Source organism: Pleurodeles waltl, chromosome 3_1 (assembly GCF_031143425.1).
Source record: "Pleurodeles waltl isolate 20211129_DDA chromosome 3_1, aPleWal1.hap1.20221129, whole genome shotgun sequence".
In the NCBI taxonomy this organism is placed as follows: domain Eukaryota; kingdom Metazoa; phylum Chordata; class Amphibia; order Caudata; family Salamandridae; genus Pleurodeles; species Pleurodeles waltl.
Genome location: NC_090440.1, coordinates 1528445397 through 1529598829, shown reverse-complemented (window position 1 = coordinate 1529598829; position 1153433 = coordinate 1528445397). Strand labels below are relative to the sequence as shown.

Sequence of the window (1153433 nt, the reverse complement as noted above, 5' to 3'; positions counted from 1 at the left end):
CAGTGTCTTCATTGTCTGCACCTGCAGAAACTGACCTTGAGCTTCAAAGGGGATGAAAGTTGCATAGCACGCAACTTTGAGATAAGTGTATTAGTCGTTCTACTGGAAAAAATACAGCTTTTAAAGATTCAAAACACGTCTTTGTTAATACAAGTGAAAACTACGCAGTTAAAATTGAGACCAGGCAACTAGGCCAAAGCCTCTGCTAAATTTAAGCTAAGCGTATAACAGTTTTAACGAGAAAATCATAGAATATAGCTTCAATTATGACATATTAGTACATATGGCGACCTACTTTGTGGGCAAATTTTTCTACATTCATTATTTTTCTTTGCTAAAATCACATTGTCTTATACGATTTTGTTACATGCTATATAAATGTTTGTTAGTCTTTCTTTTTCTGCTTCATCAGTAGCATACTCTGGAACCTTAGATACATAGGAATGGCATGTCGCAAAATAACATGCATTTTCAAACATAGGAGTAACATCAGATGGAAAAGGAATAGCACGCATCATGACAAACCACTATATAGAAGTCAGCTATATAGAGAAGGACCTGTCCTGGCTGGTTATTGATAAAATAAAATAAAATACTGGCTCCCCGACAATGTATAAAATCCACTTAGAAAGGAAACACAAGGGGATCTAAAGGCTCACCTAGTTAGGCTGTATGATCATATCTCCTGGTTTAGTCTCAATAAAAGCTCAAATCCAGTGCTTTATGCGAGTCTTTGAATTTAGGGACAAAACTCAATAAACTGCTCTAGTCTGAGTAGTTTACAAGATTACTAGAGTACTGACAGTCACTTTCCCAACAATCAAATCACACATGCAGTCAACAGGTTTACGTATGTAATGATAGTCACATTTCCAACATTTATATTACACATAGGATTAGAAACTTTTCTATTCTGTTTCCAAACAAAAACATATACTCAGAAGAACTTCATTAACTAACTACCAAACTTGAGGTGCTCATACTGAGGTGAAAATCTGGGCTCTTGCTACAATGTATTATTTTCAACCTCTCTTACCATAAAATAAATACCAGCCCGCTGTGTACAAATCATAGAGATGCCTCCAGATTATTTGTGATTACAACTTAATCTGTTTTTTTCTCACAATTCCTATTACTGTGAGATATTCCTTGTCATTTCATTGCACCATGCAGTAGGCTGAGCAAGACTCAATGTATTGCGACCAAAAATTGCTCCTAACTTCTCACATAAGAAGGTGGCTTGGAGACCGCACTCGTCCATTCATTGAGACGGCACACATGTATAATGCAATCAAGCATCACACCATGGTGTCCGCGCGCAGAAGAGGAGGCAGATGGTAATGCGCACCAGCATGCATATACTGCCCTGTACCTTGACCTTTGAAGAAGTAAGGGCCAGATGTAGCAAAGGGTTTTTCCCATTCTGTGTCATGGGAAAATGTGTTCGTACATATGGCCCTTAGTTCTTGCATATGCAGTCTCACAGACTTTTGCCTCCATCTCACCAAGAGCTCATTAAGTACATAAGAGAGTAGGATGTGTCTTTTAAAAGCAGTCCCTATGTGATTTTATGTCGATTTCCTAAAAGAATGACGTCCACTCATCTTTTCACACGTAGTGTCACTGTGGTTTCTCGGATAGCCGTAACCTAGGACTGATTCTGTTTGAGAATGTTAGGAACGGAGTCAGTCAGGTATGGCAGTTGAAGGTTGTGTCGGAGACTCGTGCCAGCTCCTACGTTTGCTCTCCAATAAAAGATACTTCATAACTTACCTGTTTCACCGGCATTTATTCCACAATTTAGCAACAGGGTACAGTCTCTTTAGAATACTAGGGTGACCACCTGGCATTGAGGCAAATTCTGGACAGGACTGTAAAAAATTCAGGACAAAGGGTCAAAATTCAGGACAAAAATTCAGGGCGAAGGGTCAAAATTCAGGACATAAATTCAAGGACAAACCTCAGTTTTACCGACACACGCAAGAGAGGCCATACCTCACTATGTTGTCAGTGCATTTATTTACTCTTTTTTTTAACATAGCACTATTTATTCACTGTGGTCTTTTTGTGATTGCTTCCTGGTATGCTACATTCAGGTGTCACATTACGTCCTTGTTCAGTAGTAAATTAATGCCCTTCAGTACTGTGGCAAGGCCATCACCCATACCCAAAACGACCCAATCTTTCTTGAAGAGAAAGTAACAGCAACATTTTGATTATGTTTCTGAACATTTTAAACCCCCTGGCAAACATTTTGGGAAACATTAAGGTAATTAACCTTATGCTAGTTTAAACAAATTCAACAAAAACATCTGGCTTACCCCAATCGCCCATGGACTTTCACCCTAAAAAAATAAGTTAAAGAGGCAGGGCAGATGGTATGGGCGACAGTCTTACACCTAATATCAGGATGTGAGGTACCCACAACTTGTCTGTAGTCTCACAGCACTAGAGTGTATGTCTGGGACTCTACGTTTATCTCAGAAATGGGAGCCTGGGATACCAATCAAAGATAATAAAAGAAGAGGATGAGATTGAGATCAAATGGGAGATCCACGACAAGTGATTCAAAGGGTTGTTGCTAAGAACTGGATAAATCAGGAAGAGAAGAACAAGGTTCAACAATTCCTAAAATCAGACAAGATGGGTCCACCAAGACTAACAGAAGGTATTGGGTACCTGGGGAATTGTCTCTGCACACAGGAGAGGAACAGAAGAGGCACTGTCAAGTGGTTGAACAAGCAGCACCCATCCAACTTGGCAAACACTTCTGGTGCAAATGTCCACTGTTCATGCTTGTGAACGGTGAGGAGGGGCCAGACCCCTTTCAAGGTTGTGCAAGGCAATTGCCTGCTTTGCCCATGTCTTTAAATGGTTTTGAAATTGAGCAAAAGCCAAACCAGTGATCTAGGTTAGCCGTAAGTGTCAAGTACAACCAGAATCTTCAAAATATTTGGAATGTAAATTGCTCAAACAAAATGTAAGAATTTTAAAATGTAATTCGTGTTTCTTTAACATACAGCACTGTTTTCCCCTTTATATACAATTAGATCTCTGACTGAACTGGGAACCAGTTACCTTTTGATAACTAGTGATTAATATCTACCATTCTCCCATTGATTTGCAGGATGGAAATCTCGGCAGAGCGTCACAGTCCCTCCAAGCCCAGTTTGCTTTTTGGTCTTCTTTTCTGCTTTCTGTAGTGGGCCAGGCGGCACTAGTGAAGATGGTGTGCTACCCCAATGATAGTATTATTTTGCAAACCACCACCTGCTCGTCCTTCATTCCTTCTTCGGACATGCCACAGTCTGATTTGGTCACTGCGGCGCCGTCGGGTAGCTCTTTTCACTCTGGCTTTCTTCCCACCTCCCTGCATGAGATGAGGTTTACCAGTAAAGACTTTTAAGGACGGCTTAATGCACTGCTCATTGTTTCCTTCTGACCATTCTACGGATCACCATCTGGGGTTATCATGCACAGCTTTCTCTTGCCTTGCCAGAACCTGTAAACTCACTGACATCAAGAAACCCTATGCTCATGCACTATCTTTGCTAAGCATTCCCACTCGCACAGGACGGCTGTGCTTAGAGCAACTCCATCAGTGGCATGCTGCAGGTATCTTAAAATAGAGGGATTTGTTTCTGGACGGCGAGCTACTAAATTTCCAGACTCTTGTGGCAGACTACCATCTTCACCCCGGTCAACTCTTTACTTACAACCACCTTAAGTAATCATTAAATGCCCTATTTCATGTCTGCCACCTAGCACTAACCCTACAAGAGGTGTGCCAGATGCTCTACACCATAGGAACTGGTGGCAAACTGATAGAATGGGTGTACAGACATTTCCTGCAACATTGAGGCCACTCCGGGTCTTCTCGTAATACTATCTGGGTCATTGATGTGGCCAAACCTCTGCAAGATACGGACTGGACTAAAATACTGGACTTTCCCCACAAAGTATCCCACTGCTGTCACTTTAAGTACATTCATAGTGCTTCTTTGTGAATGCATTCAGCCCATTGTGTGCCATTGGCCTTGTGGTTTGTAACTCACATTTTGTTGCTTTCAATTTGCTGCCTTTATTTGTTTTAGGCTATGCAGCTTGAGTTTGTCCCTTCCCTTGCCAAAATCTTATTTACAGTATCCTACCGAGTGCTCCCTTTCTGTAAATCGGCCTGTAAATCTTGTTCTTCTCTCATCACTTTTGGTGTGCATTCAAAGAACAAAGTCAAATGTCAGGCTCTGTCTTCGGTGGGAACTTAGTGTTTACTTTTCTTTCTCTGAATTCAAAGTGAGAGAATTTATGCGACAATCTTGCTGGATACTGGGGTTAGGAAATAATTTTTCTATCACATGACAACATTTAGAATTAGAAGTACAAATGAAGCACATTTTTGTTCTGAACTGTGCTATAAACAAATACCTTTATATGATGAAAACAAATCATTGCATTAGGTGATGCAATTTCCACACATCATCGTCTGTGCACAGTATAGCTTGATTTGAAAAACTGTATATCTGTGCAAATGTAATGGTCATTTCAATCAAAAATGTGTTGTATGTAATGGCAGTGTGTTACCACACCATGCATACTCCACTCCACTCTGCTCTGCACCACTCCACACCACTGCACCCTACTCTGTATCACTCCACTTTACGCAACTGCACTGCACTCTTCTCCATTCTGAACCACTCCACATTATACCACTGCACTCTATGCTACTTTATGCTATGCCTCTCTACTCTGTATCACTCTACTCTATGCCAGTGCACTTTAAGCCTCTCTACACCACTGGGCTCTGCTTCTCTGCACTCTATACCACTCCAGTCTAGGCAACACCAATCTAGTCCACACAACTCCACTCTAGGCTACTGTGCAACACTGCACTGTACCACATCACTCTAAGCTAATAAACTATGCTAGTGCACTTTACTCTAACACTCAACTCTATGCCCCTGCACTCTACATCAATAGACTGTATGTCACTCTAATCTACTCTGCACTCTAGGCCACGGCACTCTACACCACTTTACTCTATGCCATAACTCTATGCGATTCTATGCAACTCCACTCTACCCTGCACCTCTCCACTCTAAGCCACTTCACTCTACTGTGAAACAATCTACTTTATGCCACTGCACTCTGTGCCACTGCATTCTATGCCAATGCACTCTACCCTGCACCTCTCCACTCTGTGCAACTGCACTGTACTCTGAAACAATCTATTCTACGCCACTGCATTCTATGCCACTCTGACACTGCACGCTGACACTCTACTCTGCAACACTGCACTGGTCGCCACTTTACTCCACACCACTCTACTCTGTACTACTACATTCTGCACCAATACACTCTATTCTACTGCACTTCATGCCACTCTACTCTGCCACATGCCACTCTATGCCACAGCACTCTAAACAACTGCACTGTATGCCACTGTCCTTTACTGTGCATCAATACACTGTATGCTACTGTCCTCTGTATAACTCTACATCGCTGCACTGACACTCTACTCTGCAACACTGCACTCTACACCACTCTGCTTTGTACTACTGCGTTCTGTGCATCACTGCACTCTCTGCCACTGTACTGTACACCAATTTACTCTGTACTACTGCATTCTATGCCACTGTACTGTATGCCACTGCACTATATGTCACTCTCCTCTGCATCACTCCACTCTACCGACTGCACTCTACAGCATTATACTCTACTCTGCACCACTCTATAGTGCGCCACTGCACTCTCTGCCACGCGAGTCTGCTCCGCACTCTATGCCACTGCACCACTCTACACTATTGCACTCTCTGCAATTCTATTGTATGCCACTCTACTCCACTGCACTCTATGCCACTCTACTCTGTCCCACGCCACTGCACCCTAAACCACTGCAATCTACGCCAATGCACTATAAACAACTGCACTGCACCCGATTGCACTGTTCTCTGTACCACTGGGATGTACACCACTGCTCCTATGCCACTCTACTCCACTATGCCACTAACTTTTAGCCATGCTGAACAGCAGCCACTCTGGTGTATAACATGGCTAAAATACATTGGCAAAGCCAATAACTCTTGCGTAGATGAGACCTATTGGCGTGCCAATGTTTGTTAGTACTATGAGGCACTGAGGTCCGTGAAAGAACTGAGAATATGTAAGTCCTTATTTAAAACATGCATTCAACGCCTCATCAGGAGTAGTAATCACTATATAAATACAATTACATCATAATATAGGCTGCTACAAAATGCGCAAATACATTTCAGTTAAATAAAAAAAGTGCTTCTCAAATAGAGATTTGAATAATATACAGTTTATACCTAGCACAAACATTTTTTTTATAACAATTTATAACACTCCATTAAAACCACACATTCCACAGCTCACCTTGGAACACCTTTACAAAACCTCTAAAAGAAAATATCTTTGCCATCAGAAAGCTTCAAGTGACTCCTTTGATTAAAGTCAATGCAGATTTTCAAGCCCCTTTACATTTGGAGATTTACCAGTTGCACACATTTGCATTTCTTTAGGGAGGGAGACACCCTGGCAAGAAGGCCTTTTCTTATCTGTCTTCCCCTCCCTCCCTCCCTCCCTCAGAGCACAGGAGACTCCCTCCCTTACACTCCAGCTGGGAAAGTGATCTGCCCGTAATTTCGCCCTGCCGTCCGTTGTCCTACAGGTGAAAGGCTAAAATTACAGACAAATGCCATCCGTTAAGCCTTTCATCATGGACAACGGACCGCAGGGGAAAATTACGGGCAGTCTGTGAAATTTATGGATGGGTGGTCACCCTGTAGAATACTCAGGGGGAGAGAACAGTTTACAAGACACAATGCAGCTTGGACGAGCATGAAGCTACAGAGTAAATGGTCTCCCTCAGTGGTTAAGGGAAATCTACTGAAAGGCCAAAAAGTATATAAGAACTATGACACAAAACATGATGTGAGAGATGCAAAATTGTCACCAGGAGACTGGGTGAGAGTGAAGAGTGAAGCTGCTAGGGGTGAAAACTAAAAAGGTTGCAGTAATTTCTCCAGACCCCTTCAAGTAAGGAATGTTTTCTCACAAGCAGCACTGGTGAGTGAAGGGAAGGTCTGGCACCTAGAAAGAATGGCAAAATCTAACAAAATGTTGATGTCGAGATGTGATGAAGGTGTGCATGATGACCACACAATGGCAAATGGGTGGTTGTGATCAGAGGCTGATCATACAGCAAGGAAGCTTAAGGGCTGAAGATGTTAATGCAAGGTCCACTGGATACATACTCACTTGCAATGAAGTGATAGAGGCGGAATGTGATAGTGATAGAAATGATCTGTGTGAAGGAGGAATTGATGGGGTATTCAAAATGAGCAACCTCCTGTAAATAAAGAAATGTCTACTCGGACAGGAAGATCTGTAGCATTGCCCAAAAAAATATGATGATTTTATCATGAAGTAATAATTCTTTTGTATTTTGGGAATGTTTTTTGTAATTCAGGAAGGAATAATTAATTAGTATTTGGGAAATGTGTCATGGAATTTAAGGGGTGGGGGGGCAAAGTTTGTACCTAACTGACTACACCTAGCAAGTACCATTGGGGCTATTAACTGCTACTTGCGGGCATCAACATTAGTTTCTTTCTAATATCTGTCCACAATGTTGGATGCAGAGCCCTTGTTAATCAGATTTGACAGTGTGTAGATCTCTAATTGGAACTGCCAAGAATGTAGAAAGAGAGTCTATTCCACAGACAAGGGAGGGTCAATAAGGAATCTGCAGTTAGATACAGTGCCCACCAGAAAGAGCTTGTAAGTAACTTGTTCTTCTGACAGATACTTCTAACCACAGATTCTTCACCTTGGGAATAGATAACAAAGCAGTACCTCCCAAGGTCTGCCGAATGGTTTGGACCAAAAAGTTCTGACGGAATTAACAAATAAAATGTCCCTCTCGCCGGACCTGGCTACCCAGACAGTAGTGCATTGTGAACATGTAAACTGATGCCCATGTAGCAGCCTGGCAGATTTCCAAAACAAGTACACCACGCACTGCGCATTGGTAGCAGCTGAGCCCTTGATTGAATGAGCCCCCAGTCTTCTGGTGGCAGATCCTTGGCTAATCCTTAGAAGATTTTTATGGAAAGCAAACTCCATCTAGAAATGGCCCATTTTTGCACTGTTTTTCCATTCTTTGTCCCAGAGAATCCCACAGAGAGTGGACTGTCCACTCTATGGCCCTTGGTACAAATCAATATAGAAGCCTCAGGCTCTTTTGGGGTCCAAGCAATGCAGTCTGTATTCCTCCTTAAATGAATGAGTTGGGGAAAAGAAAGCTGGAAGGGTGATAGGCTGCTCAATGTGGAACAGTGTCACAAATTTCAGTAGAAATGCTGTCTTAGTTCTCAGCAATAATTTGTCAGCAAAAAAAAAAGGTGGTATATACGGTTACTGGACAAAGAGTGCTTGCAGCTCACTCATGTGATGAGCTGATGTGATTGCTGGGAGGAACACTGTCTATAGGACTGATAACTGTAGAGGGCCGCTGTGCATTGGCTCAAACAGGGGGCACATCAGGTCTGTGAAAAACAATTCCAGGTCCCACTGAGGCATCACAAAAGATTTCACTGAGCCCTTTTAAACAGCACATCACAACTAGTGATTTAACCAGAGATGGATGATCAGGCAATTGTAAAAAGGGTGATAACAAATAATCTTTAACAGTAGCAACGGCAAGGCCTTGTGGGCTAGGGACATCAGACAATGGGGCTTGTAAGTGTTGGCTATGCCGAGAAAGACACGGAATTTCTTCCAGCGTCGCACATATATGGTTTTGGTGGAAGGACATCTGGCTGCTAAAATTCCATTCACTACCTCGAGAGGAATGTCAACAGCAATTAACTGTTGCTGATCAATCTCCAAGCATGGAGATTTTGCAGGTTCAGGTGCATGACCCTCCCGAATTCCTCCTGAAGTACCAGCTGAATCAGAGGACAGATGCTCATGGCCAGAAGTTCTGGATCCCACACTGTCCTGGTCGAGTGTGGAGCCACTATGATGACTTTTGTCACGCACTCACCTGGTTCCAACTTAGTCACTGCTGGACCTCCAATCCCAACTGGGGCAGCTTAGTGAAACAAGTAACAACTGTTTGGTTCCTAAAACTGCACCCAAAGGGGAAAGGGGATGAGATAAAACAAGAAAAGATGATCTCGGGTCACTGAGGGAACTAAGTGGCTTTCTTGTGCACTGCTTAGTATGATCAGGACTCCCTGGACCTTGTTATGCACAGTGCAGTTTTGATACACTCAAAACAACAAGAGGCAATGTTACCATAGCTTTCCAACTCAAAATGACCTATCAATTGTTTACACTATCTGTAAATTTAAAGACTTCATCATAAATATTGCACAATAGATAGAACCCATTTCAAGAATAAACTGGAGATTTTCTGTCACTCTGGAACATATAAGATTCCAGTTCAAACTCAAATACAACTTCAAACTGTAGAAGTTTCTCCCAAAAATACTAGATACAACTTGTCAAGATACATAGTGGCAAACTTTCAGTTCTGGTACAATAGAGTTGAGAGCGCTGCAATGAAAGAGTACAGAGCGCTGGGCCTCATGGGGCGTAAATATTCAAACAGTGTAAAATGTCCGAAAAGATGCCCACACCTTCAGAGGAATCAGTCTTTCGATTATTTGCTAACCTATGGATTAGTGCGCACTAACATGAGGGGAAGGTACTTAGCCATGACAGAACTTGAAGTGGAATCCGAAGATGACAGGAGACTCGGTGCAAGAAGCTCAAGAGGAGGTGGAATTGTAGCTCATGAAGAAAGACACTGGAAGCTATGCATATCACTAGATCACAGGATCATCAGGAGGGCTTGGAAGACTTGAGCGCTGCAAGTTCTGGGCGACTCAGGAGGTGAGTGTAGGGACATTGCTTTTGCAAGAGTAGAATGAGGCCAAGTGCAGATGCAGATATGTAGGGAGTATTTATACTGGAAGAAAAGAGAATTCCAGAAAGGCACGTGTCTCATGTGGAAGCATTGAATATTCCAATGAATCTGGGGAAGATCACATGTCACATACAATGGGTATGAGGCCTTGCAGGTGCAAATGGTAATTGGCAACAATAATCAAGTGCAATGGAACCCCAAGTGCATAATGGTACAATTCATTGGTTCACAGTGGAAATGTAACTATCCTAAATATATACCATGATATCTGCAGGTGCACAATAGACCAAAACTGCATAGCCAAAGAACAGGAGGGTTAATGGTTCAGGTTTCCTGGGTGGGAAATCATGGAGTGATCGAGAAAGGGATGCACCACAAGGGAAGCGTGACATGAGCCTGGCAAGTAAAACCCACCACACAAAGGGCACAAGATGAAGTTGCGACAACTTCGGCCCAGTTATATCTGGTCTTCTTCAGAACTTTGGGCAGGACAGGAGAGGTGGTAAGGTGTACAAAAGTCCCAAGGTCCATCTCTGAGGGAGAATCGCCTTGAGAACTCCAACATACAAAATTGAGGCCACTGGACATACTTGTTGGTGGTGAAAAGATTGAGGCAGGATTCTCCTCATTGCTGGAAAATGCACTGTGCCACCTCTGAATGTGGCTGCCATTCATGATCCACTATCCAACGGCATCTGAGCTAGCCTGCCTTGGTATTTTTAGATCCTGCCAGGTATTTTTATGAACAGGGAAATGTCCTGATGACTTAGCCAGTTCCAGAGGCGTAAGACCTCTTGGCACATACTCACAACCCCACTCAACCCTTCTTATTGTAGTATAACATAGAGGTGGAGTTGTTTGTGAAGATCTGCACCCGTTGCCCCTTGTTGGTCAGGAGGAAAGCTACACAAACAAATCACCTGTAGCTCGAACAGACTGATATGCTTATGGGTTTCCACCCGAGACCAGAGTCTTCACTGATCACCACCTCTCATCAATGAGGTTCCAAAACCAGCAATAATGCATTCGTCACAACCTTTGGCCCTGGGTGGAGTAGGGAGAGAGGTCTGCCACCCGTCCAATTGAGGTCCATAAACCTCCACTGCAGGTATTTTGCAATCTTCTAGGACCTCGAGATGAATCATATAGATGTTCATGGTGCTGAACCCACTGACACTTCAAATCTCACAGCAGAGCCTGAATCTGCCCCTGGTGTGGTCCCTTAGCAGCATGCAGGAAACCAAGAGGCCAAGAAGCCTCAAAGCTGCTCTCACTGAGACCCAGGTCAAAGGTAAAAACATCACTATCATAGACGGAATGTCTTGGACTCATTGAGGCACAGGGAAAGCTTGGAATAGCACCATATCAAGGATAGCTCGAATGAACGGGAGCCTATACGAAGGAGTCGGTGTAACTTCAGCACATTGATGGAGAACCCAAAGGCGGTTGGCTAATGACTGGAGGTGGTTCACGACCAATTGAGGCATGCCCGCCTTCAGCAACCAGTCGTTGAGATATAGGAAGAGTGGTATCTCCAACCTGCGAAGATGTGCAGTGACCACCAACATCACTTTTGTGACCATCCAGGGGGTGCTGGTGAGGCCAAAGGGAAGCACTGAAACTGAAAGTACTTGTGGCCTACATGAAAATACAGGTAATGCTTTTGGTACTGCAGGATGGAGGTTTGAAGGTAGATGTCTTGCAACTCCAAAACCACTATCCAGTTGGATACAGGGCAGATAAAAGTTGAGCAAGAGTGAGTATCTTGAACTTGTCTTTTTTTGAGGAATTGTTTCAGTGGGTGAAGACGTAAAATAGGATGAAGTACTCCATCGTTTTTCAGCACCAGAAAGTAATAGAAGTAGCAGCCAGTTACGATTTCTTGTGCAGGGACCTTCTTTGGCACTCTTGTCCAAGAGAGCCTAGACTTTCTTCCGTAGAACTTACAAATGGTCCTCCTGAAGCCATTGTTGTTTAGGTGGCATGTTTAGAGTGGTGGATGGGCAGGGCATAACCATCCTGGAAAATGTTAAGCACTCATCTACCTGATGGAATGCTTTGTCACCCCTGGAGGTAATACATATCCTACCTCCAACTGGATAACAATGTACAGCAGAGGCAAACTAAACGGGTTTTGCAGGGGAAGGGAGGCGGTGGAACGGATTGGTAGTGCATTACCCTTGAGGGCCTGGGCACTGTCTTCCAGATCCTAGACCTCTACCTTGAAAAGGTTAGGAGGTCTGTTACATGGAGGCAGGTTTTGATGTTGCTTTTGTTAAATGTCTCTTCCAAAGACTCAAAATGGGTGATATTGCTGGGGAAACTGCAGCAACGACACTGAAAGGCTAGAGGGAGTGTGCTATAGCCTCTCTTTGAAGGGTCCCAGGCTGTGTCTGCCTTGTATCCAAAGAGATGAGGGCCATTGAACGGCATGTCCATGAGTGATACTTGAACATTACTTGAGAAGTCTGTGAATCTGATCCATGTGTGGTGTAGAAGCGCCACGCTCGTATCAACTGTACTACCCAAAATTCTGTAGTGTCCAAGCCTGACCTAATCACATACTTTGCCATGGCTTGGCCATCTTGTATGATCTGCTGCAGATTAGCTCTGAAGTCATGAGGGACTGCAGGTAAGATGCGGCTCACCATGTCCCAAAATGTGTGTGAGAAACATCCCAGGGGGCAACTTGAGCTCTGAGGCGATTCTAGTGGAGGAAAACATCCTTTTCTCAAAGGCTTCAATAGGTTTGCACTCTCTCTAGTGGCATAGTAGGAAAGGAATTAGGCGTACAACCTGCTAGGGGAGGATTGTAGCTTAAAACATTCTGGTGTGGGATGTTGGAGGAAGAAAGATGAGTCTTCCCAGAGCTGGTCCAGGTCTCCTAGCAATCTGTCTGTTGACAAGTAAGCAACATCTTGGTTTTGCCTTTGGTGAGTGGGGATATTCCTGATTTTAAAAGGGAGAGAATTTCTCTAATCTCGCAGTGGCTGTGGAAAAAGCTCTGTCCGCCCATTTCACTTTTTTTGTCCTGTGAGGGCGCGCTAGCCTAAGGTTGGCTGATCTAAGGTGGCGACCAGGCGTACACCACCTGAAAGACAGATGAGGGGAACAAGGGCCTTGTAGATGAAGGGCCTTGTGGGCAAGACAAAGGCCCATATTTATACTTTTTGGCGCAATCCTGCGCTAACGCAGGTTTGTGCCAAAAAGTATAGCGCCGGCTAGCGCCATTCCTAGAGGCCGGCTGGGTGCCAAATTTTTGGAATGGTGCTAGCCGGCGCTAAGGCCTTGCTAGCTTCCATAGAAAGGACGCTAACAGGGCAAGAGAGGCGTAGGGGAACCGGGGCTTGTGTGCCAAATTATAGTGCTACACTGTTTAGAGGCAAAAGAATTTCCTCTAAGCAGTGTAGCGCCATTTTCTGGTGCACAACCCCCATGGACATGGCTCCTGTCTTCGTAAAGAAAGGAGCCATGCCCACCACCCCAATGGCCATGCCCAGGAGACAATTGTCCCCTGGGCACGGCCATTGGGGCCAGCGCTGTGCAGGGGGGCCCAAAGTCAGGGCCCTCGAGCAGTGTTGGGCAAAAAAAAAGAAAATACTCACCCGGACTTACCTTGGATAGGTCCCCCATCCTTAGGTGACCTCCTGGTGTGGGTAGGGGTAGGTGGGGGGGTCCCTGGGGACACAGAAGGGCACCTGTGGGCAATTTCCATGGTCTCAGACCATGGAAATCTGCCTACAGGTCCCCTTATGCCTGCCCAGACCCAGGTGTTAAATAATGGCGCTAAGCAAGCTTAGCGCCATTATTTAAGGCCCCCATCCCCTGTGCTGGATTTTAGCACGGGGTTATAAATATGGCGCAACGGCCATATCGTCCTTTTCTGGACAGGAACGCCTACCTTGCATCTCCCCTCCAGAAAACGACGTTAACTCCATAACTTTGGCGCTAGACATGTCTAGTGCCAAAGTATAAATATGGAGTTTGGTTTGCACTGAATTAGCGTAAAAGAAAATGACGCTAATTCAGTGCAAACAAGTATAAATATGGGCCACAGTGTCTTGAAAATAATACGTTTCCTGATCGGTAGCCAGTGGAGTTCCTTCAAACTCCCTTTGACCGATGAAAACTTGGCAAGCCCAAGTACCAGATGAGCATTTTGATTATGAATACGTTGTAGCTCATTTAAAGATGACTGATTGATGTTGAGATACAGGGCATTACAGAAGTCCAGCCTTGATCCAATCAGGGCCATATTTTCTTAAGCATTTAATAATCCAAATGCACGAGCTGGTGATTTTGTTAACTTGGGAAATCAAAAGTTAAGGCAAAATCACAGACAATCCAGAGGTTTTTTTTTACCTCAGAGGAGGGAACCAGTAGTGTCCCACATGACTCCGGCCACCAGTTTGAATGCCAAATGGAAGGGTTTGCACCGAAGATAATGCCCTCTCTTTTGTCTCCATTCATCCTTATCCAATTTTGATCCATCGAGTTTTTAACTTCTCTCATACAGGACTGGAATGTATTAGCTTTCATAGTAGTCTTATCTTGGAAGGAGACTATAATTTGGGTGTCATCAGCATAGGAGGACACCTGAAACCCGAAAGACAGCACCAAGTCCGCCAAGGGTGCAACATACAAATTAAAGAGGGCTGGACTTAGTGAGGACCCCTCTGGGACTCCACAGGTGAGCTGAAATGGGGCCGAGCTAAAATCCCCGCATTTAACTAACAGTGATCTGTCTTGGAAAAAAGATGTCAGGATGTTCAGGGCTGATCCTCTCAATCCTACCTGGAAAAACGAAATCTACCTGTTTCCTGATGGCGTCAGTAGCCACAATCAGGGCTGTTTCTGTGCTATGATGTTTACAGAAACCGTGTTGGGATATATCCAGGCAGTTGTGAGTTGTCAGGTCGAAGGTGAGCTGTTGATGTAAGTGTTTTTCTAAAATTTTCGCAAGTGTAGGTAGGAGAGCAATTGGGTGTAGATTCTTGAGATCTTCTAGGTCTCCCTCCATTTTTTTTTAATGGGTATTATTATTGTTTCTTTCCATTCTGAGGGGAACACACCCCGTTCCAAGACATCTGAGTACAACTTCTCCAGAGGTGCTACCACTGAGTCGCAGACTAGTTGAAGCATGCTTGGGGGGCACGGGTCAGCAGGAGACCCTGAATGAATCCTGGGTAGGAGGGACTTGATTTGCTCAGCGGTTAACGGTGAAAAATTATCCATTGTGGGAACCTCCATCAGCCCTGCGTTGGAACACCTGTATTGTTCTCTCATGGGTAGCTGAGGGTCCAGAAATTCAGAGTGGATTTTTACAATTGTATCTTTAAAAAAAACTGGCTACCCTGTCATAGAAAATCTGAGAGTTATCTAGTACATGTGATGAAGAGAGGGCTGTTAGGGCCCTGACAGTCTTAAACAGTTCTTTAGGGTTGTTGCCTGCCTTTAAAAAAATTCTGGGAATAATAACAGGTCTTACCCTGTTTAATGGCAGATTTGTATACGTTTCTCACCTCTCTCAGCTTAATGCTTTCTGGTAAGCTAGGATAGTGTTCCCATTTCCTTTCCTGCCTTCTACAATCTCTTTGGAGAGCCTTGAGTTCACTGGAGAACCATGGGGCCAGTGTCTTTTTCCCCGCTTTGCGGTAGGCTACCTTCAGAGGGGCCACTAACTCAATAGAATCCCTAATCCATGTATTGAAATCAGCCCATTCTTTCCAGAGGCCTCCCCTGATTGCTCCCTAAAATAAGGGAGATTTTGTCTCTCTTTATCTGGTCCCATTTCCTGTAAGTAACGGCGTGAGAGTGTATAAATTCATTTAGGCCCTTATGGTTTAAATCAAACGAGATGAAACTATGGTCCGACCAATCTAGTTGTGTACATTCCCCTATTGACAGAGTGTTAGTGGTAGTGAAGATGCCATCTAGGGTATGGCCTGCTAGATGGGAGTGAGTGCTGACCGCCTGGGACCATACTAAACATGTCATAAGATCTAGGAGAATAGAGGCGTCTTTATCCTCTATATCTTCCAAATGGAAGTTGAAATCTCCAAGAATTATGTTATGATCTGGCAAGGTTAGTGATTCAATGATTTGGGCCCAGTTATCCAGGAACTGCTTCTTAGGGCCAGGTGGGCGATATAGCAATAGCCCTTCCATTTCAGATGAGTTTCCGGCTTTGATCTTGGAGTGTGCGCCTTCGCAAATGTCTGAATCTACTATTAATGGACCGAGGCTACAGCTCAACAAATTTTTGAAGAGGATTGCCACCCCTCCACCTCTTTTATTGTATCTATCCATTCTTGCGACACCATAGCCCATCGGTAAGGCAGATGCAAAATCAGGGTCTGCATCCACTCTTGCCCAGTTCTCTGTTAGGAATAGGCAATCCAGGTTTTTTTCTAAAATGAGTTCCCTTATTTCCAGGCTATGTTTGATGAGCGAACGGGCATTGCTCAGGCCACATATAATGGAGCTCTGTATATTAATACTGGCATGCTTCAGTGGGCTGTGTGAACTGTCTCCCTGTTGTTGTGGTGTATATAGTCTGGTGCCCAGGTGCATGATTGACATCTCCAACTTTCTCTGGGGGGGAGAGGAAGAAGAGTCATCTCCTCTTTCCTACCGCAGGAGTTTGGCATAAAATTCCTAAGTTGAGTGCCTGCATAGTGCCTCTGGAGCTAAGTTGCATTAGAACCATCAAAGTTCCTGGCCCCTGGTCTCTGTCGGGCACAGACAGGCTTGCCTTAGGTGTGCCGTTGGCCCGCCAGCAGCTCATCCGCATCACCCCCAGGCTATATTGTGCTTGTCTGCCCATGTAGTGAGGAGGGGACGTGGCCTCTGGAGCAGGAGACTGGACCGCTGTCCTCCAGCACAAAATACTGGTAAAATGGCGCTCCCCAGGCACTAACAGGCCCTTCTGTCCAATTGAGTAAGGTAAGTGCAATGTTAAAAAGATTAAAAGCACAAAGCTTAATAAAAATGGTAGCTTTGTGCCAATAGCAGTTTAGTGAAAGAATATGCTTAAAACAAAGAATCCGATACACCGAGTGGCGCGAAAGTCAGTTTTAACCTGCTGCATATCAGCGTCACCCCAGGCTATATTGTGCTTGTCTGCCCATGTGGTGAGGAGGGGGCGTGGCCCCAGAAGCAGGAGACTGGTCCGCCGTCCTCCAGCACAAAATACTGGTAAAATGGCGCCCCCCAGGCTCTAACAGGCCCTTCTGTCCATTTGAGTAAGGTAAGTGCAATGTTAAAAAGATTGAAAGCGCAAACTGGACTATCAGTGGGAGGTAATCAGCCGCTTTGTGTGGGCCCTGGTCACAACCCTTTGAAGTGTAAATGTGAGCCCTTCCCAACCTCCTCCACCGGAAGACCCATCAGTATGCAGATGAATTCAGATGCAGTGTAGCTGGCACCTAGCCCAGGTCATAAGTGTATTGGAGACAGGCCTCAGGCACACATGGCAGTGAGAGCAGAAAAATGACCACGTTCTAAAAGTAGCATTTCCAAAAAAGTAATAATAAATCTGCCTTTACCAGTAAAGAGGATTTATCATTACCATTTGAATGATACTAAACATGATGCAGCTACTCCTGTCTGATCAGGAACTACAGCTTAAAAGTATTTTAAGAAATTCCCAATGCTAGTCTATGAGAGGGGCAGGAATCACAGTAATGAAAAACGACTTTGGAAGTTTTTCATTACCAGGGCATGTAACACTAAAAAGTACATGTGCTGCCTTTTGCTTACATAGCCCCCTGCCCGATGGGCTACCCAGGGCCTATCTTAGGGGTGACAGATGTACGAAAAAGGGAGTTTAAGTCTGGGCAAGAGGTTTTGAAGTATAGGTGTCAGTGAAACTGCACACACCCGTTCTGCAATGGCAGGCCTGAGATATGTTTACAGGGCTACTTAAGTGTGTGGCACAATCAGTGCTAAAGGCCCACTAGTAGCATTTAATTTCCAGGCCCTGGGTATATGGTATACCACTTCACAAGGGACCTACAGGTAAATTAAATATGCCAATTGGGATACACTAATGTTACCATGTTTAAGGGAGAAGCACATGCACTTTAGCACTGGTTATCAGTCCTCAGAGTCCTAAGGCCAACAAAACAATACAGCAACAAAACAGGAGGTAAAAGACAAAAAGTCTAGGGAAAGACCAACCTCAGGATTCCAGGTCTTACATGTCTCCCCCAGCTGAAAGTAGGGACAGCTATCCAACCTCTAGGGAGTTCTCATCACTAAGGCGAAAAAACCTAGATAGACCATCAGTAATGGAGTGGTCTACCCAAAGTCTCTGTTCTACCGTGACGTCCATACCATGCAGGGAAATGCACCACCTCAACAGTTTTGGATTTTCGCCCCTCATTGGTATTAGCCATCTGAGGGGCCTGTGGTCAGTCTGAATCAGGAAGTGAGTGCCAAACAGGCATACCCTCAACTTCTTCAGGGCCTAAACCACAGCAAAAGCTTCTCTTTCTATCGCACTCCATCTCTGTTCCCGGGGAAGTGACCTCCTAGAGATTAAGGCTACAGGTTGATCCAGGTCTTCTTTATTGGCCTGTGACAGTACTGCCCCTACACCATGCTCTGAAGCATCTGTTTGAACATTGAACTCCTTGGAGAAGTCAGGGGCCTTGAGCACAGGAGCTGTGCACATGGCTTGCTTCAGGGAGTCAAACACATTTTAGCATGCCTCCCTCCAGTTCAGATTTCTGGCTGCTTCTTAGAAGTCAGCTCAGTCAAGAGGGTAACAATTGTTCAATATCCCTTAAAAAACCTCCTATATTACCTAGTGAGGCCCAAGAATGCCCTGGCCTCAGTCTGGGTTTTGGGGGGCTTCCGAGCATTCCTGCAGTGTTCTGCAACAGAGAGTTTGGCCTGACGGACTAGGATAGCCTTCAGAGTCATCTGAACATAGCCCTAGCACAATGTCGAGTCATGCAAGGGAAACAGAGACAGACCTCATGGGACTCCATCAGTAGTTAAATCCTGTAGTTATGGTCAGAGAAAATGTTCCCTGCACATTGTAGAAATTTGTAGGATATCTTCTGTCAGAGACAGAAACAAGGGAACAAGCTACAGATCTGCACGGAAGGCATCAAAAGAAAGGAATCAATGTTGAGGTGCAGAGATGAAAGTTCTATGTGGCCCCCAACAGAACTTCCAGGACAGACCCAAAACTGAGCCACACAGCACCACCTGCTGGCACGCAAGAGAACTACTAAGAAAAATCGCGGGATTCAGTCGTGTGTGCCTGGGTATATTCTCAAGGTGAGTCATCTGCAGTAAGAAGTATGCATCAGAAAAGAGCAGATATGCATTCTTCTGGAGTTAAGGTACATTGTCACTAGTATAATACGTTTTATACAAATGTGTGTTGCTTATATGAGGCTGAAAAGTAACTTGATTTGGTAGTGCTTATTATCTATCATTAAGTGTTGATTGCTTCAATATTTGTGATGGATCAAGTGTGAAAGTAGCCTTCCTGCAAGCTGATTTGAGGTAACAATTTTGATTCCAGGTTTGCAAAGTGTCCGCAGGTTATCATGCAAAAAACCTTGCTTTTCAAATATTTAAGTTTATTAGATATAAAAGCAGTCACCCCATTGTGAGAATCTGTAGCAACCATATTTTTTTTTTATAGGTGTGAAAATTGACTTATTGAACTACACTTCTTCAATTCTTTGCTTGTTTCCTCTAGTAGGATTGCAAAGGTGTTTGCTGCAAGGAAGTGAGAGGCTTACATGCCTGCTAATCTAAAGGCACGTCTGAGATGTGTTTGGACCTCCATTCTAAATGAGGTTCTTCTGAGCCACTTAGTGTGTGTTAGTAACACTTTATCGGTCATCTAGTGAAAACTGTTGTTTGGTTCATTAATTATCAATGAGGAGAGAGCTCCCATTCCTCTAAAATTGCTTTTGCTTGTACCTTATGATCATCAAGGTCCTTGTTGAGGAAGGGTGCTGCATGTCATTTCATCGCTGTCTATAGTAGCAGCTGGAAATAGATGTAAAACTATTATAAAAGGGGCTGCAACGAGATTCTAACTTTTCTTGCCTCTTTATCATGGAGAGTATTAATATGAGTTTATTGATCAATACTGCACTGCTTCCTCTATAAATGGGACCTGAAGACTGTCGATTTGGTATTGAGAGGCTACATGTTGTTCCCATCGAGCCATGCTGATTGTTAAGACCGGACGATTCTGCACAGTAACTCCAAGACTGTTATACACAAATTAGAGTGCAGTATACAGCCTAGTTGTCAGAGTGCAAGTGGAGAACTGTAATGTTCCATATAAGTACAGTGGTGATGTCATTTTCCCCGTGTGTCGTGTCTTTTTATTTCTTCCCTCAGCCTTCCCTCATGTGTCTGTGCACACGGCTGACGCTGCGCGCGGGGTTTTTTGGAATGTTGGGGGGAGGGAGAGGGACAACGACGGTTGCGGCATTCTGGTGAGGAAATCAATAAAGAAGGAGATGTTTACCTCACTTTCCGTCTCCTCATCTTTACACAAGGAAATTTTGGCGACGAGGATGGGATCAAGTAGCAAAATCCATTCAACGAGGTGTGTCAGCTCTTATCCACTCCGGCATCTGAATTCTTGCCAGCAAGTTATGACCAATTGACCTTGATATTCTGGCTTCTGAGAGAACTTCGTGAGCTGAACTGTGAGTGATTAACCCTTTACATGCCCTGAATTAACTAATGTTCTATACCTGAAACTGCCACAGGAGGGAGCCAGATCCTAAAAAGTGATATTTATAGTTAAACGAAGGCATTGTACAATCTAAACTTGAGGAGTTAAACAATTTGATAGATCATTACCTATAAATTATAAATAAAACCCCAGAAAATTAATATTATAATGGCTGGCATAATGAATGCAGTGGCAATGCCAAGTACCTTTTTAGATGTTCCAGGACCCCCGGCAGAAAGCTGGTGTAAGGAAATGCCTCCTTGGCATGGTTACCCCCTGACTTTTTGCCTTTGCTGATGCTATGTTTTGAATTGAAAGTGTGCTGAGGCCTGCTAACCAGGCCCCAGCACCAGTGTTCTTTCCCTAACCTGTACTTTTGTTTTCACAATTGGCACACCCTGGCATCCAGGTAAGTCCCTTGTAACTGGTACCCCTGGTACCAAGGGCCCTGATGCCAGGGAAGGTCTCTAAGGGATGCAGCATATCTTATGCCACCCTGGGGACCCCTCACTCAGCACAGACACACTGCTTGCCAGCTTGTGTGTGCTGGTGAGGACAAAACGAGTAAGTCGACATGGCACTCCCCTCAGGGTGCCATGCCAACCTCACACTGCCTATGCAGTATAGATAAGTCACCCCTCTAGCAGGCCTTACAGCCCTAAGGCAGGGTGCACTATACCATGGGTGAGGGCACCACTGCATGAGCACTGTGCCCCTGCAGTGTCTAAGCCAAACCTTAGACATTGTAAGTGCAGGGTAGCCATAAGAGTATATGGTCTGGGAGTCTGTGAAACACGAACTCCACAGCACCATAATGGCTACACTGAAAACTGGGAAGTTTGGTATCAAACTTCTCAGCACAATAAATGCACACTGATGCCAGTGGGCATTTTATTGTGAAATACACCCCAGAGGGCACCTTAGAGGTGCCCCCTGAAACCTTAACCAACTACCCGTGTAGGCTGACTGGTTTTAGCAGCCTGCCACACTCGAGACATGTTGCTGGCCACATGGGGATAATGCCTTTGTCACTCTGTGGCTAATAACAAAGCCTGCACTGGGTGGAGATGCTTATCACCTCCCCCTTGCAGGAGCTGTAACACCTGGCGGTGAGCCTCAAAGGCTCACCCCCTTTGTTCCAGCACCACAGGGCATTCCAGCTAGTGGAGTTGTCCGCCCCCTCCGGCCCCGGACCCACTTTTGGTGGCAAGACCGGAGGAGATAATGAGAAAAACAAGGAGGAGTCACTGGCCAGTCAGGACAGCCCCTAAGGTGTCCTGAGCGGAGGTGACTCTGACTTTTAGAAATCCTCCATCTTGCAGATGGAGTATTCCCCCAATAGGGATAGGAATGTGACCCCCTCCCCTTGGGAGGAGGCATAAAGAGGGTGTACCCACCCTCAGGGCTAGTAGCCATTGGCTACTAACCCCCCAGACCTAAACAAGCCCTTAAATTTAGTATTTAAGGGCACCCCTGAACCTAGGAACTCAGATTCCTGAAACATAAGAAGAAGAGGACTGCTGAGCTGAAAAACCCTGCAGAGAAGACGGAGACACCAACTGCCTTGGCCCCAGCTCTACCGGCCTGTCTCCCCCCTTTGGAAGGAAACTGCTCCAGCGACGCGTTCCCCAGGACCAGCGACCTCTGAATCCTCAGAGGACTGCCCTGCTCTAAAAGGACCAAGAAACTCCAGAGAACAGCGGCCCTGTTCACCAAAGACTGCAACTTTGTTTCCAAAGAAGCAACTTCACGACAACAACGTTTCCCGCCAGAAGCGTGAGACTTGTAACTCTGCACCTGACGCCCCCGGCTCGACTTGTGGAGAAACAACACTTCAGGGAGGACTCCCCGGCGACTCCGAGACTGTGAGTAACCAAAGTTGTCCCCCCTGAGCCCCCACAGCGACGCCTGCAGAAGGAATCCTGAGGCTCCCCCTGACCGCGACTGCCTGACTCTCAGATCCCGACGCCTGGAAAAGACCCTGCACCCGCAGCCCCCAGGACCTGAAGGATCGGAACTCCAGTGCAGGAGTGACCCCCAGGAGGCCCTCTCCCTTGCCCAGGTGGTGGCTACCCCGAGGGGCCCCCCCCTTGCCTACCTGCATCGCTGAAGAGACCCCTTGGTCTCCCATTGATTTCCATTGGAAACCCGACGTGTGCTTGCACACTGCACCCGGCCGCCCCCGTGCTGCTGATGGTGTATTTTCTGTGCTAACTTGTGTCCCCCCCGGTGCCCTACAAAACCCCCCCTGGTCTGCCCTCCGAAGACGCGGGTACTTACCTGCTGGCAGACTGGAACCGGGGCACCCCCTTCTCCATTGAAGCCTATGTGTTTTGGGCACCACTTTGAACTCTGCACCTGACCGGCCCTGAGCTGCTGGTGTGGTAACTTTGGGGTTGCTCTGAACCCCCAACGGTGGGCTACCTTGGACCCAAACTTGAACCCCATAGGTGGTTTACTTACCTGCAAGAACTAACAATTACTTACCTCCCCTAGGAACTGTGAAAATTGCACTGTGTCTAGTTTTAAAATAGCTATATGTGTTTTATTTGAAAAGTATATATGCTATTGTGATTATTCAAAGTTCCTAAAGTACTTACCTGCAATACCGTTCATGCAAAGTATTACATGTAGAATTTGAACCTGTGGTTCTTAAAATAAACTAAGAAAAGATATTTTTCTATACAAAAACCTATTGGGCTGGAATTGTCTCTGAGTGTGTGTTCCTCATTTATTGCCTGTGTGTATGTACAACAAATGCTTAACACTACTCCTTTGATAAGCCTAATGCTCGACCACACTACCACAAAATAGAGCATTAGTATTATCTCTTTTTGCCACTATCTTGCCTCTAAGGGGAACCCTTGGACTCTGTGCATACTATTCCTTACTTTGAAATAGTACATACAGAGGCCAACTTCCTACATTGGTGGATCAGCGGTGGGGTACAAGACTTTGCATTTGCTGGACTACTCAGCCAATACCTGATCACACGACATATTCTAAAAATTGTCATTAGAAATTGATTTTTGCAATTTGAGCTATTTTTCTAAATTCTTAAAAGTCATGCTAGGGCCTTGTGTTAGTCCCTGTTTAGCATTTCTTTTAGAGTTTAAAAGTTTTGTGAAAGTTTGAATTAGATTCTAGAACTAGTTTTAGATTCCTAAAAAGTATTCCAACTTTTAGAAACATAATGTCTAGTGCAGAGATGAATTTGGAGGAACTCAACCTCACACCTTACCTCCATCTTAAGATTTGGGAGCTAAGGTCACTCTGCAACCTAAAGAAAATCACAATTGGCTCAAGACCCTCCAAACTACAGCTCCAGGAGCTTTTGGCAGAGTTTGAAAAAGCCAATCCCTCTGAGGATGACAACCCAGAGGAGGATGTTAGTGACCTGGAGGAGAATTCCCACCTTCCAGTCCTAACTAGGGAACCCAGGGACCCTCAATCCCTGATTCCAACTGTGAGAGTCAGAGATGCTGCTTCCCTCACAGTAGGGAACAGCACCTCTGAAAACACTGAGGATAGCCTCAGTGAAGAGGACCTCCTGCTAGCCAGGATGGCCAAAAGATTGGCTTTGCAAAGACAGATCCTAGCCATAGAAAGGGAAAGACAAGAGATGGGCCTAGGTCCCATCAATGGTGGCAGCAACATAAATAGGGTCAGAGATTCTCCTGACATGTTGAAAATCCCTAAAGGGATTGTAACTAAATATGAAGATGGTGATGACATCACCAAATGGTTCACAGCTTTTGAGAGGGCTTGTGTAACCAGAAAAGTAAGCAGATCTCACTGGGGTGCTCTCCTTTGGGAAATGTTCACTGGAAAGTGTAGGGATAGACTCCTCACACTCCCCGGAAAAGATGCAGAATCTTATGACCTCATGAAGGGAACCCTGATTGAGGGCTTTGGATTCTCCACTGAGGAGTATAGAATTAGATTCAGGGGGGGATCAAAAAACCTCGAGCCAGACCTGGGTTGATTTTGTGGACTACTCAGTGAAAACACTGGATTGTTGGATTCAAGGCAGTGGTGTTAATGATTATGATGGGCTGTACAATTTATTTGTGAAAGAACACCTATTGAGTAATTGTTCAAATGATAAACTGCATCAGCATCTGGTAGACCTAGGACCAATTTCTCCCCAAGAATTAGGAAAGAAGGCGGACCATTGGGTCAAGACTAGGGTGACCAAGACTTCCACATGGGGTGACCAAAAGAAAGGGGTCACAAAGCCTCCCCAGGGGAAGAGTGTTGAGACATCCAAAAACAAAAATAGTAAAGAGTCTTCTTCAGGCCCCCAAAAACCTGCACAGGAGGGTGGGCCCAGAGCCTCTTCACAAAACAATTTTGGGTACAAGGGTAAAAACTTTGATCCCAAAAAGGCCTGGTATCGTAGCTGTAATCAGCCTGGACACCAAACTGGAGACAAGGCCTGTCCCAGGAAAAGTACCACTTCCAACTCCACTCCAGCTAACACTGGAATGGCTAGTCTCCAAGTGGGATCAACAGTGTGCCCAGAGCAAATCAGGTGTCACACTGAAGCTACATTAGTCTCTGAAGGTGGGGTGGATTTAGCCACACTGGCTGCCTGGCCTCCTAACATGCAAAAATACAGGCAGCAGCTCTTAATTAATGGGACAAGTGTAGGAGGCCTGAGGGATACAGGTGCCAGTGTCACTATGGTGACAGAGAAACTGGTTTCCCCTGGTCAATACCTGGCTGGACAAACGTATCCAGTCACCAATGCTGACAATCAAACTAAAGTACATCCCATGGCTATGCTAACTTTAGAGTGGGGAGGGGTCAATGGCCTGAAACAGGTGGTGGTCTCCTCCAATATCCCAGTAGACTGTTTGCTTGGAAATGACCTGGAGTCCTCAGCATGGGCTGAGGTAGAACTGAAAACCCATGCAGCCATGCTGGGTATCCCTGAACTGGTGTGTGTCAAGACAAGGGCACAGTGCAAGGCTCAGGGTGAAAAAGTAGAGCTGGAGTCTGGAAAAAGGGCCCAGCCTACCAAGAGGAAAGGAAAGACAACTGGGAAACCAGCTGCAACACAACAACAAAAAGAGAACCTCTCTTCTCAGGAAGAAGTTCTGCCCTCTGAGGGAACTGAGCCTATGGAGTTGGAACCTTATCAGGTTGAACTCTTAGGCCAGGGGGACCCTCAAGGGAGCAGATTTGTAAGGGGCAAGAAACCTGTCCCTCTCTTGAAGGCCTTAGGCAGCAAGCTGCTGAAGAGTCCAATGGCAAGAAAACTAGAACACATAGGGTCTATTGGGAAGATGGACTCCTGTACACTGAGGCAAGAGATCCCAAACCTGGTGCCACTAGGAGAGTGGTAGTGCCTCAGGAGTTCAGAGAGTTCATACTGACCTTAGCCCATGATATTCCCCTTCCTGGGCATTTGGGACAAACCAAGACGTGGGAGAGACTAGTCAACCACTTCAATTGGCCCAACATGTCCCAGAAAGTTAAGGAGTTTTGTGTCTCCCGTACTACCGGTCAAGCCAGTGGTAAGACAGGTGGACATCCAAAGGCCCCCCTCATTACACTTCCAGTGGTGGGGGTCCCCTTTGAAAGAGTGGGTGTGGACATAGTGGGTCCACTTGAACCTCCCACAGCCTCAGGGAATATGTACATACTAGTAGTAGTGGATCATGCTACCAGATACCCTGAAGCTGTTCCCCTTAGGTCGACTACTGCCCCTGCAGTAGCCAAGGCCCTCATTGGTATCTTTACCAGAGTGGGCTTCCCTAAGGAGGTGGTGTCTGACAGAGGTACCAACTTCATGTCAGCATACCTGAAACACATGTGGAATGAGTGCGGAGTGACTTATAAATTCACTACACCCTATCATCCACAAACTAATGGCCTTGTTGAGAGATTCAACAAGACATTAAAAGGCATGATCATGGGGCTCCCAGAAAAACTCAAAAGGAGATGGGATGTCCTCTTGCCATGTCTGCTTTTCGCTTACAGAGAGGTGCCTCAGAAGGGAGTAGGGTTCTCACCCTTTGAACTTCTGTTTGGCCACCCTGTAAGGGGACCACTAGCTCTTGTGAAAGAAGGCTGGGAGAGACCTCTTCATGAGCCTAAACAAGACATAGTGGACTATGTACTTGGCCTACGTTCAAGGATGGCAGAGTACATGGAAAAGGCAAGTAAAAACCTTGAGGCCAGCCAACAGCTCCAGAAGTTTTGGTATGACCAAAAGGCTGCAATGGTTGAATTTCAACCAGGGCAGAAAGTCTGGGTTTTGGAGTCTGTGGCTCCCAGGGCACTTCAGGACAAATGGAGTGGCCCTTACCCAGTGCTAGAAAAGAAGAGTCAGGTCACCTACCTGGTGGACCTAGGCACTAGCAGGAGCCCCAAGAGGGTGATCCATGTGAACCGCCTAAAACTCTTCCATGATAGGGCTGATGTGAATCTGTTGATGGTAACAGATGAGGACCAGGAAGCTGAGAGTGAACCTCTCCCTGATCTCCTCTCATCAAACCCTAAGGATGGCTCAGTTGATGGACTGATCTATTCAGACACCCTCTCTAGCCAACAGCAATCTGATTGTAGGAAGGTCCTGCAACAGTTTGCTGAGCTCTTTTCCCTAACCCCTGGTCAGACACACCTGTGTACCCATGATGTGGACACAGGAGACAGCATGCCTGTCAAAAACAAAATTTTCAGACAGTCTGACCAAGTTAAGGAAAGCATCAAGGTGGAAGTCTACAAGATGCTGGAATTGGGAGTAATTGAGCACTCTGACAGCCCCTGGGCTAGCCCAGTGGTCTTAGTCCCCAAACCTCATACCAAAGATGGAAAGAGAGAGATGAGGTTTTGTGTGGACTACAGAGGACTTAATTCTGTCACCAAGACAGATGCCCACCCCATTCCAAGGGCTGATGAACTGATTGACAAATTAGGTGCTGCCAAATTCTGAAGTACCTTTGACTTAACAGCAGGGTACTGGCAAATCAAAATGGCACCTGGAGCAAAAGAAAAGACAGCATTCTCCACACCTGATGGGCATTATCAGTTCACTGTTATGCCCTTTGGTTTACATAATGCCCCTGCCACCTTCCAAAGGTTGGTGAATCAAGTCCTTGCTGGTTTGGAGTCCTTTAGTGCAGCTTATCTTGATGATATTGCTGTCTTTAGCTCCAGCTGGCAGGATCACCTGGTCCACCTGAAGAAGGTTTTGAAGGCTCTGCAATCAGCAGGCCTCTCTATCAAGGCATCCAAATGCCAGATAGGGCAGGGAACTGTGGTTTACTTAGGACACCTTGTAAGTGGAGGCAAGTTCAGCCACTCCAGCCTAAGATCCAGACTGTTCTGGACTGGGCAGCTCCAAAAACCCAGACTCAAGTCAGGGCATTCCTTGGCTTGACTGGGTATTACAGGAGGTTTGTGAAGGGATATGGATCCATAGTGACAGCCCTCACAGAACTCACCTCCAAGAAAATGCCCAATAAGGTAAACTGGACTGTAGAATGCCAACAGGCCTTTGACACCCTGAAACAAGCAATGTGCACAGCACCAGTTCTAAAAGCTCCAGATTACTCCAAGCAGTTCATTGTGCAGACAGATGCCTCTGAACATGTGATAGGGGCAGTTTTGTCCCAAACAAATGATGATGGCCTTGACCAGCCTGTTGCTTTCATTAGCAGGAGGTTACTCCCCAGGGAGCAGCGTTGGAGTGCCATTGAGAGGGAGGCCTTTGCTGTGGTTTGGTCCCTGGAGAAGCTGAGACCATACCTCTTTGGTACTCACTTTGTAGTTCAAACTGACCACAGACCTCTCAGATGGCTGATGCAAATGAAAGGTGAAAATCCAAAACTGTTGAGGTGGTCCATCTCCCTACAGGGAATGGACTTTATAGTGGAACACAGACCTGGGACTGCCCATGCCGATGCAGATGGCCTTTCCAGGTTCTTCCACTTAGAAAATGAAGACTCTCTTGGGAAAGGTTAGTCTCATCCTCTTTCGTTTGGAGGGGGTGGTTGTGTAAGGAAATGCCTCCTTGGCATGGTTACCCCCTGACTTTTTGCCTTTGCTGATGCTATGTTTTGAATTGAAAGTGTGCTGAGGCCTGCTAACCAGGCCCCAGCACCAGTGTTCTTTCCCTAACCTGTACTTTTGTTTTCACAATTGGCACACTCTGGCATCCAGGTAAGTCCCTTGTAACTGGTACCCCTGGTACCAAGGGCCCTGATGCCAGGGAAGGTCTCTAAGGGATGCAGCATATCTTATGCCACCCTGGGGACCCCTCACTCAGCACAGACACACTGCTTGCCAGCTTGTGTGTGCTGGTGAGGACAAAACGAGTAAGTCGACATGGCACTCCCCTTAGGGTGCCATGCCAACCTCACACTGCCTATGCAGTATAGATAAGTCACCCCTCTAGCAGGTCTTACAGCCCTAAGGCAGGGTGCACTATACCATGGGTGAGGGCACCAGTGCATGAGCACTGTGCCCCTACAGTGTCTAAGCCAAACCTTAGACATTGTAAGTGCAGGGTAGCCATAAGAGTATATGGTCTGGGAGTCTGTGAAACACGAACTCCACAGCACCATAATGGCTACGATGAAAACTGGGAAGTTTGGTATCAGACTTCTCAGCACAATAAATGCACACTGATGCCAGTGTACATTTTATTGTGAAATACACCCCAGAGGGCACCTTAGAGGTGCCCCCTGAAACCTTAACCAACTACCTGTGTAGGCTGACTGGTTTTAGCAGCCTTCCACACTCGAGACATGTTGCTGGTCACATGGGGAGAGTGCCTTTGTCACTCTCTCTATGGCTAGTAACAAAGCCTGCACTGGGTGGAGATGCTTATCACCTCCCCCTTGCAGGAGCTGTAACACCTGGCGGTGAGCCTCAAAGGCTCACCCCCTTTGTTCCAGCACCACAGGGCATTCCAGCTAGTGGAGTTGCCCGCCCCCTCCGGCCACGGCCCCACTTTTGGCGGCAAGGCCGGAGGAGATAATGAGAAAAACAAGGAGTCATCACTGGCCAGTCAGGACAGCCCCTAAGGTGTCCTGAGCTGAGGTGACTCTGACTTTTAGAAATCCTCCATCTTGCAGACGGAGGATTCCCCCAATAGGGATAGGAATGTGACCCCCTCCCCTTGGGAGGAGGTACAAAGAGTGTGTACCCACCCTCAGGGCTAGTAGCCATTGGCTACTAACCCCCCAGACCTAAACACGCCCTTAAATTTAGTATTTAAGGGCTCCCCTGAACCTAGGAACTCAGATTCCTGCAACCTAAGAAGAAGAGGACTGCTGATCTGAAAAACCCTGCAGAGAAGACGGAGACACCAACTGCCTTGGCCCCAGCTCTACCGGGCTGTCTCCCCCCTTCGGAAGAAAACTGCTCCAGCGACGCTTTCCCCAGGACCAGCGACCTCTGAATCCTCAGAGGACTGCCCTGCTCTAAAAGGACCAAGAAACTCCCGAGAACAGCGGCCCTGTTCACCAAAGACTGCAACTTTGTTTCCAAAGAAGCAACTTCACGACAACAGAGTTTCCCGCCAGAAGCGTGAGACTTGCAACTCTGCACCCGACGCCCCCGGCTCGACTTTTGGAGAAACAACACTTCAGGGAGGACTCCCCGGCGACTCCGAGACTATGAGTAACCAAAGTTGTCCCCCCTGACCCCCCACAGTGACGCCTGCAGAGGGAATCCCGAGGCTCCCCCTGACCGCGACTGCCTGACTCTCAGAACCCGACGCCTGGAAAAGACCCTGCACCCGCAGCCCCCAGGACCTGAAGGATCGGAATTCCAGTGCAGGAGTGACCCCCAGGAGGCCCTCTCCCTTGCCCAGGTGGTGGCTACCCCGAGGAGCCCCCCCCCTTGCCTGCCTGCATCGCTGAAGAGACCCCTTGGTCTTCCATTGATTTCCATTGGAAATCCGACGTGTGTTTGCACACTGCACCCGGCCGCCCCCGTGCTGCTGAGGGTGTACTTTCTGTGCTAACTTGTGTCCCCCCCGGTGCCCTACAAAACCCCCCCTGGTCTGCCCTCCGAAGACGCGGGTACTTACCTGCTGGCAGACTGGAACCGGGGCACCCCCTTCTCCATTGAAGCCTATGTGTTTTGGGCACCACTTTGAACTCTGCACCTGACCGGCCCTGAGCTGCTGGTGTGGTAACTTTGGGGTTGCTCTGAACCGCCAACGATGGGCTACCTTGGACCCAAACTTGAACCCCGTAGGTGGTTTACTTACCTGCAAGAACTAACAATTACTTACCTCCCCTAGGAACTGTGAAAATTGCACTGTGTCTAGTTTTAAAATAGCTATATGTGTTTTATTTGAAAAGTATATATGCTATTGTGATTATTCAAAGTTCCTAAAGTACTTACCTGCAATACCTTTCATGCAAAGTATTACATGTTGAATTTGAACCTGTGGTTCTTAAAATAAACTAAGAAAATATATTTTTCTATACAAAAACCTATTGGCCTGGAATTGTCTCTGAGTGTGTGTTCCTCATTTATTGCCTGTGTGTATGTACAACAAATGCTTAACACTACTCCTTTGATAAGCCTACTGCTCGACCACACTACCACAAAATAGAGCATTAGTATTATCTCTTTTTGCCACTATCTTGCCTCTAAGGGGAACCCTTGGACTCTGTGCATACTATTCCTTACTTTGAAATAGTACATACAGAGCCAACTTCCTACATTGGTGGATCAGCGGTGGGGTACAAGACTTTGCATTTGCTGGACTACTCAGCCAATACCTGATCACACGACAAATTCCAAAAATTGTCATTAGAATTGATTTTTGCAATTTGAGCTATTTTTCTAAATTCTTGGACTCTGTGCATACTATTCCTTACTTTGAAATAGTACATACAGAGCCAACTTCCTACAGCTGGACACAATGGATCAAATGTTTTGAAAAACAGTTGGAGGCTATCGATGGAACCAAGTATGATCCAGCCAGAAAACAAGCCATGATGTATAACTGTCTGGGGGTAGAAGGAAGGAAGAAGGTTGTTTGATCACATAGCTCCTGTTGAGAAAGAGGAGGAGGAAGATCAAGAATGGGATGTATTTACTGAAGCCAAGGCAAGAATGAAAAACTACTTTGATACAACTATGAGCGTTATTATGGAAATATATCATTTCTATTACCGTTACCAAGCTCCAGGAGAGTCAATTGAGTCATAAGTCGCAACCTTGAGGATGTTAGCTACAACATGCTCATTCAGAGACATGGATGAGATGATTCACGATCAGGTAGTTATGCGCACCACTTGTATTAAAGCGCAAGAAAAACTGTTGTGCCATCGCAACCCCAGCCTGGAGAAGGTGGTATCAACCATTAAAAGTATGGAAAGATCTGCAAAGGGAATACAATTGTTGTGCAAACCTGATAACCATTCAGCAGATGTCAATCTGATCCGCAAGGAAAGTGAATCATCTACAATTCAAGTAAGGAAAAGCAATAAAAAAAGCAGTTCAAATTCAAGCAGCAACAAGATGACACGTTATTGCTGCGGATCCAGTACCCATTTAGCATCCAGCAGAGGATGTCCTGCCATCGGCAAAACTTGCAAAGGATGTGGAAAGGTTGGACACTTGCTTAAAGTTTGCAAGTCTTCTCATGTGAAGAAAGTCTTCAAGGTGGAAGAATATAAAACAGACGAGAACTCAGATGACAATGACATGATGGAGACTTTAGTGTTGCTTGTAGCCATCATCAGTAAGGAAGACTTACATAATCAACCCAAATGCAACATCCATGCAAATGGAGAGAGTGTGGAAATGCTAGTTGATACTGGATCCAGAATTACTATCTTGTCAAAGAACACTTATGAGACCTTAGGATGTAAAGCACCACTACAGGTTAGCAAGGTTATTCCAGGAGCCTACGGAGGTCACAAAATAAAGCTAGAAGGAGTATTTACTGCTGATCTGAAGTTCAAGGACAAAAGTACATCCTCAAAGGTGTTCGTGGTTGACTACAATGTCAACATTCTTGGTTGGTTGGAGCAACAGAGCCTGAGGATGTTGATCAACCCATGTCAACCGCCCTACGTGTTCAGTATTCAAAAAGACAGTTTGGAAAACATTCTTGAGGAATAAAAAGAAGTATTCAGTGGAAAACTGGGATGCCTAAAGAATTTCAAACATAAAATAATTCTGAAGGAAGGCGTGCAACCCGTGAAACAACGTGTAAGAAACATACCTTTGTCTGCCCGCTCTGAGGTCAAGGCTATTCTAAAGAATTGGTGTGATGAGGGAATAATAGAACCCATCAATGCGTCTGAGTGGTTGTTGCCCGTGGTCCTGGCTAAGAAAAGGAATGGCTCAATCCGTTTATGCATTGACCTTCGCCAACTCAACAATCACGTGGTAGCTGATTGTCAACCATTGCCTCTGATAAATGAGATGGTGATGACTTTGGATCAAGCAAAGTTCTTCACTACTCTGGACTTCAGTGCAGCTTATCATCAAGTTCAGTTGGAGGAAGGTTCAAAGAGTTATACAGCGTTCATCACTTCTGAAGGAGCTTACCAATTCTGTAGATTACCTTTCGGGCTGTGTTCGTCATCTGCGGTCTTCCAGCGAGTAATGAATCTACTTTTTTCAGATATGGAAGGTGTAAGGTCATTTCAGGATGACATACTAGTCTACAGTAAAACAGAGGAAGAACACCTGTCTATTTAAAAAAAAGTTTTACAGAGAATTCAAGACAGTGGTCTAACGCTACAAAAAGACAAATGTAAATTTTTCAAAGGAACAGTAGAGTACCTTGGGCACCTAATTGATGAACAAGGTGTTCGACCAAAGCCATCCCTAATAGCTGCAATTTCAAACTCACCAACCCCAAGTAACAAGGAAGAACTTGCATCATTTTTAGGAATGTGTGAATTTCACTCTAAATTCATAAAGAATTATGCTACAAAAGTGGAACCACTTCGGAAGCTAACAAAGAAGGATGCAGAATTCATATGGGATGAGACATGTGAAGAAAGCATGAAAAACATAAAAAAGAACTTCAGCTCGCACCTTCCTTGCAGTCTTTCAGTGAAAAACTACAGAGCATAGTAACCACTGATGCTAGTCAGGTTGGACTGGGGGCGGTGCTAAGCCAGAGAGTGGCTAAAGAGGAAAAAAGTATTGCTTTTGCTTCACGAAAACTAAGAGGAGCTGAGTCAAAATATTCAGTAATTGAACATGAGCTTTTAGCTTGTGTCTGGGCTGTTACAAAGTTTAAAGGTTTTCTTTGGGGAAAAGAGTTAATTTTGCATACTGATCACAAACCATTAGTTAGCATCCTAGATGGAAAAGGTTCGAGTAAACCTACTCCAAGAATAGCAAAGCTTGTGTGTAAATTACAAGAGTACCAATTCAGAACAGAGCATATTAGTGGCAAAGCGAATGTTACTGCTGACTACTTGTCACGTGCACCATGTATTAGTGAAACTGATTGTGAAGAAAACAAGTATGATGATGATGTTCTGGTTGCATGTTTGTTTAATAGTGAAGAGCCCCATAGTGCTATTACAAAACAAGAATGGGAGGAGGCCACTAGAAATGACAATGTATATACAGAAATTAAAAAGTACATAATGGAAGGCTGGCCACGTGAAAAGCGATTGAATGAAACATTGCAACCATATTGGAAAATTAAAAATGACATTACCATTGTTGATGAGGTCTTCCTCAGAGGTGAAACCCTTATTGCACCAATGTAATTGAGAGGGAGGTTGGTGGCCCTAGCACATGAAGGTCATGTAGGAATGACAGGAACTAAACAAAAACTTAGGGAAAGATATTGGTGGCCAGCCATGGATCGTGACGTTGACATATTTGTCAGCCAATGCTCCGTATGTGCTAAAGCGGACAAAACCATGTCTGCTCACCATTGTCCAATGTTATCTGTTGAGTTACCTCAAGGCCCGTGGATAAAAATCGGAATCGATTTTATCGGGCCAATGAATGTTCTTCCACTAAACATGCGTTATGCCATTGTTATTATTGACTACTTTAGTAAATGGATTGAAGTAAAGTTTGTGTCACAACCCACTACGTCTGAGGTGATGACATTCCTGAAGGAGGTGTTTTGTAAGGAGGGCTTTCCACGTCAGCTGGTTTCAGACAACGGAGTGCAATTCCTGTCACAAGAAATGACCAAGTTCCTGAAAGTAAATAATATAGAACATATACGGTCATCCTTATACCACCCCCAAAGTAATGAGCAGGTTGAGCGGGCCAATCGTTTAGTCAAAGAAACTATTCAAATGGCATTAAGGTCTCACATTCCTATTGAAGCAGCTCTTAGAAATAGACTATGGTCGTATCGCACCACTCCACACAACACCACAGGCAGAACACCCTTTGAGTTGCTCAGGGGTAGAGTGGCCATCACACAATTGCAGCCGTACTGGTCAGTGGCATGGAAGAAATGGGAGTCAAAGAGCTTAAAGGAAAAGGAGATTGAGATGAGGAAGCTAGTTGACCAACGTCAAAAACGCATGCGTAGCAACTATAATTCTAGAAATGCAGTCAAGGAAATGAATGTGAGTGCTGGTGATTTGGTGAGAGTGAGATATCGGAAGAAAGGAGTTATTATGAGCAAATACAGTGAGGCAAGGCGTGTGGTTAAAACTAAGGGCACAGCTGTCTTGTTGGATAATGGTCAATGGTGGAATGGATCGAATGTAGTCAGCGTTAAGTTACCAGAACCAGTCAGGGACCATGAAGCTGTTCATAATAGTTTGCCTGAATACAGCCAACCTGCAAACCACGGTGAACAGTGTAGAACAAGCCATGAAATGCTGCAAAAAGCAACCCTTCCAACATGTCTTCAACTACAGTTGTAACCAGTCCAAAGGGCACTGCAACGACCAAAAGAGCTATTGTACCACCTGTCACATTCAAAGATTACGTACTGAATTAAGCATTGATAAAAGGGAAAAGATGTAATGTTCCATATAAGTATAGTGGTGATGTCATTTTCCCCGTGTGTCGTGTCTTTTTATTTCTTCCCTCAGCCTTCCCTCATGTGTCTGTGCGCACGGCTGACGCTGCGCGCGGGGGGGTTTTGGAATGATGGGGGGAGGGAGAGGGAGAACGACGGTTGCGGCATCCTGGTGAGGAAATCAATAAAGAAGGAGATGTTTACCTCACTTTCCGTCTCCTCTTCATTACAGAACCTGATGTGGCACGGAGGCCGCGATCTATGCAATCATTAGTTTAAATTTGCCTAAAACCGTGTCTCAACTCCCAAATACCCCCTCTGTGTCTGCTCCACCTGCGTTGAATCATAGTTAATCTGTAGCGTTGGGACAGCTGAGCTATAGTTAATTCAGAATCCCACTGAATTTAGGTCTCACCTGAGATAGTGCATGCACTGTCGCTTGCAAGACAGTTTGTTAGCTTACAATTGGCTAGGAGCCTGCCCATAGCTTACCATTGGTTGACTTCATTGTCACTCTCATTTCCTTGCTTCCCGTGGGTTAGCATGCAACAGCTTCCCTTCTGTTTGCTTTGTGGTGCCCAAGTATTGCTTACTTTCTGTGCTCATTGTCTACTACTGCTTATGATCTTTCAGAGATATATTTCTTTTAATTTTAGTGTTTCAAAAGGGTGCACATGATTTGATAGCCATCTCCCCCCTTCCACTCCAGCATTGGGGTTGCCTCATTGTTGTTGGTTGCCCCATCGTTTCTTGCCCCATTGTTGGTGCTTGCCACATTGTTTTGTGTCCCGCTGTCGTCATTGCCCCATTGTGGCAATGTTTTTGCATGTTGCAGCATTTTGAAAGTAAAAAAAAAATACATATATATATATATATATATATATATATATATATATATATAACATAACAGGCATTAACTATGTCATATCATATTTTCCTCTTCAGCCGTGCTGCTGTCCAATATGGTTAAAAAACACTGACAAAGCCACTAGATTTTGCATAGGCAAGACCTACTGACTTTGCCAATGCTTGTTAGAATCTTGAATACGTTTCCTGCCTGTTACTGGCACGTCATGTGCAGCAGGTCCTAGAATGCAATTTTGAAGTCAGCAGCCTCACTAGTTCAGACATAAAATTCAGCACTGCTCTTTGTATCTGGGGTGCCCCTTGCACATCTTATTGGAAATGCTCACTAAACATTTTCAGCAGCCGCCATGGAAGTAATACTTATTCATTGCGGAGGCATGAAGTTGACTAGTCAGATCACTTTCTGGTCACATTCAACCAATTTAAAAAGAGAAATCAATTTCTATCGCCACTCAAACATCTTTCAAACAAGATAAAGAAAAAACACTTGTGCTCTCCCTCAATCAATACATGCCCAAAATTGTACTGACCTCTGTTGTCTATTCAAAACTAGAACATTGGAATAAATTTATCTCAGACATTACTGATGAACTAGCTCCTATCAGAATGAGCAAATTTCCTCCTTTTTAAGTTCTCGGATACTGCACCAGGAAGACTCTAAGACTTCTGGAATGAAGAGAGAGAAATCCAAAAAAACTATCCGAACAAAAAAGGCAGGAAGAAGTATTAAGAGGAGGCAATGCCAACTCAATGATTTTTCTTCAACAACAGATCCAACAGTCCTTAAACCTCAACAGAGTTTTGACATTGTATTACCACCAAACCTGAAACTTAATAAGTTGCATTAAACTGAAAGGAATTTATGGACTTGCAAGAACTCTTCTCTGCCAACATTTCTCTCATAGGTAAAAACGTAAAAAAGGAACAGAAGTTGTTCACCAAACAATTTTTTTTCAATATAGCCCATATATTCTCCAGTTTCAAACAAACAGCACTCTACGACTCTTAATTCATTGACAACCACTTCATACTGATGCAGTTGAGATTTGGCTGTAACCTTTGACGTCACGGTATTGATCTATACGTGACCAAATTGACATTATAGTGAATAAAATATTAAATTAACTGTAAAGTGGTGCACTGAAAGCCTATATTGAAGTGCATTCACTGTAAACGAGTGATGAAATGTGATGCGGTATAGCCATTTTCATCTAAGTATATCACTTATTTTGATTTCATGTTACTTTATGATGTTAGAAAGTAGTCTCACTTGAAACAATAATGACTTTATGATTATTATACATTTAAATGTCATATGATAATGTTGAAGATTTGTAGTTCCCCATCATTCCTGATGTGTATTAACAAGCTATTTTATTCTTGAAATATACTGTAACATGAATTACAACAAGATTTATTAATGATGAATATACAGTTTAAACATTATATGTGTTTTACGTAACAGAATAAAGTGTACCATTTTCATTCTAAATGCCTTAATTTTGCTATATTGATTTGCTGGGCCTTAGATTCATCAAACATGAGAAAGCTGTTTTTTCTTTCAGATTTTGTTTACATGAAATGTTAGGTTGGAAATAGATGTGCTACTGTTTTACGCAGAGATCTGAGAGATTAACCCTGGAGTCGGCACACCAGGACACTGAGAATATGGACATCATAAAGTCGTTCAGGAGAGAAAAGATGGATGCTTTACCTTGATGGTCTTAGGAACTTGCCTTGATGTTGCTGATGTAAGTTACATGATGTGCTATGACTGGACAATGACAATCTTTTGATCTATGTGGCGTGACTAATGATCATTTACTTTGGACTTTAATTTACCGTTTCTAGATGGATTCGGGGAACTCTTCCATTTGGACTTTAAGCGGTACAGACCTCTTTGCCCTTGCCCCACACTTTCCTTATGCATGCTGAGAGAAATTAGAATTACCCATGAGAAGACTCTTGAACGAGCGTCTGAGATGTTGACACCCTCCTTTTTTACCTACTTTTAGCATACCATAGTTAGTTTCCTTTGGCCCCAGATGTCATTTGTCCAAATTTTTGTCCTTTGTTTCCTTTTTAGCTGTTGTGCCCATGTTTTTGTATCCCAGCATGTCAGTTAGTGACTTATTACCTTTAGAGACTTCCTTTACTCGATTAGCTAACTTAGATGAATTTTTAGTTGCCTTCATGTTTAGGAGAGTTGGAGAGCATTTGTTTTCTGAGCATCTAGTTCTTCTGCTATTCTGAATTGTTCTTATCGAATATTTAATATTCTTGATGTTAGTGCATTTAAATTTTCTTTAGGAGATTAGGCCAACCCATGGTGTGACTGTATCTTTATAGCTTGCTTATGAGAATAATTTATATTAACCTGAATATTAATTTGTAATAAAACCCTGTTAGACTTGGCATCCTTGGCATGGTCTCCCCTAACTTTTTTGCCTCCCCAGGTTGTTGATGTGTGCTGGACTCTGTTTTTGCTACTCTGGGTACTTAACCACTGCTAGCCAGAGCTAAAGTACAACTGCTCCTATGTAAAATGTATGTGTAATTGGCTTATCCATGATTGGCATATTTGATTTACTAGTAAGTCCCTAGTAAAGTGCACTAGAGGTGCCCAGGGCCTGTAAATTGCTACTAGTGGGCCTACAGCAGTGATTGTGCCACCCACATGTCTAGCCCTGTAAACATAGCTCAGACCTGCCACTGCAGTGTGTGTGTGCGCAGTTTTAAACTGCCAATTCAACTTCTTTTTAGTGAAGTTGGTTTTTAGATTGTTAGTTTGAAATTGCCACTTTTAGAAAGTTGGCATTTTCTTGCTTAAACCATTCTGTGACTCTGCCTGTTTGTGGATTACCTGTCTGGGTCAGTTTGACAGTTGGGCTGTTTGTGAATCCCCTCTAGACAGTGAGACAAAGGGAGCTGGGGTGTAGCATGCATATCCTAACGAGCCATCGGTGCTATGAGTGGAGGGGTAGTGGTCACTTACAATTGAATGTGCTGTGCCTGCCCTCTCACAATGCAGTCTCCAACCCCCTTGTCTGTGTCTGAGGCCTGGCCGGGGCAAGGCAGGATCTTGTGAACAACAGAGACTTTCCTTTGAAGTATGCGTACTTCAAAGGCAGAAAGGAGTATAAGTATTGGGCCCAAACCCTCTGAAAATTAGATCACTTCTGGAACCAAGAGGAACCTCTCCCAAGGAGAAGAGCTGAGTAGAAGTGCTGCTCCTGTCTGTGACTGTGCTTTGTTGGGCTATACTGCAGTTGCTGCATCTGTCTGTGAAAGGGACAAATACTGGAGTTTGTGGTATATTCCTGCTTGCGCAGAATCTCCAAGGGCTTAGACTGAGCTTGCCTACTGTGTTGAAGTCTCAGGGCCATCAAAGACTTCCTCTGCCAGCACCTGGACTCTCTGTTGAGACTCCTGCCCTGCCAACTGGTGCCCTATCCAGTCCATGGGCCCGTGAAAGGTGAAGTTGGCAGAACAAGAGCTCAAAATCCACACACACAACGCTGTGCGGGGAAACCTTTGATGCACCATTTGCAACATGGCTGATAAATGACGTGCCACTGGATTCGTGACTGAAATCGATGCTCCACCTGTATCGCGGCTGGAAGATCGACGCATCACAGCTGGAGAAACGATGTGCAACACCCACTTGCAGCTGCTGATAACGCAAACCTCACACAGTGTGGTTTTTTAACACAGTGCAACAGGATTTTCCACGCATCGTCCCTGGGCATCAGCCATCCCGACCCTGTGCAAATCTGAGGTGCTTTGTCTGGAAATCAATCATATGGCTCTCTTGCGAGGGAGAAAAAGGATGCATCGTCGACCCGACCAGAGAAGAAACAACTCACGGCATCCTCTGCGAGAAAGGAATCAATGCACTCTCGCCCGTGTGGCTTTATTTTTTATGCTAACCAGATACATGTGTGCAAAATCATTGTTTCCATAGTTATGTATGGAGTAAGACTTAGGGGGTCATTATGAACACGGTGGGATTCCCCACCGTGTTCATGCTGGCGGTCTAAACACAGACCGCCAGCCCGTTGAAGACCCCGCCGGCCCAATAATGAACATTCCACTAGGCCAGCAGACGGAAACAGTGTTTCTGCCAGCCGGCCCAGCGGAATGCTGGGCCTGGACACTGCAGACGGCTCCACATGGAGCCATCGTCAATGCGCAGTGCGGCAGGTGCAGCAGCACCCATTGCGCATATCATTGCCCATAAATCGGGCAGTGACCGTCGTGATGGGGCTGTTCACAAGGGCCTCAGGGGGGCCCGGAGCGCCCCTTCCACCAGTCTTTCCCTCGTGGGGGAACTGCCAGGGAAATCCTGGAGGAACACAGGTTCTTTATCTGGAGGGCAGCGCTGCCCTGTCGGATAGAGAACTCCGCCATCGTCAGGCTGCCTGGCGGTGGTAGCCTGGCGGTGGCAGAGGTCCGTCTGTGGCAGTCCCCCTGTATCTGGAATATGGCGGTCCAGACCGCCATGCCGGTGGCGGTAGTTTCCACCACCACCGGCATGGCGGTCTGGACCGCCATGTTCATAATGAGGGCCTTATTCTTTTGAAAATTCATATCTTAACTTGTGCAAGTTGGATTTTTGTCTTTTTGGTCTTGTTTGATTTAGATAAATATTGCTTTTCTAAACTGGCATGGTGTCCATTTTGTAGTGTTTTCACTAAATTACTGTGTGTACAAATACTTTACACATTGCTTCTGAGTTAAGCCTGCCCGCTCGTGCCAAGCCACCAAGATGGGTGAGTGGGGGTAAACCTGGTGTGTTTCTCCTTTGCCCTGACTAGAGTGAGGGTTCTTGCTTGGACAGGGGGTAACCTGACTGCCAACCAAATACCCCAATTTCTAACATTGGTAATCAGCGGTGAAGATTGGACTTGTATTTGTACTTGAAATACAGTGATTAAGCTGTTTTCAGTGCAGCCCACTATGTAGCCACATACTACTGTTTTTTTCTTTTGCTCTCTTTGGACTTTTTCCTACTTCCATATTTTTGGTGATCTTTTTATTGATTCTTGAACTTCTCATTGGGAACTCTTTTTCTGCCTTGGAACTTTGCACTTTTGATTTGCCATTATGTCCCAATCTGGAGATTCACCAGCTGGGGCTGTTTCTGAGTTAGGGAAACGGAAAAGTTACACAGTTGCTCCACCAAGAAAGAGGAGCTGCAAAAGGCACTGAGGGCCTGGGTGACCGCCAAGGAAGCTGGGGGGCACACAGAGGAGGAGGATGAGGAGGTGCAGAGTGTTAGACCTGACAGCCTTAGGCCGGTCACCCCTAACTTTCTGCCTGCCCTAACTTTCTGCCTGCCTCCCTCCACTTTTTGGATACTTTTTGCTGGTTTAGTGCAGTGCACTATGTGTGTCCAGGGCCTGTAGATTAAATGCTACTAGTGGGCCTGCAGCACTGATTGTGCCACCCACTTAAGTAGCCCCTTACCATGTCTCAGACCTGCCATTGCAAGGCCTGTGTGTGCAGTTTCACTGCCAATTAGACTTGGCATTTGAAGGTACTTGCCAAGCCTAAAACTCCCCTTTTTCTACATATAAGTCACCCCTAAGGTAGGCCCTAGGTAACCCATAGGACAGGGTGCTGTGTAGACAAAAGGCAGGACATGTACCTGTGTGGTTTACATGTCTGGTAGTGTAAAACTCCTAAATTCGTTTTTGCACTGCTGTGAGGCCTGCTCCTTTCATAGGCTAACATTAGGGCTACCCTCATATACTGTTTGAGTAGTAGCTGCTGATCTGAAAGGAGTAGGAAGGTCGTATTTAGTATGGCCAGAATGGTAATGCAAAGACCTGCTGACTGGTGAAGTTGGATTTAACATTACTATTTTAGAAATGCCATTTTGTGAAAGTGAGCATTTCTCTGCACTTAAATCCTTCTGTGCCCTACAATCCAGGTCTGGCTAGGTTCAGCTGACAGCTCCCTTGTGCCTTCACTCAGACAAACGGCGTTGCCGTGGCGGTAGGCGGCAGTTACAGCCAAAGTTGAAATGAGGGCTTCCATCTCTACAAGAAGAACTCCCAGTGCGGTGAAAATCGACGCACAGCCTGCCAGAAACAACGCACAGCCTACATCATGGTGAGCAATTCACTGCACGCCGAATCGGAACGATGCAGCCCAACTTTGCAACGAGAAGATCGATGCTGCGCCAGCGTAGCAACCGTAAATTCGACACACGGCCTACTGCATCAATGCACAGCCGAGCCGGAACGACACAGCCTGACTTCCAGAGAGGAATCGACGCAGCACCTGCTGTGAGGTAGAAATGTCCACGCAACGCTCATAGGATCGACGCAGCCCCTGTGACTTTGTCCTGTCAGCACCGGATTTTAACACATCGTCCCCGGGGCGTCTGAAAATCCCGCAACCCAAAGAGGGTCCAAGATCGAGCACCGGAAATCGACACAAAGTCTTCCCTGCGTGAAAAATAAACAACGCATCACCGTGTGCAGCCCTAGAAATCGATGCGCACCTCCTTGTTTTCCACACATCTCCTCCTCTGCGGTTCTTTGCGGAGATCTTGCAAACCAGATACTTTGTGCTTGCAACAGACATTTATTGCTTTTAAGAGACTAAAGACACTTTATATAATTTTCAAAGTGATATTCCAAAATATAATTATTGCATTTTAATCGCTTTGACCTGCATCTTATCAGATAAATATTATATATTTTTCTAAACACTGTGTGGTGTATTTTTGTGGTGTTCTACTGTGTTATTGCATGATTTATTGCACAAATACTTTACACATTGCCTTCTAAGTTAAGCCTGTCTGCTCAGTGCCAAGCCACCAGTGGGTGGGCACAGGATAATTTGGATTGTGTGTGACTTAACCTGACTAGAGTGAGGATACTTGCTTGGACAGGGGGTAACGTGACTGCCAACCAAAGACCCCATTTTTAACACTGGTGTTCAGTGGTGAGGATAGGACTTGTATTTGTGCAATGACATACAATAGCTAAGTGTTCACTACCTACCCACAGTTAAAGGTCAACTTTATTTTTATCTCTTTCTGCAATTTCGTTTTCTAACTGACGTTTTTCTAACTAAAATCCTCATTCAACATGTCTCTTGGCTGGGACTCAAGCTGGAGATGAAGATTTTGAAATAGCCATGCTGTAGACATATAGGCCCTCATTACAACCCTGGCGGTAAATTCTGCTTACCGCCATGCCGACGGCCGCCAACATACAGTGACCGCGGCGGTATTCTGCTACAGGTATTATGACCCACACTGAGAATACCGCCACAACACAGACACCCACACAAGTCCGCCACACCAAAGGTCAGTGATAAACTGGAGATAGCAAAACCCACACCGTCACACCAACAGGAATACGCCGACAGTGTCACGACCCACGAATCAACACAGCGGTCTCTCAACCGCAGTAACCCATTGGCAGTACATACCGCCGCGCTCAAAATACACATCCACTTACAAAACTACACCACATAGGACAATTCAAAATACACACATACACACACCACACCCTCACACTCAGACCACTATAAAACACACACCCACATTACCCACAACCCCTTACAACGAAAAAAAAGATAGCATCCACAGAGAGACAAGCAAAGGGCACACACTCTATCAGAGGCACAGAACACAATCACCCATACACCATCTACTCACATCACAGCATACACCACAACACATCACCCCACACATCAAGTCACATATCCTCACACATATCACTCATACCACATCCATGGCACCCGTAAAGACACCCCAGAGACAGCTCAGAGGAGGAGCTAAGGGTCATGGTGGAGGAAATCATCCGGGTAGAGCCACAGCTATTCGGATCACAGGTGCAGCAGACGTCCATTGCAAGGAAGACTGAGCTATGGCGGAGAATCGTGGACACGGTCAATGCTGTAGGACAGCATCCAAGAACCAGGGATGACATCAGGAAGAGGTGGAACGACCTACGGGGGAAGGTGCGTTCCGTGGTATCAAGAGACTAGATTGCAGTACAGAGGACTGACGGCGGACCCCCACCTCCTCCCCCACAACTAACAACATGGGAGGAGCAAGTCTTGGTGATCATGCATCCTGAGGGCCTTGCAGAAGTAGCAGGAGGACTGGACTCTGGTAAGGCAAATCTTTACTACTATATCCCTCACCCTACCTGCATGCCATCACATAACCCCACCCCTACCTTCACACCCATCACCCCACCACCTCACATATACCCCACCATCACAACCCACCCATCCCAATACCAAGCCCTGCATGCAACACCTATGCATGGACCCCCATCACAGACCTGCATGGATACCTATCACCACAGCATGCACACTAGTGACAATCACTTAGCCACACCAATAACATCTCACACAACCCAAAGGTGCCTTGCAAATAACAACCATAGAGGGAAACATATCCATGCACAAATGGCACACGCAGATACAATAACACTGCATTTACATCCCAACAGGACCCCTACCTAAAGTCACCGGACAGGAGGTGCCAGCTACATCCAGTCCCCCCACAGAAGAGGCACACAGTGATGACAGCAGCTCTGCACGCCTGGATCACGATGACCAGCCTGGCCCGTCTGGACAGTCAGTTACTCTGCCACAGTCCGAAACCACCTCAGGAAACACCAGCACAGCACCCACCCAGCGGGCCCATGCCACTGTCCCCAGGACACGCCAATCAGCGGTGTGTCCACCACTACAGGGACCTCAGGCAACCCCACTAACACAGGACGAGCAGGGACCTGGGGTCAGTGGCAGTGGGCACACGGTTCAGGGGACAGAGGCACAGGACAACAGGGAAGCTAGGAGGACTGCTGTGCGACAGGGGGAGGACAGGCCCAGGGAACCCACTCTCCACGAGGCACTCTCCAACATCATGGGAGCATTCCACCATTCCCAGGAGACCCTGGGCACGGTACTGGCCAAGTTTCAGGAGACCCAGCGGCTGCAGGAGGGACACTACATGGGGATCAGGGATGATGTCACCAAAATCTACACCATCCTAGTCATCATAGCAGGGGTTCTGGCTGATATGGGCAAGACCATGATGGAGGCAGTGGCTCAACAAAGGGCCCCTAACACTAGCCAAACCGATGAACATCCTTCCACCTCTGCCGGCGCTAGTGGACAGGAGGCCCCGCCACAGAACCAACAGGCCACCAGCACCCCACCCCCTGCAGAAGGAGAACCACCCTGAAAACGGTCCCTGTGATCCAGGCAGAAGACAGAGAACATTGCCAAGACTCTCGCCAGGAAATAAGACTCTCCTGATTGTCACCCTTCTGTCCCATTCTTTTACCCTGTCCACCTTGAACTGCCATTGCTCCCCTTCCTATGCCCCATTGGACAATGCACCTGTGACACCAAGAGACTAGACTCTAACTGGACATTCCTCCACCATCACCCCAGCCCATTGCACATACCCCTTTACCCATTAGCACATAAATAAACAGCCTTTAAACAAATACCAATCTGGAGTCAGTCTGATGATTCACAAATGTATTACTACAACATGAGCAAAAAACTGCAAGGTATATGTCCATTTAGTCATACCAATGTATGACAGTTGTTGGGCAGCAGTACACACAGCAGAAGCAAGAATGTGGTACACAGATCTGAAAAAAGGGAACAGTCAGTGGCCATATACAGAGTATAAGAGGCTGCCATGTAAAATGTCCTAAAGTTAACTGATATGTGAAGAGGAGTTACAGTCACTTACCTGTGTGTCACTGGAAGTACTGCAGGATGATGTGTGTTCTGTTGTCAACATCTTCTTCCTCTGCCTCCTCTTCCTCACTGTCCACAGGCCCCACCGCTGCCACAAGACCATCACCAGGCTCATCCTCAAGCAGAAAAGGCACCTGGTGTCTCAATGCCAGGTTGTGCAACATACAGCATGCCACGATGATCTGGCACACCTTCTTGAGTGAGTAGTACAGGGAGCCACCTGTCAGATGGAGGCAACAGAATCTGGTCTTCAGGAGGCCGAAAGTCCTCTCAATACTACGCCTAGTTCACCCACGTGCCTCATTGTAGCGTTCCTCTGCCCTTGTCCTGGCATTCCTCACTGGGGTCAATAGCCATGAGAGGTTGGGGTAGCCTGAGTCACGTTCAAATTTCGAGGTATACCTGTTAGACACACACTCACCCTTAAGGACTACCCCATACCCAGACACCTACTCATACTCTGTTGGGACCTTGGACTCACCTATTAGCCACACCCGGTGCCTCTGGAGTTGGCCCATCACATAAGGGATGCTGCTATTCCTCAAGATGTAGGCGTCATGCACAGAGCCAGGATACTTGGCATTCAAATGGGAGATGTACTGGTCCGCCAAAAACACCATTTGCACATTCATCAACTGGTAGCTTTTTCTATTTCTGTACACTTATTCATTTCTGCGGGGGGAGGGGACAAATGCCACATGGGTCCCATCAATGGCACCAATGATGTTGGGGCTATGTCCCAGAGCCTAGAAGTCAGCTTTGACTGTGGCCAAATCCTCCACCTGGGGGGAACACAATGTTGCTGCGCATGTGTTTCAGCAGGGCAGACAATACCCTGCTCAAAATGTTTGAGGACATTGGCTGAGACATCCCAGATGCCATGGCCACTGTAGGTTGGAAGGAGCCACTTGCCAGGAAATGGAGCACTGACATGACCTGCACAAGAGGGGGTATACTTGTGGGCTGGCGGATAGCTGACATCAGGTCTGGCTCCAATTGGGCACACAGTTCTTAGATTGTGGCACGATCAAGTCTGTATGTGATTATGATGTGTCTGTCTTCCATTGTCAGCAGGTCCACCAGGGGTCTGTACACCGGAGGATGCCGCCATCTCATATGCTGCCTCAGAGGGTGTAGCCTATGGAGGAGAATGGTGAGCAGAAAGTCATTTACCACATAGATAGCACAACTGTGTCAGAACTAATGTTACAGAATCCGCGTGTGAAATCCTGAGTCCGTATGTGTGCCAATATGTGCTGTGACGCAGTTGGGTGATAGGACATGTGCTCCCCTGAAATAGCGGCTGCCTGACTTGTGAGGAGGGACACGGGGAAATGAGGTAACTGTGCTGGCGTTGTGCATCGTCGTGGTAGACGGTCGAAGACCGCCACGCAACTCCGCATTGGTTATCATTGGGGCCTATGGGTCCTAGGAGCCAATGGAGATGTACGCCGGCGGTGACGGTACGCACCGCCGTGGACGTCACCGCCATTTTCTCTCTCTTCACTCACTTGATACCTGACCATTAACAGGAGAGGACCTACACTGCAAGTGCTGCTGTGCCCTGAGTCTGGAAGCGACAATGGCTACAGTGTCTGGGGAAAGGGCCCCTGCCTTCCCAGCGGAGGAGTTGGACAAACTGGTGGATGGGGTCCTCCCCCAGCCCCAGTACACGCTACTCTACTGTCCTCCAGACAAACACGTGAGTACACTATGAGCATGATGCGTGGGCAATGCCTGTTTGGAGTGGTGTGGATGTAAGCCACATGTTGGGGGGTTCCCTGAGTGCTGCATGTAAGGTGGTCAGTGTATATGCATCAGGGCATGGGAGGGAACTGGTGGGCAATGAGTATGACGGTCTGGATGGGTGAGTAAATAAAGTTTTTCCCTCTGTTTACCCTCTACGTCCGCACCCACCAGAAGAAGGGAATTTGGCATGCCATCGCCAAGGAGGTGCAGACCCTGGGGGTCTATCACAGGCGGAGCACCCACTGTTTCAAGAGATGGGAGGACCTGCGCCGCTGGAGCAAGAAGACGGCGGAGGCCCAGCTGGGGCTGGCCTCCCAACGTGGAAGGGGTGCCCATCGCACCATGACCCCCCTGATGTTCAGCATCCTGGCGGTGGCCTATCTGGAGTTGAATGGGCACTTGAGGGCATCACAGCAGCCACAAGGGGGTGAGTACAGTATCAGAAATCTGACTCTGCGCGGTTTAGGAACTAGCTGGGTGGGGGGGGTGGGCTGTGGGTGCCCCTAGGCCAGGGCAATCATGCCAGGGTAGGTCCCTTGTTTGCAGGCTCTGAAACACCCCTACCCCAATGGTACAATTGGGCAGCTACTAGTGTGCAGGGTCCTGTGGGTGTCAGCTGAGGAGGTGCTGGCGTTAGGCATTGTACCCCATGGGCTGGTGACTACCATAGTAAGTGGTTGGGCAGGGCCTAGTGCATAGGGTAGCTCAGTGTGTGTTGTGTGCGCCAACTGTAGTGGTGTTGCTGGCATTGACCATGTGTGTCCTCTGTCTTTCCCCCCTTCTTGTTTTGTCACCCTGTCCTTGTGTGCATTAGCGTCATCTGGCGGAGGAGCTGAGGCATCGGCGTCCGAGGGAACTGCATCCCACATGGCCTATGAGGGTGAATCCATGGTGGGTAAAGGCACCAGTGCGATGGAGGGCAAGGGGAGCTCCACGACGGGGACAGGAGGGGATAGCAGCGACAGCTACTCCACCTCTGATGGAAGCTCCCTGGCGGTGGCGGACACCTCTGTGCCCACCCCAACAACAGGTACAGCCACCAACCCCCCTACCAGCACCGCCCTCCCAGCAGCTCCTCAGCGTGTTTCCCGTGCCCGCTCACCCAGGAGGGTGGGCATCTCCTTCGCCCCAGGCACCTCAGTCCCTGCCCCAGTCAGCCCTGCTGCCCTCAGTGAGGAGGCTATTTACCTCCTGAGATCCCATACTGTTGGGCAGTCAACCATTCTGATTGCCATTCAGGGTGTGGAGAGGCATTTGCAGCAAACAAATGCATACCTAGAAGGCATTCATTCTGGCGTGGTGGCCCAACAGAGAGCATTTCAGGCTCTGGCCTCAGCACTGATGGCAACCATTGTCACTGTGTCCAGCCTCCCCCCTCCAACTTCCACTACCCAGACCCTATCCCCTCTACCTCAGCCTATCCCAAGCACACCTTCAGACCAGCATGCACACACATCAACACAGTAAAGTGGCTCAGGAAAACATAAGCACCGCACTTCATCACACAGGCACTTACACAAGCACCATACCCATGCACACATACCAACATCCACTTCCTCCACTGTGTCCCCCTCCTCCACGTCCTCCACCTCCCTCCCAGTCTCGTCTCCACTCACTCTTGCATGCACTACATCATCAGCCTCTGCCTCCATCACCAGCATGCCCATCACGACACACCGCTCACGAGCAATCACCACCCCCACAACCATTCACACGTCCCCTGTGTCCTTTCCCAATGTGTCTGTGAGCCCTCCTCCCAAAGTACACAAACGCAGGCACACACCCACTCAGCAGCCATCCACCACACAACGGCCTCCAGCCCATGCACCTTCACCCAAACTCAGCAGACGTACACCTCCTACAACCACTACCTCTTCCTCCACTCTCACACCCCCTCCATCTTCCCGTCCCAGTGTGTTTAAAAACCTTTTTTCTAGCTAACTTTGACCTCTTCCCTACTCCTCCCCCCTGTCCTTCCCCTAGGGCCAGGATGTCTAGATCCCAGCCCAGCACCTCAGCCACCAAATCTGCGCCTCCTGTGGTCCCTGCAAGTCCGAGTGGATCGACGGGGGCACTCGTCAGAGCTGCCAGTGTGCCACCTACAGATGTGAAGGACCACCCGATTCCGCCACCTGCCAAGGTCAAGAAGGGGCCGGCATCCAGCAGGGCAAAGTCACACCACCCACCCAGCAAGGCCTCATACAAACACAAAGAGGACAGTGCAAAGGTCCCAGCAGCGACTGCCAAGGTGGGGAAGGGACACAAAACTAAGGGCAAGTCACCTCAGGGCACGATGCCTCATGGTGAGGGGCAGGTGACCACCATTTCCGCAGAGATGCCAGCGACCTGTACCACGGTCACCACCGCCGCAACGACCGCTACCTGCACCGCCATCTGCACCCCCGCTGCCACAACGTCAGTCTGCAGCATCCTTCCCAAGGATCAGCCATCCAAGGCTGCCGGAGACGGTCTGGGGTCTCCCTCCACCACTACAGACACCTGCACCACGGGCAGCACCGGCAGCATCTCCGCCGCAGCCACCGCCATCTGCACTGCCACGTGCCCAGCCGGTGCCACAATATCGGACGACAGCAGCATCCCCAGAGGGCAGCCATCCGAGGCTGCAGGTGATGTCGTGGACCCTGGACACGCCACTTGAGGCACCACCACCAGCACTGGCACTACCAGCAGTTTGCAGCATGAGTCACCGCAAGATGGAGTATGCCTCTGCCTCCATGGAGTATCATGCTACCTGTTCCATGTACATCTCGTGGCTCAGACAACCAGGTGAAAGGATGTTAACTGCCACATCCCAGGTGCAGCATCACTGGGCACAAAGCCCCCTCCAGAACCAGTGGAGAAAGGCATCCAATCCCCCTATCCTTGGCAGGATGAAGCACTCTGGGCACAAAGCCCCCCCCAGAACCAGTGGAAAAAGGCATCCACTCCCCCTGTCCTTTGCAGGATGAAGCACTCTGGGCACAAAGCCCCCTCCAGAACCAGTGGAAGACGCCATCCACTTAAGAGACTGTGACGTTGCACTCCACAGGGCCAAGCAGTGGGCAAATACCCACTTGAGAGACTGTGGCTTTTCACTCCCCAGGACCAAGCAGTGGGCAAACCACCACTTGAGAGACTGTGGCTTTGCACTCCCCAGGACCAAGCAGTGGGCAAATACCCACTTGAGAGACTGTGGCTTTGCAGTCCCCAGGACCAAGCAGTGGGCAAACCACCCACCTGAGAGACCGTGGCTTTGCACTCCCCAGGACCAAGCAGTGGGCAAATACCCACTTCAAAGACTGTGGCTTTGCACTCCCGAGGACCAAGCAGTGGGCAAATACCCACTTGAGAGACTGTGGCTTTTCACTCCCCAGGACCAAGCAGTGGGCAAACCACCCACCTGAGAGACTGTGGCTTTGCACTCCCCAGGAGCAGGCAGTAGGCATAGAGCCCCCTCGAGGAGCAGTGGTGTCGTGCCATCTTCCGGCTGAGGTACCCCTCTTCCCCTTGCCCCTGAGGTACCTGTGTTTTTCGACCTGACGCCCCTGCAGTGTTCTCTCGGTTTTGAGGCAGGTGTCATGTGTGGGCTTCACCCATGATTTTTGGGACCACTGGTCCACGGACATTTACAAGGGACAGTGTACGGCCTTGTGTATATAATGTAAAAGTTTGTATATACTGTTTATTTACAATTCTACTGCTATATCTGACTGTTCCAATATAACACTGGTTAGACTCATTTCCTTTTGTCCTTGCATTCTTCCAGGAGGTGACGGGGTGTATCAGTAACGTTGTTGGATGTGTTAGTGTGTATGTTGTTGTGGGTGAGAATGGGGGGTGGGGGTGTTGCGTCCCGCGTGTGTGTGTGTCACTCTCTTTTCCCTCCTCTGTGTGCTAGGTGCAGTACTCACCGTCATTGTTGCCACTGCCTTCTTTCTACTTTGTGGTGAATGGGAAGATACACCAACATGGGGAGGATCTGCAATTCGGGCTCCATGGCGTCCTGGTTCTTCGTGGAGTGTCGTAAGGTGAATGGTTCCCCTTCGATGTACTGTTTCTGCCATGGTTTTGATGTCGTTGGTACCGCCCAGGAAAAGCTGGTGGATTGGCCTCTCATAATAGGGAGGGCGGTACATTGTCTTCCACCTGTCTGTTGGCAGTGACCGCCGCGGAGTTTGTTTCTACCGCTGTTGTGGTCGGAGTGTTAAAGTGGCTGTCTATGGTGGCAGTTTCCGCCGTGGTCATGATCCCATTTTTTTTACCGCCACTTTAACACTGACCGTCAGGGTTGTAATGAAAGCCATACTGTCAAACAGCTAAAGGGTTTCTGCAGGGATATGGGAGTACCTACCCAGAAGGCCTCCAGAAAGGAGAAATTCTAAATGGTGCTGAGGGCCTGGGCAGAAGCCCATTCTGATGAGAATTTTGAGGAGGAGGGTACAGAGGATGGCCCCTCAGTGGATTTTTTGCCATTAGTGGAGGATGTTACCACTGTAATTGTGCCCTCTGCCAAACCAGGGAGCAGTGTCTCTGATCAGGGCCTGATCAAAGAGGAAAGGAGAGAGGAGAGAGAATTCCAATTACAAATGGCAATGTTAAAAATTGAAGTTCAACAGGAGGAGAGAAGGGCAGAGAGAGAAGCCAAACAGGCTGATGCTGAGAGAGCAGCCAAGCAAGCTGAAGCTGAGAGAGCTTGGCTGAAAAGAAACGTTTGTTGGCTCATGAACTGTGTCTCAAGGAGCTGGAGATCAAGGCAAGACAGTCTGAGTCCATCAGTGTTGGTGGCAGCATACATGCAGGACCTGTTGGGGAGAAAAAGGTTTGTATACCCAAAAATGTGGTGCCAAGTTATAGGTGGGAGATGACATTGATAAGTGATTGGCTGCCTATGAAGTTGCACTAAGGGCTCATGGGACCTCTGAGGAGCAATGGGGGCCAGCCTTGTGATTTTATGTACCAGCACTAAATCCACAAGATCAAAATGTATATTCACCTATGAAAGCCGCTTTACTGGCCAAGTTTGGGCTGACTCCTGAAAAATACCGCCAGAGGTTTAGGGACAGCACCAAACCTTCGACACAGACTTGGTATTTGTTTTACAGAGTTGCACCAGCACTTAGTAGAGAGTAAGCTGACTGATCCCAGGAAGCTTGCTGAGGAGGCGGACCTCTGGGTTAGCACCAGAGAGTCCAAAAAGGTATCTGGGGGGGGACACACACAAAGGTGGTCAGGGTTCCCAACAGAAGAAAGAGGGGGGAGAAAAACTTAAAGATAAGGAACTCTCAAAGGTCCCCCAAAACAATTCCCAAGGGGGGAGTGGTAACCAGTCCTCATCTAAATTTGGGAAGAAGCTAGGGAAGTTCATCCCCAAATGTTTAGAGTGCTACCAGAATGGACACTCTAAGGGTGACTCCCAGTCTCCCAAGAGGGCACAGCCCACCACTGAAGGGCAAACACCTGGGTTGGATAGTGTAGCCCTCGGGGGAAGATGGTCCCAGTTAGCTTGGGGGAACAAATAGAGGTATCACTAGTGTCCCTGGGAGATAAGGAAATGGTGCCAAAAACCCACATGCGTACCAATACTTTCAAATATAGGCAGTGGGTCACCATTGATGGGCAAAAGGTGGAGGCTCTGCATGACACAGGAGCCAGTTTGACTACTGTCTAGAGTCAGCTGGTGTCAGCAGAGCAGGTAATCTCTAATACATTCCACCAGGTCATGGTCGCTGAGAATCACAAGAGTCACCTACTGGTGGCTCTGGTTTCCTTTGAGTGGGGGGGGCCTTTGGTACTCTAAAGGTAGCTGTGGATCCTGCCATGCCTGCAGATTGTCTGTTAGGCAATGATCTTGAGCATACTGCCTGGAAAGAGGTAGAGCTCAGATCCCACCTGGAGATGGTAGGTTTGCTTGAGTGGGTCTGCATGACCACAAGATCCATGGCTGCCCAGGAAGAGAGTCAAGGGCGTCTGGGGCCTGGAACAATGACCCAGACAGCTGCACAGAAGAAGGGCAAGAGGTGCAGGAAACCTGTCTCAAATATTTCCACAGTGGTGGACGGGGCCCCAGAGGAGGAGGCCCCTGAGCCAACTGGAGAGGATATTGCCTACCTGGGTAACTTACCTGAACTTGCTGGCTGGCAAGTAGAAGGTGGGCCAACCAGGGAAGAATTCTGCAAGGCGCAGAAAGAGTGCCCCACTCTTGAGGGTCTGAGGCAACAGACTGCAGCCCAAAGCAGAAGGTGAAGTCTCTGGCAATCATCTACTGGGAGAATGATCTCCTTTATAGTGAGCCTAAGGCTCCAGCCATTGGGGCAGCACGTATGCTGGTGGTCTCCGAGTGTTACCGGGCCTTCCTAATGAGCCTGGCTCACGACATTACCCTGGCAGGACATTTGGGCAAAGACAAGTCCTTTACCAGGCTTGTCACCCACTTCCATCGGCCTAGAATGTGGGTAACCTCAGATAGTTTCTGCACGGCCTGCCCTACCTGCCAGGCTAGTGTAAAAACAGGGACAAGGCTTAAGGCCCCCCTGATCCCACTTCCCGTCGTTGGTACCCTGTTTGAACAGGTGGGCATCAACAACATTGGTCCCTTGGACCCCAAAACTGCCTTGGGCAACAGGTTTATTCTGGTTTTGGTGGACCATGCCACCTGCTACCCTGAGGCAATTCCTCTGAGGACAGTTACTGCACCGGCGGTGACTAGAGCCCTGATGGGAATATTTACCCGTGTGGGATTCCCAAAGGAGGTTGTGTCTGACAAAGGCACAAATTTCATGTCAGCATACATGAAGTCCATGTAGGATGAGTGTGGGGTAACCTATCCAATGGGCTTGTTGAGAGATTCAACAAGACCCTAAAAGGCATGATCATTGTCCTACCTGAGGCCATGAGGCGTAAGTGGGACGTCCTCTTGCTATGCCTTCTCTTTGCTTATAGGGAGGAGCCCCAGAAGAGGGTGGGGTTAAGCCCCTTTGAGCATCTCTATGGTCACCCTGTCAGGGGACCACTAAGCATAGTGAAAGAGGGCTAGAAGAAAGCTCCCAAGACATCTCCCCAGGATGTGGTCAGTTACATGCTGGCCCTCCGCAACCAGACACAACGCTTCTGGAAGCAGGCCAAAAGTAACCTTGAGGCCAGTCAAGAGGTGATGAAGGATTGGTATGACCAGAAGGCCACTCTGGTTGAATTCTCACCTGGCGTCAAAGTTTGGGTAATGGAGCCAGTAGAGCCTAGAGCTCTCCAGGACAGCTTGACTGGCCCATTTGAGATCAAGGAGTGGAAGGGGGAGGCCACTTACCTAGTAGGCCTCAAGACCCCTAGACACCCCTTAAGGTTCTCCACCACAACCGACTCAAGCCTCATTTTTAGAGGTCAGTATGCTCCTTGTGACAGATGAGGGCATGGAAGAGGAGAGTGAGCCTCTCGCCGACCTCCTCTCTGCCAAAGAAGGTGATGGGTCAGTGGAGGTGTTAATCTCTCTGACTCCCTGACTCTAGATCAGAGAGGAGACTGCTATGAGTTGTTGGAGCAGTTCTCTTCCCTGTTTTCCCTTACTCCTAGACTTACCCACTTTTGTGTCCACAATATTGACACGGGAGACAGTACCTCTGTAAAGAACAAAATTTACAGGTTATCAGATAAGGTGAAGGCCAGCATCAAGGAGGAAGTCGCCAAGATGCTGGCTCTAGGGGTTATTGAGAAGTTTCGTAGCCCCTGGGCCAGCCCTCTGGTGCTGGTACCCAAGGCTGCTGCACCCGGTGCCAAGCCAGAACTCTGGTTCTGCGTGGACTACGGGAGTCTCAACTCAGTCACATGGACTCACGCTCACTCCATCCCCCGAGCTGATAAGCTTGTACACAGACTAAGTGCTGCCAAATTCCTCAGTACATTTGATCTCACATCAGGGTACTAGCAGATCGCCTTGACTGAGGGGGTGTAGGAAGTTGGCTTGGAAAATACTATCTCAAAGTGAGAGATAGTGTGCACAGAGGTCAAGGGTTCCTCTTAGAGGTTGATAGTGGCAAAATTAGATAATACTAATGCTCTATTTTGTGGTAGTGTGGTCGAGCAGTAGGCTTAACAGAGGGTAGTGTTAAGCATTTATTGTACACACACAGGCAACACGCACTCAAAGACTTAACTCCAGGCCAATAGGTTTTTATATAGAAAAATATTATTTTCTTAATTTATTTTAGAACCACAAGATTCAGAATTTAGGTAAGTACATAAATTGTAAGGTACTTCACACAGGTAAGTATGGAACTTTTAATTAAAACAGTAGTATACACAGTTTTGGCAACAATGGCAATAAGCTATTTAAAAAATGGACATAGTGCAAAAATCAACAGTTCCTGGGGGAGGTAAGTATTTGTTAGTTTCTCAGGTAAGTAAAGCACTTACGAGTTCAGTCTAATGGGCATAAGCAGCCCACCGTTGGGGGTTCAAGGCAACCCCAAAGCCCCAGCACCAGCAACTCAGGTGCTGAGGTCAAAGAAGGGGCCCAAATAACACAGGCGCCTATGGAAAACAGGGGTGCTCCGGTTCCAGTCTGCTAGCAGGTAAGTACCTGTGTCCTCAGGGAGCAGACCAGGGAGGTTTTGTAGAGCACTGGCGGGGGGAAACACAGGCACACAAAATACACCCTCAGCTGCACAGGGGCGGCTGGGTGCAGTGTGCAAAGTAGGTGTCGGGTTTTGCGTTGAAAGCAATGGAGGGACCCGGGGGTCACTCTGGTGCTGCAGGCAGGGCACAGTGGGGCTTCTCGGGCCAGCCACCAACTGGGCTAGGATGAGGGCCACCTGCTTGTCACTCCTGCACTGATAGGTGGTTCCTCTCAGTCCTGGGGGCTGCGGGTCTAGTGCTCGGTCCAGGCATCAGTTTCCTTTGTTACCAGGCAGTCGCGGTCAGGGGGAGCCTCTGGATCCTCTCTGCAGGTGTTGCTGTGGGGGTGCAGGGAGGTCGACACAGGGTGTCCACGTCGTTGGAGTCGCCTGGGTGTCCTTTCTACTGTGTTGGTTCTCTTGAACTTGAGCCGGGGGGCGTCGGGTACAGAGTGTGAAGACTCACACTTCCGGAGTAAGGCTTGAGTCTATTTAAAGTTGGTTTCTCTGTTGCAGTTTTTGGACAGAGCCACTGTCCTCGGGAGGTTCTTGGTCCTTTAGGTGCAGGTCAGTCCTCTGAGTCCTCAGAGATCACTGATCCCGCTGAATGCATCGCTGTGCAGGTTCTTTGAGTCTGGAGACAGGCCGGTAGGGCTGGGTCCAAGTCAGTTGTTGTCTACGTCATCTCTGCGGGGCTTTCAGGTCAGCAGTCCTTCTTTCTTCAGGTTGCAGGAATCTGATTTCCTGGGTTCAGGTTCGCACCTAAATACTCAATTTAGGGGTGTGTTTAGGTCTGGGGGCAGTAGTCAATGGCTACTGTCCTTGAGGGTGGCTACACCCTCTTTGTGCGTACTCCCTGTGGGGAGGAGAGCTCATCCCTAATGGGGGAATCCTCCAAAACAAGATGGAGGATTTCCTAAGGCAGGGGTCAGCTCAACTCAGGACACCTTAGGGGCTGTCCTGACTGGAGGGTGACTCCTCCTTGTTTTTCTCATTATCTCCTCTGGACTTGCCGCCAAATGTGGGGCTGTGTCCGGTGGCGGGCATCTCTACTAGCTGGAGTGCCTTGGGGCACTGTAACACAAAGCCTGAGCCTTAGCGGCTCACTGCTAGGTGTTACAGTTCCTACAGGGAGGAGGTGTGAAGCACCTCCACCCAGTGCAGGCTTTGTTCCTGGCCTCAGAGAGCACAAAGGCTCTCACCACAGGAGGTGAGAAACTCGTCCCTCAGTGTCAGGCTGGCACAGACCAGTCAGTCCTGCACTGAAGGATTGGGTAAAATACAGGGGGCATCTCAAAGATGCCCTCTGTGTGCATTTTGTGATAAATCCAGCACTGGCATCAGTGTGGGTTTATTATTCTGAGAAGTTTGATACCAAACTTCCCAGTATTCAGTGTGGCCATTATGGAACTGTGGAGTGTGTTTTGACAAACTCCCAGGCCATATACTTAATATGGCTACCCTGCACTTACAATGTCAAAGAATGGACTTAGACACTGTAGGGGCATAGTGCTCATGTGGTATAGTGCACCCTGCCTTAGGGCTGTAAGGCCTGCTACATGGGTACCCTACTTATGCCACAGGCAGTGGGTTGTGGGCATGGCACCCTGAGGGGGATGCCATGTCGACTTTGCCTTTTTCTCCTCACCCCCACATACAATCTGCACTGGCAGTGTGCATGTTAGGGGAGGGGTCCCTTAGGGTGGCACAACACATGCTGCAGCCCTTAGGGACCTTCCCTGGACACAGGGTCCTTGGTACCACTGGTACCTTTTACAAGGGGATTATCTGTGTGCCAGGGGTGTGCCAATTGTGGAAACAATGGTGCATTTTTAGTGAAAGAACACTGGTGCTGGGGCCTGGTTAGCAAGGTCCCAGGACATTTCTCAGTCAACTCAGCATCAATATCAGGCAAAAAGTGGGGGGTAACTGCAACAGGGAGCTATTTTCCTACAGGGGGCTAAAGAGAGATCTGCATTTTCTACACCTGAGGGCCATTACCAATTCCGGGAGATGCCCTTTGGGTTGAAAAATGCCCCTGCTACCTTCCAACGGTGGTTTAACGGGGTCCTAGCTGGCAAGGATGCCTTCTGTGCAGCCTACCTAGATGACATAGCCCTCTATAGTTCCAGCTGGGAAGAACACCTGCTCCACCTCAAGGAGGTGCTTCAGGCTCTGCAACAGGCAGGCCTGACTATCAAGGCTTGTAAGTGCCAGATTGGGCAGGGTTTAGGGGTGTACTTGGGACACTTAGTAGGTGGTGGCAAGGTGCAGCCACTCCAGGCCAAAATTGAAACTATCAAGGCCTGGCAACCACCTAGAACACAGACAAAGGTGAGAGCCTTCTTAGGCCTCATCGGATACGACCGTAGATTTGTCAAGGGCTATGGATCCATTGTGACACCCTTGACAGAACTTACTTTCAAAGAGCAACCTAGGTTGGAGAATTGGACAGAGGCTTGTCAGAAAGCCTTTGACTCCCTGAAGAAAGCCATGTGCACGGCCTCCGTGCTCAAGGCCCCTGACTACTCCCAGGAATTTATTGTGCAGACAGACGCTTCAGAGCATGGCATAGGGGCTGTTCTAGCACAGCTAAATGAGGAGGGCCTAGACCATCCAGAAGTCTTTATTACCAGAAGACTTACCACGGGAACAGAGGTGGAGTGCTATTGCATTTGCTGTGGTCTGGGCGCTGAAGAAGCTGAGACCATACCTGCTTGGGACTCACTTCCGGGTTCAGACAGACCACAGGCCTCTCAGATGGCTCATGCAGCTGAGGGGCGAGAATCCTAAATTCTTGAAGTGGTCCATTTGCCTACAGGGGTATGACTTCACGGTGGAGCAAAGCTGGGGGATTGACCACGCCAGCGCCAACAGTCTCTCCAGATACTTCCGCCTTAGCAATGAGAGCTCCTAGGAGGATGGGTAGCTCTCATCACCTTCAGCTGGGGGGGACACATGTTAGACCTGACAGCTTTAGGGTGGTCACCCTATACTTTTTGCCTGTCTCCCTCCACTTTTTGGATACTTTTTGCTGGTTTTAGGACTCTGCGCACTTTACCACTGCTAACCAGTGCTCAAGTGCATATGTTTTCTCCCTTTAAAAATGATGACATTGGATCATACCCAATTGTATTATTTAATTTACTTATAAGTCCCTAGTACAGTGCACTATATGTGCCCAGGGCCTGTAGAATAAATGCTACTAGTGGGCCTGCAGCTCTGATTGTGCCACCCACTTAAGTAGCCCCTTAACCATGTCTCAGGCCTTCCATTGCAAGGCCTGTGTGTGCAGTTTCACTGGCAATTCGACTTGGCATTTAAAAGTACTTGCCAAGCCTAAAACTCCCCCTTTTCTACATATAAGTCACCCCTAAGGTAGGCCCTAGGTAACCTATTGGGCAGGTTGCTGTGTAGACAAAAGGCAGGACATGTACCTGTGTAGTTTACAAGTCCTGGTAGTGTAAAACTCCTAAATTCGCTTTTGCACTGCTGTGGGGCCTGCTCCTTTCATAGGCTAACATTAGGGCTACCCTCATATACTGTTTGAGTGGTAGCCGCTGATCTGAAAGGAGAAGGAAGATCATATTTAGTATGGCCAGAATAGTAATACAAAATCCTGCTGACTGGTGAAGTTGGATTTAATATTACTATTTTAGGAATGTCATTTTTAGACAGTGAGCATTTCTCTGCACTTAAATCCTTCTGTGCCTTCACTCAGACAAATCCCAAACACAGGTTGCTCAGCCTCACTTGCATACATCTGAGTTTTGAATGGGTCTTCCTGGGCTGGGAGGGTGGAACCTGCCAAGAAGAATTGCCTGGCTGCCCAAAGGACTCACTTGATTGCTTTCTGTGAAGGACTGCTGCCTTGCTGCTCTCTGGCTGTGCTGAGAAGTGCTCTCCAAGGGCTTGGAGAGAGCTTGCCTCCTGTTCCCTGAAGTCTCAGGACCAAAAAGACTTCGGCCCTCATTACGATCCCGGCGGTTGGTGTGACAGTGGCATAATACCGCCAACAGGCTGGCAGTAACTACCGTCAAATTATGACCATGGAGGAAAGATCTCCGAAAGATAGACAATGTACCACACCGACCGCCCGGACGGAAACAACAGCCACCACGGCGGTAGGCGCCTACAGCCAGGTGGAAGTCAATGTCCCGCTCACCATATTATGACCGAGGAAACCGCCACCTTTTCCGGGGCGGTCCCAACGTTATTAAAAGCCTGGCGGAAACTGAGCTCAGAAGGGAAAGGACTCACCATTGGAGAAACAGGGAACAACCACGCCTTCATGGAACCAGAACAGCACGTCTTCCCCATGATCTTCCACGTTCTGCTCCACCACGAACACCATCGCCGGCGAAGACGACGACAGTGAGTACAGCCGCCAAGCACACAAGGGAGGGAGGGAGGAAAACAACAGTGAAACACACACACACCCAACACTATACACACAATCAGCTGCATTACAAAAACAATTTTACCCCGTTACTCAGATGAATAATTTAAGGACAAAACTATTTTGCAAAACTGAATGTAATGAGATCAACACAGCATAAAAAATAAGTTATGCAAGATAATAGATATATCCATATGTACAGAAAAAGGGAAACAGCCCAGTCCACAATGTTCGTAGGCCACAGGCCAAAGTCCAAGGCCACACGTCACCTGCTTTAACATGGAGAGAACACTGCAGGGGCATCAGTTGGTAAATAGTCTGGCACCTCAAGGGGACGGGGGCACCTCATCCAGGAGATATAACAAGACCACTGGTTCTGGAGGGGGCAACATGCGCCCTGTGCTTGATCCTGGGAAGTGCAAGGTCACAGTCTCTCAGGTGGGTGTTAAACCCACTGGTTCTGGAGGGGGCAACATGCCCTGTGCTTGATCCTGGGGAGTGATGGGCCACAGTCTCTCAAGTGGGTGTCATACCCACTGGTTCTGGAGGGGGCAACATGCCCTGTGCTTAATCTTGGGCAGTGAAGGGCTGCAGTCTCTCAGGTGGGTGTCTTACCCACTGGTTCCGGAGGGGGCATTGTGCCCTGTGCTCTTAATCCTCGGGAGTGTTGGGCATGTGGGTGTCTTACCCACTGGTTCAGGAGGGGGCATTGTGCCCTGTGCCCTTGATCCTGGGGAGTGATGGGCATGTGGGTGTCTTACCCACTGGTTCTGGAGGGGGAATCGTGCCCTGTGCTCTTAATCCTCGGGAGTGTTGGGCATGTGGGTGTCTTACCCACTGGTTCAGGAGGGGGCATTGTGCCCTGTGCCCTTGATCCTGGGGGGTGTTGGGCATGTGGGTGTCTTACCCACTGGTTCTGGAGGGGGCATCATGCCCTGTGCTCTTGATCCTGGGGAGTGTTGGTCATGTGGGTGTCTTACCCACTGGTTCTGGAGGGAGCAACATACCCTGTGTCATACCCACTGGATTTGCAGTGGGCAGGCCGCACAGCAGCCCATGGAGGCAGGATTACATACCGTCCGCCAGCAGTGACGGCTGCTCAGTGCTGGTGCTGCTGCTGGGAGGGGGAGGCTCCTACCCATCCCCTGCAACCTCGGATGGCAGCTCAGTGCTGGTGCTGCTGCTGGGGGGGGGGGAGGCTCCTGCCCATCCCCTGCAACCTCGGATGGCTGCTCAGTGCTGGTGCTGTTGATGGGGGGGAGGCTCCTGCCCATCCCCTGCAGCCTCGGACGGATGCTCAGTGCTGGTGCTGCTGCTGCGGGTGAGGCTCCTGCCCATCCCCTGCAACCTCGGACAGCTGCTCAGTGCTGGTGCTGCTGAGGGTGAGGGGGTGAGGTGGGTGGGAGGCTCCTGCCCATCCCCTGCAACCTCAGACGGCTGCACAACCATGGTTGGTGGTGGGGGCTCCATCACAGTACCTGCCCCAGACCCCTTGGTTTTCCTGCCAGCTGGTGCAGACTCCTTGCTCTTCCTGGCAGCTGGGGCAGGCACCTTTCCCTTCTTGCCTGCTGGTGCAGGCTCCTCTGTCTTCCTGGCAGGTGGGGCAGGCTCCTTTCCCTTGCCTGCTGGTGCAGGCTTGTTTGTCTTCCTGGCAGCTGGGGGTTGCTCCTTTCCCTTCTTGCCTGCTGGTGCAGGCTCCTTGGCCTTTCTGGCAGCTGGGACAGGCTCCTTTCCCTTGAGGCTGCCTGTTGCAGGCTCCTTCACCTTCAGGACATGTGGCCTGGATCCTTTTCCACCACAAGTGGTTTTGGTGACGACTGGGCCAGTGGACTGTGTGGCTGAGGTGCTTGGCTGGGTTTTTTCCTACCCTGCCCATACGTGCAGGATGGGGGAGAGCGGTAGGGAAGAGGACGGTGGTTGATAGGAACAGTTTTTAGGGACATTGGGGCGGGAAGAGGGAGAAGGAATGGGAGTGGAGGAAGAGGGAGTTTTTGTTGGAGGTGTCTACCTGCTGCTTTTGGGTGCAGGTGCATGGTCTGTATGCTGTTGTGAGGTGGATAGCTGTTGGGTGTCTGAGTGTTTGCGTTTGTGTACCTTAGGAGGGGGGGACACAGGGGATGTGTGCATAGCTGTTGTGGAGGTGTCTGCCAGTGAGGTGTGTGTTCTGCTTAGTGTTGTGATGATGCTGGTAGTGGATAATGATATAGTGCATGCAGGTGTGAGTTTGGACGGAACTGGGTGGGAGGTGGTGGAGGAGGAGGGGGAGACATTGGAAATAGTGGATGTTGGTGTGTCTGCATCTGGATGGTGTTTGAGTACCTGTGGGATGAAGTGTGGTGCTTGGGTTTGCCTGTACCACTCTTGTGTGTTGTCTTGTGTGCATGCTCATCTGGCTGTGTATTAGGGATAGGTTGGGGTTGAGGAGAATGGGACTGGGCAGTGGAAGTTGGGGGAGGGTAGAAACAAGGACAATGGCTGCCATCAGAGAGGAGGCCAGAGCCTGAATCGATCTCTGATGAGCCACCAATCCACTGTGAATGCCCTCCAAGAATGCATTAGTCTGTTGCATCTGGGCTGCCAGCCCCTGGATGGCATACACAATGGTTGACTGCCCTATAGAGATGGATCTCAGGAGGTCAACAGCCTCCTCACTCAGGGCAGCAGGGCTAACTGGGGCAGGGCCTGAGGGAAGGAGATGCCCACGCTCCTGGGTAAACGGGCATGGCCAACTCGATGAGGGGCTGCTGGGAGGGTGGTGCTGGTACAGGAGGTGGTGTCTGTACCTGTAGCTTGGGTGGTCACAGAAGTGTCTGCCACCACCAGGGAGCTTCCATCGGAGGAGGTATCTGTGTCAGAAGTGTCCCCTCCAGTCTCTGCCGTGGTGCTCCCCTTGCCCTCCATCCCACTGGTGCCCTCAGCGTAGGTGGACTGTGCCTCCTGGGTCCTGTGGGATGTAGCTCCCTCCATCACCAGGGCCTCTGCTCCTCCGCCAGGTGATGCTAATGCACATAAGGACAGGATGACAAAACAAAAAGGGGGGAAGAGACAAAGGATACACTGGGTTAATGGCTGCACTAACCCCACCGTTGGCATACACAGCACCCTCACACACAGGGAACAGGCCCACGCTGTATGCCATAGCACTACCTGAGAAATAGTTAGCAGCCAAGACATGGGGAGGGGCACACACCGCCAAATGCAGCACACCTGAGACCCACGCAGCCCTGACCAGTTGTGGATGCCTACGAGCTAGATAGCAAGAATTTCCCTTCTGAACCCTAGCTACCAGGGGACCTATGCTGCAATGTCAGGCCTGGCCTAGGGGCACCCACATGCACACATCCCCCACCTGGATACCACCCTACCATGCGTAAGTTGTAATGAAGGGCACTGTACTCACCTTGTTGTGGCTGCTGTGATGCCCTCAAGCGCCTATCCAGCTCTGGATAGGCCACTGCCAGTATGCAGGCCATCAGGGGGTTCAGGGTTCAATGGGCACCCCTTCCTCTGTGGGAGGCCATCCCCAGCTGGGCCTCTGCCGTCTTCCGTGCCCAGCGTCTCAGGTCCTCTCACCGTTTGCAACAGTGGGTGCTCCGCCTGCCAAAGACCCCAAGGGTCCGCACCTCCTTGGTGATGGCACGCCATTTATACCCTTCTTTTGATGGGCGCTTACCTGCAGAGGCAATACACACAGGAAATTTGAATTAGACAAACAGTCCTGCCTGTTACACATATGGCCCACCATACCCGTTTCCATCACCATTGACACACACGACCCAGTACACAACCTATATGCCACCCAGAGGACATCCACCCACCCCCTTACACGTGGCCTTCACACACACCACTCCATGCATTCATGTCACATGCATCGTGCCCACAGTATACTCTACCTGTTGGTCTGGAGGACCATACAGCAGTCCGTACTGGGGTAGGACCCCATCCAGCAGCCTCTCCAACTCCTCTGAAGTGAAGTCTGGGGTCCTTTCCCGTTACACGGGCCATGGTGAGTTCCAGACACAAGTCACAGCAGCATATGCAGTGTAGGTCCTCTCCTGCGGAAGATCAGGTAGCAAGTGAGGGATCAGATAGAAAATGGTGGTCAGGTCCGCGGCGGTGCATACCGTCACCGCCAGCGTATATCACCATTGCCCACTGTAACCCATAGGGCTCAATGTTAACCAATGAGGAGTTGCACAGCGGTTCCCGACCGCCTCCCGCAACAGCACACAATGTCAGCGGAATTACCTCACTTCCACCAGTCCCCCCACACAGGACAGGCGGATGCCATTTCAGAGGGTGGTAGGCCCTGGAAAATTGCTGCATCACAGGTGAAATTAGGACATACTGGACAAATCACGTTGACGCATTACAAGTTAACAGCATGCAAAGTTCTGTTGTAGCTCCATTGTTCAGTTTGTGACTGACTCCTCACTCTTTTGCCCCATAGATTCCTATTGCTGCGGATGAATAGGAAATGGAGACATACCCCTGTGTACAGACCCCTGGTGGACTTGGCAACACTGGAGGACAGGCACATAATACTCACCTATAGACTTGACAGGGCCACAATCATTGAGCTGTGTGCCCAATTGGAGCCAGACCTGATATCTGCTATCAGTCACCCCCCTGGGATCCTCCCTCTTGTGCAGGTGCTATCAGTGCTCCATTTCCTGGCAACCGGTTCTTTCCAAGTGACAGTGGACTTGGCAACAGGAATGTCACAGCCAGTGTTCTCAATAGCGCTGACAAGAGTGTTGTGTGCCCTGATTAAACACATGTGCAGCTACATTGTTTTCCACCCACGTTGAAGATTTGGCCACAGTGAAGGCCGAGTTCTATGCAATGGGACATATCCCCAACATAATTGGGCCAATTGATGGAACACATATTGTATTTGTCCCCCCACCCCTCCAGAATGAACAGGTGTTCAGAAATCTGAAGTTTCCACTCTATGAATGTGCAGATGGTGTGCTTGGCGGACCAGTACATCTCTCACATCAATGCTAAGTATCTTGGGTCGGTGCATGATGCCTTTGTCCTGAGGAATAGCAGCATCCCAAATGTGATGGGCCAACTACAGAGGCAAAGGGTGTGGCTGAAGTCCAGGTTCCGGTGCCTCCATCTGACAGGTAGATCCCTGTGCTATTCATCCAAGAAGGTCTGCCAGATAGTGGAGGCATGCTGCATGTTACATAACCTGGCTCTTAGACGCCATATCCCATTCCTGCAGGAGGAGGCGGCCGGAGATGCCGTGTGCCAGCAGTGGACCCTGTGGACAGTGAGGATGAGGAGGCAGAGGAAGATGATGAGGACAACAGACCATCAGTGATCAGACAATACTTCCAATGACAGAAAGGTAGGACAGTATTACTTCACATTTCAATGGCATTTGTTTGAATTTCTGTGGCACTGGCATGCTGATATTTCCCACCTCTATGCCCACTTACTGTTCCCTCAGGCAATTTATTTTGCAGATGTTGGTGACCTCACATATACTCCTGGTAGGATCACTGCAGACAGCTACAGGTCATTAATCTATGCTCATTTTCTGTACAGTTGAATTGCAATGTTTGTACCTGTTTCAATGAATACATAATTGATATACATGACATACTCCAAACTTCTTTTTTTTCCCAAGGGTGTTTATTGAAGTGTTAAAATGTAGAGGGGCAAGTGCAATGGGATAGGATAATGATGGAGTTAAGTTCAGGGAATTGTTCAAGTCTGTTTGTAGCACAGGTGCATTGTCCAAGGGGATATAGGAAGGGGAGCAATGGCAGTTCAAGGTGGACAGGGTGACAGAGTGGGACACAAGGGTGACAATCAGGAGAGTCTAATTTCCTGGCGGGGGTCTTGGCAAGTGTCTGTGGCTTCTGTCTGGATCTCAGGGAACGTTTGCGGGGTTTTTCTCCTTCTGCAGGGGGAGGGGTGCTGGTGGCCTCTGAGTCCTGTCACGGGGCCTCCTAGCCACTAGCGGTAGCAGAGGTGGAAGGCTGTTCAGATGTCTGGCTAGTGGCAGAGGCCCGCTGGTGTGAGACTGCCTCCCACATAATATTGGCCATGTAAGCCAGCACCCCTGCTATGGAGATTAGGGTGTTGTTGATGGCCTGCAAGTCCTCCCTGATCCCCTGGTACTGTCTCTCCTGCAACCACCTGTTCTCCTGCACATTGTCCAGGATCTGGCCCATAGTGTCGTGGGAATGTTGATAGGCTCCCAGGATCTCTGCAAGTGCCTACTGGAGAGTCTGTTCCCTGGGCCTGTCCTCCCCCTGGCGCACAGCAGTCCTCCCAGTTTTCCTGTTGGCCTTTGCCTCTGTCCCCTGAACCATGTGTCCACTGCCACTGACCCCAGGTCCCTGATTGTCTTGGGTATGCGGTGTGGCCTGGGATCCCTGTAGAGGTGAACACACCACTGATTGACATGTCCTGGGGACAGAGGTATGGGTACGCTGGGTGGGTGCTGTTTCCTGATGGGGAGGCTCTGTGGTGACTGGGCCTGGGTAACCGGCTGTCCAGAGGTCCCTGATGGGCCAGTTAGGTCATCCAGATCCTAAAGACCAGAGTTGCTGTAATCACTGTGAGCCTCTTCTGTTGGGGGACTACATTTTGCTGGCACCTCCTCTCCGCTGACATTGCCTGGGGTACCTTTGGGGTTGTAAATGATGTGTTATGGTTTCTGTGTCTGACATATTGTGCATCCGTGGCTTGCCCTCTTTGGTTGTATTTGCCCTGTCATCTTTCACTTGTGTACGTTTGTGTATGTGGGATGATTAATTATCTATAGTGTGCATGCTTTAGTGATGATTGTCCATGCAGGGCTGTAAGTGGTATCCATGCATTGGTAGAGCATACAAGGTTTGGCATTGGGATGAGTGAGATGTGATGGTGGGGTGGGTGGGAAGTGGTGGAGTGATGGGAGTGAGGTGAGGGTATGTGATGGCATGCAGGTGGGGGGTGATAGTAGTAGAGAGTTGACTTACCAGAGTCCAGTCCTCCTCCTACTCCAGCCAGGCCCTCAGGATTGCCAAGACTTGCTCCTCCCATGCTGTTAGTTGTGGGAGAGGGGGTGGGGGTCCACCACCAGTCCTCTGTACAGTGAGCTGGTGTCCTGCTGCAATGGAACATACCTTCCCACGTAGGTCGTTCCACCTGTTCCTGATGTCATCCCTAGTTCTTGGGTGCTGTCCCACGGCGTTGACCCTGTTCAAGATTCTCCGCCATAGCTCTATTTTCCTAGCTATCGATATCTGCTGCCCCTTTGCTCCAAATAGCTGTGGCTCTACCCTGACAATTTCCTCCACCATGACCCTTAGCTCCTCCTCTGTGAAACGGGGGTGTCTTTGTGGTGCCATGGGTGTTGTGTGAGGTGTGTTGGTGAGGGTGTGTTGGGTAATGTGTTGGGGTGTGTGATGTGAGGTGTATGAGGGGTGTATAGATGTGAATAGTGTGTGGCTCTGGTTATGTCTGTGGTCCTGATGTCTCTCTGCTGGCAATGGTTTGTGATGGTAAAGGGTTGTGGGTACTATGGGTGTGTGTTTTTAGTGGTGTGGGTGTGTGGGTGTGGTGTGTGTATGGGTGTCAGGTGTATGTTGTTTGAATTGTCCAATGTAGTGTTGTTTTGTTTGTGCTTGTCCATTGTGAGCGCAGCAGAATGTACCGCCAATGGTTTACCATCGTTGAATGTCCGCCGTGGTGGTTCATGGGTCATAATGTGGTGGGCGTAGTTCTGTTGGCGTAAAGGTGTGGGTTTGGATACCGCCAGTTTGTCACTGACCTCTGGTCTGGCGGATCTGTGTATGTGGCTGAATACTGATTGGTCTTTTTGTGTCATAATATGGTGAACGGATATCCGCTGACGCGTCGGTCAGTTGGCGGCAGTCAGCGTGGCGGTAAGTGGGATTTACCACCAATGTCATAATGAGGGCCTTCATCTCTACATGAAGAACTCCCTGTGTGGTGAAAATCGACAGAAATGACGCACAGCCTGCATCACAGTGAAAAATTCATCGCATACCGAACCGTAACAACGCAGCCTGACTTCGCAACAAGAAGATCGATGCAGCGCCAGCGTAGAGACTGGAAATTCGATGCATGGCCCACTGGATCGACGCACAGCCGAGCCAGAACGATGCAGTCCGACTTTCAGAGAGGAATCAACACAGCGCCTGCCGTGCGGTAGAAATTTCCACACAACGCCCACTGTATAGACGCAGCGCCTGTGACTTCATCCTGTCATCGCTGGATTTCAACGCATCGTCCCTGGGGCGTCCAAAAATCCTGCAACCCAAATAGGATCCAAGACTGAGCGCCGTAAATCGACGCAAAGCCTTCCCTGTGTGAAAAATAAATACCACCACGCCGTGTGCGGCCCGAGAAATCAACGCACTGCTCGCTGTTTTCCACACATCTCCTCCTCTGCGGTTCTTTGCGGAGATTTTTAACGCAAACCAGGTACTCTGCTTGCAAGAGACATTTATTGCTTTTAAGAGACTAAAGACTCTTTGGCCATCATTACAACATTGGCAGTAAAAGCCGCTTACCGCCGTGCAGAAGAACGCCAACACACCGTCGCGGCCGCGGAATTCCGCCACAGCTATTACGACCCACTGCTCGGAATCCGCCAAAATTGAGACACCCACACAAGTCCGCCACACCAAAGGTCAGTGATAAACTGGCGAAAACAAAACCTCCACCGTCACACCAACAGAATACGCCCACACTATCACGACCCACGAATCCACGTGGCGGTCTTTCAACCGCGGTATTCCATTGGCGGTATACACCGCTGCGCTCAAAATACACACACATTGACAAAACACTGCCACATTGGACAATTCGAAATACACACACCTGATACACATACACACACCACTCCTACACACCCATTACAATATAAAACTCACACCCACATCACCCACAAACCCCTACGACCAAAATACCGAAAGAAGGCCAGAGAGAGACACTACAAACTACTACCAAGCATCCACAGGCACACAATACCATCACCCCCATAACTTCCACGCACCTCACACAACACACCACTAAATATCACCCCACACATCACAACACACACCACCCCACACATCACCCACACCACCCCATGGCACGGCAAAGACACCCCAGGTTCTCTGAGGAGGAGCTCAGGGTCATGGTGGAGGAAATCGTCCGGGTAGAGCCACAGCTATTCGGATCACAGGTGCATCACACCTCCATAGCTAGGAAGATGGAGCTATGGCGAAGAATAGTGGACAGGGTTAACGCAGTGGGACAAAACCCAAGAAATAGGGATGACATCAGGAAGAGGTGGAACAACCTACGGGGGAAGGTGCGTTCCGTGGTCTCAAGACACCACCTTGCGGTTCAGCGGACTGGCGGCGGACCCCCACCTCCTCCCCCACAACTAACAACATGGGAGGAGCAAGTCTTGGCGATTCTGCATCCTGAGGGCCTCGCAGGAGCAGATGGAGGAATGGACTCTGGTAAGGCAATGCGTTACTACTATATCCCTCACCCTACCTGTATGCCATCACACCTCGCCCTGACCCCCATCACACCAACTCCTCACAAATGTCCCAATATCACAAACCACACATCACAACACCAAGCCCTACATGCAACAACAAAGCATGGACACCCATCATCAAAGCATGGCCACTGCACATACCCATACACCCCCCTAAAACACCATCACACAAGGTCCCACACAGGAATGCAAGCACTGGGGTACACGGTCACCCACCCATTGCACACCATGGCACACACAGATACAATAACCATCCTTTTATACCCCTGCAGGACCCCTACCCAACGTCACCGGACAGGAGGGTCCACACATGTCCACACCACCAACTGAAGAGGCCCACAGTGATGACAGCAGCTCTGTCCAACTGGATCTAGATGACCAGCCCGGCCCATCTGGGACCTCGGGACAGTCGGTTCCCCTCACACTGGCACAGGCCACCACAGAGCTTCCCCCCTCTGGAAACACCAGCACAGCACCCACCCAGCCGGCCCATACCTCTGTCCCCAGGACACGTCACTCAGCAGTGTGTCCACCACTACAGGGAACCCAGGCTAACCCACCACCCCAACAACAACAGGGACCTGGGGGCAGTGGCAGTGGGCACACCGTCCAGGGGACAGAGGCCCAGGAACACAGGGTAACTGGGAGGGCTGCTGTGCGACAGGGGGAGGACAGGCCCAGGGAACCCACTCTCCACAAGGCCCTCTCCAACATCATGGGAGCCTACCACCATTCCGAGGAGACAATAGCAACGGTACTGGCCAAGTTTCAGGAGAGACAGCGGCTGCAGGAAGAACAGTATTTGGGCTTCAGGGAGGAACTCAGATCCATCAATTCCACCCTGTGCGCCATCTTAGGGGTGTTGAAGGAAGTCCTCAACACCAGGAGGGACGCTGTGGCACAACAAGGGGCACCTGACACTAGCCTGGACGATGAACTGCCCACCACCTCCGCCGGCGCTAGTGGACAGGAGGCACCGCCACAGGACCACCACACCAGCATTCCACCCCCTGCAGAGGGAGAACCACCCCGCAAACGGTCCCTGAGATCCAGGACAAAGACAGAGAACAATGCCAAGACCCCTGCCAAGAAATGAGATCGCCCTGATTGTCATCCTTCTATCCCACCTTGTCACCCTGTCCATCCTCAAACTGCCCCAGCTCCACTTCCTATGCCTATTTGGGCAATGCACCTGTGAGACTAATAGACTGGACTCTGCCATGGACATTCCTCCACCATCACCCCTCACCATTTTACAGCACCCTCCAATATTGAGCACTTAAATAAACACCCTTCAAGCACAAAACAATCTGGAGTCTGTCTGTGATTTCAAAATAGTGTATTAGCAATTACAGTGTCAAAATGCTCTTTCAATTGTAATATCAACATACCTATGTCACACAGCTCTAGTCCATGAGGAAACAAAGCAGATGTCACACAGTGGGACCCACATCTGTGTAATCGTAAGGGAAAGTGACAACTCAGTGACCATACACTGGGTGAAAATGACAGATAGTAGAGAGGTAGTAGTGTTAAAGTACATGTAGTAGGCAGGTTTGTATTCTTACCTGTGTCTCACTGGAAGTATTGCAGGATCACCGAGTTCCTGTTGTCGATGTCCTCTTCTTCTGCTTCCTCGTCTTCACTGTCCACAGGCTCCACAGCTGCCACAACACCTCCATCTGGACCATCCTCCTGCCGAAAAGGCACCTTTCGTCGCAAAGCTAATTTGTGAAGCATACAGCAGGCCACGATGATCTGGCACACCTTTTTTGGTGAGTAGAATAGGGATCCACCTGTCATATGGAGGCACCTGAACCTGGCCTTCAGGAGGCGAAGGTCCGCTCTATAATCCTCCGAATTCGCCCATGGGCCTCATTGTAGCGTTCCTCTGCCCTTGTCCTGGGATTCCTCACTGGGGTCAGTAGCCATGACAGGTTGGGGTAACCAGAGTCACCTGCAAATGGCGAGGGACAACTGTTAGACACACACTAACCTGTAGGGATATCCCCAGACCCAGACAACCATTCCCACTGACTTGCTTCCAGGTGCTCACCTAATAGCCACACACAGTGCCTCTGGAGTTGCCCCATCACATAAGGGATGCTACTATTCCGCAGGATGTAAGCGTCATGCACTGAGCCAGGGAATTTGGCATTAACATGGGAGATGTACTGGTCGGCCAAACACACCATCTGCACATTCATCGAATGATAACTCTTCCGGTTTCTGTACACCTGTTCACTCCTGCGGGGGGGACCAAAGCCACATGTGTCCCATCAGTGGCACCTATGATGTTGGGGATATGTCCCAGGGAATAGAAATCCCACCATTTTCTATCTGTTCAGTCACTCGATACCTGATCTTCGACAGGAGCGGACCTACACTGCAAGTGCTGCTGTGACCTCAGTCTGGAAGAGACAATGGCTTGTGCGTCTGGGGAAAGGGCCCCTGCCTTCACATCGGAGGAGTTGGAGAAACTCGTGGATGGGGTCCTCCCCCAGTACACGCTACTCTACGGTCCTCCAGACAAACAGGTAAGTACACTGGGAGCATGATGTATGGGCTATGCCTGTGTGGTGTGGGGTGGATGAAAGATGGGGGGGCGAGATTGAGGCGTGCATGAAACGACGGTGAGTGCATGTGCCACATGGCAAGGGTAGGGATGGGGGCCAATGACTGTGACGGTGCAGTTGGTAATAACTTTTATTTTTCCCCTGTACAATTGCTGTAGGTCAGCGCCCACTAGAAGAAGGATGTTTGGCGTGCCATCGCCAAGGACGTACGGACCCTGGGGGTCTATCACAGACGGAGCACCCACTGCCGTAAGAGATGGGAGGACATTCGCTGCTGGAGCAAGAAGATGGCAGAGGCCCAGCTGGGGATGGCCTCCCAACGTGGGAGGGGTGCCCGTTGCACCATGACCCCCCTGCTGTTCAGGATCCCAGCGGCGGCGTACCCGGAGTTGGATGGGCGCTTGAGGGCATCACAGCAGCCACAAGGGGGTGAGTACACTCTCATTCAGCTGATTCAGTGCGCAGTGGAGGTGTCTGCGTGGGGGAGGTGGGCTGTGGGTTTCCCTAGGCCAAGGCGAGTGTGCTAGTTAGGTCCCCTTCTTCTGGCAGACCCTGTGCCACCCCACCCCACCTGTGTACAGTGCCAACTACACCTAGTCAGGCTCTTGTGACATCCATGTGTGCAGATGTCGGCCATAGCCTTGTAGGCCATGTCCCAGGGATTGAACAGTGGACCCCAAGTGCGCGGCGTAGTGCAGGGGGCTTCTGTGTCTGTTGTGTCCACCAACGCTAGCGGTAATGCATGCACTCAACATGTCTTTCTTCTGTCGTCCCCCTCCCCCTTTTTGTGGTCTCCCTGTTCTTGTGTGCATTAGCATCATCAGGCGGAGGAGCAGTGGCACTGGAGCAGGAGGGAGGTGCATCCCACATGGCCCTGGAGGGCGAGACTACGGACTCTGAATTCACCAGTGGGACGGAGGGCGAGGGGAGCTCCACGGCGGGGACACGAGCTGAGACCAGTGATACGGACTCATCCTCTGATGGGAGCTCCCTTGTGGTGGCAGCCACATCTGTGCCCCCGCATCTACAGGTACAGCCGCCACCCCCCCTACCAGCACCACCCTCCCAGTAGCCCCTCAGCCTTTGCTCTGTGCCTGCGCACCCAGGAGGGTGGGCATCACCTTCGCCCCAGGCACCTCAGGCCCTGCCCCAGTCACCCCTGCTGCCCTCAGTGAGGAAGCCATTGACCTCCTCAGGTCCCTCACTGTTGGGCAGTCTACCATTTTGAATGCCATCCAGGGTGTAGCGAGGCAGTTGCAACAAACAAATGTATTCCTGGAGGGCATTCATTCTGGTCAGGCAGCCCTTCAGCGAGCTTTTCAGACTCTGGCCTCAGCCCTGTCTCTAGCCTCCCCCCTCCAACTTCCTCCACCCAGACCCACACCCCTGTACCTCAGCCTACCCCAAGCACACCATCAGACCAGCATGCACACACGTTAACACACAAGGGAAGCTCTGGCAAACATAAGCACCACACATCCCACAGGCACTCACGCAAGCATCACAAACATGCAGACACACCAACATCCACTGCCTCCACTGTGTCCCCCTCCTCCTCGTCTCTCTCCTCCCTCCCAGTCTCGTCTCCACTCACACCTGCATGCACTACATCTACAGCCACTACTTCCATCACCAGCACACACACCACCACACCCCGCTCACGTGCAGTCACCACCCCACTACCATTCACACATCCCCTGTGTCCTCTCCCAGTGTAAGTCTGTGACGCCACCTCCCAAGATGCACAAACGCAGGCACACACACCACCTCACGACAGCCTCCACCGCATGCACCTTCACCCAAAGTCACCAAACGAACACCTCCTACAACCACAACCTCTTCCTCCATTCCCAAACCCCCTCCAGCTACCCGTCCCATTGTTCCCAAGAAACTTTTCCTGTCCACCCTTGACCTCTTTCCCTCACCTCCCCCACCCCGTCAGTCTCCTACGGCCTGACTCTCCAGGTCCCAACCTAGCACCTCAGCCACAACATCTCCGGGACCAGTGGTGCCAGTAGTCACCGGATTCTGGAGTGCACCAGGCAGCAGGGCAGCCAGTGTGGCATTGAGCCACAGCACGGACAGTACCCCACCTGTCAAGCATCAAAAGTTGGCCAGTGCCCTGCGGGAGAGGGCAAAGACTCCAGCCACCAAAGCCGCTCCCATGGGTTACAGGTGGGAGTGTGGAGTCAGCTGCGCCACCTTCCAAGGTGGGGAAGGGGCACAAGAAACTCAGCAAGTCTGGGAAGAGCAGCACAGCGGAGAAGACCGCCATCAGCTCCGCTGCCCAGGAGGCAACCGCCATCATCCCCGCTGCCCAGGAGGCCACCGCCATCAGCCCCGCTGGGCCAGAAAGGACCGCCATCAGCCCCGCTGGGCCAGAAAGGACCGCCAGCACCAGCCCCGTTGGGCCAGACAGGACCGCCAGCACCAGCCCCGCTGGGCCAGAAAGGACTGCCAGCACCAGCCCCGCTGGGCCAGACAGGACCACCAGCCCCACTGGGCCAGAAAGGCCCGCCAGCACCAGCCCCGCTGGGCCAGAAAGGACCGCCAGCACCAGCCCCGCTGGGCCACAAAGGACCACTAGCACCAGCCCCACTGGGCCAGACAGGACCGCCAGCAGCTGACTCGCTCTCAAGGACCCCGCCGCAACAAGCACCGCTGAACACGGCACCGCCGCCACAAGCACCGCTGAACAGGACACCGCCGCCACAGCACCGCTGAACTGGGCACCGCCGCCACAAGCACTGCTGGCAAGAACACCGCCGCCACAAGCACCGCTGGCCCATGAGCGCCAAGGGCACTGACGCTACTGTGTCTGCCACGAGCAGGATGAAGCACTCCGGGCACAAAGCCCCCTCCAGAAACAGTGGAGATTTACATCCACTACCTCAGTCCTTGGCAGGATGAAGCACTCTGGGCACAAAGCCCCCTCCAGAACCAGTGGAGAAAGGCATCCACTACCTCTGTCCTTGGCAGGATGAAACACTCTAGCCACAAGGCCCCCTCCAGAACCAGTGGAGATTTACATCCACTACCTCTGTCCTTAGCTGGATGAAGCACTCTGGGCACAAAGCCCCCTCCAGAACCAGTGGAGACTGTTATCCACTTGAGAGACTGTGGCTTTGCACTCCCCAGGATTGAACAGTGGGCAGCCCACCCACTGTAGAGACTTGAGACTGTGGCTTTGCACTCACCAGGATTGAACAGTAGGCAAACCACCCACTGTAGAGACTTGAGAGACTGTGGCTTTGCACTCCCCAGGATTGAACAGTGGGCATGGGGCCCCCTCGTGGATTTGGCATCGTGCACTCAACCGGCTGGGGTGCCCCCCCTTTCCCTTCCCCCTGAGGTGCCTGTTTTATTGCTATCTGATGCCCCTGCAGTGTTCTCTCCGTCATGTTTGGGTATTGAGTGTGGGCCTCGCCCATGCCGTGTGGGCCCAGTGTTCCACGGACTTCAATGGAGCAATACCTGGACTACTATTCTTGGTGTATATATTTGTTAATAGTGTATATATATTTTTGCGTACTGGATTTTAATATATTACAATGGTTACACTCATTTCCTTTTTTCTTTGCATTCTTCCTGGGGGTTTGGGAGGTGCAACTGTAATGTATCATGCTGTATTAGTGTGTGTGTTGTAGTGGGTGAGGGTGGGGGTGTTGCGTGTTGCGTGTGTGTGTCCCTGTTTTTTCCCTCCCCCTCCCCTGTGTCGTAGGTGCAGTACTCACTGTGGTCTTCGCCGCCGGCGTTTGTGCTCCTGGTAGAGGAGCAAGAAGATAAGGGCAGAGAAAATGTGCAGCTCTGGTTCCATGGCGTCCTGGTTCGTGGGGTGTGTAGAAGTGAGCGTTTTCGCTTCGAAGTCCTGTTTCCACCGTGTTTTTGTTCGCGGTCAATCCGCCCCGGAAAAGGTGGCGGATTGGTAGGTTGTGATACTGTGGGCGGTACATTATCCTCCACCTGTCTGTTGGCGGTGACCGCCATGCTGTTTGTTTGTACCGCCGTGTCGGTCGGAGTGTTCAAGTGCCTCTCTTTGTTGGCGGTTTCCACCACGGTCGTAATTCAATTTTGTTTTCCACTGGCCTGTTGGCGGTCTTACCGCCACTTTAACACCATCCACCAGGGTTTTAATGACCACCTTTATATCATTTTCACAGTGATATTCCATAATATACTTATTGCATTTTTATCGTTTTGACCTGCATCTTATCAGATAAATATTATATATTTATATTTTTCTAAACACTGTGTGGTGTATTTTTGTGGTTTTCTACTGTGTTATTGCATGATTTATTGAATAAATACTTTACACATTGCCTTCTAAGTTAAGCCTGACTGCTCAGTGCCAAGCTACCAGAGGGTGGGCACAGGATAATTTGGATTGTGTGTGACTTACCCTGACTAGAGTGAGGGTCCTTGCTTGGACAGGAGGTAACCTGACTGCCAACCAAAGACCCCATTTCTAACACAGAGTATACACAAAGGCATAGTGGATGGACCTGTTGTGCCTGGAGGGAGGGTTTCCAGGGCAGGTAGCAGTGTGTAATCCAAGGTTCTGACTCCTGAACAGGACAGACAGGCAGGCAGGCAAAGAGGGTTCACCAGTTGAAGTTGGAGAACCTTAGGATGAAAATGGAGAGGGAAATGGAGGAGAGGAGAATGGCCACAGAAGAGAAAAAGTTACTGCTGCCTCATGAGCTCAGTTTGAGGGAGCTGGATCAGAGGAGCCAGTCCAGTAGGGATGGTGGCATCAGTACCTCAGTGCAGCCTGAGAGAAGGGTACACATTCCTAAAGACTTAGTGAAGGACTATAAGAGGGAAGATGACATACACTTGTGGCTCAAGGGGCATGAGTCTGCTCTCCATATGAACCTGGTCCCTGAGGCACATTTGGGGGCGGGTCTGTGGAAGCACTTTGAGGTGGAGGGGAGGGACACTGACATCCTTATGGGATCATCGGTGACTCACCTACACCATAATGAAATATGCCCTATTCACAAGGTATAGTCTGAACGATGAGCAGTATGAGGACAAGTTTAGGTCCTACAAAAAGAAAGTGTCCCAAACTTGGTTGGAGTGTGTAGATTGTGTGGCCAAATTGGTTATACTGTGAATCTGGATATTTAATAATTTGTGAGGTTAACGTCTCTTACCCCTCGGTAGGGTGAAAAGACCTGTTGACCTCATTTAGAGCGTACCTGAAATGCTCCAGCAAATCTGGTAGCAGAGGATGGTTTCTCTCATGGGGAGTGGGGGGGAGAATAATTAGGCATAGTGTTAGGGATTCTCTAGTCCTATTATGAAAGTGTTCAAACTCAGCCTCAATTCGAATTCCATGGTTCGTTCAAATATTGATGAAGTTCCAGCACTATTCCTTTGCAGCGGATGTGAGACTATTAACAAGGTTTGCGCTTGTGTTGCTTTGGCTAAAGATTGTGATTATCGTGGTTTCCTGGCCCACAGCTTTTTAACTTTAGGAGCTGCAGTAACTGAGGTGGACTTACTTCCCCTAGTCTCCCTTGAAGCAGGTGGGGCCAGAGGGACATACAGTGTGTTTAAAAGTGCTCTAAGGATCCCGCAGTGCAGGTGTGATTACTGGTGGTTTCCCGCCCACAGCTTCCCTTTCAGCAGGCAGGTCCAGAGGGACATACAGTTCCCTTAATACCTTCTCAAGTGCAGGACATGCACCAGTGAGCGCCCCAGCCAAGACCGGACCCGTCTTCGCCTATCATCAACAGGAAGAGGCAGGGCAGGGGAAAGACCCCCCCCCCAAATAACAAAACCTTCTTTGGTGGACCTTTTAACATTGTAGTGTGACTATGGTCAAGAGGAAAGCAAATGTCTCTTATGTCGAGAAGGAGCCCCCCTAATAAGCTCACACCAAGTATTACTACTTGCTTGTCCACGGTTATGGGCACTATTAATTCTAAGATAGGCGGGTTTGGGAAGCGAATAGACGCTGCGCGACATCTTTTTTTACAAGCAACGATTACTAATGAGGAGCCATCTAACTAGCCAGCCACCTCAGTCCCTATTATCAATGAGGCCGGGGAGGGCAATTGTTCCCACATTTTTGTTCCTCGTCAACTGTATTAGATGACACCAGTAAAAAGATGCACAGGTGAACACCTTGGCAAAAGTTGTGAAAGTACTTGCTGAAATTCATCCTTAACCAACTGCGCCCCCCCCCCAAAAAAAAATGCTCGAAAACTACCCAACCTGCAAAAAACAGAAAACAACTAACATCTTCAGTGGCCTCTCAAAATCTGGGGTTTTCTGTACTTTCGAACTCCAAGTAGGAAGAATCTCTGAAAGCATTGTTAACAGATTATTTGAAGAACTTTTGTGAAGGTTTAGGAGACACTACAAGCTATGTTGAATTCTGTATTTTTCTGATATTTACGCTCATGTAGATAAGGAAATGTGGAAAACTTTGGCTTCTATTCAAAATCTAGGCCATAGCATCCAATCTCATCCCCCAACTTCTGATACCTGTAGATGCCACCAGGTTAAGTCTATCGCTGTGTCCACTAGGGAGCACACGCTAAAAGCATCGCTCACAAGGGGAAAGAGCTGGAAATCTGCTTCACCTGGGGCTGCAGTGCCCAAATCTCCACTTATGGTTAATTTGGAGTCAACTAGCGGTGGGATGACTCAGCATTTTCTACCTTTAAAAGGACTGTCTGCCTTTAGGCAGGGGCTTGCCAAGTTCAGACACCCCTTCTTCTAGCTTACATTTGCCCCCCATAATGTACGCCAGATGTTATTATTTTAGATCAAGTCCCACCTGTTTCTCCTAATACGAAAGAATCCTGGCTGGATTTAAAACATAGGGTGATTCACTGGTTCAAGACTAATTCATGCTTCCGCCTGTGAACTTTCTAATGAGATATTAACAGTAAGGAGAATTCTGTTGGTTGGATACAGTATAGTCCTCATCTGAGTAAAATCTTAACACTTTGGTACAAAGTAACTAGGAAAAAACATGAGCTTGAATGGAGTGAGAAGCAGCTGCGTGCTTTTGATTTGGCAAATGAAATAATTCAACAGACTTTAGATTTGTGCGCAGTGCAAGAGGGAAACACTGATTTACATGTACATCAGGAACAATTTGCCACCTTGAGTATGTGGCAGAAACAGGGGAGGACAAGGGTGCCCCTGGGGCTTTAGATTAGAAAACTATCTGACTTTGTGGAGCGCTGTACTTCTTTTGAAAAACAGTTTTTGACGTGTTATTGGGCTCTAGTGAATACTGAGCAAATGACATTAAATTATAATGTAATTCTGAAACCTGAAATATCAATCATGCAGTGGGTAATGAGTTCACCTAAATCTCACAGTATAGGACAGGCACAAGAGGCTAGTATCATACTTTGGATCTGGTACATACAAAAAAGGGCTCAAGTAGGACCTACAGGCACTACAGCCCTAGATAAACATGTGTCCCACGCCCCTTTACAGGATAAGGAGAGATGGTGGAGGGAGTACCACAGGCAAAAAAAGTCACTAGTGAAATTGAGTGCACCATTTGAATTATTGTCCCCTGAGGAAAGAAAGCGTGTTTGTTTGACTAATGATTCATTGAAATGCATGGATACTAAAAGACAATGGAAATCAGTGTTATACAATCCAGTTACCGAAAAAGTGTTGTCTATCACAGGAGAAAGGAAAAAGTAACCAATATGCAGAGTTGTACAATGTGTGTCAGACTTTAAAGCAAGAGCTGCTTGAGACGTGTCATTTTTACACTGATTCTTGGTTCACTGTTAATTAATTAGCCGTTTGGTTTTCCACATGGCTTGTACATAACTGGTTCATTTATTCAAAGGAGATGAGGAGCAAAGAGTTGTGGCAGGTAATTTGGGAAATGTTAAAGCAGAGCATAGTCATAGATGCTCATTGTCCCATTGACTCATTAGAACGCTGGTTTAATTCCCTTGCAGATGTTAAAGAGAAAAGTGCAAAGACAGAAGTGTCAACCCAGAATTCTGACTTGGTAGGGTTGGCTAAGTGGGCGCGCCAGAAATGTGGACACTTGGGAGAAAAAGCCACTTACAGGTGAGCACAGAATTGAGGGATGCACATTCCCCTAGACTTGATATAAAATGATTTTGCAATGTCTTATTTGTCAGCACACTCAACAGAGATCAGTCCCACAAACAGTCAAAGGTCAGTTGGGGAGAGGAACGTTACCAGGACAGATATGGCAAATTGATTACATTGGACCACTACCGATTAGTCGCGGGTGTCAATAAGCCTGCACTCTAGTGGACACTTATTCTGGATACTTGATTGCTGTCCCTTGCAAACGTGCTACTCAGCACAATACTATTGGAACTCTGGATTTGTTAATGTTATACTATGGAGTACCACTCCAGATCCAGAGTGACAATGGATCACACTTCAAAAGCAAATTGGTACAAGATTACTGTTCTCAGCACAATATTGAGTGGATATATCATATTCCTTATTATCCACAGGCCTCAGGACTAATTGAGAGAATGATTGGCTTACTGAAAACTCAATTGCAAAAATTATCTGATGGAACTTTGAAAAACTGGAGAGAGCATTTAAATGAAGCCTGACGTTGTCCTGTGGGGGTAGAAAATCTCTTTCTCACAGTTGAACAGGAGTCGTTCTTGCTGGCATGAGAAGAATGAAGCGTTTTGGTGGGCCCTACTACGGTGATGAATTTTGACTTTTATTCTTTGCTTTGAAGTTATGCTATAATATAATCACATATATTTGCTGTGTACATTGCAATTGAGAATCACTTTGATATATTTTCTTTTCATTGCTGTGACTATTTTTAATCGTGTGCCTCCAACCTACTAATCTCTTCTCTCAGGAACCTCGTGGTGAAGTAATAATAAATGTCTTCTTTAAACTAAAAAGTACATTCCAGAGATTGTTTTCAGCTCGGTCATTAGAGAAAGCAAAACAACCCCATGCCTCACAACTTGTTCTCTTAAAACGTGGCTGGCATTAGGTCAGAATGAGAATTGAGCTTCGTTCATTAAGGGTTTTGATATCCTGTTTACAGGAGACTTGGGCCAGGAAGGACTTTCAAGTAAATGGCTTCCTTTTTTTTTTGTACTGCAGGAATTCCATCACAGTCTGGAATGGCAAAGGATGGCTAAGCCCTTCTGATTTCAGTTAAGCTTACATGTGTGAGTGTAAAGGTTTTGTGTTTATCTTTTTGGTATAAAATATTGTTTTTGTCAGGGTTTCCAGTAGAAGTGCTGATTATTAACTTTTATAACAACACATTTGATCATCATTCCTACCAAGTCATAGACTTTCTCACTGACCATATGATAAAACTGAATTGCAATTTATCTTTATGTTGTACACTGTGGGTAGATAATTTTTTATTTTTACTTTATTCCCTCTTAGCGCGACTAGGGTTTGTGGTTAGCAGGATCATATGAACCAGGAGGTGATCTATTTTAGGCATATGGTGTATGGGGATGCGATTAATAATATGTTATTGAAGTCTGATCTCCTTTTTGCGGCGGAGTGTGGCCTAAAGACCTCTAACCTTTGCCCAACCTTTATAGGGGGAAGTACATATAGTACTATTAATTTTATTTTATTTTACAAAATGCTTAGTTTCTTGATATCAGATTTTAAAACTTTATCAAACTGTGTGGGTGATAACAACACCCTGGCAGTGTCATTCAAATGCCGTTTCCAGAGCACAGACATTAGTGAGTAGACTCCTTCTATTACATTTTCTGTCAATTGTACACTTCATATTAAGTGGGCTTCTGTCGACTCACAGCTTTTTTTTTTTTTTTTTTAGGTTCATAATGTCCGAACATTTTGTACAAATGAACAATTGTTTAGATATCAGTGCTCCCGCCAACCAGATAATTGAGAGTTTTACTGGGCTATCCCACTCGGTCTCAGCAGCTATGACCTTGAAAAGCAAGGCTCGTTCCCCTACCTCACAGCGGTGGTTTAGCTCAGCATGTTCCAAGGCCCACATGGCTTTAAAAGCCAATCCGAGTAATTAGGAGACCGTTAAGCCAGCTAGATCTTTGTATAAGCCCACACTTAAGGCCAGGAAAACTTAACTTAGAGAGTCAGTACGGACTGACATTCTCATGTGGTGGGGATTTAAAGGATTCCAAACGATTCTGGGAGGTGGTTAAACATCCTGTTTTTGTCAGGACCCCCTCCAATATAGATTATTTAATTTTGTGTGACGCATGGGTCTCTCATTTTTTTTTAGTGGTTTTCAACTCCGAGTGTGACCCAGATTTGGAAGGAAGATCATGCGTTAAGACATTAGACGACCATGAAAGCACTGTAGATTTTAGTTTATCCATTGGGGCAGAGGATGTTGCCTTGGCCAATATAAAGAGCAAAAATGACAAAGCTCCAGGCCTGGAAGGTGTCCCCGTAGACTTGCTCAAAGAAAACATATAGCTATGGGGCCCAATATATCCAAATGTTTTTCGTGCTGCAATAACTGGTACCCTTTGGCCCACTTGGAAGTAAGCAGTTCTTTTGCCTATTTTTAAGAAGTAGGTTAAAACAAGCCCTGCCTGTTATCGCCAATATCTTTGTTGGGCTCAACTGTGAAGACCCTAGGGAGGGTACTCTTGGTGAGACTGGAAGCCTGGGTAGTGACAAATAACATTATCTTGTATCTTCAATATAGTTCCAACAGGGTACTGGGAAGGCAGAACAATTTCTCTCCTCTGATAGGTAGATAGGTTGATGGAAAAAATGTTGCTTTGCACTTGGCTTTTACAGACTTTTGATATTGTAAATAAGTCCACATTGTGGAATATGTTAGAAGGTATGGGGTGGATAAAACGTTAGTTACACTCTTAGGTCGACTTCACAGGGATGCTGCAGTAAAAAGTTGTCCCCCACTGGAGAGCTTACATCTTCTATAAAATGTCAACTAGGTGTCCATCAAGCTTGCATTTTAGCCCCATTTTTGTTTTTAGTTTATATAAACAGCCTCAAGGAGCATCCTCTTCAGAAGAAGCTAGACACACTGAGTGTGGGGAATCGCTATATCCCCACTCTTCTTTATGCTGATGGCGTGGTACTTTTAGCTAGGACTGCAAATGGCCTTCAGTGGTTGTCGGGCCAATTTATAGAATTTGAGTGCCCTGGATTTGAAGGTTAATGAATCTTGGTCTTTTATTTTAATTTATGGGCTCAAAAGTACAAAATCAAAAATATTTTGATATAAAGGGTTTGCCACTCTTAAAGGTTGAAAGTTGTAATTACTTAGGTATCCCTTTTGATCCCAAACTTAAATGGGCACCTTTGCTGACACTGCGATCACTCCAATTTGGTTTTAGAGTTATTGAAGGGATTTTCCATTTTGCTGGTACTTTGGGACATAGACCAATAAAAGAAATTATGATGTTGTTTAAATCTAAATGTATTTCTGTGGTCTTCTATGCAGCAGGTGTGTGAGGGCACTGTAATGGTAGTTAGTATCAGAAAATACAAAAAGCTTTCTTAAAAGATTATCGGTTCCCACAGACACAGTCACTTTTTTTTTGTCACTGGGAGGTTGACATGCCCTATCTTGAAGATCATTTAGGATTTGCTCCCCTTTTGGTATGGACTTAGATATGGCAATCAAGTGAGCTTGGCCTTGTGAAAAAACATCATCTCAGATTGTATGGCCCTTGATATGGCAGCGGAGATTCCCTGGTCCAACAATGACAGCTCAGATCAAGTTACTTTTTTATGACCACTGTCAGAGTTCTTGCCTAGCTCTTGCTTTAAAGATGGCTTCAATGGACAGGTATTTTTTATTACACCCTGGGTACAAGTTTGAGCTTTACTTATCGTTTGTAGAAAATCTTCTATTTAGATTTTGTCTTATCAGGTTTCGTCTGAATATATTACACTTTTTTTCCCCATTTCCGCAACAAAGTATATGGTCTGACAACCTTCCATTTTGTTCTTGTGACAATTGTTATGTTCAATCCACTACTCATGCAATTTTGTTTTGCTCATTGTATAAGTCCGTCCATACTTGTTTTCTTTTTCCAATTTTGCACCCTACGTACTTTACCTCATATAGGTTGTTTTTTCATTATCTTAAGCAGCTGGACTCTAATGTAAAGTGCAGTGCAGTCATTAATTTGATCAGAGGCACACTTAATATTAGGAAGCGGTATCCATTATAACATTTACTTCTCCACATATCCCTAAGGTATTAAATGCCTTCTTATAGTTTATAATAATCAGAATTTTTTAAATGATAATGAATTTCTGTTTCTTAAAAATCTTGTTCTGATGTTTTTAGGATGTGATGAAAATATTACTGTATTGTTTGCAATTTTTAACTTATGTACTCTTACGGCATTTTAAACCAAATAAAACGTATTTGACTTTGACTGAAGATTGCAGTAAAGTATGATGTTGCAAAGTGTTTTGCAGAGTTTTCAAAGTATTTATGTGAATTTGGCACTTTCTGCTATGACGTTCTGTTGGTTAATGAGTCCTTTGTGGCCTACGATCCCTGGATAACGCACATGTTTAGAAGACACTTGGTTAATTTATTGTCTGCAGTGTGAGGTGCTGGTTTTGAGACGTCGTTGACAGTACCAGTAGTATTCCTGGTGAAAGACGTTGGAATTGGTGAATCCTGAGTGCACATAGAGGAACTGTAGCCATCCAAGGGAAATCAGCTGGTCGGGTCTCATTCACTGTCTAATTGTGTAAGCATAGTCAGAAAGCATATCTCCGTAGTTCTTTTGAAGTGTTTGATTACCTGATCCTTTAGTGAGCAGACAGTTGTTTGTTTTTTGCCCGCATCATTTTGCATTAGGTCTGCGTGAAATAGTGATCATGAGAGAAATTGTAAAGGAGGGTGAGTTGCTGCAAAGAGTGAGAGTTACGTCACATTGTGTTGCACTGGTATAGATTGGTCGGTGGACTGTTTCACAGAACTTCACGCTGGTATTGGTTGTGAACATCGGGAAGAGGATTGTGGGATCAGAGTTACTTTCTGACTGCAAATGAAAAGTAAATTGTGAATTTCTGAAATATTTATTTAAAATGAAGTTCTTTAAAGTATTGAAAAGTAGGAAAAAAAAGTGATGTATTCATCCGGGCTAGATGACAAGATAGGATAATCAACAGAAAGCTTGAAGAGCAGACATAATATAGGGAACTAGGTTGTATCCTGTTTGAACAAGTGAAGAAAAACAAAGAACTAAACCGAAAAGTAAGAGAAAGGTAGAAAAGGCAGGGCAGGCTGCAGAGAAAAAGGCTGAAGTTTATGAGAGAGATTCGGATGATGACTTTATAAATCAGCTACTGTTAAATCACCTACCTCCATACAATTCTGATCAAACAAAAGTGTCTGGTGAGACATCGAGAAATGTGACTGTTGATATACTTATTGCAGCCATTCAACAAAGCCCTAGTCCGACAGTAGAGTCTAAATTTGAATCAAATGGGACAGAGTTGTAATCCAAATCAGACAAGACAGAGTTTTTATACACAGTTAGTAGGACAAAGTAGAGGGATGACAATGCCACCAAATCGAATGAATTTTGCTAATCCAGATGCATTAACAGTTCCAGTAACAATAGGTTCAGTTATTCCTTGATAGGCGTCAGGTATGTCAGGAAATAATGCACATGCATTAAATGTTCTGAACGTTCTGAATGTCTCAAATGTCCCAAATATCCCAGTTTCTCCAAATGCTTCCCTAATGACAAATGCACAAGGATTTGTTAGACCAAGTGTTCAGCATTCAAAATAATCTTTTCAATTCTGAGATCATTAACCCTTCACGCATTTCAGATCCGACTCAAATGACAAGTCAGACAGGATTTACTCCTCATGCAAGGTTTCCTCAGAGATCCTCATAATATTTCATCCCATGATCAGAACCTACTATGAACATTGGTTATATTACCCCTAAAAAGAGACTGCCCTTTAAATCTTTGGAAGAAGAAATGTCTATTGCAAACACCCCAGATCAGGTGCATTTGAGTTCTTCAAGAGGAAAAGCATTGTCGAATAATCCAATAGGTTTTTAAAGTTTCAATGCCCAGTAATTAAGTGATTTGTTAAATAGCCTGTGTGCTACAAATGCAGAAGGAAATGTAAATTGCAGTGGAAGATTGGTACAAACCCCAGAGAGAGAGACACCAATGGATGTGTCCAGATTTAAATTAGACTTTAACGAGATGATGTTGGTAACCATAGATATAGCTCAGTTAGACATTTACAGAGAGGATGAACTGCAGTTCGTATGCAAAGTCCTTACAAAATGTGCAGGGCAAGCTTATGAGAGACTAGCTGAATTAGCCCAGAAAAATGAATTTGATTTAGAAAAATCAAAACCCTTAAAGAAGAGTTACAGATTAGGATTCAGTGACATGGATAATATGAACATGAGACCTCCAGGAATGAAACTGCAGATTAAAGAATTAATTTGTTACAATAAAAAATCGGGTGCTTTAGAAAAGTGGGAAGGCAAAGAAAAGAGATCAGAAGAAAGTGAAAACGGATCTGACTCTAGCTGAAGCAGGTCTGAGTGAGGAAATTGTGAAGATGATTCCCATGAGAGAAGTTCCTGGTGAAGAATATGTTCATGTACCTTGGAGTAGAAGCGATATCTTGTAATTTATTAGTGATTTCCCAAAATTGAGAGAAAAGCCAGTAGAATGGTATACGGGAACAGAGATTTGTGAAAATTTGCAAATATTTGTGGGAAGATTTAAATACATTGTTTGACATTGTGGTTCCGAGTGACTTGTAGACTGAATGTAAAGTTGCTGTTGATTGCCCTGACAGAGAACCTTCAAGAGATTCAGGGCCATATGTACGAACACATTTTCCCATAGACACGGAATGGGCAAAACTGCTTGCTACATCTGGCCCTCAGTGACAAACGTGCCGTCTCAAAAGATGATAAAGTACCAGAAGGTGCTTACATTTTCAAAAGAAAATGTATCCCCCCCCAAGGATACAGATGGGCTGAGAATGGACAGAACAACTCAAGAGTCAATACATTCCTATTATGAGAGATGGTTGCAGGCTTTCAAGCATTTCAGCAGTACTGAGGCCATAGGGATGAAAAATTAGGCATTTTGTGTTTAGATGTGTTCAAGGGTTTAAGGCAGAAGTGAATACCATGATTCAGCTGCATTTGATTTGTTGGTAGAACAAACCGATTGACAATATCCTGTGATAGGCAAAGTATTGTAGGGATGAAATGAAGCTGATACAGAAAAAGTTGACAGAGAAGCTGATGGTGGTGCAATTGAAGGCTGCACAGAGCAATCAGAATCCAGTTTGCAGGGCATACTGGTGGAATGCAGGTAGTATATCAACAGGGAAGCTCAAATGATGCAAGGAAATAATGGGTTTCAGCAGCAAGGCGGAGGGGTAAGGTGTTGCTTCAGATCAGAATGTAGCTGTGGAAGTGATTACTTTGAAGAGCACTAATCCATGCCATGTGTTGGGCCATTGGAAAAGGGAGTGTCCCCTTAATGTGAATAATAATCAGATACAGAATGATTGATTTACGCAAAGGCAGGGAAATAATCAGGTTCAAATGCAGAAAGTACCCTGAAAGCAAATTCAAATGTGTCCCAAAGACAACAGATGCAAGTTTCACAAGCTCCGATGTCCCAACAGTCAAATTTTTCCAGACAGAACTTAAATCAGGTTGCAAATATAGATTTAAGCCATATGGCATCTCAGTCTCTCTTGATTGATTTGAGAGATGAGGATTTTCCAGATATTTTTCAATAATGGAGCCCGAAAGAACAAGAGGAATGTGTTCTTGGCACATCCTTAGAAGTAGATCAGCATGGTCCATATGTTGATGGTGGCATGAATGGTCATTATGTGCCCTTTCTGATTGACACAGGAGCTACTCAATCTACTGTGAGAGCAGCCGAAGTACCAAACTTCCCACTTTCAGGAAAGAAGATCCAAGTTGTGGGAGTTGCAAATCAGCAATTATCAACCATGTAACAGAAGCTACCCATGTAAAATAGGCTCCTTTGAAGGAGAGCACCAATTTGTGGTGTGTGACTCGAGTCCTGTTAGCTTGCTTGGACAAAACTTGCTATGCAAGTTGAATTGTTCCATTTGCTGTACCCCAAGAGGAATAGAAATACATACCGATAATGAAGATGCAGCATTTAAAATTGTGAATCAAGCCCCAAGTGTTACACTGTACCCTATGTTGACCTGTAATGATTTACCCACAGATTTGAAAGATAGTGTCACCTGAAGGTCTGAGACTTTTCAGGAAAAGAGATAGAATTCATAAAAGGTGTTGAGTCTGTCAAACTAACTATGAAGCCAAATGGTGTATATCCAAGAATCCCGCAATATATAGCATGACACCCAAAACAATTGCAGGAATTTTGCCAGTGATCGAGCCCACGATAGAACAGGGAATGTTGAAGGAGATAATGGGAAGTCCATGTAAATATCTCATTATGGGATTGCCAAAACAGAAAGTATAGTATTGTCCAGGATGTGCTATTGAATCCAGCAGTGACTATATTTCAAATTCATTACTAAGCAGCGTGGTCCATGCTGATTGACCTGTGCCAAGTTTTTCAGTTAGGCAGTTGTGTTTTGGCATGGTGCCGAGTCCCACAAGGGTATACCGAGAGCCCTTCCATTTTTAACCAGATCCTGAAAAAGAAACTGGAGGCACTTAAAATGCCCTATCACCCAGTCCTGATTCAAACACTGATTATCTATTAGCGGCATCAAATACTCAGGAAGTTTGCAGGAGAGATAGCTGAGAATGGCAAAGGTTCCCTGACTAAATTGCAGTATTGTAAAAAGGAGGTTTTGTACTTAGGACACCACAGAGAAGGGTGCAAGGAAGGGGTTGCAAGAAAGAACGTCAGCAATTTTAAAAATGAATCCCCTAACAATTCAGAAAGAAGTCAGGATGTTTTTGGGAATGGTTGGCTACTGTCACCAGTAGATTCCAAACTTTTCCCTTTTGGCCAAGCCTTTGCAGAGGCTGGCACACAAGGATGTTTCTGATCTGATGCCATTGGATGACAACTGCAGGCGTGTCTTCACAGAGCTGCTGAGAGAATCTCTGATGTGCCCCTGCTCTGGTAATGCCTGATTACAATAAATGTTTTACTTTGTATTGCTATGTGAGGGAGGGATAAGCGCTCTCAGTTGACTCAACTAAATGGAAACGCTCACATGCCAGTGGCATATTTTTCAGCCACTCTTCATCCTGTGGCTTTGCCCGGATGGCTTAAGTTGGTTGCTGCCACCAGTGTCAGCATTGAACAGTGCGAAAGCATTGTCATAGGTCTCTCTCTGAATGTTTTTGTGCCCCACTTTGTGGAAATGTTGTCAACCCATACCAAGACGCAGCATCTAACTAGCAGTCAACTTAACCATTATGAACAAGTCATATTGGCTGCACCTCACATTACGGTGAAATTGTGTCTTTCTATGAACCCAGCAACCCTTTTACCATTACCTGCTGATAAGGATGTTAATGAAATTGAGCATGACTGTTTAGTTGTTACCGAACTATGCACCAAGCCAAGACCTGATATTCAAGATATTCCACTTTCCGAATCTGATTATGTGATGTTTGTTGATGGCTCCTGTTTGAGAGACCTGATGGAACCCAGAGAGCTGATTATATGATTTGCACTGTCTCAAGTGTGATCAAAGCATCTTAACTTCAAGATGTCTTTTCTGCCCAAATAGCTGAGTTAGTTGCTCTTAAAAGAGCTTTCTGTGTTTCTGAACAGCTGTAGGTGACCATTTTCACCGACAGTAGGTAAGTCTTTGGTGTTGTTCATGACTTTGGACAGTTATGGTCCCAGAGAGGTTTTATGACCTCTTTTGGTTTACCGATTAGAAATGGAGAAAAAGTTAATAATTTGTTAAATGCGTTACAGCTGCCTGCCCAAATTGCGGTTGTGAAGTGCTCAGAACACCACAAAGCCAATGATTATGTTACTCTTGGCAATAGTTATGCTGATGAGTTGGCAAAATATTGTGCCTTTAACAGTGAATATGTAAATGAGGGAAATGATGAAACAAATCATAATCTCTTATTAACTGCTACAGACACATGGTAGGAAGTCAAAAGATTATAGGAAGAAGTGTCAGAGGAAAAACAGCAGCGTTGGATTAGAGCATGTTGTATCGAAAGAGATGAAGATGATGTTTGGGAAGAGTTGTGATAGCTAATAGTTTGTTGCCACCTCTGGCAAGGCATTACCACAGTCCAGCTCATGTTGGTCGTGACGCTAAGGTGAGAATTTTCTGGCAGACATGGTTTTAACCGCAGATTCAGATTGTTGGCAGAAGCTATTCGTCACAGATGTCACTTGTCAGCAGATGAATGTAGGCAAACCTACTGCAGTTACAATGACTCACTTTGGAAGATCAGGAGGACCTTTCAACAGAATCCAGCTCAATTTTATTGAGCTACCAGTATGCAATGGACTGCAATACGTCTTGGTTGTTGTATGCACTTTCTCGTTGGGTTGGAGCTTACCCGACCAGGAGAAACGAGTCTCACAGTAGCAAAACTGTTGCTTAGGGAGTTAATACAAAGGTTTGGCGTACTGACTTCTCTAGAGTCAGACAGTGGGACCCACTTCAATACTGAGGTTCTGAAATTACTGTGTGCGGCACAACAAGTTGAGCTAAGATTACATTGCAGTTACAGGCCAGAAGGATCTGGATTGGTAGAACAAGTAAATGGAACTCTGACGTCTCGACTGACAAAAGTTTGTGCTTCTACCTTATTAAATGGTCTGATGCATTGCCTCTTGTGTTTATGAGTTTGTGCAGTACCCCAGACCGGAAAACAGGATTGTCACCTCATGAAATACTCATGAGCCATGCCAGATCACCAGCTGTGCCTAAAAATGCACTTGTGAACATTACAGATGACGTTGCACTTGATTACTGCAAAGAACTTGCTGATGTGGTTCGTTCTGTCTCTCATCAGGTTGGAGAAGCTACAGTCCAGCCGATGCAGGAGCTCTGCCATGACCTGTGCCCTGGTGACTGGGTCATTGTAAAGATGCAAGTTTGAAAATCCTGCTTGGAGCCTCAGTAGAAGGGGCCTCACCTTGTTGTACTAGTGATGAGGACAGCTGTGAAGTGCACTGGTCTTCCTCACTGGATCCAGGCTGCTCATACTCACAAAGTTCCAGCTCCCCTTGATGAAACGGCACCTATCCATGAAGGGCTGGTTACAGTGAGACAAAGGCAGCAGATTATGCTATTAGGGATGAGCAAATAAATGAACCAGTACATTTACAGTCTGAGGGGGGTCTGAGTGAGTCAACAGCAGCAATTGGTTTGGAAAGGTTAAGACACAAACGATTTACCGCACAAAGCTCAGATGCTTATGAAGGATCTAGTGCAGCAGCAAGAAGAGTTGTGCCTAGAGATCAGAGGCCAGAAGTAGTGCAAGTGCCCCCAACTGTTCCAGGAGCTCAAGAATCTGGTCAAAGTGACAGTGATACAGAAAGACAATTAGCACGAAAATCTTGGAGAAGGAGAGTACCTTGTCAGAAATATGCAGCACCTGAATGGACATAGTTTTCAGCAAATTAGTGAGGGAAAGAATGTGCAACCTTTTGTTTTACCAATACATATCCAGTTGAGCATTCCTGAATTTGTTCTTGTGGCGGAGCAGAATTTTCAGATTACATTGCCACTTGATAGACTGAGACATTAAATCCTGGATGCGCATTTATTAGAGACATTTGAACTTTATTATTAGTGGCATTTGATGGACACTGTAGAAATTAGAAGATTTTTACAAATTAACACCTGTACTCTGAGAAAGAAAAAAACTTTTTTTTTAATTTTCTTGCTATTTGCTTTGCTCACAACCAAGAAAAACTGAAAAAGACAATTACTATTTTTGTTTCCGCTATTTGCATTTTACATTTTGCAGTTTTGCATTTGTTCTAATTGATTTTTGAGTTAGAGAACTCATGGAGCCAGAAACAAAGGAAGTAGATGAAAGTACTTATGCATAGGTGTTTTGTTGTATCAATCATAATGATCCTATTGCTTTTCCGATTAGGTTTATCTACACCTATTAGAGTAAATGATGTTAGACCCAGATTCACCCTTAGAACACCACCTGTGAATGACAGTTTATCCAACATAGATGAGAGAGATTAGCACACAGATATTGCTAAAGGAGATTATTCATTGAATGTTTATTCTACGTTGTTTATGAATATGTTCACACCATAGATGCTAGAGATTGCTACGTCTGCATGCAACTGCCTGCATCAGTTGCAGATGGAATAACATACCATCATTTGCCGTTGACATATGGAGTCACTTGTAGTTTGCCATTGAGTTTTTTACGGGAAAGAACATTATTAATATTAGCATTCAAATAAGGACTTTAGTTTTTCAGAAATCCCTTTGTTGAAATACCTGAATAGGCAATCAGATTCAAAGGGATTTGAGTGAGTGGTACATTTCTTTAGACCCACCATGACATTAGACATTGCAAATTCACACCGACGTAATTTGACCTACATTTTGACAGATGTAAAAAAGAAATTTAAATTCAGTTGAAGATAGAAGAAGGGATTTATTTGCTAAAGCAGGAAATAAAACAGGAGTGCCACAATGGGTTAAGGATGATAGTGAACATAGATGAGTAGGGAACATAGCAGCATTAGATTTAGATTGGCCAAGGGAACTTATGCATTTACATTAAGTAATCCACAACTGACACAAATTTTGTAGGGACTAGTGAACATGGCCATACTTTAAAGTTAGAGGGAAGTGAGGCTTCATATGGATGGATCAGGTCCCATTTTCCTGGAGTTTAATACATCTGTGGGAAATATGCATTTTACAAATCGCACAAAAGATGGTATGGGAACTGGTATTTAGGAGTAGTCTTTCCCACGATTTATCATGTGGGTCAAATTGATGATACATCAGGAAAGCAATATACTAGAACAAAGAGAGGTGCTTCTGCTAGTGAACTTGTAGGTGACATTTTTGGAGTTTTGATACCTTCAGTAGGAGAGATTGAATTCACACAAAATTAAAAAGCTATGTTTATTACTTAATAAATTGTCCACTAATAGTACGGGGGGCTTTTCGTTATAGATACTGAAATGGTTGCCATAAGATGAATGGTTTTGCAAAATCGTCTTGCTTTACACATTCTGCTTGCGAAAGAGGTGGGAAGTTTACAAGATGCCGAAACTTCAACAATGTTGCATCTATATTCTGGACAGCAGTAGGGAGCAAAGAAAGTACATTAAAAATATGACTGGCCTGAAGGAAGATTTGAAAGAGTTAGAGGCAACAGGTGCTTGGAAAGCTACAGGGAGTGGTTTTTCAGCAGTTGGGAAGTGGTTTGGAAATCTAGGTAGTGAAATTATTGGGAGTATCTTGAGACCTGCACTGATGATAACCTTGTGTGCCTTGGTTGCATATGGATCTTTCAAGCTATACAAAAAATGGAAAGTGGAGAGAGAAGAGAAGGGGAAAATAAAAGAAGATTTTGAACTTGAAAAGTTGACAAAACTTCTATTACAATGACATTAAGCAATTAGAGGAGTCCAAAAGATCTTACTTGGTTTCACCACAGAGATTTGGATCTGTCTCATTGATGAGTGTAATCTGATGTGATGGTTTGATTCATCATCGGGGGGCGAATGCAGCTGAGATTTGGCTGCAAAGTACAAGTTACTTACCTTCGGTAACGAAATATCTGGTAGAGACATATTCTAGTTGCAGATAAAATTTCTCCCAGGCGTCAGACTGGATCTGGAGATTTTTCTTCGAGCAATACCCTTGTGCGTCAATAGGTGGTGTCAGTTGACTTTACAGGCATCGTTGGCATCGTAGCTGCCATGATGACATTCAGAGTAGTACATAGACGCTGCCTTCGCACAGTGACGTCAGTTTCTTTTAACGACTTTCCATGCCAAAGCATAGAGCCGCTAAGAACACTGAGATTGGTGCTTTTAGAGCTAAGGACCTGATGGGAGAATCCCTGTCCCTAGAAATCCGTTCGCTAGCTGGGAGGATGGGTGGGCGGTAAGGAAACTGCAACTAAAATATGTCTCTACCAGATATTTTGTTATCGAAGGTAAGTAACTTGTACATCTGTCAGACTTCTAGTTGCAGATTCCTTACATTAGAATAGATACCCAAGCAATGCCATCCTCGGAGGTGGGCTGCGAACCAAGATCATATTAGGAAGTCCTGCAGGACCAAAAGACCAAAGTAGCCATCCCAACGGACCTGACTGTCCAGACAGTAGTGTTTGGCAAAAGTGTGCAGGGACGCCCACGTAGCTGCCTGGCAGATATCCAGGACAGGAACTTTGCGTGCTAATGCAGTGGAAGCAGCAGTTGCATCAAATGCATTGTTATGCAAAGAAGTACCCATCACACCCATATAGCCGACAAAGAGTTGATCATCCACCAGGAAATCTTTAGTATGATTAAGATAGAACGCCAATGCTCTTTTTGGGGTCCAGACGGTGGAGTCTCTCCTCCTAATGATGTCGAGACGGGGCCACTCACATAAAAAAGCAGGATGTTTGCAGGGGCGAAGGTATGCCCCCTGACCTCCTGGAACACCTCTCTGCACTTCCTGGTGGACACAGAAACCCCAGAAGGTGTCCCAAAAAGAAAGGGGGAGTGGAAGAGAAAGAGACAAAACACTGCCACGTCTTGCCGCAGGTCGTTGTTGACAGAGTGATAATAGAGTTAGTGCACTCATCTTCCTTGAAACTGAATCTCTCTTTCTGATATGGGCACGGGAGCGGTAGAAGAACACCGGGATGCTCCAGCACTTTTCTTGGATAATAATAACTGTTGGCACAAATACTAACACTGCATTACTAAAAAACCAGACTGAGTACCATAACAATAAGTACTGCGACACTAGGGCTGGCTTCACAGAGATTCACAGTTGCACACTACAATTAGAACTGTGGTTGCACTCATCATGCACAAGAAAGACAAATAAGGGCATTACTTATATCACATATAACTTTCCTGCATGCATAGGGTTAAACTAAAAGGAACAAAAAAAATCCAAGAAATACAAATGTCCACTCTGGGTTTAAACAGTTAGGATGGCACAGTTTGGTTTGGTTTCACTGTGTTTGTGAAAAACCCTTCAAACGCAAATTCCTCAAACATGAAACACAGCCATGAATGACAATTCAAATCCAAGAGTTATGCTATTAGAGAAAGAAAAGTCACGTAAATGCTCTTTTAAAATTGCACTGTGACTTTTTGTGTTACTTGAGCTCAAGCAGATTTCCTGAAGCACATTTAGGCAACTAACTACAATAATAATGTAGAATGTTCAGAAATGCATTTGTTTCTTCAAGATAAGCACTCTGCCAAAATACGAGGTCTGAAATACACCAGCTGTTCTAGGAAAGCACAGCCCTCAAAGAACAAACTCCCTGGAGAAATACTAGTCACTTAGCTGCAGTCTTTTCCGGAGTGCTGGAGGAATGCCTGGTGTCAGCTAGTACAGGAACGAAGAAAAGAATTGCCTCAAAACTCCTGAGTACGAGGATGACAGCACGGCTAGACTGCCAAATCAGATGCTGAGATCAGGAGGCAAAACAAAGCCAAGCAGGGAGGCATGCTTCATTCTGCTATTTATAGCCAATCAGGAAAGCAGTTGAGTTTCCACATGTGGATGTCTCACCACACCCAATTAGAAGCACATGTTTACACCACACCCAATTAAAAGCACATGTCTACACCTGCCTACATTAGCAAACAAGCATTGGTAAAACAAGCATTGATGAAACCAATTGTGTAACACAGCACATTATGTTTACTTAGAAACATGAAGGTTTAACCAAGAACAGAGATATGATTTAACCATCATCCCTGGGGATGCTGAAAGATAACGCAGGAGGCACCTTGGGGATTCCTGAAACATGAGATGGATGTGGGGTGCGTAGAAAGTAAGCTGGGTGATGGACTGGCCTACATGAAAAGGTGTAACCACCTTTGGAAGGAATGAAGCTTTAGTGCGCAATACCACTTTGTCAGGGTGCACAGACAAGTATGGAGGTTTAGACGAAAGGGCTTCAAGCTCACTCACCCTGTGAGCAACAAGAACAACAGTTTTGAAGGTGAGGAGCCGTAAGGGACAACTGTGCATCGGCTCAAAGGGAGTGCACATTGTAAGGAAATGCCTCCTTGGCATGGTTACCCCCTGACTTTTTGTCTTTGCTGATGCTAAGTTTTGATTGAAAGTGTGCTGGGACCCTGCTAACCAGGCCCCAGCACCAGTGTTCTTTCCCTAAAGTGTTCCTTTGCTTCCACAATTCGCACAGCCCTGTAACTCAGATAAGTCCCTTGTAACTGGTACCCAGGGCCCTGATGCCAGGGAAGGTTTTCAAGGGCTGCAGCATGACTTATGCCACCATGGGGACCCCTCACTCAGCACATGCACACTGCCTCACAGCTTGTGTGTGCTGGTGGGGAGAAAAAGACTAAATCGACATGGCACTCCCCTCAGCGTGCCATGCCAACCTCACACTGCCTGTGGCATAGGTAAGCCACCCCTCTAGCAGGCCTCAAAGCCCTAAGGCACAGTACACTATACCACAGGTGAGGGCACATGTGCATGAGCACTATGCCCCTACAGTGTCTAAGCAAAACCTTAGACATTGTAAGTGCAGGATAGCCATAAGAGTATATGGTTTGGGAGTTTGTCAAACACGAACTCCACAGTTCCATAATGGCTACACTGAAATCTGGGAAGTTTGGTATCAAACTTCTCAGCACAATAAATGCACACTGATGCCAGTGTGGAATTTATTGTAAAATGCACCCAGGGGGCATCTTAGAGATGCCCCCTGAATACCAATCCGACTTTTAGTGTTAAGCTGACTAGTTTCTGCCAGCCTGCCACAACCAGACGAGTTGCTGGCCACATGGGGAGAGTGCCTTTGTCACTCTGTGGCCAGGAACAAAGCCTGTACTGGGTAGAAGTGCTTCACACCTCCCCCTGCAGGAACTGTAACACCTGGTGGTGAGCCTCAAAGGCTCAACCCCTTTGTTACAGTGCCACAGGGCATCCCAGCTAGTGGAGATGCCCGCCCCTCTGGCCACTGCCCCCACTTTTGGCAGCAAGGCTGGAGGAGATAATTAGGAAAACAAGGAGGAGTCACCCACCAGTCAGGACAACCCCTAAGGTGCCCTGAGCTGAGGTGACCCCTGCCTTTAGAAATCCTCCATCTTAGTTTTGGAGGATTCCCCCAATAGCATTAGAGATGTGCCCCCCTCTCTTCAGGAAGGAGGCACAAAGAGGGTGTAGCCACCCTCCAGGACAGTAGCCATTGGCTACTGCCCTCCCAGCCCCCCCAGAACCCAGTAAATGAGATTCCTGCAACCTGAACTAAACAAGAAGGACTGCTGACCTACAAGCCTGCAGAGACGACTGAAGACGACAACTGCTTTGGCCCCAGCCCTACCAGCCTGTCTCCTGGCTCGAAAACCTGCAACCAGCGATGCATCCAACAGGGACCAGCGACCTCTGAAGCCTCAGAGGACTGCCCTGAATCCAAGGACCAAGAAACTCCCATGAGCAGCGGCTCTGCTCAACAACCAGCAACAAACTTGCAACTTTTCTACAATTTCAAAGACCTCATTCTTCCCGCCAGAAGCGTGAGACTTCCCACTCTGCACCTGACGCCCCCAGCTCGAGATCCAGAGAACCAACACCACAGGGAGGACTCCCCGGCGACTGCGACCCCGTGAGTAGCCCGAGACGACCCCCCTGCACCCTCACAGTGCTGCCTGCAGAGAGAATCCAGAGGCTCCCCCTGACCGCGATTGCCTGTAACAAGAGACCTGACGCCTGGACCAAGCACTGCACCCGCAGCCCCCCGGACCAGAAGGAACCGAACTTCAGTGCAGGAGTGACCCCCAGGCGACCCTCTGCCTAGCCCAGGTGGTGGCTGGCCTGAGAAGCCCCCCTATGCCCTGCCTGCACCGCTAGAGTGACCCCCGGGTCCCTCCTTTGAAACCAATACAAAACCCGATGCCTGCTCTGCACACTGCACCCGGCCGCCCATGTGCCGTTAAGGGTGTGTTTTGTGTGCCTACTTGTGCCCCCCAGTGCTCTACAAACCCCCCCTGGTCTGCCCCCAATGACGCGGGTACTTACCTGCTGGCAGACTGGAACCGGAGCACCCCTGTTCTCCATAGGCGCCTATGTGTTTTGGGCACCTCTTTGACCTCTGCACCTGACTGGCCCTGAGCTGCTGGTGTGGTAACTTTGGGGTTGCCTTGAACCCCCAATGGTGGGCTGCCTATACCCAGGAACTGAGACTTGTAAGTCACTTACCTCCCCCAGGAACTGTTGATTTTTGCACTGTCTACTTTTAAAATAGCTTATCGCCATTTTAACAAAAACTGTATATGTTATTGCTCTAATTCAAAGTTCCTAACTTAGCTGTGCGGAGTACCTTGCATTTTATGTATTTACTTCAAATCTTGAACTTGTGGTTCTAAAAATAAAGAAAATATTTTTCTATATAAAAACTATTGGCCTAGAGTAAAGTCTTTAAGTTTGTGTTCCTCATTTATTGCCTGTGTGTGTACAGCAAATGCTTAACACTAACCTCTGATAAGCCTACTGCTCGACCACACTACCACAAAATAGAGCATTAGAATCATCTAATTTTGCATCTATCTTACCTCCAAGGGGTACCCTTGGACTCTGTGAGATAATATATACAGAGCCAACTTCCTACATGAACCCACGTCTGGGTACCTCTAGAATCCCTAAGATGTTGGAAAAAAGGACCCAAATTTGGCGTGGGTAGCTTATGTGGACAAAAAGTTATGAGGGCCTAAGAGCGAACTGCCCCAAACAGCCAAAAAAAGGCTTGGCACCTGAGGGGGAAAGGCCTGGCAGCGAAGACCCCTTGCTAAGGTGAAAAGACCTGTTGGTCTCGTTTAGAGCATAACTGAAATGCTCCAGCAATACCTTTGATTAGCTCTTACCAGGTAAGTTCATTAAAACTGTAGGAAATCAGTCTTTTCTGACATGGTCACACTTGAGTTTTCTGGAGCCTCTTTTTCCTGGTATTAAAACTCTGCTAATTTTGACACGACAAAATAAAACCCCTCATCTTACATGCCTCTTAAGAAACGTTGCAAAAGAGCCAGCTCCTGCTGTGAGGAGGTGTCCCAGTACTTCAAGAAAGACTTGTAGCACTCAGCTCTGTTAGGTGAAAATATTACTACTACAGATTGTTCTAGTAGACTAGTCTTAAGAGATATTATGATTAGGCTTTTTTGTTCATTCCTTTCTTCAGGTCTTACTGTAGACAGGATTAAGGGTTGATCTAGAGTGACCTACCTGAGAAAGGCCCCTCACTCTTGCCCAGAGCTTGATTGAAGGCAGAAATTTGTTAACCCTCAACATGGATTGGACATTGCATAACCAACCTTTGGTGTTAGTTATTAACCACATGATAATGAAGTTTAATATTAAAAGGAACAAGCAAGTAACCATGCACTAGGCATGTTATAGTTTTGGTCATACCGTTCATGAAAGTATAATTGCACTATAAAACCGCGCAAACTGAATAAAAAATGGGTTCTCAGCACCAGTAGAGTCACACTAAAAAGCAACCTACTAAGAGCTCCGAAGGAAGCCCACCTCATGCTGATGACTAGGTCGTGGTCAGGAGAACCCTGATGAAGCATGCCACTGCGAGTTTATTAAGGTTTCCGTCCTTTAACCTCAGTATAAGGTTCAAGTTTGTCCTGCAAAATAAATAACTGGCACTCCAATCTTTGAGTCCCCTGACAGACAGTTTGATGTTAGATACCTTTAAAGTTTGTTTCATCCAAGTACCTTACCTTTCATGTAAGGCCATGGCAGCTGAAGCAGAAAATGAACCAAGTAAGTTAAATGTAAAATGTATGATACAGTATCTAATCAAATCAGCCAGCTGCTCAAAATATTTGGCTGCTGGGTTATCTATGCACCCTGACTTGGCTGCAGTGTAAACGCACTGCAGTGAAACATGTCACAGAAAGTGCCTTTTTTGCCATCTAATATATATATATATATATATATATTAGCAGCAAAAAACATCCATAAAAGCTGCACGCTCAGGAAATCATAAGTAGAGAGTATTTATTTAGTACACAACGCGTTTCGGCTGACAGGCAGCCTTGATCACATGTATCATTTTAACCAATACACACAGCATTAAATACCCAACGAGCATGGTCATAGAAACAGGACTGAGTTTGTTTCCTTTCTTATAAATACCAATATAAATATAAACAAGAAAATTTAGGAGCTGATTAAATAGAAAATACAAAATAAATATATGCATATATCTATCCATGTATAAATATTCATCTCATTAATAATAATAACTTAATCAACTGTGTTAATAAGATACACTTATATTCCAATAAATAGTAAGAGTATCAATGTATATCAATATGAGTAGAAATACAAATATAAATATAAATATGGCTCATATATATACATACAATACAAGGATGTTATTAAAATTAATTAATAAATTAATTTTTCTTCAATATAATTAAAGCCAATATCAGAGTTTCTAAGTGTCTTTTCCTTCTAAAAGAGATGATAAAATTCACACAACATATATATCTATTATTTTTTCAAAATAATTATTCTGTTCTTCAAATCAGAATCCCCCAATTATCAGATAATACCAATATTATAATTATAGAAAAGATGTACATTCTTTATATTAAATCCTTGCGCAATTATAAAAAGAAAAAAGGGAAAACTCAACACAGTTTCTATAATATCAATACCAATCACAGCGTGAAAAAGCAAACAGTAAATAATTCAGGAATCAGGAATCCAGCCGGACCCCACCATACTGAAAAGACATATTCAAAATAACAAAATTAAAATCAGAGATAATTGAAGAACCACTACTCCTCACAATGAAACTGCTATAGAAAATGTAATACACCATCAGCAGTTCCCTGTATCGAAACAATTTTATCTTACTAATCATTAAATAAATGGGTATTTAGCTCTTCCCCAATATTCAAACCTTTCGGTGTCTTGGTTTCCAGATCAACAATGTATCAAGATTCTTTTTTGCGTAGGGTCAACTCTCTATTACCCCCTCTATGGTGTGATGGCACATGTTCAATGCCAAAGTAAGACAGCAAGGTAATGTCAGAATTGTGATTATCCTGAAAATGTCTAGCTACAGGATAATGAGGATCCTTTGTTGTAATGGCACGCATGTGTTCAAGAATACATTTTTTCACTGCATGTTTTGTACTTCTCACATACCAAAGATGACATGGACATTCCAATACGTAAATAGTAAATGGAGTACTGCACGTCAGAAATTGTTTAATTTGTCTATTTGTTCCTGGTTTGCTTGTCGGGTACTCTTTCCTGGCCACACTATTGCGACATGCTTTACAGTGACCATATGGAAAGAATCCCTGTAAATTATGTTCTCTTAATTGAGAAATAGAGGTGACTTCATTCGATCTCAGCCTATCATGAAGATTGCGACCTCTTCTATAAGTAATCAAGGGCCACTTCTGGATCTCTTTACCAATAATAGGATCACACTTCAAAATGTTCCAATGTTTAGAGATGATCTTTTTGATTTCTGTAGTATCCTCATTATAGGTTAAGATCAATCTGATGTCCTCATCTTTCTCATTTTCCACCTTCGCATTATTATCAAAAAGGATCTGGATTCTTTCTACATTCTTGATTTTTTCTGTGGCCTTTTTGATTACCCAATCCGGGTAACCCCTTTGTTTAAACCCCATAATCATATCTTTCTGTTCACGTTCAAAAGGCTCGTCAGTATTACTGATTCTTTTAGCCCTTAATAGTTCACCATAAGGGATACTCCATTTGAGTTTATCGGGATGTCCACTAGTTGCGTGCAATAAACTATTTCCTGCAGTAATTTTTCGAAACAGTTCAGCGTGGATCATCTTGTCTTTAATCTTAATTCTAGTGTCCAAGAAATCCATTGATGACCGACTGATGTTATATGTCAGTCTGATATTACAGTAATTTTCATTGAGTTTCTCAATGAACCGTATAGCCTCATTTTCAGATCTATTTAATCAGCTCCTAAAGTTTCTTGTTTATATTTATATTGGTATTTATAAGAAAGGAAACAAACTCAGTCCTGTTTCTATGACCATGCTCATTGGGTATTTAATGCTGTGTGTATTGGTTAAAATTATACATTTGATCAAGGCTGCCTGTCAGCCGAAACGCGTTGTGTACGAAATAAATACTCTCTACTTGATTTCCTGAGCGTTCGGCTTTTATGGATGTTTTTTGCTGCTAATGAAGTTTAAACCGGAGCGCTCTGCCAGTTACTACGGCACCACCCCTTAATGGCCGCTCGGAGCCCATTGTTGAGCACGTTTTGTTTGAAAGAACATATATATATATATATATATATATATTGTTTTTCAATGAAAGTACCAAAAGCTAATACAAACCAAACAAACTACACAAACACTACAGATGCTAAAGTTATAGTCATACCATAAATGTATACTTAGTGCAGCACCTTTAAATTACTGTAAATGTATTCTTTCTACAAAAACAAAACAAACTACACATATTTTAGAAATTCTAAACCTATACCTTATATTTATCATTTATTCAACACCTTCAAATTACTTTAAGATGCGCACCTCTGTACACAGTGTTGTTTCCTCATTTGCCACACCACATTAACTATAACTTGCATCTTTTTCATGCACATTACATTACTTACACCATGTGAAATCATACCATTGATAACACTTGTCACATTGAAAATTACATTATTTGAGAGAAAACAGTGCGTGGTAGAGTGGTGAGTTATAGTTAATATGGTGGAATGTCAGAGTAGGATAAAGTAAAGTGTAGCGTTGAACAGAATAGTGTAGAGTGGAGTAGTGTGGAGGGGAAGACAGTGTATTCATGTAGGCTGTAGTACACTGTATTTTTAATTTTTTAACATTTATATTTTTCCTAATTTTTTTAGGTACCTCAGTACTTATTGGGAAGTACCGTGGTACTCTGTAAATTTTTTCTTCCAATTCAATTTATTTATGTTTTGGATCTCAACAGAGGTCCACATAAAAAATAACGATAAAAACAGTAAATCCAGAAAACATCACCACCACAATTTAAATACAAACCCAAGTAGAACACATTTAAAAGTATGTTCAATGATAACATTCCATAAAGTACTCAACATTGCTTTTCACGAATGTGCAAATTTCAAAATACAGTACTTTGATATAAAGTCCAAAACGCATAATAATAAGAGTGCACATAACAATCAAGACTAAAACAACTCATGTGCAAAAGCACCAGAGCAACTTCAAGATTATTACACTGCAGGCTACCAAGAAGAGAAAGTGCAAATCTGCAAGTAAGGTGTTGTGAAATACAAAGAAAATATAAACATACACTCATATCATACCATGTTCCACAACCTGCAAGTGCAAGCAAGACATACAAATCTCTACAGATGCAATGGAGTTCAAGGAGCTTTAGCACCAATCCGGAGGAGATTTTAAAACACATTTCTAAAGAATTTAAAAAAATGTTAATATTTTTGCACAAGCCATTTCAGAGGGAGAGATAAACAAGCAAAGTTAAGCATTAGCAACCAGTTTGGGCATACAAAAATCAAGTGATTCACATTTTGAACATGGGATAGGCAAAGCCCGCAATACCTCTCATCTTTTGGAATACTTTCCCATGCTCCTGTAATATAATATAGCGGTAATAGGTTTAACCCCTCGGGTGCCGTGGACGAGCTGGTTTCTCCCTTGGCCACGGTCGCCATATGCAGAGGACGAAACTAGCTCGTCCTGCACCCGGCTCATGGAGGGAGCGCTAGTGCTCCCCCTATGAGCCTAACCAGGGCAGAAATGGAAGGGGAATCGCTTCCGCTTCCACCCCAATCTAATAACGTGAGCGTGCAATTGGGCACTATCATTAGAGGCTTCCAGCGCATAGAGGGAAGAGGAGGTTAGTTTCTCCTCGGGCTGGGGGGATTCCTCTAAAAGAGGCATTGGGGGAAAGGAAAGGGTTTTCCTTTCCCTTTATCTCTCTTGCAGCATTCCGGCTGCCCAATTGCGATGCGATTGTGCAGCAGAAATGCCCACTAAACAACAAGGATTTTTGTTTATATTTTGTTTTGTTTGTTTTATGCTCCGGGGAGCTGCCCCTTAGGCAAGGGTCGGTCCCCTTAATGAGGCCAATATGCTTTACACCATTTCTGCCCCCTTGGGGGCAGATTGGCTCATTATTTTTTAGGCCAATCTGCCCCCAAGGAGACAGAAGCCACAGCGACGCCAAGGATGTTTTGCTCTTTGTTTTTATTGTGTGGGGGCATGGGGGGCAAAGGCTGTAAAGCACTGTTTGTCCTATTTTGGTTTTAGGCCCATCTGCCCTCAAGGGGGGCAGAAGCCACTAAGACGCCAAGGATTTGTTTTTTGTTTCCTTTGTTTTTTTTGTGTTTGGGGGGCACCACTTTTGGCAAGGGCCACTTCCCCAAAGGGGGCAAAGCACTGTTGGGCAGTTCTCCCCCCCCCCCCGGGGGCAGATCAGCCTATTCTTTTTTAAGGCCTATCTTCTCCCAAGGGGGGGGGGGGGGGGCAGAATCCACTTAGCACCAGGGATCGCGCGTGTGTGTGTTTTCTGTTTGGTGGGGGGGGGGGCCTTGGGCAAGGATCGCTCCCCAAGGGGGCGGGGGGCAATATTATTTACACCATTTCAGCCTCCCTTGGGGGCAGATCAGCCTATTTTTTTATTGTTTCTATTGTTTCCTTTGTTATTTTGTGTTGGAGGTCACCCCCTTTGGCAAGGGTCGCTCCCCATAGGGGACAAAGCACAGTTGGGCAGTTCTGCCCCCCTTGGGGACAGATTGGCCTATTTTCTCTTTTAGGCCCATCTGCCTCCAAGGGGGCAGAATCCACTTAGGCACCAGGGAAATTTTCTAAATGCTTGGTGGTGGGGTGTTTGTCAACTGACTAAGTATTTGCATTTGTGATGATAACAGTTTATTTCTCCTTTTTGTTCTAGTTCAAAGTGTTTGCTTCCATTGCTGTGGCTCCTTGCGGTTTTGGCTGTGGCTTGCGTAGTCGCATGTTTTGGTGAGTAAAAACTATTTATTCTAAAGGAGTATTGTTGCCATGCATGAATGACATGTTTGTAGGTGGTGTACTAAATGCAGAATTGTGTGTGAAATTGTCCTTAGATTTTTGCACAATGATATTTGCGTTGTCTTATGTCTAATTTGCTTTGCTTTTTTCTTTTTATTGGGGTATCATTGGTGATTGTTGTGTTTGTGTAGAGTAGTTGCTGGTGAGTCCAGCTTTTTCAGTGAGTGGTATAGTTTGAGTACATAACTCATTGTGATAAAGCCACACTTTATTACTTATTTTAGACAGTGCTGGTTGAGGTGGTGCATTTTTCAAGTTACACTCCTTAGAAAGGATCCTGGCTAGCTACAGAGTGACCGCTCAACAGGTTGTTAGCATGCTTTTTGAGTCATCTTCTGACCTTGATTATGAGACTGACTCTGTATCTGAGACAGAGGAGGAAAGGGGAGAATCTGGCTGCGAGTTTTCTGTCCGAGAGGAATCATGATGAGGAAGCCACTCTCAGGGCAGATGAAGGGCCTGTTTTAGAGGAGGACACTGATGTGCCAATAGTGCAGCAGCCCGGGGCTGAAAGGTTCCCCATAGGAAGACCTGACACCTGGGTTGCCACAAACATGGAGCAGCCACAGTTGCCTGCCTTTATCGGTCTCCCAGTGTGTAGAGTGAATACCGAAAACCTTTTGCTTGTCAATTGCTTTGAGTTGTTTATGGACAATGTATTTTTGGAAGAGATTGTTGAGCAGACTAATTTGTATGGAGAGCAAGATTTGAGGGACAACGCTGCCAGACTTAGGCCTCAGTCTAGAGCTGCCCAGTGGATTACCACAAATCTGGAAGAGTTGAAAAAGTTCCTGGGTTTGACTTTTTTGATGAGGTTGATCAGGAAGGGGTTGATCAGGAAGCAGTCACTGTCTTCTAATTGGTCTACTAGTCCCTTGATCGCAACAGCTATATTTCCTGCAACCATGGCTCCTAACCGGTATTTGGTTCTTTTTCGGATGCTGCATTTTGTTGACAATGGTTTAGCCTTGCCACAAGATCACCCTGATTGTGACCGTTTTCTTAAGATTAGGCCTGTGCTTGATCATTTTGAAGATCGCTTTTCAGAGGTGCATCTTCCAGGCCAAGAAATAAGTGGGGACGAGTCCTTGGTCCTGTTCAAGGGGCGTTTATTTTTTAAGCAGTACATTCCTAGCAAGAGGGCACAGTATGGAATTAGGATGTATGTGCTGTCAGAGTAGTACAGGATATGTGTATTACTTCTGGGTCTACACTGGGTTGGGATTCCAGTATTGACCCCCTGGTTGTCCGCCCACTTTTGGAGTTAGTGAGAAAATTGTGTAGGAACTGGGTAGACAACTGTTAACAAAGGTCATCATTTGTATGTAGATAACTTCTACACTGGAGTGCAGACGTTCAAGGAATTGTTCAGAGTGGACACTGATGCTTATGGCACAATCCATTCTAACCGGAAAGGCTATCCAAGGAAGCTTTTCTGTGAAAAACTTGAGGGGACAGTGCAGTGCCTTGAGTAATAATGAGCTGCTAACTCTGAAATTTGTAGACAGGAGGGATGTGTACATGCTAATTACCATTCATTATGAGAGTACTTCTCCTGTGACTGTTTGGGGTCAGGTTGCGGAAGTGCATAAACCTGCATGCATTTTGGTCTACAATAAGCACATGGGTGGTGTTAATAGAGTAAATCAGAGGTTGGAACCTTACACTGCTCTTCGTAAGTCTTCTGTGTGGTATAAAAAGTTGGCCATCCATTTGTTTCATTTGGCAACTTGTAGTTCTTTTATTGTGTTCAAGGATTGTTCCCCTGACTCAAGGATGAAATTTGTTAAATTTCAGGAGTTGGTGACAGAGAGCCTTATTGTGGTGGAACAGGCAAGAGTTCCTAGAGTTAGCAGTGGTGGAGGATGTGGCTAGATTGAAAGATCGCCACTTTCCTGATCACATTCCTTCCACTCCCAAAAAAGAATTGCTCACTAAGAAATGTAGTCTGTGCCCGAAGAGGTATCCGGAGGGAGAGCCGGATGAACTGCCCGGACTGTCCTTCAAAGCCTGGGCTGTGTGTGGCTGGCTGTTTTTAGGGGTTACCACACACAGAAGAATTACTGGGAACTACCATGAGCGTAAACTGCCTGTTTTATATTTTCATATGTTCAGTTTCACAGTCGGCATTACTGTCATGTATTCAGTTAGAGCTTTTGTGTTTGTAGTTTTGTACTTATTTCTAATTAGTTAGTGGTTTCTTTGTTGTTTAAAAAAAAAAAAGTGATGGCGGTGTGCATGGAGTGGCGCTTGGCTGGTGGTGTAAATAGTGACTTGCTGTTGGCCAGTGCAACACTCCCAGTCAAACGCCAGTCCACACACTCCCATCAGCTGGTGTGATTGCTGTATCATGCATGTGGGTGTATGAAAGTGATGGGCCCTTGAATGGCACTGTCTGTTGATACAAGTGTTGTAATATGCTAGGCCCACAGCTGGCGGCGTGAATGGTCTTGTGCATGTCATGTATGAAAGGTGTGTGAATGGACTGTAAAGCGGTTGGTGCCTTGGCGCGGCTTTACAGCCCACGAGCTGTGAGTCACTAGTTGCGTTTTTTGGCCTTTCAGTTATTAACAGTGCATTTAATTTTTGTCAAATCTTGTTAATAAAATTTTATCTACTGAACCATCACTCACCCTTGTGCCAAATCCAACCAGTATGTGTGGTAAAAATGACAAAACCTGCTCCGCTGTAATCAGGTGTCACAGCACACCCATGGCATGCTAGGTGTCTCAGGTGGGACCCTGATGATGGAGCATGCCACCAACTTCTGTTGGTGGGTGAGGGGGTCTTTTTTAACATAACCTAAAAGAGTTTCTTTTCACAGTTTTAGTATTTGGAACATCACAGAAGGATGTGCATACATCAAAACGATCTATTACAAACGTACCTCTTTTTCTGGGGGTGGGTGGGCACCTGCATTTTTGGTCTCAGATGCGGCGGTTATCTAGGGAAACCTACCAAACCCAGACATTTTTGAAAACTAGACACCCGGTGAAGTCAAGGGAGGTGTGGCTTGCGTGGCTAAATAAAGTGGTAATAGGCAGGAAAAAATATGAACTTTAATACTTACCGATAGCTTAAGGGTGTAACACAGAAAACAGCCGAATTGTACCTAAAACAACAAGGCTGCCTTTACCTTTTGTAAAGGCAGTCATTAGCCAATCACATAATACCATGTCATTGATTTATACCGCAGTACTTACACGAAACACTGCAACAAAAGGTATCACAAACTTAAAATGCCTTATAATGTAAAAACTACTCACACTACTTACTTTTAGTGCCCCAAAGGATCGCCTACACACCCATAATCTATATTCCTGTCAAATTTCATTGAAAGCCATTCAGTCATTTTTGCAGTGAGTACATTGTCTAAGGAAAATGCATTGGTGCCAAAACATGTTTTGGGGCCCTTCCTTTTTTCTTTGCACCCCTTGACGAATTGCCACAAAACTTTGCATCATTTGCCAATGGTAAAAAAATACGAATTGGTCTGCAAAGATTTGTGAAGATTCCTCAAACGGGTGCAGTTTTTAGCAACCAGAAATCTGAGGAATTCCCATCTCTGGGAATACTAACTATAAAGTGGCTACTGCCACGCTGATATTGATGTGTATGTATGTATTTATAGTTAGGACCTAGTTTCCATTGAAAAAGCTTTTTTTTGACTTGGCTACATCTTTGGCACCTGTTTGATGAATCTTTACAAAATGTTCCAAAAAAGTGTGCCCAAGGGTACTGCTGTGCATGGAAAGTTTTGGGGTGATCTGTCAAGCGGGGGCTGAGAAAAAGGGTGGGGCAAAAAAAAAGTGTTTCTCCTTTGTTAATTCTCATAGACTCTTTAGACACTCCTACAGCCCGAACCGCTGGAAGGAACTTCACCAAATTTGGCAAAAAGGTAGCTTTTGGTCCGCAGATCACATTTTTTTATTTGGTGTAAATCCATTCAGTAGTGTAAGAGAAATTAAAGGTAATCCAAGACTTTGCGAACACTGCTGATCTCGGGCAGAGATCTAATTAGCTGCCAACACTTCAACCAGGAAGTGTTGGCAGCCATTTTAAGACCCTGCTTCAGCAGAGTCTCTAAAATAAATAAATACAAAAAAAAGAAAAGGGGTATGGGTAGGTTTACCCTAACCCTCTAGCCTTGGCGCAGGGGTATCCTTTGTACCCTGCCAGGGCAAAAAAGCATTTTTGCAAAAATTCACAACAAAATTAGTGGTTATTCATGAATTTAAGCACAAAATGCAGTCTTAAAATGCTTTGTCCCAGGGTGGGCAAGGTCCCAGGGGCACTGCGGATTATTAATAGGAGGGGGGGGGGTGCATGCCCCCCCCCAGGGCTTTTAGAAGCCCAGGGACCACCACCACCTCCCCAAGGGCTATTCTTAATATACATGGCCCAGGCCAGGCTCTGCATCCAACCTCTGCCACACACAGCCAAAGGCTATGTGTGGCGCAGGGTTGGGTGGTTATGGGGAGGAAAAAACTGTGCATGGTGGGGGAGCGAATTATAGTTGCCCTAGAGCACGAGTTATAGTTACTTGAGATACCCAAGTATGGTTTTGTATGTTTAAAATGTGAGCCAAACTATAACATCCTTGTAACATTTGTTTTTTTATACACACACACACACCAGTGGTGTTGCAACTGTGTAGTTATAATTAGGTCTGAATTTCCATAGGAAGAGCAGTTTTTGATTTGCTAATAACTTTGGTGCAAATTGACAAATCTTCACAAACTTTTCTAAAAAAACAAAACAAAAAAAATAAAATAATCCCCTGCAGCTGCTTCCTGGAAAGTTCGGCCAAGTGGGACCTGAGAAAAAGAAGGCCCAAAACGCTTTTTCCCCATGCAATATCCATGGGAAAATGAAATAGAAAAAAAGCTGAACAGTATTACAAGCAAATTAAGCAGGAAGCTAGATCTTCAAATAGGAAATGTGTTTTAGGCAAATTAAGGTTGACCTTATCTCGTAGAGACAATATCTAGTAACAGAATCCTTTTCTTTGAATTTCCCCCAGACTGAATCCGGAGATATTCGTGAGCAGTACACCCCTGTGCACCGTTAGGTGTCAGCGTCATCTGCTGCAGATAAGATGTCACAGTTCCTATATGGGCGCCACCACGTCACGCTAACATCAGTTTCTTTTCATGACTTTCCACACCAGAAGCGCAAAGTAATAAAGAAACTGACTTCTGGTGCATCAAAACTAAGGTCCTTGAAGAGGAGTACCTGCCTCTAGAAATCAGTTCACACAGCAGGGAGGATGGGTGGGCCGTTAAGGAATCTGCAAATAGCTATTCTCTCTACCGATAAGGCATAATCAAAGGTAAGTAACTTGCTCATCTGATAGAGGCTTCTAGTTGCAGATTCCTTACCTTTGAATAGAAACCCAAGCAATACTATTCCCAGAGGTGGGTCTGTGAACCAAGCTCATTCTAGAAAATACTGCAGAATCTAATGGCAAAGCATCCATCCCTACAGACCAGACTGTCCAGGCAGCAGTGTTTGGTAAACGTGTGCAGAGATGCCCACGTTGCCGACTGACAGATGTCAAGAACTGGAACTCAGTGTGCTAATGCAGTGGTTGCAGCTTAGCTCCTGTAGAATGAGCATGCAAACCCTCAGGGGGGGTTGCTTTTTGGCCAGTGCATAGCAGATCTTAATTCAGAATATGACCCATCTGGAGATGGTCAGCTTGTGCACTGCCCAACCCTTGTTCGAATCCACATAACCGACAAAGAGTTGATCATCCACCTGTAACTTTTTTGTACAATCAAGGTAAAAGTGCTCTTTTTGGGTCCAGGCAGTGGAATCTCTGGATGTGGGGGCTGCGTAAAAAGTAGGCAAGTTGATGGATTGGCCTACATGAAAGGGCCAAACTACTTTTGGCAGAAAGGAGGCCCTAGTGGGAAGCATCACTGTCGGGATAGATGGAAAGGTACGGCGGCTTAGATGACAATGCCAGAAGCTCAATCACCCTGCGGGCAGAGATAATGGCCGCAAGGAAGGCTGTATTCAAAGTGAGAAGTCTGAGAGAACAATTGTGGAGAGGCTTAAAAGGAGTGCGCATCGCGATGTCAAAACCAAATTTATATCCCATTGGGGCATAATGAATGTCGATGGAGGAAAAAGATGTGTAAGACCTTTGAGGAACCTATGTACAATGGGTGACTTAAAGAAGGTTGATTTGGTAATCTCAAAAAATGCAGAAATAGCAGACAAATCTCGTAAGCCATAGCAGAGCCTTGCTGATCCAGGAAGATCAACAGCAGGACCTCAGACAGAGGGGTAGAAAGGGGGTCAACTGACTTATCTGTGCACCATGCCACAAGTTTCTTCCAATGACAGGCATATAGAGTTTTGGTGGAGGGACGCCTGGTTGCCAAAATGACATCAGACTTTGAGAGGAAGGTGAAAAGCTGTCAACTGTCACTGCTCAATCTCTACAGAAGATGGCGGAGAGTGGACATGTTCGGATGGAGAACCCTCCACTGCTGCTGTGATAGAAGATCCTCTTGAAGGGGCAGTCTGATTGGAGGATCGATGGACATGCTCAGTAGCTTGGGATATCAGACCCTCCCAGCCCAGTCTGGAGGCACAAGTAATACTAGGGCCCCGTTGTTCTTGGCAGAAGTGGTATTGGTGGAAAGATGTACAGGAGGCCTAATTTCTACTAAAGACGAAAAGCATATCAGAGCGATTTCCGCCTTGGGAACACCAACGCGCAAAACTACTGACATTGTGCAGTCTCTGCAGATGTGAAAAGATCTAACAAAGGCTTTCGGCACTGCTGAAAGAGACCCTCCGCCACCTCTGGATGAAGATAGCATTTGTGATCTGCTAGGCATTTTCGGCTGAGTTTGTCTGCTCTGGCGTTCAGAGATCACGCCAGATGTTGAACCACCAGGGATATGCCCTGCTGTTGCTGCCACGACCAGAGGGGCAGAGCCTCTTGACAAAGGGTTCACAACCCCATCGCGCCTTGCTTGTTGCAGTACCACATGATGTTGGTGTTGTCCGTGAACACATGCACCATCTTTTCCTTGACAGAGGGAAGAAATGCTTTCAATGGTAGTCGGATCGCACGGATCTCCAACAGGTTGAAATGGAGACTGGATTCCGCCAGAGACCAGATGCCTCTGATTGCCAACTCTGTCAAACAGCTGTCTCATCCCAGGAGTGATACATCTGTCACTACTGTCAAATCTGGCTGGGGAAGGGAGGGGGATCTGCCACTGAACCAATCGTGATTCGTTAACCACCATTGCATATCTTTCACAGTTCCCTCCAAGATCTGGACCTTGTCCGAGAGATTCCCCTGATGCTGCGCGCACTGGAAATTCAGGTCCCGCATATGGCATGTGTCACCAGCAGGATGCAGGAGACAATGAGACCTGCAGCCTCAGTCATTCTCACCAAAATCCAGGGCAGAGGCTGAAAGATCGGTTTTATAACCTGAATATCCTGGACTCTCTGCTCAGGAGGACAGGCCTGAAACTGCACTGTGTCCAGAACACCACCAGTGGTGAACACCTGAGGGACACTGGTACAGCCAAAGGGAAGCACGGCAAACTGATAATACTCCTGGCCCACAATGCACCGCAGGTAGTGTCTGTGGGCAGGCAGGACGTGAATGTGGAAATAGGCGTCCTACAAGTCAAACGCTACCATCCAGGGCAGATCGGACCAGAGCCAGGGTGAGCATCTTGAATTTTTTCCTTTTTCAAGATGTAATTGAGAGGGCACAGGTCTATAATAGGAAGGAAGCCTCAAGCTTTCTTTGGCACCAGAAAGTAACAACCATGACCTACTTCTGATACTGGCACCCTCTCTATGGCTCCTTTGGCCAGAGGGGCCAGTAGTTCCTGTCGCAAGAGTACAAGGTAGTACTCTGTCAGCTGATGTGGGACCGGAGGGTGTGGCAGTGGGATTTGGTGGAATGGGAGGGTTTGCCCCCATTGGACAATCTGGAACACCCATTTGTCTGTTGTATCCTCCCTCCATTGGTGCAGATGGTATCAGACTCTGCTGCCGACCACATGCCCATGCAATACTGAGGGCAAGCTAAAGAGGCTTTGACTGTGCAACTACTAGAAAGAGGGTGGATTGGGCAAACCTCTGGTTTTGGGTCCCACAAGATTTGTGGGAGTTGTGTCTGCATGATGCAAGGGCTCCGCCTGACGACAATGCTCATGCCTGGGGGCAGGAAGGGCAGGGGGTTGGGGAGGATGTGGCTGATAGCTCCTAAGCAGCTACAGAAGGTTCAGAATGTGGAATGCAACTGTCATGGGGTCATAGAGAGGCCCCATGGACTTAGCAGTGGCCCTACGGCCCAAGGCCAAATCCGCCTTGTCTCCCAGGAGACTAGTTCCATTGACGGGCATGGCTATGAGCGAGGCTTAGACATCCCCTGAGAAGCCAGTATTCCTCAACAGGTGTGATGCCTAAGCACCACCGAAGAAGCAGCAGCTCTGTCCAGTGAGTCAGTCGTCTCCAGCCTGCACTTCATTGTGAACTTTACTGCACCCCGTTGTTCAGCAATAGGTTGGTAAAGTATGGCCCAAGCCTCATCTGGTACCATAGGCAGCACTTGCACAAACAAATCCCTGACAGTATGGGAATAATGGCCCAATAAGCATGCATTGCTCATGGACTAAAGCGCCAGGATGGCAGAAGAAGAAATCATCTTTTTGAAGGTTTTCGTCCTCTTGGATTCCAGGTGGTGTGATAGGGAATGTGCCAGGACTGATTCGGGACTTTAAGGCTTGGGCCACCAGGGTCTCAGATGTGGGATGCTGTGTGAGGAATGCAGAGTCCCTTGATGCAGGGCGACTGTAGTGTGAAATAGTCCAGAGCACAAGAGGTGCCTCTGCAGGGCTTGGACATCACTGAGGAATTTGTTGAAGGGTAGTCAGGGTTCTGATGGGGATACCCCCGGCTGAAACACCTTCATCAAAACATTTGTTTGACTTGAACCGTGGCAGCTGTAGGTCAAGGACCTCAGTCGCCCTCCGCACCACCATCGCAAAAGAAGGCCATGTCCTCCGTATCCATAGTCGGAGGAGAGAGGCTGCCACTATCTGGTGAGGTATCCAGACCACTGGCATCAGTCAGGCTCTCATAACAGTTGTCATTGGCCATGGACTCTACTAGGGGTCACTGTGGGAGTAGGGATCCTCATATTCCCTTAAGCCATGTTCCTCAGTGCGCCCTTCAGTGAAAAAGGGCTCTGTCTACAATTCAGGCTGTGTGGGCCTGGTCGACACTGGTCTGGCTCGGATTCAGAGACGGGAATCACAATGAGTATGGTGGCGCTGATTTGTGTTGGTGGAACCGGGAGTGGCATCACTGGAATGGTCCCTGGAGGAGGTCACTAAGTCACGGCTGGGACTGATCTGGATCCACCAAAAGATCCTTACAGGTTCAACTGGTGCCAACGGCGAACCTGCTGGTGGAGCTGCTGTTAAGATCCTCCTGAACCAGTGGGATCCAAAAGGTGCTCCAGAGGGGTTTGTATGCCCAAAAATGAGGCTCTTGGTCTCATAAAACTCTTGGAGCGTTGGAGGGTGTTGTTCCTGGGCTCCAGGAAATTCAGGGAAGTGCAGAGCGAACCCAGTTTCCAACACCATCTGCACAGGGACTAACAGTGAGTGAGGGCGGGGTTGTGGGGTCATTCCCTCACATCGTCCGAAGAATGGGAGCAACCTAGAGAAAGTCAAAGAGCACTTGGACTTCTGGGATGACTTCTTGTGGGATGTACCAGAAGAAGTCCTAGAGCAAGATGAGGACTGACACGAGTGACTCAGAGCAGTCCTGAGACCTCACATGTGAATGGGATCGGGAGCGGTGCAGAGTCGTGTGACGAGCAGCCAAAAGCATTTTGGCCCGCTCGCAGAAGGCCTTAAGGTTCATCGTCTTGCACTCCACAAACAATGAGGAGTCGCAGCCCCTCTAAAGGCACCACAGACTTGTCAAGTCTGTTGATGAGAGGCACCATGAGGTTTGAACCAGGTCGGTTTTTTTCAGACACCTTTTAAAAAAGAGAAAAAAAGCACACTAGTAAGCAACAAAAAGGTCACTGACTGAAGGGAGTCCATGCTGATGGCACGGAAAAGAAAGAACTGAGGTCAGCGCACTGGGCCATATAGGCATTGCACCGTCACTTCTGCGTGAATGACACCAATGATGTAATGTATAACTTAACAATGCCACCAAGCAGAGCGCAAGGGAGATTGCTCTAAAGGTTCCAGATTCAGTCTGATGCCTGGGAATATTCTAAGGTAAAGAATCAGCAGCTAGAAGTGTCCATCAGATTTTTAGTATATATTTTGAAGTTTGCATTCAGCAGTGATATAGGGCAATATGACTGACAATTGAGATTTTCCTAGCCTTGGTGTCTGAAAGGCTAGATTTTATTCAAGACACAGAGGAGAGTATTATGCAGTCTTTTCTTGCTTTTAATTTTTACAGCAGCCAAGAAAGAAACTACATTTCCCAAGAAAAGTTAAAACTACAAAGTGACATCACAATGGGGCGAAACAACCAATGGGACGTTGAGTACAGCTATTAATATATTGACTGCGAACAAGAAGTCCTCTTTTCTTGATGCAAGACCAAAAGAGGAGGATAAGTAACAAATAAAACTGCATAAAAATAGTCAGCACAGTGAAAATGCCCATAAAACAATCTTGAAACTGGCGATCGTAGACATGAGCCCAGGATGAAGAGCCATTGAAGTAATCCTGTTCTGATGGAAGAACACCATGTGGATTAGGAGGCACCAACGCCGGGAGAGGGAGTTGGAACTATAAATAAAGAAACAGGGAAGGGTTAATAAAGTGGTGGGATGATACTTGCCTCCTCGTCTATAATACAATCTAGCCTTTCAGACACCAAGGCTAGGAAAATCTCAATTTTATTACAAGACAGGAGGTTCATATTATGCATGTTCAAAGCATAGAAATAACAGAATCCGAAACATGAGAAATTGGCTTACAATAAAAAGTTTTAAACGTGTTTTCATTAGACCAGTCTGCAGACTTAAGAATATCCTGCAATGAGGCTCCAGCCCAGAAAGCCCGAGCGGCCATAGCCGAATCCGAATTGGCTCCAGAGGAATCTACATTGTTCCCTGCTAAAGACAAGATCTATCTGACCCAACGGGCTAAGGTAGGGGAAGAAACAGGTTTACAGGGTTTTTGGAAAGAAATGAATAATTGGGAGGCTGAGGATGATCTCAAGTCTGAAGTACCAGTCACATAATTCTTTAAACAATTTCCAACAAAAAATTTGGGTTGAGAGGGAAAAAACGGATAATGAACAGAGGCCAGGTTAGTTTTAGTACGTCTTCAAACCTGAAAAGAAACAGCTAAAGAAGAGAAGAAAAAGGAGGTAACATCCAAAGCTTTAACATCCGAAACACGTTTTAGGGAGATCAGACATAAAAGCATAGTAAATTTTGCAGACAGTTGCTCAAGGGAAAGGAAACCATTATCCGGCCAGGCAGTGAAAAATCTTAGCACCAAATTAACATCCCACATAATGTTATATTTAGGAGATGGAAGAAAAACATATCTTACTCCCTTTTAGAAGTTGACAAATGAGAGGATGCTCACCAATCGGCCTGCCATTGACTCTATAGTGTTCAGCTGAAATGGATGATCTGTAAGTATTAAAAGTGCTGTAGGCTTTACCCTGGGAAGCCAAGGACACAAAGAAATTCACAACGAACACTACATCAGCTGAAAGGGGATCTGAATTCCTGTCCATACACCAGCTGCACCAAGTGGCCCATGCAGATTTATAGGCCCTGGTGGTACCTGGGGCTCTAGACTGTTGGATGAGTTTGAGAGCATCCTCCGAAATTCCTGGGGTTCTCCAGGACAACCCGAAATCTTCCAAGCAATGACAAACAAGAAGTTGTCAAGGACCATGTGATGTTGTTGACCTTGGGGATCCAACAGTAATTTGGGGAAATGAGGAAGCCAGATCAGACGGTCAGTTGTTAATTCCAATAGAGTTGGATACCAAGGCTGTGCTTGTCAAAAGGGAGTTATGCAAACCAAAGTGGACTACTGTCTGCATGCTTGAGCAAGGACTCGAGGAATCAGCAGGAAAGGAGGAAAAGCGCAAAGAAGAGATCTGAAGGAAAGCACCCGTGGCAATAGCCTGCGGATCTGGTCTCCAACTGAAAAAGGAAGGAAGGTGGGAATTGAGGCGAGAAGCAAAGAGATCTATGGACATGTTGCCACAGATGGAAATAAGACGATTAAACACTGAAGGGTGCAGCTGCCAATCGCTGGAATCCTGAAGATGTCTTGAGTACCAGTCTGCAACTGTATTCAAATTCCCTGGCAGGTAAACTGCCCTAAATGAGATGTTTCAAGGAAGACAATATTCCCAAAGATGCTTTGCCAGGTTTGATAAAATCTTGGACCTGGTGCCTCCTAGATGGTTGATGTACCAGATGGCAGTTAGGTTGTCAATTCTTAGAAGAATGGTGCAACTTACTTAGATAAAGATTGACAAATTTCCTTCTTACGATGGCAAATTTCTGAAAATCAATGAGAAATCCTAACTTGGAGAAGATTTTGACAAAGGTGCCATTGGGAAAGAAGCAGATCTCTGTCCTGTGCCATAAGGAGAAAATCGTCTAGATAGAGGATCAGGCATACACCGCGAGATCGGAGGAAAGCTGCTACAGGCTTAAGAATCTTGTTGATACACCAAGGGGCCAAAGAGAGGCCGAAAGGAAGAACTTTGTATTGGTAAAAGGAGTTTCCCCATTGAAATTGGAGATATTTCCTGTGAGAGGGATGAATTGGTACCGAAAGGTAAGCATCTTGAAGATCTAATCTGACCAACCAATCGTTTTGCAGTAAAATATCCCAGAGGTGGAGGATAGTCTCCATCTTGAAATGGCGATATATTACAATTTTGTTGAAAATTTTTAGATTTAGAACTAGCTGAAACTTCTGGTTTTTCTTTTGGACCAAGAAAATGGTGCTGAGAAAACCAGAAGAGTCGAACTGAGAACTGGTTCTATGGCCTGTTTGGAGAGGAGGGCTTGAATCTCGTTGTGGAGGACCTGGTGTTGAGAAAACCAGAGGAAAGGGGACTGAATTGGGGGGTGATAAAATTCTAAGAGGTAACCCTGAATGGACTGAATAACCCAAGGATCTGACGTGAGAAGCAACCATGAATCTACGAAAAGCCAATCTGCCTCCTACTGGAGGTAGACCAGAATTGAAAACACTTACCGGACAATTGTTCTCCTTTGTTGGAATAAACTCTGCTTCTGTACCCTCTTGAACGGCGGGGGTAGAAACGTGACTTGTATCCTGAGTAGGCATCAGGCTGGTTCTGCTGATAGTAGGAGTCTCGGTTGGGGTATTGGCCCCTGAGGGAGCGGTCAGCAAAGCGACTCCTGCCTTTGCCGGCCCTGGAGAAAACCTCGGACAAAAAAATCTTCTTTAGAGAGAGATGAGGTGGAGACATATTTACCCAGCTCTTTTATGAAGGAATCTACAAACAATAGGCCACTAGCCGGAGGACCCTCTTCCTTTAAGGGTAGGCAACACCAATTTGGGGTCAATCTTCAGAAGAAGACTCTTCCTTCTTTCAATGGATAATTGGGTGTTCGCATTGCCCAGCATACAAATAGCACGTTGTGCCCAATTAGAAAGAACCACAGGGTCTAATGGAGACTGTTCCATTTTTGCCTCTTATGCTAAATCGAGAATCCTAGTTAGAGGACCCACCAAGTCTGACAGTTTATCTTGGAAACCAGACCAGGCTCTATCCACTCCTTTTTTGAGATCCTTCCCGAATTTGGTAAAAAAAACATAAGCATGTTTGGGTCAATAACAGGGGTAGCAGTAACGTTGCTGGGTAAGGAAGGACGGGGACACTCAGACTTTAATTTATTCCTGGTAACCTTATCAATGAAATGACGTAAATAGAAAAAAACATAATCTGCGACATGGTCAGCAGGAAACCGTTCCTTAGAGTTAGGATGCACCATGAAGGATGGGTCGAACATAGGTTCACCGGGAATGGTCAACTAAAACTTGACACAGGGTAAGTGACACCACCGTCAGTAGGAGAAATTTTCTCCCTTTTCTCCGGAGGCCAATAAACATATTGATCAATAGATCTGTCTAACTCATCTGTATGACTAAGGGTGTCATCATCATCATCATCATCAGTGTCTCTCAATTGGGTAATGTGGAGGGGGGAGGAAGGGGGACCCGATTTAGAAACCTCTCGGGTGGGAGGACCAAAAGAAACAAACGCCTTTTGAGGGCCCATTTCTTGCCTTTGACAGAAGGCACATCACTTGTATAAATCATTTTGGAGAAGGAGGCTTCTAAGGTTTTTGACATGTCTAACATTGAAACAGATACCGCCTTTTGGACAGAGTCTTTTATAAAAGTCTTTAAGGTTTCCTTAGAACATTTGAGAGTCTTCCTCCTCAGACATACTGAGAGGGAGAAAAAATAGCCCAAAATATAGAAAAAAACTGTTAAACTAATTTACTCCAGCAAAAAAGGGGTTAAAAAAGCGACTCAAGAGAGGGGGGAGTGGCCTGAGGAGAGGCACGTCGTCCGAACTGAGAAAAATCCTACCGCTACGCAAGAGGAGGCTGTAACAGAGCCACACCCCTCCCAGGGGGAAGACAAACCAGGAAGCCAAAACTGACTATCGGACACAGCAAACGCGACCGGAGCAACAAACCAGGACGGCTGAAGCAAGGAGCAGACCAGTTTAATGCGTCTCCAACTGCCGAAAACCAACCATTGGAAGATGCGAAGGCACAAAAGAACATGCGTGCGAGGGAAGACAGAAATATGAACGGTACGCACAATAAACACTGATTAAATACCAATAAATATAAACATACTGTATATGAATAAAAGGAAAAGGTGAGAGTACTTATCTTGACTGCGAGCAGCAAGAAAAGAGGACTTGTTCGCAGTCAATATATTAATAGCTGTACTCGACGTCCCATTGGTTGTTCCCCCCATTGTAATGTCACTTTGTAGTTTTAACATTTCTTTGAAATGTAGTTTATTTCTTGGCTGCTGTAAAAATTAAAAGCAAGAAAAGACTACATAATATGAGCCTCCGGTCTTGTAATAAAATTAGGTGGGTCTCCATCTTTTTTAACAACTACAGTTATGATTGCTTCGAGCCAAGAAAGGGGTGGATGCTTTTAAGGTCATTCAGAACTTAAGAGTACCAAGAATAATATAGCAAGAAGGTTAGCTACCACTTTACATATTCCAGCAGGAATACTACCTGGTCCAGGAGCCTTACCAGAGGGCATATTAAGAATAGTGGTCATAATTTACTCTGAAGTAAAGTCAGCATTAAGAATCATATTTCCACTGCTGTCTAATTTAGGTAGTTTTTCTTTATGATAGCAGTGGATGGTAGGAGGACTGGTATTCACAATACAATTTTGATTAGTAATCTTCAAAAACTGAAATTCTGACTGCCTCTTTCTTATTATCCCTGCATCAGCTCTAACTTGAATGATTGTTGATTTAAACCTATTGCATGTGTACAATGATTTTCCAGATGTTTCCTTTCTCTCACACACTATAAGCTGAAGTTCAAAAGCCTTCTTATTCACTCATGCAGTAAGTATTGCCCCTAACCGCCCTAAGAGGCCTGTTATTTATCAGTATGTCTTCTAAGGTAGTGATGATTTGGAGATAATCTGTGTAATATGTTTCTGGGTTAACCTATTTGTTGTCGAAGAGCCTCTTCTTCCAGAGTATTTACTTTCTGAACTTGAGGTGTAGGATTCTGACATTCCTCTTAAATAAGTTTTCATAGCATCCCAGACCACTAATGGTGAGGCTGTACCTAGACTGATTTTAATAAATTGTGTAACTCGGATGTGTAGATATTTGGTATAGTTGTCCCAGTCTAGCGGGTATCTAGGGAAAATTTACTTCCCTGGGTAAATAAATGTTTATGTACAATCCCAGTTAAGTATAACCACAGAAAGATGAGAGTGTAGGAGACAATAGATTCTTATTTTACAAGACAAAGGGAATCAAGAGCTGGTTAAGCAAAGGACTGTGTTTGAATACTGTGGTTGCTAACAGAAGGTATATTCTCTTGAGTTGGAATTAAGCAGTCTACAAACATGGTAAATCAAGTTTCCATCATATTCATGACTGTAGATCTAGCTTTCTTCATACAGCCCACGTGTGAGGCCCCACTAGTGTCTAGTAATAGATTTAATATGCAATTGAAATCTCCTGTGATGATGATAGGTGTGTAGTAGCTGCTCAATTTCAGTATTACATCAGCAAACAATTGAGGACTCTCAATAAGGTGCATGCATATAAATTATTAAAAATAGACTGCTCGCCAGACTGCATTTTTTTATTTCTGCTATTGTCCACTTGCTGGCCAATCTGGACTTAGATCTAGAAACTGTAACTGGTTTGCTAACTGTGGACACTCCTCTCTGACTGAAAATATACAAAGAACAAGCAATATAATATATTCTAGGCCTAGTGTAACCTATAGAACATTAAGATATATTGTTAACAGGTGGCTTTTGATTTTGTCAGGTGAGTTTCCTGAAGGTTCAAAATATCTGGCTTTAAGGACCACACTTTGAAAAAGACAGTATTTTTATGTTCCCCTTTTCTGAATCCTGTTAATGTTCAAAGATAGAATTTTAGCCATCTTCCTTCTTTTTAACCATAAAATTGTGCTTTTCCAGCTGTCCTTAATCCAAATAGATTGAGGAGCCAAGTGTACCACACCTTGAGTTTTATATTACTCCACCCAAGCTTGGCAAGTGGTATAGATCTATGATATATGTATTGTTGCGCAACATGTTTGTAAAGAGCAGCAAACAATATACATGTTTGTCAATTGCCCTAAACTAAATAAATTTTTGAAGCCAGTCTCTTCTAGAATTTAACTTCTATTGCTAGCAGCTGTCAATCTTGCCTCTAACTGTATTTTGCTCAGGAGCAAAGTAGAAGATTGGATTTTTCCTACAATGGCCATATTGAGGCTGCTAATTGCTAAAAATGAAAATCTATGGAATGGAATGGATCTCCACAAAATAATGGATCTCCACACAATGATTGTCAGAGAGAGCTAATGGCTGCATATGAATTGGAATATCAGACTGCCAAATAAGAGGTTCAATCGCCAAGATTAATCAAATGGGGGAGGCAGGGTGGGTGGGGAAATTATTTAATTAAATGTTCTTTCCTAATACTTTAAATGCTTTCTCTTTTCCTAGCTTATTTCTGTCTTTCTCTAGTTCACTGTTCTGATGTTTGCAAATGTTATCAACAGTGTCTTTAAAAAATAAAGTACATTTTTAGGACATGCAAAAATTAAGATTTCAAATTAAAAATAAAATTTTAAATTCAGCACCTACTTTAGCCATTTAATATTTAGTAACATAATTCCAATTATTACATAATTATTGAAACGCCCCATCTTATGATAGGTGGACACGTTAAAATTGACAATAAAACTGCTTTTATTACAGTGTGAAATACACTTTAAAAGAAATATATAGTTTAAGGTAATTGTAAAAATCACCTACTACAATGACCTTTTCCGAGATGTGTCTTATATTGTAAATGCAAACTTTGTAAGTGCTGGCTAAGGAAAAAAATCTTATTTTCACAAGAATAATTTGATGAAAACTGAGATTCTAAGTAGCCAATAATTGACAAAATGTACATTGATATGACATTCATTATACTGTTTTTCGTGTATGGTATGGAAATACTCAGGTACTAATCATTATTTAAAAAAAAAAGTAAACTGATATATAATTTTATAACATCACCACTGTTAGAAATGGGGTCTCTTGTTTGCAGTGAATTGTAACCTGTCTAAGTAGGGTCCCTCACTCTAGTCAGAGTAAGAGAGCCATACAGCTAAGATATCCCCTGCTTACACCCCTGGTAGCTTGGCGCAAGCAGTCAGGTTTATCTCAGAGGCACTGTGTAAAGTATTTGTTCACACACACAGTACCACGGTGAAAACGCCACAAAAGTACTCCACACCAGTTTAGGAAAATAGGCAATATTTAACTGAGTAAAAGCAGACCAAACGACCAAAATTCATCATATGCAAGTAAAGGTACAAACTTTAGAAGATTAAATGTAGTATAGCGTGTAGAAACACAATAGCTCCAACTGGGGCTATCAAAATGGCTTGACGGAGTCGCTTCCAACAGTCTGGCACCACCCGCCAGGAAGCACGGTAGGCTACAGAGTCGTGTAGACCACCCAGCTACAGTACCTTGGAAAATGATGAGGAAACAAAGACGCTGCACGGAGTCGGGGAGGTGAGACGTCACGTAAGTCGGTGCAGTATTGGTTCCTTACTGCCACCGGGGAGGTGAGGTGTTGGTTCCTTACTACTAGGCAGGGGAGCAGAGGTGTTGGTTCCTTACAATTGTAGAGGAGGTAATGCAGGTTTGGAGGCAAGGCGGTGGTTCCTTACGACAGGGCAGGGTCGATGATTCCAGCAGGTCAAGACGAGAAGACTTCAGTGTCCCAATCACACCATGGGGCCACAGGTGCTGAGGCAGAATCAGGTGCCACAGATGTCCGTGACATGGCACTTTTGACTCACTCTTTGGTACCGAAGTCATTCTAGAAGTCGATGCACTAGTTTCTTTTTTGTTGCACCAGAACTCAATCTCAAGGGCCGAGGAACTGGATCTGGCACTAATTGGCAAGTCAGGACTCTCAGCAAGAGAGCCCAGGCACTGACAAGTGAAGTCTTTGGTGTCCCTGAGACTCCTTAACAGGAGGCAAGCTCAGTCCAAGCCCTTGGAGATCCTTTGGAAGCAGAATGTAGAAAGTCAAGTCCAGTCCTTTCACTCCCAGGCAGAAGCAGCAGGCCAGCACAACAAAGCAACAAGCAGAGTGGCATTCCCTCCTACAACATCCAGCTCTTCTTCCTGGCAGCAGTTCCTCAGTGCAGAAGGATTATAACCATGTGGTGTCAGAGGTCTAGGACTTATACCGATTTCTGTCTTTGAAGTAAGCAAACTCCCAAGAGAAGTATTTGTAGTGCCCAAGACCCTGCCTTTCCCTGTCCAGACCCTAGACACACTCCAGGAGGTCAGAGGATGCTTTGTGTGAGGATAAGCACAGCCCTATTTAGGTGCAAGTGTCAACTCCTCCCACCACTCTAGCTCAGCAAGACACATCAGCCTGGTGATGGGTCATCAATTAATGAAGTTTAGTATATTAAAACCATAAACATACACAGATCAATAATATTAAAATCGTACATTCAGAAAAAGGCTAAAAATATTGCTTGAGTAGGTTTAAGCATTCAACAATAATCCTACTGTTCTTGCCTAATGTCTAAAGGAAGGGAGGCATCGAGATTTAACAGAACTATTGAGCCTGACATACACATACTGATTCAACCATAGGTTCATACGATCTTTTATAAGGCTAACAAATTCAACAGGTTGACTAAACCATCACCCATACTGCTCACGCCTAATAGCTAGAGCAAAACAAACTATTTCAAATGCAAGAATAAGTGAGTCAAGTCTTTCACGGCCTGTCTGAGCACACAACCTAAATATAAAGTGCACTGTGCAAATATTATGTGCAAAGCAGAGCATGACTAATCAAGCAAAAAACACAATATGTAAACATTAAGGCAGGACTACTTTACTGCAAGAACCAGCATCTTTCATAAGCTTGGGGGGCCATTGAACAGACTACTGCCTAGGGCTAAGCAGCCTGGATGGTCTAGATAGGGGTCAATGATACTCGCCCTCTGCCCCTATCCATTTGATTTATTTTATTTGCAAGGTTATTTAAAATCTTAATAGCTGTAGCGGGTAGTAAGGGTGAGAGTTGACCGCACTCAAAGGGATAAGTACATAAATGTTGTATAGTCTGATGAACAAAAAGTGGTGCACGTGATCATATGCCCTACTACCCTTAGGCAACAATAATGTGTAATCTCAATACACAAATAGTATATACGCAAACAGAGATCACAGCACACAGTATGCAAAGTAAAACAAAAAGGAATCAAAGTATTTAGTCATTGTAAGGTGAAAATGAATGAAGGAATCGAGCACAACGATGTTCAAATCTTGTCTCCAGAGAAGAGTTCATTTATTCTGAACGAAGTGATATTCCATAGAACAGAGAGCATTTTTCCAAAGCAAACAGCCAACACGTGTTTCGTCACACCAGTGACTTTTTCAAGGCTGAAAATGACGAAAAGGTTCCAGGCAAGTTAAGTCAGATACGTCTCAGAAATAATAAACAGTCCAAACAGTACTTAGTAATCTCTTCAATATCATCGTCAGTCTGTGACATAAATAGTCCAAAAGGCATGCGAAGCTGTCCATCAAAGAGAACCCCGGTAGGAGGAGAAGACGCCGATACACGGGCGGACTGCAGCATACTTACTCACGAGACATACGTTTGGACCTACCGGGGTTCTCTTTGATGGACAGCTTCGCATGCCTTTTTGACTATTTATGTCACAGACTGACGATGATATTGAAGAGATTACTAAGTACTGTTTGGACTGTTTATTATTTCTGAGACGTATCTGACTTAACTTGCCTGGAACCTTTTCGTCACTTTCGGCCTTGAAAAAGTCACTGGTGTGATGAAACACGTGTTGGCTGTTTGCTTTGGAAAAATGCTCTCTGTTCTATGGAATATCACTTCGTTCAGAATAAATTAACTCTTCTCTGGAGACAAGATTTGAACATCGTTGTGCTCGATTCCTTCATTCATTTTCACCTTACAATGACTAAATACTTTGATTCCTTTTTCTTTTACTTTGCATACTGTGAGCTGTGATCTCTGTTTGCGTATATATTATTTAAAATCTTCGCATCAATAAGACCATGAGATTATACCAACATATAAAAGAATTCTGCAGAGCAATAGTCTTAAAATACATTTTGGAAATACCATTGCAAGTAATTTAAAGGAAAATTCTTAAAAACGCTGGGGTGGTGGATGCGTCGATTAAGTATGTGAGCGTACATTGAGCATCATTAGTGTTCCAGATTAGCTTATCGAATAAAATATTTAAATAGGCGCAGCACTTAAGATGACTTTTTGAACAATGTACATAATCAGTGGGTCAAAGTCAAGTATTCACAGTGTTTTTTGTTTTCAGATTAAACTTTTTTCAGGTATACAACTGTTCCTTTCATGTCTTTATCTGTCGCTACCTTGCAGTGCCATTAGTTTCTTTTCTCTGACGAAGCAGCAGTTCAGTTGAGTCCGTAGGCGAGAAACAGGACAGAACCGTCTGCCTCCATGATCCGATTCCTCTTTTGTTACAGAGTGGTCGTAGCATTGCTTTTCTCTCTGCTAGTAGTTCCTTGCAAATACATATCAGGTGCAGTAGGTCTTCTTTGCTCTTTCCACAGTCTGTTGTGGGCAAATTACGTTTCCATGGAGGTAGATGTAGGAATGAGGGTAGGATGCCCAGTTGGCACCTCAGGAATTTTTCTTTTAGTAATTTGGAAAAGCCTGTGTGAAAGTAGATTTCTGGTTTGGCTTTGTCGTAGCTTTGCAGCATGACCCATCATGGGCTCTGTCCGCCCATGCTGCCTTATCCTGCCTCACTGACACACATTTAATGGTTTTATTTACCACCTGCTGTGAGTTGCAGATGTCGTCCAGAGATCATGTAAGCCAAGCTGCGTTAGGGTGTCACTGAGGTAGGTTCAGCCAGGCGATCTGCTTTTAGTTGCCAGTTTTGTCCATAAATGTGAATTTAATGTATTTGTACTCGTTCTTTATTTTGTGCCAACAGTTAATGTACATTCCTCTCCTGGCATGGGATTGTCTCTGAAGGCCAAACTCCAGCCTTATTTAGGAAAGGACAGATGTATTTGGGGGAGGCAAAGGATCATTCTAAGGGCCCTAGAGACAATCCCATCATGTGTTGATACCACAAGGTATTGTCTGCAATAATTTTGTTTAAATTACACAAAGTGATGGTGTTAAATTGTGGCCTGACACTTTCCTTTTTAAATTCCTTAGGGCTAAGCTGATGCCCTTTCTCTTCGGGGCATCATTCTGCGATTTGAACAATCCTTTTATGTCAATGATTCCTCAATACTTGTATTCAGACACTATTACAAATGTTGAGCAGCAATACACCAACTTGGTAATTTCCTTTCCCTGCTGTTTACAGACATTGGTTTGGTCTTTGTCAAAATTGATTTTTAGGGCATCTGCTATTAAATAAGTATGGGCGACTTGAAGACGCCACAGCCCAACTGGGGTGCGACTCATTAACACCAGGCTATCTGCATAGAGGAGATTTGAAAGGGCTAGACCACCCAGCTTTGGGGCATGAGAATTGGAGCAATCCAGATTCTCAGTTAGGTCGGCAAGAAAGAGGATGAATAGCATGGGGGCTAGGATGCACCCCTTCTTCAGACCGTTGGCAGTTGGCATGCTTCTTGAGGGAAACCTCCCGACACCAGCTTAAGTTGCACCCAAGTGTCTGTGTTTACTGTGCTTAGAAGCTTCAAGAAGGTTGACGGGATGTTCCGCGCGGCCTGTTTCCTGTATAACTTGCCACAGTCGATGTGATCACAGGCAGCTCTAAAGCCAATGAAGCAAAAGTGTAGGGGAACTTGGCTCCTACAGCTCCATCTATCAAAAGGGACAGAGCCATTATGTTTGTTGTAGTTCCCACATTCATTACTAAAGCTGGACTAATTTATCAAGATGATATGGCTGGATGAGGCCCAAACTGTTCGCTCCTACAGAATAATGCTGACAAGGTATTTGGCCTGGTTATCTCCCTTGCTCAATTAAGCTCTTGATTGCTTTTTACTCCCATATGTTTGTCTGCCTCAGGATCTGTTGTTTGGTTCTGGGGTTGCTTGCTGGATCAAATGTTTAGCTCGGTCTTGTCTTGGGCTAGGCGGGAGCTGCTCTTTGACCCTTGGGCTTCCTGGGAGTCTGGGACAGAGGCTGCGTGTGGGCAACAGTGGAATGGGCTTTGTTGAGTAATGTTAGTAGACGTCCCACAGCTCGAAGATTGTTTGAATTCTATTAGTAAGTCTCCCATTCTGGAGGGCAGTGAGGTTAGTTTTCCCAATACTGGGTCGCAGAGGCAAGAGCAGCCTATTTGCAACTGCTGGATATTTGTTTGGGCTTGTTTAATCAAACTGTTTAATTCAGCAAGCTTGCCGTCTATATCAGAAAATAGGGCAGCTAAAGAGTCAAGGACAGATAGCTAAATGTCCATCTTATCAGCCCGATACCGAAGGACGTTCACTGAGAGCTGCATGATGTTTAAGAGAAATTATCAGATTGTATCAGTTGGTGGTTCCTTCTTCAGTTTGTGGTCGACTTCCGGGACATTTCCAAAGTCTGTTTTAGGCACGGCCCTGATGGTTTCATGGGGGAACTTTACAGATTTGATGCTGTTAATTCCTCCCATTCTTGGATCATTAGGTATGAGATGTTGCAGGCATTTTCATGGAGTTGTTCTATTCTTTGGGGGGGGCTGAGGCTTCTACATGCTGAATTGCACTCTGGAGGATTGGTTCGCTGTTCTATGGTTGAGGGCACCAGGGGATAGGGTGGTTGCAGCCTCCCACTTTATGCTGATAGCATGCTCTGTGAGCTCTGTGTAGACTCCTCCTGTAACTGGTGATTTTCCCTTAGGGCATTCTTGGCAACTTTCACAGGGTGGACTTTGGTTGTGCGGTGTGGCTCCCATCTCCTCTGTACCCCTCTGTGTACTGGGCGGGCATTGTGTCAAGGTAGCTTCTGAGCCCCAGGCTGCTGAAGCAACTGCCTCAGCTGCTCTTTCGGCTTTGCTGATGTTGTGGGCTATGGGGTGCTCCATTGCAGCACTGGCTACCGTGGTATCTTTTGTGTCTCTGATCTCTATGAGTTCAGGGTTGCAGTTAATGAAAGGGGCCGGTGCACAGACATTTCTCTTCAGCGTTAAGTCAATAACTTGGGGTTGCACGGGTGATGGAAGTCCCATACTCTTGTCATTATTAGAATGTAGTACTGATCCAGCATCCTTTAACCCTGTGGGTGCCTGGGGCGAGCTGGTTTCGTCCTGTCACACGGTTGCAGTGTGCCTGAGACGAGACCAGCACGCCCTGCACACGGACCACGGAGGTGAACGCTAGCGCTCCCCCTGTGGGCGTCCCTCCCACACACCCCAGTCAGGGATGGAAGGGGAATCGTTTCCCCTCCCCTCGGCAATCTGATGACGTCAGCGCGCTCACACTAGAAACCCACTAGAAAACAGGAATTATATTGTTTGTAATAATTTCGGGCAGCTACCCCTTAAGCCCAATACACCAGGGAGTTTTTTTTGTTTTGTTTCCCTTTGTTGTTTTGTGCCTATTTTTCTAGGCCCATCTGCCCCCAAAGGGGGGAGAATCCACTTAGGCACCAGGAATCTTGTGTGTGTGTGTGTGTGTTGTGTGGGGGCATATTACTGATGGCCAGTTCTGCCCCCCTTTGGGACAGATCAACCTATTTGGTTAGGCCCATCTGCCCCCAAAGTGAGCAGAATCCACTTAGGCACCAGGGATCTTGTGTGTGTGTGTGTGTGTGTGTGTGTGTTTTATGGGTGGGGGGGGGGGGGGGCGGCCCCTTTGGCAAGGGTCACCCCCCAAAGGGGGACACATTTCTGACAATCCTATTTTTTTAGGACCATCTGCCACCAAGGGGGGCAGAAGCCACTTAGGCTCCAAGGAAATTTTTTAAGTTCTTGGTGGCGGGGTGTTTGTCAACTGGCGAAGTATTTGTATTTGTGATTATAACAGTTTATTTCTTCTTTTTGTTCTAGTTCAAAGCTTTTGCTTCCTTTGCTGTGGATCCTTGCGGTTTTGGCAGTAGTTGTCCTGCGGTTTGCATAGTTGCATGTTTTAGGCACGTAAAAGCAATTTACTCCAAAGGAGTATTGTTGACATGCATGAATTACATGTTTGTAGGTGGTGTACTAAATGCAGGATTGTGATGAAATGATATTTGTTTGTATTATGTCTAATTAGCTTTTTTCCTTTTAGTGGGATATCATTGGTGATTGCTCTGTCTGTCTGTGCAGAGTAGTTGCTGGTGAGTCTAGCTTTTTCAGGCAAGTGAGTGGTATAGTTGTTTAGTACATAACTCTTTGTGATAAAGCTACACATAGTTTATTACTTATTTTAGACAGTGCTGGTTGTTGTTGGCGATCCATTTATTTTTAGAAAGGATCATGGCTAGCCCTCAGAGTGACAGCTCAGCAGGTTGTTGGCATGCTTTTTGAGTCGTCTTCTGACCATGATTATGAGACTGACTCTGCATCTGAGGCAGAGGAGGAAGTGAAAGATTCTGGCAGTGAGTTTGTTGTCCGAGAGGATTCTTCTGATGAGGAAGCCACTCTCAGTGCAGATGAAGGGCCTGTTTTATAGGAGGACGTTGATGTGCCAAGAGTGCAGCAGCCTGGGGCTGAAGGGTTTCCCATTATAAGACCTGACTCCTGGATTGCCCCAAACATGGAGCAGTCACAGTTACCTGCATTTACTGGTCTCCCATGGTGTAGAGTCAATAAGGAAAACTTTTTGCCGGTCAATTTCTTTCACTTGTTTATGGATGATGTATTTTTGGAAGAGATTGTTGAGCAGACTAATTTGTATGTGGAGCAATATTTGAGGGACAACGCTGCCCGTTGTCCCAGTGGGTTGGTTCCCACAAATCTGGAAGAGATTAAAAAGTTTTTAGGTTTGACTTTTTTGATGGGGTTGATAAGGAAGCATTCACTGGCTTCTTATTGGTCTACTAGTCCCTTGATGGCAACGGTTATATTTCCTGCAACTATGACTTGTAATCGCTATTTGCTTCTTCTTAGGATGATGCATTTTGTGGACAGTGCTTTAGCCTTGCCACGAGATCACCCTGACTGTGACTGTCTTTTTAAGATTAGGCCTGTCCTTGATTTTTTAGATCGTTTTTCAGAGGTGTATGTTCCAGGCAAGGAGATGAGTGTGGATGAGTCTTTGGTCCTGTTCAAGGGGCGTTTATTTTTTAAGCAGTACATTCCTAGCAAGAGGGCACAGTATGGAATTAAGATGTATGTGCTGTCAGAGTAGTACAGGATATGTGTATTACTTCTGAGTCTACACTGGTAGGGATTCCAGTATTGACCTCCTGGTTGTCTGCCCACTTTTGGAGTTAGTGAGAAACTTGTGTGGGAACAGGGTAGACAACTGTTTAACAAAGGTCACCATTTGTACCTTGATAATTTCTACACTGGAGTGCAGTTGTTCAAGGAGTTGTTTAGAGTGGACACTGTTGCTTGTGGCACAATCCGTTCTAACCGGAAAGGCTATCCAAGGGAGCTTGCCTGAAAAAAAAGAAAAAAAAACACTTGAGAGGGGCAGTGCAGTTGTCTTGCAGAATAATGAGCTGCTAACTCTGAAAATTTCAGACAGGAGGGATGTGTACATGCTATCTTCCATCCATGATGAGTACTTCCCCTGTGACTGTTTGGGGTCAGGTTGCCGAAGTGCACAAACCTGCGTGCATTTTGGACTACAATAAGCACATGGGTGGTGTTGATAGAGTAGATCAGAGGTTGGAAACTTACATTGCTCTTCTTAAGTCTGACGTGTGGGACAAAAAGTTGCCCATACATTTATTTAATTTGGCAACTTTTAATGCTTTTATTGTGTTCAAAGATTGTTCACCTGAGTCAAGGATGAAATTTGTTAAATTTCAGGAGTCACTGATAGAGAGCCTTATTGTGGTGGAACAGGCAAGAGTTCCTAGAGTAGCAGATCACATTCCTCCCACTCCCAAAAAAGACTTGCCCAATAAGAAATGTAGAGTATGTGCCCGAAGAGTTATCCGGAGGGAGAGCCGGATGTACTGCCCCTATTGCCCTTCAAAGCCTGGGCTGTGTGTGGCTGGATGTTTCAAGAGTTACCACACCCAAAACAATTTTGGGGAAATACTGAGAGCGTAAACTGCCTGTTTTATAGTTTCAGATGTTCAGTTTGACATTTGTAATTTTTTCAGTTAGAGCTTTTGTTTGTAGTTTTGTACTTATTTTATAATTAGTTAGTGGTTTCTTTGTTGTTTATAAACAAACAAAAAAAAGTGATGGCTGTGTGTGTGGGGTGGCACTTGGCTGGTGGTGTGCGTGGGGTGGTGCTTGGCTGTCACCGAAATGTGAAGAAAAAGTTGTTTATTTAGCCAAATTGAGGTTTGCAATGGATTCTGGGTAGGAAAACACTGTGGGATCAACACAAGTCACACCTTCATGGACTCCTTTGGGTGTCTTGTTTTCAGAAATGTTTGGGTTTGGTAGGTTTCCCTATATGACTACTGAGCCCAGGACCAAAAACGCAGGTGCTCCCCGCCCCTCTCACACACAAAACAGTTAGTTTTGTATTTAATAATTTTGATGTGTCCACATAGGGTTTTGGGGCATTTCCTTTTGCAGGTACTAGGCCTACCCACAGAAGTCAGGTATACATTTTTATCGAGAGACTTGGGGGAACACTGGGTGGAAAGGAATTTGTGGCTCCCCTCAGATTGCGGAACTTTCTGACACCGAAATGTGGGGAAAAAGTGTTTTTAGCCAAATTTTGAGGTTTGCAAAGGATTCTGGGTAATAGAACCTGGTGAGAGCCCCATCTTGGATTCCCCTAGGTGTCTAGTTTTAAAAAATGCACAGGTTTGGTAGGTTTTCCCTAGGTGCCGGCTGAGCTAGAGGCCAAAATCCACAGGTAGGTACTTTGCAAAAAAAAACTTTTTTTCTTTGGGAAAATGTGATGTGTCCACATTGTGTTTCGGAGCATTTCCGGTCGCGGGCACTAGGCCTACCCACACAAGTGAGGTATCATTTTTAGCGGGAGACTTGGGGAACGCTGGGTGGAAGGAAATGTGTGGCTCCTCTCAGATTCCAGAACTTTCTGTCACTGAAATGTGAAGAAAAAGTGTTTTTTTAGCCAAATGTTGAGGTTTGCAAAGAATCGTGGGTAACAGAACCTGGTGAGAGCCCCACAAGTCACCCCATCTTGGATTCCCCTAGGTGTCCAGCTTTAAAAAATGCACAGGTTTGGTAGGTTTCCCTAGGTGCCGGCTGAGCTAGAGGCCAAAATCTACAGCTAGGCACTTTGCAAAAAACACGTCAGATTTCAACGTAAAAATGTGATGTGTTCATGTTGCTTTTCCTGTTGCGAGCATTAGGCCTACCCATGCAAGTGAGGTACCAATTTTTAATCAGGAGACTTGGAAGAACACAGAAAAGCAAAACAAGTTTTATTGCCCCTTGTCTTTCTCTACATTTTTTACTTCCAAATGTAAGTGTAAATAAAGACATTTATTTCAGAAATGCCCTGTAATTCACATGCTAGTATGGGCACCCCGGAATTCAGAGATGTGCCACTGCTTCTCAACACCTTATCTTGTGCCCATTTTAGAAATACAAAGGTTTTCTTGATACCTATTTTTCAGCAAAAGAATTGCTGTGTACCCGGTATAGAATAAAAACCAATTGCAAGGTGCAGCTAATTTTTTGGCTCTGGGTACCTAGGGTTCTTGATGAACCTACAAGCCCTATATATCACAACCAGAAGAGTCCAGCAGGCGTAACAGTATATTGATTTCAAAAATCTAATATCGCAGGAAAAAGTTAGAGTAAAACGTGGAGAAAAATGGCTGGTGTTTTTCACCTCAATATTAATATTTTTTTATTTCAGCTGTTATTTTCTGTAGGAAACCTTTGTAGCATCTACACAAATTACCCCTTGCTGAATTCAGAATTTTGTCTACTTTTCAGAAATGTTCAGCTTTCCGGGATCCAGCATTGGTATCACACCCATTTCTGTCACTAACTGGAAGGAGGCTGAAAAGCACAAAAAAATTGTAAAAATGGGGTATGTTCAAGTAAAATGCCAAAATTGTGTTGTGTTGAAAAATTGGGCTTTCTGAGTCAAGTCTGCCTGGTCCTGAAAGCTGGGAAGATGGTGATTTTAGCACTGCAAACCCTTTGTTGATGCCATTTTCAGGGGAAAAACCACAAGCTTTCTTCAACAGCCCTTTTTTCCCCTTTTTTTTGGTTGAACAAAATTAAATTTTCTCTGTATTTTGGCTAATTTCTTGTTCTCCTTCAGGGGAACCCACAAACTGGGTACCTCTAGAATCCCTAGGATATTGGAAAACAAGGACGCAAATTTGGCGTGGGTAGCTGATGTGGACAAAAACTTATGAGGGCCTAAGCGCGAACTGCCCCAAATAGCCATAAAAAGACCTGGCACCTGAGAGGGGAAAAGGCCTGGCAGGGAAGGGGTTAAAAAAGTGAATTTTTAGTATATTTGTGGTTGATGGCTGCGTGTCTTGACTGTTATCACTCATCCTCCTGCACCCGTTTTCCCTGGTACCTTCAAACCGTGTGCCGTCACCTCTAGGTTTTCATTGTCCTTTAGGGCTCTTGTCTTACTTGGAGGCATTTGTTCTCGGACGGCCTCCTTTCTTTTTTGCTGGCTGCAGGGGAGGTCAACCCTCCCTCATTGCCTGACCTCATGTTTGGCGTTTAATGCCTTGCAGATGGAGTACTTATGAAACTCTTTCGGTCGACAAAGGCCCAGCTTACCCTCTGTGTGCCCTGCCTCTCCCCTTTATGCCTGCCCTGTAGGCTTGGAAGGCATGAGCATGCAGACGACGACTGGCTGTGCTCTGTGCTGCAGGTCCTTGTTGTCAGTGTTTTTCACTTAACCCTGATGACCTTCCTGTGTATGCCGCCTCGCCCCTCTAAGCAAACCGCTATTGGGGTGATGGGGTTCATGCACTCGCTCAATTGTTCGGCCGAAAAGCAGACCCAGAGGAGCTTTGGCTGCTGATCCCGAAGAGTGCAGGAGCAGCAGGCTGAACCAAGGCCTGGCTTGACCGCCTCCGCTGTCTCTGGGTGCTCTCACCTGGCAGGGCTCTCTACCGAGCAGATCTGCTGTACGTATTAGCTTTGAAAGCAAGCTCTACCTTTTGGTCTGCACCGCCTTCCACCTGAATGGACAGTGTATGGAGATGGAAGAGAGAGAACTACGCCGCTAAGGGGAAGTGGCCCAGGTCCCCAGCTCCTACAGGGGCCTCTATCACTGGAAACTGGAAAGAATTAAGAGGAATTCAGGTGCTCTGTGTCAGTGTTTGACTTGGTGGTGCAAGGAACAAATTAGCGCTGTTTGCCAGGCTTGTGGGCCACTTGATTCCCATAGAATATGGCCCCTCTATGATCCGTACAAAACACTCCCACTCTCAAAGTAGCCACAAACAGTTAAGCAGTACAAGTTCCAAGCAGTACAAATTAGACGTTCCAGAGGCTACCAGCCAGCTCATCACCTGCTGCATCTCTCCTAGATCTCTTATAACTCAGTGCACACGTCTGGGTATCCCAGGTCCACAAGATCGTGGCTCTGAGCACCTCAAGTCTGTTGGCCTCTGAGGCTCGAGCGTCCTGTGTGCAGAGAGCTTGCGGCGGCCATACCACAGGCCATTGGTTCGGGCTGCGTCTTGGACAGCAATTGAGGGGCCAATAGTCAAAGGCAAGCAGACAGAGGCAGCGGATGCTAATATGGCCCAGCAATCTCTGCTGCGCTACTCTGTTCCGCTCCTCCTCACTACCCTGGCTGCCCAGCGACACGTAACTTCCGCTTGCTCCCTAGCCTTCGTCCATTGCTTTGCCTTGTCTCCTCTTCATCCAACCGAGCAGGAAGTGTACATACTTTGTTAGACTTTTCATCCTTGGCATGGTCTCCCTTAACTTTTTGCCTCTGTTCCCCAGGTTGTTGATGTGTGCTGGACTCTGATTTTTCTCTTTTTTTGTTACTCTGGACACTTTACCACTGCTAACCAGTGCTAAAGTGCAAGTGCTCCTTTACAAAATATGTATGTGATTGGTTTATCCATGATTGGCATATTTGATTTTCTAGTAAGTCCCTAGTAAAGTGCACTAGAGGTGCCAGGGCCTGTAAATCAAATGCTACTAGTGGGCCTGCAGCACTGGTTGTGCCACCCACATAAGTAGCTCTGTAATCATGACTCAGACCTGCCATTGCAGTGTCTGTGTGTGCAGTTTTACCTGAAAATTCGACTTGGAAAGTGTACCCAGTTGCCAGGCCTAACCCTTCCCTTTTCTTACATATCAGACACCCCTAAGGTAGGCCCTAGGTAGCCCCAAGGGCAGGGTGCAGTGTATGGTTAAGGTAGGACATATAGTAATGTGTTTTATATGTCCTGACAGTGAAATATTGCTAAATTTGTTTTTCACTGTTGCAAGGCCTGTCCCTCTCATGGGTTAACATGTGGGCTACCTTTAAATCTGATTAAAGTGTAGATTCCCTTTGGGAGCGGATGGACATGTGGAGTTTGGGGTCTCTGAGCTCACAATTTAAAAATACATCTTTTAGTAAAGTTGATTTTAAGATTGTGCGCTTGAAAATGCCACTTTTAGAAAGTGAGCATTTTCCTGCTTATACCATTTCTGTGACTGCCTGTTTGTGGATTCCCTGTCTGGGTCAGTTTGACAGTTGGGCTGGTTGCACCTCACACTAGGCAGTGAGACAAAGGGGGCTGGGGTGTAGCCTGCGTATCCTGATGAGCCATCTGTGCTAGGAGGGAGGGGAGGAGTGGTCACACGCACCTGAAAGGGCTGTGCCTGCCCTCACACAATGCAGTCTCCAACCCCCTGGTGAGTGTCTGGGGCCTGGCCTGGGGAAGGCAGGACTTCACATTCCAAAGAGCCTTTACTTTGAAGTAGGCCTACTTCAAAGGAGAAACTGGGTATAAGAAGGGCACCGAAAACCACAGACTTTAGAACACTTCTGGAAACAAGAAGGAACCTCTGCCTGGAGAAGAGCTGAAGAGAAGTGCTGCCCTGCCTGTGACTGCGCTTTGTGGAGCTACCCTGCAGTTGCTGCTTTTGCCAGAGTAAGAGGGCAAAGACTGGACTTTGTGTGCATTCCATCTTGTGAATAAATCTCCAAGGGCTTGATTTAGAGCTTGCCTCCTGTTGTTTGAAGTCTCAGGGACAGCAAAGACTTCTCTATACCAGCACCTGGAGTCTCTGGAGAGACTCCTGCTCTGACAAGTGGTGCCCTATCCAGTCCCTGGGCCCTTGAAAGGAAAGCTGGTGGAAAGCCAAGGAAATCGACTTCAGACAACTCCGGACCGACGCCACTGCTGAATCCGGGGACGCCGCCTGCACCCGATGCCGTGACCTTCACTGGAACGCAATGCTCTTCGCAGGCCTGACGTCGCTGCAGCCCCGACGCCGCTGCAGCCCCGCTGAAGTCCGTGACTCCGTGGAAGTCGCCGCACCACATCGTGACCGACGCCGCTCGAAGTGCACGGATTCAACGTTTCGCACAGACGCCGCGATCCCCGACTTCGCGCATCGGCTTGTTTTCACTTTTCACCAAAGGTACTCTACTTGGGAGTCTACGCGACTCCGTGTCCGGCGCCGCTGGTGTCTGCTTGTTGGGAACGACTCCGTCACGACGCCGTATTAACACCTCATCGAAGCATTTTTGTTTCTAAGAGCTATTTTTGAGTTTAATCTTTAAAAATTCAAGACTTGACTTGTGTATGTCGGATTTTTGTCGTTTTGGTCTTGTTTTGTTTAGATAAACATTTCTTAATTTTCTAAACTGGTGTTGTGTCATTTTGTAGTGTTTTCATTAAGTTACTGTGTGTTGGTACAAATACTTTACACCTAGCACTCTGAAGTTAAGCCTACTGCTCTGCCAAGCTACCAAGGGGGTAAGCAGGGGTTAGCTGAGGGTGATTCCCTTTTACCCTGACTAGAGTGAGGGTCCTTGCTTGAACAGGGGGTAACCTGACTGTCAACCAAAGACCCCATTTCTAACACTTTCGATCTATCAGGATATGCAGGGCACACCTTGGCTCCCTTTGTGTGACTGTCTAGAGTGGATGTACTAACAGCCAAACTGTCTTCCTGATGCAGAGGTGTATTCAGCAGACAGGCAGAGGCACAGAATGGTTAAGCAAGAAAATGCCCACTTTCTAAAAGTGGCATTTTCAAACTTACAATTCAAAAAACAACTTTGCCAAAAGATGTATTTTTAAATTGTTAGTTCAGAGACAACCAAACTCCATATCTCTATCTGCTGCCACTGGGAAATTACACTTGAAAGATATTTCGATACAATCCCCAAGCTACCATATGGGAGATAAGCCTTACAATAGTGAAAACTGAAATTAGCAATATTTCACTATCAGGGCATGTAAAACACACCATTACAAGTCCTGCCTTTAAATACCCTGTTCCCTGCCTACGGAGCTACCTTGGGCATACCTTCTGGGTGACTTACAGGTTATAAAAGGGAAGGTTTGAGCCTGGCAAGTGGGGGCACTTGCCAGGTCGAAATGGCAGCCCTACTATGCACTGGCAGCCGTGAGACATGTTTGCGGAGCTACTCATGTGGGTGGCACAATCAGTGCTGCAGGCCTTCTAGTAGCATTTGATTTACAGGCCCGTGCACACCTGCTACACTATACTAGGGACTTACTAGTAAATCAAATATGCCATTCATGGATAAACCAATCACCAATACATTTTAGACAGAGAGCATATGCACTTTAGCACTGGTTAACAGTGGTCAACTGCCGGAGACATAAAGCCAACAAAAACTGGTCAGAAAACTAGGAGAAAAAATGCAAAATGTTTGGGGTTAACCCTGCAAAAAAGGCCAGGTCCAGCAACCGCCCTGAAATATACTTACAATTGTTCCAGTCCTGATTTTAAGTCAAAACTCCAACAGGATTATAGTAGTTGTAGATTAAAATATTGAAAACCAAACTTAAAATATTACATATAAACAATTCCAAGCAAAGATATGTAGAAAATATTATACAGAAATCTATTCTTGGTGTTATATTTCTATATTTAAGACTGAAAACAGATCAAATGCTCACCTTGATTACAGTATGTAATAGCTCTTCCATGGGAAAAAAACTGTTGAAAAAGTGTAGCACCTAAAAGAATATGGTGATGTCACATGGGGCATTGTTTCTGTACAACTTCAGAAGGCAATGAAGTTTCCTTATTCAGTCACCATGTTCAACGTGCCTGCTTTTGAACTTTAATATTAAACAAATGTGTATATTTTTATGTTTGATTTAAACAAAAGTAACTCTATGGATACTGTGCTTATTGATACCAAGAAGTCCACATCTGCGAGACACTTTGTGGCTTACTGTTGATCTTTAATATTCTAGAAAATAATTCCTGCAAGTGTGCTTCAGCCCACCAAATGTTAAAACATACATATAGAGTACTTACCACTGTCCACTGCACTTGCAATGCCCATGCTGCCGTCACTGTAAGAGTATTACCTTCAACTTCTCTCCCATGGATAGGGGCTTGAGAGTCCCACCACATGTCCCCATGAAATATTGATGGAACCAGGAATAGAGGAAACAGACTCTGGCCCACAAGTAATTTCACCTCTTGTGGCAGTCCTCCTGTGAAGTCTGTAGCTGAACTCCAAACAACTGTGGTCCACTTTCACAATTTCATCCATTACAGTTAGCTCATCCTAAGAAAAGCGAGCATCTCATCTGCAGCTCTGATGGATACACAAATGACAATGGAGGGAGGCTAAACTACTAACATAGGAGGAAAGGACTACTGACAGACCTAACTTTGCCTTGGCGGTTGACTGACATGACTGTAAAAACTATAACTATGGAGAAAAGCCTTTTGCCAATATGATTGGCTACAGCACTTACATGCATAAGAAACAGATGCTGGTCTGCCAAACTGTAAATGAGGCCTTAAGTTTCAAGGTAAAAACCTTATATCGGGGTGATCCGCTTGATGCATACAGCTCCACTGTGGTCGGCTTTAAATCACCTGAGTGTCCCAGCCAACCACAACCTGAAACTTTATGCGGACACTATTTTTTTCTGAGTGCTTTTTGCCTTTAAACTTAAAAAAATAAATATCTGTTTCCCCTTGTTTTACTTTAATCTTTGTGATGTTTTTTGCTTATTAAATGTTACTCAATTTTTCTCAGTTTTTTTAGATTTTGGTTTCTTTTCTTGACTTTAAAATTGTTGGAACATCTTCAAGTTAACTCACAATGCCCAGGGGAATTGCTTTCTGCTTGTGCCAAAGATGCCAGGGGCTGGGCAAGGATTTTCCAGCTCACTAAGCTGTACCATAGCCATACTACATTTATTAACTTGGTAGGGCTACCCCCTCCTAAACCACTAAATCAATTTCTGACTAAAGTCGATGTCCCAGCTTTTCTACAAAACATGGTATTACATAATCAACTCCTCCTTACAGGAAGGTACTGTCCAATATGGCCCTAGAAATTGATCAACTGAGTTTGCAATTTAAGGAAAAAAAATAACTGACCCAAAGCTCTTCACAAATCTAAGTATGGGGTGGACACCAAAATGTGTGGTCATTCAACTCTCAATTAAAAAAAACATGAAAATCTACTTGCAACCCATCAATTTGGCCTGTTAACTGCAGCACATACAGTACGATTATCATACTGATACTATCTCCCAGAGCGTGTAGTTGAGAAGGTTGCCTTTGTGCACTTCTTGAGTTCATGGCATCCTCTGACCACTGTTCACCGAGGCTTGTTGACTCAATTCTGACCCCAGCCATGTTCAGTTCATACATGGAGCTATTGAGACCAAGGTTGGAAGAGTCACATGAGTGCATCAATCAGCATGCAGGCGATCCTCAGCAATACTTAAAAATTGCTTCATTTCCAAATATCTTCGCTTTCAAACACTGTCTAGTTAAAATTGATAAAATGATGTCGTCATTCTCCTTTAAGCTAAACCTGTGAAAAGACTGAATTCAACTACATTCCACAACAGTATTAAGTTCAATTCAAATTGGCTTTCCAAATTAAAATTTGAAGGTTTATCTCCCAGTTTCGAACAACACATCGAATCCCCCGTTTTTGGATTGACTCCAACCTCTCCGATTAAAAAAAAAAAAAAAAAAAATTAGGAATACTGCAAATCAACCAGACGAACCATTGTCAACCAACGACTCAAAAAGTTGCTAAATCAAACGGATTTCACAGCTATAAATAAAGCCAGTGCCATCTTCAAAATGAACTATGACCATGTTCTTGGCCTCCTTCAGAACACTCCTAAAAGCCCTAACACTTTCAGCAGCCAAACGTCACAGGCTATCCAAGGAAGCACAACTCAACTTAAAGCTTGCGCATCTGCTCTTCAAATTACTCACATATGTAGTATACATACCTCAAAGACACCTTAAAAATATTTGGCAGTTGGTAAACATCTAAGAAGCAATGAAATTCTTTAGCTAGAAGTAAAAAGCGCAAAATTCAGCTCTGCAGCAAGCAAATCAGTTTCTGGTGCTGCTCACTCCTGCAGAACTCTCTCGCTGACGACTTGAGTTCTCAAAAACATATCAATCCATTCTAGAAAAAAAATTGAAGACTATTATTTAGTTCCTATCGAAGCATCTAAAAAGGTTTCTCATCTACTTTTCACCAGCCATGTCTTTTTACTTTTTTGTTCCCTCCTCTAACTTCTAAACATTTGTCCTCCCAATCTCATTGTCTTTCCTTAACCACATAGATTGTGTTTTAAAAGTTATTGACTGATTTTATACCATTCACCACTTTGTTCTTTGTATTTAGAGACTCTGGTCTTGTGGGTCTATAACTGTAAAGTGTGTTGATAGCTTGTTAGGTAAGAGCTGTACTATAAATATAATGCAAAAAGAATAGTTGATGGGTGAAATGTAGACCAAATCAAACATTCGGCCCCCCCCACCCCCAATCACAGATTTGGGTTTAATCGATCATTTTTTTTGCTCACCATGCAATTCCGTCCATCATTTGTGTTTATTTGCTTTTGTCACTGTAGGAAGTTGGCTCTGTATGTACTATTTCAAAGTAAGAAATAGCATGCACAGAGTCCAAGGGTTCCCCTTAGAGGTAAGACAGTGGCAAAAAGAGATAATTCCAATGCTCTATTTTGTGGTAGTGTGGTCGAGCAGTAGGCTTATCAGAGGGTAGTGTTAAGCATTTGTTGTACACACACACAGGCAATAAATGAGGAACACTCACTCAAAGACAATTCCAGGCCAATAGGTTTTTGTATAGAAAAATATCTTTTCTTAGTTTATTTTAAGAACCACAGGTTCAAGATTTACAAGTAATACTTCAAATGAAAGCTATTTCACTTAGGAACTTTGAATTAGCAAAATAGCATATACAGTTTTCACACAAATGGCAATAAGCTATTTTAAAACTAGACAGTGCAATTTTCATCAGTTCCTGGGGGAGGTAAGTGTTTGATAGTTTTGCAGGTAAGTAAACCACCTACAGGGTTCAAAGTTGGGTCCAAGGTAGTCCACCGTTGGGGGTTCAGGGCAACCCCAAAGTTACCACACCAGCAGCTCAGGGCCGGTCAGGTGCAGAGGTCAAAGTGGTGCCCAAAACACATAGGCTTCAATGGAGAAGGGGGTGCCACGGTTCCAGTCTGCCAGCAGGTAAGTGCCTGCGACTTCGGAGGGCAGACCAGGGGGGTTTTGTAGGGCACCGGGGGGTGGGAGGGGGCACAAGTCAGCACAAAAAGTACACCCTCAGCGGCACGGGGGCAGCCGGGTGCAGAGTGCAAACAGGCATCGGGTTTGCAATAGGATTCAATGGGAGACTCAGGGGTCTCTTCAGCGAAGCAGGCAGGCAAGGGGGGGGCTCCTCGGGGTAGCCACCACCTGGACAAGGGAGAGGGCCACCTGGGGGTCGCTTCTGCACTGTAGGTCGGATCCTTCAGGTCCTGGGGGCTGCGGGTGCAGTGTCTTTACCAGGCGTCGGGTTCTTAGAAGCAGGCAGTCGCGGTCAGGGGGAGCCTCTGGATTCCCTCTGCAGGCGTCGCTGGGGGGGCTCAACTCTGGCTACTCACAGGGTCGCAGTCGCCGGGGAGCCCTCCCTGTAGTGTTGTTTCTCCGCAGGTCGAGCCAGGGGCGTCGGGTGCAGAGTGCAAAGTCTCACGCTTCCTGCGGGAAACGTGTGGTCTTTAAAAGTTGCTTCTTTGTTGCAAAGATGTTTCTTCTTTGGAGCAGAGCCGCTGTCCATGGGAGTTCTTGGTCCTTTTAGATGCAGGGTAGTCCTCTGAGGCTTCAGAAGTCGCTGGACCCTGTAGAACGCGTCGCTGTTGCAGTTTTTCTTGAAGTGGGGAGACAGGCCGGTAGAGCTGGGGCCAAAGCAGTTGGTGTCTCCGTCTTCTCTGCAGGGCTTTCAGGTCAGCAGTCCTTCATCTTAGGTTGCAGGAATCTATCTTGCTAGGTTCTGGGAGCCCCTAAATACTCAATGTAGGGGTGTGTTTAGGTCTGGGGGGTTAGTAGCCAATGGCTACTAGCCCTGAGGGTGGCTACACCCTCTTTGTGCCTCCTCCCTGAGGGGAGGGGGGCACATCCCTAATCCTATTGGGGGAATCCTCCATATGCAAGATGGAGGATTTCTAAAAGTCAGAGTCACCTCAGCTCAGTTCACCTTAGGGGCTGTCCTGACTGGCCAGTGACTCCTCCTTGTTTTTCTCATTATCTCCTCCGGCCTTGCCGCCAAAAGTGGGGCCATGGCCAGAGGGGGCTGGCATCTTCACTAGCTGGAGTGCCCTGGGGCGCTGTAACAAAGGGGGTGAGCCTTTGAGGCTCACCGCCAGGTGTTACAGTTCCTGCAGGGGGAGGTGAGAAGCACCTTCCACCCAGTACAGGCTTTGTTACTAGCCACAGAGTGACAAAGGCACTCTCCCCATGTGGCCAGCAACATGGCTGGTGTGTGGCAGGCTGGTAACACTAGTCAGCCCACACTGGAAGTCGGGTATGTTTTCAGGGGGCATCTTTAAGATGCCCTCTGGGGTGTATTTCACAATAAAATGTACACTGGCATCAGTGTGCATTTATTGTGCTGAGAAGTTTGATACCAAAGTTCCCAGTTTTCAGTGTAGCCATTATGGTGCTGTAGAGTTCGTGTATGACAGACTCCCAGACCATATACTCTTATGGCTACCCTGCACTTACAATGTCTAAGGTTTTGCTTAGACACTGTAGGGGCATAGTGCTCATGCACCTATGCCCTCACCTATGGTATAGTGCGCCCTGCCTTAGGGCTATAAGGCCTGCTAGAGGGGTGACTTATCTATGCCATAGGCAGTGTGAGGTTGGCATGGCACCCTGAGGGGAGTGCCATGTCGACTTAGTCATTTTCTCCCCACCAGCATACACAAGGTGGCAAGCAGTGTGCCTGTGCTGAGTGAGGGGTCCCCAGTGTGGCATAAGACATGCTGCAGCCCTTAGAGACCTTCCCTGGCATCAGGGCCCTTGGTACCAGGGGTACCAGTTACAAGGGACTTACCTGGATGCCAGGATGTGCCAATTGTGGAAACAAAAGTACAGTTTTAGGGAAAGAACACTGGTGCTGGGGCCTGGTTAGCAGGCCTCAGCACACTTTCAAATCATAACTTGGCATCAGCAAAGGCAAAAAGTCAGGGGGTAACCATGCCAAGGAGGCATTTCCTTACACAATCCCCCCCACCCCCCCAAACGAAAGAGGATGAGACTAACCTTTCCCAAGAGAGTCTTCATTTTCTAAGTGGAAGAACCTGGAAAGGCCATCTGCATTGGCATGGGCAGTCCCAGGTCTGTGTTCCACTATAAAGTCCATTCCCTGTAGGGAGATGGACCACCTCAACAGTTTTGGATTTTCACCTTTCATTTGCATTAGCCATCTGAGAGGTCTGTGGTCAGTCTGAACTACAAAGTGAGTACCAAAGGGGTATGGTCTCAGCTTCTTCAGGGACCAAACCACAGCAAAGGCCTCCCTCTCAATGGCACTCCATCGCTGCTCCCTGGGGAGTAACCTCCTGCTAATAAAAGCAACAGGCTGGTTAAGGCCATCATCATTTGTTTGGGACAAAACTGCCCCTATCCCATGCTCAGAGGCATCAGTCTGCACAATGAACTGCTTGGAGTAATCTGGAGCTTTTAGAACTGGTGCTGTGAACATAGCTTGTTTCAGGGTGTCAAAGGCCTGTTGGCATTCTACAGTCCAGTTTACCTTCTTGGGCATTTTCTTGGAGGTAAGTTCTGTGAGGGGTGTCACTATTGATCCATATCCCTTCACAAACCTCCTGTAGTACCCAGTCAAGCCAAGGAATGCCCTGACTTGAGTCTGGGTTTGTGGAGCTGCCCAGTCCAGAATAGTCTGGATCTTGGGCTGGAGTGGCTGAACCTGGCCTCCACCTACAAGGTGTCCCAAGTAAACCACAGTTCCCTGCCCTATCTGACATTTGGATGCCTTGATAGAGAGGCCTGCTGCTTGCAGGGCCTTAAAAACCTTCTTCAGGTGGACCAGGTGATCCTGCCAGCTGGAGCTAAAGACAGGAATATCTTCAAGATAAGTTGCACTAAAGGACTCCAAGCTAGCAAGGACTTGATTCACCAACCTTTGGAAGGTGGCAGGGGCATTCTTTAAACCAAAGGGCATAACAGTGAACTGATAGTGCCCATCAGGTGTGGAGAATGCTGTCTTTTCTTTTGCTCCTGGTGCCATTTTGATTTGCCAGTACCCTGCTGTCAAGTCAAAGGTACTTAAGTATCTGGTAGCACCTAGTTTGTCAATTAATTAATCTGCCCTTGGAATGGGATGGGCATCTGTCTTGGTGACAGAATTAAGTCCTCTGTAGTCCACACAAAACCTCATCTCTCTCTTTCCATCTTTGGTGTGAGGTTTGGGGACTAAGACCACTGGGCTAGCCCAGGGGCTGTCAGAGTGCTCAATGACTCCCAATTCCAGCATCCACTTTGATGCTTTCCTTAACTTGGTCAGACTGTCTGAAAATTTTGTTTTTGACAGGCATGCTGTCTCCTGTGTCCAATAAATGGGTACACAGGTGTGTCTGACCAGGGGTTAGGGAAAAGAGCTCAGCAAACTGTTGCAGGACCTTCCTACAGTCAGATTGCTGTTGGCCAGAGAGGGTGTCTGAATAGATCACTCCATCAACTGAGCCATCTTTAGGGTCTGTGGAGAGGAGTTCAGGGAGAGGTTCGCTCTCAGCTTCCTGGTCCTCATCTGTTACCATCAACAGATTCACATCTGCCCTGTCATGAAAGAGTTTGAGGCGGTTCACATGGATCACCCTTTTGGGGGTCCTGCTAGTGCCTAGGTCTACCAGGTAGGTGACCTGACTCTTTCTTTCTAGCACTGGGTAGGGGCCACTCCATCTGTCCTGAAGTGCCCTGGGAGCCACAGGCTCCAGAACCCAGACATTCTGCCTTGGCTGAAATTCAACCATAGCAGCCTTTTGGTCATACCACATCTTCTGGAGCTGTTGGCTGGCCTCAAGGTTTTTGCTTGCCTTTTCCATGTACTCTGCCATCCTTGAACGTAGGCCTAGTACATAGTCCACAATATCTTGTTTAGGCTCATGAAGAGGTCTCTCCCAGCCTTCTTTTACAAGAGCTAGTGGTCCCCTTACAGGATGGCCAAACAGAAGTTCAAAGGGGGAAAACCCTACTCCCTTCTGAGGCACCTCTCTGTAGGCGAAAAGCAGGCATGGCAAGAGGACATCCCATCTCCTTTTGAGTTTTTCAGGGAGCCCCATGATCATGCCTTTCAATGTCTTGTTAAATCTTTCTACAAGACCATTGGTTTGTGGATGGTATGGTGTGGTGAATTTGTAAGTCACCCCACACTCATTCCACATTTGCTTCAGGTATGCTGACATGAGGTTGGTACCCCTGTCAGACACCACCTCCTTAGGAAATCCCACTCTGGTAAAAATACCAATTAGTGCTTTAGCTACTGCAGGGGCAGTAGTGGACCTAAGGGGAATTGCTTCAGGGTATCTAGTAGCATGATCCACTACTACTAGTATGTATTGGTTCCCTGAGGCTGTGGGAGGTTCAAGTGGACTCACTATGTCTACACCCACTCTTTCAAAGGGGACCCCCACCACTGGAAGTGGAATGAGGGGGGCCTTTGGGTGTCCACCTGTCTTACCACTGGCTTGACAGGTGGCACAGGAGACACAAAACTCCTTTACCTTCTGGGACATGTTGGGCCAATAGAAATGGTTGACTAACCTCTCCCAAGTCTTGGTCTGTCCCAAATGCCCAGCAAGTGGAATATCATGAGCTAAGGTCAGAATGAACTCCCTAAACTCCTGAGGCACTACCACTCTCCTAGTGGCCCCAGGTTTGGGATCTATTGCCTCAGTGTAGAGCAGTCCATCTTCCCAATAGACTATGTGTTCCAGTGATCTTTCCTTTGGACTCTTCAGCAGCTTGCTGCCTAAGGCCTTCAAGAGAGGGACTAGTTTCTTGCCCCTTACACAACTGTTCCCTTGTGGGTCCCCCTGGAACTAGGAGCTCAACCTGATAAGGTTCTAACTCCATGGGCTCAGTTCCATCAGAGGGCAGAACTTCTTCTTGGGAAGAGAGGTTCTCTTTCTCTTTTTGTGTTGAAGCTGGTTCCCCAGTCTTCTTTCCTTTTCTCTTGGAGGCTTGGGACCTTTTTCCAGGCTCCAACACCACTTTTTCACCCTGAGCTTTGCACTGTGCCCTTGTCTTGACACACACCAGTTCAGGGATACCCAGCATGGGTTTTGAGTTCTACCTCAGCCCATGCTGAGGACTCCAGGTCATTTCCAAGCAAACAGTCTACAGGGATATTTGAGGAGACCACCACCTGTTTCAGGACATTGACCCCTCCCCACTCTAAAGTTACCATAGCCATGGGATGTACTTTAGTCTGATTGTCAGCGTTGGTGACTGGATAAGTTTGTCCAGCCAGGTATTGACCAGGGGAAACCAGTTTCTCTGTCACCATGGTGACACTGGCACCTGTATCCCTCAGGCCTTCTACACTTGTCCCATTAATTAAGAGTTGCTGCCTGTATTTTTGCATATTAGGGGGCCATGCAGCCAGTGTGGCTAAGTCCACCCCACCCTCAGAGACTAATGTAGCTTCAGTGTGAACCCTGATTTTCTCTGGGCACACTGTTGATCCCACTTGGAGACTGGCCATTCCAGTGTTAGCTGGAGTAGAGTTAGCAGTGGAACCTTTCTTGGGACAGGCCTTGTCTCCAGTTTGGTGTCCCTGCTGATTACAGCTACAACACCAGGCCTTTTTGGGATCAAAGTTTTTACCCTTGTACCCAAAATTGGATTGTGAAGAGGCTTTGGACCCTCCCTCCTGAGCAGGTTTTTGGGGCCCTGTAGAAGACTATTTACTTTTTCCCTTGGATGTCTGAACACTCTTCCCCAGGGGAGTCTTTGTGACCCCTTTCTTTTGGTCACCCCCTGTGGAAGTCTTGGTCACCCTAGTCTTGACCCAATGGTCCGCCTTCTTTCCCAATTCTTGGGGAGAAATTGGTCCTAGGTCTACCAGATGCTGATGCAGTTTATCATTGAAACAATTACTTAACAGCTGTTCTTTCACAAATAATTTGTACAGACCATCATAATCATTTACACCACTGCCATGAATCCAACCATCCAGTGTTTTAACTGAGTAGTCAACAAAATCAACCCAGGTCTGGCTTGAGGATTTTTGAGCCCCCTGAACCTAATCCTGTACTCCTCAGTTGAGAATCCTAAGCCCTCAATCAGGGTAGCCTTCATGAGGTCATAGGATTCTGCATCTTTTCCAGAGAGTGTGAGGAGTCTATCCCTACACTTTCTAGTGAACATTTCCTAAAGGAGAGCACCCCAGTGAGATCTGTTTACTTTTCTGGTTGCACAAGCCCTCTCAAAAGCTGTGAACCATCTGGTGATGTCATCACCATCTTCATATTCACTTACAATCCCTTTAGGGATTTTCAACATGTCATGAGAATCTCTGACCCTATTTATGTTGCTGCCACCATTGATGGGACCTAGGCCCATCTCTTGTCTTTCACTTTGTATGGCTAGGATCTGTTTTTCCAAAGCCAATCTTTTGGCCATCCTGGCTAACAGGAGGTCATCTTCATTGAGCCTGCCCTCAATGCTTCCAGCGTTGCTGGACTCTCCTGTGAGAGAAGCAGCATCTCTGACTATCACTTGTGGAATCAGCGTTGGAGGAACCCTGGTCTCCCTAACTAGGAGTGGGAAATCCTCCACATCACTAGCTTCCCCCTCTGGGAATGTATCATCAGAGGGGTTGTTTTTAGCAAACTCTGCCAAAAGCTCCTGGAGCTGTACTTTGGTAGGGTTTGACCCAGTCTTTATCTTTTTTATTTTGCAGAGAGACCTTAACTCTGACATCCTATGATGCAGGTAAGGGGTGAGGTTGAGTTCCATCACTATCTCTTCTGCAGCAGACATTATGTTTCTAAAAGTTGGAATACTTTTTAAGAATCTAAAACTATCTCTAGAACTTAATTCAAACTTTTACAAAACGTTTAAACTCTAAAAGAAATGCTAACAGGGACTAACACTAGGCCCTAGCAGGACTTTAAAAAATTTAGAAAAATAGCTCAAATTTCAAAAATCAGTTTCTAATGACAATTTTTGGAATTTAGTTGTGTGATCAGGTATTGGCTGAGTAGTCCAGCAAATGCAAAGTCTTGTACCCCACAGCTGATCCACCAATGTAGGAAGTTGGCTCTGTATGTACTATTTCAAAGTAAGAAATAGCATGCACAGAGTCCAAGGGTTCCCCTTAGAGGTAAGATAGTGGCAAAAAGAGATAATTCCAATGCTCTATTTTGTGGTAGTGTGGTCGAGCAGTGGGCTTATCAGAGGGTAGTTGTAAAGAAATGGCTCCCTGTTGCAGTTACCCCCCACTTTTTGCCTGATACTGATGCTGACTTGACTGAAGTGTGCTGGGACCCTGCTAACCAGGCCCCAGCACCAGTGTTCTTTCACCTAAAATGTACGATTGTTTCCACAATTGGCACAACCCTGGCACCTAGGTAAGTCCCTTGTAACTGGTACCCCTGGTACCAAGGGCCCTGATGCCAGGGAAGGTCTCTAAGGGCTGCAGCATGTCTTATGCCACCATAGGGACCCCTCACTCAGCACAGACACACTGCTTACCAGCTTCTGTGTGCTGGTGGGGAGAAAATGACTAAGTCGACATGGCACTCCCCTCAGGGTGCCATGCCAACCTCACACTGCCTATGGCATAGGTAAGTCACCCCTCTAACAGGCCTTACAGCCCTAAGGCAGGGTGCACTATACCACAGGTGAGGGCATAGGTGCATGAGCACTATGCCCCTACAGTGTCTAAGCAAAACCTTAGACATTGTAAGTGCAGGATAGCCATAAGAGTATATGGGCTGGGAGTCTGTCAAAAACGAACTCCACAGCTCCATAATGGCTACACTGAATACTGGGAAGTTTGGTACCAAACTTCTCAGAATAATAAACCCACACTGATGACAGTGTTGGATTTATTACAAAAAAGGCACACAGAGGGCCTCTTAGAAATGCCCCCTGTATTTTACCCAATTGTTCAGTGCAGGACTGACTGGTCTCTGCCAGCCTGCTGCTGAGAGACGAGTTTCTGACCCCATGTGGTGAGAGCCTTTGTGCTCTCTGAGGACAGAAACAAAGCCTGCTCTGGGTGGAGGTGCTTCACACCTCCCCCCTGCAGGAACTGTAACACCTAGCAGGGAGCTTCAAAGGCTCAAGCTTCGTGTTACAATGCCCCAGGGCACTCCAGCTAGTGGAGATGCCCGCCTCCTGGACACAGCCCACACTTTTGGCGGCAAGTCCAGGAGAGATAATGAGAAAAACAAGGAGGAGTCACTGGACAGTCAGGACAGCCCCTAAGGTGTCCTGAGCTGAGGTGACTCTGACTTTTAGAAATCCTCCATCTTGCAGATGGAGGATTCCCCCAATAGGATTAGGGATGTGCCCCCCTCCCCTCAGGGAAGGGGCACAAAGAGGGTGTACCCACCCTCAGGGCTAGTAGCCATTGGCTACTAACCCCCCAAACCCAAACACGCCCTTAAATTTAGTATTTAAGGGCTCCCCAGAACCTAGGAACTTAGATTCCTGCAACTTACCGAAGAAGAAGACTGCTGAGCTGAAAACCCGTGCAGAAGAAGAAAGAAGACACCAACTGCTTTGGCCCCAGCCCTACCGGCCTGTCTCCTGCCTTCCAAAGAAACCTGCTCCAGCAACGCTTTCTCCAGGACCAGCGACCTCTGAATCCTCAGAGGACTGCCCTGCTTCCAAGAGACCAAGAAACTCCCGAGAACAGCGGCCCTGTTCCACAAAGACTGCAACTTTGTATCCAGAGGAGCAGATTTAAAGACCCCTGCAATCCCCGCAAGAAGCGTGAGACTTGCAACACTGCACCCGGCGACCCCGACTCGACTGGTGGAGAAACAACACCTCAGGGAGGACCCTCCGGCGACTCCGAGACTGAGTAACCAAAGTTGTCCCCCCTGAGCCCCCACAGCGACGCCTGCAGAGGGAATCCCGAGGCTCCCCCTGACCGCGACTGCCTGACTCTAAAATCCCGACGGCTGGAAAAGACCCTGCACCCGCAGCCCCCAGCACCTGAAGGATCGGAACTTCAGTGCAGGAGTGACCCCCAGGAGGCCCTCTCCCTTGCCCAGGCGGTGGCTACCCCGAGGAGCCCCCCCCTTGCCTGCCTGCACCGCTGAAGAGACCTCTTGGTCTCCCATTGAAATCCATTGGAAACCCGACGCTTGTTTGCACACTGCACCCGGCCGCCCCCGCGCTGCTGAGGGTGTACTTTCTGTGTGGACTTGTGTCCCCCCGGTGCCCTACAAAACCCCCCTGGTCTGCCCTCCGAAGACGCGGGTACTTACCTGCTGGCAGACTGGAACCGGGGCACCCCCTTCTCTCCATTGAAGCCTATGCATTTTGGGCACCACTTTGAACTCTGCACCTGACCGGCCCTGAGCTGCTGGTGTGGTGACTTTGGGGTTGCTCTGAACCCCCAACGGTGGGCTACCTTGGACCCCAATCTTAACCCCGTAGGTGGTTTACTTACCTGCAAAAACTAACATTACTTTACCTCCCCCAGGAACTGTGAAAATTGCACTAAGTGTCCCCTTTTAAAACAGCTTATTGTGTTTTATGTAAAAAGTATATATGCTACTGTGATTATTCAACGTTCCTAAAGTACTTACCTGCAATACCTTTCAAATGAGATATTACATGTAGAATTTGAACCTGTGGTTCTTAAAATAAACTAAGAAAATATATTTTTCTATAACAAAACCTATTGGCTGGATTTGTCTCTGAGTGTGTGTTCCTCATTTATTGCCTGTGTGTATGTACAACAAATGCTTAACACTACTCCTTTGATAAGCCTACTGCTCGACCACACTACCACAAAATAGAGCATTAGTATTATCTCTCTTTGCCACTATCTTACCTCTAAGGGGAACCCTTGGACTCTGTGCATACTATTCCTTACTTTGAAATAGTGCATACAGAGCCAACTTCCTACATTGGTGGCTCAGTGGTGGGGTACAAGACTTTGCATTTGTGGACTACTCAGCCAATACCTGATCACACGACAAATTCAAAAAATTGTCATTATAAATAGATTTTTGCAATTTGAACTATTTTTCTAAATTTTTAAAGGTCCTGCTAGGGCCTTGTGTTAGTCCCTGTTTAGCATTTCTTTTAGAGTTCAAAAGTTTTGTGAAAGTTTGAATTAGAACCTAGAACTAGTTTTAGATTCTTAAAAAGTATTCCAACTTTTAGAAGCATAATGTCTAGTACAGATGTGAATGTGATGGAACTCGACATCACCCCTTACCTCCATCTTAAGATGAGGGAGCTAAGGTCACTCTGTAAAATAAAGAAAATCACAATTGGCTTAAGACCCTCCAAACAACAGCTCCAGGAGCTTATGGCAGAGTTTGAAAAAGCCAACCCCTCTGAGGATGACAACCCAGAAGATGACGTTAGTGACATGGAGGAGAATTCCCACCTTCCAGTACTAACTAGGGAACCCAGGGACCCTCAATTCCTGATTCCAACTGTGATAGTCAGAGATGCTGCTTCCCTCACAGGAGGGACCAGCACCTCTGGAAACACTGAGGATAGCCTCAGTGAAGATGACCTCCTGCTAGCCAGGATGGCCAAAAGATTGGCTTTGGAAAGACAGATCCTAGCCATAGAAAGGGAAAGACAAGAGATGGGCCTAGGTCCCATCAATGGTGGCAGCAACATAAATAGGGTCAGAGATTCTCCTGACATGTTGAAAATCCCTAAAGGGATTGTAACTAAATATGAAGATGGTGATGACATCACCAAATGGTTCACAGCTTTTGAGAGGGCTTGTGTAACCAGAAAAGTTAACAGATCTCACTGGGGTGCTCTCCTTTGGGAAATGTTCACTGGAAAGTGTAGGGATAGACTCCTCACACTCTCTGGAAAAGATGCAGAATCCTATGACCTCATGAAGGCTACCCTGATTGAGGGCTTTGGATTCTCCACTGAGGAGTACAGGATTAGGTTCAGGGGGGCTAAAAAATCCTCGAGCCAGACCTGGGTTGATTTTGTAGACTACTCAGTGAAAACACTGGATGTTTGGGTAACTGGAAATGAAGTGCATGACTATGTTGGGCTTTATAATTTGTTTATGAAAGAACACATTTTAAGTAACTGCTTCAATGAAAAGTTGCATCAGTATCTGGTAGACCTAGGACCAATTTCTCCCCAGGAATTGGGAAAGAAGGCGGACCATTGGGTCAAGACTAGGGTAACCAAAACTTCCACTGGGGGGTGACCAAAAGAAAGGGGTTACAAAGACTCCCCAGGAGAAAGTAGGTGACACTAGAAACAAAGAAAAAGAGTCCTCTGTAGGCCCCCAAAAACCAGAACAGGTGGGCGGGCCCCAAGACACAACCCAAAACAAAGGTGGGTACCAGGGTAAGAACTGGGATGCCACTAAGGCATGGTGCCAAAACTGTAAACAGACAGGGCACCACACCAAGGACACTTCTTGTCCCAAAAACAAACCCCCTAGCAAAATCCCAGGGGTAACCAGTGTAGCCAGTGGGGAGGACTCCTCAGATGAGGAGGTCTTCTTAGCCTTCAACTGGAAAAAGGGCCCAACAGGTGAGTTGGAGATTCCAGAGGGAAGTAGACACTTCCACCACCTACTGGTGAATGGAATCCCAGCCACTGCCCTGAGAGACACTTGTGCCAGTCACACTATTGTGCATGACAGGCTGGTGTTCTCAAACCAGTACATCCCAGGTGAGACTGCCAGAGTAAGAGTTAGCCCAGACAGGGTCACTGCTAGGCCTGTGGCTTTTGTGCCCATATAAGTGGGTGGGACTTTTAGCTGGAGAAGGGTGGTAGTCAGTACAGACCTCCCCCTGGATTGTCTCCTTGGAAATGACTACCCAGAGGTTAGTCAGAGCCCAAGAGAGGAACTGGTCTAGTGCCAGTCCTCTCCCAAGGATTCTGGAGGTCCTGCCCCTGCAGTAACTGCAAGTAGGCCCCAGAAGAAAAAGAAAAGAAAACAGTGTGGGAAGGGTGGACAACCTTTAGCCAAGGTTCCAGCAAGCCAAGGAGATTCTGCTCCAGTAGGGGAGAACTCCAAAAATGGCACTGGTAAAGTCCAACCTGACCCACAAGAAGTCCTGGCTAGTCAGGCAACTGTTAAGCCTGAGTGGGTGGCTTCTCAGCTAACAGAAGAAAGAGTGGAAGAAGGGTGTTTACTACAAGATGTGGTAACCCCCCACTCTAATACAGCAGACAGGCACCCTGAACCCAAAGAAGCCTGTAACTTAGCCCCTTCCCTTGTAGGTGAAGAGCTAAAGGTGTGGTTCTGGGCACTGACAGCTGTCAGTGGCCTCTGCTGGGTGTTAGCCTTTAGGGCTGCACTATCCTTGGCATGGTGGTCTGACCCCATGCCAAATAGCAAGTTAGGCCCCCTGACCCTGTTGGTCATGGTGGGTTTACTCCAGCTCTGGGTAACCTCTTTGGGTAAGCTAGGGGTGACCCTGGCTAAGATAAGATTAGCAGAGGTGGATACCTCTAACCCCAAAATAGAGAGAATGGGTGGAGACATTAAAGACACAGACCAGAGGCAATTCAGACTAGGTCCTATCACTGTGGAAGTGGGTCAGTTCCCCAGAGGGAATGACCTGAACATGAGGATGTAAGGCAGAGTAGGCCCTGCAACAAACCAGCCTATTTCCTCTACTCTTCCTCGCCTGACAGACTAGGAAGACTCTCCCAGCTTTGGCTGAGTCTCCTGGCCTGTGGGCTGGGGGGGGGGTTTGTGTAAAGAAATGGCTCCCTGTTGCAGTTATCCCCCACTTTTTGCCTGATACTGATGCTGACTTGACTGAGAAGTGTGCTGGGACCCTGCTAACCAGGCCCCAGCACCAGTGTTCTTTCACCTAAAATGTACGATTGTTTCCACAATTGGCACAACCCTGGCACCTAGGTAAGTCCCTTGTAACTGGTACCCCTGGTACCAAGGGCCCTGATGCCAGGGAAGGTCTCTAAGGGCTGCAGCATGTCTTATGCCACCCTAGGGACCCCTCACTCAGCACAGACACACTGCTTACCAGCTTGTGTGTGCTGGTGGGGAGAAAATGACTAAGTCGACATGGCACTCCCCTCAGGGTGCCATGCCAAACTCAAACTGCCTATGGCATAGGTAAGTCACCCCTCTAACAGGCCTTACAGCCCTAAGGCAGGGTGCACTATACCACAGGTGAGGGCATAGGTGCATGAGCACTATGCCCCTACAGTGTCTAAGCAAAACCTTAGACATTGTAAGTGCAGGGTAGCCATAAGAGTATATGGGCTGGGAGTCTGTCAAAAACGAACTCCACAGCTCCATAATGGCTACACTGAATACTGGGAAGTTTGGTACCAAACTTCTCAGAATAATAAACCCACACTGATGCCAGTGTTGGATTTATTAAAAAAGGCACACAGAGGGCCTCTTAGAGATGCCCCCTGTATTTTACCCAATTGTTCAGTGCAGGAATGACTGGTCTCTGCCAGCCTGCTGCTGAGAGACGAGTTTCTGACCCCATGCGGTGAGAGCCTTTGTGCTCTCTGAGGACAGAAACAAAGCCTGCTCTGGGTGGAGGTGCTTCACACCTCCCCCCTGCAGGAACTGTAACACCTAGCAGGGAGCTTCAAAGGCTCAAGCTTCGTGTTACAATGCCCCAGGGCACGTCAGCTAGTGGAGATGCCCACCCCCTGGACACAGCCCCCACTTTTGGCGGCAAGTCCAGGAGAGATAATGAGAAAAACAAGGAGGAGTCACTGGACAGTCAGGACAGCCCATAAGGTGTCCTGAGCTGAGGTGACTCTGACTTTTAGAAATCCTCCATCTTGCAGATGGAGGATTCCCCCAATAGGATTAGGGATGTGCCCCCCTCCCCTCAGGGAGGGGGCACAAAGAGGGTGTACCCACCCTCAGGGCTAGTAGCCATTGGCTACTAACCCCCCAGACCTAAACACGCCCTTAAATTTAGTATTTAAGGGCTTCCCAGAACCTAGGAACTTAGATTCCTGCAACTTACCGAAGAAGAAGACTGCTGAGCTGAAAACCCCTGCAGAAGAAGAAAGAAGACACCAACTGCTTTGGCCCCAGTCCTACCGGCCTGTCTCCTGCCTTCCAAAGAAACCTGCTCCAGCGACGCTTTCTCCAGGACCAGCGACCTCTGAATCCTCAAAGGACTGCCCTGCTTCCAAGAGACCAAGAAACTCCAGAGAACAGCGGCCCTGTTCCACAAAGACTGCAACTTTGTATCCAGAGGAGCAGATTTAAAGACCCCTGCAATCCCCGCAAGAAGCGTGAGACTTGCAACACTGCACCCGGCGACCCCGACTCGACTGGTGGAGAAACAACACCTCAGGGAGGACCCTCCGGCGACTCCGAGACTGAGTAACCAAAGTTGTCCCCCCTGAGCCCCCACAGCGACGCCTGCAGAGGGAATCCCGAGGCTCCCCCTGACCGCGACTGCCTGACTCTAAAATCCCGACGGCTGGAAAAGACCCTGCACCCGCAGCCCCCAGCACCTGAAGGATCGGAACTTCAGTGCAGGAGTGACCCCCAGGAGGCCCTCTCCCTTGCCCAGGCGGTGGCTACCCCGAGGAGCCCCCCCCTTGCCTGCCTGCACCGCTGAAGAGACCCCTTGGTCTCCCATTGAAATCCATTGGAAACCCGACGCTTGTTTGCACACTGCACCCGGCCGCCCCCGCGCTGCTGAGGGTGTACTTTCTGTGTGGACTTGTGTCCCCCCGGTGCCCTACAAAACCCCCCTGGTCTGCCCTCCGAAGACGCGGGTACTTACCTGCTGGCAGACTGGAACCGGGGCACCCCCTTCTCTCCATTGAAGCCTATGCATTTTGGGCACCACTTTGAACTCTGCACCTGACCGGCCCTGAGCTGCTGGTGTGGTGACTTTGGGGTTGCTCTGAACCCCCAACGGTGGGCTACCTTGGACCCCAATCTTAACCCCGTAGGTGGTTTACTTACCTGCAAAAACTAACATTACTTTACCTCCCCCAGGAACTGTGAAAATTGCACTGTGTCCCCTTTTAAAACAGCTTATTGTGTTTTATGTAAAATGTATATATGCTACTGTGATTATTCAAAGTTCCTAAAGTAAGTACTTACCTGCAATACCTTTCAAATGAGATATTACATGTAGAAATTGAACCTGTGGTTCTTAAAATGAACTAAGAAAATATATTTTTCTATAACAAAACCTATTGGCCTGGATTTGTCTCTGAGTGTGTGTTCCTCATTAATTGCCTGTGTGTATGTACAACAAATGCTTAACACTACTCCTTTGATAAGCCTACTGCTCGACCACACTACCACAAAATAGAGCATTAGTATTCTCTCTTTTTGCCACTATCTTACCTCTAAGGGGAACCCTTGGACTCTGTGCATACTATTCCTTACTTTGAAATAGTGCATACAGAGCCAACTTCCTACAGTAGTGTTAAGCATTTGTTGTACACACACAGGCAGTAAATGAGGAATACACACTCAAAGACAATTCCAGGCCAATAGGTTTTTGTATAGAAAAATATATTTTCTTAGTTTATTTTAAGAACCACAGGTTCAAGATTTACAAGTAATACTTCAAATGAAAGGTATTTCACTTAGGAACTTTGAATTAGAAAAATAGCATGTAGAGTTTTCACACAAATGGCAATAAGCTATTTTAAAACTAGACAGTGCAATTTTCAACAGTTCCTGGGGGAGGTAAGTGTTTGTTAGTTTTGCAGGTAAGTAAACCACCTACAGGGTTCAAAGTTGGGTCCAAGGTAGCCCACCGTTGGGGGTCCAGGGCAACCCCAAAGTTACCACACCAGCAGCTCAGGGCCGGTCAGGTGCAGAGGTCAAAATGGTGCCCAAAACACATAGGCTTCAATGGAGAAGGGGGTGCCCCGGTTCCAGTCTGCCAGCAGGTAAGTACCCGCGACTTCGGAGGGCAGACCAGGGGGGTTTTGTAGGGCACCGGGGGGGGCAGAAGTCAGCACAAAAAGTACACCCTCAGCGGCACGGGCGGCCGGGTGCAGAGTGCAAACAGGCGTCAGGTTTGCAATAGGATTCAATGGGAGACCTAGGGGTCTCTTCAGCGAAGCAGGCAGGCGGGGGGACGGGGACGGGGTTCCTCAGGGTAGCCACCACCTGCACAAGGGAGAAGGCCACCTGGGGGTCGCTTCTGCACTGAAGGTCGGATCCTTCAGGTCCTGGGGGCTGCAGGTGCAGTGTCTTTACCAGGCGTCGGGTTCTTAGAAGCAGGCAGTCGAGGTCAGGGGAAGCCTCTGGATTCCCTCTGCAGGCGTCGCTGGGGGGGTTCAGGGGGGTCAACTCTGGCTACTCACAGGGTCGCAGTCGCCGGGGAGTTCTCCCTGTAGTGTTGTTTCTCCGCAGGTCGAGCCGGGGCGTCGGGTGCAGAGTGCAAAGTCTCACGCTTCCGGCGGGAAACGTGTGTTCTTTAAAAGTTGCTTCTTTGTTGCAAAGATGTTTCTTCTTTGGAGCAGAGTCGCTGTCCTCGGGAGTTCTTGGTCCTTTTAGATGCAGGGTAGTCCTCCGAGGCCGCTGGACCCTGTGGAACGCGTCGCTGTTGCAGTTTTTCTTGAAGTGGGGAGACAGGCCGGTAGAGCTGGGGCCAAAGCAGTTGGTCTCTCAGTCTTCTCTGCAGGGCTTTCAGATCAGCAGTCCTTCGTCTTAGGTTGCAGGAATCTATCTTGCTAGGTTCTGGGAGCCCCTAAATACTCAATTTAGGGGTGTGTTTAGGTCTGGGGGGTTAGTAGCCAATGGCTACTAGCCCTGAGGGTGGCTACACCCTCTTTGTGCCTCCTCTCTGAGGGGAGGGGGGCACATCCCTAATCCTATTGGGGGAATCCTCCATCTGCAAGATGGAGGATTTCTAAAAGTCAGAGTCACCTCAGGACACCTTAGGGGCTGTCCTGACTGGCCAGTGACTCCTCCTTGTTTTTCTCATTATCTCCTCCGGCCTTGCCACCAAAAGTGGGGCCGTGGCCGGAGGAGGCGGGCATCTCCACTAGCTGGAGTGCCCTGGGGCGCTGTAACAAAGGGGGTGAGCCTTTGAGGCTCACCGCCAGGTGTTACAGTTCCTGCAGGGGGAGGTGAGAAGCACCTCCACCCAGTACAGGCTTTGTTACTAGCCACAGAGTGACAAAGGCACTCTCCCCATGTGGCCAGCAACATGTCTGGTGTGTGGCAGGCTGGTAACACTAGTCAGCCCACACTGGAAGTCGGGTATGTTTTCAGGGGGCATCTCTAAGATGCCCTCTGGGGTGTATTTCACAATAAAATGTACACTGGCATCAGTGTGCATTTATTGTGCTGAGAAGTTTGATACCAAACTTCCCTGTTTTCAGTGTAGTCATTATGGTGCTGTGGAGTTCGTGTATGACAGACTCCCAGACCATATACTCTTATGGCTACCCTGCACTTACAATGTCTAAGGTTTTGCTTAGACACTGTAGGGGCATAGTGCTCATGCACCTATGCCCTCACCTATGGTATGGTGCAGCCTGCCTTAGGGCTGTGAGACCTGCTAGAGGGGTGACTTATCTATGCCGTAGGCAGCGTGAGGTTCGCATGGCACCCTGAGGGGAGTGCCATGTCAACTTAGTCATTTTCTCCCCACCAGCACACACAAGCTGGCAAGCAGTGTGTCTGTGCTGAGTGAGGGTCCCCAGGGTGGCATAAGTCATGCTGCAGCCCTTAGAGACCTTCCCTGGCATCAGGGCCCTTGGTACCAGTTACAAGGGACTTACCTGGATGCCAGGGTGTGCCAATTGTGGAAACAAAAGTACAGTTTTAGGGAAAGAACACTGGTGCTGGGGCCTGGTTAGCAGGTCTCAGCACACTTTCAAATCATAACTTGGCATCAGCAAAGGCAACAAGTCAGGGGGTAACCATGCCAAGGAGGCATTTCCTTACAGTCACCATAAGTGCGCCGGGTATGCCCTGATGTGGGTCCCAAGCTCACTGTGCCACTGGATTCAAGCTAGCCTGGCTGATGAAGGGTGATACCCTGAAACCGGTCCCAGGATGCTTGTTTCCAGTCCAGGGAGGACATAGCCTGGCAGTTCGGGCTGGACTGTTCCCATGAGGGAACAGGGTCAAGACAGACAAAACTGGGGTGGCATGGTGAGCAAAAGAATTGATGGATTAAACCCAGATCTGTGACTGGGGGTGAAGGTTTGATTGGTACTGCATTCCATCCATCATTTGTGTTTATTTGCTTTTGTCGCCATAAGTACACTGGGTGTGCCCAGACGTGGGTCCCGGGCTCAGTGTGCCACTGTATTCAAGCTAACCTGGCTGATGAAGGGTGATACCCTGAAACCAGTCCCAGGATGCTTGTTTCGGGTCCAGGGAGGACCTGGCCTGGCAGTTCGGGCTGGACGGTTCCCATGGGGAACAGGGTCAGGACTGATATGCATATGGCTGGGTCCAAACTGGGGTGGCATGGTGAGCACAATAATTGATGGATTAAACCCAGATCTGTGGCCGGGGGTGATGTTTGATTGGTTCCGCATTCCGTCCATCATTTGTGTTTATGTACTATAAAAATAAATCATGCATCAAAATTGAATTTTACAGTTTAAAGTAAGTAACCAGTAGCAATGCTGAGAAACTTACATGTTTCTCCAGCTAATCCCAAACCCCTGATATACCTCTGTAAAAAACTGTTGTCCAGAGATTTTCATTTTAAATTTGTGTTTTTGGATCATTAGACAAGTTATTTATTTGGGGTAGGCATTGTTGATCCAGCCCGAACTTTTTTGGACAACATTCTTAAATATGGCTGATGTTTTGCAGTGATGATATAATATTTCAGGAACCATGAAATCTATATACTTCATTTTGGTGTTAAAGTACAAGTTACTTACCTTCGGTAACAAAATATCTGGTAGAGACATATTCTAGTTGCAGATTCCTCACCTTAGAATTTCCCCCAGGCGTCAGACTGGATCCGGAGATTTTTCTTCGAGCAATACCCTTGCGCGTCGGTAGGTGGCGTCAGTCGACTCCGCAGGCGTCGTGGTCACCGTGATGACGTCAGGAGTAGTACATAGACACCGCCCTCGCGCAGTGACTTCAGTTTCTTTTAACTACTTTCCACGCCAGAGTGCAGAGCCGCTCAGAACACTGATATTGGTGCGTCAGAGCTAAGGACCTGAAAGGGGGGAATCCCTGTCCCTAGAAATCAGTTCGCAAGCGGGGAGGATGGGTGGGTGGTAAGGAATCTGCAACTAGAATGTCTCTACCAGATATTTTGTTACCAAAGGTAAGTAACTTCTACATCTGATAGAGACTTCTATTTGCAGATTCCTTACCTTAGAATAGATACCCAAGCAATGCCATCCTCGGTGGTGGGCTGCAAACTAAGATCATACTAGAAAGTCCTGCAGGACCCAATGACTAAAGTCCCCGTCCCGATGGACCTGACTATCCAGGCAGTAATGCTTAGCAAACGTGTGCCGGGATGCCCACGTAGCTGCCTGACCGATATCCAGGACAGGAACTCCGCGTGCTAATGCAGTGGATGCAGCAGTTGCTCTGGTAGCATGAGCCCGCAAGCTGTCAGGAGGTTGCTTTTTTGCCAAAACGTAGCACATTTTGATGCAAAGAAGCACCCATCGAGAGATGGTACGCTTTTGCACTGCCTTCCCTTTCTTCGCACCCACATAGCCAAAAAAGAGTTGATCATCCACCCGGAAGTCTTTAGTACGATTGAGGTAGAACGTCAGCGCTCTTTTTGGGTCCAGATGGTGGAGTCTCTCCCCTCCTCATGGGGAGGATGTGGTGGTGCGCAAAAGGTAGGCAAAGTGATGGAGTGGCCTACATGAAATGGTGTAACCACCTTAGGAAGGAAGGAAGCCCTAGTGCGTAACACCACTTTGTCAGGGTGCACAGACAAGTATGGAGGCTTTGAAGAAAGTGCCTGAAGCCCACTCACCCTGCGAGCAGAGGTGATAGCGATGAGAAAGACAGTTTTGAATGTGAGGAGCCGAAAGGGACAATTATGCATTGGCTCAAAGGGGATACACATCAAGTAAGTAAGTACAAGTTTAAGATACCACTGAGGCATGATGAAGGGAGTGGGAGGAAATAAGTGGGTGAGCCCCTTCAAGAACCTACTCACAAGAGGAGATTTAAAGAGTGTGGGCTGATCAGGAAGCCTAAGAAAGGCAGAAATGGCAGACAGATACCCTTTAAGGGTGCCCAATGCAGAGCCCTGCTGGGCTAAAGAAAGAATGAACAGAAGAACCTCTAAAAGAGGGGCGGAAAGGGGGTCAACGATTTGTTGGTGCACCATGCCACAAATTTATTCCAACGACAGGCATATACAGTGTTAGTCGATGGACGCCTGGCTGCCAAGATAACATTACAGACTTCGGGTGGAAGGGCAAATGCCATCAACTGTTGCCGCTCAATCTCCACGCATAAAGGCGGAGGTTGGACAGGTTCGGGTGGAGGACCGTCCCCTGCTGCTGTGACAGAAGATCCGCTTGAAGAGGCAGTCAGAGAGGAGGATCGATGGACATGCTCAATAGCTCTGGATACCACACTCTTTGAGCCCAGTCCGGAGCCACCAAGATAACTTGGGCCCGGTCGTACTTGATTTTCTTCAGAACTCTGGGCAGAAGAGGGATAGGCGGGAAGGCGTATAGGAGGCCGGAGTTCCACTCGAGACTAAAAGCATCTCTGAGCGAGTTACGCCTTGGAAACGCCAATGCGCAAAATAGCTGACATTCGCTTTCTCTGCGGAGGCGAACAGATCTAACCAAGGCTCTCCCCACTCGAAAGAGACCTTGCGCCACCTACGGATGGAGACGCCATTCGTGATCGACAGTGTGTCAGCGGCTGAGTTCGTCTGCTCTGGCGTTGAGAGCCCCACAGATGTTGAACCATCAGAGTAATGCCCTGATGTTCCAGCCATGTCCAGAGGCGTAGTGCCTCCTGACAAAGGGTCCAGGACCCTACCCCGCCTTGCTTGAGGGAGTACCACATGGCGGTAGTGTTGTCCATGAACAACTGCACCACTTTCCCTTTGAGAGAGGGAAGGAATGCTTTCAACGCAAGTCTGATCGCCCGGAGCTCCAGCATATTTATGTGGAGTCCCGACTCCGCCGGAGACCAGAGGCCTCTGATCTCCACCTCTCCCATGTGGCCGCCCCAACCCAGAAGTGACGCATCTGTCACTATAGAGAGATCTGGGTGGGGAAGGGAGAGGGATCTGCCATTGACCCAATCAGGATTTGAAAGCCACCACTGCAGGTTTTTCGCAGTCCCCTCCGAGATCTGGATCATGTCGGAGAGATTTCCCTGGTGCTGCGCCCACTGGAAATTCAAGTCCAACTGGAGAGCCCGCATATGCCACCTGGCATGTGTTACTAGCAGGATGCAGGAGGCCAAGAGGCCCAGCAGCCTCAGAGTCTGTCTCACAGAAACCCAAGACCAAGGCTGAAAGATCAGGATCATAGCACGAATGTCTTGGACTCGCATTTTGGGAGGATAAGCCCGAAACAGCACTGTGTCCAGAACAGCTCCAATGAACGGGAGTGTGCCTTCAACAGCCAGTCGTCTGTGTAGGGGAAGACTGAGGCCCCTAGCCTGCGCAGATGAGCTGCAACCACCATCACTTTCGTGAACACCCGAGGGGCACTGGTAAGGCCGAAAGGGAGCATGGTAAACTTAAAGTGCTCGTGACCTACCACGAATCGTAGGTAACGCCTGTGGGCAGGCAGGATGGGGATGTGGAAATAAGGGTCCTGCAAGTCCAACACTACCATCCAGTCTCCTGGGTCCAAGGCAGACAGAATCTGAGCCAAGGTGAGCATTTTGAACTTCTCCTTCTTGAGGAAATAGTTCAGGTCCCTAAGATCTAGGATAGGACGCAAGCCTTTGTCCTTCTTTGGTATCAGAAAGTAGCGGGAATAACAACCACAACCTACTTCTGGCATAGGGACCTTTTCTATAGCTCCATTGGCCAAGAGAGCCGCGACTTCCTGGTGGAGAAGCACCAAATGATCCTCCGTAAGATAGAAGGATGGTGGCATGTGTGGTGGTGCAGATTTGAAAGGGAGGGAGTAGCCCTCCGAATTATCTGCAAAACCCACCCGTCCGTGGTGAGTGGGGCAGGTGATGGAGGATCCTGACACCAACTGGGTGGGAGTGAGAGGACGGAGTAGGAAGGTTTGGCGGCTGCAGAGGTGGACTGGACAGATCTCTGGTTCTCTGTCCCACAACCACGTGGAATTCCGTGTCCACGGCCACGCATAGGCTGTCCCACGTGCATGGCACGGTGGGTGTGTTGAGGACGCGACAGGGCGCCCCTTCCGTGGCCACGAAAGGGACTAAAAGCGGACTGTGGGGGGGCATCTGACAGAGGAAAGGCCAAGGGACCGAGCGGTAGCCCGGGAATCCTTGAATCTCTCCAAGGCCGAGTCCGCTTTGTCTCCGAAGAGACGGGTGCCATCAAAGGGCATGTCCATGAGTGACTGTTGGACATCCCCCGAGAAGCCAGAAGTACATAACCAGGCATGGCGCCGTAAATCCACTGTCGTCGCAACCGATCTGCCCACAGTCGGTCGTATCCAGCCCACAACGGATAGTGAACTTCGCAGCGTCTCTCCCATCTTTCACTGCTTGGGAGACGATAGCACGGGCCTCCTCCTGTATCTGCGGCAGGACTTGCGCAACCGTATCTCACAGTGAGTGGGAATAAAGGCCCAAAAGACAGGATAAGTTACTTACCTGTAAATCCTAGTTCTCTTCCAGGGGTATCCTCATCAAAGTCATAAACATTGAATATTCCCGCCCTCGTGCGGGGATCCCGGAGCATATATAAAAAACACACATGTATAAGTATGAAATATACACGAAAAATACAGCATTTTTTTAATAGACAATTTTCATACCAGATTCATGTATACATGTGCACAACCGCAATGCAGACTATATTGAGAAACAGGCTAAAAAGCTTTATTTCTATGAAGTTTTTTTTTTTTAAACACTCCCTTTTATAATAACAAGAAGAAACCTTCCAAAGCCCCATAGCTGGGCCCAGGAAAAGAATCAGTAGCAACACATGTGAAAAAAGAGAAAAAACTACATTGAAAACAATGGAGCATTATTAGCCAATAGGCTGCATGCAGGTTAATACAGCAGAACCACAAAATTTGGCACCGTGCCTTTAAGACCCTGAGCACCTCCAGTATCCCACCATGCCTCAGGGGTGAAGGAGAGGTGACAGTTGGTTCACAGTTAGGTCAGTACTTTTTTACGGTGACAACACATCCAACAGATTAGAGAGATGGTCTGTCCTGCACTTCTAGGAGACTTGCGTCCAGGGAGGAGGGTGGGTTGTTTATGACTTTGATGAGGATACCCCTGGAAGAGAACTAGGATTTACAGGTAAGTAACTTATCCTTCTCTTCCAGGGGATCCTCATCAATAGTCATAAACATTGAATAGATTAGCAAGCCCATCCCTTATCTCTTCGGACTGTCTAATAGAAGTGCAGGAAAAAGACATACACTATGCAAACAAATTTCTCAGAGACGCTTGCCCAACTTGAGCGTCTGCTCTGGCATCTGAGTCCAAACAGTAATGCCTAGTAAATGTATGTACAGATTTCCATGTAGCAGCCTTACAGATTTCAGAGATTGGATCATTATTAAGGAGGGCAGCAGTAGCCGCTTTTCCTCTTGTCGAATGAGCCTTCGGCCTAACCAATAACTGTTTGTTAGCCAATTGATATGCAGTAACAATACATGAAACTATCCATCTAGATATGGTTCGTTTTGAGGCTGCATCGCCTGCTCTCATATGACTGTAATTTACAAACAGGTGGTGAGATCGTCTAATCAATTTGGTCTTATCCAGGTAAACTTTTATCACTCTTTTCAAATCTAGGGAGTGCAAAGCTTTCTCTGCCGGAGTATCCGGACTGAGGAAAAAAGTTGGTAGTGTAATAGTCTGATTAAAGTGAAAATCCGACACCACCTTCGATAAGAATGATGGATGAGTTCTTAGAACAACTCTATTTTCTTGGAAAACCGTGTACGGTTCCTTGGAGGACAAAGCCTGAATCTCACTGACCCTCCTCGCCGAAGTAATGGCTATGAGAAAAGCTGTCTTCCACGTAAGGTGTTGTAAAGAAGCTTTGTGGATAGGTTCGAAAGGAGGGCCCATGAGTCTAGATAATGCTATGTTCAGTTCCCATGGAGGTGAGGGTTTTCAAATGGGTGGAAAAACCTTCTTCAAACCTTCTAAGAAATCCTTGACTACTAGCATTGTAAAGAAGGATTCCTGAGAAGGTATAGGCTGTAATGGCAGATAAATGTACCTTAACAGATGACACTTGCAGACCTGATTTCGCCAGATGGAGCAGGTAAGACAATATGACCTTCTCCTGAGCCAGAATAGGATTCTGACCATGCTGACGACACCATATGTAGAATCTCTTACACTTGAACGCGTAAGAGCGCCGCATGGAAGGCCTTCAGGACTCCTTTAAGATATTCATGCATTCCTGCGAGAGCCCTAGATGCCCATTCTGCAGGAATTCAGGAGCCATGCAGACAAGCTCAGAGATGGAAGGTTGGGGTGAAGTATCTTGCCTCCTAGCCTGCAAAGGAGATCCGGTCTGCACGGCAGTCTCTTGTGCGGTTGTTCTGACAGGTTGAGGAGATCCGTGTACCAGAACTGACGAGGCCATTGCGGGGCTATGAGAATCATTCTGGTGTTGGATCTGTAGAGTTTGTTTATCACCGCTGGTATCAGGGGAATCGGTGGAAAAGCGTAGAGAAATATCCCTGACCAGTCGATCAACAGGGCATTCCCTCGAGACCCTGGACGGTAGAACCTGGACACGAAGTCTGGGCATTTTCTGTTTACCTCATCTGCAAACAGATCCAACTGAGGCTGACCTCATTGAACGAAGATGTCTTCGTCGACCTCGTCGTGAAGAACCCAATGGTGGGCGTCCTCGAGGGTTCTGCTTAGGAAGTCCGCCTCCACATTTTGCTGTACTGGAAGGTGAATTGCTGTAAGACATTCCCCTCGCTATGAGCCAATGCCAAATGGCTTGAGACTCCCGAGACAGGGGCCAGGATCTCGTCCATCCTTGCTTGTTCAGATAATACATTGTCGTCGTATTGTCAGTCTGCAGCAGGAGCGACTTTCCCCGAATCGATGGAGCAAATGATTTGAGAGCCAGATGGACCGCTCTGAGCTCCAGCAGGTTGATATGGTACGACTTCTCTTTGCTGGACCACAAGCCCTGAACTTGAAGGGAACCCAGATGAGCTCCCCAGCCCTGAAGCGATGCATCCGTTAGAGTGTTGGATGGGATTGGATGATGAAACGGAACTCCTACTGATAGGTGATGTCTGCGCATCCACCATTGTAATGATTGCCGCGCTCCTACCGGAAGAAGCATTCTGTACTCCCAGTGGCCTGTGTGTTAATTCCAGCTTTCCTTCATGAGCCTCTTGAAGAGGTCTCATATGCAACTTGGCGTTCGGGACAATGAAAATGCAAGAGGCCATAGCGCCTAAAAGAGATGTCACCTAACGAGCCGTAAGCGCGGGAGAACCCAGAAGGTCTTCCTCCTTATTGAGAACAGTCGTTCCTCCGAAGGATACACTCTTTCGAGCTCTGTATTCAATATCGCTCCCAGTTAGTGGAGGGTTTGTGTTGGGATGAGGGTGGACTTTTGGAAATTGACTTGTAGACCTAGAGATCGGAAAACACTGAGCACAATGTCTAGATGCTTTTTCGCTTGTTCCGGAGAGGAGGCTTTCAGTAGCCAGTCGTCTAGGTATGGATAAACGAAGATTTTCTGCTTCCTTAAATGCGCCGCTACCGTTGCTACACACTTGGAGAATGCGCGAGGGGCAGATTTTAGGCCGAAAGGAAGCACCTTGAACTGATAGTGTTGGGAGGCTATCACAAATCGTAGGAACTTCCGATGTTTGGGAATGATCGGGATATGAAAATACGCATCCTGAAGATCTATGGAGCACATCCAGTCTCCTCGATGCAGTTGAGGGAAAATCCGATGAAGAGCCAGCATTCTAAACTTTTGCTTTCTTATGTATTTGTTCAGCAGCCTCAAGTCTAGAATCGGTCTGAAGACTCCTTCCCGACCCTTTTTTGCTACTAGAAAATAGCAGTAGTATACCCCTTTTCCTCTTTGTGCGTCTGGCACCTTTTCTATCGCTTTTTTCTGTAATAGAGCGCAAACCTCTTTGCGTAATAAGCTCATGTGAGCGGGTCTCGATTTGATTGGTGGCACATGAGGTGGAGGTTGTCCAAAAAGAAGAGAGTATCCACTCTCCACAATGTTCAGCACCCATTTGTCTTTTGTTATGCCATGCCACTCATGAGTAAACGCTGTGATACTTCCCCCAACCGGAGTGGTGTACGGTATTAAGGGAAGCGAATCCTCATTGTTTTGCGGGGGCTTTGGGGGTAGACTGCTGAGGTCTGCTTGATCCTCGGTCTCTTGTGGCCTTGCGAGACTGGAAGAGGGGATGCCCTTGTTTCTGTTGTGGTCTCTGGGACCAATGAGGGGTTTGAACCCTCTGTTGGAACGGGCGCCTGTCGTAAGGCCTGTATCTTCACCTGAAGTCTTTCCTTCTCTTGAGGCCCACTGCCCTCATGGTGTCGACCTCCGCCTTCATACGTGCCATCTCATCATACGTGTGGGTTCCAAATATCGAGTTTCCATTAAACGGAAGATTCATAATACGCTGTTGCGCTTCCTGCTATAATCCTGTGAGCCTCAGCCAGGAAGATGTTCTCGCACAAACCCCATCCGCGTAACCATGTGCTGCCAAGTCTGCACCGTCTGCTGCTGCACTGATGATCTGATTGGACACCAGACTTCCCTCCTGAAGGATCTCCTGAAAGTCCTGCCTGTCCTCTCTAGGCAGTTTTTCTGCAAATCTGCTCAGCGAGTCACAGAGTGACCGATCATATCTGCCTAGGAGTGCTGAGGCGCTGGAGACTTCATCATCGATGCAGCCGTGCCACACATCTTCCTCCCCAGAGAGTCCAGATGTCTACTCTCCTTATCCGGTGGAACCGTAGAGGATGACGCCACTGAATGCGTCTTGTAGGCTGCTGCCAATATGACTGAGTCTGGGGGTGGATCAGCCCTGAGAAACAGAGGATCTTGATCAGGAGCCTTGTATTTTTTTTAAAGATCCTAGCGGGAGCTGAACGGAGGTTTGCTGGCGTTAAAAACATTTCCATGGTTGGTTGGAGAAGACCAGGCACGAGCGGTAACAACTTCTTTGAAACTGCCCTGTGTTGCAGGGTTTCAAAAATTACTGACGAGGAGGTTGAAGGTTCCGGGACATCAATATTAAGCTTTTGTGCTCCCCCTGAGCAGCACCTCGTTGAAAGTTGTGATGTCGTCCACCGGGGAAACTCTAGCTAGTGGAGAATCCGTCAGTCGGGGAGTAACCTCTTATGGAAGACCTCCACGATGTGGACCAAGAAGGACACCTTCTGTGATGGCGCGATCTTGACCTTGATCTTCTCTGGGAGCGTGACCTGCTCCTAGATCTTGTTGTAGTGCGCCGAGTGACGTTGACGGGGAACAGACAGGCACCTTCTTACCAGCTGACGTCGATCTAGCCTCTCTCTCCTGAGAATGGCTTGTTGACTGCCTGGGAAGCGAAGAGGACGATGTTTTCTGTCTCTCATGAAGACCATGAAGCCTGATTTTCTATCTGTCCTTCAGAGTCATTTTAGACATGTTCTTACAGTGCCTGCATGTGTCAGGGCAGTGGCTCTGAGGCAAACACACAATACAGAGAGAGTGTGGATCATACTGGGCCGCCTTCTTCCCACAGGAAGGGCACTTCACAAAAAGAGAAGGCATTTTCCAGTCAGGAAAAAATCCCCTTACTCAGACAAAGGTGAAAAAAGTCGAGTGAAGGTAGAAAAAAACCCACTGTTTTTGAATATTGTTCTGTGAAAAAAAATCAATGCTCCAGGATCTTCTCAGAAGAAGCCGGAAAAAATAACTGACCTAACTGTGAACCAACTGTCACCTCTCCTTCACCACTGGGGCATGGTGGGATACTGGAGGTGCTCAGGGTCTTAAAGGCACGGTGCCAAATTTTGTGGTTCTGCTGTATTAACCTGCATGCAGCCTATTGGCTAATAATGCTCCATTGTTGTCAATGTATTTTTTTCCTCTTTTTTCACATGTGCTGCTACGGATTCTTTTCCTGGGCCCAGCTATGGGGCTTTGGAAGGTTTCTTGTTATTATAAAAGGAAGTGTTTTAAAAAAATAAAAAAAAACTCCATAGAAATAAAGCGTTTTAGCCTGTTTATCAATATAGTCTGCATTGCGGTTGCGCACACGTATACATGAATCTGGTATGAAAATTGTCTATTAAAAAAATGCTGTATTTTTCGTGTATATTTCATACTTATACATTTGTGTTTTTTATATATGCTCCAGGATCCCCGCACGAGGGCGGGAATATTCAATGTTTATGACTATTGATGAGGATCCCCTGGAAGAGAATGCGGTGTTCACAGACCGCAGTGCAAGGCTGGGGGAAGAAAACAACTTTTTACCAAATTCTTCCAGCCTTTTGGATTCCCGATTCTCTCAGGCGTAGAATGTTGGGACAGGAAGTTTGGGTCGTTCGGCCATGGCCGAGGGCGGCGAGCGAAAGTCCTGTTCACAGGAGCCCCTGTGTTGCGTTTGGACCATGTACCCAAAAGGACATCAGTTAGGGCCTCATTAAATGGGAGAAGGGGTTCTGACGTAGAAGCCCCAGGCTGAAGCACCTTCGTCAGGAGATTAGACCTGACTTCAACAGTAGGTAGCTCAAGGCCAAGGACCTCAGCTGCCCTACTAACTACCATATAATAGGTAGCTCCCTCTGCCGTAGCCATGGTAGGAGGAGTCAGCATGCCAACGTCAGGAGAAGTATCCAGACCACTGGCTCTGCCCAAGTCCTGTGCCCAGTCCATAGTAGGGTCTTCCTGGTATTCATAAGGGTCCAGGGACCCCTCCAATTCCTCCCCGTATTCGTACCCATAGGAAAATGGGTCTGAATCCGAACTCGGGCGAATAGGGCCCACCGAAGCCGATGGCAGTGTCGTTAGACGCCGCTCTGACTCAGAGTCGTCGGGTATGAGAATTGGGTCGACATCGATAGTGGGCACTACCGACGTCCAGAGCGTCTATAATCAACCCGGCGCCGGGGAAGGTCTCGATTGTGCGACCAGTGTCGGTGCGGATCCGCACACGATCCAGAGGCGACCTCGGTGGCCGGGGCCAAAGCCACCGGTGCGGAACCCAAAGGCCCCTCATCCAAACCCCTTGGGCCCGAAGACGTCGTATCGGGGTCAGCACGCCAAAAGATGAGGCGCATGGCCTCGTAAAACTAGAAAAAGGACAGAGGCCTACTGCGTGGACGTCAGCCGAGCCACGGGGTGAAGTCGGAGAGCGATGGGACTTTTCGGACTTCTTCTTCTTACCTTGACCCGAGGACTTCAAAGAAGACGAGTGGTGATGGCTCTGCGACCGATCGAGACCTTCCTCTCGAGCGTGACCTGGACCTATGTGGAGTAGAGTGCCGGGACGCCATCAGCTTTAGGGACCGCTCCCTCAAAGCCTTCGAATGCAATGCCCGACACTTGGAGCACGACTTCAGGTCGTGGTCGCGCTCGAGGCACTACAGGCAAACACGATGAGGATCCGTCACCGACATCATCCGATGGCAGTCCTCACAAGGCTTGAACCCGGTCTTCGGGGACATCCTCGACGCACCAAGTGTCGCACCAAAAAAGTTAGACAAAAAATAGCCGAGGGTAGCTCTCTCTGGATCAGCGCGTGGCGCGGAAAGAAAAGAACTGACGTCACTGCACAAGGGCGGTGTCTATGTACGACTCCCAACGTCATCACGGCGACCACGACGTCGACCAATGCCACCTACCGACATGCAAGGGTATTGCTCGAAGAAAAATTTCTGGATCCAGTCTGACGCCTGGGGGAAATTCTAAGGTAAGGAATCTGCAACTAGAAGTCTCTATCAGATACATAGGCTTTGGGGCCAAATCTTGCAGAGACAGAAAATAACTCCTCAGAACAACCCTTCTGCCATTTTCCAAAATGGCGGCTATAAAAGAGGAAGAAAAGACATATAGAAGTGAAATTAATGTTTTTTTTAGCCTTTTATGTATACACCAACCAATGTTTATGATCTGAATATGGAACAAATATTTATCACTCCTGTTTTAGACACATTTTCATAGTTTATTTCAGCAATCGATTGTGGTACATTTGCAGATTGTTGAACATTTGAGAAGAGCATATCAACAGGGACATCTTTTTGTAGCACAGGTTTTGCAAGTACATGTGTGTGTGTGAATACTGTGGGTAGAGGCTTTAGACATTTCACAGGTTTTAGCACCTCATCAATAATGTACCAATCATTTGAAAGTACAATAACTCAACTGGAACCATTTACAACAGCCCACTCAACATGTGGCACAACCCAGAGGTCAGCTTCCTCCAATGTGCTGTTAGGCTCTTGAACAACAGGACCCCTACCTTTTGAATATCTCTCTGCAGACACCAACTTCTCACTGACAATCATTCCACTTGTAATAATAGGAAATTCAGTGTTCACTGAAGCATCAGCAATGTCTTGGTGATTTAACATCTCCAAGTTCATCTTGTTCAATGGTGATGACCAAAATGTATCAAGTTGCACAGGAATAAGTGTCAAATTTTTGATGCAGGCAAGGTCAATTGTTCCACTTGTAGACATTTGTCTGATTCTCTCATATTCTTTCACAGATAGTTCAAGATATTTGTCAAAGGCAATGTACAGTTCTTGCAAAGTGCACACCGACTTTGATATCTGTAGAACAGTCTGAATGACCTCTCTGAAATTTTGCATGGATGACATTTTGACCATTCTCAAATGTGACGCATTGTTCACAACAACAGCAGTTTTCAATGAGGAAAACTTTTTGAATTGAAATTCTTCAGGTGAAAGTTTTTTTTTTTCGAGCTCTTGTACAAGTTTGTGCTTTACTGGTTTATTTGCAGCATCTCAGTGGCAGCTGTCTCAGTCAGACATGCCGCTCAAGAAGAGAGTTCTCTTGACTAACAAGACATGGGCGTTGGCACTGTTAGACAGCGCGGCAGAGGTCACAATAGTTCGCCGGAGTCTTCTAGAGCATCTGGAGGTGAAAGCAACTGATGACTTCATACAAGTCGAGACGGCGGATATGCGAGTCTCTGATCCTGATAGAGTATATGAAGTGACTCTGCGATTGGAAGGGGACATTGACCGTATTATAAACGCCATTTTTTGGGACCATGTGGTAAAATCATATGATGTTCTGCTGGCCGAACAAGATTGGCCACCTGACTTTGTTCGCGACTGTCCAGTTGGGGAGGAGGTTATTACACCTTCCTTCTCACCACTTGTTCCGAGAGAACTAGCGGAGTCCTATAGTAAATCATGGGCTCTAGCACAGGCTCCCGCCTTGTATAGAAATAACGTGGGGTGGGATAGACAATCACCTTATCATGTAATTCCAATAAAGGGCGAACCTCAGCCACAACCGCAGTATCCTATCAAATTTGAAGCAAGGGCATCGGTTAGAAAAATTCTTACACAATTGGAGTATCAGGGTGTAATTGAGCCCTGTGTCTCACAGATGAATAATCCCTTGTTTCCGGTTGCTAAACCGGACCATTCATATAGGATAGTGGTGGATTATAGACATTTGAATAGTCATACACGCACATATGCAATACAGAATTCACACAGCGCAGCGCTTATGAATAATATAGTGCGTAAAAAATACAAGACAACATTGGATATCTCGAATGGATTTTTCTGCCAGAATATAGCGCCCGAGAGTCGGGACTATACCTGTTTCAGTGCGTTTGGCTCTCAGAATTTTTTTTGTCGTTTGCCTCAGGGGTATAAAAATAGCCCAGGACTGTTTTCGGCTCATGTAACTGAAATGCTGCATGAGTTCGACCCTGAAGCGTTATCATATGTTGATGACATATATCTGACAGATGATGAGATTCTGCAACATCTAAGGCGTGTATCGCGCATTGTTGTGGGGTTTGCTGATATTGGCTATAAGTTTAATTTTAAGAAATCAAAGATTGCCTTCCTCAGCGTCATTTTCCTGGGATATGAGTTGTCGAGTGAGGGCAAGAGCCTAGCGCCACATTTTTTGGAGAAATGTTCTTTATTGCAGCCTCCTAATACGGTTCGGAAGCTCCAGTCCTTGTTGGGGTTTCTGAATTTTGGCAGAACTTACATTCCTGAATATGCAACGCGTATAAAACCCTTATACGAGTTGATTCGCCCGGATTTTTCGAGTAGATTTTGGACGATTGAACATACACACATACTGCGAGAGTTACAGAGTGATCTCTTAGCAGTTAAACACTTACACACACGGGACAATAAGACACATTTAGTCATCAGGGTGATACCTGGGGCTGTTGGGTTTACTTATGTCACCTTTAATGGAGGGGAGACAGTCCCGATTGCATACAAGTCTCACTTGTATTCTGCTGCAGAGCAACGTTTTGCACAAACTGAGAAAATTCTCACTGCAGTACAGATGGCTGTTATTAAAGAAAGACCGCTGGCCCAGGGTCAACGCATTGTTGTCGTTTTCCCAGTTCCGGCTTTAGAGGCTGTTACAAAAGCGAGTGTTCCTAATTCGAAAGCTTTACACCCGCGATGGATACAATGGGCTACGTCTTTGACAGCCACTGATGTAGATTATGTATTTGACCCTAAACTGCAGACTCAAGAATTTCTTCAATATGAAATAGAATACCCTGTTCCTGCTGGTACGTTGCCTATTGACCAATATCAAGTGGTCATGTATACCGATGGCTCTGCGCAACCAGCGGTTGGTACTAAACAACAGTATTCTGCTGCATGTGCGGTGGTGAGCGGCACTATGGAGGGGGAAGTGTTCTGCCCCCAACATACTTATACTAAAACCTTGGGAGATTGCACGGCACAGCTGGCTGAGCTCAAAGCTCTATTGTTAGCGTTGGAGCACACGGATCCGGCGCTTTTAACCTTGCTGGTCTGTGACTCCTACTACTGTGTGCAGTCTTTCAACGAATATCTACACTATTGGAAGATGAATGGGTTCAGAGATTCTAAAGGCAACACCATTAAACATAAAATGTCGTGGGGTAAGGTTGCGGATCTGAAGGAAACGTTTCCTAAAGTCCATGTTGTGCATACACTTGGACACCAGCGCGTTGGGATACACGTTGCTGGGAATACTTTGGCTGATGAAGCCGCAAAATCAGCAGTGGCTGTCGCCACTGTAGCCGCAGTGACTCGTTCGAGTTCCAAACCAGACACAGAAATTTCGGCTGCCATAAAGGCTACGGCTGATGGCACGCCCATTCCTAAAGGATTTCCTTCTAAATATAGTTACTGCTTGAATGGTGCGCTGAATGCTACTGTTACAATTCCAGGCATTGGTGTACGTGAAATTCCCAATAAAATTGAGAGACCTTGATTAATTTCTGCAGCACATGAGGGGGTGGCTTCTGCACATGCTGGTGTGGCTGCCACGATTTCACTTTTACAGGCTCGTTACTGGTGGCCTGGTCTCTATAAAGAGACGAAGCAATATGTCCTTTGTTGTGACGTTTGTCAACAAATTAAAGCGTCGTCGGCTAGACGCCCGCAGCAGACGCCCCTTCTGATTTCAAATAAACCATTAGTGTGTGTACTTGGATCATTGTGGTCCGCTGACACCAGATAGTGCATACAAATATATATTGGTTGCTGTAGATTCGTGCTCCAGATTTGTATGGGTATGGCCACAACGCTCGGCTGACGCTTGAACTGTTATTAAAGATTTGCGCATCTTTGTAGATATATTTGCAGTTGCGGCTTTTCATTCGGACCAGGGCCCTGCTTTTGCCTCTAAGGCATTCAGGGACACCATGGCTTCGTTGGGGGTCCAACTCCAATTCTCGTCTCCATTTCATCCCGAGGGAAATTCTGTCGTGGAGCGTTTAAATCGTGATTTAAAGCAGTCCTTAACGGCCAGAGTTATAGGTACGGGTCGTGGTTGGCTAGCCCACCTATATGGAGTACAGAGAGCACTTAATAACTTGCCTAGAAGGTCACTGGGGGGTCGTACTTCATATGAGTGCCTGTTTGGAACACGAATGTATGTTCCTGATCTAGATGGTCCTGGTGTGGAGGCGGCAGATACGCCCTTTGACATAAATGATCGTGTCACTGTTTTGCAGGATTTACAACAATTCCGTGAAGATAACTCTTCTGCCAGTGCTGCCTCCTCAGGAATTAAGGATGAGCCAGTAACACCTACTGGTTGGATACCCAGGATTGGGGATCTAGTGCGTGAAAAGGTCGCAGTTAAAAAATAATTTGGTCCTTCTTATCGCAAACCTGTCCCTGTGTTGGGGGTGAGCGGCACGAGAACTGTGATTTTACCGCCGCTGCGAGGGGCCAAAGGAAATCGAGTTTCCATTGATAATGTCAAGTTACAACATGTGGCCGATTCTGCACAGCAGACCAAGAGGGACACCCAGTAGTTCCGGAATCCCTCTCACTACTGGGGAGGAAGTCCCGCTGCAGGTGATTTTCACCGACACTGTTTCCTCTCCGAGCTTGGGGAGGGTGGATGATGATCTTGCGATTGTTCCACCGACGGCGATTAATATGGAATCTTGTGATCAAATTGCTGTACGTTCTACTGACGTTTCTGAACATGTGGTTTATAGCGTGCCACGGCGAGAGCCTCCATCTGCTTCTTTGTTCACAGTTGCACCTTTTGCTAGAACTGCTTCTGGCTGCTTCAACGACGCTGATGATGTGTCCGGCTCCTCGTCCTCGAAGTCCTCTGTCCACGGTCCACGACGGCTGCTGGGTTGGCTTAAACGCACATATTTTGTTTTTCCTTGGAACTATTTTTGGCTGTTTTTGGCCGTGATGACTATTTTATTATGGTTGGGATTCGTGGTTACTTTTTTTCTGATAATACTTGGTCATTTTCTTCCTGATCGATCTGACATTGAGCACGTGGAGACTGTGTTAAAACCGCATTTTTCGTCTCATATGGTTCGAAGAGACTTGTCCACAGTGAACATTTCTGCTATACCAGTTCCGGATGGAATTGTGTGGGATAAAGTAATGTTTGATATATATGGTCCCACTGAATTGATTCAAATACCGTATGTCCTCAAATTATCAATGAATGATATTGTTATACCTGGCATTGTTTCTGATGATTGGGATGTGAAGACAGTAGATTCTATGCTTACGGATTTGCAATATTATACTGTCTATGACGATGCTTACCAGTTTAGAGATAATCATGGTGACATGTTTTGTTACAACTATTATGGACACCACTTTATTCATAAACCTAGTAGCCCCAAGTCCATGTTTAATTATGTGCAATGGGAACATTGTTCGACTCCTCCACAGGGGAGTTCAAAAACGTATTATGATAAATTTGCATATTTTTCTGGGCATGATCCACGTGATGCTAAGTCCTACTATTTTAAAGTTGCACCGTATTCTAATAAGCAAATGTTATTGACCGATACTAAATTACTGTATTCCAATTTGTTTGTATCTAAACTTTCGGTCGAAGGATATGAATACTGGTTCAAAACTGTTGACTTGAAGTGTTTGGGGTTCGAAAAATTGGCAAATGCGAGGCAGGGACACGTTATTTAGAGCATGTATTATCCCTGTGCAGATGATTTTCCTCAATGACACAGTACAACAGACTAGCTGTTTGGGCTTAGCAACGATTAGGGAGTTGACTTTGCCTAGTATACCTGTCCCTTCTAAATTAAAAAATTGGCAGCACTATGTGAATGCTACTTTCAGTGACTTTACACATTGGGTCCAGAATGGTACGCTTAACACTTCATCGTTACATCCAGGCGGGTGGTTATTATGGCCTGTAGACACTAATAAGTGTCATCAACGTTTTGTCACCTCTTCAGGGGGGTTCAGGACTAGTAGGGCAGACCCTCGTTACGTTTCACCAGAACATGCTGATATTATAACTACATACAGTGTGGGGAAGCTTTGTCAGCAATGGTTGAAGTCATCCACGCTGGATGCAGTTAAGTCACATCTCACGTTACTGTCTAATGAAACTGATTTACAAGATTTTTTGTCAGGTCCCAAAGTACCACGGAAGAAAAGGTTCTTATACGAGGTTTATAATGAGATTTGGAAGCTTTCACAACAAGAGGCTGCAGCCCGGTTGAGGCAGATTGATCAAGAAAATCTGATGCAGACTTTGTCTGTTGATAATGGCATGCATACCCTTTCTGACCGTGTTTACACGATTGACAGCATTGTTTCCTCTGCCATTGACATTATTAAATCAGACATGTCTTCTTTATATCATGGGCAGAGTCAGACGCGGTCCATCATGCAGCTGGGTGGGACTCTTCAGACCTTGAAGGCGGGTCGCGTTCCATGGCAGCACGTTCGTGCCAGAGAGATCTTAATCTCTTTTAATTTGACTCGTCAACAACAACTGATGGCTAAAAAGGAAGCGACATATGTTATGTTAAATATTGAGAAATTAGAGAAACTGCCTTTCACGGTAGCTGAGATTCAGTCAGCTGAATGGTTGATTCATGGGGTTATTAATTTGCTTATCTCCACTTTGCAATTTACTTCGTGTTTGAAGCACATTCCGGTGGGTAGATATGAACTATTGGGAGACAGTTACATACATGAGGTGTGGGACCTTCCCTTTCAGTAGAGATGTGTTAATGGTTTGAAGGAGGTTTTTCTTAGCGGCAGCGAATGCGAAGCTTCTGTCAGCCATTCAATGGTTTGTAAACAGCTGTCCTTGCACGGGGCGTGTAACGCTTCAATTGCTAACTTAGCTTGTTATCTGAAGGGAGTTCCAGTCCCGGTTATTAAAAACACTTTCCAGGTGCTTTCTAACGGCAGTTACATTGTTCTTAACAGCGAACGCTGCTGTGGCATGCGTGCCGGGATAGTTTACATAGTCGTTGTCAACAAGGCCGTTACGTGCTGCGGGAATGTGTTGTTTCCCCCCACTCAATTTAGGGAGGTAGCGGACATCTGGCCTCATATTGCTACTTCCAAGGTTGATTTCGACAAGTTGAGTCGGCTAAAAGCTTTATTGTTTCAAAAGAATGTGGCCCTTACATCTGCTAGCGAGACCTACGCACTTCAGGTGGCAAGGTCATCGGCGGAGATACAGTCCCTTTTGAATACTAACTTTCCAAATCACTTCGGTGAACTTGTGGGACGTATATTTAATGCATCCAGCACTGCCGGTATTGCACATTTTTTCAAAGTCGTTGGTGTTGGTTTTGCTCATACCTTCTCTTCCATATTCGGTTTGATACCTTCGGCTATACATTCTATTTTCGGAAGCATTTTGGGGGGTTTCCCGATTACTTTGGCTTTATTGGCTGGAGTCTTGCTGCTGTTGCTATTTTTTCGCAATGGCTGTCCCGTCACGACGAGATCCTGTATTGCTGCTCCCGTCAGCGCAGCTGTGTCGTGAAAGCATGATGCAGCATTTTGGAGCGACACTCCTGGGACATTTGGAGCGTGACTGGTCTCGGTCATTCAGACCGGTTTTGGATTGTGTGCAACCCGTGTTTCGATGCATTTGGTGCTCGTTTGAACATGCACTGGCTCTCTGTCTCTGATTGCAGCGCCCTCCGATGGTCGATACTGATCTGTTGATGTTCCCGATTAGGGCTCATTCCCAGACTTGTGCACTACGGTTGCGCTTGCTTATTGAGGCAGTTTATGAGATTCCCTTCCTGGAGGAAGATGGTATTGTCTCTTTCATAGGCCCTGCACGGGGTGCCGCCCTGAATGGTTTTGGGGCTTTGGATCACACCTGCTCCATGGTACTTTGTGGCGTGGATCTTCCGATATTGACATATATCGAAGTGGAGGAACTCCTGCGTTCTATTGCTTCTATCTGACGATTGGATTTTTACGAAATTTACACTATATTGAATTTGGCTTTATGGTCACATGTTACCTAAATTTCTGACTTTGTTGTCTTCTCACCTTGTCGAAATAATTGTTTTAGGTATTGTTTATATTTGGGGCATCCTTTTATATTATTGGAACCACTTGCTACCGACAAGGGGAGGGTGTAGTGTGGTTGGTTTTACGTATTCATTGCACTTTAGCTTCAGGCTTTAGGCCTTTGTACACTTTGCCCTGAATATATTTTATTCATTTGCTGACAGCTTAGAGCCTCTGTGCACTTTGCTCTACATGCTTTTTATTAGGCTTCGTACTGTTATTTTTCAAATAGCCAGTTCTACGGTGTTGTTTTTTATTCATATCACACTGTTTTGCCTACTTCAGCACTGGAGTTCTCCATAACATATTTACTCTGTGCTTCAGTCAAGGATACAGTCTGGTACATTGCCGATAGACGTGGTAGGAGTTTAGACTTGGCATTCCTGCGTAGGGACATTTTGTGATCACGATGACATGTTAGTTATAAAATCACTTCCTTGTCCCAATACACGCAAGAGGGAGATTCCGACCAGGGAACCACAACTAGACGCTGACTGCCTCGTTGCAGATGCTGAACCAAGATCACAGGTCTTTGCTCAGGTATGAGGGCTGATGTCTCCACAGTGATTCTAATAGGCAAGCTAGAAGCTTAACATGCTGTGCTCTAAATAGAACAAGCAGAGGGAGAGTAGAAACTGTTAGACAATATGATAGCTTTGTTCTTATGTTTTACTCTCCTGGTGACTATTTCAATCCTACTGTGTTGTATTGTTCTGGTTATTGCGGCTCACGCCTTAATATCTAAAATAGTCGTTTTATTAAAACATAATATAAAACTTATACTGTCTTTGTCATTTGTATATGAGATCATATTGGAAATAAGAGAGTTGGTTTGGATCTGAGTAACCACGACTTCCCTGAGAAGTTCCAAAGATGTCATGCGCTCGGCTGCCAAATCATTCCTTCCACATGGGAGAAATGAGGCACTGCTAGTTAGCCGGAGCAAAAACCGGATTTAGGGTGACAGAGTTCTTTACACGTGGGTCAGACTCAGTCCCCCACACCGTTATAGATCCTGCTACCTAGAAATCCAGTAGTCTCATTTAGAATAATGAGAGCCCACGCGACAGTTTCCTTTTAACCATGCTTAGCGGGTCTTTGAGCGATACTCCTGTTTGCTGTCCCACTGGGGAAAGGTGTGGTGGAAAGAGATGTTTGTGCTTTTTGACTGCTGTAATGTGGAGCTCACTGGAACTCAACTGTGTTTCAATTTGTGTTTTTCCCATATTCAACATGAGGGATCAAGACACAAACTACTGAGATATTAGAAACATATTTCAATTAGGTGCCTTTTGTTCAGTTTTGTCCTGTGAGAAATTTATAGGAGGCTCTGCAGGTGCCACAGTCACCTAATTTTTAGGGCCTTTCCAAAGTGCATCCTCAATTCACCCTGAGGCAGACAACTCTGAGTTGGACACACTCATGGACTCACTTTCAGAATCCTGGAGGTTGCAGAGGACTACACCACCCATGTAATTTCATACCTCCAACTCCAGTGACCTTCCCCTGCTACCTCCAGTTTGGCAATAGTGTACCCTTGGCTACTGCAAATTCCTGAGCCCAGCTCATCACCAGTAGTCTCTTTCACACCCTGAGGTTGCAAACTGGCTTACATGAAGATAGCTGCCAACATCTTGGTTCCTGAAGAGCTCCTGGTATGCATTGATCCTTCTGTGATTCTACACTTCCAGCCAATGTGACTTCTGCAGCGGTTCAATCACAGCTACAGCTGCTTTCGTATCCTGCGGTCAGTGGTTTCGTGTTTGCATTACCAGTTGCCCGGGAGAAAGAATGGGCATATCACATGCTAGTTGAAATGCAGCCATCTCAGAGTTTGCTTGGTCATCACATTGACAATTATTTGCTGGCCTTCAGCTTCTATTTGTGGAGGCGGAAGGGGTGGCACTGATGGAGGCAGATTAGCTAATTCAGCATGCAGAGGAATCCTGCTTGAGTGTGCAGGATGTCTCTGCGGTTGTACATGCATGGGCAGAGGTAAGTGAACTGAAAAATCACTGCTGGCTTTAGCTTCAAGTCCTGTGTAAAGAAATTATAAAATTGATGCCTTCTTTGTTTCAATGAGTTCAGATAATCTACCTGAAATTAAACAGCTGATTGAGTAGAATAGAAGAATGTGTAGAGAGGAAATGGGGTAGTGAAAGCTGTGTAGTTCCCAGTTAGACTGTAATTGATTTAAGAACTTTCTTAGCAAAGGTGGGAAGAAATAACTTGTGGCTGCAGAATTCTGGAATCTTTCTCCTAGAATGCTGGCACTGGCACAAATCAAATGCTCCTCTGTGCCTTTGTATTCAAGTGGCTGTGATCAAATGCATATTGTTAGGCCAGTTCTCCAAGGACTATGTGACACAAAGGCAACTGGGCAATCTTTGTGGCAATAATTGCTGTCCTTGATAACAAAGGAAACTAAGTAGTACTGCAAGCTAACTGAATTGCCCAGTACTACCTCTTAAGACTTTCAGTGTAATGGGTTAGTGTGAACTCTTCAAGATAAATGAGGGGTAGAAATGTCACTTCAGCAAGCATGTTTTTCCTCCCAATTAATGCATTGCTCCAACAGTGTTATTTCTTTTAGGAAAATAAATTAGACGCTATAAAATATGCTTAACGCCAGGACATCTTATGATATACATTGCTGATTTAAACTAACAGCAGATAACATGAATCAAACTTTATCCCTTGCTTGAATGCACCTATGTCCTAGGATTGAGTTATATGTCTAAGTATAAAAGCTATGACCAAATACAGTGTCAAAATCTAATTAAATACTTTATATTTCGTAATCAGGTTTCTTCCTCGTCCCAGAACCTAGAATAAATTGGGTCCTGGCTCAGGTGCAGTCTGTTGCAGGTTCAATGAAAAGACTGCTAGCGGCACGGTAGAGGCAAGCAAGTCTCCCATGGTAGAGTTGAGAAGAAACAATCACCACACATAAGGGCAGACCTCTGGCCTGGTACCTTTTGTGCACTGCTTGACAACCCCCCACCCCCCCCAGGCAAATGGTCCATTAAGTTTCTCCCTCAGGGATTATCTGGGAAAACAGCAGTGACCTATCATAGTTGCAGAGGCTATTGGGTAGTCAAGTTTCTTCTTCGGCTTTACTTGGGAATGATGCAGGCAGCAGCAGTGCAGTAGCGAGCTGTGGCACTAGCAGTAGTCATATAGGTAAATGGACGTGGCATTGCTCATTAAAACGTCTGTCAGGCTGGGTTGTGACTCAGCCTTCTGATTTTGGTGGTTGCAACCTTGCTGCATTTCCTCACACCAGCACACAGGGCTGCTACACTTTTGCTCTTGTCTGAACAGGACAGGTTCATCATACACCAAGCAAGAGTCCTCCCTTTTTTATTCAGAGGGCAACAATATGTATTGCCCTTAAGTTCTGGAGGTATTCTCTCTCATTCTAGGGGACACAGCCAAAGAGCCAGCCTCTAGTACCAGCCTTACACTACGCAGGTATACAAATTGTCTTCAAGTAAAAAGTGAACACTGAATAGTCAGTACAGTGTGAGGTGGCCACCAACAAATGTGCCAATCCAGTTCAAAGCCGGCCTCTCGAATCATGGAGGGACCCAATTTTGAAAAAGTTAATTTAATTCAGGTTGATGCATATTTTAAGTTAACAAGGGACCTGTCACACGGTTTATGTCGTCCGGCCTCCAGAGAATCTCTGGGAAATTAGGTGATGTTGCTGGGGTCTTGTCTACCTACCAGAACACGATAAAGGATGCAGGGCTTGGGCATGTAGCCAAAAACTGTGCGTACAGATGGCTATGTGGAGTTGGTCTTTGCATCTGCTAACCTCATTCCAAAAGATTTGCTGTCGTTTGTTTTGACACCTGTGACCCTAGAGATTTGTTTTAGCATTAGGGCAGGGATTAAGGCGCCTGGATCCGTTAGGAAGCATATTATTTTAAGGGTGAAAAAGGCAATTTCATATGGGTCTGCATTTATGATTAGTCCCATTAATGACTGATTTCCATTTGTTTTCTGTAATAGTGGCTCAAGTGAAAGGACAAAAGTCATAGGCGAAGGATGCAACCCTACATCATACCCCTTGTGAGATGGATACTTTGAAATAATTCACTGTTTATTTTGATTCAGGCTGCGGCCCGCATAAAATGTGCTTTTATGAAAGTGACTGTGTAGATTATTTTGAGGGATTGCCAGTCAGCCTTAATGAAAGACTTCTCTGCACCAAGCGAGAGGAGGACACATCAGAATGCCTTATTTGGTTGCTATATTATTGAGGTCTATTACTAGTCTGTATTTCCACAATTTTGGCACCACTGCATGAATCCTGCCTGTAATGGGAAATTATTGTTGGCCAGACTGAATGTAACCTGGAAACAAAAACCTGATTGAAAATGTTTGCGTCCTGGTTTAATAACGCAATGGAGCAACAGGAACTGCAGCAAGTGGGGTCCTTATCTAGCTTAAGCAAAACCAAAACTGTGGGCTCCGTCATCGAATGTGTAATCCTTCCTGTTCCTTCTATATAACTGAAAAGCTTGTCCAATGGGTCCGACACTAAATCTTGAAATATTTTACAGAAAATCACTGAATGGTTATCAGGACCAGGTGACTCTTTACAGGGTGCCCCTCGAACTGTGAGAGTGACCTTGAATGGGAAAATGGGAGTCCCAAGCACTTGAATGATATTTAGCAATACAGCAGAATGGGTATATTATGCTAAGTAAACCTCTAGTACTACTTTATCCAGGGCTTGACTGGTATAAAGAAGTTTAACAGTTAAAAGAAAAAATTATGGAGAATCTCCCAAGAATTTCTTCACTTTTAACAATTTCAACAAGCTCACATTTAGACTGGACAGGGAGCTATGAGCGAGTAGCACATTTACCCACCAACCCATACACTCAACATTCACCTAACACATTCAACCCATTCACTCTTTTAAAGAGGCATAATAGTGCTGCGTGTCAGTTTAGAATGCTCTATCTCACCTTGACATCCCAATGTTCAACTACCCATCCACTCACCATCCAATCCACTGAAATTCACATACCTACCCACACTCAACCGAAAGTCATTTACTTTCAGGTTCACTCACTTAACAATTCCTGCTAGCATTCACCCAGTTAGCTATTTCCTTCCTCAATCACCTGCAGTAACCTCCCACCCCTATCCACTCATCCATTTACAGGTACATTCACTTAGCAAAAGGTAGTACTAGTTGTTCGGTGAATTCTTGCTAAGGCTAGGAGCAGGACTTCATTCTGGCAAAATCTAACTGAACTTTGCAGACTGTTGATAGCAGAAGGCATTCAGGAATAAGTTGAAGCAGAGGACGTTTAAGAACCAAAACATAGGGCACAAAGGGAAACAAGCATTTGCAATGCAAAAGGTCTTGCATTTACTTGAGTTGGAGCTGTTGGCATTGTAAATGCATAACTGGACTTTTTTTGCCACATTAATTGGTCAACCCTGCTGCATATGCTGTCCTTTCTTTCTGCCACATAATTCCAGTGGCCCTGCATATAACTAAAGGGCTAGTAGACCTACTGAAATCGTTTTTTTAAACAAGGCCTTTAAAACACAAACTACTCCCAGGTGCACAACATATTTACTTCGCATTTGGTACATGCGACATTGCCCTCGGAGCAATGAATGTGTGCTTACTGGATCACTGTCCCTTTACTGAAGTCTTGAACTGAAATATTAGTTACAAAATATTGACCATTGTACAGCATAATCAACTGTAAGTTCTCCTCGAGGTTAGTTTTATAAATATATGCACACACAGCTCAAGTTTCACAGACTCAAATGTGTGTAGTTCATTTAGTCAGGTTTTTGCTTTGTATTTGCAGCTTCTATCACGTTATAATAATAAAACGAAGTCCCAGAATGCAAAGCTGAAACAAACTGAGCAAATCACACATTGAACTAGGGAGCTGGACAACTCTATGAATACTACTCCAAGGGCTGGTTTTTAGCTTGTATCACGTTAAAAAAATAAAACTACAAGTTCCAGAATGCAAAGCAGAAACAAACTAAATGAGCAAATCGTGTTTTGAACTAGGGAACTGGACAACTCTAAGAATACTACTCCAAAGACTGGCTTCCAACTATACGAAATTACAGTTAGAATAACTTCTTGAATAGTAGTGTATCACAGTAAAAACACAGCAAAGCCAGGATTTCAGCACCTTACCTGACTGTTTTCATAACGGACTGCAGTTAGCGCTCACTAGCTGAGGTTGGCTGCCTGCAGAGGGTTTGGAAGCGGCTGCAGTGCACAAATTTCAAAGGTCGTTATTAAGGAGTTCAGTAAAGTTGCAATATTCCAATCAAACAAATAACCTATTATTCCTTGAGGTCCAAAAAACAAACCTCTTCAAAGCAGAAAATAGCTTTGAAACGCTATGCAGTTACACAGATGCTGCATATAAATGTTATAGCACTCAATATTGAAGAAACGTAATTTTAAAGTTATATCGGGCCTATATATTCCATGTCCAACCACTCCCATCCCCTTCAGGTCACTGTTGCAGCTGTTCTTTTTCCATTTTTGACATTTTTCTGTTTAGAGTGCATCTGATGTAAAAATGTCAAAATAACTCTAGTAATTAATGTTCTTTCTGGAGAGAGGACAGTTTAATCTAGTGGAAGCTTGGACTCATAAGGTAGCGCAGTGGGTTAATATGCCTGCTGCAAAGAACATGTACTAGGCAAATCAAAAAGTGCATATAATGTAAGAATGTCAAACTAACTCTAGCGATTTGGGCTCTATCAGCAGAAAGAACACACTTTTGTCTAGTGGAAGCTTGGAGTCATCATAAAGTAGCACACATGTAATATAAAAATGTCAGAATAACTGGTGACTTATATTCTTTCTGGAGAGAGAACATACTTTTGTCTAGTGGAAGCTTCCTAAGGTAGTGCAGAGGTTAATATGCCTGCTGCAAAGAACGTGTACTAAGTATATCAGAGTGTATATAATGTAACAATAACTGACGATTAACGTTCTTTCTGGAGAGAGAAAGTACTTTTGTTTAATGAAAGCTTGGGCTCATAAGGTAGTGCAGAAGGTTAATGTTCTTTCTGGAGAGAGAACGTAGTTTTGTCTAGTGGAAGCTTGAAATCATTATAAGGTAGCAAAGAGGGTTAATGTGCCTGCTGCAAAGAACGAGTGCTAGGAGAATTACAAAGTCCATATAACGTAAAAATGTCAAAAACTCTGGTGATTCATGTTCTTGCTGGAGAAAGAACGTACTTTTTTCTAGTGGAAGCTTGGACTCAACATAAGGTAGCGCAGAGGGTTAAAATACCTGGTGCAAAGATTGTGTTCTAGGCGGATCACAGAGTGCATATAATGTAGAAATGTCAAAATAACTCAGGCGATTAATGTTCTTTCTGGAGAGAGAACTTTTTGTCTAATGGAAGATCGGACGCATTATAAGTCAGGGCAGAGGTTTAATGTTCTTTCTGGAAAGAGAATTTACTTTTGTTTAGTGGAAGCTTGGCCTCATTAGGCAGCGCAGAGGATTAATGTGCCTGCTGCAAAGAACGTGTGCTAGGCAAATCACAAAGTGCATGTAATGTAGAAAATGTCAAAATATCTCTAGCGATTTAGGTTCTTTCTGGAGAGAGAACGTACTTTTGTCTAGTGGAAGCCTGGAGTCATCATAAGGTAGTGCAGAGGGTTAATGTGCCTGCTGTTAAGAAAGGGTACTTAGCAAATCACAAAGTGCATGTAATGTAAAAATGTCAAAGTAACTGTGGCAATTTATCTTTCTGGAGAGAAAACTTACATTTGTCTAGTGGAAGCTTGGAGTCATCAAAAGGTAGAACACTGGGTTAATGTGCCTGCTGCAAAATACATATACCAAGCAGAGCAGAGTGCATATAATGCAAAAACAATACCACTGATCAAGTTTGTGCTCTGAGCGCCATGGCAGCCATGGAGCGCAGACAGAAGAAAAAAGCAGTTTGTCCATGCTGAAGTAGATCGACAATCGTGCAATTATCCTTGTAACAGGGTCAGTGTCCAAGGCGGTAACCAAACTGTCCCAAGATGGGACAAACGTAAAGCATTTACCAACAACATCAAGTGATTTTTGAAAGGTAAGCCTGCAAACAAATGAAAGTGATGGGTGCGAGGTGGGCGTGGTTAAAAGCCCACAATACTTACAACAGGTCAAATTGCTTGCATGCTTGACCTAAAAACTGAGGTGGCAGAAAAGAAAGCAGAATACCAGTGAGCTGGTGACACCATCAAAGACTAAAATAGATGCATTCCAAAATATTCTGCAATATCTATTAACCTGCAAAGCTTTTGCAACACTTGTAAATCAAATAGTGCTGCCAACAAAGCATTTGTAAATTGAATTAGGAAGTCTGAGCATTTGGTTAAAATGGGATTTTATTCACAGGAGTAAATAATTACATTTCACAGAAACGGCCTCAAGATTTTAAACTGACCTGTTGTGCAAGACGTTGAGAGGTAGTGTGTGAGAACAAGTCCACAAAGGCCTTTCCAGAATATCACCGGTTCAATGGGACAGCCTAAAATGCATGATCAAAGGAGCACTACATGGACCGTGGAAAAAGGGGTATCTGGGAGATTCAACCATTATTGCTGGATCACTTCAGCACAGTTAGGTTGCTGGCTAAACTAAAATGTTTACCTTTGTTGGCAGACTCAGTTTACACACATTCTAAACTTTTGTCAAAGCAGTTTACAAGTACGGTCAGATTCAATGTGATGGGCAAAAAAGCACTGTTAACAAGTAGATGTGCTTTACTTTGAACTCTTAAGTTTTGTTGTCCGGTAGTTGGTTGCCAGCTCAACTGACTGGGGCCTTATTCCTCTTCTACAGAGAGTTGCACCATCTCCTTTGCAGGTGTGGAAAGCACTTGTCCCTTTTTCATTACGATCCATCCTGTTTATGACATGAGCACTGGCATTAAACCGACAGGGGCTAACGAGGATTTGTTTGGCATGAACAGAAACACTGATACTAACTCATGTAAAAAAACATTATATGAGCATTTGCCAATAAACCTGATTGCATGTTTGGGATTGGTGCGTAGATTAAAGGATAACATTTTCTCTTGTTACTGTGCACCAGTCCAAGTGAAGAATGTTATAGGCTGCATAAGTTCAGAGTGTAGTGAGTTCTCTGGATGCGGTATTGTCAGCAGTGAGATGATTCTAGGTCATTGTTTTAAGTCTTTTCCATAATTTTGTGGATACTCTGAACAACGGAAATGCCATTCTTTGTTTTTCCTCAAAGTATTTACTGCAGTACTATCGTCCGCAGCATTGTCCGTAAAACAGATTTCTAGCAAGGTGTGTTGAAAGGGTTTTCTAGCCACAATGCATTGTTCCAGAAACCAATCTGTTTCAGTCTTCGTAAACTGTCCTTGTGCTCATACATAGGGTTGGGCATCTGCCCCCCCCCCCCCTCACAAGAAGTCCAGCTCCAGTGCTTGGTACAGGGAGTCCAAATCTCCATGGTTCGCTATTCTCCAGAACGGCATATTGTGCTGAAAAAACAGAGGAAAGGCATATCTTCATCACCAAAGCCATACTATCCAATGTCAGCTTGCACACAATCATTATTTTTATTCACCTTTTTTTTAATATGTACTTTTATTTTGGTTTCACAAAATCCTAGCCATATCACATTTAACAAATTCTTAATCAAAAAGTGTCTGACAGAGGAATATACTCGAGAAATGAGTACCCATGTAATACTGATTACAATTCATTCAAGTAGTAGTGACAGAAGTGGACCATATACTCCTAAATGTCTTGATTCTATTAACTGTATTTCACGGTCACAGGAAGTCAAACGGACAGGTCGCTTTTCAATGAAACATTAGAACTGATAAGGTAATCCAGTTGGCTATGACTATATATTTACAGTTAAGTTTAAGGCCTGTGGCTGCCCTGTAAAAAAGAACAGACTTGCTACCTAGGATGGCCCTATACCTGTTCCAACACATGCACCAATTCCGAGATATATTTTGCTCCATAAGTCTTTCAAGTATGGGCATGCCCATATCATATGGTTTCAGTCCTCTATGTTATCATTATTACATCTTTGGCATTTGTTAAATGTGGTTAATAAATCTATGTAATGAAAGTGTATAGAACATCCACCTTATAAACAATTGCACCTTTCACAAGTTTGCGCCTTGAAGTGATAAATGTGTTTATTTCTCTCCACATTTATTATCAAATATTAATTCTTGTATCTTTGCAAGTTTGAAGTATTGGGTCCAGTGTGGGGACCTTAAAACGGCTTAAGAATCTATACGATTTGCAGACTCAAGTTAACATTTTTCTTCTGCACAAACAGCTTGTCTGTTTTTTTCTGATGCAGAAAGAATTTCATCCAACCAGCATGTTACACCGCTGGCTAGTTGTCAGTTTAGTGTTACTTCTGTATGTGTGAATTTCCTATGTAATCAATTTACTTTCTATGACAAAATCTTTAATGCTTATTAAATTATGCTTCGCCAGCACGGAGGCATAGGAGTGGGTCATAAATGGAAAAAGTGCAATGCAGTCGGATTATTTTACACTGACATGGATTCAAGTAATTCTTAAAAGTCTGAATACAAAAAAATCTATAATTATTTCTATCACAACTTCATACCTGACCCAAGACGATATGGTTTTGCTTTGGTAATCAAGATTTTCTCTTACAGTGAATTAAACTACCAATTTGTTTGGAGTAGAGTGTACCCGCTTTGATATTACACTAGTTAGCCAAGGATGAACGTCCCTAGTCTGTGGATAGCGATATTTAAGACTATGTTGAGGCTCTTTGCTTACCTAGATAAAGTTCGAGACTGTTTACCTTTCCAAAAAATAATATTCTAAATAACAGGGTGGAGCAGTGAAAATAAATGAAATTAAAGGTAGAATTGACATTTTTTTTTATAGCTGCCACGTATCCGAGGACTGAGATGGGTACATTTTTCCACCTATTAAGACGTTCTGCTACTGTCTTCATACATGGTTGTTGATTATTATGATTAAGTTATTTTGGCTTCTCCTTTACCCAAATACCCACGTATCTCTTAGGTTTATCACTGTATTCCGTTTGTTAAGAAGCAGAAAGACTTCAGTGGTTGGAGACAGCGGCAATGCCTTTGTTTTACTTTGTTAACCTTGTACCCTCTTCCCTGGTGATTTTTTCTATGAAAAGCCCCGTCTGTTCTTGGCATCTGCTTTGAAAATCAAAATCATTTGCAAAGAGTTCCAAACTCAACATGAATTTTCCAGGTGTCTGAATGGCTCCACCATTACGAGTGGAAATTTATAAGGACTCTTTAAAAAAGAAAAATAACGTGGGAGACACTGGACATCCTTGAAGGGTACCACAAGTTTCGCATGTCTCTTACTTTTTCAGAGTTAACCACTATTGAGGCTGAAGAACCAGTTACTTACGTTCAGTAACCCTCTTTCTGGTGGATACTCTAAGCACCAGTTTCTCACCACGTGAATATTCCCCATCCATCAGGCTGGTTCCAGAGTCTTTAAGGAAGTACTTCTCTGCACCAGTAGATGACATTGAGCAGCTCTGCACTAATGCAGCTCTGTTCCTGAAGTGACAAGCAGAGATGCGTTTAAGCTTCACCCATGTGTGCCAACGTCAGATGCTTTGCAGGCTGTTCATGCACTCAGATGCACAGTCACATTGCAAATTGGTTTTGACCAGTGTGCAGATCTCTGTACTTGGTACCTTTTTAAAAGTAAAAAGAGTCCAGACCACAAAATAGGTCAGGGAGGAATCTGAGGTTAGATAGAGTATGTACCAGAAAATAAGTTACTCAAGGTAATTATCTTGTTCTTCTGATTGATACTTATAACCACAGATTCCACAGCTTTTGAACAGATACCAAAGCAATACCTCCAGGTGGTGGGTCTGTGAACTATTTCAAACCAAAAAGTCCTGCAAGACAGAGGGGCAAAATATGCTTCTTGACAGAGCTGGCAATGAGGACAGTAGTTCTTCATGAACCTGTGGAGTAACACCATGCAACAGCCTGGCAAATATCCAGAAATAACACTCCAGCTGCCAATGAAGTAGTAGCAGCATTGGCTCTAGTGAGCTTGCAAACCTTGAAGGTGCTGCTTTTTGGCCAATAGGTATCAGATTTTGCTGAAGTGTGTTATTTAAAAAATGGTTCTGTTTGGCACTGCCTTGCTCTTTTTTGCCCCACGGAATCGAGTGGAGAGCTGATCGTCCATACAATGTTTTTTGGTCTGATCAATACATAAGCTAAGAGCTTTTTTTTAGGATCTGACGGATGGAGTCTCTCCTCCTCCTCGATGGAGGGGTGAGGTGGGGCAAAAAATGTTAAGGTAATACTTTGGCAGACCTGGAAAGAGAACTGAGAATCAGGTTATCAGACCCGTTAATCTGGGAAGAAGTATGGTGGGTTAAGTGACAGAGGGCTTGTAGAGGGCTCACCCACCTTGCCAATGTTTTGTCGGTGAGCGTGTGGGAAGCTGCAGTGGACAGCTAAGTATCGGTTCAAAAGGAGTACACATCAGAAATCTGAGGACCAAGTTGAAGTCCCACAGAGGCATAATGAAAAAGGAGGGTATAAACAATGTTGCAAACCTTTCAAACAATGCATCACAAGGGGTGCTCTGAACAAAGAGGGCAGATCCGGCAATCACAAGAAAGCTGAAAAAGCTGACAAGTAACATTTAACAGTGCCCAATGAAAGTCTTTAAAGGCTAGGGACAACACAAAAAGCAAGCCTGTCTTTAATAGCCAGTGGCTGAGGTAGAGGGAAGACTGGGATCTCTGACCTCTGAAGATGTGCTGCGGCCACCGCCATCCCTTTCATGAAAACTTAAGGGTCGACTGTGAGGCCAAAATGGAACAAAATAAAATAAAAATGCTCTTGGCTCACAGTCAACCGCAACTTGTGCCTGTGAGCCTGAAGGATGGGCATGTGTAAATAAGTGCCATGCAGGTCCAACTACACCATTCAGTTTCAAGGATCCCAGGCAGACAGGACCTCGGCTAGCATGAGTATCATGAATTTGTCCTTTCACAGAAAGACACTGAATGGGTGGAGATCCAAAGAAGGATAAGGTATCCATCCTTCTTTGACACCAGGAAGTAGCAGGAGTAACATCTAGGTCCTAAGTCCAATGCCAGAACCCTCTCTATAGCTCCTATGCCAAAAGGGTATGCACTTCATGCTGTAAGACAGTACTTTGTCTGCTGCCCTAATGGTGGTGAAATGTGCAAAGAGGTGAAAAGGAAACGGAGGGCATCTCCCTGTTGGACAATTTGGAAGACCCACTTGCTGGAGTGACTGCTTGTCACCTATGAAAGAAATGTTTAACCCTGCTCCCTCCGCAACCTTGGCCACGAAAAGGCTAAGAGACCTGCCAGGTTGATGGTCAGGTCTGGCACTGGCAATACTCAAAACCCTGGCTGTGGTCACCTGACAAGCAATTACTGATTGAATTGCCTGGGTAGAGGCAGACAGAAACAAGAAATGTGCTGCACTCCTCCTTTCTCTAAACTGTTCATGGCTGTCTGCTTTCTCTCAAAAAGGAGAGCAAACTGAATGGCATGTCCATTAAGGATGCCTGGCCATCCTTACAGAAACCCACAAACCTCATTCCATGTGTGGCACTTAAGTGCCACACATCTGCAACTTGCCAATCCTAAGCGGTGCAGAGGCCACAGCAGATAAAATCTGCTGCTTCATGTTCAACCTACATAGCTCACGTTAGGGATGCCCAAAGAAGGTTCAGAACTTCTGGCAGAATGTGGGCCTCTGTGTTCCATACTGCATAAGTGTAGAAAACGAGGACAGCCAACAATGAAAGAGAGCATAGAAAGGCTCATAGATGATAGCACATGCTTGCCAAAAGTCTCAACGCATTTGGACTGATTATTTATAGTGGAGTGGGGAAGGCGTTAAGAAATTACCTTACTTGTGGACGCCTGTATTAGAGCTTTAGGACTCTGGGCACTTTACCACTGCTGACCAGTGCTAAAGTGCAAGTGCTCACTGTCTAAATCATATTGGTGATTGGTTTATCCATGATTGGCATATTTGCTTTACTAGTAAATCCCTGGTATAGTGTACCACGTGTGCCCACTGCCTGTAAATCATGCGCTACTGGTGGGCCTGCAGCACTGATTGTGCCACCCAGATGAGTAGCCATGCCTCAGACCTGGCACTGCAGTGTCTATGGGCAGTTTTAAACTGCCATTCAACCTGACAGGGGCACCTACTTGCCAGGCCCCAAACCTTCCCTTTTGCTACATGTAGGTCACCCCTAAGGTAGGCCAAAAGCAGTCCCACTGGCAGGGTGCACTGTATTTAAAAGGTAGGACATGTACTGGTGTGTTTTATATGTCCTAATGGTGAAATACTGCTAAATTCCATTTTCACTGAGGGGGCGCGGCCACAAGGCCAACATGGCAGGCGCATTCTAGGTAAGCTCTGTGGCCCGCCGACAATTCGCCCAAATCCTGCCTGATGCAGTGGCCCCCGGTGGACCCCAGGGCTGCTGCTCTGCTGTGGAAACTGAGAGAAGAAAAGAACCTGGCTGCATCGGTCCAAGCAGCAGCATGACTGGTGCGGCGTGTCCATTCGCAGTGCCTGCCTGTCCTTATGATGGCAGGCGCTGCATGAAGCAGGCCCACAGCTGTGCTGAAGCCATGGTGCCCGGCTGGGGGCACAGAGGAAGGTCCCTCTTCTGGGGCCTTGGACTGGGCAGCCCTGGGCCTTAGCATGTTTTGTTGACTTGGGGCCCGCCAAGTGACATCCCAGAAAAGACATTGCAGCCTGGAGAAGGAGGTGAAAGAGGGGGTGGGGGAGCCGGACGAGGCCTACAGCAAAGTAGCAGCGATGTAATAAGAGCCCACCCGCCCTGGTGGGGAGGATATTAGCTGCTCTCCTGCTTCTGCCCCTCCCCCTCCTTGTGAGCAGCGTGAGGCTTTCTGGAGCCCAGTGACTGGTGGGGCCAGTGGGGTACTAAAGCTAGGCCAGCCTTGGATTGGTGGTAAAAGGGTGGTGGTGGTAGGGGGCGACTGATGAAGGAGAAGACCTGAGGCAATGTGTGGGTGACCATCCCCCCTCCCGGGCATCTGCCGGGCCTTCCAATGTGGACATAAGGGGTCAGGCTGGGGTCTGACTAGATGTGCTGTCCAGAAGTCATGCTCCCCCCCACCTTCCCTGCCCTATACCAGAAGTGCCTGTTGGGCGGCGGCCGGCCGGGTCCTCGGCCCTCCCGGGAACTGCTTCGAGGGAGGCAAATGTGCTAGCTATCCTGGGGGACTGAGGAGTGCTGAAGGCCTGGGTCTAGAGAATGTTGCGGTGTGTGTCCAGATGGCCATCCGCCCCGGTCAGGCACCTTGGTGCTGGGATGCGGCACAGAGAGGAAGCCTGACTTGAGGACAAACGGCTGGTGGTGGTCCCCTTGGCCAAACCCAGAATGGTGCTGGCTGCAGCTGGTGGTTGACTGGCCCTGCTTTGATCTCTTATCCTCCGCCCTATCGCCTGGGAAGACTGGGCTGCCTTGTCATAGGCCAGAGAAGGCCATCCCAACCAGCGCATTCCCAGACTAAGATGGATCAGTACACAATTTCCAACCCAGCAGCAGATGCCACCGCTGGAGAGGCTGGCTCCTCCCTGGGGCCCGCAAACACAAAGTGTGTGGGGCTGTCAAGGACAGGTCTCTTGTAGCCTATTTAGGTAGAGGGTTCGCTAGTTAGGCGATCGCCTTCATGAACATGGGAAGTGAAAGTGGCAGTTAGGTGTGTGAGGGAGTTCCCTTTACGGACTAGGTGGTCTCACACACATTATCCTCCCTCCCTGGAGCCCTCTGCACCGCAGCTGGACCACAAAGCCATCCTTAAGTTGATCCTTGACTCTCAGGATGCTATGGAACGTAAGATTGACGAACTCTGAGTAGACCTCTCATTGATCCGGCACAACATGTGGGAGGGAGGGGAAGGAAGACGGGGAGGGTCACCGAGGCTGAGAGGCACATTTCCACAACGGAGGACAAGCTGGCCACCCTAAAAAAAAAAACATCAGGTCTTGAAACTTATGCCGGTACTACACGAACGAGCGGAGGACATGGAGAACCGGGCACAGCTCAACAATCTGCACCTGGTGGGCCTACCAGAGAACCTGGACGACCCTGATCTAGCCGTGGCCCTCGAGAGGTGGTTTTGCACCGGGGTGAATGCAGTGAAATTATCCCCCACATTCATCATAGAGCGGGCGCACCGATCCCTGGTGCCTAGACCGCCTGTAGGAGCTCTGCCACACCCTAACCGGTAGTCATGATGAACTTTGGAGACCGGGAGTCGATCTTACGTGAGGCTAGAACCCATCTGGTTCTCAGCTACAAGAACTCCAAAATCTTGATCTGCCCAGACTACTCCAGGGCAGTGCAGCAGAAGTGCAGATCCTCTGAGGCCATTAAGCAGAAACTGATCGCTGAATCTCTGATATATACTGTTCCTCCCAGCCTGTCTGAAAGTAATTTTTCCAATCTATCACGTATTTTTTTCAGATTCTGGAGCAGGCATGGGAATGGGAGGCAGAGAAATGCACCCTGCGGACCCTAGAGACGAAACAGGGGCTGGAAAGAGGTTGACTTCGGTCCAGATGCTTGTTCATGGTATATCTGATCATGCTCCCATTCTGATGGGCTTGCGAGTCTCCTCAAAAGTCCAGCGCTCGATGTAGCGCTTTAGCGCATGATACTTGAAAGCCGCTTAGTGTGTTGACTTCATAGACCAGGAGTTAAAGAACTAATTCAGGTAAAACCCCGGATCAGTGGTGTCACCAGTGACCCTCTGGGCAGCTTGCAAGCCCTCACTGAGGGGAATTATCAAAGGATATGTCAGGCGGCGAGAAGCCCAGCAGGTCCAATTAATAACTGGGAGAGAGCAGGATAGTGGACCTAGGGTGTAGGGCTCTGCGGTCAGACGGGGGAGAACTGGGAAGACAGCTGGCTCTCGCCAGGGGTCCCTCGCAGAAGCTAGACAGTGTTGGCAGGCTTCGACGCAGAGGGTATACGAGCTAAGTGACAAGACCAGGAAGCTGCTATACTGGTTTAAGACCTGTGACGTCATGGCCCTGGTGGTGCCGCTCATCACGGACCAGACAGGTTCTGTACAGGAGGAGCTGCAGGTGATCGCTCATACTTTCGCCTTCTATTACAAGGATCTATGTGCCGGTCCCTCAATCCCTAGAGGAACAGGAGAACCACATTCTGGGGGGATATTCCAATGCCCTCCATCCCAGAACACTGGCTAAAGAGATCAATCTACCCATGGAACAGAAGGAGGTGGAAGATGCCATCTCAGGCCTTCAATCTGGGAAAACTTCTGGCCCAGATGGGTCCCCTATTGAATATTATAAGAAGTTTCGTTCACACCTGGTGCCCCACATGTTGAACATGTATGAGGCGCTTCAATGTGGCTCCTTTGCCCTGGGTCTTGACTATGCCACAATCGTGGTCATACCCAAGGAAGGCCTACCCCGGGATCAATGTTCATCCTAGCGCCCTATTTCATTGATCAATGCAGATCTAAAAATATAGGTGAAGATTCTGGCGACGCGCCTGGCCCGCTTGTTGCCCCATTCGATCCATCCCGATCAGTGCAGGTTCATGGCAGGCAAGAGAACACGTCATTGTATACAACGGGTCCAGGTGGCTCTCTTGCAGGAGAGACTGGAGGGTGGGTTGGCACGTCTTTTGGTAGACTTCCACAAAGCTTTTTATACCCTGGCCTGGAACTTCCTTTAAGATGTCCTAGTGCGAATGGGCTTTTGTTTGACGTTTCGGAAAATGGTCCACTTCCTTTATCAAGACCCGTTGGCAAAGGTGCAGGTTAATGGGGTTATGTCATGTGCCTTTCCGATTCGACGTGGGACACATCAGGGAGGCCCTCTCTCCTCATTGTCATTTGCCCTGGCCATTGGCTTGCCTCCTACGTTGTGACCTGCTCAGCAATGGCTGGGATCGGCTATGAGGATCGCGTGTCCCTATACGCTCTGATGACATCCAGATGTTCCTGGTGGACCCCAAGAGTTCTGGTGAGGGCGAACACACTTAAATACTGGGGAATCCAACTATTCCTGATTCAAGATCTGGCTTGCCAGCTAAACTTTCAGCCCCTATTCCAGGCTCTCTCCTGCCTTGCTGGCGTCACCTGCCACTGAACCCATTAGGCTGCAATACCCTCTTCAAGATGATTTGTCTCCCTCATATCTGTATGTCCTGACTTCCTACATCCGGTGCCTCGTAGCTGTCTCTGGTCCCTCACCTCCAAATGTGCCTCCTTTACATGGGCAGGAGGGCGACACAGAGTGGCTTTTTTGCTTTGCAAAGAAATCTCCCTATGAGGGTGGACTGGGGATACCAGACATCTACATATATTATCTGGCTGCTCAATTGGTACCGGTCAATGAATGGTTCACTGGTGGGTGGGATGGCCAGACTTATTGCCTGGAGCTCTATCGTCGGGGGTTCGAGGGTCTGCTGGGCTTGCTACATGGTGGTCCAATCCCACAGGCAGTCCCCGATGACATGGGTGGCAGTGTGGTGCAGTGCTGGAGGGCGGCCTTACAATTAACTGGGTGGGACCGATGCCTTACTAAGCCGACGACATTATGGCAGGGCTCATGGCTGCGGCAGCCGAAGGACTTTAGGCAGTGGGACACCATTGGGATTACCTACCTGGGGGATGTGTGTGATGGTGACCATCTGAAGTCCTTCCAGTAGTTGAAGGACCAAATTGGCTCTGGCCAATACCCAGTTCTTTCGCTGCCTCCAGCTGTGCCACGCCCTGCGGGCTCATCCGCTGTCTGACCTGTCCTTTCCGGAGGCAAAACTTCTTAGGAGCCACCTAGGAAAGGGAGCCATTTCCCTAGTCTATCACTTGCTGCTTACAAATGAACCTGACAGCCAGGCTGCAGGATAGGTGGACGGCCCGAGTGAAGGAGCTGGATGAGGACGATTGGAGAGGTGCATACCTTGCACCCAGAGAACTGGCCATATCCGCATGCCTACGGCTGGTGCAGATCAACTACTTCCATATGACATATTTGTCCCCTTTGCCTCTACAACGCATATGCCCGGCGACAGCTTCTGAACGTAGCCTGGGAATGTCAGGAGGGACGTCCCTTTTGGGAGGCATTGGAGCAAGAGATTTGAGGTACTGGGGTGCTCTATTAAGCTGACTGAAGGTGGCACTCCTGGGGCTTCTGGAGGAGTTTGGGGTTGGGGGTGGGAGGGTGACAAGAACTGATGGAACTTTTGTGGGGGTTGCATGCCTGGTGGCCAAAAAGACGGACAATCATGGAGAAGCTCGGTGGTGCCATCTGTGTTGAAATGGTGAGTTGAGGTGGACTGGTTCTCTCAAGTAGAATAAATGGTAATGTGAAGAGCATGGTTGCCCACAGAAATAGGAGAAAATTTGGGGGAAATAGCGGTCTCATCATAGGTTGCCCCTCTGAGTGGAATGACTGTATGTAGGGGGAAGGGTGAACTGCTGTCAATTGTATTGATCTGTTCCAACTGAATGAACTGCTATGGACTCACTGTCTTGTTTACTTCCAAAAGAAACAAAACTGGTTAAGGAAAAACTATTGTAAGGCCTATTGCCCCCATAGGGTAAGATTGGGATTGCCTTGAAATATCTTTCAAGTGTAATTTCCCATTGGAAGCAAACAGATGTGGAGTTTGGGGTCTCGGAACTCACAATTTAAAAATGCATCTTTTGGTGAAGTTGGTTTTTAACTTGTAAGTTTAAAAATGCCACTTTTAGAAAGTGGGCATTTTCTTGCTTAACCATTTTGTGCCTCTGCCTGTCTGTGGTATACACATCTTGGTCAAAATGACAGTTAGGCTGTTTGTGAATTCACTCTAGACAGTCATACAAAGGGAGATGAAGAATGCCCTGCATATCCTGATGGGTCTTCCTGAGCTACAGTGGTGAGAGGAGCTGACCCTTGCACCTGAAAAGGGCTGTGTCTGTCCTTACACCCCTGGAGTGTGTCTGGGGCCAGGGCAGGAAAGGCAGGGTCTTGTGCACCACAAAGATTTTTCTTTGAAGTATGCCTACTTCAAAGACAGTACTGGACCTCTGACCCCACAAAGTTAGAATCCTTCTGGTTCTACATCCTGTTTCCAGAGGTTTTCCAAGACCTGGGACTGAGCTTGCCTCCTGTTAAGAAGTCTCAGGGACATCAAAGATTTTACCTGCCAGCATCTGGGTGCTCTTGCTGGGAGTCCTGTGACTTGCCAAGTGGTGCCAAATCCAGTCTTTGGGCCCTTCGAAGTGAGTTCTGGTGCTGGCAAGAAAAAACCAAGTACATCGACTCCGGAGCGACTTCTGAAATAGCGCCGCTGTCCGACTCGGCTGCCTGCACCAAAGCCATGGTCCTTGTTGACTGCAACATCAACTAACACCGAAGGCCCGAGGCAGCGTGAGTCCGAGTGCCATGTCACGACATCCGTCACAGCCGACTCTACTGCAGCACCTGTGGCACCATGGTGTGATCGCAACACCGCGAAGTGGATGCCTCGCGTCCTGACCTGCTGGATTCATCAACCACGCTGGATCGTAAGGAATCGAGGCCTCACCACCGACTCTGCATCACTTCCCCTGCAACAGTAAGGAACCAATGCCTCACCTCTCCGGTAGCAGTAAGGAACTGAAGCCACACCAGCTCCAGCAACGCCTCACCAACTCCGTGCAACGTCTGTTTCCTCATTGTTTTCAAAGGTACTGTACCTGAGGTCTGTGCGACATTGTGACTGACCCAGGACCTATTGCATTTATAAGCGCTATACTAAAATGTAATCTTTAAAAATTCATATCCATACTTGTGTTTGTCATTTTGGTCTTGTGTTACTCAGATCCATATTAGCTATTTTTCTAAACATGTGTGGATGTGTGTGTGTGTGTGTGTGTGGAGTCTCTCTCTCTCGCTCCCTTCCTCCCTAGAAGCAAGCCAGGAGAACATGAAACGCTGGTATGAGAGAATGCCACTCTGGTCAAGTTTCAGCCTGGCCAGAAGGTTTGGGTGATGGAGCCAGTGGAGCCTAGGGCGCTCAAGGTCAAGTGGACTGGCCTACTAGAGGTGGTGGAGCGCAACAGCGAAGTCACCTACCTGGTGAACTTGCGGACTTCCAGGAATCCCTTGAGGGTCTTGCATGTGAACCTCCTCAAGCCGCACTTTGAGCAAACCGAATTGTCTATGCTCCTAGCAACAGATGATGGGGTGGAGGAAGAGAGTGAGCCTCTTCCTGACCTCCTGTCTGCTGGAGATAAGGATGGGTCTGTGGAGGGTGTGAACCTCTCCCCGTCCCCAGAACAACAGAGGGACTGTCAAGTGTTGGGTCAGTTTGCATCCCTGTTCTCCTTGATCCCAGGGGTCACACACTTGTGTATGCATGCTTGTTTCTGGTCCAGGGAGGACCTGGCCTGGCAGCTCGGGCTGGACTGTTCCCATAGGGAACAGGGTCAAGACTGATTTGCATATGGTTGGGTCCAAACTGGAATAGCATGGTGAGCAAAAAAAAACTGATCTGTGACTGGGGGTGAATGTTTCATTTGGTCTACATTCTGTTCATCAACTGTTCTTTTTGCATTGTTCTTTTTACTTTTAGAGAGTGGGCATTTTCTTGCTTAAACCATTCTGTGACTCTGCCTGTCTGTGAATTCCCTGTCTGGGTCAGTTTGAGAGTTGGGCTGTTTGTGTCACTGTCTAGAGGAGATGCACAAAGGGTGCTGGGGTGTAGTCTGCATCTCCTGATGAGCCATCTGTGCTAGAGTAGAGGAAGGAGTGGTCACTTATACCTGAATGGGACTCACAATGCAGTCTCCAACCCCTGGTGTGTGTCTGGGACCTGGCCTGGGCAAGGCAGGATCTTGTGACTTTACTTTGAAGTATGTCTAATTCAAAGGCAGAAAGGGGCATAAGCATTGGACCCCAAACCCCTGAAAATGAGATCACTTCTGGATTCAAGAGGATCCTCTGCCAAGGAGAAGAGCTGAAGAGAATTGCTGCCACTGCCTGTGACTGTGCTTTGTTGGGCTATCCTGCAGTTGCTGCTTCTGCCTGTGAAAGAGGACAAAGACTGGACATTGGGGTATATTCCTGCTTGAGAGGAATCTACAAGGGCTTGGACTGAGCCTGCCCCTATTCTTAAGTCTCAGGGCCATCAAAGACTTCCTCTGCCAGCACCTGAACTCTATGCTGAGTGGTGCCTAATCCAGTCCCTGGGCGCTTGAAAGGAAAAACTGGTGAGAAACCATGATAATCCAAGAAAACCGAATCACATGACGCCACCTACAACTGAAGCCGTGGTCCTCGCTGAAATCCACGACTCCGTGGAAGTCGCCGCACCACGCTGTGACCGCCTGACATCAACTCCACCGGAAGTGCGCAGATCCAACGTTTCGCACCGACGCCGGGTCACCTCCACCGCTCTGCAGCAAGGATCCGATGCCTCTTCGTGACGCCTCCGCTCCTTCACTCCGCAGCACCAGAACCTATGTAGCCTCAGATCCTGCGAAGCCACGATCCCAGACTCCGTGCACAGGCTTGTTTCCTCATTTTCACAAGGCACTGTACCTGGGGGGTCTATGTGACTCCGTGACTGGCGCCATTGGTGTCGTTTGTTGGGAATGAATCCGTCACGACGTCTTGATATCACCTAATCAAAACCTTTGTGTTTCTAAGCTCTATTTTTGTGTTTAATCTTTAGAAATTCATAACTTGACTTGTGTATGTCGTTTTGGTCTTGTTTTGTTCAGATAAATATTGGCTATTTTTCTAACCTGGTGTTGAGTCATTTGGTAGTGTTTTTACTGTATTACTATGTGTGTTGGTAAAAATACTTTACACATTGCTTCTGAGTTAAGCCTACCCAGGGGGTGAGCAGAAGTTAACTGAGCATGATTCTCCTTTACCCTGACTAGAGTGAGGGTCCTTCCTTGGACAGGGGAAAACCTGACTGCCAACCAAAGACCCCATTTCTCACAGGACCGCGCTAACTCAAAATTTTCAGATTCATTCCCTGGCACTCTGAGCACGGACTTTGGGTTGTGGTCGCACTACAAACACCACAAGCACACAAAATGGGGATCGGTCACGGGTATCATCTGATGACAGGATTCACAAGGCTTGAACTCGGTCTTCTGTGATAAAATCTTGAAGCATTAGGAGTGAAAACACAAAAAAATTAAAATGTTGAAAAAGACCAGTCAAAAAGTGACTGGGGGTAACTCTTCTTCAGATCTGCGCTTGGCTAGCGCAGACAGAAAAGAACTGACGTCAGCGTGTTGCCTATATAGGTCCCACAACATCCTATTTGGCACGCATGACGACGGACATGGAGCTGACTGAAGCCACTTAACAGCGAACAGGAGTACTGCTCGAGAAAAATCTCAGAATCCAGACTGACACCTGGGGGAAATTCTAAGGTCAGGAATCTGCAACTAAAAGTTTCTATCAGATATTAAGACGCTTGACATGAAGTATTGGCTTCTGCCCTCGTCCTCTTCTGCCCCCTCTGGCACCACTTTCATCACCTGCTTGACAGATAACATCTGAAATGTGGAAAGAATGTCAGCATGGCCTGCCGATAACTGGCTAAAAACAGAAGCAACATGGGGAGGTGTAGACCAAACAAGCATTGGCAAAGCCAATAGGTCTCGCCTATACAAGAGCTGTTGGCTTTGGAAAGGAGCTCTGCCATGTTGTACAACGGTTTGGCTGCTGTTCAGCATGGATAAAAGTCAGTGTTGTGGAGTGTCAGAGTGGAGTGGGGAGCAGAGTGTCCTAGAGTGGATTTGTTGGAGTGTCGTGGAGTCGGGGGGAGAAGAGTGGCAGAGTTGAATAGAGGGCAGTAGAGTTCAGTGGCAGACAGCCTGAGAGTGGAGTACAGTGGAGTGGGGTGGGGTGGGGTGGAATAGAGTTGAGTGGATTGAGGTAGTAGGGTAGATTAGAGAAGAGTGGGGTGGGGTGGATTGGATTGGGGTACAGTGGGGTGGATTGAGTGGAGTGGATTGAAATGGAGTGGATTGAAATGGAGTGGATTGAAATGGGGTGGATTGAGTGGGGTGACTGAAATGGGGTCAGATGGACTGGGCTGTGGTAGATTTGAGTAGGGTGGATTAGACTGGATTTGGGTTGGTGGTTCGGATTGGAGTGGGTGGATTAGATTGGACTGGAGCAGGGTGGTTTGGAGTGGGATTGATTGGATTCACTGGCGTGGAGTAGGGTGGATTAAACTCGAGTGGGGCTGGGTGGATTGGAGTGGGGTGGAATGAACTAGGATGGGGTGGATTGGACTGGGATAAAGTGGGGTGGGCTGGAGTACAGTGTGGTGGACTGGACTGGGGTGTGGTGTGGTAGGCTATAGTGGAATCAATTGGATTGGAGTGAGGTGGATTGGAGTGAGGGACTGGATTGAGTGAGGCGTGTCGGATTGGATTGAGGAGGACTGGAATGGGGTGGATTACACTGAGGTGGAGTTGACTGAAGTGGAGTCGGGTAGATGGAGTGGAGATGGGTAGATTGAACAGGGATGGAGTGGACTGGATTGGCGTGGGGCCGTTTGGATTGGGGTGGACTGGATTGCGCTGGACTGAACTGGGACAGGAAGAGGTGGACTGGATGGAGGTAGAGTGGGGTGGTCTGGAGTGGAGTGTGGTGGATTGGAGAAGGGTGGAGTGGACTGAAGTGTAATGGGGTGGACCGGAGGGAGTAGATTGGAGTGGATTGGACTGTAGTGGGGTGGATTTGATTGCAGTGGGGCGGGCTGGGGTCAAGTGACGTGGGATAGACTGGAGTGCAATGGATTGCATTGAGCTGAGGTGGACTGGAATGGCTTGGGGTTAGATGGTTTGATTGTAGTGGGGTGGACTGAGTTGAGTGGAGAGGTGGGGAGGACTGGAGTGGGGTAGACTGGATTGAGAGGTAGGGTGGATTGGACAGGGTGGGTGGATGGGAGTTGATCGTTTGTGACTGGACTGAAGTGAGTTGGAGTGGAGTGGACTGGATTGTTATGGGGGAATTGGTGTGGGTAGATTGACTGGAGATGGGTGAACTGGATTGTAGTGGGTAAGCACAGGGTGGTTTGGAGTGGGTGGATTAGACTGGAGTAGGGTAGGTTTATGTGGACTGGACTGGAGTCAGATAGATTAAAGTGGATTGTATTATAGTGGGATGGATTGGGGTGGTGTGGGTGGATTGGACTGGAGTGAGGTGGATTGGGTAGCTGTGGACATGATTGGAGTGGGGTGGACTGAATGGGTGGTTTGGATTGGGTGGGGTGGATTTGGAGTGGGTGGGTTTGACTGGAGTAGGGAGGATTGGACTGGAGTGGATTAGGGTGGGTGGTTTGGACTGAATTGGAGTGAGGTGTACTGGATTGAGTGGGGTAGGCTGGAATGGATTGGAGGACTGGATTGGTGTGGGGTGGGCTGGACTGTAGTGGAGTGGGCTGGCTTGCATTGGGGTGAACTGGAATGGAGTGGGGCGGACTGGATTGGGGAGGTGGATTTGAGTGGGACACATTGTTTTGGATTGCACTGGGTTGTTTGGGATTGGAGTGGGGCACATTGTTTCAGATTTGAGTGGGGCAGACTGAAATGCAATCAGAGTAAGGCAAGTTGTTTTGGACTGAAGTGGGGCAGATTGTTTTGGATTGGAATAGGGCAGACTGGAGTGGGGCTGATTGGAGTGAGAGTGGGGTGGATTGGATTGGGATGAGGTGGATTGGATTGAAGTGGATTTATTGTTTTGGATTGGAGTAGGGCAGACTGGAGTGGGGTGGACTGCTTTGGCGTAGGGCAGATAGTTTTGGATTATGGCAGACAGTTTTGGATTGGAGGGTAACAGATTAGATTGGGGTGGGTTGGGAACACTGGAGTGGGGGGGTTGGAGAGGACCGAATTGGGGTGAGTTATTTAGATTGGTTTCGGGTGGATTGGTGTGGGGGTGGGTTGGAATGGGGTGCACTGCCCGTTTCAGAAATTACACACAATAAAGAAACAATGTTGCTTTGCAATATTTAGAACAAGATAATCGTCATCTTTTGAGAACAGCGCCCACAAGCATAAACAAAAGAAAACATGAGTGCAATGTGAGAAGAGACGGCTTGGCAAAATAAAAGAAAGTTATCTCTAAAAAATAAAAATAAAATACAACTTTTGAATTTTGTTAGTCCTGCTGGGAACGTTTATGCAGTCATAAGCCTTCTGTTTGCAGGGCACTAGAAGTTAAAAAGAACAAAACAGAACCTCAATCATGTCGGGTTGAATTAATAAGTGCTTGGTCCCTTGCTCCACACAGAGGAACGAAATGATGCTTGGCCTGCTGTGACAAATTACAAGGCTGTAAAGAAGAGTGCCATACAAGCCAACAAATGATTAGCGGCAGGCTGGCTCCAAGCCCTTTATTGTACACAACAGTCTCTCTCAAGTGAGGTGTACGCGCTAGTGCATGCACTCGCAGGCTCAACCCTAAAAAGGGATGGCCCACCCAAACTGAAGAACTTGAAGGATCAACAGGCAAGAAGGAAATGGACGTCAGCCAGATAGGCAAACACAAAATATCTCACCTATTGGTCCCAGACGGCAGGAAGAGGGGTAGTTTAGGCATGTTGTGGGTGGTTGCAGAAGACAAGGTGTAAGAAAAGTACTGATGCATCTCCCTGGCTATTGCCCTCAGCCTCTTCCTGTGGTGTCACAAAAGAACTGCACAGGTTGCAAGGGTTGCTTTTGGGTGTAGGTAAGGTTCGGATCTTGATAAAACTAGCAAGAAGGACAAAAAAGGACCATAAAGCAACCATAAAGCAGGTTATAGCTCTCAAGTCCTTAAACCGCTTCCGGGCAGAATTTACTTTCTTATCAAAGAGGTTGGGCTCCATCGGAAGGCATGTCAATCGAGGAAAATCTGAATGTCTATCAAACAATTGGATGCATGCATCTAACCTTGGCGTTTAAGAACGATCCTGGTGTCCATGGCCCTGGTTATACAACCTGTAGTATCCTGGCCAATCCTCATGATGCATTTAACTGGATCTTGGCCAACATGTACCTTCTGGGTAAAGGAGATCTGAATCCTCAGGGAGGCATGCAAGATCTCACTCGCCATGTCCTGGCAAGCATGTTTTCAGCAGCCAAAGTGTAGTGGATCCTGTTTAGTTTCAATGGGAATCAGGAGTTTAGCTTAGCTTTCTGGCTTACAGGCCTGTGCCCCCGTCACCTAGTGACTTCTAACCTACTTAGCTTGCTCGCAAACTTAGCTTGCTGTGTTTTAGCACATTTATTTAATAGTTTTTTCCAACATGGCTGCTATGTTTATAGCTAGGAAGATGTTTTAGTTCCACATGCCACTCTGTAAAGGCGTCACAATCTGCATCAAAGATAAATGAGATACCTAGGTATTCACATTATGTATTTTACCACTGTCGTGTGACAGTAACGTATTTTCCCATTGTCGTGTGACAGTAACATAATGTACCTTTTCAGGGAATTATTTATATAATTGCCACCCCATGCAGGACTTCTTATCTATTGTTTGGGAACATACCCGCGTCAGGGGTCCTACAAGATCTGTATAAAAACATCTCACACAGCCAAGATTATCAGAGGGATTCCTACCAGTTCCCATCGACACTATCTATGCTACACGTTGTCTTGATGCAGACCCAGCCTTCGTGTCCCCCATGGAGTCTGATCTAGAGACGTCACTCCAAGTTAACAAGGGTTGGGGGCTCTTCTCATGGACATGGTACTGGAAGATTAGGGTTATCACACCTAGCTCTATCTAGGTTAGAGATGAGGTTCATCATGCTAGGGCATTAGCGTTCATTTCACATCTATTTTACATCTCGTTATTGCAAGATGGTGGGCATCCTTGTATTCACGACTCGTTTTTACAATTCTGTTTCTTGCATTGTTCATTATTATCTTAATCACTGCAATCCATGCAATTTACAGTAGATTGCAGTCTTGTTAATAAAACCTATTGAAAACTTTACTGCATCTCCTTCATTGACTGTGTGTGGCAGACTTGTTGCTCATGTGAGGAAAGGGTAATCTCCATTTATCCACGACACCCCTGAGATGTCGTACTTTAGAGAGTCTATGCGTTGAGGCTTCCACAAATCACCTTTTACTATTTGGGTTTTTGGTGAGGTACTGCTTGCGAGCTGGGAGGGTTTGGTCGACAGTTACGAATTGGTGTAGGATTGGCCTAGTCACCTACAAACAGGTGCGGTCATCCCTAAACCAGCAGTCTTGTCTAAAGAAAGAGTGCAACTACGACAGAAGAGATATGTATAATTTAAGGACCAGGGATCTAAACTGCCAGACAAAAAACTTTGAACCCAAGCTATCAATATTTCTTAATAATTCCGTATTTCGAGGAACAATAGCCAAGGTATTAGGGTTCCCCCTTGCTTGCTCGTTGAGATCTGCACAAGATTCAGGCACTCTATGAGAAAAGTTGCTTCCCGTCCCCCAGAGCTGGATTTTGGCATCAGACAAAAAGGTAGAACACAGGTGGAAAATAAAAAGGGTTGTACCACATCGCCATGAGAGTGTCAGACAGATTGAAAATGGCTGCAAGGACTTGGACATTGATGGCCCAGACAGCAGAATCATTCACAAAGTTTGCCTTAACCCCTTCCACGCCAGGGACGTAATGGTTACGTCCATGGCAGCGCCCGTGTGGCGCCATGGACGTAACCATTACGTCCTGGGACTGGCAGTCGGGGGAAGCGCTAGCGCTTCCCTCGAGGGCCGCCCCCCAACACCCCCAGGCCAGGGCTGAAAGGGGAATCCCTTCCCCTTTCACGCCCCCCCCCCCCCCCATGACGTCAGCGCGCGATCGCGCGCTGATTTCATGGAAAGGGGGAAAGACGCGCTGGAAGCCATTTGCTTCCAGCGCGTCTAAGGGAGAAGGTGAGTTTTTCACCTTCGTGCGGGGTGGGGGTGCTCTGAGAGAGGCATCGAGGGAAAGGAAAGGGTTTTCCTTTCCCTCGATGTCTCTTTGAGCATTCCTGCTGCCCGATCGCGATGCGATCGGGCAGCAGGAATGCCCACTAGACACCAGGGATTTCTCTTTTGAATGCATACTAGTGTAGGGGAGCGACCCCTTGGGCAAGGGTCGCTCCCCTTTGGGGGCACATGTATTTTACGTCGTTTCTGCCCCCCCTGGGGGCAGATTGGCCCTATTTTTAGGCCGATCTGCCCCCAAGGGGGGCAGAAAGCCACTTGACACCAGGGATTTTATTGTTGATTTGTATTTTTTGTGTTGGGGGGCGGCCCCTTGGGCAAGGGTCGCTCCCCTTTGGGGGCAAATGTATTTTACGTCGTTTCTGCCCCCCCGGGGGCAGATAGCCACTAGACACCAGGGATTTTATTGATGATTTGTATTTTTTGTGTTGGGGGGCGGCCCCTTGGGCAAGGGTCGCCTCCCTTTGGGGGCAAATGTATTTTACTTCGTTTCTGATTGGCCCTATTTTTAGGCCGATCTGCCCCCAAGGGGGGCAGAAAGCCACTAGACACCAGGGATTTTATTGTTGATTTGTATTTTTTGTGTTGGGGGGCGGCCCCTTGGGCAAGGGTCGCTCCCCTTTGGGGGCAAATGTATTTTACTTCGTTTCTGCCCCCCCTGGGGGCAGATTGGCCCTATTTTTAGGCCGATCTGCCCCCAAGGGGGGCAGAAAGCCACTAGACACCAGGGATTTTATTGTTGATTTGTATTTTTTGTGTTGGGGGGCGGCCCCCTTGGGCAAGGGTCGCCCCCAGGGGCCCTCATGTATTTTTGGGCAGTTCTGCCCCCCTTGGGGGCAGAGAGGCCTATTTTTTTTAGGCCTTTCTGCCCCCAAGGGGGGCAGAATCCCAATAGCGCCAGAAATAGTATGTATGTATGTGTGCTTTGTGTTGGGGGGTGGCCCCTTGGGCAAGGGTCGCTCCCCCCAGGGGCGCAATGTATTTATTGTCGTTTCTGCCCGGGGGCAGATTGGCCCTATTTTTAGGCCGATCTGCCCCCAAGGGGGGCAGAAAGCCACTAGACACCAGGGATTTTATTGTTGATTTTTATTTTTTGTGTTGGGGGGTGGCCCCTTGGGCAAGGGTCGCCCCCAGGGGCCGACATGTATTTTTGGGCAGTTCTGCCCCCCTTGGGGGCAGAGAGGCCTATTTTTTTTAGGCCTTTCTGCCCCCAAGGGGGTCAGAATCCCAATAGCGCCAGAAAGATATGTTTGTATGTGTGCTTTGTGTTGGGGGGTGGCCCCTTGGGCAAGGGTCGCTCCCCCCGGGGGCGCAATGTATTTATCGTCGTTTCTGCCCCCCTTGGGGGCAGATTGGCCCTATTTTTACACCGATCTGCCCCCAAGAGGGGCAGAAAGCCACTAGACACCAGGGATTTTATTGTTGGTTTTTATTTTTTGTGTTGGGGGGCGGCCCCTTGGGCAAGGGTCGCCCCCAGGGGCCCACATGTATTTTTGGGCAGTTCTGCCCCCCTTGGGGGCAGATATGCCTATTTTTTAGGCCTTTCTGTCCCCAAGGGGGGCAGAATCCCCATAGCGCCAGGGATACTATATGTGTGTGTGTGTGCTTTGTGTGGGGGTGTGGCCCCTTGGGCAAGGGTCGCCCCCCCCCCCCAAAGGGTGCAATGTAATCTGGGCGATTTCTGCCCCCTCCCCTTGGGGGTAGATTGGCCTATTTTTTTTTAGGCCCATCTTCCCCCAAGTGTTTGTCAACTGGCGAAGTATTTGCTTTTATGATAATAACAGTTTTTCTCCTTTTTGTTCTAGTTCAAAGCTTTTGCTGACTTTGCTGTGGCTTGTTGCAGTTTTGGCAGTAGTTGTCCTGCGGTTTGCGTAGTTGCATGTTTTAGGTAAGTAAATAAATAGGTAAGTAAATAAATTTACTCCAAATTTACTCCAAGTGAGTATTGTTGCAATGCATGAATGACATGTTTGTAGGTGGTGTACTGAATGCAGGATTGTGTGTGAAATTGTCCTTAGAGTTATGCACAATGATTATTGTGTTGTCTTATGTCTAATTTGCTTTTTTTTTTTCTCTTTTTAGTGGGATATCGTTGGTGATTGCTGTGGCTGTGCAGAGTAGTTGCTGGTGAGTCAAGCTTTTTCAGGCAAGTGAGCAGTATAGTTTTTGAGTTTATAATTCTTAGTGATAAACCTATACATTGTTACTTATCTTACACAGTGCTGGTTGTTGGTGGTGTATTTGTCCAGTTAATTTTTGTAGGAAGGATCATGGTCAGCCGTAGGATGACCGCTCAGCAGGTTGTTAGTGTGCTTTTTGAGTCATCTTCTGACCATGAATATGAGACTGACTCTGCATCTGAGGCAGAGGAGGAAGTGCAGGATTCTGGAAGTGAATTTTCTGTCAGAGATGAATCATCTGATGATGAAGCCACTCTCAGTGCTGATGAAGGGCCTGTTTTAGAGGACAGTGATGTGCCAATGGTGCAGGAGCCAGCGGCTGAAAGGCTTCCCATTGGAAGACCTGACGCATGGGTTGCACCAAACATGGAGCAGCCACAGTTGCCTGCGTTTACTGGTTTTCCAGGGTGTCGAGTTAATACGGAAAACTTTTTGCCCGTCAACTTTTTTGAGTTGTTTATGGACGATATATTTTTGGAAGAGATTGTTGAGCAGACTAATTTGTATGCAGAGCAGTTTTTGAGGGACAACGCTGCCAGACTTAGGCCACACTCTAGAGCTAGCCGGTGGATTCCCACAAATCTGGAAGAGTTGAAAAAGTTCTTGGGTTTAACTTTTTTGATGGGGCTGATAAGGAAGCCGTCGCTGTCTTCATATTGGTCTACTAGTCCCTTGATGGCAACTGCTATATTTCCTGCCATCATGAGTCGTAACCGGTATGAGCTTCTTCTTCGGATGTTGCATTTTGTAGATAATGCTTTAGCCTTGCCACGAGATCATCCTGATTCTGACCGTCTTTTTAAGATTAGACCTGTCCTTGATCATTTGGTAGATCGGTTTTCAGAGATCTATGTTCCAGGGAAAGAAATATCTGTAGAGGAGTCTTTGGTCCTGTTCAAGGGTCGTTTGGTTTTTAGGCAGTACATTCCTAGCAAGAGGGCACGGTATGGAATTAAATTGTATATGCTGTCAGAAAGTAGTACAGGATATGTTTATAATTTCCGGGTCTACACTGGTAGGGATTCCAATATTGACCCCCCTGGTTGTCCTCCCACTTTTGGAGTTAGTGAGAAAATTGTGTGGGAACTTGGTAGACGACTGTTTAACAAAGGTCACCATTTATATGTAGATAACTTCTACACTGGAGTTCGGTTGTTCAAGGAGTTGTTCAGAGTGGACACTGTTGCTTGTGGCACAATCCGCTCTAATCGGAAAGGCTATCCAAAAGAGCTTGTCTGTAAAAAACTTGAGAAGGGACAGTGCAGTGCCTTGCGGAATGATGAGCTGCTAGCTCTGAAATTTGTAGACAAGAGGGATGTATACATGCTAAGCACCATCCATGATGAGAGTACTTCACCTGTGGCTGTTTGGGGTCAGGTTGCCGAAGTGCGCAAACCTGTGTGCATCTTAGACTATAATAAGCACATGGGTGGTGTTGATAGAGTAGATCAGAGGCTAGAACCTTACACTGCTGCTCGTAAGTCTTATGTGTGGTATAAGAAATTAGCGCTTCACTTGTTCCACTTGGCAACTTTTAATGCTTTTGTTGTGTTTAAGGATAGTTCTCCAGAGTCAAGGATGACATTTGTGAAATTTCAGGAGTCTATCATAGCTAGCCTTGTTGTGCTGGAACAGGCAAGAGTTCCTAGAGAAGCAGTGGTGGAGGATGTGGCTAGATTGAAAGATCGTCACTTTGCTGAGCACATTCCTCCCACGGCCAAAAAAAACTTTCCTGCTAAGAGATGTAGAGTCTGTGCTCGAAGAGGTATCAGGAAGGAGACTAGGATGTACTGCCCTGATTGTCCTTCAAAGCCTGGGCTGTGTGTGGGTGGCTGTTTCAGGAGCTACCACATACAGAAGAATTATTGGGAAATTCCGTGAGCGTAAACTGGTGTTTTATATTTTTATATGTTCGGTTTCACGGTTGGCATTAGTCATGTATTCAGTTAGAGCTTTTGTGTTTGTAGTTTTGTACTAATTTATGATTAGTGGTTTCTTTGTTGTTTAAAAACAAAAAAAAGGGGGTGGCATGTGTAGAGTGGCGCTTGGCTGGCGGCGTGGGTGTGGTGGCGCTTGGCTGGCGGTGTGTGTGGGGTGGCGCTTGGCTGGCGGTGTGTGTGGGGTGGCGCTTGGCTGGCGGTGTGTGTGGGGTGGCGCTTGGCTGGTGGTGTGGGTGGGGTGGCGCTGGGCTGGTGGTGTGGCGCTGGGCTGGCAGTGCCGGCCAAACGCCAGTCCACACACTCATCAGCTGGTGTGATTGCTGTATCAGGCATGTGGGCGTATGAAAGTGATGGGCCCTTGACTGGCGCTGTCTGTGGATGCGAGTCTTGTAATGTGCTGGGCCCGTGGCTGGCGGCGTGAATGGTCTAGTGCATGTCATGTATGAAAGGTGTGTGAATGGACTGTAAAGCGGTTGGTGCCTTGTTGTGGCTTTACAGCTCACGAGCTGTGAGTCATTGGTTCAGTTTTTTGGCCTTTCAGTTATTACCAGTGCATTTCACTTTTGTGAAATCTCTTGTTAATAAAATTTGATCTACTGAACCATCACTCACCCTCGTGCCAAATCCAACCAGTATGTGTGGTACAAATGACAAAACCTGCTCCGCTGTAATCAGGCGTCGCAGCACACTTGAGACACGCTAGGTGCCTCGGGTGGGACCCCGATGATGAAGCATGCCACCAACTTGGTTGGTGGGTGAGGGGTCTTCTTCACATAACCTAAGTGTGTTTCTTTTCACAATTTTAGTGTTTGGCACATCACGGACGTATGTGCACACATCAAAGTGATATATTCCAAAAATACCTGTGTTTGGGGGGGGAGGGCCCACCTATGTTTTTGGTCCTGGGTGCGGCCGTCATGTAGGGAAACCTACAAAACCCAGAAACTTTTTAAAACTAGGCACCCCAAGGAGTCTAGGGAGGTGTGGCTTGTGTGGCTCCCCCAACATTTTCTTACCCAGACTCCTCTGTAAACCTCAAAATTTGCATAAAAAAAGCATATTTTCCTGATTTTTCTTAGTAGGATCACCGCTCCAGCACAAAATTCCTACTCCCCAGTTTTCCCCTCAGTCTCCCAAGTAAAATGACACCTCACTTATGTGGGTCCCCAAAGCAGAGTCCGTCTAAAGATGTATAAAAGAATATGCCCTTATAAACTTGCTGTGCTATCCCTTCTATCCCTTCAGGTTTTGGGCCTTATTCTGTTGCAGGCACCTGGCCCACCCACACAAGTGAGGTATCATTTTTATCGGGAGACTTGGGGGAACGCTGGGTGGAAGGAAATTTGTGGCTCCTATCAGATTCCAGAACTTTCTGCCACAGAAATGTGAGGAACATGTGTTTTTTTAGCCAAATTGTGAGGTTTGCAAAGGATTCTGTGTAACAGAACCTGGTCCGAGCCCCGCAAGTCACCCCTCCTTGGATTCCCCTAGGTCTCTAGTTTTCAGAAATGCACAGGTTTGGTAGGTTTCCCTAGGCGCCGGGTGAGCTACAGGCCAAAATCCACAGGTAGGCACTGTTTTCTCCCAAAATTTTGGATGTGTCCACGTTGCGCTTTGGGGTGTTTCCTGTCGCAGGCGCTAGGCCTACCCAGGCAAGTGAGGTATCATTTTTATCGGGAGACTTGGGGGAACGTTGGGTGGAAGGAAATTTGTAGCTCCTCTCAGATTCCAGAACTTTCTGCCACAGAAATGTGAGGAACATGTGTTTTTTTTAGCCAAATTTTGAGGTTTGCAAAGGATTCTGGGTAACAGAACCTGGTCCGAGCCCCGCAAGTCACCCCTCCTTGGATTCCCCTAGGTCTCTAGTTTTCAGAAATGCACAGGTTTGGTAGGTTTCCCTAGGTGCCGGCTGAGCTAGAGGCCAAAATCTACAGGTAGGCACTTCGCAAAAAACACCTTTGTTTTTTCCCAAAATTTAGGATGTGTCCACGTTGCGCTTTGGGGTGTTTCCTGTCGCCGGCGCTAGGCCTACCCACGCAAGTGAGGTATCATTTTTATCGAGAGACTTGGGGGAACGCTGGGTGGAAGGAAATTTGTAGCTCCTCTCAGATTCCAGAACTTTCTGCCACAGAAATGTGAGGAACATGGGTTTTTTTAGCCAAATTTTGAGGTTTGCAAAGGATTCTGGGTAACAGAACCTGGTCCGAGCCCCGCAAGTCACCCCTCCTTGGATTCCCCTAGGTCTCTAGTTTTCAGAAATGCACAGGTTTGGTAGGTTTCCCTAGGTGCCGGCTGAGCTAGAGGCCAAAATCTACAGGTAGGCACTTCGCAAAAAACACCTGTTTTTTTCCAAAATTTAGGATGTGTCCACGTTGCGCTTTGGGGTGTTTCCTGTCGCCGGCGCTAGGCCTACCCACGCAAGTGAGGTATCATTTTTATCGGTAGACTTGGGGGAACATAGATTAGCAAAACAAGTGCTATTGCCCCTTGTCTTTCTCTACATTTTTTCCTTCCAAATATAGGAGAGTGTGTAAAAAAGACATCTATTTGAGAAATTCCCTATAATTCACATGCTTGTATGGTCACCCCGGAATTCAGAGATGTGCAAATAACCACTGCTCCTCAGCACCTTATCTTGTGCCCTTTTTGGAAATGCAAAGGTTTTCTTGATAGCAATTTTTTACTCTTTATATTTCAGCAAATGAATTGCTGTATACCCGGTATAGAATGAAAACGCACTGCAGGGTGCAGCTCATTTATTGGCTCTGGGTTCCTCGGGTTCTTGATGAACCTACAAGCCCTATATATCCCCGCAACCAGAGGAGTCCACCAGACGTAACGGTATATTGCTTTCCATAATCTGACATTGCAGGGAAAAGTTACAGAGTAAAACGTAGAGAAAAATTGATGTTTTTTTCCCCTCAATTTCAATATTTTTCTCTTTCAGCTGTTATTTTCTGTAGGAAACCCTTGTAGGATCTACACAAATGACCCCTTGCTGAATTCAGAATTTTCTCTACTTTTCAGAAATGGTTAGGTTTCTGGGATCCAGCATTGGTTTCATGCCCATTCCTGTCACTGACTGAAAGGAGGCTGAAAGCACAAAAAATTGCAAAAATGGGGTATGCCCCAGTAAAATGCCAAAATTGTGTTGAAAAATTGGGTTTTCTGATTCAAGTCTGCCTGTTCCTGAAAGCTAGGAAGCTGCTGAGTTTAGCACTACAAACCTTTTGTTGATGCCATTTTCAGGGGGAAATCCACAAGCCTTCTTCTGCAGCCACTTTTTCCATTTTTTTTTTAAAAAAACGAAATTTTCACTGTATTTTGGCCAATTTCTTGGCCTCCTTCAAGGGAACCCACAAAGTCTGGGTACCTCTAGAATCCCTAGGATGTTGGAAAAAAGACGCAAATTTGGCTTGGTTAGCTTATGTGGACAAAAAGTTATGAGGGCCTAAGCGCGAACTGCCCCAAATAGGCAAAAAAAGGCCTGGCACAGGAGGGGGAAAAGGCCTGGCAGCGAAGGGGTTAATAGCCATCATAAGAAACTACAAATCCATGACCTCCATGGTCCTATGCATCATCACCATTAAAGATACATTTTCCTCAGTAATGGGCTCCTTAGGTGAATTCAATTAAGTTTCAGGTGAAGGGTCCAAAACTGGCATTCTGAAGATCGCAATATATACGCCAGCACCAATATATTAAGAATCCAAGTGACCTGCAGCAAGAGTGTCGGCATTGATAAAGGGTCAGGCTGAGGCAAAATGGGATTAGCGAGTGCCAGGGAAGTCCCCACCAGTGTTAGCCTGACTGGTTAACCCCGACAGATGTGGGGTGCCCTGAGTTGCACAAGAGGTGCCCTAAACCGTTTTAAAGAGTTTCAATATGGGCTCCTTGAAGACATCAGTTTGCTGAGCAGTGGGCGATGGACAGGGAAAGTTTGGGAGTATTAGGGTCACTGAGAATCAGACCGTGAATCACGAGTGGGCTCTTGGGTTACCAATTACATGACGTCTCTAGAGAGCAGGAGTGCTGTGGAGGCATAATAACTTGTTCTGACTTATGTTGGTCTTTGGATTTGTCTTTCAACTTCATAATGGACCCAAGTGAGGAGGGCAAGGGGGACGAGGAACTACCTCATGACTTGGTCCAAGACCGACCACTCTTTCTTTGTGTGGTGATGTAAAGCATGGCTTTCTGCTCCCCCGTGACCCTCGAATGCATCAGTGAGCATTTGTCACAGCCCTCAGAGCCTAGGAACCAAACAGACAGTATGTGCAGTTCCGGACTGTGATTGGCATTTGCTTCCTGTAAGTGCCCGACAGCATAAACCCTGTTGTTTTGAGGGGGGATGCATCTACACACTGTCACCATACATACGCTGAGCTTAACAAATTATTCTGTATAATTACTAGATACAAAAATGGAGAAAATTAGCAACCCGTGACCGGAGATACATGACAAAGATACAGTACAGATCAACTTAGAAGATCAAGTCTGCATTCATAAGTTTATAATGTAACAACAAAATGTGTCCATGGACATGGATGCCTTTTAGAGCTAATATAGAACTATCACCTGAAAAACTATGCATTTTAAGAATATGTCCGAAATAGATCAGTTTCGAAATAAGGATATTGATGATTTATGACACCCTATGATGTACACTTGTCCGTACAGGGTTTAAAGACATGAAAGACACTAAGGTTTATGTATTGCAGTAAAGTGAAAATACTGATTGTAATCCTGTAACGATCTAATGATTTTCCTCACGTGTGAAGGACTGGGAAGAACTGAAATAGGGTTTGAGAAAACTACGTTAAAGCAATAACAAAATGTGCTGTGATTATTTAACTGATCACTTAATATTCATTAAGTAAAGATTTACTTAAAATGGTCATTTGGTGCAGACTTACAAACATAACTACTAATGTATAAACATCAAAGTACAACACAAAGCATAAAAACGAATTTATGAAAAACTAAAACATTATTTAATATATGAATATCCTAACAGAATTTTTGTATGATTAGATTAGCAGTACACTCATATGAGTTAAGATATTCTGTTATATGAAAGAAAGCTCATTAAGACGAGACTGTCAGAATTATATTGAAAAACATACGTGCACAATGGTACTGGTCTTGAAATTACTATATTACATTAATAGCAATATAAAATTCTTACAGACTGTATTAACATGATCTTTTCAGCACTGATACATTGCGGTTCGGGAAACAGCTCAGTACATATGGAGTTTTGAGCATCCTGGGTTGAGACAGGTTACCACATGAACAAAATAAATAAGAAATTAAAGGAAAATAAAGTGCATCTTCCGATTTACCTTCTTCATGAACAATTAAATAAAAGACAAGACTGCATAAAAGAAAAATATGTATCTCTTGGCCTGCTTAATATTAATAAGCCTCCCAAACATATTGTGTTGAATAAATTTTTTAACACAGGTGGGTAATCAGTTTGGGTGATTGCATCCAACATAGAGCCCCTGGCCACATACTTTTTCCAGTCCTTTTTTGAGAGACTCCTTTTGTTCTATGAATGCCCCAAGGGCCTTATCATCAATATGTATGCAGTTCTAGCTACCATTGAGTCTTCTCGGTTTAGCCCTTTAATAGCAAATATGAAAAATCACTGGGGAAAATCAGAACACAAAAACCATGCCTGACATTGTTGCATGTTACATGAAACGTGCAGGGTACAAACCTCTAAACAAGTTAATGTATAGTTGCTACATGAAACCAAACAAGTTGAAAAAGATGTTCCTGAATACAGAGGGCTAATTGCGGAGACAATGTAATATAGACAATTGTAATGCATGTATGGTGGTCATGTTTAGTTTTACAAAAGTATTGGAAAGATGTGTTAAAAGCTTTTTAAAATTGACTATCAATTGACCTTGGTTTCTGTCTTTTTGAGAAGAGGGCGTTAACAAGGAAAGAAATGGATTCTTGAAGTTCATATGTTGCCAGCTATGACGTAAGTCATGGCACCAAAAATAGGCTGATCCCCTACGATGGCAGATTCATCGAGATCGCTGTGGACAATGATGGCATTGGAAAAGTTAACCTATAATTTAAGGGATGAAAAAGAAACTTAGTACCACTCGAAAACCACATAAAGATGTTAGATTTGGCATCCTTGGTGTGTTTTTTCCCTCCTAAAAATTTGACTTCAATCCTCTGGTTTTGCAGACTTCCTTTTGGCTGGCTTTAGGACTCTACACACTTTAACCTCTACTAACCAGTGCTTGTGATCTTTCCTTAAAACATAGCTGAACTGGCTTACCCAACTGGCATATTTAATTTACTTTTAAGTCCATAGTAAAGTGGCATTAATGGTGTCTAAGGCCGGTAAACTAAATGTTACTAGTGGGCTTGCAGCACTGGTTGGGTGGTGCCACCCATTCAAGTAGCACTTTAAACATGGCTGAGGACTGCAAATGCAGCCTGTGTATGTGCAGTTTTAAACTGCCATTTCAACCTGGCAAAATAAACCTTTTGCAAGACCCAAGCATTCCATTTTTATACATATATCACCACTAGGGTAGGCCCTGGACAGGCGAAAGGGCAGAGATCAGTGTATTTAAATGATGGACATGAACTTATACGTTTTACATGCCCTGGTAGGGAAAAACTCTTAAATTTGTTTTTCACTCCTGCAAGACCTACCTCTCTCATAGGATAACATTGGAGTTACCTTATTACATTTATTAACCCGTTGGTTGCCAAGGATTTAACAGTTGCAGCGCTGAGGCACCAAGGACGCAACTGTTATGTCCTGGGACCGGCTCAAGGGGGAGCGCTAGCGCACTGGAAGCCATTTGCTTCCAGCGTGTTGAGGAAGAAGGAGGTAAGTTTCTTCTCTTGTTTTGGGGGGGAGGGGGGGGGGGGGGGTGTCCGGGGGTGGGGTGGGGGGGGGTGAAGGTGGTGTGGGAGAATTGCAGCAGGAATGCTCACTACACACCAGGGATTTCTTTTTTGGTTAGTTTCATGTGGCAGGGAACAGCCCCTTAGGCATGGGTCACTCCCCTTACAAGGGCATATAGATTATTGCTGTTTCTCGCGGTTTTGGCTGTGGTTGACCAGCAGTCTGCATAGTTGCATGTTTTAGGTAAGAAAAAACAATATACTCCAAATGACTATTGTTGCCATGCATGAATGACATTTTGTAAGTGGTGTACTAAATGCAGGATTGTGTGTGAAATAGTCCTTAGATTAGTGCACAATGATATTTGTGTTGTCTTATGTGTAATTTTCTTTCCTTTTTTCATTTTAGTGGGCTATCATTGGTGATTGCTGTGGCTGTGTAGAGTAGTTGCTGGTGAGTCTAGCTATGCCAGGCAATTGAGTGGTATGGTTTTTGAGTTTATAACTCCTAGTGAAAAAGCCACACTTTGCTTATTACTTTTCTTACACAGTGCTGGTTGTTGTTGGTACATTTGTCCAGTTACTTTTCGTAGGAAGGATCATGGCTAGCCATAGGATGACCGCTCTGCAGGTTGTTGGCATGCTGTTTGAGTCATCTTCTGACCATGATTATGAGATTGAGACTGCATCTGTGGCAGAGGAGGAAGTGCAAGATTCTGGAAGTGAATTTTCTGTCAGAGTGGAATTGTCTGATGAAGCTACTCTCAGTGCTGATGAAGTGCCTGTTTTAGAGGAGGATACTGATGTGCCAATAGTGCATCAGCCAGCAGCCGAAACGCTTTCCATTGGCAGACCTGACCTGTGGGCTGCCCCAAACAGAGCAGCCAGAGTTGCCTGCCTTTACTTGTCTCCTGGGGAGTAGAGTGAATACAGAAAACTTTTTGCCTGTCAATTTCTTTCAGTTGTTTATAGACGATGTATTTTTGGAGGAGATTGTTGAGCAGACTAATTTGTATGCGGAGCAGTATTTGAAGGACAACGCTGCCAGACTTATGCCACACTCTAGAGATAGCCAGTGGATTCCCACAAATCTGGAAGAGTTGAAAAAGTTCTTCAGTTTAACTTTCTTGATGGGGCTGATAAGGAAGCCATCACTGTCTTCATATTGGTCTACTAGTCCCTTGATGGCAACTGCTATATTTCCTGCAACCATGAGTCATAACTGGTATGAGCTTCTTCTTTGGATGCTGCATTTTGTTGATGATGCTTTAGCCTTGCCACAAGACCAACCTGATTCTGACCGTCTTTTTAAGATTAGACCTGTCCTTGATCATTTTGTGGACCGGTTTTCAGAGGTCTATGTTCGAGGCAAAGAAATAGCGGTGGACGAGTTTTTGGTCCTGTTCAAGGGTCGTTTATTTTTTAAGCAATACATTCCTAGCAAAAGTGCATGGTATGGAATGAAATTGTATATGCTGTCTGAAAGTAGTATAGAATGTGTGTAAAATGTCCAGGTCTACACAAGTAGGGATTCCAGTATTAACCCCCCCTGTTTGTCCACCCACTTTTGGAGTTAGCAAAAAAATTGTGTGAACTTGGTAGACGACTGTTAAACAAAGCTCACCATTTGTACGTAGATACCTTCTACACTGGAGTGCAATTGTTCAATGAATTGTTCAGAGTGGACAGTTACTTGTGGCACAATCTGTTCTAACCTGAAAGGCTATTCAAGGGAGCTTGTATGTTTAAAATATAATAATAATAATCTTGAGAGGGTTGAGTGCAGTGCCTTGTGGAATGATGAGCTGCTAGCTCTGAAATTTACAGACAGGCGGGATGTCTACATGCGAACTACCATTCACGATGAGAGCACTTCACCTGTGACTGTTTGGGTCAGGTTGCCGAAGTATGCACACCTGTGTGCATTTTGGACTACAATAAGCACATGGGTGGTGTTGATCGAGCAGATCAGAGGTTGCAACCTTACACTGCTGCTCGTAAGGCTTACGTTTGGTATAAGAAATTAGCGGTTCACTTGTTCCATTTGGCAACTTTTAATGCTTTTGTTGTGTTCAAGAACAGTTCTCCAGAGTCAAGGATGAAATTTCAGGAGTCTGTCATAGCGAGCCTTATTGCATTGGAACAGGCAAGAGTTTCTAGAGAAGTAGTGGGGGAGGATGTGGCTAGATTGAAAGATCGCCACTTTGCTAAGCACATTCCTCCCACTGCCAAAAAAGACTTTCCTGCCAAGAGACGTAGTCTGTGCTCGAAGAGGTATTCAGAAGGCGACTCATATGTACTGCCCAGATTGTCCTTCAAAGCCTAGGATGTGTGTGGGTGGCTGTTTCAGGAGTTACCACACTCAAAAATATTATTGGGAACTACCCTGAGAGTAAACTACCTGTTTTATATTTTCATATGTTCAGTTTCACGGTTGGCATTACTGTCATGTATTTAGTTAGGGCTTTTGTGTTTGTAGTTGTGTACTTATTTCTAATTAGTTAGTGGTTTCTTTGTTGTTTAAAAAAAAAAAGTGATGGTGGTGTGCACGGAGTGGCGCTTGGCTGGAGGTGTGTGTGGAGTGGCACTGGGCTGGCATTGTGTATGGAGTGATGCTTGGCTGGCGGTGTGCGTGGAGTAGCGATTGGCTGGCGGTGTAAATAGTGACTTGCTGTTGGCCACTGCAACACACGGATAGCCAAACGCCAGCCCACACACTCCCATCAGCTGGTGTGATTGCTGTGACAGGCATGTGGGCGTATGAAAGTGATGTGCCCTTGAATGGCTCGGTCTGTTGATGCAAGTGTTGTAATGTGCTGGGCCTGCAGCTGGCGGCATGAATTGTCTTGTGCATGTCATGTATGAAAGGTGTGAGAATGGACTGTAAAGTGGTTGGTGCCTTGTCGCGGCTTTACAGCTCACGAGCTATGAGTCGTTGGTTCAGTTTTTTGGTCTTTCAGTTATTAACAGTGCATTTCATTTTTGTCAGATCTCTTGTTAATATAATTAGATCTACTGACCCATCTCTCACACTCGTGCCAAATCCAACCAGTATGTGTGGTAAAAACAAAAATACCTGCTCTGCTGTAATCAGGCGTCTAAGCACACCCGTGACATGCTAGGTGTCTCGGGTGGGACCCCGATAATGAAGCATGCTACCAACTAAGTTGGTGGGTGAGGGGTCTTTTTAACATAACCTAAGTGCTTTTCTTTTCACAATTTTAGTGTTTGGAATATCGCAGAAGGACGTGGATACATCAAAACGATCTATTACAAACCTACCTGTTTTTGCAGGGGGGGGGCACATGCGTTTTTGGTCCCGGGTGTGGCGGTCATCTGGGGAAACCTCCCAAACCCAGACATTTTTTAAAACTAGACACCCAGTGGAGTCAAGGGAGGTGTGGCTTACGTGGATCCCCCAACATTATCTTACCCATACTCCCTGCAAACCTAAAAATGTGCTTGAAAAACATTTTCCTCACTTTTCCTTGTAGGATCACCACGCCAGCACAAGTTTGCTACCACCCAGCGTTCCTCTCCTCTCAGTCTCCCAAGTAAAATGATACCTCACTTGTGTGGGTCCCCAAAGCAGTGAGACTAAAAAGGTATTAAAAAAATGTGCATATCAACTCACTGTGCTATCCCCTCAATCTCTACACGTTTTTGGCCTTTTCCTGTTGCAGGCACCTGGGCCACCCACACAAGTGAGGTAAACTTTTTATCGGCAGACCAAGGGGGAACATTGGGTAGCAGGAAATTTGTACCAGCATGGTGATCCAACAAAGAAAGGTGTAGAAAATGTGATTTTTTTGTAGCTATATTAGAGGTTTGCAGAGGAGTCTGGTTAAGAAAATGTTGGGGGATCCACGTAAGCCACAACTCCCTGGAATCCCACAGGTGATAGGTTTCTCTAGATGACCACGCACCTTGGACCAAAAATGCAGGTGCCCCACACACCCTGCAAAAACAGGTCTATTTGTAATAGAACATTTTGATGTGTTCACTTTGTGCTTTGGGGCATTTCTTAACACGGGCCCTTGGTCTACCCACACAAGTGAGGTACCATTTTTATCATTCGACCTGAGGGAACGCTGAGTAGAAGGAAGTTTGTGGCTCCCCTTAGATTCCAGAACTTTCCATCACCGAAATGTTTTTTTGCCAAATTTTGAGGTTTGCAAAGGATTCTGGGTAACAGAACCTGGTGAGAGCCCCACAAGTCACCCCATTCTGGATTCCCCTAGGTGTCTACTTTTCAGAAATGTATAGGTTTGCTAGGTTTCCCTAGCTGCTGGCTTAGCTAGAAGCCAAAATCTACAGCTAGGCACTTTGCAAAAAACAGGTCAGTTTTCCTTGGGAAAATGTGATGCGTCCACATTGTGTTTTGGGGCATTTCCTGTCGCGGGCACCAGGCCTACCCACACAAGTGAGGTACCATTTTTGTCCAGAGACCAGGAGGAACCCTGGGTAGAAAGAAGTTTGTGGCTCCCCTCAGATTCCAGAACTTTCTATCACCGAAATGTGAGGAAAAAGTGTTTTTTTGCCAAAGATTTGTAAAAGATTCTGGGTAACAGAACCTGGTGAGAGCCCCACAAGTTATCCCAGTCTGAATTCCGCTACATGTCTAGTTTTGAAAAATGCACAGGTTTGGTAGGTTTCCCTACGTGCCGGCTGAGCTAGAGGCCAAAATCCACAGCTAGGCTCTCTCCAAAAAAAACAAGTCAGATTTCAATGTGAAAATGTGATGTGCCCATGTTGCGTTTCCTGCCGCAGACATTAGGTCTACCCATGCAAGTAAGGTACCATTTTTAACGGGAGACTTGGGGGAACATAGAATAGTAGAACAAGTGTTACTGTCCCTCGTCTTTCTCTACATTTTTTCCTTCCAAATGTAAGACAGTGTGTACAAAAAGACGACTATTTGAGAAATGCCCTGTAATTCACATGGTAGTATGGGGACTCCGGAATTCAGAGATGTGCAAATAACCACTGCTTCTCAACACCTTATCTTGTGCCCAAATACAAAGGTTTCCTTGACATCTATTTTTCACTCTTTATATTTCACCAATGAATTGATTTATACCTGGTATACAATGAAAACCCACTGCAAGGTGCAGCTCCTTTATTGGCTCCGGGTACCTAGGGTTCTTGATGAACTTACAAGCCCTATATATCTACACAACCAGAAGAGTCCAGAAGACGTAACGGTATATTGCTTTTGAAAATCTGACATCACAGGGAAAAAATTACAGAGTAAAACGTGGAAAAAAATGGTTGTTTTCACCTCAAGTTATTTTTTTTTAATTTCAGCTGTTATTTTCTGTAGGGAAACCTTGTAGGATCTACACAAATTACCCCTTTCTGAATTCAGAATTTTGTCTACTTTTCAGAAATGTTTAGCTGTCCGGGATCCAGCATTGGTTTCACACCCATTTCCGTCACTAACTGAAAGGAGGCTAAAAGCTCAAAAAAATTGTAAAAATGGGGTATGTCCTATTAAAATCCCCAAATTGTGTTAAAAAAAAAAAGTGGTTTTCTGATTGAAGTCTGCCTGTTCCTGAAAGGTGGGAAGACGGTGATTGCAGCACAGCAAACCCTTTGTTGATGCCATTTTCAGTGAAGAAAAATAACACATGCTTTCTTCTGCAGCACTTTTCCCCCTGTTTTTTGCATAATAAAATGAATTTTCTGCTGTATTTTGGCTAATTATTTGGCCTCCTCCAGGGGAACCCACAAACTCTGGGTACCTCTCAAAAAAGGACGCAAATTTGGCGTGGCTAGCTTATGTGGACAAAAAGTTATGAGGGCCTAAGAGCGAACTGCAGCTTCTCTCTGGGTCTCATGACTGGATGTAGTGGACAGCTGGACTTTGCGTACACCTCCTAGATAACCAGCAACAAAGAAGAGCTTACATGTGCCTCGATGGGCCATCACTGGCAGCAGGGGAGGGAGAAGCTGGGCCAAGCCCTACTTACACTAAATAGGTTGCGTCCTGTCTCCACAGAAACGGCTGTATACCCCCTGTAGTAAGTCTGGAGCCAGGAAGGCAGGGCTTCTGTGTACTTCAAAGGCCTGCCCCTAGAAGCTTATCCCCACACTTCAAAGGCACAACTGGGTGTGTACATACCGGACCCCAGACACCACCACTTCAGTACACTTCTGGACCTGTGGATACTCTGCCAGGAAGAGGGACTGCTGTGCTGCGGTAAGGACTGTCACTCTGCTGGAATGTGCCTGGAAGGACTGCTACCATGCTGTGTTAACCTGCTGCCCTCTTGCCTGGGTAAGAAGGACTGGACTTGCACCTCTCAAATCCAGAGTGACTCCAAGGGCTAGTTGGCTGGCCTTCTGATCTGAAGCCTCAGGGTCACAACAGGCCTCCAACAACCTTGCACTTGCACATGGACATGGACTCAGCCATCTGTTAGTCTACTCTGCCAAGTGGTGTCACCCCAGTCCTGGCTCCTTGGAAGTTGGTTTAAGGTGCTGTGCCAACCTCTGTGGATCCAGCAGAATCAGCACATCTCCTCTGCTGTGCACACTTGAGCAGAACAGACACACTGCCACCACTGCTGAGTGGATTTGACTTGTTGCAAAGAACCAGAAAGCCACCACCTACTCATCAAAACCGCCACTTCACAACACATTCTGGCACAGGTCCTCGCATCCCTCTGTGACAGCAGTCACAACAAAGACGTCAGACTCCACATGCCAGCCTCTTAGCTCCCCTGGACTGACGCACTGCTCCAACTGGCGCAACATCCCTGATGCCAGACTTTGCACTGCATGTCCCGCCGACAGGATCCTTGACGGCGATGTAGGCCCTTGCATCTCAGCCATGCGCTATATCAGAACCAATACACTGCTTCGGCTGCGTGATGAGTCTTCAACCTGGATCCACGCAACACTCCGCAAACCAGGATTTAAGGTACTTTGTTCAGCTGGCCTAAATGTGTCCTTGTAGCTGGCCCGTGCTCCATCGCATTCAGCCTGAACTTGTGACTTTGTTCCAGTCCGTTGTGAACAGGTACCACAGTTGCGGTTTTGTGCTTTTTGGTGTAATTTTCAGAACAATCTTTGAAATGGCATATCTCCAGTTCTACTGATAGGATTTTGTTGTTTTGGTCTTGATTTAATTGTTAATTCAACTACTCTTTTTTTCTAACTTGTGGTGTTTTTAAATGTATTACTGTTTGAAGTGTGTCACAGATACTTTACACATTGCCTCTAAGTTAAGCCTGGCTGCTCTGTGCCAAGCTACCAGATGGTTGAGCATAGGTTAATGGAGGGTTGACTTGTGCCTCACCCTGACGAGCAGTGTGGTTGCTGTTTGACCAGAGCTTGCTCCCCAGTCAACCAAGAACCCACTTTCCTATACCTATGGATTATTATAATTTGTCATTACGTACACAATGATTTAAATGTTGCACTTAATGTCAAATGTATAAACATTGAGTAGAACAGTTTGGGGATGTGGAGAAAAGTGAAAGTCTTGTATTGTATAAATCTGTGTTAAGTCAGTGGGAGTCACTTGATGAGGTATGTCTTGAAGGTACTTATGTTCGTACTTAGAATTAAATCCAATAAAAGTAAAAAAAAATCTTACTATGTCTCTGCTTCACCAATGTCTCTACATCAGTTTCCTGTCAAACAGAGAATTAACCTTAAAATAATAAGTATTGTAGATGGTGCCCAGCCTAAAGGAAGGCCTACTTTCAAAACTCACCTTCTGCAACCTTTTACCCCTACGAGGGTCCTGGAGTAAGGCATCCAGTGCATCATTTTCATTCTGTGCTGCAAGTGGATTTGATGTGGCAGCAGGGTCTTTTAGTCTATAAGCCACAACTCTGGAACCTGCTTCCACTTTGGCTCCACTTTACCATGGGCCACCTCAAATTCTGAGTATGATTTAAAGCACAAACGTTTGGCACAATTCGTGCTGGGAACAAATTTCTAACTCAAAAAAATAATCATCTCAACTGAAAGGAGAGGAGGGCACAAAAGAAAGAAAATTCAGTGTATCTACATGTACAATATAAGAGGGCCACATTTCTGGTGGCATTAAACCATGTCTAGCGAGTTACTGCTCACAAAAGATCAACTCAGCCCAAGTGCTGCAAGCAGCAGTTTGCTGGGGTACAATAAAAGGTGATATATTTATTTTACATTTTTATACATCACTGCTATTGCAGACTACTGAATTTTAGTGTGCTTCACTTCAAATAGCAACCACAGAGAAATACATTATCTTTGCAGTGAACATTCATCTTGTACCAATAACAGGTAGTGGGGGGTTAAGGAGGTTTCAGAGGAGAGTTGAAACATCAGATCAAAAATCATAATTTGAAGGTGGTTGGATCTGGCATTTGGAAGGAACGGAAAAAAACACTCCTTAAGTATGTAAAGGTGTTAAAGAAAGGGGTGTTTTACAGAGCTACTTGGTTGTTAAACTAGCATGTTTTTTTTTTTTTTGTCAGATGCTCTACACAGAATGAGACCTTCTTGATACATGAGGTTTTAGGGAGTGAGTTTCACAGATTAAGAGACAGTCAACTGAAAGATTGTGTGGGTAAGTAAGATCTACAGAGGAGCGCCTCACCACTGAAACATCAGCGGCACCTGCCTGCAGTTCAGCTTTTTTTATGGTGGACTATTTCCCTTCTGTTCAGGACATCCACCCAGTTGTTGATGTTAGGGACACATTCTGTTGTCAGGGAGATATTATGCTTTATGGCTCAGTGCCCAAACATCTGTGTCTCCTCAAATAAAATAGGAGATGTTATCCCTCCTTGGTTAGGGATGTAACAGGGACAATTCATGTTGTCAGTATGTATCCTTGAATAAACCTAACGGATGCACAAGACATACATTCCAGCAATGTTCTGTAAATGGAAAATAGTCTGAGGCTGCATAACGTTTAAAAGCTGAAATATTTCTGTATCGTTATTGCATGGATGGGTGTACCTTGTCATCCGCTGTTGAGGCACTTACATCTGCAAAAAATCATAATTGTGCATGGGAGTAAGGAATATTTATTTCTGTTTAGAATTATCCTCAGATTTTGCACAGTTTGCAATGTTGAGGTGATGATATAATTGGTTTGTGATAGACTAGGTGCTTTTGATGAAAATATGAGGTCCTGGCTTGAAGCCAAATAGTAGCAGAAACATGACAATAGAACTGACTGACTGCCATGAAACAGGGATATTGCCATTGTAAAGGTACATGAAAGCTGATGTTCTCTAGATCAACAGAAGCAAAACATCACCCTGTTCTAAGAACTGTAGAATGTACTGTAGTGCCACAGTTTTTATTTTTTAAATTTGTCAGATCTTGAAAGGAAACCCCCTTTTCTAAAAACTAGGAAAAACCTGGTAAAACATTCCATGCTGTTCATTTTTGCACTTCTACTGCTTTTGTCAGTGACATCTTCAATATTTCCAGCTGAAGGCTTGCAGATGTTGGTGCTGCCCCTGTCTGGGAGGGGCTCTGGGTGGTTTGTTGTAAGTACCAATGAGTGAATAGAAAAGATGAACAAGTTACTTACCTCCGGGAATGCCTTATGTGGTAGAGACAGAAGCGCAGAGCCATGAAGAAGACTGACCACTGGTGCGTCAAAACTAGTGCCCTGAAAGGGAGTCACTGACCCTAGAAATTGGTTCGCAGAGCGGGCACGAGGGATGAGTCGGTAAGGAATCTGTAACTAGATATTGTCTCTACGCGGTAAGGCATCACAGAAGGTAAGTAACTTGTCCACTTGATTTAGACGTCTAGTTGCACCTCTCTTACCTTAGAATAGATATCCAAGCAATACCATCTCCGAGATGTCTCGAACTAAGATCACACCAGAATGTTCTGTAGGACCAAACGGGCAAGGTGACCGTCCCTACAGACCTGCTTGTCCAGGCAGTAGTGTATAGTAAATGTGTGCAGAGATGCCCAAGTTGCCACATGAAGAATGTCCTGGAAAGGAACCCATGTGCTAATGTGGTGGTTGCAGCTTTAGCTCTGGTAGAATGAGCAAGCAAACCTTTCAGTGATTGTTTCTTAGCCAATGCATAGCACATTTTGAAGTAGAGTACAACCCATCTGGGGACGGTTCTCTTCTGCACTGCCTGATCTTTCTTTGCACCCACATGACCGACAGAGTTGATCATCCACTTGGAACTCTTCAGTACAATCAAGGTAGAACAGCAATGCTCTTTTGGGGTCTCGGCGGTGGAGTCTCTCATCTTCCTTAGAAAGATGCAGGAGTGCGTAAAAATAAACATAAAAGGGCATAACGACTTTCGGCAGAAATGAGGTCAGAGTGCAAAGCACCACTTTGTCAGGGTAGATTGAACGGTAGGGAGGCTTGCCTAACAATGCCAGAAGCTCACTCACCCTGCAGGCAGATGTGATATCGACAAGGAAGTCTGTTTTCAAAGTGAGGAGCCTGAGAGAACAACTGTGGAGAGGCTTGAAAGAAGCACACATCAGAAAAGTCAAAAACAATTTCAAGTCCCTTTGTGGCACAATGAATGGGGACAGAGGAACCATGAGTAAGGCCATGCAAGAAGACGGAGAGTGGACAGGTTTGGGTGCAGAATCCTCCCCTGCTGCTGCAACAGATGATCCTCCCGAAGAGGAGGTCTGATCGGAGGATCGATGGACATGTTCAGCAGCTAGGGATAACAGACTCTCCATGCCCAGCCCGGAGCCACAAGGATTACTTTGTCTTCTTGAGAACTCTAGGCAGAAGTCGTATGGGCAGAAAGGCCTACAGGAGGCCTGAATTCACCTCAAGAAGAAAAGAGTTTGAGTGATTGGCAACTTGGAAACTCCCAAGTGTCTTGATGGCCACCGAAGGCAACAAGTTCCAGGACCTCAGCCGCTCTTCTCACCATGATGGCATAGGATGCTCCCTCCTCCGTAGCCATGGCAGGGGGAGAAAGCATGCCAATATCTTGAGAAATATCCAGTCTGCTGGCCTCATCCAAGTCTTCATGCCAGTCCACAGCTTCATGGGGCTAGCATTCTAAAGGTTCCAGCGACCCCTCCCATTAATCCCGGATGCCTAACTCATAGTAAAAGGGCTCAGGATAAGATCTAGGAGGCAAGGCTCCTGTCGTTGTCATAGGACGCACATCTGGCTCCTTGTCAAATTCGGAGATCACAATGGGGATGGCGCTGTCCATGTGTGTGGACGGGAGCATCAGCGCTGGGACTAGCGTCTGGGAAGGTTGGGGTGGTACGACCAACGATGGTCCAGATCCAGGACTGCATCCTTGGGTGCCCCTCAGTGCAGAGGCTGACGCCATTGGAACAGAACCTGAAGGGGACACTTCTAACTTTGTGGGGCCCGAAGGTGCTGCAGTAGTGTCGGGCTGCCCAAAAATGAGGCGCATGGCCTCGTAAAACTCTTGAGTTGTGCAGGGGTTGCTCCAGCTCCTGTAAACTCGGGGAGGTGTGGAGTCAGCCCAGGAAATGGTTCCGCAGAACGAGGCCTAGAGCGTTGATGCTCCCTCATCTTGTCAGCAGACAGACGAGGTAATGTCGATGAACACTTTGACTTCTTGAATTTCTTCTTATGCCTCAATTTACCCAATCACCCTGAGGACTTGGAGTGGGACAATCACAATAGAGAAGTCCATGATCGATCCCGGGACCTTCCTCTTGACCGAGGACTCGATTTGCACGGAGTTGAACAACGGGCTGCCATTGGCTTCAGGGACCGCTCCCTCAAGGCCTTCGGATGCAAGGCCAGACACTCTGAGCACAACTTTGGGTTGTGGTCGTGCTAAAGGCACCAAAGACACATGAGGTGAGGATCTGTCCCAGACACTGCCCGGTTACAGGATCCTCTGGGCTTGAAGTTGGTGTTTCTGGAAGACATCATCAATGCACCACGAGTAGGACACCCAAAAAATACTTGACAAAAATACAAAAAAAGCCAGTCAAAAACTGCAGGGTAGCTCTCTTCAGATCACTGCTTGCTAGCGTGGAAAGAAAAATAACTTACACAGCTCGCCAGGTGGCACTTGTAAGGAAATGCCTCCTTGGCATGGGTACCCCCTAACTTTTTGCCTTTGCTGATGCTAAGTTTTGATTGAAAGTGTGCTGGGACCCTGCAAACCAGGCCCCAGCACCAGCGTTCTTTCCCTAAACTGTACCTTTGTCTCCACAATTGGCACAACCCTGGCACTCAGGTAAGTCCCCTGTAACTGGTACCCCTGGTACCAAAGGGCCTGATGCCAGGGAAGGTCTCTAAGGGCTGCAGCATGTCTTATGCCACCCTAGGGACCCCTCACTCAGCACATGCACACTGCTTCACAGCTAGTGTGTGCTGGTGGGGAGAAAATGACTAAGTCGACATGGCAATCCCTTCAGAGTGCCATGCCAACCTCACACTGCCTGTGGCATAGGTAAGTCACCCCTCTAGCAGGTCTTACAGCCCTAAGGCAGGGTGCACTATACCACAGGTGAGGTATGTGCATGAGCACTATGCCCCTACAGTGTCTAAGCAAAACCTTAGACATTGTAAGTGCAGGGTAGCCATAAAAGTATATGGTCTGGGAGTTTGTCAAACACGAACTCCACAGTTCCATAATGGCTACACTGAAAACTGGGAAGTTTGGTATCAAACTTCTCAGCACAATAAATGCAAACTGATGCCAGTGTGCAACTTATTGTAACATACACCCAGAGGGCATCTTAGAGATGCCCCCTGAAGACCTACCCGACTTCTAGTGTAGGCTGACCAGTTTATGCCAGCCTGCCACACACCAGACATGTTGCTGGCCACATGGGGAGAGTGTCTTTGTCACTCTGTGGCCAGGAACAAAGCCTGCTCTGGGTGGAGGTGCTTCTCACCTCCCCCTGCAGGAACTGTAACACCTGGCGGTGAGCCTCAAAGGCTCACCCCTTTTGTTACAGCGCCCCAGGGCATCACAGCTAGAGGAGATGCCCACCCCTCTGGCCACTGCCCCCACTTTTGGCGGCAAGGCTGGAGGAGATAATGGGAAAAACAAGGAGGAGTCACCCACCAGTCAGGACAGCCCCTAAGGTGTCCTGAGCTGAGGTGACCCCTGCCTTGAGAAATCCTCCATCTTGAGTTTGGAGGATTCCCCCAATAGGATTAGGGATGTGCTCCCCTCCCCACAGGGAGGAGGCACAAAGAGGGTGTAGCCACCCTCAAGGACAGTAGCCATTGGCTACTGCCCTCCCAGACCTAAACACACCCCTAAATTCAGTATTTAGGGGGTTCCCCAGAACCCAGGAAATCAGATTCCTGCAACCTGAAGAAAGAAGGACTGCTGACCTACAAGCCTGCAGAGAAGGCGGAAGACAACAACTGATTTGGCCCCAGCCCTACCAGCCTGTCTCCAACTTCGAAAACCTGCTCCAGCAACGCATCCGCCAGGGACCAGCGACCTCTGAAGCCTCAGAGGACTGCCCTGGCCTAAAGGACCAAGAAACTCCCATGAACAGCAGCCCTGTTCAAGACCAGCTACTTCTTTGCAACAAAGAAGCAACTTTCAAAGAATGCAAGTTTTCCGCCGGAAGCGTGAGACTTCACACTCAGCACCCGACGCCCCCAGCTCGTGGTCCAGAGAACAAGCACCACAGGGAGGACTCCCTGGCGACTGCAAGCCCGTGAGTAACCAGAGACGACACTCCTGAGCCCCCACAGCGACGCCTGCAGAGAGAATCCAGAGGCTCCCTCTGACCGCGACTGCCTGTAACAAGGGACCCGACGCCTGGAACCAACACTGCACCCACAGCCCCCAGGACCTGAAGGAACCGAACCTCAGAGCAGGAGTGACCCCCAGGCAACCCTCTGCCTTGGTGGCTGTCCCAAGAAGCCTCCCCTGTGCCTGCCTGCACCGCTAGAGTGACCCCCCCCCCCCCGGTCCCTCCATTGTTTTCAACCTAAAACCCGACGCCTGCTTTGCTCACTGCACCTGGCTGTCCCTGTGCTGCTGAGGGTGTACTTTGTGTGCCTTCTCGTGACCCCCCCGGTGCTCTACAAAACCCCCCTGGTCTGCCCCCCGAGGACGCAGGTACTTACCTGCTGGCAGACTGGAACCGGAGCACCCCTGTTTCCCATAGGTGCCTAATGGTTTGGTCACCTCTTTGACCTCTGCACGTGACCGGCCCTGAGCTGCTGGTGTGGTAACTTTGAGGTTGCCTTGAACCCCCAACGGTGGGCTGCCTATGCCCCAAACTTGAGACTTGTAAGTGTTTTACTTACCTCCAAAACTAACCTTTACTTACCGCCCCCAGGAACTGTTGGTTTTTGCACTGTGCCCACTTTGAAAATAGCTTATTGCCATTTTTACAAAGGCTGTATGTGATATTGCTTTCATTCAAAGTTCCTAAAGTATCTAAGTGAAGTACCTTACATTTAAAGTATTAACTGTAAATTTTGAACCTGTGGTTCTTAAAATAAACTAAGAAAATATATTTTTCAATATAAAAACCTATTGGCCTGGAGTACGTCTGAGTGTGTTCCTCATTTATTGCCTGTGTGTGTACAACAAATGCTTAACACTACCCTCTGATAAGCCTACTGCTCGACCACACTACCACAAAATAGAGCATTAGAATTATCTACTTGTGCCACTATCTTACCTCTAAGGGGAAACCCTTGGACTCTGTGCACACTATTTCTTACTTTGAAATAGTATATACAAAGCCAACTTCTTACAGCTCTGGACTACTAACTTCTGATGATTGGCACAGGAGGAAGTAGAGGACCACTGCTTGTTCCAGCTGTTGCTACCAAAGTTACAGCCACCACTACACCAGCTTTTTGGGACAAACAGTGATAGAAAGCAGGCAACAGGTAAACCCTGAATTAACTAGAAGGTATAACACTTGAAAGATTAGCTGAGCTCTAAAACAAAACTGCTGGAAAGGCTGCTTATGGAGTTACCCAGACCATAGCAGCTCCTGACACTACGTTAGAACCACTACAATGAGGGTCATTACATCATCTTGTGCCTTTTAGCACTTTAAAAAAAAAAACGTTACCACTTTAAAATTCATCTCTTTAAATTAAACTAACCCTTTACCTATTTATTTTACTTATCTTCAACAGTGTTATTTCTGACAATGTAGGGGTGGTGATGCAATGCAACATGAAGTAGTGGACTCAATGGAGTGGGATTACACAGCATCAGAGTAGGTTTGGACAAGGAAGCTGACATCCCAGGAACGAGAACTATGCTTTCATTTCAAGCAACCCAATTTATGGAATAAAGAGGAGGATGTAGGGAAATGTTTATTTGGTTTTATTTTTATATCTTAAGTGACAAGACCACTCCTGCTGGACCGAAAGCGATCTTTGTGATGAGTTACAATGTCCCCAGAAGGGGAACAACTTTTGAAAGCCCTCTCCTGATGAGAACCCCTGAACAGCTTTTCCTCCCTCTCACACATTTTGGATGCATTTGACACACAGTCATAGTCCTTTCAGTTGCAATTCAGAACCAGCCACCAAATGCCAGTTGCAGGTGGATAATGAAGCATATAGGTACAGAATACAAAGAAAAAGCAAGGAGTTCCAGTTATCAGAGTCTGCTGCAAGCTGAAAAAAAACAATTGATGATGAAACATCCATGACTCCTGGCACTGATTGAAAACAGTACTAAAGAATCTTCTGGGTGCAGCTTTAAACTGATAAACCTTATAAATTCAGTAACCTGCTGGAAGAAATGTCCATCTGAAAAGTATTTTGCTGTACCTGTTTAGCTGCAATTTCTTCATCCCTTCCGTCCCCAATCACTACATATGTAACTTTCTTTCCAAATCTGGTAACAACCCTTTCAAAGCAGCTCTCTTTACCTGCAAAATAAGAAAATTAATTTAATAAAATTTTGTCTACAAACCTGCATGTAAAGCAATATACCCTGAACAAATTCACCTATGCCAAATATTTAAGCACATCAGTTTGCCACAAACTTAATAACTGCGAACAGTGAACCATTATGTTTTACAAAATAAAAATAATTATTAATTGTCTTTGTTGGCATCAACTACTGCCAATACTGGAGGACAATTCTGAAGCTTTGGATGTCTGAAAGAAGTATCTGAAGCGCTGTCTTCAACCTGTTGTGCTTCTTTCTGGGTGAAAGGGAGCAATGAGTTACTATGGAAGATTTCATTTCTAAGCCTTTTTCCTTACACTGTGGTGTCCCACAAGGATCTTTATCGAGTACCATATGATTTAACATATATGTGTGGCCTTGCGTTAAAAAAATTGTATGCCTGTAAAAGTTAACTGGATGAGCTTCCACTGTCTAAAACTAAATTCTGAAAAGACAGAGGTGCTCCTTTTTGGATGGGACACTTCCTTTTGGAATAATTCCTGGTGGCCACAGCCCCTTGGCTCTCTCACTACCCCAATATTTTAAGTAAGGAACTTGGGAATCATTTTTGATTCCAACCTTAATTTTATAGATCAGACAAATCAACTAACGTCTTTTGGTTTCTTAAGTTTTAAAACACTGAAGAAAATCTTTCCTTTCTTACCTTTTTATCGACAAAAAACATTTACTACTTGTACTTGTAATGTCCTTTATGCCAGGGCACATGAAGGCCTTTTAAGAAAACTTCAGAGACTGCAAAATGTAGCAGTTCACCTCCTTAGGAACATTAGGAAGTTCAAACCAGTCTTGAAGGCTAAGGAAGAACTACACTGGCTCCCCATAAAAAAAGAAAAAAAAAAGAAAAAAAAATGAGGCTTTGAAAGTGCTTTGCACTGCAGATAGAACCCTCAATCATACTGCCCTTATTTTCTTAAAAAACAAAATCAAATGGTACGTTCGTAAAAAATGCCTTCCATCAGCCACAGCCCAAAAAAGTGAACGTTCCAAAAATTCATAAAGCCTCGCGGAGTGGCAGAAGCTTCTAATATACTACCTCCCTTCTTTGGAATAAAAAACAGTGGCATTTCAGAAGTAAGCCGATCCTATAGATTTTCAGAAAACATTGTTTACTCTTCCCTTGTAGGTTAAATTACAGGTAGTTTTAGCCTTCAGTTAGATGGCAGTGCCAAGACGCCGACAGGCATATGCTGCACTCTATCAAATTTAAATCAAATGACAACAAATTTATCAATCACATTGTCATCATTCATTTAACCTCAAATTAAATAACTGTCTAACTAAGACTATCAAATAGTGATTTGTATTACTTGGTAACATGCCCTACAGGTTTAATGTCTGCCTAAACAAACTGGATGCAGGCAAATCGAGGGGCTTAGCAGCACTGGTGATTAGCATGAGAATGCAGGGACACCCCACCTACCAAACAGTGCTGCACCACCACTGTTGTAAACACATGAGGTCAATTTTCGTCTAAACGGCAGGACCGCAAATTGATAGTGGGTGGCATTCTCAACAAAATGCAGATGCCTCCTGCGTGACTTCAGGATCAAAGTGTGAAAATGCATGCCCAGAAAGTCTAGGAACCTCATCCATTCATCTACCTCCAACCTGTGCCTGAGACATAATTTAAAAGTTATCTTAACAGAGGAAAGAGTTCACCAACTGGAAATCCAGAATGGGATGGCGGCCACTGTCTTTCCTTGAAATAGAAAAATATACAGAGAGGAAACCCTGCCTTATCTTGGATTCTGGCTCCAGTTTCACAGCCTCCTTGCTCAAAAGTGTAGGCACCTCCTGCTGTGAGATGTAAGCATGGTTGTGAGAGGTGACTGAGGGAAAGGAAGGGATGTGAGAAGGTAGGCTTTGGAAGGAAAGAGCCTAGCCTACTGAAAAATCTACAGAACCAAAAGGTCTGAGGAAATAGACTGGCCGTACTCTGCTTGGTACTAGCAGTCCATTACTACTTAAGGAGGTTAGAGATCAATACATTTAGAAAATGATTAAGGTTTATTAAATTATTCAAGTGTCTCACCGAAGGAAAATCAAGTAAAGTTCAAACAAATCAACTATAAGTCATAGGAAATTGATTGCCATAAACATTATTTACCATTTAAAATGGGTGCAGCAATGAATAAAATCTAAAGACTAGACAAAGTCCAAAACGTGCTGTAAACCAATAGAGATATGGGCAGCATGCTTAGCAGAAATCCAAAACTATCACAACCCCAAATTCACCATAGAGAGCATGAGGTGTGAAAATGTATTAAAACTACAGCAAATCATTTTTCAACATTAAAAGATATAATAATAACACCAATCCTATCACTATCCCCATAAATGAATAATAATTATGCAACTTCTCATCTAATGTCATCGAAGGTATCAGAACTAATAAGGTTACATGAACAATGAAAAGACTCATAAGTGAATGAATTACAGTGTGTGCGCAGGAAGAGCCTTGAAAAGTATCTAAAGGCTTCCGCCGGAGTTCTACAATAACGTCATTCCAAACAGTGCACATTTTGCTGTGTCAATGAAAAATATAGAAACACAATGAACATCGTGAAACAGAAGCCATGTTAATACAAGATGGAGTTGAGGCTTAGTTTAGCACAGGTCAGGAAGATAAAGTTTCCTACAGGCATTAACAAACAAGTTACTTACTTTCAGTTATCTGGTAGAATCAATATCTAGTTGCGGATTCCTTACCTTAGAATTACCCCCAGGTATCAGTCTGGATACAGTGAAATGTCTTGAGCAGTACTCCTGCGTGCAGGTAGGTGCCGTCGATTGGCTCAGGTGCCACATCGGCATGCTCATGTCAGTTTCTTTTCATGACTTTGCATGCCAAAAGTGCAGAGCCATGAAGAACAATGACCACTGCTGTGTGAAAACTAAGGCCCTGACAGGGGAGTCCCGGCCCCTAGAAATCAGTCTGCAGAGGGGGGAGGATGGGTGGGTTGGTAAGGAATCGGCAACCTGATATTGTCTCTACCAGATAAGGGGTTACCAAAGGTAACTTGTTCATCTGTCAGACTTCTAGCTGCAGATTCCTTATCTTAGAATAGATACCCAAGCAGTACCATTCCTTGCGGAGGGTCTGCGAACTAAGATCATACTAGAAAGTCCTGAAGGACATAACGGGCAAAGTGCCCATCCCTACGGACGTGACTGCCCAGACAATAGTGCTTACTAAATGTGTGCAGAAATGTCCAAGTTGCCGTCTGACAGATGTCAAGGACTGGAACTCTGATTGCTAATTCAGTGGTTGCAGCTTTAGGTCTGGTAGAATGTGCATGCAAACTCTCAGGTGATTGCTTTGTAGGAAGCTAGCCCAATATATGGTATACTAAAAAAAAAAGTACACTGTGCAGAGTCCAGTGGATACCCAATTGGTTTACAGAGGCAAAAGTAGATACTACTAACGCTCTATGTTGTGGTAGTGTGTGCGAGCAGTTAGGATTATCAGAGGGTAGTGCTAAGCATTTGTTGTCCTCACAGAGGCAATAAATGAGACACTCAAAGAATACATCCGAGACCAAATTAGAAGAAATAACATTTTTATGTATACTTTGAAAGCAAGAACTTTGTAACAAGGTTATCACGTTTTTAAGTATGAATTCTTGACACTTGCAAAAGTGGACACAGTGCAATTACTGAGTTCTGCAATGTTATCCTATTGGAGAAAAAACAAGTTCAGCAAACAGGTACTTTATGATGACTTACAAGACCAATTTCTGAAACTTAAGTGAGTACTGGGCAAGTGTCAGGACTTCACCAACAGGTCACTCCGTGCAGCACAGGGGTGGCTGGGTGCAGAGGTGTAGTATGGTGCCATAGAAAAAGACTGCAGGCTCTGGCTAGGCAGCCAGTCGAGAACAACCAACAGGTAGGTTGCAAATGTGGGGTGCTTGGGGGCGTAGGTGCACGTTTGGCCCTCTTCCCAACTGGCCAGGGGCAGCGGGTGCAGGTGTGTCCTTTGGTGTTGGGTTTCTGTGTCCGCGAGCACTAGCGGTTGAGGGGTCCTGTGCCCATTTCAACTCAGGCCAGAGGTGACAGATGCAGTGGTTGTTTCAGGTGTTGGGTTTCTCTCACCACAGAGGCAGCGGGAAAGAGGCTGCAGGCATCTTCAGGGAGCCCAGGAGGAATACAACCATGATGGATGCGGCCTCTGGTGGTCCACTTCAACTCGGGTCGGAGACGGCAGGTGCAGTGGCGACTTCAGGTGTCGTGTCTTTGTGGTTCTGGAGGCTTCAGAGTCCCTTTTGTAGAATTTGTTGGGTAAAAGATCCACTGTTCATGGGAAGTTATGAGTTGTTTTCTAAGGCATGCAGTCCTCCTGGGTTTCTGGAGACACAGCTGCAGGATGAGCCATCTTTTGGTGCAGAGTCTGTTGAGAGTTGCAGACCGGCTGGCGGATTGGTACCAGGTCACCTGCTTCTTTTCTCCTCTTCTGCAGCTCTTCAATGTTCTTGGGCTTCTTAGGTCAACAGGATCAGAGTTCTTGGGGGTTCAGGAGTGCTCAATTTGGTGATGTTATAGGGAGTGCCAGGTAGCAACTAAAGGGTTACCTGCCTTTAGGGAGACTACACCCTCTTTATGACCACTTCTGTTGGGAAGTGGGCATAACCTAGATCCCAGAGGTCTAATTCCATCCAAAACAAGGCGAAGGAATTTAAAAAGTGGTGTCCACTTCAGCTGGTCCACCTTATGGATGGGACTGGCATGATGCGGGCACACCTCCTAATCTTACTAATTTTCCTGCCTGTTTTGCCGCCAAGAACTTTGATCAGGACAGGGAGTTGATCCTCTCCGCCATCTGGAGAGAGCTGGGTTGCATTACAAAGGTGGCTAAGCAGTTGAAGCTTCCCACCCTGGAATCTCCATCCTGCTTGGAGGAGGTGTCAACACCCTCGCCAGTGCAGGCTTTTGATCCTGGCTGAGCGCTGGCTCTCACCTCAAGAGGTTAGAAACGTGGCTAAGGCAGGTGGAACTGGTCAGGACCGGCCAGTCAACATACTAGTAGTTGGTAGGTTTTTTCAGGGGGCACCTCTAAGGTGTCCCCTGGGTGTGTATATTAATAAATCCCTCGCAAAAAACAGTGTGGGTGTATTAATATGAGATGCCCGACACCAAAAATGCCTATGTTCAGAGAAGCCATTGTGTTGCTGGGAAACTTGTATTGACTAGTGCCCATTTAAAATGGCTTCCCTGTCCACTTACTATGTGTAAGAATCGACAGAGACCTAAGCAGGGGAATATTTGCTCATGCTTTTATTCCCTCACATGTGATATGATGCACTCTACCTTAGGGCTGGAAGGCATTCTGTAAGGGTGACTAAAAATAGCACATGCAGTGGTAGTGGACCTGGCACCCTGGGATGTGTGACAGGTCGTGTTTTCAATTTTACCTGCACCAAGACATGCAGTCTGCAATGGCAGTAATGTGTGGATTTGGTGAGGGATTCCTGAGGGTGGCATAATTGAAGCTGCAACCCTCAGGGACCTTCTGTACACTAGGCACCAGGGGTACTATCTACTAGGGACACAGAGGGTGGTAAATATTGTATTGGGGAGAACAACTGTACAATTCTGGGAAAGAGTTCTGCATTGGGGACCTGGTTAGCAGGGACCTAGTGCACTTTCAGGCAAAAATCACACCAGATACCAGGCAAAACGTGGGGGCTAACCATGCCAAAAAGGGTGCTTTCCTCCATGTTCCTTGGCCAGTGCATAGCAGATCTTGATGCAGAGTATGATCCATCTGGAGATGGTCCACTTCTGCACTTCCCGACTTTTCTTCGTATCCACATAATCAACAGAGTTGATCATCCGCCCGAAACTATTTTGTACGATCAAGGTAGAATGCTAATGGTCCCTTTGGGTCCAGGCAGTGGAGTCTCTTCTCTTCCTTAGAAGGAGGTGGGGGTGCGTAAAAAGTAGGCAAGGTGAAGGACTGGCCTACATTAAAGGGCGTGACACTTTTGGCAAAAAGGAAGCCCGAGTGCAAAGCACCACTTTATCAGGATAGATGGAAAGGTAGGGAGGCTTAGATGACAATGCCTGCAGCTCACTCAACCTGCAGGCAGATGTAATAGCCACAAGGAAGGCTGTTTTCAAAGTGGGAGGCCTGAGTGGACAATTGTGGAGAGGCTCAGATGGAGCACACATCAGGAATGTCAGAACCAAATTCAAATCCCATTAGGGCATAATGAATGGAGATAGAGGAAATATATGTGTAAGATCTTAGAGGAACCTATGTACAATAGGAAACAAAAATGAAGGTTGATCAGGCAACTTTAAAGCAGAAATGGCAGACAAGTAACCAGAGTCTGGCTGGGCCAGAGAAAGGATGAACAAAATCTCAGAAACAAGGGCAGAAAGGGGGTCAGCAGACTTGTCTGTGCACCATGCCACAATTTTTTTCCAATGACAGGCGTATACCGTTTTGGTGAAGGGACGCTTGTCTGCAAAGATTACGTTACAGACTTTGGGAGGAAGGTCAGAAGCTGTCCACTGTCACTGCTCAATCTCCACACAAGAAGACAGAGTGGACAGGTTCTGGAGTAGAACCTTCCCCTGCTCTGTGATAGAAGATCCTCCTGAAGGGGCAGTATAATTGGAGGATCGATGCCCGTGCTCAGTAGCTAAGTATGCCAGACTCTCTATGCCCAGTCCGGAGTCACAAGGATTACTTGAGTGTGGTCATTCTTGAACTTCTTGTGAACTTTGGGCAGAAGTTGTATGGGTGGAAAGGCGTACAGAAAGCCTCAATGTTTCACTCAAGATGAAGAGTCTCTGAGCAATTGCGACCTTGGAAACTCCAACGCACAATACTGCTGACACTGCCTGTGCTCTGCGGAGGCGAACAGATCTAACCAAGGCTCTGTCCACTGCTGAAAGAGGCCTTGCCACACCTCCAGATGGAAACGCCGTATGTGTCTCATTAGACATTGCAGGATGAGTTAATCTGCTATTGTTTCAGAGATCCCGCCAGACGTTGAATCATCAGGGGTATGCCCTGCTGTTACAGCCACGTCCAGAGGCGCATAGCCTCCTGACAAAGGGTCCACAACCCCACCCTGCACTAACTTTCTTTTGAGGGAGGGAAGAAATGCTATTCATGCCAGCCGGATTGCACTGAGCTCCAACATGTTGATGTGGAGTCTGGACTCTGCCAGAGACCAGACGCCTCTGATCTCCACCTCTCCCAGATGTCCGCCCCATTCCAGGAGTGAAGCATCTGCCACTCCTGTCAGATCTGGTTGCGGAAGTGAGAGGGTTCTGCCTCTGACCCAATTGTGGTTCGGTAGCCATCACTGCAGATCTCTGAGATCTGGACCATGTCAGGGAGATTCCCCTGATGCTGCGCCCCACTGGAATTTCAGGTCCACTGCAGAGCCCTCGTATGCCATCTGACATAGGTCAGTAGCAGGATGCAGAAGGCCATGAGCCTCAGCAGCCTCAGAGCCATTCTCCCCAAAATCCAGAATAGAGGCTGAAACATCAGTATCATAGCCTGAGTATCCTGGACTCACTGCTCGGGAGGATATGTGGGCAGAAGCTGAAGGAGCTCATATGCACAGCAGTAGACGTGATGATACACTATCAGATGTTTTGCTAGCCTGGGGGGCTAGATGACCCTTCGGGCACACCCTGTCATGACACCCTTAAACTAATCCCCCTGATCATTTGGTTTAAGTGTAGTGGACTCCGCAGCGTGGGTTTTGCCCCATAGACCTCGGTATTTTACACACACGGTCCCTACGCAGTATATTTTACTATTTCTTCCGTGAAGCCTTGGGGGGGAGGGGTGGAGCAGGGGTTAACATATGTTGGGATGTTTGTAGCATAGACTTCAGGATCCTATCACAAGCGACAGGAGCCTACGACCAATAGAAGAGCATTACACTGGTGGCCGCAGTGACAGTTCTTTTTATCCGCTACTGCTTTTATGACAAGCTCATTTATGTATATTTATTGTGAACCTGTTGGTCAGTGCACAAAAAGGCAATAAAAAGACTTAGAAAAAAAGGTGCCTGTCAGAGTCAGTTGATGCCTATTTGCTCTGTGTCGTAGATGGCAATAAAAAAAAAAGGGACGGCACTGCTCAGGGGTGGGCGGAGGCAGGGCCGGGGGAGTTCACAGGTGGCACCAGGAGCATCAGGACTGGTGTCAAAGGTCGGATGGTACGACCAACACCACTCCGGATCCATGGGAGCCCTCTGTGCCAGGGCTGAAAGACAGACTAAGGGGCCCCAGTGAGTCCCAAGGATCTGCCTGTTGCACGAGAATCATTGAGGCACTTGAGCACTGAGTTTGCCTTGTCTTCGTAGAGACTTTGACAAGACGAAAAAGCAAAAAGCTAGTCAAAAACTGACTCAGGGGTAGCTCTCTTTGGATCGGCACTGGCTGGTGCATAATGAAAAGAACCGACGTCAGTGTGCTGGGGTCGTGCCTATGTAGGACTTGTGATGTAAATTTTGGTGCAGAAGACGCAGATGACGGACACAGTAAATCGATGCCACCTAACCACACACAGGGGTACTGCTCATGAAAAACCTCCATACGGACTGATGCTTAGGGTAATTTCAAGATAAGGAACCTGCAACTATAAGTCTCTAGCAAATAATCTTTCTGGTGGATACTCTTTCTACCTGCAGATTCCTCACATGTAGAATGTAGGAAGCTGGTCTGGTGTGTGGTGGGTACCTATGGTACTTACACCTTATACCAGGTCCAGGTATCCCCTCCTAGTGAAGTGTAGGCAGTGTCTAGTAGCGAGGCTCTCTAGAGGTAGCTGTGGAGGAGCAGCTGAGGCTTATCTAGAAGACATGCAAAGCTCCTGCAATACCAATACAGTCACATAGTACTTACACACAAGAAAGAAAACACTTGGTTGTACAAAAATAAAGGTACTTTATTATTGGAACATAGTATCAGAAAATACTAGAAAGGCAACCCTCCAATAGGAGGTAAGTAAATACTATATATTGAAAATGTCACTTACCCAGTGTACATCTGTTCGCGGCATGTTCTGCTGCAGATTCACATGCTATGCACAGGTCCTGCCATCTAGTGTTGGGCTCGGAGTGTTACAAGTTGTTTTTCTTCGAAGAAGTCATTTCGAGTCACGGGACCGAGTGACTCCTCCTTTTCTTCTCCATTGTGCATGGGCATCGACTCCATCTCAGATTGTTTTCCCGCAGAGGGTAAGGTAGGAGTGATAGAGTGTAAAGAAAGAGATGTTCATGCAATGGAATAGAGATTTATATACATATGTACAAATTTAAATGTAACAAACGGCTTCAGGCTCCCGGGCAGGAGGGAGGGTGCATGTGAACCTGCAACGGAACATGCCACGAACAGATGTACACTGGGTAAGTGACATTTTCCGTTCGATGGCATGTGTAGCTGCAGATACACATGCTATGCATAGACTACAAAGCAGTTCTACTCCCATAAGCGGTGGTCAGCCTGTAGGAGTTGAAGTTGTTTGAAATAGTGTTCTTAGAACAGCCTGTCCTACTGTGGCTTGTTGTGTTGCTAACACATCTACACAGTAATGCTTGGTAAATGTTTGGGGTGTTGACCAAGTGGCTGCTTTACAGATTTCTGTCATTGGTATATTTCCTAGAAACGCCATTGTTGCTCCTTTTTTCCTAGTGGAATGTGCTTTTGGTGTTATTAACAGCTGTCATTCAACCTTTAGGTAGCAAGTTTGGATACATTTTAATATCCATCTGGCTATGGCTTGTTTTGATATAGGATTACCAGGATGGGGTTTTTGGAATGCGACAAACAGCTGTTTAGTCTTTCTGAATGATTTTGTTCTGTCAATGTAATACATTAGAGCTCTTTTAATATCTAATGTATGTAATGCTCTCTCTGCCACTGAGTCCGGCTGTGGGAAGAAGACTGGAAGTTCCACTGTTTGATTTAAATGAAACCGCAAGATGACTTTAGTTAGGAATTTTGGGTTTGTGCAAAGTACTACCTTATGTTTGTGTACTTGTATAAAGGGTTGTTCAATAGTGAATGCTTGTATTTCACTGACTCTTCGTAATGAAGTGACTGCCACTAGGAATGCTACTTTCCATGTTAGGAATTGAATTTGACAGGAGTGCATGGGTTCAAAGGGTGGACACATGAGTTGTGTGAGTACAATATTAAGATTCCATGAAGGTACTGGTGGCGTTCTTAGAGGTATGATACGTTTTAGTCCCTTCATGAAAGCTTTGATGACAGGCACTCTAAATAGAGATTTTTTTTGTATATTTTGCAAATAAGCAGAAATTGCTGTGATGTATTTTAATGGATGAAAAAGCTAAATTAGCTTTTTGTAGATGGAATAAATAACCTACAGTGTGTTGTATGGTTGCGTCAAGGGGTGTTATGTGTTTGGTTTGGCAGTAAAAAACAAATCTTTTCCATTTGTTTGCATAACACTGCCTGGTGGTGGGTTTCCTTGCTTGTTTAATCACTTCCATACATTCTGGTGGAAGATGTAGATATCCAAACTCTAAGATTTCAGGAGCCAGATTGAGTATTGCTGGATTGGGGTGCCTGATTTGTTTGTTTTGTGTCAACAAGTCCGGCCTGTTTGGAAGTTTGATGTGGGGTACTAGTGACAGGTCTAACAATGTTGTGTACCATGGTTGACGTGCCCAAGTTAGTGCTATTAGTATGAGTTTGAGTTTGTTTTGACGCAGTTTGTTGACCAGAAATGGAATGAGCGGGAGAGGGGGAAAAGCGTAAGCAAATATCCCTGACCAGTTGATCCATAGAGCATTGCCCTTGGATCGAGGGTGTGGGTACCTGGACGCAAAGTTTTGGTATTTTGTGTTGTGGTTGGTGGCGAACAGGTCTATGTCAGGTGTTCCCCACTGGCGAAAGTATTTGTGAAGCACTTGGGGGTGAATTTCCCACTCGTTCGTTTGTTGATGATCTCGGCTGAGGCCGTCTGCTAATTGATTGTGAATCCCTGGAATATATTGAGCTACCAGGTGAATGTTGTTGTGAATAGCCAATGCCAAATGTGTTGTGCTAGAAGGCAAAGTTGTGATGAGTGGGTTCCTCCTTGTTTGTTTAAGTAGTACATTGTTGTCATATTGTCTGTCCTGATAAGAATGTGTTTGTGAAAAAGAAGAGGTTGAAAAGCTCTTAGAACTGCTAGCAGTGTCCCTAGCACTAAGTGATTTATGTGAAGTTGTTTTTGTTTGGTGTCCCATTGTCCCTGAATGTTGTGATTGTTGAGATGTGCTCCCTATCCAATCCTTGATGCATTTGTTGTAAGAATGGCGTGAGGCACAGGGTCTTGAAATGGCTGCCCTTTGTTTAAATTTGTGGAATTCCACCACTGAAGCGATATGTGTGTTTGGCAGTCTATCAACACTAGATCTTGAAGATGACCATGTGCCGGCGACCATTGTTTGCAAGGCACTGTTGTGAGGGCCGCATATTTAATCTTGCCATAATGCCCAACAGTTTCATGACAAATTTGACTGTGTACTGTTGGTTTGGCTTGATTTTTGGCAATATGCTGTGGAACGATTGTACCCTTTGTGGACTTGGGCTTGCAAGTGCTCTTTGGGTGTTTAATGTAGCTCCTAAATACTGCTGAATTTGCGCTGGTTGTAGGTGCGATTTTTGGTAGTTTATTGAGAACCCTAGTGTGTGTAGGGTGTTTATTACATAACGTGTATGATGTTGGCACTGCGTATGACTGTTTGATTTTATTAGCCAATCGTCTAGATATGGAAAGACATGTATGTGTTGTCTTCTTAAGTAAGCTGCGACTACCGCTAGGCACTTTGTGAATACCCTTGGAGCTGCTGTTATTCCAAAGGGTAACAGTTTGAACTGATAGTGCTTTTCTTGAATGACAAATCTGAGATATTTTCTGTGCGCAGGATGGATGGGTATGGGAAAATACGCATCTTTGAGGTCTAATGAAATCGTGTTGCTGAAGTAGTAGGATAACATCCTGTAATGTTACCATATGAAAGTGTTCTGACAGATTGTAAAGATTGAGGGTTCTGAGATCTAATTTTGGCCTTAAGATGCCATCGTTTTTGGGCATGAGGAAATACAGTAAGTAAACTCCTGTTCCTACTTGACTTTGTGGCACGGGTTCTATTGCTTGTTTGAGTAATAGAGATTTGGCCTCTTCCTGTAACAGAGTGATATTGTCTGTGGATAGCCTGTGTGGTTTTGGTGGAGTTTGTATCAATTCTAGGCAATAGCCATTGCGGATAATTGATAATACCCAGTTGTCTGTGGTAATGTTTAGCCAATTGTTGTGGAGCTCTTGCAGTCTTCCCCCCCACAGGGGAGGTGTGAATTGGGAAGGAATGGTACAAGTCACTATTTACCTTGTGAGGCCTTTTTTGATGTCTGATATTTTCCTTGCCTCTGTGATACTGGCCTCTATAACCTCTCAAACTACCTCTTTGATATTGAGGTTGGTAGGGTGATTTTGGCTGTGATGTGGATGGCTCTGTACTCTGGGGCCTAAATCCACCTCTAAACTGTGGTTTCCGAAAGGATCCCCTGTATTGGGTGGCGTATAGCGCACCCATGGCCTTTGCAGTGTCCGAGTCTTTATGCTTTTTTTCAATTACAGTGTCAACCTCTGGGCTGAAAAGTTTTTTTTTTATTGAATGGCATGTCCAACACCGCTTGTTGAATTTCATGTTTGAACCCGGAGGACCTGAGCCATGCGTGCCTCCTGATTGTTACAGCAGTGTTAACGCTCCTGGCAGCGGTGTCTGCTGAGTCCAGGGCAGACCTAATTTGGTTGTTGGAGATGGCTTGCCCTCCTCTACTATCTGCTGTGCCCTTTTTTGATGTTCCTTGGGGAGATGCTGAATTATATCTCATCTCATACCAATGTGCCCTATCATATCTAGCCAACAGCGCCAGAGAGTTGGCTATTCTCCATTGGTTGGCTGCCTGGGATGCCACTCTCTTCCCTGCAGCATCACATTTTCTGCTCTCTTTTTCTGGTGGGGGTGCATCACCTGACGACTGCGAGTTTGCCCTTTTCCTAGCAGCGCTTACTATTACTGAGTCTGGAGGGAGTTGCTGAGTTATATATACAGGATCAGAGGGAGGTGGCTTGTATTCCTTCTCTAACCTGGGAGTTATTATTCTCATTTTGACAGGCTCACAAAAAATTTGATGAGCATGTTTTAGCATGCCTGGTAGCATAGGGAGCGACTGGTATGTTGTGTGCGTGGAGGAGAGTGTATTAAATAAAAAAATCGCCTTCCAACTGTTCAGTGTGCATGGTGACACTATGGTATGCTGCAGCCCTGGCTAGTACTTGATTGTACCCTGTACTATCTTCAGGTGGTAAAGGCTTTGAGGGATAGCAGTCTGGGTCGTTATCGGGAATGGGATCTGGATCATAAAGATCCCATGGATATATATTGTCGTGCTGTGAATCAAATGAATGTGATCGTGACTGCATAGGTGTAGGGCTGGTAGGAGAGATGTGGAGAGTGAGGAGGAGACTGAAGGAGAAAATTGAGGAGGTGGAGGCCTCTCCTTTGTTCTTGGCACTTTAGCTGGAGGCTGTGCAGTGTCCAATTCCTCCTGAAAGGCTAATTTCCTCTTTGGTTTTGGAGGAGGTGCAGTCACAATTCTGCCAGTTTCTTTGTCAATATAAATCCTGGCTTGCCTTTCATCGATTTGTTCTATGATAGGCTGCATTTGTGAGTCCTCATCAGTAGATTTTTGGCTTTCTTTAAGTACTTTTAAAAGTCCATGGTCCTCAGTGTAAGCCAGTTTTTTCAGCTCCAAAACTGGCTTTTTCGGGTTCGAAAAAGATAGACTCGAAGATGGTCTTGGTTCCGAAAAAGATTTTCGAGATTTCAACTCGGAAGAGCGGTGTTTGCTCAGTTTGGAAACGGAGCTTCGACTCGAGTCCGAAGGCTTCAAAGGAGTGGCCTTTTTCAGTGCCGAACTTGTGGGTTGGTCACCAAAGGTCTTTTTTCGGGTCGAGCCATGGCCTTCAGGCAGTTGCGTCCCCAAGGCCTTATGTTTGGGCTTGGATGGGACAGGGGCAGGCGTACTCATGTGCTGTCCTGCCGTGACCAGTCTGTCCTCCTCGGATTCCTGCTCGGAGTCAGATCCTCGAATGGAGACAGCGGTCTGCATGATCTCCTCCTCTTCGACGTTGAGATGTTGAGATGTTCGGTGCGTTTGGATGCCATCTCGAGTCTCTGTGCTCTTCTGTCTCGGAGCATCTTCTTGGATCGGAAGGATCTGCATACCTAGCAATTTTCTTCCCGATGGTCCGGGGAAAGGCAGAGATTACAGGCGAGATGTTGGTCCGTATAAGGGAATTTAGCGTGGCACCGAGGACAGAATCGGAATGGAGTCCGGTCTATGAGGCTTCCACGCGGTCGGCCCGACGAGGCCAGAGTTGGGTGCGGGCGCCCTGAAGGGCGAGTAAAGAGGTTTGATCCGACGGTACCTGAAGTGTCGATAGAAGGTGTAACGCGATCGAAACAATACCGACAAGAAATAAAGAGTTTTCAAGCTTTTCCAAATCGAACTATTGGAGCGAAAGGAAACATGTCCGAACCCGATGGCGGAAAGAAAACAATCTAACATGGAGTCGATGCCCATGCGCAATGGAGCCGAAGAGGAGGAGCCACTCAATGCCGTGACTCGAAAACACTTCTTCGAAGAAAAACAACTTGTAACACTCCAAGCCCAAGACTAGATGGCAGACATATGCACAGCATGTGTATCTGCAGCTACACATGCCAAATATATATATATATATATATATATATATATATATATATATATATATATATACATATATATATATATACACACACACACACACACACACACACACACACACACACACTAAAACAGTAAGAGGCATAAAATGGTTGGAAAACAGTAAAATAGCAATAAGCAATAGTAGCCCTAGGGGGAGCCCAAACTATACACTAAGACAGTGGAATGCGAACACAGGGCTCCCCACCTAGGTATGTAAATCGTTTAGAGGGGAACTGGGAGTACTAGGAAACCACACAGGTAAGTAAAGCAGTACACCCCAGTGACCAGGAGTACAGGAGTAAAACACTGGATTTCCCCAAAACCACCCCAAAAGGATGAAAAGAAAAAAAAGAAGACACCCTGAACAGCCTGCAAGGAACAAGCAATGGATTACCAAAGATGGAGCCTTGTGGAGAGAGAGGACCAAGTCCAGAAGTGTCTGTGGAGTCCAGTGGGAGTAGGAGATGCTACCCACCAAGGTACCTTTTGGAGTTGGTCGACGAAGAAGGAAGACAGGTCAGCACTGCAGCACAGAAGCTGGAGAAGAGTTCCTGATGCGTGCAAAAGGTGTCCCACGCTGGAAGCTGGCTTGCAGATGGGTGTCGGTGAAGGATTTCCACCAACACGCCTTGGCAAAGGCAAATTCGCAGTTGGAGAAAAGAGGTGCTGCCGGGGACCAGCAAGGTCCAGGAGGACTCTCCCCAGGAGGGGGCGTCACAGTGGACCCTTCCGTGTTCAGAAGGTTCACAGGAGCAGAGTCAGAACCCACAGGTGTCCCACAGGACAGGGACACAGAAGTCGCTGAAGCAGCCCACGCAGCACCAAAGAGGTTGCTCCCACATCGCTGGCGGACCACGCAGACGCCCAGGAGTTGCAGGAGGGAGAGCTGGAGATACATGCTGCCTGAAGTTCTCCTTGGAGGTGAAGCAAACAAGCCTTGGCAGATGCAAAGGACGTGATGCACGGGAGTGCGGTCTTGGAAAGGACTTGCCACCACCAAAGTGCGACAGCTGGCAGAGAAGATCAAGGGGAACCCTCTGGACCACCGCCCACAGGATCCACGCCACTCAGGGTGAGGGGAGAGCCACGCAGCCATTCGTCGATGAAGCCAGGTACCTGCGGATGGAGAGGAGTGATGCCTTCACCCCAAAGGAGATTCCTTCTTCTTCTTGTGCAGGCTAAGAGTCACAGTCTTCTGAGGATACAAAGCCAGAGAAATGTTGCAAAGCTGGCAGGAATTCTGGATGTAATGTTGCAGAAGAGGTTTCCTCGGGGATCTGCAGGTTGTAGGTTCCTGGAGGGTCCAGTCACGGTTCTGGAGGCTAGAAGTCAAAGCAGAGGTTGCAGAGGAGTACTGCTGAAATCTTACAAGCTGAATCTGAGGACCCACCCCAGAGGAAGACCCTATAGAGCCCAAAGAGGGGGCTTGGTCACCTAACCAGGTAACTACCTATCAGAGGGTGCCCCTGACGTCACCTGTCTGACCTGGCCACTCAACTGCTCCCAGAATTCCCTGTCAACCTTGGAATCAAGAGGCAGAACCCAGGGACCCTCTGGAGCAGCTCTGGGCACTACCCCTGGGGTGGTGATGGACAAGGGAGTGGTCACTCCCCTTTTCATCATCCAGTTTTGGACCAGTGCAGGGAATGGGAGTTCCTAAACCGGTGTGGACTGGTTTATTCACGGAGGGCACCAAATGTGCCCTTCAAAGCAAACCAGTGGCTTGGGGAGGCTACCCCTCCCAAGCCGGTCACACCTATTTCCAAAGGTAGAGGGTGTTACCTCCCTCTCCCAAAGGAAATCCTTTGTTCTGCCTTCCTGGGCATGATCAGATCAAGTAGCAAGAGTGCAGAAACCTGAGGGGTGGCAGCAGCTGGGCTGCCTGGAAAACCTTGTAAGACTAGTGGTAGCAATGTCGGAGTTACCATTATGTAGCTGGACAGAGGTAGTGACCTATGTCGGGTACAAATATAAAATGGCGTCCCCGCACTCACGAAGTCCAGTAAAATCGGGCTGGTGTTCGTGGGGACACCTCTGCTAGTGCAGGGGTGCCCTCATACACAGGTACCTGCACCCTGCACTCTGGGCAGAGAAGGCCTACCATAGGGGTGATTTACAGTGACCTGGTGCAGTGACCTGTAGTAAAACCGGGTGCGTGCACCTGGTTCACGCAGACTGCAATGACAGGCCTGAAGAACCCTTTGTATGGGCTCCCTATGGGTGGCAAATTAACTGCTGCAGCCCATAGGGATCCCCTGGAACACCAATGCCCTGGGTACCTATGTACCATATACTAGGGACTTATATGGGAGGGACCAGTATGCCAATTGTGGGAAGAAAATGTTACTAGCAACCAAATTTAGAGGAGAGAGCATAATCACTGAGGTCCTGGTTAGCAGGATCCCAGTGAACACATTCAAACACACTGAAAACTGGCAGAAAATTACGGCAACCATGCCAAGAAAAAGGGCACTTTCCTGCATAGAACCACCTCCAGGCATCAGACTGGATCCAGAAAACTTCAAAGCAACAAGGTCACCAGTAGAGGGTACTGTACTCAATCGCGCCAGAGAGACGTTAGGTGTTACCACTTGGCCATAATGCGTCCACCCCGATGCATCGATGTCAGTTTCCCTCTGTTTTTCCCTAAACCTTTGAGACAAGAGGGCAGATTGACACTGATGAAGGATTGCAGTCCCAGAATCATTCCAGATGGGATCTTATTAACTTCCCCTATTACATGTCCAGCAAACAGGGACATGGGCAGGTCGGTGAGGAATATGTAGGTAGAATATTCACCAGAAACATAGTTATCAGAGATAAGTAACTTTTCCTTATAATGGATACTTCTACTTGCAGATTCCTCATCTGTAGATGCCCAGGCGGTTTGATGGACGATTAGTGTAGGAAGCTGGCTCTGTATATACTATACCAAAGTGAGGTTTAGTGTGCACAGATTCCAGTGGATCCCCAGAGGCTTTACAGAGAATAAAGTAGATTATACTAATGCTCTCTGTTCTGGAAGTGTGGCCGAGCAGTTAGGCCTATCGGAGGGTTGTGCTAAGCATTTGCTGTACACACACAGTCAAGAAATGAGGCACAGTCAATGACTAATTCAAGGCCAATGCCTATATATAAAAAAATATTCTTTGTTACTTTATGTCTCGAACCAAAAGGATCTTTGTTGCAGGTAAGTACAGTTTCAAGAATGTGGGGGGATGAAGGGAGGTCCCTCAGGTCAGCACCAAACACATCCTCAGCGGCGCAGGGGCAGCCGAGTGCAGGGTGCAAACACAACGTTGGGCACCCAATGCTTTCAACGGAGGAACCCCGGGGGTTACAAAGAGGCTGCAGGCTTAGTGAAGGGGGACGGTTGAAGAAGACCAAACAGTTGGACAGGTAAGTAGAGAGCCCACTCGATACTGCTGGACCGTTGGCTGGCATACCCAATGGACACTGCTGTATGGTTTGGTTACCCAAGGCCAGGGGGCTGTGAGCGCAGGGGTACTTTTAGGCGTCAGGAATTCTACACCGGAGCCGGTCGTGGTCACGGGGGTCCCTCTGGATTTAGGCTGCAGGCGTCGTCGTGTTGGTCAGAGGGGTCAACCTAGGGTGGAATCGCCTGGGGACCTTCAATGGACTGATGGGCCACCTGGACTCGGGCCGTGGGCGTCAGGTGCAGAGTGGACAGGACGCACGGATACTGGAGGTCTGAAGGCCTTATTGGAGGTTTCTTTGTGGACAGGGCCGCTGTCCTCTGGAGATCTTGGTCTTTATGGAAGGCAGGCAGACCTCTGGGGTTTTGTAGAGGTCACCGTCTCTGCAGGACGTCGTCTTCTTGTAGCAGGAGTCTTGAAGCTGCAGACAGGCCGGTAGGACTGGGGCCAAGTCAGTTGTTGTCTGGAGTCTTCACTGCTGGTGCGGCTCTTCAGTCCTTTAGTTCGCAAGGAATCAAAAAAGCAAGGTTCAAGTGTACCCCTAAATACTAGATTTAGGGGCATTACAGGGGTCAGAAGGCAGTAGCCAATGGTGGGATGGGAGGATTTTGCCAGGAGGGGTTCACCTCTGCTCTGGGCACCTTAGGGGTGGTCCCAGCTGGTGTGAACACTCCTTCTGGTGTTTACCAATTCTCCCCCCGGATCTGCCGCCTGAAGTGGGGCCCGGTCCACGGGCAGGCATCTCCACTAGCTGGAGTGCCCTCAGAGAGCAAAACAAAAGGCAGGAGCCTTTGAGGCTCACCAAAAAGTGTTGCTGTTCCTGCAGGGGTGGGTGAAACATCTCCACCCAGAGTAGGGCTTTGTCCCCGACTCCTGAAAGCACAAAGGCTCTCACCACCATGGGGTCAGAAACCCATCTAGTAGTGGCATGCTGGCGTATCCCGGTCAGCCACACGCTAGAGGCTTGGGTGAATTTCAGGGGGCATCTCTAACATGCCCTCTGTGTGCATTTTACAAAAAGTCAACACTGGCATCATTGTGGGTTTCCTGAGCTGAGAAGTTTGAGGACAAACTTCCCAACATTCAGTGAAGCCATCATGGATCTGTGGAGTTCGTAATGACAAACACCCAGCCCATGTACTCAATATGGCTACACAGCACTTATAGAGTCTAAGAATTAACTTAGACACTTAGATATTGCTCATGCAGCAATGCCCTCACCTGTGGTATAGTGCACTCTGCCTTAGGGATGTAAGGCCTGCTAGAGGGGTGACTTACCTATGCCTCAGGCAGTGATCTGTCAGCATGGCACCAGAAAGGAATGCCATGTCGTCTTTACCTATTTCTCCCCAGGAGCACACACAATCTGCTGTGAAAATGTGCATGTGCTTGGTGATGGGTCCCCTAGGGTGGCATAGTACATGCTGCAAGCCCTTGGGGACCCTCTCTGATGACAAGGCCCTTGGTACCACTGGTACGTTTTACAAGGGACTTAGCTGTGTGCCAGAGGTGTGTCCATTGTGGAAGTAAAGGTACAGTTTAGGGAAAGAACACAGGTGTCAGGGCCTGGTTAGCAGGATCCCAACACACACACAGTCAAGTTACCATCAGATATCAGGCAAAAGGTGGAGGGGGAGTTTTAACCATGCCAACAGGACACTTTCCTACAATTAGTCCAAGAAAACCAGCTGGAGAAAGCCCATGTTGCCACCTTACAAATGTGCAATTGGAACACCTCTGTAGGGAAGCACACTTTCTAGCATGGTTAGCCCCACTTTTTGCCTGGTCTCTGATGTAATTTCGACTGAAAGTGCACCAGGTTCCTGCTAACCAGGACCCCAGTGGTGCCAGATCTTTTCTCCTAAAAGCTACAGTCATCTCCCCGATTGGCAAACTCTTTAGCATCCTCGAAAGTCCCTAGTAAATGGTGCTCCTGGTACCTAGGATATTAAAGAGGGTCTCTGAGGGCTGCAGCACAAATTGAGCCACCCTAAGGGACCCCTCACCAAGCACATGACAGGCTGCCATTGCAGGCTGTGTGTCTTGGTGCAGATAAAAGTGAAAACCTGACTGCATATATTATATGTAAGTCACCTCTCTAGCAGGCCTTACAGCCCTAAGTCAGAGTACATTATATTACATGTTAGGGCATGTCTGCACAAGCAGATATGCCACTGCTATGTCTTTGTTAAATCTCAGACAGTGCCCAGGGAAGCCATTTTAAATACATGTGCTGGACGCTGGTCACTACGAGTTCCCCAGCTACAGGATGGCTTCACTGAAGATACAGATGTTTGATATCAAACATCTCATACTGGTGAACCCAAACTGACGCCAGTGTTGGATTTACCAATACATGCACCCAGAGGACTCCTTATAGGTGATTCCTGAAAACATACCATCTTCTAGTGTGTTAACTGACTGGTCCTGACCAGTTCCGGCACCTATGCCACATTTCAGACCCTCAAAGGTGAGAGCCAGCGCTCTCGGGCTCCTGAGACAAAAGCTTGCAGTGGGCGGGGGTGTTGACATCTCCAGGCAGGATGGACATTCCAGAGCGGGAAGCTTCAAAAGCCTGGCTGCCTTTGAAATGCGACCCAGATCTCTCCAAAAGGCGGCGATGACCAACCCTCCTGTCCTGACCCCACTTCTGGAGGCAGAACAGGTGGGAAAATTAGGCAGATTAGGAGGTGTTGGACGAGCTGAAGTGGACACCACTTTTTAAATTCCTCAATCTTGGTTTGGAAGGAATTAGGCACTAGGACCAGGGTTATGCCCACTTCTCAATGGAAGTAGTAACAGAATGGGTGTAGTCACCCTAAAGGTGGGCAACACATTGGCTGCCACCTGGCACTCCCTGTAACATCCCTAAATTGAGTATTTAGGTGGCACTCCTAATCCCTAGAACTCAGAACCTGATAATCCAAGAAGAAAAGGACAAAGAAGAAGGTGAAATCGCAGAAAAGGAGAAGCAGCAGCAGCTGAGCTGGTACCAACCCTGCCGGCCTGTCTGCACTCCTCGATGGACTCTGCGCTAAAAGATGCTTCGATCTGCAGCTGTACCTCCAGAAACCTGGGAGGGCTACTTGCCTCTGAAAAAGACTCAAGACTTCCATGAGCTGCAGCAGACCTACTCCCAATCAACTCTACAAAAAAGACTCTGCAGCCTCCGGAACCACAAAGACCTGACACCTGAAGACACTACTGCACCTGCAGCCACAGACCCAAGTGGGAGTGGACCTCCAGCAAGGTCCCCCAGCTGTCCAGAGTCTTAGTTCATCGCGAGTTCACCCCTCCTGGATTCCTTGAATTTGCCAGCAGCCTCTGCCTGCCGACCTCCTCTCCCGCAGCCTCTGTAGTGAGAGAAACCAGACACCTGAGGCAACTATTGCAGCCGTTGCTGCCAGCCCAGGGTTAAAGTGGACCCCTGGTGTAAATGACGTCTCCCAGCTCTCCTGTGCTTGAGTCCACTGTGGATTCACATCTCCTGGACTTCCCGACGAGGCCTGCAGCCCCAACCCACCACGAGTGCCCCTGGACAAGGAAATCCGATGGCAAAGAACACCCCTGCATTCGTCAGCACTGGTGAAGAGGACCAAAAGTGCACCTACGTCCCCGAGCACCCACGGTTGTGGCCTACCTTTTTATTGTCCTCGACTGCCATCCCCCACTCACACCTACCCCCCCACTGAAATACATTGGGCAGCCGACGTGTACTGCACCTCTGCCCCCGGTCGCCCCAGTGCTGCCCAGAGTGACCTGTTGGTGTGGTCCTGACCCTTGCCCAGTACTTCTCTAAAGTCAACAAGACTGGTCCTGTGAGTTGTCAATAAGTGTTCATTTGCTGAATGCGTTTTCTTCCATAGGTTAACATTGAAGAACTCGAATTGCACTGTCTCGATTTTTTCAACTAAAAAGTATTTATGCTTAAAAACGTATTTACCTTATAACATAGTTTGGGGGTTTGAAATGTATATAAAAGTGTTATTTTTCTAAATTGGTCTTGGATTTTCTCTTTGAGTGTCTCTTATTGGCTCTGTGAGTAAAAAAAAAATGCTTAGCACTACCATCTGATAAGCCTAACTGCTTGCGAACAAAATCACAAAATAGAGCATTGATCCAATCAACATTTCCCCCTACACACCAACTGGGGATCCACTGGACTCTCTGCACAGTGTACTTCTTTTTTGTGCACCATATAGAGACCCAGCTTCCCACAACCGCAGATCAAGTGCAGAATTCATTGTCTTAGTCCTGGTGGAATAGGCTTGGATCCCTTCAGGAGGCTAGTTCTTGGCAGGTTTTGATGCAGAGGATAATCCACCAAAATGGAGTCGACTTCTGTACCCCCTGAACCAATTTGGCACCACAGTAGCCATCAAAGAGCTTGTTGTGTAACCAGAACTCCTTGGTTTGGTCCAGGCAGAAGTTAACAGCTCACCTATGATCCAACAGATGCAACAACTCTTTCTTGAGATGTAGTGGAAGGTGGAAGGTCAGATGAGTGATGGACTAGGCAAAGTGGAAGGAGTGACCACCTTAGGGAGGAAAACAGCCCTGGGTCGCAACACCAACCTATGCGGGAAGAAGGTAGTAAATGGGTGACAGCTATGGGCCTGTAACTCACTGACAAACAAGTTACTTACCTTCGGTAACACCATATCTGGTAGAGACCCTACCTAGCCACAGGCTCCTTACCTTAGAATATTCCCCAGCATCACATTGGAAGTGGCAACTTTGGTGAGCAGTACCTTTGCACGCTAATAGGTGGCGGCATTTGGCTCTGCATTGTGCCATTCCTGCAGGAAGAGATGTACACAGTGCCTATATAGGGGCCATCCTAGCGTGCTGAAGGCAGTTTCTTTAGTATCTTTCCACGCCAAAAGCACAGAGCAACAATGAACATGAACCACTGCTGTGCTAATCTACGATCCCTATATGGATTAATCCTGAACTCTATAATCTGACTGCAGGGTGGGGAGAATGGGTCAGTTGCTAAGGAATCTAAGGCTAAACAGAGTATCTATCAGATAAGGCATTACCGAAGGTATGTAACTTGTTCATCTGATAGAGACTTCTAGCCACAGATTCCTTACCTTAGAACAATGCCCAAGCAATAGCTCCCCTGAGGTGGGGCAGCAAAATGGTTTATACTAATAAGTCTGAAAAGGGAAAATGACCATCACACTGGACCTGACTGTCTAGGCAGTAGTACTTCATACACATGTGTATTGAAGCCCACACTGCTGCCTGAAAGAAGAACTTTACAAGCTAAAGCAGTGGTCACAGCTTTGGCTCTGGTATAGTGAGTGTGCAAACCCTCAGGAGTAGCCAATGCGTAGCAGATTTTGATGCAGAGAACTATCCACCGTAAGCTGGTCCGCTTCTGAACAGCCTTCGATTTCTTGGCTCCAACATACACCACAAAGAGTTGATCGTCCACCCACTCAACAAGTGCGATCAAGGTAGAACAACAACATTCTTTTGGGGTCAGTTGGCTGAGTCTCTACTCTTCTTTAGAGGGATGAAGAACAGCTTAAAAGGTAGGCAGAGTGATGGACTGGCCTACAAGGCAAGGAGTAACCACATTCAGCAAGAAATTGCACTAGTTCAAAGAACAAGTTTGCCAAGGAAGAAGATAAGGCATGGAGTATGCAAAGAAAGCACCTGTAGATCACAGACCCTCAGGTAGATGTTATTGCCATCAGGAAGGCCGTTTTGATTGTCAGAAGCCTGAGTGGAAAGTTGTGGAGGGGCAGCCTGATCAAAGGACCAATGTTCATGATCAACAGCTCAGGATACCAGACTCTCTGTGCTCAATCCAGAGCCACAAGAATGACTACCTCTCCCGGATGGCCGCCCCAGCTCAGGAATGATGCACATCTGTCAAAACAGACAGCTCTGGTTTAGGGAAGGGAGAAGGGTCTGCCTTTGATCCAATCGCGATTTGTTAGCTACCACTGCAGATCTTTTGTAGCTCCCTTCAAGTTGTGGACCAAGTCAGAGAGATTCCCCTAATACCACACTCCACTAGGACTTCAGTTCCCACTACACAGACTGCATATGCCAAAGGGCATGTGTTACAAGCAGGAGGCTCTAAGGCCCAACAACCTCAGGGTCATTCTCATTGAAATCCAGAATAGAGACTGAAACATTGATATTATAGCCTGATTATCTTGGACTGGCCGTTCGGTAGGATAAGCCCGAAGCTGCACTGTGACTAGAACAGCGCCGATGAACGGGAGCATCTGAAACGGGAGTGAGGTGCAACTTCGGGTTACTGATAGTGAACCTCAGCAAAGTGCAAAAGGTACACCATAGCCTAGAGGTGGGAGATGACTGCCTGTGGCAAGCACACTGTGATGGCCTCTCTGGGTGAGGGGGAAAAGAATACAAACATTTTTTTGTGGTTTAATCAGCAAAACACAGACCGACTTGCTAAGTCTTTTATGTATCCCTTTATTTTCTTATGTTTCTCATAACGTATGAAGAAAAAAAATAAAAAATAAAAAATAAAAGGATTGAGCTGTAGCCTTCTTAGTTGCTTTTGTCTTGTTTTTCTTCTCTTTTTCTTGAGAGTCAGTTCTTATTTGTTTTTCTTTTCCTTATTTGTTTTTAATTCTTTCTTGTTTAGGTCCTTTCCTCATCAGTGTGGTCTCCGGATGAACCTCATCACGTAGAGGAATGGAGAACAATACAGCAATGCGGGGGGTGGGTGGAGAACAGGATAGTACCGGAAGCAAAAAAACTTCCCGGGATGAGAGAGAAAGGAGCATGCATAGAGTTGTCAGGTAAACAAAAATAGGTATTTTAAAACAATATCTGACCATATCCCTGTTCCCCTGATCTTCCTCCCTTCTCACGCTATGCCTTGGTTATTTCCCCCGCCAATTCCTGTCCGTCCCACGTCCCCTCTTCCACCTCCCCACTTCCACAATAAACCTCCAGCGTTACGGAGGTAGGCACGCACCTGAGTAAGCCACGTCCCTCCAGGGACGTGGCGGGGTTCTCCAGCGCGTTTAGTGAGCGAGGGTGGATCTCTGCTCTCTTCTGCACTTTGACGCGCCGCTGACGATTCGTTCTCCTCGTCGCTCTTCCCCGCCATCGACTCCAAATCCTCGGGGACCGTTCCATGTTGTTGTCCCTCCTCGCGCCGCCCACCTCTGTTATCTCCTCCTCTTCCTTCTCCTCGCGTCCTCCACTGTCCTTTTGGCCTGACGCCAATCGGGTATACGGGTTGACGCTCTGATTGTTAGTTCCCTCTGAGGTACCCCTGGGATATGGACACAACGACCCCGTAGCACCCCCGGGAGACAGGGATATCACAACCCTGTCACACCCACCTTCAAGAACCAATCATTGAGGAAGTAGAAGACTGGAACCCCTGACCTCCGGAGGTGCACTTTAACCGCCATCATCACCTTGATGAACACCTGAGGGCCGCTGGTAAGACAGAAAGGGAGCAAAACTAATTGAAAGTCCAGGTAACATTTGTGTGCAGGCAGGACAGGGATGTGGAAATGGGCATCTTGCAAGTTCAACGCTACCATCCAGTCTCCCGGGTCCAGGGCAGACAGGACTTGTGAGAGTGTGAGCATCTTTCCTTTCTGATTTTTCAGGAAGAGGTTGTAAAGGCAGAGGTCTAGAATAGGACAAAGTCCTCCATCCTCGGGCACCAGAAAGTAGAGGTAATAGCAACCATGACCTACTTCTGATCTGGGCACCTTTTGTATAGTTACCTTGGCCAGGAGCTAACACTTTCTGACTGAGCAAGGAAAGGTGGTCCTTCGTCACCTTGTTGTAAGTGGGTGGCATGGGAGGAAGTGTGGTCACAAAGGAGAGGGAGTAGCCCCTTAGGACAAAGTCTAACAGTTCGATATTATACACTTACATTGGTGCAGGTGATAGCATATCCTGCCCCCTACTGGATGCCCGTGATGGGCGGAGTCTGGACATCCCCCGAAAAGCTTGTGGTTTTCAACCAGGCTTGGTGCCTATGGGCCAAGACTTTGAAATTGCTCTGCCGATCGAGGCTGTTGTGTCTAGCCAACATCTTACAGTGAGCTTGGCAGCATCTTTTCCATCAGGAATTGCTTGAGAGTATGGTTCAGGCCTCCTCTTAGACCATGAGCAGCACCTGCACAATTGAGTTTCAGATAATGTGGGAGTCTCAGCCGAAGAGGCACATGGAGTTCATTGACCGAAGTGCCAGGTTGGCAGAACAGAACATCCTCTTCCCAAAGGTATCCAGCATTTTGGATTCTCCAACTGGTGTAGAAGTAGGGTATGCACCAGGGTTAATTTAGGAAGTAGAAGCCTGGGCCACCAAGCTCTCCGAGGTGTGGTGCTGGGTGAGGAAACTTGAGTCTTCTGGGGGAGGAGCAGTGGAAGGGGGAGAGGGGGTTAATGTCGGCAGGCAATTGTATTTGCAGGGCTTGGACCAAGCCCAGAATAGGGAGTTGGAAAGGGCTTCTTTGAATGAAAGTAATAGTACTATGGGGGCAACCCCCGGCTGAAGCACCTCCGTCAAGACATGGTTTTGACTGCCACCAAGGGTAGGGAAAGATCCAGGACCTCGGCTGCCCTCTGCACCAATAGTGCAAAAGAAGCACCCTCCTCTGTAGCCAAGAAAGGGGGAGACTAGGAAAGTGTCTGGGTGGGTGTCCAGTCCATGGACATCTGCCATATCCTCATTCAAGGGGTCCTCAAGATGTTCTAATGTTTGATAACCATAAGGATCCACAGACCCCTCCCACTCTTCACCTAATCAAGGCATGTCATAGTAATAAGGTGTTGTCCTGCATAAGGGCAGTATGCCCTCACTCAACGCCGGATGGTGCCCGTCCAGCTCTGTATCAGAGTTTTCATCTACCTGGCCTAACCAGTCAGATGCTCCCTGGGGCCTCTGCCTATCTTGTTTCCAAGATGGCAGAATCAACCGGCCACCTGGCAGAGCTCTGTGCATCTCCCTAGGGGAGAAGCTGGACTGGGGGGTGGTCATTCTCCTGTCCTTTGTGTGGTTTCACACCGGATGGAAACCGGGGGTTCCTGCACACTTGCAAACTGGTTAATGAAGAAGGGCACCAAATGTGCCCTTCAAAGCAGTTTAGGGGCGCTGGGAGGCCCACCCCAGAGACACCTAGTTCTGAAAGAGAGGAGGTCACACCTCCCTCCTACAGGAAACCCTTTGTTCTGCCTTACCATGCTCAAGTTGGGCTCAGCAGCAGGAGGGCAGACCGTATCTGGGGTATGTAGCAGCATGGGCTGGTATGTAGACCCTGTAAGGCTGTACAGGCATAACTGGGTGATCTTCTAAGGAACCCCCAAATTACATGGTATCATGCAAATAGCACTGGAATCGGTGTAGTTGCATGATTCCAACATGTTTGATACCACATATGCCTAGGTTTGGAGAAGCCATTATGTAGCTGCACCACTTGTGTTGCTCAGTGTCCACTACATACCTTAAGATGGCTTCCATGCACTTACAAAGCCCAGGAAATGAAGTCTGGGGTTTGTAGGGGTGCCTCACATTTAGGAGCATGCACCCTGCCCTTAGGCTAAAGAACCTTCCATAGGGGTGACTTAGTGTCCAAGTGCAGTGACAGGATATAAGGCAAGTCTTATATCTAAAGTGAAAGGTGCATGCACAATTGTACACAGGCTGCAAAGTCAGGCCTGTAGACACAGTTTGCATGGGATCCAATAGGTGGCATAATTCATGCTGCAGCCCTTGGGAGACCCCCAGTGTACTAATCCCCTGGGTACCCAAGTACCATATACTAGGGACTTACATGACTGCACCAGTATGCCAATTGTGGGTGTGAAAGTTATCCATCAACCAAATTTGGAGGTGACAGCACTGACAAGGGGGTACTGATTAGCAGGATCCCAGTGTACTACAAGCTAAACACACTGACACCAGGCAAAAGGTATGCATTGGGGTGAGGGGGGGGAACGATGCTACTTTCCTACATAGTCATCGCAGAAGTTCAATTTAATTCTCGTTCTGTCAGAGCTTAATTTCTAGAAGAAAAAAAAGTGCCAGGGCCCTTCTCAGGCAGTCACACAAGCTTGCACCACCCAATGTCCCTGCCAATGATAGTAACAATATTACTAATAACAATGACACTCCTACAAGTATGACAAATCTGGCTATTCCACGCCATTCAAAGCTAGGAAAATGGTGCGGGCAGCAGGTATTATTCATTTTTACTGCATATTGGATCATTATTTAGAGCTGTTCCACTCATCTCAAAGTTTAACAGAATGGACCACCACGTGAACTGTCAGTAGGAGGTCTTATTAGCAGGCGTCAGTGCAGTGTCAGTCAAAAAACAGCATCTAGTAGCTCTAAGAGGGGGCAAAAAGTGTGGGGGGCATCTACAAAGAAGCCCAGTTTCCTATAGTAAGATACTGTAAATTGTCTTTGTCCAGATGACCTATTGTTTTCAGTGAATTTCTGTAATTAATTTGTGACTTTTGTACGTAACAATGATGTGTATAGGACAAAAGTTTCCTCTGCATCTGGTACATGAGCATGTGTCAGTGACTGATTTATCTAGCCAAAATGGTTTTGCCAGAACTATTATTCTCACGCCCAATTACCCAGGCTACCTCTTGGATGCTCAATTAAGATTGCTGATAGGATGTCGAAGTTGGTGAGTTGCTATGACAATTTAAAAAAAAATCCAAACCCACAATGAACATTTGATCCAGGGTATGGTTGTTCAAACTCCGAGACCTCCATTACATGATTATCTTCTAAATCCCATTGTTGGGTTTGCTTAAGATCTCAAACAGGTCGAGCAGGTAAAGGTGTGATGTGTCGTGGACCTTCTTCCTGACTTCACTGAATGGGAGAAGGGGTTCAGAAGTTAAAGCCCCAGGCTGAAGCACCTTTGTCAGAAGGTTAGTTCTGACTGTCGCCAAAGGCAGCTCAAAGTCCAGGACCTTGGCTGCTCTCTGCACCACCACTGAGTAGGACACTCCCTCCTCTGTAGCCAAGGTGGGGAGAGAAAGCATGCCAGTATCTGGTGAGGTATTTAGACCCAGGTCTATATGCCAGTCCATGGTGTCTAGGAGCTGGTATTGCAAAGGGTCCAGCGACCCTCCTCCCATTCCTCATCGTAACCTAACCCATAGGGATGCGAGTCAGGATCCGACATAGGGAGGCAAGACCCCCTGTCGGCACCTGAGTCGGTGATCTACGATGCCCATCCGGCTCTGTGTCAGAGTCGGATATAAGGATGGGGCCAGTGCCACCCGGGGGCACAGGCAGCACCGGCATCAAAACTGGCGTTGGGGAAGTTCGAGGTGGTACGACCAACGCCTGTGCAGATCAAGGAATGGATCTCTGTGCCCCTCAGAGCAGAGGCCGGAGCCGCTGGCACAGAACCTGAAGTAGCTCCTTCTGACTCCGCAGGGCCTGAAGGCGCTCCAGAGGAATCGTATTGACCAAAAATGAGGAGTATGGCCTTATAAAACTCAGAGTTGGGCAGGGGTCACTCCAACTCCTGGGAATTTGGAAATGCGAGGAGTCGGCATAGACAGGTTCCACAGAAGGAACCCTCTGTTCCCTCATCTCTTCAGCCAACGGACGGGGTGAAGTCGAAGAATGCTTGGTCTTCTATGATGACTTCTTGTGTCTTGGCTTACCTGATCATACCGAGGACTTGGAGTGGAATGACTAAGAAGTGGGGGCTCTGCGACCTTCCTCTTGACGGAGATTGGGACTCACGTAGAGTTGAGCACTGGGCCGCTATCAGCTTTAGAGAACGCTCCCTCAAAGCCTTCAGATGCATGGCCTGGCACTCAGAGTGCGACTTCGGGTCATGGACATGGTCCAAACACCAAAGGCACCAAAGGCAGACAAGGTGTGCATTCGGTCACAGACATTACCTGATGATAGAAGCTGCAAGGTTTGAACCCCGTCTTGCAAGAAGACATCCCTTGACGCACCTGGAGTATTGATACTCAAAAATCTTCAACAAAAAGTCAAACATCAGTCAAAAAATGACTGAGGCTTAGCTTTTTCTTCGGATGAGCACTGACTGGAGGGGAAAGAAAAGAACTGACGTCAGCGCGAAGGAGTGCACCTATATAGGACCTACGTCATCATTTTCGGTGCAGATGACACCAACAACGGGCACGAAGCTGATCGACACCATCGAACTGCAAGCAGGAGTACTGCGCGAGACTGACAACTGGGAAAATTCTAAGGTAAGGAATCTGTGTAGGAAGTTGGCTCTGTATATACTATCTCAAAGTGAGAGATAGGGTGCACAGAGTCCAAGGGTTCCCCTTAGAGGTTGAAAGTGGCAAAATTATATAGTACTAATGCTCTATTTTGTGGTAATGTGGACTAGCAGTAGGCTTATCAGAGGGTAGAGTTAAGCATTTGTTGTACACACACAGGAAATAAATGAGGAACACACACTCAAAGACTTAACTCCATGCCAATAGGTTTTTATATAGAACAATATTATTTTCTTAAATTATTTTAGAACCACAAGATTCAGAATTTAGGTAAGTACATAAATTGTAAGGTACTTCACACGGGTAAGTATGGCACTTTGAATTACGGCAGTAATATACACAGTTTTGGCAAAAATGGCAAATAAGCTATTTTACAAGTCGACAGTGCAAAAATCAACAGTTCCTGGGGGAGGTAAGTAATAGTTAGTTTCTCAGGTAAGTAAAGCACTGCACCAGCAACACAGGGCCGGTTAGGTGCAGAGGTCAAAGGAGGACCCAAGTACCATAGACACCCATGGAGAACAGGGGTGCTCAGGTTCCAGTCTACTAGCAGCTAAGTACCTGCGTCCTCTGGGAGCAGACCAGGGGGGTTTTGTAGAGAACTGGGAGGGGACTGGAGGGGGAATATGGGGTGCAGAAGGGGAGGGGGGGGGGGTTGTGGGGACACACAGGCACACAAAACACACCCTCAGCGGCACAGAGGTGGCCGGGTACAGTGTGCAAAATAGGTGTCGGGTTTGTCGTTGAAAACAAAGGAGGGACCCAGGGGTCACTGATGCAGGCAGGGCACAGGGGGGCTTCCCGGGCCAGCCACCGACTGGGCTAGGAAGAGGGCCACCTGCTGGTCACTCCTGCACTGGTAGGTGGTTCGTCTCGGTCCTGGGGGCTGTGGGTGCAGTGGTTGGTCCAGACGTCAGGTTCCTTTGTTACCAGGCAGTCGCGCTTATGGGGAGCCTCTGGATCCTCTCTGTAGGCGTCGCTGTGGGGGTACAGGGAGGTCGACTCTAGGTGTCCACGTGGTTGGAGTCGCCTGGGGGACCTCTCTGCGGTGTTGGTTGCCCCGAACACGAGCCAGGGGCGTCGGGTGCAGAGTGGGCTTCTGGCAGGAAGCTGGAGTCTCTTTAAAAGTGCTGCTGTTTCTGGGCAGAGCCGTTGTCCTTGGGAGGTTCTTGGTCCTTTAGGTGCAGGTCAGTCCTCAGAGGTCGCTGCTTCCCACTGGATGCGTCACTGTGCAGGTTCTTTGGAGTCAGGCTGGTAGGGCTGGGGCTAAGTCAGTTGTTGTCTCCGTTGTCTCTGCGTGGCTTTCAGGTCAGCAGTCATCCTTTCTTCAGGTTGCAGGAATCTGATTTCCTGGGTTCAGGGTCGCCCCTAAATACTCAATTTAGGGTTGTGTAAAGGTGTTGGGGTCAGTAGCCAGTGGCTACTGTTCTGGAGGATGTCTACACCCTCTTTGTGCCTCCTCCCTGAGGGGAGGGGGGCACATCCCTATTCCTATTGGGGGAATCCTCCAAAACCAAGATGGAGGATTTCTTAAGGAAGGGGTCACCTCAGCTCAGGACACCTTAGGGGCTGTACTCACTGGTGGGTGACGACTCCTTGTTTTTTTCATTATCTCCTCCGTACTTGCAGCCAAAAGAGGGGGCTGTGTCCAGCGGGGCGGGCATCTCCACTAGCTGGGATGCCCTGGGGCGCTGTAACAACAGGCATAAGCCTTTGAGGCTCACTGCCAGGTGTTACAGTTCCTGCAGGGGGAGGTGAGAAGCACCTCCACCCAGTGTAGGCTTTGTTCCTGGCCACAGAGTGACAAAGGCACTCATCTAATGTGGCCAGAAACCCGTCTGGATGTGGCAGGAACTGGTCATCCGACCACTGGTGTTTGGACTTGTATATAGGGGGCATCTCTAAGATGCCCTCTGGGTGTATTTTTCAATAAATCCCACACTGGTATCAGTGTGGATTTACTGTGCTGGGAGGTTTGGTGTAGCCATAATGGAACTATAGAGTTTGTGTTTGACAAACTCCCAGACCATATACCCTTTATGGCTAACCTGCACTTACAATGTCTAAGATTTGGCTTAGACACTGTAAGGAAATGCCTCCTTGGCATGGTTACCCCCTAACTTTTTGCCTTTGCTGATGCTAAGTTATAACCAGGCCCCAGCACCAGTGTTCTTTCCCTAAACTGTACCTTTGTCTCCACAATTGGCACCACCCTGGCACTCAGGTAAGTCCCTTGTAACTGGTACCTCTGGTACCAAGGGCCCTGATGCCAGGGAAGGTCTCTAAGGGATGCAGCATGTTTTATGCCACCCTGGGGACCCCTCACTTAGCACATGCACACTGCCTCTCAGCTTGTGTGTGATGGTGGGGAGAAAATGACTAAGTCAACATGGCACTCCCCTCAGAGTGCCATGCCAACCTCACACTGCCTGTGGCATAGGTAAGTCACCCCTCTAGCAGGCCTTACAGCCCTAAGGCAGGGTGCACTATACCACAGGTGAGGTATGTGCATGAGCACTATGCCCCTACTTTGTCTAAGCAAAATCTTAGACATTGTAAGTGCAGGGTAGCCATAAACGTATATAGTCTGGGAGTTTGTCAAACACAAACTCCACAGTTCCATAGTGGCTACACTGAAAACTGGGAAGTTTGGTATCAAACTTCTCAGCACAATAAATACACACTGATGCCAGTGTGCAATTTATTGTAACATACACCCAGAGGGCATCTTAGAGATGCCCCCTGAATACCTACCCGACTTCTAGTGTAGGCTGACCAGTTTATGCCAGCCTGCCACACACCAGACATGTTGCTGGCCACATGGGATGAGTGCCTTTGTCACTCTGTGGCCAGGAACAAAGCCTGCACTGGGTGGAGGTGCTTCTCACCTCCCCCAGCAGGAACTGCAACACCTGGCGGTGAGCCTCAAAGGCTCACCCCTTTTGTTATAGCGCCCCAGGGCATCCCAGCTAGCAGAGATGCCCGCCCCTCCGGCCACTGCCCCCACTTTTGGCGGCAAGGCTGGAGGAGATAATGAGAATAACAAGGACGATTCACCCACCAGTCAGGACAGCCCCAAAGGTGTCCTGAGCTGAGGTGACCCCTGCCTGAGAAATCCTCCATCTTGAGTTTGGAGTAATCCCCCAATAGGATTAGGGATGTGCCCCCTGACCCCCCCCTCCCCACAGGGAGGAGGCACAAAGAGGGTGTAGCCGCCCTCAAGGACAGGAGCCATTGGCTAATGCCCTCCTAGACCTAAACACACCCCAAATTCAGTATTTAGGGGCTCCCCAGATCCCAGGAAATCAGATTCCTGCAACCTGAAGAAACAAGAAGGACTGCTGACCTACAAGCCTGCAGAGAAGGAAGACGACAACTGCTTTGGCCCCAGCCCTACCGGCCTGTCTCCAACTTCGAAAACCTGCTCCAGCGACGCATCCGACAGGGACCAGCGACCTCTGAAGCCTCAGAGCACTGCCGTGAACAGCGGCCCTGTTCAAAACCAGCTACTTCTTCGCAGCAAAGAAGCAACTTTCAAAGACTGCACGTTTCCTGCCGGAAGTGTGAGACTTCACACTCTGCCCCTGACGCTCCAGGCTCGAGATCCAGAGGACAAACACCTCAGGGAGGACTCCCCGGCGACTGCAAGCACGTGAGTAACCAGAGACGACCCCCCTGAACCCCCACAGCGAAGCCTGCTGAGAGAATCCAGAGGCACCCCCTGACCGTGACTGCCTGTAACAAGGGACCTGGAACCAACACTGCACCCGCAGCCCCCAGAACCTGAAGGAACCGAACTTTGACACAGGAGTGAGCCCCGGGCAACCCTCTGCCTAGCCCAGGTGGTGGCTGTCCCGAGAAGCCCCCCCTGTGCCTGCCTGCACCGCTAGAGTGACCCCCGGGTCCCTCCATTGTTTCCTACCTGAAACCAGATGCCTGCTTTGCACACTGCATCCGGCCGCCCCTGTGCCGCTGAGGGTGTGTTTTGGGTGACTACCTGTGTCCCCCCCAGTGCTCTACAAAACCCCCCTGGTCTGGCCCCCGAGGACGCAGGTACTTACCTTCTGGCAGACTGGAACCAGAGCACCCCCTGTTCTCTATAGGTGCCTATGTGTTTTGGGCACCTCTTTGACATCTGCACCTGACCGGCCCTGAGCTGCTGGTGTGGTAACTTTGGGGTTGCCTTGAACCCCCAACGGTGGGCTGCCTATGCCCCAGAACTGAGACTTGTAAGTGTTTTACTTACCTCCCAATCTAACCTTTACTTACCTCGCTCAGGAACTTTTACAAAGACTGTGCATGACATTGTTTTCATTCAAAGTTCCCAAAGTATCTAAGTGGAGTACCTTACATTTAAAGTATTTGATGTAAATCTTGAACCTGTGGTTCTTAAAATAAACTAAGAAAATATATTTTTCAATATAAAAACCTATTGGCATGGAGTAAGTCTTTGAGTGTGTTTTCATCATTTATTGACTGTGTGTGTCCAACAAATGCTTAACACTACCCTCTGATAAGCCTACTGCTCGACCACACTACCACAAAATAGAGCATTAGAATGATCTACTTTTGCCACTATCTTACCTCTAAGGGGAACCCTTGGACTCTGTGTACACTATTTCTTACTTTGAACTAGTATATACAGAGCCAACTTCCTACAGACACTGTAGGGGCATAGTGCTCATGCAACTATGCCCTCATCTGTGGTATAGTGCACCTTGCCATAGGACTGTAAGGCCTGCTAGAGGGGTGACTTACCTATGCCACAGGCAGTGAGAGGTGGGCATCGCACCCTGAGGGGAGTGCCATGTCGACTTAGTCATTTTATCCTCAACAGCACACACAAGCTGTGAGGCAGTGTGCATGTGCTGAGTGAGGGGTCCCCAGGGTGGCATAATACATGCTGCAGCCCTTGGAGACCTTCCCTGGCCACAGGTCCCTTGTTACCAGGGGTACCATTTACAAGGGACTTATCTGTGTGCCAGGGCTGTGCCAATTGTGGGAACAAAGGTACAGTTTAGGGAAAGAACACTGGTGCTGGGGCCTGGTTAGCAGGATCCCAGCACACTTTCAATCATAACTAGCATCAACAAAAGGCAAAATTGTAGGGGGTAGCCATGCCATAAGAGGCGTTTTCCTACAATCTGCAACTAGATGTCTCTATTAGATCTGAGTTTCGACGGACACAAAGAAAGATTGGACCAAGACGACTGCTGACAGAGAAGCAACGACTGACTTGGTGCCAACCCTGCCAGCTGACCCTGACATTCGTGGAGATACTCGCCCTACTGCTGTGCAGACTCCAAGAGCTGCCAGTAATTCGATAATCACCAGAGAACTCCCATGGAGTAAAGGAACTATTCCCCTGCAGCTGCAGGCAATGAAGAATCAAGGTACAGTTCACCACTTACCAGGACTACTGACGCTGCAGCCACCAAGGAAGAGGTTGCCGTGCTCCCACGGGCCAGATCTGTCCTCCTTCCACGTTTGGAGATGCCAAGACTGACAGGAGCCGCACAGCACCAACACCTGTGGTAAAAGACCCCTTGAAGCAACCAAAGCTTGTGTCCATACTGAACACCAATGCAGAGAAAGACAAACCTGCACGTCAAGGGATTTTATGGACAGTGAGACCCACATCAAGAGTGGCCCAAGTGTCTGGTTTGCCCCTTGTCTGCAGAACCAAGACAAAGATTGAGCCTCTGACCACAATCACCTCAAAGTAACTCTGCACCTGTGCCCCACAGCCAGAGTGTGAGGGAAGTGACGGGGTCCTGAGATCCCTGCAAAGCTGAGCCCACCGTTTGGCTTGGCAAGACAGGGCTCCTAGTTGCTGCCTGCAGCCTCTTTCTACAGGCCCCCTCAAATCATGAGTACCTCCTGCACCGCAACCAAACACCTAAAAGAACCACTGAACCCAAGCCCCACAGTCCGAGGAGAAGTGAACTAATGGTGTCCCTACGTGCCTAAGCATCTCAAGGACTAAGAACCCACCGTGCCCCCACCCGTCGGTTTGACCGTACTGGCCGCCAAGTGCCAGCTTGCAGCGGTGCACCTCTGGTGTCTGGATGCCCCAAGGCTGCCCAAGGTGACCCGTTGGTGCTGCCTTGGACCGTTGCCCCATACTCGCCTTATGCCCAGGAGGAGAGACCAATAAGTCGCTTACAAGTGCATGAGTGCAGTATATGGTTTTCCCCCATAGGATAACATTACTGCTCCAGAAATTGCACTGTGTGAAATTTTGAAACCTATAAAAATTGATAGCTTGAAAGGTACTTTCCTGATTATGATGATCTTGGTGTCTAAATTCATATAAAAACCTGTTATTTTTATAAATTGGTGTTGGATTTTTTATTGAGTGTGTGTCTCGCTTACTTGCTCTGTGTGCACAAAAAATGCTTGACACTATCTTCTGATAAGCCTAACTGCTAGTCCTCACTACCACGAAAGAGAGCTTTAGGGTTATTATTTAACCCCTGTCAGACAATAAGGGTTGCCCACGACTATCTGCATAGTGACCAGGTGATTTCAGCCCAATAGAGCATGTAGTCCAATTTCAAAATCTTAGGGACATGACAGAAAACCATGTATATCAGGACTGACTTGACATGCGGTTGGTAGGTGGGGTGTGTGCCAGTGTGTGAAAAAGAGAGGTGGGTTTAGGATTTACAGGTCAAAGGTGTTGGGGGGGGGGAAGTAGAGAGGATTACTAACTTCAGGATTGGAATCGGCTTTATTGCCCAGGGCCTTCTACATGTGTGAGAGAGAGATAGTAGAAATGTGTTGAGTGGTATCTTGAATGAAAAGTAGGATGCATGTCAGTGACCATGATGGAAGACTTGGGAGTTTGGGGCAGGGTGAAAAGGGATAAAAAATAAAAAAAAGTAAACTTTTGAATGAACTTGCAATAAATATGATTGCATGAAATACTTCTCAACACTGAACGATGTTGCTTGCAAGTGTTTGGGATGGACAAGCAGGGCTATGATGAGGTCTTAGTAGTAAATTAACCTTGTTACAGTGCATTGGTGAGTGCGATTGTGAGAACTGTGCACAAGTGCCTGTATGCTGACAGGGATGTACAAGAATAGGGACGTCAGAGCCACTGGTCTTGCAGGGTCTGGGGGTTGGAAGGGCATTCACATTCATGCTGCTGAAGATGCTTACAATGTTAAGCTTCCTCGCAGAAGCATTAGAACCTAAAGGGCAAAACGCATTTAGACTAACAAATGGGAGAAATGGTTTGCAATAGAGTAAACAATACATATGAGGGCTGTGAGTCAACAGTAGGTGATGATATGCAGGATGGCAGGTGATTTTGGTGCAAAGCATACATAACCAAGCAACGTTCCAATTCTCTATAAAAAAAAAAAAAAAAAAAAAAAAAAAACAGCCAAACAAGTTCGTACCTATTTTTGTGGCACTGTAAATGTTTTCTATCGGAAACACTTCTCCTAATCCATAGAGTAAAACTTTAGCCAATGCTGGCACAAGTTGTGTTGTTGTGACCAAGACGTTTACACAGTTTTTCCTACAAATGAAAGAAGACATTTTTTACATTAGATCAAGAGTAATGCATCAATGTTCATTTAAGATGATTCTTGCTGAAAAGTGAATATTCTGTTTACTCGCAGTTAATAAGTGCCCTGCTTTTCCACATTTGGTTACTTACAAAATTATATATGTTCAAATTCATTAAAGCAAGCACCTTATTGCCTAAATCACCCAATGTGGTTCCTTTCCCCTAGGCTTTTCCTTCTTTGAAGTCCCAGTAGGGAAGATACTGAAGAGATTTGCCATCTTCTGTGCTGCTCACTAAAACATTTTATACTGCCACCACCACACTATGGGTAGTTAAAAGAAGGTAAGACTTAAAAAGTAAACAAAAACAAGGATCCATGGTGTCTTGGGGTCTATTAATAATAGAATATAGGAGTGTCAGTAGCAGAGGATCGGAGGCACTTAGTCTAACCTATCATATTTTGCATCCCAAAGTACATATGGTTTAGATAACCTTGAACTCTACAACTCCCTTCAATTTAATGCTAGTGGTTTCTAAAGTGTCGACATCAGATTTACTGATTATACTGGAGAAAACTGCATATGGAAGGTACATTGTCTCAAAGGTTTAAAAGTGTCTTTCTTCTCAATCTTGTAAAGCAGCGGTTCTTAACTGCTTAGAAAATTAAGTAATATTGACAGATCATTAAAGGTGTAAAATTAGAAATTTTAAAACGTTCTGTAAATAAGGGAGTTGAAATTTAAGGGTAAAATGGTATCCTCATATTTATTTGCTGGAGCAGTGCAAAGGCATCAAACAAAATATAATATGGACGACGGGTGGCCTCAATTCAATATAGAAAAGCACCAACCTTTGCAATAAAATGATTATTTTATTATTAATATTTGTTTGTGAACTAAAGAACAAGTTACTTAACTCTGCTAACGACTTATCTGGTAGAGACTATCTAGCTGCACATTCCTTACCTTAGAATACTTCCCACCATCAGACTGGATCTGGAAAATCTTGAACAGTAACCCTGTGTCCTGGTAAGTGGCGAACAGCTCTGCATCATTCGCATTGGATATGACGAGCACAGTTCCTATATAGGCAGCACCGAGCGCGCGGACTTCAGTTCATTATTTTTTCCAGGCCAGTAGCACAGAGCCACGGCAGAAGGTTGATGACCATGGTGCACATTCTAGGGACCTATAAGGACTTTTTTAGATGGAGAAGTTCAGTTCACAGAACGGGGAGGATGAAAGGGTCTGGTAAAGAATCTGCGGCTGGATAGTCTCTTCCAGAAAACACATTACTGAAGTTAAGTATCTCATTCATCTGATAGAGACTTTTAGCCACAGATTACTTACTTTAGAATAGATAACTAAGCAATAACTCCCTGGCGGGGTCTCTGCAAACTGACTCAGATCAAAAAGTCCTGGAGGAAGTAATGGGCACAATTCCTGTCACAATGGACCTTACTAATGAGGCAGTAGTGATTTCTAAATCTTTTGAAAACGTGTCAAAGATGCCCACATAGCAGCCTGACAGATATCCAGAACAGTCACTCTGTGAGCTAACACAGTAGATGCAGCCTTAGTTTAGGTGGAATGAGCACGCAAGCCCTTCGGGAATCGCTTCCCGGGCAATGTGTAGCAGATCTTCATGCAGAGCACTATCTGGAGATGGTCTGTTTCTGCACTGCATTTCCATTCTTCAATCCAGTGACCCCTATAAAGAGTTGATAGTCTACCCGATGTTCCTTTGTACAGATTAAATAAAGGAGACGGACCTCTAGGGGTCCATGTGGTGGTTTTATTCCTCCTTTTAGGAACGAGGTGGATCAAAGAATGACGGCAGTGTTTTTTTCCAGACATGAAAGGGTGTCAACCTTCGGCAGAAACGAGGCACAGGTTCGGAAAAACAGTTTGCATTGAAAGAAGCTGGTATATGGAGGTTGGACAGGAAGACTGCAGTTTGCGGATTGCCACTAGGAAGACTATTGTCAAAGGGAGAACACATCAAAAAATGCAGTACCAAATTAAGGTCCCATTGGGACATAATGAAAGGAGTGGGAGGAAACATATGTTGAAGAACTTTTGGAAAACGGGTGACAACGGCTGACAAACACAGAGGGTTGATCCAGCAACCACAAAAATCGCAATATGTTCAACACATACCCTTTAACTGTTTCAACAAGGTCTTGCAAGGACAAAACAAACACCAACACTTTAAACAGGGGTTCAGACAGTGGGTCAATGTCTTTCTCAGCACACAAGCTACAAACTGGTCCCAACGGCACACATACAATTTTTGATGATAGACGCCTGGCTGCCAAGAATACATCATATACCTCTGGAGGAAAGTTGAACACCCTCATCTGTTGCTGCTCGATCTCCACGCATGTAGGTGGTGTGTGCGCAGGCTCAGGTGCCGGACCCTGCCTTGTTGCTGCAATAGCAGAACCTCCCGAAGGGGCAGTCTAATTAGAGGACAGATGCACGCGTTCAGGATATACTCTTCTTGCCCCATCTGGAGCCAGCAGAGTTACTTGGGTCTGGTTTGTTCTGTTCGTAATGGAAACTGGAGAAAGAAGCGGTATCGGCACAAAGGCATATAGGACTCCCGTATTCCAGTCATCGGAATGGGTCTCCAAGGCAGAGCCACTTTGGAAAATCCAGTGTGTAGAAGTGCTGACATTTCGCATTCTTGGCAGTGGCTCATACATCCATCCAAGGTTCTCCCCAGTCCTAGAAGAGACCTTAAGCTACCTCCTGGTGCTGCCAGCATTCATAGTTTGCATGGCACGGACGGCTGAGTTTGTCCACACTGGTGTTTAGAGATTGCAATAAGTGCTGCATGACATTTTATTTTAACTACCTCAAAGTAGAGGACTGCTTTTCCGAAAATAAAAGACAGCCTGAGTAGAACAATAGGGAAGCATAATACCCTGAAACCTTTACATTGTGTTGGTAGTGACGAGCCATGTAGAATGATGTATTTTGTCATGTGATTCAATGTTGCGAAAAATAGAGATGATAACAGGTTGGAGAACGGGCAACTGAAATGAAAGAAAAATATTGTAATAAATGCGGAGTAAAGAAATTTGTTTGGTTTCTGGTGAACAATAAGTGTCACCATGTAAATAAATGATGTTTATTTATCCCTACTATGTACGTGATATGATGAAGCAGAGCAGGAAAGCATATGTCTGAACCCGATGGCAGAAGAAAAAAAAATCTAATAATGAAATTAATGGCGAAGTGCATTACCAGCAAGAGGACACTACCTAGTGACTCGAAAGATTTTCTTCAAAGAACAACAACTTGCACACATCTGAGCCCAAAACTGGATGGCAGAATTACGCTAAGCATGCGCATCTACAGCCAAATAGGCCTTGAACAATTCTCTTTCCTAAGGTATCCAGCCTCTTGGGCTCCTTATCCAGTGGAGTGGAAGGGAAAGCACCAAGATTCACCTTGGAGGTTGAGTTCTGCCCCACTAGGCACTCAAGGGTGGGTTGCTGGGTGAAGAAAGCTAGGTTCCTATAGGAGTGGGGCAGAGGTGACGTAAAATCATCCTGTGCATAGGAGTGGCATGGCCCCGAGCAGGACATCTGATAGGGTTTCACAGAAGGGCAACCGGGATTTAATGTTGGACATTCCTGGCTGAAGCACCTCCATCAAGACATTCGGCTTGACCTCAAATGAAGGTAGTGCAAGATTGAGGACCTAAGCTACCCACCACACCACTTTAGCAATTGAAACCCCTTCCTCCATAAGCATACTAGAAGGAGAGACCAGTCCAGTGTCTGGTGAGGTGTCCAGACCACTGGTATCAGCCAGATCCTCATACCAGTTATTTTCATCCAAGGGTTCTTCAAGGGGACCAGTGTAGTTATAGGGGTCATCATATCCACCCCAATCATAATTCCCACAGGGCGTACCGAAGAAAGGAGGCACCGTCTCCGACCTACACCATCTGGTTACAGCCGGTGTAGACACCAAGTATAGGCGATCTGGCTCCATATAGGAGTTAGGAATGATTATGGGGGTGGCACGGCCAAGGGGCGTCTATGGCACCTAGAACAGCAGCATGGGACCGGACCCCGGCGAAGGTCATACTTTTATGACCTGAGTTGGTACGGATGCAGAGGGTCTGACTGAGCCAAGGGCAGACCAGATGGTGGATACTCAGTTGGGCACCTCCCAAACCTGTGGGGCTCAAAGGACACTAAAATATGAAGTTTATGCCCTCATAAAACTGAATTAGGTATGGATCACCCTGGCTCCAGGGAATTGTGGTAGGGGCAGAGCAGAACCAAACGCAAGCTCTGCCATGGAGTGCAGGAGTAGTGCCTAGACTTACATCATTCCTGCAATTTATCCCCTGACTTGGATCGACATGGTGAAGTCGAAGTGTGCTTTGACTTCTTAGGCTTAATAGGCTATTTTGACTGCAACAACGACCAAGGGGATTGACTCTGAGAGCAGGCCTAGGATCTTCCACATGATCAGAAACTGGAGAGGTGCTGTTTCGTCTGATATTGAGCCGCCACAAGCTTCATCACCCACTCTCGAAACACTTTAGGATTAATGGTGTGGCAGAAGGGGCAGGCATTGGAGTCACAGTCTGGCTCTAGGCTCACAAACCAGGTGGATAGACAGGCAATTGAGTGTGGCAGACTCTATCTGGTTCAAAACCCACATTTAGTTTAGGGGGACATCCCTAAGCACGTTGGGAGGAAAAATGCTCTGAAAAAGTAGACATTATGTCAAAAGAGGTAAAAAAAAAAAAAATGACCGGGTAGCTCTTCTGAACTCATGCTGTTGGCACAGAAAGAAAGGCACTGAAGAAGTCAACGCACTAGGGTGGCACCTATAAATGCTCCACACACACACACACACACCTCTTATCCAGCACCTATGATATAGGGCAACAATGAATTTTATATATTTGATTGTGAAGTACAAAAAAATTATCAACATATTTTTGGTGTATACTAGTTTTTGTTTCTTATGTATTATTTTGAGGACCAACTCAGTGGAGGTCTCTGGATTCCAGCAATGATTCAGTGGGGGTTCACAGAAGGCAAAAGGTTAAGAACCACTTTTTAAAGGTAAGGAACCTGTGGCTAGAAGTCTCTCTTTAGATTAAAACATGTTATTTGTTTATTTGATGATTGCTTGTGTCTGTATTGTATGTAGTGTTTTGAGGCTCACATTATCACAATTGCTTAGGAGGGAGTCACTGGCTTCCAGTATGGACTTCATGTGGGTCCCTGGATTTCAATAAATGATTAAGGGGGGGTCCCCAAATACCAGTAATGAAGAAATGGGGGTACACAGAAGTCAAAATGTTAAGAACCACTGCTCTAAACAATGTGAAAACCCAAATCAAATGGAAAGATAAGGCTACACTGAAAGTCAGTCAGTTTTCTCTCTAGCCAAGATAAATGGCAATACATGTTATCTTCATTTACCTCCTAAACAGCCCAACTATGGGACAAATAGTTTTCTGTATGATTCATCAGTCATGTGGGACCCTCACTAAACTGAACAAACCCAGAATGCTCCCAAACGATATATGGAGGTATTGAAAGTGTTCTGGTAGGTATTTCTTGCACATTACAAATGAATGTTAATATCTACATTATTTGTGATTTGAGATAATTAAAGTTACTGAAGAAGTGAACATATCTCGCTTCACTCTTTTAATAAGCTGAGGTACCAGTCATAGAAGCCCTCCAGATTTGAGCAGCACAGACTATTTCTGATGCCAATGCACAGGGCTGAATGACCCCAAAGTGAGACATACTAAGACCTTCTGAAGCAATAACCCCCTGTACCCATGCAGGACCAAATTGGACAGGTGATATGGAAGAATAAGAGCTGAGTGTGTTGGTTTGAGACTCAATAATATAGGAGGATGCAGCTGTGAAATACAGATACAGGAATGAATAGGAGTTCATTCTGGACAATGTTCATGACATTGCTTCAAAATGTACACTAGAGATAGAAAGGGTTTTGGCATGCGGGACCCTTATGCTTTAGATGAGGCTAAGAAGCAGAGTTGTTTAAGACAGAGCAATATGGTTAATCTGAAGGCCTGTCAGGTTCCTGGCATCCAGGATTCACAGGGAGTTGAAAAATGAAAGTAGGGAAAGTCCATTGCTTGCTTCAAAATGTAAACCATCAAGATTTAGAAAGGCCCAACTGGTGCTAGTATGACCATCTGGGACTTGAATCTCTCTATGGTGAGAATAATACTTGGAAGAAGAAAAGAGGTAAAAGGGTATTGGACTGCAAGTTCAACCAGTTGGGAGAGACCACTGTTAAGGCCAAATTATGGGCGGCTGATTTTCTCACTCAAGATCTCTTCTGATAATCTGGCCTCCTTTAGGAAAACATAAATTTCTGTCTCCAGTCTAGCCTTGGGCTGCTGAGCATGGAAGGTCATGACTGGCTGGTGTTTTTGTGTCACTCTTCAACACAAGTTGATGAAGGCCTATGAGTTTTCTTTTAAGGCACAGGGTGAAGGCCATCCTCAGGTCATCCACAAAAAGCTTTAGTGATGAGGAAGGAAAATGTTACTTACCAAGTAAGCATCTCTTTGTGGCATGTAATATTGCAGATTCACATGCCCTGCTTACTTCTGCCATCTAGTGTTGGGTCCAGAAGGTTGCAGGTTGCTTTTGTCCAAAAGGTATTTCGAGTCACGAGGTACAGTGACTCTTCCTCTTGCTGGTAATGCGCATGGGCATCAACTCCATATTCAGATTTTTTTTCCCACAGGAGGTGTAGGAATGGAGTAAAGTTTAATATAAAGTGAATGAAAAAGCCCATGCCTGTTAATGTGTATCAAAGACTACCACAACCATAGGTGACCAGGGAGGTGGGTGGGCGTGCGTATGTCAATCTTCAACACTACATGCCACAAACTTATGCTAACTGGGTAAGTAACATTTTCTGTTTGATGGCATGTGTGGCTGTAGATACACATGCTCTGCATAAACTGTAAAGCAGTATCTCCCTGGAAGCTGTGGCTAACCTGTCAGTGCTGTAGTATTACGAAAGAGTATGTAGCCCTGCTTGGCCTACATTACCTTGTTGCATGCAAAGACATCCACACAGTAATTTTTAGTGAAAGTGTGTGATGCAGACCATGTTGCTGCTTTGCATGTCAACTATGGGGATGTTACCTAAAAAAGCCATATATGCACCTTTTTTACAAGTTAAGTTTGCTCTAGGTGGAATAGGTAGTGGCCTTTTAGCTTTTGCACAGCAAGTTTGGATGCATTTGACGATCCATCTAGCTATCGTAGATTTAGTAACAAGGTTACCTTAATGTGGTGGGTACAAAAAGTTGTTTGGACTAAAGTTTTGGACCTATCAATATAGAACATTAGAGTTCTTAACATGTTTGCAGAGCTCTTTCAGCAACTGAGTCTGAATGAGGAAAGAAAACTGGCCATTCAATCTTTGATTAATATGAGATACTAAAATTTTGGGTTAGTTCAAAGAACCACCCTATCCTTATGTATTTGGGAAAAAGAATCTTGTTAAGTTAATGCCTGGAGCTTAGAACCAAGTACTGAGGTGGAAGGCTTGTGTTTTGGCTTTGGTGCCGAGCCTGAAGGCGGGGCATTCAATAGTTTTTCAATGTCTGCTATAGTCGGAGAGCAGTGGCGGCTCAGCCTTTGCTTCCATAGTTGTGGGTTTTTTGGTAGAAGCAGGGGGAGGCTTACTTATTGTTGGTTGACCCGCAGGAATTTCCTGCATCTTCAGTGTGATGTCGGCATCTGAGTACAAGTCCTGGATGGAAACCTCTTCCTCTGCAGCTGAAGCCTACTGGAGCTCCTGCCCTCGTTAGGTGTCTGACATGGTGTCCTGGATGCCTAAGATTTCAGGTGTCTCCTCAAAACTGTCACTGAATCTCTCGGCAATGAGCTCTCCGATTGCGCAGTCTTTTTTTGACCAGAAGCACCGGCAAGCGCCAGTCTTCTTCTCGATGCTCAGGCAATAGATAAAGGTTGCAAACCATGGAGATTGGTCCTCGGAAATTTTGAGTGGCACTTCGGGCAGAAATGGAAGGATGTCTGTGCATCAGGATTGAATTTTCAGATGTGTGGAAAGGAGAAAATGGTGACCTAAAGGGTGCAGCCCTGAAGGCCTTGATCGAGACAAGTCACTCATGATAGAGTTTTCTTCGGTCCCGGATTACAAGAGAAAAGAAGTACCACATTTGATAACAAAACCATTGGATCGAAAGTTTTCCCGAACTGAAAAAAGGCCTAACATGGGTTCGAACCATAGTACACTGAAAACACAACCAGACCAGACGATCTGAAGATGGAGTCGATCCCAAGTGCATTACCAGCAGGAAGAGGAGTCCCTATGCCTCATGACTCTTCGAACAAAAACAACTTGCAACCTTCCAGACCCAACACTAGATGGCAGAAATGCAGAGCATGTGTATCTACAGCCACACATGCCATCAAATATTTCATTATTTAAGACAAGGAGGCACGTATTGTATTGGTGTTTCTCTTGGTGCAAGATCCACATTATTCAGATGCATTGAATTTCGAAGGACAAATCTTTGGGTGCAGCACACAAAGTCACAATACATCAGATAGGGCCTCAGATGAGATCTCAGACTGTATCTCATCTGCCTTGAAAGATTAACTGTGAATGTTAGGGAATGGGACTGTAGACCCCCATGTCTGCTGGTGGTTCTTAGAGTTAGGGTAACATGGCCTCTCACAACAGGGGTAAAGGCAGAAGGGGAAAGTTGCTCGAGCTTGTTCATACAAAGAGAGGTGAATTCCAGAACTGAGGTAAATTTGCTAAACTTGAGGAAAGCCAGCTTGGTTTCTTGGACTGAGTGAACCCCTGGGAACATAGAACAGTTCTGAAGCAAGATATGTTCCAGGTGACAATGTCCTCATCTCTTCAGGTTATCACAAGAATTACTTTGATGTAAGTCATAGTCTAGGGCAGAGGGCCAAATTAGAGTTAGGCATCCCCAGTGTTTGTCTTGAACTTGCACTTAACCTCCAAAGTTGAATGCCAGAGTGTAGGAACGCACCCTTTTTGACATGGTTAGCCCCCAGTTTTGACTTGTTTCTGATGTGGCTTTGACTGTTAGTGCACTGGGTCCCAGATAATCAGGTTCCCAGTGCCAAATTTCTTTCCCCAAAACTGCACAGTTGTTTTGCACAATTGGCAAAGTCATCAATTACCAGTGTAAGTCCCTAGTAAATGGAACCGCTGGTACCTAAGGCCTGGGGTACTAAGGAAAGTTTCTGAGGGCTGCAGCACCAACTGTGCCACCATCAAGACCACTCACCAAACTCACAGCTCAGGCTGCATGTTTTTATGCAGGCTAAATTGGAAACACGACCTGTCACCCCCCCCCCTGTTTGCCAGGTCCTCTGTCACTGCATGTGCCTGGTGTAAGTCCCGGCTAAGGCAGGGTACATCCAGGCACATGGGAGGGTATATATGCATGAGCAAATATGCCCCTGCTACGTCTGTCGATTCTGAGACATAGTAAGCGCACAGGAAAGCCATTTTAAATGCATGTGCGGCACACTGGTCATTACGGTTTTCCCAGCTATATGATGGCTGCTCTGAAACCTGAGATGTTCAGTATCAAACATCTCAATAATAAACCGTTGTTGACCCCGCCGATGGATTTATGAAAAAATGCACACAGAGGGCACCTCAGAAGTGCCCCCTGAAAACCTACCAACTACTAGCGAGTTGACTGACTGGTACTGACCAATTCATCCACTACAGGTGCGTTTCTGTCCCCCCCACCCCCAAAGTGTGAGAGCCAGCATTCTTGAGGACCTGAGACAAAAGCCTGCACTGGACAGAGGTGTGAAGGCCTCTCCCAGGTAGGATGGACATACATTCCAGAGTGGGGAGCTTCTAAGGCTTTGCCACAGTTTGTAATGCAACCCAGGTCTGTCCAGATGGCAGAGATGACTATTCTCACTTGCCCCCCCCACCCCCCACCTCCCTCCCCAATCTCCCTCATTCTGATCCCGCTTTTGGCAGTAGCACAGAAGGGAAAGTTAGTTAAATTAGTAGAAATGCCCACTTCGTGCCAGTCCCAACCATAGGTTGGATGATCTGAAGTGAAAACTACTTTTCAAATTCCTCAATCTTGTTTTGAAGGAATTAGGCCACCAGGGTTATGGTTATGCCCACTTCCTAGTGGAACTGATCATAAGAAGGGTGTAGTCCCCCTAAAGGGCATACCATGTAAAGCCCCTAAATTGAGTATTTAGGTGGCACTCCTAAACCCTAGAACTCCGATTTCAACAACCTAAGAAGAATCGGACAAAGAAGAGTTGCACCTGCAGAAGAGGAAAAGAAGCAGCTGACCTGGAACCAGGCCCTTCAGCCTGCCTGCTAATCTCAAAGGATCCTGCACAAGAAGCCAACTCGTCTAGCCTTCAATAAAGTCTCAAGTCTCCTGTGGGCAGCGGACTTGCCCCCCAAGACAAAAACTCAAAGAAAAGACTCTGCAGCTGCTGGACCGAAGAAACCAGAAGTGACCATTGCACTCGACGTCCTCTACCTGACGTGAAGCCAACCGATGGTGCCAACACAAGCGCCCAGAAATCAAAACCAGTGTGGTCTCACCCAGGCTTGTAGAGAGAGAACATCTGACAGCTCCGGCAACCACTGCACCTCTAACCCCAGCTGAGGTGGTTGACCGGTGCCAACGTTGCCTCCCTGCACCTGAGAGCGCAAGTCCATCCTGGGTACACCCCTGCCAGACTTCCCCAGGGCACATGCAGCCTCAACACAGGACCTGCTGACTGAGTGCTTTTGGACGTGAAAACCAGACGCCTAAAGACACTCCTGCATCTGTTGTCCTGGGCACAGGAGAAGAGGACCAAAGGCACATCTATGTTCCGGAGCCCCCCAAATTTACTACCTACCCGTTTGTTGTCCCCGACTGGCTTCTCAGCCAGAGACTGCAGCCTGTTTGTCACGGGGTCAAACTCCCATAGGAATCCATTGGGCACATGGCGCCTTACTGCACCTTTACACCCGGCCGATCCAGTGCTGCCCAGTGTGACCTGTTGGTGTGGTTCTGTTCAGTGCCTTGTACTTACCCTAACTCTTTGAGATTTGGCGTTGTTGTTTGCTGAACATTGTTTTTTCACCATAGGATAACATTGAGAGAACTTTGAAAATTGCGCTGTGTCCATTTTTGAAAAAGCTAAGTATTTATGTTTTAAAGTCTACTTACCTGATTACAAAGTTCTTGGGTTTGAAACATAATAAAACGAATTGTAATTTTTCTATATTGGGCTCAGATTTATCCTTTGAGAGTGTGTCATTTATTGCCTCCGTGAGTACAACAAATGCTTACCATTACTCTCTGATAAGCCTATCTGCTTGCCCGAAATACCACAAAATAGAATATTAGTCCTATCTACATTTGCCTCTGCAATACCAATACCAAGTGGGGCTCCAGTGGACTCTGCACTTCAATAGTGCCTTCATTTTAAGGCACTATTTAGAGAGCCAGCTTCCTACTCAGAGGTGTGGACATGACATCAGGTGCTAGTGTGTTCACTGTTGGTGTGAAAGAGTAGCCTTATATTCCAGAGGAGCAGGAATCCAGGTAGGGTGATGTGTTATGTAGTTGAAAGGGTAGCGGCGGTGAAGTGGGAAGTGTATCTGTACTCCCTCATAAAGAGTACAGTGCCCATTTGAAGGTGTGTCCAAAAGAAAGGCAGGGTGACAATTTTTGTGCGGGGTATGCATGAGCATTTCAACTTCACCACTGGCTTGGTGCCATTAAAGAGTGACCTGATTTGTTGGATTTTGAGTGATTTGACAGTTTGTTAATTCTTGGTGCTAGAACTGGAGCCTGATGTTGGGTGTGTAGTTCTTGCAACAGTCCATGAGTAGGAAGCATGTTCTCCAGTTTTGGAATACCTTCCTTCACAGAGGTGGCTGACATCATGTCCAAGTCAGGATATTCAAAGTAGTCATTGATAAAAAAGGAAATGTCTCCCATCTGGAACAACCAAAGTAAGCACTGGTACTACCCACAGATGAGAGAGGGAATTACTCCAACGACGGGACAGCTGGAGCCTTTGGCTCAGCAGCTCGGCAAACCACATACCCTCACCATCGCTACAGCCATGCCATCGAGTTGTGGAATTGGTGCTTTGGGCTTATCACTCCCTACTGATCTGCATGACCTAGCTGGAGGACTCTGTTGATTAAGGGTATACGGAGGACAAGCTATTTGCCCTTCTGAAGTACCGAATTATGAGTAACTAAGAGTTTGTTAAATACATGATGTGATAATATGGTGAGATTGGGCAGTGCGGCGTAGTTAGTCAATGATGTCAGTTTTCCAGAAAACATGAGAGTAGCTTTGACTGCAAGTTGAAGGCAGTATGAATGGGTAGTTGAATGGAAGTCAGACAGTTACACCAGGAGTGGTCACAGCCCAACCACCAATAAAATTATGCATTCTTCTGTTTCTTCACTAATCCCAGCCTCTGTCAGTGAAAAGCCAAAAGGTAGAAAGACAGTCTGCTGGGTTGCAACATCCTGGATTGTAAGTAATGGTAATACTCCTGGGGCTGTAGAACTCAATTATCAGTCAGTGGTGGATGTTTAGGTGATGACCCTTGAAACAGTAGACGTGTCCTTATAGGAGGGACTGATACACTTGCATCTCCTGTGACTGGTGATGGCTTCTTTCTCAATTTGTGAGTACTTTAAGTCATGGCGCGATTTTTTAGTTGTGCAGTCTCAGGAACCCATGTTCCACGACTGCTTTTTAAAGAGGATGGCCTACAGTCCTGTAGGACTTGAATCTACTGACAGCTCAGTTTCTTTGGTAGGATTGAATTACTTAAATGTAGCATCCATTGAGAATGTGGCTTTGTTTGAAAGGCCTGCTGATGCTTTCCCACCCACTCGCAAGCTGACACGGTTTTCAGAATGTCATGGAGTGGTTCAGTAAAGTGACTGATGTTTCGGACACACTTACTCAGGAAGATGCAAACATCAGACACTGATGATAAGCAAATAGACAGCGGACCAGAGGCCACATTAGATGCATTGTGCTCTACTTGCCTTAAGATAGCACAACACTATCTATCACATAAGGGGATGTGCATAAGTGCCTGTGGCCCCTTCTGTAATACTGCAGTGTCCCGAATGTGCAGAAAACTGGCACACATGCCTGTAGCACCTTCAGGGTACTGCATGATATACAGCCATTGATGTCTTGCACTTTGGTGGAATCAAGAGCAACTCTTCCTGCACAGAAACAGTAGCTGAAAAAAACTAACATTTCTTCTTCAGGTAGGTACTGCAGAACTGCCATTAAATGGTAGTTATTTCCATAGATGGCCTGGAAAGAGGTCATCATTGCAGACAATGATGATGCAAGATAGCATCAAGAGGATTTCTCTGAAGCAGTTTTGTAATACAAGGCGGCACTGGACAAGCAAAATGGTATCTCTTGTACCTTTTAAGTCCTATGTATGTCAGGAAAATAGTTATGTTTTAAGACTAAGGGTCAAAAAGTATCCCAGGGTCTCTTGATCTGAGGTCCTTTTTTTTAAACCCAAGAGCCTCTACTGACATTAGTGACCAGATCTTCTATTTGGATGTTAAGTGGCGTTGACATTTGATTGCGGTGTTAAATTGGGACATGCCAATGCAGATGTGTAATCTGCGTTGCTTTGTTTTTCAGAAACTACGATCGTAAGACCTTGTGGCTGATTTGTGGCGGTGGGCCCCGCAAGCACTTCTTTTAAGGGACTCTTACAGTCTCCTCCAAAGCCCAGCTGGCAGCCACCAAAGTCACAGTGAAAACTTTCCTACTAGGTGGACTGTTGCTCGTCCTACACCTCTAATGCATACACCCAAACCAAGCCGTTCAACGCAGTGCAGTAGCACATTCTTGCACTGCTACTCAATGGGACACACGATGTCACACATCTGGGAGTACCACCATCAATGCTGCATCCTGCAGCCTCTCAGTGGTTACTGCAGCTGCCTGGGCAGGGAACAATCACTACATGGTGATGGCTGTGCTGCAGTACTGTATATGCCAGGGTAGAGGATGAGTACCTGCTTTAAGTATTTGTTGGCCACCAATCTGTCGGGGCAACACTCAACTCCCACCTCCCCCATGTACCTTTTGAATCTCAGTATAATTGGTGGAGCCTGGAGGTTTTATATTTACTCTAAGGCTGTACCTGAAGAACCATTCATTTAGCACAGTCCTGCTGGCTTCTCGTCCCACGCCTGGATTGGGTTGGTGGGTCACAGCTCTCCAGTATCTTTTCGAATACACGCCTGTCAACAGAATGAGGTTGGCAGTACTATGTAAAATAAAAAATGCATACAATGAAAGATTTAGTCATGTGGTTGATAAACCTTTTGGTGTATTAATTGTTTAGAAATTAAAGGTATTCAGTTTATATGCCCAGCTCAGAAAGCAGTAAGAGAAAAAACACCTAATTTGCTATGGACTACTGTAGACAATGAGTAAAAAACAAACAAATGAATATCAGTTGGTATCAAGCATGTTTTACACCATACATACATATTGTTTGGAGCTGGGTTCTGGTTCCAGTCCCCCCTTGCCTAGTTTTTAGATTTAACTTTGACTGAAGTGCACTTGGTTCCTGTTAACCAGGTCCTCAGTGCCAATGTTCCGTCCATAAAACAAGACACCTAATCACTTGATCCCACAAGTGAGCAGGCCCTTCAGCACCTCTATACCTTCCTACTAAATGGTACCCCTGGTACCTAGGGCATGGGTACTGAAAAGGGCCCCTCAGAGCTACAACACCACATGTGCCACTCTGAGGGACTCAGCACCAACCTTATGCAGACTGCCATTGCAGGCTGCATGAAAAGGTGCTCCCAAAATTGAACTCCTAGTTCTCACTTGTGCGCCATGTTCCCTAAAACACTGCTTGTAATATCCCTACAGCAGCCCTAAGGTAGGGTGCATTATATTACAAGTGAGGACACAGATGCATGAGCAAATATGCCCCTACTATGTCTTTGTCGATTCGTAGTAAGTGTGCAGGAAAGCCATTTTAAATACATGTGCTGGACACTGGTCAATATGAGTTATCCAACTATGTGGCGGCGTCTCTGAACCTAGGGATGTTTGGTATCAAACATCTCATATTATTAAACCCTCACAGTTTACAGTGATAGTTTTATTAATACATGCATCCAGAGGGCACCTTAGAGGTGCCCCTGAAAAACCCTTCGACTGTTGGTGAGCTCACTGACCAGTTCTGGCCAGCCTCCTACCTACAGATGAGAATCTGACCCCCCAGGGTGAGAGCCTCCACTCTCAAGAGGTCAGAAACAAAAACCTGTCTGGCCTGGGATGTAACTCCCCATTCAACGACCTGCGTTCCAAGCCAGGAACTTAAAAGAAGCCCACCGCCTTTGGTATGCAGATCTGGCCTTCCTCAGAGGAAGATGCCAATGCCCCTATCCCAGGGCCCGTCTGGCACCTGGACAGGCAGAAAAATTTGCTACACTTGAGGCATTTCACACATCCAGACTGGGAATACCCCTAGAGTGGCCAGCCTGAGGTGAAAACAACTTAGAAAATTCCACCATCTTGCATGTCGTGGAATTTAGGAACTCTGGACACGGTAATGCCCACCCCCCACAGTAAGTGGTCATCTATGGGGTGAAGTCACCCCAATGGTAAGCAGCCCATTGGCTACTACCTTCACTCCCCTTAATGTCTCCTAAATTGAGTATTTATGGGACCCCCTGATACCAGATCCTCAGATCTTTGCTGGACACCAAAAGAAGGAGTGGACATGAAGCCTGCTGAACCCAAGAACCAAGGAGCACTACTGATTTGCCACCAACCGCGCTGGCGTGCACGCTGCACCCGACCCTCGAGCAGCAACTGATCTGTCCTCCCACAGCAGCCTCCAAAAAACTAGGAAAGCTGCCAGTACTTTACAATCTCCAGGAGGAACTCCCTTGGATTGAAGGAGTTGCTCCACTGCAGCTGCAGGCTCCCAAGAAAGACCAGGACCACCAGAAGCCCCACGCCAGCCATCACCAATACACCCGAGGCACCCAGCCCGTGTTGAAGTGGGCCAACAGTGTCAGTGTGGTTCCCAAGCCCTCCAGAAAAGAAGCCCACCCTGTGCTAGCCCACTGTGGATTTCACAATGGCATCTGTCGACTGTTTCTGCAGACCCCTCCATCAATGGTGAGTGACCAGGAGACAAAGACCCGATACCCTAGGGCACCTCTGCACTTGTCTGCCCCAGACCCAGAGAACCATCTTGTTGGCTTGCTCGAACTGGACCTCCAGTCCGCGGCTGCAGTGTGTTTTCTGCGGGCCTCACCGTCAAACGTGAGGAACTCCAGTGCTGGACCAAACGCCAGAAGACACCCCTGCACCCAGGCCCTACAGCCACTGGAGAAGTGGACTGATGGTGTTCCCACATGCCTGAGGACCTCAAGGGTCGAGCCCCTCCGATAGGTTCCCCTAGACTGTACTTCCATTCAATCCCTGCAGCAAATTTAAAACCAGACCGATCCCGATATACTTCAATGGGACACCCGACGCAGTAACACACCTCTGCACCCGGATGAACCAGAGCTTCCAGAGGCCACCTGTTGGGGTGGCCTTAGACTTTGCCTTGCCCCAGGCTCACCATAAGTCCAGGAGACTGGTTCCGTAAGTCATTGTACTTTACCTGGTTTGCCATCTTTGTTTTGCTCAACAGCATTGCAGCCTTCTGAAAAATGCACTACTTTTGAAAACTCTAAAAATTCATAACTCAAAGTATTTGCCTAACTCCAGTGATCTTGGAATCAAATGGAGCCAAAGATATATGCAAGTCAAAAGACACTTTTCCAATGGAAACATGGTCCTAACTATAAGGGTGCATGTGAATCTGCAGCTGAACATGCCATGAACAGATGTACACTGGGTAAGTGACATTTTCCGTTTGATGGCATGTGTAGCTGCAGATACACATGCTATGCATAGACTAGAAAGCAGTTATTCCTCCCATAAAGGCGGTGGTTAGCCTGTAGGAGTTGAAGTTGTTTGAAATAATGTTCTTAGAACAGCCTGACCTACTGTGGCTTGCTGTGCTGCTAAAACATCTACACAAAAATGTTTAGTAAATGTATGTGGTGTTGACCAAGTAACTGCTTTACATATTTCAGCCATTGGTATATTTCCTAAGAAGGCCATTGTAGCACCTTTCTTCCTTGTGGAATGTGCTTCAGGAGCAACTGAGAGTTGTCTTTTAGCTTTAAGGTAACATGTTTGGATGCAATTTACTATCCGTCTTGCTAAACCTTGTTTAGAAATGGGGTTACCAGTATGAGGTTTTTGAAAAGCTACAAATAGCTGTTTAGTTTTCCTGAATGGTTTTGTTCTATCTATGTAGTACATTAGAGCTCTTAATTTCTAATGTATGTAAAGCTCTTTCTGCCACAGAATCTGGCTGTGGGAAGAAGACTGGTAGTTCCACTGTCTAATTGATATGAAAAGGTGATACTATTTTCGGAAGAAATGTAGGGTTAGTTCATAGTACGACTTTACGTTTGTGCACTTGTATCAAAGGTTCTTCAATAGTGAAAGCTTGAATTTCACTAACTCTTCGCAATGATATAATTGCGACTAGGAAGGCAACCTTCCATGTTAGGAATTGCATTTGACATGAGTGCATATGTTCAAATGGTGGGCCCATAAGTCGCGCAAGCACTATGTTTAAATTCCACAAAGGAACTGGAGGTGTTCTGGGTGGAATGATGCGTTTTAAGCCTTCCATGAAGGCTTTGATAACAGGTACTCTAAATAAAGAGCTGTGCTGTATATTTTGCAAATATGCGGAAATTGCAGTGAGATGTATTTTTATGGAAGAGAATGTTAAATTTGATTTTTGTAAATAAGTAAATAGCATACAATATCTTGTATTGATGCTGAAAGAGGGGCAATTTGTTTAGTTGACAGTAATATACAAATCTTTTCCATTTGTTAGCATAGCACTGTCTGGTAGTGCTTTCTGAATTACTTCCATACATTCAGTTGGTAGTTGTAAGTACCCAAATTCTATGACCTCAGGAGCCAAATCGCTAGTTTGAGTGTGTTGGGATTTGGGTGCCTGATCTGCCTTTTGTTTTGTTTCAACAGATCTGATCTGTTTGGGAGTTTGGTGCTACTGACAGGTTTAGTAGTGTTGTGTACCACGGCTGACGTGCCCACGGTGGCGCTAAGAGTATCAGATTGAGCGTGTTTTGACGCAATTTGTTGACTAGAAATGGAATGAGGCATAGGGGGAAAAGCGTAAGCAAATATCCCTGACCAATTGATCCACAGAGCATTGCCCTTGGATAGGGGATGCGGGTATCTAGATGCAAAGGTTTGGCATTTTGCGTTTTCGCTGGTGGCGAACAGATCTATGTGTGGTGTTCCCCATTGTTGAAAGTATTTTTGAAGTACTTGAGGGTGAATTTCCTACTCGTGTGTCTGTTGATGATTTCTGCTGAGAACATCTGCTAATTGGTTGTGTATCCCTGGAATGTATTGTACTACCAGGTACATTTGGTTGTGTATTGCCCATTTCCAAGTTTTTGGAGTTAGGAGGGTGAGTTGGGACGAATGTGTCCCTCCTTGTTTGTTTAGGTAGTACATGGTGGTCATGTTGTCTGTTTTGATCAGGACATTCTTGTGAATAAGGAGAGGCTGAAAAGCTTTGAGTGATAGGAAGACATATAACAGCTCTAAGTGATTTGTGTGTAGCTGTTTGTGTTGGGCATCCCATTGTCCTTGAGTATTGTGATTGTTGAGGTGAGCTCCCTAGCCAATCACTGATTCATCTGTTGTAATTATGGTCTAAGGCATAGGGTCTTGAAATGGCTGCCCTTTGTTTAGGTTTGTGGAATTCCACAACTGAAGGGGCATGTATGTTTGGCAGTCTATCAACACTAGATCTTGAAGTTGACCCTGTGCTTGTGACCATTGTTGTGCAAGGCACTGTTGCAAGGGCCACATGTTTAGTCTTGCATGTGGAACAACTGCAATACATTATGCCATCATACCTAATACTTTCATGACAAAATTGACAGTGTACTGTTGACCTGTCTGTATTTGTGCCAATATATTGTGGAATGCTTGTATTCTCTGTGTATTTGGACTTGCAAGCGCTTTTTGAGTATTTAGTATTGCCCCTAAATACTGTTGTATTTGCGCAGACTGTAGTTCTGACTTTTGGTAGTTTGAGAACCCTAGCGTGTGCAGGGTTTGTATTACATAATGTGCATGGTTTTGACACTGCGTATGACTGTTTGATTTTATTAGCCAATCACCTAAATATGGAAAGACATGTATGTGTTGTCTTCTTAGGTAGGCAGTGACTACCGCTAGGCACTTTGTGAATACCCTTGGAGCTGTCGTTATTCCAAAGGGTAACAGTTTGAACTGATAGCGCTTTCCTTGAATGACCAACCTGAGATTTTCTGTGCGCAGGATGGATGGGAATGTGAAAATACGCATCTTTGAGGTCTAATGTTGCCATGAAATAGTATTGATGAAGTAGTGGGATAACATCCTGTAGGGTTACCATATGAAAGTGTTCTGACAGGATGTAAAGATTGAGGGTTCTGAGATCTAATAAGGTGCCATCCTTTTTGGGAATGAGAAAATACAGTGAGTAAACTCCAGTCCCACCTTGATTTTGTGGCACGGCTTCTATTGCTTGTTTGAGTAATAGAGATTGGACTTGTTCCTGCAACAGAGTGATATGGTCTGGATAGCCTGTGTGGTTTTGGTGGAATGTTTGGTGGAGTTTGTGTCAATCCTAGGCAATAGCCATTGCGGATAATTGGTAACACCCAGTTGTCTGTGGTAATGCTTAGCCAATTGTTGTGGAACTTTTGCAGTCTTACCCCCCACAGGGGAGGTGTGGATTGGAAATGAATGGCACAAGTCACTGTTTACTTTGTTGTGATGCTTGTTTTGGTGTTTGATATTTTCCCCTGCCTCTGGGGTGCTGGCCTCTATAAGTGCTTTGGAATCACCTTGTTGATATTGAGGTTGGTAGGCCGGCTTTGGCTGTGATGTGGATGCCTCTGCAGTTTGGGCTCTAAATTCACCTCTAAACTGGGGTTTACGAAAGGATCCCCTATATTGTGTGGTGTATAGTGCACCCATGGCTTTTGCGATGTCTGAATCCTTCTGCATTTTTTCTATAGCAGTGTCGACCTCTGGGCCGAAAAGCTGTTTTTGGTTGAATGGCAAATTCAACACTGCCTGTTGGATTTCAAGTTTGAATCCTGAAGACCTAAGCCATGCATGTCTCCTTATGGTTACACCAGTGTTGATGGTTCTGGCTGCTGTATATGAAGAGTCTAGGGCAGACATAATTTAATTAGTGATGGCTTGCCCTGCCTCCACTATCTGTTGTGTCCTTTTTTGCTGTTCTTTGGGGAGATGCTGGATTATATCTTTCATCTCGTCCCAGTGGGCCCGGTCACATCTAGCCAACAACGGCTGTGAGTTGGCTATTCTCCATTGGTTGGCTGCCTGAGATGCCACCCTTTTCCCCGCAGCATCAAACTTCCTACTTTCTTTGTCTGGTGGGGGTGCATCACCTGATGACTGAGTTCGCTCTCTTCCTGGCAGCGCTTACCACTACGGAGTCTGGAGGTAGTTGTGGGTAATATAGACCGGATCGGCAGGAGGTGGCTTATATTTCTTCTCCACTCTAAGAGTAATTATTCTTGCCTATACTGGCTCTCTAAATATCTGATCAGCATGTTTTAGCATGCCGGGGAGCACAGGAAGCGACTGATACGTTGCATGCGTGGAGGAGAGTGTATTAAATAAGAAATCATCCTCTAATGGCTCAGTATGTATGGTGACATTATGATATGTTGCCGCATAGCTATTGCTTGAGTATAGCCTGTACTATCTTCTGGTGGTGAAGGCTTAGAGGGATTGCAATCTGGGTTATTGTCTGGAATGGGGTCTGGATCATAAAGATCCCATGGATCCACATAGTCCTGCTGCAAATCAAATGAGTGCAATGGTGACTGCATGGGTGTAGGACTGATAGGAGGAAGATATGTAGATGTGGAGAGTGAGGAGGAGAAAATTGAGGAGGAGAAAATTGAGGAGGTGGAGGTCTCTCCTTTGTTTTTGGCACTTTAGCTGGAGCCTGTGTAGTGTCCAATTCCTCCTGAAAGGCTAATTTCCCCTTTGGTTTTGGAGGAGGTGCTGTTAAAATTCAGCCAGTTTCTTTATGGATATGAATCCTGGCTTGCCTTTCATCCATTGCTTCCACAATTGGTTGCATTTGTGAGTCCTCCTCAGAAGTTTTTTGGCTTTCTCTAAGTGCTTTTGAAAGTCCATGCTGCTCTGTATAACTAGGTCTTTTCGGCTCTGAAGCTGGCTTTTTCAGTATCGAAAAAGATGGGGTTGAAGATGGTCTCGGCTCCGAAAATTATTTTCGAGATTTCGACTCGGAAGAGCGGTGTTTGCTCGGTTCGGAGACAGAGCTTCGGCTCTAGTCCGATGGCTTCGGAGATGTGGCCTTCTTCGGTGCCGAGCTGGTGGGTTGGTCACCGAGCGTTTTCTTGCAGGTCAAGCCATGGCCTTCCGGCAGTGCCGTCCAAGGCCTTATGTTTGGGCTTAGATGACACAGGGGCAGGCGTACTCACGTGCTGTGCTGCCGTGACTGGTCTGTCCTCCTCAGAATCCTGGTCGGAGTCGGATCATCGAACGGAAACTGCGGTCTGCAGGATTTCTTCCTCTTCGATGTCGAGATGCTTGGTGCTTTTTGATGCCATCTCGGGCCTCCGTGCTCTCCTATCCCGGAGTGTCTTTTTCGACGAGAAGGATCTGTGCAGGCCTCGCAATTTTCTTCCCGATGGTCGGGGGAAAGGCAGAGATTACATACGAGGTGTTGGTCCATATAAGGGAATTTGGCATGGCACCGAGGACAGGATTGGAATAGAGTCTGAACCATGAGGCTTCCACGCGGTCGGCCTGACTAGGCCCGAGTTGGGCGCGCAAGCCCCGAAGGACGAGTAAAGACTTACGGAAGTGTCGATCGAAGGCGTAATGCGATTGAAACAATACCGATGAGCAATAAAGAGTTTTCAAGCTTTTCCGAATCGAACTGTCGGAGCGAAAGGAAACACGTCCGAACCCGATGGCGGAAAGAAAACAATCTAACATGGAGTTGATGCCCATGCGCAATGGAGCCGAAGAGGAGGAGTCACTCGATCCCGTGACTCGAAAACACTTCTTCGAAGAAAAACAACTTGTAACACCCCAAGCCCAGCAGCTGCACATGGCAAACATTATATATATATATATATATATATATATATATATATATATATATATATATATGGAAAATGTCACTTAGCCAGTGTACATCTGTTCGTGACATTAGTCGCTGCAGATTCACATGCTGTGCACATCCCGCCATCTGGTGTTGGGCTCGGAGTGTTACAAGTTGTTTTTCTTCGAAGAAGTGTTTGAGTCACGAGACCGGGGGACTCCTCCCATTTCGACTCCATTGCGCATGGGCGTCGACTCCATCTTAGATTGTTTTCCCCGCAGAGGGTGAGGTAGGAGTTGTGTATGCTAGTAATAGTGCCCATGCAGTGGCGTGAATGCGTATGTACATAATGAAGTTTAAAGTAATATATTTACAAATGTACAAATGTTTAAGATCTACTTCTAAACGGCTACAGGCTCCCGGGGAGGCGGGTGGGTGCATGTGAATCTGCAGCGACTAATGCCACGAACAGATGTACACTGGGTAAGTGACATTTTCCGTTCAATGGCATGTGTAGCTGCAGATACACATGCTGTGCATAGACTAGTAAGCAGTTATCTCCCCAAAAGCGGTGGTTCAGCCTGTAGGAGTTGAAGTAGTTTGAAATAATGTTCTTATACAGCTTGAACTACTGTTGCCTGTTGTGCAGTTAACACATCTACACAGTAGTGCTTGGTAAATGTATGAGGCGTAGACCATGTTGCTGCCTTACATATTTCGTTCATTGGATTATTTCCTAGAAAGGCCATGTTAGCACCTTTCTTTCTGGTTGAGTGTGCCTTTGGTGTAATAGGCAGTTCTCTTTTAGCTTTAAGATAGCAGGTTTGAATGCACTTAACTATCCATCTAGCAATGCCTTGTTTTGAAATTGGATTTCCTGTATGAGGTTTTTGAAAGGCGATAAATAGTTGTTTTGTCTTTCAAATTAGTTTTGTTCTATCAATGTATTACATTAGTGCTCTTTTGACGTCTAATGTATGTAGTGCTCTTTCAGCTACAGAATCTGGCTGTGGGAAGAACACTGGTAATTCTACCGTTGGATTCAAGTGGAACGGTGAGATTACTTTTGGTAAAAATTTAGGATTGGTCCGTAGAACAACTTTATTTTTGTGTATTTGAATAAATGGTTCTTGAATGGTAAATGCTTGAATTTCACTCACTCTTCTTAGAGATGTGATGGCAATTAAAAATGCAACTTTCCACGTTAAGTATTGCATTTCACAAGAGTGCATGGGCTCAAAAGGTGGCCCCATGAGTCATTTTAGGACAATGTTGAGGTTCCATGAAGGAACTGGTGGTGTTCTTGGTGGTATAATTCTCTTTAGGCCTTCCATAAACGCTTTTATGACTGGTATCGTAAATAATGAAGTTGAGTGCGTAATTTGCAGGTAAGCTGAAATTGCCGTAAGATGTATTTTAATGGAAGAGAAAGCTAGTTTAGATTTTTGCAAATGTAGTAAGTATCCTACTATCTCTTTTGCAGATGCGTGTAAAGGTTGAATTTGATTATTATGGCCGTAATAAACAAATCTTTTCCACTTATTTGCATAGCAATGTCTAGTGGTTGGTTTTCTAGCTTGTTTTATGACCTCCATACATTCCTGTGTGAGGTCTAAGTGCCCGAATTCTAGGATTTCAGGAGCCAAATTGCTAGATTCAGCGATGCTGGATTTGGATGTCTGATCTGTTGTTTGTGTTGTGTTAACAGATCTGGTCTGTTTGGTAGTTTGACATGAGGTACTACTGAAAGGTCTAGTAGTGTTGTGTACCAAGGTTACCTTGCCCATGTTGGTGCTATTAGTATGAGTTTGAGTTTGTTTTGACTCAACTTGTTTACTAGATATGGAAGAAGTGGGAGAGGGGGAAAGCGTATGCAAATATCCCGGACCAGTTCATCCATAGTGCATTGCCCTGAGACTGATGTTGTGGGTACCTGGATGCGAAGTTTTGGCATTTTGAGTTTTCTTTTGTTGCAAATAGATCTATTTGTGGCATTCCCCACATTCTGAAGTAAGTGTTCAGTATTTGGGGGTGAATTTCCCATTCGTGGATCTGTTGGTGATCCCGAGAGAGATTGTCCGCTAACTGATTCTGAATCCCTGGAATAAATTGTGCTATTAGGCGAATGTGGTTGTGAATCGCCCAATGCCATATTTGTGGTGTTAGGAGACACAACTGTCGAGTGTGTTCCTCCCTGTTTGTTTAGGTAATACATTGTTATCATGTTGTCTGTTTTGACAAGAGTGTATTTGTGGGTTATTATGGGTTGAAATGCTTTCAGCGCTAGAAACACTGCTAACAGTTCTAAGTGGTTTATATGAAACTGTCTTTGCTGAATGTCCCATTGTCCTTGGATGCTGTGCTGATTGAGGTGTGCTCCCAACTAAGTCATGGATGCATCTGTCGTTATCACGTATTGTGGCACAGGGTCTGGAAAAGGCCGCCCTTGGTTTAAATTTATACTGTTCCACCATTGAAGCGAGATGTATGTTTGGCGGTCTATCAACACCAGATCTAGAAGTTGACCCTGTGCCTGTGACCACTGTGATGCTTGGCACTGTTGTAAGGGCCGCATGTGCAACCTTGCGTTTGGGACAATGGCTATGCATGAGGACATCATGCCTAGGAGTTTCATTACTAATTTGACCTGTATCTTTTGGTTTGGATACATGGCTTGTATTACATTGTGGAATGTTTGGACTCTTTGTGGACTTGGAGTGGCAATTCCTTTTACTGTGTTAATTGTTGCTCCTAGGTATTGCTGTGTTTGACACGGCAGAAGGTGTGACTTTGAGTAATTGATCGAGAAACCTAGTTTGTGTAGAGTTTCTATGACATAATTTGTGTGTTGTGAACACTGTATTTGCGTGTTGGTTTTGATTAACCAATCGTCTAGGTACGGGAACACATGTATTTGCTGCCTTCTGATATGTGCAGCTACTACTACTAGACATTTTGTAAAAACTCTTGGCGCAGTGGTTATTCCGAATGGCAACACTTTGAATTGGTAATGTATCCCTTGGAATACAAACCTTAGGTATTTTCTGTGTGAAGGATGTATTGGTATATGGAAATATGCATCCTTTAGATCCAGTGTTGTCATGTAGTCTTGTTGTTTGAGCAGTGGGATTACTTCTTGTAATGTAACCATGTGAAAGTGGTCTGATTTGATGTATGTATTTAATATTCTGAGATCTAGTATAGGTCTTAGAGTTTTGTCTTTTTTGGGTATCAGAAAGTACAGTGAGTAAACTCCTGTGTTTAGTTCTTGTTTTGGTACTAATTCTATTGCCTCTTTTTGGAGCAATGCTTGAACTTCTAATCCTAGCAGATTTATATGTTGTTTTGACATACTGTGTGTTTTCGGTGGGACTGTTGGAGGGAATTCGAGGAATTCTATGCAATAACCATGCTGGATAATTGCTAGTACCCAAGTATCTGTTGTTATCTCCTCCCAATGTTTGTAAAATTGGCTTAGTCTTCCCCCCACAGGTGTTATGTGATGGGGATGTGTGACTTTTAAGTCACTGCTTATTTTGAGGACTTTTGGGGCTTTGGAATTTTCCTCTATTTTTTTTTTAATTGTCCCCCTCTATATTGCCCCCGAAAACTTCCCCGCTGATATTGGCTTTGGTAAGTGGGCCTTGTTTGTGATGTTGTGGTTTCTGTAGGTTGTCCTCGAAACCCTCCCCTAAAAGGTGTTTTGCGAAATGTGCCTCTGCTCTGCGGGGAGTAGAGTGCACCCATGGCTTTTGCTGTATCAGTGTCTTTCTTGAGTTTATCAATAGCAGTGTCGACTTCTGGCCCAAACAACTGCTGTTCATTAAATGGCATATTTAGCACGGCTTGTTGAATTTCCGGCTTGAAACCTGACGTGCGTAGCCATGCGTGCCTTCTTATTGTTATTGCAGTATTTACTGTCCTTGCAGCCGTATCTGCTGCATCCATTGAAGACCGTATCTGATTATTAGAGATACTTTGTCCTTCTTCCACCACTTGTTGGGCTCTTTTTTGGAACTCCTCGGGTAAGTGTTCTATCAAATGTTGCATCTCATCCCAGTGAGCTCTATCATATCTTGCCAAAAGTGCTTGTGAATTGGCAATGAGCCATTGGTTTGCTGCTTGTGCTGCAACCCTTTTGCCCGCAGCATCAAATTTGCGACTCTCTTTGTCTGGAGGTGGTGCGTCCCCCGAGGTATGAGAGTTTGCTCTCTTACGAGCTGCCCCGACAACTACTGAGTCTGGTGTTAACTGCGTTGTAATATAAACAGGATCTGTTGGCGGTGGCTTGTACTTTTTCTCCACCCTTGGAGTTATGGCTCGGCCTTTAACAGGATCCTGAAAGATTTGTTTTGAATGTTTTAGCATTCCTGGGAGCATAGGTAGTCTTTGGTATTGGCTATGAGTGGAGGATAGCGTGTTAAACAAAAAGTCATCCTCAATTGGTTCGGAATGCAAGGTGACGTTATGGAAAGCAGCTGCCCTTGCGATCACCTGTGTGTAAGATGTACTGTCCTCAGGAGGGGACGGCCTGGCAGGGTACGAGTCTGGGGTGTTGTCCGATACTGGAGCATCGTAAAGGTCCCATGCATCGGGATCATCTTGACTCATGGCAGTATGAGTCGGGGAGTGCATCAGTGGAGGAGTTGCTACTGGTGATGTGTGCACTGATGGTGGTGGAGACGGTGGTGGAGTTGTTTTCTTTGCCACCTTTGCCTGTGGCTCCTTGTCCTTTTCTTGAAAGGCAAGTTTTCTTTTTATTTTAATTGGGGGAAGAGTGGTTATCTTCCCTGTGTCTTGATGAATGTGGAGCCTCCTTTGAGTATAGTCTGGCTCTACTGTTTGAAGTTCCTCTCCGAATCTATGCTTTTGCATTTGGGAGGACAATCCTTGTTCCTCTGTATAGGAACCTGTTTTTGGCTCCGAGGCTGGATGTTTCGGAACTGAAACTTTTTCGGATGTCTTTTTAGGCTCCGAAGAAACCTTTGTGATTTTCAGCATGGTGGTGTCTCGGTGCCGAATTTGTTCGGTGCCGCTGTCACGGTGGCGAAATTTCTCTGAGCCGATGTCTCGGGTCCGAGATTGCTGTGTGGCGGTATCTCGACCGGAGTCGGATGACTTCGACACCAGCGTGCCCTTTTTCGGTGCCTTAGCTCGGTCACCTATTTTTTGGGTTAAGCCATGGCCTGTTGGCGGTGGCGTCCCCTGGGCTTTTGTTGACTTCTCGTGAGTCTTATGTTTCGACGTCTTACTCACGGTTTTCGGCATTTCTTCGGCCTCGAGCTCTTCCGAGTCCGACTCGTGGATAGAGAAAGCTTCCTCTTCCTCCTCGAAACGCTCTTGTCCTGTCGGCGTCGACGCCATCTGCAGTCTTCTGGCTCTTCGGTCTCTTAACGTCTTTCTGGACCGAAACGCTCGACAGGCCTCACAAGTATCTTCCTTGTGCTCTGGGGACAAGCACAAGTTACAGACCAGATGCTGATCTGTATACGGATACTTGTTATGGCATTTTGGACAGAAGCGGAATGGGGTCCGTTCCATCAGCCTTGAAGTCACACGTGGCCGGGCCGACCAGGCCCCGACGGGGGATCGAAAAAACCCCGAAGGGCCACCGGAGCTCTTCAAAATTCGGTGTCGATCTGTTGTAACTAACCCGATACCGAACACAAACAATACCGAAATTTTTTCCGAGATTCTAACTAACTTTCCGACCCGAAACACAGAGCGAAAAGAAACACGTCCGAACCCGATGGCGGAAAAAAAACAATCTAAGATGGAGTCGACGCCCATGCGCAATGGAGTCGAAATGGGAGGAGTCCCTCGGTTTTATGACTCGAAAACACTTCTTCGAAGAAAAACAACTTGTAACACTCCGAGCCCAACAACAGATGGCGGGATGTGCACAGCATGTGTATCTGCAGATATATTTATATATTTACACACACACACTTTATATGTAGATAGATACACCCAACGATGAAATGTAAATATTACATATTTTCATATATTTTGTGGGGAGTTACTCTCCCAACTTTCTTTTTAAAATATATTTTTCCTTTGTCTGTTGAGGAGATAACCGCCCAATGTCTCCGTTTTTTTTCTTTTTTTAAAATCCCTCATGCCTCTCCCTTTATCTCTACCTGCACCAGAAAGCTAAAACGCCTTACCCCTCTTTACCTCTACTTGCCCTTAAACCCTAAAAACACCTTACCTCTTTTTACCAGTACCTCCCATTAAGCTCTAAAAAACCCTTACCTCCCCTTTACCACTACCTACCCCTAAACCCTAAAATCCCCTTATCACCTTATACCATTACCGAAACACAAACACCTCACCACCCTTTATCACTACCAGAACCTGACCACTAAATACCATTTTCCCTTAACCCTCGAAACTCCCTATTAAAATGACATAAAAATGAATAAAAAAAAAAAAACACTTCGTGATAACGTCCTGTGTTGTAAAGTGCCTGAAAAAGGCCTTTGTGGTACTACTTACATGAGTAGTAAAAGCTTTTGTTGTATGCATCTTCCTACACGGTTAGGACTATGCAGTATACTTTACATACTATGAAAAACAGACATATATCTAGTGAGAAATGTTGCTTTATAGTGTTTTCTTTCATTCCTACATTAGAGAGGGGATGAGACTGACAGAATATGATGAAGAAAAGCAGATTGTGTCCTAGTGATTAAAAAGGAGCAAAGCTATCTGAGAGTGAGATTGCAGACCCCTAGTTTTATTTATCTGCTAATGAGGAGTGAGACACTGTATCAAAAGCAGCTGATCGATCTAAAAAGATCAAAGCAACAGAGTTGCCTAATAATAAAAAATAAAAAAATAAAAATCAATCTGAGATCATTGGTAACTGGTTCTAAAGCTGTTTCTATGCTGTGCTAGGGATGGAATACAGATTGAGCTTGATCGAGAAAGGAGGAAGTTACAAGACAGCCTATATCCAAAGTATGTACTTATTTAACTTGTGATGGTAATAAGACTAGGCAACTCTCCCTTCCGTGTATATCTTATAATAGATTTAGGAATCCTTAAAGAGAAAAGGAAGAATAAATGATTACGGCAATATAAAAACAGAATTTCTGAACTGCTTTGACTAAAGGTTTGGCTTGAATTATTTAAACAATTACATAAAGGGATTGTCAAAGATTCCAGAATCTAGGTGGGTTTGAAATTCAAAAGCAGGAGTGAATTTACTCATCTCTCATATTGATGGCATCTGTCTCCTCTTCCCCGCTGTCTCCTGAGCACTGCAGTGAAGAGTCTGACTTCAGTATTAAATTGGTGTTCTCCAACTTACAAGGTTATAGTTCTACTGCAGTTCTTAAATGGGACTATAAACTCCTACACCATCTCTTGATATTTTGAGAATGGCCCACATGAGTTCAGCTGTAAACAAGGCCACAAATCAGGCTATCTTGGTCATGTTTGTTTGCTTTTCGTGGAGTCGAGTGCGCCTGCCTGCAGTCCCCAGTGGTTGGAGGGAGCGCGGAGGCCCACTTGCACTTACAAGACAAAATTGCTCAATCCTTACCAACAAGGGAGGAACTCTCCTTTGTTGACGTGGCCAGCTGCAGTTACTCGAGGGTACTGTAGGATTTACTGTCTAACCCAGGGGCACTGTTGGAACCATTGTTGCTGGGTGGCATCCCCAGGATATGTTGTTCTCAAGTGCGCCCTTGGGAGGTGCTGTTGCTCTAGGCACTCTTGTGAGCCTCTGTTACTCTGGAACACGTTGAGAGCTGCAGATACTCGTGGGCACTGTGGGAGGCATCATTATTCGTGAACACCGTAGTACCTCAGTTGCTCAGCCATCATGGTAGCACTGTTACTCCTCGGCATCATGCTAGGCACTTGCTCGTGGCCACGGTGGAAGGCGCTATTAGAGTTGTGTGAAGCAAACCTTGTAAAACCGTTTGATGGAGGTGTCACTAATGGCAGGCTTAAAAGTGAAGGACCCATTTCAATTGCAGAGATGCCTGGTGTTCGTTATTTTTTCCTTTTCTTGTGCGCGGCTCTTGCAGCACTGCAGAGGTGCTGGATTTACTGCTGGACAACCCACATTCTTTTCTTTACCTCGTTCCAGCAAGTGGGGGGGGGGGGAGGGGGGGGGCTTACTCTGGCTCCCAGAGGCCTTGATTCTGCATGCACACTCTTTCCCCATCAGTCCTTGTCCTCCACAGTGACTGATCACCCCTAGGGGCTGTTGAGATGTGCACCTTCACATCACTCACTGCATGATCTTTCCTTTGGCTTGAAATGGGGATGGGAGGTGTTTACCGTCGCCAGATGCCTTCTGAAGCCTTCCTGCTGGGTCTCTGCATGCCCCCTGTTTGGGTATCTCAATGGCACTGCTACCTCCCTCAATAGGGCACCGAGGCATTTCTCCTTCGGCCTGCTCACAGGCTGCTGTTCGCCTGTGGTCATGTGTCCCGGCCCTCGTTCCCTCTCCCTGGAGCTCAGCAAGAGCATGTGACTTGAGGGAAGAATGTTTTGCCTGGGACTGCCAGTCCACAGAGGCAGGTCGTGCCTTGCAGAGGTTTCAGTGGCAGGCACCACGTCTTTCTGGAGGAAGGGATTCAAGTTTTCTCTTCTACTCTTCCTAAACCCCCTTCCTTCTTTCCTTGTCAGCACACACGAGCGAGCTTGGCATTCTGAAGGGCTGCCTCTGCTTCCAGTCTCTGCACACTTCAGCAAAAAAATTTAAAGGAAAAGAAAGCACAGAAAAAGGAATGCACAGGGTCTGTGTTTTTTTTCTCCATGGCCCTCTGAGATTCCTGTGTCAGAACTGCTGGCTTTGTGTCTCCATTATCATCCAATTCTGGGTAGATCAGCAGCTGCACCGAAGGCAAGACCAGACCGGCAAGTGCCCCTCGCTCCCTCCCTGCTCTCTGGTGTAACTCTGCCGCCGCCTGACCCTGAATGCCTTGCGGTGTTGGGGAGAGGTGGCTAGACAACACCCAGAGCGACCGGTTCACATTTTGATGCTTATGTTGCACTGTAGGTTTGTATTACGGCCACCACTCCGAAAAGCAGCGCTTGTGCGCTGCTACGCTCGACCTAAAAGTCCTCACATGAACACAAGTATTTGTTACTATATACGTCCTTTCTCAGACTGCAAAAGCATGACAGTGTTTACATAGCACTCATTTAGGTACCCAACTAGTCACTTCTAGAGTTTCAAAACAAAAAACACCATTACCTGGACTGTATTAGAAGCAATGATTTTAAGGCAGTTCCTAGCCATGCATCCGTCAAGGTTTCTATATCGGACCTCAATCTCTGCAAGCTTTCCCTTCTTTGAGGACTAAGGAGCCCTGCGAAAATAAGTTGCATAATCATCAAGTTGCATTAATTCTTGGCATAATTAGGAAAACACTTGCAAGGAGCAATCATATTTTATATTCTAGCTATGAGATAAACATTTTCATATTCTATAGAACACCAAGGTAAAGCAATCAACAATATATATTTTTCAGATGCTAACTAGCGCACAGTTTGCACAACCACCATTTGCGCCATCTGAATTATATTATGCTTTATTAGACTTTACCACTTCAGCGCCTACCCCAGGGGACAGTAAGATTTTGTACGAGGTCTCACTAAAAACAATGAAGATCAGGGGGTTGTGAAGTACATAAGTGTAGGAAAGTGGATTATTTAGGGCGGGTAGGGTGGGAAAGTGTCCATCTGAAAGGATAAGGACACCACATACTAGATGTCACAAAAATAAAATAAACCTGTGGTAATCCCTAGTACTTGACACAAAGCAGTCAGACCTAAATCAAAGGCAATGTTTAAAGTATTAAGGCAGTGCATAACCTGTAAAAAATGTGCAGCAAAACTGAATTTTATGAGTCAAATACGACCACAACAATAAAAATCCATTGAAGGAACCTGAGAACGAGATATGAAATTTGAAAGATTTATGTGATTATAGAGTCAAAAAGGGTCAAGCCAGTATATGGAAGTGGTAGACCAAGACCTAGCAGCAATTTGGGGTCAACCACAATAGAGTCCTGGTCGGATATAAGAAACGATTTCCTGCTAAAAGTCTGGTAGTAAAAAGGTTTGAAAAAAATTCTAACTCCCAACGCAGAATGAGACTGTCCTTTTTTGAGAAGAAAAACCCTCACTGGGTTGGCTGCTGCTGTAATTATAGCTTTGGAACTGAAGTCTGAATACCTGACATAGGTCGGTCCTGCTACAGTTCTGGAGCTCTGGAGATTTTTTGCTGAAAATCTTCTAAGTCCTAATGAAAAATGGGACTCAGTTGTTTTGTCGAAGGTGCTGAGAGACTTCACGGGGGCATGAAGCTGATATTCAATAAGACGCAGCAGAACTGTCAGTCTGATACTTTTTCCTGCAAGTCCCCCTAAAGCTCTAGAGGAAATGTTTGTCAAAGTGTCCAAACTTTTTTCTGGTGCACAAACCACCGTAGGAGTAAGGTCTCCAAAACCTCATGGGAGTGCACTTAAAGACTCTCATGGTGTCAAGCAGAAGCCAACAGCAAAAATCAGTCCAGGTCCAGCTGCCACTGGTAAGTTAGATACTTCAAAGGAAAAAACTCTTCTAACTTGTCCCTGTAGTAGCCACATAGGAAGACTGCCAACTGACTCTTGGAGTTTACATTCTTCGCCGTGGGTACTAGGGGAGCAAGTCCATTCCTTCAGGCTCCTCTCGGGTCACACAAAAGTCCAGTCCACTTCTGATCTGTCAGAGGTTCACAAGGTGCTTTGAGGTGCCACAATTATGCTTGGCACCAGCAAGATGGTGGGATGACTCCTGAGCACCCCATAACCAATGGGGTAAAGGTCCCATGGGGCAACCCTGCCAATTCTTTCAGCAGTTACTGCTTGCCCTACTGCAAACAATCCCAATGTGCCCTTCACTCTCAAAAATCCAAGACAGGAAAACCCTTCTCTCTGTGCAGAGCCTGTGTGCCCATCCTGAAGTGTAGCTAGGATAATGCAGTCCCCTCCTCTGTGGTCACTCAAAACTAGTAGGGGAGCTGTCACCCCAGTGGGTTTGGTGCCAACCTCACAATGGGGATAAACAATGCTGGGGCTTTCCAAGTATCATCTAGCAATTGCTAGTGCCAGGGTAGGACCCATTAAAATTAAGTACGTTCCAGGGCCCACCCCAACTTGTCCTCCAGCCAGAGGAAGATAACCCCTTTCCCACTCCCAGACCACATTATCTGCTCTGGGACAAGTGTTTACACCTAATTCAGGTCAAGTGTAGGCTGGAGAGCTAATGCAAATTATCCTCCAACAGATTTGTGCAGTTTAAAGGTAACTTTCTAAAAGTTACATTCCAATGCATTTAATACAAATCCAACTTCATCATTAGATTGGATTTTTAGTAAATATATAATAAGCCTTTGAATAGAGTCTGCAGGAGGTACAGGTCTAAAGTTATAGAACTAAGTATACAATCTATAACATAACGTTTCCTACACAACAGGTTTAAGCATACAATCTATAACTTGACTTTTCCTATGCATCAGTTAGGGCCTTACCAGTAACAATGTTGTTTTGGACCTAGTCACAGAGGAACTTGTCCTATCTAATGTCACACATGTACCACTCTTAAATATTATGTATCCTACGTTGTGGGGTTATTTATTATTTAAAATCAAGTAGTTTTCTTACCTGCCAATAGGATGCTTTTGACAGATCTGGGCAGCAGGGTTCAACCTGCTGCTGTTAGACTACACAGGGTAGATCTGAAGCCATGTTGTCACTGCAAATGTAGTGCATAGCACAATAGGTGCTGCAGTCCATATATGGTATTTAACTTTCCATGCCATTAGAGTATTTATTAACCAAAAGCTCAGAGCACAAACGAAGGGTACTGGAAAGCAGTGTCCCATTGTTAGAGATTATCAACAGATGAGTGCCAAAAAATCATGAGAAACTGGGTGTGACTACCCAAAACTGGGTCACTTTGCAGCAATGGGAAATATCAGTGCTGCCTTCCACTCAGGGCTTTCCACTACCATTTTAAATATGCCAGAATATCTATAAGGAAGAGGGCGAACATCACTCTGAAAACATTCAAACAGAAGATGCCAGTGATGGGATACAAGAGGTTAAAGGAAATAACACCACCTTCTAGTTGCTTGTAGGCAACAACAAATATTTGCAGCAATATATTCAGATTAAACACCTCAGAAAAACAGAACTTGCTCAACATGAAACAACTCCTCTGGGTAGTAGTGACATCATATTTAAGACAAATGTTAATGAGAGTGCCTCTAGAAGCTCGAAAAGAGGGCACCAGCAAAAGGATCACAATGCAGACTGAAATATCTGCACTGCAGGACATGTACAGACCACATCCATCAACATCAGACATTTGAACTATACACTATCTTCTCTAACATAGCTGAGAAGGCTATGCCCTGCCTCAAAGGACAGACTTATGAACATGAAGAGAAAGCAGAAAGATTATTGGTCCTGCATATGAATTAACATGGAGGTACAGACATCCATCTCTGCAATGACTAGCCAAAAAAAAAAAAAGATGGACATGCAAAAAGAGTATTCTTTATTTTATACAAAACTATACACCTCTATTCAACACACTGATACTTCTCAAAAAGATGCGTTTATGACCCAGCGACCCATCTAAAGATTGCTCCAACATCTGAGTGAGAAACTGGATCAGGAGATTTCAGACACAGACTGCAGAGGCCATCAAACTGACAAGTAAGACTCCAGTTGAAAGTGTGTTCTCTATGCAATATTAAAGTAACTAGCTCCATGAAAGCCCAACTTGTGGAGAACGTGCTTGGGGAAGTCAACAGTGAACATTTCTCCTGAATACACAACCCTAGGAGAGATTAACAGTTATGTTCCAATGATAGGGCTAATCCCATAAACTATGATACAAACATTTTGGCCTAAGTACTAGTCATGAGGCTGACCATGGTTATTGCACTACTGATTCACAGGAATTAAATAGGATTTGTACCCAACAAAGCCTCACAAAAGCATATGTGAACACTGCTGCAACTACTATGGCAGAACAAACAGGATGCCAACGAGAAAATGGCCCTCTCTCGACGAAAAGAAAGCATGTTTTTGTGTGGAGTGTGAATATCTATGCCCCGAACACATGTCCTGGGTCTAATCATGACCACCAACACAGTATTGCTCAGTGGGTTGCACAAGGCTCTCAGTCCAACTGCAGTCAAATTCATATTGGTGCACTCAACTGAGTTTTTTGCACCAAAACTCCAACTCTTGTGGCTCTGGGATAGACCCCCAGATCGTGACCATCAGTACCCTTCATAATGGCCACAGAACCACTGGTGATAGCCATTAGAGAATCAGCCACTATTAAAGGGGTACATAAGCCATTGGGAGAACTCAAACTAATGCTCTAAGTTGATATATCGATGACACTGAGTAAGCAGCCACTTCTATAATGACAGTGAGGGAGGTCATAACTAAATTTTCTGATTTCTCAGGGAACAAATTGGATGACACTGAAGTGAGGCAATGCCAGTGACACAAACACACACTGTCCTTCTGGTCATAAAAAGGATAACCCACAAACTATTGAGCCACCCTGTTAATCGAGACTCTAATGCCATGGTGACTGATAACATACAAGATGCACTCGAGCAGATGACAACTGGTTTCACAAATTGGGGAACATTATAACAATCGCTGTGGGGAAGAGACAAAAAGGTGAACTGAATATGTTAGTGACATCTAGATATAATTACTTTTTCAGTATGCTGCCACTTCGAATGCAAGTCACCCATCCTGAATTTCGTACATGACTTGTTCAGGACTCCACTGATATTCACAATATCAAAGCTTAATACTGCTACTGCAGAAGGAGAATTGAGGAGGCTTCATATGAAAACATATAGAGCCAACCATCTCTCCCAATTGGTATATCACTTTAACACTAATTTAGAAAGTACATATTGGGTTCTGATCAAACTCTACCATCCAACTAACTGCAAATCTACGTATCCCCAGGAAATGGAAAACAGCGACACTACCGACACATGAAGAGTGGAAGGACTGGCCACTAAAGGAGCACACATGAGACTGACTTACAATATCAATGAACGATTTTATTGTTCTAGGTTATCTGTGGACCATTCATCTCAATGTGTCTGACTAGGCTGGATGTTGGAATTGCCATAACCATCCCAAATTGGAGACAGCACACACACCGACTGAGCACTAATATGGACAGTGTCAGAAGATTTGAGTTTGCCAAAGGTCCTTGCATGTTCTGGATTCTACAACCAACAGTAATTTGTGCTTTGTTTCTTCATTGTTCTGTTCCTATTTCGTTCTTTTTGAGCATTATGTGCCTTCTTAACTTGCTGTAATGATTAACTGAGTCAAACACCTGAGTTTCGCACCTATTACTAGATATCATCTCTTTAAATGTTCCTGGATGTTATTACTTGATTTCCTGCATCAAAAACAAAAAACAAACATATTCAAACATAAAAGTAATGCATTAACCCACAGGTAAAACTGGGGCAGTGGCTATAGTACCCTCATGAGGTAAAAAGCCTTCTCGAGGCCCTAAAGTCAGTATAATTGATGAGGACTCAATTTGTTTGCAATTTGATGCTGTAGGATGCTAACTCCAAGGAGCAGAGACCTTTCCAGAGTAGTATTCTGTTTGGGGTCTGCATAAAAATAGATTACAGAAACCATGATGTGGTGGGTTGGAAAGGAGAAGAGTGAACATGTTCCTGGAAGGGACTCGATTTGTTTTCTCTTATTTAAAAGGTGCAAGACAGTGGCAGTAAAACTGGCTCAAAGATGCATTTGATTTAGATGATATGCATAAAAACACACATTTATAAATGTACGCAATGTAAATCACACTCGATGCAAGCATGTGCAGTTTTTTTTTTTAACACTGAGTTATAAACACATTTGCAATGTAGGTCATGAAGACATACAAGTAACTAACATACAATTATGCAGTATCTGGGTATAGTGTTGAATTTGAATTTATAACCAAGACCTACAGGTTGAACAGGCAGCAGGAAAGTCTCTTGGCTAATTACTATCACAAAAATAAACTGGTGGAGTACGCTTGGTCAAGGTCGACAATGCTCAGGTTAGCTGCCACTCTTGTAAACTAGTCCTCACCCTCCTCGGCCATGACCACCTTCTGTCAGCTCTTGTATTTCTCGCCTGACTCACCAATGCCATCTTTCTTCTATTTCAGCCTACAAATCCCTCACATTTCCTAGGTTCCTGAGATCATGACCCATCTTCAACTTTTTCCTGATATCCCCTATTCACCCCTCAGGGTTCCCCTCTCAAGTATCCGAGATTTCCCTTGAAAGTTATGTCTACTTTCATGTGCTACATTCATGGCACAGAGCCATTCCTAAATACCAAAATGTTTCCCAATAACTACCATAAAGGCAGGCAGAGGATAGTACAATAAGAGTTGGAAAGTTATAGCACAATATTTCAAGATATTTCGGCAATTAATGAATAACTATGGGTTACTGAGTGACTGGTTCTTTAAATATATACAAATCAGAGATAATGTTGGCCACCAAGCAGAGTGAGTTGCCTATCTGCAAGAACATCCCTACAAACTACTAAGAACAAGAACCATTATAATCCTAGGTTTCCAATTGTTTATAGGCAGATTGGAGTAATGGGAGACAGCTATACAGGCTTAGTAACGGAGAAGATTTTACAAATATGAGTTCTGGTTGAACAGCACTCAACAATAACCCCACAAAGGTTTAGAGCCCAGCAGCATCATACATTAATTGATTTTTACATTACACCTCCAAGACCTGCCAATCAGTACGAGTTAGTCAGTTTACCAGATGCTTTGGAGAATGACCAGTTTGTGATAGGTATTCGAAAACAAAAAACTAAAGGTTGAAAATGTCAAGTACATTCTGAGGAAAGACGTTATTGAGAGAAACCTTTAACTGTAACCTTTTGTATCCATTAGAGGTGCACTGAAAGAACAAATCAGCAAAGTTCATCTTCAGTGAACATTGTGGTTTTACTATTAGCTAAACAGTGGGGCGGTGCAAGATGTATTTGGCACTATTTAAAACACTTCTTGGATGAGCAGTGCTGGGACCTCGATTTGTCACTTTTCTTTGTGGCTGGGTACCAGGGCCTTGAACTGGCACAATTCTTCGAGGAGGAAGAGAACCCTCAATTGCCACATTTCTTTACAATGATCACAACATTAAACAGGCTCTTTTCTTTATAATTATCACGAATCAGAAATGTCTTTGTAAGCAAGTCGTGCACATCACTTCCTTATTTAAAGAGCTAAACTGACAGCATATTTCAAACAGAACAACAATAAAATCTTCTGTATGGAGACACTGCCACCACATAAAATCCAGAACCCTTCACCCCAAAACCTATACCATGCTACCACTGGGCAAATTGTGAGCCACTGACCACTCCTACTGCTGCAATAAAAAGAATATCTTACATCTGAATTTATGAAGGCACCTAAAACCCTTAAAATATACAAAAAAAAAAGCCTTAAAAGGGATTTGTTTTAACTTGAAAACATAATATAAAAATGCCTCAAGAAACAATGCTCTAATTCTCTCTCTCAGTGCCCTCTCTTATCCCCACAATCTTCTCCAAAGGTCAGTACCTGGTCCTCTAGTAAGCACGCTGAAGCAGTTTTGCTACAAATAAGACATAATTTAAATGCATGTCATTATGATTGGGTATCTTCAGGATATGCTTGTGTCGCACACACGAAGATCAGAGTCTAGAGGAGAAATTTTGACTTTCACTCACCAAGCTGAAAACTAAAGGAGCTGGTGAAAAATTGAGTAAAAGTACCTTTATTGCTTGATACAAATAATAAAGTTATAAAACATCTGTAAAACAATCTAAACTGTCTGGACATAAAAACTGCATACAAAGAAATAAACCTCCAATTCACCATAAACACAATACTCTGAAAATTGTTAAAAAAATTATTTAATAAAAAGTTCAGAACTAAAATGTTAACATTCTATATAGATATATGGTAGCCATATCACAATCCTCTATAACAGAATCTCAATTCCAATTAATCATGGCTTGGGCAGGCGTTTGCAAAAGGATAGTCACATAATTCCATAAATTGTTTTAAATACATAAGAATGGTAGTTTTATTTAGCTACTGAATTCAAGCCTCAAACTAAGGCTTGAGGGGTCTGTGAAATGGCCTTAAAAACATATTTATTAGCTTTGCACACAGACGATATACGAAAAATGTCCTCCCTTTCCAACTCAGGTAGAACACAGCAGTTACAAGAACAAGCATTTGCAATGCAATGGTCCTCGTGTTTGCTCGAGTTAGAGCTATTAGAGTTGTAAACTCCTAACCGGACTTTTCTTGCCACATTAACTGAAAATAAAAATATAAACAGTTTCACATAAGTGAGCCCACTCCATGAAGCAAACACAAAATGAAACAGAAGTTAGCTCGCAGTGAAACGTATTGGCGAAAATGCAATTATCCATGTTACCGGCAAAAGTGCAATTATCCATGTAACAGGATCGATGACATGCAAAGCATGCGACTACTACCTAGCGAGATCGCGCTACCTACAAAACAAAGAGAAAAAGTAGTCCAGAAACCATATGGAAAACATGGAGCCTCGCCTTAGAACACCACCATACAAGAAAAAGACTATAGGTGGTACATCCTTCTCCGTCCAAGCAGCCAAACTATGGAATTCATTACCCCCAACTATAAGAGCCACAGATAACTTTGTCTTCAGAAAACTACTCAAGAGTTGGCTCTTTCCTTCATAACCACTTTTTTCAAACAACTATGAACTGCATATGTCTATGTGGATCAATATTTTTTCAGATTATTTGTATATATCTATTTATAGTTTCTTTGGAAAATATGTATTGCTACTGTCATAATAAAATACACACACACTCTTTAAACCTTTCTGACTAAGTATTTTTTACCCATGATTCTAATTATGTATTGTATGTGCATATGTGTGTGTATTCATGTGTGTGTGTGTGTGTGTATATATATATATATATATATATATATATATATATATGGAAAATGTCACTTACCCAGTGTACATCTGTTCGTGGCATTAGTCGCTGCAGATTCACATGCTGTGCATATCCCGCCATCTGGTGTTGGGCTCGGAGTGTTACAAGTTATTTTTCTTCGAAGAAGTCTTTTAGAGTCACGAGATCGAGGGACTCCTCCCATTTTGGCTCCATTGCGCATGGGCGTCGACTCCATCTTAGATTGTTTTCCCCGCAGAGGGTGAGGTAGGAGTTGTATATGCTAGTAATAGTGCCCATGCAATGGAGTGAATACGTATGTACATAATGTAGTTTAAAGTAATATATTTACAAATATACAGATGTTCAAGATCAACTTCTAAACGGCTACAGGCTCTCGGGCAGGCGGGTGGGCGCATGTGAATCTGCAGCGACTAATGCCACGAACAGATGTACACTGGGTAAGTGACATTTTCCGTTCAATGGCATGTGTAGCTGCAGATACACATGCTGTGCATAGACTAGTAAGCAGTTATCTCCCCAAAAGTGGTGGTTCAGCCTGTAGGAGTTGAAGTTGTTTGAAACAATGTTCGTAGTACTGCTTGGCCTACTGTGGCTTGTTGTGCCGTTAGCACATCTACACAGTAGTGTTTGGTAAATGTATGAGGCGTAGACCATGTAGCTGCCTTACATATTTCGGTCATTGGAATATTTCCAAGAAAGGCCATGGTAGCACCTTTCTTTCTAGTTGAGTGTGCCTTTGGTGTAATAGGCAGTTCTCTTTTTGCTTTAAGATAACAGGTTTGAATGCACTTAACTATCCATCTAGCAATGCCTTGTTTAGAAATTGGATTTCCTGTATGAGGTTTTTGGAAAGCAATAAATAATGGTTTTGTTTTTCGAATTAGTTTTGTTCTGTCAATGTAGTACATTAACGCTCTTTTGATGTCTAATGTATGTAGTGCTCTTTCAGCTACAGAGTCTGGCTGTGGGAAGAACACTGGTAATTCTACTGTTTGATTTAAGTGGAACGGTGATATGACTTTTGGTAAAAATTTAGGATTTGTCCGTAGAACTACTTTATGCTTGTGTATTTGAATAAATGGTTCTTGTATGGTAAATGCTTGAATCTCACTTACTCTTCTTAAAGATGTGATGGCAATTAAAAATGCAACTTTCCATGTTAAGTATTGCATTTCACAAGAGTGCATGGGCTCAAAAGGTGGACCCATGAGTCGTGTTAAGACAATGTTGAGGTTCCATGAAGGAACTGGTGGTGTTCTTGGTGGTATAATTCTCTTTAGACCTTCCATAAATGCTTTTATGACTGGTATCCTAAATAGAGAAGTTGAGTGCGTAATTTGCAGGTAAGCTGAAATTGCTGTAAGATGTATCTTAATGGAAGAAAAAGCTAGCTTTGACTTTTGCAAATGTAGTAAGTATCCTACGATGTCTTTGGCAGATGCGTGTAAGGGTTGAATTTGATTATTATGGCAGTAATAAACAAATCTTTTCCACTTATTTGCATAGCAATGTCTAGTGGTAGGTTTCCTAGCTTGTTTTATGACCTCCATACATTCATGTGTAAGGTCTAAGTGTCCGAACTCTAGGACTTCAGGAGCCAGATTGCTAGATTCAGCGATGCTGGATTTGGGTGTCTAATCTGTTGTTTGTGTTGCGTTAACAGATCTGGTATGTTTGGTAGTTTGACATGAGGCACTACTGAGAGGTCTAGTAGTGTTGTGTACCAAGGTTGTCTTGCCCATGTTGGCGCTATTAGTATGAGTTTGAGTTTGTTTTGACTCAACTTGTTTCCTAGATATGGAAGGAGTGAGAGAGGGGGAAAAGCGTAAGCAAATAACCCTGACCAACTCATCCATAACGCATTGCCCTGAGACTGATCTTGTGGGTACCTGGATGCGAAGTTTTGGCATTTTGCGTTTTCCTTTGTTGCAAATAGATCTATTTGTGGTGTTCCCCAACTCTGGAAGTAAGTATTCAGTATTTGGGGGTGAATCTCCCATTCGTGGATCTGTTGGTGATCCCGAGAGAGATTGTCTGCTAACTGATTCTGAATTCCTGGAATAAATTGTGCTATTAGGCGAATGTGGTTGTGAATCGCCCAATGCCATATTCTCTGTGCCAGGAGACACAACTGTGTTGAGTGTGTCCCTCCCTGTTTGTTTAGGTAATACATCGTTGTCATGTTGTCTGTTTTGACAAGAATGTGTTTGTGGCTTATTATGGGTTGAAATGCTTTCAGCGCTAGAAATACTGCCAATAGTTCTAAGTGATTTATGTGAAACAGTTTTTGGTGAGTGTCCCATTGTCCTTGGATGCTGTATTGATTGAGGTGTGCTCCCCAACCTATCATGGAGGCATCTGTCGTTATTACATATTGTGGCACTGGGTCTTGGAAAGGCCGCCCTTTGTTTAAATTTATACTGTTCCACCATTGAAGCGAGGTGTATGTATGGCGGTCTACCAACACCAGATCTAGAAGTTGACCCTGTGCCTGTGACCACTGTGATGCTAGGCACTGTTGTAGGGGCCGCATGTGCAACCTTGCGTTTGGGACAATGGCTATGCATGAGGACATCATGCCTAGGAGTTTCATCACCATTTTGACTTGTATTTTTTGTTTTGGATACATGGCCTGTATTACATTGTGAAATGCCTGAACCCTTTGTGGACTTGGAGTGGCAATCCCTTTTGCTGTGTTGATGGTCGCCCCTAAGTATTGCTGTGTTTGACACGGCAGAAGGTGTGACTTTGTGTAGTTGATTGAGAAACCTAGTTTGTGGAGGGTTTCTATGACATACTTTGTGTGTTGTGAACACTTTTCTAGCGTGTTGGTTTTGATTAACCAATCGTCTAGGTACGGGAACACATGTATTTGCTGCCTTCTGATATGTGCAGCTACGACTGCCAGACACTTTGTAAAAACTCTTGGCGCAGTTGTTATTCCGAATGGCAACACCTTGAATTGGTAATGTATCCCTTGGAATACAAACCTTAAGTACTTTCTGTGTGAAGGATGTATCGGTATATGGAAATATGCATCCTTTAGGTCTAGTGTTGTCATGTAGTCTTGTTGTTTGAGTAGTGGGATTACGTCTTGTAATGTCACCATGTGAAAGTGATCTGATTTGATGTAGGTATTTAATGTTCGGAGATCTAATATAGGTCTCAGACTCTTGTCTTTTTTGGGTATGAGAAAGTACAGAAAGTAAACTCCTGTTCCTTTCTGGTGTTTTGGTACTAATTCTATTGCTTCTTTTAGTAGCACTGCCTGAACTTCTAGTCCTAGAAGATCTATATGTTGTTTTGACATATTGTGTGTTTTCGGTGGGACGTTTGGAGGGAATTTGAGAAATTCTATGCAATAACCATGCTGGATAATTGCCAGTACCCAAGTGTCTGTTGTTATCGTCTCCCAATGTTTGTAAAATTGGCTTAGTCTCCCCCCCACAGGTGTTATGTGTTGGGGATGTGTGACTTGGAAGTCACTGTTTGTTTTGAGGGGTTTTGGAGCTTTGGAACTTCCCTCAATTTTTGGGGAATTGTCCCCCTCTATATTGCCCCCAAAAACTTCCCCGCTGATATTGGCTTTGATAAGTGGGCCTTGCTTGTGAGGTTGTGGCCTCTGTAGGTTGACCTCGAAACCCTCCCCTAAATTGTGTTTTGTGAAATGTGCCTCTGCTTTGTGGGGAGTAGAGTGCGCCCATGGCTTTTGCGGTATCAGTATCTTTTTTGAGTTTTTCAATAGCAGTGTCGACTTCCGGCCCAAACAACTGCTGTTCATTAAAGGGCATATTCAGCACGGCTTGTTGTATTTCCGGCTTGAATCCTGACGTACGCAACCATGCGTGTCTCCTTATCGTTATTGCAGTATTTACTGTCCTTGCAGCCGTATCTGCTGCGTCCATTGATGACCGTATCTGATTATTGGAGATACTTTGTCCTTCTTCTACCACTTGTTGTGCCCTTTTCTGGAACTCTTTGGGTAAGTGTTCTATGAAATGCTGCATTTCGTCCCAATGAGCTCTATCGTATCTTGCCAAAAGTGCTTGTGAATTGGCAATACGCCATTGGTTTGCTGCTTGTGCTGCAACTCTTTTACCCGCAGCATCGAATTTGCGACTCTCCTTGTCTGGAGGTGGTGCCTCTCCCGAGGTATGAGAGTTTGCTCTCTTGCAAGCTGCCCCAACAACCACAGAATCTGGTGTTAATTGCTGCGTAATATAAACAGGGTCTGTTGGTGGTGGCCTGTACTTCTTCTCCACCCTTGGAGTTATGGCTCTGCCTTTTACAGGATCCTGAAATATTTTTTTGGAATGTTTTAGCATTCCTGGGAGCATAGGTAAGCTTTGGTATTGGCTATGAGTGGAGGAGAGTGTATTCAACAAAAAGTCATCCTCAATTGGTTCTGAATGCAAGGTGACGTTATGAAACGCAGCTGCCCTTGAGACCACCTGCGTGTAGGATGTACTGTCTTCAGGTGGCGACGGCCTCGCAAGGTAACAGTCTGGGCTGTTATCTGATACAGGAGCATCATAAAGGTCCCATGCATCAGGATCATCTTGACTCATTGCAGTATGAGTCGGGGATTGCATCAGTGGTGGAGTGGCTACCGGTGATGTGTGCATTGATGGTGGTGGAGATGGTGGTGGAGTTGTTTGTCTTGCCACCTTTGCCTGTGGCTGCTTGTCCTTTTCTTGAAAGGCAAGTCTTCTTTTCATCCTAATTGGGGGAAGAGTGCTTATCTTCCCTGTGTCTTTTTGAATGTAGAGCCTTCTTTGAGTGTAGTCTGGCTCAACAGATTCAAGTTCCTCTCCGAACTTATGTCCTTGCATCTGGGAGGACAATCCCTGTTCCGCTGTGTAGGAACCTGTTTTCGGTTCCGAGGCCTGATGTTTCAGAATCGAAATCTTTTTGGTCTAATTTTTGGGCTCCGAGGAAACCTTCTTTATTTTCGGCATCATGGTGTCTCGGTGCTGAACCATTTCGGTGCCACTGTCTCGGTGCCTAATCTGCTCGGAGCCGCTGTCTCTGGCCTGAGATTGTTGTGTGGCGGTATCTCGACCGGAGTTGGATGACTTCGCCACATGCATGCCCTTTTTCGGTGCCGATGATCGGTCACCTATTTTTCGGGTTAAGCCATGGCCTGTTGGCGGTGGCGTCCCCTGGGTTTTTGTTGTCTTCTCGTGAGTTTTATGTTTCGACATCTTACTCACGGTTTTCGGCGTTTCTTCCGGATCGAGCTCGTCCGAGTCCGATTCCTGGATGGAGAAGGTTTCTTCTTCCTCCTCGAAATGCCCTTGTCCTGTCGGCGCCGACGCCATCTGCAGACTTCTCGCTCTTCGGTCTCTTAATGTCTTCCTTGACCGAAACGCTCTACAGGCTTCACAGGTATCCTCCTTGTGCTCTGGAGACAGACACAAGTTACAGACCAGATGCTGATCTGTATATGGATACTTGTTATGACATTTTGGGCAGAAGCGGAATGGGGTCTGTTCCATCAGCCTTGAAGAGACACGTAGCCGGGCCAACCAGGCCCCGACGGGGGAATCGAAAAAACTCCGAAGGGCCACCGGAGCTCTTCAAAAGTCGGTGTCGATCTGTTGTAACTAACCCGATACCGAACGCAAACAATACCGATGAATTTTCCGAGATTCTAACTAACTTTCCGACCCGAAACACAGAGCGAAAAGGAACACGTCCGAACCCGATGGCGGAAAAAAAACAATCTAAGATGGAGTCGACGCCCATGCACAATGGAGCCAAAATGGGAGGAGTCCCTCGATCTCGTGACTCGAAAAGACTTCTTCGAAGAAAAACAACTTGTAACACTCTGAGCCCAACACCAGATGGCGGGATGTGCACAGCATGTGTATCTGCAGCTACACATGCCATCGAACATATATATGTATGTGTATGTATGTGTATATGTTGTTTCTGTGCTTGGCATGTTCGTGGATCATTGCATGGCTCCTGGTTTTTGGGTTGTTATACTAGATATCTATGAATTCCTGCTCTCATCTTATCACACTCATCTACTCATCACTCTTATATCATGTCTCTATCAAACTATCCTCCATTCTCACTCTGACTCATCCCTTCTACCACTTTCATCTCCTAAATATCTCTGCCTAAGCTCTTCCCTCCACCTCCACATCTAACTCACCAAACCTCACTCTACCTCTGTGACCTCCCACACAACCCTATTAAATTCTCCTGCATTCATCTCACCCTGCTACTATGCTCTCCCTAACCCTTCCACATACTCTTCCCCCTCCGCCCCCCTTTATTCATCCCAAGCCTTTGGGTTGAGTAAATGAAGGATATACTCCCAATTAACACTTCTGGATTTCTTTCCTCCTCCACCCCTCCATTACTCCAGTCAATCTAACTAACAAACTCTCATATCCGCGGCTCAAATTAACTCATAATAATACTAAAACTGTACTCATTATTAAACTATACTAATCCATCACTAATTCTTGTTGGGTTCTGGAGTAGCGTGCTACTCATCGAAAAGCGCTTCGACGCCTCATCAGGGGTAGTAAGCGCTATATAAATACGATTACAATACAATACAATATGTTTTCAGTAGTTGGCCTGTGCACTTGAGGACTGCTAAACACCAGAAAAGGCATGACGTATGCATGCCTTTCACTAATAAAATCAAGTGACTTTTAAAAGGGAAGCCCACAAACCAACCAAACTGAGTGGCGTGGTAACAAGCCTGTAGAGAGAACAACTGGGACAGAGCGCTTTGTACGCTCGACCCTAAAAAGCACAATTATTTCAAAAATACCTTAAATCACTCCTTGGCAGTAGCATATATTTCTGTGGTATTTTTTACAGTGCTAACCTAGCCAGCAAGCAGCAAGGCGCTGTACAGAGTCAAAGGCAAGCGTAAAATCAACAAATGATAGGTGAAGTAGCGGTTTTGTGAATTGTTACTGGATTGTTGATAACCTTGCTAAATCTGAGCAGTGCTGGGGAGGTCCTGATGGATAGAGGGCATTATTCCAGACCCTAGGTTCATAGAAGGAACAGGTCTTCTGCTTTGCTATTTTTATTTTATTTTTTACACTTCGTAGTCTGCAGTCTTATCGTGCCCTGGCTGCTGATGTGCTGAGAACCACTTTGCAATGGTGAGCTGGTTTTGAAGACGGGGTGGACTAGCAAATGGAACCAGTGGGTTTCATCAGGATGTGAGAAATGTGACCATATTTCTTCAGGCCTTGGATGAGATGTACTGTGATGTGTGGGATGTCCTTTACAGGTTCCAGTGTGGAGTCTGGAAGGCCATGAAGCAGGGTGTTTCCACCATCCAGAGGGAAAAGTAAGAGGGTTTTAACAGCAGTTCTGAAATCACTTTCTGGAAGAAACAGTTTCACTTATTTTGGAAAAGCAAATTGGTTTCAGGCTGTGTTTTTTTTTGGCAATGTGTTCCTAAAGGGTTAAGAAGTTGATGTTCTGGGCAAATCGAAACGATCTGGCATTCTGTGAAGACTGGATACACATCTATCAAGGTTTATATCATTGAGCCAGGTTCGTACTTGGCAAATAACAGGAATTCTGTTTGGTTCAAGCTTCAAAATGGTGCTGGACAGCCAGGACTGGATGATGTTCAGGCAGTATTGGAGGTGTTGGTTGGTAAGAAGAGGAGACTTCTGTAGACCTGTGTATCATCTGCACACTGGTAAATCTATAAGCAGAGCCCACCACGTGGCTCTAAGTACAGGTTAAAGATGAGTGGAAACAGTACATAAATATGGGTGGGGGGTCTTTATCAAGGTGACAGATATTTTGGGACCTGAAGGTGCACATGTGAAGAAACTGGTGTTGGTTGAAATTAGAGGAGGAGAACTAGTGAAGGGACTTACTGGTGAATCTCATTCAAGACTCCAGGGTGAGATGATCAGCTCTGTCCAAGGCAAGTGAGAAGTCCAGCAATACTGGGAAGCAGGGGTCATCTTCATTGTGGTGAGTAGGGTATAATCTATGATGTCTCTTTGCTGCAGGAAGATTTGAAGCCACACAGATGGTTAGCATTAATGTGATTTTGGAGTTTTTCAAAAGATCTTACCAATAAATGGGAAGTTAGTTATGGGCCATTTGTTGGCGAGGTCAACATGGTCTCTATAAGAGTGGGAGGATCTGTACTTAGTTGAGAGCTTTTGGGAAGAGGCCTTGAGTTAGGGAGGAACTGACAATGATAAGTGCCAGTGAGACAGTGTACCCTGAAAGAGCTTTGATGAAGGGTGAGTGTAAGCCATCTTCATTAAACAGTGGCACCGAGGGAGTTGATTAGGTCAGCGAGATCTGCAAAAGATAGGGCTCTGACAGATGACCAATGCAGGATTCTACAGGAATGGGCAGATGTATGCGATGAAGCCGTCTTGGTGTTGTTGGATCTTCTGGCCTTTTTTTTATTTTATTTTTTTCTTTTGCTGAAGAATAGGTTGATGACATTGCACGTTTCTGTGGCGTGTGAAGCAGGTGGGTCCTTCAGGGGGTTAATGCTGTACTTATTTTTCTTGAAAAGAGTTCTGCTTCCGTCAGTGGCTTCATTGACAGTTTAAGCGTAGTCATTTGCTTTGGCTGATGATCATGAGCAGTCTATGTGTTGCATGGGGTAACTTCAGTATCACGAAGCCACCAGGAGTTTCATTTTTCCCCATTATTTTTCCTGAATGTAGATTTTTCATTAGTTGTCAGCAAGGTATTCAGAGTACCAGGGTACTGACATTTTTCGCTGGCACTTGCTTGTTTTAACTGGGCATAGATGTTCACATATTTTTTAAACTAAGTGTTGAGGATCTTTATAAGGGTGTTGCATCAGATCTGGAGTTAATAGGGTGAGAGAGGATTAAAAAAATTCCGGTATTTAAGGAGAAGTCTTTGAAGGATCTGAAGACCTGTCTCTTGGGTTGATCTTGGTTTGTTGGTAGGAGGCTGAGCAGGGAGACTGGGGATGGCTAAATGGTCTATCAAGTCCAGGTGAATCAGGAATTTGTACTGGATTGCTGGGATGTTAAGAACAGAAGGTCGAGGTATGCGGCTAGGAATGTGTTGGTTGTGTGACATGCTGTACACGTTTAGTCTGTTTTTGAGATTGAGTAGGGTGTCACTTGTTTATTTTGGACTTGTATTTTCTGGGAGGCTGAAATCACTCAGGAGTGTGATGTGTGCTTGGTGGATGGACAAGGTGGTGACAAGATCTTTTAATTCATTAAAGTCATCCTTGTTCTTTCTAGGAGGCCTGTAGATGAGGTGGAAGGTGGTCAGAGTTGCATAGAGTAGGAAATATTATACAAGCAGCTCCAAAGAGTGTTACTTGCATGCCTATGGTGTAGTACACCAAGAGGAATTATGGATAACAGCGAAGCGTCCTCCCTTTTTATGTCCATGACCACATAATGCATGCTGCATCCTGTAGTTAGGTCGCCATCTAAGATGTGTCATGATGTGGAGGTGAACCATGTCTCTGTGATGGAGAGCTTCAAGCTTGGGAAATGTGGCTAGATCTGCAATGTCTGACTTGTGGAATACTGCAGAATGAGTGTAAATAAGCATAAGCTGGAATATGTTCTGTAGCATGAGGATATGTGGAAGTTAAGGAGATGTATGTGAGATGAGTTTAGGACTACGTTTTGAATAAAAGCTGCGTGAATGCTTGGGTAATTTAGGCACAGGTGTATTTGGGTGGATTAAGGATATAGGGTGGGGCACATTATTATATTTTACCATTTAAGTTTCAGTCCAACAGACACTCTGGACCCTTCCTGGCCCAAACAGGCAGTACACCTGTCCGGGTCAGCGGTTTGTTGGGGAGGCCATGAAGAGTTAGGTGAAGCACAAATAAGGCAGGAAGTAATCTACCTACCTGTGCTGATAGATAATGAATGACAAAACACAGTGATGTCATATCCTGTTCCGAGAGATAATAGAAAATAAAGTTCTCTTGTCTAACCTATTTTTTTTTTTAAAGATGGTTTTGGCAGGGAAACAAGTGATGTCAGAAGGCTAAATCATAAAAAAAACTTTTTTGCTAAATAAAATGAAGGAACATTTCACATCCAGATGGTAAGAACATTGACAATCTAGCAATTAAAACAGCATGAGGGCACTTATGCAGCGATCGGAATAAGATGCTGCACAGGGCTAGGCTCTCCGGCATCTTGCCAACATTGTGTGGCCATTACTGCTGACTAGGACTCACTGACTGACTGACCACATCATGACTCTCAGAGTGTCAAAGCGATGAGGAGGTGAAGGAATTAGGCTAGTTTTCTTGGCTTAGCAAAAAGGATGTGGTGTGGCTCATGAGTGAGCTTGAACTACTATTTAATGGATCACTTCCAACGTGACCCTTCTTTGCCTGAAGGAACATGACTCTAGCTTCTGTCTGGAAAGATCCTGTTGCAATGACCTACTGGAGGGGCTTTTTAAAAGGTTTATGTTCTTACTGAGCAGTATATTAAATGCATTCCTAGATGTAAAGCAGTACAAAATCCTGCCCGCAGGCATGCAGCATGTCACTAGAGCTCAGGTCCGATTGTTCCACATACTTGCTCCTCTTTTCCTTGAATGAGGACAATAACAGAACGAGGTCTACAAATCCATGGTAAATCCGGAGTAATCTAGATTTATAACTCATTTGTCTACCAGACAAAGTCTTTGTGGCCAGAAATAATTACATGAATGACTCTTTTGATATTATTTGCTCTTTCAAAAACACCTGGCTCTGTACAGTGGAATATATGTTGCATATGTTACTGAAGATGAGATCTGGCTAGGAGGTTGTGGCAAAGTTTACACTTCTATGCCTGTCTCCCATGACTGGTTTGTGCGGGGTTTTCTCTCCCCAACCAACATACTGTCAAGAAGGCCAAGAGGAGGCCGGTTTCCTCCCCTGCTCTTAACATTGCTCTTCAGCTGCAGGTAATACTGGAGTAAGTGGGATCCTTTGATAAAATTATTAAGATTGAGAGATGGTAGCAAAAAGTGAACATATGTTTTTGCAGCTGACATTCTAATATAAATCACAAATCGCCAGTTTATAACATTTAGGGCCCGATTTAGAGTTTGGGTTACAGGTTACTCAGTCACAAACGTACAACTCCCATAGGATATTATGGGATCGTAATACGGCGGACAGGATATCCGTCACATTTGTAACGGAGTAACCCCATCCGCCAAACTCTAAATCAGGCCCTTTGTATCTAATGTGTGTTTTGGGATATCAGACTCATTCCAGATCTTGTATCAATTGGGCCAAATCTACCATGTTTCAACTCCAGCAGTGGTCTGTTGGAGATTTTACCAAGTATCATTTGTGAATCTGTAATGAGTCTGGCACCATCTTACACACAAGAGAATTTAGAGATTACAAAGGAATGAGACTGCTTAACAGGTTTGAAGACAAAAGGCACATTAGTAAGGCCCTCTACACTTCTCTGTAGATCAACATGGTTTAAAATGATTTGCTTTCCAGAGTATCTGTACATTCTTTAAACCAGACCATACTGTGAGCCGCAGAATACCTTAGAAGCATTGACTGGGTGCCTAGCACTGAGTACAGTATGGGCTGCAAGATTTTGCTGATCACCTTGAATAGGACTGTTTACAAGGGACTCAACCTACTGAAAATCACTCTTGCTGATGATCAATGAATGGGCCCACACATTGAGGAGTAACAGCTGCTTCACCTTGACAAGTGTAGATGGGAGATCCTGCCAGGTGCCGCTCATTTGGTAATGGGGGTCTGTTAGATTGCTGCATCCTTGATTGGGTGAAAGGACAAACTGACAAGAGAGAAAGACCCCTACAAGTGTGAGTTTTTGGAGGAACTTCCAACCTGAAATTCTTGACAACTGAGGACTCTGGTGGACAGGGATAAAATGAAGATGTTCACACACTGAATTCCACATGTAAAAAGGGGAACAATTCTGCTGGATTAGGCTCCGACATCTACAAAAGCTGTATTGTATCGACTGACTTGAGTTGCAGAATCAAAGTTAGATGTCAAACTTACTAGCTAATAAACGTATTGCACTAATGTGCAAAATATAGAAAACCTTAAATTCAATAGTTACACAAACACGAATGGGAACCTGGCCACACTACATGTAGACATGGACACGAAGGAGGTGCATATATGCCCTTGAAATATCCATTCAATTCTGTGTTAAGCTAATATAGATTATGATCCTCCTCAGAAAGACAATACCTGAATGCGGATGATTACTGCTATCCCTCCAAATGTTTTGGATGCAATGCAGAGGGGGCGGGGGACTTTTGTAGACCATCTGAACAGGTGTAAAGTTCAAATAGAGCTCCTAGCCATACTGAGTGAGGAAGTATACTTTACTCCCCATTTGGCGTTAAGTGGGGGGGGGAGGGGGGGACCAAGATTTCTGGAGACATAAATTAACTTTAAACAATTTGGGACTAATGTGGGAGCAGCATACCACTGGACAATGGAGGAAAAAAAGTCACCAGACACTTAAAAATGGTGGTAGGACAGTGACTGGTTAATTTCACTTAAAATGCAGTGTTAGAGTGTTGTTGCTGTTTAACTAATTCTTCATAAAGTGGTCTCCCTAGCAAGCTTACCTGGATCAGAGGCAAGTCTACCACAAGACAACACGTACCCTTTTTGTCAGATTTTAGAAAAATGACTGAGGTGCATGGATGACAAATGCACTTCCTATTTACTGCCCTAATCCCATTGTGTTGTTGTGCCTATTATTCACCTGAAAGCACAGAGTCTCTTCTTGATTTTGAGGCTTCGGCCTCCCTTGTGTTGTTCTGAGTTACTGCAAAGAAAATCATTTACAAAAAATGACTTAGCAGCTACTTATTTCAGAGGTCCTCGCTGTCTACTGTGTAACACAGATTCAAACACATACACTAGGAACTTGAAGAAAGGGATAAACAGCTGAAGAGTAGGCCAGCCAAATCCATGTTTCCAGTTTGAATCCTCTGCAGTATAGTATCACACTGCTATATCTAATTTGGGATAGAAAGTAAGGTGGGGGATAAAGGACTAGTTTACAGAAGCAAGAATCATCTGGTAATGGATGGGAGGGATGCATTCTTGGAACCCAGCATCATTCAAAGGGAAAGGGGGTAAATGATTCAATGCTGCAACCAGATAGAGGTAAACAAATCATTGCTGGAACCAAGCATCAAAGGTTGGGTGGGTTACTTTAACTCTGCATCTTAACACCAAATAACTCAAAGAGAAATTGTTGTGAAAAAGACTGATTACTGGAACCCAGGATTCCTCAAACAGAAATGAAAGTAAAGGATTGCTTCCTGTAATTTAGCATAATTCACACGGAAATGAAACTGTCAAGGGTCGTATAAGCCAGCGCCACTCACAAGGAAAGGGAGGAAAAAGACTGGTTTCCAGTATCAAGAATCAAAGGACAAATTATAAACTTCATATACATCAATAAAAAAGAGAAGAGATAAAGGGTTTATTCTGATCAGTCAATTCACAATGGAAGCACTGGACCCTGAAAACTACCATGGAAGGAGGCAGGGTCAAGAGGAGGAGATTGAAACTACTGGGGGGTTTAAGCAGCATCAGGAGGGTCACAAACATTTTATGCTTCACAAAAAATGCAAAGATTCACGAATCCCTGTAATAGTTTTGAATGCACTTATTTGGTAACATTCTTACAATGCCTTCTGTTCTTTGTTGCTTAGGTAGAGTAAAGGTAAACAAACCAAAAATAGGCTATGGAGACAAACAAAGCTATTCAAGGTGATCTATTTCAGCATACAATAATTCCGTCACTGGTTTTCCACCACCAAAATTTGCAGCTAAAAAAATGACAATCAGAAGAACAATTAAATAGTTTTCTTGCATGAACATAGAACACCCATCTTCAACTCACCAGCTGCATTGCTTTTATAGCAGTCATAGATCTCCTTCACTCTCCTGTATCGGAATGCAAGTTTCCTCATCCAATCCACTCCTCCTGGAACTCCGGCGGTGCACCCATGGCTACTGGTGCTCCCTGTGCCACTGAACTCATCAGTAGAAAAATTGTAGTTGCTAAAAGAAAAACACTTCATCAGTTAGTCTCAATTCACCGGGGGCTATCAAAGACGACTGACAAAAAGTTAATCTCTTTTCCCTCGTTGGTTACAACAAGTGTGTCTAGTGATGGCTCTGATGGGGCCTGGTAATACTTAATTGTCGATAAAGCACTAACAACAAACAACATATCTCAATGATCTCTTCCATTAAGGTTGAAGAACATTATTTCGTAGACATAAGAAATCCAAATAGGCCTGCCCAATGGCTAAGACTGATTTTCTGAATAGTAAAATTTGAGACTAAACTAGACCAATTCTCTGATCTGTCTGTCACAGGTAAAACCTTTCCGATTTCATTCTGAAGTAACGGATCAAGCAATCCAGCCGTATCTTTTTAGGAGGGAAGTAGTCCTCGTTTTAACTCACTGCTCAAAAGTGAAACTAAGGGAAGGTCTCAAGGTAGTACTCCGGAAATGACTCCTCTTTCAATGTTATCGATGATTTAAACTAGCTATCCACAAAAACTGGAGATCTAGCCACAATACTGCAGGATCTGGCAGGCCTAGTTCAATTGGCAGGTAAGAAATTGAAAACATATTGGATTTCCTTTCTGAGATCCTCATCTTCCCTAGGTAGGCTCCACTGGGTGTGTGTTCTCCTATTTTACCCAAACTGGCTGAAGGACTTTAAACTAAGATCTTTAAAATGTCATTTATTGATTTCTAATCCATAACAGAAAGCAAAGCGTCCATAAGGTGACGGTTGGCAAATCCCTGCAAAGTTATATGAAGGTGCTAGCACAGTGAGAAGAAAACTAATCTTTCATGCATTGCCGGACCAGTCAGAGCCACCATCCGTTAATCATCAGTCAGAATAGCCAGTAGATATGCTTGTAGAAGTCGCCCAATAGCACTAGGTGCGTATGCTGGGAAAGTCAGCAGTACAAAAGCCTCAGGCATATCATTATAATAAAAATGATCTCACAACTATGATTTACGTATCCCCTGAACCAAGTTACTGGAATCTTCCACTTGGCAAGAAGCAGGGCCGTGGCTACATACCTCTCTATTTAACTTAAGGATATCAGCAAAAAAACGAGCAGGTCCATGAAGGAGACCCCTCCAATATATTTCCTACCACCTCTCGGGCAGTGTGTTTAAAACCTTCTACAGAATTCTGCAGTCGGGATACACAATCAGGCCACAGGGTGATTAAAAACTATATACACCTTTCTGTGATACTACGGCAGCAATGCTTGACAGCCTGCAACGCTGCTGCATGGCGCTGGGTGGCAGCCCTGTGCGGTATGCAAACAAACTAATCATCATAGGCAAAGGAAACAAGCATTTGCAATGCAACGGGTCTCGTGTTTGCTCATGTTAGAGCTGATCGCGCTGTAAACTCCTAACCCGACTTTTCATCTATCGGCAAAAGTGCTTTTATGTACGTAACCCGAAAAAGTTAAATTAACTGTGTAAAGCGCTAGACTTCTGCCAAGCAAAATCGCGCTAGGAAAATAGAGAAAAAGTAGTCCACGATCCGACAGAAAACAGCGAGCCTTGCATGTTTTCTGTACTTGATCGCTGCGCTCGAGGAGGGCTAACCACCGGAAAAGGCATGACGTCTGCATGCCTTCCACTAATTAAAGCAAGCAGATTTTACTAGGCAAGCCCACGAACCAATGAAACACTGACGTGACGTCGACAGGGCTCCGAGCCCTTTTCTAGTAACTAAAGCGTCTCGCTGCGATACGCATGTGCGAGCGCATGCAACGCAGACTCGACCCTAAAAAGCAGGCAATCCGGGTATGTAATTCATCCAGTTTATTCCTGATGACCAGCTTCAGCAATCTTCCCATTCATCAGATCAAGGTGCACCACAACCGTGAAAAACAGTTATAAAACCAATTCACAGTAACAATTTTTTTTTTTTTTTTAACTATGGTACAATTTCACTCCTAGCACATACAAATACATCTGTAACAATACAATATTAATATGACTGAAGGTTAGTATTGACATGTTATTTAACAATTCTAATTTGGGAAAGAGAAGTGTTAAATATAATAAAAACTTCATAACCACCATGAACTCCTAGAGTCAAGGCGCACTGATTTCCACCCATATTTCAAAACTAACAAAGCTAAAGTGGTCTTTACACCAGACCTTATAAGTGTGTCTCATTTAATACAACATGAGCGTCAGCCATATAAAGATGGATAGCATTTTCAATATGTTCTATTCAAATATTTTAGGTGAACGAGTTTGCCTTTAATATTTAGAGAAATATATTTAGTTTGCTGATAGCAAAAGACCCACAGTGCTTCGCTATTACACATCTCAGGTCATGCTGAATCATGACTTCCCATTTTACACATAAATGTCTGACCGCCCCAGAGCAAGAATTTGACTATGGTACTTAATTTATCAAAACAAAGCTCTGGTTAGTGTTACAGCGACATTTGTTGATTTAAAAATACATTTGAATTATTACTTTTTTTTTTTTTTTTTTTTTTACAATTAAGGTCCAAAAATTCCCTTTAACAAACTGAAATGCATTCTAAACCAGGTAAAACAGGGTTGAAGTTTCCTTCTATTCCCACAACTGCTAATCAGTTCAGCACAGAAGTGATTTTGTTTGAGAATGTAATAATTACATGAAGTGGACAAACTGCTAAAGAAGAGTAAATATGGGTAAATTCAATTTGTGATCGAATACGCCAGACTCAAAGAAACCCTTTGAAATTAGTAAAACTTCAATAAAGCTATTGGAGATGGGTGGGTGTTTCGTTTTACAAGGCAAGTCAGAATTCTACACAAAGATCCAGCGTCAACTCCCAAATCACCCCTACAATTTACCATCACAGTCTGATCCAACAAAAAGACATTAAACTGCAGAATCCTATCACTGGCATTGGCTCATTTGAAGGCTCAAAAAGAGAATGAGAACAGTACTACACCAAAGTTGAAAAACCCTTCCTACGGTTCATAGAACCCCAACTGTCACTAGTTGCCAATATGCACTTGAACCCCCATCTAAATAAGTCAGTTTCTTCATGCCACTGAATAAATCCTTCATGAAGGACAGCCTGATGACAATCCATAAATTCTGAGGTTTTCAACTTGATGCATCATATAAACGGCTTGTGACATTAGATATTGAAAGCTTCTAAAGCAATATACCAAGATGCATGAGTTTTCTATAATCTGTTTTGGAAAATAAGACACCCCACAATGGGTTACGTTCCCCTTTACTGTAGACTGTGCAAGGGCTGCCTAGCAAAATGTTCCTCTTCAGACATTTTTTTTAAACAAATAAAAACTATTGCTTTGGGTGCTACTTGTGTCAAATATAGCTAGCAATTATGTAGCACAATTCAAAGATATAACAATTTCCCGTGGTCTAGGAATAACTTACCTTATGGGCCAATCCCAACTTATACCTTCCAAGAGAACATTATTTTAGAGAGGATAACAGTCTTTTGAAAACGTTAATGCGGAGCTAACTCAGACAATTGGTACAATCAAATGTAACTACCATGTTAGAATGATCAGTAAGATATAAATAGTCGGATTCTAGACTGCTTTCAGGAGGAGGTTAGGTTCTAGAACTTCTCATTTTTAAAAGACTTGTTAATTTATGTGCTCATTTAACGAAAATCTGTTTTGAGCCAGTTACGAACCTGGGCAGAATGATTAGGAATAAAATCACTAAAGGGACACTTTAAATGTTGCCATTGTAAGGCTGTGAAACCACTGCTAATTTGAAACCGTTTGTTGCTAATGCCAAGCATTCTACTCTATGCTTACACTTCTTGCAGTAACACTAATTTATTTCATACAACGTCTGAGTGGCTTGCAATATGTTGTAAAACTACTTTAGCAGTCTGCTGCTGCTTCTTTCACTATCAATCAAGAATTTGCTGCGGTATGCTTAAAATTCAGCGGGTGGAACTCTATAAATCAAAAAATCTACAAGAAGAAAGGAAGGTTTTGTTTATGATGAACAACGTTTAGTTTTATAAAAGAGGTGTGAATGAGGAAATGTCTCTGATTTGAATATGGATACTCAACACTTTAAAATGTGGTCTTAATGCTGGGGTAGAATTATTTTCTTTGGGTAAGTTATAATAATCGGACAACTAGTGGAAGTCACAGATATGCAAACTGTAATGTCTTTAATCAGGTGACAGTAGATATTTATACCATCTGTTTGTAATGTATAGCTAAATTGAAGACATACACCTTTGGGCCTCTATGCACTATCTCTTGACGTGGTCTTGACGTCCTCTAAAGTGGTTATTATCTATCTGAATTGCACTGAGAGTGTACTATGCCCATCAGGCTGGCATAGATGCAAAAGACGTGTTAGAACAGTGTGATTTACAACTATTAATGTCAATGGAATGTGTACTGTATGGTGAACGGATGTGTTCCCTTGCCCCGAGTGCCATATGAAACCGGTATTCTGACTTGGTTTGGCCCGGAAGCCACACTAATCTGACGTGAGCACAGAGGACTAGGCCTGTCCATGATAATGGAAGGTCAAGAAACTGTTCTGTGACCTGGAGAGGGTACCAATTGTGGCCTCATTGCCAGCATTGAGTTTATATACATGCCTTGGTTTAGTCACAAAGCAGTGGCGGCAGATTACCAGGCTATGGACATTTTTAGTTATGACAATAGCTTTTTTCTGTGTCAGAACAGTGTAGTCTAATGACATTTGTTTTTAGTTTCGCTTTGGGGTGAACTCCAAACCCTATGTTTACATTCTGTGTGCATGTCAAGTGTGTGTATGTGCCGTGGATGTGTAGCACAACTGGAAGTAGGATTTTGTGTGGTGAGCATCTGGGTACTAGAACTGGACAGATGCATTTTGGATAGTTCCTGATTAACCAAGGCACAAGGTAGATGGGGGACATAGCTTTCAAGTCAGTGGAAGTGTATTGCTTGCGGTCTTGAGATTGAAGAGCGGAGACCCAGTTGCTGACGTTTGGGAGGATGGACGTAGGGCTACAGTTAGAAATTCAATGAAGACCTTGTTAGCAGAAGGCTGCTTCACAGATCTTCTTGACTACTGGCAGTTGGCATTTGGTAGATGGCAGGGAAGAGAGGTGGGACAGCAGTTTCTATTGACCAAGGCAAATAATTTTCTAATTAAGGCTGATGAAAGCCAGGTGCAGAGACCTGTAGAGATCTCACATTTCATTGTGCCCTTGGTTTAGGTACTTCTGCTTGGAGCCAGTACAAAAAGATCGGAGAGTTTGGCTTTTAAGGGTCGGTGTCTTGAGCCCATTCAATAATATTCACCACCTTGGTTGTCAATTCAAATGTGTTTAGCTGCCGCTATTCAATCTCCACAATAGAGGTTAATGGTGTTTCAGACACAGGACCCCGACCCTGCAGCAGAACCACAAGGTCTCCTGAAGCATAGACCTGAGGTTCTAACCTTCCAGCCACCTCCAGAGGACCAGAGCCTCCTAGTACTGGGTCTAGGAACACATTCTGACCAGTTTGTTGCAATCCCACATGGTGGAAATGCTATCTGTGAAGACCTCCATCAGCCTCTGAAGCTCCAAAAGACTGAAGTGGTGCTGGGTCTTCACCACAGGCCACTTATCTCCACATCCTCTAGGTGACCCTACCAACCCAGCAGTCACAACTGAGCTCTTGAGGGGGGTGGAGCGGCCTGTTGTGGTTAGGACTGTAATCAAACAGGCCCCACACTGCAGATCCTTAGCAGTGTCACTTAAGACCTGAATGGAGTTTAAGAGGTAACCCAGATGCTAAGCACTCTGGGGCTTAGTTTGATTGCACAGCTCACAAGTGTTGCATAGTGGTCTGGATGAAGTGATTGCATGAGGCCAAGACGACACAGTGCAACCCTCTCCGAGATGCAGGACGTATCCCAAAACATTGGATAATACCCTGAATGCCTTGGAATTGCAGTGGAGGAAAGCTGTTGTGCACCACACTGTCCAGAATTGCCCCAATGAATGGAAGTCTATGTGGGCTCACAAGTGGACTTAAGCTTGTTGTTAGGAGCTTCGCTGTCTCGCGTTGGATGTCAAAAGTTTAGCAGTCAGTCATTGTTATGCCCTTAATTGTGTTTGACCACTGGCTTTGTGTTTCACCACTGTGCATATTAGTTGTTCAATGTTCACCAGTAGCACATTACATGTTGTATTCAGTTTAGCTGCCTATTGGCTTTAACGAGGCATTAGACATTACATTCTTTATTCAGTTTAGCTGCCTATTGGCTTTATCGTGGCATTAGACATTACATTTTGTATTAAATTTAGCTGCCTATGGGCTTTATCGTGGAGTTAGACATTGCAGTTGAGACATTGCAGATGAGCTGTGTTTTTCCACATGGTAGACCAAGCTGTGTTTTTCGTACTTTGAGTTCACACCGAACCCTAGCGTGATAAGAGAGCACATATTTTGTGTTTTCGTCTCTACTCCGCCTTGGGAAGGAGCAAGGTTTAGGAGATGTGGCCAATCTCCGATGGCTTGTTTTCTTCCCAACTCTGCATGTTTTGACTATTAGAGGAAAGGGCCTGTTAGCAGGGTTTTGATTATAAGACTGTGTCTCTGGGCAGCAGCAAGGGGGAATTTTCCAAGACTTCAGTCAGGAGCAGACGTCAGCTGCCTGACCTCCCGTTTGGGTGAAAAATCTCTTTCTTGCAGTTGAACAGGAGTCATCAACTTGCAGGCATGAGAAAGATGACGAGCAGTGATTGGACCTACAGTGATGAATTTTGACATTTTTTTTTCTTTGCTTTGAAGTTATGCTATAATATAATCACATGTATTTGCTGTGTACATTGCAATTGAGAAGCACTTTGATATATTTTCCTTTCATTGCTGTGACTACTGTTAAACGTGTGCTTCCAACCTACTAATCTCGTCTCTCAGGAACCTCATGGTGAAGTAATAATTATAAATGTCTTCTTTAAACTAAGAAGTGCATTCCAGAGAAGTTGTGTCAGCTCAGTCATAAGATAAAGGAAAGCAAAACAGTCATCGAGGTATAGAAACGCATGTTCTTCCGATCTCCGAAGATGGGCAATAACTATTGCATTCCCTTTCGTGAATACCGGAGGTAAAGCTGAAAGGGAGCACAGCAAACTGAAAGTGTTCTTGGCTCATGCTAAACATGAGTAATGTCCGAGACTGAAGGATGGGCATGTGTGATATGCTTTTTGCAGACTCCTGGCCTAGGTCCTGGACCCTCTGGCCAAGCACAGGCTCATGGCCAAATTAACAACTTGAGAGAGGGAACCTGCTGAACTATAACCGACAAACAACTTGGACATTATATGAGGATGATGTAATCTGTTAACGATCAATCCTGTGAGACTTACAGAACTAAATGTTTGTTAGTGAGCTCCAAACCAAATTACACCATGAATGGATCCTAACAATAATCTATACTATATATAAATATTATAAAACTTTATTAAAGGTAACATCCTAATCTAGAGTTGTGTATAGATTATCTATAAAAAACAAATAATTTAGTAGCAATGAAAGCAATTATTAAGCAAAAGACTAAAAAAGTGCAACATTGCAACAGTGTATGCGAAAGTAATTGCCTTGACTAGCCTTTACTAACCCTACACGCCCCCAACAAAACAGCACGTGAAGAACAAGTTACTTATCTTTGGTAATCTTGTAGATACAATACCTAGCCACAATTTCCTTACCTTTGAATTTTCCCAGGTGTTAGACTGGATCTAGAATTTTTTGCGTGAGCAGTACCTCTGCGAGCTAGTAGGTGGCGTCAATTGGCTTTAAGTGATGTTGCGGTCATCTACATAGATGCCACCTCGGCGTGCAGATATAAGTTATTTTTCCACGACTTTCCATCCCAGGAGCGCGGAGCCATGAAGTGCACTGACACTGGTGTGTCCAAACTAGGGGACTGAAAGGGACTATCCTTAGCCCTAGAAATCTGTCCGCAGAGCGGAAAGGATGAGTGGGCCAGTAAGGAATCTGTTGCTAGATATTGTCTCTACCAGATAGTGCGTTACCAAAGTAAGTAAATTGTTCATCTGATAAAGACATCTAGCTACAGATTCCATACCTTTGAATAAATAGCCAAGCAATACTGTCCCCGGCTGTGGGTTACGGATAACTTTTCTAAACTAGGAAGTCCGGCAGGACCTAATGGTTCGAAATGCCCATTCTTGCAGACTTGACTGTATAGGCAGTAGAATTTTGTAAATGTGTGCAGGGATGCCCACGTTTCTGCCTGGCAGTTGTTCAGGACTGTGACTCCACATGGTAACGTAGTGGTCGCAGCTTTGGCTCAGACGGCATGAGCTCGCAAGCCCTCAGGTAGCTGCTTTTTGCCCAGTGCGTAGCAGATCTTAATGCAGAATATGTCCCTTCTGTAAAGCCCAAAACTTCTCTACACTCACATACTCCACAAAATGTTTGTCCTCCACCCAGAAGTCTTTTTGGGTCCAGGCGATGAAGTCTCTCTTCCTTACAGGGCTGTGGGGTGGGTTGCATAAAAAGTAGGCATGGTGATGGAGTGGTCTAGAAAAAAGGCATGACTACTTTTGGCAGAAAAAGAGGGAATAGATCAGTAAGACCTTTAAGGAACCTATGAGCAATAGGATAATTAAACAAAGATAGTTTATCAGGAAACCAGAAATGGTAGATAAATAACTACAGAAAGCCAAAAGCAGAGCTTGGCTGAGGCAGAGAGGGACTGTACAGTAGAACCCCAGAAAGAGGAACAGAAAGGTGATTAACAGACTTGTCTGTGCACCATGCCACGCATTTCATCCAATGGCAGGCGTACACCATTTTGGTGGAGGGACACCCAGCTGGCAAGATGACGTTACAGATTTCTGGAGGAAGGTCACAAGCTGTCAATGCTCAGACTCCACGCAAGAAGTGGCGAGTGGACAGGTTTGGTTGAAGTACCCTCCCCTGCTGTGGCGATAGATCTTCCCGAAGGGGCAGTGTGATCGGAGGATCGATGGACATGCTCAGCCACTCGGAATACCAGACTCTCCGTGCCCAGTCCAGAATAACCTCCCCGTCGTTCCTGATCTTCTTGAGCTCTGGACAGGAGTGGTATGGGCAGAAAGGCATACGGGAGGCCTCAAGTCCACTATGAAATGTGTCTAAGCAAGTGTAGCCTTGGAAACACCAGCACACAAAACTGCTGACAGTGGGCATTCTCAGCGGAGGCGAAATATCTAACCAAGAGTCTCCCCTCTGCTGAAAGGGACCTTGTTCTACCTCTGGATGCCATTCGTGATCCACTAGGCATTTTCACCTAAGTTTGACTGCTCTGGCATTCAGAGACCCCGCCAGATTATGAACCACCAAGGATATGCCCTGCTGCCCAGAGGAGTAGAGCCTTTTGACAAACAGTCCACAACCCTACCCGTCCGTGCATGATGCAGTACCACATAGCAGTGATGTTGTCCGTAAACACTTGCACTATCTTTCCCTTGATAGAGGGAAGAAAGGCCTTCAATGCCAGCTGGCTAGTATGGAGCTCCAGCATGTTGATGTGGAGTCCCGCTTCGGCCAGAGACCAGATTACTCTGCTCTCCATCTCCCCCAGAAGGCCACCCCATCCCAGGAGTGACGCATCGGTCACTAGTGTCTGATCTATGTGGGGAGGGGGGAGAGAGATCTGCCTCTGACCCAATCACGGTTAATTAACCACCACTGCAGGTCATTTGCAGTTTCTTCCGAGATGTAGACCATGTCGGAGAGGTTCCCCTGATGGTGTGCCCACTGGAACTTCAGGTCCAACTGCAGAGCCTGCATATGCCATCTGGCATGTGTCACCAGCAGGATGCAGAAGGCCATGAGGCCCTGTAGCCTCAGAGTCAATCTCACCGAAATCCAGGATAGAGGCTGAAACATCAGTATTGTACCCTAAATAGCCTCGACTCGCAACTCGGGAGGATAAACCTGAAACTGCACCATGTCCAGAACAGCTCTGATGAAAGGGAGCATCTGAGAGTAGTCAGGTGTGACTTTGGCACATTTATAAACCACCCCAGCGAATGTATGACAGTTGTCATACTTTGGAGATAGAAGCCTGGAGAGCGGCCGCCTTCAAAAGCCGGTCATCTAGATAGGGGGAAGACTGATACCCCCGATCTCCGCAGTTAAGCTGCAACCACCACTATAACCTTGGTGAACACCCAAGGGGCACTGGTAAACTGAAATTACTTGTGGCCTACAGTGAACTATCAGCAATGTCTGTGGGCAGGTAGGACGGGGATGTGAAAATAAGCGTCCTGAAAGTCCAATGCTACCATCCAGTCTCCTGGGTCCAGGGCAGAAAAATACCTGAGCCAACGTGAGCATTTTGGTCTACGCCTTCTTAAGGAAGAGATTGAGGGCTTCGCTGTCTAGGATAGGGCGAAGACCCTTGTCTTTTTTGGGGACTAGAAAGTAGCAGGAATAGCAACCACAGCCTACTTCTGGCATTGGAACCGTCTCTATGGCTCTCTTGGCCAAGAGAGCTGCAACTTCCTCACAGAGAAGGAATAAAGGATCCTCCATCATCCGGTCATAAGATGGTGGCATGGACGGATAGGTAGTCTCGAAGAGGGAGTAGCCCCTTTGGAGGATATGCAAAGTCCACCTGTCTGTAGTAATGGATTGCCAGTGGGGCAGGTGATGGTGAATCCTACCATCTACTGGGGTTCTTTGGTGGTGAAGCGGCAGACAAGGAGGGTTTAGAAGCTGCTGTGAGGAGGGGAGGTTGCGTACTGACCAACCCCAGGTCACCTGACTCACAAGGTCACCTGGCTCCCAAGGTCCCGCGCCCCTGGCCAAGCAGAGGCTGGGCAGCATGTGTGGCATGGTGGCAGGACGGAAATTGGCATGGTTGGAAGTCCCTTCCCCAGCCATGAAAGAAGCGAAAGGCAGATTGGGAGGATGAGGGGCCACTGCGAAGCCCACAGACCTGGCCATGCCATGAGAATCCTTGAAGCACTCAAGCACCGACTTTGCTTTTTCTCCAAAGAGATAGGTCCATCATCCCCTGAAAAGCCAAAGATTCTCTGCCAGGTGTGGTGCCTCAGGGCCAGTGTTGTTGTAACTGCTCTGCCTAACGAGCCAACCATGTCCAGTCTTCAACTGATTGTGGACTTTGCTGCATCTCCCCCATCGGCAACAGCCTCAGACAGTACTGATGGGGGCTCCTAAAGGACCTGTGGCAGCATTTGTGCAACTGTGCCCCACAGTGTGTTGGAATATTGGCCGAAAGGCTGGCAGTGTTCATATACTGCAATGCAAGGTTGGCAGAAGAAATAATCTTCTTCCCAAATGAATCCAGCCTCCTGGATTCCCTATCCGGGGGCATCGTAGGGAACGCACCATGGAAAAAAAAAAAAAAAAAAAAAGGAGTCTTGGACCACCAAGCTCTCAGGGGGGCTGTTGTGTCACGAAACTTGGGTACCCCAGCTATGGGGCACTGAAGGCAGGCAATCAGGAGCCCCTGTGCTGGGTTTGGACCAGGTACCCAGAAGGAAGTCCGTAAGGGCATCATTGAACGGGAGCATGGTCTCAGAGGCGAAAGCTCCCAGTTGCAGCACCTCAGTCAGGAGATTATTCTTTTCATTCACCGATGGTAGCTGTAGGTCCAGTACCTCAACCTCCCTCCTCACCACCATTGCATAAGAGGCTCCTTCCTTTGTAGTCATGGTAGGGGGGCTTTACCCACCCTGCTCATGCCAGTCCATTTCTCCTTCATATGGCTGGTATTCTATAGGGTCCAGCGACCCCTCCGATTTGTCCCTGAGGCCTAGCCCTGGAGAATAGGGCTCAGAACGAGGAGACAAAGCTCCTGCCGGCGTCAGGTGATGCCCATTCGGCTCTGTGTCAGAGTCAGGGATGACAATGGGGATGGTGCCGCTGGTGGGAGCCGGGGAAGACTGAGTTGGTACGACCAGTACCAGTCAGGATCCAGGACTGGTTATTCCGAGAGAGCCCGTAAGTGCAGAGTCCGAAGCCGCCAGTGTGGAACTCCATGGGGCCACTCTGACCCCATAGGGCCCAAAGACGCTCTGGCAGGGTCAGGATGTTTAAAAATCAGGTGCATGGCTACATAAAAAAACCTTTAGTTGGGCAGGGGTTCCACCAGACATTCAGAGAGGCGCAAAGTCAGCCACTGTGCAGGTTCAGTAGTATGAAGCCTAGAATGACAATGCTACCTGGTCGCGTTGGTTGGCCAACGAGGAGAAGAAATTGAAGAGCGCTTCAACTTCAAACTGTTTTCCTTGTGCCTTAAATTACCCAATTGCCCAGAGGACTTTGAGTGGGACAGCGACAACTTTGGACTCCGCAACAGGTCCTGGGACCTTACTTGCAACTTAGACCTCGACCTGTGCTGAGTTGCGTGCAGAGCCGCCATATGCTTTAATAACTGCTCCCTCAAAGCCTCCGGATGCATGCCCTGGTACATGGAGCACAACCTCTGGTAGTGGTTGTGCTCCAAAAACCACAAGCAAACAAGGTGAGGACTTGTCACAGACATCGCCCAATGACAGTGTCTGCAGGGCATGAAACCAGACTTCCTAGACAACATCCTCGACATACTAGGAGTAATCTAAAATAGAATTTGCCAAAAAGTATATAAAGGCCAGCCAAAAAAGTGACTGAGGGGTAGCTCTCTGCGGATCAGTGCTGGCTGGGGAAGAAAAGAACTGATGTCGGCGCGCCTTGGTAGCACCTACAATAGGCACTGCAACATTATTTCTGGTGCGAAAGATGCCAAGGGACGTGATACCTATCAATGGCACCAAACAGCACATGGGGGACAGCTCATGAAAATATTTTCAGATCCAGTCTGACGCCTGGGGAGAATTCAAAGGTAAGGAAGCTGCAGCTAGGAATCTCCATCAAATGTTGGTGTGCAGGAGCACTGCTAATGAAATTCCTCAGAACCAGTCTGATATCTTGATTTTCTAGAGGTGAGAAGCCTGTGGTCAGACGTATTCATCAGAAATTATATTTTTATGTATGCCCTTGTTTTCTTTCACTGTCAGCAAATAAGGGGAGAGAGGTTCATTAATTTTTTTTTAAGTAGTGAATCACTACAATAACAGTTTATAACACTTGTCATTTATTGTATTATTAGATATGGCCTGATTTAACTAGTAGAATAATCTGAAACAAATTAAACAGAATTGGATCCTTGTGATATAAAGCAATTAGTCACTATCAGCTTGCAACTTTGGTGTGAAATACAGTTATCCCTCTTTGAGTGGGTATCTTTGAGCTTACCCTTTATTGTATTTTAAGAACTAATAGAATTTAGTTTATGAATCTAGGACACAGCTTTTTACAAGCACACCTTAACCTCGTAGAGAAACATTTCTCTATTGCATATTGAGAATCAGTAGACTTTGGTTTATGAATCTAGGGTATGACTTTTTATATGCACACCTTATCGATGCAGAGAAACTGGGCTCTCTGCAACCTCCAATGCATCTACCCTATGGGTGATTACACCTAAAATGAAAATGACAATCAAACTTTCTTTACTTCTGAAATGTCCAATTTCTTTTGCTTATTTTGCTTACAGACAAGCTTACAAGAGGTTAATCATCAATTTTATTAACCTTTGTTTACAACGCCTATGGCACACTGCCAGAATTATTGTTCGATCTGATCAGGAATGTCAATAATGCTATTTAAATACCATCAATGATGTCATCAATGATGCCATTTAACATGTCATGAATGATAAAATGTGAGGTCATAAGCAGTGCATGAGGGTGGCGCAAGTTATACTTAGATCACTAAACTAACTGGCATATTTAAATTTTTGTTTTTAACAGCTCATGCCTCACTCCATCAACTAACTATAATGTTACTTTAACAGGTTGTTTTTTTTCAGCCTGGTCTTCAGGAAAGGCTGTACATTTAACAACTCCTTTTCCAACAAAACTGCATTCAGGAGTGCCTCACTGTAAGGAAATGCCTTCCTTGGCATGGTTACCCCCTAACTTTTTGCCTTTTGTTGATGCCAGTTATGACTTAATGTGTGCTGGGACCCTGCTAACCAGGCCCCAGCACCAGTGTTCTTTCCCTAAAACTGTACCTTTGTTCCCACAATTGGCACATCCCTGGCACACATATAAGTCCCTTGTAAATGGTACCCCTGTGGCCAGGGAAGGTCTTAGGGCTGCAGCATGTATTGTGTCACCCTGGGGACCCCTCACTCAGCACATGCACACTGCCTCACAGCTTGTGTGGGCTGGTGAGGAGAAAATGACTAAGTCGACATGGCACTCCCCTCAGGGTGCCATGCCCACCTCTCACTGCCTATGGCATAGGTAAGTCACCCCTCTAGCAGGCCTTAGAGCCCTAAGGCAAGATGCACTATACCACAGGTGAGGGCATGGTTGCATGAGCAATATGCCCCTACAGTGTCTAAGCCAAATTTTAGACATTGTAAGTGCAGGGTAGCCACAAAGAGTATATGGTCTGGGAGTCTGTCAATTACTAGCTCCACAGTTCCATAATGGCTACACTGAAATCTGGGAAGTTTGGTATCAAACTTCTCAGCACAATAAATCCACACTGATGCCAGGGTGGGATGTATTGAAAAATGCGCACAGAGGGCATCTTGGAGATGCCCCCTGCATGCCAGTCCGATTCCTCGTGTTAGGCTGACCACTTCCTGACCGCCTGCCACAACGAGACAAGTTTCTGGCCACATGGGGTGAGTGCCTTTGTCACTCTGTGGCCAAGAACAAAGCCTGCACTGGGTGGAGGTGGCACCTCCCCCTGCAGGAACTGTAACACCTGGCGGTGAGCCTCAAAGGCTCATGCCTGTTGTTACAGCACCCCAGGGCATCCCAGCTATTGGAGATGCCCGCCCCTCTGGACACAGCCCCCACTTTTGGACTGGAGTCTGGAGGAGATAATGAGAAAAACAAGGAGTCGTCATCAACCAGTCAGGGCAGCCCATAAGGTGCCCTGCGCTGAGGTGACCCCTTCCTTTAGAAATCCTCCATCTTGAGTTTGGAGGATTCCCCCAATAGGAATAGGGATGTGCCCCCTCCCCTCAGGGAAGAGGCACAAAGAGGGTGTAGCCACCCTCAAGGGCAGTAGCCATTGGCTACTGCCCCCCAGACCTAATCACACCCCTAAGTTGAGTATTTAGGGGCGACCCTGAACCCAGGAAATCAGATTCCTGCAACCTGAAGAAAGGAGGACTGATGACCTGAAAGCTCCGCAGAGACAACGCAGACACCAACTGACTTGGCCCCAGCCCTACCGGCTTGTCTCCAGACTCAAAGAGCCTGCACAGCGACACAGCCGACGTGCCAGCGACCTCTGAGGACTCAGAGGACTGCCCTGCACCTAAAGGACCAAGAAACCCCCGAGAACAGCGGCACTGTTCAGAAACTGCAACAACTTTGCAACTTTGAAGCAACTTTTAAAGAAACTCTCACTTCCCGCTGGAAGCGTGAGATTTCACACACTGCACCAGACACCCCTGGCTTGAGTCCAGGACAAAAACACTGCAGAGAGGACTCCCAGGGGACTCCAACGACGTGGACACCCTGAGTCGACCTCCCTGCACTCCCACAGCAACGCCTCCATAGAGGATCCAGAGGCTCCCACTGACCGCGACTGCCTGGTAACAAAGGAACCCAGCTCCTGGACCAAGCACTGCACCCGCAGCCCCCAGGACCGAGAGGAACCACCTACCAGTGCAGAAGTGACCAGCAGGCGGCCCTCATCCTAGCCCAGTCGGTGGCTGGCCCGAGAAGCCCCCCCTGTGCCCTGACTGCATCGCCTAAGTGACTCCCGGGTTCCTCAACTGGTTTCAATAGCAAACCTGACGCCTACTTTGCCTACTGCACCCAGCCGCACCTGTGCCGCTGAGGGTGTGTTTTGTGGGCTTGAGTCCCCCAATTACGCAGGTACTTACCTGTAAGCAGACTAAGACTGGAGTACCCCTGTTCTTCATAGGCACTTATGTGTTCTGGGCCCTCCTTTGACCTCTGCACCTGCCTGGCCCTGTGTTGCTTGTGCTGTGGCTTTGGGGTTGTCTTGAACCCCCAACGGTGGGCTGCCTATGCCTAGTAGATTGACTGTGTAAGTGCTTTACTTACCTGATAAAACTAACCAAACTTACCTCCTCCAGGAACTGTTGATTTTTGAACTGTGGCCTTTTAAAATAGCTTATTGCCATTTGAACCCTTAACTGTTTGTACTACTGTTTTAAATCAAAGTTCTATACTTACCTGTATGAAGTACCTTGCTTTTTATGTACTTACCTAAAATCTTGAAGAAAATATATTTTTCTATACAAAAACTATTGGCCTGGAGTTAACTCTTTGAGTGTGTGTTCCTCAATTATTGCCTGTGTGTGTACAAGAAATGCTTAACACTACCCTCTGATTAGCCTAATGCTCGACCACAAAACAGAGCATTAGTATTATCTATTTTTGCCACTATCAACCTCTGAGGGGAACCTTTGGACTTCCTACACTCACTTTGACTCAAGTACAAAATGTTAGTGCCTTATTTGATCACTAGAACTCTGGTGATGTTGCGATTGATTACTGACAGGCTGCTGCTGGAAGTACGTTTCACTTTGCATATCAGAATGTTTTATTCAAACAGGGGAGTAAAATATTTTAGACCTCATAATAAATGTGTTGTCATTTTAGTTTTCTCAAACACTAACCAGAATTTGAAGTCAAAACAAAGCCCCCAACTTTGTTCATTTACTCCAGTATTCTCTGTAGGAAACTCATTTCAGTTTTATAGCTTTGATTCCATCAAGATGGCTTCGAGGTGTGCCACAATTTTGCCATAAATACAGAATGCTAGAGCACTAGGTGTTCATTAGGGCTCTATGGGAAACTGCATCAGAACATTGGGGAATTAACTTACAGGCAAGCTCCTTCAGTTGGGAGCATATGTTTTACTCATATTATCAAGCTTTGTTCTTACATGGCTGAGGAAGATAGCAGGAAAGTTGTGTGAGTTTATGAAAAATGTATTCTTATTTTAGCTTCTGGAGCACCTTCGATAAAATGTATGAGAAAATCATGCGAGAAAACATTTTTCTCTCAAAAATGGTTCAAATTTGAGCAGACCGTCGGCATTTTTCTAACAGTAGAATAAACAGAGAACTCATAATAATTCCTAAAATGAGTAAAGCACTACCAGCAAATGATTGATCTTGTGATTAAAATCTTATCACCTTACATATTATGCTCCTTTTTGAGATTTTCAATAACAGGCTCTCACTACAATCCAAATTAGCCCCAGACTAGGAAGCTGTTACACAACAGCTACACAACAGCTACTCTGCAGTAAGGTCAGCCACTTCACATTCAGAGGGGATCCAGAGAAATCTAGAACACCTTGTGAAAAGGGTACCCCATATTTACATTCTACTGAAGTGAGTATCAGAAACAGCTCAAAATGAATAAACAAGAGTAAACCGCATCCACTGTTCTGGTGGATACACTAGCTACCCCCAGATTCCTCACCTTTTGAATAATCTCATGTGCCATACTGGATACAAAAAAAGCTTTCTACTCATGTGCTGGCAGATGGCATGATTTGTAGAGTGCACTATCATTCGGGAGGGTATCCTGGTGCAGAGAATGGAAGAGGAGGCTATGATGTGTAGTGGCAGGGCATTCCATGCTTAAGAAGAGATGTAGGAGATGTCCCGAACGTAGGAATTGGTTTTCCATATGTGTGGGATTTGTGGAAGTAGGAGTCTAGATGAGCGGAGATGTCTGGAAGGTTTGTGAAAGCAGATGTAATTGTTTAGGTATGTAGGGTCAGTGTTATGCATTTCCTTGATAGTGTGGGTGAGGAGTCTGAATTGTGCTAGCTTGTGAATGGGAGAGCATTTTGTTGATCCTGGCATAGAGGGCGTTCCCGTAGTCCAGCTTGCTTGTGATCAGGGCATGTGTGACAGTTTCCTGTGTGCTGATTGAAAGCCATTTGAAAATGCTCATCAGCATCTTCAGGGTTTGGAAGCTGAGGTGAGGATGGCATTGCCTTACGAGGTCATGCTGAGTTTGCTGTGATGATGCCCCTGCAGTTCTTGTCGTGGGTGGTGGAGGTGGTTGTCGGACCTAGCTCTGTTGGCCACCAGTTTGAGTCCCTCAGTCCCTGTCACCCTGACATCCTGAAGGTCTTTCCGCCCTGTGGCGAGTTGTAGCATGCATGATATGATCCTGATATATTAAGTGAGATCTGTTTGAGCCACCATTAAGCCATTTCTACTGTCAATTAGGGGCCAGTCGATTCAAAAGGTCATCAACAACACAACCACCAAATTACAATGCAAAAGCAGGGCAGTGTAAGCTCTGTGTATGACAGGGCTGGAGCCAAAAAGGCCAGGGCTCGATGACTGTGTAGGTTGGAGGTGATATTTGGACACATTGATGGAGAACAGGCAGAACAATAGCAATATTGTGCTCTGCAGGTGGTCTGAATCAGATGAGATTAATTAGAGTTCAGCCAGTGGTGGCAGTATAGGAACATGTGTATCCATGACCTGCAAAAAGTTCAGTAGCAACCAACAGGACCTCTGTAAAAGAACCAAGGGACTAATTTAAGGTCATAGGAAAGGACCATAAATTAGTAGTGAGTGAAACCCATCATAAATCACGTATCTCCTGTGGGACAGCACAGCTGGCACATGAATGTACATGTCCTGCAAGGACACCATTTGGTTCTTGTGGTCCAAGGCTAAGACAACCTGAGAAAGGGACAAAATTCTGAATTTCTCCTTCCAGGCAAACAAGGTCAACAACAGTAAGTACAGAATCCTTTGTAGACCCCTGTCCATCAGGGAGCCCAGGCAGCAAGAGGAACAGCACTGTGGTCCAAGTTCTGATTCAGAAATCAGCTTCACACACCTCCATGTGGGCATAATCTGTAGAGAATGCTATAAGGGGGTGAGGGGTGGAGTACTGTGAAAGAGTAGAGCGTACTCCGTTTGGACACTTTGAAAGGTCATTTGGTCCAAAGAAACCAAATGGTATTAATTCAGAAATGGCAAACACTATCTCCCACTCTGCCCTTGTGTATGCATAAGGGCACAGTAACAAAGTTTTGCTGTGATGCCAAGAAAGAAGGGGTAGTAGGATTATTGCTGCTGTCGGCTCGCTGTCAGTTAGCTGTCACAAACCATCTATCCATGTAGGCCTGAAAGTTCTGCATGGGCTGTTGAATGGGTTGTAAAGGTACTGTCGACATGGGGGAGGGCCTTAGCATAACCCAGAAACGTCGGATATTGCTCATTAGAACTGGAACGCTGGGAAAGCCAGGCCACTGAGTGCACCTCTGGACAATATTGATTACACTTCTCCAGGACAGAATCAACCTTATCGCCAAAATAACAGACACCATTAACAAAAACATTCACCAGGGAAGTCTAGATATCAACAAGAGTCTTGTACAGCACATTCAAGCATGTCTGAGTCAGTCTAAAGCAAGAGCACAACATTTGCTTGGCTGCAGCTTGTATAAAATTCCCCTTTGCCCATGGCATCAATCAGCTTTGACTCCCTTTCTGGGGGGATAGAAGGGAAGGCGTTGGAATGAAGCTTGCAAGAGAAGCCTGCACCATCAAACTCAGTGACGGATGCCAAGTTAGCAAATCAGGAGCCCCCGACAACTGCTGTGGATGTCTGGTAATGGGATGGGCAGGAGAAAAGGCTGAAAAAGGGTTTGGGTCAATCTTTCAAAGCAGGGTACACAACAGCATCACTGAAAGGCAAAAGAGGTTTAGAAATGTATGGACCACGCTGAAGGGTTTCCGCAAGCAAATTTGCTTTTGTTTCCCATGAAGTAAGAAGCAATTCACTGCTTCTCTGAAGATGATCCCCACAAATGATGCACTCATCTCTGTGGGAGGACCACGAAGGAACCTCTAGGAAAGGTATTTAGACCACTGGCATTCTGCAAATACATATAACGGCCCGCATTAGTGTATTGGGGGAGAAGGTTATATGGCACTTCAATGTCATCCTCATCACATGGAATGTCGGATGAATTTACGGATGGAATCGGAACTAACAATGGATTTATTCGGGCAATCTTCTGGATCAATGGAAACAGAGCCACCAGGAATAATCTTCAAAATAGGGTTGAGCTTTGGCAATTGTGGTGTAGTGCAACTGAAACTAGCTGAGAAATACTGGTGTCAGTGGATCTAGGACCAAAAAAACACTTGGCCCATTTCATATGTTTATAACATTTGTTGAAAAGACAGACCTCTCTATTGCATTGTACCATAAATGCATATAGTGTGTAGGACATATGAATTAAGAGGATGAAGTATGGTCATTCCACAAGCTCATTTTCCATGGTCGTGCCAATATATGTAAAGCATGAACGCTAAATTTTTAGAAAACCATCTATATTAATTTGCTGCATGGCTAAATACATACAAGGTCCCAAACCCAGTTTATTTCTGATAAAGGTTCAATGTGCTGCATGGCTAAATACTTAAAAGGCCCCAAAGGCAAGACCTACTGACTATGCCAATACTTGTTTATACTAGGGCCTCCAAAGTGGAGAATAGAGGAAAGGGAGCAGAGGGTGTCAACACGGCTGCTTCCGGAACCAATACACTCTGGGCCAGCACCAAATGACGAACCAGTTTTACAAATGGTAAGTACAACGACATTAACTTTTTTCAATCTAACATCTCATTTTAAAACAAGTTGAGATGTGTTCTCAGCAAGGGCCTCTCACTGTACATTCATACCGTAATGACCCTCCTGAGACACTGCTAGACCTATGTAAGTTCTTCAGGACTAGTAAACAAAAAATATTTAATTTTGTAAAAAATGAATTTCCCTCTAGGTGTGACACAACAGGACTACATTTACCAACTAGCTTCTACCCCTTGAACCATCAGGCAGATAAGAAAATACTTTTGAGAATGTGGTACTCACTGAAACAGATAAAGAAAAATATCATAAATACAACATATCCAAAATTAAATCCTTGGCTATTAAAGACCTAGCTAAACAAGAGAATCTGATTATCAAACTAGCAGGTATGGGGGGAAGGAACTGTTTTGCACAATAGGAAAAGCTATCTGGATGAAACTGAAAGCCGGCTTTCAGGTGCCTTATATTACAGGAAGTTACATTCAGATCCTACTAATATATACATATAGGGAACTCAAAATATTAACATCATGCTAGAGAAGAAGGCTGGATTAGCCAAAAAGAACATGCCTCTGTGAATAATCTAGATGTGCATATTCCCATGCTGTACATGCTTATTAAGATTGATAGAGGCTTGTCAACACCTCCTGGCTGCCCTATTGTGTCTGGATGCCAATCAACCTTAAAACGATTGTCCAAGTATGTGGATTTCAGCACAGTCCACATGATCATTTCTAAGAGACAGCATGACAACAATTTGGGAGCTAGAGAATCTGGACTTTTTAAGAGACATTTTCTGGAGACCGTGCACTTTACTAATTTGTCCACAAATATTCCCCAGATACACTCTCTGAGGATAATGATACTTTACTGGAAAATAGGTCCTGTCCACACCATGTCTCTACCAGATTATTTGTACATTGTGCTGAAATAGCTCTTGCGAAAAACCTTTTCCTGACTGAAAACAGATTTTGGCAACATAGAAAAGGGACTGCTATTGGTGCATCTTGTGCACCAGATATAGCGATTGTCTATGATGCTGAGTTTGGAGAGTGCTTTATTTATGATGGGTGTCAACCTTTTCTCTCAGAATAAATGCAAATGACTGTGCTATACTGATATCTTTGTGGTGTGGAGAGGTCCACAGGAATCACTGGATTCCTTTTTTGATTGGTTAAACTCTTCAAGTAAGGACTTACAATTCACTACAACTTCCAAGGAAGACAAAAAAAATTCTTGGACCTCTTGATTAGGGTCGGATATCAAACTTTATACTAGCCTGTTCAGGAAGAGAACAGATAGGAACACATTACTGCATTACACAAATGCTCATCCCTGTAATCTGAGAGACAACCTACCAGTGGGACAGTTCCTTCGAGTAGGGAGAAACTGTAGAAAGGCAGGAGACTATTTCAGGGAAGCAGAGGGCTTAGCAAGCAGTCTCAAGGCACATGGCTATCCTTGGAAAATAACGAGGGCTTTAAAACATGCTTGGTATACTGATTGCAAGAGAAAAAAAAGACAAACAATCAAGGATTGTACGTGTTTCCACTTTTGGTAAACTCCGCAATGAGATTAAATAAAAAGAAATTCAGAAAACAAATTCCGGCATTTACTGATATCTGGTAATTCCACACTCTTCAAGAGGCCCCAAAAGTTACATGATAAGCTGGTAAAGGCATTTTTGGAACCACTGTGCTCAAGAGATCTCAAATAGATTGGGAATTGGACAGATCCAGGGCCATTTTAAGTGCAGTGACTGCCTCACATGTGGGACTATAATGGACTTAAAACCTTCTCTTTTAATGACAAGAAAGACTCCTTCAGGTTTTTCGACCTGTCAATTTTCAAATGTGATTTACTGTAGAGAGTGCCCCTGTGGACCTTGCTATACTGGAAGAAAGGGACAGCAAGTGAAGACTAGGATTTTACATCATCAATCCAAAATCGGGTGTCAGGTCTTGTCGGCACCTACAGTTCAGCACTTTACGAAGAGGAAACATACGATTTCACATATGTTCTGGTTTATTGTTGAAACCATTAGGAACTCAAAACTTGAAACAAAAATAGAAAAGCTTCTGGCTTTTAAGGAAAATCATTGGATCTGGAGATTAGATGTGTTACGTTCTGGGTTAAACACAGCTCTGGAATGGTACAATCCAGCAACACTACAAAGTTTGGTTGAATTCATTTTTGTCTGGAGGGTCAGATTACAATACTCTTGAATTATCATGCAGACTCTGATTATAGGTTATGACAAATAAGAGGATATGTTATGTTATAATCCTATGCTATGGCCATATGTACTAACTCAGTGATACTGTAGGTATATACCCGACTAGGGCTCCAGTCAACAAGCTGTGGGATCAAATGCCTTTCTTTATTTAGGTGTTGTGGATGTTGATTGTATATATATATGGTTTGATTTACTCCTAGTTGTCTGGAATCCCCACTTTTATTGCCGGACTGGCATTATCTAAAATGGGTTGGATCGAGCTATTCTATATGTGTATTCAACTGGACATTTATAGTGTAGGCACACAATATAACACTTCTATGGTGACAAGATGTTCTGTCTTTGTTTGGTTAACCAAGGCCATTTTATAATAGGTTAACAGCAGAGTTGTTTTGTTTTTGGACATCTAAATTAATAGATATGTTTTGTGTTTACAGCAGTAAAGGAGGGCGCATAAATTTTATTTCTACAGTGTTGGAAAAGCATTCCCTTTAACACATGAAGAATAGCTTGGGATACTTTCTCTCTGATAATTAATAGCAATCAAGATGTTGGGGTAACCAGTATACATTCATATTCCCCTCGCTTATATTTACTAAGGTTGATTTATAATGTATAAAAAAGCCCCGTGTTGATTGTGGGACATATACATTATTTGTTATATTTTGGCTGCATGTTTAAAGCAGTAAACAGCGATTCCCACTAGACAAACATTCTGACGGAGGCAGAGGGGGTATTTCCTTTAGTGTAAAAGAATGTCTTGGTCAAGCCTTTCTTCTTTGACCACTGATAACAAGGTGCTATAAGTTATTAGCGCCTGTTGTTGAAGGGCTAGCTCAGAGTTAAAACTAGCTGTCTGTGTCCCCGCATTCTCTGAGAACGGGAGAACACAACTGTGGCTGGCAGCTCGTGAATAACGTGACAACGTGAGTGACTTTAGGATTCTTTTAGGGTAACAGTTTCCTAGCAGCACTATTTTCGTTGGATGTTCTGTTAATTTAAGTCTGTTTTAGAATACGACTGGAGAAAAAGCAGTTTATATGACCACTATGGTGATGAAAAGGAACAGCAGATGGCAGTCCAATGCTAAGTTATTTTAGGTTTGTTCTAATCTTCTGATGTGGGTGAAGTATTTACATCTATTATTTCTTTGATAAGTTTGAGATACACAGATCTGCAGTTCTGTGGATGCTTCGTCTTGGTCTTTTTTCTGTAGTTTAGTTCCGTGGTTTAGGATAACAGTAATTTATGGTCCTGGATGCAGTGTTAACTTGAATGTGCGTTTCGTGATTAGCTGGAGTTTTAATATGAAATGATGTTTCTTACTGCCTTGCCTCACTTTTTTTGTTTTTTTCCTCTGCATTTATTTGCACAAATTTTCACTGCTGCTTGCTAATTGTGGGGTATTATTATAAATAAGCTTGAATGTAAATACGCTTGAATTAAAAGAACACAAGTTACGTTTATGTGTTATGAAATATCTGCTTGCCTTTTTCAAACTCATGGGGAAATCCTGTCAATATAAATGATTTAGTCTAAAAACAGGGTTTTCCATACGAAAGGCCTACATGATTAGCAACATTATGTAAATTTGTGTTTGTGTGTTTTATGAAGCGTGTTGGAAATCCTGATTTACAATTAGATCAATGCAGTTTGATTTTCATTATTTGTGAATGAACCATTATGGCTCAACTGTAATATTCAATATAGGCCTAAGATCAAACAACTTGTTATAAGGAGGACTAAGATTCACTTATCGATATATAATATTGATGTTTCCATTTGACTTCCGACAAGTGGATTACATGCTATGAAATCAATACAAACATTTGTTTCTCTGTTTAAATGTATTAAAGATACTCTGCTTCTGGGAAGATAAATATTTGTAGATGTTTGATTCATTGGGTGTAATTATATTCCATTGTAGTACCTCTGAATTAATGGACCTTCATCAAGTTCTGAGGATGGTTTCCATGAATTGCTACTAAGGGGTCTGAAACGTCGACAAAATATGAGCTCTGGAGTGTTGTACGGAATATGGACGAAGGAGGAGATGGAAGCTATATTTTGTAAAACAATCAGAGCTGAACTGTCAGGATAATTCTATCTTTTGGGCTTGCTTCATCTATCTATCTTTTTTTTAACTTTGCTCTTATGTGCTGAATTTTGTATTTCTGTTTCTTCAGCAGGAAGTTCAACTGTTCCACCCTGAAGGAGATATGAATAGAGTACTTGTAAACTAAATATATTAAAATCTAGTTTTACATTCAAGTAATGAATAATCAAAATAGTTCTGTCCCGTGTGAACTGTATAACATGAAATGCAAAATTAATTATTAGATTTATTAAATGAATGAGGGGCATTTTGGGGGGGATTTCACAGAGTCGAGGTTAAAGACACTGGCAAGAGTGCAGCTGGAGGCACTACTGGTTCTGTGAAACCAGAAGCTGCTTCAGAGGCAGGGGGAGGGGAGTCATGTAGAAAAACAGTAGCATGGCCTATTTGATGAGTACAACCTGCTGGGGATTTACAGATGGCCCAGGGAAACAGTGAGCATTTCTGTCAAGGATCTAAACAGGTTGAGAAATGGAAGAGGAAGCTAAAGTCGGATCACAGGGACCTAGACTATGCGATATGGGCAGACAATGGGAACATCTGAAAGTTGAGTCACTTTTGAAGTACTTCTTCAAGGCTCAGGCCTTCAACTTTGACTTACATGAGTATGGTGACATGGAGCAGGGAATGGTCTTACTTTTTGCAGCTCTTTGTCATGTACAACTTGGTTAATTTCTCCTTGAGTGCTTTTAAATGCATAACACAACATTCACTGCAGAACGTGTAATCATGCTTAAGGCCAAGACACTGTAGACAGAAGTGAGGGTCCATGATGGACACCTGCTTGCAAAACGGTATGAACTTTGCCGTCTTCAGCGGCAACATCTCTCCTTCGTTACCATTACCATTATAATTGTGTTAAAAAATAAACATTTCAAATCAAATGATAATTTGCAGAGCAGAGCTCAGGATCGGTGTCCAAATATTGAAAACAATGAACTGATGACAGCAAACAGGGATGGGGCTCAAAGTCATCATGTCCGTAGCAGGAGAAAGTTACAATGAAGGCTGATGGCGCTACCTATGGGTGCAGAGGAGCTATGACAACTTTTTTGGATTCATTCTGGGGCCTAAATGCATTCAAAATGCGAGGAATCTGTGGGCAGAAGTATCCATCAGAAGCACTAATAATACTTTGTCAATTGCTCCAATAACTTTGGAAAAAAGGTAAACTGAAAGGTTGAGCACCCAATTATAAGTGTCTCAAGACAAGATAAAATAAGTCAATACGTTCCTCGCTCCTATAATTGCTGACTGCCCTTGTCATATTCAAAAAGGGAGTAGAGAAATGTCTCATAGGGCTACCCGCTAGACAGTTGAAAAAACAGGAAGAACACCACATTACACATCTTTGTAACAGGCAAAGCTGTAATGTAGTTTAAGAGGCATGTAAATTTAAATACATACGCAATCACACATTAACATGACATAGCTAACAATAACAATCAGTGAAGAAGAAAGATTGTGTGTAGACAGCACTCAAGTGCAACAGTGTAGATTTGCACGTCGCTTTGTTTTGGTAGTCTGCATCCTAAAGAGGTAACCAGCCTAGGCTTCTGGAGAGTGAATGGCCTCCCTGTGACAGCCTGACATGGATATGTATTGGTGTCTCTTCACCTCTATAAATGATGACACCTTAAGAAACAAGTCTAGCACTATAACAGACACTAGGCTCCTGAGCAAGGAAAAAGGGGGTGAGCGCACAGCAGAGCTCAGACAAAGGAGTGTCTGCCTCTAATATCTTCCCAAACCAGTAATTCTTAGAATGATATTCAGCATTTTAAGTCTCCAGTCCCGTGACTGACTGGTGGAAAAATCCCTCTTTTGCACAGTCCTCTGGAGCCATCTATTACCAGATGAGAAAAACACACAAAAATACTATTGTACCTTGTAAGTATCTATAATCTCAGTCTGTGACACATGAAAAGTTACAATAACTGGGAACGTGCCTGGTATGTCGGCACCTTGGATCTCATCAAAGTGCACGGACAAATTCCTCACAATACATCACACTGTTTGTGAGAGTCAAGACCTATGGGCTTGGTTCCAGTCCAAGGTCCTAACGATTGGTCTACATGGAGCTCAGATCCTGTATCTTTGCTGTTAAACGCGTGAGCCTTAGGGTGGTCTTCCCCTCAAACGTTTTGCCTTCCTCCTCCCAATTTTTTTCTGATCTCGTTTTTTCTGACCTTAGGACTCTGCATAATTTGCCACTGCCAACCAGTGCTAAAGAGCATGCATGTGCTCACCACTTAAAACGTGGTAACACTGGATTATCCTCAATTGGCATATTTAATTTACTTTCAAGTTCCTAGTAAAGTGCCAATAGATGTGCTCAGGGCCTGTCGATTAAATGCTATTAGTGGGCCTGCAGTCGGTTTGTACCACCAACTTAAGAAGGCCTTAAAACATGTCTCAGGCCTGCCATGGCAGCCTGTGTGCCCAGTTTTAAACTGCCATTTCAACCGCGAAAAACAAACTTTTTTCCAGGCCCTTTTGCAAGTCACCCCCCAGGGTAGGCCCTGGACTGTCCAGAAGGCAGGGTACAATGTATTTAAAAGTAGGACAGGGGGGCGTGTCCAAGATGGCGAAGCGCTAAGACGTTCCTGCTAGCGCTCCGCCGCCTCGACCCAGGGAATTGCCTTGCGGCCCGTTTCGGGGGAGGCCTGGAGACTTCCCCTGCATTGTGAGGCTCCCCCGGGTGTCTGGTGCTGCTCGGCTGCAGCCAGGCCCGGGCTTCGCTGCTCCCGCGGGGAGATCTGAGCCCGGCCCCGGAGTCGTGGTGGGGCCGCGGTGTGGGCCTCTCCCTTGGCGGCCCTTTTGGGCGAGGTGCTGGGGGATTGAGGGCCTAGGGGCTCCCACTTGGCCCCTTAACAGCTGGTGGGGGCCGCGGGACCCGGCGCCTGGTGATTGGAGCGCCCGAGGGAAGTAGGGCGCTCCCTTGTGCGCTGTAGGACCGGGGGCTGCAGACGCGACCCCCTCGGCCTGGCGCTTTGGAGAGGGGCCTTGTGAGGAGCGGGGCCCCAGTGAAGGTCGGGGCCCAGCTGCCTGGACTCTGGGTGGCATTATCCCAGCATCTGTACTTCGGAGGGGCCTGGTCCTGCGGTGGGACGCCAGGAGTGGACCGTTGCAGGTGGTGGTGGTGGCTGGGAGTCGGACCTGGGCGAGGCCCTGGACAGAGCAGTGTACATTGATTGGCCCCGGATGGTGACCTTGGAGGCCCTGCAGAGCTGAACCGGCGGGGCAGGATCAGGTCGGCGCGCCATGGCGACATCAAAGTCCAAGCGTGAGCGCTCAGTGAGGGACATGTTGGCAGGGGCGCGCTTGGGTCTGTGGCGGAGGACTTACCTGAGACGAGGGCCTCGGAGAGTCGGGTTGAGATGGATCCAGAGGACAGCTCCTCCGTTACGAAGGGCTTTCTGACCTCCCTGTTTGAGTCGCTCCGGGGCGATATCCAAGAGCTGCGTAGGGACATCTCACGTGAGGTGAAGGAGCTACGAGGAGAGGTTACCTCCTTGGGTGAACGTGTGTCGCAGCTGGAGGACAGTGAGATCCCTCGCGGTGAAGAGGTGGCAGGCCTGCAACAGGAGGTAGCCCGCCTCCGAGAGCAACAGGACCTTCTCCAGATGGCAGTCGAAGACTTGGAAAATCGCTTGAGGAGACAAAATATTCGTATAAAAGGGGCCCCGGTTGGTGCTGAAAAAGAGGACATTGGGGGCTACGTGGTGGATCAGTTTCGCTCCTTGCTTGGCACAGACGAGACTCGGGAGGTAGTCCTGGACCGGGTGCATCGAGTTGGGCGCGCCGGGGGCCCTGGAGACCGCCCTCCAGACATTTTAGCCTGTCTCCACAATTTTGTCCTCAAAGAGAAGATTCTACAGCGGGCCTGCAGCCTCCAGAGTGTACCTTTTCAAGGGCATGAACTTCAGCTATTTCAGGACTTATCTGTGCGGACTTTGCAGAGGCGGAGAGAGTTTAGACCGATCACGGATCATTTGAGAGCGAACAATGTGTCCTATCCCTGGGGCCACCCGTTCCGCCTGGTCTTCCGCTGGGAGGAGCAGCTCCGGCAGGTGAAATCCGTCATGGAGGCTAGCCGCGTCTTGGGCCTGGAGGATACAGGCCGGGAGACGAGCGAGGGGACGGTTTTGCCGGCAGTGGGCCCTCCTCGTTGGCGGAGAAAAGAGAAGAAAAGGAAGCTGCAGCGCCTGACGGCCTTGGAGCTGAGGTCGGAGAGGGAGGCCGCTTTGAACAGTGTGGCCGCCGTTACCTCGACCTAGTGTGGACACCCGGGGGTGCCCGGGATTACTATTGGCCGCATTGCTAATAATATGTTGATTGTCGAAGAGGGTCGGGGTGGCGGGGCGCTGGTCATGGTCATCGACATGGTTGGATATACCGCCCCGTGGAGACTGCGCCTCGTGATGATGGACGATCGAGGACTTCTGTGTTCTATGCACCTGTTGTTCTTCTTGGTTGTTTGCTGTTGGGTTTCCCTACAACGCTGGTTTTTTGTGGAATCACCCTCAGGCCTGAGTGTTCTGGGAGGTCTAGATAACATTGTGGGTGGTAGCCTTTGTTGTGCCCTTGCCTCCTCTGCTTGTTTTCCTTAGTATAGGCTATGACCATTAAATGTATAAGCTTAAATGTTAGGGGGCTCGATAACCCTACTTAGAGGCTAGCGATCCTCTCAGCGTTAAGAGAGATCCGGGAGTCATGTATGTCTTTTGCAGGATACGCACCTTGTCTTTAAGGATACCTATTGCATGCGCTCTAGGTGGTTCCCCAGACAGTTCAGGTCCTCGCTCCCATCAAAGCATGCAGGGGTGGCGATACTTTTATCACGCTCGTTCCCGGGAAGTGATATCCAAGGTGCATGAGGTTCCAGGGAGGCTCTTGGCCATGAGGCTTCGACTGGGTGGTCTCTCCTTCACGATCCCTTCCCTATACGCACCCAATACCCAACAGGAGGCCTTCTTGAGACAGTCTCTGACTCCACTGCTCCAGTCCCCCGATGGTGCTCTATTGCTGGGGGGCGATTTTAATTTGGTGATGGACGGGGACCTGGATCGCTCAGGCCACCGGTATGGTCAGACGGGGTCCTTGTCGGATGCAGGGCGGCAGTGGTTGAGTGAGTGTGGTCTGGTGGATGTGTGGAGGAGGGCACACCCCTCGATAAAAGACTATTCCTTTTACTCATCAGCATCCAAAACATACGCTAGGTTGGACCTTTTTCTGGCATCCTAGGAGCTTCTCCCCAGGGTTAGAGACTCGGTGATTGAGCCGCGGGCCTTGTCTGATTATGCCCCGGTTACAGTTGAGATCCACATGAGCATGGAGAGGTTTAGTCCATCAGGATGGCGTTTTAGGGACTCGATGCTCCAGAACGGTGCTACGGTAGAGGCGATCAGAAGGGCAATATTAGATTACCTTAGCTTTAACGACAATGGGACAACAAGCATTGCAACACTGTGAGAGGCACTGAAGGCTGTCTTGAGGGGTGAGGTGATGTCGCTTTCTTCAAGGGACAATAAGGCGAGGGCTCGACTCAAGGGGACTTGGAGCAGCGAGTGAGGGTGTTGGAGCGCTCACATAAACACACCGGTGCTCCTAGAATATGAGAAGGTGCGAAAGCAGCTGAGGAGGTTGGACTGAGACAGGGCAGAGTATGGCGTAGTCCGCCTCAAACAAAGGTATTATGTAGGAAGTAACAAGTGCGGGAAGCTACTGGCACATAGGTTAAGAGCGCAGCGGGCAGCGTCAATGATAAAAATGGTGTGCTCCCCCTCTGGAGCAGAAGCGCGCACAAGCGATCAAATAGCGCAGGCTTTTGCGGAATTCTATCGAAACCTATACAGGGCTGAGAAGCCTGGTGACTTAACTCCAGAATCCTTCTTAGAGGATATTGCAATCACTCCTTTGTCTATGACAGAATCAGCCACGTTAGACCACCCTATAAGGGCAGAGGAGGTTATATCTGCGATTGCCCGGCTGCAGACCGGGAAGTCACCTGGCCCGATGGTTTTTCTGCGCTTTTTTATAAATCCTTTTGTGTGGAACTGGTTCCCGTTCTTGTGCAACTTTTTAACTCCTTTCGTCAAACGGGTGCGCTTTCGCCCAGTATGTTAGATGCTACAATAGTGGTTATCCCGAAACCGGGGAAGGACCCGGAGGACTGCGCCTCGTACAGGCCGATCTCCCTCCTGAATATTGATGCCAAACTGTTCACGGGCATCTTGGCACACAGTCTCAACTATTATATGCCGGGGCTTGTGGATCCCGACCAATCGGGATTTATACCGTATAGACAGTGTAGCGATAATACCAAGCAACTGCTTCACCTTTTGGATAAAACCGAACGTTCCCGTAGACCAGTGCTTTTCCAATCTATTGATGCTGAAAAGGCCTTCGATAGGGTTTACTGGCCATACCTGTTCAGGGCGCATGAATGCTTTGGACTGGGTTCAGGCTTCATGGCATGGATTTGTTGCATTATCAAGCGCCTCGGGCGGCGGTCCGGGTTAATGGGACACTCTCTTTGACATTCGCCGTCCAAAGAGGTACCAGGCAGCGGTGTCCGCTTTCGCCCCTACTGTTCGCGCTCTATATGGAGCCTATGGCGCAGAGGCTCCAGGACAACCCTCAGATCACGGGTGTGAGGTTCGGGGGGGATGAACATTTTATTTCGCTATACACGGATGACGTTATCCTTACTCTGGCGGAGCCCATGACCTCGCTACTGGCGCTAATGGGGGTTATAGAGGAATTTGGACGGGTCTCGGGGTTTCAAATGAACATGCATAAATCGCAGGCTCTGGGCAAGTTTATCAGTGCGGAACATGAAAGGGACCTGAAGGCCCGTTTCCACTTTACATGGTCCTCTTCGGGGCTCCCATATTTGGGGATCGAACTGGGCTCCACAGTTGCCCGCACAGCGACGTTGAACTATTCGAAACTAACTCGAGAGGTGCAGTGCGACTCAGAGTCATGGGGAGGCTTAAATTGTCCTGGCTGGGCAGGGTTGCGGCAGTGAAGATGACAATCCTACCACGTATACTTTATCTGTTCCAGGTGCTCCCGCTGGAACCCCCCGCGAACGATAGTGACCCTCCAAACGGCAGTGTTAAGATTTATATGGGAAGGGAAGGCGGCGCGATTATCACGGCAGGTCCTGTATCGCCCTAAGAGGGAGGGGGGGTTGGCTGTCCCCTGCCTCCTTCGATATTTTCAGGCAGCACAGTTGCGTTTCCTCTTGGAATGGAGTCGATCGTCTTCTGAAAAGCATTGGTGTTTTATGGATCAGACAGTGGCTGGCTCTCACATATGGAAAGAACCCTGGCTCAAGCACTGTCACAGGGCGCAGGGGCTGTATATATCCCCGGTTACAAGGGTTTAGATGAGTGTGGGATCGGGTGGCCAGCAGGGTGGGTTTGACGACCTTCCCTTCCCCAATGACTCCCCTGGGCGCGAACCCCGATTTTGGCCCGGGCCTACAGCATTGCGTCGGTGGTACGAGGGGGGCTGCAAAAGGGTGGGATACTTATTTGATGAGCAGGGGGTTATCCCCTTCGACCAGTTGAGGGAGCAATATGGTCTAACCGAGGCTGATAGGATGATGTACTACCAAATAAGACACTGGGCTTTGCTTCCAGCCAATAGGATATTAATAGATAGGCCGTTAACCCCGTTTGAAAAATGGATTCTAATGAAAGAGGGTGATAAGCGAGTGGTTTCTGAGCTTTATGCCCTCTTGCGGGGAGGCCCGTCCACCCAAGACTAAGGGTCAACTGCGATGGGAGAAGGAACTGGAGAGGGAGCTGTCGGAAGATGAGTGGGAGAGTGTTTTTTATAGGGCGCACCACACAGCTTATAACTCAGCAGGTACAGAGACAGCCTACAAAGTTGCCTCCTCCTGGTACTACACCCCAAATAGGATCCATGCTTAGGATCATGACAAATCAAGCCTCTGCTGGAGGGGGGGTGGGGGCTCTCTTGTGCATTTACTATGGCATTGTCCCAAATTACATCGGTACTGGAAGGATATAATAGATACTGTGGACATAGCCTTTGACACTCAGATCTCTACATTTCCCGCATATATCTTGCTGGGCCTCCCTAACCCTCTCACTGTTCCCCTAACATCATTGAAGGGACGGCAGATGGCTCTGGCCTTGAATGCTGCAGTACAGCTGTTGCTACCGGTGTGGGGGACAGAGCGGATCCCGACAACAGTTTCTTGGCTGCATAAGCACTGGTTTATCCTCGCTATGGAGAAGCTCACCCTGGCCTCTCAGCAGCGGAGTGGGGACTTTAAAGAACTTTGGCAACCGTTCTTACGTATTGTATCCGGGGAGTTTTCAGAGCTGACTTGCCCAACTTATCTGAGAGTTCTGAATTTGAATTGATTCCCGGGGAGTGCATCTACAAGGGGATGTTTATACTGGACTAGAACTATATGGTAAAAGAGCCTGAGATCATTTGATTTATGCATTATCAGCCAGCAGTGGGGAAACATAGTTGTTTTATATATTTAATCTTTTTCTATTGTTCCGCACGGAGTAAGCTAATAACGTGCCTTTTGGCAATATTGTGATGTAGTGCAAGTGCGATGTTCTATAACTGAAAAATTTAATAAACAGATTTGATCCATAAAAGTAGGACAGTTTTACATGGTAGTGAAAAACTCAAATTCGTTTTTCACTACTACAAGGCCTACCTGTCCCAGAGGGTAACACTGTAGTTACTAGGCTGTAATTTCCAAATGAGGACAGAAAGCGATTTCATGTTTGGTGTTTTTACGATTTGTGATGAAAAATCCTAACTCATAATGAAGTCGGATTTTAAATTACAATTTTTAAAATGACACTTTTAGAAAGTTGGTATTTTTCTGCTTTAGACATTTGGTGCCCGTATCCTGTGGCGGCCATATGACTGGGAGCAGCTGACAGTTGGGCTTTGTGTATTTCTTCTAGACTGCCACACAGCATAGGAAGCTTAGGTGTGTCTGAACGGACCATCACTGGGCAGGATGGAAGGGAGGAGATGGACCCAGCTCGAATTACACTTGAACAGGCTGTGTCCTGCCTTCACACAAAGGACTAAATAACCCCTGGAGCTAGGGCAGGGAAGGCAGGACGCCTGGGGACTTCAAATTGAAACCTCTAGAAGATTCTCCCCTACTCCAAAGGCACTTCTGGGTATAAATACTGGGCCCTCGGACACCAGCTCATAAGTACACTTCTGGACTTGGGGATACTCTGCCAGGAAAAAGAACTGCTGTGCTGCTGAAAAGACTACCACTCTGAAGGACTGCTGCCCTGATGTGCTTGCTGTCCTGCTGCCCTCTTGTCTGGGTGAGAAGGACTGGACTTGCAGGTCTTGAGCCAAGAACCTAGAGTGACTTCAAGTGCAAGTTGGCTGGCTGCCTGATCTGAATCCTGAGGGATAGACTAGGCATCCACAACCTTGGCACCTGCACCTCAACTCTGCCATCTTTGAGTCTACCCTGCCAAGTGGTGCCATCCCAGACCTGGACACTTGGAAATGGGCCTCAGGTGCTCTGTCGGTTTCTGTGGATCAAGTGGAACAGACGCATCTCCTCTGCTGCGGTGCATACATAAAGCATAACCAACCAATCGCTGCTGCCTGGAACGGAACTGCCGCAAAGACCCACATTGCAGCCTGCCTCCGCATCGGAATCGGCTGTGTGTGTCATCCTCTATGCAGGCCATCACATTCCTTACTGAGAACAGTGTCAGCGACGTTGAACTCCACATCGCAGCCCTTCCGAACCGATGGATTGCCCCGACAGTGTGACTCATCCTCGACACCAGAATTCACATCACAAGCCCTCTTCGAAAGGATTCTCGACAAAGATGCAGGACCTCGCACTGCAGCCTTGCCACATCTCTGAACCAATACATCGCTTCGTCAGCGTGAAGCATCTTTGACTCAGATCCTCCAAACCCTCCACAAACCAGGGTTTAAGGAACTCGGTTCAGCAGGCTTAACTGGTCCCTGCAGTCGGCCCATGCTCCACTGCAGTTGGCCTGATCTTATGACGTTGTCCTGGTCTGATGTGACCATACAGCCACAGCTGGGTTTTTATGCCTTTTGGTCCTACTTTTAATAAACTTTTAAAAGTGAGTCTCTCTGGTTCTACTGACTGGTGTTTTGGTCTTGTTTCCATTATAACAAATTGTTGTGACATCCTTTTCTAGTGTGTTTTCACTGTGATACTGTTTGAAGTGTTGCACAAATACTTTACATACTTTACACATTCTCTGAGTTAAATCTGACTGCTCTGTGCCAAGCTACCCATGGGTTCAGCATGCGTTAAATTAGGATCTGCTTGTGACTTCATCCTGAGAAGAATTGTGGTTGCTGCTTGAGAAGGTTTTCACCCCCTCGACAAGTAACTCCAGTTTCTTACACTCACCAAAAATATGCAGAAGTACAGCTGGATTAGATTACCTTTAGCCTGACTGCACCACTAATCTACAGCAACTAATCTACCCAGACTTCCTCACAGAAAGCACAACCTGTAATCACTCCACAATACGTACTATAGTAACAAACACGTCTGATACTTGGTGTTCCATGGTATGGACAATTACACCCGTAATAAGAGAAACTCAAATTCTTTATAAATAGGACCAAGCTGACCACTAAAGGCAATTACTTTTGTTGGGTTTGTGTATTAGCACGAGATGTATTCCCGGTTTCTAAGCCACACAATCCCTCTTTATGGTTATTCATGTGTCTGAATCAATGGAAGGTAATTCAGATGTCTTATCCAGGTACCCGTCTACCTCCTTGAATGAACCTCAGGGCTTAGGTGGTGGTGGATTCTAGTGTGCCAATGACACCCTACCTTTTCAAGCAGAGCTGCCTTGTCACCGGCTGACTTAACAACATCATAGGATCTTGGAGGAGAGCTGGCAATGTGGCGCACATAAGAGGCTCATCTCAGGCTTAAGTCTAATGTGAATAAATGTGTGACGATGAAGGCCATCATTCAACTTGACAGCATTTCTAAAAAGCTATCCTCAACTCTCCAGTGAATATGGACCAAACACCACAACTCACAGGCACTCAAATCTTAATGCCATCCCCTACTTCAACCTTTACATCACCCACATCTTCCTCAGGTTAAACCTCTCCTCCTTCTCGACTTGAAACCACTTCCCCCTCTCTCTCTCTCCACGCATCGGACTATTGTGTCTCAAACAGTTGCTCAAGGCAATCCAGCCTGTGCAAACTTTTCTACAAGGCATGCAAACCTTGAAGAATTCAAAAGGAGTTTTCTAGTTGTTGGATGGAGAGACATTCGATGAGCTGAAATATGTTTTTGCAGTTCCTGTTTCCAAACCAGCCCGTTTGCTCAGGCCAGCTGTATGCAGCCTTTCTTGTTTATCCTTTCTATTGCTCCATTGGGCTCGGGAAGTTATTATGAAGACTTATTATTCTCAATTCCGCACTCTTCCAGACAGTTAATAGTGTTAGAACAAAATTGTTCCACGTTGTCAGAGACCAAGATCTTGGGATAGCACTCTTGCTTGAAGATATTCTCAAAAAAACGTAATGATGGTACTAGATGTACAAGTTACTTACCTTCGGTAACAAAATATCTGGTAGAGACATATTCTAGTTGCAGATTCCTTACCGTAGAATTTCCCCCAGGTATCAGACTGGATCCGGAGATTTTTCTTCGAGCAATACCCTTGCGCATCGGTAGGTGGCGTTGGTCGACTCCGCAGGCGTCGTAGGCGCCGTGATGACGTCGGGAGTAGTACACAGACACCACCTTCGCGCAGTGACGTCAGTTTCTTTTAACGACTTTCCGCGCCAGAGCGCAGAGCCGCTCAGAACACAGATTGGTGCGCCAGAGCTAGGGACCTGAAAGGGGGAATCCCTATCCCTAGAAATCAGTTCGCAAGTGGGGAGAATGGGTGGGCGGTAAGGAATCTGCAACTAGAATATGTCTCTACCAGATATTTAGTTACCGAAGGTAAGTAACTTGTACATCTGATAGAGACTTCTAGTTGCAGATTCCTTACCTTAGAATAGATACCCAAGCAATGCCATCCTCAGTGGTGGGCTGCGAACCAAGATCATATTAGAAAGTCCTGCAGGACCGAACGACCAAAGTAGCCGTTTCGACGGACCTGACTATCCAGGCAGTAATGCTTGGGATGCCCAAGTAGCTGCCTGACAGATATCCAGGTCAGGAACTCTGCGTGCTAACGCTGTGGAAGCAGCAGTTGCTCTGGTCGAATGAGCCTGCAAGCCTTCAGGAGGCTGCTTCTTAGCCAAAGCGTAGCACATTTTGATGCAAAGAAGCACCCATCGAGAGATGGTACGCTTTTGCAACGACTTCCCTTTTTTCGCACCCACACAGCCAACGAAGAGTTGATCGTCCACCCGGAAATCTTTAGTACGATTGAGGAAGAACGCCAATGCTCTTTCTGGGTCCAGACGGTGGTGTCTCTACTCCTCATGGGAAGGATGAGGGGGTGCGTAGAAAGTAGGCAAAGTGATGGACTGGCCTACATGAAACGGTGTAACCACTTTAGAAAGGAAGGAAGCCCTAGTGCATAACACTACTTTGTCAGGATGGACAGAAAAGTATGGAGGTTTTAGGAAAGGTCTTGAAGCTCAGTCACTCTGCGAGCAGAGGTGATAGCGACCAGAAAGACAGTTTTGAATGTGAGGAGCCGCAAGGAGCAATTATGCATTGGCTCAAATGGGGTACACATCAAATAAGTAAGTACAAGATTAAGGTCCCACTGAGGCATAATAAATGGAGTGGGAGGAAATAAGTGGGTGAGCCCTTTTAAGAACCTACTCACAATAGGAGATTTAAAGAGTGAGGGCTGATCAGGTAGCCTAAGAAAGGCAGAAATGGCAGATAGATACCCTTTAAGGATGCCCAAAGCAGAGCCCTGGTGGGCTATAGAAAGGTCCCAGGATGCTTGTTTCCAGTCCAGGGAGGACCTGGCTTGGCAGTTCGGGCTGGACTGTTCCCATGAGGAACAGGGTCAAGACTGATTTGCATAAGGCTGGGTCCAAACTGGGGTGGCATGGTGAGCAAAAGAACAATGGATTAAACCCACATCTGAGACTGGGGGTGAGTGTATGCATTGTTCAGCACTCCGTCCATTATCCTTTTGTGTTGCTAAAGAAAGAATTAACAGAAAAACCTCTGATAGACTGGCAGAAAGGGGATCAACAGATTTGTTGGTACACCATGCCACAAATTTATTCCAACGACAGGCGTATACAGTTTTAGTCTATGGACGCCTGGCTGCCAAAATAACATTGCAGACTTCGAGTGGAAGGCCAAAAGCCGTCAACTGTTGCCGTTCAATCTCCACGCATGAATGTGGAGGTTGGACAGGTTCGGGTGCAGAACTGTCCCCTGTTGCTGCAACAGAAGATCCGCCCGAAGAGGCAGTCTGAGTGGAGGATCGATGGACATGCTCACTAGCTCTGGATACCACACTTTTCGAGCCCAGTCTGGAACCACCAAGATGACTTGGGCCCGGTCGTTCTTGATAACTCTGGGAAGAAGAGGGATAGGGGGGGAAGGCGTAAAGGAGGCCTGAATTCCACTTGAGACGAGAAGCGTCTCTGAGCGAGTGGCGCCTTGAAAACTCCAACGCGCAAAACAGCTGACATTGCAAATTCTCTGCGGAGGCAAACAGATCTAACCAAGGCTCTCCCCACTGCTGAAAGAGACCTTGTGCCACCTCCGGATGGAGACGCCATTTGTGATCGACGGTGCGTCGAGTGCTGAGTTTGTCTGCTCTGACGTTGAGGGAGTCCGCCAGATGTTGAACCCTCAGGGTAAAGCACTGATGTTCCAGCCATATCCAGAGGCGTAGTGCCTCCTGACAAAGGGTCCAGGAACCTACTCCGCCCTGTTTGTTGGAGTACCACATGGCGGTAGTATTGTCCATGAACACCTGCACCACTTTCCCTTTGAGAGAGGGAAGGAATGCTTTCAACGCAAGCCTGATTGCCCGGAGCTCCAGGAGATTTATATGGAGCCCCGATTCCGCCAGAGACCAGAGGCATCTGATCTCCGCATCTCCCATGTGGCCGCCCCAACTCAGAAGTGATGCCTCTGTCCCTATAGAGAGATCTAGTTGGGGAAGGGAGAGGGATCTGCTGTGGACCCAATTCAGATTCGAAAGCCACCACTGCAGGCCTTTCGCAGTCCCCTCCGAGATCTGGACCATGTTGAAGAGATTCCTCCGATGCTGCGCCCACTGGAACTGCAGGTCCCACTACAGACCCCGCATATGCCATCTGGTATGTGTCACTAGCAGGATGCAGGAGGCCATGAGGCCCAGCAGCCTCAGAGTCAGTCTCACCGAAACCCAAGACCGAGGCTGAAAGATTGGAACCATAGCCTGAATGTCTTGGACTCGCTTTTTGGGAGGATAAGTCAGAAACTGCACTGTGTCCAGAACTGCTCCAATGAAAGGTAGCGCCTGATTGTGACTTCGGCACGTTTATAGTGAACACCAGTGTGTGCAGGAGGTTCACCTTAGTCTGAAGGTGGGGCGAGTTCGCCTTCAACAGTCAGTCGTCAAGGTAGGGGAAAACACCCGAGGGGCACTGGTAAGGTGGAAGGGGAGCACAGTAAACTGAAAGTGCTTGTGAATCTTAAGTAACGTCTGTGGGCAGGGAGGATGGGGATGTGGAAATAAGCATCCGGCAGGTCCAACGCTACCATCCAGTCTCCTGGGTCTAAGGCAGACAGAACCTGAGCCAGGGTGAGCATTTTGAATTTCTCCTTCTTGAGGAAGTAGTTCAGGTCCAGGAGGTCTAGGATAGGACGTAAGCCCTTGTCCTTCTTTGGTATCAGAAAGTAGCGGGAATAACAACCACAACCTACTTCTGGCACAGGGACCTTTTCTATAGCTCCCTTTGCCAAGCGAGCCGCAACTTCCTGGTGGAGAAGCACCAAATGATCCTCCGGAAGGTGATTGAAGGATGGTGGCATGTGTGGTGGAGCAGATTCGAAAGGGAGGGAGTAGCCCTTCCAAATGATCTGCAGAACCCACCCGTCCATGGGGATATGTTCCCAGTAGACAGGTGATGGCGAATCCTGCCACCAACTGGGCAGGAGTGCGGGGACAGACTTGGAGGGTTTGGAGGCAGCAGCGGGGGCAGAGGTGGACTGGACCGACCTCTGGTTCCCTGTCCCACGCCCATGTGGGATTCCGCGTCCTCGGTCACGCATAGGCTGTCCAGCGTGCGTGGCACGGTGGCTGTTTTTGGAGGAAGTGACAGGGTACCCCTTCCGTGTCCACGACAGGGGCGAAAAGCGGACTGTGGTGGGCAAGAGGCCGAGGTACCAAACCGTAGCCCAGGAATCCTTTAATCTCTCCAAGGCCGAGTCCGCTTTGTCTCCGAAGAGACAGGTGCCATCAAAGGTCATGTCCATGAGTGACTGGTGGACATCCGCCAAGAAACCAGAAGTGCGTAACCAGGAGTGGCACCGTAAGGCCACTGTCGTTGCAACCGATCGGCCAAGAGAGTCGGTCGTATCCAGCCCCCAACGGATTGTGAACTTCGCCGCGTCTCTCCCATCGTTCACTGCTTGGGAGACGATAGCATGGGTCTCCCCCGGTATCTCCCGCAGGACTTGTGCAACCGTATCCCACAGGGAGTGGGTATAACGGCCCAAAAGGCATGCGGTGTTCACAGACCGCATCTCTAGACTGGAGGAAAAAAAACTTCTTGCCAAACTGTTCCAGCCTTTTGGATTCCCTATCCGGGGGTACGGAAGGGAACGCACCTGAAGAAGAGAAAGCCTGGATAACAAGACTCTCAGGCGTGGGGTGCTGGGACAGGAATTTTGGGTCATTTGGAACGGGCCGATGGCGGCGAACGATAGTCCTATTCACAGGAGCCCCGTGTTGAGTTTGGACCATGTACCCAAAAGGACATCAGTGAGGGCCTCATTGAATGGTAAAAGGGGTTCTGAAGTAGAAGCCCCAGGCAGAAGCACCTCCGTCAGGAGATTAGACCTGACCTCTATAGTAAGTAGTTCAAGGCCGAGAACCTCAGCTGCCCTTCTGACCACCATACTATAAGTTGCTCCATCCGACGTAGCCATGGTAGGAGACGACAGCATGCCAGCGTCAGGAGAAGTAGCCAGACCACTAGCTTCGCCAAAATCCTGTGCCCAGTCCATAGCAGGGTCATTCTGGTATTCATAAGGGTCCAGGGACCCCTCCAATTTCTCCCCATATTCGTACCCACAGGAATAAGGGTCCGAATCAGACCTGGGGCGAATAGGCCCCACGGAAGCCTAGCCTAGGGTAGGGTAGCTCTTCTCCAAGTTCAGCGTGTGGCGCGGAAAGAAAAAAACTGACATCACTGCGCGAGGGCGGCGTCTATATACTACTCCGGACGTCATCACAGCGACCACTATGCCTACAGAGTCGACCGACGCCACCTATCGACGCGCAAGGGTATTGCTCGAAGAAAAATGTCTGGATCCAGTCTGACGCCTGGGGGAAATTCTAAGGTAAGGAATCTGCAACTAGAAATCTCTATCAGATATTATATACTGTACACAACACTTCTACCCATCTAGAAAACAGGTTAAAGACCACAGTGAAGTACAATGTGTCATGCTCACAATGGGTCCTTCTTCCCAAGGACAGGATAGTAAATCTTAGCATACCAAAGGCAACTGCCTTACTCTCAAATCACTATCACTATTACGTCACTCCACACAACCTCTCACCATACATTCAACATCCTTGTCTAACGCAGGACACCAAGAAATATTATCTAGTCCCTCCTTGGTCTTAACCACACCCATATATTACTCATGAGCAAACTTTAAAAGTTTACTCCTAACTCCCTCTAGTGGTGCCAATAATGTGCCTGAATCAAAGCAAGTACTACGCCACAGCAATATTCCACTATCTACTCGCAAATCATTCCTGGTCATTAACCATGGACTACTGAGTTTATGTAAACAACTCTGGACCAATTTCCCATTAGAAATAAACTGAATTACCTTTTCAAGTTCTTACTTGCATATTGTCTCTAGTCTTCTTTCGAAACTATCTGAGTAATTACACACACACACCTTCTTTAAAGCAAGCTCTCAGGTTCCTCAGCATCAAAGGAAACCCCATCATCTTTAATATCTCCAATTATTACCAACTTTGACAAAAATTGGCGGATCAATTCCTCGTCAGAGTATGTACTCAACAGTAAAAGGAAACTCTTGTAAACTGATGATCCATCTCTGTGTTCCGGAAGACAGACAACTTAAACCATTTGTTAAGAATACATAAACTACGGGCTCGTGATACATGCACACCTTAATTCTGTGAGACACAATGTTTCAGAATCAGCATAATGTCCACTACACACCTACAATGAGTTGTTCAGTTCTCTGGCATGTCACAGCTAGCACAGAAAAGCATTATTATTTCTGCACCCAGGGCGAATGCCTGCAAACACTGCACTTTCACTAAATCCTCCTTGACTTACTGAAATTCTTTCTGATGCTCCTTGTCCCAACTGAATGCATTTTTCCCCCTGTACTCATACATGTGGTCTTGCCAGCATTGTCTTTAATGAACTTCCCCTAATATTTTAAAATTTTGAGGAAAGATAATTATTCCTTGTTGACGGGGTCTTTCATTGCTCAATGGCTTCTACTATTACTTTCTTGGGATTCACCACATCACCTATTATCAAACGCCTCAAGTACTTCATCTACTTTACCTCAAACGTACACTTCTCAGCCTTTAAGGTAACGCCAGCTTCCTTTAGCCTACTCAGCATCTTAAAATCTTTCATCATGCCCCTGTGTCATTCTCCCATAGAGCAAAAGATCATCCTGATCACATTTGACCCCCCAGCAAACCTCTGAAAAATTGTAACACTGGCTCTTTGAAAACCAGAGGCACCAGAAAAGAATCGAAACAGCATTCTTTCACATTTGAAAACTGAGTGAAATGTATGAATGCAGTAAATGTCTGCAATTCCTCATGCAAAACAACTTGAGTGTAGGCTGATTCCATATCAAGTGTGGTAAAGAATCTAGCCCCAGACAAAGAGGTGATCATTTCTATTGTTAGAGTGTGGAAACTTATCCACTACGTCCCTACTGAAGGCACAGAGATCAATACATAAACATATTTCTTTTGGCTTTGCAAGCCGCAACTATGTGGGCACACCACTGAGTAGCCTTAGTCGATGTAATGACTCCTAGCCCACACAAGTTATCTAGTACAATACTGACAGTATCTTGGACACTCAAAGGCTAACTCCTCACTTACTAAACTACAAGAACAGCTCTGCTCCTCAACTTTATTCTGAGTAGGCATTCTTTCAAACAATCCAGTCTCGCAACAGATCGTTAAATTCTACCAAAAAATCCATCCTTTTTTCTTTCACTTCAAAGACTTAGATGGAGACATTGCGTTGGGATTTAGTCATACCATCTAATTAACTCTTGTGCCAGGCATACACATTCCCGATGGCATACCTTCATACATACCGAAAAATACTCCATGTTTATAGGCACACCACATCAACCTGGTATAACCATCTTATTCAGACATTTTCCACACCCAAAACACTCTTAAGTTCTGTTTAGATATAATTGTGATATGAACAGGAAACAAATTTCATCTCAGTTGCAGCACCATCCAAAAATACCAGCTCAGAGGGATGACCTAAAGGCTTTCCTTTAACAGGAGACACAATTTCATCACAAACTTCACACACCCTTAACACATACTACTTTTCAATTGCTCCTCTAGCATCTTTGATAACGACTTCTTAAGCATTTATTTCACACAGATCAGAGCAGTTTACTCCCTAGAATACCATTGTTTCCTTGCATCTTTATTCCAAAGTGACAATGTTCTAATAAGGTGCTCACATGAGGAAGGTAGAGCAGATCTAATTTCCTGATGGCAACTTCATATAGCAAGAAAGCATGCTTCCTTTACGTGTATAGGTTTGTCCTGCATTCTCTGGCATAGTTTGTAAATACAATCTTCCATCTCCCCTAATGGATTACTGGTTCCCAAGGGGGAAGTAAGAAAGAAAGGGGGTTGGGGAGTAACTGCCCACATTAGTACTGGTCCTGCGTTCTACCAACTGATGTGTTTCTTCTCTCTCTCTGCTGAGTACTTTATCAGCTCTCTTTTTATATATTGTAATGACCCAGACAATCTGGTTTTTCAGGTGGCTTTGAGATGCATTTTTCTTCAAAAGAGAAAACTTTCAAACCATGGATATCCAGGCACTATAGGCAATGTTCAGAAGAGCCACCATATCACATTTTCAGCTGCGCCAAGTATAGGCCCCACATTAAGCAGCAACATTTTTATAAGTAAAAGCCAATACAGAAAAAATAAATCTGATGAATAGTTCTATCCCCTTATTCTTCACCTTGTGAATTGTCTCCAGGCATCAGACTGAGTCCAGAAACGTTTAGAGCAGTTCAAACGCTCAACACTAAGTGACATCTTTCGGCTCTGTGCCACCATCATTCTATTCCAGCAGTGACAAGCAGAAGAGGTGTTGCATTCTAGCATCAGTTCATTTCTTTCTGTGCGTTCAGATGCAGATCCAAAGCTTCTCCTCTGTATTTGACTAGGATCATTTTTGATATAGTTTCTCCAGTGTGCAAGAGAAATGTCTCTGGCTAAAACACAAGATTTAAACTATGCAGGGACTGCTGAGAACAGATGTCTGTGACGGACCCTCATTAAATCTTATTGTGGTGCCTGAGGTTGGATAACAACTTCAAGGCCTGTGGCGAATGTGCCCAGATGAACCTGAAGGCCATACGGGACTGCAAGGCATAATTCTACACTGCTAAACATAAAAAAACTTTGTGCTACGACCCGTCAAATGCAAAACGACTGACTCATTCCCAATGTTGTTCCTATAGCAGATCCTCACTGCATTTGAAATCTTTGGGTAAGAATGAAAACACATGATATACAAGCAAGAAAAAATCCATTCAGACCACTCTCAAACTAAAGAGAGGGCACGAGGAAGGAGGTATCAATGTTTCTCGCTGTCTCGTTCCCGATCTCCATCAGAACCGATTCAGAGTTTGGTCCTGAAGTATCCAGAGTTACCCAGTCTGTCTGCAATGCTGCAGTGTATTTTTGCCTCATTACTGGCTCCCGCTTGCACGCTGTCCAGTCACAAGGATCCCTAGGAGCCTACAGTCCAGCTTCCCCTTGCAGGTACATCTCTTGTCCCCACCTGTGCTCCTCGGATCCATATCTGGTTCAGCATAGACTCAAGTGCCTGCTCTAGCTTGGCAGTTGCCAACCATGGAAGTGAAACTAACAAGCTGATGCAAGTTTTGCAACTTGGCCAGTTTCCTAAAGAGCCACTGTTCTCATTTAACAAGGCCCTTACAGGCACCCTTTAGGGAATCTGGACTAAGCCCGGTTCAGGACTGCCCATGAATACACAGGTTGCTCGTCAGCATCATTGTGTACCCAAAGCTCCTGTCTTCTTAACTCGGTATCCAACTCCAGAAAGTATGGTGATATAAGCTTCCACCAGCCTGGCCAACCTCTGTGCTTTCCCCACCACTCCTCCTGATCATGAGTCAAAAAGAACACACATTTGGCAAGCCAATTTTCTTCTCTCGAGTCTTGCACAAAGATCAGTAAATGGTACTTACCTCTGCCATTTCTCCTATGCCCTTTGGGACATGGTAGTTCAAATTTAACCGGCTGTTTTGGATGACTTGATGGCGTCTCTTACTCAAGCTGCTCAGAACAGCTCTGATGCAGCTAATTCTTGATAAGATCAGCACTGGACAGGGCTGCTTGCTTCGGATATGCCACGGTGACTACTGTTGCTATTCAGCACTACACTTGGATCATGTGTACAGGCTTCTCCAGGGACGTCCAGGCATTGTTAATGAACATGCTGTTTGACGGCCCTCACCTTTTTGATGACACAGCATACTTGGTCTTAGAATGTTTCAAGGAGAACAGATTACAACGTGTTCCTTGGGCCTTTCTGCTCCCAATAGGAAATTTTATCAACAATTTCATTCACTCCATTGCTACAGTTTTCCAATACTTCTACATCAGACTACTCCTCCAACCAAACAGGTTTTTCAGCACTTTTGTGGCTGAGGCCAAGGTTCTCAGAGGCAACTGGATCGGAAGGGACAAAGAGCAGCTAAGTTCCTTTCCCGCCATTGGTTGCAATCACTAATCAACGTTAGTATGTCCATGCCGGCACACAGCCAACCTGTCTAAGGCAGGCTAGGAGATTTCCTCCAAGTGTGGCAGGCCATCGCAAAACACAACTGGGTTCTCCAAATTGTCCCCCAGGGCTGTACCCTTCTATTCCTTTCTACCCGTCCACATCTTCCACTGTCTTCAAGGTGGCTGACTGAGGACTATTCATCCTTCCATCTTTTGAATAAAGGGACCATAAAGAGGGTTTAAGCCTTGGAAGTAGGAACTATGTGTTACTTCTGCTATTTCCTTTTGACAAAAAAAGATGGGAGGCTTTCATCCTATTTTAGATCTTCGCCCTCTGAAAACCACCTTGCTAAAGGACAGATTCAATACAATAAGCATCACGTTACGAGGACCTGCCTAAAGGCAGGATGGCGGCGTTGGACTTGCATGAAGCTTATTTTCACCTACCAGTACTGCAGGGCCATACGCAATACCTGCGGTTCATGATGGGTCAGGAGCATTTTAGTTCACAACGCTCCTTGGAACTCCATGAAAGTGATGGCGGTGGTCGAAGCACATTGTCGGAGGTCAGGGATACCAGTGTTGGCAACCTTGACGATTGCCTGCTAAAGGCAGTCTTGCCCCAAGCAGTCTTTAACCACCTCCAAATGACAGTGAACCTCCTAACACGACTGGGAATCCCTATCAATGTGGTGAAGTCACACCAATTTCTTTGTAGACGCACCCTTTCATCACAAATGTTCTGGCCATGGTACAGTTTCATGCCTTTACCACAGACCAGTGTACAAAACAGTTGGGTTAGGACTCTGATGTTTCAGCCGTTGTCCTGGTTCTCAGTACAGATGACTTGGAGGCTGCTGAAATTGTTGGCCTCCGGCTGCCTGCTGGTGACACATGCCAGATGGTGTACACGGGCTCTGCAGTAGGACCTCAAATCCCAGTGTGCACAACATAAGGGAAAATCTGTTGGATTGGATCCATATTTCTGAGAAAACAGAAGATCTGCAATGGTGGCTACTGGACCGCAGCTGGGTCAGTGCGAGGTTCCTCTCCTTATCCCACTCAGAGCTGAAGGTGATCATTGGCACATCTTTGTTGAACTGGGAAGGCCATCTGGGAGAGGTGGAGATCAGACGACACTGTTCTCCAGTAGACACTCAACTCCACATCAGCTTGATGAAGTTGAAGGCAATTCTCGTATCATTTACGGCCTTACTACCTACCATCAAAGGAATGTTAATGCAGGTGCTCATGGACTACACCATCATAATGTGGTATTGCAACAAGAAGGGTGGGATCCTGGGTCAGGAAATTCTGCACCTCTGGAAGTGGCTGACCAAGGAATTTCTCTGCTAATGAACTACCTGGCAGGATCTTGGAATACCAGGATGGAGGATCGGAGCTGCAGGCACCTAGCGAATCATGCATGGTAGTTACACTCGTAGGTGGCACAGTCCATCTTCCAGCAACAGGGTGAACCCTGTTTTGATCTTTTTGCCACCACCAAGTAACATGCAATGTCAGCACTTCTGCTTGCTGGAGTTTCCAAAGCAGCTCCTGCTGTGAAGCTACTTCCATCTAGAGATGAGCTCAGGACTTCTGTATGCCTTCCTACCACTGCCTCTCCTGCCCAGAGTTCAGAAGAAGATAAGGAACAACCAGTCCAGAGTCATCCTAGTAGCACTGGATAGGACCCGGAGAGCATCTGTCCAATGATCAAGTTGCCACTACAGGAGGATCTTCTATCGTAGCAGCAGGGTGTTGCAACCAGGCTTGCATGCTTTGCATCTCCATGCTAGGAGACTGAGTGGCATCAGTGAGCCCCCCTTTGACTTGCACACAGAAGTCTATGTGATCTTGGCAGCGAGGAACCCCTCAACAAAACCAGTGTACACCAGTTGCTGAGGATTGGTGTGGTACGCGACCAATTGACCCATTACAGGCAAAGCTATCTGAGGTTTTATTGTTTGCTGTGTCCCTGGCTAGTAAGGACTTCATTTGGGCATGATTAAGGGCTATTTAGCTCTCTGCTTTCTATTCAAATCACCAGATGTGATGAAGTGCTTGAAAGGTTTGCAACATTTGTTTCCACCAAAACTCTTTGTGATGACTGAGATAGACTTGAACTTGGTCTTCACGTTCTTGATTTGTACCCCTTTTGACCCACTGCACAGTAGTCCCTAGAGATGTCTGACCATAAAAGAATCTTTCTCATCACCAGATCATCATCTGAAGTGTGAACTAACTTCACGCTTTCTTTGCAAATCCACCTTCATCTCTGATAAGATGGTTTTGAGAACCCAAACTTAGTTTCCAACAAAAGTCCTTTTCATGCCAGCCACACTATCACACATCCAGCATTCTTTGCTACGACTCCTCCCCCTAAGGAGAAAGAGAAACCATTGGTACGATCATAAAAGCCAGGGGTGTGGAATTTTTAAATAAATGTACTTCTCCAAAGGACAAAATATTACTGAAATGTACTTTACTTGTACAGAAGTTTACTTGTCCAACATACTACTTTTATCAGTTAGCTGGTCTGAAAAATGAATATTTCACAACTTGAAATAAGTGTTTGCAGTTTGGGGAGGTGCTTTTGGGTGTGAAATTTTACATTTTGAAAACAAACCTTTTAATCTCTACCCAGAACTTGACTGGTATATAGATCATATTGTCAGTGCTCCACTGATCTGGAGGTGCTTCCCTAAAATTGGAACCTAAGGTACAAAGGTTACTGAAACATACAAGCAGCAGGTGCATTAACCCACTTCTCAAGACACAGATTGCAATCAGTGATCAAAAAATTGCAAGCAATTGTTCACTAGGTGCATTAACTTACTGAGCTATCACTATGGTATTGTAATATGTGATCTTTATGATTACACAATGATCTGTGTATAGTTTGGTGATTAAGATCCATAATTTGCAAACTAAACGTGCATCTGTGCAGCCTGTTATGAATCTACTGAACTGTCTCTCGAGGGTTGGTATCAGTGAACTGCAAATTACAGTTAGCAGTCTGTGACAGGCAAGGTCCAATATATATTAAAAAAAGGAAAGATCAGTAGGGACCTATTAGTCTTACATTAAGCCATACAGGTGAGTAAATTAACTGCTCACAGGCAACAGTCCCAAAATAACAAAGTAAATTATTTCGCTAAATGCATCTCAGGAAAAAAATAGGAAAAATACAATCCACATTCTTGTTTTGAGTGTATCAAAGGTGTTTGCATTTTGCAATATTGAAGACATACGTATTTATGATTATTTCCACATTACAAACATAGCATACATTATTTGTACAACACAAACAAAATTCTCCATTGGCAAAAACAATGTAACAAATCACTGAAACTTTCTGAAATCTTCCACTTATTTTTTTATGTGGCTGTGTCCTTATTTTAATAATGACGTCCTTATGGGCAGCAGATCAAAGGGGCAATATCAAATGTAAGACAAGCTTGTCCGCTGGTATCTAAAAAGCAGGTATACATCGAACAACAACACTATCATTCTATAATGAGATCTGGATGGCTCCTGCGAGAAAAGTGTTGACATGTTTCGGCCTCTAGGTTTCAATGGGAAAGTCCTGGTGAAGTGAAGAACAGAATCGTCTGGGAGCAGCTGTTTTTCGAGGTTCAAATCCTAAAGATATCTATAGTGTGCAGAGGGCAGGAAGTGCTCCGAGAGAGAGAGAGAGAGAGACAGACACACACACACACATACACCCCCTCCCAACACACACACTCTTTCCCCCTTGCTGGGAAGACTTGATGTACAAGTTACTTAACTTCGGTAACAAAATATCTGGTAGAGACATATTCTAGTTGCAGATTCCTTACCTTCGAATTTTCCCCCAGGCGTCAGACTGGATCAGGAGTATACCCTTGCACATCGGTATATGGCATCGGTCGACTTCGCGTTGGGAGTAGTATATGGACTCCGCCCTAGCGCAGTGACGTCAGCTTTCTTTTAACGACTTTCCACGCCAAAGCACAGAGCCGCTAAGAACACTGAGATTGGTGCGCCAGAGCTAAGGCCCTGAAAGGGGAATCCCTGTCCCTAGAAATCAGTTCGCAAGCGGGGAGGATGGGTGGGCGGTAAGGAATCTGCAACTAGAATATGTCTCTACCAGATATTTAGTTACCGAAGGTAAAAAACTTGTACATCTGATAGAGACTTCTGGTTGCAGATTCGTTACCTTAGAATAGATACCCAAGCAATGCCATCCTGGGTGGTGGGCTGCGAACCAAGATCATACTAGAAAGTCCGGCAGGACCAAACGACCAAAGTAGCCGTCCCGACGGACCTGACTGTTCAGAAAGTATTGTTTTGCAAACGTGTGCAGGGACGCCCACGTAGCTGCCTGGCAGATATCCAGGATAAGAACTCCACGTGCTAACGCAGTGGAAGAAGCAGTTGCTCTGGTGGAATGAGCACACAAACCCTCTGGAGGTTGCTTCTTGGCCAAAGCGTAGCAGATTTTGATCCAAAGAAGCACCCATCAAGAGATGGTACGCTTTTGCACTGCCTTCCTTTTTTTCCCACATACCCAACGAAGAGTTGATCGTCCATCTGGAAATCTTTAGTAGGATTGAGGTAGAACGCCAATGCTCTTTTTGGGTCCAGACGGTGGAGTCTCTCCTCCTCATTGGAAGGATGTGGAGGTGCGTAGAAAGTAGGCAGAGTGATGGACTGGCCTACATGAAAAGGTGTGACCACCTTAGGAAGGAAGCCTTAGTGCACAACACTACATTGTCAGGGTGCACAGACAAGTATGGAGGTTTTGAGGAAAGGGCCTGAAGCTCACTCACCCTGCGAGCAGAGGTGATAGGAACAAGAAAGACAGTTTTGAAGGTGAGGAGCCGCAGGGGACAATTATGCATTGGTGCAAAGGAAGTACACATCAAATATGTACAAGATTGAGGTCGCAATGAGGCATGATAAATGGAGTGGGAGGAAATAAATGGGTTAGTCCTTTTAGGAATTGTAGGAAGTTGGCTCTGTATATACTATCTCAGTGAGAGAGAGCGTGCACAGAGTCCAAGGATTCCCCTTAGAGGTTGATAGTGGCAAAATTAGATAATTTTAATGCTCTATTTTGTGGCAGTGTAGTCGAGCAGTAGGCTTATAAGAGGGTAGTGTTAAGCATTTGTTGTACACACACACACAGGCAATAAATGAGGAACACACTCAAAGACTTAACTCCAGGCCAATAGTTTTTATATAGAAAAATATATTTTCTTAATTTATTTTAGAACCACAAGATTCAAGATTTGAGGTAAGTACATAAAATGCAAGGTACTTCACACAGGTAAGTATGGAACTTTGAATTAAAGCAGTAGTACACACAGTATAGGTTAAAATGGCAATAAGCTATTATAAAAGTGGACACTGTGCAAAAATCAACAGTTCCTGGGGGTGGTAAGTGTTAGGTTTCTCAGGTAAGTAAAGCACTTACACACTCAGTCTCCTGGGCATAGGCAGCCCACCGTTGGGGGTTCAAGGCAACCCCAAAGTCACCACACCAGCAACACGGGGCTGGTCAGGTGCAGAGGTCAAAGGAGGATCCAAAACACATAGGTGCCTATGGAGAACAGGGGTGCTCTGGTTCCGGTCTTCTGGTAGGTAAGTACCTGTGTCCTCGGGGAGCAGACCAGGAGGGTTTTGTAGAGCAGAGGGGGGTGGGGTGGGGGGAGCGGCAAAAACAGGCACACAAATCACACCCTCAGCGGCACAGGTGCGGCCGGTAGTGTGCAAAGTTGGCGTCTGGTTTGCTATTGAAAGCAATGGAGGGACCTGTGGGTCACTTAGGCGATGCAGGCAGGGCACAGGGGGGCTTCTCGGGCCAGCCACCGACTGGGCTAGGAAGAGGGCCGCCTGCTGGTCACTCCTGCACTGGAGGTTGGTTCCGCTCGGTCCTGGGGGCTGCGGTGCAGTGCTTCGTCCAGGCGTCTGGTTCCTTGTTACAATGCAGTCGCAGACAGGGGGAGCCTCTGGATCCTCTCTGCAGGCGTTGCTGTGGGGGTGCAGGGGGGGGTGGGGGTGGGGTCAACTCAGGTTAGTCATGTCGCAGTCGCCTTGGAGTCCTCTCTGCAGTGTTTGTTCTCTTGAGCTCGAGCAGGGGGCATCAGGTGTGAAGTCTCATGCTTCCGGCGGGAAGAGTGAGTTCTTTAAAAGTTGCTTCTTTGTTGCAAAAAATGTTGCTGTTGGTGAACAGTGCTGCTGTTCTCGGGAGTTTCTTGGTCCTTCGGTTTCAGGGCAGTCCTCTGAGGTCGCTGGTCCCTGTTGGATGCGTGCAGGTTCTTTGAGTCTGGAGACAGGCCGGTAGGGCTGGGGCCAAGTCAGTTATCGTCTGTCGTCTCTGCGGGGCTTTCAGGTCACCAGTCCCCCTTCTTGTTGAAGGTTGCAGGAATCTGATTTCCTGGGTTCAGGGTCGCCCTCAAATACTAAATTCAGGGGTGTGTTTAAGTCTGGGATGGCAGTAGCCAATAGCTACTGTCCTTGAGGGTGGCTACACCCTCCTTGTGCTTCCTCCCTGAAGGAGGGGCGGGCATCTCCACTAGCTGGGATGCCCTGGGGTGCTGTAACAAAAGGCATGAGCCTTTGACGCTCACCGCCAGGTGTTACAGTTCCTGCAGGGGGAGGTGAAACTCATCTCAGTGGCAGGCTGGCACAGACCAGTCAGTCCTGCACTGAACAAATGGGTAAAATACAAGGGGGCATCTTCTAAGATGCCCTCTATGTGCATTTTGCAATAAATCCAACACTGGCATCAGTGTGGGTTTATTATTCTGAGAAGTTTGATATCAAACTTCCCAGTATTCAGTGTAGCCATTATGGAGCTGTGGAGTTTGTTTTGACAAACTCCCAGACCATATACTTAATATGGCTACACTGTACTTACAATGTCTAAGAATAGACTTTGACACTGTAGGGACATATTCCTCATGCAGCTATGCCCTCACCTGTGGTATAGTGCACCCTGCCTTGGGGCTGTAAGGCCTGCTAGAGGGGTCACTTACCTATGCCACAGGCAGCATTTTGTGTGCATGGCATCCTGAGGGGGATGCCATGTCGACTTTGGCTTTTTCTTCCCACCAACACACACAATCTGCAATGGCAACGTGCAAGTGTTACGTGAGGGGTCCCTTAGGGTGGCACAACACATGCTGCAGCCTTAAGGACCTTCCCTGGTCACAGGGCCCTTGGTACCACTGGTACCTTTTACAAGGGACTTATCCGTGTGCCAGGGGTGTGCCAATTGTGGAAACAATGGTAAATTTTTAGTGAAAGAACACTGGTGCTGGGGCTTGGTTAGCAGGGTCCAAGCACACTTCTCAGTCAAGTCAGCATCAGGCAAAAAAGTGGGGGGTAACTGCAACAGGGAGCCATTTTCCTACAGGAATCTACTCACAATAGGAGATTTGAAGATTGAGGGCTAATCAGGTAGCATATGAAAGGCCGAAATAGCAGATAAATACCCTTTAAGGGTGCCCAAAGCAGAGCCCTGCTGGGCCAAAGAAAGAAAGAACAGAAGAACCTCGGATAGAGGGGCAGAAAGGGGATCAACAGATTTGTTGGTACACCATGCCACAAATTTATTCCAACAGGTGTATACAGTTTTGGATGATGGACGCCTGGCTGCCAAGATAACATAGCAGACTTCGGGGGGAGGCTCAAAAGCCGTCAACTGTCGCTGCTCAATCTCCACGCATGAAGGCGGAGGTTGGTCAATTTTGGGTTAAGAACCGTCCCCTGTTGCTGTGACAGAAGATGCGCCCAAAGAGGCAGTCTGGGTGGAGGATCCATGGACATGCTTAATAGCTCTGGATACCATACTCTCAGTGCCCAGTCCGGAGCCACCAAGATTAATTGGGTCCGGTCGTTCCTGATAACTCTGGGCAGAAGAGGTATAGGCGGAAAGGAGGCCGGAGTTCCACTTGAGACGAAGAGAGTCTCCGAGTGAGTGCCGCCTTGGAAACTCCAACACGCAAAACAGCTGACATTGCGTGTTCTCTGAGGAGGGGGAACAGATCTGACCAAGGCTCTCCCCACTGCTGAAAGAGACCTTGCACCACCTCCGGATGAAGATGCCATTCGTGATAGGCTGTGCATCGACAGCTGAGTTCGTCCGCTCAGGAGTTGAGGGAACCCGCCAGATGCTGAACCATTAGGGTAATGCCCTGATGTTCCAGCCATGTCCAGAGGTGTAGTGCCTCCTGACAAAGGGTCAAGGACCCCACTCCGCCCTGTTTGTTGCAGTACCACATGGAGGTAGTATTGTCCGTGAACACTTGCACCACTCTCTGAGAGAGGGAAGGAATGCTTTCAATGCAAGCCTGATCGCCCGGAGCTTCAGAAGATTGATATGGAGCCCAGACTCTGCCGGAGACCAGAGCCCTTTGATCTCCGCCTCTCCCATGTGGCTGCCCCAACCCAGAAGTGACTCATCTGTCACTATAGATAGATCTGGTTGGGGAAGGGAAAGGGATCTGCAGGGGACCCAATGCGGATTCGAAAACCACCACTGCAGGTCTTTCGCAGTCCCCTTCAAGATCTGGACCATGTCGGAGAGATTCCCCTGACGCTGCGCCCACTAGAACTTTAGGTCCCACTGCAGAGCCCGCATATGCCATCTGGCATCTGTTACTAGCAGGATGCAGGAGGCCATGAGGCCCAGCAGCCTCAGGGTCAGTCTCGTCGAAACCCAAGACAGAGGCCAAAAGATCGGAATCATAGACAATGTCTTGGACTCTCCTTTCGGGAGGATAAGGCCTAAAATGCACTGTGTCCAAAATAGCTCCGATGAAAGGGAGTGTCTGAGAAGGAGCCAGGGGTGACTTTGGCACGTTTATAGTAAACCCCAGCGTGTGCAGGAGGTTCGCTGTACTCTGAAGGAGGGAGATGACTTTCTGGGGCGAGACCGCCTTCAACAGCCAGTAGGGGAAGACTGAGACCTCTAACCTACACAGATGAGCTGCAACCACCGCCATCAGTTTCCTGAACACCTGAGGGGCGCTGGTAAGGCCAAAGGGGAGCACGGTAAACTGAAGTGCTTATCTGCCACGAATCTTAGGTAATATCTGTGGGCAGGTAGGATGGGGATGTGGAAATAAGCGTCCTGCAAGTCGAACGCTGCCATCCAGTCTTCTGGGTCCAAGGCAGACAGAACCTGAGCCAGGGTGAGCATTTTGAATTTCTCCTTCTTGAGGAAGTAGTTTAGGTCCCGAAGGTCTAGGATAGAACATAAGCCCTTGTCCTTTTTTTTGGTATCAGAAAGTAGCAGGAATCACAACCACGACCTACTTCTGGCAAAGGGATCTCTTCTATAGCACCCTTGGCCAAGAGAGCTGCGACTTCCTGGCGGAGAAGCGCCAAATGATACTGTGGAAGGTGACTGAAGGATGGAAGCATGGTTGGTGGAGCAGATTCGAAAGGGAGGAAGTAGCCCTTTCGAATTATATGTAAAACCCACCTGTCCGTGGTGATGTTTTGCCAGTGGGGCAGGTGATGGCGAATCGTGCCACCAACTGGACGGGAGTGAGGGAATGGACTAGGAGGGTCTGGAGGCTGCAGCGGGGGCAGATATGGACTGGGCAGACCTCTGGTTTCCTGTCCAACGGCAACGTGGGATTCTGCATCCCCGGCCACACAGAGGCTGAACAGCATGGGTGGCTGGGTGGAGGACGCGACAGGAAGCTCCTTCCGTGGCCAAGGACTGTAGGGGGCGAGGGGTTGAGGAAAGACCAAGGGACCAAGACATAGCTTGGATCTCTCCAAGGCCGAGTCCGCTTTGTCTCCGAAGAGACGTGAGCCATCAAAGGGCATGTCCATGAGTGACTGTTGGACATCCCCAGAAAAAACAGAAGTACAAAACTAGGCGTGGCGTCCTAAGGCCACCGTCTTAGCAACTGATCTGCCCAGAGAGTCGGTTGTGTCAAGCCCACAACGGATTGTGAACTTTGTTGCATCTCTCACATCGTTCACACCTTAGGAGACGATAGCACGAGACTCCTCCGGTATCTGCGGCAGGACTTGCGCAACCGTATCCCACAAAGAGTGGGTATAGCGGCCCAAAAGGCATGCAATTTTCACAGACTGCAGCGCGAGACTGGAGGAAGAAAATAACTTCTTGCCAAACTGTTCCAGCCTTTTGAATTCCCTGTCCGGTGGTGCGGAAGGGAATGCACCTGAAGAAGAGGAAGCCTGGATAACAAGACTCTCAGGCGTGGGGTGTTGGGACAGGAATTTAGGGTCATTCGGAGCAGGCCGACGGGACCAGGTACCCAAAAGGACATTGGTGAGGTCTTCATTAAACGGCAAAAGGGGTTCTGAATTAGAAGCCTCAGGCTGAAGCACCTCTGTCAGGAGATTAGACCTGATCTCAACAGTGGGAAGCTCAAGACCAAGGACCTCAGCTGCCCTACTGACCACCATACCATAAGTCGCTACCTCCGCCATAGCCATGGTAGGAGGAGACAGCTTGCCAGTGTCAGGAGAAGTATCCAGACCACTGGCGTTGCCCAATTCCTGAGCTCAGTCCATAGAAGGGTCATCCTGGTATTCATAAGGGTCCAGGGACACCTCCAATCCCTCCCTATATTTGTACCCATAAGAAAAAGGGTCTGAATCTGACCTGGGGCGAATAGGCCCCATCGAAGTCGAAGGCTGCGTCGGCTGACGCCGCTCTGACTCCGAGTCGTTGGGGATAAGAATTAGGTCGATGTCGATAGTGGTCACTACCGATGTCCGGAGCGTCAACAATCAACCAGGCACCAGGGAAGGTCTCGAGGGTGCGACCAGCGCCGGTGCAGATCTGCCTGCGGATCTGGAGGTGACCTCAGTGGCCAGAGCCGAAGCCACCGGTGCGGAACCCGAAGGCCCCTCAGCCGAACCCCTTGGGCCCGAAGGCACCGTAACTGGGTCGGATCGCCCAAAGATGAGGCGCATGGCCTCATAAAAATCTTTAAGCTGGGCGGGGGTTGCTCCGGCTCTGAGAAACTTGGGGAAGCGCGGAGCCGACGCGGGCTGCGAGGACGGAGGCCTTGTTCGTGGACGCTCTTCCCGCGTCACATTGGCCGAGCAACAGGGCGAAGTTGGAGAGTAATGGGACCTCTTCGACGAGGACTTCTTACCTTGACCCGAGGATTTGGAAGAAGACAAGTGGTGATGGCTCCGCGACCGGTCTCGAGACCTTCATCTCGAGCGAGACCGGGACCTACGTTGAGTCAAGTGCCTGGCTACCATGAGCTTTAGGGACCGCTCCCTCAAAGCCTCAGGGTGCATGGCCCGGCACAACTTCGAGTCGTGGTCGCGCTCAAGACACCACAGACAAACCTGATAAGTATCCGTCACTGACATCGCACCATGACAGTCAACGCACGGCTTGAAACCGGTATTTGGGGACATCCTCGACGCACATAGTTTCGCACAAAAACTCGACAAAAAGGTAGAAGTCGGGTACAAATAGACCAGGGTAGCTATTCTCTGGGACCAGCGCATGGCGCGGAAAGAAAAGAACGGACATCACTGCACAAGGGCGGCGTCTATATACTATTCCCGACGTCATCACGGTGACGACGATGCCAAGGACACCTGCGGAGTCGACCGATGCCACCTACCGGCGCGCAAGGGTATTGCTCAAAGAAAAATCTCCAGATCCAGTCTGACGCCTGCGGGAAAATTCGAAGGTAAGGAATCCGCAACTAGAAGTCTCTATTAGATTAGGGGCCAGATGTATCAAAGAGTTTGACCCATTCTGTGCCTATGGGAAAATGCTTTAGTACATATGGCCCCTAGATGCTCAATCTCTGCAGCAACACAGACAGCCCCTGCAGAGACACAGATGCTGCAGATTCACATACCCTTCAAAGTGAAACATACCCACTATGCATACACAATCATGCAGACAACCTACACAGATATCTTCCTGAAATTATACACATCCACCTTGCAAACATTTCCTACCTGCTGTCCACACATCATTCAAAGACACAGACATTTAACCTACAGACATATGTACATCCACCCCTGTGTGCATTCTCGCACCCTGCTTCGAGAGAGACATGCACTCATCACTCCCCAGAGTACACATACTCTCAGGCTCTTGGGAACCTGCAAACACTGCAGACAAATAGCAGCAGACATCACATCTCAGCAGAGCTACACCCCATTAAACTCAGTGGTCCTAATGACAGAAGCTACTTCTTGTGTCAGTGGCTGGAAGATGAGAGATATGATGGAAAGAAGGGGAAGGTATGCTAAAACTCCCTGCAGGTGTACTTTACTCATTACCTCTAACTTTGACTGTGGCCCACATCAGTTGTAACAAAAGCTTTCTGTACTTCAGAGTTACCCAGCTGGAAAGTCTTAACTCAAAATATTTATTGTTCTACAATCCCTTCAGTGGGATATCCCGTCACCAACCCCAATTAACTCCTTATTCCTTGAGACTCACAGCTTGAGAAAGGTATTTCATCACCAGTTTATTGCAGTTTTCACTGTCAAACGTTCTTGTGGTAGTGCACTTAGATGTATCTTCCAGGTTATCGCCATGCTTTGATCCAAATTGGTTTTCTGTATTTAACGCTGAAGCACCTTACAGCCTAAATTAACTGAAGTAAAGAATGTCATGTTTTCTGTATCTGTTCATCTTAACTGCGGCCTACTCTCCAAACCATCAACTTGGGAAGACCCTGTGGTCGTGTTCAATTACAAGAGCCGTACAAAGATATTGATTAAATCGCAGACTATGGCTCATTCAAAATCAGTCACTTATTCTGAAAATAGTTTGATAATAGTGAGTTGCTTTGATTATCTACTCTGTTTGTTGGGTCTCTACTTTGAAAGCCTTTTTACATGGTCTCTACTTTGAAAGCCTTTTTACAGGTGTGGCATAGAGACACAATGCCCACAACTATCAGGTGGCACAATTTTACATTGTACTGTTTTTTAATGCACAAATTTAATTGCATGCCAAGCATATTGTTTTATTTTCTTATTATCACTGCCCGGGTTGGAGTACTTGCTCTAATGCTAGGTTGTCAAAGCAGCTTAGGAAAGACGGGGGACACATCGGGCACGCTGAGGCCTCTCTGTTTATTTTTGGCCACTCATTATACAGAAGGAGGCGTGGTCTAGTTTATTATTTAGATTTGTATAGTAACGCGCTTATTATTGTCAACAGCGCTTGCTGCACACTGAGACTACTCCATAATGCTCTTCTTCTCAGGGACAGGAGCTGATGTAGGTGAGGGAGACTGATGGCATACAATGGATCCCTGCATTACTTAGATCTACTGTGGCTGCACATAGGCTGCCACAATTACAGTGGTCATCTGCATTAGCATGTAGGCATGCAGCCTGAATCAGTGCACTGCATATGCATCTTCATTAAGAGGCTAGTTTGATTGCAACCTGAACTATACATGAACCGAAGCAAGCCTATACAATGTTTTCAGCAAAGGGTGCATTTGTTATGTAATGGAGCCTAACATTGCACTTCGGGTGTAATCAGACAGCTGTCGGTTATCAAGAGGAACTGTTGAGCTCAGGGAGTATGCAGACACCTGGCAGTCCTCGACATTCACAAAGCTAGGACCCCAAACCGGTCTTCTCCTTACAGGAGATGGTTTGCTATAACAAGTGGGTATGAAGAATTTCCGGGGCATGCTTAGGCAAGACAAGAGGCAAGAGGCATGAGGGGCATGCATGAGTACAACCGGGGAACAAACAGTTACCAGGTAAGGCTTAAAAGACAGGAGAGGTTAGATTATAGCACAGAGCCAGGGTGGAGAGTGGCCAATAAGCAGGCACGAACTGCACACTAGCGAGAGGCAAAAAAAAAAAAGCTTAGAGCAAGAACGTGGAGTAGGAAAATGGGCTGCTTAAATCCACTCCCTCCAACCTTCTATCACACTCTAGGGAGCTGAGCTTTTAGCCCTCACCACTGCAGCAACTGCAGAGCTCCCAGTTACCAGCGTGTTTCTAGGGAAACGCAGGAAGAAATTGTTTCTGAATCATGCAGACACCCATGGCCAACAGGCTTTATTAACTAATCGAAATTAAAATGCTTGTTTGGGAGACAGGCTCGTGTTTTTACCTGCCAATTCAGGCCTAGGGCCAGTCCCCCAATTAAAGATCTTTGCAGATGTCCAATGGTTGTGAGATTTGTTAAATCCACCCTGGCTGGCTGAGACTACCAAAGTGCCTCAGCTCATCCTTTTTTAGTGTGATTTAATGTCCAATTGTCCGTTGGACAACCTATTCAAAAGATCTTCTTGTCACGTGGGGCAATCTACTTGGTTCAGGAGCAACTGACAAAGCGTATGGGTGGTGCTTACATGACACTCCACCAGGCATTTCAGGAGAGGAATGCACCCAGAACGAAGTTGTATGATGCCCTCTAGTGGCACAATGGAGAGCTGCTCCAACATTTACAGATCCAACCTGACTGGGGATTATTCACAAGGTGAGGAATCTACGGATAGATAGCGTACCCTAAATAAGATCATTATCAAAGGTAAGTAAATTAATCTTGTCAAAACAAGATCCAATGACCCTGAACTACAATAAATACCTCATGACCCTGGTGTCTCCAGTGTGAATAGGAACTACTATTTTGCATACAAGACAGCATCTCTATGGAGCTGATAGATCACGTGTTGACAACATTAGTATGACACTACAGCATGAGGACCGCATGTCACCTACTGCACACCCACTGCTGAATTTAAAGATTTGATGTCTGGGATATTTCAAAACAGGATGTATGTAAATGTTATAAATGCATACCTTAAATCTTGTCCATTGTCGTCAGAGGCAACATCTTCTACATGAACCTGGTCACACTCCTATATGAGAGAGAATGCATAAACTACATGAGTAGTGCGCTAAGTTAAAATTTGTTAATAACAAATACAGAAGTTAAAGGCTACATCAATGAGGATTTTTTTCCATTGTTGACTCCCCTCATATCCTAGGATCTAATTCCTGGATTCATTCTTTATAACATTTGATAAAAACTGATCGGAAGCAAATGGATTTTGGTGAGTATTCTTGCTTGAGATGTTATGCAAATTACTCATAATAACGTCCCAAGAAACACTCCAAGTACATAAATAACTTGTGCCATGATGAGCGCTTAAATGTTTTTTATCCGTGAATTAAAGCCTGGCGTTGTGGCTTTCAGAAGTCGGGTAGGCGTCAGGATCCTCAGGTGAGCAAGAGGCATGATAAAAAGGAATCCTCAATAAACACCGGTGAGTCCAGAAAATGAGTTAGTCTGTAGGACAAGGGATGAGCAAATGACTTTCTTTTCTTTCACTGTATGTTAAAATTCTGAAAAACAAATGCATTATATGCAATCTACCCCTCTGGATAGTGTTAATCAAAGATGAAACGTTACAGACTGAAAGGTATAAATAAACCATCATGCTTTAGCTTTAAGGTCTTTTAACCTAGGCTCCTTTAACCTAGGAGGTTGGGTGATAAGAGGATTTTGTCTTAACATAAAATGCTGACTCCTCTAAAGTTTGAAAAACACTTGGGGAGATGTACTGTTTTGTGTATGTACCATGGTTTGACACAAAGTATTAGCATTCAAATCGCCAGGAGAGGAGGGGTGTTTGAGTTTGTTTGGAGAAGTCTCCGCAAGATTTAAATGAAAATCAATTATTAAATAATGTTCCAAACCACTTTGAATAATGTTCCAAACCACCTTCAAAACCTTCTCAGAATTCATGTGTTTCTTGTATCACCTTCTCATCATGCATTTGTATTTTGGAAAATTGAGAACTTTTTACTTTTGGTACAATTTTTGTTAGACCATTAACATTTCAACGCACAGCTTTTTTATTTCAGTGTTTTTAGTGAAAATTTAGACAGGAAATAAATCTTTGAAAATTGCCATACAGTCTAAAAAAAAAATCAGCAAAAGGGTAAACCATTCAAAGCACGCCAAACACACAGGGCCTTATATTTATCCTCAGCAATCTTCTACATTGCATCCTTCAGAAATGTCTGGAGCATGTTGCATGCAGCTCTAGAACGATGCCTGCAAAAACCTTGGAATTACCATGGACTCCAAGTTAACAATGATGCCCAAAAGGACAGATTAGCATGAACAAGCTTCATCACCTTGAAGACTCTGCGACGCATCTTCCCACACCTCTAACTTCCACACGAAGTGCAGCTACTATCTCTTTTGAACTATCCAAACTGCATTATGCCCGTGGCCTCTACCATGGATCATCTCTATCTAGTATGAAAAAACTACAACGTATTCAGAACTCTGCTGCCAGGCTACTATTACATGTAAAGCCACAAGCCCACATCTCCCCTGCCTTGAGAGCACTACACTGGTTACCCATTGCCAGAAGATCCACCTTCAATCTGTTTTGTATCCCAAACAACCCTAATAAATTCTACCTCATTTATCTCACCCTGCTACTATGATCTCCCTAACCCTTTCCACAAACTCTTCCCTCATCCATCTCTCCTTTACTCATCCCAAGCCTCATCCTATTACTATAAAATCCCAATTAACACTTCTGGATTCTTCCCTTCTGTATCCCTCCATTACTCTAGTCAATCCAACTAAAACTCACATATCCTCCGCTCAAATTAACTCATAAAAATACTAAAACTGAACTCATATTTCCCTATACTCATCCACCACTAATGCCTCCTGGGTTCCGGAGTAGTCTGCTACTCGCCGGAAAGCGATTTGACACCTCGTCAGGGGTATTAAGCGCTATATAAATAATATTACAATACAATACAATACATGCCTGTTCAAGTGTACAGTATCCGGTGCAACTAGGGCGGAACCTACTACCACTCCTCCTGAAGCTGTCGCTACACGCGATAGTGGATGGAAAGTACTTACAACCTCTTTCCCAGGTCATTATTGCAGCCAGTGATGCACATTACTAATTTTGGTAATTTGATAGTGCAGGCGAGATGCCGGCCATCCCCTTTCATTTTTCTATTGTTCCTGACGATCCTTTTCAAATGTTGATTGTTTTTTATCACTCTGTAATCTCCTCCTTTTGGAGCTTCTGGGACTACCAGTGAGTATTGCATGATGTGCCTCCTCACTTCACGTGTATCTTTTGAATTATTTTACTTATTTGCGATTCTTCTGTTTTTCTCTCTACTCTTCTAGTACAAGCCATCTCTCGCGCTACTATCCTCTTGAGTACTAATGGTTGTTCATATGCTTAAGGGATCACAACGCCTTCCACTTTTTACTTTGCAAACCGTGGAAGTTAATATGATTTGTATAAGGGTTGTACGTTGTGAACATTATATATTGATGCACTGATATCACTGTATTATGCTGTTTGTCACGTTTGAGCACGAAGCACATTTTCTCACTCAAAAAACTGTCTCATGTTTTTAAAATTTGTAATCTCAGATTTAGCTCTCACATTAAATGTTAAAAAACATGTCTCTCCTTGTTAGGAACCCTCATTCTTCTTTTTTGAATTTCGTAAATCCAGGTCTCTTGTGATTCCAGGGTTAACGCTTCTTAAATATGTATGGAAGGGCACCAGCTTCAATCGCAGCATGATCGAACAGGTAACACATACACTTAGTGGTCTGAGGCCCTTGCTACAGTTTAGATCAGTCAAAAGATACATTTGTGGTTGTGAAATTGCTTAATGTGCCTAAGTGTGGTTTTGCTAGGCCTCAAAATGCCTCAAACATTGCAGGAGAACCCATAATAAGGCACAGCCAAGCCAAATGTGCGAGGATTAGTACCCTCAGCGGAGAACAGTCAGCTCCACTTCCCACAATTTTTTTAATTGTTCCAACATATTTGCAAATGTAAAAGACAGAGGAAATGTAATAATTTAGACACACAGACACAGATTTATACCTACCAGGAAGAAATACGTTATTAAAAGCCGATTTGGAAAAATGACACCATTATAAAAAGTGTATGTATATTGTTGCATGGTACAGCTTACTAAGAGCGTATCATATTTGCTGTAGCATAATTCTATATGCAAAATTATGCAGAAATATGTGAGGAGTGAAAACCAGCATTTAGTGCTGTTTCCTTAGCACAAAATGCACCCTCACATCCAAAATGGACCTAGCAATACATTTAGAAAATACCTCTAAATGCAGCAGAGCACGAAAGCAGGAACTGCTCATACTTTTGTTGTTTCTGTGCCAAATCACTCAATTATATTAACAGCCATAATCCCGTAATTTTCAGTAACTCTGCATCAAAAGAGTAACACAAAATTACCAAAAGGAATAGTTATTTACCTTCGGTAACGTCTTATCTGGTAGAGACAGTAGAGGGCTAGAAGTCTCAGTCATTCTCACCAAAATCCAGGATAGATACTGAAACATCGGTATCATAGCCTGAATATCCTGGACTCACTGTTCAGGCGGATAAGCTCGAAACTGCACTGTGTCCAGAACAGCTTTGATAAAAGGGAGTGTCTGAGAGGGACTCAGGTGTGACTGACACGTTTGTAGTGAACCCCAGCGAATGCAGGAGGTCGCCCGTAGTCTGGAGGTGGGAGACGACAGCCTGGGGCGAACTCGTCTTCAACAGCCAGTCGCTGAGGAAACCAGAAGACCTACCCCTAACCTGCAGAGATCAGCTGCAACCACCACCATCACTTCGGTGAAGACCCAAGTAGCGCTGGTAAGCCAAATGGGAGCACAGTAAACAGTAAGTGTGTGTTGTCTACCGTCAACCACAAGTAATGTCTGTAGGCAGGCGGGACAGGGATGTGGAAATGAGCGCCGTGCAAGTCCAATGCTACCATCCAGTCTCCAGGACAGGTAGAACCTGAGTGAGCATTCTGAAATTATTTTTTGAGGAAGAGATTGAGGACTCAAGGTCTATGATAGGGTGGGGGACCTTGTCATTTTTGGGGACCAGTAAGTTGCGGAAACAACCACCACGACCTACTTCTGTCACTCTTTATGGCTCTCTTGGCCAAGAGAAGTGTGAAGTGATCCTCCGTCATCCAATCGTAGGACGGTGGCATAGATGGAGGGGTAGTCTTGAAGGAGTAGCCTCTCTGGACTGCAAAACCCACCTGTCTGACGTGATGGGCTGCTAGTGGAACAGGTGATGGTGAATCCTGCCTCCGACTGGTCTCTGATGGGGAAATTTTCAGACCAGAAAGTTTAGAGGTGGCTGTGGGGGCAGTGGACTGGTCCGACCGCTAGCTCCGATCCACGAGGACAGTGGATCCCACATCCCCAGCCATGCAGAGGCTGGAGGGAAACAGATGTGGGTGGACGCCTGCCGTAGCCACAAAGGGACATAAAGCAGACTGGGGGGGCGATGGGCAGCTGCAAGGCTCAAGGACGTGGTTGTAGCACAACAATCCTTGAAGTGCTCGAGCACGGAGTCTGCTTTTTTCCAAAAGAGACAGGTGCCATCAAAGTGCATGTTCATAAGGTTAGATTGGACATTTCCGAAAAGCCAGATATCCTCAAACAGATGTGGCGCCTCAAGGCCACCGTCGATGCAATTGCTCTGCCCAGTGAGTCCGTTGTGTCCAGTCCAAATCAGGTTGTGAACTTCGCTGCATCTCTCCTATAAGCAACTGCTTGAGAGAGTATAGCCCGAGCCTCGCCCGGGCCCTGTGGCAGCACTTGAGCAACCGTGTCCCACAGAGTGTGGGAGTAACAGCCCAAAAGGCATACGTGTTCATGGACCACGATGCCAGGCTGGAAGAAGAAAACATCTTATACCCAAGTTGGTCCAGCCTCTTGGATTCGGAAGGGAACACGCTCTGGGTTGCAGAGGGTTGGATAACCAAGCTCTCAGGGGTGGGGTGTTGCATCAGGAACGCTGGATCAATTGGAGCAGGTCAATGGAGGCAGGCAATAGTTCTCTTCACAGGAGCCCCTGTGCTGGGTTTGGACCAGATACCCAGCAGGACACCAGACACAGCTCGAGGCCCAGGACCTTGGTGGCTCTTTGCACCACCATGGAGTAGGACGCTACCTCCTCCAAAGCCAAGGTAGTGGGAGAAAGCATGCCAGTGTCTGTGGAAGTATCCACACCACTGACTTCACCTAGGTCCGTACGCCAGTCCATTGGATCTGGCAGCTAGTATTCTAAAGGGTCCAGCGACCCCTTCCATTCGTCACTCTACCCCAACCTATAACAATAAGGGTCAGGATTCCACATAGGGGACAGAGCTGCTGTTGAAGCCTGAATTGGTGCCGGCCTACGCCGTGCTCGGTGTTGGAATCAGCAGTGAGAATGGGGTTGACACCGCACAGGGGCATGGGGAACATTGACGTCGGAACCGGCATTGAGAAAGGTCGAGGTGGTATGACTGACGCTGGTTTAGATCCATAGGTGCCCCCTGCAGGTGAGGCTGAAGCTGTGGGCACTGAACCCCAGGGGGCCCCTCCTGACTCAATGGTTAGAGCGGCAGATCCTGATGCAGAAATCTGGCCCGGGACCAGGGTTCAATTCCCGCCTTGGCGGGTCTTGGGCTCAATTTCCTCGGACCTGATAATTCTCGCATCGGTGCCTAATCTAATTCATGGGTCCCACTCTAACTCTGGGCAATAGCTTGCTTAATCTCCACAACGGCCCCAACAGCGCTGGGATGCCTGGCTTCACCTTGGAGGTTGCCCAGGAGTGGGCACCTCACAGGGAAAAGCCAGGAGGGGTTCCACAGCGGTATGCGTACATTGCTTTGAGACCCTAACGGGCGAGTAGTGCGCTATACAAGTATGAAGTTTAAAGTTTTTTTTTTACCCCGCAGGGCCTGAAGGCGCTCAAGAGGTGTCAGACTGCCCAAAAATGAGGCACATGTGCTCATAACACTCTGAGCTGGTCAGGGGTTGCTCTGGCTCCCAGAAACTCAGGGAGGTGCAGAGCTGACCCAGACGCAGGCTCTGCAGATGGACGCCTAGAGCGACGATACTCCCTGTCCCTGGTCTGTCAACAGATGGGGTGAAGTAGAAGAGCGTTTGTTCTTCTTCAACAACTTTTGTACCTCGACTTACCCGACTGTCCCGAGTACTTGGAGTGGGAGGATGACGAGAGGTGGCTTGGCAACCGATCCTGGGACCTTCCTCGCGACCAAGATTGGGACCTATGTGGAGCCGAGCGCCGGACCGCCAGGAGTTTTTGGGACCGCTCCCTCAAAGCTTTCAGATTCATGGGCTCGCACTCAGAGCACGACTCCTGGTTGTGGCCGCGCTCCAGACACCACAAGCACACGATTTGCAGATCCATCACTGACATCGCCCAATGACAGGATCCACAAGGCTTGAAGCCGGTCTTATGGGAAGACATCCTCGATGCACCATGAGTGTAGGCACTGAAAAATGTTTGGCAAAAAGACAAAAAAGACCAGTCAAAAAGAGACTGAGGGATAGCTCTCTTTTTTGGATCAGCGCTGGCTGGCTCAGAAAGGAAAGAACTGACGTCAGCAGCCTGAGGTGGTGCGTATATAGGACCTGCTACGTCCTATTTGGCGTGAACAACGAGGGACACGGAGTCGATCAGCGCCACCCAACAGGGTGCAGGAGTAATGCTCAAGAAAAATCTCCAGCTCAAGACTGACACGTAGGGGAAATTCTAAGGTACGGAATCTGCAACCAGATGTCTCTATCAGATTTACTCTGACAAAAGTAAAATTTCACCTAGGCCTATAGTTTGCATGTCCAAATTCCCTCCACGTTAAGGTTTTAATCATAAGGCGCACCAAGCTGGCTTAAAATTGACTAATTTAGTAATGAGATATAATCAAAGAATCTCAATCAAAACTAAAATAACCAAGTGGGAAAGTGTTAGCAAACCAGACCATCAGAACTGACCTTGACAAGGTAAAACAGGAAACGATTTGTCACCGACTGGCAAGCCATTATGTTAGCTTTTGATTCTTAGGACCTCAGGCAGGAATTTTAAGGGCGGCATTTCTAGGAACGTCAAAGGCAGATGGAGAGATGGGTTTGACCTCATTGGCCAGAAAGTGGTCACTGAAATTGTTACAATGGTGTGATGAGGCTTTACTGAGGGCTATTCAGAAGTTTAGGGAAATAGGCCATTACTTGTGTGGCCAGCACAAGTAATGGGTCCATATTCACCCTTCACTGGGAATCAAACACACCACTGTAGAGCTTAACATTCTCAGGGAAGTGAAACAGGGCAGTTGTAAGGAAATGCTTCCTTGGCATGGTTACCCCCTGAACTTTTGCCTTTTGTTGATGCCAGTTATGATTGAAAGTGTGCTGGGACCCTGCTAACCAGGCCCCAGCACCAGTGTTCTTTCCCTAAACTGTACCTTTGCTTCCACAATTGGCACAGCCCTGGCACACAAATAAGTCCCTTGTAAATGGTACCCCTGGTACCAGGGCCCTGATGCCAGGGTAGGTCTCTAAGGGCTGCAGCATGTGTTATGCCACCCTGGAGACCCCTCACTCAGTACACGCACACTGCCTCACAGCTTGTGTGTGCTGATGGGGAGAAAATGACAGTCGACTTGGCACTCCCCTCAGAGTGCCATGCCTACCTCACACTGCCTGTGGCATAGGTAAGTCACCCCTCTAGCAGGCCTTACAGCCCTAAGGCACGGTGCACTATACCACAGGTGAGGGCAAAGGTGCATGAGCACTATGCCCCTACAGTGTCTAAGCAAAACTTTAGACATTGTAAGTGAAGGGTAGCCAAAAAGAGTATATGGTCTGGTAGTTTGTCAAATACGAACTCCACGGTTCCAAAATGGCTGAACTGAAATCTGGGAAGTTTGTTATCAAACTTCTCAGCACAATAAATGCACACTGATGCCAGTGTGGAATTTACTGTAAAATGCACCCAGCGGGCATCTTGGAGATGCCCCCTGAATACCAGTCCAAGTCCTAGTGCTAGTCTGACCAGTTTCTGCCAGCCTGCCACAACCAGACGAGTTTCTGGCCACATGGGGAGAGTGCCTGTCACTCTGTGGCCAGGAACAAAGCCTGTACTGGGTGGAGGTGCTTCTCATCTCCCCCTGCAGGACTGTAACACCTGGTGGGGAGTCTCAAAGGGTCATGCTTTTGTTACAACACCCCAGGGCATCCCAGCTAGTGGAGATGCCCGTTCCTCCGGCCACTGCCCCCACTTTTGGCGGCAAGGCTGGAGGAGATCATGAAAAAAACAAGGAGGAGTCACCCACCAGTCAGGACTGCCCTTAAGGTGGCTTGAGCTGAGGGGATCCCAGCCTTTAGACATCCTCCATCTTGAGTTTGGAGGATTCCCCCAATAGGATTAGGGATGTGCCCCCCCCACCCCTTCAGGGAGGAGGCACAAAGAGGGTGTAGCTACCATCCAGGTCAGTATTTAGGGGCGACCCTGAACCCAGGAAAAGCAGATTCCTGCAACCTACAACATGAAGGACTGCTGACCTGAAAGCCCTGCAGACACAACTGACTTGGCCCCAGCCCTACCGGCCTGTCTCCAGACTCAAAGAACTTGCACAGCGACGCATCCGACAGGGACCAGCGACCTCTGAAGCCTCAGAGGACTGCCCTGAACCCAAAGGACCAAGAAACTCCCAAGAACAGCTGCACTGTTCAAAAACTGCAACAACTTTGCAACTTTAAAGCAACTTCCAAAGAACTCTCTCTTCCCGCCGGAAGCGCGAGACTTCAAACTCTGCACCCAGCGCCCCTGGCTCAAGTTCAAGAGAACAAATACTGCAGAGAGGACTCCCAGGTGACTACGGCGACGTGGGTACCCTGAGTCAAGCCCCCTGCAACCCCACAGCGATGCCTGCAGAGAGGATCCACAGGCTCCCCCTGGCCACGACTGCCTGGTAACAAGGAACCAGACGCCTGGACCAAGTACTGCACCCGCAGCCCCCAGGACCGAGAGGAACCACCTTCCAGTGCAGGAGTGACCAGCAGGCGGCCCTCTTCCTAGCTCAGTCAGTGGCTGGCCCAAGAAGCCCCCCTGTGGCCTGCCTGCCTTGCCTAAGTGACTCCCGGGTCCCTCCATTGCTTTCAATAGCAAACCTGATGCCTACTTTGCCTACTGCACCTGGCCTGCCCCTGTGCCACTGAGGGTGTGTTTTTTGGGCTTGTTGCCCCCCCCCCCCAGTGCTCTACAAAACCCCCCTGGTTTGCTCCCAGAGGACGCAGGTACTTACCTGTAAGGCAGACTAGGACCGCAGCTACCCTGTTCTTCATAGACGCCTGTGTGTTTTGGGCCCTCCTTTGACCTCTGCACCTGACCGGCCCTGTGTTGCTGGTGCGGTGACTTTGGGGTTGCCTTGAACCCCCAACGGTGGGCTGCCTATGCCCAGGAGACTGACTGTGTAAGTGCTTTACTTACCTAAAAAACTTAACCAAACTTACCTCCCCCAGGAACTGTTGATTTTTGCACTATCTACTTTTAAAATAGCTTATTGCCATTTTAACATAAACTGTGTGTACTACTGCTTTAATTCAAAGTTCCTTACTTACCTGTGTGAAGTACATTGCATTTTATCTATTAACTTCAAATCTTTAATCTTGTGGTTCTAAAATAAATTAAGAAAATATATTTTTCTATATAAAAACTATTGGCCATGAGTTAAGTCTTTGAGTGTGTGTTCCTCATTTATTGCCTCTGTGTGTACAACAAATGCTTAACACTACCCTCTGATAAGCCTACTGCTCGACTACACTACCACAAAAAAGAGCATTAGTTTTATATAATTTTGCCACTATCAACCTCTAAGGGGATCCCTTGGACTCTCTGCACATTATCTCTCACTTTGAGATAGTATATGCAGAGCCAACTTCCTACAATGGCCTTGCTTTTCTTTGCTCCAGTGAATCCGACATAGCTGATTGTCCACCCTGTGTTCTTTGGTACAATCAACGTCGGAACTGAGAACTCTTTTGGGGCCCAAGCAATGGAGTCTCTCCTTCTCCTTAGATGGGAGAGGCACAGCACAGTCAGGTTGAACGTTTAACAGACGCAGAAGGCGTCAAGTTTCAGAAGAAAGGAGGCTCTAGGTCACAGAATCCGCTTAAAAGTGAAGAATACAGTGTATGGTGGATGAACATAGCATGAAGCTTACTTACACAAAGTGTCTAGGTGATGGCAAACAGGAACACAGTTTTCATGGTAAGAGGTCACAAAGGCCAGCCGTGGATCAGCTTGAATGGAGTACACATTAAATAAGCAAGGACAAGATTAAGGTCCCATTGAGGCATCACAATGGAGAATGTGGAAATGTGTTGTAGCCCTTTCAAAAATCAAATCACAACTGGTGGTTTAAACAAAGAGGGCTGATCAGACAACAGTAAGAAGGATGAGAGGGCTGAAAGATAACCCTTAATCGTAGCCAGAGCAAAGCTTTGCTGAGCGAGACAAGAAACAACAAAACATCAGTTTGGCTTGAACGGGATCAACCTGGCTAGGTGTTCAGCTGTCACTGCTCAATTTCTACGAACGAAGGTGGTAATAGCGAAGGCCCAACTGCAGAACCCTGCCCTGTTGATGTGCCAGCAGGTCCTCCTAGAAAGGAAGTCTTATCAGAGGACACATGCTCAAGCCGAGGAGTTCTGGATACCCAAATCTGTGCCCAACCTGGCACCACTTGGATGACTTTGGCCTGGTATGTCCAGATCTAATTGAGAACCTGGGGCAGGAGTGGTATTGGTGGAAAGGCATACAGTAGCCCAGAGTTCACTCGAGGCAGAACAAGTTTTCCAAATGAGAGATGGGTTGGAAACTTCAGTGCGCATTAGTGCTCAATTGAAAGTTCTCAGCGGTGGTGCACAGCTCTAGCCAATGCTCTCCCCATTCACAGAAGAAACTTTGCATCACCTACTGATTTAACTGCCACTCATGATCGGCAAGGCACCAACGTCTGAGTTAATCCGCCTAGGTTCAATGAGCCACCAGCTGGTTGGCCACCAGGAAGATACCTTGGTGGTCCGGTCATCTCCAGAGGCGCAAGACATCCTGGCCCAAGGTCCCTTACAACACCCAGCTCTATTTGTTGCAGTACCACATGGCTGTGGTGTTGTCGATGAGCAACTGTACCAACCTCGACCAGGAACACTTTCAGTGTCAAGAAAATGGCCCTCAGCCCCAGAAAAATGATATGGAGCCAAGACTCTGCCGGCAACCAGAGGCCTATGGGCTCCACCTCTCAAAGGAGCGATGCCATCAGTCACCCCTATGAGCTCTTGATGGGGAACCAAGAGGGTTCCGCTGCTGACTCAAACACGGTTCAGTAGCCCCCATTCGTCCAATGTATAAATGTGGCCCAAGAGATCCCCTGATGCTTGGTCCACTGGGACTTAGATCCCACTAAATAGAACCAGCATATGCCACCTGATATACTTGACCAGGAGGGACTGTGTAGTTTAGGTCTGGTTTGTACAGAAATAATAAAAAAGGTATAGTAATTAAAGATATAAGGTATACCTATAATTTCAGAATTGGTGGAGTCTGCCTCCCACCTGTAAGGGTACACTAAAGAGGACTGGCAGGTGGGACTGCGCAAGGGGGGGGACAGTGGACTGAGTGGCAAGCTAATCTTGGCTGCAAGGGCGCTGGCCACCCCAATCTTTCCAGCTAAACTGCAGGGTTACCTGCTGGAGAGGGACAGGCTAGTGATAAGGGAAGTCTTGTACAAAGCCACTGAATAACTGCTGAAATTGTTGCAGCGAGGCTGGGTAGAAAGTCCCAGAAAGCAAGTGGTAGTCCTACTCTCCTTGAAATGTTCAAGGGCAGAAATTAGCCTTGTCCCTAACAAGCAAGTCCCACTGAATAGCATGTCCATCAGAGAGGACAAAAGTGCCCTGGGAACCCAGTCAACAGTATCCACGGATGGCAGCATTGTTGCCAACAGACTGTCCGACTGAGTTGGTGGTGAACAAGCTACTACAAATTGTGAACTGGGCCACATCATGACTATCCTGAATGGGCTGTGATAGAACAGGGTGAAGTTCTTCTGGAACATCTTGGAGGACTTGCACTACAAAGTCTCATAGGGCATGAGTATAGCGGTACAGCAAATAGGAGGCGCTAACTGACCGCAGGGCTGAATTGGCTGAAGGGAATAAGTATTTTCCAAATGTCTCCACTCTTTTTGATTCCTCATCTGAGGAAGTGGTAGGGAAATTGGTGAGGTTGGTTTGGCTAGTTGAAACTTGCACCACACAACTCTTTGGAGAGAGGTTCTGAGACAAAAAGGCTGGGTCAACTGGAGCAAGACAATGGCGTCTGGCAAATGGTTAACAGGAGGCAGGAGGGCAGGTACAAGCCTTAGCCAAGCCCTGACTAGAGTGTACGTCAAGGCCTCATTAAAATGAAGGAGAGGCTCAAAAGCAGTCAAGCCAAGCTGCAGACTTCCGTTAGGATATTTGTTTCTCCTCCATAGTGGGCTTCAGACGCCCTATGCATAATCATGACATCGGGTGAAGATTCTTCTACGTCCAGGAGAAGAGAAATGTTCTGTCTTTGGGGAAGTATCAAGCCCACTAGCTTTTTGCAAGTCCTCATACCAATCCCAAATTGTCATCGGCATAGGGCCGAGTGAACTCATCAACCACCTCATAATCGTTATCAGATTCTGCCCTAAAAACAGTGTGTAAAGAATGTTGCCTGCCTTATGAGTGCAGAAATATCAGTCGGATTCTGCTGTGATGTCCATCAACGTTGGACCAGCGCTGAAATGACAATCAGGCCCCATCTTCGGGAGGCAAAGTCAGCGTAGACGTACCAGGGTTCAGATAAGGTGTGGGTGTCGGTGGTGGTGGTCAGTACCAGAGCCGAGGGCAGAGCAAGGGCAATCTGTTTGTGCTAATTCAAGTGGAAGGTCTCTCAGCTCGTGGGGCACGAAGGCACACCATACGGAGCCTGTAGAATTGGAAGAGTAGAAGCAAAGCTGAGTGAAACTCGGATTTGGCATGGCTGAAGGCCCCAGAATCTCTGGTTGTGCCAGAACCAGCTGTGGAATCACCTTCAAAGTCGGTCGACTTCAGGACCGGGAACTGGACTGCTGGTGCCACCCATGCACTTTGCCAAGGGAGCTGCGCGAAGCAGCAGAACTCTGCTTCAACTTTTTATGTTTATTGTGCTTACATGGTTATTCGGAGTGCAACGAAGATGTGCCTCAAGAGTGGCTCCATCAACTCTAGGAGCAGGACCGGGATTGAGCTTTTGACTTGGAGCGGTTTCGGTCCTCCATCTTTTGGTGCCGGGTGCCAAAGTTTCACCTCGTGTTCCCTCAGGGTCTTCGGGCTTTACTGATGCAGTCTCTGCAGGTCTTTGAGTCATGGCACGACCATAAACCCCACAGGAAAACCGGGTGGGATCAGTCACAGACGTGTTTGTGACAGACCTTACAGAGTTTAAAATCTGTTTTAGGGGATGCCATTCCCTGAACACTTGAGAAATATGAGAGATGGGAGAATCTCTGGACCCGCTTCTCAGATAGCCTAAATAAAGGAACAGACATCAATGCATGGGCGAGGTGCCTATTTAGGCCCCCCACATCAATTCCAGAGGTGCGGTACTATGGAAAAGTTCCAGATTCTGTTTGATGCCTGGGGAATATTCAAAAGGTGAGCACTTTGTGGCTAGAAGCCTCTTTCAGAAAATCTGCAACAACTGTGGGCAGGCTAGGCACCAGAAACAAGATTGTACTGTCAAGGCTAGCCACGCTATGCAGGTGCTCTTCCATCCTCAGCCTTGTGAATAGACACCTTGGGGTGTGCAATTTGAAGAGTTGACTCTCCCCACCCTCCAATCATTAGCCCCTAGTGCCCCAGGCACCTAACGAGTCACAGAATTGCTTTTATTCCAAGGGGAGTTTCCACCTTAATAGGAAAGGCCGAGGGGAACATCCTACTCCATGAAAGCCAGGGGCAGAATGGACACACCTGCTTCCCAAGGTGCGGGGCTCCTTGCCTCCCAATCCGGATAGGGATCCCTGGGCATATATATGAATTATATATCAATGTCTTAAACTGGATTGCTCTTCACTATTCAGCATGTTCCCAAGGCCTTAAAGAGAAATGTAAAACAAAGCTAGTTTTTCTTTCAGCTCAGCAGGTTGTAAAGTCTTGTTTATAGTTTACATCTTGTTTGTTTGCTTTACAGCATGTTTTCTGCATGGATGGCAGAAAAACAAAGCAGCGTGCAAAGGAATGATGAAATCTGAATATAAGACTTCTGCTCGCAGACCGCTACCACACCAGTCCAAAGTTGGTAGTAATATGGTCGAGAAGTTTGGCCCTGGCCTTTATTAACCAGATCTACAGTCGCCAATGCCCATAAGAGTAATAACCTAAACCCTTTGTGCTTCCAGCTCAAAAGCAACATCTAACTTATTAAATCCCATAAAGATATTCTAATAATGTTAAAATAAATATGGTTTTGTCCACAGCAGTTGTACCTGCTCAAAGGGTGTAGCTACCAACAATGCAAGGGAAGTAGTGGCAACACTGTAGGGTGGACAGATGAGTCCATTTTGTTCTTGCTTGCATTGGAGCCCATGAGAACTCTTTCTATACCACTGCTTGCATTTAATTAATCCTGTTAAAAACGAAGGTCCAGTCCAAACCTTCTGCTGTAGTACATGAAAGAAGTGAAGTGGACAACACTTCTACAATTGTAAAAAACAAAAAAAACACAAAAAAAAGTACTGTTGTAAGTGAGCTCTGGATCAATGTACAAAGGTGGGGAAAGAAAGGAACGCATGTTAACAGGCAGGAACAGTGCTTATATGCAGATCCATCATCTCTTCCCAGGTGTAATAAAGTCAACATGGATCCGCACTACACCACCTACTAGCTTGCAGAAGCAATGCCATTTCAATCCTGCAGATCCAGTCTGGGATATTCTAAAAGTAAGGAATGTGTGATTAGAAGTATCCATCAGAATCATGAGCTTTGCAATATTCCACCATCTAGGGGCTGTGATCAGAAATAAACCTTCAATTTCGGCCATCAACCATAGAAGAGTCAGCATGACTCTGGATGTCATAGAAAATAAGTTCACAATGCATCAGTTAGTGTCCATTTTCATATTAGTTCATGCTGCAAAACTTCTCTCTACCTCAAATTAGAGGACCCCTATGCCATAGACCAGAGATCAGATAACAGTAAATTACTCCAGTCTATAATAATAGGTAACATCGACAGATCCCCAATTGTAAAACTGCAACCTGCATTTCTTCCTTTTCCATGATTAATCAGAGGTTACCTACAAGCGGTAAAACTAACAAAGGACAGCACTTACACAGACACAGATTGTGAGGCATTTTTTAATAGCTGAATAAATGTCTACTGTCCCTGAACCATTTCATGAGACCAAAACTCTGTTCTGAAGGCACTTGACCTCAGCTACTTAAAGGTATTGTACAAACGTAACTCAGCCACCAGAATGCCTTGCATAGGATGCTGTGTCAGGAAGTCAGGGTCGCATGGTGCCAGCCTGTGGAGCTTGACAACCTGCCAGTTCACCGGTGGAGAAGGACAAGGATTAAACTAGGTGCCCATGAGGGTGCCGTTAGGGCAGAGGTCTTCAAACTGGGACCGGGCCCCCTTAGGGGGGCCTCAAGTGATCCCAGGGGGGGCGCCAAAAGAAGCATTATCCAGATAACATGCCTTTGTTTTAAGCAGAAGCATGTTATGGCATTTTTAAAAAGGTAACAGTACTTAACTGCAATGTTTAAATAGGTCTAGACATATTTAAACATTGACATCTTTATAAAACAATTGTGAAAAATTCTGAGGGGGAGGCCCAATGATTTTAATTTTTCAACTGGTGGTGGGGGTGGGGGGGGTGAGGTGAGTGCGGCATTAAAAAGTTTGGAGACCACTGCGTTAGGGCGTCATTGAATGGTAAAAGAGGCTCAAAGAAGGTCTGTCCAGATTACAAAAACTCCACCAAAATTAGTTTTGACTTCCATAGTTAGTAGCTGAAGTGTAATACTTCTGCTGCCCATCTCAACACCACAGCAAAAAGGGCCGTTCTTTCTGTTGATGGCCCAGGGCAAGAACACAACCCAGTGTCGTCGGTAGTGCTCAATCCACTCATCTCAAGCAAGTCCATTTAAAGGTTGTCATCATAGTTTTGGGGAAAATAATCCCCATTGTCTCAACTGCCATCTCCAAAGAAGGTTTGACTCCGAGCAGAGTCAGACCTAAAAGTTAATGGAGAGCTGGGGTGCAGCTCTGAGACAAAGGCATGTTCATGTCTGAATCGGATTGAAATGGGACTGGGTGTGTTGGTATGGCTCCGGACGCGACCTCCATTGAGGAGCAGATGAATTCAGGTCAAAGTAGGATCTGACTACAGTAACTGGTCTGCCTCTGGCAGTGTCTTGGTCAGTGTTGATGTCAAAGGGACCACAGCATGGATTTCGGAGCTAAAATGGAAGTCAGCAGCAACATAAGAGCAGAACCCCAGATGGGTTCAGGAAGTACAACTAAGAGCAGACTTGCTGGAGGTCACTGTGGATCCTTAGGGCCCGAAGACGTGCCAGAGGGGGCCGTAAGAGTCCCAAAGTTTCTTAACAAGGCCTCTGAAAAGGCCACAATCTGTGTGACATCGCTGATGGACCTGGAAACTCCCCACTCCACAATCACATCTCAGCCCACCTGAGAGATCTACACTGGCTCCCTGTTGGAAAATGGGTTATTGGTAGGGCAGGTAGGTACCTACACCTAGCAACAAGCCACAAACCTCCACAAAAGTACAGTTAGGTCTCAGTAAATTAATCCCAGCTCTACCCTTGGTAGCTTGGCATCGAGCGTCAAGGCTTAACTTAGGAGACAAAGTGTAAAGCATTCAAATATCACACAACAGTAATTAAATAAAACACAGGAAACAGTTTAAAAATCCAAAACCAATTTATAAAAATAGCTTATATTTTTATCTTTAAAATGACACAAAAACGATTAAAATCGGTTCAGGGGAACCGGAGATATGAATTTTTAAAGTATTATTATTTTCTAGCGCATGGAAACAAAAAGCGCCAATCGGGTCATCTGGTTGCACCAGGACCGGGACAAAGTCAAACTTTCAGGCCGACCGCGATGGAGCCCTGCTCGGCTACAGGTCGCGGGAAGCCTCGGTTAAAAAGTTACCTTCTGACTTAGTCTTTATTTTGAAGTTTTTCTTCACCGGGACGAACCTGCCAGTTGGATCCGACCTCCTGGAGCCCTTGTCCGGATACGCGAAGTCGGTTTCCTCGGTGGTGACTTTTACCTTCGGACTTAGTCGTTTTTTCGAGATGAAAATCCTTCGACCGGGGTAAACCTGGATCTTGATCCGACGTCCGTGGAGCCCTTCTCGGATACGATGGCTGGAAGGTCCCGGTCAACTTTTTACGTTCGGACTTAGTCTCTTTTTTGGATGTTTTTCTTTACCAGGACGAACCACGAAGTCAGGCCGGGTCGCGGTTGAGGCAAGCCGGCTAGAATTTCCGCGTAGGGTCGGTCACTTTATGGAGCTTTTTTCCAAAATTTCTCCAATCTTTTCCAAACTTCTGGGGCTTCACCCAGATGTTCTTTTAAGGTTCTTTTGGGGTCCACAGCTCACCCCAAGGGTCCAGAAGTTCTGTGATGGTCCTTGGGAAGTGCGGACTTCAACTCCCAGAATGCACCTGGCGCAAACTCCTTTTTGGCCACTGGACAGTGGTCAGCTGGTCGCTTTCTTCAGGAGTTGGTGCAGGGGACTCTGGTTAGCAATTTTTCACCTGTAGCAAACAGGGAGTCCCTCCTTGAACCAGTTGAAGCCAGGCAAAGTCCTTCTTGTGGTGAAGCCCAAGTGTGCAGCTGGTGCAGTCCTTCTGAGTGCAGGGTCCAGGTGCAGGCCAGGGGTCCAGCAGGGCAGTCCTTCTTCTTCTTTAGTTCCTTTCTTGTTGATTTCTGGAGGGGATCTGAGGCGTGGGTGCAGGTCTGCCAGTTTTATCCTTGCTCCTGGGTGAAAAGCAGGGGGGCCCTGGTTCTCCAATCAGGGACAGGGTCGTCCCCCTGTGATGACCACTTCCTGGGAAGTGTGGCAAAAATCCATCCCAGAAGGCAACAGTCTCCAAAAATCCAAAATGGATGAATCTGATTTTTGGAGGAGAGATCTGGCTGAACCCACCCACTGGTGTGGCTAAAAATCATAAACACACCCCTCTCCTGCCCTCTCCTAATCTAATCAAGGGGGCACCTAGCTGTCTGGGGTTGCAGGATGTGGGGGTGTTGCTGGGTGCTCCAGATGTCCTTCTTTGCCTTTGAAGACCAGTTTGGCAGCCCTCCCCCTTCCTGCCTCCCCATCTGCTGAGGGGAGATTCTCTCCCCCAAGCACATTCCTTTGTGTGAAGTCAGGCCACTTCACACCTCATTAAAGTAGCCTGGCAGAAGCTGCTGCAGGCTGGCCAATCAGAGCACAGCAGCAAAAACAATGCAGAGCTGAAATTGGCAACTTTTTAGGTAAAGTCTAAACTTTTTACCTGCACTAGTTATATTAAATCCTACAACTGGAAGTTGTGGGATTTATTATAACAATCAATTTGATACCAAATTCTTGGTATGTAACATTTAAGGAGACTTTAAAATTTTAAATAAAGTCTGCCCATTCTAGCCTATGAAGGCCATTTACTTCAATGAGGGAAAAACGAATTTGGCTGTTTTTACCTCACCAGGGCTTATAAATCTATTTTTATAAAGTCCCTGCTTATAGTTACATGGCACCCAGCCCTAGGGGCACATAGGGCACACCTTAGGGGTGACTTATATGTAAAAATAAGGTAGTTTAAGACTTTGGAAGTACCTTTAATTCCAAAGTCGAATTTGCATATAACTTTAATTTAAAAGCAGCCAGCAAGGCAGGCTTGCTTTTAAAATGACACTGGGCACCTCAGCAATGCATCTAGGTGTGCACCACCTATGCTGTGGTCCCTAAACCTACATGCCCTACCATATACTAGGGACTTATAGGTAGGTTTACTTAGCCAATTATAATTAGCCTAATTTGCATATCCATTTTACACAGAGCACAGGCCCTGGGACTGGTTAGCAGTACCCAGGGCACCATCAGAGTCAGGAAAACACCAGCATAAAGTGGAAAATGGGGGCAAAAAGTTATGGGGCCTCTGCAATCAGCCCCAGTTTCTCACACTCCCCGTCAACAAGAGGATCAGCTCACTCATGCTCACAAAGCACTCCACAACGCCGGCCCTGCCTACCTCTACGAGCGGCTCACCTTCTACACTCCCAACCGTCAACTCCGCTCCGCCACCCTTGCCCTCGCCACCGTTCCCCACATCCACCGTACTACAGCTGGAGGCAGATCATTCTCCCACCTCGCCGAAAAGACCTGGAACTCCCTCCCCATCCACCTACGAAAGACCCAGGACCTGCTGACCTTCGGGAAACGCCTCAAGACCTGGCTGTTCGAGCAGTAGCACCCCCTCCCATCAGCGCCTTGAGACCCTAGTGGGTGAGTAGCACACTCTACAAATGACTGACTGAGGTGCATCAGGATCAGTTGCAGAATTGGTTCTTCATAACAGAGACAGCAAGGCACCCCAACATCCAGCAGACTTCTAAATCTGAGTGGTAGGACTGGAAAAAAATCCTGCTTGGCTCTTTTGTGTTTTTCCGCTTTGACTTACCTGAGGTCTTGGACCGTGATGAGGACCTGCTGCAGGAATGGGTTTGTGCCCTTTACTTCGAACAGGATCTGGACTTCTGAGACTTCTTTCAGTGTTCGGCAAAATAAAGATTTGCACTTGCTGAAAACCATGAGATTCGTAAAGGCACATTTCTTGAACCCAACAACCAGAAGCACACCCCCTGATAGGGACTGGTCACAGACGTTTGTTTATGACAATCCCTACAAGGTTTAAACCCTTTAGTTTTAAGAGGGGACATCGTTTCACTTGAACACAGGAAGAAAATTAGATTTTTTTAAGACAAACTCCTCAACTGAAAATATCTGTCAACTTGCATGGTTGTACGGTTATAAATTCAAACCTAAGTACATTTGTGAAGAGACAGAACATCAAGTAGGTAAGCTAGTTGCATTTTGCGGCAGCAGCAACCATTCATCCACTGATGCAGTCAGGATGCTGCAATCCTCCCCTCAAATCTTATAAGTCCCTTAAAATCCATTAATCTGACAACCAAATAAGGCTGCATATCCTTGGGTTTTACAGCCAAAAATGCTGAACCCATTTACAGCTTCTGGCACAGCCCTTGAAACAAGTCTTAAAGCATGGCAGTTTTTCACATCAATCTCAGGAAAGAAAACAGTTCCTCATATACCCTAGCTGGTTTGCTTAATGGATTGCAACACTTTCCCAAACACTCTTTTTGATTGAGATTTGCAGATTGTCTCTGAAAGAATGGCCATGCCAACAATAGTGGGAATGTGGATTCCTCAGGCAATAAGGACACTGAAAATTCCCAACTGTCCGTTCTGTGCACCTTCAAGCATTTTACAACTCACAGCTGTTTACGACCTCAAGAGGCTTAGGGTGATCTCGGTAAAATTAAGTACAGAATCTGATTTATAACCCATGGCTGGGGTCCTCTAGAAGGAGCAGGAAGTTGTAGGGGTCAAACTGACAAATGCTCACAAGGGAAGTTGATGTGAAGCATGGGTTCTTTGGGGGTGCCAGACTATATTTTCTGACAAGCGTAAATGAGGGTGTGTGAAGTGCTCCATTTTAATCTTTTAGCTGGTTCACCGAGATCTTACCTGTCAACGCAGTTCACTGGTGCTTTCTCATGCTGTCAGGCGAGCTCCAACTCTTCACTTCCTAGGGACCCAACACCCTGGAATATTTTATAATGGGTCTTCTAAGCAGCTCTAGCTTCATCCTTTCCTAACACAAGAGCCTTTACTTCTAGCTGGAACATGATGATGACAATGACACTTCCTCCTAACTGAATGGATAGTAGGTTAATACTTTTCTGGCACCACTAAACCCCTACACCAGTGGTCCTTAACCTTTTGACTTCTGAGGACCCCCACTGATTCCTTATTGGAATCCGGCGGTGTCCACTAAATCATTACTGGAATCTGGAGACCCCGGCCCAAGCATTTGATGATTTGAACCACAAAACAATACACAAAAAATACATACAGAAGCATTTATCAAACAAATACACTAATTATGAAATATTTCATTTAATTCACAAACAAAAGAAATCAAAATTTTAATCGGAAGGTAGGAGTTTTTTAAAAATTCGAGTCCACTCATCTACATTATAGTCAGTCTGATGCAAAAATTAATCTGAGGGTACAAACATTTTTATCCCCCAATTTCAAATTCCCTAACATATACAAATCGTTTTAGAGTTTTCAATTTGACCTTTTGCTTCTTTATTTAAATACAGTGTATTAATCTGTTAATATTTGATTTTCTAAGCACTCAAGGACCTCCTAAGTAGCCTGTGTCCTCGGACCACAGGTTAAGAACCACTGCTCTATACGTTTATCTAAGCCATACTAGTACTAATGGGAAGCTTGCTTATTTTGCCTGAAAATTTCAGCTCCCAGAGAAGAAGAGAACTACCAACAATAGTGCAGTGTTTAGGCATCTGCATGCCTTGCAGTTACTACTGCAGTTACTGACAGATCTTAAAAGTAATCAGAGGTCACTCACTTATATCATGTCATTTGTACATCAAGACCTGGACCGTCAGATGGTAAATAACTAAATTCTCTGATACAGACCTTATTTCTTGTCATGTGATATGCATGATGTCCTTGTTGGCTCAAATGTCATATAATTTGTAGTGATGCCATCAATTTGATTAAAATAATTTTTAAACTAGACAAATCCTAACTTTGTCATAGAATTGCTAGCTAGTTTGTCCTGATGCTGGCGGACAAGGTTGTGGAGGGCGTCACATATGTGACACTGGGACCAAGGAGCATCTTGTGGAGAAAACAAAAACCTGTCTGAAGAGGAAAGGATCCCAATCTGTTTGATTTATGGATAAGGTAAAAACTGAAAGCAACACACTTCTGAAGTCTCACCCCAGTTGAAGGTCTCTTGGGTGTGCAAGCAGTAGTAGTGGTCAGATTGTGGCTATATTTGCAATTGATCATGACTTACCCAACCCTGGCAAGAGACTGATAGGCTTGCAGATCTTTTTGACTGTGGATAGGAGGTCTCGGGAGGAGCCAAAGAGATCTGGTGGGCTGGCCAGACAAGAGAGGAAGAGGAAATAGGACTGAGGAATATTTGGAGGTCCAATTTGGAGTGCTTTGTACCTCTGACTTTACCAGTGTTACTCTGTTCCCTGCTGGAGCAACATTGGCCCTTTGGCAGTGTCTTTAAGACCCTGTACCAAGATCAGGTGATGAGCAGGAAGAAGTGGGTTGACATGACTGTGAATCAAATGATGGGGATGGAAGAGGGTCTTGGGAGTGGCCTGAATGGCAGCCTTGAGAATGGAAGTGAGCCAGGCTAACATTGCTGCTACTGTGTCTAGACATTACTGCTTGTGTGGCAGGGGGAATGTGCCTTGCTGAACAACTGGAAACTCCAACTTCCATTTAAAAAAGCTGATCGAGAATGAAAATGTCACTTACCCAGTGTACATCTGTTCGTGGCATCAGTCGCTGGAGATTCACATGTTCTGCATAGCTCGCCATCTGGTGTTGGGTCGGAGTGTTACAAGTTGTTTTTCTTCGAAGAAGTCTTTCGAGTCACGGGACCGAGTGACTCCTCCTTCTGTCTCCATTGCGCATGGGCGTCGACTCCATCTTCGATTGTTTTCCCCGCAGAGGGTGAGGTAGGAGTTGTGTTGTAGTAATAGTGCCCATGCAATGGAGTGACTAAGTATGTACCTATTTAAGGTTAAAATAATATATATACAAATGTACAAAGTTGAAGCTAACTTCCGAACTGCTACAGGCTCCCGGGGAGGTGGGTGGGCACATGTGAATCTCCAGCGACTGATGCCAAGAACAGATGTACACTGGGTAAGTGACATTTTCAGTTCGATGGCATCTGTCGCTGTAGATACACATGTTCTGCATAGACTAGTAAGCAGTTATCTCCCCAAAAGCGGTGGCTCAGCCTGTAGGAATGGAAGTGGTTTGAAATAATGTTCTTAACACGGCTTGACCTACTGTGGCTTGCTGTGCGGATAGCACGTCTACACAGTAGTGCTTGGTGAACGTGTGTGGCGTAGACCATGTGGCTGCCTTACATATTTCTTGCATTGGGATGTTTCCTAGAAAGGCCATGGTAGCACCTTTTTTTCTGGTTGAGTGTGCCCTTGGTGTAATGGGCAGTTGTCGTTTTGCTTTAAGGTAGCAGATTTGGATGCATTTAACTATCCATCTGGCTATACCTTGTTTTGATACTGGGTTTCCTGCATGAGGTTTTTGGATTGCAATAAATAGTTGTTTAGTCTTTCTGATGTTTTTCGTTCTGTCAATGTAGTACATTAATGCTCTTTTGACATCTAATGTATGTAGTGCCCTCTCAGCTACGGAATCTGGCTGTGGGAAGAACACTGGTAGTTCCACTGTTTGATTTAGGTGGAACGGTGAAATAACCTTTGGTAAAAATTTAGGATTAGTCCTTAGGACGACTTTATTTTTGTGTAGTTGTATAAAAGGTTCTTGTATTGTAAACGCCTGAATTTTGCTTACTCTTCTTAGAGATGTAATGGCGATGAGAAATGCAACCTTCCAGGTTAGGAACTGTATTTCGCAAGAGTGCATGGGTTCAAAAGGTGGACCCATGAGTCTTGTTAAGACAACATTTAAGTTCCATGAAGGAACAGGTGGTGTTCTTGGTGGTATAATTCTTTTAAGGCCCTCCATGAATGCTTTAATGACTGGTATCCTATATAGGGAAGTTGAATAGGTAGTCTGCAGGTATGCAGATATTGCCGCAAGGTGTATTTTAATGGAAGAGAAGGCTAGGTTAGATTTTTGTAAGTGAAGCAAGTAACCCACTACATCCTTTGGAGTTGCGTGTAAAGGTTGGATCTGATTATGATGGCAGTAGCAGACAAACCTCTTCCATTTACTTGCATAGCAGTGCCTAGTGGACGGCCTTCTGGCTTGCTTTATGACTTCCATACATTCTTGGGTAAGTTGTAAGTGTCCGAATTCTAGGATTTCAGGAGCCAGATTGCTAGATTTAGCGATGCTGGATCTGGATGTCTGATCTGTTGGTTGTGTTGTGTTAACAGATCCGGCCTGTTGGGCAATTTGATGTGGGGTACTACTGATAGGTCTAGCAGTGTTGTGTACCAGGGTTGCCTTGCCCAAGTTGGTGCTATTAAAATGAGTTTGTTTTGACTCAATTTGTTTACCAGATAAGGAAGGAGAGGGAGAGGAGGAAAAGCGTAGGCAAATATCCCTGACCAGTTCATCCATAGGGCATTGCCTTGGGACTGCCTGTGTGGGTATCTGGATGCGAAGTTTTGGCATTTTGCGTTCTCTCTTGTTGCAAACAAGTCTATTTGAGGTGTTCCCCAGAGTCTGAAGTAAGTGTTTAGAATTTGGGGGTGAATTTCCCATTCGTGGACCTGTTGGTGATCTCGAGAGAGATTGTCTGCAAGTTGATTCTGGATCCCTGGAATAAACTGCGCTATTAGGCGAATGTGGTTGTGAATTGCCCATCGCCATATCTTCTGTGCTAGAAGGCTCAACTGCGTTGAGTGTGTCCCCCCCTGTTTGTTTAGATAATACATTGTTGTCATGTTGTCTGTTTTGACAAGAATGTATTTGTGAGTTATAATTGGTTGGAAAGCCCTTAATGCTTGAAAAACTGCTAGCATTTCTAGGTGATTTATATGCAGTTTTGTTTGATGTACGTTCCATTGTCCTTGTATGCTGTGTTGATCGAGGTGTGCTCCCCACCCTGTCATGGAAGCATCTGTTATTACGTATTGTGGCACTGGGTCTTGGAATGGCCGCCCTTTGTTTAAATTTATACTGTTCCACCATAGAAGCGAGAGGTAAGTTTGGCGGTCTATCAACACCAGATCTAGAAGGTGACCCTGTGCTTGTGACCATTGTGATGCTAGGCACTGTTGTAAGGGCCTCATGTGTAGTCTTGCGTTCGGGACAATGGCTATGCATGAAGACATCATGCCTAGGAGTTGTAATATCATCTTTGCTTGTATTGTTTGTGTTGGATACATGCGTTGTATGATCTTGTTGAAATTTTGAATTCTTTGTGGACTTGGAGTGGCTACTCCTTTTGTTGTGTCTATTATGGCTCCCAGGTATTGTTGTACTTTGCACGGCAAAATGTTGGATTTTGCAAAGTTGACGGTGAAACCTAGTTTGTAGAGGGTTTGTATGATTTGATTTGTGTGTTGTAAGCACTTTGTTAGTGAATTGGTTTTGATTAGCCAGTCGTCTAGATACGGGAATACATGTATTTGCTGCCTTCTGATGTGTGCAGCCACTACTGCTAGACATTTTGTAAAGACTCTTGGTGCGGTTGTTAAACCAAAAGGCAATACTTTGAATTGGTAATGTATTCCTTTGAATACGAACCGTAGGTATTTTCTGTGAGATTGATGTATTGGTATATGGAAATACGCGTCTTTGAGGTCTAAGGTTGTCATGTAGTCCTGTAGTTTTAGCAATGGTAACACTTCTTGTAGCGTGACCATGTGAAAGTGGTCTGATTTGATGTAGGTGTTTAGTATTCTGAGGTCTAGGATTGGTCTCAGTGTTTTGTCTTTTTTTGGTATTAAGAAGTACAGTGAATAGACTCCTGTGTTTGTTTGTGTGTTTGGTACTAATTCGATTGCATTCTTTTGCAATAGTGCTTGAACTTCTATTTCCAGAAGTTCGGAATGTTGTTTTGATAAATTCTGTGCTTTTGGTGGTATGTTTGGAGGGAATTGTAGGAATTCTACGCAATAACCATGTTGGATAATTGCTAAGACCCAAGTGTCTGTAGTTATTTCCTCCCATGCTTTGTAATAATGACCTATTCTTCCCCCCACTGGTGTTGTGTGGAGGGGGTGAGTGACATCTGAGTCACTGCTTGGTTGTAGGGGTTTTGGGGCTTTGAAATTTTCCTCTATTCCTAGGGAATTGCCCTCCTCTGTATTGGCCCCGAAAGCCTCCCCTGTACTGTCCCTGGTAGCTGGACGGTGTTGCCTGCGAGGTGCTGGCTTGTGTGGCCTGACCCCGAAACCCCCCTCTAAAGGGTGTCTTGCGGAAGGTGCTGTAGGTTCCTCTGCTCTGCGGGGAGTAGTGCGCGCCCATGGCTTTAGCAGTGTCAGTGTCTTTTTTAAGTTTTTCGATTGCCGTGTCCACTTCTGGTCCGAACAGTTGTTTTTCGTTGAATGGCATATTGAGCACTGCCTGCTGTATTTCTGGTTTGAACCCAGACGTTCTTAGCCATGCGTGCCTTCTAATGGTCACAGATGTATTAATTGTTCTTGCAGCTGTGTCTGCTGCGTCCATAGAAGATCGTATCTTGTTATTTGATATGTTCTGTCCTTCCTCAACCACCTGCTTTGCCCTCTTTTGTAGTTCCTTGGGTAGATGCTCGATGAGGTGTTGCATCTCATCCCAATGGGCTCTGTCATAGCGCGCAAGTAGTGCTTGAGAGTTAGCCCACTGGTTTGCAGCTTGTACTGCGACTCTTTTCCCAGCTGCATCGAACTTGCGGCTCTCTTTATCTGGGGGTGGTGCATCCCCAGATGTGTGGGAGTTGGCTCTTTTCCGAGCTGCTCCTACTACGACGGAATCTGGTGGCAGCTGTGTGGTGATGAAAACAGGGTCTGTAGGAGGTGCCTTATATTTCTTTTCCACCCTTGGCGTTATTGCCCTACTTTTGGCCGGCTCCTTGAAGATTTCCTTTGCGTGCCGAAGCATACCTGGCAGCATAGGCAGGCTTTGGTAGGAGCTGTGGGTGGAGGAGAGGGTGTTGAATAAAAAGTCATCCTCGACTTGTTCTGAGTGGAGGTTTACGTTGTGGAATTGTGCTGCTCTAGCCACCACTTGAGAATATGCTGTGCTGTCTTCTGGTGGTGAGGGCTTTGTTGGATATGCCTCCGGACTGTTGTCCGACACTGGGGCGTCATATAAGTCCCAAGCGTCTTGATCCTGGTCACCTTGGCTCATGGTGGTGTGAGCCGGGGAATGTGACGGAGTTTGCGCTGGTGAGACGTTAATTACAGGTGGAGGAGAGGGTGGCGGAGTCACCTTTTTCACCATTTTTGTTTGTGGCGCCTGGTCTGTTTGAAACTCCAGTCTCCTTTTTCTCCTAATAGGGGGAAGGGTGCTTATTTTTCCTGTTCCCTGCTGTATGAAAATACGTTTTTGGTATGGTCCACTTCGGTGGATTGCAGCTCTTCCTCAAACCTATGCTTTCGCATCTGAGAGGACAGTGATTTCTCCTCTGTATAAGAGCCTGGACCTGGGTCGGTTATGGGTTGTTTCGGCACCGAAACCCTGCCTGTATCTTTTTTCGGCTCTGAGGTGGCTTTTTTCTTTTTTGGAGTCGAAACCGCTCGGCGTCGATCTTCGTCGGTGCCGCTGTCTCGGCGTCGAGCCGTCTCTACACCGCTATCTCGGTGTCGTTGCTTTTCTCCAGCACTTTCTCGATCCCGAGAAGGCTGCGTGCCGGTGTCTCGACCGGAGTCGGACGATCTCGGCACTGTTTGGGCCTTTTTCGGTGCCGATGGTCGGTCACCGAATTTATGGGTGGAGCCATGGCCTGGTGGCAGTGGCGTCCCCTGGGCCTTGTCACTTTTCTTATGTGTTGTTTTCGACGTCTTACTCACGGCTCTTTGATCGTCGAATTCCTCGGAGTCCGATTCGTGGATCGAAAAGGTTTCTTCTTCCTCTTGTTCCTCGAACTCTCGGTGCTCTGTCGGCGTGGACGCCATCTGAAGTCTCCTGGCTCGACGGTCACGGAGTGTCTTTCGGGACCGGAACGCGCGACAGGCCTCGCAAGTCTCCTCACTGTGCTCAGGTGACAGGCACAGGTTACAGACCAAATGTTGGTCTGTATACGGGTATTTGTGGTGGCATTTGGGACAAAAACGGAACAGGGTCCATTCCATCGGCGTTGTTCGACACGCGGTCGGGCCGACCAGGCCCCGACGGGGGATCTAAAACTACCCCGAAGGGCACCGGAGCGCGTCGATCTTCGATGCGGTGTTGAATCTAACTACGCCGATCCCGAACGCAACAATACCGACGAAAATCTTCCGATATTTACTAACTTTCCGTTCCGAAACTCGGAGCGACAGGAACACGTCCGAACCCGATGGCGGAAAGAAAACAATCGAAGATGGAGTCGACGCCCATGCGCAATGGAGACAGAAGGAGTCACTCGGTCCCGTGACTCGAAAGACTTCTTCGAAGAAAAACAACTTGTAACACTCCGACCCAACACCAGATGGCGAGCTATGCAGAACATGTGTATCTACAGCGACAGATGCCATCGAACATATACATTTACCTCACCACTCCACTTCTGATACTCCGGTTCTTTTCCATCATTAAGATTATGCTGCTGTTGTGTTCAATGGCAAGGGTTCTTTAGTTGTACTCTGGAATCAATCCTTTAGCCCACCAGTGCAGCCCAATGAAAATTTTCTTAAAACCGTCTCCTACCATTTAACACTACCTAGTCATCCCTCCACCGAGGTGAGTAACTTGAAGACGCCCCACCTGCCTTCAATCAACTCTTACCTACATTCTCTGATCTGAATGATCAGGCTGTAGACATTCAATACCTTTAAGGACTAAAACATCACCTTTTGGTCTGAACCTCACAAATTTACCTCACAGTGAGAATTAGGCAGACTTAGTACAGCTGTAGCTAAAAGTGTAATTGGGCAAACATTCTGATGCAGCCTTTTAACTACCCTTTTTCTTGTGTGAACGGACCTGCAATGTACTCTTACTGAATGCTTTGTCTTAAAGGAAATGACACATGTTCGTCTCACCTGTTATTTATTGTAAAGCATGCACTGTTTCAGTGTCCTGTAGGGTAATTAAGCACTCAAGAGAATATTTTGGACACAGCAGACCATACACTTCCAATAAAGCACACACAACATATAAACGGCTATCTTGGTGCAAAAAACAGTACTGAACTCCAACATCCTACAAAACACATTAAACAAAACACTTCACTAACTAGTCACACAGAGCAAGCACAGCATATAGTTGGATATCAATGTGCTCACTGCATGCTCCACTAACAAACACATTAACATTTCAAACACAACATACTACACACAACACCTTACACAGAGATCCAACAGCATACACAGTTACACTACATGCCAGAGAATGCAGAAGGTTTGCTGTAGTCTATAAGTGCCTTGGACAAACCGTCTTCAACAGCCAATTGTCGAAGTAGGGGGAAGACTGGAGCCCCTAACCTCCGCAGATGGGCTGTGAACATTTTAATCACTTTTGTGACCACCCGAGGGTCACTGATGAGGCCAAAGTCGAGTACAGTGATTTGGTAATGCCAAAGGCGTACCTTGAACGGTAGGTAACGCTTGTGAGCCAGCAGGAAGGGGATGTGAAAATACAGAGTTTACCTCTCCACTACCACCTAGACTCCAGGATCCAGGGCAGATAGAACATGAGCCAACGTAAGCATCTTGAACTTCTCATGTTGAGATGGCACAGGTCTAGTATAGAGCGGAGGCATCTGTCCTTTTTCAGCACCAGAAAGTAGCCGGGATAACAACCATGTCCTAATTATGGTGTTGTCAAGGGCTCCTTTGGCCAAAAGAGCCTGTGCTTCCTGATGGACTAAGAAGAGATGGTCCTCAGTCAGCCGTTCTGAGGATGGTGGGAGAGGCTAATGTGTTTCCACAAAATCTAGGGTATAAGGTATGTCAATAAGTGAAGAGTGAACATTTCCTGAGAACCCAGTGGCTCGTAACCAGGCATTGTGAGACAGCATCACCATAGATGCCATGGCCCTGCCCAGGGAGCCCGTGGTGTCCAGTCCATACTGGAGGGCTAATTTTGCTGCATTCCTGCAGTCTTTCAAAGCCTCTGAGGATAGCGAGGCCTTCCTTAGGAAGATCAGGCAGCATGAAAGCAGCCAAATCCCACAATGCCTGGAACTGTTTGTCTAAAAGGCATGCAGTGTTAACCGACTGCAAGGCAAAGTTGGCGGAAGAGAAAATGCCCTTCCCAATGGTGTCAAGACTCTTGGATCTCTTATCCAGGGGTGTGTTAGGGAACACATTTGTAGAAACCGTCGCATTTGAGACCTGCACCACAAGTCTCTTAGGAGGGGGTTGGTTTGAGGGCGCTTCATTAAAGGGAAGCATGGATTCAGACGAACCACCCCAGGGTGAAGCACCTTTGTCAAGACATTGGTCTTGACCCTGACGGCCGCCAGCTGGAGATTGAGAACCTCTGCTGCCCTGAGCATCACAGTGGCAAAAGATACACCTTCCTCTGAAACCTAGCCTCTGGAGGGGAAATCATGCCAGAGTCTGCAAAGGTATCCAGGCCACTGGCACCACCCAGCAACTCATACCAGTTTGTTAATGCCATCAGGATCCTTCTCCAGGGGACCATGCATTTCCTCCTCCTCTCTCCCTTTAGGGGTTTATGGCTTGTCAATCAACCATTCAAAGTTGAGTGGTGCTGGGGCAGCATCAGAATGGCATCAGGGATGATAATCTGCTTGTCGTCGAGCAGGGCTGGGGATGAAACTAAGAAGGATGGACCTGGGGTTTAAGAAGGCACCAGTGACAGTGTCAGTCAGGATACAGGGGCAGATACAGAGTTTGGTGTCAAGTATGAACCCGCTGACAGTAACCCAATAGGGGTAACTCGGCTCCGTGGGACCCAAAGGGAGTTGTGGCCAAAATATGGGGAGAAGGTGTCAGAAAATTCTTTGAGTCGGGTGGGCGTCGCTCTAGTGCCGGGAAAACTCTGGGTAGAGTGGACCAGGGCCTGGAAGCACGATGTTGAGAAGGAAAAACAAAAGAGCGATTTTAGTTCTTGTGTTTTTTTTGTACCTACCCAACTTTGATGAGAAGGTCTTTGAGCAGGAAGATGATTGATCGCAGGGCAGATTCTAAGAACAACCTGAGATCTTCCACAGGAGAAAAACGGGACCGGGAGAAGTGAAGAGCATCCTTTTGCTATGTCACCAGGAGCTTCATTGCCTGCTCTTGAATCATCTTCAGGTGCATCAACTTTGCAACTCGAGACTGGCCTTGGAGTTGTACCCTCACCCAGGCACCAGAGGCAAACCAAGTGTGAATCAGACATGACTGTGCCAGTCTCCTCAAGGCTGGAACACTGAGTATTTTAGAGGGAAAATTATTTTATCGCACACTGGGAGCAAGGCTCAAAAAAGCGACAAACAGTTGATCAATAAACTACTGAAGTAGCTCTTCAGACTCGAGCATCTGACACAGAACGAAAAGAAATGATGTCAGCGCACCAGGGTGGCACCTATATAGGCAACGTGATGTCATTTTGGACACAGATGATGCCAACATAGAGCTGAACAACACTTACCGGTGCAGAGAGGTATTGCTCAAGATTTTCCAGACCAAGTCCGACGCCTAAGGAATATTCTAAGGTAAGAAATCATAGATTAGAAGTCTATCAGAAAGGCCAGCGTATGTATATTATGACCACCAATAGGAAATGCAATTAGTGTACTCACATAACAGTGGGCAAGTCAAATAACTCAGATAACAGATAAATCCTTTGGAAGGGCCTATAGCCACAGTATAAACATTCACAACTCACTGAATTATTTCACACTTACTGAAACCAAAAAAAGAACCACAATCATAACAAATGTTACTGCCCATAACACCAACCAGAACCCAATCCACTGGGATCCTCAAAGCTACAAGCCACCTGTTAGAAATTGGGTCTTTGGTTGACAGTTAGGTTACCCCCTGTTCAAGCAAGGACCCTCACTCTAGTCAGGGTAAAAGAGAATCCCCCTCAGCTAATCCCTGCTTACCGCCTTGGTAGATTGGCAGAGCAGTAGGCTTAACTTCAGAGTGCTAGGTGTAAAGTATTTGTACCAAAACACACACAGTAACCTAATATAAACAGTACAAAATGACAACACAGGTTTAGACAAATAGGAAATATTTATCTAAACAAAACAAGACCAAAAAAATCCACAATACACAAGTCAAGTTATCAATTAAAAATCAAATAGAGTCTTTAAGTATTTTTAAACACATGCTAGCGCAGGTAGCGTGAAAATGTACCTGCTGCACATCGAAAATAACCCTGCACGGGCGGGTGCGAGTCAAAAAGGGCTTGCGATGCGTTGATATCACTCATGAGCGAGACCTTGCGTCGTTTCCCCCTTCTGTCGAGTTGGCGTGTGTCGGTTCTTCTCTCCGCAGGAGAGCGATGCGTCGACTCGGTCCGCACACAGGTCCAGACAGGCCTTGCGTTCTTTTTGCACGCACAACAATAGTGCGCGTCAGAAATCCAGCTGCTCGATGATCCGAAAACCACGCTGCACGGGTTGCGATCTCCCAGCCTCCGTCAGCGATGCTGCACGTTGTTTCTTCTGCTCTTTGGTTGAGTTTCCAGCGAGCGCCGATTTTCAGCCACGGCGCCGGCGGGGCAGCATTTCTTCAGCCGCAGATCGGAGTCGCATCGATCTTTTCCCCGCACGGCGCTCTGTGCATGGATTTCTTCCTCTTAGACTGCCGGCTTCTCCTTTCAGGGTCCCAGGAACTGGATGGCCACCACAGGGCAGAGTAGGAGTCTCTCCAGAGACTCCAGGTGCTGGCAGAAAGAAGTCTTTGCTGTCCCTGAGACTTCAAACAAGAGGAGGCAAGCTCTAAATCAAGCCCTTGGAGATTTCTTCTCAAGATGGAAGGCACACAAAGTCCAGTCTTTGCCCTCTTACTCTGGCAGAAGCAGCAACTGCAGGAAAGCTCCACAAAGCACAGTCAAAGGCAGGGCAGCTCTTCTTCCTCAGTTCTTCAGCTCTTCTCCAGGCAGAGGTTCCTCTTGTTTCCAAAAGTGTTTCTAAAGTCTGTGGTTTTGGGCGCTCTTCTTATACCCAATTTCTCTCCTTTGAAGTAGGCCTACTTCAAAGCAAAGTCTCTTTTGAATGTGAAATCCTGCCTTGGCCAGGCTCCAGACACTCACCAGGGGGTTGGAGACTGCATTGTGTGAGGGCAGGCACAGCCCCTTCAGGTGTGAGTGACCACTCCTTCCCTCCCTCCTAGCACAGATGGCTCATCAGGATATGCAGGCTACACCCCGGCTCCCTTTGTGTCACTGTCTTGTGTGGGGTGCAACCAGCCCAACTGTCAAACTGACCCAGGCAGGGAATCCACAAACAGGCAGAGTCACAGAAATGGTATAAGCAAGAAAATGCTCACTTTCTAAAAGTGGCATTTTCAAACACACAATCTCAAAATCAACTTTACTAAAAGATGTATTTCTAAATTGTGAGCTCAGAGACCCCAAACTCCACGTCCATCCGCTCCCAAAGGGAATCTACACTTTAGTTTTAAAGGTAGCCCCCAAGTTAACCTATGAGAGGGACAGGCCTTGCAATAGTGAAAACCAAATTTAGCAATATTTCACTGTCAGGACATATAAAACACATTACCATATGTCCTACCTTAACCATACACTGCACCCTGCCCTTGGGGCTACCTAGGGCCTACCTTAGGGGTGTCTGACATGTAACAAAAAGGAAGGTTTAGGCCTGGCAAGTTGGTACACTTGCCAAGTCGAATTTACAGTTAAAACTGCACACACAGACATTGCAGTGGGAGATCTGAGACATGATTACAGAGCTACTTATGTGGGTGGCACAACCAGTGCTGCAGGCCCACGAGTAGCATTTGATTTACAGGCCCTGGCACCTCCAGTGCACTTTACTAGGGACTTACTAGTAAACCAAATATGCCAATCATGGATAAACCGATTACATACACATTTTGTAAAGGAGCTCTTGCACTTTAGCAGTGGTTAGCAGTGGTAAAGTGCCCAGAGTAACAAAAACAGCAAAATCAGAGTCCAGCACACATCAACAACCGGGGGAACAGATGCAAAAAGTTAAGGGAGACCACGCCAAGGATGAAAAGTCTATCACCACCAATAATTCTGTGAGTCTAAGCTAAGAGCAACATGCAAGCTACATATATATGTCCTATAACAGAATACAGCTCAAAACAAACCCAAAGCTAACAATGGAAGCTTTTGAATCTCAATGCTGTGATATTTACTTTCCAACCAGTAATCACTTGAGTCTTGAGCTTTTTAATAAGTCTGTTCTTTTGTCACCTTCTTGTCTATCCCTCTCATTCTTTTACCACCTTTATCAACCAGGGAGTCTGTCTGATAGAAATTTTGTTTCACAGTTTTTAGGTTTCTGGTTGTCTCTCCAAATCACTTTCTATCCTTTCACTTCCCATCTTTACCCATCTGCTTTTGAATGTTAACACTTTACTCTCATTGTGTCATTCGTTCAGGGTCTCTCTCACACAGGATCGTATTGATTCTAATGTTTTCTCACTCGACACTTTTCTCACATTGCTTAACCTCTTTTCATAGGTACCAGCTTTGGGACAGCTTATGCTGTAAGGGAAATTTACACAAGTGCTTCCCCTTGGTGTGCCATTTTTGGCTAGGTAGGATTGTACACCTGATTCAAGCTCTTTTCCTTTTCTTCAGAAGAGAATCTTCCGCTGTTGCTGTCTGTGCCATGCAAGTTTCATGTGGGAGAACCTTTACTGCTACCAAGCTGTGCCAGTTCTATCACAGGAACCATGTAGAGATACTGCCAGTGCTGCAGCTTTACCGTGTGTAACACAATCCTGCGCTGTCGATGCTTAGGTCAGACCTGCTGTGTAAGTATATCTTACACTGCCACCCACACAGTATGTTTTATTTCTGAAGCTTGCAACTCTGACTGTGCTGTTGTATCTGTTGTTGAACTGCAGATACCTGTGCAGTGACTCATCTCTGAGAGGGAACTTTACTTTGTTGTAGTGTATGCTATTGTATAAACAGCTGTGTATAAGCAGGGGGAGCAGAAAGCAGCAAGACTGAAGGTTCTGCGGATGGTGAAGGGAAAGAAAAGTGGCAAAATTAAAATTTTCTCAAAGTGCCCAAAATGCTTGCAACATTCATTGTTTGAATACTACTCGATTGTAACACTCTGCACTTTTATTATCTATCTCTCTGCAATTTAATTCAAGTGTGTGCCTCTGTTGTTGATATATTCAAGGTCAAGGTCAAGTGGGTATTTTACAGATTGTTACAATGTGGAAGCTGGCAGATGTGCGGCATTTGGGTAAACGGCAAACTGGAATAACAGAAGTATATGTAACTTGTGGAATAAGTACCCTCCCAAACCCTGTAAGATCTGAAATATGGCAGAAGCAAGCTAACTACTAACCAGGGGTAACAGTAGCAACCTGAGCACTTCCTAACACACTAGGAAGTGCACGCATGACGGAGCAGCACTACAGACACACTAGGCAGCCATAGTCTATTCAGCAAACCAAGAGCTCAACCAGGGAAGCCTAAATGGCAATTAAGCATCATCTTATTAATCAGAACCTTGGAATATTTGAGCAAACTCAATGTATTGAAAACAGTCTGGCATCCGAGCAGTACTATGACAAATATCTGATTTTCTGCTGCAGGTGAAAATGCTTCTGTCTATTCTAAACAGATCATCTTCATATTTGTTGTTTTCCTGTAACACCTGCACGTTAAACCATTATGTTACTAGCCATGTTCTTTAAAAAAATTAAAAAAAATTAAGTACACTCCCACCATTTTCCTATAATAAAATACCACAGGGAATATTCCTCTTATCCTTAACAGTATGAAACGCACAAGAGTTATTGCCATATGGGTACAGCTCATGGTTCACCAGTTAACACTGGTGCAAACATACTAAAGAATCATCTCTAAATTTATCAGATAAGGAAGAAAAGGTATAGGTGCATTGCATGGGCTCACACAATTTGGTGAAGGGCCAGAAGAGATTTGAACCCATATCTACTGGTTTGGAATCTGAAGTTTAGCTACCCTCATTTTAATTATGGTAACCTTGCTGCAAAACTGTGTTTTCACCGCAGGTCCACCATTTCATAGTCTCATGGTGGAACTGTTACATATGCAAGTTATGATGATGGAACCCAAGTAAGGTTCATTTCTTGAACCCACAAAATAAATGTCCCAGCTGGAACTTTCTCACAGCACATAGCAATATTAAGTTTTCCCTGCATGACCGCTATGATTCTAATGCCAGTCCTGAACAGTAGGCTAAAAGCAGAAAGGTTGACCTTAACTGGATGGCATGCACAACAATTTCTCGTGGTGTCATATCTCCCAAAACCATTTCCCCCAATTGTGGCATCAGTGGTGGCTGCATCTTCAGGAAATCACACTGCCATGCTCTAAATAGACTTTCCACCAATTTTGATCAGAGATTTGGTTACTCCCTTTCTATAAATGAGACCCATTTTAATAAACCTACCCCCTGGAGTACACTGTCTCCAGGTTTACATTTATGTGAGTGTTTTTGAAGCTAGGGGTACATACAGTCAGTGAGTAAACTGCCTTTTTTTTAAATCAGTTACTCTGAACCTGGTTTTCAGTGTACCTAAAAATGACTGACTGCAGAGTATGCTGACCCCAGATGGCTATCTCTTTTCTCTTTGAATATGAAAGTATCAGTAGAACTCCAACTGAAGCCGTGGATGTGGTTCCTTATGATCCTTTGAGCAAACAATTAAGGCCTCTGTGAGTTACTGGATGTCCAACAAAGGCAGAAAATGTTTGCAGTTTAGCTGTCAAAATGTGGAATATTATTTATGTTAACCACTGTTACGTTCCCTACTTGTTAATATAGCAACAGAACCGGAATGATCTTATTTTCTAGGTAATCCCCCCTCCTTTACTCCAGAATTGTTATGATGGGGCACAGTACAAAGCACCACGTAAGTTTGTTCACTCACACATTGCCTCACACCTTTCTGGAGAAACAAAAATAATGTACAATGCCACACTAACCTTAAATATTTAGAGGATGTTGACTAAGCTGGTAAAATATACATCTTGCCACAAATTAATGGACAAGTTACTTACCTTCAGTACTGCCTTATCTGGTAGAGACACAGACTAGCCGCAGATTCCTTATCTTAGAATTCTCTCCAGGCATCAGACTGTTCCCGAAATGTTTTCCTCAGCAGTACCTCTACTCGTGAGTAGAGGGCGTCGAGCGACTCCGCAGCGACGTCATCTCCGTACAGGATGTCAGCAGAGTCCATATAGTCCCTCCCCAATGCACTGATGTCAGTTTCTTCTGCGACAAGAATCTGCACAACAATGTGGAGCCACATAGCAACTGCCACAGGAATAGTGTGTATGCCAACTAGAATGGAAAAATCGTGATGCCATATGCTCAATAACAAATAGAGAGCAGAGACTACCCCAAGTGAGACTGAAGAGAACAGTTCACAAGCGGGGAGGATGGGTGGGTCGATAAGGAATCTGTGGCTAGTATGTGTCTGTACCAGATAAGGCGTTACAGAAGGTAAGTAACTTGTCCATCTGATAGAGACAACTAGCCGCAGATTCCTTATCTTAGATACCAAAGCAATATCAACCCAGGAGGAGGGTTGCAAACGGATCTCACCAGTCTTGTAATGAACAACCTGGCAAAGAAGAGGAAATATGCCACGTACAAGAAATAGACGAGAAGATAAAGTAAGCTACCCACAATTAATAGATGACTGACATATCAACAGGGGATATGATAAGTCATGACTGGAAAGGAATAACCCTGAAGGGAATGTGGTACTGACCACAACAACTGAGGCAGGCTGAGCTGGCAATAAATAACGGAATGCAAAAGAAAGTAAAAATATCAAATGGACTGTGAGAAATAGGCACGTAACACTCATCAAGGGGGAATATTAGGCTAGAAAGAAGGTAACAAAACTGGTACCAAAAGGACTAGAGTAAATGTGCTAGGGACAGCTGTATTACTGGGCAAAACAAAGCAAATGTGTGAAGGAACATACTATGCGAAAACAAAAGGACATGATGTACTGAAGGAAATAACAAAACACCATAAGGTGTACAAATATAAACAGCAATGGGTGACCTAGAAGAACTAGGAGAAACAAGCTCTAGAACCCAACGGGATGATAGACTTGGAAAGCCCAAAATAAGCAAGAGCACATGTACACCATAGACAAAACAGAACATTATTGGAGGGTTGAAAATAGAACCATGTTGGCGGAAATGATATGGCATTAGGGAAAATAACCTAATGTCACAGTGTGCTTACAATACAATGAAATAACTTGACAGAAAATGAAGGGGAGGAAGAAACACCTTTCAACGAAAAAAAAAAAAAAAAAAAATGGAGGAAACAAAGGCAGCCACCAAGGGTAACAGAAGGCAGAATAACTATCTGCTCAAAAAGGCCGATAGAACTGTGCAGCACAAAAGCACAGAACACAAGAAAACAAGCAAAGCAATCAATGGGAAAAAAACACTGAAGAGGAAGCGAAACAGCCATGAAAAACCTGAAGGTAAGACCAGGGCAGAAGAAGCAAAGATATTGAAAGGGGAGAGGTGAGGCATGTCAGCACACAGACCAAAAATAGAGTCCCACCACTAGAGTGAGGGTCTGTGACCATGAGGGTACAGAAAATTCTTAGGTTGCGAACAACCGGATGCTGAAGACTAGCAGACTAGGCAATGTCTGGAAAGGAGCAAAGTAATCAACCTTAGAAACCTATAAGGTTAGAAAGGAAGACACCTAGTGGACAGAGAAAAACAGTTCCACCACGGAGCTACATTAATTTGTAATGCCCGGGGAGGAAACGTGAGGAAAAGTACAGGCAGAGACATGAACAGCTAAGAAAGAAACACATGTCGAGGGAAACAACCCCCAAAGGAGTGCACAAAAGATTAATAACAGAGCAGATGACACTCAACAAAACCATTAGTTATGGAAGTATCATATAAATATATATATATATATATATATATATATATATATATATATATATATATATGTATATAAATATCAAATAGTGTATGGTGGCATACATCATGAAGCAAACACAGCGGTCAAGTAGCCCGCTAAGAATGACATACAATAAAGTACGTGATTCCGCGGCATAGATAAAAAAGAAATAAAGAGGTGGGCTGCTTGAAGAGTCACACCTGAAACAGACCCTTCATCATCCTGTGTGAAGGGTAGTGACCGTGAGCATAACGCCACAAGGAATATGACATGGGTTGTACAGAAAAGGAATATATGAGCACATGTTAAGCAAGTAAACGGATTAAAAAAAAAAAAATGAAAAAGAACACACTTAAATACAAGACGTATGTGACACACAGTCAGCCACCAAGACAGAAGAAAGGTAAAATTAGAACCTTCAAAGGCACCAAATGAGGTACTGCAGGTGGATAAAGACGAACAGACAATATCAATTATAAATCTCACAGAAAGCATGGGAGAAAAGACCTCCTGTAGAAGAAGGATGGTAATGCAGTGCTGATTAACAGCAAGCCTAAAATAATTTAGAAAAATAATTGCTCCCGTAGGAGTACAAGAAAAGATCCAAACTTGGACCAAGAAGGGGAAAATGTAGCAAACAGCTTACACAAAATTGCTCGAAAGAGCCGTGGGTAAACCAATCTCCACAGCACAGATTATAGGCTATCTGCCTACAGGTAAAATGAAGGAGAGGCAGACTTGGTCTCAAAGCACAACAAAAAGAGACCCAACGATATGTGTTAAGAAAAGACCCAGAAATATGGAGTTGATCCACAGCTGTAGAAGGTCAAATGATAGGAAAGCCTTATGACAATGCCTCAGAAGTAGAGCTGCCGCTCTACATGGCCATATAATTGTAGAATGTAAATAGTGCGCAGCATCACTACTGCAAGCGGAAAACCCACTGTATAAGGTAGATAATTTGTACGAACAATGCTTCTGCAAAGCAGGAGTACACTCTGGAGCAAAACCGAAATCCAAAGGAGTACTTCAACTGTAAGAAACAATATAATAGTCAAAAGAGGTGCATGCATAGAAACACACCCGCAAGCATCACGAAAACCTAAAACAGCATGCAACTGCGTAGGTGAGTGTGCTCAAAGGAGGACAACACATTAGTCCCCACCATGGGAATCGCAAAAGCAGCGCTAAGCGGGATCTGCATGTGCACCAAAAAGAGATTTGCTATCAAATGGCATGTCAAGCAAAGAATCCCTAACTGGACCTGAAAAATTAGAAGGTCGTAGTCAAGCCTTCAACGTATTGCTACCGAGGCAGCCATCAGCCAACCAACAAAATCTGTGGTGTCCATACCAGAGTGAACCATGAGTTTTGCCACCTGCTGACCATCCCGTATCAAGGGCAGTACGTGTACTCTGAGCCTCCTCAGAAAGAGTTGGTAACAAATGCTCCACTGAATCCCACAGAACATGGGAGAAGCAAGCTAGCACACATGAGGTGTTAGTGGAACATAAGGCAGCAGTAGAGGAGGCGAACCTCCTCCTGCCAGCAGCGTCCAGCTGTCTGGCTTCTCGCTGTGGCGGGGCAGGAGGGATTTGAGCTATGTCATGTGTAGCCAAAGACGTCTGTCCCACAAACCTCTGAGTAGTAGGTTGGGGCGGAGGCATAACGGATCTTCCTGTGTAGGCCGATGTCTGTGGGAGATAGCACGCTCCACAGGGGGACCAGAAACAGGCTGGTTCCAAACACCCAAGAAGATGTCATAAAGAGCCTCACCATACAGATGGATCGGTTCAGAATAAAACTGATCAGAATGCAAATCAGGAACGGATCAGTTGATAACTGTTGAGGAAGCTGTAAGTGCAACACTTCAGTCACCCATCATGTCTGCGAAAGCAGTACTTGCCTCAGTCACCAAACCAGGTGACAAGAGTAGGCTGTACGTTGGTGAGGAATCAAGGCCACTCGCATTGGCTAAGTCAAGCACCCAATCTGATGAAGAAGATGGAATGGGGCCTGAAAAAGGAGGCAGAGGATGTGTAAGAACATCGGAAGGAGGCTCAAGAGGGCCAAACTCTGTATCAACATCCAAATCTAACTGCGCCGGTGTCGACGTCGAGAGGGGGAATCCTCCTCGGACGCATCGTCGTCCGACTCTGGAGAAATCACAATAGGGGCATCATGCGAAGTGGAGTGAGCCACAGGCGCCATGGATGGCATCGGGATAACAGGATCAGGCGCAAGAGGCTGCGCATCGGAGTCAATCCAACTCCTGAGTCGGAGTGGAGAAGCTGAACAGGCACTGAGGACAAAGCCGCTGGTGGAGACCCCGTCAGAGCGCACTCCACCTCCCGAAGGCGTTCCAGAGGGAGGGGGAAGGCCCAAAAATAGTATGCAGGGAGAAGTAGTAGTCCTCCATCTGGGCCAGAGCTGCCCCAGTGCCGGGATAGGGCGGAAGGGAAGGGGTCAAAACTCAAGCGCAGACTCCAGTGGGGGCAGGGACGTCGAAAGACATGACGTCACCCAGGAACACTCACCTGGGGACGCAGATGGACCATGGGACATCGCAGGAGCCGCACGCAAACTTCTTTAAGAGCTCTTCCGGGACTTTGAGGAAGAAGACTGACTCCGACGCCTCCGAGATGACTAATCTGCCTGCTCCACCAGCAGCTTCATCCGACGCTCCTGCAAGGACTTGGGCTTCAGCGGATGACAGGCGTTGCAACCGCAGGCCTCGTGGTGAGTGCCCAGACACCACAAACACACCGAATGATGGTCTGTGATTACCATTTGTGGAGCACAGTACCCACAAGGCTTAAACCCTGAAGGCATATGCACTACAAAAAATTTAATTTATAGAAAAATACCCATAAAAAACAGGGTGAAAGGCCAAAAGGCCAGGGCTATACTGTTACTTGGGATCCACGTTGCTGCACGGAAAAGAATAAATTGACGCCAGTGCGTCGGGGGAGGGACTATGTGGACTCTGCTGACATGTCCAGAGACTACGTCGCTGTGGAGTCGCTCGACGCCCTCTACCGACGTGCAGAGATACTGCAAGGAAAAGTTTCCGGATCCAGTCTGACGCCTGGGGAGAATTCTAAGATAAGGAATCTGCGGCTAGTTGTCTCTATCAGATACCATGAAACATTAGCTCTCTGGGACTGAAGAATATGTCAAACATTTCAGAGTTAGGTCTTTTTTGGAAGAACACCTGAGAGGCTTTTTTTATTGTCAGTAAAAATGAGCAAATCAATCGTGCACATACCTCCAAGTCATTGAAAAACAAATGTGTGTCCGCCACTTCAAAAATCATCTCCTCCATTGCCAAACCAGAGCCTACGACTACATTAGGGTCCTAAAAAGCAAGACAATTAGTTGTAAATTGGCATTCACTTTAATAAATTAACAATACAATACCTTCACTGTGAGACTAATGCAAAACACAAATGCTATCTGTGCACTTGGTAGTGTCAAACAAGGTGAATTTTAGTACTATCCGTATACATGATGAAAAGCACACAAGCATTTCTGTCAATCCTGCAATGCTTTTTAAACTACACATATAAACGTTGTTGTCAAAATAAAGCTTCAGAAGACACATTCTCTGATACAGTGAGGACAGATCATCTGAAACACTTAGAACTGCTCCTCTCATACACCAAATAGTACTGTGGTTCTTACACTGCATGTCACAGCAGTGGGAACTCCTCCAAGAATATTAGTGTTTTAAGCTTTAAGGAAAAGGGCAACATCCAGGGCACTGTTATTGGTCAGATATCCTTTGGTGCTCATGTAGTCAAGATCGCTGGCTATATGGCTATAAGTGGGGCAGTGTTAACCTAAAACTGAAGGCAGGGAGGGGTATGTTGATGGGGAATTCAAAAACAATCAATATGGAGTGTCCAATGTAAAATTCATAAACCTAGCCAACCAAAACAGGTTTTATCAGGCTTTGACGGAGGATTGGAGAGAGACACCAACTGGTCAACAAAACAGGGATTTCCAAATGACTTAGATTTTTCAGTAATGTCTTTGCAATTTCCAACTAGAAGGATTCAAATAGGGGAAGAAACAAATGGGTTCAGTATATGCAATGTGGCACACACAAACCAGAGACTCACATTGGGTAGGGGTGATGGAGATCCACCTATTTCCAGGTGGCATTCGAGGTGCTCCCTCCAGAGTTCTAATTTTGCTAACCATTGCTAAAGACAATTCAACATTTGAGTTTTCAATATTTGTTATTGATTGAGAGATTATAACACGAAAAGCACTACTAGTTTTCTACCAACTCATTAACAAAGATAAATAACTGAAAGTATGGGTTCTAGCCCTTGATCAAATGCCATTTAACCCTGACCCTTACAATAGTTACCTCAGTTTTGATGCTTCTTATCAACCTGTCATTTTCATAAATCTAGAATACATTTTGGCCATCAATGCTTGCTTGAAACCAATTTACAATATATGAAAACCTTGCTAGAGGCCAACACTCAAGACCCACTGAATATTACACTTCTTTTGTTTCTGAAAAAATCAAGTGAGGTGGGTTTTGACACTCACGTAAGAGTAAGGCCAACAGCACCTCTCAGTTATCAGTATATATGCACTCCAATGAGTGTATGAAACCTCCCAATTAAATGAACCAAATGTCAAAGGAAATATTTGTACTCAATCGTATGACTCAAATATCAGTTCAATAAATGAGTCTTTCAGATGCTAACAAAACTGTTTATTTCTCAGAAAATAGTGCTTTGGAAGAAAAAAAAAACAAAAAACTAACAACTGTAGTCCTGAATATCTATACAAAAAAAGAAAGAAAAAAAAAAAAAAAAGAAAGCCATAGCATCATCTTATGTTTGTCGTGAATGATCATAAGTAGGTGCCACACTGTAAGAAAAATACTATCACTCTGTTCAAGACATTATACACATGCATGTTAACCTTATTTTAAGACTTTTATACTGGTGATAGGTGAGAGCGATTTCAATGATAATTTTTTTTTTTTTTTTTTAAATTTATGAGGTTTATTGGTGACTGTTTGGAATCAATTTTTATATATTTAATTAATATTCTATTACAGAAATCGAACTCAGTACATTGGCCCAAAAGTCGATTACCTTTTCTCTGGTGACAGAATTAGGAGTAAAAATTTGAAACCTTGCAGTTAACCTATAAGGCAAAGAATGACCTTACATATGTACTATGGCCAATGTTAAAGCTAGAGTGAACCATAATTGATAAACATGCTTTCAGGGTTATCCGTGTTTACTGTAAGAACCTGGATAATGTGGCTAGAAAAAGAACTAGACTGAATCATAATTAATAAGCAAGCTTTAAGGGTTAAATCTATTTCCTGTAAAAAAAAAAAAAAAAGAATAATGTGGCTAGAAAAAGAGAAAGGGAAAAAGATAGGGGCTAATCCTTCGGTTAGTACTAAGCGCTACTGGCAGAGGAAAAGTAGAGACTATACTGAGCCAGTTCTCAAGAACTAAACATTACTGAACTAGTTAGGAATGGAGAATTTAAGTGTTCCAAGTAGTAAAAAAATGAATAAATGAACATCATTACTTAGGATAAAAAAACGTGGTGCTGACTAGAAGATAGCTTAGTATACAGTGCAAGACATCCTAGTTACTGGAAGATTCCCTTATGGTCTCAACGTCTCTGCGGTCCTTTCCAAAGTTAACCCCTTCCCCGCCACGGACGTAATGGTTACGTCCATGGCAGCGCCCGTGTGGCGCCATGGACGTAACCATTACGTCCTGGGACTGGCAGTCGGGGGAAGCGCTAGCGCTTCCCCCGAGGGCCGCCCCCCAACACCCCCAGGCCAGGGCTGAAAGGGGAATCCCTTCCCCTTTCACGCCCACCCCCCCCATGACGTCAGCGCGCGATCGCGCGCTGATTTCAGGGAAAGGGGGAAAGACGCGCTGGAAGCCATTTGCTTCCAGCGCGTCTAAGGGAGAAGGTGAGTTTTTCACCTTCGTGCGGGTGCTCTCAGAGAGGCATCGAAGGAAAGGAAAGGGTTTTCCTTTCCCTCGATGTCTCTTTGAGCATTCCTGCTGCCCGATCGCGATGCGATCGGGCAGCAGGAATGCCCACTAGACACCAGGGATTTCAGTATGTGTATGTGTGTGTGTGCTTATTAGTGTAGGGGAGCGACCCCTTGGGCAAGGGTCGGTCCCCTTTGGGGGCACATGCATTTTACGTCGTTTCTGCCCCCCCTGGGGGCAGATTGGCCCTATTTTTAGGCCGATCTGCCCCCAAGGGGGGCAGAAAGCCACTAGACACCAGGGATTTTATTGTTGATGTGTATTTTTTGTGTTGGGGGGCGGCCCCTTGGGCAAGGGTCGCCCCCAGGGGCCCTCATGTATTTTTGGGCAGTTCTGCCCCCCTTGGGGGCAGAGAGGCCTATTTTTTTTTAGGCCTTTCTGCCCCCAAGGGGGGCAGAATCCCAATAGCGCCAGAAAGATATGTTTGTATGTGTGCTTTGTGTTGGGGGGTGGCCCCTTGGGCAAGGGTCGCTCCCCCCGGGGGCGCAATGTATTTATCATCGTTTCTGCCCCCCTTGGGGGCAGATTGGCCCTATTTTTACGCCGATCTGCCCCCAAGGGGGGCAGAAAGCCACTAGACACCAGGGATTTTATTGTTGGTTTTTATTTTTTGTGTTGGGGGTGGCCCCTTGGGCAAGGGTCGCCCCCAGGGGCCCACATGTATTTTTGGGCAGTTCTGCCCCCCTAGGGGGCAGATATGCCTATTTTTTAGGCCTTTCTGTCCCCAAGGGGGGCAGAATCCCCATAGCGCCAGGGATACTATGTGTGTGTGTGTGTGTGTGTGCTTTGTGTGGGGGTGTGGCCCCTTGGGCAAGGGTCGCTCCCCCCCAAAGGGTGCAATGTAATCTGGGCGATTTCTGCCCCCTCCCCTTGGGGGTAGATTGGCCTATTTTTTTTTAGGCCCATCTTCCCCCAAGCAGAGAAGACTAGACACAGGGGAAAATGAAAAAATGGTTAGTGGCGGAGTGTTTGTCAACTGGCGAAGTATTTGCTTTTATGATAATAACAGTTTTTCTCCTTTTTGTTTTAGTTCAAAGCTTTTGCTGACTTTGCTGTGGCTTGTTGCAGTTTTGGCAGTAGTTGTCCTGCGGTTTGCGTAGTTGCATGTTTTAGGTAAGTAAATAAATTTACTCCAAGTGAGTATTGTTGCAATGCATGAATGACATGTTTGTAGGTGGTGTACTGAATGCAGGATTGTGTGTGAAATTGTCCTTAGAGTTATGCACAATGATTATTGTGTTGTCTTATGTCTAATTTGCTTTTTTTTTTTCTCTTTTTAGTGGGATATCGTTGGTGATTGCTGTGGCTGTGCAGAGTAGTTGCTGGTGAGTCAAGCTTTTTCAGGCAAGTGAGCAGTATAGTTTTTGAGTTTATAATTCTTAGTGATAAACCTATACTTTGTTACTTATCTTACACAGTGCTGGTTGTTGGTGGTGTATTTGTCCAGTTAATTTTAGTAGGAAGGATCATGGCCAGCCGTAGGATGACCGCTCAGCAGGTTGTTAGTGTGCTTTTTGAGTCATCTTCTGACCATGAATATGAGACTGACTCTGCATCTGAGGCAGAGGAGGAAGTGCAGGATTCTGGAAGTGAATTTTCTGTCAGAGATGAATTATCTGATGATGAAGCCACTCAGTGCTGATGAAGGGCCTGTTTTAGAGGAGGACAGTGATGTGCCAATGGTGCAGGAGCCTGCGGCTGAAAGGCTTCCCACTGGAAGACCTGACGCATGGGTTGCACCAAACATGGAGCAGCCACAGTTGCCTGCGTTTACTGGTTTTCCAGGGTGTCGAGTTAATACGGAAAACTTTTTGCCCGTCAACTTTTTTGAGTTGTTTATGGACGATATATTTTTGGAAGAGATTGTTGAGCAGACTAATTTGTATGCAGAGCAGTTTTTGAGGGACAACGCTGCCAGACTTAGGCCACACTCTAGAGCTAGCCGGTGGATTCCCACAAATCTGGAAGAGTTGAAAAAGTTTTTGGGTTTAACTTTTTTGATGGGGCTGATAAGGAAGCCGTCGCTGTCTTCATATTGGTCTACTAGTCCCTTGATGGCAACTGCTATATTTCCTGCCATCATGAGTCGTAACCGGTATGAGCTTCTTCTTCGGATGTTGCATTTTGTAGATAATGCTTTAGCCTTGCCACGAGATCATCCTGATTCTGACCGTCTTTTTAAGATTAGACCTGTCCTTGATCATTTGGTAGATCGGTTTTCAGAGATCTATGTTCCAGGGAAAGAAATATCTGTGGATGAGTCTTTGGTCCTGTTCAAGGGTCGTTTGGTTTTTAGGCAGTACATTCCTAGCAAGAGGGCACGGTATGGAATTAAATTGTATATGCTGTCAGAAAGTAGTACAGGATATGTTTATAATTTCCGGGTCTACACTGGTAGGGATTCCAATATTGACCCCCCTGGTTGTCCTCCCACTTTTGGAGTTAGTGAGAAAATTGTGTGGGAACTTGGTAGACGACTGTTTAACAAAGGTCACCATTTATATGTAGATAACTTCTACACTGGAGTTCGGTTGTTCAAGGAGTTGTTCAGAGTGGACACTGTTGCTTGTGACACAATCCGCTCTAATCGGAAAGGCTATCCAAAAGAGCTTGTCTGTAAAAAACTTGAGAAGGGACAGTGCAGTGCCTTGCGGAATGATGAGCTGCTAGCTCTGAAATTTGTAGACAAGAGGGATGTATACATGCTAAGCACCATCCATGATGAGAGTACTTCACCTGTGGCTGTTTGGGGTCAGGTTGCCGAAGTGCGCAAACCTGTGTGCATCTTAGACTATAATAAGCACATGGGTGGTGTTGATAGAGTAGATCAGAGGTTAGAACCTTACACTGCTGCTCGTAAGTCTTATGTGTGGTATAAGAAATTAGCGCTTCACTTGTTCCACTTGGCAACTTTTAATGCTTTTGTCAAGGATGACATTTGTTAAATTTCAGGAGTCTATCATAGCTAGCCTTGTTGTGCTGGAACAGGCAAGAGTTCCTAGAGAAGCAGTGGTGGAGGATGTGGCTAGATTGAAAGATCGTCACTTTGCTGAGCACATTCCTCCCACGGCCAAAAAAAACTTTCCTGCTAAGAGATGTAGAGTCTGTGCTCGAAGAGGTATCAGGAAGGAGACTAGGATGTACTGCCCTGATTGTCCTTCAAAGCCTGGGCTGTGTGTGGGTGGCTGTTTCAGGAGCTACCACACACAGAAGAATTATTGGGAAATTCCGTGAGCGTAAACTGGTGTTTTATATTTTTATATGTTCGGTTTCACGGTTGGCATTAGTCATGTATTCAGTTAGAGCTTTTGTGTTTGTAGTTTTGTACTAATTTATGATTAGTGGTTTCTTTGTTGTTTAAAAACAAAAAAAAGGGGATGGCATGTGTAGAGTGGCGCTTGGCTGGTGGCGTGGCGCTTGGCTGGCGGTGTGTGTGGGGTGGCGCTTGGCTGGCGGTGTGTGTGGGGTGGCGCTTGGCTGGCGGTGTGTGTGGGGTGGCGCTGGGCTGGCGGTGTGTGTGGGGTGGCGCTGGGCTGGCGGTGTGGGTGGTGTGGCGCTTGGCTGGCAGTGCCGGCCAAACGCCAGTCCACACACTCATCAGCTGGTGTGATTGCTGTATCAGGCATGTGGGCGTATGAAAGTGATGGGCCCTTGACTGGCGCTGTCTGTGGATGCGAGTCTTGTAATGTGCTGGGCCCGTGGCTGGCGGCGTGAATGGTCTAGTGCATGTCATGTATGAAAGGTGTGTGAATGGACTGTAAAGCGGTTGGTGCCTTGTCGTGGCTTTACAGCTCACGAGCTGTGAGTCATTGGTTCAGTTTTTTGGCCTTTCAGTTATTACCAGTGCATTTCACTTTTGTGAAATCTCTTGTTAATAAAATTTGATCTACTGAACCATCAATCACCCTCGTGCCAAATCCAACCAGTATGTGTGGTACAAATGACAAAACCTGCTCCGCTGTAATCAGGCGTCGCAGCACACTTGAGACACGCTAGGTGCCTCAGGTGGGACCCCGATGATGAAGCATGCCACCAACTTGGTTGGTGGGTGAGGGGTCTTCTTCACATAACCTAAGTGTGTTTCTTTTCACAATTTTAGTGTTTGGCACATCACGGACGTATGTGCACACATCAAAGTGATATATTCCAAAAATACCTGTGTTTGGGGGGGAGGGCCCACCTATGTTTTTGGTCCTGGGTGCGGCCGTCATGTAGGGAAACCTACAAAACCCAGAAACTTTTTAAAACTAGGCACCCCAAGGAGTCTAGGGAGGTGTGGCTCCCCCAACATTTTCTTACCCAGACTCCTCTGTAAACCTCACAATTTGCATAAAAAAGCATATTTTCCTGATTTTTCTTAGTAGGATCACCGCTCCAGCACAAAATTCCTACTCCCCAGTTTTCCCCTCAGTCTCCCAAGTAAAATGACACCTCACTTATGTGGGTCCCCAAAGCAGAGTCCGTCTAAAGATGTATAAAAGAATATGCCCTTATAAACTTGCTGTGCTATCCCTTCTATCCCTTCAGGTTTTGGGCCTTATTATGTTGCAGGCACCTGGGCCACCCACACAAGTGAGGTATCATTTTTATCGGGAGACTTGGGGGAACGCTGGGTGGAAGGAAATTTGTGGCTCCTATCAGATTTCAGAACTTTCTGCCACAGAAATGTGAGGAACATGTGTTTTTTTAGCCAAATTTTGAGGTTTGCAAAGGATTCTGGGTAACAGAACCTGGTCCGAGCCCCGCAAGTCACCCCTCCTTGGATTCCCCTAGGTCTCTAGTTTTCAGAAATGCACTGGTTTGGTAGGTTTCCCTAGGCGCCGGGTGAGCTACAGGCCAAAAACCACAGGTAGGCACTGTTTTCTCCCAAAATTGTGGATGTGTCCACGTTGCGCTTTGGGGTGTTTCCTGTCGCCGGCGCTAGGCCTACCCACGCAAGTGAGGTATCATTTTTATCGGGAGACTTGGGGGAACGCTGGGTGGAAGGAAATTTGTAGCTCCTCTCAGATTCCAGAACTTTCTGCCACAGAAATGTGAGGGACATGTGTTTTTTTAGCCAAATTTTGAGGTTTGCAAAGGATTCTGGGTAACAGAACCTGGTCCGAGCCCCGCAAGTCACCCCTCCTTGGATCCCCCTAGGTCTCTAGTTTTTAGAAATGCACAGGTTTGGTAGGTTTCCCTAGGTGGCGGCTGAGCTAGAGGCCAAAATCTACAGGTAGTCACTTTGCTAAAAACAGCTCTGTTTTCTGTGATATGTCCACGTTGTGTTTTGGGGCATATCCTGTCGCGGGCGCTAGGCCTACCCACACAAGTGAGGTATCATTTTTATCGGGAGACTTGGGGGAACATAGAATAGCAAAACAAGTGTTATTGCCCCTTGTCTTTCTCTACATTTATTCCTTCCAAATATAGGGGTGTGTGTAAAAAAGACATCTATTTGAGAAATTCCATGTAATTCACGTGCTACTATGGTCACCCCGGAATTCAGAGATGTGCAAATAACCACTGCTCCTCAACACCTTATCTTGTGCCTATTTTTTACTCCTTATATTTCAGCAAATGAATTACTGTATACCCGGTATAGAATGAAAACGCACTGCAGGGTGCAGCTCATTTATTGGCTCTGGGTTCCTCGGGTTCTTGATGAACCTACAAACCCTATATATCCCCGCAACCAGAGGAGTCCAGCAGACGTAACGGTATATTGCTTTCGATAATCTGACATTGCAGGGAAAAGTTAGAGTAAAAAGTAGAGAAAAATTGATGTTTTTTTCACCTCAATTTCAATATTTTTCTTTTTCAGCTGTTATTTTCTGTAGGAAACCCTTGTAGGATCTACACAAATGACCCCTTGCTGAATTCAGAATTTTGTCTACTTTTCAGAAATGTTTAGGTTTCTGGGATCCAGCATTGGTTTCATGACCATTCCGGTCACTGACTGGAAGGAGGCTGAAAGCACAAAAAATTGCACAAATGGGGTATGCCCCAGTAAAATGCCAAAATTGTGTTGAAAAATTGGGTTTTCGGATTCAAGTCTGCCTGTTCCTGAAAGCTGGGAAGCTGCTGAGTTTAGCACCGCAAACCCTTTGTTGATGCCATTTTCAGGGGAAAAACCACAAGCCTTCTTCTGCAGCCCCTTTTTCAAATTTTTTTAAAAAAAAACGAAATTTTCACTGTATTTTGGCCAATTTCTTGGCCTCCTTCAGGGGAACCCACAAAGTCTGGGTACCTTTAGAATCGCTAGGATGTTGGAAAAAAATGAGACAAATTTGGCTTGGTTAGCTTATGTGGACAAAAAGTTATGAGGGCCTAAGCGCGAACTGCCCCAAATAGGCAAAAAAAGGCCTGGCACAGGAGGGGGAAAAGGCCTGGCAGCGAAGTGGTTAATCTGTCTGCGTCTAGAGGGGGAGCCATTTTTAAATCCAAGTAGAGCTACTTAGTTCTTTGTTGGTGTTTAGGACTGGTGACTGAAAAAGAAGTCGTAAACTGGTACCATCTTAATCTAACAACTTGTAATTAAAATTAAATAAAAAATTACGCGTACAAAAACATAAATGGAGTTTGATTGTATTTACTAGTCTCAAAGTTTTTTTGTTATAATTGGAGATGACCTGCAGAGAATTAGTCCAATGAAAATAAAGGGGATGAGAAAAAGTTATTCTTAATGCCATTTTGGATATGTTTAATAGAAAAAACACTTAATGTTTTGGATTGGATGGGACATCTACAAGAAGGCACACATAAATGTAAGTTACTGGTGAAGCCTACAAACATCAAATTCCATTAATGAATATTAGAGAAGTCCATCTTAGTTCTGATGATTAAAGAATAGAAATGACCATGTGAAACGGGCCATACTAAATAACAGACAAGCAGTTATTTAGATAAGAGGTTATGTCTGAAGAGTGAAAGATAACAGAAAACAATGAAATCTGCAAACTTAGATGTGGTGTAATTCGTAGTTAAGGATGCATATATATATATATTTTTTTTTAAAGGGGGTTACTTAGGATCTGTTGTCTTTACCAAGTCTTATGTGAATACTACCAATACTTATAACGGAGGTTTCAAGAGGGTAATAGACAGTACAGTGAAAGATCTACATGTCTGCTATTGTGTTGGTAAAGAGGAATTGTCAAGTAAATGTTCTCTCAAACAAATGTTTTAAGGTAAAGGCAGACAGTCCAGTATATACTCTGCTCCTTTTTGGCTATTGCAATGCAGATTAAAGGTATTTATCAGTCCAGTTTCTTCAGGTACCTTCTTTGCTGAGGACTAAGGCTTATTATTTGTAAATGGTGATCAATGTTTACTTATACATTTGTTCTAAATTCTAATAATGGACATAAACATACACCATGCAATACTCCCAAAATATAATAGTTATGTGTCATCAAATAAACCTAATACAGTCATTATTATACAACAGTATATAACTTTTTCATAGCAACCAGCTGCATAATTCTGCATGGCTCATCAGCATAATTATAAAACCGTCATTATTTTAGAATAATATATAGCTTATTCATGTAAATCAGTTGTGTAGTTCAGCAAACCTTAAGCTCCTTCTTAACAGTATCTAGACTTAGGGCCTGATTACGAGTTTTGGTAGGGGGACCCGCCAACACACTGCTGTCTCCGCCAGGATACAAGATCCTGACGGCAGTCCTGGTTCTATTTAGCCAGGGTGGCGCTGAACTTAGAACCATCCTACTGATTAAAACCTTGTTGTCCGCCAGCCTTTTCATGGCGGTTTCCCCACCATGAAAAGGCTGGCGGAGAGCAAGTGCTGGGGGCTGCAGGGGGGCTCCCCTGCCCAGCACCATCAGAAGGCGCACTGTCTGTTTTACAGACATTGGGCATTCCGAGGGTGCTGATTGGCCCCCTCTGTATTACGAGATAGCACTCAGCTCCTTTAAGGGAGCCAAGTGCTGTCTCGTAGCACTGTTCCTGCCGGTCTGACTGGCCTGAACGCTCTATTTCAAGGTTTCTGCTGGTCAGCCGGGTCAGACCAGCAGAAATCTTGAAATAAGGCAGGGAGGTGGGGGGACGCCACCATGATGGCGGTGGTGTCCTCCCTGCAAGTTTAACGGTCCTGCCAAACTCATAATCAGCCTCTTAATAGAGAGCCTGCTCCCGATTTCCTCCTTGTGGATTTCTTATGTTTTTGATCCAATAGTAAATGAAGATGCATTGGTGTTGATACAGTTTATAGTGTTCCACCAGAGGTAATGCCTTGTCAGTTTCTTGAATATTTCTGTAGTGTTGAATTCTGTTTGATTGGTCGGATAGTGCTCCCAATTTATGACTTATTGCAGGGACAGTTGATCATATATATGACAAAGGTGGTTTCACAATTCATCCAGTCTTTAATGCAGTACTTGTGGCCATTTATGTTGGTTTCCAAGGATTTGTTTTTTACCAAGTTTGAAGACTGAACAGTTGGTACATGTGTAAAAGCCTTTTGGTTTATCCAAAATGTGCCTCCTTTTTAATTTTTGTCCATGAAGAATGAGTGGCATAGTTTTGCACGTTAAATTAGGTGCTCTCAAAGCTCAACTTAGGATAAGATTGCATACTGCTTTGCATTTGTGGACTGTTACTGAGTAATGACCAAAGTTTGCATAGTACCCTTCTGATGCAATAATGACCCAATCACTCAAACAGAGGAATCAAGAACATTACAAAAATATTCATAAAGTTGACAAGGCATTGCTTCTGGTGGAGCACTATGGACTCTATGATAAACACCAAAGCATCTTCACTCTATAGGATCAGAAAACACAAGAAAAGGAAATCAGGAACTGACTCTCCGTAAACAAGAGTGTGAACTGATATTAAGAGTAGATACTGTTAAGGAGGGGCTTAACAAGGACGAGGACCCCCAGAACTGATTGTTATGTTAAAGTTTTATACTAATATAAAATAATTGTTTTAATTTTATGTTGATAAACTATGTGGAATTACGCAACTGGTTGATATGAAAGAGTTATATATGATTGCATAATAATAACTGTTCTATGTTTATGTTGAAGACACATAACTAATTGTTAAGTAACACTTAGATACTGTTGTAGAGTGTTGCACTGGTGTATTTATATATAAACGACCATTATTATAAGTGTAAAAGTAAACATTGACCAGTTCTTATAAATAATAGGCCTTAATCCTCAGCAAAGAAGGTCCCTGGAGAAACTGGATTGATAAACTATTTTTTATCTAAATCTCAGACAAGGAGCAGACCATACACTGAACTGACTGCCTTCACCTTAAAACATTGTCAAGCAAATGTTTTGGTAAACCAAATTCCTCTTTACTAACAACAGCAGACATATAGATCTTTCACTGTACTGCCTATTGCCATCCTGCAATATCCATTATAATATTGTCATAAGACTGATTTGGTAAAAGCCACAGCTCTTACATACCCCCCCTCCCCCCACACACACACACCTTTCAGCAATATGTGCACCTATAACTACCAATGACATCACATTTAAATATGCAGATTTACTGTTTTCTGTTATCTATCACTCTCCAGCCATATCCCGTTATCTAAGTAAGCTCTTGTATATGTTATTTGGTATGGCCAGTATTTTAGTTGTCATCTCTATTCCTTAAACATTATAACTAAGATACTTTTCTTTTCCAATGTGATATTGAGACTTTGGTGTCTATAGGTGTAAGAAGTTGGCTCTGTATGTACTATCTCAAAGTGAGAGATAGTGTGCACAGAGTCCAAGGGTTCCCCTTAGAGGTTGATAGTGGCAAAATTAGATAATACGAATGCTCTATTTTTTGGTAGTGTGGTAGGCTTATCAGAGGGTAGTGTTAAGCATTTGTTGTACACACACAGGCAATAAATGAGGAACACACACACAAAGACTTAACTCCAGGCCAATAGTTTTTCTGTATAAAAATATATTTTCTACAAGATTTGAGGTAAGTACATAAAATGCAAGGTACTTCACACAGCTAGGTATAGAACTTTGATTTAAAACAGTAGTACAAACAGTTCAGGTTAAAATGGCAATAAGCTATTTTAAAAGTGGACACAGTGCAAAAATCAACAGTTCCTGGAGGAGGTAAGTTTGGTTAGTTTTCTCAGGTAAGTAAAGCACTTACACAGTCAGTCTCCTGGGCATAGGCAGCCCACCGTTGGGGGGTCAAGGCAACCCCAAAGCCACAGCACCAGCAACATAGGGCCGGTCAGATGCAGAGGTCAAAGGAGGGCCCAAAACACATAGGCGCCTATGAAGAACAGGGGTGCTCCGGTCCTAGTCTTCTTACAGGTACCTGCGTCCTCGGGGAGCAGACCAGGTTTTTTTTTTTTTTTTTGCAATTGGGGGGGGGAGGGTGGGGGAGGGAGTGGGAGACACACACAAGCCCACAAAACACACCCTCAGTGGCACAGGGGCGGCCGGGTGCAGTAGGCAAAGTAGGCGTCGGGTTTGCTACTGGAAGCAATGGAGGGACCCAGTGGTCACTTAGGCGATGCAGGCAGGACACAGGGGGGCTTCTTGGGCCAGCCACCAACTGGGCTAGGATGAGGGCCGCCTGCTGGTCACTCCTGCACTGGTAGGTGGTTCCTCTCGGTCCGGACGCTGTGGGTGCAGTGCTTGGTCCAGGTGTCGGGTTCCTTTGCTACCAGGTAGTCGCGGACAGGGGGAGCCTCTGGATCCTCTCTGCAGGCATCGCTGTGGGGGTGCAGGGAGATCGCCTCAGGGTATCCACGTCGTTGGAGTCACCTGGGAGTCCTCTCTGCAGTGTTGGTTTCTCTAGACTCGGGCCCGGGGCATCGGGTGCAGAGTGTGAAGACTCAGGCTTCTGGCAGGAAGTGGAGTCTCTTTAAAAGTTGCTTTAAAGTTGCAAAGTTGTTGCAGTTTCTGAACAGTGCCACTGTTCTCTGGAGTTTCTTGGTCTTTTAGGTACAGGGCAGTCCTCTGAGTCCTCAGAGGTCGCTGGTCCCGTTGGATGCATCACTGTGCAGGTTCTTTGAGTCTGGAGACCGGCCGGAAGGGCTAGGATCAACTCAGTTTGTGTCTCCGGTGTCTGTGGGTCATTCAGGTCAGCAGTCCTTCTGTCTTCAGGTTGCAGGAATCAGATTTCCTGGGTTCAGGGTCGCCCCTAAATACTAAATTTAGGGGTGTGTTTAGGTCAGGGGTTAGTAGCTAATGGCTACTGTCCTTGCGGGTGGCTACACCCTCTTTGTGCCTCCTCCCAGAGGGGAGGTGGGCACATCCCTATTAGTATTGGGGGAATCCTCCGAACTCTAGATAGAGAATTTCTAAAGGCAAGGGTCACCTCAGGTCAGGGCACCTTAGAGGCTGTCCTGACTGGTAGGTGTCTCCTTTGTTTTTTCTCATTATCTCCTCTAGCCTGGCTGCCAAAAGTGGGGGCTGTGGCCGGAGAGGCTGGCATCTCCACTAGCTGGGATGCCCTGGGGTGCTGTAACAAAAGGCATGAGCCTTTGAGGCTCACCGCCAGATGTTAAGTTCCTGCGGGGGGAGGTGAGAAGCACCTCGACCCAGTACAGGCTTTGTTCCTGGCCACAGAGTGACAAAGGCACTCACCCATTGTGGCCAGAAGCTAGCCTGGTTGTGGCAGGCTGGCAGACACTGGTCAACCTAGCACTAGGAGTCGGACTGGTATTCAGGGGGCATCTCTAAGATGCCCACCGGGTGTATTTTACAATAAATCCCACACTGGCATCAGTGTGCATTTATTGTGCTGAGACCAAACTTCTCAGATTTCAGTGTAGCCATTATAGAACTGTGGAGTTTGTAACTGACAGACTCCCAGACCATATACTCTTTATGGCTACCCTGCACTTACAATATCTAAGGTATTGCTTAGACACTATAGGGGCATAGTGCTCATGCAACTATGCCCTCACCTGTGGTATAGTGCACCCTGCCTTAGGGCTGTAAGGCCTGCTAGAGGGGTGACTTACCTATGCCACAGGCAGTGGGTGGTGGGCATGGCACCCTGAGGGGAGTGCCATGTCGACTTAGTCATTTTCTCCCCACCAGCACACACAAGCTGTGAGGCAGTGAGCATGTGCTGAGTGAGGGATCCCCAGGGTGGCATGATACATGCTGCAGCCGTTAGAGACCTTCCCTGGCCAGAGGGCCCTTGGTACCAGGGGTACCATTTACAAGGGACTTATCTGTGTGCCAGGGCTGTGCCAATTGTGGGAACAATGGTACAGTTTAGGGAAAGAACGCTGGTGCTGGGGCCTGGTTAGCAGGGTCCCAGCACACTTTCAATCATAACTGGCATCAACAAAAGACAAAAAGTTAGGGGGTAACCATGCCAATGAAGGCATTTCCTTACAATAGGCTTCAGAAATAACTTAAATTTACGTATATCTTCTTATAGATGTTCCGTTCAATCCACTAATTTAAATAGTGTAGTTATTGTTATTAGGGTGATCAAGTTTAGCAAATAACTGTTTTGCATCTTTGTTTTCACGTACCCTTTATTTTCATTGGACTAATTTTTAGCAGGTCATCTCCAATTGGAACAAATAAACTTTGAGATTAGTAAATACAATCAAACTAAATATATGTTTCTGTAATGCTTAAAAAACGACTGCAGAGACATTGAGAGCATAAAGGTATTGTGCCAGAGACTGTTAAGTCGTGCACTGTATTCTGTGTTATCTCCTAGTCACCACTGCTTTTTTATCCTAAGTACTGATGTTCATTTTTTCATTATTTACTACTTGGAGCACTTAAATTCTCCATTCCTAACTGGTTTAATAAAGTTTAGTTCTCGAAAACTGGCTCCGTATAGTCTCTAATCTTCCTCTGCCGGTCGTTCTTATTACTAAGCACTTATCACAAACCAAAGGATTAGCTTCTCCAACTGTTTCCCTTTTTCTTTTTCTAGCCACATTATCCAGTTACCACATATTCAAGGTCACTTTTTTGCATTATAGGTTATCTACAAGTTTTCAAACATTTACTCATATTTTACGTCAACTGCAAAAAGGTAATGCACTTTTGTGCCAGTGCACCAAGTTTGATTTCTATAATAAAATGTAAATTAAAATTATATATTATATGGATTCCAAACAATCAATTATAAACCTCAGGTTTTTAAAAAATGACCTATTATCAATTAAATCACTCTCTCTTATCACCAGTACAAAAGAGTCAATAATAAGGTTCAAGAGCCCGTGTTTAATGTCTAACAAAATGACAGTGTTACCTATTTTTGATCTTTCATGATAAGCAGAATATGTTATGCATATCTTTTCCCCCTTTTTTTTTTTTTTTTTGTTTTACTGTGATTTCAGACTTGCGAAACACCAAAGCCTGCATGGCACGTTAAAGGGGCGAAACACTGTTGGCTGCAAAATGGTCAACAACATGTGAATATATGAAGCCTGCATCAAGATAATTTATACCATGTTCAGGAGTACAACTTAAGTTTCTTATCAAAGCACCTTTTATTAGAAATAAAAATATTTTGATGATATCTAAGAGACTCTCATTCAACTGATAGTTAAGTCATAAGATTTAGCACAAATATTTTCTTGGACATTTGGTACATATTAATCTGAGTTTTCATACACTCATTGGGGATATAGACTATTTACAATATATATCCTGAATGACCCATTTGGTGAGGCACACTGCTACCAACCCATTCCGCTTTTCAAGATGTTAAGTTTCAAAGTCTCCAGGGTCAGATCATTTTTCAGATCCATTTTCTATGTATGTGATAGCCAGGTGCCATGTTTTCCTAAGACACTTGAGTTGCCTCTACAGATATCAATATGCAATTTCTGATCTCTAAAAGAGACCAAACTCTTTGTAACAACTGTTCAGACCACATTCAGGTTGGTCTCCACAATGTTAAAATAATTTGCTTGGCTGCAACAATACTATCTCCCTAATTGGCTGTAAAGTGAATATTTCATCTCCCAAGGAATTCCCAGTAGAAAAACTGCATGGCATTTCGCAATTGCATCTTGTGTCTTGTATTACCCCTTCTAGAACGCCTTTTCAGAAAACTGTCAGTAGAAACCAGGCCCATAGAATGTGTACTTGTGCGATCTTGCCCGCTGCACAACAACCTCACTTGCACACCCCTGGCACACAACAGAAACAGGGGAGGGTGGCATGGGTTTGGAGGTATGGAGAAGGGTCATGCACGGTATTAGATAACACCCTGAAGTACAGTTACCTTTAGGAACCAATCAGAACGTTAATGGTGACAATGCTTTAAGAGTGGCAAAATGCAAAGGAGCATTGCTATAATATGTTGCACAAATTATCCTAGAGTAAAAACTTAAATTAGTTCCAGAAGCGAGTGCTGCACTAGTGATATAAAAAGGCTAAGATTGGTAGGGACAGGCCTAAAATGGAACTTCAATCAAACACAATGGTCAAAAACACTGCTGAATGACGGAATGCATCAAGAAATAGTGGAGCGAACCCCCTGTACCTCCAGAACAAGAGAACAGAGAATGTCTGACATGAAAGAACCCTGTTCTCCATACAGCAAAAAGAGTGGGTCCTAATACACAAGCCACCAGAAAACAAAGGAAAACATAGGGTTATTACTGACAATAAAAACATGCTTTTGCAGTGATGTAATCTAATTGGGGCTCGAGCACACCAAGCAAGCAGAAAATATACATTGGCATGTGCAGGTCCAAGAACATGTAAAGAATGATAGGAATGTCCGGTATGGCATGGGGAAAGGTTAACTCGAGCTATCAAGAGCAGAGGATGGTATACTTGAAACAGTAGTGGTAGAAACTACACAAACCTAGAGAGGGTTCCAAAATCAAAAGCAGATCAAGTTGCACACTAGCGAGGATGTTAAGTCTGGACAAGAGTGACTATTTAAATTAAGGAGAATTTAGGTTAAATCCTTGTGAATCATTTATGGACCTGTGGCTGGTACTTGGACAGTAGTTTCAAGGCAATTGTATAGGGAGGGCCAACAAGGAGACAAGAATCCTAAGTTAACTGTAAGTAATAACCTGAAGTGTTCCACGTGTGAGGCTTCAGGCAAGATGCTTTTACTTGGCAAAGGCACACACACTAGAGAAGAGTTCTACTATAGCCTCATAACCCACTGCGGATCAAGGAGAGCCTTAGTAATAACTGAAGACTAAAGAGGTTGCCATAACCACAATGCTATCTTAACAGTAAATTACAACTCTACCCATATGCTTAGGTGGCTGAATCCTTTACCTGTACACTTGTTCTTTTGACATTTTTAATGGTGGCTAGAGGCTTTCTACTCCAGAGTATGACAATGGAGAGACATGAACCGCCTTTCAAATTCACCCGAGTTATCTTTAGTGAACATTCACACTGTGAATACCTTGGTACATCGAGCAATCTAAGTTACTCTGGGCCCAATGAAGGCAGCATTTAGAGCCTGTTTTGTTCCAAATGGCTGGTAGACCCTACTTCGCGCCATAGGTGGGCATATAAAACTCAGAAGGGGTATTTTCACCACACCTCAAGCTGCCTTTGAAAGGCTTGAGGCAGCCTTTTCGAGAGCATTCCATAAACCTTCTAGCTTTTTCAGGGTCTGCAAAGGCTGAATCCCCACCGTAGAACCGGTATGTACTTACACTGGTGACTCAGATAAGTAAAAACCTTGTCTGCCCCATACCTAAACCATAATGGCAGATAGAGGAAATGTAATTGGTGTGCGGGAAAAGTCCCATGCATGGTGATATAAGTGCACCCCTTCACTGAGTGCCCCAGCTGCATCTATATCTGCATTTTTGCTACCGATTTTTCACGATGAGTGAACACAGATCATGCGTGTGCACCATGATCAAGGATGGTCTCACAGACTACGGTCTCGTTAGGTCAGGAAGGGCACCCAAAGAGTTACTCTGGTAGTGGTAAAGGGCTACTGCCCTTACCAAGGTTACATAGCAAAGCCCGGTGGTAGCAGCATATAATTTTTTAATAGTCATCAGTAGTGAAAACAGGCATTTTTACAGGTGTGTTTGGAGGGAGGCCTACAGGAGCACTCATACAAAGTTCCGCTGCTGTATATCTAACTCAACACTGGCCTACATCATGTTAGTATGTATGTATGTTCAGGTGACAAAAGGAAATGCTAAGCCTTTTGCAACATGCAGTGATCTTCATCAAGCAGACCTGAGCCTTTTCCACTCACAAACCCTACTCATCATCCTGACACAACTGCTCTCGCCTAGTGTACTGAGCGGGGCCTTTATCTCAGGGAGGTAGACCCTGTCAATATCAATTCCTAATAGCTAGCATTTTCTGTTGGTCGTTTGCCTGTAACTAAGGAACTGGTGGGAAATCACTATCTGGTGTATAAACTGTGGAAGGCTATCTGTCCATTCACCCGGAGCCTACGTAAGGCATATCGTAAGTTAATGTAGTGATACACTTTTTCAAGGCTTGGCATTCCAATGAGAATTTACCTTGGGAGCCAGTCTCTGCAAAACAAACAATATATTAATGCCTCATATCCTGTGATACAGTGAGAGCCTTGGATTTCTCATTTAGAGCTTTTATCCCAAAGAGTGTTTCTCGCACTTTGGCTAAGATAAAGGCGAGTACTGGATCAATCTCTTACACTGTTTTGCTGGTGATTGAAATTACATATTGTATGCTGTCTTAGAGACTAAGAAGCTAAGACTTTCCCAGTGTTTTGATTTACATCTGTCAGAAGTCCATTTATTCCACTGTCTACACAAACTCCAACCCACTGGATTTACTGGGTAATTATAGACGCAGGTATTGATGTTTTCTTTTTTGGGGCAAACAGCGATGGGTGCTATGGTCTCTAAATTCTCCATTTTAGGCAGCATAGACTAGGATAACATGATGGCTGCTGACTGTTCCTCCTGAATCATCTCAAACATTTTCATTTCAAATACATGAGAGGGGAAACTTCTGTGGTCGCTGGCGAGCTTTGGGCTACTATTAGCTTCACCTTCAGTCCTGACAGAATGAAAAACTTTTCAGATGTTCCAAGTACATTTTTCAGTTTTATTAAAGATATGGCTGTGAGAATTATGCTACACAGGTTTTAAGTAATTTTGCACTAGCTCTATATAACAAGATGTGTATAAACAGTTTGTCTTAATTATTGTTTACAACTTCATTTTTACCTTTTCAATTATATACTCTTGTTTATGATTTTGATTGCCTGATATTTTTTTGTAATTTCAGAGTCAGATCAGAAGCAGTAGTGCAAGTTGGAATTTGGGCACTTAAATGTGGCCACAGACATTGAAAATCGCTTTGTCAATACAGAGAAAAAGGCAGAACATTGGAGGATCTCGGAGTATAAGAATTTGGTTGATTTTAAGTTTTTTTCTCATGTTTTAGTTTCACTATTTAACACTCATGGCACTGTAAGATTTTTGAATTATGGCCGACGTTGAAAAGTAAGGAAATTAATGAAGCATAATCCTTGCCTATGTGACACGTGCTTTAAACAGTGATCTGTCTGCGTCAAAAACCTTGATGAAAACAAAACTGAAACCTGGTTAATACTAGGATTGGCACTGCATATCGTCAAACCCTTTCCATATTAAAACTAGACAGAAACTAGAAGGCTTGGGGTCTGAGTCACAACCTGTAGTGGCAATACATTTAACACTACTACAGTAGTACTACTTATATACAACAAAATGCAAATCACAAACCTGAATGCAGAGAACGCCACCTCCACCACTCCTGTCTTTTCAGCACTGAGGTCTACACCACATGTGCATTCTGGTAGTAAATGTGGGAAGGACAGGCGGAAGACTGGAAGAGTGGCTTGAAAACAGGGAATACTAAAAGGGAGAGGCGATGGAACCAACGGATATGGGGGGCGGGTTAGAAAGGAAAATACAAACACCCATTGACAAAAGAGTTAGCCATTTGCTATGCAGAAAGTACACTTCTGAAGTTACTACAGCCAAAAACGAACCAAAACAGGAGTAAATGTACTCAAGCTCAGAATAAATCTAGCACCACATATGCCCACATAAAACTAAGAGGCAGGTTAGAGCTTTTGAAGGGTATTACATACACACACATATTATATATATATATATGGAAAATGTCACTTACCCAGTGTACATCTGTTCGTGGCATGAGACGCTGCAGATTCACATGCTGTGCATTATCCTGCCATCTAGTGTTGGGCTCGGAGTGTTACAAGTTGTTTTTCTTCGAAGAAGTCTTTTTGAGTCACGAGACCGAGGGACTCCTCCCTTTCGGCTCGATTGCGCATGGGCGTCGACTCCATCTTAGATTGTTTTCCCCGCAGAGGGTGAGGTAGGAGTTGTGTATATAGTAAAGGTGCCCATGCAATGGAGTAAGTATGTATGTACATAATGTGTATAAGAATAGTATATATTTACAAATTTACAAGTTTCATTTAACTTATAACGGCTACAAGGCTCCCGGGGAGGCGGGAGGGCGCATGTGAATCTGCAGCGTCTCATGCCACGAACAGATGTACACTGGGTAAGTGACATTTTCCGTTCAATGGCATGTGTAGCTGCAGATACACATGCTGTGCATAGACTAGTAAGCAGTAATCTCCCCAAAAGCAGTGGCTTAGCCTGTAGGAGTTGAAGTTGTTTGAAATAATGTTCGTAATACAGCCTGTCCTACTGTGGCTTGTTGTGCTGTTAACACATCTACACAGTAATGTTTGGTGAATGTATGAGGCATAGACCATGTGGCTGCCTTACAAATTTCTGTCATAGGTATATTCCCTAAAAAAAGCCATTGTGGTGCCTTTTTTCCTAGTGGAATGCGCCTTTGGTGTAATAGGTAGATCCCTTTTTGCTTTAATATAGCAGGTTTGAATACATTTCACTATCCATCTAGCAATGCCTTGCTTCGATATAGGATTCCCTGCATGAGATTTTTGGAAGGCTACAAATAATTGTTTTGCTAACTGTTTTGTTCTGTCAATGTAATACATTAGTGCTCTTTTGATGTCTAACGTATATAAAGCTCTTTCTGCTACTGAGTCTGGTTGTGAAAAAAAGACTGTGAGTTCCACTGTTTGGTTTAGGTGGAATGGTGATATAACTTTTGGTAAGAATTTTGGATTTGTACGGAGAACCACTTTATGTTTATGTATTTGTATAAAGGGGTCTTGTATAGTAAATGCTTGTATTTCGCTTACTCTTCTAAGGGAAGCGATAGTTATCAGGAAGGCTACCTTCCAAGTTAAGTCATGCATTTCACAAGAGTGCATGGGTTCAAATGGTGGTCCCATGAGTCGTGTTAATACAATATTGAGGTTCCACAAAGGGACTGATGGTGTTCTCGGGGGTATGATTCTTTTTAATCCTTCCATAAATGCTTTGATGACTGGGATTCGAAAGAGCGATGTTGAATGTTTAATCTGCAGATAGGCAGATATTGCTGTGAGATGTATTTTAATAGAAGAGAATGCCAGGTTAGATTTTTGTAAGTGTAATAAGTAACTTACAATGTTTTTTGTAGAAGCATGTAGTGGTTGAATTTTATTATTGTGGCAGTAGTAAACAAATCATTTCCATATGTTTGCATAACAATGTCTTGTAGTAGGTTTCCTAGCTTGTTTAATGACCTCCATACATTCTTGTGTAAGGTCTAAGTGTCCAAATTCTAAGACTTCACGAGCCAGATTGCTAGATTGAGAGATGCTGGATTCGGGTGTCTGATCTGTTGTTTGTGTTGAGTTAACAGATCTGGCCTGTTTGGTAATTTGACGCGAGGTACTACTGATAGGTCCAGCAGTGTTGTGTACCACGGTTGGCGAGCCCAAGTTGGTGCTATGAGTATTAGTTTGAGTCTGTTTAGACTCAGTTTGTTTACCAGATAAGGAATGAGTGGGAGAGGGGGAAAAGCGTAAGCAAATATCCCTGACCAACTCACCCATAATGCATTGCCCTTGGACAGAGGGTGGGGGTACCTGGACGCAAAGTTTTGGCATTTTGCATTTTCTTTTGTTGCGAATAGGTCGATTTTTGGTGTTCCCCAATGTAGAAAGTAATCTTGTAGGATCTGGCGATGAATCTCCCATTCGTGTGTCTGGTGATGATCTCGACTGAGATTGTCCGCTAACTGGTTTTGAATCCTTGGGACATATTGTGCTATTAGGCGAATGTGATTGTGAATTGCCCAATGCCAAATCTTTTGTGCTAAGAGACACAGTTGTGACAAGTGTGTCCCTCCTTGCTTGTTTAGGTAATACATTGTCATCACGCTGTCTGTTTTGACAAGAATGTGTTTGTGGGCTATCAGTGGTTGAAATGCTTTCAATGCCATAAACACTGCCAACAGTTCTAAATGATTTATATGCAGTTGTTTTTGTTGAACGTCCCATTGTCCCTGTATACTGTTCTTGTTGAGGTGTGCGCCCCACCCCATCATGGAAGCATCTGTTGTGATCACATATTGAGGCACTGGGTCTTGGAATGGCCGCCCTTGGTTTAAATTTATAGGGTTCCACCATTGAAGCGAGAAGTGTGTTTGGCGGTCTATCAACACTAGATCTTGGAGTTGACCCTGTGCTTGTGTCCATTGTGTTGCTAGGCACTGTTGTAAGGGCCGCATGTGTAGTCTTGCGTTTGGGACAATGGCTATGCATGAAGACATCATGCCTAGAAGTTTCATTACAAACCTCACTTGGTAGTGTTGGTTTGGTTGCATGTTTAATATTATATTTTGGAAGGCTTGTACTCTTTGTGGACTTGGAGCGGCAATCGCCTTTTGTGTGTCGAATGTTGCTCCCAAGTATTGTTGTATTTGGGTTGGTTGTAGATGTGATTTTTGGTAATTTATAGAGAACCCTAGTTTGTGTAGAGTTTCTATAACGTATTGTGTGTGAAGCAGACACTGTTGTTGAGTGCTGGTTTTTATTAACCAGTCGTCTAAGTCGGGGAATACGTGCATGTGCTGTCTCCTTATATGAGCGGCTACTACTGCAAGGCATTTTGTTAATACCCTTGGGGCTGTTGTTATTCCGAATGGTAACACCTTGAATTGGTAATGCACTCCTTGTATTACAAACCTTAAGTATTTCCTGTGAGAAGGATGTATGGGTATATGGAAATATGCATCCTTTAGATCGAACGTTGACATGTAGTCCTGTTTTTTGAGTAAGGGAATCACGTCTTGAAGTGTTACCATGTGGAAGTGATCTGATTTGATGTAGAGATTCAGAGTTCTGAGGTCTAATACGGGTCTCAACGTTTTGTCTTTCTTTGGAATTAGGAAGTACAGGGAGTAGACACCTGTACCTTTTTGATGTTTGGGCACTAGTTCTATTGCTTGTTTTTGTAACAATGCTTGAACTTCTAGCTGTAACAGGTCTAAGTGTTGTTTGGACATATTGTGTGCTCTTGGGGGCACATCTGGTGGGAAATTTATGAATTCTATGCAATAACCATGTTGGATAATGGCTAGGACCCATGCGTCCGTAGTTGTGTTTGCCCAGTTGTGGTAGTATGCGGTAAGTCTCCCCCCCACTGGTGTTGAGTGGTGGGGGTTTGTGACATTGAAGTCACTGTTTGGCTTGAGGGGTTTTAGGGCTTTGGAATTTCCCCCTTGCTTTTGGGAATTGTCCACCCCTGTATGATCCTCGATAACCACCTCTTTGGTACTGGCCCTGATATGTGGGTCTGGCTTGTGAGGTGGAAGGCTCTGTGGTTTGGGAACGAACCCCCCCTCTAAATTGTGGCTTTCTAAAAGTGCCTCTGTTTTGTGGGGAGTAGAGCGCGCCCATTGCTTTGGCCATGTCCCTGTCCTTTTTGAGCTTTTCGATTGCCGTATCCACCTCCGGCCCAAACAATTGTTCTTGGTTAAACGGCATATTTAGCACAGCTTGCTGGATTTCCAGTTTAAAACCTGAGCTCCATAACCATGCGTGCCTGCGAATGGTTACCGCAGTGTTCACTGTCCGTACTGCTGTGTCTGCCGAGTCCATTGCAGACCTTATTTGGTTGTTGGAAATCGCTTGTCCTTCAACAACCTGTTGGGCACGCTTTTGGTGTTCCTTGGGCAAGTGCTGTATTATATGTTGCATCTCGTCCCAGTGTGCCCTGTCGTAGCGAGCCAGTAGAGCCTGCGAATTGGCAATCCGCCATTGATTGGCTGCCTGTGCTGCCACTCGCTTGCCTGCAGCATCGAACTTCCGACTTTCCTTGTCGGGCGGTGGTGCGTCTCCTGACGATTGGGAGTTTGTCCCTTTTCTGGCTGCTCCCAAGACCACCGAATCTGGTGTCAGTTGCTGTGTTATAAACACAGGGTCCGTTGGGGGAGGTTTATATTTCTTCTCCACCCTAGGCGTGATGGCTCTGCCTTTCACTGGGTCCTGGAACACCTGTTTGGCGTGCTTTAGCATGCCTGGGAGCATTGGCAAACTTTGGTAAGAGCTGTGAGTGGATGCCAAGGTATTAAATAAGAAGTCGTCTATCGGCTCCGCATGCATTGCTACATTATGGAAAGTAGCTGCCCTTGATAACACCTGCATATATGCAGTGCTGTCCTCTGGTGGTGACGGCCTTGCCGGGTAGCAATCGGGACTGTTGTCTGAGACTGGTGCATCATGTAAGTCCCATGCATCCGGGTCATCTTGTGTCATCCCTGTGTGTGTTGGCGACTGCATTGGGGGTGTTGCTACCGGGGACAGATGTGGTGAGTGCAGTGGTGAAGGCTGTGGCAAAAACCTTGGTGGTGTTTTGTCTCTTGCCACTTTTGCTTTTGGCTGCATTTCCGCCTCCTGGAATGCTAGCTTTCTTTTTATTTTTATTGGAGGAAGAGTTTGAATTTTACCAGTCTCTTTTTGGATGTGCAGCCTCCTTTGAGTATGGTCTGGCTCTCCCATACCTAATTCCTGCTCAAATCTGTGCCCTTGCATTTGGCTGGAAAGTTCGTGCTCCTCTGTGTAGGAGCCTGCTTTCGGCTCCGAGGCAGACTTTTTCGGCAATGAAGGTTTCAGACCAGTCTTTTTCGGCTCCGAGGAAACCTTTTTTACTTTGGGCGTGTCGCCTTCTCGGTGCCGAGATGGTTCGGAGCCGGTATCTCGACCGGAGTCGGATGTCTTCGGCTGTTGGGAGACCTTTTTCGGTGCCGATGGTTGGTCACCGTGTTTTCAGGTAGAGCCATGGCCTGTTGGCGGTGGCATCCCCTTGATAATCTTGGAGTGGAGCTTGGCCGGGGCAGGTTTACTCAGTTTTTTGCTGTGCCTTCGGCTGCTCACTTTCGGAGTCGTCAGATTCCGATTCTTGAATGGAGATTCTCTCCTCTTTCTCAACGTCGATCTGATCAGCCGGTGTCGACGCCATCTGAAGTCTTCTGGCTCTTCAATCGCGTAGGGTCTTCTTCGATCGAAATGCCCGACAGGCCTCGCAAGTATCCTCCCTGTGTTCCGGTGATAGACACAGATTACAGACCAAGTGTTGGTCTGTGTAAGGATACTTAGCGTGGCAATTCGGGCACAAGCGGAAGGGGGTCCGGTCCATGAGTTTCGACGATGGACGCGGTTGGGCCGACCAGGCCCCGCTGAAGAGTGGAAGCCCCGAAGGGCCGCCGGAGCGCTTCTACAATCGGTGTCGATGTACTAACACTAAACCGGTGCCGAGCACAAACAATACCGTCAAATTTTTCGATACTTAGCTAACTTTCCCGATTAAAAATACGGAACGAAGAGGAACACGTCCGAACCCAATGGCGGAAAGAAAACAATCTAAGATGGAGTCGACGCCCATGCGCAATGGAGCCGAAAGCGAGGAGTCCCTCGGTCTCGTGACTCGAAAAGACTTCTTCGAAGAAAAACAACTTGTAACACTCCGAGCCCAACACTAGATGGCAGGATAATGCACAGCATGTGTATCTGCAGCTACACATGCCATCGAACATATATATATATATATATATATATATATACACAGATATAAATATACATACACTAAAAAACCAAAGGTTACAGGGACGTTATAGTTAGGTTTTCAATTAACGCCCACAAAACCACAGAAATTCTGCAGTTATAGTTAAGAGTTATTTAAGTAACTATAACTCTCCCCCTCCATCATGCACAGTTTTTTCATCATTAATCTGATTGCTAATGCTTCATTGATATTTTTAATGTTGTTACAAAAGTTGTCCTGATTGTTGTAGTATCTGAGGTAATTAGCAGTGCATTGCGAGTGCACGAGTTGGTGCAAATTATAGTCACTTTAGATAACTAAAGGCTGAATTTCCAAGATTTTGTATGAGTAAATGCAGAACCCAACTATAACGTCCAAATAACCTTTGGTTTTAAGTGCATTTTCTTATCTTTAAATTTTTTATTTCCTACTATAATGTCCCTAAAATCTTAGTTTTTTCAGTGAATTTCTACGTTTTTGTAAAGTAAAGTAATATTAATTACTATATGCTAATTGAACCACTGCCGTGCACTGCCTTCCAGGCCCGAGGCCAACCACCCATCCCCACATGGCCTTTGGCCATACATGACAGGGTTGGCTGCACGGCTTGCCCTGCAGCCACCCCCCAAAAACCACCCAACCTTGCACCGCGTATGGCATTCGGCCAACCCCTACCATGCACGGCCAAAGGCTCTGTCTCTCTGTGTGTGAGAATAGGTGTGTGATGGTGTCTCTGGATGTGAGTGTGTGTCTGTGTGTGAAAGTGGGTGCATAAGTAGCTGGGGGGGGGGGGGGGGAGGAGTTTGGGGAGGGAGGGAGCCAGCGCTGAGCATCACAACGTATTCAGTAGTCTCAAGCGTCATGAAAAGAAATAATTTTAGGGTCATATTTTCACCCTCAAAGAGGGGATCGTGCCCATTACCTAAAACGGGGGCCGCAACTTTCTGGTCAGGTTGCAGCCATCTAATCACAGTATTCCTGTTGGAGCGCGTATTCTCAACTGCACCGCAATAAACACGAAAACGTTGCAACAGATCTGCGGCCCTAGATATACAAATCTGGTTTTCCTTTAATTTCTCTTAAACTTCTGACTGGATTGACACAAAAGAATAAAAAGCGTAACCTGCGTACCGAAAGCTACTTTTTGCCAAATTTGGTGTAATTCTGTCCCGGGGTTTAGACTGTAGTTGTGTTCAAAACTTCTATAGAAATTAACATGGGAATCACATGTTTTTTTAACCCCCCCCCCCCCCCCCCCCACTCAACCCCTTTTGCTCGGCCCCTGCTCGACGAATCAACTTAAACCCTTCCATGCACAAGAAGAATCACCGGTAAATTTTGTGAAGATTCAAACAAAGTCAAAAAACACTTTCCATGAAAATATGGTCCTAACTATATCTACTGGCGACTGCCAGTAGGTTAAAAAAATAAAATAAATATATATCTATATATCTACATATACACACACACTTATTTATAGCACAGTCACTCTATATGATTATTTTAGAGTTAGAACGTTAGAGAAATTATAGCTTACAATTATACAAATTAATGACTTATCTTAAAAAAGAATTTAAAAAATCATTAAAAAAAATGCAAAAATTAAGACTTAATAAAATGCTATATTTATTAAATGCTAGTCAGTGTTTTTAAAAGTGATTTAAAATAATTAATGAGCTAATGGTTTAATAAATAGTGTGCTGTAACATTTTATTAGTTCTAAGTAATAATTATTTTAAATTATTTCATTTTTTGTTTTACATTAAAATATTTTAAATATTTAAGGATGAATGAACTGTGAGTGATTGGATTAGTTGAGTGTAGTCCGCGTAGGAGATTATGTTGAGTCCATAAATTCTAACGATGTCTTAACGAGTGTGATTTAGGCATTGAACAGGGTGGGGCTGAGTAAAGATCCTTGTGTGACTCCGCAAATGAGGTCCTTAGGTTTTGAGGTGTAGGGAGGCAGCCAGATGCTCCGAGTGCGACCTGTAAGAAAAGAGGCGATCCATTTGAGGGTGTTTTGCTGTGTTCTTGCTGTGTTCTGATGTTGTAATCTCTGTTGATGAGGGTTTGGTGGGAGACTGTGCTGAAGCAGCAAAGAGGGCTCAAAAATCTGATTGCGAGGCATCAAGTAGGTGGTTTGCTCCAGGTGTTCGGTGAGTTGTTGGTTGATGACTTTCTCCAAAACTTTGGTCTGGCAGGGGAGCAGGGAGATAGGGCAGACATTTTTTAGATCACTGGGGTCGGCAGAGGGTTTCTTTAGGAGGGTTTCTTCATATTTCCAGCTGTCTGGGAAGGCTGCCCTAGAGACAGAGGAGTTGATGAAGCTGGCGCGTTTGGTGCACACTTGGATGGTTCCGAGGTCGAAGAGTCAGTGGGGCAAGGGGGTCGGTGGGCACGCCGGAGTGGATGGAAGACATGATGACCACAGTGATCCGAGTGGTGAGCGGATACGAGGTGATAATTCGGCTCCTATGCATTGGTTGGTTGAGGTGCTTGAGGTCGAGAGATGTGGGTTGAAGGTTGAAATTGTTGTAGATAGAGGCAATCTTATTGTGAAAATATTCCAAGAGGGAGTCAGAGTTCTTGGTAGGGGTGGATGGTGTTTTCTGTGACTGTTGGGTTGAAGAATTCCTTAACTATTTTCAAAAGTTCCTTCGTGTGGTTGGCCGGCATGTCGATGCAGGCTGTGATGGTTGCTTTCTTGGCTTCCTTGATGCGTATGTGGCAGTTACGGAGGGCTGCTTCATGGGTGGCTCAGTGGAAGGGGTTCCTTGTGGCACTGCATGGTTCTGAGCTACGGGGTGCACCAGATTGCATGTTTTGAGGTTTTGCTGGTTCAGCAGGCAAGCTGGGCAAAAACAAACAGAAAACAGGAGGGAAAAAGCTGAAAATGAACAGGAAAAATGGGAAAAAGGTGGAGGAAACAAGCAGAAAAGAGGGGGAACGAGGGCAAATGTAGTAGAGCGACAACGGAGCAGAAAAACAGGCAGAACAGAGGAAAAAAGGAGCAGACAAACGAGTAGAAACCAGACAGCAGAAGGGGACCTGTGGGCAAGCTGGACAGGAGACTGTCATGAGGACCTGCTCAAAGGGGTCCCGCTGCCTCCTCCATTAAGTGGGTCCTGGGGGATGGGGGGTGGGGAAGGAGGGGACAGCGGAAGGAGGGAAATGGGGAAGAAAGGAGAAGGAGCAGAAAAGCCAAACAGGGCAAAAACAAGCCGAAAAGGGTGAAATGGAGCATAAAAACAGGCAGAACAGAGCATAAAAAGGAGCAGACAAATGAGCAGAAACCAGACAACAGAAAGGGGGGGAGTTGGGCAAGCTGGACAGGAGACTGTCACAGGAGGGAGCTGGCACGAGGACCTGCTCAATGAGGTCCCGCTGCCTCCTCCATTAAGTGGGTCCTGGGGGATTAGGCGGGGGTGGGAGGTGAACAGCGGAAGGAGGGAAATGGGGAAGAAAGGAGAAGGAGCAGAAAAGGCAAGCAGGGCAAAAACAAGCAGAAGAGTGAAATGGAGCAGAAAAGTGAAATGGAGCAGAAAAACAAAAGAAGAGAAGGGGAAAAGCAGAAAAAGAGGGTAAAAAGCAGAAAACGAGCTGAAAAGAGGGGAAAAGGTGCAGAAAAGAAGGGAAAAAGGTGCAGAAAAGAGACTATGGACTATAAAAACAAGCAGGAAAGAGGAAAAAAGGAGTAAAACTAGCAGAAACCAGGCAGCAGAGGGTGGCAGTGGGCAAGCTGGACGGACAGGAGATTGTCAAAGAGGGGAGCCGGCACGAGAATCTCCTGCTGGTAATGCGCCTGGTTAATGACTCCATTGTTAGATTGTTTTCTTCTGCCATCTGGTTCGAACGTGTGCTCTTCTCCGGTTCTACACCATCGTCAGACTTTTCTTGCTATATACCTTCTTTCTGTCTGTACTGTTTACAATCGCAGTCTTTTCTATCTCTCTCATGCAGTTCGAAAACATCAACTTCATAGGGCGACTAGAATTGAGTGGGGCTCCTTGTGAGCCTTCACCCTTTAGGGGGCAGTTTCCATTCTTATGCGTAAATCCCCAACACCATAGCCACTCAGAGATGGAATGGATGTCTTTTCGATTCTGTCCTCTGTGTTACTCCAAATAGCCTTGCACTGACCTTCACCAGGTGTGTAATTTGTGCCTGTCCTCTGAGCAGGACAAGTCCAACTGCCGCTCCCTTTGGTCAAAGAAGACCTTGTGAATAGATGGGAATGTGGAATGATTTGGACCAAAGTTCATGCAGGATCGAATGGGCAAAATGCACATTCCTAAAGACTGAACTTTCAAGACAGTAGAGCTTTATGAACGTTTAGATCAATGCTCGAGTGGACTGAGCATGTAACCTTCTTGGGGGTGGTTTTCATCAGTGTACTGCAGATTTACTATACTATCCATCTAGAGAAAGTTCATTTCTGAAGTGCCTTGCACTTCTCAGCCCCCCCAGAGACAAAAAGATAATCATCCACTCAGTGGCCCCTAGTATGATCAATATAAAAACCGAGGGCTCTCTTGGTACCCAAGCGCTGCAGTCTTTTCTCTTCTTTTGAGGGGTGAGGCGGGACAAAGAACACCAAAAAAGTGAAGATATGTTACCTCTAAGCAGGAATGTGTCCTCACAATCAGCTTCTCAGGAAAAAATTTACAAGGTGGTTGGACTGAGTGTCCCTGAAGTTCACTCATACACTGAGCAGATGTTATGCAATTAAAAAGACAGTTTTTATTGGCAACAGAGGGAGTGGACAACTGTGCACCTGCTCAAACGTGATGTACATGATGATGGGAAAGGCTAGATTTACCTTCATCAGTGGCATCAGAAAGGGTTTTGGTGGAAACAAATGCAGCAAACCTTTAAGGAACCTCATCACAACAGGCGATTTAAACAAGGAAGGCAAACTCAGCGACTGTGAAAAGCTGAAAGAACCAACAAATAGATTTTAACAGTGCACAATGCAAATCTTTGTTGGTCCAAAGACAAACCAAACAACAATACTTCAGAAAGTTTGGCTTTTAGCGGGTCAATCTGGCAAGTGCCATGCAAGCCACAAACTTGTTCCAGTGCCCAGCATACACTGATTTTGGAGATGGGTGCCTATTTATTTATTTACTGTACTTATAAAGCGCTACATCCCCTGGTACTGGATTGAGGATTGCATAGCATCATGCACTCAAAATCATTAAAGGAAATAACCATGTCTTCAAAATGTGAAGAGGTCAGAGATAAGGCAGAGATCAAGAGGCAAAGAATTGCAGTGTGTTGCTGCTAGATGGATGAAGGAGCGTCCAGCCATTCTAGCTTTTTCAATAAGCTTAACCCTCACAATAGCTAGGTTAGCAGCGCAAAGTACACATGTAGGCTTATTGAAAGCAACTCGCTCATGTAGTATGTGTACTGGAGAAATGAAAGTAATTAATTTACTCATAGAGCTACGCGCACCTAATAATGTAAGTTGAAGTGTGCCATCCACAATTTGGGATGGTGCAGCTAAGGACTGGCTTCGGCTATTTGAGGGGGAGTCCTCAGCGGGGAACCTACCTGCCAGCCGCATTACCCGAATGTTATTAGGTGCCTAGCTGTAATGACATTAAGTATGTTTGACCACTGACTATGTTTCACCACTGTGCATATTAGTTGTTCAATGTTCACCAGTAGCACATTACATTCTGTATTCAGTTTAGCTGCCTTTTGGCTTTAGCGTGACATTAGACCTTGTCCCCTGAGGATAGAAAGCGTGTTTGTTTGACTAATGATTCATTGAAATACGTGAATACTGAAAAGACAATGGAAAGCAGTGTTATACAATCCAGTTACTGAAAAGTTGTTGTCTACCACAGGGGAAGGAAAAAGTAACCAATATGCAGTGTTGTACAATGTGTGTAAGACTTTAAAGCAAGAGCTGCTTGAGACGTGCCATTTTTACACTGATTCTTGGTTCACTGTCAATGGATTAGCCGTTTGGTTTTCCACATGGCTTTTACATAACTGGCTCATTAATTCAAAGGAGATGAGGAGCAAAGAGTTGTGGCAGGAAGTTTGGGAAATGTTAAAACAGAGTAAAGTCATAGATGCTCATTGTCCCATTGACTCATTAGAACGCTGGTTCAATTCCCTTGCAGACGTTAAAGTGAAAAATGCAAAGACAGAAGTGTCAACCCAGAATTCTGACTTGGTGAGGATGGCTAAGTGGGCGCACCAGAAATGTGGGAGAAACCTGGGAGAAAAAGCCACTTACAGGAGGGCAGAGAATAGAGGGATGCACATTCCCCTAGACTTGATAAAAACTGTGATTTTGCAATGTCCTATTTGCCAGCACACACAACAGAGATCTGTCCTACAAACAGTCAAAGATCAGTTGGGGAGAGGAAAGTTACCAGGACAGATATGGCAAATTGATCAGGTTTTAGGGGGAGTGATTGATGCAGATTACCAAGGAGTAAGGTTATTCTGATAACTAGAAGAGAATCTGATTTATTCATACAGATTGGAGACAGAATTGCCCAACTTGTCATAAGTGTAGTGAATGGAGGTTTGGTAAAGAAGGAGTCTGCCCCAGCCTTTCTGACAGTGCAAGGAAAGGGAAGCTGTGGTGCAGCAGATAAAAACCTCAGTGCTAAGGTGTGGGTTGAATCCCCAAATGACCCTCCAGAACCTGCAGAAATCATAACAAATGGCCCCAATAATGTCCTGCTGATTATAAAACAAGGAAAAGAGAAAGGAGGGCACATTTCAGATGACAAATGTTATTTGCAAGAAAAGTCATACTTTTTCTTTTACAGATCCTACTACGACTCGCCACTGACCATGAGTGTGCTATGTGGTCTCCCTTCGGGTGTTTGCGTGTGGGGGTTGGGGGAGGGACCGCACCCCCAACTTGAACCTGATTGATTAAAGTACAAACCCCATGGATCCATTTTGCGCAACTGGCGCCTTCAGTTCAAGTTCTACATGGGATCAATAGAGAGTACCATTGCAACTTGTTTGATTACATTCTTCCACTGGAACTAACTCATGGTTTATTGGATGACTGCTGCCAGTCTCACTAAGCAACATTGCCAGTTAGGTATCTGTTTTTGTCTGGAAACCTGACTTTCACTCACATTCCAGCAAACCTTTCAGGTGGACCGTGTACCTTTACATGAGTAGAACTCATGCTACATCAACCTGCTACTTTAGAGAAACTATTCAATCAGTTATTATCCCAATCAGAGTATATAAGCTTCAGTCTTTGCATTGTAGGTATATCTGATTTGAAAGAATATGAGATCAATACGTTAATCCACTTCCATTGCTTTACAGTGATTTCTTTTATTATTCAAACCTGATTTGCTTATAATGTTTTTGCTTTTTAGTTTTTTCTTTGAAATAAGAGAAAAGTAAACAAAAGACATTGGTCAGAGAGTGGAGATGTAATGACATTAAGTATGTTTGACCATTGACTGTTTCACCACTGTGCATATTAGTTGTTCAATGTTCACCAATAGCACATTACATTCGGTATACAGTTTAGCTGCCTATTGGCTTTAACGTGGCATTAGACATTTTGTATTCAGTTTAGCTGCCTATTGGCTTTATCGTGGCGTTAGACATTGCATTTGAGACATTGCAGATGAGCTGTGTTTTTCCACATGGTAAACCAAGCTGTGTTTTTCAGATTCTCTCACCGAACACTAGCATGATAAGGAAGCGCATATTTTGTGTTTTTCTCTAGTGCAGCGTTGGGAAAAACAAGCCTTGAAGACTTGCCCAACCTTAGACGCTTGTTTTCTTCCAACTCTGACCTACAGTAGCCAGCATGTTTTGACTTTTAGAGGGAAGGGCCTTTTAATCTATAAAAGGTGTCCCTGGGCAGCAGCAAGGGGATTTTCCGAGACTTCAGTCAGGAGCGGACGTCAGCTGCCCGACCTGTCTCATACAGTTGGAAAATCTCTTTCTCGCAGTTGAACAGGAGTCTTCAGCTTGCAGGCATGAGAAAGATGACGAGCAGTGATAGGCCCTACGGTGATGAATTTTGAATTTTGTTATTCTTTGCTTTGAAGTTATGCTATAATATAATCACATATATTTGCTGTGTTCATTGCAATTGAGAATCACTTTGACATATTTTCCTTTCATTGCTGTGACTATTTTTAAACGTGCGCCTCCAACCTACTAATCTCCTCTCTCAGGAACCTCGTGGTGAAGTAATAATAAATGTCTTCTTTAAACTAAGAAGTGCATTCCAGAGATTGTTTTCAGCTCGGTCCCTAGTGAAAGCAAAACACTAGCTCTATGAGTAAATTAATTACTTTCATTTCTCCCATACACATTTTTGCAATTAGCATAGTGTAGTAGTCTAATATATTTTTTGTTTTTTAAATTCTTTTGATTTTGGTCCTGAAGAAACACCACATGATTCGTATGAACACCTTAGGCGTGAACCATGTTGACCTTCTTTGGTGAGTGAAGAAAGTTTTTCTTCTCACCCCCACATTCCAGTTGAGTGCTGGAACATTATTTCCTACCCACTCCCCATTATATATTTTTAACCTAGACCTTCGACTATCAATAAATTTGGGTTTGTGAGGTTCTGGAGCCAATTTTAATCCTTTTTTCCTGACTGTAGGTCCAAGTTTACTCCTACTAAACTTTGGATTTCGGCATGCACAACCAGATAAGATCTCCGGCAAAGAGCCTCCTTGAGGGGCCCGTCAAGATATTGCAGCGCCAGTCTGGCGAGGAGCATACCCTATGACGAAGCATGACATCCTAATGGATGTGTGAGGGTTCTGCTTCTAGTTCACCAAGTTCCCTGAGGCTTACTGTTTCTGTCGAACAGTGTAGCCTTTTGATTGATAGTTACATTGGGAGACTGTACACTGGACCAAATAAACCTCCCTGTCCCTCTTATGGTTAGCTAGTTTGTGGGAATCAGCTATCTGCCTGTTGACGGTGGCCTCAGAACATGGTGTTACCAAAGTGTCGAAGAGGGTATTAGTAAGGACTTTGTTAAATGACAGGAGAATTTCAGTAGGTTCCTGGGCAGGCTGGAGGACATTGGTTTTCACTTTCTATTGTAGGGAGCTGCAGGTCAAGGACTTCCGCAGCCTTTTACATGACAACGGTGAAAGAAGCACTATCCTCAGCTCCAGCAGGAGCAGCAAAAAACTCTTGTGTCTGGGGATGTATCTAGCCTACTGGCATTCTGTAGTTCTGCATACCAACTGCACTCATACTACTGTGTCACAAACTTGTCCCCTTCATCATAGCTGTCATTATTGCCGGAATCAAAACCAAATAGTTGGTGTGATGTATGAGCTCTGACGCATGGTAAAGGCATTGTGAGAAGGGCTGACTATTAGCTGTACTATGGTGAAAAGGTAATTCGCCCTTTGCCGAGGATGAGGTGAGGCCGGCTTGGAGTCAGAAACCACTTTGCATCTTGAATCCTCTTCTGGTGCCGGCACAGTCAATATCAAAGGAACTGCCCCAGGGAGTGACAGCGGGACCGAAGTCAGCACCAAAGTTGATGCAGGCCCCTGAAGCAAGTTGAAGAGGCGCAGAAAGCACCAAGGTGAAATCCACTGGCAGAACCCCAAATGGAGGCCTCTGCGAACCCTTTAAGTCTGACAGCATGACGGAGTGAGCTGGAAGCATGACAAATATGTGCAGCATGGCCTCCCTAAAGACCTCTAACAGCTGTGACATTGCTGAAGGACCTAGAAGGAAAAGGTTACTACCCATGTAAGCATCTCTTTGTAGTGCGTAGAGCCATAGATTCATATGCTTAGCATACTCCTGCCACCTAGTGTTGGGCTCAGACGTTTGTAGCTTGTTTTTCTTTGAAGAAGTCTTTCGAGTCACGGGCTATAGTGACTCCTCCTAAAGTCAGTTTTACACAAGGTCATTGGCTTCTTTTTGGATTATTTTTTGGCTTATTGGGTGAGCTTGGGATAGGAGCAGAAATTGAGATAGTAAAGACGAACATGCAAGGTATAGTTTAAGAAAGATGAATGTGAAGTATAATAGTGCGTACATCAGCGATTAGCCTCCTGGGAGGAGGGTGAGTGCATATGAATTTACGGCACTACATGCTACAAAATAGATTCTTACAGGGTAAGTAACATATTCCTGTTATAGCAAAGGTTGGCTGTAGATACATTTGCTTAACACTGAACGTAAAGCAGTGGTCCTCAAATGCAGCGGCTTGCTAATAGCTGACACAGATGCTTGAAAAAGTGTTTGTGATACTGCTTGACCGACTTTAGCTTGTTGGTTGGCTAAGAGATCAACACAATGTTTTGTGAATGTATATGGACTCTACCATGTGGCTGCTTAACAGATATCCGCTAGTGGAATGTTTCCCAGGAAAGCTAGAGAGGCTCCTTTTTGGCAGGTAGAATGAGCTCTTGGAGCTGGAGGTAGCACATTTGGCCTTGTGGTCGCAAGTTTGTGTTGATCTTCCTAGTTTGCAATTCCTTCTTTAGAAATTAGAGAGCCTTTGGGAGGACTTGAAGTCTATGAAAAGTTGTTGAGTTTTACAAAAAAAGTTTAGTTCAGTCGACGTAATACATTACAGCTCTTTTAACAGAGTGTGTGTAGAGCTCTTTTCACTACAGGGTCTGGTTTTGGAAAGAAAACTGGAAGCTCCATGGTTTGGTTTACATGGAAAGAAGAAACCACTTTAGGGAGGAATTTGGGGTTTGCGCTTAATACTAGTTTTTCAGGATAGATTTGGAAAAAGGGTTCTTCTAAAGTAAAAGCTTGAAATTCAAAGATTTGTCTAAGAGATGTTATATCTACTAAAAAAGCTACCCTTCATGTGAGGAACTTTAGTTCACATGAGTGTATTGGCTCAAAGGGAGGACCCATAATTTTGGTATGAACTATGTTAAGATACCAGGTGCTGGTGGAGTGAATGGAGGAATAACTTTTTAAGCCCTCCATAAAAGCTTTGACAACTGGAACTTTAAACATGCACGCAGCGAGCACTGCTAAGTGTTACCGAATGTAGGTGTATGCAAGACCTGCTTTTGTAAATGTAGTAGGTAGCAAATAAGGTCTTGTACACTGTGGGATAGTGGTTGGATTTGTTTTGCTAGGCAATACTGCAAAAATCTTTTGCATTTTGCTGCTCATGTGGTAATCCTATGAGCTTGTTTTAGAATGGGCATACATACTTGTGGAACATTTAGGTATTTAAGATCATTAGATTGAGTTGCTTGGGGTGTAAGACCCTGCCATGCTTTTGAGTTAGAAGGCATGGCCATATTGGTAATTTTTCGTGTGGCACAACTGACAGTTTTAGTAGAGTTGCGAACCATGCTTGTCAAACCCACGCTGGGCTATTAGAATTAGTGTGAGGGATGTTTGCGTGAGCTTCTGATCCAGGTGAGGAATGAGTGATACGAGGAAAAGCAAAAGTAAATAACCCTGACCAGTAGATCCATAAGGCATTACCTTTGAATTTGGGGTTGGGAGACCTGGAGGTGAAGCTTAGGCATTTCACATTCTGTTGTGAGGCAAACAGCTCTATCTCTGGGGTTCCCCACAATCTGAAATATGAGTGGAGTGGTATTGATTTCCCACTTGTGCACCTGTTTTTGCATCCTGCTTAGCCTATCTGCAAAGTTGTTGTCCATCCCACGTAGGTGTTCTGCTAGGAGGTGGATGTTGGGATGTATGGCTCAAAGCCATATGCTATCCACAAGAGCTATATGGAGAGGCTGCCCCAGTGTTTTTGAAACTAGTAAGTGGCTGTCATGTTGCTGGTGCAGATTAGAACAACTCTGCTGAAGAAGTTGTTGCAAATCTTTGAGAGCTAACTGAATAAAAAAAAAAAAAAAAGCTATGGTTGAGTGATGTGTAGATATTTCTGCACTGTAGACCACTGTCAGCGTACTGTAAGATCTAGAATGAGTGCCCCCCCCCAACGAAAAAGGAATGCAGCTGTTGTAATGGTCACTTGCGGAAAAGAAGCTGTAATGAGCCGACCCTGCAACAGACTGCTGCCGTTTTACCACTCAAGAGAGCAATGGGTAGTAGGCCCTACAAACACTAGATCTTGTAGATGCTCCACCGCTTGAGTCGAATGACTGTAGACAGATGTACGAGGTACATGTGCAGCCATGCATGTGGTACTAGGGAGATACATGAGGCCATCACACCTGTAAGGCTCATCCCTGTTTTGACCGTGACATGACAATGTGGTTTAAAAAGAGGCAGTGCAAGTTCTATCTTTTGTACTCTTGCAGGCCTGGGGCATACTTTTTGCTTTATGAAGTTTAGGGCAGTGCCTTAGAACGGCTGCAGTCGTAAGCGTTGCAGATGCGATTTTGTAACATTTATGGTGAAACCACGGGGGCGTGGCCTGGGACCAATGGAGCTGCACGCGTAGTGCGGCGCTCTCGGACCACAATCCAGGCCCGAAGCTTAAATCCTGCCATAATAACGACCAGAGGTCTTAAAAGTTGAAGAGAAGTGATCGGAGAATATACAGCACGAGTAGAGACCGAGGCGATACATTTTGGGGCAGAGTTTACCAAGAAAACTCCCCCCGACAACTCCGCGGCTGCCGTGACCTAAAATGGCGGCCGCGACAGAGCAGTGAACCCGCTGCAGCCGCAACCCACGGCTGAGAAGATACGAAGGTCAACGTGGAGGTGAGGGCCCCCACATCATTCGTTGGACACAAACGGCGAGAGCAACAGAATGAAGCGGAACATCAGCGAAAGCGGCATAGCGTGGGGCCTTTCGGCCACAATCCAGGCCGAAGTTTAAATCCTGCCATAGTGAAGACCGGAGGTCTTGGGGATTGAAGAGAAGCGATCAGAGAATATACAGCACAAGTAGGAACTGCGGTGCCCCACCCTGGAGCAGAGATCACCCGGAAAGCTCCCCCCGAAAACTTTGCGGCTGCCGCAACCCAAAATGGCAGCCGCGACAGAACAGAGAGCTCGCTGTCAGTTGTGAGGACACGAGGGTCTCGTGGAGGTGGGGACCCTCACGCCATCCATCGAGGAACACAAAGGGCTCAGACACCTTCACCACCAACGGCAAGAACAACATAACGAAGCGGAACATCAGCGAATGCGGGTAAGGTGGTGCCCTCAGGCCACAATCCAGGCCCGAAGCTTAAATCCTGCCATAATAACGACCGGAGGTCTTAAAAATTGTAGAGAAGCGATCGGAGAATATACAGCACAAGTAGGAACCGCGGCGCTCCACTTTGGGGCAGAGATTGCCCAAAAAAACTCCCTCCGACAAGTTAGCGGCTGCCGCGACATAAAATGGCGGCCGCGACAGAGCAGGAAACCAGCTACAGCCGCGGCCCTCGATCCATTGAAGAGCGCAAAGGACTCAGACACTTTTGCCACTAACGACGAGAGCAACAGTACGGAACATCAGCGAATACAGTGTAGGGCAGCGCCCTCGGGCCACAATCCAGGCCCAAAGCTTAGATACTGCCATAATAGCAACCTAAGATCTCAAAAATTTAAGAGAAGCGTCTGAGACCTGTTACAATGGTAAAACCAAAAAAACAAGACAAATCACCAGCGGGGGACTCTTCGCACACTGAGAATCCACCCCCAACGCCCACCAGAAAATCGCAAACGGGGCACGAACAACAAGAAACAACTCTGGACACTGTGCTGCTGGCCATTAAAGATTCCCGGGAAGCGCTTGAGCGTAAAATCGATAACCTCACCACAGATCTTTCCCTTTTGCGAGACGACCACCGTAAATTAAAGGAAACGGTGGGTCTGCACGAGACCACGTTGACAGGAGTGTTAGCGGCGCACAAAGGCTCATCCTCAGAAATTAAAGACCTGACCACCCAGCTGAAAACATTGGAGGCAAGGGCAGAGGATGCAGAAAACCGAGCCCGACGGAACAACATCAGATTGGTGGGGGTTCAGGAGGGGGCGGAGGCCTCCGCAGCTAATATAGAAGTATTCCTAGAACAGTGGCTCAGAGACACAATAGCATCAGAGGGCTTCTCACCATTCTTTGCGGTGGAACGTGCCCACAGGATCCCTGGCGGACCACCCCCACCAGGAGTCAGGCCACGGCCAATAATCGCTAGATTACTCCACCACAAAGATAGAGACTACGTACTGTCACAATCCCGCCAGCTAGGAGAGATTCAATTGGATGGCCAAAAGGTTATGATATTCCCAGACTTTACGAGAGAAACACAGGCGCAAAGGGCATCCTACATCGCAGTAAAACGAGCCATGCGTGAGCATGGTATAAAATATGCCATGCTCTTTCCGGCAAAACTCCGAGTGGAATACGATAACAGAACCCATTTTTTTCTCACACCTCAGCTGGCGATGGAATGGCTTGAATCGCTGAACATCCACTGCAGAGCAACCCGCGACCGGACATTCCGAAACCCCGGGAAGAAACGTAGCAGATCCCTGAAAAAGACCACAGAAGCGGCTCCATCGAAACGTCAATCACAACAGGAGATGCGTGAGGCGGTGGAAACAGCAGCAGCATTAAGCGGGGGAGACTTCCACACACGCCGGACCCCAGATGCTACATCAGACGTTGACTCAAACTGCGAACAGTCCTCAATATCCTCCCAGGACACTCTCGTCGGCTTGCCTTTGATCACCCAAGGAACGGCGGACGAGATTATCTGACCTCGCTAAAAGAACAAGTTGGCAAGTGAGCGGACAATTGTGGGGGAACCTCAATCTGTTTAGGGACATTGATAGGACCCAACCGTAAATATAGAGCTATAGGAACCCAGATGTCATTTCTTAACCGGCACATTACACATAATCGGGCCTGGGGGAGAGTCCGGGACGCTGCCTCTTGGTCTCTGGCACGCCTCCCTCCAATAGGTTGATAATTAGGATTACAATAGTTGTAATGGTTTGGACGGGGAGAGTTGTAGGTACCGGTCCTGGGGAGAGCGAGTTACAAAGGGGGTTTGATTTTGGTTGTGTTGTCTTCAGGGTTTATCAGGCACATCTATCTCGCAGCCCAAACGGTTCACACCTTAGATTACGAAACTCAATATGTTTGTCCAGTAGTAATAATAGAGCGGTGTTAGCGGACCGCCTCCACACCCCTCCCTAAATTATGACCACAGAATACAAGATAATCACATGGAATGTCAGGGGCCTAAATAACATGTCCAAGAGGTACAAGGTTCACAGCTTTCTTAAACGAAGGGGAGTGCACAGAGCTATCTTACAAGAAACTCACTTGTTGGAGCAGGAGATCAAGGCCTTGAAAAAGCACTGGAGGGGACAAATATTCGCCACTAACCACTCAGCATTTGCGAGGGGAGTGTTGATATGGATCAGACCAGGCGTTCCATTACAGGTTCTTCATACCTTGACAAACACTGAGGGGAGATACGTAGTGATATCTGGTAGATTGGACGGGAGAGAGGTAACTCTTGCGGGACTATACGCCCCAAATCACGAACAGGGAAAATTCCTAGACAGATTATCACTGATCATGAGCACACTTCTCACTAGCACTACATTAATAGGAGGAGACTTTAATTGTGTAGTGGATACCGCAATGGATAGATCGCACCCACCATTGTCACAATCCGTAACTCATAAAACAGCACTGCACTTCCAGCAGTGGCAAAAACACTGGCAATTAACGGATTGTTGGCGCAAACTTAATCCCCCCAATAGAGAATACTCTTTCTATTCAGCAGTTCATGACCTGCATGTACGACTGGACACCGTTTTAGCATCTCCAGAGGTGCAATCTGTGGTGGCGAAGGACGAGTATCTTGGCCGCACCATCTCAGATCATAATCCCTTATTGATCTCTTTGGCCTGGTGCGGCGAAAGACCTTTGATTCCCACTTGGCGCCTGAGAGCAGAGTCACTTGAAGATGAAGCTTTTAGAACCCAACTGGGCACGCAGATTACGGAATTCTTCGAGAACAATGCTGGAACTGCTTCGTCCAGATCTGTCGAATGGGAATCCTTTAAAACAGTGATCAGGGGATATTGTATTAGCACCACTGTGGGAGTACGGAAGGTGCTAGAGACAGAACTAACCGATCTCGAGAACTCCCTTAGGGAACTCGAACGTCAGCACCCATCACAACCCGACCTCTCAACACAACTAGAAGAGACAAGGACTAGAATAATAGAAACTAACACTAGATTGTCATGTTTCGATTACAAACAATTCTTGCAGAAGCAACATACAGAGGGCGACACAGCAGGCGCCCTACTGGCATGGCTGGCCAAAACGCCCCAACTTCAAACCATAGTGGTGGAGTTAGAGACAACCCCGGGTATAAAAGTATATGGACAGAAGGAGATCAATACCACCTTTCTTAAATATTACTCAGAGCTGTATGCGCCTCCCTCCGAAGTACTCAGCGACGCTCAATTACAAGATCTGGGGAACCTCAACCTCCCGGCATTGAAAGGGGAAGATAGAATAGCCCTGGCGACTCCCATATCACTTACAGAAATAAAGACTGCAATCCAGAGTATGGCAAGGGGCAAGGTACCGGGAGCAGATGGTCTCCCTCTGGAGTTCTCCCTTACATATCAGGACTCATTAACCTCCCAGCTCAGCATCTTATATGCAGAGGCATGGAATAACAACAGCTTGCCTCCTTCCACTACAGAGGCAATAATGATTCCCCTTCTGAAACCTACCAAACCCCCCACAGAAGTTCGATCATACCGCCCACTATCAATGTTGAACTTAGATTATAAAATACTAAGCAGGGTACTAGCTAATAGTCTTCTACCATATATGTCCTCATTAATCCATCAGGACCAATCGGGATTCATCCCAAAGAGAAGCACTGCCCAAAATATCCGTTGATTGATCTCACTCCTTCATGCCCTACCCTCTGACGCAAATAGAGCAGTAATCATCTCGCTAGATGTCGAGAAGGCTTTTGATAGCCTTCGATGGGACTACCTAGAACGCTGCAGCTAGGACTAGGAGAAGGGTTTGTCAAATGGACGAGGCTTTTCTACACAAACCCCACAGCGAGAGTACGCACTGGCCGTACAATATCCCCTTCCTTTGCCATAGGTAGGGGTACAAGACAGGAATGCCCACTTTCACCTTTGCTTTTTGCATTGGCAGTTGAACCTCTCGCCCAATCAGCTAGGTCCCAGAGGTTCTACGAAGGCATTACAATCAATGCTTGGACGCATCATATTGCTCTCTATGCAGATGACATGTTACTCTTCCACCGGAACGCAGAGACCGATCTACCAGGAGCAATGACAATGTTAGACAACTTTGGAGCTGCATCTGGACTCCGGATAAACTGGGGGAAGTCGTCCATTTTTCCAGCTGCTAGGGGTATCGAAGAACCAATGGACAATCGGGGTCTTCCTTGGTCCCCGTCCACATTCAAATATTTAGGGGTCAATATCTATCACTCCGCTGAGGATTTACTAGAAGGGAACATTCAGAGCACGATTAGGAGTATCAAAAACAGCATGATATTCTGGCAGACACTCCCACTAGCGGTTACTGGGAGAGCTGCACTGATTAAGATGATAGTATTACCTAGAATGTTATATTATTTTGCAACCATCCCACTCATACCGAGGGTGGTATTTAAAACAATTTCGGCCTTGATTACAGGATTTATATGGGGAACCAACAGACAAAGGATAGCATTGCGCACCCTCCAGAGAACAACAGCAAAGGGTGGTTTGGCTGTTCCTGACTTTGAATTATACTATTGGGCAAGCCAACTCCAACGGCTGGCGTGATTCATCAGAGCACCCCCAGTGGGGGAAGCACTGAGAACCCCTCTCCACTGCCCCCGTGATAGAATTCTGGGCATTCTACTAAACCCCAAGAAACAGAATAAAACACTTCCGATAGAAATGGAAGCATCACATCACTGCTGGGAACAATACCTAAAACGAACACACACCAGAACACTGTACTCACCAGAGGCCCCCCTGATCTGTATAGGAACCGTCACAGGAAATCATGTAATAAGGGGTATCACCCAATTCATGGCACTTCAGATCGACACCATAGGGGCTCTATATAATAATGGGAAACTGTGCACTTATGCAGAACTGCAGGAAAGGTTCCAGATACCACCAAGGCTGTTCCTAACCTTTAACGCAATTGCTAGGACTCTTCGTAGACAATGGGGTACAGGACTAGAAGAGCCCCCCAGACATAACACCTGTGACCAAATATGCACTATAGGAGACCAAGGGAAGTTGATATCAGGGATATATACATCTCTACTAACCAGCATATGTCTTCCCTTAAATAAACTTAAGACCAAATGGCAGGGGGAACTGGATGTTACAATAGATGACACAGTGGACCAGAATAACCACACACATATATACAGTTTCCAGAAATGCCAGGTTTAAATTAATAAACATATATGTTTATCACAGAGCTTACTTAACCCCCTATATGATATCAAAGATTTATGGTGTAGAAAATGCCAGCTGCCCCCAATGTGCAGAACTAGCAGCAGGGTTGCTGCACATGCTCTGGAGTTGCCCACTAATCGGGGACTACTGGATGGGGATATTTGAAGCACTCTCCACTTGCACGGGCAGAACATTATCCCGATCAGCCATGGTGGCGGTTTTGGGAGATTTCCCTCGCACCAGCAAGCATAAAATCACAAACAAATTCATAGACCTGGCTTTGATGCTTGCAAGGAGAGAAATAACTTCACACTGGAAAGATCCGAAGGGACCACAGATAAATCGTTGGAGAAATGCATTAATCAAGTGGGCGGAAACTGAAGGGACAGTATTACTAAGGGAAACACTCAGGGGCCTGGGAACCAGAGACAATGCTCAGCACTGGAACATGACACTGGACAATTTTAGAACACCTGACACTTCTAACTCTGATGCAGAGGCAGATTTACCAGAATCAGATCATGTATAGTTGATCAAGACACTCCTGTTGAAGATCGTACAAGACACCAAATAAGTGATTCATTTGTGTACCGAACAAATACCTCTGTATAATTGATGGGAAGTGCGAAAGGGGAGAAGGAGGGGGAGTTACAAAAAGATGGGAAGTTATTTTGTTTTTGTATGCGTTTCATGCAATTATAAAGCAATAAAAGATCTTTAAAAAATATATATTATGGTGAAACCACGCCTTTGAAGAAGGTTGATTACTTTCAGAGTGTCCTTCAGACAACTGTGCCTGTTTGCACTCTTAAACAGTCGACTGTCTAAGGAGGCAAATATGTGCCCCCCCGCCCCACCACCACCTTCTGAGATGAGACGCTACCACTGGCAGACATTTTGTGAATATTCTTGGTGCAGCAGTTACTCGTAATGGCAACACATTAAACAGATAAAGGTGAGCACTTACTTGAAAACAGAGGTAGCGCCGATGTGCTGGGTGTATTGATGTGTGAAAATAGGCATCCTTGAGGTCCACGACTGTCATGAAGTCTCCTTGCTCCAGAAGTGGTATGACTTCTTCTAGAGTAACAAAGTGGAAGTGTCCCAACAGGGTTTATTTGCTGAATTGTTTTAGGTCTAATACAGGCCTTAAGGTGCCATCTTTTTTTGGAATGAGGAAGTAAAGTGAGAACACGCCGTGTCCCTGGTGTTTCTCTTGGACAGGCTCTATGGCCCTCTTTTGAAGAAGAGCTTGAATCCCCTCATGTAGGAGTGTTAATTGTGACAGATTGAGATCGAGGAAGGATACTGGGTGGAGTAGACATGAGTTCTAGACCATATCCATGTTTGATTATTGAGGCCCCGCTGATCTGAGGTCTTTTGCACCCAATGTGCATAGTAACCCTGTAACCATCCCCCGACTCCCCCCACTGGTGTTAAGTGCAGGGGCAGGGGTTTGAAGGATGGGGGCGACAGTCACCGTTTGGTGGAAGTAGCTCTCTTGGAAGTGGAACCACATCCTCGACCCCTGCTGGTAATGCCTTTTTCGTATGTAATTTAGTATGCACCTCATGTATATTGTGATTGGTAGGAGCTTTGGGGCTTCCGAGTGGTGCCTGTGTCCGTAGAGGTGGTAGCTTTGGACACCTCTCTGTATTGACACTTCTGAAAGAACCCTGTGTTGATATGTTTGAAGGGCACCCATGGCTTTAGAAGTGTTGGTATTCTTTTTAACTTTCCCAGCATTTTATCCACTGATGGTCCAAAAAGGTATTCTCCATCAAATGGTAAATTGAGGAGGTATTGCTGGACATCAGGTTTAAACCCCTGCAACTTTAAACAAGCATGGCATCTGATGATAATGCTAGTGTTGACTTTGTCTTGCACTGGTGTCTGCAGTGTCTAAGGCACACAGGAGTGTAGCATTAGATAGGATTCTCTCCTCTTCAACTAATTCTGCCCCAGTGTGTTTGTATTGCTCAGGAAGGTGTTGGACCAAATCCTGCATCTCATTCCACATTGCTCTGTTGAACCTGGGGAGAAGGTCAACGGAATTGGAAATTCTAAGGTGGTTTCCTGCCTGTACTGCAACACGTTTACCTGCAGCATCAAATTTATTGCTCTCCATGTCTATAGGAGGAGCATCACCAGTGCCCTGGCTCATTTTGTGACAGTGTGCACCACAATAGAATCAGGGGGAACGTTCTCTTTGATGTAGATTTGGTCAGTGGTGAGGGTTTGTATTTTTTGTCTACCCAACAGGATAGGACCCTAAATTTGATCGGCTGTTTAAAAATATCTGTGGTAGGTTTAAGCATGCCTTTTAGCATTGGTAAAAATTGGATAGTGTGAGAAAGTCTTCCTCGCCCCTCCACTGTGGGCATGTCAACGTTATGATATGTAGTAGCCCTGCGAAGTACATCATAATATGTGGTGGTATCTTCTGGTGGAGAGGGTTTGGAGGGGTATGGCTCTGGATCTGTATCCCCTTGTGGATCTTCATTACAGTGATCCCATAGGTGATCAAGATTATCTGGATTGCCCTGTGGATCTAGGAAGTATGGAGTGTAGTAGGGGGTTAGTATGCTCGAAGTGCCATGCCCTCTTAGAAAAGATGTGGTATGCGATCCTTTTAGGTGAGCATAAGGGTAACGTTGTGTTGAGGTTGGCAGAGGTGGCGGAATAGCCGGTATTGCCAGCGGAGGAAAAGTAGGTGGGAGAGGACAAGGTATAGGTAGCGGTGGAGTAGGTGGGAGAGGAGGTGAAGGTTCAGGTGAAAAATCAGCCGGGGTTGGTGCCACTGTCCTTCTTTTCTTTTCCTTGGGGGCTTCTTGCTTTAGCATAGCAAGTCTGTAAACACATCCCTATCCATCTAGCTATGCTGTTTGTGGATACTGGTCTGCCTTTGTGAGGTAGTGAAAAAGGTACATACTAAAAAAGCTACAGAGAGCCGTTTGGTTTTCCTAAAGTCTTTGGTTCTGTCAATGTAAAACATAAGTGCTCGTTTTACATCTAGAGTGTGTAGAGCGCTTTCTGCAACTGAGTCAGGCTGCGGAAAGAAAACTGGTAGCTCAACGGATTGGTTAATAAGGAATTGGTAAAACACTTTAGGAAGGAACTTCGGGTTTGTACGAAGGACCATCTTGTCTCTATGAATTTAGAAGAAAAGCTTTTCTAAGGTTAGGCCCTGGAGCTCACTAACACATCTGAGTGATGTGACAGTGACTAAGAACGCCACTTTCCAAGAAAAGTACTGAAGAAGGCATGAATAAAGCGGGTAATAAGGCGGGCCTATGGGCCTGGTAGGCACAATATTGAGGTTCCAGGATGGTGCAGGACGCTCTCTGGGATGAATAACCCTTTTAAGGCCTTTCAGGAAAGCTTTGATGACTGGGAGTCTGAACAAGGAAGTATGCTGTCTGTTTTGTAGATATTCGGCTATTGCTGCGAGACTTAAGTGAATGGAAGTATCAGATAGATTTGCTCTCTGTAAGTGGAGCAAATAACATATGATGTCTTGGACAGCAGCTTTATTGGGATTAATAAGTTTGGGATGGCAGTAGCATACAAAACGTTTTCATTTTGCAGCATAATATGCTCTGGTTGAGGGTCTGTGAGCCTCCCTGAGAATGTCCATACATTCCACAGGCAATCTTAAGTAACCAAACTCTATGACTTCAGGCGCCATATTAGAATGTTGAGTGATTTTGGGTCTGTATGTCTGATCGGTCCTTGATTGTGAGTGAGAAGGTCTGGCCAGATGCGGAGCTTCTCATGGTTAACTACTAAGAGGTCCAGAAACGCGGTGAACCATTGCTGACGAATTCAAGTGGGAGCTACAAGGATCATGGTGAGAGATGTCTGCCTGATCCTCCGAACCAGAAATGGAATGAGAGGGAGAGGTGAAAAAGCATGACCAAATATCCCTGACCAGTTAATCCATAGAACATTGCTCTTGGATAGAGGGTGTGGGTACCTGGAGGCGAAGCTTGGGCATTTTGCGTTTTCTGCTGTGGCGAAAATGTCTATCCGAGGACCCCCCCCACTTTGCAACATACGTTTTAAGGACTTGTGGGTGAAGTTCACACTTGTGAACTGGTTGCTGCATTCTGCTGGGCAGCTCTGCAAAGTTGTAGTCCTTCCCTGGGAGATACTCTGCCACCAGGTGAAAGTTGTGCTGGAGAGCCCACTTCCCTCTGAGAGAGTTGTGACAAGAGGCACGGCTGTGTCCCCCCTGTTTCTGTAAATTATATTTGGTTGGCATGTTGTCTGTGCTGACTAAGACAACCTTGTGAGACAGGTGATGAAGAAATGCTTTGAGGGCTAGAAACACTGTCTGAAGCTCGAGGTAACTGATATGTAGTGATTGGTGACTGGGATTTCAGAGACCCTGTACTGTGAGGTCTTGAAGGTAAGCGCCCCAACCCATCAGTGATGTGTCTGTGGTCAGAAAGACCTGAAGCACAGGGTCAAGAAAAGGATGTCCTTTTAAAAGGTTGATGGTGTTCCACCATTGCAGAGAGCAGTGAGTATGGCAGTCTAACAACACAAGATCCTCCAGGTGTAACTAAGACCACTGAGGGGACAGACACTGCTGTAGGGGACGCATGTGAAGTATGGCATGGGGAACAATGGCAATGAAGGACACCATCACCCCCAACAGCTGTATTATAGTCCTTGACTGTGTATGTGCGATTCCCCTGAAGCTGGGGGAGAAGTGACTGAAAACTCTGAACGCGGGCCGTGTTGGGGTATGGCTGGCCCCAACTCTGCAGTGAGAATAGCTCCTAAATAGCCCTGTATCTGAAGAGGTTGTAGATGGGATTTGACAAAGTTAATCATGAATTCTACCATGTGAAGCAGGTCCACTGTCATCTGAGTGTGATACTGGCACTGTGGTATTGTGCTGGCTTTGATGCGCCAGTTATCTAGGTAAGGGAACATGTATATGTTTTGTCTTCTGAGATGCGTGGCAACTTTTGCTGAGCACTTTGTGAGGACTCTGGGAGCTGTTCTGACTCCGAAAAGCAGGACTTTGAACTGGTAGTGGTTGCCTGCAACCACAAACCTGAGATATTTTCGGTGTGCAGTGTGGATTGGGATATGGAAGTAGGCGTCCTTTAATCTAGGGCAGTCAAAATCACCTTGTTGTGGAAGCGGAATAACGTCTTGAAGAGTAACCAAATGAAATTGTTCTGAGAGACTGTAGTAATTTAATGGTCTGAGGTACAGAATAGGCCTGAGAGCCATCCTATTTGGAAATAAAGTATAGGGAGAATACTCCTGATCCCTGATGCTGTAAGGGGACAGGCTCGATAGCCCCTTGGAGAAGAAGGGCCTGAACCTCTTCTTTGCAAAGTGTGAAGTGCTAGTGGGATACTTTGAGTGCGAGGGGGAATGTGTGGAGGAGTGGTAATGAGCTCCAGACAATCATCATCTTGGATAATGGAAAGGTCCCATTGGTCCGTGGTGATGTTGACCCATTCTGGATGAAAAATTTTAAGTTGTCCCACAAAAGGTGTGGTGTGGAGTGGGCGGAGGGAAGGCAGATAGTCACTGCTTTGTAGTGGAGGTAAAGCCTTGGGAGGCAGTGGTCTTACCTCTACCCTTGCTGCTATTGCCCACAAAAAGAAACCCCAAGAATAGGAGGCTGAAGGCTGTCTGGGCTAGGAGGTAAACGCCTCTGAGGTCGCGGATCTGTAACCTCCTCTGAAGGTGGTGTGACGAAAAGTGGCCCTTTGTGTGGGGGACTGTATAGCACCCATGGCTTTTGCTGTGTCCGGGTCTTTTGTCAACTTCCACTTGAGTCGAAAAGATGTTCCCTATTTAAGGGTTTGTTAAGCACTGCTTGCTGGACCTCTGGTTTAAAACTAGAGCATCAAAGCCACGCATGCCTCCTAATCAAGACAATGGTATTAATGCCACATGCAGCTGTATCTGCAGGGTCTAGGGCACAGCGTATGGAGTTGTTTGTAATGGTTTGCCCCTCACCAACAATTTGCTGTCCTCTTTTGTGGTGCTCTTCTGGGAGAAAGTGGAAGCGTTCCTCCATCTCATCCCAGTGAGCCTGATCATACATGGCTAGTAAGGCCTGTGAATTGGCGATATGCCAATGATTAGCTGTGAAGCCACGTTTTTGCCAACAGCATCTATCTTCTTACTCTTCTTATCAGGAGGAGGAGAGCCCCTGTGGTCTGGCTATTAGCACATTTTCGTGCAATGGTGGCTACTATAGAGTCTGGAGGGACCTGTGACCACATGTAGACCGGATCTATGGGAGAAGGCTTACATTTTTATCTACTCTAAGGGAAATAACCCTAGAGCGGACAGGTTCTTTAGAGTACAAGTTACTTACCTTTGGTAACGAAATATCTGGTAGAGACATATTCTAGTTGCAGATTCCTTACCTTAGAATTTTCCCTGAGGCGTCAGACTGGATCCGGAGATTTTTCTTCGAGCAATGCCCTTGCATGTCAGTAGGTGGCATCGCCCGACTCCGCAGGCATCGCAGGCACCGTGATGACGTTGGGAGTAGTATATAGACGCTGCCCTCGCGCAGTGACGTCAGTTTCTTTTAACAACTTTCCACACCAAAGCCCAGAGCCGCTAAGAACACTGAGATTGGTGCGCCAGAGCTAAGGACCTGAAAGGGGGAATACCGGTCCCTAGAAATCAGTTTGCAAGCGGGGAGGATGGGGGCCGGTAAGGAATCTGCAACTAGAATATGTCTCTACCAGATATTTTGTTACCGAAGGTAAGTAACTTGTACATCTGGTAGAGACTTCTAGTTGCAGATTCCTTACCTTAGAATAGATACCCAAGCAATGCCATCCTGCGAACCAGGATCATACTAGAAAGTCCTGTACGACCGAACGACAAAATAGCCATCTAGACGGACCTGACTGTCCAGGCATTAGTGCTTAGCAAACTTGTGCAGAGACGCCCACGTAGCTGCCTAGCAGATATCCAGGACAGGAACTCCGCGTGCTAACGCAGTGGAAGCAGCAGTTGCTCTGGTGGAATGAGCACGCAAGCCTTCAGCAGGTTGCTTCTTGGCCAAAGCATAGCACATTTTGATGCAAAGAAACACCCATCGAGAGATGGTACGTTTTTGCACCACCTTCCCTTTTTTCGCACCCACATACCGAACGAAGAGTTGATCGTCCACCCAGAAATCTTTAGTACGATTGAGGTAGAACGTCAACGCTCTTTTTGGGTCCACATGGTGGAGTCTCTCCTCCTCATGGGAAGGATGTGGGGGTGCGTAGGAAGTAGGCAAAGTGATGGACTGGCCTACATGAAAGGGTGTAAGCACCTCATGAAGGAAGGAAGCACTAGTGCGCAACACAACTTTGTCAGGGTGCACAGACAAGTATGGAGGCTTTGAGGAAAGTGCCTGTAGCTCACTCACCCTGCGAGCAGAGGTGAGAGAGACTAGAAAGACAGTTTTGAAGGTGAGGAACCGCAAGGGACAATTATGCATTGGCTCAAAGGGAGTACACATCGAATAAGTAAGTACAAGATTAATGTCCCACAGAGGCATGATAAATGGAGTGGGAGGAAATAAATGGGTAAGCCATTTTAGGAATCTACTCACAATAGGAGATTTAAAGAGTGAGGGCTGATCAGGTAGCCTAAGAAAGGCCGAAATGGCAGATAAATACCCTTTAAAGGTGCCCAAAGCAGAGCCCCGCTGGGCTAAAGAAAAAATGAACAGAAGAACCTCGGATAGAGGGGCAGAAAGGGGAACAGATTTGTTGGTACACCATGCCACAAATGTATTCCAATGACAGGCATATACAGTTTTAGTTGATGGATGCCCAGCTGCTAAGATAACAAAGCAGACTTCGGGTGGAAGGGCAAAAGTCGTCAACTGTTGCCGCTCAATCTCCACGCATGAAGGCGGAAGTTGGACAGGTTCGGGTGAAGAACCATCCCCTGTTGCTGTGACAAAAGATCTGCCCGAAGAGGCAGTCTGAGTGGAGGATCGATGGACATGCTCAATAGCTCTGAATACCATACTCTCTGTGCCCAGTCCGGAGCCACCAAGAGGACTTGGGCCCGGTCGTTCCTGATTTTCTTTAGAACTCTGGGCAGAAGAGGATTAAGCGGAAGGGTTTCTGGAGTTCCACTTGAGACGAAAAGCGTCTCCGAGCGAGTGCCGCCATGGAAACTCCAACACGCAAAACAGCTGACAATGCGCGTCCTCTGCGGAGGCGAACAGATCTAACCAAGGCTCTCCCCACTGCCGAAAGAGACCTTGCGCCACCTCCGGATGGAGACGCCATTCATGATCGACTGTGCATCGACGGCTGAGTTTGTCCGCTCGGACGTTGAGGGAACCCACCAGACGTTGAACCATCAGGGTAATGCCCTGATGTTCCAGCCATGTCCAGAGGAATAGTACCTCCTGTTTGTTGCAATACCACATGGGGGTAGTATTGTCCGTGAACACCTGCACCACTTCCCTTTGAGAGAGGGAAGGAATGCTTTCAACACAAGCCCGATCGTCCTGAGCTCCAGCAGACTGATATGGTGCCCCAACTCCACTGGAGGCCAGAGTCCTCTGATCTCCGCCTCTCCCATGTGGCCAGAAGTGACGCATCTGTCACTACAGAGAGATCTGGATGGGAAAGGGAGAAGGATCTGCCGTGGACCCAATGCAGATTCAAAAGCAACCAAGGCAAGTCTTTTGCAGACCCCTCCGAGATCTGGACCAGGTCGGAGAGATTCCCCTGATGCTGCGCTCATTGGAACTTCAGGTCCCACTGCAGAGCCCACATATGACATCTGGCATGTGTTATTAGCAGGATGCAGGAGGCCATAAGGCCCAGTAGCCTCAGAGTCAGTCTCACCGAAACCCAAAACCGAGGCCGAAAGATCGGAATCACAGCCTGAATGTCTTGGACATGTTTTTTGGGAGGCTAAGCCCGAAACTGCACTGTGTCCAGAACCGCTCCGGTGAAAGGGAGCAACTGAGAGGGGGTCAGATGTGAATTCAGCACGTTTATAGTGAACCCCAGCATGTGCCGGGGGTTCGCCGTAGTCTCAAGGTGGGAGACGACTTTCTGGGGCGAGTCCGCCCTCAACAGCCAGTCGTCAAGGTAGGAGAAGACTGAAACCCCTAACCTGCGCAGATGAGCTGCAACCACTGCAATCACTTTCGTGAACACCCGAGGGGCGCTGGTAAGGCCGAAGGGGAGCACGGTAACTGAAAGTGCTCGTGACCTACCATGAATCGTAGGTAAGGTCTGTGGGCAGGCAGGATGGGATGTGGAAATAAGCGTCCTGCAAGTCCAAGCTACCATCCAATCTCCTGGGTCCAAAGCAGACAGAACCTGAGCCAGGCTGAGCATTTTGAATTTCTCCTTCTAGAGGAAGTAGTTTAGGTCCCGAAGGTCTAGGATAGGACGTAAGCCCTTGTCCTTCTTTGGTATCAGAGCGGGAATAACAACCACAACCTACTTCTTGCAAAGGGACCTTTTCTATAGCTCCCTTAGCCAAGAGAGCTGCAATTTCCTGGCGGAGAAGCGCCAAATGATCCTCTGGAAGGTGAATGAAGGATGGTGGCATGATTGATGGAGCAGACTCTAAAGCAAGGGAGTAGCCCTTTCGAACAATCTGCAAAACCCACCTGTCTGTGGTGATATGCTACCAGTGGGGCAGGTGAAGGCGAATCCTGCCACCAACTGGACGGGAGTGAGGGGACCGACTAGGAGGGCTTGGAGGCTGCAGTGGGGGCAGAGGTGGACTGGACAGACCTCTGGGTCCCTGTCCCACAGCCATGTGGGATTCTGCATCCTCGGCCACGCACAGGCTGACCAGCGCGCGTGGCACAGTGGCTGTGTGGAGGACGCGACAGTGAGCCCCCTTCTGTGGCCACGAAAGGGGCAAAAAGCGGACTGTGGTGGGTGAGGGGCCGAGGAAAGACCAAGGGACCAAGCTGTAGCCCGGGAATCCTTGAATGTCTCCAAGGCCGAGTCCGCTTTGTCTCCAAAGAGACGGGAGCCATCAAAGGGCATGTCCGTGAGTGACTGTTGGACATCCCCCGAAAACCCAGAAGTACGTAACCAGGAGTGGTGTTGTAAAGCCACCGTCATAGCAACCGATCTGCCCACAGTAGGTCGTGTCCAGCCCACAACGGATTGTGAACTTTGCTGCATCTCTCCCATCGTTCACAGCTTGGCACGGGCCCCCTCCGGTATCTGCACCAGGACTTGCGCAACCGTATCCCACAAAGAGTGGGTATATCGGCCCAAAAGGCATGCTGTGTTCACAGACCGCAGCTCGAGACTGGAGGAAGAAAACAACGTCTTGCCAAACTGTTCCAGCCTTTTGGATTCGCTATCCGCAGGTGCAGAAGGGAATGCGTCTGAAGAAGAGAAAGCCTAGAAAACAAGACTGTAAGGCGTGGGGTGTTGGGACAGGAATTTAGGGTCGTTCGGGGCAGTCTGATAGCAGTGTGCGATAGTCCTAATCAGAGGAGACCCTGTGTTGGGTTTGGACCATGTACCCAAAAGGACATCGGTGAGGGCTTCATTAAAAGGCAAAAGGGGTTCTGAAGTAGAAGCCCCAGGCTGAAGCACCTCCGTCAGGAGATTAGACCTGACCTCAACAGCGGGAAGCTCGAGACCAAGGACCTCAGCTTCCCTACTGACCACCATACCATAAGTTGCTCCCTCCGCCGTGGCCACGGTAGGAGGAGACAGCATGCCAGTATCTGGAGAAGTATCCACTGGCTCAGCTTCAGACTGAGCCCAGTCCAGAGCAGGGTCATCCTGGTATTCATAAGGGTCCAGGGACCCCTCCCATTCCTCCACATATTCGTACCCATAAGAAAAAGGGTTCAAATACGACCTGAGGCGAATAAGCCCCATTGAAGTCGAATGCAGCGGCAGCCGATGCCGCTCCGACTCAGTCGTTGGGGATAAGAATCGGGTCGACGCCGATAGTGGGCACCACCGACGTCGGAAGTGTCGACATTCGACCTGGCACCGGGGAAGGTCTCAAGGGTGCGACCGGCGCAGATCCACGCACGGATCCAGAGGTGACCTCAGTGCCCGGAGCTGAAGCGGACCCCGAAGGCCACTCAGCCGAACCTCTTGGGCCCGAAGGCGCCGTATCTCGGTCAGACCGCCCAAATATGAGGTGCATGGCCTCATAAAACTCTAAGCTGGGCGGGGGTTGCTCCGGCAAACTTGGGGAAGCGCGGAGTCGACCCAGGCGCAGGCTCCGAGGATGGAGGCCTAGTGCATGGATGCTCTTCCCGCGTTGTGTCAGCCGAGCGACAGGGCGAAGTCGAAGAGCGACGGGACTTTTGACTACTTCTTCTTACCTTGCCCCGTGGATTTAGAAGAAGACGAGTGGTGATGACTGCGACCGATCGAGACCTTCCTCTCGAATGAGACCGGGACCTACGCAGAGTCGAGTGCTGGGCCGCCATTAGCTTTAGGGACCTGTAAGGAAATGCCTCCTTGGCATGCTTACCCCCTGACTTTTTGCCTTTTGTTGATGCCAGTTATGACTGAAAGTGTGCTGGGACCCTACTAACCAGGCCCCAGCACCAGAGTTCTTTCCCTAAACTACCATTGTTCCCACAATTGGCACAGCCCTGGCACACAGATAAGTCCCTTGTAAATGGTACCCCGGTACCAAGTGCCCTGATGCCAGGGAAGGTCTCTAAGGGCTGCAGCATGTCTTATGGCACCCTGGTGTCCCCTCACTCAGCACATGCACACTTCTTCACAGCTTGTGTGTGCTGATGGGAAGAAAATGACTAAGTCGACATGGCACTCCCCTCAGGGTGACATGCCCACCTCTCACTGCCTGTGGCATAGGTAAGTCACCCCTTTAGCAGATCTTACATCCCTAAGGCAGGGTGCGCTATACCACAGGTGAGGGCATATGTGCATGTGCTCTATGCCCCTACAGTGTCTAAACAAAACCTTAGACATTGTAGGTGCAGGGTGGCCATAAAGAGTATATGGTCTGGGAGTTTGTCAAACACGAACTCCACAGTTGCATAATGGCTACACTGAAATCTGGGAAGTTTGGTATCAAACTTCTCAGCACAATAAATGCACACTGATGCCAGTGTGGAATTTATTGTAAAATGCACCCAGAGGGCATCTTAGAGATGCCCCCCTGAATACCAGTCCGACTCCTAGTGCTAGGCTGACCAGTTTCTGCCAGCCTTCCACAACCAGACGAGTTTCTGGCCACATGGGGAGAGTGCCTTTGTCACACTGTGACCAGGAACAAAGCCTGTACTGGGTGGAGGTGCTTCTCACCTCCCCCTGCAGGAACTCTAACACCTGGTGGTGAGCCTCAAAGGCTCATGCCTTTTGTTACAGCACCCCAGGGCTTCCCAGCTAGTGGAGATGCCCGCCCCTCCTGCCACTGCCCCCACTTTTGGCAGCAAGGCTAGAGGAGATAATGAGAAAAACAAGGAGGAGTCACCCACCAGTCAGGACAGCCCCTAAGGTGTCCTGAGCTGAGGTGACCCCTGCCTTTAGAAATCCTCCATCTTGAGATTGGAGGATTCCCCCAATAGGATTAGGGATGTGCACCCCCACCCCTCAGGGAGGAGGCACAAAGAGGGTGTAGCCACCCTCCAAGACAGTTGCCATTGGCGACTGCCCTCCTGATCTAAACACACCCCTAAATCTAGTATTTAGGGGCGACCCAGAAACCAGGAAATCAGATTCCTGCAACCTACAACAAGAAGGACTGCTTACCTGAAAGCCCTGCAGAGATGACGGAGAAGACAACTGACTTGGCCCCAGCCCTAACAGCCTGTCTCCAGACTCAAAGAGCCTGCACAGCGATGCAACAGACAGGGACCAGCAACTTCTGAAGCCTCAGAGGACTGCTCTGAACCGAAGGACCAAGAAACTCCCGAATACAGTGGTACTGTTCAAAACCAGCAAAAACTTTGCGACTTTTTAGCAACTTTCAAAGTCCTCACTCTTCCCACCGGAAACGCGTGAGACTTCACACACTGCACCAGACGCCCCCGGCTCGAGCTCCAGAGAACTAACACCGTAGAGAGGACTTCCAGGCAATTGCAACTCCGTGAGTAACCCGAGATGAACCCCCTGCACCCCCACACCGATGCATGCAGAGAGGATCCAAAGGCTCCCCCTGACCATGATTGTCTGGAACAAAGAACCTGACGTCTGGACCAAGCACTGCACCAGCAGCCCCCAGGACCGAAAGGAACTGAACTCCAGTGCAGGAGTGACCCTCAGGCGACCCTCTGCCTAGCCCAGTCGGAGGCTGGCCCGAGAAGCCCCCCTGTGCCCTGCCTGCACCACTAGTGACCCCCAGGACCCTCCATTGACTTCTACTGAAAACCTGACGCCTGCTAAGCACACTGGACCCGGCCGCCCCTGTGCCGCTCAGGTTTATTTTGTGTGCCTGTTTGTGTCCCCCCCCAGTGCTCTACAAAACCCCCTTGGTCTGCCCCCGAAGACACAGGTACTTACCGGCTGTCAGACTGGAACCGGAGCACCCCTGTTCTCCATAGGCGCCTGTTTGTTTTGGGCCCTACTTAGACATCTGCACTTGTCCAGCACTGTGTTGCTGGTGTGGTGACTTTGGGATTGCCTTGAACCCCCAACGGTGGGCTGTCTATGCCCAGGAAACTTAACTTTTAAGTGCTTTACTTACTTGAGAAACTAACCAATACTTACCTCCCCCAGGAACTGTTAATTTTTGCACTGTGTCCACTTTTAAAATAGCTTATTGCCATTTTAACTAAAACTGTATATGTTACTGCTCTAATTCAAAGTTCCTTACTTACCTGTGTGGAGTACCTTGCATTTTATGTATTTACTTCCAATCTTGTGGTTCTAAAAATAAATTAAGAAAATATATTTTTCTATATAAAAACTATTGGCCTGGAGTTAAGTCTTTGAGTGTGTGTTCCTCATTTATTGCCTGTGTGTGTACAACAAATGCTTAACACTATCCTCTGATAAGCCTACTGCTCGACCACACTACCACAAAATAGAGCATTAGAATTATTTAATTTTGCCACTATCTTACCTCTAGGGGGAACCCTTGGACTCTGTGCACTCTATCTCTTACTTTGAGATAGTATATGCAGAGCCAACTTCCTACAGGACCGCTCCCTCAAAGCTTTCGGGTGCATGGCCCGGCACTCGGAGCACGACTTTGGGTCTGGGTCGTGGTCGCACTCGAGACACCACAGACAAACCCAATGAGGATCCGTCACAGACATTGTCCGATGACAGTCCTCGTATGGCTTGAACCCCGTCTTCGGGGACATCCTTGACGCACCAAAGTCGCACAGAAAAATCTCAACAAAACGGTCAAATTTGGCCCAAAAATAGCCAGGGTAGCTCTTCTCTGGATCAGCGTGTGGCGCAGAAAGAAAAGAACTGACGTCACTGTGCGAGGGCAGTCATCACGGCGATCACGACACCTACGACGCCCACGGAGTTGACCAACGCCACCTACCGACGCGCAAGGGTATTGCTTGAAGAAAAATTTCCGGATCCAGTCTGACGCATGGGGTAAAATTCGAAGGTAAGGAATCTGAGACTAGAAGTCTCTATCAGATAATGTGGACGGCATGACGAAGCATAGGAAGAAACTCAATATCCCTATGGGTGGATGTATACGTATTGAACAGGAAGTCCTGTTCAATGTGGGTCCCTGTGAAACTCTACGTTGTAGAAGGTGGCTGCCCTTGCCACTACCTGCTGATAGGATGTGCTATCCCTCTTGGTGGGAGTGTACAAATCTGGGTCGTTGGTCAATATAGGATCAGGATCATATGTGTCCCAAGGATCTGGGTCCTACTATGTCCCACCCAAATCTTTCCCAGTGTATACAGGGGATCCCTGAGGTATAAAGTCTCCTGCAGTAGGTGAGACAGGTGTATGAGGAGGGGAGGGCGGTGAAGGAGAAGAGGGCGGTGAATGAGAAGAGGGAGGTGGAGGAGGAAGAGGTGGAGAAGGCTTGTGAGGTGTGAAGGAAGCCTTGTCCTTGGTAACCTTTGGAGTTGGAGAAGTGTCCAAAGCCTTTTGGAAGGACAGTTTCCTCTTGAAAAGTAGAGGAGGGGGAGCAATAATGCATCCTGTACCCTCCTGGATTATGGAGGCAGTGCTGTCGAGTGTCCATTGTCTCTAAAATGGGTTCCACAGGTGAAGGCGTAGCTGAAGACTGGCAAGAGTCCTTCTGCTCCAAAGTTTTGGTTTCTGTGGTTTCAGCACCAAAGCTTTCAGTTGGTGTGATTTGCTTGGCCCTATGGCAGAGGTAGTAGCTGATGGGCTCGGAGCCGAAGTTTGGACCGAGATGGCAATGATATGTCAGACCAAGGTGCCAGAGGTCGAAGCCGAAGACGTTGTTTTGGTCTTGATTATTTTCAGAGCTAAGTCAGAGGGCGGGGAAGACCAAAGAGTTTTTCAGATCCTTCCATGGCCTAGTGGCAGTGGCGATCAGGCAACCTCTGCAAGGGACTTTTTAATAGTCTAGGGTGGGCAGGAGACACCACGGTATTCACAGCTTGTGCGGATGACACCTTGTGGCTTTCAATATCCAACTGCACGTCAGAGTCCTGGATGAAAAAGGACTCCTCTTGTTCCGGCTCTTCCTGGGCATGTTCCTCCCCAAAGATGTCCAGGGTGTCGCCTGGAGTCTTGTGTGCCATCTCCAACCGGCTAAGTCTTCTGTCCCAAAGGGTCTACTTCGACCGGAAGGATCTGCAGGCATCACAAGTAGCTTCCTGATAATTGGGGGAGAGGCACAAGTTACACACCAGATGTTGATCGTTGTGGGGGAATTTTGTGTGGCACTGAGGACAGAAACAAAACGATGCCCGTTCCATCAACTCAGCATAATCTTCGGTGCTGCATGGTGAGGTCGTCCCGGAGGGCGTGCGGTCAGTGCCTGGACTGAAGAGTGGAGAGGAACGTGAAGATGGAAATAAGCAATCGAGAACCAATACCGTAGATAAAGAGAAGGAAGGAAGGAAAGATTTGGATCTGCACGAAGTCAAAAGACGGAGCGAAGACATGTCCGAAACCAACGGTGGAGAGAAAACAATCTAACAAAGGAGTCAATGCCCATGCACGGTATCACCGAAAAGGAGGAGTCACTCGATCCTGTGACTCGAAAATGCTTCTTCAAAGAAAAACAAGTTGCAACACTCCAGACCCAACACTAGATGGCAGGAGTATGCAGAGCATGCGTATCTACTGCCACACGTGCCATTGAACAGTTTTCAGTGCTGTTGGCTTGAAATGTGAAGGGGTTTTTGGCTAAGAGGGTGTTTTGGGCTCCAACAGCGGGTGGAGTCTAAAGGCATCCTGGGTCTTTCTGGGACAGATTTGAGCTTAGAAGATTTTATGGGCATCAGTGATTGTTTTTTCAATGCCAGCTCTGAAACTGATTTAGACTTTGGAGCGGTCGGTTTCTTCAATTTTCGGTGGCCTTTACAGACTGTTTTGGCAGACAGATGACTGTCTGCTACTTTGCCTTGTGACTGACACCGCTACGGCTTAAAGGCAGCAGGGTTCCTTGAGCCTGTGTATGTATTTTAGTTTGGGTGTGGGAAGCTTTCGCCACAGTACTCGGGTGTCCAATTGAAGCAAACGGTTCATGGTCAGAGTCGCACCCTTCCCCTCTGCTGGTAAGTAGAGTGGGGTGTTGAATGGTGCGCCTTGTGTTTCAGCCTCTTCTTCGATGTCTCCCTTAGTGTGGAGGCTGTGCTCTGGCTGTGCCTGGTCTCCAAGGATATCAGGTGTGCCGTCTGCTCGGTGCACCTGTATTTGGCTATATGCCCAGCAAAATACTCTCCATTGTCGAAAAGTCTTGTAACGGAAGGCCAGGCAGATGTTGCAGACTGGATGTGATCTTGCCTGGAGTACTTTGTTTGGCACTTGGGGCAGACCCTGAAAACAGTCTTTTCCAACACTCCACGTGCACTGAGGGAAAGAAGATGGGGGAGAAAGGTTGAAGTCACAGTCGAGCTGGGCCCGAGTCTGGGTGGGTGGAAAAATTTGCAGAAAACCAGTAAGTCGGACAGCTTTTTTTTGCTAGTCTCCTTGTGACTCGAAATACTTTTTTTGAAGAACAGGTGCAAACATTCTGAGCCCAACACTAAATGGCAGGAGTATGCTAAGCATATGTATCTATGGCCATCACATGCTACAAATATTTTTTTTTTGTCAGAACCAGATTTAAAATAGGCTCTTTAAGAGTTAGACAAAGTGGAACATTGACACCCTCACACCTCTGGAGATCAAGACTGGTGGGAAGGGGGCAGATTCCTGCTTGGACTTTTGTTTTTGTTTATAATGACTTACACAAAGACTTTAATCACAACTAGGATCTACCACTGGAATGACTTTGGGAGCAGGAAACTTCCCCGCTGGTCAATTACAGAGCAGAACGACGTCAGTGCAGAACCACACAATACCACCTGCCAGTGAGCAGGAGTGCACATTCTGAGTTTCTGGATCCAGTCTTATTACTGGTTGGGATATTTATAAGGCGAGTAATCAGCGGTTAGAAGTACGCACAGAAAACATTTTGCTGGGAAATAATCTACAGAGGAAGATTAAACATGTTGTACTGAGAAACAGTTCAAATAAAAGCTGTCTGGTGGGGTAGGTGGTGAGGGGTGGAAGGTTAAGAGCAGTACAAGGAGGAACTTGAAGGGCACGGATAGCTAAAATGCTACACCTTAAACACACCCTTCACTGGCAGCTTATCTTGGCACTGCAAAGCTTAAAAAATTAAACTGATTAATTTCCACTTGTGGCATCTTCTCTCTGATGCTGAGCTTCACCACTTCTACCAATAATTGGGCATGGATGGCAGGAGCAGGAGGGTCCAACCAGGGAACGAGCAGTAATGCCCTGCTTCATAATTAGCAGAGCTGAAGAGTTATGAGTAATCAACTAGTATGCCTGACAAATCTTTCTCTTTATTGTGCCACAGAGCACAGTACAGTTCAATGACGTCTGGGACCATCTCCATTGTCCACTAGAATAATAATCTGGCTCAGAGTAGTAGGTAGTGAGCCACTTTAGCCATTCAAGTCCCTGACCTCAGATCTAAAACAGTTTGTAGAGGTTGGGACTCCGTGCGTGGCCCTCATCAACTTTCCCACATAGTCCATTTAGCTTCTGGTAGTTGAGTAACACACACTATTTTTGTATTTAGACAAATTGCTTAGACCTTTATATAGTGGCAGCACATTCTAATGACATGTCATAGGCTACCTGGTTGCAGTCTCAAGGTAAAAAGAAAGAGTGACTAACCTGCGGGAACAATATTTCCGGTAGATACCCTAAGTACCTGCAGATTCCTCACCTAAATATAACACAGGAGCCAGAATGGATGAGGAAACATCCAAGCTATCCTGTCAGCGGTAGGAGGGACTGGCTTCGGACATACGCTGGGAGGGATGTCAGGTGACATCCCCGAAGCCATATAATGTCATCCCTGGGCACATCATCAGTTTCCTACCATTTTTACCAAGCCTTCAAGGCAAGAGGCAGATTGACATCAACTGACTAATACAACATCAATAATAAAAGTAGAATTGAGTAACATTCCCTATAACTCATTTATCAAAAGGAGAGGCGGTGGATCAGTGAGGAATTTGCAGGTAGATAAAATATCCACCAGAAGGAAAATGTTACCTAACAGTAGACATCTGTTCGTGGCATGTAGCGCTGTAAATTCACTTGCCATCTAGTGTTGGATTCGGAGTAGAACAACTTGTTTTTGTTTGAAGAAAGTTTTTGAGTCACGGGATCGAGCGACTCCTCTCGGTAATACTGTGCATGGGCATAGAGTCCTTTGTTATATTGTTTCTCTGCAGGCGGGAGAGTGTGCAGAGACGGTAAGGCAGTTCCTCCATAAAGCGGTGGCTAGTGTGCAAGGGTTGCAATGTACAGCTTTTTCCAGCATCTGTTTGTTGTCTCTTAAAGATGTCTACCCAATAATATTTAGTACTTGTGTGGTGTAGAGCATGTTGCTGCTTTACAAATGTCTGCTATAGGTGTGTTACCCAAAAATACCATAGATGCACCTTTTTTCCTAGTCGAATCTGATCTAGGTAATGGTCGCTTAGCTTTAGTGTAGCAAGTTTGAATGCATTTGACTATCCATCCTGCTATAGTTGTTTTAGACATAGAATCTCCTTTGTGTGGTAAGGAGAAAGCCACAAAAAGTTGTTTTGTTTTCCTAAAATGTTTGGTTCTATCTATATAGTACGTAAGAGCTCCTTTAACATTCAGAGTATGTAGAGCTCTTTCTGCTACGGAATCTGGTTTTGGGAAGAAAACTGGTAATTCTATTGTTTGATTAATATGAAATCACAAAATTACCTTTGGAAGGAATTTTGGATTTGTTCTTAACACAACTTTTTCTTTATGAACTTTAAAGAAAGGTTCTTTCAAAGTTAATGCCTGGAACTCACTGGGACATCTAAGGGAGGTGATAGCAATTAAAAAAGCTACTTTCAATGAAAGGAATTGTAGGGGGCAGAAGTGAAGTGGCTCAGATGGTGGAGCCATGAGACCTGTGAGTACAAGGTTAAGATTCCAAGATGGAGCTGGAGGAATTCTTGGTGGAATTATTATTTTTAGTCCTTCTATAAATACTCTGATATCTGGAATTTTAAACACAAATATGTGGTCTATTTTGAAGATATGCAGCTATAGCAGCTAAATGTAAACAAATAGATGTGTAAGCTAAATTTGCTTTTTGTAAGTTTAATACATTTTGTACAATGTCTTGTACTGTTGGTTTGAGAGGGTCAACGTTTTTTGTTTGGGAGTAACAAACAAAACATTAACATTTTGTCACATAGCATTGTCTAGTTGTAGGTTTGCGTGCTTGTTTAAGGATATCCATACATTTCTGTGGTAATTGTAAATATCAAAATCCTATGACTTCAGGAGCCATATCGCTAAGTTGAGTGATTTGGATGTCTTATTTTGTCCCTGTTTTTGTGTCAGATCTGGTCTGTTGGGAAGTTTTTGATGAGGAACAACAAAGAGTTCCAAAAGTGTTGTGTACCATGGTTGATATGCCCATGTATGGGCCACTAAGATCATGTTGAGGGAAGACTGGGTTATCTTCCGGACTAGAAATGGTAAGAGTGGGAGAGGGGTAAAAAGCAAAAGCAAATATCCTTGACCAACTCATCCATAGAGCACTGCCCTTGGACTGAGGGTGTGGGTATCTGGAGGCGAAGTTTCGGCATTTTTTATTTTGATATGTTGTGAACAGCTCTATTTGAGGTATTCCCCACTTTTTGAAGTACTGTTAAAAGACTTGTGGGTGGAGTTCCCACTTGTGTGTTTGTTGCTGCATCCTGCTTAGTAGGTCTGGTAATTGGTCGTCTGTCCCCGGGAGATATTGTGCCACTATGTCAACGTGGTGACAAATCGCCCATTTCCATGTCATTTGTGCGAGATGGGATAATTGATGAAATTGTGTCCCCTACTGTTTTTAAAGATAGTACATGGCAGTCGTGTTGTCTGTACGTATCAACACTTTCAACTGTGAAAGGAATGCTTTTATTGCCAAGAATATTGCTTGCAGTTCCAGGTAATTGATATGAACAGACTGATGAGTAGTGTTCCATATCCCCTGAACTGTTAGGTTGATGAGATGAGGTCCCCAAACAGTTGTTTGAGGCACCTGTTGTGAGAATGATCTGAGGCACAGGGTCTACAACAGGCCGGTCTTTCATAAGGTTTGTGATATTCCACAAATGTACTGAGAGAAGTCTGGTGGTCCAACAACACTACATCTTCCATTTGACCCTGTGCCTGAGACCACTGACGAGAGAGACATTGATGAAGAGGACGGATATGAAGTCTGGCATGAGGTACGATGGCAATGGAAGATGCCATCATTCCAAACAGTTTCATAAAGGTTCTTACTGTGTATGTTTGGTTCTGTTTTAATGTAGCAACTACTGTCTGAAAAGCTTGGACCCGGTTTGGGTTGGGAAAGGCTATTCCTAATTGTGTACTGAGGATAGCTCCCAGATAGGGTTGTATTTGGAGATGTTGCAAATGAGATTTGATGTGTAGTTTATGGTGAACCCCAGAGAGTATATGAGACAAATTGTAGTTTGAGTATGCTTTTGACACTGTGCGAATTAATTGGCTTTGATGAGCCAATCGTCCAAATAGGGGAAAACATTAATTTGTTTTCTTCTGAGATGTGCTACAACCACTGCAGGGCATTTTGTGAATAACCTGGGAGCAGTTGTGACTCCAAATCGTAATACTTTGAATTGGTAATGTTTTCCTGCCACTACAAATCATAGGTATTTGTAGTATGCAGGATGAACTGGAATGTGAAAGTAAGCATCCTTTAGGTCTAACGCTGTCATGAAGTCGCAATAGAGGACTAACATCCTGAAGAGTGACCATATGAAAATGTTCTGATAGGATGTAGTGGTTTAAGGGTCTGAGATATAATATTGGTCTGAGAGACCCACCTTTTTTGAGAATTAGAAAATACAGGGAGTAAACTTCTGTTCCTTGTTATTGTAATGGTACTGGTTCTATAGCTCCTTTTAGAAGAAGGGAATGTACTTCCTCTGAGAAGAGTGAGATGATCTTGTGAGAGTCTGCGAGTACGAGGGGGTATATTTGGTGGAGTGGAAATGATCTCCAGACAATAAGCATTATGGATAATTTGAAGTACCCATTGATCTGTGGTAATTTGAGTCCATTGGGGGTAAAAAGTTGTAACCTTCCCCCACAGGAGTGGTGTGTTAGTATTGTTTAAGTCATTGTTTAGTGACGGATGAGGAGCCTCTAGATGTGGATGATTTTCCTCTTCCCATATTGTTTCCTCTATGCGATCCTCTAAATTAACCTCTGGTGTATTGAGGAGTGGGTTTAGTTTGATTTGTGGAATGTTCCTGAAATTATGACCTAAATCCTGTTGTAAACCCCGCACAATAAAAATTACCACTATGTGTGCTGGCTTGTAGGGCTCCCATAGCATTGGTAGTTTGATTATCTTTAAGTTTTCAAGTGTGGTATCCACTTGTGAACCAAATAAATGCTCCTTAACAAAAGGCAAGTTTAAAACTGCCTGTTGTACCTCCTGTTTAAACCCCTGAACATCTGAGCTAGGCATGGCGCATTATGATGACACTTGTGTTAATACTGCGTGCTGCTGTATCTGCAGCATCAAGCACACATCTAATGGAGTTGTTGGAAATTGTTCATTTACAATTTCTATCTCTCTTTTACGATGTTCTTCTGGTTGGTATTGTAAAAGTTCTTCCATAGCATCCCAGTGAGCTCTGCCATATCTGGATAGTAAAGCTTGGGCATGTGCAATTCGCCAGTGATTGGCTGCTTGAGCTGCAACTTTTTCCTGCCATATCTATTTTCTTTTACTTTATCAGGAGGAAGTGTGCCTCCAGTTGACTGGCTATTAGCCCTTTTGGGTGCACCAGATGCAACAATAGAGACTGGAGGGATTTGTGTTCTTATGTATAAAGGATCAGTCGGTGCTGCCTTGTACTTTTTATCAACTCTAGGAGTGATAACCCTTGCTCTAACAGGCTCTTTAAGGATTTCTTCTGCATACCTGAGCATGCCTGGAAGCATATGGAAGGAATTAACTTTCCTTATGTGTTGCACCAAGGGAGTCAAATAAAAAGTCTTCCTCTATTGGATCAGTTTACATATGTTGTAGGAAGTTGGCTCTGTATATACTATCTCAAAGTGAGAGATAGTGTGCACAGAGTCCAAGTGTTCCCCTTAGAGGTTGATAGAGGCAAAATTAGATAATACTAATGCTCTAATTTGTGCTAGTGTGGTCGAGCAGTAGGCTTATCAGAGGGTGATGTTAAGCATTTGTTGTACACACAGAGGCAATAAATGAGGAACACACACTCAAAGACTTTACTCCAGGCCAATAGTTTTTATATAGAAAAAAAACTTTTCTTAATTTTAGAACCACAAGATTCAAGATTTGAAGTAAATACATAAAATGCAAGGTACTCCACACAGGTAAGTAGGGAACTTTGAATTAAAGTAGTAGTACACACAGTATAGGTTAAAATGGCTATAAGCTATTTTAAAAGTAGACAGTGCAAAAATCAACAGTACCTGGGGGAGGTAAGTATGGTTAAGTTTCTCAGGTAAGTAAAGCACTTACACAGTCAGTCTCCTGGGCATAGGCAGCCCACCGTTGGGGGTTCAATGCAACCCCAAAGTCACTGCACCAGCAACACAGGGCCAGTCAGGTGCAGAGGTCAAAGGAGGGCCCAAAACACATAGGCGCCTATGGAGAACAGGGGTGCTCCGGTTCCGGTCTGCTGGCAGGTAAGTACCCGCGTCCTTAGGAAGCAGACTAGGGGGATTTTGTGGAGCACTTTGGGGTGGGGGGGGGGGGGAAACAACACAAACAGGCACATAAAACACACCCTCAGAGGCACAGGGGCGGCCGGGTGCAGTCTACAAAGTTGGCATCGGGTTTGCTATAGGAAGCAATGGAGGGACCCGGGGGTCACTTAGGCTATGCAGGCAGGGCACAGGGGGGCTTCTCAAGCCAGCCACCGACTGGGCTAGGAAGAGGGCTGCCTGCTGGTCACTCCTGCATTGGCGGTTGGTTCCTCTCGGTTCTGGGGGCTGCGGGTGCAGTGCTTGGTCCAGGCGTCCTGTTCCTTGTTACCAGGCAGTCGCGGTCAGGGGGAGCCCCTGGATTCTCTCTCCAGGCGTCACTGTGGGGTGCCGGGGGGTCGACTCAAGTTACTCACGACGTCGCAGTCGCCTGGGAGTCCTCTCTGTAGTGTCTGTTCTCTAGAGCTCGAGCCAGGGGCGTTGGGTGCAGAGTGGGAAGTCTCACGCTTCCGGCAGGAAGGGAGAGTTCTTTCAAAGTCGTTTCTTTGTTGCAAACATGTTGCTGTTGGTGAACAGTGCCGCTGTTCTCTGGAGTTTCTTGGTCTTTCGGTTTCAGGGCAGTCCTCTGAGTCCTCAGAGGTCGCTGGTCCCTATCGGATGCGTTGCTGTGCAGGTCCTTTGAGTCTGGAGACAGGCCGGTAGGGCTGGGGCCAAGTCAGTTGTCGTCTCTGTCGTCTCTACAGGGCTTTCAGGTCAGCAATCCTCCTTTGTGTAGGTTGTAGGAATCTGATTTCCTGGGTTCAGGGTCGCCCCTAAATACTGCATTTAAGGGGGTGTTTAGGTCTGGGGGCAGGAGCCAATGGCTACTGTCCTGGAGGGTGGCTACACACTCTTTGTGCCACCTCCCTGAGGGGAGGGGGGCACATCCCTAATCCTATTGGGGGAACCCTCCAAAACCAAGATGGAGGATTTCTAAAGGTAGGGGTCACCTCAGCTCAGGCCACCTTAGGGGCTGTCCTGATTGGTGGGCGGCGACTCCTTGTTTTTCTCATTATCCTCTCCTGCCTTGCCGCCAAAAGTGGGAGCAGTGGCCGGTGGGGCGGGCATCTCCACTAGCTGGGATGCCCTTGGGTGCTCTAACAAAAGGCATGAGCCTTTGAGGCTCACCGCCAGGTATAACAGTTCCTGCAGGGGGAGGTGAGAAGCACCTCCATCCAGTGCAGGCTTTGTGTCTGTCCTCAGAGAGCACAAAGGCTCTCACCCCAGGGTGGCAGAAGCTAGTCTCAGTGGCAGGCTGGCACAGACCAGTCAGTCCTGCACTTAAGGACTGGGTAAAATACAGGGGGCATCTTCTAAGATGACCTCTGTGTGCATTTTGTAATATATCCAACACATGCATCAGTGTAGGTTTATTATTCTGAGAAATTGATACCAAACTTCCCAGTATTCAGTGTAGCCATTATGGAGCTGTGGAGTTCGTTTTGACAAACTCCCAGACCATATACTTAATATGGCCACACTGTACTTACAATGTCTAAGAATAGACAGACACTGTAGGGGCATATTGCTCATGCAGCTATGCCCTCACCTGTGGTATAGTGCACCAGGCTTTAGGGCTGTAAGGCCTGCTTGAGGGGTGATTTACCTATGCCACAGGCAGTATTTTGTGTGCATGGCATCCTGAGGGGGATGCCATGTCGACTTCGCCTTTTCTTCCCACCAACACACACAATCTGCAATGGCAGTGTGCATGTGTTAGGTGAGGGGTCCCTTAGGGTGGCACAACACATGCTGCAGCCCTTAGAGACCTTCCTTGGTCACAGGGCCCTTAGTACCACTGGTACCTTTTACAAGGGACTTAACTGTGCGCCAGGGGTGTGCCAATTGTGGAAACAATGGTACATTTTTAGGGAAAGAACACTGGTTCTGGGGCCTGGTTAGCAGGTTCCCAGCACACATCTCAGTCAAGTCAGTATCAATATCAGGCAAAAAGTGGGGGTAACTGCAACAGGGAGCCATTTTCCTACAGATGTACATTGTGAAATGCTGCTGCTCTAGATATAACCTGTTGGTATGATGTGGAATCCTCAGGTGGTGAAGGTGTAGCTGGGTAAAGATCCGGATCATTTGGTGTGATAGGATCTGGATCGTACTCATCCCATGGGTCCGGTTCATCTAATGTAACCCCTATATCACCAGGTGGTAATCTAAGTAGTGTGTGAACCATGAAGGAGGGAGAGATGTTGGTGGAGGAGTTTGTTGTGGAGAAGTAGGTAAAGGTGCTGATGTTTGAGTACAAGAATAAGTATTTTGTTTGGTAGTCTTCTTTGGAGATGTAGAGGAATCAGGACTGTCTTGGAAAGTAAATTTTCTGTTTAAAGGTGGCGGAGATGACATTATAAACCACCCTGTTCCTAGCTGAATTTGAAGTTGGCGCTGCCTAGCGTCTAAATTAAAAAAAATTGTTTTACCTATGATGTAGGGGTTGTTATAGACTATCCAGAGTCACTAAGTCTTTTGTGATGTTTTTGGTTCCAAAGGTTTTTGTGGAGGGAACATTTTCAGTGCTGAAACATTAGTTGACTGTTGTCTCTTTTTCGGTGACGAAGCAGTCGGCACTGAAGTACCATCTATTTTCTGTTCTGTCATTGCCAAACTGGAGGTACTGGTGGTCGATGCTGAAGATTTATTTTTGGCTTTTTTCGGTGCTGAGGTGCAGGGCATATGAGTAAGTTTCTCAGCTCCAACCATGGCTGGAAGGCAGTGGTGGACCGGTGACCTCTTTTGTGGTTGTTTTGTCCAATGGGAAAGGGGCCTTTTCACTTACAGATTGTGCTGCCTGTAATGGTTGACTCTCGATGTCCGACTGCACATCAGAGTCCGAATCTTGAACGGAGAAGACCCCCTCCTTTTCCAAGTCTTCTTGCGCGTGCTCATAGCCGAAGATGTCTGGTGTTTCATCTGGATGTAGAGATGCCATTTCCATCCGACGAGCTCTTCGATCTCTAAGAGTCTTCTTTGATCGAAAAAAAGAACACGCTTAGCAGGTCTGGTCACTGCGGTCTGATGAAATACATAAATTACACATCTGCTGACGGTCGGTGTGTGGAAACTTTGAATGGCATCAAGGGCAAAATAGGAATGGAGTACGTTCCATGAGGGCTGCATTCTTCGGTCCCACGTGGAAGAGGTAGGCCCAAAGAGGGCCCAGGAAGGCCTTTCTGTTCCCAAAAGGGCAGAGAAATTTGATTCAGAGAAAGGAAAAGGAACCGAAAGCTAAATTATTAAGGAATATGCGTTCGGAAGCAATACCGACTATGATAGTAAGGCGGAAAGAATACCGTTTTAGACTGTTTGAAGCTGAGAATTTGAAGGCGAAGAAAAACAATCTAACCAAGGACTCAATACCCATGCGCCGTATTACCAACAGGAAGAGCCACTCGATACCGTGACTCAAAAACTTTCTTCCAACAAAAACAAGCTGTACTACTCCGAACCCAAATTTCTCCTCAGACCACCCACAGAGGTTCAAATATTACTCCAAACCCAACACTATATGGTGAGCTTATGGACAGGAGGTGTATCTACAGCTACATATGCCATCAAACAGATAGTTACCACAGGAAAGTAACTTTCTTCTGATGGATACTTCCTCCTGTGGATTCTGCGTCTGTGGAACTGAATACAGAGCAATACCCTGCCTAAAGAGTAGTGCTGACGGTTTGTTAGAAAAGGAAATTCTGAAAAACCGACTGGGCAAAGTATCTATTCCTACATACTTCAAAGTTCAGGCAGTAGCGATTGGCAAGTGTACATGGATGCTCATGTCGCCGCCTTGCAGACCTCTGCTATGGGAACCCAAGAGCATAGTAGGTCTTGACTCAGAAGATGAGCCATATTCGAAGGGTCCTTTTCTACACTACTGTATCCAAGGAAGAGCTAGTCATCTGGCTGTGTGCCCTTGGTGCAGTCTAGAAAGTAGTTGACCGCCTGTTTGGGATTCAATAAATGCAACCACTCTTCCTTTATGGGGTGAGGTAGGGTGGTTGGTAGAAAGTTGTGAGAGTGACTGACATTGGTGGAATGGAGTCACCACCTTTAGCAGGAAAATAACCCTGATTTACAACAAGTTGTCAGGGTAAAAAGAGGTGAAGGTGGAACATCAACTGAGAGCTTGCAACTCGTTAACCCATCAGCCTGAAATAATAGCCACCAAAAACACAGTTTTCAGAGTTAACATTCTCAATGGACAACCATGCAAGGAATTAAATGGAGTCCCTATAAGAAAAGTCCAAACTAAACTAGGGTCCCACTGGGAAACAACAACTGGGGTTGAAGGATACATATCCGTTAGCACCTTTAGAAGCTGTATAACTATAGGCAACTTGAAAAGGGGCTGGTTCGGCAGATGGAGGAGTGCAGACAACATGGTTAAATACCCCTTGGCAATGCCTATCGCACAACCCTTCTGAGCAAAGGATATTGCATATTGCAAGACCTGTGACAGCTTGGCCTGCAGGGGTTCCACACCACTGTCTGCACACCAAGCAACAAATTTGCTCCATCTGCCCAAGAAAGCAAGTTTTGTGGAGGGTTATGCACTGAGACAATGACATCCACCAACTCCACTGGCAGCTGAAAAAACCCAGATGTTCCCGCTCAATCTCAGAGTATGGAGGCGGAGGCCTCAGAGATTGGGGTTTAGAACTAGTTCCCTCGATTGTGAAAGAAGGTCCGGCCTAAGCAGATGTTGTAGAGGGAGACATGTGGATAAGAGCAGAAAGTCCACGTACCACACTTCTCTGGAATCTGAGGCAATGAGAGTGAATTGGGACCTCTGTGGTGAATCTTCCTAAGAATCCGAGTAAACAAGCGAATGGGGTAAACAAATAATACAGCTGAAAGCTCTGTCTCAACTGAAATGCGTCCCCAAAGGCTCTCCTTATCAGAAGTTGGAGGGCACAATACCGTCTCCATTGAGCAACTTCCACAGAGATGTGTATGTCCACCTGAGGCATGCCCAGGTAGGACAAGATGTCCTGGACTATTCTCTGGTAGAAGACACCACTTGTAATTGCCAAGATAACACCAGCTCAGGCTGTTCGCTCTAATTTTTAGACACTCTGCCAGGTAGTTGGGGGTGAACCAGATCTGTTGATTGTGTGCCCAATACTACAGTCTCCATGTTTCCAGGCAAAGGAGGTGAGACCCTACTCCCCCCTATTTTTTGATGCACCACATCACAGTAGTATTGACTGTCAAGATCTGAACAAACTGATCCTGGATAGAGGGGAGTAAGGCATTTAGATACCAGCCGAATCTTGTGCAGTTCTAACAGGTATATGAGAAGGACCTGTTCCACCAGAGACCTCTAATCTCCAGATTCTCCATTTGAGCGCCCCACCCTAGTGTGAGGTAGCAGTCAATACCATAGAAGGTAAAGCGAAAGCTAATCTGCATGTCGGGTTCGCCTCGTTCTCCAACCAACCTACTTTTGAGGCCGCGCAAGGGGAGATCATAATGGAGCCCAACAAACCTTCCTTGTATTGTAGCCACTGTTTGGGGAGGCACCACTGCAGGGTCCAACTAGGAGTGTCCAGGAAGGTTACAGACCTAATGTTACCCCTTGCTGGAAAGATGGAATCATAGCCTGAATGTCAGCAATCCTTGAGGTGAAAGGAAGGCACAGAGAATGGTTGTGTCCAGTACGGACCCTAGGAACTGGTGTCATTGGCAGGGCCGCCTATGGGATTTGAGCTTGTTAATGGAAACACTCAGGTCAAATAGCATGGACACTGTTGACTGCAAATGGCGCAACACCACCTCTGGCAAACTTGATTTGATTAGCTACTCGGCCAGGAAGATAGATGTGCCAGTATCACTGCCATCACCTTTATTAAGACTTGAGTTGCTGACGTCAAGCCAAAGGGTAGCACTGCAAATTGCTAGAGCATACAACCCACCATTAACTGGAAGCACATCCGAAGTGACCGAAGGTGAAGAGACTCCATTCCGTTTCCAAGCTCCAATGCTAATAGAACTTCAGCTTAGGTCAGCATCTTGAGCTTCTCTTTTTTGAGGCAGTAGTTCAGGTCTCAGGTCCAGGATGGGACACAGACCACTGTCCTACTTGAGCACCATGAAGCAACTTGCGAAGCATCCCTGGACGTTTTCCTGTTCTGGCACTAACTCTGCAGCTCATTTCTGCAGAAATGCTGTCACCTACTGTTGAAGTATTGGGGGCTGCAGTGGGAGAGGTGTGAAGGCACAGGAGATGACGCCTGAAGGAGAGGGAGGGAATAATCGCTTTCCACAAACTGAAGGAACCACAGGTCCAAAGTGTCGACTTTCCAGGCCAAGAGAAAAAAAAGAGGACATACTCCCTCCCGCAGGCTTCCAGTGGAGGTTGGGAAATAAACTAGGCTTGTTTTCCTGTAGGTGCTGGGAAGAAGTGGAGAAGGAGATGGGTTGTTGAACAGAGCTTTGGCCCCTTCCTCTGGACCTATATCTGTACTGCCTGAGCTGTGGATTCTGGTGCTAATCTTGTGGCTGACATTGTTACCTGCTGTGAAAGGGAAAGTCCCAAGAGAGTCACAAAAACCTTTAAGTTGATGGTAATCCCTCCAGGTAGAAGGTGGTTGCAAGTCCAGGGAATAAGCAGTGGCCTTAGAGGTCTTGAGGAGCTCTAACACTGAATAACCTTTGTCACGAAACAAATCTAACACCTAGGCAGCCTTCACTATGATCTTATGAAGAAACTTCACCTAGGTAATCGTGGTCTAGTGGGGAGGTCCATAGCCGGTTTAGATGTATCCAGTTTGCTTGCAGAGGGTAGGTCTTCCAATTCTCCTTGTGGATTCTGAGCCAAGTCCATACACAGGGGTTTTAAGTTAACGCCAAAGATTTCATGTAGCCTGTCTGTGTATTGTTCCTTTGCAACATGGCACGGAACTTCTCTCCAAGATCTTATATTCAGAGTGGTATTAGGAATTGGCACCAGGGGTTTAGGTTCTGAAGTCTCAGGGGGAGGTGGCAATTGTGACAACCATGGCATCGCGTAGTACAGAACCAGGGCCAAAGAAATGCTGGACTGGCACCAGAGCCTGTGGTGCAGTGCTGGTCAGCGTCAGGGCTTTAAGCATGAATACAGCCCGTAGTGGCGCTGACTCCTTAGAAAAATTGAGAACATACATTCAGAAACTTTGCCAGGTCCCAACCAGGCGTCAGGAACTTTGGGTATGCTGGTATCAATGCATGGAAGGCAGAAAGCATCAGCCTAGGTGCGTTGCCAATCAGTCGGATGGAGACAGGGGCCAATCCAGGGCTGGGACAATAGGACCACCTGAGCGCCTGTGTGAGTGGGAGAGGGGACTTACCGCTGGTACGCTTCTTGTTCTTTTTGTGTTTCCTCTTTTTATCCCCAGAGGAAGAGGATGGAGATTCAAACAGTGCTACAATGCTTCTGATTCAGACGGTCCTCCTTGGCACAAGCCATGAAAAGCTTTGATTCAAACTCATTAATGGACTTGGGGTGCATTCTACGACATGAAGCACAGGTCTGGGATTCATGGCCCAACTCCAGGCACCAGAAACACACAGCATGGGGTATTTGGGATATCTGTCCCTTGCAATTCCTACAGGGTATAAACCCTAATGCCTTGGAAGGAGACATGATATGACACAGTGTAAGATAGTTTTTAGTTTTGTCAGGATAACTCTTCTGAGATAGTAAGATCTGTATCTGACACTGTGTCATAGATGCAGGCGCTATATGGCTTTGCTGACTTTACCTGACACCACTTCAGGTGTCCATCTCATGCCAGCGCCCCCTACCAACAACATGAGAGCTTTGAAGTTTCAGGATCCAGTCTGGTGCCTGAGCTTGTTCTACGGATGAGGAATATGCAAGTAGAGGTATCCATAACAAGCATGACAGTCTATGGGCCTTTATCTTGAAATGTGGAGTCTCACTTTCTGGATGACAACTGGCCATTCCTAACTATAGACGTTTTATTAGGAAGATCATTAAAAAGGGGTGTACCTAAAACACATTTTTACAAAATTCAATCTTTCCTATTTAGTCAGAAAAATGAGTAAGTAAGAAACAAACTTATAATTCCAACCTGCCCTTGAATAACATTAGGCAAGCCAGTTGACGCTGAGTAATCGGAAGTCATTCATTGACTAATCAGTGCGAGATCTCCCTTGAACTTCCATGATATTTCTCAGACACATCAGTGTTAACCAGAAGCATTCTACTTTTAACAACTGCCATAATTGATAACATTTATTCAATTAATTATGCCATTTATAAGTATTCACATTTTTTCTCAGAAATAATTTATTTAATACACCAAGTACAATTGGTCAACTTTTATAATGCTATGTGGGATATGGGGTGCCAAATTGAGGCCCTGTTCTCCATTCTTAAGATTATGAAATATAGAATGGAGAAGGTGGGATTGGAATTTCGTGCCATCATCTCTGGGGACTTCAATGCCAAGTTGGGCCGGTCCAGTACTGTGGTTAATCCCTTCATCCGTGACTGCGAGGTCTATTCAGCGCAGGGTCCGCAGGACTCTAGAGGCAGAGATCTACTAAAGGAACTCGGGGAGATGGGCCTCTTGAATTTCTATGATATTGAAGCAGTAGGCACTCATCAACTTCCAACTTTTGTCGGAGGAGGGTCTGGATCCACCATAGACTATATTTTTGTGTCCCCTCCTATGAGAGATTTGGTGATTGGGGGTAAAGTGTTAGGCGAATGCTTTAGCGATCACAATCCCCTTATATCGTCCTTTAAACTCCCGGGGGCGTTTCGCTCACTAGGACGAGGCAGGCCTGTAACAGTGGTGACAAAGGACCAGGGTAGGCGGCTTGGGTGGAAGCAAGTAGACCACCAAAATGTTGTGGGAAGGGTTGTGGGGGATAACCTACATCTATTTATGGAAATACTCCTGACAGAAGCGCCAAATCCCATGACTGTTATAGATGCGATAACAGTAGTATATGCAGCAGTCAGAGACTGTCTCTTTTTAGTAGGCAACCACCCTAATAAACGTAAATGTGGCTGGTACGACAAAGCCTGCTATGATGCAAGGGCAAATTTAAAGATGGCTACCAAGACCCACCCTAGAGATTGGGTCCTCGTAAAAGAAGCGAGAATAAGGTATAAAAGGACCCTGAGGGATAGTAAGCTAAAATATAAAGATAAAGCCTGGGAAGAGTTAGAGCGTGCTACAGCTTTGAAAGACCAAGCCTGTTTTGGAAAGTGGTGAATAGAGGTTCCTTTGAAACAGAAACCTCTGAGGGCCTTGGATGTAATATAGCCCCGGAGGCCTGGGTAACTCATTTCTGTAGTATATTTGAGGGTACCCCCCTAAGAAATATGCGGGAGAGTGGGTATGATGTGGCTCCTAGCCTAGCAATCAGATTCTCACTACAGGAGGTTATTGATGCGATACAGAGATGTGTGCATAATAAAGCTCCGGGCCAGGACTCGATCCCGATGGACCTGTATAAAGCTAACCCTCAGTTATGGGCACCCATTCTCCTAAATGTTCTCAATGCAGCCATAACTGTGGGCATCCCTGCCTCTTGGAGATTGGCATGCATAGTCCCAGTGTTTAAAAAAGGTGATCGAAATGATCCTAAGTCTTATCGCCCAATTTCACTGCTGGATTCCTCTGTGAAGATTCTGGGACAAATTATCCTAGGGCGTCTGGAGGCTTGGATGATAGGAAATTATATTTTAAGTCGGGAACAGTATGGCTTCAGGGAAGGCCTCGGCACGCAAGAACAGTGTCTCAACTTACTGATGAGAATCAACAAATACACGCAGGCCAGGAAAGGTACCCTTTATCTTGCTTTTATGGACCTTAGCTGTGCTTTTGATAAAGTGAACCGGTCTTTATTATGGGAGAGGCTAATTCAGTTAGGGTTGGACCCTATTATTGTAGAGCTTCTCCGATATCTCCATTCAGGGACAGTAGCAAATGTGAGGGTGGGCTCAAATGGGGAATGCTCGGAGGCTTTCAAGCTTTCAAGGGGTGTGCGCCAGGGGTGTGTCTTGGCCCCTACCTTGTTCCTTCTATACACAAATGGACTGACAGATTTTCTGATGTAACACTGCAGGGATGTCCCGAAGGTGAAGGGTATTGATATCCCTGTACTGACGTATGCGGATGACGCTGTCCTTATGGCCCGCACGATGAATGGTCTCCGAGAATTAGATAGAGCTTATGTTGTCTTTATGTCAGCTTTGGGACTGGAGGTCAATTTTAAGAAGTCGCACTTTATAGTTTGTGGTAAACCTATGAGTAGGGTGGGGGAGCTAAGGGTGGAGGATCAAGTTATTAGCAGAGTCCATGAGTTCCCATACTTAGGGGTCATTTTTGATGAGAAAGGATCTTGGAAACCCTGTATTGCTAGAAGGATTGTGCTTTTTCATGCAACAGTTGGTGCAACCTTTGACTTTGCGGCTAGGGTACGTAGCAAACCGATCAAACCTCTGCTTGAAATCTTTAGGCGGAAATGCCTACCTGTCCTTCTGTATGGTTCAGCACGCTGGGGGTTTAGGGATACCGAGCCCTTATGGTGGAAGAAAATAGTTTCTGTAGAAGGCTTCTGGGTGCTGGTCAAAATATTCCTGGATTTTGCCTTCACCTGGAACTGGACCTTGAGTATGTACAGGACACTACCCAGCTGGCTCCCCTTTTGTTATGGATTTCAGTTTGGAGCAATGAACATGCCTCTCTTAATAGGGATATCCTAAGGGATTGTTTGGCCTGCGACAATGTAAAGCATATTCCCTGGCTGTCGTACATAAGGAAGATGGCACATGACCTGGGGCGGCCTGAATTGTTTGATTATCCCGAGGACCTGACTAGTTATGATAAGAAATGGGTTAAAGACAACTTTCAGAGAATTCAGGAGACCAAGAGGGAGGGGGAGGCTGTAAGGAAAAAAATTGATTAGGGAATTTACTATGCTAAAGATGTGGGTGGGTCCTGAGCGATATCTCTTAGAAATCAAGGATGTGAGGGAAAGGTCTCTCATAACTCGATTTCGCTTGGGGATCATTAGAAGTAATTTGTGCTTCCCCCTAGGTCAGTATGGGGAGAAATGTATTAGACCCTGCCCCTGTGATGGGGTGTCCCATCAGACTTTGATCCATTTTACACTGTTCTGTGTCTTTTATGCACCTTTTAGAACCCGATTCCTACTACCGCTCCTTAGGCCCAAGGGTTTTGTGCAACACCGTCCTGCTTTCATGTGGCTGCAAATGGCCTCAGATGTATTGTTATGGAAGAGCCTGGGATCATTCCTGAAGGGAGCTACTACTTGGCGCAAAAATGTAGAATTTTTAGAATGATCTCATTTATTTTTCTTCAGTTTTTATGAATGAGGTTTTTATCTTCTTTTGTTTTTTATTTTTATATGTATGTATGTCTATATATGTATGTATGGAAAATGTCACTTACCCAGTGTACACCTGTTCGTGGCATTAGTCGCTGCAGATTCACATGCTGTGCACATCCCGCCATCTGGTGTTGGGCTCGGAGTGTTACAAGTTGTTTTTCTTCAAAGAAGTCTTTTCGAGTCACGAGACCGAGGGACTCCTCCCATTTCAACTCCATTGCGCATGGGCGTCGACTCCATCTTAGATTGTTTTCCCCGCAGAGGGTGAGGTAGGAGTTGTGTATGCTAGTAATAGTGCCCATGCAATGGAGTGAATGCGTATGTACATAATGAAGTTTAAAGTAATATATTTACAAATGTTTAAGATCTACTTCTAAACGGCTACAGGCTCCCGGGGAGGCGGGTGGGCGCATGTGAATCTGCAGCGACTAATGCCACGAACAGATGTACACTGGGTAAGTGACATTTTCCGTTCAATGGCATGTGTAGCTGCAGATACACATGCTGTGCATAGACTAGTAAGCAGTTATCTCCCCAAAAGCGGTGGTTCAGCCTGTAGGAGTTGAAGTAGTTTGAAATAATGTTCTTAGTACAGCTTGACCTACTGTTGCCTGTTGTGCAGTTAACACATCTACACAGTAGTGCTTGATAAATGTATGAGGCGTAGACCATGTTGCTGCCTTACATATTTCGTTCATTGGAATATTTCCAAGAAAGGCCATGGTAGCACCTTTCTTTCTGGTTGAGTGTGCCTTTGGTGTAATAGGCAGTTCTCTTTTAGCTTTAAGATAGCAGGTTTGAATGCACTTAACTATCCATCTGGCAATGCCTTGTTTTGAAATTGGATTTCCTGTATGAGGTTTTTGAAAGGCAATAAATAGTTGTTTTGTCTTTCGAATTAGTTTTGTTCTGTCAATGTAGTACATTAGTGCTCTTTTGATGTCTAATGTATGTAGTGCTCTTTCAGCTACAGAATCTGGCTGTGGGAAGAACACTGGTAATTCTACCGTTTGATTCAAGTGGAACGGTGAGATTACTTTTGGTAAAAATTTAGTATTTGTCCGTAGAACAACTTTATTTTTGTGTATTTGAATAAATGGTTCTTGAATGGTAAAGGCTTGAATTTCACTCACTCTTCTTAGAGATGTGATGGCAATTAAAAATGCAACTTTCCACGTTAAGTATTGCATTTCACAAGAGTGCATGGGCTCAAAAGGTGGACCCATGAGTCGTGTTAAGACAATGTTGAGGTTCCATGAAGGAACTGGTGGTGTTCTTGGTGGTATAATTCTCTTTAGGCTTTCCATAAACGCTTTTATGACTGGTATCCTAAATAATGAAGTTGAGTGCGTAATTTGCAGGTAAGCTGAAATTGCAGTAAGATGTATTTTAATGGAAGAGAAAGCTAGTTTTGATTTTTGCAAATGTAGTAAGTATCCTACTATATCTTTTGCAGATGCGTGTAAAGGTTGAATTTGATTATTATAGCAGTAATAAACAAATCTTTTCCACTTATTTGCATAGCAGTGTCTAGTGGTAGGTTTCCTAGCTTGTTTTATGACCTCCATACATTCCTGTGTGAGGACTAAGTGCCCGAATTCTAGGATTTCAGGAGCCAAATTGCTAGATTCAGCGATGCTGGATTTGGATGTCTGATCTGTTGTTTGTGTTGTATTAACAGATCTGGTCTGTTTGGTAGTTTGGCATGAGGTACTACTGAAAGGTCTAGTAGTGTTGTGTACCAAGGTTGCCTTGCCCATGTTGGTGCTATTAGTATGAGTTTGAGTTTGTTTTGACTCAACTTGTTTACTAGATATGGAAGGAGTGGGAGAGGGGGAAAAGCGTACGCAAATATCCCTGACCAGTTCATCCATAGTGCATTGCCCTGAGACTGATGTTGTGGGTACCTGGATGCGAAGTTTTGGCATTTTGAGTTTTCTTTTGTTGCAAATAGATCTATTTGTGGCGTTCCCCAAATTCGGAAGTAAGTGTTCAGTATTTGGGGGTGAATTTCCCATTCGTGGATCTGTTGGTGATCCCGAGAGAGATTGTCTGCTAACTGATTCTGAATCCCTGGAATAAATTGTGCTATTAGGCGAATGTGGTTGTGAATCGCCCAATGCCATATTTTTTGTGTCAGGAGACACAACTGTGTCGAGTGTGTTCCTCCCTGTTTGTTTAGGTAATACATTGTTGTCATGTTGTCTGTCTTGACAAGAGTGTATTTGTGGGTTATTATGGGTTGAAATGCTTTCAGCGCTAGAAACACCGCGCTGCTGACTGAGGTGTGCTCCCCACCCGGTCATGGATGCACCTGTCGTTATTACGTATTGTGGCACTGGGTCTTGAAAAGGCTGCCCTTGGTTTAAATTTATACTGTTCCACCATTGAAGCAAGATGTATGTTTGGCGGTCTATCAACACCAGATCTAGAAGTTGACCCTGTGCTTGTGACCATTGTGATGCTAGGCACTGTTGTAAGGGCCGCATGTGCAGCCTTGCGTTTGGGACAATGGCTATGCATGAAGACATCATGCCTAGCAGTTTCATTACCAATTTGACCTGTATCTTTTGGTTTGGATACATGGCTTGTATTACATTGTGAAATGTTTGGACTCTTTGTGGACTTGGAGTGGCAATTCCTTTTACTGTGTTGATTGTTGCCCCTAGGTATTGCTGTGTTTGACACAGCAGAAGGTGTGACTTTGAGTAATTGATTGAGAAACCTAGTTTGTGTAGGGTTTCTATGACATAATTTGTGTGTTGTGAACACTGTATTTGCATGTTGGTTTTGATTAACCAATCGTCTAGGTACGGGAACACATGTATTTGCTGCCTTCTGATATGTACAGCTAGTACTGCTAGACATTTTGTAAAAACTCTTGGCGCAGTTGTTATTCCGAATGGCAACACTTTGAATTGGTAATGTATCCCTTGGAATACAAACCTTAGGTACTTTCTGTGTGAAGGATGTATTGGTATATGGAAATATGCATCCTTTAGATCCAGTGTTGTCATGTAGTCTTGTTGTTTGAGCAGTGGGATTACTTCTTGTAATGTAACCATGTGAAAGTGGTCTGATTTGATGTATGTATTTAATATTCTGAGATCTAGTATAGGTCTTAGACTTTTGTCTTTTTTGGGTATCAGGAAGTACAGTGAGTAAACTCCTGTGTTTAGTTCTTGTTTTGGTACTAATTCTATTGCCTCTTTTTGGAGCAATGCTTGAACTTCTAATCCTAGAAGATTTATATGTTGTTTTGACATACTGTGTGTTTTCGGTGGGACTGTTGGAGGGAATTCGAGAAATTCTATGCAATAACCATGCTGGATAATTGCTAGTACCCAAGTATCTGTTGTTATCTCCTCCCAATGTTTGTAAAATTGGCTTAGTCTTCCCCCCACAGGTGTTATGTGATGGGGATGTGTGACTTGTAAGTCACTGCTTATTTTTAGGAGTTTTGGGGCTTTGGAATTTTCCTCTATTTTTTTGGAATTGTCCCCCTCTAAATTGCCCCCGAAAACTTCCCCGCTGATATTGGCTTTGGTAAGTGGGCCTTGTTTGTGATGTTGTGGTTTCTGTAGGTTGTCCTCGAAACCCTCCCCTAAAAGGTGTTTTGCGAAATGTGCCTCTGCTCTGCGGGGAGTAGAGTGCGCCCATTGCTTTTGCTGTATCAGTGTCTTTCTTGAGTTTATCAATAGCAGTGTCGACTTCCGGCCCAAACAACTGCTGTTCATTAAATGGCATATTTAGCACGGCTTGTTGAATTTCCGGCTTGAACCCTGACGCAGCCATGCGTGCCTTCTTATTGTTATTGCAGTATTTACTGTCCTTGCAGCCGTATTTACTGTCCTTGCAGCCGTATCTGCTGCATCCATTGAAGACCGTATCTGATTATTAGAGATACTTTGTCCTTCTTCCACCACTTGTTGTGCTCTTTTTTGGAACTCCTTGGGTAAGTGTTCTATCAAATGTTGCATCTCATCCCAGTGAGCTCTATCATATCTTGCCAAAAGTGCTTGTGAATTGGCAATGCGCCATTGGTTTGCTGCTTGTGCTGCAACCCTTTTGCCCGCAGCATCAAATTTGCGACTCTCTTTGTCTGGAGGTGGTGGTCCCCGAGGTATGAGAGTTTGCTCTCTTACGAACTGCCCCGACAACTACTGAGTCTGGTGTTAACTGCGTTGTAATATAAACTGGATCTGTTGGCGGTGGCTTGTACTTTTTCTCCACCCTTGGAGTTATGGCTCGGCCTTTAACAGGATCCTGAAAGATTTGTTTTGAATGTTTTAGCATTCCTGGTATTGGCTATGAGTGGAGGATAGCATGTTAAACAAAAAGTCATCCTCAATTGGTTCGGAATGCAAGGTGACGTTATGGAAAGCAGCTGCCCTTGCGATCACCTGTGTGTAAGATGTACTGTCCTCAGGTGGGGACGGCCTGGCAGGGTACGAGTCTGGGCTGTTGTCCGATACTGGAGCATCGTAAAGGTCCCATGCATCGGGATCATCTTGACTCATGGTAGTATGAGTCGGGGAGTGCATCAGTGGAGGAGTTGCTACTGGTGATGTGTGCACTGATGGTGGTGGAGACGGTGGTGGAGTTGTTTTCCTTGCCACCTTTGCCTGTGGCTCCTTGTCCTTTTGTTGAAAGGCAATTTTTCTTTTTATTTTAATTGGGGGAAGAGTGGTTATCTTCCCTGTGTCTTGGTGAATGTGGAGCCTCCTTTGAGTATAGTCTGGCTCTACTGCTTGAAGTTCCTCTCCGAATCTATGTTTTTGCATTTGGGAGGACAATCCTTGTTCCTCTGTATAGGAACCTGTTTTCGGCTCCGAGGCTGGATGTTTCGGAACCGAAACTTTTTCGGATGTCTTTTTAGGCTCCGAAGAAACCTTTGTAATTTTCGGCGTGGTGGTGTCTCGGTGCCGAATTTGTTCGGTGCCGCTGTCACAGTGCTGAAATTTCTCTGAGCCGATGTCTCGGGTCCGAGATTGCTGTGTGGCGGTATCTCGACCGGAGTCGGATGACTTCGACACCAGCGTGCCCTTTTTCGGTGCCTTGGATAGGTCACCTATTTTTTGGGTTAAGCCTGTTGGCGGTGGCGTCCCCTGGGCTTTTGTTGACTTCTCGTGAGTCTTATGTTTCGACGTCTTACTCCTGGTTTTCGGCATTTCTTCGGCCATGAGCTCTTCCGAGTCCGGCTCGTGGATAGAGAAAGCTTCCTCTTCCTCCTCGAAACGCTCTTGTCCTGTCGGCGTCGACGCCATCTGCAGTCTTCTGGCTCTTCGGTCTCTTAACGTCTTTCTGGACCGAAACGCTCGACAGGCCTCACAAGTATCTTCCTTGTGCTCTGGGGACAAGCACAAGTTACAGACCAGATGCTGATCCGTATACGGATAGTTGTTATGGCATTTTGGACAGAAGCGGAATGGGGTCCGTTCCATCAGCCTTGAAGTCACACGTGGCCGGGCCGACCAGGCCCCGACGGGGGATCGAAAAAACCCCGAAGGGCCACCGGAGCTCTTCAAAATTCGGTGTCGATCTGTTGTAACTAACCCGATACCAAACGCAAACAATACCGACGTTTTTTCCGAGATTCTAACTAACTTTCCGACCCGAAACACGGAGCGAAAAGGAACACGTCCGAACCCGATGGCGGAAAAAACAAAAATCTAAGATGGAGTCGACGCCCATGCGCAATGGAGTCGAAATGGGAGGAGTCCCTCGGTCTCGTGACTCGAAAAGACTTCTTCGAAGAAAAACAACTTGTAACACTCCGAGCCCAACACCAGATGGCGGGATGTGCACAGCATGTGTATCTGCAGCTACACATGCCATCAAACAATATATATATATATATATATATATATATATATATATATATATATATATATATATATATATATATATATATATATATTTATATTTTTTTATGATGGGTGCTTTTATTATAGATGGTTTTTATTGGTATTCTTATAATGTTTTGTGGATTATGTGTTGTAATGGATGGGGTTTGTTGATCTCTGCCACAGTTAGGTTTAATCATCTTATTGAATGTTTCATGTAGGTGAAGAAAATCCTGTTCCGGAATGTTCAGTTACAGAGGTAAAGCCTGGTGACAATTGATAAATTAATTTGAATATTTTTCAGGGTCTGTGTGTAAATGAGGCTACCAAAAACATTTAGCTTGTTAATGAACTATTTTCTAAGCGGCAAGAACGAGCTTGAAACTGGAAAAAAGGAGGAACACAGTTCTAATTATTATTACATTTATTCTCCCACCCAAAGAAAGAAAAGAGTTCCTCCACATCGGAAGCCCCTACTTAATTGTACTCCAAATTCGATATTTATAAACATCTTCAGTTTTCGCTGTATTGGAAGAACAAGATTTGCCACCGATTGTGGCGCTTAGGTGGGCGATTCTCAACATTAGCTTTACAGACTAGAAGATCACTTCTGTCATTTATTGCATAATCTGAAATTTCAAAGTTTGTATGAGGAAACATTGTTTTAACAATGTCTGGCTCCAGAAACAGGACAGTGTTATCCATGCGAATTTTGGCAGCTCCTGCAAAGCCTAGGTCTACAAAGATTGTGGTGTAGTTACCAATAAATCTAGCAAAGCATTCCAAGAAAACTGCAAATAGAAGAGTAGATAGTGTACATCCCTGGAAGATCATCCTTTCTACCCCAAAGTAAACCCTTCTCCAGCCAGGATCTGCCATAGCCCTCTACGTAGATGCAAACTTCAACCTGCTGAGCTGTGATATTCCTTTTCATCTTTACAAGAAGAAGTCCAATTTACCAAGGTACTTTCACAGCTGAAAACAAGACTGCCTTAAAGAAATAAGTACCTTCTAAAAAGTTGATGGTTTCCAATAAAAAAACGTGCTTCAAGTCTGGAACAAACCCTATTAAATCAGGGTGTGCAATTTTAGGTATGATCACAACCACTCCATTTAACAGAAATTTCATTAAGTATTTTACAATCTTAAATTAACTGACTTGGCTGGTAGGATCCAGAAAGCCCACAACCAGTTTCTGGTTTTTGGAAATGTGACTAAGCTTACCCACCATAATAAGGCAGGTGATTTGTTTCTAATCAAGTCGGCATTTAACTTAGTTTTCTTACATACTATTACAGGCTCAAAAGGGTAACCATATTATCGGGCTGTTCATATTCCAGGGGAATATTGCTGACAAAGATACTTTAGGGGGTCTAGACTTCTAGAAATGTTATTGGGGCCAATTGGAAGGTCTTATCCTGTAATGTGAATTTCTCACAGATTTTGCCACCTCTAAAAAACATACATTTTTTAAAAAGAGAGATCTCGTCTGCCTTTGTGTGTAGTACCTCAATAAGTAATTCAGCTACAGAATTTTAAAATGTTTTGCTTATAACTTGTAGGGCAATTACCTGCCCTGGTTCCTATGTTAATTCTTTTTTTAATGCTTTATTTTTTAATAACTTGCAGACATTATGATCTTGTTTAAATAGATTAACAGGGGGTTTCCAAAATATATCATTATTAGATGCATACAGGCCTAATGTGTTCCAAGGTTTAATGTCTGGATTTTTTTCTCAGATGGGTGGATCAAAGGGACCTTCGACGTGCCAGCAATAATTTAGCCTCTAGTTGAATTATTTGTTTCAGATTTTTCTTTTATCTAGCGTTGTTAATGATACTAACGGTCTGAGATGGGCCTTAAATACAACGTAGGCAAAACCCACCTATGATATCCCTTAATTGAAGTCAAAGAATTCTTTAATTTCTTGTGAACATGTATTGAAGCACATACGCACAAAAATGAATTATTAACTTTACATACCCACTTATATTAAACAGTGATCAGATAAAACGTGGTCCATAATTTTAGACTCTTTCCACATAAATCTATTTGAGGATGACTTTTGATATATTTTGCTACAGTACGTCCAGCAAGGATTATTCAAGTGTGCTTTTATTCCAATGTCCATATGCCCAAAGATTTTTTAGAAGTACTTTTAAAGTAGCCCCTTCTATAAAAATGTGGTCACACAAATCTGGGGTAAAATCAATCTTGTAGCTTTAAGGCAAAATTAAAGTCTAGTCTCACAATAACTGCGGAGGCCAAAATAGCTAATTTTAACATCAGGCACACTAGTGGCTGTGTATTATTCATAACTGCGAATTTCTCACACTGAGCTCCTACATAAACCATTTAGCCACCTCTCTAAGTGGTCGTGGATCACCTGGAGCTACTTGATTCTGAACTTTCTTTGTTATGTATTTTTTAATTATTAGAGCAGCACACCTCTGACTAGACCACTGGTGCTTGTGTGTCTCTGCATCACCTCTAACCCTGTCCAAGTACTGAATCACATGTGGCCCAGGTTCATTAGATGAGGAAAGGATGATCTCCTGCATCAATCCTAGATCTGCCCTTGAGACTTTAAAAAAGTACAAACATTTGGCACTTACTTCTCTCCTCAATAACTCAGCCACATTATCAACTATATTTTTTTCAGGATTGCCAGAGGATCTAATTGTTTATTCTAGCCTATCCTCAACCTCTAACTATTTGCATCCTTTTTGTTTTTTCACCACATTTGAACCTGATCACCCCTCACCACTGAAAGCAAATGTTCTACCCTCTAACACCCAGGAATCACCCACACAATTCCTCTGGTAACAAGGGGTGAAACCGACAAGTCACTAATAGATAACATACTGTCATGAGTTGGTGGAAGGGATGCCATCAATAGCTTTGTAACGGTCCCTGCTGTGTAACCTGCCTAATGGAAGCTAATTAGTGGGTAACGAGAAAGGAAATACTCAGAGCAGCTTTCTAGTGACAGTAACTAAGAATGAGTTCAAAACGATAAAATTGTATTGAGGTTTAAGTTTAAACCATTCACATCCAATTTCTTGGTGCCTCTACTAGTGGAGCTAGGTCAATTTTTCACTGTCAGGTGAATAAACAGTTCCGTTTTCATTTGTAGTGATTTTCTGTAGAAAAGGCACTGTTTCACTGGCCTGGTCCCAGAAGAGAAAGCTACCTCTACAAAGGACCTTTAATTTTGTTTGTTGAATGCCATAGGGGAATCACTTTCAAAGGCAAATGGCTACTTTAATCAACAAGGAGCATGTCAATTATCTTTATGTCAGACAAACTATGTAAAAATTGGATTTTAGGTTTGCTGTAATACTTGAATCTTATATTCTATGTATAGAAGTTTTGTTCCTATGTTCTAAAACAAACATGGGCTACTACAATTGTAAACTATGAACCAGAAAGAAAAAATAAAGATTCATAAACCGGATAATATCCAATGAATGTGTTTTATGATCAAGCATAAATGGGATTAAAATACCTTTCCATATTTTTGTGCATAAGACCCCGTCAGTAAGGAATGGAAGATAATAATGGTCTCATCCAAGTCCCATAGAAATACCCGCTGAAAAAGAAAAATTACAAAAGTTATTTATTTTTTCTATGTATATATATATATAATGAAAGCATAAAGACAGTGTTCTGCAGACGAGGACATCCTTGTTAACCCCTGCTGCCTTCTACCTATCAATTGGAATTTCAGTCACCAACTTTCCATTCTTTTCCTTACAATTACAGTTTGTGTCTCTCTCAATCAATGTATTATTGCAGCCTCAGCTCACAGCACTCCAACTAAAGTGGTCATTTCATAAATCCTACATATTTTCAATTTTTTTTTTCAAACCATTCCAAAAAAGCTTCTTCGAATTTGCACCCAATATCAAGTCTACAATTAACTAGGCACTCCAATAAGGACTAAGGGTTTGAAAGGGAGACAAAGGTTTTTTTGATGCAACACAGAAACGCGCTCTATAAATTGATAAGCGCTTTGAGTCTTCAATGTTGTTTACTGGTGTAACTTAATCCTCTGGCTCTGTCACAGACTGTGAACCATGCTGGCCATTGCTGTAAGTGGCATGACAAGATTGAGCACATTAATTCTGCTTTACATCTCCACCTCTGAGACAATGGACTACAACACCCTCCTCTTACACCACCCCACCCCAAACAGCCCTTGTTGCAGAACTCTTGCACAAATGTTTTCAATATTCCCCAGGGACTGCAACTAAAGTAAAATGTTAAGAGTGGTCACCTTATTTATTTTACCAGAGCGCATTATAGAGGAGATAATGTACAAGTTACTTACCTTTGGTAACGATGTATGTGGTAGAGACATATTCTAGTTGCAGATTTCTTACCTTAGAATTTCCCCCAGGCATCCAATTGGATCTGGAGATTTTTCTTCGAGCAGTACCCCTGCACGCCATTAGGTGGAGTCGGTTGACTCCACGGGTGTTGTGGTCGTCTTGAGGACGTCGATGTCGTATATAGGTGCCATCTCGGCAAGCTCACGTCAGTTTCTTTTCACAACTTTCCACGCAAGTAGCGCAGAGCCATAACAAACACTGAGAATGGTGCGCCAAACTACAGCCCTTAAAGGGAAGTTCCTGTCCCTAGAAATTAGTTTGCAGTGCGGGGAGGATGGGTGGGTCGGTAAGGAATCTGCAACTTGAATATAACTCTACCAGATATATTGTTACTGAAGACAAGTAACTTTTACATCTGATAAAAACTTCTAGTTGCAGATTCCTTACCTTAGAATAGATACCTGAGCAATACCATTCCCAGTGGTGGGCACCGAACCAAGAGGACACCAAAAAGTCCTCAGGACCGAGCGGCCAAAGTAGCGGTCTCTGCGGACTGGACTGTCTAGACAGTAATGCTTGGTGAACATATGTAAAGACGCCCACATTGCTGCTTTAGTTGAATGAGCATGCAAACCCTCAGGGGGTTGCTTTTCGCCAAAACATAGCACATTTTGATGCAGAGGACAACCCATTGCGAGATGGTCCTCTTCTGCACTGCCTTTCCTCTCTTCGCACCCACATAACCCATAAAAAGTTCATCGTCCACCCAGAAATCTTTGGTATGATTTAGGTAGAACGCCAACGCTCTTTTGGATCCTGACGGTGGAGTACCTCCTCCTCATGAGAGGGGTGTGGGGGAAGTGTAAAAAGTAGGCAAGATTGGCCTACGTGAAAAGGTGTCACCACTTGGGTAGAAAGGAAGCCCTGGTACGAAGCACCACTGTCAAGATGCACTGCTAGGAATGGTGGCTTCAAAGAAAGAGCCTGAAGCTCACTCACTCTGCGAGCAGAGGTGATGGCAATCAAGAAAGCAGTTTTAAAGGTCAAGACCTGAAGAGGGCTGTAGTGGAGCAGCTCGAAAGGATCACACATGAGCTTTGTGAGGACCAAGTTCAAATCCCACAGGGGCATTATGAATGGATCATATGTATGAGACCTTTAGGAAACCTCCCAACAATGGGAGATTTGAACAGAGAACATTGGTCTGGTAGCCTTAAGAAGGCAGAGATGGCAGACAAATATCCCCTGAGGGTGCCCAGAGCAGAGCCCTGCAGGGCAAGAGAGAGAATAAAGAGGAGAACCACTGAGAGAGGTGCAGAGAGGGGATCAACAGACTTGTTGCTACACTATGCCACAAATTTCTTCTAACAACAGGCGTATAACCGTTTTGGTGGAGGGACGCCTGGCTGCCAAGATGACATTACAGACTTCAGGTGAAAGGTCAAAAGCCATCAACTGGCGCTGTTCAATCTCCACGCAAGGAGGCGGAGACTGAACCAGTTCGGGTGGATAACTGCTCCCTGCTGCTGTGACAGAAGATCATCCCGAAGGGGCAGTCTGATCGGAGGATGGATGTCCATGCTCAATAGCTTGGGATACCAGACTCCTTGCCTAGTCCGGAGCCTCCAGGATTACTTTGGCCCGGTGTTGCCTGTTCATTTTCAGAACTCTGGGCAGAAGTAGTATTGGCGGGAAGGCCTACAGGAGGCCTGAGCTCCACTTGTGACAAAAAGCGTCACTGAGCGAGTGCCGCTTTGGAAGCTCCACTTCGCAAAACAGCTGACATAGTGCATTCTCTATGGAGGCGAACAGATCTAACCAAGGCTCTCCCCATATCTGAAAGAGATCTTGCGCCACCTCCGGATGGAGACGCCATTCGTGATTGACTATGCATTGATGGCTGAGTTTGTCTGCTCTGACGTTCATAGAGCCCGCCAGATGTTGAACCACCTGTGAAATTCCCTGACGTTCCAGCCATGTCCACAAGCGAAGAGTCTCTTGACAAAGGGTCCACAACCCCACTCCGCCTTGCTTGTTGCAGTACCACATGGCGGTGGTGTTGTTGGTGAACACCTGCACCACTTTCCCTTTGAGGGATTTCAATGCACGTCAGAGCTCCAAAAGGTTGAGGTGGAGCCTGGAGTCCACCAGAGGCCTCTGATCGCCACCTTCTCCCTTGTGGCTGCCCCGTCCCAGGAATGACGCATCTGTCACTACTGTGAGATCTGGTTGGGGAAGGGAGAGGGATCTGTCATCGACGCACTCTGGATTTGACAAACCACCACTGCAGGTCTTTCGCAGTTCCTTCCGAGATCTGAACCATGTCAGAGCGCGTCCCCTGATGCTGCGGCCACTAGAACTTCACTTTCCACTGCAGAGCCTGCATATGCCATCTGGCATGTAGGACCAGCAAGATGCAGGAGGTCATGAGGCCCAGCAGCCTCAGAGTCATTCTCACCAAAATCCAGGATAGAGGCTAGGCTGAAACATCAGTATCATATCCCAAATATTCTGGACTCGCTTTTCGGGAGGACAAGCCCGAAACTGTACTGTGTCCAGAATGGTTCAGATGAAAGGGAGCGTCTGAGAGGAAGCCAGTTTATAGTGAACCCCAGCGAATGCTGGAGGTTCGCCATAGTCTGGAGGTGGGAGACGACTCTCTGGGGCGTGTCCGCCTTTAACAGCCAGTCGTCGAGGTAGGGAAAGACTGGAACCTCTAACCTGCGCAGATGAGCTGCAACCACTACCATCACTTTCGTGGGCACCCAGAGGGCGCTGGTAAGGCCAAAGGGGAGCACGGTGAACCGCAAGTAACGTCTGTGGGCCGGCAGGACTGGAATGCGAAAATAGGCTTTCTGCAAGTCCAACGCTACCATCCAGTGTCCAGGGCAGAAAGGACCTGAGCTAGGGTTAGCATCTTGAACTTCTCCTTAAGGAAGAGATTGAGGGACCGGAGATCTAGGATAAGGTGAAGGCCATTTTCCTTTTTGGGCACCAGAAAGTAGCCCTCTTTATGACTCCCTAGGCCAAGAGAGCTTTGACCTCCTCACGAAGAAGTGCCATATTAGCCTCAGATAGATGATCGAATGATGGTGGCATGGCTGGAGGAGAAGACTCAAAGGAGAGGGAGTAGCACCTTCGGACGATTTGTAAGACCCGCCTGTCTGTGTAATTAATTCCCAGTGAAGCAAGTGATGGCGAATCCTGCTGCCAACTGGTCCTGGATGTTCAGACGGATTAGGAAGGTTGGGAGGCAGAGGAGAGGGTGGGGTGGGGTGGACTGGGATGCCCGCTGACTCCCGTATCCACAAGCTTATGGGATCCCGTGGCCGCGCAGGGGCTTTACAGCATGCCGTAGGGACCGAGCTGTAGCCTGAGAATCCTTGGAGCGCTCGAGCACGGAGTCCGCCTTATCTCTGAAGAGAGGGGTGCCATTAAAGGGCATGTCCATCAAGGATTGCTGGACATCCCCAGAAAAGTCAGACGTCCTCAACCAGGCGGGGCGTCTCAATGCCACCATCGATGCAACTGATCTGCCCAATGAGTCGGTCGTATCCAGTCCACAACGAATCATGACGTTCGCTGCATCTCTCCCTTCTGTAACAGCTTGGGAGAAAATGATCCGGGCCTCCTCTGTAACTCGAGGCAGCACTTGCACGACTGTATCCCAAAGAGTATGGGAATAGCAGCCCAAAAGGCATGCAGTGTTCACGGACCGCAGTGCGAGACTGGCAGAAGAAAACATCTTCTTCCCCAAGTTGTCCAGTCTTTTTGACTCTCCGTCCGGGGGAGCGTTAGGGAATGCACCTGTAGGAAAGTACCCTCTTTCTTGGCATGGTTACCCCGTTTTCTGCCTGTTGTCAGTATGTTTGATTGTCTACTGGGATCCTGCTAACCAGAACCCCAGTAGTTTTGCTCTTCTCGAAAACTGTACCTTTTTCTTCCCACAATTGGCATACTGGTCCCCCTATGTAAGTCCCTAGTATAATGTACCTAGGTACACAGGGCATTGGGTTTCCAGGGGATCCCTATGGTCTGCAGCAGTTATTCTGCTACCAATAGGGAACCAATGCAAAGGGTTCAGCAGGTCTGCCATTGCGGCCTGCGTGAAACGGATGCATGCTCCCGTTTTCACTACAGGTCGCTACACCAGGTCACTATAAGTCAACCCCTATGGTAGACCCTATTATCCCAGAGGGCTGGGTGCAGGTACCTGTGTGTGAGGCCACCCCTGCACTAGCATTTTCCTGGACTTTGAGTGCGGCAACGCCATTTTATGCGTGTACTGGACATAGGTCACTACCCTTGTCCAACTACATAATGGTAACTCCCAACCTGGCCATGTTTGGTATCAAACATGTCTGAATCATACCCCAATACTGTTGAAAGTATTAGAAGTATGATTCCATGCACTCTGGGGGCTCCTTAGAGGACCCCCACCCCATCTCACAGCGTTTTCCGGGCAGCCCAGCTGCTGCCACTCCTCAGACAGGTTTCTGCCCTCCTGCTGCTTAATATGATCAAGCAGAGGAAGGCAATACAAAGGATTTCTTTTGGGAGAGGGAGGTTAACACCCTCTCCCTTTGGAAATTGGTGTGACTGGCTTGGGAGGGGTAGCCTCCCCAAGCCACTGGTTTTCTTTGCAGGGCACATTTGGTGCCCTCCATGCATAAAACAGACCACACCGGTTGACGGACCTCCCAGTTCCTGCTCTGGCACGAAACTGGACAATGGAAAGGGGAGTGACCACTCCCTTGTCCATCACCACCCCAGGGGTGGTGCCCAGAGCTCCTCCCGAGGGTCCCTGGGTTCTGTCACCTTGACTCCAAGGTTGGCAGGGAACTCAAAGTATCTGTGTACCCCCTTGCACCGCGTCTCTTGCAGCTCCCAAATCTTGTTTGCATCTCCTCCAAGGGATCGCAAGGTGACGTGTAGCTCCAGCACTCCATCCTGCAAAGCAAAGCTTCCTGCGTGGTTCTCCTGCAGCGTGGGATCCTCTTTTGTAGTGCTGTGTAGCTTCTTCTGCGACTCTGGGATCCCTGTCCTGTGGGTGCTGCCTCTTCTCTTGTGGAATCTCTGTGACGATGAGGGTTTCCTGTGACTCTCCCTCCTAGGCTGAATCCTCTTGGGCCTTGCGGGTCCCTGGCAGCACCTCTTTGCCACTAACCGCGAGTTTGCCTTTGCCAAGGCTGGTTGGTGAAATTCCTGCACAGACACCAGTCTGCAATTTTCTTTCCAGCGTGGGGTTTCATCTGCATCCATCAGGAACTCTTCTCCGACTCCAGGGCTGCAGTGCTGACCTGTTCTTCATCACAGTCAAAAAACTCCTGCATCCACAGCTGGGTGGGTAGTAGTTCATACTCCTCCTGGACTCCACTGTGACTCTTGGTCCCCTCTCCCCACAGGTCTTCTTTCTTCAGGAATCCACTGTTTGTTTTCTTGCAGCCTTCTCTGGGTGTCTTTTCCTCCTTTTGGGTGGTTTGGGGAAAATCCAGTGTTTAACTCCTGCATTACTGGTCGCTGGAGGGGGAACTGTGTTACTTATCTCTGTGGCTTTCTAGCACTCCCAGCTCCCTTCTACACATTTTACTTACCTAGGTGGGGGTACCTTGTTCGCATTCCATTGTTTTTAGCATATGGCTTGTGCTCCACCTGGAGTCACTATTGGTTATTGCTATTTGCAGTTTTCTAACCTTTTCTATGCCTGTTTCTGAGTACTAGTGTATATATTTAGTGTATTACTTACCTCCTAAGGGTGGGTTACTTGTCTAGTATTTTGTGATTATTTGTTTACAAAATAAAGTGCCTTTATTTTTGTACAACTGAGTGTTTTCTTTCATGTGTGTAAGTGCTGTGTGACTACAGTGGTATTGCATGAGCTTTCCATGTCTCCTACACTGGCTGCTCATCCACAACTACCTCTAGAGAGCCTAGCTTCTAGACACTGCCTACATTTCACTAAGAGGGGATTACCTAGACCTGGTATAAGGTGTAAGTACCATAGGTACCCACCACACACCAGGCCAGCTTCCTACAGCACCAGAGGATGACGAAGCCTGGATGAAAAGGCTCTCAGGCATAGGGTGAGGAATTTTGGGTTGGTCAGCACAGGCCGATGGCGGCGGGCAACTGTCCTATTCACAAAAGCACCGGTGCTGTGTCTGGACCAGGTACCCAGAAGGATGCCGTCTTCATTGAAGGTAAGGAGGGATTCCGAGTGGAGGCCCCAGGCTGAAGCACTTCGGCCAGGAGGTTAGTCCTGACCGCCACAGAAGGAAGCTCGAGGTCCAAAACCTCAGCGGCCCTTCCCACCATCATTGAGTAGGACGTTGCCAGCGCCAGGGGAGGTGTCCAAGCAGCAGGTATCACCCAAATCCTGGACCCAGTCCATTTCAGGGTCAAGCTGGTATTCTAAAGGGCCTAGCAACCCCTCTACACTATCCCCATATCCGTAACCACAGCAACAGGGGTCAGGATCAACTCTAGGCACAGGAGAGCCAGTGGAAGACTGAACTGGCATAGAGCGACGCCGATCCAGCTCAGCGGGAATTAGTATAGGGTCGACGCCGATTGTGGGCCCAACTGACGTCGGGAGTGTCTACATCTGGCCCGATGCCGGGGAAGGTCACGTTGGCACGACCGACGTCGGGACGTATTCGGAAGCGGATCTGGAGGTGCCATCCGGAGTTGGGGCCGAAGTCGACGACTTGGAACCCAAGGGGTCCTCACTGACTTCCCTGGGCCAGAGGGTGGGTCGATCTGCCTAAATATGAGGCGCATAGCCTCAAAATTCCTTGAGTTGGGCAGGGGTGGCACAGGCTCCCAGAAAGTTGGGGAGGTGAGGAGCGGACCCAGACGGAGGCTCCAAAAACGGAGGCCTAGAGCGTCAACGCTCTTCCCGCATCACGTTTTCCGAGCAACGGGGTAAAGTCAAGGAACATTTGGCCTTCTTCTTGTGACCAGAGTGTCCAGATGATTTGGATGACGAACAGTGGTGATGACTACACAACCGGTCTCCTGACCTACGTCTCAAACGAGACAGGGAATAACACAGAATCGAGTGCCGGGCCACCATGAGCTTTAGAAACTGCTACCTCAGAGCCTTCAGGTTCATGATCCAACACTCCGAGCACGATGTCGGGTCATGGTCGCGCTACAGAGACCAGAGGCAAACAGGGTGCTGATCTGTCACTGACATCTTACGGGACATACCTCGATGAATCCAAAACTCGTCAAAAACAAAAATCGACAAAAGTGTCGCAGTTAGTCAAAAAATGACTGGGGCAACTCTTCTCCAGATCTGCACGTAGGCTGGCGCGGAAAGAAAAGAACTGACATCAGCATGCCAGGTTGGGGCCTATATATTACTGCAACGTCATCACAGCAAACAAGATGCCAACAATGCCCACAGAGTCGGCCAACACCACCTAACAGCACGCAGGGGAACTGCTCGAAGAAAAATCTCTGGATCTAGTCTGATGCCTGGGGGAAAGTCTAAGGTAAGGAATCAGCAACTAGAAGTCTCTATCAGATTCATAAATACTGTCATGGCTTACAAATTAGTAAATATTATGCAGCATAAAGTCACATAAATGGTTAGCAAGGGAAGCATCCCTAACAACGAGTCCTGAAAGAAGTTGTGAAAAACGAAAGCGAAACAACTCTTTCGTTTTCCACAACTTCCTTGTTCAGGGCCTTAACCATGCACATGCTGAACCACGTACATGTGTGGTTAAGGCACAGAAGAAGGGAGTTGACGCGATCAAGGAGGAGGTAAGTTGGACTGGGACTGGGGCTGTTTTTTGGGGGGTGAGGGGCTCGGGTTGATTAAGGTTTAGGGGTGGGGAGGGGGTCAGGGTTTAGGTTTTAGGGGTGGGGGTTGGGGTGCTTTAGGTTTTAGGGGTGGGGAGTTGGGGTATTTTTTGTTTTTGGGGGTGGGGTGGGGGCTCAGCGTCATTAAGGTTTAGGGGCGGGGAGGAGGGGTCAGGGCTTAGGTTTTAGGGGTGGGGGTGCTTTAGGTTTTAGGGGAGGGGGTTGGGGTTGCGGTAATTTTGGGGTTGGGTTGGTGGTGGGGCGTTGCAGTAATTTTAAGGGGTGCGGGCTAGGGGGGACGCATGCTTGAACCATGCATGCAGTTCACTAATGCCTTTACCAGGAATGACTTTACAACAAAAAATCGTTGTTAAGGCATTCGTGGTAAAGGCATTGTAAACTTCGTACTTGTATAGCGCACTACTCACCCGTTAGGGTCTCAAGGCGCTGTACGCATACCGCTGTGGAACCCTTCCTGGCTTTTCCCTGTGAGGTGCCCACTCCTGGGCAACCTTCAAGGTGAAGCCAGGCATCCCAGAGCTGTTGGGGCCGTTGTGGAGATTAAGCAAGCTATTGCCCAGAGTTACAGAGTGGGACCCATGAATTAGATTAGGCACCGATGCGAGAATTATCAGGTCCGAGGAAATTGAGCCCAAGACCCGCCGAGGTCGGGAATTGAACCCTGGTCCCGGGCCAGATTTCTGCATCAGGGTCTGCCGCTGTAACCATTGAGCCACACTTCTCCACGTTAGTGGTAACAACGAGGTCGTTGTTCAGGCCTCGTTGTTCAGGCATGGGTGGTTCAAGCACTTGTTGTTCCAACATATAACCGGTTAGCAAACCGAACATGCCCAGTTCAGTCTAAATATTAAAGTAATAATCTGTTTAAAAGGTGTGTAGAAAATCTGATCTGTACAGAAGAAAATGGGTCCATAGAGGAGAACAAATGAAAACAATAGTCAATACTCAAGTCAATCCTTAAGATTTCCAGAGTTCACTGCTTCCTGAGCTTACATCACTTAATGGTGAGGGTAATACTGGAACTGGAGGCTTAACAGCTGCCTCTTGAATGACTGATGGGATTTAACTGTTATGTGATGTGGGAAAAAAGCTCCATACTTCCAAATAAGGACTGTTTCATTGTTTTGTGTCCTCTTTAAGGTTGAAGTTTCAAGAAGCAGGATGTTAGAGCTCTTAAGAAGGCATTGGTCTCATGAAATCAGTGGCATTCAACTAACATTTTGGAGTACGCAAGTGTAGTGCATTCTGCCTCATGCAGGCTAATTTGAAGGTGCTCACGGTTTCAATGGAAAGCCTCTTCAGTGAGATCAGAATAGGCAATATGTGGTCAAAGGTTTTCAAGTTGCAACATATCTGGCCACTATGTGTAGGGCTGATCTGGCGAGAAGTTGAATTTTGTGAGCTTCATTTTTATTTGATATAGTCTAAGATTATAAAGCAGAATTCATTTTAAAGCTTTTTTTATAGATATTCCTTGACAAACCAAGTTGAATCAGATTCTTTGAAAATGGATTTTGAAGTTAGATTTGTTCTGTGCTGCCGAAGGTGGGAATGTGGGAACACCCCTGGGTTCTTCTTGCAACTATTGAAATATATTCTCCCAATAGATCTAGAATGTCTTATTTGTTGACAGGAGTGGTAGTCCTGCTATTGAGAGATTCTTTGCTGCAGTATGGTCTAGGATTATAGCAGGACTACTGGTTAGGATATAATGGATGTTTAGCAGGTACTATTAATACTTGTCTTGGTGAATATGCACATTTGGACAGACATTATTAAATGCATTGCTCAGTGACGGTGTAAATTTCAAAACATGGCATTAACGATGGGTACAAGTTAGATGGTGAAAGACTACACAATGCGATAGAAGTAGTGAGTTGTGTAGTTAGAGGTTTTACAGGTAGGGTAGGTAGAGAAAGAGTGGGTGGACTTGGGAAAATGGAGGTCATAGATAGTGATGATGAGGAACACAAAGTGGTGCAGGGGCTGACATCAGGGCGCAAGTTTGAGGGGGTGGGGCGTGTGTGAGAAAGCAGCAGAAAAACTGTGGGTGAGAGAGATGGGGCTAGGAAGAACTGCTGTGAGGGCAACCTTAGTGATATTGTTAGTGTTTGTTTGGTCTATTTAACTGAATCTGGTGTGTGCAATTCCTGAGTGCAACCTGGTTCCTGATGTTCTAAAGTAGGTGGAAGTTTGAATCAAGATGTTTAACGTTGGAGTATAATACTTGAATGACAATGTCTCTGCTGTTAAAGACTGACACGGTCACCTCTAAACTTAGTGATTTCAAAGCTGGTATAGTAAACGTCTTACCCGTAGGAAGGTTGAGAAATCTCCTGTTGAGACTGAGGTGTCATAGGTATAGAAACCAAGGTTGGTTTTAGTGGTCTGCAATTAGCACTTCTGGATATTATCTTAGGGTTCTGTTTTTGATATCTTTTTTTAACCAAAGTCACTTAGGTTTGCCGGGTAAGTAATTTTGAAGGAGTGGGACCATCTTCCAAGAGTAGGTCGGGTGAGTTGGCAGGGACACATGAGGCAGATGTTGATATATTGACAGTATTTTCATGTTTCTTTATAGTAGTGAACATTGAGCTCACTTTAGGTATTAGGGTCGTTCCCTTCAAGAACAACTGACAATAGTTAGCCTAACATTAAAAGGTAGCTGGAGGGAGCCATATAAAGGAGTTAATCAAAATTCTTCTGTGTGGTCACATATGGAGTCCGAATGGTCTCTGCACTCTAATTCAGCAACTGCACAAACCTCTTACGAACCTTGTACACTTATCAGAACTCTTCTTCCTGAGGAAAACACTGGTAACTCTACCTGCAGGTACCAAACAAGTTATTGGCTATCTACGCAAGATTGAAGGCAACCCAGTAGGCTGGGTCAAAGCAATATCAAACTAAAATAAAGTCAAAAATAGAGATACCAGAATGCCTACCAATTCTTCTAATCAGAAACTGAACTTTCTCTATACTCCACATTTTTAGTGTTCAATATCTTTTGTTGGATTTTTTTAATAGACAGATTGCCACTATTATCTTAGCACCAATTATTTTAATAATACTCAACCTCACAATCACCTACCGACACTCCTCTCGCCCTGCTCCCCTCGCCCCCAAACCCTTCCTCCTACCAACCTCATAATGAGCATGCTTTCGATGTCAACTCTGCAGGAGGACCTTAACCCAAAATTCACTCCATCTTAGCCTGCTCAAGCTTTTCAATGTTCATGTTTCGTTCAAGTCAGTACGTAGTCTGGGCACACCCCTGTATGTTTGTTGGACCTGGCCCTTTTTGCAGGGTCATTCCCAAACGTTTTGCCCCCTTCCTCCTACCCACATCTTCCCTTTTCCTACATGTAAGGCACGCCTAAGGTAGGCTCAAGATAGCCCCATGGGCAGGGTGCAGTGCATTTAAAAGGTGGGACATGTGCTGGATTGTTTTACTTGTCCTGATAGTGAAATACTGCCAAATTTGTGTTTCACTATTGCAAGGCCTCTCTCTCCTATTGGATAACATGGGGATTGCATTTAATCTCCTCTGGAGTGTAATTTCACACTGGGAGCAGATAAAGAAACGGAGTTTGGGGTCTTTTGGTAGAGTTGGTTTTTAGATTGTCTTTTAGAAAGCTGGCATTTTCTTGCTTAACCATTCTGTGTCTTCTGCCTGCCTGTGGAATCCATGTCTGAGTCAGACTGACAGTTGAGCTGTTTGTGAATTCCCTCTAGACAGTGACACAAAGGGAGCTGGGGGTAGCCTGCATATCCTAATGAGTCTCCTCAGGTAGAGTGGGGAGGGAGGAGCCGACGCCTGCACCTGAAAGGGCTGTGCCTGTCCTCACACAATGCAGTCTCTGCCCCCCTAGAGTGTTTGGAGCCAGGCCTGGACAAGGCAGGATCTTGTGAACAACAGAGACTTTCCTTTAAAGTTTGCCTTCTTCAAAGGCCAGAACTAGTATAAGTAGTGGACCCAAAACCCCAGACTTTTAATACACTTCTGGATCAAGAGGAACCTCTGTCAAGGAGAAAGGCCGGAGGATGTGTACTGCCCCTTTGCGGTGTGTGCTTTGCTGGGTTGGCCTGCAGTTGCTGCGCGTGCCCTAGATAGGGCAAAGACTGGACTTTGCTGTGTATCCTGCTTGTGAAGTTTCTCCAAGGGCTTGGAGTAGAGCTTGCTTCCTGTTGGAAGTCTCAGGGATATCACAGACTTCAGCTTCATCTGCTTACAGCACTGGGAACTGTGTGTTTTGTGCTGCAACAGAAGAAAAAACGCTGCAACACCATCAACGACGCCCCTGCCTAGACCGTGTCCTGAAGCCACCGCACAGAGCCATGCCCCATGTTGCACCGCAACCCTTGCCTCCCCAACACCACCATCTAATGCAGCCACCATGACCTGTGGGCCCCAGACTCTGCATCGCCTTGCTCACACCGCAGACTTAGCATCCCCGAAGACGCTGCTGCTTGCACTGTGGCCGGAGGACACCGCTCGTGAGGTACACGAAGCACCGTCCCGTCCCGCAGCCCCGGTCTACCGACACCAGAGACAGACTCAAGCATCGCCAACAGACACCCCTGTCTGCACCGCGACCCCACGCCACACCACCTTGGGCCTACTGACAACAGAGTTTCAGGAACTACTTCACCGCTGCATGCACCGTGACCTCAAGACATAGTACGATGCATCGTCCACACTTCGCACCACAGCCCTGATGACATCAACACCAGCACTCCTGAATTCGTCATCAGCCCGGAGTTTGATCTGCAATGCATGTGACTTCAAGGGCCAGACGACCCCCGCACTGACCTCCAGAACCAACGCCACACTCTGGATCTCATCGCGAGGAACCAGATGCCCTGCATTTCCATGGTATTGTTTGGGGGTCTTCCCAAAACCATAGCTGGCCTGCGATGCAGCAGCAGGCCTGAACTATTGGATTTGTTGTTCATGACGTCGTGATAGCCCCAGACAGAGCTACTGACTTCAAGGAACTGTATTTTTAAGTAATACTTCCAAAATTCATATCTTTATTACTGTATGCTGGATTTTTCTCGTTTTTGGTCTTGTTTTACACAGATAAATATATATATATATTTTTTTAACTGTTGTGGTGTGCTTTTGCGGTGCTTTCACTGTATTACTGTGTGTTATGTGCAAATGCTTTACACATTGCTTCTGAGATACGCCTGACTGCTCCTGCCAAGTTACCAGGGGGGTGAGCGGGGGTTATCTGAGCTGGGTATCTCCCTTATCCTGACTAGAGTGAGGGTCCCTACATGGGCAGGGTGTAAACCAACTGCCAACTAGAGACCCTATTCCTAACAATGTTCAACAATGAAAGGTCACAGTCGTCTGAGCCTAGTGAGTCAATAGCAAGTTTCCACTAAAGTCCCTTGAACTGTTCCGCGACACTTGAGCCAGCAACACTACCATCCCAAACAACCACCAAAGCTTCTGCAGCCAAATCTCGTGTAGGGAGCTGTTTGCAATCCTCAGGGCACCAGACAGACTCATTTTATTTCTAGGAGCATATGGTAGACAGTTTTACCTACCTTAGACTGTAAGGGATAGACTGACTTCGAGAAGCTGTAGATCCATCACAGATACCATGCCATGGCTGACTTGGGGGCCTCCTCAATCCTGCTTAGAAAGTCCTTTCAAACATTTTATTTTTATTTTTATTTTTAAATCAAAATCACAACCACAGTAGGTTCCTCTGTCAGCAGCAAATGTCTTTGGGACTGGTCAATTATGTGCACTCTCTCAAGGGTACAGTGCCCCTAGACAGAAATATAAATAGTGTCTCCTTTCCTTTCGAGTGAGATGCAAAACTGACTTTCCTCTTCAGTATATCCTGACAGAGTCACTCGTGTGTGCATACCTAGTTTTTTCTTCTAGGCCTCTTGGAATGGAAGCCTCTCTCTGTCTGTCTGTATCTCTTCGTAGACACAGTTTAGTATATTGCAATACTGGGTGCCTAGAATCCCCCGTTTTCAGAAGCAACCTTTCAAAGTGAATTTTCTAAAGCACCCTCCCATAAGCTCAGATTTTAGCTCGATGTTTAATTGGAGGTACCTGAACAATTCCAATTCACTAACAGGAATATCCTCTGTTACTTGCTCAAAGATCTTAACTCCTGATACAAAAACCGGTGCTGTACTGTGAAGCACCATTCCCATCATCCATATTGTGCAATCTCCTTTTTCCAATAAAAGTCAGTTACCCCCGAGTGGTGTGAGTAAACCATAAATCCACAAGACATGATTGAACAGTGGGTGGACCCAGGTTCATTCTATGTAACAGGGCACAAAGGGGATAATTCACAGAAGTCCCAGGCAATGGATCTACAGGTGTTGTGGTAGTCTGTATCCACAAAGGAATTAAGGTTTAGTCTTACATCAATACTACTGATGCTAAAATGGGGCAATCGCTAAGGACATTTAATAAAGGCATAAATAAAGGATGTATGATGGAACAACGCATGCGCCAACCACGCATGCTTGAATAATGCGGTCGGAACAACAATCGCGTTATTTCCACGAATGCTTTTACCACGCATGCCTTTCCGTTGTAAAGGGATGCCTAGTAAAAGCATGTGTGGAACGGCATGCATGGCTTTCACATGCCACTCCCCTATAAATACGACCCGACCCCCTCACCCGCCCTAAAAATAAAACTATCCAGACCCCCACCAGCTCTGAAAATGAAACTACCCGACCACCCCACCCGCCCCTAAAAACTACCGACACCCCCCACCCACCCTGAGCCCTAAAACCTATAAATTACAGTTATGACGTCTTGATTAGAAAAATATTTGATCAATTTCCAGGGGCCACGATGTTGAGTTTTGTTGAAAACAGTCTCATGACTATGAAAGGTGTACTTGTGTGGTTGATTGCAGAGGAAATTACCTTGAGGTCAGAGACTTTTTTTGTAAACACTCTGTGAAAACACTAGGAGGCGCCATGTTATCGACTGCTGGGAAAAAGACAGATTTAAAAAAAATAAAAATACCTATGTAACCAGATGATGAAGTGCAGCTACTTATGACGGGAGAGGTCTACATTTCTAAATGTACCTGCTTTGCACACAGCTGCTACAAAAAGTACGGTTATTTGTTCTATCTGGCTTTCAACTTTTTTTTTTTTTTTTTAAGTGTCTCCAATTCCTTCTTGCAAGCTTTTATTTTGATGCTCATGTATTGTAACTTATTTTAGCTGCAAGGAATCAAACAAATGTAGAAACAGACTTTCAAAGCTCTTTTTAAGGTTTTAACTTTCTGGTTGTTGGTTGACTCGTCACTCACTGATTGATGAGCAAGTTAATTACCTTTGTTAATGCATTCCTTATCTGGTAAAGACCATATAGCTGCAGTTACCTTAGAATAGCCCCAGGAGTCCGACTGGATTGGGATGATTTTCGAGCAGTATCCCTATGTGCTGGTAGGTGGTGGTGTTAGATTCAGTGTTGGCATCCACACTTGAACAGACGTGCGCAGTACCTATATAGGCACCACCTCAATATGCTGACGTCAGTTGCTTTTTTGACTTTGAATGCCAGGAGCACGGAGCCACAATGACTGATCACTGGTGTGACAAACTAATGTCCTTAGAATGGTGTCCCTACACCGAAATCAGTTTGCAGAGCAAAGAGGCTTGGTGAGAAATCTGCAGCTACAAAGAGGTTCTACAGAGAAGGTGTTACCAAAGGTAAGTAACCTGTTCATCTGATAGAGACTTCTAGCCGCAGATTCCTTACCTAAGAATAGCTACCCAAGCAATACCTTCCCAGAGGTGTGACTGCGAAGCTGATTAAATCAGAAAGTCCTGCAGGAGTGAATGGGCGAAGTGCCCGTCACAAAGGATCTGACAGTCCAGGCAGCAGTGCTTGGTGAACAGACCCCCACCAGCTCTGAAAATGAAACTACCCGACCACCCCACCCGCCCCTAAAAACTACCGACACCCCCCACCCACCCTGAGCCCTAAAACCAACCCTGACCCCACCACCCACCCCAAAAAAAAAACTACCCTGACCTCCCAGCTGCCCCTAAAAAACTACCCCAAGACCCCCACCCACCCCGAGTCCTAAAACCTAGCCCAACCCCCCCACCTGCCTAAAAAAACTACTGATCTCCACCTGCCCTAAAAACAACCAACCCCCATCCCCAAAAATAAAACTACCCCGCCCGTAAAAACAAAATTACCCCTACAAACCGCCCCTAAATACAAAATTATTCCAACCCCCCCAGCCCACCCCAAAAATAAAACTACCCTAAGCCCCCACCCCTAACAAAAAAAATAAAAAAAATAAACTGCCCCCCACCCATAAAAACTACCTCCAACCCCACTTACCTGGCCACGTCCTACCCCGATCCCCCACCCCCACTCCTAAAAACAAAATTACCCTGACCTCCCACCCCTAAAAACTCACCCTACCCACCCTAAATACACAATTACCCCGACCCCCCACCCCTAAAAACAAAATGACCTTGACCCCCCCCAACCCACCCTAAATACAAAATCACTCCGACCTCCCGACCCCCGCAAAAACCACCCCCTAGCCCCACTTAGCTGATTGTGTACTCTCCCGATGCGGACTCCCTTTTTCTCTGCCTTAATTACGCATGTGCGTTGTTTAGTACGTGTGGTTAAGGAAGAGAAAAAGGGAGTAGTAGTTAAAGCAAGCGTGGTTCTGTTTGCGTTAACAACGTTGTCGTGGTTCCGGCGTCGCCATTCCGGACGTTTCTCATAAATAAAACCTAAAAGGGCACCATCTCACAATCAGTTGGTTCGGGTTGAGACTGGTGTGGAGCACCCTAGTACACCCACAAGTTTACCAGTTGGGATAGAGGAAGAGGAATATAATATTAGAGTTCAAGAGTGATTGCAACTGTGGGCAGTTATGTAAACAATAATTGTAATTCAAACAATGCTGGAATCTAATAGGTTGGTAAATGCAAAGGGAGCACTAATTCTAATGTTTGCAGTGAGGAGAAAAACCTGTTTTGCCCATAGCTGCAAAACAGGAAGGTATTAACTTCCACAGGGCCAAGGATGGTACCAGATTGAGGGACTACACATGCTCATCTCACTGGCACACCTCAAATGTTCTCTTTAGGTCCTCAAGCCTCTGATCACAGATGCTTATTGTGTATTCTGTGAATTGCTGTGTGGCAAGGTCTTCGTGGCATCTGGGCAGCTCACTCCTTTGAGATGACCTCCAAGCATATTTCAGTCAGAGGAGAGTTTGTTGCTTATTTTGCCCAAAGCAGTATAACTTTCTCCTCCTCCATGGTAGGTTGCATCAGCAGCAAGGATTCACCAGAATCTATGACCCTTACGGTTAAGTGCATAGATCCTTTAAGGGGTCTAGAAATAATACAACTGGTTGGGAGTGGCAAGTAAAAGCAAGCAATTTGATTCACTTTTTAAGAACCCTTCAGTCAGGACAATCATATCACCCAGGCATTTCAACACCGTTCCCAGGCTTCCTGGAAGGTAGAACACCGTAACTGGTCAGTTAGAGGTGAACTCGTCCAGACTTTCTGACACAAGGTCTTCTAGTGGTTTCATATTAGAGGAAAGATAAAGGGGAACTTAGATACACTGGCAGGGGAAAACCAGGTAACCTAGAACAAATGTATATTCTACCTGTCCACCGGATACCTAAAAAGCTAATGGCTGGAAGACTCACATTGTGCATGCAGGTTTTCACGTCTACAGCGTAGGATAAAGTCTGTCAAGAAGGGACAATATTTTTGTGCAGCATTTCACACAACATGATTTTCAAGCTGTGACATGTGAAACACCATACTCATCTTAAGATACCATGCATCACAGGGGGAAGTTAAGAGCCGCAGTTATTTGTGACAGTCAAAATTCTCGAGGGCTGGTAGTCTCACTCCCTTCAAGGATAAAAGTTATAAAAAATAAATTTAAAAAAAAGTATGCCTTAGATTACTATAATCAATAACCAACTGATAGCGTCTGTGTAATCTGCAATCAGGGGTATGCAGGAATGCTCCACAACTGCTGCAGTCAAGCCTCACCAGCACAACATACCCTCTGATGTCTGAGCAGAAATACAGTGCATTTTCAGTGAACTCACATTTTCTCAAACTGCTAATGGAAAAATACAAGACACTAGATAAAGCCTAACAGAAGCAAGGTGGTAACAATCCCCCCAGCCTGAGTAGAACATCTGGCCCTACAACATGCACTAGTAAAACAGTAAGGAGTTATAACAAGCAGGCCGCAAGGTATTTTGCATATCTTTACAGATAATTATGTATCTTTTCAACCTGACTGGAGTGACTTTCCCAGATGCATAATGGCATAAGTGTTACTCCTTACAAGCAATTACTATACAATGGACATTTTCACGCTTTTTGTCCAAAACTATGCAGAAGAAGGGAATAATAGAGTGCTGTTAGAACTCAGAGCAGTAAACTCATGAAGTAAGACTGTTTATTGAATACAGATTTTTACTAGCAACTGGAAAACATATTAGTGAAGATTGTGTGTTGGGGATGTTTGTGGCTTGATACAAATCTTTGGAAGAACTTGTGTAAACATGTTTTTATGAAGTGATATGCACAGCCAGTACAGCCTCAGAGTGAATAGCAGAGGATTAGTGTCATCGGGATGGTAAAGGTTGTAAAGGTGCCTTAATAAGGTCTTATACTAAACCGCCAGATGTACCCGGAATGTTAGGTGTCCACATTCAGCATTGGAATGGCAGAGCAGCAGGAGTGGGAGTTAAGCACCTGCTTAGGTGAGTGAGCCTGGGATTAAGCAAAGTGGCATAGCAAGGGTATCTATTACCCTAATGCAGGCAAACAAAATGTCCCTCTCCTCCCTACCAGCTCAGTTGTAAGTTCTTCACTGGAGTGAAGTGAGCCCCTCAGAAACTTGGCCACAGTGTCACTGTATAAGACGCAGTATTGACAGGTAAGCCACTTGCTGGCCAATGTCATTGTCAGCTATGCTGTGAGGCCAACAGTCTGAGAATTACAGTTATGACGTCTTGATTAGAAAAATATTTGATCAATTTCCAGGGGCCACGATGTTGAGTTTTGTTGAAAACAGTCTCATGACTATGAAAGGTGTACTTGTGTGGTTGATTGCAGAGGAAATTACCTTGAGGTCAGAGACTTTTTTTGTAAACACTCTGTGAAAACACTAGGAGGCGCCATGTTATCGACTGCTGGGAAAAAGACAGATTTAAAAAAAATAAAAATACCTATGTAACCAGATGATGAAGTGCAGCTACTTATGACGGGAGAGGTCTACATTTCTAAATGTACCTGCTTTGCACACAGCTGCTACAAAAAGTACGGTTATTTGTTCTATCTGGCTTTCAACTTTTTTTTTTTTTTTTTTTTTAAGTGTCTCCAATTCCTTCTTGCAAGCTTTTATTTTGATGATCATGTATTGTAACTTATTTTAGCTGCAAGGAATCATAAACAAATGTAGAAACAGACTTTCAAAGCTCTTTTTAAGGTTTTAACTTTCTGGTTGTTGGTTGACTCGTCACTCACTGATTGATGAGCAAGTTAATTACCTTTGTTAATGCATTCCTTATCTGGTAAAGACCATATAGCTGCAGTTACCTTAGAAGAGCCCCAGGAGTCCGACTGGATTGGGATGATTTTCGAGCAGTATCCCTATGTGCTGGTAGGTGGTGGTGTTAGATTCAGTGTTGGCATCCACACTTGAACAGACGTGCGCAGTACCTATATAGGCACCACCTCAATATGCTGACTTCAGTTGCTTTTTTGACTTTGAATGCCAGGAGCACGGAGCCACAATGACTGATCACTGGTGTGACAAACTAATGTCCTTAGAATGGTGTCCCTACACCGAAATCAGTTTGCAGAGCAAAGAGGCTTGGTGAGAAATCTGCAGCTACAAAGAGGTTCTACAGAGAAGGTGTTACCAAAGGTAAGTAACCTGTTCATCTGATAGAGACTTCTAGCCGCAGATTCCTTACCTAAGAATAGCTACCCAAGCAATACCTTCCCAGAGGTGTGACTGCGAAGCTGATTAAATCAGAAAGTCCTGCAGGAGTGAATGGGCGAAGTGCCCGTCACAAAGGATCTGACAGTCCAGGCAGCAGTGCTTGGTGAACATGTGCAGTGCGGTCTATGTTGTTGTCTTGACATATGTCCCGCACCAAGACACTGCTCTGTAGTAGTTGCAACCTTCACTCAGGTAGAGCGAGTTTGCAAGCCCTCTGGAGGTTGGTTCTTGGCCAATGTGTAGCAGATCTTAATATGTAGACCAAATCATTGCAAGATGGTCCTTTTCAGCACTGCCTTCCCTTACGTTAATCGCCCACCCAGAATTCTTTGTGTGGTCAAGGTAGAACGACAATGCTCTTTTTGGGCACAGACAGTGGAAGCGCTCTGCATCTTTTGAGGGATGAGTCAAAGTAAAGAAGGTTGTCAGGGTGATGTTCTGGCCTACATGGAAGGGGGTCACAACCTTTGGAAGAAAGGCGGCACATGTCCAGAGAACCAGCTTGTTTGGATAGAAGGTGGTATAAGGAGGGTGTGTAAAGAGTACCTGCAATTTGTTGACCCTCCTTGCCGATGGTATGGCCACTAAAAAGACAGCTTTTTTTTGTTTTTGTTTCGGGTTTAACTGTCAAGAGCATAAGAGAGCAATTGTGCAGAGCTCCAAATGGTGCACACATGAGAAAGGTGAGGAACAGGTTGAGGTACTACTGAGGCATGCTGAAGGGTGTAGGGGGAAACATGTGCTACAGGACTTTAAGGAACTTAGCCACAGCAGGTGACCTATAGAGTGAAGGTTGGTCAAGCATCTGCAAAAATGCCAATAAGTCAGAGATAACCCTTAACTGTACCCAGCGCAGAGCCCTGCTGGGTCACAGACAATGCAAACAATAGAAACTGAAATAAAGGTGCAGAAAGGAGGTCGACGTTGTGGGAAGTACACCTTGACACAAACTAGTTCCAACAGCTTTCGTAAACAGACTTGGTGGACAGATGTCTGGCTGCCAGAACAACACTACAGACTTCGGGAGGAAGGTTGAAAGCAGTCAACTGTCCCCACTCAATCTCTACACATGAAGGTGGAAGGTGTGCAGGTTCGGGTGCAGAATCCTCCCCTGTTACCGCAACAAAGGGACAGCCTGTCTGGAGGACCGATCGGTCATGCTCAGGGTACCAGACTCTCCATGCCCAATCCGGAGCTATAAGAATGGCTTGCGGCCGGGCGTTCCGGATCTTCTTGAGAACTCTGGGCAGGAGTGGTATTGGCGTTAAGGCATACAGGAGGCTGGTGTGCCACTTAAGATGAAAAGCTTTCTGAGCGAGAGTCACTTTGGAAAATCCAGCACGCAAAACTGCCAACATTGTGCGTTCTTAGCAGCAGTGAACAGATCTAACCAAGGCTCTCCCCACTGCTAAAAGAGGACGTGCAACACCTCTGGTTGGAAACACCATTTGTGATCCGCTAGAAATGTTCAGATTACTTTGTCCACTCTGGCCTGCAAAGGGCCCACCAAGTGTTAAACCACCAGGGGAATGCCTAGAAGTTCCAGCCATGTCCAGAGAAGCAGGGCCTCTTGAGAAAGGGTCTATGACCCCCAACTCTCCCTATTTATTGCAATACCGCATGACAGTGGTGTTGTCCATGAACACCTGTATCAGTCTTCCCTTGACTGAAGGAAGAAAGGCTTTTAATGACAAGCAAACTGTTTGGAGCTTTACCAGGCTGATGTGGAGCTCAGACTCTGCCTGGCACCAGAGTTCTCTGACCTCCACTTCTCCCAGATGGCCACCTTAGTCTTCTGGTTGGGGAAGGGAGCTGACCCAATCAAGGTTTATTAGACACTACTGCAGGTCTTTTACAGTGGTCTCTTAGATCTGGACCATATCAGATAGACGCAAGCATTTCAACCTTCTCTTTCTTCAGGCAATAGTAGAGAGAGCACTGAAGCAAAATAGGGAGAAGGCCTGTGTCCTTCTTCAGTGCCAGAAAGTAGCAGGAATAACAACCACAACCTACTTCTGATGCAGACATCCTCTTGATGACCCCTTTGGAAAAAACAGCCTATGCTTCCTGACACAACAAGGGGAGAGGATCCTCTGTCAGGCAATCTGAGGACAGTGACACGGGTGGTAGGGTTTCCATTAACAGATTGGCACAACCTTGCTTAATTTGGAGCACCCACTTGTCAGAAGTTCCGGACTGTCAGAGGGGCAGGTGGTGCTGGTTCCTGCCACCAACATGTTGCCCATGATGTTGTGGGGCATAGTGAAGAGGTTTGGATACTGTGGCTGTCAGGGTGTGGCAGACTGGACAGTTCTCTCACTGTGTCCCATGCTGCTTGCGGGAGCTGCAACCACTGAAGACCAGGGTAATCTGCTGTTGTGGTGGCTGGGTGGAAACTGATGCAACTGGAAGCCTCTACTGTAACCATGGAAGACAGAATGAGGTTGGTGTCAGGCCATGGAGAAACTCAATGACAGGGAGAGGGGGGCTACTGTTTTTTAATTGAGCGCTAAATCTGCCTTTTTGCCGAATAGACGAGAGCCATCAAAGGGCATGTCCATAAGACATAATTGGAAATCCCAGAGAAGCCAGTTGACCTCAGCTAGGGGTGGTGATGGAGTGCCATGGACTAATTAATCGCTCTACCAAGCAAGTCTGTACCCAGTCCACATATATTGTCATCTTTGTTGCATCCCAGCCCTCCTAAACGATGGGCATCACTTGGGTGAGTAAGTACCAGACTGTGTGCCTGTACTGGCCCATGAGGCACGTAGTGTTCACAGACCACAGTGAGAGGCTGGTGGGAGAGAAAATCCTCTTACTAAAGGTGTCTAGCTTCTTGATTTCCCTATCCAGTGGTGTGACATGGAATACACCAGGACATCACGGTCTACATGACCAGATCCGCAGGTGTCAGGTGGTGGGAGAGGAACGCTGTAACCCCAAGGACGGGAAGGAATGTGATGCTAGATGGAGTCTCTTCCAGATAGGGCATTACTGAAAGTAACTAACTTACTGTCCTGTGCACAGGATCACGTGTGCGGGGCTTGGTGCCGGACCAAGCAGGACACCAGTGAGGATTGGTTTTTTTTTTTAAGGCGTGCAAAGGTTCCATAGGGGATACCTTGGACTGAAGTACCTCCGTCAAGAGGTTGGGCTTGACCGCCACCCAGGTCAGTGTAAAGTCCAAGACCTCAGCCACCCTCTGCACCATTACGGCAAAGGAAGACTCATCCTCTGTAGTCACATTAGGAGGAGACACCAAGTCATTGACTGGAGGGGTGTTCAAAACACTGGAATCAGCCAGTTCTTCATACCAGCTATCCTTAATCAAGGACTCCTCAAGGGGGGTCAGGATAGCCATATGGATTGTCAAATGTGCCCCAAGCATATTCCTCACATGGCCTGTCAAAAAACGGAGGGTCTTGGTCCAGTTTGCCCAGGAGACAACATCACTGGTCCAGCTTCATATCAGTTGGAAACTACAATGGGGTCAGCACTGTCATGTTGTATCAGAGGTGCCAGGAACAGCGCCACCAAGTCCTGACTCCTGTGAAGGTTATGGATTTACAACCAGAGTATGTCTGATAAGGGAACAGATTCAAAGGGCCCTACTGGCACCAAGCGTGGACCTGCCAGTGGGAATACAGTTGGGGAACCTTCCAAATCCATAGGAGCCAATAGCGTTCCTGAGCGGTCAGTCTGCCTAAAGATGAGATGAATAGACTCATACAATTGTTTCGAATGTGGGAGGCATGGAGCGAACCCAGAGTCTGGTTTTGTGGTTGAAGTGTTGGAGCAGGACTAGATTTGTGGCATCATTCCCCCTCCTTGTCTGATGGCTTGGATCATGGAGGCAAAGTCGAAGAAGGCTTCGACTTCTTGTGGACTTAGCAGACTAACGTTTTGATATCAATCGACAGGAACGACTTCAAGAGTGGGTTTGGGATCTTCCACGCGACTGAGACCTCCAGTGGCATGGAGTTGTTTGGTGCAGAGCGACCTGGAGCTTCAACACACCATTCCGGACCACTTTGGGATTCATCACATGGCAGGACTTGGAATAGTGGTCTGACTCCAGGCACCATGAGAAAACCAAGTGGGGATCTGTCACTGCCATTTACCTGTGGCAGCCTAAAACCACAGGTTGAATTTTTGCAAGTTAAGCAAGATCCAGAAGCTGAGTCTTTTATGGACTTGATCTGACCAGCTCGTGCTAGGTCCTTGTTTTTACAGTTCAGATATGGTATTCTACCAGTGGCTGCTTTGACCACCTGGTGGTCTTCCATGGGGCATGGCAACAGTAAGTGTAAATTGTGCTTGGGGGCCGAAGAAACTGATAAAAATGTCATCTTCTTCTGTCCAAGATATGTAGCCCTGAGGAGAAAATGTATTGTGCCACTATGCAAAACTTTAACACTTTCTAAACGTGCTAATGCATTTAAAATATGTAAAAGCGATTCGTCTCTATTGGTTGTAACAGGTGTTTCAAAATGTATGTTGGCAGCATGGTACATAACACAAAAAATAATTTATAGCTCCTGGGTAAGTTGCCTGGTGTCTAAAATTTGATAGAATTACAATTCTGTAGTTATCAGCCAAAGTATGGAAGTCACTGTTTTAGCCTATTTAATGCTGCATGTTTCAAATTTTGTACACTGATGTTGATTATTTTATTGAATGAGTGCACCCTTTCTGGTTTAATTTACTTGTTTATTTATAAATGCATCTTGTGTTCTGCTTTTAATTAGCTTTATGAATTATTCTTGACGATCAGATGACAATTTTATATGTCAATAAAGGAAACCGAATACTAAGGACTTTGGTAACAAGACCTAATATAATGGCACGGAGAGACCATTTGTTGTGCTGTGCACTGCGTAGATGATCAAAAAACTGACGCCACGAAGAATTTGGTGCTTAATATTCAAGTAATTAACAGAAACTGCACTTGTTAGTTCACTGCAGACAATGAGATAAAAAAACATAATATCAGTAAATATAAAACATTACAGGCCAGTAAACACCATTCATAGCAGATGCTAACAAGCACTGGCAATGCCAATATGTCTGAATTTAAAGGAAAGTAATGCGAAGCATTACAAGTAGAAAGCATTGAACTGTAGATTAATATTGGTGTAGGCTAAAAAGTAAGGTAACAGTTGCCATGTCAAGCCAGGCATAAACGTGGGTTTATGACTGACCTCCCTCCTTCTGTGCTGCTGCCAAAGAAAAACACCATAAATGATCTAGTTATCTAAAACACATTACATTACAATGTCATCTGTGGCAAGATGTGGCGGCCGGTCCTTGGTCTACCGTGGCACCCAAACCGTGGAATAGCCTACCTCTTTCACTCAGAAGCCAAGAATCTGAATGATGTTTCAGTAAACAACTTAAAAAAACACCTCTTAAATGTTATTTATTTACAGTATCTTTTAGAAACCGTTGGTGGATGTCGCATCAAGCGCTGGGAGGCCCGGCTGGGTTGCCATGCGCTATATAAAAACTACTAAACTATGTGCGTGTGCGCTTTAAAGTTCAGGCTCGGGCATCTGGATGAATAAACAAACTGACCACAGCTGTGTGGAGGACAATCACTTTTTTTCCGGATGCACACAATTTCTGCCCATGTAAAACATGTCTTCCTTGCTCACAACATGCTGATGGAGCCAAAACTTTTCTTCCCGATTTTCACATAACGGTCTGGTGATGGCTGTGCTATCAAGCCAGATCATACCAAAGACACAATTCAAGAAAAACAGTACATCTGAAAATAAATCACAACTATATCAAACTGAAGAGAAAATAATTTAATATACTTGTATTCGTTTTACTGTTCATTTTCTCTGAATGTCTAGGGATTCAACTGGCGTATATACTTTTAAGTTTTGACTGCGCACTTCTTGATTTTTCACAAATGGACTATTGTTAAGGACTGATGAACATGCGTTCCAGAGCAGGACATTACACCTTTAAAGGGTTAGCAGCACATACACGCTTTCAGCTGGCCTGCTAAAATTAATGAAAAACAAGTTTTTGCACAGCCAGCGTGCTAAAAAGTGTTTTGCCGTAGGGTACTAAAAGCACTTTTCAACAGAACTGCAGTTCGACATACTACAGAGGTATTTCACTTTCCTAAATGCCTGGAATAGGTGTTCTCTCAAAATCAAATATGTCAAAGTTGAATATAAGTCATGAATCAAAAAGACGTACAAAAACAAATGTTTTTCAAGCCTCTGGCACGATTTAAATAAAAAACACTAAAGATGATTTTAAAACATCTCACCGAAGTTAGTAGTAGATTTACTAACATGTTTCGCAGGCGCGCCTGTGGTTCATGGCAGCACAATGTAATGCGTAGACATATCTTGAAATAGGCTAGTAGTACGTGACCCCATTATTTATTTAGGAGGACTTCATGTTACGCGCGTTTTTTTTCGACACACAAACGCACTTTTATTAACTGCCCAAGCGTGCATGCATCAGGACAGAATTAATGAGCATAAACTCGAGCATTTATCACATTTTGGAGGCCCTGCTACTTTCATTCATTGATGGAAGGTGGTTGTAAAACAGGCACAAGCAGGCATTCAATCGAAAAACGCAAGGTGTAAAATCGATAGCATTGTGTCACACTGCTGCCCTCGAAGAAGGAGAAGCATCCTTTTAAGAGGCGGTATGTTTTGTAGCAAAATAGGACTTTGAGAGCTACATGTAATGCAAAATACCATTGTTTACTGTATACAATGTATGTAGAAGATAAAGAACTACATATCATAAGAATGTGATGATAATGCACTTTACAGACGTAAAACAGAATCTGATGCATTGCACCGGAAGCTCTTTTTGGAGGAAGAATTATATCCAATAGCATGTGGTTCGAAAAATACTCCTGTACGGTGAAGCAAGATGTGACTATGGGCCAGATGTAGGTACAACATTTTTTGCGACTTGCAATTTGCGAGTCATACCGACTCGCAAATTGCAACTCGCAAAAGTGCATGCAGAAAGGTGTCTCAGACACATTCTGAGACTCGCTATGGGGTCGCAAAGACCCACCTCATGAATATTTATGAGGTGGGTCGCAAATTGCAACCCCATAGCGAGTCCCTGCACTCACAGGGATGGTGGCCTGCTGGAGACAGCAGACCTCCATGTCTGTGACTGCTTTTTTTAATAAAGCAGTTTTTTTTTTTTTTTTTAATTGCAGCCCGTTTTCCTTAAAGGAAAACAAGTTGCAATTCAAAAAAATAATGAAACCATTTGGTTTCATTTTTTCCAGAGTAGGCAGTGGTCCATTGGACCACTGCCTGCTCTGAAAAAATATTTTCAGCGACATTCACAAAGGGAAAGGGGTCCCATGGGGACCTCTTCCCGTTTGTAAATGCGTTACCACCCACTTCAAGTGGGTGGTAACTGAGTTGGTTTGCAACCGCATTCGCGGTCACAAAGCAACTCAGCATGGCGATATCGGTCGCAAATAGGAAGGGAACACCCCTTCCTATTTGAGAGTCGCATCCTCAAATAGCGAGTCGGTACCGACTCGCAATTTGAGGATGTGCATCGCTTTAGGCCTTTTGCATGTCGCAAACTCCGTTTTTCGCAGTTTGCGACGTGCAAAAGGCTTCCTACATCTGGCCCTAAGTGTCAAGCCAACAGCTTAAGTGGACTAACCAAAGAACTCAGATTTTAAGAGCGCCGACTCCAAGCCTACTCTCTGTAAATTTAAAAAAATAAGTTATTCAGCCAGAAGCACTCTCACATAAGAAATCAAAAGAAATTTCACTTACTTCTAATTCACTGTCCTGTGATGAAGATGCATCTGCTTTCTTAACCTTTCCTCTGTTTTTAACTGGAAAAGCTTTCTTAGATAGTTCATCCAACTCCTTGCTGGGTGCTGCGTCCGTTTGAGGCAAACACAAAGCAGAATCTCCTAACACAAACATGAGAACTGATTTCAACGTTTTGCATAAAACATTTTGAAAAAAACATCATATGGACGGACACTTTGTAAAGCGAACACGCATAAAAAAGTGCATTCTATCTGTACATCCGTCCCTCCTGGCATATATCTCCATCTTTATTGTCACCAGAGCATACTGTAAGGAAATGCCTCCTTGGCATGGTTACCCCTAACTTTTTGCCTTTGCTGATGCTAAGTTTTGATTGAATGTGTGCTGAGACCCTGCTAACCAGGCCCCACCACCAGCGTTCTTTCCCTAAACTGTACCATTGCTTTCACAATTGGCACAGCCCTGGCACTCAGATAAGTCCCTTGTAACTGGTACCCCCCGGTACAAGGGCCCTGATGCCAGGGAAGGTCTCTATGGGCTGCAGCATGTCTGATGCCACCCTGGAGAGCCCTCACTCAGCACATGCACACTGCCTCACAGCTTGTGTGTACCAGTGGGGAGAAAATGACTAAGTTGACATGGCACTCACCACAGAGTGCCATGCCAACCTCACACTGCCTGTGGCATAGGTAAGTCACCCCCCTCTAGCAGGCCTTACAGCCCTAAGGCAGGGTGCACTATACAAGAGGTGAGGGCATATGTGCATGAGCACTATGCCCCTACAGTGTCTAAGCAAAACCTTAGACATTGTAAGTGCAGAGTAGCCATAAAGAGCATATGGTCTGGGAGTTTGTCAAACACGAACTCCACAGTTCCATAATGGCTACACTGAAATCTAGGAAGTTTGGTATCAAACTTCTCAGCACAATAAATGCACACTGATGCCAGTGTGCAATTTATTTTAACATGCACCCAGAGGGCATCTTAGAGATGACCCCTGAATACCAATCCGATTTCTAGTGTGGGGCTGACCAGGTTCTGCCAGCCTGCCGCAACCAGACAAGTTGCTGGCCACATGGGGAGAGTGCCTTTGTCACTCTGTGGCCAGGAACAAAGCCTGCACTGGGTGGAGGTGTGTCACACCTCCCCCTGCAGGAACTCCAACACCTGGCGGTGAGCCTCAAGGGCTCACCCTCTTTGTTACAGCGCCCCAGGGCATCCCAGCCACTGCCCCCACTTTTGGCTGGAAGAGATCATTAGGAAAACAAGGAGTAGTCACCCACCAGTCAGGGCAGCCCCTAAGGTGCCCTGAAGTGAGGTGACCCCTGCATTTAGAAATCCTTCATCTTAGTTTTGGAGGATTCCCCCAATAAGATTAGGGATGTGCCCTACTGCCCACAGGGAGGAGGCACAAAGAGGGTGTAGCCACAAAGAGGGTGTAGCCACTCTCCAGGACAGTAGCCATTGGCTACTGCCCTCCCAGGCCTAAACAAACCCCTAAATCTAGTCTTTAGGGGCACCCCAGAACCCAGGAAATCAGATTCCTGCAACCTGAACAACAAAGGAGGACTGCTGACCTACAAGCCTGCAGCGACGACGGACGACAACAACTGCTTTGGTCCCAGCCCTACCGGCCTGTCTCCTGACTCAAAAACCTGCAACCAGCGACGCACCCAACAGGGACCCGCAACCTCTGAAGCCTCAGAGGACTGCCCTCACCCCCAGGACCAAGAAACTTCAGTGAGCAGCGGCTCTGCTCAACAACAGCTACATCTTAGCAACAAAGAAGCAACTTTTAAAGAACTCACTCTTCCAACTGCGACCCCGTGGGAAGCCCAAGACGACCCCCCACAGCGACGCATGCAGAGAACCCAGAGGCTCCCCCTGACCGAGACTGCCTGTAACAAGGGATCCGACGCCTGGAACCAGCACTGCACCCGCAGCCCCCAGGACCTGAAGGAACCGAACCTCAGTGCAGGAGTGACCCCCAGGCGACCTTCTGCCTAGCCCAGGTGTTGGCTAGCCTGAGAAGCCCCCCTGTGCCTGCCTGCACCGCTAAAGTGACCCCCGGGTCTCTCCATTGTTTCCTATCTAAAACCCAAAGCCTGCTATGCACACTGCAACCGGCCGCCCCTGTGCCGCTGAGGGTGTGTTTTGTGTGCCCACTTGTATTCCCCCCCCCCCCCACCCAGTGCTCTACAAAATCCCCCTGGTCTGCCCCCCGAGGACGCGGGTACTTACCTGCCGGCAGACTGGAACCAGAGCACCCCTGTTCTCCACAGGAGCCTATGTGTTTTGGGCACCTCTTTGACCTCTGCACCTGACCCTCCCTGAGCTGCTGGTGTGGTAACTTTGGGGTTGCCTTGAACCCCCAATGGTGGGCTGCCTATGCCCAGGAACTGAGACTTGTAAGTGTCTTACTTACCTCACAATCTAACCAATACTTACCTTCCCCAGGAACTGTTGATTTTTGCACTGTGTCCACTTTTAAAATAGCTTATTGCCATTTTAACAAAGACTGTATATGATATTGCTCTAATTCAAAGTTCCTAACTTACCTGTGTGGAGTACCTTGCGTTTTATGTATTTACTTCAAATCTTGAACTTTTGGTTCTTAAAATAAACTAAGAAAATATATTTTTCTATATAAAAACCTATTGGCCTGGAGTTAGTCTGAGTGTGTGTTCCTTGTTTATTGCCTGTGTGTGTACAACAAATGCTTAACACTACCCTCTGATAAGCCTACTGCTCGACCACACTACCACAAAATAGAGCATTAGAATTATCTAATTTTGCCACCAACTTACCTCTAAGGGGAACCCTTGGACTCTGTGCACACTTTTTCTTACTTTGAAATAGTATATACAGAGCCAACGTCCTACACATACAAACAGCATTTAATAAAATGTTTTGGAACCTATTTAAACTTTTTAAATGACAGCAAAAAGATGTGAGGTTAGCCTTGTATTTTCCAGTTACTTTGGCCTTCCTACTCCCTTTCTTGGTGCAAAGGAATGTCCCGTAGAAACACATAATAGAAAAAATACTTACACTTCCTTGTGGTTATATCATTTAGTGTCAGTCTCACTCCTTTCAGCTGAGTTTTATTGTCAGAAATTAGGTTATTGGATGATGGGGGTGAAACCCTTCTCAAGAAGCAATCAATTCTTCTCAGGGTGAAGTCACAAATAATTCCTAAAATAACCTGTGCTCAACCCCCAGGTAGCTTGGAACAGAACTGTCAGGCTTAACTCAGAGGAAATGAGTAAATATTTGTGCAAAACTTCAAACATTAACACAGTGAAAACACCACAAAAATAACTTACCACATATTTAGAAAAATCGATTCATTTTTAATAAATAAAATGAAATTGCAAGAACAAAAATCTAATCAGAAGAACTGGATATATGTAATTTGAAGATTTTAGTAAAAATAGCTCCAACTGTGGATATCTGTTCACACCAGAACAAAGTTGCAATTTCAGGCTGACCGTGATGCAGTGTGGTCTAGCTACAGGGGCCCAGTTAGGTCCACTAAACAAAGAACCTTCATTCCTGGTTTGCTGTCAACACCAGAGCAGTACGCGCTCTATTGGCGACAAAAATGCAAAAACCCAGCACTCTCAAAACAACGTAATTTATGCATTGTGCTGATATGTTGTGGTTTAACCTTTTGCATTGCAGAGTTCAATCCTGAAAACTTATTTTTAATATGTTTACAAATACTGTTCCTTTGCAATGTATTGCTGCAGGTTTTCCGAGTGTGTTAGGGTGTGGCCCCTTTCCAGGGCCTTCCAGAGACTTTCCCTGCAACATGCCTGGGCGTGGTTCTGGGCTGTGCTAAGACTCTATAAAAGAGAGTCAGCCCAACTCCCAGTGCTCACTATTCAGAGGTCCCAGTGCAGAGCAGCAGCTTCTTCCCGAGCTCCTGTCCCGGCGGTCTATTTGGATCTTCCAGTCTTCAGCCCTCATCCTTCAATGGTGATAATTGTTCCAGGCGGTAAGACGGTGGTTGGACATTTCCCAACACCGTTGTTGAGAATTTTCATATTCTTGGTTTTAATTCTTAAAAGAAGAACAGATTACTTGCGCGCTGCCATTTTTTTACATTTATATGGTGGTTTGCAAATAGACAGGACGCGTGATTTATTTCATAAAGGTTTGACTTCGTTATTCATTACGCGCTGCCATTTCTTGACAATGACGGGGTGGATTAAGAATCAGCAAGACGCGCAATTCGTTTTATGGTGTTTGGCCATAGTTGTCCATTGCGCGCTGACATTTCTTGACATTTACATGATGTTTTACGAGTTGGCAAGACGTGCAACTCGTTTTATGAGCATTTAACTGTTTTTATTTGCGCGCTACAATTTCTTGACATTTACATGGTGGCTTAAGAATCGGCAGAAGAAGCGCAATGTGTTTCATTGTACTTTGATCTTGTTATTTATTGTGAGCTGCTAATCCTTGACATTTATATTGTGTTTTACGAATCGGCAAGACGCGCGATTCGATTAATGAGGATTTGACTTTGATATTCATTGCATGTTACCATTTCTTGGTATTTTACATGGTAACACTCGAATTGGCAAGACGCACGATTCTCTCCTCGAGTTTAATTCATGTTGTTTATTGTATGCCACTATTCTAAGATATTTATTATGTAATATTTGAGTTTACAAGTTATGTGATTTCTTTCCTGATTCCATATTGTGTTATTCATGGTGCACAATCCTTTTAATGGTGTTTACTATATATATATTCACAATTTGTGTTGAAACATTTTAAGAGTACACAGAAGGCCATAGTTTCTGGATGCAATATTGTATGGTCCTAGTATACATTCTCAAAACAGTGTTTATATGACTGGTTTAAAATTTAGTCAGAATGTGTTTTCTGATTCTCATGCAAAAGAAAGTACTTGAATAAGAAAGTTTTCATTTAATTCATCTTGATTCCCCTACAGGTATCCGGCCATCTTGAAACTTAGTTATTTTAAACTTAACTCTTAGATTGTTCATGTTTTCAGAGTGACTAGGCTTAGAATCATAGTTTAATATTGATTTCAGGAGATATAATTTTCATATTGTGTGTTCTAACCTTTTTCTTACAACAGGTCTCCTTCCCAGTCGTTCCCTTCCTAATCCGCTCTTCCCCTCTTCAACTCTCTCAGTCTCTGTGATTTATCTATCAGAGTCTTGGAGCTGTTCAGTGGTGGACGTGTTGGGAACGTGCACAGACCCCGAGGATCTGGTGACTCTGACATTAGCAAAACGTCAGGAGGATCCACGTTGAAGATGCATAGCGCAGCCGAAGCCACGCCTTGGTTCAGAGATGCAGCAAGACTGTGGTGCAAGGTCCTGCTGCGTTGAAGATCCTGTCAAAGAGAGCATGCAATGTGAAGTCCAGAGTTGGGGATGTGCTGCGCTGTCAGGGCCATGAGTCTGTTCCAAGGAGCTGCAAGGCTACGATGCGGAGTCTGGCATAGTTATCCATGCTGCCGTTGATTTGAGATGCGTGGGCTTGCGCCAAATATGTGTTGTGCAGCAGCAGTTTCAAATGTGATGCAGGCTGTGGGTCTTTGCACAGCAGAGGCGATGCATCGGTTCTTTTTGGGGTTGCACTGCGCAGCAGAGGAGATGCATCAGTTCAGCTAGATCCACAGAGGCTGGCAAAACACTGTAAGCCCACTTCTAAGGGTCTAGGGCTAGGGTGGCACCACTTGGCAGGGTAGACTCACAAATGGCAGAGTCCTGGTGCAAGGTTGTTGGAGCCTTCTGGTCCCTGAGGCTCAAGACAGAAGGCCAGCCAATTAGCTCTTGGAGTCACTATGGGGTCCTGGGTTCAAGATATGTAGGTTCACTCCTTCTCACCCAAGCAGGAGGACTGCATGCAACAGGCCAAGACAGCAATGCCGCAGCACAGCAAGGCAGTAGTCCAGCACAGTGCAGTCTAGCAAAGTGCAGTCCTTCAGAAATACTGCAGTCCTTCCTGGAAGAGTACCCACAGGTCCAGAAGTGTACTGAAGTTGTGGTATCTGAGGTCCAGTATACCCACCAGCTGTGCTGCTGAAGTGGGGGGAAGGGGGAGCTCCTAAAGGTTTCCCCATTGAAGTGTCCAGGCATCCTGCCCTTCCCTGCCCTGGCTCCCGACTAACTACAGAGGGTATGAAGTGAAGCCCTTAGTGTGGAGGCAGGACACAGCCTATTCAGGTGTAAGTGGGGCTGTGCCCAGCTCCTCCCTCCTATCCTGCTTGTGATGGCCCATCCAGGAACAGCTAAGCTCCCTATTGATTGTGGCTGTCTAGGAGAAATACACAAAGCTCAACTGTCAGCTACATCCGGTCCTGTGACCACAGACAGGCTAAAGCCACTAAATGGCAGGAAAATGCCAACTTTTTAAAAGTGGCATTTTAAAAACTAATTTAAAAATCCGACTTCACCATAAGTCAGGCTTTTGAATTAGAATTCTGAGTACATCAAACTTCAACTGGTTTCCTATTTGAAAATTACACTTATAAAAGGTAATAAGATAACTTCAATATTTATCCTAAGGAAGAGGCAAGCCTTGCAAAAGTGAAAAGCAAAATGTGTGTTTTTCATTACCAGGACATGTAAAACATAAAAGCACATGTCCTACTTTATTAAATGCAATGCACCCTGCCCTCTGGGCTGTCCAGGGCCTTCCACAGGGGTGACTTATTCATTAAAAAGGAATGCTTGGACCAGGAAAAAGGTTTATTTTGCCAGGTCGAATTGGTAGACTAGACTGCACACATGGGTTGCAATTGCAGGCCTGAGACTGGGTCCAAGGCCTACTTACATGGATGGCATAATCTGTGCTGGAGGTCCACAATAGCATTTAATTTACAGGCCCTGGGTACACCTCATTACTAAGGACTTATAAGTAAATTAAATATGCCAGTTGGGGATGCTTTATGGAGGAAGCACATATGCTTTAGTTGGTACAGGCCACATCCCCCAGCTAGACCAGAACAGACAGAACCCAGACTAAAGACCACACTAAATCAGCCACAGAACCCAGATTATCCTTTTTATGGTCTGGTTTTGACAACACAGCTGTCGCCACACAATTATGTGAACATCATTAGAGGGACCGTGCTTCTGCCCACATGTTGAGTGTGAGGGAACCCAATGTCAATCACAGAAGTTCACAACTTCACCAGGGGTTCTAGTGTTATTTAAATAAAAGTACATCACTGAGAAAAGCACTTTGTGACTCTCCCAAGTATGAAAGGGGTCTTGGGTGTCCCACTCCAGGGCTGTTTGGGGGAGGTGTTCTTTAATTAATCTCAAGAGGGGCCAGGGCTGTTTGGGGTTGCCCTGTGGATACATTTCTTAAACTCCATAGCTGGAGAAAGTGTACACTCTGGAGTCAACTAATATTGCTAGGTAATAGTTCACAGTTTATTACCCTTCAAACTGTACAGTCATGAGAGACTCTCAACCAGCAAAGTATATGTCTGACTCATCTTATGAAAGGGATGTAAGTGTAACGTTGTCTGGTACTGAGTGCTGGTTCATCCCCTGGCAGGTAAGTCACCCTGCATGGCAAGCTGATAATCATGCCCTTTTGTCAGTCATTGTTCTCAGCAGCACAGATAATATGCTAGATGGTGGGCACCCAAGTGTTTCCACAGTTCACTGCGCTGATCTGGCTCACACCTGCCTCTTATTTTTATAGTATGGCAGAGGCTACCCCAAAGCATCCATCTCACACTGATCATTCAGATAGGCATATACAATCTCTGAAGAAGGTGACTCTCCTTGAGACATGAAACCCATTCTTGTGTGCCGGGAAAGAAGGATACCACTGGACAGATGGTAATCATGCCAAAGGCTACACACACCCACCTACCACTACACAAAAGCACCATCAGCTCTTGAAGCTGCCACATCAGCTTCTCGCTGAAGGGGCAGCTTCCTTCGTACAGGGTTCCATATTACCTGCTTGCAGTGTGCCTGAGCACTGTTGCGCTGTGTGAAGTGCTGATGAGTCCCTGAAGCATGGGTCCACAAGGGCCAGTAACTACTAGTTATTGCTCATAATGTTGAATATCGTACATCAGCCTACAAGCAATCATCTTCTCTGCAAGGCTTTTCTCTATAAGGCTCCTGATCTGTGGCAGCCTATCTGGTTTTGTCCTGGTGAAAGTTTGTGAAGTCAACTCTGCTCACCACAACGGTGGCCTCAAAAGGCCTCCACTCTTGTAAACAAGCCAAATGAGAAACCAAATTTACTGCTGTCAAAAGTTTTCCACCCAGAGCTTGAGTGCTGGGCTGCCACTGAATAACTGCATTGAACCGCCCAATGCAACTGAAGGTGAATGCATTAACAAGAAGCAACATCCTGCGAGCTGTGACAGCAACATAGTCAATCCTTTGAATAGTTGTTCATATGTACATGTTCAAATGTACCACATCTTGTTGCACATTGCTCAGTGACGAATGTACTACGTTTACTATCAGCTGGGGATGTTCTTCCACAGCTGTTTTGATAAAGTAGTGTGCACTTAGTATGTTTTAGGATAGTTCCAATAAAGCAGCTGCACCAGGCATTATGCAGATGGCTCGCTTGGCTCCTCCTCCAAATGATTAATTTCCCCTTCACCACTGCCTATACACAAATGTCCTTTGCGCTCAGACTGAGGTGGCTGGGTTATCCAATTAAACGCTAAAGGCTTTGTATGGTTCTGTCTGTCTCCCTGAACCCATCAAACAAGTTGAAGAATCCTTCCCTTGCTTGCTGGTACCATCACTTGCCCCAACACCAATTCAATCTGAATGCTTGGTGTGTGTTCCCTCAGCCTGTTTTAAGTTCAAGTAGTCCGCAAAAGCAAGTTTTGTTCTACCCCAGCACTTATTTACCATTGATGACACTGCGGAAGCAGCTTTCAGTGGCTGCAGTCACTGAAAGAAACAACTGTTGGCAATATTTGCAAACATGGACGACACAAACTCAAGTAAAACACATTTACATGAAGAAAAGTCCCCAAATCCAGTATAAACAAATGAAACAAAAACCGCAAGTGGACCAAAATATTCTCCATCATCATCATACATGATGTGAATCCCTGGTGCCAAACCATAAGCCAAGGGTAAACTGAAAACCCACCGCTCAGTAGGAAACTGAAACAAAGCAAACAAGCTGTATAAATGGAAATCAATATGTACCACGACCTTCATTATGGACTACCCCCTACAGTCAGATAGGCAAGTGAGAAACTATAACAAACTTTGTTAGTGTGTTACGAATTGCGGTATGTCCTTCCTCAAGCAAACACACAGACTGTGACCTCGCTAACCTGCATGGTGCTATTTAAAGGGCAACAAGCCATGTCTGGGCCCTCAGGCAACCAATATCCACCAATAGAACAGAGGATCAAGAGGAGCTTCGCATAAAAAAACAAAAAAAGTATGCAAAGTAAGAAACTGATAACACAGCCCAAAGAATGCAGACCAACACGTGCAAACAAGGATTGTGGAATATCTGCAGGAAGGGAAAGGAAAATCTGCATGTTCCTTTTAAGAGGCTAAAGGTTCCACAGGCAGTGGAGTTATGTCACAATTCGAAGCCGAAAAATTAGGTGGAACCGCAAAGGTTCAAGCTTCATGGTGGCTCGAGCAATTATTATTGCATCATTTGCAGATAAATAAGATAAGTATTGATTGGACCAAGAACCAACAATGGAAGATCAGCGTGCTGAACAATGAGAATCAATGCCACATTACTAATATGAACATTGAAATGTTGAGGAATTACACAAATTTGCTTAATGCATTGATTTAACGTAGAAGAGTTTGGTAGTTTTCATTAAGTGCCTCAACAGATCTTAGCAAAACTGTTCTTTTGGCAAGCCATACTAACTTCAAGCAGCTTGCTATGTAGCTCAAACTCAGTCGGTGTGTTCCTGTTTAGACGGTCAGAAACCAATATATGACAATACAGACTGGAAGAGAATATTGTTTTCAAATAAAATTCAACATTTTCAATTAAGATACCATTTAGTCAAAAGAGCAATACTCTTGTTACCAAGCCTATCCAACAACTAGCCTGGAAACGGGTGATCTAGCTAAATTCTTCCACCCTGTTCTGTTTGCAGCCGAGGATCATTTTAGTAAATAATTCTACTAAATTGTCTAGTATAGTGGTTCTTAACTGCTGGTTTGAGGGCCCTGATTGCCCACAAAACACCTACTACTCAGGGGGTCCACGAGTACTATACAAAAAAAAAATTACATCATTAACAGAGTGATAAAGTGTATATAAGGAAGCAAAATGTAAAACTGGAATTTTCTGTAAGTGTGAAAGAATGCGAACATGGAGGCTAAACATTAAGTTGGTATATTGAGACCAATTTGTGCAGCAGTGGAAGTGCACCAAATAGAACATAGTATGGACAATGGTTGAACTGGATTGAATTTAGAAAAGCTCTAAACTTTCCATTAACATTTAACATTTTTTATATTCATAGAATTTAATTATTTTTTTTGTAATTTGTGTGTTTTTTGATAAATACTTGCTTCTATATTTTTTTGTATTTTTTTATGGTTCAAATCATTAAAATAGACCTTAGGCGGGGTTCCCCACTCCCCGTTAGGACTCTGAAGGGGTCCCCAAATTCCAGAAATGATTTAGTGGGGGTCCCTGAACTCCAACAATGAGATCCACAGGTCTCAAAAGATTAAGAACCACTGGTCTAGTAAGTATGGAACACTGGCTATTTCTCCCTTTTGTTTATGAACAGGGAGGATCACAGCACCAAGCCATGTGACCCAGGTAACCTAATACAGGCTTTTACTATATTTGTGAGTTTTACTGTATAGGCCCCTATAGAACACTTGGTACACACTCAGAGGGAACCCACTCAGGATCCTTCACTGACAGGTCAGTTGAGAACAGAATCATGCATCATTTATAAATAAGGCTTTTCTCAGTATTTGCATTCTGATTATCAACCACATAGATCATCATACCCAAGTTCAACAAATTTGCTAATCAACTGTCCTCTGATTTCTTGACTTCCAAAAATTGGCCATGCTTAAACTAAGAGCAATGATTTGATAGATTAATTTATGTTTTAAAAACTGCCTGCTCTACTATCTCATAGCACCCTTTCTGAGCATTCTCACCAAATCATGGATGACTGCTATGATACCATCCCAGCCAAATCAAATAAAGCAGAAAAAGTCTTCCTTGTAACAATTTAGCTCACCCTTTGGCTAACCTAAAATTTCAGATCTTGCTAAAAATTTAAGTGAAACTCTTTGGAGAAAACCTCTAGTATGGCAGGAGGATAGAATCTCATGTAAAGGATATGAAAGAAAGTATTACGGGTGTACACGGGCTGGTTAAAACCATATTTTAATATTAGGCATACCGGATAAGTCTTGTTCTGACACAGCTGCAAAATACCAAGGACTAAGTTTCAATCCTCATTTGTTAAGGGCCCCTCTTGCCCTGTGAAAGGACACACTCGGGCCTTTAAATAGTGGTGTGGGTTCTGTTCACATTGGAAAGTTTAACAGCTCACTCATTAAATATACAGCTACAGACACTATGGGCCTCATTCCGACCCTGGCCGGCGGTGGTAGCCGCCGGCCTGGCGGGGCCCGCCAGAATACCGCTGCGCGGTCAAAAGACCACCACGGGTATTCTGGGTTTCCCGCTGGGCTGGCGGAAAACACCCTTCCATGAGGATGCCGGCTCCGAATGGAGCCGGCGGAGTGGAAGGGGTGCGACGGGTGCAGTTGCACCCGTCGCGATTTTCAGTGTCTGCATGGCAGACACTGAAAATCTTTGTGGGGCCCTGTTACGGGGGCCCCTGCAGTGCCCATGCCATTGGCCCCCACGACACCCCATACCGCCATTCTCTTCCTGGCGGCCAAAACCACCGGGAACAGGATGGCGGTATGGGGCTCGGCATGGAGGATTCCCCAGGGCAGCGGAGAACCGGCGGTACACCGCCGGTTTTCCGTTTCTGACCGCGGCTGTACCGCCGCGGTCAGAATGCCCAAGGGAGCACCGCCAGCCTGTTGGCGGTGCTCCCGCGGTCGTCGGCCCTGGCGGATTTTACCGCCAGGGTCAGAATGACCCCCTATGTCTATCTTCATACAAAATGTACAGTTCCCGGTTGGTGTCATCAACCGACTGCTACTCCAACTGTTATTTTATTTATGTGACAAAATGTTGCACACTTGGAAATATCCCTTCCTAGAAAAGGGCACAGTACCTCTGTGTGCATGTTACCATCTGAGTGCCAGGGGTTATGTGATGTTCCTCTAGGTGAAAATACATGATGCTCTGCTGCCGCTCTTTCTAGGTTGGTGCTAGTTAGCATGCAAGAACGCGGAAGGCCATTCCACCAAGTAGTAATGATTGCTATGACACTGGTAACAACACACATATTCAAAATAAACTATTTGAAAAATGCCTTTCATGCACTCAGCATGGTCCGGATATTTGAGCACTTTACAAGGGTAACCAGAGCAGACACTTGCAACTAAGAAACTGAGATAGGTCAGAAGTGCAGAAAGTACATATGAGCTGGAAGGAAAAAAGTATAATCTTTTGAGGATGATCGTTGTTTTGGGTTCTCATCTGGGAGGCAGATTAATAGGAGTGGGGTAGAATTGGAGAATGAGGAAAAGTGGACTTTTTAGTCTCCTCTAAAACATAGCATGGTGAGTTGAGTTCTCAGCTGGTGGGTGGAGGGAGTTTTATATTATTATATGCTAAAGTGAGGACTGCATAATAGGAAAATTATTTACCTGTAACGGTGGTTGTCCAATATTGGTAACATTCATAGATTCATATGCTTCAATCATCCCCATCGTCGTAGTGGGAGTCCCACGGTATCTTTAATAAAGCAGTAGGTAAACTACCATAGGCCCTAATGACAATGAACTGTCCCCGCCATAGCCTATGTAATTTTCTTCAAAAAGAACCAAACGTGAACTATAACCAATCAGGCGACAGCACCCTCTAGAATGCTTTCAGCAGAGGCTGCATACCTCAAATATTCTAGTACGAGTGTGAAATAATTATTAATATGCCTGAGGGGAGCCTCTATGCGGCGGAGGGTAGGTCGCATGTGAATCTACAAAAGATAACAATACTGGAGAACCACAGTTAAAGGTAAGTAACTAATTTTCTTCTCCAGTATTGGATCTTACATAGATTGACATGCTTGACTCAGAATATGAAGCAGTATTCAAAATAATAACAACAACAATAATTATGTCATTGTAGCATACATTTAGCAGATGGTGGGACAAAAAATAAATCAAAGAGGCTCACCTTCATGAAACACATGTTGTAGCACTACCTGTCCAACTGCTGCATCGGCCTTATGAGTTTGGTCCCGATAATGCTTGGTAAATGTGTCTCTGCTGGACCACATTGCTGCCGGGCAGATATGCTGGATAGGTACTCCAACAAAAAGCTGTAGAAATGGAAACAGCCCTTGTGGTATGGGCTTTAACTTTGTCTTGTAGCAGCATTCCAGCTTGAGAGTGGAAAAACTGTATAGTTAGTCCAATCCATCTGGCGATGGTCTGGTTGGATACAGGAAAACCTTTCCTGATACCACATATGCTATAAACAGTTGGTCTGCTTTTCTAATTCGATGGGTCCTATGTAAATAAAATTTCAGGCATCTTTTGACATCTATAGAATGTAGTGATTTTTCTACAACTGTTTGTGGATTTGGACAAAATGTTCTCAGGACCACCGGTTCATTCAGATGGAACCTTTGGGATAGACCTAGGATTCATTCAAAGTATAACACTGTTTGATGTGAATTGAAGAAAAGGTTCTTTGATGGAAAAGGCCTGAATGTCAATTACTCTTTTGGCAGATGAGAGTGCCACTAAAAGTGGTGTTTTCCAAGTAAGGTGTTTTAATTCTGCTTTGTGAATGTGTTCAAATGGTGGTTTCATAAGCTGTCCCAATACTACATTGATGTACCACAATGGTGGAGGCTTTTGCACGGAAGGGAAAACTCTAAAGAAGCCTTCGAGCAACTGTTTTTACAATGCGACTAGACCATAAAGAAGAAGTATCCATGGAACATCTGAATCTGGAAACTGCTACCAAATGCACCCTTATAGACTAATCAGACAGTTTGGATTTTGCAAGATGAAGCAGATATGGGAGTATATGCTCCAGCAGCGATGTGATACGGTGAATGTTAGAATTTATACACCACAGGCAGAAACGTTTCCATTAAAACTTACAGGTTTTGCTGGTTGTATCCACTCTCACCTTGGCAAGTATTTCTCTGCATTCTGAGGGAATGCCTAACGTCGAGAATTCATTGAATTCAAGAGCAGGGCCAATAAGTGTAGGGATGTTGGGTCCCGATGCCTGACCTGGTCCTGATTTATCGTCCGCAATGCTGATGTCTGCTTGAATTGGATATGTGCTTGTTACAACAGGAGAAGAAGGAGTTCCATGAAACTGAATTTTCAGGGCCAACTGGGGGCTTTGAGGAGGAGCCGGCATCTGTCTTCAATTTGTTGAGCACCTTGGGTATCAATGGGATCGGGGGAAAAAGCACAGGCATAAATTCCTGACCATCTCATCAAAAATGCATTCCCCCATGATCCTTCTTGGGGATGCCAGCTTGCACAGAATAGGCATTTCTTCTTCTCCTTTTGATGCGAACAGATCTAAGTTCGGCCTGCCTCAGCTGTCGAGAACTTGATGGTTTAGCTCCCACTCGTGATATGGAATGCTTTTTCTGCTTAGCGAGTCTGGCAGGAGGTTGGACACTCCCAGAACATGTTTTGATTTGCGAGAGATTTGATGATGTATTGCCCAACTCCAAATGCACTGCGCTTGATGAGATAGCGCTAGCGGCCACGTTCATCCTTGTTTTTTTAGATAGAACATACCAGTGGTATTGTCTGTGCATAAGAGGACTGCTGGTCATTCTATATCTTGGGTAGAAAAGCTCTGAGTGCCAGTTCGATAGCTTTTAGCTTCAGTTGATTGATGTGAAGTTTCTTTTCTACTGGACTCCACTTGCCACTGATTTGCAAATCTTGGAGGTGGGCACCCCAACCATGTAGGGATGCGTCTGTTATGATAAACTTGGGAATTTGTTGCAGATAAGAGAGACCTTCGGACAGATTTGATTGTTGTGTCCACCAAGACATGGCTGTTTTCTTAGTGATGTTATCTGAATGTGGTCCTCGAAAGAACTGCGTGCTTAGAGCTATTGCTTGTCCAGTTTTTCCTGAAGCAGACGCATCTGTAGTCGGCAATTGTGGACAAGAGAAATGCAGGAAGAAATCATTCCCATGAATGACTTGTAATGGGAGGGACATGCTTTGTTTTGTATCTTATCCAGGACAGCCCCAAGAATGTCAACCTTGTTGTGGGCTGGAAATGTGATTTCTGCTAGTTGATCGTGAGGCCGAGTTTTTTTTTAAACGAGAGGCAGATAGATGTGTCTGTGACTCTTTGCTGGTGTTTTGAAGCTCTTATGAGCCTATCGTTCAAGTACGGAAAGACCAGGATTCGTTGTTGTCTGAGATGAGCTGCCACTGGGCCAAGCATCTTGGTAAATATACTGGGGGCTGACTTTAAACCAAATGGTAGGACCTTAAATTGTAGGTGGGTATAGGCTAGCTGGAAGCAGAGAAATTTGTGATGTTTCAGATGTATTGGGATGTGGAAATATGTGTTTTAGAGGTCCAGTGACGTCATATGATCTGCGCTTTTTAGGAGATGTAACATATCCTGAACTACTACCATCTTCAATGCTCTCAAATCTAGAATGGGACGCCAGTGCTCAAGCGTTTCTTTGATAGAAAGAAACAGGAGTAGAAACCTAGACCTTTCTGTAGCAGTGGAATGACTTCTATTGCCCCCTTTCTTTTTAGCATGCTGGATATTTCCTTAAAGAGTTGTGATAAAAGTGGGGATGGGGAGCGATCCCTATGGCAGGTTGGTTGGAGGTTTGTGGAGAACTTCAGGGTGTGTCCTCTGTAAATCACATCTAGAACCCACTTATCTGATGTTATTGTGGACCACTGATAGAAATGGTCTGCAATGCGACCGCCAATCTGGGTTTTGGGAGAGGGGAGAGTAGTCGGTACCATTAATAGGCCATTGGTTCTAGTGGTATCCCTGCCGCGGGCAGACTGTTTCCCTCTTGTTGAGTGCTTATATGCTGCTGCTGGTGGTAGTCTATGCTGCAGTGCATACTTTGGGTGGTAAGGTGCCTGGCCTGATTGAAAATGTTGCCTGTAGGGTTGACAGCCCATCTAATTGAATAAGCTTCTCTCCCTCTAGCTCCTCGAAAAAAGGCTGCTTCCTGTATTGCAATGTACCAAGAGATCTTGCTGTATCTCTGGCAGCCTTAATGGATTGTAAGGCCTCATTCCACATGTTTACCAACAATGAGACACAGTTGAATGGCATGTCCAGTATTGTTGACCGGAAGTCTGCGGAGAACTGCCGCATCTGCATGCATGTCGGACTCCAGTTGTGGATATAGCGACAGCACAATCAATTATTTCTGCTGATTTTCATTCCCTTGTTGGAGAATTTTCCTACTTTTCAGTTTGGCATCTTCTGGCAGTATGTCTATTAATGTGGACATATCCAAATATCGAACCACATTTGGCGATTGTGACAACCCAATATGGCCATGGAATTTGCTAATGGGGGGTTGGGGGGCTAGGGGAGGAGGGAGGAGTAGTGGGGGTTGAGCGACGTTGCCCAACTTGTGACAATACAGATTCTTGTTTAGGTTGTACGAACAGACAAGTTGGAGAATCTTCGGAAGATTTCTATTTTTTCTCTAATCGTAGTATTTGTGCGAACACTGTAGTCGGGTTTTTCATGGCCTTAAGCCCTTCTTATATGAAATCTATAATCGGGATAGCTATCACCAATTTCTTTTGCTGATTCTTTAAACTCAAAGAAAACAGTGTTTCTTTAGTGAGCAGTGGGAGCTCAAAACGCTTGCCCGCTCTCCATTAAATTGTGAAACAGAAACCCACCTAGGTCTTCTGGCGAGGAATCTGCTGGCGCCGCCACAGGTGGAGATGGTGTGGGAATAAGATAATTTTCCCACTTGTTTGGTTCTGAGGCTGCGTCATGTATTTCTCCCTCCTCTCTGTCTTCGTCTGTAGACAGAGAATATTCATCTGGGGGTAGGGCTAAGGCAGGTGTTACTTCTGGTACAAAGACGGCAGGCGTGACAAACTCTTGATGGCCTAGGTGTAGGGCTTTGTGTCAATTACCCGTCTAGATGCTTGGGGCATAGATGTTGCAGGAGTTGACGGTGGAAAACTGCAATAGTAATCCTGGAGCATACTTTGCAAGTTTCTTACTAGTGACATGGGAATTAGAGTAGATGGCTCTTGTTCTTATCCAGAATGATGGTGATGGTAAGGCTCCGCATGTACCCTTGCCTAGTAGTATTCGTCCTGATACTGATTATTATCATCATCATCCTCTGCTAAAGCCCTGGCATTTAACTTTTAGCTTGGAAGGTCTAATGACTACTCCAAAATTTTCCTCATCCTCAGAGTCATCATCCTCATCCAAGAAGTGCCAGGTGGGTAGGGTAATACCTTTCTTGGAGAGGTATGCATTGAGAAAAAAATTTATGCAGATGATCTTTCTCATAGTGGGATCAAATCCAATATAAGAAAATGCTTGCTGATGATTTTAAATGTTCAATTGTGATTTTTTTCTTCATCAATGGTGAAAGCGTTGTCAACAGCATCGTCAACGGTATTCAATGGTGTCATTGTCGACGTGGGTGTTGACGGTATAATCGATGACGAGGTCATCGTTGTCCACAAAGTTGGCATCACCGCCCAAACTGTCGTCGACGAGGCTGGCAAAGCCGATGGAACCATCCCCGACAAGTCTATAGTTGACAACATTGCCGTCGTCAGCAGTACTTGTGATTGTGCCGAGTGTTGCATAGTCGACCAAATTTATACCATTGACAGAGACTCTAGCGTCGACAGTGTCTTTACTGACTGTTTGAAGACTCCTGCTGTAGTGATCGTTGGTAGCGGGATGCAGAAATTATCCTGCACTGCTGTGAAGGTCGACATGACAGTCTGCACCGTGGATGTGGTCATCGATGAATATGTAGTCAACTGTGCCTTCATCAAGGGTACCTTTTAGTAATCTGGTGGAATTTTCTTTACTTTTGGCGTCGAAGTTAGAGACTGAAGTATTTTGGAAGTACTTCTTTCAGGGAAGGTGTCGTAGTCTCAGAACAAATCTTTTCTGAGGCAATTTTAAGTCTTTTTGAAGACGAAGGTAGGTCCTCATGCCTCTTCCCGTGCTGAGCAGAGGTGTGTTTTGATTTTTTTAATAACCTTTGTCAGTGGTTCTGAGGAGGTATCTTCCTTAGTCTTAGGCCTTATGAGGGAGTGTGAGGCCTGTGAAGAGTTGTCACTGTCCTCAGATAAGGGGCAATCTCTTGTTTTTAGTTTTTGCAGCCATAATAAAAGTCTGCCTTCTGTGTCTTTTAGAGTTTTGTGAGAAAAGGTGCAACAGATCTCACAATCTCTACCCTTGTGCTCTGGTTGAAGGCAATATATACATTCCTAGTGTGGGTCGTCGGAATGAACCCCTTTCTTCCCACAGATGTCACGGGCTCTGAAAAGTCCTTTTTTTTATGGTTTGGGACAAACAGTCCAGTCAAAATCTGTAGGTAGTCGAATCTGAGAAGATATCTGGTGAGAAATTGCTGAGAGAAAATACAGATTTGAGCAGAGCTCAAAGGAGACTCCATTCACACAACGTGCAGTAGAAAATCTCAGGGATTCAGCTTCTGCTGGGAGTATCTTAGAGGGTGCTGTTGCCTGAATGGTTATAGATCAAGTATGGTTCTTTTTTCAGAAAAGGACATAGGCTATGGCAGTGACTGTTCATTGCCATTAGAGCCTATGGTAGTTTACCTACTGCTTTAAAGATACTGTGGGAATCCCACTACAAAAACGGGGATGATTCAAGCATGAGAATCTACAAAACCAATGCTGCAGAACTGGAGATGCCCTCAAATTCAAGATTTTAACTGTATTAAGTGCTAGCCTCTCTAACCACACAGAGCACACCTCTGCACCACACCAACATGCAACTTAGGATAACTCAGTTAGCTTAAACATGCCACAGCCTCACACACATAATATCATGACTGTGATGCTTACAATGAGATCACATTAGTCTGGTCAAGCAATGGACAACTGACCACTCAATGCAGGTAAAAAACAAAAATCTCCTTCAGCACACCCACCCTGTTGTCAATAAAGCTCTCCCATGTACAACCACATTTTACATTCATACCATTCTACACAAACCAATTCTGCACTGCACAGAACAAACTATTAACTTCACATAACCAGCCACTAAGACCACAAGCACAATCATTTTCTGTATGAGAACCCCATGAAAGAATACCAGAGAATTCCCCATGATGCCAAAATAAAGGTTCAAATCACTTCACAAATGAGAATATTGTAAAATAACACTTTATATTAGCTATGTGTGCGCTATCCCTAGCTTTGTTGAGAAGGCTCAAAGAATAAGCGTTGTGTCGAAAGTCCCTACCACATTATCATTCCCTTCTCATTCACGGATGTATCCAGTATGTTTCCTTAACAGAAGAATCCTACCTAGAGTCACCAGGCAGATGTTCCTCATGATTTTAACTAAGCTACCTTCTGACCAGTGAAATGCTCAACTTTGCTGGAAATGGGGTTCACCAAAAGTACTGCTGCTTGTTGCCCAAGACATGATATAACTGATGGCAACTGCTGACTGAATACCCATCCCCACCCCATTAAGTTAGCTCTCACAGAAAAGGACATAAGTTCAGAAGCATATGCTTGACTGAATGGATGACTTAGTTGAGACTCCAAACTATGGAGATATTATATGGAGTCTGTCATCACCATGCAACCTGGACTTTGCAAACATTATGTTATGTTTGCTTTAAGAGACAGGACTAACATTTCTTCACAATTGCACTCAATTAGCTCTAACCAAAAATGTAAGTGCTGCTTCCATTCTGAGTAGCTTATGCCACCACTCACTCAACTGTCAATTATTTATATGGCTGCCCTGTGAAGCAGAGTATTCACCGTACTTATTTCAAGCAGAGGTTCCCTTCTTAAGAGGACTGCATCTAGCACCAAAGGCCTGCCTATCCTTCCATCACAAGTTCAGATTTGAAGGATTGCATAGAAGACAGTGTCTGGAGAAGAGTGTTAACACTGCCTGTCATAATAGCCCTATCAAGCAAGGTGAGGCTTGCTGTGTGCTTGCCTGTAGCATGGAGTGCTGCCAATACTGGAGACATATAGTGCCAAGCCAGAAACAAAATGACCAAAGGAGGTGCTCTTATTTTCAACTGAGGCCAGGAATGGGTATAGAGTCAAATACAAAGTTCTCAAGAAAGCCATCAATCAACAACTCACTAAACACCTGGAACAAAACCACATACTTGACTCCTTACAATCAGGTCTCCGAGCCAACCACAGAACTGACACTGCGCTGATCTTCGCCACAGACGACATCAGATCCCTCCTTGATTGTGGAAAAAATGTGGCCCTGATTCTCCTCGACTTCTCCGCTGTGTTCAACACAGTCTCCTACCACACCCTCGTCAACAGACTCAACATCGGCATACAGCAAAATGCTCTTAAATGGATTGCCTCTTTCCTTACAGGCTGCACTCAAAGCATCAGAACCCGAGGAAAGCATACACCTTCGAACCCAAGGGCATCATAAGTGGCAAACCCCAAGGATCTTCCCTCAGCCCAACCCTGCTCAACACCTACATGACCCCCTTTGCAGACATCATCAGATCTCACGAACTCAACATAATCTTCTACACTGATAACACTCAACTAATCCTATTGCTCACCCGAAGACCCCTCCAACGCCAAAACAACTTCTGTGGCGCCATGACCAATGCAGCTAACTGGATGAGATACAACTGCCTCAAACTCAACTGCAACAAGACAGAAGGGCTGATCTTCGGGAAGAGCACCTCTGCTTGAGACCACAGCTTATAACCTGCAGAACTTGGACCAACACCCACTCCCTCAAACCATACACAACCTAGGTATCGCCCTTGACAACAAACCGACCATGAAACGATAAGTCAATGTAGTTGTCTTCTCCTGCTTCCACAGCCTGTGCATTCTCCACAGAATATTCAGATGTATTCCCTCTCAACACCAGAAAAACCATGCCTCAGGTCCTCGTCAACAGCTGCCTAAACTATGGAAACGCTCTCTACACAGATATTTCTTCCCAGTTCCTCAAAATACTCCAGACCATACAGAATGCAGCAACCACACTCATCCTGGACCTACTCAAATGGACCCACATTACCCTCCCACCTCAGAAACCTCCACTGCCTCCCCATCCAGAAGCCATGCCAGTTGAAGATCCTCACGCTGGTCTATCAAGCTGTACCCAATCAAGGATCATCCTACATCAACCATCGGCTGAACTTCCATTTCCCCTCGAGACACCTCTGCTCGTCTCCTGCCCTCTCACCACTCCCACACATTCTTTTTAGGTGCAACCGGGGGCTCTCCTCCTACATCACTGCCAACACCTGGTACGACCTCACTTGGTCCCTGCCCCCCATAGCACCCCCCCACACCTCTGCACCACCACCCCTGAGCATCACACTCCCTGGCAGACTTCAAAAAGAAACTCGGAACCTGGCTATTTGACGGAGACTAGGCACCCTCAGCACCCAGATACCCCCTAGGTTGACAGTGCTGTGCTTGACAAATACTGTTTGATTGATTGGCTGAAATACTGTCAGGTGAAACACTTCTGCAGTGCAACTTTACCAAAGTCCTCCTCATGCACTGGAGATTAGCATGTTCTTATGTGAGTAGAATGGTATGGGACTATGATGTAATCCATGGATGAGTCCTTGGAAGTGTCTTGCCAGCCGTGAAGGTCTGTTGCATCTTTGGAGCCAATACAAACTTTTTGTTAATCCAGAGTCAAGCTGCATTGAACTAATGTTGTGCCGTTTTCAACATTATACTGAGCCCCACCCTGCAAACTGCAATCGTATTGCACACCACTGTTAATTAAATTTGACTACATGCAATAAACCGAAATGTAGCCATGTGTGGAAATTTGACTGAGGGAATTAGAAGTATATGTGGCAGCATGTAGAAATCTGACTGCACACAAGTAGCATACATTGGACAGCTAAACATAATGTGTAACTGCAACTAGTAAAACCTGACCATACAGATAACTGACTTTTCTACAGGCCACACAACACACAAGTATGAAACTTCAAATGTTTTTCAACTCCCCTTTAATGGTTAGTGTAAATGCACATATGGTGCCCATACCCAACCTGGCAGAGTTGACTGTGGACAATTACAGTGTTGAAGCTATTTATTGTGAAGCTAAACAATAAACGTTACACACTGCATACATGTTCCACCAAGATATATTATTCTAATACTTCTATCCAGCTGCACTGTGCCCTTCAACTGACATCACTATCTCATCCTAAAGACTATTATAATGTCTTCCGTCACTAAGCCATGAGGCTCATATATAAACATAAAGAGTTTACACATTGCACACCCATATACCACACACATGTAATAAAAAATGACAGCCGGGCAAGTATTTTATGTGACAGGGCCCTGGGAGGAAGGACAGAAGAAATCAAGGAGCTAAACACTGGATGGGAGCATTTCCCATCAAACATGAAACATCTTTTTTTGGAGTAACCCCACCAGGATCTGAGGGACACTCTCCACTATGTAGGCTGAAGTACTTGGACAGTGGAACATTAAAACACTTCACTTTCAGGAGACCAGAACGTCAAAGCCACTGGGAGGAAAAAAGCAAGGTTCTGGCGAAGTAGGACATTACATCATGGCACGATTTCCCAGACAAAGAAGGGACTTTCAATGTATCAGAGCCAATTTCACTCAGTATTAGTGTTTGGATTGCCATGACAACTTGAGAAAAAGTGCATGTATGTGCTTCTCATCTGTGCCTCTGACCACTACCAGGATGTGCTGAGGGAATGTTTTTATGCCAGTCAAGATGTTGGTGCAGCTGCTGTTGCTGGGCATGTTATGCCTGATTGGTGCAGAAAAAGAGTGCCAAAGTGTGATGGGCCATAATGAGAAAGCTATCCTTCACATTCTAGTTCTGGGAGGCAATAGTGCCTGCATTTGAAAAAAAAATGATGAATACAGTGGGACGTACTGAAATGGAGCACGTGATGGTAAGATGCATATGAATATGCTGGTGGTATACTGAGAAGAGTGTATGTGCAAAGATAAGGGAGGCGCGTACCAACTCTAACCCTAAATACTTACACTTCTTCCGACCGTGTCATGCAAAGTCCCTAGAGCATCTCCGAAAAGAGGAGGAGCTGTTGTGGGGTGCTCTAGGGAACACCGTAACAGTTGTAGAAGCTGTTTGATGTCCAATGGAAAGTCCAAGGTATGCTATATGTACATGGAATACTTAATCTGTTGCCTTTGGCTGGAGGTCACTGTGTGGAAGCTCCTGGTAGGCCGAGTGCACCTATCAACCTTCACTCATCATTCAGTTGACATTTGTAGGAATTTTCTAATTCAGTCCTTTTTAAGTGTTTTATATTTTGTTTATTGGCCTTTCTCCTGGGTTTGGTTTTAGGAGCAGGTGTGACCTTTTATTGGAGAGATTAGCCACTCCTAAGGTACTATTTAAATAAGGCTAGCGTTCTAGCGGTTGGCTTATTTGGGTGCCTCCATCTAGCCTACTCATAGAAGACGCAAATGCTGCGGATGTGAGCAGCACCCTCGGAGTCCGGAGTGTGCCCAGCGCCAGCCATGCTGCCACTTCCACTAGGATAATGCCCAAGGTGAGGTGATACTCTATCATTTAATGATAACAGCAAATCCTGGAGTATGTCACCCTCCTGACCTTCTTAATGTAGAACACTTTAAGGATAACATGCTTACCTGTTCTTGTTGTGGGTTCAGTTTTAATTGCCCAGGTAAGTGTAAATGCTTGGCCTTTCGTGACAGTAATTCCAATGACTTCTTCAACAAACCTCCTTTTCACCTTCCCTATCAACAGTCCTCATGTAAGGTCTGCCTCATTACTGTAGATCACTTTCCAAGCATTCTTTTGACGTGTTTAATCTTTTAGAAGACAGTTGGGGCTTTATGATCCTCACTAAAACTTGGATGAAGGAAACATCAGCACAGGATATTGCGTCTGCAATTCCCCTTGGCTTCCTGATCCATTTTGTAAATTGCAGGGAAAACAGGGGGTGGTATTCCTTTCATTTGTTTAAGGCCCCGTGTGTGTGCAAATCTAAAACTGATTTGAGGCATGAAATATAGAGGGACTCATCTATACTTTCAAGCTGTTGCCCCCGTTCTCTTTTTCAGGAGCTCTTATATACAAATCACTTGATTGTCAAAACAATAATCTTACAACTATATGATTGCCCAACTTTCCCTTCAGTATTCAAATCTTACGGACTTAGGTGATTTTAATTTGCACATAGATGATCCCAAATGCCTCTGTGTCGCTCAGCTCAACCTTGTTTTAGCAAGTATGAATCTCCCTCAATTAATTACCACCCCTAAGCATTAGGCAGGCCCTATCCTAGATCTGATCTTTTCTAATCTTCACAATCTCAAGGTACTTTATGGTGACTTTCTCATTTGGTCAGATAATTTTTTTGTGTCCTTTTACTGTAGCTGTAGGGCTCGGCAGAAGAAAATAGCAAACCTCCAATTCTCTCCAGTGCATGGGATAAAATTAGAGTTTTTTTTTTTTCTCAATACCTGAAATCCTCTATTCCTCCTTTAACTGGCATCCTAGATTTAGATGTACCAAACGTCAATAAATGGTTAACCAATGTCGTTGACCACAGCACTGCTTAAAATGCACGTTGCCAGGTGATCCCAACCTATGACCCCTTGGTTCTCATCCACCTTAAAGGAGAAAAAGAGCCAGTGTAAAATTTTGGAGCGCCAATGGAGAAAGTCTAACAATCCTGTGGCAAAAGTTAAACATAAATTTGCATTGAAAACATTGCATAAATCGATTTACAAATCCCAGAAATAATGTTTTTCTTCTGTTATAGCCACTGCCTTGTGAATTGTCCAAAAATGTAAATTCTAAAACATAGGACAAAATTCAGAATATTTACCTGAAATTCCTCTCAGCATCCCCTTCTAATGTTCATGTGGGGTTAGGGTTAAATCTGGGTCCTCAATTACTAAACGTTTATTTTATTTCCGAGGATGATTCTCTTAAAGAGCATCAGAAATGCACATCTGGCTCAGCCATGGGAGCCATGCCCTCCCTAATTTTTAAGGATGGTCTCTTCTACCATCAACCCCGTGTTAAATAAAATCTTGAATTTTGATTAGTCGCTTGATTCATGGTAGTTGCCACCGGGCTAGAAATATGCATTTCTACTTCCACTACTAAAGAAATCTAAAGCACTCCCTGCAAACCATAACAATTATCTCTCCTCTACGAGCTGCTGCTAAAATGTTAGAGAAACTGGTCAACATGCACGTAACCTTTTATACGGCTTTATTAACCTGCTAAATGATTCCCAGTCGGGCTTCTGCTCAAGGGTCAAATAAAATTTAGATTTGGAGTTGTCTGCCACAGTAGTTATGCTGGACTTATCTGCCGCCTTCGATACGGTCTCACACTCTACTCTGTGATCGAATCAGATTGGCAGGCATTCAGAGTCAGGCATTTGCATGGTTAAAATTCCTTCTCAAGAGTAGATCACAGTTGGTTCCCCTCCATCCTTTTACAGACTTCCAAAAACCACTATAGTATAGAGTCCCTCAGAATGCACCTCTGAGCCCCACAGTTTTCAATCTATATCTAGTTATGTTGGCTAAGTGGAAGGTGTAGGTAGTGTATGCTGACCACACTCCTCTCCTATTGTCTTTTCAGAAGCATAATAACAAGGATTCAACTATGCCAAAAACTGCCTTCAGGGAGCTGGTGAGTGGAAGAATGAAAATTAAATTCAGAAAAAAATGAAATCCTTCTTTTTAGACCGCAGTACCTCCTGATTTTTGTAGGTGTTGGCCATGTGAACTTAATCCATCCCACACCCCCACTTCTTCCAGAAGCTTGGGAATAATTTTCAGCTGTAATTTCTCCATTTCACCGCAAATCCAAACGAAACGGCATCTACTATTTGTTTTGCACAACTTAAATGATGAAGAAAATGCTTCATCTGTTTCCCATCAACACGCAGAAAACAACTGTCCATACAATGGTTAGGTCTAAATTGGATTATGTAAATATTCTCTATTTGTGCTTTCCCTCTTCCCTAACCCATATACTTCAGTCAGTACACATAGCTAATCCTATTTAAATCTGTGGCAACCATTAAAAGATTATGTAGGCAATGAATCTGTAACTGCACGAAATGTAATATGCCATTCATCAGCAACACTGTGATCCTCCAACATATCTCCTAGCTAAGACCAACCTAAATTTGAAGACAACCAGACAATGCATGGTTTATACCAGCAAGGAATGTGCAAAACACCAAAAACCATGTGTGCTGATCAACTGACAATTAGGTAGGCACTCTGAGGCTTTGTTTCAATCAAGCATATCCTGTTTATGTAGGACTGGATTTTCAGTTGGCCATGATCTGGCTTATTGTGTATGACATTTCTCCTATTTCCATCTTGGATTGTTTGAACACTGTAAAGTGATCGAACTTTGGAACAAATCATATTGGAGTTCAATGGATACATTATAAAACCATGACAATATAAATTAATATGAATTACCGTCTCATCTATAATAAATGTTCTTATGGATGACTATTCAGTGTCATTTCTATTACAATACGGATAATAGTCTCAATTGTTGTAGTATTTTGAGCTTTGTGCTGAGCAATAACTAGGATAGTGTGAGTCATAAACTTGGCTCTATTGAGGGTAAAATACATAAGAATGATGCCTTCTAATTTTTATATGCAGGCCACTGCTTAGTCCACTTTGTCGACAGACTATCAATAGCAAACGTCTTGGTGATAGAGATATGTACAAACATGTAAAAAAAAAAAAACGTAAGGTAATTTTTTTTTTTTTTTTCTTTTAAAAGAGTTTGAGATTGGTAGGCTATTCTATCAAATCTGAATTTCCTGTACACAGAAACTAAAAGAGGGAAGGCCACAATAACAGATTCAAGAGCATGTGCTCTCTTAGAAATATTTCCTATGAAATGAGGTTGGTATGTGTCTTACTAACGATTACATGAGTTTTAATAGAGATGCAATCGTGTATTTCTAATTTTTGGAGTGCAAGCAAGGTGGGGGTATTCATTCCATAGAACATTGGTGGATACTGATTTAAGAATAGACGCATATCTATGCTGGTTTTATTTTAGTTCTTTATTAAATTCTTATTTAAGTAGATGTAATATATGTATCTTACAGCCCTGAAGATGTTCTGAATGCCAGAACGAAATGCCTACGCCAAGTTTTTATTAGGGTATGAACATAACCGAAAATATGCAATAGTTTTATTAAGAAATCAAATGGTAAATTTTGAAGTTTATTCTTGGAGCAGTGAATCAACAAACTAAATATCAACAGTTCATTTGATGTAGGATTTTCAGCCTACAGGAATGAGCGCACCTCCCAAGATGTAAGTCTGGCGGAGTGTTACTTGCAAACACTAATACGAACGCTAATCAGTGGATGCTGATGTCTCCACTGATACTGTGGAGAGTGTTGGAGATGCGGTGAAAGCATCCAAAACTCCCATTATAAATTGGATTTTGGCAATATATAGTTGCATTAGTGGAAAGAATGATCTTTGTGGTTAGAAATCCTCCTCCATCATATGCTCGGTCTTACCCTGTGTTAGTCTGACTGAGTGGTTCTATATAACCTGACCACATGGGGATTCCCCACTATCATTCTGTTTCAACAGCAGAGTGCCTTACTCTGCTGGGCTGAAGGTAAACACAAATTGTGCCCCTCCCACAGTGGAAAGTACTACTACTACCTCACCAGGATATGAGGAGATCGATAGAAGTGATTGGATTACCTCTATATTCCCTACGGCTGTGGAGATAAGAGTGGTTCACAGTCAAGAATAGGTTTGGGTGCTACTATAAATCTGAATTTCCCAGAATGATTCAGGTCCTGTGAGTTCTCTGCCGGACCACAATGTACTACTCCTTAAAGCGAGATACCCTCCAAAGAACCCACTAGAGTAAAATATCTTTCAATGCATCGGTAGCCTATCTGTGTAAACAGTGACTCTGCAAACTAGTTGGAGCTTTAAAAGCTTTAGGACTGATCTGAGTTTGTTGCACACTTATTAAGAACTACCACATTTACAGCAGCCTCATATCATTTTATCATACTATTAACAGGACACTTTAATGGAACTGATTACTTTGGCTGACGTCTTCAGTGGGATGGGAATGTCAGTTCATTTAGAGAATGGGAGTGGTCGAGCTTTGAGGGATTTATGGCTACTCTCAACTACGTATCCACAAAAACCATTGAACTAACACTTTACACCAAAAACCGCTGTGAAACAAGGACAAAAGATCAATATTTTGCAGCATATTTGTAACTTTTTCGGATCTGTTTGGCAGTTTAATTTCAAAGACGGCGACCATGAGAATCGATCTGGCAACATCATCAGCCGGGGACAGTAAACGTCCACTATAAAAACACTCACACTGAAACAACATCTCGCCCTTTAACATATATTAGGCAGATAGTCTATTGTTAATCAAATACTATTATTTTATTGCTTAAGAATTATACATATTCTCGAGTCATGCTTCAGCTAATACCTTCATTTGCCTTGTTCCTTATTTTTTAAATTCTAAATCCTTGTTGTAGTATGTAAATACTTGACAATAACTCACTGAGTGTTGTGACTGATTGCCAAACCCTCGTCTGTCAGTGTTGAAACTCAAATAGGAACACTTTGGCACCAAATGCAGAGTGTAACACAATTAATGACATTGGGAACCAGTGTGAAACTAATTGCTAATTCTAAATTAATTTTCAACTATGTAGTTGGATAGTAGTGTTTTTTTTAAAATGATTTATTAGGTTTAAAAAAAGGAAAATAAAATTATCGGATCCTGTCTGGGAAGAAGGTCTTGCACTATATAGCAGTAAGTTAGTATCTAAATGCAATGCCCAACAAACTGAAGCGTGTATACAGATGGACTCAACAAAATCAGCCACCGAAAAGCAATAGGGACTATGAAAGCAGAGGTAACCAAACCTATGATATCTTTCCAAAAGTGTTGAGGAACTGCAGTTGCCATTCAGGTAACATGTTTTGTTGTTTTGCCAGCCTACTCTGCCCAGGTCCAACATATTTCTAGCTTAGTGCAAGCCAATATCACCTCATTCAACCCAAAAAAGGGAGACAAGTTTTTCCCTTAGATCCAGTAGCTTATGGTAATTTACAGTGGACTGAAACCTGTCCCCTTGATTCTGAAACCATTTGGACCATCTTCCAGCCCATGTGGTTTCAGAAATAAAGCTGTACAAAAGCATAACAAGTCTTTAACCATGAATTCCACTTTCTCAGATGCTACTGGCAACCAGTCAGTGTCAAATGCCCACACCATCAATAAGAAATCTTAAGTGCAGTACACTTCTGCAGCTCTTCTTCCGATTTCATAATTTCTGATAAACTGGATATATGCCCAGAAGTCATTTGCCACAAGCATAGTGAGGGCTACTTCTTAATAATGTTCCAGACTCAGCTGCTAAAGATGGAGGTTAAGGAAGACTACTGTCCCATCTCCCCAATTTACGATATGACCGATAATTAGAGGCAGCTAAATTTGGATACATAAGCCTTTCTACTTCACCAATACTGGGGAGAGTGCATAAGGGCTGGGCACAGTAAATGGGTATTGCATGTAATGGTTAGGACCTTTCAAATGTCCCCTTGAATGTTAGAAGTATCAGTCTTGCATGGGAGAGGACATAACAGCAACAGTGCAGCCTGGTGTCCCAAACATCCTGCAGGGAGGATCACACAGAAGTTACTAGTAAAGTTCCAGGTGAAGGGATGCATAAACGCACTTTTGTTCCTCACACTTTACTTAATATATGCAAACCTAAGCACAGTTTTAAAGTATGTTTCAGAAGAACTAATCAGGACAAACTCACAAGCAACCAAATGCAGGCCCGGTTCCCGGTTATAATAAAGGAAAACAGTGGTTCACTTGGAAAACTTACTTTAAATCATTTGGCATTGTTGGGATCATCATTTAGTCAATAAAAATCAATGAGTGAAAAAAAATATTTTACCAACCGCATTAGTAGGAAGGTATCAGCCGCCCAATATGAAGAACCCAATAAAGCAAACAGTTTTATTATTACTTTATACTTACGAGGTAGACAAGGGGAAACTGATAACATTATAGTTAGCTTAAGTCGTATTTAAACAAAGGGCCGTCGACAGTTACACGTGAACTAAGGAAACAGGTATGAAATACATGTTTAGAATATTTACACTGTGATAAACTATCTCAGACATGCCTATGGTCCTATGACGTTCGTTTCACTTGCAGCCTCCTAAAAGGTAATAAAATCCTCTACTGGGAATAAATCCCCAAGTGTGTTCACACTTTGTCAGTTTGTAATGAACCGTTGCCAACTTGCCTCTTTTCTATCATAAAAGGCTTTTAAAGAGGAGGATGAAATCAGAAGATTGCTTAATGGTTGTGGGGTGGGATTAAAATATTTGCTCAGAGGTCTTTTGGCTTTTGTAAAATGTTATTGGGATAATCTTCTGAAAAGTCAACTACTGAGGATGGTTTTGTTTGTTTCTGTTTGAACACCTACATGTCCTAATAATTTTCCTTGCATTCTGTCTTTAAGAATTGGCTTCAGCAATCTCCTGGAGTCATGGTCCAGCTCAAAGCACCACAAGCAAACCAGGTGGGTGTCCATCACAGATACTTGTCTGTGGCAGGCTTCACGGGGTTTAAAACCCAGTTATTTATTTTTCACGAGATCCATAAGCAAAAATGCTTGGGAAAAAAGTGGTAACAAACCCACTGTGGTAGCTCTTCCAGACCAAAGAATGGAACTGAAATCAGCGAGCTGAGGTGGTGCCTTTATAAGCACCACACATGCATGTCCTATCTGGCACAGACAACACTAACGCAGAGCCTTTCGATGCAACCTAGCAGTATGCAGGCGTACTGCTCAACATTTTCTGTATTTAGTCTGATAACTGAGGAATATTCTAGGGTAAGAAATCTGCAGCTAGAAGTCTCTATCATATGCCTGCAAGCACAAATGGTGATTATAGACTGTTCTGTTTGCCACTTCCGAAGGGAAGCGATGTCAGCACAGTCACACAATGCCAGCTACCAGTATAAAGGACTACTGTTTTAAGGGATTCAGTTTCTGGATCCAGTCCGACGCTTGACAATATGCAAAAGGTGAGGAATCTAGAGTTAAAAGTATCCATCAAAATTTCAATCCTCCAAGGGGATAAAGGTAAATGCACTCATAAGACTAGAGAAAAGCCCACAACATAAGAAAATGTAAAGTTAAAGTACAAAATGCCAAAACACAGATTTTTACCCAGCCATATGCAGACATTGAAATACTGTATTATAGACTCATAAAACTATTAGGAGGTCATTTTAGATGACACATGATGCGTTTTAATGTAACCAGAAATCTACGGTGAAATAGCAGGAGGAAGGGGACTAAGAGCACTGAACAAGTGCCCCAAGGAAGGCAACAGTTTGATACAAATGTGAGATAAATAAATGTGAGAAAAATAAAGGACTGTCAAGAAAAGAAACTATATTGTGTTGCCATACACCATGAAAGACACCAGACATACCCAGCTCGATAAAATACAAGACCTAAGCCCACAGAGCCTGACAATAGCGAGCATCCTTGCCACTCTTTATTACCACCAATTCTAACTAGTTGCTAAGAATAGGAGGCCAGCTGAGGTATTTGATCAGTTTATATTCTCAGTGTCTGATAAACAAGAAGGTTTTACTGGGACGAGTACCCTAAACTTCACAAGTATCTTGTTTGGTATAGTTCCTTAAGGACTGCTTAAAATGCTTCAACATGTTCTAAAGAGCAAGCAATTAACCTTTGGTAACAAATTATCTGGTAGAGACATATTCTAGTTGCAGATTCCTTACCTTAGAATTTCCCCCAGGCATCAGACTGGATCTGGAGATTTTTCTTCGTGCAGCACCCTTGAGCGCTGTCAGGTGGTGTTTGTCAACTCTGCGTGTCGTCGTGGTCGCCATGATGATGTAGCGATTGTATATAAACACCCCCTGGAGCACTGATGTCAGTTTCTTTTCACAACTTTCCACGCCAGTAGAGCAGAGCCATGAAGGACACTAACACTAGTGAGCCAAAACTAGTGCCCTGAAAGGGAGACCCTGTGTAGGAAGTTGGCTCTGTATATACTATCTCAAAGTGAGAGACAGTGTGCACAGAGTCCAAGGGTTTCCCTTAGAGGTTGATAGTGGCAAAATTAGATAATACTAATGCTCTATTTTCTGGTAGCGTGGACGAGCAGTAGGCTTATCAGAGGGTAGTGTTAAGCATTTGTTTCACACACACAGGCAATAAATGAGGAACACACACTCAGAGACTTACTCAAGGCCAATAGGTTCTACATAGAAAAATATATTTTCTTAATTTATTTTTAGAACCACAAGATTCAAATTTGAGGTAAGTACATAAAACGTAAGGTACTTCACACAGGTAAGTATAGAACTTGCATTTAAAACAGTAGTACACATAGTTTTGGTTAAAACGGAAAATAGCTATTTTAAAAGTGGACATTGCAGAAATCAACAGTTCCTGGGGGGGTGAGTAAACGTTAGTTTCTCAGGTAAGTATAGCACTTACACAGTCAGTGTCCTGGGCTTGGGCAGCCCACCGTTGGGCGTTCAAGGCAAGCCCAGAGCCACAGCAACAGCAACATAGGGCCAGTCAGGTGCAGAAGTCAAAGGAGGGCCCAAAACACATAGGAGCCTATGGAGAACAGGGTTGCTCCGGTTCCAGTCTGCTAGCACGTAAGTACCTGCATCCTCGGGGAGCAGACCAGGGGGGTTTTGTAGAGCACTGGGTGGGACACACAAGCACACCCTCAGCGGCACAGGGGCGGCCGGGTGCAGTGTGCAAAGTAGGCATTGCGTTTGCTATTGAAAACAATGGAGGGACCCAGGGGTCACTCTGGCGATGCAGGCAGGGCACAGGGGGGCTCCTCGGGCCAGCTACAGACTGGGCTAAGATGAGGGCTGCCTGCTGGTCACTCCTGCACTGGTAGGTGGTTCCTCTCGGTCCTGGGGGCTGCGGGTGCAGTGCTTGGTCCAGGCGTTGGGTCCCTTTGTTACCAGGTGGTCGCGGTCAGGGGGAGCCTCTGGATCCTCTCTGCAGGTGTCACTGTGGGGGCGCGACTCAGGGTGTCCACATCATTGGAGTCGCCTGGGAGTCCTTTCTGCAGTGTTTGTTGTCCTGAACTCGAGCCGGAGTGTCAGGTGCAGAGTGTGAAGCCTCATGCTTCTGGCAGGAAGCGAGAGTCTCTTTAAAGTTGCTTCTTTGTTGCAATTTTGTTGCTGTTTCTGAATAGAGCCACTGTCCTCAGGAGTTTCTTGGTCCTTTAGGTGCAGGTCAGTCCTCAGATGTCGCTGGTCTCGCTGGATGTGTCACTGTGCAGGTTCTTTGAGTCTGGAGACAGGCCGGTAGGGCTGGGGCCAAGTCAGTTGTCATCTCCGTCGTCTGCGGGGCTTTCAGGTCAGCAGTCCTTTCTTCAGGTTGCAGGAATCTGATTTCCTGGGTTCAGGGTCACCCCTAAATACTCAATTTAGGGGTGTGTTTAGGTCTGGTGGGTAGTAGCCAACGGCTACTGCCCTGGAGGGTGGCTACACCCTCTTTGTGCCACCTCCTCCCTGAGGGGAGGGGGGCACATCCCCATTCCTATTGGGGGAATCCTCCAAAACCAAGATGGGGGATTTCTTAAGGCATGGGACACCTCAGCTCAGGACACCTTAGGGGCTGTCCTGACTGGTTGGTGACTCCTCCGTGTTTTTCTCATTATCTCTTCTGGACTTGCCGCCAAAAGTAGGGGCGGGCATCTCCACTAGCTGGGATGCCCTGGGACGCCGCAACAACAGGCATGAGCCTTTGAGGCTCAACGCCAGGCGTTACAGTTCCTGCAGGGGGCGGTGAGAAGCACCTCCACCCAGTGCAGGCTTTGTTCCTGGCCAAAGAGTGACAAAGGCACTCACCCCATGTGGCCAGAAACTTGTCTGGTTGTGGCAGGCTGGCAGGAACCCGTCAGCCTAACACTAGGAATTGGACTGGTATACAGGGGGCATCTCTAAGATACCCTCTGTGTGCATTTTTCTATAAATCTCACACTGGAATCAGAGTGACTTTATTGTGCTGAGAAGTTTGATACCAAACTTCCCAGATTTCAGTGTAGCCATTATGGAACTGTGGAGTTGGTAATTGGCAGACTCCCAGACCATATACTCTTTATGGCTACTCTGCACTTACAATGTCTAAGGTTTGGCTTAGACACTGTAGGGGCATAGTGCTCATGCACATCCGCCCTCACCTGTGGTATAGTGCACCCTGCCTTAGGGCTGTAAGGCCTGCTAGAGGGGTGACTTACCTATGCCACAGGCAGTGGGTTGAGGGCATGGCACCCTGAGGGGAGTGCCATGTCGACTTAGTCATTTTCTTTCCACCAGCACACACAAGCTGTAAGGCAGTGTGCATGTGCCGAGTGAGGGGTCTCTAGGGTGGCATAATACATGCTGCAGCCCTTAGAGACCTTCCCTGGCCACAGGGCCCTTCAGACCAGGGGTACTAGTTACAAGGGACTTATCTGTTTGCCAGGGCTGTGCCAATTGTGGGAACAAAGGTACAGTTTAGGGAAAGAACACAGGTGCTGGGGCCAGACTAGCAGGGTCCCACCACACTTTCAATCATAACTGGCATCAATAAAAGGCAAAATGTTAAGGGGTAACCATGCCAAGGGAGGCATTTCCCTTCACCCTGACCCTAGAAATCAGTTAGCAAGCAGGGAGGATCGGTAGGTCAGTAAGGAAAATGCAACTGCCAAAGTAGCTGTCTCTACAGACATGACTATCCAGGCAGCAGTGCTTTGTGAATGTGTGCAAGGATGCCCATGTTGCTGCCTGGCACATAACCAGGATCGAAACTCTGTGCCAACGCAGTGGTTGCAGTAGTTGCTCTGGTGGAATGAGCATGCAAACCCTAAGGGGGCTGCTTTTTTTTGCCAAAGCGTAGCACAACTTGATATAGAGGGCAACCCATCGAGAGATGGTCTGCTTCTGCACCACCCATCCTTCCTTCGCACCCACACAACCAACAAAGAGTTGATCGTCCACCTGGAAGTCTTTGGTACAATTGAGGTAGAAAGGCAATGCTCTTTTTGAATCCAGGCGGTGGAGTCTCTCCTCTTCATGAGAAGGATGTGGGGGTGCGTAAAAAGTAAACAGTGATGGATTTGCCTACATGAAATGGTGTGACTACTTTAGGGAGGTAAGAGGCCCTAGTACGACTCAGCACTTTGTCAGGATGGACAGAGAGAAATCGTGGCCTGGAAGAAAGAGCTTGGCGCTCACTTCAAGAGGTAACGGCAATGAGAAAGGCTGTCTTTAAAGTGAGAAGCTGCAAGGGAGAGTTATATAGTGGCTCCAAAAGGAGCACACATAAGATACTCAAGTACTAAATTTAAATCCCACTGTGGAATTATGAATGGAGTAGGAGAGAACATGCAAGTGAGTTTCTTAAGAAATCACCCAACCATGGGAGATTTGAACAAGGATGGTTGATCTGGCAGTCTGAGAAAGGCAGAGAGTGCAGACAGGTAGCCTTTAAGGATGCTCAAAGAAGGTCCCTGCTGGGCAAGAGAGGATAAACAGTAAAACCTCAGACAGAGGGGTAAAAAGGAGATAAACAGACTTGTTGGTACACCATGCCATCAATGTGTTGCACCGACAGGCGTATACCGTTTTGGTGAAGGGGTGCCTGCCTGCAAGATTACGTATTGCGGACTTCAGGCGGAAAGTCAAAAGCAGTCAACTGCCGCTGTTCAATCTCCATGCAAGGAGGCAGAGACTGGACAGGTCTGGGTGGAGAACCGCCCCTGCTGCACCGACATAAGATCCTACCAAAGGGACACTCTGATCGGAGGATCCATGACCATGCTCAGAAGCTCAGGATACCATACTCTTTGTGCTAAGTCCGGAGCCACAAGAATGACTTGGGCTGGGTCATTCTTGATCTTCAGAACTCTGGGCAGAAGTGGTATTGATGGAAAGGAGTAAAGGAGGCCTGAGTTTCACTCAAGATGAGGTGTCGCTGAACGAGTGCTGCCTTGGAAACTCCAACGGGCAAAACAGCTGACACCGAGTGATCTCTGCGGAGGCAAACAGATCTAACCAAGGCTCTCCCCAATGCTGAAAGAGACCTTGCCCCACCTCTGGATGGAGATGCCATTTGAGATCAACCATCCATCGACAGCTGAGTTTGTCTGCTCTGGTGTTCAGAGAGCCCGCCAGATGTTGAGTCACAGGGGATATGCGCTAACATTCCAGCCATGTCCCGGGGTGCAGAGCCTCTTCACAAATGGTCCAGGACCCCACTCCGTCCTGCTTGTTGCAGTACCCCATGGCGGTGGTGTTGTCGGGGAACAACTGCACCACTTTCCTTTGGAGAGAGGGAAGGAATGCTTTACATGCAAGCATGATTGCCATGAGCTCTAGAAAACTGACAAGGAGCGTGGGCTTCGCCAGAGATCAGGCACCTCTGATCTCCGCCTCCCCACGTGGCCGTCCAGTCTCAGGAGTGACACATCTGTCACCACTGAGATCTGGTTGGGGATGGGAGAGGGATTTGCCTCTGACCCATTAGCGATTCAAAAGTCACCACTGCAGGTCTTGTGCAGTTCTCTATGAGCTCTGGAACATGTCTGAGAGATTCCCCTGATGCTGCAGCCACTGGAACTTGAGGTCCCACTGCAGAGCCCACATATGCCATCTGGCATGTGTCACCAACAGGATGCAGCAGCCGTGAGGCCCAGCAGCCTCAGTCATTCTCACCAAAACCCAAGACAGAGGACGAAACATCAGTATCATAGCCTGAATATCCTGGACTAGCTTTTCAGGAGGATAGGCCTGAAACTGCACTGCATCCAGAGCAGCTCCGATGAAAGTTAGCATCTGAGAGGGAGTCAGGTGTGACTTCACGATGTTTATAGTGAACCCCAGCAAATCCAGGAGGTTTGCCATAGTCTAGAGGTGTGAGTTGACAGCCTGGGTCGAGCCCCCCTTCAGCAGCCAGTAGTCTAGGTAGGGGAAGACAAACCCCTGACCTGCGCAGATGAGCTCCAACCACTGCAATCACTTTCATGAACACCAGAGGGGCACTGGTAAGGCCAAAAGGTAGCACGGTGAACACAAAGTGCTTGTGAACTACAAAGAATAGCAAGTAACATTTGTGGGCAGGCAGGATGGGAACATGAAAGTAGGCGCCTTGCAAGCCCAACGCTACATCCAGTCTCAAGGGTAGATAGGACCTGAGCTAGAGGAAGCATTTTGAACTTCTCCTTTTTGAGGAACAGGAGGTCTAGGATAGGGTGGAGGTCCTTGTCCTTTTTGGGCACTAGAAAATAGCAGGAATAACAACCACAACCTACTTCTGGCACAGGGACCCTCCCTATGGCTCCCTTGGCCAAGAGAGCCGTAACTTTCTTGCGGAGAAGTGCCAGGTGATCCTCAGTCATCAGATCGTAGGATGGTGGCATGGCCGAATGGGTAGTCTCGAAGGCGAGGGAGCAGACGCTTTGGACTATTTGCAAACCCCACCTGTCCATCGTTATGGATTCCCAGTAGGGCAGGTGATGGCAGATCCTGCCCAAAACTGGTCCAGGATGGAGCGATGGACTAGGAATTTTTGGAGACTGCAGCGGGGGTAGAGGTGGAATGGGCAGACGGCTGGATCCCTGATCCACACACACGTGTGATCCCGCATCCACACAGAGGTAGTGCAGAATGTGTGGCACGGTGGCTGGATGGAAATGGATGCGATCGATCTGCCCATTGAGTCAGTCGTATCCAGCCCACAACGTGTAGTGAACTTAGCTGCATCCCTTCCGTCAGCAACAGCTTGGAAGATTATGGCACGGGTCTCCTCCAGGACCTGTGGCAGCGCCCGTGCCACCGTATCCCATAAGGTATGAGAATAGCAGCCCAAAAGGCATGTGTTGTTCACAGACTGCAATGTCAGACTGGAGGAAGAGAACATTTTCTTCATAAGTTGATCCAGTCTCTGATTTCCTATCCGCATACGGATCGGAATGCATTCGAGGAAGAAGAAGCCTGACTGACAAGGCTCTCACGCGTAGGATGATGGGTAAGGAGTTTAGGGTTGTTCGACAGAGGCTGACTGTGGAGGGCAATCGCCCTGTTCACCGGAGTCTGTGTGTTGGGCTTAGACCAGGCATCCAGAAGGACATCAGTGAGGGATTCATTGAAAGGTAGGAGAGGTTCCGAGGTGGAAGCCCCAGACTGAAGCACCTCAGTCAAGAAGTTAGTCCTGAAAGCCACAGAAGGTAGTGCAAGGCCGATGACTTCAGCTGCCCTCCTCACCACCAGAGAATATGACACTCCCTCCTCTGTAGCCAGGGTACAGGGGAAAAAGCATGCCAGCATCAGGAGATGTATCCTGACCACTAGCTTTGCCCAATTCCTGTGCCCAGTCCAGTTCAGGGTCTTCCAGCTGGAATTCTAAAGGGTCCGGCGAACCCTCCATACTTTACCCGTATCCATACCCATACGAATAAGGGTCAGAATCGAACCTTCGGTATCAGTATGGGCTTAACGTTTATCGTGGACCTGACTGACGGCGGAAGCGTCAACATCTTTGCTGGTGTAGTGGGAGGTCACGTTGGCATGACCGGCGCCAGCACGGATCCTACAATGGATGTGAGGGGCACACCAGAGCCAGGGCCGAAGGAGCTGGCATGCAACCCGAGGTGGTCCCCTCTGACCCCACCGAGCCCGAAGGTGTCGCAAAGGGGTCAGTCTGCCCAATTATGAGGCGCATGGCCTCATAGAATTTCTTAAGTTGGGCAGTGGTCATGCGGGCTCCCAGAAACTCGGGGAGGCCCAGAGTCTGCACAGAAACATGCATTGAAGACTGATGCCTACAGCATCGAAGATCTTCCCACGCCGCATCATCCGAGTGGCGAGGCGAAGTCGAAGAATGTTTCGTCTCCCTGGACAACTTATTTTTGTGACCCAAATCTCCGGAGGACTTCGAATGGGACAAAAAAAAGGAGTGGTGATGACTCCTTGATGGTCTCGTGACCTCACTCTTGACCGAGAACAGGAGCTACGTGGAATTGAGCGCCATGCCACCATGAGCTTAGGGACCGATCCCTCAAAGCCTTTGGGGTTATGGCCCAGCACGACGTCAGGTCACGCTCTAGAAACCACAAACACACAAGGTGTGGATCCATCATCAACATCATTCGGTGACAGAGTCACAAGGCTTAAAACCGGTCTTCCGTGACATCCTCGATGTCAAAAATTCAACAAAATGGTCAAAGGCAGGCATAAAAGGGGTCAAAGGCAGACATAAATGGGTAGCTCTCTCCGGATCTGCACGCAGTCAGGCGTGGAAAGAAAATAACAGTGCGTCGGGGTGTCGCCTATATACAATCGTGATGTCATCGCGTAGACCAAAGAAGCATGTTGAATCGACCGACCCCACCTGACAGCATGCAAGGATACTGCTCTAAGACAAGTCTCCGGATCCAGACCGCCGCCTATGGGAAATTCTTTAACTTTTTACTTTAATATTAGAGCCATTTCCTAAGACATAATTGATAACAGTCGAAACTTAGGCAAAAGATTAAACTTTACAACTTATGCTGCAGTTTCTTACACCTGGCAGTTTTTGGTGGTTTTATTTGAAGGGCATTTGGTCACTTTATCAACAACAGTACTTAAAATATGTACAGAAAAACAAATCAAAGAATATTAAACGCCAAAACAAAGTCAGTTTACCAGATGGAAGTCTTGACGTTCTCAAGGGGGACATACCAATATCTACTTTAGCAGTCTGGTATTCGGATGTTGATACCGTGTTTGTCTCTGTGACTGTGCCTGTTGGAGCTGTGACGCTGTAGGAAGATCCTGGGTAACACTGCTGGTACTGGCCTTGACCAAGGACTGTATATGATGGATAATCCTAGTAAAAAGAGCACTGGATTTAGTGGCTGCACTGCAAAACCCATTACAGTGCATATGGGCATACATGCCGAACTTTGTCCTCTCTCACGGTGTAGCATGCACCAACTGTCCCACCCTTCCACCAATTCTGCTCTAAGCAGATCTCATGGTCTACAACTTAAAAATACAGATTTTTTCAAAAAGCCATACTTGCTTCACACCAACTTATTCCATGATTGCTTACCAGTTTTTCTGTATTATGTCTCAGTAACATTGGCTTAAAGTAATATGTCAGAATACAAATTAAATGGAAATCCTGAAGGCCCAATATATACCAGAGGGCTACCAGCAGAAATAAATTCAGTGGTAAAGAGGGAGTCGGGCGACAAGAAGCTTCAAGGAATGCTCCCTCACCACCTTTGGATTAATGGTGCAGCATTTCGACAAGACTTGGAACCGTGGTCTAGCTCCAACCACCAAACACACACTAGTTGAGCATCTGTCACAGACATCAGTCAGTGACAGGAACCATATAGCTTAAACACCACTGGTTTCTTGGGGACATACGTAACACGCTGGGAGACAAGGTCTCGAAAAAAAAGCACAACAAAATGTTGAGCAAAAATGTCAACCGAAACAATACCTGAGGTAGCTTTCTCTGAATCTGCACTGAATGGTGTTGAAAGTAAAGAACGGATGTCTGCATGCTTGGGGAGACGCCTATTGAGGCACGCTTAAGACACATCCAGCACGGATTATGACAACGATGCAGACGCAGAGCTGAATGGCGCTACCTAGCAGTGAACAAAGATACTACTTGAAGTTTCCGGATCCATTCTGACGGCATAGGGTTATTCCAAGGTAAGGAATCCGCAGTTAGAAGTCTCAAGCAGATAGTATGAGATAATAAGGGTCAACCCATTTATCAATTAGCAGCTGTCATGTTTACAGAGGGAGGAATTCAGCTTGCTGTAAGCACCTAATCACCCAAAGAGACATTAAATGAAAGAAAGTGAAAACTAAACTATAAGAACAGAATAGAATAAACTGAAAAAGATTTCAAGTTACTATTCTGTTTACGCCCCAGCATCCTTTTATAGAATTATAAAAAAAAAAAAAGGCAAAACCTTTTTCAACAATTTCATACAACCTTAACAGGCTGCTGCATAATAATAAAGGACAAACTGTAGTGCAAATGGCAGAGACTCAGGAGCTTAAGTAACCAAAGCTCCAAGAAACATGCACACCATGTTGGGAAGACAACTCATTTGGAAACCTTGAGGTTCTGTTACAGTAGATTCCCAGAAATGAATTACATTAAGGGTAAGTAGGAAAGTAGCCTCTTTTTAGCATGGTTACCCCCCCACATTTTGCCTGTTTGTCAGGGATCAGGCTAACAAGGACCCCAGTGATTATGCTCTCTCCCTTCTAACTTGGTAACTCGTACCATTTTCTCCCCACATTTGTCATACTGGTGCCCCCCAAGTAAGTCCCTAGTATATGATAACCAGGTAATTGGGGTACCAGGGGATCCCCATGGGCTGAAGCATGTATTATGATACCCATGGGGAGCCCATGCAAAGTGGTCGGCAGGCCTGCCATTGCAGCCTGCGTGAAAGGGTGCATGCACCCTTTTTCACCATAGGTCACTGCACCAGGTCACTATACGTCAACCCTACGGAAGGCACTCCTAGCCCGGAGGGTGGGGTGCAAGTACCTGTGTGTGAGGCCATCCCTGCACTAGCAGAGGTGTCCCCACAAACTCCACTGCAATTTTCATGGACTTTGCAGAGATTTTAGGCATGTACTAGACATAGGTCACTACCTATGTCCTGTTACAAAATGGTAACTCCGAACCTAGGCATGTTCGGTGTCAAACATGTCAGAATCATACCCTAATACTGCTGCCAGTACTGGAAGTATGATTGTATGCACTCTGGGAGCTCCTTAGGGGACTGCCAGCATTGCTCCTACCAGCCTTCCAGGGTTTTCCTGGCACCCCAAGCTGCTGCCACCTCTCGGACATGTTTCTGCCCTCCTGCTGCTTCAACAACTCAAACCCAGGAAGGCAGAACAAAGGATTTCCTTTGGGAGGGCGGGGTAACACCCTCTTCCCTTTGGAAATAGGTGTTAAATGGTTTGGGAGGGGTAGCCTCCCCAAGCCACTGGTATGTTTTGACGGGCACATTTGGCTTTGTGCAGAAGCCAGTCTACACCGGTTCAGGGACCTTCTCTGCTCTGACACGAAACTGGGCGATGGAAAGGGCAGAGACCACTCCCCTGTCCATCACCACCACTGAGGTTGTGCCCAGAGCTCCTCCAGAGGGTCCATGGATTCTGCCATCTTGAATCGAAGGTTGGCAGGTACCCATGGGGGCATCTGAGTAGCCAGGCCAGGCAGGTGACGTCCGAGCCCCTTCCTGATCGGTGGTCACCTGGCTAGGTGACCAATCCCCCTTTCAGGGCTATTTAGGGTCTCTCCTTTGGGTGGGTCCTCAGATTCGGCTTGCAAGATTCCAGCAGGATTCCTCTGCAACCTTACTTTTACTTCTAGCCACTGGAACCGTGACTGGACCCTCCAAGAACCGACAATCTGCATCCACGAAGAAGACTCTTCTTGCAATATTGTTTCCACAGCTCCTTACAGCTTCTTCAACATTTCCTCAGTTGTGCATCCTCGGAGGGCGGCAAGCCTTCAGGAGACGGAAGGAGGAATCAATCCCCTGCATCCGCAGGCACCTACTGCAATGACAACCGACTGCGTGGCTCTCCTCTCATCCTGAGCTGCGTAGATCCTGCATCACTAGTGGTGGTCCGCAGAAGTCCTCTTGGTCCTCTCTGCCAGCTGTCCAACTATGGTGGAGGTAAGCCCCTGCCTTCCCATGCAGGATTTCCTGCACCGACACCCGACTGCAATTCTTCTTCCAGCGTGGGACCTCGTCTGCATTCCTCAGGAACTCTTTACCGACTCCGGGCTAACTTTCTTAACATCACCACTGACCAACTCCTGCATCCACAGCTGGGAGGGTAGTAGCTCCTACACCTCATGGACTCTTCTGTGACTTCTGGACTTTGTTCCCTTCTTCCACAGGTCTCTTTCTTCAGGAATCCACAGCTGGTTTCTTGTAGTCTTGTCTGGGTGTTGCATTTTCTTCTTTTCCTTCCTTTTGGGTGGTTTGGGGAAAATATTCCTTTCTTCCTGGTCGCTAGGGGGCACTGTGGTACGTACCTTTGGGGTTTCCTAGTACCCCCAGCTCCCCTCTACACATTCCACTTACCTAGATGGGGGTCCCGTGTTTGCATTCCATTTTTTAGTATATGGTTTGGGCTCCCCCTAGGGTCACTATTGTCTAATTGCATTTGCACTGTTTTCTATTACTTTCTATGCCTATTGCCAATAATTAGGGTATATATTTAGTGTGTTACTTCCCATTGGAGGGTTGCCTCTCTAGTACATTTTGGTATTGTTTCACTGAAATAAAGTATCTTTATTTTTGTAACACGGATTGTTTTCTTTCATGCGTTTAAGTGCTGTAAGACTACAGTGGTATTGCATGAGCTTTGCATGTCTCTTGATAAGCCTTGGCTGCTCATCCACAGCTACGTCTAGAGAGCCTGGCTTCTAGACACTGCCTACACTACTCTAATAAGGGAACCATGGACCTGGTATAAGGTGTAAGTACCACAGGTACCCACCACATATCACGCCAGCTTCATACAGGGTAGAACACAATATTGATTAGGAAATTCAGCAAAATTTCCCTATAATCTAGAAAAGTGGGCAGATATGGTAGGTGTACTGCTGCAAAATTGAAGAATGGTCATTAAATTGTAACTGTGCTGTCTATGGTTTTAATAATTATGATCCACAAATGTTCCTAGATAAGAAACTGAGTCAGCTCAGATGAGGAATTCATATTTAATATCTAGAATGGAAAATGTTACTCTGTAAGCAACTGTTCATGTCATGCAATGCTGGAGATTCACCTGCTATGCATACTCCTACCATCTAGTGTTGGGCCCGGATGCATTTAAGTCGTTTTCTCTTTAAGAAGTCTTTCAAGTCACGAGGAGGAGCGATAATGCTATGACCTCAGATTGCAAGGTCGAGGGACCTGGAATCAGGGTGTCTGATTTCTCCATGGTTCTGCATGAGAAGGCCTGGCCTGTTGGGGAGCCTCTTGTGTGTAACCAGAGAGAGTTTGAGCAGAGTTGTGAACCATGGATGGCAAGCCCATGTGGGAGCTACCAGGATGAGTTTGAGGGACATCTGCCAAAGCCTCCGAACCACAAATAGAAGAAGAGGGAGAGGAGGAAAAGTGTAAGCAAATATCCCTGACCAGCTCATCCATAATGCATTGCCGCTGGACTGAGTGTGGAAACCTGGAGGCGAAGTTTGGGCATTTGGTGCTTTCTGCTGTTGTGAACAGGTCTATCTAAGGGAACCCCCACCTGTGAAATTAACAGAGGAGGATTTGTGGGTGGCGTTCCCACTTGTGGACTTGTTGTCTCATTCTGCTGAGTAGGTCAGCAAAGCCTGTGTCCATCCCCAGAAGGTACTCCGCCAACAAATAATCTTGTGGCAAACCGCCCAATGCAAAATGGTCTGAGAAAACAGACAGCCCTCCCTTCATTCCCCCCCCAACTTCAGTTTTTTAAGGTAGCACATGGCTGTCATATCGTCAAACAAGACAAGGGCAACCTTGTTTATCGCATGAGGTGGGAAGGGCTTCAACACTAACTGAATGGATAGAAGCTCCAAGTAGTTGATGTGTAGACCACGGTATTTGGTCTCCCACTGACTCTGTATAGTCAGATTTGTAAGTGTACACCCAACACAGTGAGGGAGACGTCGGTTGTAACAATCATCTGCAGAAGAGGCTTGAGGAAAGGTCGCTCTTGCAACAGGCTGTTGGTGTTCCACCACTGCAGAGAGTGATGAGTGTGACAGCCGATCAACACTAGATCATCCCAATGACTTTTTGGCTGAGACAACTGGTGCAGCAAGCCTTCCTGAAGCCTCACATGAGGTACTATAGCAGTGCAGGAGGCCATCATGCCAAAGAGGTGCATGAGTATACAGACTATAAATTGCTGATCTGGTTGGAACAAGAGAATCGGTGTCTGAAAGGACTGGATCCAGGCAGAATTTGGATAGGCTAAACCTACCTCTGTGATGAGAACAGTCCCTGAGTAAGGCTTGATTTGTTGAGGCTGGAGGAAGGATTTAGTGGCACTGATGGTAAACCCTAAGCGATGAAGCATATCTATTGTGACTTATTTGCAGCGATGTGGACAGATGGCAGCTTTGATAACCCAATCGCCCAGACATGGGAAAACATGGACGCCCTGTCTGAGGAGGTGAACAGCTACTGCCACAGGAACTTGGTGAACACCCTATGTTCCTTAGTGACCTCAAAGGGAAGCACCTTGAACTGGCAGTGCCTTCCGCCAACCACAAATTTGAGATATTGGGAATGAGATGGGTGTATTGGGATGTGGAAATACGCATCCTTTAGAGCTAGCGCGGCCACAAAGTCGCCTTGCTGGAGAAGCGGGATGACATCCTAATGAGATACCATGTGAAAATGCTCTGATAGGTATGTATTCATTTAGGGGCTTGAGGGACCCATCTTTTCTGGTAGGAAGTACAGTAAGTACATTCCAATAACTTTGCTGTAGACTTGGGATGTGTTCTATACCCCTTTGTGAGCTCCATAAAAAAAACACATTGGATAATATCCAACACTCACTGGTCTGAGGAGATGGTTTGCCGGGTGGGAAAGAAATCTTGTAGGTGTCCTCCAACAGGTCTTGTTTAGTCAGGGTTTGGTGGCGTGTGTAGCTCCTTTTGGGGAACTACCCTTGCCTCTGGAACTGTTGCCCTACGGGACCCTCTAAAATAATCCCTAGGAGAGGCCTGCTGGCCCTGGGCGTACTGATAAGATGTGGAGGCTTTAGAAGAGTTTGCTATGCCCTCATAATTTTTGCTGTCTTGGTATCTTTTTTTTTTTTTAAAGGCAGAGCGCACAAGCGCTCTGGCCTGTTGTAATCTCTCTGTGAGCTTTTAACCATGCCCACTACTGCTATTCATTCTTTGTTGTGCTAGTCTAAAATGCTTCATTTTTATTGGTGCATTTTGTGAAATGTTCCCTCTGTGTGCTGAGTTCCCTCCAAGGTGATTTCACTAAGTGAACATTTTTGTGGGCCATCACACTACATCAAGCTTTCTGCTGTTACAGCGTGTGATGGCCCCTCCTTCGGTTTCAGTTTGCCTTTCATTCCAGTTGCGATCCTTTCTAGACATTCACGCAGGGAGCCAATAACTCTCGCACTCACTCATGGCGGCCGTGGCGATTTGAACTGACTTGCTTATGTCAACTGTTTTACTTTTCATTTTCAATTTATGTGGCAAGAAAAGTCCAGTTTGGAATTTACAACACAAATAGCTCTAACTCGAACAAACTCGAGACCATTACATTGCAAATGCTTTTTTTTTTTCTTACCAAAGCTTGGTCCACTTATGGGCCAAAAAGGTGTTCCCCCATAAAAAAAAAAAGGCATGTTTATCAGGTTCCGCAGAGATACAGAGCCAAGCATTTCTGCATAGCAGAATGTTAGTATTTACCCCTAGCAGAGGTTTTCAGCTGGGTCTAGGGCAAAGCAAATAAATGTGTTGGAAATTAGTTTACCCTCGGAGAAAACATAATGGCCACGTTTCCTATGCTCTTCAGGAAGGCACTCGAGGAGCTGCTCCATTTCATTATAGTGGGCACGGTCCTATTTCGCAAGAAGACCAACACAGTTTGTAATGCACCAGAGGTTGGTCGATTACAAGGCCATCCATTTTCCTGCCACATCTATGCATTTGCTTTCTTCTTCTGGTGGTGAAGCATCTCCGCTGGCCTGGGAGTTAGCTTCTTTCTGGGAAGTGGCAATTACTAGGGAGTCGGTTGCGAGCTAACCACAAATATATTTAGTGTTAGATGTTGAGGCCTTATAATTTGTATCCATTCTAGATGATATAACCCTAGTCCGGGCAGGATCTTGAAAAATGTCAGGGGTGTGACGGAGCATGCCCTTGAGCATGGGGAGATAGTGAATGGAGTGGTGAGTGTAGGAAAAGTCGTAAAAAAGAAACTAAAAAAAAAGAAGAAGTCCTCCACCAAGAACACCCTGTGAAGTTCCACCTTATGGAAGGAGGCTGCTCTACTGATGAGTTCTTGAAAAGATGTAGAATCATCGGGAGGGGCGGGCAGAGTACAGGTCTGAGTCTGTGTCTTCTGGTTGGGGTATACCGTGAGAGTTCCATGGGTCACCCTGTGGTGGAGCACAAGATGTGACCTCACTCCCACCAGAACTACCGGCATCTAAATGTGAAGACTCCTGAGGTGAGATGTCAAGGGGGTTCCCTGGAAAAGGAGGTGGGGAGGGCAAAGGTTGAGGCAGAGGAATAGGTGGAGGTGATGATGGTGCAAACGGTAAGGGGCTGGTAGGTAGCCTTTTCCACCTTCTTGCTCACTTTTGCAAGTACCGGAATGCCCAAGGCCTCCTAGAAGGACAGAAGACATTTTGAGAATGGAGCAGTAGGGCCCAAAGGGCGGGCAATGATGTGGCCTGTGTGTGGGTCGATAACCAGTTGTTTTTTATTGAGTCCAGTTGCTCTTGCATCTTATGGAGGATGGGTTTGACTGTGCTGATGTCAGACTTGGAGGTTGACCCCCGAAGTCTTTGACTCTGAAGGGGCCTTCTGAATCAGTGCAGAGGTTCCACTCGGTGCCGAGGCGGATGTGGTTGATACAGGGGGTCATCTTGGTGCCAAGGCGGTTGGCGCCGAAGCACTCTGTCTTGAAGGCTTCTTCGCCGCCAAGCCACAGCTGCGGGCATTTGAAGCAGTTATGTGGTGCTGATCATGGCCCAAAGGCAGAGGGGGTCCAAAAGCCTGTCTTTGATGTTCCAGTAGGGCAGTGTCCCACTTGGCTGAAGGCTGCTCTGGATGCATGCGGTATGAAGGGTGACAGGGTGCTGTACTGACAAGCTGCTGAGGAGCTGGGAGGTTTGCGATCTCCAGTTCCAAACTAGAGTCTTCTTCAGGGGAGAAAACCTATCGGCAGCCACCTGGTGTGTTTGTTTTTCCCCCTTGATGTCCCTTGGACCGAAAAGGTCTTGTGTGTCTTCTCTGCTTGTAGGCAATATCCAGAGCCGACAAGCGCAAGAGTCGCGAAGAGTCTTTTTGGAGCAGCAGGCATCACAGGTAACCTTGTTGTGTTCTGGCAACATCACACATTGCAGACCTGATGGAGATCAATCCAGGATATTTTGTGTGGCAGCAAAGGCAATACTGTAAAAGAGTCTGATCTATCACCGTCAAGGCATGGTGGAAAGACACAACGGAGATAGGAGTAAGCTTCAACAGGCGTGACCCAGGAGGGGTCGCGGTCACTATGGACCCCACTTGAGCAGAATATTCAAACAAAGACCAGCAAAGGAAAGAAGGGGACCACAACCAATGGAGGGAAGGTACCATGTGAATGGAAAAGAGCACCTCGGCAGTGTCGAACCGGAGCACAAAAGTACGTCTGAAATAGAGGGATAAAAGAAAACAATCTAACAATGGAGTTGATGACCATGCTCATTATCACCAAGAGGACATAGCACTCTACCTCGTGACTCGATAGGCTTCCTATTAAAAAAAAAAAAAAAACTTACACACATACGGGCCCAACACTAGATGGCAGGAGTATGCACTCCATGTGTATCTACAGCCACACATGCCTCAAACTTATAATTTTAGCTTGAGGATAAATTGACAGATCTACTAGCCAACACCCTAAGATAGGGAATGCAGCAAAAAACGTAAAATAGCACTTAGGCCTATTTGACATGTATGGAAAAAGTTATCCACATGAGGCAGGTAAAACATTCTATTTCACATGACACAAATCCTTAGCACCTATTTATGTTCTCGTGATATCCGCATCTTTGACAGATATGTTCAACAATGTTATAGTGTCACAAAAATAAAATATGTCTGTTGAGGAATGAGGCACCGAGGACACAAGGGGACAGGATAGGTAAACAGTGGAGGAACACAAAGAAGGGGTGTTATACCTTTAAGAACAGACATGTTTGGGAAGTAGTCCTGTTAGAGACTGCTGAGGATGGGCAGCTGGAGGTTGAAGCCGAGATGGGGAATGGGTTTTATGTTCCTTAATAGGTGTATCCTCTTAATGGCTTCTGAGAATCTTGCGTATGTTACAAAGCTTGTTCCTATGAAGCGAAAACACTGCTCGTGCTGACTGAGCAAAGAACGGTATCCAGGTATTTCTTGGGTAGAGCCACAGTTCACCTGTTTGAACAATGGGGTAAGACATATCTTAAGGAAATCGTTATTGCTATTTATTTGCCTTATATGCTTTCTCTACTCACCTAAAGAAAATATTAAATGTTTTCCTTACATTTGGCTTTTGAGGTCCCAGCTCAACTGTAGCCTGCATATGTTGTTCTGCATTCCTGCTGAACCGATGCTAACTTTGAGAGGTCAGTGGACTCCTGAAGAACAGGCCATCTTGTGCTGTTTCTCTTTCCCATAACCCATTGTCCCCATGGGAAAGTCACAGACTTTAAGGGATTCATTTGAGGGTTCTGGCTTTCTGACTTGAAGTACAAATTACTTACCTTTGATAACAAAATATCTGGCAGAGAATAGAGTAGTTGCAGATTCCTTACCTGTCTTAGTCGCAATGATGACGTCAGGAGTAGTACATAGACGCTCCCTTTGCGCAATGACATGAGTTTCTTTTAACGACTTTCCACGCCAAAGCACACTGAGATTGGTGTGCCGGAGCTAAGGACCTGAAGGGGGAATCCCTGTCCATAGAAATCGGTTCGTAAGAAGGGAGGATGGGTGGGGAATCTGCATCTAGAATATGTCTCTACCAGATATTTTGTTACCGAAGGTAAGTAACTTGTACATCTGATAGAGACTTCTAGTTGCAGGTTCCTTACCTTAGAATAGATACCCAAGCAATGCCATCCTCTGACGTGGGCTGCGAACCAAGATCATACTAGGAAGTCCTACAGGACCAAACGACCAAAGTTGCCATCCCAACAGACCTGACTGTCCAGGCAGTAGTGTTTAGCAAACATGTGCAGGGACGCCCACGTAGCTGTCTTGCAGATATCCAGGACAGGAACTCCGCATGCTAACGCAGTGGAAGCAGCAGTTGCTCTGTTGGAATGAGCATGCAAGCCCTCAGAGGATTGCTTCTTGGCCAAAGCATAGCACATTCTGATGCAAAGAAGTACCAATCGAGAGATGGTACGTTTTTGCACCATCTTCCCTATTTTCGCACCCAAATACCCGACAAAGAGTTGATCATCGACCCGGAAATCTTTAGTACGATTAAGAAAGAACACCAACGCTGTTTTTGGGTCTAGACGGTGGAGTTTCTCCTCCTCATGAGAAGGATGGGAGGGTGTGTAAAAAGTAGGCAGGGTGATGAACTGGCCTACATGAAAAGGCATAACCACCTTTGGAAGGAAGGAAGTCTTAGTGCGCAACACCACTTTGTCAGGGTGTACAGACAAGAATGGAGGTTTACACGAAAGGGCATGAAGCTCGCTCACTCTGCAAGCAGAGGTGATGGCAACAAGAAAGACAGTTTTGAAGGTAAGGAGCCATATGGGACAATTGTGGATCGGCTCAAGGGGAGTAAACATTAAATAAGTAAGGACAAGATTGAGGTCCCACTGAGGCATGATAAATTGAGTGGGAGGAAATAAATGGGTGAGGCCTTTTGGGAATCTACTCACAATAGGAGTTTTTAAAAGTGAGGGCTGATCAGATAACCTAAGGAAGGCCGAAATGGCAGATAAATACCCTATAAGGGGGCCCAAAGCAGACCCTTACTCGGCCAAAGAAAGAATGAACAAAAGAACTTAGAGGGGCAGAGAGGGGATCAACAGATTTGTTGGTGCACCATGCCACAAATTTATTCCAACGACAGGCGTATACAGTTTTGGTGGAGGGATGCCTGACTGCCAAGATAACATTGCAGACTTTGGATGGAAGATCAAAAGTAGTCAACTGTCGCCGCTCAATTTCCATGCATGAAGGAAGAGGTTGGACAGGTTCGGGTGAAGAACCGTCCCCTGTTGCTGCAACAGAAGATCCGCCCAGAGGCAGTATGAGTAGAGGATCAATAGACATGCTCAATAGCTCTGGATACCAGACTCTCCGTGCTCAGTCCGGAGCCACCAATATGACTTGGGCCCGGTCGTTCCTGATCTTCTTGAGAGCTCTGGGCAGAAGTGGTATAGGTGTAAAGGTGTAAAGGAGACCGGAGTTCCACTCAAGATGAAAAGCGTCTCCGAGCGAACAGATCTAACCAATGCTATCCCCACTGCTGAAAGAGACATTGCGCCACCTCTGGATGGAGATGCCATTCGTGATCGGCTGTGCATCGACGTCTGAGTTCGTCTGCTCTGGTGTTGAGAGAACCCATCAGATGTTGAACCACCAGGGTAATGCCCTGATGTTCCAGCCATGTCCAGAGGCGTAGTGCCTCATGACAAAGGGTCCAGGACCCTACTCCGCCCTGTTTGTTGCAGTATCACATGGTGGTAGTATTGTTCATGAACACCTGCACTACTTTCCCTTTGAGAAAGGGAGAAATGCTTTCAACGTAAGCCTGATAGCCCAGAGATCCAGAAGATGGATATGGAGCCCAGACTCCGCCGGAGACCAGAGGCCTCTGATCTCCGCCTCTCCCATGTGGCCGTCAACCCAGAAGTGATGCATCTGTCACCATAGATAGATCTGGTTGGGGAAGGGAGACGGATCTGCCGCGGATTCGACGCGGATACGAAAGCCATCACTGCAGGTCTTTCGCAGTACCTTCCGAGATCTGGACCACGACGGAGAGATTCCCCTGATGCTGCGCCTACTGGAACTTAAAGTCCCACTGCAGAGCCCACATATGCCACCTGGCATGTGTCACTAGCAGGATGCTGGAGGCCATAAGGCCCAGCAGCCTCAGAGTCAGTCTCACCGAAACCCAAGACCGAGGCCGAAAGATCAGAATCATAGCCTGAATATCTTGGACTCACTTTTCGGGAGGATAAGCACAAAACTGCACTGTGTCCAGAACAGCTCCGATGAAGGGGAGTGTCACTTCGGCACGTTTATAGTGAACCCCAGTGTGTGCAGGAGGTTCGTCGCCCGACGCCCGGGACATCTTGTTTGGGGTCAAGGGCAACAGGTTTTTATGTTTGTTTTGTCCTTGGGACAAGTAGGCCCAACCCCCTGCAGCACAAACCCTTTGGCTGCCTGTTTACAGAGCGTGGAACTCTCTGCAGTTGAGGTAATGTGTTTCCTAAAGATAATGCTGTTCGAACTTGTATTTATGGTTCATTATTTGAAAGTCTTCATTATTAGAGTGAGTGCTGTAAATAAATGTTTTAAGGTCACACTTCACTACTGACGTTGGTTCCAGTACAAAAAAAAATACGTGAACATACATGTTTGAAAAGTTTAGGCTAAGAGGCTAAGTATAATGCTCCCAGAATGCTCTCTGATTATATGCAAATGAAGTGTCATTTAGTAAATTGTGTTGATGCATGCTAGTATTTCCCAAAAATACTTCGAATGGAAAATCAGTGTAACCATTTTCAACACGATTATAGGAAGCATGAAAATAAACAAACACTGACAAAGCCAACTGATCTGACATATTTTTATAAGTCTTTTAGTTTCATCAATGCGTGTCTTGTTTTGACATGGCTTTTGTAACACATTATTGTTGTGGGAGCTACCAGGCCCTCAACATTGTAACAAACACTGGCAAAACCCCCCCAAAAAGTTTTTGAACTCTAAAAGCACACGTTGCCACCAGCGGCATAACAAAGGCCCGCAGCCGCCCTCCAGGGGGCCCCTTCAGCACAGCACCTGCCCTGAGTGAGTCTGGAGAGGGGGCTCCTCCATGTTCTTTGCAAAGGGGCACCCTCCAGTTTCGTTACGTCACTGATTGCCACTGTAGTTCCTGACACTGAACAAAACTACTTTGTGTGGCAATATGCTCCTTGTGGAAGAGCAGAATGCGATCACTCACAGTAAAGCCAGCCGAAAGAGAGAGAAATAGAAGTTTAATAAAAACAAAATGTCTTTGTTCACACCAGACCTAATTAGGGACCAAGACCCACATGTAGGTAGCTTTTTGCATGTCGCAAACAGCGACTTTCGCTGTTTGCGACATGCGAAAAGCACATTGCAATGCACAAACCCAGTTTTGCGATTCAGTAACCTGGTTACCGAATCACAAAACGGGTTTGCGACTCGCAATTAGTAAGGGGTGTTCCCTTCCTAATTGCGACTCGCAGTGCAATGTAGGATTGTTTTGTGACCGCGAACGCGGGCGCAAACCAATCACAGTTTGCACCCATTTCAAATGGGTGCTAACACTTTCACAAAAGGGAAGGGATCCCCATGGGACCCCTTCCCCATTGTGAATGTCACTGTAAACATTTTTTCAGAGCAGGCAGTGGTCTGTTATGGATCTTGTTTTCCTTTAAGGAAAACGGGCTGCATTACAAAAAAAAACTGCTTTATTGAAAAGCAGTCACAGACATGGTGGTCTGCCGTCTCCAGCAGGCCACCATTCGCGAGGGGGTCGCAAATTGCGACCCACCTCATGATTATTCATGAGGTGGGCATTTGCGAAGCCCTTGCGAATCACAGATGGTGTCAAGGACACCATCCTACATTCGGATTTGCGACTCGCAATTTGCAGGTCACAAATCTGAACCTACCTACATGTGGCCCCAAATTTTTAAAGAAAGTCACAAAAGTGCACCCAGGGTATATGTCGTACCCCTGTAAAATATTTGTGAACTGTATTTTAGCATGGGTAAAAACGATGTGTAGATTTGCTCATGTGAAAATCTATTGAGCATTTGCAAGTTCATTTTCCCTCCAGCCACTTTCTTCCCAACTCTGAAAGAAGTTCTAATTCTGCTATTGTCCGGAGTAAATGTCCAACCTTTCTTATTATGGGAAAATATTCGAAAGAAGCTGGTAAAAATCTTTAAAACATGCAGGTTAGTAGGCTTGCAGACTCAAAGGCATTCCAGCCCTGGAACTATTGCTTACTGCTTCCTCCAGCCCCAGTTTGCAGATCTGCAGAAAGGTGGCAAAATAATGAAATTGCTACAGTAGGAATTGAAACTTCAAGTATTCAAGCCCTACTATGGTAGTAGCCCTGGCATAATCAGAGAGGCTATTAATTGCTGCCATAATTTGTTGCCACACTAAATGGCACCAAAGGGACAAGTAGATCTTTTTACAGGACAAGTAGATTTGAGAAGCAACCTGTCCCCTGGACAAGTAGATATTTTAATAAATTCCACACCCCTGGGAGATGACTGTCTGGGGCGAGTCGGCCTTCAACAGCCAGTTGTCGAGGTAGGGGGAAGACTGATACCCCCCCCTAACCTGCACAGATGAGCTGCAACCACAGCCATCACTTTCGTGAACACCCGGGGGGCGCTTTTAAGGCCAAAGGGGAGTACGGTAAACTGAACGTGCTCGTGACCTTCCACGAATTGTAGGTAACGTCTGTGGGGAGGCACGATTGGGATGTGGAAATAATCATCCTGCAAGTTCAACGCTACCATCCAGTCTCCTGGGTCCAAGGCAGACAGAACCTGAGCCAGGGTGAGCATTTCGAATTGCTCCTTCTTGAGGAAGTAGTTTAGGTCCCGAAGGTCTAGGATAGGACATAAGCCCTTGTCCTTTTTCAGCACCAGAAAGTAGCGGGAATAACAACCACGACCTACTTCGGGCACAGTGACCTATTCTACAGCTCCCTTGGCCAAGAGAGCTGGGACTTCCTGGCAGAGAATCGTCAAATGATCCTCTGGGAGGTGGCTGAGTGATGGAGGCATGGCTGGTGGAGCAGATTCGAAAGGGAGGGAGTAGCCCTTTCGAACGATCTTCGAAACCCACCTGTCCATAGTAATGGATTCCCAGTGGGGCAGGTGATAGCGAACTCTTCCGCCAGCTGGATGGGAGTGAGTAGACAGACTAGGATGGTTTGGAGGCTGCAGCAGGGGCAGAGGTGGACTGGGCAGACCTCTGGTTCCCTGTCCCACGCCGCCCACGTGGGATTCTGCGTCCCCGGCCACGCAGCGGCTTAACAACATGGGTGGCACGGTGGCTGGGTGGAGGCCGCGACAGGGAACCCTTCCATGGCCACGAAAGGGGCGAAAAGCGGACTGTGGGGAGGGGGGGGGGGGGGGGGGGGGAGTGAGAGGCAGAGGAATGACCAAGGGACCGAACCATAGCCTGGGAATTCTTGAATCTCTCCAAGGCAGAGTCCGCTTTGTCTCCAAAGAGACGAGAGCCATCAAAGGGCATGTCCATGAGGGACTGTTGGACATCCCCAGAAAAACCAGAAGTATGCAACCAGGCGTGGTGTCTCAAGGCCACCGTCCTAGCAACCGTTCTGCCGAGAGAGTCGGTTGTGTCCAGCCCACAACGGATTGTGAACTTTGCCGCATCTCTCCCATCGCTGACAGCTTGGGAGACGATTGCACGGGCCTCCTCCGGTATCTGCGGCAGGACTTGCTCAACCGTATCCCACAGAGTGGGTATAGCAGCCCAAAAGGCATGCAGTGTTCACAGACTGCAGCACGAGACTGGAGGAAGAAAACAACTTCTTAGCAAATTGTTCCAGCCTTTTTGATTCCTTATCAGGGGGTGCAGAAGGGAATGTGCTTGAAGAAGAGGAAGGCTGGATGACAAGACTCTCAGGTGTGGGGTGTTGGGAAAGATATTTAGGGTAGTTCGGAGCAGGCTGATTGCGGTGTGCGATAATCCAATTCACAGGAGCCCCTGTGTTGGGTTTGGACCAAGTACCCAAAAGGACATCAGTGAGGGCTTCATTGAAAGGCAAAAGGGGTTTGGATGTGGAAGCCCCTGGCTGAAGCACCTCAGTCAGGAGACTGGACCTGACCTCTACAGTAGGAAGCACAAGGCCAGGGACCTCAGCTGCCCTACTGACCACCATACCACAAATTGCTCCCTCCGCCGTAGCCACGGTAGGAGGAGACAGCATGCCAGCATCTGGAGAAGTATCCAGACCACTGGTGACGCCCAATTACTGTGCCCAGTCCAAAGATGGGTTATCCTGGTATTCATAAGGGTCCAGGGACCCCTCCAATCCTTCTCCGAATTCGTATCCATAGGAAAAAGGGTCTGAATCCGACCTGGGGTGAATAGGCCCCATCAAAGACAAAGGCGGTGTTGGGCGACGCTGCTCCGACACAGAGTCGTCGGGGATAAGGGTTGGGTCGACATCGATAGTGGCCACTACCAACCTAGGAAGCGTCGACAATCGACCAGGCGCCGGGGAAGGTCTAAATGGTGCGACTGGCGCGGATCCGCAAGCGGATCAGGAGGGGACCTCAGTGGCTGGAGCCAAAGCCGCCGGCGCAGAACCCGAAGGCCCCTCAACCGAACCCCTTAGGCCCAAAGGAGCAGTATCGGGGGTCGGTCCACCCATAGATGAGGCGCATGGCCTCATATAATTCTTTAAGTTGGGCGGGGGTCACTCTGGCTCCCGGAAACTCGGGGAAGCATGGAGCAGACCCAGAAGCAGGCTCCAAGGACGAAGGCCTTGAGCGTCGACGGTCCTCCTGCGTCATGTCAACCGAGCGCCTTCTTTACCTACACCCGAAGATTTTGAAGAGGACAAGTGGTGATGGCGACCTTCCTCTTGATCGAGACCGGAACTTGCGTGGAGTCGAGTGCCGGGCCGCCATGAGTTTGAGGCACCGCTCCCTCAAGGACTTCAGGTGCATGGCCCGACACTCTGAGCACAACTTCGGGTCGTGGTCGCGCTCGGGACACCACAAACAAACCTGATGCGGATCCATCTCTGACATCATGCGGTGACAGTCCTCGCATGGCTTGAAACCGATCTTCGGGGACATCCTCGACGCACCCAATATCTCACTACAAAAGTCGACAAAACAGTTGAATTCGGTCAAAGAGAGACCATGGTAGCTCTCGCCGGATCAGCACTTTTGCGCGGAAAGAAAAGAACTAATGTCACTGCGCGAAGGCAGCATCTATGTACTGCTCCAGATGTCATCACAGCGACTACGATGCCAGCGGAGTCGACCAACACCACCTACCGGCGTGCAAGGGTATTACTCGAACAAAAATTTTCAGATCCAGTCTGACGCCTGGGGGAAATTCTAAGGTAGGGAATCTGCAACTCGAAGTCTCTATCAGATATGGCAGACTATCACCTGAATCTTTAACTTCCAATAAAAGAAATCCATATTCTCTGAAATTATTTCCTGCTAGTAATCTGAGAAGGAAACATGTGAACTCCATCACTATTGCTTTATATGTTTATTTTATGCTTAGATTTGATTCCCTTTTGTACTCCTTTTTAGGTCGAGCGCGCAAGCACTCTAACGTGTTGTAATCTATCAGTAGGCTTTTAAACACACCCACCACACCCCTATCTCTCGCTCATGGGCTTGCCTTTCAAAAATCCTTTATCATTGTTGCTAAATGCTTTACATTTGTCCCTCCTTGGGGCAGTATTGTTACCGCCTTGGCCATCAACTCTGTTACATGGATAATTGCACGATTGCGGATCCATTTGACTGCAAGCAAACATTTTTCTCTTTTGTGTCTCTCCTTCGTGCTCATGCTCATGGCGGCCATGGTGCTTTGAATCAGCTTGCTTATGTCAACTGTTTTACTTTTCATTTTCAACTTATGTGGCAAGGAAAGTCCAGTTCGGAATTTACAACGCTAATCGCTCTAACTCAAGCAAACGCGAGACCCAGTTCATTGCAAATGCTTGTTGTACTTCCATTCAAGTTCTACTAGGTTTGGTTTAAATGAACTAATATACACACTGGTAATGTTTCGGTTTATCAACCACAGAGAAACCTTGCAGCCAACATCTGGGTAATCTTTCCTGATTTATTTTTCATTCTGTTCTTTTTTTTACCCTTCTTGATTGACAGTGGGCCACATTAATTTACAAATAAGGATATGCACTTAGTCATGCATGGGGTTCTTAATCTTAAGCTTACTATTAGCCAAAAGGTTTCTCAAGAGGTTGCAGTAGACCCACAACCTAGAAAGTCCTCGAAATACCTTCAAAGGTGGATGTATGAAGATCTTCAAAAAGATAACCCAAAAAAGTAAACCTAGGAGGTAGTACTTGTTTGGGATTAGGTACAATTTTGCACAGTAAACATACCTTCAGGAAACTGTAGGACAGTGAATTTCCAACAAAAGGTTCCAACAACTTCACAGGTCGAAATATAAGCCCACAAGTGTTCTAAAACTTAATTGTAGGCTGGTAACCAAGCCTAATACTTGCTCGAAGCAGCCCATTGTTATCCTAACAGCAAATTGACAAGAAGACTTAACACTGACTCAACTCTGCTTCAAAAGAATAACAAAGCAAAAGAATCATAATAAAAACTTCTTCAATACAGAGAATAAATCCACATGGCCACACACAGAAAAATGCTGAATTCTACCTAGAAAAATTTGAAAGATTATCCACTTTTTTTCCAAGGACCGACTGAAAAAGAGAGAACTTTAATTCACCCACTTGAAGGTCCAGAAAGGCTGTGATGTTGCTGAGGCAATCTTTGTCCTGCCTAGGAAAACTGCTGGTGTGTGGAAGTGTTGTGTTGAGATCGTGCTGGCTTGCTGTCAGCACCATCTACTTCAGCACTTGGTGATGACAACCTTTGGGTGGGATTGGAGATGCTCATTCTTAATTGTCCGGTCACAGCCAATCGTAGCTGAAAGTACTTCAGATCACTACTGCTTGTAGTTTCAGAACACTTGGGCGTGTCATCACAGCAGCAGTCACACCTCCTGCAGTATGAATGGGAGACTTAAGGTCAGTTTGAGGAGACCTAGAGACCCATTGCAAACTCAGGTGAGCTCTGGTTATGCACCCCAGAGAAGTATTTGATTTCTTTGAGGCTGCCCCACCAGCCCTGGGCAGAGTGGTTGGGCTTCTTCTTGGCAACTGTCTCTGCAGCAGGCCAGAAGCTTCAAGTCACAGGTAGATCCTCAGTTCCCATCTGCAATACTGCCAAGCTTCATGTGAAGTCCCCTCACCTCTGGGAAACTGGCTATACAAGACATTAAAAAACGCAACCTCAGGATTTCTAGTGTTTTGGGAAAGTGAGCCAGCTCTTCCATATAGCTGTGCATTCCTGAAAGCACAACTGTTGCTGACATGTCTTATGTGGAATGTGTGTTCACTCGTTCTTAAAGCAGACACTTAACTTTATTGTGGAAGAAAATGATGCGGGTGGATAGCCAGTGAGAAATACCCTGATTAGAATTAAGCCAGCCCCCTGCTGTGACAGCCAAAAGGAACCAAGAAGGTCAGCGGAACCAAAAGAGACAAGGTCAGAAATACCAAAATAGCCAATGTATGTTCTTGTTCAGTCCAAATAAAATATAATGCACATGCATACAACTAATAAACATAAAGCTCCTGCGACTGATATCGCTGGGCTTGGAATGAAAGAAAGAGTGACGCTTGTTCAGATCGAAATATAAAGGTATCATAGGAGTGAAACTAGGGTTGCTATACAAAGTGACTTTCCAAAGCGAATGTGATGCTCCTTTATTGTGATGGCTTGGAACTCCTCCCCCATTCGTGCTGAGGTGAGAGGCAGGAGTATTATATTCTTCCACAAGAGTTAATTGAGATCTGTCCAATAGACACACTCAACAGTTAGCAGCATCAGCTGATAGAGAACTTTCATGACACTTGAGGGTGCCTAACAGGAGGGAAAGGCCCATAGAAGACTTTTATTCACTTTGTGATGAACCTCTGGGAAAACAAGGGTTTGTCTGAAACTTGATAATGTGGTCAGGTGAACCCTGACCAAGGAGTACTTTGGACATTTGTGGGCTGTGTGTGGGAGATACAGGCAGCACTTGATAGGGCTGCATCAAAATAGGATTCATCCCTCTATTTTTGTAACAAATATTTCTACTTCATGTTGTATGCTTTTGTCATGGCTGGGGCACGTACTTGTGCTATTATTGCCTTGCAATCAGCAGAAATATCCAGAGGGCAACATTGTAAGTATGGGGCAACATTGTAAATAGTTAGTAACCAAGCTGCAAGCTTGGATGGATCTTTAGTTGAATCATGGGTATCGGAACAGTCCCACTAAGACAGTGTCTCAAAATTGTTGTGGCCACAATGAGGCAAATTGATATCAATGAACAGGACTCTTGGCTTCCTTGAATGAGGGAAAAGGGTAGAAAGGCAAGGAAAATAGGTTAAATCATATAGATTGAGATAGCATTGCCACTGAATCCTGGTTTTTGTATTTGCTTTCACAGTACAGGCATTTCTTTTTCTGCAAGGTGGCATACAGATATAGTGTTGGATGGCTTCATTTCCTGAAAACGTACCATAACTGATACTGATGGAACTCCCACTCGTAGCAATCTGACAGGGAGCACCTGACAGAGTGCACTTGTTTGACCTGGAGCCCTGGCCGGTGTTCCATGGAGAGGTTTACCTTTCATGTGGTGGTCTAGTCCCATACCAGCTATGAGTCCTCAGACATGGCGAGACCTTGTGCCCCCTTGTTTGTCAGTGTAGTACATTGAGGATGTGCTGGCTGTTCTAAGTTGTACAGCATGGCCAGCAAGTTGTGGTAGAAGTACCATGAGGCTTAGCCTGAAGGTCTCTAACACCATGATGTTTATGTGGAGTAACTTTCCTATGTATGTCCAGAAGAGACATGTGAACAGATCCAGCTTGTGAAACTCCCCACCTGCAATATAAGCTTTTTTTTAGGCACCACAACCTTTTCCTTATAGGTCTGAATTTGAGGCCTGTACTTAGGATATCAGAAACCTTCATCACAGTAGTTTATTTGAGCCATCAGGATATTGCTACTATCGCCCAACGATCATAATGTCTGCCACCACTGCAAGCTTATCTATTTTCAACTCTGTTTTCTTCTTAGATGGCAGATGGGAATTCACATTATTCAGTATGGCACTAGGCCCAGTAACAAATTTTAAACCTCAAATTGGACAGTTCTTCAGAAAAATATGTTTGTAGCCAAATTTCAAAGCTCACTGTTTTGTGAGCTGCATATCAAGGACTGCTCCTAAAAACTGGGTTTGAGTAGAAGGAGAGGTATAAGATTTTTGGACATTTAGTGCCAGACCCAAGTAATACACGAGACTGATGCAAGCTGCTGTGGAGGCATAGACCTCTTCATCCAAAAGCTTGTTTATTAAATAATCAAGCAAGAACAGGTACACTTTGTAACCCTGTGTATGTAGAAAAAAGATGGCACTGGGGGTCATGTACTTGTGAATTATTAAAAGGGAAGAAAGTAGAGAAGTTCAGGTCAAAAAGGAGAATTTGTAACTGATAGTGCTGCTCCACCAATTCGTAGACACAATCTGTGGTACAGGTGTGTAGGAACATTAAAGTGTGCTTATTGTAGATCTGGAAAGGTAAAGAACTACAGTTCCTGTAGCAATAGGGGGATCTCTTGCAAGATGCCCATCTGAAATTCATTAGAAATCTGCTGATTTCTTAGAGGTCTGAGATAGATCTCCATTCATACTTTCTTCCTCACTAGGAAGAACCTGATGCAAACAATTTTGCAATCGCAAACAGTGCGAATCACAAAATTCATCCATTTGCTAATGCAAAAATGCCTTTGAAGATTTATGAAAGGCATTCACAGTGCAATTTCAAGGAATCGCTAAAATAGTGATTCCCTGAAATTGTGACCCCATTTAGGGAATCGCAAATTGCGATTCTCTAAATAGGAAATCTCAAATAGGGAACTCCTATTTGCGATTTCCAAAGCACATGTATCATGCATTTCCTAAATGCGAATTGGGCATTTAGGAAATACAATTACCACCAAATCCAATTTGGAGGCAAGCATGTGCAATTTTAAAAAATGCATTATAAATGCATTTTTAAAAATGACATGTAGCGCACACATGCCCCTAGGGCATGTGTGCGCTTCACATGTCCACAAATATTCTTTTGGGGTGCATCAAAGGGGGCCTTAGGCCCCAGCACCCTGGGGTTTGCATTACCTAATTTGTGAATTCCTAACAGGAATTTGCAAATTAGGTAATGCAAAACCATTTACACCTAAGGGCCTACAGGCCCATAGGGATGAATGGAGTCCCATTCCCTAACTGCGATTTGGTAATAGCGATTGCGATTTTTAAGAAATCGCTATTACCGAATCGCAATTTTCACACATCCCTTTTTTGCATTTCTTAAATAGCAATTTCTTAAAAATCACTATTTAGGAAATGCAAACCGGGACTTTGATACATCTGGCCCCTGGAGTAGAATTCCAGACTTCATTCATTGAGTCTGCTGTACATTTTCAACCGCTCTCTGAAGATCAAGCAGAGTTTCCTACTGATGTTTTCATAGATACAGTTGGTGTTCCTTCCAAGCTGGGTCCTTGCACAGTCTTTCCAGGAATTACAGGGTGTGGTGGACTGCACTACCTAGAGTACCCATCAGTCAATGGTAATCTTGACCCATTTGAAAGTGAAGGTGATTCTCCCCTTCACAACCTATGTGGGAGTTAGTGGTGAAGGCAGGATGGAAAAGCAGGCTCACTTTGTAATGTCGCCGAGTGTGACTGCAATGCAATGATTTTCCTTCTGCTCTATAGTAGCTCTGGTGACCTCAGCCTCTACCTGTTGAACGGATTTAGTCATAACCAGTTTGTCTGGAAGGGTAGGACCTTGTCATCTGTACTGGCTGTAGAATCAATCACCAGTATGCTTGTGAGCATCCAGAACCACAAAAGGACTTGGAAGGCACAGATCTGCATTGCATAGCTCACAGTGTATCAAGTATACTAGAGGTGAGATGTAATGCCACATCTAGAGGTCATATAGCCCAAGAAGGGCCTATGCATTTGCTGTCTTTAAGCTTGTTACCATCATGAAACAGACTACAATCTACACAGTCCATAACCTTATTTAATTCTGGGGGGGGTGGAACTACGTGTTGCAGGATTTTTGGAACATCTGAGCCATTGCTGCAATGAATGATTACAGTAGTTGGTTAAAAATGTTGGGGGGAGTCAGGCGATCTCTAAAGTTTTTCAAGACACGGTACCACTGCTTGTTTCTTGGAATGTTTAGCCAAGAGCATTAAGCCCCCCTGCCCATTGTGATCCAAGATAGGGATAGACTTTATCGTCTTCATAGAATGCTCTTTGAAAGCATACAAAAAAGCACTACTGCTCCACTGAACAATATGATGGTCCCTGCAGAACACACTGATTTTGCAGATGCAAAACTAGTCGCTGTAAAGTCTCCATCATTTACTTCAATGAAGGCTACCAGGGTATGCATCATAAGAGGTACTCAATAATACCATGTAGGCACAGAAGGGAACACTATCTCCTGCAACCCCCTGATGGAGTAGCTCATTCATAGTCTCCTGAATGATAGTTAATGTCTTTCTAGTGACCTCCCATAATCATCTTTCTAATACTCGGGTATGTAGCAAACATCTAGCTGGACTAAGCTATAAGCAGTGTCTGAAGTTTGGTACTGGTCATCGACTTCTGCCTCTAGCTCAGAGACCAAGATATGCATTGGCAAATGAGAGAAGCAATTCAGTGGACAAAGCAAATAGGAGTGGGAGCATCCATAGATGGTGTCATAGACAAAGGGTTGTTGTCAACGTGAATGTCTTTGACAAGGTGTGTTGGTGCTTAGGTCGGTATTAACATGCTAGTCAATGATACTGTTAAAGGAGCCTTCTTACTAGAAGACAGGATGGCAATCAGCAGTTTAACTGAGGTATTAGCAGGTAACTGACAGTGTAATATCTGATAATAAGTTTCGTTACAGTTCAGCTGAGCTGGGTTTGTGTGTCATTTTGTGCAGAGATTGGCTCCCTGCTTTATTTCACCTTTTCTAATGAAGGTTTTGTTTTGTCCTTTGTAGAAGTGGAATCGGGCACTTCTGGTTTTTAACTCCAGCTGCAGGAGCTTAAAAGTTTTCCCTTTTTGCGGAAGCTACATGGAAGTGTTCGGAGAAGCACTTGCACAGAATCATACACACACACACAAAGGCATGCTTATTAGAGGGGGAAATCATCTTATTGTTAAGAGATAAGGCGAGCCTCCTTCGCATGTTCTTTAAATATTTTGAGGGGGGGACTTCTTCCAGATGTCATAACGAGAAGGTTTGAGAAATGGATAGAGACATGCCCACAGAACACAATTTTGAGAGATCTTTTCACTTTATCTGCCAGGGTGGTACTTTGAGGTGCCCCATCCATGCCAAAGAGTAGTACAATATAATACCTTGGAAACAACCCTCAGGTGATTGGAGCTGGATCTAAGGCTAGCAGAAGTTCACGGGAGAATAGGTACGAGTCCAAATCCAGTAAAATTAAGATTCCAGATAGCAAAAAGAAGAGCTTTTTCCAGGACTTTCCACACATGACATGCAGAGGAAAGCTGAGCCATGGTGAAGGTGAGAGGTCAAAACTTCCATATCAGTGGCTAGTGTTTGGGATGTTTCAAATGAGGAACATGTGCTACTAAAACACTGTTGCTGGGCTTATGACCATTTTAATACTGTTTTCAGCTATTCTAACAGTATCAAGGATTCCCAGTCTGACACAGAATCATTTATGCAAATGAATATATGAAAGATCTAACACTAGGAAAGTCCTGAAATCACAGCAATCACAGTAGATGTTCAGCTCAAACTGAAAACAAATTCCTCACAGATGAACTGCAATCTGTCTAAATGGCATACAGAAACAGTCATTGTAAAAATAGCCAGCAATTAAGTTCATGTTCTAGATAAAGTTATCTCTGCCATCTCACCCTACTAGAGCCGTCAGCCACTTTTAACACAGTAAATCAATCTACAGTGCTCAACATCCTCAAGAAAATACCAGGGCTGAGAAAAGCAGTCCTCCTCTGATTTATGTCTTACCTCAAGAATCAATGTATGCATGTAAAATTTACCAACTCTCTCCAACTCATCAGTGCTCAGAAGAGATGTTGCACAAGGGTCTGTTCTATCCCAATCTTTGGATGGATCATCTCTTCTCCTTCCTATAGTGTACTGCCATTGCCTACTACTGTTACTCTGATGACACCCCACTTTACTTGAACATTTGCTCCACCAAGAAATAGAAAGTACAAGCAGATTGTGGGCTGAAATCCGCTCATGGATGATAAGACACCATCTCAAACTGAACCCACTCCAAAGAGTTTCCCCTCATCACCCCCACAAAGTTCTACCCCAACCCAAACATGGATCAAATCATGCACTAGGTTAAATTGCCACCCCTCTATCGCTTGTGTCTAATAACCATGATTCGCCCTAGTTAAAAATAGTAACTTCAAGCAAAGACCAACTCACTGGCTACAGGGGCAGTATAGCAGCTCATGGTCCTATAAGGCATTCAATTCTTCAACTAAAAATGTTTTAAAGAACAAGTTACTTACCTTGGGTAACACTTTTTCTGATGGATGCAGTACCTACCTGTGGATGCCTCACCTTTTGAATACGCTCTATGTGCCAGCGTTCAACAGAATTTTTTTCTTTCTAGCTTTCCACCACGAGGACGTCACAATGGAAGGGATCCGCACGTGACTCCGTCTGATGTCAACTGAGCCATAAGAAGCCCTCGCCAGTGTGCTGACATCAGTTTCACCCACTTTTTTTTTTTTTTTTTTTACAGTGCCTTCGAGGTGAACAACAAAATCAGAAGCACAATACAATATATATCCTTATTTAGAAACATACATTCTGTATATTCATCTTGCCAGAAACGCATATATACACAAAATATACAACCACTTTCCTTCTCAGAATATCTACACAGGCAACGGAGGGGCAGGTGGGTCAGTGAGGAATCCGCAGGTAGATGATGTATCCACCAGAAAAAGTGTTACTGAAGGTATGTAACTTGTTCTTCTGATGAATACATCTACATGTGGATTCCTCACCTTTTGAATAGAATCCTGAAGCTGTCCCACGCTTAGAGGTGGGAACCTGCCTGCCTATACGAAGAAGACCTGCAGCACAGAACGGGCAAAATGGCCGTCCCTCCTCACGTCTGAGTCCAAGCAGTAATGTTTTGAGAAAGTCTGGAGGGAAGCCCAAGTTGCTGCCTTGCAGATGTCAACAACAGGTACACCTCTAGCCAAAGCAGAAGTAGTAGACCTAGCTCTGGTAGAATGACCTCTGATGACCTCGGAAGGATCCTTCTTCGCGAGTGCATAACATTTTAATGCAAAGAACCTTGACAGCGTTCTGTTGTCGACAGCTTTGCCCTTCCATCTTGCACACGTAGCCGACGAACAGCTGATCATCCGTCCTAAACTCTCTCACCCTGCCCATAAAGAAGCTCAACGCTCTCGATGGATCCAGACGGGGCAGTCTTTGGTCTTCCTTAGAGTGATGGGGAGGAGGGTAAAAGGACATAACGGTAATGAACTGCCCTAAATGAAAAGGAGTCAGTACCTTTGGCAGGAATGCCGCCCTAGTTTACAGGACCACCTTGTTAGCATAGAAAGTGGTAAAAAGGAGTTTTACACTCAGTGCTTGGAGTTCACTAACATGCCTAACCTACATGATCTCTATGAGAAAAACATTTTTAAATGTAAGGAGACTCAACGGGCAACTATGCAATGGTTCAAACGGTGAACACATCAGGTACGTCAAAACTAATTTGAAATCAAACTGAGGCATTATGAATGGAGTGGGAGGAAACCTATTAGACAAAGCCTTAGGAAATCTTAGAACTACAAGGGACTTAAAGAGGGTTGATCAGGTAAGCAAATAAATGCAGACAGTGCAGAAAGATAACTCATCACTGTCGCAATTGCACAACCTTGTTGCACCAAGGAAAGAGCAGACTGCAAAATATTAGACACATATACCTCTAGAGGATCAACGTGTTTGTTCTCACACCATTTGACAAACTTGGCCCATTTACCAGCATAGACCGTTTTGGTGGAGTGTTGCCTGGCCGACAAAATAATATCCACCACTTGCTGGGCAGGGGGGGATTGGGAGTGGAGGGGGGGAGGGGGGGCGGGGCGGGGGATTGGGAGTGGAGGAGAAAAGTAATTCAGGTTGCCCCGTTCAATCTCCATGTAGGTGCAAGCTCTGGAGGTGGCGGTGTAGTAGACCTAGCTCTGGTAGAATGACCTCTGATGATCTATTTTCTTGGATATAAAGAGGAGATCTAACCCATGAGGCGGGCAGAGCAGATGGCGGAGTGAGCTGAAGGAGGTCTGTGTACCACACCCTTCTAGGCCAATCCGGGGCTATTAATATGACTTGGGCGAAATGTTCCTCAGAACCAGAGGAATAAAGGGTATGAAGGGAAATGCATAAAGCAACTGACTGTCCAGTCCAACTGAAATAGATCCCCCAGCGCTCCCTGCATCGGATACTGAAGGCTGCAGAATAACGGGCAGTGACCGTTCTCCCAAGTGGCAAACAGGTCTATTTGAGGTGTCCCTCCAGTTGGAAGATGGTTTGCTACTATGCAAATCTGACGGTCTTGAGCCCAGGACCAAAATCGTAGAGCCTCTGCAGAGAAGGCACAACCCTACCCCTCCCTGTTTGTTGATGTACCACATCGCGGTAGTGTTGTCTGTTGAGATCTGAACAGACTGGATGTGAATGGAAGGGAGGAAGGCCTTGAGAGCCAGACGTATCCCCTGTAATTCCAACAGATTTACGTGAAACATGTTCTTCTGGAGACCAAACTCCCTTGATATCCAGATCCCCCAGATGTGTTCCTAGAGTGGAAGCATCAGTTATTTGATATCACTGGAAACCGTGAGCAAAACAGCCTTACTTGTGATAGATTGCCATCCACACTCCGCCACTGAAGATCCACTGCAGTGTCCCTGGGGACTCTTTTTGACTCCTTGAGATCTCCATTGTGTTGAAACCACTGCTTGCGGAGGCACCACTGGAGAGCCCTTATGTGCTAACGTGCATGAGTGACAACAGAATACAAGAAGTGAACAGAACAAGCAGGCGTAGGACCTTTAGGACTGGAACAACTGCTCCATCCTAGAACAATGGAATCATAGCCTGAAAGACGAAAATCCTCTGAGGAGGAAGGCAGGCATAGTGTCCAATACTGCCTAAGACCTAATGACTTGGCAGTGGCCTTACTCTCCTTAAACCTTTCTAAGACAGTGTCTGCTGTCTCTCCAAACAATCTGACCCGTCAAAAGGGAGATCCGTTAAGGTGGACTGTACATCAGGGGAGAACCCCAAACCTCTAAGCCATGCATGCCTTCTGCTTGCAATTGATGTTCCCATGGCTCTGGCAACAGAGTCTGCCGTATTCAGGCCTGACTGAATAACCCGTCTAGCTTCCACTTGACTATCCTGAACCAGCTCCTTAAACTGTTCCTGGACATCCTGTGGCAGTCTGGGAACAATCTCTTTGGCCAAGTCCATCAGTGCATGGACATATCTGCCCAACACCCATGTAACATTTACTGACTTCAATGCTATGCTACCGGAGGGAAAGATCTTTTTAGTAGATTATTCCATACGTTTTGATTCCCTGTCAGCCGGAGTCGTAGGGAAGGAACCAGGCGTAGCCTTCAAAGAACAAGAAGCCTGCACAACCAGCCTTTGGGGTGACGGATGCTGACTCAAACTATGAGTCACCTGTCGCAGCTCTACACCTCCTTGAAATGGCTTCTGAAACAGCAGAAGTTAACAGGCTTCTGCCACCGACCCAGGACTGGCTCACACAAAGACTCATTAAAAAAGGAAGCAGGGGTTTCAGACGCAGCAGAGAATGAGTGAAGAATGATGTTTGAGGTGAAATTAACTTTGGAGTGCAGAGCTACTCCGTAGGAAAATGCCTTTCATGGCATGGTTACCCCCTAACTTTTTGCCTTTTGTTGATGCTAGTTGTAGGGAAATGCCTCCCTTGGCATGGTTACCCCCTAACCTTTTGCATTTTGTTGATGCCATTTAAGATTGAAAGTGTGCAGGGACCCTGCTAACCAGGCCCCAGCAGCAATTTTCTTTCTCTAAACTGTACCTTTGCTCCCACAATTGGAACAGCCCTGGCACACAGAAGTCCCTTGTAACTGGTACCCCTAGTACCAAGGGCCCTGTGGCCAGGGAAGGTCTCTAAGGGCTGCAGCATGTATTATGCCTCCCTGGGGACCCCTCACTCAGCACATGTACACTGCCTCACAGCTTGTGTGTGCTGGTGGGGAGAAAATGACTAAGTCGATATGGCAGTCCCCTCAGGGTGCCATGCCCTCAACCCACTGCCTGTGGCATAGTTAAGTCACCCCTCTAGCAGGCCTTCCAGCCATAAGGCAGGGTGCACTACACCACAGGGGAGGACATAGTTGCATGAGCACTATGCCCCTACAGTGTCTAAGCCAAACCTTAGACATAGTAAGTGCAGAGTAGCCATAAAGAGTATATGGTCTGGGAGTCTGTCAATTACGAACTCCACAGTTCCATAATGGCTACACTGAAATCTGGGAGGTTTGGTGTCAAACTTCTCAGCACAATACATGCACACTGATGCCAGTGTGGGATTTATTGCAAAATGCACACAGAGGGCATCTTAGAGATGCCCCCTGCATGCCAGTCCAACTCCGTGTTTTAGGCTGACCAGTTCGTGCCAGCCTGCCACAACCAGACAAGTTTCTGGCCACATGGGGTGAGTGCCTTTCTCACTTTGTGGCCAGGAACAAAGCCTGCACTGGGTCACTGGGTGGAGGTGCTTCTCACCTCCCCCTGCAGGAACTGTAACACCTGGCGTTGAGCCTCAAAGGTTACAACACACCAGGGCATCCCAGCTAGTAGAGATGCCCACCCCTCCAGACACAGCCCCCACTTTTGGTGGCAAGTCTGGAGGAGATAATGAGAAAAACAGGGAGGAGTCACCCACCAGTCAGGACTAAGGTTTCCTGAGCTGAGGTGACCCCTACCTTAGGAAATCCTCCATCTTGTTTTGGAGGATTCCCCCCAATAGGATTAGGGATGTGCCCCCCCCATCCCCACAGGGAGGAGGCACAAAGAGGGTGTAGCCACCCTCCAGGGCAGTAGCCATTGGCTACTGCCCCCCAGACCTAAACACACCCCTAAATTGAGTATTTAGGGGCAACCCTGAACCCAGGAAATCAGATTCCTGCAACCTACAACAAGGACTGCTCACCTGAAAGCCCCACAGAGACAATGGAGACTCCAGCTGACTTGGCCCCAGCCCTACCGGTCTGTCCCCAGACTCAAAGAACCTGCACAGCGACGCAGCCAGCGGGACCAGCGACCTCTGAGGACTCAGAGGACTGACCTGCACCTGAAGGACAAAGAACCTCCTGAGTACAGCAGCTCTGTCCAGAAACAGCAACAAAATTGCAACAAAGAAGCAACTTTAAAGAGCCTCACTTCCCACCAGAAGCGTGAGTCTTCACACACTGCACCTGACGCCCTCAGCTCGAGTCCAGAACAACCAACACCGTAGAGAGGACTCCCAGGCGACTAACGATTTGGACACCCTGAGTCAACCTCCCTGCACCCCCACGGCGACGCCTGCATAGAGGATCCAGAGGCTCCCCCTGACCAAAGGAACCCAACGCATGGACCAAGCACTGCACCCGCAGCCCCCAGGACCAAGAGGAACCACCTACCAGTGCAGGAGTGACCAGCAGGCGGCCCTCATCCTAACCGAGTCGGTGGCTGGGCAGAGAAGCCCCCCTGTGCCCTGCCTGCATCGCCAGAGTGACCCCTGGGTCCCTCCATTGTTTTCAATAGCAAACCCAACGCCTACTTTGCACACTGCACCCGGCCACCCCTGTACCTCTGAGGGTTTGTTTTGTGTTGCTTTGTATGGTATGTCCCCCCCCCTGTGCTCTACAAAGCCCCCCCCCCCCCCGGGTCTGCTCCCCGAGGACACAGGTACTTTCCTGCTAGCAGACTGGAACCGGAGCACCCCTTTTCTCCATAGGTGCTTATGTTATTTGGGCCTTCCTTTGACCTCTGCACCTGACCGGCCCTGGGTTGCTGGTGCAGTGACTTTGGGGATGCCTTGAACCCCCAAACAGTGGGCTGCCTATGCCCAGGAGACTGAACTTGTAAGTGCTTTACTTAACTGAGAAACAAACTATTACTTACCTCCCCCCAGGAACTGTTGATTTTTGCAGTGTCCACTTTAAAAATAGCTTATTGCCATTGTAGCCAAAACTGTGTATACTACTGTTTTAATTCAAAGTTCCATACTTACCTGTGTGAAGTACCTTACAATTTATGTACTTACCTAAATTCTGAATCTTGTGGTTCTAAAATAAATTAAGAATGTTTTTTTATAAAAACCCATTGGCCTGGAGTTAAGTCTGTGAGAGTGTTCTTATTTATTGCCTGTGTGTGTACCACAAATGCTTAACACTACCATCTGATAAGCCTACTACTCGACCACACTACCACAAAATAGAGCATTCGTATGATCTAGTTTTGCCACTATCAACCTCTAAGGGCAAGCCTTGGACTCTGTGCACACTATCTCTCACTTTGAGATAGTATATACAGAGCCAACTTCCTACATACTCCTTGTAATCCCGATTCAAAAAGTCTAAGGCATTAAAACAATCCCACAACCAGGAAATTGCTGAAAAACAAAGACATATTTGTATGGCAACTTATATAAAAAGAAGAAAAAAAAGAAAACAGCAAGCGCTGCTGCTACAGTGTCATCTTAGACCCTGAGGAACAAGTATCAGTCCCAGTGCCTTCAATCTGTACAAAGAATACTGTGCTAGATTAAGGCTTTATATTGATTTGTTTACTATCTATAATATAGTATTTGATATTAAGCATGTATATATTTTCTTAGATATAAAGCCCAATAGTGTTATTTGAAATTGGCTAGATTTAAAGTTATTTTGTACTTCGTTTTCACAGTTATTTGTTGCGTTTTTTATGATGGATTTAATTGTAATTTGTGACTTTTAATATGCGCTTGTGCAAGGTTCTCCACCCCCCCCTTAGGGTCCAGTTTGCATATCAAACAGATTTTTTTCTAGGAATGCTATATTTTTTGTTCCCAAGAAATTCTCAATACAAGTTCCAGTGTATTCATCTATCAGGTCAGATAACTTTGAATGCATGGCCAAAGCTGCAGGGATCATTCTAAATACACGTTCACAATGGGTATTTTGTCAATGGACCAGTCAAGCTCCCACAAATTAATTTAACTAGAAATTTGGTGCCAGGGGAATATTGCTCATTGAGATCAGAACCAGAACAGAGGTTCAAGTGTCCCTTTGGGCACTAGTCCAGGATTCCAAAGAAGACGCAGAAATAGAAAAATCTACCTTCAACTGGCACCTGTGCCCTAGTGTTTTTCAAGCATAAGCATCTAGAGTTTGACTAGTCAAAGGAATTTAGAGGGAACATATGGGTGAGAGACTTTTTTTTTGGTGGAGGGATGTCTGCCTGCCGAAGACACTTACTACCTCAGGAGGAAGGTTGAAAGTAGTCAACTGTCACAGCTCAATGTCCAAAAAAGTAGATTTAAGTTGTACAAGGTTCAGGCGCAGGGCTCTGGCTTGCTGCTTCAACAGGTACTCCTTTCTAAGAGGCAGCTGAATTGGAGGACTGATGCTCATGGTCAGAAGTCGTGGGCACTACACTCTCCTGGTTTAATCCAGAACAACTAAAATGACTTTGGCGAAGTTGCTCCTGAACTACTTCAGAACTCTGGAAATTAAATGTGGAGGAGGGAAGGTGTGCAGGAGTCCCAAGCTCCAGTCATACCAAAGGCATCTCCAACGGAGAAGTACCTTGGAAATTCCAATGTACATTGCACATTCTGAGTGGTGATGAAAGGATCAAGACAGTTCTCAGTATTGTCGGAAGACGCCCTGTGCCACCTCGGAACATAGCTGCCATCCATGATCCTCTGGGCCATGCTGGCTGAGATCACCTCCACTGGTGTTTAAAGATCCTGTCAGGTGATGTACAACCAGGGAGATGTCCCAACGACTAAGCCAGTTCCATAGGTGCATAACCTCTTGGCACAGGGCCCACAACTCCTCCCCATCCTGCTTGGTGTAGTACCACATGGAGGACGTGTCTTTAAAAGTCTTCACTCAATTCCCCCTTTGATGAACAGAAGAAAAACCTTTAATGCCAAATAAATCACCTGCAACAACAACAGGATGATGTGCAGGGCACTTTTCTGCCACAGACCCGAGTCCTATGATCTCTATGTTTTCCAGATGGCCTCCCCAACACAGCAACAATGCATCTGCCATGACCATAAGTTCTTGGTGGGGCAGGGGGAGGGTTATGCCGCTGGTCCAACTGGAGGCCAGAAACCACAACTGCAGATCTTTCACTGTCTCCTCGGACAGCTGGATGAAATCTGAGGTGTTCCCTTGGTACTGAGCCCACTGAGAATTCGGATGCCACTCCAGGCCCACATGTGCCATCTAATCCAATAACAGGATACAGGGCTCTGAGACCTCCAAGGTCAAGTGTTGAAACAGTGGGATCATTGCCCAAATATTCTGAACTCGTGGAGGAGGAGGAAAGGATTGAAACAGACAGTGACCAGGATGACTCCAATGAAAGGGAGCATCGAAAAAGTCAGGTGTGACTGCAGCACATTGATGATAAAACCCAAGGATATCAACAGGTCAGCAGTCATCTGAAAGTGGTTGCAAAGAATTAGCAGGTGGCCATCCGAATTGCATTGTGGTATGGGTGACATGTCTGGGTGGAATAGAGGAAGGGCGGAGCATAGCTGTATTGGATGATTTCAACCTATGTGTTTGATGTGATTTTTTTGTCACCTGTGAAGGTAAAAAAGAATCTGACATCCAACACGGTGGTAGTGCACCACTAAGGGTAAGCTAAAGGGTGTTTGGAGGTGGCAGGTTAAGCGGGTGAGGGCAGTTGATTGACTGGCTGACATGCTATCTACTGGAGCGCGAGAGAACTGCTGAGAAAAATCTCCAGATCCAATCTAGTGCTTGGGTTTTCATAAGGTGTGGAATCCGTGGTTAGAAGTATCCATCACAAAAGTTACACCCTCAGACATGCACCATGCACTTGCTATTAGCTTCAGATAGGGCAATGTTGTGGGGGCAGAGAGGGTAAAGCAGTCAGTTCAATTCAGAGGACCAATTTCAATAGTTCAGTTCTTGTCCACATATCTCCTTGTTGACTTCTGTGGAACAGCAATTCAGTTTTCAGATGGACAGTGGCAACTGGGCCTTCACTGCTGTATTAAAGCCATTGTCAATAGTGCAGTTCCAGGAGCTAGACAAGCTTTTTATTGTCACAAGACACTGCAGATCAAGACTCATGCATACTTTGTCACGGAGATGGGGGGGGGGTTGCTGATAGTCTCACTTCTGCAAGCACTCGCTCTCAACTGTCCTTTACAGCTGGTTTTGAAATCCAGGGTATTACCAGGTGCTAGTTCCAGAGTTGGGAATCAAGCGATGAGCTTTGCCATGTTGAAACATCAGGCTCCCAACCAACCAGAGCAAAGGTCTCCTTTATGGACTTCCTCATAGCCTTTCCACACACTCGAGGGTGAATTAAAACATCCCATACAGAGGGGCGGGGTTGTGGGTGGGGGGTGAGGGGGGTGAGAAAGTGAAAGTGTGTGTCTGTGTATCGGGTGTCACAATGGATCCATACCCCTTCACAAACCTCCTGTAGTACCCAGTCAAGCCAAGGAATGCCCCGACTTGAGGCTGGGTTTTTGGAGCTTCCCAGTCCAGAATTGTCTGGTTCTTGGACTGCAAAGGTTAAACCTGGCCTCCACCTTCAAGGTGGCCAAAGTATACAACAGTGCCCTGTCCTATCTGGCATTCTGATGCCCTGATATTGTGGCCTACTGATTGCAGAGCCTGCAACACCTTCCCCAGGTGGATCAGGTGATCCTGGTGGGAGGAGCTAAAGACAGCAATGTCATCTAGATATGCTGCACTGGAGGACTCCAAGCCAGCAAGGACTTGATTCTCCAATTTCTGGAAGGTGGCAGGGGCAATTCTTGAAACCTAAGGGCATAACAGTGAACTGATAATACCCATCAGGTGTAGAGAATGCAGTCTTTTCCTTTGTTCCTGGTGCCATGCAAATTTGCTAGTACCCTGCAGTTAAGTCAAAGGTACTGAGGAATTTTGCTGCACCAAACGTATCTATCAGCTCATCTGCCCTTGGAATAGGGTGAGCATCTGTCTTGGTTACAGAGTTGAGACCTCTGTAGTCCACACAGAACCTCATCTCTTTCTTTACATCCTTGGAAAGAGATCTGGGGACCAAGACCACTGGGCTAGCCCACGGATTGTCAGAGGAGTCAATAACCCCTAACTCCAGCATCTTGTTGACTTCAACTCCGATATCCTACGTAACTTAGTCAGACGGTCTATAGATTTTGTTTTTGACAGGCAAGCTGTCTCCTGTGTCCGCATCATGGGTACACAGGTGTGTTTGTCCAGGGGTTAAGGAAAAGAATTCAGCATACTGCTGCAGGACTTGCCTGCAGTCAGCCTGCTGTTAGGCAGTGAGGGTGTCGGAGTAGAGAACTCCATCAAATGACCCATCTTTAGGGTTGTGTGAGAAGATGTAAGGGAGAGGTTCACTCTCTGCTTCCTGATGCCAACCAGTAACCATCAGCATGGTTACATCATCCCTCTCGCAGTAGAGTTTGAGGCGGTTCACATAGATCACCCTTTTGGGTGCCCTGCTAGAGCCTAGGTCTACCAAGTAGGTGACCTCACTCTTCTTTTCCAGGGTAGGATGAAGACTACTCCATCTGTCTTGAAGTGCCCTGGGAGCCACAGGCTCCAGAACCCATACCTTCTTCCCTGGTTGGAACTCCACCAGTACAGCCTTTTGGTCATACCACTGCTTCTGGAGCTGTTGGCAGCCCTCAAGGTTTTCGGATGTCTTTTCCATGTACTCAGCCATCCTAGAGCAAAGGCCAAGCGCACAGTCCACCACATCTTGCTTAGGCTCATGGAAAGGTCTCTCCCAACCTTCCTTCACAAGTGCACGTAGTCCTCTAACAGGTTGCCAAACAGAAGTTCAAAGCGGGAAAACCCTACTCCCTTATGAGGCACCGCCCTATAAGCAAAACGGAAGCATTGCAGGAGCACATCCCAATTAGTTTTTTTGGGAGCCCCATGATCATGCCCTTCAATGTCTTGTTGAACCTTTCAACAAGCCCATGGTTTATGGATGGTATGGTGAATTTATGTCACCCCACACTCATTTCATGTGTTTCAGGTAAGCTGACATGAAGTTGGCATCTCTTTCAGAAACCACATCCTTAGGAAATCCTATCCAGGTAAAGATACCAATAAGGGCTTTGGCTAATGCAGGAGCTGTAGCAGACCTAGGAGGAACTGATTCAGGATTCCTGGTAGCATGATCCACTACTAACCAATATATATTGGTTTCCTGAGGCTGTGGACCCACTATGTACACACAAACCCTTTCAAGGGGAACCCTACCACTGCTAATGGAATTAGGGGGGCCTTTGGGTGGCCACCTGCCTTACCACTTGGCAGGTGACACAGGAGCTGCAAAACTCCTTGACCATTTGGGACATGATGGGCCAGGAGAAATGGCTGACAGGTCTATTCCATGTTTCAGTTTGCCCCAGATGCCCAGCTAGGGGGATGTCATGGGCTAAAGTGAGGGTGAATTCCTTAAACTGCTGAGGCACTACCACTCCCCTGGTTGCACCAGGTGAGGGGTTTCTGGCCTCAGTGTAAAGAAGTCCTTCCTCTCAATAGACCCTGTGGGAGCCACTCCCTTCTCCTGTGCAGCTGCCTCAGACCTTCAAGAGTGAGACAGGTTCTCTGTCCCTGGCACAGCTGATCCCTAGAGGGTCCCCCTGGGCCCAATAGCTCTACCTGATAAGGATCAAACTCCACAGGCTCAGTTCCCTCAGAGGTCGTCAAGCCCTCTCCCTGAGAAGAGGAGTCCTGTGCTTTTTGCTGTTTAGAAGCTGGTTCCCCCCAGTCTTCCTGTCTTTTCTCTTGGAAGATTAGGTCAACACTTCTTGTTCACCCTGTGCTCGGCTTTGTGCTCCAGTTTTCACACACTTACCATCTCAGAGATTCCCAGCATGGCTGCCTGGGTTTTGAGTTCCACCTCAGCCCAAGCTGAGGAAGCCAGATCATTCCCTAGCAGACACTCAACTAGGATTGCAGAAGAGACCACTACCTGTTTCAGGCCAGTAACCCCTCCCCATTCTAAGGTCACCATAGCCATGGGATGGGCCTTAGTCAAGTTGTCAGCACTGGTAACTGTATATGATTGTCAAGTTAAGTACTGTCCTGGGGAAACCAGTTTTTCTGTCACCATAGTGACACTGGCACCTGTATCCCTCATGGATTCTACCTTACCTTAGTCCCATTAATCAATGGATGCTGCCTGTATTTGTTCATATTAGGGGGCAAGACAGCAAGAGTCACAACATCTACCCCACCCTCAGAAACTAAAGTAGCTTCAGTGTGAACCCTGATTTGCTCTGGGCACACTGCTGATCCCACCTGGAGACTGGCTATACCAGTGTTAACTGGTGCAGTGCGGGGGGCATACTGTTGGGACAGGCCAGATCTCCAGTTTGGCGTCCATGCTGTTTACAGTTGAAACACCAAGCCTTTTAGGGAGTCAAAGTTTTTACCCTTGTACCCATGTGAAGATGCTCGCGCTCACCCTCTTGAGCAAGTTTTTGGGGCCCTTGAGAAGACTCTACTTTTATCTTTAGATGTCTCACCACCCTTCTTCCACTGGGGAGGTTTGGTAACCCCTTTCTTTTGGTCACCCCCAGTGGAAGTCATGGTCAACCCAGTCTTGACTCAATGGCCTGCCTTCTATCCCAAGTATTGGGGAGAAATGAGACCTACGTCTTCCAGATATTGATGCAACTCATCATTGACGCAGTTAAGATTTTATTTTTCACAAATCAATTATAAAGCCCATAATGGTTATGCATTCCACTGCCAGTTATCCAACCATCTAGTGTTTTCACTGAGAAGTCTACGAAATCAACCAAGGACTGGATCCAGGATTTGTGACACCCCCCAACCCAATTCTATACTCCTCAGTGATGAATCTAAAGCCCTCAATCAGGGTAGCTTTCATGCGGTCAAAGGATTCGGCATCTGCACCAGTGAGTGTGAGGAGCCTATCCCTACACTTACCAGTGAACAGTTCACAAAGGAGAGCTCCAGAATGAATCTTTCAATTTTCTGATTCCACAAGCTGTGAAACACTTGGTGATGTCAACACCTTTCTCATACTTGGAGACAATCCTTTTGGGGATTCTAAGGGTATCAGAGTGCTCTCTGTCCCTAGCTGTTGCATTACTGCCACCATAATGGGTGCTAAGCCCATTTCTGCTTTCTCCCTTTCTATAGCTAGGAGCGGTCTCTCCAAGGCTAACCTTATCGCCATCCTTGCTAAAAGAAGGCCCTCTTCATTGAGGCTGCCTTCAATGTTCCCAGAGGAGCTTGACTCCCCTGTGGGAGAACCAGATTCTGTGAGCACTATCTGGGAGACAGGGACCTTGGGTCCCTGTCCTCCTTAGTTAGGTTAGGGAGGAGGAGTTCATTCTACTAATCACTAACTTCTTCCCCATCTGAGGGGAGGTGTTCCTCCCCAGTAAGGTGTTCCTTAGTGTAATCTGCCAAGAGCTCCTGGAGCTTGGTAGGGTTGGAATCACTGACTTGTTTCAGTCTGCAGAGGGACCTTAACTCTCTCATCCAAAGATGGAGGTAAGGGGTGATGTTGAGTTTCATCACCATGTCCTCTGCGCTGCTCTCTTTGTTAGTAATGTTGGGGATTACTTTTAGGAACTGAAAAATACTTCTAGCTACTTACTCCTATCTATAGTAACTTTTAAAACTTAAAAAGAAATGCTAAAGGGGACTTAACCAAGGTCCTAGCAGGACTTTTAAAAATGTAGAAAAAAAAATGCCAATTCAAAAATCAATTTAATCTAAGGGCCATTTTGAAACTTAGTAGCGTGATCACATATTGGCTGAGTAGTCCAGCAAAGGAAAAGTCGTAGACCTCACCGCTGATCCACTAATGTAGGAAGCGGACTCTGTATCTAATATATCAAAATGAGATATGGTGTGCACAGAGTCCAGGAGGGTTAAATGGGAGGCCTGGTGCAAACATCGTTGGGCTTTTCAAAAGGGGGTCAGTTTTGGGAAACCACAGGCTGGATAAGTAGGAGGGCCCCCTGCTGAACGTTGCTGGGCCAGTGGTCGGATTCCCCAAGGCCAGGGGGCATGAGGCATTTGGTATCTTCATACGGTTCTGTCACGGTCAGTGGGGTCCTCTGGATTTAGGCTGCAGGCGTAGTCGTGCTGGCCAGGAGGGGTCAATCCAGTGTGGACACAAGGTCAGAATCTCGTGGTCACCTGGACTCAGGCCGTGGGGGTCTGCTGCAGAGTGGGCAGGACTTGCAGATCCGGGGCGATTTTGGAGTCCTTCTTGGAGTTTCTTGTGGACAGAGCCGCAGTGCTCAAAAGTTCTTGGTTCTCTGGTAAGCAGGCAGTCCTATAGGGGTTTTTAGAGGTCGCTGGTCCTGCAGGATGCGTCACCTTTTTGTAGCAGGGCTTCTGAAGCGTAAGACAGGCCAGTAGGTCTGAGGCCAAATCAGTTGCTGTCTGGAGTCTTCTCTGCTGGGGTCAGCTTAGCAGTCCTTCTTGCTTCTTTCTTCTTGAGGTCGCCAGGAATCTGGTGAGCTAGGTTGAGGGGTGCACTTAAATCTTAGATTTAGGGGCATTACAGGGGTCAGAGAGCAGTAGCCAAAGGCTACTGTCCCTGAGGATGGCTACACCCTTCCTGTGCCCACTTCCTTTGGGGAGGGGGGCTTATTCCTAACCCTATTGGTCTCTGTCCTCCAAACCAAGATGGAGGATTCAGCAGGGAGGTGGTCACTTCAGCTCTGGACACCTCAGGAGTGGTCCTAGCTGAAGTGGTCACTCCTCCTTGTTTTTCCTAATTTTCCTGCCAGACTCGCTCGGAGTAGCAGTTCCAAAACGTAGTTCTTTTGCTCACCATGCCATCTCAGTTTGGACCCAGCCATAGGCAAATCACCCTTGACCATGCTTCTCATGGTAACAGTCCAGCCCAGACCTAGGACGGGTTTTACCCTGATAAGGGCTCATCAACCAGGTATAGCTTGGTTCAGTGGCATAGTGAGCATGGGACCCATGTACCCATGTCTGGGCATACCCTTGTCACTTAAGGTGGTACTTTAAACAAACAAAAAGTGATAGGACGAATGCTTCCAAATTGTGTAACCACCTGCAATCCCTTGTTGTAGCATCTGAACACATCACCTTTTGTGTGTTTCAAATACCAGGGCTGATGAGCCCATAACTATTGTGAAAACGGTCCTGGGTTCTAGTCTTCCGCTTCAGGGAGGAACAGGCCCGGCAGTTCAGACTGAATTGTTCCCATGATGAGCAGGGTCAAGACTATTTTAATATGGCAGGGTCCAAATTGAGGCGACATGGCGGGCAAAAGAATAATATGTTGGAATGTTATCCTGAGCCATTGTTAGTATTTAGACAAATTACAAACATTCCTCTCATCATGTTTTGTCATTCTGAGATTTGTCATTTGAAAACTGTAGTCCATTTTTTTTCCTTCGGCTAGTCCACTTACAATTTTTTATTTATACACTTTAAACCCCACACTGACCTATAATCTGTGGTATACATACAAAACACCACAGTGGAGCTGAACATTGAGCACTTTATCCCTAAATCGAGGGACAAAATGAAAAGAAAAGTGAATAAAACACAAAAAAATAAGAGTCGAAGAGCAAACTCACTTGACATCCACATTACATCAATCAAGCAATTTTGAAACTCAACACTGAACAAAGTCTCTACTAACCACACAACCAAACACAAAAAACTAACACTCAATTGAGGGTTGCTTAAGTGAAGCAAAATTGTTTTTAAGGATTAATATTAAGTTTATAAAACATGATATACAACTCAGATACAGTGTAAATTGGATGACATCCTAATCATCATACATCCTGACAGCTCTGAAATTAAGCAAAGAAAGAACTAGTATTTACCCAATACACATGGGTGTTACCAACCTCATTTTAACTCTGGATAGGGGCAAGAGTCCAGTGGTAATTATTTTCCTCTTTTTCAAAAGTACTTCATCCATTTAAGATAAGAAATTTTATCACCATCATGTCACTGGAACATTTTCTATGACAATAGTTTGGAAGATCACAGAATTATGATATTCTATGAAAGATACATTTTCATGGTTACCTGGTGTGATGCAGTAGAAACTGTTGGAGCTGTAATATTCAAAACTGATGACGATGTTGAGATGGTATTGGTGTTTGTACTCCCAACTGTTAAAAAAAAAAAAATCATTACATTCTTACTACATTATAAAAGGAAATTCTACCTAACAGTGCCAAAGAGAGTCAAAAGACAAATAAAAGCAGTATTATGAGGGTAAGCAACACTATTTTACCTCCAGTTCTCTCTAATGACAACCTTCAAATACATCAAACACTGATTGTTCCACCCATTTTTGGGAACCTGGAGCTACAGCTCATTTACAAGAAACGATGTTACTTCTAGTAAAGCATTTTGTTATGCCCAATATTGAGACATGTCTTAAAGCTGCTAGGCCATCTTTACCTGCTGTAGAATAGACCTTTAGTTTCGGAGAAAGTTATACTACCAATAGTAGAAAGCTTTTCAGGATACTATGGCCCATATTTATACTTTTTTAGCACTGCATTTGCGTCGTTTTTCGAAGCAAAAGCAGCACAAACTTTCAAAATACAATTGTATTTTGTAAGTTTGCACCAATTTTGTGTAAAAAAAAAAAAAACACGCAAATGAGGCGCTAAAAAAGAATAAATATGGGCCTATGTGTCTGGGGACTGAAGGTTAAGAAGAAATTATCAGTACAAATGGGCCTAATTTACAATTTTGATTTTCAGGGCAAAATCATAGGTTTTTACTGATTTCCAACACATGTAATGATATTTCAGCTTGTGAAGCTGGATTTGGAAAGATCAAGGCTCAAGAGATTTTTTTTTGCTTAAAATGATATTTAAGATCACCTTCAATAAGATGGTCCAATGACCAATTCTTAGAGACGTATACCGAATTAGCAATTAACTACAGCTGCAAGCAGTAGAGAGGTTTGCTGGTTTTCTGCTAGGAAAACTGCCTTTAATGAGCAGTGATTGATATCTTATTTAAATATTTAAAGGGAGCAGACATCAATTTTGCAAGGGTGAAAATAAAACCCGCAGAGCAGGACTTCTGACCACAGGGAAAATATTTTATTGGACCTTCTAACAAGTACTTTATAAAAGAACAGTAGAATACCAAAGTTACAAAGGACTTTTTTCATTAAGCAGTAACTGCAGTTAGGTGTGCACAGACTGTGGTAAAACAGAAATCAGATTTTGACAATCTGCTATGGTAGCACGGTTTCTTCAGGTTACGTGGTTTTGGATTGAAGCTCTTCTGTAAATGCCAGATACTGAACCTTATAAACTTGAAGACATACAACGCTCTGGTGGGTGGGAGCATATTACCACTTAGAAGGTTCATATGTTTGAGAAGCAAGTTAAGAGGACCATACCGAAAGGATTTAGAAGACAGTGCTCCAAGATTACGGACAGTAGGTTGGAGAATTTAGCATTGGAGCCTGCAGAAGCCTTGGCATGCATGTCAAATTCATGAGATCTTTTTTTACTCCCTCCCAGTCAACCTACTTCTGACCCAGGACCTTCTGACCTTCAGGAAGCGTCTCAAGACCTGGCTTTTCAAGCAGTAGTGACGCCCCCTACCCCCACAAACCCCCCCCCCCCCCCCCACCCACCCCCTAGCACCTTGAGGCCCTACCGGGTGAGTAGCGCCCTTAACAAATGATTGATTGATTACCTCTAGAAGATATTAAGTATACCACCAATGGCCTTGGGATACCTTAGCTTGATCTTGATATCTTGCGTCAACATGGGGGGGTTTGAGGCAGGGTGGGTTTTGGGGGTAAAAACACAAAGAAATGTGTCCTGTCAGAAGTGTGATGCCCTTCACTGAGGGCTTGTGGAAATTGTACACAAAATCTTGTCTTTGTGGTTGCAAAAGATCTATGTGTGGTTATCCCCATGTGTTAAACACACTCATATAGAATACACCTGTTCAACTGAAAATCTCTACTAGTACATGGCAAACTAAAGGGTGTTCATACAGACTTTGGTTTCCTTTAGTGGAATGTTTCTGGTCCACTGCCCCGGCATGATGATGCTTTCTTAGATACATTGAGATAAACAGACTTTCATTCCCATACCTACACTGTTATAAACATGCGATTCTGAACATGCACTAACAACAACTGCACTGTGGCTTCTTACTAGTTTAATTGGTGATAGAAATGTAGGCCAGTTAATATCCAATGTTCAGATCCCTTCATGTTTTCTTAATGACAGCTCATCAAACAAATGCATACTACTGATTCAACCACTTTGTTTTGGATTTCCTTTGTCAATCCATTTTTAGATCGCCTCCGAGCTAGTGCATGTTTGATTACAGAAGGGCGCTAAGAGTCAGCAAATTTTTTAATATCATTGTCACTCATTTCCTTGCTTCTCTTGGTCAGTGAGTGCCAGCTTCACTTCCTCTTTGTTTGTCCCTTCCTTGGTGCATGGCCCATATACTGATTCCTTTGCCCAACGTCGTTCCACTGCTCATGTTCGGAGCCAATTTATTCTGATAGTTGGAGCACTTCATAAGAGTGCATATGTTTGCAGGCTGCATACCTCGTCCCTTGCTTGTTGCTTGCCCCATCTCTCTGCGTTGCTTGAACCAACATTGTTTTGCCCCCTCCCAAGTCCCCTTGCACCTCATACTGCTCTGCAGCTTTGCTTCATCCCTCCCGCCCTCTCTCCCTTTACTTTGCCCACTTCCTGCATTCTTGCTTTCCCCATCCCCCTCCAGTATTGATTTGCCCTGTTCTTCTACTCTGCTTTTCCTTAACCCTACTCCCTGGCCTCCTCTCGCATAAGTGCATTACCCTGCCCCAATGCTATATTGTTGCTTCACTCCGTTCCCTCCTACTTTGTTTTATTTTGTGCTCTGCCCACATTCCTGCTTTACTCTACTGATCCTGCCTTGTTGCTTTATCCTGCACCCGTGGATTTCTCCTGCGTTGTTGCTTGCCTCATCCCAACCATGCTCATTCCAGGTTGTTGGTTGCCCCATCCTGACAGGAAAAAATCCTTTGATGTGGCCTGCGCTGCTGTAGAACATGGCGAAAAGAAATTGACAAAGCCAAAAGCTCTCACTATTGACCTACTGGATTTGCCAACGATTGTTAGTTTTATAAAAATGCCACTGTATCAGTGCATTACATACTGCATGCAAAAAAAACAGCTGATTATACAGCAAGGAATATCAGGCACATCATATGCTGCATACAGGCACATTATACCATAATTGCATAGCATAATATGAAGGCTAAGGAGCTTGAAATGAAGCCTCTATAGAAACACCAGATATATGGTTCTAGCTTCCTCAATAGCCTACTTAACACTATTAATAGATGAGTAAGTGTTACCCTTATTATTCCCACTGAGCCTTTTCTAAACTTTGCCCCGAATAATGGCTTTGACCTGTAACTGGCTGCAGTAACATGTCAACTTACTAAGCATAAATAGTTTTGCAATGTGACTCTCATAGTATGTAGTCCTGTACAGAAGGCTGTGGGAATAATAAAGCATTATGGGCATTCTTAAGATGCTATTAGGTCTGTCAGCCCCACACAAACACATCTAGAGAGATCTTTACTTTTTGGCTCTTGGATAACATATTGGTATAAGAGTCTACCTTTACTTTCCCATCTTTTTGTAACACTGGTGTACAGTAAAGAAATGTTTCCCAAGTGGTTTCACCAGTGCTACATGTAAGAGCCCTATGATGAACCATGCTACCCTAGCTACAAGAGGGTTTATCACCTTTATGAAGAATGATAAGACACTTATGTTGCCGTAACAGTGTGAACAAATCAGGGCTGACTTTTTGTTCCATAAACTGTCCCACTTTTTTGTATTGAGGCTTTTTCAGAGAGGGTGTCACTCTGGTTAAATTCCTTCCTACTCCTTTTACATATAGTTGAATTTAACTCATTTGGACCATTGTGGAAACATGACAGGAAATATGTATCCCAGGTACAGGCTGGACCTATTTGCCCATCACAGGGTAAAGAGATCCCAGTTCTGTCCTTTTTTGCTTAAGTATAGCTAAATGTAAACCCTCTGACTTTTAGAAGTTAACTGTAAGGCCCCAAACCCTTTTGTTATTCAGTCAGTCGGTCTGTCCATGAGCAAGGGTAGTAACTGCAGTATATATATATATATATATATATATATATATATATATATATATATATATATATATAGTCTTATGCACACATCTTCAATTTAAATGTGTCCTGGCCAAACCTGAACTCCCACAGCCATTGATTGTCTTGTCTGAGGCTTCCTATGGATTCCATCATTACAGTAATGTGGGGCATTATTGCTCAGATCATTCAGACACCCAATCCAATATGGAACATTTAGTAAGCATTAGTTTTCTTTTTGTCACTTTCTATTTTTCTATATAGCTCCTGTTAGAAGTTGATATTAGTACTCTTCAGCTTTTTTCTGCTGTCCATGTCTGTTAGTAGTTAAGTTGTGGAGTTAATTACTGCAACCCTTAGTTTCAAAGCACATAATTGTTGTGCTTGTCATCTCCATGTATTGTTTAATGTGGAGCAGCAAATATTCTGCTCCACATGTGAAGTGTTAACTATGGTCACAAGTGCCATTAACATTCTCCAAAGCTTCTGCAAGGGTTCATATCTCATTTCTCAAAAGTTTTTTTTCACTTAGAATAGAGCTGGATTCTAAGAATGCTTCTTCCCTGGAAGTTTACATATAGTGTTCACATGTCACCACTTTTAAAGCAAACCACAAGATGCCTTTACCATTGCCCCATTTTGTATTCGGTTGCATATAGTGTTTTATTCTATATTTGATGCCCTGATCACAATTTTGTCAGCTAAGGAAAGGTCATTAGGCTTCAGTTGCCTTTAATGTTGTTCTGTCACACAAACGTAGGTCAATACGGCTATGATCAGAAAGGACAACAGGTTTAATATTCGAGACATGGACCCTGAATGCTAATGCATCACCTACCAAGAAAATGATCTAAGCATGCACATGCTTTGTTTGTTGCGCAGTAGGTGTTTCGTCTCATCTGTGTGTGTTGCTAATTCCATAGGTCTATCAAGTGCAGAAATACCAGACAGTATCTTCCTCATTTGAGGGCAACCAGGTCTGAGTACTGTCTCTGCCACCCTGATATAAATATCCACAAAGAAGGTCTCACCAATTTTTGAGACACTGGGCTTAAGACGGCTCTCTTGGTTTGTAGTGGGCACATGGTGTTTCATGTAACTGTGTATCTGATCGCCGCAAGCTCAAATCACAGCACTAAGGACCTGGAGCATAATTTATGTTAGTCTCTCTAAGGAGCAATGTTCCCCTTAGTAACCTCTTTCAGACGTGGGACTGAAAATCATTGGGATGGGATGTTATTACGCATACACAAGGTAGTTAATACATCACATATTATGGTAAATTTCTAATTGATATATTCATGAATCAACAAGATGAGGTGGCTTCACCGTGTGAGTGACCTTTCACAATCCATTTTTGTTACTAAGGATGGGCTAATGTGATGACCTCACATATATGTACACTGTCCCTTCATACATGTGCTAATATGTACCCTACCTTGAGAATGCCATATTGTGTTGTGGATTACCACTGCAAGTTGAAAATAAAGATTGTTTTTTTTAAAACAATTGCCACTATGTCAAATACAGAGACTACTGACTGGAAATTAGTCCATTTATGGACTATGACACTTAGGAATCCGTCAAAACTCCCTTCGTCTGACCAAGAGGATGCATCACAAACCAATGGCTTTGGTCACTTGTGGAGGCTTTTCCTCGCCATTCTTCCAAATTCACAGGGGATAAAGGAAGGTTGATCCTATCAGCATTGTTTATCCTGGCATTATAACCACTAGTGACTGCAATTAGGAAAGATCAGCGGATTAATGGAATAACAGTGATGGCTGGAGAGCTTAAAGCATTCTATTATGCTGATGATATTTTATTGACTATAACTAACCCCCTAGAATCGAGCACATGCATTGGTGAAGAGAACGGCTTGACACACTCTTAGAATATAAGATCAACTGGTCTAAATGTGATGCCCTCTCCCTGACTCCAGTAATAGTGAAGAACGCAATTGGCTGTTTACCCTTTTGCTGGCTAAAAATAAACAGAAATACATTGGTTTGTATATTAACCCAGGACTGAATAATATGAGTTAAGGCACCTTCTCCCCTTATTGAATACCACAAAGTCAGACTACCGAAGGTAGGAGGGTTTAAGCCTCTCATTGTGGGAATGGGTTAAGTAATTAACATCAATGTAGTGCATAGGTTCAATTATTTATTCGGAATGCTAACCCATAAAGTTTCCGAAGACCCTTCTATCAGAGAAAGCGAGGGTAATAATTGGTTTTCTATGGAATTGAGAAAGGCCAAGACTGAAAAGTTCCAAACTATATGCCACAACGATGAAGGGAGGATTAGGTTTATCACTTAGGGAGAGTTTCTGGCTGGCCACCATTTGGCTCATGCAGTCTACCATTCACCTACAAACAGAAACACTTCACTGTGGGATCTCGTTAAGAAACATGCATTGAACATCAACACTTCAGCAGTCCTAACACCCTTTTACACAAGACATCAACACTCACAATGTACAATAATCCCATCAATCTTGGCCTCTCGTTAAGCATTGCAAAGGGTTTACAAGCTCTTAAACTGCATGGCCGTATACCCAGAGGCACCCATTTGGCGCAATACTGCCATTCAAATAAAAAGCTACTGAGTTAATTGGGCTATCTGGAAGGCACATGCTATTAAATATCTGGAAGACCTCTTCACTTTTTGGATGCATTATGCCGAGAATGTAGTCTCACTTCCCCACAAAAAGAGCGGTATCTTCAGTTATTTTAAGTGTTAACTGCACTACAGAAAAGCTATTGATTCTTTCTCATAAAAACCCCACAACAATACTATCTACACACTTGGAATAATATTAGAGGCACCATTTAGGGTACATACTCGCTCCTGGTTGAGGCTGGATACTCATCAGAAATTCTGATTACTTTACAATATTTGGGGAAGGGCTTGGAATGGGAGGAAATAGTAGAAACATAGTACAAAGGACTTGGGGAATCCCACATGAAATACAGATTTTCAAGATCTTACATTGATTACAGTGGTACCTGGCAAAGCTGTTTCAAGCGAAACTATGCACTGACTCCGGTGTCGGTGTGGTGCACAAGATAGTGAAATAGTGCACGTTATGTGGGAGTGCCCCTGCCTAACTACTCACTAGTGCTACAATTAGATTCACGTCACAAGACCTCACAATACAAATATTCTTGACACCGAGAATGGAACTGTGACATGACACCATGTCCCTGTTTGGTTTTTACAGCTGGAACGCAGGTGGTTCTCAACAGCTACGGGAGTCGTTAAGATAGCGCACCTGCATCGTTGGAGGACTGACGAGGTACCAGCCTTAAAGACTTGCTTAGGAGATATGTACAAAGTGGCTACCTTCAAAAGGGTGGTGCATAAACTCAATGACAAACTTTCATAGTTTTGAATGGGATGCTTCCTTTCACAAAGTAGGTCTTAGTTTGGAATCCCCTTGGGCGGTTGTCATAAGGTTAGCAACATATGTTTTTGCTAACCTACTATCCTGGTATATCGCCACTCCCTCACCCATAAGGGATGCAGAGCACAAAGGACTTAGCACTTGAGGAGAGGAGAGGAGCGAGCGATCAGTGGACAATACGGAGGGGGAACACCCCCCAAACTCTGGGTTCCTTTGGGCTGAGGATGATCTTTGGAAAATATTGCAGAGAGATAGAATTTTGGATGAATGGGTATTTGACATGTTTGTGAATTTATGTGCATGCACAGAGGTGTGGTTATTAGTTTGTTCTGTCTTCTTTGTCAAGATGGCTATGTATTCTGTTGTTGGATGCTGAAGTATTGTATATTGTGAGATTACTAAATGCTACTAAACAAACATGTAAAAAAATAAATAAAAAAAAGAAGTAAATCAGCCCTTTAATTGCCAGCTTGTTAAACAGGAGATATTCATTCTTTTTGTATTTTTCTACGGAGCCTGAGATTGCTACCTGTGAAAAGTGAAAGGGATGGAATTGGAATAAACATTTCCCCCAACAGACAAACACTTGTTCCAGCGGAGAATACATTAAAAAAAAAAATCTTTGATAAGGAACATTCTTTATTACACTCCAGGTTGTCGAAAGCAGATCTTTAATCAATTGTTAGCCCTGAATGCAAAAACTCAGCCCAAGAGAAGTTAGATTCAAATAGGTGCAATTTTTTCAGTATTATTTTAGCTATTATTAAGCACAAAGTTCTATTCAACCTGAGTTTATTGATTTTAGGGGAAAAGGGTAACGCTGTAGGTAACAGTGGCTCAATTCTTTTTGTAGATTGCCATCTTGACTACAAGGTACGTTTATTATGAAACAGTGACAAAACCCATAATCTCCAAAGTTCAGTTACTCTCAGAGGATGGTCCTATCAGCGTGAGGTGACTTAGCATAAGCCACGTTCAATGGCATGGTAGGAATGACACAAACCTTTCAACTTACTGTATTCAGAATTTTGCTCTTTTTATCAGTAGTGTGGTAGTTGGGAAAGACATCCTTTTCATACAAGAGCATCACTGAATCAAGAAGAGGGTCTATTTCTAAACAAGAAAAGATCTTGATCTGGACCCTTGAAATTTTTTCAAGTGTAGCTGGAAGCTGTGTTTTGGCATTTACTGTAAGAGCAGTGAAAGAGTACTGTCTTACAATATGATTTGTCAAAGTCAGTAGAAGGTTCTAAATTGAGTAAGTTGATACAGGTATGTGAATGAGCCGTGGAGCAATAACCCTACCTTGTACAATTTCTGAACACTGTATCAGTTCATCCTTGATTTCTGACACCTCAACAAGAGCCTGTCAAAGCTAACCGATTCAACACAAATCAACAAATCATTTGAAGGAGACAGTTTGGGGGGCAAATTTGGTCGCCTGAAATCTAGCAAATAAAAGTGGGCACTGAAGGTAGAAGGCAGAAAACAATAGAAGAGAATTTCGAGGAAGCTGTAAAAACATCCTCATGCTTTGGTACCCACAGCAATGAAATGCCTGTTGAAGATAACCATGGAACATCCACACATTCTCAATGTATGTTGGTCAACAGGAGGAAATTCAGCAACCAAACCATCCATGGACGCAACAGACTGCCTGTTGACAAGTATGCAGGTGGTTTCATTGAGGGGATCTGTGCTAGAAGAGAAAACACAGTCAAACGACTGCCTTAAGGTACAGTGACACTTGTTTGTGCCATATCTCAAGTGAACAACCAGAGGAGGTATGGTGAGCTGTCAGCCAACATCAAATGGGAATAGTTACTACAAGATGTGCAGTGTGATGTACACACATTTTTACAAGGGAAGGACACATCCCACTTCCGACAACCACTCCAAAGCTTTACAAATGGAGCCTGCACTATAATGGTGATGGGAACAAGTAAAGATTATACATGGAGTTTGACAGTTTAGTTTATGCTGACAATTTAACAAGGTTGCCACATTTACCTATTAAGCGATAAGTGTACTGCTGGCATAAACAACATGTTGTTATACTTTTTGTGACTTCAGCAGGGATTTACAGTCATAGGTGGGATATCTGCATGCTGTAAGCAGGAGTTAAATGCTCCATGACTCTCGACAGTACACATTTCAGTTTAGGTGTCACACTACAGTGAGAGAGGACAAAGATTGTAAAATGTCACACAGCCACGGTTTTGACTAAGCCATCCAAGACAACAGCCACTTTGTTAGAGTGGAAAAAGGTTTTCTTAAAACTATGCTAGGCCCTCTTGTTTTATTGTCAAGGTGTTAAAGTCAATAGGATTTTGATAATTGCCACAACCTAAACAAGAGGAAGCACATGGCCTCAATGAATTTGAAGTGTGTTTAAAAAAGCTAAATATACACTATCTTCCTTGAGTTAGCACCATCTTAGAAGTGTATTGTTTTGAAACCAGAGGGAGAGTCAAAAACAGATTATTGCACATCTTTATGAAAAACTGGTGTCTATCTACAAGTTTGATGCTTTAACCAAGCAGTACATAAGAGACCAGTTACTATTGAACTGCATTTGAGACAAAGTTAGAAAGGAGCTTCAGTAAACGATGAGCTGCCAGTGAGTGAGGTAATGGTTGTAGTGAAAACAGTAGAACAAAAACAAAATTGTGTATGTGATAAAGAATGGAGGTGATAAGGGTGCAGCAGTGAATGCAGTCAATGATAATAGAACATCTCAGCTCAGATTCCTGTCACAGCACTAGGCCCACCCACACAACTGGGGCAGCATTTTTATTGACAGAGGAATACTAGGTGGTAGGAATTTTGAGGATTCCTGCAAATTCTGGAAGTTTCCATCACAGAAATAGAAGGAAAATGCAAGATTTCAAGAAAAGTTTGAGGTTTGTAGGGCATTGTGGGTAAGAAAACCGAATGGGAACCACGCAAGTCACACCATCCTGGATTTACCTATGTGTCTAGTATTTAAAAATGTACAGGTTGACTAGGTTTCCCTAGGCGACGTCTGAGCTAGGGTCCTAAATCTGGAGCTACCCATATCAGAAAAAGATGGTCAGTTTTCAGTAAAAAATGCGCTGCATACATGTTGTGTTTAGGAACATTACCTGTCGTGAGCACTAGGCCTACCCAGACAACTGAGAAACCATTTTTATTGGGAGACTTTGGGGAATGCTGGGTGGAGGGAAGTTTGTGGCTCCCTCAGATTCCAGAACTTAGCATCATCGAAATATGAACAAACAAAAAAAAGTGTTTTTTGGACAAATTTTGAGGTCTGCAAAGGATTCTGGGTAACAGAACCTAGTGAAAGCCCCACAAGTCACCCCATCCTGGATTCCCCTAGGTGTCTAGTTTTCAAATAAAGTACAGATTTGCTAGGTTTCCATGGGTGCCGGGTGAGCTAGAGCCCAAAATCCACAGCTAGGCACTTTGCAAAAAACAAGTCTGTTTTCAGTGGAATAATGTGATGTGTCCACATTGCAATTTGGGGTGTTTCCTGTTGTGGGCATTAGGCCTACCCACACAAGTGAGGTACCATTTTTCAAGAGACTTGGGGGAACACAGAATAGCAGATCAAAGTGTTATTACCAATTGTCTTTCTCTGCATTTGCGCCTTTCAAATGTAGGACAATGTGTAAGATAGAAGTTATTTTGAAAAATTCCCTCAAATTGACATGCTAGTATCCGTGCCCCCAAATTCAGAGCTGTGCAAATAACCACTGCTTCTAAACTCAATATATTGTGCCCATTTCGGAAATACATAGTTTTCCTTGATACCTATTGTTCAGTCTTAATATTTTACCAAATTAATTGTTACCCGGCAAATTAGTATCCGGTACAAAAAGAAAACCCATTGCAAGGTGCAGCTTGGTGTTTGGCTCTGGGAAGCTAGGGTTCTTGGAGAACCTACCAACCCTATATATAGCCCTGCAACCAGAAAGGTCCAGTGGATGTAACAGTACATTTGCTTTCGAAAATCCGCCATAGTGAGAAGTTACAGATGAAAAGTTAGACAGAAATGGCTTTTTTTTTCAACTCAATTTCAATATTTTTTTCATTGCAACTGTTACTTTGTATAGGGAAACCTCGAATGATCTACACAAATGACCCCTTTCTAAATTACGAATTTTGTCTACTTTTCAGAAAAGTAAAGATTTCCAGGACCCACCATTGGTTTAACATCCAATGTGGAAGGAGGTTGAAAGCACAAACAAAATAGGAAAAACGGGATATGCCCCAGAAAAATGCCAAACTTGTGTTGAAAATGTGTTTTTCTGATTCTAGTCTGTCTGTCTGTTCCGGAAAGCTGGCAAGATGGTGATTTTAGCACGGCAAACCCTTCACTGATGCCATTTACAGAGAAAAAAAAAAACAGATGCTTTCTTCCATTTTTCCCCAAGACACCCACATTTTTGCAGTATTTTGGCTAATTTCTCAGTACCCGTCAGGTGAATGAATCCTTAAACTCTGGGTACCTTTAGAATTCCAAGGATGTTGGGGGAAAAAAAAAAAGGACGCAAATTTGGGGTAGATACCTTATGTGGACAGAAAGTTATGGGGGCGTAAGCAGGAACTACCCCAAATATCCCAAAAAAGACTTTACGGGGGAGGGTTAGGGGGGGATGTGGGCAGGGGGGGTTGGAGATTAAGACTTAGCAGCAAAGGGGTTAAAAGACTAAGCCCCCAAATGTGGCCCCTCTTTTCAGTTGGCATTGAGACCTGAAAAGCAGTACTTCTGGATGCATTCCTTCAAGACTGATCTGGCATCGCCGCCTTTGTATTTTCTCCCTCGATTTCTTATCTGCGGACCATGATAGGTCATACTGAGAGATTAGGATACTTGTTTCTCACCTCTGGAGACCACATTCATCTTCCACAGATCTCCTGGAATTGACCATCTAATACCCCCAACTGCAATCCATGTTAATCAGTCCTTGTCAGGCCTGACTGGGGAAACCAAACAAAAACCTTCCCCTGTCCCATTGGGAAACCCAACAACCACCTTCCCCTGTCCCATTTGTAGTCAGAGGCCTACAGAATTTCTGGCCTTCCTGGCTTAAGCATGTCCCTCTGGTGCCAACTGCAGAACTAATTGGAAGGGTTTGGGCCTCTTGTGGCCTCAAATTCTATGTATCAGTCTAGATATGGTGGGTTCACTAGTCTATGGCAAGGGATTTGAATCCACTTTAAACTCCTATAATATCAGTCACAAATTCGCTGACCTCCTTCAAGGTCTGCAATTTCTTCCAGTCACCTTGTAGCTGACAGCACAATTAAGGAAAGGTGTCTCTGACCTGTTGCTTCCAAAAAGTGTGTTTGCCTAGCACAACTTTTAGTGGGATGTCGATTATGTTCTCTCTTTTAGGAGACTGACGTGTTATGAGTTGCTGGATCTGAAGAGGTTCATTCTTTAGCAGTCAGCACTTTTCCTTCTACCAAAGGGTTTTGTATATTGCAGTGGATCTTATGGTTGTACACCAGAAGCAGTCGTTTTTTTCAGATCAAGGAACAGAAAAACCTAGTCCCTTAATTTTGCAGTCTAATGAACTTCGTGATAAGGAAAACAATGCATAAAAACTCAGTACATCAGAGGTTATAATGTCTGTAAGTCAATGGTCAGGCCAGGTGAATCTATGTTGAAGCAGCTGTGGATGAAAAAGACTTAAGGGTATCACCAAAAGTGAAGGTCAATACTAGCCTAAATACTTTTCTTAAAATTATAATTTCTCACCCAAAAGGGGAAATGTCTTTTTTACATCAATCAAGACAGGCTACCTTAATGCAAATTCAAAGATTTAGCTTTTGCATAGAGCAAACAATTAATTCATAAGAAAGGTTTTGAGGGTGGATGCAAAAGACAAGCATGCCTTAAGAGTATCTTTAAGACTTATGCCTGAAGTGAAGGTTTGAAAGTCCATCAGTGACCCGGGATGGTATTCATACCGCAAAAGGTTGACATCTTCCTGGATGTCTGTTAAGAGGTCTCTCAGTTCCCCTTTATGAACACCCAACTGATATAATCCAGTGTAATGTAGCATTAATATATTATATATGATCTGCATGTTTAATGTAGAGAATATGTATACTGTTTTAGACAGTAGAAATAGTATTTCTGTGCATGGTATCATTACATTTGGCTAGCATAAAATTAATAACCCAATTTCTATTTTTAAAGAATAAGGATCTGTGCAATTATCACAGCAAAAAATTATTAAGGAGATTTGGACTGAACATTCATGAATAATGTCAAAAGGTTGATGTGAACTCACAAATTGATTTGGGAGGCTATTAACCACTGCAATTTAATAAACATGTAATTATTTAAGGATATTGCTAGTACCTAATAACGTTAGACCTAAACTCTGCAGATGGGGCATCCTACGAACTTTTGGAAGATCCAAATCAACATCAGTGAAAACAAATAGTGAGCAGTGTCTGTGATCCTTGTTGAGGATATTAGAAGGGACTTACTTAATCTCTTTGCTACATCTGCTACTACAGCAGCAAAGCAACAACGAATAAACCAAGTTGGTAGTTTATCAACCTTAGCAAGTTCTTGACTAAAGTCTTATCAAACCCACCTCCCCTCAGTAGGCTGACCTCAAAATGTCACTTACCAATGGGACATTAGAGGTAAACATTTACCTCTAACAATATTTTTGATATATAATCTTCCAGCACATTCCTCACTGTAATAAAATTCTTCCCAGACATCAATGTAATCGAGAAAACTCTTTCCCAGCAGTAACAGCCTAGCCCTGCCAGATAAAATGATGCAACTGGATCAATTATTCTGCCCACAACATAGGACACAGGTGTCTAATAAGCACCAATCTGCATGTTGACTTCAGTATGCACCTCTGCCATGCAGTCCCAGAGCTGTCGTCTTCACTGAAAACATTTCCTCAGTTTCAACAGCAAATGGTTCCAAAGGCTCCTCTAAAGATTTCAGACTCAATCCTGTTCTAGCTACTGCAAGGAAAGGCTGTTTGGATCAGCAAAATATCTGCATGTGGGGTCTTGACTCAAACCACAACTTTGTGGCATTTGACCTGTGTTCCCCGCTGCACAAAAAGACCATCACTTAGTGAGGCACCAAGTTCTTTTTGGCCAAGGTCCACAGTAACATATTAAAAGGAAACCCCATTCCCCTACTAGATCTCTTGACAGGGAACAATTTCCCAAAAGATCTTTCCATAAATAGAAAAAACACCATAGGAAAAATAAATCCTCTTCCTCCTTGTACATTCTGAAACATGGCACTGTTCTCAGGTGCACGCCTCTTTCCAAGATGGAAAAGATCCAGCCACAATTCCCTGCTTCAACTGGTGACCCAGCACAGATCAAGGCTTCCATCCTGCCAAGATAGATATCTTCACAGCAGTCCCAGTACTCTTTTGGCCACTCCTCAAGGGTGGACCCTACTACATTTGGGCTTAGTGACTTTCTCCATCTCGGACTCAAGGCATCCAGACTATACTGGTTCTGGCACGTAGAAAAAAAGGTCATAGACCATGGCACTTATTATATGCTGGTTGTCATCAGCTATGGAAGACACAATTGTGCCTGGCAGGTATGGAGATTTTTGCTGGAGAAGAAAGTTTTCCAGCACAGCAGGTGAAAGGACTATTGTGTGACAAGCGGTTTTCCCTGTGTGGTCAGCAAAACTGCCCAGACAAACATGTGTCAATTCAACATGCTGGAAGATCTTCAATGGACCCAAAGTGATTTTATTACAGGGAAATTCCTCTCTCAGTTAACACTGCTAAAATGGTATTCTACATTCAGGGGGCATCTTCTATACCAATGGAAAGTTATCTGGGCTTTTCTTGCTCACAAGCTGGTAGATTTCCGAGATTCCTCAGGCAAGCACATGTATACTAACTAACCAGAATGAGCAGGGAAAATGGGCAAGATATGACCCATGTATCTTTCTCAAACAAACCTGGAGAGAATGTGTGTTAGGGTCGTAATAAACCAGTCATTTACTCTCCGGTTTCGGATGTATTTTTTTCACATTACTGTCACCCTTTCCATCAAAAGCAAGCACTTACAAGAAAGCCACACTTAGCTTAAAAGGCTTTATTTACTGCCAATGTAAGTGCAAAGTACATGGAAAAATATTATTGCAAATATAAAAAGAATAGTAGTGGCTGTGTATAAACAAAATGTAAACATTATAAAAGCAGGCAATATGTCACGTTGTAGAGATTCCCTTCATATTTAGTCCTAGCTAATAACACATTAGCACTAGAAGTGTGCCATTCCATGGAGGTTCAGAATTTAAATGTTTGTCAGCACATACTTCAAATTAATTTCGATTCCACAATGAAAGGCATGTCCACAAGACAAGGTTATATTGTACCTATGCCTTATAGCTGTTACATCAAACTGCTCTGCTCATCTGGAATGAAAAGCTCCACTCTTCCCAAAAGTGCTGTGAAGGATGATTTTATAGAATTTCTAAGCATTATTTTGAGAAAAATAACCTTGTGATGCATTTTCTAATGTGACATTCACTCATATCACTATGGCTTTTTGAACATATTTGCTAGAAACACTCTAGAAAAATACACAAATGTAGCAAAACCTACCATAATCAACACAAATTGATATTAACTAATAAGCAACTGCAAACCAATATTGACATTTGACGCAATGGGCCATAATCAGAAACAGCACAATAGAAGGGGATGCTAGGCATATAAAGAAAAACAACTGACCGAATGACCTGCAATGCCAATACAAAGTGTTAATTTTGAGTTTTCCCTCAAGCTGCCACAATGTTGCACTCCTGAAGATGTGATAGGATTCCTCCTTCAGCCCATTTCGCTTTTGCACCCTGCTTTTATCCGGACAGGTCTTTAAAAATTACTGATGAACTGCACAATAGCTCTACACCACAATCCCTGCAGCAATCATGCATTCGGTGCCTTGCAGCCTTTTCCTACATTGTATTATGGAAAAACTAAATTCAGGAGTCAGTGTCCACTGTGTGCCTCTGCCTTACCAAGTACATCAGAGTGCCTCATTGGAACTCACCAAACGGACGATGTGAGTCCAGATATTAGTGCTTGACACTATTGTCCACAGTTTGCGGTGTTTGAACAAAGCTTCTAATATCCTCAGTCACTAGCTTCACAAATTCAAATTGCGATTTTATCCACCTGTTAATGCTTGATATGTCAAGTACTCAGAGTTTCAATGGAGAGCACCGTTCCCTAGTGTGAAACCGGCTTGGAATGTTTTATTCCATACATCTTACATCTACAATACTTGCCATACATGTAGATTTTAGATACTGTATCACAAATTCACACATACTTCGATATTATGCATTTACGTTTGAGTGTAGGGAGAGTTTGGATCTCATATATAGTGCTCTGCACACAAAGGCAACTTTAGCTCTTTTCTTCATACACGTCAGAGAAAAAACATTCACGTTTGACCTCTATTCTCAGATAAATACAAATGAAGCACCAAATCTCAATTATTCCACTCCAGAGTGTCCGCTGTACTCTGCTCCTCATTTCACATATTGCATCTTCATTCACCATTTCAACTTCCTATTTGTTTTTGTGCTCTTCCATTCAGTGTTTATGCAAATGCTGAAATATCAAATTATATTAAGATATATATTTGATCTGTACATGTGTCCTCTGCCCGTTACTTTTCGACTGAAGATTTCTCCCTCACTGAAATCTGCCTCCCATCTCAGTCCACTCAACAAATTTAGCTACACTCATCCCCCCATACATGTCCTAAATACACAATCATTAGTCTGGTACATGCTAAACTGCAACTCCTCCTAAAAGACTGCATCAACGGGGCATAAGATCTAAATTATAGCCATCTAAGGGGCAAGTTTCAGTAGTGAGGTATGTCAACAGTGGTTGTCGAGATGAAAATAAATGCAGCAATCAAGTTGGTCTAGTGAGGAACAGCAACTGAGAACCATTGCAAAGCCTCTGACAGATGTAATGTTTGGATCAGAAGTAACTTTCTAAAATGAAAATCGGGGAACAAAGAATCTTTCTGCACCAAAAACGAAACAATTCTAGAAGCATTGGTGTGCCATGTTTCTCTAAAGAAATGTTCTTCTAATCAGTGCAAGGTTGTAAAGAAGAAATAGAAATTGTGGTGAGGCAAAGAGGATGCGGAGGAGAAAAGACAAGGGATGCATGTTCGGTGAGCTCACAGCTGCAACCAGAATGCAATTACTGTATTTTACTAGATGGCACTATGTTTAAAGGGACAGAAACAAGGAGGAACTATCAAAGGAATTAATCTGTTTCATTAGAGTTTCTGTTATTAGGTCTTAGATTGGAAAATCCAGAAACCAAAGTAGGTGCATCTTTATATTTTTAATCTTATGTACTGCATGGAGTACACGTGTGCATTATTTCCATACATACATTATACTCGAGAGAGAAAACTACATTTTCTCCTCAAATCACAGCAGAAGTTGAAGTATTTCTAATCACAAAGTGTTCAGACGCCACATTTAATGTCATAGGAAGAAATGTATTACTAATTTGAAATTTACAGCCTGATAAATGATACCTTTTTAACGACCTCAAAAGTGAAATATAAAATATTTAAATGCCAGCTTGATAAACTATTTTAGCCTCACATATTGCATATGATGTTGAGGGATGGGCTATTCCAATGCTACATAAATAAGAAGCAGACCTTTGTCTACAGTGTGTTTTTCATTTACCTCTTGGTTGTTTTTACCGACAAATATCTACCATAAAACTGGAACAATGACATGTGAAAGTTAAAGAGGCAACTGCACAGAATGGGGAGGGCAGTAAGGAATCTGTAGTTAGATACAGTATCCACCAAAAACAGCGTTTCTGAAAATAAGTAACTTGTTCTCTTGAAGGATACTTCTAAGCGCAAGTTCTTCAATGTTCTGAATAGATACCACAGTAGTACCTCCCAAAGGTGGAGGGTTTGGGGAGTAGACGCACCAAAAAGTCATGCACAAACAAGCAGACAAAGTAATGTCCAAAATAGACCAGACAATCAATGGAGAAGTGGTGTTTGACAATATGTGAACATATGTACCAGTGTCCACTTAGCCTGGCAGATGTCTAGAAAAGGCACTCCAGGTGAAAATGCCATTCTAGCACTCATGGTCCTAATGGAATCGGCTCTCAGACCTCCCAGGGACAGCTTCTTGGCCAGTGCTTGGCAGATCTTGATACAGATAACTAACCACCTTGTTATGGTCCTCTTTTGCACCGCCTTACCTTTATTTACAACTAAAAACTTGATAAACAGCTATTCATCTAAACAGTCTTGTGTGCAGTCAGTTTAAAAATGCAATACACTTTGGATCAAGGAATTGGAGCCGCTTACCCTCCTTTGAAACGTGAGACAGGGCAAAGAATGCTGGCAGAGGGATAGATTGGCCAACGTGGCAGGGTTTAACAACGTCAACTTAAAGATGAAGATTTAAAGAGCATCTGTGTGCAGTGGTTCAAAGGACGTGCACATGAGAAATGTTAGGATTCAGCTCTGGCTCCACTGAGGCATCACAAGCGGTTTTGGGGTAACATGTGGGTCAAACCCTTAATAAACCACATCACAGCCGGTGACTTAAACAAGGGTGGTTGATATGGTAAACACAGGTAAGCAGAGAGGGTCGAAAGATAACCCTTCACGATACCTACTGCAAGACCTGGTTGGGCAAAAGATAGAACAATAAAAGAACATCTGGGAGTATGCCATTTGGGACGAAGGGGATACATGAAGCCAGGAGACCAAGAAACCTCAGAGCTCTCATTGAGACCCAAGACTGATTTTGCAACATCAGAAGCGTATCCTAAATGTCCCAAACTCACAGCAGTGAAAGAAATGATTTGAACATTAGTGTGTCCATAACTGCCTCCATGAATGTAGGTGTTTCCATGGGATTCAGGTGGGACTTCAGCTCATTTACTGTGAACTCCAACAATGTCAGGAGTTCTGCCATCATCTGGGGGTGGTCTATAACTCCCTGTGGTGAGTCCACCTTCAGCAGCCTGTCCACTAGGCATGGGAACATGTGCACCTTTGACCTCTAGAGATGAGCAGCTACCATGATCATCACTTGAGGAGCCCTGTTAGGGCCAAAGAGAAGCACAGCAAACCGAAAATGGTCTTGGTCCACCTTATACCATAGGCTCTGGGACTGCACAATGTTTGTGTGGAAAAATAACCTGCAAGCCTGCAAGAAATGAAGCAGTCTCCGGGATTTGCAGCTGTGAAAATCTGAACCAGAATGAGCATTTTGTATTTGTCCTTAAAAGTAGCACAAATAGCACCCTTTCCCTCTCACGTAGTCTAGTACCCATTCAATGGCACCCTTAGACAGAAAAAGATTGACCACCTGCATCAGGATTGCAGAGTACTTCTCCTAAAGTTGTTGTGGTGAGAAATGGAATGGCATTACCCCTTCTGAACAATCTGTAATAGACATCTGCATGACTTGAGGGATCTGCAGCTGGGAAGGAAATGTTGGCTCTTGCCTACTACTGGCCTAGCATGAGCCGGTAGGGCAAAATAAAGCTTGACAGCCACTGCACCAGGGAAGGAGGGAATTAAAGTTGCAGTCCCTGCTGTCCTGCATGACTAACTGGTGCTGCCAACATGGTCTCAAAAGAACTGGGCTTGCTGCAGTGCAACAAGCTAAGAGGGCTGGTGCCACCTGTAAGTAAGTCCTCCAGAGAAAATTTCCTGAATGGTAAGGAAATTGCTTTGCAGAGCCTAATAAACTAAAGGATCTGACAGTGGTGGGTCTGTCTCTGAACCTTCCTGGCACCACTGTAAAAAGGGAATATCCAGTAGCAATGTCTGTATGAAAAGCACATCCCAGTGGGCCTCATCCAGGCGTGCTGTCTCAGTATAATACTGTGGCAATAGCTCTGCATATGCATTTGTCTGATGTCTAAGTGGGCCCGGAGTATACCTTTTACTGCATCCTGGCCATCATGTATTGTCTGGGACAGTGAACCCCTCAGGGACCACCAGCAAAATCTTGCTGGCTATGCTCCATAATGTAAGCATGTACCTACCCAACATGCAAACTCTTATGATACATTTGAGGACCAAGCTAGCTGATGAAAAACATTCTTTTCCCAAAGGCATCAATTCACTTCTGTCCCAAGGCGGAAGGTTGGCTGGAAAAAATTCAGGTTGACCTTATCTGTCCAGGCCTGACACAATCAGGCTCTCCATTTAAGGGTGTTTAGGAAGAACGTCCTAATCTCTGGGAGCAAATCTGTTGCCGAACCACATGTCAACTGACTGGGGGGAATAAATAAGGTTTGGTCCAAGTTGCCATAAGGGCATCCATAGTTTCTTCATTAAATGCAAGTAAAGACTCTTAAAAAGAGGACATTTAATGTAGAATTTCAGTCAGAAAATGTATTTTCACCTCAATAGTGGACAAACAACTCTAGAGTTTCAGCTTCTGCTCATCGAACCATCACCATGAATGAGGTGCTTTCTTCAATTGGAGGACCATGTGGGCAAGTCCACATCTGTTTCAGGGCACATATCTAGCCCACTAACATTTTTCAGGTCTGGATACAAAGGACTGTGTGTAATAAGGTGTGGGGGGGGGGGGGGGTTGCGGTTAGAGAGGGTGGGTTTTTTGCTCTGACCGGTTTGGGGGGTCTACGAGGGTGTGTGTGTGTGGGGGGGGGGGGGGGGTGGGAAGTTTGTTCATGTTTTTGTTCATGTTTTTGTTATTTCTTCTTTTACTGCTTCCTTTCTTGGTCTGACTTTGGGCAGTGGGCTTGGCAGCGTGGTGGGGCAGCGTGAAGAAAAAAAAAAGTGGGGGAAATTCAGCCCCATTGTTCAGCAGCATCTAGAGAGTTCATGTCCTCCTGGGTCAGAATAAGAGCCAAAAACAGAATGACGTCTCTGTTAGCGGTGGCAACAAGGCAGAGCTCTCTAATTAGAGGCAGACTGGATGACATGTTGCACTTCAGTAATTGTATAGCATGACATTGATCTATACCACACTGACGTTGTCATGAGCCCAACTGTGGGCCCAGAGGGCCAAACTGTATCAGAGTTGGTGACGGCCTGGGAATCTCTAGGCACATCAGACTAATTGCAAATTGGTTTGGATTCTGGAGAAGTTGCAGGAGTGCAGCCTTTACAAAGGGGTGGGGTGGATTAGAGTCCCATCATCTTATGTTTGTACTTAGACATTTTTAACATACCTAAAGACTGAGAGTGAAGTAGACATCTCACAGGAACAATCTTATGCCCACAGGCGATACAGTGCCTGAAACTTGGAACAAGAGCCAGATCTATGCTTCAAGTTAAACACCTTTTGCATTCAATGATGTAGTTTACCTCCCAGTTTTGGACCACTTTTGGATGCATGAGGGAACAGTTGTTGCACATCTTGGAGTTATGCCAAGAGACCAAGCACTAAAGACACATGTGGGTCTATGATCAACATCTGCTTTCTGCACACTTGGCATGACTTGAAACATGCCATTTTCAGTGCAGATATAGTTCTATATCAGACAGTCATCAAGCATTTCAAAAGTATTAGAAGACCTAAAAGTTGGAAGTGAAGCTCTGGTTCTGCGTTGGAAGGTGCAGAAATAAAAGCACGGACATCAATGTGTAGGGATGACGCTTATTTGCTGCTCCATTCCCTTCACTTCCTGGGCAATGCGGTGTCACAAAGGAGCTTCATGGAGCCACCTACGTACGTGGAGGAACACTGCTAAGGAACATTTCTACATCCAGTCTAGTAACTGGAAATATTCTACAGGTGTTGAATCTGTGTTTAGAGGTATCCATCAGAAACTTGTATTTAAACATAATTAAAATACTTATATAGTCACTTTTATGCAGTTAAACGTTTTGGCTACAAAGCAAATCATGTATTTTATGCCACAAAATAATCTAATCGTAATGGCATAGTGAGAATAGATATAAGAAAAATGTCACAGGGTGAGGCCATTGCCAGGAGGTAGCAAACAGAGAATTGGATGTACTAGTTAATTAAAAGCTATGGAGAAGACCAACTCAAAGACCGAAACAATACTGAGACTCAGAAGATGTCATGGATGAAATCAGTGATGTTTCTAATAATAAACCAATGACCCCGAACTACCACAGCCATTTTCATATCATTGTCAAGTTAAAAGCCCCTTTTTCTCATTATTAAAAGACAGACCACCATATCGCACAGAAGCACATAATAACCATGCTAATTTACCTTGGGCTGGAAAGGAATAGTGTGCTGGACAGGAGTGACTGATGCTTAACCCTGCTGTACTGGTGAGAACACTGGACTGACTTGGAGGAGTCTGAATTAAACCACTTTCAGATTTGACACTTGGCCATAATGCACCTGAATTGAACAAATTGGACCAATTACAAACAATACAGCCAGACAAATGATCATTCTTGCAGTCTACATTTAAAAAATACTATACACAGGTGTCACAGAATGCTAACAGTCATGAAACCACAACAGTAGTGAGTCAACAAATAAATAGCCAATTTCTAATTCATTATGTGCACTTTATTCCCAAGACCTCCTTCACGGTAGGAAGCAATAGAGTAGTGAGCAGCCTACTTACTGGTACGCAACTAAGCAGGACTTGGTGAAATGCTGGATTGGAGGAGCACTTATTAGAGGGTCACTGAATGGTTGGAGTGGGTTAAGATTGAGATAGTTTGAACGCAGCAAGGCATGTGCTGCTTAGGCATGCAAAAAAGTTAGACCTTCGCTGCATATGGGTTGAGGCAATCAAATTATAAAACAGTAGGTCAAGTACCCCAAAATAAATAAACCCAGTTCTAATTAAATTAATCCACTGAAGCCACCACGGTCTTATTGGCCCTTCTTTCATACACATATATAAATTGGAGACTGGTGCAGGGATGTATGAAAAGTCTATACTTGCTCCGTTTGCACAGACACACAGGAAACCAGCATGCAGCCAACACATCTCAAGAATACTACTTGCTTGCACTGTCTACATTTGAGGCCAACTGGAGAGCAAAGGTGTATAGCAGACCATGGAAAGGTTATCCTAAGGGAGACAATGCCTTCAATGGAGAAAACAGGTAATTTGCCACTGCAGTGCCAAGCAGACAGCAATTAACGTAGAGCTCCATACAGATGGCAAAAACAACTAAGCGAGTAGCAAAGCAGGAAGCTGACAAGTTGACAAGCTTGCAATGGAGGCTGTCTGGACAAGGGAGCACCAAGGTTTAGCCCATGTATCTCATCAGCATTGCAAGATACAGAATGCAGATGTCCACGTACTAAGCACAAGTCCATTTAATGTTTATTTTTCCAAATGATGTGGCCAAAGCATGCAACACACCAAAGACAATGGGAGTCTGTAAGAAGAAACTAAAACTAACCAAGTCTTCATAAATCTTCGCAAAACTTAAATAATAAAAAAAAAAAAACGCAAAAAAAACACCAACATTCATGACAAAAAGTTCACCACCAGAGCCAAAACACCAGCACCAAAAGTGATGGCACATTAAGAGACCAAAGGATAAGGTTAATTGATAGTCCCTATCCCTTTGAAATACAAACCAAAATGAAAATCTGATCCCAAAAGTCATGCCGCGATACTGGAGGAGCCTGGAAATTCCAGACAGTACTAACCAAGGATCCAGAGAAAGGGACCCACTGTAAAATCCCATAACTCAAAACTTCAAGTACAGGAAGGGAAAGTGCAGATAGTCTTTTACGACAAATTAAATAGAGTAAGCAAAAACGTATCAATAACTCACAAACACGAACTCTGGAAAATCATCAGCGGTGTAAGGTGATAATTGGCATCCTTGATGTGTACAATGGTGGATACGAATGGTTTAAGTGCAGACAAGTGATCAACATCTAACAAGGCCACAGGGATAGACTGAACCCATTTGATAAAAATGAGGTATATAGTAATCCATTACGACATGCCCCAATGGAAAACTCAGACTACATCAATTGCTTTCTCTCGTTTCTTTACGATTGCCATTGTGTCAATTCAAAATCGTTGCTCGTTAAAACAAAGATATGGCTATGATCACATGGGAGGTGATGTTTTGTGAAGGCATACATCTAAAAGGAGGCGGCCAAGGTTTCAAGAGTGTTTTCTAGCAAATAAGTTTGGATTATGCCTTGAGATTAGAGTTTGAGGGAATCCTGGGTGCAAGGAATTTTGTGGCTCCCCACAGTTTACATATTTTTCGATCACAGAAATACGAGAAAAATGTGCCCTCCCGCCTCACCACCACCATTTGAGGTTTGCAAGTGATTCTGGGTAACAAAATGGGGAAAGCCACACAAGTCAGCCCACTCTGGATACCCCTACGTTTCTAGTTTTCAAAAATAGGTTGGCTAGGTTTCCCTAGGTGGTGCCTGAGCTAGAACCCAAAATCCACAGCTAGGCACATAGCATAAAATGAGTCAGTTTTCTGTGGTAAAATATTTTGTGTCCACATTTCACATGGGGGGGGGGGGGGGTTCCTGTCGTGGGCACTAGGCCTACCCACACAAGTGAGGTACAGTTTTTATCGTGAGACTTGAAGGACTTGGGGGAACACAGAATAGCAGAGCAAGTGTCATTACCAAATTGTCTTTCTCTGCATTTGTGCCTTCAAAATGTCAGAGAGAGTGTAAGAAAGAAGTCATTTTGAGAAATGTCCTGTAATTCACGTGCTAGTATGGGTACGCCCAAACTCAGAGATGTGCAAATAACCACAGTTTTTAAAATCCATATCTTGTGCATATTTCGGAAATACATAGGTTTCCTTGTTACCTATTTTTCACTCTTGCCATTTTACCAAATGGATTGCTGTATGTCCGGTACACAATGAAAAACCACTGCAAGGTGCAGCTCAGTTATTGGCTCTGGGAACATAGGATTCTTGGGGAACCTACAAGCCCTACATATCCCTGCAACCCAAAGGGTCCAGTGGATTCAACTGTATATTGCTTTTGAAAATCTGGCATAGTTAGAAGTTACAGATGAAAACGTAGAGATTAATGACTTTTTTTCAACTAAATTTCAATATTTATTTCAACTGTCACTTTCCATAGGAAAACCTTGAAGAATCTACAAAATAACCCCTTGCTGAATTCAGAATGTTGTATACATTTCAGAAATGTATAGCTTTCCAGTATCCACCATTGGTTTCACACCCATTTCTACCACTAACTAGAAGGAAGTTGAAAGCATGAAAAATAGGAACAAATTGGTATGTCACAGTATAATGCCTAAACTGTGTTGAAAGTTTTTCTGATCCAAGTCAGCCTGTTCCTGAAAGCTGGTAAGATGATGATTTTAGCACTGCAAACTCTTCGCTAATTTCTCAGTCCCCTCCAAGTCTGTAAAAGAAAAAAGAATAACTATAGGGGAGGAGATGACAATACAATACCAACTGATAATGGGGTAAACCTGCTCAAAGTGGAAAGGAGAAATGGACATGCTCACAAACCTATAATCAAAGGTAGCTCATGCCACTCACTCCCACTCTCAATAGCTGCTCTATACCCCTTAGCCTGTAGCTCATCACACAGACTGAAAAGACATGGAATACATGAGAACAGTAACCCATCTAGGACCCCTCCTCTCCACAGTGTAAAACATGTGAACTGACCCCATAGCTTATCTGAGATGTCCTACAGTCAAGTGCATCTTCCTCTCAAGAGATGAGGCTAACATTCTGGATGTATGTCCATAACCTGTGTAAGGGTTAAACATGAAAAAGATGCTTTAGATGCACTAAAGGTGTGCCCTGATAGAGCTGATTGGCCCTCTTGTGATCTAACCTCAAGTTACTTGAAGCTAAAGGGCAGCGAGGCGGGGGGTTCGCTGAAGTTGAGGCAGAAAACTGCCTCATATCTCCATGAAATAGGACAATTTATCATTCAGACTATATATAAATTTTTCAAAAGCTGTCACTTCACTCATGTTTAATCACACGTGTACTGTCGGGGCTGTAGTTTTTTTTTTTTTCACAGTCTAGGTGTGTCAGTTTTTGACACTGCTAAACCTGTAAATAGCCATCGTGTCATGCATGCAGACAGCGGAGCAAGGTCTGACATACCATATAAGAGCCAGTCGTGGCATGAGAGCCGTTCGCAGCTAAGTGTAGTAGGACTACGATCCAGATTTGATGCCAATAGGACCGTAGGTACAGACACTCCCATAGTATGTGCACTATGTCTCCAGGTTCTTGACCACACTGCCAGCACTGAGTGTAGGGGCACATCCTTGCTTGGCATAACCTCTCAGGGACCAATGCCACTGATGGAGAATCTTAAAATACAAAATCTAAACTTCAGCCTTGCCTCACAAATCCCTTTACCATGGGGGCTATAAGAACATCTCAATCATCTAAAAAAATTGTGTAGGTGTGCTGCCCACCAAGCGTGCAAGGCTGTGGAGGTGGGGCAGGAGTAAACTAAATCTATTAGGGTAGTTTAAAGGCCTGAGACCACCCCTGCAAACTCCTTCCATGAACAAAAATTTGAGAATTGGGGAATATGTCAGAACCATGGGTGCTGGGGGCAAGGCACTGTTAAATGCATGGGTAAGTTGGACACGTGTCTACTGCTGCATAGGCTGTGTATGGTGGGAGTGGTGCAAATCAATGAAGAAACTTATCTAGATGTTACCATTACAGGATTACCCTGCTTGAGGGCTGTTGGTGTGTGTCGTAGACAGCTCACCTGGGAATTAGGTCAGACTCATTCTATGTGGGTCCAGCATGGGGTTTCCAGAGGAGTATACATCATATATGGAATGGCAAACGGATTTTTTTTTTCCAACAAATTTTAATTAAGTATTCAAACAATACAAACAACCCCCGGAAGGGCTGGAAGGCATCACAGCATGCATTTCCACAAGCAATATATTTCCACATATGTACAGCTGTAGTGAGCACAGCAGGAATTTTGACAAAGCGTGTCACGTACAAATCACTGCCGTCCTTCCTACTCGAAACAATAACTAACCCTCGCTCCATTCCCACCCAGCGCATGCCCCTGGCTACCTATAGGGCACTCCGCGTATCATATCCTAAGTATCCCACAGACGTACGGACCCACAAAAATCATTCAAGGAATTATAATGGGTAGTGTGGGGAAACAAATACAACAGCCGAGGAAGTGCTACCATCTTCGCTACTGCTATCCTCCCAGCTACAGAAAGAGGCAGGGACTTCCAGAAATCCACAGTGGAACAAAGACCTCTAAGGGCTTCACCAATATTACCCTGTAGTGGGTCAGGTGGATCATGGTAGAGCTTAACCCCAAGGTATTTCAGCCATGTCCCTTCCCAGGCAAGGCTGCCCAAATCTGGAGGCTGAGGTGCCTTACGACATAGCGGACACAGGTGTGATTTCGGTCAATTCATCCAGAGGCCGGATACACTTCCAAATCGCTCAAGAAGTGTTATTGCTCCTGGCAGGTCTTCACTCAAATTCAGCAGAAACAAGAGCATATCTTCCAAGTAGAGGGTGGTGTGGTGTAACCTACCACTAATATCCGGGCCTCTAAATGAAGTGCCAGAGCATGTGCTGCCAGCAAAGGGTTCTACAGCAATGGCAAACAATAAGGGAAAGTGGGCACCCCATCTGGTGCCCTGTCCCACAATATGAGAGTTGGAGATACATTTACCCTTATGGATGCGGGTGGTGGGTGCCGAATACAGCAGCTCAGTCCACTGAATGAACCCATGTCTACTAAGGCCTATCTTTAACATTGTCTGATAAATAAAGTCACACCGAAAGCTTTTTCGATGATGTATTCTACAATGACACCCCTGTGCTAATCAGGGATTTCCGCTTTGCGGACGGAGAGAAGCCTACGTATGTTGGTCACCGTGCTACACCCTCATATAAAGACAGCTTGGTTTGTATGTATTATTTTGGGCATAAGGGACAGGAGGCTTGTTGCCATTATACGGCTGAGAATTTTAGAATCTATGTTCAGCATGGATAAAGGGCTATTTGCCCAAACATCATAAGGGAGGCGGCCTGGTTTTAATAGTGGGACCACCAAAGGCTCCCTGCTGGAGGTAGGGAGGTGACCCATCTCTTGGGCTGCTATATAGAATGATGACCAACTGTGCTAGTTCCTTAGCATTGGCTGCATAAAATTCCACCGGTAGGTAATCGGCACTGGGAACAGTGCCTCAGGCCATGGCTTTAATAGAAATACGCTCCTGTTGGAGCAGAATGGTTCTTCCTAAAGTCTCTGCTTACTCCGGTGTGAGCATCAGGAGAGCTACAGGGATCAGGAATTTGGCCACCCACTGGGGGGCAGCATCGTTGGGGGGTGAAATAGCATGGTATAACATTCTTCGAATCTGCTATGTATTTGTTCCTGGGTATAAAAACATTCACCTGTTTTTGATTCTATTTCTAGTATGATGGCGCTTCTAGTCACAGGGTTAGCTAACTGGGCCAGGAGGGTTTATGCCTTATCGTGCTAAGCTCATCATGTGCTCCCGGTGGTTGAAAAATGTTTTCTGTGTGAACTGCTAATTTCTCTTTTGCATCTAGGGGCTGGAGTTTGAGGCTTGGGTTCCCGGGCCAACCTAGCTCCAGGTCTCAGACCGTTTTCTCAAGTGCCTCGACCTCCCCTACAAGTGTGCGCCACACACCCACTATTTCAGCTAGGCAAGGCTCCCTAATGAATGCTTTAAATGCATCCCATTTAACTAGGGGCAAAGAGGTGGTGGTTGCATTATCCACAAAGTAATTTCTTACAGCTTCTCCTACAGAGTGCAAGAACACTGGGTCCTCTAGTGTTTAGACACACAGGTGCAGGTCCAGTATTTGTGGGCACTCTCCATGCCAGTTCAAAGACAAACACTGAGTTGTGGTCGGAGATCGTCCAACATATGTATTCTAAGTTCTGCACCGCTCTATGGACAAATGGGGAGCACAGGAAATTAAGGCAACTCAACAATTCCCAAGTAAAACAAATAATCCCTGACCCCCAGGGTGCAGGCATCTCCAGGAGTCTAACAATTCCCACCACTGCTGCCAGGATGAAAAGGTTCAGGCCATCCAGTGGACCAGAGAATTCCCCTAATGGAAGATGAGACCTGTCAAGAGTTGGGTTTGCAACACATTTATAGTCTCCTCCCAAAAGTATGTCCTGCGTCACATACCAGGTAGTACCCCAGATAGGTCAGGAGGAACTCCTCCTTTGTCCGAGTTAGGGTCATAAATCCCTGCAATCACTGCCCGTAAGTCAGCCTGACTTGGTCACATATCTCCCAACTGGGTCAATCAGTTCAGATGTCATTATGGAAGGAACTAACTGATGAGCCAACCAATAACATTACATGTTGGGGAGACAGTCTCCCCGCTGTTGTAGCCGCATAAAGTTTCAAGCCTGACCCTCGCAGTTTGTCGTCTCCAAAAAGGAACGCCAGGATAAGTCTCTGAAGCTCCTTAAGAAGTTTGACAGGGATCACTAGGGAGAGCATCCCAAATACCTATCTGAATAGTGGGGCAAATATCATCTTAACAATCTGTACTTTCACCCAGAGTGATAGTTGTAGACCCTTTCATCCAGTAGGTGTGCAATGTTATCATGCACCATATTGTCCGTATTGTCAAGGCCTTTACTGACAAATATCCTCAGATACTTCAATTTAGATTGCTTCTGCGTAAAGGGTAAGGATTGTAACAACACGTGTGGGTGTAGGATTCATAAGAAGTGCCTCACACTTGGACCAATTTACACAGGACCCGGAAAAAACAGAAATCCAGTGGTTGAGACAAAAGTACTAATGCACTGTCTGCAAAATAAAGCAGTTTATGCCCCCCGCCCCCTTGATAGTGGGGATCCCTAAAATGCAGCTGTCTTTCCCTAGGGGGGATAGCGGGCACCCCTGATGTGCACCTTTGTACTTCCGAAACTAAGGTGAGGAGAATCCCCCACTGGTGACAGATGCTGTTGGATGACTGTGCAGACCGCAGACGACAGTGAGGGAATTAGGACCCACACCCATTCCACTGTGTGAAACAGATAACCCCATTCTACACGATGAAACACCTTTTTGGCGTCCAAAGACAGCAAAACTTTGTCGTCCGCATCCTTCTGCACTTACCATAGGATACGTGAAAGGGTGTGGAGATGACTGGCCAAGGTGTGGCTTGATTGTAGCCTACTTGCGATGGATGAGTCAAAGATTGAATAAGCTTCCCCAGCCTAGTAGTCAACACCTTCCGGAGAAGGTAAAGGTCTGCATATGGGGGATTCAAGTGGGTCTTTTCTCGGTTTTGGGGGATTAAGGAAATGTTCTCTGGAGAATGCTTTGTTTGCAGATTTTAACATTCCCCCAAAAGCAATGGAACTATCAAATGCTCAGTACTTTTATCAAATTCAATGGGGAGCCAGTCTTGCGACCTGGAGCCTTATTTGTCACCATGCTACCAATGGCTGTCACTCCATTCAAGATTGGATTGGACTACATTGGAGATATCTCCAACAAGCCCCTTTGTGAGGTTGTAAGTTGCGGGATTGATAAGTCCCTCATAAAATACGCTTCCACATCTTAAGTATCCTGCCCTTTAGCAGTGTACAGGGAGCTATAAGTTGCCTCAAATTCTACAAGTATGTTACATGGATTTGTTAAGCGCACCGATCGCCCAAAGGGTGCAGGTATAGTTCTGCATCCTCTGATTGCTGAAGTTGGAGTGCCAACAGTCTCTCAGTTTCTTTCCCCCATTCATGTCTTTGACAGAGCCGAAAAAGAGGCTGCTCAGCTCAGGAGATGTACATGGTATTCAGCTCATATTTAGTTTAGATGAGGGCTCAAAGCTTGGTTTGCCTTGGAGATTGAGCGTATGTGGCCATGTTGGTGTGGGTTGGGGTTTCTATGGAAATTTGAGATCGAATGGCTTCCAGCTTTGCCAAAGCAGAATCCCTCAACATTTCTCTCCTTTGGTAAGCTTTTCCTGCACCCATGGGGGTTCACATAGATGAGATGTTTGCTTGTTAGTATCTAGATATTCCTTGTGTTTGTCTTTGGTGTCTTAAATAGGTGTTGTTCCTATGCCAAGGGGCCAGAGGTCAGCACAACAGTGTGTAAATCTAAGGCAATCTCAATAAGATCATGGTCGGATACACCACACGGAAATATGGAGGATGATACTAAACATCTTGCCAGCTGGTGGGTCAGACATTTATCTACTCTGGCACTTGTAACATAAATGTGTAGTGTTGAGCAGTCAGTTTAAACAGGTGCCATGGTTCAATCACGCATTGTTGGGAGGATGCTGTGATGTCCATCATGTTGGGTATCAGGTTTGCCTGAGTGGTCTAGGATGGGATCTATGGCCACATTCCAGTTGCTCGTTAGGAGTAACTTTGTCATACCAAAGGAGACAAAACATTGTGGTGTGAGTCCATTTACATTGATGGATTTAATGGACAGTAGTTTTGTAGTGGGTGTGTACATAGTGGGGAGAAAGGGAGAATATCTCAGCTAGGAAGATGACATCACTGGGTCATTAGAAGAGACCCTGGGAAGTACATCTGCCCTCAATAAAATAGTAACGGGAGGGCTCGGGGGGGGGGGGGATTGGAGGGGGGGAGAGGTCGTAGTGTTGTATGATGGTGTTCATCATGGTGACTGTGGGTGAAAAGGTGAATCCAGTGGTAAATATACAACCTGGGGCAGAAGGGCTGCAACCTAGATCAGCGAGGGTATGCACCTAAGATAAATGAAATTGAACAGGAGTAAAAAAGTGTGAAAAAAGATCATGCGACTAGGCGGTTATGTACCCCCACCTAAGCGCTATTCTTTGCCTCCTCACCTGTATTAAAACTCACAACGGAGTAAGTACTAAGTCAAACGCTAGAATGGGAGAGTGCCTCATCCCCGACCTGCAATAGGAGAAAAAGTTCTATAAAGACGTCAGATCCCGAAACACAAACTTTAACCCCGAGGTCTTGAGTCCTGTCCTAACTGAAGGCATTGTGGACCCTGCACCATGAAAGAGTCAGATGTGGGGGCTAAGATCAACCAATACAGAAAGAAGGCACAAATAAATATGTAAGCCAAGAACAGCATGTCAACAGGCATGCAACAGAAAATACAATCACTAAGTGAGGGCTCTGTTCAAACTGAACACAGCCAATACTGACGGTCCCAGAGAAGCCTTTGGATGTAGAAACCGAAGAATTAGGAGTAGCCCTTGCCCATCAAGTGCCAGAACATCTGACTCCAGTTGATCAAGAGTGGCAATCTTTAGATGCCAGGCAGGAGTGGCTGCCACATACAGCAGAGAAGTGAATTTGTCTCTGGGTTCTGCAATTTTCCAGGGGCCATGGAAAGGTCCCCGTGACCATTTCAGAGTAACCGAGGCCAATCTGGACCTCTTGCTCTGGTTCCTCGTCCTGCTTGGGGAGGTGCACATCTCAGTCAGATTCCAATGCATGTCCACCCTGAGATGACATGTCCATGTCCGAACTATTTAGAGTTTGTAAAAACGTCTCCTGGTCTTCTGGCTCCTCATATTCAGTGTACGTCCATTCACCATGATGACCATCAGGGCAGGATCTAAAAGGCCATATTTGTTTTCTTTCTTCTGAAGCTGGGAACTCAGCACAAAAAAAAAAATTTTTTAAAAATAAAAGCTGCCTCTAACTGCCGGTTTCAAAGCAAAAATCCATGGACATGTAGATTTGGTTGATTTCGTACGGATATGGCCCATGTTTCTTGTATGCAGCACTTATTGGTCAGGCATGTTGGGGTCTCAGGCAACAGGCTAAGATTTGACCTGGCCTATTTGAATAAGAGCAGCAGCTTGCCCAGTGGGCTCTTTGAAATTTCAAGGCTGCTATGCAAATTCAGAATTCATGTGTATCTTTCTTACAGTTCTGTTCCAGTACTCCAAAGATTTACACATTTTCCCTCCTACTCTTATCTTCCAAGTTGACTGCCTTTCGATGTACTTACCACTAGTTGGGCTCCTATTCAGGTAGGCCCATCAAATGCAGTTCCATGTCTCTGATTCTGGATTCCACTGTCAGATGTCAGTGAAAAAGCAGGTCTTCGCACTTGAGCAATTACCGATCTTCTGCAACAGAGGCGACAGCTAAATTTGAAGAATGAATTGAAGATCTTTTTGAAGATGTCAGAATTTTTTTTAGTAAGGTCGCAAAAGCAAGGTCCAGTTGAACTGTGGGAGCAGACACTACAAGGTCAGGATTCACCAACTTGGACTTACTGGAAATGGCATCAGAAAAGAACAGTTGCCAAGAGTGTTTAGCTTTCAGTATGTTGTTTCGGTGGGGACGGTGTCCATCCAGGGCCATGAATATCCAGATCGTCAACTGCTCGTGTTTTATTTGCACCACTTTTAATAGTTTATGGGTCCCCTCGAGCATTCAAAAGAGGTAACTGGAGTCTTCCTGCCAAGATGGGTAGGGAGGCAAAGTGACAACACTCTTCAAGGTGGACACAAAGTAACAAACAGCAGACCCACTTTTACCGAAGTAGGTAAATTAAGCGGCACACATGTTAGTAAGGTCAAGGACAGTCCATGGTAGACTGGGGCAGCGAGTTAGTGAAAATACACCACTCCAAGATGGCCACCATAAAGAAAAAGGGACCTTTCCCTAGTCAGTCCCACAGAGACATCCAATATTGCTGCCTAGCTGGAGGCAGTCCTCTCTGTGTCTATGCTCCACCGACCTCAAGGTGGCCGGTCTCAGTGAGGGAGAGAGGCAGGACTGACATTGTTTGTGGCTCTCTGTACACGGCGTCGCCAATATCAAAGAAATTAGGGCAGTCTGGGCCTGTCTCCTTGGCAGGCTGCAATCGGCAAAAAGTGTTGACCCTGTAAGGGGGTGCTGCCCAAAGCTGTAGGTGGGTCCCCGATGCTCACCAAGCTGTGTATCACAGCCCAGTGGTCACGCAGGTTGAGGCGCCACAGGCTCCATATTGAAGATAGAGACAAGAGCACCTCAAATGCAGCCCAGACAAGTACCATGCATCAAGGAATAGACTACGCATTTTGGTGTGGTGATTCGCATCACCACATTAAAATACATTAGTCACGCATTTTTTGCACCACAACACCTCCAGCACACTGGGAGGGAGAAGCTGGGAGTGACAGACCATCAAAGGAGTAGCCCATCCTTTAAGTGAATCCAGGGGCCTCACTATAAAAGAGACAGGCTCACAGGGATAATATTCATTACCTCCTAAGCTCCTTGCGCCCCTCACCCCTCCCATCCCCCCAAGCGCTCACATGATTTTAAGTTTAGTAGGAAGGGTGCTGAGAACAAATCGCCAATCTCCTTCGGTAATATGACTCACATGTGTGCACCAGCATTGAGCTAGTGCACCTTTAAAACTAAGGAATGTGCCAGCCTCAACATGAGAAGGTCACTAGGATGCCAGATTCTGTGACCAGTGCTTGGCAGCAAGAAACACAGACTACTGATGCAGCGGGCGGACTCTCTGTGAGCACTTTCAACAGCAGAGGAGCAGCTGCCCAGTATTCCTCAGCATCTTGTTCCAAGGCAAGTCCAACTGCTGGCAGGGCTCATAACCTGCAATAAATTCAGACCTGTACTGTGGAACCTGGCCAGCCTGGCTTAGACTGGTATTTTTTCAAATGGATGTGCCCATCACAAATGTATAAACAGCCAGCAACACAATGGGTGCAATCAGCTCAGTCCAATGTTATTTAAATGTTTAATATCATCAAAATCTTGGAAGAAAATACAAACCTATGCTCTTGTCCTCTTACATAAAGTAGAATACACAATTTTATGTGATGCCTACCATATATTTAAAGCTAGTCACACTAAATGTTGGTTATTTGTGGGTACAAAAAATTTAAACTAGAACCTTTACTGAAAATGACTATCCAATCATGATGTACATGTAATGAATCAACTCTGCTCAGGTGATCCAAGACTGTTTTTAAACTGTGTTAATTATTACTGCACCGTCTAGTTGTCCACCTTGGCCATTCCAGCGTGAGTTTAAAATCCAGTATTTTTATATAAGCTCAGCTAAGCACAACAATCAATATCCATGTTGGGGGACCCCAAGAAAAAGGTACAAAATGGCTTTGGTTCTTTTGGCTAACTTCACTTAATATCCTAAGCAGTTTCTAGAATGCTTTCTACACAAAAAGGTGACATTTCTGTATGTTATCGCATTATTATTGTGCATGTGATAAAGTGTCAAACTATCACACATAGGGCATTTAAATATCACACACATTGAACTCATAAAAATGTCACTATGAGGAGACTGAAAACTTGGCAGCTTTGCAAGTGGAGGATTAGTTATGCACAGAGGGAGCCCGTTTCCAGCCGTGTGGCATTCCGGTGTAGCAAAAGGGCTGTGCGAGAAAAAGTCAAGTCAGCCTCAGCAGATGTTAAAGCATGTATGGCCCTGTTGGCCTCAGGAGCTCTACGCTGGAGCCATGCTCCTCTGGTACCTTAGTCCCGCCTCCCATATGATAATTCTTAAGGTAAAAAGGAAACTTTAAGAACTGAACTTCTAATATATGCTTCTGCTCTTGCCCAAGCTCAAGGTTGTGGTAGGAGGTAAAGCTCTCCTCATTACATACTGATCAGCTGTCTAGGTATGACTGGAACAATCTGGGAATTATGCAGGACATATGAAGGTGGTGAGGACCAGGCAACACAAAGAATTAAGGAACAGGATAAGGAAGCATGAAGTCCTTCCCTTCACAATAAATACTGGAACGTCAAAGGTTACCAGGCCTGCAGCTGAAGTTCTGAAAGAATCAGGTTCATCCAACAAAGCTGGTGATGCAGGAGAAGATCTGTCACTGATGGAAGACGAGAGTGATGATCCAACAGTGACAATGACCTCAAACTGTATGCACAATATCAGATATTTTATCTCTAAAAAAGAGCTGCCTTAGATTTGTTCCAGAAAATACATGTCTATCTGTCTGACTGAGAATGAAGAATGTGGATTAAGCAGCTTGACCTCTCCGTCACCAAAAATTTATAAATGTAAGGTTTATTCATTACTACCTGCAAAGCGGCCTACAACACCAACCTCCTTGCACCTCAACACAGGGTAGCAGACTAGGTAGAAAATTCCTCATGCCTGCTGTAGTGTTATTTGAGTATTGACCACTGATCTCGTGTCACACCGCTTTACACCTGGCTTAGCTAACTATTGTCACTTTAGTGGTCACTGGTTAGAGACTCCATTTTTTATTCAGCCTAGACTCCATTTTGTGTTCAGCTTAGCTTCACCGCCACGTTAAAGTATTTTTCCGTGCAAACATGTTATGCAATGTGTTTTTCTACTTCTTTGTGTTTTCCTTCTCACCCAAGAGCTAGGACTGGTACACGACATGTAGGAGGTGAGCAGTTAGTACAGTAAGACCGTAAGGAGCTAGTGTTTATCATAGGCAAGAGAACAGTTTGGCTTTGGGAGGTGTGCCTTGGGAAGGTGGCTAGCTCCCGACGCATTCCTTTTAAGGTTTACCTAAACTAGCCAGCATTTTTAATATTACCATTTGAGAGTGGAGGTCTTCTAGAAGGCTCTTTCATGGCTGTTTAAGCTATAAAAAGGTGGCCCTGCTCATTAGCGATGAATTCCGAGACCTGGGTCAGGATTGGACGTCAAATGCCTGACATTGTTCCAGTGAGGGTGAGGATCTCTTTCTCGTAGTTGAACTGGGTCATCTTCTTGCTGGCATGAGAAAGATGAAGCATCTGGCAGGCCCTACGGTGATGAATTTTTATTAATTATTTGCTCTGCATTGCATATGAATATGGAAAATGTCACTTACCCAGTGTACATCTGTTTGTGGCATGAGACGCTGCAGATTCACATGCTGTGCATTATCCTGCCATCTAGTGTTGGGCTCGGAGTGTTACAAGTTGTTTTTCTTCGAAGAAGTCTTTTCGAGTCACGAGACCGAGGGACTCCTCCCTTTCGGCTCCATTGCGCATCGACTCCATCTTAGATTGTTTTCCCCGCAGAGGGTGAGGTAGGAGTTGTGAGTATACTAGATGTGCCCATGCAATGGAGTAGGTATGTATGTACATAATTTGTATTAAAATAATAGTTATTTACAAATTTACAATTTTCATTCAACTAATAATGGCTACAGGCTCCCGGGGAGGTGGGAGGGCGCATGTGAATCTGCAGCGTCTCATGCCACGAACAGATGTACACTGGGTAAGTGACATTTTCCGTTCGGTGGCATGTGTAGCTGCAGATACACATGCTGTGCATAGACTAATAAGCAGTAATCTCCCCAAAATGCGGTGGCTTAGCCTGTAGGAGTTGAAGTTGTCTGAAATAATGTTCTTAATACAGCCTGTCCTACTGTGGCTTGTTGCGTTGCTAACACATCTACACAGTAATGCTTAGTGAATGTATGAGGCGTAGACCAGGTGGCTGCCTTACAAATTTCTGTCATAGGTATATTCCCAAGAAAAGCCATTGTGGCGCCTTTCTTCCTAGTGGAATGTGCTCTTGGTGTAATAGGTAGATCTCTTGTTGCTTTAATATAGCAAGTTTGAATACATTTAACTATCCATCTGGCGATGCCTTTTTTGGATATAGGATTACCTGCATGAGGTTTCTGGAAGGCTACAAACAATTGTTTTGTTTTATGAAATTGTTTTGTTCGGTCAATGTAATACATTAGTGCTCTCTTTATGTCTAATGTATGTAAGGCTCTTTCCGCTACTGAGTCTGGTTGCGGAAAGAATACTGGGAGTTCAACTGTTTGGTTTAGGTGAATGGTGATATGACCTTTGGTAGGAATTTGGGATTTGTACGGAGAACCACTTTATGTTTATGTATTTGTATAAAGGGTTCTTGAATAGTAAATGCTTGTATCTCACTTACTCTTCTAAGTGATGTGATAGCTACTAGGAAGGCTACTTTCCAAGTTAAGTATTGCATCTCACAAGAGTGCATGGGTTCGAATGGTGGTCCCATGAGTCGTGTTAATACAATATTAAGGTTCCACAAAGGTACTGGTGGTGTCCTTGGGGGTATGATTCTTTTTAGTCCCTCCATAAATGCTTTGATTACTTGGATTCTAAAAAGCGATGTTGTATGTGTAATCTACAGATAGGCAGATACTGCAGTGAGATGTATTTTAATGGCAGAGAATACTAGATTAGACTTTAGTAAGTGTAATAAGTAGCTTACAATATCCTTTGTGGAGGCATGTAGTGGTTGAATCTGATTAGTGTGGCAGTAGTAAACAAATCTTTTCCATTTGTTTGCGTAACAATGTCTCGTTGTAGGTTTCCTAGCTTGTTTAATGACCTCCATACACTCTTGTGTAAGGTTTAAATGTCCGAATTCTAAGACTTTAGGAGCCAGATTGCTAGATTGAGCGATGCTGGATTCGGGTGTCTGATCTGTTGTTTGTGTTGTGTTAACAGATCTGGTATTTTTTGTAACTTGATGTGAGGTACTACTGATAAGTCCAACAGTGTTGTGTACCACGGTTGGCGAGCCCAGGTTGGTGCTATGAGGATTAGTTTGAGTTTGTTTTGACTTAGTTTGTTGACCAGATAAGGAATGAGTGGGAGAGGGGGAAAAAGCGTAAGCAAATATCCCTGACCAACTGATCCATAGTGCATTGCCCTTGGATTGAGGGTGTGGGTACCTGGACGCAATGTTTTGGCATTTTGCGTTTTCTTTTGTTGCGAATAGGTCTATGTTTGGTGTTCCCCAGCGGAGGAAGTGATCCTGTAAGATCTGGGGATGAATTTCCCATTCGTGAGTTTGCTGGTGATCTCGACTGAGATTGTCGTCTAACTGGTTCTGAATGCCTGCGATGTATTGTGCTATTAGGCAAATGTGATTGTGAATTGCCCAATGCCACATTTTTTGTGTTAAGAGACACAGTTGTGACGAGTGTGTCCCTCCTTGTTTGTTGAGATAAGACATTGTTGTCATGTTGTCGGTTTTGACAAGAATGTGTTTGTGGGTTATTAGTGGTTGAAATGCTTTTAATACTAGAAACACTGCCAACAGTTCTAAATGATTTATGTGGTGGAGTTTTTGTTGATTGTCCCATTGTCCCTGTATGCTGTGCTTGTTGAGGTGTGCTCCCCACCCCATTATGGAAGCATCTGTTGTGATCACATCTTGAGGCACTGGGTCCTGGAATGGCCGCCCTTGGTTTAAATTTATATGGTTCCACCATTGAAGCGAGAAGTGTGTCTGGCGGTCTATCAACACTAGATCCTGGAGTTGACCCTGTGCTTGTGTCCATTGTTTTGCTAGGCACTGTTGTAAGGGCCCCTTTGTAATCTTGCGTTTGGGACAATGGCTATGTATGAAGACATCATGCCTAGAAGTTTAATTACAAACCTTACTGGGTAGTGTTGGATTGACTGTATGCTTGATGTTATATTTTGCAATGCTTAGACCCTTTGTGGACTTGGAGTGGCAATCGCTTTTTGTGTGTTGAGTGTTGCTCCCAAGTATTGTTGTATTTGGGATGGCTGCAGATGTGATTTCTGGTAATTTATAGAAACCCTAGTTTGTGTAGAGTTTCTATAACGTATTGCGTGTGAAGAAGACACTGTTGTTGAGTGTTGGTTTTTATTAGCCAGTCGTCTAAGTATGGGAATACGTGCATGTGCTGTCTCCTTATGTGAGCCGCTACTACTGCAAGGCATTTTGTGAATACCCTTCGGGCTGTTATCCCGAACGGTAACACTTTGAATTGATAGTGTACGCCGTATATTACCAACCTTAAGTATTTTCTGTGAGAAGGATGGATGGGTATGTGAAAGTAGGCATCCTTGAGATCTAATGTTGACATGTAGTCCTCCTTTTTTAGTAAGGGAACCACGTCTAAGTGTTACCATGTGGAAGTGATCTGACTTGATGAAGAGATTCAGTGTTCTGAGGTCTAATATAGGTCGTAACGTTTTGTCCTTCTTTGGAATTAGACAATATAGTGAGTAGACGCCTGTTCCTTTCTGATGGTTGGGTACTAACTCTATTGCTTGTTTATGTAATAATGCTTGGACCTCTATTTGTAATAGGTCTAAGTGTTGTTTGGACATACTGTGTGCCCTTGGGGGCACATCTGGCGGGAACTTTGTGAATTCTATGCAATAACCATGTTGGATAATGGCTAGGACCCATGCGTACGTAGTAATGTGTGTCCAGTTTTGATAGTATGTGGTAAGTCTCACCCCCTCTGGTGTTAAGTGTTGGGGTTTTGTGACATTGAAGTCACTGTTTGGTTTGGCTTGTTTTAGGTGTCTGGAACTTTCCCCTTCCTCTTGGGAATTGTCCACCTCTATATGAGCCACGAAACCCTCCCCTCTGGTATTGTGCCAGATAGGTGGGTCTGGTTTGCGAGGTGTAAGGCTCTGGTGTTTGCATTCGAAACCCCCCTCTAAATTGTGTCTTTCTAAATGTGCCTCTGCCCTGTGGGGAGTAGAGCGCGCCTATGGCTTTGGCCGTGTCCGTGTCCTTCTTTAATTTTTCAATTGCTGTGTCCACTTCCGGCCCAAACAATTGTTCCTGGTTAAAAGGCATGTTCAAGACTGCTTGTTGGATTTCTGGCTTGAATCCAGAGCTTCGTAACCATGCATGCCTGCGATGGGTTACCGCAGTGTTGACTGTTCGTGCTGCCGAGTCTAATGCAGACCTTATTTGGTTGTTGGATATTGCTTGTCCTTCTTCCACAACCTGCTGGGCACGTTTCTGGTGTTCTTTGGGCAAGTGTTGTATAATATGTTGCATCTCGTCCCAGTGTGCCCTGTCGTAGCGAGCAAGTAGGGCTTGTGAGTTTGCGATCCGTCATCGATTGGCTGCCTGTGCGGACACTCGTTTGCCCGCTGCGTCAAACTTCCTACTCTCTTTGTCAGGCGGTGGAGCGTCTCCGGACGATTGAGAGTTTGCCCTCTTACTTGCTGCTCCTACAACCACCGAGTCTGGTGTAAGTTGCTGTGTTATAAACACAGGATCCGTTGGGGGAGGCTTGTATTTTTTCTCCACCCTAGGCGTGATAGCCCTTCCTTTAACTGGCTCCTGGAATACCTGTTTTGCATGTTTGAGCATGCCCGGGAGCATTGGCAGACACTGGTAGGAAGTGTGGGTGGATGCCAAGGTGTTGAACAGGAAATCATCCTCTATTGGCTCAGAGTGCATTTCTACATTGTGGAACGTAGCTTCCCTTGATAGTACCTGCGTATATGCAGTACTGTCCTCTGGAGGGGACGGCTTTGTTGGGTAACAGTCCGGACTGTTGTCTGATACTGGTGCATCATACAAGTCCCATGCATCAGGATCATCCTGCGTCATCCCTGTATGCGTAGGTGACTGCATGTGAGGTGTTCCCAGCGGAGACAACTGTGGTGAGTGTAGTGGAGAAAAACTTGGTGGTGGTGTTTTTTCTCTGGCCACCTTCGCCTTTGGCTGCATTTCTGACTCTTGAAATGCCAGTTTTCTTTTTGTTTTAATTGGAGGAAGAGTTTGTATTTTTCCAGTCTCTTTCTGGATATGCAACCTCCTTTGCGTATGGTCAGGCTCAACCATACTTATTTCGTGCTCAAATCTGTGTTTTTCATGCATTTGGCTAGAAAGTCCTTGCTCTTCTGTGTAAGAGCTTCTTTTCGGCTCCAAAGCCGCTTTTTTCGGTACCGATGTTTCCGATAAAGTCTTTCTCAGTGCCGACGTTATTTTTCTCACCTTGGGCGAGTCGAACTCTCGGTGTCGAGATCGTTCGGTGCCGGAATCTCGACCGGAGTCGGAAGTCTTCGGCAAATCTCTGGCCTTTTTCGGTGCCGATGTTTGGTCACCTTCTTTTCGAAGGGTTAAGCCATGGCCTGCTGGCGGTGGTGTCCCCTTGACCTTAACGATCTTTGTGTGAGTTTTGGACGGGGCAGTTTTACTCACTGTTTTCTGCATCGCCGTGGTTCGCTCACTTTCGGAATCATCAGAGTCCGTCCCCTGGATGGAAATTCTTTCCTCCTCCTCTGCGTCAAGTTGTGTTCTCGGTGTCGACGCCATTTGTAGTCTTCTCGCTCGTCGATCACGAAGGGTCTTTTTTGATCGAAACACTCGACAGGCCTCACAAGTATCCTCCCTGTGTTCTGGTGATAAACACAGATTACAGACCAGGTGTTGGTCTGTATAAGGATACTTCGAGTGGCACTTCGAACAGAAGCGGAAGGGGGTCCGATCCATTAGTCTTTGTCAATGGATGCGTTCGTGCCGACCAGGCCCCGCTGAAGAGCGGAAGCCCCGAAGGGCCACCGGAGCGCTTCTGCGATCAGCGCCGATACGATAACACTAACCCGGTACCGAGCGAGAACAATACTGTCGAATTTTTGATATTTAGCTAACTTTCCCGATTCGAAATATGGAGCGAAGAGGAACTCGTCCGAACCCGATGGCGGAAAGAAAACAATCTAAGATGGAGTCGATGCCCATGCGCAATGGAGCCGAAAGGGAGGAGTCCCTCGGTCTCGTGACTCGAAAAGACTTCTTCGAAGAAAAACAACTTGTAACACTCCAAGCCAAACACTAGATGGAAGGATAATGCACAGCATGTGTATCTGCAGCTACACATGCCACCAAACATAACTATATATATCAATCTGAGTGTTTATATCCTTGCATGTATGTATTTGCTGTTTATAGATTGAAGATTCTTTATACGTAGCCTTACATTGTTGTTGCACATTTTGTAAGTACACATTTTACTATTCAAACCTTCCTTCACAAACCTTGCAAAAAGCTATAATAAATGTCTTCTTCAGATTAAGAAGTGCATTCCAGAGAATCTTTTCAACTCCTTTCAGTGTGTATAGCTTGGCTCAATCGAAAGTAAAGCAAAACACCTGCTGAGATGCTGTCAACTTATTTGGTTTATTTTTTTAAGCTTTAAATAAGTGAACAGGTTGGAGTGTTGACTGGATTTAGTAGTTAATTAGGCCCTGTATTGGAGTTAAATGCTGATAACCCAAAAATAGAGTAATTATGGCTACACAAGAACTGATTAGGACAGATTACGGAAACCACTTGGTAAATACTGCACATGACACATAATAGGAAATGATATCAAGGGTTGGATGAAGATATTTCAGTCAGTAAGGCTGAGCAATCCTGTTCTGAAACACAAAGAAGATGAAATACACAGAGTGGATAGAGAGCTAGTTGAATGTTCTACTAATTTGGCAATATCATGGCCTCATGTATACACTACACTTTCCTAACTTAGAATGGGTTTAGCTTGGCATTCCTGTCAAAGTGCCAGAAAATGTTATCTTACTTAAAACTTTAGGTAAGGCGTTTTACATTTTACAGGAGACCGCTCCACAGTGGATGTACATAGACTGCACAGATGATGAAAGGGTAAATTACATGGCCAGTGTTCTCCTCTTATACCCATAGTTGATAAAATGGGTACACCAATACTAATGGTCTCTGTTTATGCCTCCAATGTAATGCTTTTCACAAAAAGTGATGAGAAAGATAGTTGATTTGATGGTCCCTACGTTCTGATGTGGCAACTTACTTGTGTGACTTATATGAATATTGATAGATAATTTTCCTGCGACTGCAAGTGTGCTGAAAGTGACTGAAAAAAATAAATGGTTGATGCATTGGAACAAGTGATGGGTGGGAGATCTTCCTTAGATACAAGATTAATCAATGCATAATCTACATACTCAATTCTATAGATTTCAAGTCTGGAAGGGTACAGTACAGCATAAACAAAATCAAAATCCTACAGAAAAGTAGGTCACTTCACCAAATTCTTTCTAGGCAACTACAGGAGGCATAACTGAAAGATGCTGGCTTTTGTTAGACACTCACAGCAGCCACTTGATATTATTCACTGATCATTGGGGATCCACAGGTAACCTTTCAATGGAACAAGCTGCAATTAAAGTGCTCATGAGGGGGGTATGTGAAGCAAATTGCAAGGGAGTATGAGATACTAGACACTAGAAGTGAGAAAGACTTCTGGAAAAGGACACTGCTAAGAATGTGTTTCTAGTGAAGGAGCTTAAGGAAAAGAAACAATTGTATGTAACAACTTTAGAATGACTACGAAAATTGTACAATAAGGCTTAAATAACAGATGCATATGAAGGGGGCAGAGTTGGTAGGCTATTGTCGTCCTTATCAACAAGTGTAAAAGTCAAGTCCAAACTGACAGCTCTAGCATCCCACTGCATTTTCAGTCAGACATCAATGATATCTTTCAGCACTATTACAAAATCTTGTATTCACCATCTCTGGAATTGAAAAATACTGCTATAGGCAGAAATACTGTAACTAGGGAATACTCAAAGATATTTAATCAGACATTTACATCCCTAAAAAACAGCAGTGGTATAGCTATCCCCAAGATTATTGGCATTATACACTGAAGCAAGAGATGCTGGGGTGTTCAACAATCCATAAAAACACACAACCATACAAAAGTTTCCTGCACAGGTAAAGGATCTGTTAGAGGTCACATCCTACAGTTTCCTTTCACTTTTAAATTTCATAACAATCAGGTCAAAATAGTATTGATCATAAGAGTGCTTGCCCAACTGGTGCACCAAGCCCAGAAAAGCTTTGTTAGTCCCTGGGCATGTAACACCGTCTCAAAATTGAGGCTCCTTTTTAATGCAATGTCCAGCGATCACTTGCAGACTTGAATATGGAAAATGCTTTGGACTCGCTAAACTGGACCTATCTGACAGCAGTGCTGAGGAAGATAGCCTTTGGATCGCAAATGTTATGCTGAAAATAATTTTTGTACTCTCAAGCCCCAGCCACGGTTGTGGATCAGTTCTGAGCATTCATCACAAGGTAAAAAAATGGTATTGAAGAAGTCCAAAAGACAGTTGGTATCAGACATATCTTCCTACATGCACTAAAGACGTTTTCAGCATATATCCAGTATCCTGCAACGCAGATGCGAGGTGATGGTTGCGCTGAGTGTTTCATGACTCTAGGTCAATATGGATAAATCATTCTTGTTTTCACTGCACTGTACAACTGTCAACTCCTGACACTCATTGACCTCTCCAAGCTTTGCTGACACCAAATTTAAATACCAGGGAATTAAAACATCCTATAAATTCTGTTCTTACAGAAGGCAATATCCAAAGAGCAACAAGATCAATTGGGAAAATTGTGTGCTTAACAGTTTACCCCTTTAAACAAGAATTTAACGGTCCAAAATGGTGGTTCTTCCCCTGCTGTTGTACTTTTCATCAATTTAACAGTATTTCTACCTCACTTATTATTCAAATAACAGAACTCAGCCTGACAGGGTTGATCTGGAACAAGAGTAGCTCCAGATAAGCTTACACTCCCTTTGCAAAACAGAGGGGATCAGATGCCCTGGGCTTTGAGTTATAGTACACTGCTGTATGAACGCAGCATGTAATCAAAATAGGTCCCCTCTTCCCAATAACAGGAAGTGCAATTCTTACAAGACAGGCCACATTCATGAGAACCAAAGTGGTACTGACTGCTAGATATTCTTGCACAGATATATGAATGATATGAGCTGCAGATCATTTTATTCCACTGAGTTACAGAGGATACCAGATATGCACACAAGGTTTTGAAGTCCTCTCAAGAATGTAAATGCTGTTGTGACAAGCATTCCTTTGAAAAAGTGCAAGACTTGTATATTTCAGGGCTACTTCGTAACTGAAAGATTATGGTGTACCTCTGGGTCAGTCCTTAAAGTATAATCAATTGGTGAAGGCGTCTATGACGAAATGGAAAAATGGGAGGACTGAACCAGAAAGTAATTCAATGCAAGACTTTGGTGACACCTGGTAAAAAAAGGAAAAATAATCTCGTAATTATAAGGGGCTCTGCTTCCATAGCACAAGTGTGCAACTCTACCGGCTACAAACTAAAAGGTAGGCGACCATGAGGCGAAATAAGACATGAGGAATGTGGACAGTTGCCTACATTTGTGATGAATGTTTCTGTGATAGTAGATTCAAACTGATTTAGTTCTCCATCATACTTACCTTACTCATGCCAACTTGTGATGTGTATACATAAACCTCAGTTCCAACGTCTGACAAGAATAATCGCGTCAATGCTGGCACCTGATATTCTTCCCCAGGTGTCTGATAGGATTGCTCCGGGGCACACAGGTGAGGCAAAATATAGAAGCATGTTAGTGGCTTGGTTCTATTGATAAGCAAACACAGAATAACTATAATGTGGAAGGCTATAGGTTCCCCAGAACCAAACCTCTGGTGCTGTTGTTGGAGCTATATGGTGATTTAGAGGGAGAGGCCACAAAGCATGACTCGTTGGGAGGTAGCGCTGAATAAGTTCACCCAGAAATCTGATTATAGGCTCTCATGATCACTGTAGGAGTCTCATCACTGAAATATAAAAGTGGATATCAAAAGTCACTAATAGGAGGACATAAGTCAATAATGAGGGCAGACGTTTCTGTAGCAACACAATGTGACTAGGAAATATTAATTCATGGATGCAGGTGAAATTTATAAGAGGGTGTTGTTCTGGGTCTTCAACCTCTTTTGTAGTACAAGCTACTTATGTTGATGAAAATCATCCAGAGCTACAAATATTACTAGGATTTTTAATACTGACAACATCAGACATGTTTACATGTTTGTTTTAAATATAAACTTTTCAGTTTTTGTAGGCAGGGCTCCACACAAGAGAGCTACTTATGCGTAGCTCGAGAGCTATTAGTAGCTCACGAGCTACTCGTCGGAGATCCCTGAATGAGTGAGACTCAATGAGGCCACAAAATCAATTCTCCCACCCGGCAGGCAGAGGTTTAAATTAAATGGTGGTGTTTCTGGATGTCTGTTTTAATTATCTAGCATACACCCCCTCTCCTGTATTAAAGCAGCAGGAATCTATAAAGAAACCTGAGCACTGTTCAGAGGTCTCCAACCTTTTTTGTAACAAGATCTAGGTCTGATCACTGAAAACATATCCTGATCTACTAATGGCTTTGACCACCGTTGTAATTGTGCTTACATTAAATACAATGACAATAGTGGCCAACCAGATGTAGGTCACAATATTGACAAAATAGTGTCATACCAAAATGCCATATCCAGAGTGACTAGTACGATATCATGAAGATATATATATTTTTATACACATATTTGGTACAAAGCTTAGTGTTATGCTTGCCTAGACCACTGGCCCCACTCAGCCATTACATGAATTGAAATGTCATAAGTGACTTGTAGAGACACAAAAAATTTGAGAGAGCTGTATTGGGACTATTACCTGTGAGCTGTGGTAGAGTATATGACCCGTAGGAACACACATCTATTACGTTCATCACACATTGCACAAGACAATACCTTAGAAACCTGTGCAAGATGATTGATGATTATGAATGTAGCCACAGGTGTAATGGAAACATGATGCATCATGTGTAAAGCATTTTACAGGTTACTACTGCCTTACACTAAAAGGTTGTCCTCCTAATTTTCTTCTGTATGAGCTGGGAAACATTTTGTGTCTTATTGGGCAACTATACTGCCATATACCTTTTGGCAATTGTTTTTAACCTAGCTATCTTATATACAATATTAGAAACTGCATCAGCAGATGAATGAAGGTAGAATTTCTACAGAATTTGTTTATTTTTTTATCGTAAAGTAATTTTTTATTACCATACCTTACAAGACCTACCAGGTGCCATACAGCCTTTGGGGTTCGCCGACCCAGGGCTTGGCCTGTGACCAGGCCCTGCACGCAATCCAATCACAGCATTACCAAGATCTCTTTGCTGGCCAACGTCCACGGTCTTACAGCGTTGGAATGCCACTCCTATTTTGCAGCCGCGCTGCAGTACTACTGTGAAATCATACAAAGGCTGCGCTGAGCCCTACTGTAGAGCTGCAGAAACATCATCTTTTAATATAACCCCAGAGGGTACTCCTAACCTGCCCGCTTATGCCTTTTCTGCATTAGATTTCTAAGATATGGGGACAGAGTTCCTGAATCGTTAAATGTTGGACACAACTTTCTCTTTATGTTGTGGCCAGCCAAATAAATCGTGTTTTGAGCTTGCACTACCACTGTTAGTATCATGTTGTTCTATACACATGCACTTTGAATCTTAATTTCTCAAAAACTACTGAAAGGATTTCCACCAAATCACAAAAAGCACGCTTTCTGGGTGAAGCTCTCTTTTGGCCAAATCTGGTGTAATTCAGTTCAGCTGTAACGTTATTCAGTTTTCCTACTGGACATTTCATAGGGAAAAAAAATCGTTTGAATGTGTTTGTGTGTGTATTTTTTTTTTTTTTTTTTTTTTTTAAGAAGATGGGTATATATATGTATATAAACACTTAAAAAAATAAATGTTACAGGGAAATTAGTTAGGTTCTGAATATACTTGTAAAAAACCTTAGAAATTCAGCAGTTAGAGTTATTTCAAGTAACTAACTCGTGCCTCACTAGCAGTTTTTCTTCATTAATTTGACTGCTAATGCTTCATTGATATTTTTTATCACGTTACAAAAGTTGTCATAATTGCTGTAATGTCTCGGGTAATTAGCAGTGCATGGCGAGGACACGAGGCATAGTTACCTTAAGGGACAAGTTATAGTGACTTGAAATAACTAACTATAACTGCTAAATTTCCAAGGATTTGTAGGAGTTCTTTCAGAACCTAACTATAACATCCCTGTAAGCTTTGTTTTTTAACTGAAATCCTATGGGTTTTTTAAATTCTATTTCCTACCTATAACACTGTATCTTTTGTTTTTTTTCCAGTGAATTTCTATGTTTTTTTACGTTAATTACTTTTAATTACTATACATGAATCCAACAACAGCTGCATAGGGCCCTTGGAGCTACCCCTCTATAAACCCTGCCAAGCACAGCCAATCCCCTACAACCACGCCATGCACGGCCGAAGGGTCTGTCTTTCTGGGTTTGAGATAGGTGTGAGAGGGTGACTCTGAGTGTGAGAGTGTCTGTCTGGGTGTAAGAGTGGGTGCATGAGGGTCTGAGTGGATGTATGACTGAGTGGGCCTGTGAGTGTGTCTCAGTGGGTCTGTGAGTGTGTGAGGGTCTGATTGGGTCTGTGAGTGGGTGTGTGAGGGTATGAGTGGGTGCATCAGTGTCTGAGTGGCTCTGTGAGTGGGTGTGTAAGGGTCTGAGTGGATGTGTGCTTGTCTGAGTGGGTCTGTGAATAGATCTGTCAGTAGCTGCATGAGCATCACAGCATATTTGGGAATATTGAGTAAATACTTTTAAGGACATAATCTCACCCTCAAAGACCCCTACATCACAGCTCTGGGGTGAGGGTACCTCCACCCTGACCCCATATGCCACTTTTCATTTTCAGCCCTGGGGACCGTGTTCCGTTACCTAAAATGGCGGCTGCAACTTTCTGGTCAGGTTGCGGCCAGCCAATCCCGGCATTTCTGTTGCCATGCGCATTCGCAGCAATAATCGTGAAAACTTAACAGATCCGCAGCCCTAGATATACAAATGTATTTCCCCTTTAATATCTCAAAAACTCCAAAAGCTTTCCGAAAGTTTAATCTGCATACCAAAACCTATCTTTCAGCCAAATTTGGTTTAATTCTATCCAGCGGTTGAGGCTGTAATTGTGTTCAAAACTCCTACGGGAATTAACATGGAAAACATGTTTTTGACTCCCCATCCCTCCTGCGCCCCCCTAGTTATAGTTAGGACCTAGTTTCTATAGAAAAGGAGTTTTTGACTTGTCTAATGTATGTACTCACAGACTAACTCAGTCATGCACCCAACTCAAACCCACTCACTCATGCACCTAACTGACAGACCCATTCAGTGACTCATGCACCCACTCACATACCCACTCAGACACTCATACACCCACTCAGACCCACACTCACACATGCACCTACTCACACTCGCAGACACAAGCACCCATTGAGAGATCCACTCAGACACTTACCCACTTTCAGACCCAGTCACACACCCACTAACATACCCACTCACAAGACACTTGTACACCTGCTTGCAGACCCCACTCAGACCCAACCACACATATGCACCCACTCACACACTCGTGTCCACTCACAGACCTACTCACACACCCACCTTCAGACTCACATTTGTACACCCACTACAGACCCACTCAGAAACTCACATGCCCACTCACAGACCCAGACACTCCTACCGCCACTCACATACCCAGACCCACTCCTTCACCTACTCACATACCCAAACCCATACACACACATCCAGTCACAGATCCACTCAGTCATTCACTCATAGATCCACTTACCCATTCAACTATTCGCAGATGCACTGAGACACTCATTAACCCACTCACATATACACTACTCAGTGACACACACCCACTCACAGATCCAATTAGACATTAACGCAGGCATTGAGAAAGCTACTGGGACAAGTGTAGATTAAAACAAAGACACATGAATAAGTTTGGTGTTGTGTATTGAATGTGTGCTTTTGGTTTGTGAAACTGAGTCGCTACTCCAAAATGTTTTTTTGGAAAAAAAAAAAAAAAGATTTTGTTTGAAAATTAAATAGTGTTTGGGAAACAGGGTGGGTCTGAGAACAGCCTTAGTATTTAATGTGTATATATGATTAGTACATATAAAAGTGAATGCAGAGTTTCAAGTTGCTAAAAAAAAAAAACCCTGTTGCCTTTGTCCATGAAGTGAAAACCACCTCCTCTATATATTTCATCCATGTAAAAGTGCAGGTTATTACTGTAGATAGAGGCTAGGTTATGGCCTCTGAGAAATGCCGAAACAGTTTAACATGTTTCCTGGCTTTGTCTATTTCTGTGGACAGAATTCAGTTTATGACTTCTATTACTGCCTTTGGCATTTGTTAGAGAATACCAAGGCAGTGTGAGGGGAAACGTTTCATTAATTAAACAAAGGTATCCTCCATTAGGATTTCCAGTCCTACCCCAGTCAGTGAGCCCAGGTCATTACCACCACAGCACACAATCATGAGGAGAGGGAACTGGGAACCCACAATGTTTTCAACCAAAGGAAGTATTTGATGCCACTTCAACCCTCTCTGGCCAACCCAGGTAATCTCCAATTAAGGCAAACCCAGGTCCTTGTCAATGCCACTCTTCCTAGTATACTCACTAGCACAAAAAAACATAGCTATGACCTATAATCCACACTCTAAGCCTTTTGAAGAGGGGAAGGAGCAGTAGTACACAGGAGAAGACTAGAGCTCATTGAGGCAGTTTTCAAAGTGTGAGGCGGTTACAATGAAGGGCAGCTCCTGGTTTAAAAAATACATCTCATTGGATGCTGTAAATACATTGGTAAATAAAAATGGGTAGTGATATAAAACATTAAGCAGTAGATCAGCGATTTGCTCTGTTTATTTCACAAAGTAGTAAGCAATTTTGGATATGCTTTAATTCTGTAACAGTTCACCACACCTGCTACAGAACAATCGAAAGCTATTATGCTGCTGACAGATGGTGCTGCACACTTATGAACTACTGGTACAGGCAAGTGTTCCAAAGGAGGTTGCAACGGCCGCTGAGGTGAAAGACTGTGGTGGGAGGGCAGTTACTAAAGCAGAGATGAATTCTTCAATTAAGAGAGGTTTTGATACAGTAGCAATTAAAAAAAATATATTTTTCCAATTCAGTTTCAGCTTAGTATTTTAAATGTACCTGAATAATGACTGAAACACAATAGTAAATACATTTTCCAACCCCTGTCAGGAGTCGCGACTCCATCGCAAAGTTACACAGGGTGGCTGCGCTGAGCGCCCTGATGGCATCACGACTACAGCAGCACACAGTACCAAACTGGGCTTCTTTCCAGGACTACAAGAAAGGGTTAACCGCCACTAACCATTCAGATGTGGGACAAGAAAAATACAATTTGAAAAAGTTTTTCATTTGTTAACTAAGACATTATCACTGAGACCAAAGTTGAATAGGTTGCCATTAATGGTTTCTTGGTGTGGGAGTGGTGTATCAATTTTATGCTGAGATTTCATGCTTACAAAAATTAGAGTTAGTGATATCGTGACAGTATATTATCTATTAATGAATGTAATTTAACAGGTATTTGCATTAGGGTGTATGTTTACAACAAATGTGTATTCACAACTGGGTCTGCAGATAAGAGGGATAAAAGTGTACATGACAGACAAAAGTATAGTGTCTCAGACACAGCCAGAGAGATAGTGATACTTTTATTGACGTGTACTAAGGTATTTATTTTTTGAGAAAATGATTAACACTAATAGACTTTAAACCACACCTTTCATGTTGTACAGCAGACCATATATACAGACTTTCAATTCTAAGATGAGTTGGCATTTATAACCACTTACCAAGACTTAGAGTTCATTTTTATTGATACAAGGTAGGTCTAAAGTAGACCACATGTATGTTATAGGGAGGGTGGTATATGCTTATACGGTAAGAGATATAGTTTGAAGTTGTAGTTGATCACTTTTTCAGTTTCAGTTCCAGATGGTTTATTATAGGTCCAGTGTGTCACCTATACTGTGCTTCACACACCTATTCGGAAAAGCAAAGTCATACTCACCAAACCAGTCAAAAGATACTTAGGAAATTATATATTTGAAAACATATTCACAGACTACACCCAGGCACACACTCATGCATACACTAACACACCCAGACATACACTCATACATGCACTAACATGTCCAGGTGCACACTGCTGCTTACGCTGAGACACACTGATGCAAATAGCTATACCCAGATATACAGACTGTTGCATAAATGACACACCCAGGTACACACTCATGTATAGACTGACACACCCAGCACACACTGATGCATACAGTGACAAAACCGGGCACACCCACATGAATACACTGATACTCGGGCACACACTCATACACGCAAGTGTACTCCCAAGTACACAGTAATACATACACTTTAACACTCGGGCACACACTGATTGATATCCTGAGACACCCTGTCACATACCAACACATACACTTATACATTCAGGCATACACTGAAACACACACTAATAGAATCAGGTACACACTGATGCATACAGTGACATTTACTCACAGAATCATCCATCCAGTAACACACAGACACACAAACACATACAATGACATACCCAGGCACTCAATCATACATACACTGACACACCCAGGCAGATACTGATACATACATAGATATCCACTCATGTATACACTGACACACCCAGGCACACTGACACGTACCCTGACATCCCCAGGAACACTGACAGATATGACGACCCCCCCAGGCTCACACTTATGCATACACTACCGTCCACAGAGAGACAATGATGCATGTGATAAGACCCTGAAACACACACTGACCCATACAGTGACATACCGAAGTATGAACTGGTGCATACAGTGAAACAGAGTCACTAACACCCAGACATAGTAATGCATACACTGACAAAGCTAGGTACACACTGGTGCACACACTAACACACTCCGTTCCACAATGACCCATACTCTAAAACACAGAGATAGACACTGATATATACATTAATACACATAAGCAGACACCAATGGATAATCTGACACACCAAGGGCAGACTCATGTATGCATTAGCAAATATAATGACGTACTTATACATACACTGATACCCCCAGTCACATACCGATCCATACACCAATACACCCAGACACACATTTATGCATAGACAGCTAGATGCATGCTCCAACACACCAATAATCACACATATGTATACACTCATGTACCCAGAGACACAGTGATGCATGTGATAAGATACACAAGCACATTGATATATACAGTGAAACACCCAAGTACACAATGGTGCATACAGTAAACCACTGAGACACACTGATGCCTGTAATAACAGAGGCACGTATACTCTTTAAATATGAAAAGTGACAGAAGTAGAGTGCCTACAACGTAACATTGTGAGTGTCTGCATTACAATTAAATGCTTATGATCCATGCCACTGGAATTATGCGGCAAAGGAGGCCCAAATAATGTGGCAGGGTTTAACAATTATGCAGCAAGAAAATGCTAATTCTGCTGCATAATGCAGCACATTTTCTGAAAGTGTTACTTCTTTATTTTGACATTTTTACATCTCGCAATAGTGTTTGGCAATGGAGTTTCTTATTATTAACAATCAAACCCCCAAATACAAAAATATGCAACTTTTGTAAAAAGCTTTCTTGTGTGCAGGAATCCAAGTCACTATATTGTTTATATATTTTGATCCACTTGAGCTAGAAACTTTTTTTGCTCAAATCTGCAGATTATGCAGCAGATTATGAATTACATGGCAAATGCGGCAAATAAATAATGTGAAATTCGCCACGGCCATAGAATCACATTATTCCAGTGACCCTGCTTATGATGTATAATTGGACGGTACATAAGGAAAATGTAAACACGTTCATATATTTGTTTTTCATTTCAGACATCTACTTGTATATAAAAACAGACATCTAAAATGCCAAAAAACACACAAAAGAAACTGAGGAAAGCATATTATCTACTTTCAACAGATAAGCAAAAGGGACAACACGGGGACAACATGTAGACAACGTGGTTAAAGAAAAAAGAGCTGCTGGTAAGAAAACCAAAACATTTCTTAAAGTTGTATGTGGGGAAGCTGAAAAGTCTGCAAAATCAAGTAAAGAAAAAGGAAAGTTTTAAAATCAGCCATCAAAGGACAAAAATCACGTCATAATAACAGTAAGAAATTAATGAAGAAAGCAGATAACTTAACCAGAAGACAGCAACAGTTCAAAGAAATAAAGAGTGGGATGGTAACCGAGGTAAAAAAAAGTTTGAGAGGATGTGCAGTTTCGTTTTCGGTTCAGAGGAGGAATGCAGGGAAAATGAGGAATTCATACCTAGAGGTGTTGAGGAACAGAGTACTGGTATTAGTATTGAGAACTTTACACAAGAGATTATGAGGTTTAACACAATGTGTTCTGAAAAAGCAAACTGTATTTGTTGTCAACGCACTCACTACAAAAGTCAAACTGGCAATGTAGATGTATTCTCCAAAACTGAAGAGAAAAACAAAGGTAAGTGTCAAGAATTTGCTGCTTTTTTATTTGTAGAGGAGTGTTTTGTGTTGCCCATGCAGCAAACGTTATATAAGTACTGCTATGATAAGTTAGAGGACAAGAAAATGGCAGCTAGAGCAGTACATAACTTAGAACTAGTGACTGTTCCAGAACTACAAGATTTAAATGCTTATGAATATATACTTATACAATCTGTACATCCATTTCAAACAATTGCATGGCTGGAGCTAAAAAGAGGTAAATTACATTGAACAGAGTTACAGAAAGACCTTAAAAGGAGGGCAGTGTATTTGTCATTAGAATTTAAACAGAATATTTAAAAACTGCAGGGGTAGACAAAGACACTGATGAGTGCTGGAAATGGCAGTGGTTTGCACCCTAAGTGTGGACACTCACTGTAGTCAGGGTAAGGTAGCCACACAGCGCAGATAACCCCTGCTCACCACCTCTGTAGCCTGGCTCAAGCAGGCAGGCTTATCTCAGAGGCAATGTGTAAAGTATTTGTGTACACACACACACACACACACACACAGTGAAATTACCATAAAAGTACTCCACATCAGTTTAAAAAATAGCCAATGTTTATCTGAGTAAAACAAGAACAAAACAACAAACATCCAACATACACAAGTAAAGACATCACTTTTTAAAGGTGTAAATGAGTCTTCATCCATGGGAATCAATGGCTGCATCTTTTTAGCACAAAGTACCTGGGATGCATCAAAAACAAACACGATGTGGGCCACATGGAAGGTGAGGTGCTGAAAAAGCACAGCATTGTCGGTTCCTTACTGCGCAAGGGACGCAAGGGAAGTGATGCATCTGTTCCTTACTAGCAGGGGAGGTGGATGCATCAATCCTTTCCTCGCAGGAAAAGTGATGCATTGATTTCCAGACATGCATCCTATGTTGCTTTGTGCAGTGCGGGGTCGATGAGAAACTGACGACCAAGGACAATGCGTGGAAAATCCAGACACGCTGTGTGGATGGAGTCGCAGTGAAACAGATGCTGCATTGATTCTGCAGCCGCAAGACTGGAGCTGTGTTGATTTTTCAACCGCAAGACAGATGCAGCGTCAAATCCGGAAGCAGTGCGTGATTTTTCAACTGTGGCGCATCAGTGGGTGGATTTTCTCCTTCTGGTGACCAATTTACACTTCTAAGGGGCGAGGGACTGGATTTGGCACCACTTGGCAAGTCAGGACTCTCAGCAGAAGAGACCAGGAACTGGCAGATAAAGTCTTTGATGTCCATGAGACTTCTTAACAGGAGGCATGCTCAGTTGAAGCCCTTGGAGAACCTTGGAAAGCAGGACGCAGAACCCAGTCCTTTCAACTCCCAGGACAGTAGCAGCAAGCAGTAGGCCAGCAGCAGCAAGCAGTAGGCCAGCAGCAGCAAGCAGTAGGCCAGCAAAGCAATGCAACAGGCTGAGTGGCAGTTCGTTCCACAGCATCCGGCTCTTCTTCCTGGAAGAATGTCCTCAGTCGACAAGTGCTCCAACTATGTGGTGTCAGAGGTCCATTATTTATACCTTTTTCTGTCTTTGAAGTAGGCAAACTTCAAAGAGCAGTCTTTGTAATGCAAAAGACCCTGCCTTTCTCTGCCCTGGCCTCAGACACACTCCAGGGGGTTGGAGACTGTTCTGTGTGAGGACAAGTACAGCCTTATTCAGGTACAATAGTCAGCTCCTCCCACCACTCTAGCTCAGAAAGACCCGTTAGCCTGGTGATGGGCCATCAGGATATGCAGGGCATAGCTCATCTCCCTTTGTGTGATGGTCTAGAGTGAATACACAAACAGCACACTGTTATTCTGACTCAGACATGTATTCAGCAGACAGGCAGAGGCACAAAATGGTTAAGCAAGAAACTCAAAAATGTGAAATTTGGTTAGGAGGCTTTACTATGTTTAGGAGAAATTAATAGAATACTTTTGTATGGTACACTAGCAGAGGTAGAAACAGTTTGTGAGGATGTGCAGTTTTGTTTCTTTGGTCCAGAAGAGTGTAGGGAAAATGAGGAATTCATACATACAGGTGTTGAGGAACAGAGTACAGGTATTAGTAGTGAGAGCTTTACACAAGAGATTATAAAGTTTGACACTATGTTTTGAAAAACCAAACTGTATTCATTGTTGACGCACTCACTACCAAAGTCAAACATGAAATGTAGATGTATTTTCCAAAACTGAAGGGGAAAACAGAGATAAGTGGCAACAATTTGCTGCTTCTTTGTAGAAGAGTGTTTCGTGTTGCCCTTGCAGCAAACTATATATAAGTACTACTATGATAAGTTAGAGGACAATAAAATGGCAGCTAGAGCAGTACATAAGATTGAACTAGTGACTGTTCCAGGACTACAAGATTTACATGTTCCAAAACTGAAAAGTAAAACAGTTAGTGGCAAGAATTTGCTGCTTATTTATTTCTAGAGGAGCATTTCAACTTGCGGCATTTTCAAACTCAATTAAAAAACCAAACCAACCCCGTGCTCCATAACTCTTTCTGCTCCCAATGGGAAATTACACTTAAGACATTTCAAGGAAATCTAAGTGTTAACTTATGGGAGAGATAGACCTTGCAATCATGAAAACTGAATTTAGCAGTATTTCACTTTCAGGACATGTAAAACACATCAGTACATTTCTATCTCTTATATACACTGCACTCTGCCCATGGGGGTGCCATGGGCCTACTTCAGCGGTGACGTACATGCAGTAAAAGGGAAGGTTTGGGCCTGGCAAGTGGGTGCACTTGCCAGGTCGACTTGTCAGTGACAACTGCACACAGAGGCACTGCAAAGGCAGGCCTGAGACACATTTGCAGGGCTACTCATGTGGGTGTCACAATCAGTGGTGCAGGCCCACTGGTAGCATTTGATTTACAGGCCCTGGGCACACATGGTGCACTATACTAGGGACTTACTAGTTAATCAAATGTGCCAATCAGGGATAAACCAATCACCAATACAGTTCAGGCACAGAACATATGCACAATAGCAGTGGTTAAGTGCTTAGAGTCCTACAGCCAATCAAAACAATTCTCAAAAATAGGAGGAAGAAGGGGAAACGTTTGGTGATAACCCTCCAAAAAGGGCCAGGTTCAACAATGAGCCACTTATTCTAGTAAATGGTGCGCCAACTAAGAATAAAAAAAATCTGGCAAGAGTTAGTTGATGTTAATAAAGTAAAACAAGCAACACTGTACCTAGTACAAACAACATTTATTATAAAAATGTTAAAGTTGAACAAGATATAGCAAATGTGGATGATGAAACTTTGCTAGCAAGTGGTAAGATAGAAAAAGTGGATTGATCCAGATCAGAATAAATGTACGAGCACTAAGGCATCCATTCTTTACATTCTAAAGTAATAATTTGTGATGAGACTGAGTGCTTTCAAATCAAACAAGTAAAATGAGCACCCATGAGTGTGTGGGGAATTTTTTTTTTTTAGATGCTCACTGTTTTGACCAATTGTTTCCGACTGGAGCAGGTGGTCGCTATGATGACCTGCCCATACAAATACCAGCAGCTGAATACAGATCAACGCGGTTATAATCAGAGGAAACAAGATTTCTCCAGTGTATTCCATACATATATATCTTCTGTTTGAAAGTGACTTGTCTGGACTTTCGTAACAGTAAACCACATTCTAAAGACAGGAGTTAATCTTCAAAATCTCTCTGCAAGACAATTTGTTGACAAGGTTCATGGGAAGGATGAAAACTTGGAATACAACTTGATTAACTTAACTGCGTGAACACTTGGTACCATTGAGTGTTGGTATAGTTATGGAGAACTCAAATGTATGCTGAGAAACCTGGGGGCACCTACCTGGTTTCTTACACTGAGCCGCGCAGGGTATTCGTAGGATGACCTACCTACATTTTTGAGAGAGGCAAACTCAAACCTTAAAAACACCAATGTAAAGACAGCTAGAGAACTTTGGTCACTAGATCCCGCTAAAGTTTGTAGATATTGTAACCACAGGTTCCAAGCTATGCTGGCTTTCATCTCCAACAAAAGCAATCCTCCTCTTGGAGAATTAATTGATTTATTTTGGGGTAAATAGTACCAAGCAAGAGGTGCTCCTCATATTCACATGCTGTTATGGATAAAAGATCCACCCAAATTCAGACACTGATGAGCCTGTACTGTCTTTCATAGAACAGTATGTGACATGCACTCTATCGAAAGACACTTGTGAAAGAGGTCTCAGACAACAAGTGTTGCGTTTCCAAACACATAGATGTGGGAAGTACTGCTGTCGCAAATACAGATCCAAAGAAAAATGGTATGCAAGATGTCTATTTCGATTTCTACAACATGTCAAATTCTAAGAATGAGTGAACAGCTTTTTGCCTTCAGTCAGACATACACAGACACGAAAATCACCAAAGTACCCATAGAACCTCAGAAGAATAGAGGCTTCCAAATATATTGACTATAACCCTGTGATTTTAAAAATGTTGAATGTTAATATGGACATACGATTTGTTGCAGACAACTACATCGCTGCGGCTCGGAATAAGTCAATTCAAACATTCAAAAATCAGAAAAGACTGTGATGAAGGAGATGTGGGAGGAGATATCTGCAGAGAAGACACTTGCTAAGAAACTATACTCCTTCAGCTACCAAATGCTTTCCCATGGTGAAATGGTATCCTATCAGGACTCGAAAAATCATAAAAATGTTACTAGACCTGCAAGTCGAGTAGCTTGAACAATCTACTTGACCTAACTGTAATGTAATTGACTTGGAAAAGGGTCTCAAATTGTGTGATCCTATGCAAATATTGTATTTTACAGTCACCATTTTCTTCATTCTCACATATGAGTGCACCTTCAAATATGCGAGTTCTGCATTTCTGCTGTAAAAATAAGTCCTCTTTTGTTTGATTAAATACACTAAACGTTTGTTCCATGTATAATAAATATAGCCCACATATGGGGTACACATAATTCATGCATGACTTGCCCCATAGTTTATTATTAGCTTTGCCATCAGGGCAGGAATGTTTCTCAGTTTATGTTTAAACACTGACTTTTAATACGTTTATTACTAAAGTATGATGTAGTAGCACGCTGTCATTGACAGATAGTACATTTTCAAGAAATGTCCAAAAACCTTCCCACTAACTTGCAGCTTTACTGATTAAAATTATATAATGTATTTACAATAATCTGTGAAAATTAGGTTCAGAAAAGTATTTATCATTTGCACATCACCATCTAATTTTTTTCATCCTATCAAAATATCGCACAAGTACAGAAAAATATTCTTTCACAGCTACTGAAATATATTTTGAACTGTTTGTTAAGTTGACTTAGTTGTACACATTTTGTGCGTTAAGAAAGACCTGATTCCTACAGCCTTTCATTTTACACAGGTCATACAGTTCACCTTACAAAATCCTGGAACTCTGCAGTCACAAGGAAAAGTATTTGCATTGCAAGAAGACAAACTGACTTTTGACCTCGGTCTCTGAACACAGAGTTAATGTGGCAAGAATAAGACTTAAAGGCATCTTAATTGCTAATTCAGTTTCTGTCGGAACAGAACACCTGTTCTTCGTCCACTCGCCAGAAGGGGAGAGTAGGTTCTAAAAATAGCTCAACTTCATAAAAAAATGACTCTCCATAGAGAGTGGTCAAATAGATTTTTCAAGCCCTGCCTATGAAGCCTATGACAGCTAGAGTTCAGCCAGTTTGTCTTAGTAATCAAACGGAATTTTTTGGGCAAGTCCAGGCCTAGCTAGTACACGAAACAAAGTGTTAAAGTCTTTCCCTGAAATTCAGTACCTATCAGAGTTTGATCTACAAAGTACAGACATTGTGACATATGTGAAGGAGTCCATGTCTAGAAGAAAAGTGCTGCTATGAAATTCTTCTACACTACAGGTATAAAAGCAATGTAAGTGAAAACACAGAAGAAGGGAAATGTGCAGTACCTGGATGTGACCGTTGTTTAGTCAAACATGCAAAAGAAACTACCGAAAACGAAGTTGGCAAACTCCTGAAAATAGTTTTTCTATTTGGATCTTCAACTGTTCAAGTCTTGGAGTAGTGAATTGGAATTACTTGAAGAGTATGACTGCTACAAAGATTCTTTCAATGCTATCAAAGATACTATTCAGTGTTCCGTTTTCAACTATTTACAAATGTTAAATGATCATATACAACAAGAGGAAACAATCGCTGCTGAGGTAGCTAAGGCTAGTTCTCAAAGCAGCCGAAGCTCAGGACCACTGACTCAGGATCCTCTTGGACTACCTAGTGGAAACTGTAATGGAGCAAGTGAGACAGGAATCTGTAGATCTAGAACAGTTAGTTGCACACCTTAACAATGAACAGAAAGACATTTATGTTGAAGTACAAGACACAATAGAACATGGATTTCTCCATGAGAAGAAAGATTGCAAAAGCTCATCATTCAAGCCAATTGTTTTATATATCAGTAGCCATGCTGGTGACAGGAAAAGCTTTTTAATTAAATGTCTTTCCAGTTATCTAAACAAGACTACAGAATCCTACTTGTGTGTAGTAAACATCACCTACTGAATTAGCTGCACAAAATATCAAAGGAATATTTTTACAAAGACTACTTATGCTACTGGTTGAACACAACAATAAACTGGAATATAAGAAGTTATCTGGTGAGGCTTGTCATGAGGTGGTAACAGTTTTGGAGGAATTGAAGCTTTTAATTACTGATAAGGTAAGCATGGTTTTAAATGTAATGCTTCTCTTTGTTCACTTGAGAATGCACCATTTTAAAAACTGAATACAACATCTTGTTTGGAGGAAATCATGTTAATTGTTTTTGGTGACCTGCTACAACTTACCCCTGTGAAAGGACAGCCTGTTTTCAAGACCTTGTTACATGAAAATTCTGAACTCAGTGGGAAGTACTGGTAATGTAAACATCTGGCAACATTTCAAATACAAGGAACTTGTGAAAAATGTGTCAACCCTCTGAGATGGAGTACGGAAACATTCTAAAGGGCATTTGACTAGGGGTTCTCACAGAGGAGAGAAAACATACCCTGGAAACTCAACATATGAACAAACTCTTTTCCTCTAACAGCAGCAGAGCTAATGATCAATTTATGTAAAAAAGGGAAATCTATACCTTCTTTAATGCCTGCACTTTAAGAGTGTGCTGATTTTAATTAACAATTACTAAAACTCAAGAAAGAAGAAATTTTGGAGATTACAGATATAAACAAAATGAAACATCAGCGACTGACAGTGCTGCTCAGTGGAAAACTACAAGAAAAATTGAGCTCTGTGGAGAAATCTGTATCCAGGACTGGTGGACTACGTGTCTGCAAAAACTGTAGAGTAATTTTAAGATGTAATTTAAGTGCTGAAGAAGGATTAGTAAATGATGCGATAGGTGAAGTTATTGATTTCATATGCTGAACTTATTAACGTTGAAAGTAGCATAGTTAAAGAAGGAATGTCATATGTAGCATTGTCTCGAGTTCTAGCACTGTCACGAGTTCTAATATTGTCCAGTTTGTTTCTGGTTGATTTTGATGAGAAGAAGCTTAGAGCAGATGCAACTTGTGTGAGAGAGTACAACAGATTAAGAAGTAAATATGCCCCTCATTTAGGACAGTATCCTCGTTATGAAAAACTTATATTATCTCCTAAGCGGAAGCCTACAAAAGAATCAACGCATATTACTGAAAAGACTGCAAGCAAATACAAAGAAAAAAGGTGTTAAGAAAATTGGAAAATGATGGAGATATTGTAGGTTACCAGTTGGATAAAACTAATGGTGTAAACTGCTATGCTAATGTTGTTCCCAATGCTCTCTTCCATATACCACGTTGTAAACGCAGCTCAAGAAAACCACGGAACACATTGTGTATAGCACTCTCATTGCCTTCAACACTTATCTCGCGATAGAACTGTAATACATTCTGCTCCAGGCATTCGAGAACTAGTAGACAAATAAAGTGGATCCGTAGCATCTACTCTAAACACTCAACATGATGCACAGGAATTTATTATGGTAGTCCTTGGAGTTTTAGAAGATGATGATGTAAATACTGATGACATATTTGGACTGAGTTATACATGGAACCATGACCGTGAAGATTGCTCTCTTTCATCTAGCACTGATATCCAATCTGAACGATTTCTCTACTTAAGTCTGCCAGACTGTAAAAGTGTGTCTTTTGGTAAACTAATTAAAAAAAAAAAAAAAAGAGTGACCAAAAAATTAGCTGTTCAAACTGTAAATAAAATGTATTGTCCACACTGCTTATCAAGAGAAGTGGTAAACACATAATAGCAACGTTTCAATGAAGTAAAGCAGATGGATCTAAATTGGACACTAAAATTACAAACCTTAAAGCTGGGCAAATATTTTCTGGGAGAACATACTGTACTTCAGCTGTCATCTTCCATAAATGCCTTAATATTACGTATGGACATTATACTGTATATTTAAAAACTCAAACTGGAGGGACGGAATGCAATAACTGCAGTCTGCAATTCAAACAAAAAATACCTTGTCAAACTTCCTAACTCGTACCTATTGTTTGTTAGCCAAAGTTCTAACAAGAATTTTTGAAAAAATATGGGATGGGATACAAGCTTCTGTCTATGTGAATCAATTCTGCTTAAGACATCATTCGGGCTATCGGGAGATGTCTTAAAAAAAGATGTAAAAAAGTGAAGCATGGATCAAATGTGTTCGAAGGATTTCTGATATAAACAAATAAACAGACTTCTCTTTACATGGAGCATCACTGTTTAACCCCTCGGGTGCCCTGGACGTAACCGTTACGTCCAAGTAGGGGCCCTCGGGGGAAGCGCTAGCGCTCCACCTGGGGGCCTCGGAACACCCCTCCCCTGGGCAGGTATGAAAGGGGAATTGCTTCCCCTTTCATCCCCACCACTCCCCCTTGTGGCGTCTGATGACGTCAGCGCTTGGGTTGGGGGGAATATTTTTAGGCCTTTTCTACCCCCAGGGGGTGCACAAACCCCTAAACACCAGGAAATTTTTTGTATTTATTTTATTTTTGTGTATGTGCGGAGCAATCCCTTAGGCAATGGTCGCTCCCTTGGGGGCAAAATTATCTCTAGGCCATTTCTGCCCCCCTATTTCTATTAGGCCATAAGGCACCAGGGATTGGTGTGTGTGTATGTGCGTGTTTTGTTTGGGGGCAGCCCCTTGGGCAAGGGTCGCTCCCCATGGGGGCACATTACTGTTGGCATATTTGCCCATCCCTTGGGGGCAGATCAGCATATTTTTGGAAGGCCCATCTGCCCCCAAGGGGGGCAGAAAGCCCACCAGAGACCAAGGAAGATTTTATTTTTAAATAGGAGGGTGGGGGTCAAAAATTAAATGGGGCCAAATTTGTTCTGCCCACCAGTGGGCATATGGGCCAATTACCCCCGATCCACACCTGGGGGGTGGGACTGCGCAGAAAGTCTACTAGATGCCAGGGATTTGTTTTTATTTTTATTTTTTATAATAGTGTGGTGGTGGCTACCAACCAGTATTGGCCTGGTTATGCCCCCACCCCAACTGAAAGGGGTAACAGTCTTCCCCTGCACACTAAAACATCTTATCGCGTGGCAAGCAAGAGGACATTTGAATATTTTGGTTTTACATTTGGGCCATGAGAACTTGGCTAACTCAAAATCTTCCCACTTGGAATGGTGAGGGCTGAACTTTTTGGACTTTGGGATGCTGCCATATAGAAAAATCCATAAGACCTAGACAAATCTGAAAACTAAACATCTGGGTGAGTCTAGGGTGGTGTGCTTCACATGCACCCCGCACCATTTTGTTACCCACAATGCCTTGCAAACCTCCGACTTTGCTTGAAATCACATATTTTTCCTACATTTTTGTGATGAAATCTGCAGGAATCCACAAAATTACTACCACCCAGCATTGTCGTATCTATACCGATAAAAATAGTGCCCCACTGTCAGCCTAAAAATGTATGTGGGGGATCCACGCAAGTCACACCTCCCTAGATTCCCTCGGGTGTCTAGTTTTCAGAAATGTTTGGGTTTGGTAGGTTTCCCTATATGGCTGCTGAGCCCAGGACCAAAAACACAGGTCTCCCCCCCTCCCCGAAAAAACAGGTAGTTTAGTATTTGATAACTTCGATGTGTCCACATAGTGTTTTGGGGCATTTCCTTTTGTGGGCACTAGGCCTACCCATACAAGTGAGGTACCATTTTTATCGGGAGGCTTGGGGGAACGCTGTGTGGAAGGAAATTCATGGCTGCTCTCAGATTCTAGAACTTTCTGTCACCAAAATGAGGAAAAAGTGTTTTTTTGGGCCAAATTTGGAGGTTTGCAAAGGATTCTGAGTAACAGAACCTGCTGAGAGCCCCACAAGTCACCACATCTTAGATTCCCCTAGGTGTCTATTTTTAAAAAATGCGCAGGTTTGGTAGATTTCCCTAGGTACCGGCTGAGTTAGAGGCCAAAATCCACAGCTAGGCACTTTGCAAAAAACAGCTCTGTTTTCTTTGGGAAAATGTGATGTGTCCACGTTGTGTTTTGTGGTATTTTGCTGTCGCGGGCACCAGGTGAGGTACAATTTTTTTTTTTTTTTTTTTTTTTTTTTTAAATCGGAAGACTTGGGGGAACGCTGGGTGGAAGGACATTTGTGGCTCCTCTCAGATTCCAGAACTTTCTGCCACCAAAATGTGAGGAAAATGTGTTTTTAAGCCAAATTTTGAGGTTTGCAAAGGATTCTGGGTAACAGAACCTGGCAAGAGCCCCACAAGTCACCCTATCTTGGATTCCCCTAGGTGTCTATTTTTAAAAAATGCGCAGGTTTGGCAGGTTTCCCTAGGTGCCAGCTGAGCTAGAGGCCCAAATCCACAGCTACGCACTTTGCAAAAAACACATCAGATTTCAATGTAAAAATGTGATGTGTCCATGTTGCGTTTCCTGTCTCGGACATTAGGCCTACCCATGCAAGTGAGGTACCATTTTTTATCGGGAGTCTTGGAGGAACACATTATAGAACAAAAGTGTTATTGCCCCTTGTCTTTCTCTACATTTTGTCCTTCCAAATGTAAGACAGTGTGTAAAAAAAGACATCTATTTGAGAAATGCCCTGTAATTCTCATGCTAGTATAGGGACCCCAGAATTCAGAGATGTGCAAATAACCACTGCTTCTCAACAACTTACCTTGTGCCCATTGTGAAAATACAAAGATTTTATTGATACCTATTTTTTCACTCCTTATATTTCAGCAAATGAATTGCTGTATACCCAGTATAGAATGAAAACCCATTGCAAGGTGCAGCTCATTTATTGCCTCTGGGTACCTAGGGTTCTTGATAAATCTACAAGCCCTATATATCCCCACAACCAGAAGAGTCCAGCAGACCTAACAGTATATTGCGTTCAAAAATCTGACATCACAGTAAAAAGTTACAGAATAAAATGTGAAGAAAAATTGTTGTTTTTTTCACCTTAATATTTTTTTATTTCAGCTGTTATTTTCTGTGGGAAAACCTTGTAGGATCTACACAAATGACCCCTTGCTGAAAATCAAATGAGAATTTTGTCTCTTTCAGAAATGTCGAGCTTTCCAGGATCCAGCATTGGTTTCACATCAATTTCTGTCACTAACTGGAAGGAGGGTAAAAGCACAAAAAAAGTTGGGTTGACAAGGGGGGCAGAAATGGCCAACAGTAATGTGGTGCGGACCTTGCCCAAAGGGATGCCGCCCCCAAACAAAACACACACACACCACAACCTGGTGCCCAAGTGGTTTCTGCAACCCCCACCCCCATGGGCAGATCGGCCTAATTAAAATAGGTCGATCTTCCCCCAGAAATGGGCTAAATTAAATATGCCTCCCAGAGGAGTGACCTGTGCCTAAGTGGTTGCTCCCCTTGAGTGAAACTGACGGTAAAAAAAAAAAAAAGAAAATCACTGGTGTCTAATGGTTTCTGCCCTCCTGGAAGGCAGATTGGACTAAGAAAAATAGGCCGATCTGCCCCCAAGGGGAACAGAAATAGCCAAAAAATTATTTGCTTTCAAACATTTTTTTTTTTTTCTTTTATTGTTTTTATTTTTTCACAACAAACTTTTGAAACATAGTGCTGGTGAACAAAAAGCACAAATTCTCATCTAACTTCAGAAGAAACCTAACACTTGAGTGCTGACGCTGCTAACAATAGCTATTGATTGCTATTGTTATTGATTGCTCACCAACACTCAAAACGGCCTTACATTTCAGGCAGTATTGTCCCACAGCAGCAAATTCAGGAACAGTGGATCTGTAGAGAGCACAGGACTAGATGATGTGCCTGGCTGCAAATCATGTTCACTGGATGTTCCAAGGGAGAGTTTCCTTTTTCTCTGTGCCCTGGCAAATCGTATACTGTGTAGACTTTCGAGATACTTAATCCCATTTGAATACTTTTTCGTAGGAATTTTGCACAATATGCATATCACCTTGCATGCATTCACCTTCTTTTCTCCTTCAGGGATTTAAAAAAAAAAAAAGGTCCACAAATGCTTTCCTTCCTCCTTCTTGGTGGTGGTTCTTCTTGAAAATTACTGCTGTGAAGGACTTCATTATCAGGTGAAGCAGCTGCCATGGTATAGATATTCCAACAACTATTTAACACCAAAAAAAAATAAAAAAAAAGCACAAGATTGCACTAGAAAATCCCAGGTCTGTTCTAAGTGAAACACCCCAAAAGGATAAGGAAAAACGGGTGGGACCTTCCTCTGCAAATAAAAGGGTGTTTAACCAATCAAATCCTATTTTGTCTGTCACATGGGGTGAGCGTTGCCATCGCATTCACACAGACTGTTGTGTCTTCGTAAAATTTTATAAAAACAGGTTTTAAAACTTGTTTGAGTGCATGTACACAACTTTTAGTATTTTATTAGTAAACCTCTTACTTAGGAGGAATATGGCGGTCGCGTGAGAGAAGGCAGTTGCGTGCACCAGGAACCTCGGCCACTTATGGCAACCCCAGACGGCATGCAGTAACTTCATTATGCCCTACCTTCAATGGGCTGTTGGACCAAAGCAGGGGGTAGCGGAGCTATGCGGTGGGAGTGTGTCGCCCCTCGCGGTGCCGAGCTGTGGGCCAGGGCGGCTTGGAGCATCGTGCGAGGCCGCCGCTCCCTGATTTTCGGCTTCCAGGGGAAGGTAGGAGGCATTCTCGGCTGCGTACCCCCAGTCCTCGTTTCTGTGTTGAATTGGAGTCCCAGAGAAGGGGCTCCAGCGGAGATAACGGGGGTGAGCCTCGATCAAGAAGTCTCAATGATGCCCAGCCGCAATCATCATGGAAGGGCTCTGGAGACAGGTACTATGAAAGGGGCACTCCTCCAATCTAAAAAAAAAAATTAAAGGTAAGGAAGGGGGCAACTCTAAAACCACTCTGGGGGTGGGTGGTGAAGCAGGGGAGACATTCTCCTGACTGCCCGGAAGGAGGACTGGCCCCCAGAGGAAAAGTCCCCCCAAACAACGATGCCTCTATTTTCCCTTTTTAATGCGGGGGATCAGAATATGACTCAAGCTGATAAAGCCTACTCAATTGGGGGCAAAGATAAGGAGGTTAATATTAGTAATGGTGGAAGTGGGTCTTTTGAAGGTACACTGTAACCCTCTTCAGATACTTCTCCCGCTTCGGTTGGGTTTGGAGACTCTTTTCAGTCTGTATTGCCAGAATCATCATCAAGTCTTGCACTGACCGGTATAAAGGCACAGATTTCCATACCAGGCCGCTGCCAGCTCTAGGTACGCCTGTTGCGATGACACAGTCCAGGGGCCCCGAGACGCATAATACTACTGACTACAATATTACCGACCTCCTTAATACCTTATCAGAGGGAAATTCCAGATTTCTGAGCAGAATCAAGCACTAATTACAACAACTTGCCAAACCATGGAGGCTAAAAAACAAATTAGCGGATAAAATGGGAGCCCTATAAAGTGCAGTGAAGGAGATAGATTTGCAAGTAACTCATAAACAAGAGATTCAGCAGATTAAGTTAAAAGATAAAGAGCTACAGGATCGGCTTGAGAGCTTAGAAAATAATATGAGACGGAACAATCTCAGACTTCTGTATGTCCCAGAGGACGTGGAAGGGCAGGATGTTAAAGCTTTTGTTATTGCTCTGTTTAAGGAATTTTTCCGGACTTGCAGGATGTGAACCTGGAGGAAGACATTCAACGCGTTCATCGAGATCCCTACAGGAAAAAACTAAATAGGAAAAACCCTAGGAAAATTCGAATTAATTTTAAGTCATACTTTATAAAGGAAAGAATTCTAACAACAGCTTTAAAAACAGATAAGTTTACTAAAGGGGATTGGTACTTCCGCATTAGGTCAGATATTTACATGGAGGTTTTTTTTCTCTCCTCCAATGGTTGTAGCGAGGGTTCCTCAGGGGTTTGGGGGAGGAAGGGTGTGGGTTTGATCATTTTGGATGTTTCTTTTTTATCCTCACAGGGTGTGGGAGCATATGGGGGAAAAAAAATAAAAATCACAAAAATGTGTTAGTCCTCATAATTTTGATATAATGGATTCTTGGGATTAGATTACTTCAGGATAGGTTAGGAGAGGTTGGGGTTTCTGGATACGTAGCATGTCTAGAGATAAGAGTATGCAATTGAAGATCATATCCTGGAATGGAAATGGTCTTTGGGTTAAGAGACGAAGGTGGTGAGTGTGAGAGAGAGCGAGCGCGAGAGCGAAAGAGTAAGGGAGAGAGAGCGAGCGCGAGCGAAAGGGAGAGAGAGAGCGAGCGAGCGCGAAAGGGAGAGAGAGAGCGGGCGAGCGCGAAAGGGAGAGAGAGAGCGGGCGAGCGCGAAAGGGAGAGAGAGAGCGGGCGAGCGCGAAAGGGAGAGAGAGAGCGAGCGAGCGCGAAAGGGAGAGAGAGAGCGAGCGAGCGCGAAAGGGAGAGAGAGAGCGAGCGAGAGCGAAAGGGAGAGAGAGAGCGAGCGAGAGCGAAAGGGAGAGAGAGAGCGAGCGAGAGCGAAAGGGAGAGAGAGAGCGAGCGAGCGCGAAAGGGAGAGAGAGAGCGAGCGAGCGCGAAAGGGAGAGAGCGAGCGAGCGCGAAAGGGAGAGAGCGAGCGAGAGCGAAAGGGAGAGAGCGAGCGAGAGCGAAAGGGAGAGAGCGAGCGAGAGCGAAAGGGAGAGAGCGAGCGAGAGCGAAAGGGAGAGAGCGAGCGAGAGCGAAAGGGAGAGAGCGAAAGGGAGAGAGCGAAAGGGAGAGAGCGAAAGGGAGAGAGCGAAAGGGAGAGAGCGAAAGGGAGAGAGCGAAAGGGAGAGAGCGAAAGGGAGAGAGCGAAAGGGAGAGAGCGAAAGGGAGAGAGCGAAAGGGAGAGAGCGAAAGGGAGAGAGAAAGCGAGAGCGCGAGAGCGCGCGAGAGCGCGCGAGAGCGAGAGCGGGAAAGGGAAAGGGAGAGCGAGAAAGGGAAAGGGAGAGCGAGAAAGGGAGAGGGAGAGCGGGAAAGGGAGAAAGGGAAAGGGAGAAAGGGAAAGGGAGAAAGGGAAAGGGAGAAAGGGAAAGGGAGAAAGGGAAAGGGAGAAAGGGAAAGGGAGAAAGGGAAAGGGAGAAAGGGAAAGGGAGAAAGGGAAAGGGAGAAAGGGAGAAAGGGAGAGAGAGAGAGAGTGTGTGTGTGTGTGTGTACTGCCCAAACCTGCGCAGTGAAAGGATTTGCAGTTTTCTTTAAAAGATCAACTAAGGCAGTATTGGGTAAGGTCAGTGTAGACCCCAGAGGAAGATGATTGGTGGTTGACGTAAGGCTTCATGGTTTACGGTAGCTGGTTATTACAGCCTTAATATAGACGATCCGGAACCATTTCAAGACTTGTACAGCCAGTTTCTAACCTCCAAATACTCAGTTCTAGTAGGAGGAGATTTTAATGTTTTATTGGATCCAGTTTTAGACAGGTCCACCCTGAGGGGAACTGTGAATACACCTAAAACAAGATCCAGGGTGAGACAAGCAATGGTATATTTGGGCCTAGTTGATATATGGCGGTTGAAGGGTGGGCATGGTTCGAGGTATACCTTTTATAACAAAAAATACGGCCACCGTTCCAGGATAGACTTTTTTTTAATACATAATAGTCTGGGGAGGGTTGGTAATGTGTGGCATGCCTCTGAATATTTATCAGACCACTCTGCAGTGAAGCTACATCTGAATCTTGAGAAATAGCCCCCCCATTCTAGGTGGACGGTTAATCAGGTCTTAACAGATGAGAGTTGTGGAAGATACCAGAAGCTTTGTTGATTTAAATCATGGGTCAACTACTCTACAGGCGGTTTGGAATGCTTATAAGGCTTATATAAGAGGAAGACTTATGAACACAGCCGCCTATAGATATAGGAAGGATAAAGATCTTGTTAGAAAGATTGAGCAGGATATAGCTACTATAGAAGAGAGCTATTTTAACGCTCAACAGTCCAGATATGAAATCTCTTTAAATGCTTTGGGTGTTCAGCTGAAAGAAAAAAGGGGTAAGCTGGAGGATTTCCTAGAAAATAGAAATAGGAAAAGATGTGAGGCTAGTAGATTTGCTCACTATGAGTATGGACAGGGTTGTGGAAAACTTTTGGCATGGAAAACAAAGGTTGATCAGACGAGGAATAGGATCATTTCAATTAGAAACAAAGCTACAGGAGTGCTATGGACAGAGGAGCCCGAATTAAAAGGTGCTTTAATCTCTTTCTTTCAAAAACTATATACTGAAGACTAAGAGGCCTCCGTCTCAGATTAGGGCCTTCCTAGCTGATTTGCACCTTCCCGGCCTGGATAATGCACTAAGGCAGGAGCTGGAGGCTAAGATTAGCAGGGAGGAGGTACGTAAGGCCATAAAGGGGTTGAAATTAGGGAAAGCTTCGGGTCCTGATAGTCTACCAAATGACCTTTATAGAGTACTATGGGAGTAGCTCATTCCAGTTATGCTGGAACTTTTTAATGATTTTTTGTTAATGGACAAGCAATCCCGAAATCATGGGATGAGGCCACAATCAGTTTGATCTTGAAATCTGATAAAGATCCATCGAGTTGTGAATCATATCGGCCCATTTCATTGTTTAATTCTGATTATAAAATGTATACACATTCTAAGAGGCTCGAAAGGGTAATGGGTACTCTGGTGCATAACTATCAAAAGGGTTTTATTAAGGGGAGGCAACTTCACGAATTAACGCATGATCTATTAGGCTCTGGTGATCTGGCTTTACAGGATGAGTCCCCCTTGGCAGTTCTTGCATTTGATGTTGCTAAAGCCTTTGATCGAGTCAGTTGGTCTTTTTTACAATTGACTATGGAAGCCTTTGGGTTCGGGACCTTTTTTTTATTTATTTTTTAAGGCAGTAAAATCGATATATAAGAATCCAGCAGTTAGGATTTTGATCAATGGCAACCTTTCACTGTCTTAAGATAGGCCGTGGCACTCGTCAGGGATCCCCACTCTCCCCGCTCCTTTTTAACTTATTGAACCGTTGGCCACAATGATTAGAAGGAATGCGAGGATCGAACCATTTTTGTGTCGAGGTTGGGAATGGAAAAAGGCTTTATAAGCGGATGACCTAATGATATATACTCATAATATAGTTGGGTCATTGCCCAGCATATTACATCATTAGAAGAGTTTGGGAAGGTACCCAGCTACTTCATAAATCAAGAGAAGACTGAAATTATGTGTTAGAACACTGGTTATATTAGCTCTCTGGTTAAGCAGGCGATAAGTTATTTGGGGGTCCAGATTACGAATAAGTTAGAAGAGGTTGCATGGATTAATTTTAATAAAGTTTGGAAAGAGACAAGAAAACTTATGAAGATATGGGGTGGTCTCCCGCTATCCTTAATTGGTAGATCAAATATAGTAAAAATTATCACCCTACCAAAATTTACTTTTCTTTTTAACACAAGTCCCCTGGAGTTTAAGGCGAAATGGTTTAAAAAAACTACAGGGAGACCTATCTGCTTTTATATGGCCGTCCAGGGGAGTTCGCATTTCATGGAAGCAGTTAAGCAAGAAAAAAAAAGAGAATTGAGGGATAGTAACTCCTGATTTTCGTAAATATTGTCTTGCTTTTCAGTTAAAGAATTTCGGGGGTTTACTGAATGAATGGTTTAGTTTTTCCCGGTTTTTTAATGTGATGGTTGAATCTACTTTGGAGGTGGGGGACTATTTCCTGTTTAAGTTTGGCCACCGTAATTTGTTTTTTTAAAGGTTTGGCTTAAGACTTTGACAGCAGCATGCAAAATCTGGATTAAGGTTGGACGTGTGTTAGGGCTGCCATATCATAGTAGTGCGGCTCCGATTTGGAACTCTCATGGTACTCCGGAATGTCTTCAGGACAAACTCCCTGTTCCTCTACAGGAAAAGGAGTTTGTGAGATGGGGCAAATTATGGAAGACTATATATTAGTGCCCTGGTCTAGGTTCTGGGAACAAACGGGAGGCTTGATTTCTAAATTTAAATATCATCAACTAGTCGCTCTCAAAGATAGGGAAAGGGGAGAGTATTTGGGAGAAGAGGATATTGCAGACATCTCCCTTCCAGAAGGAAATCACACTTTGGTATGGGATGCTAATGGAAGAAGAGTCTTTCATTCTCCCTGGAAAAAAGTGGGGTCTGTCCTTAGCAACCCTGGATGTTGCTCATCTTTGGCGAACTTCAGCATTGACACTTTGGCATAGTTAAATCAGCCTCTTTGAAGATGAATCATTTATTTACTCTGCATAGGGTTTATTGGTCCCCGCAAGATTATCAGCCTTAGGATACACCAGAAAAGTCTGACCTCACTGTGGCAACGAAGAGGCTGACGATTTACATATGTTTTGCTAATGTCCTAGGTTGGATGTGTTTTGGCTAGAGGTGGGGAAGGTGGTACTTGACTTGGTCGGCCTAGTGGTCCGTCCTTGATTATCTTTGGGGTACCGTCAAATGAGAGGCTGGAGAAGCAGCTCACTAGACACCAAAGTAATCTGTTATTCGTGTTAATCCTATTAACCAGACGAGAGATTTACCTGAAATGGGTGTCTTCGGTGTCTCCATCCAGACAGAAGAGGCTGAATGCGGTAAAAAACTTGTATGAATTGGAAAAGACTGGCCGCCCTAGTAAGAGAATTATGTTTTGGGATCTTATGGTCTTACTATTGTTCAATGATTAAGAAGTCCACCCCTTCTCATCCACCCCCCCCCCCCAGCCCAAGGCTTTTCGGGACAGCGAAACATGTGTGTCTAGTTCAACACACTTATGAGCTACGTCCTGTACACGATGGTCAAGCCGCTGCGCTGGATTAAAAGGGCTTGTGGACTTTGAGCGTGGTATGAGGGGGTTTTAAGCCCTGTGGTCGGGACTGCCCTGTCACTGCTAGGTTCAGCCGGTCCCAGTGCCTAAGTGGATAATTTATGAGGACAAAAAAAAAAATCTTTTACTTCAAATTATATTTTAATAAGCATCCCTATATACAATTTAATACTATAAAAAATACTGTAGTCGCACCTTTGCTGCGTCACTAAAAATATGTTGCTGCAGGGGTTGCATAAGCATGGTGACCCCCGAAAAAGTATTGAACCCAACAGTAAAATTAATTCTCTGTGCACGTTTGATTTATAAAGTATTAAAAGACAATCTCAATGTAATCTATATCTAAAATGTGTATATATCTGTTTAAGGAGTATGAAAAAATATGGTTGAGTCGCGTATCCAACGCAACTAGTTGCGTCAGGGACATAACTTCACAAAAAATATAATAAAAATATATAGATAAATTTTAACATAATAATATAGACACTTTAAAACCACCATAAAAAATAAAAAAATCAGCTAAAAAAAAGCAAACCGATACAGGTTACAGTCACAAAATGAAATTTAAAAAAAATATTGGAATTCACTAAAAATAACAAAGGTTACAGGATTGTTATAGTAAGGAAATAACATTAAAAAAATCTTACATATTCACTAAAAAACGGTTACAGGGATTTTATAGTTAGAATTTAAAAAAAACACAGATATTCACTGAAAAACACAAAGGTTACAGCGATGTTATAAAGAAACTGGATTGTACGAGAAGGAAGAGAGTCCTAGGAAACAGCGCTCACAGTGAATCACCACATCAAAATTAGAACATTCTTAAATGCACGGTGCTCCTGGCAGGAGGATCTTCCTCCCTCCTCCAATGTTTGATAGAAACCAAACAGTGACAAACAGATGTCAGGGCACTCATGAATCAAAGTTCAGTCCTCCATGTATGTTTTTTTCAGAACTTGATATTTAGTTCAAAATCAAATATACATCAGGACCGGGATTAGTAGGCAAAGGTTCAATTTAATCTTGAAATGAAAGAGTCCATCAGGGCAACAAAAGCCGTCCTTGGAAAACAATATCCATAATGCAACAACAGCCAACACTTGTTTCGTCCTATGAGATAAATATTCTCAAAGACTTCATAAGGGCTTCCACAATAGTTGAAGGGACTTGAATCCCCATAGCAATCAAGCTATATCTAGGAATCCCGTATTGTGCCGTCCCAAAATTCTGCTGATTTTGAACTAAATATCAAGTTCTGAAAAAAACATACATGGAGGACTGAACTTTGATTCATGAGTGCCCTGACATCTGTTTGTTACAGCGACGTTATAGTTGGGAAATAGAATTTAAAAAACCTTAATTTCATTGAAAGAAACAACAATTATAGGGACGTTATAGTTAGACTCAGATTTCAATTGTACAAAACCATAGAAATTCAACAGTTATAATAACCTGAGCTAACTATAACTTACTCCCCCACAATGCAGTGCTTATGAGCTTACATATTACATCACTCATGACATGCTCAGAGACATAACTCAAGACATCAACCACTGACCCACTCACACGACAACTCACACCCTCTCATATACCCACTCACACCCACCACCTCTCACCCATTTAGTCATCCACAGAGCCAAATCACAGACCAACTCACTCATACCTACAGCCACTCCATTCACCCATACACCTACTCACACAACCACTGCCTCATATATAAAGCCACTTGCACACCGTCACTCACTCATATGTCCTCTCAACAAAGCCACAAACATTCACACAACCACTTACATACCCATTCACTGACTGTCACTCACACAGCCACTTACCTCCCCCATAAAGCCACTGACACAGCGACTCACTCACCCATCCAGCCACTAATACATCCACTCACCAATACAGCAACTCACACAGACACTCACACACCCATACAGTTATTCATTTACCCACTTATTCACCCATACAACTACTCACACCCATTTTTGGACTCATACACCCACTCAAACATGCATACAACCATTCACTTCGAGTCACTCACCTTAACAGCTACTCACACAAAAACCTTCTTCGTCTTACCGATACTGACACATACTCACTCGTCTTTACACCCACTGTCAAAAGCACACACTCATAAAGCATCCGCTTTCACACTCAGTGACTCGCATGTACACTCACTGAGACACCGAATCACTCACCCCAACACCAGTTATGCACTCAATCACTCCTACACCCACTCACACCCACACTCAGTCAACTATACAGTTTATACCTACTCACTGATCCATATAACACTGTTACATCCACTCATCCACCCACAGTCACTCAAAAAAGCTACTCACTCACCCACAAAGCCACTTAGACACCCAGTCTCCCGCCAATACAGGTACTCGCACACCCACACACTCACCCATAAGCCACTCACTCAACCACTGAATCAGCCACTCACACAGCCATTTACCCACACATAGACATACCAACACAACCAGACACTCATCCATACAGCTACTCACAGACACTCATACAACCAATTACAATACACTTTTTCACCTATACAGGCACTCTCACACACTCATTCACCCATACATTTATGCAGACTGGATGATGGCATCAGTGATGCCATTAGTGATGTCATCAGTGATACCACTGACCATGTCATGAGTGATGTAATATGTAAGGTAATAAGCAGTGCACTGCAGGGGAGTGCGTTATAGTTAGCTCAGGCAACTAGACCTTGAATTTCCGAGTGAAATATGAATCTAACTATTACATCCCTGCAACCTTTGTTTTTTTCCCCAGTGAAAATAAATATAAATATACTAGCTAATAGATTAGCTAATAGATTAGCTGCATATTGAAAACTAGATATTGTGAAGGCGCTCCAAACATGCAAGACAGGGTTACTAACCACAATGTCAAGAAAAGCTTAATCTATCCATAGCAGTCACCCACTGGTACAAAATGTGACTAAGCCTACACAATCTTCGGATATGTATTAGTATAAATTTACTTTTTTCATCATTTTGTTTTCAGACCGTATATCAGTTTCTCAAAAAGCATTTTTTAACCACAAATGCACTTTCATATTGAGTTAACACGCTCAAAGAAAATCTTATCTTTTTTTCTATGTAAAAATGCCTCAAAATTTAGTATTCATGCATGGTCCGCAAAAGTCAGTTTGTGATTTCCCTAGTACAAATTTATCACGTTGACAGATTCTGCTTCACCTGCCCAAAAACCACCATCTTATTCCATGAATGCCCACCATAATCACAAAGATGCCTACCTTATGCCAAGGATGCCCACAATTCTGCCCATCAGAATACTAAGAACCACAACATCATGTCAGTTATGGGTATTGTTTCTCAGATGACCACAATGATGAGATAGATGGTCACAATTAGGCTATGCATATGGGCACGGAGCGGCTGTCATTATGCTATGATTAATCCAAGGATGCCCAACATATGCCAAATTTTACCATCATGCCCCTACCAATATGGTCAGGAATAGTCAGGACTGTGCCTGATGTAACCATTATACTGTGAGCACCATATATGTTTTATGTTACCTGATACCAGGAATGTCTTCCAGGGTGAGAGAAAGTCTTTTGAATAGGGACACACCAGACACCGACACAAAACATACATATTAGTGCACACAGGGAAAGATATATACATGCACACACCACTCCCACCATCTGAACCAAAGAAGATCATTACAGGTCACCACTCTCAATCCTCCCTTGGCTATCTTGCTGCCAATGTTATCATATACTTTCAATCTGTCTCTTGCAGTCCCACACTTTAGCAACTCCAGTCAGGCTACTGCTGTCACTTCTTTTCTAGACAATTTTCACTCTAAGATATAGAGTGTTGCAAAATGACCAATCTCCATGTGAGTTTGCTAAACAAAGCCCAGGTGTGACTGTGTGTGTGTGACTGTGTGTGTGTGTGTGTGTGACTGTGTGTGAAAGTGTGTGTGACTGTGTGTGAAAGTGTGTGTGACTGTGGGTGAAAGTGTGTGTGACTGTGTGTGAAAGTGTGTGTGTGAAAGTGTGTGTGTGAAAGTGTGTGTGTGAAAGTGTGTGTGTGAAAGTGTGTGTGTGAAAGTGTGTGTGTGAAAGTGTGTGTGTGAAAGTGTGTGTGTGAAAGTGTGTGTGACTGTGTGTGTGACTGTGTGTGTGACTGTGTGTGTGACTGTGTGTGTGACTGTGTGTGTGACTGTGTGTGTGACTGTGTGTGTGACTGTGTGTGTGACACTGTGTGTGTGTGACACTGTGTGTGTGTGACACTGTGTGTGACTGTGTGTGTGTGTGACTGTGTGTGTGTGTGACTGTGTGTGTGTGTGACTGTGTGTGTGTGTGACTGTGTGTGTGTGTGACTGTGTGTGTGTCTGACTGTGTGTGTGTCTGACTGTGTGTGTGTCTGACTGTGTGTGTGTGAGTGTGACTGTGTGTGTGTGAGTGCGACTGTGTGTGTGTGAGTGCGACTGTGTGTGTGAGTGCGACTGTGTGTGTGAGTGCGACTGTGTGTGTCTGTGTGCGACTGTGTGTGTGTGTCTGTCTGTGTCTGTGTGTGTGTCTGTGTGTGTGTGTGTGTGTGTGTGTGTCTGTGTGTGTCTGTGTGTGTCTGTGTGTCTGTGTGTCTGTGTGTCTCTGTGTGTCTCTGTGTGTCTCTGTCTGTGTGTCTCTGTCTGTGTGTCTCTGTCTGTGTGTCTCTGTCTGTGTGTCTCTGTCTGTGTGTCTCTGTCTGTGTGTCTCTGTCTGTGTGTCTCTGTCTGTGTGTCTCTGTCTGTGTGTCTCTGTCTGTGTGTCTGTGTGTCTCTGTCTGTGTGTCTCTGTCTGTGTGTCTGTGTGTCTCTGTCTGTGTGTCTGTGTGTCTCTGTCTGTGTGTCTGTGTGTCTCTGTCTGTGTGTCTCTGTCTGTGTGTCTGTGTGTCTCTGTCTGTGTGTCTCTGTCTGTGTGTCTGTGTGTCTCTGTCTGTGTGTCTCTGTCTGTGTCTGTGTGAGAGAGAGAGAGAGAGAGAGAGAGAGAGAGAGAGAGAGAGAGAGAGAGAGAGAGAGAGAGAGAGAGAGAGAGAGAGACGTTGCCATTTGTTTGGCTGGTGGCAACTCCGAAAGTTAGAATATGTGCAGCAATGAGATGTTCAAAACTGTTAGACTCTGAATTAAAATCTGTACTGGGTTGCACTTCAGGGAGCTACTTCTAGGGCACTAGCGAGCCTTTATTAGCTGTAGACCCCCAGATGGTTAAGCTTTAATATCATGACCTTTATGCATTCCTTTATTCACTCCATATACCTCTGTACTTGTTAACCCACACTGCAAATTATTAGTATGAAATAGGAATCATCATTGTCCATTGTTGGTCACATTATAAACCGAAAGATGTGAGCAAAATTTCCTACGAGGTAAAAGAGAAATGACTTAGTTTTTCACAAATAACGTCTCAGGTGCCCAGGTCTTCGTGAAACGTGGCACACTGAAACAAACCTAAGTAAGTAGATTGCAAAGCTTCGTGTACACGTGATTATGCAAAAACTATAGAAAATCAAAATATATATTCTGAACCATAACTACAGTGCTGCCACTGAGTAATTATATATATATATATTTGGTACAGTTTAAGAAACCTGCATGAAACATTCCAAAAAAAAGTAATACTATTTGGGTTTAGCCTGGTACATTTAGTGTAGTTCTAACCAACAGGGAAGAAAACAGGGTAGTCAGTAAAGGCACTTTTCAAATTTTAACATCCACTGGAATCTTTGTTCTCTGCTACAGAAAAAGGGCTAAACATCATTAAATAACAACTGGCATTAAAGGTGAACTTTACTCAAGGAACTGTTTTTGGTTGCTTTGGAGTAAATCCATTCAGTAGTTTGAGAAATTAGCGTTAGAAAGGGGACGAACTGAAATCGACGCAATCTGTCATTTACATTGAAGATAACGAACTAGGAGTTCACGGACAGTCTGTAAACACAAGTTTGTGGGCCATTCGTGGATTGAGTTATAAAAAAAAAATATGACTGTATAAGAAAGAATTTTCTTCTGTCATCCATTTCAGGTCTGCAGGTCCAAACCCAGGTCGACAAACTGAAAGCTCTCCGACTGGCAGCCGCACCTTTAAGAAAAATGTTGCGGCTGCCATTACTGGAGGCAGGGGCTATCTCCATGTCCTGAAAAATAAAAATGAAAAAAGCATAAGAGGGGCAGAGGGGCCTCAAAGGCTCCCCAGGATGTAATTAAAACTAAATGCAGTTAGTACTGCTGGGTTCACAGACACTGAAGCAGGGTTTACACGGACAGAAGACAATGAGCCCTGCCTTAATGCCAGATTCGCTGACCAGCTACTGGATCCACGTACACTCAGGAGACCTTAAACAGACCCATTACCTAGTGTGGACTCTCAAACCAAAAATGGAGTCCTCAACCTCAAATAACAAACATGCGTGCTAGGTCTGGCGACCAACACCTGTTGGGTTTTCGGCCATGCAAGGTGAGAGTGGGAGGGCCACTGCAAGCATTGCCTGGCCAAGGGGAATACTTTCTAATCAAATCTTAAAATGCAAAACTCAATTCACTAAAGAAAGATTAAAGTTGAAGCTATTGTTAGGACTGGCTATAATAGCCTAATGTGTGTATTAAAGAAACCTGTGACATTTATTAAATAACCAGTCAGGGAACTATGGTTACTGTTAGAAATGGGATTTCTGGTTGGCTAAGGTATGCACCAAGCCAAGCAGAACCCAGCACTCTATACAGGGCAAGGCGGTTACACACCAAAGATAACCTGTGCTCACCTCCTGGTAGCTTGGCACAGAGCAGTCATGCTTATCCCAGGATGTATTGTGTAAAACGTTTGTGCGCCACACTCACATCAGTGACACAAATACACCACGAAAAAAGAAACTCTGCGCAGGAATATAAAGATATATAATAGATTACACATAAAACATACCAAAACAACATGAATCAGAAATAATGTGCACACTACACCACTCATGGAATTGTACCCGTTATCATAACAGTGCAAGACATAACACAACATACCCTAGGAAACATCAGGGTAGGTACCAGCCAGAATTTCCAGCCATGCTGCATGCCGGTCCGGTATCTTAATTATTGCATCTCTTTTTGAGTCCAGGCTTTGGAGTCTCTTCTTCCTCAGAAGGATGTGGGAGTGCGTAAAAAGTACGCATGGAGATGGATTGGCCAACATGAAAGGGCACAATCACTTTTGGCAAAATGGAAGCACTAGTGCAAAGCACCACCTTGTTAGGATAGATGGAAAGGTAGGATGGCTTTAATGATAGTGCTTGCAGCTCACTCACTCTGCGGCCGCAAGTGATGGCCACAAGGAAGCCTGTTTTCAAAGCGAGAAGCCTGAGCAGACAGTTATGAAGTGGCTCAATAGGATCACACATTATAAAGTTAGTACCAGATTCAAGTCCCAATGGGGCACTATCAATGTTGAAGAAGGGAACATATGGGTAAGACTACCAACAATAGGAGATTTAAACAGGGAGGGTTGGTCAGGTAATCTCAGAAAAGCAGAGATAGCAGACAAATACTCTTTGAGGGTTTCCCAAGGCAGAGCCCTACTGGGTCAAGAAAGTATAAACAACAGGACCTCAGACATAGGGGGTCAACAGACCTGTCTGTGCACTATGCCACAAATTTATTTCATCAACAGGTGTGTACTATTTTAGTGCAGGAACGACTTGCTGACAAGATAACGTTACAGACTTCAGATGTAAGGTCAAAAGCTATCAACTGCCGCCACTCAAACTCAACGCAACAAGGTTCGGTGGAGAACCGTCCCTTGTTGCTGTCACAGAAGATCTTCTAGAAAGGGCAGTGTGACCAGAGGATCGATGGCCATGCTCAATTGCTTGGGATATTAGACTCTTAATGCCCAGTCTGGAGCCACAAGGATCACTTCTTGAGAACTCTGGGCGGAGGTGGAATGGGCAGAAAGGAGGCCTGAGTTCCACCCGAGGGTAAAAGCGTAGCCGAGTGAGTGCTGCCTTGGAAACTCCAACATGCAAGACAGCTGACATTGCGTGTTCTCTGTGGATGCGAACATATCTAACCAAGGTTCTTCCCATTGTTGAAAGAGACCTTGCGCACCACCTCCAGATGGGGGCACCATTCGTTATGGACCATGCATTGTCGGCTGAGTTCACACGCTCTGGTGTTCAGAGAGCCCACCAGGTGTTGAACCACCTGGGAAATGCCCAGATAATCTAGCCATGTCCAGCGGCGCAGAGACTCCTGACAAAGGGTTCACGACCCCACCCTACTTGTTGCAGTGCCACATGGCGGTGGTGTTGTTCGTGAACACCAGCACTACTTTCCCTCTGTGAGAGGGAAGGAATGCTTTTCCATAAAGCCAACTCATTTGTGAGAAGGAAGGAATGCTTTTCCATAAAGCCAACTAATTTTTGAGCCAATCAAACAACCCTGGTTATTCAAATACCATTCCATACAAGTAATAGAGTGTAAATATCCCATTTGGAAGATGACATTCTGTTATAACCCTTCTCCTTGGTTAGCCAGCCATGTTCGTTTGAAGTTAAAAAGTTTGCACCTAACAAGGATCACGACTCCTCGCATCCTAACACCTTGCGAAGCCCCCTCAGCTAACTGAAAACCAAAAGATTCGAGAATGTCCTGCCTAGCACCTTCAATAGGAGTCTCTTGGAGACATAGCATGTCAGCATTTAGCATCTGGAGCTTAATAGCTACCTTTCGTTGTTTCTTCCAATCATTAAGCCCACAGATTTTAAATGAAGCTACCTGCACATTAGTCAAGGTAAAGATCTAAGTGAAGCTTAAAAGAATGGGCCATATGCAAGACACTCCACATGAAAAAAAAAACTGATACAACCACCATTACAGAAAAGAGAAGCCTGTCCCAGCTAAATAAGATATGTTGAGTCTTCTGTGATGCCACCAACCCCCTCCCTTTACCTAGCCTCCCCCCCCCCCCCCCCCCCAAACCGGTCTTCCCACACCTCCCCGTCACCCACAAGGAGCAATCAGGCCTGAGATCCTGAAGGATGTCACCCAATTGTGTACTCACTGCAGCCCCCTTCTCATAGCCAATGAACTAAAATAAGAAGTCAGGTGAGAGAAATATGCCTATAGACAGCCAAACTTAATGAGCAGCTCCCAATACCATTTTCTGATTCATAGTATTATGCAACATTACACAACATTTCATAGCAGCCCTAATACACATCTCTTAAGTCCTATCCGTGGCCCCAGTAGTGAGTTCCTTTAAGTATTCCTGGGATTTTCTTTTTAAGGCAAAGAACCAAATCTTCCCACTAAATGTGACCTTTAAACGAGCTTTATCCAGTAGGACAGCTTCTTCTCCCATAGGACAGCTTTTTCTCCTAATTTTTGGAGTGGGTCAATGAGCGGTCTAAGATGCCACCGACACTCCACAATGACGTGACAAATTCAGCTCTAGCAAAAAAGGAGTGCCCATCAATCTTCCTTTTGGCATTGAGTCGAACCTTCTCAAATATCTTGCTGTAAAAGGAAGCATCGAAAGTACACAAGAATAGCTCTGGGCGTCTCAGTCTGTATTGCAGTGTTTCTTTACCAAAGGGGAAGTGATGAACCAGTCGAACCTCTAAAGTCACAGTCCCACTGAGAGATCTCAGAAAATGCCCCTCTCAACAGAGTCAACATAAAGGATTGGATATTATCAACCTCAGCCCCTTCGGCAATCCCAAGAAATCACAAGTTGTTTCTACGGTGGCAGTTTTCGAAATCTTCCAGCTTCCACATGACATCCATCATTTGTATATCTTGGGACATTTGCTGGGCTTTCAAAGACCCCCACCTCAGTCCTGGGCACTTCGCCATGCTCTTCAATCGTGGAGATCTGCTCACCAATTTCAATACACGTTTTGCTAACTTTATGATTTTTTTTTTTTTTAAGAAGCCAGATGAGCACATCGGCTGTCACTCTGTACTTCCTCCGGCAGATATTTTATAGGTTGGAAGATGAGCTAAAGTGAAGGTTCTGTTGCAGATGGGAACCAGTTAAAGTAAGTTCTTGGATTTGACTTGCTGATATATTTAACCCACTTTTCCCCCCCTCAGTGCACACCTGCTGGGTGGCTGAATAATCCCATCTTAATTTAGGAGTGGCATTCTCATTGGAATTCCAGCCAAGATCATCATGGATGCGCGCCCCGTGTTTTCTATGTAGTTGATATGAGGATCCTAAGAAGCACTACTAATACTGAAGACTGAGGCAATATCTTCTACAGATGACCTACTACTAGGGTTGGAGAGCTCTGAATCGTTAGTCATCGAGAAGAACTTCTCCCAACATCCAGGGACCCCTGGAAGTCAGTTTCCCTCCGGTCTTTCCCATTAGCGAGCTCGAAGGGCTGGAGAGGAGCAGGGGACACAGCATACTACACGAGCGTCATCGTGCTCTCCCCCCGTAATTGTCTGTGGAGATTTTAATATAACTCTCACAAGGGAATGGTCTTTGGAGCGTATCAAATATTATTCTGGCTAGAAACCAAGGATGTTCCAGTCAGAATGGAATATTATTCAAGACCATGATTTGGTGGATGTCTGGCTGGATAAAAAGACTGCGGATTCTGGGTTTACTTATTTTTCTGCCCCACATCGGATGCATGCACAACTGGATTTTTTTGTTTCATGCTCCCTTCTTTCAGATTGCAGAATCAAGAGGTTCCCCTGGGTTATACGGAACACAGCCCATTAGTGTTGGAGATAAAGGATCGGTCAGGTAGGCCCCGAACTGGAGCTTTGAGCATGCTTTATTATTGGACGAGTATTAAATTAACCATATTAATAAATGGACACAGATTTTTATGAAAGATAATATTGGGAGCGCTCCTGTGAGGGTAGTATGGGATGAATTCCAGGCTTGTATCAGTGGGGAGACCCTCTGATTCAGTCTGAATCGGCAAAAAAATAAATAATAATAAATAAAAAACTAAAAAACTTTGTGGCCCCGTCACCCGCTAAAACAAAGTTCATACTTCCTACCTCAAAGGAGGACAATGTTCAAGAAGTCCTATAAAGGTTGGCAATTATCAAAACTTCAATATTGGAATTATCCACAAAAAAGGCAGCCCAGAAATTTCTGGCCTGGAAATAAATAAAAATGTATGAGTTTGGAGAGATGGCAGATCATTTACATGCTATCTGCACCCAACAAAAACTGGCCCAAGGAGAAATTAGGGAAGTGAGAGACTAGTTTCTGATCCTTGGGATATTCGTGCCGCCTTCCAGAGGTTCTACTTGAACCTCTATACTGAAAATGCTATGTGGGAAGACAATAAGGTACAACAATTCTGGGTGCAAGTTTCACTCAATACTCGGAGTGGAGGACCATGAGTCATTGGAGGGTCCTTTCTCCTGGGAGCAAATCCTCCTTGCTATTTCTAGTCTTCTGTTGGGTAAAGTGGTCGGTAGTGACTACATCCCTTCTGGATTTTATCATTTATTTCTGTTGCTTTAAAATATTATTTAATGGCTCTTTTCACGCTACCCCCACCACAATCACGGTCTTCAGTCAATATTGTTGTTTTTCCTAAGAAAAACAAGCCCTCACAGGAACCTGGTTCATACCATCCAATCACCTTGATGAATGGGGACACTAAAATGTGATCTAAAGTTCTGGCTACAAGCCTCTCTTTAGTCATAAGTAAAATCGTGTCTCCTAAGCAGCACAGGTTTATTTCGGGGAGAGGGACAAGGGATCATGTTCGTTGTGAGATTTTTCTTTGATGCCGCAATAACTGGGGACCCTATGGCTTTAATTATTTTGGACGCAGAAAAGGCATTCAATAGGGTTTCCTGGCGGTATCTCTGGGACGCTATGCAAAGAGCTGGTATTGGGGCAGGATTTATTAGGACAATGGCGCGCTGTACCATGATCAGATGGCTAGGGTTATCGCAATGGGTGGCCAGTCGTGTCCGGTCTTGATTTAAAGGGGAACAATGCAAGGCTGCCTGTGCTCCCATCTACTCTTCACTATTTACTATTTACATTAACTACTTAACTTGATGGCAATTCCATAATTCCCCAATTCATTTCAACAGATGTGATACAAAGATCTTGGCATATGCCAATGGAGTGGATTTGGTCACATCTGATCCTACAATAACTTTAAAGGGGATTGAAAGGGAGGCCATCTAGTTCAGGATATCCTCAGGATATTTTTTGAATGATAAAACACAAGTCATTATTACCAGTAATACCCTATTGAATGGCATTCAGGAGGTGAAAAGTGTGGTGTACCTGGGGGGGGGGGGGGGGTTCAGTATCGGCACAAATGTCGATAAAACAATCTGAATCCCCTATTGAGGAAAGCTAGGAAGAATTTTTGTAGGATTAATAATCTACATATCTCCATGGTGGGTATAAGTAACATTTAGAAAATTTTATTCCTTCCAAAGGTTTTATACTTTTTCAGGGTCATCCCTTTAAAAAATGAAGAATAAATGGTTTAAAAAATTTGAGAACCTCATGACAAAATGTTTATGGGTGTATGCTAAGGCAAGGAGAACATTTAGGTTTCCATACTCCCTCAGGAAAAGGGAGAGGGGGCGGGCAGTGCCAAGCCTTAGCTACGTTATTACAAAGATGAAGTTTTGGAAGCAGTAGAAACCACTCCCTCCCCCTTTGAGCTACTCCTGGGGAAAAAGTGGTGGAGTTGTCTGTGGAGGCAAGCTGAATTCGGTTATTCAAAAAAGCTCACTATAAGTCCTTGCAGGGTATTTACAAGGTTTGGTCTGTGGTTCGTAAAAAGTTGGGCATTGGTCGATTGAACTTCTATACACCACTCTGTAATGATTCTTTATTGCCCGATATGTTTCAAGATCCCTTTATTTCCCACTGGAAAACGCTCGACCTCAACAGATTGGGAGCCTTTTACTCTTATTCCAGTATGGTCTCTTTTGAGGAACTCAAAAGGGAACATAGGTGGGCCATCTGGTTTTCTTTAAATATCTCCAGGTTCTGGGACTTCCTTAGCCGCAAGTGTGGCAGACCTTACGGGTTATCCAGAGTGCACCTGGTGGACTTTTTTGTTAAGCAGATGGACGTGCCAAACAGGAGAATTTTATATGGTTTTCTGATCTTATTTATGGAGGACGACCCTCAATAAACACGCTGAGAAGTTGCAGGAGAAACTTATTATGCTAAATCTTACTCTTTTGGATTCTCTCCGCCTTCTTCAATCTGTTTTCCTGTCGGCACATTTACAAGTCAAACACTATAAAACGTGTTTTGACCTCTATTATACGCCGGGGGCATATTTAAGTCATATGTTTGGTGTGTGCCCATTCTTATGTGGGATCCTAGATGAAATCTCGGAGTTCTGCAATAAAAAGCTTAAGTTGGAACTCTCCCTATCCCCCAGCTCATCCTCTTGGCATTCAGGCAGAAGGAGTCTCTAAAAGAACTAGTTTATTTTTGTTCTTTGCTATGGCAGTACTTCGGTTGTGCATTGCTTCGGCCTGGCTCGACCCTAAACCTCCAGCTTTTAGTCAATGGCTTGCCCAGCTGTTGGCCACACACAACCTGGAAAGGGCTGTATATGTGGAAGGTCAAAGGGCAAAGAAAAGGAGGGCAATGATATGGGCCTCCCTTGCAGAATGGGTTAAGGATCAAATAGAGGGGTAAGGGTGGGGGCTGCCATAATGCATTGTTGGGTTATGGAGCTTAGAGGGCCTGATGATTTTGGCTCAAACTACAAATTTATTGTATTGAGCAATTCCCCGAATCTATGATTTTTGTGAATTAATTAATTACATAATTTCATTATGGCTGTACGATGCCAGGTGCATGTGTCATTTATTGTATTCCTTCCGGGTTGGGGTAGGGAGTTTGTGTTTCTGTATTCTAAAAATGTGCAATAAAAATTGACCAAAAAAAAAAAAAAAAAGGATCTCACGTCCCTGGCCTTGCAGAGAAAAATCAGACTGGAACAGGAAAGGGGCAGCTCAGAGGCCCAAGGACTTGGTCGTAGCCCCAGACCCATAAAGCGTATGAGTGCAGAGTCTGCTCTGTCTCCGAAGAGACAGGTGCCACCCAAAGGGCATGTTCATGAGCATGGATTGGACATCCCCTGAAAAACTAGATGTCCTCTACCAAGCGTGGCGCCTCAAGGCCACCGTCCATGCAACCAATGTACGTAGTGAGTGGTTGTATCCAGTCCACATATCATGAACTTCGCTCCGTCTCTCACATCAGCAACAGCTTGAGAGAGAATGGCCTGGGCCTCCTCCGGGTGCAGTGGCAGCACGGGGGTAACAGTGTCTCATAAAGTATAGATGTAATGGTCCAAAAGGCATGCTGTGTTCACAGACCGCAATGCCAGGCTGGAGGAAGAAAACATCCTCTTCTCCAGCTGATCTAGCCTTTTGGATTCCCTAACTGGAGGTTCAGAAGGGAATGCACCTGGGGATGTAGAGGCTTGGATTGGTGTTGCATAAGGAACACTGGATCATTAGAAGCTGGTCTATGGTGGCAAGCAACTGTCCTATTAACAGGAGCCCCTGTGCTGGGTTTGGACCAAGTCCCCAATAGGACATTAATGAAGCCCTCACTGAAGGGCAAAAGGGGTAAAAGGGGTTCAGAAGAAGCCGCTCCAGATTGAAGCAGTTCAGTCACTGTCACCGAAGGCAGATTGAGGCCCAGACCCTCTGCCGCCCTTTGCATCACCATGGAGTAGGTTGCTCCCTCATCTGTAGCTTCGACAGGGGAAAAGACCATGCCAGGGGAGTGTCCAGACCTCTGGCTTCACCCAGGTCTGTACACCAGTTCATAGGGTCTTCAAGTTGGTCTTCTAAAGGCTTCAGCAATCCCTCCCAATCGTCACTGTACCACAACCCATAAGATTAAGGGTCAGGATTCGACCTAGGGAGCAAGGTCCCTGCTGAAGTCGGAATCGGCGTCGTGGGACGTTGGTCAGGCTCTGTGTAAGAGTCAGCAGTGAGGATAGGGTTAGCGGCGACCGTGGCATCAGGAGTGTTGACATCGGAACCGTTGTAGGGGAAGGTCGAGAAGACCAGACTGATGCTGGTTCGGATCCAGGAACGGATCTCTGGGTGTCCCTGGGAGCCGCGGCTGGCACTGAACCTGAGGGGGCCCCTGCCAACTCCGTGGGACCCAAAGGTGCTCCGGTGGTGGCGGGCTGCCAAAATATGAGGCGCTTGACTTCACAGAACTCACGTAATGTCCAGGGGTAGCTACGGGTCCCAGAAACTCAGGGAGACACAGAGCCGCCCCAAAAGCAGGCTCCGGGACGGTGGCCTACAAAAACAATGCTTCTTTTCCCGTGTTTCATCAGCTGACGGACAAGGATAAGTAGAAGAACACTTCAAGTTTTTATGCCTCAATTTACCAGATAGTCCCGAGGACTTGGGAGTGGGACGATGAAGAATGGGGGCTCCGTGACCGTTCTCGGTCGTGCTAGGGGTAGCTCTTCTTCGGATTTGCACATGGCTGGCACGGAAAGGAAAGAACTGACGTCAGGGTGGTGCCTATATAGGTCCGGACACGTCATATCCAGCGTAAACTATGCCAACGACAGACGGGGAGCCTACTGATGCCACCTAACCGGGCGCAGGGATACTGCTTGAGAAAAATCTCCAGATCCAGACTGACTCCTGGGGGAAATTCTAAGGTAAGGAAACTAGAAGTCTCTATCAGAAGTCAGATTGACTTGCCAAGTCAATGTGGCAGTAAACTGAATGAAGGCCCTGCAGTGACAGGTTTGAAAGGCTACTTCTGTGGATGGCACAATCAGTGCTGCAGGCCCACTAGTAGAATTTACAGGCCCTGGACATATGGTATACTCCTTTCCAAGGGACTTGCAGGTAAATTAAATAAGCCAAACAGGTGTAAGCCAATTATATTAGTGGAGAGAGCACACGCACTTTAGCACTGATTAGAAGTGGTAAAGTGCCCAGAGTCCTAAAGCTGCCAAAAAGAGAAAAGCAAAACATTTGGGGATAACACTGCAGAAATGGCCAATTCTAACAGTTACAAAAACAGCACAACCCCCAACCTGCACACAGCACTGCAATCCATAACTTGCACACCAACTCAGCCACTCATCATTCACCTATGTCAGGGTGGTTTGGGGGCTACAGTGCAGACTGAGCTCCTGGTCATCTACCCTGGTGGCTGAGGTAATTTGCCACTGGTGTCCTGGGGTATGTCCTACTATGGCACAGCAAACTGGGCCAAGTACATCCCTTCTGCACTTAACTCAAGTAATGAGCAGGCAAAGGCTTCTCAGCAAGGTAGTACCGGGTGAAGGAGCTCAGAGGACAACAAACCCAATATTGTACCTTTTCCTGTCTCTAATGGTTTCTAATGTCTACAGTCCCAGGTATATCGCAGATGCATTAATCAAGCACAGGTGTGGTTCACCTTGGGTTATCCCGCTGCCTATTGCACAGATCAGTTCAGATGTCTTTCTGACAAAGAGTTCACACAAGGAAAAAGCCTAATGTTTATAATGCAGATTTGTGTGTTCAGTCTTTCGTTCTGATTACAACTATGCCCTACTTTGCCAGCTTTAGTGATACTGGAGGAAGAATTCAGCAAATGTGTTCATATATCATAGGTGTCACTGGTGGCAGACTATGGCTGCATCTTTACTCAGATTGTGGACTGCTGGGTGGATCTCTGCAGCAGATCTGCATCCCGGTGTTCATCTTCACCAGTTGTGGTCACCCAAGTTAGATGCACGCGAGTGCTTGATTACAGTAGTTACAGCCTCTGGGTGTTCAGCAGTTGCTAGTCTTGGCAGCAGAAAGCTTCAGGATAAGGGCTTTTGCATAGGTGGTAACTGCAGCTCTTCTTGTGTCAGTTCTGATGTTGAGCAGAGGCAGCACCCATCTTTGGGCACAGGACACCAGGAGACATGATGTTTCTTACTAGCAGTGCATAATTTGTAAATAAAAACTTGCCGGTACCCAAAGCCCTCTTAAACACGAGGCTGTCGCAATTAAATGTGAGAACACGGAATACTGAGGCATCTTAATCCTGAAGCCATCTCGGGCCTCTTCAATCCATATAAAGCCACTCCATGCCCTTCGGCTCACTCTTGCAGCTTTCTACTTTCTCCTTTTGTGACGCTTTTTTGTTTTTCTCTTCCTCTGTCTTTCCCATATGAGACTTTTGCTCGTAGCAAATGCTTGAGGCAGCAGAATAAGCCCCGGCCCTCAAAAACAAGCGCTGGTGCTCAGCACCAGTAACAACAAGCACAAATTAAGCACTGCTTACTAGTATGTTTTGGTAAAATTCACAAGAGCAACTGTTCAGGGATACTCTACACAACATTGGTAGCTTTTGGCTGTACTGGTGGGCAGCTTTTTCTGCACGTTCTACACTACAGAAACAAGATGGGTTTCTCCTCCTCTTGCAGCTGCACTCCTTAACTCTCTCAAAAGGTAGCAGAATTCTACAAAAAAAGACAGTCCCTTAACTCCTTCATCAAAAAGTGCAAACTTATGGAGATGCCGCCTCACCTATGGGGGATCTAGCTGTCATCTTGACAACTGCCTTGATCATAGAGCAGTCCTCTGAGTGGAATCCCTTTTACTGGTCAGAAAGAACTTGGACCTGGATTAAAGCACAGTGGTTTGCCATCCACTGACCAAGGCTTTGGGACCAGTTTGGCTTGAAGCTCTTTCAAATGCCACTTTCTGGCTGGTCTACAGACCTAGTCTTTGGGAAAGGTGATGGCTCTCACAGCAGGTTGCAATGATGCCGTCCAACCCCTAAAACCTATGATCTACTAGATGCTAGTGCTCAGTAAGGACTACTCAGCAAAGTAGCTTTGACTCCTGCGTCTGCCTATACCACCTCTACTCGATGTGGAAGCAATATCCAGGGTCCACCTTGTGCCATGCTAAACGTAGGGCCATCCAAAATAGATCCAACTGTTCCCAGTACTCGTACTCTTATCATACAAAGTTATTGCCGCACATGTGCTATATATTCAGTGCACATACACACACAAAACACCTGGGGAATGTCTGTACAAATGTCTCAGAGTAAAATGTAACTTTGCATTAGTAGGGGAAAAAGATGGCACTCAAGGACTGATAAGCCTAATGATTCACAAAACTTGGTAAGAAGCCATCACAGCTTTACGTGAATAACCTAGGATGGGGAGGGTAATCTTATGCCATCTACAAGGGCACGCTAGGTGCACACCCCTCTGGGTCATAAAACAGGTTCTGGGCCTACTGTACCCACATACATATGTGCGCACCCACACACACAAGATTAATGCGGTTACAGAGCCACGCAAGAAGTCAGGATACCAGTTTCACAAAAAAGACCTTCCCATCTTATCTACAAAGTAGCACAGAAAATATACTCCAGTCAATTCTCAACAGATGCTTGGTCAGGATGCCCTCTGTGCAGCCCACCCAAATTAAAATGAACAACAACAAATTCAAATATGAAACAGAACTGGAATGCAGGTCATTAGAATTAACGTTTAAAACTTTCCATTGGGAGGTTAAAACTAATGGTACCAAGACAATTCCACCTTTCAGTTACCTGATTACAACAACCACTGAAAACTGTAGGAAAAGTACCCTTTTTTTGGCATGGTTGCCCCCACTTTTTGCCTACTGTCCATGTGTTTTGACTGTGTTCAATGGGATCCTGCTAACCAGGACCCCAGTGTAAAGAAATGGCTCCCTGTTGCAGTTACCCCCCACTTTTTGCCTGATACTGATGCGGACTTGACTGAGAAGTGTGCTGGGACCCTGCTAACCAGGCCCCAGCACCAGTGTTCTTTCACCTAAAATGTACCATTGTTTCCACAATTGGCACAATCCTGGCACCTAGGTAAGTCCCTTGTAACTGGTACCCCTGGTACCAAGGGCCCTGATGCCAGGGAAGGTCTCTAAGGGCTGCAGCATATCTTATGCCACCCTAGGGACCCCTCACTCAGCACAGACACACTGCTTGCCAGCTTGTGTGTGCTGATGGGGAGAAAATGACTAAGTCGACATGGCACTCCCCTCAGGGTGCCATGCCAACCTCCCACTGCTTGTGGCATAGGTAAGTCACCCCTCTAGTAGGCCTTACAGCCCTAAGGCAGGGTGCACTATACCACAGGTGAGGGCATATGTGCATGAGCACTATGCCCCTACAGTGTCTAAGCAAAACCTTAGACATTGTAAGTGCAGGGTAGCCATAAGAGTATATGGGCTGGGAGTCTGTCAAAAACGAACTCCACAGCTCCATAATGGCTACACTGAATACTGGGAAGTTTAGTATCAAACTTCTCAGAATAATAAACCCACACTGATGCCAGTGTTGGATTTATTAAAAAATGCACACAGAGGGCATCTTAGAGATACCCCCTGTATTTTACCCAATTGTTCAGTGCAGGACTGACTGGTCTGTGCCAGCCTGCTGCTGAGAGACGAGTGTCTGACCTCATGCGGTGAGAGCCTTTGTGCTCTCTGAGGACAGAAACAAAGCCTGCTCTGGGTGGAGGTGCTTCACACCTCCCCCCTGCAGGAACTGTAACACCTAGCAGTGAGCTTCAAAGGCTCAAGCTTCGTGTTACAATGCCCCAGGGCACTCCAGCTAGTGGAGATGCCCGCCTCCTGGACCCAGCCCCCACGTTTGGCGGCAAGTCCAGGAGAGATAATGAGAAAAACAAGGAGGAGTCACTGGCCAGTCAGGACAGCCCCTAAGGTGTCCTGAGCTGAGGTGCCTCTGACTTTTAGAAATCCTCCATCTTGAAGAAGGAGGATTCCCCCAATAGGGATAGGAATGTGACCCCCTCCCCTTGGGAGGAGGCACAAAGAGGGTGTACCCACCCTCAGGGCTAGTAGCCATTGGCTACTAACCCCCCAGACCTAAACACGCCCTTAAATTTAGTATTTAAGGGCTTCCCTGAACCTAAGAATTTAGATTCCTGCAACAAGAAGAAGAAGGACTGCCTAGCTGAAAACCCCTGCAGAGGAAGACCAGAAGACAACAACTGCCTTGGCTCCAGAAACTCACCGGCCTGTCTCCTGCCTTCCAAAGAACTCTGCTCCAGCGACGCCTTCCAAAGGGACCAGCGACCTCTGAATCCTCTGAGGACTGCCCTGCTTCGACGACGACAAGAAACTCCCGAGGACAGCGGACCTGCTCCAAAAAGACTGCAACTTTATCCAAAGGAGCAGATTTAAAGACCCCTGCAACTCCCCGCAAGAAGCAACACTGCACCCGGCGACCCCGACTCGGCTGGTGGAGAACCAACACCTCAGGGAGGACCCCCGGACTACTCTACGACTGTGAGTACCAAAACCTGTCCCCCCTGAGCCCCCACAGCGCCGCCTGCAGAGGGAATCCCGAGGCTTCCCCGGACCGCGACTCTCTGAAACCTAAGTCCCGACGCCTGGAAAAGACCCTGCACCCGCAGCCCCCAGGACCTGAAGGACCGGACTTTCACTGCAGAAGTGACCCCCAGGAGTCCCTCTCCCTTGCCCAAGTGGAGGTTTCCCCGAGGAAGCCCCCCCTTGCCTGCCTGCAGCGCTGAAGAGATCCCTTGATCTCTCATTGACTTCCATTGCGAACCCGACGCTTGTTCTAACACTGCACCCGGCCGCCCCCGCGCCGCTGAGGGTGAAATTTCTGTGTGGGCTTGTGTCCCCCCCCGGTGCCCTACAAAACCCCCCTGGTCTGCCCTCCGAAGACGCGGGTACTTACCTGCTGGCAGACTGGAACCGGGGCACCCCCTTCTCTCCATTGAAGCCTATGCGTTTTGGGCACCACTTTGAACTCTGCACCTGACCGGCCCTGAGCTGCTGGTGTGGTAACTTTGGGGTTGCTCTGAACCCCCAACGGTGGGCTACCTTGGACCAAGAACTGAACCCTGTAAGTGTCTTACTTACCTGGTAAAACTAACAAAAACTTACCTCCCCCAGGAACTGTGAAAATTGCACTGTGTCCACTTTTAAAATAGCTATTTGTGAATAACTTGAAAAGTATACATGCAATTGAAGTGATTCAAAGTTCCTAATGTACTTACCTGCAATACCTTTCAAACAAGATATTACATGTTAAATTTGAACCTGTGGTTCTTAAAATAAACTAAGAAAAGATATTTTTCTATACAAAACCTATTGGCTGGATTTGTCTCTGAGTGTGTGTACCTCATTTATTGTCTATGTGTATGTACAACAAATGCTTAACACTACTCCTTGGATAAGCCTACTGCTCGACCACACTACCACAAAATAGAGCATTAGTATTATCTCTTTTTACCACTATTTTACCTCTAAGGGGAACCCTTGGACTCTGTGCATGCTATTCCTTACTTTGAAATAGCACATACAGAGCCAACTTCCTACACCCAGTGACTGTGCTCTCTCCCTCAAAATGTGGTTGCTTAGGACTTCGCACGCCCCACATTTGGCATACTGGTGCCCCCATATAAGTCCCCAGTATATGGATGGTATTTAGGTAACCAGGGCATTGGGCCACCAGGGGTTTGCCATGGGTTGCAGCATGTATTGTGCCACCCATGGGAGCCCATGCAAAATGTGTCTGCAGGCCTACCATTCCAGCCTGTGTGAAAAGGTGCATGCACACTTACTACAGGTCACTGCAGCAGGTCACTGTAAGACACCCCTATGGCAGGCTCTTCTAGCCCAGAGGGCAAGGTGCAGGTATCCGTGTGTGAGGGCACCGCTGGCATGAACAGAGGTGCCCCTACAAACTCGAACTCCTTTTCATTCAACTTCATAAGTGCGGTGAAGCCATTTTACCCGTGTACTGTACCCAAGTACCCGTGTCCATCTACATAATGGTAACTCCAAACATGGGCATGTTTGTTATCAAACATGTCGGAATCACACCCCAATACTGTTGCCAGTATTCGCTGTATGATTCCATGCACTCTGGGGGCTCCTTAGAGGACCCCCAGCATTGCTCTTACCAGTCTACTGGGGTTTTCAGGAAAGTCAGCACTGCTGCCACCCCCTCAAACAGGTTTCTGCCTTACAGCTGCTCGACCAGCTCAAGCAGAGGAAGGCAGAATAAAGGATTTCCTCTGGGAAAGGGAGGCAACACCCTCTCCCTTTGGAAACAGGTGTTACATGGCTTGGGAGGGGTAGCCTCCCCAGACCACTGGTAAGCTCTGAAGGGCACGTTTGGTGCCCTCCTTGCACAAACCGGTTTGCACCAGTCCAGGGACCTTGGGGTCTCTGCTCTGGCATGAAACAGGACAATGGAAAGGGGAGTGACCACTCCCCTGTATCACCACGCCAGGGGTTTCCCCCAGAGCTCCGCCAGGTGGGCACTTTATTTTTATTTATTTATAATTTTATGTAAAAAACATATAACATCAAATAAAATGCCACCTTGGTCCTTACAGTAATGAATCATTCAGCTACTTTGATCTATATTCAGCTCTCCAAGCTCCCAACGTCTCAGTAACTCTTTTTAATCAGGCCGGGGAAGCCAAAAAACATTGCTGAATTTCCATATAATAGGATGCCCCAGCCGGAATGGTCCATCGGTCATCAAGTCCAAAGTCAGGACCAAACAGATGTGGCAGATAACAAAAAAATTAAAAGAAGACAAAAACTTCAAAAAATAAAAGAGAGAGAAGGCCGGGAGGAGCAATCACAGTTCTCAGCAATCGTCGCGATCATTTTGGCTAATATCTTATTATCGATATTAATCATCGACAGGGGCCGGTACGAATCGCAGCTAGTTGCAGCCTTCCCAGGCTTGAGAATCGTAACAATGAGCGCCTCGCGCAAAGAGACCGGGAGCACTCCATTCCGCAATGCCTCATCATAAACCTCCAGTAGATAGGGCGCCAAAATGTCTGCAAACTCTTTGTAAAATGCCGAAGTCAATCCATCCATCCCAGGGGCCTGGTCTCCAGAGAGGCTCCGGATAGCAGCCTTCACCTCTTCTACAGTAAAAGGAGCATCAAAATACTCCCTGTGTACCCTGTCAAACCAAAGGAGGCTAATATCAGAGAAATATCCCCGAATCACCTCCATAGGCACCGCCGAGGGAGCAGAATAAAGATCCTGGAAAAAGGTAGTAAAGACCTTCAGAACCTCGGACGTACCCGCCACTCGCTCCCCACTCGAATCGTCCATTTCAATCACATAGCCGCTAGCCCACGGCCTGCGAAATAGATTCGCCAAAGTCCGTCCGGCTCTATCACCCTCTCCATATCGCCTGGCCCGTGCAAATTTCCCCAAGAAATGTACTTCTCTCAAGGAAGCCTCTTCATACGTGGAGACCGCAGCCCTCAAAGCCGCTAATGTGGTTCCAGACCAGTCCAGAACCAGTCTAGCCTCCGGATCCGTAATCCGGCCTTCTAACTCAGTCAGCTCCCAACGTAACGCAAGCAGCACGTCGTGTTGCTTAGAAATGCATATCCCGCGAACAACTACCTTAAAGGCTTCCCAAAACGTACCAGCCGAACTCACCGTGCCTACATTTTGGTCAAAATAAAAATTGATATTGCGGCGCAGTTCCTCACGGAACAACTCGTCTGAGTACCCCAGGCAGCAGCCTCCACATATAGGCCTGAGCAGGTCCGCCGGGTATCTCCAGCTCCACACGCACCGGGGCGTGGTCAGACCATGTGCGCGCCATATGATCGACCGAGCGGGTCCATAAAGCCACATCTCGAGAACCCATCCAACGGTCAAGACGCGACCAACTATTGTGCACATAGTTAACACAAGTGCCTTCCTGTCTAGCAGGGTGTTTCATCCGCCATAAATCTACCAGCGACGCATCGTCCATAATCGCAGATAAGACGCGAGCAGCAGCAGTACGCTGCGTCCGAGCCGAGCTTTCCCTATACAGAATGGGATCAAGGAATACATTGAAGTCTCCTCCCCAAAGCACAGTTCCTCCCCCCAGAGACTCGATCAGTCGCCAGACCTCGCTAAAGAACTCAGGGTCATCCGAATTAGGCCCGTACACCGACGCAAGCGACACGGCCTATCCTTCAGCACTCCGCTAAGCAGAACATACCGCCCCAATGGGTCAACAATCACCCTGCGAGTGCGCCAATGCAATCCCTTGCGTGCCAGAATCGCCACGCCTCTAGCATAACTCGAATATACAGACCCGTGGCATTCCCCAATCCATCCCGCCTTTAAATAATGTAAGGTACTCTCCACCAGGTGCGTCTCCTGTAGAATGCACATATCTATATTCTGCCACTTGACATATGCCGACATAAGGCGCACCTTCCGTCTATCATTCAAGCCACGCACATTCGATGTTAAGCAGCGAATTAGAGACTCTCTCATCTGTGTCATCTGTTCTCCTCAGCGGACATACAACGCAATTCCATCACTCCTCCATCCCGGCCAATCTCCCAAAACCACAGAACACTGAAAGAAAAACCGAAAAGTACACAATGCAACAACCCCAAAGCCCCACTCCCACCCCACCCACACAGACCCCCCCCAAACGGGTCAATGACCTATCCCTCCCCCCAAAAACCAGAATTACCCAAATATGCATGTAAAGGGGACTCATCCAGAGGGTGGAGGCTAGCCGCCCAACCCGCCTAGTATCAGGCAGGGAGGGCAGGCGGGGGCCCAGCACAAAAGGAGTGCCTTCAGGACGAGCGGCACAAAAAGAAATGCATCTCACAACTAGTTACAGCGGCGTCATTTCTGCTGGAAAAAAAAAATGAAAAAAAAAAAAATCAGGGATGATCAGTCATTATCGCTCAGCGACTCTCGTTCCGCGACACTCCCAGCCTCCGGCATCGCCTCAGGCTTCCGAGGAAGAGACTTGGCATATCTTGCCGCCAGTTTCGGGTCCGTAAAAAACGGTAGAGACCCACCATGTTGCACATTTCATTTCGCCGGGTATATGAGCGAGAACCTAGCAGCAGTTTGGGCCAGCGAGCGCTTCGCCGAACTATCTGCGGCTCGACACCACCAGAGCACCCCAATGATCACTGCCTTGGGGCCATCCAGGTCTCCGGGGTAAAAAGCAGGCCAGTCCCACTCAGCGCGGCGGCCGGGAGCACGCCGCGACCTTAAGAGGCCGGCTCGACCCCTCGCTCCGCACCGTTACTGCCGCCGCTGCATCGGGGGGAAGCCATCAACATCAGGCGACCCCCCACCTTCTCATCACTCGGCCGGCTCCGTCCTGACCGGAGAATTTAGCAAACTGGGCCCCCGCCGGAGCAGAGCCTCACGAAGTGCCGGCCATCTTGCCGCTGGCTAGCTCCGCCCCCCACCAGGTGGCCACTAGATTCTGCCATCTTGAGTCCAAGGTGGACAGAGGCCCCTTGGAGCCTCTGAGTGGACAGGTCAGCCAGGTGACATCACAGCCCCCTCCTGGTAGGTGGTCACCCTGCAGGTGACCAAGGTGCTAGGTGACCAATCCCCATTCCTGGGCTATTTAAAGGTCTCCCTCTAGGGTGAGTCCTCAGATTCAACATGCAAGATTCCAGCAGGACTCCCTCTGCCTCATTTACTTCATCTTCTGGCCACCGGGACTGCAACTGGACCCTCCAAGAACCCACAAACTGCAACTCCGTTCTGCAACTTTGTCTCTCCGGCTCTTTCCAGCAACTGCAACATTTCCCTGGCTATGCATCCTCTGAGGGGAACGAGTCTTCAGCCTACACAAGAAGTAAGAAGGAATCTCCCTCGGAGTGAAGGAGTCACTCCCCTGCATCCGCAGGCACCAACTGCAATGACAACCGGCTGCATGGATCCTCTCTCCTCCAGAACTGCGTGGATCCTGCATCACAGGTGGTGGTCTGGAGTGGTCCCTCTGGTCCTGTCTACCAGCTGTCCAACTTGGGAGACAGTAAGCCCTTGCCTCTTTGTAGGACAGTACCCATGTAAACCACAGCTCTTGCAGCTACAAAGTCTTGTTTGTTCCTCCTACAAGGGATCTTTAGGCTCCATGTAGCCCCGGCCCCCAGCACTCTTCCCTGCAAAGCACAGTCTCCTGCCTGCTGCTCCAGCGACGTGGGACTCCTCTTCAGGCGTGCTGTGTGGGTCTCACTGAGACTCCAGTGCCTGCTGAATGTGGGTCGCCTGTGAGGGCTGCCTCCTATTCTTGTGACTCTTCCAGCTGCGGAGGGTCACCTAGGACTCCTCTTGAGTCACACCTGGTCCTTGCATTTGCCACGGCTTGTTGATGGTTTTCCAGCACCATAGACTGACTGCATCACGACCGCCAAAATGGGACATCACTTCCATTCCCTCTGGAACTCCTCCTGCCCCTGTGCTGCCTGCAGACTTTCTTCATCCACCAGTCCTGCACGCACAGAAGGGTGGGTAGTGGCTCCTCCCACAGCCGGCACTCCAACTGGAACTGGACTTGGTCCCCTTCTTTTTCAGGTCTTCTTTGGTCAGGATCCACCTTTGGTTTCTTCCAGTCTTGTCTAGGTCTTGCACAGTCCTTTTCCAAAGTTCTCTTGTGGGTTTTGGGAAAAACTAGGTACTTACCTCCTCTCTCCTGGTCGCTGGGGGCACCCTGGTACTTACCTTTTGGGGTTCCCAGTTCCCCTCTGCTGATTCCACTTCCTTTAGTGGGGAACTGTCCTTTGCATTTCACTTAGTTTAGGTTTGGTCTCCCCCTAGGGCCTTCACTATTTTTTATTGTTTTACAATTTGCTATTGCTTTCTATGCTGATCACGGACTTCTAATGTATATATAAGAGTGTGTTAACTCACATCCTAGTGGAGTATTGCCTATACAGTATTTTAGTAGTTGTGTTACTATAATAAAATACCTTTATTTTTGCAACACTGTGTGGTTCTTTCATGTGTGTAAGTGTTGTGTGACTATAGTGGTATTGCATAAGATTTGCATATTTCCTAGATAAGTCTTGGCAGCTCATCCACAGATACCTCTAGAGAGCCCTGGCTTCCTAGACACTGCCTACACCTCACTAATAGGGGATACCTGGACCTGGTATAAGGTGATAACACTGTAGGTGCTCACCACACACCAGGTCAGCTTCTTACAATAACAAGCTTCCCAGCCTGGTAACTTCCCTATTCCTTCATTTCAAAACCTCAGAACAAGACCCAGAGGTTCTCATTTTGCATCATAACATGAAGTAGAACCCACCCCCCATCCTATTACGTAGAAGTGTGCGTTCATCTCTGTACACCCATCTGTGTGTATGCATTGGTCGGTGTGACATTTTACTTCAATTTATATAGCACTTCATAATCCTGATGCGACAGCAACTCACTTCTGCAGACAGATAGACCACTACTGTGGGAGTGCTTGCATGCAGTACGTCTTCATGTGGTCTTTCAGTCTTTACCAGTGCTATGGGACCAGAGTTGCACTTGTGATGCTACTCCTTGGCATTTAGTGAGGCAAAAACAGTGAAAGATTGAACCATTAGGGTAACAAGATGCTCGTGTATTGATGGAGGGACAATAGGTCAATGGAGCACGGCCCATGTGGAACAAGTTTAGTGTAAAAGTTGTGGCTGATAAAGTGTAGAAGTGCTTATAGATGGATTGGAGAAAAGGAGGAAACTGAGCAGTATCTGTGTGTAAGGTTGTACCTACCATTCTAGGGCAATATTCTCCAGTTTCAATGTGTAGGACTGTGAGTCCTGTTTTGACTAATCCTCATAGGAATGGCAGTAGTAGTAACCTTCGTAATAAGTTGTTCTGTCAGGTTTCTGAAACTTTATCTTGTTAGGTTTTCACTCCATTCCTAATTTTCAGGTGCTTTCAGATGGGGAATGAATGTAGGTACTAACCTAGTGAGGAGGATTCTCTGCTATAAATATCTTTGCAGCTTTAATCAGATAAAGGATGAGGTCTTGCTTGAGATGCCACAGTCTTGAAGGCTAAGCAAGTAGCAATAAGCCAGTGGAATGCTTAAAGAGGTTGTCTACATACTCCGTCTTCTCCCAGGTCTCTGTAGCAGAAATAGCAGGGGCCTCAAGGACAGTGTTTTAATAGTCAAGATGAGACCAGGCAATCGTGGCCGTGAGCATAAGTGGAAAGCCAAGATTCAGTACGATTTGTGATTTCTTGTTACGTGGTTTACTCGGGGCTAGGGACAGGCTGGAATCCATGATTACTTCCAGGTTTTTTACCTCCAAGTATGATGCATAGATTTCCTGGGGACAGCTGTTTTTTAGTGGATATTTCTTCCCACAAGTTGATATATACGTTTTGGATGTGGTAATTTTAAGGTAGTTTATAAGTGTCTATTGGTTGACATTAGGAGGCAGTTGTCTATCCCTGAAGTGTCTCGGTCCCTCCATTTTTAAAATTTTCATTTTTTTCAAAGCTTTAAGATTAATTGGTTCTCTTCAGGTTAGATGAAGCATGTAAGGCTGAAGGACTTGGTGGGATCCAGTACTGTTTGGCATTTACATTGAGTGGTCAGATGTAGCCTTGAGGTACGCCACTGTCCATACTGAAAGGTGTTGTGTTAACCCTCAGCACTTGGGCCACTCCAGACCTTGTGTAGCTCTTAGACTGCTTAACTGAGATCATAGAAACTATTCACTTGAGCCATGTTATCTTGTGGAAAAACATGACCGTATTTTTTTTCTTGCATGCACAATCGTAATTCAAACACTGGTTCATAAATGATCATCATGACGGGTCATAAATCACCAGAACATCATCAATCATTGAGACAGTACCATAAATCATCTGCAATTGACTGGTCAAAAACCTACACGTTTTACAGGTCAAATCATTGTTGTCATATGTCCTTTTATTACGCCTGCCTGTTCGTTATTCTGGAAAAGGGAGGCAGCGTGTGTGGCCTTACAAGCCCCCCACTGACCTTGCAGACTGCTTACACCTGCTTCCCCCATTAGGGGGTTCAAACTATACCTGGGCACCCCATTGGCTCTCCCATTTCATGTCAATCTTAGCAAGCTTGCTGTTCCTATTGGGAGGTGTTGGGGGAGTAGATCCCTTTGATGAAGAAGCTAGGGTGGCAAGAAGCCGGTCAAACCAGTCTTTGCAGGTCCCCGGCAGATGTTAAGACTATTGCTACTGCAATCATTTCATGGTTAACAAATTATTGCAAACTATAATCCCTTTCTGATCGCGTATCAACATACTTTCTTTCACTTCTATAAACACCACCAATACCCTCTCATCCCATTCTGCAAGCCAGTCATTCTGAATCTACCAATAAAATGGAAATCATAACTTTGTTTTTCCACAAACCATTTAAGTATTTTAGTGTTCAATATTTATTCCAATTCAGTCTTCGAACACTTGGTCTATTAAGTCACACAGTTGAAGTTTGGTATGTTAGAGTGGATTGAGGAGCAAGTGGCAGTTGGTTGAGACTGCCTGTAATCAACTGTTGCTCTGCTGTGGTCTTTTACCTAGAATAAATTCTACATGAGAGCTGAATTGGGGTGTGTGTCTTCACCACAATTCTACCGGCGACAGGGATGGGATATTACTGTAATTATATATGTACTAGGGTTATTTAACCCTGCTGTAATGTATAAATAGATATGATTTAAAGTATGCTGTGATGTAACAAAGTTAAGCTTTGCTTTGTTGTTCGCTGTATTTTAACCCAGTTTCCAGTTATAATTGTAAGAATGTATTGTAGGACATAAAACAGTTTTGTTTTTATTTTTTAGAAAGAGAAGGGATAATGTACTGTTCAATGTTTATTTCAATGCAGTCTTAGAACACTCAGTCTATGAAGTCACACAGTTCCAGTTTGGAATGTTAGAGGGGATTTGAGGAGCTAGCAGCAGTTGGCCGAGACAGCGCCTAATCAGCTGTTGCACCACTGTGGTCTCTGTTAACTAGAATAAATTCTACATGAGAGCTGAATCAGTGTAGGCGTCTTGACTACAACTACCCAGCTACTCCCAAACAAGTATTACAATGGACAAAAATACATTTTGTACCAGTACTGATAAATTGCAGCTTATCACAACCACTGGATGATAGAACATTATGTACTGAGCTAACGCTATGTCAATTGTTTGCAACACCAAAGGTGTTTACTAACTCTTGATGCCTCGAAAGTACCTTGACTCGAATTCCACATCAAACCCATTACCTCAAATATTAGCGGCATTTATGATTATGTTAAAAGAAATTTAGAATATGACAACTCAGCTCTATATCCTTCTGCCAAAGCTGGGCCAGGTCTCTCTTGGGATATTTTCTACCTGGCGGTGTTCAAGAAGGTTGACAAAAGGCTAAATCAAGCTCTCTGGATGACATCTGCCTTGTGAAAGTGTTAGAGAAACTGGTCCCATATGTTTCACATGCAGTGACATGTATGTTTAACAGTTTGATTCCAGATGGCGAAAGCAGAGTCTCATCTCACCTGCTAAAACAACATAAATAACTAATAATGTACACAACAAAAGTCTTCGCATTAACCTTTTTCCTGCCTTTGGAAGCTATTGGGGAAGTTGGCAGCCTGGCGGATTTCTGTCGATCATGAAGAGAATGACATTCTCGATCCCTGAGCAGAATTAATTTCACTAGACCATGGCAATCAATCCATCTTAGTCATGGTAATGGACAAAATCAGACTGATCCTGAACAACGGTAATGGGGTAGAAGTGATCCTGTTGTATTTCTTCACTGCTGTAGATCGAGTCAATCATGTTTTTTTTTTTTTTTTTTTTTTTTTTTTAAGTCTGCAGAACATTGTTCTGAGGGGAGTAGTCATGGACCAGTTCTCCTAATTTGTTTGACAGGAGCTGTTCCATTTTGTGACACTTCCTTCCCTTTCAGTTGACATCTGTAGACATATGATAGCGCCATTAAGCCTTCTTTTAGAAGCACGATTTATAAATAATTCAATAAATACATAAATATAAAGTGACACCCCACAACCTGAAATACCACCTAAGCCCATACCAGTCTTATTTCCTAATCTATCTACTATAATCACCTGAGTAAGCATCCCCATAAAAAAGCACTTACGAGCTTTTCTCCCCTAAAACTGTCAGCAGCATGTAACCAAATCTCAATACCCTAACCCACAAAATAAAGTGCAGTGCCTACTAGAATTCAGAGTAGAAGATGCTGAATAATCACACTCCTGCCTATTTCCCTCATTCATGTTTATCCAGGGCCACTCTATCCCAACCTGGCAAAAACTCTCCAAATAAGCAAACAGTTACAACAACTATTCTATGAATGACACCAACATACAAGATAATGGCCGTCCCCATTCAAACAGATTTCAACTGACCCATCTACATTGTTTCCCCTTCCTTGACCTCTAAAACCTTTTCATATTGTCCTCACTGCCCAGGCTCTCAAATACTGGAAGCAGCCATACTAATGACTCAAAACTACTTATAGAGAGCTTATTCAAGAAACATTTCCAACACAATAAATAAGTAGAGACAATAATGACCTTACAACTCTAAGTGAAACAGAAACATCAATGTATGTTAATTACTGCAAGTTAATATCAAAACAAGAGACTGAAATTTATGACCTATGCATAGAATGCTTTAGGCCCACAGCCCTCTGCAACCCCTTCAAGCTATAAAAATCAATCAAACTCCAACACCGCAATAGTGCAAGAAATCTAGCAAAAAAGGAAGAAAAAAAACTCAATGAAGGTCTAGACTCCACTTTCAACTCTGACATAAGACCAAAATACATTCTTCATTACATGCAAACTGAATCCAAACTCAACCAATACTTTTGTACTGAAACAGACCTCTGGAGTTCAAACTGAAACTTAAAACCTATGCAACGCAATGGCCACCATAATAGCCACCAAAACTAATTTTATTGGTCATTTTCAATACATAGTTTAATCAATGCAAAACAGATCTGATCATAAAAGGGACATAACCCTACCTAGACCAGACATCATTTTACTGCAAGTCCTTTATTACTTCAAACTGGGTAACTGAAGTCCTTCACCACCTGGCACCCATCACAAACTACTTCAAGTACTTGAGAAGGTAAACAACTAAATTGTTCAGTACTGATCTATAAAAAAGGAAAAACAGAGCACTTAAATGAAAACAGCATAAATATCACAAAGTACGTGATAAATGTAAGTGCATGATGAAGCTGAGCTTCAACCGTGACTCTGTGCATAAAGCTAAATAAGCTTAGTGCTCTAACAGGATAACAAAAGCCAACTGTCAGAGAAAAGATCTCAAGATCATTCAAGGGATGAATACAACTACAGCATGCTCCACTTACCAACTATCTCAAAAGCCATGTGCCACCCTATCCAATCACTTTTCATCCAAAACAGCACACATCCAAAGGGGGGAAAATACAACGTTTATAATCAACCACTTAAACCTTCATCAATGAATGATTCTAAATATGCACCTGCAAAACTTTTGTTGTCAAAATAATTGCCCAGATTATATCAAGTGTGATTCAGACAAGCTATAAGCATATAATCAGTACTAGTGTCCAAATCAGATAACCTCAAAATGCAAGCAAGAATGTAACAGCCCCGCTCGCAGTAGGGTCAGTTCCAATCATTCCTATCCAACGGAATAGAACAGAAAAATCTTAATATCCCAGACAACCCTCATGGTGCCTCTGAAGGAGCTGTTCTACTATCCATTGTTTTTCACCCAGGTTACTTCTCTTTCTTAGCACTTCCCTGGTGGATACTGTAGCTACAGATTCCTCACCTTTAGAGTATCTTCAGGTACCAGACTGATTCCAAAAGATTTAATAGTTCTGCTCCTGTGTGCCCGGTAGATGACATGGTTTGGCTCAGTGGTGACTTCTTCCCACCCATAAATGACAAACAGAGACTTATATAAGAGCCACCTCTAAGCTGATGTCAGTTTCTTTATTTTCTCAGTCTACACCTTTGACACACAGCTCAATAAAAATCAGCCATACCTGCATGAAGTTTCCTCGAATGGGACCTTTTTAGATTGGAAAGGAGACCATCCCACAGAAAGGTAGGGAGGTGAGAAATCTGAGGTTAGAGGGTGTCCACCCAAAGTACAGTTGCTGACCGGAAGTTACTTGTTCTGATGGATACTTCTAACTTCCAGTTCCTCACCCTTAGAATAGATACCAAAGCAGTACCTCCCAGGTTGCGGGTCTATGAAATGGCTCAGATCAAAAAGACCTGCAGGACCAACTGAGCAAAATATCCACCCCGTTTGACATGCCTGTCAAGGCAGTAGTGCTTTGTGAACATATGTAGCAATGCCAGTGTTACAGTCTGCAAGATAACAAGGATAGGCACTATGTGGTGCCAGCACAGTGGTAGCAGCCTTTGCCCTGGCGGAGTGGAGCTGTAATCATTATAGAAGCCACTTCTTGGCCAGCATTTTGCAGATCTTGGTGCAGAGGACTGCCCACATCCAGAGTCCTTTTCTACTTTGCTTCATCTTGCTCTATCCCAAAGAACCCTACAAAGAGTTGATTGTCCACCCGATAGCCTTTGGTGCAATCGATGTAAAAACTCAAAGCTCTTTTAGGGTCTATCAGATGGAGTTTCTCCTCCTCTTTCGAGGGCTAGGACAGGGCAAAGAACATTGGAAAAGCGATGGATTGGCCAATGTGAAAAACTAAACTTTAGGCAAAAAGGCTACCTTGCTCTGCAATACCATTATATATGGAAAAAACGTGGTAAAAGTTGGCTGCACTTAGTGAGCTTAGAGTTTGCTTAAGCGATGAGCAGAGGTCACCACCACCAGAAACAGTCTTCAAAGTCAGGAGACAAAAGAATCAGCTATGCATAGGTTCAGATTGCAGGGACACGAAGAAAGTTAGAACCAAAATAAAATCCCACTATGGCATCAAAAACGATTCTGGAGAAAATAAATGGGTCAAACCTCTCAAAAAGCTCATCACAGTAGGTGATTTGAACAAGAACATTTTATAAACATAAAAAGCCCAAAAGGGCATTCAACAATTTATCTTGCAGCGTAACAGTACTGAAGATGCCACACCAGGCTAAAAACTTTTCCTAGCATCTGTCCTAGACTGACTTAGAAGAAGGCTGTCATGTGATGACATCCACGTCAACTGCTGCTGCATAGGCTCCAGGCATGGAGGTGCAGATTGGCCAGATTCGGGATGTGGAGCCCTGCCCTGTCGCTGCAACAGGGGGTCATACCACAGCACTAGCATGATCGGAGGACAGATGACCATGGCCAGAGGTTCTCTGTATGTACACACACTCCATGCCACTAGGACTTGTTCATTCCTGATTCCACTATCTGGAATGCGTCTCCGAGCAAGTGCCTTTTGGGAAATGCCAGCAGGCAAAAGTTTTGACACTGCACATTTTCTGTGGTGGAGAAAAGATCTAGCCAGGATGCTTTCCAATGCTGGATGATGGTATATGCCACCTCTGCGTGAAACTGCTATTCTTAATCCACAAGGTATTATCAGCTAAACTCTTCAACCCGGATATTGAAAGATCCTGCCAGGTAGTTCATAACCAAGGAAACACCCAGTCGAACCCAAACAATTCAAAAGGTAAAGCACCTCCTTACACAGAACCCAGGACTCTAACCTGCCCTTCTTGTTGCAACCTCACCACATGGTGGTGATGTATATAAAAACCTGAAGTAGCCTACATTTGATGGACAGTAAGAAGGACTTCAGCACCAGGCAAGGGCCTGAATCTCCAACAGGTTGATGTGAAGGAGGAAGGAGAAGGGAGAGTGGCCTGCTGCTGGTCAGGTTGGCGCTTGCCTGTCATCACAGACGATTCCGAGCCTGCTCCTGCAAGATCTGGATGGTGTCACAGAGGCCCCTGTGGGGCGTGTTGGCTTTCTATGATTGCCTGTTTTTAATGTTTTTTCATTGTGTATGGGATTATTTATTAAATATGAAATTTTAACATTCCTTTATTATGACTGATTATTTGAGTGAATGAATTTATGAAAAGAGAACTGAGTGGTGGATAGCATGATAATTCCCCCAGGGGATTATTTCTTTTAATTACTGGTAAGACCTTGTACACCACTGTGTCTAGGATGGCCTCAAATGAAATCGTCTGTGTGAGAGCCAGGTGGGACTTTAGCTTGTTGATGGAAAACCCTAGAGAGCTCAGGTATTGGGCCGTCATCGAAGGTGGTCTACAACATCATTTCCTACTCTGGTGATATTCAACTCATTCTCCGTCTTGGACAAGACCCCCAACCCAAGAAACAAACTCACCATTTGTATGACCGAAGTCGCAAGCTCAACAAATACAAGACAGTCTAACTGGTGGCCGGCCGAACTCAGATTCACACCCAGCACCCATGCCAGGAACTTCGGAGTATACAACAAACTGGACATGACCGCATAAGTTAACACCGTCACTACATCCTGCTTCCACACCTGAAGATAATGAGGAAGATCTTCAAAGTGCTCCCAAACAACACTAGAAAAACTGTCACCCACGTCCTAGTCACCAGCAAGTTGGACTATGTAACACCATCTATGCTGAGATCACCAAGCAAGTCATTAGAAGATCAGAAACCATCCAAAACTCGGCAGCCAGACTCATCCTCCCACACAACTCAATACCACACATTAGGGAGCTACACACGCTCCCGATCCACATATATGCTAATTACAAACTCCTCACAAACACATTCAACGCACTACAAACCTTAAGCACCACCTACCTGAACAGTCGCATTTCCTCCCACCAACCACCCAAAGACTTTTGCAGGACCCTTACTTGCAATCTTCACACACATACACAAAACCAGATCAGGAGAACAGGTGTTCTCTTACATCACTCCTAAAGCATGGAACAGCCTCCCACTGCACATCAGAGCATCATCCTTCTTTCTTGCATTCCAGAAAGAGCTGAAGACCTGGCTTTTCATTTAACCAAACTATCATAGGCAGGGCTAGGTGCACACACACACACACACACACATACACACACACACCTGTTCACTGCCAGAATAACTTTGCTTGTGATAGTGCACTTTACAAATACAAATAAAATAATGCAATGCTGCACTGCAAGACTGTGGAATGATCTATTAAAAGACACCCTGATGTAGGTAAAAATAGGACGAGACAGTCCAGTCTAGTCTAGTCTATTTTAAGGATTTGCAAGACCCAACTGTCCGATACGACGGATCTCTAATCAAGGACAAAATGTCATATCCTTCCTTCTACCGGCCGAGAATGAACCTGTGAAGGCAACTTAAATTGACTTGGCAGCTACTGCAGCAGGGGAGAACTCGCTCTGCTAGTGTGATCAACTTCTACCCTAAAAGGATTGGGCCTGCTGTTGCTGGACTAGTTGGGAGGTCTGGCACTGTCTGTAAGCTAGTCCTCTTGAATCCCCCCTAAATATGCTGTACTGCTGGTGGAACTACCTGTCATGAAACAAGATTTGCAAGCATCATGCTGTGACTTGACTGCTTTCAAATCATTTGAATGCAAAATCAGCCTTCTCTCCAAAAAAGCTTGAGCCACCTAAGGACATGTTTGTAACGGATGCTTAAACATCCCCCAGAAAACTCAGTTGATTGTATACACTGGTGCAAATGGCACTGCTTACTCAATATGTGGTGTCCAGGTCAGCATGTAAGACATGCTTCACATCACTCTGACTATCATGTATCATTTGAGAAACCGAGGCCCCTAGGCCTTCTGGACCAGCTGGCAAGTTCTTACTGCCATATCACAAAGCCTGGATGCACCTGCCCTGAAGGTACTGGCTGGCAAGCTCTAACTGGCCATTACACAATGCATGAGTACCTGATCTGAAAGTACACTTCACTCGAGAATCGTAAACTAGCTACAGTGAACATTCTCTTTTCAAAAGGCATCAATAAGCTTCTAATCCCTATCCAAAGTATTTGTCAGTAACAAATGACCTTACTCATCTGCGACTGTACCATCATGTTTTCAGGCACAGGATGTCCAGTCGGAAAATCTGAATCACACGAGGCTAATCTAAGTGTCCTGGCAACAGATCAACTCACTAGATGGCCGGAGCACTGCTTGGATCACGTGGTCATGAGTGTATCTGTAAAAGCCTTGATGAATGACCATAGCGACTCAAAGGAGGCTAGACCTGGTTGAAGGATCTCAGTTAATAAACTTGACTTTGTTGTATCACTAGACAATTGTATGTCTATCACTTCTAATGTCCTTCTCACTACTATTGCTGAAAAGTCACTTTCTTTCACTGGTGAAGAGGTGGTGATTCTAGTTAAGTCTCTACAAATAGATCCACCTCACTGCCATTGTAAATCTAGGTATGGTCCATCATCAGCATAGTAAAAAGGAAGCAGGTTGCCCGATATTACCATCATCATCATCATCAGTGTCATGGGGAACATATTCCATACCCTGCATCAGAATGGATCCAAATAAAGCCTCTAGCCTCAGATACGGCTCGCAGGGGCAAAGCACAGTGCCCATAAACCCAGTAAAGAGGGATACCAACCAGATAACACACCTGAGCTTTCCACACAAGACAGCTAGATCCCAGCTTGAATGGGCTACAGAGATCATTTATATAGCCATGGTAATCCCAGTGGAATTTCCAGTGGAACCAGACTTAAAACTCCTTTTCGTATGTTGACTGGTGGTTAAGTTCACTCTAAGAATGAGGCTAGTGTATAGTCTTGCCAGGATTGCATAGATAGAAACATGAAAGTCCTGTTTTGGACGGATCATTAATAAGCAGCATAAAACGGTTTATTTTCCACCAGGTGAGAGACCTGACTTGGTTTTTACTTTTCCATACTAATTTGATGCCACCATTTTAGTGTCTCTTTAGAGAGTCATAAGAGCTAGAAATATTCACCAACATGTGACATGTGCAATGAAAACAATATTTAGTGAAGCTCACCAAAAGGAGGTAGGCCATACGTCTGGGAAGGCTGAGGGTACACAGTATAAGGCTGGGACTGCTGTAGTGCCTGGTATGGAGTCTGTCCGGAATATGTCGGCATTGTGTCGAGCACAGGTAAAGAAAGGATGTGTGTGTACTGTCTGAAAATGACAAACAAGAAGTTAATTAGTAACAATGCACAAATTATTGTAATACACATATCTCCCTCCCTCGTAAACACCCACCCCACCACCAAAATGCTAGGCGGAAACAGAGTTTTACTCGTTCAACTAGTGTTTAATCATTAATGGATGACATCCATTCAACATGTACTAAAAGTTGTCAGCAGTTGCTCAGGCCACAAGGATTCTTGCCTAGGGAGTGACACTATTAGCCTGATAAATGTGCCGGTCTTTCACTCCTCCTTTACTGATCATCCATGACCAGGCTGCTTACTTCTTCTAGGTGTCAAATGAAGTGATTTAAAATGTGTCTCTGTGGTCCTCTACAAGGAACTGTGTAAGAATCATAACACTACGCTGTTTAATCTCTTAATTGCAAACTCAGATTCTATTGCTATGTTATTTCAGGGTTTGTGGCAGTGCAATACTCACCGATCAGCATTTATTTAAATAGTGGGAGTCAATGTAGGAGGCTGGCCCTCTATGTAGTATGCAAAATTAGGCCCAATATACAGGGGGTCCAGGAAACCACACACTGGTTTACAGAGGTAAAAACTAGATCACCTAATGCTCTAATTTTCAAGGAAGCTTGGGCGAGAAGTTAGACGTGCAAAGCATCTGTTGTAGTCCTATCAATCATGTATGTCAAACATTCGAAGGAATAAATTGAGACCAATTTATAACAATACTTCAGATTTTCATATAATTTTTAAGACCAAGATTATCAAAACTGGTTAAGTACTTTTTGAGGTATGGATTTTTGTAGTATAATAAAAATAGTCTTTTTGTGCGTAATTAAGCACCATAGGAATCCATGGAAGGTTACCTTTAAAAATACACATAAAATCCACACAGTTGCTTTACCAAGATCTTCTTTTGCAGGTTGGTCGAGGTCGCACACTGGCAGCTGGAGAAGTTTGGACAGCTGCCGGTTCTGCCAGGAGCAGTGGTGAAAGGTCTCTGTAGCTGGTACAGGGCCACTGCGTGGGACCACCTGGAAAAGGTCTGTTCAGGTAAGTTAAGAGGTGGTCCATTGGTGTCCCCTTGGAGTGTCGAGGTCACAAGTGGTAGGGGACCCTTAGGGTACCGCAGGTTCTTCGTTGCAGGGCACAGAGCGGCCGGGTGCAGAGCGAATCAGTGAGCCAGAAGCTGTGCGCAAAGATGCCCTTTGGATCTGGAAGTAAATCACTTCAAGGGTCATTTTCAGGAATACAGGGGCACTCTGGTGCGAGGACTGGGGTTTTTCTGAAGTCCCTCGACTGGGGCTTCCTCCTGGTCCTTTTCCAGCCCTAGGCAGACTGGTTTTCCTGGTATCCGACATCAGATGACCAATACCCAGGGTATTAGTACGTTTTGACCACTGAAAGGTGCAGTGCCACCAAACTTGGCACAACTGCAGGGTTGGTCCTTGTGGTCGGTGTGTCGTCGGGTCCAGCTGCAACATCCAGTTTGGGAGATAGCAGCTGGTCAGTGAAATGACCCTCACTGGGTTGCTGCTTTCTTCTTCGTTGCAGAGTGGTACCTCTACTCTGGAGGGAGTTCTTGGGCGATTTGCGAAGCCTGGAGTTCCTCTGGGGTTCTTGAGGTGAGTGCAGTTGTCCAGCAGCTCCACATCGGCGATTGTCAGGTCCTGGGTGCAGCAGGCTGGGTTTGGAGCCTTTTCTTTATACAGCAGGTCCACAGTTCTCATATACCTTGGATCTTCTTGGTGCTGTCTTCTTTGCGTCCTTTGAATCTGATTACCTGGTCTAGGGGTTCCCACTAAATACTGAATTTAGTGGGCGTTTTAGGGGGAACCTGGTAGTGTTGAATGGGACACCTACCTTTGGGTGGGTACACCCACTATTATGACCACTACCTGTGGGAAGAGTCACTTCCCCATTCCCGATTATTCCTTTTCCTCCATCTTAGATGGAAGGAAAATAGAGTGTCCATCTCGCAGGCAACACCTTAGGCGTGGTGCATGCCAGGTGGGGCCTCTCCTGCTACCACTTGTGTAGTTTTCGGCCTTTGCTCCCACTAAAAGTGGGGATTTGGAAAGGGGTTGACTAGCAGCAGGCTTCAGGGGGGGAGGGGGAGAAGGTGGGGGGAGTTTCAAAGGCGGTAAGCCTTTTGAAGCCCTTCGCTAGGGCAGTGCACATTCCTGAGGGGTGCTAGCTCCTCCACCCAGGAAGGGCATTGTTCTACAAACCAGAGAGACAGAGCTCTTCCCCAAGGTTTGTAGATTGGATGTCTGGAGGTGGCAGGCTGGACAGAACCAGTCAGGAACCATGCCAGGGAAGCTTGCTTTTGCAGGGGGCACCTCTAAGGTGACCCCTGGGTACATTTAGGGATAAATCCAATACTGGTACCAACTTGGATTTATCATTCCAAATTGTTTGATACCAAACAACCAAGGGTTCAGAGTGGCCATCATTTAACTAAAACTTGTGTCCAGCACATGTATTAAAATGGCTGCTCTGTTCACTCACTATGTGCCAGGTTTGGCAAGGGCACAGTGGGGGATATATTGCTCATACAGCTATGCCTTCACATATGATATTGTGCACCCTGCCTTAGGGCTGTAAGGCATGCCGGAAGGGTGTCTTACCCCTAGTATATGCAGTTAGTGGTGGATAGAGCACACAGGCAGTGTGCCATGTCAAGTTTGAGTTTTAGGTTTGCACCAGTACACTCAGCCTGCAATGGCAGTGCTGGGGGCATCTGGATGCATGGCCCTAAAGGGTGGCACAATCTGTACTGCTGCCCTCAGGGGCCTACCCATAGTACCCCATGCCCTGAGTACCTAAGTACCTTTTATAGGGACTTATAGTGGTAGCTAAAGGTGCATCCAATTGTGCCAATGCATCACAACAGTTTTAGGGAAAGAGCTCTGGCCCAGGGAACCTAGTTAGCAGGGGCCCTGGGTACTAACATTTCTAGGCTACATCATACATCGGGCAATTCGTGGGGGCTAACCATGTCAAAGAGAGACCTTTTCCTGCAGTCACTTCAGGTTAAACAGATATGTGTTAGCAGATTTCTAAATAGGAAGTGATAGACTGTATTCTTGATGACCCATGGAATATAGTTCCACTGAAGTTTTGCTAGTATAGACACCTAAATGAACTGCTGTGTGGCAGTAAGTCTGTGCCGTACCCATTCTCTTCGATATTTTTTAAGTGATGTGAATCTACTTTGTAAAAGTTTAACTGAAACCAGACAATATATGAACTTGCTCCCTCTAACTCACTAATGATTTCTTGATTCTATATCAAATTCCAAATAGGTTCAGTGATCCATCAATTCCCTACACATTTATGTCACTAGGAATTTTCTAATGCCAAGTGTGAAAACACAACTCCACTAGGAAAAACCTAATGTAAAGGTGCAGAAGTAATTTTAGACACACATTGATGGGTGGGTATTTGGACAAAATATCTAGTTGTTTTTTTATTTTATTTTTTTTATAAAGGGAGACAAATAGTGGGGAAAAATGTTGTGATCCAAAAATATTGTGATACAGAAATATCGCTGTCAAGAATATCGTTTTTGCAGGTAACATCGTTATTAAAATATCCCTGTTAATACAGTTTTCAACAATACAGTTGTAAAGATTTTTTTTTTTAATTATTTGGTTTTAATTCTTATATTAGTTTTGTGTTATTGTTTGCATAGTTATTGTTTTAATATAGTTTGCAATTTTAAGAGATTTAGCATGTTCAATTGTTAATGGTATTTTTTAGTGTCGTAACGGGTTAGGTTTGTAGGGAATAGGGTGGAAATTAATCATGAATAATGAATTAATTTTCAAGTATGTGATTGTTATTAATTATATATTATGTAATACAGATTTAATGTACTTATATTTTAGGGGTAGGTGCTATGTTTGTAGTGGTAGAAGGGGGAGGTTAAGTAAAAATTAATTTATTATTGGACTGGTTATTTATAAACATTATGTAATACTAATTTTAGTTATATATTAGCTGTGGGTTGCTTGGCTTCAAGGACTATAGGGTGGAAAGCTAAGTAATATTAAAAAATATTAAATTAGAATTAAATATTGAAGTGATTACAAATATATAAATTGTGTAATTTTATGTATATATGTATATATATATATATATATATATATATATATATATATCAGCTGGATGTTATAGTTATATTCTATGTATGGGCTGCTGGGTTTGTAGGGAGAGATGTTAAGAAATTAATTATTAATTGATAGTTATTTAACTCATCAATTATGTAAATTGTGTTATTTTAGTAATACTTTAGGTGTGAGTTGCTAGGCTAGTAAGGGTATAAGCTGGCAAGTTAATTAAGTAATCATTTTTAAATTGAAAAATAAATATTGCGTGTTTATGAATGTTTCCAAGCAATGTCTGAGCAAGTCTAAACTAGGTCAAATCTGAGCTCATTCCCATGGTCATAAGGAATCAAATGTGTTACAACACATTACATTTTAAAAGGAGACTGCCGATATTTACAGCAACTGAGGCCTGAGTTCTTGTACTAACTGTAGGGTCTTGAGCAGTGGAGCAAGGTTTGCTATTTACGTTTTCGATAATCAGTTAACCGTCCAAGAAATAGCTTTTCACAGTCCCGTAAACTACCATACAAATACTGAACAGGGGCAAATACACAAAGCCTCAAAGGGAATGGGAAACTTAATTTAAAAAAAAGCAGCACCACATCTTTTCAGAAACATTGCCAGCACAGAAAAAAAGTTCGTTTAAAAATGCAAAATGGAATGGTCTACTGTCTTTGCAGACTAACATGCCTCGCTTCGTAGCCAATCACATTGGGTCGTAAATATCCATCTACCTAACTAATATTAATTAGATAGGCTGTTGTGTGACCCCCCCTCACCCCGTAGCTGTCAATTTGCAATGTGACTAATTACTTCACTGGCTGCATCGTAAAATTTAAGACTGGTCACAAACATTCAATGTGCCACGTTTTGCAGTCGTTTGATACACCTGGTCCCAGCTGTGCAGTCTGCCTCTTCGGTAGAGAAGGCAGGCTAACATGAAGTAAATTGTACATGAGGCAGCCTACTTTGAAGTCTATTTAGACCTGTAGTGGAAGCCAGTTGCGGCCTCTTACACTGGGTGTAACACAGTGTGAGTAGTAGTACAGTGGAGTAAAACAAAATGCACTACAGAGGTATTGGGGAGACCAGCTATGACGGTGCTGCTGCTATCAAGGTGCGACAGAACCAGAGATTGTACCATTGTTCCTAAGTCTGTTGGTGGAATAGAGGGGTCAAGGTTCCTGTGGATGAAAATTTGGAATGAGGTTTTTAGCCAGCTTAAAGATTTGGGTATGCATTGTCGGTTTTTTATCTGTGGTAAATCCACGTGATTTAATTTATGGGATGTGGGGAAGAGATGATTGAGAATATCATTATGAATCCAAAATCTTAGTAGTAGAGGGGGTTCTTGTTAACATAGGAGTTGGGACTCTGCTCTAACTGGATTTAATTTGAGAGTATAAATGTACATCCAAGACTGTTGGTTTTAACAGCAAGGGCTTTAGAGCCTCTGTGCTGGATGGGCTGAAGATTTTCAAGAAAAAAAAATAAAGGAGTATCCCCTGCACACTATGATTAAAGAAAAGGGCATAAACTTTAATCAGTGTGCAGTGTCCCATGTGTGTATTGAGTAAGTAGGGAGATCATGTAGAACCGAGGCACCCAACATTTTAGTGTTAAAGGATATCTGGATGATTTGACTGAATTAAAATTGAGGATAAGGAGTATAACCATTACAGCACATTGTACTTCGATTTCTGTTCAGTGGATAGGAGGGAGAGGAATTTCCTTGGTGTATCGTATCAAAGGCTGATGACAGGCTGAACCCGACTAAGAGGCATGGGTCACCTCAATCTAAGGTTTGAAGTACCTCACCAAGTAATGAGAGTTTCAGTTTCCAAGCTGCTTTCTGATCAAACTTCAGATTTGCAGGCATTTGGGAGGTTATTATTAGAGGTCTGTCAGAGGTTGTATTGAACCAACTTTTTCAATGATTTTTCTCACAAATGGTAATTTGAATACTGGTCTGAAAGCTTGCAATACCAGCGGGTAAAGTTTGGATTTCTTGAGAAAGGGTGCAATCCGCATTGATTTTTGGGATGAGCAGAAAGTGTTTTCTTCAAGAGACAAGGTGACAGTTTTGATTACTAGAGAAGAAGGTCTTAAAAGCATACTTTTATTAAACTGCCTTGAATACTGTCAATTTAAGAAGATAGTTTAGTGTCTGAGATTTTTTTATTTTTATTTCTTTATTGACATTTATTACATTCACCGTAAACTGAACAAGATAGAACCGTCCACATTTGCAGGAAATGAGTAAACTGACATTCCATATCCCTTTTGACATTAACTATGTTTTGGATGCAAGTCTTAGGAAAATATGGATTTGGTAGTAAGAGTTAACAAAATTAGTATGAGTCTATAGGAAATTACTACACCCATTCTGATTAAGAATATAGACAATATGTGTGTCACCAAGCAGAACTGAACAAAAAAGTAACTTTAGAAACTCTCTGGCTGGCGTGGTGATTGGCAGCCACCCGGGTTATATGGAAATAGGTAGTCGGGGGCAATTAGAAATGCACTGATCCCAGTCCAATAGTGAGCCACCAAGGAGGGGGAAGGGAAAGAGGCAGCATACTCCCCATGGTTTCGGTGATGGGGGGGGCCAACCCATTTGTTAGAAAGAATTGCAAGCCCAGGTGTACTGGTGGCTCAGTCGGTCCAGACACCCAGACAACCCAAATGGCCGTCTTGAGTGCAATGTATGTTAGAAAAAGGCTTGCACCAATCTCAAAGTTCCTGTAATTTTTGGAAGGATATCAGGGTCCGTCACTCTAGAGATTGCCTTTGTGGGCGAGTTCGGAGCCCCACTTTTTAGAAGGATCATGAGCGGTCAGCAGATTCTTGATGGTCAGTATGCTCCAGAAGGGGAGCTGGTTCGCATAGGGGGTCAGTGCATGTATGGGTTGGATATAGGGGTTCCAGACTAGCTGACCAATTTTCTAGCCGGCCCTCCCGGTACGAACAGCCACTCTAGTATATACCGGTCTCCCAAGTCTGCCTGAACCAGGCCACCTTCCATCATCTTATCTCTGGCCAGCCACCACAAAGGCCCTCGTCCGGCACCGCAAGTCTCCTTTCTAGCACAGGGCACTGAAGGAAGTTGACCACAACCCGCTTCCGAGCAGGTCCCCAAACCAGTTCAGATACCAGACTGTTCAGCATCTTGAAAAAGGTTCTAGCTGGTATCACTGGCAAGGCCACAAAGAAATACAGGAGCCTGAGACGGATCACCATTTTAGCCATTTTAGAGAGGGAGTGGAGTCCAAATGTTCATGGATTAGTGAATCGAGGTCAAGGCCTTACCATGATTGCCACCTAGCAGGTCCCCCTTAGTATGATAGACATTAACGTCTACTAAAAGGAGTCAAAGGACCAGGGAAGAGACCCTGTTTCCTGCATTACTCGGAACTCTGATTCAATATGGCACAGGGGGAAAATGCATGACTTACCCCAAAATTACCTTGAGACCAGCTAGCTCTCCGAAGCGGTCTAGTAGCAAGGCAGCCTGATCTTGTAGATATACAAGCATATTGTCTGCATATAAGGACATAGTATGTTAACTGGTTCCACTCTGATGCCCCAGTCAGGACATCTAACACATAGCAGGGCTGCCAGTGGTTCCATAGCTAGTGCGGAAATTATTGGAGATAAACAGCAGCCCATGGCGGGTCCCACTACTGATGGCAAATTAACACAAAACCTGATGGCCATTACAGACCCACCCCTGTGGGGTGATGTAAAGTAGTTTGACCCATCCCAGACGCCTCAAGAACTTGCAGTAACTAGGTCAACTCAGGGTGTCAAACGCTTTCCTAAAATCCAGAGAGACTGCCACCGGCAGGTCGGCCCTCCGGTCATCGCATCTATTACATGGCAGAGGCGCCGGATGTTATAATGCACTGCCCTGTGGGGCACACACCCACATTGGTCTGAGTGAACAAGATAAGTGTCGGGAGCAACCTGTTCGCAAGAAAGTTCCACATTGACAGCGGTCAGTATGAGCTCACCTCTAGTGGATCCCTTCCTGTTTCCTCGAGAACCACAATGAGTCCCTCACGCAAACAGCTTGGTAAAACTCCCTGCTGATGTGCCTCTAGGTAGATCTCAAGCAGCTATGGGGCAAGGGTGGCTCGAAAAGCAGGGAACGCATCAGTACCTGAGGTCCTGCGCATGCCATCTGGCGACTGGCCAGATTAACCTCCTCTATCTTGAGGGGTTGCTCCAGGTCCAACAGCTGTAGTTGGGACAGGCGGAAAGCGCGATCACTCACAAGTAATTCCATAGTTGAGCTGGGGGACTATTGAGGGGGAAAGTATAAAAATACTTGTAGTATTGGGTGAACACTTCGTTGATGTTGGAATATTTCTTAGGCACCATTCCTTATCGCGTATGGCACCCATTAGCGTCCTGGAGGACTCAATGCAACAACCAGACCGACATGCGCCCTAGGCTGTCACCATCAGCAAGTTGGCAAACTAAAAAAGGACTCACAGTCCAAAGCACAAAGCCGCTTCACCTCCTCTCAGTATTGGTGACTCAAGTCCGTCAGACGAAGGCGTGCTTGGGGCAGTGTCACCCCCTCAATTTAAGTGGTCCACAAGCGAGTCCCTAGTGCCAGCACATTACAAGTAAGAGCCGCCTTGACTCCCTAAGTTCTGGTGTTACAATGCCCCCTTATAACTGCCTTCATGGCATCCCATTTGAGCCCACAGGACGCCACCGACCCAGTATTTTCCTCAAAATGCCAGGAGATATGCATGGCTTTTGTGTCTTTGTAGGCCATGCCCTGTAGAGCTTCTGTGGGGAGCTGCCATATTGGGATAGGAGCCCTTGTCCTGCCCCCTCCTCACTGGAACTTAACCCAGAGAAGGCTTTGGTCTGAAAGGGTCTTGCCCAGATATCCAGAACCATGTATGAGTCTGTATTACAAAAAAGTAGTCTAATCAAGTGTGTACATGATGGCCTGGAGCATTATAACAATAACAATATTCCGCCTCTCCAGGGTGCCTGGCGGCAGATATCATGCAAATTGGACAGCCAGTACACTCCTCTGAACAATGGGTGATTGCAAGTAGTAGGCACTGAGATGTCATATTTCTTAACGCCGCTCCATGATGTTGGACAAGGTGGAGCACGGTCTGTCCTCCCCCTCACCTGATTCACAGGAAGATGATTAAGCAGGCCAGTTCAAGAGACAGAAAGCAGGCCTGGCCATCTCCCAACAGGCAAACCCCCTCCTCCCCCTCACCTACTCCAGCTGCAGTTGGGCCCGGGATAGACAATCCTTGTTTCAGTCAAGGGGGGAGCAAGGACAGCCAAATTCACAGCAACGCAGTGCGTACCTAGACGAGGATGCCAGAGTTATTGAGGGCAGCGGGTGTAGGCCTGTTACACAAGTCCACAATCGTGCCGGTCCAGGAGACACAAGGGGCCAGCCAATAGGTCCGGAGGAACTTCCACGGTGGAGAGACTGTGGTGATATCTGGAGGTAGGCAGCCTCATTACCCCAGGCGCCTTCACTCACTGTCATGACCCCAGATCTCCCCAGCTCCAGGTGGACAGCAATCCTATACACTCTATTTGTCCCAGGTCTAGGCAGTGCACCAGGACTGTTGGGCCCTTGGTGTTCATTTGTCTCAATGTTCATGGCCGGCAGCCTGGAAACAAGGTAGACCACAGACGGGCATCGCAGGAGGCGCTCCAACAAGTATCCCAGCAGAGACAATGCTCGATGCACTGGGTTATACAAGATTTCTTACAGGCCGGCCACAGAGCTCATTACAAGTCATCCGATATTGCTGCTGTCTTGGCCACACATGCCCACCCCATCTGAGATGATTTTCAATAAGTACTTGAGGTATAGTTTGTTAAAGGATGAACCTTTTTAGGGCTAGATCTTTATATCAGACATTTTTGGGTTGAAAAAGCTGACAATTATGGTGGCAATGGTCAATGACACTAAAATGTTGGGTTGTTTGCTTGTTTAGAAGTGCATTTCAAGATGGTTAATTACTTTATTCTCTGAAATAGCTGGTCTTTGTCATTATTAGGTCAGCCGTTATTCTCTTCTGTAGTCTTAAGGCTTGTAAATATTGAGCAGTTTTCTAAACTTTGTGTTTTTTGTTCACTCCTTTACTGAAGTTAAGTTCATTTGTGTACCAAGCACTGAGGGTTTTTTCACTGACAGATTTATCAGTAAGTGGTGCCAGTTTGTTAATTTTGTTTAAGGTTGCAGTTTTATAGTAGATTGGCACGTCCCATAACTTAAAGAGCATTTAGATTTGAAGTTACATTTTGAGATTACTGGAAGTTCAGTGTAGGAAATGTCCTTTATGGGTTTTCTCCACATCTTCTTAAGTTTCGTTTGACCATTCACGAAGTGTTAAGTGGCAGTGTAAGTAGTATTGACTACACAGTTCAGGTAATGTAGATTAATGGCTTTTTCAGTGTTTATGGTACCATTGGGAGCTAAAAAGAGGTCCAGAGAGCTGCCCATGATGTATGTCACGATTAGATAATTTGACTGAATCCAAGTAATAAACAAATTTTCTATGAACTCTAAGTGAATGGGTTTAGTGCGATATTTGAAGAAATGCCAGTCTCTCCATAAGACACTGTTTAAGAAGTGACTAGCATGGAGTTAGAGAGACTATTTAGGTGTTCAGTGAAGAAATTAGTTTTTTATTAGTAACTACTGTTCTACATTACTGGTAACTTTCATACATTCACGATTAATCATTCCCAGTCATCAAGATTGGTATCCCCAGATTTTTTTTAAATAGCAATGAACAGTGCTAAAATTGTCACAGGTCAAAACAGCATATATTATCATATTTAGTTCATTTCAAATGGCTGGAACCTCAGCTAATGAGATGACGGTTTGGAGCATTGTACTCCCTTCTAGAAGACCAACAGCTCAGACTTCACAACACAAGTAGCAAGTTTATTCATTAGTAAGTGTCTTACTGCAAGGGAGGGGTGGTATGTAATTTTTTGAAAGATACAAACGTTGAAGCTCTAGGTAAGTAATTTCTTCTCCAGCACTGGAGCTTTCACATAGTTACATACTTCAATCAGAAAAGCAGGCTGTCAAATAAATCTTACAATAAGCTGTAAAAGCAGGCTTGCAGTTGATGAGAGCTTCTACAAGCCAGCTCACCAGATCAGTCAGCTGCATTATCAAATTCAGACAGTAGTTTTTGATGAAAGTGTGACTTTTTTGTCCATGTAGCTGCATGGTAGATGTTCATAAGAGACACTTGTTTAGAGAGCCACTGGAATATGTCTGGTGGAGTGAGCAGTCAACTGATGCTTTTCTTTGTTGTGGTAGAAGCTACATAGGCTTATAAGCCCATGTACAATGCTTTTTTTTCCCCACAGAGGGCGACAAGCATGAACATCTGAAGTAAAGGAAAAGTTGGCCTCTGATTCTGAACACCTGTGGTTCACCCTCTCCACTCTTCTGGCTAATATCAGGGCCAAAGAGTACTGTTTTACAGTAAACAATTCTGATTTCTGGACTATGTACAAGCTGTAAATGGGACAGAATCAGTTGGCTGAGCACTGTCTGCTCAGCTCTTATAGTACTGGTGCATGTAGAACTGGTGGGAAGGCTCAAAACAAATCTTTAAAGAATTATTTCACAATCCTTTTTCAAAAATCAGAATGGACAATCCAAGATCCATCTTAACCTAAATACTGCAGAGAGATGGCTCCTGATGGGGCTGTATTAAAAGCCTTTTTGGACCAAGCTCAGCAGATACAGCATACAGGCTCCGCCTTTAGGGCCACAGTGCATCACCTGACAAGTAACCCTGGAAAAGAGAGGGGGAATGTTATCTCCACTATTAATGGAGCACAGCTGTACAGTTTGAATAGTTTGGTCCACAAAAACTGGTGCAGTGATGCTGGGGCAATCGGAATAAGAGAATATAGCTCCGCTTTGGCCTTCCTCAATACCTCTGGATGAGAGGAAACAATGATAAGCTAGACAAATATTTTCTGCCATGTTTCTGTACAGGCATTGCCCATCGATCCCTCTTGACAGAACATGCTTGCAAAGGCTCAACCTGCTTTGTTTTGATGCAAAAAGTTTGTGGTCAGGTTGGTGTCAAACTGCTAGAGTAGATCAACGTGTTCATTTTTTATCCCTGCTAGGAGTTCCACAGAGACATTCACTCTGTTGAAAACACTAGTACTGCACAAATTTTGGGCATCCTCAGATACGGGTTGAGATCTTGTTCTTCCTTGTTTGGCTACATAGTACATGGAGGTGGTACTGTTGAGTCTTATGTGGAACGCCAAGGTAGGAATTCCTGTAACCTCATGTGAATGACTGAGACCTAATACAATGGAATGGTGAAATTTCTCCTTTTCTGACAATAGGCCTCTCGTGGAGAGTTTCTGCATATTAACTCATCAACCTTCCATGAAGGCACCTTAACCTCATTTTCAGTTAGGCATGGGGGTTGGAAAAGAAGGCACGCTGATAGGTTTGACAGGAATCTCCACTACAACATAGCCTGTCTGAGAAGTCAAATGTCAGCTAATGTTGTATCATGACCCAATTTTCTGATTCCCCCTTAGGGATGTGGAATTCCTATCGCCCGACACCCAGGACATATTGTTTGGGGTCAAAGGCAACAAGTTTTCATGTTTAATTTATCCTTGGGACAAGTAGGCCTAACCCCCTGCAGCACAAAACCCTTTGGCTGCCAGTTTACAGAGAAGGGTAATGTGTGTGTCCATAGGTTAATGCTGTTTTAACTTGTATTTATGTTTCATTAATAAAAAGCCTTCATTATTAGGTTGAGTGCTGTAAATAATTTTTATTAAAAAAAAAAAAGTGTACACAGGTTTGAAAAGTTTAACAATATGTTATGTTATGTTATGATAATTTGTAGAGCGCATAGCTACCCAAAGGCCTCCCAGCGCTACATAGAAATCTTCCACAACAATACCCTAGGCACAGAGACTAATACAGCCATGTTTTCAGTAGCCGACAGAAGGATAATTCGTGGCAAGCTTGACGTAGGGACCGAGGTAGGGAATTCCACAGTTTGGCGCCAAGATAGGACATAGAACTTCCCCATTTGGTCTTTTTTACTGGCGGATTTACTGCTAAAGCTGCTGATGATGACCTGAGATGTCTGACAGGCATATGGAAAGTGGCCAAGGTTCGCAAGAGCGAAGGACCTTTGACATACAGAGCTCTATGAATGCAACATAATGCTTTGAACTTTATCCATTGCTCCAATGGGATCCAATGCAGAGCTGAGAGGGCCGACCTGGCCGATGCATGCCAGTGTATATTAAAGAGAAGGCGGGCAGCAGTGTTCTGCACCACCTGCAATTTCTTTTTAACATAATTTGGAGCCCCAAGAAATGAGGCATTCCCATAATCCAGGTGCAAGATGATTAATTCCTGAACGATAAGTCTCTTCGCAATAAATGAAAGTATTTTTAACACCTTTCTAAGAAGTCTAAATATGCCAAAAATATGGCAGATATTTTCTTCACCTGATGGTCCATGGACAGCCATGGGTCCAGTCATACACCAGGACTCTTGATGTATTCCCTGGGAGAGGGAAGGTCTCCTAGCGACTACAAAACAGAAGGGATAAGATGTGGTTAGGCGTGATGACCCAAGAACATAGCCTCTGTTTTGTCTCCATTCAACTTCAGTTTACCATCAGACATCCCATTGGATACTGCCCGTAGACAGGGGGCAAGCGATGATTCAAATGAATTCTCTGAAGTGGAGAGAGATACCACCAACTGAGGCTAAGTATAATGCTCCCAGAATGCTCTCTGATTAGATGCAAATGTTTGCGGATGCTTGTAAGCAAGAGTAATGATTATTTGCTTTCAAAATGAAATGTTCAGAAAAAAATGAAAGTAGGAAAGAAAATGTTTCACTACTATGAAATTTTAGGTGCTATTTTTTTGAAGCATTATTTAGTAAAATGTGTTGATGAATACTAGTATTGCCCAAAAAATATTCCTAATGGAAAATCAGTGTAACCATTTTCAACAAAATTATGGGAAGCATGAAATAAACAAGCACCGGCAAAGCCAACTGATCTGACATGTTTGCGAGTCTTTTGGTTTCATCAATGCTTGTCTTGTTTTGACATGGCTTTTGTAACACTATTGTTGTAGGAGGTGCCAGGCCCTCACCATTGTAACAAACACTGGCAAAAAGAAAAACATGTTTTGGTCTCAAAAAGCATACATTGCCACCAGTGGTGAAACTAAGGCCTCGCAAACCCCTTCCAGGGGGCCCCCTAAGCACAGCACCTTCCCTGTGTGTGTTCTATGCAGAGGGCCCCCCTCCACTTTCGCTACGCCACTGATTGCTACAGTAGTTCCTGGCATTGAAGAAAAACACTCTGTGTGCCAATATGCTCCTTGTGGAAGATCTGAATGTGATCACCCACAATAAAAGCCAGCTGAGAGAGAAACAGAAGTTTAATTTAGAAAAAGTGTCTTTAACGCTAGACCTAATTAGCGACCCAATTCTTAAAGAGTCATAAGTGCACCTATCGTATGTGTCTTTGAATTAGTGGCTTTCATGAATTCACACTAAGTTTCAGAAGTAGACCAGGAAATTGTACTCCTAGAAAATATTTGTGAACTGTATTTAAGCACGAGCAAATATGCATGTGTAGATTTGCTTATGTGAAAATCTATTGAGCGTTTACAATTTTACTTTCCCTCCAACCACTTTTTTCCCAATCCTGGAAGAGCTTCTACTTCTGCCATTGTCAGGAGTAAGCTTCCAACCTTTCTCATTATGGCAAAAGATTAGAGAAGAGCGGGTGAAAATCCTTAAAACATGCAAGTTAGTAGGTCTGCAGACTCAAACGGATTCCAGCCCTGGAGAGACTGCCTACTGCTTCCTCCTGCCCCAGTATGCAGATCTGAGGAAAGGTGGCAAAATAGGAAAATGTCTATTGTAGGGATTGAAATTGCAAGTAATCAAGCCCTACTAAAGTAGTAGCCCTAGCATAATCAGACGATATTCTGGGCGGAAAGAACTAGGGAAACCCAGTATTTGACACATCTATGGTAATGTCCATAATACTCGCAAACACATTTGTGCATTTTTGACCATAGGCCAAGCCTCATTATGCAGGTCTCTGGATTTAGGTCAACGAGTGGATGTCATTCTAGATCAGGCGGTCACAGCATCCAAGCATAACTAAAGCATTAGCCACCTTGGAGGATGCTGCCACTAAATTCACGCTATTACCTCGGTTGCCAATTGACTTGCCGCCTCTATTTCACATGACCCATGAGGCACAAGAGTGGCATTTGTGGTGCTCTATATATCTTTTCTGATCAAGGTATTAATGTTTGGACTGAAGTTGGTATGTTCCCAACTTTCAGCACCTCCTTCCGTCCCATATGTAATCTGAAATTCGTATGGACTTTATAGACCCCGTAGGGATGAAAGGAGGCATTGCTGTTTCATGGATGCTATGGGAAGGTCAAATTTCTTGTCTGCCCTTTCCAACAGAGCATGCAGTCGAGAAATGTCATCTGGAGAAGGCTCAGGCTGCAGTCAGTAGTCTGAGTGCAAAAGGAAACGGTTGGGAATTGTGATCTAAGACTCAAAAGTGGAGGTGGGGTATCGCTGGTGAGGGGTGGATAGGAGAGACCTCTCAGATAGGAGGGCAGACTGTCAGTGGGGGTGGGAGGAGCTTGTCTATAAGCAACACAATATCTTCGCTTTTATTAAGAGGTTGGCCTTTAACAGACCACAATACTGCCACCTTTTAACAGCCATCAGGTTTATTGATTACCTGACAAACAGAGACCTTAAGGTGCAACTTGGTGCTTCATTTCACCTGCTGTTAAGCTGTGCAGCCCATCCTATGACCTACCCCCTTGACCCACCCCTGTTCTAACTATATACTCACCATTCCACATTTTTTAAACAATTTTTATTGGCCTAATACAATATCCATTCAGACACGTATCAACACTGTACAGCAAATGGACAGTTAATATTACCATAACTGTCATCATGTCACTTCAACCGTCAACATCGATACACTAGCCTTTCTTTTTTGTGATCTATAGCCAAGAAGTATGTATCCTTCCTCCCATTCACCCAGAATAAGACATAAGACCACACAGACGAACGTTCAGACAAGATTTAATGTGTTTCAGAAATTCAAGCAATGCGTCCCATCTATGAACAAAAGGCATTTGCACAATCCTCCCAATGCAAGTGTTTATTTTCTGCTTCCAACGGGGATACAGATGCAATAAACAATTTAGTAACAGTGGGAGAAGAGGTACTTTTCAAGACCATGGAAACATTACGCTTAGCCAGAAGTAAGGAAAGATCCACCAACTTTCCTGTGGCCCGATCTGTCCTGGGGCATAGAACAAGGCCCAATATACAGCAGTCCAGTTTGAAGAGCTCTCTGCAGTTTGTTGTGTGGGCAAATATAGTTGAAACCTTTGTCTAATAATATGTCAGCCCACACAGGACCATACCATATGAACAAAGTCCACCTCTGCAGTGTGGCACCAGGGACGACATGAGGCGGCGCCATGGAAGCTTAGTATGATTTTACGGGAGCTAAGTAAGATCTATTATGAATACTGAATTGTGTGCATTTAAATCACATGTTGCGTGGGACCGTCCTTGGGTAAACGAGGGCCTTCTCCCTGTCTGAACCATTTAACACTGTCAATGGCCATTTCCCATTGTGTGCAGAGTTTAACCTACATGATGCAGATGGACTTTATGAAGCCATCTGATCAGGTTGCTGCTGTGGCTCATGGATGTGTATTGCTCAAATCACTTTGTGTATGCGTGGTCCTAGGGTTTCAATTTGCCATAGGCTACGCAAAGTTAGCTTAATTTGGCCTTAAGTAAGGCACTATCGTCTTGGAAAATTGTATTGCATCTGAAATAAAACCCCAACAGTGGCCACACCCAGATTACTCCAAGACTGAAGCTGGTGTTCCCCTTGTCATTCTGTGTGTGTAAGCAAAGCCAACAGTGGGGTAGCAGCGGCTTAAGGGAGTGTATGTTTAGTAGGAATAACAACATTTCAGGCTAGTTCTCATGCAAACAAAAATCACCTATATCCAGTGGTGAAGGTATGTAACTAATCCAAAGTTAGCAAGCACTGTGCATTTACATCTAATTTAGGGCATCAAATACTTTTTCAGGTTTGAGGACTACAATTCTGCAGAGCTGCTCATTACATCCCACAGACTGTGGATATTGAGGGTGGTGTTACAATCTGATATAAAGCCATTCAGATCTGGGTGGATCATTTCAGGTAACTGCAGTAGTTGGTGGAATGTTGCGACTTTAGCAAGTATCTTGTAGTCTGAATTTAACAGACAGTGGAGTTTAATATAGAGTTAAAGCCAAGTCCTGTGGGATTCCTCTGTGGCTTGGGAATGGAAGTGATCAATGCGCCTTCTGGAGAAGAAGTTGGCTTACCCTAACCAGATGCCGCACCACAAACTAGTGCCAATTTGGGAGCTAATTGTGCAGAGAATGCTGAATAAAATGTGGGCGGTAATCCAGTTGAAGTTTGGACTTACCACCAGGCCAGATCTCATAGCACTCCTTTAATTTCCTGCTCCATAAACAGCAACTCCATCACTGCAAAGGACTTTACTAAAATTTTAGGTAGTGTAATACCATCTAGGTTGTAGTTTAGACTATCCAGAGCAGGATCATCAATTGACATATACAGCTGCATGCCTTAATGATAAAAGATGTAGCTAATATCTGCCTATGTGAATGCATCTACATCATTTGGTGTAGTAACTGACAAAGGTGCAGCATAAGAGCTGTGAAATGCAACCAGGCAGGCCAAAAGTTGATTAGACTTCTCCTTCCTGGGGCACTTCAACTTGATAAGAATGATCAATGCAACACAAACGTTCAAGAGTGTTATCAAGCTTGCTAGTCAGTTGGCAGACTTCCTTTAATCGCTCCGGATATATTGTTAATTCTATAGTAACTTTATCCCATACAATTAATCGCAATGATGACGGACCCTCATTTTCTTGTAAAAATTTAAAAAACGTTCCAGGAATATATGACGAAACAGTATTATCAGGTGTTTTGACCTGCATTTGCCACGCTGGGATAAGTGTAACAGCTCTTCCCCAATGAAAAGTTAGGATCTGAATATGTTTTGGGCATGCAGAAGAGAGGAGTGTGTGTGGGAGGGGGTGAATGTGTGGGTTTGTGAGGGTGTGTGTAAGGGTTTGTGAGGGTGTGTGTAAGGGTTTGTGAGGGGGGTGAGAGTGTGGTAGGGAGGGTGTGGGTGTGTGGTAGGGAGGGTGTGTGTGAGAGTGTGTGTGAGAGTGTGTGGGAGAGTGTGTGGGAGAGTGTGTGGGAGAGTGTGTGGGAGGGTGAGTGCGTGGGAGGGTGAGTGCGTGGGAGGGTGAGTGCGTGGGAGGGTGAGTGCGTGGGAGGGTGAGTGCGTGGGAGGGTGAGTGCGTGGGAGGGTGAGTGCGTGGGAGGGTGAGTGCGTGGGAGGGTGAGTGCGTGGGAGGGTGAGTGCGTGGGAGGGTGAGTGCGTGGGAGGGTGAGTGCGTGGGAGGGTGAGTGCGTGGGAGGGTGAGTGCGTGGGAGGGTGAGTGCGTGGGAGGGTGAGTGCGTGGGAGGGTGAGTGCGTGGGAGGGTGAGTGCGTGGGAGGGTGAGTGCGTGGGAGGGTGAGTGCGTGGGAGGGTGAGTGCGTGGGAGGGTGAGTGCGTGGGAGGGTGAGTGCGTGGGAGGGTGAGTGCGTGGGAGGGTGAGTGCGTGGGAGGGTGAGTGCGTGGGAGGGTGAGTGCGTGGGAGGGAGGGTGAGTGCGTGGGAGGGAGGGTGAGTGCGTGGGAGGGAGGGTGAGTGCGTGGGAGGGAGGGTGAGTGTGTGGGAGGGAGGGTGAGTGTGTGGGAGGGAGGGTGAGTGTGTGGGAGGGAGGGTGAGTGTGTGGGAGGGAGGGTGAGTGTGTGGGAGGGAGGGTGAGTGTGTGGGAGGGAGGGTGAGTGTGTGGGAGGGAGGGTGAGTGTGTGGGAGGGAGGGTGAGTGTGTGGGAGGGAGGGTGAGTGTGTGGGAGGGAGGGTGAGTGTGTGGGAGGGTGAGTGTGTGGGAGGGTGAGTGTGTGGGAGGGTGAGTGTGTGGGAGGGTGAGTGTGAGGGAGGGAGGGTGAGTGGGAGGGAGGGAGAGTGTGTGGGAGGGAGGGTGAGTGTGTGGGAGGGAGGGTGAGTGTGTGGGAGGGAGGGTGAGTGTGTGGGAGGGAGGGTGAGTGTGTGGGAGGGAGGGTGAGTGTGTGGGAGGGAGGGTGAGTGTGTGGGAGGGAGGGTGAGTGTGTGGGAGGGAGGGTGAGTGTGGGGATGGGGAAGGTGTGTGTGGGAGGATGTGTGCGCGCATGTGGGAGAAGGTGTGTGTGAGAGTGAGTGAGGGAGTGAGTGAGTGAGTGTGGGAGTGAGTGTAGCGCAGGAATGCATGCCATGGGCCTCAGGGCAGAATGAATATTTATGCCTAGCTGACATGTGTGTGCACCAAGTAGCTTCCAATCAACAGTTTTTCCAGCCATTGTTGAACCCCTCAAGCGCTATGTGCAGCTGGTGACTGAGGGGGGATGGGAGACTGCAATACAGCCCAGTACTGTGAACACAAAAAGTCCCCACTAATAATCCACGGAAGCTGCGCAAAATCAGCCAGGCAAGACAACAATCTGGGCCACCTTCATTTATCTGTTCCAGCTCCCCCTCAAATAATACTCAATTCAATGTGGAGTACCCCATGGTGAATATTCGCCTTCACCATCTATGCTGTAGTTATCTGATTTCGCACAAGATGGGCATCTTGTAGGAAGGCAATGTGAATTGCCCATTTTGTATTGCAAAATACATTCTGTACCATTTTCCATGTGGAAGTGCATGTAAATATGCCCAGTGTACATCTACATGTAGGATAAAACTCGTTACCCTGGTCAGTAGTTGTGATCTGTGAATAAAACTGTTTATGTGTCTAACTGTGGCTGATGCAGTCGCCCTCCTCCTACAGGACAGATTCCCCGACTCATCCATCCATGAAAAATATTACAACAATTTTAGATCAAATCTAGGAACTGGACCTGTACGAGGCATAGGTTGAGAAGCAGACAACGACGTTGGTCTGCTGCTACAGGAGCTCAAATGTGATCACATATATTATTATAATATACCAATCATCGAAAGGCAACAGGTCAAGTAGAAAGGTGAGACATTGCAGCAGACCACCGTTGGCATTAACATTGCTTTTTGGGCATCAGTAATAAAAGTAACAAGACAAGTAAGCAACCGATAGAGAGAATGACAAAATACCGGGCAAAAATCAAATAAACTAGAAATGCACTTGTGCGTACTTCTTTTCAAGAAGTGTCAACAAAAGAAATAATCAAGGGGTATTGAGACATTAGATTCATTCATCCACTGTTTGCAGTGTAACCATCAATAAAGGTGAGGGCACTTGCATCATCTGAGTCAGAAGGCGATCATGCTCAGAAGTGTCAAGTGGGATAATAGCAGTGGCGGCATTCAGGTTAATTTCTTCAAGGCTGCCTCAGCAGCCAATGCTTTCTGTTCCTTCTTTACAATTGGGAGTCAGAGGCACTATCCTGACCTGTCCACCAGGTGGGTGCTACGGCCCACAGGAAGATTGAAAGAAGGCTTTATGTCAGTTGGTGTGCCTTGGCCCAGGCTTCCTTTGGAGGAGAGGCGTAATGGCTATTGTCCTTTGGCAAGGGTCTGCACTAGCTTCTTAGTCTGCCCATCCACGGCAGCATGAACAGAGCGACAGGGACTGCGACACATGAGGCTAGGGGCAGTCAGTTTCGAGTTTATGGTGATTAAAATGGGCAATGGCCAGTGCTACATGGCTCTGCACATTCAAAAGTAATCCTAGTCACCTTAGAGTCAACAAATGAAGGTCAAGGGGTCCGCAACTGGGCCCACCTCACTCAGACTTCATGCTGTTGACTGTATAGCAAGGAGTACATTCCTTTCTGGGGGCACAAGCAGCCAGTAGAATCACTGCTGCCCTCAAGGTTGAACACCTCAAAACAAGATAAGGCTCCATGTGCAGCTGCTTCTTAGAGGGCCAATATATTGCTACCCTTGCAAGTTACCACCACCCCACAGATCTCAACATGTGTTTTTTGGCCTTTCATGTAGCAACTGAGTAAATATCAGAATAGGAGGCTGCAAATCCCAGCAAGACCAAAACAGGACCCAAACTGCAATCCGCAAAGCCAATGTCCGCTCTAATCCAAGCCAGCCTGGCAGCTTGCACCCTGCACATTGTTTGATGTGCTGGGCCGCCACCCATCACCAAGGAAAGGAGCGCCAGGGCCAGGAGTAAAGAGTGGGGGATGAGCACCCTGGCAGTGTTTGTGGTTTATCACTGAAGAAACCAGCCCCATCACTTTTCACTAACTGCCAGCGGTTTCCCTGGAGTCGTGATCATAGACATAGCGCCAGACCTTGGCAGATGGGATGACGAATATCCCGTCCGCCATATTACAACTTCCATCATATCCTAAGGGACTTGTAATATGGCAGACGGGATACCCGTCATGTTTGTGACAAAGTATCACATCCACCAAGATTGTAATCAGGCCCCAAGTGTGGTGATGCTGCGGGGTACAGATCCAATGCAGATGCCTGTGGATTAAGTGGCTCCAAGCTGGGCAGTTTCAATTATCAGCTGCCATGTTTGCCCACAAACTATGCCCCCGCTCTTTACCTACACACCACATATGTATAATTATCGCCTTTCTTTCTCTAGATCTTCAACTCTAGCTACCCTTCTTTGTTCTCCATACCCCCTCACTGCCGTTTGGTCCACAGGCTTCCTTAGAGTATCTCCTGGAAGGAAGCCTGAAGATAGGAAAATGGAGCAGCAAGTTTTGGGAGAGGAAACAATAGCACAGATTAAAATGGACCGCTTTGAGGTACTGAGGGACAATCTGAGCAAGTTCTTATAAACAACCTAACATTTGTTTAAATGTCTGCAAACTGGACATCAGCATTTCAAAGTAAAATGAGTGAGAGCATGTGAACTGGCATGCAGATGGGGTGGGGATGTGCTACGTAACACCTCCACAATGGTTGAACTATTAGGAAAGTTAGCAAGTAACAAGTAGAGTTACAGTCCCCTGCTAATAGGTTTTACTTGTTCTTTTATGGTCTTTTTCCCTCTTTCATCACCCTTGCAAGGATGAAAAACTCAGTGGACTCATCAGAATTGTAGCGTAAAACCACAAGGTCAGATTCCTATAATAGATGCTCTAGTGTATTGAGCCAGAAGAACTAGCTCCGTGCAGTAGTTTCTCTCCTTCATTTTCACCATCTTTCACTAGATCTTTTGCATTCTACACTATTTCTCTTTTGTTCATTGTTTCTTTCTCATACTTTATCGATCGTGTACTGTTCCATGATTTTAATCTGCTCATCTCTGGTTTACCTGACTTTTATAAGTGTTTGCAATGACTGACAGATCTCGTGGTCATGAATATACCAATCTCATGCTGGTGATTTCCAGACAGAATGTTGGGAAAATGTGTATGAAAATGAGCTGTGCTCGCCATTCATTTTTATCCACATTTCTATACCATATCCGTCTCGGTTTATCTTTTCTCTATTTCATTTGTTAGTCATTGTCCATTCCTGCATGTGCACATACTGGTCCTGTCACTTCTGTGTCTGTTCTATCTGTGCCCCATGTAACTCTGCATCTCTTTTATATCTCTAACGTTTTGCGGTTATGTTTCTCATTCCTCCTCTTTCTTTGAAGAAACCTTTAATCTCATGTATTTACTGATGTCTGCCTGATATCTGTCTCTATACCAATAGGTCTCTGGCTTTACCAAATTGTGGCCTTACTTTAATTAGCAATGCAGTATTCTTATGTGCATCTCTCCCTGCCTCAATATTTTCTTGGGTCATCAGAGGCACCCAATTAGTTGTGCTGGAAGAACTGGACCACACTTCGATGTTTGTGACTTTACTGCTACTGCATGATGAACATATGATGTAATGACTGTTGCACTGAAAAGTAGAGCTTCAATTTAAACCCCTCTAGTTCTTGCCAGATGCATGCTTTCGTGCCCTGTTACCAGACAGACTGCAACTGAACGTTGTGTAGACAACATGGTCCAAGGCTGCCCGGACAGCAGCCATTATTAATAAAGTGATAATTTTCAGTCATCACAAACCATGAAAATGCCAATCTGTATACTAAAAATTGTTTAATTTGTTTAAGAGTGTAGGAGTGGATTATGCTAAATCAGAAATGTACAAGAATGCAATTTCCAAAAGATTTCTTCCACTTCAACTACTAGCTCTGCTCCACCTACAACATGAGGCTTTCTGCTGTCTCTCCAATCATCATCATCATAATTATCCTCCTGTTCATGGTAAAGAACTGCCCCATCATCTTCAGTTGTGTCTGCCTCATCCTGTTCCTTCTCTATCATTTTCCCTATCCTTGGGAGTAGGAATATCTGCTCTTGAAATGTGCTGTACTTTTCCAGCGCAGGTTGTTTTTGCTCATAGACTAATATGTACAATAGACTGATATGAAAAACACACCTAATTGCAGAGGACTGTGTGTAGTATCTGAAGTGAAATTTAAGCCTGGTCACTGAAGTCAGCCTATAATTTCTTTTCTAAAATGTGTAATTTTAGCAGTGACATTTGGCGCAGAGAATATGAAAAATGCCTATTGAGTGACAGTGGGAGATGATCATCCTGTGGCACGGTTGTCGCAATCTCAAGGATTTCCTATGGCATTGACAGGCTGCCTGTCAATGAACTCGTCTCCAGCATGAACAAAATTGGTTGACTACAAAGTCATTGACCTCAGAAGAGATGGGGTCCTTTAACTGTGATTTGATCATCAACAGTTAAATCTTAGTCCTTGATGGGAGGCATCCCAATGTCAACTGTTTTAGCAGAAAGCTAAAAGGGTGTCTGTGGAGCCAAATTATCATGCCATTTTTTTTGCAGAGTGCTTCAACGGCTTTTTTGATACCTTGTAGGAATCTGAGACCGTTTCCTTTGTAGATGCATCTTTATTAGAGAACTTTAGTTCAGAAAGTTTTCAATGTTTGCTTTTATGGCCCAGCTTTGTGGATGTGCTTGGAGCACCATTGTTTATTGAATTAACTTCAGAGGAGGCAGCATCCCCTATCATCCTTTCGCTATGCAAAGATTTTGAGGGAAAATGATTGCTGATGTCAGTGAGACATCTTGTGCATGAAGCACAAGCAGTATAGGTATTGTTCATGAGGGCTTACACCATAGAGCTATCCCTGTCACTCACACAAAGCAGTACAACACTCCTCCGAGGTGGCATGCTTCAGTAAGGCTGCCCTAAATAGGCCTCATATCTTAGATGCAACTTTCATGTTCGATATTTTCTTTGAACAATAATCACTTATGTTTATGGAGGCTATCTCCAGTTCTGTTTTCACAGGTACATTCCGGATATGATTTTTTGCTTCCATTAAAATTCTTCAGAGGCATTCAACTTTGTTAGATGTTGCTGACGATGACTGCTGCAGAAAAAGTCAAAATGTAAAATACCCAAATACCTCTAGCAGCAAGGGAACAACCCCTCAGTATAAAACATCATCCCGTGAAGCAGTTTAAAAAACAGACTGTGTGGGTGGTAGACTGTGAGAAAGCACGTTTTATTCTGTGTAAGCTTCATTAATACAGACTTCCGTTCAGACAGGGAATTGAGGGTGAATCTGCGACTATCAGATCATTCGGTTTTATGAATGACATAGTTCTCATCAAGTTTTTGCCAGTCTAAGTGTAAGACATCATAGCCGTAAGGTAAAAGTAAGTCAAATTAAATGTAGAGGGCATCAGAGACCCAGGTTTCTGTGGTAAAGTAGGTCAAGTTATGTAGAGCTGGATGCTGTGGTGGGTCAGCTCTTACTCACCAGCTGCCCATCCGAGAGTACTGGATGCGCACCATGAGGAAAGCGGAGGTCAGCATCGGGAGACCACGCTGCAGCGAGCCTGAAGCACAGTAAGATGGGGACGGCCCACCTCCAATAGGGTCAAGCCAGCACAAGCTGTATAGGGATGCAAGAGGCTCAGAACAACTGTGGGCAGAGGGGCTGGTGTGAGGAACTCAGCCTTTAGCAGCAAATCTTGGGAAACTGCTGTTAGCCACATCAGGCATTAAGGGGGGAGAAAGGGGCGCAGAGAGTCAGGGGATGGGGGGTGGCAGAGTGGGAAGAAGGTGGATGCTACCCTTGAGGTAGGCAGACCGATATGCTTTGTGTAGGGTGGCAAGGGAGAGACTCTCCCATCAGCAAATAAAGCAGCATACACCCACCCAAAAGCTAAACCTGGCGAGATGTGGGTAGATTCTGACTGGAGTTGAGACTGGGCTCCAGTGGCGGTGGACCCTGACTTTGTAGGAGTTGCAGGGGGAAGTTCATCTGCCTTAAATGAGGGCTACTCTGGTGGATGGAGAGTGTTGCCCGCAAAGCCCTAGACCTTTCATCTGAATCAATATGGAGAGCAAAAAGTAAAATAAATAACCCTTGGTGTCATGGCCTGGTAACTGAGGGGCAAAGGGAATCCAACAGGCAAGAGCAGAATCTTGAGACATATCATGGACTATTGAAGCTGGCTGAAAACCCTACTTATAGCCATCATTTGGATTAACACTACAAGCTGCATAATTAGGACAAGGACATCTCAGATGGTAAATCAGCCTATGTGTGGGGAGGTATACCGATAATGGTTATCCCTTCCTAACTCTCTGCTGAACCACTGAGGATAAGGCACGGACTCCAACAGGGAAGCACAACAAAAGGGAGAAGTGGTATGGTAGCCTAGACAAGTCCTCCTGAAAAAGAAATGGACTCTAGTGACCAACTAAGGAGATTACACACTTAAGGCTGATACGGTTCACTAGAAGTAAGGTACCACAGCTAAACTGGGTGCCCTCACATTGTTGCAGCCTATGGTAATGAATGGCAATACTGAAGGCAAGATAGATGCAATACTTGAACCTACAGCCTCCACCAGAGACTCAATGGAACATAAGATGAACTAAGCTGTAGGTGACTTGAACTTACTGCGAGATGATCCTCACTGGGAATTGATGGACATGTGAAGAGAGCAACATTCCACCACAAGGAAATATTCATTTAAGTTAACATGCACAACCTCCATGCAAGACTAAATACATTTTTTGCTCCCTGCAATTGCACACAAACATAAACCACAATGAATACTTAACTAGTGGACATATTCTGACCACAACCAGCTCCTGATATGTTGTGTAGAAGGAACAAATATTCCCACATGGAGGCTACAGCCAGAAAGCCTTAATGACCCAGTATTTATGCAGACAATCATGGGAGGAATCATACTCTTCTGTGCCGAGAACCAAGGGTAAAACTTTGCAACCTCTGTGGACATGAAACCTACACTCCTGTGAGCCATTAATATACAGGAACATGGTTTGAAATAGGGGGAAACAGAAGAATACGTCAAACCAAGCTTCTAGTTATAGTGAATTTGGAAAGGAACAAAGTGACGCACTTTGCAGGGACAAAAGCAGGGTATGACTCCAGAGAATATCTTGCCAGGACATGACCTAAGGGACAAACGTGGAAATTTACTGGCTTGGTTGTCAAAACCTGCAAAGCTTTGGGATCCACAATCAGGCAGCGTACTCGTGCACTTGCATGTAGACATTAATGTTGTGTTTGTCTAATATTATGAAACACTAATGCCACCCCAAGGGAGAGTTATATGCACCCAATTCAGGCATACATTGAGGCAGCAGCCATAGCTAGAGTAGCCCAGAAGGAGACAAAGCTATGGGCTTGCAGATATAACGGAATAATAGGTAACAGCAACAGTGAAGACTATGGCACGAGGGAAAGAACCTGGCTCAGATGGACTACCTGTAGAGTTCTATAAGACTTACAATAGTTTGTTATCACTAAAGCTGGCTGAACTCTATGTCCGAACAAACTGTGAGCTTTCCCCTTCAGCTTCTGAGACATTTTTAGAATCATTCCCAAATCAAGGGATGGGCAGTTTGGAAATAACCGCTTGTAGTCCTTTTGTATGCTCAATAAGGTCTACAAAGTACTGCACAAAACATAAGCCAATAGGATTCCTCCCGGTAGACATGGGTTTATACATCCGGATAAATATGGATTTATTCCTGCCTATAATGAACCTTTGAACAGAAGGAGATTTATCTGCATTCTGGGCAATCCCTTTAGAGATCACAGAGATGCATTAATATTAGCTATTGATGTAAAACAAAATGTGACACCCTTGACTACAGTATTTATATTGGGTTATGGATCACATGTATCTAGGTGAGGGATTTCAGTGATCAACCCTAGTGGCATGAGAGCTTTGCTTAGCAGTTAAAGGTTTAATTGGCAGTTGGCACCAAAAAGAAATGTAAGAGACTATCCAAAGAGCAAGAAGCTATTTGTAGGATGCTAAAACTGTCCTTAAAGGCCCATAATTAAACAGGTAAAGGTGCCTTCTAACAGGTTTGTCTTGTCTAAAAAAATTAAAAGCTTTAAAATTTTACTTAATCTAGAGAATGGAGCAATCTTTCCGCAGTAGAGGAAAGACTTGGAAAAAAATACAGGAAGCGAGATGGATTGAATTATATGGAAATCTAACATTAGCTAAGGCAAAAAAAATATATATATTATTATTGTAGAACTACTCTGTTGTGATGGAATGTCAAAAAATAAGGTTCTATGGAAGATACAGTCTGCAACTCACTAACACTAAAAAGACAATTTTCCACCAGAAATGCTGCAATGTGGTTTCGTGAATAGGCTTTAAAGGAGGGCTCATACGTTTGGAAAGAAACGGATTTAGCTCCCATGGAGAAGTACGCCTTTTGGTTGGTGGATAAACCTTCTTTAGTCCTCCCACTAAGTCTTTTATTGATTGGGATGGAGAAGAAAGAACATCGTTTGGACCTTTACAATATGCTGTTATAGCAGCCAAATGCACTTTTACTGAGGAAAATTGTAGTTTTGGGTTTGTTAAGTGCAGTAAATAACGAAGAATGGCATTTTCTTGACATGAGATTGGGCTGTAATTCTTGGAAAGACACCAAATTACAATTCTCTTCCATTTGAAAGCATAAGAGCTCCTCCTGATGGATGGTCTAAGCTTTTTAGAGTATATGTGTACACTCCTCAGGTAAACCTAAAGTTTCCTACTGCATGACCTCAGGAGTTATGCTGCCAACCTCAAGGATTGTACTTTGAGATGGAATATTTTGCCTGCCATTCTGGACAGAAGGTTGTAACTGCATGACAACCTCCTGTGATGTTAACGTCTTTTTGTACTTTATTTGCAGTTGGAGCCTTTATCAACCAGTCTTGTAAGTATGGGCAGACAAATACTTTGTTTCTGCGTAAAAAAGCTAAGTTAAGGTCATGCACTTGGAGAAGTTCTTAGTGCAGATGTGAAGCAAAAAGACAGTACTTTGTAATGGTAGCAAGTATTTCCCACAAGGAAAGTGGGAATTGTTTGTGATTATTTACTACTGGGATGTGGAAGTAAAAATCCCAAAGATCCACAGAGAACATCCAGTCTCCTTTCATTAGCTGTGAGCTTTTTTCAGTGGGAGGTGGAGACTTGAATTGAATGTTGTAGCCTTTCTGAATAATGTATAAGACCCATTTGTCGGTGGTAATTAGTTTCCACACTTCCAGCTACTTTATTACACTCCCTTTTACCAGAGTGTCTAACAAGAGGATGGAAAGTTCTGATGATTGCCCACCTTTGATTGTTACCAACCTATGATTAGGTTCATTGCCTACCTTTGATTATTACCTACCTATGAGTATTTTGGGGTATTCACTACCCTATAGGGTCATCTATGCAAGATTGATGTGGCTGTCGATGGAAGTCTGCCACAAACAGACACGTGCATATACTGGGACTGTTGGTGTTGTACTTGTTATCCCTGCAACTGAGGATAGCAGGACCATTGACGGGATAGAACCCTCTGTCTTTGATTATGTCTAGAGTTTTTGAGTCTAAATTGAGAACAGTAAAATAGTTTTGCTTCTTCAAGACCCACTTCTTGTAACGTTTCAAACTCCATCATTTCTATCTCTTTGTCATATTAGGACCAAAGAGAACAGATCCTGAGAAGGTTAGATTCATAATCTTTAATAGAGCATCTGGCTTAAGAGATGCGAGACAAAGTCAAGATGAGCAGCTTAATGCAATGCTCTGGCATTATGTTGTTGCTGCCGAATCTGCAGTTCCTACGATAGAGCAGTTGACTTGACTACAGACTGTGTGTCCCTCATTGGAATTTCTACGTAGTTTTGTTTTCTATCCTTTGGAAGATCATCAAAGAAGGTGAGAAGTGATTCCCATAAGGTCCTATCATATATGCCCAGAAGAGCAGAATCACTCATTGAGTTCAGTGTAACAGCTGCAGATCCCTAAAACTTCCTACCCACAACATCTATTGCTTTACTTTCGCTCTCTGGAGGGACTGATGTTTCTGGCACAGAAAGACGTTCTTTTGGAGTGAAACAACTTACAATCTGGCTTTGGGTTATGTTGGAGATGGACAGGATCCTTTTGAGCAGGTTTGTACTTCTTTAAGAGACATGGTGTTGATAATTTTAAAGTACCTGGTGTTAACATTTTTTTCTACCATGAGTTCTGTGAAACCTGGTTACAATGGTAAAATTGGCTTACTTAATACTCTGAGGTGCAACGTCTATTAAAAACAAAAATCAAAAAAAAAAATCTAACTGAAGTTTGTGGTATTTCAATTAATAGGTTTACCTTTGCTGTACCTCTCACTAAAACATTCTGAAAAGTACACCGGCCTTCAGCTGGTGATGTTCTTACAAGAGATTCTGAAAACTAGGTTGATGTGGAGGAGTTATCTGTGGAGTAATCACTAGATGCTGTCTAAATTTACTCTGAGCTCAGTCTTTTCTTTTTCATTGATCTTGGGTATGTACAGGTGCATGTGATCTATGAAGTGATGGAGAAAATGGAACAACCTAAAGAGACTTGTGCTGTGGTGTGGACAGTTCCAGTGCAACAATGGGTCAAAGTGGTACTGGGGTGTCTGGCAGAAGAGGAATTGTCAATGGTTTTGAAAGCACTGGCAAAGGATCCTCTGCAGGAATGAGACGACTTGGTTTTTGAGGTAGTACATGATCCAATAGTACTTAAGTATCAGAATGGTCTGAAAAAAAGGTATGGATTGACTCTGAAGAGTGCCTAGAGGACAAACATTTTGACGATCTACTAGAGGGTGCAACCATGGTGGATTCTGGTGTCAGACATTCTTGGCTCAGAGCTATGATGGTGCAACATCGATGACGAAGCAAAGAATAGAGTCGTGCTGTTGAGGTTAGATGATGATCATGTTACTGTTGGTATCAATGGAGCCAGTCTCTTAGTCAATGGTGAAGATGTCATTCAAATCTGTGTTGTAGTGGCTGGTCGTAGCAGTCGGTACCTGAGGCGCTGGAGTGGACACAGCCAGAACCCCGGAATATCGACAAACATCAGTGGAACAATGATGGTGATGCCACTGATGTTTTTTTCTCCCTGGATCTACCTCTATGGATGCCCTTTTCATGGAATAAGCCTTTGGCACCCGGAGAGGCCTTGTCCTTTTTCATCTGCTTTTCTTTTTCTTCTATAGCTCTGAGGTTTTTCAGTTTTTCTCTAATGTGAATGCCTTCCTTGTCCTTTGGGGTCTTTTGACTAAGATGAAAATCTTTAATAATGTGTACGGATAGCAAACAGACCACGCACGTCATAAGGATCTGAAGAACAAGTTACTTACCTTCAGTAGAGCCTTACCTGGTAGATACTATTTAGCCGCATATTCCTTACCTTCGAATATTCCCCACATGCCAGACTGGATCCAGAAAATTCAGGAACACAGTACCCCTGCGCGCCATTAGGTAGAGGTCGCTCCCCTCCACGTTGGTAGGTGGCGCTGTTCCCTTCCGCGTGGCACTATTTATATAGGCGCCACCTTAGCGCGCTAATGTTTCCTTCTGCGACTTTCCAAGCCAGAAGCGCAGAGCCACGAGGAACACTGACCAATGGTGTGGAAACCTATGGACATTATAGGGATAAATGTTTGTCATTATAATCTGGTCACAGAGTGGGGACGATGGGTGGTTCAGTAAGGAATCTGAAGCTAGAAAGAGTTTTGAGAAGATAAGGCATTAGCAAAGGTAAGCAACTTGTTCATCTGACTGACTTCTGGCCACAGATTCATTACCCTATCTTGGTCCTGTAGAACCGAACAGGTAAAATGACCATCTTGCCGGACCTCACTGCCTAGAGTAGTGTTGCAGAAGTGCGAGTAAAAAAGCAGATGTTGTTGCCTAACCAATATCCAGGATAGGAATTCCGCAAGCTAATGCAGTGGTCACAGCTTTGGCTCTGTACAGGGGTGGCTCCAGAATCTCAGGAAGGTGCAGAGACTATAAACATGCAGGCTTCACCACAGAGCTAGGCTTCAAGTGCCAATGGCCCCGTGACTTCACAGAAGACCTGCACTGCAAAGTTAAAGACCTCTTATACAACTTTTTTCTTGTGAGAGTTACCCAACTTAAAGTGGGACGACAATCGCCGGATAAGACTTAGAAAACATTCTTGGGACCTTCCTCAAGACCAAGATCTGGAGAGTGATGGAGTCATTCAACCTTAGGCGGAAAGGAGCTTCTGGGACTGGTCCCTCAGCTCCTTGGGATGCATGGCGTAGCCATCCTCACGTCTTGGTCGTGCTCAAGACACCAGAGGCATACCAAGTCCATCATCAACATTTGCCGGTGACAGACGCCACAAGGTTTAAAACCTACGGCACATTCTACACAACAGGAAACACAGTCTCAAACATTATTTGACAAAACGTCAGTCAAAAAGAGACTTGGGGTAACACTCTTCAGATCTACGCGGACTGGTGTGGAAAAAAAAAAATGAAGTCAGTCTGCTGGTGTGGCACCTATATAGGCAGTGCACATGTCACTTCTGTCGCGGATCACCACACTGAGCCAAACAATGCCAACTATCTGCATGCAGGGGTACTGCTCACCAAATGCTTGTGGATCCAGTCTGACGCCTTGAGAATATTCTATGGTAAGGAATCTGTGCCTGGAAGTTTCTATCAGAAGAAGTCTCCGTTCTCCCACATTTGGGAGACTTCACAAATAGAGGAGGCATAATGAAGGAAGGGAAAATCCCAGAGGAGGAGCAATTAAAGGGAAAGTCTTTAAACTTTCACAAAACAGAATGATGTTATCAACCATGAATTTCTGAAGATTAAACCTCAGAAAATAGGGGTAAAATAAATCTAAAATGTTCAGAGAACCAGTCAGCACGAGCTGGAAAAGAACTGACTGACACACACGTGTTTAGGGGTCCACACACACACGTTCGGGGGTCCCCAGACACAGACAGAACTATTCTACAGTCATGACTGAGTGAGAAACTTACAATGCATAAGCATGCATACTGGGGTTGTTTCCTAGATCAAAATCTAATAGGCTGATGGACAGTTTTATTGATCTCGCACTAATGCTAATGAAAGTCACCATCAACATACACTAGAAGACAGCAAAGTTCGTTCATATCCAAACATGACCGGGAACTACTAAAAGAGGCAGAGAGTGTAAGCTGGACTCTACACACAGACGTCCAGAGAGGAGCAAGACACAGGAACGTAGCAAGAGCATGGGACTCCATAATCACAGCGATCTCGAACAGTGGGGAAAAACAGAGTGAACCCACAGTATAATCAAATACAACCCACTCTTCAGTAAGACTAAGGTGTGTTCCCTCCTCACATCTTCAAGACGTGTTTGCTATGTTGGGATCGATATGGTCTGCTCCCTTCCTCCCCTTACCTTGAATACACAGTCTGAATTGCGCAATAGCCTCTCACATTTCCTAGATGTTTAATGATTGAATCCTGAAGATCACTAGTATTTTAGTTATGATCCTGAGTTGATACAGCGATATCAGGGAATGTTTCACAAACAGAAATTAAGTACTGACCACACAAAACTAGTGTTATGTATCTGAACTCTCTGAAATAAGGATTGCAACAAAATTATATTTTAAGAACTCAGTGGCGTAAAGTAACTTACTATCTTACCTGTCAGTGTTTAAACAAAGTATGTTTAAAAAGTTAGAGTTTTAAGGTGTGTATTCTCAACAGCATGCGTTTGGCAGGTAAATCACAGAATACAGCACATTTAAGATTTGAGACCTGTATGGGTGTAGGATGTTGTGTTGGAGTACTTGAGATGAGTATTAAGTTCTTCTTAGAAACAGCTTGCCAAGGATTGGGAGAAGGCTGGATGCTACAGACTTCAGAAGGTGATATTGTAATGCTGAAGTTTGAAATCTCTTGAGACGTGTGGTGATGAGGAATGGGGCGACTTGGGCCTGTCACAGGTGGAAAAAATTATTAGGGAAGAGAAAGAACCCAAATGAAGGGAAGCTCTACCTAGAGTTAGGATCATTGCATATACCTATACCAAGGAATTAATTACTGCAATATGGTGTAGCAGACCTTAGTGAGGACTATAAGCCTTCTTAGCACTTTCTGCAGTATTTTAACTAACTCTCCCAGTGGAGTTCGAGGTTTTAATTTACATTATGTTTGTAATTGTTGGCCATGATTATGTAAACATTCTGTCCTCAAGTATTTGATTCGGAATCGCATTGTCTGGTTGCACTCCTGTGAAGGACACTAGGGAAATACTTGATGTATGGGATATGAGTGGTAGTTAACAGTTCTAGGAGTAAATTCTGAAGTGTAGGACTAGGACCGGGGAAGAACGGAAATAGTTTTCAACCATGGGTAGGCTTGAGAAGAAGGAAGGAATTAGATAGGGCCAGAGCAGTATTTATTTATTTACCTGCTACAGTGGTGAGGCAGGAACTTCCAGCCATTGGACAGTAGGCAGTGCTTGATGGGTAGTCATTACAGGGTAGAATGTGATGAACAAACTCAATCTACAGCACCACTACAAATGATTTGTTTAGGGCAAGGTACGACTGCCGATAATGATGCTTTCCAATAATCTGCGTCTGTTTAGAGGTTACTGCGTTAGGTTGAGGAATGGCAGAAGGCATGATGGTGTAGTACTGCACTATAATCACTAGGAGGCCGCAAACTTCTTTGTTAAAAGAACCTCGATCAGGATCAAAGAATACTGATGTAGTGAAAGGAATAGTGAATCTATATAGACTGGTGTCAGTAGGTGTATAATCTGAGAAAGTTTCACAATGTTCACGTAGGTAACAATTATTTATTTGATAAACCTCTAAATGACACAATCCTCTGGTATACATGCCAACATTTTACAACAGAAAAGTTGGAGATTTTGCGGGGAACAACGGGTGAATGTATTTTGCCCACTGACTTGTATTGAAGCAGATGCAATTTCAGGTGGGAAACAGCTAAAAGAAACCCATCTGACTTCCAAAATCAGACGTTTCCCGCCTGACTCGGATCTACTGGCACGTAAGGTTCTGGAGACACGGGCCTATAGACGACATGCTCTCCACGAAGGCCAGAAGAGAGTTTGATCATCAATGTTTCCTACAATTGTTCAGAATTAAAGTAAAATAGCATTCAAAACATCTCACTGAATTTTGAACAAATTTGTCCTAGAGTTATTGAGTCTAAAGTATGAGACTAAGTGCTACTTCTGTCTGCAGTGAGAACAACTTTTAAATAATACCCAGCTAAAGCTTCTGTTTTTATTGCAAAACATAGCGGAGTCTCTGAGCTTGAAGGTTGAAACTAGTACAACATAAAATGATAGAAAAATGTTACACTAGGTACTAGGATCCCAGCATCACATTTATATGACGGAATCTTAAATTTGTTGACAGATAAAGAAGCTTAGTGTCCAGCTCCAGACACACCTAGGCACTAGATAGAAAAAGTGCATTTGCAATGCAATAGGTCTCGCATTTGCTTGAGTCATAGCTATTGGCATTGTAAACTCATAACTGAACATAAATCGGTCAGCCCTGCCTCAAAATGTCGTCTTTTCCTGCCACATAATTCAAGTGGCCCTGCATATATCAGAAGCACTTCCATTTACCTTTGTCCCCTATCTGCAGAAAAAAATAAAATGTTGCAATTTAGCACCCTAATTTATGTCTGCTATGGTAATTCCAATAGAATACCACTTTCACCACCCTGCCATCAGAGTTCCTGGCTGGCTAACACACCTCCTCAAAAATGTTAAGTTGGCCTGAAATATGGTCATAATTGTAATGAGGAGAGATTATTAAAACATATACAATTATCATTTAAACTCTTATCAGAAATAAACTTTTGGCATTAGACTCTAATACTCAAACAGCACCTAGAGGACACCATAACAAAAATAACATTTGTAAGAAACATGGTCATGTAACTATATTGTTAGCCCCTAGAGGGCATAACTCCATAAAAAAAAACAGGAGAAAGTAATGCAGTGTAACCATAGCCCTTAGAGAACGTTTTCAGCGCAGGCCTATAGCAATGATATTACAAACAAGGCCTTTAAAACACAAGCTATTCCCAGCTGGAAAACAAAAGTTCCAGCCATAAGAATGCTTAAAAAGACATTGAATGGTGGGAAAGGTTATTATTTTGGGGTCCCCACTAATTTAGTGTGGGGACCGAGAGATGACCTAGACAGAAAGTGTGTCATGCTGAACATTTTGGTGGTGGTCCCATTGTCCTAGGACCAGCTCAGGCTGAGTTATGGGCAAGAATGTTATGAAAAAGAATGCTTGCAAAGCACTGTGGGTCGAGTTTTTCTGATTTCAGTGAATATTGTAGTATTGGCTCTCCTGCTATACCAGGAGAGCCGCTTTCGCTTTGAGGATTTCAGTTTCATGTAAAGCATTTACCAATTTCAAGTGTTTTAGAGTAGAGAGCCACAAGAAATTACTCCTGTTAGTCAACTGTGAACAATATGGCTGTTCGAGTTCACGCTGTTCTGCCTGTTCGCGCTGTGAGCGTGCCATGGCCACCATGCAGCACGAAGTGGAGAGAAACAAAAAAATAGTTTGTCCATGCTGAAGTGTATCTGCAATTGTGCAATAATCCATGCAACAGGGGCAGTCTGCAAGGCGTGACAAAAACAGCCTCAAGGCAGACAAACGTAAAGCAATGACATCAAGTAATTTTTGAAAGGCAGGCCCACAAACAAGTGAAAGTGAAGGGAGTTAGATGGGCATGGTTAAAAGCCCACAATACTTCCAACCAGTCGAAGCGCTTGCACGCTTGACCTAAAAAGGGGCACACAAAATACTGACAAGGTAAAAATGACTTGGCAGCAAGTTAATTTCAACTGTGCTTAATCTTGTCCATAAAATTAAACTCAGCTTAGAGCACCTCAAAATGTCCGATTATGCCTAGTACCTTAATTTGTATCAGTTCAGAGAAGGAATACTTTGTACTCTTTGAAATTTAACTTCCAACATATGCTGTATCCTTTGCTTCTAACAAACTGAACCTATCTGCAATTTAATGTACTCCGCGATCAATGTGTAGGTAGGAGTTTTATTGGATTTCCACCAATTGACAGCAAAATAAGCGTTCTAAATGTTGCAACCTAGGGTAATAGCATTGGGAGATAATTAGTCCAAGGAGGGTAGCATTGGTAGCAATTGAGAAATGTAATACTCAACCAACATCTCATATTACTTCTCGGATAAACTGAGTTATTCCAATGGTAGATTAAACAGTAAATGTGACAATGGGCACCTCTGGTTTGTTCCTTTGCAATTACACTTTACAAGAGTATGTCATTGAAGTTATCACGTGTAGATGGGTGTGCAAAGGACATCATATGAGGTGCAGCATTTTTCACTCGTGTTTATTGGTCTCTGATGTCTATATAAGTAGTTCCAGTCAATGTTATTAAAAGCCTTTTCCATGTCTAGACTCAGCAAAACGTGGTTGTCAAGCCTGACCCTGATAAATTACATAATATCTGCTACTTGTCACTGGCAGAGATCTATTCCATTTTTTAATACATCTAGTTTCAATAGAGACCCTAGCACAAGTTTTATTTTGTTCTCCATTTCTTGTCCCAAACCCTTTACAAGGTACTAAAAACCTCATTAACGCTATCATCTTAAAGAAGCTGAGTACTGCGGCAGATTGTCCCTGGGTCTCTCCAAGAATGCCTTTCATTCGTACTGGTAAGGTCTCTAACTTATCAACCAGTTGATGATCTTCCTTTTCAAGTAAAAAAACAATATCCTCCCAATGTCTTACGTATGGGTGGTTCTCTGACTTGAAAACAACTAAGTGTGGCTACACCTTAGATCACACCATCCTCACCACAGTACAACTTGATTATTACAAGCAATGAACATTAATCTGCTCACACTTACCAAAGTCCAAAAACCCTCTGAGTCAGGTTCAACTTTTATCCATTCTTTGTGTGGAATTGATCTGGCGCACTAAACCCCTAGAGCTTTGAGCCAAGTCACCACGCACCAAACCTACACCCAACACCATATCCAACTGTTGATAAGTATTGCTATGCACTGGGGACAAAATGCAAATGAAACCCAACGGGGACATTCAAACAGTAAAGTCAACTTCTACTAAGAATTTCCATAATATCCATCTGATAATACCAGTCTCCTTGTGTTGTGGAATTATCATGGGTATGTTTCCCCACAGTTATGGTGACTCCTCACCAACAAGAATCAGTCATTGCAAGATTATTTATTTTGCCACATCCAGCCATTAAGCCGTTGATGGTTAATGTTGGATGATTAATTCATTTAATTATAGCAGGACTGCAAGGAGTAATGTTAAAAGGTCGAATTGAAGGGCCTTAATTTTATCACTGCTGATGAATGATTAGGGTGTGAGGATAGTGTTGTCAGACGGCTTTGACATTTACCTAAAATTCTCACGCATTGGATATGACCGCTGCTTAGAAGTTAGTACATTCAAAGTTTTTCTAATGTAAAATGACTGGTGCTGTAAGTGTGTCATGTTTGTCTAACATCCATCTATTCACATAAAAAAACAAAAGTTATAGGGATGTTATAGTTAGGTTCACTTTTACCCATACAATACCATAGAAATTAAGCAGTTATAGTTATATTAAGAAGCTATAACTCGTTGCCCAACCCAAAGTTACTTTCCATTATGAGTAGGATTTTTTTTTTTTTATCTTCATTTTTTTCTCGGATCCACGCATCTTTCACAAGTTTATACAGGGAGGTTGTGCTGAGCCCCCGCAGTGGATCAGCAGATCAGACAAAAAACAAAACATTTATTTGCCAAGGGACCCCTCCATGGGTCAGGACACCTGTACCTGACCCCTTATAAGTTTTTACACAGTTTTTTCGCCACACACAGCCAATGGGAGAAACAAAACAGTGGCCGCATCTTTTCTGTCAGGTTGCGGCCAGCCAATCATGGTCCTGCTTTTTTAACCAGATTCACAGAGGATTTGTACTTCTGGGCATACAAATTTCTTTTACCTTTAATATCTCAAGAACTACTTGAACGGATTAACACTAAAACAAAAAGGACCCTTTCTGGATCAGGGGCTAACTTTCTGCCAAACTTGGTGTAATTCCGTCCAGCAGGTCAGGCTGTAGTCATGTTCAAAATCCACACTGAAATTAACATGGGAAACACACTTTCTATGACGAGTCACCCCCTTTTCTCGGCCTCCATTTCACAAATAACCCCGAAACTTATCATGCACAATAAGACAGCAGGGCACTTTTTGGTGAAATTTCGTTAAAATTCACTAAACGGCATCAAAGTTATAGGCAAGTCAAAAAACGCTTTTCCTATGGAAGCTAGGTCCTATATATATATATATATATATATATATATATATATATATATATATATATATATATATATATATATATATATGGAAAATGTCACTTACCCAGTGTACATCTGTTCGTGGCATGTTGCGCTGCAGATTCACATGCTGTGCACTGTTCCTGCCATCTATTGTTGGGCTCAGAGTGTTACAAGTTGTTTTTCTTCAAAGAAAGTCTTTTCGAGTCAAGGGACCGAGTGACTCCTCCCTTTCGGCTCCAGTGCGCATGGGCGTCTACTCCATCTTAGATTGTTTTCCCCGCATAGGGTGAGGCGGGAGTTGGTAGAATAAGGATACTAAAGATGCCCATGCAATGGAGTAGATATGTATGTACATAGTTTGTAGTAAAGGAATATTTATTTACATATATACAATTTAAGTGCAACTAAAACGGCTACAGGCTCCCGGGGAGGTGGGAGGGCGCTTGGGAATCTGCAGCGCAACATGCCACGAACAGATTTACACTGGGTAAATGACATTTTCCGTTCGATGGCATGTGTAGCTGCAGATACACATGCTGTGCATAGACTACAAAGCAGTAATCCTCCCAAAAGCGGTGGTCAGCCTGTAGGAGTTGAAGTTGTTTGAAATAATGTTCTTAATACAGCCTGTCCTACTGTGGCTTGTTGTGTTGCTAACACGTCTACACAGTAATGCTTAGTAAATGTATGGGGTGTAGACCAAGTGGCTGCCTCACAAATCTTTGTCATTGGTATATTACCTAGAAAAGCCATTGTGGCACCTTTCTTTCTAGTGGAGTGTGCCCTTGGTGTAATAGGTAACTCTCTTTTAGCTTTGAGGTAACAGGTCTGAATACATTTGACTATCCATCTGGCTATGCCCTGTTTGGATATAGGGTTACCGGCATGGGGTTTTTGGAAGGCTACAAACAATTGTTTTGTTTTACGAAATGCTTTTGTTCTCTCTATATAATACATTAGTGCTCTTTTTATGTCTAATGTATGCAGTGCTCTTTCTGCTACTGAGTCTGGTTGTGGAAAGATGACTGGGAGTTCAACTGTTTGGTTTAGATGAAACGGTGATAGGACTTTTGGTAAAAATTTTGGATTTGTACGGAGAACCACTTTATGTTTGTGTATTTGTATAAAGGGTTCATGGATAGTAAACACCTGTATTTCGCTAACACTTTGTAGTGAAGTGATGGCTATTAGAAAGCCTACTTTCCAGGTCAAAAATTGTATTTGACAAGAATGCATGGGTTCAAATGGTGGACCCATGAGTCGTTCAAGTACAATATTAAGATTCCACGAAGGTACTGGTGGAGTTCTTGGTGGTATGATTCTTTTTAGTCCTTCCATAAAGGCTTTAATAACTGGGATTCTAAAGAGCGACTTTGTATGTTTAATCTGCAGATAAGAATATATTGCAGTGAGATGAATTTTGATGGAAGAAAAAGCGAGATTTGCTTTTTGTAAGTGTAGTAAGTAACTCACAATGTTTTGTATGGAGGCTTCTAGCGGCGTGATTTGATTTGCCTGACAGTAGAAAACAAACCTTTTCCATTTATTAGCATAGCAATTCCTTGTTGTTGGTTTCCTTGCTTGTTTAATGACCTCCATACACTCATTTGAAAGGTTTAGATAGCCAAATTCTAAGACTTCAGGAGCCAGATTGCTAGGTTGAGCGATGCTGGATTGGGGTGTCTGATCGGTTTGTGTTGTGTTAACAGATCTGGTCTGTTTGGTAGTTTGATGTGAGGTACTACTGAGAAGTCCAACAGTGTGGTGTACCACGGTTGGCAAGCCCACGTTGATGCTATGAGTATTAGTTTGAGTTTGTTTAGACTCAGTTTGTTGACCAGGAAAGGAATGAGCGGGAGAGGGGGAAAAGCGTAAGCAAATATCCCTGACCAGCTGATCCATAAAGCATTGCCCTTGGACTGAGGGTGTGGGTACCTGGATGCGAAGTTTTGGCATTTTTCGTTTTGTTGTGTTGTAAACAGATCTGTGTTTGGTGTCCCCCAGCGGTAGAAGTAATGTTGTAGGATCTGGGGATGTATTTCCCACTCGTGAGTTTGCTGGTGATCTCGACTGAGATTGTCCGCTAACTGATTGTGAATGCCTGGTATATATTGTGCTATCAGGTGAATGTTGTTGTGAATTGCCCAATGCCAAATTTTTTGTGCTAGGAGACACAGTTGTGACCAGTGTGTCCCCCCCCCCCCTGTTTGTTTAGATAATACATTGTTGTCATATTGCCTGTTTTGACAAGAATGTGTTTGTGGACTAGAAGGGGCTGAAAGGCTTTTAGTGCTAGAAAAACTGCTAGCAGTTCTAAGAGATTTATGTGAAGTTGTTTTTGTTGACTGTCCCACTGACCTTGTATACTGTGATTGTTGAGGTGTGCGCCCCACCCAATCATGGAGGCGTCTGTTGTGATAATGGCGTGAGGCACTGGGTCTTGAAAAGGCCACCCTTTGTTTAAATTTACAGGGTTCCACCACTGAAGCGAACAGTGTGCTTGGCGGTCTATCAACACTAGATCTTGGAGTTGACCCTGTGCCTGCGTCCATTGTATTGCTAGGCACTGTTGTAAGGGCTGCATGTGTAGTCTTGCGTTTGGGACAATAGCTATGCAGGAGGACATCATGCCTAGTAGTTTCATTACAAACCTGACCGTGCATTGTTGATTTGGCTGCATGCTTGATCTTATATTTTGAAACGATTTAACTCTTTGTGGACTTGGAGTGGCAATTGCCTTTTGTGTGTTGAGTGTGGCTCCCAAGTATTGCTGTATTTGGGATGGTTGTAAAAATTAGATTTTTGGTAATTTATAGAAAACCCTAGTTTGTGTAGAGTATTTATTACATACTGCGTGTGAATTTGACATTGGTGTTGAGTGTTGGCTTTTATTAGCCAATCGTCTAGATACGGGAATACGTGCATGTGATGTCTCCTTTTATGAGCTACTACTACGGCTAGGCATTTTGTAAATACCCTGGGTGGTGCTGTTATCCCGAAGGGCAATACTTTGAATTGGTAATGTTTGCCTCGTATTACAAATCTGAGGTATTTCCTGTGCGATGGATGAATGGGTATGTGAAAATACGCATCCTTTAGATCCAGTGTTGCCATGTATTCCTTTTGTTTTAGTAAGGGAACTACGTCATGTAGTGTTACCATGTGGAAATGATCTGATTTGATGAAGAGATTTAACATTCTGAGATCTAGAATAGGCCTTAACGTTTTGTCTTTTTCTGGAATGAGGAAATATAGGGAGTAAACCCCTGTTCCTTTCTGGTGATAAGGTACTAGTTCTATGGCTTGTTTTGCTAGTAGTGCTTGGACCTCTATTTGTAATAGGTTTAGGTGTTGTACTGACATCTTGTGCGTTCTTGGGGGAACATCTGGAGGGAATTTTGTGAACTCTATGCAGTAACCATGTTGGATAATTGATAGAACCCATGTGTCCGTGGTAATGTGTGCCCAATTGTTGTGGTATTTTGTTAATCTCCCCCCCACTGGTGATGTGTGTTGGGGGAGTGTGACATTGAAGTCACTGCTTGCTACTCGGAGTTTGCTTTGCAAGGCTGAAATTTTCCTCTTCCTCTTGGGAACTGTCTTCTGTAGGAACCACAAAACCCCCCTCTCTGGTACTGAGACTGGTAAGTGGGTTTTGTTTGGGAGGTGGATGGCTCTGAGGGTTGGTGTCTAAACCCTCCCCTAAACTGTGGCTTCCTAAATGTTCCCCTGTATTGAGAAGAATAGAGCGCGCCCATGGCTTTGGCCGTGTCCTTTTTCATTTTCTCTATTGCGGTGTCCACCTCCGGCCTGAATAGTTGGTGTTGATTGAATGGCATATTCAATACCGCCTGCTGTATCTCTGGCTTAAAACCAGAACTTCGTAGCCATGCATGCCTTCTAATGGTAACTGTTGTATTGACAGTCCGTGCCGCTGTATCAGCAGAGTCCAGTGCAGAGCGGAGCGGATCTGGTTGTTGGAGATGGCCTGTCCCTCCTCCACCACTTGTTGGGCACGCTTTTGATGCTCTTTTGGTAGATGTTGGATAATATCCTGCATCTCGTCCCAATGTGCTCTGTCGTAGCGGGCAAGGAGGGCTTGTGAGTTGGCGATACGCCACTGATTGGCCGCTTGTGATGTCACTCTTTTCCCTGCCGCGTGGAACTTGCGGGTTTCTTTATCAGGAGGTGGCGCATCCCCTGATGACTGTGAATTTGCCCACTTTCTTGCAGCCCCCACTACAACTGAGTCCGGAGGGAGCTGTTGTGTAATAAACACAGGGTCCGACGGGGGCGGTTTATATATTTTCTCGACCCTTGGCATGATGGCCCTTCCTTTTACTGATTCTTGGAAAACCTGTTGTGCATGTTTAAGCATGCCTGATAACATTGACAGGCTTTGATACAAAGCATGCGTGGATGCCAGAGTGTTAAACAGAAAGTCATCCTACACTGGTTCTGAATACATTGTAACATTGTGAAATGGACACAATTGGATTTGTAGCCTTGGTTGAGTTTGGTCAAGCTCTTCCAAATCCAGTTCCTGCTCGAATCTGTGCCTTTCCTTGAGCTGTTGAGAGAGCCCCTGCTCTTCCGTATAGGAAGTCTTTTTCGGCTCCGAAACAGTTTTTTTCGGTACCGAAACCCGATGGAAACTGTTGGTCTCGGCTCTGAGAGGCTTTTCCGAGGTTTGCTCAACACGACGACTCGATGTCGACTCTTTTCGATGCCGGTTTCTCGACCCGAGTCGGAAGTCTTCGGCATTATTTTGGCCTTTTTCAGTGCTGATGATGGGATTTGGTCACCGCCTTTTTTGTGGGTCGAGCCATGGCCTTCCGGCAGTGGCGTCCCCGAGGCCTTTTGTTTCTTTATCTGACCTTGGGTGTGGGACGGGGCAGGTGTACTTACTTTTTGCGCCGCTGTCAGAGGTCGATCCCCAGAGTCATCAGAGTCCGAACCCTGAATGGAAATTCTAATTTCTTCCTCCTCGACATCGTGGTGTTGTGGCGGCTTCGACGCCATCTGCAAACGTCTTGCTCGTCGATCTCTTAGGGTCTTCTTGGATCGAAAAGCTTTGCAGGCTTCACAAGTATCCTCACTGTGTTCGGGCGACAAACACAGGTTACAGACCCGATGCTGGTCTGTATAAGGATACTTGGCGTGACATGTCGGACAGAAACGGAAGGGGGTCCGGTCAATGAGTCTTCGACGACAGGTGTGGTCGGGCCGACCAGGCCTTGGTCAAGTGCGGAAGCCCCGAAGGGCCGGCGAAGCGGTCTTGTTGTCGGTGCCGATGTGTTTATACTAAACCGGTCCCGAATGCAAACAATACCAATGGATTTCTATGATTTTCTAAGTTTTCGAATTACAGAGCGAAGAGGAACACGTCCGAACCCAATGGCGGAAAGAAAACAATCTAAGATGGAGTCGACGCCCATGCGCAATGGAGCCGAAAGGGAGGAGTCACTCGGTCCTGTGACTCGAAAAGACTTCTTCGAAGAAAAACAACTTGTAACACTCCGAGCCCAACACTAGATGGCAGGAACAGTGCACAGCATGTGTATCTGCAGCTACACACACCATCGAACATATATATGTATATATACATACACACATATACACACACACACACACACACACTTACAGCTCATTCATGTTTAGTGCTGTTAGGAGCAATGTGATATTCAGCTATGTGGCAGCTTTAAATTACCCCCATTGCATGGACAGAGAACACTATGTGAGGAGCAAGGTGACAGATAAAAAGTTTGATGGATCTATTTAAGTTTAGGTATGTTTCTCACCATACGCTTAACACTGTATATCGCACACATAGTAGACATTCTTGAATTTAGTCCTTTAGAAGTCACACTACTATTGACCAAAACTCTGCAAGCTAAGATTTCAGTCATTTATCGCTCTCTGGGGGTCAATGCACCAGACACGTTTTCCTCTGAGAGGCTTGGGTTTGTGACCTTGGCCCCCTGGAGGATAACTAGAGAGAGTTGTTGGCCTCTCCTCGTCAGGCAGACATAACTTGCCAGTACTGCCTCATCTAGCTGCTCTAGCTACATAGGATCTATTACACCAGGGAGAGGTTTTGGAGGAGGGGACTTACTGAATCTGTTATCTTCCTACACTGTCAGACTGAGACGGGAGACTTTATGCATGCAGTTTGGGGCAGTGTTGTTCTCACCCCCTTCTGGAGCAGTCCTTGACTGTTTGGAGAGAGTGTTGGGCCTGACCCTACAACACTCTCCGAGGTGTGCCTTACTGTACATTTCAGACAGAACAGATGGGTATAGATATCGGTGAGCGCTCTTGTGGTAAGGCCTTAGCTGTAGCTTAAAGTGACATTGCAAGGGCCTGTAAGGAGGCTCTAGCTCCCTCAGAGGTTTGGAGGAAGGGTCCGGACCGTTGCTTGGGCCTAGAACGTCCAGTTTATGTCACCAGGGGCTGCCCCAATGAATATTTAAAAATTTGGGAGTGCTGGGAAGATTACTGTGGGATACGGCTGGAACCATGTCCTCATTTAGGGGGGGGGGGATCTCTGGAGGCCAAAATCAGAGCATTTGTGTCTTAAATACCATTCAGCTTGGGCGAGGGAGTTGGGATGAGTGATGCATATTATTTATTTTTCCCCAAATTACTGTTGGGGTAGCACTAACACTGGATGCCTTATAGTTGTTATTGTTTTTGTAATGTTTGTTTCTTTTTATTGCTTTGATGCAGGCGGTCGATATTTGCCACTCTGCCAGGCAGGATGGCCCTGCTACGTTAATTGCCGATTATAATTTATTTTTAATGTACCACTTTTTGCTACAAAATCTAATAAAAAGTCTTCATTAAAAAAAGATGAAGTATGTGTGAATTACACAGTCCAGATGGTACTGATACATCTGCGTGGTGTATATAATGAGGGTGGTGCAGTGGAAAGGAGGGCTATATGACTTATTTGTACTGTGTTGGGTACACAAGATGGGGTCTTATGAGAAACTGGGTTGTTGGTTGGAAAAGGGGGCAGTGGGTGGACAACTCTAGCATCAGCCACAATCCTTGTCGGGGTGAACCACAAAAAGTCACTAAATTAACCAGTACGTTATCCTCTGGTAGCTTGGCACAAAAGAATCAGGCATATCTTAGAGGCAATGTAAAGCATTTATGCAGCACACAAACAGTAATAAGGTGGAAACAACACAAAAAAAGTTCGACACCAATTTAGAAAAGCAGAGTATATATTTCAATAAATTATCTCACACCAAAACAAAAACAATAAGTAGAACCAGGCATATACAATTTTAATAATTTCTCGTAAATATAGCACCTAAAAGCACACAGCACCACTCGCGATTACCTGGTCATGTGAGATCAGGTTAAAGTCAAGTTCAGCTTGGCCTCAATGGAGCACAGCCTGGTTACTGAAAAAGTCCCCTTCTCAAGTCCAGAGGGAAGAGTTCTGTTCCCAGTGGAGGAGGCCGCGAGAAACAGGGAGAGCATCGCTGATGGCCAATGCTGCGAAGAGCTTGCCAGGCGTCACAGATGTTCATCGCTGTAGCGTGAAGACCCTGCCAGCCACTGTAGACAGTTGTGTTTGGAAATCTTTGTTGGCAGTCACGTAGGCTGTCGATGCTGTAGCGCAAAGTGCAGATCTTGCACTGACGGTAATTGCTGGTGGTCTCTGTAGTACTAAGAGTCACGTTCTCCGTAGCTTTGTATTGGCAGTCAACACGGACGGCAAGATTTTGACGCAAACAAGCCTGTTCGCATTCATGAAGAGCCCAAAACTTCGGGATTTCTCCTTTTCTTTAAGGAGAAGCTCAACTGATGCCACACCAAGGGTCCAGGGTCTAGGAGGCATCTCTTGGGATTCAGGAACTCACTCCAGCACAGGCCAGCAGGGCTCCAGAAGTTCCAGTTACAGCAGGTAAGCTGAACAGTTGCTGAGAGGCCTATGGAACTTGTTGTACCCCTGTAGCGACGAACAGAGGTCAGCCAGCTGACTCAGTGTTACTTTAGCCTGGGATGAAGGGAGCACGTCTCAACATCTTTCTCAGCAGGCAGGGCCTGCTTCAAGCAGCAGGGTGCCCTTCTATAGAATCCACAAGTCCAGCAGTTGCCTGAAGAGGGGGCCTGATGGTCCACCTTTTTATTTTGTTTTTTATAACTGGTGCCCAATTGATGTGGGAGAATCTTCTGGAGTTTTCCCTCTACAGAGCTGTCTGGAATGTTCTGCCATCTGTGCCCTAGACCCGGTCTGTCTGGAGACATAAAGGACTTCACACTAGCCAGTGCCTTTTAAGTGAGTGTAGGTGGCTACTCCACCCACACCTATCCTACCAAGATGGCCTATCCTGTCGTCGCCTAGACGCTCTATTGTGATACTGTCTGGGAGGAATACACAAAGGCCATCTTCCAACTACACCTAGTCATGTGACCCAGGGACAAGCTGCAGGCACCAAATGGTTAGGACAAGATAATGCCAACTTTCTAAAAGTGGTATTTTTAAAATTGTGACTTAAAATCTAACTTTGCCATTGAAGAGGGTTTAAAATTAGGATCCCTCAGGCACCAAATATGACTTTCTTACCTGCTCCCACTCACAAGTTATCATTTATTAAAGGTCATAAGGTAGCCCGATGTTATCCAATGAGAGAAGGTGGTTCTTGAAGTAGTAAAATGGAATTGAATAGTTTTTGACTAAAAGGACATGTAACATTTAAAATTAACTACTCCTTTTATTAAAATACACTGTACCCTGACCAATGAGCTTTCCAGAGCCTCCCCTAAGGTTATTTTATATATTAAAAAGGAAGGTTCAGGACTGGCAAAACGTTTATTTTGTCAGGTCTAAATAGCAGTTTAGAACTGCCCAGACAGGTTGCAATGGCAGAAATGAAGCATGTTTAAAGGGGCTACTTAAGTGGGTGGAACGATAAGTGCTGCAGGCCCACAAGTAGCATTTAATTTACAGACCCTGAGTGACTCTAGTACCACTTTATTAGGGGCTTATAAGTAGATTAAATGTGCAAATTGAGTGTACGCCAATTTTACCATGTTTAAAGGAGAGAGCACAAGCACTTAGGGCAACGTTAACGGGCACAGAGGTCTAAAAGCGTACAAAAACAGGTTCAGAAGCAAGATGGATTAATACTAAAAACCTTGGGGGTGGCCCTGCACAAAGTCACCAGGTCCAAGAGGTCTGTTGTGTTCTGTGTGGAAATTATTGCTCATTGTACTGCTGAAAATGCCTCAATTATACTGCAAATATATTCTGTGGATTTGGCTATTTCTCTACACAGAAGGAAAAACAGCAATTAAAGTAATGAAAACCTGTGTATCATGTCAATTCAAGTTACCCAGGGTGCTTGATAAATGCTGCCACAATTTATAATGATACTTCAGGGCTTCCAGAGGTACAGGAAACACCAGCTGGATCCTAAGATGGCTGAGAATATCGACCAAGCATTGCAGAGCGAACAAACAGGGTATTGGGAAAGTAGGTTTGGTACAAGTTATAAGGAAGCAGCAGGTAATTTCAAAGTTAAGGCCTGACAACTAATCTGTTTGGACGATGTCAAAGAAAATGTTAAAGTTTCTAACAATTATAAAACCTAACTAAGAAGATTCCCTCCCCTCCTATAGTTATTAAGAGGGTGTTAAGTATACAGAGTCATAGAAGTGTGCCTAGCACCAAAGTGTATTAGAGCCCCTTAGGTTATATTGAAGGCAGATGGCCCTACATAAGGTCAGACATATTTGGCAGACGGTCAAAGTTGCACTACAGACTTAAAAATAGTTACCAGATTGGGACACCAACCTTCTGATCTGGCTTGCCAAAATTAACTGCTTTAGCCCATCTCTCATTACTCAAACGATTTCTGTCCTTTATCCGAGCAACAAAAGCAACATTCACTAGGCAGTGCCTAGATAGGAGTTTTCTTCTAGACTGACAACCAAGCCTGCTACCTCACCCCTTTCCAGACTAGCCAACATTTACCAGATATTAAGAAATGCCTCTGGTTTGATTACATCATTGAAGTTAACGTGAGATAAATATGACCTCGAGTTTTCACAAGTCATATTGGAGGGTTACCAGCTATTGTAGGTTGCCCAACCAAATGAAGGGTGTTGTAATGGATGGCGGAGGACATGTTTATGAAAAACATGTTACATTGGGGGGAGGGGGGAGGGGGGAATTCGAGGCCAATGGAAATATGTTACACTATAGGAGAAAAATCAAAGCACTAGAACGGCTTTGTTCCAACCGTATAAGAGCCTATTTCTCCTGGAGAAGGTATGCTAAATGAATATGGGAAGGAATTTCAATGAGAAGGAAAACAGAGTACATACAATGAATATTGCCCTAGCAAAAGTGTGGGGAAAAAGTTAATAGTAATTCGTTTACAGTCCAATAAACAAAGGAGTAGAGCCCTTTTGACAGGAAATCCATATGTGTACTATATATGTGGAGACAGCATCACCTGATATCACTTTCAAATGTATTTTCCCGAATTAAAAGAAAGCGTTTAACCAAAGTTTAGATGGAGCTGAGTGATCAGTTAAATAAAGCTCTCTCATCTGCTAAAGTGTTCTCTCCTTTTTGGTCTTCTGTCAGTAGGGGGAAAGAGGCATTGCAGATTGCTGATACTTTTGTGTACAGAGAGGTGGTATGCTCTAATTGCCACTGTCATGACACCTGGTTAAGCTTAAAACTGATAAAAAAATTCTATAAATCAAGGGAGTTAGAAGTTGACATTAAAAAAGTTTTTAAAAATAAAAAACTGTCAAAGACCACTGGGTTTGCCACTATTTGTCTGCAACGCATTGTCTAAAAACAGTGAAAGGAAACAAAATTTAAAAGTACTGGGTGGAAAGTAAAAGTCTATTTTATGGTATCTCAGAAGTGTGAATTTATTTCAATATGTTTAATCTATATAAATAGCACATTTCATTTTTACAAACTTTTCACTTGGAAAAACTGAACATCAATTAAGAAGAATAAAGAACTGTCATTGTTAAAGGAAATGCTCAGCAAGGTCCAATTCCATTTCTACATGGTTAAGCCATTTGGTCTCCTCAATACACAGAGAACAGATTTATGGGACTCCAGGAGAAGTGTCATACTAACCACATCATCTGCCTCAGATGTCAGCTGAGTGAGTGCAGCAAATGGTCTTTTCCCCCAGCACCTTAAGAGCCTATGGGACCTATTAAAACACTGAATTTTATAGGACCTTTAGTACTACTAGATTAGTGCTACTAAATATTCACAAACCTACTTACGGATGTGTCTGCATCTCCAATCTTGTATTTGGAGAGCTGTACCCCAAATACGGAGTTCTCCACACACATAGGTATTTGTTTTAGTAGTAAATGTGGGAGAGGCAGACATAGTGGCTGGAAAATGGGGAATACTTACTACTAAATAAGAGCGGTTAATGGAGGAATAAGGAGGGGTTAAATGAGGGATAGGGAGGAGTTTCAGAAGGCAAATGCACCCCCCACAAAAGGCCATTGCAATTCACAAACTGCCTTTCTATACACCAGCCAAAAAGGACCGAAAACAATTGCACATGTACTCAGACTCAGAGCTGGAGTAAGTCCATCACCACACATGGCCAACCACTAGTATTGCAACAAACTTGGCGGAACAAAATGGAGGTAGCAACTTAAAATAAAACCCCATAAGGCCTAATAATATATATATATATATATATATATATATATATATATATATATATATATATATATATATATATATATATATAGTTCAAATATATAAATACATTTTATTTAATGTTAAAATTATTTTTTTTGTTTCACATATTTGATAAACTTTTTTTAACATACAAAAATGTATGTAATATTTACTAAAATAATTACATTACTTGTAACAAATGTTATACATAAAGATTAATAATTTTTAACAGAAAATATACTGTTTTACTTTTGGTGGGAATGTAACATTAATAAAATTAATTAGCATTCATTAACAATATTTTTCTAATTGTTTGAAAGTTTTAAACGTTTTCCTTTACTTCACTACTGTTAGAGATCTTACCTTGGGGGTGTGGCCAAGATGTCGAACGGGCCACACATCTGAAAGCGGTGCTCCAAGTGAGCCCTACCATTATCCTACAGGAATCGTAGACATTCGCCCTGCTTGTGCCCGTCATTTATCCCCATTGAGCACGGTAAAAGTGACCTGCCCTACAGTGCGGAGCGCCACCATTCCAGTGACCTCTGGACTGCAGTGGCGGGAGCACCGGGCTGCTCTAATCCTGGAGGGAGGCACTGACTGACTCAGAGCTGATGCGGCCATGCCATGTCTCTGCTATAAAGATCAGAGACACCTGCTGCCACAATACATCTCTCCCTCACAAGCACTGCCATCTCCTCCCTGACCCTGAAGTGCAAGACGTCTGCTGCGGCTGATCGAGGCCCTGGTGACACTGGCCCGGAGCAGCGCCAGCAGCTGCGCTCGGACATGATAGGGGTGTGGTACGGCACGGCACGCTGTGCTGGATCGGGGCACGACCCAGGCCACTTCCATGGTGAACAAGGGGTAAGAACACAGCCCTCACTGGTGAACACATGTGGGCCAGCAATGTGAACAGTGAGCAAAAGAGCTACGTTCAAGAAACCCTGCCATTTCTCCTTGAGGTGCTTGCCTACCAGGAGACAGACTTGCTGCCTTTAATCAGAAAGCTCCTCTTCATCAATAAAACCCTGTACTCACTGCCCGGCTCCCTGTAGTTACCTGGTTGGCAGTCGGGTTCCTCAATTATTTCACACCCATATTCTCTGAACAGGGCCTTGACAGTCCTCCCCCTGGTGACCAGCAGCCTGGTCTGGCCTGCCGCTTCCCGCTATCGAGCACATAACGAAACATTTTGCAAGTCTTATGTGAGAAACTGCAAATGATCTATTAAATACATCGCTCCTGACCCCAGAGACAATGCCATTGCACCGCTGGACCTCACGCAGTTCGCTGCTACTGCTTGTGAACAGTGCTTCGCACTGCACGATGGCCCGTGCTTGCAGGTCTGAACCTGCTGCCCTCCAACAATTTGACAGGGTTAAAGCTATCCTGGACACTAGGACCTCCCTTGAGACACGCATTGACACAGTAGCCTTCAAAAGTGAACCTATTGCTAGCGGACCACCGCAAACTAGTGGACCAAATGGAGGTGGAATCTATCCTTGCCATGGTGCGACTGACTGTGCAGGACCTCCAGGACTGACTGAAACATGTGGAAACAGAGGCGGCTACCCTGCAACGTAGAGCGGAGGATGCTAAGGGGCATTCTTGAAGCAACAAAGTTCGCCTCCTGGGGTTCCCTGAGCACATTGAGAGCCCTAGCCTGGAGCTATTCCTCAAAACTTGGCTCTTGAAGACAGTCCTGGAGGAAAAAATACTGAAGTTTTTCTCCATCGAATGTGCACATCGCACTCCTGGCCGACCTCCACCAACTGGTGCCCCTCCAGGCCCAGTAAAAGCTCTACCGCTAAATTACCGAGACTTAATCCTACAGCAATTTCGCACCAAAGGACCCTGGCAATACGACAACAGCACGATCACAGCGTAACACGATTTCACCATGGCAGAGCAGAGGCAACTAAACTCCTACACTAGGGTCAAACAACGTCTTCTTGAAGTCAACTTGAAATATGTCCTTCTATTCCCAGCAAAACTCAAGAGTTGTTATGGTGGCACAAGCCATGTTTTCCACTTCCCGGAGGATATGTGGACCTGGCTGCAGGCTAAGAATCTGGTTGGTCCACCAAAGGATGCTCCTGTGTTCGCCAATGGGCTGACGCCTAAATCGAAAAACCATAGGAAGAGATTCCCTCAAGGCAAAGCACTCTACAGACCAAGTGGCTACCAAACATTGCACAGGCGCTTACGGAAGCTCTTTAAGCTCTTTAAGCTCTTTATCTCTGTGTTCTGATCAGGTATCGGACTCCGGATTAGGAGGCTCGATTTCTTCCAGCAATAGGATTCACCCGGGACCAAAGATCACTCCACGTTCAGCAGTTGACCTATGAGGAGAATTTCTTCCCCGAAAAAAGTGTATGAGTAACCGGAGGGTTGGGGTTCAGTGTGCTTTGCTGAACCTCAAAGGTAAGACGCATGGGGCCAAAGGTTTAGGATGTTCTGCCTGGCTAACATATCAGCTCATGTTATGGCTGCCCTTGATTCTCAATTGACCAGTCCCCATCAAACAATTCTGTATAAACCTGATTACACTGCAGACAACTGTTACACACCAGTTAATTTGCCTACAAGAGGGTGGCATGGTGCCACTGAGCAGTCAGGCCTGGGGTTAAGGGGTAGTTCTTTATCACAGTTTAATCATTTTCTTCATTACTGTCTGGGAGATGCACCGTCTTACTTGGAATGGTGTGGGGAGGGGTTGGAGGTGGAGAGATTCTGGAATTTAAGGGCCTATACACGATTACCATGGCTACCACTTATAACATACATACATACATACATACATGGAACATCCGGGGTATAGCCACTCCGATTCGAAGACATAGAATGTATGCTTCCCGCAGATGTCAGCATGTTCACTTTGCCCACCTCCAGGAGACCCATCTCACTAAGTGCGAGCTAGATAAAGTCAACAGACAGTGGAGTGGACAGGTGTATGGCATGGGATATTCTGCCTATGCCCTGAGGGTCCTGGTATGGGTCACCCCCGAAGTTCCCTTTGTAAAACCTAGGATCCTGACAGACACTCAGGGTAGTTAAGTGATGCTGGAGGGCAACCTTGATGGGTGTCCTTTCTACTTAGTATCCTTATATGCCCCTAGAACTGCACAACAAGCCTTTTTAGACACCTAATCGCCCACTATGTTGCTTACTCCACAAGCTCCAGGTATGTGGGAAGGGGATTATAATAGTGTACACAACACTGACTGGGATTGCTCATTGCCCCCAATTCCGGGTACAGTCGGTGTTCATGCAACAAAACACTTTCAGCAATGGTCCAACCTGTTAGATTTGCACAATATATGGTGTTCGGGCCATCCAAGTGAAAGGGAGTGCTCCTACTATGCACCAAGCCATCAGGTCCACACACGACTAGACTATCTCTTCTGTAACTCAGAATGGTGGCCTTTGGTACATTATTCTGAATATTTAGGCAGGACGCTCTCGGACCATAATCCACTCAAGGTTGCATTCCAGTGGGGGAGGCCTCAACCCTCTATCTCTTCTTGGCGCCTTCGTACTGAGGCCCTGCATGACAAAGTATATCGAGACACGCTGGCAGACCACATTGCTTTATGTTTCACAGCGAATGCAGGGGTACCAGAGAGACAGAGTGGGAGACTATGAAAGTAGTCATATGGGGAGGTTTGCATATCTATGACATGGGGTACCCGATCCATTGTTACTTGCAGTGTCCTTGAACTTGAAAAAATTATTAACTCCCTGTAACTGGACCCAATAACTAACCCCATAATACACCCACGATTGGTGGCCTCGTGCTGCTGTTATTGGGAAGAACTGAGACAGCTGGAGAACTTGTACTGTAGGTCCTTTATCGCATGCCAGTACACTGATGGCAAAAAACCTGGGCGCAAATTGGCTTGGTTACTATGGACAGAGGTCCCGAAGACCCTGGTGGGAGCAATATGTGACCCTACAAGGGCCATTAAAAATACCCAGCTGGACATCAATGAGGTGCTTACCGTATATTAGGAACATTTATACTTCTTCCCTGGAGACACCCCCCCTGCCTGCTCAACTACAAGAATACCTACAGGCAGGTTTGTTCACTACTTTATCTCTTTATCTCCCCTGCAACTGCAGGAATTAGAACAGCCCCTTCAAATAGAAGAAATTACACTAGTAATACAGAAAATGGCACGAGGCAAAACACCGGGCACCAATGTGTTCCTTGTCTAATATTATGCAACCTTCAGTGCCGCTCTTGCCCCTCGGCTGCTGGAGGTCTACTGTGAGGCCCACTGTAATGATGCTCTTGCTGAATCTTTACGGGAGGCTTTAATTGTCCTGCTTCCGAAACCTGGCAGAGCTCCCCTGGAAGTAAACTCTTATAGGCCATTGTAAATGCTCAACATGGACTACAAGATCTTAAGCAAAATCCTTGCCAATAGCTTACTTCGACTCTTAGGCGTGTTGGTTCACTCCAACCAGAATGGTTTCATCCCTGGCAGGGCTACCCACTTTAATACCAACGTTTATGTCATATCATGGATGCCCTTAACTCGGAATCCGATCTTCCAGCGGCAGTCGCCTTGGATTTTGAAAAGGCATTCAACAATCTCAGTTGGTCCTACAGATACTGCGCGCTTTTGGCCAGGGCCCTAACTTCCTAAAATGGGTTAAACTCCTATACACTAACCCAAGACCAAGGGTCTATACCAGCCAGTGCGTGTCATGTTCCTTCCCCATAGAACAGGGCTCTTGCCAGAGCTGTCCCCGGTATTGTGTGCTCTAGTCATGAAGCCATTGGCTGCCCTTTTGCATTCCAGGGGCCCGGAATAGGGCATTAGGATTGGGCCCAGTTGGCTTGTCATGTTGTTGTATGAAGATGATCTAATCTATTTGAAAGATCACACCTCCACATTATCGCCCATCCATGCCCTCCTTGCACACTTCGGAAACCTAGTGGGCCTCAGAGTAAACTGGGGTAAATCCTGCATCTTCCCCCGTGAAGGGTCGACCAGGAGCACCACAGTCTGCTTAATGAAGGCCGCCTCCCTTGGTCCTTTGATACTTTCCAATACCTTGGGGTAAACATTTATCACACGGACACAGATTTATTGGATGGCAGCCACAGAAAAGCCCTGTCCTCCATACGTCAGTCCATACACTTATGGACGCGAATGCCCCCATCATTGATGGGCAGAGTGGCCCTGTTAAAATGTTTGTACTTTCCAGACTACTATACTTTTTTGCTGTTATACCCACGGTAGCACCCGGGTCCTCCTTACATACCCTGTGGAGTCAGCCCTGGTGTGGGGTCAAGCGTGCAAACGTGTTTCCCTACCAATGCTGCAGTGTCCCTGTGTGGAGGACGGTCTTGGAGTTCCAGACCTGGAATTTTATTTTGCAGCAGCGCAGCTCCAATGGCCCATGTGCCTGCTGGCGGGTGATGAGATGGTGGAGAAGAGGTTGATACAGGTCGCCCTGAGGAATGTGACCCTTCTAGAATGTTTTTCCCCCCCAACACACTAGGCAGTAAACCAAGGATACTAATGTGTACAGCTAAGCTCGCTTGGACTAGCTATATTTGTCCCAGGCAGACTCCGGCTCCATACTCTCCTGAGCTACCCTCATGGGGATTGCCGACCATGAGGAAACTGCTAGACACTCATGATCCCTCCCCATGGAGGGAGGCTGAGTTGACTGGATAAGGGGATTTCTACCAAGAAGGCACTCTCCTCTCTTTTCAAGACCTGCAGGAACAACGCGAAATTGGGGTTGGCCTCTTCCTCTCCCATTCAGGCATCAGAGCAACAATTGCAAATATTCCACACCCAGATACAGGGGAACCCCCAGTACACTTAGGGCTGCAGTGCTATCTCATACATGGTCTGGGCCGCAGGGCGTATCAAACCTTTACACAATACTGCAACAAAGCAAGAGCGGTCCACCAAATCAGGCAAGCTCTACTGGGATCACTGCCTCCATGTAGAACCCATCCCCAAACAATGGGCCACGGCCCTAAAGCAAGTTAGACAAGTTTCCCACAACGCACGTCTGAAATATATGCAGTTCAGTTATGTTCACCAGACCTATCTTACCCCAAACTGCTTAAGTAAAATGTTACGAGATTCAATTGCCCCGAGATGTGATTCTGAACAGGCAACCCTTCATTCACATGATCTGGGCGTGCCCTCCATTGCTTTGTGTCTGGACCCAGGTGATGGAATTTATATCTTCGATCGTAGAGGTCCTGATCCCTCTGACTCCACTCACCTGCCTCTTAGGCATATTAACCCGAACTAAACACGATAAACATTATCTGAAATTTTATGTTCTGCTGACAGTTCTCTATAAACTCCTGACTGCCATGAACTGGAAAGCACCCCACTATCAATTGCTGGCTTTGTGTGATCCACAAATGAGCACTAGCAGAAGCAGAGGCCATGACGCAGGATCGGGGATCTTGCAGAGGCACAAATGAAGCTACGACATGGGACATGTATGTCCTTCGATTGTTTGATAATTACACCCCACACAAGACATGATCTTACTCGAAGGATCGCTTTGCACCTGGATTGGCTATCCCCCACTACATGTACTCGACATAACATATGACTTCCATAAGGTTTCCGCTCTCCGCCCATGAAACACATGATCATGTGATTATTAGTGCTTGCTCAATGTATGGGGGCTGTGTCTTGCACCCGAGAACTACCACTGCCCTCCCCCTCTTGCTCCTGATAGAGTCAAGGCACAATGGCCGTACTGCACCACCTAGATGGCTTTTTCCTCTTCTTTGTTATTCAGTTACTACATGGTTCACATAATGTTATTATGTTGATGACCTATGTTATCCTATATGCTTCTTGGCTTATCCTGCAATTGCTTAGATACATTGTAAACTTCTTCAATCCATACAGAACTACTACCTTGGGTAAATATTACTCAAATGTACCATGATTCTATGTTTTGTTTATATTTGTCTGTTAAGTTCAACTGCAATCATTGCTACTCTTATTATACAGTAATGTTTCAGTGCATATGTACCATACTTTTATGTATGTCAACCGCAGAAGTCAAATGCCAACAAAAAAACAAAATCAAACAAAAAATAAATGGAGGTCTTTCCTTAATAGCGGAACTCTTCGCCAAGTGTGTGCAATGCCAAACGGTTGTAAAATCACTGCTAGTAGTAACATTTTGATGTTTTTACTGACTACTAGTCCAATCCCCTTGATATACCACCGTAAGAAATTGCTGTCCAGAGATTAATTTTTGATGTGCGTTTTTGTATAATTAGAGAAGTAATTTAGCGTTGGTAGACATTGCTAATCCAGGCCGATTTTTTCTGGACAATATAAAAAAAAAAAAAAAAAAAAAAAAAAAGGCAGATGTGTTGCAGTGATGATGTAATATTTCAGCAACCAGAAGATCTATAAAGAAAAATGTGCCATATTCCAAACTAATCCAAAAGAAAAGTTAACATCAACTGCAGCCGAACAGAAGAGATTTCAAGACGCTGCGGAAATATGGCAAGACGAAGTTCACAAAAGACTGAAATTGATGGGTGAAGATGATCAAATATTTTACCATAGTAACAAGTACTACAAGTCGTATGCAATGGAAAAAAACACCTGGAACAAAATTGACAAAAATAGCAGACACCAGTGAATCACAACAAGAATCTGAGTCTTCTGAGAAGGCAACTACAACCAAACCCAATGCCCGTCCACTTAGAAGATTGATGGCTGCCCCTCGTTCACCTCCAACAAATGATCAGAAAGCAGAGGATCTTCAATTTGTTATCTGTGGTTTAGCCAGAAAAAGGGCCGAAGGGATTGATGAAAGAACAAAGTACAGAGTATGTGAGTCTCAAAGGACAAACATGTTTTTATCTGCAACTAGTTTCTTCCAAGATTAAGTTTTCAGCTGAGTAGCTGATCTAAGCTGCAAGATGCATTAATTTGCAGCAGATCTGTATGCACACCCAAACTGCATGCATGAATACATTTGAAATATGAATGTACAATAAGCTCCCAGCAGCAACGTAACCGCCAGCCTTCAGTTAAGTTTCCACTCTTTGAAAAAGCAAATCAAGTTTTAAAGCCACTCTTGAGTGCTGGCTAAAGGGTTCATACTCAGTGAGATCAGAGAAGAAAATAAGTTACTTACCTGTAACTGTAGTTCTCCAGTATTGGAATCTTTCATAGATTCACATGCTTGAATCATTCCCCATCGTCGAGATGGGAGTCCCGGTACAATTTTCACAAGTAATGTTAAAACATATTGAAGAGAAAAAGGCCCTAGGCCTCTTCAATTTTGTAGTCTATCAGAGTCATTTTGTGAAAAGGACCAAACCTGATCCTCCACCAATCAGGCGACAGCACCCTTCAGAACCTCCTGAGAGAAGCTCTAGCACCTCAGATTTTCCAAGCACAAGTGCGTATATTATGTTGAATATATATATATATATATATATATATATATATATATATATATATATATATATATATATAAATAGAAAGAAAGAGGTGAAGTGAGCTTCTCCGGGGAGGCGGGTGGGTCGCATGTGAATCTATGAAAGATTCCAATACTGGAGAACTACAGTTACAGGTAAGTAACTTATTTTCTTACTCCAGTATTGGAACTTTCATAGATTCACATGCTTGAATCAGAGTAGAAAGCAATAACTATGCACATTGTAAAATTACACACTTTTAATAAACAAAATATCTTTAGCCACGAAACCTTATTATCATCATACCTAAAATGATGAAGTATATAAGTATACTGACATATGTCTAAATCTACACATATATATATATATATATACCTATAAAGATATTTATCTACTTATCTCTAATCTATATATATATATATATATATATATATATATATATATATATATATATATATATACACAGACATCCCTGTGAAGATACATGATGAAATTCGAAGAAGAAAACAGTAATCAAAATTATCATAAGACACTACATGATCAATGTCTGTAAACCCGCTTACTTATGTGATTATGATAGCGTTCTATTATCCTTATACATTTCGGTTTTCTGTTTTTTCTTTTTTGTAAACAATGTGCATACCTGTTCTAGGATGGAGGGATGGAGGAGAAATGGCTCACCTTCACCTGAAGAGATTCCTGAGAACCGCCTGGCCCACTGCTACCTCTCTGTGAGAGAGGGACTCCAAGCAGTAGTGCTTAGTGAAGGTATGACAGCTCTTCCATGTTGCTGCCCTACATATGTCTTGTAGTGGCACTCCGGCAAACAGTGCCGCTGACAATGATACTTTTCTCGTCGAGTGAGCATGGACAGATGACTGCAAAGGTTTGCCCGTTGCCTGATGGCAAAATCGAATGGCAGAGGCGATCCCTCTAGAAATACTCTGCTTGGATAATGTGCACCACTTCCTAGGGGCACTGTACGCCATAAATAATTGATTAGAGCGCCGAAAAGATTTAGTCCTGTCCAGATAAAATTGGACGCATCTTTTAACGTCTAAGGAGTGTAATGCCCTCTCCGCCGGAAAAGATGGATGAGGGAAAAATTACTTGAAGACTAAAAGGTCGTTCAAGTGAAAGTCTGACGGAACCTTTGGAATAAAATGCGGGTTAGTGCGCATTATTAGTCTATCGTGTTTAAGCTGCAGGAATGGCTCTTGGATGGACAGCGCTTGCACCTCACTGACCAGCCTACCTGATGTAAGGGCTATCAATCAGGCAACCTTCCACGACAAGTGTTTGAGGGAAGCACGGTGGATCGGTTCAAATGGATGCTTCATCAGTTGTGCCAAAACAATATTTAGATTCCACGAAGGAGGTGGTGGTCTGAAAGGAGGGTAAACCCTGAAAAGCCCCTTTAGAAATCTCTTAATCAGCCGAGATGAGAAGAGCGAGGGTGTGTCATCTAAACGTCTGTATGCAGCTATAGCTGCTACATGAACTTTAATGGACGAGTGTGCTAGGCCAGATTGAGCTAACTGTAAGAGATACGGCAAAATTTCTTCTGGTGGTGAGAGTAGAGGGTCGATCTGTCGATGACACCAGGCACAGAATCTTTTCCATTTACTCTGATACGTCTTGTTAGTGCTATCCGCTCTGGCCTTTGACAAAATATCCCTGCAGTCCTGAGGGATGTTCAAATGCGCACTCTCTGTGGTGAGGAGCCATGCTGATAACCGCATTGACTGCGGATCGGGGTGCCGAACCTGGCCGTTGTTCATTGTTAATAAATGAGGTGACGGCTTCAGTGGAATATGAAGTTTGACTGACAGAATGAGGAGCTCCGTGAACCAATGTTGACGCGGCCAGTACGGGGCTATCAGTATGAGAGTGCACGGTTCTGTTTTCATCTTCGTGAGGACCCTTGGGATCAACGGAATGGGAGGAAAGGCGTAAGCAAAGATGTCTGACCAGACTATCGAAAACGCATTCCCCCAAGATCCCCTTTGGTGATGCCAACTTGCGAAGAACCGGCATTTGGCGTTGTCCTTCTTCGCAAACAGATCCACTGTTGGTGTTCCCCACAGGGAAAAATATGGTTCAGTACTGTATGATCTAGCTCCCACTCGTGGCAGTCCGGCTTCTGCCTGCTGAGTGCATCTGCTGTCTTGTTGTTTATTCCCGGCAAGTGTACCGCTGATAGTGTGATGCCTTGCTGCGAGGCCCAGTTCCAGATCGCTTGGGCTTCCCTGGAGAGGGTGAGAGATCTTGTACCTCCTTGTTTGTTGAGATAGTGCATCGTAGTGGTGTTGTCCGTTCTTATCACCACTCACGATCCTGAGATTCTTGGAAGAAACGCTTGTAAGGCCAGGTGCACTGCCCTGAGTTCTAGCCAATTGATATGCATTGATGACAGATGGATTGGCCTTTTGCACTTATTTTCAGGTCCTGTAACACTGCGCCCCAGCCTTCCAGTGAGGCATCCGTTGTTATAGTCCATGGGGCTGGTTGTTGAAGAAACGAGAGGCCGATTGACAGATGATGCTTTTGAGACCACCATTTGAGAGTTTTGACCATTATTGGAGTTATTTGTACCTGGTCTTCGAAAGTGCCTGATACTTGGAGCCATTGACGATTTAGCTGCTCCTGCAAGGGGTGCATCTTTAGCCGACACAGAAGGATAAGAGGAATGCATGAAGACATCATGCCCAACAGTGATTTGAAGATACGGACAGTAACCTTTAGTTTTCTCTGTATGGAACTCACTAGGGTCAGTAATCTTTGTTGTCTCTCTAAAGTGGGACATGCCATGCCGGATTCTGTGTTCAGTTTTGCTCCCAGAAAAGTAATATTGCGTACTGGTAGAGGGTTGGACTTCTCCCAGTTGATTGTGAATCCGAGATTGGTCAGTAAGGAAACGCACTTTGTTGACTTGTGTGCTCCTGTGTACGTCTTTGCCTTTATTAACCAGTCGTCTAAGTATGGAAAAACCTGGTGCTTTCTTCTCCTGAGAAAGGCTGCGACTGGTGCTAGGCATTTGGTAAATATTCTTGGGGCTGATTGGAGTCCGAAGGGAAGGACGCGCTATTGATAATGGCTCCCTGCTACGGTGAATCTCAAATACTTTCTGTGGGCAGGGTGGATGGGTATGTGGAAGTATGCGTCTTTGAGGTCTAGTGATGACATAAAATCTCTTTGATTGAGACGCAGAAGGACGTCTCGCAGGCTGATCATTCGAAACGATTGCTTTTTTAGGTATACATTTAGTTCCCTTAAATCGAGGATCGGCCTCCAATCCTTCCACTTTTTTCGAATGATGAACCTGGAATAAAATACTGTTCCTCGTTGAGCCCGAGGCACCTTCTCTATATCTCCCTTGAGAAGCAGTTTGTCGACCTCTTCTTTGAGTTGCTGAGGATATCTTGAAGGAGTCCTGCGGGGAGGGTTGGAGGGAGGTATCTGGATAAATTCTAAAGTATGGCCCGTTCCACTAATTGTAGGACCCACTTGTCTGACGTAATGGTTTGCCATTGACTGAGGAATAAGGAAATTCTCCCACCCAGGGTTGCAGGAGGGGGACTGAGCGTAGCCGGCGCCTCAAAAACATCAGGTTCTATGAGCTGAATCTTTGGCCGGGCGGGTTGAACGTCCACGGCCTGCCGGTCTACTATAGGCTGGTTGAGTCGGTTGCCTTTGGGCGTAGTATGGACGATACCGTTGTGAGGATGATGGATAGGAAGAATATCTCTGTTGTTGATATCCCCCTCTGTAAGAGGGTTGTCCACGCCCCCTAGGATGAAAGGACGATCTTTGATATTGCAGGGTCCCTAATGACCTTGCCGTCTCCGTCTTGATTGACTGTAGGGCTTCATCCACATGTTTCCCAAATAGCGCTTGGTCATCAAAGGGTAAGTCTAGGATTTTATTCTGGACTTCTGGCCGAAATGAGGTGGCTTTAAGCCAGCCCTGTCTTCTCAATACGGCTGCACCTGCAAGCTGTCTAAAAGCAGTGGTCGCTATATCCATTGCGCAGTCTATAAGCTCTGCAGACGTGCGTTGACCTTCTTGTACAGTTTTATTTGCGTCCGATCTTGCATCTTCTGGCAGTTGGTTAATAAAAGGTGCGATATCCGCCCAAAGCTGTCTGTCGTATCGAGACAAAATAGCCAAGGAGTTGGCAGCTCTGAGCACTAGGCTGGCCATAGACGAAAATCTTTTCCCTATGTTGTCTAGCCGCCTACCCTCCTTGTCTGGGGGTGCGGAAATCGGGGCAGAAGGATTTTTTGATCTTCCCTGAGCTGCCTGAGCTACTACTGAATCCAGAGGAGGATGTCCTGTTAAGCATGTTGGTGCATCATCAGGAGCTTTGTATTTTTTGTCCAGATGTGGCAAAACTGCTGTGACTGTTGCCGGATTATTCATAACTTTAAGGCCCTCTTCACACAGGTAGTTCACCATCGGGATAGAGCGCACAGACTTTTGAAAGGGCTCTTTAAAATCATATAGGAAAGTATGTTTGCTTCGTAGGTAGCGGTAAAGCAAAACGCTTGGCTGCCCTCTCTAGGAGATTGTGAAAACCTCCAATGTCTTCAGGTGGGGATTCCACCTTCGAATGAGAGGGAGAAGATGGAGCAGGGATAATGTACTCGTCCCACTCTGAGTGAGTGTCTATGAGGTCTCCTTCTTCCTGATCCCTTCTGAGATGTCGGTGTCTTGGGAAATTGTCATGTCCGGAGTGGCCACATCTGTGAGATGCAAAGACGTTGGTCTTTGATGTGGAGTAGAAACACCAGAAATAGGTGATGGAGGAGGCTGTTCTCCTTGAGGAGGAAACCTTCTGTTGTAATCCACTAACATCGCTCTAAGGCCAGTAAGCAGGTCGGAAGGAATATACGCTCCCTGTTGATATTGGTGATGCTCCGAGTAAGCCTGGGGATCATCAGCTTTCTCATATTCCTCCTCTTCCTGGTATTTTACATTCAATTCAGAAGGACTGTGGGCTGTTCCAAAAGGCCCGTCTTCATCTGAATCTTCATCTCCCTCCAAAAGATGTACTGGGACCAGGGAGGATACCTTACTAGGTGATGTATGGGTTGGAGTAAAATGTTCTCCTCTTTTTTGATGTTTTTCCCTCGTCGACGGTGTCGTCGACGACGTGTAAATCGACTTTGTCATGGACGGTGCCGTCGACGCTGGACGCACAGTTATTTTAATAGCAGAAAGCTTTGCCGACGAGTCTACCGTCGACCAAGTCGATGACGGTAGGGCTGACACGGACATCAGCGCCGTAGATGCTGATGTCGTCGTTGCAGCTCTCGTCGACGATGGTGCCGGTGGAGCCGTCGACGATGGAAATCCCGAAGTAGCTGTTGTCGTCGGCAATGCACTCATCAACGGTACCGTCGACGGGGAATCCGTCGACGAGGCCTTTTTTCCAGTCACAGAGGATGGCTTTTTGAAAGGCACAGATGAAGATTTCCTGTGCCTCTCAGAACTGGAAGAATGTCTTTTCCCCTCTTTACTTGAGAGTCTAGTTGGGGAAGAAGATGGGCTGCGACCCTTATAAGACCCTGAAGCAGTCTTTTTGAGGGCTTTCCTCGAGATTTGTGAGGGAGATCTAAAGCGTGATCTTGCCCTTTTTGCTGATCTCTTGGATGTTGAGGACTCCTCACTCTCAGAAACTGGATTCTTCCTATGTTTTAGTTTCTGCAGCCATATTAATAATCTGCCTTTCCTATCTTTTAAGGTCTTAGAAGAAAAAGTACGGCAAATCTTACAGTCTTTGGCTGAATGATCTGGGTACAGGCAGTAAATGCAGTCTTGATGAGGGTCTTCAGAATGAAGTCTTTTCTTCCCACAAGTCTTGCAGTCTCTGAAGAGACTCTTCTTTTCCTTGTCAGACATAGTTGAAAAATAGCTGACAAATCCAAATAAATGAGTTTCTCTGAAAGAAAAAAGCCGAATAGAGGTGTGAAGACAGAGCAGAGCTCTGAGGAGACTCCCTAGCACAACGTGCTGTAGAAAATCTGAGGTGCTAGAGCTTCTCTCAGGAAGTTCTGAAGGGTGCTGTCGCCTGATTGGTGGAGGATCAGGTTTGGTCCTTTTCACAAAATGACTGATAGACTACAAAATTGAAGAGGCCTAGGGCCTTTTTCTTTTCAATATGTTTTAACATTACTTGTGAAAATTGTACAGGGACTACCATCTCGACGATGGGGAATGATTCAAGCAAGTGAATCTATGAAAGTTACAATACTGGAGTAAATAATTGTCAACATTGAAAAGACTGTATTGATCCATAATAATGAAATTAAGTTGCTTCTGGTGAGAATGTACAATGACCGAATTCGTTTTGGTCGGTCTAACAAAAAGAATGAGCCACTTGTGGTGTTCTCAGCTGTTCTGACTCCTGAAGTTCTTGCTGCCAAAATAAGATCACAGCATACAGTAAGATCATCAGAAAACATTTTAAGAAAAGTTCTAAAAGATTTAGATTTTGGACTTAATGACAAATTATGTGATGCCCCAGAGCTTTGCAAATCATGGGAGTCAACAAGAATGCCTGATGTTGTTTTAACATTTTTTACATCATTGTCTAATATCAGCAAAGCAAAACTATTACAGACTAAAGTTCTTGTGTTCAGAACAGAAGGTGACAACGTTGATGGTTATGAAGCTAAGCAAACAAGTGGTAGCCAGTCCCATGAACCAACAGTCTTGTACTGCATTTTTCAAAATCATGTTTTATGAATTACATCACAGCAAAAAGTAAACTCCTCTACACATGATGACTGCACACGCAATCCATGACAAGTGCAAAAATAGAGGGCTAAGCACTTCAATGAATAGTCAGTAAATTTTATTGTACAGTTTTGAAAACCTTTACAAACAAGCAAAGCAACTCAGATTATTCAGCATGAGGAATTAAAAACATCACATTATAAAAACAACAATGCTAACTTCAGGCCATAAAAGATTAAACTGAGCCATTATTGAAAAATAAAAAGGTGTAAAGTGCATTTTTTGGTTGATGCCACATAAAACAAGACTGCATATTGTGTTTTTCTAACTGAGCCAAATGTCCAAGTACACGAGGCCAGGCCCCATTATGGAGCAGTCTGATCCACAATCGGCACAAGAAAAAGATGTGCTACATGATTATCTTACTCCCGAACTCCCCAAATGCAGAACCAGGCAGTGCAATTTTAAAAGTGTGAGTGTAAAAAAGTAATTTTAAACAAAGGCAAGTTATAGAAACACTAAACAGCGCCCTGTGTCAAATATGGAACAGAAGAATTCGGACAATTAAAAGCAATTTGCAATGCACAATTGTGACCATGGGGGGGGCCAGACAGTAGGCAACATCTACAGTCACCAAGGTGCAATGTGCGGGATATGCCAGAGGCATGAGTAAACTCAGCCCACCTGCAACATACTAATACAGACTGTTCATTTAAAAGCAATGTGCAATTATGACCATAGGAGACCAGACAGTAAGCAACATCTATGGTCACTGTAGGAAGTTGGCTCTGTATGCACTATTTCAAAGTAAGGAATAGTATGCACAGAGTCCAAGGGTTTCCCTTAGAGGTAAGATAGTGGCAAAAAGAGATAATACTAATGCTCTATTTTGTGGTAGTGTGGTCGAGCAGTAGGCTTATCAAAGGAGTAGTGTTAAGCATTTGTTGTACATACACACAGGCAATAAATGAGGAACACACACTCAGAGACAAATCCAGCCAATAGGTTTTGTTATAGAAAAATATATTTTCTTAGTTTATTTTAAGAACCACAGGTTCAAATTCTACATGTAATATCTCATTTGAAAGGTATTGCAGGTAAGTACTTTAGGAACTTTGAATAATTACAGTAGCATATATACTTTTCACATAAAACACAAATAGCTGTTTTAAAAGTGGACACAGTGCAATTTTCACAGTTCCTGGGGGAGGTAAGTTATTGTTAGTTTTAGCAGGTAAGTAAATCACTTACAAGTCTCAGGTTTGGGTCCAAGGTAGCCCACCGTTGGGGGTTCAGAGCAACCCCAAAGTTACCACACCAGCAGCTCAGGGCCGGTCAGGTGCAGAGGTCAAAGAGGTGCCCAAAACACATAGGCTTCAATGGAGATAAGGGGGTGCCCCGGTTCCGGTCTGCCAGCAGGTAAGTACCCGCGTCTTCGGGGGGCAGACCAGGGGGGGTTTTGTAGGGCACCGGGGGGGACACAAGTCAGCACAAAAAGTACACCCTCAGCAGCGCGGGGGCGGCCGGGTGCAGTGTGCAAACATGCGTCGGGTTTTCAATGATGTTCAATGAGAGACCAAGGGATCTCTTCAGCGGTGCAGGCAGGCAAGGGGGGGGGCTCCTCAGGGTAGCCACCACCTGGGCAAGGGAGAGGGCCTCCTGGGGGTCACTCCTGCACAGAAGTTCCGTTCCTTCAGGTGCTGGGGGCTGCGGGTGCAGGGTCTTTTCCAGACGTCGGGACTTTAGGTTCAGGCAGTCGCGGTCAGGGGGAGCCTCGGGATTCCCTCTGCAGGCGTCGCTGTGGGGGCTCAGAGGGGACAACTTTGGTTACTCACGGTCTCGGAGTCGCCGGAGGGTCCTCCCTGAGGTGTTGGTTCTCCACCAGTCGAGTCGGGGTCGCTGGGTGCAGTGTTGCAAGTCTCACGCTTCTTGCGGGGAGTTGCAGGGGTCTTTAAATCTGCTCCTTTGAAACAAAGTTGCAGTCTTTGTTGAACAGGGCCGCTGTTCTCGGGAGTTTCTTGTTCCTCTTGAAGCAGGGCAGACCTCTGAGGATTCAGAGGTCGCTGGTCCTTGAGAAAGCGTCGCTGGAGCAGGGTTCTTTAGAAGGCAGGAGACAGGCCGGTAGGACTGGGGCCAAAGCAGTTGGTGTCTTCTTTCTTCTTCTGCAGGGGTTTTCAGCTCAGCAGTCTTCTTCTTCGGTAAGTTGCAGGAATCTAGATTCTTAGGTTCAGGGGAGCCCTTAAATACTAAATTTAAGGGCGTGTTTAGGTCTGGGGGGTTAGTAGCCAATGGCTACTAGCCCTGAGGGTGGGTACACCCTCTTTGTGCCTCCTCCCAAGGGGAGAGGGTCACATCCCTAATCCTATTGGGGAATCCTCCATCTGCAAGATGGAGGATTTCTAAAAGTTAGAGTCACTTCAGCTCAGGACACCTTAGGGGCTGTCCTGACTGGCCAGTGACTCCTCCTTGTTATTCTCATGATTTCCTCCGGCCATGCCGCCAAAAGTGGGGGCCGTGGCCGGAGGGGGCGGGCAACTCCACTAGCTGGAGTGTCCTGCGGTGCTGGAACAAAGGGGTGAGCCTTTGAGGCTCACCGCCAGGTGTTACAGCTCCTGCCTGGGGGAGGTGTTAGCATCTCCACCCAGTGCAGGCTTTGTTACTGGCCTCAGAGTGACAAAGGCACTCTCCCCATGGTGCCAGCAACATGCCTCGGTTGTGGCAGGCTGCTGGAACCAGTCAGCCTACACAGATAGTCGGTTAAGGTTTCAGGGGGCACCTCTAAGGTGCCCTCTGGGGTGTATTTTACAACAAAATGTACACTGGCATCAGTGTGCATTTATTGTGCTGAGAAGTTTGATACCAAACTTCCCAGTTTTCAGTGTAGCCATTATGGTGCTGTGGAGTCCGTGTTTGACAGACTCCCAGACCATATACTCTTATGGCTACCCTGCACTTACAATGTCTAAGGTTTGGCTTAGACACTGTAGGGGCACAGTACTCATGCACTGGTGCCCTCACCTATGGTATAGTGCACCCTGCCTTAGGGCTGTAAGACCTACTAGAGGGGTGACTTATCTATACTGCATAGGCAGTGTGAGGTTGGCATGGCACCCTGAGGGGAGTGCCATGTCGACTTACTCGTTTTGTTCTCACTAGCACACACAAGCTGGTAAGCAGTGTGTCTGTGCTGAGTGAGGGGTCCCCAGGGTGGCATAAGATATGCTGCAGCCCTTAGAGACCTTCCCTGGCATCAGGGCCCTTGGTACCAGGGGTACCAGTTACAAGGGACTTACCTGCATGCCAGGGTGTGCCAATTGTGGAATCAAAAGTACAGGTTTAGGGAAAGAACACTGGTGCTGGGGCCTGGTTAGCAGGCCTCAGCACACTTTCAATTCAAAACATAGCATCAGCAAAGGCAAAAAGTCAGGGGGTAACCATGCCAAGGAGGCATTTCCTTACAGTCACTAAGGTGCAATGTGCAAAATAACTCCGAGGCATAAATAGTCCCATCCCGTCTGCAACATACTGTACAAACAGGTCATTTAAAAGCAATGTGCAATGCGCAGTTCTAACCGTAGGAGACCAGACAGTGGGCATCAGATGCTAAAGTGCAATGAGTAAAGTATGCCAGAGGCATGCACAGACCCAGCCACCATACTGAGCAAGCAGTGATTAAATTTCTCTTAGGACAGCAGCGTATAAGACATGGTGTTTTTACGGGCTCCACTGGCCCAATATTAGACAAGAAATGTTAAATCTCACGGATGTTAAAAGATGAAGGGTGCACAATGCAAAACAGGTACAGTAAAAATAGGGTAAAACATTTAGCAGCATGTTACCACGGCATTGGAAGAATTGACTTTGTCAAGTTTCTCCGTACAGTTGCAGTCAAATTGGATAGTTTTAACATTTAGGAGAGTGTTAATAGGATTCAGGCTAGGAATTACTGCCTGCCTGCAACTACAGACTCCAAAACAAAAATTCAGGATGGAGAAGGATTCTCCTTTGTTGAGGCACTTAAGGGTAAATACATAAGATGTGAATTAGAATGTCTTTTTCTTTGCCACAAAGACAGCATCTTGTGTTGTGGAATTCTATACAACACCATGCCAGAAGATTCCATTCAGCCAGCAATAATGCCACAAGCCTAGGCTTAATCCATACAGGGTAAGTGCAGGTGATAAAGTTCTGCTACCTCCTAGAGGAGCATGTGTTAATGACTGACCATGTGTGAGAGCACTTGCTTGATACTGCCAAATAATCCAATTTTGACAGTTTTTTTTTGCTCTAGATGTCATTAGTTTCTTGAAAATCTGGTGAGAAAGATGTTTATTCCAAGCCTGAGTCAATGAAAATTCGCAGTTAGTCATCTAGATGACGACTGCATGACAATGTTAAACCAGCGGCCTCTAATTGGCATCAGACTAGACTGTGTACTGACTCTTGCAGTGCAGATCTGAGGCTATGGCAGAACAAAACAGCTACCTCTTGCTCAGTACTGTTTTATAATGCTGTACTCAAGTCTCCCTTGCGTAGTGACGCTCTCTTTGGTAGCCGGAGGGCAGCTCTGTAAACTCTAGTGATCAATTTGTCTGCTGTCCTAGCCTTCCTACCCAAGGTAATTTCGCTTCCATAAGTTAATGCAGGAGTGACCTTTGCTTTCATCACCTGGAGAAGGGGGTCCAGACTTGGACCTTGTAATTTCAGAGCAGCAGCTGAAAAAGCAAACATTAACCCAGAGCAGGTTTCACCAACCAGTCAATCGTGAGCTACAGTAGCTCCCAGACCCCTTCAGAATAGCTCACAGCACAGTTTATTTTTAAATAAGCACAGTGTCATATTTTACCTTTTAAAAGTAAAGGAAGGCTGTGCTCATTTTACATTAATATCACCAGCCTGAGGATAGCATGGCCTGATAAGGAGCAATGCTAGAGTCAGATTAATGACCCACGTCACAAAGGTGAAGAATTGAGATACTAAGGTATTTAACGCTTAAATAAAAGTCCTTGTCAACTGAGTATTGAAAGTCAGAACAAGATGAGGTTTCTCAATGCTTCTAAATCGGAGAAAATGAAAAGTTACCTTATAATTATAATTAATAATTATTATAATTATGAATTAAGGTAACTTTTCATTTTAAATTTCTCAAATTATTTTTCAAAGTGTTGCATTTACAAACAGCAGGCCTCTTGCTCCCAGTGGCCATTAGAACACTGTGGAATATTTATAATTGAAAAATACAATCATTTTTTGAACGGGGAAAATTAAAAGTGCAGAAAAAAGTAACACATTCTGAACATTTTTTCACTTTCTCCTATTTAAAAAGCATGGATGTATGTTTGTGTTTCAATTGTAACGGTGTCACAAGCCACAAGTACATACAACACTGACCCTGTGCCACAAGTACATACAACACCGGCTCAGAGTTACCCATACACATATATACCACACATATGCACATATGTTCATACATCCCCAAAGACTACGCTCTCACTGACACACAGCAGCCCTGTCATAGTGCCCATAGTCACAGTATTTTGTTCAAACCACAGCGTCTGGCTCTTTGAACATTAGACCTAAAGTCAAGGTAGTTTGGGGTGGGAGTGTCTGGTAATAATGCGCAAGTTGTTTAGCCTTCGGTAGCTCACGATGATTTTCACTGATCAGAAGTAGCTCTCACTGCAGAAAAGGCTGGAGACCCCCGGGCTAGAGCCTTTGTTGTTCAGAGCGCAAGTGGGATGTAAATGATCCTTTATTATCCAAGAGAATGCCCAGATACTTATAGTCATTGCTGTGGCGGAGCCACTGAACTGACATCTGCTTTGCCGGGTTGTTTTTGGTCCAAATGTAACCGTCATGGTTTTTGTTTAGTTGATTTGCAACCCATTTTTGACAGTAAAGGCATGTAGGGTGGAGAGTTGCTGCTGCAGGCCGACCTTTGTCTGAGGAGCACAAGGTCATCGGCATATAGCAGATAAGACAAACAATGACCTTCCAGCTTGGGCGGGGGGGGCAATTTACTTCATCAAGGGGCTTCGATATGTCTGCTATGTGTAAGTTAAAAAGCAAGGAATCAAACATACAGCCTTGCTTCAGGCCACATTTTGTGGGGATTTTTCTTGAGATGCATGAGCCAGTTCCTAATTCGGCCGCACCCATGTGTTCGTGTACAGCTGTTCGATTGCTCTCAACAAGGCAACAGGCAAACCCCAGTCCTGCAGTTTACGCCGTAGGGGGCCTCTTCATATGCTGTCAAAACCAGCTTTAAAGTTCACAAGGCAAAGGTGACGCATCCATTTATTTCTAATTGCTTTATGGCACATGAGGGCCAGTGCCATCAAATTTGAGGTGCTACCACATTTGTCTCTAAAGCCGCATTGAATTCTTGGAATGATCTGGTATTCCTCTGCCAAGGCTCTGAGATTGTCACGTAACAAGCTTGCGTAAAGCTTAGTTTCATTGTTAATTAGGGCAAAAGTAGACAGCTAATCACTTCAATGAATAGGAATGGCGTATCAACAAGTTATGACATATTACGGAGCGGGAACTTGTTAGCAGCTCATGCTGTAAAATCTTGTGAATCTGACAGCACACCAATTCCAAGTCACTTTACCAGGAAAGGATTTACAATTGCTGTGCTTGATAATTTTGATTTTGAAGACAGTTCTTCTTTGCCTGGACCATCTGACACACATGATACTGCCATGGTGCTTTTCAAGACTGTACCAATGAAGTAGCTGCGTGAAAACAAGCTGTGTCAGCTGTAGACATACGACATGCATAGACAAACATAGCTGCAAACATATAACCCAACTGCCTTGCCAACATGTGCAAAATCACTACAAGCCATCAACACGTCCCCATCTACCAGAATGTTTCAAAGTGGCTGACGACATGTGAAAAGCCAGTTCCTCCGTGGGCTGGAATTCATGCTCTGATCTCCCAAAATACTGTCCCACTGAAGGAGGTTGGGTTTTTACCAGTAATACCATCTCCAGTCACAAAGTACGCAACAGTACACACAGCTCTAAATAATTTCCAAAATGTGTGTGCTCAGCTTAAAGACCAGCCTATCATACAAATTTTCTGCAATGAAGATGCTTTCCGTATTGTAGCTGACATTTTTATGAGCAATACAATAAATTTGATGATCTTTAACCAATGATGGGCATTTTCCACATGACGAAAGTAGTGTTGCGCAGGAAGTTAGCTCAGTGCACGTGGTATAGACGATGCACTTATTGAGACTGAAATCTTTGGAAGCGCAACTGTCCAGTCAGTATTGAGCGGAACTCATTTTGTTTATTCACTACAAGGTATGCTCATCATATCTGAGGCTATAGAAATATTACATTGCAAGAATGACAATGAGGTTTTGCATATCTTATCTCAGAAGTGAACAAGTCACAGGGTATATACTCCAGCCAAAAGAAATAATGCAAAGCTAGGCAATGTTCTATACACTCAGTTTAAAAAAAAAAATTAAAAAAAAAAAAAAATCAGGAAACCAAATTTGTAGAGTTTGTCAAGGAATGTGAAGAAAAAAAAATAATCATTACTTTGCGGGGAATGTTTTATACAACATAGCGCTAGTGAAAATCTTGGTACATGCTGATCGGTAAGGTGATTGGGAGCTGCACGTGAAGACTGTGGAGTCACTGATTACTGTTTATTCGCGAATTCTATTGCATGAACTACCTTAGATATGGGTCCTGGAATTCAGAAAGAGTGAAGAGGCTAGAGGTGAAAAAACATACCTCTACAGAAAATTCATCCAAAGACATTTGTGGTGAAAGACAGGTGAGGTTCAATGCTGTGGCTCCAGATATGAAACAAATAGATGATCCAGAGATCACAGAAAAGCTACAAGGCAATTATTGGTCAGACACGTAAAAGTGAATATGTTGCTCAATGAGAGCTAGTTTACCGTGAAGTCCTTTCAATTAGCCATGTTTTCACAGAGAATTCAAAATTAATGGACCATTGTGAAACTGTTCCTGACCACAAACTTGTGGGAAAGAGGGGAATGTTTTAATAAACATGTTGACAGCCTTCATTTCAACCAGCAGCAAGGAAACCCCTTTGAAATGACTGAGCCTGTGCGACTACACAACATTGTGACTAAACTATGTGGATAGTGATATAAGGACATATCTACTAGATGACCTGGAACATGGATCAAAACTATACGCAGAACAGAAGCAGAAGAGATTTGTATTGAAAGAGGAAAAGTTGTTTGACAATCACTAAAGCTAAATTTCCATGCTTTGATTGCCATAGTAAGAGTTTCGTACAACCAGCTACTACAAATCAAGTTACAAAAAAACAACTTTCGCAAGCACAAAGAGATATGGATGTAGCAAAAGAAAGGGGTGAATTTATCAAGGACATTTTTACATGATCTTCTTCCAACAAACATATTATTTGATGGAGATGCTGCAACCAAACCAGTTAAGCACACTCGTACAAGAGCCCGAAAAACACCTTTCATCTGAAGAATTTCAGTTCTAAAAGGTGCCATCATTAAAAATGCTGTTATGGACTATTTGTCACAATTGCGAACTATCTGTCACAATTACGAATAGTCAAGATTTCATCCATGCAAAACTTCAGAGAGGTTGTTCAGAGTTTTCTACAGATATCAAAGTCAGTGTGCACCTTGCAAGAACTGCACATTGTCTGACAGTTGTCAAACTATTAAAGTAGGCATTTTGAAATGGTTCCAATCGAGTCATTGTAGTGTCAAATGACAGATATTATTGAGCTACTTAGATTTGTTGCAATGTTCATAAGTCAAGGATTGTCAGAGTTATGGATATGTTATGGATCAGGCTTCATATTCTGTACAAGAAACCTGATACAGATGCCTAGAGTACTTATCAAAGCTCATATTCTGACAAGTGATGACACTGAGCAAACTTGGAACAAAGCTTTGAGCTTTAACAGCTGAACCTGTGAAGTTTCTAAAAGGATTTGATGAGACAGAAGAAAATGTGACTTTAAAGAAGGTGAAAAATACCTCTGTGTGTGGAAAATGAGTTATGAAGGTCACACATTTGACAATCTTTGGTATAGTGAGTTCAAGACATCAGTCCAGCTAAGTGGCCTTCCACCGACGTCATTCTGTGCGTTGGCACATTAAAAGAGCGCTCTACTTGATCAGAAGAGGAGTATATGTTTTGGACCATGCACATGTAGAGAAAGATCCATGTGAATTTGGTTGGGAAGATATTGATGGTGTGTTAAAACCTCTGAAATTTCTAAAGCCTCTACCCACAGGACTTACACGTTCATTTACTTGCAAAACCTGTGATACAAAAAGATGTATTTGTCTATATACCCTTCTCAAATGTTTAACATTCTGCAAATGTACCACAAGCGATTGCAGATACAAATAAAGTGAACTATGAAAATGTGTCTAAAACAGGAGTGATAAACATGATGGTTTTCTTATTCAGATCATAAACGTTGTTTGGTGTAGACATAAAAGGATTAAAAACCAATATTTGTTTCATTTCCATATATGTCTCTTCATCCTCAATTATAGCCACCATTTTGGACAATGGAAGAAGGTTGCTCTGAGGAGGTATTTTCTGTCTCTTTAAGACTACTTGACCCCCAAAAACCAATGCTTTGACACCAAAATGAAGTATACAAGTCTCATGGTTCCTGAAATATTACATCATCACTGCAACACATCTGCCATTTTCAAAAATGTCATCCAGCAAAATTCGGCCCGGATCAGCAATGTCTACCCAAGTTAAATTACTTCGCTAATAATCTAAAAACACGAATCAAAAATGAAAATCTCTGGACAGCTATTTTTTTTTTTACGGAAGTATATCAGGGGGCTGGGATTATACCCCCAATTTCAGGGAGTGGGGAGAGGTTTACACTTTTGAGTAACTTTACACCCTCTTAAATGGTGAGTAGCCAAAAGTAGAAAAGTTACTCAAATTTACAAGAGTAAATTTACTTGCAGTAAATCTACACATGGAGATTTACCTCTGTGAACAGGCCCCTAAGTGTGCTAAAGCGTGTGATTTTATACAATATGTGGATAGCAGGAGATGAAACAAAAACATTCCTTAAGGTCTGCACTCCAGCCATACCCCTGCAAGATATCCTTACTGCAGTGCTTTTAAAAACCAACCTGAGAAGGGTGGGGAGCGAGACAGCACATGGGAGGTGGGTGGGCATTTGGGCTGGGGGGTGAATAGCACACTAAGTAGATTGCTAAAAAAACATCCTCTCATGAAGTGCTGAATGGAAGAGTGGAAGGATACAAGTCAGCCAATTAAAAGGATAGTAAAAAGCATATGATCCAGGGGAGGATGAAGAAAAATAACAGAATTCAATCCAAAGAGTATAAATCAGCATGAGTGTAACAAAGCCAACCAGTGGTATGCAATGGGCTAGCAGCAAGCCCCCTGTAAGTTTAAAATAGGCCTGTCGACCAAAACAACTTTTATTGTCAGGTAGGCAAAACCTAACATACAGGCTCGAGGAAGGTGGGGGGTCTCTGCATGGACCTCCGAATGGGGGCACCTTCCTGAGCTCTGCAACCTCTGTAATGTCAGAAACGGAGATTGTAGTTCTTGACTTTCATAAGTGTGTGAACTATTGAGGGTGGTGTAGAACTGCTCTGCAGCTCACTATAGTGAGGAGCTGCTCAAGGCTTGAAAGATTTATGGCCTCCTTTGTATACAGAAGATGCAAGATTGTGGTGTTTCAGCAGAGAGCTGGCAGAGATTCCTTAATGACAAAGTGGAGTTTTGGGTGCTTCAAAATGGTGTGGGATTGACTGGTTTTGGCCCGCTTTAGGACCCAAGTCATTGGTGGTAGGCAGGGATTGTTTAGGGTGGAGCCATGCCTGCAGGGAATATGAGATAGACCTTGAGAGGAAGGTGGGGGAAATCGGTTCTTGGATCTTGTATGTTGAGACATTGCCATGCATTGGTGCGGTTCCTTGAGGGCCCTTTATTTTTTATTTTTTGGGGAAGGGTGGTTGGGGGGTAGAGAACATTGTTGAAACCCGTGCCACAACAGAAGGGGCTACGCTGCACACTGGAGAATGACCTGGTGTGCGATGGAAACAGTTGGCTGACTTCTAGTCAGAGGAAGTGGCAATCTTTCTTGTTTCTGAAACCCAGACACTGGATAGCCAAGCTGTGATTTGTAGCTGAGCAAGCCAAACCCCTCCCTTGCCAGTTTCTCTTCATCACACACTTGCTGAAAAGGCATTTTGTGGGTGGTGCTGAATATCATACTTCAGGAGGCTCTTTGGGGACTGGGTAGGATCCTAGAGAGCAATGCTGGAGTAGTTTGCGTTGAGAAGGGATATTGCACTGAAGATCTGTTTTGCTGGTATAATATACACAATATGTCATGTATGATTGCTGAAAATATGTCAACATGATGCTTCTGGTTAACCTGTATGTCAACGAGGACCTAACCCCAGGCAGTGGCCGATCGAGGGCAGCGCGAGTTACATGATTTGTGGCTCACCTGCTTATTTGCCTTGGCAAAACCCCCTTTCCTGCCTCCCCTTTCCCTAAGGAACATAACTGGTAGAGGCTTCTGAATGAGCAGAGATCAGCAAAGGCCTCCTCAGTGTAACTTGAAGGACTAAAACTGCCTGAGGAAAGCGCTGGTGTCACCACTGAAGAATTATTCTGCTTGTCCTGCTGAAACTATGCCATTCCTAATTCCCTTAGCCTAACAGGACCCCTTTAAGGAACTGGTGATGATTATAAGGAGTAACTGAGATATCTTGAATTGTAGGGAAAGCTAAATGTGAAGGACGTACCAGACTAAAAGGCACGATACTCAAATCACGTAAGAGCATTACACACGCAGAGCAGTTTTTCCATCATCACTCAGTTTTTATCGTTGGGCAAAACCTGGATGAAGAGGAGAGTCTGATCAATTTCAATAGAGTCACACCATTTTTGATCGACTCCACTGGGCAAATAGATGGAACAACAAGTTGGAAAATGCAGATACCTGCCTAAGAGACAGTATAAACTGGGGAAGATAGTGTAACATTTAGAAAGAGATGCAGAAAACTGTCACATAACATGTTTAAGTTGATGTATCCATCTCCTTTTTTAAAGAATAGGTGGAGCGATCAGAAACCTTTCATCAAATCCCAGGGTGCACCTCTATAGAGTATGAAATTACCTTGTTGGGGATAATTAGAGCTTTACTGCAACAATATGTTCACCCTGATTATGGCCGGGTTACAAACGATGGTCCAAGAGCAAATAGGCTGCCAACCAGGAGTCACACCACAATAAGCATAAGGGAAAGTATGATCATCCTGGAGTGCCCTTGTGATTATGCTACCAAAACATCAGTTCTGAAGAAGGGGCTGTAAAAAGGAAGTTATGCTGTCAGTGCAAGCAAACTAATTTTTGCAGATCTTAGTCCCAGGTCCATAAAAAGAGGATAGACAATGCAAGACTTAAGAGGATAACATCCTCGTCTCACTGTCTACTTTTTGTTTTCTACTAAAATTAGTTAAAGTAATTGCCAGGAACTACATGTTCTGTATTAGAAAGGCCACAAGGGCTATTGATGTTTCCTTTAGTGACACTAACTAAAACAAATGAGGACTGTATGGGCCAAGCCCAACTAGGGGAAATGCAAATCTACGTCTAGCTGAGGGTAGCTTAGTCTGAAGAGCTGGTGTCTAACAGTGTCTGTTCTTAGCTGTTGAGATGCTCTTCGAATGCCCCATGTGAGCATGGAGCTGGTACTAGAAGCCCCTCACTTCTTCTCTGCTTTTCTATTACGCTATCTCTCTCCGCTTTCACTGCAGGGTATGCGCCAGAGGTGCTAAAAGCTCATTAGGTCAGAACTGTAGGATTAACTTTATTTTTATGTGATGGGCCACTTTCTCTTTCATAGACCAGTTGTGGCAATTATAAGTTTTGTAAAGGTCAGTTATGCCTTTTGCATGTTCCCATTATACTTTTGAATGTTGCTATACTATGCTAGAGCATCACACAGTTGAGCATCAAGATCCCCACTAAATAACTTCTGCAACATTAACTGAATGCTCATTTTGCTCAAGCTCAAATAATTTGAGACTTGCAATGGTTTAAACACAACTTGACTATAGAGTGGCTTAAAAAAATTAAAAGTACTAAATTAAAGCTGTGTAAAAACCTGACTAAGGCCAAATGAAGATGGAATTAACACAAAATAAGGGTGCTCTCCTCATATACTATTTTCTGCTAACCTTGATAAGAGGCCCGTCCCAGGGAACTGTTTACAATCTCTCAACAGAAAATCAAACATTATAACTGGTACAAGTGCTCACTGGAAGGGTCTTGGACACTTCTTGAACAAAAAGTATAAATAAATAGTGCATTAATATGCTTGCGCTGAGGACACATCTTGTCTTTAAATATTACCTAACAGCAACAGCATTTGCACTATAATTCATCCATCTGTTTTATATATTTCCTTTCGGTCTGTCTCTAACAGCCTTACTTCTATCTTCATCAGAATTTATCAGACAGTAATCCACAGCCAGACCACATTTTTCTACTCACTTCAGGGGAAAAAAAACACAAGCTGAGTCTTATGTATCCAGGTTCCCAAAACTGTGTCTGTGAGGAATGTGTCTGACATGTTTGTGAAAAGGCTATCTCTACTTCTTAGGTCCCACTTCTTTCTTATGTGATTTCCAGATTTAAATAGAGCAAATGGCCACATCACCTTTATTTGTACATGCCAAACAAAGGGGAATTTTATGAAGAGGTGTAGAATACATATATATCAAGTAGTTACTTTCCCACTGGCGATTTTGGATGCAACAGTGTCCTGAAAGAGGCAGAAGCTTTGCAAATGACTCAAGATATCTTAATGGTATTGCAAGACTGAAGGTCAAAGAGGATGATTCGAGTAAGCCGATGTTGGATTTCTTTGCTCCATTCCTGAGGTAGAAGGTAGAAAAAGTTCCAGAAAGGTGTAGTGGATGAGTGATTTAACAGCAGAATGGAAATCAATCAGGAAATTAAAAAAAATTATGTTGCAAAGCCTATTCTTGTTTGATACCACACATTTGTCACAAATCTATTGAACCATGAATGCTAACAATGCTTTCTAATATCTGCATAAGAACAGATCTATTACCAGAACAAATTCAAGAGCACAAAGAATACTGAATAGCAATCTTATAAAATTGTAAAATATTTAATGATCACACATAGGAACTTACTTTGAAGAAAACATCTGCGAGTTATAATCACTGGGTATCCTTGGGATGTAGTCGGTGCATGACATAACTGAAAGAGAAAGGATTTAAGTAAGTCACTAACACATGAATAATGTCAGGCCCTTTTTGGGAAGTACAAAATTAGTACCAACGAGAAGCGTGGAAGAAACACAACACTCCTGAAATGTAAACCTTAAACTACAACTCAAATGCGATTTAGAATTCCAGCTTAATCTCATATCACAGAGGAGAGTCGTGCTGCCGTTTGTCCCAACCGTACACTATGTTTTTTTAAACAATTTTATTAAGTTTTAGGTTTGGAAGATATTATCTATTAATAAATAAACAAGATTATCAGTATTTTTAAACAAATGGGTATGATGTTGTGCATATCGGTGCGCAAAAACCTATGGCATCTTAAACTTTTAAACAACAACCAGTAAGTAAAGCCAAGTGGTCTGAATAAGTTATTGGCTGTGAGTAAATTCATGTAGGTGGTAAATAGATGTAGGCTGTTCGCCAAGTCCCCACATTTCATATTAATCAGTAATTCTGCAATGGATAAGAAGGTGTTGTGTGTCTTTATTAGGGGCAACACCCAACAGTGATTAGGGGATTTGTCCTACTTGGTATTAGCATCTTATTTCATCAGTAACTACTTTTAGTGATTATTTTCTCACCTTACAGCAGTTTGTATTCACTGTTTTTGCTTAGGTTTCCAGCATCTCATCCCACAAGTGTGAATTAGCAGCTGTTGCATCCACTTTCCCCATGTGTGTTTAAAGTGTGTGTTTCTAGAGCTTTTACATGGGTAAGGCAGGATTAACTTCCATTCTGTTTCATTAATCTCCTACCCAGTGTTAGATGACGTTTACTTCAAGATCTAACTGGTCTCCGCTGATCAATGACACCAAGTCTTTATACGTAAATGTGCCACCTCACTTGTGTGGCTGGGCCTAATGCATCCAACAGGCAAGCATCAAACCAAGGTCAATGGGAGCCTCGTGGAGTGACTCGCATTGACCCTGTTTTTATTTGTGCCTGTCAAAGGCACAAGGTCAAATCACACAAGTAGGGTAGCATTTTTATCGGGACATGTGGGGGAATGCTCAGTGGCTGGAATTTTGTGGATTCCTGACGATTTCGGAAGTTTACATCTCAGAAATGCAAGGAAAATGTGCAATTTTAGGCAAAGTTTGAGGTCTGCAGGGCATTGTGGGTAAGAAAACTTTGTGGGATAAAGGGATCCATGCGAGACACTTCACTGGACGCCCCACGGCTATCTAGTTTTCAGAAATGTCTGGGTTGGTTAGGTTTCACCAGGTAGCAGCTTACTCATTGGCTCATTTCACTGTAATGACATTCGCGGGCCATGCGAGCTGATCGTCAATACACTGGGGGAAAATAAATGCCTTGAGATGCTGGGGAAAGCTCTTCCCCAGTTCCTGAGGCTAAAATAAAAGGAAATCCTTCTGGTACTCATTCCAGAGGGATTTCCTGCATCGGGTGCGAGGATGGCACAGAGTCGTCCTGCGCACTCTAGGACCTGTACAAAGGATGTCACGCTGTCGTCCACCGCAGAGAAGAGGTTAATATGTACTGAGATCCATTATTTACACATGACTTAGAATGCCTTCTCCCTGGAGGCCACTTAAGCCCTAACTAGATCTGAAACAGAGAGTCACCCCTTCCAAGGTGGTGCTCTGAGGGAATACCAAACACCACCAATGGCACACCCACACAACAATCAGCCAATCTAACTAACTTCCTCAAACTAGGAAGTTTTTGTTTACATCTTCATTTGTTTTTGGGTAGCACTCAGTAGCACCTAAAGGATCACGCATTCCTTTTATTACTCAATGAAGGCAGCCTTATTTGAAGTGGATTTTTCTGTTTAATTCATTTTAAAAGCCGAAAACAGCATACATAAAATCACAAAGAAGAACCAAGGTAAGAGGGCTGCAGACGTGAGGAGGGAGATGCAGATGGGGTAGCTTTCTTTCTGTGCTCTCTCTTCCATGAAGAAGATTGCTTACTGTGTTGGACCTCATCCCTTGGACCTGTGATAGTGTCATGAGGACCTTGGACCAGAGTTGGTGCCCCCGTCTTTTAGCATTGTTCTATATTCCATATTTTACATGTTTTAGCTGCACCACTTTAGCTGTGACATTTTACACACTTTTCAGGCATATTATTCTAGGAATATATTGTTGTATAGTTGCTTGTTTTAGTTAGCCTTTTCTCGACATTTAATCAGTACATTCTGTACAAGGCTAGAAACAGTACATGATATCCTAATGCTTGTGTTGCCTGTTCAGGAGACAGCTTATAACATTCAGACAAAATACTGCATCAGCACTGTGCTTCTAACAGTGTGGCTTTATTATATAAATGACGCACTGATCAAGAAGGGGCTTAGGAGCATTTGAGCCATGACCATCCTCGGATGAATGCTGTGTTAAACAAGCAGCTCGACTGGCACTAATCTGCCAGTTTCCCTAAGCAGAGTGCCACACTACAGGCTGACTTCTGACACCATTTCCAAGTATGGATCCAAGGCTAATCCCTTAGATTGGCCCAGGCAGTAGGGTACACCGACTACGCTCTCAGTATAGACTTCGGTTTAGGTAAGAACCTCTAGAATCTCTGGAAACCATTCACCATGGCTGGATTGTTCATTATTTGTGCCCTGTTCACGATGCTGGTAACTTTGCTTTGTTTCATTTCCTAATTATCATAACTCGTTCTCTCTATGCAAGATTACAACTGTTTCAATAAGTGTACTGAAAACGTATCTCTCTCTTGTTTTGCCTTGGGCATGCATGAGTAATCAGACAAAAGGGTAAGATCTGTTTCCCTGACTCAAGTTGCCATAATCACCTTCTGCCCTGGTCAGTTTAGGGGTTCAGATGAGGGACTGTGAGCTAGCCGGGAGTTGGGAATGCGGTTTCTGGCAGTCTGGACGGACTAAGTCTCCACACATTCTGAAGTCCTAATACGTAGTCCTATTATCTTAGCAGGAACCGTATAACAATAGGTGCCACGCCAGGCAATGTTTCGGCACTATGCCCACAGCTAGATTTGGTGAGCGAGGCATGCCCAAAGAGTTTGCGAGGCTCTCCATGCAGATGACCAGAAGTTCTAAGCCAAAGCCACAGTATCTTAGTAAGCTGTAAAGAAAATAAATACAATAAATAAATAATTGACAGCCGGCATCAGCAGTCCTGGCCATCCTAAAGATCCTTTGCAACAAGGATAATGGAGACTGCAAGGCATTGCACCAGGGAGCAAAAAGGGAGATTCTGAAATGGACAGGGTCTTGAAGGACAGCTAGGGGAAGGGATTCTCATCAACTGATAAAAGGCCCTACTGGTGCTGCCTGGGCCCAGCTCCTCATGACTCCTCTTATTCCAGAAAGGTTAGTTATCCATAGTCAACCTCTGGGGAAGGCGGGCTACTCTTCTGTGATAGAGACACTATTTTACAAACCACAAGGAAAGGAGGACACTAAAATGTGGATGAAAGCAAAGTAACGATTTTCCCAGCTCGAACACTGGTGGTGCAATACCATTGTGCCTTTTTCATGTGAGGAAAACGCAGGATAAGAGCGCGGCCCAAAATACGCCCTCATGTTCCCCACAAAATTAAACAATGGAAAATCAACACACCTACTTTTCCATACAATGGAAGGCAGAATGGGACTTGACAGAAAAATAGTTCCTGGCATTTTAAGCAGCCCATGACCCTACACTGTCAGTGAAAGCAAAATTGACCCGCTCGACACCAACACTCCAACTATGGAACTGGGCATCATCATAGCAGGTGCAAGAGAAGACTAGGGAGGCAAAAGCACCGGCAGCATTGCTCTAAGAGAAAACAAAATCCACAAATGCTCCTAGCAGTGCAGTGAATTAGAGGATCTACCTGTTGTGACACAGTAGATGGATTTGACTTATTCTGCCTAGACAGCTCTAGAGAAAGGCAAGACCCTTACTGATCATACTTACTGGGTGGATTGTAACTAGCTTTCTACCTTTGTGTTCTTACCACAAACTGTTAAATGGAGATTGGATATGCTGTGTCAGTAGATAGGTTATGTAGCAGGGGCCAATAAAGGGAATGCTATCTAGCAGCACACCAGATGCTCATCTGAGTGAGTATCACAAGCAGGGGCTAGCAAGGCCTGGGATCACAAGATAAATGGGCAACACACAAACCAGGCCCATGGGTCCTACTGCTTAACCTCATTTTGGGTGCCTCATGAGCAGGTGGGAACTGAAGAAGTTACAGCTCCCGAGAGGCTGGGGATTACGGTACTTGGGGATTTGTTCAGTGCAGGTACCTTTGTGAATTTAACAAGGTTAGTGCAAGAAAGGGAGCTCCACAAAGGGAAATTCACCACACACAGGGGACAGAGAGAGGCAATGGCTAAATACTGGGAGATTACAGACAGTGAGCCACCACCATATGCAAACTCTATACAGTTTGGGAGATTGTAAAGGACTAGTCAGTCAGCTTTCTAAAGTGCTCTTAGATCATACAAAAAAATCCTAAACTTACCTCCATCAATGGGAGATCAATCGGAGACCGAGATTTGAAAGAAACTTTACAACATAATTCCAATCCTACCCACATAAGGTTCCCCACAACACAAGACTTAAGTACATTCACTTGAACTGTCTACAAAGGAAGCTTCTAACAACCCATGAAAAATTAGCCAAATATATCCTAGTGCAACCTCTAAGTGTTGTAGATATGAAGCACAAGCTTAGTTCATACAGGAGGGGTCCTTACCAAGGACCTCTTGAATGCCAAAAACAGCTTCCGTGACGCATTGATCAATGTAGCCAACTGGATGAGAGATATCTGCCTCAAACCAACTCCAACAAGACAGAAGTACTGATCTTCGGGAAGAGCACCTCCACTTGGGACCAGAGCAGGTGGCTGGCATTCAAGGACCAGCACCCACTCTAACAGACCATGCACGCAACCTAGGCATCACCCTCAACAACAAACTGACCATGAAACGACAAGTCAACATAGTCACCTCCTCTTGCTTCCACACCTTGTGCATTCTCTGAAGGGTCTTCAGAAGGATCTGAGTCAACACTAGAAAAACCATCACCCAGGCCCTCTGCACCAGCCGCCTTGACTACGGCAACCCTCTACGCAGGCATTTCCTCCCAGCTCCTCAAGAATCCAGACCATACAGAATGCAGCAGCCAAACTCATCCTGAATCTTACCAAACGGACCCACATCACCCTTCACCCCACCTCACCTCAGAAACCTCCACTGGTGCCCCATCCAGAAGAGATGCCAGTTCAAGATCATCACGCTCACCTACAAAGGTCTAGACAATCAAGGACCATCCTACATCAACCATTGACAACTTGCATCTCCCCTCAAGACTTGCGCTCCTTGTCTCTTGCCCTCACACACACGTACACAGCCACAGGGGGGACTGCTCCTTCTACATTGCCGCCAAGACCTGGAACACCCCCCCCCCCCACACCCCCACCTTAACCCGAATGAATGCTACTTGGTGTATAGATCTATTAAATTCCACAACAATGCTTGTAAGTTGCACACAGCTTTCATTTTATTGCTTGTGTAGGTCAATAACCAAATAAAACCATGCAGCATAATGCACTGGAAAAACTTAGAAAAACAATACAAAGTTATATTTAAAAATAGGAGGGTCTGGTTGTGAGGGCTGGTTACTCTGTACAACTGTAGCCAATTTATTTTCAGTACTGTTTGTGGAAGCTCAGTTAATAAGACTTCAAAATTCACAGTGTGTGTGTATCATGACTTGTAAGGTTACTTGGCAAGAACAAGGCCTACAATGTTTTAATGGCTTTTGGTAACGATGTAAATCCAAGAAGCTGAATCACTATTTCAATTCCAGTTTTAAGTTGTTTGCCTTGTCAGAAATAAATTGCTAATATTTTATTGAGCATACTGAGAAAAGTGGGAGGCAATGAATGTGAAACATGGCATTGTTGTATCAGACTTTGGACGTAAAAATCGGCTTCTAGTCCATCCCACTCAGGTAAGATTCGGAGTAGACCATCCTTGATTTCTAGTTTTGATCTACTCAAATGTCTGTGAATGCATTTTATCAGCGATCACAGAATCTGAATTCACATTTCTCTGTTTTTAACCCGCCCACTCAGCAGTATAATCCTGAGTTTTGTCTACACCTGCATTATAGCCCATACACTGTCATAATTAACAATTAATTTTAACATATAAGCTATTCGGGCTTTTGGGTCAATAAGGAGGAGGATTTCATCAGCATATACTGCTACTTTGTATCCACTGTGGTGGATCTGGAGGACTAGCAAACAATTTTCTCTTACTTTGCTCAAACGCAACTCTGTCTGACCAGGCGGATGGCTTCTCAACAAAGACAGGTTAGGTAGGCAAAAAAAAAAACAACGGCTTCTGGTGAGTTATTGACTAAAAAAAATAGTTTTGTAAAGGATTTGATTTGGGATATGGGAACTCTTGGCTAAGAGTAATAGAAACATTAAGTCTCCAGCTTGTTGTCTATTTCTGTGTTATGGTTGATTCAAAAGCACTTTTGACAGGACTGTGAACTGAGAGAAAAATTTGAGTAAAAGGAGTAATCCCTCTGGTTTGCTTACCTTTAAATAGATACCCAAGTAATGCCTTCCCAGAGGTAGGTCTGCAAACCAATTTCAAATTAAAAAGTCTTGCAGGACTGAACAGGCAAAGTGCCCATCCCTATGGACCTACCTGTCCAGGCAGTAATGTTTGGTAAATGTGTGAAGAGATGCCCACATTGCTGCCTGACAGATGTCCAGGACCAGAACACTGTGTGCTAACACAGTGGTCACAGATTTAGCTCTGGTAGAATGAGTGTGCATGCCCTCAGGAGGTTGCTTTTTGGCCAGTGTGTAGCAGATCGTGATGCAGAGCACGACCTAGCAAGATATGGTTCGCATCCGCACCGCCTAACCTTTTCCTTACACCCATGTACCCCATGAACAGTTCGTCCACCCGGAACACCTTTGCTCGATCAAGGTAGACCGCAAACACTCTTTTTGGACCCAGGCAGTAGAGTCTATCCTTTCCTTAGAAGGATGTAGGGGTGCGTAAAAAGTAGGCAGGGTGATAGATTGGCCTGTTTGAAAAGCCGTGACCACTTTTGGCAGAAAAGAAGTCCTACCACAAAGCACCACTTTGTCAGGATAGAGAGGTAGAGCGGCTTAGATGATAAGGCCTGCAGATAACTCACTCTGCAGGTAGATGTGAAGGTCACAAGGAAGGCTGTTTTCAATGTGAGAAGTTTGAAGGGAAAGTTGTGAAGAGGCTCGAAAGGAGTGCACATCAAAAAGGTCCGAACCAAATTAAGATCTCATTGGGTCATAATGAACAGGAAAGGAGGGAAGAGATGAGAAAAACCTTTGAGGAACCTATGTACAATAGAAGACAATGAAGGAGGGTTGATTGGGAGCAACAAAAAGGAAGAAATAGCAGATAAACAACCATACAGATTGGCCATTCTGTTCATTCTTTCCCTTGCCTTGTTGGGCAAGGGGAAGAATGAACAGTAGAACCTCAGAAAAAGGGGCAGAAAGGGGAACAGATTTATCTGTGCACCATGCCACAAATTTCTTCAAATGACAGGCATATACTGTTTATATGGAGGGTCGCCTGGCAGCCAAGATTACGTTAGACTTCGTGAAGATGGTCAAACAGCTGTCAACTACCGCTGAAGGGGAGCATCTGAAAGGGTGTCAGGTGTGACTTTGGCACACTTATTGTGAACCCCGCGAATGCTGGAGTTTCACTGTAGTCTGGAGATGGGAGACCACAATCTGCATGAGCACGCCTTTAGCAGCCAGTCAACGAGACAGAGGGAGACTGATACCCCTGATCTCTGCAGATGACCTACAACCACTGCCATCACCTTGGTGAGCATCCGAGGGGTGCTGGAAAGGCCAAAATGAAAGTGCTTGCGGCATACCGTAAACTGCAAGTAGCGTCTGTGGGCAGGGGTCAGGAAGGGGACGGAAAAATAAGCGTCCTGCTAGTCTAAAGCTACCATCCAGTCTCTTGGAATCAGGGCACACAATACCAAACATGAGCATTTTTAACTTCTCCTCCTTGATTAAGAGATTGAGGACCATTACGTCTAGAATAGGGTGCAGTGGTGCTGTGCATGAAAATTCTTTTGGATCTAGTTTAATGCCTGGGGAGAATTCAAAGGTAAGGAATCTGTAGCAAAAAGCTTCTTTCGGATACTACATTATAGAACACCACCTTGGCTCGTCTGCTACAGTGATGTAAAAATTGCTTAAACTATTTAGAAGATGTTTATGTTCTCTATTTTTGTAATATGTTTCATCCTTGTGCCTTGAGGACGCATTTACCAAGGCTTTCAATTCTTCTTGAATGATAATGGTAACTTTATTTTTCCTTTCCTGCTGCTTTTACGCACATGGTTTCAAATCAAATTGATTTAGTTTTGCAATTTCATCCAAGTGTTTCTCTTGTATTAAGAAAATGTGTGCCAGAGGTTTGTTGAGGTGGGTTGGGATTTTTGCCTTTAAATTTTGTTTTCCTTCACATTCCATGACACACAATAGATTCGGTACATTTAATTTAATCTTTTTGTTTGTAAAGAGTATATACCATTGTTGGTTCTCATGTTCTTCCTTGATCTTTCAGGTCTTCCAACCTTTCTAATAGCCTTTTACTGTTTTTATTCCTTTCTTTAATGATGGGGTTTAGTGGTATGCTTCTTTTTTCCCTCATCCTATACTGATCTTCTTTAGCTGCTGTTTAGAATCCATTATTTGTTTTTGTGATGAGGTAATGGTCCAGTGGTGTAGATCAGCTTTGATGTATGGCAATAATAAAGCCAACAGGATTCAAGACATAACCAAGGAAAGGAGGCTGTTTGTGCCTTTTCCCCTTACCAAGATCTATAATAAGCAAAAGTGTTCCATCAGGTTGAGCTTCTCAGTCAATTCTGATATTTTGAGCAAAGACTCAGATTATTCACTTGCCATTAATTGTTGTTCTTTATCTTAATTTTTACTGAGCTTTGAATATTATGGTTTACTTCCTAGGAGTTGCAAGTTTTGAAATTAGGTTTATGCAGTTGGTTTCCATTTCCTGCTCTGTGAGGATATCAAGAATGTTCTTCAAATTGTCAGGATCGCTGAAAGTGCCAGCTCTGCCTCAGTAAAGGATTCTTTCTTTTTTTTTTTTTATTTATGTTGTATTTGGGGTCTCATTTCGAAAAATGTATTTTTCAAGCAGCCATATTTTAGCTTTCCCTCATGAGATGTCAATCTATTCTGCTCAGGTGATTTTCGTTTTGCTTTTGACAGCTTCTAGGCTCATGTTCACTTGGCTACAGTGAAGGAAGAACATAATCATGCCTACTGGATTGTTGATGTCATCTAATGTGATTTGCGGGCCAAGGTAGTAAGACTATGTTGTATGTCTAACTGTTCACGAGCAGCAAGATGACTACGTCTGGTTGGGAAGGTTTCCGGAAATGCAATCAAATAGTTTCATTCATTACCATTTTGTTCATCTCATAATGGCATATTGTTTTTTTCTACTCCTGTTTTGGTTTTTTTTTTAGGCCTTTATTTTTAATTAGAGAGTTGATTTTCAAGTTCTTGCACTAATTAGAGTCTGGATTCTTTTTCCACTTTTTTGAGGCACCTCAAGAGGATATTTTGGACATAGACTAGGGGCAAACACTGAAAACTTTCAGATGAGGAATAAATGATAAGTTATTTTCTTAAATAGTCAGCTTCGTCAGGAGAAAAAATACTCTACTAGGGTTACCCTGCTTTGCAATCACTGTTTCAAACATCTATGTTCTACCCTCATTTCATCAGGGTGATAAGTATTGCTTTTTGCCCTTTCTACTATCTTGTTACTGCCACAGTGAACTCTGGCACCTCTGGTGTCTGGCTGGTTATTACGAAAGGAAGTAAGGTGATTGGGAAAGTTCAGATGGAAGCCAATCTGTGATTTGACCACAGTAAAGTGGTTGCTGGAAAGGACAGCCGTAACAAAATGATGCAGGGGCAGTATGTGTATGCATCAATGGCAGGTATACTTCATTTCAACCACTATGTACAATCTGTTTACTCTGCTAATGACTCCCAGTTGCAAAAGGCAGATATTTAATCAGTATTATCCAAGGAGGAAGGCATTCAGGATAATTAGTATCTAGGGTGGAATCAGGGGGCCTAAGGCAAAGCCAGTAAATAAGTAGCTCCTGCGGCACTCAAGCATAATTATTCTGAAATACGACCTGTTGAATCAAACTTTTCCTATGAAGCTGGCTCTAACTGAATGAGCATTTAAGTGTTATTAGGGAAAGAAAAGTTAAAACATTAGCAGAACTATGGATTTTAATGTTTTTATTACATAATATATTTTTAAACAGCAGAAACTGGTTGATGAGACAGACCTAATACAGCACCCCTTTCCATATCTGCTTCTCAGACTATCTTCTGTGTTGTGCATTAACGCCTCAATTTTAAAATGATACTGTTACGAATGTTATTTTTTGTTTTTTTTCAATCTTTGATTTTAATACATGGAAATAGACATTTTTTTCTAGAGGTGTAGGAAGCATTGGCAAAGTGACCCCATTTTCAAATTTAACAGAAGTATGGTACAGTGACTAAAGACCTTTCACATGGGTTGTTTTTTGGGAAATTTCTTTTTTCGTTTTAATCTTTTGCATTTCCTTTTGTCCACAGTTGCACTTCCCTGTATGAATGCGTTGGTTTAAAAATATTTCTATTACAAGTTAAATGTAAGAAAAGGATAAAACACTTAAAAAATATGTATCTATTGCCAATAAAATTGTAGCCCAGTAGACATTCCAAACAACTACTTTCAAAGAAAACATTTTCAAATCAGTAACATTGTACAGCAGACGAGTCCACTATTTTAAAACCGTCAAAATTTAAGGACAACAAAAATTGAACAGACTTGGCACAATTTAAATATATGATATTAACAAAAGGAAACCAATGTTTTGTGAGCTTATGTATTTCAAAATGCAGCATGTTGGTAGTGTGCAGTGGCCTGATCTGCAATTCATTTTAGAATAGGTCTCAATGTTTATTAACTACTCTCAATACAATAGCAATAACCTATTCCTACAGCTCTTCCTGCCAGTCCTCAATGTCTTTATAGCTTTATAAGTACCTAGCTTTGCCGTCTTGAAAGTCTGTTGTCCTCAGAATGAGAGCATGAGCTAACCGACCTACAGGTACTCATTCTGCACTCAAAACCGCAAGTCAGAAATATATGTCACTTTTATGTTATCCTCTCTGCCCTCCCAAAATGTAATTTACAACTGTTCTACAGGGCATAGTTTCCAAAACTCTTTTTTTTTTTTTTTTTTAACCTGTCAGCTTTGTGCACCTTTAAGTACATCCCTATTAAGACCACAGAGTGACTTTTGGAACAAGAACTTGTTAAGAACCACGTCATGTCAGTTTAAAAGGTGGGTTCAAAAATGTTGTTTGTAGAATCTACATTTAGGTAGCACAATGCATCTATCACACACCTCTAACTCTTGCTCTCCCTCCAAAAAGTGGTGCTAGCACTGGGGTGGCAATCAAGCGGACAGTGGTGGAAGTGTGCAAACCCAGTAGTGAGTATTGTCCTCCTAACAATGCTTTTAAACCCTGGAACAGAACCTATACTTTATAATTCAGGACAGCTATCAATTCTGTAACTGTTTATGTGAAACTTGGTAAAACATTTTCATTATACAAAAACTAAATAACCGGCAGGACTGTGGAATGCACTGAGCCTTATCCTAAGATTACATGTGCTTCTACCAATACCTCAAAAACAAATGATTGTAACTAGTTTTCAATTTTACAGGGATCACAATAAGAGGGAAAGGGGTTGTGACCTTAAATTTCCAAATCCCTGCATTTCATTTACACAATCTTAAGGACTGTGGAGTAGGTTATAGGTGACACATAGGTGTTTAAAAAAAAACTACACGAATGAATACATTGTCTGAGCTTGTTCCACATGCATATTGTCTGCTGCTTTGAGGCCCCAAATCCAGCAGTTAAGAGTCTGGATGTTCTATATGTGCTCGTTTGGTTGGGCATGTCTGTGAATGTCAACTATAGGGCGATTTCACAGTTACAAGCCCCAGTGAAGATGCTTAAAATGCAATATATAATATTATTTAACAGTTCCGCTCATATTTGAATACCATTGGCATCCCAAATGCTTCCCAATTTGGCTACAGTGCTGGCCACAGTACAGAATCTTTTCTCCTCACGGTGTCAAAACATCTGAGAAATATTTTGAATAATTGAGAACCAGCTGGCCTTTTGACACCATATTGCAATCCATTCTTATTCATAGGCCAGCAGTAATAGATGTCAGTCGTCCAGCTCTTGCCTGGATCACTTATTTTCTTGCTAACAGATCCCAAACTATCTGGCTCCTCCCTTTTCTTCTGAAGCCCAGTTCCATTGAATTGTGCGGTGCAGAGAAATCATTCTTGAGCCCTACACTCTTTCATATCTACATGAACCCCTTTGGCCAACTTGTTCAGTGGTTTTTGGTTTAAAGTGTTATTCTCTGCTAATGATACTTACCCAATTGTCTAAGTAGCTAATGAGGAAGAATCTTGCCAACTTCAAAGGTTCAAGTAATGTCTAATATCAATTTCATCTTAGATAAACAACAATTGCTAGAAACTTAACTCTGAAAAGACCAAGCTATTCATTACAAAATAAAAAAATAAAAAAACCAACAAGGATGATGGTCTCCTGAGCTTGGCCCACACCCCCACCTGAGCTGAAGTGGTGAGAAACCTAGGAGTAAATGTTTACGACCCTGTCTCCTTTAAGCACAAAAGTAACACAGTAACTGCATTATGTCTTGGAATAATTAAAACTCTCAGAAGATTCTAAGCTTTCTTCCACAAGCAGCAAAGAAAAGTGTGGTTTAGACACTCCTTACATCCAAACTTGACTATTCAAACACGCTAAACATAGGTCTTCCAAGAAATCCCGTCAGGAAACTTCCGTTGGTACAGAACTTGATGGCACAACTTTTATTCAATCTTCCTACAGACCGTTCTGTTGCTTCTAAACTCAGGGACACTCTTGGTTTGCCAAATGAAAAAAGTATTCAATTTAAGACTAACCAACATCTATAGAGCTATTCATAAACCTTGACTCTCCAGGCTTCAAAAAATGTTTACAGTACCATCCTCCTAGAGCTCAGTGATTATCGAATAGTACAGCGTGATGATCTAAACTATTGAGTCAACTTATTCTGAACTACATTAAATAGTCTTGAGATTCTTTAAATATCTTAAAACCAAGTTCTTTTTAGCCTCTAAAGTTAGGCTTTACCGTAATTATCTTGTTGTCTGGGGTTCTCAGTGCCTAGAAGCTCTTTTTTTAACATTAGATGTGCTATACAAATCCTATTCACATTACGTTTTTAATCTACATGAGAGTTTGAGCTCCAAGCTATTGGACCCAGCTATTAACTTTGATGGTGCTTCACTAGGATCCCAGCACAGTAATTGTGCTCCACTTTCAAGGTTACAGTTTTAGTATTTGTGCAATAATTAATCTTTATTATGATCATTCTGAAATAAAGAACAAGGGTGAACAGTATGGATCTTACAAGTCAATCCATACTTTGTATGAAGTAAAAATGCACACAGTAGTACTTACTTTCACTTGCATGAATGGGACCAAGCCGTGAGGTTTCTGGTTTCTGGCTGCTACTGTCACTGTCCATCGACTGACTGGGACATGAAACAAGAATACATAAACAACATTTCTTTAATGTACTGCTACCCACACTAATGCCAGATTTAGAAACGCATGAACAAGTGGCAAGACCTGTTTTTCACAAAAGTAAATTCATTATTTTAAGGAGCAGCAAGCCCATTTGTATTGAAACAGAAACGTCTATCATGAACAAAATAGTGACTTTAATTTAGTTGAAACAAGTTCAGAGAAACAAGGACATGAGGAATGTTCGAGACAGTGCTAGTGGTGTGCAAAGGTTTTTGCTCTATAGCTTTGCGATTAACGTGCCTTGTTGTGCATAACATAAATCGATCTTGTCGCATTATATGGGCCTACTATAAGAGCCTATCATTTCAACCCCCTCATCTTTTAGAAAGATCAAATACCTTTGGGATTCAAGCCTCAGCCTCCATCTGACTTCCTTTCGGACAGCCCTTAATAACACAAACCTGGTGAACACAATCCTCACTAACGTGAAGTCATCCATAGTTCAAGCTCAAACAACTTAATACTTGATTACTAGATATAAAATACAGTTTTGGGGTGTGACAAAAATAGCTGTCTAATTCCAGTAAGTCATTAATGCTTGCCCTCATCCCTAAGGTAATACGATTATGCACAGATCATGCTGCCCAGAGAGGTTTTCAGTGTTGTGAGAGGGGGGTAAAAGGGGGTGTGGCAATAACATGGGGTATCTGGAATTAAATGCAATCTGGGGCAATTCATCCACAGATTCAGTTAGAGGCGTCTAGCTTTATCATATATCAGGTTACAGAGCATGTTTACTGTACAAATATTTAACACTGTAGTATTGGTCATTATGGGATCTGGAAAGGTCAAAGTATTCTGTAATTTTAACATCCGTCAATATGAGCTAAGTCCAGGCTTTCACACAACCTCCAGGTTTCTATAAGGGTTTCTTTCCGTATTCACAACAATACTCTAGGTAGGATGTTTCGCAAATAACTTGAGAATTACCAACTTTAAATACTGGCCAACAATCTGGTAAAATCCTCAGAAACAATTTCTCTGTACATACTAGAACCAATGTCAATATACATATCCTATATTATGTGCTAAGCATAGGACAAAGGCAGCCATGGTGAACATTACTGAAGAGTCCTGCTCAGAGTGGTCGATTCTTTTCGTATACAACTTCTGCTCCTGTTAGACCTATGTTCCATGTTAGAAACTAGGCATTCAGACATGTCAGATCTGAAATTTGTGCTGTAGTGTGGTCTTTAATGTGGTCAAGTCCTTGAAGAATGGAAGAAGGCAGGAACTAAAAATGAAGGACATTACATGCTGTGCACCGTAAGACTTCCCACCATCATCTTGCATCTTTTATACAACAACAAAAATATTTTCTATTTTATTTGATAATAATATGGAAAAGTACACATTTAATCCTAGAAAGCAAATGGGACTTCAGGGCTAATTGTAAAAATTTCCCAATAGCATTTTGTAAAACCACCAGTTCCCAGTCTAAATTTTGGACAACTCATGTCCTCATCACATCACTGTATGGCATACCAGTGTATTACTTCATCAATATGGCTTGCCTCTTTGCAGGAGGGCTTGCCATCATCACTGATCTTCTGTTTGAAACTGTGAGGGTATTTCTCCCTCTGCTACTTTGGCTTTCGGGGGCGAGGCAGTTTTGGAATGCTTTGACATGATCGCGGAGTGTTTAGATTGTTATCTTAGTTTTGGCACCGGGCCAAGGTGTTGTTAACTGGAGCTTCTGACTTTCCTGTGCAGCCTTCTTCCAGTTTCTTGCCTTTTCGGTGTCAGAGAAGTCTGCCTGTGTCAGCTGGGTGCCATCCAGGGTCCACTAGTAGGTGGAGAGTTGCTGTATGGAATTAGCCACCTGAGATGGGCCATGGTGTTGTGACCCCACCTCTTACTTTCCAAATTTTAGGGTCTTGGGCTGGAACTCTGCACAGACTTTGGAGGTCCCTGCTCAGTGATTTCTCGGCAGACTTCATGGTAGTCTTACTTGACGATTTTGTGGAGGCACTTCAGATAGAAAGGAAAAGGGTTTGTTCATGCGTGTCCTTCCGAGGAAAACAGGGGTTAAAAATAAATATGGTGCTTTTTGGTTGCTTTCCCGCAGCGTCAGTTGTTGTAATTGTTTTTTACTACCTTCCCCGTGACTTCTTTTCAGCACTTCGTCTGCTGAGAAAAAAATAGTTATTTCTCCATAGACCAGAAGCTGTCTGTGTATCCAGCCCAGTGTCCGGGGGCAAAAAAAAAAAAAAGACTCCGAGGATGGAGACCACGCACAGAGGATTCTAGGGGCAGTGTCTGATGTCATCAAGGTGGAATTAAGAGCCGTATGGTGGACAGTGATAAAACCTCCCTCTAGTTCCCCCCCCCCCCCCCCCCCACCCAACCTCTTTGAAATCTTAATGCATTTCTCCCTAGTTCTGCGCCTTGGGCCACCTGTTCACGTAATACCCTGCCCCTCCACAAAGCATACTACATCCTGTTCCTCACTTACAATTTTGCCAGGTCCAAATTCACCATCTTTGCTTATATACTCTCTTTTGTGGCCCCTACATTACTGTGCTGTAGGAAATCTGGTTCTGGGCTGCGAGGAGACAGGGGAAGTTCACATTTTTATTGATTTCCACATCTGCCTGCAATGGAAGGAGAAGAGAGAAAGCAAGCAACTCAGGGACACCAAAGCCTGCCTCAATTGTGATGGGGGGGGGGGGGGGTAAGCTTATATTTCCACCAGAAAGAGGTCTACACCTGTGGACTTACCTTTCAGTTTCCAGACAGAGGAGGGATGGGAGAAATCAGGACTACGTTTTCAAAATGTCTTGTTAGGGAGATGCATGACGAGGGTGGGGGTGGTGAAAGGCCCCATCCCAATCCCAAGACATAGCCACACTAAATCTATTACCGCCCTACACGGTCTCCTGCCTTCACCACATTTCTGGACAGCACAACAACTTGTTTTGCAAAAATACAGACGCATGTCTCTTTTGTATAAGTAAGAATTTTAAACGGCAGACTGGCTTAATACAATCAGGGTGAAAAACTTAAGAAAAAACTAATTGGTGAATCTGAAAAAACGCGTCTTTCCGAAACAAAGGAGCATGTCTCCTCTATGACACTCCAAGGTACCGGAGGCTAAACCTATTGAAAAGTCAAAAACCTCAAAGTAAAGAAATGTTCAAGATCATGCTTGGAAAAAGTCGCCTTTTCCTTAAACATCCATGTTCCAGACAGCATACAAATGATGTGAAAAGAGCCTGAATAAACATTCTGTGAAAACATCCATTACCAATATAACACAAACATCCCTTTAAATAAATCTCAGTGAGCAGAAATATTCTGTACAGTCCTTACCTTTCCCTTAGATCGGTCTAGACTCAATCTAGGCATTTAAAAATGGTCAACGTTTTGGTGATAACATACAATGTGGAAGACACTTTACCAGTAAACATGGTTTACCTGGAACTATAAAAGGTTTATTTTTGAAGGCTACATTTCATGTTTGCCATTTCTTTAAAAAGACGTGAAGTTTGCATTTTGTTGAAAATGAGGACTGAATCTGTTAAATTTGATTAATTACCGTTAGCCTCTGGTAAAGAAAATATGCAACTATTGAAGTGATATACAAAAATATACACTAGCATAATCCACATGATGCAAGGTAGTTGAAGTCAAAAGAGGACACACCTCAGGACTGGTTCTTCCAGTTGCTGCATCTTGGCTTTTTTCACCTACGAATTTAAAAAAAAACAAAAAAAAAAAAAAACACTAGTTTAATATTTTTAAACACATTTTCCCAATAATTTAATTGAAGTCTTTACTCAAATGACAACTTTATATTGGAAGCCTTAGCTTGTTGCCTCAGTTATTTATTTAAATTGCATTTTCATGAGCTCTACACAGCCAACAACAAGACAGGTAGTAAAAGTAGATCAAAAGTGTTTTTTGGTGGCTACATAAGAGTTTTTAGATGGTTGCCAATTCTTGCATAAAAATAATTTGACGTGCTCTATATAGATGTGTACATCTGCTATGTGATGCAATCACAGGTGGTCAGTACTAAAAACGGTCAAAGATTAGAATGTACATCCCATGCATGCTTTAAATTAAACAGCAGAGGCCTTTGAACCAGCGGATCATTTGAATGAGGGAGTGGCTTTAATTGTTACTGTGGAGGATGGTTATTTCAGATAAGGTCAAGCAGGGTTGCCTATCAGCGACAAAGTTTGTTCACACTGATTTTTTTTTAAATATATAAAGCATGTTATTTTAATTTTCAAGACAGACCAAATAGCAAAAGCAGATACTATGCAACTATGGAATGGCAAGAATGAAATAGACAAGCATATGCCATAAAAATGAAAATGGCATCTCAAAGACACAAAACAGCACATTACGGAAGCCCAATTAAATAACCTTTTTTGGCAACAAGCCGTACTTTGCCCTCTACCATGACTGAAGGAGAGGCAGGAGGCATAAGTGTGCCATCAGTGTCTCCGACCAGTCCAGTCGCCATGTGAATCAGTCTGGAAGACAAACTGCTGGAACCCAGTGAAATAATCTGCTGCTGCTATCAGGGTTGGTAGCAGATGCTCTAGTACTTCATTCGGGGTAGCCTAGGGTCCAGTCACACTGGCCCAATCACAGACAGAAGATGTGTGTGTGTGTGTGGGCCTGAGCAGTCACTCCTTTGAAGACTCAGACCATCTCTGGGGGCCAGGTCCCAGAAAGAAATCAAAACACGAGGGGTGAACTATCAGAGACAGGTCTCTGTGCACTGTTGGAAGGTCATTCCAGGAAACCAGGTCGCACAGGGGTGCGCACATCCATAGAGTAGTCTACGCACAGAACAGTGACTGCTCCATACCACTTTGGAGCAGTACGTCAAAGTAGCAATGTTCAGGAACCAGAGGATGAAAAATCAGCAGCTAGGTCCAATCCAGAGGCAAGCCAGACGGATGGGTGGGCTGCAGTCCCTGGAGCTGGTAGACCAAGTACTAGCATCACGGTTCCAATCTTCATAGGAGGACTAAAGACTCCCAAGGACCTAACCTCTATCTTGTATCCAAAAGGAACAGTCAAAATGCCCAACATCCATACAAGCTTGAAGTCTGGATAAGCAAAAGCAAAGGCTGAATCCTGGAGCCCTTTGCAGCAGCATTGGCCAGAAGGTGCAGATCCACCTATATGTGACCTCATCATGCCCTTGGAAGAACTGACAAATTCTCAGATGCAGACTTGATGCCCACAGGCCGCCCTATCACCCACGTCTGTCAGGATAGATGTTCTCCAACTGCGCACCAGAAAAACAAAAGCATAAATGTGGAGGCAGGGCAGAAGAGTGGCGAGGAGAATGCACCAGGGCAAGTGGATCAGTCATTTTCAGGGCCCATCAAAGGAAGACACAGACTGTGGCGGCCAGCAGGGCCTTAACTGAGCCTTAAAGATCTGATGACACCCCTGCCCACAGCTCAACACCTACAACTTGCACAATAAGAACAAACCAAGAAGGTATGAAGGATTCAGCAGGATATGCAACAGGCAACTGGTCTTAGCGCTACAGAGTTGTGACAGGTATGTTGCTTGCTCAGACACCCGATTAAAGGTTTGTGATGGTTATGTGGAATCTGCAGCATGTTAAAGATAAACAGTTATTTCTGTGAAGTTCGCCTTTTACTTTCTAGAATATATGCCTTACTTATGCCAGTGTAGACAAAAGGTAATGTAGTGAGTGTTCATAGTGACTCCACCTATTCCTGTTAATGCGCATGTGCACTGGCTATAATGTTAGATTGTTTCTTTGCATGGAGAGTGAGTGTAGGAATGGAGCATAGAGATACAAAACAAGATGACCATGCAACTGAGGAAACAAACATCTGCAACAACCAAGGGCACCCGTGGAGGAGGGTGAGCATAAGTGAATCTACAGCTCTACATGCCACAAACAGATGCTTTGACAGTAGGTAGCATTTTCCATTTGTGGCATCTGTAGCTGTAGATCCACATGTTGTGCATAAACTATAAAGCAGTTTACCCCTAAGTTATGGCTAGCCAGACGACTGAAAGAGTGCACGGAGCACAGCCAGGCCAGTGTTAGCTGGTTGGCGTAACAAGACATCCACATAGTAATGTTTGGTGTAAGTATAGAACAGACCACGCAGCTGCTTTGCAGATGCCCACTAAAGGGATGCTGCCTACAAAAAGCTATAGAGGCTTCCTTTTAACAAGTTTAGTGGGGTCACGGAGGGATAGACAAAGATGGTTTGGCTTTAGCATAACAGGTGTGAATATATTTGATCAACCAGCGTGCTGGTCCAACATTAGAGATAGCATGGCTTTTGTCTGTGGTTTGGAAACAGAGACAAGAGTGGCTGTGTCTTAAAGAAGGATTCTGTGCTGTCAGTGGTATACATGAGGGCCCTTTTGACATCTAGGGTGTGAAGAGCCCTCTCTACCACATGTGGGAAGAACACTGGGGGTTCAACAGTTTGCCTGGGGTGGAAAGAATGGACCACCTTGGATAGAAATTTGAGGTTAGTCCTAAGGACTACCCCCATTGGCATGAACTGGGAAGAAGGGTCTTGAAGAGTAAGAGCCTGATGTTCACTCACACTCCCGAGGGAGGTAATGGCCAGTAAGAAGGCTACCTTCCAAGAAGGTTATTGTAAAGGGCATGAGTGAAATGGTTTAAAGGGAGGGCCCATAAGTCTGGTGAGAACTATGTTGAGATTCGACATATGGGCAGGTAGCACCCTGGTTGGAATGAGTCTTAAGTCCTTCCATGAAGCCCTTAATGACTGGAACTTTGAAGAGTGAAGTATGTTCCCTGTTCTGAAGGTAGGCAGCAATGGCTGACAAGTGAAGTCTAATGGAAGTATAAGCAAGGCCTGACTTTTGCAAAGTGAAGCAGATAACTGACAATATCTTGGACTGCTGCCTTAAGAGAATAGATGTGCCTGGGACTACAGTAGTTCACAAACCCATTATGGTGAATAGCAGGCTCTTGTTGTAGGCCTAAGTGCCATCTTGAGGATGAACATACACTCTGGAGGTAGGTTGAGGTAGCCAAATTTGAAGACCTCAGAAGCCACATTGCAAGATTTAGCTGCTACGGATTCAGTAGCAGAGCATGCCCTGGCTCAGCGTGAGAAGATCTAGACGGTTGGGCAGCTTCTCATGAGGTACTACAGAGAGATCGAAGAGAGTGGTAAACCAGGGCTGTCTAACCCAGGTGGGTGCTGCCAGTGTGAAAGTGAGGGATGCCAAAGCCTGCAAACCACGAATGAAATTAGTGAGCGAGGCAGAAAACCGTAGCCAATATCCCTTACCAGTTCATCCACAGTGTATTACCCATGGATTGTGGTTACCTTGAGGAGAAGCTTGGGCATTTTGTATTTTCAGAGGTGGCAAAGAGGACTATGTTGGGGAACCCCCCACCCCCTTCTGCCCCACCCCGACATCAGTATGACAGTAGGACATGCGGAATGGAGTTTGTACTCTTGGACTTGTTGCTGCATCCTGTTGATCAGATCTACAAAGTCGCTGTCCACTCAAGGTAGATATTCTGCTAGTAGATGGACTTTGTGATGGCATGCTCACCATCAAATCTTCTGAGCCAATGAAGACAACTGTGGGGAGTTAGTGCCGCCCTGCTTCTGTAGGTAGCACAAGATGTTATGTTGTCTGTGCAAATAAGAACTACCTTGTGCTGAATGTGAGTGAAGAACAATGTGAGTGAGAGCTAGATGGGCAGTAGTTCCAGGTAGCTGATGTGGAGACCCATTGATGGGTAGCCCACTTAACCCAAACAGTCAAATCTTTTAAGCGCCCCCCACCCAGTGAGGGAAGCATCCATTGTGATGGTCACCTGCGGAAATGGGTCAAAAAAGGTCCTGTCTTGTAACAAACTGGTGCTGTTGCACCACTGCAGACAGATGAGTGCAGCCCCAGATTAATAACAGATCTTCCCAGTGACCCTCCATTTGACCACTGTGCAGCTAGACACTCCGGGCAAGGGCCCATGTGGAACTATGGCAATGCAGGAGAGCTTCAGCCCAATGAGGCACATGAGCATACTTAGCATTAATTGCCAAACAGGCTGAAAAAGGGGGAGTAACATTTGGAAAGCTTTGACCTGTGTCAGGATGGAACAGGCTTTTCCAGTGATGAAGTTGAGAATCGCTCCCATGAAGGGCTGGACCTGAAGGGGGTGGAGGTGGGACTTGCCTGTGTTGACAGTCAAGCCTAGATCGTTTAACAGGTTGATGGTGAATTAGGTTTGTGCCAGGCAATGGTTGTGGGGTGAGCTCTTTATCAGTCAGTTGTCCAACTAAGGGAAGACGTGGATGCAGTTTCACCAAAGCTCAGTGGCTACTACAAGTCCCTTGTGAGCACTCTGGGGGCAGAGGTGACCCCAGATGGCATTACTTTGAACTGGTAATGCTGGATGCTTACCACAAACCAGAGATACCAGTGATTTTCAGGGTAGGTCAAGATGTGAAAGCAAGCGTCCTTCAGGTTGAGGGCTGTCATGAAGTCACTTTGCTGGAGTACAAGGACAACATCTTAAGAGTGTTACAGTGTGGAAGTGCTCATACAGGGTGTATTTATTGAGGCCTGAGGTCTAGTATGGGTCTGAGAGACATGACTTTTTTGGGAATGAGAAGATAGTGCAACACTCCCTTGCCACGGTTGTGGTACAGCACGGGTGCTATAGCCCCTTTGTGAACGAGTGCCTCTACTTAAAGGAGGTGTTAGTGTTCCTGTGAGTGTGCGTGCGGGGAAGGATGTTCGGTGGAGTTGAGGTGAGTTCTAAGCAGTAGACATGCCCCTTGATGGAAAGAACCCAATGCTCTGTGGTGATCCCCTGCCAACGGGAAAGAAACCCCTGGAGTTTTCTCCCAACACGTGTAGAGTGATCAAAGGAGAGGGAGTCACAGCTTTGGTGTAGCAGCTGATATACCTGCAGCCTCTCTACTGTGGTCTCTAGAGTTACTGCTCTTTTAATCTCCCCTGGAGTAGCCCTGTGATGGGGTTTGTTGGTGCTGCTGCCTTTGGTAGACAGTAGATGCCTCGAGTAAGGTGGTCTTGGAGCCCCTCTATAGTGGTGCCTTCAAAAGGAGCCCAGAGGATAAAACGTTTGGAGAGCTCCCATCACCTTCAGGGTGTCCATGTCATTTAGATTTTCCCAGCATCTCATCAACCTGCAGCCAAAGAGGTGGTCCCTGTTGTAAGGCAGGTTGAGGAGATGCTGTGTACCTCTGGTTCAAAACCAGACATATAGCCAGGCGCAGCATCGAAGCAGGCCACTGGAGTTAATGCCCCCACGCTGTGGTGTCAGCTGTATCCAGGGCACAGCAGATGTTAGTGGTCAAAAAGTAGGTTCCCTTCTGAGATAAGCTTATGTCCCTGCTTTTTTTTTTTTTTTTAACTCACCTGGGAGGTGTTGGAGGAGCTAATCTCTCCCATTTCAACATGAAATCAGTCTGATGGAGTTTACTTTTCTACATTGGTTGACCAATTGATCAATAATGCGTTTGCCCGTATATATATATATGGTTTGCATCTTTGTTTGGGGGGTAAGGTTGTGTAAGGGGGGGGGGGGGCAGGGGGGATAGAGGTGGGGGGAAGAGGGGGAGGCTGCCCTGTGCAGTGCTACATGCGCATGGATGTCACAGCTTGTGTCACAACCTTTATTCTCTGTCTGCTTTTCAGTGTGATCATTTCTTGCGGGCTAAGCTTAGCTTGCATTCCTACAATATGGAGCACCATGATGTGGGCCATCCTTCTTCATAATCCTTATTTGTTCTGTTTTATATACCAGTGTGTTGCATAAGTGTGTTTTTTTTTCCAGTTTAGTATACACGTAGTTTGTCTTAGCTCGTATAGGTGGCTGTACATGTACAACAGTTAATATTTCAATACTATTATTGATGTCATGGTTAGAACTGTTCCCAACTTTTCATACAGAAGTACAACGGTTTGTCACCATATCCTTATGCCACCCCAGTCTGGTTCACCAGCTCTGGAGAATGGGGATGTCACTTACACCTAATTATGTGTTTCTATGATTTGTTGTTTTAGGAACGTAACAGATGATCTCCTTCATTTGCTGCCTAAATCCATTCCATCCTTTCATATCATTGTATCCCTCCACTTGTTTAATTCCTGCAGGATCAATGTACCATTTCCTCTTTGTTATCCTGCTGGAACACATTTGTAGTTCACACCTTGTTGCCACTTTAACAAGGTGTCTTGTCTGGAATGCATTTGTGTTCCAAGATTCACCTATGTGAGCCCTCATCTATGAAATTGGCCCTCTTGTGTCCCATAGCGATTGTGGCTTGGGCAAGGGCTGTTGATTTCCGCTGCTCATGTCCTGGATTGTCTTTAGAGGCTTTCTTCAAGGAAGTGACAAGTGATTCATGGTCCCTCTTTTGGGTGCAGCAGTACTGATGGGGCATCTTGTTCCCTGTGCCCAGTCTACTGTGATTAATTAACCCCGGCATAACACAATGTTTGTTGGCATGTGTGGCTGTAGATCAATATGCTCTGCACACCCCTGCCATTTAGAGTTTGGTCCGGAGTTGTGCAATTCGTTTCATTTGTCTTACAAGTGTTCTGAGTCACCGGATTCAGTGACTTCTCCTCTCGATGATATCGTGCATGGACACAGACTGCTTTGTTAGATTGTTTTCTCTCTGCTGTTGGGTTTGGACCTGTCTTTGCTCCGTCCTTCGACTCGCTCCTGTTTGAAATCTTTCCTCCATCTTATCCTATTTTTAAGGTATTATTTTCACTTGTGCTTCTTCACCTTTGCTCTCGCTTCAGCTGACCAGTCCGGGCCCTGACCACGTGCCCTTTGGGGTGTCTGTACCCAGATTGGGCCTGTCTTCCATACAACACTGACGGACAAGACCTGATGGAATGGACTCAATTCTGCTTCTACCCCCGGTGCTACACAAATTCCTCACACAGACTGTCATCTGGTGTGTGATCTCTGCCACTCCTCTGGTCATCACAAGGCTACCTGTGATGTCTTCACATCATTTCTGATCAAAGACTCTTCGGGACCAAAGAGAACGCTAATTGGAAATGGTGCACAAGACTTTGGATGACACCATGGACATCTTTGGGGCAAAACATACCCAGGGGGAGCTCCCCGCAGGAGGACCTTTCCATTCAGGACTCCTGCGACTCCGCCGTCCAATCGGACATTGAAAGCCATGAGATTACCTCAGTGCATCCTGTTAGTACCATGGTTCCTCCTGCCCACCCCAACGTTCTTAAAAAGTCCCTTCTCAAGGTCACCTGTCCGCCACTGCCAACAGTCCATAGTCAGAACAGAAAGGCTACTTAGGCTGCCCCTCTGTCAGGCTTTGCAGAGAAAACATCTGCCAAGACCAAGCCACCGTCCTTAGCTTCGACCTACTTTTCCTTGGACTGAGAGTGTCTCCGTCTCGAGCCGAACACCTCCATGGTACACTTTGATGCTGACCAAATCACACCCACTAAACTCTTCGGTGCCGAAACACACGGCGCAGAGCTCATCGGACAAGAGAGACTCAAGCCAGTCTTCTGCTACCTCTTCTCCTGTGGAGCCTATGCTGGAGACTATGGACACATGTGAGCTCTGCCTCCAAATGAAGGGGGGTACAGGATGTATTATTGCTTCATCACTTTTACTTTTTGAAAAGGAAGCTTTGGACACTCCACCTTAGAAGAAGAGTGACAAGGCCCCTAGTCTACCATATAGGCCTTGTCCATGTACTCCTTCCCCCTCCACCTCCCTTCGCCTCCTCATTCTCCAACCTCTCCTACATCAGGAGATTATACTCCTCAGGGTTCCTCTTTATTTGCTGGGGGAGATTTAGGTGGGCCACAACACAACCCTGACCCTTGGGATACTTATGATCCTGACCCTATCCCCTCTAATCCAGGTTTCAACCCTGCCTGCTCCTCATCAGAGGACACTACTTCATACTAACAGTAGTGGCATGAGCTGCTGCCTTTCATAATGTAGAATTACATAGTCACTATCGAACAGGACTTTCACTTCGATACCCTTACTTCTACACATAGGGTTACTCTGTTCCTACCAATTCCCCCTGGCTTGCTTCATCACACGGACATGTTTTAAAGAGCTTGTCTGCTCTAGGAGTATCTGATAAGAAATACAAATTTGTTCCCTCTGACTATCATGGGGGGAGTTGATTGATATATATATATATATATATATATATTGCCATGTGTAGATGCACATGCTCTGCATACATCCGCCATCTAGTGTTTGGTCCAGAAGGTTGCAACATGTGTTTGTTAGCGTCAAGTCACAGGCCATAGTGACTCCTCTTCCACTGTCTGATCCGGTCGTGTTCTCTCGGAGCTCTGGCTCGAAATGGTCTTAGGCACATTAGGTTCGGGAAACCTCTCCAAACCCATCTGTATTGTTTCAATAGCGTTATTCTTTCTAACACTGTGTTCAGGGATCTGGGGAGAAAAAACTGTACAAGTAAGTTTTTCGATCAAGGCCCTGTGGTCAGCTACTTTCTCCATTCAACATAGTTGGGAATGAAAAAAGATAGAACTGCTGCCATTCCATTTCTGTCCGAAGAGTCACTCCACAAATTCCCTTGGACTGATCAGAATCAGGTGTGTAACATCTGCCTATCGCCAGAACACTGAAAGGAAGACTGAGGCCTGCAAATCGTTCAAGTTGAAGAAAATTCTACGAGACCAAAAAGCTCTTGATGTGAAATGCAGAGACCGGATTTGAAGGAAATGCCAGATATTTTCGACGTGCAGGACGTCATGTCTGATAGGGAGCAGGAGATTCAAAAGGCATCAGCTGCTGAAGAGGAGGCGTGTTCGTTCCAAAACTCAGATTCAGAGGCTGAAATGAGTCTAGAAATGGAGGTTCCTCTGGGTCAACATGCCCCTGCTCCACCCAAAAGAATAAGTTTGCATACCAGAAGCTGTTGAGCCACCACTGCTTTGATGATGGCACTGAAAACTTCCACATCACACTCTGCACCAGAAAGACTGCCCGCATTGGCACCAACATCTTCGGCATCGAAAATGAAAACCTCTAGTACTGAAAAATTTGAAACTTACTTTGGAGCTGAAAAGTCCTGGAGCCGATCCTTTAGAAATGTAAGCAATGGCTCCAAGGGAAGCAGTCACAACTACACATCCAGCCACGTACTGGAAGGGTATTGGTAACAACAACTACTCCTAAAAGACAGCTTACCTTTGAGGAAATTTTGGACACAAATGAACCTAAACAAAAAAGAGTGGACAAGGAGCTGCAGGAGATTAATCCACTTTAACTCCCTCTCCACAACACACTATAGAAGACTCATTAGTAATATCTTCACAAGGGTTTCCTCACCAAGGTCAAGATATCAATGAGATTGGGGATACATCACATTTCCAGGAGGACAGAGATCCATGGTCACAATATGATGTGGACAAGTATATCAATCCTTATGTAGAAATCTACCTAGTTGGGCCTTCACCACCTGAAGACACTACATCTTTTCAAGAGTTAGTAGGAAGGGCTGCTACATATCAGCAGGTACCCCTCCACAAAGATCCTATAGAAGATTACTTTCTTTTTGAGATACTAACAGCTTCTCATAAATTTACACAAGCTCCCTCTGCTGAAGCGAATGCTCAGACATGCAGATGATATTTTTTTTAGGATCCTGCTAAGGCTTGCATTCTTACTCCAAGAGTTGAGACAAAATACAAAACCTCTTCCTCAGATCCCACATACAAGTTAAATACCAGAAGACTCTTTGGTGGTCTCTAATGCTAGAAAAAGACCATATTCACAAGCCTCTCAGAATGCACCACCTCCTGACAAGGAAAGTGAAATTGTTGATACATCAGGTAAGTGTGTTGCTGCTCAAGCAGCAAATCATTGGCAAATTGCCAATACACAGGGATTTCTAACCAGATACAACTGTCCCCACTGGGACGAAATGGAGCAGTTACTCCAATATCTCCCAGAAGAGCATAGAAAGAAGGGGCAAGAAATAGTTAACGAGGGGCATCTTATTTCTAATAATGCTATTTGATGTGCCCTAGCCTCCGCTGATACAGGAACTTGAGGCATTAATACTAGTGTTTTATTTACTATGCAGACATACATGGCTCCGTATCTCGAGGTTCAAGCAGAAAGTGCAGTAAACATTCTTAAATGTTCCATTAGACAAAGAACACCTTTTCGGGCCCCAAGTAGATCAGACCTTGGAAAAAATGAAAAGAGATAATGAGGTGGCTAAATCTATGGGAGCACTTCAATTCCCTTCCTCTTGTGGTACTTTTCGTAAAACACAGTATAAACTAGCCTGCGGCAGGGGAGACATCTTTCTCACATAATAGAGTACAATCACATACATCCTCCAACAGAGGATCTTAAAGTGGGAATGGATTCCGAGGTAGAGGCAAAACATCTTCCCCCTCAAGCATCTGGTACTGACCCTAAACAGTGACTCTGCAGCTTCCAACAGATCATTTAACACCAGTGGGAGGACGACTTCAGTCCTTCCTACACAATTGGCAAAAAATTATAACAGATCAGTGGGTGTTGGATAATATCCAACATGGCTATTGCCTGGAGCTCCTTTCCACACCTCCAAACATATCTCCTAATCGTCATACTCTCGCACTGGATTACATAGTTCTACAACAAGAGGTACAGCCTTTACTCCTCAAAGAAGCAAAAGAATCGGTTCCCTTTCAACAACAAGGAAGAGTTTACTCCCTTTATTTGCTAATCCCCAAAAAGGATGGCTCTCTAAGACTCATATTAGATCTCAGACCCTTAAACCATTACATCCTGTCAGAACATTCTCATCTGGTCGCTTTGCAGGGTGTGCTACCTTCAATATAACAAAGCAACTTTCTCTCAGCACTAGTCCTAAAGGATGCCTACTTTCAAATTCCTATACATCCACCACATCGCAAATACCTCAGATTTGTCATCCAGGGACAGCATTATCAGTTCTAAGTGCTTCCATTCGGGGACAACACAGCACCAAGAGTGTTTACAAAATGCCTAGCGGTAGTGGCAGCTCATCTGCACAGGCACACGTTCATGTATACCCATATCTCAATGACTGGCTCATCAAAGCCACCTCTCATCCACAATGTTTCTATCGCATACAAGCCACACTAGATCTGCTTCATCAGTTACGGTTCACAATCCACTTCCAGAAGTCCCAGCTCACCCCACTATAGGTTCAACCTTACCTCGGGGCTATTATCAATACCCGCAATAGAGTGGCTTATCCAAATGCAGTAAGGATACAGAACTTCCAAACGCAAATTATTCACTTTCACTCCAATCAGCGGGTTACAGTGAGGGTAGTTATGTAACTTCTGGGAATGATGGCTTCTTCCATCGCAATTGTCCCACACTCATGACTACACATTCGTCTGTTGCAGGAATGTCTCACGCAAACAGTCTCAAGCACAGGGTCATTTGGATGGTTTGTGTTGGTAGACAGCTGTACCTCTCGTACTCTCCAGTGGTGGAACAAAACCAATCTTTTCAAAAGGGGGCCATTTCTAGACCCTGTTCCCCAAGTCCGTCTCACAAAGATTTGGTTCGCACATGGGATGCTCAACTCCACAATCTCACAATCAAAGGTCTTTGGCATCATAGGCAAGAGAGGAGGTGGACTAGCTATTACATTCAAACAAGCAATAAATCTCAGTAAAACTGACAACATTTCCATACAAGGTTGTGAAGCCCTCCTCACCAAATGCCACCCTACTCCAACTTCCTCCTGTAACTTTCTCCTCCTTTACAGATCTCCACCTAACAACTCAACATTCCCAGACACTTTTCTAGATAGTCCCAAACCTTATTACATTATACTCAAACCTATGCATTCTTGGGGACCTAAATATTTGGTTTGACAAAACCAGTATGCCCAATCCGAAAGCTATCACCACTGGCCTAGTCACATTGAACCTACATCAGATTGTATACAATCCCACACACATCCTAGATGTCATTTTTGCTAAGCCTGAGCATAGCATCACGCCAATCACATGGTCAGACCACCATTTGATAACTTTCCGACATAAAACTCCACAAATCAACACACCCCACAACTACTTACATACATGCACCTATCGACCTTGGAGCAAACTAAATTTTGATGACTTAGAAACACAACTAACAGCCAACACAGATCTAGATACAATTAATTCTGTTCCAAAACTTTGAGTGGCTACAGGAAGCTTTTGATATCCTAATACCGCTCAGAAAAACTAAACAGGACAAAAGAAAACCAACACCTTGGAGAAACACAGAACTTAAAAAGATAAAGCAACAAATCAGAAAGTTGCAGCACACCTGGCTCAAAACAAACAACAGTCAAGACAAACTGCAGCTATACAAACTTAACAGAATATACAAATCATCAATCAAAAAAAGCTAAAAATAAATAAAAAAATTTAAAAAGGTACTACTCAGACCGAATTCAAAATGCTAAATCTGCAACCAAAGAATTTTATAAAATTCTCAGTGAATTTCGAAAACCTACATACATGGAAGGAAGTCATCCCACTACTCAAGATTTCATAAACAAACTGGCAACACATTACACAACCAAGGCAGACACATTGGACTCCTATTTAAAACAGAAGAAAACTATCAGCACCAACCCCTTTCTTAAAATACCCTCTAAGAATAAACCAACCCAGCCTCTACAGTCCTTCAAACAAAAATCACAAGGTGAATTTATGGATCTGGTCAAAGCAAGCAGACCTTACGGTTGCCCTTCTGACCCTTGCCCACCACAAATCTTCAAGAACATTCTATTATCTACTTCTGCTGCCACACCTGTAAGAAGAATCGTCAACAACTCTAACTACAGGAACTTTTCCTGTAGACCTGAAAAAGGCATACATACGACCGTTATTAAAGAAAACAAACCTAGACCCCCAACAACTACAGACCAATCACAAATGGACATTTTCTGGGGCAAACTGATAGAAAGAGCAGCATTCGACCAGATGTCACAATTCATTGAAGACAATTCTATACTTTCAGACTTCCAAACTGGATTCCGCCCAGGAAGGGCACTGAATCGGTACTCTGAGCATTCTGGGATGATCTTAAAAACACAGTCGACCGCAATGGTGTTGCTGCACTACTTCTCTTGGACCTCCCGGCTGCCTTTGATACGGTTGACCATGACACCCTAATTCAAAGACTCCACAAAGCCGACGTAGAAGGGACTGCTCTAAACTGGATTACATCCTACCTTCAAAAAAACTAATATCTATTTGCCCCCCTTCTAGTTCAAACCCTACCTCACAAAAGCAGGGGTCCCCCAAGGATCAATCCTCTCACCTTTGCTTTTCAACATCTACATGATATCATTACCAGAACTGATCAATGATGTTCATCTCACATTCTACAACTATGCAGATGAGACACACACACACACATACTACTTAAATTAAAATGCCCCAAAAACATTGAAAACTCACAAATCTTCAGTTGCCTCAGAGCCGTTGATCAATGGATGACATGGAGCCATCTCAAACTAAATGCCTCCAAAACCGAAATACTTATATGTGGTGACTGGAAAAATTATGACCCACTGTGCGCCTGGCCGGACTATCTCGGACCACCTCCTCAATCATCCAAGGAAGTTAAAAACCTTGGAATCACCACGGACTCCAAGTTAACTATGAATGCACAAGTGGACAAATTAGTACAAACAAGCTTCATCACCTTGAAGAGTCTACGACGCATCTTCCCCCACCTCTGATTTCCACACAAGGTGCACGCTACTATCTCGCTTGTACTATCCAAACTGGATTATGCCAATAGCCTCTACCATGGATCATCTCTATCTATTATGAAAAAACTACAACGTATTCAGAACTCCGCAGCCAGGCTACTATTACATGTAAAGCCACAAGCCCACATCTCCCCTGCCTTTAGAGCACTACACTGGTTACCCATTGCCAGAAGATGCACCTTCAAGCTGCTTTGTATCACTCACAAAGCTATACATGGAACAGGACCGATTTTTATCAAACAAAATAACCATATACATTCAACAAAGAAACCTCCGCTCAAGTTTGGCACCTGCCTTAGAACACCACCATACATGAAAGACTATAGGTGGTACATCCTTCTCTGTTCAAGCAGCCAAGCTATGGAATTCATTACCCCCAACTATAAGAGCCACAGATAACTATCGTGACTTCAGAAAACTACTCAAGAGTTGGCTCTTTCCTTCATAACCACCATTTTCAAACAGCTATGGACTGCATATGCCCATGTTGATAAATATTTTTTATCTGATTATGTGGATATTCTAGTTATATATAGTTCTTTAGAAAGTATTTATCGCTATGTCATAACAAACTACAGACGTTCTCTGTAAACCTGTTTTTAAACCTGTTTAATGTATATTTACTCATGTTTTTAATATGTATATGTATGTACGTGTGTGTGTATGTTATTCTATGCTTAACATGTTCATAGGTCATAACTCCTAGATAAGGTGTTATACTAGATACTTATGAATCCCTGCTGTCATTTTATATCACACTTTGTCTACCCATAACCATGTCATGTCTCTCTCAATCTATCCTCCATTCTCATTCTGACTCATCCCAAATCCATTCTACTACTTTCATCTCCTAAATAACCCTGCCTCAGCTCTTCCTTCCTCTTCCACATCTAACTCACCCAAAAATCACTTTACTACCATTATCTCCCAAATAACCCTACCAAATTCTCCCTCACTTATCTCACCCTGCTACTATGATCTCCCTAACCCTTTCAACAGACTCTTCCCTTCTCCATCCCCCATTTACTCACCCGAAGCCTAAAATCTTATTACCATAAACTCCCAATTAACACTTCTGGATTCTTCCCTCCTTCACCCCTCCAATACTCCAGTCAATCCAACTAACAAACTCACATATCCGCTCCTCAAATTAACTCATAATAATACTAAAACTGTACTCATATTTCCCTATACTAATCCACCACTAATTCCTTTTGGGTTCTGGAGTAGCGTGCTACTCGCCGAAAAGCACTTTGACGCCTCGTCAGGGGTAGTAAGCACTATATAAATACTATTACAATACAATATTACCATATATATATATATATATATATATATATATATATAGAGAGAGATATAGAGAGATATAGAGATATATATATATATATATATATATATATAGAGAGATATATATAGATATATATATATATATATATATATATATATATAGGGTGGAGCATCATCACCAGTGCCCTGTGCATTTGATGCACTGTATGAAACACCTGAGTTAGATAAAAGTTGCAGGCCTTAAGAATTCTTCTCGCTATGGCGAGTGAGATTTTATCAGATCGAGATATTTTTAGGACCTACTTGTCCGTTCTGGCGCGTGAACTTGGAACTGGAAAGGAATAGGTGTTCTGTTCATTCAGAAAATGAATGCGCAATAAAGATGCCATTTAAACAGCTTGTAAATAGTACGAATATTTCAAAATATATCAGGAATTACAAATGCCCTTTTTTAAATTCCTATGTGTGATGCAAAGATTTAAATAGAAGCAAAATATATCAGAACACTTTACTTGGTCATGTCCAAATGACATATTTGCAGAAACTCGATTTCCACACATTACTGTTTTTAAACTATATAGCTTTATCAGTAAAACCACGTCACTTGGAAATGTTGTGGCTATTTCAACGTAAAATGTGCTGATTGAAAATTACAGTACCCTACCACTTGCTGTTTAGTTTCATATTCTTTAAAAGTGATAGTTTTGAACCACGATTGGAGAAACATTCTTGCCCCGCCCAATGACAATGATGGCAAATGACAACAAAGCAGAGACACTGGAATAATGCAGGAGGAGAGGTCTAAATTATGGGGCAGGGTTGAGTAAATTATGTTGCAAGAAAGGCAAATTATATGGCATACTGAGGCACATTTTGCAATAATATTTCATTATTTTGACATTTTTAAATTTGGTAACACTCTGGGAGCACCTCATTAGTACCAATTTAATACCCAAATGTAGCAATAAGCAAGAGAAAGGTGAACAGTGCAGTTTTGCAAAGGGCCTTTCATTGCACAGCAACATGTGTTGTTGCATATTTGGTAACTTTTGAACTGTTTAAACTAGAAACAACATTTTTTGGTAATATCTGATGATTATGCAGCAGATGACGAATTATGTGGCAAATCTGTAATTATGTGAAAAGTGCCACAGAGACACAATCGCATAAATCCAGGGGAGCGGACTAAAAGGCAAATCAGGCTTCATGTATATTCTATATGCGGATGGAGGTCTATTATATATGGGGCAAACAGTCTATTAAACAAGGGCTTTTTTGTACAGCAGACAGTCTGCACTAGCATTTAAAGGTGCTATCATGTGATAATGAATAAAATAGCGGCTCAGTGAATTAAAATATGTGCCTAAGATTACATAATTTGAAACCAATTTATGGGTCAAGAGCATTACAGTTAGGTTGAGTAGATTATTTAAGTCACAAGACCTGCAGGCCTGGTAACATTTTAATGATTTTCCAAGGCCTTAGTTGGCTCCGGATGTAGGCTGGGTCGGAAGGTGATGCTTTGTATTTCTTTTTAAATCAACGGTTGGGGTACCTTCCATAGCCTTTAATGTGTCTTTAAAGGTATCAGGAACAGCTTTTACAATGCCTTTTAACGTTGGAAGATACTGCACCAAACGCTGGGTGGAGGGGAGCGTCTCCATGAGGAATTCCATGTTCTCCTGATCCTTATGCAGCTCTACGTTGTGGAAGGTGGTGGCCCTGCTGACATTCTCATGATACGAGGAGGTATCATTGGGAGTGGAAGTTTTGCAGGGCAGAGGTCTGGATCTATATCTACAGGTGGGTGGATCCAGCCCCCCCGGTCTATAGGTGGTTTGTAGGGATCAAGGGTATACGAGGGGCTCCCACCCAAACAGAAGAGGAAGGTGATCCCTATGGTGAGTGTGTTTGAGGAAGCGGTGAAGGAGGTGGTGGCAGAGGAAGATAACAAGAAAGCAGTGGAAGAGGGAGAGGAGTGGGTGCAGGGTACCGAAGTGGTGCTAGACTAGTGCACCTGTCACAATGCCTCTACTTAAGTGGAGGTTTCTGCGCAAGCTCGTCCTCAAAAGTCAACTTCCATTTACAGGAAAGAAAGTATTGCTTCTTCTGAGGTGGCTTGGTGATAATCCTTCCAGTCTGAGGTTGGATGGCAAGCAGTAGCTGACTGCCGTCGAGCTCCTCCTGGGGACAAAGCATGATGGGCTGCTCTTGGGTTCTCCAATGACAGGGCTTTGGGGACCGAACGCTTTCATACAGCTAATTGTTTTTTCATGTTGTGCACCGAATGGCTTTTTAGAGCGGAAAGGAACCTTGGCAGCAAAGGCAGGTTTTGGTGCTGGCTTCAAAGGAGAGGTATGTGCCAATGGCCAGGTCTGCAGCAGCTGTTTCAGTGCCAGTGGTTGACTCAGACTCTGTTCTGAGGCCTTTGTTTGATGCCAGCAATGGCCTTCAGGCAGTGGCAGACCGGAAATCTGAGTGTGGGCTTTAGGGTTTGATGTCTGACCCTCTCTATGGTAGCGCTCGGCCTGTCCATGCCAGTGTGGAGGTGGGGCGGAGCTGGAGGGCATCATTCTTCCATTCTACGTCTTCAGTTGGACGAGGAGCAGTTCATCTACCTCGAACTCTGAATGAGAGCCTTGTTCTAGGCTCAAGAGAGCCTTGTGGCCCGAGTCTCAGGTTGTGGCTCCACCTTTAAGTCTTAGGCCTCAAAGAGATCAGGGGTGTCGTGGTCTTCACAGTGCGCCATGGTATGCTGAGCTAGGCATCAATCTCATCAGTACCAGGAGTGTCTTTATTGATTGGAAGGAGAGTAGGCGGAGCAGGATGCCTTGTCATGCCCTGTTAAAAGACAAATTACATACCCTATGGAGATCGGTCCAGGTGTTTTTCAAGTGGCACTGTAGAAGTACTGGAAGGGGTTTATTTCCATCACAGCGTCTGCATTCTAGGTGGGAGGTGACAAAAAGGTGATTAGGGGGGCGGAGGAAAGAACTCAGTTGTCGAGGTCGACAGACATTACTGTGGTTAAAGCAAAAGAAAGATTGCTTATGCTAATCAGGATGTAAGCACAAAGAGCTACCAGTAACATTGAAGCCCTGTTACTAGAAAGCAGCGAGATCCACTTTTCATGTGTTTTGTGAATCTTCTTCCCACATGACTGTCAATGACAAAAAGATATCATGGCCTTTGGCATCACGCTCAGTTCATTTCAATGTAATTAAGCTCAGCAGAAAGGGCTGTATAAGTATCCTAAAATGAGAAAGAACCTCGATTGTTGGCCCACATTTAAACTCTGTGGGCTACAGAAATAATATGTGCATGTCCACAGCCTAAAATAAAACTTTCCACATTAGTGGCATGTTCCCAGCAAAGTTCCTAAAATTATGCCACTTAGTTTAATTATGTGCTATTTGCGGCAAAACTTTACCATGAAGAAAGCATTTGTGAGCTACTTTTTGTCCGGGCTTTTAGATTTGTTTTTTGTCCTTAGCGCAAAATGACAGATTTGTTGCTTGTGTAATTCTGCAAAATGTAACAATTTTGGCAACATTTTGCATGATTACGCAACAGCAAAATATTTGTTTTTTTTTCCGAAGTCATGCGGTATTGGGACTCTTCTGGTCATGACGTACTGGGACTCCACTTGTTACTGGTAATGTGCATGGGCATTAGCTCCATTACTAGATGTTTTTTCCCGCCATGGGGATTGGACATGCATCCTGCAAGCTCCGGGACGACACATTCCTTAAATCTTTAAGGGATCTGCAAACAAAAGACCTGCATAATTAAATTGCTATTTGGGATTGAGTCTAGCTAAGGTGATCACATATCAACCTGATATTGGACAGCAACTCCCAGAATTTAAACAATGCATGAGTTTTACAGGGAAATTATCTGGGTAAATATGGACAAAATTAAAAACTTTGGGACGCAACTTAATATAGATATATCACAACAACCAGCTGGCACAAGACGCACTAGTTTTGGCTTATCTTCATTTCCAGTTGCTCTAATTCACAGATAAAACAATTCTTTTAGGAATATAAATTCCTCACTTTTTTCAAGCTAATAGCTGAATGAAGAGATATTGCGGTCTATTATTTATTTCCAACTGGTAAATGTGGAAACACATGTGATGTAGAGAGCAGAGCTACACTGCACCAAGTAAGTTATTAAAACCCAGCTAACTATTGTAGCATTTATATCCAAATAAAGCCAAATTAATCAAATGCACTTAGAAAAATTATATTCCTTACCGCAGGAAATAGTTTCGTTTTGCATTTAAGTGCTAGCACAAAGCTCACAAACTACTATTACTAAGGAAGGAGTGGGAACAAGACAGAGCTGTTCCATGCATAGAGACTAGGACACTGCCTATGTACATGTAAAACTGGTACATACGGGTTGTACTAATCAGTTTCAACCAGAGATTGCATTTCACACCTGTAATGCTGCAAAATATCTATTCACAAAGATATGGACAGTGTCTCAGATGTGTGGAGACTTGAAAGCCACCTAGACAACGCAGTTCTCTGGTTCGATAAAGACATCATGGGGACTTTCAGAAAGCTGACCTAAGAATGCATTGTGCCCGTTGCTTACCATTGGCTTTGTGGTTTGTAACTCACATTTTCTGGCTTTATTTGCTTTAGGCATTCCAGCTTGACTTTGTCCCTCCCATTGTCCAAATTGTGTTTACTGCACTCTTCCCTTAACTCGCTTTCTGTAAGCACAACTTTAAATCTTGTTCTTATATTGTCACATTTCTTGTGCATTCAAAGGTAGATCAAATGTCAAGCTCCCTCTTCTCAGGGGGAGTAATGATAAAGTGGGGGTCCACAAAAGGTTGGGAACCACTGCACTAGGTGATGACAATTGCACACATTATCATTTTTATGCAGTAAAAATGTATTTAGGTGCAAATGTAATGATCATTTCAATTGAAAATGTATTGTCTGTAATGGCAGTGCGATACACCACTTAACTACAATTCACTCCATCCTTTGCCCCTCCACTCAGTCCACTCCAGTCCAATCTATTCCACTCCAATGTACCCCAATTTACCCCACCCTACTACAATCTAACCCAAGCTACTCCCTCAATCTACCCCACTTCAATCTACCTACTGTAACTCAATCTATCCACATCCACTCCGCTACAATCAAATCTACCTCACTCCACTATCTAATCCAATCAACCCAGCCCACTCCAGTCCAGTCCACCCCACTCAAATCTACCAATGTGTCCCAATCCAACTGAACCCAAACCAAACCACTCCAGCCAATCTGGCTCCACTCCAATCTTCTCCCACCCCCCAATCTACCCCACTCCACCCCAATCTACCCCACCCACCACAATCCACTCCAGCCGAATTTACACCACTCCAACCCAACACAATCCACTCCAGCCAAATCTACCCCACCCCAATCTACCCCATTTCACCTCACCCCAATCTACCCCACTCCAACCCACCTCAATCCACTCAAGCCAAATCTACCTCACCCCAATCTACCCCACTCCAACCCAACACAATCCACTCCAGCCAAATCTACCCCACCCCAATCTACCCCATTTCACCTCACCCCAATCTACCCCACTCCAACCCACCTCAATCCACTCAAGCCAAATCTACCCCACCCCAATCTACCCCATTCCACCTCACCCCAATTTACCCCACCCCACTCCACCCAACCACAATCCACTCCAGCCGAATCTTACCCCACTCCAACCCACCCAATCCACCCCACCACAATCCACTCCAGCCGAATCTTACCCCATTCCAACCCTCCCAATCCACCCCACCACAATCCACTCAAGCCAAATCTACCCCACTCCAACCCACCCAATCCACTCTACCCCAATCTATCCCACTCCACCTCACCCCAATGTACCCCATTCCACCTCACCCCAATCTACTCCACCCCACTTTCCCCCTTTCAACTTCACCCCACTCCACCCAAAGCTAGCCCACCCCACTCTGCCCCACTCCACCCAAAGCCAGCCCACTCCACCCTGCCCCACTCCACCCAAAGCTACTGCACTCTGCCCCATTCCACCCAAAGCTACTCTACCACACTCCACCCCTATCTACCACACTCACCCCAATCTACCACACTCACCCCAATCTACCACTCACCCCAATCTACCACACCACAACCCCCACTAAATCCACCCCAATCCACTCAAGCCCACTCCACCCCAATCCACTCCAGCACACTACACCCCACTCCAATCCAATCCACCCCACTCTACCCCATTCCACCCCTGTTCCAACCCACCCCAATCCAATCTACCCCAATCTCAGTTCAAATGACCCAATATAACCCCCACTTCACTCTACCCAAATCTACCACACTCCATTCCACTCTAACCAATAGACCCCACGCCCGTTCACTCCATACTACCACATGCCACTCAAATCTACCCCACTCCAGTCCAATCTAACCTACTCCACCTCCGTCTACCCCACTCAAATCTATTTTACCCCCATTCCACCCATATTCTACGTTAATCTATCCCATCCAATCTGCCCCACTCCAATTTAACCCAATCTACCCCACACCTCCCAGTCTACCCTGCACCACTCTAATCAACACCACTCCAATCTACCCCACTTCACCCCAGCCCACCCCACCCAAATCCAATCCACCCCACAATCTACCCCAACCCGTGGCACTCCACCCAGTCCACTACAATCTACCCCAATACATCCCACTCCACCCAGATTTACCCCACTCCAATCGCACCCACTCAACACAATCAACCAAACTCCAACCCAACCCACCCCACTCAACCAAATCTACCCCACTCTAATCCACCCCAAATCTCCCCAATCTAACTAAATTTCAATGTACACGACTACCCTACTCCCCAATCTACTGCCATCTATCCCGCTACATCCCACCCCCAATCAACTAATCTACCCCAATGTACCCCATTTCCTCACTCCAATCTACCCTACTCCGATCTACTCCAATCTATCCCAATATGTCCCACTACACACTACTCTAATGTACCTCACCTCCAATCTACCCCCCACACTCAAATCTACGCAACTCTACTTCAACCCCCTATGCCATTCCACTACATTCCAATCTCCCCCACACCATTCCATTTTGCATCACCCCAATCAGCCCACTTTCACTCCAATCCACCCCACCCCAATCTAACCCATTCAACTACCTCACTCCACTCCAATCTACCCCAGTCTAATCTACCCCACTCAACAGCACTCCACCGCAGTCCTCTGCAATCCACCCAATATATCCCACTTCACTCTACCCCAATACATCCCCACTCTACTCTACCCTTATTTACCCCACTCAACCCAAACGACCCCTCTCTAATCAACCCCCTTCTCCCTAATCTAAGTCAATTCAATCTACCCCACCCCCCCAAACCCTCAATCCACAGCAATCTACCCAAATTTACCCCACCTCAATCCAGAGCAATCTACTCTAACCTACCACACCCTACCTCCAATCAACAGCAACCTATCCAACTCCACCCCACTCCACCAAAATATGCCAAACACCTTTCTACCCTGATCTACCCCACTCCAATCTACCCCACCTTAATGTACCCCACCTTAATGTACCCCATTATGCCCCTCTCCAATCTACCCCATTCCGCCCCACTACAATCTACCTTAATCTGCCCTACTCCAATCTGCCCCACTCTAGCTCCACTCCAACCCACTCTTCCCCAATCTCACTCCAATCTCGACTCCACTCCAATCTATCCAACTCCAATCCGCCCCACTCCACTCTATCCCAATCTACCCCACTCCAATGTACCACAAGCCACCCAAATCAACCCCACTTTAGTCCAATCTAACCCACTCCACCACCATCCACCCCAGTCTACCCTACTCCACCTCAAATTATCCCACTTCAATCTACCCATCCAATCTGCCCCACCAGTCTAAACCTCTCCAACCTACCCCACCCCATTCCAATCTACCCCACATGACTGTTCATCACAACTGCAATCTGCCCCACTCCAACCTACCCCAATCTGCCCCACTCCAACCTACCCCAATCTGCCCCACTCCAACCTACCCCAATCTGCCCCACTCCAACCTACCCCAATCTGCCCCACTCCAACCTACCCCAATCTGCCCCACTCCAACCTACCCCAATCTGCCCCACTCCAACCTATCCCACTTTCACTCAAATCTACCACACCCCACTCCATTCTATTCCAAATAACCTGCATTCCATTCCAATCTGCCCCACCCCAATCTCACTCAAATCTACCCTACTCCAATCCATTACAACCTACCCCACTCCACCCCAACCTGCCCCACCCACTCTAATACAATCTACCCTACTCTAATCAACCCCCCTACATTGCACTCCACATATCCCCAGTCCACTACAATCTACTCCAATATATCCCACTGCAATCTACCCAGATCTTCCCCACACAAATCAACCCCCAACCTATTCTGCCCCACTCTTATCAACCCCTTCCCAATCTAAATTAATTCAATCTACCCCACTCCACCCCAAGCTGCCCACTCCTAACCAACCCACCCCTAACCACTCCACCCCCAACCCACCCCTCCACCCCAACCCCAACTACTCCACCCCACCCCAACCCCAACTACTCCACCCCACCCCAACCACTCCACCCCACCCCACCCCCAACTACTCCACCCCAACTACTCCACCCCAACTACTCCACCCCAACTACTCCACCCCAACTACTCCACCCCAACCCCAACTACTCCACCCCAACCCCAACTACTCCACCCCAACCCCAACTACTCCACCCCCACCCCAACCCCTCCACCCCAACCCCTCCACCCCAACCCCTCCACCCCAACCCCTCCACCCCAACCCCTCCACCCCAACCCCAACTACTCCACCCCAACCCCAACCACTCCACCCCAACCACTCCACCCCAACCCCAACTACTCCACCCCAACCACTCCACCCTGCCATGCTCCACCCAACCTACTCCACCCTGCCATGCTCCACTTCACTGATAGTCCACCCCAGCCCGCCCCGCCCCAATCCACTCCGCCCCAATCCGCCCCACCCCCTCCACTCCGCCCCGCCCCAATCCACTCCGTCCCAATCCCTCCACTCCGTCCCACCCCAATCCAATCCGCCCCGCCCCGCTCCAATCCAATCCGCCCCGCTCCGCCCCAATCCAATCCGCTCCGCCCCACCCCAATCCAATCCGCTCCGCTCCGCCCCACCCCAATCCAATCCGCTCCGCTCCGCCCCACCCCAATCCAATCCAATCCGCTCCGCCCCACCCCAATCCAATCCGCTCCGCCCCACCCCAATCCAATCCGCTCCGCCCCACCCCAATCCAATCCGCTCCGCCCCAATCCAATCCAATCCGCTCCGCCCCAATCCAATCCAATCCGCTCCGCCCCAATCCAATCCAACCCGCTCCGCCCCAATCCAATCCAACCCGCTCCGCCCCAATCCAATCCAACCCGCTCCGCCCCACCCCAATCCAATCCGCTCCGCCCCACCCCAATCCAATCCGCTCCGCCCCACCCCAATCCAATCCGCTCCGCCCCACCCCAATCCAATCCGCTCCGCCCCACCCCAATCCAATCCGCTCCGCCCCACCCCAATCCAATCCGCTCCGCCCCACCCCAATCCAATCCGCTCCGCCCCACCCCAATCCAATCCGCTCCGCCCCACCCCAATCCAATCCGCTCCGCCCCACCCCAATCCAATCCGCTCCGCCCCACCCCAATCCAATCCGCTCCGCCCCACCCCAATCCAATCCGCTCCGCCCCCTCCACTCCGCCCGCCCCCTCCACTCCACTCCAATCCGCCCCCTCCACTCCAATCCACTCCGCCCCCTCCACTCCAATCCACTCCGCCCCCTCCAATCCGCCCCCTCCACTCCAATCCGCCCCCTCCACTCCAATCCGCCCCCTCCACTCCAATCCGCCCCGCCCCAACCAGCCCCAATCCGCCCCGCCCCAACCAGCCCCAATCCGCCCCACTCTGCCCCGCCCCAACCAGCCCCAATCCGCCCCAATCAGCCCCACCCCAACCAGCCCCAATCCGCCCCGCCCCAACCAGCCCCAATCCGCCCCGCCCCAACCAGCCCCAATCCGCCCCACTCTGCCCCGCCCCAATCCGCCCCACTCTGCCCCGCCCCAATCCGCCCCACTCTGCCCCGCCCCAACCCGTCCCACTCTGCCCCGCCCCAACCCGCCCCACCCCACTCTGCCCCAATCCGCCCCACTCTGCCCCGCCCCAACCAGCCCCAATCCGCCCCAATCTGCCCCGCCCCAATCCGCCCCACTCTGCCCCGCCCCAATCCGCCCCACTCTGCCCCGCCCCAATCCGCCCCACTCTGCCCCACCCCACTCCACCCCACCCCAACCAGCCCCACTCTGCCCCGCCCAGCCCCACTCTGCCCGCCCCGCCCAGCCCCACTCTGCCCCGCCCCAACCAGCCCCACTCTGCCCCGCCCCAACCAGCCCCACTCTGCCCCGCCCCGCCCCAACCAGCCCCAATCCGCCCCACTCTGCCCCGCCCCAACCAGCCCCAATCCGCCCCAATCCACCCCACACTCTGCCCCGCCCCACTCTGCCCTGCCCCAACCAGCCCCAACCCGCCCCACTCTGCCCCGCCCCAACCAGCCCCAATCCGCCCCACTCTGCCCCGCCCCCAACCAGCCCCAATCCGCCCCGCCCCAACCAGCCCCAATCCGCCCCGCCCCAACCAGCCCCAATCCGCCCCACTCTGCCCCGCCCCAACCAGCCCCAATCCGCCCCACTCTGCCCCGCCCCAACCAGCCCCAATCCGCCCCACTCTGCCCCGCCCCAATCCGCCCCACTCTGCCCCGCCCCAACCAGCCCCAATCCGCCCCACGCTGCCCCGCCCCACGCTGCCCCGCCCCAACCAGCCCCAATCCGCCCCACGCTGCCCCGCCCCAACCAGCCCCAATCCGCCCCACGCTGCCCCGCCCCAACCAGCCCCAATCCGCCCCACGCTGCCCCGCCCCAACCAGCCCCAATCCGCCCCACGCTGCCCCGCCCCAACCAGCCCCAATCCGCCCCACGCTGCCCCGCCCCAACCAGCCCCAATCCGCCCCACGCTGCCCCGCCCCACGCTGCCCCGCCCCACTCACTCCAATCCACCCTATCTACCCCAATCTACCACAGCTAATTGCACTCCTCAATCTACCCCACTCAATTCACTCCAATCAACCACATGCCACCCAAATCTACCCAACACTAGTCCAATCTAACCCACTCCACCACCATCCCCCCTGCTCCAGTCTACCCTATCCTACTTCACCACAAACTATCCTACTTCAATCTACCCCATCCAATCCGCCCCACTTGTCTAACCCACTCCAATCTACCCCACACCATCCATCATCACTCCAATCTAGCCCAATCCACCCTCCAAACTACCCCAACTCCAATTTATCCTACCATAATCAACCCAATCTATCCCACCCAATCTACGCCATCTCATTCCCAGCCAACCTACCCCACTCCCATCCTACATTACTTCCAACCTACCCTATTCAATCTACCCCACTCCCACCCAATCTACCCCAATTCAATCTACCACGCTAATCTACCAAACTCCGGCACTCCAATGCACACCACCCCCAAACTACCCCAATCCACCTACCCAAATCTACCCCATTCCATTCTACCCCAATCTACACCACCCCACGGGGCTAACATTTAGACAGAGAACAGCAGCCACACTGGTGTACATAATGGCTAAAACAAATTGCCAAAGCCAATAGCTCTTGCAGAGGAGAAACCTATTTGCTTTGCAATGTTTCTTCCAAATGGAGATGCAGGATACATGTAGACTATTGGGCCAAGAGTGCTACTAAACTGCAATCAAAAGTGGAACAGTGGTGACAGTAGACCCAAGGGTATGACAACATGACCTCCCTCCAAGGAACTAGGAAGAAGAGAAGATACATTTTGGACCCACTGCCTCTTGTCGGTTATGCATTGCAATACACTGCCCTTTATCTAGGGAACCGAATTCTTGGTAAAGGGACATAAAAGTGGAATTTGGCTGAGGAACTGTACATGATGGCCCAAGTCATGGCAGATGATGCAACAGAGATACAATGTGTCTACTGGACACTAGTACAAATGTGCCTGTTTGCCTGGAGACAGTGCCCCGTGAAATAAACGGCAGGTACTAATGGAATGGTAACACACACTTGGCGCCTCTCGTACTGTTGGAATGCCATTGTCATTTTCGATAGCCAGCCTGTGTTGCCTTTTGTGTGTAATCTACGTGGCCGTATCTGGAGGTTTTCCTCTTTTAGGACACTAAAGAATAGCAGAGACTTCTGCATTATTGTTCATGGTGGATTCATGGCAAAAACTATAATGCTTTTGGCTTGAAATTAAAAACTTTTTTTTTTTTGTTACATTAATTTAAATTAGCATTTACCAGCACAAAAATGTATGTGCCAAAACGTTATAGGTTGGGCATGGCTACGGCGAAAACCTGATCAGGCTCTCGATCGGCCCCTTTGCTGAGGCATGTTTATTTAACCCAACATAAACCAAGTGGAACCCACTAGAACACTGGAAGGACGCCAGAGATTCTGGGGCAGAGTGCACAAATCGGGCTTCTGCAAGCAGGACAGAGTAGGACCGTCACTAAAATAAAAGTGACCCCCATTAGCGAATCAAATAGCTGAAGAGTATCTCATGTTTCTAAACTGGGCAGTTTTGAACTTCGTGTCCGTTTTAATATCAGGAAAATCAAAAGTTAAGAAACAGCCAAGCAGACCACGAAACAGAAACACAAACAGGCAAAAACAGACTGACGCGCTTACGTGTCAGACCAGCTTTTCAGGCACTGCCCGATTGCCCTGTAATCCAGTCCGACCCGGAGTGAAACTGTTTGGATGGGAGGCTCAGGCCCTGAAAGATGGCACTGCTGACCGAGTAGGCAGACGAGGTAGAGGCCTGCGAAGGATGGGCAGAGTAGGACCTATGAGGAGGTGGGTGCTCACCTCTTTAACCCCTTCGCTGCCAGGCCTTCTCTCTCCCCCTTGACTTGAATCAGAAAACCACATTTTCAACACAATTTTGGCATTTTCCTGGGACATAACCCATTTTTACTATTTTTTGTGCTTTCAGCCTCCTTCCAGTTAGTGACAGAAATGGGTGTGAAATCAATGATGGATCCCGGAAAGCTAAACATTTCTGACAAATAGACAAAATTCTGAATTCAGCAAGCAAGGGGTCATTCGTGAAGATCTTACAAGGTTTTCCTACAGAAAATAGCAGCTGAAATAAAAATAAAAAATTGAAATTGAGGTTAAAAAAAAAAAAACCTGCCATTTTTCTCCACGTTTTACTCTAACTTTTTCCTACGATGTCAGATTTTTTAAAGCAATATACCGTTACGTCTGCTGGACTCTTCTGGTTGCGGTGATATATAGGGCTTGTAGGTTCATCAAGAACCCTTGGTACCCAGAGCCAATAAAGGAGTCGCACCTTGCAATGGGTTTTCATTCTATACCGGATATACAGCAATTCATTTGCTCAAATATAAAGAGTGAAATATAGGTATCAAGAAAACCTTCCTATTATTTACAAAATGAACACAAGATAAGGTGTTGAGAAGCAGTGGATATTTGCACATCTCTGAATTCCCGGGGTGCCCATACTAGCATGTGAATTACAGGGCATTTCTCAAATAGTCGTCTTTTTTACACACGGTCTTACATTTGGAAGGAAAAAATGTAGAGAAAGACAAGGGGCAATAACACTTGTTCTGCTATTCTATATTCCCCCAAGCCTCCCGATAAAAATAGTACTTCTCTTGCGTGAGTAGGCCTAATGCCTGCGACAGGAAACGCAACATGAACGCAACATGGACACATCACGTTTTACATTGAAAACAGACGTGTTAACGTGCCTAGCTGTGGCTTTTGATCTCTAGCTTACCCGGCACCTAGGAAAACGTACCAAACCTGTGCATTTTTTAAAACTAGACACCTAGGGGAATCCAGGATAGGGTGATTTGTGTGGCTCTCACCAGGTTCTGTTTCCCAGAATCCTGGTTAACAGAACCTCAAAACCTCAAAATGAGGCAGAAAAAAAAAAAAAAGAAAAATAAAACACTTTCCTGACAAAGTTCTGGAATCTGAGAGGAGCCACAAATGTCCTTCTAACCAACGTTTCCCCCAAGCCTCCCAATAAAAATGGTACCTCACTTCTGTGGGTAGACCTAGTGCTCGCGACAGGAAATGCCCCAAAACACAACATGGACTCATCACATTTTCACAAACAAAGCAGCTGTGTTTTTTTTGCAAAGTGCCAAGCTGTGGATTTTGGCCTCTAGCTCAGCCGGCACCTAGGGAAACCTACCAAAACTGCATTTTTTTTTTTTTTTTTTTTAAACTAGACACCTAGGGGAATACAGGTTGGGGTGACTTGTGGGGCTTTCACCAGGTTCTGTTACCAGAATCCTTTGCAAACCTCAATATTTGGCCAAAAAAAAAAAAAAAACTTTTTCCTCACATTTCGGTGACAGAAAGTTCTGGAATCTGAGGAGAACCACAAATTTCCTTCCACTCAGCGTTTCCCTAAGTCTCCCGATAAAAATGGTACCTCACTTGTGTGGGTAGGCATAGTGCCCGCGAAAGGAAATGCCCCAAAACGCTATCTAGACATATCAAAATTATCAAATACAAAACTTTGGGGGAGGGAGGGACCTGCTTTTGTGGTACAGGCTCAGCAGCCATAGAGGGAAACCTACAAAACTCAGACATTTCTGAAAACTAGACACCCGAGGGAGTACAGGGAGGTATGACTTGCGTGGATCCCCCAATGTTTTCTTACCCAGAATCCTCATCAAACCTCAAATTTAGCTTTAAAAAAAATCTCATTTTTCCCACATTTGTGTGGGATCACCGCACCAGGACAAATGTCCCACCACCCAACGTTCCCCTCAGTCTCCCGGTAAAAATGATACCTCACTTGAGTAGGTGGGCCAAGAGGCTGTGACAGGGAAGAGCCAAAAACGTGTCGAAATTGAGGGGGGAACCAAAGCGGGTCCAAAGGGGAAGTTTGAAAAAAGACATTTTTAGGCTGACAAGTGGGGCAGAAATTTTAAACGGTATAGACGAGACAATGCTGGGTGGTAGGAATTTTGTAGATTCCGGAAGATTCCATCACAAAAATGAGGGGAAAATGTGTGATTTCCAGCAAAGTTGAAGGTTTGCAGGACATTATGAGTAGGAAAATGGTGTGGGGGGCATGTGAAGCACACCACTGTGGAATCACCCAGATGTTTAGTTTTCAGATGTGTCTAGGTCTGGTGGATTTTTCTACATGGTAGTGTCCAAAAAGTGCAGCCCTCACCATTCCAAGTGGGACGATTTTGAGAGTTAGCCAAGCTCTTATGGCTCAAATGTAAAACCCAAAATAATCAAATGTCCTCTTGCTTGCTGTGGGATAAAATGTTTTAGTGTGCAGGGGGAGAGCTGAAAGACTGTTACCCCCTTCAGTTGGGGTGGGGACATAACCAGGTCCAGAGTGGTTGGTAGCCACCACCCACCTTTTTTTTTTTTTTTTTTAAATTCCCTGGCATTTAATAGTAGACTTTCTGATGCCCCGTGGTGCGGATCGGGGGAAATTACCCCATCTGCCCTCTGATGGGCAGAACAACTTTGGCCTCATTTATTTGGGGTGGGGGTATCTCTCCCCCCCCCCCCCCACCCCACCCCCAAAAAAACACACATACCAATCCCTGGTGCCAAAGTGGTTTCTGCCTCCCCTGGGGCAGATTGGCGTAATAGAAATAAGCTGATCTACCCCCAAGGGGGGCAGAAATGGCCTAAATATAATTTGCCCCTCAGGGGAGCGGCCCTTGCCTAAGGAGTCACACCCCACATATAAAAAAATAAATAAAAAAAAACATCCCTGGTGGCTAGAGGTTTCTGTCCCCCCCCCCTCCCCCTTGGGGGGGCAGATCAGGCTAATAACAATAGGCCAATCTGCCCCCCTCCCCCTCTTCCTTTTTAAGCCTCTCAGGTCCCCAACACATGATCGGAAGAGAAACGTGGGAGGTGGCCTTTGATGAGGTCACTTTGGTCAGGGTTGGAAACGGAAGTGATTCCCCTTCCAGCCCTGCCATGGGGGCAGGGGGTTGGGGGAAACACTAGCGCTTTCCCAGAGGGCCAGTACAAGGACGTAACCATTACGTCCATGGCGCCCAAGGGGTTAAGAAACATTTCTACCGAGGTGAAGCATGGCCTCACCTAGATAAAGGCTGTGGGTAGCTCGGAACAACACAGTTGTTAGGCAAAGACAGTGACACATTAAAGGTGTAAGTGCAAGCGCAGAGAGACGGAGTGCAGATGTGCGCTCTACCACACTTACACTGCAAGCACCAGCAAACCTAGGAATATGCAGGCTCCTCTTATTAGGGAAGAGATCCCACCAAGAGAAAACACCATCATATACCTTTCTGGGCCTACTCACCAGAACAGATCCATCCTCAGAACCAGGAGCTACTCTGTAGTTGGGTTGCAGTCAGGCTTATTCATCCTACTTGGATATGACACTGCTCAAAGAAATCATGATTGGAAGGTAATGGGCTTAACACCACTTGGCTATACTGGGGACCCCTCATCTGCTTCAGCTCCTCCTACAGACATAATTTATGCTGAAAGGGACCTACTGATGGCCTTAAAACTAGGCATTCCCCAGACACAGCCAAACCAGACTTTGTTGATCTCTCAAACGCCAAACAAGAAGGACTCACAAAAGTGGTTAACCATGCTAAATTTACATCTGTGGAAACCCAGCCTGATCTTGTCTTGTACCTCACCTGCATAAATGTATAACACGCTTGTAATATGAATAGAATTAATTAACATAACCATGTCAGGGCTCCGCTTCAACTAAAAGGAAGTAGGAAAGATCCTCAAAAAAAAAAAAGAATTGAAAAACATAGAAAGCATGAATCATAAAATATGAGCAGTCTAAATATCGAAGAACCAGTTAAAATGCTATGGCATACAAGGTTACAATGAAGCAAACCCATCACTAACAAGTCACCTTTTCCCAACAAACATATAACTAGGTCAAATAATATCTAATGAGAGACAAACAATTAAAGAGATACATTACAGAATGCCACAAGAAAAACGTTTTAAGGCATATCCTGCAAGCAAAGTCGCATTTAGAAATCGATGAAAAGTGCATTCCAAGCCCTAGAGGCAATCACTGCTGTAAGTATGCACCCTACTGCCACCCAGCTCAGACCCCTATGAATCTGGTACTCTAATCACTGGGGATAAACTGCCCATAGGAACTTTGATGATCAACACAGTTTAAATTTACTCTGAAGGGACATTGCTTCTTTTGTTTGGATTCCTAAATGAACCATACTAAGGTCGATAATGATAATTTTCTCATGCCTTGCCAACCACTTAAGTGAACAAATGGTCTGGGAACCAAGGTCCTGATGTTTAATCACCATCAGCATTCTGCCCATGACCCCGTGCAAACTCTTTGCCTCGAGCAGGACATATTCAGTCTCTATCGGAAGAGTCCATTGTGGATAGAAGGGCTGAGGCTACCTGCATATCTGCATGATCTGAGCTGCAGAAACGCCCAGAGATTTCAGCTTCATCTTAGTAGGCCAGGAGGTAGCAGGGATAGCGATGCCATTTTACATGTGATCTGTTTAAAAAGAGTTTAAGGCTACTATTCAGGTAAACAAAGGCAAGAAAAAAAAACTGCATTTAACATTTGCGATGTAATGTTTATCTAGTTTTGTCATGCAAGGGTTTTGAGCAAACCAGTGTTTGAAATATAATTTTTGTTTTCCATTTTACAGTTAAGAGGAACGACAGAGGAGTTTACTGGAGAAGAGGGAAATAATCACTAGACTGAGATTGTACAATTGCTGCATGAACTGAATGGGGCACAAAACTTCAGCCAATGAGTTACAATTCAAGGCATTCTTCTTCCTTTGGTAGTGTTCAATTACCCGTTACAGTAATTGACCTCTGCAACTGTGTGACAAAGAACTTTACACATAGAATGTTTTCCTTTAAAAATAGAAAGTTACAAAATGATGTACAATCTTCAAACAACTTCTGTTAAAGTAGAAACATCTAAAGGTCAGTTAATAGCTATGTAATGTTCAGAACAAGAAACATGCCTTGTGACAGGAGGACGCCACCTAAATAAAACAATGTGGGCTAAATAACTTCAGAGGCCATGGAACATGGGAAATGGTAAAAGTCAATAGACTGCGAGAAAGTGATCTGTGACTGTTTGGTCAATCACTGTCAGTTTCTGATGCAGAACGAACATTTTAGGGAGTCGGGATCTGTGATAAAATGAGTGAAATGCCATTAAAATATTTTCAGGTTTCTGTGGGGAAAAAAACAAACAAATTAAGTTCAAAATACTATAAATAAGCGTATTACGGTTTCTTGACCAATACTAAGGATAACGGAAAAAAAGTACTTCAAACTGGATAACTCGGTTTTAGGAAATGGATTGTCCGTGCTCACTACGAAACCCTACTGAAATCTGTAAAACATGGCACCGATTTGGTGGGATCCTAATGGCAAGAAATAAAAATGTAACGTGTCTGTGCTGTAAAAAGTCATTGCTAGAGCCGGAAAATCGGGATGACCGAATTCAAAGCATGCCTCATTTGCAGAAAAACTTACTAAATGAAATCACCCGACACCATCTCCATATTTATTCAACGAGCAAACCCCTCATGGAATAGCTACTACTAGAATGGCTGGCATTATGGAGCATAAAGCTAATTCCCATTGTCCATTTCTTTCCAGTGGATCTTCTGAACACCCGAATAACACTGGAAAAATAAACAGCTGAAGGGAACTCATGCCTCTTAAATTGCCAACTGACCCCGTGTTACGAGGGCCACCTTCATCTTGGTATGAAACTTAAGTCAACATTGTGATAATTGCTGGGACTCATAGGTAAAACTGCAAGATTCATGGAGCAATGCTTTGGAGGCTACAAAGACATTACTAGGTGAAGTCAACCATTATGGCTGAGCGAGATGACTGACACTTCTGGCTTCTGCATCATAACTTGCAAGCTGCTGTGGGACAATAGCTGTCAGAAAACCTACTAACTAGATTGATCATTTTGCAGAGTTTACAGCTCAGCAAAACCATGCAAGCGGCCACATGCCCATGAGAGCTTTGTTTTGGTAATTTATGCCTCCTGAGGCACTCAAGTTCATGGCTGGGCCAATGCAAGCATGAGATGTGTGACAGTGACTGACTGAACACTTTGAACACTAAGTACAACACCACACACTTGCTTTACGTAACAAAGAGAAAGACCAATGATTTCATACAGAAAAATAAAACAAAATTCTGGTGCAAACATATGCTCTTAGATATGGTCTTCTTGACATTTTTCAGACACAAGTTGAACAGTAAAAATCTGGTAAATAAATAGATCAGGAACCCTGCAAGTAAGTGTGTGCTCAATTTCTTCCACTCCCAAACTTTCTACCCTATTTATTCTTGGAGAAGGTGCTAACTCTTTTACATGGACCATATAATATAGGCCATCCCTAAGACTGCCACTAAATGCATCACATGGACCTGTACTCGTGGTTAGCTATTATACATGCACTAAATGCATCATGAGGACCATCAACACTAAGCCACCACTGTTCTGAGATGTTCACTACATATATCCTGTGGATCCACTACCCTAGGCATATCAGGAAGATAATAGGTGTCGAATGGAAGCCACCTATCCTAGACCACATCAAAGATGGATACTAAATGTGTTTTGGAGACTCTACACGGCAGTTAACCTCTAAGGGGGCTACTAGCAGTATTACGAGGACTCTCTACACCCTGAGGCACAGAGAGAAACCTAAAAGTTATAAAAGGCCCAATCTTCCATGCCCATCTCCATTATTGACACTAAATGTATCACATGGCCTTTCTATCTTAGGCAACAACAGCTGAGATTGGCCCCTATCCTGTATAAGAGACCCTCTTGTCTAGGCTACATCAAGGAATGGCATTAAATGCATCACATGGACCAAGGCATCCCAAAAAAGGCACTCTATGTATCGAGTAGGCCCTCTGCCCTAGTCCATCAAGGGAAATGCCTGTAAATGTATCTTGGTGAAGCACTGACTTGGACTTTTTGCAAAAAGGCAACAATAATGTCATGATGTCCGTATTTTTGACTACTTAAGTGGAATTGCGACAACCTATAGGGAAATACACTGGGCCATGAGAAACAGCATTATATCTATGGTATGCTGTTTTTGTCGGTGGGAGGGCCGGAGGGGCATTGGGGGGGGGGGGGGGGGGGGGGGGGGGGGGGGGGGGGGGGGGGGGGCAAATTAAAAAAAAAAAAAATCAGCTTGCTAAAAAGGGCCCGTCAAGCTAAAGTTAACTATTTAAACGTGTAAATAGATTCTTCCCGCTGGTTTGCGTGGTGTAGTATCAGGAAAAAAACAGAACCTTTTGGGATGTGAGTGCAATCACGGTGAGCAAGCAGGACACATGCTATCAGAGAGACAGACAATTAAAGCAAAGGCGGTGATCCGGTCACAGCCATCTTGGCGCACGGTCGACTGCGGGCACATGCTGGCGGTACATACCGGCTCTTCGGAGAAGTCCTGTAAGTCTTCCATGGGTTTCGGGTGGAGTACAGTGCGGCAACGGCCTGTCTCGCGCTCCTCGCCACTTTTCAATCCTGTTTCAGACAAAGGGTTCACAGCTTTATGTACATTTTAGAGGCGCTTATCATGTAGGCTATCGCGCCCTGTGCTTCTAGGCTCCGTAACAGCGCTTCCTGGGACGCTGCATTCTGAAAAAAGTGACACCACGCACACATCTGACGCAGCTTCGGAAAACAGCGACTTACTATTAAGACTCCCGATACCGAGGATAACACAATGTGTACGCTACTAGCGGCAAAGGCTGCTAACTGCACAAGCAGCAGGTGTGTAAAGCCCAAACCCAGTGACGCAAAGGAGTAGACCCCACTGTTTCCAAAGGAGACTTTTAGACAAATATCTGTCGGTAATTAATAGTGCTACTTTCAATAATTGAGACTAGGCTAGTGTGTCAGTAAGCAGTCTGATAAGACATCTAACCTGTTTTAATTTGGAGCATTTACATAACTGTCACGAAAAGCATTAAGTAGGACACGCTGGAGTATCAACTGAATAAGCAGGAGCAACAGAGATAAGAAAGGGCTTAATGCACGTGCCCGGCACAGATCTAGTCCGCCAGCATCAAGGGTCAGAAGTGGCCTTCGGTTAAGAAGGCCGCACTATACTGGTAAAAGACCACAGCGGAGCACACTACTTTGTATGATGACATCGTCTTCACAATTACATCCACAACACGCACGACATACAAACTGGTTTTTGCCCCTTGGCAGGACCTATACAAGACAGCCAATGAAAGAAGCACACTTTTCCAGGGCACTAAGAGTTCCCTGGTAACGCAGTGGATGCGGCAGCGTATTCACAACAGAGATCCAAAGCTGTGCAGGGTACACAGCATCTCCTAACTAGCTGTCTAGTGCAGGGCCCCAAGATTAACCAGAGAATGCCGTACACTAGGCAGCTTGTGCAATACCCGAGCAGGAGCTGTGACATGGCATTAACCATGGTACTAAGAGTTCCTGGGCTATAGAGTACTTTGCAGATCCCGGGTCTGCTTAGGAACCACTGGGACTAGCAGCTTATTTCAAGCCACCGAGAGTTCCTGGGCCCTGCAGAGTAAAAGCTTGTCAGGAGCTAGGACCATTACCTGCCCGCTTCAGCACAGGTTCAGTTTAACTTCAACTGCTCAAAAGGGTATAAAATAAAGGGAAGAGCACTTAGTTTCCAATGAAGTTTGAGTGCCCTGTCTAGAATGGCGATTTCACTGCCCTGTCCAATACAGTGACTCCACTGTATACAGTTTTAAGTGTCCCTTCCATTGATTGAGACGGGATGGATTTCTGCCCGATTTCAGGGAGGAACCTAGGTATATGAGACACCTTATTTTGCTGAATGTTACTCTCAATTGGCTACCCTGGCACTAATAGTTGGACTTAATTGGTTCCTATCCGGTAGAGGCCAATAGCAGTCTTCTACATTTTGGTATCACTACCAAACCTACGATTCTTGACTGCTACACAAGTGGAATCTTTTTTTCATTGTATAATCAAGCCCAACGGCCTAGATAATGTCGTTCTTCTGAAACAATTTCCAACTAACTTAACATATGTGCACCGGGATCTATGTGATCAATATCTTTAATGAAGAAAATAAATCTACAGTTACACAATAACAAGAGTTATGTTAACTTTACTGCTTTTCAATGTGCTTGTTTTTGAGGACTCTAATTCACAATTAGAAGAGTGTCCAAACTCATTGTAAAACTAGTCAAAGTCTGCATAGTCAAACATGCAGAAATAATCTAATAAATAATTGTGTAAAGAAACACCTTTATATACAGGGCAGAAATTATTAAACTGTCAGACTGAACGATTTCAATCTGCATATATTCGTTAAAGTTCTGAATCAGCCAGACGGGGTACGTGCAAAGCCCAAGAGGTAAGTGTTATTGAAAAACATTTTGCATTAATCTAAAGGCAGGTCAAGTAGTGCATGGACTGGGTTTAATTTAGCAGGTTCCAAAATCCCATCAGAAAATACTGGTTTGTTGAATTATCAATTCAATCAATGAAACATGGGTTGTATGAACACAATCCTGCTAAACCCTGCTTTGCAACAAAAACTGTCATTCATTAGTTAAAAACGTGCCTGTTCAGATTATTTTCAAACTGGGGAAAAGATAAGAAAAGCCAAAATGTTAATCTATTTCTTTTTTTTACTGAATCCAAAAGTGCACGCTGCATTCAATTACTCGGTCACAAATGGCTGTTACTGGAGGAATAGAAAGGACAGGGAACCAACGAGATGTTGAAATAAGTTCCCAGCTAAACCCTTTAAGTTTGAAACCCTTACCACAGCAATGGAGCAATAATAAGCAAGAGGTAGTGGACACCTATAATGACCTGTGTATGTGAAAGGTGAATGTTCAGGTTGTGTTTGGGTCTTCCAGTGTTGATATGTGAGAGACGTTTGCTGTGGCTATTAGCTGCATTAGCAGTACTAGACACCATGCACTCGGCATTTAATGGCAATGTAAAGGACCGTCCAGATTAGTAACTTTGAAGTCATTCACATGGTCTGCAGCCACATATGGGTAGGGTATTCTTCCACCCTCTATTCAGGTAATGTCAGTAAGGAATCTAATCTCTTCCTCTGGCTAGCCAACACATACACAAACACCCACACATTATCTTCTCTAGGGCTCGGGAGTCATTTTCCTACAGCACTGTATACGAGCACTCAAAACAGACAAGAACTGCAGATCGATGACCAAGTATTTTAGGTTTCAAACAAAAAGCTCCCCTCCTAAACAAGCATGGTGCTAGCAATGGTGCATGTAAAATGATTCAATCATGTAATTAACACTCTCAAAGGAGGTCTTAATACAATGTAATTAAGTATAATGTTCTCGATGGTACTGTTAAAATGATTAAAGAACTAGATAGCACTTTTAAAAGCATTTAAACATGGTACTCCCAATACTGTATTTAAATTAAATTTACTTAAGCATTGTGTTCTCAATAGTATATTTAAAACGGTTCGCCCATGAAGTTAAAATAATAATCCTGGATCCCTCATTGTGATGCAAACTGTGGAATTCCTCAGCAGCTAAATGCCAAATCCTTCCTTCTTTGTTTTTTGTTTTTTTTTTATATGAAAAACTTGGATGTGTAAGAAGAACTTTTTAAGTGGCTAGGCATGTTTATCTTGCCCAATTACTTTCTTCAGCACCAAGAGGCCCTTTGGTGGGATGTTGCACTTAACCAATATCCAATGTACAAACAGCTAAAATTATTAACTGTTGAATAATTCTATAAATAAAACTATTACAATTAAACAGAGCGCTCTAAACCGTGTTCATAAAATGATTCTAAAAGGGTGCTGGTAAAATGTGATTAATAAAGGGTGTATTTCAAGTGTTTGCTTAAATTAACTAGGGTGCTTTCAGTGGCTTTTAAAATATATTTAAATAACACGGGTGCTTTCGTTAGTATTGTTAAAATTATTACATTAAACAGTGGTTTCATCGCTATTGATAAAATAACTTAAATAACAGGAGTTTGTCAGATTTGTTCAAATGATTTCATTAACCCAGGTGCTCGAAACATTTTCTTAAAATCATTTAAACATAGAAGCGTTCAATTGTAATGATAAAATTATTAAACTTAATAGTGTACTCTTAATTGTGTTACAAAGATTTCACTGGAGATGGTGCCTTGAACTATATTGTTTATATAATAAACTTGCTCAAAGGCATTTCTAAAATATGTCAATTAAAAATGCTCTCGAAGGCACTGCAAAATAACGTACTTAAAATTGGTGCTATCAATGGAATTATTTACAATTAATCAAACCCGGGTATTTTCACTGGCGTTAAAAAAAAATATTCAAATGCTTTCAATGACATAGCTGAAATTATTAACCAGGGCGCTGTTGATGGTACTGGTTAAATTCTTCAATTTTATATTATCCCAGGGACACTAAAAATTTGCAATTAAACAAGAGCCTTTCAACTGTGCGGTTCAAATGTTTGAAATGAATATGGCCCTCTCATGGTACTGTTAAAATTATTTTAAGAGGGCACTTTCGGATAACACTTAAATGTTAAAATAATTAATTGTATATGGTCTTGGTAAGACTGTTAATTGTTTGAACGTCTTGTATCATTAACATTATTTAATTAAATCTGCTCTAAATCGCACAGTTAAAATTATGCAATTACACTCGGTGCCCTCAATAGTATCATTAGAATTATTAAGTTAAAGTAAAGTACTCTCATAGTACTGTTAACTAAATTCACTGAAGCACTGTGCTTTAATTGTACCGGTAGATGCCCAGGCTTAAGGAAGCTCAGACTGGCATTTCACAATTTTACTAACTGGCTGCAGAGCATGGAGGTAGACTGAGCCATGTCAGATATGACCCCAGCTGTTCCAGTTTAGAAAGTCTTGTTTGCGAAAAAGCAGCAGCAGTGTCGATATACTTAAAACCAAGCCGAAGGCATCCCAGCAGTGATTGCTGTAGGTATTCAACAAATGCTTCAGAGCCCCGCCGCTTGCAAAGCCACCTACAGACAAAGACAAAACCTATTACTGGAAATACGGTAGAAAAATCAGCAGCTTTCCCGTCCTTTTGTATGCGGAAGCGTGTCTCAAGGGACGACGGTGGAGGGTCGGCGGCGCGCGATCGCACGCACACTGCCCCTCTGTAACCTGCCTTATTCACAGGTCCGCGTCAACAGATAACGCGCCTCAGTCGCCAGCAGAATAAGCACCTGAGCCAGAAGCCAGATACCAATCGGGACCCTCCCTGGAAAGCACGGCTCAAGAACTCAGAGGTGTCAAAGCGCCTCAGAGGAGAGCTGTTACAATCACCATAAGGCAGTAAGTAGTCTTCAAACTTATTAATGACGCGCAACCCAATGGAAAAAAAAAATCATTAGGGCCTCTCCGAATTTTTCACAATTATTCTATTAAATTTACAATGTTGAAATATATCTACATTTATTTAAACTTTGCAGTTAAATTATGTTACTGTTTTAAGAATGCAATCAAATACATTATGCCAAACATACTTTTCTGGTCAGGCATGACTAATGTGTAAAAGTATCCACAGTGTGATTATTAGAAATGGGGTGGGGGTTTTGAAGAGTATTTGGAGTCTCTGCCCCTTTGGCACATTCTCCCAGCTTGGATCTAAATGACATGACATGTTAATAATGGCCCATTACAGAGCAGTTTAATGCTGCTCATTTTTTTCACCTGAAATCAAAGCCCTGTTACTAGCATAATGCTTCTCTTAGCCAGAGCCTTGAGCACCCCCTGGGATCACTTGAGGCCTCCTTGTGGAATTCAAAAAGAGAGGAGGAGCTATAAGTGCACAAAAACTATCTTTACTCTGAGAAAGGTGGGAGAAAAGAAAAGGTTCTGTCTGCCTATAGTGTATGTTAGAATCATAAACCATTCCAAATCACACGATGTAAACAAAGAGAAATCAGAGACACAGGGAAATCAACTGCACAGATGCATCCATGCAGAGACCAACATGCCTGCAAAGCACTCCGCCAGCCGGGTGCACTCTTTACTTCGATTTCTGGAGCTCCACCACTAAGGGCATCAAACATTCTACAAGTGGTGTGCAGCAGCTTGTAAAAGATCCACTTATAGCGGCTAAGCAAGCGTTCTGCGGGTCTTCAATCGACCACGCGCCCCAAGACACAAAGGGAAAAGAAGTCCTTCTCCTATAACCCATGTAAACCCTGCCTCTGGCCAAGCAGAATCGCTATTGGAAATATCTGCTCGCAATCAATGTAACGTATACTGAAATTGAAATGTACCCCACGTGTTCGTAACCACTGTAAAAGGTGGACAGTGCTCCGACACCCTAGAGCAGCAGTTCTTAGGATTTTAACTTCTGTGGAACCCACTCAATCTTTACTGGGAGCTGGAGACCCCCAGCCCAAGTCATTTCTATGATCTGAACCTCAAAATAATACACAAATGCTTAAATATTCACACAATTCGGTTTAGTTCGCAATCAAATAGAGAAAAGGTTTTTCACATTTACATTTGTGCTTATTTGTACATGCTTTATTCATTTCCATGTATTAATTCTAATATTTAACTTTGTAACACAGTCGTAGTCCCGAGTGGGCTTTGCGGACCCACAGGGGTTCATGGACCACATGTTAAGAACCACTGCCATCATGTCTCCTATGCGCTATTAAAACTAAACTAAATACAATAAATGGTTCAAATAATGCAATGGCCAATATGAGAAAGAAGAAACAGTCCAACAATTGCCACATCTTACAGACTGATTAACAAACTCTACTCTAGCTGCTTGACAGCACCTTTGCAAACCAGAACCTGTTCTCTGCCTGCACTTTATAAACACACCCGAAATAAGAAAAAAAAAGTGTGAAAAATGTTCTATTACTGCGAATTATCAAACAGTGCTTGACAACAAGGCTGCTTGGAAATCTAACCATCCACGTGGTTTACTCTGCTTCTGAGAATTAAAAGGCCGCCTTTTGTTTTATTTATATGTAAAATACCGAAAAGGCCCACTGTGCGCCCTCTAACAGAATGTAATGTACTTGGCATCCAAAGTGCTTGTTGACGTAAGGGTTCCTGGGGTTCACTGCGGCTTATAGTAACACTGCTCTCACCAGCTCGTTAGGTAAGAAAAGTACTCCCATTACTATAGGATTATCATTTAAATAAAGGCGAAGAGTAGGGTACATTAAATGACTTAAGATCTGATCATCTGAGAAGACCAGTATGTATGGAGAGAGTATGCCACTCTCCTACCCGTCCATGCTAGCCTTTCCTCCTGCCACTAGAAACTGCCTTTCACGGTATAACTGAAAAGTTAACCGACACGGGGAACTGCTAATAATATTAGCAGAAAACAGAGCGTACGCTTTACTCAAGAGAAATACGGTATTGACACGCACGTGTGGTTAAGAGCAAACCAGAAAGGGTGATGCAGTTTCGGCTGAATATATTTCCACCATATACGGTATAAATATACAGGTGGGGGTCTTGGGGTGAAACCAGCAGAAAATCAAACAACATCCAAGCATTAATCCAATGAAGACGATGCCCGCGCCCTCCCTAGGACACGCCTGACATTTCAACGCTTGCACAGTCGGTCCTCACCTGTTAATCTTACGTTTTCCACAGATAAAATGGGATGTGCTCGTTGATTAACAATGGGTTTTGTAACAGGGGAAAGCGAGGTACGTGACCTATATGCAGCTGTCCCCAGACAGAGCCGTCAAGCACTCCCAGAAAATATTTCTTAGTTCCCTCTATTAGATACAGCGAGCAGTCCGTGCACACACGTACAGCGAGCAATTCATTAAACATACATGCGTCTGTGTGTAAGAGCCTGAGAGCAGCAGTGCGGACTGAGCCCTAGCAGGTGCGAGCAGAGGTGGGACATTAGCCGCGCAAACGGCACCACCCTGTCACCGCGAAAAATACACAAACACACGAAATACAGCAGCTACATATACAAGAAAGACACGCACTAAAACAATTTACACAGTTAGTCCCCCAAGCGCAAAAACTATTATTCGAGTACTATTGTCCAAGAGAACAAAAAACAACTCAAACAATATTCACTGGCGGAACTAAACGTATAAGCAATGCCCAAATGGCAGCAGGGCAGACGGACATAGAAGATGCAGCGGGCATGTCGCGCAGGGTCGGGCTACGAAACGAGCGGACCTCCGCGCCGATCTAGCGCTCTCAAGGCGTCTACCCTTAGTGCCAATATTTAGAATTAGGAGACAAACCCATCAACACTTTTAAGAGCAGAATCCAACTCTGCTTCGTGAAAGGCTTGGCCCTTACTACAGCGGCTTTCTCCTTTTTCTACGTACACAGGACACAACTCTATGGCAATGTACACCTTCGTCCTGCAAAGCAAGAGCGGTACTGTTGTAGATTTTATTAGGTCTCCTCCTTAGGTTCACTGTAGACTACAGAAAACATCCCATAACTGTCACACGAATGACTTGACCCTGACTTTGGACAGTTCGCTCGTATACCCCGAGTGGTCATAAACAGTTCACCCTGTTCCCAATCACCCAACCGAGAGTAAGCAGATTGTATTAAAGGCACATGCATTCGTTGGCCCATTCTACAAATTCTACATCGGAGAGGTTAGCTCGTCGACCAATCGACACATCTGTTTCCTTTATTTGCCCATGGGTAAAGTCTGAGTGGCTTTGGTGGGCGTGGGTACAGTAGGAGTACTCCATACTAACGAACGATTACTGTCAACGGTCCAAAAATATCAGTATATATATACTTCTCACATTTACACACACACGCACGCATTGTTGGTTTCTATCTGTGTAAGCAATTATAATTATGAGCATATATTATTTAGCATCTAGATAAAGACACCTCCGATGCTTGATTTTAAATTATGTTATTTAGCCTTAATAGATTTCTGGGATGTGTTCACATTTTTTTGCAAAAAATAATGCCACTGCATTAAATACAAATAACGCATCCTGTTGCCTTTAGTGAAGGGCTGCATTTGTCCACATCTACAATAGGACTTCCTGAGAGTATTAGGATGTTGATTACTTTTGTTAAATTATTGAGATTAACTCTATTGGGTCGGGGTGCCTCATCCGTGCTAACGGTGCTTCCACATGAATGGTTTATGCAATGCTGTTTTATCGAGAGAACGAGGTCTAAACAAACATTTAACTGGAACCAGAGCAGGTGGTCTTAAAATCCGTACCGAGCTTAAAAGAGCAACGAATTAAACAGGTCTCATGACTACTGACCCAGGGTCCTTCCTCTGCACAGTGATTTTAATGAGGATTCATTCAGATGCAAAGCTGCATTTATCCAGTTAGTTATGCTGCACTATGTAACATAACGAATCTGACATTTGCACTGCAGTGATAAAACACGAGAAAGAACCTTTGTTAATACATGTGCTTAATAGGTCCTTTATTTTGGATGGGATAAACATAGTGCCATATATATTTATGGCACATCTGTAAAAAAATAAACGTGGCCATGTAAAACGTGTTTTGGTGCAAGTGTAGCAATAAACGCAGATTCTGTTATTTTGCCAAAATTGAAAAGATCAAATTTCACATTACAGCAAGTGATGAGAGAACACCGTTTACTGCCTCACAGACGGCATGTTCACAATGCCTTAACACAGGGAAACAACTACAACGGGAAATCTCATGGTGTGACAGTGTACACATGTATTCCCATTTATCCTGGTTTTAGTAACATGCCCATGAAAAAAAACATAATTTTACGCTGCCAAACTGCACGGATAGTTTACGCTATTTGTTACCATTGTTGGGGGTATCATGATCGACTTAAGGTTTCACTTCTCGTGAGCGGCAGCGGCCCTTCTACATATCCAACAATGGCAATTTTACTACACTATACATATCTAAATATCTATTAAACTTACCTATATATTTCCAGTAACTGTTATAGTCCAAAAAGTCATTAAGGGCCTCTGGTGACAAAATAAAACATGATGGCAAAGCCATATGTTTTGGCAGTCTTGGCAGGGCTCCCAAGCGTTCAATATTGGGCAACAATATACGTGAATGTATATATTTTTAATATCATGTTTAAGAAAACATTTGTCATACTGCTGGTTGAAAATCTGTAAATCATGGGCGTTTTCTGTTTCCCGTGAATAACCGTTTTTAAAACGGGGAGCAGTGAAATATTTTGTTGGCAGATAAACATTAAAACTCAATTATATCAACTATAGCACTCCATAAAATTCAAGCCTGATATTTAAAAAAAATGAAAATGTAAAACATGTATTTGCATATCTTGTTATAGGTATTGCTTCTAATAAGTTTTCAACTTTAAACTGCGTTAATGTATTAGAAGATGAAAATATTTACTATCTTTAATATTGAGGTTTCCGCCACCAACGCATTTTATATAATAATTGAATGCGCAGGAAATTAGTCATCTAGAAGCAGGGAGGGGAGAAGTGTAGTTCCAGAAGTCTACCAGAAATCTACCAGCTCTTCCAGCCTATAAGCGGGTCGCTATGCTCAAGAATGCTCACTTAAAGACTGGCTCGTAGGTGGTTTAACACAGCACAATACTGAAGTACTTCGCCGTTTAAAGACCAAGTAAAGGTGAAAAATTAAAATAAACAAAGCATGTCTGAGAGCTGCAATACAACCTAAAGGAGACCCATTCCATCCCTGTGTGGAAATTAGCTGTTTGTATTCGGTGCATACCCTGCACAATGCACACCCCAGCGCCTCTAGTTTAGAAGAAAACAAGCCGCAGCCGATCACGAGGACTGATCGGCCCTCCCAGGCTGGAGCCGTCCACGCAGCTTGAGCTTGTACAAAAACCACGGCCGAGCACTGCGTCCTCCCAGCAATCAGCGCCTCTCTCGATGCTTACTGAATGTCCTTTCAACAAAACTTATCTAACACTTGCACCTACCGCGCTCCCGTTCAATGCACATGTACAAAAACTGGTGCACAGCACCTGTTGCCGCCTGGGTGGGTCTAAGGAAAGTAATGGCAGCGCTGGATGTAATAAGGAAGGAGCTCTGCAACTACTCAACTAAGACAATTATACGCAGAGAAAACCTGGCACAAAAGGTACAAAAACAGCAACCTGCATATAAGCAGTGAAACCCTGAGAAGGAATCAGGATAATAGTTCAAAATGCAGTAATATTCAGGAGAACGCTTCCATACATCAACACTAGGCGATCATTCCATAGGTACACGGCCGCCTGCCTTATGGCATGCCTTTTATGATGGTCTACCAGCATTCCGGGTCAGAAGTGCAAAAAGACTAAAGTAAGAACAGCTTCCTTAAAAAAAAAAAAAAAAAAAAAGAAAACAAAACAAAACAACCACCGCCCTGCCTTCTCCACTCCATAGGCAAAAACCTTCTAGACATACTAAGATTCAGAAACGCAAAGGGGACAGGAGACTTGCAGTTCTGCACCCCGCATGTGGAAGACTCTTCAGACATCAACATGACCTTCGGAAATTTCCAAACCTAGCACTTATTAGCTTTGACGATAACTGTTAACAAGCTTACTCTAATGAACGTCTCTCCTATGAATTGTAATCTACTCTTAACTGGATGTAAAGACTACTACTATCACAAATGTGGTTTGATCTGCTGTTCACTACTCCACTATTCCTCTTGCGCCCAAAAGCAGTGCAGTAGTGCACTGTCGGAACAAACATCCACACCATTAATGGGGTTCGAATGCTCCTGTCTAGATGAACAGCATTTGCATTGAAGTGTTTGGTTTCTCAGTAAGTGCAGCTCAACTGCCTATTTTACTACAGCATCGTAGTCCATACGCCTCTTTTGTATATGTGGAGGCATGACATTACCGGATACGTTTCATTAACACAAAAATTCCCTGTGAAGACCTGTGTGGGCTTTCTGTTTGATAAACCGCAGCCCGTGCAAATCAAACTCCTGGCCAGCAGTTGCAATGTGGGCCACCCAGAAAAAGAGCATTCTTTTAACATGTTACGCCGAGAGTGCAGACATTCATGTGTACATTATAGCACAAACTGAATTTATAAAGGCACCACTATCAAAACATTAACGCAGCAATACAAGTCCTATCACTAAAATAGAACTCTTAAAGAAATGAAAGGAAGTGCCCATCATACAATACTTTTGATATCACGTCATTCGCAAGTGACCCTGCGAAGAAACCTATCTGATTACATCCTAGTGATGGGCAGATCGGAAGACTTCAATAAATATCGCACGGCGCACACGGGCACTATCGGGCAACTGCGCCACATCACCAGCGGGCAATGTAACTACAAGAGGAACGCTGTGCTAAAAAATGCAGCCATCCATGCATGTGTCCAACCTCCGACTACAAATAGGCGGGGTGAACCACAAAAACGTGCAGCTCACTCTAGATCCTGGTGTGCACGAGAAATCACGTGTCCAGGAAGCCAAGTTAAGAACCACAAAAAAGCCAGGCGAAATAAGAAACCGTCGGTTTACTTCGCCAAGAACTGCCCAATTATCCTAAAACGCATAGCACTGCTTTCTGCAGTTGTAAAGTATGAAAGAGCACAACAACAAAAAAAAAACTGGAATTTCCTAGCCTTTTCAAACCTTAATTACTGACTTAACTATGTTGAAGAAATAGGCACAATGCTCCAAAAACTGATTACTCAAGCTTAGCATCCGGTTTTCAAATCATTGTTCAAGAATAACTTGCTCTCAACAAGGTCATTTACATATATACCCGTCTCAACGAACACATCCCTTCAGCAAATACCGTTTCTTAACATCTTAACAAAATGCCAGGTTTTTATGACCAGTCAATTTATTTTGGCAGTTTTTGCAACACGACACCGTCGCAATTGCAGCTTCATCTTTTTATAAACATTTCAGGAGTACAGTGAAATATGTTATAGCATGCACATACCACCAAAAGCAAATAATGTGTTATTTGCACTCACCTGAAAAGTAATTGTATTTTTTCCAAATATGCAGAATTTATGAATAAGGCAGCACATGTCGTAAAATCACAAAGGTTCAGCAACAAGGATAGCATCGCAAAAAAACTATTTTCACTAAATGAAAAAATATAGACCATTTGAAGCCAGAAAACAGCCGTGTCCTCTGCTGCCTGGGCAGCTGATGGCAAGGAGAGTTCAGACTGCACAGACACAGGCGAGGCAGAAAGACGGAGCCCTTCCACATGCATCCTCGCCCACCCCCAACCACCACAGGTGCACCCGGCGAGGTGCTGAAGATCCCCCCGCGTCTGATGGCAGGACACCAGAAAGGCACTTCCACACTTCTAGTACTTTCCGACTCTGTCATCTGAGGAGACAGGCGCCATCCAAAGAAAAGCAAGAGGGCCACAGGACCATATCAGTTACAGTTTTCTTTTACTGTGATATGATTTGAAAATCTATGCCATTTTACACCCGACATGGAAAGTACAGCAAAGGTATTATGCAAACAGTCTTTTGTTCGCCCGCACCATAATCCAAGCTTAAAAAAACCCACATACTTTGCGCTGTGAATTTTCCACCAGCAGCGGTATTCACCGTTCACAGACAGTCATAAGATACACTATACATTATAATTCGACGCACAATGATAAGAGAATATTCCACAATAATAGGCCCAAATGCACTAAACCGCTCGCCCAATTATCACTTCGTAGATGCTACTTTTATTTTTCTTTACAGCAGCCCCTAAACGCCTAGACTTACACCTAGGGAGGGGATGGCGGATAAGATCTCTTCGCTGCTCTCTTCTGGAAGCAGCGGGGAGACACCTTCAATCCGAGGGACTTCGGAGTTAAGGCGAATTCAAGTCATTTTTTGTGAAAAAGTAACAGTCAAATTATTTTTGCCAGGATGGAAAACCAGGACATTTCAAAATACCCCTTTATGTAAATTCGGTCCTAGTGACTAGGTAATTATTTTTATTCTATAACCTCCAGTTGTAACTGAATATGAATAACCAGGTCAAAATGTCATAGTAACAAAAATATAGTTTAAAATCATCCCAGTGAAGTACACGTAACTGCGTGCGTTCACAAAAAATAAAATGCGTGCATTAGGGATAGTCGTTCTCCTGCGTGGCAAACTGTCTTCAGCACATCGAATATAGGAATTTGATTTAGGTTTGAAATCGACTAAGGCCTAAACAGTACTGCATTTGGCAAGGCTTGGACAAACGTCCTCAATTGGACCCATCGTAGATTAATTGAATGCCTAAATTACCGGTCTTGTAAACTAGGGTACATCAGTGTTTAAGCAAGCCAATGTTTCTGCAGAAAAGGGCACATTGTGTTCATTAATGTAAAAGCTCTGGCAATACAATATTAACGGCACACAGGAAAAGTCTTGTCTAAGAAAAGTGGCACAAACCCTTTAGAATAATGGAATTCAAAGCAACAGTACATTAAAAAATAAAATCTGCAATATTATTCCAGACAGGTGTATATACACACCTCTTGTTAAATGTTCCCTATAATGTTCTCATGTACCATTCATTGTATGGAACATTTTAGGAGTACTGTAATTAATCACTTTTCTTTGGCACTGGAAAGCACTGTCACGCCCGCAGGACATGGATACCTTTATTCATCTGGGTGAATATATATATATATATATATATATATATATATATATATATATATATATATATATATATATATAATAAAACAACAAGAATCATATATGCGCTGGGTGATGTTCAGTTATTCATGCTCATCGTAAGGCGCACTGCCCCTCAGGGACACATCGATTAGGCCACCTCACAAGGGGCCGGGTTGGTCTTAGCGAAGGTACAGTGGGGTCTCGCCAGTTACTTCCTACCGCGCGACTGACAACTAACGTGCTCCTGAAACTTCCTGAAAGCTAGAGAGCATTAAACGTAATGGAGACAGTAGTCGTGAAACAAACGCACACCCCACTACCTGCAGGGAAAACAGTAAAAGGCAGCATCGGTGTGGAGCGAAGGAACAAAACATGCTTCCAGCTTTTACTAGTCACTAATATAAAACCGCAGCTTCTGATGATACAAAACAAAAATGGCGCAAAAACGATAGCCAACAGCAAATATTTCTTCAGATTGACATTTTACAAGAACAGAGCAAATACATGCAATTCAATGAGGAAATTATGAAAAACGTAACAAATTGCATACAATCCAATCTACCTCAGTATGAGGGGGTGCACATTTACAAAAAACAACACATTTAACAATTTGAAAGTAAACAAATTGCAATTAAAATGACTTATAATATTCAATAGGTGAAAGTACAGCATTAAAGTCCTGGGTGAAATTTATAGTGCCACACTTCCATCAATGTACTCAATATATTGCAGCACTTTCAAACAAAAAAAAACAAACACAAAAGGCAGATTTTAACACAAAGAAACAAAAGCTAGCGTGGTGCAGTTCAGAAGCATAACACTGAAGGTGGTTAAGGCTCTTCACGACATACTTCCTATGTGTGGATTCTAAGAGTTCTCATTTTTATAGTCATGAAAACCTTGAAAAGAGGGGAGGGTGACCCCTGACTGACTAAGTGCGAGTAACCATGTGAAAGAAATGATCGCTGTGAGAATTTATTAAAATGCTTATAAAATAAATTAAAGTTATTTGCTCACTGGAATTTGTTAAAATGTCCACCACATATGCACACAATACGAAAAACAAAGTAGACAAACACATACAACTCATCTTCTTAACTTCCCCATATTCTGTAAATATTTTAAGATGCATTCTTTCAATTTTCTAGTAGAAGATATGATGGAATGGTGTGAAATTAAACCACCACATCGGCCATCCACTTGTAAATTGCCTCAGTTCGTTCACTGAATGCACCAAAGAACATCTCTCATTAAACTGTCAATATTTCACAGTGACTTGTGCTGTTTTTAAGGGAAGCTTAACACAAGGAAACATACCTAATGAAGATGAGCCTAAATTCGTATTTCTGAATGTTTACACGTTTTTCACAACGGGTACTTCCAATACTGGTCAAACACTACCTTTAATCTACAGGACATTTAGCTACATGACATTTAGTTTAACCAAACTCAGGTGCACCTTTTACAGTTGAAGCTGTAACACTATGTGGTACATTAGCTTAAGGGTACCTCTTCACAGTAATAGTTAGGAATAGAGAAGAGATTGTATTCAATACTTTAATACTAAGTCCTATCTAGAAACCCATCCGTACAACAAGAATGCTCTTTAGATGCAAAAAAAACAAAGAAAAAGAAAAAAAATCAAGTATTTTCCAGGATTTAACTAATCAAACAGCCATATGTGCTTAAAGAATAACGCTTATGAGCCACTGGTCCTAATTCTAAATAGCTAAGCTTAGAAAATTAGCCACATAGCGTACCCGAGAATGCATCATTCACATGCTTTGATTCTATTCCAATTCAACAGTAACCACTTGTGAGGAAAAAAGGAATAAACCCCCAATTCCATTTCATGTTTGCATTTCTGCTAGGGGAGGTCTCTGAAGCCCCAGTCAGAAAAACATGTGCACCTTGACATCTCGAGTCAGGTTTGGCTTCAGCATTCTGAAAGCAAATGATATAGCAAACACTTCAGGAGTCCAACTGCCACAGGACTTACAGGAAAGGAGAGAGAACCTTAACTTAAGTCTGTCAGAGATGACATCAAACAAATCGGGGCCTTGGTGATCGGATCTGTCTGCACTGCACTGCACTGCAGGCACTTTAAATGTTGACGAACAACTGTTCAAAAAAAGAACTGGCACACTTTGAGCCTCCCACCATTAAAGGAAGTACTGACTCAAGAATTGGGCTTCCGGAGTTTGGTTGTGAAACAATTCCAATACATTGCACCACATTTCTTTTTTACATCCACTCATCAACATGGCTTCATACTTAAGAGGGCAAGAGTTATTCCATCACCGTGCCAGAATTCAGGTCAGTGATATAAAGGTACTCTCTTGTAAAGAGTGCCTTGCAGCTGGCATTGCTCGCGCTATGCCCTCCCCTGCCCCAACAATAGAATCTGGTCGAAAGATATGAGAAAGCATTTCAGATGGAGGAAATCAAGAATGAGGTCAACAACCTTAAGTCCCCTAATAAAGCAATCTACTGTCCGAGGAAAGGCTAAAACATGATTTTCAGATAATTACAGCTTGCTTAAAAATGGCATATTGGACACCAACATTTGTGTGTCACCACCAAGGCCACAGAAGGCAATCCCAGCAACTGTTTTACATTAGATGTTATAGTAAATGTTTATTACCTCCGCCAGGTCAAGGAATTAATTTTAGAAAACTACACAAGTAAAACAGGAAAAATACCAAAATAGCAAGAAATCCTCTTAATGTTCCACCTTCTACTGCATGTTTCATATCTTAGTATGTTAGTCTCTTCTCTATCAAGAACAAAGAGAAAAACTATATGCATCTCAAACATATTATGACTGACAGTCACTTTGAATATATTGACATACAACAGCCTGACAAATGATCTGAACAGATTTATCTGGATGTTTCAAACAGTGTAGGGCTTGCATTAAGCTGCTTCTAGGTGCTGCTCAGGAGACTGCTTACCGCAGTACATACAGAGTAGAGGAAATAGTACATTTTGAAAAAAGAAACATTTTTCTAGAGTGCATGTAAGTAGCCTTAAATAAGTTCGTTTGTGGAACTATACATTTTCATTTGAGATATTCTAACAGCCCCAACCTTATCACATTGGCAAAGGAGGAGTCGACATATAACATCAAGTATATATCAATATGAATACAGTGTGAAATGACGAACTACCTCTATTTTTTGGGTTTCACCTAGAGACAGCATTAGCCGACTTGCCAGCCTCATCTAAGCAAAATAAACTAAAAATACAAATTTAAAAAACTACCACGGCCACTGGCTCTCCTGCGCTGCAACATTCTTCCTGATAATATTAACATCCAATGAAAAAGGTGAGCACATCAGTGCCAGGTTCGCAGAAATATTGTACTATTGCGTTTTGTCAATGTATTTATTTTTATAGACATTCATTCATTTTTTGTGTCAATAACTCAATTTCCTGTGATGTGTAAACTAAAGAGCTTGAAAGCACACAAACTGATCTATTAAAATTAGACCATGTGGTTAACATCTAGCCAGCAAGAGTAGGCAGCAAAATGTTTTATTTTTTCCCATTTTATTTTTGTGACACGTAATTGAAATACAAAAATACCACATCAGGTTGCAAAGGCCAGACCTACTGGCTTTGCCACTACTGCCTCAGCCTTGTCATGAAGTCACAGCACAGAGAAGAAACAGAGTAAGGGCTGAACAGATGCTTATTTAGCACCGTGACGGTGACACCAACTGTCGTTTCAACTCACATTAAGCACAACTAAAATGGCCCCAAAGTCCTGAACTGGTCAGAATGCATGTAGTTTTATAAATCCTTTTCCCTTCTAGGCCTATGAAGCGTTTTTGATTTGTTCAGATTGGCAGAATATCAGTCATTCAAGGTTTCGCTTTTAAAGCACAGCCACCTACTGTGAATGTACACAAACCACATTCAATCTCATCCATCACTAAAACACATGCCAAAGCTTTACAAGGGTCACAATACAACGTGCTTTTTGCCCGGTGAAAAAATCTAATCGATGGTAGAACAATGTTCAATATTACACATTTAATTAAGCAAAATACACTGTAAAACACCAAGTCCTACAGTATCATGCACTGTTGCAGCTGAAAAATATTCATTTCTCATGAAAATCATTCCAATTTCTTCCAGGAGGCTGGCAACAAAGGCGCCTTCTGCTTTATCTGTACAAATCATCTTTGTGAACTAGGTCATTCGCTCCAACATAGACGGCTCCACGTTTTATATGTTCAAAATATTATGCATCCTTTATTCTAGAACCAGCACCGACAATAGGGCTCCACTATTGTATACAAAGACCACCCCTGGCTCTGCCAGTCACTTAAATGTTAACCTTTAGTGCAGGAGTCAGAATGCTGTACGATCAAGACGTTTTGGTTCGTGGAAGCTTTCGCTACAGTTTTGTATAGACAGAGTTCTTCACTTCTGAACGCTGCGTCACACTATTGTGAGAATAGAGAGGTCGTCGTTTGAGGAGATTCGGTAACGTACGATACAGTTTTCAAATTCCAGAAAGCACTGCGATAATAAAGGTCCTGAATATCGTATAAACAGAGAGGTGTGGATTTACAGACGCGCTCCTTCGACACAGTATTATCTGAGCACGGGGTAGCAATTTTTTGACTCTTGGCACAGTACAGTTTGATGAGGGGGGCTTGGATCGGTGGACTCTTAGTAAAGTATTAAGTAACTGGGAAGGCTCAAACTTTAGCTGCTCCATTAAGGCTTGGGTCCAGTAGAGCTCTAGCCCGACCACCTGGAGCAACTGGTTTCTTTTCCTGCTAACCACCTTGTTCTCTCCAAGCCAGGAAGTAAGCTCACTTCAAATCAGTCGCCTACAGAGCAGTCCGTCTGAAAGTATTAGCTTCACATTCCCTTGTCATGTCCTTTTCATTCATGAACTCCAAGTGCCATTTTCACCCTCTGCACACATGGCATTGCAGACTTGGGACTGTCACTTTTACGATCTTCAGCTGCCTCTGTTGCATACTTCTATGGTGAAGCTTTTTAGTTATGAGAAGAAAAGGCACTTCAATGGAATTCAGTTTCTAGATAAGAAGTAACTTGAGGGACTCAATTTTACCACAAAATACTAATTGTGCCACCATATAAATAATCATGATGTGTCAACCTCGCATGTACATCCACGTCTGTATTCCATAATGCCTTTTAACAATTTGAGGCATGCTCACTGCTGTAGGACTCAAAATGAGCAAACGATTTATCAAATCTCTCAAACCTCCAACCTGTCAAATCCAATTAAAACTGCTCGCTTGCTACCGCTTAATCATAGTAAAAAGAATTGCAACGCGCACTTTTCTAATTAAATCCTAGCTCAATGACTTACTCAAAATATTTTTTTAATAAAAACTCCAGTATTATAGCCGAGCTCAGACCTGTCCCTGGGGATCCCTACTATCCCCTCCAAAAAACAAGCCTAAGGTAATAAGATATGCCTAACAAATCCAACTACTTTAAATATATATTATTGCAATGGCAAGTCAGTATTCTTATTCTACAGAAAAGACAGTGCACTGCTCTCCTCAACTGAGACCTCTTCCGGTTGGCCTCGAGTACACTGTGAGCTTTCAGTAATCAAAAAAAGTCAAGGCAACGCTTCAGGGAATCACGAGGATACAGCATTAAAATTTCCACTCACCTAAACACAGTAAAACAATGTATAGCCTTTTTTGTTAAAAAAAAACAAAAAACCTTAAAACTCACACTCTCCATTTTATCATGCACAATTTAAGCATTTCTTTGATTACCAAAAGACTAAAACAGTGTTTTTTTTAAAGTTAACTTTAAGTTTAGAAAATCTAGCAGCGGTTCTAACAAATTGCCAAACACGGTTTGGACCACGAGTACCCCCATCCTTCCCCTAAATTAAGATATGCCTCAATATTCGTCACTGTCAAAGCACTGGAAATAAATAAGTAACCGATTTAAACATTCTCTGCGGACCAGAGCAGCGTCAAATTAACGTTGCACTGGAAACTTCTGCCCAACCATGGCATTAGTAGATCATCAATGTTTCACTGATACATTACTAAACTTAAGATGCAACACAACCGACTCACAAAATCAATGGAGGCGCTGGCACACCTCTGCATGTTTATTTGGCCACCGATTAACTATTCCATGTTCATCTGCACGATCTAGCCTTAAGACTGTAGAAGAGGTGAGTTTTATATTCAAAACACAACCAGCTCAGGCTAAAGAACTACATGATGGCACGCAGGGACAACTACTGAGTTGGTATATAGAGATATAGCATTTATAATACAAACAACCCAGCAAAGAGCAAGAAGAGAAGTTCATAAAACGTATCACACTTCTCTAAGCAGTAAAATATTACGTCAACGTATACAGATGTTACACTCCTAGACCTTTTGACCTGTGTTGTGCACTGTATACAGATGTGACAGAAAGGTGACAATAAAGCAACAACTTTGTTTTCTTGGAACTGCAGGGTATAGCAATTGTTGGTCCATGAGCAGCATGTATTCTCTTTTTTGGGCGAATATTTTGTTTACAAAACTTTGATGTTCAATTCAGGCAAGAGTCTCCCCTCTTGTGTATTATGTTTTTGGCATTTGTAAAAACGCCAATCATGCCATCCGTCACTGGTATGCCCTCATATCAATTCTGAGAGTCCTGGGGTGAGTTTTCAAATGGTTCTTAGATTGCTGCCACAGAATCTGATTTTGCATGTTATGCATTCTTACAGCTGTGGCATTTTCCAATAATTATTGGTTTGCTGAATATGCCACATAATCTATCATCTACTACCTAATCTGCAGGCTTTAACAAAAAGGGATTTGTTTATATTTGAACAAACCCAAAGTTACTAAAACGCTGCAAAGCATGTTGCTGCGCTGTGGCGGGCCCTTTGCTGAGCTTGACTGGTTCCCTTTTCTGTTGCTTACTGCTGTACGTGGGTGCTGAACTGCAACTGAGCTGAAGCTTTTTACCAGACAATGTTAATCTGTGTGAAAATGACAAAATAATAAGTAATACTATCACAAAATGGGCCACATTATGCCGCATAATTCGCCTTTTCTACTGTATACTTTAGTCCCCTCTGGAGCATGTCTTGGTCCTCCTCTGCCACATAATTCAAGTGGCCCCACTTATAAGTACTGGGTTCTGGGTACAGAATCACGATTTTGGTGACCAATTTTATCTGTTTCCTTGAACCATGGGTGCACGTACCGGTGTCTGAAATGCAAAGCCCAAGAGCTTTACAAAATATTCATGTTCTTTCCAAGTCAAAAGATCTGCCAATTCCTGGGTGGATGGAAACAGTTTAAATTTACTGTTGGAGTGTAGGTTACATGCCTAAGCTAGTTTGTGGTGTTTTGTCATGCCTGTTAATTTGTATTTCTTCGTGTAGCCCTTCTAACGACTACATGATCCAAAAGGGATGTGTTAGGTGTTCTAATGCCTTCTGCTTGACGTTTGAGTGTCTATCATGATTGCAATTATGACTGCGAGAGTGGTAGCAAGCAACCATATAGCTTATCTATGCCGAACAACATATTTAAGTGATAGGGTGCAAAAGAGGTGATATACCTAATGTGTTCTGCTGGATGTTTGAAAGCAGCCACGTGATAACCGATTTATTGCATAGTTAGTCTGCGTTATATAGTGTGTATAACTTATAAAATAAAGTTATTTCCTGAATGCAATTTTTTTCTGGGGAATCAACAGCCCTTCTCAGCACAACTCACAACCAGTCGCATCTTGCAACATTGGTTGCGCCACTCTCGGACAGCAATGTCAGCTTAAACGTGCATTCAGTGCTGGGATTGGGAAAAAATCTGGGAATGCATAAATTCGGGGTCAAGATGTGGCAAAGGAAAGGGGTTGGAGTCACGAGGGGGGAGCTTGAAAGCAGAGTCTGACGGTCAACCTACACATTTATTTAAAAAAAAAAAAAACTACTGCATCGAAATTGGCAACAAGGACATGTGAAAGTAAATCTGTTCTAGATTACTTAAATGTCACAAAGAGGCTGCACTTTAAGACATCTTGCAAGATTAAAACACCTGCTGCAGAGATCATTATGTGTCCAAGTTGAAGGAAGTTTAATAGTGGTAAGATAACCACTAGAGTTAACACAGTTTGAGAGCATTCTGTGTATTATCAAGTCACAGTTTTGTCTTAAAAGTATAACAGAGGGTTAATGTGCCCACTGCAAAGCACATTGTGTAACATGCTGATCATAGATTTGTATTTTATTTACATAGATAGGGAAGTGGGCTACTGCCTTTGACACCAAGATGGTTTTGGTACCCCAGTTCATAAGTTGCAAACATTCTAATACAGCACTGTGATCTATTTACCAGCATCAATGAGCTGCATGCAAACTAATTCACAGGTTTGGATCCCTATTGTTTTTCCCAATCTGCATCTATTGTAGGACTGCAAAAAGGGTTCATTTTGGAAGTAATAAAGTTTTGTTAGTACAATCACTGTGTTACATTTTATATATTTACTTTGTGAATGTCTCGATCATTCACTTTTAACATATAAAGCCTACAAGTATGGATGATCTGATTCCTACACCTTATAACCCTCACTGTCTTATGAAACATTTGCTTTACATTGATTTAGACAATTGTATGATTTGTTGTGCACACGTGAGAGATGTAAAGCGCTCTGACAACATGCACTGGGGAGAAGCGCTTTTAAATAATTACATTAAAAAACGTAATAGGTGCCATTTAAATCTATATTTAATTACTCATGCAGATAAATCTTGCATTCTTAAAGTGCCAGCACATCTTACATAGAGATGAACAAAGTTAAAAATCTGCCTCAAAACCATAGTTTCTCTTAAGTACTTGTAAAGTAATACAAGTTGTGCACTTTTGTTTCCTTTTATTGCATTGGCCCCTAGGTTTTTGGCTCCAGGTGGCTTCCAGCCAGGATGATACCTGAACAAAAGGCACTTAAATCAGGCCTTTGTTTTGCGCGCAACTGGACAATAAACTAAAGCCCCCTCGCTGCCGACAGGCTGCTGAGCGGAACGGAATGCAGACGTGTGGGCGGCTGCTGAATTACGTCCCGGTGTCGGAAAATGAAACCAGGACAAATTCAGCAGTTTCCCCTGTGCCAGCCGATAGTCAGATCTGGCCCAGATATAGCTGATGGAGCTGGGATACAGCGGGATCCACCTACTTTCCCGCACGTCACGGTGCACTGAAATACAAAGGTAATAAACATTAGGACGAAGCCAAATTTTACGTATACTTAGCCACAAAACAGACAAAACATACAAAATGAATAGTTCAGTACCTCTAAACATCTAATCTCCCCACGTTAAAATGTTAATTACTAAAGCGTACTCAAATAAAGCTTGTGTTGTTTACCTAAATGTATTAGTCCTCACTGGAATACTTGCATTCCTTTCAAGGGTGTCATCCTCCCTGGCATCATCTTCAATCCCTTTGAAAAGCGGATTGTCGAATTCACATCAATAAGATCACCCTGCCAAAAACACAACTTCACATTTCTTAGCCAACATGCTGAGAGCACGGTCATTAGCCTAAAACAGTTTAGAGTACAATTTTTTCCAGACGGATAACTATACACCATAAACTGTCAGAAATGTATTTGAAATCTCTAGCTAACAAACTACATTAAACTATATGTAACACTGAGTAGCATATGCCGACATAGTATGATGTTCAGAACAACACAATTTGAGATTTGAATGCTCCAAGAAATAATGGAAAGACAGCCCTTGCTGACTGTGCTGTATGTGCCTCAGAAATCAAAATATAGCTCCCTTGAGAGAGGGAGGGGGCACATCACAGAAAAATATTATAGGTGAAGGTGTCCTCACGATAATTAACAAAATGAATACATTTTACTGACAAATAATGTTAAATTCATCAGAAAAACAGATAGTGAAAAGCTGGCTAGACAGGGAAGCAAAAAAGAATGATAGAAATGTCTTGCTGAGAAAGGGCACAAAGCTTTGGCAAAGTCAGCAGGTCTTCCCGGTGACAGGGTTAAGCCCAGATGGCTTGGTCACTGTTTTTAAAGGACATGTGGCAGCCATCTTGTAACAGGTTTTCATAAAGCATTAGAAATAGCTTGCCAACATAGCTCCTGTGTGTTGCACATTTAAATATGGCCACCTACTGCTGTGTTAGTAGTCAGGGGTGAATGAAGTATGAAGGCAAACATGCACTAGTGAAGACATTTTTAAATAAATAGCAGGTGTGGTAAGTGGGGGGTGGGGAGATGGAGAGCAAGCAGCGAGAAAGGGAACATAAATAGCCCCTCATATACTGAAATGCACAGCATTGGCAAGATACAACTCACCCTGCCACAACACGGTGAGACCAACATGCTGCTTGGGTGGGATAAAGACAAGAATATGTAGAGAAGCCATCGAAGCAGGAACTTGGACAAAAAAAAGCCATTGAAGCATGAGCAAGGGGCAGAATTATAGCCCGCCCTAAGTATATATTGGAAACAATAGGTCCATGGCAGAAAATAATGCTCAGTCAGTCTTTAGGATAGACCTAAAAAAACGCTCAGAAAAAAGAACCCAAAACAGCACCTTCGGGTTGGACTGCAAAGCCAATTATACTACCTTCAACTCACAATGTATCCCTTCCACTAAGTAAATGCATACTTGCCAACTAGGAATCATAAATTATACATTTTGAGAGAATGTGATCGAAAACAAGAGCACTGTGGGGACTGTTCAAGAAGAGCTCCAAATTTTACATCTCATTTGCATCACAAATCCATCAGCATTTCAAGAAGCACAATTGCTATGATGGCTAAACCATTCTCAAAACCCTGATTATTTGCACAGCGTTCTTAACATCCATGACATTTACGAGGACTGGTGTCACATAGAATTACTTATAGAAAAAGCTGAAGTGTTAACAGACAATGAACACTACATTATGAAAAGAAAAGGAGAGAATACGATTTTTGGAAATGGGTAACACACCCAAAGTGTACCAAGTGTATGCCTATAGCATGGACGCATTAATTGTGTCTTTCCACTGGTCATGTTTTTTAGGCTCTACTTTTTTCTGTGGATTTAAACATTCTACCAGGGTGTGTCTTTCAGTTGCCTCCCTCGTATACTTCTATGCCATCTGTGTTACTTCTGTCAATCTGCTTGCCCCGCCTTCTGCTACTGTCTGCACAGGCTTGCCCCCATCCGCCTTTCCTCCACTCATTTTCAGTGCTGGCTTGCCCATACCCTCGCTCCGTTCATTGTCTGCAATGCTTTGTCACCGCACTCCCTTTCTTCCTCCCTCTGTTTCTGTGTTGGTTTGCCTCCACCCCTAGTCCCTCCATCTGTAATAGAGGTTAGCTTGCCCTCCCACCCTGCTTCCATTGTCTGTGCTGGCTTGCTCCAGACCCACTCACCTTCCCACCAACCACTGCTCGTGTTACCCGGACCCCTCCCTCTATCCCTTCATTGACTGTGCTTGGCTCCCCACCCGCGTAACAAAACAAGCATTGGCACAGCTAATAGGTTTCGCCTTGGTCTTCTTTTCTATGTAACTGGCTTACAAATACTAGAGAACTGCTATAATAATGTTTGTTTTATTAAATTAAACCAAAAATTATAATAACATTTTTCTAATATTTGTAGGCCAGTTACATAGAAAAAAAGATAAAGACAATACGTTTTGGCATTCATGTCAGAAGACAAAGCAGAGGAGGAAGCAGACAGAAAGCAGAGGAGGAAGCAGACAGAAAGCGGAGGAGGAAGCAGACAGAAAGCGGAGGAGGAAGCAGACAGAAAGCGGAGGAGGAAGCAGACAAAGCGGAGGAGGAAGCAGACAAAGCGGAGGAAGCCGAGAGAAGACAGAAGATGAAGTGAGACGACGGGAGAAGAGTGCAGACAAAATGGGAGAAGAGTGAAGACATGAGAAGAAAGAAGACAGCGAAGATAGGAGACAGCATGCAGAAAGAAAAAAGAAGATGGACTGCAACGAATAAAGAAGACAGAAAAAGGCCTTGAAGAAATGAAACATCAGAGAATTAAGAAGACGGCATGCTGGAAGAAAAAAAGAAGACTGCAACGAAAAAAGAAGATGCGAGTGAAGAAAGCCGGCATGCAAGAAGAAAAACAGAAGTACCTTCCACGTCACAGCCAGAGTAAGGACACTGGCCAGTGTCCAATAGGAAGTGACTTTGTCCACAGGATAGTAGACGGCAAGATCGACAAAGAAGATGAAGATTGGAAGTGATGTGAAGACAACGTGCTGGACAATCCAAAAGCAGGTAAATGAGAGCGACCCTGGTCCCAAGCCCCTTTAAAGTTTTTTTTTTTTAAAACTAATAAAAGATTTTGCAAAGATAGGTGCAAGTGCGCGTGCAGGCGAAACCTAAAAATCACTATGATGAAGACACCTTTGCCATGTGACAACACTGTGTTGCTTCCTCTTTCCCTTCATGTTACCTCAGGCTACAAATGAAAAAAAGTGCTATGATGCAGCCAGCGCTGGCAACGTAATGGTAATTTATTCAATTAAATATAAAAAAAAAAAAAAAAAAAAAAACTTTCAGCCATGCTGCAAAGCAGCTGCACTGATGTACAATATGGCTAAAAACACTGACAAGGCTAATACCTTACATAGGCAACACCTAACGGCTTTGCCAATTCTTGTTTTTCATGTAACATATTATTGATGTATCGTGTGTACAGTGAGAAAAATTGCCTTCTAGGCGTGTCTGAGTTCAGGTTGCGGCCAGGTGTTTATAATGGGTCATGACTGAACCGTGGAGTTCATGCCAAAGGCATTGCAAATTTCTTACAGTGCTTGTCAGTTTGCCATAAAGAGGTTCAGAATACATGCTCATCCAATCCTTGTCCTCTGTGCAGAGTGCAGGGACCAATGGTTAGGCATGCCAGCTATAACTGATTATTTGCATAAGTGTGTGAAGGAGGTAAAATATTGACAGGGCCAAAGAAAGAAAATGCAGTGCTTAAAGGCAGGTGGGTGAATTGTGTGTGATGGGGTGGTGAAGTGAAAGATCCGAAGTGTGTGTGGGATAGAGTAAAAGAGGGCGCTGAAAAGGAAAGCGATGTAGTGTATGAAGATTGAGTGATTCAGGAAGATATGAGAAGAAAAAGTGTAGATATCTAACAGAAAAACTGACAAGAACTGTGGAGCACAAGAGTGACTGAAGCACTCAGAGGATCTTTCCTCCATGACCTTATAAAAGGACTGTTTTCAGCCTCGTTTCTCAATAGGATCTTGCAACTCCTCAGTGACTTGCAATATCCTGCCAGGGGTACTTTATCCCACATATATAAAGCACACATGCACTCAATCTTCATAATCACACATTGTAAGTGGCTTCAACAGTTATATGTGGTCTCTTGTGTTTCAGATACCCCATTTAAAACAAAAAACAAAAAAAAACGCATTTGCAATAAAAATGGTACGCATTTGACTGAGTTAAGAGGTATTGGCATTATAAATTAATTAACTGGACTTTTCTTGCCACATACATTGGTCAACCCTGCCTCATAATTTAGTCTTTTCCTGCAATATAATTCCAGTGGCCCTGCCTATAACTGAAGCACTCCCATTTACCTTCTTCCTTTATCTGCAGCAACAAAAGTGAAAATGTTGCCATTTAGCATTCTAATTTAAATCTGCCATGCTAATTCCAATAGAATAATACCACTTTCACCATCCTACCATCAGAGTTGTAGGCTGGCTAACACAATTACTCTCAAAAAGATACAAGACGGCCACAGAAGAGAAATAAACTAGAATGGTCACCCAAACATATCATGAGTGTTCAAACAGTCAGTGTAATAAGAAAAAGAAAAAAAAAAAAAAAAAAGAAGATAACAATTTCAGCACATATGACCAAATTAAGAAGGTAACGGAACAGACTCTAAAGGCTATATAAGAAAAACCCAATGGACTGTCATATTAAGGCTGATCTAAAAAACATCAACAATTCCTATTGGAAACAAATATGTAACCATAAAATGCAGAATACACAGGACTTTTGGGCTAAGACACTATTCCTGAGCAAAAAAAAAAATCAAATGCACAAGGTTTCTAGAAAATGGTGAATGAATTGAATAAAGCCCCAATGACCTTGACTAGTTCAAATATTTTGGACTCTTTATGGCCTGAATACTTTGCTCATCACTTTGGCGGATATAATGAAAAAAATAAAGATGTGATAACAAATGAACAATGCCCAGAAGGAGCAATACCAAATCCCCGATCTGCCCAAAAGGAATCTGCATATTTAGCCTTTTTGACGTCGGAGGTTAACTTAATAAAGAGCAGTAGAAGTGCCGGGGCCCTAGGTCCAAATGGGATCCCAAATGCACTATTCAAAATGAACCCGGCCTTTTGGGGGAAAAAAAAAAATTGTTTAAACCTATAACAACTGCATAGAACTAGAAAGTATTCCAAACTCTTGGAGGGGTGCTATAATTCATCAAATATTTAAAGGAGGCAGCAAATTTCATCCTGAAAATTATCGGCTGATTACGCTAACGGACGTAGAGGCAAAATACTATGCTGGTCTATTATTAGAGCATCTTCGCGCCTGGGCAACTGAGAACAATATTATTCCCCCAAATCAGACTGGTTTTGCAAAAGGCCTCGGAACAGCTACAAACATTTCAACTCTTTCCATTGTCATTGACAAATGCAGTAGTAAAACACAAAGGAGAGTATTGGGAGTAATACAACCCCACACATTCTCCCGAATGAAATAAGCGGTCGAGTCCGCCCAGGTAGTACTATCTTACATGGGTGGGGCTAGGTGGTCAAATGATGAAGCAAGACACTATTATGTGTGTGAGACCACCTAGTCCGTAAGAGGAACTCCCTATTGAAGACACAGCCACTATCATAGACACTTTTCACACACAGCCTCTTACATGTATTATGCGCTGAGCCAGCGCGATTGAGGGTCCACTAATCCAGTTTTATCCTCATATGACCACCCCACACTTCCAGTGGTTTTTTGATTGACAAATGCAAACAGAAAAATCAACCTTTGTATCTGTGTTTTGTAGACTTCAAATCAGCTTTTGATTTGGTATAGCGAAGTCTTCTATGGAAAACTAGCTACCTGGGGTATACTAGAGAAATTATTAAAGGCTATTCAGCAGTTATATACAGATACATGGATTAGACTAAAGATAGGGGACTTTTTTTTCCTTTCAAGGAAAACAAACAAAACAAGGACTGAAACGGGTGTGTACTGGCTCCATATCTTTTTAATCTCTTTTTCGCAGATCTGACTCTTAAGCTCAATAGGGTGAACGTCCATTCCCCTAAGGGTGGAGACATGTCCCTTTCCAATCTGTTATATGCTGATGATGTAGTACTCTTAAGCCAAGCTAAAGTAGGTTTACATCAGCTTATCGTAAATGTATTTGAATGTTCTGAGCAGAACGGAATGAAAATCAATCAGAAAAAAAAACCCAAAAAACAAAGTGATGGAAATCAGTAAAAAAAAAAAAAAACCTTTAGAGTTGATAAATGGTACGCATAAATGGGTGTACTATTTGATAAACGAGGTTCCTTTTTCCCTCAGAAGCAGGATTTACATAGGAAAGGAAATGTTCTACTGCTTGCCTTTGGCACTCTGAAAAAGTCGTTAAATGGCCCTAGCTATCGCCCCCTCCTACAATTCATTGCAGCAAAACTAAATTCGTCTGTAGGGTACGGTAGCGAAGCCCTGCGAGGACAATACGCTGCTATTCTAAATGGAATAATTGGAAAAGTATTTAGGTCTTTATTCCAACTACCAGGATACACGTCACAAGCTCACATTAGGCTGGAGTTTAGGTACTTAAACCAAAACATTTCTAGGAAATGCAGCTACATTAAAACGTGGAGACACCTACAGTTAAAGGAAAATCATCTCTGCCAAGCACTCTGGAAGGACATCAGTTCGAATCCTACAACCAAATCCAGACAGTATTTACATAAGGTCCTAGAAGATTTGGAGGTACGGGAACTATGGGATTCAAACCTCTCCTATTGCACCTTAAAAAAAAAAAATCTTACAGCGAAGAAGAGATCCGTACTTATGGATAAGAGCCTGTTAGCAACCAGGTCGCACTCATGGATGGTTATTCAGGAGTACAAAATGTTGAAATCCCAGCAATATCTGGAGCCTGGGTGGTCAAAAACTGATAAGGGTATCTTAATCAAACACCGATTTGGCTTTATTCCTGGAGGCGCCCATCTACCCACATGGGAACGTACTGCAGCAGCTTTCCAGTGTAGGCTCTGTGGGTGTGGAGTGGAAGACATTACTCATCTGATCTGAATCTGTAATGGTCTGCTGAATGAGGGTAAGACTCTACTAAAAACAGCCTTCAATCAGAGGGGAATACGGTCCTGTAGAGAAGTGGTGATAGCTTGTTTTAAACCTTCTGACTATACTTTGAACGCCAGATTTATAAAGTTTATGCGTTTGATAGTTGAAAAATTATCACATTCATCAATCATTATAAACATAATACATACCTGCTGGCCTATAAGTCATGAAATTATGAAGATCACTGCTGTTTTTAAGTTTCCCCTTTTCAGAATCCATGGACGTATTTATGCTTTTTTGAGTACTAATTTATCTATAAATAATCTTATAATTAAATTTTTGAAGGAGAATGATGTTAAACTGTTAGTATTTTTAAGATACCTTATCACCCACGTAGAGTTGCACTACAAGATGAGGGGAGTGGGAATGTGATGCACCCAATTGAAATACTTATGTGGGTATGATTAGAATATATTCACTCCTATCTAAGAGGCTGTTAGTAATGACATTAATATATATTTATGAAATGCAAATTGAAGAAATCTTGGCTAGTTATATTGAATCTATAGGTTATAATCGGAGTAAGAATGTATGTTGTATTGGTTTTGATTAACTATGCATTTAAATAAACTTGAACTTGAACACAGTGTAATAAGGATGTTAAGTTGGCCTGAGTCATGGTCATAATTGTAACAAGGAGATATTATTAAAACATATACAATTATCATATAAACCTTTATCAGAAATAAACCTTTGTCATTAGACTGTAATGCATAAAACAGCACCTAGAAGGCACCATAACAAAAATATCATTTGTAAGAAACATGGTCATGTAACCATATTGGTAACCCCTAGATGGCATAACCCCATGGAAAAAACAGGAGTAAGTAATGCAGTGTAACCATATACTTAGCCCCTAGAGGGCAATTTTAGGGCTAGCAGGCTTACTGCAATGATAATACGAACAAGGTCTTTAAAACAAAACTTCTTCCAGCTGTGAAACAAAAGTTCTAGCCTTGAGAGAGCTTAAGACACTGAATGGTGGGAGGGGTTATTATTTTGGGGCCCCCAGTAACCTAGTGTCGTGACCCAGAGATGACGTAGACAGAAAGAGCATTTTGTAGGTGGTTCCATTATTCTAGGACCATCACAGGCGGAGTTATGAGCTGAAACATTTTGTAAAAGTAATGCCCTGCAAAGTATTATGGTGCAATTTTTTATTCCAAAAATATTATAATATGTTGACTGCAATGCTCAGAACAGCCACCAGAGGACACCACAATAAAAATAGCATTTGGAAGAAACAAGGTCATGTAACCATACAGCCAGCCCTTTCAGAGCATAATCACATGAAAAAAAGAATGGGAGAAAGTAATGCAGTGTAGCCATAAATATAGTCCCTAGAGGGCAGAGTGCATTACAGATTTTCAAGGCTAGCAGGCCTAATGCAATGATATCACAAACAAGGCTGGAAAACAAAAGTTCCAGCAAGGAGAGAGCTTAAAAAGATAATGAATGGTTGTGGGGGTTATTATTTTGTAGTCCTCACTAACACAGTGTGAGGACTCAGAGATGATGTAGACCGAAAGAGCACGTGGTGAAAGTTTTGAAAGTGGTCCCACTGTCCTAGAACCACCACAGGCTGAGTTGTGAGCAAAAGAGTTTTGTAAAAGTAATGCCCTGCAAAGCATTATGGGGCAAGTTTCAGTGCCACAAATATTTTAGTATGTGGATATGACTTTAAAGCTTCGGACAGCCCCTAGAAGACACCACAGTGAAAATAGCATTTGTAAGAAACATGGTCATGGAACTATATAGTTAGCCCCAAGAGGGCATACCACACAAAAAGAAAAAGAAAATAGCAACAAATTATGCAGCGTAACCACATATTTATCCCCTAGAAGGCGTAGTGCATTACACATTTTCAGGGGTAGCAGGCCTATAACAAGGATATTACAAACAAGGTCCCTAAAACACAAGCTATTCCCAGCTGTAAAACAAAAGTTCCAGCCATGAGAGAACTTAAAAAGACACTGAATGGTGGAAGGGGTTATTATTTTGGGGTCCCCACTAACCAAGTGACGGGACCCAGATATGAACTAGACAAAGTGTGTCATGCTGAACGTTTTGGTGTTGGTGCCATTGTCCTAGGACCACCACAGGCTGAGTTATGAGCAAAAATGATTTGTAAAAGTAATGCCCTGTAAAGAATTATGGGATGAATTTCCCAAGTGCAGTGAATATTGTAGTATCGGCTCTAGAGGATTTCTGTTTTACATAAAGCATATACCAATTTCAAGAGTTTTAAGGGGAGAGCCACAAGAAATGACCCTGATTAGGTTACTGTGAACAATGTGACCAGCGCTCCAATACCGCAAACTGAGTTCACGCTGTTGTGCCTGTTTGCGCGGTTAGCGACCACCATGTTGCATGAAGGGGAGAGACAAAAGAAAAAAATAGTTCGCCCACACTGAAGTACATCGGTAATCATGCAATAATCTATGTAACGGGCAGTCCGCAAGGTGTGACAAACGTAAAGCATTTACCAATTACATCAAGTGATATTTGAAAGGCAAGTTTAGCAACACAAAAAGATGGACGGAGTGCTGAACAATGCAAACACTCACCCCCAGTCAAAGATCTGGGTTTAATCCATAGTTCTTTTGCTCACCATGCCACCCCAGTTTGGACCCAGCCATATGCAAATCAGTCTTGACCCTGTTCCTCATGGGAACAGTCCAGCCCAAACTGCCAGGCCAGGTCCTCCCTGGACCGGAAACAAGCATTCTGGGACCAATGGATTAAACCCAGATCTGTGACTGGGGGTGAGTGTTTGAGAAGTTTCAACACTCCATCCATCATTTTATTTTGTTTTGTGATGTTGATTTGAAAGGCAAGCCCAGGAATGAATGAAAGTGATGAGCATGAGATGGGTGCGGTTTAAAGCCCACAATACTTACAACAGGTCGCTGTGTGCACCCTAAGTGGCAGGGGTATGCCCAGACGTGGGTCCCTTGCTCGCTGCGCCACTGGATTCAAGCTAGCCTGGCTGATGAAGGGTGATACCCTGAAACCAGTCCCAGGATGCTTGTTTCCTGTCCAGGGACGACCTGGCCTAGCAGTTCGGGCTGGACTGTTCCTATGGGGGACAGGGTCAAGACTGATTTGCATATGGCTGGGTCCAAACTGGGGTGACGTGGCGAGCAAAATAACCATAGATTAAACCCAGATCTGTGACTGGCGTTGAGTGTTTGAAAAGTTTCAACACTCCATCCATCATTTTATTTTGTTTTGTGATGTTGATTTGAAAGGCAAGCCCAGGAATGAATGAAAGTGATGAGCATGAGATGGGTGCGGTTTAAAGCCCACAATACTTACAACAGGTCAAAGCGCTTGCACGCTTGACCTAAAAACACGCCTAGTGACACCACTGTTTATAGTATCTGACATTTAAAGAGTTGTATTATTGTAACTTAACCAGAGTACAGTTGCAGTACACTGTTGCATCACTGCACTGCAAATGGTTTGTTCAGGAAGCTGTCTCAAAGTGCTTGCGCTCGATCTAAAACACACCTATCGACACCACTGTTTACAGCATCTGACATTTAAAGAGTTGTATTATAGTGACTTAACCAGAGACCAGTTGCAGTACACTCAGTTGCGTCACTGCACTGCAACTAGTTTGTACAGGAAACGGTCTCAAAAGGCAGCAGATGTAGGCTTAACACTACACTTTTTGGACCAGTGGCTGAACCAGGCAATCTTGTCCTTACACACGCTGATGCCGGCCTGTATAGTGTGTCAGCTAGGCCTATGTAAGAAAACAGGCTAAATTAAAAGAGACAGTATTTCGATTACTTACGAGCGTATGGGAACATATGATCGAAGGCTCAAATTCATGTTCTGCACCACCAGGTGTGCATGTTAAAGGGACCAGCCAGTGAGGCGAAAATAACATTTATTTTTGCCCAGTACTGCATATCACTAACAATTGTCAAAAACAAGCATCCTAGAATATTGCTTAGTTTGATGATGTCTGCTTGAGTGTTTAGATGTAATGTGATATCGTTCACCAAATGGAGCTTCATAGATATTTCTCTTCCTCTTTGCGGCTGTGATGGGGCACTGTGATCAACTGTGCAGGCCGGGTATAATCAAACGCGTTTTTTTTTTTTTTTTTTAAACTTTACAATTGGGATCTGCAAGAAAATAAGCAACAGCATGGTAACGAATGTTCCATTGATCATACACAACCCCAGGACAAGTTATTGAGACTGAACGTGTTTTCAACTGTTCTTCGAAAACAATGCAAAATCTTTGCATACAATCATACTCTACAATTACTAAATGCACAAATAAAATGAAAATCTGTCTACAATAAACAGCCTGACCAAAAAAAAAAAAAAAGAATAAGTTCCAAGTCCTTTCAGATGCGTAAAACAGTTTTGCAGTTGTACTGGCGTTCGAATAAATTCACATTAGGAGGTAAAACTGCAGCATTCCAATCACAAAAACATTTCAGGCCTAAGACTAAACTGGTAAACATGACTATAGCTTATATACAGCAGCATGTTGGTCCCTGGTAGACCTAATATACTGAAGTAGGCAACACAATTTAACAATCAACTCATTGACAAGAGAGTGCTTTCTAGAAACTCTGGGAATCTGCAGCAAAAAGTACAAATATGTAATTCCAAGCACGCCAGTGACGTTCAGTATAGGTTGTTTTCCCTGTATATGGACACAAGGATTTCCTATATAGGGGCTACATGGAACAAATACAGCATCAGATTATCTTCTTTCTTAAAGAAGAAATTCTCCAGATTAATTCATGCTCTTCACACTATCCTTCCAACCTAAAATGTACAAGGTAAGCCTTCAAGGTCATTCTTCCAACCTAGTTTCTATTGGGTAAGCATGCAAGCCCATTCCATCGCCCAAACTGGTTCATACCAGGCAAATCATTGAGATCACTGCTCCATCACAGTAATGCCACTAGGCAGTCCTTTGCAGCCAATGTTTTGTCAAAAACACTCACTGGGCAGCCTTTCAGGTCACTGCTCCCCAACATAGTTCCCAAAAACAATACCTCCATGGCCACTGATCCTACAAGATGGCTTCCACCAGGTGTGCCTACAAGGTTATTACTCCTCCAACCTATCCCCAATTAGGCATGCACTATACAACCTAGACTGAATAGACCACGAACCTGAAGAACAGACACCCATCGTGCGTAAGCCATTGGATAAACTCAGCAACACAACAGAAGACACTAGAACGAAGTGTTCTTTGAAGAGATCAATAATTGTTTCTGAGATCTTTGTGTTACTGTAGTAAAGGAATCGCTGCTCCTCCAGGATATGGTTAACGTAGGTTTATTGAAAGCTGATAACTTCATGCGTGGTGCTCTCGTCCCAGTCAGCAGGCAACTCCTGATTCCGAGAACGTCCGCTCTGCACATTCTCTATGAGCATTCTATAAAGGCATCACAGAGAGAACAACACCACTGAGGAAGATTACAACAGATACCTAGGTCATTACTCGTAAAGTGTGTGGAGACACCAGGCTAGGAACAGTTAAAGAAACCAGGGAACTCGAATAGAATAATTGTTTGGATATCCACCTAGATATACTGGATATCAACCCAACCAGAGTCAGAATTGAACTGTCAAAACCAAAGCTCTGGAGCATGACATCCTTTTCAAGGGCAGCAGACGTAAGTATAGTGGGCTTGGCACAAAGGTCTTTCAAACGAAGATTATTATTTGGCCAAGAATATAACAAATTCAGAACCTTGCTCACGTCTCAGAAATACAAATGCCTTGGATTTATTTTGGGAAGAATGGGAGACATGTTTGCTGGGAATACATTCATCAATCTGCATACTAATGAATACTTGCTTGCTGGGTGTCATGCAATAGGATTGTATGCTTCAGAAATCTCAGTTCTAAAGTTATGATTAATCTGTACAACATTTGTTTACACATCTATTATAGCCACCAAAAAGAGAAGCAATCTGCTTTCCACACATCAATAACTACAGGCACCCAAAGTGAGCAACAGCTCTTTCTCTTTAAGGAGCCTGAATAATATGTCAGCTTCTGCCAACAGTCATGGCAATGATCATGAAATTCTCCACCAAAAAAGCATCTGTTCCCTTGACATGGCCGTTGACTGCAATGCTGGTGTAGAAGAGTGATGGCTGCGAAAGAGAACAGGTACTGCCCCTCAGGTACTACAGTTGTCGATGAAGCGTTTCAGCCTTCTCCAGATTAACGGCCAGTCACTCATATCTCCAAGATACATGCATTTCCAGTAGACAATCACCTCCAATGAAAGCAAGCACTGCAATTTTTGTGGACAGAAAAATAATTTCATACAGTTATGGGAAAAGACATGGACTAACTATGTTAATATCCCAGAATATGGGTCCCCCATATGGCTGATGCCTCAAACCAACTGGGCAGAACCAGAAACAGTATTCTTCTCAAAAACCAATACGCACTGTGCTCGGATGCACGTGTGCATCATCATTCGGTTACCATGCTTTTCCAGCACTTAAAAAATCTGTCTGCTCATGAGCTGGTCTCTGCTGGTTCTCGTAAATGGGTTAGAAGTAGTCTGATAATCACTTCTTTCTCTCCCAGAAGACTGATGTCCCAACCCACCATGTACTATCATACAATCTCTTTCTAGACAGCCATAAACCCTAGCTCTATCCCATAAACTAAGCCAATTGAGTAAAATTACATGGCCTTATCCACAGTGTCCAAGAACTTCCTCTTTCTCACTTCCTTCAACAACTCTACTGCCTCAAAGTACTGTGTCTATCAGCTTTCCTTTAAAGGGCTGTTCTAGAAGTTTGGTTGGCCATGCAAGACTGCTCATCCACAACCTAATAACTGATTAACCTGACAGTCTGTTCTTAGCGGAAACACTATTCACTCCAGTCTGCTCCCTATTTCCAAAACAACGCTCCCCTGACTACATTTATGCACATGTTGACAGACCGTGCTGGTATTGCCAATATTCATATGTTTAATCTCAGGACTAATACTCCACCAACCTGTCCTTAGAGGATATTCATAATCATCATTAATACAAATCTTTCTCAGTCTATCTAATACAAAACTCTGCTCCATCCAATTACGTCCATGCAACTCCCCAATTACTTTCCTTGGCAGTCTCATATTTGTTTGTATACTGGGACAAATTCCTCCTCCAAGTATTGGGATTCAAATTCTTGGGTAACATTACTTGACCTGCAATGTAAGTATTCCACACTTGAAATCAGCCCTCTCATCTCAGCACATGATCTCTGTGTCCTGAGCATACCACCCTCACCGATTTGACATCATAAACTTTAGGAACACTTCCGTTTTGCTTTTAAAACTATTTCAATTTATTGGACAGTCCATTTCACACTACATGACCAGCAGGAGAAAAAAACAAACTTAATTTAACACCACAAACCAAAACTCTTCTCAGATCCAGGTCAAGACTGTCTTCCCTACACTCAAATGTCTTAAAACAGAACACGTTACATTTCTCAAATGATGGCTCCTGAAGCATCTACACTTCTTAATTCAATATTGCCAAACTCATAGCTCCATAAAGGTAAACTATAAGTGACTCCAACTCTCATATGGTTTACTCTTAATCTACCAGCTATTAAATAAAATTGTCACTGTCTGGAATATAGATGGCACTGGTCTAAAGTAGGGGTTGGCCACATTGTGTTTTTAAGACCACTGTCCCATCGCCTAGAAAGCACTTCTCCCTGGTAAAGTAGGCTTTATGCCTTCTTGAATTTCCAGTGCCATAAACAAACCATGCACAACCCTAGATGTGAAAATGTCTCCACCCAGAATAGGTAATCTTTGTTCTCAAAAACATCTACACAACTTTGTGGCCAATTTACCCAAAGTAAAGCTGAAATTAATGTCAACTCAGTCACAACACAATATCTGAACATAACTTTACTGTCTTTACTGCAGTTTTACACAATCTTGCACAGGAGCAGTTCACTCCTTCAAAAGATCCATCCCAAAAAGTCCAGGATGATATCTATGTATTCCTGACCAAATACCATACTAACCTTAAAATTCTTCCTATCCCTTCTCTTTTTCATGTCTGTCCCCAGTTCCTATCTGTTTCAAATATTCCATTCTTCACCAAAAGAAAAAAAGAAGGACTTCTGCTCTTTCCAACTACCAAACCCCACTGCAGGACTACCATGGCTTGCCGGAACAGAAATACATGAAAACAAGTATTAGCAATGCGAATAGGCCATGCCTTTATGGTAAGAATCCCAAGCCATTGGGGTTTGCCAATGTTTGTTTGTAAAGCATGGTTTAAAAAAAAGGAAAAAAACACACGCAAAACACTAGAATAAAAGCAAACATTTTTTTCCAGTATTTCAAAATTGTACATGGAATTAATTATTTTAAGAATGTATAAACGGCCTGTCTTATTTTTAAAGAAACGCATTTAAAAAAAAAAAAGCTAAAGGAAGTGTCATAATTTAAAGAAAACACTTACCAAATTAAAATTTACTTTCCACATAATTCAGAATTGACACATGGGTCAGCCATTTGATTCTGTGCAGCAGCCCAGAGGACAGATTTATGGGCGTGCAGGAGACTGCTCATTTTTAGGGTCGACTCTGCGCTAGTGCATGCGTCTTGCTTGTGAGACTCACATGTGTACAAGTTAGGGGCTTGGATCCCACTTGCAGCTCACCATTTGTTGGCTTGCAGGGAACTCTTCTTTACAGCCTCGTAATTCGTCCACTTCAGGCCTGGCAACATTTCCATTCCTCTGTCTGGAGCAGGGACCAAGCACTGATTGATTCGACTTAACAAGTGCCCATCCGCTGCACCTGATTAATCGAGATACTATTTTGTTCTTTTTAACTTTTAGTGCCTTGCAAACAGAAGGCTTGTGGTTGGCAAAAGCATGCCCAGCAGGACAAACAAAACTACAAAGTTTTCTTTTTTTAATAGCTAACTTTCTTTTATTTTGCCAAGTCGTCTTTTCTCACTTTCCATTCATGTTTTACTTTGTTTTTGTTTATGGCTGCACGTCTCAAAAGATGGCTATTATTTTGTTTGAAATATTGCAGTGCAATTTTGTTTCTTTACTGTAAGTAATTTATGAAATGATGTTTTAACACATAATCGTACAGTACACAACAATCCACCCCACTTGAATCCCCCCCTACTACAATCCACCTGACTTTACCTCACTGCCACCCCACCCCTACTCGCCCCACACCGATCCAAAACAATCTGTGCCACTCCATATCAATGTAACTCACTACCACCCGCCCCACTCGAATCATTTCAATCCACTTCAACCCGCCGCACTCCAATCCACTCCAACCCGCCCAAATCCACCCCTACCCGCCCCACCCCTATCCTATCCGCCCCATCCAATCCACCCCACTCCTATCCTATCCTATCCTATCCTATCCACCCCACTCCTATCCTATCCTATCCTAACCTATCCTATCCAATCCAATCCAATCCACCCCACTCCTATCCTAACCTATCATATCCTATCCTATCCAATCCACCCCAATCCAATCCACTCCTATCCCAACCCAACCCAACCCAACCCAACCCATCCTATCCCAACCCAACCCAACCTATCCTATCCTATCCACCCCACTCCTATCCTAACCCAACCCAACCCAACCCAACCCAACCCATCCTATCCACCCCACTCCTATCCTAACCCAACCCAACCCAACCCAACCCAACCCAACCCAACCCAACCCAACCCAACCCAACCCATCCTATCCAATCCACCCCAACCCAACCCATCCTATCCACCCCACTCCTATCCTATCCCAACCCAACCCAATCCAATCCAACCCATCCTATCCAATCCACCCCCCTCCTATCCCAACCCAACCCAACCTATCCTATCCTATCCTATCCAATCCACCCCACTCCTATCCCAACCCAACCCAACCTATCCAATCCACCCCACTCCTATCCTAACCCAACCCAACCCAACCCAACCCATCCTATCCAATCCAATCCAATCCACCCCACTCCTATCCCAACCCAACCCAACCCAACCTATCCAATCCACCCCACTCCTAACCCAACCCAACCCAACCCAACCCAACCCACCCCACTCCTAACCCAACCCAACCCAACCCAACCCATCCTATCCACCCCACTCCTATCCTAACCCAACCCAACCCAACCCAACCTATCCTATCCAATCCAATCCACCCCACTCCTATCCCAACCCAACCCATCCTATCCAATCCACCCCACTCCTATCCCAACCCAACCCAACCTATCCTATCCTATCCTATCCAATCCAATCCAATCCACCCCACTCCTATCCCAACCCATCCCATCCTATCCTATCCTATCCACCCCACTCCTATCCTATCCTATCCCAACCCAACCTATCCAATCCACCCCACTCCTATCCTAACCCAACCCAACCCAACCCATCCTATCCACCCCACTCCTATCCTAACCCAACCCAACCCATCCACCCCACTCCTATCCCAACCCAACCCAACCCAACCACCCCACTCCTATCCCAACCCAACCCAACCCAACCTATCCTATCCTATCCACCCCACTCCAACCCAACCCAACCCAACCCATCCTATCCCAACCCAACCCAACCTATCCTATCCTATCCTATCCTATCCACCCCACTCCTATACTAACCCAACCCAACCCAACCCAACCTATCCTATCCACCCCACTCCTAACCCAACCTATCCTATCCAATCCACCCCACTCCTAACCCAACCTATCCTATCCTATCCACCCCACTCCTAACCCAACCTATCCTATCCTATCCTATCCTATCCAATCCAACCCAACCCACCCCACTCCTAACCCAACCTATCCTATCCTATCGAATCCACCCCACTCCTAACCCAACCCAACCCAACCCAACCCAACCCATCCTATCCTATCCTATCCTATCCACCCCTATCCCAACCCAACCCAACCCATCCTATCCTATCCTATCCTATCCACCCCACTCCCAACCCAACCCAACCCAACCTATCCACCCCACTCCTATCCTAACCCAACCCAACCCAACCCAACCCAACCCATCCTATCCACCCCACTCCTATCCCAACCCAACCCAACCCAACCCAACCCATCCTATCCTATCCACCCCACTCCTATCCTATCCCAACCCAACCCATCCTATCCTATCCACCCCACTCCTATCCCAACCCATCCCAACCCATCCCAACCCATCCCAACCCATCCCAACCCATCCCAACCCATCCCAACCCATCCCACTCCTATCCTATCCCAACCCAACCCAACCCAACCCATCCTATCCCATCCTATCCTATCCTATCCTATCCACTCCTAACCCAACCTATCCTATCCAATCCACCCCACCCCACTCCTAACCCAACCTATCCTATCCAATCCACCCCACTCCTAACCCAACCTATCCTATCCTATCCTATCCTATCCTATCCACCCCACTCCTAACCCAACCTATCCTATCCTATCCTATCCAATCCACCCCACTCCTAACCCAACCTATCCTATCCTATCCTATCCAATCCACCCCACTCCTAACCCAACCTATCCTATCCTATCCACCCCACTCCTAACCCAACCTATCCTATCCTATCCTATCCAATCCACCCCACTCCTAACCCAACCTATCCTATCCAATCCAATCCACCCCACTCCTAACCCAACCTATCCTATCCAATCCAATCCAATCCAATCCACCCCACTCCTAACCCAACCTATCCTATCCTATCCTATCCAATCCACCCCACTCCTAACCCAACCTATCCTATCCTATCCAATCCAATCCACCCCACTCCTAACCCAACCTATCCTATCCAATCCACCCCACTCCTATCCCAACCCAACCCAACCCATCCTATCCTATCCAATCAACCCCCCTCCTATCCTAACCCAACCCAACCTATCCTATCCAATCCAATCCAATCCACCCCACTCCTATCCCAACGCAACCCAACCCAACCTATCCAATCCACCCCACTCCTATCCTATCCTATCCTATCCCAACCCAACCCACTCCTATCCCAACCCAACCCAACCCAACCCATCCTATCCAATCCAATCCAATCCACCCCACTCCACTCCTATCCCAACCCAACCCAACCCAACCCATCCTATCCTCCCCACTCCTATCCTAACCCAACCCAACCTATCCTATCCAATCCACCCCACTCCTATCCTAACCCAACCCAACCCAACCCAACCCAACCCAACCCATCCACCCCACTCCTATCCTAAACCAACCCAACCCAACCTATCCTATCCAATCCACCCCACTCCTAACCCAACCTATCCTATCCTATCCAATCCAATCCACCCCACTCCTAACCCAACCTATCCAATCCACCCCACTCCTAACCCAACCTATCCTATCCTATCCAATCCACCCCACTCCTAACCCAACCTATCCTATCCTATCCTATCCAATCCACCCCACTCCTATCCCAACCCAACCCATCCTATCCAATCCACCCCACTCCTATCCTATCCTATCCCAACCCAACCCAACCCAACCCAACCCAACCCATCCTATCCTATCCTATCCACTCCTATCCCAACCCAACCCAACCTATCCTATCCAATCCAACCCACTCCTATCCTAACCCAACCCAACCCAACCCAACCCAACCCAACCCAACCCAACCCAACCCAACCTATCCAATCCACCCCACTCCTATCCCAACCCAACCCAACCTATCCTATCCAATCCACCCCACTCCTATCCCAACCCAACCCAACCCAACCTATCCTATCCAATCCACCCCACTCCTATCCCAACCCAACCCAACCTATCCTATCCTATCCTATCCAATCCACCCCACTCCTATCCCAACCCAACCCAACCCACTCCTATCCCAACCCAACCCAACCCACTCCTATCCCAACCCAACCCAACCCATCCCATCCACCCCACTCCTATCCCAACCCAACCCAACCCATCCCATCCTATCCACCCCACTCCTATCCCAACCCAACCCATCCCATCCCATCCTATCCACCCCACTCCTATCCCAACCCAACCCAACCCATCCCATCCTATCCACCCCACTCCTATCCCAACCCAACCCATCCCATCCTATCCACCCCACTCCTATCCCAACCCATCCTATCCACCCCACTCCTATCCCAACCCAACCTATCCTATCCACCCCACTCCTATCCCAACCCAACCCAACCTATCCTATCCTATCCTATCCTATCCACCCCACTCCTATCCCAACCCAACCCAACCTATCCTATCCTATCCTATCCACCCCACTCCTAACCCAACCCAACCCAACCCAACCTATCCTATCCACCCCACTCCTATCCCAACCCAACCCAACCTATCCTATCCTATCCTATCCTATCCTATCCACCCCACTCCTATCCCAACCCAACCCATCCTATCCTATCCACCCCACTCCTATCCCAACCCATCCTATCCTATCCACCCCACTCCTATCCCAACCCAACCCATCCTATCCACCCCACTCCTATCCCAACCCAACCCAACCTATCCTATCCACCCCACTCCTATCCCAACCTATCCTATCCACCCCACTCCTATCCCAACCCATCCTATCCTATCCTATCCACCCCACTCCTATCCCAAGCCATCCTATCCACCCCACTCCTATCCCAACCCATCCAATCCTATCCTATCCTATCCTATCCACCCCACTCCTATCCCAACCCATCCTATCCTATCCACCCCACTCCTATCCTATCCACCCCACTCCTATCCTATCCTATCCACCCCACTCCTATCCTATCCTATCCACCCCACTCCTATCCTATCCTATCCACCCCACTCCTATCCTATCCTATCCACCCCACTCCTATCCTATCCTATCCACCCCACTCCTATCCTATCCACCCCACTCCTATCCTATCCTATCCTATCCTATCCACCCCACTCCTATCCTATCCTATCCTATCCACCCCACTCCTATCCACCCCACTCCTATCCTATCCTATCCACCCCACTCCTATCCTATCCTATCCACCCCACTCCTATCCTATCCTATCCTATCCACCCCACTCCTATCCTATCCTATCCACCCCACTCCTATCCTATCCTATCCACCCCACTCCTATCCTATCCTATCCACCCCACTCCTATCCTATCCTATCCTATCCTCCCCACTCCTATCCTATCCACCCCACTCCTATCCTATCCTATCCTATCCTCCCCACTCCTATCCTATCCACCCCACTCCTATCCTATCCTATCCACCCCACTCCTATCCTATCCTATCCTATCCACCCCACTCCTATCCTATCCTATCCTATCCTATCCTATCCTATCCACCCCACTCCTATCCTATCCTATCCTATCCTATCCACCCCACTCCTATCCTATCCTATCCACCCCACTCCTATCCACCCCACTCCTATCCTATCCTATCCAATCCACCCCACTCCTATCCTATCCTATCCAATCCACCCCACTCCTATCCTATCCTATCCAATCCACCCCACTCCTATCCTATCCTATCCAATCCACCCCACTCCTATCCTATCCTATCCAATCCACCCCACTCCTATCCTATCCTATCCTATCCTATCCTATCCTATCCTATCCTATCCTATCCAATCCACCCCACTCCTATCCTATCCTATCCAATCCACCCCACTCCTATCCTATCCTATCCTATCCAATCCACCCCACTCCTATCCTACCACCCCACTCCTATCCTATCCTATCCACCCTACTCCTATCCTATCCTATCCACCCCACTCCTATCCTATCCTATCCAATCCACCCCACTCCTATCCTATCCTATCCAATCCACCCCACTCCTATCCTATCCTATCCACCAATCCACCCCACTCCTATCCTATCCTATCCAATCCACCCCACTCCTATCCTATCCTATCCAATCCACCCCACTCCTATCCTATCCTATCCTATCCTATCCTATCCTATCCTATCCAATCCACCCCACTCCTATCCTATCCTATCCTATCCTATCCACCCACTCCTATCCTATCCTATCCACCCTACTCCTATCCTATCCAATCCACCCCCACTCCTATCCTATCCTATCCAATCCACCCCACTCCTATCCTATCCCTATCCTATCCTATCCTATCCACCCCACTCCTATCCTATCCTATCCACCCTACTCCTATCCTATCCTATCCACCCCACTCCTATCCACCCCCACCCCACTCCTATCCACCCCACTCCTATCCTATCCTATCCACCCCACTCCTATCCACCCCACCCCTATCCACCCCACCCCCACTCCTATCCACCCCACTCCTATCCTATCCTATCCTATCCTATCCAATCCACCCCTATCCTATGCTATCCTATCCAATCCTATCCAATCCTATCCAATCCTATCCACCCCACTCCTATCCTATCCTATCCTATCCTATCCAATCCTATCCACCCCACTCCTATCCTATCCTATCCAATCCTATCCAATCCACCCCACTCCTATCCTATCCTATCCTATCCTATCCAATCCACCCCACTCCTATCCTATCCTATCCTATCCAATCCAATCCACCCCACTCCTATCCTATCCTATCCACCCACTCCTATCCTATCCTATCCACCCCACTCCTATCCTATCCTATCCTATCCTATCCTATCCAATCCAATCCACCCCACTCCTATCCTATCCAATCCACCCCACTCCTATCCTATCCTATCCTATCCAATCCAATCCACCCCACTCCTATCCTATCCTATCCTATCCAATCCACCCCACTCCTATCCTATCCTATCCTATCCTATCCACCCCACTCCTATCCTATCCTATCCAATCCACCCCACTCCTATCCTATCCTATCCTATCCTATCCTATCCAATCCACCCCACTCCTATCCTATCCAATCCACCCCACTCCTATCCTATCCTATCCAATCCACCCCACTCCTATCCTATCCTATCCTATCCAATCCACCCCACTCCTATCCTATCCTATCCTATCCACCCCACTCCTATCCTATCCAATCCACCCCACTCCTATCCTATCCTATCCTATCCTCCCCAATCCAATCCTATCCAATCCAATCCAATCCAATCCAATCCAATCCACCCCACCCCACTCCTATCCTATCCACCCACTCCACTCCACTCCTATCCTATCCACCCCACTCCACTCCTATCCTATCCACCCACTCCACTCCACTCCTATCCTATCCACCCACTCCACTCCACTCCTATCCTATCCACCCCACTCCTATCCTATCCTATCCACCCCACTCCTATCCTATCCTATCCACCCCACTCCTATCCTATCCTATCCACCCCACTCCTATCCTATCCTATCCACCCCACTCCTATCCTATCCACCCCACTCCTATCCTATCCACCCCCACTCCTATCCTATCCTATCCACCCCACTCCTATCCTATCCTATCCACCCCACTCCTATCCTATCCTATCCACTCCTATCCTATCCTATCCTATCCACCCCACTCCTATCCTATCCTATCCTATCCACCCCACTCCTATCCTATCCTATCCAATCCACCCCACTCCTATCCTATCCTATCCAATCCAATCCACCCCACTCCTATCCTATCCTATCCTATCCTATCCTATCCTATCCAATCCTATCCAATCCTATCCTATCCTATCCTATCCTATCCAATCCAATCCTATCCAATCCAATCCTATCCAATCCAATCCTATCCAATCCTATCCAATCCTATCCAATCCTATCCAATCCTATCCAATCCTATCCAATCCTATCCACCCCACTCCTATCCTATCCACCCCCACTCCTATCCTATCCACCCCACTCCTATCCTATCCACCCCACTCCTATCCTATCCTATCCTATCCACCCCACTCCTATCCTATCCAATCCTATCCAATCCTATCCAATCCTATCCAATCCTATCCAATCCTATCCAATCCTATCCAATCCTATCCAATCCTATCCAATCCTATCCACCCCACTCCTATCCTATCCTATCCAATCCTATCCTATCCAATCCAATCCACCCCACTCCTATCCTATCCTATCCTATCCAATCCTATCCAATCCACCCCACTCCTATCCTATCCTATCCTATCCTATCCACCCCACTCCTATCCTATCCTATCCTATCCACCCCACTCCTATCCTATCCTATACTATCCACCCCACTCCTATCCTATCCTATCCACCCCACTCCTATCCTATCCTATCCTATCCACCCCACTCCTATCCTATCCTATCCACCCCACTCCTATCCTATCCTATCCTATCCTATCCTATCCACCCCACTCCTATCCTATCCTATCCTATCCAATCCACCCCACTCCTATCCTATCCTATCCTATCCAATCCACCCCACTCCTATCCACCCCACTCCTATCCTATCCTATCCTATCCTATCCACCCACTCCTATCCTATCCTATCCAATCCACCCCACTCTTATCCTATCCTATCCAATCCTATCCACCCCACTCCTATCCTATCCTATCCTATCCAATCCTATCCTATCCACCCCACGCCTATCCTATCCTATCCTATCCAATCCTATCCAATCCACCCCACCCCTATCCTATCCACCCCACTCCTATCCTATCCTATCCTATCCACCCCACTCCTATCCTATCCTATCCTATCCACCCCACTCCTATCCACCCCACTCCTATCCAATCCTATCCTATCCTATCCTATCCTATCCTATCCTATCCTATCCTATCCTATCCACCCCACTCCTATCCTATCCTATCCACCCCACTCCTATCCTATCCTATCCACCCCACTCCTATCCTATCCTATCCTATCCACCCCACTCCTATCCTATCCTATCCTATCCACCCCACTCCTATCCTATCCACCCCACTCCTATCCTATCCACCCCACTCCTATCCTATCCAATCCACCCCACCCCACTCCTATCCAATCCTATCCAATCCTATCCAATCCTATCCACCCCACTCCTATCCTATCCTATCCACCCCACTCCTATCCTATCCTATCCACCCCACTCCTATCCAATCCTATCCAATCCTATCCAATCCTATCCAATCCTATCCAATCCTATCCAATCCTATCCACCCCACTCCTATCCTATCCTATCCACCCCACTCCTATCCAATCCTATCCAATCCTATCCACTCCTATCCTATCCTATCCTATCCAATCCACCCCACTCCTATCCTATCCTATCCACCCCACTCCTATCCAATCCTATCCAATCCTATCCAATCCTATCCAATCCTATCCACCCCACTCCTATCCTATCCTATCCAATCCACCCCACTCCTATCCTATCCTATCCTATCCACCCCACTCCTATCCTATCCTATCCTATCCACCCCACTCCTATCCTATCCTATCCACCCCACTCCTATCCTATCCTATCCACCCCACTCCTATCCTATCCTATCCACCCCACTCCTATCCTATCCTATCCACCCCACTCCTATCCTATCCACCCCACTCCTATCCTATCCACCCCACTACTATCCTATCCACCCCACTCCTATCCTATCCACCCCACTCCTATCCTATCCTATCCACCCCACTCCTATCCTATCCTATCCACCCCACTCCTATCCTATCCTATCCACCCCACTCCTATCCTATCCTATCCTATCCACCCCACTCCTATCCTATCCTATCCACCCCACTCCTATCCTATCCTATCCTATCCACCCCACTCCTATCCTATCCTATCCTATCCTATCCTATCCTATCCACCCCACTCCTATCCTATCCTATCCAATCCACCCCACTCCTATCCTATCCTATCCTATCCTATCCTATCCACCCCACTCCTATCCTATCCTATCCTATCCTATCCAATCCACCCCACTCCTATCCTATCCTATCCAATCCACCCCACTCCTATCCTATCCTATCCAATCCACCCCACTCCTATCCTATCCTATCCTATCCAATCCAATCCACCCCACTCCTATCCTATCCTATCCTATCCTATCCTATCCAATCCACCCCACTCCTATCCTATCCTATCCTATCCTATCCTATCCAATCCAATCCAATCCTATCCTATCCAATCCACCCCACTCCTATCCAATCCAATCCAATCCAATCCAATCCAATCCAATCCAATCCAATCCACCCCACTCCTATCCTATCCAATCCACCCCACTCCTATCCTATCCTATCCTATCCTATCCTATCCAATCCACCCCACTCCTATCCTATCCTATCCAATCCACCCCACTCCTATCCTATCCTATCCTATCCACCCCACTCCTATCCTATCCTATCCACCCCACTCCTATCCTATCCTATCCACCCCACTCCTATCCTATCCTATCCACCCCACTCCTATCCTATCCTATCCTATCCAATCCAATCCACCCCACTCCTATCCTATCCACCCCACTCCTATCCTATCCTATCCTATCCTATCCTATCCAATCCAATCCAATCCAATCCACCCCACTCCTATCCTAATCCTATCCTATCCTCTCCTATCCACCCCACTCCTCTCCTATCCACCCCACTCCTCTCCTCTCCTATCCACCCCACTCCTCTCCTATCCACCCCACTCCTCTCCTATCCACCCCACTCCTATCCAATCCTATCCAATCCTATCCAATCCTATCCAATCCTATCCAATCCTATCCAATCCTATCCAATCCTATCCAATCCTATCCAATCCTATCCAATCCTATCCACCCCACTCCTATCCTATCCAATCCACCCCACTCCTATCCTATCCAATCCTATCCAATCCACCCCACTCCTATCCTATCCTATCCACCCCACTCCTATCCTATCCACCCCACTCCTATCCACCCCACTCCTATCCTATCCTATCCTATCCAATCCACCCCACTCCTATCCTATCCAATCCACCCCACTCCTATCCTATCCTATCCATCCTCCCCCACTCCTATCCTATCCTATCCAAATCCACCCCACTCCTATCCTATCCTATCCTATCCAATCCACCCCACTCCTATCCTATCCTATCCTATTCCAATCCACCCCACTCCTATCCTATCCTATCCTATCCAATCCACCCCACTCCTATCCTACTCCTATCCTATCCACCCCACTCCTATCCTATCCTATCCTATCCAATCCACCCCACTCCTATCCTATCCTATCCTATCCAATCCACCCCACTCCTATCCTATCCTATCCTATCCAATCCACCCCACTCCTATCCTATCCTATCCAATCCACCCCACTCCTATCCTAATCCTATCCAATCCACCCCACTCCTATCCTATCCAATCCACCCCACTCCTATCCTATCCAATCCACCCCACTCCTAATCCTATCCTATCCTATCCAATCCACCCCACTCCTATCCTATCCTATCCAATCCACCCCACTCCTATCCTATCCTATCCTATCCTATCCTATCCAATCCACCCCACTCCTATCCAATCCACCCCACTCCTATCCAATCCACCCCACTCCTATCCAATCCACCCCACTCCTATCCAATCCACCCCACTCCTATCCAATCCACCCCACTCCTATCCAATCCACCCCACTCCTATCCAATCCACCCCACTCCTATCCAATCCACCCCACTCCTATCCAATCCACCCCACTCCTATCCTATCCTATCCAATCCACCCCACTCCTATCCTATCCTATCCAATCCACCCCACTCCTATCCAATCCACCCCACTCCTATCCAATCCACCCCACTCCTATCCAATCCACCCCACTCCTATCCAATCCACCCCACTCCTATCCAATCCACCCCACTCCTATCCAATCCACCCCACTCCACTCCTATCCAATCCAATCCACCCCACTCCTATCCTATCCTATCCTATCCAATCCAATCCAATCCACCCCACTCCTATCCTATCCTATCCTATCCAATCCACCCACTCCTATCCTATCCTATCCTATCCTATCCTATCCAATCCACCCCACTCCTATCCTATCCAATCCACCCCACTCCTATCCTATCCAATCCACCCCACTCCTATCCTATCCTATCCTATCCAATCCACCCCACTCCCATCCTATCCTAACCCAACCCAACCCAACCCAACCCAACCCAACCCAACCCAACCCAACCCAACCCAACCCAACCCAACCCAACCTATCCTATCCACCCCACTCCTATCCCAACCCAATCCAACCCATCCTATCCAATCCACCCCCCTCCTATCCCAACCCAACCCAACCTATCCTATCCTATCCAATCCACCCCACTCCTATCCCAACCCAACCCAACCTATCCAATCCACCCCACTCCTATCCCAACCCAACCCAACCCAACCCAACCCAACCCATCCAATCCAATCCACCCCACTCCTATCCCAACCCAACCCAACCCAACCCAACCCAACCCAACCTATCCAATCCACCCTACTCCTAACCCAACCCAACCCAACCCAACCCAACCCAACCCAACCCAACCTATCCTATCCAATCCAATCCACCCCACTCCTATCCCAACCCAACCCATCCTATCCAATCCACCCCACTCCTATCCCAACCCAACCCAACCTATCCTATCCTATCCTATCCAATCCAATCCAATCCAATCCACCCCACTACTATCCCAACCCATCCCATCCTATCCTATCCACCCCACTCCTATCCTATCCTATCCTATCCCAACCCAACCTATCCAATCCACCCCACTCCTATCCTAACCCAACCCAACCCATCCTATCCACCCCACTCCTATCCTAACCCAACCCAACCCATCCACCCCACTCCTATCCCAACCCAACCCAACCCATCCACCCCACTCCTATCCCAACCCAACCCAACCCAACCCAACCTATCCTATCCACCCCACTCCAACCCAACCCAACCCAACCCATCCTATCCCAACCCAACCCAACCTATCCTATCCTATCCACCCCACTCCTATACTAACCCAACCCAACCCAACCTATCCTATCCACCCCACTCCTAACCCAACCTATCCTATCCAATCCACCCCACTCCTAACCCAACCTATCCTATCCTATCCAATCCACCCCACTCCTAACCCAACCTATCCTATCCTATCCTATCCTATCCAATCCAACCCAACCCAACCCACCCCACTCCTAACCCAACCTATCCTATCCTATCGAATCCACCCCACTCCTAACCCAACCCAACCCAACCCAACCCATCCTATCCTATCCTATCCACCCCTATCCCAACCCAACCCAACCCATCCTATCCTATCCTATCCACCCCACTCCCACCCCACTCCCAACCCAACCCAACCCAACCTATCCACCCCACTCCTATCCTAACCCAACCCAACCCAACCCAACCCATCCTATCCACCCCACTCCTATCCCAACCCAACCCAACCCAACCCATCCTATCCTATCCACCCCACTCCTATCCCAACCCAACCCAACCTATCCTATCCACCCCACTCCTATCCCAACCCATCCCAACCCATCCCAACCCATCCCAACCCATCCCAACCCATCCCATCCCAACCCATCCCAACCCATCCCAACCCATCCCAACCCATCCACCCCACTCCTATCCTATCCCAACCCAACCCAACCCAACCCAACCCATCCCATCCCATCCACTCCTAACCCAACCTATCCTATCCAATCCACCCCACCCCACTCCTAACCCAACCTATCCTATCCAATCCACCCCACTCCTAACCCAACCTATCCTATCCTATCCACCCCACTCCTAACCCAACCTATCCTATCCTATCCAATCCACCCCACTCCTAACCCAACCTATCCTATCCTATCCAATCCACCCCACTCCTAACCCAACCTATCCTATCCTATCCACCCCACTCCTAACCCAACCTATCCTATCCTATCCAATCCACCCCACTCCTAACCCAACCTATCCTATCCTATCCTATCCAATCCAATCCACCCCACTCCTAACCCAACCTATCCTATCCAATCCAATCCACCCCACTCCTATCCTATCCTATCCTATCCACCCCACTCCTATCCTATCCTATCCACCCCACTCCTATCCTATCCTATCCACCCCACTCCTATCCTATCCTATCCACCCCACTCCTATCCTATCCTATCCACCCCACTCCTATCCTATCCTATCCTATCCTCCCCACTCCTATCCTATCCACCCCACTCCTATCCTATCCACTCCTATCCTATCCACCCCACTCCTATCCTATCCACCCCACTCCTATCCTATCCAATCCAATCCACCCCACTCCTATCCAATCCTATCCAATCCTATCCAATCCAATCCACCCCACTCCTATCCTATCCTATCCACCCCACTCCTATCCTATCCTATCCTATCCACCCCACTCCTATCCAATCCTATCCAATCCTATCCAATCCTATCCAATCCTATCCAATCCTATCCAATCCTATCCAATCCTATCCTCCCCACTCCTATCCTATCCTATCCTATCCTATCCTCCCCACTCCTATCCTATCCTATCCACCCCACTCCTATCCTATCCTATCCACCCCACTCCTATCCTATCCTATCCACCCCACTCCTATCCTATCCTATCCACCGCACTCCTATCCTATCCTATCCACCCCACTCCTATCCTATCCTATCCACCCCACTCCTATCCTATCCACCCCACTCCTATCCTATCCTATCCACCCCACTCCTATCCTATCCTATCCACCCCACTCCTATCCTATCCTATCCACCCCACTCCTATCCTATCCTATCCTATCCTATCCACCCCACTCCTATCCTATCCTATCCACCCCACTCCTATCCTATCCTATCCAATCCACCCCACTCCTATCCTATCCTATCCACCCCACTCCTATCCTATCCTATCCTATCCAATCCACCCCACTCCTATCCTATCCAATCCACCCCACTCCTATCCTATCCTATCCAATCCACCCCACTCCTATCCTATCCTATCCTATCCTATCCTATCCTATCCAATCCAATCCACCCCACTCCTATCCTATCCTATCCTATCCTATCCTATCCTATCCAATCCACCCCAATCCAATCCACCCCACTCCAATCCAATCCAATCCAATCCACCCCACTCCTATCCTATCCTATCCAATCCACCCCACTCCTATCCTATCCTATCCTATCCTATCCTATCCTATCCTATCCAATCCACCCCACTCCTATCCTATCCTATCCTATCCTATCCAATCCACCCCACCCCACTCCTATCCTATCCTATCCTATCCAATCCACCCCACTCCTATCCTATCCTATCCTATCCACCCCACTCCTATCCTATCCTATCCTATCCACCCCACTCCTATCCTATCCTATCCACCCCACTCCTATCCTATCCTATCCTATCCTATCCAATCCACCCCACTCCTATCCTATCCACTCCTATCCTATCCTATCCACCCCACTCCTATCCTATCCTATCCTATCCAATCCAATCCAATCCAATCCACCCCACTCCTATCCTATCCTCTCCTATCCACCCCACTCCTCTCCTATCCACCCCACTCCTCTCCTCTCCTATCCACCCCACTCCTCTCCTATCCACCCCACTCCTCTCCTATCCACCCCACTCCTCTCCTATCCACCCCACTCCTCTCCTATCCACCCCACTCCTCTCCTATCCACCCCACTCCTCTCCTATCCACCCCACTCCTCTCCTATCCAATCCTATCCACCCCACTCCTATCCTATCCTATCCAATCCACCCCACTCCTATCCTATCCTATCCAATCCACCCCACTCCTATCCTATCCTATCCAATCCACCCCACTCCTATCCTATCCTATCCAATCCACCCCACTCCTATCCTATCCTATCCAATCCACCCCACTCCTATCCTATCCTATCCTATCCACCCCACTCCTATCCTATCCTATCCACCCCACTCCTATCCTATCCTATCCACCCCACTCCTATCCTATCCTATCCACCCCACTCCTATCCTATCCACCCCACTCCTATCCTATCCACTCCTATCCTATCCTATCCTATCCTATCCAATCCACCCCACTCCTATCCTATCCTATCCTATCCTATCCTCCCCACTCCTATCCTATCCTATCCTATCCTATCCTCCCCACTCCTATCCTATCCTATCCACCCCACTCCTATCCTATCCTATCCAATCCACCCCACTCCTATCCTATCCTATCCTATCCTATCCAATCCACCCCACTCCTATCCTATCCTATCCAATCCACCCCACTCCTATCCTATCCTATCCTATCCTATCCAATCCACCCCACTCCTATCCTATCCAATCCACCCCACTCCTATCCTATCCAATCCACCCCACTCCTATCCTATCCTATCCTATCCTATCCTATCCACCCAACTCCTATCCTATCCTATCCAATCCACCCCACTCCTATCCAATCCACCCCACTCCTATCCAATCCACCCCACTCCTATCCAATCCACCCCACTCCTATCCAATCCACCCCACTCCTATCCAATCCACCCCTATCCTATCCTATCCAATCCACCAATCCACCCCACTCCTATCCAATCCACCCCACTCCTATCCAATCCACCCCACTCCTATCCAATCCACCCCACTCCTATCCAATCCACCCCACTCCTATCCAATCCACCGCACTACTATCCAATCCACCCCACTCCACTCCTATCCAATCCAATCCAATCCACTCCTATCCTATCCTATCCAATCCACCCCACTCCTATCCTATCCTATCCAATCCACCCCACTCCTATCCTATCCAATCCACCCCACTCCTATCCTATCCTATCCAATCCACCCCACTCCTATCCTATCCAATCCACCCCACTCCTATCCTATCCTATCCTATCCTATCCAATCCAATCCACCCCACTCCTATCCTATCCTATCCTATCCACCCCACTCCTATCCTATCCTATCCACCCCACTCCTATCCTATCCTATCCACCCCACTCCTATCCAATCCACCCCACTCCTATCCAATCCACCCCACTCCTATCCACCCCACTCCACTCCTATCCAATCCACCCCACTCCTATCCAATCCACCCCACTCCTATCCAATCCACCCCACTCCTATCCAATCCACCCCACTCCTATCCAATCCACCCCACTCCTATCCAATCCACCCCACTCCTATCCTATCCACCCCACTCCTATCCTATCCACCCCACTCCTATCCTATCCACCCCACTCCTATCCTATCCACCCCACTCCTATCCTATCCACCCCACTCCTATCCTATCCTATCCACCCCACTCCTATCCTATCCACTCCTATCCTATCCTATCCAATCCAATCCAATCCACCCCACTCCTATCCTATCCTATCCAATCCACCCCACTCCTATCCACTCCTATCCTATCCTATCCTATCCAATCCACCCCACTCCTATCCTATCCACTCCTATCCTATCCTATCCAATCCACCCCACTCCTATCCTATCCTATCCACCCCACTCCTATCCTATCCTATCCTATCCACCCCACTCCTATCCTATCCTATCCACCCCACTCCTATCCTATCCAATCCAATCCACCCCACTCCTATCCTATCCAATCCACCCCACTCCTATCCTATCCTATCCAATCCACCCCACTCCTATCCACCCCTCTCCTATCCTATCCTATCCAATCCAATCCAATCCACCCCACTCCTATCCTATCCACTCCTATCCTATCCTATCCAATCCACCCCACTCCTATCCTATCCAATCCACCCCACTCCTATCCTATCCTATCCAATCCAATCCACCCCACTCCTATCCTATCCTATCCACTCCACCCCACTCCTATCCTATCCACTCCTATCCTATCCTATCCAATCCAATCCACCCCACTCCTATCCTATCCAATCCAATCCACCCCACTCCTATCCTATCCTATCCAATCCAATCCACCCCACTCCTATCCTATCCAATCCACCCCACTCCTATCCTATCCAATCCACCCCACTCCTATCCTATCCAATCCACCCCACTCCTATCCTATCCAATCCACCCCACTCCTATCCTATCCTATCCTATCCTATCCTATCCTATCCTATCCTATCCTATCCACCCCACTCCTATCCTATCCTATCCAATCCACCCCACTCCTATCCTATCCTATCCTATCCTATCCAATCCACCCCACTCCTATCCTATCCTATCCTATCCAATCCACCCCACTCCTATCCTATCCAATCCACCCCACTCCTATCCTATCCTATCCTATCCTATCCACCCCACTCCTATCCTATCCACCCCACTCCTATCCTATCCTATCCACCCCACTCCTATCCTATCCTATCCACCCCACTCCTATCCTATCCTATCCTATCCACCCCACTCCTATCCACCCCACTCCTATCCTATCCTATCCAATCCACCCCACTCCTATCCTATCCTATCCTATCCTATCCTATCCAATCCAATCCAATCCAATCCACCCCACTCCTATCCTATCCTATCCTATCCTATCCAATCCACCCCACTCCTATCCTATCCTATCCTATCCTATCCAATCCACCCCACTCCTATCCTATCCAATCCACCCCACTCCTATCCTATCCTATCCTATTCTATCCTATCCACCCCACTCCTATCCTATCCTATCCACCCCACTCCTATCCAATCCACCCCACTCCTATCCTATCCTCTCCTATCCTATCCTATCCAATCCACCCCACTCCTATCCACTCCTATCCTATCCACCCCACTCCTATCCTATCCTATCCACCCCACTCCTATCCTATCCACCCCACTCCTATCCTATCCTATCCACCCCACTCCTATCCTATCCTATCCTATCCTATCCACCCCACTCCTATCCTATCCTATCCACTCCTATCCTATCCTATCCTATCCTATCCTATCCTATCCTATCCTATCCTATCCAATCCTATCCACCCCACTCCTATCCACCCCACTCCTATCCTATCCAATCCACCCCACTCCTATCCTATCCAATCCACCCCACTCCTATCCACCCCACTCCTATCCTATCCTATCCACCCCACTCCTATCCTATCCTATCCACCCCACTCCTATCCACCCCACTCCTATCCTATCCACTCCTATCCTATCCACTCCTATCCTATCCACTCCTATCCTATCCACTCCTATCCTATCCACTCCTATCCTATCCACTCCTATCCTATCCAATCCACTCCTATCCTATCCTATCCTATCCAATCCTATCCTATCCAATCCACCCCACTCCTATCCTATCCTATCCACTCCACCCCACTCCACTCCTATCCTATCCACTCCACCCCACTCCTATCCTATCCACTCCACCCCACTCCTATCCTATCCTATCCTATCCACTCCTATCCTATCCACTCCTATCCTATCCAATCCACCCACTCCTATCCTATCCAATCCACCCACTCCTATCCACCCACTCCTATCCTATCCAATCCACCCCACTCCTATCCTATCCTATCCACCCCACTCCTATCCTATCCTATCCACCCCACCCCACTCCTATCCTATCCACCCCACTCCTATCCTATCCACCCCACTCCTATCCTATCCACCCCACTCCTATCCTATCCTATCCACCCCACTCCTATCCTATCCTATCCACCCCACTCCTATCCTATCCTATCCACCCCACTCCTATCCTATCCTATCCTATCCACCCCACTCCTATCCTATCCTATCCTATCCTATCCACCCCACTCCACCCCAATCCAATCCTTTCCAATCCTATCCACCCCACTCCTATCCTATCCACCCCACTCCTATCCTATCCACCCCACTCCTATCCTATCCACCCCACTCCTATCCTATCCTATCCACCCCACTCCTATCCTATCCACCCCACTCCTATCCTATCCACCCCACTCCTCTCCTCTCCTATCCACCCCACTCCTCTCCTCTCCTCTCCTATCCACCCCACTCCTCTCCTATCCACCCCACTCCTCTCCTCTCCTATCCACCCCACTCCTATCCTATCCACCCCACTCCTATCCTATCCTATCCTATCCACCCCACTCCTATCCTATCCTATCCTATCCTATCCACCCCACTCCTATCCTATCCTATCCTATCCACCCCACTCCTATCCTATCCTATCCTATCCACCCCACTCCTATCCTATCCTATCCTATCCACCCCACTCCTATCCACCCCACTCCTATCCAATCCTATCCACCCCACTCCTATCCACCCCACTCCTATCCAATCCTATCCACCCCACTCCTATCCTATCCTATCCACCCCACTCCTATCCTATCCTATCCACCCCACTCCTATCCTATCCTATCCACCCCACTCCTATCCACCCCACTCCTATCCTATCCTATCCACCCCACTCCTATCCTATCCAATCCAATCCACCCCACTCCTATCCTATCCAATCCAATCCACCCCACTCCTATCCAATCCAATCCACCCCACTCCTATCCTATCCAATCCAATCCACCCCCACTCCTATCCTATCCAATCCAATCCACCCCACTCCTATCCTATCCAATCCAATCCACCCCACTCCTATCCTATCCAATCCAATCCACCCCACTCCTATCCTATCCAATCCAATCCACCCCACTCCTATCCAATCCACCCCACCCCACTCCACTCCACTCCACTCCACCCCACCCCACCCCACTCCACTCCACTCCACCCCACCCCACCCCACCCCACTCCACTCCACTCCACTCCACTCCACTCCACTCCACCCCACTCCACCCCACTCCACTCCACCCCACTCCACCCCACTCCTATCCAATCCAATCCACCCCACTCCTATCCAATCCACCCCACTCCTATCCTATCCACCCCACTCCTATCCTATCCTATCCAGCCCACTCCACTCCACTCCTATCCTATCCTATCCTATCCTATCCTATCCACCCCACTCCTATCCTATCCTATCCAATCCTATCCAATCCTATCCTATCCTCCCCACTCCTATCCTATCCAATCCTATCCAATCCTATCCTATCCTCCCCACTCCTATCCTATCCAATCCAATCCTATCCTATCCTATCCACCCCACTCCTATCCAATCCTATCCAATCCTATCCAATCCAATCCAATCCAATCCAATCCTATCCTATCCTATCCTATCCAATCCTATCCTATCCTATCCTATCCTATCCAATCCTATCCTATCCTATCCAATCCTATCCTATCCTATCCAATCCTATCCTATCCAATCCTATCCTATCCTATCCACCCCACTCCTATCCAATCCTATCCAATCCTATCCTATCCTATCCAATCCTATCCTATCCTATCCACCCCACTCCTATCCAATCCTATCCAATCCTATCCAATCCTATCCAATCCTATCCACCCCACTCCTATCCAATCCTATCCTATCCTATCCAATCCTATCCACCCCACTCCTATCCAATCCTATCCTATCCTATCCTATCCACCCCACTCCTATCCAATCCTATCCTCTCCTCTCCTCTCCTATCCTATCCTATCCTATCCACCCCACTCCTATCCAATCCTATCCTCTCCTATCCTATCCACCCCACTCCTCTCCTATCCTATCCTATCCTATCCTATCCACCCCACTCCTATCCTATCCTATCCTATCCACCCCACTCCTATCCTATCCACCCCACTCCTATCCTATCCTATCCTATCCACCCCACTCCTATCCAATCCACCCCACTCCTATCCACTCCTATCCACTCCTATCCACTCCTATCCACTCCTATCCACTCCTATCCACTCCTATCCTATCCACCCCACTCCTATCCTATCCACCCCACTCCTATCCAATCCTATCCTATCCAATCCACCCCACTCCTATCCTATCCTATCCACCCCACTCCTATCCTATCCTATCCTATCCAATCCACCCCACTCCTATCCTATCCTATCCAATCCACCCCACTCCTATCCTATCCTATCCAATCCACCCCACTCCTATCCTATCCTATCCAATCCAATCCACCCCACTCCTATCCTATCCTATCCTATCCTATCCAATCCAATCCACCCCACTCCACTCCACTCCACTCCTATCCAATCCACCCCACCCCACTCCTATCCTATCCTATCCTATCCTATCCTATCCAATCCAATCCACCCCACTCCTATCCTATCCTATCCTATCCTATCCACCCCACTCCTATCCTATCCTATCCAATCCAATCCACCCCACTCCTATCCTATCCTATCCAATCCACCCCACTCCTATCCTATCCTATCCAATCCAATCCACCCCACTCCTATCCTATCCACCCCACTCCTATCCTATCCTATCCAATCCACCCCACTCCTATCCTATCCAATCCAATCCACCCCACTCCTATCCTATCCAATCCAATCCACCCCACTCCTATCCTATCCAATCCAATCCACCCCACTCCTATCCAATCCACCCCACTCCTATCCTATCCTATCCAATCCACCCCACTCCTATCCTATCCTATCCAATCCACCCCACATCCTATCCTATCCTATCCAATCCACCCCACTCCTATCATCCCCACCTATCCTATCCACCCCACTCCTATCCACCCCACTCCTATCCACCCCACTCCTATCTCCTATCCACCCCACTCCCTATCCACCCCACTCCTATCCTATCCTATCCACTCCACCCCACTCCTATCCTATCCTATCCACTCCACCCGACTCCTATCCACCCACTCCTATCCTACTCCTATCCACTCCACCCCACTCCTATCCTATCCTATCCTATCCTATCCACCCCACTCCTATCCTATCCTATCCTATCCACCCCACTCCTATCCTATCCTATCCTATCCACCCCACTCCTATCCCTATCCTATCCACCCCACTCCGATCCTATCCTATCCACCCCACTCCTATCCTATCCTATCCACCCCACTCCTATCCTATCCTATCCTATCCACCCCACTCCTATCCTATCCTATCCTATCCACCCCACTCCTATCCTATCCTATCCACCCCCACTCCTATCCTATCCTATCCTATCCACCCCACCCCTATCCACCCCTATCCACCCCCACTCCTATCCTATCCTATCCACCCCACCCCACTCCACCCCACCCTACTCCACCCCACTCCAATCCTATCCACCCCACTCCTATCCTATCCTATCCTATCCACCCCACTCCTATCCTATCCTATCCTATCCACCCCACTCCTATCCTATCCTATCCTATCCACCCCACTCCTATCCTATCCTATCCTATCCACCCCACTCCTATCCACCCCACTCCTATCCTATCCTATCCTATCCTATCCACTCCTATCCACCCCACTCCTATCCACCCCACTCCCATCCTATCCTATCCACTCCCATCCTATCCTATCCTATCCTATCCACTCCCATCCTATCCTATCCTATCCACTCCCATCCTATCCTATCCTATCCACTCCCATCCTATCCTATCCTATCCACTCCCATCCTATCCTATCCACTCCCACCCCCATCCTATCCTATCCTATCCACTCCCACCCCCATCCTATCCTATCCTATCCACTCCCATCCCTTATCCTATCCACTCCACCTCCACTCCCATCCTATCCTATCCACTCCCACCCCACTCCCATCCTATCCTATCCACTCCCACCCCCACTCCCATCCTATCCTATCCACTCCCACCCCACTCCCATCCTATCCTATCCACTCCCATCCTATCCTATCCTATCCTTTCCACTCCCATCCTATCCTATCCTATCCTATCCACTCCCATCCTATCCTATCCTATCCTATCCACTCCCATCCTATCCTATCCACTCCCATCCTATCCTATCCTATCCACTCCCATCCTATCCTATCCTATCCACTCCCATCCTATCCTATCCTATCCACTCCCATCCTATCCTATCCTATCCACTCCCATCCTATCCTATCCTATCCTATCCACTCCCATCCTATCCTATCCTATCCTATCCACTCCACTCCCATCCTATCCTATCCTATCCACTCCCATCCTATCCTATCCTATCCTATCCACTCCCATCCTATCCTATCCACTCCCATCCTATCCTATCCACTCCCATCCTATCCTATCCACCTCCCATCCTATCCTATCCTATCCTATCCACTCCCATCCTATCCTATCCTATCCTATCCACTCCCATCCTATCCTATCCTATCCACTCCCATCCTATCCTATCCACTCCCATCCTATCCTATCCTATCCACTCCCATCCTATCCTATCCACTCCCATCCTATCCTATCCTATCCACTCCCATCCTATCCTATCCACTCCCATCCTATCCTATCCTATCCTATCCTATCCCATCCTATCCACTCCCATCCCATCCTATCCACTCCCATCCCATCCTATCCACTCCCATCCTATCCACTCCCATCCCATCCTATCCTATCCCATCCTATCCACTCCCATCCTATCCACTCCCATCCTATCCTATCCTATCCTATCCTATCCTATCCTATCCTATCCTATCCACTCCCACCCCTATCCTATCCTATCCTATCCTATCCAATCCACCCCACTCCTATCCTATCCTATCCAATCCACCCCACCCCACTCCTATCCTATCCTATCCAATCCAATCCAATCCACCCCACCCCACTCCTATCCTATCCTATCCAATCCAATCCACCCCACTCCTATCCTATCCTATCCTATCCAATCCACCCCACTCCTATCCTATCCTATCCTATCCAATCCACCCCACTCCTATCCTATCCTATCCAATCCACCCCACTCCTATCCTATCCACCCCACTCCTATCCACCCCACTCCTATCCACCCCACTCCTATCCACCCCACCCCACCCCACCCCACCCCACCCCACTCCACCCCACTCCACCCCACTCCACCCCACTCCACCCCACTCCACTCCACCCCACTCCACCCCACTCCACCCCACTCCTATCCTATCCTATCCACTCCCATCCTATCCTATCCACTCCCATCCTATCCTATCCACTCCCATCCACTCCCATCCTATCCTATCCACTCCCATCCTATCCTATCCACTCCCATCCACTCCCATCCTATCCAATCCACCCCACTCCCATCCTATCCTATCCACTCCCATCCACTCCCATCCTATCCTATCCACTCCTATCCTATCCTATCCAATCCAATCCACTCCTATCCTATCCAATCCACCCCACTCCTATCCAATCCAATCCACCCCACTCCTATCCAATCCAATCCACCCCACTCCTATCCTATCCAATCCTATCCTATCCACTCCCATCCTATCCTATCCTATCCACTCCCATCCTATCCTATCCTATCCACTCCCATCCTATCCTATCCTATCCACTCCCATCCTATCCTATCCTATCCACTCCCATCCTATCCTATCCACTCCCATCCTATCCTATCCTATCCACTCCCATCCTATCCTATCCACTCCCATCCTATCCTATCCACTCCCACCCCACTCCCATCCTATCCTATCCTATCCACTCCCATCCTATCCTATCCACTCCCACCCCTATCCTATCCTATCCTATCCTATCCAATCCACCCCTATCCTATCCTATCCTATCCACCCCTATCCTATCCTATCCAATCCACCCCTATCCTATCCTATCCAATCCACCCCTATCCTATCCTATCCAATCCACCCCTATCCTATCCTATCCAATCCACCCCTATCCTATCCTATCCACCCCACTCCTATCCCTATCCTATCCTATCCACCCCACTCCTATCCTATCCTATCCAATCCACCCCTATCCTATCCTATCCACCCCACTCCTATCCTATCCAATCCACCCCACTCCTATCCTATCCTATCCTATCCTATCCTATCCTATCCTATCCTATCCTATCCTATCCACTCCCACCCCTATCCTATCCTATCCTATCCTATCCTATCCTATCCTATCCAATCCACCCCACTCCTATCCTATCCTATCCTATCCAATCCACCCCACTCCTATCCTATCCTATCCTATCCAATCCACCCCACTCCTATCCTATCCTATCCTATCCAATCCACCCCACTCCTATCCTATCCTATCCTATCCAATCCACCCCACTCCTATCCTATCCTATCCAATCCAATCCACCCCACTCCTATCCTATCCTATCCAATCCAATCCACCCCCACTCCTATCCTATCCTATCCTATCCACTCCCATCCTATCCTATCCACTCCCATCCTATCCTATCCACTCCCATCCTATCCTATCCTATCCACTCCCATCCTATCCTATCCTATCCACTCCCATCCTATCCTATCCACTCCCATCCCATCCCATCCACTCCCACCCCACTCCCATCCTATCCTATCCTATCCTATCCACTCCCATCCCATCCCATCCCATCCCATCCACTCCCACCCCACTCCCATCCTATCCTATCCACTCCCATCCCATCCACTCCCATCCCATCCCATCCACTCCCACCCCACTCCCATCCACTCCCATCCACTCCCATCCACTCCCATCCACTCCCATCCACTCCCATCCTATCCTATCCTCTCCCATCCTATCCTATCCACTCCCATCCTATCCTATCCACTCCCATCCTATCCTATCCACTCCCATCCTATCCTATCCTATCCTATCCTATCCTATCCACTCCCATCCTATCCTATCCACTCCCATCCTATCCACTCCCATCCTATCCACTCCCATCCTATCCTATCCTATCCTATCCTATCCTATCCTATCCTATCCACTCCCACCCCTATCCTATCCTATCCTATCCTATCCTATCCTATCCTATCCTATCCAATCCACCCCACTCCTATCCTATCCTATCCTATCCAATCCACCCCACTCCTATCCTATCCTATCCTATCCAATCCACCCCACTCCTATCCTATCCTATCCTATCCACCCCACTCCTATCCTATCCTATCCAATCCAATCCACCCCACTCCTATCCTATCCTATCCAATCCAATCCACCCCACTCCTATCCTATCCTATCCTATCCTATCCTATCCAATCCAATCCAATCCACCCCACTCCTATCCTATCCAATCCACCCCACTCCTATCCTATCCACCCCACTCCTATCCACCCCACTCCTATCCACCCCACCCCACCCCACTCACTCCACTCCACTCCACTCCACTCCACTCCACTCCACTCCACTCCCACCCCCACTCCACTCCACTCCACCCCACTCCACCCCACCCCCACTCCACCCCACTCCTATCCTATCCTATCCAATCCAATCCACCCCACTCCTATCCAATCCACCCCACTCCTATCCTATCCAATCCACCCCCACTCCTATCCTATCCTATCCACCCCACTCCACTCCTATCCTATCCTATCCTATCCTATCCTATCCTATCCACCCCACTCCTATCCTATCCTATCCAATCCTATCCAATCCTATCCTATCCTCCCCACTCCTATCCTATCCAATCCTATCCAATCCTATCCTATCCTCCCCACTCCTATCCTATCCAATCCTATCCTATCCTATCCTATCCACCCCACTCCTATCCAATCCTATCCTATCCTATCCACCCCACTCCTATCCAATCCTATCCAATCCAATCCTATCCAATCCAATCCTATCCAATCCAATCCTATCCAATCCTATCCAATCCTATCCAATCCTATCCAATCCTATCCAATCCAATCCAATCCAATCCTATCCAATCCTATCCAATCCTATCCTATCCAATCCTATCCTATCCTATCCACCCCACTCCTATCCAATCCTATCCAATCCTATCCTATCCTATCCACCCCACTCCTATCCAATCCTATCCAATCCTATCCAATCCTATCCAATCCTATCCACCCCACTCCTATCCAATCCTATCCTATCCTATCCAATCCTATCCACCCCACTCCTATCCAATCCTATCCTATCCTATCCTATCCACCCCACTCCTATCCAATCCTATCCTCTCCTCTCCTCTCCTCTCCTATCCTATCCTATCCTATCCACCCCACTCCTATCCAATCCTATCCTCTCCTATCCTATCCACCCCACTCCTATCCTCTCCTATCCTATCCTATCCTATCCACCCCACTCCTATCCTATCCTATCCTATCCTATCCACCCCACTCCTATCCTATCCACCCCACTCCTATCCTATCCTATCCTATCCACCCCACTCCTATCCCAATCCACCCCACTCCTATCCACTCCTATCCACTCCTATCCACTCCTATCCACTCCTATCCACTCCTATCCACTCCTATCCTATCCACCCCACTCCTATCCAATCCTATCCTATCCAATCCACCCCACTCCTATCCTATCCTATCCACCCCACTCCTATCCTATCCTATCCTATCCAATCCACCCCACTCCTATCCTATCCTATCCAATCCACCCCACTCCTATCCTATCCTATCCAATCCACCCCACTCCTATCCTATCCTATCCTATCCAATCCAATCCACCCCACTCCTATCCTATCCTATCCTATCCAATCCACCCCACCCCACCCCACTCCTATCCAATCCACCCCACTCCCATCCTATCCTATCCTATCCACTCCCATCCCATCCCATCCTATCCACTCCCATCCCATCCCATCCCATCCCATCCCATCCCACTCCCACTCCCACTCCCACTCCCATCCTATCCTATCCACTCCCATCCCACTCCCACCCCACTCCCACCCCACTCCCATCCCATCCTATCCACTCCCATCCACTCCCATCCACTCCCATCCACTCCCATCCACTCCCATCCACTCCCATCCACTCCCATCCACTCCCACCCCACTCCCATCCCATCCCATCCCATCCTATCCACTCCCACCCCACTCCCATCCCATCCTATCCACTCCCACCCCACTCCCATCCTATCCTATCCACTCCCATCCTATCCTATCCACTCCCATCCCATCCTATCCACTCCCATCCCATCCTATCCACTCCCATCCCATCCTATCCACTCCCATCCCATCCTATCCACTCCCATCCCATCCACTCCCATCCCATCCTATCCACTCCCATCCCATCCTATCCACTCCCATCCCATCCTATCCACTCCCATCCCATCCCATCCTATCCACTCCCATCCCATCCTATCCTATCCACTCCCATCCCATCCTATCCACTCCCATCCTATCCTATCCACTCCCATCCCATCCCATCCCATCCTATCCACTCCCATCCTATCCTATCCACTCCCATCCTATCCTATCCACTCCCATCCCATCCCATCCCATCCCATCCTATCCACTCCCATCCCATCCCATCCCATCCTATCCACTCCCATCCCATCCTATCCTATCCACTCCCATCCCATCCTATCCTATCCACTCCCATCCCATCCCATCCTATCCACTCCCATCCTATCCTATCCACTCCCATCCCATCCTATCCACTCCCACCCCACTCCCATCCTATCCCATCCTATCCATTCCCACCCCACCCTATCCTATCCCATCCTATCCACTCCCACCCCACCCTATCCTATCCTATCCACTCCCACCCCACCCTATCCTATCCACTCCCATCCTACTCCCATCCCATCCTATCCACTCCCATCCTACTCCCATCCCATCCTATCCACTCCCATCCCATCCTACTCCCATCCCATCCCATCCACTCCCATCCCATCCTACTCCCATCCCATCCTACTCCCATCCCATCCTATCCACTCCCATCCCATCCTACTCCCATCCCATCCTATCCACTCCCATCCCATCCTATCCACTCCCATCCCATCCTACTCCCATCCCATCCTATCCACTCCCATCCCATCCTACTCCCATCCCATCCTATCCACTCCCATCCCATCCTACTCCCATCCCATCCCATCCCACTCCCATCCCATCCCATCCTACTCCCATCCCATCCTATCCACTCCCATCCCATCCTACTCCCATCCCATCCTATCCACTCCACTCCCATCCCATCCTACTCCACTCCCATCCCATCCTACTCCACTCCCATCCTACTCCACTCCCATCCCATCCTACTCCACTCCCATCCTATCCACTCCCATCCCATCCTATCCACTCCCACCCCACCCCACCCCACCCCACCCCACCCCATCCCATCCCACCCCACCCACTCCCATCCACTCCCACCCCACCCCACTCCACTCCACTCCTATCCTATCCTATCCACCCCACTCCTATCCTATCCTATCCACCCCACTCCACTCCTATCCACCCCACTCCACTCCTATCCACCCCACTCCACTCCTATCCACCCCACTCCACTCCACTCCTATCCACCCCACTCCACTCCTATCCACCCCACTCCACTCCTATCCACCCCACTCCTATCCTATCCTATCCACCCCACTCCTATCCTATCCTATCCACCCCACTCCTATCCTATCCTATCCACCCCACCCCACTCCTATCCTATCCTATCCAATCCACCCCACTCCTATCCTATCCAATCCAATCCAATCCACCCCACTCCTATCCTATCCTATCCAATCCAATCCAATCCACCCCACTCCTATCCTATCCTATCCTATCCAATCCAATCCAATCCACCCCACTCCTATCCTATCCTATCCTATCCACCCCACTCCTATCCTATCCACCCCACTCCTATCCTATCCACCCCACTCCTATCCTATCCTATCCACCCCACTCCTATCCTATCCTATCCACCCCACTCCTATCCTATCCTATCCACCCCACTCCTATCCTATCCTATCCTATCCACCCCACTCCTATCCTATCCTATCCACCCCACTCCTATCCTATCCTATCCACCCCACTCCTATCCTATCCTATCCACCCCACTCCTATCCTATCCTATCCACCCCACTCCTATCCTATCCACCCCACTCCTATCCTATCCACCCCACTCCTATCCTATCCTATCCACCCCACCCCACTCCTATCCTATCCACCCCACTCCTATCCTATCCACTCCTATCCTATCCTATACTATCCACCCCACTCCTATCCTATCCTATCCTATCCACCCCACTCCTATCCTATCCTATCCTATCCACCCCACTCCTATCCTATCCTATGCACCCCACTCCTATCCTATCCTATCCACCCCACTCCTATCCTATCCTATCCACCCCACTCCTATCCTATCCTATCCACCCCACTCCTATCCTATCCTATCCACCCCACTCCTATCCTATCCTATCCACCCCACTCCTATCCTATCCTATCCACCCCACTCCTATCCTATCCTATCCTCCCCACTCCTATCCTATCCACCCGACTCCTATCCTATCCTATCCACCCCACTCCTATCCTATCCACCCCACTCCTATCCTATCCTATCCTATCCACCCCACTCCTATACTATCCTATCCTATCCACCCCACTCCTATCCTATCCTATCCTATCCACCCCACTCCTATCCTATCCTATCCTATCCACCCAACTTCTATCCACCCCACTCCTATCCTATCCACCCCACTCCTATCCTATCCTATCCTATCCTATCCAATCCACCCCACTCCTATCCTATCCTATCCACCCCACTCCTATCCTATCCTATCCTATCCTATCCACCCAACTCCTATCCTATCCTATCCACCCAACTCCTATCCTATCCACCCCACTCCTATCCTATCCTATCCACCCCACTCCTATCCTATCCTATCCACCCCACTCCTATCCTATCCTATCCACCCCACTCCTATCCTATCCACCCCACTCCTATCCTATCCTATCCACCCCACTCCTATCCTATCCTATCCACCCCACTCCTATCCTATCCTATCCACCCCACTCCTATCCTATCCTATCCACCCCACTCCTATCCTATCCTATCCACCCCACTCCTATCCTATCCTATCCTATCCTCCCAACTCCTATCCACCCCACTCCTATCCTATCCAATCCACCCCACTCCTATCCTATCCTATCCAATCCACCCCACTCCTATCCACCCCACTCCTATCCTATCCTATCCTATCCACCCCACTCCTATCCACCCCACTCCTATCCTATCCTATCCTATCCAATCCACCCCACTCCTATCCTATCCACCCCACTCCTATCCACCCCACTCCTATCCTATCCTATCCTATCCACCCCACTCCTATCCACCCCACTCCTATCCTATCCTATCCTATCCTATCCTATCCTATCCACCCCACTCCTATCCACCCCACTCCTATCCTATCCTATCCTATCCACCCCACTCCTATCCACCCCACTCCTATCCTATCCTATCCTATCCACCCCACTCCTATCCTATCCTATCCAATCCTATCCTATCCACCCCACTCCTATCCTATCCTATCCACCCCACTCCTATCCTATCCTATCCACCCCACTCCTATCCTATCCTATCCAATCCTATCCTATCCACCCCACTCCTATCCAATCCTATCCAATCCTATCCTATCCACCCCACTCCTATCCAATCCTATCCAATCCTATCCACCCCACTCCTATCCTATCCAATCCTATCCTATCCACCCCACTCCTATCCAATCCTATCCTATCCACCCCACTCCTATCCAATCCTATCCACCCCACTCCTATCCTATCCACTCCTATCCTATCCTATCCACCCCACTCCTATCCTATCCACTCCTATCCTATCCTATCCTATCCACCCCACTCCTATCCTATCCTATCCACCCCACTCCTATCCTATCCACCCCACTCCTATCCTATCCTATCCACCCCACTCCTATCCAATCCACCCCACTCCTATCCAATCCAATCCACCCCACTCCTATCCAATCCAATCCACCCCACTCCTATCCAATCCACCCCACTCCTATCCAATCCTATCCAATCCTATCCTATCCACCCCACTCCTATCCAATCCTATCCAATCCTATCCTATCCACCCCACTCCTATCCTATCCTATCCAATCCTATCCTATCCACCCCACTCCTATCCAATCCTATCCAATCCTATCCTATCCACCCCCACTCCTATCCAATCCTATCCAATCCTATCCACCCCACTCCTATCCTATCCAATCCTATCCTATCCACCCCACTCCTATCCAATCCTATCCTATCCACCCCACTCCTATCCAATCCTATCCACCCCACTCCTATCCTATCCACTCCTATCCTATCCTATCCACCCCACTCCTATCCTATCCACTCCTATCCTATCCTATCCTATCCACCCCACTCCTATCCTATCCTATCCACCCCACTCCTATCCTATCCACCCCACTCCTATCCTATCCTATCCACCCCACTCCTATCCAATCCAATCCACCCCACTCCTATCCAATCCAATCCACCCCACTCCTATCCAATCCACCCCACTCCTATCCAATCCAATCCACCCCACTCCTATCCAATCCAATCCACCCCACTCCTATCCAATCCAATCCACCCCACTCCTATCCAATCCAATCCACCCCACTCCTATCCAATCCAATCCACCCCACTCCTATCCAATCCAATCCACCCCACTCCTATCCTATCCAATCCACCCCACTCCTATCCAATCCACCCCACTCCTATCCAATCCACCCCACTCCTATCCAATCCACCCCACTCCTATCCAATCCACCCCCACTCCTATCCAATCCACCCCACTCCTATCCAATCCACCCCACTCCTATCCAATCCACCCCACTCCTATCCAATCCTATCCTATCCAATCCACCCCACTCCTATCCTATCCAATCCACCCCACTCCTATCCTATCCAATCCACCCCACTCCTATCCTATCCTATCCTATCCTATCCTATCCTATCCACCCCACTCCTATCCTATCCTATCCTATCCAATCCAACCCACTCCTATCCTATCCTATCCTATCCTATCCACCCCACTCCTATCCTATCCTATCCTATCCACCCCACTCCTATCCTATCCACCCCACTCCTATCCTATCCTATCCACCCCACTCCTATCCTATCCTATCCTATCCACCCCACTCCTATCCACCCCACTCCTATCCTATCCTATCCCATCCCATCCCATCCCATCCACCCCACTCCTATCCCATCCCATCCCATCCCATCCCATCCCATCCCATCCCATCCCATCCTATCCTATCCTATCCTATCCTATCCAATCCAATCCAATCCACCCCACTCCTATCCTATCCTATCCTATCCACCCCACTCCTATCCTATCCTATCCAATCCAATCCACCCCACCCCTATCCTATCCTATCCTATCCTATCCTATCCACCCCACTCCACTCCTATCCTATCCTATCCTATCCAATCCACCCCACTCCTATCCTATCCTATCCTATCCTATCCTATCCAATCCACCCCACTCCTATCCAATCCACCCCACTCCTATCCTATCCTATCCTATCCAATCCACCCCACTCCTATCCTATCCTATCCTATCCTATCCACCCCACTCCACCCCTATCCTATCCTATCCTCCCCACTCCTATCCTATCCAATCCTATCCAATCCTATCCTATCCTCCCCACTCCTATCCTATCCAATCCAATCCTATCCTATCCAATCCTCCCCACTCCTATCCTATCCAATCCAATCCTATCCTATCCAATCCTCCCCACTCCTATCCTATCCTATCCAATCCAATCCTCCCCACTCCTATCCAATCCAATCCAATCCTATCCAATCCAATCCAATCCAATCCAATCCAATCCTATCCAATCCTATCCAATCCAATCCAATCCTATCCTATCCTATCCTATCCTATCCTATCCTATCCTATCCTATCCTATCCTATCCTATCCTATCCACCCCACTCCTATCCAATCCTATCCAATCCTATCCTATCCTATCCACCCCACCCCACCCCACTCCTATCCTATCCTATCCTATCCACCCCACTCCTATCCTATCCTATCCTATCCACCCCACTCCTATCCTATCCTATCCTATCCACCCCACTCCTATCCAATCCTATCCTATCCACCCCACTCCTATCCAATCCTATCCTATCCACCCCACTCCTATCCAATCCTATCCTATCCACCCCACTCCTATCCAATCCTATCCTATCCACCCCTCTCCTATCCAATCCTATCCTCTCCTATCCTCTCCTATCCTATCCACCCCACTCCTATCCTATCCTATCCTATCCAATCCTATTCTATCCACCCCACTCCTATCCTATCCTATCCTATCCTATCCTATCCTATCCACCCCACTCCTATCCTATCCTATCCTATCCTATCCTATCCACCCCACTCCTATCCAATCCTATCCTATCCTATCCTATCCTATCCACCCCACTCCTATCCAATCCTATCCTATCCTATCCACCCCACTCCTATCCAATCCTATCCTATCCTATCCACCCCACTCCTATCCAATCCTATCCTATCCTATCCACCCCACTCCTATCCTATCCACCCCACTCCTATCCTATCCACCCCACTCCTATCCTATCCACTCCTATCCACTCCTATCCACTCCTATCCACTCCTATCCACTCCTATCCACTCCTATCCAATCCACCCCACTCCTATCCTATCCTATCCTATCCAATCCACCCCACTCCTATCCTATCCTATCCTATCCAATCCACCCCACTCCTATCCTATCCTATCCTATCCACCCCACTCCTATCCTATCCTATCCTATCCAATCCACCCCACTCCTATCCAATCCTATCCAATCCAATCCACCCCACTCCTATCCTATCCTATCCAATCCAATCCACCCCACTCCTATCCTATCCTATCCAATCCAATCCACCCCACTCCTATCCTATCCTATCCAATCCAATCCACCCCACTCCTATCCTATCCTATCCAATCCACCCCACTCCTATCCTATCCTATCCAATCCAATCCACCCCACTCCTATCCTATCCTATCCAATCCAATCCACCCCACTCCTATCCTATCCTATCCAATCCAATCCACCCTATCCTATCCTATCCAATCCAATCCACTCCTATCCTATCCAATCCACCCCACTCCTATCCTATCCAATCCAATCCACCCCACTCCTATCCTATCCTATCCTATCCAATCCTATCCAATCCTATCCAATCCTATCCACCCCACTCCTATCCACCCCACTCCTATCCACCCCACTCCTATCCACCCCACTCCTATCCACCCCACTCCTATCCACCCCACTCCTATCCACCCCACTCCTATCCACCCCACTCCTATCCTATCCTATCCACTCCCATCCCATCCCATCCTATCCACTCCCATCCCATCCCATCCCATCCCATCCCATCCCACTCCCACTCCCACTCCCACTCCCATCCTATCCTATCCAATCCACCCCACTCCTATCCTATCCTATCCTATCCAATCCAATCCACCCCACTCCTATCCTATCCTATCCAATCCAATCCACCCCACTCCTATCCTATCCTATCCTATCCACTCCACCCCACTCCTATCCACCCCACTCCTATCCTATCCTATCCACTCCACCCCACTCCTATCCTATCCTATCCTATCCACCCCACTCCTATCCTATCCTATCCTATCCACCCCACTCCTATCCTATCCACCCCACTCCTATCCTATCCTATCCACCCCTATCCTATCCTATCCTATCCTATCCTATCCACCCCACTCCTATCCTATCCTATCCACCCCACTCCTATCCTATCCTATCCTATCCTATCCACCCCACTCCTATCCTATCCTATCCACCCCACTCCTATCCTATCCTATCCACCCCACCCCTATCCACCCCTATCCAATCCTATCCACCCCACTCCAATCCTATCCACCCCACTCCAATCCTATCCTATCCTATCCACCCCACTCCAATCCTATCCTATCCTATCCACCCCACTCCTATCCTATCCTATCCTATCCACCCCACTCCTATCCTATCCTATCCTATCCACCCCACTCCTATCCTATCCTATCCACCCCACCCCACTCCTATCCTATCCTATCCACCCCACTCCTATCCTATCCTATCCACCCCACTCCTATCCTATCCTATCCTATCCTATCCACCCCACTCCTATCCTATCCTATCCAATCCAATCCACCCCACTCCTATCCTATCCAATCCAATCCACCCCACTCCTATCCTATCCTATCCAATCCACCCCACTCCTATCCTATCCTATCCTATCCACCCCACTCCTATCCTATCCTATCCTATCCTATCCAATCCAATCCACCCCACTCCTATCCTATCCACCCCACTCCTATCCTATCCAATCCAATCCACCCCACTCCTATCCTATCCACTCCTATCCACCCCACTCCTATCCACCCCACTCCTATCCACCCCACTCCTATCCACCCCACTCCTATCCACCCCACTCCTATCCACCCCACTCCTATCCACCCCACTCCTATCCACCCCACTCCTATCCACCCCACTCCTATCCTATCCTATCCACTCCACCCCACTCTTATCCACCCCACTCCTATCCTATCCTATCCACTCCACCCCACTCCTATCCTATCCTATCCTATCCTATCCACTCCACCCCACTCCTATCCACCCCACTCCTATCCTATCCTATCCACTCCACCCCACTCCTATCCTATCCTATCCTATCCTATCCACCCCACTCCTATCCTATCCTATCCACCCCACTCCTATCCTATCCACCCCACTCCTATCCTATCCTATCCTATCCACCCCACTCCTATCCTATCCTATCCTATCCACCCCACTCCTATCCTATCCTATCCACCCCACTCCTATCCTATCCTATCCTATCCACCCCACTCCTATCCTATCCTATCCACCCCACTCCTATCCTATCCTATCCACCCCACCCCTATCCACCCCTATCCACCCCTATCCACCCCTATCCTATCCAATCCTATCCACCCCACTCCAATCCTATCCACCCCACTCCTATCCTATCCTATCCTATCCACCCCACTCCTATCCTATCCTATCCTATCCACCCCACTCCTATCCTATCCTATCCACCCCACCCCACTCCTATCCTATCCTATCCACCCCACTCCTATCCTATCCTATCCACCCCACTCCTATCCTATCCTATCCACCCCACTCCTATCCTATCCTATCCACCCCCACTCCTATCCTATCCTATCCACCCCACTCCTATCCACCCCACTCCTATCCTATCCTATCCACCCCCACTCCTATCCACCCCACTCCTATCCACCCCACTCCTATCCACCCCACTCCTATCCTATCCTATCCTATCCTATCCTATCCACCCCACCCCATCCCATCCCATCCCATCCACCCCACTCCTATCCCATCCCATCCCATCCCATCCCATCCCATCCCATCCCATCCCATCCTATCCCATCCACCCCACTCCTATCCCATCCCATCCCATCCCATCCCATCCCATCCCATCCATCCCATCCTATCCCATCCTATCCCATCCACCCCACTCCTATCCCATCCCATCCCATCCTATCCCATCCCATCCCATCCTATCCCATCCACCCCACTCCTATCCCATCCCATCCCATCCCATCCCATCCCATCCCATCCCATCCACCCCACTCCTATCCCATCCCATCCTATCCCATCCCATCCTATCCCATCCACCCCACCCCACTCCTATCCCATCCCATCCCATCCCATCCTATCCCATCCCATCCCATCCAATCCCATCCACCCCACTCCTATCCCATCCTATCCAATCCAATCCACCCCACTCCCATCCCATCCCATCCCATCCCATCCCATCCCATCCTATCCCATCCCATCCCATCCTATCCAATCCACCCCACTCCTATCCCATCCTATCCTATCCACCCCACCCCACTCCTATCCTATCCTATCCAACCCACTCCTATCCTATCCAACCCACTCCTATCCTATCCAATCCTATCCAACCCACTCCTATCCTATCCTATCCAATCCTATCCAACCCACTCCTATCCTATCCTATCCAATCCTATCCAACCCACTCCTATCCTATCCAATCCTATCCAACCCACTCCACTCCTATCCTATCCAATCCTATCCAACCCACTCCACTCCTATCCTATCCAATCCTATCCAACCCACTCCTATCCTATCCAACCCACTCCTATCCTATCCAACCCACTCCTATCCTATCCAACCCACTCCTATCCTATCCAACCCACTCCTATCCTATCCAACCCACTCCTATCCTATCCAATCCTATCCAACCCACTCCTATCCTATCCAATCCTATCCAACCCACTCCTATCCTATCCAATCCTATCCAACCCACTCCTATCCTATCCAATCCTATCCAACCCACTCCTATCCTATCCAATCCTATCCAACCCACTCCTATCCTATCCTATCCTATCCTATCCTATCCACCCCACTCCTATCCTATCCTATCCTATCCTATCCTATCCTATCCTATCCTATCCACCCCACTCCTATCCACCCCACTCCTATCCACCCCACTCCTATCCTATCCTATCCTATCCTATCCAATCCACCCCACTCCACTCCTATCCTATCCACCCCACTCCTATCCTATCCACCCCACTCCTATCCTATCCACCCCACTCCTATCCTATCCACCCCACTCCTATCCTATCCACCCCACTCCTATCCTATCCACCCCCACTCCTATCCTATCCACCCCACTCCTATCCTATCCTATCCTATCCTATCCTATCCTATCCACCCCACTCCTATCCTATCCTATCCACCCCACTCCTATCCTATCCTATCCTATCCTATCCTATCCTATCCACCCCACTCCTATCCTATCCTATCCACCCCACTCCTATCCAATCCTATCCAATCCTATCCTATCCACCCCACTCCTATCCAATCCTATCCAATCCTATCCTATCCACCCCACTCCTATCCAATCCTATCCAATCCTATCCTATCCACCCCACTCCTATCCAATCCTATCCAATCCTATCCTATCCACCCCACTCCTATCCAATCCTATCCTATCCACCCCACTCCTATCCAATCCTATCCTATCCACCCCACTCCTATCCAATCCTATCCACCCCACTCCTATCCTATCCACTCCTATCCTATCCTATCCACCCCACTCCTATCCTATCCTATCCACTCCTATCCTATCCTATCCTATCCACCCCACTCCTATCCTATCCTATCCTATCCTATCCACCCCACTCCTATCCTATCCACCCCACTCCTATCCTATCCTATCCTATCCTATCCACCCCACTCCTATCCAATCCAATCCACCCCACTCCTATCCAATCCAATCCACCCCACTCCTATCCAATCCTATCCAATCCAATCCACCCCACTCCTATCCAATCCAATCCACCCCACTCCTATCCAATCCAATCCACCCCACTCCTATCCAATCCAATCCACCCCACTCCTATCCAATCCAATCCACCCCACTCCTATCCTATCCTATCCAATCCACCCCACTCCTATCCTATCCTATCCAATCCAATCCAATCCACCCCACTCCTATCCTATCCTATCCAATCCAATCCACCCCACTCCTATCCTATCCTATCCTATCCTATCCTATCCAATCCACCCCACTCCTATCCTATCCTATCCTATCCTATCCTATCCACCCCACTCCTATCCTATCCTATCCAATCCAATCCACCCCACTCCTATCCTATCCTATCCAATCCACCCCACTCCTATCCTATCCTATCCTATCCAATCCAATCCACCCCACTCCTATCCTATCCTATCCTATCCTATCCAATCCAATCCACCCCACTCCTATCCTATCCTATCCTATCCAATCCAATCCACCCCACTCCTATCCTATCCTATCCTATCCTATCCTATCCTATCCAATCCAATCCACCCCACTCCTATCCTATCCTATCCAATCCAATCCACCCCACTCCTATCCTATCCTATCCTATCCTATCCAATCCAATCCAATCCACCCCACTCCTATCCTATCCTATCCTATCCTATCCAATCCAATCCAATCCACCCCACTCCTATCCTATCCTATCCTATCCTATCCAATCCAATCCACCCCACTCCTATCCTATCCTATCCAATCCACCCCACTCCTATCCTATCCTATCCTATCCACCCCACTCCCATCCTATCCTATCCAATCCACCCCACTCCTATCCTATCCTATCCTATCCTATCCACCCCACTCCTATCCTATCCTATCCTATCCACCCCACTCCTATCCTATCCTATCCTATCCACCCCACTCCTATCCTATCCTATCCTATCCACCCCACCCCTATCCACCCCACCCCACCCCTATCCACCCCACTCCACCCCACCCCACCCCACCCCACCCCACCCCACTCCACTCCACTCCACTCCTATCCTATCCAATCCACCCCACTCCTATCCAATCCACCCCACTCCTATCCTATCCAATCCACCCCACTCCTATCCTATCCTATCCACCCCACTCCACTCCACTCCACTCCTATCCTATCCTATCCTATCCTATCCTATCCACCCCACTCCTATCCTATCCTATCCAATCCAATCCTATCCAATCCTATCCTATCCTCCCCACTCCTATCCTATCCAATCCTATCCAATCCTATCCTATCCTCCCCACTCCTATCCTATCCAATCCTATCCAATCCTATCCTATCCTCCCCACTCCTATCCTATCCAATCCAATCCTATCCTATCCTATCCTATCCTATCCTATCCTATCCACCCCACTCCTATCCAATCCTATCCTATCCTATCCACCCCACTCCTATCCAATCCAATCCTATCCAATCCAATCCAATCCAATCCTATCCAATCCTATCCAATCCTATCCAATCCTATCCTATCCAATCCTATCCTATCCAATCCTATCCTATCCAATCCTATCCTATCCTATCCACCCCACTCCTATCCAATCCTATCCAATCCTATCCTATCCTATCCACCCCACTCCTATCCAATCCTATCCTATCCTATCCAATCCTATCCACCCCACTCCTATCCAATCCTATCCTATCCAATCCTATCCACCCCACTCCTATCCAATCCTATCCTATCCTATCCTATCCTATCCACCCCACTCCTATCCAATCCTATCCACCCCACTCCTATCCAATCCTATCCTCTCCTATCCTATCCACCCCACTCCTATCCTCTCCTATCCTATCCTATCCTATCCACCCCACTCCTATCCTATCCACCCCACTCCTATCCTATCCACCCCACTCCTATCCTATCCTATCCTATCCACCCCACTCCTATCCAATCCACCCCACTCCTATCCACTCCTATCCAATCCACCCCACTCCTATCCACTCCTATCCACTCCTATCCACTCCTATCCACTCCTATCCACTCCTATCCACTCCTATCCACTCCTATCCACTCCTATCCACTCCTATCCTATCCACCCCACTCCTATCCTATCCACCCCACTCCTATCCTATCCTATCCTATCCAATCCACCCCACTCCTATCCTATCCAATCCACCCCACTCCTATCCTATCCTATCCTATCCAATCCACCCCACTCCTATCCTATCCTATCCAATCCAATCCACCCCACTCCTATCCTATCCTATCCAATCCAATCCACCCCACTCCTATCCTATCCTATCCAATCCAATCCACCCCACTCCTATCCTATCCTATCCTATCCTATCCTATCCAATCCACCCCACTCCACTCCACTCCACTCCTATCCTATCCAATCCACCCCACCCCACTCCTATCCTATCCTATCCTATCCTATCCTATCCAATCCAATCCACCCCACTCCTATCCTATCCAATCCACCCCACTCCTATCCTATCCTATCCTATCCTATCCTATCCTATCCAATCCACCCCACTCCTATCCTATCCTATCCTATCCTATCCACCCCACTCCTATCCTATCCTATCCAATCCAATCCACCCCACTCCTATCCTATCCTATCCAATCCAATCCACCCCACTCCTATCCTATCCAATCCACCCCACTCCTATCCTATCCTATCCTATCCAATCCACCCCACTCCTATCCTATCCAATCCAATCCACCCCACTCCTATCCTATCCAATCCAATCCACCCCACTCCTATCCTATCCTATCCAATCCACCCCACTCCTATCCTATCCTATCCAATCCACCCCACTCCTATCCTATCCTATCCAATCCACCCCACTCCTATCCTATCCACCCCACTCCTATCCACCCCACTCCTATCCACCCCACTCCTATCCACCCCACTCCTATCCACCCCACTCCTATCCACCCCACTCCTATCCTATCCTATCCACTCCACCCCACTCCTATCCTATCCTATCCACTCCACCCCACTCCTATCCACCCCACTCCTATCCTATCCTATCCACTCCACCCCACTCCTATCCTATCCTATCCTATCCTATCCACCCCACTCCTATCCTATCCTATCCTATCCACCCCACTCCTATCCTATCCTATCCACCCCACTCCGATCCTATCCTATCCACCCCACTCCGATCCTATCCTATCCACCCCACTCCTATCCTATCCTATCCTATCCTATCCACCCCACTCCTATCCTATCCTATCCTATCCACCCCACTCCTATCCTATCCTATCCTATCCACCCCACTCCTATCCTATCCTATCCTATCCTATCCACCCCACCCCTATCCACCCCTATCCACCCCACTCCTATCCTATCCTATCCACCCCACCCCACCCCACTCCACCCCACCCTACTCCACCCCACTCCAATCCTATCCACCCCACTCCTATCCTATCCTATCCTATCCACCCCACTCCTATCCTATCCTATCCACCCCACTCCTATCCACCCCCACTCCTATCCACCCCACTCCTATCCTATCCTATCCACTCCTATCCACCCCACTCCTATCCTATCCTATCCTATCCTATCCACTCCTATCCACCCCACTCCTATCCACCCCACTCCCATCCTATCCTATCCACTCCCATCCTATCCTATCCACTCCCATCCTATCCTATCCACTCCCATCCTATCCTATCCACTCCCATCCTATCCTATCCACTCCCATCCTATCCTATCCACTCCCATCCTATCCTATCCACTCCCATCCTATCCTATCCTATCCTATCCTATCCACTCCCATCCTATCCTATCCTATCCTATCCACTCCCATCCTATCCTATCCACTCCCATCCTATCCTATCCTATCCACTCCCATCCTATCCTATCCTATCCTATCCACTCCCATCCTATCCTATCCTATCCACTCCCATCCTATCCTATCCACTCCCATCCTATCCTATCCACTCCCATCCTATCCTATCCACTCCCACCCCCATCCTATCCTATCCACTCCCATCCTATCCTATCCTATCCACTCCCATCCTATCCTATCCTATCCACTCCCATCCTATCCTATCCACTCCCACCCCACTCCCATCCTATCCTATCCACTCCCATCCTATCCTATCCACTCCCATCCTATCCTATCCACTCCCATCCTATCCTATCCACTCCCATCCTATCCTATCCTATCCACTCCCATCCTATCCTATCCTATCCACTCCCATCCTATCCTATCCACTCCCATCCTATCCTATCCTATCCACTCCCATCCTATCCTATCCACTCCCATCCTATCCTATCCTATCCACTCCCATCCTATCCTATCCACTCCCATCCTATCCTATCCACTCCCACCCCACTCCCATCCTATCCACTCCCACCCCACTCCCATCCTATCCTATCCTATCCACTCCCATCCTATCCTATCCACTCCCATCCTATCCTATCCACTCCCATCCTATCCTATCCACTCCCATCCTATCCTATCCACTCCCATCCTATCCTATCCTATCCTATCCACTCCCATCCTATCCTATCCTATCCTATCCACTCCCATCCCATCCCATCCACTCCCACCCCACTCCCATCCTATCCTATCCTATCCTATCCTATCCACTCCCATCCTATCCTATCCTATCCACTCCCATCCCATCCCATCCCATCCCATCCACTCCCATCCTATCCTATCCACTCCCATCCCATCCCATCCACTCCCACCCCACTCCCACCCCACTCCCATCCACTCCCATCCACTCCCATCCCACTCCCATCCCACTCCCATCCCACTCCCATCCCACTCCCACCCCACTCCCACCCCACTCCCACCCCACTCCCACCCCACTCCCATCCTATCCACTCCCATCCTATCCACTCCCATCCTATCCACTCCCATCCTATCCACTCCCATCCTATCCACTCCCACCCCACTCCCATCCTATCCACTCCCATCCTATCCACTCCCATCCTATCCACTCCCACCCCACTCCCATCCCATCCTATCCACTCCCACCCCACTCCCATCCTATCCTATCCTATCCACTCCCATCCCATCCTATCCACTCCCATCCCATCCTATCCACTCCCACCCCACTCCCATCCTATCCCATCCCATCCTATCCACTCCCACCCCACCCTATCCTATCCTATCCTATCCACTCCCATCCTATCCACTCCCACCCCACCCTATCCTATCCTATCCACTCCCATCCTATCCACTCCCATCCTATCCACTCCCACCCCACCCTATCCTATCCACTCCCATCCTATCCACTCCCATCCTATCCACTCCCACCCACTCCCATCCTATCCTATCCTATCCACTCCCATCCACTCCCACCCCACTCCCATCCTATCCTATCCACTCCCATCCCATCCCATCCACTCCCACCCCACTCCCATCCTATCCTATCCACTCCCATCCCATCCACTCCCACCCCACTCCCATCCTATCCTATCCTATCCACTCCCATCCTATCCTATCCTATCCTATCCTATCCTATCCTATCCTATCCTATCCTATCCTATCCACTCCCACCCCACTCCCATCCTATCCTATCCTATCCACTCCCACCCCACTCCCATCCTATCCCATCCTATCCACTCCCATCCTATCCACTCCCATCCCATCCCATCCCATCCCATCCCCACTCCCACTCCCACTCCCACTCCCACTCCCACTCCCATCCTATCCACTCCCATCCCACTCCCACCCCACTCCCACCCCCACTCCCACCCCACTCCCATCCCATCCTATCCACTCCCATCCACTCCCATCCACTCCCACCCCACTCCCATCCCATCCCATCCTATCCACTCCCACCCCACTCCCATCCCATCCCATCCTATCCACTCCCACCCCACTCCCATCCTATCCTATCCTATCCACTCCCATCCTATCCTATCCACTCCCATCCCATCCTATCCACTCCCATCCCATCCTATCCACTCCCATCCCATCCTATCCACTCCCATCCCATCCCATCCACTCCCATCCCATCCCATCCACTCCCATCCCATCCCATCCCATCCTATCCACTCCCATCCCATCCTATCCACTCCCATCCCATCCTATCCACTCCCATCCCATCCTATCCACTCCCATCCCATCCTATCCACTCCCATCCCATCCTATCCTATCCACTCCCATCCCATCCTATCCTATCCACTCCCATCCTATCCTATCCACTCCCATCCCATCCTATCCACTCCCATCCCATCCTATCCCATCCCATCCTATCCACTCCCATCCCATCCTATCCACTCCCATCCCATCCTATCCACTCCCATCCCATCCACTCCCATCCCATCCCATCCACTCCCATCCCATCCTATCCTATCCTATCCACTCCCATCCCATCCCATCCTATCCACTCCCATCCCATCCCATCCACTCCCATCCCATCCCATCCTATCCACTCCCATCCCATCCCATCCACTCCCATCCCATCCCATCCTATCCACTCCCATCCCATCCCATCCCATCCTATCCACTCCCATCCCATCCTATCCACTCCCATCCTATCCTATCCACTCCCATCCCATCCCATCCCATCCTATCCACTCCCATCCTATCCTATCCACTCCCATCCCATCCCATCCCATCCCATCCCCTCCTATCCCATCCCATCCCATCCCATCCTATCCACTCCCATCCCATCCTATCCTATCCACTCCCATCCCATCCCATCCTATCCTATCCACTCCCATCCCATCCTATCCACTCCCACCCCACTCCCATCCTATCCCATCCTATCCATTCCCACCCCACCCTATCCTATCCCATCCTATCCACTCCCACCCCACCCCACCCTATCCTATCCTATCCTCTCCTCTCCCACCCCACCCTATCCTATCCACTCCCATCCTACTCCCATCCCATCCTATCCACTCCCATCCTACTCCCATCCCATCCTATCCACTCCCATCCTACTCCCATCCCATCCTATCCACTCCCATCCCATCCTACTCCCATCCCATCCCATCCACTCCCATCCCATCCTACTCCCATCCCATCCTACTCCCATCCCATCCTATCCACTCCCATCCCATCCTACTCCCATCCCATCCTATCCACTCCCATCCCATCCTATCCACTCCCATCCCATCCTACTCCCATCCCATCCTATCCACTCCCATCCCATCCTACTCCCATCCCATCCTATCCACTCCCATCCCATCCTACTCCCATCCCATCCCATCCCACTCCCATCCCATCCCATCCTACTCCCATCCCATCCTATCCACATCCCATCCCATCCTACTCCCATCCCATCCTATCCACTCCCATCCCATCCTACTCCACTCCCATCCCATCCTACTCCACTCCCATCCTACTCCACTCCCATCCCATCCTACTCCACTCCCATCCCATCCTACTCCACTCCCATCCTATCCACTCCCATCCCATCCCATCCTATCCACTCCCACCCCACCCCACCCCACCCCACCCCCACTCCACCCCACTCCTATCCTATCCACCCCACTCCACTCCTATCCACCCCACTCCACTCCTATCCACCCCACTCCACTCCTATCCACCCCACTCCACTCCTATCCACCCCACTCCACTCCTATCCACCCCACTCCACTCCTATCCACCCCACTCCACTCCTATCCACCCCACTCCTATCCTATCCTATCCACCCCACTCCTATCCTATCCTATCCAATCCACCCCACTCCTATCCTATCCTATCCTATCCAATCCAATCCAATCCACCCCACTCCTATCCTATCCTATCCTATCCAATCCAATCCAATCCAATCCACCCCACTCCTATCCTATCCTATCCTATCCACCCCACTCCTATCCTATCCTATCCTATCCACCCCACTCCTATCCTATCCTATCCTATCCACCCCACTCCTATCCTATCCACCCCACTCCTATCCTATCCTATCCTATCCTCCCCACTCCTATCCTATCCTCCCCCACTCCTATCCTATCCTCCCCACTCCTATCCTATCCTCCCCACTCCTATCCTATCCTATCCTCCCCACTCCTATCCTATCCTATCCTCCCCACTCCTATCCTATCCTCCCCACTCCTATCCTATCCTCCCCACTCCTATCCTATCCTCTCCACTCCTATCCTATCCTCTCCACCCCTCTCCTCTCCACCCCTCTCCTCTCCACCCCTCTCCTCTCCACCCCACCCCACTCCTCTCCACCCCTCTCCACCCCTCTCCACCCCTCTCCTCTCCTCTCCTCTCCACCCTCTCCTCTCCTCTCCACCCCTCTCCTCTCCTCTCCACCCCACCCCTCCCCACCCCTCCCCACCCCTCTCCACCCCTCTCCACCCCTCTCCACCCCTCTCCACCCCACTCCACCCCTCTCCACCCCACCCCTCCCCTCCCCACCCCACCCCACCCCTCTCCACCCCACCCCACTCCTCTCCACCCCACCCCACTCCACCCCACCCCTCCCCTCTCCTCTCCACCCCTCCCCTCCCCTCCCTACCCCTCCCCTCCCCTCCCCTCCAATCCACCCCTCTCCTCTCCTCTCCAATCCACCCCTCTCCTCTCCTCTCCAATCCACCCCTCTCCTCTCCTCTCCTCTCCAATCCACCCCTCTCCTCTCCACCCCTCTCCTCTCCTCTCCAATCCACCCCTCTCCTCTCCTCTCCACCCCTCTCCTCTCCACCCCTCTCCTCTCCACCCCTCTCCTCTCCACCCCTCTCCTCTCCACCCCTCTCCACTCCTCTCCTCTCCACTCCTCTCCTCTCCACTCCACCCCTCTCCACTCCTCTCCTCTCCTCTCCTCTCCACCCCTCCACTCCTCTCCTCTCCTCTCCTCTCCAATCCACCCCTCCTCTCCTCTCCTCTCCTCTCCTCTCCAATCCACCCCTCTCCACCCCTCTCCTCTCCAATCCACTCCTCTCCTCTCCTCTCCTCTCCTCTCCTCTCCTCTCCAATCCACCCCTCCCCTCTCCAATCCACCCCTCTCCAATCCACCCCTCTCCACCCCAATCCAATCCACCCCAATCCAATCCAATCCAATCCACCCCAATCCAATCCACCCCAATCCAATCCAATCCACCCCAATCCAATCCACCCCAATCCAATCCACCCCAATCCAATCCACCCCAATCCAATCCACCCCAATCCACCCCAATCCAATCCACCCCAATCCAATCCACCCCTATCCACCCCTATCCAATCCAATCCAATCCAATCCACCCCTATCCTATCCAATCCAATCCACCCCTATCCAATCCAATCCACCCCTATCCAATCCAATCCACCCCTATCCAATCCAATCCACCCCTATCCAATCCACCCCTATCCAATCCACCCCTATCCAATCCACCCCTATCCAATCCACCCCTATCCAATCCACCCCTATCCAATCCACCCCTATCCAATCCACCCCTATCCAATCCAATCCACCCCTATCCAATCCAATCCACCCCTATCCAATCCAATCCACCCCTATCCAATCCAATGGGTGGGGTGGATAGGATTGGGGTGGATTGGATAGGATTGGCAAGGGGTGGATAGGATTGGATAGGATAGAATAGGAGTGGGGTGGATAGGGGGTGGGGTGGATTGGATAGGATTGGCAAGGGGTGGATAGGATTGGATAGGATAGAATAGGAGTGGGGTGGATAGGGGGTGGGGTGGATTGGATAGGGGTGGGGTGGATTGGATAGGATAGGATATAGGGGGTGGGGTGGATTGGATAGGATATAGGGGGTGGGGTGGATTGGATAGGATATAGGGGGTGGGGTGGATTGGATAGGATATAGGGGGTGGGGTGGATTGGATAGGATATAGGGGGTGGGGTGGATTGGATAGGATATAGGGGTGGGGTGGATTGGATAGGATAGGGGTGGGGTGGATTGGATAGGGGTGGGGTGGATTGGATTGGATAGGGGTGGGGTGGATTGGATTGGATAGGGGTGGGGTGGATTGGATAGGATAGGGGTGGATTGGATTGGATAGGGGTGGGGTGGATTGGATTGGATAGGGGTGGGGTGGGGTGGATTGGATAGGGGTGGATTGGATTGGATTGGATAGGATAGGGGTGGGGTGGATTGGATAGGATAGGGGTGGGGTGGATTGGATAGGATAGGATAGGATAGGATAGGATAGGATAGGATAGGATAGGATAGGATAGGATAGGATAGGATAGGGGTGGATTGGATTGGATAGGATAGGATGGGGTGGATTGGATTGGATAGGATAGGATAGGGGTGGATTGGATAGGGGTGGATTGGATAGGGGTGGATTGGATAGGATAGGGGTGGATTGGATTGGATAGGGGTGGGGTGGATTGGATTGGATAGGATAGGATAGGGGTGGGGTGGATTGGATAGGATAGGATAGGGGTGGGGTGGATTGGATAGGATAGGGGTGGGGTGGGGTGGATTGGATAAGATAGGATAGGGGTGGATTGGATAGGGTGGATTGGATTGGATAGGGGTGGGGTGGATTGGATTGGATTGGATAGGGGTGGGGTGGATTGGATTGGATTGGATAGGGGTGGGGTGGATTGGGTTGGATTGGATAGGGGTGGGGTGGATTGGGTTGGATAGGGGTGGGGTGGATTGGGTTGGATAGGGGTGGGGTGGATTGGGTTGGATAGGGGTGGGGTGGGGTGGATTGGATTGGATAGGATAGGGGTGGGGTGGGGTGGATTGGATTGGATAGGATAGGGGTGGGGTGGATTGGATTGGATAGGATAGGATAGGGGTGGGTTGGATTGGATTGGATAGGGTAGGGGGGGGATTGGATTGGATAGGGGTGGATTGGATAGGGGTGGATTGGATAGGATAGGGGTGGATTGGATTGGATAGGGGTGGGTGGATTGGATTGGATAGGGGTGGGGTGGATTGGATTGGATAGGGGTGGGGTGGATTGGATTGGATAGGATAGGATAGGGGTGGGGTGGATTGGATTGGATTGGATAGGATAGGATAGGATAGGATAGGGGTGGGGTGGATTGGATAGGATAGGGGTGGGGTGGGGTGGATTGGATAGGGGTGGATTGGATGGGGTGGATTGGATTGGATTGGATAGGGGTGGGGTGGATTGGATTGGATAGGGGTGGGGTGGGTGGGGTGGATTGGGTTGGATTGGATAGGGGTGGGGTGGATTGGGTTGGATAGGGGTGGGGTGGATTGGATAGGATAGGGGTGGGGTGGATTGGATTGGATAGGATAGGGGTGGGTTGGATTGGGTAGGATAGGATAGGGGTGGGGTGGATTGGGTAGGATAGGATAGGGGTGGGGTGGATTGGAGTGGAGTGGAGTGGAGTGGAGTGGATTGGGGTGGAGTGGATTGGATTGGGGTGGAGTGGATTGGATTGGGGTGGATTGGATTGGATTGGATTGGGGTGGGGTGGATTGGATTGGGGTGGATAGGATAGGATAGGATAGGATGGGGTGGATTGGATTGGATAGGGGTGGGGTGGATTGGATTGGATAGGGGTGGGGTGGGTGGATTGGATTGGATAGGGGTGGGGTGGGTGGATTGGATAGGATAGGATAGGATAGGATAGGATAGGGGTGGGGTGGATTGGATAGGATAGGGGTGGGGTGGATTGGATAGGGGTGGGGTTGATTGGATAGGATAGGGGTGGATTGGATAGGGGTGGGGTGGATTGGATAGGGGTGGGGTGGATTGGATTGGATAGGGGTGGGGTGGATTGGATAGGGGTGGGGTGGATTGGATTGGATAGGGGTGGGGTGGATTGGATAGGGGTGGGGTGGGGTGGATTGGATAGGGGTGGGGTGGATTGGATAGGGGTGGGGTGGATTGGATTGGAGTGGGGTGGATTGGAGTGGGGTGGGGTGGATTGGGGTCGGGTGGATATCCCACTGCAATCCTATCCACCCGTCTAGTTCACCCCACCCTACTCCAAACCAATCCACCCCACCCAATCTAATCCAGCCATATCACTCCAATCAAAACCACCCACTCTAATCCAATCTAATCCACTCCAAACCCATCTACCTAATCTCATTTCAATCTATCCCTCTCCAATCCACCCAACATCAACCCCAATCCAATCCGCCCCATTCCAGGACATTGACTCTACTCAACTGTAAGACACTACTCCTCCTACTCCTCCTACTCCACTTTACGACTTTCCAACATATCCACTCTATGACACTCTAATACCCCCCTCCACTCTAACACTCCACACCACTAACGTTTAGCCATGCTGAACAGCAGCCATACTGGTGCACAATATGGCGAAACACATTTGCAAAGCCAATAGCTCTTGTATATGCGAGACCTACTGACTTTGTCAATGCTTGTTAATAATAGTGAGTACACCACCTGCATCAAACACCAGCTAAGTGACTATAGCAGACAGCCCCCCTTTTTAGTGCCATAAAGGCCTTTGTGCGCTAAAGCGTGTGTATTCATGCAATATGAGACATGCAGGCTGTAAAACAAAAACAAACCTTAATAGTATGTTCTCGAGTTGTGCCACGACAAAAAAAATCCAGTCAAAAAGTTAGTAAAGAAGCTAATCTTCGGTGAGGGACATAGCACAAGAAGAGGATGGAAATCTATTCAATAAGAAGTAAGCAAATGACGGTGACAAAAAGGCAATCATTAGTTGCAGGTTTTGGTATGGTCCACAAGAGGCTTGCGCCTGCAGGCAGCTAAATGTCGTCTGGTAGAAGAGACCGAAAAATGCCTTCACCGTTTCAATACTACTTGGAGACAAAGCACAACTTTGATACAAGCTAATTTGCATTCAAGGGAGTGACGTTTATTTGGTGTTGAAACCAACCTAAACAATTAACCATTGACAGCCAGAGAGGGCTAATTACCCAGAGATATCCTCCTGGGTATAGCCGTAATATTCAACACAAAATATAAACCTTCTAGTTAACACTCCGCAAACAACAAGTACTGTCTCAAATACATATCTTGTTTAAATTATCAGGTCACCCTTCATTAAACGGTGTTTTTTTTGGGGAATAGAGGGCATAGGGAAGAACCTATTTTCACTATATGTAGGAGACAGTCTAGTAGTCTATCTCGGTGTCTGCATCTACTAAGAATTATTCTACGACATCTTTGATCTTCGGAAGAGCTGCTACATGGACTTCAGAACTAAAACAAATGAATTTCTAAACAGGTTGTGATTACTGACCTCAATCACAGACTTCAGCGCTTTGTACGACCCAGTCTTTCTTTCCAGGTAACCCATTATCTTTACTAAGTATGCACAAAAATACATGTGTGGTTCTTTTAGGTGGTTTTCAAGATGGCACCTGTTATCCAAGATGCGTGTTATAGTGCTTTCCAGCCAGGATGTCGAAAATTAACAATATTCAGCAATAAGTACAAGCACATTCTCAAAATAAATAAGAGCAAAACTCAGTGAACTGACGAGAAGACTACGCATCGTGTGAATGTATCCAGCTGAGTAAGCCGAGGCAACAGAAGGCGGGCCGGAGCCTGTACAACTGGTAATGGAATGCCAGGCTACAGTAATCTAAGTAGTCGGACCTCTTACAACCATACAAAAAGACAGCAAACAGGGGCTTGTGCCACACAGGCAGGAAAAATATAATATTAGAAGGCACAGCTATCTCCTGTGAAAGGAGGCAGGCAGCAGCAAGAGAAGTAAGCAGGCCTAAGCACACTGGGCCCAGGCAGCTGGAGACGGCATTGTGACCCTGGGTGGGCAAACGCTAATGAGGAAAGCAAGGCTACAGCTGTGGGCGGGGTTTGAGGCAGTGAGTCATCTGAGAGACCAGCAGGAGCTGCGATGTTGTGTGGCATCAATGCTAAACGAGGGGCACTAAAAATAGACCGAACTGGCTTTAAAACTCCGACACACACCCCTTCATTAAACACAGACGCACATGCTGGGCACAGAATGTCTGAGTAAAGTTGTGGGTTTCACAAAACAGCGAAACTTTACAGGAGAAGGATCAATAAGCCTCCTTCTCAGAGACAGATAAAAATGATCTGGTCACACCGAGGGTTCACAAAACAGTAATCTGATACTGCCGCTTCAGGGGCTCAACCCAGGTACAGTAGTACTTTGTCCACTATGAGGGCACGCCTAGCGTACCACTCCGTGTCGCAAGGGATAGGCCTAGGCTTCTGTGTACATGCTATATTAGCGTGATGCCAGGGACAAAATAAATGCAAGATTACCAGATTCTCGTGCAGTTTGGCACTCAGAGCAGGGGAACCCACCCGTACACTATTCAAGGGACATCCTTGCAATGTCTCATCTAAGACCGAATGGCTAGTTTCAAATGCGGTGCCTGCAGAAATACTATACCTGCAGTGTTGTCCTTCAAACAGGCCCAGGAGCTTTGGTCTCTTTGGGTGAAATTAGCCTGAACGTAGCAAGCTCTGTGCCTTATCAAGACGACCCCCTCTTATGCGTCTAATCATTGTGCGCCACCCCGCACTGGCCCTTCATCGCCATAACCAGCCAAAAACACTTTAAAAGGGCAAATTCAAACATTGAGGCAAAAAGAAATACATGTACATACTAACAGTTAGTCGTTCCAGGCTTAGCTCACTCCAATACTGTTTTCAGGTGTCCCTTACGGCCACTCAGAAAATCGCACATAATGCAGTTCCCTGGTACTGCTCACTGAAGACAGCAAGGCGGAGGAGTTCAAGAAAGAAGGACCTCACTGCATAGGCCAGAGACAACATTCCATTTCAAAATATGTATACTCTTGAGCTTCCATTATGAACAGATTCTTTTCTACGCAGCTCTAGCAAGAAAAAAAAGGTAATGATGATCTCCCTGGGACATAAAACGAATCTCACAAGAGACACCACAGGCTATCTCCACTCCAACTTACTCGCAGCAGCTTTTCCCTACAATTAATGATGTTTTTGTGGTGTGGGTCACTCAAGACTGCTACATTCCGAAGTGTGAAGTACCTCCTATTCGCTGTTCCCTCTGGTGCTTCTTAGAGTCAGGCTCTAGATGCTTTTTCATCTGCAATTTTAAGAGATTTTTGGCCTCCTCCACTAATCACACTGATATATAATTGAATGGTATTGAATTTTCCTTAGCTTTAACTTATTTCACCACAGGTGCTACAGGTTAATATAAATGTCTCTACCAACATTGTTGATGTATGTGGTCACCTCTAAAAAATATAACCGATAGTATTCTGGTTGCCCTCAGTAAGTGATTAAGTCGGATTGGATACCAATTTCAATACAATGAATATTGGACGTTCAGCAGCTCAGTTGGATTGTGGGTCCTCTCCATGAACACAATCAAATTGTATTGTGAATGACTCCTTGTTATTGAGGATCAATCTGAAGAATGACTACCTTCAATATCCCCACACTTCACTCAAGATTTTGCTTTGACATTTCTGTCTCTAATAACGGTTTCCAGGTCTTCACATTTGCCCATGAGAGCCTTCAATTTAGATTGCAAAATAGTTTGTAATCACTTCGCCAGTGCACAACAATGAATGAAGATCTGTTGCTCCACATCCATCATCTTACCCAGTTCATGTCTTCAAAGGATGCTCCAACAAGAACCGCTCATAGTCTTGTTTTAAATATCAGCTAGTTAATCTTTGTTGACAAGGCCCTTCGTCAGTCATTGTGAACAGACACTGTCTGAATTTGGCTCCCACTAGTTTCATGGTTTTGACTCCTTGTGCAGCACAAAGGAGTAGAGTTATTTTTTAGTGCCTTCCTTGTGCGCAGCATGAGTAGAAGTGAACCCCTAATATATGCTGTAGAAGCCGCTGGTGATCTTCTCAAGATAGGTGTGGTTGCCATGGTGCATCTGGAGCTGTGTGGATCTCCCATTGTGGTCTTATGCAAATCTCTTATTATAACATCTCCTGGGAGTAAGAGGTCAGTCATGTTTAGTATACGTAAGGTCTGTTATTCTCAGCACGTGTCTATGTATTACTTAATCTTCAACTACAAAGTCCTTGTGGGAGAACTGCACTCCAGTAACTGTTAAGTGGCTAAAAAAAAACAAGCATCGGCAAAGCCAATCGGTCTTGAGGTGTGGCAAAGAGTAGCAGAGTGGCGCAGTGGTACTGCGTGGAGTAGCACTGAGTAGAGTGATGCAGAGTGGCACCGAGTGAAGTAGCATTCAGTAGAGTGGCACAGAGGGGCAATGCATTTAGTAAAGTGGCGTTGAGTAGAGTGGTACACAGTGGCACTGCATGGGGCAGAGAGGCGTGGTATAGAATGGCACATAGTGGCACACAGGAGCAGAGAGGAGTGGTGTAGAGTAGGGAGGAGTGGTGAATAGTGTCACAGAATGGAATGGAGTGGCGGAGTGGGGCAAAGCAGAGTGGAGTACTACAGTTGTGGGTGTAATTAAATAAAAAGTAAATAGAGACTGCAGTTAGGATGCAAGCAACATAAATGAGAAGCCGCATGCCTAATTTAAAAGTAAGAAAGCACATTGCACGTCCAGGAATAATATGGAACATTTATAAAATGGAAAAATAGTGCACTGCAAAAAGACAAGCGAGGAAGAACAAGGAGGAAAAACATTTACTTGGTCAATGCTCTAGGGAGAAGCTAAAAAGAAAGGGAAGCCTACAGGAACTAAGCAATCAAACAATTACAAATGAAAGCAACAGCGAAAACAACTAATGGTATGCTGTGGGCAGGTCCTAAATCCACTGAATTGCAATCAGTACATCTCCCCCCACAGCGTATGCTTTCTGTAGGTGAAACCTAAAAAATAATAAAATTTTCCCCTAAAGATAATTGCTTCAGTCTTCTTCGTTGAGAGAATAATTTCCTTCTCTTCCAGAAGGTCACCACATAACTCCAACCTATGGGCGTGTATTAGCCATGGCTGAGTTTACAGGATCACTCAACATACGTCTGTGCGGCCTGTTTGATTCTGAGCTTTCATGATCCTTCAAAGAGAACCACCTGCTGTCCCATCACCCTCCTCACCACCCCTGCCCCCCACCACCACCAGAGTTTAAAAAAAGCCCCTTGTTTTTTAGTACAATTCACCACCTGCATTCTTTGACTTGGGTCAAACTTCTGGTGGGGCAAACTGACAGCCCTATACTTTTAGGTCTTACTATGGATTAAAACAGGGCTGTGATGTGTCCCCTACTTTTTTCCTGCCAAACAGCAGGTTTGAGGTTAGCCTTACGCAAAGTAAAGAGCATCTCCCTAACCTGGCCAGTAAGGCAGTGGTGGGTCCTCAGACGGCTCATGCTTTATAATCTTGAAACATTTTGAATAACCTTAAAGTCAATTTGGTGAAAAGCAAAACCATAACTTCAGGCAAATGAAGATGTACTTTTAATTTGACCCTAGTGTCTGCAATTATCTACAGGACTAAAGCCTATGAGTTTTGGAGCACTTTGATTTTTTTCTCACTGGCTACCCGAAAGCACCAGTGTATTTTGAAAGGGAAAGTTAAATCAGATAACGGAGGCTTCGCAAAATAAACTCATTATGCCCTCGCCTTAGGCAATTCCAATACTGCAGGTCATAGATGTGAAAAATTTCTCCCTGCTTTTATTGGAAAACCCCTTTGAGTAGGTTACACGACACAAATGTTATGAATAAGGACCCAAGGAAAGCTTCTAGAGTGGTCTTTAGCTTTTCAAATTCTATTCCTCAGGCTTACCTTTAACTGGGGTTTAAAGTTAGGTTATTCTCTTGTGGCTGATGATGTGAGTAACCTTTTTCAGTTTGTGGCATGTGTAGCTGCATATGCTGTGCACAGACTGTAAAGCAGTCCTCTCTAAAGGTGTGGCTTAGCCTGAGGATGTTACAGAAGATGATAGGTGTACGCAGTACAGCCTGGCCAACATTAGCTTGCTGATGGGTCGAGGCATTCACACAATGTTTGGAAATGTGTGAGGGGGTAGACCATGGAGCTGCTTTGCAGACGTCAGCTAAAGGAACGTTAAGAAAAGCTACTGAGGGCTCTTTCTTATGAGTGGAGTGGTATATGGAAGGTACAAGCAGGGGTCTTCTGGCTTTGCATAATAGGTCTTTATGCACCTAATGATTCAGTGTGCAATACCTGCTTTTTCTCGTGTGGTTTGGAGTAAGACAGAGCTGTTGTGTCTTACGGAAGGTTTTGTTCTGTCAATGTAGTACATAAGCGCTCTTCTGACAGCCAAACTATGCAAAGCGCGTTCAGCTACTGACTCTGGATACGGAAAGAACACAGGACCAGGAGCTCTACTGTTATGTTAAGATGAAAGCAAGAGACTACCACAGGTAGGAATTTAAGGTTGGTTCTTAAGACCCCCATCCTAATGCACCTGGAAGAAAGGTTCTTCCACGGTACAATATTGTATTTCACAGACAATCCTAAGGGAAGTTATAGCTACAAGGAAAATACCTTCGGTGCTGTATTTACCTCTAACGTTTGATCCATATGCATTGCCCTAAATCCTTCAAGGTGCCAAAGTGGGACCTCAATTTTGGTCCTTACTTTTCTTATAATCACCCTTTTGAGCCATTGTACAGCTATCCTCTGCGTCTCCTGCCCCCAAAGAGGGTCTTTCTCGCTGTGATAACTTCAGCTTGTTGAATGAATGAGCTTCAAGCTGTGTGTCCAGTCGCCCTAGAACATCTTCTTTCTGGATAAACTGATGTTGAGGACTACAGTAGCCTTTCTACTAAAAGTTGCAACTGTATTGCGTTGGCCAATTAATCACTCTTCCAACATTCTTTGCCCTGCCTCACCGCTCGAAAGAGAGACTATGCTATGTTCTTATGTCATTAGTATTTGGATACCACATTTCTCACCTGGGAGGGTATCCAGGCACTAAATAGAAGGGGTTGTGCCCACCCTGACAAAGGCCTGATGGGAAAGGTTTTCAGTTTCTTGCCAAATTAGAACACCGAGTAGGCAGCCTGATGTCTAGCTGGAAGTCGTTCCAGGCTTCAGGAGATAGGTAAGAGGAAGCATACCTGTTGGTGCTGGGTCTTTGGCAGTGGAGGGCTTAGGTTAACAAGTAGCTGGCCGAATAGATGTTTCTTATCAGAGAGTGTGAAAACTGCAGGCGGCAGTTAAGGTATGTAGGGCCTGCTGTGAAGGTAATGGAGGGTGGGGAGGAGGGGCCTAAATTGTAAGGGCTTTATTTAGCGGTGTGAAGAGCTTCAAGAGTATGCATTTGTGATCAGAGAGCCAGGGGAGGGCGTTGAGATGTGCATTTAGGCTGCGAGTTGAAGCGCAAGTCTGGCTGTTGTGTTTCGGATGACCTGGAGCCTCTTGGTGAGCAGGGTGGTGATGCCGACAGTACGCTGCCGTAGTTCAGTTTGCAGGTGATAAGAACAGGAGGACTGTTCGATGGCTGTTAAGTGGGAGCCATCTGAAGATTTTTCCTGAGAATTTTGAGGGTGTGGGAGCAGAAGGAGGGGAACTTGTTGATTTGGACAATCGTCGAGAGTGGATTGTCCACACCTTATCCAGGGGCGGCTGGTAACCTTTGAAAGTGATGGGGCAAGCAAAGTGCCCAATCATTTCCCAAAAAGAAAAAGAAACCCCCCCCCCTCAGAAGCCCAAAATAAAATAACTACACTAACATTTAAAATAAATAAATGGCACTTATCCACTGCTGTACGTCCTCCTCTGTATTTTAAATCTGCAGTCTGCTGTGGAGCTCCCCATACCAATTCAGACGCTGCTCTCATGCGATTAACCAGCACAAGTGCTCCCCCCGGACATGCTTCCCTTTTTTTTTCTCTCCATCGAGCGGGCATATAGGGTGCAGTCTGCTGCCTCCAGCGGGGGCCAGCCCGCGACTGATGGTGATACATTTCCTGCATTATCGTGACTTAGACAGTGTTAAAGGAGATCCGCTTGTTGGCAGATATGCGGGTGGGCAACGCCAAAGAGATGTCGGTCCCCCCCCCCCCCGACTACAGGATCACGGCACAGACACAACGTAATCATTTTCTAGAAGTAAAAGCGGTGTCTTAGGGAGATGGGGCTCACTTACTTCGTGTAGTAACCACCAACGCCACATGCTTCTTTGTCACTCCTGAGGAAGCATGGCACTGGATCGACAACTCCGATGACTGCGCCGATCGTGCAGTGAGACTGGAATCAAAAGGGGTGGACCCTACGTGGCAGAATCGTAGGGGGCAGCGAGGAATGAAGCGGCGAATGGATAGAGACCTTTCCGCAGTTCCAGATTTGGAGCAAAGAATTTGGGAGTGACGCAGCGCTCTGCAGCGGGCCACCGCACTTTCGGCAGCGGATCGTTGCTCCAGCCCCCACATTTCAGGCTCCCCCTCCTCAGTTGCAACATTGCCGTCTGTGCACAATTCACATATTCCTCCGGATATAACCCCGCAGACATCAGACACTATTAGGTGTGGAAGTATAAATACTTGAATTCAGATATTTTCATGCAATGGTAATCGCTGTTAGGCCAAACTGCTCCTTATGTGGTAGTAATACTGGACTCTCAGTAAGGTAGTGCACAGCGTGGTTCCCTTACTGAATCATACTGTAGATCCTCATATGGTAATCCCCGCTTTAAAGCCAACTATTTTGCTGTTTAAGTTACAATTACTAGGTTTGGGCGGCCGCTTGTTCTAATGTGCTACTCTTTTGGTATTTGCTAAGTTAATGTTACAATCTGCTACTTATTGTTCCCCTCCCAATAACCTGTTCCCCACTAGGAAATCCATGATGTCACTCAGCACACATCGCTCTGCTACTGCGTGCGCATCAGTGGCGCTGTCAGCTCTGTGGCAATCACGTACAAATCTGATAGCGCACGTTAACATAATGGCATGTAATATCCGCTGCATGCACACCACAGCGTGCAGATATGCCATATATTCCTACTTGAAGCGTCGCAATGCTCATGTCTCTCTGTTACAAGAGTCCCACCTAATGAGTTCAGAGATAGACGTGCTTAGAAAAAAATGGCGAGGCCATGTTTACTCCACAAACTACTCGTCATATGCGTGGGGGTGCTGATATGGGTCCATCCAGGGGTCCAGTTTGAACTGATGGAGCAGGTTGTAGATGCTGACGGCCAGTATGTGTTTATCCGTGGGAGGCTGGGCGGGCGTCATATCCTCATTGGTAATATCTATGCCTCTAATGTGGATCAGGCTTCCTTTATGAGCGCACTCAATCAGCTGTTGGCACGCTGGAGCGATGTTCCTTGGCTAATAGGAGGGGATTTTAATTGTGTGTTGGATACCCAACTGGACAGGTCCTTTCTGCACTTGGAGCGCACCCCTGCTATTTCTAATGCCCACTTTTTAGCAACCTGGCTACACCATTGGCAGTGGACAGATATTTGGCACCATTATAAACGCTGCCAAGTATATTCCTTTTATTCGGCCCCTCATGATCTGCATGTTCGACTTGACAGGCTGCTATTCACGGCTAGCCGGATTCCAGTGGTTGTACAGACTGACTTCCTGGGGCGTGCTCATTCTGATCACAACCCCTAATGCCTTCAACTTGACTGGGGTGCGCCCTCCCCCAGCCCCCTGTTCCCACGTGGAGGCTGCAGCCTGCGACGTTGGAGGATGTGGCGTTCCGTGACTCAACTGACCAGCAGATCACTAACTATTTTGATCTTAATGCAGACACTGTCTCGTCTCGTTCAGTGGAATGGGACACGTTTAAGGCTACACTGCAGGGTCACGGTCTTAGGCTCAGTTTTGGCATGCGCAGGCAGCTGGACGGGGAGGTATCCGCTGTGGAGCAGCAACTACTGTAGCATGAGTTGGAGGTGGTGAGGGATCCCAGCTCTCTACCTCAATTACAGGCCATGCGTAAAACCCATTCAGAACTCCTTGAACGCCTGAGATGTCTTAACTATGCAGCTCACTCGGCTAATGTGCATGCGAGAGCGGACAGAGCTGGAGCCCTGCTCGCCTGGTTGATACGACAGCAGACTTCCCCTAGTTTGGTAATGCCCATTCATACGCAGTCGGGCGACTCGCTGTATATGCAGGATTCTATTCATGAGGCGTTTCATGCTCATTATGAGTCACTGTACGGCGCTGCCTTGCATCCTTCTCTAAATGATATTGACTCATTCCTCGCAGAGTTGCCTCTGCCCCAGATCATGGCTAAGCAGTGTTCTGATGTTGACGGCCTTCCATTATTGTCCGAAATACAGGAGACCATCCGTTCCCTCGCTAATGGCAAAGCACCCGGTCCTGACTGACTACCAGCTGAATTCTCTAAGACATACTCCACTCAACTTGCACCCAAACTGCTTACTTTATATGAGGAGGCCCGGCCTTTGGCCCATCTACCCCCTACTTTACATGAGGCCACCCTGGTCTCCCTTCTCAAACCCCATAAGGACCCCACTAGTCTACACTTATACAGGCCGTTAGCACTACTAAACACAGACTATAAGATACTGACCAAAGTCTTTGCAACGCAACTGGCCCCTCTGTTTCCTGCGTTAATACAGGAGGATCAAAGTGGATTCGTGCCTGGCCGCACGACTTCCCTTTTTCTGTCTGCTACAATATGCCCAGTCCCTCCCTCCCCCCCCCCCCCCCCAGGCAATGGCCACATGCAGGCTGCCTAGTGACAGATCTGGAGAAGGCGTTTGACTCGCTGGAATGGCCCTACCTTTTTGCAGTTCTGTCAAAATACTGTTTCGGTCCTCGTTTTATACAGCTGGTGAAATTATTATACATGCTCCCATCAGCCCATACCAAAACAGGGTGTCTAGTGTCGTCACCATTTTGTATTAAGAGGGGTACACTGCAGGGATGCCCTTTGTTCCCTCTGCTTTTTGCTCTTGCAGTGGAACAGTTAGTGGATGTGCTCCGCACGTCGGGGCTTGTTTGGGGGATACCACAGGGGGATGGGTACACATGCGGTCTCTATACGCAGACGACCTTCTAGTGTATATTAGAGACCTAGTGGATTTTCCCAGTGATATAATACCACTGTTGAGTGCGCATGCAAAGGTCTCTGGGTTGCGGGTCAACTGGGCAAAGTCCTGTGTTTTTCCATTGTCACCCATTACCTCTGCTCCTGACCTCAAATCTGTGGCCCCTGGACTTGCGTGGCAACCTAGCACATTCAGGTACCTTCGCATACAGATATACCATAGAGAATCTGATCTGTTTGATGGGAACCTGGCGCGTGCAGTGTCGGGTTTGCGTCGTCAGATGTCGTTCTGGCAGACATTGCCATTGACAGTTATGGGAAGAGTAGCCTCTATCAAGATGATAATACTACCTCGATTACTATACTATTTTGTGAATCTGGCTCTATATATCCCAGTCTCCTCCTTTCACTCTATAGTGGGATGTGCGTAATTTCATTTGGAATACCGCCCGCTGTAGAATGGCCCTCTCTAAACTTTATCGCCCAACAAACCAGGGAGGGTTGTCTCTGCCCAACTTGGAGCACTACTATCTGGCTGCGTAGCTACAATGGGTGGCTCGCTGGTTCTCACCCCGACAGCTAGCAGACACTGCTACCGACTTGCATGCATGGTCGTGCTATAAATTGCTTCACTTATTTCACCCTTGTACCAAGTCCCCCGTGCCGGCGTCCAGGTTACTAAACCTAGCATACCGCTGCTACCGTAGATGCTGCCACCTCATGAAGGACATCACAACTTATGCACCGGCGATCCACTATTGGGGACACCTCGTGGCACGTTTATCACATCGCCTGCAGAGCTGGCTCCCTGGCATGAGGCAGAGATCCACACCTTGGGGGACCTTTACGCAGATGGTACACTCCACACCCATGACACGCTGATTGAGGCCACTAGTTTGCACCAGGGGACCTTTCTCTTGTATAGTTCCCTAAAGCATGTCTTACAACGTGCATGGGGCGACCTCACAAGGGAGCCCCAAATACATCTCACACTACAGTAACTACATGTATTTGGAGACGGGAGGGTTTTGATTTGCTGGATGGCAGACTCTCTGCGACTGCTCACATCTGGTACCCTTGTCGCCCTTCGAGGGTGATGGGAGGGAGACAGGGGGAGACCTTTCACCAACAAGGAATAGGCGACCATGCCGGAAACTCCCATGTATGTTCCTTGCAATATGGCCTCATAAACTACTATGTTATTCAGAAGGCCTACCTCACACACGAGAAGATCAACAGATACTTTAATCGCACGGATGCCACCTGCCGGCGCTGCTGGAGTCTGGGGGTGGATTTCTTGCATATGCTGTGGTCGTGCCCAACTCTGCACCACTACTGGTCTGCGGTCCTAGTGCGCTTGGTGCACTGTGTGGACCGGCCCTTACCACAGACGTGGGAGACATGCATATTGGGACTGTTCTCTAGGGGTAAAAAGTTGAAGGGCATTCTCCTTTTCTGGATCTAGGGTTATTAGCAAAACGCCTTATAACCTGAAAATGGCGGTCTCCTGATCCACCGTCATATGAAGCATGGGTGCAGTCAGAAACTACCTGGGTGAGAGCGGAGTGTACTGCTCTTCGACATGAAGATGTGTTGGGGTTATGCAAATACCCTCTTACGTCACGATGGAAGCTAATGTTGATTGACCTCTATAATCCGCTGGTACCTGCGCCGTTCAGCTAGGATTCCCCTGCTGCGGGTGGTGGATGTCCGTAGCTTAAAGTACTCTGCATGAGATGCCACATTCCTGTACGCATTTGTAGATCAGATGGACATTCCCCCTCAAGATACTGATCAGTGCGCCGAATGCTACACACATCAAATGCGTATGTGGGAATAGACTGCTGAGCACCTATACATAATGGTTATACTAATTCTGTAATGTGAGTACATGGATATGCCTTGCCTACAAATCTCCCCCATATGTTATTTGTTGCGAATTGTAGTTGACTGCATACGTGTAGTTCGCGCATACCTTTGTTCTGAAATATGCTATTTTTGAAATATAAATGCAATAAAGACATTTTTTTTTTAAAATGGACTGTGGGTAAACATCACAATGAGTCAATGGGGAGTGACTCTTTTTGGCATCTACAGTCTAACATTTAATGAAAAAAATATGTTTTTCCAAGTCATACTACTAGATGACAGAATTACAAATAAGTAAATCTATAATAAATTAATCTGCATACAATTTTTGATTCTGAAGAGGAGGAAATAATTCTATCAACATGACAAGAAGGAAAGGTGAAAGTCCCAGGCAACACAATATAGTACGATTGGTATCGAGGAATTTCATGCTTCTGCAGAATCACCTGGAAAGCAGGCAACACAACATATATGGTGAAAAGAAGTACATGTAAGGTATTGGTTTGGCACACAGTGGCTTAGAGACTACAATAGGATATCTTTTGGATGCCAGATATTATCACACCAAAACTCCAACTACATCAACATCACAAAACAGTCCCTCTACATATTTGAAGAGATCGAGGAATTGCGAAAAGGACCACGTATCCATCCACATTTCTATGATTGCCATTCAAATACTGTTTTCACTGAGGCTGATAAAGGAAACCTTAAATATTTAGAGGGACACAGACTTTCCAGAACATTGGGGACAATTTACATACTTCCGCAAGAAGTACTTAACCGCAATGAATAAGGACTGGTGATTTGGGTGGATTACATTATTAAAAAAACAAACTTCACTGATGAACAGTGAGGACATGAAAGTATAAAAGAAACGATTATACATTATTTAAATAATTTACAGCTTCTAGGTGCAGAATGGAGATTAGAAAAATAGACTGACTGGTGATTTGTAGTACTAAATGGCAAGGGGCAGGAAGTTTTCCATTTCAGGAGTGAGGCTGTGGGAAAGGCTGTTTCAGTGTAGTGGGGCAAGCAGGTGGATAAAATGGACCTGGGATGGTGGTTCACAGTGTGATGGAAGGTGGCTTAACATGGAGAGCAAGGAAATTATAAGAGAATGTCAGCTGGTTATGCACAAGAGGTCAGGCAGGTGTGTCATGCACTGGCCAGAATACTAGAGTTTGAATGTTAAACAGGGATCAATAAATAGCCATCCAACTCAGTTCTGGGAACGACACGGAAGAAGTGGCATGGTGTTTTGACTTTGTGCTCTGGGGGTGAATAAAAGTACAATAAAAACCTTTGATTTTGCCTTGACTGGAATACCAGGTAAGAAACTACAGCTTACATTATATAAAATGTACAGTTCCTAGGTTGGGCCATTTATCATTCATTGAGATTCAAGCTCAGTGCTCTGTCATAGTGTAAAGTAGGTATGAATTTCACATTTTAGCAGAAGGGTGCCGCTGTACCCTGATCCACCATGCCCACACGATCACCTGTACTCAGCAGGTCTTGGGAAGACCCGCTTTTGCCACACAAAAAAGAACAATAGATCACAATAGGTTTTTTCTATACTGGGTGTCTCTCTGAACCCCTAAAGCTAAAACAAAAGCACACCTTATATGCAAGAGGTGCAAACCATACCAACTCGGTCTGTCAAGTCAAATCTGCCAGAGTAGATAAACTAACTAGCTCTGCGCACTCGCATATAATTGGGGTGAAGACGGTAAACCTTTGGCCACATTGTAACTTGAGCTTGAGTCTAACACAAACTGTGCACAAGGAGATGTTTGGGCCACTCATTACATTTGAGGCTAAAACACCTTCAGGGAAACAAGAAACCTTCTCTTGGTACATACAAGTTGATATCGTCATCAAACGAACTAGCCCTTTAGAAATAGCAGTAAACCTGACAAAAGATTTCGCTAGCCCAGTAAAGAAAGCAGATCATTTGAAATAGAAGACATAACTGTTCAAAATGTGTAAAGGGCATATACAATGGCACCCCTCGCCTACAATACCCAAGACAGAGGACAATAAATACTGATGAAAAATGTAGGGTAAAGCGATAATCTACACGTTTATGTTCCTACTGACTGCCAAGGGAAATGGTGCTCTAGCTCCACCCCTTCAGATATTGAGCCATTACACCATCATTAAGCAATGCATACATTTTACAGTAATTAATTCCCTGTGTTATGATCATGTTTAAGCCTGGAGTTAATTTGCTGCCAATCCTCCCTTTCTCCACTCAGGTACGTAGTCATGTACTGTCCTAATCACCACTATGTTGTGAATTTCGTAATTATCATCTCAGGGGTGTGTCGTCAAGCAATGGAATACATTCAAATCGATTGATCATGAACTCTTACTTCCGAAAGATTGAACATCATATTCCAATGAATAATCACATTTTCAAGCCGGCATAGCTATTTAAAATGCATCCAAGCATGAGATTGCTTGGGCAAGGTTGTTCTGTCCCGAAGAACGGAAATTTTCGCCTCACTCAGTTCAGCGGTTATTATTATTTTTTTTTTTTAAAGATTGTGTGCGAGACCGACGGTATTAAATAGGTATTTCACTTATAGTAATTCCAAGGAGCTATCTAAATAGCTACTGATTGGGGAATGTTATTGACCGTTTTCTGTTTCCGACCATATCACGGTGATGAGTGATTTTTGTCTTGAAGCTCTTAATTTGTGACATTTCATAATGGACCTCTGCTTGGCAAAGGTTTGCAAGGTGATGCCAAACTCTAGACGTATTTGCTTGGGAGACACATTTTTGGATACACAAAAAAAGATGCTTGTAGGTTTCAGAAACATGTATGTCCAGCAGCATTGAGTCTCAGCCGCGCAATGCTTCACTCCTGTAAATTAGCATCAGTAGGAGTTATGGAGTGATCATTTTCACATTTGGGACCAGAGGGGGGCTTCTAAATGATCTGCATACGATTGAAAATGCTGCCATTAAAGAGCCTGCTTTGGAATGCAGCTGTTTTGGGGGGAAAATGACCATCTAGAGTCTATGGCTTCCCCAGATATACTCTTCACTCTCCCAGCGAATTGACCTTGGAGGAATCATTTTTGCTTTAATTTTTTTGTGGTACATTTTCATGACTTTGATTTTGCTAAATGTGTTTCCAAGCTGTTCTTTGTCGAATATTGCACCAACAAAATCATATCAGTCATGTACACCTATTTTAGTTTGACTGGCCAGAATTATGTTGACCGCTTATAAAAGGTTCAACAGCAAGTGGCCTCCACGTCTGGGGGTGCAAGTTGACAATCTCGAGGTATAAAGTTAGTTTGCCCAAATAAAAAGTTGAGAAGCCAAAACACACTCCTGCTTCAAATCTGGATATGTATTTTTCTTTTTAGATATGCAGGAGCCACCACCAATATTTATTTTTTAGCAATGTATTATTGTAGAGTAACTGGATGGCCCTAACCGGGGAGGCCCGAGTTCCCCACTTCACCACTTTTCCTTTAATTTGTTTCTGGGAACGCAGTCTAGTTCAGATTTAAAAACTACAAAACAGATATAATGAAGCTCTGGCCTCCAGCGTTTTGACAATAGTGAGGGGGAAAAAGCTAAAGGTTGGTGAAAGTACCAACCCAGTGGCAAAAGCCCATTTGGTTGATGGGGATACATTCCTTATCACTCGCCCAATAATTAGGTTTTGCAAGAGCCCCATTGTGTAACTATTAAACAGGAAGGGACACTAGAAGGGGAAGATGTGTGCCTCCCCCAATGGCCAACAAACCATCGATGTGGATCAGTCACAAGGGTCTGACAGAGGCAGGCCCCAAAACCACACCCAAGCATCTGATAAGGATAATGTAGCTGCTATCAGCTGGAATACGGACATTAAAATCAAAGCTGATCAATAATGACAGGCACAAATTGATCAATGGTTATGAACTATGCTTCCTCCAGGAGACATGGGATTTAGATGTTTATATAGGGTTGTTTACAGTAGTTTTTGCATTCCAGCTGCATCTACAGGGCTAGATGAGCTTCTGAGGGCCATATGATATGGATAAAATAATCCTTATGGTGCTCTGTAAAAGAGATAACAAGCTCCCCTGATATACAGGGTTGGCATATCTCAGAGATGCCACTTTTTCTAATCATCATCCATATAACAAAGGTACAAAGTCCCGAACGGAATCAACCACCCATCATCTTCTCAATGACTAGTCGTCCTCTTATACTAATATCCACTATCTTATAGTTGTGGGGGATTTTATCTCGAAGTACAAACCACTGTCACGGTCTTGGAATTTGACCAAAGAGGTGGATGCATTATGGGGCACACCGGATGTAGTGGCTCCATCTAGGATGCATCTGACCAGATCGGTTCTGCAACAGTTTGACATGACACTTATCAATGGAGTGCGTGCATGTAATGGTTGCTCGCCATCAGACTCTAATGCTTCTCCAACATTCCACATAGGGGGGTTATAGAAGACACAGACTATATTTGCTTGGATAGAAGGGTCTGGAGTTTTACGGTTGACATGGTTATTCATTGCAAAGAAAACTACTATCCATTATCAAAATAAATGGCTTACAACCTTGATACGGTGTGGTGGTGTAATCCCTGTAACATATCTGATGCCATGATAATTCGTAATAATCATCAGACTGTCAGATGGGACACCATCTGCAACTCCAACAATGCCATCTCAAGGATCTAGGAGACCGTAATAATGGAACTAAGCCAGATGATGGAAAACATTTATGAGCTTAGTCCTAGAAACTCATGACAACCTTTTTGGGAAACTCAGAAATATCTTTCAGAAAGACTATGAACCTACTACTAGAGTTTCTAAGCTTCAAGAATCCTTTACAACTACTTGTTGAACCACTAAAAGGGCACTCAAGGTGACAAGGCTAAAATATCGGAAGCTAGGGCATTTTATAAAGCTACAAAGCGCATAGACAAAATGGAAAGGGGACTAGGAATGTGGGAAAAAATATTAAAAGCAGTCAAGGCCAATAACATAAGGAGTTTCTGCCACATAGTGAGTCATGGCAGCAGTAAAATTTGCGATGAGACCAGAAACCCACATCCTCCATGATGATTAGGGATATCATTTTAATCGCTTCATGCCAGTGCAAGCGTGCCCTCTCCCCCAGATTCCTTCCACTATGTGACTCACACCTACAGAGGAAGTGTTATTAGAAAAACCGTCACCTTCTCTTTGCAGGACACTGAGAAGGCACTTCCGTGCCAAAGGCTGAGGGAGTCCCCAGGTTTGGATAGAGTTCATGCAGACTTGTTCGCTGCATATCTGGTGTGTCGAGAAATTAAGACTGTACAGGGACACACTCCTTGATATTATTACCCAACTCAGAACTCTGAAGATTCCTTGGCTAAGCTATATTACGAAGTTCTTATTAGAAATTGACCTGAGACACACCTAGTATAACCTATCTTCTATTCATCAAACTGTATTTACTAGGGCGAAGGCTAAGCATTGGGAATGAATGCATAAAGGGGAATCCTCTGCATCTTTAGGCACTTCATCACAAGTACGTTTGCACCACAAAATTGTATTTAAGTGAGAGGAATTTTTAGATCATATTAAACACCTCTTACAACCTTTGCATTTGAAGTTCAGACATGGCTTTTTATCATTAGCTACATTTACATTCTACAGGACATCCTCTCTCATTATGCTCAAACTATGCCCTTCTTGATATCTAACAGAAGAATTTCTGCGGTGCTTATTCCAGCTAAATGGGCTGCCTCATTATGCTATACCATGGGTGAATTAGGCCAGATAAATGCATGAGCAATTTGTACAACTGACACACGAGTACATATAGTCTTGGCTGTTTCTAATTTTTTGCATGTGGCATGACTGATAAAATCCAAATCATTGGTGAAAAAAAGAAACACCACAATTTGTAATGTATAACAAGAATGTGTGTTTTCTATTAGGTGTTTTTAAGATGTTAAAAATGTGTTTGACTAACTACATTTGTTTGAGTTCACTTAGGTTTTATTGTTTGTATGCGTTAACTTGTTGATGTATTCTATTATCGGATTAAGCAACGAAAGAAAGAGATAAAAGTCTTGTAAGAGCAAAACAGCGAAGTATTTTGGTTCATTATCAAGGAGCGCTATAAGCGTGTAGATCTCTGGCAGTAATCTGTCACCTTCTTTATAAATCTGGTTGATGACAGAGCCCCTCCACAACTCTAATACCACTTCACATTGAAGAATGTAACTGAAAACACAAGGAAAGTTTGGCAGATCAAAACTGTAGACTGATTTTGTGACGGGCTTTCAGTACTGGTGCCCTGTTGCAGCTCCTTTTTTTTATTTTTATAATGTGTAGCTATTTGACATGGTAAGTAGTTCAGCGAGTTGATCGCTTTTTCAGGTCTATGATGAGAGATCAGAATTTTCTGTGAGCTCACATTTTGTTTCGAGTCAAGATGAATGTAAGCATTAAGTATTATCACCAGAGGAACAAGTTCCACATGACCAATTACCTAATTGGACCACGAAGTAGCCAATGCTCTAATACTCAAGAACTTTATTTTTAGTTTCTGATCAGCAGTTACATAGATGGCTAGACCCCCCCACCCCTATGGAGGGGGGGGGCATGTTTCGCTGACTTAGCTGAGGGACATTAAAATCAAACCCTGGTATTTTAACAGATTTTGTTAACTAGGTTTTGTGGAACAATACAACTTAAAAACATTTGAGTCAATTAATATGTCAGAATCCTGTATTTTATTGAACTTATCTCCAAAGTTCCATGAACAGATTGCAAAAAGTGGGACAACTTATCCTGTAAAAGTCTGTCTGCCCTATTGGTTTATTGTCTTGAGTTTTTATGAAGGGATGCCGACAGCCAGCTCCAGTCGGTCTGTGCAGCTGGGGGGGCTTGTGCAGCTTGGTTGTTATGGGAGGGGGACCTGTCCCCCTCTCATTTTGCCACTGATTCTTCAAAAGCATTCCAAAGAATAGAATAGACTGGTTTATTTTCGGTTTGTCCCAATTACCTTCGTTGTTCATTGTGGATCGGCTAAAAGATGTAGATAGGCTAAACTTTTGTAATGAGAGATTTTTTATGCCCAATTTTCTAACATACGTTTTTCTGCAAATGGTCAGCAAGCTGATTCTTATGTGACCTAGGTTAATGGAGAGTGGGTTCACTTGCCTAATTTGGTTTACAGAGAAGAAATTCAACGGATTCTACGTCTCTCGAAGTTAGGTATGACATATTTAACGAGGACAGGAGAAGTCTCACAATGTTGTATTGTAGTGTGTATTTATGTAGTGCTTACTACACCTTTATGCGGTGCTGAAGCACTTGCCTACATGAGTAGATAGCTGGAAGAATGTTGTCTTTTTTTAGCCCTATGTAGGAAGTATTCCAACATTGTGCAGAATGACCAAAGAGGTGAGATTATCATGTTAGGAGACACAGCACATAGCAGTCTGTTGGATGATGAAGTGAGACACAGATGTGCAGTTTTATGGTTTTCAGTATGCCAGTAGGTTAGAACAACTATGCAGGTCCCTTTATGGTATTTTCATACGATGCAGTCTGGGTTGTCCAATCTGAGATTGTGTATAGTTGTGGTCCTGAGCTGACATGGTTGGTGGGATAGAGAAGAGGAGAGAACCATTGGGATAGGAATTTTTATCATCATCATCATCATCCCATATTGGAGTGTCTTTGTGAGATCTAGAGAACCTTTCAGATTGTATGATATTTGGGACCTGAAGTGGTGGACTAAATTAAATTCCCCACATTGACCAGCAATGTGACACAGATCTCTTCAGTTATTCCATGCCTGTTCATTTCCTAATGTTTTTTTCTTTTTTTGGCTGTACGGAGCTAGTGATGGACAACTGTCATAGCAGATGTATCTTATGTGAATTTATGAGGCAGAAGCTATAATTTGTTTTGCAGACTGCTTTAGATTATGGTTTTAGTATTACTGTGCGCCATAACGGTTATATATGCAAAAACATAAATATATAATGCCACAGTGAACTATAGGTCAAGCTTTCTTTGCTTACCTGCATATCGAAAGCAATTTGCTGGATGAGTTGTTTGAAATGCATCAGTGGTAAGATGAACATTGCGCTTGAGGGTGTGACTGTTTCCTGGGCTCTGGTGATGGGATCTGAGTGGCGCAGTTATCTAGGAAATAAAAATGGTTTCAACCATCTTGGAAAGTGTATATGTTCCAGGGTACTTCTAATGTTGACTGGTAGTGAGTCCTTGAGCTTGGCAGCTTGTACTGAAAACACAGTGCCTCCTATGATTATTTTTTTATGGTAAGGTGGTATAAGTGGTGCAAGCCTGTGTGTTGTGTGGTTTGTATTGCTTGAATTTAACTTGTAGGTATGGCAGACCTTTTCGAAGGAGGCTGTGGACAATGTACTGCACACAAATCAAAATAGTATATATATATATATATATATATATATATATATATATATATAAAAATTAATTATTTAGGTTAACTTAATTTGAGGTACACCTAAATTGGCTATCTGAAGATTTTCTTTTGTGAGTACAGGGGTCACAGTTTTATCCCATTTCACCTATATTGGGCAGTACAGGTATGTTATTTTAGTTTATTACAATGTGAGCGGTTTTCCTAGCTCTTTCATGTTCCAGTTGTATATAACTAGTTGGTGTACCAGGGGATGTTAAGGACTGAGTCACAAAGCGGTCGGGGGCTTTTTGTGTAATCTGCCCGAAATATATATATTTTTTTCTTTAAACAGAAGAAACTAAGTGATTCTGGTTTGTTTGGGGAGTACCAAGATTCTCGTGTTGACCCTGCGAGGTCTTCCACCACAGTTGGTGATTTAGATGAAACTGACCTATTGGTACATAATGGGAACGTGTTGAGCTAGATTGTTATCCACCCTTACACCGCACCCCCAAACACACGTTTTAATTTTTTTGAACTGGCCTTTGTTTGCTTTTTCTACTCCTTTCTAGACAAAGCCTTTATGGAGTAAGGTTGAGACTTCTCAGAGTTGCCTAGGTCAGAATTATTTACAGAGGTATTGGGAGCTGGTTAAATCAGGGAGGGCAATAGTCTTGTCCTGCTGATAGATTTGCACATGCAGTTTTTGTGCGTTGTAGCAGACTGATGTTCAATTATGGCTTGAGTTTAGGGGGTGAAAACCTCATTAGGACTCAGTAGTACCAGTATTAATCTAATTTAATTGAGTCTACTATGTTGCTTTCCTGTGATTCTCATTCTTTGACAAATTTTTTCGGGAGGCTGGCTCATCCTTGTACAACGTGTCCAGCGGCTGTTCCTGCTAACTGTATTGGAAGTACAAAGATGAGCTTTTATTTCTGTGATCAGAGAGCTTACCTCAGATGGAAAAGTGTTTAGTTTATTAATCATTTGAGAGCAAGAGCAAGGAGTACAGTCAGCATGTTCAAGAAGTCTACCTGACGATACAATTTTTTATTTTTTTCAAATAAATCGCTTTATGAAGGTTTTACATATGAGAAACAACAAGAAGTGTTGTCTTGCCTTGAACATAGCAAGGCTGTGGTTGACTGGTACTTTAGGTGAGTGGTAGTTACCACTGATCTTGAATCAAGTTACAAATCAAACCAGTCATAGCAGGAAGGTCAGATAGTTTGCATGTATCGTATGAGTACCCGCAAAGCCACAATGGAAAGTAAACCCCAACTGAACAACCGGGGGGGGTGCGCAACAACTGTATGTGGAGAAAAATTTGCATGGCATTAAAGGCAGATCATACTAGGTCACACATGCTCCTTTTGCAAGGTGTAACATCACTGAGAAAGGGTAGTGAGAGAGTTGGTGGACAGAGAAGGGGGTTGATGACTAGGTATCTGGTCAGTGGGTCATGGTCAATCAAAAGGTTCAGGGGTTTTAACTCGAGGAGGGGTAAAGCAAGTGAATTTCAAATGGGAAAAATATTTTGGGGGATATGGAAAATGTCACTTACCCAGTGTACATCTGTTTGTGGCATGTTCCGCTGAAGATTCACATGCTATGCACAGATCCTGCCATCTAGTGTTGGGCTCGGAGTGTTACAAGTTGTTTTTCTTCGAAGAAGTCTTTGAGTCACGGGACCGAGTGGCTCCTCCTTTTCGGCTCCATTGCGCATGGGCATTGACTCCATCTTAGATTGTTTTCCCGCAGAGGGTGAGGTAGGAGTGATAGAGTGTAATGAGAGAGATGTTCATGCAATGGAATAGAGATGTATCTTCAGAGTTTAAATAAAGGAATGTTTATATACATATGTACAAATTTAAATAACTTAAACGGCTACAGGCTCCCGGGGAGGAGGGAGGGCGCATGTGAATCTGCAGCGGAACATGCCAAGAACAGATGTACACTGGGTAAGTGACATTTTACGTTCGGTGACATGTGTAGCTGCAGATACACATGCTATGCATAGACTACAAAGCAGTAATCCTCCCCAAAGCGGTGGTCAGCCTGTAGGAGTTGAAGTTGTCTGAAATAATGTTCGTAGTACAGCCTGTCCTACTGTGGCTTGTTGTGTTGCTAACACATCTACACAGTAATGCTTGGTAAAAGTATGAGGTGTGGACCAAGTGGCTGCCTTCCAAATTTCTGTCATTGGTATGTTTCCCAGAAATGCCATTGTTACTCCCTTTTTTCTAGTGAAGTGTGCCTTTGGCATAATGAGCAGTTGTCTTTTAGCTTTCAGGTAACAAGTTTGCATACATTTCACTATCCATCTGGCTATGCCTTGTTTGGATATAGGATTACTAGTATGGGTTTTTTGGAATGCGACGAACAAATGTTTAGTTTTACGAAATGATTTTGTGCTGTCGATGTAATACATTAGAGCTCTTTTAATATCGAATGTATGCAGTGCTCTTTCTGCCACCGAGTCTGGCTGGGGGAAGAAGACTGGAAGTTCCACTGTTTGGTTTAAATGAAACGGGGAGATGACGTTTGGTAGAAATTTAGGGTTTGTAGGGAGTACAACTTTATGTTTGTGTACCTGTATAAAGGGTTCTTCAATAGTGAATGCTTGTATTTCACTAACTCTTCGTAATTAAGTGATTGCCACTAGAAATGCTACTTTCCAAGTTAAGAATTGGATCGGACAAGAGTGCATGGGTTCAAATGGTGGACCCATGAGTCGTGTAAGTACAATGTTAAGATTCCACGAGGGTACTGTTGGAGTTCTCGGAGTTATGATTCGTCTTAGGCCCTCCATGAAGGCTTTAATGACTGGTACCCTAAATAGGGAATTGGTCTGTTTATTTTGCAAATAAGCAGAAATTGCTGTGAGATGTAATTTGATGGATGAAAAAGCTAGATTTGCTTTTTGTAGGTGGAGTAAATAACCTATGATGTCTTGTATGGACGCATCCAAAGGTGTTGTGTTTTGCTTGACAGTAGAAAACAAATCTTTTCCATTTGTTAGCATAACACTGCCGGGTGGTAGGTTTTCTTGCCTGTTTAATGACTTCCATACACTCTGGTGGAAGATTTAGATAGCCAAACTCTAAGATTTCAGGAGCCAGATTGCTAGATTGAGCATCGCTGGATTGGGGTGTCTGATCTGCTGTTTGTGTTGCGTCAGCAGATCTGGCCTGTTTGGGAGTTTTGACAGGTACAGCAGTGTGGTGTACCATGGCTGGCGTGCCCATGTTGGTGCTATAAGTATGAGTTTGAGTTTGTTTTGACGCAGTTTGTTGACCAAAAATGAAATGAGTGGGAGAGGGGGAAAAGCGAAAGCAAATATCCCTGACCAGTTGATCCATAGAGCATTGCCCTAGGACTGAGGGTGTGGGAACCTGGAAGCAAAGTTTTCGCATTTTGCGTTGTGGTTGGTGGCGAACAGATCTATGTCTTGTGTCCCCCACTGACGAAAGTATTTGTGGAGTACCTGGGGGTGAATTTCCCACTTGTGAGTTTGTTGGTGATCTCGACAGGTTGTCTGCTAACGGATTGTGAATCCCTGGAATGTATTGAGCTATCAGGTGAATGTTGTTGTGAATTGCCCAATGCCAAATGTTTTGTGCCAGGAGGCAAAGCTGTGATGAGTGGGTTCCTCCTCGTTTAAATAGTACATTGTTGTCATATTGTCTGTTCTGACAAGAATGTGTTTGTGAGCAAGAAGAGGTTGAAAGGCTCTTAGTGCTAGAGAGACTGCTAGCAGTTCTAAGTGATTTATGTGTAGCTGCTTCCGTTTGCTGTCCCATTGTCCCAGAGTATTGTGATTGTTGAGGTGTGCTCCCCATCCAATCATTAATGCATCTGTTGTGAGAATGGCGTGAGGCACAGGGTCTTGAAAAGGCCACCATTTGTTTACATTTGTGGGAATCCACCTCTGAAGCAAATTGTGAGTTTGGCGGTCTATCAACACTAGATCTTGGAGATGACCCTGTGCTGCGACCATTGTTTTGCAAGGCACGGTTGTAAGGGCTGCATGTGTAACCGTGCGTTTGGGACAGTAGCTATGCATGATGCCATCATGACTAGGTGTTTCATGACTAAACGGACAGTGTAGTGCTGATTTGGCTGGATATTTGGCTACATGGTGTGGAACGATTGCACTCTTTGTGGGCTTGGACTTGCAAGCGCCTTTTGAGTGTAGCTCCTAAGTACTGCTGAATTTGCAAAGGATGCAGGTGTGATATTTGATAATTTATTGAGAACCCTAGTGTGATGTTGACACTGTTTTTGAGTGCTGGCTTTTATTAGCCAATCGTCGAGATATGGGAATACATGCATACGTTGTTTCCTTATGTATGCCGCTACTATGGCAAGAGATTTTGTAAAGACTCTGAGGCTGTTGTTATCCCGAAGGGTAATACCTTGAATTGGTAATGTTTTCCTTGTATAACAAACCTGAGGTATTTTCTGTGAGCTGGATGGATGGGTATGTGAAAATACGCATCTTTTAGATCCAGTGTTGACAAATTCTCCTTGTTGTAGCCACGGGACTACATCCTGTAGTGTCACCATGTGAAAGTGTTCTGATCGGATGTAGAGGTTGAGAGTCCTGAGATCTAATATTGGCCTTAATGTTTTGTATTTCTTGGGAATAAGGAAGTTCAGGGAGTAAACCTCTATTCCTTTTTGATGATGAGGCACTAGTTCTATGGCTTGTTTGAGCAATAGTGCCTGTACTTCTGTTTGTAACATTACAATATGTTGCGATGAAAGTTTGTGCGCTTTTGGGGGAATGTCCGGAGGAAATTGTGTGAACTCTATGCAGTAACCCTGTTGGATAATGGATAGTACCCATGTGTCTGTTGTGATGTCTAACCATTGTTTGTGGAACATTTTCAGTCTTCCTCCCACAGGGGACGTGTGTTGAGGGAAGGTGATGACAAAGTCACAGTTTGTTGTTAGTGGCTTGTTTTGAGGATTGGAATTTTCCTCTAGATTTGGGAAATTGTCCTCTGTAGGGTCCCCGAAATCCCCCTCTTTGATATTATGTCTGGTATGAGGGTTTGGATTGGGAGGTGGATGGTTCAGAGGGCTGTGGCCTGAAGCCTCCCCTATATTGAGGCTTCCGAAATGTGCCTCTATTGGGATGAGTAAAGCGCTCCCATTGCTTTAGCAGTGTCGGCATCTTTTTTCATTTTATCTATGGCTGTGTCCACTTGTGAGCCAAATAATTGTTGCTGATTAAAAGGCATGTTGAGGACAGCCTGTTGGATTTCAGGTTTAAAACCTGATGACCTGAGCCACACATGCCGCCTAATGGTGACAGCTGTATTTACAGTCCTTGCGGCTGTATCAGCAGAGTCTAGCGCTGATCTTATTTGGTTGTTTGTAATTGCCTGTCCCTCCTCTACTAGCTGCTGGGCTCTCTTTTGGTGTTCCTTGGGGAGATGTTGAATAATGTCCTCCATCTCATCCCAATGAGCCCTATCGTATCTAGCGAGGAGGGCCTGCGAATTAGCTATGCGCCACGGATTGGCTGCTTGCGATGCCACCCTTTTCCCTGCTACATCCAATTTTTGCTTTCCTTATCTGGAGGGACTACATCTCCAGAGTACTGCGAGTTAGCCTTTTTCCTCACTGCGCTGACCACTATTGAATCGGGGGGCAGCTGTTGTGTGATGTACACTGGGTCTGAGGGTGGTGGTTTGTATTTTTTTTTCCTACCCTTTGTGTTATAGCCCTTCCTTTAACCAGCTCCTGGAATATTTGCTTGGTCATGTTTGAGCATACCGGGGAGCATGGGTAGGCTTTGGTAGGTGGTGTGGGTTGAGGACAAAGTATTGAATAAGAAGTCGTCCTCTAGAGGTTCTGTATGCATGCTCACGTTATGGAAAGCTGCTTCCCTAGCTAGAACCTGTGTATACGAGGTGCTATCCTCAGGTGGCAATGGCTTAAATGGGTAGCACTCTGGACTGTTGTCGGATACTGGGTCATCATAAAGATCCCATGGATCTGTGTCCTGATGTGACTGCATAGTGTGTGTAGGAGACTGCAGTGGGTGTGGCAGGCGGGGAGACAGTTCGTCGAGGAGAGTGAGGAGGAGACTGGTGAGGAGAAAACTGGCGAGGCGGAGATTTCTCTCTTGGCACTTTAGCCTTTGGCTGATCAGTGTCCAGACGTCCATGGAAAGCCAGGCTACTTTCCAAGTCAGATATTGGATTTGACAAGAATGCATGGGTTCAAAGGTAGGCCCATGTGTTGTGTTAATACAATATTAAGGTTCCACGAAGGTACTGGTGGCGTCCTTGGGGATATGATTCTTTTTAGTCCTTCCATAAATGCTTTAATGACTAGGATTCTAAAAAGTGATGTTGTATGTGTAATCTGCAGATAGGCAGATATTGCAGTGAGATGGATTTTAATGGAGGAGAATGCTAGATTAGACTTTTGTAAGTGTAATAAATAGCTTACAATGTCCTTTGTGGAGGCATGTAGTGGTTGAATTTGATTAGTGTGGCAGTAGCAAACAAATCTTTTCCATTTGTTTGCGTAACAATGTCTTGTTGTAGGTTTTCGCGCTTGTTTAATGACCTCCATACACTCTTGTGTAAGATTTAAATGTCCGAATTCTAAGACTTCAGGAGCCAGATTGCTAGATTGAGCGATGCTGGATTCGAGTGTCTGATCTGTTGTTTGTGTTAACAGATCTGGTCTGTTTGGTGGTTTGATGTGGGGTACTACCAATAAGTCCAACAGTGTTGTGTACCACGGTTGGTGAGCCCAGGTTGGTGCTATGAGTATTAGTTTGAGTTTGTTTTGACTTTATTTGTTGACTAGATAAGGAATGAGTGGGAGAGGGGGAAAAGCGTAAGCAAATATCCCTGACCAGCTGATCCATAGTGCATTGCCCTTGGACTGAGGGTGTGGGTACCTGGACGCGAAGTTTTGGCATTTTGCGTTTTCTTTTGTTGCGAATAGGTGTATGTTTGGTGTTCCCAAGCGATGGAAGTGATCCTGTAGGGTCTGGGGATGTATTTCCCATTCGTGAGTTTGCTGGTGATCTCGACTGAGATTGTCGGCTAACTGATTCTGAATGCCTGGTATGTATTGTGCTATTAGGCAAATGTGGTTGTGAATTGCCCAAAGCCAAATCCTTTGTGCTAAGAGACACAGTTGTGACGAGTGTGTCCCCCCCTTGTTTGTTGAGATAGTACATTGTTGTCATGTTGTCTGTCTTGACAAGAATGTGTGTTGTGGGCTATTAGTGGTTGAAACGCTTTTAATGCTAGAAATACCGCTAGCAGTTCCAAGTGATTTATGTGAAGTAGTTTTTGTTGATTGTCCCATTGACCCTGTATGCTGTGATTGCTGAGGTGTGCTCCCCACCCAACCATGGAAGCATCTGTCATGATAATAGCTTGAGGCACTGGGTCTTGGAATGGTTGCCCTTTCTTTAAATTTATAGGGTTCCACCATTGAAGCGAAGAGTGTGTTTGGCGGTCTATCAACACTAGATCTTGAAGTTGACCCTGTGCTTGTGTCCATTGTTTTGCTAGGCACTGTTGTAAGGGCCGCATGTGTAACCTTGCGTTTGGGACAATGGCTATGCATGAGGACATCATGCCTAGTAGTTTCATTATAAACTTTACCGTGTAGTGTTGGTTTGGTTGTATGCTTGATCTTACATTCTGTAACGATTGGACTCTTTGCGGACTTGGAGTGGCAATTTCCCTTTGTGTGCTGAGTGTTGCTCCCAAGTATTGTTGTATTTGGGATGGTTGCAGATGTGATTTTTGGTAATTTATAGAGAACCCTAGTTTGTGTAGAGTTTCTATGACGTATTGCGTGTGAAATTGACATTGTTGTTGAGTGTTGGCTTTTATTAGCCAGTCGTCCAAATATGGGAATACGTGCATGTGCTGTCTCCTTATGTGAGCGGCTACTACTGCTAGGCATTTCGTGAATACTCTGGGGGCTGTTATTCCGAACGGTAGCACTTTGAATTGATAGTGTTTGCCTTGCATTACAAACCTTAGGTATTTTCTATGAGAAGGATGGATGGGTATGTGGAAATACGCATCCTTGAGATCCAATGTTGTCATGTATTCCTCCTTTTTTAGTAAGGGAACTACGTCTTGAAGTGTTACCATGTGGAAATGATCTGATTTGATGAAGAGATTCAGTGTTCTGAGATCTAAGATAGGTCTTAACGTTTTGTCCTTTTTTGGAATGAGGAAATATAGTGAGTAGACGCCTGTTCCTTTTTGGTGATTGGGTACAAGCTCTATTGCTTGTTTTTGTAGCAGTGCTTGGACCTCTATTTGTAGTAGGTCTAAGTGTTGTTGTGACAGTCTGTGCATTTTTGGAGGCACACCTGGAGGGAATGTTGTGAATTCTATGCAATAACCATGTTGGATAATTTATAGGACCCATGTGTCTGTGGTAATGTGTGTCCAGTTTTGGTAGTATGTGGTTAGCCTCCCCCCCACTGGTGACAAGTGTTGGGGTGTTGTGACATTGAAGTCACTGCTTGCTCTGGCTTGGTTTGGCTGGTTGGAATTTTCCCCTTCCTTTTGGGAATTGTCCTCTTATAGGAACCACAAAACCCCCCCTTTGGTATTGTGAATGATAGGTGGGTCTGGTTTGAGAGGTGGAAGGTTCAGATGTTTGTTGCCGAAACCCCCCCTCTGAATTGTGGTTTCCTAAAGGTGCCTCTGACTTGTGGGGATTAGAGCATGCCCATGGCTTTGTCCGTGTCCGTGTCTTTTTTCATTTTTTCAATGGTAGCATCGACTTCCGGCCCAAACAACTGTTGTCGATTAAACGGCATATTTAACACCGCTTGTTGAATCTCTGGCTTGAATCCAGAACTCCGCAGCCATGCATGCCTGCGAATGGTTACAGCCGTGTTGACAGTCCGTGCTGCCGTATCTGCTGAGTCTAGTGCGGACCTTATCTGGTTGTTAGCTATGGCCTGTCCCTCTTCAACTACTTGCTGGGCACGTTTTTGGTGTTCCTTGGGCAAGTGGTGTATGATGTCTTGCATCTCGTCCCAGTGTGCCCTGTCGTAGCGTGCAAGTAGGGCTTGTGAATTCACAATTCGCCATTGATTGGCTGCTTGTGATGCCACTTGCTTGCCTGCAGCGTCAAATTTCCGACTTTCTTTGTCAGGTGGTGAAGCATCTCCTGACGATTGAGTTTTTGCTCTTTTCCTTGCTGCCGCTACAACCACCGAGTCCGGTGTGAGCTGCTGTGTTATGAACACTGGATCTGTTGGGGGTGGTTTGTACTTTTTTTCAACTCTAGGCGTGATAGCTCTTCCCTTTACAGGCTCCTGGAAGACCTGTTGCGCATGCTTGAGCATGCCCGGGAGCATTGGCAGGCTTTGATATGATGAGTGGGAGGATGCCAGAGTGTTAAAAAGGAAGTCATCCTCCACTGGCTCTGTGTGCATTGCTACGTTGTGGAACGTAGCTGCCCTGGATAGTACCTGCGTATATGCAGTACTGTCTTCTGGTGGTGAAGGCTTGGTTGGATAACATTCTGGGCTGTTATCCGATACTGGTGGATCATATAAATCCCATGCATCAGCATCATCTTGGATCATCCCAGTATGTGTGGGTGACTGCATTATAGGTGTTCCCACTGGTGACAATTGTGGTGAGGGCAGTGGGGATGGTTGTGGTGAGACCATTGGTGGTGGTGATTTGTCTCTAACCACTTTGGCTGCATTTCTGTTTCCTGAAACGCAAGTTTCCTTTTCGATTTGAGTGGAGGTAAAGTCTGAATATTGCCAGTCTCTTTTTGGATATGTAACCTCTGTTGTGTATGGTCAGGTTCTTCCATACCTAACTCTTGCTCAAATCGATGTCTTTCCTTGAGTTGAATGGAAAGTCCGTGATCTTCTGTATAAGAGCTTCTTTTCGGCTCCGAGGCCGCTTTTTTCGGTACCGAAGTTTCTGCTCTTATAGTCTTTTTCAGTCCCGAAGAGATTTTTCGGGGTTTTGTCGATACGATCACTCTGTGTCGAAATCATTCGGTGCCGTATTCTCGACCGGAGTCGGAAGTCCTCGGCAACTCCTTGGCCTTTTTTGGTGCCGATGTTTGGTCACCTTCCTTTCAGTGGGTTAAGCCATGGCCTGCTGGCGGTGGCGTCCCCATGGCCTTAAGTTTCTTAGTGTGACCCTGAGTTTGGGATGGGGCAGGTTTACTCACGGTTTGTTGCACCGTCGAGGGTCGTTCACTGTCGGATTCATCCGATTCCATCTCTTGGATGGAGATTCTTTCCTCCTCTTCGACGTCGAGCTGTTCTTTCGGTTTCGACGCCATTTGCAGTCTTCTTGCTCGTCGATCTCTCAAGGTCTTCTTTGATCGAAACGCCCGGCAAATTCACAAGTATCCCCTCTGTGTTCGGGTGACAAACACAAATTACAGACCCGGTGCTGGTCTGTATAAGGATAGTTTGAGTGACACTTAGGACAGAAACGGAAGGGGGTCCGGTCCATTAGTCTGGGACGACGGTGTGGTCGGGCCGACCAGGCCTCGGTGAAGAGTGGAAGCCCCGAAGGGCCGCCGAAGCGGTCTTGATGTCGGTGCCGATACACTAAACCGGTACCGAGCGATAATACCGTCGAATTTTCGATACTTTAGCTAACTTTCCCGATTCGAAATACGGAGCGAAGAGGAACACGTCAGAACCCGATGGCAGAAAGAAAACAATCTAAGATGGAGTCGACGCCCATGCGCAATGGAGCTGAAAGGGAGGAGTCACTCGGTCCCGTGACTCGAAAAGACTTCTGCGAAGAAAAACAACTTGTAACACTCCGAGCCCAACACTAGATGGCAGGATAATGCACAGCATGTCTATCTGCAGCTACACATGCCACCGAACATATACACACATATATATATATATATATATGTACACACACACACACACACACATATACATATATACATATATGTCGGGGCGTGTTGAAGAACCTGGTAGGTGCGGGAGATAAGTCCACAGGACCCACTAAAGGACCTTACTAAGGCTTTAAAAGCAGTCAGTTTTGGGGTGGTTCCTTCTCTGTTGGATGGAGTGAGGGCCCAATGGCACAGCAGGTAGTATTGTAGTCTAGTGGGGTCAGGGAGGCTAAATTACCCCCCGTCTCCCACTTGCAAAGGGGCTCAGCCTCCTACTGTTGAGTGTTCCTCGCAGTGAGCCACAGCGGACCCATTCTCTGGTGCTGGGGAAGACAAGGTTGGCAGCCCTTAGGTCCTGTCACAGCCGCGGAGTTCCCAGCTTGAGGATGGAGGTAGTGCCACAGTGGTTGAGGGGCTCCTGATAACAGCTCACTCTCCCACATCTCCATGGGCTGGGCCGCAGTCCCCCGGTTTGCCGAGAGCATCAGCCACACTGAGGCCGGCTCGTGTCACTGATGGTGTGGCGGGGTCATGACCCCTGCCGTATCGCAATGCGCTTTTCAGGCCTCCAGCCCAGGCTGAGTCCCCAACAGGACTCTACTCTCCCCTGTTCACCGTCATGCCTCCACCCCTAACGGGTAGGGGACAACTGTCATGCCTCCACTCCAACAAGGAGAGGTGCTAGCAGGACGCCACTACAGGAGCCAGATCGGGCAGCAGGACTCAGGCCCAGTGCGCCAGCTGGGTCTAGTAAAGATGGTGGCTGCAGGGCTCGAGGAGGCGCTGCTGGCGAATCCTCAGCTCCCAACTGCGTCGCAAGTGGCTCCCGGGGTCTGTCGGTGTTGTTGTGGTAAGCACTTCTGGATGGTCACCAGGATGGCGAAGGTGGGCTCCCGATGCGGCCGATTGCAGTGGCAAGGGCCTCGGGGGTCCAGAGCTCCTGGGCCACAAGTCCTACTACATGTTGCCACAGGCCACACCTCCCGAAGAACCATTTTATTTTTTGACTGATAATTTAAAGCTTAAACTGTTGATTTAAAGGGTTCAACAGTACAGACCAGTTAAATAACTGTTTTGTTTGTGGTCAGAATATTAGCAATACTGGTAGCCCATTTAATTGCTTCAGTGCCTCATCATTTTGCTCACACAACCCTTCTGATGGCATTGAACTATTACAGTATTGATGAGGAGGGTCAACAAAATATTTTTCCGGCCTCTCTTGGTGTTCCAGATTTTTGTTATATGTTCCTTTTAAAGATGGTTTTCTGGTGTTTGTAGTAAAAAGTTTTTATCTAATATCCCTCTCCTGTTCATCCAAGGGCAAAGGGGAAAACGCCTTCCCTCTTCCAGGTTTTGATGAAGGTTCTGAGGACAGTTATTGTGAGAACAGAAAGCTTTGTTAAGTGTGTGCAAATATTTAACAGTCAAGGTCAGAGTCTTCTAATGGCCAAGTCGGATATACATGTTTGCATTGTACCTTGAAGGTAGAGACCTGATCATTGCTATTTACTGAACTCCCGTTTTTTACTTTTGATTTTAACACACATTTTATTGAGTCATGGGTAAAGGTAAAACCCCTTGTTCATTTGGCTTTACGCATGAGGTTGAACGTGCACAAATACTGAAATTAGAGTCCAGGGGGATTCCTGTGCTCTTTGGAACATGCAAGTAAAAGGGGAGATAAGGCACTGTCCTATCTGTTTTAATATTAACTTTTTTTTAGGGTTTTTTTTATCCATAAGGTTTATGGCGGAGAGGCTGGCGTGGCTTACACAAACAATATTGGCAGAGAAGAGCAGTGGGTTCTCAGTAACCACTGAATATTCCTGAACACCACAGCTCAGCGCACACGGTGTGTTCTGAGTAAATTCCAACTATCATTATACATCTGCATATCTCACCTGAGTGGGCCTCACACTCTAAAACAGACTTCCATGACAGTGTGATTTACACAGATGCTGCGTCATGTTCTGTGGACTAATGCTGATGCATATCTACAGCCCTCATGCCACGACTACAAATGTATGTCTCTCTCCAACCTTTCATCTTCCAAAGATACTTCAAAGATAAGGTTTGGAATCCTTCAGCTAACCCAACATATGAAAAAATATGCAATGGTTCTTCAGTTTAACATAGGTTTCTGGAACACTGTCTCACAATGATGCTACGTCATGTTTGCTTAAGATGAGGGCATCACATCTATGGGCCCCTTCTGTCAGGAAAACTACTGCCAGTGTTGTTAAGCTCTTCCCTCAGCAAAAACGATTCCCCTTTTCCTTGTACCCACGTTGGTTGCAGCAGCGTCCTCACTCCCGGTGGATCTAGCGGAGACTGTTCTTAGAACTAGCTTCTTCAGGTTTAAGTGCCACTCAAGATGGTGGCCGCAAACCCTTGTGAGGTCAGCGCTCTAGTGTTTCTACCTTGGTCTCTTGCTGAAGCTTCCCCCCCAGCTGTTTCTCTCTGGGAGCCCTGCACTTGAGAATGAACTGTGTTCCTGAGGCGCTTCGTTTTATAGAGAATTATTCCAGTTTGGAGTAATTCATTCTTTTTCTTGTTATGGTGCCCACACCAGCTACTTTTTCCCTTTTGAAGAAACTGAATTTTTCTTCTTCTTCCAACAACCGGCTTTCTGAGGAGAATTTATTTTGGCTTAACACAACTTCAAGCAACTGCAGTAAGGAATCCTTTTGTATGATTTCCAGACTTGTATGTGTATGTATGTATGTATATATATATATGTATATATATATATATATATATATACACACACACACACACACACACACATATATACACACACACACGTATACATATATAGATATATATATATATATATATTCAAGAAATCTTTGCTTTGCAGACTTGTCAGTTTTAGAGACAAACAAACTTGAGAAGGAGTTTTCATTTCCTGTAAAAGACATTAGTAGTTTGTATATCTGAACTTTTGAACTGTTCTCCAGAGAACCTTGGAAACCTCTGACTCCTGAAGAAAAGAAGAAATTAAGTTAACATTGTTCTTTTAGAGACGGGCTAGTCTCTCAAAAGATCCAGGTTAGGAGAACGATATAATTGGGTGAATGTGAGTGGTTGAACAGTTGAATGCGCTGTAGGAATGTACTTATCTATGCTCGTATCACCCGACTGCAGGTCCTTCCTTTAAAGAAATCCCAATAAGAAGATATGTGCAGGTTTTCAGAGACACACACTAAATATTCTATCTTCAAGTGGGAATCACAGGTTGGAACTGGATCTCTCTTTTTCTATTACCATTCCCCTTTCCCCATAGCAGATGCAGGGTTCACATAATCAGTTAAAGTCTGAGCACGCATCTGTGGGAAGGAGTTGGGTAAAAAGGCATCTGCTCCTGTGGAAGTTTGATTTAATGGGTAATCTTCGGACACCTTTGCTCCCAAATCCTAACTTTTCACATTAAATCACTACATTCAAACATGGAAGCTCCAAACTGCAATTCATCAGACGCAGAAAAAGCACAATAAAGCCACCATGTGGTAACAGTAAGCTATAAAACAAATAATTACACTAGCCGATTACTGAACTGCCTAAGAACACAAAATGAGTCTCACTCAGTTTCGGACTCACCAGAACGTTTGAAACACTTAGTCTCCATGGTTTACACCCATAACGCTATAAAACAGTGTACTGACATCTCCAAGCAAGGCAGCGAGTCGTCACATTATTGACAAACACCAGTATATACTAAATCACTCTCCAAAGCCAAAACTGTTTAAAAGTACTCTTAAAAAAACACCAGAATGGACTTCTCCAACACCACTTGAAGCACAGTTGCTTGTTCCCAGAGAAGAGTAGATGAGCGCTGGAAACTGAGAATTATGAAGATAATACGATGGGATAAAAATACTTTCAGTACTGAAGCTCTCTATTACATTTCAATATAATGAGACAACTGAAGACGTCTTTTTAACTATTCTTTAACGGAAATAACATTTGCTACTAAAGAAGCCAGTACACATTGCCTACTGTTACGTTATCTATATATTCTCTCTCACCTTCATGGGAGATCCACCCTCATGAAAGAACTTTGTAATGTGGAAAATTGAGGTGGTCGGGACAAAAGCCTGATGAATGGGATACTAAATGGGGTACTAAAGGAAAAGAAAATTCAAAACGAGGTGAGGCTTATGGTTATTCTTTCCTCACTTTATTCAGCCGCAGTTTTTTTATTTTTTTAACAAAACGACTTTTCCCACAGCCATAGGGGAAACAACAAGAAACCGTTATAACCAATCAATAAAGCAGTCCACAAAACATAGTTCATATTCTCTGTGCATGCCCCCTCTTTTTTCCCCACTCAGCAGCTGGACAACTTGCATTTCTTGACCATCTTCATTGGGGATTGTTTTAAGTGTTTTTGGCTTGTATTGTTGTGGAAGGCTTGTGAATGGGAGGCATAGCACTGCTTCTGGAATGGACTAACGTTTTCCCTTTCAGCAAACATGGATTCACATCTCAGAAATCATTTATGTTTTTTTCTCCTTAGAGACTGACGGTGCACTGTGCATCTGTAGAGGGCATAGAGTTGCTCCTGTCTGTACATGGCAAACATGCACTGACTCTTTGATATCCTGGAGACCACTCGAGAGCGCTGTGTAGCCTTGGGCTTGTGCCCAGTAGCAGCCTAGAACTAGATGGCCGCGTTGCAGGTCTGTTTTGTGAATTCCTTCATTAAGGCAGTAATCTGGTGAAAGCAGTGATCGAGACGCCTGCCAGTGGCAGGTCTGTGTTCACGCTCTATTTCCTTGCTGTGGGCCTGTTAGCAGTGGCAGGTGTCTCTACTGCCTTTTATCCCCTTTTTACTTTTTGCACTTGGCCCAGCGCAGCAAGTAACGCTCCTGCTTCAGGACGGAATTTGGCGCTGCAGGGACCACCCAGGCTGCAGACCTTAAGAAAGTTGGCATTAGGACTACTGGTCCTCATATCAGAGGCTCTATAATTTCGCTAGCTCCCTCTAGCCTTTGAGTACAGCATGGAATCCCTAGAGGCTACCTACCTGGAGAAAGAATCCACCTTCTGTCCCCTTAGATGAGGAATTCTGCAAGGCCATGGGTCCCTCTATTCAACATGGCATGTCATTGGCACAAGCGCCCCTACATAAAAAGAAAGATGCATTGGCGGAATTGCACCTGGAGCCCCGAGGCCCTCCAAAAGTATGACAGTATCCCCAGGCAGCATGCAAAAGACCCCACGACCAGGGGATGGATGGGGATGCTTTTGAATGCCTCAAAGAGGCCTTCCTGCACGCTAAGCACCATTTCGCAGACGTGGATCCCCCTCCACTTTGGTAGATAACCCTGAAGACTGCAGGGAGGAGGATGAGTGCCAGGGTGAGTCAGATGGGGAATTTGGCCCCTCAAGAACATAACATACAGCCTCAGATGAAGCTTCTCACCCCAGCTCAGTTTCAGGCTCCCAAGTGGATCCTACCGTGCCTGATATGCTGGACCCTGATGAGCGGAAGCATTTAAGATCCTCCATGTGCTCCCCTAGGGAGAAAGTGCCTGCCTATGTGGCGAGTCACCAGCTTAAGCCAGGAATGCCCTCACCCCTCCCTTGTTGGAAAGGTAGCCCTTACCCTCGAGGTAGATCCCCATATGGCCACCATCCTGGCGAAGTTTGCATTTGATCCCAAAAAGGGATTAGACCGTTCTTGTAAGTTGTGCCAAGATAAGCTACTAGACATAACAGGACCCCTCACAAATTCTGGACATGGTGAAGAATGAAAAACAAAGTAGCACCCTGATATCTTCTGAGATCCTCTCTGGCTGGGCACAAAGGGCAGTGATCTTTCTAGGGAATGCCAAGTGTGGATTGTCGGCTGAAAGGCGTCACTCATTGCGGATTAAAGTTGACCCAAAATTGGGGGATTTGGCCACCTCTTTGCGGAGTCCTGGGTGCAAGGCGGTCTATTTGGTGACCCTTTTATGAAGGAACTGGGCAGATTCATTGCAACCTTTAATTCTCTAGACAAGGTGCAGACAACAACCAAGAAATTCTTTGGCAATAAGATTTGAGGGGCCAGTTGCGTGGGGGCGCGAGTCCGACCACTTCACAGTCAATGCTCCTCAGCGAAGCCAGAGTTCCTGTTCTGGACAATGGAGGGGCCCAGCGAAGTATGGCAACTTATCTGCCCAGAAGCTTCAGACGTGGACAAGGTGCCAGGGGCGGCGGTCGAGGCCCCCAAGGATCTTATCAAGGTAAGAACTCTCCCTTCGTCCCACCTAAAATTAGGAGGGTCATTTGGCTTTGTTCCTAAACCAGTGGAAAGATCTGGCGACCGATGCATGGATACTGCAAACAGTACAAGGTGTTCAGATAGAGTTTTTGGAAACCACAACCCAAAGGTCCAGACATTAACATCTTTTCTTCTCACAGAAGGACTCTAGTCTCAGAGCAGGAAATAGCAGATTTGTTGAACAAGGAACAGATTTTTCCTAGCGATTGTTCCTATCAGGCACAAGATCAAAAAGATGCTGCCCCGCCGAATGACTTCTCTTCATCAACTGACTAGACTGAGGGGTCTGCTGGCTTCATCCATCCAGGTCATATGTCCAGAACCTTTGCATTACAGATCCCTGCAATGGTTGAAGGCAGTACATCTACATAAGGAACTGAAGTACTCAGAAGTAGTTCCACTGTCTGACAAAGCTCACGAGGAGATGGAGATGTTATGGGGAGGGAGGGCGGCATCCTTTATTCTGGAAACTGATGAGGAATCAGACTATCGGTCCTCCGGCCCCCAGGTATTATTTTCTTTGGGATGTCAACAAGGTGTTGAATCTTTTCCTCCCATGGCCAAGGAATAAATACCTCTCCAGGAAACAGCATTCCGGTAAGTTGGCCATGCTTTTGTGCTTAAGCTCCTGTAAAAGGATGTCAGATGTGAGGGCCCTGTATATTACAGAAGAGATTTTCATCCCAGATGAGGTAACCCTTCATATATCCTGGTGTACCAAACATATGGTGAAGGTGGTGTCTTATCCGACATTCCAAGCATCTCCTAAATTATGTGTGGTTGCATGCATTAAGGCATACGAGGCAATTACGGAGGAGATTCGCTCAGCGGAAGAGAGGCAGCTCCTCATGTCCCTCCGTAAGCCTTGCAGAGCAGTCTCCTCCCCTACTGTAGCCACTTGGGTGAGAAATGTCATGCAAGAAACTGGTATTGAGACGGATATTTGGACTCCATTCAGCAAGAGGTGCTATGGCTTTCAAGGATTTTTCTTTGGGGGCTAAATTGGAAGACATCTTGCAGGCTGCGGACTGGTCTTCAGAATTCATGTTTAAACATTTTATTTCAAGCCTGTTTCTAACATGGCTATTGATAAGCTCTGAACTAGCATGATCTTCGCCTCCGGTCCCGACAGAATATAACATTTTCAAGCTTCGGTAATGGAAAGTTCCATTTCTAATAAGGATACGGAGGCCAGGATTATCCCTTCACATATCAAGGCAGATTGTTTCCCTCCTGATGCGTAACATGGAGGGTAACAGGCTGGATTTTTTCTTGAGGATGAGTACAATTACCTTCATAGTAAAGTACATAGTTTCATATTAATACATCCATGCTTGTATGGTTTCTTTTAATTGAGGTATTGTGATAATATTTCATGCAAATTGTGTTATTTAGTTTGAATCTGGTAATGATATCTGAAATGCTTTTCCTCTGTTTTAGGAAATGACGTGTCCAACCAGGAATGAATGAATGGCTGAGGGAATCTTACTTCGAAATACAGCACACGCATGCAGAAAGAGGAGGCCTAAGCAGAGAAGATGGACTATGTTTTGTGGACTGCTTATTGAGTGGTCATAACGTTTTCTTGTTGTTTCCCTAATGGTTCTGGACAACGTAGTTTTGTTCAAAAAGGCTGCTGTTAAAAAAAATGAGGAAAGAAAAAGCATAATCCTCGTCTCCATGTCCTTAATAGAATTGAAACTTTCCATTACTAAAGCTAGGAAATTTTATATTCATGCTTTGGACTGAGCTTCTTAAGAAGGGCAATCGGGCTGACAGCATTCAGTGAACTTTTAGATTACAAATAGTAGGAGTATGCTAGTAAAGGGTTGGAGCCTAAGGGACAGGGTTAATTGTTGAGGTAACCTCGAAGCATTCTGGATAATCATGATGAAGGTACTTAATCATTTGCAGACCTTCTGTCAACATCAAGGTAACTCTACACTTCTGACTTGAAGGCACAAGTATTGCTCATGTACCGAGAGCAAAGCGTTCACTCATGAGAAGTCAATTCTACCCAGAGACTGGAACCTAGTTACATAGCTGGAAGCTAATCATAATGCCATACCCTGTGGAGAGAGAGGGAGCGAGCCAGACAGTGGCTCAAAAACAGAAGTAGCTTAAGAACAGCTGCTCACTGCTGTAAACAAATTAGCCATCACACAACCAACACTTCATTCATCTCCCTGCCCGAGAGGGATTCCCTGTGCCCAGCAATTAACACCACTGTGTCTGATGTCTTCATACACCATCCCAATGTGCTGTCAATTAATCGGTGTCTGCTCAACTTGCACACAAACAAGCACATATCCATGTGTTATACTCATGTGCATCAGTGTACAAGGGGTCATTAATACTAACTGACTGTATGCCGGAAAATAAAAACAGGGGCGATGTGGAGGGGAGTGATATGGGTCTGATGGGGCATACACTTCCATCTGTGCACTTAGACATCTACTTACAAGCCTAATGTATTTATGCACTGGCTGTGCATAATATATATATCCATCCATCTACCATGGGCATAAAAAACACAATGGCAGGTGGGCCAGTGGAGGTCATTTATGAAACGGAGTAGGCAGGTAGGGGTAGAGTAGAAACTGACTGGGGCAGAGGGGAAAAACAACCACTTATGTGGAGTGCTGGAACACAAAAAGGTAGCTACAAAAATGGGAGCAGTATAAGGACACAAGTACTAGGTCCATCCTTCAGGACAGGGTCAAACACAAGAAGCGGACGTGACGAAGGCATGGCTTCACAAACCGGAATGACGTAAATTAGACATATGTAGAAGCAAACTAAGGTTATGCTATGGGTAGGCTGCAAATTCACTGGATCTAAACAACATGTCTCAAAGAAACAGTGCATGCGCTGTCTAGCCGAGACCTAAAAATGTTATATAAACTAGGGAAAACTAGGGAGGCAGGTAGACATTGCAGCTGCATAGAAGACCGGCAGTGCCTATTAATAGCTAGGAAACTGGCCCTGCTGCACACCCCAACCATTTGACAACATTTGTGCTTCTCCGAAATGTGAAACCACTAAAGGTTAGCATAATATATGCTGAGTAACACTCGTTACTTGTAAATCGTGATTAATTAGATAAATGAAGCATGCTGTTGTCAGGTGAACATTTGTTAACGCAACTTAAAGCTATATCATGTGGAATGATGAGAAACGACAAAAAGACAAAAATGTAACTGTCTGACGTGCTGTCAACAAAATATATGGTGATTGATATGGAGGCGCCACTTGAGAATGGAGGGCACAAAGTGCAGCTAACTAGACAAAGACTTATTTATAAACATAACAATGTTTGGCTCATATATTTAAAAATATTGAAGTGCAATTATCAGATGTCAGAAACATTAAGAAAAGTAGAAATTTCTATTTCCATATGCGTGCAAAGCCAGCAACTGATGACGGCCTTAGAAAACCAGAACAAAGTCTTAGTGATTCTCAGATTAGCTGCTTAAAACATTACACTCTGTTCACCTATTTTAAACTTTTTAAAACAGTGCCAAATATACACTAACTACAACTACCTTAACTGATTTAACAGCGCCAAAATAGTAAAAAGGTATCTACTTACAGGGAACAGGTTACTTCCATCATTCTTAGCCATTGAGGTCTGAACATTTGAGAAAACAGCAAGAGTTGAGGAAATTAGTATGCCACTAGACGAAAATTGTAGGTTTATGACAGTAACCTGAAAAACATCAAGTATCCATGGTTAATAAACTAAACAAACCTTTTATTCCTCATCAAGCCATATTTTTTTATTTTATTTTTTAAACAAAAGCTCCTTTACACTTTCTATCCACTTAGAGATGTCTTATGCAGCACTATAAAAATCAGAAGTATGATTTTCAACAGAACAGTATATTTTAAACTCAATAGTAAAATTGTTCATAGTAATGTTGTAGTGAATTTTACACCTATGAATTAAAAAGAGTGGTAGCTAACTTAAAGCTATAAGGATCTCTGTATGTGTGCGAGTATACCAATCAGCATCATGGATTACAGTTTACACCACGAAGCTGTTGTAAAGTGGTGTAACCTAGGCCGGCTGTTAACAAATCAGCACAAACATTTTGAAAAGATGTGCTCCCAAGATTGCTAAAAGCAACTTTTAGGAAGAACTGTCAAGGCAGAAAGAGTGGTAAGAGGTGCACTTGGGTGGTAGAGGCAAACAACACACATTCCATTTAGATTTGGAAAGAAAATACAAAAACCTACTGTACAGACCCACACCCGAAGCTGTACCAGAAGATCAGGAACATTCCACCATGTGACCTTTTTTGTTTTAGTTTGGTGGAAACCGTTTTAGTTAAATACATATACTAGATAGTTATAGTTAAGACCACGTTTCCATAGAAAAAGTGTTTTTTGACTTGCCCATGTATTTTGCACCTTTTGACGAATCTTCACGAAATTTTCCCAGAAAAATGTTGCAGTGATTCTGGTTGCACATGGAAAGTTTTCGGGTGATCCGTCAAGCGGGGACAGAGAAAAAGGAGGCTAAAACACATTGCATTTCCCATGTTAATTTCCATAGGATCCTTTAGACATGACTACAGGCCGAACCAGTAGACGGAATGACAGAAAATGTGGCAGAAAGCTAGCTGTCGGCACGCAGATTACACTTCCGCTTATTTGGTGTGAATCTTTTCCATATAGTTTTTGAGATACTGAAGGGAAAATAAATTTGTATATCTCTGGCTGCGAAAAATTTGTGAAATTCATTAATTTTTCGCAAATGCGCATGCAAAAAGAAGAGTTGGAATTGGCTGACCGCAATCTGACTACAAAGTTGCTGGTGCCATTATATCTCAGCGGACATGGCCCTTGGGGTGGGGGGGAGGAAGACACTCATGCATCCACTCACACACCCACTCAGACGCTCATGCACTCCCTCAGACACACACCCACTTTCAGACCTGCTCAGTCACGCACCCACTCACTAATCCACTGAAAGACAGGCCCTTTGGCCAACCTGCACTGCCCACAGCCAAAGGACGTGAATGCGTGGGGTTGGGTGGTTATGAGTGCTCAGCTGCAAGGCCCAGCTGCAGGCCAGGCCTTTTGACCAACCCCTGCCGTGTGCAGCGGGGGTTGGATAGAGTATAGTAATTAAAATTGCTTTACGTTAAAAACTCAAAAATTCACTGAAAAATATCAAAGGTTACAGGGACGTTACATTTAGGTTCTGAATTTACTTGTACAAAACCATAGAAATTCAGCAGTTATAGAGTTCTTCGCTTTCGCCATGCACAACCAATTACTCCACATTATATCACTGATCAGTGCTTATATGGCATATTTGATAGTATAACTGCAACACTTGCAATAAAATTATTGATAAGGAAACTGTGCATGGCAAGGGCGCAAGTAATAGTTACCTTAGGGTGCGAGTTTTAGTTACTTAAAAGAACTGTAACTAACTTCTGCTGAATATCTATGGTTTTGTACGAGTAAATTCATACTAACGTCCCTGTAACCTTTGTTTTTCTCAGTTTATGTGTGTATGTATGTGTGTGAATATATATATATATATATATATATATATATATATATATATATATATATATATATATATATATATATATATATATATATATATAAAAAATGTCACTTACCCAGTGTACATCTGTTCGTGGCATGAGACACTGCAGATTCACATGCTGTGCATTATCCTGCCATCTAGTGTTGGGCTCGGAGTGTTACAAGTTGTTTTTCTTCGAAGAAGTCTGTGAGTCACAAGACCGAGTGACTCCTCCCTTTCGGCTCCATTGCGCATGGGCGTCGACTCCATCTTAGATTGTTTTCCCCGCAGAGGGTGAGGTAGGAGTTGTGAGTATACTAGAGGTGCCCATGCAATAAAGTAGTTATGTATGTACCTAATGTTTATTAAAATAATATTTATTTACAATTTTAATTCATCTAAAAACGGCTACAGGCTACCGGGGAGGTGGGAGGGCGCATGTGAATCTGCAGCGTCTCATGCCACGAACAGATGTACACTGGGTAAGTGACATTTTCCGTTCGGTGGCATGTGTAGCTGAAGATAGACATGCTGTGCATAGACTACCAACCAGTAATCTCCCCAAAAAGCGGTGGTTTAGCCTGTAGGAGTTGAAGTTGTCTGAAATAATTTTCTTAATACAGCCTGTCCTACTGTGGCTTGTTGCGTTGCTAACACATCTACACAGTAATGCTTAGTAAATGTATGAGGCGTAGACCAGGTCGCTGCCTTACATATTTCTGTCATAGGTATATTCCCCAAGAAAAGCCATTGTGGCGCCTTTCTTTCTAGTGGAATGTGCTCTTGGTGTAATAGGTAATTCTCTTTTTGCTTTAATATAGCAAGTTTGAATAAATTTAACTATCCATCTGGCGATGCCTTGTTTGGATATAGGATTACCTGCATGAGGTTTTTGGAAAGTTACAAACAATTGTTTTGTTTTCCGAAATTGTTTCGTTCTGTCAATGTAATGCATTAGTGCTCTTTTTATGTCTAATGTATGCAAGGCTCTTTCGGCTACTGAGTCTGGTTGCGGAAAGAAGACTGGGAGTTCCACAGTATGGTTTAGGTGGAATGGTGATATGACCTTTGGTAGGAATTTTGGATTGGTACGGAGAACCACTTTATGTATTTGTATAAAGGGTTCTTGAATAGTAAATGCTTGTATTTCACTTACTCTTCTAAGTGATGTGAAAGCTATTAGAAAGGCTACTTTCCAAGTCCGATATTGCATTTGACAAGAATGCCTGAGTTCGAATGGTGGGCCCATGAGTCGTGTTAATACAATATTAAGGTTCCACGAAGGTACTGGTGGTCCCCTTGGGGGGGTAAGATTCTTTTTAGTCCCTCCATAAATGCTTTCATGACTGGGATTCTAAAAAGTGATGTTGTATGTGTAATCTGCAGATAGGCAGATATTGCGGTGAGATGGATTTTAATGGAAAAGAATGCTAGATTAGACTTTTGTAAGTGTAATAAATAGCTTACAATGTCCTTTGTGGAGGCATGTAGTGGTTGAATTTGATTAGTGTGGCAGTAGCAAACAAATCTTTTCCATTTGTTTGTGTAACAATATCTTGTTGTAGGTTTTCGCGCTTGTTTAATGACCTCCATACACTCTTGTGTAAGATTTAAATGTCTGAATTCTAAGACTTCAGGAGCCAGATTGCTAGATTGAGCGATGCTGGATTCGGGTGTCTGATCTGTTGTTTGTGTTAACAGATCTGGTCTGTTTGGTAGTTTGATGTGGGGTACTACCAATAAGTCCAACAGTGTTGTGTACCACGGTTGGCGAGCCCAGGTTGGTGCTATGAGTATTAGTTTGAGTTTGTTTTGACTTAGTTTGTTGACTAGATAAGGAATGAGTGGGAGAGGGGGGAAAGCGTAAGCAAATATCCCTGACCAACTGATCCATAGTGCATTGCCCTTGGACTGAGGGTGTGGGTACCTGGACGCAAAGTTTTGGCATTTTGCATTTTCTTTTGTTGCGAATAGGTGTATGTTTGGTGTTCCCCAGTGTTGGAAGTGATCCTGTAGGATCTGGGGATGTATTTCCCATTCGTGAGTTTGCTGGTGATCCCGACTGAAATTGTCGGCTAACTGATTCTGAATGCCTGGTATGTATTGTGCCATTAGGCAAATGTGGTTGTGAATTGCCCAATGCCAAATCTTTTGTGCTAAGAGAGACAGTTGTGACGAGTGTGTCCCCCCTTGCTTGTTGAGAATACATTGTTGTCATGTTGTCCATTTTGACAAGAATATGTTTGTGGGCTACTAGTGGTTGAAATGCTTTTAATGCTAGAAAAACTGCTATCAGTTCCAAATGATTTATGTGAAGTTGTTTTTGTTGATTGTCCCATTGACCCTGTATGCTGTGACTGTTGAGGTGTGCTCCCCACCCAACCATGGAAGCATCTGTTGTGATAACAGCTTGAGGCATTGGGTCTTGGAATGGCCGCCATTTGTTTAAATTTATTGGGTTCCACCATTGAAGCGAGGAGTGTGTTTGGCGGTCTATCAACACTAGATCTTGAAGTTGACCCTGTGCTTGTGTCCATTGTTTTGCTAGGCACTGTTGTAAGGGCCGCATGTGTAATCTTGCATTCGGGACAATGGCTATGCATGAGGGCATCATGCCTAGAAGTTTCATTACACACCTTACCGTGTAGTGTTGGTTTGGTTGTATGCTTGATCTTATATTTTGGAACAATTGGACTCTTTGTGGACTTGGAGTGGCAATTGCCCTTTGTGTGTTGCTCCCAAATATTGTTGTATTTGGGATGGTTTCAGATGTGATTTCTTGTAATTTATAGAGAACCTCAGTTTGTGTAGAGTTTCTATAACGTTTTGCGTGTGAAGAAGACACTGTTGTTGAGTGTTGAGTCATCTAAATATGGGAATACGTGCATGTGCTGTTTCCTTATGTGAGCGGCTACTACTGCTAGGCATTTTGTGAATACCCTTGGGGCTGCTGTTATTCCAAACTGTAGCACTTTGAATTGATAGTGTATGCCTTGCATTACAAACCTTAAGTATTTTCTGTGAGAAAGATGGATGGGTATGTGGAAATACGCATCTTTGAGATCCAATGTTGTCATTTATTCCTCCTTTTTTAATAAGGGAACCACGTCTTGAAGTGTTACTATGTGGAAGTGGTCTGATTTGATGAAGAGATTCAGTCTTCTGAGATCTAAGATAGGTCTTAACGTTTTGTCCTTTTTTGGAATCAGGAAATATGGTGAGTAGACGCCTGTTCCTTTCTGATGATTGGGTACGAGCTCTATTGCTTGTTTTTGTAGTAGTGCTTGGACCTCTATTTGTAATAGGTCTATGTGTTGTTGGGACAGATTGTGTGTTTTGGGTGGCACATCTGGTGGGAATTTTGTGAATTCTATGCAATAACCATGTTGGATAATTGATAGGACCCATGCGTCTGTGGTAATGTGTGTCCAGTTTTGGTAATATGTGGTTAACCCCCCCCCCCCCCACTGGTGACAAGTGTTGGGGTGTTGTGACACTGAAGTCACTGTTTGGTCTGGCTTGGTTGCTTGGAACTTTCCCCTTCCTCTTGGGAATTGTCCTCTATAGGAACCACGAAACCCTCCCCTTTGGTATTGTGCCTGATAGGTGGGTCTGGTTTGAGAGGTGGAAGGCTCAGATGATTGTTGCCAAAACCCTCCTCTGAATTGTGGTTTTCTAAAGGTGCCTCTGACTTGTGGGGAATAGAGCGCGCCCATGGCTTTGGCCGTGTCTGTGTCTTTTTTTCAATTTCTCAATGGCTGTGTCAACTTCCGGCCCAAACAATTTTTCTTGATTAAATGGCATGTTCAACACCGCTTGTTGAATCTCTGGCTTGAATCCAGAACTTCTCAACCATGCATGCCTGCGAATGGTTACAGCAGTGTTGACAGTTCGTGCTGCCGTGTCTAGTGCGGACCTTGTCTGGTTGTTAGATATGGCCTGTCCTCCTTCCACTACTTGCTGGGCACGTTTTTTGTGTTCCTTGGGCAAGTGCTGTATGATGTGCTGCATCTCGTCCCAGTGTGCCCTGTCGTAGCATGCAAGTAGGGCTTGCGAGTGTGCAATCTGCCATTGATTGGCTGCTTGTGCTGCCACTCACTTGCCCGCTGCGTCGAATTTTCTGCTCTGTCAGACGGTGGAGCGTCTGACGATTGAGAGTTTGCTCTTTTTCTTGCCGCCCCTACAACCACTGATTCCGGTGTAAGTTGTTGTGTCATGAACACAGGATCTGTTGGGGGAGGTTTGTACTTTTTCTCAACTCTAGGCGTGATAGACCTTCCCTTTACTGGTTCCTGGAAAACCTGTTTTGCGTGCTTGAGCATGCCCAGGAGCATTGGCAGACTGATATGAAGCGTGGGTGGATGCCAAAGTGTTAAACAGGAAATCATCCTCCACTGGCTCTGTGTGCATTGCTACGTTGTGGAACATAGCTGCCCTAGATAATACCTGCGTATATGCAGCACCGTCTTCTGGTGGTGACGGCTTTGTTGGATAACAATCCGGGCTGTTATCCGATACTGGTGCATCATATAAGTCCCATGCATCAGCATCATCCTGTGTCATCCCAGTATGTGTGGGTGACTGCATTGTAGGTGTTCCCACTGGTGACAGTTGTAGTGAGTGCGGTGGGGACGGTTGTGGTGAGAACCTTGGTTGTGGAGATTTGTCTCTAAGCACTTTTGCTTTAGGTTGCATTTCTGTCTCCTGAAATGCAAGTTTCCTTTTAGATTTGAGTTGAGGTAAAGTTTGTATTTTTCCAGTTTCTTTCTAGATATGTAACCTCCTTTGTGTATGGTCCGGTTCTTCCATACCTAACTCCTGCTCAAATCTATGTCTTTCCTTGAATTGGCTGGAAAGTCCTTGCTCTTCTGAGAAAGAGCTTCTTCTCTGCTCCGAAGCCGCTTTTTTCGGTACCGAGGTTTCTGTTACAGTCTTTTTCGGTTCCGAAGATATTTTCCTTATTTTGGGCGAATCGAACTCTCGGTGTCGAGATCGTTCGGTGCCGGAATCTCGACCCGAGACGGAAGTCTTCGGCAATTCTTTGGCCTTTTTCAGTGCCGATGATTGGTCACCTTCCTTTCGTTGGGTTGAGCCATGGCCTGCTGGCGGTGGCGTCCCCATGGCCTTAAATGTTTTTGTGTGAGTTTTGTACAGGGTAGGTTTACTCACTGTTCGCTGCACCGTCGAGGGTCGTTCACTTTCGGATTCATCCGAGTCCATCCCCTGGATGGAGATGCTTTCCTCCTCTCCGACAACGAGTTGTTCTTTCGGTTTCTACGCCATTTGTAGTCTTCTTGCGCGTCGATCCCACAAGGTCTTTTTCGATCGAAACGCTCGGCAAGCGTCGCAAGTATCCTCCCTGTGTTCAGGTGATAAACACAGATTACAGACCCGGTGCTGGTCTGTATAAGGATACTTCGAATGACACTTAGGACAGAAGCAGAAGGGGGCCCTGTCCATTAGTCTGGGACGACGGGTGTGGTCGGGCCAACCAGGCCTCAGTGAAGAGTGGAAGCCCCGAAGGACCGCCGGAGCGCTCTTGATGTCGGTGTCGATACACTAACACTAACCCGTTACCGAACGATAACAATACAGTCTAATTTTTCAATAATTTAGCTAACTTTCCTAAATCGAAATACGGAGCGAAGAGGAACACATCCGAACCCGATGGCGGAAAGAAAACAATCTAAGATGGAGTCGACGCCCATGCGCAATGGAGCCGAAAGGGAGAGTCACTCCGTCTCGTGACTCGAAAAGACTTCTTCGAAGAAAAACAACTTGTAACACTCAGAGCCCAACACTAGATGGCAGGATAATGCACAGCATGTGTATCTGCAGCTACACATGCCACCAAACATATATATATATATATACATATACATATATATAATCATTGTTAAATCAACGGAGGATGATGCTTGGTGCTGAGAGGGCTTGCTGTCCTTCCCAGAACTACAAGATCAATTGTCATGCACCCCATAACTACACACCTCAAGGACCGGTGGCAAGAGGAATTGGGGATCCTAGAGGATGCTAACTGGGAGGAGGTGTGTAGATACCCAAGGCAGCCACTGGCAGGTTTTCACCAGGCACAACTCAAGATCCTCCACCAGACATACTATACTAGAACGAGCTACATTAAATGGTTAGGATTGGAAGTGATAGAAGCCTTGGGACCTGTAACACAGTTGGCAAACTACTCCGTACCCCTTGCCTGTGCCCAAGAATCAAGGCCAAGAATCAAATGCCTCATACAATGCTGGCATTTTTAAATTAATGGAGGAAGATATCAACCTCACTCCAAGTATGGAGGCCCTGGGTATATGGGTTGAACAAACAATCCCAAAAAACACATTACTATTCTGTAATACAGTCTTAATGGTTGCCAGAAGAGATCTAGTCAAACTGTGGGGGATGAGCAAAATGCCCAACCATAACAGAATACTTCTGTAATAAGGACTGGTGCATATAAGCCTAAGAGGCAGTATACAAAGTCCAGGGATATCTTCATGAGTTCACTAAGGGGTCGGTCCCTGGAAGGAAACCTAAGAAACTAAGTATAAGGGACCACACCGATACCTATATTTATGTGGAAAAAAGGAGAAGGAAAACGAAGGGGCTATATAGGAGACTACACAACTAACTGTAAACTGTACATGAAATTATGGTATATATACACATATATGTACATCTAACTACGGACACTATATGGCATGTCGTGAGATCTGTATACTGAGACTAGTACTTTTCATTACTTGTCTACTTGAAGCAAAACTTAAAAATAATTATAGACAGATATATAATGATATATTAGCTGGATGCACGTTCAGCAAGCAAATTGAAACTAACAAGGTCTCTTCATTATTTAGCCCTCCTCGGAGGCCTATTTCTTGCAAATACAATATTTTAAAAGCAAATTCACTTATTTACACTAAACTACACACAGTGGAAAGCAAATATTTTCATGGGAATTAGAATTTATGAGAGTGAAACTTAAACCCAAACCTCATCAGGTGCAGTAACCCTCTGCCAAGTTTAGTACAATGTAAAAACTACACTAAAGATACTAGCAAACCATAAAAAGGCCTCTTCAATCGAAATTGTGTAATATTATAAATTATAAATATGCAGATATGAACAGCCAGTGCCACATGGGGGAGAGGATCAATCATTTACAATTGGTAAAGCCTCAAATGGGTCACAAAGTCAGGTCAATCCCTGAATAAGGGTAATAAGTATTTCATATACATTAGTCCTATACATAGGTATTTAAATAACCAGAGATCAGTGGTTTAAATGCATACACAGAGAAAAATCAGACTGAGTAGGCTTAGTCAGTATCAGGGATGTGGAATTCCTATCGCGCGACGCCCGGGACATCTTGTTTGGGGTCAAGGGCAACAAGTTTTTATGTTTACTTTGTCCTTGGGACAAGTAGGCCCAACCCCCTGCAGCACAAACCCTTTGGCTGCCTGTTTACAGAGAGTGGAACTCTCTGCAGTTGAGGTAATGTGTTTCCAAAATATAATGCTGTTCGAACTTGTATTTATGGTTCATTATTTGAAAGCCTTCATTATTAGGGTGCGTGCTGCAAATAAATGTTTTAAGGTCACACTTCACTACTGACGTTGGTTCCAGTACAAAAAAAAAAAAACGTGTACACACATGTTTAAAAAGTTTAGGCTAAGAGGCCAAGTATAATGCTCCCAGAATGCTCTCTGATTATATGCAAATGAAGTGTCATTTAGTAAAATGTGTTGATGCATGCTAGTATTTCCCAAAAATATTTCTAATGGAAAATCAGTGTAACCATTTTCAACACGATTATGGGAAGCATGAAAATAAACAAACACTGACAAAGCCAACTGATCTGACATATTTTTATAAGTCTTTTAGTTTCATCAATGCGTGTCTTGTTTTGACATGGCTTTTGTAACACTTTATTGTTGTGGGAGCTACCAGGCCCTCAACATTGTAACAAACATTGGCAAAACCCCCCCAAAAAGTTTTTGAACTCTTAAAGCACACGTTGCCACCAGCGGCATAACAAAGGCCCCGCAGCCACCCTCCAGGGGGCCCCTTCAGCACCTGCCCTGAGTGAGTCTGGAGAGGGGGCTCCTCCATGTTCTATGCAAAGGGGCACCCTCCAGTTTCGTTACGTCACTGATTGCCACTGTAGTTCCGGACACTGAACAAAACTACTTTGTGTAGCAATATGCTCCTTGTGGAAGAGCAGAATGCGATCACTCACAGTAAAGCCAGCCAGCCGAAAGAGAGAGAAATAGAAGTTTAATAAAAACAAAATGTCTTTGTTAACACCAGACCTAATTAGGGACCAAGACCCACATGTAGGTAGCTTTTTGCATGTCGCAAACAGCGACTTTCGCTGTTTGCGACGTGCAAAAAGCACATTGTGATGCACAAACCCAGTTTTGCGATTCAGTAACCTGGTTACCGAATCACAAAACGGGTTTGCGACTCGCAATTAGTAAGGGGTGTTCCCTTCCTAATTGCAACTCGCAGTGCAATGTAGGATTGTTTTGTGACCGCGAACGCGGGCGCAAACCAATCGCAGTTTGCACCCATTTCAAATGGGTGCTAACACTTTCGCAAAAGGGAAGGGATCCCCATGGGACCCCTTCCCCGCCATTGTGAATGTCACTGTAAACATTTTTTCAGAGCAGGCAGTTAAAACGGGCTGCATTACAAAAAAAAAAAAAAAAAAAAACTGCTTTATAGAAAAGCAGTCACAGACATGGTGGTCTGCTGTCTCCAGCAGGCCACCATTCGCGAGGGGGTCGCAAATTGCGACCCACCTCATGATTATTCATGATGTGGGCATTTGCGAAGCCCTTGCGAATCACAGATGGTGTCAAGGACACCATCCTACATTCGGATTTGCGACTCGCAATTTGCAGGTCACAAATCTGAACCTACCTACTTGTGGCCCCAAATTCTTAAAGAAAGTCACAAAAGTGCCCCCATGGTATATGTCGTACCCCTATAAAATATTTGTGAACTGTATTTTAGCATGGGTAAATACGATGTGTAGATTTGCTCATGTGAAAATCTATTGAGCATTTGCAAGTTCATTTTCCCTCCAGCCACTTTCTTCCCAACCCTGGAAGAAGTTCTAATTCTGCCATTGTCAGGAGTAAAATGTCCAACCTTTCTTATTATGGGAAAATATTAGAGAGAAGCTGGTAAAAATCTTTAAAACATGCAGGTTAGGAGGTTTGCAGACTCAAAGGCATTCCTGCCCTGGAACTATTGCTTACTGCTTCCTCCAGCCCCGGTATGCAGATCTGCAGAAAGGTGGCAAAATAAGGAAATTGCTACAGTAGGGATTGAAACTCCAAGTATTCAAGCCCTACTATGGTAGTAGCCCTGGCATAATCAGAGAGGCTATTAATTGCTGCCATAATTTGTCACCACACTACATGGCACCAAAGGGACAAGTAGATCTTTTTACAGGACAAATAGATTTGAGAAGCAACCTGTCCCCTGGACAAGTAGATATTTTAATAAATTCCACACCCCTGAGTATACCCCCCAATTCTTTTACACTGTAAATTGATTCTAGAAAGTGACTGATTAAAGAATGTTGCTCCTCTCCCCTCACACCAACAGAGAGAAGTGGCTTGACATGGTAGGCATGGCTAGTGAGGCGCTGTGGGCTATACCAGTTGCGCTTAGCCCCTCTCATAGCTCCTACCAAAAGCCAGTTATTTTCCATATAAGCAGATGTGTTGAGTGAATTAAGCTATCTATAATCACTGCTGGGGGCAGAGGGAGGGCTTTATGACTCACTGGAGGCTTTGCCTCTTTCGAGTCAAGGTTCCTTCCCACATGCAACAAGGGTAAGGAACAGCATATGACACCATGCAAATCTGCATATAATAAAGAGATGGACTTTAGGCAAATAGCAAATACATTTCTACTACAATATTTTGCCTTCTGCCAATCTAAGGTAGTAGAAGATTGTTCACTCAGTGACTGCTTGATGACAGTTCTGGATTTTCATAAAGCATGATGAATGCAAATTCTATTTCAAATGTGGAATCTATGCGCTCCTGAGAACTACCATGATGAGCAGAAATCAGGCGGTATGATCACTAATGATCACTCCACGTGAATGGAATGATTTTAAACCCTACATCTAGACATTCAATATATGGAGTCCAGCAGGTAAGTCTCGAGAATCTGCCCACAGGAAACATCTTAGTATTTGATCAGCAAATGGTCTGAAATGTTAAAATAAATTATAAAGACTGGTCAAGTTTCTCATTAATTATTGATGATTTGTGATTCTCTAGGTGTTGGATGCCAATTTACTATTTTACCTATGTAATGTTTTATTGCTCTATTGGTTCTAACCTACACCACAGGTTCTCCGTGCAAAAGAACTTATGAATGACGTTTGTATGTTATGTGGATTTGTCTAGTGCAGTGGTTCCCAAACTTCTGACGTCTGTGGACCCCCACTTTATCATTACTGGAACCTGGGGACCCCCACTGAACCATAATTTTAATCCTGGGACCACCCCGCTGAGTTATTACTGAAAGCTGGGGACCTAATCTGTTCTTATTTAATTTTCTAAGCAGTTGGGTTCCCCGGAGGAGGCTTCGTGGACCAATAGGGGTCCCCGGACCACAGGTTGGGAACCGCTGGTCTAGTGCACCTAATTATCCCAGATGTAATTTATTCACATGATAACCTTTTCAGAATCACTGCAATCACTAGTGCATTTGTTGCTTTGTTTGAAATTCATCTCCTAATCAGTACTCCTAATTGAGAGTGCTGAAATAATAAATAAAAAATGATTTTCAATGTTTTTGCTATATTATTGTTCACTGTTGCAAGATGGTAGCAGCTATGTAGGCCTGATGATGAAGTAATGAAAGATTATTCCAAGGTGGCCACCACTGCATAAAAACATGCACATGACCAGGTGAGCACGTCATAATTATTATACTTGCAGCAATAACCATTCCAAGTTGACGGCTCTTGCAAATAGGGGTGGCTATCTTTGAATGTTTTTGCCATAATTATCAATCAATCACGGACACCGACAGAGCACGCGGGTACTCAGTGTCCTCGTGCCACAGGGCTGTAGATGCAGATGGAATGAGGAAGGCTTAGAATGCTGAATTAAAAAGCCAGGTTTTCAAACTGCATTTGAAAGACCCTACGTCCTTGGTCGCATGGAGGTGCATGGGCAGAGAATTCCATTCCCTAGTGGCCAGCAGAGCGAAGGAGGAGTCATTCCATCTTTTTCCTCTTTGTTTTGAACACCACAGCAATCCATCAGTGGAGCTAAGAGCTCTAGAGGCTGGTAGTGTGGAAGTCTCTTGAACAGATATTTGGGTCCGCATCCATAACAAGCTCTGTCTGCCATTATCAGTTACTTAAACTGTCCAGCCAGTGCAATTCTGTAAGATATCCTTGAACAGAGTTGTCTCTTTAGGAGGTACCCCAGGAGACCCCAGGAAAGTGCATTGGCATAGTCCAGCCGAGATGCTATAAAGGGCATGGGCCACCTTCGTCTGGCAGGCAGTGGGGAGCAAAATCAAAAGAGTAATCAATATCTAAAAGTGGCAAAAATGTCTCGACTATGCTCTTCACTTGAGTTTTAAAAGAGAGATTGTCAAATTTCACTTCTCAATTCCTAACTACTGTGGAAGGAGAATTTTTTTTGGGGGAGAGGGGGGGGGGGTTTGCGGGGTGAGATGAGCTGGGCCAGATCTCACTTCCCCACAGTGGTGGTGGGGAGCCAAAAACCAGAACACCCGTCTTGCTCGTGTTACACTGGAGGTTGCTCTGGGACATCCACTGAAACATCGACAGGCAAGATGTGTATCAACCCTGGGCACATGAGATTTTCCCTTCCCACATCAAGATCATCCGTGTATCGTCGGCATAGGAGATTATCTGAACGCCGTAGGATTCCACCAAGGATGCCAAAGGAGAGAGATATACATTGAACAAAGTTGGGCTTAGAGCAGAACTTTGGATTCCGACACAAATGGTGGCATCCATACCGATTGCGATCTGGCCATCAAGAAAGATCTCAACCATGTCAAGGCAGCCCCACCTATTCCCAACTGCATCCAAACATTGTAACGAGATAGGTTGGGGGACCCTATCAAAAGCCGCAGAGAGGTCCAACAGCAAAAGGGACACCTTCTTTCCACTATCCAAGGTCAGTTTGATAATATCTGAAACCTCCTAAAGAGCTGACTCCATGCTGAAACCCAGAAGAAAACCAGATTGTAACTAACGTAGCAGCTGGTTAACAGTAAGATAACTCGAAAGCAGGGTGTTCATCAGGATTTGAGAATGCTTGAAAACGCTGGCAACAAAGAGATCCGTCTGTAATTGGCCAAAACAATCTTGTTCGACAAAGGTTTCTTTAGCAATGGGATCAGTTTCGCTTTCTACCAACAATTTGGAGCAATAGCCTGGTGCAGGGACTAATTGAATAGCAAATTATAAACAGGGTTGATGCCCTCAGCATTAGATGTCAGAATCTAAGGCAGACAAGGATCGTCTGGGAAGCCAGACTTCTATGCTTTAAGGGCTAACTCCACGACCTCTAGGGAAAGAGAACTTTCAGTACAGACACCCATGCATGTGCACACAGAGGAGGCCCTCTTGGAATGGTTTCGGACAGGCTTTATTTGACAATTCCAGGAGCCACACAGCCATTATGGAACAGTAACATAATGATAAAGGATGCTTCAGAGATCCACAGCCTTAATAAAAAGTAAATCTTCCTTTGGCCTCCTTCCTCTATAAAGGTCACCAAAATCCTCTATAACGTACAATTTCCTTATAACTTATGGCTGGTTTAGTTTAACCCATGTACAATTAAGATATTAACTTACCTGTGATGTACTGAGCCTCGATCTAGTGGCACAACTGTTGTACAGACCCTACATGTAGTGCCTACAACAGGGCTCTCCAACCTTTTCTTTAGTGAGTGCTTCTTCTGATCAATGAAAATATTCCTGAGCTACTAGTGACTTTGATCATTGTTACAGTAGTGTTCACACCTTGCAGGATCATAGAAGCGACCACCTAGGTGTATTTCATAAATTAAACTATATTATACCTGGATATATTATGATAGCGCCCCGACCACCCCAAAGCATAAGAGAGTTACCAACAGCAATGTTGGGGGAAAAACGTTATCAATATAAAAGGCCTCCACATGACTAATGAAATAACAGTCTAAGCAACAAGTGCCCACTGGCACAAAAGAAATACTAACAGCAATAAATCTCCCAAACACACATGAATGATCATTCAAAGAGCAGCTTTAAATTAAAATGTTTTGGACTTTCATTTTGTTTCCAAACATCACCATACCACTCTCTCAAATTTTCTATCACATATCCCCTAATCATTTTAAATAAAAACAATCCAATAACAGCGTTTTTCACACACTGTAGGACTGTTCGAGTAGGGCTTGCAAAATCACAAATTTCCATGTGACTATGTAATTAGAGGGAGGAGACCGGTGATTATATTTCAAGTCCTGCAGGATGTCCCAGTGTGCAGTCTGGAGACGTACGCTGCTGCCCTTCTCCAGTGTGGCTTGACCCTCTGAATTACATACTGTGCTGCACCTCGGGATGCTACTTCCAGGGTACTGGCGAGCTACTAGTAGCTCCTGAGCTACCCATTGGAGACCGCTGGCCTGCACTGTACAGAATTCAGAGGTTGCTTTGAATGGAGTGACATACAACCTTTCTCATGTGATTGAGGCCTTTTCCCTGTCTCCCAAGTTATTTGCTATTATTTGATGGGTAAGTTTTACCACAGGCATCAGTGCATCTGAAGTACAGAATCAAACTGAATAATCAAGTTACTGACTGCACATTGGCCAAATATTATAAGAACAGCAGTCTAGACTTCTCAGGAGGCAGCACATAATTTAAAACTCACATACTGTATATCAAGTAAGTACATTCAATATACTCATCTGTTTAATTGAGCAGGGACTTAGAAACAATAGTAGGTCTTGTTTACAGATAAACGTTTAGAGCAGTTAAAAAGGAGATAAACACAAAAAAAAAAAAAGAGAAGATCCTACCACCTTCTGGAGTCGAGATACAAACTTCTAAATCATAGTGCTTACACAGTAAGGCTTAAATCAAATACAATGGACTCCAAGACCAACGTTACTGCATGACAAAAGTTGGGGAACTTGGCATGCTTCATAAATAGGACTCTGCTTCAGAATGAGAAATCTTTTGTTCACTTAAACACAAATGTGCATTAATACTAGTTGGTCCGCAGTTCAGTTCACACTTATATACTGACAATGAGCTATTCCAAATGAACAAAATTATTATGAGGTTTTAAAGTGTGGGGTTTTTTATGGCTTAGATTAACTAAGCCTCAAAAACATCTTGCTTAAAATGGATGATTAATCATGATGCTCATTCTGTGGTTTTTTTATACTACAAGCAGCAAGACAAATTATTTCTGTGCAACACTGCTCTCAAGGAGCTTGCCAGAGGATGCCTTCTGTAGCATTCGCAAGGTTCTTCCTGTTAACACCCTATATATCATTCAATCACAATGGTTCCCTGTAAATTATCTAAACTAGTTTTTTCTAACATTTCCGGCCAACAATGCGTCCAAGGAGACAAATCAATATTTATGTACCAGGTTAGTGCTCCGGTGGTAGGGTTATGTGAAGTTTTAAAATGAGAAAAAGCGATTTGTTAGAGCAATGGTCACACCATGCTGACTTATACAGTTTTCCTGCATAGAAATTTTGGAAACTGCAGGTATATACAGCCTCCATTCCTGGGGTTGAACCAGATTTTAGGGATGTTTTTGATCCCTACTTGGGATGCTGACAAATTTCTTACTGGTTTTGCTGAACATTTGAGACTTGGTCCATTTGAGATTTTGCTGATTTTTCTGTATTATTCCTATTGGTGAGAGCCTTCATGGTAAATGATTTCCATGCATTTTCTGTGTGATTGCTACTGCACCTGCAAATTACTTTTTCTGAGTTTTTGTAACAAACCTTCATGGTTTTCCTAAATGTTTCATCTCACACTTCCTTTCTGAGTCAGTCATTTCTTAATGACCGTTCTTTGTAATGCTGCTTGAATTGTGTCTTTATTGATACATTACCTCAGACTTAATCCACTTAACGCCAGTCATGCATATTTTTTAGGGTCATGTGCGTCCACAAGAATATCTGGTTGGGGGACAGAATGGAACAATTACATATTTGGCTGGGATAAGTCTGCCCTCTGACCTAGGTTCTCTGTATCAGCTGATTTATTATTAATTACAAGTTAAGCTATATTTCAAAGAAATCAGTTGATGTTCCACCATGTATTTTATGGAGCTGAGGAGCAGGAGGTTAAACTCAATTTACAGCTGCATTTCAGAAAAATACTGTCCATTAAATTTCAGATTCAATTTAACAAGTGAGGAGAGTTGAAAATAAGCTTTCTTCAAATACAGCGGATCCCTAATGATACGCATTTACATTTTTAGTTCCTGAACACAATTTACAAGAGTAGAAAAAAGATCTTGCAACTCGTCAGATGTTGTGAGAACTTAATATATGCAAAATCAGCAATTCACAAAGAATAAAGTCATCAGGAATGATAGTGACTTTGCATATAAAATATATTGGCATCTACAGATAAACAAGACCGATATTATTTTGTAACGTAACAGATCCTTTCCAATCCTTGATGACATTGGGTTTCATAACACCACTTGTTACCAGTGTTTTAATGCTTCTACATTTGTGCATCTGTTTGTATGAGGCACAAGACGTTTTAAGTTAATGCTCCACAACACTATTTTGGATCTGCTAGGTTTCATAGACTCTACGAAAAAAAGAACAACCTGTTTACCTTAAGTAACAGTGATACTTTAACCAAATATGCCTTACCTTAAGAATATACCCCAGGGGCCAGACTGGATTAGGAGAGGTTTCTCAACAATGCTCCCATGTGCCAAAAATTGGGGGCTTGCTGTTCGTGAGGACTCAACGCCGCCCTGGAAGTGATAAATGAGCTGCACTTAAAAGCAACCCCTGCACACTGAGGTCACTTTTGCATCTTTCTTCTTCCATCCCTCCACACATGGAGCACTTCCAACAAACTGGAGGTAACAGCATGGCAAAATCTAACTTGGAACCTTATGATGTGCAGAGGTCCCCTCCTCAGAATGGGGAGGTGGAAGGAGAAAGGAAGCTGCAAGATCGAATATCTACCAGAAAGAGCATTACCAAAGGTATGTAACTTTTACTTCCGACGACTCAATTAGCTGCAGCTTCCACAGATAGCACAGTAGTACCTCTCAAAAGGTAGAATATGTGGGGAATGAATCCAGACTAAAAAGTCTGGAAGGATCAAGCATGCAAATTGGTCATCCCTGTTGGACCGCGCTATGAAGTTGTGTTTTGTGCACATATGCATCAATGCCCATGTCACACCACTGACAGATGTCCAGAATCTGTACACCTATTTGCCAATGTGATCATAGCTTTTCTTTGCTCCCGAAAATTCAACAAGGGGCTGATCAGCCACATGCTGGTCCCCTGTGCAGCCAATGTAAAAGCTAAACACCTTTTTAGGGTTAAATATATGAAGGAGAAAGAGAAAGAGAAAGAGAAAGAGAAAGAGAAAGAGAAAGAGAAGAAGGAGAAGGAGAAAGAGAAGAAGGAGAAGGAGAAAGAGAAAAAGAAGGAGAAGGAGAAAAAAAAGGAGAAGGAGAAAAAAAAGGAGAAGGAGAAAAAAAAGGAGAAGGAGAAAAAAAAGAAGAAGGAGAAAAAAAAGAAGAAGGAGAAAAAAAAGAAGAAGGAGAAAAAGAAGAAGGAGGAGAAAAAGAAGAAGGAGGAGAAAAAGAAGAAGGAGGAGAAAAAGAAGAAGAAGGAGAAAAAGAAGAAGAAGGAGAAAAAGAAGAAGAAGGAGAAAAAGAAGAAGAAGGAGAAGAAGAAGAAGGAGAAAAAGAAGGAGGAGAAAAAGAAGGAGGAGAAAAAGAAGGAGGAGAAAAAGAAGGAGGAGAAAAAGAAGGAGGAGAAAAAGAAGGAGAAGAAAAAGAAGAAGGAGAAAAAGAAGGAGAAAAAGAAGGAGAAGGAGAAAAAGAAGGAGAAAAAGAAGGAGAAGGAGAAAAAGAAGGAGAAAAAGAAGGAGAAAAAGAAGGAGAAAAAGAAGGAGAAAAAGAAGGAGAAAAAGAAGGAGAAAAAGAAGGAGAAGGAGAAAAAGAAGGAGAAGGAGAAAAAGAAGGAGAAGGAGAAGGAGAAAAAGAAGAAGGAGAAGGAGAAGGAGAAAAAGAAGGAGGAGAAAAAGAAGGAGAAGGAGAAAAAGAAGGAGAAGGAGAAAAAGAAGGAGAAGGAGAAAAAGAAAGAGAAAGAGAAGGAGAAAAAGAAAGAGAAAGAGAAGGAGAAAAAGAAAGAGAAAGAGAAGGAGAAAAAGAAAGAGAAAGAGAAAGAGAAAAAGAAAGAGAAAGAGAAAGAGAAAAAGAAAGAGAAAAAGAAAGAGAAAAAGAAAGAGAAAAAGAAAGAGAAAAAGAAAGAGAAAAAGAAAGAGAAAGAGAAGGAGAAGGAGGAGAAGAACTGCAGTGTGCCAGGCAAGCAGACATGGAAAAGTTCACTGCTTTGGTCCTCAGAGCAAACATTTCCAGAAAGAGGGCAATGCTGGGTGGTAGCACCAAGAGCGCCTGCAATTCTCTCAAATGGTGCAGAGAGGTGATGGCAATTTGGAAGAATGTTTTGAGCATCAGAAGTGTCAGAGCGGCTGTGCATAGGCTAAAAAAGCACGCACAATTGAAATGTCAACACCACTGTGGCACGACGAACAGCTTCAGGGAAACATGCAAGTGAGACCTTTGATAAAACACATCACAGAAACTTTAAATATAGCGCTGATATGGTAAATACAAAGGCCAAAAGGGCTCAGAGAGAACTCGTACTGTGCCCAATGCAAGGCCTTCCTGGGCCAGAGATAAAGTTAATAAGACATTTGGACTGCAGAGGGTTAGGATGAAGGGCACCAGACCATACAACAAACTTCTCCCAGCGCCCAGGGTAGATGAATTTGTCTAAGGGTGTCATGCAGCAAGGATACCATTGACTGCTGAGGTGGCAAATCAAACACATTTAACCTTCATTGCTCAACCTCTACATATGGAAGAGTATGATGATGTAGAGACTTGGATGCAAGACCCTCTCCTGCTGCAGAGACAGGAGGGCCTTTCGAAGTCTTAGCCATATCGGGGGGGGGGGCGGAATGCTCATGCTCAGGAGCTTTGGGACTATAATCTCCTGGGCTATTGAGAAAGCTTGGACCTGGGTCTGTCAAATGTTCCTCAGAACTTTAAGCTACAGAGAGACAGAGGTGGGAACACATGCAGGAGACCTCTATTCGACTGCAGTGATATTGTGTCTCCCAGTGACTTTCTTGGTGGAAACTTCATTGCACAATGGATTTGACACTGAATGATCTCACCTGAGGCAACCCAATCCAATCAGGGCATACCCCACTAGCTAAAGATGCCACCGGTCACCTATGGGTGGAGATGCTGCTCATGAACCACCAGCCAACATCAGCTCCCAGGACCCTTTTTCATCCTACTTGCTGCAGAACCACATGTCAGACATGTCAGTGATGACCTCCATCAGCCTCGTCCTTATTGGATTAAAAAAAGTGATGGATGGAAAGCTTATTTTTAAAATGAATCTTAAGTCACTGGTGCCACATCAGAATCAATTGTTTGCCCACTATGCCACGTCAGATTACACCTGGCAATATGCACATCAGTTTTGGTCCTGTTCCAATACAAACAGTCCAGATCAAACTACCAAACCAGCTTCTATCTGAACCAGAACACGAGCAACATTAGACCAGTTCCAGCCTATTTGTTCCACTTCAGTTGGGTGCATTTTGGCTTCAGTGCACAGTGATGGATGGGAGAGAGGCTTGCAGGGCCAGAATGTTTCAAAAGGTCGACTGGGAGTTGGTTCTCTGTCAGAGATCAAAGAACTCTGATTTCCACCTTGCCCAGGTGGAGCATTTTTCATAACTGAAGACTGAATAGTGGAGGACGAGCAGCCTGCTGCTGGTCAGGATGGCATTTGTCTTCCACCACAGAACATCCTGAGCTGTCTCCTATGAGATCTGGATGAAGCTGGCAAAAAAAGTCCTGATGTTGAGACGCTGACACCCAAGGTTCCAGTGCAGGGCTTGCACCTACCATCTGGTGTTCAGGGCGAGGAAGATGCATAAGACTAGGAGACCAAGAAGCCACAGTCATCCTCACTGAGATCCATGACTGAGCCCAAAACATAGGGATCTTATCTTGAACGTACCAGACTTGCTGCAATGTTTGAAAGACCTGGGGTACAGGTTAAGCTCATTTACGGAAAAATTCAAAGAAGTCAGGAATTCAACAATCAACTGGAGGTGGGCTACAACTGATTACTTTGAGCATGCTTTGAGCTGCTAGCTGTCAATGTTAAGAGAAAACCTGTATCACCAACTCCTGAAGTGTGCATTGATCACCACAATAGCTTTAGTGAAACCATAGGGGTCGAAGTGAGGCAGAAGGGGATAACAACAAATTGGGGGTGCTCAGAGCTCCAGCATTAGACAACACTTGCAGGTATATGAGAATGTATGTCCTGCAAATCCAGGAATACCATTCAGTCTCTTGGGCTCAGAGCAGAAAGAATCCAAGGCATGGTGAGCATCATGGATATGTCTTTCTGCAGAAAGGCATTTAGTTGGCAGAGGTCCAGTACAGGCCTGAGACCTCAGTCCTCCTTCACTAGGAGAAAGAGGCGTGAATTACACAATTCTCTTCTCCAGCAGATCAACTTTTTGTCATAAGATTGTAGAATTCCCCAATGACATTTATTCAGATGTGGGAGGAAAACAGGGACAGGAAAGAAGTGAAAGGGGGGTCTTTGACACCTTTAAATGATCTGTAAGACTCCACCTGTCAAACACGAGGGCTCTCCAGTCTAGGAGAAAAGGTCATATCCTGCCTAGCTAGGCCTGGGAGGGCAAGGAAAAGGGGATTGGCAGCCACTACAGCAGCAGAGGAAGATGAGGGCTATCTCTGCTTGTGTGAAGCGCCTTGGCCCCACCACGACTCCTGCTCCAAAAGGAGTGGGCCTGCTGCTGCACAGTTTGGGTAAGCTGGTGTCTGTAAACTAGCACCCTGAAATAACCACTACATTTCCTGTGACAAGAGTCCCAATGATTATGCAATGTGTTGACCTTAGTCATGTCATTTGAGGACAAGATCAGCTTCCTATCCAAACAATCGAGATCAGTAAAAGGAGATACGTTTCAAGGGAAAAGTAGGACATCCCTTAAAATCTGACTGACTGTGCCCAGGCGTGCCTTCAAAGAACTACACTTGTGCAATAACTCTGCCCACACAGCCCTCGGTGTCCAAGTAAGCACACAAGATCTACTTCACTGTATCCTCGTAATCATGTACAGTTTGAGCACGCAAGGTCCTGGGGCCTTGAGGGATGGCCTACAAAATGTAATTGGCCATATCCCATAAAGCATGGATGAACCTAACCAGAAGGAAGAAGTTTTAGTATTCTGAGGCAAAGCTAGCCAATGAGAAAAATCTCTTTCCAAAGATTTCAATACAATTCAACACTATCTAGAGTGACCTTTCGAAATGGCATAAGGCATGCCTTTATTCATCAACACCTGTACAACCAGGCTTTCCGATGTAAAGTGCATTGTCAAAAAATCTGAATCAGAGATGGCTGGCCTATGTTAACTGTCAATATGTCAATTACCCACAGGGCCGGAGCACGACGAACCAAGTAATACAAGTGTGTCTGTAAGAGGCTCACTGAATGGCAATAGTGGTTCAGAAGTTATTGCAGCTGGTTGAAAGGTCTCTGTTCTGGGTTCCCTTAATGTCAATAAGGGGCAAGTGTAAATCAAGCACTTCTGCTACACGTCACACAACAGCTGCAAAAAATACTTTTTTTGGGTGATGGCTCACATGGTAAATCTAGTTCAGTCTCTGGGGATGCACATACCCCACTGGCCCATTGTAAATCTAGGTACACCTAATCATCAGTATACTGAGTGCAGCAGCAATTTGTCTGCCTCCTTCTCATTGTAAGTATCATGTGGAAGATTTCCCACACCTTGAACCATGTCAGATTCAGACATAAATAAGACCTTCGGCCTTTGATAGGAATGGAGTTTCGGAAGAGCTTGAGGATTAAAGTTTGGTTGAAAATTTAGTTGTGGCACCTTTGTGGTCTCATAGCATAACAGTTCTGGAGTGAGCAAAAAAACACTCAGATAGCAGCGTTAGGATGGGGGCCTGGGTCAACCGTCTGCATTGTTGACAGCAAGGAAGGGGCTGGTGTGGACAGTGGAGCCGACTTGGAAGAATGAACCATTGCCAGAATCGACCCAAACAGTTCCCACAGGTTCAGCCAGTGCACAGGGAGGACCCGTCAGCATAAGTCCAACTGGAGCCCCTCATGGTCCAGTGGGATGCCAAAGTGTACCAGAGGCAGTCAGAACTATTTGAAAAAGCTGCAGCATGGTTTCCTTGAAGGCCGCAATTTGTTGAAGGGTCAATTACAGCCCAGGGAATTAGGGGCAAGGTTACACCATAGGACTAGATCAGAGTCAGAAGATGCTTGTGTGGGGAGGATGGGGAGGGGGGGGGGGGGGGAACCCGGGACAGATGTCTTCACACCTGATATCGAGTGGCGAGATGGGGTAAAGTCTTGTAGGTCTTCTTGCACTTCTGGTGCATCTCTGACTTAGTGGAAGACTTCTGACAGGAATGGGATTTCACACAGGACCAACTTCTGGAACAGGATTGTTAACAGCTGTGTGACCTGTAGCAGGATCTATTTTTCGACTGTGACCTCTTCTGAGTTTGCTCCCATCTCCTAGATCACCTTACTGTGTATGAGAGTACATTTATCACGACTAATGAAAGGAGCCCATGCATCAAAGGAATATGTCTTGTGGGTATATGACAGACAGCTTTATGTAGTTACAGAATAGTTTGAATTCTGTCATTTTCAGGGAAGACATCGTCCCTGGCACACTGCCATGCAGGGGAGCCGCTAGTATGTGGTTCTGCTTTCTCACTTCCTGTCCTGGGTGGTGCAGTCACTGAAAAGCCACATGGCGCATCTATCAGCACAAAGGAGCATTGCTGAGAAAATCCTCAGGATCCAGTCTGGCACCTAGGGTATATTCTTAAGATGAGGAAGCTGCGGTTAGAAGTTTCCATCAAAAATAGGCTTAACAATTCTAGCACGTTCTGAGGTAAATCAGAAGATTTCCAGTACAAAGTGTTACTTAGATAGCAGCCAGCATGATGGTTCAAGTGAGTGAAACGTTCACTGTTTAAGTCTGAACTGATCTGCAGGTCATGAGTTTGAATCCGACAATGTAAACTCAGACTTCAATTGCTCAAGGGTCAGTGAATACGTTATGATTAAATTGGGTACTAGTGAAATCTGTTATTTATGTTGCTCAGACTGCACAGGCAATATTTACTGCACTACATACAAAAGTTATTACTCCTAATAAATTTGACGGCAGTTGACACTTGTTTTGGATCAACTATCAAAACTGAATGTGCAATGAATATTACTTAGTATTGTTTTTATTCTCATTATCCTACATTGACCGGACACTAAAAAGAATCTGATCCTGATAAGGGGAGGTATATATGTGTTTTTTCCATTCCCTATCTAGAACTCATCAGTTTGGTATCCAACAGCCAGTTAACTACCAAACTTCAGAGGAAGCTCTGGCTTGGAATTCAGGACTTGCTCTGTATAACCCCTTCACTGCCAGGCCTTTTCCCCCTCCTGTGCCGAGCCTTTTTTTGGCTATTTGGGGCAGTTTGCGCTTAGGCCCTCATAACTTTGTGTTCACATAAGCTACCCACGCCAAATTTGCGTCCTTTTTTACCAACATCCTAGGGATTCTACAGGTACCCAGACTTTGTGGGTTCACCTGAAGGAGACCAAGAAATTAGCCAAAATACAGTGAAAATTTTGTTTTTGTTAAAAAAAAATGGGTAAAAAGGTCTGCAGAAGGCAGCTCGTGGTTTTTTCCCCTGAAAATGGCAACAACAAAGGGTTTGCCGTGGCAAGATCACCATCTTTCCAGCTTTCAGGAACAGGCAGACTTGAATTGGAAAACCCAATTTTTCAATACAATTTTGACATTTTACTGGGACATACCCCATTTTTACTATTTGTTGTGCTTTCAGCCTCCTTACAGTTAGTGACCAAAATGGGTGAGAAACCAATGCTGGATCCCAGAAAGCTCAACAGTTCTGAAAAGTAGACAAAATTCTGAATTCAGCAAGGGGTCATTTGTGTAGATCCTACAACTGTTTCCTACAGAAAATAACAGCTGAAATAAAAAAAACAATGTAAATTGAGGTGAAAAAAAAAAACAGCCATTTGTTTTCCACATTTTACTCTGTAACTTTTTCCTGCGATGTCAGATATTTGAAAGCAATATACCGTTACGTCAGCTGGACACTTCTGGTTGCGGGGATATATAGGGCTTGTAGGTTCATCAAGAACTCTAGTTAACCAGAGCCAATAAATGAGCTGCACCTTGCAAAGGGTTTTTATTCTATACCGGGTATACAGCAATTCATTTGCTGAAAAATAAAAAGTGAAAAATAGGCATCAAGAAAACCTTTGTATTTCCAAAATGGCCACAAGATAACGTGTTGAGAAGCAGTGGTTATTTGCACATCTCTGAATTCCGTGGTGCCCATACTAGCATGTGAATTACAGGGCATTTCCCAAATGGACGTCTTTTTTACACACTGCCTTACATTTGGAAGGAAACAATGTAGAGAAAGACAAGGGGCAATAACACTTGTTTTGCTATTCTGTGTTCCCCCAAGTCTCCCAATAAAAATGGTACCTCACTTGTGTGGGTAGGCCTAGCGCCCACGAAAGGAAATGGCTCAAAACACAAAGTGGACACATCACATTTTTTCACAGTAAACAGAGGTGTTTTTTGCAAAGTGCCTACCTGTGGATTTTGGCCTCTAGCTCAGCCAGCACCTGGGGAAACCTACAAACCAGCGCATTTTTTTAAAACTAGACACCTAGGGGAATCCAAGATGGGGTGACCTGTGGGGATCTGACCAGGTTCTGGTGCCCAGAATCCTTTGCAAACCTCAAAATTTGACCAAAAAAAAAAAAAACACCTTTTCCTCTCATTTCGGTGACAGAAAGTTCTGGAATCAGAGAGGAGCCACAAATTTCCTTCCACCCAGCGTTCCCCCAAGTCTCCCGATAAAAATGATACCTCACTTGTGTGGGAAGGCCTAGCACCCAGGAAAGGAAATGCCCCAAAACACTATCTGGACACATCAAAATTATCAAATACAAAACTACCTGTTTTTGCAGGGGGGCACCTGCGTTTTTGGTCCTGGGCTCAGCAGTCTTCTAGGGAAACCTACCAAACCCAGACATTTATGAAAACTAGACACCCGAGGGAGTCCAGTGAGGTGTGACTTGCGTGGATCCCCTAATGTTTTCTTACCCAGAATCCTCAGCAAACATCAAATTTAGCTAAAATAAATCTCATTTTTCCCACATTTCTGTGTGGGATCACCACACTGGGACACATTTCATACCATCCAATGTTCCCCTCAGTCTCCCGGTAAAAATTATACCTCATTTGTGTAGGTGGGCCAAGTGCTTGTGAAAGGGAAGAGCCAAAAACATGTCGATATTGAGGGGAAACAAAGGGGGTCCAAGAGGGCAGTTTGCAAAAAAACATTTTTAGGCTCACAAGTGCAGCAGAATTTTTATCGGTATAGATGAGAATGCTGGGTGGTAGGAATTTTGTGGATTCCTGCAGATTCCGGAAGGTTTCATCACAAAAACCTGGGAAAAATGTGTGATTTCCAGCAAAGTTGAAGGTTAGCAGGGGATTGTGGGTACAAAAATGGTGCGGGGTGCATGTGAAACACACCACCCTGGAATCACCCAGATGTTTAGTTTTCAGATGTGTCTAGGTCTTGTGGATATTTCTACATGGCAGCGTCCCAAAGTCCATAAAGTGCAGTCCTTACCATTCCAAGTGGGACGATTTTGAGAGTAAGCCAAGCTCTCATGGCCCAAATGTAAAACTAAAACCCAAAATAATCAAATGTCTTCTTACTTGCTGTGGGATAAGATGTTTTAGAGTGCGGGGGAGAGCTGAAAGACTGTTACCCCCCTTCAGTTGAGGTGGAGTCGTAACCAGGCCCATACTGGTTGGTAGCCGCCACCCCAATATTTTTTGTTTTTTTTAAATTCCCTGGAATCTAGTAGACTTTCTGCCCCCGGGGTGTGAATCAGGGGTAATTGCCCCATCTGCCCACTAGTGGGCAGAACAGCTTTGGCCCCATTTATTTGGGGTGGGGGGTATGGCCATACCCCCACCCTCTTATTTTTGGGGAAAAAACTTCCCTGGCCTCTGGTGGGCTTTCTGCCCCCCCCCCCCCTCCTCCTTGGGGCAGATGGGCCTTCCAAAATTAGGCCCATCTGCCCCCAATGGGGGGCAGATATGGCCAACAGGAATGTGCCACGATGGGGAGCGACCCTTACCCAAGGGGCTGCCTCCCTAAAGAAAACACATGCATACACACACCAATCCCTGGTGCCTAAGTGGTTTCTGCCCCCATGGGGGCAGATTGGCCTAACAAAAATTGGCCGATCTGCCCTCAAGGGGGGCAGAAATGGTTTAAATGCAATTTCCTTCCCAGGGGAGCAACCCTTGCCTAATGGGTAGCTCCCCATCTCTAAAAAAACAAACTAAACAAAAATTTGTCCTGGCGCCTAGAGGTTTCTGCCCCCCCCGGGGGCAGATAGGCCTAATAATAGGCCAATCTGCCCCCAGGGGGGCAGAAATGGCCTAAAATAAATTTTCCCTCACCCTCCGGGAAGTGACCCTTGCCTACGGGGTCGCTCCCCTTGCGTGACATTGGCGCAAAAAAAAAAAAAAAGGGGCAGAAATGGCCTAAATACAATTTGCCCCTCCAGGGGAGCGACCCTTGCCTACGGGGTCGCTCACCATCTGTAAAACAACAAAACAAAAAAAATCCCCGGTGCCTAGTGGTTTCTGCCCCCCCTCAGCGCTCCCTCTGGGCTCTGTGCCCAGGACGTACTGGTTACGTCCTGGGCACAGAAGGGGATAACCAATTGCATATTTGCAGAAGAAAAAGTGAAGCATTTGATTCACAAATACGGTATTTTCTTTCAACTCCAGAGCTTAAAAAGAATTACCTGTGCACCGTTGTTTGATGGTTATATATGAAAGGTAAGCTACGGCAGTAGTGGAAGGTACACTGCTTGAATATGTGTCAATCACAAATTGCATACTACAGTGGAAATTAATGTAAGTGTATTAATGGCCCTATTAAACATATTATCCATGCCAATGTGAATGAAGATTCATAGTCATGGGTGTACAAATTTCACCTCTGTGTCTTGGTTTCTACAATTTGGTTAAGATTTGTCTGGTCTTTCAACCTGCGTATCCTTTCAAGATTATTATGCATTTCATTTATATTGTTTACTACTGAAACATCTCACTCCCCTTTCTTCATTTATGCTAGTGCTCTCAAATTTTCCTTTTTTAGTTTTAAAAGTTGACGACTGCTTGGAGGACACTTAAAAATATCATTTTGAATTGGAGGCTATGATGTGTGATGGAAACGGTAGTCCACAGAAGTGAAATGAGCTCCTTAAGTTAACATTGAAATAGCACTGGCAGTCCAATGATTAAACTGCTCCCCTTTTACTCTTTCCAAATTTTGCAATCCTCATCTCTGGTGCAGATGCATCTCAAAATAGCTTTGTATGAGGGCATGGCTTGCAGTCCGACATGAGTGATGTCTGACTGATGAGCTCAGGGCCCGGACCCCCTAATGGCCCTAGCCCAACAGTCTGAGTTTACCAGAGTTCTTTAGATCACCGGACAACAAATACAGTCCATCTGAGGTTGTCTCTCTGCTGAGGAAAATGGTTCCGTCTTGCCAGAGCACACAGCAACCCAGTTCAAAGGAGATACATTTACAATGCGGGTATATGTCATTGCTTCCCCTTGAACATATGTTCCATATATGTACCAAATCGGGGACATTTAAGCTAACATCCCAATTCAAAAACTGGGACACAAACTCTGGGTTGGAGATTTCAATACTACGCCATATGCCCTACTTGATAGGCGCGTAAATAATAAATACTCTCAAGGGGCATTCTCCTCAGCAGTGAAACAAGCAAGGGTTGTTCTAGGACATGTAGACCTTTGATGAACCAACCACCCAGGCAAGAAGGAATATTCCTTCTTCTCACATGTCCATAGATCTTATGCAAGGACTGATCTCATGTGGTTACCCCCAGGAACTAGTGGACAGTATAACCTCCATCACACATACTACAATAGCGGTGCCAGAGCCCACAATGCTAATTGGGAGGGGAACCAAACTGGCACTGCCCACAGACACTCCGACTGGAAGTTTGATGAAGACTTAGTAAAAGATAGTCAATGTATACAGACAAAAAAAAAAAAAAGATATGATATCCTACAGACGAGGTTCACCCCAAAATGCTCTGGTCATTCAAGGTGGTAGGAGGCAGATTTACGAAGAAAGTGTTGTTACTTAGGCAATCCCACAGGATTCGCAGGAAACGGAAATGAACACTGCAACGAAACCTTACATAATCAGTGGCTTTCTGAAACCTCTGCATATGATGAATACGTAGACGGGAGAGATTGATCTTTTGGTCAGAGAGAAAATAAAAAAAAGGGCTTACTGTACGTGAGGCAGAAATTCTATAAACACGCCAATAAGACAGGGTATTACTAGCAAGAATCCAGACGCAGCATAAACAGAACAGGACAATCCAGGCTCTGGTTGACAGGGACAAACTGAGTACGAATAGTGACAAGCCAAAAGTTTTTACACATTACTATGCCACTTCATACTGCAAGGAATCAATCTCAGTGGATGCTGTAGGGGACTATCTTAAAAACTATTCTATTCAAGAGGTTATGCCTGGCTACTATGGTCAATTTAGAGGAACCAAATACTTTGGCCGCCTCTTCGAAGCCGGTATTCGCCACAGAGCCCTGGACTGGCTCACCTCCTTCCTCTCGGAAAGAACACAAAGAGTTTGCCTCCCCCCGTTCCAGTCAAAGGCCGCCAAGACCATCTGCGCAGTCCGCCAGGGGTCCTCACTCAGCCCCCCCTCTTCATTATCTACATGGCTCCGCTCGCAACATCGTCTGAGCCCACGGCCTCAACATCATCTCCTACGCAGACGACACTCAGCTCACCCTCTCCCTCACGAGGACCCCTGCAACCACCAAGAACAACCTCCATACCGGACTCCACGCTATCGCCAGCTGGATGACAGCAAGCCACTTCAAGCTGAAATCAGAAAAGACCGAGATCATCTTCGGCCCCAACAAGTCAGCATGGGACGACTCCTAGTGGTCGGCCACCCTGGGGTCGCCCCCAACGCCCACCACCCACGCACGCAACCTCTGCTTCATACTACACTCTTCACTCTCCCATGACCCAGCAAGTCAATGCCATCTCATCCTCATGCTTCAACACCCTTCGAATGCTCCGCAAGACAGTCAGGTGGATTCCTGTGGAAACTAGAAGAACGGTCACCCACGCCCTCGTTAGCAGCAGACTGGACTACGGCAATGCCCTCTACGCGGGAACAACGGCCAAGCTCCAGAAAAAACTCCAGCGCATCCAAAACGCCTTGGCACGTCTCATCCTCAACCTCCCTCACCACAAACACATCTCTGCCCACCTCAGGGACCTCTACTGCCTACTCGTCAACAAAAGGATAGTCTTCAAAATCCAAATCCACGCTCACAAAGCTCTCCACGACACCGGAACGGCCTACCTTAATGATCGACAACTTCCAAAAACCCAACACGCCAGCTCCACTCCGCCAACCTTGCCGTCGCAACAGTCCCCCGCATTCACCGTACCAGATCCGGCGGCAGATCCTTCTCCCACCTCGCCGCCAAAACCTGGAACTCCCTCCCCGCCAACCTACGCAAGACCCAGGACCTCTTGACCTTCAGGAAGCACCTCAAGACCTGGCTCTTCGAGCAGTAGCACCCAACCAGCGCCTTGAGACCCTTCCGGGTGAGTAGCGTGCTCAACAAATTGATTGGAAGAGGTCTAGGGGAGCTATCTCTGCACTTCACCATGATAAAGCTCATAAGTCTTATGGCCTTGTAAATAGGTTTAACAAAACAAAAATGTAAACTAGAACCGGCCCCTAATTTAGTAATGCTGTTTAACAACTTTCTGAAATCTCAAACCGGAGTGGCCATGACTGCAACTGCAAATATAACCCTCATCAACAAAAGAAAGCAACAAATGAGGCATACTGGCCCATAATCCTCCTAAATGCCGATGCAAAACTCCTTAAAAACATCCTGCCAACAGACTGATGCCACATTTACCCTACCTATCAACCTAACTACTCAGGCTTTATACCAGAAAGACAAGCATGTCCACAATATTTGGTGACTTCTCGATCAGATTGAGAAATCCAACTTTAGGAGGATTCCATTTGCAGTCCTGTCTTTAGTTGTCAAAAAACCGGTTCGCCATGGTCAGCTGAGCTTTGCTTTTGCAGGTTTTTTAGGCTATGGGTCTGGGACCCCCAACATGCTCAACTGGATCACAGCTAATTAATATCAGCTGCTGGCCAAGGTACTGGTCAATGGGATTGCACTGGAGGAGATCCTGTTGAAGGAGAACTTGACAAGCGTACTCCCTCTCACATTTATTTGTTCTAGCGATTCAGCCATTAGCAGCATTATTAGGCAACACCCAGAGATACGAAGGATGGCTTTTGTTTGCCAATGATGACCCCCCCCTTATGAAGTAAAACCAGAGCAACCGATCCCTGGAGCTGTGTGATTCCTGGAGGCCTACGGGAAGCTCTCTGGCTTCAAAATAAATCTTGGTAAGTCTGAGATCCTTGAGGAGAGCATATGTCCTGAAGCAGTGAACCCACTCTGTAGAGTGAGTCCCCTGCAGTGCAAAACATAAAATTAAATACTTGGGGATATATTTAACTCAAAGCATCTCCAATTATTTGCAGCTAAATATATGAGGTAAAGTAATGCTATTATTTACATAAATGGCATAACTTATTTAAATCAAGGATGGGCAGAATAGCGGTCATCAAGCAGAATATACTACTTCGACTACTTTACCTTTTTCAGGCACTGCCAGTAAAATTCCCTGAAAAACAGTGACTCTCTAGAAAACAACTGACGCATTCATAATAAGAGGGATGAGGGGTGTTAAGAAGGCAAGACTCTCAAAGAAAATACTAAAACTAAATGGATGTTCAGGCAGGTTAGGGTTACCCGACATTAGAGAATACTATCAGGCAGCACACATCTGGATCCTATTTGAGTGGTTTGTCATAGTGGGCTCCACTAGATCCACATGGACGCGGCATTCATAGGTAATGCACCTTGGACCAAACCTTGACTAGGAGGAAACCAAGGTCCCCAGTTATATTTCAGCAATCCTAAAGCCAAAGCTTCAAGTGTGGGACTGTCTCGGGCGGCGTGGCTTGCGACCGATGAAGTCGCACGCCTAGAGCGGAGCTCCCGTCGGCGGGCCCTAAGTATCCTGCTGAATTGGCAGCCCCGAGGGCGGAACTGAGCGGTGTCGGAGGGCCCCATGCAGCAGGGGCACTGACACCCGTACTTTTCAGAAGCAGAGGGAGCCCCACAAAGCCGCACGGAGTGTTCGGACTCCGGGCTGATATGAGACAAGATAGCGGCAGCGAGTCGCGGAGGGAAGAGGCCGTGATGACTGCGCTGTGTACGGGAGTGCAGAATTGAGTTGGGTGCAATCGTCCCCCCCCTCACCCCCAGCCACCTCATCTTCCCTGCCGCGTTCCCGAACTACTAAAATGGCTAGACCGTTCTCTGAATGGCAGCGACAGTGGAGGTTTATTGATAGTTCGAAACACCTCCATCCAACAGCCCAAGACAACTCTTTTCATTCCACAATACAGGACCTACACGTACATCTGGACGCATTCATTGCCTCCCCTGAGATACAAAGTGTAGTGGAAGCAGCAGAATATCTATGCCGCACAATCTCAGATCATAATCCCCTGTTGTCACTAGCCTGGCACAGAGAAAAAACGCGTATATCAAATTGGAGTCTCAGAGCAGAAATGCTTGTAGATGATGCATTTAAACACTCGATATCAGCTGCAATAGGGGATTTCTTTGATTATAACACAGGAACGGCATCCTCCTGAGGGACTGAGTGGGAGACATTTAAAACTGTCATTAGGGGTAAGTGTATAGCAGAGAACATAGGGGTTCGTAGGACCCTAGAAGAGGATATCCCAAAATATGAAGACTCCCTTTTACATCGAACGTCAGACCAAATAACCCAGAGCTGGCCCCCCTTCTCACAGATGCTAAAGAGAAAATCGCATCGGCAGCAGAACAGTTGAGCCGCTTTGATTACAAGAGGTACTTATCTAGACAGCATGCAGAGGGAGATAAGGCAGGATCACCGCTGGCATGGCTTGCGACTCCACCAAGACCTCGGGCCTTGGTAATGGAGACTGAGGACGCTACAGGATGCAGTCTATATGGGCAGAGTGAAATAAATACCAGGTTTACTAGCTACTATTCTCAATTATATGCCCCACTGGTGGAGGCTTTGAGCCCAGCTCAACTAAAAGATTTAGACGACGTTTACCTCCCACAGCTAAGGGAGGAGGACAGACTGGCCCTTGCAGAATCATTCACGACTGCGGATATTAAAGCTGCAGTGAAAAATATGGTAAGAGGAAAGGTATCAGGAGCTGACTGACTCCCAGTGGAGTTTTATAGTGCATAATTTGAACAGTTGTCCCCACATCTATGTACACTCTACGCCGAGGGGAATCGCTACCTCAGTCCACAAATAAACCCATAATGATACCACTCCTGAAACCCGACAGACCGGCAGGGGATGGGCGCTCATACCGTCCCTTGTCCATGCTTAACATGGACTATAAAATACTTAGCCGAATACTAGCTGCCAGTCTCTTGCCCCATGACGACACTAATTCATAAAGACCAATCTGGGTTTGTACCCCAGCGTAGCACTGCACAGAACATAAGATGACTGGACTCTATCCTACACTCTAAATCCCCAGTCTTTTGCAGAACGCGGCAATTATTGCAGTAGATACTGAGAAGGCTTTTGCTAGCCTTAGATGGGATTTATTGGAGCAGGTAATGTCGAGATTGGGACTAGGCCAAGACTTTATCCGCTGGACGAAGTTGCTCTACACGAATCCCACGGCACGAGTACGCACAGGCAGGACTATATCAGAACCATATCTAATTGGCAGGGGCACCAGACAGGGTTGCCTCCCGTCGCCCCTGCTCTTTGTGATTGCGGTGGAACCGCTTGCACGAATGGCAAGATCAGGAACCTATTTTGAAGGACTCTGGATAGGGGCGCAAGAACATCACATTGCGCTCTATGCGGACAACATGTTGATTTTCTTAGGAGACATGGGAACCAGTTTGCCAGGAGCGATGGCTATGTTGGAGCAATTCGGGGGTGCATCAGGTTTGCAGATAAATTGGCAGAAATCTTACATCTTCCCCCTAATGGAGGGGGCCACGAGGGTGAGAGACACACAAGGGCTTAATTGGACCCCTTCTACATTTCGCTATCTGGGAGTCAACAAAATATAAGACCGAAGACTTACTAGAGGGGAATATACACCGGGCAATTAGGAAATTGAAAATCAACATACAGTTTTGTCGAACACTTCCGCTGTCGGTCACGGGGAGAGTATCACTAATAAAAATGATAATGGTGCCCAGACTGTTGTACTATTTCTCTACCCCTCCCATTGGTTGTCTCAAAGTCGGTATTCAGAGACATTAACACCATGATGACTGGTTTCATATGGGGGATCAGGCAGACACAGACTGGCTTTAAGTACTCTCCAGAAACCCACTTGATAGGGGGGACTACCTGCGCCAAACATGGAGATATATTATTGGGCAGGTTAGCTGCAATGACTGGCAAGATCAATACATGAGGAACAAGAGAAACAGGACACCCAACATAACTCATGTAGGTCCTTTCACGTGCTACTGAACCCAAGAAGGAGTCAAGAGCAGCTCCCACAAATATTGCATACTATGCAAGTGTGTTGGGAGCGTAGTCTACAGCGCTCCCATATGCACCGGAAATACCAACAGGTTTGACACATATGCCGGGGGAGCAGGCCCCAACAGGAATCAAGAAATTAGCAACATATAATATTACAGTACTAGGGGACCTGTTCAATAATGGGGAATTACGCACCTTCGCTGAGCTGAGGGAGCGATTTGATGTGCCCCCAGGAATGTTTTATACAATACAATAATTAGGATTATACACAAATCATTGAAATTAGGATTTCATGAACCGACTATACATGATGGCTGCTGGATTATTTGTTCACAGGGGGAGAGAGGCACGATATCAGCCATTTACAGAGCCTTACACAAAGACACCTCCCTTCCTTTTGACAAACTCCGTCTGACATGGCAAACAGAATTGGGGACACCTATAGACAAGCAGAGATGAGTCAGAATCACTACACACATACATTCAGTAACTAGGAATGCTCCCTTCAAATTGATTAACCTCTATGTTTATCACAGAGCATATATTACCCCCATAAAATAGCAAAAATGTATGCTGCTGGAGGTGGAGGGTGCCCCCGCTGCTCAGAGCTGGAAGCAGGATTACAGCACATGTATGGAGCTGTCCAAAAATCATGCCCTACTGGGAAGAGGTGTTCAGGAGTCTGACTGCGAGTACAGATAGAAAGCTAGAGCTATCCCCCTTGGCGGCACTATTAGGGGATTTTCCCCACCCTCAGTCCAAAAAAACAACCAATAAATATATTGACCTAGCATTAATTCTGGGCAAAAGAGAGCTCACAATACACTGGAAGGATGTTGAGAGCCCTCATATACAAAGGTGGCAGAAGGCAGTGATAAAGTGGGCAGAGGTAAGCATGTGACATCAAGAGGCAGGACGGGGTGTGGATCACAAGACACGGCAAGACAACGGGACACATTGTTAGATTGCCTCAAACATCCAAGTGAAACAGCCTCAGACCACTTGCGATCAGCTTCTGAATTAGATACTGACGAAGACCCTGCTTCGTAAATGTACAACTAACCAAATCTGTTCAGGTTTCTCATCTGAAAAGACCATGATGCCCAAGGAATGACATTGTATGCTGGGAGCGAACATGGGTGGAGGGAACGGGGGAGTACAGTGTTTATTACATCTTGTAGGTGTATGTTCTTTTACTATCTTTATCTGCAAACTAATAAAATATCTTTAAAAAAAAAAAAAAAAAATGTGGGCCTCTGTCTCGACTAACAGAAAACTGACCACCTTCCTCTTTACTCCGTTGGTGAATCTGGATTTCACAACGGAGTGCAAAAAGAAGAAATGGAGCACTAGACTAGAAACTGGTCCTTTCACCCAGAAAAGAAAAAAAGAAAAAAGAAAAAAAAAAAAGAAGGCGGCAGCAACCAGGTCACTGGACGCATGGGAAAACCTTTTCAAGTTATATACTGGCCTCGTATCTAATATATACTCCATCTCAGTAGATGTGAGCATTGCTCCAGAGTGAACATATATGAAGAGGTGGGGTGCAGCATGTGAAATATATCCCCTTAGATGAAAGGCAGATGTTATGAGTGGATGTTTCACTCCCTCGCTAAAAGAGTGCAACACAGAGAACTGCAATATGAATTTATGAGATGGCACATCACAACTGTGCGAATAAAACATATGTATGGTAAGACGAATGGCTTATGTTGGCAGAGAAGTGGTCGAGCAAATTTGGTGCATGTGTGGTGGACCCGTCATAGGCTGAAAACTTTTTAGAAAGAGATTCTTAGACATATTACCAGGGAAGTGGGATACACACTGAGGCCAGATACAGCAACCATAACATTAGGCCACCGGAGATCAAGAATTTGTACAAGGCGGAATGGAGGTTAATGACCCATGTGACCCTGGCAGTGAAACAATTAATCACATTTAAATGGAAATCCCTGAATAATTCTACTATGCAAGAATGGGCTTGTAAGTTATAGCTGTTACTAGCTATGGAAATACTTACTTGGGGGCTCAAATAAAGGACTTTACATTTGAAGAAATGTGGCAGTATTTGTAAGACTATCAGACCAAATAAGGACTATGGGTATGGCTGCCCTAAATAACTTGGATCTCTCCGACTCACTGCCCTTACAACAGGTGTAGAGCCTGACTGACGCCTATTTGATAATGAAGCTAAGGAAACTATGTCCAGAGCGACAACACTGATCTGTATGTGGCAATGGGGCTTACAGTGGGACTCGAACCGGGAAGGGGGGGGAGATTAGGGTTGACAGGGGAAGTATTGGCCTGTATTACTGCATACTGTTTATTACTATGAGATTGGTGACTGTTTGGACTCATGCTGGGGGTTCTGTTCTTAGAAAATGAATAAACGTCTGTTGGAAAAAAGCTGGGCGTATGATGAGCGTACAGATAATTCAGGCTCATTAAGCAGATTCTTAACTGGAAATGTGTTTTCTCTTTTCTTTAGGGAATTAAAGTAGAATATCTGTATTCAAACTTGCAGATTGTACTTCACATACTGCTAAAATGTATTCCCTGGTGATTTTGCAACCACATAGCAAAATATCTGCCAAACCAGGGCTTGAATCCATGTGCATTTTCAATGGCAAAACTTTGTTTGTCGAATGTGCGAAAACCCCTGGAAACCACATCTCATTTGTACTTTGAGAATTCTATGCACCCAGCCTCGCCCCACACTCACTTTGCCCCGTTTGTGTGGCTCTTTGTTTTTCTAATTTTGCATGTTTCCTTTCTGCCAAGATCTAATATTAAGAAGTATTGGCAGATAATATAGCTCTTGCACAGGCTGTCTGCCTTTAAGCTTTGTCAATAATTATTTTTTCTCGTCATGGTTTTTGTAGGACTTTACAGTTGGGAGTTGTCATACCCTAACCAATAAAAAATGGCTAAAAGCACAGCAATTATTTGGTCCCAAACACCCACTGCTAGAGTAATTCTTGCCAATGATGAGAACTACTTTTTGTGCTGAATTATAGTGTTAATCTTCACCCTCTTGGGTTTGTCAGAGGTGGTAACCAACACCAAAATCCTTCCATAAAAATAATATGTGACATTTCATGTAGCATAATACCCATCTGTAGGCTTCAATACAGAGAAATAATCTACAGTTGAGTGCCTGTTGACTAACATATATATGCTTTTCACAATCAATATACCAGGCCTCAACATCATAATAAACAGATTGAGACCTCTCACTGTTATCATTGGCTTGTCACCAAAACAGAGGCCTCCTGTATTGAGCTTAAGCTTTCTCACAAGGCAACCATTAGGCATAGTCATAGCACTACATAAAATATACCAATACAAATGGCCAAGTAAAGATTCAGACAGTGCATATTTTCTACACCCACAGTATTTCAAAGGGTGTAACAATCACTAAAACTCCTGCCTACTACACTAATTTGAGTTTTTATGTAAATTGAATACAGGTTTTAACATGTAGTAATAACAATCTACCTATCAATGCCAATTGTTTTTAACATACGGTTTTTACAATCAGTCAGACCTACTGCCTGTTTCTGAACCTTTCATTACAATCAGTCAAACCTATTATATTTATCACTGGCTTTTCACCACAACCAACCCAGACCTTCTGTGTTGGTCATAAGCCTTCCCACAAAATTACAAATATGGAGAAAGTACAGTTAGCAAAACAATATAATATCCCTATTAATAGAAGCTAATAAGGATGACCATAGTACAAATCATCCATCTACATGGTTTGTTGGGTGGATCACCAATAATAAAACCCTTGCTTGCTACAGTAATCTGCAAGATTTCATGTAACAAAATATCTGTCTTACGGCATTAAGAGTGCAACAACAATCCACCATTATAAGCCTTAACACACGATTTTCACAACAGTTAAAGCCTATTTGCTTTATCATAACATTGCATTAAAAACAGACCACACCTATGGAATGACATAATTGTTCCCAGTAAGCCAATAAGGGTTCTAGCTTTTACCAATGTCCTAACACTATATACAAAACACATATACTGAACTACACAAACTCGCAAGCATCAAGCACACATTTATAAAATTAAAAGTAATTACAAAATTACAATTGATAAAACAATACACAAATCCTCTCTATAGGCCACCAAGACGAATTAGCACAGTACAATTCTACCCAAGATTTGTCATAGTGGGTGACCAACACCAAACGCCTTGCCTACTATGGCAATCTATAAGATTATGTCTAGCCAAATACTTTTCTAAGGCCGGTAACATACTAAGATAACACCGAATTACACAAGGCCTATTGGCTTGACCATGTGCTTTTCACAAAAAATAAACAAGGCCCACTACTTTTTTAACCCTTTCGCTGCTAGGCCTTTCCCACCCCAGTACTAGACATTTTACTGGCTATTTTGGATAGTTCGCGCTTCGAACCCCCCATAACATTTTATCCACATAAGTTATCCACACCAAATTTGCGTCCATTTTTTTCCCCTAACATCCTGTGGATTCTGGAGGTACCCAGGCTTTGTGTGTTCCCAGGACTGGACCAAGAATTTGGCTAAAATACAGCTAAAAACTTTTTTTTTTCCAAGAGAAAATGGGGCAAAAATTGCTGCAGAATTAGGTATCTGTTTTTTTCCCCTGCAAATGGCATCATCAAAGGGTCTGCGGTGCTAAAATCACCATCTTTCCAGCTTTCAGGAACAGGCATACTTGAATCAGAAAACCAGTTTTGGCATTTTACTGGGACGTAGCCATTTTTTTTGTGCTTTCATCCTCCTTCCAGTTAATGGTAGAAATGGGTGTGAAACAAATGGTGGATTCCAGAAAGCTATACATTTCTGTAAAGTAGCCAAAATTCAGAATTTAGCAAGGGGTCATTTGTGTAGGTCCTTCAAGGTTTTCCTAAAGAAAATAACAAGTGAAATAAAAAAAAACTTAAGTGAAGGTGAGACATTTGTGTTTCCATTTTCCTCTCTAACTTCAACCAATGGAAAATGTTTTTAAAGCAATATACCGTTACGAACGCTGGACCCTTCTGGTTGCAGGGATATATAGGGCTTGTAGGTTAATCCAGAACCCTATGTACCCAGAGCCAATAACTGAGCTGCACCTTGCAATGGTCTTTCATTGTGCACCTGGTATACAGCAACTCAGTTGATAAAATATAAAAAGTGAAAAATGGGTATCAAAGAAACATATGTATTTCTGAAATGGTCACAAAATATGGTGTTTAGAAGCAGTGGTTATTTGCCCATTTCTGAATTTGGGGATACCCATACTAGCATGTGAATTAGAGGGCATTTCTCAAAATGACTTTCTAACACACTGTCTTACATTTGGAAGGCACAAATGCAGAGAAAGACAATTAGTGATAACACTTGTTCTACTATTCTGTGTTCCCCTAAGTCTCCCAATAAAAATGGTACCTCGTTTGTGATGGTAGGCCTGGTGCCTGCGACAGGAAACAGCACAAAATGCAACTTGAACACAGCATATTTCTCCACTTAAAACTAACCCTTTTTTGCAATGTGCCTACCAGTGGATTTTGGGTCCTAGCTCAGCCGGCACCTAGAGAAACTTAGCAAGCCTGTACATTTCTGAAAACTAGAAACCAATGGAATCTAGGATGGAATGATTTATGTGGCTATCATCAGGTTCTCTTACCCAGAATCACTTTTCAAAATCTGTCTAAAAACACATTTACATCACATTTCTGTGATGGAAAATTCTGAAATCCGAGGGGAGCAACAAACTTTCTTACACCCAGCATTCCCCCAAGTCTCCCAGTAAAAATGGTACCTCATTTTATGTGGGTGGGGCTAGTGCCTGTGACAGGAAACAGCACTAAATGCAACATGGACACATCACATTTTTCCACCCAAAACTGCCCCTTTTTTTGCAATGTGCCTAGCTTTGGATTTTGGATCCTAGCTCAGCCGGCACTTAAGGAAACCTACCAAACCTGCACATTTTTTTTAAAACTAGACATCCAGGGGAATCCGGGATGGAGTGACGTGTGGGGCGCTCACCAGGTTCTGTTACCCAGAATCCCCTGCAAACCTCAAAATTTGCCTTAAAAAAAAAAAAAAAACTTCTCTCACATTTCTGTGTTGGAAAGCTCTGAAATCTATGGGGAGCCACAAATTACCTACCACCCGGCGTTCCCACAAGTCTCCCGATAAAAATTATACCTCAATTGTGTAGGTGGGCCAAGTGCGTGCAATAGGTAAGGGCCAACAACATGTAGAAATGGAGGAGGAACCAAAGCGGGGTCAAAAGGGCAGGTTTTGTTTATAAGTCTTTAAGCTGTTCTGCTTTGGGCACTCACCCAAGTGGGACAGAGTTTTTATCAGTACAGATGAGGCAATGCTGGGTGGTAGAAATATTGTGCATTCCTGCGGAATCCAGACAGAAATGTCACTAAGAGGGGTGGGTAGCTCCCACCCCTCTTATTAAAAAAAATCTCTGGTGTCTAGTGGGCTACCTGCTCTCCCCCTCCACCTGGGATCGGCACAAAGACTGTCTATTTTTCAGGGAGGAAGAAGGGAGGGATCTGGTGATCTCCAAGCAGGGATACACTAGGGAGAGGGACCTTCGGAAAGGGGAGATTCTCCCCTTTTCAACAGTCTCTCTCCCATTGAAATCAGCGCTCAGGGGGCTGAGATATGCCCCTGAGCACCAAAGAAAATGAAAGCAAACATGCCAATCCGCTCACTTTACTTTCATTTTCCTCTGTAATAGCGTCGGCGCGCACAGCACGCCCATCGTCATTACAGGGTGGGGATATTTTTAGCCTTGGTTACTGGGGAAGCGCTTCCCCAGCAACCAAGGCTAAAAATATCCAAATGAAATCCTCTGGTGTGGGCACCAGGGGGATTTCAAGTGCCATGTGCACGAACGGCTGGGAGCTGGGTGACACAAATAAGCACTGTATTGTCCAACGGCTCCCGACCGTCGGAAGCATGCAAAGGGTTAATAACTTTTCATAATAAACAGGCCAGACCTATGGCATCTGGCATAGCAATTCCCTGCACACCAATCAGGCCTAAAGGTGATGTCAATGGCGTGTCACCATAACCAGACTGAGGGCTACTAAAGTAAGCAGGAGCTTCCCATAAGACTAGGATCAGCATCAAATTGCAAAAGTATATGACTTCAAAAGGACTCTCCAAGTCCAAACCTTCTACAGCCATTGTTTGTGACAGAAGGGGTAACCAAAGCCAAAACCTTTGCCTACTAAGCTAATCTAGGAGACTTAAATGCACATGGACTTTAGCATATGCTTCTCACTATCAATCTTCCAAGTCTAACTTTACAGAATAACCAATCAGGTCTATAGCCTTTATTATTGAATTGCTACTATAACCAACTTAAACTTCTGTACTGAGTGTAAGCTTTATACAAGACAGTTCTGAAAGTACAAATGTATACAAAATTACAGTAGGCAAAGAAAAATACACTCCAAAAATAGCCTTACAAGGATTATTGTAATATTATCTTCTATAACTCACAGTTCGTGTGGGTGGAACACAAACACAAAACCCTTGCCCTATACTGTAATCTGTGAAATTCCATGTAATGAATATCTCCCCAAAGGTTTAGCGGTGTAGTAACAATCCATTTTTAACAGCTTATTGAATTTGACGCATGTTGTACACAATAGTTAGGTAAGGCCTATTAGCTTTGTCATAATATTTCATAATAAGAATTATCCTATGACATTTCTCATGACTTCTCCCAATGAACCGATGAAGCCTATTTATGCCTTTACACCTTTCCCAACACCAACCAATTGTAGTGCTCATAAACAGGCAGCCATTATGCACATGGTTAGAAAACTACATATACAGGCCTCGAAAAATCATAAAAATTTTACTAGACCTATAGGTCGAGTAGCTTGAATGATCTACTCGACCTAACTAATGTAGTTGACCCAGAAACGGTTCTCAAATTGTGTGATCCTAGGCAAATATTATATTTTACAGTCACCTTTTTCTTCAATCTCACATGAGTGCACCTTCAGATATGTGAATTCAGCATTTCTGCTGTAAAAAAAGAATCCTCTTTTGTTTGATTAAATACACTAAACATTTGCTCCATGTATAATAAATCTAGCCCACTTATAGGGTACATATGATCCATGCAGGACTTGCCTCTTAGCTTACTAATAGCTTTGCAGGGCAGGAGTGTTTCTCAGTTTATGTTTAAACACTCACTTTAAAAAAATATATATTACTACAGCATGATGTGGTAGGGCACTGTCATTTACAGACAGTACATTTCCAAGAAATGTCCAAAAACCTTGCCCACTAGCTTGCAGCTTTATTTATTAAAACTATATAGTGTATAAACAATAATCTGTGAAAATGGGTTTCAGAAAACATTTTTCATTTGCACATTACCAAGTAAAGTGTTCTGACTTTTTCATTCTACTAAAATATGTTTTTTCATCACACACAAGTAGAACAAATTGTATTTCACAGCTACTGAAATATACTTTGAAATGTTTGTAAAGTTGACTTAGTTATATAAGTGCTGTGTGTTAGAGAAAACATGATACCAAAAGCTTTTTATTTCATATAGGTCAGACAGTTTACCTTACAAAATCCTGGAACTCTACAGTCACAAGGAAAAGTATTTGCATTGCAAGAAGACAAACTGACTTTTGACCTCTGTCTCTGAACACAGAGCAAATGTGACAATAATAAGATTTAAAGGCATCTTAATTACTAATTCAGTTTCTGACTGAACAGAAAACCTGTTCTTTGTCCACTAACCAGAAGGGTCTAGTGGAATAAAAAAAATAGCTTGACGTCATAAAATAAGAATTACCATAGCCAGTGGTCTAGATTTTTCCAGCCCTGATATTTGTAGAAACAAGGCTTGCAAAACCATACCCGACCTCTCAACAGGACTTAATAAGAAATATTACAGTGAAAACAGACAGTCTTTTTCATAGTTATGGCCATCACCAAAACCCTTGCCTACTATGGTATACTGATATTCCCTGTAACAAAATTCTTATCCGTAGGCTTTAATACATATTATTACCAGTCCACACTTAAATGTTTATCAACTTTAAAATATGCTTTTCAATGTAAATTGATCAGACCTAGTGCCTTTATCATAACATTTCATTATAAACCTAGCAGGCCTACTGCCTTAATCATTGGCTTGCCACTATAATAACCCTAGCATTGATCAGAGATTAGTACCCTGTACTCTGATATTACATGATATTTATGTTCATGCGTGGTTAATATGTTGATGATGAGCAATATAGGTGACTTCACATAAATGAAAAGAGAATGTACACACATAAGATGCCAAAACCCTTCCACGTCTTTTATGAGAATATTGCAGATACACTGTACTTTGATGCTGTGGTGATGTTAACTCTTCTTGCAACTGTTTAATTTTTAGATCGATCTCTCTGACAGAGGCAAATAGAACACTATTTTCTGTATGAATCATTACCAAGAACACTTGTAAAATTGTTAGTCTGTTTTATTTTTTATTATATTGATGGCCTATTTTGTGTTTCTAAAAAAATCAATAAAAATTAACTGCAAATGCATCTCTCAATCAAACGATCTTGGCTAACGTCAGACCTAAAAACAAATTACACTTCTCTCTTGCCTACCGGGTTTGATTTTCTGACTCCCAAACCCCTTACTATAATGAATGAATATCACCACCTTTTGTTTTCTGAAACTCCGCCACCAAAACCTACAGTGAAAAAGTGGCTCTGTTTGTCACACCCATTTTTCTGCTGACTGGTACTGCAAATTGTGGAACTCAGCACATTGGGACACTGCTGTCCAGGTCCCAGTGTGTGTACCCTAACCTCTAAAGCATGGTAAAATTGGCTAATCCCCAAATGACATTTTTTACTTTACAACAATGCCATGGTATATGGTGCAGGAAAAATATACTAAAAGCAAATTAAATATCAACTGTGGATTGCACCACATATTGTGCCATACACTAGAGTGACAAAGATAATACAGTTTCAAACCTACCTGTGTAGCCTGACTGCTGCAACTTTTAAACTTGCAGGTGAATGTGTCAAAAGAATCCTTTTTGACAGGAAAGGACACTAATTTTAAATATCCAAAACATAACTTCTAAGTAGGCCTTGTAGCCCACAAGTTATTGCACCTAGTATTTAAAAGTGGTACATGCAAAATTTTAATGTGCGCATATACCTACAGTGATCAGCCTCTAGATGCTATTTTCCCTGTAACTATCTATAGCTGTCCAGTGAGAAAACTCAGTTCAGAATATAATCCTAACCCTGCTACATCCAGTTCAGGACAAGTTAATACAATAATTTAAACACTATTTTTTAATGTTTATTAAAACCCTGATTCACCGGTAAAGTCTCACTTTTAAGACATATTTTTTTTTAAAGTGGCATTTAAAAAGTTACACTGGCCCTGCCTGAACTAATAATTTTAGCCTGCTGGTATATGGTCCCCCTAGTGCGTCCCCTTAATAAGGTGTGAATACTGCCTTCCAGAGCAGAACTGCTGCTTATGCCTCTTCAGAGGAAGACCTGGGTGTGATGTATGTGACAAATATCAGCTCAAGAAGGACAGCTGGTGAGGCACCAGGAACTTCATTACCTTGAAAGGGACAAAGGTAACATTTGCCCTTCTATATTTAAGTGAAGAGAAGCCTGTTGTTCCGCATGGTCTCTATAGCCTGTTTGTTACCAGTCCAGTGAGGGAGGACTGGTTCCACAAACAGTTTAGAGTAGCCAAGGATGAAGGGACTGCTCATTTCCCTAAACACACCACTCACTGGCACACAATCTCTGTTCAGGGTTAGAGGTTTAGCTCAAAACAGTGCACTGTGGGATCATTTGCTGCAAGACAAACAGGATGTGCCGAAAACGTGTGAAGGCTTCTCCTTGAGAACATTTCCCTTATAGGCTAGGGAGTGTCTCGGAGTCACCCCATTCACTGGCTATTGAAACATACAAAGCTAGGACCTCACCCACAGTTCACCACAACAATCTATGGACCTACAAAAGAGGTGCAGAGCACTGGATCTGCTGTTTGAGACCTGGGTGGAAAACTGCTACTTGTACCCAGGACTGAGAAGAGGACTTCAAAGGTCAGTTGGCTGACCTCCTGTGCGGCTACCGGGTTAGCCATCAATTCACCAAAATGCCCACGACAGCAGAAGTTCCAAAGCATACACAAAAATGATGAGTTGAATACACAAATGAATCAGTCACTGGTAATTACGTGGGCCACTGTAATTTTGCACACCATACCACCTCAGTTTGGAGCTGGTGATATGCGATTCTGTCTTGACCTTGTTCTAATAGGAAGAGTCCAGTCCAAACTGCTCGCCCATCCATGAACCAGCACACACACAATCCAACATCTGTTTCATCCTGATTGGAGGACTTCAGTTGGTGTAGCTTGGCTCCATTAGCACAGTGAGCTTGGGACCCACATATGGGCATAACAGTCACACTTGGGGAATCGGACAAAAGTATACAAAGAAGGACAAATGACATTGTGTACTTTGGCTGCTGAGTGGCATCACTGAAAGTGCCATTAGATGAACTATAACCCAACCAAGTCATTGGGGGAGACATCATGGGATCTTTTATCATGCTGAAACTATAGTAAGTTACATCACAGATGAATGGAAAATTATTAAATAAAATATCTAAAAAAAAAATAACAGGGACAAAAAAAAAAAAAAAAAAAAAAGCCAAACAAACAATTCCCCAAATACTTCTAACACTGCTCTAAAGTTCCAAATTAATTCACATTTACAAAATATTGTAAAATGTTCAATTGTACAATTTGTTTCTTTATATACTCTTTAGTAGTCTCTTAATATAATTTAATTTTCTAATTAGGCTTCACAGACCCCTAGGGTCCCCAGACCACAGGTTAAGAACCATTGCTATAGGGAAATAGCATATATTGTTTGCACAGTTTACATGGAGTGAAGACTTATCAAGTATCTCCCAATGGAACTTTAATATGACGTGCGAGTACCAATTAACTCAAAATGTATATTATCTTTGATAGCTCTTTACATGAGACAAGGGCAACATTTAGACATTGCCACTATCACTTATGGTGACCTCTGCCAGTTGTCATTAAAGAGAAAGAAAACAAGTTTACTTTGGCCATGTCAATACTCAGGTGCCTCGTTACAACTTTAACAAACAAGATAATTTAGGCGGACTACGCTGTACTACAATTTCTTTAAATAAGTAGCTGACAGCATAAATTAGCAACGAAAACCTTGCAGTTATGTCAGACCTTGGGAATTGACACTATCCGTTTTGTATCGCCAGCAGTCTCCCACTAACCAATAAATATTTAACTGCTAATTTCATTAGCCTGGACAGATTCCCTCATCGTTTAATTTCAATGGAAAGATTGAGTTCAATGGGGTTTAGACCAACAGCTATCTTGTTACCAATCTAAGACTGTATTTTTCATAAATAGTTAAAGAGGGGTACAGAGATGTGCAACAATTTAATAAAGTGAAATGGTTGCACCGAGAAACAAAGTCCAAGCAGCACTTGCATCCGTGTCAGACTTCAGGTACTGAAATCATTCACATGTACTGGCATGCATTATGTCGAAAAACATGCTGCTAAAATGAAGTCCACCGTAAGCCTGAAGTACACTTTTTCTTAAACATCATTATATGACTCATTCAAAAATACACTCTAAATTACTCTTTTCCAATCTCCATATCAGCAAACATTAACCTAATTCAACCTTCTCTTTAGTTGGGAGCAAAATACAACATTCATGCGGTGTGACACACAGGTGGAGAGCCACAGAAGGCTAAAACCAAATGCCCAGTTCTGGCTCATCTCAAGATCAAGCTTCTTGGACCCTCGAGTCCTAAAGGAGCCGAGCTTTCATATGGCTTATGCCTGCTATCTATCACGTGAGTGAATTGCACAGTGAGAAATTAGAAAGCAAGGGGCTCAATCCCACTTGCTTGACCAAAGTGCGTGATCCTAGGCAAATATTTTATGTGTAAGGTTTCCTTTTTCTTCATTGTCACACAAGCGCACCTTGGAGTTTGTGAGCTAAGGAGGTGCGCAGTAAAATAGCCTTTATTCCGTTTTATTTAATAGATTATAACGTTGCTTCATGTATAATTAGAATCTGGGTCATATGAAGGGTGCCCATGACAACTGCCTTGCTTCTTATTTCACTAATGGCATTGCCATTAGGGCTGCCTGGTAATGCATACAATGTTTCTAAGTTCATGTTTAAAAACTATAATTTTCAACAAATGCCTCTCACGGTAGTGACAATTTGATTTAGTAAGGTGAAACGCTTTCACTGTTTAAGATATACACATTTTTTATTCCTCATTATTGTTACCCGTTTGTTGCAAATCCAAACGTTTCTATTGCTTGACTAGTACACAAGCTCTTGGAGCAAAGCCAGTCCATGAGATCGGCTCTCCCCGTCTTTTTATTGGTTCACTCCACTCCAGTGCATCATATTTTTTTCCACAACTATGTCTCCTCAAAAGTCTCATGCAACTTAATAAAATATTAATAAATTCAAGCTTTGAGCTCATTAATGCAACCATTGACACTGTGGCAAAAAAAAAAAAAAAAAACATTTGCAAGTGGAACTTACACTCCGAATAGTAACCAACACTAGGTCCTACCAACAAGCACACTAATTATTTTAAAAGGCACACTGGCTGCTTACCTATAATGCTGCTATGTGCCTCCTAGATATTCTGCTGCACTTCTGTTCATGCCAAGCCCATGTCCTTGGTATGTGCCTTGCATGAGCAGCAGCTAAAGTCATGTTAGACAAGAGGTATCACTTTAGGCTTCATTTAGCCTGACAGTGCGGTGCTTACAAGGACTGGGGAAGACTGGCAGCGCAGGAAGTGAGCAGCGCAGATTCAATCTCTAGTTCCCATCTTTGGCATTCCTTGAGCTGACGGGGCATGCAAGGAAAGATTGTTTGTGCGCTGTAGACGCCCAAGCAACAGTCCATGGCTAAGCAGCAGACCCTTAACCGTGAGCACATCACTGACAGTAATATATGCTCATGCAGTTTCAGTACTGCATAAACCATCACTTATTGTCTATCCTCATAAATACAGGGGTTATTGCCAGGGATCTCAAAGTCTAAGATAGAGGTCAGAGCTGTTTCTTCTGGCAACCTTTAAAGTACTTCCTTGGACAGGAACACAATACGCTGCAGAAGCCTTTTTGTTAGTGCCCAACTGACCAGTAGCAACTGGAACTGGATCATGCAGGTGGACTCTGGCGTAGGGAGTGCTGGCCCCCAAGTTTAGCCCTCTAAATTTGGACTTCCAAAGCATCAGCAGGATCTCTCAGAAAAGGTGTTGAGATAGATGCCCATGCTTACCTTTTGACAAACGCTACTCTAGGAATCATAAGTCAAGCATTCCCTTGGCGCTCTTTCTAGCTTTCCTAATGCTCCTTCTCATGGCGTTGGTTTTCTTTCTTTCTCTCTCCAACACAACAGCGCTATCTGTTTTCTTAGGCTCAAAGTTTCTAAGATTGTACTATTCTACATCCCTCCTACTATTAGCCCACGCATCTTTAACATTTTTATTTTATACAACCGTACACCCTATATAAGTGATGTTATTCAACCCGACCACGAGCTTGGAATTCTTAATTACAGCTAGAGCTCCTTGACACAAGTACTCAATAGCTGCAAAATTCGCCAACCTTCCATGAAGCTAGAGCCTACTTGTTATGAGAAATTAGAGTGGTGCTTGTAACAAGCAGATTAGGTCACTGTGATAGGCTACTAAATGGCCTTCCTCAATTATACCTCCCGCCACTGTACAAAGTTATGAACTTTGCAACAAGAAATTACTGTAACCTTCCTTGACACTCACATTCATTCAACTATTGTCACCAAATTGGCCGGCAATCTGCCAAAAAAAAAAAAAAAGCCAGGGAGGTATAAAGTCTACTCATGCATTTACTTAAAGACGTTTATGATCCATCTTCGAGCTACCTATAACAAATGTTGAATCAAAAAACTCCCTATACATACAAAACCTTCTATCATCCAACCAAATTCTTGTTGTGTCCCTGAAGTCCGTCGATCTGCTTAAGAATTTCCCTCATTCAAGCTGCTTGGTCCATACAATGGTACAGACTCCCTGCCCAATATGCTGCATTTTCTTTCTCATGATTTGCAAACCCTCCTTCAAGTCCAACTTGATAAAATTAGAAGGGGCAATAACTAGCCCTCGTCTATTTTCCTGTGCCATCCAGATCTCCTTAATGTAATGTAAACATACTGATATCTATATTTATCAGTAGTCTGTTTAATCTAACAACAATGTCTAGATTCTTTAAAGTCCAGTTCCACTACCCACTATATGCCTTACACAAGAAACTTTTTTGTATACCAGCCAAACAGCTTAGGTTTCTTGAATACTCAAATTTTTATTGCCATGGAAAGACTTTCATGCTAAAACGCCTGGAGAATGGTAGACTGGCTGTCCAGGGCATACAGTTGTATTACTATGCTGCGTATCAGCAGCATGCTGCTAGATGGCTGACAGTATCTGATAATTGGGAGAAACGACTATTGGGGACCATGATGGGAGGAGATACTGCCACAGTAACTGATGCACGGGGGCATGTCGGAATAATCAGTCTCGTATTTAATCAAAACCACAGTGGAAATCTGGGAGCGGGTGGTCCAGAGAGTTTTCCGTAGAGCCTCCTTCAGCAGGGAGCTGCGGCTGTGAGATTTTGTACCCTTTGGAATTGACGTAGATAAGTCTATAGAACACTGGAGAGCAGGAGGGTGGCAGGTGATATCTATCCGAGAGAAATCTTAATTACTTTTCAAGATGCTCAGGATGCTTTGGGGATCTGACCGGCCCACTTCTTACACTATGCCAAGGTGGAGAGCGTTACGAGGGAGCTCTGGATTGATTTCCCTGCTTTCTGGGGTGCTAGGCAGCCTAATTGGATGGGAGAGGGACGTCACTTAATCACCCACTTTTACAAAGTATAGACAATGTGCAGACCAACGAGGCCTGAGAAAGGAGGTTTGGAAATGCCCATTACGGATTTTGGATTGGGCAAGTCCAACAGCTCTGTTGCGCACAGTGTCCTGTAATAATAGATTCAAACTACTTAACTTCCACTTTTTGCACCGTACGTATGACATCATATAAATTGAGAGGAGCTAAATGTGCATGTTGTGGGGGGGGGGGGGGGGCACTTTTTACATTTGGCTTGAGAATGTGCCAAGGACCAGGGCTGTTGGGGACAAGTGTCACGCATTGAGGGAGCTACTGGGATTCCGATCCCTTCAACGTCGCTGACTTGCTTGCTGGGCATGGAAGTTAGACCTAAGGGTCAGAAAATCCCTTACAAGCTTCTTCAGCTAGCACTCCTCTTGGCGAAACATTGTGTGGCCATCAGATGGCTGGGCACTAGTGTTCCACTTCTGGATCACTGGTTGAGGGACCTTTTGAAATGGAGGCAGCACAGATTATCACGCAGTAAAGAAGGGGCGGCTGACTAGGTATTGGTATGGGCCCAATTGCTTGACAAATTCTATGATGACAGTGACCCGAGCTCCGACGACAGGGCTGAAGCAGAGAGTTGACTGCATGGAAAGATGCTATTCTCAATATTTTTATGACAACCGAGTGTGAAATTATTGTACTTCTTATCCAAAGTTTAGCTTGTTGTTTTGGTTCACTCCACGAATCTCAGTGATCATTATATGCACCGCCCTGAAACTATTGCATATGGTATATGTAAAGAGATCATGTCGGTCACTGTCTTTAATATGTAATTGATGGGATAATCTGTGTGGAACTGCACTCTTGCACTGAGTTTCTTTGATTTCCTTGTATTACTAAAACTAATAAAATACAGTTAAAAAAAGGTGAAAGATGTTCTCCGCTGAAGTGGAAACCAAAGCCGGTCTAGAGTGTCTGGAAAGTAAGTTACAAGAAGGAAGTCCTCTACAAAATAAACTGGGCTCAAACTGCAAGTACTGGATCTGAACACAGAAAGATTTAAAGGCACATGAAGGATATCAATAAAGGGTGAATGGTGCTTTGCTGTTGCAGTACAGTGAAGTTGAGACACGGCAGAACCATCTCAAAGTGTTTGTGGTTTTCAAGCATCCCACAAGACAAGTCAGAGGTAAAGAACTGTCAGGAGCACCTTACACCACTGAACCAGAAGGGTAAAATGCCAGAGGGAATGGTCCACCTGATAGAAATAGTAAAGGAAGAGTCACTGTTGGCTTGAGTGATACTGAAGAGTGGGATGCTATATTAAAGAAGACAGCAGTACCGAAATATCCCTTGCAGGCGAGAAAAAGTGAATCCTCGTTTTCTGACTTGAGCGCATTGACACAGGCAAGAAGTTCAGGTGGCAAGGCAAGAGTCAACGGCACTAGAGGTTACATGCCCTCTCGGTTACATTGCAATATTAAGGCAAGGAGAGAAGAGAAGTCCTCTGCGTTTGTCTAGACCAGGCTGCCCAAGTGTTCATGGAGGAAATTAAAACTTCTAATGAAAAGAAAAAATGGATGATGAGACTAATAAGGAGACAAGACTGGGTTGGGCTACCAGCTCAGACTCCGGCATGCAATATAGGTCACCAAGGATAGACTAATTGTTTTTGTTGGTTCTTGGATAGGAGTATGTTTGTGTTCTGGCAGTTCTTGCATTTTTTTGTTTTTTTGGTTTACCTCGTTTGTTAACCTCTCCACCTTCACATTATCCCCTCCTAATAACAGAGGCAGACATATACTTTTTTCATTCGTTTGCACTTTAACTCTTAGAAATGTTGATTTAGTGATTTGTAATGTGGCAAAAAGAAACTTGTCAATCAGGTCTGTGTGGGGGGGTGGGGGGGTGATCCATTTTCCACTACTTACATGACCTGAACTTTGATAAAAACGATTTAAACAAAATAAAACATTTAAGACCGTAATCTTTCCCAAAGCTTCTTATACATCCAGATTAAAATTGATTTATCCCGACTAAAAACACCCATCTTAACATCAGGAGATTTAAGATCATGGAAGAACCTCCATGGGAACTTCATCATGAGGCCTTTGTCAAGTCTGTAGATCTCGAAAAGGTGTTTGATATCTTGCGTTGAAAATACTTAATAGTGATGCTCAGTAGGATGTGCATGGATGAAGGATAGATCAAAAGAATAAAACTTTCCTATGCAGACCCAAAGGCTATAGTGAAGACAGGAGACTGATTTCCACACTTTATATAACGTATGTTGCCACCAAGGAGAGGTGGCCCCTTCCGCTATGCTCTTTTCTTTAGATGTAGAACCTTTTGCTGAAATAGGCAAAACCAAGATTGGGAGAAGGGATCTGTAGTGCATACCATCAGTGTATGCTGAAGATATGCTTCTGTATCTGAAGGATGGAGACGCGGGGGTCATGCTCAGTGGTACAACATCCAGCCGCAGAACTGTCCACACCACCACCACAACTACAAAATTGTAACACTCAATGGGAACAGTGCTCTTTCAGGTAGGTATCTTAAAGTTAGGGCAAAATGGACACTGCTTCGAGAGCCTTTGATATTAATAATGAATTTTGGAAGATCGTTAAATTATCAGTAATGGAGTTAATTGCTGTGTTTAAAATGATGATGCTGCACAGATTCTTGTATCACTTGCTTTAATTGCCCTTCAGGCTCCATGCAAAATGGTTCACAGAATTAGAAACACTTACGAGAGACTTTCTGGGAAGAACAGACAGGATCAACTTGAAGACTCTCCGGGTGCCAATACTAGAAATTAAGCTGGGGACCCTGGGGTTGGGGTTGAAGTGTACTACATTGCTGCATAGATCAAAAATAATGTATGTACTGGAGCTACTTCCCTGCCAGCATCTGGCAAAGAAACAAGGAATGCTAGATACCCAATTCAGCTATCTTCATGATACATAAGTGATAACTAAAGAGAATAAATCTGATACTGGAGGCCGTAGTAATTACTTGCCGTAGATGCCAGTTCCCAGATGTGGAATTTATTAAGCAGCACTGGTGCAAAGTCATAGAGTACTTGGAAAGCACACTAGAAAGAGGTGGGCTTCATTCTTCAGAGGCCTATTTGTTGGGTTTGTTTCACAAACTTAAGCACAAAAAAGTGTGAAACAGATTTATAGACCCAGCATTAACTTTAGCAAAAAGAGCTATAACCATGCATTGGAGGACAGGCAGGGCTACAACCTATAGACAAATGGCAAAAGGACGCAAGTAATAGGGCGGAGAGCAAAAGCATTGTTCTATAGGGAGAGGAGAAAAGAGGGAGGGAGTAGAAGTCCAATTGTGCACCTGTGGGTTGAGATATTGGTTGATTTCAAAGAAGCCAAAAAACCAGCCAGGAGAATGATCATGAGAAAAACACGGAACTATTAGAACAGAAAATAGACATACCCGTTTGACTGCATATATAAACTATAAAAGCAATACATTGACAACTGAATTGTGAGACGACAAATATGTTATATTGTGGTATCTGTATCTTCTATTGGTCGCTATACATTTGTGGATGATAAATTCTCTGTTCCCATAATCCGCAGTCATAGAAAGGAAGAACTAATGTTCACTTTTGTAATGGCATTTAAAACATGTGAAATGTTCCGCAAAGGGTTGACTAGCATGACTATAATTGCATTGAAAATCAATACTTTAAAAAAAGAAGACTAACAAAATCTGCTGAAAATGCACTTTTTCTACGCACCGCTCAGTGTTGCTATCAATAGCGTAGTGGAAGCCTTCCTGAGGAAATTGCAGAATTAACATAGAATTCAATTATTTTATTTTACATCTCAGAACAATGAGCAAATGATTGACACTGGGGTGCAGGGTCTTCTGTACTCCCAAAGTCATGTCCAGACAATATCTATAGTCTTAACCTCTGAACTTCCAAAGAGAGGTGTAGGCAGGTATGGGTTTGGAAGTGAAATGCAAGTGTGCCTTAGGGGTCACTAGGAAGGAGGCAACAACCATTGTCATGTCTCCATTAGGAAAAACTAGAGCATTCAAGTTCAGAACTGTTGGGGCTACCAAAAAGTTAACTTAGTGAAGAGATGATGTAAAAACAGGTTTCCTTTCAGGCACAGAATTATACCAGAGAACATATGGGTCTAACCAAGACTTGAACAATCTGCTTGATTACCAGAATATATCTCCCTAAGGAGGCCACAGTGTTGGGAAGATAATTTAGGGGTATGGGGCATCTCAATGGTTTTGTAATCCTGCTCCGCCCTTCCTTATTTCATTCAGTTCCTTCCATTGATTCAACAATCTGCAAGTCCACTGGAAGTCCTTCACCATTTAACATTCGATGTACAACAAAGCTGAGCAGAAAGGATGTCAATCCAAAGTGTAGACCAGGCAACTGGAATTTTGCAGCAGGGAGGATGGCGAAATTATGCAGAAAGAAAACACTTTTAATGCAATGTATTAAGGCAGATTTAGGGGAAGCACTACTACATTGCTTTGTCATTTTAAACAGCTTAACACTGTCAGCAAATAGTTTCGAAAGATTAGTATCAGTTTAACCCCCAAATAAGGAAGTCAGCAATTGACAGGAGACCACCTTTCCAAAGTGCCCATTGCTGCACAGCAATGTGTGGCAGCTTTGCAGCAACTTTTTATTCACTTGAAAATGTATTTTGTTCAAATTATGCAGCAGATGATGGATTAAGGGGCAAGAATGGCAAATCTATGATTATGCAGATAATGCAGCAGTTGCAGAATTACAAAATATCAGTGGTCCTGGTGCAGCCCCAGATATAGAGAATGGGTCTGCTGCCCCTGTTAAAAGGTGATGAGGTAACTGGTGGGATTGGTGTCGCGGTAGAGGAGTTTCCAGGGGTGCAGGTTTTTTTCTGTACACCTGGTGGGAGATGACCTACCAGATTTCCTCTGAAAAGTGTTATTCAATCCACCCATAGCCAGGGTACCTGTTTGTTCCTTGTGTCTGAGCTAAAAGAAGCAGCTTTCCATTGCTGGGGGTATTTCTAATTAGGGGCTAGCTCCATATTTTTGGAAGAATTCTGCAGCTGTGACTGACAAGAAGGGGAGTTGAGCTGTCTAGCCCGTTCTGTGCCCAGGACGTAATGGTTACATCCTGAGGCACAGCGCTGCTGTAACCATTACGTCCTGGGCACACAGCCCAGAGGGAGCGCTAGCCGCCCTCAGCCCCCCCCATCCCCGTGACGTCAGCGCGCGCTGACAATCACAGAGCCTCCCCCATCGCGCTTTGCATTTCTCTTCCGATCACGTGGGGGGAGGCCGAGAGAGGCTTCAAAGTGAAGGAACTGTATTTCCTTCCCTTTGAAGTCTCTCTCAGCGTTTTGGCAGCCGGATTGAAAGCAATCCGGCTGTCAAAACGCCCACTAGACACCAGGGATGTCTTTTCTAAAAAAGGAAATGGACATAAGGGAGCGACCCCCTGGGCAAGGGTCGCTCCCAGAGGTGGCATTTTCTTTTAGGCACCATGGATAAAAAAAAATTCTTTTTTGTTTAGTTTTTTGTTTTAGGTGTGGGGAGCGACCCCTTAGGCAAGGGTCGCTCCCATAGGGGGCAAATTATGTTTAGGCCATTTTTGCCCCCCTTGGGGGCAGATTGGCCTATTATTATGAGGCCAATCTGCCCCCAAGGGGGGCAGAAACCACTAGACACCAGGGAGGTTTTTTTTTGTTCGTGAATTTCACGTAAGGGGAGAGACCCTTTAGGCAAGAGTCGTTCCCCTGGGGGGCAAATTTATTTTAGGCCATTTCTGCTCCCAGGGGGGCAGATCAGCCTATCTTAATTAGACCGATCTGCCCCCAATGGGGGCAGAAACCACTAGGCACTGGGGATTTTTGTTGTTGTTGTTTTACAGATGGGGAGCGACCCCTTAGGCAAAGGTCGCTCCCCTGGAGGGGCAAATTGTATTTAGGCCATTTCTGCCCGCTTTGGGGGCAGATTGGCCGATTTTAGGTCAATCTGCCAACCACTAGGCACCAGGGATCTTTTTTTTGTGCCATCACGCAAGGGGAGTGACCTTGTAGGCAAGGGTCGCTCCCCGGGGGGGCATATTTATTTTAGGCCATTTCTGCCCCCCCCCCCGGGGGCAGATCGACCTATTGTTATTAGGCCGATCTGCCCCCAGGGGCGGCAGAAACCTCTAGGCGCCAGGGTAAATTTTTTTTTTGTTTGTTCTTTTAGAGATGGGGCGCGACCCCTTAGGCAAGGGTCGCTCCCCTGGAGGGTCAAATTGTATTTATACCATTTCTGCCCCCTTGGGGGCAAATGTCCAATTTTAGGTGAATCTGCCCCAAGGGGGGCAGAAACCACTTTTTTTTGCGCCGTCACGCAAGGGGAGCGACCCCGTAGGCAAGGGTCGCTCCCCGGGGGGGGGGAGTAGATTTATTTTAGGCCATTTCTGCCCCCCCTGGGGCCGGCTGAGCTAGAGGCCAAAATCCACAGGTAGGCACTTTGCAAAAAACACCTCTGTTTTCTGTCAAAAAATGGGATGTGTCCACGTTGTGTTTTGGGACATTTCCTTTCGTGGGCGCTAGGCCCACCCACACAATTGAGGTACCATTTTTATCAGGAGACTTAGGGGAACGCTGGGTGGAAGGACATTTGTGGCTCCTCTCAGATTCCAGAACTTTCTGTCACCGAAGTGTGAGGAAAATGTGTTTTTTAGCCAAATTGAGGTTTGCAAAGGATTCTGGGTCACAGAACCTCGTCAGAGCCCCACAAGTCCCCCATCTTGGATTCCCCTTGGTGTCTAGTTTTCAGAAATGTGCTGGTTTGCTAGGTTTCCCCAGGTGCCGGCTGAGCTAGAGGCCAAAATCCACAGGTAGGCACTGTTTTCTGTGAAAAAATGTGATGTGTCCATGTTGTGTTTTGGGCCATTTCCTTTCGTGGGCGCTAGGCCTACCCACACAAGTGAGGTACCATTTTTATCGGGAGACTTGGGGGAACGCTGGGTGGAAGGAAATTTGTGGCTCCTCTCAGATTCCAGAACTTTGTCACCGAAATAAGAGGAAAATGTGTTTTTTTAGCCAAATTTTGAGGTTTGTAAAGGATTCTGGGTAACAGAACCTGGTCAGAGCCCCACAAGTCACCCCATCTTGGATTCCCCTAGGTCTCTAGTTTTCAAAAATGCACAGGTTTGGTAGGTTTCCCTGGGTGCCGGCTGAGCTAGAGGCCAAAATCTACAGGTAGGCACTTTGCAAAAAACACCTCTGTTTTCTGTCAAAAAATGGGATGTGTCCACGTTGTGTTTTGGGGCCTTTCCTGTCGCGGGCGCTAGGCCTACCCACACAAGTGAGGTATCATTTGTATCGGGAGACTTGGGGGAACATAGAATAGCAAAACAAGTGTTATTGCCCCTTGTCTTTCTCTACATTTTTTCCTTCCAAATATAAGAGTGTGTGTAAAAAAGAAGTCTATTTGAGAAATGCCCTGTAACTCACATGCTAGTATGGGCACCCTGGAATTCAGAGATGTGCAAATAACCACTGCTTCTCGACACCTTATCTTGTGCCCATTTTGGAAATACAAAGGTTTTCTTGATAGCTACTTTTTACTCTTTATATTTCAGCAAATTAATTGCTGTATACCCGGTATAGAATGAAAACCCACTGCAGGGTGCAGGTCATCTATTGGCTCTGGGTACCTAGAGTTCTTGATGAACCTACAAGCCCTATATATCCCTGCAACCAGAAGAGTCCAGCAGACGTAACGGTATATTGCTTTCAAAAATCTGACATTGCAGGAAAAAGTTACAGAGTAAAACGTAGAGAAAAATTGCAGATTTTTACACCTCAATTTCAATATTTGTTTTTTTCAGTTGTTCTTTTCTGTAGGAAACCCTTGTAGGATCTACACAAATTACCCCTTGCTGAATTCAGAATTTTGTCTACTTTTCAGAAATGTTGCGGTTTCTGGGATCCAGCATTGGTTTCATGCCCATTTCTGTCACTGACTGGAAGGAGGCTGAAAGCACCCCAAAAAAAAATCGTAAAAATGGGGTATGCCCCAGTAAAATGCCAAAAGTGTGTTGAAAAATTGGGTTTTCTGATTCAAGTCTGCCTGTTCCTGAAAGCTGGGAAGCTGGTGATTTTAGCACCGCAAACCCTTTGTTGATGCCATTTTCAGGGGAAAAACCACAAGCCTTCTTCTGCAGCCCCTTTTTCCCATTCTTTTTTTAAAAAACGAAATTTTCACTGTATTTTGGCTAATTTCTTGGCCTCCTTCTGGGGAACCCACAAAGTCTGGGTACCTCTAGAATCCCTAGGATGTTGGAAAAAAAGGACGCAAATGTGGCGTGGGTAGCTTGTGAGAAAAAAAAGTAATGAGGGCCTAAGCGCGAACTGCCCCAAATAGCCAAAAAAAGGCTCGGCACAGGAGGGGGAAAAGGCCTGGCAGCGAAGGGGCTAGTGTAAAAAAGTCACCCTCAACTGCATAAATGTAGGTATAGAAAATCTGCAGCAGTCCTTTTAATTGCCTGAGACACCAAGAGGTCACAAGATCCTTAGCACCTACCTGCTAGAGTCACAGATGGAACTGAAGACATCACCTGGTTTGTGGAATTATAGACACATTTTCATGTTTACAGTCATAAGGGACAAGTTCACTGTGCCACTGGCTCAAGGTGCATCTCAATGAAGAAACCAGTCTAGGGTTTATGTTCCTGTGCCAAGGCAAAGTGGGCAACAGTTCTAACTGGACTGACCTTTTTGGGGCTTGGTGAAGACTAATTTGTGTATGGTTTGTTCCGGTCTGCAACAGCACAGACCAGGTCAATAATGGTAAAATGGACTGCAGCCCAGAGTCATTACTAGTGGTGGAGGCTAATTCAAGGATGTCATCCATCACTTAGTGTTGCCCTAGTGTGTCTCCCTTAGTAGGAGGGGTCTGCCACACATGAACTTTAGGTTCTCTATGCTGTCTGACTCAATCTGCAAATCAGCAAGGAAAAACAACAAGACTGAAACCGGTCTGGGGTTGCTCATGTTCCCGTATGAAGGAAATGTGGCTTACCCGTTAAGGGTGGCTGCTCTTTTTGGGATATTGTCAAGACTAATCTGCGTACAGTTAGAAACTGTCTCTAATATCAAGGAATAGCTGAAAAACACTGGGATTGAATGCACCCCAGACTAATTACAAGGGGCTGAGATCTATTCAAGCATTCTATGTATCACTTTTGTGCAGCCTATAATTGTGAAGAACATGCATCATGTCCAAACAACCTTACCCCCTTAACACACCTACCCTATCCAGCCACAAAGAGAGAGAATGATCTTTTCACCCCTGCTATTGAGCATGTGTTCTGCTCGTGACTGCCAGCTGCCTCAATTTGAAATCAATTATAAACATCTCCCTACAGTCTCTGTGGTTCGATACACAGAACTCTAAAGTTTGGCATTTTAGGGAACTCCATATCAAGAGTTAATCCATTACAATATTTGCTCCACTCATTGACAGATTTTGAGATAAATTGGAATCTTAACCGGTCTCACTCTAATATGTGTCTTGTGAGCACAATGACTGCTGGACTCCTGGTAACCTAATTAAATTGGACACATGCTATGGAACAGCCTTGGTACCTTTATCTCCTTTTATTTTACTTCTGTAGGCCCTTTAGTTTGTTGGTTGTGTTTTCTGGAATCACTGAGGCTTGGGCTGTTTTCCCTTAGAAACTCATAAGGAGGGTATTAATCCTCAAGTGGATAAGTTTGCACCAACAGCCAGAAACACTGAAGTCCAAGGGCCAAACATATACCAATTTAGTGACAGTGCAGCTATCTGTTTTACATCTCAGTCCCATTGAGACTCTGTTTATGTACACTCGAGTAAAGCAAGACATATTCCAAGATCTTTCCAAGGCTCAAAAAGGATATCCATCGCCATATAATATAGTAATATTAAAAAGCCTAAAACTCAGTTAATAAAAAAACATATTTGTGATTGTAATGCAGAAGCTGTTAGCACCATCAAGTTTATTTTGATAAATATCCTGTTAATAGCCCGCTTTTACTAACCTATTATTAATGTAGTCATATTATTATTCTATAAAGAGAGACCACTGAGTAGCTATTCAATATGAGTGTAGTACTGTGGGTTGTAATATCAAACTTTTTAAAAATACTACCTACTAGAGTAAGTTTTCGGTATTCGACTTTACTGTCCCTGAAAAATCAAGTGCTTAAGTGGAATAAGTCTGTTAAACTGGGACTACAATAGTATTGCTGGTCTTATCACAGCAGCGGTAAACATCAGCAGCCATAAAGGATCCCAAAGAAAAGGCCTCCATCTCTCCTTACGCTTATAACCAAAGCTCAGTCAGAATCATGAGGCTGTGCATTCTTATAGTAATGTTTTTTTCCAATAGCCCAGAGCTTCTGAATCATGAGGTGAGGGAGAAAAAACATCCCTAAATGTTTTCAGAGATTAGCCCCAATATACTATTGGCTGTGAATCAGAGACCGGTGTAGACAAAAACTGTGTTTGAGAAGTACAGAGCAGACACCATCTTTGTGCAGTGGGGCTGGCTTGTTTGATGGTGCAAATATAACAAATGATAATTCTGTTGATCTGGATATAACATTTGCAAATATTTAACTAGGTGGTCCTGAGATGATGCCTGTAAGAAAAAAACAGAATAAGCTTTTGTAAAATGTGTACCTGGACTAGGATGAGGATTAGGGCTTAAAACGAGGATGGCATTACTTGGGGGAAGGTGTTGCTTACTCCTCTATACTCAAATCCTATTTATCCTAGGTGATCAACCAATATCAAAGGTTTTGAGATATTGGAGGAGGTGGTTGCAACCACGTAATGTAGCATGCTTCATCAGCGGCCACCTCCCTCCACCCTGGTAAGATGTACTACCAGGGCAGACTAAAATTCACAACTGTTGTTGGAGTTCTTAAAATGAAGTAATTTTCTGGATTCAAAAAAAAAAAAAAAAAAACGGTGAACCAGTTCCAATTAAAGATGCCTTAATTTATACGACAAGGGTTTCCTTTATCAGATGGTACCTTAAACATAAAAATACTATGATGTATTCTTAGTGGATGTTACTGGGTACAATGTACCTGGCATCCTTAAGGTTTGCCAACATGTTTCTGCCGCATTCGAGACATGCACTGGTCTTGGGCATTCTTCAGGCTCTAGACGAATCCTTGTTCTAAGTTTGAAGAATATTTGTTTAAATTAAAAAAGGAAAGTCCTACCTTCCCTTTTTTTTTTTTATCACCTAGGATAAGGAACCCACAGAACTAAGAAACAAAAACAAAAAAACTCATATGATATGCCACTCCTGTAGCAGTGGAGCAGTGTAACATTCATTTAGTAGGACACGTGATGGCAGTGGTACTGCAAAAGTAAACGTACACCAGGTCGGAGTATCCAAAGTACATCTGGAACATACATTCAACTTTACGTGCGAACAATACCACCCTACCCATTTGGGTTATTCATGTATTTTGTGGGCTGAGTGGGGGCTGGAGGGGGACTCCTGTGGTCACACACAATGGGATATATGAGTAGACAACATGAGAAACAAGATAATAGGTACATTTTCTTGCTCAAAAGCAGCGTATGATAACATGAGGGGGAGCAGCCTCGTTCCATATCCATAACTCAATGAAAAAAATCCTTTCCAATGCCTGTAGAAATTCCTTATCACTATGTTTACACTCCCAATAGTATCTATTTTATCTGTACCTTCTCTGATGAGGGACACTTCATTAAACACACTCACACAGTTGAATGACTGAGAATCGCTCACAGCCTTAAAAAAGATCCAAATCAAAACCATGCTTCATGGAGTTAAGACAGAGTAAAAACAAAATGGAGTTCCACATGATGTAATAGCAACTAACAAACCGAGAATCTTTCTAGGGGATAAGAAGTTCAGAAACGATTGGTCGGTAATAGCTTAGAAGGGCAACCATGACTGGCTAATTTTGATTATAAAAACTGCCCAAAAATTATCAGATGCCCTTATCATAAAAATTAAGAGCAGTGAGAATGCCCTGAAGAAACAAATTTTGACTTAAAAAAAGAAGCTACAGTAAGTAAACAAATCGATTTCATAATACAAACACTTCCTGACGCAATCTAAGAAAAATTTCTGAAAGACCTCAATACAATTTGTCACCCATACTAAAAAAAAAAAATGATGAGCGAAGAACAGTGGTCCCTCAGACATCACTTAGAAGTTGTGAATCCACTGAAGCAGAGAAAGTGACAGAAACAAAAAGGACGTAAGGGAATACAGAGGTTATAGACAAAAGTACCAACTTCTGAATAACTTCAACCCAGGCACCCTTTCCAAAGCCCAATGGGGGTGGTTCCACCCTTAAGGTTTCCCACAATATCCCCCGCCCTCCAACACAAAGCTTCCCATGGCAACAAGTGCCTCCATCTTTTTTCAACAGATTCAGAGAACTGGGAAATGGAGAAGAGATTGTTGAGTATCCTGGAAGGAGAAAGAAACCGAAAAGCTGGTAAAAGCATTAGAGAACCCCAACCAGGACCAAGCAAAAGCTGAAACAAGATAGGGATAACATCATCAACCTGAGTAACAAAACCCCGACTATCACAGGGATGTGATAAACAAGGATAGGGATTTTGTCTCAACACCTAGGGATGACTAATTTAAACTCAGGATTGAGACTCCATTTTTTTCCTACAAAGGACAATGAGGCTTGGGACACAGGGGTGATAAACACAGGACTCTACAGACTGTCTACTTTTACTCCTGCATTGCATCTTTTACCACCAGAGGTGGCGACATTTGAACAAGCAGTAAATCTTGAAATAGGTGCATTGAAATACGCAGGGTCAAAAATATTCCACAGCTTCACAAAGACAGAAAGGGAAGTGCAGGAAGAATTACAAAAGGACAACTCCATCATTATAAAACCAGTTGGATAAGGGAGAAGCCATGGTGATATTACCAAAGGATAGTTATAATGCAGAACGCCTCAGACTTAATGGAGATGAGAGATACTACAAAAGACTGAGCATGGATCCCAGGCCAGACATAATGGAGAAGGTTTCCTTCATGGCAGTTAGGGCTTTGGAAAATGGATGGATTAGAGGAATGGAAGTAGGATTCCTAATACAAAAAGAACCTTGTGTAACATACTTCTACATACTTCCCAAGGTCCACAAGAACAAACACCCTCCACCTGGTCATTCAATAATATCAGGAATAGGCTCTGTTCTTGAACCATTGTCACAATTTTGTGACATTTTCTTGAAACCACGGGTAAACATGCCACCATGCCTGAGAGACACCAAAGACATACTAAATCTTATGAAAGATATTGAGTTCAATCCAGCAGAACTACTAATGTCCTTAGATGTGGAGTCTCTATACACATATATTACACAAGGATCCACCTTAGAAGTGATTGAAAGCCTATTAAGATCAAGGAATAATTGTATGACCTTTTCCCCCTGATTTTGTGTTAGATTGCGCACACATGGTTTTGACAAGGAATGTCTGAGTATTTGGGGGTGGCGGGGGTTCTTGCAAACACGACACTTCAATTGGAAGCACATGCTCCCAGTCTGGCATGCTGGTTTGTGTGCAATTTTGAAATGGAGCTCATCTGCAGTGAGGACAAGCCTTTTAGAGGCCAGGTAGGATTATGGAAACCAATATATAGATAATATTTTCGTAATTTCGAAGGGTACTGGGGAAGAGGCAAGTGAATTTACCTTATGGGTGAACAGCTTGAACCGGTTTCTCAAGTATACTATGACCATGTGGAATGTCTTTTTGGACCCAAGGACTACCCAGAAGGAGGTAAATCTAAAAACAGAGTTTTTTGTTTTTTTTGCTGTTTTTTGTTTTGTTTTTTAAAACAAACAAACAGACAGAAATAGCTTGCTCTGCTATGAGAGTTCCACTCATGCTCTCTTTCAGAAGGTCTTCCAATTGGCCAATTCTTTAGACTGAGGTGCAACTGTAATGAGACAGATACATTTTAACAACATGCTGAGAAAATGACTGAAATTGTGAGAGAAACTATCCTACAATCATTAGGAAAGCGAGGAAAAGGCAACCAACAACAAAAGAGAGGCACTGTTAATGACATATGAGAAGTCAAGAATGGCTAAACCCATTTATGTAACAACATACTGCCCTAGTTTAAATAGCCTGAAGAAATTGATCTACAAAGATTAAAACATTCTGACCTCTGGTACACTGAAAATAGAGATACCAATGTTCTCATTCAGAAGGAGTCAGAATCTACTAGACAATCTGATACACACACGCCCAAAAAACAGACACTGTTGAATAGCATAACTGCCTTCTGGAAGATACCAGCTCCAAAGGGTCATCACCCATGTGGTGACTGCAATGTATGTCAGTTTACTAAAAAGTATAAATCGTTGGACTTGGGGTCTCAGATACCATGAGAAATAAAAAAACTTCTCAAGCTAACTTCATTAATGTCATATGTTGGGATGCTCATGCAAGTACTGTAAATAGGTATGCCAACTAGAAACATAAAAGTAAGAAACAATGAACACGGGCACTATAAGATGCAAAAAACACAAATCTAACAAGGTATTACTTTGAAAAACGACACTCTGAAGATGACACAGTATGGTACGTAATTTAAAAATGTAAACCTTCCCATACAGACACTAGCCCTATTAAAATATGAACAAAGATGGGTATATAGACTCTGGAAGGACACATGTAGGCTGAATGGCGAGATACCAAGGGGACTATTAGTAGGATAGCAGGAAAATTACTTTGGAAACAGACACCAGAGTATAAGTTGAAGTATACTGTATCAACTACTCAATGTGCCATTATCAAATAAGAATTCTCTGACTCACTTTTAGGAGACCCTTCTGGTGAAGAAATCATATCACCGTGTGTGGATAAGGATATACAGTGAAAGTTGAAATCACCGGAATAAAGGATACGTTATCAGGCGAGGCAGGACTTTTTCTTATCCCAGGAAATTTAATCATGACTTTAGGTCAGAAATTCCCACCTAGATTATAACAATTACCTTTAGAAAGCACTATGAAAAACAATCACCTATACAGGCATTCTTCAAAAAAAGATGAGGACAACAACTCCCATGAGGTGCTATGTTTTTCTGTACTCCATAGAGGCCCACATATTAGAGGAAGGTACTGACCCAGCCATTTTTTTCATATTATAAAATAACGTATTCAAATAAAAACTGCAAAAGTATATGAAAAGTAACATGTATATTTGAATATAATTTGTAGTAGGTAACCATACTTTGACAGTAATAAGCATATATAAGAAATAATTACGTCAAAGAAGATCAGTCCATTTCCAGTCACTAAATGTTTTTTATTCCACAATATAGTGTAACAGCTTGGTCACTATTGCATGATAGAGCCTGACACAGCTAACATGTTTCATGACACCGTCACTTCTTCAGGGCTGTTGGTTCTTTAGACCTTGAGATCTTTAAGATTCTGCCACATAAGCCTTGAATTACCTACAAGAAGGCACCTACATTAAGAAATATATTATGTCCTGGTAACATGATTAAATAAATATCAGGAGGGTTTGAAGTCTTCCGCTGTTGTTCCGAAATGGTTACCTGACAAACTAAAAGGGTGTTTTTAAACATGGGAAGGGTATTTGGGTGTAGGTATGTGATGAGATAATATGGAGAGTTTCAATGATGCTACTAAAACTCATGTTTTTGAGACTGGGTTATTCAACAATTGTAACACATCAAATTGTATTAACATGGTGGTGTGTATATGTAACAAACCATATGTGGTTTCCACAACTAGAAAACAGAGACGAAAGGAACACATTAGGGCAATCAAGAATTTTTGGCTAAATAAGTTGAAAACGGTTAACACTGGACAGGGATATATGATCTTCCTCTTCTCACTCTTGACGACCAAATGTGGACTTCAGTTATCTTGTTTGGTTAAGCTATGAAACGTCTGGTCTCATTGGGATATAGGACGGGGGCTTTTGGGATTCAGGGTGGTCCAGGGGTGTGGCTCTGTTTCCCCTGAGGATAAAATGCTGTGTTCGCCCTTCGGACATCATTCTCTGTTGGTACAATACTGCTCTGTAACACCTGCACTGTGGTGAGTTATTACACAAGTTTGTAATGTTTTACATTGGAAAATAAAAACAGATTTTAAAATTAAAATAAATTTTAAAAAACGGTAACACTAGGATTTAATTTGGACAGAGACAAACACTTTACTGTGAAATGTGTTTACACTGAACATGCTAGGAGGTAAAAGAGGCAATAAGGATATTTCGGTGATTGTTACAGGGACAATAGTGTAATCCGATTAGCACTTAGCATATAACTTAAGATATACTATGGAAATAAAGGTCTAAATTATTGACCTTTTGATGATTACAAGGACGTATTACAGTACGAGTACGACATGTAAGCCTGTAAGAAATTGATAGAGTGGGTTCAAATTGGGTGCGGTAATTTTGAGAACTGGGTTTCTTCTAAATTTTCTTTTATATAGTTTTCTGAATTTTTACTTAATTTCTTTCTACATTTATTTTTGTTTCAAATACTAACACTGTTAGATGATCTAGCTGAATAAATAATCTGGGACATCTGAGTGAGGAGTTGGTATTGAAATAAGAAGTGTCTTAGAAATAAAGAGAAATGTGGCATGAAAAAAATTTCTTCTGGTTGTTTAAGATGAAATAGAGAGTTTGAAACCAAGGTCTATTACAGTAGGAATTTGTTTGTTTTGATATCTTATTATTTAGTAATTTGCTGTAGCATTGCAGTGGATGTCAAGCACCATAACTGGTAGTTTTGCTCAAGGATTGTTCCCATTAAGAAATGTGCAGTATAATTGAATTTATGCTTTCATTATAAAATGTGTGCTGCCTCCAATCTTTTTTCTTTGTTTTAATATTCTCAGAGGTTATGGTGAAAACACTTGTATGTTTTTGTAGTGATCATTGAACAAACAATGTGGAATATTAACCCCTTGGGTGCCCAGGACGTAACCGTTACGTCCAGACAAGGGCCCACAGGGAAAGCGCTAGCGCTTCCCCCAGGGGGCGTGGCACCCCCCTCCCCTGGGCAGGGATGGAAAGGAAATCGCTTTCCCTTGCACCCCCACCCCTCCGTGACACCCCCCATGGTGTCTGATGACGTCAGCGCGTGATCGTGCACTGACCGCATCAGAGGCTGCCCCCACCGGATCACAGGAGAAATGAAAAGGCATTTCTCCTCTGATCACGTGGACGGGGCGAGAGAGACATGAAAGGAGAGGAAAGACCTTTTGTGTGGGGGAGCAGCAATGCCACTAGACACCAGGGAATTTTTTTTGTAATTGAATAAGGGGAGCAACCCCTTAGGCGAGGGTCGCTCCCCGGGGGGGACAAATATACTTTTAGGCCATTTCTGTCCCACTTGACGGCAGATCGGTCGATTTTTATTAGGCCAATCTGCCCCCAAGGGGGACAGAAATCACTAGACACCAGAGAGTTCGGTTTTTTATTTAAGTTTACACATAAGGGGAGCGGCCCCTTGGGCAAGGGGCGCTCCCAAGGGGGGCAAAATATTTTTTGTCCTTTTATGCTCCCCCCGCCAGGGGCAGATTGCCCTATTATAATTAGGCCGATCTGCCCCCGGGGGGGCAGAAACCCCTAGACACCAGGGATATATATTTTTTTATGTTTACTATTTTTTTTTTTTATATATATATGGGAAGCAACCCCTTAGGCAAGGGTCGTTCCCCTGGGGGGCAAATTGTATTTAGGCCATTTCTGCCCCCTATGGGGGCAAATCAGCCTATTTTAATTAGGCCAATATGCCCCCAAGGTGGGCAGAAACCACTAGAGACCAGGGATTTTTTTTTTGTCAGTTTCACATGAGGGGAGCGACCCTGAGGCAAATTGTCTTTAGGCCATTTCTGTCCCCCTCTGCCTATTTTTGTTGGGCCAAACTGTCCCCCGGGGTGAGGGCAGAACCCACTAGACACCAGGGATTTTTATTTTTCTGTGTCAATTTTACGCAAAGAGGCAACCCCCTAGGCAAGGGTCGTTACGGGGGGGGGTTGGGGGGTCAACTTTATTTTAGGCCATTTCAGCACACCTTGGGGGGCAGATCAGCCTATTTCTATTAGGGGCAGAAACCACTTAGGCACCAAGGATTGGTGTGGGTGTGTTTTGTTTGGGGGTGGGGGGCAGCCCCTTGGGAAAGGGTTACTCCCCATGGGGGGGCCATATCTGCATCCCCTGGGGGCAGATCAGCCTATGTTTGGAAGGCCCATCTGCCCCCAAAGGGGGGCAGAAAGCCCACCAGAGAAGATTTTTTTTTAACAAATAAGAGGTTGGAGGGTAAGAGGGTGGAGGGTAAAAGGGTGGAGGGTATGGGCTACCCCCACCCCAAATAAATGGGGCCAAAGTTGTTCTGCCCACCGGTGGGCAGATGGAGCGATTACCCCGGATCCACTCCCCTGGGGAAGAAGGGAGAAATCATACTAGATGCCAAGGAATTTTAAAAATATATTTAAAATAGTGGGGTGGTGGCTACCAACCACTATGGACCTGGTTATGCCCCCACCCCAATTGAAAGGGTAACAGTCTTTCAGCTCTCTCCCCCTTACAAAACATCGTATCCCACGGCAAGCAAGAGGACATTTGATTATTTTAGGTTTTGGTTTTACCTTGGGAGCCACGAGAGCTTGGCTAACTCTCAAAGTTGTCCCACTTGGAATGCTGAGTACTGCACCTTTTTGACTTTGGGACACTGCCATCTAGAAAAATGTACGAGACCTAGACACGTGAAAACTAAACATCTTGCTGATTCCAGGGTGCTGTGCTTCACATGCACCCTGCACCATTTTCTTACCCAAAATGCCCTGCAAACCTCCAACTTTGCTGGAAACCATACATTTTTACAACATTTTTGAGATGGAACCTTCCGGAATCTGCAGGAATCAACAAAATTCCTACCACCCAGCACTGTCTCATCCATACCGATAAAACTTCTGCTGCACTTGTCAGCCAAAAAATGATTGTTTTCAAGCTGCCCTTTTGGACCCGCTTTGGTTCCCCCTCAATTTGAACATGTTTTTGGCTCTTCCCAGTCACAGGCACTTGGCCCACCTACACAAGTGAGGTATCATTTTTACCAGGAGACTGAGGGGGAACGTTGGGTGTTTGGAAATTTGTCCTGGTGTGGTGATCCCACACAGAAATGTGAGAATAATCTGGGTTTTTTTAGCTAAATTTGAGGCTTGCTGGGGATTCTGGGTAAGAAAACATTGGGGGATCCACGCAGGGAACACCTCCCTGGATTCTCAGGTGTCTAGTTTTCAGAAATGTCTGGGTTTGGTATGTTTCCCCCAGACGGCTGCTGAGCCCAGGACCAAAAATGCAGGTCCCCCCTCCCCCCGCACAACCCCCTCTGCAAAAACAGGTGGTATTTTATAATTTTGATGTGTCCAGATAGTGTTGTGAGGCATTTCCTTTCGCAGGTACTAGCCCTACCCACACAAGTTGGGTACCATTTTTAATCGGGAGAATTGGGGGAATGCTGGGTGGAAGGAAATTTGTGGCTCCTCTCAGATTCCAGTACTGTCTGTCACCAAAATGTGAGGAAAGGGTGTTTTTTTGGCCAAATGTTGAGGTTTGCAAAGGATTCTGGGTAAAAGAACCTAGTGAAAGCCCCACAAGTCACCCCATCTTGCATTCCCCTAGGTGTCTAGTTTTCAGAAATGCGCAGGTTTGGTAGGTTTCCCTAGGTGCCGGCTGAGCTAGACGCCAAAATCCACAGCTAAGCACTTTGCAAAAAACAGGTCTGTTTTCTTTGGAAGAATGTGATGTGTCCTTGCTGTGTTTTGGGGCAATTCCTTTTGCGGGCGCTGCGCCCACCCACACAAGTGAGGTACCATTTTTATCGGGAGACTTGGGGGAACGCTGAGCGGAAGGAAATGTGCGGCTTCTCTCAGATTCTAGAACTTTCTGTCACCAAAATGTGAGGAAAAAGTGTTCTAGCCAACTTTTGAGGTTTGCAAAGGATTCTGGGTAACAGAACCTGGTGAGAGCCCTACAAGTCACCCCATCTTGGATTCCCCTAAGTGTCTAGTTTTCAAAAATGCGCAGGTTTGGTAGGATTCCTTAGGTGCCGGCTGAGCTAGAGGCCTAAATCTACAGCTAGGCACTTTGCAAAAAACATGTCAGATTTCAATGTAAAAAAGTGATGATGTGTCCAAGTTGTGTTTACTATTGCGAGCATTAGTCCTACCCACGCAAGTGAGGTACCATTTTTATCGGGAGACCTGGGGGAAAACAGAATAGCAAAACAAGTGTTACTGCCCCTTGTCTTTCTCTACATTTTCTCCTTCCAAATGTAAGACAGTGTGTAAAAAAAGACGTCTATTTAAGAAATGCCCTGTAATTCACATGCTAGTATCGGAACCCCAGAATACAGTTATCTGCAAATAACCACTGCTTCTCAACACCTTATCTTGTGCCCATTTTGGAAATACAAAGGTTTCCTTGATACCTATTTTTCACTCTTTATATTTCAGCAAATGAATTGCTGTATACCGGGTATAGAATGAAAACCCATTGCAAGGTGCAGCTCATTTATTGGCTCTAGGTACCTAGGGTTCTTGATGAACCTCCAAGCCCAATATATCCCCACAACTATAAGAGTCCAGCAGACATAACGGTATATTGCTTTCAAAAACTGACATTGCAGGAAAAAGTTACAGAGTAAAACGTTGAGAAAAATGGCTGGTTTTTTCCCACCTCAATTTCAATATTTTCTTATTTCAGCTGTTATTTTCTGTAGGAAAACCTTGTAGGATCTACACAAATGTATTACCCCTTGCTGAATTCAGAATTTTGTCTACTTTTCAGAAATGTTTAGCTTTCTGGGATCCAGCCTTGGTTTCACACCCATTTCTGTCACTAACTGGAAGGAGGCTGAAAGCACAAGAAATAGTAAAAATGGGGTATGTCCCAGTAAAATACCAACATTGTGTTGAAAAATGGGTTTTTCCTGTTTTCCTGCCTGTTCCTGAAAGCTGGGAAGCTGGTGATTTTAGCAACGCAAACCCTTTGTTGATGCCATGTTCAGGGGAAAAACCACAAGCCTTTTTCTGCAGCCCTTTTTTCACCATTTTTTTTTTTTTTTTTTTTTTTTAAGAATAAAACGAAATTTTCACTGTGTATTGGCTAATTCCTTGGTCTCCTTCAGGGGAACCCACAAAGCCTGGGAAACCATAAAAAACCTTAGGATGTTGGAAAAAAAAGGATGCAAAGTTGATGTGGGTAGCTTATGTGGACAAAAAGTTATGAGGGCCTAAGCGCGAACTGCCCCAAATAGCCAAAAAAAAAAGCCTGGCACCTGAGGGGAAAAGGCCTGGCAGCTAAAAGGTTAAAGTGGAGATCAGATACAATATAAGTAGTGTGGTGGCTAAGAATGAGAAGGTGGCATGGAGGATAGTTTCCCTGGTTGCTTAGGATGAAAGTGCGAGAGTTCAAAACACAGGATTGTTTGTTATGATTTTTGTTACCTGCCTATTTATTTAGCATTATAGCTAACATTTGCAGTTTGGGTTTCGCTGTCTAATTTAGAAAATTTGCTAATATATTAATTTTCTTTGGTAGGATTCAACATGGTTTTAAGTAAGTAGATTTGTGAACAAAGGTTCCAATTTGTATTTTTCTTTACCTTTTTCTTTATTTTTCTTTGTTTTAATATTACCAGAATATATGGTGAAAACATATTGGATGTGTTTGTAATGGTGAATGAGCAAATAATGTGGAATATAACAGTGGAAGATTAAATACAATACGAGTAATGTCCTGGCTATGAATGGAAATGTGGCACAGAGGATAGGTTTCCTCATTGTTTGGGACAATGGTCATGGGTTGGAAACACAGGTTTGTTTGTTATGATGTTTGTGACCTGGGAACTTATTTAGCATTGTAGCGGAAGTGAATCAAAAAAATATTTAGTTTGGGTTCCTCGGTCTTATTTAGGAAATTTGGTAATATATTTATTTTCTGTGGTAGGATTCAACATATTTTTAAGAAAGTAGATCAGTGAACAAAGGTTCCAATGTAATCTATGTACATTGTTGCGACGGATGAAAGTTATTGGATTTGAATGTCCCGGCTATACAGGGATTCTACTTCCGGACTTTAGAGCTTAGAAGGTTTGGGGGGTATTTCAGAAAGGTATATAAAGTTGGTTTGTCTAACAGCAAGGTTTGATTGTGTAGCAGTGTTTTTTATTGTGTGAATTTTGTAACAAACTAAGGTGAGAGCAATACATCAAGTATTTTTGGTTATTGGGGGACTGTTTCCCGACACACAATTTTTTTTGGGTGTTCTTTCCTTGATTTTAGTTTCCCTTATCATAGGGGTTAGTAGATCAGGTTTGCATTCATTAACGATACACATCGTCATCCACTACAGTAGTAGGTGAGTTTTTGCTTGTAGGGAATACTTTTGAACAATATTGTTCCACAGTTAACTCAAATTTGTTTCTTGATATTATTCCTATCAGCAGAAGTGAGTCTTAGGAACTGCTTGCTGGAAATGTGTTATTGAAAGTTGGTAAAGACTTTCTTGATTTGTTGAGGTCCTTATTTATTTAATTTTTTGCAGTTTCATTATTGGGTTCGCATTTATTATTAATATTGTGCTCCGCTATAATACTCTTATAGTACTAGATGAGTTTTTACTTGTGGGAGAGTACTCTTGAAATATATTGTTCAGCATAAGAAATTCACATTTATGTGGTAAGTTGTTGTCTCAAATCAAGTTTTTGTTTTGTACTATTCTTATCTGCAGGCTCGAGTCTTAAGATCTGCTAGATGGAAACAGTTATGTTAAAAATGTGAAGTTTGTAAAGCCTATCTCTGTAGGTTGAGCTCCTTATGTAATTATTTTATTTTTTACAGTATTGTTAGCACATAAGGGTTTCATCCAACTCCTCACACAAGGGAGAGGGGCAATATGCTGACTGAAGACCAGAGACCACACACGGATGATCAACGAAGGAGAAACCCTGCCTTAGAAGGCGGTAGGTGTTATCAGGCAAATCACACCGCCACTCAATAGGAGAACACGCCACACCCCTATATGGCAGCCACCAGGGTATGCTGACGTGAGTAGTGCTAAATCAAAGTTTGGGTAATGACGGAGCTGAATATCGTGTGCATCTCCTTGAAGACATAAGTAGCGCAGACCAATAAACCTTTTCACCACAGGCTAATTCTATTTGAAACAACTGCGATTTTTTTTTTTTTTTACGATGAATACAATCTGCTTTTTTACTACTGGAAGTGTAAACATAGGAATAACTCATTTCTACCTGCATTGAAAAGAAATATTTTCACTGAGTTATTGATATGGGACAAAGCTGCTCCCCCCTCATGTTATTTGGTGCTTTTGATCAAGAAAAGTCTACTGAACTATTATTGTCTCTCATGATGTTCACCCCTATAAACCAGTGTGTAACTACTGGAGGTGTCACCCTTACGCAGACCAGGAAATACATGAATAACCCAGATACTAATACTGTCACAAAATGATGCATGTATGTTCCACGTGTATTTTTAACACTTTGACCTGGTGTGCGTTTCCTTTTGCAGTGTCACTGCCATCATGTCTTCTACTAAATGAATATTAGACTGCTACACCACTACAGGAGTGGCATGTCATATGAGAGTTTTGGGTTTTTTTTTTTTTTTTTAACTATGCTGTTCTTTTTCCTAGGTAATAAAAACTATACAAATGGGAAGGTATGACTTTCCTTTTCTAATTTAAGCAAATATTCTTCACACTTAGAATAGAATAAGAACCTGTCTAGAGCCCTGAAGAATGTCCGAGACCAGTGTACAGCTAGAACGCGGCAGAAACATGCTGGCAAACTTTAAGGACGGCAGGGACATTGTACCCAGTGACATTTATTAACTACACTTCATAGTGATTTTAATTAAGCCTAAGAAGCCACCTAATAAAGGAAACCCTCATGGTACACCTTAAGGTATTTTTAGATTAAAACTGGATTCTCGATCTCTTATCCAGAAGATTACCACATCTTAAGAACTCCCTCAACAATTATGAGGTCCAGTTTCACCCTGACAGTACCATCTTACCAGGGTAGGATAAGGTGGCCAATGGTGAAGCATGCTATATTACGTGGGTGAGACCACCTCATGCAAATAGGACTCTGGTATACACAAGTAAGGAACACCCTTCCTCAAGTAATGCCTCACAGCTCTCATTGGTGGTTATGAGTTCCAATAGGCAGTGCAGTGAATCCAGCCTTTAATTATCTCCTTGTGATAATAGTAAAACGCTACCTTACGGCCAACTGGCACGTTATGTTGGCTGACAAAGAAGAGGTGTTTTATTCCCCCAAAAAGTGAATGACCAATAAAAATGCTTTTAAATCTTGTTTTTATCCTGATACATACATTTGCTCTGTGTTCAGAGAAGAGTCAAATGCCAGCTTATGTCTTCTTAAAAATGTCTGGTTAATTTATCCTGAAGGCTAGTATTTACTTTCCTTTCTGTGACTGCAAAGTTAAAGACTTTGTAAAGTGAACTGTCTGACAACCATCCTGTACATAGTGTGTGAAATAAAAGGCTGAATGGTCAGTTTTTTTTCTACTACAAAACATTTAGCTAGATTGTAAATAAATTGTACAAACGATTTCAAAATATATTTCAATAGTTATGAAACATTTTTTTTAAACAGTGAAAGATTTCAATGGGATGAAAACAAATCAGAACACTTTACTTGGTGATGTGTAAATGATATTTTGCTGAAACTTAACTTCCACAGATTTTTTTTATACGTTATATAGTTATATCAGTAAAACTGCATGTTAATGGGAAACATTGTGGCAATTTCAATGGACAATGCGCTGTTTGCAAATGGCAGTGTGCTTTATATTATGCTTTAGTGATATATTTATTGCAAGTGAGCTTTTAAACAAACTGAGAAACATTCCGGCCCTCGCCTAAATGACAATGTTTTTAGTGAATTAAGAGGTAAGTCAGGGCTGATATGTACCTTATACATGGGCTAGATGCTTTTAATACATGGAGCAAAAGTTTAGGCTATTAAATTTAACAACTTTTTTTGTACAGCAAAAATGCTGAACTTGCATATTTGAAGAACCTCTCATATAATAATGAAGAAAAAGGTGGCCCTGTAAAATAAAATATTTGCTTAGGATCACACAATTTTAGATAGTTTATGGGTCAGGTACATAACAGTTAAGTCAAGTACATTATTCGAGCCACAAGGCTTGCAGGTCTATTAACATTTTGATGATTTTTCAAGGCCTGGACATCAGAGATACAAAATAGTGACATTCAGGATACGGTAGGATTATTATACAGACAACACACGCCAGGGGTAACCCACAAATGTGTAGTTTATCTGAAATGACACATTTTAACGCAGGAATGATGCAGGATATTTCACTTACATATTATATGCAACTGTTTTCATTCGCTGCCAGATTTCCAAGAAAGGCTAAATTGTGCTACTTTAGTAGATCTAATTTTGTGTGGAATACATGGGGAGTTTGCGCTGTTATTACCAATTTAAGACCGCTTGACACAGATTGGCAGGAATCTGGAACTTGACTTGCATCCAGTTGTGGAAAAAAAAATACTTAAGCACACTGAAGTTCAACGCCGACACTGTTTGAACAGCTCACTACTCAGTGACTGCCCGTGACATTGAGCATGTCAAAGATAATCCAGTGGCTTCTCGTATCGCAATTCTGTGAAAAAAATCCAAAGCCTAATAAAAAAATAAAGATTTCATCACACTTAAAAAACCAAAACAAATAACTTCTGGCGGGTTCATGAGTTATGGACCTTGGAAATACGATTTACGTGGTGCAAGTGCATCAATTTACCGGGCATTCTACAGCGGCTAAAGCTCAAACACAATACACTAGATTAAGTTTCCACTGATATATTAATAATAATATAATTGGTTAGGGATATGCGATAACGTGCGGGTGTGTATTTGTGTAGGAGTGAGGAGAAGCGAGAAACCGAACCTGGGACCGGGTTGGTTGGGGGGGGTGGGACGGAGAGGGGGCGTTGGAAGAGAAACTGACCCTGGGACGGAGGGATAGGTTATGACTATGGGATTAGTACAAAGTGCCCCTCAGGGGTACAGAAGTGTGACCGAAAGTGGGAGGCATGACCCGGGAATGTATGGTGGACCACGATGGAATGAGTCTGGAGCACCCAGCCTTCCCTGTCTGGCGTGCCTCCAGGAAGGACGCGTTCACTCTAACGGGAGAATGTGCCTTAAGGGGAGGGAAAGGTGACCAAGGGAGAACCGCTGCACGAAAAGTGAGGGAGCGAAGCGCTTCGCCCCCAAATGATGGAGAAGTAAAGAGGTACGGAAATGACGCACGGTTAATAAAGAAGCATGTTAAAACTGCCTACTTTAATTGCCCCCACAGGATCCCACGATGCAACGAGCGGGTGGGAGTCGGGGATGCTTCACAGCGCTAACCCCGGAACGGGAGCTGAAGTGAACATCGTTGCGCGCGCCCGCCCCAGACACAAACTTCTACTTCCGTCATAGAAGAAGGCGGAGCTGCACGTGGTGCCGGCGGCAGCGCGCACGCTCGCAGAGTATACCGTCATGCGCGCGGGGCGAGTTATTCTGTGACAGAGATTTTAGCGACTGCCTGAAGGCTTTTAGAAAGGAGCTAGAATGCTAACTTTCCTGAGTTGACAGAACAAAAGCAAAGTGTACGTGTGCGCCATGCTGCTGGAATTAAATTTGCCGAATCTTCAACTCGGGCTTTTAGCACCGTAACTGATGATTACAAAACCGCAATATTCTTATGTATGTTCATCAACCGCTTTCCACGACTATATCCTGATTATTTTCTGTGACGCTTCGTATTTTCAAGACCTCATATATTTTGAGAAATTTGCTGATGCAACCGTTTCGGATGAGCAGGATTTTTTGAAGAGCGGTTTTGAACCAAATTGGCCTGGTTCGAGGTGCAAGCGCTGAGTGGCATGGTTAGTGTGCCAGAAACCCTAAAGCAAATATAGAAGGCACACGTAGTGACTAGCATGTAATGAAATGTAGCAATGTGGAATCTAGAATGTAGTGATGTGGGGGATGAGAAGGGAGGAGGCTTCATTCTTCCAGAGGTGCATAATGGCAGTTACCCAAGCCAAGAAGATTACTCTAGAAACAATCCCAGATTCAGTAGATGATCATCCTGAGAGAGTGTGGCTTATATAATCTATATTAACATGAAATGTTTATGAACTAATGTATAATAATGCCGCATAGAAACTGTATTAGTATGTTTTGCTAAAAACGTGCATTTGAAATGTGACCACGGGGAGTGGCCGCCAATATATACGGGGACTAATGAAAATAACTAATGTTTAGGAAATATTGCATTTAAATAGTTTTATACTAATTATTAATGATTATGTTATTAGAGTTTTTTTTGTTAATAAATTTCATAGGCCTTAGTTAGCATGAGTTGAGGCCTAGCTGCCTGACTCTCATATTAAATGTATTTTTCTAACGTGCAGTGAGCTGACTTGCAAAGGACATGAACTCTTGTTTTCAAATTTAGAAGCTGAATGTAACTATAGTAGATCCGTTCTCATGAAATTAATATTGCTTGTAGAAATGTATTAAGCCAAAATGCAACAGTGTAGACTAATGTTGAGTACAAGATTGCCCAAACCGGTATGGACCATGGAGCTACTGACCGAAGATGTGCAAAGAATTACAGAAGGATGAAATAATACCGGACGTTCCACCTTCGAAGACGTCAATCATATAGACCAATAAACTGCTTGAGAACTAATGCGGGGTGAAAGATTTAATGACATAATCTGTTTTTTAATTGGCTAAAGATAGTGGGGTGCAACATTTGTCCAATCAAGTTTTAGGGGAATGTACAACGGAAAAGGGATAAAAACCTATGACACGGGGAGCCATTTAGATTGGTGAGGGAAATGCTATCGATTTGATCCAGAAACTTTGTCACTCTGTTTGGTGATTTATTGGGTTTACTTAAACCATCTTCTTCCTTAGATTGCCCATTTACACTTTACCTCCTTATGAGGCAAGTGCCAGTTTTTCCCCGTGAACTGAGTCTCTGACTGATGGCGAATCAACTGATGTCCTGAAGATGATGACTGAACCTGGGTGCTGACCCAAACCTTGGAGGGTAACTATGACAATGAAATTGCGATTTGTCTGTTTGCTTTTCCTTTCTAGGTACCAACTGCTTACTTTTGACAGAGACCATAGCTAGACGTTTTCCAAATTGCTGTTCAAAATTGTTTTGCATGAAGCCCAACATGCTAATGCTAATCAGTGGATAGGACAGGGGTTCATTATACCGACGCATATAGACAAATGACTGAATCTATACTTTCTTGAACTGACGCGTTAATGACACTCTGCTGAAGTTGATTTATGTTGACGCTGTGTTATGTTCTAATAATTGCGTTCCTTGCTTTGATGAAGTCTTATTCTAGTTGCCAAATTATGAAAATGATATTGAGTGTTTTGTTTCTGAAATTAACACATTTGCTCTTAGAATTGTAATCAATAGGGAATAAACCTCATAAAATTCTACTAAACTGGTGTGGTTATTCATGACTGTAAGGTCATGGTGATGTCTCAAGTTTAACTAATGTCTTTGACTAAAGTGAAATGCGTTATTGTGATAAATATTGATGACATTATTGATGTATTGATTGACATGTTGATTAGCTATCTCGTCCTAAGGTGTCTCTCAACAGGGTCAAAAGATTCATTGGCCTAAAATGAGTCCTAATGTTATGTTATGTTATAATGATTTATATAGCGCCTAACTGCCCAACGGCCTCGTAGCGCTTATACTGCCCTAGCGGTGACATACTGTTTAAGTTTATACAAGAAATTTAGATTTTAAATATCCAGGTCTTCAATTCCTTCCTAAACAACATCTCTCGAGGATTTACTCTCATCTTGAGGGGGAGATTATTCCAAAGCAAAGCGCCTTGGTATGCTAACGATCTTCCTCCCCATCTGGCTTTTCTCGTTGTTGGAATTATGGCCAGATTAGCTGAAGAGGATCTAAGCGACCTGGCTGGAATGTAAACCTGTGCCAGTGCTTTCAGCATTTCAGGTCCCTTATCAAATATGGATCTATGAAAGTGGCACAGGGTCTTGAACTGAATCCTTTCCGCAACCAGGAGCCAGTGTAGGGAGACAATTCCTGGCCGTATCGAATGTAGTTTAGGAATATTTAGTAGCAGACGAGCCGCTGCATTTTGTACCCTTTGTAGTCTATGAATTACATATTTCGGGGAACCTATAAACAGAGCATTGCCATAGTCAATCCGAGCACCAATCAGTGCCTGGACCACCATTCTTCTAGTTGAGAATGGCAAAATAGTTAAAACCTTCCTAAGGGTCCTTAGCAGAGCAAAAGCAGTTCCTGCTATTCTATTCGCATGTTGGGCCATTGAGAGAAAAGGGTCAAGCCATACCCTAAGCTTTTAATAAGACATTTAGGGGGTGGGAGGGTAGACACCCCGCTCAGTAGGCTGGAATTGACAGGAGGAATTTTATTTCCAAAAAACATAACTTCTGTTTTGTCATCGTTGAGCTTTAGTTTACTTTCAGACATCCAGGATGCAACTGCTTTCATACAAGGACCTAATGCTGAACCCATATCTGGGCGGGCCTTGGAGAAGGAAACTATCAGTTGCGTATCATCTGCATATGATACTAGATTCAGCCCGAAAGGCTCAACTATACCTGCTAATGGCCGCATATAGATGTTGAAAAGTAATGGACTTAAGGCCGAGCCCTGCGGAACACCACAGCTATTAAAGGTGCTCCTAGAGATATAGGGGGTTATTCTAACTTTGGAGGAGGTGTTAATCCGTCCCAAAAGTGACGGAAAAGTGACAGATTTACCCCCAGCCGTATTACGAGTCCATTATATCCTATGGAACTCGTAATACGGCTGGTGGTATATCCGTCACTTTACCGTCACTTTTGGGACGGATTAACACTCCTCCAAAGTTAGAATAACCCCCATACTCTCTATCAAGTACCTGAAATGTCCTCCCATATAAAAAAGAGCGAATCCAGTCTAACGCGGTTCCGGAAAATTCCACAGCCTCGCAATCTATCTATGAGGATTTTTAGGTCAACTGTATTGAAAGCCGCACTTAGATCAAGGAGGATAATAGCAGTTTCCAAACCTTGATCCATCCTCTTCCTTGCTTCTTCTGTAATGGCAATCAGTGCGGTTTCTGTGCCATGTTTAGGTCTAAAACCCATCTGAGTAGGGTGTATAAGTTTATTTTCTTCCAAAAGCGTGGATGTACATGTTTCTCTGCAAGTTTGGCAATTAGAGGCAGTAATGAAATTGGTCTATAATTACTCAGAATCTTAGGATCTAAATTATTTTTCTTCAGGAGCGGTTTGATAATGGCTTGTTTCCAGTGATCGGGTACTATGCCATCACTCAATGAGGTGTTAATGAGTTTCTTTATTATCGGCCCTAATGCTGAAATTCCCAAGGATAGGATCTTGGGGGGGGCAGGATCTAGTGGGAAGCCCGATTTCGTTGAGCTCAGTAGGTTGATAACTCTGTCCAAACTAATAGGAGTAAAGTTTGTAAAGAGAGTTACCTCCCCAATCTCTTGGCTCATCTTCTTCTGATCTTCACTAGGGGGAATGGGGAAGGCTTGGTAAATATTCTCAATTTTATTTAGAAAAAAACTAGCCAGATCTTCTACATGTTGTTGAGGGAAGTCCTTAATTTCTGCTTCTTCCCTTGGATGAATAAGATCTTTTAAAGCATTAAAGATCTCCTTAGGTGAATTAGCTGCTGCTTCGATTTTTCCTGCATAATAGGTTGCCCGAGTTTTTTTAATTTCCAAATGATATTCTCAAATCAGATTTTTATAAACTCTTTTCATGGATTCATCTTGGGTACATCTCCATCTCCTCTCTTGCTTCCTACACTCTCTTTTCTTCTCTAATAGGCAAGCATTGTACCATGGAGCCGACTTCTTCCGAAGGGTACTTTTGGACGAGGCGATAGGTATGATCTCCTCTAGGCTGTCGTCTATCCATTTATTAACAGAGTGCGAAAAATCTGTTATAAGATTTTAATCTGTGCCATTTCCTTCTGCGGGGGGGGTGCCCCCGTGTGGGTGATCCTAGAGTGAGTGAGATGTGCTTCCATTTCTACAAGGAAGTGATCCGACCATGCTAACGGGCAGGATGATAGAAATTTTATACTTGGGTCATTAGAAAAAGCCAGATCAAGTGTATGACTGTAAAGAAATGGCTCCCTGTTGCAGTTACCCCCCACTTTTTGCCTGATACTGATGCTGACTTGACTGAGAAGAGTGCTGGGACCCTGCTAACCAGGCCCCAGCACCAGTGTTCCTTCACCTAAAATGTACCATTGTATCCACAATTGGCACACCCTGGCATTCAGATAAGTCCCTTGTAACTGGTACTTCTAGTACCAAGGGCCCTGATGCCAAGGAAGGTCTCTAAGGGCTGCAGCATGTCTTATGCCACCCTAGAGACCCCTCACTCAGCACAGACACACTGCTTACAAGCCTGTGTGTGCTGGTGAGAACAAAATGAGTAAGTCGACATGGCACTCCCCTCAGGGTGCCATGCCAGCCTCTCACTGCCTATGCAGTATAGGTAAGACACCCCTCTAGCAGGCCTTACAGCCCTAAGGCAGGGTGCACTATACCATAGGTGAGGGTACCAGTGCATGAGCATGGTACCCCTACAGTGTCTAAACAAAACCTTAGACATTGTAAGTGCAGGGTAGCCATAAGAGTATATGGTCTGGGAGTCTGTCAAACACGAACTCCACAGCACCATAATGGCTACACTGAAAACTGGGAAGTTTGGTATCAAACTTCTCAGCACAATAAATGCACACTGATGCCAGTGTACATTTTGTTGTAAAATACACCACAGAGGGCACCTTAGAGGTGCCCCCTGAAACTTAACCAACTATCTGTGTAGGCTGACTGGTTCCAGCAGCCTGCCACACTAGAGACATGTTGCTGGCCCCATGGGGAGAGTGCCTTTGTCACTCTGAGGCCAGTAACAAAGCCTGCACTGGGTGGAGATGCTAACACCTCCCCCAGGCAGGAGCTGTGACACCTGGCGGTGAGCCTCAAAGGCTCACCCCTTTGTCACAGCCCAGCAGGGCACTCCAGCTTAGTGGAGTTGCCCGCCCCCTCCGGCCACGGCCCCCACTTTTGGCGGCAAGGCTGGAGGGAACAAAGAAAGCAACAAGGAGGAGTCACTGGCCAGTCAGGACAGCCCCTAAGGTGTCCTGAGCTGAGGTGACTCTGACTTTTAGAAATCCTCCATCTTGCAGATGGAGGATTCCCCCAATAGGGTTAGGATTGTGACCCCCTCCCCTTGGGAGGAGGCACAAAGAGGGTGTACCCACCCTCAGGGCTAGTAGCCATTGGCTACTAACCCCCCAGACCTAAACACGCCCTTAAATTTAGTATTTAAGGGCTACCCTGAACCCTAGAAAATTAGATTCCTGCAACTACAAGAAGAAGGACTGCCTAGCTGAAAACCCCTGCAGCGGAAGACCAGAAGACGACAACTGCCTTGGCTCCAGAAACTCACCGGCCTGTCTCCTGCCTTCCAAAGATCCTGCTCCAGCGACGCCTTCCAAAGGGACCAGCGACCTCGACATCCTCTGAGGACTGCCCCTGCTTCGAAAAGACAAGAAACTCCCGAGGACAGCGGACCTGCTCCAAGAAAGGCTGCAACTTTGTTTCCAGCAGCCTTGAAAGAACCCTGCAAGCTCCCCGCAAGAAGCGTGAGACTTGCAACACTGCACCCGGCGACCCCGACTCGGCTGGTGGAGATCCAACACCTCAGGAGGGACCCCAGGACTACTCTGATACTGTGAGTACCAAAACCTGTCCCCCCTGAGCCCCCACAGCGCCGCCTGCAGAGGGAATCCCGAGGCTTCCCCTGACCGCGACTCTTTGAATCCTAAGTCCCGACACCTGGGAGAGACCCTGCACCCGCAGCCCCCAGGACCTGAAGGACCGGACTTTCACTGGAGGAGTGACCCCCAGGAGTCCCTCTCCCTTGATCAAGTGGAGGTTTCCCCGAGGAACCCCCCCCCTTTCCTGCCTGCAGCGCTGAAGAGATCCCGAGATCTCTCATAGACTAACATTGCGAACCCGACGCTTGTTTCTACACTGCACCCGGCCGCCCCCGCGCCGCTGAGGGTGAAATTTCTGTGTGGGCTTGTGTCCCCCCCGGTGCCCTACAAAACCCCCCTGGTCTGCCCTCCGAAGACGCGGGTACTTACCTGCAAGCAGACCGGAACCGGGGCACCCCCTTCTCTCCATTCTAGCCTATGTGTTTTGGGCACCACTTTGAACTCTGCACCTGACCGGCCCTGAGCTGCTGGTGTGGTGACTTTGGGGTTGCTCTGAACCCCCAACGGTGGGCTACCTTGGACCAAGAACTAAGCCCTGTAAGTGTCTTACTTACCTGGTTAACCTAACAAATACTTACCTCCCCTAGGAACTGTGAAAATTGCACTGTGTCCACTTTTAAAACAGCTATTTGTGAATAACTTGAAAAGTATACATGCAATTTTGATGATTTGAAGTTCCTAAAGTACTTACCTGCAATACCTTTCGAATGAGATATTACATGTAGAATTTGAACCTGTGGTTCTTAAAATAAACTAAGAAAAGATATTTTTCTATACCAAAACCTATTGGCTGGATTTGTCTCTGAGTGTGTGTACCTCATTTATTGTCTATGTGTATGTACAACAAATGCTTAACACTACTCCTTGGATAAGCCTACTGCTCGACCACACTACCACAAAATAGAGCATTAGTATTATCTCTTTTTGCCACTATCTTACCTCTAAGGGGAACCCTTGGACTCTGTGCATGCTATTCCTTACTTTGAAATAGCACATACAGAGCCAACTTCCTACATTGGTGGATCAGCGGTGGGGTACAAGACTTTGCATTTGCTGGACTACTCAGCCAATACCTGATCACACGACAAATTCCAAAATTGTCATTAGAAATTCATTTTTGCAATTTGAAATTTTTCTAAATTCTTAAAAGTCCTGCTAGGGCCTTGTGTGTTAAGTCCCTGTTTAGCATTGTCTTTTAGAGTTTAAAAGTTTGTTAAAAGTTTGAAATTAGATTCTAGAAACAGTTTTAGATTCTTTAAAAAGTCTTCCAACTCTTAGCAAAATAATGTCTGATACAGAGATGAATGTGGTGGAACTCGACACCACACCTTACCTCCATCTTAAGATGAGGGAGCTAAGGTCTCTCTGTAATATCAAAAAAATAACCATTGGCTCCAGACCTACCAAAATTCAGCTCCAGGAGCTGTTGGCAGAGTTTGAAAAAGCCAACCCCTCTGATGATGACCTCACAGAGGAAGAAATTAGTGACTTGGAGGCCAATGTCCCTCCTCCAGTCCTAAATAGGGAGAACAGGACCCCTCAAGTCCTGTCTCCAACTGTGTTAGTCAGAAATAGTGAGTCCCTCACAGGAGGGTCCCACATTTCTGAAATCACTGAGGATGCTCTCAGTGAAGATGACCTCCTGTTAGCCAGGATGGCCAAAAGATTGGCTTTAGAGAGACAGCTCCTAGCCATAGAAAGGGAAAGAAAAGAGATGGGCCTAGGTCCCATCGATGGTGGCAGCAACTTAAATAGGGTCAGAGATTCTCCTGACATCCTAAAAATCCCCAAAGGGATTGTAACAAAATAGGAAGATGGTGATGACATCACCAAATGGTTCACAGCTTTTGAGAGGGCTTGTGTAACCAGAAAAGTAAACAGATCTCACTGGGGTGCTCTCCTTTGGGAAATGTTCACTGGAAAGTGTAGGGATAGACTCCTCACACTCTCTGGAAAAGATGCAGAATCTTATGACCTCATGAAGGGTACCCTGATTGAGGGCTTTGGATTCTCCACTGAGGAGTATAGAATTAGATTCAGGGGGGCTCAAAAATCCTCGAGCCAGACCTGGGTTGATTTTGTAGACTACTCAGTAAAAACACTAGATGGTTGGTTAACTGGAAATGAAGTGTGTGACTATGTTGGGCTTTATAATTTGTTTATGAAAGAACACATTTTAAGTAACTGCTTCAATGAAAAGTTGCATCAGTATCTGGTAGACCTAGGTCCAATTTCTCCCCAAGAATTGGGAAAGAAGGCAGACCACTGGGTCAAGACTAGGGTAACCAAAACTTCCACTGGGGGTGACCAAAAGAAAGGGGTTACAAAAACTCCCCAGGAGAAAGTGGGTGACACTAGAAACAAAGAAAAAGAGTCCTCTGTAGGCCCCCAAAAACCAGAACAGGTGGGTGGGCCCCAAGACACAACCCAAAACAAAGGTGGGTACCAGGGTAAGAACTGGGATGCCACTAAGGCATGGTGCCACAACTGTAAACAGTCTGGGCACCACACCAAGGACACTTCTTGTCCCAAAAACAAACCCCAGAACAAGATTCCAGGGGTAACCAGTGTAGCCATGGGAGATGACTCCTCAGATGAGGAGGTCTTCATAGCCTTCAACTGGAAACAGGGCCCAACAGGTGAGTTGGAGATTCCAGAGGGAAGTAGACACTTCCACCACCTACTGGTGAATGGAATCCCAACCACTGCCCTGAGAGACACTTGTGCCAGTCACACTATTGTGCATGACAGGCTGGTGCTCTCAAACCAGTACATCCCAGGTGAGACTGCCAGGGTAAGAGTTAGCCTAGATAGGGTCACTAAGAGGCCTGTGGCTTTAGTGCCCATAGAAGTGGGTGGCACTCTTAGCTGGAGAAGGGTAGTAGTCAGTACAGACCTCCCCCTCGATTGTCTCCTTGGAAATGACTACCCAGAGGTTAGTCAGAGCCCAAGAGAGAAACTGGTACAGTGCCAGTCCTCTCCCAAGGATTCTGGAAGTCCTGCCTCTGCAGTAAATGCAAGCAGGCCCCAGAAGAAGAAGAAAAGAAAACAGAGTAGGAAGGGTGGACAACCTTTAGCCAAGGTTACAGCAAGCCAAGGAGATTCTGCTCCAGTAGGGGAGAACTCCAAAAATGGCCCTGATAAAGTCCAACCTGACCCACAAGAAGTCCTGGCTAGTCAGGCAACTGTTAAACCTGAGTGGGTGGCTCCTCAGCTAACAGAAGAAAGAGTGGAAGAAGGGTGTTTACTACAAGATGTGGTAACCCCCCACTCCAATACAGCAGACAGGCAACCTGAACCCAAAGAAGCCTGTAACTTAGCCCCTTCCCTTTTAGGTGAAGAGCTAAAGGTGTGGTTCTGGGCACTGACAGCTGTCAGTGGCCTCTGCTGGGTGTTAGCCTTTATGGCTGCACTATCCTTAGCATGGTGGTCTGACCCCATGCCAAATAGCAAGTTAGGCCCCCTGACCCTATTGGTCATGGTGGGGTTACTCCAGCTCTGGGTAACCTCTCTGGGTAAGCTAGGGGTAACCCTGGCCAAGATAAAGTTAGCAGAGGTGGATACCTCTAAGACCAAAATAGAAAGAATGGGTGGAGACATTGAAGAGGCAGACAAGAGGCAATTCAGACTAGGTCCTATCACTGTGGAAGTAGGTCAGTTCCCCAAAGGGAATGACCTGAACAGAAGGATGTAAGGCAGAGTAGGCCCTGCAACTAACCAGCCTATTTCTCCTACTCTTCCTCGCCTGACAGACTAGGAAGACTCTCCCAGCTTGGGCTGAGTCTCCTGGCCTGTGGGCTGGGGGGGGCTTGTGTAAAGAAATGGCTCCCTGTTGCAGTTACCCCCCACTTTTTGCCTGATACTGATGCTGACTTGACTGAGAAGAGTGCTGGGACCCTGCTAACCAGGCCCCAGCACCAGTGTTCCTTCACCTAAAATGTACCATTGTATCCACAATTGGCACACCCTGGCATTCAGATAAGTCCCTTGTAACTGGTACTTCTAGTACCAAGGGCCCTGATGCCAAGGAAGGTCTCTAAGGGCTGCAGCATGTCTTATGCCACCCTAGAGACCCCTCACTCAGCACAGACACACTGCTTACAAGCCTGTGTGTGCTGGTGAGAACAAAATGAGTAAGTCGACATGGCACTCCCCTCAGGGTGCCATGCCAGCCTCTCACTGCCTATGCAGTATAGGTAAGACACCCCTCTAGCAGGCCTTACAGCCCTAAGGCAGGGTGCACTATACCATAGGTGAGGGTACCAGTGCATGAGCATGGTACCCCTACAGTGTCTAAACAAAACCTTAGACATTGTAAGTGCAGGGTAGCCATAAGAGTATATGGTCTGGGAGTCTGTCAAACACGAACTCCACAGCACCATAATGGCTACACTGAAAACTGGGAAGTTTGGTATCAAACTTCTCAGCACAATAAATGCACACTGATGCCAGTGTACATTTTGTTGTAAAATACACCACAGAGGGCACCTTAGAGGTGCCCCCTGAAACTTAACCAACTATCTGTGTAGGCTGACTGGTTCCAGCAGCCTGCCACACTAGAGACATGTTGCTGGCCCCATGGGGAGAGTGCCTTTGTCACTCTGAGGCCAGTAACAAAGCCTGCACTGGGTGGAGATGCTAACACCTCCCCCAGGCAGGAGCTGTGACACCTGGCGGTGAGCCTCAAAGGCTCACCCCTTTGTCACAGCCCAGCAGGGCACTCCAGCTTAGTGGAGTTGCCCGCCCCCTCCGGCCACGGCCCCCACTTTTGGCGGCAAGGCTGGAGGGAACAAAGAAAGCAACAAGGAGGAGTCACTGGCCAGTCAGGACAGCCCCTAAGGTGTCCTGAGCTGAGGTGACTCTGACTTTTAGAAATCCTCCATCTTGCAGATGGAGGATTCCCCCAATAGGGTTAGGATTGTGACCCCCTCCCCTTGGGAGGAGGCACAAAGAGGGTGTACCCACCCTCAGGGCTAGTAGCCATTGGCTACTAACCCCCCAGACCTAAACACGCCCTTAAATTTAGTATTTAAGGGCTACCCTGAACCCTAGAAAATTAGATTCCTGCAACTACAAGAAGAAGGACTGCCTAGCTGAAAACCCCTGCAGCGGAAGACCAGAAGACGACAACTGCCTTGGCTCCAGAAACTCACCGGCCTGTCTCCTGCCTTCCAAAGATCCTGCTCCAGCGACGCCTTCCAAAGGGACCAGCGACCTCGACATCCTCTGAGGACTGCCCCTGCTTCGAAAAGACAAGAAACTCCCGAGGACAGCGGACCTGCTCCAAGAAAGGCTGCAACTTTGTTTCCAGCAGCCTTGAAAGAACCCTGCAAGCTCCCCGCAAGAAGCGTGAGACTTGCAACACTGCACCCGGCGACCCCGACTCGGCTGGTGGAGATCCAACACCTCAGGAGGGACCCCAGGACTACTCTGATACTGTGAGTACCAAAACCTGTCCCCCCTGAGCCCCCACAGCGCCGCCTGCAGAGGGAATCCCGAGGCTTCCCCTGACCGCGACTCTTTGAATCCTAAGTCCCGACACCTGGGAGAGACCCTGCACCCGCAGCCCCCAGGACCTGAAGGACCGGACTTTCACTGGAGGAGTGACCCCCAGGAGTCCCTCTCCCTTGATCAAGTGGAGGTTTCCCCGAGGAACCCCCCCCTTTCCTGCCTGCAGCGCTGAAGAGATCCCGAGATCTCTCATAGACTAACATTGCGAACCCGACGCTTGTTTCTACACTGCACCCGGCCGCCCCCGCGCCGCTGAGGGTGAAATTTCTGTGTGGGCTTGTGTCCCCCCCGGTGCCCTACAAAACCCCCCTGGTCTGCCCTCCGAAGACGCGGGTACTTACCTGCAAGCAGACCGGAACCGGGGCACCCCCTTCTCTCCATTCTAGCCTATGTGTTTTGGGCACCACTTTGAACTCTGCACCTGACCGGCCCTGAGCTGCTGGTGTGGTGACTTTGGGGTTGCTCTGAACCCCCAACGGTGGGCTACCTTGGACCAAGAACTAAGCCCTGTAAGTGTCTTACTTACCTGGTTAACCTAACAAATACTTACCTCCCCTAGGAACTGTGAAAATTGCACTGTGTCCACTTTTAAAACAGCTATTTGTGAATAACTTGAAAAGTATACATGCAATTTTGATGATTTGAAGTTCCTAAAGTACTTACCTGCAATACCTTTCGAATGAGATATTACATGTAGAATTTGAACCTGTGGTTCTTAAAATAAACTAAGAAAAGATATTTTTCTATACAAAAACCTATTGGCTGGATTTGTCTCTGAGTGTGTGTACCTCATTTATTGTCTATGTGTATGTACAACAAATGCTTAACACTACTCCTTGGATAAGCCTACTGCTCGACCACACTACCACAAAATAGAGCATTAGTATTATCTCTTTTTGCCACTATCTTACCTCTAAGGGGAACCCTTGGACTCTGTGCATGCTATTCCTTACTTTGAAATAGCACATACAGAGCCAACTTCCTACAATGACCCTTAACGTGAGTGGGGCCTTGAATAAGTAGTGTTTAGTCACATGCATTCATGTCTGCAATCAGCATCTTAGTGGGCGCATTATCTGTATTCTCAGCATGTAAATTAAAATCACCCAGCACTAAGAAGTTTGGTTTAGTGTATATTATTTGTGAAATGTTTTCTGCTAGTGACATTAGGAACTCTCCCATGGGACCAGGAGGACGATAAATCAAAACACCCGAAAGGGTGTAATGAGGGTTCACATTGATGGCGAACGACATACTCTTGCAGTCTTTGATAAGGGTGGGAGCGGTGTTAATCTTGCACGTGTCTCTGAAAATGACTGCAATGCCTCCCCCTCTACTAGGTCTGTCCATTCTACTGATCTTATAGCCTGTGGGAGGGGCCATAATGACATCAGGAGCAGAGCTTTCATCTAGCCAGGTTTCTGTTAGAAACAAGGCCAGGGGTTTGATTTGTTCAATTAACAGATGAATATCCATTATATGAGCTCCTAATGAGCGACAATTAACTAAGAAAATGGATAGTTTATCTAAATTCTCTATTTGTCGATAATCTGTGTGCCTATTGAATGCCCATGCACACCTGGGCCTCTAAAATTGACCTTATGAGGGTCTAAGCTTTTACTACACATGGCATGAGATTTATTGTTAAGGAGAAGTAATTCATCTTTAGAATAAGTGATGACTATCTTTCCAGATAGCACTTGGGCATAATTTCTTGGCTCTTGGCTCGTTCTGGCGCGGACGGGCGCAGACAGGCTTGCCTTTGGCGCGCCATCGGCGCGTCCACTGCGCGCCGCTCTCATCGTGTGCCTAAATAGCTTTCTAGCAATAGAAGCTAGAGTGCTAACCCCCCAAAATGGCGGCAAAAAGCGAGTTTTCCTTATATTAAAAACGAGCGTCTAACTCCTAAAGTGCAAGGTGAAGTTTCAGTTCAGTTTAGTTCAACAGATTCAAGGTTTCACAGTTCACAATAACATTAAAACATTAAAAGAACCATTAAACAGTATATCGCCGATTTGGTCAAGCGTGGGAAAGCAAAGGGAACCTCTGCCTACCTTCCGCTGCGCGCCGCGCTCATCGTGTGCCTAAATAGCTTTGTAGCAATAGAAGCTAGAGTGCTAACCCCCTAATGTGAAATAATTTATCATAAAGGGACGCGTTAGCAGTTCTGGTAGCAGAGCGACAGTTTATTATTGTTTAGATTGTTTTTCTGAGATAATGCAAATTGGAAGTATGATGTGTTTCTAAATTCCCCATGACTTTCCCAGGATCTCGGAGCCTGCCTAAGTGAGTTGGGAATGTTCTCTGCATTTTAGCATGTGTGGTGTAGAATTTGCGCTTGCTCAGCTTATGCATTTTGCAGGAGTTTTGTGAAGTTTGTGTGGTTTAGGCCAGATAATGTTGTTTTAGTAGGAGTGGGCGTACTCCGCAGTATGAGAGTAGGGAAGTCGGCGTACTTCAAATGAGTGTGGCACTTTGTGCAAAAAAATTATCCATGTGGTTGGTTGGTGATATACGGACCCGTCGTGGTCTAAGACTGCGGAATATATTGACAAGTGCAGGAGACACTTGGGTTTATGTTGTAATTTGTGCGGTTTAATTAGGTCAGTCGGGCGTGGTTGACAAGTTGAGTTTGAGTCAAATGTATGAGTGAAACCTTCGATGGAGATTTGGCAAGTTCTATAGTGCACTAGAGCAAACCATTGACAAATCGAGAGTAGGATTTGCGGGTCGAATTCTGCTTGCGTATGCAGGGACTGAGAAGGAGAAAGTAGCGGCCGAGGCTTCAAGTGAAATCTCTGTAAAGTTCTGAAGCAATTGTATACCCTTCCTGTAGTAAACCGGCAAATTTGAGTTGTTATTGTTAAAGGTGCTCACAGTAATTTTGCATTAGTTTGGTGTGAATCCAGTGAGAGGAGGACAAGCCGCAAGACTTTGTCAGCTGCAGTGCGTGAGTGTGACGTCAGTGGTGCCGCGCTGGGATAGGTTAGTTGCCGAGAGGGGCCGCGCACGGATTGGCAGCCGTCCGTGAGAGGCATTAGGTTGAGAAAGGTGGGTGAAGAGTGTCCTGGGAATTAAAGTCACTTCCTGATTAAATACAAAACAAAAGAAAAGACGCAAAGATGAATTTTATCAAAGCTTTTAGGAGTGCTCTGAAAGGAGATGCATACATTATGGCGAGTGAGGGGGAACCTACACCGCCTGAGGGTACTCCAGCTTATATAGTAATGGAGGAAAAGGGAGTCGCGCCTTGCCTATGGATGAAGCAGTGGCGCAAGTTAACAGAGAAGGAGGGATGTTTGGCGTTTCCGGAGCACGGAAAGTTCAATACAAGAATTTTAGAGAATTTGAGGTGGATGTTGAGTGTACAAAAGCCACCTCCGAGGCCAGCTCAGTATGAGGCATTAGCAGTCTGGGATTTAATGGCCATACGACAGAGACAGCAGAAATTTGAGAGGAGAATGAAAAGGGCAGAGAAGCCTTTAGCTGAGGCTAGATGGGAGAATGAGAGCAAAATGTGGAGAAGGGGAATAGTTGATGGACTCAAGTTGTTTCCAGCAATAACACAAGAAGACGAGACACAGGGTAAGAAAGCCACCTGTAAGACAGATAAGAGTTCTAACAAACCAAAAGAGACTAAAAGATCTTGGATAGAAGAAGATGACTCAGATGATGAAGAGTTTCTTAATAAACTATTACATGATCGCCCGCCACCTTATGCAGTAGACGACAATGCCCCAAGTACTAGTGCGGGTCCTGGGAACCAGACGCAGGAAAAGGGAGTTACTGATACAGTGCAGACTAGTGATACGGTTTCGATACAAAATGGTGTCAGTGTACCCACTGCGCCAGACATGCAGATACAGTTGCAACCTCCACCGCAGATACAGAGAATCTATCCAGACGTCCCAGTACTAGAGACTACTACGAGTCTGATGGTGCCACCTGATCCGATATATACAAAATCAAGGTTAGTGCAGATTGAGCCAACTCCGCAGTTGCTGCCCCAGCCGCAGCAACCGCTGATTCCGGGTTATAGTCCAGCGGCAGGATCTCCATTTGCGCCTACACCAGCTACAGCGAGTCAAGCTTTGGGAGTCAATACTCCACAAGGCTTGGGACCAGGTCAGACACCAGCTGCCATATCACTACCCATTACTGTTGGTCCACCTGTACCACTGTATGCGCAGGGTAAACCTGACACATGTGATCAAGGGGCGGGGACCCAGGAAATAATGAGGGGAGGGTTCACAGGAACCCCCCAATCAATATTGCCAAGATCGCAAACAGCAGAACATTTCAGATCCCTGTTAGACCTTAGTTCGGTTGGGGCTCCTTTGGAAGCAATGAGGCAAGTAGGGTCAAGTGTGTTGGCCCGATAGACAATGAGTGCGGATACAGCACAGACACCATAGATGCAGCCAGGAAATATTTCAATGCAAGGTTTTTCCGTGCAACAACTAAATGAGTGGTTGGGAAATAACAAAACTTCACAATCTGCTACAGTGACCGCAGAGAGAGATGACTACCTAAATTTTGTAAGACTGGGTGTGGAAGCTGCTGAATTAGTGGAAGGAACAATAGGGGTAAACAGATTAGAATTGTACACAGAAGCAGAATTAAGGTATCTGTGCCCCAAAATCACCAAAGAAGTGGGCAAGGTGCATCAGAGGTTGGCGAACCTGGCAGACAAATACAATATTGATATTGAGAATACTAAACATTTGAAAAGAAGCTACAGACTAGCCTTCTAAAGATTTTGATCACATGAGGTCGGCCGGAATAAAATCGCATCTCAAAGAAATACTGCAAAGTGCGCAGATCTGGGGAGCCTTAGAAAAGTGGGAAGGCAGATGGGCAAAGAAAAGAGACAAGGAGAAGAGTGACAGTCCGGAATCAAGTCAAGCTAAAGCTTCACCAGATATGGGATCAGTAAAGATGTTACCAATGAGAGAAACCGCTGGAGGGGTTTTAATCCATGTACCATGGACCAGGGGAGACATTTTGTCATTTACAAATGATTATCCCAGGTTGAGGGAGAAACCGATAGAATGGTATCAGCAGACAGACAGGTTTGTGAAGCTTGCAAATTGTCTCTGGGAGGACTTGAATACTTTATTTGAGATCATTGTTCCACCCGATTTATGGCTTGAGTGCAAGAGAGGTGTGGACTGGCCGACACAGGAACCAGCAAGGGATAAGGTGACCGGAGCACCATCTGAGGAGGTGATGAAGTACTATCATAAAGTGATTGAGTTCTTGAAACAGAAAGTGTCGCCGAAAGTGACTGATTGGCAGAAAATCGACCGGACCTCACAGGAGATCAAGGAGTCAATCCATGCTTATTATGAGAGGTTGTTGAAAGCGTTCAAGCATTACAGTGGCACCGAGACTATTGAGCCGAAAGACATAAACCATCTTGTGTTTAGATTTGTTGAAGGACTGAGACCAGAGGTTAGCCAGATGATTAAGAATCATTTGATCTGTTGGCAAGCTAAACCGATTGATGAGGTATTGCAGTATGCAAAATACTACAGTGACGAGATTGAGTTAAAGCAGAGAAAGTTGAAGGAGAAAGTGATGGTGATGCAGATTAAGGCAGCGCAGGCAGGTATGCAGGGAAATGGAATCCAGCAGAGGATACAGCATCAACCGCAAGGTAATGGCGTGTTTCAGGTGCAACCGAGAGGCCGAGGTCGGGGTTTTGTGATTCGCGGTCCAGACTTGAATACTGTTGTGGTTTAGAATGATGTGCAGGGAATGAAAAAGATGTCACCATGTCACGCATGCGGGGGCGTGGGGCATTGGAAGCGGGAATGCCCAAATATGGTGCATGATGGTGTTGTTCAACAAAGCACTGATGTCGGTACATTTCAAAATATGAGGGGTCCAAAACTGAGAGGTCAAAATCAGAACTTCCAAAATAACATGGTTCAGATGCAGGGGCTACAGCCTATGCAGCAAATACAAATGCTGCATGTTCAACCAGCACAAATACAGCAGGTGCAACAGCAGGTTCCCATGGTACCTAGACAGCAAATGCAATTACCATTAGCTCCAATGGGACAGCAACAGGTGATGCTTCCTCAGCAGGTCACAGGCCAAATGATGAGTCAAAATAACACAGTGCAGCAATTCCCATTGCGTGGTGAGGATGGATTGAATGATGAACGGTCGGATGACAGTTCCGACAGTGAGGAGTGCAGGCTTGCAGCGTCCCTAGAAGTGGATCAGAGGGGACCCTACGTAGAGGGAAAAGTGATGGGTCACAAAGTATCCTTCCTAGTTGATACAGGAGCTACACACTCTACAGTCAGAAGTGCAGAGGTCTCGAAATTGCCACTTTCAGGGCGTACCATAAGAGTGGTAGGAGTAGCAAACCAGTATTTGACAAATCCGATTACTGACCCGGTTCAAGTTGAGATTGGCAACTTCCAGGGACTGCATAAATTCGTAGTCTGTGATTCGAGTCCCGCATCTCTACTGGGAAGAGACTTACTGTGCAAGACGAAATTTTCAATTACCTGTTCTAATGAAGGGATTGAGGTGCAAACAAACAGTGATGATGGGCAGTTTTCGGAATCAGAGACAGAGACTGCAAACAAAGATTACCCTCTGATAACCTTATTCCTGATGCTTACAGTGACAGACTTGCCAGCCGAGTTGCAGGGAACAGTGACAGAGAAAGTGTGGGACCTGACAGGAAAGGAGGTGGGACTGATAAAAGGAGTAGAACCAGTTAAAGTACAAGTAAAGCCAAATGCAGTGTTTCCTCAGGTGCCGCAGTACCACATGGCACAAGATGCCCTTATTCAGGTATCGCAGATAATTGCGGACTTTGTAAAGCAAGGCGTTTTGAAGGAAGTATTGAGCAGTCCGTGTAATTCACCAATAATGGGTTTGAAAAAGCCTTGTGGGAAGGTACAAATTGTGCAGGATTTGAGGAAAATAAATGATATTGTGGTAAAGTGTTGCCCCATAGTGCCAAATCCAGCAGTGATCATGTTTCAGGTTCCGTGTGATGCAGAATGGTTCACAGTGGTAGACCTGTCACAGGCATTCTTTTCGGTGCCTCTTCATGAGGACAGCCAATTTCTCTTCAGATTCAAATTCCTGGACAAGGTATACAGTTGGTGCAGAATTCCTCACGGGTTTTCAGAGTCACCATCCATCTTCAATCAGATATTGAAGAGGGACTTAGAGTCATTGGAACTGCCTTTCAGTTCGACTCTAGTGCAGTACATTGATGATTTGTTGAATGCGTCCAGAACAAAAGATGACTGTAGGTATGACACAATTGCCTTACTGAACCATTTGGGAATGAATGGACATAAAGTGTTCCCAAAGAAGCTGCAGTATTGTCAGAAAGAGGTGAAGTACTTAGGGCACTTAATTGAGAAAGAGTCCAGGAGAATATCAAAAGAAAGGGTGACAGCCATACTGCAGATGAACCCACCGACAACAAAGAGAGACGTCAGAATGTTTTTGGGAATGGTGGGCTACTGTCGCCAGTGGAGCCCCAACTTCTCGATTATCTCTAAACCCTTGATAAAACTGGCAGGCTAGGAAATTAAGGATGACCCGAGTACCATCATTTTGTCTGAAGAAGAGCTTGAGGCATTCATGGAATAGAGAGAATGCATGTGCAGGGCGCCAGCATTGGGTATGCCTGATTACACAAAGCCTTTTCTACTGTTTTGTCATGAACGTGATGCTTGTTCTTTGTCTGTCTTAACACAGGGCCAAGGAGGTACAAACCGCCCAGTAGCATATTTTTCAGCTACCTTGGACCTAGTCGCAGCAGCCTTACCGGGTTGTTTGCGCACAGTTGCAGCAGTTGGTCAGAGCCTCACACAGTGTCAATGCATAGTGATGGGGCATCCCTTGACAGTAATGGTTCCACATTCAGTTGAAATTCTGTTGACCCGAACTAAGACTCAGCACATGACAAATGCTAGGCTAACAAGATATGAGACCATTATACTGGGGTCTCCTAATGTTTAATTCAAAAGGTGTACAATATTGAACCCGGCAACTCTACTTCCTATTGAAAATGCTGAGATTAGTAACACAGAGGAAGTGGAGCATGACTGTCTTGAGGTAACAGAACTATGCACCAAACCCAGACCTGACATCAAGGATACACAGCTAGAAGAAAATGATTGCATTATGTTTGTTGACGGATCATGTTTGAGAGACTCAGTCGGAATACTGAGGGCTGGCTATGCCGTGTGTACCATCACCGGCATCCTAGAAGCTTCCTGGCTCGAAAGAGTGTACTCTGCACAAGTGGCTGAATTGATTGCCCTTACTAAGGCATGCCACGCAGGTGCAAATCTGAAAGTCACCATCTATACGGACAGCAGGTACGGATTTGGTATTGTACATGATTTTGGCCAATTATGGTCACAGAGGGGTTTCATGACCTCTTCTGGCTCACCAGTGAAAAATGGTGAACAAATTAAAGATTCGTTGCATGCGATTCAGTTACCTCTTGAAATTGCAGTGGTGAAATGCAATGCTCATGTCAAGTCACAAGACTTTGTATCAATGGGAAACGGCTATGCAGATCAAGTCGCAAGGTTTTGCGCATTGAACTGTATATCGTTCAAGGAACAATGGCAGTTACTACCTGAAACTGAAAATGAAACATGCTTGAATTTTGCATTAAGGGTAGTTGATACATTGGACGAGCTAAAATCACTGCAGGGTCGTGCTAGTAGAGAGGAAAAACGTTCCTGGCAGAGAATGCAATGTGTACAAAGGGCTGACGACTTGTGGGTTTCAGAGGAGGGGAAGTTGGTTTTACCAAACAGTCTTTTGTCACAATTTGCAAGGCTTTACCATGGTCAGGCTCACCTTGGGAGAGATGCAATGATCAGATTGTTCAAAATTGATTGGTTCAATACAAAATTCAGACAAGCTGCAGAGGTTACCTGTCACAGGTGCATCATCTGTCAGCAGATGAATGCAGGAAAAGGGACTGTGGTGACTTTGAGCCACATAGGGAGAGCTGGATGTCCGTTTAGCAAGATGCAAATGGATTTCATTGAGATGCCTGTGTGTGGAGGCTTGAGGTACGTGTTGGTGATTGTGTGTGTTTTCAGTCATTGGATAGAAGCTTACCCTACACGAAGGAATGACAGCCTCACAGTAGCAAAGTTGTTGCTTAGAGAGTTAATACCAAGGTTCGGATTTCCGGTCTCTTTAGAATCAGATAGGGGAAGACACCTCGACAATGAGGTGAGTAAGCTCTTATGTGCTGCATTAGACATTGAACAGAAGCAGCATTGTAGCTACCGCCCTGAAGCATCAGGACTAGTGGAACAGATGAATGGTACCTTGAAATCGAGAATGGCAAAAATGTGCGCAGCTACCAATATGAAATGGCTAGAGGCATTGCCCTTAGTGCTGATGTCAATGAGAAACACCCCTGACAAGAAGACAGGACTATCTCCCCATGAGATTTTGATGGGGAGAGCTATGAGGTTGCCCACAGTACCTGCAAATGCTCTTGTGAATATCACGGATGATATGGTGTTGGACTACTGCAAGGGTCTGGCTGATGTGGTCCGCTCTTTTTCTCACCAGGTGGAGGCAAATACATTGCTACCGATCAGTGATCCAGGTCACACCCTGCAAGCCGGTGACTGGGTGGTTATCAAGAAGCACGTGAGGAAGTCGTGTTTGGAGCCACGCTGGAAGGGGCCATATCAAGTAATACTGACAACAACTACTGCTGTGAAATGTGCGGGCGTTCCAAACTGGATACATGCCAGTCACACAAAGAAGATGACATGTCCGACTGATGTGGAACTTGAAGTTTCCGACTCAGCAATTCCAGAGAAGGAAGTCTCAGGGCCGGAGAATATTCAAAGGGGAACTGAGACTGAAGTAGAGCCCACTGAGGACGGCTTAGTCCCTCAAACAGTAAGCGAGTTCGAGAGAGGTGACAATGAGCCTATCTCAGTAGAGGCAGCAGGAGAACTAAGTCAAGGAGAGGTTCTCCCAGAAGTAGACGGATACGGGTTAGAACTTGAGCCCGTTACAGAACCTGAAGACAAAGGGGAAGGAGATCAAAGTACATCAACTCCTCCTGAGCCGGTTGCAGGTCCGTCAAGAGGAAACACCATAGTACAAGAGGAGGGTGCTGTTCAGCGTGCTGAAAAGTCAGGCAGAAAGAAAACGCATAAAGGTGACAACTGGCCAAAGAAACAAGCTGCAAGAGAAAAGGTCATTCCAGGTGAAACAATAGAGGAAGAAATTGATACAACCAGAAGGGAGGATCTTAGTGAAGGAGAGTTGCAAAGCGAACGCAGACTAAAAAGAAAAAGTCGCAAACAGAAGGTACATAGGTCCTGAGTGGGCATATGCAACAACATCTGAATGGCAACAAGAATTCTTAGCGTTCTGCTTTGATCGAGAGGTACCAGGCCAATATTACGGCACCTGAAATCAATCAGAGAAAGAGACTGTTAAAATTTAAATTGAAAGCTGAAAAACTGAGAAAAGAGACTGAAAATTATTACCGGATGTGACACTGATAACCTGAATTGACACTGAAATCTGATTATGACAAGCTGCTAACCTGATTTGACAAAAGGGCCCTGGGGTGATTGGAACGCTGTAAATATTCGCAGAAAGAAAGAGAGACTTTGAAAAGAAAGAGAAAAAAAAGAGAGCTTTAAATCGTCCTCAAGTTGATTGTTTGTCTTATATTTTCTGCTATTTGATTCTTTACAGATCATGGCTTACACTAGAGGTAGTAGCAAGAAAGGTAAAGTGTGTGGTTGGTTGAGTATTATATTATGTATTGTGTGCACAATAATAATTATAGGTGTGACTGTGGTAAGGCCTTGGTTGGATAAAAAGGTGACTAACAACGCTTCAAAACCTGAGACTGCCACATTAACACCGTGGGAAAAGTTTGAGCAGGACACAAAACACTTGCATGAGGGAACTAATTCAAAGGGGGAACTTTCTACTAATGTCTTCTATCGCTTGCTGAATGAGTATGTTGATACTATGGATGCGAGGAACTGTTGTGTGTGCACAAAGATTCCTTCATCAGTACAAGAAGGGGTCACTTATCATAGTTTGCCTTTAACCTACGGGATACGCTGTATTTTGCTACTAACAAGATTCTATGATCAGGAACATGTGCAGTATTTTTATTCAAATCTAGATGTAGGGTTTTCTTTTGTGTCTGTGATTGAGTTTCTGAACAAGTTAGCTAAAGAGCACAGTATAAAACTAGTTAGAGGTTTCTTTGAGCCGACACTAACCTTTGGCACAGCTTATGCGCACCTTAACAATCTGACCTGCTTATTAACACCTGTAGAGAAAAGCTTTTTAGATCACACTGATGATAGACGCAAAGCACTGAAAGAAAGACTAGAAAAGGGACTAGAAAAACGCACATATGCAAATGATTATGCTTACACCGCAATAAAGATGCAGGCAAATTAGCTATAGATGCATTACATGTAGGTAGGCTTTGTATATATAGGCCAAAATCTGAGCATGACTCTTTATTTGTGGGAACGAGTGAATGCAGGCATGTGTTTTTGTTTCAGAGTAAGTGGACATTCATGTTAAATGGACAGGATCCAGCAATCCCTGGGATCTGCTACATTTGTGGACTTAATGCGTATTACCGTCTCCCTAAGGGATGGTATGGGACATTTTATTTGGGGATAGTTTTCCCAAAGATTTACCAGATTGATGACTTAAAGCAAATACCTAAAATGTCTGAATTACAACATGCTAGACAAAAACGAGAGACAGCGGCTGCTGTCGTTAGTAACATATTTGGAGCCATAATTCCTTCAGTAGGGGTTATTTTAAACTCTATAAAGATTCAAAAGTTGTCTACTATTGTGGATAACATGCTGACAAATTTCACAGGGGCTATACTCTTGATGGATACTGAACTTGCTGCAGAAAGGGCTATGACTCTTCAAAATCGGCTTGCTTTAGACATTCTTTTAGCAAAGAGCAGCGGAGTCTGTAAGATGCTCAACGAGCATCATTGCTGCTCGTTCATTCCTGATAATAGTAAAAAGATTAGAGGTATGCTTACTAACCTAACTAGAGATAGTGCAGATTTGAAGGAGCTGAAGGAACCTGGAGTTTGGGAGAAAGTTGGAAAAGGAATTGCCAGAGTAGGGAGCTGGTTTAGTATTATTTGGAACAGGGTCCTTGCAAAAATATTAGGGGGTCTATTAATTGCCTTGATTTGTTTATTGGGTTTATGGGGAGCATGCAAAATCAATGAAAGAATTAGAAGCAATTGGGCAAAACGAAGTTTAAGAAATGAAGAAAATGAAAGAGAGAAAAAGTTTAATTAAATATGGGAAAGTTAACACAAAGGGCAAGATGTTGAAATGCGCATTATGCACAAGGTGAAAAATTAAAAGTGAAAGGTTGCAAGGGAAAGGTTTGTGTGATGACGAACGTCATCAGAGGAGGGACTGAGAGAGCGTGGCTTATATAATCTATATTAACATGAAATGTTTATGAACTAATGTATAATAATGCCGCATAGAAACTGTATTAGTATGTTTTGCTAAAAACGTGCATTTGAAATGTGAGCACAGGAAGTGGCCGCCAATGTATACGGGGACTAATGAAAATAACTAATGTTTATGAAATATTGCATTTAAATAGTTTTATACTAATTATTAATGATTATGTTATGAGAGTTTTTTTTTGTTAATAAATTTCGTAGGCCTTAGTTAGCATGAGTTGAGGCCTAGCTGCCTGACTCTCATATTAAATGTATTTTTCTAACGTGCAGTGTGCTGACTTGCAAAGGACATGAACTCTTGTTTTCAAAATTAGAAGCTGAATGTAACTATAGTAGATCCGTTCTCATGAAATTCATATTGCTTGTAGAAATGTATTAAGCTAAAATGCAACAGTGTAGACTAATGTTAAGTACAAGGTCGCCCAAACCGGTACAGACAATGGAGCTACTGACCGACGATGTGCAAAGAATTACAGAAGGATGAAATCATACCGGACGTTCTACCTCTGAAGACGTCAATCATATGGACCAATAAACTGCTTGAGAACTAATGCGGGGTGAAAGATTTAATGACATAATCTGTTTTTTAATTGGCTAAAGATAGTGGGGTGCAACATTTGTCCAATCAAGTTTTAGGGGAATGTACAACGGAAAAGGGATAAAATCCTATGACACGGGGAGCCATTTAGGTTGGTTATGGAAATGCTATTGATTTGATCCAGAAACTTTGTCACTCTGTTTGGTGATTTATTGGGTTTACTTAAACCATCCTCTTCCTTAGATTGCCCATTTCCACTTTACCTCCTTATGAGGCAAGTGCCAGTTTTTCCCCGTGAGCTGAGTCTCTGACCGATGGCAAATCAACTGATGTCCTGAAGATGAAGATTGAACCTGGGTGCTGACCCAAACCTTGGAGGGTAACTATGACAATGAAATTGTTATTTGTCTGTTTGCTTTTCCTTTCTAGGTACCAACTACTTACTTTTGACAGAGATCATAGCTAGACGTTTTCCAAATTGGTGTTCAAAATTGTTTTGCATGAAGCCCAACATGCCAATGCTAATCAGTGGATAGGACAGGGGTTCACTATACCGACGCATATAGACAAATGACTGAATCTATGCTTTGTTGAACTGACGCGTTAATGACACTCTGCTGAAGTTGATTTATGTTGACGCTGTGTTATGTTCTAATAATTGCGTTCCTTGCTTTGATGAAGTCTTATTCTAGTTGCCAAGTTATGACAATGATATTGAGTGTTTTGTTTCTGAAATTAACACATTTGCTCTTAAAATTGTAATCAATAGGGAATTAACCTCATAAAATTCTACTAAACTGGTGTGGTTATTCATGACTGTAAGGTCATGGTGATGTCTAGAGTTTAACTAATGTCTTTGACTAAAGTGAAATGTGATAAATATTGATGACATTATTGATGTATTGATTGACATGTTGATTAGCTATCTCGTCCTAAGGTGTCTCTCAACAGGGCCAAAAGATTCATTGGCCTAAAACGACTCCTAATGTGAAATAATTTATCATAAAGGGACGTGTTAGCAGTTCAACTACATTAGAAGTCATTTTCACGTCATCAGACATCATCAAACTCTTGAAGTCATCAGCAAAGTTTAGAAACTTGAGCCTGATGATTTGAGGATGACTTGAAAATGACTATCTGATTACTTCATGGGATGTGATTGTTTCCAATGACTTGAGGATGATTTACAATGACTTGATGATGACTTGATAAGTGCGAACATTTTGCCTTCAGTTAAAATGCTTCCTAATTTAAAAAAGAATAGTTGCTGATTACTTTGCAAACACGTGCATCATTTTTGGTCAGTATTTTTTTGGACAAACTAGAGATTGTGTGTTGTGAAGTGAATCACAGTCACGTTGTTCACGAGCCAGCACGTCTCTTGGATTCCACAGTGCATGAGGAAACATAGAATGTTGTGGGTTGAGGATTCAGGGGATTTGACAGTTAAGGAGAAGATGCGGAGTGGATCCAGAGGTATTACGTGTCTGGGGCTGTAAATAAAGAACCTAAATTAAGCTGTCCTGACTCGATTACTACAGAAATTGGCGACGAGCTGGCACAGCCCTGGACATGCAGAGCAGTTAGTGGGTATTTATTCACCAGCTGTGAGGAAATAATGGAGATTCGTTCACCAGCTGTGAGGAAACGACGGAGCGTTATGTAAGACTTGTCATGTCATGATTAATTGTTCAAAAGTGATGTGTGTTGGCCTGCGCTGATACCGCATTACGCTTTGGAATACAAGGGGTGAGTTTAAAATTCTCACCAGTTCTATATATGGAAGAACCTAGTTCAAGGAAATGCTGACTGTCTTTTAGTGTATGTGCGCACATTCCTATGATCAAGGAATCAGTGTGGAGACGGGCTGTTAATGACAGACTTATTCACTAATGCGCACAGCTGCTGATATTATACATTTATGCAGATCAATTAATTGGAACCATTAATTTTGTGAGCGCAGAACGACGAATGGTTTCATGGTACTGTGATCATTCAAGGAACACTGCTATATTGTTAATACGGGTGCGCCATCTACTGGCACAAATCAATATGTGCTCACACATGCTTTGAATAAATTACAGGCCAACGATCTTATTTATATTTCACATCCAATTTTGTCACTTGGTAACTTTTGAAGACGTCAAACAACCATTTTACCTGCAAATGGTGAACGCACTATGCCTTGGAAGGAATGGAAAGAATACTTTTGCAAGTATATTGACACTTTTGAAGAAGAAGATTTCTCTCCTGAGAAAAAGAAGAAAGTATTACTATATTGCTTAGGTCCAGGAGGGCTTAAGACGTACAATCAAGTAGAAAAGAAACCACAAGAGGGTGGAGATGTATTTATGCATGCATTAGAAGACCTTGATTCACATTTTTCACCTATCGTGTGTGTTGCTGTGGATAGGTACAAGTTTTTCCAGAGAAAGCAGGGTAAATCTTAAAGCGTTGATGACTATGTGGCAGCACTTCATAATCTAGCATTAACTTGTCGTTTTGGATCTCTGCATGAAGAACTAGTTCGTGACCAAATCGTTATGCATGCAAGCAATCCAAATATTCAGGATAAATTGTGGGTCAAAGGTGAAGCACCCTTAAAGGAGGTAATAGCTCTGGTAAAGAAAGCGGAACTCACAGGAAGATGTGCCAAAGCAGTTATGGATGAAACACAGGAAGTAAAAGAAGTTAGCAAAATTTCAAGTACAAAATACAGGAAAGTGGATGAAGATAAGAAAGGTCTACAAGAAGACACGAACACCAGACGTAAAGTTGTTGGAGATTTTAAAACTATGAATGTGGGTCAAAAAAGGTGTTACAGGTGTGGGAGCACTGACCATTTAGCATTCTTTAAGAAATTTCCTGCAAGAAATCAAAAGTGTTCCCATTGTAATGTGGTAGGTCACTATGCAAAGGTTTGCAGAAGGAAAAACAGCAACAACAAAATGAACGTTAAATGTATTAGGGAGGACAGTGACTCCAATTCTGATGATTATAAGAACACCAATGTACACCATGTTTTTTGCATTGAATATGACATCTTAGATGTAGAACAAGTTAAGAGGAGGAACCCTATGTGTGAATTGAATGTTGGGGGGGTGATGATTAATGTAATTGCAGATTCTGGATCAACCTTTACCATAGTGAATGAGGATGTGTGGAAAAACAAAACTGCGGGAGAATTAGGCACACATCTTAACAAATCTGATGTAGTAGCTGTAGGAGGCTGGCCTGGTTTGTAGTGGTACCAAGGGGTACTTACACTCTGCACCAGGTCCAGTTATCCCTTATTAGTGTAGAAGAGGTGTCTAGCAGCTTAGGCTGATAGAAAATGGTACCTTAGCAGAGCAGCTTACGCTGAACTAGGAGACATGCAAAGCTCCCACTATACCACTGGTGTGATATGCACAATATCATAAGAAAACACAATACACAGATATACTAAAAATAAAGGTACTTTATTTTTATGACAATATGCCAAAGTATCTCAGTGAGTACCCTCAGTATGAGGATAGCAAATATACACAAGAAATATGTACACAATACCAAAATATGCAGTAATAGCAATAGAAAACAGTGCAAACAATGTATAGTCACAATAGAATGCAATGGGAGCACATAGGTATAGGGGCAACACAAACCATATACTCTAGAAGTGGAATGCGAACCACGAATGGACCCCAAACCTATGTGAGCTTGTAGAGGGTCGCTGGGACTGTAAGAAAACAGTGAGGGTTAGAAAAATAGCCCACCCCAAGGCCCTGAAAAGTAGGTGTAAAGTGTACTTAAGTTCCCCAGAGAGCACAGAAGTCGTGATAGGGGAATTCTGCAAGGAAGACCAACACCAGCAATGCAACAACAATGGATTTCCAGACGAGAGAACCTGTGGAACAAGGGGACCAAGTCCAAGAGTCACACTCAAGTCGTGATGGGGCAGATGCCCAAGAAATGCCAGCTGAGGGTGCAAAGAAGCTGCCACCGGATGGTAGAAGCTGTGGATTCTACAAGAACGAAGAGGACTAGGAACTTCACCTTTGGAGGATGGATGTCCCACGTCGTGAAGAAGCTTGCAGAGGTGTTTCCGTGCAGAAAGACCGCAAACAAGCCTTGCTAGCTGCAAGGGTCGCGGTTAGGGTTTTTGGATGCTGCTGTGGCCCAGGAGGGACCAGGATGTCGCCAATTGCGTGAGGAGACAGAGGGGGCGCCCAGCAAGACAAGGAGCCCACTCAGAAGCAGGCAGCACCCGTAGAAGTGCCGGAACAGGCACTACGAAGAAGAGTGAACCGGAGCTCACCCACGACGCCGGAGGACAACTCAGGAGGTCGTGCACTGCAGGTTAGAGTGTCGGGGACCCAGGCTTGGCTGTGCACAAAGGAAATCCTGCAAGAGTGCACAGGAGCCGGAGCAGCTGCAAATCACGTGGTACCCAGCGTACCTCCACCAAACTTGGACTGAAGAGTCACTGGACTGTGGGAGTCACTTAGACAGAGTTGCTGAGTTCCAGGGACCACGCTCGTCGTGCTGAGAGGGGACCCAGAGGACCGGTAATGCAGTCTTTTGGTGCCTGCGGTTGCAGGGGGAAGATTCCGTCGACCCACTGGAGATTTCTTTGGAGCTTCTAGTGCAGAGAAGAGGCAGACTACCCCCACAGCATGCACCACCAGGAAAACAGTCGAGAAGGCGGCAGGATCAGCGTTACAAGGTCGCAGTAGTCATTTTTGCTACTTTGTTGCAGTTTTGCAGGCTTCCAGCGCGGTCAGCAGTCAATTCCTTGGCAGAAGGTGAAGAGAGAGATGCAGAGGAACTCTGATGAGGTCTTGCATTCGTTATCTCAAGAATTCCCCAAAGCAGAGACCCTAAATAGCCAGAAAAGGAGGTTTGGCTACCTAGGAAGGAGGATAGGCTAGCAACACAGGTAAGAGCCTATCAGAAGGAGTCTTTGACGTCACCTGCTGGCCCTGGCCACTCAGAGCAGTCCAGTGTGCCAGCAGCACCTCTGTTTCCAAGATGGCAGAGGTCTGGAGCACACTGGAGGAGCTCTGGGCACTCCCCTTTCCTTTGTCCAGTTTCGCGCCAGAGCAGGGCTGGGGGATCCCTGAACCGGTGTAGACTGGCTTATGCAGAGATGGGCACCATCTGTGCCCATCAAAGCATTTCCAGAGGCTGGGGGAGGCTACTCCTCCCCAGCCCTGACACCTTTTTCCAAAGGGAGAGGGTGTAACACCCTCTCTCTGAGGAAGTCCTTTGTTCTGTCTTCCTGGGCCAAGCCTGGCTGGATCCCAGGAGGGCAGAAACCTGTCTGAGGGGTTGGCAGCAGCTGCAGTGAAACCCTGGGAAAGGCAGTTTGGCAGTACCCAGGTCTGTGCTAGAGACCCGGGGGATCATGGGATTGTCTCACCAATGCCAGGATGGCATTGGGGGGGGCAATTCCATGATCTTAGACATGTTACATGGCCATGTTCGGAGTTACCATTGTGAAGCTATACATAGGTAGTGACCTATGTATAGTGCACGCGTGTAATGGTGTCCCCGCACTCACAAAGTCCGGGGAATTTGCCCTGAACAATGTGGGGGCACCTTGGCTAGTGCCAGGGTGCCCACACACTAAGTAACTTAGCACCCAACCTTTACCAGGTCAAGGTTAGACATATAGGTGACTTATAAGTTACTTAAGTGCAGTGGTAAATGGCTGTGAAATAACGTGGACGTTATTTCACTCAGGCTGCAGTGGCAGGCCTGTGTAAGAATTGTCAGAGCTCCCTATGGGTGGCAAAAGAAATGCTGCAGCCCATAGAGATCTCCTGGAACCCCAATACCCTGGGTACCTCAGTACCATATACTAGGGAATTATAAGGGTGTTCCAGTATGCCAATGTAAATGGGTGAAATTGGTCACTAGCCTGTTAGTGACAATTTGTACAGAGAGAGCATAACCACTGAGGTTCTAGTTAGCAGAGCCTCAGTGAGACAGTTAGGCATCACACAGGGAACACATACATATAGGCCACAAACTTATGAGCACTGGGGTCCTGGCTAGCAGGGTCCCAGTGACACATAACAAACATACTGAAAACATAGGGTTTTCACTATGAGCACTGGACCCTGGCTAGCAGGATCACAGTGAGACAGCGAAAACACCCTGACATACACTCACAAACAGGCCAAAAGTGGGGGTAACAAGGCTAGAAAGAGGCTACTTTCTCACACAACCCCCCCCCTCCCCAAACGAAGGACAATAAGGCTAACCTTGGCCAGTTGAGACTTTATTGTCTAAGTGGTGATAAGTAGAGAGTAGCTCTGCAATAGACTGGTTACTCCCTTTATCATCCACTATATGGTTACTTCCCTGTGGGGAGGTAAATTGAAGTTTTTTAGCTAAGCAACAGTGTGAAGATATATTTTCAGAGTTTCTATCAGTAAGTTTTAGTTTAGAGCAGTGGGAATTGTCCACTGAACTTATTTGTAGTGATGAAAATGCCAGACAGGGATGCTGTCTCAGTAAAGCCATAGCTGGGCAAAAACTTTGTCCATATGGCTGGAAGAGGGAACCGGGATGCTGTTTCTCTTTAGTTGGAGCAGGGCAAGGATGCTGTCTTATGAGCTCCACACTAAGGTAGGGATGCTGTCCTAAGTGTTGTGAGGCAGTGCAGGGTTTCTGCACTAAAGTTTCTCTGGGAAGGTTGGAGGGATACTCCATGTTAACTAAAATGGTGCTATTTTTCTCACCATTATGAGTTATCCCACAGAGAGGTACTTCCACCTCAGGGAGTACAGCTATGCCAGCTGATGATTCCCTTGGAACAGGTGCCACCCCAGGAGAGGTTTCTCCCACCACAGGAATGGTATCCTGAATGGTAGGGTGGGTAGGGGATACTATAATACCCTTTTTACCTATTGTTGGAGAGGGATCCTGAGTTTTCAGGCCTTCTCTCCTTTGCTTTTTCATTTCAGTAGAAATGAGAGGGAACAATTCCTCAGGGATACCCAGCATGGCTGCATGGGTATAAATCTCTACATCAGCCCAACCTGAGGCTTCTAGGTCATTACCTAAGAGACAGTCTACAGGTAAGCTAGGTGATACTACCACCTGCTTAGGCCCAGTAACTCCACCCCAACTAAGCTGAACTATAGCTAAGGGAAGAAACTTAGTGGAGTTATAGACATCAATAATCTTATACTGTTGTCCAATGATGTGTTGTTCAGAACCCACAAGGGTTTCAGTCACCAAAGTGATACTGGCACCTGTGTCCCTGTAGGCCTGAGCCTCAACACCATTTATTGAAACTGTCTGCCTGTACTTATCCATTGTAAGGGGACAAGCAGCCAGTGTGGCAAGGCCACTGCCACTAGGTGTGACAGAAACTGTCTTGGGACTGACTACCCCAGTTTCTATGATGGACCCATAAGTGAACCCAACTACACCCTTAACTTGACTGTTGCCAGCAGTCCCACCACTAGTACCACTACTGCTAGGGGCACTAGAGCTTGATGTATTAGTGGTGGTAGGCTCAGGGGGTTTACCTGGACAGGTCTTATCCCCTGGCCTATGGCCTCTGTTTTTGCACACAAAGCACCAAGGCTTTTAAATGTGTGTGGGTTGAGAAGAAGAGGAAGAATTTGTTTTATCCCCACCCCCTGAAGAGTGTTTAGGATTTGAAGAAGGATCTTTAGTTTTACCCTTGTCCCCATGCTTATCCTGAGATTTCTCACCATCTTTCTTCTTGCCATCCTTGTCACCACCTGTATGAACTTTTCTGTTCACCCTTGTTCTGACCCATTTGTCTGCCTTCTTTCCCAATTCTTGGGGAGAGGTCAGATCTGAGTCCACTAGATACTGGTGCAACAAATCAGACACACAATTATTAAGAATTTGCTCTCTCAGGATTAAGTTATACAGGCTTTCATAGTCAGAAACTTTACTGCCATGTAACCACCCCTCCAAGGCCTTCACTGAATGGTCAACAAAGTCTACCCAGTCTTGTGAAGACTCCTTTTTGGTTTCTCTGAACTTGATCCTGTACTGTTCAGTGGTTAAGCCATAACCATCTAGGAGTGCATTCTTAAGAACTGTAAAATTATTGGCATCACTTTCCTTTACAGTAAGGAGCCTATCCCTACCCTTTCCACTGAAAGATAGCCATAGGATAGCAGCCCACTGCCTTTGAGGGACCCCCTGTACAACACAGGCCCTCTCAAGTGCAGCAAACCACTTGTTAATGTCAACCCCCTCCTTATAAGGGGGAACTATCTTATGCAGATTCCTAGAATCATGCTCTGTCACAGGATTACTATCTGTACAACTGCTGCTGCCACCATGGGGTCCAAACCCCAACCTCTGTCTTTCTTTTTCTAAGTCAAATGCTTCCCTGTCTAGATCCAGCTGTTGCTTTTTAAGCTTCAGCCTGGACTCTTCCACTCTCAATCTATTGAATTCCCTTTCTAACATTCTGTCTTCAGGGAGGGTGGGTTGGGCATGCCTTGACACAGAAGAATGGTGTGAATGGACAGAGGGAGACCTGTCCCTAACAGATGGCACTCTAACATTCTGGCCTACAGAAGTAACACTCCTACTGTGATGAGAACTCACATTAGTACCAGCCATGCTAGGTGGCCTGCTAAGGGGCAGGTTGGGAAGGTTCCATTCTAACACTTTTACTGGGGCTACCCCAGAATCAGAGTGTGAACCATCAGCTAATTTCTCACCAGATGTGCCAACTATGGTCTTATCCTGTTCAATGAGCATATTAACTAACAGTTCTCTTGAGGGATTCTTCCCTACCCCTAAACCTCTTTCAATGCAGAGACTCCTTGCTCCTTTCCAGCTAAGGTGATCATAAGCAACTCTGGTCAGATCAACAGTTTGACCTGTGCCAGACATGATAGAAAAGGTTTAAGGGACAGAAAAAGAAAAAGTTTCAGTACTTTTTAAGCAACAGAAAAAAACTTTTACAACTTTTAAAAAACTTTTTGAAAGTTTTAGAGGTACTTTTCAGCACTTAGCAATAGAGTAAGAGGAGAAAAGCAAAACTTTTTGGTTAGGTGTACATACACTGAACTTGTTTTGTTTATTGTTCTCTTATGAAAAGTACAAAATGACAAAGTGGTAAGTAGTTGCAAGTACTTATCCCACCGCTGCACGACCAATGTATGAGGCTGGCCTGTTTTTTGTAGTGGTACCAAGGGGTACTTACACTCTGCACCAGGTCCAGTTATCCCTTATTAGTGTAGAAGAGGTGTCTAGCAGCTTAGGCCGATAGGAAATGGTAGCTTAGCAGAGCAGCTTAGGCTGAACTAGGAGAAATACAAAGCTCCCACTATACCACTGGTGTCATATGCACAATATCATAAGAAAACACAATACACAGATATACTTAAAATAAAGGTACTTTATTTTTATGACAATATGCCAAAGTATCTCAGTGAGTACCCTCAGTATGAGGATAGCAAATATACACAAGATATATGTACACAATACCAAAATATGCAGTAATAGCAATAGAAAACAGTGCAAACAATGTATAGTCACAATAGAATACAATGGGAGCACATAGGTATAGGGGCAACACAAACCATATACTCTAGAAGTGGAATGCGAACCACGAATGGACCCCAAACCTATGTGAGCTTGTAGAGGGTCGCTGGGACTGTAAGAAAACAGTGAGGGTTAGAAGAATAGCCCACCCCAAGACCCTGAAAAGTAGGTGTAAAGTGCACCTAAGTTCCCCAGAGAGCACAGAAGTCGTGATAGGGGAATTCTGCAAGGAAGACCAACACCAGCAATGCAACAACAATGGATTTCCAGACGAGAGAACCTGTGGAACAAGGGGACCAAGTCCAAGAGTCACACTCAAGTCGTGAGTGGGCAGATGCCCAAGAAATGCCAGCTGAGGGTGCAAAGAAGCTGCCACCGGATGGTAGAAGCTGTGGATTCTGCAAGAACGAAGAGGACTAGGAACTTCCCCTTTGGAGGATGGATGTCCCACGTCGTGAAGAAGCTTGCAGAGGTGTTTCCGTGCAGAAAGACCGCAAACAATCCTTGCTAGCTGCAAGTGTCGCAGTTAGGGTTTTTGGATGCTGCTGTGGCCCTGGAGGGACCAGGATGTCGCCAATTGCGTGAGGAGACAGAGGGTGCGCCCAGCAAGACAAGGAGCCCACTCAGAAGCAGGCATCAGAAGTGCCGGAACAGGCACTACGAAGAAGAGTGAACCGGTGCTCACCCAAAGTCACAAAGGAAGGTCCCACGACGCCGGAGGACAACTCAGGAGGTCGTGCACTGCAGGTTAGAGTATCGGGGACCCAGGCTTGGCTGTGCACAAAGGAAATCCTGCAAGAGTGCACAGGAGCCGGAGCAGCTGCAAATCACGTGGTACCCAGCAATGCAGTCTGGCATGGGGAGGCAAGGACTTACCTCCACCAAACTTGGACTGAAGAGTCACTGGACTGTGGGAGTCACTTGGACAGAGTTGCTGAGTTCCAGGGACCACGTTCGTCGTGCTGAGAGGGGACCCAGAGGACCGGTAATGCAGTCTTTTGGTGCCTGCGGTTGCAGGGAGAAGATTCCGTCGACCCACGGGAGATTTCTTCGGAGCTTCTAGCGCAGAGAGGAGGCAGACTACCCCCACAGCATGCACCACCAGGAAAACAGTCGAGAAGGCGGCAGGATCAGCGTTACAAGGTCGCAGTAGTCGTCTTTGCTACTTTGTTGCAGTTTTGCAGGCTTCCAGCGCAGTCAGTAGTCGATTCCTTGTCAGAAGGTGAAGAGAGAGATGCAGAGGAACTCTGATGAGCTCTTGCATTCGTTATCTCAAGAATTCCCCAAAGCAGAGACCCTAAATAGCCAGAAAAGGAGGTTTGGCTACCTAGGAAGGAGGATAGGCTAGCAACACAGGTAAGAGCCTATCAGAAGGAGTCTCTGACGTCACCTGCTGGCCCTGGCCACTCAGAGCAGTCCAGTGTGCCAGCAGCACCTCTGTTTCCAAGATGGCAGAGGTCTGGAGCACACTGGAGGAGCTCTGGGCACCTCCCAGGGGAGGTGCAGGTCAGGGGAGTGGTCACTCCCCTTTCCTTTGTCCAGTTTCGCGCCAGAGCAGAACTGGGGGATCCCTGAACCGGTGTAGACTGGCTTATGCAGAGATGGGGACCATCTGTGCCCATCAAAGCATTTCCAGACGCTGGGGGAGGCTACTCCTCCCCAGCCCTGACACCTTTTTCCAAAGGGAGAGGGTGTAACACCCTCTCTCTGAGGAAGTCCTTTGTTCTGTCTTCCTGGGCCAAGCCTGGCTGGACCCCAGGAGGGCAGAAACCTGTCTGAGGGGTTGGCAGCAGCAGCAGCTGCAGTGAAACCCCGGGAAAGGCAGTTTGGCAGTACCCAGGTCTGTGCTAGAGACCCGGGGATCATGGGATTGTCTCACCAATGCCAGGATGGCATTGGGGGGGGAAATTCCATGATCTTAGACATGTTAGATGGCCATGTTCGGAGTTACCATTGTGAAGCTATACATAGGTAGTGACCTATGTATAGTGCACGCGTGTAATGGTGTCCCCGCACTCACAAAGTCCGGGGAATTTGCCCTGAACAATGTGGGGGCACCTTGACTAGTGCCAGGGTGCCCACACACTAAGTAACTTAGCACCCAACCTTTATCAGGTAAAGGTTAGACATATAGGTGACTTATAAGTTACTTAAGTGCAGTGGTAAGTGGCTGTGAAATAACGTGGACGTTATTTCACTCAGGCTGCAGTGGCAGGCCTGTGTAAGAATTGTCAGAGCTCCCTATGGGTGGCAAAAGAAATGCTGCAGCCCATAGAGATCTCCTGGAACCCCAATACCCTGGGTACCCTAGTACCATATACTAGGGAATTATAAGGGTGTTCCAGTATGCCAATGTAAATGGGTGAAATTGGTCACTAGCCTGTTAGTGACAATTTGTACAGAGAGAGCATAACCACTGAGGTTCTGGTTAGCAGAGCCTCAGTGAGACAGTTAGGCATCACACAGGGAACACATACATATAGGCCACAAACTTATGAGCACTGGGGTCCTGGCTAGCAGGGTCCCAGTGACACATAACAAACATACTGAAAACATAGGGTTTTCACTATGAGCACTGGGCCCAGGCTAGCAGGATCCCAGTGAGACAGCAAAAACACCCTGACATACACTCACAAACAGGCCAAAAGTGGGGGTAACAAGGCTAGAAAGAGGCTACTTTCTCACAGTAGCCAAGAGTTATACAGGAAACAATTTAATTTTGGGGTTTACGTGAACTAGAATTTCAATTCAAGGATAGAAAGGCCAAATTCTACGTATCTAAAAAGGGACCGTCAGTCTTAGGTTGGGCTTACCAGGGTGAGCTAGGAATAATATTAGATCCTAACAACCCTGAGCCAGTATTGTCGGTACAGACTAATATCAATATAAAGAAAGAAGAATGGTTTGAGGCATATCCGGAAGTATTTTCTGGGAAGATAGGGAGGCTTAATGATTTTGTACACAAAATAGAATTAAAGTCTTCAGCGATTTTGTGTGTTCATAAAGTCAGGCACATACCTTTGTCCATTAAAGAGGAGGTTTGCCAAGAATTGGCGAAACTGGAGGAGGATGGCATTATTGAGCAAGTTGAATCAGCTGAATCGGTGTCTCCGTTAGTGGTAGTTAGGCGAGCCAATGGGAAGGTAAGATTCTGTGTGGACCTTAGAGAATTAAATAAAAACATTCTAGTTGATCAGTATCCATTACCCCGTATTAATGAAATGTTTGCTGCAACAAAAGATGTGGGCTGGTTTTCAACTATTGATTTAAAATCCGCTTATCATCAGGTGCCCTTACACCAGGATAGTAAAAAATACACAACTTTCATAACACCTTTTGGATGTTATCGATTTACCAGGGTACCTTTTGGTTTGGCATCAGCTGCTGCGATGTTCCAGAGGATTATGAGTAACCTCTTTACTGGAATCGATGAAGTGATATTTTTTCAAGAGGATATCCTGATTATGGGGAAAAATAAGGAGGAGCATGCCAAAAAGTTTAAACTAGTTTTGGAAACTATTAAAAAAAAGGGGTTAACAATAGAATATAGTAAGTGCAAATTTGCTCAAAATGAAGTGGAATACTTGGGCCATGGTATCAGTAACATGGCATTAAACCTAAACAAGCTCTAGTGGAAGCCATCAAAGATGCTCCATGTCCAACTGGGAAAGATGATGTAAGAGCTTTTCTGGGTTTAATCGAAAGTTCATTATGGACTTTTAAAAAAAAACGTACTATATACGACAACTACTTAAAAACAAAACAAAATTTATTTGGTCAAAAGATTGTCAAAATACATTTCAAAATTTGAAAAAGGATATTTGTAATGCACCATTTCTAAATGGGTTTGACCCAAAATGCAAGACCATTGTTACAACTGATGCAAGCAATAAAGGGTTCGGTGCGGTATTGACCCAGTGTGACGATGTGAACAAAGAATGGGTTGTTGCCTTTGCATCACGCTCGTTGACTCCAGCTGAAGAAAAATATTCGGTTATAGAACGGGAAACACTGGCTTGTGTTTGGGCGTTGAATAATTTTTGACAATTTGTGTGGGGACTCCATGTATTGTTAAGATCGGATCATAAACCTTTGACAAAAGTGTTAACAACTGCAGGCTTGCTAAATGCCTCCCCAAGATTGAGCAGAATGTCAGTAAAATTGTTAGACTTTACTTATGATGTTCAGTATTGGCCGGGGGTCAAAAACAGAGAACAGATTTTTTCAAGTGGAATGTCATTACCTGTAAGTGATACAGATGAAGTGTTGGACGATGAAAGCTCCGTGGCTAGATTATTTGATGATGGAATGGAAGGCATTGACATTACAGAATGGAAAAAGGGCTGGAATAAGGATGAGAAATTAAAAGAAATAGCATGTTACATAAACAAGGGTTGGCCTAACAAAAAAAGAACTAGGGACAGATGAAAAAACATTCTGGGAAATAAGAAATTAACTTATTTTAGAGAATGACATAATGTTCAGATGTGGGAGAGCAGTACCTCCAGTATCTCTTAGGAGGAAAATACTAGATTTATGTCATGAAGGGCATCTTGGAATATCAAAAACTAAACAAAGAGTCAAAAACCAGTATTGGTGGCTGGGTATTGATACAAAAGTTGAAAGGAAAATACAAGACTTTATGGAGTGTAATAAGTCTGATAAATGTCAGAAAACATTTAAACCACCTCTATCACCCATTATATGCCCTGAGATTACCTGGGAGAAAATTGGTTTGGATGTAGTAGGTCCGGTGGAATGTAATGAGGGTGAATATAAATACATTCTGGTTGCAGTAGACCATTTTTCAAAATGGGCAGAGATTGAAATTTTGCATAAGGCAGGATGTGTAAGGATCATTTCATTTTTAGATGGAATTTTTATGAGAGAAGGTCTACCTAAGGTATTAATTACTGACAATGGACCTCAATTTATTGCTGAGAAATTTAAGACATTTTTTAAAAGGAATGGTATCGTTCACAAAACCACCTCTTTGTACCATCCAGAGGGAAATGGTTTAGTGGAACGCTTCAACAGGGTCATCAAAAGTAGCATCCAATTGGCTAAAAGCAATGGTTTGAACTGTGAAAGTGAATTGTATAAGTTCATTTGGGCTTATCGAATTACTCTTAGTAGTGTCACTGAAGAAAGCCCATTCTCTTTGATGAGGGGTCGTGAAGCTATTGGCAAAGATCTTGTTTGGTTATCTTCAGTAAAAAAGGCTGAGTGGTCACCAGAGATAGTGAGAAAGAAAATTAATTTGTCCCAGCAAGCATATAAGGAATGGTATGACAAGAAAATCGGAACCAGAGAATCTAATGTGAAATGGGGAAATTGGGTGAGAGTTAGGAAAGAAAGGAAAGTTCGGAAGGGAGAAAGTAGATTTTCTGAGCCTCTCAGAGTGCAGGAAGTGTTCCGTAACTCAGTTAAATTAAGCGATGGGAAAGTGTGGCATTTGGGCAGAATCGCAAAGTGTAGGAATGACATACAAGCTGAGAGAGAGACAGTCAAGAATTATGATTGGTTAGAAACTGATGTTGAAGTGGATAAGGAAGTGCCTAATTCAGATTCACAAACTGATGCAAAGTGTACGAATGACATACAAGCTGAGAGAGAGACAGTCAAGAATTATGATTGGTTAAAAACTGATGTTGAAGTGGATAAGGAAGTGCCTAATTCAGATGCACAAACTGATAAGAGGGATCAGACTTCATTCCAGGACGATGAAACTTCTGGTGCTCAAAACTTGCAGAATAATACAAACAAGAACAGCCAAACCAATACTGGAAGATTTGGTAGAATAATTTCCAAACCAAAAAGGTTTGATGATTTTGTATGTGTTCATATTACTTAACACCACACAGGCTAGATGAGTTGTTAGTATGAAGAGTTAGTAGTCATTCATCCATTGTGTTGTGTTTATAAAAATGTATTTGTTTTGTTAGTTCATGTATGTAATAAGATATCAGTTATTAAGTGTATGTTTATTTCAATTGAACATGTAAAAGAGGAAGATGTGTTGTAACGTGAATCACAGTCACGTTGTTCAAGAACCAGCACGTCTCTTGGATTCCACAGCGCATGAGGAAACATAGAATGTTGTGGGTTGAGGATTCGGGGGTTTTGACAGTTAAGGAGAAGATGCGGAGTGGATCCAGAGGTATTATGTGTCTGGGGCTGTAAATAAAAAACCTAATTTAAGCTGTCCTGACTCGATTACTACATTGTGCTGTGTAATTTTATAATTACTTGCTGATTACTTTGAAATGAGCACCATTTTAGTGGTCGTCAGCTGCAGCCAGTAGGCTACATTGCCTCCTGTGAAAGCTCAGCTCCATGTCTATTCTCTAAAGCTCTCACCACACTAGGGGGGGGTATGTTTCTGTGTAAATAAATACACAAATATCTTGTTCACCTTACCGACCACATGTTATCCACTAAACCCGTATTTCTCTGTCCTTCACAGGTGCTCTCCACCCTCCACAGGTAGTCTTTTCAGTCTATTCATCTAGTCTCTTCCCTGTTTATCTACTCCATCATGGATCCTGTCTTCTATGTGCTCTCGATCCAATACATCCAGTTTTTACATCTGCCCGAGCACATACATCCTCCCTCTATCCTATACAGCCACTCTTCACATATACACTACCACATGTACATGTATCTTACAACTTCCTCTTGTCGTCTCCATTTAGAATAATCTTTCTTCATATTCCACATATCCATTCTGCATATGCATGCTCCACACATCCTTAGCACACTTTAAATTTGCTTTCTACTCTGGACATCTGCTCTCAAACCCACTTTACATCTGCCATGCTTCTTTACATGTCTTCACCATCCCTATCAGTGTTTTGTGTCTGCACTACACCCTATACATTTGTTGTCTGTGTCCATTCTTCACTGTCTAACCATTCTCCATGAATGCGGTCTCAACATGCTTGCAATTCTATGTGCACACCCTCAACATCTGTCACCACTCTCGACATGCAATTTTCACCCTTCACATCTGCCCTTCTCTTGCTTGCAGCATCTGTTTACCATCTATACATCTGCCATCCACATTCACCTTCCCTACCTTCCATATGCATTCTCCACTTTCGACATGAGCTCCGCCCTTCCCACATGCAATGTCCACTTTATACATCCACACCACATCCTCTCTCTAACCTGTATATGTGCACTCTAACTGCCACTTTTTCTCCCATCCCATTATATCATCTTGCTGTCCTATGCATGTTGTCTTCTCCAGATGTGTTCCTTCCACAAAGTTATGATCTCATTCCACTCGATGTACACTCCACCATCCATGTGCACTCCACACTGTACATGAACACTCTAAGTTCCACATCTAGTCTTTATAGCTGTGTTCCACTCACCATATTGGCAGTCTGTGCTCTACATCCACCCCTTCAACAGTACATCTGCCATCCGTGGTCCTTGTCCTCTCTCTGATTCCCCTCACCACATTGTATATCTGTTCTCTGTTATACCTCCACTGTCCATGCTCCAAACCTGTCCCACACATGCAGTCTACACCCTCCAGAAGCCCCCTCTTGCTCACAGTAGTCTTCTGTTCACCCCATACATCAGTTTTCCATGCTGTACCTCTGGTTTCCACCTAGAACATCCACTCTTCATCCTCCCTATCCAGTTTTCATCTGCCCCCTACCCTCCGCTCTCCAGATCTGCTCTCCAATATATACATGCATAATCCAAACTCCACTTGTGCTCTCCCCCCTGTACATGCTCTCTCTGCAGCACACATCCACTCTCAATATGCATTTTCCAAACCACCTTGCACACTCTACATTTGCTTTCGACCTTGCACATCTCCATTCCTCTGTGCCCATTGCATGAACTCCACCATTTATATCTGTGCTTCTCACCTTTTGTCTACCATATGCATGTGCTTTGCACGTCTAGTCTCTGCACCAGGGTTCTGCAAAGTCAGTCCTGGAGAGCAGGGTCTATGCCAGATTTTTATCACATCCACGTTTAGAAAAATGTAGAATTCTGAAACATCTTGTTTCTAAATGTGGATATGCTAAAAATCTGGCATGGACCTGCTCTCCAGGACCCACTTTGCAGAACCCTGCTCTACACTATACATGTCTTCTCTTTGTTCTGCTATACTCTGCGCTCCACCCTCTACCCATGCTCTCCAAACTAAATGTGCACTTTCCATCCTTCAAATACGTCCTTCACTTGCCCTTTACACTTTGTAAATCTATCTGCCATCTACTTTGTATATCAACCCTGCACAAGCATCTCCCACCTGCACATGCTCTCCATTTTACTGTCACTCTCTACAACCTCCTTCTAAGGTATACATGTGCACCTCAGCCGCTACTCTTGCCCCCTCCTTTATTTCTTTGTGCAATCCTGTACACATGTCTAATTCTAGATGGGGTCTCTCCACTACATATGTGGTCTCTCCCCACCAGCTATGCTGAATTTCCTGCAGTCTCTACTGTCCACATTGTGTCCGTGTACATCAACTCACCAGGATTGACATGCACTCTCCAATTGTTCTCCTTACCAGCACATCACATCTACAGTGCATGCTCTACATCTGTTCTATATTCTAAACATCCACTCTCTGGGTTCCACGTCAACTCTGCATTCTGTACATCTGCACTCCACAAAATTTTCCACATAAAACATTCTCTCTCCACACAGTCTGAGCGTCTCCCTCTACATCCTTTCTCTACCCGTGAAATCAGACCACTTTCTCAGCCACTACATTTGTTCTCTAGTCTCTACATTGTGTCTCCGACCTTTACATTCACTTTCCATCCCTATAACATACACTGCTGACCCTCTCCATCTGCTCTCTACAATCTATGTCCAATCTATTTATACTTACCATCCTCTGTGTCTTCTGTGTGCATCTGCTGTCTGCAATATACATATCAGATCTTCATCCTCGACATCTATTCTTTTCCTTCAACACAAGATCTTCATATTCTCATCTGTCCTACACATCCACTCTCTTTTTCTACAGCTATTCAATGTCTATCTCAACTACGTAGATAAGCTGTACACATGAGTTCTCCTTATCCACTCTCAACATTCACTTCTGCTCTGAACACCACACTTTACATGCCAAATTCACAATCTTCAATCCATTGCTGTAATGTTCCATTATCAACAACCACTACTTGATACTGTTCTCCACATTGTCTTCACATACTACTTACCACACTGTGTTCTATGCTCTTTTGTTCCTCAATTCACACCCCCTGTTGATATCTGCTTTCTCCACTCAACATCTGTTCTATTCATACTCTGATCTGCATGAATATATGGTCACCATATACAGTTTCTCAAAATCTACACTCTACCCCTTGAATTTAAAACCTGATCTTACTAACAGCTTCACAACACTTCTACCATTTACCTTCTGCCGCTTATATCACTATGTAGCTCACAAAAGGCCACTTACATAAGACTTCCACTACTCAATATGGCTCATTCCATCTCCCACAGTAGTTGCACATTTGCAGGGCCCATTTGCCTAGAGCCACTTATATCATATCCTTACCACTCACATCCCAAATGCCACATAACATACCAGTCAGACCACCATGTGCCATCAAGTATGTGCAGTAACACTTATTGACACCTTCTTCTCACTGACAGCCATTAGGGTTACTCCTCACACCTTTTACCGACAAGAACCTCGCAGTACAATGTCTCCCTGCAGTGACACCATCATTTTTCACTCTCACTACTTGCCCTTAACCATGCATTACAACTCAGTTTCTGCTTTGTACAGTTTCTCTGAACACCACTCATAACCACTCAACACCAATTGGTCGCACTCACAAACTGCATAACTGACTGATATTGTCATCTCCTGACAACACTGTAGAGTTTCCCATCATGTATATCCAGCCATTCACCCACAGGTACTCAGATCCCTCGTTCACAGTACCCTTGTATTTACTTCACTGACATCTGTTGCTTACCAGGGCTTTATTACTCATTCAATGCATTACTCACCCACATAACACCAACGACTTGCAGATTTAATCACTCATAGTTGACCAGCAGCTTACCGAAAGACATTTACATTAAAGCTCACATAGCTCTCTATTTCCTGCTTAGCATACTGCACATGCACATAACTCACGAAGTTCACTCATAATAATCAACATCCTCTCACTCACAGCTCCTCATAATGCTCATCTCTCACTGTTGTTACCACTTAACAATCACTAAAAGAAGGAAGGGGCATCAAGGGTGAGAATAGTGGGTTAAAGCCATGGTGACAGTTTTCTCTGACCTTCATTTACAGACTTGCAAACTTGCAAAAAATCATGATGAATATGCAGTGTGTCAATTTGCACACCATGAATAGGATTGTTTCTGTTTGGAGATAAATAGTATTACTGCATTAAAAAAATGTGGTCACACCACTTCAAGGTGCTGGAGCTTAGTCTGCACATTTAAAAGTAGAATGACATGTTAAAACACAGTTCCCACACATTTCTCACCATCTGGTTTGAATAGTAATTACTGGTTACTGTGGCACAGTTACTGGAATTGCGGTGTGTAGGTGGCTGGTGCATCTATGACATACTCTAATTGGGGGGGCTTTATATATTTTCTTAATATCACACTCTGAAGGCAAATGGGTAGGAAGGAAACATTAATCTGTGAAAATTACCTTGAGTAATCACTGTGATATTGTGCTAGAGTAAAAATATAAATAAAAATAAAAAAACTATCCAGAAGTCCTCAGTCATTGTGAACAAACACACCTTGAGGAAGTCATTATACGTAATATAAACACATCTTGAAGTAGTCATGTTGTCATCAAAAAGTAATGAAACACATCCTGAAGTACTCATGAAGTAATAAAACACATTCTGAGGTACTAATGAGGTCATCTTGAAGTAATACAAACACATCCTGAAGTAGTCATGAAGTCATCCTCAGCTAGTCAAGAAGTCGTCTCCTGCTATCCCCAAGTTGTCATGAAATCGTCCTGTAGTAGTTAAAGATATTCACACGTTTTTCAGGGAAGTCATCAGAACACCATCCTAGAGTAGTTTTTGTGATGACTCTAGAGTCATCTCTTTTAAATATTTCACCCTATACACATACTTCAGGATGGCTTGGGATGACTTCCCCAGATAATTACACAAAAAGCTCAGCTGAAGTCATCAGATGACTTCAGAATGACTCCAGGAAGATCTTCCTTTTTGACTTGAGTATACAGCTGTGTATATATATCCTGTACAGATAAAGAAGGAATTAAGTAACCTGATCGCTGTGAGGATTGACTACACGGTTTTGGCAGGGACTAGGGGGGTCATTCTGACCCTGGCGGTAATTACCGCCATGGCGGAGGTCGGCGGTAGCACCGCCAACAGGCTGGCGGTGCACCGCTGGGCATTCTGACCGCGGCGGTTCAGCCGCGGCCAGAAACGGAAAGTCGGCGGTGTACCGCCGACTTCCCGCTGCCCTTGAGAATGTTCCATGGCGGCGGAGCGCGCTCCGCCGCCATGGGGATTCTGACAGCCCCTACCGCCATCCTGTTCCTGGCGGGTCTCCCGCCAGGAACAGGATGGCGGTAGGGGGTGCCGCGGGGCCCCCGTAAGAGGGCCCCACGAAGAATTTCAGTGTCTGCTTTGCAGACACTGAAATTCGCGACGGGTGCAACTGCACCCGTCGCACCTTCCCACTCCGCCGGCTCCATTCTGAGCCGGCGTCCTCGTGGGAAGGGTGTTTCCCGCTGGGCTGGCGGGCGGACTTTCGGCGGTCGCCCGCCAGCCCAGTGCAAAACCCAGAATGACCGCCGCGGTCTTTTGACCGCGGTACGGTCTTCTGGCGGTTCCCGCTTGGCGGGCGGCTACCGCCGCCCGCCAAGCTTAGAATCACCCCCTAGGAACTTCATGAGGAATATCAGCAAGCTGTGAATTTCATATATTTTTCACAAAAAACTAGGACCTTGAAGATTTTCGTGGACCAGATCTTGAGTTTTATTTTCTGTTTTGCATACGGTCTTGGGTGTTACTCCTGACATCGAATATTGAATACCTAAACTTAAGTCTGAAAACCGGAGGACTTACTTGGACTGCATCTTTTAAATGGTCAGTGCGCGATCTCTGTCATTGCAGCTTTCCTCGCGTGCTGCAACGTTTCTGTAAGAGCTGCTGTTGCTGGTTGCTGGTGTGTTTGCCGTGGAGTGCATTTCTTTTTGCCTGTAAGCGTTGTAGATGCGCAGCACGTTCTAAGCATGTGTAGACGCTCGGCACATTTCAAACAAGCCCACCACCTATGAAAGCAAGTTTGTTTGTTTTTGCCAGGCTTGTTAATTGCGGTGGACATCTTGAAGCACTCACGTTCGTATGTGGAAGTAGATACTGCCTTTACAATATGGGTGTTTGTTTTTACTAAAAATAAACAAGTTATTTTTGTTGGATGGTGAGCACCTCAAGCGAGTACAGGAATATATACAGCGACACATTATTTACAAATTATATATATATATATATATACAGGGAGTGCAGAATTATTAGGCAAATGAGTATTTTGACCACATCATCCTCTTTATGCATGTTGTCTTACTCCAAGCTGTATAGGCTCGAAAGCCTACTACCAATTAAGCATATTAGGTGATGTGCATCTCTGTAATGAGAAGGGGTGTCGTCTAATGACATCAACACCCTATATCAGGTGTGCATAATTATTAGGCAACTTCCTTTCTTTTGGCAAAATGGGTCAAAAGAAGGACTTGACAGGCTCAGAAAAGTCAAAAATAGTGAGATATCTTGCAGAGGGATGCAGCACTCTTAAAATTGCAAAGCTTCTGAAGCGTGATCATCGAACAATCAAGCGTTTCATTCAAAATAGTCAACAGGGTCGCAAGAAGCGTGTGGAAAAACCAAGGCGCAAAATAACTGCCTATGAACTGAGAAAAGTCAAGCGTGCAGCTGCCACGATGCCACTTGCCACCAGTTTGGCCATATTTCAGAGCTGCAACATCACTGGAGTGCCCAAAAGCACAAGGTGTGCAATACTCAGAGACATGGCCAAGGTAAGAAAGGCTGAAAGACGACCACCACTGAACAAGACACACAAGCTGAAACGTCAAGACTGGGCCAAGAAATATCTCAAGACTGATTTTTCTAAGGTTTTATGGACTGATGAAATGAGAGTGAGTCTTGATGGGCCAAATGGATGGGCCCGTGGCTGGATTGGTAAAGGGCAGAGAGCTCCAGTCCGAATCAGACGCCAGCAAGGTGGAGGTGGAGTACTGGTTTGGGCTGGTATCATCAAAGATGAGCTTGTGGGGCCTTTTCGGGTTGAGGATGGAGTCAAGCTCAACTCCCAGTCCTACTGCCAGTTCCTGGAAGACACCTTCTTCAAGCAGTGGTACAGGAAGAAGTCTGCATCCTTCAAGAAAAACATGATTTTCATGCAGGACAATGCTCCATCACACGCGTCCAAGTACTCCACAGCGTGGCTGGCAAGAAAGGGTATAAAAGAAGGAAATCTAATGACATGGCCTCCTTGTGCACCTCATCTGAACCCCATTGAGAACCTGTGGTCCATCATCAAATGTGAGATTTACAAGGAGGGAAAACAGTACACCCCTCTGAACAGTGTCTGGGAGGCTGTGGTTGCTGCTGCACGCAATGTTGATGGTGAACAGATCAAAACACTGACAGAACCCATGGATGGCAGGCTTTTGAGTGTCCTTGCAAAGAAAGGTGGCTATATTGGTCACTGATTTGTTTTTGTTTTGTTTTTGAATGTCAGAAATGTATATTTGTGAATGTTGAGATGTTATATTGGTTTCACTGGTAATAATAAATAATTGAAATGGGTATATATTTGTTTTTTGTTAAGTTGCCTAATAATTATGCACAGTAATAGTCACCTGCACACACAGATATCCCCCTAACATAGCTAAAACTAAAAACAAACTAAAAACTACTTCCAAAAATATTCAGCTTTGATATTAATGAGTTTTTTGGGTTCATTGAGAACATGGTTGTTATTCAATAATAAAATTAATCCTCAAAAATACAACTTGCCTAATAATTCTGCACTCCCTGTATATATATATATTATATATATATACAAATATATATTTTTTTGATACTGGAAGAACATGTCAACTAGTGGAGACCCACCTAGTGGTAGCTTGGCACAACTAAATTTGAATTCACCAAAACAATTTTTGGCAATTCCAGGAGAGCCAGTGGTGCAGTGGAATGAGTGGAAGGAATATTTCCTAAACTATTTGGTTAACCTGAAGGATTTCAATGGTCCACTCACACCAGAAAGAAAAAAAGGGATTCTCATGTATTGCTTAGGACCAAAAGGCTTACGTATTTATAATCAACTACAAAAAGAAGATAGAGGAAGTGGAGATGGTGATGTTTTCGCAAATGCTATGCAGGATCTTGATGGACATTTTTCACCAGCTGTATGCATTGTGGTTACACATCATGCATTTTTTCAAAGAAAGCAGGAAAAGCATGAGAACATTAATGACTATGTTTCCTCCTTAAAGAAGTTAGCGAGATCATGTAGATTTTGAAATTTGCATGATGAATTAGTACGAGACTAGATAGTTATGTACACTAAAAACAAAGCTATACAAGAAACAGTATGGTTAGAATGGGAAGCAAATCTTATTGTCATTATTGCAATGGTAAAAAAAGCAGAATTATCAGATTGTTTTGCTAACGCCACTTTAGTACAAGAAAAAAGTAATGTAGAAATGATAAATAAGGTTTCAGCAGGAAGACAAAAGTATAAGCCTACTGGAGGAAGTGATGTTGATATTAAAAAAGGGGGAAAAAAGGTAGACAACATAAGTCAAGTAAAAAGTTTTAATACCTTTAATGGAAGTTGTTATCAATATGGTAGCTCTTTTCATTCGACGAGATTTGAAAAGTACCCAGCAAAAAATGCAAAGTGTATTGAGTGTGGCATAGCTGGGAATTTTGCCAGAGTTTGTAAACAGAAGTTCAAGAAGAGTGGTGACAAGAAGGTTGCATGTGTGAAAGAAAGTGATGAAGAGGAGTCATCAGGAGAGAGTGAGGAAGCTGATGAAAGGATCAAATACAAAAGAAGTAGTAAAGTAGTGTTGAATATAGTTGAAGGAAAAGGTACCAAGCCATTGTGTTGGGCATCATTTGGAGGAGTATCTTTACAAGTTGCTGCTGATTCAGATTCTCCATTCACCATTATATCAGAGAATACACAGCATAATTTGTTCATTAACAAGTTAGTAGAGCATCTAGAATTCTCAGATATTTCCCCAGGAAGTTATACTGGGGATAGAATAGTTATAGTAGGATTCAGAGAACTAGTTTTTAAATTTAAGGCCAAAGATGGACCTTCTGTTTTAGGCTGAAAGGATCAAAAGTTGTTGAATATAATTTTGGACCCCAATAGCACAGAACAAGTCTTAGTTGCATGTGAGGAGGAAGATACTAAAGCATGGGTTTTCCAAGAGTTTCCTAGAGTTTTTGAAGAAGGTATTGGGAGACTCAAAGGTTTCACTCATAACATTCGGCTGAAGGAAGGAGCCACACCAAAAATTCATAAGGCTAGGAATATTCCTTTAATAGTAAGAGAGGACGTAAAAAAGAATTAGAGAAGTTGCTTAAACTTGATATAATTGAACCTGTGGAAGCATCCGAATGGGTTTCACCTATAGTGGGAGCTCAGAAATCGGATGGAAAGGTTCATTTATGTATGGATTTGATGTGGTTAAACAATATCATCATTGTGGATCAATTTCCATCACCTAGGATCAATGAGATGTTATTGTTAACTAGGCAAGCTAAGTGGTTCTCCACATGAGACTTGTCCGCGGCTTACCCCCAAGCAGTTCTAGAGCGTAGCAGTAGACATCTTATAACTTTTTGTACACCATTTGGATGTTTCCAATTCAAGTGCATGCCGTTTGGTTTAGCGTCAGCGTCAGCAGTATTTCAGAGACTGATGACACAACTATTTGGGCATATACCTGAAGTAACTTTCTTTCAGGATGACATCTTAGTAATGGGAAAACACAGGAAACAACATGATGAAATTTTAAGGAAAGTTTTATCCATTTTGGAAGGAAAAGGTTTATCAGCAGAAAGTAGTAAGTGTAAGTTTGTTCAGAAGAGTGTTACGTATTTAGGTCATGAAATTAACCAAGGAGGAATTTAACCTAAAAATAAATTAATTGAAGCCATTGTAAATGCACTCTCTCCTAGATCGAAGGATGATTTAAGGTCCTTTTTAGGTTTAGCAGAATTTTACTTAAAGTTTGTAGAAGATTTTTCTCACAAATGCATGAAATGAGGTTATTATTGAAGAACAAAGCAAAGTTCGTATGGAGTGATATTTGTCAAAAAAGTTTTGAAGGAATAACAGAGGCAATTGTAAAGGCTCCACTTTTGCAGGGTTTTAACCTGGAGGCACTAGCAATCGTCAAAACTGATGCAAGCAGTAACGGATTGGGTGGAATTTTAACGCAAAAGAACAAAAATGGAAAGGAGTGCGTTGTTGTATTCGCTTCTCGGTCACTATCACCAAGTGAGGAGATGTATTCTGTTATAGAAATAGAGACATTGGCAGTTGTGTGGGCACTGGAACACTTTCACAAGTTTGTTTGGGGTAGGAAGTGCATTGTAAAATCTGATCATAAACCGCTTACTAAACATTTGATGACGGAGGGTCTCTCCAGAGCCATGGGTACTCGCAAACATTTTCCCAGGGGCCATAAAGTTTGGTTTGTGATGTGACCGGGGACTTCAGGATGTGCACTGTGCAAAACCTTCTCCTGTGTTTAATTTAATAAACTATACTGTTCATGTGTAATAAGAACCCAGGCCACCCAACGAGTGCCCATAACAACTGTCTTGCCTCTTAGTTGACTATTGACATTGTTTTCAGGGTGGGGAATGTTTCCGGAGTTATGTTTGAAAACCATCACTTAAAAAGCAAATACTTCTCAATGCACTGATATAATCTGATGTACTAAATTGAAACGACTCTGTATGTTAATGAAACACAGTTTAGATTTTTTAAGAAACCTTATTATATTTATACAATTTTTAATCATTGTGTAGAGTTGAGTAAACAGCAGCCCAGTCCTGCTGTTAAGCAAGGGGCCACATGTAAAGGTCAGGAGGGCCGCATGCGGCCCCCGGGCTGTACTTTGAGTATCACTGCTCTAGAGCGTGTGCAATAATTGCTAGATTGTCGATGAGATTGGAAGATTTCCTTAATGAAGTACAATATGTACCAGGAAAAAAAATGTGACTGCAGATTTTCTTAGCAGAATGTCATTACCTTTGAAAGAACTAGGGGCCATATGTACGAACACATTTTCCCATTGACACAGAATGGGAAAAACCCTTTGCTACATCTGGCCCTAGATCAGGATCCCTGGAATGAGTGGTGTGTAGCTGGAATTTCCACAGATTGGGTTGGAACAAGTAAACAAAAAGATATTTGGATGGAACAGCATGAGAAAGATGTAGTGCTGAAAGAAGTGAGAAACAAGATTGTGAATGGATGGGAAGAATGTGGAAAAGCAAAAATAAAAGAGGAATTGAAGGCATATTGGGAAGTAAGGGACAAACTGAATGTTGAGGAATCTTTTGTATGTAGGAGTGGGAAAGGTATTCCTCCTTGTGGGGTTAGGCAAGGTTTGATAGCTATTGGCCATGAAGGACATTCAGGAATAACTTGTACGAAGAAAAGTATAAAGGAATTGTATTAGTGGCCTAAAGATGATTTAGATGTTGAAAGATTTGTACGTAACTGTGTGGATTGTGAGACGAGTGACAAGACTCAGAAAACATTAAATCCACCTGTATCGTCATTAGGGTGTCCAGATGTACCATGGAAGGAAGTTGCTTTGGATATAATGGGTCCCATTACATGGAAGGATGGTACATGCAAATACATAATAGTTATTGTGGGTATGTTTTCTAGATGGATAGACATTGAAGTAGTTCAAAGGAACAACACTAATGTTGTTATTGAGTTCTTAGAGGAAGTATTCATAAGAGAAGGGTTTCCAGCTACCATATTACCAGACAGTGGTGTACAGTTTAAGTCAGAAGAGATGAGGAATTTTGTGAAGTTGGCTGGTATACAGCAACAATTCACAGCATTGTATCATCCTAGAGGTAATGCTGTAGTGGAAAGAGTAAATAGAGTTATTAAAGGTATTGTACAAATAGTTAACAAAGGAAATAAGAATTGGACTATGAACTGAAGAACATGCTATGGTCATATAGATCAACACCTCATGAGTCTGCTGGGGAGAGTCCTTTTGGTTTAATGAGGGGTTGGGTATCTTTTTTCCAAATTAAATCCAGGATGGATGTGCAGGAGCAAGCCATTGATTTGGAACACAGAGGATGTAAGGACACATATTTTGAAGTCTCAGGAAAAGAATAAGGTCTATCATGAAAGCAGACATGGTATTAAAGAGGTGCATCTAAAGCTGGACAATGGGTGAGAGTAAAATCTGTCAGGAAAGTGGCTAAGGGTGAGAGCATATTCAGTGAACCTAAAAGGATTAAAGCAGACAGGATAAATACAGTAGACTAAAAAGAGAAACTTTCTAGCTATTGCGTCAAGAATTTTCAATTCTATTAAGGACACGGAGGCGAAGATTATGCTTCTCTTAAAACAGCAGCCTATTAAACTTACAGAAAATCAAGACTACATATCCCAAGAACACCTGTAGTCCGGCCTGACCAATCCCAGGCTTACTCCCAGTATAAGAGTCACCATAACAAAAGTCCTTCCTCTTTCTTTGTCCCAAACGAGAACTTCTTCACAACATCCAGCAACTTGCAGCGAAACATGCTGTTCAGCGAAACCAACAGTGGAGAGATCATGAACCGTCGTCTGTCTGAAATCTCAGTCGCCATTAGCGGAACCTAAGGATAAAAGGAATGCACCAATAATACTATTTGGAAATGAATAAACATAAGAGGGGGTAAAACGTGATAGTTATGTACATATCTCATTACAACAAATATAAATCTTTAAACATAGCACACAATAAAATCACATATCTCACAATGAGGGTGGGATAATCCTCGCCTCCTTGTCCTTCATAGAATTGAAAATTCTTGACGCGATAGCTAGAATTTTTTAAATTCTATGTGAGGACCAGAGGCTTTGGATTATGCTAGTTTAAAACCGCTCCACCACTGTTGAAGCTATATCAGCAATAGGTTTATGATAAAACACCTTAAACGTATTATCTGAAGACCAATCTGCCGCTGCCATGATATCCTCCAATCGAGAACCAGCTCCAAGGGATTTAGAGGCCATAGCCCCTCGAACTGAGTGAGCACCAAAAAGCAGAAGTGTCTATACCAGCTTCCCCCAAAAGCCTCTTAACCCATCTAGCTAAAGTAGCTGCTGATACTGGACCATATGGTTTCTGCAGAGAAATCAACATGTGACCGCCTACATCCCTGCGACACTTACGCATTCAGCTCTCATAAGCTTTCAAACAATGTACAACACAAAACTTCTGATCATGGGGAAAAGCAGGATAGGAAATACATCTAGTTGCAGTTTTTGTACGCCTAGAAATTGTAAATGAAACTCCAGAAGGAGTAAAGACTCTACCTGTCAAATTAACGTCTACATGAGATGAGGTATAAAAGGACCGTAAGTTTGGCCGATAATTGCTTATGGGATAAATCGTCATTACACGGCCAAGACCTGATAAGACGTAGAATAACATCTACATCCAACAGAACTGAATATCGTGCTTGAGGAGGCTTGACCATCCGAATACCCCAAAGGATCTTGGAAATCAAAGGATGTTCCCCAACCGGTCTACCATCCACATGTGGATGACCCGCTGAGATTGCTGGTCTAAAATTATTAATAGTTCTGTAGGCGAGGCCTTGAGTTGCTAATTCTGAGAGAAAGTTAGCAATCATGGAAATCTGGGCCCGAGGGATCAATACTCCGTTCACTGCACCACCCACCCATCTCTTCCCGGAGGCTTCAGAATATTTAAGGGTGGAGGGGGCCCAAGACTGGGAAAGGAAGAACATAGCTTCACCTGAAACTCCCGCCATTTGCCAACGTCTCCTGAAAGTCTCCTTGCCATGAGAATTAACTGGCCCTGTGTTACTAGAGGATGGGTAAGACCCAAGGGATCCAGGAGCAACGACGGGAATAATGGAATTAGAACTGGTGGTGCACAAGATAGGGACATCGTAACTGGAAACCAAGCCTGAGCTTTCCAGAGAGGTGTCACTAAAATTACCTCGGCCAGCTGTCTCTTGACTTGCGCAAGGACACTCTGAATCATTGAGAATGGGGGGAAAGCATAAAGAAGACCAGTCCTGAAGGAACGCATCCGAGTCCATCACTAAAGGATCTGGCCTCCAGCTGAAAAACTGTGGAAGTTAGGAATTGAGGCGTGCTGCAAGGAGATCTATCAAACAGGGACCCCATCTCTCCATAAGGTTCTGAAAAATTGATTGGTGAAGTTTCCAATCACTGCAGTCCCTCAGAAAACGAGAGTTCCAATCCGCCACTGTATTGGAGCGACCCGCAATGTACTCTGCTAATACATGAATTTGATTCTGCAGGCAATAATGCCAAATTTCTTTGGCAATCTCCACCAGCATGTGAGATCTGGTCCCGCCCAGTCAATTTATACATCTCACTGATGAGATGTTGTTCATCCGCAACAGAATGCAACAACTGGCTTTGATTGGAGAGAGCGAGCGAATCGCAAAGGCCCCCACTAGCAACTCCAAACTACTGATGTGAAGGCTTAATTCCTCCGAGATCCACCATCCTCCTGTCTCCGTCAAGCCACAACGAGCTCCCTAACCCCATTGGCTGGCATCTGATTCATTCACAGTCTCTGACAAGGACGCAAAAATGGCCCTGCCATTCCACGCCCCCATACCATCCAGCCACCATGCAGTCTCCATCCTGGCTTCTTCCGAAAACAGAATCTGTTCCTAATATGCCAGACCTTTGCAGAGATGAAGGATCTTTAGGCACTGAAGAGCTCGATAATGTAACGGGCCCGGAAGGATCGCCTGAATTGATGAAGAAAGAAGCCCCACCAGTCGGGCCAAAATCCATAATGATATAGTTGGAGAGGCAAGGGCTTTCCGTAACGGTAACTTTAGCTGGGCCTGAACCGAATCCACCTGAAAACCTAAGAATTCTATACACTGCGGTGGGGATGTCACTGACGTTTCACTGTTGATCAAGAAACCCAGAATCCTGGAGGATTTGAATCGCCCAGGCCAGATGAAGTAAGGCTAAGTCATTGGTTTAGGCCATAATTAGCATGTTGTTGAGGTAAATAATAAGGCAAACCCCTCTTTCTCGAAGAAATTGTGCTACAGGACGAAGCAGCTTGTTGAAACACCAAGGGGCCGAAGACAGACCAAAGGGGAGAACCCTGAATTCGTACCATTGGTGTCGCCAAAGAAATTGAAGAAAATATCGGTAGGGACAGAAAATTGGTACGGTTAGATATGCGTCCTTGAGGTCGAGCCGCACTAACCAGTCTCCTTCTTGTAGCAGATCTCATAATAAATGAATAGCTTCCATCCTGAAATGGCGATACACTATCCAAGAATTTAAATCTTTCAAATGTAATACTAGGCGAAAACCTCCTCCTTTCTTTTGCACCAGGAAAATAGTGCTGACAAAACCGTTTGGATGTGATTCTGAGCGGACTATGGCTTGTTTGCGAAGAAGTTCTTCGACCTCTTTGCTTATAAAAGCACTTTATTTTTGGGAAAAAAGGAGAGGCAGAGGAGGGTGACTTTGAAACAGGGTGGAATAAAATTCCAGTCTGTAACCCTGCACCGTTTGCAGAACCCAAGGGTCTTGTGCAATGTGATCCCAAGCTTAGATATCACTTTCCCACCTCGCCCTAAAGGTTACTTCGGTAAAGGGAATAATTCTCACCTGAAGCGGAAGGGTTTGTACTACGTTCAGCACCTTTTCCTCTATAAACACGAACTCATCCTCTTCTGGCCCGGGAAGGATAGAATCCTGAGAAGGATTGATGTAGCCTCGGCCTCTAGGGGTGTAGTTAGGGGAGGTCTGCTGAAAGCCTCGGCCTGATGCTCGACCCTGATAGCGTTCGGCCCTGGTAAAAAGGCCTCCACTGAACATCCGTTTCATCGAAGTCTGTGCCTTGTCTAGAGCTGCAAAGGTAGATACATATTTACCCAAGTTATTAACAAACCTATCCCCAAAAAGTAGTCCATTAGCTAGAGATCCTGGCTCAGTAGGAGCAAGATCCACAAATTTGGGGTCAATGCGCTTAAGAAATGACTTTCGTCGTTCTGTGGACATAGCACAATTCGTGTTTCCAAGAAGACAGATGGCTCCTTGAGCCCATTCAAGAACGGCCTCCGGGTACAAAGGTGTACCGGTCTCTTTGGCTTTGACCGCCATTTCCATAATCTTAGTAATGGGGCCCGAAAGATCCAACATCTTGTCCTGGTAACCCTTCCAGGCATGATCAAGCTCTTTCTTGGGGTCTTTTGTAAACTTCTTCAAGAAGGTAGCCACACTGGGGTCTAGTTCAGGGGTCTCAGCTACTCTCCCAAGAAGGGAGGGACGTGGACATTCCGAGCGCAATGTACTGCGCTTCTTTATCAAAACGTCTGCGCAATCTGTGTTGCACATAATGGGCCACTTCCACACATGGCACTCATTCTGTAGACCGGGGGTGAATAATGTTTTCAGGGTCAAATAACTAATTCTTCTGCGTCACCACCTCATCTGGGACATGATGAGATTTATGTTTGTGCTTACCCGGTTGTTTGGGTTCAGAGAACTCCGAATCAGAAGATTGTGACAGTTCTTTACGAGAACCTGATGGAGGTGGAAATTCGTCCGAAGCGGGTGTTAACCCAGGACCATATTGGTGATCTTTGAGGACCGCAGTTGCCATCTGTGAAAGGATTTTCGCTAAGGATAAGGATCCTAATGAGGCTCTGAGGTTCATACTGCCCTCCTCAGACTGAGGTTCTTTTATCCTAGACCCAGAGGGTGGAGTCCCATCAGTTTCTTTGCCCATATCTAACTAGAGGCATTGCAAAAGGTTTTAAGGCCTTAATTAGAAAACAGAGCTGTTTTTTGCTAAGTGCCTAGCTGTGGATTTTGGCCTCTAGCTCAGCCAGCACCTGGGGAAACCTAGTAAACCTGCGTATTTTTAAAATCTAGACACCTAGGGGAATCCAAGATGGGGTGACTTGTGGGGCTCTGACCAGGTTCTGTTACCCAGAATCCTTTGCAAACCTCAAAATGTGGCAAAAAAAACACTTTTTCCTCTAATTTCGGTGACAAAAAGTTCTGGAATCTGAGAGGAGCCACAAATTGTCTCCCACCCAGCGTTCCCCCAAGTCTACCGATAAAAATGGTACCTCACTTGTGTGTGTAGGCCTAGTGCCCGCGAAAGCAAATGCCCCAAAACACAACGTGGACACATCACATTTTCACAAAGAAACCATAACTGTTTTTTACAAAGTGCCTAGCTGTGGATTTTGGCCTCTAGCTCAGCCGGCACTTGGGAAAACCTAGCAAACCTGCGCATTTTTTAAATCTAGACACCTAGGGGAATTCAAGATGGGTGACTTGTGGGGCTCTGACCAGGTTCTGTTACCCAGAACCCTTTGCAAACCTCAAAATGTGGCCAAAAACACTTTTCCTCTCATTTTGGTGACAGAAAGTTCTGGAATCTGAGAGGAGCCACAAATTTCCTTCTACCCAGCGTTCCCCCAAGTCTCCCGATAAAAATGGTACCTCACTTGTGTGGGTAGGCCTAGTGCCCGCGAAAGGAAATGCCCCAAAACACAACGTGGACACATCACATTTTCAGCCGGCACCTGGGGAATCCTAGCAAACCTGCACATTTTTTAAAACTAGACACCTAGAGGAATGCAAGATGGTGTCGCTTGTGGGGCTTTGACCAGGTTCTGTTACCCAGAATCCTTTGCAAACCTCAAAATTTGGCCCAAAAAATGTTTTTCCTCCCATTTCGGTGACAGAAAGTTCTGGAATCTGAGAGGAGCCACAAAGGGGGTTATTCTTACTTTGGAGGAGGTGTTAATCCGTCCCAAAAGTGACGGAAAAGTGACGGATTTACCACCAGCCGTATTACGACTCTATTATATCCTATGGAACTCGTAATACGGCTGGTGGTATATCCGTCACTTTACCGTCACTTTTGGGACGGATTAACACTCCTCCAAAGTTAGAATAACCCCCAAAGTTCCTTCCACCCAGCATTCCCCTAAGTCTCCCGATAAAAATGGTACCTCAATTCTGTGGGTGGGCCTAGCGCCCGCGAAAGGAAATGCCCCAAAACACAACGTGGACACATCACATTTTCACAAAGAAAACAGAGCTGTTTTTTACAAAGTGCCTAGCTGTGGATTTTGACCTCTAGCTCAGCCGGCACCTGAGGAAACCTAGCAAACCTGCACATTTTTTTAAACTAGACACCTAGAGGAATCCAAAATGGGGGACTTGTGGAGCTCTGACCAGGTTCTGTTACCCAGAATCCTTTGCAAACCTCAAAATGTGGCCAAAAACACTTTTTCCTCTTATTTCGGTGACAGAAAGTTCTGGAATCTGAGATGAGCCACAAATTTCCTTCCACCCAGCATTCCCCTAAGTCTCCTGATGAAAATGGTACCTCACTTGTGTGGGTAGGCCTAGCGCCCGCGAAAGGAAATACCCCAAATCACAACATGGACACATCACATTTTCACAAAGAAAACAGAGCTGTTTTTTACAAAGTGCCTAGCTGTGGATTTTGGCCTCTAGCTCAGGCGGCACCTGGGGAATCCCAGCAAACCTGCACATTTTTCAAAACTAGACACCTAGAGGAATCCAAGATAGGGTCGCTTGTGGGGCTCTGACCAGGTTCTGTTACCCAGAATCCTTTGCAAACCTCAAAATCTGGCCCCCAAAAACTTTTTTCCTCTCCTTTCGGTGACAGAAAGTTCTGGAATCTGAGAGGAGCCACAAAGTTCCTTCCACCCAGCATTCCCCCAAGTCTCCCAATAAAAATGGTACCTCACTTCTGTGGGTAGGCTTAGCGCCCGCGAAAGGAAATGCCCCAAAACACAGCGTGGACACATCACATTTTCACAAAGAAAACAGAGCTGTTTTTTACAAAGTGCCTAGCTGTGGATTTTGGCCTCTAGCTCAGCCGGCACCTGGGAAAACCTAGCAAACCTGCGCATTTTTGAAAACTAGACACCTAGGAGAATCCAACATGGGGTGACTTGTAGGTCCCTGACCAGGTTCTGTTACCCAGAATCCTTTGCAAACCTCAAAATGTGGCCAAAAAAACACTTTTTCCTCTCATATCGGTGAAAGAAAGTTCTGGAATCCGAGAGGAGCCACAAATTTCCTTCCACCCAGCATTCCCCCAAGTCTCCAGATAAAAATGATACCTCACTTGTGTGGGTGGCCCCGGTGCCTGCAACAAAAAAATGCCAAAAACCTGTAGAGATTGAGGGGATAGCACAGTGACTTGATAAGCACATATTTTTCTTTTATACATCTTTTTGGCTGACTCTGCTTTGGGGACCCACACAAGTGAGGTATCATTTTACTTGGGAGACTGAAGGGAACTCTGGGTGGTAGGAAATTTGTGCCGCAGCAGTGATCCTACAAAGAAAAGTGAGGAAAATATGCTTTCTTAAGCAAATGTTAAGGTTTTGCAGAGGAGTCTGGGTAAGAAAGTGTTGGGGGATCCAGGCAAGCCACACCTCCTTGGATTCCTTGGGGTGTCTATTTTTATAACATGTCTGGGTTTGGTATGTTTCCCTAGATGAAGGCCGCACCCAGGACCAAAAACATAGGTGCCACCCCCCCCCCCCCAAACACAGGTAGTTTTGCAATAGATCAATTTGATGTGTCCACCTACTTATGTGTTGTTCCAAACACTAAAATTGTGAAAAGAAACGCACTTTGGTTATGTTAAAAAGACCCCTCACCCACCAACCAAGTTGGTGGCATGCTTCATCATCGGGATCCCACCCGAGACACCTAACGTGTCACAGGTGTGCTGCGACGCCTGATTATAGCGGAGCAGGTTATGTCATTTTTACCACACATACTGGTTGGATTTGGCACGAGTGTGAGTGATGGTTCAGTGGATCAAATTTTATTAACAAGAGATTTCACAAAAATGAAATGCACTGTTAATAACTGAAAGGCCCAAAAACTGAACCAATGACTCACAGCTCGTGAGCTGTACAGCCAGGACAAAGAACCAACCGCTTTACAGTCCATTTTCACACCTTCCATAAATGGCATGCACAAGACCATTTATGCCGCCAGCCATGGGCCCAGCACATTACAACACTTGCATCGACAGACAGCGCCACTCAAGGGCCCATCACTTTCATACACCCACATGCCTGATGCATCAATCACACCAGCTGATGAGTGTGTGGACTGACGTTTGGCTGGCACTGCCAGCCAAGCGCCACCTCACGCACACCGCCAGCTAAGAGCCACCCCACTCACACCGCCAGCCAAGTGCCACCCGACGCACACCGCCAGCCAAGCGCCACCCCACTCACACCGCCAGCTGAGCGCCACCCCACGCACACCGCCAGCCAAGTGCGACCCCACACACACGCCAGCCAAGCGCCACCCCACGCACACTGCCAGCCAAGCGCCACCCCACTCATACCGCCAGCCAAGCACCACCCCACTCACACTGCCTGCCAAGCACCACCCCACGCACACTGCCATCACTTTTTTTTGTTTTTAAACAACAAAGAAACCACTAATTATAAATAAGTACAAAACTACAAACACAAAAGCTCTAGCTGAAAACATGACAGTAATGCCAACCGTGAAACTGAACATATACAAATATAAAACAGCAGTTTACCCTCACGGAATTTCCCAATCATTATTTTGTGTGTGGTAGCTCCTGAAACAGCCACCCACACACAGCCCAGGCTTTGAAGGACAATCAAGGCAGTACATCCTAGTCTCCTTCCTGATACCTCTTCGAGATAAGACTCTACATCTCTTAGCAGGAAAGGTTTTTTGGCCGTGGGAGGAATGTGCTCAGCAAAGTGACGATCTTTCAATCTAGCCACATCCTCCACCACTGCTTCTCTAGGAACTCTTGCCTGTTCGAGCACAACAAGGCTCGCTATGATAGACTCCTGAAATTTCACAAATGTCATCCTTGACTCTGGTGAACTATCCTTGAACACAACAAAAGCATTAAAAGTTGCCAAGTGGAACAGGTGAACCGCTAATTTCTTTTACCAAACATAAGACTTACGAGCAGCAGTGTAAGGTTCCAACCTCTGATCTACTCTATCAACACCACCCATGTGCTTATTATAGTCTAAAATGCACACAGGTTTGCGCACTTCAGCAGCTTGACCCCAAACAGCCACAGGTGAAGTACTCTCATCATGGATGGTAGTTAGCATGTACTCATCCCTCCTGTCTACAAATTTCAGAGCTAGCAGCTCATCATTCCCCAAGGCACTGCACTGTCCCTTCTCACGTTTTTTACAGACAAGCTCTCTTGCATAGCCTTTCCGATTAGATCGGATTGTGCCACAAGCAACAGTTTCCACTCTGAATAACTGAACTCCACTGTAGAAGTTTTCTACAGATAAATGGTGACCTTTGTTAAACAGTTGTCCACCAAGTTCCCACACAATTTTCTCACTAACTCCAAAAGTGGGTAGACAATCAGGGGGGTCAATATTGGAATCCCTACCAGTGTAGACCCAGAAATTATAAACATATCCTGTACTACTTTCAGACAGCAGATACATCTTAATTCCATACCGTGCCCTCTTGCTAGGAATGTACTACCTAAAAACCAAACTACCCTTGAACAGGACCAAAGACTCATCTATAGATATTTATTTGCCTAGAACACAGATCTCTGAAAAACGATCTGCCAAATGATCAAGGACGGGTCTAATCTTAAAAAGACGGTCAGAATCAGGGTGATCTTGTTGCAAGGCTAAAGCATTATCTACAAAATGCAACATCCGAAGAAGAAGCTCATACCTGTCACGACTCATGATGGCAGGAAATATAGCAGTTGCATCAAGGGAGTAGAAGACCAATATGAAGACAGTGATGGCTTCCTTATCAGCCCCATCAAAAAAGTTAAACCCAAGAACTTTTTCAACTCTTCCAGATTCGTAGGAATCCACCGGCTAGCTCTAGAGTGTGGCCTACGTCTGGCAGCGTTGCCCCTCAAATACTGT

The 1153433-nt window shown here is 45.0% G+C and overlaps 1 protein-coding gene across 7 annotated transcripts; it reads right to left on the bottom strand.

The window, feature by feature from the left end:
* Positions 1-190396: 190396 nt before the first annotated feature.
* Positions 190397-1090622, bottom strand: EYA3 (EYA transcriptional coactivator and phosphatase 3). 7 transcript variants are annotated; one of them, XM_069225116.1, is made up of 18 exons: positions 1090485-1090622; positions 1012788-1012904; positions 843738-843781; positions 839964-840037; positions 826227-826293; positions 745959-746101; positions 656046-656180; positions 633283-633368; positions 591742-591889; positions 551545-551687; positions 523065-523148; positions 433871-433960; positions 391460-391518; positions 330260-330420; positions 307511-307625; positions 275836-275957; positions 237785-237885; positions 190397-191541 (listed from the first exon to the last, which is right to left on the bottom strand). In XM_069225116.1, exons 2-18 carry the CDS (start codon positions 1012818-1012820, stop codon positions 191461-191463), a joined length of 1686 nt encoding a protein of 561 aa, XP_069081217.1. In that variant the 5' UTR covers positions 1012821-1012904; positions 1090485-1090622; the 3' UTR covers positions 190397-191460. The 7 variants fall into 7 exon arrangements, with proteins under 7 accessions (XP_069081217.1, XP_069081218.1, XP_069081219.1 ...); XM_069225114.1 differs by having other exon boundaries at positions 191316-191541; positions 591706-591889; XM_069225117.1 differs by lacking the exon at positions 656046-656180 and having other exon boundaries at positions 591706-591889.
* Between the last annotated feature and the right edge of the window lie 62811 nt (positions 1090623-1153433).

Excerpts from the sequence above, each read along its gene's own strand:
- EYA3 (XM_069225114.1), bottom strand. The coding sequence starts at position 1,012,820 with ATGGCTAAGAATGATGGAAGTAACCTGTTCCCT. Across the intron at positions 633,369-656,045 it reads CTATTCCTTTCCAGCCCAAG|TTGGGAGTACAAACACCAAT; the intron begins GTAAATTAGCAT and ends TTTTTTTAACAG. Across the intron at positions 551,688-591,705 it reads AACGTCAAGACTTCCATCTG|GAGATTCTGCTTTGTGTTTG; the intron begins GTAAACTGACTT and ends TGTTTGTGTTAG.